At 39.5% G+C, this 1,153,433-nt stretch overlaps 12 protein-coding genes, 4 long non-coding RNA genes and 4 pseudogenes across 100 annotated transcripts; 9 read left to right on the top strand and 11 right to left on the bottom strand.

Moving 5' to 3' along the window:
• Positions 1 to 27,015: 27,015 nt before the first annotated feature.
• Positions 27,016 to 65,503, bottom strand: UGCG (UDP-glucose ceramide glucosyltransferase). The gene is made up of 9 exons (XM_081574555.1): positions 64,988 to 65,503; positions 46,140 to 46,281; positions 39,028 to 39,130; positions 38,236 to 38,337; positions 36,603 to 36,715; positions 33,367 to 33,545; positions 31,064 to 31,150; positions 30,383 to 30,572; positions 27,016 to 29,575 (listed from the first exon to the last, which is right to left on the bottom strand). Exons 1-9 carry the CDS (start codon positions 65,083 to 65,085, stop codon positions 29,405 to 29,407), a joined length of 1,185 nt encoding a protein of 394 aa, XP_081430681.1. The 5' UTR covers positions 65,086 to 65,503; the 3' UTR covers positions 27,016 to 29,404.
• Positions 65,504 to 159,069: 93,566 nt separating this feature from the next.
• SHOC1 (shortage in chiasmata 1) lies at positions 159,070 to 242,186 on the top strand. 5 transcript variants are annotated; one of them, XM_081574432.1, is made up of 30 exons: positions 159,070 to 159,119; positions 159,654 to 159,727; positions 162,206 to 162,285; positions 164,388 to 164,511; positions 170,426 to 170,513; positions 180,345 to 180,529; positions 184,255 to 184,417; positions 184,617 to 184,731; positions 185,661 to 185,811; positions 187,240 to 187,341; positions 188,418 to 188,526; positions 192,776 to 192,870; positions 193,504 to 193,740; positions 196,487 to 196,903; positions 198,924 to 198,932; positions 199,695 to 199,805; positions 200,792 to 200,968; positions 202,166 to 202,270; positions 207,524 to 207,702; positions 212,105 to 212,177; positions 217,469 to 217,538; positions 218,655 to 218,833; positions 221,568 to 221,685; positions 223,046 to 223,157; positions 225,281 to 225,402; positions 229,879 to 229,972; positions 236,687 to 236,818; positions 238,410 to 238,559; positions 239,202 to 240,162; positions 241,995 to 242,186. In XM_081574432.1, the coding sequence occupies exons 3-30, from the start codon at positions 162,241 to 162,243 to the stop codon at positions 242,093 to 242,095; spliced, it is 4,524 nt and encodes a 1,507-aa protein (XP_081430558.1). In that variant the 5' UTR covers positions 159,070 to 159,119; positions 159,654 to 159,727; positions 162,206 to 162,240; the 3' UTR covers positions 242,096 to 242,186. The 5 variants fall into 5 exon arrangements, with proteins under 5 accessions (XP_081430558.1, XP_081430556.1, XP_081430555.1 ...); XM_081574430.1 differs by lacking the exon at positions 198,924 to 198,932 and having other exon boundaries at positions 184,617 to 184,713; positions 188,421 to 188,526; positions 199,677 to 199,805; XM_081574429.1 differs by lacking the exon at positions 198,924 to 198,932 and having other exon boundaries at positions 184,617 to 184,713; positions 199,677 to 199,805.
• On the bottom strand, positions 189,030 to 227,160 carry LOC145540287 (uncharacterized). Its single transcript, XR_014078253.1, has 4 exons — positions 226,956 to 227,160; positions 198,999 to 199,086; positions 189,899 to 190,210; positions 189,030 to 189,203 (listed from the first exon to the last, which is right to left on the bottom strand). It is a non-coding gene; the product is annotated as an uncharacterized LOC145540287 (long non-coding RNA).
• A 1,359-nt stretch (positions 242,187 to 243,545) lies between the features above and the next one.
• On the bottom strand, positions 243,546 to 253,992 carry GNG10 (G protein subunit gamma 10). 3 transcript variants are annotated; one of them, XM_081574529.1, is made up of 3 exons: positions 253,889 to 253,992; positions 249,786 to 249,917; positions 243,546 to 244,095 (listed from the first exon to the last, which is right to left on the bottom strand). In XM_081574529.1, the coding sequence occupies exons 1-2, from the start codon at positions 253,967 to 253,969 to the stop codon at positions 249,792 to 249,794; spliced, it is 207 nt and encodes a 68-aa protein (XP_081430655.1). In that variant the 5' UTR covers positions 253,970 to 253,992; the 3' UTR covers positions 243,546 to 244,095; positions 249,786 to 249,791. The 3 variants fall into 3 exon arrangements, with proteins under 3 accessions (XP_081430655.1, XP_081430647.1, XP_081430666.1); XM_081574521.1 differs by lacking the exon at positions 243,546 to 244,095 and adding an exon at positions 247,590 to 248,532; XM_081574540.1 differs by lacking the exon at positions 243,546 to 244,095 and adding an exon at positions 247,590 to 248,529.
• Positions 253,513 to 263,535, top strand: LOC145540264 (uncharacterized). 3 transcript variants are annotated; one of them, XR_014078239.1, is made up of 5 exons: positions 254,107 to 254,136; positions 259,440 to 259,629; positions 260,167 to 260,214; positions 260,925 to 261,051; positions 262,230 to 263,535. XR_014078239.1 is itself a non-coding variant. In XM_081574489.1 (4 exons), the coding sequence occupies exons 1-3, from the start codon at positions 254,122 to 254,124 to the stop codon at positions 260,184 to 260,186; spliced, it is 225 nt and encodes a 74-aa protein (XP_081430615.1). In that variant the 5' UTR covers positions 254,072 to 254,121; the 3' UTR covers positions 260,187 to 260,214; positions 260,925 to 263,535. The 3 variants fall into 3 exon arrangements, 2 of the variants coding, with proteins under 2 accessions (XP_081430610.1, XP_081430615.1); XM_081574489.1 differs by having other exon boundaries at positions 254,072 to 254,136; positions 260,925 to 263,535; XM_081574484.1 differs by lacking the exons at positions 259,440 to 259,629; positions 260,167 to 260,214; positions 260,925 to 261,051; positions 262,230 to 263,535 and adding an exon at positions 254,520 to 254,992 and having other exon boundaries at positions 253,513 to 254,136.
• DNAJC25 (DnaJ heat shock protein family (Hsp40) member C25) lies at positions 261,160 to 279,498 on the bottom strand. Its single transcript, XM_081574471.1, has 4 exons — positions 279,089 to 279,498; positions 266,739 to 266,891; positions 264,500 to 264,970; positions 261,160 to 263,124 (listed from the first exon to the last, which is right to left on the bottom strand). Exons 1-4 carry the CDS (start codon positions 279,419 to 279,421, stop codon positions 263,002 to 263,004), a joined length of 1,080 nt encoding a protein of 359 aa, XP_081430597.1. The 5' UTR covers positions 279,422 to 279,498; the 3' UTR covers positions 261,160 to 263,001.
• A 14,977-nt stretch (positions 279,499 to 294,475) lies between these two features.
• Positions 294,476 to 311,821, top strand: LOC145540274 (uncharacterized). The gene is made up of 5 exons (XR_014078240.1): positions 294,476 to 294,603; positions 296,516 to 296,630; positions 304,658 to 304,742; positions 310,996 to 311,157; positions 311,579 to 311,821. It is a non-coding gene; the product is annotated as an uncharacterized LOC145540274 (long non-coding RNA).
• On the bottom strand, positions 304,643 to 307,816 carry LOC145540252 (polypyrimidine tract-binding protein 1-like). Its single transcript, XM_081574458.1, is given in 2 exon segments — positions 304,643 to 306,686; positions 306,759 to 307,816. Coding segments are annotated over 2 exon segments (1,512 nt in total). The 5' UTR covers positions 307,561 to 307,816; the 3' UTR covers positions 304,643 to 305,976.
• Positions 311,822 to 322,720: 10,899 nt separating the features above from the next.
• Positions 322,721 to 353,659, top strand: PTGR1 (prostaglandin reductase 1). The gene is made up of 10 exons (XM_081574428.1): positions 322,721 to 322,807; positions 324,011 to 324,126; positions 333,687 to 333,732; positions 334,660 to 334,716; positions 337,074 to 337,241; positions 341,369 to 341,486; positions 344,085 to 344,240; positions 347,383 to 347,491; positions 349,816 to 349,934; positions 353,299 to 353,659. Exons 2-10 carry the CDS (start codon positions 324,021 to 324,023, stop codon positions 353,407 to 353,409), a joined length of 990 nt encoding a protein of 329 aa, XP_081430554.1. The 5' UTR covers positions 322,721 to 322,807; positions 324,011 to 324,020; the 3' UTR covers positions 353,410 to 353,659.
• Positions 327,593 to 331,226, top strand: LOC145540182 (pleckstrin homology domain-containing family A member 1-like; annotated as a pseudogene). The gene is made up of 4 exons (XR_014078222.1): positions 327,593 to 327,638; positions 327,825 to 327,979; positions 328,470 to 328,980; positions 329,019 to 331,226. The product of XR_014078222.1 is annotated as a pleckstrin homology domain-containing family A member 1-like (transcript).
• Positions 346,169 to 407,742, bottom strand: ZNF483 (zinc finger protein 483). Of its 8 annotated transcripts, XM_081574422.1 has the most exons (9): positions 407,653 to 407,742; positions 398,936 to 399,030; positions 391,096 to 391,260; positions 386,147 to 386,255; positions 383,495 to 384,018; positions 382,948 to 383,036; positions 380,954 to 381,080; positions 380,482 to 380,577; positions 371,583 to 374,386 (listed from the first exon to the last, which is right to left on the bottom strand). In XM_081574422.1, the coding sequence occupies exons 5-9, from the start codon at positions 383,916 to 383,918 to the stop codon at positions 372,819 to 372,821; spliced, it is 2,304 nt and encodes a 767-aa protein (XP_081430548.1). In that variant the 5' UTR covers positions 383,919 to 384,018; positions 386,147 to 386,255; positions 391,096 to 391,260; positions 398,936 to 399,030; positions 407,653 to 407,742; the 3' UTR covers positions 371,583 to 372,818. The 8 variants fall into 8 exon arrangements, with proteins under 8 accessions (XP_081430553.1, XP_081430552.1, XP_081430549.1 ...); XM_081574427.1 differs by lacking the exons at positions 371,583 to 374,386; positions 386,147 to 386,255; positions 391,096 to 391,260; positions 398,936 to 399,030; positions 407,653 to 407,742 and adding exons at positions 346,169 to 346,611; positions 347,035 to 347,096; positions 354,175 to 354,232; positions 385,681 to 385,720; XM_081574426.1 differs by lacking the exons at positions 371,583 to 374,386; positions 386,147 to 386,255; positions 391,096 to 391,260; positions 398,936 to 399,030; positions 407,653 to 407,742 and adding exons at positions 346,169 to 347,096; positions 354,175 to 354,232; positions 385,681 to 385,720.
• LOC145539717 (large ribosomal subunit protein uL15 pseudogene) lies at positions 376,267 to 378,387 on the top strand (annotated as a pseudogene).
• On the top strand, positions 406,050 to 515,819 carry ECPAS (Ecm29 proteasome adaptor and scaffold). Of its 30 annotated transcripts, none has more exons than XM_081574371.1 (52): positions 407,313 to 407,523; positions 408,525 to 408,703; positions 411,378 to 411,415; positions 415,390 to 415,493; positions 433,445 to 433,575; positions 442,474 to 442,590; positions 444,099 to 444,217; positions 445,519 to 445,668; positions 448,458 to 448,626; positions 451,253 to 451,392; positions 456,795 to 456,876; positions 459,210 to 459,329; positions 465,199 to 465,284; positions 465,516 to 465,594; positions 467,426 to 467,475; positions 468,486 to 468,552; positions 468,663 to 468,785; positions 471,131 to 471,234; positions 471,627 to 471,750; positions 473,029 to 473,109; positions 474,125 to 474,350; positions 474,782 to 474,873; positions 477,599 to 477,733; positions 478,551 to 478,713; positions 479,156 to 479,328; positions 480,596 to 480,697; positions 483,596 to 483,719; positions 485,497 to 485,642; positions 486,071 to 486,125; positions 487,044 to 487,158; positions 487,714 to 487,782; positions 488,616 to 488,733; positions 489,020 to 489,187; positions 492,453 to 492,532; positions 493,217 to 493,322; positions 494,105 to 494,152; positions 495,230 to 495,351; positions 496,965 to 497,115; positions 498,856 to 498,921; positions 500,231 to 500,320; positions 501,084 to 501,150; positions 502,128 to 502,219; positions 502,299 to 502,365; positions 502,600 to 502,791; positions 503,683 to 503,891; positions 504,746 to 504,789; positions 504,888 to 505,080; positions 506,668 to 506,806; positions 509,430 to 509,535; positions 509,747 to 509,835; positions 512,156 to 512,227; positions 515,531 to 515,819. In XM_081574371.1, exons 4-52 carry the CDS (start codon positions 415,472 to 415,474, stop codon positions 515,668 to 515,670), a joined length of 5,523 nt encoding a protein of 1,840 aa, XP_081430497.1. In that variant the 5' UTR covers positions 407,313 to 407,523; positions 408,525 to 408,703; positions 411,378 to 411,415; positions 415,390 to 415,471; the 3' UTR covers positions 515,671 to 515,819. The 30 variants fall into 30 exon arrangements, 23 of the variants coding, with proteins under 23 accessions (XP_081430538.1, XP_081430468.1, XP_081430536.1 ...); XR_014078209.1 differs by having other exon boundaries at positions 407,314 to 407,523; positions 502,600 to 502,795; XR_014078210.1 differs by having other exon boundaries at positions 407,314 to 407,548; positions 502,600 to 502,795.
• A 7,064-nt stretch (positions 515,820 to 522,883) lies between these two features.
• Positions 522,884 to 929,379, top strand: LPAR1 (lysophosphatidic acid receptor 1). 35 transcript variants are annotated; one of them, XM_081574061.1, is made up of 10 exons: positions 522,884 to 523,269; positions 677,070 to 677,191; positions 755,464 to 755,521; positions 760,457 to 760,682; positions 762,727 to 762,803; positions 764,422 to 764,509; positions 764,995 to 765,195; positions 837,648 to 837,804; positions 870,360 to 871,107; positions 927,387 to 929,379. In XM_081574061.1, exons 8-10 carry the CDS (start codon positions 837,760 to 837,762, stop codon positions 927,686 to 927,688), a joined length of 1,095 nt encoding a protein of 364 aa, XP_081430187.1. In that variant the 5' UTR covers positions 522,884 to 523,269; positions 677,070 to 677,191; positions 755,464 to 755,521; positions 760,457 to 760,682; positions 762,727 to 762,803; positions 764,422 to 764,509; positions 764,995 to 765,195; positions 837,648 to 837,759; the 3' UTR covers positions 927,689 to 929,379. The 35 variants fall into 35 exon arrangements, 34 of the variants coding, with proteins under 34 accessions (XP_081430187.1, XP_081430148.1, XP_081430126.1 ...); XM_081574022.1 differs by lacking the exon at positions 762,727 to 762,803 and adding an exon at positions 737,132 to 737,301; XM_081574000.1 differs by lacking the exon at positions 762,727 to 762,803 and adding an exon at positions 706,903 to 707,031.
• On the top strand, positions 526,994 to 533,092 carry OR2K2 (olfactory receptor family 2 subfamily K member 2). Its single transcript, XM_081574268.1, has one exon. It carries the CDS (start codon positions 529,034 to 529,036, stop codon positions 529,982 to 529,984), a length of 951 nt encoding a protein of 316 aa, XP_081430394.1. The 5' UTR covers positions 526,994 to 529,033; the 3' UTR covers positions 529,985 to 533,092.
• LOC145539908 (large ribosomal subunit protein eL21 pseudogene) lies at positions 542,421 to 542,892 on the bottom strand (annotated as a pseudogene).
• On the bottom strand, positions 554,094 to 554,204 carry LOC145521488 (U2 spliceosomal RNA; annotated as a pseudogene).
• Positions 642,935 to 664,008, bottom strand: LOC145539911 (uncharacterized). The gene is made up of 3 exons (XR_014078043.1): positions 663,680 to 664,008; positions 663,166 to 663,264; positions 642,935 to 643,142 (listed from the first exon to the last, which is right to left on the bottom strand). It is a non-coding gene; the product is annotated as an uncharacterized LOC145539911 (long non-coding RNA).
• Positions 753,482 to 757,766, bottom strand: LOC145539912 (uncharacterized). Its single transcript, XR_014078044.1, has 2 exons — positions 755,200 to 757,766; positions 753,482 to 754,933 (listed from the first exon to the last, which is right to left on the bottom strand). It is a non-coding gene; the product is annotated as an uncharacterized LOC145539912 (long non-coding RNA).
• A 59,029-nt stretch (positions 929,380 to 988,408) lies between the features above and the next one.
• Positions 988,409 to 1,080,254, bottom strand: MUSK (muscle associated receptor tyrosine kinase). 6 transcript variants are annotated; one of them, XM_081573916.1, is made up of 15 exons: positions 1,080,025 to 1,080,254; positions 1,067,186 to 1,067,312; positions 1,062,607 to 1,062,758; positions 1,058,025 to 1,058,152; positions 1,056,499 to 1,056,640; positions 1,028,231 to 1,028,355; positions 1,020,929 to 1,021,088; positions 1,010,770 to 1,010,776; positions 1,004,015 to 1,004,278; positions 998,914 to 999,089; positions 998,224 to 998,247; positions 993,593 to 993,794; positions 992,902 to 993,093; positions 991,375 to 991,523; positions 988,409 to 990,165 (listed from the first exon to the last, which is right to left on the bottom strand). In XM_081573916.1, the coding sequence occupies exons 1-15, from the start codon at positions 1,080,101 to 1,080,103 to the stop codon at positions 989,483 to 989,485; spliced, it is 2,610 nt and encodes an 869-aa protein (XP_081430042.1). In that variant the 5' UTR covers positions 1,080,104 to 1,080,254; the 3' UTR covers positions 988,409 to 989,482. The 6 variants fall into 6 exon arrangements, with proteins under 6 accessions (XP_081430042.1, XP_081430060.1, XP_081430049.1 ...); XM_081573934.1 differs by lacking the exons at positions 998,224 to 998,247; positions 1,004,015 to 1,004,278 and adding an exon at positions 1,037,161 to 1,037,190; XM_081573923.1 differs by lacking the exon at positions 998,224 to 998,247.
• Between the last annotated feature and the right edge of the window lie 73,179 nt (positions 1,080,255 to 1,153,433).

Below are 1,153,433 nucleotides of genomic sequence, written 5' to 3'. Positions count from 1 at the left end.
GTTCCAAATCCATTCCAGTTGTTCCATGTTGTTCCATGTCCAGTTCTAACTGTTGCTTCCTGATCTGCATACAGGTTTCTCAAGAGACAGGTCAGATGGTCTGGTATTCCCATCTCATTCAGAATTTTGCACAGTTTATTGTCATCCACACAGTCAAAGGCTTTGGCATAGTCAATAAAGCAGAAATAGATGTTTTTCTGGAACTCTCTTGCTTTTTCAATGATCCAGCGGATGTTGGCAATTTGATTTCTTGTTCCTCTGCCTTTTCTAAAACCAGCTTGAGCATCTGGAAGTTCACGGTTCGCGTATTGCTGAAGTCTGGCTTGGACAATTTTGATAATTACTTTACTAGCGTGTGAGATGAATGCAATTGTGCAGTAGTTTGAGCATCCTTTGGCATTGCCTTTCTTTGGGATTGGAATGAAAACTGACCTTTTCCAGTCCTGTGGCCACTGCTGAGTTTTCCAGATTTGCTATATATGAGAAGGCCATGGCAACCCACTCCAGTACTCTTGCCTGGAAATCCCATGGACAGAGGAGTCTGGTAGGCTGCAGTCCATGGTGTCACTAAGAGTCAGACAAGACTGAGCTACTTCACTCTCACTTTTCATTTTCATGCATTGGAGAAGGAAATGGCAACCCACTCCAGTATTCTTGCCTGGAGAATCCCAGGGACGGTGGAGCCTCGTGGGCTGCCATCTATGGGGTCACACAGAGTCGGACACGACTGAAGAGACTTAGCAGCAGCAGCAGCATATATATTGGAATCCCTTTGCTGTACAGCAGAAATTAACACAACATTGTAAGTCAACTATGCTTCAATTATTAAAAAAAAGTTTATTTCTTATTTAAAAAAAAAAGAAGTCTTCATCATCTAGAATGATGAGCTGAACCTACTGAGATGAAATTTCAAAGGCAAATGTAAAGTCCCCTTGTTGAATTAAGTGAAAACTGAAATAACAAAGCAAATCACACAAGTACAGAATGGTGGTGGGAGATCATAGCTTAGCAGCATGTGTTGTGAAGAGTGAGTCTCAGTTTTCCAAACTGGTCATATGATGATAAAGCATTGTGTCCAAAACCAGGCACTGCATGGTTGCGCATTCAGAGAAGAGTGACTAGAGTGATGGGAGATATAAAACTTGTCATGTGAGGCATGATAGAAGGAATTTGGAGGTTTTCATTGGAGAAGAAAGGATTCAAAGGAATATAATGTTGACATCGAATATTTGGATTACTATTACAGAGCCAGGGGCACCTCACTGCTCAACTCCAGGGCACGCCATTTACATTGTAGTCTCTGTGAACAGTAGAGCTGCGCAGTGTGTGTCTGAATAACCAGGGTGCTACTTACTCCTGCATGTGGGCAAGAGGATGCTGTTCCACATTGCAGAAGCCCCTGAGATTGTATTTCAGCTCAATTTCAGCAAAAACCTCACACCTCCTTGGATAGATTCAAAGCAGAAGCTGGAAGGCCACATGTCTTGGGATGTACAGTAGGGGGTTCGGAAAGCAGGAGAGTTTTACTGGATGATCTTTAATATTTTTCCAGTTCTGAGACTCACTAACCTCAAAGATGGGAACTAACATTTATAGAGCTTCTCTTTGTGCTAAACATTGTGTTAGGTACTATATGTGTGTCTTAGTCACTCAGTTGTGTCCAACTCTTTGTGACTCCGTGGACTGTAGCCTGCCAGGCTCCTCTGTCCATGGAATTCTCCAGGCAAGAAAACTGGAGTGGGTTGCCATTTCCTTCTCCAAGGTACTATATATACCTGATTTAATCTTCAAAACCACCCTACCAAGTGGATGCTGTTATCCTTAATTGAGAGATGAAGAAATTGAGGCAGCTTAATTATTTGTCCATAGTCATCCAATGATTAAGTAGCTTAACCAGTATTTAAACATGGGATTATGTGACTTCTTGTTTCTTCCTGGACCCTTGGGGCTTGGGAGGGAAGCTAACCACTTGACCCACTCCAGGACTAGTTGGGCAGTAGGGTGATCCTGGGTAGCAGTGGTCCACATCAGTATTACAGTCAGGGGACTTGTGGAAGAAAGTTCACAGGAGAGACCACGGAGCCGTAGCTGTGGGTTCTATTGACTGGTCAGTAGTACCCATGTCTTATAGGAAAGATTTTATACGTTGTCAGAGTTGAACTTGCTGGATCAGACTCTTACTTTGCTCCTTCCCTTGTACTGTCTCTTACCTGAGAGAGAGAGAGAGAAAAGAAACAAGGTCCCTGATGGAATCTCCCATTTTGGACGGAAGGATGTGAGTCAGCAGTCTCTTTATCCTGCCTCTTCACCTAAGACACTGAGACCCAGGTCTTGATGGTGACTCTGTGGGCTCATAACCAGCCCCAGGATTGCCTGCATGGAACCATTGACAACCTGGAGCAAGTCACTGGGAGCTTCCACATACCTGATAAACTAGAAAGCATGATCTTTGAGTCATTCCTTCATTACACAACTATCCGCACTATCGAGCTTGGGTGTGCACCATGTGTCACACACGCCAGAGTCATGCCTCTCCTCCGTTGCTGGAGTAGCTGGGCTGGCTGGCTCTTGAGGCCTTGGGAAGATGATTGTTGACTTGGAAGAATCAATTACCTAATGAGCCATATCAAGACTGCCATTCCTACCTGCTAATGATTCTTCAGTGTGAGAATTTGGTTGTAGGCTGATGTTATGTTTTGTGCAATTCTCTGGAGCCACTCCTGTTGTTATGTACTCACACCTAGGATTAAAGTCTACTTATTATCAGAGGGAAAACGCCTGTCCTCATAATGAGCACAGCTAAAGTGACAGTCAGGGACCCATCTCTCACTTCCTTTTAGGCTCTCAAAGGCACAATTTCTCTCTGGACTTGCTGTTTTTTCATCTGAATTATTTCCCTGACACCCAGGCACTCTAGACCCCACCAATATTTCTGTTCCACCCCTTACTCTCACCCAAATTCTTTCCGTGTAGGTAGATTTGCCACAGGATTGTAAAAATTGGCACTGCAGATAAGGAAATAAAGCAGAGGGAGTCTCACGCTACATAAAAGAGCAAGTGAAATTCTCTTGACACCCAATTATTATGTACCCTTAAATGAAGAACTGTTGTAATGTGTGGCAGGAATGATGGGAAAGAAATTGATAGAAAGGCAGTGCCTAGCTTTACTTTTCTAGCATATTCTAATGTTGTCTTGGAATTCACCAAGCCCAGAACATTATGAATAAAGGCTAGATGAAAGGGCAAGAATGCCAGAAGTGGACCTATGGTATGTGCACTGGGTAACAACCCATGGTGGACTATGATCCCCAGCTCTGGCTGCTCTTCAGATGCTTCCAGGGGTGACCCTAAAGCAGAAGGACAGTTTGGGCCCAATTATTTTTTTTTTATTATTTTTTATTTGGTTTGTAAGATCTTAGTTTCCTTGCAGCACATAAACTTTTTAGTTGTAGCATACAGGCTTAGTTGCTCCCTAGCATGTGGGATCTCAGTTCCCCGACCAGGAATACAGTCCACATCCCCTGCCTTACAAGGTGGATTTTTAACCACAGGGCCACCAGGGAAGTCCCTGAGTCTAATCCTTTATAGGCATCTCAGACATCCCTGCTTCCCCATCTCACACAATGTGCCCTGTACTGGGAGGTCTGCCACTTTCTTCTATAGCATTTGTTTGCTATACATCATCTTTCTGCACACACTAAAGGTACTGTGTTTGTTTGTTTGGCTGTGTTGTGAGGCTTGTTGGATCTCAGTTCCCTGACTGAGGATAGAACCTGTGTTCCCTGTAGTGAAAGCTCAGAATCCAAACCACAGGACAGCCAGGGAAGTCCCATGAAGGGTGGGCTTGGATGCTGAGTCTGGCAAAAGCTGAGTGAGGCTGGCACACTTCTCTAACCCAAGGGCTCTTAGGATGCACTCTGCTAGAATCCTTCTCTTCTCCCATCCAAGTACTAACCAGGCCTGACCCTGCTTAGCTTTCAAGATCAGATGAGATCAAGTGTGTTCAGGGCGATACGGCTGTAGATCTCTTCTTTTCTCAGAAAGAAAGAGATTCAACGTAAAGTTTGCTACATGTAGGAGTATACCCATAGATGAAATTCCTAAAGGTGGAACTATTAGGTCAAAAGGCATGTGATTTGTAATTTTCATACCCCAAATTGTACCAACGTATACTTCCGCTAGCAGTCTCTGAGAGTTTGTTTTTCTGTGCCTTTGTAAATAAAATGGACTTTTAAACTTTGTCAATTTTATAGGTGAGAATATAAAATAAAGTTTCCATCTAATTATGAAAATGCATTCTTTTATCACCAGAGACTCTTTGGGAGAAGGAAACCTGGGTTCTGCAGATGCTTCCTAGGGGTTTACTCATACCATCAAGGGTTAAGGGGGTGGAAGGGAGGGTGGGGAAAGGCGAGAGGGAAGAGGAGAGGAGAGTGGCAGAGAGCAAAACAGAGGTGAGGAGGGGAGGAAGTAGTGTGGCAGTTGGTTGGGGCAGATCAGAGTGCAGTTAAGGTTTTGTTTTTGTTTTTTTTTAAATAAATTTATTTATTTTAGTTGGGGGCTAATTACTTTACAATATTGTAGTGGTTTTTGCCATACATTGATATGGATCAGCCATGGGTTTACATGTGTTCCCCATCCTGAACCCCCCTCCCACTTCCCTCCTCATCCCATCCCTCTGGGTCATCCCATTGCCCCAGCCCTGAGCATTTGTCTCATGCATCGAACCTGGAATGGTGTTCTGTTTCACATATGATAATATACGTGTTTCAATGCTATTCTCTTAGAACGTCCCACCCTCACCTTCTCCCTCAGAGTCCATAAGACTGTTCTATGCATCTGTGTCTCTTATTCTGTCTCGCATATAGGGTTATCGTTACCATCTTTCAAATTCCATATATATGCATTAGTATACTGTATTGGTGTTTTTCTTTCTGGTTTACTTCAGTTAAGGTTTTATTTCTGAACTCACATGGGGCTTTCCTGTTTTCTCCCCATTGGAATTATCTCCCTCCATGTGACACAAATATTTCCACCCAGCAGCTCCACTTCCTGTAAATAGGGAGTTATGCTCTGAACTTTAAAGCCTCTTTTTAAAAATTAGTATTTATTATTTATTTATTTAGTATTTATTTTTTTAAAAGTATTTATTTTTATTAAAAATATTTTAAAATTATTTATTTAAATTTTATGTATAATTGTTTATTGATTTATTTTTGGCTGCCCTGGTTCTTCACTGATGCATGCAGGCTTTCTCTAGTTGTAGTGAGCAGGGGCTACCCTTAGTTGGGATGCATGGGGTTCTCATTGCGGTGGCTTCACTTGTGGAGCACAGGCTCTAGGTGCACGGGCTTCAGTAGTCATGGCATGTGGGCTCTAGAGTGTGCAGCTGCAGTAGCTGTGGTACATGGACTTAGTTGCCCCATGGCATGTAGAATCTTCCTACACCAGGGATCAAACCCACGTCTCCTGCATTGGCAGGCAGACTCTTAACCACTGGACCACCGGGGAGGTACCATTTAAGTACCTTGATGGCTCAAGCCCATGCTAGGACCTCAGGATGGACACTAGACACGGATGCAATGACTGGCCAAGAAATCCCTGCTTAGAGTGTCAGGGGAAAATGAAACAAAGAACTGAAGAGCTATCTCTTCACAGAGGCTTCTAAATCTATATCACTGATTATTCAGGATGAAAGAAATGACCACAGGGATTTCTGGGTTAATCAGATCTCAGAAGGGATACCATTATTGGATCAAAAATTCTAATACTAATGTATATGGTTTGTACAGCTGCCATTGCCAGTAAAAAGGCTAATGGATTAGCCTTTTCAGGTTGTAAGGTACAAAGGGGCTTATTCAGATCCCGCTGCATGTTGATGGTTTATGAAGTTGTATATTTTAAGGAAGAGTGGTATCTTGACCATACAGCCAGATTTCTGGTGCTCCTATAAACAGCCAAACAGCTAGTCTCCCCAGGGCCCAGAATATTGTTTGGTAATTAGAAGGTAATATAGGGTCCTACGTGAGTCTGGCAATTGAATGCTCTCTACCCCTCCCTCTATTGAAAGAGGAGCAAGTTTTTACCCTAGAGCTTCACCATCCTTTGAATCCAGCTTCTTCATCTTTTTGTCTATTGTCCACTGCTGCTGCTGCTAAGTCGCTTCAGTCGTGTCCGACTCTGTGCAACCCCACAGACGGCAGCCCACCAGGCTCCTCTGTCCATGGGATTTTCCAGGCAAGAGTACTGGAGTGGGTTGCCATTGCCTTCTCCACTATTGTCCACATCTCTACCTAAAAAAAAAAAAATGCCCTTTACTCTCTACCTGACCTCACACTCTCTGCTCACTTATAGCTTCAGCTCAGGCCTCTTGCTGCCTATTTCTCTGTGTCTTTTGCCCCTCTTATCAACTGTTCAGTGTCCAATGTCTCATATTCAGAAATCCTCAAAAGATAATATCTGATTGATTGGCCTACTGCCCTGTTTAGAGACCAGCTGATAGCCTGGCTACCCTTGTGTCAGATACCCATTCTGTCAGCAGTGTCAGCCTGGGACCTAAAAATGAGAAAGCCTTAGAAGGGGCTCGTGAGTATGGGGCTGAAATCATTAGACTTCTTTAGAACTACCTGTCTAAATGTCTGAGTTCACATTCCAGATCCCATACGACAGTAATTGCTTCCCTTATGACCTTGACAGACAGGGCTGTCAGGTATGTGGGTATTTATTGCACCTTATCTCTGAGGTTCTTTACCGCCTTGATTGGTGATTCCATCAGTCCCCAAATAACAACACATCTACTCTTCCAGGCTACTGGTCCTCCCTCCTATAGGATTGCCACACTTACTGACTGTTCTAGATAAGACAAAGATCACTGTCTTTCTTTCCTCACTAGAAAGTGTTGCGTTATTGCCTCAGCTGATGCTCCATGACCAGGATGTTGCAATGTGGGAAGCACAGTGCCTAGAGGGAGGCACGTCTGCTCTCCTTTCCTTACACTGTCTTGGAGGAGAAGAGAAATTTGGGGTAAATATGTTCAGCTCCTCTGTGCTTCCTGAGGGTGGGAGAGTGACTAATGGGAAGAGTAAGGATACGGAAATCTGTCTTTGGAGCAGCCTTCTCTCAGCAAACTCAGGTTCTTTGCTCCTTCTTGGAGCGAATTTACCAGTGTTCTAGAGAGGAAGGATTGCAATTTGGGGGATAAAAAGTCTGGGGATGTGAAGCCAGAGTCTCCTTTATCAGCCATAAAGCTCTTATTTTGATCTTGGTCTGAGGAATGCCTACAACTACATCTCAGCGGCTTTGGGAGCTGGCTTACGAGGGAGAAGTCTGAGTAACGAGTACCATCTCTTTCCCAATACACTGCCGTCACTGGGCCCGGATGCTTGAGAACACATGTCACACCAGCTCTGAGTACAGGATACAGTGATTTGCCTTAAGAGTCCCAAAGTAAAACCTGAGGAAAGAAGGACACGCTCACTGCAGGAATACTGGCCTCCCACCAGGGAGTCCCAGGTCCATGACTCTATCCAGAAAGATACTCCATTCCCTCACCTTCCTCTGTGGTTTAATGCATTGAAACAGACACTAGTTTTGGTGTCAGAAGATTTGAACTCAAACTTCAGCTCTGCTGATTTTTAGCTGCATAACTTTGCAAAGGTGAGCATACTTCTGTCTCCGTTTCTCCATCTTTAAAATGGGCCTTGTGATGTCTACTTCAGAGAGTCCTTGCGAAGATTTCATTCAATGAGAAAACAAGTGGGAACCAGATTTGTCAGCTCTACAGTTGGCAGTGGTTGCCATCAATTCTGAGGATGGGGGACTTCCCTGATGGTCAGGTGGTTAAAAATCTGCCTTCCAATGCAGGGGACACAGCTTCAATCCCTGGTTGGGGAACTAAGATCCCATGTGTCAGGGCACAACTGATCCCCTGCACTGTGACTACTGAGCCTGCGTGCCACATCTAGAGAGCCTGAGCACCACGATGAAGATCCCATGTGCCTCAGTGAAGACCAGATGCAGCCAAATAAATAAACGTTAAAAAAAGAAAACAAAACCACGCAAAAAAGCTTGAGGACAAGCACACTCTCTTTACCCACCCACCTCTCTCTGCTTTCCTATTAGGTCCTTGTGGTCCCAGGAAGGAGGCAAAAAAGACACAGTAGTTCTCTCTATGACTGCAGCATTGTTAAGTTTCCCATGAATCCCTTGATATAGAGCAAGAGAAGAACTGGAGCCTCAGCCAGGCCAACTGGGGCTAAATTAGCCTTGTAAGTGGGAATTCTGAAAACAGTAGGGAATCCATTTGTGACTCTCATCATCTGTAAAATGAATATAGTCACGCCAAAATCGTACGGTTCTTGGAAGCAAGAAATAGGCTCATGGACCTGGCATGTGATTAGATCATCAAGTGTTACTTTTCTTCTTTCCATTAAACACTGAGTAAGATACTCTGTCCATGGAATTCTCCAGGCAAGAATACTGAAGTGGGTAGCCATTCCCTTCTCCAAGAGATCTTCCTGACTAGGGATTGAATCCAGGTCTCCTGCACTGCAGGCGGATTATTTACCGTTTGAACCACCAGGGAAGCCTGAGTAAGACACTACTCCTCAGAAATGTTTCCTATGGGATGAACTTGCTCTGCATAAATATAACTTTTGAGGCTCTCACAACAAAGGAAGTGAGGAAATGTCAAAGCCAACCTTGAATTCAGATCAAAAAGATACAGTCATGTGACATTTTAGACAGATTTGAGTTTGATCATTCTTTCAAAAGGAGACTTCCATGGTGTAGCTCTGTTTAAGACTTCACGCTCCCAAAGCAGGGGTCCCACGTTCAATGCCTGTTCAGGGAACTAGATGGCACATGCGACAACTAAAGATCCCACATGTCTGGACTAAGACTCAGCACAGTGAAATAAGGAAATATTGAGGGCTTCCCAGGTGGCACAAATAGTAAAGAACCTGCCTGCCAATGCAAGGGATGTAAGAGATGAGGGTTTGATCCCTGGGTTGGGAAGATCCCCTGGAAAAGGAAATGGCAACCCATTCCAGTATTCTTACCTGGAGGATTGCAGGGACAGAGGAGCCTGGCCAGCTCCAGTCCAGCGGGTCACACAGAGTTGGACATGACTGAGCAGCTAAGCACAAGCACATTCTTTCAAATACCAGAAAAAATGATTCAGTTCAGTTCAGTTGCTCAGTCATGTCTGACTCTTTGCAACCCCATGAACCACAGCACGCAAGGCCTCCCTTTCCATCACCAACTCCTGGAGTTTACTCAAACTCATGTCTATTGAGTCAGTGATGCCATCCAACCAACTTATCTTCTGCCCTCTCCTTCTTCTCCTGCCCTCAATCTTTCCCAGCATCAGGGTCTTTTCCAATGAGTCAGCTCGTTGCATCAGTTGACCAAAGTATTGGAGTTTCAGCTTCAACATCAGTCCTTCCCGTGAACACCCAGGACTGATCTCCTTTAGGACGGACTGGTTGGATCTCCTTGCAGTCCAAGGGACGCTCAAGAGTCTTCTCCAACACCACAGTTCAAAAGCATCAATTCTTTGGTAAAGAATCCGCCTGCAATGCAGGAGACTCTGGTTCGATTCCTGGGTCGGGAAGATCCACTAGAGAAGGGATAGGCTACCCACTCCAGTATTCTTGGACTTCCCTTGTGGCTCAGCTGTTAAAGAATCCACTTGCAATGCAGGAGACCTGGGTTCGATCCCTGGGTTGGGAAGATCCCCTGGAGAAGGGAAAGGCTACCCACTCCAGTATTCTGGCCTGGAGAATTCCATGGACTGTCTAGTCCATGGAGTCACAAAGAGTCAGACACGGCTGAGCGACTTGCACTTGGATAATTGAATCACTTTGCTGTGTACCTGAAACTCACACATTTTAAATCAGCTAGACTTCAATTTTTAAAAAGTCACAATAAAAAATAATCCTCTGTATTTCTTCAAGATCTATCTGATAGTTGCATAGACAAAATAGATATGTTAAAAGGGATATGATAAGAACCGTAATCCCCACAACTCCCAAGTCCTTTTTTGATTTCGTTGTACATACATTTCTGAGACTCTTCCAGGAATGAGGCACTGTTTTGGGCTTATTCTCGCAGTGGGGAGGGGAAGCTCTGAAGCTGTGCTAGCACCATAGCTACTAGCCACATGAGCACTTGAAATGTGGTTAGTCTGTAATGAAGTATTCTGTAAGTGTAAAATATGTATCACATTTTGAAGACTTGGTACCAAAACAGGTATATTAAGAAGTTTTGTATTAATTGTATATTGAAATGACAGTATTTTGGATATATCATGTGAAATAAAATGTCCTATTAAAGTTAATATCATGTCACTCGTTTCTTCTTGTCTTTTAAAAATCTGGCCACTAGAAAAGTTAAAATTAGATTTATGCCTCACTTTATATGTCCATGTAGCAACTACTTGAAGGCTTCAATTGTTTTTCTTACCATAATTGCTTTCATGACAGAGGAAACTGGAAATTAGGCCAGTGATTGAATTTATTCCAGCTACACGCATAACCTCAAGATGAGTTTGGGATCTCATAGTGTCCACGGTAAGGCTGATTAAAACTAATGCATTTATAATTCAACTACCATAGCCTGCCACTGACTTGTAAGCCATAGTGACATTCTAGTTTACCATTATTTCAAAGTCAAAGGTTGAAGTTTTTTTTCCCCTAAGTGTACATTTACCTTGATAAATAGCTGTCTCTTTGGAGAAGGGGAAGAGTAACAGGCACAGTACAAACCTGTCAGGGGTATGAAACCTTCCTTTCGTTTAAGGGGTTCAGAGCTTCTGAAATAAATCAGGCCTGGGGATTGAGGAAGGAAGTGGGATTCTGTATTGTAGCAGCCCAAGTAAGGTCTCTTTTTACCAGACTGTTGGTTTTTTTTTTTTTTTTTTCAGGGGCTTGTGATGGTGGTGGTTCATACATCAAGTAAAATCTTGTGGTTGGCTGTCTTTGTTTCACTTCTGGATCTTCTGTTTAGGTAATTGGATACCATCCAAAAGTCAGACCATTCAGATTACCACCATAGTATCTTTGTCAATTATGATAATTATCCATACCATGCCTCAGAGGGTTAAGTCTGATGCTTGGCCTTGCTTAAGTGTCCTGTCCTTATCTTATTACCATTGTTGGAATCAAGGAGATGATTTCAGCACAGCTAGTTCCTGCCATGTGCATTCTTGGCCTGCATGTGCTTTTCAAAGTTTCTAGCTCTTCTGAACCGATGTAGTTTTGAATGGTACTGTGATATGAGTACAGTGGGCTCCATATATGGGTTCAGAATCCATGGGTACAGAGGGCCAATTGTGTACTATGCCATTTTATATAAGAAATTTGAGCATCAGTGGATTTTGGTATCACTGGGGCCTGGGGAGTGGGGATGGGGTTGTCTTGGAACCAGTTCCCTGCAGATCCTGAGGAATGGCTGTATTCTTGATCTCTATTGGGAAGAAGACTGAATCACCTATGACAAATCCACTCCCAAATCCCTGTCTTCCTAAGTCTTTCTATTTGTTCCTCTCTATTAAACCCTGGAATTTCTAACTTCTTGGCTTATTTGATGTGATCCATCTTTGAGTCAGTTTGCAGTCTGCCAGCTGATAAAAACAATTAGATTCACTCCAGCTGCTGGAGCTATCTTTTCATCCAACATCTCTGGAAAGAATACCAGATCGAAAAATAGAGCCTAATCTTTATTTATGTCTTTCTTTCCTTAGCCAAGCCCTTAATCTCACATACATTCTCCAGGGTTTTGCTGATAAATTAGGAAAGACTTAAAGTCTTTTTATATCTTAACCTTATTCCTGGTTCTTGGGCCCTGGGGACATGCTAGGTTATAATTCTCATTATAAGTTTGAAGTCAATCAGAGATGATAAGGATCCGGAGAGAACTGGCTCCCTCTTGCAAAGTAAATATCTATAGCAAGATCACTGTGGCTTCCCAGACAGGAGAGGAGGAGAAAGAGGAGGGGGAGGAGGGAGGAGGGAGAAGGGAGGCGAAGGTATTAGGGGGAAAGAGGAGCTGAATCTGCTGCCAAGAGAGGCTGAGTGGGGATTTGGGATACTCTGAGTCACATGAATTCCCCCAAGTCAGTTCTTGGCACCCGCTTCTTTCTGGTCAACGCCATAACTTTTGCAATAGACTTGATGAAGCTCTGAATTTAATTAAGGTTTGAATTTAACATGCTGCAGAATCAGGCTTCGAATGTTAGGAAGCTTCGGGGAATGCAAGCTGGACATCACATGAGAGAGTGTGAAGGAGATTGGACGGGAAGATAAAGTCAGTAGCACTGACAGCAGCCAATCATACAATGGAACCAACTGGAGAGTGGTGCCCTGGATTGCTCTGGTAAATCTGGGGAGTCAGATGGAGTGGCTGTGATCCTGACCTGGACTTTTCTTGGGTGTCTGCCTTCTGGGATCTTAGGGGGTCAGACCCTCTAACGGCAGACTTGAGGGGACTTCCCTGGTGGTCCAATGGTTAAGAATCTGCTTTGCAATGCAGGGGACACAGGTTCAACCCCTGGTTGGGGGACTAAGGCCCCACATGCTGTGGGTCTATGGAGCCCAAGCACCACCATGAAAAATACCACATGACACAAGGAAGAGCTCACGCGACACAACTAGGACCCAATGCAGCCAAAGAAGTAAAACAAAGAGCAAAGAAAAAACAAACAAAAAAAGGCAGACGGGGTTTTTTATGAGACAAAAAAGCCTTCTCATTGTAGGAAGTTAGCAGCTTATAAGTGATACATTCCCATCTGACCCGTACAAAAGGAAAAAAAGAAAACCTTCTATTCACACTTGGGTCACAGGGCTGTATAGGGTTTCTTTAAATAAATAGAATTCTTCACTGGGATTAGAGAAGCAACTTCCCTGCTGGCTTCTCTGCCTTCAAGTTCATTCTGTCTACAAGCTCATTCATCTCCGGACAGCTGCCAGGGATACCTTTCAAACACACGAAACCTATTACAGCTCCCCATCGCCTTCAGAATAAAGCCCAAACTCTTTAACCAGGCCCTCAAACCTCTGCACGCTCCACTCTGCCGACATCTCCAGCCTCATCTCATTGTCCCCACCTCTATCCTATCCCTATTCTCAACCCTACAGCTTTTCACTGAAAGATGGCATAAGTTCTTTTTTTTTTCTTAATTAATTAATTAATTTTGGGGTCTTTGTTGCTGTGTGCAGGCTTTCTCTAGCTGCAAAGAGATGCGGCTACTCTCCATTGCGGTGCACAGGCCTCTCATTGCAGTGACTTCTCTTGTTGCAGATCACAGACTCTAGGTCCACGGGCTTCAGTAGTTGTGGTGCACTGGCTTAGTTGCCCATTGACGTGTGGAATCTTCCCCGACCAGGGATCAAACCCATGTCCCCTACATTGGCAGGTGGATACTTATCCACTGTACAACCAGGGAAGTCCCTGACACAACTTCTTACAGGACTCTGGAGCAGAAGAGGAGAAATGTTCTTTAAAAAGAACCTTCTAATAGGGGTTGATGCTGTCCAAAGGAAGATCATAATCACAAATTTTCTGCTAGGCTTTTTTATGACTAAAGGATAAATTGTTCCTTTTGTTCAGCTGAACATCCTGGTGGATTTTGGATGGGCAGAGGTGAATGTGGAGCTAAGTTTGAAACCTATAGTTAATTGGGCCTATGTAAAGACTGGGATGAAGATGGGAAGGGACGAAAAATGATGAGGCGCTCAGAAGGTAAAGAAAGGAGACAGCTAGGTTAAAGGGAGAAAACAGAGAGAGAGGTTGACACTACTGCCAGTAAGAAATCCTCGGTGAAAGAACAAAGGACTTTTCATGTCTAAGGAGAAAATTCAGGTTATTTTTTGTCACTGTAGGCCCTCCTTCAAGACTCTAAAACCTCATCAAAGCTTTGAACAACTTTTACTTCCCCAATTTCCTCGTTTACGCCCTACTGCTAGGTTTTGATATAACTTAGAATTTTAGCCAAGGCTATTGAAATTTCTCCTAAAGTAGGTCTTATCTGATTAAAAAATTCTTAGTATTCCACATCATGCTAGAAATGTCCATTCAGATTATAACCAATACAAGGTTCATTAATCACCATCTTTTTTTTGGTACTTTTTGTCATCTTCCATGCAGAGATTTTTGTTGAGGATTATTTTCTTTAGAACTTTGTTAACTACTTTCCTCAGAGTACATGGGTGCAGACTTTTTAAGCCACTATGTGTTTTTAAAATGCCTTTTGTCCTCATATATAATAATATTTTGACTGGATATAAGATTTTCAGATCATAATCCATTACACCACCACCTCCCCCCGCCAATAGCCTGTTGATATCATCCTTTTTGTCTCTCAAGAGCCTCCAGTATTGCTGATAGTCCAGTGACGTCCTCTCTCTCACTTTTTTTTTTTTGCTAATAACTTGTTCTTTCTGGTTTATGAGAGTTAAATTAATCCTTGAAGCTGAGAACATTCACCAGGATACCTATGACACACTGGAGTGTGTATTTTCATTAAACAATGTTTCATTTCATTGCTAAATCTAAACAATCAAGCCTTCTTGAAAAACAAATACCTATGTTAATGCATATATGCGCAATCTAGAAAAATGATATTGTTGTTGTTCAGTTGCTAAGTCACGTCTGACTCTTTGTGATCCCATGGACTGCAGCATACCAGGCTTCCCTGTCCTTCATTGTCTCCCAGAGTTTGCTCAAGTTCATGTCCATTGATTGAATCGGTGATGCCATCCAACTGTCTCATCCTCTGTCGCCCTCTTCTCCTTTTGCCTTCAGTCTTTCCCAGGCAGGGTCTTTTTCAGTGAGCTGGCTCTTGATATAGATGATCTTATGTGCAAAGCAGAAATTGAGACACAGACATAGAGAACAAATGTATGCATACCAAGGAGGGAGGGATGGTGGGATGAACTGGGAGATTCGGATTGACATACATACCCTATTGATACTATGTATAAAACAGATAAATAATGAGAACATGCTATATAGCACAGGGAACTGTACTCAATTTCCTGTAGTCACCTAAATGGGAAGGAAATCTACAAAAGAGGGAATATATGTAAACACATGGCTGATTCATTTTTCTGTACAGCAGAAAGCAACACAAAGTTGTAAAGCAACTATACTCCAATAAAAATAGATCAATAAATAAAATCAAGTTTTCCTTTAATTTTCTTCTATCTTTTCCTTCTGGAACTCCTATTATTAGACTACTAAGTCTCCACCTAATTGGTCCTTTATGTCTTGTATCTGTGCATTTTTTCTTGGTAGTTAGTATACTTTGTTTTCTTTTGTATTGGGTTATTGAGACAACCCCCCCAACACCAAACACTCATTTATTTTCATAAGTTATCATTCTCTTTATAACATCTACACTGAAGTTCTCAATTTGGCAATCATGCTGTTTAGTTGCATAATTTCATTTTTTCATGCTCTAATTCTATCTTCTTAAAAGTTCTCATTATGATTCTTCCCTCATTATGATTCCTCCCTCATTATGTTCTAATTGAATTTCACTTCTGTGTCACCCGTGAATTCTGCCTCTACTTGTCCACATCTTGTGGCCATTCAGTTTGGGCTCTTTCCTAAAAATGACACGTTCCCTTTGTCTGTAATCTCTCTCGCTTGATAATTTGGCAACTCAGCTATTGGAATCCCTCAAGCAGAGTGGATTGATTGCCACTGTAACATGGGCCAGCAGTACTGGGACAGGAAGGAAGTTGGAAGTCTTCAGTTGAGTAGGTTGGGGGTTGGGGTGAGATCATTGTTCTGATGCAAAAAGCTAGACCTGCTTTCTAGTGTCCTTGGTCTCAGTTTCCCCCAGAGATGATCACAGCAGGGAAGAGGGGGTAAGGCAGACAGATCTGGATCCTTACCCCTAGATGTTAAATAAAGAGCTCTTAGCTCTTTCTGATCGCTCTGGGCTTCCCTGATAGCTCAGTTGGTAAAGAATCCACCTGCAATGCCAGAGACCCTGGTTCAATTCCTGGGTCAGGAAGATCCACTGGAGAAGGGATAGGCTACCCACTCCAGTATTCTTGGGCTTCCCTTGTGGCTCAGCTGGTAAAGAATCCACCTGTAATGCAGGAGACCTGGGTTCCATCCCTGGGTTGGGAAAATCCTCTGGAGAAGGGAAAGGCTACCCACTCCAGTATTCTGGCCTGGAGAATTTCGTGGACTGTTTAAGTCCATGGAGTCGCAAAGAGTCGGACACGACTGAGCGACTTTCATTTTCTTTCTAGCTTTCTCTGAGAGATTCCCTGGTAGCTCAGCTGGTAAAGAATCTGCGTGGACTGCAGGAGACCCCAGTTTAATTCCTGGGTCAGAAAGATCCCCTGGAGAAGGGATGGGCTATCCACTTCAGAATTCTTGGGCTTCCCTGGTGGCTCAGAATGTAAAGAATCCGCCTGCAATGTGGGAGACCTAGGTTCAATCCCTGGGTTGGGAAGATCCCCCAGGAGGAGGGCATGGCAACCCACTCCAGTATTCTTGCCTGGAGAATCCCATGGACAGAGAAGCCTGGTGGGCTACAGTCCATGGGGTTGCAAAGAGTTGGACACCATTTAGCAACTAAACAACAACGATGGAGCTCCCATGCCCTCCCAGAGCCTGCTGTTCTCCCCAGATCTCCGTTCACCAACGAGGAAGGCCTTCGAACTCTGTCTTTTTGGCTTTTTATGGAGGCTTCAATACAAAGACACGATTGATTACATCATCATCTATTGGTAATTGATTCAACTTCCAGCCTCTCTTCCTTTCCCGGAGGTCATGCGGGTGGGCCTACAAGTGCCAATTCTCTCATCACAGGTTCTCCTGACAACCAGCCCCCAATTTAGAGGAGGTCCAAAAGTCACCTCATTCACATAACAAAAGACACTTTCATGACTCTCATCCCTTAAGGAATGCTTTAGGAGCTCTGTGCTAGGGATGGGGATGAAGACTGAATACATGGTTTTCATTATCATATTCATAGTATAAATCACAATATCATGGCCTCTTCACCTAGAGATCAACAAAATGATGTCCTAAGAGTGGAGTCTTAACCCTCTTGCACCCAAGGCCACCACCTCTGCTCCAATGTCCTTGACTTCCTTAAAGTACATCCCCTGGTGATAGACCTCCACTGAAATGTTCCTCAAAGTGTACTGAAAGGTGCCTGAATCAGAATCTCAGGAGAGCTTATCAAGGCTGAGCATTCTTAACTTGTGGTTGGCATTTAAAATAAGTCTTACTCATATGACAGTTTGGGAACCATGGAAGCTATAAAGCCTTGCAGATGAAAGCTCCTAGTTCTAGAAAGATCTCAGTTCCCCCTGACACACACACACACACACACACACACACACACACATACACACACTGCTCTCAGTGCCCCAAGCCCGAGAACACCTGGGAAACTGCCTTTGAATTATACAAAACCAGTTGTCTTTTTAAAGAATGATAGCTGGGAACATTCCAGTCAGATAAAATTCCTTGAGTGCTGCCCATCTTGGGGTGCATCTCATTTCACAGAGCATGTGCAATGCCTACGTAAACACCAGGTTCTCTCAGTCTTGTGGCTTCATGGATTATTCTTGCAAGAATACAGGCCTATGTCCTGAGCTCTTGTAACTGCCTGCCATGCCTTGCAGCTCAGCCCATTGGTGTTAACATTCTGGACAGTACTATATGGGCTACAGTAGCACTGTTTGTAATAATTCTAGTTAATCTGATAGATTTTTCTCCTTGAACACCAGAATATTGATTCTGAACCATCAAGTGCTAAGGGTATATTGTCTAGAGAAGATCATGCTATCCCCCTCCATTAGATTCTGAACTATTCTTTTCCTCAAGCCTTGAAGGAAAGAAGAGCTACTTTGTGGATGTGAGTAACCAAATTTTTATTTTCACTTAGTGACCACAGCCTGGCACTGGAGATCCTTATCATAGTAACACAACACTTTTATTGAGAATGTGGCTTTGCATATGCATTATCTATCTCCTTCAATTTTCAGATCCATCTGAGAAGGAAGTAACACTGGTTTCCGCTGGAGGTACAGAGATGTACACGGAGCAAGTGGTGATGCTGGCAAGTGAACCCTAGCAGCCTGGCTCCACAGTCTGCATTCCTAGCTATTGAGTGACTAGCTATAGGCATAAGATTTGTGATCAAGGCTTGCTTATCTGTATTTGTTCATTAATTCCTTTGATACCATGGACTTTGTGTCAGGTCCTAACCTAGGTTCTTAAGACAAAAGTTGGGTACTACTGACTCTCTCTGCCCATGACGTTCCCAATCTAAGGATGAACACAAACAGCTAAACAGGCAATTAAAATAATGAATGTTAAGTGAAGGGTGAAGTTATAAAGGTACCAACATGGGGGCACATAACCCATAGTTACATAAATCATGGAGGAGTTGGCTTCTGAGTAGAGTCCCAGGGCCAAGGTGGGGGTTAGAGGAATTGGGGGACCCAGTTAGAGGAAGGAAAGCAGAAAGAAGGCTCAGAGGAGGAAAGGGCACATGTCAGGGGAGCTGCAGGAAGTTTACTACCAGGAGAGGTTCTCTGAGCGGGTTAGGGCAAGTGCCAGGGGACAAGGTTGGAGGGGTTGTTGTTGTTTAGTCACTCAGTTGTATCCAACTCTTTTGTGACCCCATGAACTATGGCCCACCAGGCTCCTCTGTCCACGGGATTTCCCAGGCAACAATGCTGGAGTGGGTTGTCTTTTCCTCCTCCAAGGGATCTTCCCAACCCAGGGATCAAACCCAAGTCTCCTGCATTGCAGGAGAATTATTTATCAGTGAGCCACCGGGAAAGCCCCTGTAGGGGTTGGCAGGGGCTTAAATGGCCTCTCAATGAGAAAAGTTGGGCTTTAACCCAAAGATAATGTGAAGCCATTCAAGTGTTATAAGGGTAAGAGGGTCAACTTTTCTGTATATTAAGAGGATACTGGTGCCACAGGAAGGGCAGCCTCACATGCCACTCACCTCTCAGATCCCAAAGGCCCAAGTTCATTTGGCACAGGGGCTGCAAAGTTCCTGGACAACAGCATATTTGACCAGAGTTTGTAAAGAACTATGAAAAAGCTATGTGCATCTCTATGGTGTAAATGACTAAAACTGACTTTTTAAAATAATGTAGAAAATATGAACTGATTATTAGCAATGAAATAAACTCAAAATGTCACTGAAGTGCCACGTTCCTTAAGTTTTAAGGGTAAAGTGTTTTAAGCTCTCAAGGAACAGATGAATTTTTCCTAGAGCATAGATTTTGTTTCCCCATCACTTCATGGAAATAGATGGGGAAACAATGGAAACAGTGACAGACTATTTTCTTGGGGTCCAAAATCACTGCAGATGGTGACTGCAGCCATGAAATTAAGATGCTTGCTCCTTGGAAGAAAAGCTATGGCCAACCAAGACAGTGTAGTAAAAAGCAGAGACATTATTTTGCTGACAAACGCCCGTCTAGTCAAAGCTATTGGTTTTCCAGTAGTTATATATGCATGTGAGAGTTGGACCATAAAGAAAGCTAAGTGTGAAGAATTGATGCTTTTGAACTGTGGTGTTGGAGAAGACTCTTGAGAGCCCCTTGGACTGCAAGGAGATCAAACCAGTCAATCCTAAATGAAATTAATCCTGAATATTCATTGGAAGGACTGATGGAGAAGCTGAAGCACCAATACTTTGGCCACCTGATGTGAAAGCTGACTCATTAGAAAAGACCCTGATGCTGAGAAAGACTGAAGGCAGGAGGAGAAGGGGGTGACAGAGAATGAGATGGTTGGATGGCATCACTGACTCAATGGACACGAGTTTGAGTAAGCTCCGGGAGATGGTGAAGGACAGGGAAGCCTGGTGTGCTGCAGTTCAAGGGGCCACAAAGAGTCAGACATGACTGAGGGACTGAATGACTGAACAACAACAAATTGACTTTGTAGTCAGCATGACCTCACTCTACAGCCTTGATAATATTTCATAAAATGTGTGTGTGTGCTCAGTCACTCAGTCGTGTTGGACTCTTTGAGACCCCATGGACTGTAGCCCATCAGGCTCTTCTGTTCATGGGATTTTCCCAGCAAGAATACTGGGAATACAAGAATACAAGCAAGCGTACATTTCATCCTCCAGGGAATCTTCCTGATGCAGGGATCAAACCCACATCTCCTATGTCTCCTGCATTGGCAGGCAGATCCTTTGCCACTGTGTCACTTAGGAAGCCCATTTCATAAAATACTAGCAAATAAAGTTCAGAAATGTATTGGAAAAACAGTACCCCAAAGCTCTAAGTAAATTTTATTTCAGAAATGTGAATATATGCAGACTCTGAAAATAATGTTACTTCAGAGTCAAAAATGATTTTCTTTTAAAAGAGGAAGGGAAATAATATTTGGGAAAAAATCAAACTTTGATCTGGACACCTGTGTGGGTGACAAATGGATAAGCAAAATTTAGTATATCCATACCATGGAATAGTATTCAGCCCCAAAAAGCAATGAAGTATTGATACATGCCACAACACAACCTTGGAAACATTATGCTACATAAAAGAAGTTAGATACAAAAGGCTACATAGTGTATGATTCCTTCCTGAGAAATGTCCAGAGTCAGCAAATCTGTGGAGATAGGAAGTAGATCAGTAGCTGCCAGGGGCTGGAGGATGGTAGGAAAGAAGAGTGATTAGTTACACAAGTGCTAATCAATTATTTCCATGTCTACCCCATCTTGCCTTGGGGAAATATCCTAAAGGCAAAGATTTTAACAGTGTGTTCTGGTTGGCCTTGCAAATTATTTTATATGGTTTAAAGGGTTAAAAAAAGAAGACGTGTGTAATAAACAATAAGAAAGCCTTAAGACTTTCATGTAAATAAGACTAAGAAATAGAAGAGGGGCTTCCCTGGTGGCTCAGTGGTAAAGAATCCACATGCTAATGCAGGAGACATGGGTTCAATTCTGGTCCAGGAAGATCCTACATATTGTGAAGCAACTACGCTTGTGTGCCACAACTATTGATCCTGTGCTCTAGTGCCTGGGAGCTGCAATTACCGAAGCCCAAGTGTCCTAGAGCCTGTGCTCCACAACAAGAGAAACCACCGCAATGAGAAGCTCTTACACCACAACTACAGAAAAGCCTGTGCTGCAATGAAGACCCAGCACAGTCAAAAAAAAAAAAAAAAGAAATGGAAGAAACTTCAATGGCTAAAAAAATCATACATACAAAAATACTCGACCTCAACCCATCATTTAAAAATCTATAAGCAATAAGGTACAATATTTTCATCTGTCAAATTTAAAATGACTTAGACAAAGGCAATCCTGAGTTCTAGCAACCATGCCAAGTGATAAGCAGTTACACGCCTCCTCTCTAGAAACATTTCAGCAATATGTGTCAGAAAGAAACTGGAAAGAAATTATGTATTAACATTTTAATTTTTTCTTTATTAAAAAAATTGAGATATAATTCCCATACCATCAAGTTTGCCTTTTGAAGTGTGCCATTCAGAGATTTTTTTAAGTATATTCAGAATGTTGTGTGACTGATCACCACTATCTAATTGCAAAACATTTTCATCATTTCAAAAAGAAACCCTGTATCTGTTGGAGTCACTCCTCTTTCCTACCATCCTCCAGCCCCTGGCAGCTACTGATCTACTTCCTGTCCCCACAGATTTGCTGACTCTGGACATTTCACACAGATGGAGTCATAAACTATGTAGCCTTTTGTATCTAACTTCTTTTATGTAGCATAATGTTTCCAAGGTGGTGTTGTGGCATGTATCAATACTTCATTGCTTTTTGGGACTGAATACTAATACATGGTACTGCTGCTGCTGCTAAGTCGCTTCAGTCGTGTCCTACTCTGTGCAACCCCATAGACAGCAGCCCACCAGGTTCCCCCGTCCCTGGGACTCTCCAGGCAAGAACACTGGAGTGGGTTGCCATGTCCTTCTCCAATGCATGAAAGTGAAAAGTGAAAGTGAAGTCGCTCAGTCGTGTCCGACTCCCAGCGACCCCATGGGCTACAGCCTACCAGGCTCCCCCATCCCTGGGATTCTCCAGGCAAGAACACTGGAGTGGGGTACCATTGCCTTCTCCCATTCCATGGTATGGATATACTAAATTTTGTTTATCCATTTGTCAGGTGATGGACATTTGGGTTGTTTCCACTTTTTGGTTATTATGAACAATGTTGCTATGAACATTCATGTTCAAGTTTTTTGTAGGCACATAGATTCCCTGCTTTCAATTCCCTTGGGCATATATCTAGGAGAGCTTTTATTTACTTTTGCATTGGTTCTTCTATAGTAAACGTGAACTATTTTTATGATTTGAAAAGCAATACGTTACCTTAAAAAACAAAAACACAAGATCCAATAGGTTTATAGGGTGTTGGTGACGTGGTCACCTCTGATTCCTTCCAATAACCACTGGCTTCTCAAAGTTAAAACCAAATAAAAACAAAACAATAAAACAGAACTAGACAATTCCAGAAGCGTGAAACAAAATTTTAGTGTTTTACTCATATGCAGACAAATCCTTTTGTCAAGCAGAAGGGGGGAAGGAAACAACAAATGCACTGCTAACACAAGCGGGTGAAAAGAAGTTAGGTGATATTTGAGATAGTATTAAGGAGTTTCTCCTTGATTATCAATAAAAACACATTTGTGAAAGTACTGGAAGGAAGGGAAGGTGAGAAGAGAAATGGACACAAAAATAGTCATTTTTAGGAAGACATGCCAAGTTCAGGTCATTAAAAAGCTGGAAATAACTCAAGGACACAAAACTAAATGCCTGTCTAAACATAACAGACAATAATGTGAGTACACAGAACTCTGGAGAGGTCGTGGACTGAATGTGAGTTGTGGGTTAAAGGGTAGAGGATCCTAATAGAGAACATGAAGTTGGAGGGAGAGAGAGGAACTTTCAGACCATGGAAACAGCATGAGAAAAAGGAAGTACTGGCTCAATTTGGAGAACAGGGGGTGGAGGCGGGGTGGTGGGAGAGAAGGTGGAATGAAGTGAAAAAAGGAAGGACTCTTGAGTGATGCTGAGGAGCATGGGGTCAGAAAGTGAAGCCAAAGTCAATGAGAGATTAAGCTCTAGGTTAATATAGAAACAGAGCAGGGAGTAAAACAAGTAGAAAAATAAAAAGCGAAATAAGAGCAAAAATAAAAGGTGCAGACTATGGGCAGATGGGCAGGGCTGGAAAGTCAAAAATTTTTGTTGGATGCTGATCATGGTATAGACAGCATCTGTACTGTCTCAAATTAAGTGAACGGTCTCAAATAAAGTCACTGGACTGGAAGATTGGAAGGGACCCTTCATTGTCTTTGTAAGGAATTCAAGTCAGAATTCTTTTTAGCCTAGGATTACTGGGACCTTGGATGAAAAATGCATCACTATTGCAATTTCCAAGTATCTGTACTCAAAACTTTCATTAATGCCTGGCATGCTCCTTAAGTCCTAATAATCTGATTTCAGTTCCTTCCACTCTACTGAATGTGAGGAGCAGCCAGCCACTTGTTTTTGGGGTTTTTTTGGCCCTGCTGTGTAGCTTGTGGAACCTTAGTTCCCCAACCCAACCAGAGATTGAACCTGGTCCCATAACAGTGAAAGCATAGAGTTCTAACCACTGGACAACTAGAGAATTCCCAGAGCAGCCATTCCTAAAACTTTTTTTGGCACAAGATTCAGATGGTTACTCTCAGGGTCAGGAGCCATTTCTAGCTCTATCAGAACACCTTGCCCTTTCCTCTTTCCTTGAAGAAAATACAATGTAAAACAAGACAGACCATCCATAAAGAAGCTAAGTTCTCATGTTGTTGTTCAGACGCAAAGTCATGTCTGACTCTTTGCGACCCCATGGACTGCAGCGCGCCAGGCTCCTCTGTCCTTCACTCACTCCCAGAGCTTGCTCAAACTCACGTCCACTGAGTTGGTGATGCCGTACAACCACTTCATCCTCTGTCACCCCCTTCTCCTCCTGCCTTCAATCTTTCCCAGCATCAGGGGAAATGAGTTGACTCTTCGCATCAGGTGGCCAATGTACTGGAGCTTCAGCTTCAGCATCGGTCCTTGCAATGAATATTCAGGGTTGATTTCCTTTAGGATGGACTGATCTCCTTGCTGTTCTCACACGCTGACATGTAACACCAGTGACACTGCAGGAAGCATGTCTGTTCCTGAACTTACCAGCCTTCATTCCTTTTTGTCCATGACCCCACTGACCATTTTCTGCTTGAAATCTAAGGCACCTGTGATATTCCTTGCACTACTTTTCTTCTTTGAAAGGAGAGAGGAACTAGCCATCACTGTATGTATGTATGTGTGTGTGTGTGTGTGTGTGTGTGTGTATATATACACACACATAATTACCTCCCCATTTCCACATGGTTGACAAACATAGGGGCAGAAAAATTAAGTGAACTGCCTCAAACTCTATGGCTACTAAAAGGCTGTCTGGCACATTGGCAGCCTCTTTTCCTGGGTGCTTTTCTCCAGCTGAATATTTAAATAGGTGACCAGGATTCTGTCCTTAGCTCTTGCCCAATGACACTGTCTTTGGTTATTGCTTTCAATGGTTCTCAACTACCATCTCTATGGAAATGACTCCCAAGTCTCCACTTCCAAACTCACTCCTTGCCATGCTTTGCAACCCCCCTGGAATGTAGCCTGCCAGGTTCCTCTGTCCATGCAAATTTTCCCAGTAAGAATACTGGAGTGGGTTGCCATTTCCTACTCCAGGAGATCTTCCTGACCCAGGGATTGACCCCATGTCCCTTGCATTGGCAGGCGGATTGTTTACCACTGTGCCAGCTGGGAAGGCTCCACACTCCACAGCAGCCCATCAATGGTCTGTGGAATTCTCTAACCTCCTGCCTGTGTCCCTTCCACTGGCCTGGTGTTGGTCAAATGTTGGCAGATGACACAAGTTCTAGGGTTGATGTCAAGGGTAAGGAAACAGCGAAAACAAGGTGACAATGGGTGCTGTGGAGGCAGCAGGAGCGGGCACGACAGATACTTCAGTCCTGGTATAAAGAAATGATATCCTTATATTGTTTAATTACAAGTGCATGGTGTTAGCATGGATGTCTTCATGACTAATAGTCTAAACAACAAAGCACATGAAACCACCCAGAGTCTCTGCCAATCTCTCCCAGGACAGGGCAGGGGTTGTGTAGTGTTTAGCACATTCTGGTTCTTAGGCATCTAGCTGCTTAAGAAACAAAGTTATATACGGGCTTCCCAGGTGGCACCAGTGGTGAAGAACCCACCTGCCAATGCAGTAGACATAAGAGACCTGGGTTCCATCCCTGGGTCGGGAAGATCCCCTGGAGGAGAACATGGCAACCCATGGGATGTCTGGAGAATCCCATGGACAGAGGAGCCTGGCGGGGTACAGTTCATAGGGTCACAAAGAGTTGGACACTACTGAAGCAATTTAGCACACAGTTAGATATATAGTTTTTTAATGTGGAGCTAGTGATTCTAAGCTATCTCCCAGAGGTTCATATTTTTAAGACAAATTACTCAAATGCATTCCCTACAGTTCTGCACAGATAATTGCTCACCATTTTGTAATGTTTGTCTCCCTTCCAACCAAAAGAAGTTTACAATCATAAAGTATAACTTGCAAAGAATAAATAATCCAAACATTATACTCTAATAAACATGAGAAGGAAATGTCTGAACTATTTTCACGTACCTGAACATAGTTCTGTGGTACGTAGTAATCTCATCTATCAAGTGATACATGTAAAGCATTTAAACTAGCTTTATAATTATATTCTTGTTTGGCAGGTTTGAGTTTGGTTCTTGGAACAACTTAAGAGTTGGAATATAGATGGTTATTGAAGTTACAGATTTTTTTAAAAAAATTTAAGGTTTATACAATGAGTTATAAAGCTTTGTAGGCAGAACTTTATAAACAACAGGATCTAGTAAAGTGACCTGAAAGATGCAGGTGGGGGCCATTCCCAGTTCTGCCAACAACTGTATATCTAACCCTCTGTGATCATAGCTTTCACAGTGGACGTCTCAGCTTTTTACTCTAAAATAAGGGCAAGGGCTCTTCAAAGTTTGCCTAGCTATAAAAACTCTAAGACCTACACACAAATTTTGTTGATCATTTCTGAAACGTCAGGCTTAGAAGTCTACTTTACAGACCAAGAGGAATGAGCTTGCTTACTGGGTCAACGTGCTAGGTGTGGGGCCTCTGACAGGTCACAGTCAAATCCCTTCTACAGTCTTTCTCCCTCGGGATTGGCTCTCCAGTTAAAAGCATTCTTATCTGAGGGCTGCTGGTAAAACAGGCCTGGGGATGCCTCCAAGCTTGGGAGGAGCCTGGTCATGGATAATGTGCAGGGTAACACATAGTCTATTTCTCTCTGAGGTCTCCAGCAGCGAAGCCACTCCATTCGTTTGCTTGGATCTGCCTTTCCTAGCCATTGGGTGGTAAGATCTCAAAGGCTGAGATCAGGTTGTAAGTGCAGGTGAGAAGAGACTAAAGGACCACGGAGTATTTTCTAAATGTTGTAATGGGCCAGGAATTCTCAAATCTGCCTGCACAGAGCAAAGAGCAGTGCTCAGGCTCCACCCAGAATAATTCAACCAGACTTCAGAGGCAGGGCCCAGGCATCTGTAGTCTTTAAAAAAGGTTCTCCAGGTGATTTTAACATTAGGCCAATACAGAAAAGCCTGACTCCCTGATAGCTCAGTTGGTAAAGAATCCACCTGTGGTGCAGGAGACCCCAGTTCAATTCCAGGGTCAGGAAGATCCCCTGGAGAAGGGAAAGGCTACCCACTCCAGTATTCTGGCCTGGAGAATTCCATGGACTGTATAGTCCATGGGGTCGCAAAGAGTTGGACATGACTGAGCGACTTTCACTCACTCACTCTCATCTCATCTGTAGCACAGGTAAATTTTCTTTGAATAATTCTGCTGTGAATGGTAGAACATGTTATTTATAAAAATATAAAAGACACAAAACAAAAATACATTATTGCTAATGTTTTGATTGTATTCAAATTTTTTATTTTTTGAAAAACTTAAGACAGTGATTTTAAATAATAAACATGGTATATTATAGACACTTTTTTTTTAGACAGTTTATTAAATTTGGACTCCTACAGTTCTGCTGTGATGCTCTCTTCAACATGTACATAATTTCTTATCATTTTATCATCACTTCAAACTTGCTAATAAACAATCGTTCTGTCTGCTTAAGTGAAGCTTCATTGGAAGGAAATACTCCACTATCACATAAAAAACACATATACAGAACAGTCATTTTTTTATATTTACAAACACAAGAAGTCTGTCCAGCCATTTTGGTTTTGCTGTTACACTGCCCATACTGAGATCAGCAAAAAACTAAGGAATAAGCAAGATTTCATTTCAGCAGTGCAAAAGATGGCATCAACCAAACTTCATTAAACAAAACCAACAAATTACAAACATGGTCAGCAAAATTCAGCTTGTATGACAATGACTTAAATAAACAGAGTGGGTCACAACTAGACTGGTTTGCACTGTGCAACTTTCCTCAGGGAACAATACTACCCCCCATTTCACATAGAAAGGAATATGTATCAAAGCCTTTGTTCATGAAGAAAATGCCCTTCAAACAAATTCATCATAAGGCAAAAAAAAAAAGAAAAAGAATGAAGTAGTTTGGCCCAGAGAAAGCTTGCATATAATGTGTACACAAAGTATACACAGGTTTACCGATACACTGCAGTTTAAACCATGTATATACTCATTACACAATTAAATGAAACTGGCTCAGTGAAGTGAAAAAGTATTCATATAAATAAGTAGTTATTGCTAATAAGTGACACATTATGCTTTGACATGGAAACTGCAGAAACTTAAAAAAAAAAGAGTTTGAAGCTGCCATATTGCCAGTGTCAGCCCCGCAGCAGGCATTCATATGGACAACATGCCATCCGTTCCTGAAGAAAAAGCAAAAAAATTCCACTACAATAAAAAAAAAAGAGAGAAAGGCTTATGCACTGTCCCTTACATTTTCGCCTTTTTTTTTTTTTTAAACAAAAACAAGTCCAGTTCACCACAAGTTAAGCACAACCTGACAAGCAAGTTTAGCGGCATGATGGGGAGAGAATAGTGAAACAGAGCGTGCGTTTACAACCGGAACCGTTCTAGTCTATTTTGTCATACAAACTGGAATACAAAAATCCAATTTAAATAAGACTAGACTAACAGGAATTTAAAAAAAAAACACACACAGTAGACTTAGTTTGATACTGATTAATGTTAAGAGTAAAACTCATTCTGTCCCCTCTTAATCTCTACTGCAATTTATTTCTTGATGGCTAGAATATTTATTTACTTAAAAAAGATATTAAATACCTGTATCATGAAATTACATTCTTTTTAACAATAAGACAGACTGTGTAAGAAAATAGCTCATGTGTGAAATGTGTCTGAAATGCATTTTTTCCTCACAACTATCAAAACATCCACTCACACTAAAACAAACCCCCCTCCCCCCACCCCCTGACAAAACGTTAAGGAAAGATGGGGTGGGTCAGGTGAGGAGCAGGGAAGGAAAGATTCACCAGCACAGTGATTAACAATGGTTCAAGACAGAACCAACAAGAGTTGGTCAAAAAAGATGCCTTCGAGACATGGCTACAATTAAAAACCAAACTCAACCACTTTTGGTTCATTGCGGTGAGACCGAAAAAATATTTCTCACAGATTCATATAAATACTAGACTCAAGCTCTCTTGTTATTATTACTTTTAAAGTTTTTTCCGTTTGTTTTTGCAAGGCCTAGCTACCGTATTACAATTTATATTTGCTCTGCAACGACTACAAGAGGTAGGCATGAAGCATGAAAAAGTTTCTCAGTTAGTACCTTGTTGTGGGCGCTTCACTGCATAATACCTTTCACTTGAGACATGAAAAGGGATTACACCTTCTAGTCTCTTCTAACCACCCCAACAAAGCTGCTGCCATCTCATACATGGTCTAAAAGAGTGTACTCACCAGTAAGAAACTTTCTCTACTGAAGGATACTGTCATAGTGTTTGTTGCAGAACATTCATTTATATATAGATTTATTTATATACTTTTAAAAAATAAACGACAACAACAAAAACCGAACCCAGGTTCCTAGAACCAATTCTCTTGATTCTCTAATTCCACAAAATAAAATACAACCATTTGGCCAAGACTACAGATGTGTTTTTTTTTTTTCTTCCTTTTTTTTTTTCTTTTCACAGATGCAAGCGCCATGCAAAAATAAATTAAAGAACAGATACCAAAACATACATGTGATAAAACTACTGAAGGTAGATTTTTTAAAAGTATTTATATAAACATAATTTATAATACTTCTCTTTTTTCCTTTATGTACAGTCACAAAGCTGTAGTTATACATCTAGAATTTCCTCAGCTGTGCCTCCACAGCGCAGTCTGTAGCGACCAGTTCTCCAGCTTATCGTTGGGTCCCATAATGCCGACAAAAAAATGTATATTGTCATGGATTCACGGATGAACCAAGCTACTGCATAATCAAGTTTTGAAAAACACAGTGTACCACCCTAGGAATTAAAAACATAAATTATTTACTGCCTGATTACAGACCCAGTTAAAAAGTGAAATACTTCCATTTAACGCTATTAAATACATTACATAAAATCAAGTTTGGGGCTTCCCTGGTGGCTCAGTGGTAAAGAATCTGCCTGCCAATGCAGGAGACGTGGGTTCGATCCCTGATCCGGGAAGGTCCCACATGCCGTGGAGCAATTAAGCCCGTGTGCCACAGCTACTGAGCCTGAGCTCTAGAGCCCGGGAACCACAACTGCTGAAGCCTGTGTACCCTAAAACCCGTGCTCTACAACAAGAGAAGGTACTGCAATGAGAAACCCACGCCCCACAACTAGAAAGCAGCCCCTGCTTTTCGCAACTACAGAAAACCCCATGCAACAAGACCCAGCACAGCCAAATATAAAATAAATAAATAAAAACTATCTAAAAAATATCAAGTTTGCTTCTTTAGATAATTTAACAGTCATGTTATACTCGTTAAGAAAAGTGTTCATTAGGAATAGAAGCAGTATTAAAATAAACTGCTATCCTGACATATTTTAAGTTTGAAGACTTGTCAATTTGCTTTAATATCATTTTTTTTTTGGAGTCTGAATAAAAGTGACTGTATAACCAGCTGAAAGTTGAAAATCAAGTTCCCTTTTGTGTCCACATTCCACTAAGGGAACTAATGCTTAATTTGATTTTAATCTTCACTGGGGGGCTAAAAAATGACTCAGACAGATTTTCAACTTTTTCTGAATCAAAACTATTTTAGTTCCACCAAATGACCTCCAACCTTTGCATGCCTATCCACATACCTGGACACCCCTGAGTTGAATGTAGTCAAATATAAACCATGCCAGGCAATGACACATGAAAAATACCATAATATCCCATCTGAATACATGGTGGGCTGCCCATCCAATAATTAAACTGGCAACAAAGCATTCTGAAATTGGCTCACAAATTATTGTAGCAGGAAGCATGTTAATTCGCAATTTGGTCCACCTTGAAAAAAAGAAAGGATTTTCTTTAAACAACAGCCTGATTACAAGACTAATCAATTTTTCTCAAAATGATCAACATTATACCCTGTTATTTAAAGGCCTTTTACATAAGCTTTAAAGAGTATTTAATGAATCTCTTTTCTATTTTTATTTAGTGTCTCAAAGAAAAATGTCTATCAATTCATTTGCATGACCTATACTCTGATGAGTAATGATCATAAAATTCCAGGAGTAAAAAAGTTAGAAAATAGAGGTCAGCATAAAAAAACCCCAAAGTCTCAACATCTCTTTTTTGAAGGCTTACAATGGAAAGAAAATATACTGGGACATTAACTTTATTTTAATGAAGAAGTTAACTTCTCTTTTCTGGGACAAAACAAAATCTGACTTTTCGTTGTTTTTTTTTTAAACCAAGTTAAGACCATGTAAAAATACTCCCCATTCCCTTTTTCTTTTAATAAAGTATAAAAAGAAGAAAGCCAGCTGACTTACCTGATCATTCTGGACTGAAATTGAGAAATTGAATATGAGCCAGAGTTTTGCATTGCAACTTGAGTGGACATTGCAAACCTCCAACCTCTGAAAATTAAGACAGTTATAAAATGAGCTATGACCATGAACACATACATGCAAGGATGACATGTATTTATTCATTACTGTAAAGAGTAAGCAGCTTTATTTACAGTAGCCAAGATATGGAAGCAACCTGTCAATCAACAGATGAATGGAAAAAGAAGATGTATTCCATACATACAATGGAATATTGCTTAGCCATGAAAAAGAATGAAATCCTGCCATTTACAACAATGTGGATGGACATAGAGGGTATTATGCTTAGTGAAATAAGTGAGACATAGAAAGATAAATATTCTGTTATCACTTATATGTGGAATTTAAAAAATAAATGAGTGACTAAACAAAAAAGACTCACAGAGTTAGAGAACTACTGGTTACCAGTGGGGAGAGGGAAGGAGGGAGGGGCAAGACAGAGGAAAAGGATGAAGAGATACAGACTACTATGTATAAAATAAATAGGCAACAAGGGTATATTGTATAGCACAGGGAAATACAGTCATAATTTTGCTATAACTTTAAATGGAGTTTAATATATAAAAATACTGAATCACTATGTTGTACACCTAAAACTTTATAATACTATAAATCAGCTATTCTTTTTTTTTTTAAAGTGAGCAACTGCTAGTGTTCAGGGTGAGCCTCGTCCCAGGATAGCACCCTACATAGGGTGTATCATACTTAAACACATTTCAGTCATTACAGAAGCCCATGACAGTACCACCTAAGAACTGGAGGGAACTACAACCCCTCAGTTCATAGTTTAATAAACTTAAAATACAGACATTCTGAAAGTACTAAATGGAGTGGGGCTTGTATTTAAGTCTCTGAACACTATTAACCAATAAAAGAAGTAGTGGGGGCTATGTATGTGAATATTCAAGAAGAAATATAAACAAAAGTGGCATTCCATATCTCATGAGAAACAATATGAAACCATGGACCATACTAACACCACCAGAAGATAAGTTTGAAAACATACTTCAACTTTTAAGATGACACCTTCAGTAAATTATCAAGGAAACAATCTCCCTTAAAAAAGCAAATGAGTGTCATTTTGTGATAGAAAAGTGTGATTAAGCCAATCATGAATCATTAGGTAGCTTCTTAGCAAAGTATCAAATAATCTACTGAGAAATCTCAAAATTTGAAATCTCATTCTTTGAATTTTCACCTACTGGCTTTATGACTGCACTAATACTTTTAATTCTTTTAAAACACATAAAAATTTACATTCATAATAATGAAAATTTACAGTCCCAGAGAACGAACTTTTTGGCCAACCCAGTATATACTATATATATGTGTGCTATACAGTAGGTCCTTGTTTACTTGTTTTATAAATGATGGTGGTGGCTTAGTCGCCAAGTCTTGTTTGATTCTTGTGGCTCCATGGACTGTAGCCCACCAGTGTTCTCTGTCCATGGGATTTCCCAGGCAAGAATACTGGAGTGGGTTGCCATTTCCTTCTCCAGGGGATCTTTCCTACCAAGGATCATACCTGCATTGCAGGCAGATTCTTTACCACTGATCCACCAGGGAAGTCCCCTATTTTATATACAGTGGTGTATATATGTTAACCCCAAACTCCTAATTTTTCTCCTCCCCTTGTCCTCCACTATTCCCTTTGGTAAACATAAAGTTTGTTTTCTATGTCTGTGAGTTTATGATATTTGTCTTTCTCTGTCTGACTTACTTCACTCAATATGATAACCTTTAGGTCCATCCATGTTGCTGCAAAAGACAGTATTTCATTCTTTTTTATGACTGAGTAATATTCCATTATATACTCAGATCACATCTTCATCCATTCATCTGTTGATAGGCATGTGGGTTGCTTCCATGTCTTGACTATTGCAAATAGTGCTGCTATGAACACTGGGGTGAATGTATCTTCAAATTAAGACTTGTCTTCAGAAATATGCCCAGGAGTGAGACTGCAGGATCATATAATAACTCTATTTTTAGTTTTTTAAGTAAATTCCATACTGTTTTTGAAACCACATTAATTTGAAGAATGTAGAGAAATTAGAACATTTATTTGCTTCATTAGTGTGTACCTGAATAATTAGTAGGAATTACATTCTAAAAGTATTAAACTATTCTGTACTTACTAGCAAAAAATAAAATAGCTCTTAATCCATGGGTTTAACAAACAGAAAAAGCCAACATAAGTTCAGAAATAAAAAATACAACAGCCTAATTTAATTTAGTTTTCTTACCGGTCAGCTATTGCTTTGGCCATGAAGTAATCTTCAGCAATATATTGAGCAAAAGCTATAAGCCCTCCTGCTTGATCTAATACATCCTTTCTCATTAAACAAGACATTCCCGTTACACATTTGAAGCCAGTGACATTGGCAGAGATATAGGACCTTGGATGAGAGGTTCCAAAATACACCTGCCAAGACAAAACCGAAAACATATGTATACAATTAGAAGTTTATGTTAGAAGTATGATGTTTATAAATTCCTTTTCCTAATGAACTTAAGGATGATTGGGTGAACAGTCTATTATTCTTACATAAACTACCTGAATGAACAGTGGTACAAAATAATGTTTACATATAGCAAGCAGTCAGTAATTTCTAATTTGATTGACTACTCTTGTTATTATCACTTTTACAAAGTAGTAGTATGTACTTCTGGGAGGGAAAAGTATACTTTAGTCTCAAATAAATACTGTCTTTCCTAAAACTCCAAGATTTAAAGATTTATTGAAGTAAAACAATTTGGATTTAAATAAGAGAGGTGAAAATATCACTTACTGATATACGATATTAATATTTAATGTGTCCTCTTTTCATACTGTTCACATAAATATACACACATCTACATACATAGGTATATGTACATATGTGTATGTGTATATGTATGCAAGTGGCTATACACATACACACACAAAACACTCACAGGTACATCAATCAAGAGAACAATTCTATTTCTTAATTCCTTTTCCTGTATATTTTTGTAGTTAGCTGTTTCCTGCCCAAGTCACTAAGCTTCTCAAATTCCCCATTTTTCAGTGTATTTTTCATAAACAGGGTGGACGCTAATATTCTGTCTCCATTTTACTGCCCCTTTCCTAGTGTGCTTTGGAGTCATCAAAAATGCAAACCGCTGAATTAATGGTAGAATAAAATGGTCATCCAAACTTACCCAACTTATCAGATATAAAACCTATTATTTATATCTTAGGTATGTTGCCTTTTCTAATTAGTCATCTCTCTGTATCCTAGGGGGATTGGTTCTATAAGCCCTGGACCAAAAATCCACCAATACTATTTGTGAATTATCTACAACTGTCAGATTACTTACCATACCTAATACAATGCAAATACTATGTAAATTGCTGGCTCAAGGCAAATTCACATTTTGCTTTTGTAACTTTTTTTTCAAATACTTTGAATCTATGGTTGGTTGAAGCCACAGATGTAGCACTCACAGATATGGAGGGCAATAGCAGCTCAAAATGGAGAGAAGTGATCTTTCTTAATGGCAGAAATCACATATATGGCACAGAATAAGCTAATAATCACAGATGATTAACAATGCAATTCTTCCTACCTAACCTATGCCCAGACTGGAATGAAGCCCTAGTATTTGTGGGATAGAATTGAACCAAACTTCTAAAACTGAAAGCACCTATCTTAATTCTTTAAGCAGATATTAAGTGAGGTTTTAGGATTGAGGTGGGATTGGGCACTGTGATGAAGACTCCCATGATTTCTTTATACACCGGAATAATTCCTCGGACCTGTCTCCATTCACTCTAAGTAATGGTGACTTTTAGGGGCTAAACTTAAACTAAGGGAGTGAGTATAATCTGGGAGATATCTATTATTGACATACATATCAAGTTGGATATTTCCAAAACAAAAACATAACATGGAGCATAAGAATAAAAAGCATTTAATTTTAAAGTAACTACCTAGAGTTTCTTTATTAAACAAAAATTGTGGCATCTGGGCTTCCCCAGTGGCTCAGTGGTAAGCTCTGCTTGCAGTGCAGGAGATGCAGGAGACTCGGGTTGGATCCCTGGGTCAGGAAGATCCCTGGGAGGAGGGCATGGTAACCCATTCCAGTATTCTTGCTGGGAAAATCCCATGAACAGAGGAGCCTGGCAGGCTCTAGTCCATGGGGTCACAAAAGAATGGGACAGAACAGAAGCAACTGAGCATGCATACACAGCTGACTGACACTGCCAAAGGCTGAATGCAAGTTTCTACACTGAACCCTTTACCCTCAGATGATTGCAATTCAAAAGAATATAAATACAGATGTGCTTCAAGTTGGTATATCTGGAGATTGAAACTGTATACCCTTCTGTTATAACATTAAGACAACTCTTTTCTCCTAATGTTTAACAGTACAGGAATGGTTAAGTATAGGATACACTTATATAACAAACTATAATCGAGCCAATAAAAGTTACTTTTATAAAATAATATTAATGATATGGGGAACAGTTTATGAAGTAACAAAAATAAGATACAAATTACTTTTAGTATAATCTCAACTTTGCTTTGTAGAAAGTACACAGAGAAAAAAATTCTTAATGCTAAAATAAACTAATTTTTAAAAATAGCAACTTCCTCTAATTGGTAGGGTTCTGGGAGTGGTTTGTGTTTTGATTTATTCTGCTTATTATACTTCCTCCTAACTTACAGTATCCTACACGTAAGTCTGTATATTGTTAAAAGGTGTGGAGTAAAAATGGAAAACATGAGTTGTTCAGATAATTTTTAGAAATCTGTTGTAGAAGGAAATCAAGTGGATTTTACAATGATTCATATGAGCAATTTTCCTTTTTTTGTATATATTGAAATACTTCATGATACTTAAAATGCATTCTTTTCATACTGGATCTTTGAAAGAATTATATAACACATACTTTTATATAAGTCAGTAATCCAGAACTGAACTCAAGAATTGAAAATAAGGACCACAAGGAAAAAGAATGTACTGTGCTAAGCTGGTAGTAAGACCACAAGGTGTTTCCTGGGCACATCTGTTCCTTGCTAGAGCACAGGAAGTTCAGCTGGGATTCCGGGGCCCCAAGCATTTCTTCACTAATGAAAACAGCTACTCTCAACTTGAGGCTGCCAGTACTCAGCAGGTTGCGTGCGTGCTAAGTCGCTTCCGTGGTGTCCAACTCTTTGCGACCCTATAGACTGTAACCTGCCAGGCTCCTCTGTTCATGGGATTCTCCAAGCAAGAATACTGGAGTGGGGGGCCATGCCCTTCTACAGGGGATCTTCCCGACCCAGGGCTTGAACCTGCATCTCTTGTGCCTCCTGCACTGGCAGGTGGGTTCTTTACCACTAGTGTCAGCAGGTTAAAGCAGACTTAATACAGTTAACTTCCGGCACCTCAGCCCAACTCTCAGCATAGCCTCAAGCTTCTGGGAGATTAGGGATCTGATAACAAGCGTATTGTCTATAAGCATTGTACTTACCTGTTCTAACGTAGCAGCAAAGCCCTGTCTGTCTGCTACATATGGCAGCCCGTGAACCAGCCCTACTTTTTCTGTCATTTGGTTAACCATGTCCGTGAGTGTGTCTGGAATCACTATGATGCAAAAGAAAAGGTGCAGAGGGAGAGAGGAAAAAAATCCCTTTTAGTAAAATGCCCATGAATGTAATATATTCTGTGAGCTACTAAATTCTTAATAAATGTTTTCTTTGAATATAGGTCTAATAAAATGAATCTCAATCACTTCTCTGAGTAGAATAGAAAATTTCAAAAAGGCTAATATACGGTAGGGAATTTATTCTGGACCTTTGCAGGCTGTTAAATACCTAATATGTACCAGAGGTGGGATGTATCTTGAAAATGTTAACAGTCCCTGTTTCTGAACCTCCAGATTGGAATAATGGACAATGTGTCCTCGTGGAAAAGGTACAGGAGCAAAAGTCAAAGGACCTCAGTGTTCATTCTGGCTCCTGCATCGTAATCATAGGAAATGAGCCTCCTCTTTCTGAGAGTATGAGATGTTCTTTCTCTTAAAACTGCTAATTAGAACTGAATGAGAATATACCTGATGGAAGTTTGTACACTGAAAACATAACAAATATGTGACAGTAAACAATTTAAGACAGCAAATGAGAAAAATGAACCTAATCTCTGACCAAGAACTGACAGTCCTGTAATGATCTAATTAAGTTGAAGTGCCACAGTTATTACTAATTTTCAAATTTTAAGCTGATAAAATTTAAATCATTGTCCCATTTTTAAAGAGCAAAAATCTCATATGATTTTATATGACTTCATTTTTATTTCCTTCAAGTATTTAAGAACTCAATCTACTGTATAAAATTGCATTTGGGCCTTATTTATACATGTAGTCTGGGAAGTGCTTCTCAACTGCCGCCCTGCAGGGGACATGTGGTGTGTCCAGAGACAGTTCTGATCATCACAACCAACTGAGAGGTGCTACTGGTAGGGGCCAGGGACGCTGCTAAACATCTGCAGGACAGTCCTGACTACAAAGAATTACCCAGCCCCAAGGTGCTGAGGATGAAAAAAACTGAGGTATTAGAATATAACGGAATAATAAGGAACACTGAAATTATAAGTATAAATGTTTTAAAAATGCAAAAATACAAATTATAATTTCAATATATAAAAGGTGTCCTGCTAAAATCTGCTAAGTAAAAAGCCATGAATGTGTTCTAAAAATGTATTTAATTCCAGTAAAATATGTATCAATTAACTTCTGTCTCTTTGCATGAGATAGTATATTGCACATGCCACTAACAGATGAAAGTAAAAGATAAGTATCACTTGAATAAGGGAAAACTTCGACCTATGAAAAAGCTCAGACTGTATAATGTACCACTACTGCTTTTTTTAATGGTTGGAATTTTCTCTTCAAAATGAAAGCATTTTCATACATGTAACATTCTAGTTTAGCATAAAAAAACTTCAAAATTTGATTAAGTATAACTTGACATACTACCATGAAATAATGATAAAATAACTTACTTTATTAGGTAAACAAATATGACTGATAAATGTATTTTCAGGTTGCTCTTGGCATTTTATTATTGAATGAATAATTTTATAAAATAAGTAAGAAAAAACCTTACCTCTTATTCCACTATCACAGATCCATATAAGATCATACTTCGCAACTTCATATCCTGGCATTAAATTATTAATCTTAGGATTAATGCCAACCTTTTTGCCACCTAAAATTTCAAAAGTATAGCAGTGAACAATTCATGCCATATTGAAAATATTTTCTATTATACATATACTTAGAGAGAAGTGAAAATACTTGCATATTTAATACTTAAAACAAATAAACTTTAACATCATGCTTCTTATTACTCATAATAACATATTTAGAAAAAAGTTGTTCATTCTCAAAAAGAAAAGTACATCATTTATCTTTGAAAATTCATTAGTTTCAGTTTTCTAATTAAGAGCTTGTATTAACAGTAAACATTAATAAACATTTAATAGCAAATATACCTCTAACAAGTATTTAGAATAAGTCTGTAGGTTTTGGGGAAAATATCCTTTTTGCAATATTACAAAAATGAATTCTACCCCTCAATCTCAATTATAATCAATGAGATATAGAAAAGGCCATAGATTGAAATTATTAAAGAAACAAAAATAACGGACTCTTATGTGTGGCTGATGAGTAAAACAAATTTGGGATAATTTTGTTAATCCCTGATATGAAAAACAAAATTTGTTTTTATAACTTGTCTTCTCTAAAGGATAAAAACACCTTTCACTATATCTAACAAATATGCATAAAGCAAACATATTAGTAACTTCAATGGTGTCTAGGACCCTAACCTATAGTTTAATGCAAAGAAGATATAATATATTAAAGCAAAAAGGTTACTGTGAAATTTGTTACTTACCTATAAACAATCTAGCATCAACATTTGGATATTTCCCAAGAAGCTTCTTACACACATCAATGGCTGGATCATCATGGTCTTGGACACAAAGGAGTACTTCATACTAGTCAAAGAACATATTTTATGTAAATTAACCTCTTACAAAGATAACCACTTATTATTAGCATTTACTGGTGGATCAAAAAGCATTAAGAAAAACAAGCAATTGTACACACAAAGTTTAGAAGTTAAGAGAGTATTCATAATGGATGCAAACACTTAAGGGATTATCAAGTGTTGCTTTAACTGAGAGCAACTTCTCCAGAAGGGGCCTGTTTGCCAGCCAAAATGAGAATGAAGAGATTGGCAGGGCCCACAGCTGAAGTGTGGCTGCTGCCAGACAGGCCTGGCCTAATGACTCAACCGGATTCCCAGCTTTTCCATGCCTTCTTCACTGAAAATTTACCAAATGCTCAGAGGGTGGCCAGCAGTGTAAAAGCAACACAGAAAGCCAGAGAAATGAACACACCTTTTGTTGTCTAGAAGCCTTGTCTCTGAAATTACTATTATTTCATCAAAGTGCTAAAAATTACACATCAAAGACCATTATGATACATTTAAAGGACTTTCCCAAACTCTCCCAAGACAAAGTGAGATTAGATTTTCTGTTGAATAATAATTTTCTGAAGTAAAATAGAATCTGACTTGATTAAAAACGCAGGGATTCCCAGGTGGCTGAGTGGTAAAGAATCTACCTGCCAAAGCAGGAGACACAGAGAACACGGGTTCCATCCCTGAGTCGGGAAGATCCTCTGGAGGAGGAAATGGTGACCCACTCCAGCATTCTTGCCTGGGAAATCCCCAAAACAGAGGAGCCTGGGGCGTTGCAGAGTTGGAAGTGACTGAAAGCGCGAGAGTGTGCACACATACACACACACAAGAATGCACGCATCCTCCTGAAGAGCGTGCTTAGCCTTTTAACTATGAAAACACCCAGGATTTAATTTTGCTCAGAGCTATGTTTACTCTGACAGTAAATTATGGAAGTCATTCCTTAGCACTTGGCTGGCTGTGTCAAAATCATCCTGGGACAGTTTTTTCCAAAAAGAGAATACTGGGCCCCATCCTTAAACTTTTGAATCAGAATCTCTGAGGTGATTCTGACACATAACCAGGTTTATAAAATCCTGAGCTCTAAGTTACGATTTTGTAAACTACTAAATTTTTAAAAAACTGTTTGCTTTCACATATGAAGATGTTACTGTATTAGTGTGTGGGCTGTGTATTCTAAGCAGTAACTTTTTTCAAAAATGGTGATAAATTCTTGCTGACTCTAAAGCAAATTTCCTACCAAACTCTCTAAGATAGATTGAACATTCTTAAGCAGAGGAGAAAAGTTAATTATGTCCACGAAAAAAGATAACAAGTTATAGGATCTAAAAAATACAAAGGTGACTCAGTGGTAAAGAATCCGTTTGCAATGCAGGAGATGCAGGAGCAACCCCTGGGTGGGTAAGGTCCCCTGGAGAAGGAAATGGCAACCCTCTCCAGTACTCTTGCCTGGGAAATCCCATGGACAGGGGAGCCTGGTGGGCTACAGTCCATGGGGTCACAAAGAGTCGGACATGACTGAATGACTAAACAAACAACAACATACAAGGAAGAAGGTAACGGGAAGGCTTGTTTGCTTTAGCTCCATCGATAAGCATACACAAGTAAAAAGTGTGGGAAAAAGGCATACAGTGCCTTAGCGCAATAATTAATTACTGTTTCCCTAATATACATTATCTCAGCAAAAAGTGGCAGCATAGAATTTAATAGTTGAGCACTTAAGGACCAGGACTAAGGTAAATGAAAGTTTAGCTAACAAGGTAAGATTTTTTTTCAAGTGAAAAAAAAAAGGTTTCCTTAATAATTTAAGTAGAGGGGAAAGCAATGTACACTTTCGTCATACTTTCTACCTATAGTTATTACACATTCCATCCAATATCTACCTTCATGATGATTGACCAAAATTACCACCTGAGAGGTACTGAAATAACTAAGCAACTTTACAGCCACTGGTCTCCAGAAATCAGATAAAAATCTGAGAACAGGATGAGCACCATTCCTGCCACACCCTAAAATTTCTTCAAAGTTTGACTCTGAGTCCCATAAAACGTCAGCCATCTTCCCAACCAAAATTTTCGTTTGAACCAGCAGGAGGCAGTGACCTTAATGATGAAGATTAGAAATGTTAAGTGGCTTCCCTGATGGCTCAGCAGGTAAAGAGTTCACCTGCAATGCAGGAGACAAAGGAGATACGAGTTCGATCCCTGGGTCAGGAAGATCCCTCGGAGGAGAAAATGGCAACCCACTCCAGTATTCTTGCCTGGGAAAGCCCACGGACAGAGGAGCCTGGCAGGGTACAGTCCAAAAGGTCACAAAGAGTTGGACATGACTGAACACACACGCACACATGCAAGTGACTTTTCAAAGGGTGTAAATAATGATTCGCTTTCCTACTACAGTGAGCCTCTCAGTCACGCTTGTGCTAAAGAGTTCACTGTTTTTTCAAACACTGCATAGTTTTATGCTTTTAGAGTTTATGCTGTTTTACAGGTGTAAGTGAATATAGTGAAAGAAAATGTTTACAAGTAATACAAATCCAAAAAATATTATTAAAAATCTACTTTCAGCTATTTCCCCAGCAAAACAAAATCTTGTAATATAGTACTAGATATCTACTTGATGGGAAGATAAAGGCTATACTAGGTTGCAGCAAAAATTTTTCAGAAGTATATCAGTTCAGTTCAGTCGCTCAGTCGTGTCTGACTCTTTGCAATCCCATGAATTGCAGCACACCAGGCCTCCCTATCCATCACCAACTCCCCAAGTCCACCCAAACCCATGTCCATCGAGTCGATGATGCCATCCAGCCATCTCGTCCTCTGTCATCCCCTTCTCCTCCTGCCCCCAATCCTTCCCAGCATCAGGGTCTTTTCCTAGGAGTCAACTCTTCGCATGAGGTGGCCAAAGCATTGGAGTTTCAGCTTCAACATCAGTCCTTCCAAGGAACAACCAGGACTGATCTCCTTTAGGATGGACTGGTTGGATCTCCTTGCAGTCCAAGGGACTCTTCAAGAGTCTTCTCCAATACCACAGTTCAAAATCATCAATTCTGCAGCACTCAGCTTTCTTCACCATCCAGGTCTCACATCCATACATGACTAGTGGAAAACCATAGCCTTGACTAGACGGACTTTTGTTGGCAAAGTAATGTCTCTGCTTTTTAATATGCTATCTAGGTTGGTCATAACTTTCCTTCCAGGAGTAAGTGTCTTTTAATTTCATGGCTGCAAGCACCATCTGCAGTGATTTTGGAGCCCCCAAAAATAAAGTCTGACACTGTTTCCACTGTTTCCCCATCTATTTCCCATGAAGTGATGGGACCAGATGACATGATCTTAGTTTTCTGAATGTTGAGCTTTAAGCCAACTTTTTCACTCTCCTCTTTCACTTTCATAGTGTTAGTGTAAGTAAGGGAGGTGTGTGTGTGTGTGTGTTAGCCATTCAGTCAGGTCCAACTCTTTGCTACCCTATGGACTGCAGCCCCCTAGACTCCTCTGTCCTTGGAATTCTCCAGGCAAGAATGCTGGAGTGAGTAGCTATTCCCTTCTCCAAGGGATCTTCCCAAATTCAAATGCAAGATTTAGAATTTTTGTTTTTATTGATTATATATCTTAAACTTAATTTCAAATGAAAAACAAATAACTCCTTATTAGCCAAAAAACACAAATGAGATTCAATTTACATCATCTAAAAAAATGTTCAGACTCTTATTAAATAACTTTTGCTTTGTTGTTTCTGATATCGAAACTTAAACATTCCAAGTGTTCTCTGAAGTGTTAGAGTTTAACCAGGAACCTTCATTTTCAGCTCTGTGTTTGAGCTCTGGGTTTGACAGAGCCCAAACATGTAATTTGCTAGGAATCTCTGTATTTGAATAGTTAAATCATGCCAACTACACTGCAACTGGTAAACACAAGATAGTAAGTTGGTTAAAAGTTTTCTTAGCTGACACAAGAATAATTTTTCAGATATGTTTATACTATCAGAAGAACTAAACATAAGCTCATGGTCAAAAATAAAGCATTTATTAAAATATTATACTTTAAAAATATTTTAAGAAAACATTTATTTTATAAATCTGAAAGAAATACAAGGTATAGCAAATTCCACTATAAATGGGCACAGTAATAAATATATAAAATCTAGAAATAATCCCAGAATACTGTAGATGAGGTTAGCCTCATCTTAGGAAGCTTTCTATACAAATAGCTAAACTAAATTTCCCTTTTTCTTTTCAAACAGTGAAATGACTGAAAGGCTAAGTGCAAGAGAGGTATAGACAATCTGTAAACTGCGATTTGGTCCTTTGATATTTAAGAATGAAATATCTGAAACTGCAATAATCATAAATGTTACTCCCATGAATAAATTTAGATGTATAAGTGATACTCAATTTAGATACATAAATTAATATTAGAAAAGTCTCCTCATTGATTCAGTCCTGTAGATATTAGGACTAAAAACTCTGTACTTAAGTATACCACATAAAATATTCTCTTAAAGTACAAAAATATTTTAACACATATTAATCAATTATATTGCATATCAAGTAGGAATATCTTGAACCATTTATAAATAACTACACATGTTTAAAGAAAAATGTTATGATGATATTTAGATTACAGCAGAATATAATAAATTCTATAACAGGATGGACTTAGACCCCAAATATCTAGAACAGTCTCTATCACTGAGTAAATAATGAACCATTTGTTAATACATTTGTCCTAGGCTAACTTTTGAGTGAAAGATAGATGCTTCCTTTGAGAGAAGGGAAGATACTTTGTAGGAAAACTGCTCTGAATGCAAAGTTTTGACAAGTTTTTATTACAACTTACTTACTTTCAAGAACTATATAGTTTATACAATTTCTTCATATGGTCAGAATTTACCAAAGTAAAGCCATCAGGCCACTTGAGATGCAGATTACTGCATCTTCCTGATATGGCTGAACTTCTCTCTAAATGCTTTTATATTGATGCCAAATAAATAATTGATTTTGTGAAAAATGACTTTTATTTATTTTTAATTATTATATTTTTCTAAGAAAAATTTTCCCAAGGAATAAATATCAATATAAGGTAGATTTATAAGATATTTAAAGCACAGATATCTTTTAGGGCACTTAGTATAAGAACAGTCTCACCAAAGTTTAAACCTAGAAATTCAGAACAAGTACCAGTAATAAACCTTTTTGCACATGTCTAAAATTTAACAAAATTTTAGAATTTCATGTTTTATATATATGTATACATGTGTGTGTGTGTGTGTGTGTGTGTGTGTGTGTGTGTGTGTATGCATGTGTGCTCAGTGGCTTCAGTCATGTCCGACTCTTTGTGACCCCATGGACTGTAGCCCACCAGGCTCTTCTGTCCATGGGATTCTCCAGGCAAGAATACTAGAGTGTGTTGCCATGCCCTCCTCCAGGGGATCTTCCCCACCCAGGAATCGAAACTGCATTTCTTGCCTTTCCTGCATTGTCAGGTGGGGTTTTTTATCACTAGCGCCAGCTGGGAAGCCATATATATATTTCCAAATGGCCTATATGTTTCCACATCAAATTAACAGAGAAAAAGAATTATATCTAGAACAAAAACGTTTCTGTACTTTTGGAAAACAACATTTACATTTGACAAATAGAGAATATTAAAGTCTGCTGGGCTTGGCAGTTACACAGATGTTCATTTCATGACTACATGCCTCCTTGATGACACAAACAACTCATGCTTCACACTCATATTTGTGCATTTTCAGTGGTTTCATTTGTCTCTTGTAGAATATTTGCCACTGCCCTTGGTCTTTTAAAAGCAAATAAAATTCTGTGAGATCAACATTTCCCTTCAGAGTGCAGGTACTCTTCACTTTTGCTCTGTTTCTAAAGGTTCTATTCACACAACTAACAATTCTTTTATAACTAGAAAATAAAATTGTGAACTAAAAAAGAATAAAAACAATCTCTTGCATATAACGTTATACATTTTTGTAATGTGTCCAAACAACTTTCTCCTTAACCAAATAAATGCTTTAATGACATAACTAAGTGGAAAAGAACTAAGTGACAAAAATCTAAGTGAAAAACTAGAGCTCTGGAGATAACTCCATATTGTATTTAAAAAAAAAACTTCATTCAGAAGAAGAAATTGATTATTGATTCATCCCACATGTTCATAATTAATGGATACATATGTTCCTGGGGTTATTTTAAGAAACTCTTTAAACCCACAGCTAACTTCGGAAACTATTTAAATTTCATGACTATTATCTTACAAGAGTGGCAACATAAAAATTTCGTAACTAAGTTTCAAGAGTGGTTGAATACAGAAAGGGGAAAGGGTTGGATGATGGTTAAAAAAGTGAAACGTGAGATTAAGTTCCATAAGGATAAATGCATATTCTTTTTCATTTTCACTGCGACTCTCATGAAGTAAGATTTTTATACTCAAACTACGAGGCACTTAACAATGCCTGAGTTCCAGCGGCTTTACTCAAGGATTCCTAGTTCATTCAGATCAGGGGGATTCTCTGCGGCTCAGATGGTAAAGAATCTGCCTGCAATGCAGGAGACCCAGGTTTGATCCTTGGGTTGGGAAGATCTCCTGGAGAAGGGAATGGCAACCCACCCCAGCATTCTTGCCTGGAGAATTCCATGGATAGAGGAGCCTGGCAGGCTACAGCCCATGGGGTCGCAAAGAGTCAAACAAGACTGAGCAACTAACACTTTCACTTTCAATTCAGATCAACATACAGGTAGTTAGAAAAGGAATTAATACCCCTTCCTCAATCCCATTTCTGTCCTGTGACAACTACTACTATTATTACTATCACCACTACTATTAATACTGCTAAAGCAAAAAAAAAAAAAAATACTGCTAAAGCGTAAATTTGATGAAGCCAACACCATTATGAATTTTTAATAACTTCACCTGATACCATGTCAAAATTCCTCTGTGTTTAGTATAAGTCAAAAAAAAAAAAAAAAGGTATGGCTCAGTCCATTCCTATGAGTACAACACTGCACTTACCTTGGGATAATCCAATTCAAAGAATGTTTCCAAGTTGTTGATTAGGTTAGGATCTACTCCTTTCAGCGGTTTCAGAAGAGACACCCCTGGCAGCTTGCTATATGGCTGTTTGTCTGTTGCCTTCTTGTTGAGGTGTAATCGGCTAAAAATCAAATGATACTTATATTAACATACATTTCTGGAGAATATCTTAGTGCCAAATCTATATAAAGCATGTATCAAGCTACCAATAAATTACTAAATTCTAAATTAAAAAAAAATTAATTGGCATCTTTTTAAAGGGGTATCTGGAAATGAAAGAAAGTATCAATAGAACAAGGTAAGGTTCCAGTGAGGGAAGCCTGAAAGAAGCACAGTCAATGTCCCAATGAAGGCTGGAGCTTAAGACTGTTGCTTTTTGCTGTATTCTCAGAAGCCAGAACTATGCCAGCCCTGGAGCAAGCATTCAATAAATACTTGGTGAAGGAAGGAATGACAGTGTTATTAGCCCACACATTAACTGCCTCGCCTCCCAAATCACCACCAAGGTGGCCAAAGAACTATAAAAAGAGCAGAAGGAAAAATCCCTATCTTCACCAGAAAAATATGGAAGTGTAACCAGAAAATTTTGAGAAATCTCTATAATAGTCCACACAACAACTAATTGAAAGAACTACCAAGCCAGCCTGCATGGCAAACAAGGAAATGGGATACCTAGCAGAACTCCCAATGGGTCACAAGCTCAGAATGGCAGTGATGGACTGGAGGGAAGCTGAAGGTAAGGGGAAAAAAAAACTCAATGATGAGAGAAATGTCTATTAAGACACTGAAAGATAAGCCAGTGCCACCGATTCCCAGATAAGCTGGCCAAGGTTCTCAGAGGTGCTCCAGCCCAAAGGGTGGCGCAGCACAGCGCTCCTAAGAGGGAAGCTCTGCCAATTAGGGAAGAGAGAATGTGTCCCATTTCAGGTCAGGTGTGTCACAATAAAGAGTGCTTCAGCAGAGTGGTGAAGTTTCTAAAGGAAGTCACCAAAGGCGTCTTCCCTCCTTCTCCTACGCAAGTCTCCAAGCACTCAACAGTAATTAGACGCTGGAACAATCACAGGGCCATCTGCAGGGTATTTTAAGACACATTCTTCCACATTTTAACATCTCTGAAATCAACAGCATCTTACGATCGCTGGCAGCCAGATGGCAGCCCAGACTTAGCAGCATGGAAACCATCCCTTCTAGAAGATCAAGATGATGCCCATATCAATGCATCTTAGGTTAGATGAAATATACTATTCATCTATGGATGATTTCTGGAAGTTCACTAGTATCAACAGTCTACAGCAGTTAGTCACAGGCTAACTCCCCCAATTAAGGCAGAGGTGTGCTGCAGCAAATATCTCGTGTTTCAGATAAGATCATAATGTATCTTTGTGGAAAGAAAAGCAGGTTACTACCTACAATGGAGAAAAATGTAAAGCAACACAAAATATTTTAAAGAGCAGCGTGGTCTTGGTTTCTGATCCACAACACTGAATGCCAAAAAGTAACGAGCACCATCTACAGCAGCGCTGCTCTGGGTGGCAGCGGTCCACAAGTTGCTTTATACTGGCTGGTGATGAAAAGAAATGGAGAGAAAGTATTTAGAAACTTTTCTAGCAGTTTGACATTGCCATGCCATCCAAGCAGATGATCAGTCATTTACTTTTACTGTAGTTTACCAAAGTGTCAGTCCATGACAGATTGGAAAACTTGAAAAGAACTGATTCTTTGCCACAGACCAGTTTGGCAAATATTGATCTACAGAGTTCATCCAGAGGGCTGGATGATCTAAAATTTATATAACCACAAATATGATCACTATTCCGTTGCTAATAAAATAGTAGACTAGATGTCTGGAGAAACCCACCCTGTAGAGAATATCTAGATGGCCGGGGGGGAAGTTTATATTTAATTGGTTGAAACAGTAATGTATCCACATGGTTCAAATCACTAAAAATATTAAGACATTCATATAAACTCTCCCTGTCCTCTCTGTCCCCCATCAGTCTTGTTCCCATCACTACCTTCCCAGCATTATTAGTTTCTTACTTTTCAGAGATTTTTCAAAAATGCATACTAAGCCAAAACACACACACATGAAATGCTTATATAATATTTATAATTTTCTCCACTTTTTCTTAAAACAAGCACCCTAAAAGCATGTTTTAGGGGCTTCCTAGGTGGTGCTAGTGGTAAAGAACCTCCCTGCCAATGCAGGAGATGTAAGAGATGCCAGTTAGATCCCTGGGTCAGGAAGATCCCCTGGAGGAGGGCATGGCAACCCACTCCAGTATTCTTGCCTGGAAAACCCCATGTCAGGCTACGTATGGTCCATAGCGTCGCAAAGAGTCAGGCACGAATGAAGCAACTTAGCACGACTTAGCACACATGCAAAAGCATGTTTTTAGATACGTGACTAAACTGTTATGATAAAAAGGAAAACCTCCCAGGTCAGAAATGAAGAGAAACCTCTGAGTAAATGAGTGCTGGATACAATACTTACACTGGGACCATCTGCTGGTCTCTAGTGACCTAGAGATGATGACAAGCCTGAGACAGGAATGATTGAAAACCTGTTCTGAGAATCTTGTAGAAATATGGAATCTTTGAAAGGCAAAGTAGAAAACTCCTGGTCCATAGAGGAAAGATGGGGATGCTGCTTCAATTGGATTCAGTCCAAAATATAATGGAATAAAGCATAAGGTCTTCCTGGAAAAAACCTAACTATGTGGGTTTTGGAACTCAGAATCCAGAACACAAACTGCAGGTGTTGCTTGAACAACACGCAAGAGATGGAATGAGAGACCATCATATATGACCATGAATACATGAAAAGAACCACATAACATCTAGAAATGAAAATGGTGGTCACTGACATCAAAAACTCAACAGACAGGTCATAGAGAAGTTGCATACACACAGTTCAAAAAACAACTGGAGAACTGGAATCAGATTGGAAGAAATTATCCAGATTACAGCACAGAGAGACCAAGAGGCAAAGAAACTGAAATCATGAAAGGGTTTGAGACACGGATGACGGAGTAGGAAGTCTAAAACCCCAGTAGTTGTTATCTATTAGTTCTAGTGTGTGATCATTAAGTGCTATTAAACTAACAAAACATCCATATAAGGTGATGGCCAACTACAGAGAAACCTAGCCCACTAACACACTGCATTTGGGGAGGCTTTAGATTAAAAACAATAATTTAAACTGCTAAACAGTCTAGTATTGACTCTATTTTTCCCTTTTTCCCCTTTGTGTTCATTAAGACATTTTACTAATGCTAATAGATTTACATAATGCTAATATAGATATACCTCCTATCTTTTCATATCAAGAATGAAGCATTTTAACAAAGATAGGCTGACTTGCCAAACCACCATGAAGCCTTCTCTAGGTTTATGGTAAAGTGAACTGCTGATAAGCACTATGTCTGAAATTTCTACTCAAGATTATTATAAGTCCAACTATATTACAGGGCCTTTAAAAAATTCTAATTTGTGCCTCCTCCCAATACCTATGTATGTATCTAGCCCTCTCCCTCCCTTCTCCCCTCCTTACATTTTCTTTCCACACCCCCAAGGGATCATCTTGCTGTATGCCAGCTAGGATACCAGGATACTACTCTGGAGAGCATTGTTTTGACTTAGGTAATACAACACACTATGCCAAAGCCTTTGACTGTGTGGATCACAGTAAACTGTGAAAAATTCTGAAAGAGATGGGAATACCAGATCACCTGACCTGTCTCTTTAGAAACCTGTATGCAGGTTAAGAAGCAACAGTTAGAACTGGACATGGAACAACAGACTGGTTCCAAATAGGAAAAGGAGTACGTCAAGGCTGTATATTGTCACCCTGCTTATTTAACTTATATGCAGAGTACGTCATGAGAAATGCTGGGCTGGAGGAAGCACAAGCTGGAATCAAGATTGCCAGGAGAAATATCAATAACTCAGATATGCAGATGACACCACTCTTATGGCAGAAAGTGAAGAATAACTAAAGAGCCTCTTGATGAAAGTGAAAGAAGAGAGTAAAAAAGTTGGCTTAAAGCTCAACATTCAGAAAACTAAGATCATGGCATCCGGTCCAATCACTTCATGGCAGATAGATGGGCAAACAGTGGAAACAGTGGCTGACTTTATTGTTCTGGGCTCCAAAATCACTGCAGATGGTGCTTGCAGCCATGAAATTAAAAAATGCTTACTCCTTGGAAGGAAAGTTATGACCAACCTAGATGGCATATTAAAAAGCAGAGATATTACTTTGCCAACAAAGGTCCATCTAGTCAAGGCTATGGTTTTTCCAGTGGTCATGTACGGATGTGAGAGCTGGACTATAAAGAAAGCTGAGCGCCGAAGAATTGATGCTTTTGAACTGTGGTGTTGCAGAAGACTCTTGAGAGTCCCTTGGACTGCAAGGAGATCCAACCAGTCCATCCTAAAGGAGATCAGTCCCAGGTGTTCATGGGAAGGACTGATGTTGAAGCTGAAACTCCAATACTTTGGCCACCTCATGTGAAGAGCTGACTCATTTGAAAACACCCTGATGCCGGGAAAGATTGAGGGCAGGAGGAGAAGGGGACGACAGAGGATGAGATGGTTGGATGGCATCACCAAGTCAATGGACATGAGTTTGGGTGGACTCCGGGAGTTAGTGATGGACAGGGAGGCCTGGCGTGCTTTGGTTCACAGGATCGCAAAGAGTCGGACACAACTGAGTGACTGAACGGAATACAACACACACATACAATCACCTAGTACTCTGCTGTGCACACAGTGGTGCTCTGTGACTACTAAGCGTTCCCTTACTGAATAAATCTCTTTTGATTCCAAATGTGTATCAGACATTATCCTACGCACTGGTGAGAACATGATGAGCAAAAAAGTGTTAGTCGCTGAGTCGTGTCCAACTCTCTGCAACCCCCTGTACTGTAGCCCCCCAGGCTCCTCTGTCCATGGAGTTCTCCAGGCAAGAACACTGGAGTGGGTAGCCGCTCCCTTCTCCGGGGGATCTATCAAACCCAGGTATCCTGCATTGCAGGCAGATTCTTAACCCTCTGATCCACCAGGGAAGCCCAAGGCACACTCCATACTGTCAAGGCATTAGGGTTTAACAGGGGCAGTGCCCACATACAGAAGTCTTTTCTACTCACAGAAATGATGCTGATGAGCACTTTGGCCGTGGCCGTGGCCGGTGTGTTGGAAGCCAATCTGTGCTTTTCAAATTATGAACAACAGCCCATTTACCCGGAGTCTCAAAAGTGGCTTGAATGCTGGCATCCCCCAAGGGGGCCAGTTTTGTGAGTGGCTTTGACAGAGCCCTGTAAGGTTTCCTGGTTTCAAAGCAGTTTTTAAGGATCTCAGGTCAGGGTTTCTGCATTACCTAGATGGCATAAATGTGAGCTTACAGCCCCCACACCTTGCACAAGATTTCCTGTGGGTGCCTGTTTCCACCCTTAGCCTGATCAGGTGATTTGCTTCCTTCCAGGATCCTGGGATCCTTTTTCAGTTTCAGGTGCCACCCTGGGAATCTGCTTCTACCTTCCCCTCATGCATTTGGCTTGCAACCTTGATGTTTTTGTAGGGGAGTCAGGGAGTACTTTTTTTTTGCTACATAACACATAAAGTCACATGAAAGTACACAGCTCACTGAATTTTCTCAATGTGAAATACCCATGGAAACAGTAGCCAGATCAAGAAACAAAGTCTTACCAGGACCCCAGAAGTCCGTGTATGTCCCCTTCTACTAACTACCCTCTCCTCAAGGTAACCACTATCCTGACTTCAAGGACCAGAGACTAATTTTGCTGGCTTCGAAACCTATCTAAATGGAGTCCCGTAGGATGCACTCTTCTGCATCTGGCACCTGAAGACACACTACAGTAGGCTGTTGAGTCTCCAGGGTCCAACAAAACAATGATACATAGTGTGTTTTCAAAATTTTTTAATTTTATTTTTTAATTGAAGTAGAGTTGATTTACAGTGTTGTACCAATCTCTGCTTTATAGCAAAGTGACTCAGTTATAGGCAAATTGACATTCTATGCATTTTTTTTTTAAGTTAAATAAATGAAGAGTAAAAAGTGGTTGGCTAAATACAGTTGGAAGAAATGGTAGTCTAGAGAGAAAAACATGCGAGCCATCCACAGTTTAGTAAATACTTAGGCTCTCCTAGGTGGAGCATGCCATTAGCAGTTAGTTACAAATCAATATAACTAATATTTACATAACTGGTAATGCATGAAGAAGACCAAGAGTGGAAAGAGCCAGGAAGAAAGTGAAGCCACAGAAGGGTTTGTTAGGCTGGGCTGTTTTCTGTTTGAACGGGTTCAAGAAACAATAACACTGAATGCTGCCGAGAGGACAAGGTAAGAACTGAAATGTCCACTCGAATGTGTGAACACTGGTGACCTCTGGGCAAGGGGCAGATCAATACAAATGGTTGAGAAGCAAATGAATGAGAGGTGAGTGGTGATAACAGTGAATAAACACTAGTTTCTCCCAAAATCTGACAGTGAAAAAAGGCCAAAGTTAGGAACCAGATGGAGAAGAGTTTTTCGGTTTAATTTTTACTTATTTTTAATTTTTAAAACTTGAGTACAAATGGTTAGCAGAAAGAGCTAGTCAAAAGGTAAATAGAGAGGAAATAAAAACTAAGGAATGACCGGAGAAGATCCACAGTGTGAAGTAGGAGTTAAGGTAATGTAGCAAGGATGGGGGGGTAAGATGGTGAAGATTTAGAAGAGGTGCTGCCAGTCATGGGTGTCAGAGCTAAAAACGGAAACAAAGTATTGTCAGATGCCAGCACTGGCTCAGAGGTGCGATCTGAGCCCATGAATGTATAGTAGTTCAATCCACGTGACTGCATGATTATCTCCATTTTCAGAATCCTGAAAATGGAGAACCTATAAATCATGAGATAGATTCAGGATAACTGGGCAGACTGATCCAAGGGAAGGCAAGGGCAAGATGAGGAATTGAACTGTAGCAGAGAATTCAGTGAAGCCAAGAAGTAGCACAAGGATAAATAGCCCAGGGCAACCATTCTCAGCCTTGACTATTGAAGAAAATCACCTAGGTGTGTGTGTAAATTCCTTACTGAATCTCTTGAGCTGAGGCCCAGGCAGCAGCATGTTTTTTTTTTGTTTTGTTTTTTAAAATCTTCTCCAGTGACTCCAATGTGCAAAGTTGAGACCATGGGCCTAGGAAGTCTGAATACTGTAAGAACAGAAGAAGGCAGAGATGGAAACTCTCAGGAAGATCAGCTGTTACAGGACGGATGGAAAACAAGAAGCCTCCAAGGAGCCGTACAAGTTGGGGAAGGGTGGGAGAAGAGAGAAAGAATGGGGCTGTCTCCATAGTGATCTACATGTTGCCAGTTATCAAAAACTTAAGATTCAGAGCAACTGGAGAAATTTCCATACAAATATTCTATCCCTATGGATTACTTCCGGGGTTGCTTCTAGGTTACCACCATCAGTATATACAGCATGTTGGTTTAAGTAGTGAATGCATGTGTGCATTTGCGACCCCATGAACTGTAGCCCACCAGGCTCCTCTCTCCATGGAATTTTCCAGGCAAGAATACTGGAGTGGGTGGCCATTCCCTTCTCCAGGGGATCTTCCCCTGATTCACGGATCAAACCTGCGTCTCCTGCGTTGGCAGGCAGATTCTTTACCACTGAGTCCACTAGGAAGGTCACAGTGAAGTTTAAGAGCCATGGCTGGAGGGAGACTGTCTAGATTTCTGTACCAGCTTCACAGCTAACTAACTGTGTATCCCTTTATCTCTTTATCTCAAGTTGCTCTTGTTTTTTAAAGCATGGATAAGAGCACTTACTTCATAAAGCAGTTGTGAGAAATAGATGAGATTAAGCCACAAAGTAAACATTCAGGGATAGCTATTACTAGTAATTTTTCAAAAAGAACATTTTCCACTAAATGTAACTCCTCTGAAATATCATAGTTCTGATTAGAGATTTAGAGATAGCAAACACTGATGCAATGTATATAACCGAAAAAGAAGGACTGGAAATTCCTATACTTAAAAGTTATTTCATATATGTTTAAAGAGTAATCATTATGTTGGTTTTTCTTTTTAAAGATAAAGCCAATCCTTACATATTAAGAAAAATTAAAAGGTGGGGGGTGGGGGCTTCCCTGGTGGTTCATTGGTAAAAAATTCACTTGCCAATGTAGGAGACATGGGTTTGATCCCTGATATGGGAAGATCCCACATGCTGTGGAGCAACTAAGTCCATGCATGCACCACAACTACTGAGCCTGTGCTCTAGAGCCTGGGAGCTGCAACTTCTGAAGCCCGAGCACTCTAGAGCCCACGCTCCACAACAAGAGAAGCCACCACAATGAGAAGCCCAGACGCCACAACCAGAGGGCAGCCCCCACTAGTGACAACTAGAGAAAACCCTGTGTAGGAATGAAGACCTAGCACAGCTAAAAAGAAATTAATAAATAATTTTTTTAAAGTGAAAAAATATTTTTTAAAGTGCAAAAAAAAAAAACCCCAAAGGGGCAAAGGGAATCATTAAAAATCCCAAATCATGATTAAAACAGAATAAATCAGAACATGGGATAAAACATTTAGTGCAAAGTATTAATATATACCATATTTAAGTTAAAATTATATTCAAGGTTAAAATTACACTCAAAATTTAGGAACCAATTTAAAGTTCTATAGGTATAATCCAAAAGTGTAGAAACAATGCAAGTGTGAGAGTGAGAGACTTTAAATGACACAAATTATTATTGCCTAAAAATGACCTGTTACTGTTTTCTTAGGTGAGCTCCCCTTTAAGACTATTAAAAGGGTTCTCCGCAGGGCAGAGGTGTTGGCTTCTCGAAATTTCTCCACGCTCAGAGCCTGACTCAGAATGTTGGATTCTGCAGTCACAAGAATCCCCCTTGCTAGATGAAGAGACTGTCACCCTCAGAACTGAGAGGCAGAGGCATGATAATTTCCACAATGCAGCAGGTACAAGACAAAAAGTGACCACTGGTTACTATATAATTCAATCAATACCGCCTTCTATCATGGAGATATTTTGAGACATTCCAAAGGAGTCTATTCTGTTTGGCTGGTCATTCAATCACTACACCTAACACAGTCCCCAAAACAAAGACTACAATGCAGCCTACCTCCTGGGGAGAAAACACCCCTGCCCACAGCTTCTAATACCTGGAAAGTTCTCATCAGTGGCAGCATATCCGAGGCACTGTGACCACCAGATCCAGAGTCTGGGATTTTAATACTATTCTTAAGTTCTCTTGAAACAGAATCTCCCCTCCTAACACCTGTCCATTTAATTGTCAGACATTTGATTTTATTACATTTTCAGGAACACATTAAGAAAGAAAGAGAAAGGGATATACCATGTATATGTTAGTCAATGGTTTGATTGGCTTCGTTTTTGAAGAACAAAATGATCTTGAAACTAAGGGAACAACTGGGGAAGACCGGAAAGTATGGTAAATTTTCAGTACATGTCATTTTCCCAAGGCATTCTTTCTAAATGACATTTTAAATTGAGAGCTGGAGTCATTCCTCCGTCAAAAAGAAGAAAAAAATTGAATTCATGTAACTAAGGCCTGTCACTGTCAAGGACAGGGAGGGGGGTACTCACAGCAAGCTGCTGCAGGGCAGCACCTACCAGCTACAAGGCCAGGGAACAGAAGGGCAGGTACCATCTGGGGTGCCTCTCAGAGTCCCAGTTACTTCAGTCCAAAAGGTCAGGGGAGATGAATCACAGGCAGACAGAGGCCTACAGGGTCTTGCTTTCTATTGTGAGCTAAAAGGACATCTCTTCAGAGAACACTTCAAAGAACTCCAACGGATGGTAAGGAGTATTCGGGAACATTCTTCTGGACGCTCCGGCTTGATGAATCTTACTTGCCTCTCTGCACGAGAGTTTTTTGACTTGTGAACTGATGGGGTGGCCGTGCTTTTCCTCGTTGATTTTCATTTTCTAACATCTCAGTCTCTAAAACTGTTACTGTCCTTTCCATCATTTTGGCTTCCTGTTTTATCCTTTGAATCTTTTAGTCCCCTTTTGGCCCCTCCCCAACAGTTTGTTTAATGGCTGGCACTATTTCAAAATAATTTATTTTATGGTTTTGTATTCAAATTGAGTTTTGAGCAGGAGGGGGGCCTGGAATGAAGCGAGACTTCTGGGAGAGAGGACGGGCTGTGCTCATCCCCTTTCACCAGCCCCTGGCTGCTGCTGCCCATGGGATTTCCCAGGCAAGAATACTGGAGTGGGTTGCCATTTCCTCCTCCAGGGGATCTTCCCCGCCCAGGGATCGGACCCACATCTCCTGTGCAGCAACCTTAAGACAGCACTACACCTACCAGAAGTGAGGCACAAGAATTTCCCTCAAAGCTTCTAAGGAGAAGATAGATTCCTTGAGGGAAAAGTTCACCTTGCTTAACAGCCCCAGACTGTGTTGTTTTTACAGCTCTCCTGTGCAAATCAGTTGAAGAGATTTATCTGACACTGGGAATTTTCTCCTTTGCTCCATGACATCAAGCTTGTTAACATTTCATGTGAAATTAAGTTAAGTGCTTGATCAGCAGATCCCATACTTCATATAGTCCATCCCAGCAATTCCAAATGATAAAAGGCTTCTTTTGTTGTTGTTTTTAGCTATGAATGTGCTCTAGAAGGTTGTTACTGTGTCTATGATCAGTAAGTGTCATGATTAATGTTACCTCCATATAGCATTTATCTTCAAAAATGGTACTGCAGCAAAATGGGCTTCATTAGCAAAGCACACCACATCACAAAACACACCTTCTGGTGCAACATTAACTCTGTAGACATAAGATCCCCCAGAGAACATGGAACAACCCATCAGTGAGTTACCTTTATAGGAAAACAAAAACTATTTCCATTGGACAACAGACTTGTACACTATAGAACATAAAAGATTCCGTCACCAGAAAAAACGAGGAGACCTTTGTTAATTTTGTTCCCCCTCCTTCCCCCCCAAAACAACCCACTAACCCTTCGGTAACAAAAGAGCTAGCCAGAGTGTGTGGGAAATAGAGCAACGTATTTTGCTAATATCAACAAGTAGCTTTGTATTTCCCGAAGGGTAGAGCCAAGTGTACAGAATATTGAAGGCATGACAGGTATTCCCTTTGGAAAACCCTGGGGGGATATTCAGATCTAACAAGTAATTTGTAGGTGAACATGTGATTGGGCTTCCCTGGTGACTCAGATGGTAAAGAATCAGCCTGCAATGCAAGAGACCTGGGTTTGATCCCTGGGTTAAGAAGATTTCCTGGAGAAAGGAATGGCAACCCACTCCGGTCTTCTTGCCTGGGGAATTCCATGGACCAAGGAGGCTGGTGTGCTACAGTCCATGGGGTCCCAAAGAGTTGGACACAACTGAGCACAATCAGGATCATGTGAGTGATATGGCGCTGTTTCTATTTTAACCCACAATCAGAAACAGTGAGAAAAAGATTCCATTTGGTCCAATTCATTTCATGAAAAGCCACGGCCACTGAATTCGTCCCAAGTTCTGTCCATCTACCTGGAATTACAATGGCCAAATAACACTAAGTTAGTAAGAGAACAAAAATCCCGCCATTACTACTGGGAAAAAAATAAAAGATTATTCATTCGACATGCAATGATCAGCTGCCGAGTAGCACTGAAGATACAATAGTAAATAAGACACCTCCCCACTCCCCAAAGTTTATAATCTTAAGTGGGGAAAGAGACAACAGAACACATAGTTTTTTAGATGGGTAAATTCAAGATACTATGGAAGGACATAAGAGGGGGTGCCTAACCCAGTAAGGAGCTAAAGCTGAATGAGGAAGAGTTATTAAAACAAAAAGGAAGGGAGGGAAGAAAGAAAGGAGAAAAATGGAAAAAAGGAAAGAAAGAGAATTCTAAAAAAAATTACATTGCACATTCAGAGGAATGCCAGTAATTCAATGTGGCTGGAGAAACAGGCAAAGGAGATGGCTCACCTCCTCAAGAATTACGTCTTGTTAAGGAGTTTGAATTTGAACCTGAAGAAAGTGGGGAACCTTGGTAAGATTTTAAGCACATGATCCAAGATTGCTGCTCCAGAAAGATTAGGCTACAATAAGAAAAACAAAGTAGATAAAGAGCAGAGCTGTAGGTAAGGATACCAGAGAGTAGAGATAGTTCAATAATCTAGGGTAGAGATAATATATACTGAACTAATTGTCACCCTGCTTATTTAACTTATATGCAGAGTACATCATGAGAAACGCTGGGCTGGAGGAAGCACAAGCTGGAATCAAGATTGCCAGGAGAAATATCAATAACCTCAGATATGCAGATGACACCACCCTTATGGCAGAAATGAAGAAGAACTAAAGAGCCTCTTGATGAAAGTGAAAGAGGAGAGTGAAAAAGTTGGCTTAAAGCTTAAAGTTCAGAAAACTAAGATCATGGCATCTGGTCCCATCAGTTCATGGCAGATAGATGGGGAAACAGTGGAAACAGTGTCAGACTTTATTTTGGGGGGCTCCAAAATCACTGCAGATGGTGATTGCAGCCATGAAATTAAAAGACGTTTACTCCTTGGAAGGAAAGTTATGACCAACCTAGATAGCATATTTCGGAGAAGGCAATGGCACCCCACTCCAGTACTCTTGCCTGGAAAATCCCATGGACGGAGGAGCCTGGTAGGCTACAGTCCATGGGGTCGCTAAGAGTCGGACACGACTGAGTGACTTCACTTTCACGTTTCCCTTTCATGCACTGGAGAAAGAAATAGCAACCCACTCCAGTATTCTTGCCTGGAGAATCCTAGGGATGGCGGAGCCTGGTGGGCTGCCGTCTATGGAGTCACATAGAGTCGGACACGACTGAAGCGACTTAGCATAGCATAGCATAGATAGCATATTTAAAAGCAGAGACATTACTTTGCCAACAAAGGTCCGTCTAGTTAAGGCTATGGTTTATCCAGTAGTCATGTATGGATGTGAGAGTTGGACTATAAAGAAAGCTGAGCGCCGCAGAATTGCTGCTTTTGAACTGTGGTGTTGGAGAAGACTCTTGAGAGTCCCTTGGACTGCAAGAAGATCCAACCAGTCCATCCTAAAGGAGATCAGTCCTGGGTGTTCATCAGAAAGACTGATGTTGAGGCTGAAACTCCAATACTTTGGCCACCTCATGCGAAGAGTTGACTCATTGGAAAAGACCCTAATGCTGGGAAGGATTGGGGGCAGAAGGAGAACGGGACGACAGAGGATGAGATGGCTGGATGGCATCACTGACTCGATGGACATGGGTATGGGTAGACTCCGGGAGTTGGTGATGGACAGGGAGGCCTGGCGTGCTGCGATTCATGGGGTCGCAACGAGTCAGACACGACTGAGCGACTGAACTGGACTGAACTGGACTGAACTGAATGATATAGGTAGGAAAAGGAAGGAATGATGAATTAAGAGAACTACCACTAAATAGTAAATTTCCATTTTGCTTTTTTTTTTAATGTCCATTTTGCTTTTTAAGGCTATCACAATATCGTCCAATTCCATAACTCCCCAAGGCTCAGGTTCAAGGGGCTGAACTACCTGATTCATGCACCCAAAAGTGGTTTGGGCAGCAATGGCCCTGACTGAGCAACATCTGTTCAAAGTCCAAGTGCATCCTCAGGACTAAACCCAGAAAATAAGCTCTCCTCGATTTACACTCTACTAAGGCTCAGAACACCATACATTTAAAGCCAAAATAAAAAAATCGTATTATCTAAAAATAATATCTGAAATGCTAAAATTCACATTAAAAGTACAATTACTTTCTGACAGGCAGTTTATCACAGTTATCCTGATACAGTGAGTATTTAAACTCTACTCAAAAATTGTGCAGCAGGTTTAAAAGTTGTTATACTAGAAAAATTAGGAAAGGCAGAATTAACTTGAGAAAAAAAATCTTCAAGAAAAGAACGTTCAGTAGAGGGCAGTTAACATTGATGGATACAAGAAGTATTGCCACCGTACCGTGGCACCTCCAGTCAATTAATAGAAAACAAAAAGGCTATCACTAAACATTAGGATACCACACATAAAGGGGAAAAAATGATTAAGTCCAAGGAGTGAGAAAGATGGGGAGCTAAGAGGAGAAAAAAGCAAGGTATCTTGCTTAGAAACTCTTATCTAGCAGAACGGTTCCTAATAGCTAAAGAAGGAAGAAAAAAAATTGGTCCCAGACTTTTGTATGAATTCGCCACAGTCCCCCAGCTATCAAACCACACGAGGTCTCAACAAAAGAGAAAAAATTTCATAAAAAAATCACTTAACTAACTCTGCCTACAGAGGATATAATCATTAGTTTCTTTCTTTTTTTTTTTTTTAAGAAAACAATCTTCAAAATAAGAGTCTTGAATTTCAAATGCTCTAATCTAAAAGTTATCTTTAACCTTATAAGGGGAATTCCCTGGTGGTCCAGCGCCTTTACTGTCATGGGCCTGGGGGTTCAATCCCTAGTCAGGAAACTAAGATCCCACAAGTTGTGTGTGTGTGCATGGGGGGGAGGGGGGAGTGGGAGTGCATACAGAGACATTTTAGGCAAAATTCCACAAATGTCTGCCATCTAAACTATGTTATGAAATGATTAGGCATCAGTCAATATTAATTCTGGAAAAGAGCAAAGCAGTAGGTAAACATACCAGTGAGCAGAGAAAGTTTTAAAATATTGAAAATAATGGTTCTCTAGTTATAAATCACCTCAATTTTTAAAACTGTAAGCTTATACGATTTATAAGATATTTATGAAATCAGAGCAAAAAATGTCATTGAACAATTGTTCACTGTATTAATTACATTCTTCTCCATTTTAAAAACACAGGCCAATACTTGGTTTTTTAATCTCCTTTTAAGAAGCTACAATAGAACATTGGATCCAGATTAACTAGATACCATTACATATTGTATTTAATTGTAAAAAAATTACCATGGGTTTTTAAAAAATGTTCTATTGTTTTGTTTTTTTAGCAATTTCACTGCAATGTTTGTATTACTTAAATATTTTTAAACATTAGTAGCTCACAGATTATGCTCCTTAATCTGACACCCAGATATGGAACCACATTAAGGTTTGATAGTAGGCTCCATTTCCACCAGTTGCAGGCACAAGGTTTTAGGAGGGGCATTGACTAAATCTGGCTATTTTAACTTATTTATACTTTACCATATTCAAAAAGGATTTGAGAGGATACAGACGCATGTTCAGGAAATATATTTTTCAATAAAATACAGAATGCTTAGCATAAAATTTTAACCAAAATATCACTGCCAATATTCTTTAGCCTTGCTTGTCAAAATGTTAAGAATATCAAAATGTTGAGATTATCAAACCTCCAAATTTACTAAATACAGTAGAGAGAAGGAGAGGACAAACCCTTAGTGCTCTGCTTGAAAACAACTCAAACTGGAAAGTATCTTCACTTCAGTAAGAAAGGAATCAAATCAAAAGTAAATAATTTTGAAGGCGGGATGAGATCAAAGGAACTTAATTTTTAAAAAGGCAACATATAATTTATACATAAATTAAGCTGTTGATTATTTACTTCATGTTCTTTTACCTATTTCAGAAAAATATTCTGAAGATTCCTACTAATTTGTTATAAACTAATTGCATTTTCTTTGTTCTATTTTCATTGAACTTTTCTGGATCCTGTTACTGTCAATATAAAAGGTAACTTTGTGGAGCATTAAAAAAGAAATACAAAGACTCTACTGTATCTTAACTAAAGTTTGTGCTATTCTCAAAAACTGAAAGTATTTTAAATAAAAAGGTATTTAAAAATTTTTTTCAGTTTATTATTAAATACAAAATAACCTAAAATAATTCTGGAGTTGTCATAGTCTAAGAGTATAAACACTCTCAGATGGTTACTTGAAGTATTAAGCTATTTTACTAGTGTTAAATAAGTGTGACTTTTAGGTGGCACAGTGGTAAAGAATTCACCTGTCCATGCAGGAAATGCAGGAGACAAGGGTTTGATCCCTGGGTCAGGAAGGAACTGGCAACCCACTCTAGTATTCTTGTCTGGAAAACTCCATGGACAGAGGAGCCTGGTGGGCTACAGTCCACAATTGTCACAAACAGTCGGACAGGACTGAGCATGCACAAATACACCCACACATCATAGAGAGAAGGTGTCCCATCACAGTCCTATGTTGAAAGAAGGCAACTTTCTTCAAGTTGGGCTGTGAATTTAACAGTTACAATTTAAATACAAGATTACTTAGAGTCTGAAGGGGAAAAGGTTCTAAAGTTCAAGTAAAAATGTATAGAAAGTCATAAAAATTTACAAAAGAATAAGGAGGGGCCGGCCTTGCCAAGTAACACTGTAATAAAGGTAATAACACTTCACTAAAACAGTGGATACCAGTACACTTTATAAGGGATGAAGTGTTAAAAAAAAAACAAAAACAAGAAAACTCAAAGTACTAAAAGAGATATTATATAATAGTTAGGGGAAATGGAAAAGATAAAAAATTTTACCAGTCGGGGTCGGCTGGCGGGGGTGGGGGGGGTGGGAGACAAGACTACCTAAAACACAGAGACACACACACTTATCTACATGTGAAATATATGTACAAAGTTGAAAGACAAAAAACAAGTTGGGAAAAAACCACAGCATATCACAGAACAATCTTCCTATGAAAAATATTAGCACAGCAATAGATTGCACAAGCAAAAGATTTATGAATATGAAATTTACAGCTAGCTGTAACTGGCATTAAATATATGAAAAACATTCAATGAAATCAGTAATTAAAGGAATGAAAATAAAAAAACAGAGAACAGTAAAAACCCTAATACTTAGTAAGGGGAAATGGGGATCATCATACAATGTTACCAGGAACAGATACAACCTTTCTGTAGGGTAATATGTATCCAAGTTTAAAATGTGCACCACTTCTGGTCCAATAATTCCTCTTTCAAAATGTAAACTAAGGAGATCATCTCTCAAAGATGGAAGCCATTCATCACAGTGTTGTTTGTAATGGTGACAAACTGAAAGTAGCCTAAACGCCTACCAATAATAATAATGAACACATATCAGTGCCTCATAAACAAAAATGTCATGCATCTATTAAAAACGATTGAGAGATCATACATTTATTGACATGAAAAAATTACTCATGACATTTTACATGGAAGCTCCATAAGAGCAGAGGCCTTGGATATATTGTTTTTCAATCTTATTTCCAGCACCTAGAACAGTGCCTTGTACAAAAGAGCTTCCTATAAAGTATTTATTAAATAGATGAATTTTAAAGCTGGTTACAGAACAATCATGGTATGGTCTCTTCCTCATTCCTTCCTGACCTCCCTCCCTTCCTTCCCCTCCCCCTACAGAAATACAATCGGAAGGATAGTACAAAAGGTTGACAGGCAATGGAGTTTTGGTGCCTGTGTTTAACTTTCTTCTTTCTTCTTCTCTGTAGTGTAAATTCCCTATACAGTAAGCCTATTTTATTTCTATGATCAGATAAAGTAACAAAATTGCTTTTTAAGAACTCAAATATTTAAAATGAACTCCAGAATGTTCACTGCCTACAGCTCACCAACTCCAAAACTTAAACTCAACAGTATCCAAGAAGCATTTTTCTTTCATCTTCAAAGAAATACCAGCATGCCTTTACAATGTATCAGTAGTATCTTTTTCCACTACCAGGAAATGCCACACTATACCAATAAAATGCAGCATTTCTAAAAGGAAGAAGTACACTTTTTCTGCACTGAAAAGGGAAAGAAAAACTGTAAGTAATTAATTTCTTAAAGTCCTCCCCTCTCCTCTACTAACATATACCCTATTTTAAATGGTGGTAAAGATCACTATGCACAATCTTTTTTTTTTTTTCCATCTAAAAGTCTAGTGAATCCAAGAGTAATGGGCTGTGTCAATTCTTTCACTTCCTTACAAAGACTTTTTCCATTTTAAAGACATTCAAACAACGGAAATATCAAAAGTAGCTACACACCCTATGTCATATCCATCTCATTACCCGATTTTATTTCATAGTCTTTATCACTATCTGAAATAACCTTATTCGGATTTTAATTATGTCTCTCCCTTCTGGAATGTAAGCTCTATGAGGACAGGAATTCCGTCGTGCTTGCTACACTGTCTTCAGTGAATGGCATCTAATGAAAAGGTATGTGCGTGGGGGCGGGGGACCCAATCTAAACAAGACAAAACATAAGGAATTGGGGGGTGGGGAAGAACCACACTGAAATGTACAAGCTGACACGACTTAAGGTTACAACACCAGTTCAGAGGTTTGGTGGACGTTTTTCAACATGGACAGGTGCTTCACATCTATCTAAGGGCAGAGAGCTCATCCAGGAAGAAGAAAATCCACAGGGAGGTCTCCAGGTGGCTGCGTGCAGCTCCCAGAAGAGTGGAAACGATCATCATCATAATAGAAATGTGGCCCAGGTCGAGAGAGGAAAAAAAAAAAAACAATACACCATACATCCTGGCCCAGATGAAAAACCACATGAAACCGTAGCACAATCAAACCAAGCCAGCAACCTTCCGCCCTACACATAAAAAGAGTACAGTCTCTTTCCCCTGGCTGTGAAGTCGCCTGCCGCCCAGCCACCCCGTCACTGGCCACTTCTCTCTTCCAATGAAACCCCCGGCCCAGCTGATCCAAGGCTAGAGAGACTGAAAGGAAGAGTCTGAAAACTGACTGTCTCCACCCCCATCCGAGCCCAGTCTCGTCCAAAGCGAAATTCCTCCTACCCTCGCCTGTCCCCGAGGCCTGGACCCCGCCACGGGCTCCTGCAGCTGCCCCTCACTCACGTGTAGATGATGGCCATGAAATGCATCAGCCACAGCACCAAGAAGAGGACGAACCCGAAGACGGCCATTCCCTCCAGGGCCAGGTCCAGCAGCGCCATCCCCCGGCCCGGCCCGCTCCGGCCGCCGCAGCGGACAGCGCTCCCGCAGGAGGAGGACTGGGTGGGCGCCCAGCGCGGGGGCGCAGAAGAGGAGAGAAAGGTGGGGAGAGGAAGGGCCGGAGGGGGTGGGGGCGGAAGGGGCGGGCAGGGCCTGCGCGCCCTCGCCCGCGCGCCCTCGCTCGCGCGCTGGCCCCGGCGCGCTCGCGGATGCAGGCGGTGCGGTGGCCGCACTCAGTGGTCAGATTGGCCGTGGCCCCGCGCTCCCGCTCGCCTCTCCACCCGCTCGCAGCTGCCGGCCGGACCCCGCGCGCCTGCGCCGCCGCCTCCGTCGCCGCCCCGCCGCCTTCCCGCAGCCTCGGCGCCGGGCTCCGGGCAGCGCGGCTCCGCGCCCTGCTCTGCCGCCGCAGCTCCGCGCACTAATCGAAACCGGCGGCTGGCGCCCCGACTCCCCGGCGCACCCCGCCCCGCCCCGGCCCTCCGAAACCGCGGTCCCGCCCTCCGAGGGGCGGTGCGCGCCGCTCCTCTCCGCCCACCCTGCCGCCCTCGCGCTGGTGGCGTCACTGTCGTGAGCGCGCCCCTGGGAGGGTTCTTCTGGGTTTTCCTCTCGAGCCTCCGGCCGCCGCCCACCTCTCGGTGACCGGCGAATGCGACCTGGGCAGCCAGCCCTGCACCCCTGGGCCCGCCTCTGTCGGCCGAGCGCGACCCTGTGTCCAGCTCGGAGGACACTTTCCCTTTGTCCGGCTCTGGTGTTCCAGGGCGTCCTAGGAAAAGACCGGGGGTTCCAGGCAGCCCCGAGTTGTCTCGCAGTGCAACTTCCAAAGCTGTGTCCGCAGCCTCTGCGCCGGGCATTGCCCGGAGCGGCCCAGACCTTCCTCCAAGGCATGTTCCTGGGCTTCCGAGTGTTCCATTGCCTTCCTTCCTTGCTACTTTCAATGCTGTCGAGCCTTGGATCACAACGTACCGAGAGTGAAATCTTCTGCTTCACAGATCTCTAAGCAGCTTAGAAGCAGCATGTAACATACAAGAAATTCTCAAACTCAGGATGTAAAGGATCAGCTGATTCTGAAGTCCTCTAAGACTCCTGCCCAATATGATAGCCATAGGGGGCTATTGCGCGCTTGAAATATGGATAGTAGAAACTGAGTGAGTTGTGTTACGAATGTAAGTCATACACGTGCTATGAAGACGCCTCATTAATTTTATATTGGTTACAAATTTTAAGAACATTTTTGATACATTGAGTTAAATTATTAAAATCATTTCACTGTCTTTGCTGTTGTGTTTTAAATTCTGCTAGCTACTAGAAGATTTTAAGTTACACGGGAGGATAGCACTCTAAAATGGAAAGATGTGGCATTTTGGATAGTAAGGTAACCTAGTGTTTATCTTAATTTTAAATCAGTCCAGGGAGATGTCTTAATCTAGTACTAAACGTTTCTGTTTGTTTCTTTAGCCTAGATGAGTTTATATAGTTTTTTCATTGTTTTATGTTTAGACAGTGTTTATTATTTCAAATGATTTCCTTTTACATAATCCATGACTCCCTTGAGAGATTTCAGAATAGAATTCAATGTTGGAAAGAAGTTGTTTATCATTGTTATTTATATAGTTAATATTGATCGAATAAACTACCTTAATCTACAATTAAATGATAAACTACAATCAGAAAGGGGCTTCCCAGGTGGCTCAGTTATAAAGAATCCACCTGCATGCAGAACACAGGGTTACCCTGCATCGGAAAGATCCCCTGAAGAAGGAAATGGCAACCTACTCCAGTATTCTTACCTGGAAAACCTCATGGACGGAGGAGTTTGGCAGGCTACAGTCCATGGGATAGAAAAGATTTGTATATGACTTAGCGACTGAGTGTATGCACACATTCAGAAAAGAGTTTAAATTAATGTCTGCATTGAGAACCAATTCTGGATTTTCTGTATCCTTTGTTTTACCTGGGTAAAGTCAGTAAGAAAGAACAAGGCTTAGAAACCAGTCTTCATTGTTGAGGGTTACTGGTTGATAAAGTTATAGCCCAATAGTGTACTAGCATGGAAATAACACTGCAAGTGAAAATTTTAAAATGTCACTATTTTAGTTAATCGATTCTGACTTAAAAAGAAACATTTGAATACATTTTAATATTTCTGAAATGGAAATGGATCTCACAGTCAATGGCATCTTACAATTAATTGGTGTTATTTTTCTTAGTTGTATGTAAAATAATGCTGCATCTTACCATTAATGTACTCATATGATTAGATGAACTACATCAATTGGTCAGTTTAAGCATTTTGTGTTATTCTGCATTTATCCAAATTGTTTTTGGAACCTTACAACAAAGGATTTTATACAGTATAAATAATGACATGGAAAATGAAGCCAAAGAAAAGTGAAAGAATCAGATATTCTTAAGAGTTAACAGAATTCCTCTAAATGGGTGTAACCAGTAGGTAGGAGATTTGCTGTGTTGTACTTTAGCCTAGTTTAACTTAGTCTGTCCAAGCCTAGTTGATTTTAAAGGAGTAGCATTAGAATGTGTAATCCTAAGGTTATATAGGCTTCCCAGGTGGCGCTAGTGATAAAGAACCTACCTGCCAACGCAGGAGACATGAGACCAGGGTTCAATCCCTGAGTGGGGAAGACCCCCTGGAGAAGGGCATGGCAACCCACCCCAGTATTCTTGCCTTGAGAATTCCAGGGACAGAGGAGCCTGGCTGGCTACAGTCTGTGGGGTCACAAAGAGTTGGACACAACTGAGTGACTAACACTTTTATTTCACTTTCAACATTCTTTAGTTATGGTAAAAGTATAAATTTCTTCCATGTAGCATAGCAGCATAGAAGTTTAGTAAAAACCCTGTCCGCTGATCTTACTTTTGGCAGTTTACATTGTTTTGGTTGCTTGTCTAAAGGGCTCTCCTGTCTCTTCGAACACCAATTCTACCAAGTTAAGGGTCTCTGGTTTTTTTTCAGTGGCAATTTAGTGGCATTAGTGATTCAAATACATTTTTAAGGAGCAATGTTTTTAGAGATAAACAAAACCCAAATTTGACTGTCATTTAATGGCCATAGATAGTTTAGTTTTAAAACCTTAACAAGAAAAGGATTTAAAATGTCTAGTTCAACCATGTAGTTGGAACGCATTTTTGGTTTGAACCAAATCCAGACCAAAATAACTGTAGCTGATTCCAACTGAAATGAAATTATATTGGTTCTAGTTCTGTGTCCCAGAAAAGACAAGAACAGAGGCTGGGAGAACATAGGTACTTAAGTTAACTTAGAGCAATAAAACAAACTTTGGCAAGTTGATTGTTACACAGTGCCCCAAACTCCTATGTTTAAAAGTGCATTTACATTTTTAAAAGTAGTAATATTTTCAGTAATCAGGATTCTTAATTTCGATTGTGTCTAAGAAAAAAATCATATTTAGTGAGATTTCTAAAAAAAAAAAATCAAATTTAAAATGTGACACAAAAGCTATGCATAAAAGAGACACAGATGTCTAGAACAGTCTTTTGGACTCTGTGGGAGAGGGTGAGGGTGGGATGGTTTGGGAGAATGACATTGAAACATGTATACTATCATTTGTGAAATGAATCGCCAGTCCAGGTTTGATGCATGATACAGGGTGCTCGGGGCTGGTGCACTGGGATGACCCAGAGGGATGGGATGGGGAGGAAGGTGGAAAGGGGGTTCAGGATGGGGAAAACATGTCCACCCGTGGCAGATTCATGTCAATGTATGGCAAAACCAATACATTATTGTAAAGTAAAAAAAAAAAGCTATGCATACAGAAAAAAGACTAAAAGTGCATCAGACAATCAGTTATAACTACTTGTCTTTGAGAAATGAAATGTGTTGACTTTTTAAAATCTACCTTTTTATATTGTAGATTTTCTATATTGAGCATTATTATTTCCACAGAGAAAAGTGACCATTTTTTATTTTATAAATGAATTAATCAATGATGAAAAACATCACATAAAATTTGAAAATTTTTAAAATAAAAATTATGTGATACAATCACTTTGGAAGATAGTTTGACATTTACTTACAAAACTAAACATACTCTTAACCATACAATCTAGCAATCGCACTCCTTGTTGTTCAGTCAAATGAACTGAAAACATACTCGTACAAAAACCAGCACACAGATTTTCAGTTCAGTCCAGTCGCTCAGTCGTGTCCGACTCTTTGCGACCCCACGAATCGCAGCACGCCAGGCCTCTCTATCCATCACCAACTCCCTGAGTCCACCCAAACCCATGTCCATCAAGTCGGTGATGCCATCCAACCATCTCATCCTCTGTCGTCCACTTCTCCTCCCGCCCCCAATCCTACCCAGCATTAGGGTCTTTTCCAATGAGTCAACTCTTCGCATGAGGTGGCCAAAGTATTGGAGTTTCAGCTTCAACATCAGTCCTTCCAATGAACACCCAGGACTGATCTCTTTTAGGATGGATTGATTGGATCTCCTTGCAGTCCAAGGGACTCTCAAGAGTCTTCTCCAACACCACAGTTCAAAAGCATCAATTCTACGGCGCTCAGCTTTCTTCACCATCCAACTCTCACATCCATACATGACCACTGGAAAAACCATAGCCTTGACTAGACGGACTTTTGCTGGCAAAGTAATGTCTCTGCTTTTAAATATGCTATCTAGGTTGGCCATAACCTTCCTTCCAAGGAGTAAGCGTCTTTTAATTTCATGGCTGCAATTACCATCTGCAGTGATTTTGGAGCCCAAAAAGATAAAGTCTGACACTGTTTCCACTGTTTCCCCATCTATTTCCCATGAAGTGATGGGACCAGATGCCATGATCTTAGTTTTCTGAACGTTGAGCTTTAAGCCAACTTTTTCACTCTCCTCTTTCACCTTCATCAAGAGGCTCTTTAGTTCTTCTTCACTTTCTGCCATAAGGGTGGTGTCATCCGCATATCTGAGGTTATTGATATTTCTCCTGGCAATCTTGATTCCAGCTTGTGTTTCTTCCAGCCCAGCGTTTCTCATGATGTACTCTGCATATAAGTTAAATAAGCAGGGTGACAATATACAGCCTTGACGTACTCCTTTTCCTATTTGGAACCAGTCTGTTGTTCCATGTCCAGTTCTAACTGTTGCTTCCTGACCTGCATACAGGTTTCTCAAGAGACAGGTCAGATTTTCATAGCAGCTTTATTCCTAATTGCCAAAACTTCTCAGGTAAAGAACCCACCTGCCAATGCAGGAGACATAAGAGATGTGGGTTTGCTCCCTGGGTTGGGAAATCCCCTGGAGGAGAGCATGGCAACCCATTCCACTATTCTTGCCTGGAGAATCCCATTGACAGAGAAGCCTGGTGGGCTACAGTCCATAGGGTTGCAAAGAGCTGGACATGACTGAGGTGACTTAGCACAAATGCATGCACGCCAAAAGTTGGAAGCAACCAAGTTGTCCATCTATAGATGAATGGATAAATGTATTGTCTGGCCCATCCATACAGTGGAATATTTTTAAGTGCTAAGAAGAAATTAATTATCAAGTCATGAAAAGACATGGAGAACTTTAAATGCATTTTACTAAGTATAATAAAATAAGCCAGTCTGAAAAGGCTACACACTGTAGGATTACAACTATATAACATTCTGGAAAAAGCAAAATTATGGAGACAGTAAAAATGTCAGTGATTGACAGAAGGGAGTGAGTCAGGGGGTTCCCCCTTACTGAAACAGAGGCAGATTACAGAGGATTTTTATGGCAGTGAAACTATTCTGTATAATAATTCATGTATAACGGTAGATACATGTATTACACATTTGTCAAAAAATCACAGAATGTACAACACCAAGAGTGAACCCTAATGTAAACTATGGACTTAGGGTGACTGTGATGTGTCAATATAGGTTCATCAGCTACAACAAATATACTAGTCTGGGGCAAGGTGTTGACAGTGGGGAACCGTGCATGTGTTGGGTGGGAAGTATTAGGGAACTCTGTATTTTCTGCTCAGTTTTACTGTGTACCTAAAACTGCTTTAAAAAATAAAATCTATTAAAAAAAAATTAGTGAGTGCTACACATACACACACACAAAAGTATTGGAAACATTCCAAGTGTCTGAATTCATGAAATAAACTAGTTTGTCGTCACCTCCCAGGGCTTCCCATCTTCTAGGCAGTCAAATATTTGTTGAACAAATGAATTAGTTTATTTAAATGGATCTGCATTGAGAGAAATCACTAGAAACATTGCTCAACTTTCTCCTTTGTTTGCAAATGCTTTAAACATGTTTTTTTTTTTCTTTGTGGAAAAGAAATACACATTAACTACCCATGCCCTTCCTTCAGATTACAAAATTAGACCACAGAGTTAGGGTGAGAGTAACTACATATTAGTTCATCTAATCACAATCTGAAGACCTGCCCCAAAGCCCATGCTCTACTTGGCAGAGTCAACAGCATCATTTTTATGTCAATATTGGACATTCAATATTGAACAACAGGGGTCCACTTAGACACAGATTTCTTTTTTCAGTAAATACTACTACAGTGCTACATGATCTGATGTTTGAATGTGGTTAATGTGTTATGTTTAAAAGATAGGTTTACTGTAAATCTTCAGCCTTATTAAAAAAAAAAAAACTTCTTTAAAAAGTAAAAAGTGATCCTCTAGAAATTGGGTAAATTTGAAGTTTCAAAAACCAAAGTTAAAATCAATTGATTCTACAAATTTGTTGTGCTAATGCCCAAAGAAACAATGTAATTCTTGGCCTTCCCCCCATCCCCTAAGCCTGTTTGAAATTAGTAGAAAAAAATGCTTTATCTACTTATCAGCTCAGGTGCTTAACCTACAGTCATTTTGTTACCCATTAAATTGTAACTTCATAAAGGCCTTCAGATCCTAAGATACTGTATCACGATGAATAGATTTCAAATGTACAAAGGTTCTGGGCAGATTGTCAGTTCAGGGCCTCATCTTGATAAACCACTGGTATAGTGTGTTGTATGTTACAGGTGTGGTCCAGGGTAGAGCCAAGAGTTTACTAGAGTTCATTTCATTCTCAGCTGTTTTGCTAACTGGTAATCAAATGACTAATTAAAATGTTAATTATACTCATTTCTTTTCAAATGCCATACTTGATTTTGTTTTAATCCATAGTGTGCTAGGTTGGAGAAGGCAATGGCACCCCACTCCAGTACTCTTGCTTGGGAAACCCCATGGACGGAGGAGCCTGGTAGGCTGCAGCCCATGGGATCGCGAAGAGTCGGAAACGACTGAGAGACTTCACTTTCACTTTTCACTTGCATGCACTGGAGGAGAAAATGGCAACCCACTCCAGTATTCTTGCCTGGAGAATCCCAGGGATGGAGGAGCCTGGTGGGCTGCCGTCTATGGGGTCGCACAGAGTCGGACACGACTGATGTGTCTTAGCAGCAGCAGCAGCAGCAGTGCTAGGTTGAAGCACTAATGTTCATTCCTAAAGGAAGCTAAATTCTAAAGATTTCCAAATGTATCCCATGTAAGTATCAATTATTTTTTCAAAATGTTTTTGAATTTGCTTTTTTTAAGATAGAGATTCATGACTCAATTCAATTATTTATTTAAACGTACAATGTCAAAACCTTCACCTACGCTTCATGTGTGTACATCTGTGTGTATGTAAATAAACTTGGTAGATTTATTGGAGAATTAGAGACAGAGACTGAGACTGAAATCTACTTCTCCCTTGGTATCAGTGGGTGATTATTTCTAGGACCCCCTCAGACACAAAAATCCACAAATGCTCAAGTCCCTTATATAAAATGACATAATGTTTGCTTATAACCAAACCACTACAGGTATGTATTATATAAGCATATACTTGTGTGGGCTTCCCAGGTGGCTCAGTTGGTATAGAATCCACCTGCAATGCAAGAGATGTGGGCAGACTCAGGTTCAATCCTCTGGTCAGGAAGATCCCCTGGAGGAGGGCATGCAACCCACTCCTGTATTCTTGCCTGGAGAATCCCATGGACAGAGAAGCCTGGCAGGTTACACTCCATAGGGTTGCAAAGAGTTGGACACGACTGAAGTGATTGAGTAGCAGCAGCATACTCTTGTATACTTTAAATCATCTATTACTTATAGTACCTGATGCAATGTAAAATGCTATGTAAATAGTTGTCAGGACATACAGAAAATTCATTTACCTTTTTGAAACTTTCTGGAATTTGTTTCCAAATATCTTCTATTCTAGGTTTGAATTCCAGTTGGTCGAATCCATGAATTCAAAACCTATGGGTATGGAAGGCAACTGCATTTATTGAACACAAAAACATAAGTTATGTGCCAGGCAAATTTGAAAGTATTAACTTGATTTTCACAAATGTCATGAAACTGGAAGCCAAAAAGATAAAGGTAACTACTGAGTGACACATCTGATAAGTGAGGGAGCTGGAGTTTGGACCCAGGTCTGTCAGACTTCAAAGCCAATGCTCTTTATATTTAAACAAAAAAGTACAATATTAAGTTAATTTAAACAAAGTATAGTAGATAATCAATCCTCAAGTTTAGATAGCAAAGTATTGATAGATTTTTGTTTAGCATTATTTAGTTTGCTAACCAATATTCTGTAGACGTCAATTTCAACATCTGAGACCTAGGAAAGTATTAATAATAGATCATATATTTCATGCTAAATTGCACTGGCAATTTAAACATCTTACTCTTTTACCACATCTTTTTCTTCAGTTAAGAGGAATTACATGAAATACATTGTCATTTCAGAACAATTCATCTAAGAGAGTAAATAACAAGTAGATGAATTTAAAAGATCAGGGAAAGGCCAATAAAACTTGTTTCTTGTTATATTATTTCATAGTATTAATGGCAATATAACTAAGTGTGAGTTTGACTTTTACTAAGGAACAAAGGCTGTCAAGATAACCTAGATCTTTTGAGTTCAGGATCTCTACAAAATGCTTTGTTTGAGGATACACTGAAGACTATTGGTTAAGCACATACATATGTACATTGTGAATGTCAAATTGGCTGGGTTTAAATTCCAGTTCTACCATTTACCAGGTACACGACCTGAGTTGTGAGGACTGAAATTAACATATATAAAATATTCAGAATGGTTGCAGGTACATATATATTTCATGGAAGTTTTATTATTATTCCTTAATAGAAAGCATTCATTCATTCTAATTTCATCTAGATCATTAATTTTTTATTTTCTCAATTTCTTCCTTTACGGTTTTTACCCATGAAAAATAAAATTAACAACACTTAAAAGGATTTTCTTTTTAAAGCAAATTGGTCTCTCTGTAAGCAGAAGCATTCAACAACCCCCAATTTTTGCTTATTACACAAACCAGGATGCTCTAGAGATCTCATCTTTTTCCTGACATAACTGGCTTAGTCAATCAGAAACAAATGCAAATAGATAATTGTATAGAATAGGAATAATATTACATAGTAGAGAGCAAACAAAGATACTTTTATTCCATGAGAAAAATAAATTTCAGGCCTTGAAATACTCTTACAAGCAAAGAATAAGATTTAAAAGGTATTTAGATACACATGGGGTCTTCTGACATATTTGAAAGGATATTGAATAAGTGTTAATATTATTTTCGCTAATAAATACCTTTAAAATAGAATAAAATGCGTCAGGATATCAGGATTAACAGAAGGCAGTTTTCAGAGTCTAGTTTACGTGACAATTTTTTTTTAAAGTAACATTCTGTATGAAGGAGACCAAATTAACATGAATTTGTGAAAAAGATGAGCCCTCCACTCATTTTGGTAATTTAATTGTTCAGAAATCATATCAGATTATATTTAAGGTTTTATTTCATTGTGGGTATAATATATTTGAAGTATTATCTCACATATGAGAAGCGTGAAACAATTCATTGTGCAATTCAAAGCAACAGGAACAACTTCTGGGGGTCCTATATATAATTATATATTAATACATATATTAAGCTCATATATATATTATATAATATATATATATTAAGCTCATATATATATATATTAAGCTCATTCCTAAATTCAATTTCCCATTTTAATTATTTTGAGATCATTTGGGCTTGGGAGACATTGTTAATGGTTATTTGCTATACAATGGAAAATATCGAGCAAAATTATTTGAACAGACTGTTAAAAATGACAAATGAATGAATGGCTTTCCTTCTATTTATTCCTCAGCAAACATCAAAAGAAACTATGTTCCACTGGTACCTTGTTCTCATGCTTTGGATACAAAGTTAAAAATGATAAAATCTTTTTTTCAGGGGAATTTCACAGTTGGCTATGGAAGATAAACACAAGAACAGATCATGGTAATGCAATGTTACAAGTGTGGCTAAAGAGGGATGAGGAGAATTGTGTGGGAGTTGGGAATAATTACTTTTATTTAGAAAAGTCTAGCAAGACTGCATGGAGAGGTCCTGGGTCCCAAAGAAAGAGTAAGAAGAAAGCAGAATGTCTCATGTGGTTACTTTTTTAAATCTAGACAACTGATCAGCCTCTGGAAGGCAGTCAGAAAACAGTCCAAATGAACACAACTTGAAAAGCAGTTCACCTTGGTTAACTGCTAAGTTAATTGATATGTGATTGAAAATCCATATATATTGAGTGTGACCATATAAATGATTGTCCAAACTGGGACACTTGTCAGAAAGAAAACTATCAAGCTGGAAAAACCGGTGTAAACTGAGACTGTCATAGGCAAATTATCCATATGGTCACACAGAAGTATTTAAGAGTATTTAAAGGACACAGGAGTCCCGCAAGGCTCAGTCAGGGCTCCATTGGTGGTGGTGGCGGTCTTCTTTTCTGAGACAGTCTTGGCTCTCTGCCTCTATGTGTCACTTCGGTCTTCAGGCTGACTCCTCTCATGGTTGGAAGATGGCTGCTAACCTGTACCTCGTGGTTTTCCCTTCACAGGCAGGAAAAGAGAAAATATGTTAGTCATTCACAACCCACCTAATAAAAATCTGGCCTCCCCCCATCCCAACCTCCCCACAATTGGAATACCCTTGATGCCACTTGTGTACTGGCCTATATTATGGCAAGGAAGACTAGAATGTTTAAATTAGGACCCACTGAAGTTGGTGGTAATGATAATCACACTCAGACTGTGTGGCAGCTATGTAATGGATGGGGAAAAGTAGAACTGGGGAAGTAACCCTCATCCCCATTACACTCAGTTTTCACAAAATAATGAGAAATTTCTAGGACATTTTAAATATGAAAGATTCTAGTTAAACTCTTTCAGTTTTTTGTTTTTAATAACAGCTTTAAAAAATTAATTTATTTATTTGGCTGCATTGAGTCTTAGTCTTGGCATGCAAACTCTTACTCTTAGTTGCAGCATGTGGGATCTAGTTCCCAGATCAAACCCAGGCTCCCTGTATTGGGAGTGCAGAGTCTTAGCCACTGGACCACCAGAGAAGACCCTTAGTAACAGCTTTATTGAGGTATAGTCATATCATAAAATTCGCTCTTTTAAAGTATTCGATTCAGTGACTTGTATATTCACAAAGTTGTACAACCATCACCAGCTAACTTCAGAACATTTCATCACTGCAGAAAGAAACCTCATACCCATTAGCAGTCATTCTCCAGCTCCCCTTTCCCCTAGCTCATTGCAACCACTCATGTAATTTCTGTCTATAGAGTTGCCTACACTGACATTGAATTATACAATATGTAGTCTTTGGTTACTATTTTCCTTAACAGTGTAATGTTTTCAAAGTTCATTCCTGTCGTAGCATGTATCAGTACCTCATCACTTTTTTTTTTATTTTCATTTTTAATTTTTATTTATTTATTTTTCTTTCTCATCACTTTTTTATAGCTGAATAATGTTTCATTGTATGGATATACTACATTTTGTTTATCTGTTCATCAGTTGAGTTGGACTTAGGTTGTTTTCATTCTTTGATTATTTTGAATTATGCTGTTATGAGTAGTCATGTACAGATTTTTGTGTTTATTGTTGTTTAGTTGCTAAGTCATGTTCAACTCTTTGCAAGCCCATGGAGTATATAGCCCACCAGGCTCCTCTGTCCACGGGATTTCCCAGGCAAGAATACTGGAGTGGGTTGCTAGTTCCTTCTCCAAGGGATCTTCCCGACCTAGAGATCAAACCCCACATCTTCTTATATTTTTATTTCTCTGGGTTATAAGTCTACATGCACTGAGTTGTATGGAAACTTTAATCTTTTGAGGAACGAACAGAGTGTTTTCTGAAGTGGCTGCATCACTGTACAATCCCACCAGCATTCAATGTGGGTCCTCATTTCACCACGCCCTCACCATAACTAGGATATTCCAGCATCCTAGTATGTGTGAAGGGTATCTCATTATGGTTTTGATAGTATTTCCTTAACGGCTAATAATGTTGTTATGGTATGAACATAACTCCCCAAAATTCATATGTTGAAATCCTAACTCCTAAAAGTGGGTGATACTATTAAGAAGTGGGGCCTTTGAGAGGTGAGTAGGTTGTGAGGGTGGAGCTGTCATAAATGCAGTTAGTGCTCTTATAAAATAGATCCTATAGGGATTTCCCTGGCTGTCCAATGGGTAAGACTCTGTGCTTCCAATGCAGGGGGTATGGGTTCAATCTCAGGTTGAGGAACTAAGATCCCATATGCTGTGTGGCCTGTCCACAAAAAAACAGAAAAAGAAAGAAAGAGAGCCCCCAGCTCTCTCTAGCCTCCTCTAGCCCACGTGAACACAGTCAGAAGGCACTAGTTATGAACCTTGAAGAGGGTTCTCATCAGAACACAACCATGCTCGCACCTTGACTGTGGCCTCCTCAGGCACCAGAACTGTGAGAAATAAATTTCTGTTATTTATGAGCCCCTTAGTTTATGGTATTTTGTTTTCACAAACCGTACAGACTAAGACAGATGTTGAGCACATTTTCATGTGCTTATTGCTCATTTGTATATATTCTTTAGAAAAATATTTATTAAAATCTTCTGCTGATTTAAAAATTGGGTTTGTATCATTTTATTATTGACATTTAAGAGTTATTCAGGGCTCCCCAGGTGGCGCTAGTGGTAACCCATCTGCCAATGCATGAGACAAGAGACGTGGGTTCTATCCTTGGCTTGGGAAGCTCCTCTGGAGGAGGGCATGGCAAACCACTCCAGTATTCTTGCCTGGAGAATCCCATGGGCAGAGGAGCCTGAGGCTATAGTCCATAGTGTCACAAAGAATCAAAGAGAGCTGAAGTGACTTAGCACAAAGAGTTATTCATGTACTCTAGCTACAAGTCCCCCATCAGATATAGATTTGTAAATATTTCTCCCATTTTGTGGGTTGTCTTTTTCCTTTTCCTGACAGTGTCCTTTGGAATACAACATTTTCTATTTTAAATGCCCTATATATATACATATATATATATATATATATATATATATATATATATTTCTTTTGTCACTTGAGCTTTAGCATCATATCAATGAAACCACTGCCTAACTCAAGATCACAAAGTTCACGCCTATGCTTTCTTCTAAGAGTTTTATCATTTTAGCTACTATGTTTACGTCTTTGATCCAGTTTGAATTAATATCTGAATACAGTGCTTGGTAGGGATCCAAAGTCGTTCTTTTACACGTGGATATCCAGTTGTTTGGGCTTCCCTAGTGGCTAAGATGGTAAGGAATCTGCCCGAAATGCAGAAGACCTGTGTTTGATCCCTGGGTTGTGAAGATACCCTGGAAAAGGGAATGGCAATCCACTCCAGTATTCTTGCTTGGAGAATTCCATGGACAAAGGAGCCTGGAGGGCTACAGTCCATGGGGTCACAGAGTCAGACACAACTGAACAACTAACACACACACACATTCAGTGTGGACATCATTTGTTTAAGAGACTAGTCTTTCCCACATTGAACGGTCCTGGCACCCTTGTCAAAAATCAGTTGACCATAGATATATGGATTTATTTTTAAACTCTTAATTGTATCCCACTGATCTATATGTCTATCCTTTTGCCAGTACCATATGGTACTGTAGATTTGTAGTAAGTTTGAAATTGGGAAGTGTGAGCTCACCAACTTTGTTCTTTCTTAAAGATTGTTTTGTTTTTTGTGGCTCCCTTGAGTTTCAACATGAATGATAGGAATGCTCATCAACTTCTGCCAAAAAGATGGCTGAGATTTTGACAGGTGAGGTACTACATCAATTTGGATATAATTGCTATCTTAATCAATTGTCTTCTGATCATGAACATGAGATAACTTTCCATTTATTTAGATCTTCTTTAAGTTCATTCAACAGTGCTTTCTAGTTTTCAGTGTACAGGTCTTACATTTCTTTTGTCAGATTTATTCCAAGTGTTTTGTTCTCTTTGATGCTATTATAAATGAAATTATTTTCTTAATTTTATTTATGGATTGTTCATTGCTAGTATATACAAATAAAATTGTTTTTGTATGTTGATCATACTGAAGTCTTCTCAAACCAGTTTGTTAGTTCTAATAGCTTCTTTGAGGATTCATTAAGATTTTCTATAGGTAATATCATGATTTTCCAAAAGAAACAATTGTATTCTTTTCTTTTCAATCTGGGTATCTTTTATATCTTTTCCTTGCCTAATTTCCCCAGCTAGAACCTCCAGTATAATGTGCCTATGAATGAATAGCAGTGGCAAAATTATATATCATGTCTTATTCCTGATTATAAAGGAAAAGCTCTCAGTCATTCACTATTAATTACAATGTTAGTTGTGAGTTTTATCTGGGTGAGGAAAGTCCTTTCGTTTCACAGATGGTTAAATAGTTTTAGCATAAAAATGTGTTGACACTGGTATATTTAAAATGGATAACCAACAAGGACCTACTGTATAGCACATAGAACTCTGCTCAGTGTTATGTGGCAGCCTGGATGGGAGGGGGGCTTGGGGGAGAATGGATACACATATGTGTATGGCTGAATCCCTTTGCTGTTCACTTAAATCTATCACAACATTGTTAATTGGCTATACCCCAATACAAAAGTTTAAAAAAATGGTTATAAAGGGTATTGAATTTTACCACATACATTTTCTACTGAGATGATCATGTTGTTTCTGTCCTTTATTTCATTAATGTGATGTATAATATTTTTGATTTTTCAGATGTTAAAACAACCTTGTTTTCTTGGAGTAAATCCCACTTGTTCATAATGTATAATCCCCTTTATATAGTGCTGGATTCAACTTACCAGTATTTTGTTGAAGATTTGTGTACTCACTTTCATAAACGATACTGGTCTATAGTTTTATTTTCTTGCAATATCCTTGGTTTTGGAATCAGCAATATTGGCCTCATAGAATCATTGGGAAGTAGTCCCTCCTGTTCTAAAATTTGGAAAGCTTTTGAGGGATTTGTGTTTATTCTTTTTTAAGTGTTCAGTAGAATTCACTATCAAAACCATTTGGGCTGGGGCTTTCCTTTGGGGTGCTTTTAAAACCCTAAAGACACCACCAGAAATTATTAGAGCTAATCAATGAATATAGTAAAGTTACAGGATATGAAATTAATACAAAGAAATCCTTTGCATTCCTATACACTAATAGTGAGAAGACAAAAGAGAAATTAAGGAACAATCCCATTCACTATTGCAATGAAAAGAATAAAATACTTAGGAATATATCTACCTAAAGAAAAAAAAGACCTATGTATAGAAAACTATAAAACACTGATGAAAGAAATCAAAGATTACACAAACAGATGGAGAAATATACCATGTTCATGGATCAGAAGAAACAATATAGTGAAAATGAGTATACTACCCAAAGCAATCTATAGATTCAATGCAATCCCTATCAAGTTACCAATGGTATTTTTTCACAGAACTAGAACAAATAATTTCACAATTTGTATGGAAATATAAAAAACCTCGAATAGCCAAAGCAATCTTGAGAAAGAAGAATGGAACTGGAAGAATCAACCTGCCTGACTTCAGACTATACTACAAAGCTACAGTCATCAAGAGAGTATGACTGGCACAAGGACAGAAATATAGATCAATGGAACAAACTAGAAAGCCCAGAGATAAATCCACACACCTATGGACGCTTTATCTTTGACAAAGGAGGCAAGAATATGCAATGGAGAAAAGACAATCTCTTTGACAAGTGGTGCTGGGGAAACTGGTCAACCACTTGTAAAAGAATGAAACTAGAACACTTTTTAACACCACACACAAAAATAAATTCAAAATGGATTAAAGATCTAAATGTAAGACCAGAAACTATAAAACTCCTAGAGGAAAACATAGGCAAAACACTCTCCGACATAAATCACAGCAGGATCCTCCATGACCCACCTCCCAGAATATTGGAAATAAACAAATGGGACCTAATTAAACTTGAAAGCTTTTGCACAACGAAGGAAACTATAAGCAAGGTGAAAAGACAGCCTTTAGAATGGGAGAAAATAATAGGAAACAAGGCAACTGACAAAGAATTAATCTCAAAAGTATAGAAGCAGCTCATGCAGCTCAATACCAGAAAAATAAATGACCCAATCAAAAAACGAGCCAAAGAACTAAACAGACATTTCTCCAAAGAAGACATACAGATGACTAACAAACACATGAAAAGGTGTTCAACATCACTCATTATCCGAGAAATGCAAATCAAAACCACAATGAGGGATCATCTCATGCCAGTCAGAATGGCTGCTATCAAAAAGTCTACAAACAATAAATGCTGGAGAGGGTGTGGAGGGTGTGTATTCCCACTGTTGGTGGGAATACAAACTAGTACAGACACTATGGAGAACAGTGTGGAGATTCCTTAAAAAACTGGAAATAGAACTGCCATACGACCCAGCAATCCCACTGCTGGGCATACACACTGAGGAAAAGGAAAAGGAAAGGAAAGTCACTCAGTCATGTCCAACTCTTTGCAACCCTATGGACTGTAGCCTGCCAAACTCCTCTGTCCATAGGATTTTCCAGGCAAGAGCACTGGAGTGGGTTGCCATTTCCTTCTCCAAGGGATCTTCCTGACCCAGGGATCAAACCCGGGTCTCCCACATTGCAGGCAGACGCTTTACCGTCGGAGCCACCAGGGAAGCAATACACACCAAGGAAACCGGAATTGAAAGAGACATGTGTACTCCCAATGTTCATCGCAGCACTGTTTTCAATAGCTAGGACATGGAAGCAACCTACATATCCTTCGGCAGAAGAATGGACAAGAAAGTTATGGTATGTATACACAATGGAATATTACTCAGCCATTAAAAAGAATGCGCTTGAGTCAGTTCTAATGAGGTGGATGAAACTAGAGCCTATTATACAGAGTGAAGTAAGTCAGAAAGAAAAACACCAGTACAGTATATTAATGCATATATATGGAATCTAGAAATATGGTAATGATAACCCTACATGCAAGGCAGCAAAAGAGACACAGATATAAAGAACAGACTTTTGGACTCTGTGGGAGAAGGCAAGGGTGGGATGATTTGAGAGAACAGTACTGAAACATGTATATTACCATATGGGAAACAGATGACCAGTCCAAGTTCGATGCATGAAACAGTGCACTCAAAGCCAGTCCACTGGGACAACCCAGAGGGATGGATGGGGAGGGAGGTAGGAGGGGTTTCAGGATGGCAGAACACATGTACACCTGTGGCTGATTCATGTCAATGTACGGCAAAAAACACCACAATATTTTAAAGTAATTAGCCTCCAATAAAATAAATAAATAAATTTTAAAAACTACTATTTTAATGTCTTTACTTGTTATGGGTCTATTTAGATATTCTATCTCTTCTTGAATCAATTTCAGTTGTTTGTTTCTTTCTGGGAATTTCATCTAGGTTACCTAATTTTTGACAAAGTGTTGTTAGTATTATGCCCTTGTAGTCCTTTTTATTTCTGTAAGCTTGGTAGTAATGGCCCCATTTTCCTAACTGACTTTAGTAACATGAATCCTCTTCTTTTCTCTTGGTTAGTCTAGCTAAAGGTTGTCAATTTTATCTTTCAAAGTACCAGCTTCAGACTTTATTGATTTCTCTATTTTAAAATTCTCTATTCCCTTCATTTCTGCTTTAATTTTTATAATTTTTCTTATGCTTACATTGGGTTTAACTTCCCCTCCTTTTTTTTTACATTTAGAAATTTTTTTATTTTGGTCACGTGACACAGATCTCAATTTCCTGACCAGGGATTGAATCCGGGCCATGGCAGTTCAAAGTAGTTTTAAGTTCTAAGCACTGAGTCCCAACCATTGGCCCACCAGGGAATTTCCTAGTTTCCTCTGTGTTTTTTTTTTCAATTTCTTAAGGTGGAAGCTTAAATGATTGATATGTGATTTCTTCTTTTTTAATACAGGTATTTACAGCTATAAATTTCTCTCTGCACTGCTCTAGCTGTATCCCATAAGTTTTGGTGTGTTGTTTGTTTCCACTCACTCAAGGTAAGCAAATAAGGTACATATGAAAACGTCAAAAACCTAAGTGTTTTTACCTAGATTTTGCCATTTTTCTTAAATAAAGTCTCCTCAGATGGTTGCAGGTCTTTGGGTAATTTTTAGAGTTCTGGAAAAAAGTTAAATTTGACCATTTTTGCTAGTGTTCACATTGCTTTTAGTGTTTAAAAAATATAAAATTTAATATTTTTATGTTAGCTTGGAATACTTTACTAACCACTTAGAATATGTGGTACAATGGGGCTCAGGCTATGTCCTTACTTAACATTGACTAGGAAAGGGAAATTTTCACAAATACTAATAACCTCCTATTTTACAGCACCATTCTCATACCCTTCTTATGTCTATGACATCCCTCACCTTGACCAACTCATCTGGTCCATGGGCCTTGATTGACTCCATGATTTAGATCACTAATTAACCTTGACTAGGGTACATACATTTATCAGTGGAACTGGAATACTGTCAGAACATTATAAAATGTATACACCAGAAAGAGACAGGAAAGAACCTAATATTCTAAAGAAGAAACAAAATGAAAGTAATTGCATTAATGTTTGGCAATTCATAACTCTTCAAAGAGGTACTATTATTATTAGGTCCTTAGGAAAAATAAATGAGAAGCAGATTCAAAAATGTTACGCCTTTCTTTGATTTGCAATGGAATCTCCTCAATATTACCATTAGGGATGATGTTGGATAATTTGAGCCAAATTATCCCCAAGATTTTAGTGAACGTCTGGCTCCTGTTGGATCACCCAACTGGCAGACTAATCACATTTACTTATTAGTTCAACAAATGTTTATTGAGCACCTGTTAACATAATAGGCACTGTTTTGAGTGATGGGGAAATAGCAGTGAGCATCACTAAGTTCCCGTTCTCTGGATCTATATTCTTTTCTTATTATTATTATTTATTTATTTGGCTGCACTGGGTCTTAAGTCACAGCATGCCAGATCTTTGATCTTTGTTGTGTCATGTGCGATCTAATTCTCTGATGAAGGATTGAACCCAGCCGCCTGCATTGGGAGCGTGGAGTCTTACTACTGGACCACCAGGAAAGTCCCTTGGGAACCTATATTCTCGTAAAGCCAGCAGACACAAAAAATAAACACAGTGTAGTGCAAGAGAGTGAATATGTGTGCTGCAGTAGGAGAGGACTTCTCTGAAGCAATGACAGTTGAGCAAAACCCAAACACAGGGAAGGAACAAGCCATGCAAATTTGTAAAGAAGGAGGGTTCCATTTAATGGAAGTTCACGTGGGAAGGCCCTGCAGAGGAGCACGTTTGACTTCTTGGAGGAAGAGCAGTTAAACCAGTGGTGCTAAGTAGACTGACTGAAGGGAAGAAAGGGAGGAAATTGGTCAGAGTCGTGGCCAGAGTCCAGGCAATCTAAGGTTCCAAAGGTCATAGTGAGGACTTTGGATTTTACTTTGAGACGTGAAGTCACTGGAACATTATGAGCACGTGGATGACAGGATTGACTCATAGTTTAAAAAGATCTCTCTGGCTATTGTATAAGGAAGAAACCATGCGGATATGAGTTAATCATCTACGTGGGAGACTATTAACATAGTTCAGGGGAAAAATGGTATGGATGGTGGGGGTATATTTATTTTTATTGCTTATCTGTTTCATTAGAATATAGGATCCATGAAAACAAGAACAATAGAGTGAGCAGTCAGATTCAGGATATATTTTGAAGATGGTGCCAACAGGATTGGCTAATATAATAAAACCAGATATAGAGTATCAACATTCAGAAAACTAAGATCATGGCATCTGGTCCCATCACTTCATGGCAAAGAGATGGGGAAACAGTGGAAACAGTGGCTGACTTTATTTTGGGGGGCTCCAAAATCACTGAAGATGGTGATTGCAGCCATGAAATTAAAAGACGCTTACTCCTTGGAAGGAAAGTTATGACCAACCTAGATAGCATATTTAAAAGCAGAGACATTACTTTGCCAACAAAGGTCCATCTAGTCAAGGCTATGGTTTTCCCAGTGGTCATGTATGGATGTGAGAGTTGGATGGTGAAGAAAGCTGAGTGCCAAAGAATTGATGCTTTTGAACCGTGGTGTTGGAGAAGACTCTTGAGAGTCCCTTGGACTTCAAGGAGATCCAACCAGTCCATCCTAGGGGAGATCAGTCCTGGGTGTTCATTGGAAGGACTGATGTTGAAGCTGAAACTCTAATACTTTGGCCACCTCATGCAAAGAGTTGACTCACTGGAAAAGACCCTAATGCTGAAAAGGATTGGGGGCAGGAGGAGAAGGGGATGACAGAGGATGAGATGGTTGGATGGCATCACTGACTCGATGGACAGGGGTTTGGGTAAACTCCGGGAGCTGGTGATGGACAGGGAGGCCTGGCGTGCTGCAATTCATGGGGTCGCAAAGAGTCAGACACAACTGAGCGACTGAACTGAACTGAACTGAACTGATAGAATATGAAGAAAAGGAGAACAGTTGTGTCTGCTCTAAGATATGGAGCTTGAGTAACTGGGTGCATAGTGGTCCAGTTTTCTGGGATGGTGATTACCAGAAGGAGGAGATTTGGAGAGGAAATTAAGAGTGTTGCTTGGATGCATTACAAGTAAGATATTTATTAGACATCTGTGGTAGATTAAAGATGACCATGGATTCTTTGCTTCTCTTCCCTTTAAGAGGTACATCCTAGTTCCCCTCTTCTTGAATCTAGACTGCTTTAGAGACTTGTTTGACCCATAAAAGGTAGAGAAAGTGGCATCTTGGAAAACCTTGGGTTAGGCTATGAGAAGCCTTGCAATTTCTACCCATGCCTGTTATACACTATAGGGTGCTCCAGTTCTCAATGTAAGAAATCTTACTGCTTTCAGACTGGAGACATGCTGGAGAGGCCACAGTAGGTTTTTCAGTTAATGGGCCCAGATAGATAAGCTCAGCTTTCTCAGCCATCACTGCCAGGGTGAAGTTATCTTTGACTCTCTGGACCTGGCCGTCTGCCAGTCGAATACCGGTGAACAATCTCTGTCGATATCAAAGTCCTTCCATACAAAATGATGAGTTATAATAGAACAGTTGTTGTTTTATGCCACAGTGTTTTTTGACAGTTTGTTACAAAGCAGTAAATAACTGGAATAAAATTTAAATGTTGAAAATATAAATCTGAGGGTCATCTGAATGTAAATAGACATTAAAGTCATGAATGAAATAGTGCAGGGTGTTCTTAACCTTTTCTATGCCATAGAACTCCTTGGTAATCTAGATTTCTATGAATCCTTTCTTTTAAAAAATGTTTTTAGATGCAAAATATAAATTGTAACAAAGGAAGTCATTATTTTGAAATACCATTCTATCCACAGACCCAAAAGATGAAAAAGTCATCAACATTAAAAGGATTGATAAAACAGATTGATAAAGTCATGAGTATTGATTTTAAAAAGAGGCCTGAGGACTGAACTCTGAGATACTCATACTCAGACATTTAAAATTAGCAAAATAAATTAATCCAACATGGAAAATTGAGGCAGAATAACTAGTGAGGTAGGAGGAAAAGCAGAAGACTTTAGTGTTATAGAAGTCAGATAAAGAAAAGGGTAAGGGATTTCCCAGGCAGCTCAGTGTTAAAATCTGCCTTCCAAAAAAAAAAAAAAGAATCTGCCTTCCAATGGAGGGAATGTGGATTTGATCTCTGGCTGAGGAACTACGGTTTCACATGAGATAGGGTGCAGCCAAAAAAAAAAAAAAAAAGTTAAAAAAAGAAAGAGATAAAAAGGAAGAACATGATTAATTATGATATATGAATATGAGTAATTGTGATTGGGCTTCCTTGGTGGCTCAGAGGGTAAAGAATTCACCCACAATGCAGGAGACCCAGGTTCAATTCCTGGGTTGAGACAACCCCTGGAGAAGGGAATGGCAACCCACTCCAGTATTCTTGCCTGGGAAATCCCAAGAAGAGCCTGGTGGGCTACAGTCCATGGGGTCACAAAGAGCTGTATCGACTGAGCAACTAACACTTTCACTTTCAATTATGATTAATTATACCAACATTTGCAGAGGTTCAATAGGATAAATTCTGAGAAATGACCATTAGATTTGTGACTAATTAGACTATTAGTCTAATTAGATCATTAGTGACCTTGACTGAGTGGTGCCACCTTTTCTGGAGAAGACATAGATGATACTTTGAGTGCTATAAAACAGAGCAGAAAAACAGGGAACTACATGAAGGAGACATGCAGCCAAGGAAGATTTTGGGATTTATCCCCCCAAGAAATGTAATACTGCAGCAAGTTTTTAGACTAATGCAAGTGATCTGCTAGAGAGTAGTGGAGCAACAGGAAAATGCTAAAGTGGAGATGAGTGTTTGGGATCCAGGTGGCAAATGTCAGGATCGACCTTAATAATTGCTTTGCTGTTGTTTTTCAGTCTTAAAGTCGTGTCTGACTCTTTGCTACCCCGTGGACTGTAGCCTATGAGGCGCCTCTGTGCATGAGATTTCCCAGGCAAGAATACTGTAGTGGGTTGCCATTCCCTTCTCTAGGAGATCTTACTGAACCAAAGATCAAACCTGCATCTCCTACGTTGGCAGGCAGATTCTTTACCACTGAGCCACAAGGGAAGACCTAATAAGAGCTTAGCTGCTGCTGCTGCTGCTGCTGCTAAGTCGCTTCAGTCGTGTCCGACTCTGTGCGACCTCATAGACGGCAGCCCACCAGGCTCCCCCGTCCCTGGGATTCTCCAGGCTCTTGTCTCCTAGTTTGAAAAATGTTTTCAGCAAATATTAAGAAAAGGATAAGCTTGTAGAGGCCTAATGAATTTAGTTCAAAGATGGAAATTTTGAAAAATTTACTATAATTTTATGCTTGAAAATGTGGATAGTTAAAGAAGGCTCAAGATGTTTATTTATACTTTGAAATAATTGATTTGGATCTTTTCCTTTTGTGGATGCACATGTGAAATTTTACCAGGCAAAACTCTTCTCTCAAACAAATCTCAATTTCTTATAAGCAGAACCTAAAAAAGTCATCTTGAGAGTGTCTGAAGGTCATTCTGAAGCATACAAACTTTTTCACGGGCTACCAGATATAGTTATGCTAAGGTGGTCCAGTATTAATGTCATTAATATTAATCCTCCATAGATAGTGAAAACTAATAGTAATTTTTACAAGGAGCTCCAACTCGATTGTCCTAAAGAATCTTTAAGCTGGTTCAATGTCAACTATGTCACCATTTTAGAGCCCTGAAGTGGAAAAGTCTAAAGCAATGTGCTGCTCCAGCTGGAACTTATTACCAAGTCTCCAGAGTTCCTGATCTTTTTAATCATTCAAGCAGTTTTCACTGTCATAAAAAAAATCACAACCTTTGGATCCCAAACTGTATTTTCAAGGAGTGCTGTAAAGGTTAATCAGTATTTACCTCCAGGATATCACTGATTCTCTGTTTCTACTCCTATGTTTCTGAAGTCCCCAGCAAACCTTTGTTTCATTCTGACAGAGCCAAGTAACAAAGGCTATTCCACAGTTTTAAGTGATGATTGGAGAATAAGTTGGTTCTCACTGGAGCAAGTCTATCTAGTATCTAACAGGTGGCAGGCTATGCTCTGGAAAGGAGAAATGAAAGAGAGAACAGCCTGAAGGGTAAAAGAACGTGCACTTCTGAAAGGGGAACAGAGTGACACAGTGAGCACCAGGCTCTACATACTAAATCTGGTTATGTATATGCTTATGCCACCTGGTTTTCACTTACAATACAAAAGAAAGACATATAGGGTATATCGCTTTCGTAGACAGTCACTAAATTAACAAAACCCAAAACTTACTATACCTGAAACCAAAGAAGGAAACTTTGTATGCACGTGAGGGGTTTACTTTCAATATGAGGAGAGAACAGTATCGTGTGACCATACCAGTGAATGCATAACCCTAAACCAGCAAAATTATTTTTCTAATTACAGCAGTAGGTTGACTCACAGTTCCATGTTTCTCTTTTTGCTTCTTTTTCTTACTGTTTAGGTCTCAGCTTGCATATTACTTCTTCAGAGAGGCCTGCTTAGACCATTAAGTCTAAAGTCACTCGGTTTTCATTTTCTACCAAGTACTTATTACATCTGATTTTTTAAACTTGTCAATTTACCTCTTTACTTCTGGTTTACTCTACTTTAGAATGAAAGCGCTATTTCCTGAATGTAGAAACCTTGTCTGTCTACTGCTATAAGCTCAGAACCTAAAATTAAACTCAACATACCATAAATATTTATTGACTGAATATATTAAGAATGAGCATTGCAAAATGAGTAAACTTTCCAATTTATTATGTAAACCCAACATAATCCTCACATGAAAACTAGGGTTAGCACATACAAAAAGAATACTGGCCAGAATAGATTAATTAGTGAAAACAGATGTGAAAATTCTAAATAAAACACTAGAATAACAAATACAACTGCAAATTAATAGGACTACCACCATGATCAAATAGGGTTTCTCTCAAGGTTTTGGTACTTTACTTTAAAAAAAAAATTATCAAAGTAAACAAAGATGTGATCTAAGTTTTCATATTAGGATAGAAACATAGAAAATTACCAGTGAACGTCTTTTACAGATTCTTACTGCCAAATCTTGTCCCACTTTCTATATTTGCTCCATTATCCCTACCCTTCGACTTTCCTACTTTGGCCAGATACAATGACATTGCCAAAGCTAGTTAACACTTTATCCTCTTCATTTATCATAAATAAGACTTCTATGTTATGTTGCAAAAGGAAAGATGGGTTCAACACAAAGTCAGAGTGCTAGACAGTGGTCAGATCACTTAAGGAGTGCTGCTGCTGCTAAGTCGCTTCAGTCGTGTCCTACTCTGTGCGACCCCATAGATGGAAGCCCACCAGGCTCCGCGTCCCTGGGATTCTCCAGGCAAGAATACTGGAGTGGGTTGCCATTTCCTTCTCCAATGCATAAAGTGAAAAGTGAAAGTGAAGTCGCTAAGTCGTGTCTGACTCCTAGCTACCCCATGGACTGCAGCCTACCAGGCTCCTCCGTCCATGGGATTTTCCAGGCAAGAGTACTGGAGTGGGGTGCCATTGCCTTCTCCAACTTAAGGTGTAAATAGCTTTTAATTTAAATTTTAATTTAGATCTGAACATTCTAGTCAATGTTGCAACATGCAAAATAGGAATAAAGGTATGATTCTGGAAAAGGATCAGAAAAAGTTTAAATTATTTGTTTAAAATACACATGAAGATACAAATCACATACTTAGTAGTTCAAGCACGTTTATTTTTATCTAAATTTTCTAATCTTCTTTATTTTCTGTCTATTTAATGTTATCAACTGGTAGTGTTGAGTGAAAATTCCTATTATACTTTTTGCTTCTTTCCATTTTATTTTGTATTTTTAATAGTTTTTTATTTATGCATTTTGTACAGTTACATAGAACATGAGGTTCTAATGATCAAATTTGAATGTAAAAATAATATATGTCTTGCATTTATTATTTATCAATGGAGATATTTTTATCTCATTCACTTCAATTTTGAGACTGCTATATAGTTTTTAGTATATCAGTGACCCATAATTTATTTCAACCAGTCATCCATAATCAAAAGTATATCAGACCTTTGTTCTTGCTGTTCTCTTTGCCTGAAATGTTCTACACTCTGATAACTGTGTGGTTGACTCACTTCCTTCAGACTTCTGGTAAAATGTCATTTTGTTAGAGATACATTTTCTGACTTCTGCTCACTAAGATGGTGTACATATGTACACTTATGTGAACACATACATACTCACACACACACTGTTACTCTTTACTTCCTTCTTCAAACATACATATATGCACAGTAGAAACCCTTTTATCCAATGAAGTCAAGACTATCAGTGGATGTTTAATCAAAAAAAGTCATACAATAGGAAATCATGAAAAAATATATTTTTGAACATATTTTAACAATTGAATTTTAACTTAAAATATTTTCTTTGGGTATGAATTTATTAATTAGTGTTTCATGTTGTCTTTCTTGAATAAACTACATCCAAAGTACATTTTTTATGCTTTACATTTAAAGCAAGCCTGAAAATTTTCAAACATTATTTATATTTAAGTAAATGAAGTAAAGTTCAAACTTAACTTTGCAGCAATCTCATCACAAAATCCTTCTTGATTTTTCAGTTCCTCCCAATCATTTTTAGTTGTTTCTCCCATAGCTAATTTTTTTTAAAAAAAGAAGTAACCTTTAGCAAGTCTTTACAAAGAATTTACATAAAGTGATGGCTTCTTTTGCACTCAGTTTTTAACTAGCTTATGTAATATTTAATTGAATTAGTTAAGTATAATAATAGTCACAACTGGTATCAGTTCAGTTCAGTCGCTCAGTCGTGTCTGACTCTTTGTGACCCCATGGACTGCAGCACACCAGGATTTCCTGTCCTTCACCATCTCTGGGAGTTGCTTAAACTCATGTCCATTGAGTCGGTGATGCCATCCAACCATCTCATCCTCTGTCGCCCCCTTCTCCTACTGCCTTCAATCTTTCCCAGCAGCAGGATCTTTTCCAGTGAGTTGGCTCTTCAAATCAGGTGGCCAAAGTATTCAAGCTTCTATAAAAAGGCTTAAAATAAATACAACTGACTTTTGGTAAGCATGTAACTTACCTGGTAGAAGCTGTCATGTGGATGCTGTAGGTATTCATTGTGGGCCTCATAGGAAGAGTGAAGAGTGCTGGTTAATCTTATGAGTCAGTTAAGTGGAGGTTTGTCTAAGAAAGCATCTATTTTGAGTGGAGGTATGTGTTTATGTGTGTATAAGTTACTATACAGAGAGAAACTTTGTGATTGGAAACTCAAGAAATTGCTAACAATAGTTGTCTCTGTGAAAGATGACTGGAGTAAGATTTGGGAGAGAATGACATCTCACTGTAAAGTTTCAATTTTTCACCATGTGTGTATATTACTTTCTTCATTAACAGTTTTAGAAATTACCTGTGCTTATCACATTTCAGACTACTGTTTTTGTCTGTTAGGAATTCATTCTACCTCTTCTGGCCAGAGAGCCTGACTCCCTTGCCAGGTGAGGCAAACTAGAGAACCATGCCATGATCAGTGACTGGTAAAAGAAAGAGTGTGTGACCGAGACCAATGGAAGAAACATTAGGTTCTCCCTAATGTTTGTTTCCTTAATGGAAGCATCTTCCCAGTGAAGAAACTATAAGAGAGTTCTGCTTCTACCTAGGAGGTAGAAAGGCTCAAAAAATTAGTTTTTGCTTTGGTGTTTCAAAACACCATTAGTCCCTCTCTAATATACAAAAATGCCAGATAATTGACAAAAACTTAACTTTTTTGAGCCCATCACAAAGCTTAAGTCATGAGGCAGTGAAGTAGGAACTTCCCTGGTGGTCCAGTGGCTAAGATGCTACATTGTCAATGCGGGGGGGGCCTGGGTTCAATCCCTGGTCAGGGAACCAGATCCCACACACCACAACTAAAGATCTTGTATGCTATAGGAAGAAAAAAAAAGTCCCACGTGCTGCAACTAAGACCTGGCACAGCCAAATAAATAAATAAACAAATTTTTTTAAAAAAAGAAAATTAAATAAATTGAATTCCAAAGAGTGACAAGGTACTCCAAAGAGAGACAGAACACATAACACTCTCATCTGTGGCAGATTATTGGAGGAAAAGGTTACCAAAATAAAAACGGTTAAGAAGAAACTAGCTTTCACCAGTGTTTCATAGTTTCTATATATAAGTCTTTTGTTTCTTTAGATAGATATATTCCTAAGTATTTTATTCTTTTTGTTGCAATGGTAAATGGTATTGTTTCCTTAATTTCTCTTTCTGTTTTCTCATTATTGGTGTATAGGAATGCAAGGGATTTCTGTGTGTTAATTTTATATCCTGCAACTTTACTATATTCATTGATTAGCTCTAGTAATTTTCTGGTAGAATCTTTAGGGTTTCCTATGTAGAGGATCATGTCATCTGCAAACAGTGAGAGTTGTACTTCTTTTCCTATCTGTATTCCTTTTATTTCTTTTTCAGCTCTGATTACTGTGGCCAAAACTTCCAAAACTATGTTGAATAGTAGTGGTGAAAGTGGGCATCCTTGCCTTGTTCCTGACTTTAGGGGAAATGCTTTCAATTTTTCACCATTGAGGATAATGTTTGCTGTGGGTTTGTCATATATAGCTTTTATTATGTTGAGGTATGTTCCTTCTATTCCTGCTTTCTGGAGGGTTTTTATCATAAATGGATGTTGAATTTTGTCAAAGGCTTTTTCTGCATCTATTGAGATAATCATATGGTTTTTATCTTTCAGTTTGTTAATGTGGTGTATTACATTGATTGATTTGTGGATGTTAAAGAAACCTTGCATTCCTGGGATAAAGCCCACTTGGTCATGATGTATGATCTATTTAATATGATGTTGGATTCTGTTTGCTAGAATTTTATTCAGGATTTTTGCATCTATGTTCATCAGTGAAACACTTATGAAAGAAATCAAAGAGGACACAAACAGATGGAGAAATATACCGTGTTCATGGATTGGAAGAATTAATATAGTGAAAATGAGTATACTACCCAAAGCAATCTATAGATTCAATGCAATCCCTATCAAGCTACCAATGGTATTTTTCACAGAACTAGAACAAATCATTTCACAATTTGTATGGAAATATAAGAAACCTCGAATAGCCAAAGCAATCTTGAGAAAGAAGAATAGAACTGGAGGAATCAATCTGCCTGACTTCAGACTATACTACAAAGCCAGTCATCAAGACAGTATAGTACTGGCACAAAGATAGAAATATAGATCAATGGAACAAAATAGAAAGCCTAGAGATAAATCCACGCACCTATGGACACCTTATCTTCGACAAAGGAGGCAAGAATATACAATGGAGAAAAGACAATCTCTTTAACAAGTGGTGCTGGGAAAACTGGTCAACCACTCGTAAAAGAATGAAATTAGAACACTTCTAACACCATACACAAAAATAAACTCAAAATGGATTAAAGATCTAAACGTAAGACCAGAAACTATAAAACTCCTAGAGGAAAACATAGGCAAAACACTCTCCGACATAAATCACAGCAGGATCCTCCATGACCCACCTCCCAGAATATTGGAAATAAAAGCAAAAATAAACAAATGGGACCTAATTAAAATTAAAAGCTTTTGCACAACAAAGGAAACTATAAGCAAGGTGAAAAGACAGCCTTCAGAATGGGAGAAAATAATAGCAAATGAAGCAACAGACAAACAATTAATCTCAAAAATATACAAGCAACTCCTGCAGCTGAACTCCAGAAAAATAAATGACCCAATCAAAAAATGGGCCAAAGAACTAAACAGACATTTCTCCAAAGAAGACATACAGATGGCTAACAAACACATGAAAAGATGCTCAACATCACTCATTATTCAGTTCAGTTCAGTTCAGTCGATCAGTCGTGTCCGACTCTTTGCAACCCCATGAATTGCAGCACGCCAGGCCTCCCTGTCCATCACCAACTCCCGGAGTCTACCCAAACCCATGTCCATCGAGTCGGTGATGCCATCCAACCATCTCATCCTCTGTCATCCCCTTCTCCTCCCGCCCCCAATCCTACCCAGCATTAGGTCTTTTCCAATGAGTCAACCCTTAGCACGAGGTGGCCAAAGTATTGGAGTTTCACCTTTAACATCAGACCTTCCAATGAACACCCAGGATTGATCTCTTTTAGGATGGATTGATTGGATCTCCTTGCAGTCCAAGGGACTCTCATGAGTCTTCTCCAACACCACAGTTCAAAAGCATCAATTCTTCGGTGCTCAGCTTTCTTCACCGTCCAACTCTCACATCCATACATGACCACTGGAAAAACCATAGCCTTGACTAGACGGACTTTTGCTGGCAAAGTAATGTCTCTGCTTTTAAATATGCTATCTAGGTTGGCCATAACCTTCCTTCCAAGGAGTAAGCGTCTTTTAATTTCATGGCTGCAATTACCATCTGCAGTGATTTTGGAGCCCAAAAAGATAAAGTCTGACACTGTTTCCACTGTTTCCCCATCTATTTCCCATGAAGTGATGGGACCAGATGCCATGATCTTAGTTTTCTGAACGTTGAGCTTTAAGCCAACTTTTTCACTCTCCTCTTTCACCTTCATCAAGAGGCTCTTTAGTTCTTCTTCACTTTCTGCCATAAGGGTGGTGTCATCCGCATATCTGAGGTTATTGATATTTCTCCTGGCAATCTTGATTCCAGCTTGTGTTTCTTCCAGCCCAGCGTTTCTCATGATGTACTCTGCATATACGTTAAATAAGCAGGGTGACGATATACAGCCTTGACATACTCCTTTTCCTATTTGGAACCAGTCTGTTGTTCCATGTCCAGTTCTAACTGTTGCTTCCTGACCTGCATACAGGTTTCTCAAGAGACAAGTCAGATGGTCTGGTATTCCCATCTCTTTCAGAATTTTCCACTCATTATTAGAGAAATGCACATCAAAACTACAATGAGGTACCATTTCACACCAGTCAGAATGGCTGCTATCCGAAAGTCTACAAGCAATAAATGCTGGAGAGGGTGTGGAGAAAAGGGAACCCTCTTACACTGTTGGTGGGAATGCAAACTAGTATAGCCACTATGGAGAACAGTGTGGAGATTCCTTAAAAAACTGGGAATAGAATTGCCATATGACCCAGCAATCCCACTGCAGGGCATACACACTGAGGAAACCAGAATTGAAAGAGACGCGTGTACCCCAATGTTCATCGCAGCACTGTTTACAATAGCCAGGACATGGAAGCAACCTAGACGCCTATCAGCAGACGAATGGATAAGGAAGCTGTGGTACATATACACAGTGGAATATTACTCAGCCATTAAAAAAAAATACATTTGAATCGGTTCTATTGAGATGGATGAAACTGGAGCCCATTATACAGAGTGAAGTAAGCCAGAAAGAAAAACACCAATACAGTATACTAGTGCATATATATGGAATTTGAAAGATGGTAATGATAACCCTATATGCGAGACAGAATAAGAGACACAGATGCATAGAACAGTCTTACGGACTCTGAGGGAGAAGGTGAGGGTGAGACGTTCTGGGAGAATAGCATTGAAACATGTATATTATCATATGTGAAACAGAACACCATTCCAGGTTCGATGCATGAGACAAATGCTCAGGGCTGGGGCAATGGGATGACCCAGAGGGATGGGATGGGGAGGGAGGTGGGAGGGGGGTTCAGGATGGGGAACACATGTAAACCCATGGCTGATTCATGTCAATGTATGGCAAAAACCACTACAATATTGTAAAGTAATTAGCCCCCAACTAAAATAAATAAATTTATTAAAAAAAAAAAAGAAGAAGAAGAAACTGGCTAAAATGTTAAAGGCCAAGTATGATCTAATGTCATTTTGAAATCGCTGCAATCCGTTCCAGACAGAAGAAAATGTTGCACTCACTAGCAAACTCTATTCCTTGGCCTCCATTGGCCACTCAGAATAAAGACTAAGAGCAGAAAACTCGTGAGTGCCTCCCCCAGGGGTGCAGGTATGAAGAAGGTGATTAGCTGCTACTGGGGATCAGGCACAAAATCACACTCAATTTCCCAGACGCTTCTCTTAAAGGAAATAAGAGCCTTATGCCACTGGGCAGAAGCAACAAATCTTTTCACTCCTGCAGCCAGGTAAAACTATGGATGGTGGGATAGGAGTACAAGCAAAACAGTCTAGCACCAAACAACGCAAGTAATATCTGTCTACTAATTGGTGGCAAGAATGTGGACAGACCCCATCTGTGGTACACGTATACAGGAATTGCTGAAAGCTGAGAGTGAAGCAAGAAAACACATGTTCTAGGACCTCAGGCCCTACTCTAAGCATAAGGTAATAGAAACCAACTGCTTGGGGAATATGAAGATGGTGGAGCAGTGAATGTAATCAAACAACAAAACCCAAACAGCTCAATTTGTGACTAGGCTGACTAACCTTTCATAATATTAGTCTGACGGAAAATGAGGTATACTTATTTCTAGGCATAAATACTATTAACTCATTCTCTTTCTGCTTTGCTATACATACTATCTTTTGTTGTTGTTCAGTCGCTAAGTCGTGTCCAGTTCTTTGCTACCCCATGGACTATAGTCCACCAGGCTTCTCTGTCCATGGCATTTTCCAGGCAAGAATACTGGAGTGGGTTGCCATTTCCTTTTCCAGGGGATCTTCCCGACCCAGGGATCAAACTCAAGTCTACTGCATTGGCAGGCACTTTCTTTACCAATGAACCACCAGGGAAGCCCATACTCTAATAATTTTAAAAAATGATGAGTTACAAAAGAATCAAGAAATAACATATTACTTAGTGTGTGTATGTGTTCAGTCACTCATTCGTGTCTGACTCTTTGCAACCCCTTGGACTGTAGCCCACCAGACTCCTCTTTCCATGGAATTCCCAGGCAAGAATACTGGAGTGCGTTGCCATTTCCTGCTCCAGGGGATCTTCCCCACCCAGGGATCGAACCTGTATTTCTTGTGTCTCCCACATTGGCAGGCAGATTCTTTACCACTGGGCCACCTGGGATGCCCCTACTGCCCAGAGGTAAAGTTGATTAATAGAAATAGGCAGAGATGACTCAGATGTTGAAATATCAGATAGGGACTTTAAAAACAACTGTGATTAATATGTTAAAGGATCTAGTTTTTTTAAAAAAGTGAAAAAGTGAAAGTGAAGTCGCTCAGTCATGTCCGACTCTTTGCGACCCCATGGATTGTAGCCCATGAAATTTTCCAGGCAAGAGTACTGGAGTGGGTTGCCATTTCCTTCTCCAGGGGATCTTCCTGACCCAGGGATCAAACCCAGGTCTCCTGCATTGCAGGCAGAGGCTTTACCTCTGAGCCACCAGGGGAAATAGATGGTAAAATTCATTAAGAGATAGAAACTATAAAAAACAGATAACTGGATGTGCTAAGGAAAAAACATGAAAGAGATGAAAAATTCCTTCAATTGTCTTGGCAGCAGACTAGATACAGCTAAGGAAAGAATTAGGGTGAGTCAGGTCAATAGAAACTGTCCAAACTGAAACATTTTGAGAAAAAAGAAAAATACCAGAGTTGTGGTATCAGTCTGATAAATGTATAATCGGAGTGACAGAAGGAGAATAGAGAACAAAGCAGAAGATACAGATCTATAAAGCCCAGAAAAACCACAAGCAGGATCCAGACACCTCACAGTCAAACTTCTGAGAATAAAAAGTGAAAGAGGAAATCTTGAAGGAAGCCAGAGGGGAAAAAGTTACATATTGAGAGTTAAAGATAAGAGTTACAATAATTTTTAATGAAAAAAAGATTACTGCATACTTAGAATTTCAGCCCAGAATTTCATATTTCATGAAAATATCTTTCAAAAATCAAAAAAGTTTTTTTTTTCAGATGAACAAAAACTAAAACAAAACTGAAATATTTATTGTCAGAAGTCCTGCACATTAAGGAATGTTAAAGTAGTTCTTCAGGCATAGTATGATACCAGATGGAAATTTAGATCTATACAAAGAAATGAAGAGCATCAGACATTAGAATAATTTTGAATACACGTGAAAGACATTTTTCTTGTTTTTAATCACTTTAAAAGAAGCTATGAGGCTATAAGTTTACAACTTCTGTTCAGCTTCATTAGAGAAGTCTGCCAGAAAAAATTCAATAAAGAGTGTAGAAGCAGAGATGAGAGATGGGAGGACAGTGCATACTGCTGCTGCTGCTGCTGCTGCTAAGGCGCTTCAGTCGTGACTGACTCTGTGCGACCCCATAGACGGCAGCCCACCAGGCTCTCCCGTCCCTGGGATTCTCCAGGCAAGAACACTGGAGTGAGTTGCCATTTCCGTCTCCAATGCGTGAGAGTGAAAAGTGAAAGTGAAGTTGCTCAGTCATGTCCGACTCTTCGCGACCCCACGGACTGCAGCCTACCAGGCTCCTCTGTCCATGAGATCTTCCAGGCAAGAGTACTGGAGTGGGGTGCCATTGCCGTAACAGCATTCAAATCCTTTGTTCTGGTGCCTCCTAAGACAAATGCCATTCCTATCTATCTCAAGATTTTGCAGTCTGCTTGAGCTAGCATGAGTTGGGTTTCTCCCGCTGTTAACCACAGATGGTCTGACTCGCCATCTTCTGTGATTTCTACTTGTGCCAAGGTAACTCTCAGTGAGACTGAACCCCAAGAGTTTTGACTATTCAGTAAAAACAGAAAAGTGGAGAAAAGGACTAAATTTTACATAGACTAAGAGATGGCCCAAATGTTAAACATGTCAGATGACCAAACTTAACCCAAATTAAGTATCGATTTCCCCAAATGACTTCTTAAAAAAGATTTAGAAACTGTATTAAAGTCATTGTGTGTTTGTATCTTATTGAGTCCATAGAGTCAGATCACATGTCTATGACTTGGTTTCCTTGCAGGTAACACATATCCCACTGACAGTTACCTTAGGAAAAAGATATATTTTTGAGGAAAAAATTAGAAGAAATGGAGAACGTAAGTGGGTCTTGGAATAATGTAGGAAGAAAAACGACCCTTCTTTCTGATGCTAGAGAGTCAGATTGGCTTGAACTCTGGTATGGAGGTACCAGGAGTAATTCTAGAAGTAGAATTGTGAACTAACCTTCCAGTCATGGAGAAAGGTACACGAGCAAAGCAAGAAGTTGGCCCTGTCAGCAAGAAACCTTAGGACAGAATTGTATTTGTGTGATGGGACACACACAATTAGGCATGTCCCATTAAAAGTTATAGGCTAATCTCTGAACTGTGGTAAATTTCACAATTTCCAAAGTGTAAAACACACTTGGAAAAGTGGCCTTTACCCTGAGGGTCTGCTGGTGATAGCAGGGGTAATCTCAAAGAAAGAATTCTGTAGTCAATGGCTCAGGTATCTGAGCTGTAAGTAACAGAGTCTGCATCGAGACACATCAGGAGGGGACCATATGGAAAGCCATGCGGGGCCAGTTCCTGAGCACGCATGAGGCAACCCTGGTGAATGCTTAGAAATTAATGAGGAATACATTTCCCTTTACTGAGTGCCCCTGGAGGCTGAGTTTGAAATAAGATTTTGATGCAGATAGTTTATTTAGGATACGATCCCAGGAAGCAAGAGGGAGGGATGGGTAAAGTGAGACAGAGCAGGCTTATGTGTATGGTAGGTACAATTGATTTTAAACAATATGGATATTTTCTCTTTCTTTTGCACAGATCATTTGATTTTCCCTCACTATTCAAGGAGCGGGAAGAGACTTTTACACACACACACGCACACACACACACACACACACACACAGAGGTTACATTATTTGGATTTGAACTCCTGAGTAAACTTTTATAAAAGCTATAGTGGAGACAATAATCTTGAAAGTCATGGTTTTCAACTTTGCGAACTTGATGCTTCAGAGAGAAAGGAATGCAATTTTGACTTTAAAAAAGAAGGGAAAAACTAGAGGACTCGAGCATAGAATTCCTAAAAACTTTTTAGTCAATGTGGGGTCGATGAAGGTTAACCTAAGTGCTGTTTTTCCACCTAAAGGGATTAAAACTTTGACTGACTAGAAGAGAATAGAGAGGATGTGCCCACACCCTAGGTGCTGCCTAAGTCTTTGTGAAGGATTCTAAAGCAATGCCTACTCGAGGTGGGATAAGAGGAGGCCCAAGGAAAGAAACCTCTGACAGGGTGAAAAGACTCCAGAATCCAGAAGATGTGAGCCTCACACAAAAGCCAAGAGTATAATGTGTGGCCTTAGAGAAATGGGAAGATGGGCCTGAGGTTAGCCAGCCTCACCTTCATCCTACTCTCTCCAGTGTAAATAGGAAAATTAGGTCAGAAGTCCTGAGTACCCAAGGATGTGGTGCACGAAAATGCTGAGTTTGGGTCAATGTTCCAAACAGGGCTTGGACTTAGCACAAGAAGCTGTATAATGTGTAGATGGCCTCATCCAAGGTCAAGTCCACTTCCCAGGGTAAGCCGCATCCAATGTTGATCAATTTGGAGATATAAAGACCCAGCCATCTCACTCCACCTTAGGACAGTTCTGATGGGTCATCCCAGTTTCAGACGGGAACATACTGGCAGCTGAGGCTTCCATTGAGACTACTTCACAGTTTAACTTCTTTTTCTGTTCAGCCTTGCTTCCTTCCTTTCCCTTTCATAGAGGTGGCACCAAGAGGACTCCCTAATAAAACTTCTGCCTCCTTATCTCCATCTAAGTGATCTTCCTGGGGAACTCAACCTGTGACAGCCTTTCAGCCTGCCTTCGAAGTGAAAGATTTTGTAAATCAGGTTAGGAGTTTCGACATTATCCTGAGGAAAAGGAGGAGATATTGAAGGGTTTTAAGAAAGGATGATGTGATCAGCTATGGGTATCAAGTCCCCTAGAGAGTGGACCCAAGCAAGAGGGCTGGCAGAAACACTATATATGTGACTACTGAATTACACAAACAAAAGGTCATAATGCCATGGATTTGGAGGTGAGACAATAGAGATGGAGATAAGCTGACAAATTCTAGAAATATTTAGGAGGTTTGATCAGAAGGACTAATTGATTACATGTGGGAGTGAAGGAGTGGGAAGAGTCAGAAATGATGTCTAGTTGTCTGAATTGAACAATGAGTGATGTCATTACTGATGCCAATTCAAGACACAGCTCTTAAAAAAGAGGAGGATACTTCCTAGTTCCTATTGCATCACAGCAGCACTGTAATTCAGTAAGCAACCCAATAATCTCCCAGGTCCTGTATTTTTCCTATTCACTCCTGATTGACTGTATAGCCAGGCATCCAGCTACCAAGGCCTAACCACCACTAAGGGAAAAATGGAGAACTGGGACCAAATAGTTACACCCCCAAAACATATGTAAGAATATTTATGCCTAGAAGAGAACATGGGGCTCCTCTGGTGGCTCAGAGAGTAAAGAATCTGCCTGCTCAAATGACCCAGGTGACCCAGGTTCAATCCCTGGGTCAAGAAGATCCCCTGGAGAAGGGAATGGCCACCCACTCTAATATTTTCGCCTGGGAAATTCCATGGACAGAAGGGAACATAAATTTAACACATGAAAACACTGAGGAGAAGTAATACAGAATGGAGTTTCTAAGTATGCATTTGGAATTCAGACTGAGTTCATATCCTGGATCTACTTGTTATGATATTTCAATTTGGGTAAGTTATGGACTTCTCTGTGTCTCTATTTCTTTTCTCTACAAAATATGGATAATGATGGTACCTATTCCAAAGGATTGTTGCAAATATCAGATAAGTTAGTACAAGTAAGATGCTTACAATGCCTGGCATATAGTTGTTGTTGTTTAGTTGCTAAGTCATGTCCGACTCTCTGAGACTCCATGGACTAGCCCGCCAGGCTCCTCTGACCATGGGATTCTTCCAGCAAGAACACTGGAGTGGGTCGCCATTTCCTTCTCCAGAGTATCTTCCTAACCAGGGATAGAATTTGAGTCTAATGCATTGGCAGGCAGATTCTTTACCACTGAGCCACCTGGGAAGTCCCTGGCATATAGTAATCACTTAATAAATGCTATCAATTACCATTCCACTAGAATGCAAATTCTGTGCCTATTTCAACATAAACTCTTTCCTCCCTCCTTAGCGGAAGAATCCAGATTTTTGTGTGGGCATATTACCATCTGGAATTGTGTTTTGCAACCTCCCTTGCAGCTAATTTTGGTGAATGGAATGCAAACTGAAATGTTTTGTGGAACTTTGGTGGCTCAGTGGTAAAGTATCCACTGGCAATGCAGGAGACACAGGAGATGTGGACTTGATCCCTGGGTCTGGAAGATCCTCTGGAGGAGGAAATGGCAACCCACTCCAGTAATCTTGGGGAAAATCCCATGGACAGAGGAGCCTGGTGGGCTACAGCCCGTGGGGTCACGAAAGAGTCGGACATGACTGAGTGACTAAACAACAACAAAGGAAAACTACCCCACCTGGAAGTGGTCCTTTATTGTCCTTGTGCCTCATTTTCCTTTTCCTTATGATGCCATCCCGCATCCTAAGGCACCTCGAGGATGGAAGCCCTGTGCTGAGATATTGGACAGAAATATAGTAGCTTGAAGCGTTAATGTTATCAGAGAGCTGCCAAGCCAATCCAGGAATGCCTACCTCCAAGACTTCTTTTGTATGAGAAATACATTTCTGTATTGTTGAATCATCATTTTTAGAGCTTTTGGGTAAATGCTGTCAAACTAATCCTAACTAATATATTTGTCAAACTGATGATTTTAAGCTACAGCCAATTACTCAATCTCTGAATCCTGTCCAATAATCTTTAACTGCGTAAATAAGAGAAAGATGGAAGATTAGAGATGGAACGAACAAGAATGAAGACATTTCCTACAGTACTTAAGGGTTACTTTTTTAATATCATGCATTACAGGGAGAAGAGGATTACTTCACATAATCAGGAGAGGCTGTAGGATAGGATTTTGAAAGTCAAAATCCTTACAGAAGATACAGTGGTATTTAGTTAAGTGGTCTGAGTAAACCATTTTACCCTTTAGGACTTTTTATATGAATTTAAAAGGGCTTTCTTGGTGGCTCAGTGGTAAAGAATCTGCTTACCAATGCAGGAGACATGAATTCAATCCCCGAGTCAGGAGAAGGAAGTGGCAACCCACCCCATTATTCTTCCCTGAGAGATCCCATGGACAGAGGCGCCTGGTGGGCTACAGTCCATAGGGTTACAAAAGAGCTGGACATGCCTTAGTGACCAAACAACAAATAGGGGACATGCTGTGTCCATAATAAGAGGAAAGGGAAACCCATCTATTGGTAAACCCATAACGAATTGACTTCTTCCACATACATGGATTTATTTAAACATCATATCTGGGAGAGTGTGTACTATTTGCTACACTTTCAAATAAACTGAGGCTGTGTTTGTTCAGTTGGCTTGCTCTCAGTCACAGAGTTGGACACAACTGAGCAACTGAACAACAAGAACAGTCAAAATACAAGCAAGTAGTAGAGACAGGATTTGAACCTGCACCTGTTTGGCCCCAGAGCTCTTGCCGCTCCCCTCAATCTTCATTCCATCCAATCAATTATATAATCTCACTCTCAAGATCTCATGCTCTATGTTCCTCATCACATCTAAAGATTGTAGGTATACTTATTTCCTTCGGCATGATCTAACTTTACATTTTCCTGTTCTGGCATTTTGGAAACTTGAGGCTGATTGCTTTAAACCCATTTTTATTTTTCATGGGTGTTGTTTTTAAAACATAAATTCCTATTCACAAGGTGACAGCGGCTCCTTAACATCTCCCTCAGCCACTCTGACTAGCTAGAGCCTGTTCTTCCTGTTCTTTGACAAAATGAGGGTTACTCAAACTGAGATTATGACCCTCTCATTACACCAGCTGGAGAGAGTGGATGGCCTACCTAGTCCACACCTAGTTCTTCCCAGAATTTTCATCATTTACTAAATATGACCCCAAGTCTGCTCCACCTTCTGTGCTCTCAATCTCAGCAAATGTCACCACCATCCATCCTGTTGCCTAAGCCAGAATCCTCTGAATAATTCTTAACACATCCTTCTACCCTCATCTATCAACACATAGGAAGTACTCAGTCCTCTTTTCTTTACCTTTTATGTGTCAAATTAATCTATCTCCTATTTCAGGCCACCACTGTTTTAGTGATATTAATGATATATTTTCTTCTTGCCTTCACTCTATTCCACAATTAGAGTGGTCACTCCAGAATGCAAATCTTGTTGTATCCCTTCCTCTTTTCAATTTTTACTGAGGTATAACTTAATAAAAGTATTAACCTAGTAAAATGCCCAAACCTTAAATACATGACTTGGTATGTTTTTAAATACGTATACTAGATCAAGATATAGAACATTTTGGCACTCCAAAGGGTTCCCGCATGCCTCCATTTGAGTCATACTCCACCCCTAAGGTCACTATATACTGATTTCTGTCATCACATATTAGTTTTGCCTGCTTAAACGTTCATATAAACGGAAAAACACAACAGGTTCTTTTTTGCATGAATTTTTACTCAGTGTTTGTGATATTCATCCAGTATGTGGCATGGATAAGTAGGTCATTCTTCTTTACTGCTATGTAGTATGTCATCATGTGAATACATCTCAGTGTATTTATTACTGTTGATGGACATTCGGGTCATTTGTAGCTTTTAGATATTTTGAATAAAACTGTTGCAAACATTTTATAGATCTTTTGGCTGACACAAGTACTCATTCTGTTGGCACATAATCTACAGTGGAAAATGCTGAGTCATAGGGCATTAGTAGGTATCCTGTGTAAGAATCCCAGTTACTCCATAGCCTTATCAACTCTGGATGTTGTCAGTCTCTTTCATTTTAATTACTCTTGGAGCTTTAGGAATCCTCCTGTGACACCCCACCTAGACAAAGCCTGAGCTCCCTAATTAAAATAGACAGAGTCCTTCATAATCTGCCTTTTGTTTATCTGGGAAATAAAACACAATGAGTGTTAAATAATTACTTGAGCTATAGAACCAGATAATTTTAAATCTCATCTCATTAAACGTCTTAAGTGATAGGAGAGGATGAGGAATTTTCAAAATACACATGCCTCCAAAGATTCGGTTCCTGGAATTTATAACTAAAACAGAACATTAGAATAATCTGAGGAGCATTAAAAAAAATACTGGTGCTGGGAGACCCAACTCTAATTTGGGCCAGAGTGAGTTTTTTTGAGGCTTGCCTACCATAAAACAGAATTGGGCTGTAGTCAGAAAGTTCTGGGAAGAAAAGTGATTTATTGACAAGAAACTAGTACAGAAAAACCAGTAGAGGGTTATCTTCGTGCTTCTTGAGTGCTAGGAAAACAGACTCTGTCATGGTTCATATTAAACTATCATTTTCAGTAGGAAGCCTCCTTTAATGAGGGAAGGTTAGCAGAAAGAAAATAATATACATATATAAGGTAATGTTGTAAACATCTCTTCAACTGGAACAATTTATTATCAAAAGAAGAAATGTGGCTATCTGGCTGAGATCTTGAGGTTGCTATAGGTTCTAACACCTTATAACCCCTTGGAATGCGTCAAGTAACAAATTTAAGTATGAGTCTTAGAGAACTGGGTCCCAGGTATTTTCATTGAGTCTATTGAAGCCCTGCTTGGTGCCACTCCCATCTATTCTTCCTTCCCTTTAGTTATAAGTGGAAGGTACCAGCAAGATTCTCCCCACCCCTCCTGGGCTCACAATGAGCCCTCAAACAGGATTTAACCCTGCTCAACAAATAAAATCTTATCCTGAATCTCAGATGTGGCTTCCCTGACCCTTGAGAGCTAGATTAAGCTGACTCAACTCTTCAAGTCCATGACCTACAAGGGCTCAGAGCCCTTTGTAAGGTGTATGCATAGTCTAGGGAGTTTACATCTTATAGTCTCTTCTTCATGCTGTGCTTCTGCTTCCTTTGTTCCATTTTTCACTCTGAGCAGGTCAACCTAGGTCATGAAAACCAGTCCTTCCATTGGTTTGCATACAAACCCCTACTCATATATCTCATACATGTAGGTTTTATTTAAGGGCCAGGGTTATAGGGGAGAGACTATATCACATAGCACACATTAAACAACTTTTAAAAGTCAGTTTAGATAGTCTTGTTTGGAAAAGTCTTTCTGGCGGCCCTTTCCATTCCCCGATTCAGGGGTCTCCTCCTCTCTTGGCATTTTGCCCACACAGAATCCAATCTCATATCTTCCCTACATCCCTTCTTTTTAAAAAATCTTTTTAAATTAATTAATTAATTTGGCTGCTCCAGGTCTTACTTGCAGCATGCAGGATCTAACAGCTTTATTGAAGCATAAGTCACATACCATAAAACTCATCTTTTTAAAGCGTACAATACACATTGCCATGTGTAAAACAGAGAGTGGGAAGCTGCTGTCTAGCACAGGGAGCTCAGTCAGTGCTCTGTGATGAGGGGGATGAGGGGTGGGTAGGAGGAAGACACAGGTGGAGGGGATATGTATACATATAGCTGATTCACTTTGTTGTACAGCAGAAACTAACATAACACTGTAGAGCAATTATACTTTAATTTTTAAAAAGCAAATCTAAAAATAAATAAAATGTACAATTCAGTGGTTTTTCAGTATATTTACATTTGTGCAACCACCATCACTATCTAATTTTAGAATATGTTCACTACCCAAGGCATTCATTTTAATTTTAATAATATTACTTCAAACATTATTTATCTTGATTACTGAGTTTTTTGACACCTCCTTAAATTCTGTCCCCAAGGGACACACCTTATTCATCTGATCCAAGCCTTGGCCCTACTAGGCTCCACTGACAGATAAAATGTGAGGTGTCTCCTACCTTTAGAGACTCTACTGGACAAAGGTACTTCTCAGCATAGCAAGCAAAGGTCAAAGCATCTGTTGAGGAAGGAAATGGGAGTCATGTTCATTGACTGCTTGCTCTGGGACAGGTATTTAGTGCATGAATACTACTTAATTTTTATAACTATGCACAGTAGTCATCATTGTACTATTATACAGATGGGGAAGCTGAGACTCAGAGAGGTTAAGATATTTGCCCAGGGTCACACAGTGAAAGACAGAACCATGATTTGCAGAGAGATCTATTTGATTTTAAATTATGAGTTCTTTCCCATTGTTCTTCTTTTTGATCAGTAAACAAATAAACTTGAGATCAAAGAAAGCAGAAAGGAAATAATAGATAAATTTAAGGGGTTCAGAATATTATTTTCTGTAAGTTCTGTTTTCAAAGGCAAAAAGGTGGGGTATTTCCTATTTTGTCTAAGAAACAGATTTCCTAGGTACATAGGATCATAATTTGGAAAGACCAGAGTGGTTCCTTTGGACAAACATTGATGCAGAAATTTCTTTCTACACCATCTGATATTTTTTAGCCCATTATTTATTATGAATGTGTATTTCAAAAGTCTTATAATGGTCACAATTGCTCTTCTTTCAGTTTTCACTGAAACTCGGGTAGAATATTTATTATTTCCCCAAGTCCCACATTATGCTGTAGTAGATCTTCATCTTTTTCTAACTAACTTCATTAAGAATTCTTATTTAGTTGAGATGCTATGTTCAGGGTTGTACAGATGGAGCTAAATAAATATAGGCCCACCGGTGCGTGCCAGCTCAGCCACTTCAATCACGTCCAACTCTTTGTGACCCTATGGACTTTAGCCTACCAGACTCTTCTGTCCATGGAATTCTCCAGGCAAGGATACCGGAGTGGGTTGTCATGCCCTCCTCCAGGGGATCTTCCCACCCAAGGGATGAACCCACCTCTCCTGGATTGCAGGTGTATTCTTTACCAACTGAGCCACATGGGAAGCCCATAAACCTACTGCTGCTCTGCTCTGCTAAGTCGCTTCAGTCGTGTCCGACTTTGTGCGACCCCATAGACGGCAGCCCACCAGGCTCCGCCGTCCCTGGGATTCTCCAGGCAAGAATACTGGAGTGGGTTGCCATTGCCTTCTCCAGTGCAAGAAAGGGAAAAGTGAAAGTGAAGTCGCTCAGTCGTGTCCGACTCTTAGCGACACAGACGGCAGCTACAAAATGTTAAAGTCTGAAATGGGTAGCTCAGAGAAACTCAAGCTGGCGAAAATTACTGATTACACTGCATTCACCTTGAGCAGGATTCTGACCTTTTTAGATCTTAAATTCCTTTTGTCTAAGATAGAGAGAACTGGATCAGAGCAGTATTTCTCAGCTAGAGGAGGAAAGAGTACATCCATGCTCAGATTATTGAACCACTTGACCATTCCCATTCTTTATCAAGGTCTAAGATTTCATATCTCTATGAAAGGTAGAGTCTAAGTCCATGTATCTCTGATCTACGGGTCTACAAATTTCAGGACAAAGGTGAATAAAATATTAATATGACATATAAAGAATCTGCCTGCATTGCAGGAGACCTGGCTTCGATCCCTGGGTTGGAAAGATCCCCTGGAGAAGGGCATGTCAACTCACTCTAGTATTCTTGCCTGGAGAAATTCCATGGACAGCAGAGCCTGGTGGGCTACTGTCCATGGGGTCTCAAAGAGTCAGACACAACTGAGTGAATAACACACACATAAACAAAGAGGCTGACATGTCAGCCTCAGAGATGTGGCTCAGACTCAGGGATGCTAAGAGGGTACCACACAAAACCCTCAGTGTGAACACATCTTGGGTGTACCCTTTTCACCTGGGTTCCAGGAGAACGTTGAAGGCCGTGACCAGGGTATAACTTAGGGAGCACTGTGTTGGCGTCTCACCACCCGCTTGTGTCTTAGACATGACTAACCCAAAGGGTGGGGACTAAAGGTCTTCTTTTATTCACATTCAACCTGCTCTGAGCCAGCACATAGTGCATCTTCCTGGTAGCTGGTGACAATGGAAACAGGATAAGCAGGTCAGACAGAAAAGCTGCATAATGGTGACTTGGTGTTCCTTCTTGTAGGGTCTTACTGTTACCATAGGACCCGCAGCACATACCTGCTAACCATACATACGCATGTGTCATAAACATGCACATTGGGTTATACGCCAACATACCAGAGCTCCATCCAGTACAGAAATACTCTGCCCTGATACACACACACATGCCCTTCTCTTACCCTTGTCCAAACATAAACACACAACCTATCAACACACAAATAACTTAAAAAACATATCCTATGCAAAGATAGGCATACATATCCCAAAGGTAGCTGCTGCTTCTCCCTCTGTCTCTCACAGCCACACACACTATCTACATCTAATCCCACCCTCTAAATATGCTGTCACACACATCTACTTTATCCACACCACACCAACCATCTTCCCATATACACCTGAACATGCTCATGATCAGTGTATTCACAAGACTTTTTCCTCTTTTATATTACACAGTTAGGGCCCTACACCACACTTACCTCCACCCTCATATAAATCTTGACCGCATATATGCATACAATCTTTGCCCTGTGATCCAATCCACATCATATATGTGGCTTCCACCACTCATCCTTGTTTTTGCACACACGCAACCTCTACTCAGCCTTCACACCTGACACACATCCTGAGCCATCACAGACCCCCTATTCTGGCCCCAGGGGACAACACATAGCTTGCCCTTACTCTCCTTTATCTCCTGTCTCCTTACTCCCCTGCCCACCAGCACCACGGGCACTGCTCAAGATATGCACAATAACTCTACCCCAAATAGCTCATCCTTTCCCTCACACATTACCACATTAAAAGAACTGAGAGATATATAAGGATTCCAGGCTTATTGGGGGGTACGGTTATGTTTATTACACTTCCAAATAATTCTTTCTCTCAGGTTGAGGGACTAGCTTAGGATTCTATTAGTGACTGTACTTTTGGGTAACATATAACATTTCTTCCACGGACATGTTTCCTGGCGGAGGAAACGGCAACCCAGTCCAAGTATTCTTGCCTGGGAAATCCCATGGACAGAGGAGCCTGGTGGGCTACAGACCATGGATTTCCAAAGAGTCAGACACAGCGGAGCAACTGAGCACAAGGACATGTAGGCAGTTACCACACATTTTCAATGATTACATTGTGTTCTTTTTGAACAAGGCCAAGGAAAGCCTGGCCACATTTAGACACCGAAACGTATAAATCAAAGATAAACAGAAAAAGTAAGGGCTTCTTACTTTCCATTAATAGGAGCAACTTTCTCATCTTTATGCCCTACAAAATCTGAAACTAAAAGGAGTTGACACATCATAAATGCTTGCCTGTAACCAGTATACCTGCTAGGTCTCAGAAGAGGATTCAGTAACGAGGTAACTTTCAAGCCTGAAGAAAAAAAGTGGAGAGAGTGCATTAACATCCTTGAATCTTAGAGTTAAAAGTAGTCTAATAATTCTCACTGCAGTTTAGAAATTCTGTCTGTGGAACTAGTTCCTTGCCAGGTCAGAATTCAGCCTCCTCCTGAACACTGCCACATTTGGGCAGCTCTTGAATTCTCAATACTACCACTTTGACCTTTGATAGTAGGAAATTAGGGGTGGCTGTTGAAATAAAAGTGATTTTCCTAAACCTTAATGCTCTTGGCCATAGTCCTTCCCTCTGGATTAAAATAGAACACTCTGTTCCATCTAATCTAGCAAACAGTCTGTAGGCAATTTATTCTTTAATTAACTCATTCAACAAATATTTATTGAACTCCACTGGTTGCCATGCACTGTAGTAGCTACTGGGAAAATAATGGTGAGAAAATGAGTTACAACCTCTGTTGCAAAATCTAATATGTGTGATTTCTCTGGGATTACTTGGCAGTGAAATTGGGAAAGAGAACCTGAATAAATGTAAGGAATTACTAATATGAAATGGGAAAGACAGATGTTTGTTCGATTAAACTCAGGATCCGCTAGTGGTTCCTGCTCTCTGGTTGAAATAGGAACTAGAGAGGAGGGAGAAATTGCAGGAGCCAAAATTTGACATCAGACAAATCCAGGGGGAAGTTTTGGTTCTTGAAAATAAAACTGAAGAGATGCCAATGGACTCTGAGGAGGTTAGATGGTAGTCATATCTTGAATGACTGGGGCAACCCAGGATCTATGCAGACCCACAATGCTAGGCTTCCAAGATAAAATATAGGACTTTCACACAAATTTGAATTTCATCTAGATAATAAACTTTTTATGGTAAATATATATCATGCAGTATTTGGAACATATACAAAAGAATGATACATTGTTTATCTAAAATTCTAATTTAACTGGACATCCTGTATTTTTATTTGCCAAATCTGGCAGCCTTCCATGATACCACTGATAAGTTAGGAAGACAAGGTTCTGCAGTTTGTGTAACTAGCCTTTTTAATTGGCTAATAAGCAGAAAGGAAGTAAGTGGTGCCCAACTGAAGAAGCCAGGAGCCCCAGAGATTTCCAATGAGTGGAAAGAGACAGAAGAAGGAGGTCAGAAACAAAGGATTGGCAAGTGATGATGAAGCTACCACCAATGACTTAGGGTTCATTCCTTGTTGCCAAACCCAAATCCACCTCAGGTCCTATGTGTATTTTAATTTATCATTTGGGGCAGCTAAAAATGAGTCACAAGGGAGTCATAAACTATAGACTCTCTTAACTGTGTTCATAGCATTTTTGACAGAGTTCTAGTTCACTTTAAGATTAACCTGTAGTCTGAAAGTTCATTCTTTCCTAGGTATCAGTGGTGGTGTTGTTGTTCAGTCACTAAGTCATGTCTGACTCTTTTGCAACCCCATAGACTATAGCCCACTAGGGTCCACTGTCCATGGAATTTCCCAGGCAAGAATATAGGAGAGGGTTGCTGTTTCCTTCTCCAGGGGATCTTCCCAACACAGGGATTGAACCCGTGTCTCCTGCATTGGCAGGTGGATTCTTTACCACCGAGTCAGTGTAACTAACATTGTTTGTTGGTTCATTTTCATAACAAAATTCCCTCTTAGAAAATTCCAACTGGTCTAAGAAGAAAAGAATGTTTTCTATACCTAAGACTGGCTACATAATTTATGAGACTCAGTGAAAAATAGCAATGCCAGTCCCCTTTTTCAAAATTGTTATGAATTTCAAGTGGGAGACATTAAACTGAGCATGGGATCCCTCTAAGTGCAGACATCGGTGAAACCAACCCTTTCCATAGCTGAATCATGATAGTGAAAATCCGTATACTTAGAACTAGGTACTATCATGGAAGAAGTCTGGACTCATTTCAGAACTCACAGAAATAAAATAAACCAAGCAGAGGCAGATCTTGAATGGGTGAACTCTTCTAGCAGGTCTTCTTCTCCGTGTTTCCTTCCAAGTTTGTTTGTTTTTTTTTTAACATTTTCGTGTGACATGATTTACCTACAGATCCTCTTAGTTCTGTTACCTCTCACTGTCCTTTCCTTTCCATCTACTTCTGTTCTGCCTCATCACAGAATATCATGTTTCATATATGGCCTGACAACACACGGTAGATAGAGTAAGACAATTTCTCTCTCTGGGCCCTACCTGCTATCACAGTCTAACAATATGTTAGCCTTTTCAATAGCTGTGTCATGCTTTGGGCTTATATTAAGCTAAGATTCAATTAAAATCCTTCAATCTAGTCCACATGACCTAATCTAAGTCAGGACCTGAGTTTCTGAAAATTCCCTTTAAATTTAATATGTCAGACTTTTCATCTGCCTGACTTAAATTTCAGCTCATTGGTTTCACTCAGCATTCCAGCCAACTGAGATCACTTTGGAAATGGATTCTGTCGTCTATGGTCTTAGCCGTCTTTCCTGGCTTTGATCCACCTGCAGATTTGGTAATTCTGCCATCCATGTCTTCATACACATCCCTGTTTAAAATGCCAGGGCAGGGCCAAGGACAGACAGGATTCTCTACCAGAAACTTGGTCTGGAGTGACACAGACAAGTATAGCATTCTTCTAGGTAGGGTCTGTCAAGCATGGGAGGAAGTAGGGGAGGAATCATAAGAGAAGCTTATTTGACATTCCTTAAGAAGTGAGTAGTTTGAAGAGTTAGTTGAAATATTTTTTAAGGGAAAGTGTTAGAAACTCAAATATCTCCAGCAGAAAAATTTAGATGTGCAAAGAGATACCAGTAAGCACAAGATAAATTAAGAAGGGAAAAAAAAAGAAAAAGAGACTGGGCAAATAGGAAGGATTAGAATCAAAAGGAAGGATGCAGAGAGGTCAAGAGGGAGAGATGGAGAGAGACCTCAGTGATATCAGTTCTAAAAGTCATGTATCCTTGTTTTAAGATTTATCACTTCCTGCCTCTGAATGCAAAATGAAGCTAATAGCCAGTCCTCAAATAACCTCTCTGGTGATTATAATAATGGGCCACATCAGATAAAATTCAGGATTTCCTGAGGCTAATCCAAATGACGTGAAACTCTTTGAGGTTTGGATTCTATTTGACACAGTGGTCATATTCCTCTCTTATGAAAAATAGAATTAACATCCTTCTGATTTCAATGAAATACCACCAGGAAAATCAGCTGAGAATAACTGAGAAATTGTTCCCTTGACTGCTCTTATTAATAACTGTTGCCCTCAGCAAATAGTAAGAGTAACCTTAAAAGAAAGTTGAAGAGATGAAAAACTTCTTTTGTTTCCTCTTCTGTATTTTGTAGTAAGGCACTTCTGATTCAGTTCAGTTCAGTTCAGTCGCTCAGTCATGTCCGATTCTTTGCGACCCCATGAACCGCAGCATGCCAGGCCTCCCTGTCCATCACCAACTCCTTGATATGAAGTTACATTTTATTCCTGTCAGCTTTTCAAGAAGAGGATTCAAATTAAGGGCTAATTTTATTTTATTTTACATTTTATTTGTTTACTTATTTTTGGCTGTGCTGGGTCTTTGTTGCTATGCATGGAGAGCAGGGGCTACTGTCTTGTTGTGATACATGGGCTTCTCATGGAAGTGACTTCTCTTGTGGTGGAGCATGGGCTGTAAAGTGCGGGCTCAGTAGCTGCAGGCTCAGTTGTGGCACACAGGCTGAATTGCCTCAAGGCATGTGGTATCTTCCTGGACCAGGGATAGAACTGGTGTCCCCTGCAATGGAAGGTGGATTCTTAACCACTGGACCCTCAGGGAAGCCCTAATTTTACTTTGATTGCAATGCCATCATCTGAATAGGTGAGCAGGACTCCCCTTTATCCACATTCACACAATATGCTCAGCCATGCCACCCATTTACCACTTTATGTACCCTCACTCTTCCATGGTGTGGTCTGTGATGTCTCTTCTGCTTGGAATGCCTTTTCTCCCTTGCCTGCTTGGGCTAATTGCTTCCCGTCCTTTAAAGGAGGATTTCAAGCATCACTTCCCTAGAAATATTTCCTAATCACTCAGATAAGGAATGCAGATGTCCTACCTGGGCTCCTGAATGTAGTAATATAGTCTCTTTCCTCTCCTAAACAGAATATTAAGGCAGGAACTGATTATTGTTCATTACTAAGTGCTCAATGATTAATATAGGGCATAGAATATCGTGGGTGCTCAGTAAATGTTTACATAAAGAGGAGGACAAGGAAGAAGAGAGAAGAAAGGGAAGGAGATAGGAATGGACTGTAAAATCTCATCCTGTGGAATGACTTTTGTAGTACAGCACCTGAAAAGAGGAGGTGACATTTAAAAGACTCTTCTAGTCTTATCATTCTAGTCTATCTTTTTATTTACAGGTTTTCATATATCAGAATTCTGAAATCTGATTCTATAATTCAAAGAGAAGACAGATGACCATTTGGCAGAGCTGCACCACAGATATTCAAGTACGCTGATGAATGTCATCCTGTTAGTTCAAAGAAACGTTCAAGTTTATAATGAATGTTCAAGTGCACTTTGTGATAATATTTATAGCCAGTGCATTATAATGAAAAAAGAATATGTTGATTAGTTCAAAGCAATATAAGGTAAATTTTAAACATGTAAGGGAAAAGTAGTGGAGACTGATAGAAAAATTATCCATTAGAGAAATAAAGCACAATTTTATCAAAGGGAATTTGGAATATGATAAACTTCTGATGGGGCTTCCCATGTGGTGCTAGTGGTAAAGAACTCACCTGCCAATGCAGGAGACATAAGAGATGCAGGTTCGATCTCTGCATTGGGAAGATCGTCTGGAGGAGGGCATGGCAACCCACTCCAGTATTCTTGCCTGGAGAATCCCATGGACAGAGGAGCCTGGTGGTCTACAGTCCATGGGGTTGCAAAGAGTTGGACACAACAGAGGTGACTTAGCACGCAAGCATGCAAATTTCTGGGGAGTAGTTCAAACTACTCCAAAGGCCAAAGATATGCTACCCAAGAGCTCATCAGCATTTCTCAGCCTCTGCCTCTTGCTACTCTAAATGTAGCACATATTCTGTTAGGAAGTGGTACTCAGGGAAGATTGACATATCTGCAGATTAGTGCACTTTGACTCCCAGAGAAATAGTAAAGTCATTTTTTATCAAGAATTTTAGGAGCCTTTCTTATATGACTGCACACTGTCCCTAAGTGATCTCTTAACTATGCAAAAATATAAAGTTCCTAACAACGATTCTGAGGGACAATGTCATTTCCTGCTCCATCATAAGAATAGGATGGATTCCACATCTGGAGATTTAGATGAAATTCAGAGCTGTAACATGCAGGTTTTCAATACCACTGAAATACCATTAAAGTGAATATACTGGGCTTCCCTGGTGGCCCAGAGGTTAAGAATCCACCTTGCAGTCCAAGGGACACTGGTTCGATCCCTGGTTGGGGAGGATCCCACATGCTGTGGAGCAACTAAGCCTGTGTGCCACAACTACTGAGCCCACTTGCTGCTATCACTCATGCCCACACACCTAGAGCCCGTGCTCCACAACAAGAGAGAAGTCACCATAATGAGAAGCCCAGGAACCGCAATGAAGAGTAGCCCCTGCTGGGCAACTAGAGAAAGCCCAAGTGCAGCAACAAAGATCCACCACAGCCAAAAAATAAAATAAATGAGTAAATAAAAAGTATTTCAAATAAGTGTATTAATATGACAAAAACTTAAAGGCTCTTTGGAGGACAAAAACACTATGAAAAGCAATACTCAGGGACAAGCCCCTCTATCCAAGTTCTTATATACATAGTTACATGTGTTTAATGTATAGATGTGAGAGTTGTCATGTATGGATGTGAGAGTTGGACTATAAAGAAAGGTGAGTGCCAAAAAATTGATGCTTTTGAACTGTGGTGTTGGAGAAGACTCTTGAGAGTCCCTTGGACTGCAAGGAGATCCAACCAGTCCATCCTAAAGGAAATCAGTCCTGAATGTTCATTGGAAGGACTGTTGTTGAAGCTGAAACGCCAATACTTTGGCCACCTGATGTGAAGAGCTGACTCATTGGAAAAGACCCTGATGCTGGGAAAGACTGAAGGCGAGAGGAGAAGGCGACGACATAGGATGAGATGGTTGGATGGCATCACCGACTCAATGGACATGGGTTTGGGTAAGCTCCGGGAGTTGGTGATGGACAGGGAGGCTTGGCGTGCTGCAGTCCATGGGGTTGCAAAGAGTCAGACACGACTGAGTGACCGAACTGAACTGAACTGATGTGCCTTTAATGTATCAGAGTAAAGAAGAAAGTTGAATGTCCCAGACTGATCTCTCTCGTAAAGATGCATCTCCAAAATTCCTACTTTACATTTTTCCTGGAATATCCCATCAAACTGTGAATTTAAGAAACTGAAGTCTCAATTCCTTATTCCTATTCCTAAAAATATTTCCCCTTTTATGACTTACTTCCATCAATGGGGCCCCTGAGGAAATGCTCAAAGAAGATATTGCCCAGGTGAGGCAAAGGCCTAGTGAACAAGGATCTATGTGGTGTAGAAGCTTCTGAGATACAAGTAGAGAGGGAGACAATTGATGATACTGAGAGTTAACTGATGGAGTAAGACCCATGAAGAGGTGAAGAGGGATAAAATTAAGAGCACAGGTGGCTTTGGCTTCAGATTAGCTTTCCATCAGAGGATAAGCTTTAGACTAGGGGAAGGAGGAAAGTATATGAACAGATGAAGGTAATTTTGCACACTGGAGATGAGGAACAGAGGCTTAAGGTAATTACTCTTATATGTTTTCTTGTCTCTGTAAGGTATCAATTGAGGCAGTTTTGTAAGAGTGAAGAAATGAGATGAGACAAAGAAGCAGTAGAGAATTTGAAAAAAATAGAAAAGTCTGAAATAACTGCTATAGGGAAAGAAGAGAGTTGACCTGTGATGTGTCATGGAAGGCCCAGCTGTTTTTTCAGGTATGTTAGGTAAAAGGTTGTTAAGGGGACAACAAGAACAGACTCTTTTGTCAACACAGCAATTGTCTGAAGGACTAAGAATTTAGGTTGAACAGGAAAGAGACAAATAGACTGGAAGAAAATAGAAGAATCAAATACTGGGAGATCTTGTTAAGATCAAAGAGCAGGTCGAGAAGGAGCAAGGAGTAAGAGAAATGGAAGATTGAAGCCAGAGAGTAAGATACTAGAGTTTAAAATACTGGAAGTGGAGTAGCTTGGGGCAATTGACAAGATCTAAGACTTGTCTGTGAATGGGGGAAACTTAAGTTACATGGAGGTCATGGGGTTGAGAAAGTCAAGAAGCAGTTGGATAGGTCATATGGCTTCCCCCATGACTCAGCAGGTAAAGAATCTGCCAGCAATGCAAGAGACACAGGAGATGCGAGTTTGATCCTTGGGTCAGAAAGATCCTCTGGAGGAGAAAACGGCAACCCACTGCAATATTCTTGCCTGGAAAATCCCATGGAGAGAAGACCTGGCAGGCTACAGTCCAAGGGTTGCAAAGAGTCAACACGATCGAGCATCTGAGCAGGAGAGCATGTGGACACTGTGGTCATCCATGGTGATTGTGGGGCTAGAAGTGGATCAGGCATCAGAGGTAAACATGGGGAAGGGACCAGGAAGATGGCAGTGTGAGTCATGGAAGGGAGCTGTGATACAGTGAGCCTGAAATTCAACAGAGGACAATTATTTACTTGCAGGTGTAGAAGTTAATTACTTCCCAGGTAGCTCAATGATAAAGAATCTGCCTGCCAATGCAGGAGATGCATAAGATGTGGGTTCAATCCCTAGTCAGGAAGATGCCCTGGAGAAGGGAATGGCTACCCACTCAAGTATTCTTGCCTGAAAAATCCCATGGACAAGGAACCTGGTAGGCTATAGTCCACGGGGTCACAAAGAGTCAGACATGACTGAGCACACACACACATAGGAGTTAATGGCCTGTAAATGATACTGGGATGTAAGAATGCTGCTGTCTCTTCTGGGTATTGTGGTAGATGGAATATGGCAAGGGCAGTAGGAGAAATAGTGTCCTTATGGGAGAACCTATGTCATTTACAATAGGAGGAAAAGGTCAAAGATGTAGAGGACTTTGGTTTTTATGGTCCAGGGGTGGGAGTGAGGGGAAAGTGAGAAGCTAGTCTTGGAAGTGGAAACAGAGTATGAAAGACAACATCCTCCAGGGAAATTTTCTCCTCATTCCCCTTATCCCTCATTCTCTGCACCTCTAAAAATGAATGTCTTCAAGTACAGAAACTGAAGGGCATCCTTTGGCATTCAGATCTTCTGAGCCATTGTAGAATGCTGTCTTCTAAGCATCCTCCTAGATTCTGATGAAGTTACACACTGCCCTGAGTTCAGACTCTATGAATATCCCAGTTTTCCTTGGGTGGCAAAGCAAGTTGAGATGTATCAAGGGTAGGTATTTATTACATGCTCTGAATGCAAGAAGCCTTAGTAGTCCCATCACATTCTGATTCCTCCCATCCTTCTTGTTTTATAGCAAGGTAAATCAAAAGCCAGGGCTTCCCTGGTGGCTCAGATGGTAAAGAATCCACCTGCAATGTGGGAAACCAAGGTTTGATCCATGTGTCAGGAAGATCCCCTGGAGAAGGAAATGGCAACCCACTCCAGTATTCTTGCCTGGAGAATTCCATGGACAGAGGAGTAGCCTACCACCGATGGGGATGCAAAGAGTCATGCACAACTTCCTTTTTTTTGGCTTCCCAGGTAGTGCTCGTGATAAAGAATCCACCTACCAATGCAGAAGATGCCGGAGACGTGGGTTCCATTCCTGGGTTGGGAAGATACCATGGAATAGGAAATGGCAACCTGCTCCAGTTTTCTTGTCTGGAAAATCCCATGGACAGAAGAGCCTGGTGGGCTACTGCCCACGGGGTTGCAAAGAGTCGAACATGACTAGCACACATGCAAAAAAAAAAAAAAATCAAAAGCCAGAAGAACCCTTACCAACAATTTCTCTGCTGTGTCCTTTCTAAGGACTCAGGCTTCAGCTCCAAACGCAAGCATACTCTTAGGATTTAGGCATGAGATCCTAGCAAAGGATAGCTCTTGTGCCTTTTCTTCTGTGAAAATCTTTTCCATCAAGTACCCCAAGTCCTGGTGAAGCCATTCAGTCACTGACATGAGTTGCATATACTTTTCAAAGCAGCAGATTGAAGTAAAGGCCATGGTCTAGAAGCTCCAGAAGACTGTTGGGCCATGACAGTCAAACTAACAGTGCCAAGATGGCTGGTGGTCAGGAATTCACAGCCATTCTGATCTCACTGGGCTTAGATGCCCCACCTGGCAGAGAGGGGCACTTGAGCTCTCTTAAATGGTTAGACAGGAGATCTATGGGTAGAAAACTGCCCTTCACGTTGAATATCTTCTACCTGCTTTTATGGTCTTTCCTCTCAATTACAATGGTCTGTCCCAAGGTAAGGTTTCTAGGACCTGAGGCTGGGCATGTCTCCAAACCAGATGGCTCAAGTTCTAGGTACTGGCTTCTCCCCACCAACCCTATTCTAAAGATTATTATTAATAATAATAGAAATTATTAAGAGAATTAAGGGAAATTATTAAGATAAATAATTAAGAGAAAATATTATTATTAATAATAATAGATATTTATGAGAACTTATTATGTAACAGACACTTCATGTATATAAACAGATTCATTTAACCACCTTAATAACCTTATCAGGTCAGCCTCATTGACCCCACTTTTTAGATAAGGAAACTGAGAAGTTACTATATCCAAGATCACAAAGCTAGTAAGTAAGTGGTAGACTCATTCTTTAAAATAAAACAGTTTGAATATGGAAGCCTTGCTCTTAACCAGTATGTTATACTAATTCACTTATTTTATAAAGATAGAGACAACAAATAGATGACCAACAGGTTCATGAAAAGATGTTCAACCTCCCTAATCATTAGAGAACTGCAAATGGAAAAAAACAATGAGATATCACCTCACACCTGTCAGAATGGCTATCATCAAAAATACCACAAATAACAAACGTTGGAGAGGATGTGGAGAAAAGGGAACACTCGCACACTGTTAGTGGGAATGTAAATTGGTGCAGCCACTGTGGAAAACAGTCCAGAGGCTCCAGAAACAACTGAAAATAGAACTCTCATATGATCTAGTAATTCCACTCCTGGGTATATATCTGAAGAAAATAAAAACACTAGTTTGAAAAGATACATGCACCCCAGTATTTGTAGCAACATTATTTACAATAGCAAGGATATGGAGGCAACCTAAATGTCCATCAACAGATGAATGGATAAAGAAGCTGTGATTCACACACACACACACACACACACACACACACACACAATGGAGTACTACTCAGCCATAAAAAGAAGGAGATTTTGCCATTTGTGGCAACACGGACAGGCTTGGAGGGCATCATGCTTAGTGAAATGAGGCAAACAGGGAAAGATAAATACTGAATGTTATCACTTATATGTGGAATCTAGAAAGTTAAACAAACTAGTAAGTATAACAGAAAAGAAACAGACTTACAGATACTGAAAAAAAACTAGTGGTTACCAGTGGGGAGAGGGAAGGAGAGAGAGGCAAGATGGGGCAGGGGATTAAGAGACACAAACTACTATGTATAAAATAAAAGATATATTGTACAGCATAGAGAGTATGGCCAATGTTTTATAATAACTATAAATGGAATACAGTCTTAAAAAAATTGTGAATTACTATGTTGTACACCTGAAATTTATACAATATTGTAAATCAACTCTACCTCCAAAAAAAAGAGATAACGGGGCAGTGTGTGGTTGTTGTAGATTGTATATTTCACTAAAATAGAACTCTCCATAGGTAGAATGAGTGCCAAAGTGAGGGGGTAAAATTCCTCAAGCAGTGGCTCAGTATCAGGAACAATATAATGGGGCTTCACCTCAAGGATGGATGGTAGGAGACAGTCAGTTTAACAGAGAGCACTGAGTTGAAACTTAGGTGAACTTTGCAGAGCCATTTGAATGGACCCACTAGATGCTAACCTCTTCCATACCTACACATGTAGGATTATCCTATCCAATAAAACTGGGGACACCCATCACATCAAAGTGAAAAATATGTTATTATCATTCTAATGAGACATCTCTTCCAATGAAACTCATACTGAAAAAATGGCAAGGGTGAGATTTCAAGCCACAAATAGCCAAGAGTATACCAGTTTCATGCCTGAACTTGTATCATTTGCCAGTCAACCCACTGCTCCAGGGTGCAAAATTGTAGTTGTCTTTACTGACAAGTGCAGCCTGGTGAGGGGCGGGGAGGGTGGAGGGGAAGGAGAAGAAAGGAAGTGATCATGTATCAGCCAGGTCCAGGGCCACCTGTTTTTTAGACAAAATCGCATCTCATCCTCACAGCAACTCCATTAAATAAACATTATTTCCACTTTACAGATTAGGAAACTAGGAATCAGTCATATAACTAACAGAGGGGTTCTTCTCTGAGACTTCAAAGCTGCTGAGTTTTTACTATAGCATCCTACATACTCATGTACAGGTGGGAGGAATGGCAACTTCCACAAGGGCTTAACGAACAAAGGGAGAAGCTGAAGCTCAAGTCAGTATAAGTAATGTTTGGTATGCCCAGGGCAATTATATCCTTGATTCACTTGGCATGAACTGAATAGGGGAAAAAGCCAGGGCTCTGTGTCTTTCAACCATATCTTCCCTTCTGTCCTAGATGCAGGCTCGATGGGGCTTACTGCCAAATTACCTTTCTGCTTCCAACCTCTGGAAGCCAAATAGGGTAAAACCACAACCTGACACAACTAAATAAAGACCCAATCCTCTTATTGAACAGATCAAGAGACTGAAGCCTAGAGAGAGGTAAAGATTTATTCAAGAACAGGCAAGAGTTAGGATCAGAACCATGACTGGAAGCCACGGCTGACCTTTTTTCCAGACAGGTTTTTTAGGTAACAAGGCTGGTCCTGGAAAATTAGCAATTCTATGCCACATCTTCTTAAATCCTGTGTTCGGGTTTAATTGCATCTTTCTGGGGACTTCCCATACGAAAATATCAGTGAGGATGAAGAGGATGTATTTACATTCAGGAGACATATTTAGAGATAAGTATCAACAGGACTAATGTGAGAAGTGACTGGGTAGAAACCAAACGCTCCACTGTGAGGTCTAAATCCCAAGCTACATATGTATCAGGAGCATCAGAAAACCCTGGCCCTTGGCTGTTTCAGAGCAGGGTACCTGGTGTAGATAGTGATGTTCACTCTGGACCTTGCTCTGTAAAGCTTGTGCTGCACACAGTCTGTGTTCTCACTCTGGTTTATAACTCCCTGGCCTTTCTATCAGAGGATTACAATCAGAGAACACAAATCTGCTTCCTACAACATACAGTATCTTTAGGAGAATGAAAAATGGGCCCGTCCTCTGGGGCCTTAGCCTCATGGATTATTGAGCAGAACATGGGCTAGATTTCTGCCCCAATTCATCTCCTTTAGACACTCCTCTATTGATACATAGCCCAACTTGCACAACCATACTGGGCAGTGGCAGTGGCCCTCTGTTCCTCCTTCAAAGAGCCTAGGTAAGTTAGGGGGGTCTTTTCATGCACGTACTTATAACTGTTCACAGAACCTTACCAACCAAATGCGGGTGTAGGACAGGGTGTTACTCAAGCAGATGCAACACTGATGGGAATTACTCAATTTTAATTGAAATTTGTTCCACTCATTCCTGGGGTAGAGTCTAACAAAAACCCACTTCAGCTCCTGATGTTGGGGTCTTTCAGACTTCCCTAAATGGGAGGTTGGCATATGATTCTTAGCACCTTCTTCTGGCACACGTAGCTCAAATGATGTCTGGTGAGTCAAGGAAGGAAAATGGGAGAAAGGAAAAGAGGGAGGTAGGGAGGGAATAGTAGGGAAGTAGAATCCTCTGTGACAAAGATTATGTCTATGCGATGAAAAATATGGTTCCCAGATCAACCTTGGGCCATGCTATATTCAGATGGCTGATGCATGATTAACTGAGCTGAATGGTATATCTAGATGGTAATAATCACTATATGTCTCTCTCCCCTACCCTCAGTCTGCAGGTCTGGCCACTGCCAGACAAAACTCAAGTGGATGTATTTGACACCTGAGAGACAGTAACACGTCACTTAATAATAGGTTTTCTGTGTATGATGCTTTGCTTGACTAGTAAGCACATGGTTTCCTGAATGGTAGGTTCCCCCCAAGCACCGTGGGTTGCTCTCAACCACAGCATCAACTACTAAATGGAGAGAATTTCTAGGGTCAGGGCTATCAGAGTTGGTGATGAGATATTTGGAAAACATGTTGGGGGGTGCAGAATGACATGCTAAGAGAGTACAAAAAAGAGCAGGTAGAAGCCAAGGAGCTCATCCCCAAGGGAAATGCCAATGGGCAGTGGCATTGTTGACATACCTTTCTGAGGAAATCAGGGTGTTGACTCTTCACAAAGAAAGCTCCAGTGCTTTGTTTTGTGGGGTGATGAAATGAGTTCTTGCTCATCTCCTTATCAGCGCTACCATAAACATTATCCACAATAACAACACGAATGTCAGTAAGTTGTTATTGGGCGCCTTCTCTATAAAACTGTCGGCAGGATTTCTGGGTTTAGTTTCTGAAAGCCCTCATCTTCTTAAAAACCCTTACAGAGAGAGCCTTAAAAAGCAGCAATGCTGTCAATTTAAGATTTAGAGATTAAAGCAAGTGGTTTTCCATAAACTCCTTGAATTAAAAAAAGAAAATCCATGTCCCAGGTTTGAGAGATCCCAAAGTGTAGACTGAGAAAAGTAAGTCTTCTCTTACCTGTTGTGGGAAATTTCATCCAAGGAGAAGAGTTCTGGCTGGACAATGAAAACCTGGTCAAAATCTCTGCAATGCCGCTCATGTGTTTTCTGACCAGGAAAAAGTCCTAGTGATTGTTGACTGCTGTCCCCTGCCAGGGCAGCAGAAATTCAGATATGTCACTTAAGACAGGAAGGACTGTTGACCTCAATGTTAGTTGATGTGAGAATCTGTGGTTGTTACTGACAATAGTAAGATCAAAAAAAGTCTCAGAAATCCCGAGGAGATATGGTTCTTCTCAAGCCACATAACCAGTGGCTCTAGTTTACACTCCCAATAATTTGTTCAGGCTGCATAGTTCTTCATAATGGGAAATGCAGCATGGCACAGGCCCAAAGAGTAAGAAGAGTCTTTGTGTAGTAGTATTTAAATTTAAAATTCATTTTAATTTATACTTTTATAGAAGTAATTTATGAATATGTAACATATCAAACAGTTCTGCTTATGATGAAAAACAGTAGTCTGCTGTACTACTCCACTTCCATCCCTGGTTCTGTTCTCAGGAGTTTAGAAATTTGTGGGTCACCTCCATCAGGTTATGTTTCTTAAGGCCCACTGTGGTATTGGAGAAGACTTTTCAGAGTCTCTTGGACAGTAAGGAGATCAAACCAGTTAATCCTAAAGGAAATCAATCCTGAATATTCATTGGAAGGACTGATGCTGAAGCTGAAGATACAATACTTTGGCCATCTGATGCAAAGAGCCGACTCGTTGGAAAAGATCCTATTGCTGGGAAAGATTGAGGGCAGGAGGAGAAGGCAGTGACAGAGGATGAGATGATTGGATGGCATCACTGACTCAATGGACGAGTTTGAGCAAACTCTGGGAGATGGTGAAGGACAGGGAAGCCTGGCATGCTGCAGTCCATGGAGTCACAAAGTGTTGGACAAAACTTAGCCACTGAACAAATCAGGTTATGCGCACATTCTTATACCTCTACTTCTTGATCAATCAATTTTGAGCATTATCTGTTGACTCCCATCTCTGGAAGTTGAAGATTTGTTTCAGCATTCCCTTGAATAATTTTATATTAATATTTTTGGTTCTTCTAATGATTGTATGTTTTATGGATTATATGTCTAATTTCAAATAATATGCTTCAAATTTCATTGCTTATTACATCAACTTTTGACAGGGCCTCTTGACTCCCTGTTTTATGTGAAGATGTTAATTCCCATACACTTTTCCCCCTTCATGTGCCACTACTGTCAGCACAGTTTTATCTTTATTTCATTAAGTTGTTAACATACGTATTCTGCCTGCGATGACAACCAAGTCTTCCTTGGTTTCTCCAAGATGAATCTAAAAGCTGCAAACCAATCAACAACACTTACACTAGTATGACAATGCAAATATCGTCCAATGCTGGTTCAGGTATCACACTAAGATTACATTTTCTCCTCCAATGTCATGATCCCTCAGCTGTATAAAACAAACCAGTCCTAACATCAAGGTCAAATCAAGGCATCTATTTTCTTAGCTATCAATCAAGTAAAATTATGCTAATTTTCATTTGTTTCTTATTTGCCTTATATCATATTTATCTTATATTAATATTGCCAGCCCAGCTCCTACACACTTAGTAGTTAAATGATCTATTTCCATTCACCTATTTTCATCCTTTTTGGATATTTTGTTTTAGAAATGTTTTCTAGACACATAGAGTTAGATTTTTTAATACACAATTTTGGTCTTTATTTAGATGACTTTAATTCATTACTATGTTTTGTGATTGAAAATGTATTTTAGATTAACTTCACCATCTTAATTTGTGTTTTCTATTTACTATCATTTTTCTTGTGTTTTTTTTTTTCTTTTTGTCTACTTTCATGCCCTCATACAATTTCCGGGATTCACTTCTCTTTTTTCCTTCTATTAATTAATTAAGCATTATTATAGATAATATTTCTAGTCTTAAATTTAAATTTTATTTACACTATGAGTTATTCATTTTTTCTTGTAAGGTTTATAATAATTCAGTATTTCTATTGTACTCCTAACCCAAACACAGGTCTTAGGGTGCTTGACTTTGAATACCATATCCATCATCTTATTGTTACTTAGAGTTAAGGTTTCAACTGTATTTAAAATACACAGAAACTAGGGTTGTGTTTTTTACACAAAATAGTTAAACTTAGTGACATATTTTATTCCATACCCCATGTCTTCTCTCTGTATTTTTCCTTACTAAATTACATCTTTAACAGTTCTTAATTTAATAGGGCTCTATGGATGATAAATTCTTTTGGTTTTGTATAATTGAACATACCTTTTCCCCTCTCAGTAATGAATCACAGTTTGTCTGTATAAAAAATTTCTTGCAGATGCACATTTTTCATCAACCCCATTATTACTGTTTTCTGACTTCCACTATTGCTTATAGTAAATCTGCTGTTGATATGTCACTACTCTGTATATAATAATTCATTTTTTACTGAAAGATTTTAAGATTATGTCTTTATCCTTGATGTGCTCCAGCTTTATTGTGAGGTAGTTTGGCATTTTTATTTATCTTGCTTGCTACTGAAAATACACATATAATCTGAGTGAGGGCATAGATTTTATTTTGTTCGCTGTTACATTCCTAGTGCCTGGCACAAAACAGGTAACCGATGAGTATTTTGAAATAAATCAGTGTCTTTCTTCAGTTTTTAGAAATTCTTAGCCATTCTTGCTTCAAATATTTCTTCTCTAACTTACTTCCATCCAGTTTCTGGAACTTTTATTAGGCAATTGTTGGAACCTCAAAATCTATCCTCCATGTCTTTTAATGCTCTCTCAGTTTTAATTTGTCTCTGCATGACATACCAAGTTCCCCACTAATGTCTTCATTCCTAAGTTTTCAACTGTGTCCAGTTTTGAAAGTATGCTTGACTATAAACACTTTTTTTATTCCAATGATTATATCTTTAACAGCCTCATTGAGGTATAATTTATATATCATAAAATTCACCCATTTTAAGTGTACAATTTGAAGATTTTTGGTAAAATTATAGAGTTGTAAATCCCTCCCCATAATCCAGTTTTAGAACGTTTCCATCATTCCAAAAAAATCCCTTTTACTCATTTGTAGTCAATCCTTATTTCCTTTCTCAGTCTCTGGCTATCACTAATCTAATATGTGCCTCTATAGATCTGCTTTTTTAACAATTTTTTGACATTTCAAATAAATGTAATTGTACAATGTATGGTCTTTTGCATCTGGCTTTCATTTAATGTATTGTTTTTAAAATTCATTCCTGTTGTTATATATATCAGTTTATACCTTTTCCATATGATTATATGTTTTATTTTCAAGGTTTTGATTTGGTTCTTTTAGCTATCCAATGTTCTAGTTTCATTTCTACCTATTTTGTTTATAATCTTATGGCCTTTTAAAGAGAAATATGTCTCAACTTATATATTTTAGTATCCTCATCATATTTATGGTTAATACCTTATCAGACCATTCTATAAAGCATTTATCTGTATTGAATTCCTATTCTAATTGTAGATTTTATTGGCTTATCTTTGTTAGCAATAAATTTGTATCTTGAGATTTTGCTTCATTTTAAGTGGAATTTGTTTTTTATCTTATGGCTTTTTCTCTCTCTCAACCTCTCTACTCATCTTTCTTTGCCTATCAGTTTTTAAATTAACTTCACTCACGCTTTTGTGTCCCTATTCAGAACCTGGTCTCATAACAGTGGATCAGAGATGACACTAAGGATAGGGCAGATCTCATCATATACTGTTCATTGGGTATCTTGGCTTACCTCCTGGTTGCAAGGCTATGATCTTGACGCTGGCCTCCTTTGGCCTGCAGTTCACTACAAGTTATGGTCTCAGGCAACAGTTAGCAATAGTTCATTTTCATTCTCTTTTCACAGTGTTGAGGGTGCCCCACTATCACTCAGGGCTTTGAGCTATGTCTCTGGATTCACTCTCCTGTCTCATTTGAGCATTTTAAATCCTTTTCACTTTATAAAAGCCAAACTCCCCACTGCCCCAGCTTCAGTTCTTTTCACTGTTTTGAGATTCTAATCCTTTAGGGATTTTTAATATATTTACCTGGTATTTGAGCCCAGTTACACCTTTTGCCTTTTTTTCTTTACATTTTATTTTTATTTTTGCTGTGGATGGAGCAAAGTGAGTTTTCATGGTATAAAGCCACTGCACCACCTTGAAAGTCTATTTTCTTCATATATGGGTAATGACTCTCTTTTCTTTATTTCTTAATTCTTTTCCTGGAATTTCTAGTAGCTTTTTTCTTCTTGATTTATTTGTATTTATAGTTCCCTCAAATTTCTCAAGTTGTTAAAAATGTTGTTGTTCAGTTGCTAAGTTGTGATTTAGATAGAATTGGGAGATGAGCTGCCCATAAGACTACTAAAGCCAAAGAGAGGCTGAATACTTTCCATAATTTTAAGCAAACCCCATTTCAAAATCATTTTTAACTTATTAGGTATCATGTGGAAGCCTTGTTTGTTTATGTGGACATGTAATCAACCTGTGAGGCCTCAAACACAGTTAACGATTAAGTCAGTTCTTTAACTCTGCTGCCTCTGGGAATATCCATGTCAGTGATTCCTGTGAAGCTAGAATTTAGGCGTACATCAGAAGAGTGTCCCAATAACAGTAAGTGATGTGGTGTCATCATTAGCCCTTGAGCTGTGAAGTCAGGTTTCCAGGGTCTTCCTGGCTCTGTTGCTTACTGGCTGTGTAACCTGGAGCAAGTTACCTGTCTTCACTAACTTTGGTTTCTTCTTCTGCAAAATGTGATTAATAGTAGTCCTTACCTCATGGATTTGCTGTGAGGCCTCAATGAGATATCCTAGAAAGTACTCAGCACAGTGCCAGCATAGAATAAGTGTGTAATAGATTAGCCATTATTAATAGCTATTAGTTCCGGAGGCCTTCTGGATCCTTACCACTAGCTATTGGAAGATGATGGTGGGAGGGTTATTCAACAGTCCAAACAGCATAAAGATGCTTTCAAAGGCCAAGGTATAACATGGGACCTGCAGAGCCATGTTTGTTCCTTGCTTTAATTGTAGGTGCCCCAAGGATCCAGCTTCGTGAACATCCATGTACTGGGATTGGTCCAAAGTTTGGTCATCAGTGAAACTGTGTACCTGTCTCAGATGGTGAGCCCAAAGAAGCTGAAGTAATCCTGAGCCAATCAGATCTCCCCATCTCTCACAAAAGAGCTCTACAATTGCCATAGATTTGAGGATGTCCAAGTTTGCAAAAGGCATATAGCAGTGTAATGGGAATATATTTCACAGTTATACACATTCATGTGTGCAAAATGGAAATGGTTTCCTTATAATTCAACTTACTTTAGCTCCGGAGACTTTATTTCACTGATGATGGAAAACCTAACTCTGTAATCCAATGTAATCTCTTTTTGGATAAAGATCAAGTTAGTGTTTTCTCCATTCACCTCTTTCTGTCCCTTAGCAGTAATCCAAGTTCTGAGTGATCTATCATCCCGACTTTGAAGGTTCACGGTCACTGACAAACTGCCTAGGTGGTTCCTGCTAAGAGGAACTATCCCTATTTCCCTTGTATTGGTTGCCTTTGTCTACTATAACTATGCTGAAACATCTGTGTCCCCTTGGCTCACCAGCCACAAGGACATTGCAGGTCACTCTATGTCCACCTTCTCCTGACCTCTCCAGGCCCACTGGTCTCACTTTCATTTTTGTCTTTCTAATGTAGGCATGAGAACATTTTCACCTTGATTTTTTAAAATTATGGTAAAATATATACAGCTTCCCTGGTAACTCAGTGGTACAGATTTCTCCTGCCAATGCAGGAGATGTGGGTTTGATCCCTGGGTCAGGAAGATCCCCTGGAGATGGAAATGGCAATCTACTCCAGAATTCCTGCCTGGGAAATCCCATGGACAGAGGAGCCTGGTGGGCTATAATCCATGGGGTTGCAAAAGAGTCAAACACAACTGAGCAATGAAACAACAACAAAATAAACATAAAATTTTCAATTTCAACCATTTTTATGTGTACAATTCACTGGTATTATTGTTCATATTCACATTGGTTAGGTACAACTATCACCACTATCCATCACCATGACTTTTTCATCATCCCAAACTGAAACCCAGTACCTATTAAATAATTACTCGCCATTCTACCCTCCCTATTGCTGATAACCACTATTCTACTTTCTTTCTATGAATTTGACTATTCTAGGCACCCTGTATAAATGGAATCATATAGTTTTTGTCATTTGCCTCTGGCTTATTTCAGTTAGCATGTTTTATAGGTTCATCCTTATTGCAGCAAGTGTCAGATTTCATTCCTTTTTAAGGTTGAATAATATTTCATAGGATGCATAATAATATTCCATTGTATGTGTATAGCACGTTTTATTTATCTGTTCATTCATCAGTGGATATTTGGGTTGTTTCCACCTTTTGGCCATTGTGAATAATGCTGATAGAACTAGTGTTACTCGCTCAGTCCTGTCCGACTCTTTGCAACCCCATGGACTGTAGCCCACCAGGCTTCTCTGTCTATGGGATTCTCCAGGCAAGAATACTGGAGTGGGTTGCCATTTCCTTCTCCAGGGGATCTTCCCAACCCATTGATCGAGTCTTGGTCTCCCACCGCGCAGGCGGATTCTTTACCATCTGAGCCACCAGGGCAGCCCTGCTGATAGATCATTGTTATGGAAATAAATGTTTGAGTTCTTACTTTTAGTTCTTTTCAGTATTTAGCTAGAAGTGAGATTGGTGGATCATAAGGTAATTCTATGTTTAATTTTTGGAGGAACTGTAACAATGTAGCATAGGAACTTTTGAAGGTTTTTCACACCATGCAGGGGTGTGCAGGACTCTGAGAAGCTGCCTAACGCCCCTTTACCTAGTGATCTCTTAACCAATACTATTCCTCAGCTCAGATGTCTTCTTAAAAACTAAGTCTTCACCACAAGCTGAGACATCTCACCAGGCACCATCCTGGGGAGCTTGAAGGTGGTTCTCCTGCTCTGAGAGCCCCCTAAACCTTAGCAGAATAGCTGATGTGTTTCACCAATATTCTTCTTGAGATTCAGTCCTGAAGAGTGAAAAGGGCAGAAACTACACTCATGAAGCCAAGTTTCTTTCATGTCCCCTCTGATTCTCTTTCTCCTGCCAAGTCCTGGAAATTTTACTTCCTTTTGGCTAGGAAGACTGCTCTTACATCATCCTATATTGTTCCAAAGTCGATAATTATGGTATAAACCTTATATTTGGATTTTGGCTTTTGACTTTCAAAGCCAAGCTTCTAAACTTAAAAATACTTTCACTTTCAAACAGCCCAGCTCTTGCAATTTAAAAGTCTCTACTTGCACTCACTGTCTCTGCTATCAACTTCAAGAGCTAACTTTAGAATTCAAAGCCAAGAATTTAACTTTTTGTTCTTGGCTATATAGGCCCGCCCCTCTAGGGCAATACCTTTAGAAACTATTGCTGCTACCCAACTGATCCGAAGAGGGTAGCTTCTCAAAAAAGCACAAGGGTCAAAAGGAGAAAAACCTTCAGTATCTTAAAATATTTTATACCTGTTAGCTTATTAGCTATAGTACAAGTTCATGGACACAAAGTCTTTTACTTAAAGTGGACTTTCCTGGTGGTACAGTGGTTAAGAATCTGCCCGTCAGTGCAGGAGACATAAGTTTGATCCCGGGTCTGGGAAGGAGGGACAACCAAGCCTGTGGGCCTTAATTACTGAGAGTGCTGCCCTAGAGCCCCTGCTCCACAAGAGAAGCCACTGAAATAAGAAGCCCGCACACGGTAATCAGAGTCGCACCTGGTTGCCACAACTACAGGAAGCCTGCACAGAGCAACGAAGACTCAGCGCAGCCAAAAATAAGTAAAAATTGAACAACAAAAAAATTGTTTAAAAAAAGAGCTTCTGGGGATATGAAACCAGTCTCAGAGAAAAGCCTGAAATGGTTTCTCAAAACCACAGCATAAGAGAACATCAGAGAGTTCAGGAACTGGTAACACAAAATAACAGTATTCTCATGCATGCTGGGACTGGGATCCCAGGCAAATACCAGAGGGCTGGTACTGGTGACTTTGACATATGGGGCTGGCTAAATTTAAAGGACCAGGAGCAGGGTAACATACATGACATGGAAGTGATCCACTTACACCCTAAAGCCTTCCTGGTATCCCTGTGTTCAGCCTATAAAACCCTCCAAAGAGATTCACCAGGACCATGTACTTTTGATGCAGTTATCCTTTGATTATCTAGAAGCTCTTAGTAGGTCATTATTTGGGAAGGAATTTTCTCAGTAGATGTGTGTCTGTGTGTGTACATGTGAGAGATTTTTAAATGCAATTTGTTTTGCTTATTGTATATACCAAGGAACAATAATAACAAAGCCCACTTCTGAATCCCACAAGCACAACCACAGAAAAGAACCATAAAATTGCTGAAGGTTAACAAAGGTTGATTGAACCAGGCTTTGTGATTTGAGATTCAAGTTTCGTTGAATTCTAGCCTTTAGGTTTGCCCTTGAGTAGCTGTGGCTTTGGTTAGGTCACTTTGTCTCTTTCTGTGCTCTTGTTCCTTCCTTCACTTGCAAAATGAGGTTAATTATAGGTATCAGCCTCACTCCCAAAGTGGTTTGTGGTTGTTGACTATTTTAATTAGCAAGTCTTTTAGTACCAAGAATTATCAACACAAACCAGCTACACTCTTTACTGGTAACTGTATGGGTAGAGATGTAAATATCACATTTCAGAAGTTTTTAACAACACAACTTAGCGACTGAACAAAAACAAAAACCACATAAGCATCAGTCTCTTTCAACAAGTACCCATTTGCAAGAAATAAATGTTTCTGACATTGTGCAGACATTAAGATACTTCTCCGTGAATGCCCTTCTGGGAAAATAAAATCTTAAATCTCAGGATGCTGGAAGGAAATGCAAATTAACTTCATCATCTTCATAATAAATATTAGGTCTTTGTCATTCTTGTAATGTCTCCTTTGGCTTTGGTGAATCTTATCACGTTCTTTGTTGCCAAACTTCTCCATGTTTGTAGAACACAGGTCATAGAAAAGGGGATATTTTTCCCAAGCAGAAAGAGGCACACAAATATTCTTAAAGTTAATGGGACTATTCCATATTGTGTGATATCAGAATGGCTAATTGCTCACTGGCCTTCAGACAATGTTCTCCTAGCACACATTTGTTTCATCTGAAGGCTCACAGAGTATTCAACACAGTAGGAACATTATGTGCCAGCAACCTGCTAGTGCTTATGCACACCTGATCTCACCTATTTCCATAACCACCCTAACTGTGTTTTATACTTGAATAAACTTAATATTAGAGTTTAAGAATCTTCTTCCTATGACCACACAGCTATAAAGTAACAGAACCAGGACTCAGACTCAGATCTCTATGATGCCTAGCCCAGATTTTTCCTGAGATGATATATGAAAAGTATTCAGAACAGTCTCTGATTCATAGCAAGTTCCATTTAATATTGGCTATTCTTTAAGTCATTGTGAGACACTCCAAAGTTTCTCAAAAGAGCATTTCTTCTTTCTTCTGAGAATGATTCCCACATGGCCAAGACAAATGTGGAGACACTGCTTGAAGATGACTTTCTTCCCACATCTCATTCATAACACAAACTTGAGAACAAACATTTGTCCAATTTATAAGTTCAGTTCAGTTGCTCAGTCGTGTCCGACTCTTTGCGACCCCATAGACCACAGTACTCCAGGCCTCCCTGTCCATCACCAACTCCTGGAGTTTACTCAAACTCATGTCCATTGAGTTGGTGATGCCATCCAACCATCTCATCCTCTGTCGTCCCCTTCTCCTCCTGCCCTCAATCCTTCCTAGCATCAGGGTCTTTGCCAATGAGTCAACTCTTCACATCAGGTGGCCAAAGTATTGGGGTTTCAGCTTCAACATCAGTCCTTCCAATGAACACCCAGGATTGATCTCCTTTAGGATGGACTGGTTGGATCTCCTTGCAGTCCAAGGGACTCTCAAGAGTGTTTTCCAACACCACAGTTCAAAAGCATCAATTCTTTGGCGCTCAGCTTTCTTTACAGGCTAACTCTCACATCCATACATGACCACTGGAAAAACCATAGCCTTGACTAGATGGACTTTTGTTGGCAAAGTAATGTGTCTGTTCTTTAATATGCTGTCTAGGTTGGTCATAACTTTCCTTCCAAGGAGTAAGCATCTTTTAATTTCATGGCTGCAGTCACCATCTGCAGTGATTTTGGAGCCCCCCAAAATAAAATCAGCCACTGTTTCCACTGTTTCCCCACCTATTTGCCATGAGGTGATGGGACCAGATGCCATGATCTTAGTTTTCTGAATGTTGAGCTTTAAGCCAACTTTTTCACTCTCCTCTTTCACTTTCATCAAGAGGCTCTTAAGGACATCCTATTTTCCACTTTAAAAGCCAGTTGTTAAAAGTTGTTTGACATAATATCTTCCTTCCATATTTTGCCCTCCCTCTGACCTTTCCAGTAGATGTGAAGTTGCTGACATTTTCTTGAAGTCCCCAGAGGGCACTGAGCCAGCTACCATGGGTTCACCTCTTTCTTTAACCTTATGAAGACGTGATAACATCTTGTGACTTGTGTGGGATGTTCCTCTAAAGCACTGAGCACAGATACACTAATTTATGAATGAGGCAGACTTGTTTGATTGGGGGAGATATGAAAAGTCATGTGAGTGCCACATAGGAAAGACTCAAGAGTATTTTCACCACAAAAAAAAGACATGATAATTACAGGACATGATAGAGGTATTAGTTACTGCCCCAGTGATAATCACATTACAGTGTATAGGTATAATAAATCAGCATGCTTTACACTTTAAACATATGCAATGTTAGATGTCAATTACATCTCAATTAAAAGAAGAATCAAGAGGATTTTATTGATCTATAAGCTTCTCTGCACAAAACTTCAATTTATTAACATTCTAACACTGTTGATTTTTTAAAAGATTTTATTTTTTAAAAACTTTTAATTTTATATTTGAGTATAGCTGATTAACAATGTTGTGATAGTTTCAGGTGGACAGCAAAGGGTCTCAGCCATACATATACCTGTATCCATTCTATGCCAAACTCCCCTTCTATCTGAGCTGCCACATAGCATTGACAGAGTTCTCAGGGCTATACAGTAGGACTTTGTTGGTTATCCATAGCACTGTTGATTTTTCACACACTGGAAAGAGGCATAGAGTTCCTTCTCTAAAGAAAAAATATGAAATATGGACATATCTTTTACATAAATTGTGTGCCTCTACAGCAGCCACAGTGATAACCACTCTGGAGTTCCCCCTAAACCTACACTTGTTTTGCTGCTATGTGTAGCTAGCCACTGAAGTTCAGTTATGTGTGAAGCTAGTTTTACTTTTATGTTGAATTTAGCATACGTTCTAGTGGATAAGAATGAAAAAAAAGTAGCTAGGGTTATTAGAGGAGACATTAGGAAACTCGAAGAATGTGAGGAAGAAAAATGAGAAAGTAGATGCAGAGAAAGAAACTCTTCAGAAACTCTCTTTTCCTCCCCTTGTGAAATCCCGAATATATTGACACAAAAATGTAGTTTATTATAATATAATTAGGGTGACAATGCTCCTTGACTTGCCTGGGACAGCCTCTGGTTATTCTTGTTGCTCTGGCATGATTATTAACTTTCACTTAAATTCTTTGAAGTGTCAGGTTTAGAGAATAAACGGTATAGTCACTTTATTTATAATCTCATCTTCAAAATTCTGGTTTCATACCTATATAGTATTTTTCAACTATCAAGGATTAGAGTTCATCAAGTCAAAATTTTTATTTATGTCTAACCTTCCTCATATATGGGTGTTTATAGAAATGTTGGCACCATTCTAAGAAGATCTGACAAACATTCTAGAATTAGTTGAACTAACAGAAGGTCAATAGCTTTAGCAGAACTTTTGAGATCATGTACTGCCCTTTCATACAAAATATTCTGTTTTATTAGATTGTCAGATGAAATCCAAAGTCAGATTATGTACAGGGCTATGTAGAATTGTCTTTTTTTTCTTCTTTTTGGTCATGCCTTCACACCTCATTGGTTGAGGTAGGATGATATATGAGTTGAAAATAGTCCTGTTCTGTAAGATAGAGATGTCTACTGACGTAGAATGGTATTGGATTGAAGCACAGCTAGACACAATAGATAAGCAACAAAAAAAAGTAAATAGTAGACAGTTGGGTTCAACATCCTTATTAGACCAGACTTACCTGCCTGGCATCAGCCTGTTATTGTTAGGCAGTCCTCACAAGGCAGTTAAATCTTTCAGTATTCACATTTTAACCTAAGGGACATTGTACAGGAGACAGGGATCAAGACCATCCCCAAGAAAAAGAAATATAAAAAACCAAAATGGGTGTCTGAGGAGGCCTTACAAATAGCTGTGGAAAGAAGAGAAGCCAAAAGCAAAGGAGAAAAGGAAAGATATATCCATTTGAATGCAGAGTTCCAAAGAATAGCAAGGAGAGATAAGAAAGCCTTCCTCAGTGATCAATGCAAAGAAACAGAGGAAAATGATAGAATGGGAAAGACTAGAAATCTCTTCAAGAAAATTAGAGATACAAAGGGAACATTTCATGCAAAGATGGGCTCAATAAAGGACAGAAATGGTATGGACCTAACAGAAGCAGAAGATATTAAGAAAAGGTGGCAAGAATACACAGAAGAACTATACAAAAAAGATCTTCATGACCCAGATAATCACGATGGTGTGATCACTCACCTAGAGCCAGACATCCTGGAATGAGAAGTGAAGTAGGCCTTAGGAAGCATCACTATGAACAAAGCTCATGGAGGTGACGGAATTCCAGTTGAGCTATTTCAAATCCTGAAAGATGATGCTGTGAAAGTGCTGCACTCAATATGCCAGCAAATTTGGAAAACTCAGCAGTGGCCACAGGACTGGAAAAGGTCAGTTTTCATTCCAATCACAACGAAAAGCAATGCCAAAGAATGCTCAAACTACCACACAATTGCACTCATATCACACGCTAGTAAAGTAATGCTCAAATTTCTCCAAGCCAGGCTTCAGCAATACGTGAACCGTGAACTTCCAGGTGTTCAAGATGGTTTTAGAAAGGCAGAGGAACCAGAGATCAAATTGCCAATATCCGCTGGATCATCGAAAAAGCAAGAGAGTTCCAGAAAAACATCTATTTCTGTATATTGACTATGCCAAAGCCTTTGACTGTGTGGATCACAATAAACTGTGCAAAATTCTGAAAGAGATGGGCATACCAGACCATCTGACCTGCCTCCTGAGAAATCTGTATGCAGGTCAGGAAGCAACAGTTAGAACTGGACATGGAACAACAGACTGGTTCCAAATAGGAAAAGGAGTACGTCAAGGCTGTATATTGTCACCTTGCTTATTTAATTTATATGCAGAGTACATCATGAGAAACACTGGGCTGGATGAAACACAAGCTGAAATCAAGATTGCCAGGAGAAATATCAGTAACCTCAGATATGCAGATGACACCACCCTTATGGCAGAAAGTGAAGAAGAACTAAAGAGCCTCTTGATGAAAGTGAAAGAAGAGAGTGAAAAAGTTGGCTTAAAGCTCAACATTCAGAAAACTAAGATCATGGCATCTGGTCCCATCACTTCATGGCAGATAGTTGGGGAAACAGTGGAAACAGTGGCTGACTTTATTTTTCTGGGCTCCAAAATCACTGCAGATGGTGATTGCAGCCATGAAATTAAAAGATGCTTTCTCCTTGGAGGGAAAGTTATGACCAACCCAGATACCATATTGAAAAACAGAGACATTACTTTGCCAACAAAAGTCCATCTAGTCCAGGCTATTGTTTTTCCAGTTGTCATGTATGGATGTGAGAGTTGGACTATAAAGAATGCTGAGCGCTGAAGAATTGATGCTTTTGAACTGTGGTGTTGGAGAAGACTCTTGAGAATCCCTTGGACTGCAAGGAGATCCAACCAGTCCATCCTAAAGGAGATCAATCCTGGGTGTTCATTGGAAGGACTGGTGTTGAAGCTGAAACTCCAATACTTTGGCCACCTGATGCGAAGAGCTGACTCATTGGAAAAGACCCTGATGCTGGGAAAGATTGAAGGCAGGAGGAGAAGGGGACGACAGAGGATGAGATGGCTGGATGGCATCACTGACTCGATGGACATGAGTTTGAGTAAACTCCAGGAGTTGGTGATGGACAGGGAGGCCTGGCGTGCTGCGATTCATGGGGTTGCAAGACTTGGACACAACTGAGCGACTGAACTGAACTGAAGTTTATGGTGTACAATACGTTGATTTGATACTTTATATATTGCAACATCATTCACATAATAATTACCTTATTTTTTGGTGAGAACATTTAGGATCTAGTCTTTTAGTAACTTTAAAGTATACAGTATTGACTATAATCACTATGCTGTATATTAAATGTGCAGAATTTATCTACCCGTTGAATCAGTAGCAAAGAAAAAAGCTCCTGAAGTAAGTGAATGAATGTATATTCCAAGAGTGTCCTTACTCTCTGGCTTTTGCCAGCCTTCTCCCTCTCCGCCAGTGTTAACAGAACATGTCAGAATGACTATTATAAAAAAGACAAGATGTGTATTAGGTTGACTAGATCCAGGATACATGGAGATGACAGTTCCTTGTTACTCAATTTCATGAGGGCTACACAAGAAACTGTTCACTTTGTTAAGGGTGCCTCTTCAGTGCTTTAACTAGGAAATAAGTACAGAGAACATAATAGAATGCAAATAAATCTGTGAGGACATTTATATATTTTTATTTATTTATTTTACTCCACCTCCCTAGTGGCTCAATGGCAAAGAATCTGCTTGCAATATGGGAAACGCAGGAGATGTGGGTTTGATACCTGGGTCAGGAAGATACCCTGGAGGAGGGTTTGGCAATGCTCTCCAGTATTCCTGCCTGGAGAATCCCATGGACAGAGGAGCCTGGGGCCACAGTCCACAGGGTTGCAAAGAGTTGGACATGACTGAAGTGACTGAGCACGAGCACTCTACCAGAAATTTGAAGAAGAAAATCAAATCATAAATTAAAAACCAGAAGCCTGCTAATTAAGTTGCAGCACTTAAGCTAGACATAGTTGCTGCAATTGAAATTTCACTCTAAAACTGTAGATAGCTAAGTTCTAAAGGAAAATATTAAGTTAGGTAGCCATTACTAGGAGGTATCATCTATTTTCCTGGCTTGATGTTTCCATGCAGAATTTCAGAATAACATTCCTGGCTTTCTCTTCACCCCTCACTTATCCATGAGAAGAGTGCCTGAATTTAAAACATTTGGGAAATGGGACATGCATGGCTCAGCATCTCTGGGCTCTACAGAGAAGGTTAACACCACTTTGTCCTATACCATGTGGTAAGAAGCTTATGTCTTCCAGAGAGGCCTGAAGTTGCCCAGCTTTGCAGGTAATAAGAAAAGGAAGTTTAATTATCAGGTGAAGTATTTAGGAAGTCCAGTTTAGACATACATCAAAATCATGTCCTCCAATACAGCTTTAATTAGCTAACATTTTAATTTCCGGTGATTCTGTGTCTATTTCTCAATTGATTCTGCCAGATTTTTATGTGCCAGTCTTCCAGAAAACAAATAAATTGACTCTATTTCAAGAGCTCAGAGTTTGGTGAGAAAGACAAACAAGTTAACTAGTAATTACAGAACAGTTGTGATAAGTGTTGTAATAGAAGTGAATACAGGGTGTTGTGGAAATATATAAGAGAAGCAGTTTCTTAGTTTCAGGTAGGGAGCCGTCAGAAAAGGAGACCCAGAAGGGACATGATTTGAGTCTTTAAAGAAAAGCAGGAATTTCCTGGATGTAGAAGAAAATGTTCTAGGCAGAGATGATTGAGCAAAGTAGGAAATTTGGGGAGTTGGAAATGCATTAATATATTTAAAGATATACTTATTTATCTATAATTCATAAATGACTCATGTGTTAATGCACTTTGCATAAAGACATGTCTCAAAAGGTAACATAAGATTTAAATGAAAATGTAGCAAAGGGTTTAACATAGGGATTGAATCACTGTAGGTATTTTATAAATGGAGTTTTTCATCCTTTATTTATTTACCATTTATTCTATTGTTAACTACAGATTGTCATTCCTTGAATAAAATCTGTTTGGTCATGGTACATTCAACTTTTAAAATGCTGTTATATTAGGTTTGCTGAAAAGTGAAAGTTAATTTCCTCAGTCATGTCCGACTCTTTGTGACCCCATGGACTTTATCCTACCATGCTCCTCTGTCCATGGGATTTTCCAGGCAAGAGTACTGGAGTGGGTTGCCATTTCCTTCTCTAGGGGATCTTCCCAACCCAGGGATTGAACCCAGGTCTCCTGCATTGCAGGCAGACGCTTTACCGTCTGAGCCACCAGGGAAGCCCAAATTAAGTGTGCTAGTATTTTATTTAGGATTTTTACATTTATTTCATTAGTAAGATTGGACTCTAGTTTTTTTCTTTTCTTCTTCTATTCCTCACTAATTTGGTTTCATAGTTACATTAGCTTCACAGAATGAGTTATCAAGTTTTCCACCTTTTTCAATTTTCTGTAAATAACACTGTCTTAAAAGTTTTCATAGAATCCATGTTTAAAAGGATTGTGACCTTATGCCTTTTTCAGAGGTAGAACATTGGTAGTGTTTCTCATTTCTTCAGTTATTAGTGAGTTCAGTTTCTGCCTCTTCATGTATTTTCATGATATACTTTTCTCAGATAATACCTTATTTTGTCAAAAATTTCTCTTTATGAACAGAGTAAACCTTGAGTAGCCTCACAATTTTAAAGTTTTTGGATATTCACACTTTTCTGTTAATTCCAGAATTTTTTTGTTTATCTTTGCATTTTCTGCTATTTTCTCTTTCATCAGTTTTGCAAGATGACTGTTTGATTTGCTGGTCTTCAATGGACCACATGAGACTTCCCTGATGGCTCAGTGGTAAAGAATCTGCCTGCAATGCAGGAGATGCAAGTTCGATCCCTGAGTGGGGAAGATCCCCTGGAGGAGGAAATGGCAACTCACTCCAGTATTCTTGCCTGGAGAATCCCATGGACAGGGGACTAGTGGGCTATAGTCCAAAGGGTCACAAAGAGTTGGACATGAAAGAGCACAAGCATGCATGTAATGGACCAGCTATTGATTTTTAATCTATTTTACTTGATCTTTCAAAAGCATTACACATACATTTTCTGTTTCATCACTTAGCTCTAAGTGACATTAAAAATTCTTAAAAAAGAAACTCCTGGAGAGATGAGTGGCCAATATGGTGCACCCTGAGCTTACTTTCTCTCACTGGCATGTGAAAGTTACAACTACAGTTTCCCTGGTGGCTCAGTGGTAAAGAAACTGCCTGCAATCCAGGAGATGCAGGTTCAATCCCTGGGTGAGGAAGATCCCCTGGAGAAGAAAGTGGCAACCCACTCCAGTATTCTTGCCTGGAAAATTCCATGGACAGAGAAGCCTGGAGGGCTACAGGGGTCACAAGAGTCAGACATGACTTAGTGAGTAAACCACTACCACAGAGCAATTGATGAGAAAGATCAGAAAGCTAGCAGAAAAGATCTACAACTAAAGATATAAAGAAGAAATCATAATGAGATGGGTAGGAGGGGTGGAGACAGAGAGTCAAGATCTATATCCACAAACAGGAAGATAATAACAACGGCAGAGGTTCTCCCAAAGGGACAGGGGTCCAAGCCCCACGTTGAACTCCCCAGGCTGCGGGTTCTACACCAGGAAGGCAAGCCTCCAGAACATCTGGTTTTGCAGGCCAGTGGGGCTTTCTTTGGGGAGAGCCAGAGGGCTGTGGAAAATAGACTCAAAGGACACACACAAAATCTCATAAACTCTGGGATCCAGGGCAGAGGAGTAATCTGAAAGAAGCCTGGATTAGACCCATGTGCTGACCTTGGAGAGCTGCCTGAAGAAGCAGGAAGCAACTGGAGCTCCCTCTGGGGATATAGACTCTTGCAACAGCCATTTTGGGAAGCTTGTTCTACCACAAAGGCACTAGTGCTGGCAAGCACCATTTTAGAATCCTCTCTCTGGCTTATTAGGGCTGAGACCTGGCTCAGCCTACCAGCCTGTCAGTATGTATGGGACAACTTAGGCCACACAACTAACACAGCCCCACCTACCAGGAGGCTGGCTGGCTTAAGACTTCCTGAACTCACAGTCTCCCCAGTACCTAGTCCCATCCACCAAAGGACCCAGGACACAGCCCCACATACCAGCACACAGGAACTAGCCCCAGTGCCATAGGGCCCTGCAGCCAGAGATCCTTAACCTAGCATCACCCAAGAGAGTGACAGCACCAGCCCCAGAACTGGCCTCATGCAGGCCACAACAAATGGATAAATTCCTTGAAATGTACAATCTCCCAGGACTAAGCCAGGAAAAAACAGACATATGAACTGACCGATTACCAGTAATGAAATTGAATCAGTAATCAAAAACTCCCAAAAAACAAACGTCTAGGACCAGACAGATTAAGAGGAACTAACATAGTGTTGTAGGTCAGTTATACTTCAAAAATGAACAAACAAACAATCACATAGAAAAAGAGAACAAATTTGTGTTTACCAGTGAGCAGCAGAGGGTAGGTGGAAAGAGAAATGGGTGAAGGTGGTCAAAAGACACAATCTTTTGTGTATAAGATGAGTAAGTTCTAGGGATACAACATACAACATGATAAATATATTGACACTGTTGTGTGTTATATATGAACATTGTTAAGGAGTAAATCCTAAGAGTGCTCATCATAAGGAAAAATATCTTTTTTCTATTTCTTTAATTTTATGTTTATATGAGATAATGGATGTTCACTAAAGTTATTAGGATAACAATTTCTTGATGCATGTAAGTCAAATCATGATAGATAATTTAAACTTTAAAAAGAGAGAGAGAAAGAAAAAGGGAGAGAGGAAGAGGAAGGAAAGAAAATGACAGTAATTTACAGGAAAGCAGGGCCCTCTGGAGGCTAAATTTTCAGTTTAGTGTTTTATTGAGATTGTACTCTATAATCAAAACTAATAAAGTAGAAACCAAAGGAAGATAATAGGGAAAAAAGATCTCATTTGTAATAACAATGTTCAGTTCAGTTCAGTTCAGTCGCTCAGTTGTGTCCGACTCTTTGCAACCCCATGAATTGCAGCACGTCAGGCCTCTCTGTCCATCACCAACTCCCGGAGTTTACCCAAACCTATGTCCATCGAGTCAGTGATGCCATCCAACCATCTCATCCTCTGTCGTCCCCTTCTCCTCCTGCCCCCAATCCTAAGCACTAATTTAGTACATAACATTAAATGCATACAGTATATAAACACATAAAATATTAGGCAGTACTTATATGGTACTTACTGTGTACTATATACTGTTTAAGCACTTTTAATATATTAACCCATTTCATCTTCATAATAACTCTAGGAGGCACTATTATTATTGTCCCCATATTACAGGAGGGAAAAATGAGGGACACAAAGGTGAATGAATAGGTTAAGTGATTAGTTACCAGGATAGCTGAGTTTGGTACCTAGGCCGTCTGATTCCTGCATACGTACTCCAGAGCACTATGCTTTACTAAAGGGTGCATGCATACAAATGCACAGAAATTGTAGAGTTGTAAAACTACTGGGAGAAATAAGAGAAAACTTGAGTAAATGGGAAACCATATCAGGGGCTCTGATTTTAAAGATTCTGTTTTAAAATATGTGAATTCCCCAAACTAATCTATAACTTTTTATTCTATGTCAATCATAATCCCAGTTTTTTAAAAAATGTGGGATCTTGACAAAATATATCATATGCTCATTTTTAAGAATAAACCTTAGAGTATCCAGGAATATTTCTTTTAAAGAAGAGTACTAAATGAGATTGCCAGCTAGAAATTAAAACTTTAATAATTAAGACAATATAAATAAATACATAAAAACAGCTCAGGAGTAAACAATCAATAGAAAAAATGGCAAATGTAGAAAGTCTATATATTTATATATATATATAAGAACTTGGCATATGGGAGTATATAATTTAAAATCAGAAAGGAAGATGAATAAATAACTCACTAAATTATATTAGAAAAGCATTAAATTAGTGCTTAATTGCTCAGTCCTGTGAGACTCTTTGCGACCCCATGGACTGTAGCCCACCAGGCTCCTCTGTCCATGGGATTTCCCAGGCAAGAATACTGTAGTGGGTTGCCATTTTCTTCTCCAGGAGAAGTTAGCAGAGATTCTAAATGTAAAGGATGACATGATTAAAACAGTAGAAGAAACCACACTTGAATCTTTGGAATGGAGTTTACCTTTCTAACCATGACCCTAAAATCAGAAACAGTAAGAAAGAAAACGATAAATTTGGCTACATAAAAATGAAAAGCAAAAACTGAAAATTTATTCTCCCAGTTTCTTCCTACCTGCTGATTTTAAATAACATTTCAAAACTTGTTTGCTAAAGGTGTGTGGCACTTGTGTTTCTAAGAGGATGACACAGACTTCAACATAATGTTGCCTAAGATATTTTATCAGAATGGGAGGGTTTGTTTTCCTTCTGCCTAAATGAACAATAAATACCATGTATGGGGATGACTGACATCCTAAAGTGCTCTTATTCCTGGTGGCCAATAAATCTTTAATGATTCTCAAACTGAAAGAATGTGTTCTTAATAGACACTTACTCATTCATTCAGCTCATATTTAATAACTACTCAGACCAACATACAGTGCTAGACTATATGGGGGGAACTAGACTCAGAAGTCATTGGTAGTGTAGTAAAAAGAACACTTACTGGAGACATAACTCTTGGGCTACTGCTTAGGACAGCTTTGTCCTTCAACAGGTCTCTTGATCTCTCCGATCCTCTGTTCCCTTATCTTTTGTAAAGTAAAATCAAAACTTGGAGAACTGCTATGCAGATTAGAGTCAAACAAATATTTATTGAGCTCCTACTCTTTGCCAGGTTCTTAGCATATATAATAGAGTTTCTGTAAAATTCTACCCAAAACTATATCGCTATCATAACAAGTTCCCTGCTCTAGTGGATGTAAGAGTAAAAGGGTGGGGGGGGGGGCAAGATAGCATATATATAATTAGTAACAGCAAAATTTGAAAGTGAGGAAAGCTCTACCAGGGAGAAAAAAGAAAGGATCAGAGAAGATTAGGGAATTCATCCGGGAAGCTTGAGCTGGACTTGAAAGGTGGGTGGGTATTTGGGCCTTCATAGTTGTATGAGAAGGATTACATAGACAGAGGATAGGACATGAGTAAGAGCAAACAGAGGGAAAGAAAGCAATGAGAATATGAAGAAACAACAGTACTTTAACAAGAGTATGGGACAGATGAAGGTCAGCAGTGACTGGAAAAAGTTTGGAGCCAGATCACACAGAATCCTGAAGGCTGAACTAAGGAGTTTGGATTTGATTCCTTAGGGAAGGAAAAGTTCAGTAAAATGTATAACTTTGACATAATATGCCATGGATTTGAATCCTCGCCCTGTGCTATATAATTCTGACATCACCTAACTTCTCTAAGAGGCTTCCTGGGTGCCTCAGCAGTAAAGAATCTGCCTGCCGATGCAGGAGACGTGGGTTCGATCCCTGGGTCAGAATGATCCCCTGGAGAAGGATATGGCAATCCACTCCAGTATTCTTGCCTGGAGAATCCCATGGACAGAGGAGCCTGATGGGGTACAATCCAAAGGGTCACAAAGAGTTGGACATGACTTTGTGCCTAAACATCAAACAAATCTTTCTAAGCCTCAGTTTTTCATCTATAGGATGGAGATACTACTAACTTAAGTCAAGTTCCAGGCACAGCATCCTGTAAATAAAAGATGCTTGATATGGCATCAGTTCAGTTCAGTTCAGTCACTCAGTCGTGTCTGACTCTTTGCGACCCCATGAATCGCAGCATGCCAGGCCTCCCGGTCCATCACCAACTCCCAGAGTTTACCCAAACCCATGTCCATCGAGTCGGTGATGCCATCCAACCATCTCATCCTCTGTTGTCCCCTTCTCCTCCTGCCCCCAATCCTTCCCAGCATTAGGGTCTTTTCCAATGAGTCAACTCTTCACATGAGGTGGCCAAACTATTGGAGTTTCAGCCTCAACATCAGTCCTTCCAATGAACACCCAGGACTGATCTCCTTTAGAATGGACGGGTTGGATCTCCTTGCAGTCCAAGGGACTCTCAAGAGTCTTCTCCAACACCACAGTTCAAAACCATCAATTCTTCGGCACTCAGCTTTCTTCACCGTCCAACTCTCACATCCATACATGACCACTGGAAAAACCATAGCCTTGACTAGACGGATCTTTGTTGGCAAAGTAATGTCTCAGCTTTTAAACATGCTATCTAGGTTGGTCATAACTTTCCTTCCAAGGAGTAAGTGTCTTTTAATTTCATGGCTGCAGTCACCATCAGCAGTAACTTTGGAGCCCCCCAAAAATAAAGTGTGACACTGTTTCCACTGTTTCCCCATCTATTTTCCATGAAGTGATGGGACCAGATGCCATGATCTTAGGTTTCTGAACGTTGAGCTTTAACCCAACTTTTTCACTCTCTTCTTTCACTTTCATCAAGAGGCTCTTTAGTTCTTCTTTGTTTTCTGCCATAAGGGTGGTGTCATCTGCATATTGGAGGTTATTGATATTTCTCCCAGCAATCTTGATTCCAGCCTGTGTTTCTTCCAGCCCAGCGTTTCTCATGATGTACTCTGCATATAAGTTAAATAAGCAGGGTGACAATACACAGCCTTGACGTACTCCTTTTCCTATTTGGAACCAGTCTGTTGTTCCATGTCCAGTTCTAACTGTTGCTTCCTGACCTGCATACAAGTTTCTCAAGAGACAGGTCAGATGGTCTGGTATGCCCATCTCTTTCAGAATTTTCCACAGTTTATTGTGATCCACACAGTCAAAGGCTTTGGCATAGTCAATATACAGAAATAGATGTTTTTCTGGAACTCTCTTGCTTTTTCAATGATCCAGCGGATATTGGCAATTTGATCTCTGGTTCCTCTACCTTTTCTAAAACCAGCTTGAACATCTGGAAGTTCATGGTTCACGTATTGCTGAAGCCTGGCTTGGAGAATTTTGAGCATTACTTTACTAGCGTGTGAGATGAGTGCATAGTCATAATGTATAAGGACTGGTTGACTACTGAAGGGCTCTGATGGAAATAGTAAACATAATCTAAATTCTACAGCACTGTTCAGCTTAGATCAGAGGCTAGGAGAACAGTTAGGAGAAAACTACTGCAGTCTAGGAGTCCTAGGGGATACAGAAAAGTTAAAAAGAAGAAGGATCAAAATCAGTTTCAAAGAGTATCTTAGGATAGAATATAATTAGGCAGATTTTGGACACAGAATGAAAATACTGTATAGCTGAGAGAATGAAACTGTACATGACAGGAAATAAGCTACAAACTAAATTCTGGAGGATGTGAGTGGGGATGAGAAAAAGAATCCAAGGGGAAGAGTATTCTTTGCCTGATTTCTTACCTGTTTTTATTCTGTGATACAGAATGCATTTTTGTACTTAGCATAATTTGGGGAATAAGGTAGGACATAAATATCGAATGAAAATAGTCTTAAAAGAGAAATCTTTATCCATAGAAAGAAGAGAGTAAGAAAATGCCAAATGAGGCTACAAAGACATTTTGAGACAAAAAGACAGAAGTGAAGGAACACAGCTTCTCATTCAAGAAGAATGTGACATCATCTGCAAGGAATGCAGTAGGTTTTATATATATGACTATAAAAGTGTAGAAATAGTTTAGTTAGTTTAGATCAAGATTTCTCAATCTGGGCACTATTGATATTTTGGACTGGATAATTTATTCTCTTTTAGGGAAGTGTGGGACTTACCTTTCCTTTTTAGAATATTTAGCAGCATCTTGGCCTCTACCTATTAGATGGCGGTGGCACACTTTCTGCACATTGGGACAACCAAAAATGTCTCCAGACATGCTTAAATGCCCCCTGAGAGACAAAAATACCTCTGGTCTAGGTGTTGTTGGAATATGATTAGGGCCCTAAAGATATGGACACTGTCTTGTTTGAGGCTATTTCTCACATCTAGAACATTGCTGGCACATACTGACTCTCTAGATAGGTAGGTAGGTAGATAGACAGATAGAAAGAAAATGATGGGAAATAATAACTGATAATTGGCATTGAAAGACTAGATGAAATTGCGTAGCATATATTTATATTGGAACCAATGAGATTGTTTTATAGTTTTATTATTTTTTCCTCAAATTATGGAGAGACCAAGTACAGAACAGGTGAGACAGAAGCCAAAAGAGGAAATTATTTAAAGGAGAAGCTGGTCAAATAGTGTTAGTTGTTTTTGCCTCCAGCTATTTTTCTTTTTGTTTTTATTATTCCTGTAAAAGGTAATACAAGTTTATTAAATGCTCATTAACTTTGTACATGCTGAGCACAAAGTAAGTGTTAAAAAATTTATTTGTTAAGTTAATTTATATCCTAAAGTACAAGATTGGGTCTAAAGTTAAAATATGAAGTGGTGTGAAAGTGAAGTTGAGGAATAGGATAGATAGAGATAGGTTAAAAAAGTAGACCTTACCTACATCTTTTGTTACTAAAGAGCAAAAGAAAACCTCATTGAAATAAATGATACAAAAATTGATTATTTGTTAGTTCTGGATGATGGGGATATCTGTGAATATTAGATATTCAAATAAATACAAAAATAAGGAAAATAAAATATGAAGTGGTGAGAATTGCCATTTATAAAATCTTTTGACTTATGGGAAAAGCTTACCCTCAGTTTTCCATAAAATTATTTTTACTGCATATGGAAATGTAACTATTAATGTAATATCCTTTTTATCAAATTTAGTCAAATGCCCTATCTCCTCAATTTTTAAAATATACAGTATAAACACAATCAAGGATACCCCAAACAACATTCGGTTCAGTTCAGTTCACTCAGTCATGTCCGACTCTTTGTGACCTCATGGGCTGCAGCACGCCAGGCTTCCCTGTCCATCACCAACTCCCAGAGCTTACTCAAACTCATGTCCATCGAGTCGGTGATGCCATCCAATCATTTCATCCTCTGTCGTCCCCTTCTTATCCCGCCTTCAATCTTTCCCAGTATCAGGGTCTTTTCCAATGAGTCAGTTCTTTGCATTAGGTGGCCAAAGTATTGGAGTTTCAGCTTCAGCATCAATGAATGAATGACCAATGACCAATGAATATTCAGGACTGATTTCCTTTAGGATAGACTGCTTGGATCTCCTCGGAGTCCAAGGAACTCTCAAGAGTCTTCTCCAAGGGTGTGGAGAAAAGGGAACTTTCTTACACTGTTGGTGGGAATGCAAACTAGTACAGCCACTATGGAGAACAGTGTGGAGATTCCTCAAAAAACTGGGAATAGAACTGCCATATGACCCAGCGATCCCACTGCTGGGCATACACACCAAGGAAACCAGAATTGAAAGAGACACGTGTACCCCAGTGTTCATCGCAGCACTGTTTATAATAGCCAGGACATGGAAGCAACCTAGATGTCCATCAGCAGACGAATGGATAAGGAAGCTGTGGTACATATACACAGTGGAATATTACTCAGCCATTAAAAAAAATACATTTGAATCGGTTCTATTGAGATGGATGAAACTGGAGCCCATTATACAGAGTGAAGTAAGCCAGAAAGAAAAACACCAAGACAGTATACTAATGCATATATATGGAATTTGAAAGATGGTAACGATAACCCTATATGCGAGACAGAATAAGAGACACAGATGCATAGAACAGTCTTATGGACTCTGAGGGAGAAGGTGAGGGTGGGACGTTCTGAGACAATAGCATTGAAACATGTATATTATCATATGTGAAACAGAACACCATTCCAGGTTCGATGCATGAGACAAATGCTCAGGGCTGGGGCAATGGGATGACCCAGAGGGATGGGATGGGGAGGGAGGTGGGAGGGGGGTTCAGGATGGGGAACACATGTAAACCCATGGCTGATTCATGTCAATGTATGGCAAAAACCACTACAATATTGTAAAGTAATTAGTCCCCAACTAAAATAAATAAATTAAATTAAAAAAAAAAAAAAAAGAGTCTTCTCCAACACCACAGTTCAAAACCATCAATTCTTTGGCACTCAGCTTTCTTTATGGTCCAACTCTCACACCCATACATGACTACTTAAAGACTTCTTTCGGAGAGAATAAGAGAAGCAATGGATTTCCCACCTTTTATAAGGATGACACTGACTATCATAGATATCTGTGACATTTGTTGTAACTAATTATAGCTTGAATTTGCAAATTTAGACCTTAGGAAGTTATTTATTTTATAAGTTGGTTCATTTTTCATTAGGTACATAGTAATACTGTGATGGCTTTTGTGCTTTAAACAGCTAGATTTCCACAGTTGTGGTTAATCTGGTGAAATATCTAAATGAGTTATATAATCAATTTTTCTTTGTTAAACTAATACAGCATTATCTCATTTTTATATTCCTATACCTCTCAGGACATTAATTTTCTCAGGGAATAACTAGTTATCGATGTGAATGTCTTGTTTTCCCTGCCACGTTGATAGAGTAGCATCATTTGCTCTCTCCAACTAGCATGGTTTCTCCACATAATGTGTGATTCAAAATAGTTGATGGATAAATCAGTGACTGAACAATTACACCTCACTGGGTGGAAGTCAGAAGACTTGTGTTCTGGACCTACCTGTGTAATTTTGGGCAAATTTTAAACTCACTGGACCATAAGATACTGTAACTAAGTAGAACCTTATGAGGCTTTCCCAGGCAGATTTCTCCCCCATATCCTCTCTGAAGTACTTAGATAACAGTAGCTGATGCACATTTCCTGAGTTGTTTTATAGATGTTAAAACCACCCCCAAATGGAAGAAATTAATTACTGATGATCATAAGCATGTAACCCCCAACCTGCTGGTGCCTAAGGATCGATAATGTTAACCCACGTGACATTGCCCTGTTACCACCAACCAATCAGAGAACTGTGCACAAGCTCATCACGTACCTTGGGATGTCCCTCCCTCACCTTGCCTTTTTAAATGCCTTGCTGAAACCCATGGGGGTAGGGGGAGGCGGGAGGAGTTCTGGTTTTTTTAAGCACTAGCTGTCCTGAACAACTTGCTTGGCCACCCTGCAATAAATGCTGCACTTTTCTTCACCATAACCTGGTGTCAGTAGATAGGCTTTATTGCACTAAGGCAAGTAAGGATCCAAGTTTGGTTCGGTAACAATATGAAAGGTGTTAGCGTAAATGTCACCCAGGGAAATGTTAAAGTATAGAATTAGCTTTTTCATTTTCCCCAAGGAAATGGACACCAGCATAACTATTTACACCCGCCTGTGTCTCCTTTGGAGGGTATGGAGTCAAGTATAAGCATGGATAAAGTTTTCATCTTGTCCTGAAACATAGCTTATGTGAATTTTCAGTGTGTGAAAGAGGCAGGGAGCATGTGTGGTATGAGATGGCTCATACTTAGAAAAACGTTCAGGGGTTGGTTATGTGGAACAGAAAATTACTGAGAGTGTCTCCAGAGACAAATGTTGCAAACATAAGCTACAATAACATTTGGCTTCTTTATGTGAAAACAAAGTAAACTACATAAATATGAAAGGTTAGATTTCTCTTCTATACTTGTGAAAATTTCTTTACATGCTGATACTACCACAGCTCTCTTCTAGCACTATTACTAGTTTAATTAGATGACATATTTTGTGCTAAAATGTTTGGTCTCAATTATTTATGTGAAGTAGTTCCTTACTGATCAAAAGATAGTATGTGAGGCTACACCCATAAATTTGCAAATGCGAGACAATAAGCTACTTATGCAACACATTTGTGCAATATTATTTCAGTCCATATATCCAGATTTTGTCCATGATCAGTTTCAGACTAATCTGCAATTCTGTTTCAAGATGATTATCTGCCATATTCATACCATGCTCACTTTGGCTGGTGTGTGTGTAGCTGTAATATTTCATACACATTAGTGCTCTTGTAAAAACATAGAAAACCTAAAAATGAATCACAAACAAAATCTTGATAGCTATTATTTCAAAATAATCTAGTGCCAGATTTTAAATGAATTAAATATTCATTTCAGACCTTACTCCAGATGGAGCACTGTACTAGTTACAAAGTATATAATTAAGACAAGGTCCATAGTGTACCATCTCAAGAAGCCTGTGGACTGTTGGGGAAGCAGACACAAAATAAATTTAATGCAAAGCATGAAAATTTCCTAAAGCTGTATGTTGATGACAACTCTAAGTGCGGAAAAGGTAACAACCAGTTCCAAGATTGTGCTTCCCTGTTGGCTCAGTGGTAAAGAATCCTCCTGCCAGTTCAGGAGATGCAGGTTCGATCCCTGGGCTGGGAAGATACACTGGAGAAGAAAATGGCAACCCACTCTAGTATTCTTGCCTGGGAGATTCCATGGACAGAGGAACCTGACAGGCTACAGGTCATGGGGTCACAAAACAATCAGACTTGACTCAGTGACTAAAGAACAACAATTCTAATATTATCAATGGGAGGTGGAAACATCTGAACTGAACCTTATAGAATAAATAGGGCTTCAACGTGTGATTAGAAAACAAAATAAAACGGCAGACTTCCCTGTTGGCTCAGAAGGTAAAGCGTCTGCCTACAACGTGGAAGACCCAGGTTCGATCCCTGGGTCAGGAAGATCCTCTAGAGAAGGAAATGGCAACCCACTCCAATACTCTTGCCTGGAAAATCCCATGGGTGGAGGAGCGTGGTAGGCTACAGTCCATGGGGTCACCAAGAGTCGGACATAACTGAGCGACGTCACTTTGCTTTGCTTTGCTTCAACATGTGATTAGAAAACAAAATAAAACAGCAGGAACAAAGACTTGGAAGTGGGAGGGTGTGGGGGATGTTCAGAGAATGGCCAGTGGGTCAAGGTTCCAATGTAAATGGGGTTGAGTGAATAGTTGTTCCATGCCAAGGATTTCAGATTTTATCCTGTATGTAAAAGAAAGATGAAAGAGTGTATAGCAGAATGATATTCTCAGTAAGTTATTTTAGAAATATCATCCTGGCAACAGTGTACAGAATTATCTGAAGAGATGAAAAATAAATTCAGACAATGATTTGTGAGTTTATTAAAGATTTTTTCCTTATTTTTTGCCTTTTCAGTGCTTCCATACTGGGCCTGGCATATAAAGTATGTTCTCAGAAACATTAAACATTATTGCTATGGCCTCAACAGCACAGCATGTGAATCCAACAATGAAGTTTAACATCATCACAGGAGATTTCCACAAAAGTGTGGAATTAATCTAGATAGAAGGGGAGTTCCCCCCCTTCCTTTATGGCTTATCAACTTAGTTTATATTCCAGTGTGTCTAAGCATTTATTTCCATCCAGATTCAAAATAGTAATGGTGCAAATAATGGTTAATTAAAACTTACAGGGAAAACTAATTGTCCTAAGATTCTCTTATATGCATAATTTTAGAAATGATGCAGAAACATTAACGATTGAGATAAAATATAGATGATTCAGATAAGGTAAAATCCAATGTAAATATAAAAGAAAACTTACAGAAATTTCCAAAGAGAAGCATGGAGAAAATCTTTGCAAAACATATAGCAGACCAAGAACAAATATTCCTTTGAAAGAGTGTGTGGCCTAGCTAAAAGCCTGGATTCTGAACCAGACTACCTGGGTTTGCAATTCTGTCTCATACTTTTTAGCTTAACACTACTCATTAATAAATTAATTAGATACTTAAGTTCTCAGTGTCCCAGTTTTCTTATCTGTAAATTGGAGTTTGTAATATGGTATTTAGTTTACAAAGAGTGGCAAAGTGTTTATAATAGTATTTGTCACACAGCGAGTGCTCAATAAAAGTTAGCTATTTTTAAATTATTATTAATGTGGCAGAGACTACTATGTATGTCCCCAAATTTGTTCTCTCCTTCTTATTTTAATAAAAGAATCTCCAAATTGTGACTATGCAGATGACAGTCCAGAATAAAACCTGAATTTTCTAACCTTTATTACAGACAGGACTAACCATGTGACTAGGGCATGGCCAATGAGGTGTAAGCAGAGATGTCGCATGGCAGCTTATGGGAACCTTCCTGAAGAGACAGTTAGATACATACCAGATTCTCAAACAGAATGAAATTGATAAGGGTCAGTGAGAATATAGGGCAACAGGAACTCTCAAATGTTGCTGGTGGGGACATAAATTGGTACAATCATTTTAAAAACAGTTTGGCATTATTGAATAAAGATGAATATATACACATTTCTCAATAATCAAGAAACTCATTCCTAAATTTATATCCTAGAGAAAGGTATATATGTACTAAGATAAATAAATGTACAAGGATGTTGATAGCAGCATCACTTGTAATTTCCTAAAACTAACAATCCAAAGGTCCATCAATAGTAGAATGGATAAACAAATGAGGTATATTTATATGATGGTAGTAATTCAACAATGAAATTGAATTAATATATATACATACAACACCACCCACTGAATAGAAGAAGCAAGAACCAAGCTAACACAAACAGTAAGATTCGAAAAATAGGCAAAACTGTATCATTTAGAAGTATGTACTTGGGTGAAACTCTAAAGAAAAGCAAGGCAATGATTATCATAAAGTCAGGATTATAGTAATCTCTAGATCTAGCAGGAGATTTCCTGTAGGGAGAATTGTGATTAGAAAAGAAAACAGAGAGCTCCTGAAATTCTTGTAATCTCTGTTTCTGAGTGGAGTTTGCATGGATGTTCCTTTAAAATAACTTTTAAACTATACATTATCTTATGGACTTTTCTACATGAACATTATATTTCATGATTTGAATTACAGATTATATAAGGAAACATTGTATATTTCATGATTTGAATTACAGATTATATAAGGAAACATTGTGCCCTCCTCTTTTTCATTCCTTCCTCAATCTTGCTGCCTGAAAACACAGATATTGTCACCTGAGACCACGAAAACAAGGATCACAACCGAGGAAGTTCAGTGTAATGAGCTGGAAGGTAAGCCCCTGAAGACTTTGTGGGAACAGCTGCCATATCAGTTTTGAAACTTTTGCTTCTATATATCATTTAAATGCTGCTAAGTCACTTCAGTCATGTCCGACTCTGTGCGACCCCATAGACAGCAGCCCACCAGGCTCCCCCATCCCCGGGATTCTCCAGGCAAGAATACTGGAGTGGGTTGCCATTTCCTTCCCCAATTTAAATGAAAGAGAAGTAAATTTTATATTATTTTGAAATTTTCTGTTTTTTACATAGCTAGATTTGATATTAACTAATATGCCTATATTTTAGATCTTATAAAAGACAAGCCACTCAATAGAAAAATGGTCTGAACCTACTGCATGACACAAGGAACTCTACTCAACGCTCTGTGATGATCTAAATGGGAAGGAAATTCAAAAACAGGGGGATATATATATATATATACACCTATAGTTGATTCACGTTGCTGTACAGCAGAAACTAACACAACACTGTAAAACAATTATACTCCAATGAAAGTGAATTTTTTAAAGTTGCCAGATCACACACACACACATAATCCTTAGGCAATTAGTTCTTGGAAGAAGAAATCCAAAAGGGCTCATAAACTTCTAAAAAGAACTTAATCTCAGCAGCAGTTAGAAAAATGCAAATTAAAACAAGATAGTATTTTTCATGCATCAGATCAGCAAATATATTTGAAAGGAAAAGTCACTCAGTCATGTCCAACTCTTTGCAACCCCATAAATTCTCCACGCCAGTCCATGGAATTCCCCAGGCCAGAATACTGGAGTGGGTAGCCTTTCCCTTTTCCAGGGGATCTTCCCAACCCAGGGATCAAACCCAGGTCTCCTGCATGCTGGCGATTCTTTACCAGCTGAGCCACAAAGGAAGCCCAAGAATACTAGAGTGGGTAGCCTATCCCTTCTCCAGTGGATCTTCCCCACCCAGGAATTGAACAGGGGTCTCCTGCATTGCAGGTGAATTCTTTACCAACTGAGCTATGAGGGAAGCCCAGCAAATATATTTAAAGAGCAATATATTCATTTCTGTTGCATATTTAGGAAAACGGTTTCTCTCAGGCACTGTTAACATAAAATGACACAAATTTTTGGAAAGTAAATTGGCAACATCTATTAAGTCTGAAATGCTGTCATTATGTGAGTTAGCAAAACAATACAAATCTATACCATAGATATATCAGTAATAATATTCAAGATCATATGTCCAAGAATTCTTACTGCAGCATTATTTTCAAGGTAAAAAACTGGAAACAATCTGTTAAAATCCATTAGTAGTAGAATGTTTGGATAAATTACGGTACAGCCTTCCTATGAAATATGTGACTGTTTAAAAATGAGTTGAATCTGTTTATCTAGATCGGGAAGGTTATTCAAGATGTATTGTTTAGGAAGGAAAATAAGTTACCCATTTTTATATAATTGGCCAACCTATTTTGTGTATGCATGTCTGTATAAATTGGTATGAAGATGCAGGAAAGTGTGAAAAGATACACCCCAGATGTTAACATCATCTACCTGGGAGTTGGGGCTGGTAATAAAGACTACTTTTTCTGTATCCATCTTTGGATAGTTTTACTGGCTACACTGAGTATAACTATGTGTTACTTTTGTAATTTTTGCAAAATTACTCAAATTCAAATTGGTTCTAATAAAAGGTATATAGCCAAGAATTCAAATAATTATTGTATCTCAATGCTAATGAACATCTTCACACCTGATTCTTAACAAACATTAAAACATAATGCTGTAGCAAACTGCACCAACCTGTACCAAATAGAATGAAGGCAACTTAATGTGGCTTAATCACTCACCTTTCATTAGTATTTCAAGAACCCATGTGTTAGGAAAATAAATAAATGTAAGTGCTTGCAATCTTCTGGGAAGGAATCTAATGCCAAGCTATGTCACAGGAAAGAACTCAGAAGTTAAGAAACAGAGAGAAAGGGACAAGTCTTCTTCCTTCTTGGGTGGGTCTAGAAACTTCTGAAAGAGTCTGTTGGTGAAAAGGTGGCTGCTAATCAAGGTATAACTATGCATGCTCAGTCGCTTCAGTTGTGTCAGACTGTGCGACTGTAGCCCACCAGGCTTCTCTGTCCATGGGGTTCTCCAGGCAAGAATCCTGGAGTGGGTTGCCATGCCCTCCAGGGGATCTTGCAGACCCAGGGATCGAATCCATGGTGTCTCCTGCGTCAGAGGAGGATTCTTCACCGCTGAGCCACCCCGGAATCAAGGCATACACTTTGCATTTCCTAATTATAACTCGTCCGACGTCTTCCTGCCCTTCCCCGAATGTTCTTCGTCCATTGAGGCACGACCTATTCAGGCATGTTTAGAGTCATGTTTGCCTCCTCCCTTTCGCTTTCCTCTTTCCCTGAATATGGTTGCTAAATCCTCTCAATCTGCCCTCTGGGACGCTTCTGCCCTTGTCCTCATCAGGCCCTGCCACCTCAGGAGCAGCCACACTAAAGAATCCCAGACTCTGACCAGTCGTCGCAACTTTCGCAACTTTTCACACAGGCTCTATCAGGGTTCCCGCCACCATCTTCACTGTCACTGTTCAGCCTGTGGGGCAAAAGTCTGCTCACCAGTGAGGACCTCTGCATTAACCATGTCCCTGCTTCGGCCCTCACCGTCTGAGGCCAGGACGGCAGAAGGACTGCTGCCCGAGGGGCAGGGTGACAGGATGAGGTAGGGCGTGGCCTGGCCTGGCTAGCCAATGGAAGCACTGAGTCCAAGGTCAGAGGTCACGCGTCCAGTGGGCGGGAATTTTCTCCTGCGAAGACCGGTAGTAGGCAATTTCCTGAGAAGCTGGAGAGAGGCGTTGGGTAAGGTATTCTTGAGCTGAGGGGAAGACAAGATCTGGATGGGGCTAGAGTATGGCAGCTCTCTGGAAATCAGATCTGTGAGGTCCAGCTCATGTGGCCCTGTGGGGACAAGACCCCAGAACAAGAGTCCACCGAACCTGACTGGGCGAGAACAGAGGATGTGAAAGGAACAGAAAGGCCGATAGGATTTCTAGCCAGTAATTAGGCTGCGTAAATTAAACAACTTGAGAATATACGTGAATCTTACCTCCTCTGCCATTTGACATGGTGAAAGTGTGGTCTTTATGCAAGGAAGTAAGGGGAGAAGTCTCCCGATGCCTGATGCTGTGGGAGATTACTCACCAGTGTGTGATCTTAAGTAGTCTTGAGAATCATATTCCACTGTATATTTGTACACTATAAATATATACAGTTTTTATTTGTCAATTCTGCTCAGTAAAGCTGGGTGGAAAAAATCTTGAAAAACCTAACTTCTCTAACACTGTGCATAAGATCCTGGCCTAATGATTTGCATGCATTTTCATTTTGGCCCAGTGACAGGAGGAAGCATTTTCATTTTGGCCTCCTGACAGGAGGAAGCACAGGAGAGATAAAATTTTTAGAAACAGGTAAGGAAAACTACTTCAGGAATTACTGCAATTCAAAAGCTGAGTTTTTAAAATACTTTCTCTCTAACCATGATTTGCTTGTTTCCCCCCTTGTCTTGGATTTTAGAAGCCAGTTTCTCTCTCCTCCTATCCACCCACCACTATGAGATGGATTCAGATATCTGTAATGCAGTGAAATACAGTTGATAGATGAAAGAAATTTTATAAATGTAATTGGCATTGGTTTTTTTATTACTATGTGTTTAGCATGGACTTAAATGGTTAACTTCAATACAACAGTAATTATTAGTTAAGGTAGTTGATGGGAGTGATGAATCTGAAGCTGAGGGAATATAGGCTTCATAAGAAAGGAACATTTAAGAAAAATGCCGACAATAACCTGAATGGATGAAGTAGGTAGAGTTGTGATTTTTAACTTTTTCTGATGTCAAGCACAATCAAATAATTTTTTCTGAAAGTGCAGTGTCAGGAAGTAGAAATTCTAGAATCAATATTTGCTTCAGATATCAGTGATACACTGTATGGAAAAGGTACAGAAGTACAATGGTTGGAAATATTTCCAGAGAAGTAATCACCAGTTAGAAGATGCTATGTTGGCATTGTTTAGCTAAGTGTGAAAGAGGGCACTGACACTCTGCGTTCCTCACATTTGTTGATATCAGAATCTAACAATATTTAAAATATTCAGATAGCTTATGCCATTTTCATTGGAGCACTTACTGTAATATCCAAAATGTCTTCTGATTCATTAGTGAAATGAAATAATTTTACTCTATATTAAGAAGTCTGCTCTTAGGTTTTTAACCCAGTAGTTGAGTAGTTAAGGATACCCACTTGATAATAACTGAAAATAGGAATATTTCATAACCAATTAATGTAGATGAGTTCTGGTGAGCACTTTTACCATTTGGAAATAGGTAAACCTCAAACAAATTTAGAATGATAATGAAATGAAAGCAAGACCATTTGAATTAAAATATATGTTTCATTCACTGAAAGCTTATTGACAAACTACTAGTGTATGAAAACTAGTTTATATCTGAATTCCCCACAATATCTTAAATGATTGATCAAAATGCTAAGAACTGTCTGATAAACTGGACTATGTCCTAGAGTAACTTTTCTAAGCTGTAATTCCTCTGATTCTTGAAACTATCTTGGACTTATTCAGCTTTCAAAAGTTTACTTATTGGGACTATCTAGGATTAATGGATGTACTATTACTATTACTATTATGTATCAATTCAGTTCAGTCGCTCGGTTGTGTCTGACTCTTTATGGCCCCATGGACTGAGGCATGCCAGGCTTCCCTGTCCATCACCAACTCCCAGAGCTTACTCAAACTCATGCCCATTGAGTCGGTGATGCCACCCAACCATCTCATCCTCTGTCATCCCCTTCTCCTCCTGCCTTCACTCGTTCCCAGAATCAGGGTCTTTTCAAATGAGTCAGTTCTTTGCATTAGGTGGCCAAAGTATTGGAGCTTCAGCTTCAGCATCCGTCCTTCCAGTGAATATTCAGGACTGATTTCCTTTAGGATTGACTGGTTTATCCATCCCAAACTAAATAGTTTAATAGTTTAACTATTAACTGATTTATCCATCCTAAGCTATTAAATAGTTTATCCATCCTAAACTATTATGTATATGATGGATAAACAACAAGGTCTTACTGTATAGCACAGAGAACTATATTCAATATCCTGGGATAAACCATACTGGTAAAGAAAAGAAAAAAATTTTACTTCATTAGGTGAATTTTTTGATTTACTAATAATGACCCAATGACCTAAAAATAATATACTATAGTTGCTTTATTCCAGATGAACTAATAGGGAATTTAACTTAAGGCTTTTTATTTTCTTGGGACTTCTTGGTGGCTCAGATGGTAAAGCATCTGCCTACAGTGCGGGAGACCTAGGTTCGATCCCTGGGTCGGGAAGAAGGATCCCCTGGAGAAGGAAATGGCAACCCACTCCAGTGCTCTTGCCTGGAAAATCCCATGGATGGAGGAGCCTGGTAGGCTACAGTCCATGGGGTCACAAAGAGTCAGACACGACTGAGCGATTTCACTTATTTTCTTAGAGAGTTGAATTTTCCAAATTCTACTCCATTGCTTCAGCACAGTTTTGTCCTTGGTTCACTTAAGAAATATGGTTATCATGAGAAAACCACGCTATTAGTCTTGTGAACCTCAGCCTCTTTTGCAACAAAATGATGATATTAAATATATTGCAATCCACCAACTAGGATTGTATGGATAAAATAATATGAAAAATATATGAATAATTTTATACCAATGTATATATTATTTTCATATTAGATTTAAATCATAGTAATGTTATTTTCATAGTTCAATTTTTATCATTCAGAGCCTTTTTGAAAAATGAATGAACCAATGTTTTGTGACTAAGAATGGTTTTCTGCTCCTAGCTTTGGTATCCTACCAAATATTTATTTTTAATTTTTATATTTCCAGATGTGAAATTTGTACTGCTTTCAAAGAAAGAAGATATGTTTCCAGCATTCAAATATTGTGCGATAGATTATTTGAATGAGGTAGAGTGTTATTAGATCATGACCTGATTACTAAGAATTATGATATGACATGCACTATATATTATTATCACTTTTTAGTAGTCCTTAGAGTAATCCTTAGTCCTACTTTGAAATTCACTAAAAACTACGTTCCAGTTTTAATATACCTTAAAAACACTATTTGGGGAGGAAATTGTTGCCAATTTAATGTGAATTTGAAACTGTCAATGGGAAAAAAGTGGAAATTGTTAGCAAGTTTAGGCTGCTTTTATGGATGATCTTGAGTGATTTTTCTCAGCAGGAATAGGGAAAAAACAATTCCAGTTATCTCTATGATAAAATGACTATAACAGTTTTTATTAGTCCCTTACTATTTTGATTAATTATAGCATTTGATCACTTACTCTTTTGATGGATTATGTCATTTTGATGATCATAACTTCTCCATGAGGAAGATACTATTATTAAACAGGTTTTACAGTTTTACAGGTTAGAAAAATGATGTCTAGAGAAGTTAAATATCTTGTACAAAGCTGAAATTCAAACCAGGTACATTGTTAAGAAATTGATTAGAATAATTGTCACACACCAGTTCATAGTTCTTACCGTCTTATTATTCCATCATAACAGGGAGGCCGATGTATCATTGCAAGGGAGGCATATGTACCACATAAGTGGTAGGGAATCAGAGGTCATTGTTACACAGATATATTTATGAATGTATTATCCACTTGAAAAATTAGTCTATATGTAAACTTCCTCAGACTTTTTTCCTTGCCCATGGTATCTTACTTTCTACACCCCCATGATACAGTACAAATATACTAATCAATGGCAAATCTTGCAAAAGATACAGGGTTTTGTAAAGTTCATGAAAACAGTGTTGAAGAATCACTCAAATAACAGGTAAAGCTATTATCAGATGAAAATCTGACAAAATTAGATCAGATAACAGGTAAGACAAAGAGAAAGGTTTGAATATCAAAGGAGTCAGAGATGCCTTGGGAAATTTTGATTAAATCCTCAAATATTTTCTAGAAATATCTTGTTTATGATCACAGGTGAAGTAATGACTAGTATCATGCATATCATCATATAGTGCAGTTTTGAGGGAAATTATGACAAAGCAGTTATAAGCTAATTACAAACAAAATTTAATTAAAATAAATTTTAATTTTTATAACTTTATTTTGTTTTTTAGGTAATGTTCCATTTGACTATGAACCTTTGACTTTTAACTATGAAACTTTGGTCCTCATTTTTTATGAGTTACTTAACTCATCTTTTCTTTATACTATTTATTCTTAGATAATGAGGGCCTCTTATTTAATATGTTGTTAAACCTTCAGCAAACATAAAACTCTTGGGAGATAATGAAAGAAACTATCATTTGTCAAAGTACATAGAATAATGAATTCTGTGAGAAGTTGGGAGTCACTGAGGAAATTTGCTTAAGATGAGCCTTGAAAGGTGAATAGAATTTTGACAGCTAGAGAAGAGCAGCAGGGCATTTTTCAAAGGCATCCTGTTGATGAGGAAGTGACACTTAATGTTAAGAGGGTAGTGATTGCTCTATTTAAAGACTGCAGTTAGTATTAAAGAGTAATGGGAAATAAAGCTGGAAAGTAGAGGCAGAACCAAGCATAGAGAATTTTTATTTACATGCTTACTTAACTGATTTAACATCCTTTTAAAATTTAATTATTAGATTTTTTAAAATTTAGTAACATATTCGCTGGATGTCACAAGTGAAACAGTGCACAGATGTAGAAAACAAAAGTTAAAATAGCCATATTACACTAAAAGTGAAAAACAACACTTTGCTAAATGGTGTGTAAATGATATGATCCCATTTTTTTTTTATCAAACACACACAAACATTTTAGCCTGATCTAGAAAATAAAGTATATAGGAAAATAAACCAGACTTATTGATATCACTAGGGACCATGACTTTCTCAGTTATGTGGTTCTGTGTTAGATATTTTATAGTGAACATGTATTACCTTTAAATGAAAACAATATAAATTTGAAACAATAGAGAATTTTAATATTCTGGAATATGACAGATAAATACTTTAAATTCAATATATATTAAAAGATTTCATAATCTTTCTTGCACAGAGTGTAGTTAGAAAGAAGTTGTGCAAAGATGCTTTATTGCTTCGGATCCCTTCATGTTTATATCAAGATGACAATTATCCTGCAAGTATTACTGATAATAAGTTTAGGAGGCCATGGACAAGAGGTATGTTTTATTTTTATTTTTAAAAAATGTATTTTTAAAAGTATTTCAGAGTTTAGCATAATAAATTATTAAGAAAATGCATGGTTTTCTCATTATATAAAAATGTATTCATATCAGACTTCCAAGAAGTTTATAAATTAATATTTTTATGTGACAAAGTATTTAAGTGACAAAGTTAATATTTTTATGTGACAAAGAATTTAGGTTGCAAAGTAAGGAATTGGAAAGCTTATACTAGATATGAATAAAACCAATAAAAGATATGTAAATGATGAAGTCTTAAAATATTCTGACATTCTACTATTTGTATTACAGTAGGATCTTGCCCAACTCTATGAAGGCTACTCTAAGTTGTAATGATACACTGACTATAAAACTATTTTTTAAATGAATATGTATGAAGTATCATCTTTTGCTTTGGAAAGTGTCAAGTAAGATGAGAATAGAATTGGCCATTAGCTTAATTAAATGTAGATCGATAACCTTGATATCGATCAAGGTTTCCCTGGAATATTATGTATGGAAACCTGATCAGAGTATTTTGAGAAGAGAATGCACAGTGGGATGTGAGATGGTGGACATAGTGAGTTCTTTTGAAGAATTTTGCTAAATGGAGGTACACTAGCTGAAGGGAGAAATGAGTTAAAGAGAATTTTTTTAAGATGTGAGATTAAAAATAAATATATGCATGATAAGGAAAGAGACTATGAAATGTTTGTTTGCCAAAGGAAATAATCTTAGTAAAAAGAGAGAAAATGATGATGCAGGAAAGAAAAAAGATAACTTAGTAAAAAGAGAATAGAACCAAGAGCACAATTGGAGGAGTTGGTGTTAGAAGCCAGGATGGTTCTTCTACTGTGATAGAGAGGAAGGCAAAGTTTGTAGGTACTTATGTCAGTTAGATGTTAGAATTGGTGGTGGAAGATGAGGTTGTTCTTCTTATTTATATTAATTTTCTGACAGAGAGTGGCTAGGGGGATGAGTATCAAAAATTTGAAGGGAGGTGTCAAATGTCTTGAAGAATGAGAAAATCCTTTTTATTAAAAGGATATTAAGATGAATTACTATTATCATCTGTCAAAGTTGGATGCCCATTTAAAATTTATGGTCATAATTTGAAATGAGCTCATTCAGAATGGTTGGGTGAATTTTTTTCCAAATAATTTTTAATTGTTCTAGTGTACATATATGCATATGAGTTCCTGGTGGATCAGATGGTAAAGAATCCGCCTGCAATGAAGGAGATCCAGGTTGGATCCCTGTGTTGGGAAGATCCCCTGGAGAAGGGAATGGCCACCCACTCCAGTATTCTTACCTGGAGAATTTAATGGACAGAGGAGCCTGGCGGGCTACCCTCCATGGGGTCACAAAGAGTCAGACACGACAGAACGACTAACATTTTCACTTTTAGTGTACATATACCAAGTGAAGACTAGGGGTTTTCTAACTTGGTATAAGGGAAAGAGAGACAAGGGACTTGACTCATTGTAAGAGAGTTATTATGAGGCCGTGGGAACTAAACTGTATGAGAAAGGAAGTGAGGACATGAGGGAGGATGAATATTGTAAAAATGAATATTGAAGGCTTCTATCAGGCTGGAAACAAGATCAACGGTAGTGCGTGCTTGCATGCGTGGCAAGTCGCTCCAGCCGTGTCTGACTCTTTGCGACCCTATATACTGGAGCATGCCAGGCTCTTCTCTCCATGGGATTTTCCAGGCAAGAATACTGGAGTGAGTTGTCATGCCCACTCCAAGGGATCTTCCTGACCCAGGGATCGAACTCGCATCTCTTACATCTCCTGCAATGGCGGGCAGGTTTTTACCACTAGCACCACCTGGGAAGCCCCATCAAGAGTAGTAGTTTTCATCAAACTGCTTCTCTTAAAGTACAGAAGGGAAAATGAATTAATTATTTCTCTTTCTTTCCTTCTTTTTAAAAATCATAATAACAGTCAAGATTTATTAGGCAGTTATACCATATCAGGCACCATTCTAAGCAATTTACACGTCTTAGCACATTTAATCTTGACAACACTATGAAAAGATCATTATTATTCCTAATTTTCAGAGAAGGAAACTGAGTTAGAGGTTAAGAGATTTACACAAGATCATATAGTTAGTAAGTAGCAGTATATGTATTAAAATCTAGTTAGGGTGATTCCAGACCTGTATACTTTTTTTTTTTCCAGACCTGTATACTTAACCACTAAACTTTTATATTTTTCAGTGAAGCACAGACTCAAATGTTCAGTGATTTGTTCAAGGTGACAAAACTAGTAAGAACCAACACTTAGGTAGAACACAAGTCCTTTGCCTCTTCACTGAGTTGCTTTTGCTGACACAAGCATCTGACATGGTCCCTCTCCTTAAGGAACCGAGGGTCTACTTTCGGAGACAAGCTATAGATACACATAAAAATTTAAAATATGACTGTATATGATTAAGTACTGAAGTGCGTGCTACTGACAATATTATGGCCCTTCAAGGGGAGTGTATCAAAGTGAGCTGGTTTTATGAGGAGTCACATGAGCTGTGGAACAGGATTGTCTGGGATGTTAGTGCTGTATAAGCAAAAGAAAGACTGTAAAAATGAGGATACTATGTTCAGGTGATATTGTTCCTTGATTGAGAGGATTGTTTGTTTGTTTTTTCTGTGGAGGCTGTAAAAATCAGAATGATTATTTAAGTATTTGGAATCTGGTATAACTTTGAAGAGATTTCTAGTCTTTCCCATTCTATTGTTTTCCTCTATTTTTTTGCATTGATCACTGAGGAAGGCTTTCTTATCTCTCCTTGCTATTCTTTGGAACTCTGCATTCAGATGGGTATATCTTTCCTTTTCTTCTTTGCCTTTAGCTTCTGTTCTTTTCTCAGCTCTTTGTAAGGCTTCCTCAAGACAACAATTTTGCCTTTTTGCATTTCTTTTTCTTGGGAATGGTCTTGATCACTGCCTCCTGTACAATGTCACGAAACTCTGTCCATAGTTCTTCTGGCACTCTGACTGTGTCTATCGAATCTAATCCTTTAAATCTATTTGTCACTTCCACTGTGTAATGGTAAGGGGTTTGATTTAGGTCATACATGAATGGTCTAGTGGTTTTCCCTACTTTCTTCAATTTAAGTCTGAATTTTGCAAGAAGGAGTTCATTATCTGAGCCATAGTCAGTTCCCGTCTTGTTTTTGCTGACTGTATAGAGCTAATAAGAAGAGACAGCAGGAATACACAGAAGAACTATACAAAAAATATCTTACTGACCCAGATAATCATGATGGTGTGATCACTCACCTAGAGCCAGACATCCTGAGTGCAAAGTCAAGTGGGCCTTAGGAAGCATCACTATGAACAAAGCTAGTGGAGGTGATAGAATTCCAGTTGAGCTATTTCAAACCTAAGAGATGATGCTGTGAAAGTGCTGCACTCAATATGCCAGCAAATTTGGAAAACTCAGCAGTGGCCACAGGACTGGAAAAGGTCAGTTTTCATTCCAATTCCAAAGAAAGGGAATGCCAAAGAATGTTCCAACTACCACACAGTTGCACTCATCTCACACTCTAGCAAAGTAATTGTTCAAAATTCTCCAAGCCAGGCTTCAAAAGTATGTGAACTGAGCACTTTCAGATGTTTAAGCTGGATTTAGAAAGGGCAGAGGAACCTGGGATCAAATTGCAAACATTCGCTGGATCATCAAAAAGCAAGAGAGTTCCAGAAAAACATCTATTTCTGCTTTGTTGACTATGCCAAAGCCTTTGACTGTGTGGATCACAACAAACTGTGGAAAATTCTTAAAGAGAAGGGAATGCCAGACGACCTTACCTGCCTTCTGAAAAACCTGTATGCAGGTCAAGAAGCAACAGTTAGAACTGGACATGCAACAACAGGCTGGTTCCATATTGGGAAATGAGTACATCAAGGCTATATATTGTCATCCTGTTTATTTAACTTATATGCAAAGTACATTATGCGAAATGCTGGGCTGAATGAAACACAAGCTGGAGTCAAGATTGCCGGGAGAAATATCAATAACCCTAGATATGCAGATGACACCATCCTTATGGCAGAAAGCGAAGAAGAACTAAAGAGCCTCTTGATGAAAGTGAAAGAGGAGAGTGAAAAAGCTGGCTTAAAACTCAGCATTCAAAAAATGAAGATCATGGCATCTGGTCCCATCATTTCATGGCAAATAGATGGGGAAACAATGGAAACAGTGACAGACTTTATTTTCTTGGGCTCCAAAATCACTGCAGATGGTGACTGCAGCCATGAAATCAAAAGATGCTTGCTTCTTGGAAGAAAAGCTATGACAAACCTAGTTCAGTTCGGTTCAGTTCAGTTCAGTCGCTCAGTCATGTCTGACACTTTTCGACCCCATGAACCGCAGCACGCCAGGCCTCCCTGTCTATCGCCAACTCCCAGAGACCACCCAAACCCATGTCCATTGAGTCGGTGATGCCATCCAATCATCTCATCCTCTGTTGTCCCCTTCTCCTCCTGCCCTCAATCTTTCCCAGCATCAGGGTCTTTTCAAATGAGTCAGCTCTTCACATCAGGTGGCCAAAGTATTGGAGTTTCAACTTCAACATCAGTCCTTCCGATGAACACCCAGGACTGATCTCCTTTAGAATGGACTGGTTGGATCTCCTTGCAGTCCAAGGGACTCTCAAGAGTCTTCTCCAACACCACAGTTCAAAACCATCAATTCTTCTACACTCAGCTTTCTTTATAGTCCAACTCTCACATCCATACATGACCACTGGAAAAACCATAGCCTTGACTAGACAGACCTTTGTTGGCAAAGTAATGTCTCTGCTTTTTAATATGCTATCTAGGTTTGTCATAACTTTCCTTCCAAGGAGTAAGCATCTTTTAATTTCATGGCTGCAATCACCATCTGCAGTGATTTTGGAGCCCCCCAAAATAAAGTCAGCCACTGTTTCCACTGTTTCCCCATCTCTTTGCCATGTAGTGATGGGACCAGATGCCATGATCTTAGTTTTCTGAATGTTGAGCTTTAAGCCAACTTTTTCACTCTCCTCTTTCACTTTCATCAAGAGGCTCTTTAGTTCTTCTTCACTTTCTGCCATAAGGGTGGTGTCATCTGCATATCTGAGGTTACTGATATTTCTCCCGGCAATCTTGATTCCAGCTTGTGCTTCATCCAGCCCAGCATTTCTCATGATGTACTCTGCATATAAGTTAAATAAGCAGGATGACGATATACAGCCTTGACATACTCCTTTTCCTATTTGGAACCAGTCTGTTGTTCCATGTCCAGTTCTAACTGTTGCTTCCTGACCTGCATACAGACAGCATATTAAAAAGCATAGACATTGCTTTGCTGACAATGGTCAGTCTAGTCAAAGCTATCGTTTTTCCAGTAGTCATGTATGGATGTGAGAGTTGGATCAGAAAGAAAGCTGAGCACTGAAGAATTGGTGCTTTTGAACTGTGGTGTTTTAGAAGACTCTTGACAGTCTCTTGGACTGCAAGATCTCACCAATCAATCCTAAAGGAAATCAGTCCTGAATATTCATTGGAAGGACTGATGCTGAAGCTGAAGCTCTAATACTTTGGCCACCTGATGCAAAGAACTGACTCATAGGCAAGAGGAGAAGGGGGTGACAGAGGATGAGAAGGGGCTGACAGAGGATGAGATGAATGTCACCAACTCGATGGACTTGAGTTTGAGCAAACTCTGGGAGTTGGTGATGGACAGGCAAGCCTGGCATGCTGCAGTCCATGAGGCCACAAAGAGTCAGACATGACTGAGCGACTGAACTGAACTGCTAACTTTGAAAAAATTACATTTATGAACCAATAAAGTTAACACTATAATGTAAAAGGTGAATGTTTGGCTTCCCTGGATTGTGTAAAAGAAAATTCCAGAAGCTAACGTTTACCATTCTCTTTTCTAGTTTCAGCTGTTTCACTTTGGGGAAAGACCGATATCTCAGTCTTGGATCAATGGAAAGCAAGTCTCACTGTGGATGAGTTCCTTGAGAAGTATGTGTCCTTAACCCCAAATTTCCCCTTTACATCTAGAAGATGAATAGTAAGTTTTCAGATACCTAAGAGAAAAGATCCTTTCATTTATATCCTCACATGTTTTCTTCTTTTATCCAAAAAACAAGTCCTAGTCTGAACCACAAAGAAGAGTTTAATCAAAATTATTTATAACCTCTTTTTTTAATCTTTCCCTCATTTGTCACATAGTAACAGTATTCTGTGCATTTGTTTTGCAAGAGACAGAAATAAAACCAAGATGCTATTATGCTTTTAACAATAAGTGAAATTTTGGTAGAAAGTATCTATAGAAAATCCTTTATATTAAAGTCAATCTTTTTATCCTTGTAGTATAAATGCAGACTTAAGGCTATTTTATAACATACTTTGTCAAAATGTTATTTATTAGTAGTCTAGTCATTCATCAAATATTTATCATATACCATTTTGTGTGCTGTATACAGGATAAAAAAAAAATAAATACAGTCTCTACTCTCAAAGAACATAAGAAAATAGAGAATAAGAAATTTATAAATAAATAATACAATAGAATGTGGGAAGTACAATGACAGAGATAGGAACGCAGAGCATAATACGAAGAAGAACATCTAACCCATTCTATGTTGTTCAGGTAGACACAAAATAGAGATTTTAGTGTAAATGTAAATAATTTACTCTGTTGCATCACTTCATGCAAAGAGTTCTGATCAGACCCAAAGGATTTAGTTAATTTTCAGATTTTCAAGTTTTAGTAATTTGTTTTCCTTAGTTACATTTGAAAGAAATGAATGACCAACTTAAACATGTCCAAACACTAAGAGAAGCCCAATGTACTATTTCTGTCATCTAGGAATTTAAAATCAGATTAGGAAGATAATATATGAACAGAAAAAATTGACAATGTTAAGAATTAAATGATACTATAAAATGACCCTCGAAAGGTCTATCACAAGGTATAAGGTCAATGCAAAGTATCTGTCACAGGTGTAAACTCTAGAGCAGGGAGGATGCAAAAAGGTGTAGTGGAAAGAGCTTTGCACTATGAACTAAAAGATGTGGATTTTAACTCTTCATCTGAAAAGTTAAGTACTAACTAGTCAATGAGCCATTTTCTCTCTCTGACCCTCACTTTTTATTTATTTATTTTTGGCTGTACTGGGTCTTTGTTACCAGTAGGCTTTCTCTAGTTGCCAAGAGCAGGGGCTACTATTTGTTGAGATTCGTGGGCTTCTCCTTACTGTGACTTCTCTTTTTGCAAAGCACAGGTCCTAGAGCTCTGGCTCAGCAGTTGTGGCACACAGTCTTAGTTGCTCTCTGGCATGCGGAATCTTCATGGACCAGGGATGGAACCTAAGCCCCCTGCACTAGGTGGATTCTTAACTGCTGGACCATCAGGGAAGTCCCTGACCCTCACTTTCTGATTCAGTATAAAGATGATGGGTCAGTGCTTCTCAAACTTTAATTTACATATGAATCACCTAAGGATCCTGTTAAAAAATGATGATTCTGATTCAGTTGGTCTGTATTGGGGCCTGAGATTCTGCATCTCTAAATCACTCCTAAGTGTGCTGATGCTACTGGTCCAAGAACCTGGTTTGAGTAACAAGATACAAGATAATCTCTAAAATCTCTCTTCTCCCTATGAGTTAGATTGGTAGAGCTGTGCATTTATAATCAGGAGAGATCAACTTCATAAAGAAGTGGGAATTGAGCTTGTGTTGGACAAAGGAGAAATTAACTTGAAAGAAAGCATTTCAAAGAAAACAGTACATCTGAAGATACGGAGGCAAGGACGTGCAATAAGTAATGAACAGGCTACTTTGGCGCACACAAAAGATTCTTGTATGAGAGAAATTGGAGGCCCTGAAGGAATGGGCACCCTGTCATGTCTGACCCTCCGTTCATTTTATAGTACCTTCAAGATAGAGAAGGAAATGGCAACCCACTCCAGTACTCTTGCCTGGAAAATCCCATGGAAGGAGGAGCCTGGTAGGCTACAGTCCATGGGGTCGCAAAGAGTCAGACATGACTGAGTGACTTCACTTTCACTTTCAAGATAGAACCCATGGCAAAGAAGATGGAATCTGTGGCACCACCTAGGATAAAATTCACATTTCTCTGCCTCCCTACAGCCAAACGTAGCCCTGTGACTAAGCTCTTCCCAAAGTATATAAGCAAAAGGGACTTACACAATTTCTGGAGCGTATTTTACTCCTTCATGTTTTCTCCTTCCTGATGTTACAATGCAGATGTTGGCTGCAGCAACCACCTTGGAGTATACATGACAAGGACTAAGTCTAGGAATGGCAGAGTGGAACAAAAGGAGTCTCAGTTCAGTTCAGTCGCTCAGTCGTGTCCGACTCTTTGCGATCCCATGAACCGCAGCACGAAAGGCCTCCCTGTCCATCACCAACTCCCAGAGACCACCCAAACCCATGTCCACTGAGTCGATGATGCCATCCAACCATCTCGTCCTCTGTCGTCCCCTTCTCCTCCTGCCCTCAATCTTTCCCAGCATCAGGGTCTTTTCCAATGAGTTGGCTCTTCCCATCAGGTGGCCAAAGTATTGGAGTTTCAGCTTCAACATCAGTCCTTCCAATGAACACCCAGGACTGATCTCCTTTAGAATGGACTGGTTGGATCTCCTTGCAGTCCAAGGGACTCTCAAGAGTCTTCTCCAACACCACAGTTCAAAACCATCAATTCTTCTACACTCAGCTTTCTTTATAGTCCAACTCTCACATCCATACATGACCACTGGAAAAACCATAGCCTTGACTAGACAGACCTTTGTTGGCAAAGTAATGTCTCTGCTTTTTAATATGCTGTCTAGGTTTGTCATAACTTTCCTTCCAAGGAGTAAGCATCTTTTAATTTCATGGCTGCAATCACCATCTGCAGTGATTTTGGAGCCCCCCAAAATAAAGTCAGCCACTGTTTCCACATCTATTTGCCAAGAAGTGATGGGACCAGATGCCATGATCTTAGTTTTCTGAATGTTGGGCTTTAAGCCAACTTTTTCACTCTCCTCTTTCACTTTCATCAAGAGGCTCTTTAGTTCTTCTTCACTTTCTGCCATAAGGGTGGTGTCATCTGCATATCTGAGGTTACTGATATTTCTCCCGGCAATCTTGATTCCAGTTTGTGCTTCATCCAGCCCAGTGTTTCTCATGATGTACTCTGCATATAAGTTAAATAAGCAGAGTGACAATATACAGCCTTGACGTACTCCTTTTCCTATTTGGAACCAGTCTGTTGTTCCATGTCCAGTTCTAACTGTTGCTTCCTGGCCTGCATACAGGTTTTTCAAGAGGCAGGTCAGGTGATCTGGTATTCCCAACTCTTTCAGAATTTTCCACAGTTTATTGTTATCCACATAGTCAACGGCTTTGGCATAGTCAATAAAGCAGAAATAGATGTTTTTCTGGAACTCTCTTGCTTTTTCGATGATCCAGCAGATGTTGGCAATTTGATCTCTGGTCCCTCTGCCTTTTCTAAAACCAGCTGGAGCATCTGGAAGTTCACGGTTCATGTATTGCTGAAGCCTGTCCCTCATGAATTGTGAAACTACCTTACTAGCCGTGACCTTCCAGCCTCCTTGTGTTTGTGTTAGCCATCATTAGTTTCGAGTTCGTCTCATGAGGTAAAGTTTAATTTTTAATGAACTTTATTTTTTAGAGCAGTTTTTGGTTCAGAACAAAACTGAGCAGAAGGTTTAGCAGACTTTCCCAAATCGAAATTTAATTTTAAATTCAGGAGCTTTGTTACCTAATGGAAATTAAGATTCCACAGGTTAGGGGTTTAGCCCTATGAAACTGCCCCTGCACCCTACACTTAAGATGCCATTTGCAAGGTTATCACCTGTGCTTCTGACTGACCAGCTACAGATCAGAGATTCCAACAACCCCCTCTTTGGGTTCAATCAACTTGCTGAATAGACTCATAGAATTCACAGGAATATTTTACTTACTGAATTACTAGTTTACTATAAAAGGGGAGAAGGTGAGGGTGGGACGTTCTGGGAGAATAGCATTGAAACATGTATATTATCATATGTGAAACAGAACACCATTCCATGTTCGATGCATGAGACAAGGGCTCAGGGCCAGGGCAATGGGATGACCCAGAGGGATGGGATGGGGAGGGAGTGGGTGGGGAGTCCAGGAAGGGGAACACATGTAAACCCATGGCTGATTCATGTCAATGTATGGCAACAACTATTACAATATTGTAAAGTAATTAGCCCCCAACTAAAATAAATAAATTTATTAAAAAAAAAAATAAAAAAAAAAAATAAATAAAAAGCAAAAAAAAAAAAAAAAGGGTATAACTCAGAAACAGTCAGACAGAAGAGATAGATAGGGCAAGGGGAAAGGTCATGGAACTTCTGTGTTCTCTCCCATCACCCTACTTTCCCAGCACCTCCATGTGTTCACCAACCTGGACATTTTCTTAACCCAGTCCTTCTGTGTTTTTACGAAGGCTTCATTACATGGGCAGGATTGATTACATGGTTGGTCATTGGCAGTTGATTCAACTTCCAGCCCTCACCCCTTCCTGGAGGTCGGAGGAATGGAACTGAAAGTTTCAATCTTCTAATCACATGGCTGGTTCCCCTGGCAATCAGTCACCATCCCTAGGTGCTTCCCAAAAGTTACCCTATTAACATAACAAAAGACAACTTTAGCACTTAAGAAAGTCCAATGACCTTAGGAGTTTTATGCAAGAAATGGATATGAAGACCAAACATGTATCTCTTATTATAAATCACAATATCACACATATATATGTGATCTTTTGTGACCAGCCTCTTTTACTTAGCATAATGTTTTTTAAGATTCATCCCTGGGTCCGGAAGATCCCCTGGAGAAAGAAATGGCTATCCACTTCAGTATTCTTACTTGAAGAATTCCATGGACAAAGGAGCCTGGAGGGCTACAGTTCATGTGGTTGCAAAGAGACCCGACTGAGTGACTAACACTTTTTTATTTTGTAGCATGTATCAGCACTTAATTTTTAATCATCAAATAATATTCCATTGTATGAATATACCACATTTTATTTATCCATTCATCAGTGGGTGGACGGAGAAGGCAATGGCACCTCACTCCAGTACTCTTGCCTGGAAAATCTCATGGACACAGGAGCCTGGTAGGCTACAGTCCATGGGATCGCTGAGTCGGACACGACTGAGCGACTTCACTTTCACTTTTCCCTTTCATGCACTGGAGAAGGAAATGGCAACCCACTCCAGTGTTCTTGCCTGGAGAATCCCAGGGTTGGCAGAGCCTGGTGGGCTGCCGTCTATGGGGTCGCACAGAGTCGGACACAACTGAAGCAACTTAGCAGCTTAGCAGCAGTCGATGGACATTTGTTTCCACTTTTTGGCTCTTATGAGTAATGCTGCTATAAACAGTTGTTGTTTTTCGGTAATTATGTCTACAACTCTGCAACCCCATGAACTGCAACATGCCAGGCTTTCCTGTCCTTCACTATCTCCCAGAGTTTGCTTAAACTCATGTCTATTGAGTCGGTGATGCCATCCAATCATCTCATCCTCTGTTGCTCCCTTCTCCTGCTCTCACTCTTTCCCAGCATCAGGGTCTTTTCCCATGAGTCAGCTCTTTGCATTAGGTGGCCAAAGTATTGGAGCTTCAGCTTCAGCATCAGCCTTTCCAATGAATATTCAGGGTTGATTTCCTTTGGGATTGACAATCTCCTTCCTGTCCAATAAACTCTCAAGAGTCTTCTCCAGCACCACAGTTCAAAAGCATCAGTTCTTTGGTACTCAGCCTTCCTTATGGTCCAACTCTCACATCCGTCCATGACTACTGGAAAAACCATAGCTTTGCAGGCAGATTCTTTACTGTTTGAGCCACCAGGGAAACCCCATAAACAGTTGTGGACAAGTTTTTATACAGACACAGAATTTTATCTCTCCAGTAGTGGTAGGCTACAGTCCATGGGGTCGCTCAGAGTCGGACACAACTGAGCGACTTCACTTTCACTTTTCCCTTTCATGCACTGGAGAAGGAAATGGCAACCCACTCCAGTATTCTTGCCTGGAGAATCCCAGGGACGGCAGAGCCTGGTGGGCTGCCATCTATGGGGTCGCACAGAGTCGGACACGACTGAAGCGACTTAGCAGCAGCAGCAGCAGTAGTGAAATTGCTAGATCTTATGGTAACTTTGCAGAGAAGGCAATGGCACCCCACTCCAGTACTCTTGCCTGGAAAATCCCATGGGTGGAGGAGCCTGGTAGGCTGCAGACCCATGGGGTCGCTACGAGTCGGACATGACTGAGCGACTTCACTTTCACTTTTCCCTTTCATGCACTGGAGAAGGAAATGGCAACCCCCTCCAGTATTCTTGCCTGGAGAATCCCAGGGACGGCGGAGCCTGGTGGGCTGCCGTCTATGGGGTCGCACAGAGTTGGACACGACTGAAGCGACTTAGCAGCATGGTAACTTTGTAAATACTTGTTTTCCATGCAGATGTACCATTTTATATTCCCACTAGCAGTGTATGAAGGTTACAATTTATATCTTGCCAACACTTGTTACCTGTTTTTTTAATTATAACCATCCTAGTGAATGGCTCATTGCACATCATTGTAGTTCTGATTTTCATTTCCCTGATGGCTAATGATGTTGAACGTCTTTTCCTTTAATTATTGGCTGAGCGACTTCACTTTCACTTTTCCCTTTCATGCACTGGAGAAGGAAATGGCAATCCACTCCAGTGTTCTTGCCTGGAGAATCCCAGGGACGGAGGAGCCTGGTGGGCTGCTGTCTATGGGGTTGCACAGAGTCGGACACGACTGAAGTGACTTAGCAGCAGCAGCAGCAGCAGCAGCAGTATATCTTCCTTGGAGAAATGACTATTCAAGTTCTTTGCCATTTTTAAACTATGTTATGTGCCTTTTTATTATTGAGGTTTAAGAGTTCCTTATGTATTCCAGATCCAAGCCTCTTATTAGATATGTGATTTGCTAATATTTTCTCCTGTGGATTGTCTTTTCACTCCCTTGATGGTATCCTTTCAAGCAGAAAACTTTTGGATTTTGATGAAGTTCAATTTATCTAATTTTTCTTTTGTTATTTGTACTTTTGGTATCAAATCTAAGAAGGCTTTACCTAAACTAAAGTCACAAGAATTTACTCCTTTATTTTCTTATAAGAGTTTTCCTGTGATTTTATTTTAAGACACAAAGCAGCTCATGAAATGCTTGTTGTTGGTGGGTTATGCATTTCATCATTGGTATCCCATTTCACACAGAATAAAATCCAGTGTTCTTACCAAGTCCTCTAAGACCCAACATGATCTTGTCCTTGTCCACATATCTAACCTTACTCAGTTCTAGTCAACCTGACCTTTCTGCTTTTCTTTGACTATGTCAACCTTGGTCCTCTACTCTAAGCCTCTGTATGGCTTGCTTTTTACCATTATTCAGGTAACTGTAGCTCCTCAGAAGGCTGTTCACTAACTACTGTCTCTAAAACATACCTTTTGTTATCCCTCTGGCTATTACTTGATGTCCTAATATCTCATTTTATTTCACTCATAAGAGTTTTTCACCACCTGACATTACATTATTTACCTATTTATTTATCATCCCATTATCACATAAAGCTTTATGAGGGCAAGGACACTATTTTGTTCACCACTCCACACTCAGTGCCTAAAATGGTGCTAACACACTGTTCAGTTCAGTTCAGTCGCTCAGTCATGTCTGACTCTTTGCGACCCCATGAATCGCAGCACGCCAGGCCTCCCTGTCCATCACCAACTCCCAGAGTTTACCCAAACCCATGTCCATTGAGTCAGTGATGCCATCCAACCATCTCATCCTCTGTCATACCCTTCTCCTCCTGCCCCCAATCCTTCCCAGCTTTGTAACACATTGTAGACACTCAATAAATATTTCTTTTGAGTTAAAGAATTAGTGAATGAATTTACCCAAAAAAGAATGATATAGAAAGAAAGCAAAGACAATGCAGACTGAAAGCCCAGGAAACATCAGGATCTGCAACTTAGGCAGAGGAGGAGGTACCAGTGAACAAAAATAGACAATATTGGACAAGGAGGGAGAAAGAAAACCTGGAAATACTGGTCTTTACAGATCACTTACGATGAGGGAAAGAGAACTGACAGGGTTTTCTCAAAACTCTAGTACCAGGCTTCTGTGATGGCTCAGTGGTAAAGAATCTGCCTGCCAGTGCAGAAGACCCGGGTTCAATCCCCAATCCAGGAAGATCCTGCATGCTGTGGAGCATCTAAGCCCATGTGCCACAACTATTGAGCCCACGTGCCACAAATACTGAAGCCCACACACCCTAGAGCCTGTGCTCTGCAACGAGAGAAGCCCCCACAATGAGAAGCCCGTGCATCTCAACTACAGAGTAGCCCCTGCTCACAGCAACTAGAGAAAAGCCTGTGCAACAGCAAACACCCAGCACAGCCAAAAATAAATAAATAAAATTATATCATCTAAGCACTAAATTTAGAAGTCACTAAAGATCCACATAGGAATCATCATTCTCATGAGTAATATGAAACTGAATGAGCTAAAATTTTTTTTTCTGATACCTTGTATTTTTATAAAGAATAAAGCAGAAACTCTAGAGATTTTTCTACATATGATTTTAAGATATGGCATATTCATTATTTTCTCCAATTCACTGGGGAATTATATTGATTTTGGTTCTTTCAGTCTGTGTAGGGTTATTAAAGCTAAATATTTTAGGGTATCATAAAAATATATATTAGAATATGTAGCCAAATTGCCAATAGTATATTTATTTATTGGAAAATTCAGTAGAAAGTTCTCTTTTAAGTTCAAATCTCCTGATGATAGAAACAATGGTGGATATATCTGGATCAGTCAGGAAACAAGCAAGGTACAGGCAGGGTCAAGGGAACCAAAAAAAAAAGTTCCCAGGACTCTCAATGCCTGGAAGTTATTACCACCCTAAGCTTGAAGAAGAAAGGGGACTGAAGTAACCAACACAGTAAGAATTGCAGCTATGAGAGAGAGGCTGTCTGATTAAAGATGTAACTGTTGGTTGAAGAATGCAGCTATCTCTCCAAACTGTGGCCCCAAAGGGAGAGATTTGGGAAGAATAATATTTCAACTTATTTATTTTCCCACCTTTGATCTCCTGCCAATGCTTCCATTGGCTCAATCCAACCAGAAGACTGGGCAAGGGAGTTTAGTTGGTTCCTTGAGATCTGTCTCCCAGAATGTAGAATAGAATATAAGAGGTTGAATAATGACATGGAAAAGCAGACATTGACTATCCAGCACAAGGACATTTTGGCAACATGTGGCAAAGTTTAAAAATCTATATATCTTTAACCTCATCATTTCCATTTTTAGGAACTGCATTTTGAGAAAACAGATAAGTACACAAAGATATTCCTTGTATAGCTGCTCATAATAGCAAACAATCATAACAAATTTAAATTTCCAGTAATAGGGAACTAGTTGAAAAAGTTATTTACCTGTACAACAGGATCTTGTTCGTCCACTCAAAAAATGAAGTGAATGTACATTGATTGACATGTAGATGTGCTCATGCTTCATTGCTTAGTAGAAAAGAACAGGTTACAAAATATTACGTATATGAATCCACTTTTGTTTAAAAATATTTGAAAATAATTGAGAAAATACATACTTTTTGAATTCATCTCTTGAATGATGGATCTATGTGTAATGTGTTTCTGTATCTGTTGGAATTTGGTAACTTTCTGCAGTGAACATGTATTATTCGTTAATAAAGATGTTTAAAATAAGACATACACAAAATCAGTAATTTTCGTATATCATAGAAACACAATTACAGGAACGGTGACCCAGCTTAACTGTGAATTTGATGAAATTGTTCCAAGTTCAAACCCAAACTCCCAAACTGAAGTAGAGGAAGACAGCTTATATATCCATAAGGAATACAATGAATTCTTTACACTTGTCAGCTGCTCAGAAAAATGTCCATCACTTCAAGTACAGAAACAAGGTAAAACATTTGTTATTTCCATTGTTATAAAACATTTCTTACTAATATATAAATTTTCATTTCAGTGATTTTTTTTGTTTTACTGGATTTTTAAATTTTTTTATTTTGCTAAGGATATCCACCTGCAAAATTGAAATTCAAAGCTTTGCCACATTAGCGAAATATTTTCTTTCATATTAATCTCCTTTTTGTAATTTAGTTGTTCTTGGAGTTTAAGTGTGCTGGGCTTCCAAATAGCTTCAGAGGTTTGATCATAGGTTGCTCACAACATATTGCTATAGTGATATTAGCATCTCTGTAGAGATCTGATGACATGGCAATCTGGTATAACATTAAATTATTAGATTATTAAGTGATAGTTATATTTTATTTTCCCATTTATTCTGAAGATTTTCAATCTTATCTAATTTATGTGAAACCATAATTCAACATGGAGATAAAAGAGTTGCAGTGCTAGGTAAGGAAGTTCACTCAGTTTTTATGAATTTACAGTAAGTAATACTTAAAGATATATTTTATCCAAATTATATTCTAAATCTGATGTTGTAAAATGTTTATCCAATGTGATAGGCAAAAAGTTATAGTTTTACTTGCATTTTTAAAATTACTGGTATTCAGTGTTCATTTGCATATTTTTATTTTGTGAAATGATTATTTTTGTCTCTTTTTCTGTTCTTGTATTTTATCTTTATATATCAATGGTATCAATAACCCCAAATATATTTAACTTGAACCTAACCATTCCCTTTATGATTTCTACCAGTTTTTATACTTAGAAAATTCTTCCTTGGAATAAATAAATATTTATTCATATTTTTACTTAAAGTTTTCTTTAAGATTTTAGTATATGGTTAAAAGTAAAATTTTTTAAAAATCCTAAATGTTTTGGCAGTGGTCCCAATATTATTTGGGGAATCCGCTTTGCTTTCCCCATTGATTAGTAATGTCACTTACATTATATGCCAAATCCTTATCCACATTATAGTTTGTTTCTGGATATTCTAGTATGTTTTACTGACTTGCCTATTATTGTGTCAGTATCATACAGTTTTAACTATTTAATATATGAATATAACATGTATTAATAGTCTTTTCCCCCCTACTCTCACATCTGTATTCTTCCAGATTTACTTTGTAATCAGTTTTCCAAATTCCAAGACAGACTTCTTAAGAAATTGAAACCTTTTAGTTTTTACCGTAGTTAACCTTTTTTAGCCAGGAAAATGGTTTATTTTGCCTCTTCTTCAAGTTTTGTTGTTTTTGCTTTTGTTTATTGGTAATGATCCTTGGTAACATTTTACGGTATCTTCCATAGACATTCTGCACACTTTTGGTGTTTATTTCTCAATATATGTATGTTTGTGGCCATAATGAACACGTTTTCCCATTAATTTTTGACTAGGTTCATATATATATATGTATATAGACATATATATATATAAATACATATATTTGAAAACCATTGATTTTATAGTTTTTTTATCAGTTTAGTGAACTAAATTGTTTTCATTTCATTGTATTGGGTTTTCTGCTAAGAATAACTCTATCCTCTTTCCTGTCAGTAGATCTCTTTTTTGCTTTTTTTTCATAGCTAACTAGCCAAAATTTTGTTTCCTCATGACGACTTAACACTCCTCTACAGTAGAGGAAAACAGTCTCCTCATATCTGTATTGGTACAGATCTGTACACATATACTTGTGTAATAAGGTAAGAAATCCAGGGAATACATATAGCCATAAGAATATAAGGAAGTAGCACCTCTGTTAAAACCTTTGTACAGGTAAAAAGAACATTGGTTGTGATGTGATGCTGCCCTCAGGTGGCTCAACAAAACCGAGTGGTTAGAAAAAAAGACCTCAAAACGGATATGAGATGTCCCTGTGGTACTCCCAGAAGTACTAGGATGAGCCTTTGGAAAGGAAAGACAGCTAGAGGGTCAGTGTTTCAAAGTGGAAAGTGGAGATGGGGATATAAATGAATGATTTTTGTGTCTTTACTATTAATATGATTTCATTAATATTTACGGAATGGATGTACGAATGAACCTTCTTTAATTATCTCAGCTAACGCCTGCTTAGACATGATGCTGATTGGCCAGCTTTCTCTGGCATGTCATGGGAAGTTCTCAGCCACAGGATTGTCAGCAACTTAACAAGTTCTGATAAACAATCGCTTAGGAGGCTAGTTTACATAACAATTTCTCTCTTGGTATTTTAAGTTAGCACCAGGCAAAGGCATGGTCCTGGACTGCCTACTCTACACCATATATTTATTAAGTACATGCGTACCAATGATGTATCAAATAGTTGGTCATGGGAGACCTCACTTCATACTATCCTTTAAAATTACTTAAAATTTAAAATTTAAAATTAAAAAATTAAAATTAAAATTACTTAACTGAAAGGCCACTGCCCAGGACAAGAGACCATTGCTCCCCCTTCCATCCCTGGGCCTAGAAACTACTAAAGCACTGATACTGTTAGCTAAGATTCCAAAGTGATCCAAACATGACAGAGTGAGGATAGAAAGGAGAAACCTGTTTCAGCAGTTAGGTGTTAGCAGTCGTGTTTTCTAACATGTAAGCTATATCACACTTCTCTAGTAGATACTTCGCTATATAGCTTTCATTGTAATTAATTTTATAACAAATGTGTTTGAACGACTTTAGAGTGCTAGAATCAGAGTTGGTCTCATTTGTAGGCTTTTTAGACCATCTGCATTCCCTAGTGTGAGTCTCTGGAGATGAATTGGAGACCTTAAGAGATAAAATCATGTAGAGAAGAAAAGACTGGGATCAGCAAAAGTCAAATGCTTTTATTTCTTTACAGTCTTGCTAAGGCTAACTGGCTAGTTTGAGGCATAAGACCACAAGATAGGTTCCTCCATTGATTACATTAATTTTATTGGGGAAAAAATATGAACCTCTACAACTCTTTCAGGATATTTGGTTACTACTCAGTGTACTGTACTGTGCTTAATCGATTACTCAATTGTGTCTGACTCTTTGTGACCCCATGGACTGAAGCCCACCAGGCTCCTCTGTTCAGGGGATTCTCCAGACAAGAATACTGGAGTGTATAGCCATTTCCTTCTCCAAGGGATCTTTCCAACCCAGGGATGGAACCTGGGTCTCCTGCATTGCAGGCAGATTCTTTACCATTTGAGCTACCAGGGAAGCCTTACTCAGTGTACTGGGTGTGAAAGTGTGAAAGTGTTCGTCACTCAGTTGTGTCCGACTCTGTGACCCCATGGACTGTGGCTCACCAGGCTTCTCTGTCCATGAAACTCTCCAGGCAAGAATACTGGGGTGAGTTGCCATGCCTTGTACTAAACCATGTTAAATTTTATTGAGCTTCTACCTCTGTACCAGTACCATGTTACATGATATATTTGCACAGTACAATGAAGAACTAAAGAATTTAAAATGTGTTTGACTATTATGTATAAAATAAGCTACAATGATACATTGTACAACAGGGGGGAATATAGCCAATATTTTAGAATAACTATAGGTAGAGTATAACCTTTAAAAATTGTGAATTAGTGTATTATACACCTGTAACTTACATAATATTGTACATCAACCACTCTTTAAATAACTAAATAAATAAAATGTGTTTGTAAACCCCAACTGTATCAATGGCTGACTACAGTAATTATCTAGATCCTTTTGTATAACTTTTAGATTTGTTCTTATTCGGTTATATTTCTTATTTATTTTCAGATTTGTCTATTGATGAAGAAATAATTTTTGTAAATTACTTGATGGCCTATAAAAGTCAGCTACCAACTTTGCACACTCTGTTGAGTAGGCTAAAACTATTTTTAGTAAAGGATCCCTTGCCAGATTTCAAAGCACAGATCTCCACAGAAGCTAACGTTTTCAGGTACTTAATTGCCCAGTGTCGCAAATATTTTTAAGAGGAGAAAATAGTCTTCATATGTTCACAAGTCTAGATGCTATCAATCATAGTATTTTATTATTACCTCAAGTCTAATTTTAATCACTATGTATTTTGACTAACTACATTTGGTATGTACCCTGCTTTTAGTAAACACTAATTTAAAGTTTTATTTTTTGTTAAGGGAGTGTTACTCTTTTCAAGGAGATGTAAAATGTTTTGTGAAAGAAGATTTTTGCATGGATAAAGAGGACTTTTGTCAGGAGAAACTGAAAGATACAGTAGGTTTAAATGAAGCTGCAGTATTTGCTTTCAGTAATTTTTAAATTAAAGTTAGTAAATCATACTTTTGTAAGTTGTAGTAATATACATTGGCCATGTACTGTTGTCAAGTTAGAAAACTCGATAATGGGTTGAACATTTATTAATTAAATAGTCAAATATACTTCAGAGATAGCAGTCTAAACCTTGGCTATGCATTGAAATTACTTGATAAATTTTAATAAAATTCTGAAGCCTGGATCCTACTCAGACGTATTCTGATTTAATTGTTCTGGTGTGCATCCCAGGTATAGGGAATTTTAAAACCTCTCCCAATAATTTTAATCAATATACCAGGTATAGGACACTAAGTGGTTATACATACATTAGTCTTAAGGCATTTAAAGGTTTCTATTTTTTACAAACGAAAACTTTAACACACATGGTAAAAATATTAATTCACCTGTTAGCCCCTTTTCTCCAGTCCCCTCCTTCCCCTGTTAATTCTGAGAGCTATGCATATATAGTCTCATGTGTTGAAGAATCCAGTTCTGTTGGAATGAGAGAGAAATAAATTCTATGGAATACAGTAAAGATCCATCCCATTCCACCTACTCTTTTTACTCCATTCACCAACTCTCATTTGCTGCAGTGATTGCTTTAACTTAGAATTCTGAAATGTTATTAACACAAAAGAAAATATTTCTGTTTCTAGGGATATTGTTCATCACTAATGTAAACAGTGGCCATGAAGGATTTTATTCAGACAGAAAATTGCTTGTAATATATTTTTTTTTTGGCTGCTATACTTACTTTTAAAATAAAATGTCTGCAGAGCATTAAAATTTTTGAGTGTGGATTTAGTTTTTAAACTACACCAATTAAGCAAATGTATCTTTTTGTGAACTCAGAAATATTTATTTGGAAAGCCTCACTAAAAACTTGTCTTACCTATATATTATTTTAGTCATCAACTTTGCTTGAGTGTGAATTGTTAGTACCTATAAGCCACAAACAAGAAGTTGATATTCCATCACTCTCAGAACTGAAGGAGTCATTAAACTTAATGCCAGAAATAATAAATCATGCAGATGAAAATGAAAACCTTTCCAAAACAGGTGAGAATTAAATGGGTGTGTTTGGGTATAAAAGGACAACATTTAGAATCGTGGTGATAGAAATGTTCTGTGTCCGACTTCAGTGTTAGTATACTGATTGTGATGTTGTATAAAGTTTTGCATGATGTTACCCTTTTACATGAAATCTCTGTATATTATTTTTATAATTCCACATGAATCTATAATTATGTCAAAATTAAAATATAATTTCAAAAGACCTCCCAAAAATCTATTACTTGTTAGAACTTCTTAATAACATTCGTTACAAAAGTTCTTGTTCATTAAACCTTTTCTGAACCTTCAGATTTTTAAAAAGTTTCCTGTGCAGTTACACAGCAAAAATCTCAAAATTATTATTGATAAAACTCTTTTCTCATTGTCGTCTCTTTGTATACTTGCATGCTTAAAATGTCTCAAATTAATCTATTTCAAGGTAATTATACAAATAGAGCTAAAGCACATATGGCTATATTAATTTTTTGAGTTATTTACACAGTGACAAAACATTAACAACTTCTGTGCTAACTTTAGAGACTCACAGTAAGGTTATGATTCATGGATCAGATGACTGGGAGAGTCATAACCTGGAATTTAGATGGTTTCTTCCTAGTTAAACATAGTAAATATTGTTGAAGTCTTCTAATATACTTTGAGCCCACATACTTAATGCTCCTCTTATAAATTCCAACTGAAATAATCAAAGATACCTAATATTAGGAAAGAGTGAAGGGGGATTTGTGATATCCACTGAAAATAGGGATGCTTGCCATCAACATACTTGAAAGCATTCTTGCAGACAAGACTAAATCAGGGGGATTACTGCTCAGCGTGTAAGTCAAGCAAGGTTACGAAAAGCCAACCTGAGTAAATGGATCAAATTTATACTAGAACTTGAAAATCTAGCAGAGCTCAAAACCACAGGTAGCCCATGGGCTTTTTAGAAGGATACAAATCTACGAATGCTAATGGAAAGCACAAGTGACTTTATTGAATGACTGTGGTGTTACACTCCCAGCCTTTACTTAGCCCTGGTGGTGATAGTTTAGTCGTTCAGTTGTGTCTGGCTCTTTGCAACCCTACGGACTGTAGCCTGCCAGGCTCCACTGTCCATGGGGTTTTCGAGGCAAGAATACTGGAGTGTGGGTTGCCGCTTCCTTCTTCAGGGAAACGTCCCGATCCAGGGATCGAACCCGGGGGGTCTTGTATTGCAGGCAGTCTCCTGCATTGCAGGCAGATTATTTACCTACTGAGCCACTAGGGAAGCTTCTTACTTGGCTCTAATGGTGACTAAATGACTCCTCAGCGGAATCATTGACGAATGAACTGAGGAATGAACAGCTCACTGAGGAATGAACAAGATTACAGAAAACTAATATCATAGTAATATTATCATAGCTGATAATAGACTTCCTTGTTTTGTCTTTTCAGATCTTACTATCAAGCATGGCATTGACCTTGAGGATACAAAATGCAGCTCCATAGAAATTTTGGCCATTCAAAATCAATATGAACCAGAGTACAGGCAACCAGGTAGAAATTTTGAATAAACCACTGAGTTTATCAGGGGATATCTATATATGATGTAAAAGTACAATACAGTCACATATAAAGTCTACTAAGAGACAGTTTTCATGTTTAAAATTTAATTATTGCAAGCCAAGTTCTTTTATCTATCCCTTACATTTGTTCCTATCATTAACATCCTTCTAGCATCATAATTGAATAATATATAGTGGAGAGTTACAAAGATTGAAGAGGAATGAAGGAAATAGCATTAATATTAAAAACAGAAATCTTATAATTTTATAGTTCAGTAATAAAATTTAACTCAGTATTAGCAATCTTGCTGACCCTTATTACAGTTTTGTAAATTTAACTTTTTAATCCCCAAGGCAATCCTATCATTATTGTTAATATTACTATCCTACCAAATTTGGAAGGTCAGAATCATCTTTTGTTCCAGTGTAATGCCAGACTGTGTTGCTTTGGAACTGTGCTGACAATACTGTTATTTAGTTACATTTTTATCTGGATCAAATTAATCATCTATTTGGAAGTATGCTGTTTTATTTATGAGAGTGATAGAAACATATTGGCTCCGTATCATAAATGATGATTATTTTTTCAAACCCACCCTATAAAAATATAATTCTGTGCTAGCCCACCTAGTCTCCAGACTTTTTAAGGTGAAGAATTACTCTCTATTAATACTGTTTGCTTAACATCACCAGTATTTAGTACAGAGATAAAAATAGCACTGTGTCCTAAGTACTGACAGTGTTAGTTGTCAGAATTTAAAACATTATTACACATAAAGTCTTAGAATTTATCTTAAATGGTAAATTTAATAAAGTTCAGTTATCATTGTATTTTTAAAAAATCACCATTATCATAATTGAGACATCATGTGATATATGCGTAGTCCTTTATATAGATGGAAATTTAAAACTGTTATTTTGTATTTCAAATAACCCAAATTTATTTTGATTGAAAATTTTTGTTGTAACAGAATGATTGAACATAATAGTTGCTTACAAAAGTCATGAATTATACATATTTATTCAATGTTTATATACATGATTTTTATTAATTTTTATATATTCCAGTAGAGTTAGAAATGCCATTAACTCATCCAGACCTAACAAACCACCATTCTTCAGTGAATTCATTACATGCAGAACTTCAGACATTTCCATCTTCTCCTGTTTGTAAAATGTAAGTAAAGATTATATCTAGAACTCAAATTGCAATTCAGAAGAAGCAATCTTTAATTAAATCTCTCCATATAAAGTCAGTTTCCAAGATATTTCTGTGAAAAAAATGTAAGAGATTAAATAGTGTTTATAATAAGAAACTGATGGGAATATATGAATATATATGTACATAACTATTTTTATATGCACAGAATATCTTTAGAAGGACATGTGAAAATCAAGTAATGTTGGTTGAGCCCAGAAAGGAACTGGGTAAACTGGCAATATATAGGAGCTAGTAAGTGATGGAGCTAGGCTCTTTTATACTTTTAGTATTTTGAATGTGAATATATCACCATGAAATATAAACAACTCAAAAATTTTAATTTTAAACTTAAACCATCTGCTTAGAAAATTGCCAGTGGATGCCTACCACATTGCCTCTATTGGCACACATTACCATGAAATACAGTGTAGTAGTATATTGATTTGCTAGGACTGCCATAACAAATACCATAGACTGAGTGACTTCAACAGTAGAAATTTATTTCTTCATAGTCTAGAAGCTAGAAATCTGAGATCTGGATATCAGCAGGGTTGGATTCTTCCTGCGGCCTCTCTCCTTGGCTTGTAGAAAGCTGTCTTCTCCCTTGTCTTCATGTGGTCTTTCCTCCATGCATGTCTACGTCCTGATCTCTTCTTAAAAGGACACCGGTTACACTGGATTAGGACCCACCCTAATTGCCCCATTTTAACTTAATTACCTCTTTAAAGGCCTTACCTCCAAATATAGTCATTTTAAGGTACTGAGAGTTAGGGCTTCAACATATGAATTTGAGGGAGGACACAATTCAGCCCATAGTAAGTGGTTAATAGCCCTGAAGTACAGCCAGATTGTCTGGCTCCCTCATTTACTAGCTCTGTGATCTTAATTGCCCTGTGCTCAGCTTCCTTACCTATAATGTTAGGATAATAATAGTATATACTCTGAGTTCTTAGTTGTGATTGGCTAATCTGCCAGAGGAGACTGCTATTGGATTACTGGAAGCAACTGGAGCATCTCATCACTAGCTGCTCAGGCTTCTACTAATGGTCTCAGGAGAGTGTCACAGCATAAAATAAAGAAAGCTGACACTGAGGGCACCAATTATCTTCATCTTCTGGCAAACAGGGATTTCCTTTAGGAGGAGCAAATTTGTTTTAGAGCTATGCAGAACTCTACCATGAACTAGAACTGCCCATATCAGATATGAGCGCTAACAAAATAGCATGGGACAAGTACAGAAACTCCCTATAATTTGTTTAAATATTTTAGTCCCTTTGTTAAGGTGCAAGATGTTTATTTGCAGAGCCTGTATTTCTTTTTGTGTGTGTTCTTTTATTCTTTTACTTACTCCATATGCCTTTGTTGTAGTTGTTAACTCTCTAAGTCATGTCCAATTCTTTGCAACCCTATGAGCTTTAGCATGCCAGTCTTCCCTGTCCTTCACTATTTCCCAGAGTTTGCTCAAACTCATGTCCATTGAGTCATTAATACAATCCAACGATCTCATCCTCTGTCCCCCTGCCCTCAATCTTTCCTAGCATCAGGGTCTTTTTCAGTGAGTCAGCTCTTCCCATCAGGTGGCCAAAGTATTGGAGCTTAAGCATCAGTCCTTCCAAGGAATATTCAGGGTTGATGTCCTTTAGGATTGACTGGTTTGCATCTGTTAAGGCAGATTGTAATTAGAAACAAAAACTAGCTGGAATTAATATAATCTTGAATTTCTCATACTGAAAGCATTTATTTAAACTGCAGTAAACTCATTTTAATCACACACGTTTTATACCTACTTACTGTTATAATTCAAACATCGAATGAGAACTTGTGAAATTAAGTCTTATCTGTGTTTATGATTTGCCAGTTAGAACAAAAAGACTTAAATTAGCCAAAGGTTTTAGGGCCTTTTGAAACAACTTTAAGAAACTGTCTCATCACTGGCAAATCATTTCCATTGGTTCATGAACATAAAAACTTAAAAATCCCTATTTAAAAATAAATTTACACATCAACTGTGAAACTGAAAACAAAGATAACAAATATTTTTTAAAAACAGAAAGGAAAAATAATATGTAACGTTATTGTACTTTTAACTTGCTTTTATAGCCCTAATTACTTTTGTTTCAGAACACATTTTGGCTAGAGATATAACCAGTTAATAAATATTTTTAATTCCTGCTACATGTAAAACTCTATGCTAGATTTTATGGTGCTAAAAAATGTCTGCATGGTGTTAAGCCTTTTTTCTACACTAACTGATTGCTGAATTGTGAATATATTTTTATATATGACCAAAGAAAATATCAAATTCAGACATGTCTTCAGAAAGCTCGATTAAGAATGAGGTCATTTGTCTATATTATGATCTGCTGGACTTGGTTTGCCTTAATATTTATCCTTCCTTTTACTTTAAGATAATCACCTACAATCTGAGGTGTCAGGTTGTCAAAGAGACCTTGGCAAGGTTTAAGAACTGTCTAGCTTCTCAAATATTACCACCACATGCAAGATTTTTGGGTTATGTGAGTAAATTGGGTGACTTAAACATAAGATGTAGTTGTCTGCTACTATCCAGAATTGTCAATTGAACAAGCAGTATTTACAATTACCATGTTCATGTATATTCTATGGGGCTTCCCTGGTGGCTCAGATGGTAAAGAATCTGCTTGCAATGCAGGAGACCTGGGTTCAATCCCTGGGTCAGAAAGATCTGCTGGAGAAGGGAATGGCTACCCGCTCCAGTATTCTTGCCTGGGAAATCCCATGGACAAAGGAGTCTGGTTGGCTACATTCCATGGGGTCACAATATGAACAGAGAAACAGAATACAATCACTTCTCACTTAGGAGGGTGTAGGAGGTTTGGGTCATAGATTAAAGGGTTTGTGAATTAATGGTCTCTTCCCTGTTGTTGTTCTTGTTCAGTCGTTTAGTTGTGTCCAACTCTTTGCAACCCCTTTATTTCTACACTAACTGATTGCTGAATTGTGAATATATTTTTATATGTGACCAAAGACAATATCTCTGGACTACAGCATGCCAGGCTTCCCTGTCTTTCATCGTCTCCCAGAGTTTGCTCAAACTCATGGCCATTGAGTCGGTGACACCATCCAACCATCTTGTCCTCCGTCGTCCCCTTCTCCTCCTGCCCTTAATCTTTCCCAGCATCAGGGTCTTTTCCAGTGAGTCAGCTCTTTGCATCAGGTGGCTAGAGTATTGGAGCTTCAGCTTCAACATGAGTCCTTCCAATGAATATTCAGGACTGATCTTTAGGATTGACTAATTTGATCTCCTTGCAATCCAAGGGACTCTCAAGAGTCATCTCCAACATCGCAATTCAAAAGCATCAATTCTTCAGTGCTCAGCCTTCTTTATGGTCCAACTCTCACATTCGTACATGACTACTGGAAAAACCATAGCTTTGACTAGATGGACCTTTGTTGGCAGTGCCTCTGCTTTTTAATAAACTGTCTAGGTTTGTCATAGATCTTCTTCCAAGGAGCAGGCAAGTGTCTTTTAATTTCATGGCTGCAGTCACTGTTCGCAGTGATTTTGGAACCCAAGAAAATAAAGTCTGTCACTGTTTCCATCATTTCCCCATCTATTTGCCATGAAGTGATGGGACTGGAAGCCATGGTCTTCTTTTTTTGAATGTTGAATTTTAAGCCAGCTTTTTAACTCTCTGCTTTCACCTTCACAAGAAGCTCTTCAGTTCCTCTTCACTTTCTGCCATAAGGGTGGTGTCATCTGCATATCTGAGGTTATTGATAGTTCTCCTGGCAATCTTGATTCCAGCTTGTGCTTCATCCAGGTATTTTGCATGATGTACTCTTCATATAAGTTAGATAAGCAGGGTGACAATATACAGCCTTGACGTACTCCTTTCCGAATTTTGAACCAGTCCATTGTTCCTACTACCTACGAATTTTTGACCTCATACCTACTAATGAGCTGTATTTACTGATTTACACTGCTTGTCATACATACTTCCTTCTCTCCTCAATACCAAAAACACACAGACACATTACTCACTTACCCACAAAACTGAAGGACCTGGACTAAACTTTAGGATCTTTTACTTCCTGAGAAGGTAGAGGAGACAGAAATTTTTTATCGTTCTGATCCTCAGCCAGTAGAAGCTCCAGAAATTCTGTTTAGAATAGACTTGGGTCCATTGTTATATTGTATTATATATATATTATCTAATATTAAACTTTAACTCTTCTTTTTCAGTAATTTGCTTACTGCTGAAGAATCAACTAACAAATACCATACGCTATGGCAGTTAGAAAGCTGCCAAAGCTCTCTGAATTCATTTTTGATCAGAGGTAAAAATTGATTTTGAATGCTAAATAAAAAGTGTAGATGGAAAGGTACAATCAGTAGATGTATTGTTGTTGTTGGACGTGCTGCTCTGTCCATGGGACTCTCCAGGCAAGAATACTGGAGTGGGTTGCCATTTCCTTCTCCAACTCTGTTCCTACTTAAGCTAAAAAGTAATGGAAAGCTCTGTGCCACAATATCTAAAATGATAATTATCATAAAATTTGATAAAACATATCTTATTTAGGCTCATTATAATGAGAAAATTTCTGATTTAATAAATCTTACATTAATTCTTCAAAATATTATTGAATGTATTAATTTAGGAATTACTAAAATGGTCAAACAAAATAAAGTTTTATTTCCTGCTAAATAGTAGAATAATTTTAACTTCATGATATTTCCATAGATTGAAATAAACCTTTATGTGACTCCTGTTGCTATAATATTTTAGACTTTTACAAATATTAGCATCTTGAAAATGAAATACTAGATATGTTTGTTTTATTTTTGCTCTAATTTGCAAAAATCTACTTTATAAGAGATTTCTAGTGTGGCTCTGTTGTTTTTTTTTTCCATTTTTTTGCCCTGTGGATTGTTTCTCATGTTTGTTGTTTGGTTTGTTTTGATTTTTTAAGTGCCAAGAACTGAAGAGCCCAACAATCAATATTCACTTACAGATTTGAAAAAGGTATTTTCTGTTGAAGAAGAAAAACTTGTGGTTAATCCTGTAAATGCAGAGTGGTGGAAAGAAGCAAGACTAAATCTGACAGAAACTTTGCAACCTCTAAGTACATATTTGTATCATAATAATTTATATTCTGATGATACTAAACTGGAGACAGTTTTACCTACAAATGTGCCTCAATTAGAACGTAAGTATAATAGTAAATATCACTTCTGTAAATATTTTCAGAATGAGAAAATGTTAGATATTGGCTTTCCAGGAGGTAATTGGGAAAATACAACTAAATTCCAGCATTTAATATAGCTCTGGCTCTGCCAGAATTTATAACTTTGACCTTCACTAAGCCCCATTTTCTTCCTTGAAAAAATGAGGAAGTTTGACAAACTAATCCTTAAGTCTCTTTCTGTTCTAAAATTCTGGAGTCTCAGCTTTAAATCTCTAGACATTTTCAGTTAAAGAGACCTTATTTCCTTTTATAAATGATAATTTCTAGCCCATTTTCTGTTTACATCAGCCGAGATGTAAACCAGCACCATTATTTTTCGACCTGACAGCTGAGTTTTAATTGTTCAGTAATGTCTAGTAATCTCTTTTCAACAGTAGAAATCATCCTTTGATACCAAATGGTTTAGTCATTAGGCATTTTTAAACTTGATACAATTTAAGTATTTTATTTAGGAATTTTATATCTGTTGATTTTTTAAAAGATTTTATTCAGGAACTTTTTCTAGTATTTTATTTAGGAACTTTACGTCTATGTTCTCCCAAATTCCTTGAGCATATTTATGATCATTACCTTGAACTCTTTATTGAGTAGATTGCTTATCTTCACTTAGTTCTTTCTGGGGTTTTATCTTGTTCCTTCATTAGGAATATATCCTCTGTCTCTTCATTTTGCCTAATTCACAGTTTTTATTTCTATGTGTGGGGTAGGTTGGTTATGTCTCCTAGTTTTGGAAAAGTGGTCTTTTGGAGCAGATGTATATGTCCTAGCAATGCACTCTCTTCTGGCCACTAGAGCTATATGCACTAGCGGTACCTCCTATGTGGGCTGTGTAGCACTTCTGTTGTGGCAGATTGACTAATATGAGTCGTCTGATAGGTGTGACTGACCCCTTGTCCAGTTGGTTGCCAAACCCTGCTTTTGTGTGAAGCCCACTGGCCACTAGTGGGTGGGGCTGGGTCACAAAGTGGCTGGCTGTGGAGCTGGGGACCCCAGGATTACTGTTGACCTACTTATGGGTGGAGCCAGGTCCCAGAATGGCTGGTTGCAAAGCTGGGGGTCCTGAATCTAGTGTCAGCCTGCTGGTAGGTGGAACTGGTTTTTGACATGGCTAGCTGTAGGGTTTGAGGCTGGGATCAGCCAGATAGTGGGTGGGTTTTAAACCCTCAGGTGGCTCGCTGAGGAGCCCAAAGTGTCCCAGAGCTGATGTTAGCCTACTGATGGGCTGTGGTAGGGCTCAGATGATCCAGGGCTAGTGCCCACCCACTGGCAGATAGAGCCAGGTCCTGGGGTCTCATAGGTGATACTGGCCTGCTGGTGGGCAGGGTTGAGGCCTAAGAGATCCTGGGCTGTTGTACAGCCATTGGTGGGCAGGTATGGTTTCTTGGCCTTCTGGTGGGCAGAACCACATCCCAGGGTGGCTGGGGGTTTGGGGGGTTTGCTGGTAGGTGGTACTGTGTCCCCACACAGCTAGCTCCTGGGCCTGAGGAATCTCAGTACTAATGCCCAAAAGGCTGGTGGGTGGGACCTGATCCAGTGCTAATAAGCTAGAGGGAGGATTTCAAAATGGCACTTATCAGCACTAGATTCCTCATGGCAGAACATGTGTCTAAAAGTCAGCTACTGCCAACATCTGTGCCCCTAGGGTGAGCTCCAGTTGCCCCTGCCTTCTTGGAAATCTCTCCAAGATCAGCTGGTAGGTCTGACTCAGGCTCCTTTCAGAGTATTGCTTCTGCCCTGGGTCTCAGAGTGAGTGAGATTTTGTGTGCCTCCTTTGAGAGTGGAGACTGTTTCGTACAGCTCTCCGGAAAGAAAGCCCTAGAAGCCTTCAAAGTCAACTATTCTGGGGACTCATCTTCCTGGTGCATGATCCCAACTATGGAAGCCAGAAGTGGGGCTCTGTAAATGAAATTCTGGTTCATCCCCTAAAAGGAATCTCATACCCATTAGCAGTCACCCCCATTCTCTGTCTTATAGATTTGTCTATTCTGGATGTTCTGTAGAAATGGAATCAGAAATATGTGGTCTTTTGTGACTGACTTACTTCATTTACCATGTTTTCAAGATGTGTCCATATTATAGCATGTGCATACCTTAATATAAAGTATTGATTAAGTATCTTGTCAAATTTTTAACTGAGGTTCTTTTAAAATGTTAAGTTATAAGAGTTATTTATATATATTGGATATAGTCTTTTTTAAAGTGTATGTATTGCAAGTATTTTCTTCTGGTCTGTGGCTTGCTTGGTATGTAAGTTTTTGACCCTTACCTTAGAATAACTGTTACCTCTAGGGCTATGAGTAGCTGTAAGCCTATTGGCAATGGGCTGGAATTATTTCTTTGCCCAGTAACCTTAGCTCTAGTAGTGGGAAAAGAGGTGCTGAATTTTTATCCTTTAAAAAATTATTTTATTCAGAGAAAAACATTGATTTTAAAAGCAGTAAACAAAGTCCTCCTAAGGATCACATTATATTAATAAGAACCTAGAACTAAAGGTTATCTTAATACCCTAGTAGAACAGCCATTTGGAGAAGGCAATGGCACCCCACTCCAGTACTCTTGCCTGGAAAATCCCAGGGACGGCGGAGCCTGGTGGGCTGCCGTCTATGGGGTCGCACAGAGTCGGACACGACTGAAGTGACTTAGCAGCAGCAGCAGAACAGCCATTGAGGCATGAAAGTCACTGGATATTTTCATTTTCCATTCTCAGCATGGTTAGAACATGAAGATTGTTCTTCTCCTCTTATACTTATTAATGAGCAATCTACAAATGATCATTTATCACCTCCACAAAAGACTCTATCTCCAGCTAAAGAAATACCAGACTTGCATATTTCTGATGAATATGTCTCTGTTGAAAGACCAAGAAAAGAAGAAAAAACAAAGAATGACCTAGAACTAGGTTATGGAATAATCCAAAATAAAGAAAATAAAGATCACTTGGAACTTGACAGCACAGTAGCATCTACTGAATCATCTTCCTCTTCAAAAATTGAAAAAGCATCTTTTAAACATGGTCAAAAACGGGAGAATAATTTGGACCTTTTGAGTGACTTTATTATGCTGCGAAATAAGTATCCAACTTGTAGCTCAAAGACTGAAGTCACAGACAATGATGGAAAAGCTGGTGGGTAACTTAGTAATAATTTGGTGTAGGTATGATAGTTTCAAGGACTAAACAGATAATTTATTATAGAAAGTAAAGAAATAAAGTTCTTCAGGTAAAACATGTTATTCTTCAAAGAAAATATCATTTATTCATGGCACATTGTATAAAGAGATGGATATGGGATATACAGGTATAAATGTACATATGTATTTTCCAAAAAATTTAAAAGCACATTTGAACTTGTAAGAAAAGCCACTATTCGTAAAAACACTTTCTACAGCTTAGTCATACAGATTCATAGTATTTCTACCTTTTGCTGATCTTTCTGCCATTCTTTTTTCTCTTTTAGCTCACAGTTCTACGTCAATATTTTAACTTATATTTTAATGTGTACTTAAGAATCTTTTGTCCATTTGATTACTTATTACTCCTTTTAAATTTACCGAAGAGTTTCTGCTTGACTTGTAACCGTTTTACATTAATTGCTTATAAACATATCCAAGTAGTATGTGTCATATCATTTCACTCCTGGTAAAAAAATACATATTCTAGAATTCTAATATTCTAGAATGTGTTTGACATAGGTTACCCAAGTGAAACAAGTACAAAACTATTTATGAGAGGTAGGGTATACGTAGGTATAACTGTCCTATGTACTATTAATGTACACAAGGTCTTGCCCCTGAATAAACCAGAAGTAAAATATATACCAAAAATTAGTTTGAGGGTCCAATGAGCTTGCTAACTAAACACCAGAATTGTGGAGAATAGCTACCCAGCCCCAGACTATGCTGGACTGGGTGTGGGCCAAGATTCCCCATGATTGGGGAACTGCTTGGGATTCAAGACAGAAAAGCAGAAAAGAATTTTTGTTCCTTGTGTGCAGCATGATATGAAAGCCTTTTGTAGGTCTATTTAAAGTTACAATACTTTGTCAGTCAGTGCATTTTCACAATGAAAAATCCAGTGAAAATGCAGGAAAGTATTTAAAATCCCAGAATTTTATGACCCTTTATGTTGATATATATTCGCCCTAAAGTTTCTTTTTATGTAATAATTTGACCATCTTATAACCTTCCTTGCTAGGAGACAACTCTATATGTAACAGATCTTTCTAACCAATTTGCACCATAATTCAGAGCATAATTTCTACACATTGAAAGAATGAGCAAAATAGAAAGAATTATCTTATGAATGTAATACATAAATAGGAATTTTTATAAGATTTGTTGTTTTCAGGTTCATGAATGTTTTCAGTTTCTATTCATATCTGAGGCAAACAAAAAACTCAATCCAAAATTAGCACTGACATCCTTTTCTGGTTGTCATACTTGTGATGATATCTTGTAATAAGGGATGTTGGCAACAGAGAGAGGAAGCAATAAGAAAGAAGAAAAAGATAAGGAGAATGTTTTCTTATTAAGAAGTTAGCCATTAATTAAACACTTAAAAGAATATTCACGTTAGGTGGGAATGCTTCCACACTCTTGCTGTTTCCTCAGTTAGTTTTATGTTCCTGGCCTCTTTGTCCCTTAATGTGTTCTCCCCAGAGGACCTGGAATGAATTCTGTGTATTGTAAATTTGAAAAAGAGTAAGTTGGCATAAGCCTACAGGAATGAGCTGCCCCATAAGTAGCAGGCCTTCTCGTCTGCTTCTCTATGTCATGCATCTTTTCCAAGCAGGTCCCCAGCCATGCAGAACCCTGGCCCGTCCAGTATAATCTGGGACAGGGTAGGTACTCTGCCGAATTCAGGTGTTTATTTAACAAGCTCACCTGACTCTCAGACCAAGCTTCTTTCTCCAACTTAGTTTTAATAACAGAGGTAACATTTTGGTATGTATTTTTATTTCTTATCTTATTTTACAGTTGATACCAGAGCAGGGAAGAATGTTAGAATTGATTAGGCCCCCTCAAAAACTCTAATAATGATTATTTAATCATAGCTACTTACATTATTTATACTTGCAAATAATAACAATCTAGTTTAGGATATTTTACTCTATTTTTTTCTACTGTGTATTTAAAGCTCATAGAAGAAAAGTACAGTTATTGAACATTGTGTGCCAGGCACTAAATCACTTTTTAGAGAAAAATATGATACTGTCACTGACCTTGAGAAGCTTCCAGTATAATAGAGTGTACCAGACTTGCAGATAATTTCGGTACAACGTTGTCAGTGCCAGGAGAGTATGCCGAGTGCTAAGGAAACAAAAAGGAGAGGCATTTTGCTGGCCTGGAAGTAGAGTGCGCAGTTACATAAGGCTTGTTATAGAAAATGCCTGAGAGCTAAAAGGTAAGTAGTTAGAAATGAGTTGAACATTGACTTAGCAACTGACCAACAACAAAGTAAGAAGTGATCTTATTAAGAAAGGATGGAGACAGGTAGGGTTTGGGGCCTAGGAGAGGATTAGTAGCAGAGGAGGGGTATGTGGACAGTCACAGAGAAATGAACTAGAATGAAATGTGCCTCTTAGATGTCAGGAACCGTCCTTGGTGTTTATAACACCTTGTAACAATATTGAAGTAGATATATTAATCCATATTTTACACATGAGAAAACTGAGGCTTCATCAGAATTGGGATTAAAACACTGATTTGATGCCAAAATTCTTTCCTTTATTACCATTCAGCTTCTTACCCAGCACTATATTAAGTCCATTGACCAGGATAGTTCTTCAGTTTCACACTGATGCATTTCAAAGAACTTTAACAGTTATGATCATATTACAAGAAAGCATTTTAATGAACATTAAGTTGCCTTGAACAATGCTAATTAATGTTTTCATTAGAACTTCAAAACGAAGGAGAACTTTCTTTGACTCTTCAAGAAGAAAGCCCTATTGTTTGTAATAATAAAACCCTAGAGAAAACAAATCAGGAAAGGAGAGCAGATAATGTCATCGAAATTCCAGCATCAGGTATATATTATGCTTTTTTAAATGCCTTCAAATTAAGTAAATTTGAAAGCTCATATATTAAAATGTTTCAAGATGGTAATGTGTTTCTAAAATTTAGGTATCTAGAATATACCTTATTTTCCATGTAATTTTCTTCACTTGTTTCAGATATTTCTTCATTCGAGTCTTACTTTCAAATTATTTCCAAACACAGAATGCCTTGTTTACTGCCTCTGCCCTCCCTGACTTGCCCTACTCTGGTCCACTAAGTATTATTTCTTCCTTCATTTAACTTGCTGATTTCCTGCTTCCATCAGAGAAGAGCAAACTGCAGCTCCTCAACCTCTGACTCTTCTGCCCAGTCTGGAAAAATAAACTGTTAATGGTTGCTCTGTTCGCTTACCCACCATCAGGGTGGTTTTATTGATTCCTATACTGATTAAAATGATTTGTTCTGCTGTAAAGAAAACTGTTCTTTACATTGACTCTCAAAGAACAGCCTGCTTAAGAACATCATGCTCATTGTGAAAATCAATAAGGAAATAGATGCTAGTTCTTTAGTATCATTTCATCTTTTAGTTAAATTTCATTTATGACCTTTATATGATAATACAAATCTTTAAATACTGATCTAGTGAAAACTAAAAATAATTTATCACTGTTATAAATGTGTTTAGCTTAAGGTTATAAACTAATGGTGGAGGGAAAAGAAAAAATATTACCTGATTCTCTTTATATGGCTCCTCATACCTGCCCTGCCGAATTAATTCAAATAAACAAGACAGCCATAACATTATACTTATTCTACAGAGGTGTTTTTGTTTTGTTGTTGCTAGTTTATTTAGAATAAATATCCTAAAATAAGCTGTTATACAATCTCATGATTTTTAACTCATGGGAATTTGGATGGAGTTCAGGTTTCCATGAAGTACCATGCATAACTGGTTTGTCAAAAAGAACATACCATCCTTATAAAAACACTACGTTTAATGTTTTTATTTTTGCAGATAGCCAGTGCCAAGCATATTGTCTCCTGGAAGCAGCAGCTTCTCCTATCTTAGAAAAACTTGTATGCCTCTGTACTCTTCCTGCTGCTAACTGGAAATTTGCCACCATCATTTTTGACCAAACAAGGTTCCTCTTGAAAGAACAAGAAAAAATAATAAGTGATACTATTCATCAAGGTGAGTGACAATAAAAGTCACACTATTTAAAAGAATGTGAATTTATGGGTTATTAGAAAATGCAGAAATTAGTCACAGATGGAGGCATAACTATAGTTCAGCATATGGCACCCACAATCCAATGCTGGAAGATCAGCTAAGCAAGGATAAAAAGGTAAAAAATACAAGTATTCCCTGCTTTTCATGTTTGTACCATGCCACTTTGATTTTACGAAAGACCTGCATAAGTATACGTTTTCACTAACTGAAAGAAATCAAAGAGGATTTTAATTTTTATGAAAAAAGGTATTTGCTTCTTTACTCCATTTCAGTTTATGAAAATTTTCATAGGAACGCTCTGTTTTCAGACAGTGGGGGAAACCTGTATCTAGGATATACTACCCATAACTGTTCTCCTGTTGTTCCTGATTCTCAGTGATCACTGTTTATTTGCTTTGATCTGCATTGATTAGATCAGTGGTTTTCAAACTTTTTAGCAGAACTCTTTGTTCAATGAATATTTCATGGCACCCCATTATATGAAACAGAGAAAAGCAGAGTTTCTGTGACTAACTTGTGCCTAGAATCCTGTCTTCTTGGCCTCACTTTTGCATGCGGTCTATCCAAAATCCAATCTATCCAATCAATAAGGTCTGGAACTACATGGGACATATTCATTAGATAATTCGTTTGTCCCTATGAGTATCTGTCTTGTTGGAATCATATCCTTAGCACAGATATTCTCAGGCGTCCGTCTCCAGGTCAAGGCATTGCTTTGTGTTATGATCCCCCACCTTTATCTAAGCCAGTTGGCAAATTATGAGTAGTTTCATTTTCTTCTTGTTTCATAACTGGGAATCATCGACCATTTTCCCACCAGGAGTAGAAATAATTGAACATTCTTTGGGAGCAACAAGAGTATGAGCTCTAAGATTAGCTGTCTGCGTTGGAATACCAGCTCCATCATTTTTTCACAGATTGACCTTGGGCAGCTACTTAAATATGTTAAGACTGTTTTCTCATCCATAAAAGGAAAATCATAATGAACTTATCTAATAGGGTTATTGTTATAAGTTCAATGAAATAAACAGATTATATACAGCTTGGCACCTAATAAGCACACAATAATAAATGGCATTTATTATTGTTAAGCATTCTGATATATAGCATAAAATTCTAATGTATATCCTGTTTTTAAATATGTTTTTGCTTACGTAGGTAAAAATGATGAAAGAGAAATGACATTCAAGTATGCTGCTCTCTTACACCTTTTGGTAACAATTAGAGATGTCCTTTTAACCTGTAACTTGGACACAGCATTGGGTTGGTGTGAAAAGCTTTTATTTCCTCTTTTCTTCTTATTAAAATGTTTACTTTTCTGAAAAAGATGCTTTGTAAGAAATTATGTAGCTTCTTTATTCTGCGTTAAATTTATATACATCTTGACAAAATATAATGGATTATATATTTAATTCTCTTTATGTTCTTTAAAAGAAATTTTCTATAACAACTACCATCACCTAGAAAAATAGGTTTAGGATTCTCTATTCTAGGCCTGAATTATAGACTCTTAATAGATTTGATTGTGTATTATCATACACTTGCTTTTTAATGTAAGATACTGCTGCTGCTGCTAAGTCGCTTCAGTCGTGTCCGACTCTGTGCGACCCCATAGACGGCAGCCCACCAGGCTCCGCCGTCCCTGGGATTTTCCAGGCAAGAGTACTGGAGTGGGGTGCCATTGCCTTCTCCGAATGTAAGATGACACTTTGCCATATATATTTTAGGTCCTCATTGAATGTTTGTGACTTTGAATCTTTGCTAGATGAAATACAGCTAAATTATTAATACTAAGAACTTTTGCAATTATTTTCACTTGTGCATGTAAATTAGGATATGGATTACTTCAGTATTAAAAATCAACCTATTTTGAATGTATTGAAAATTTTAAAGATTTTGGAAATTTTTCCTAAACTATTAAAATCCTTAAAGTATCTGTCTTACTACATTACTACTCTAGATCCCTTATTGCAAGCTGTTTAAACTTGTTTAGTAATGATGTATTTATAGGATTATGTTTTATAACTTAAGTTTCTAGAATCCATTGGCAGTCCAGTGGTTGAGACTCTGTGCTTCAACTGCAGGGGACACAGGTTCAATACCTGGATGGGGGAGCTAGAGTCCCACATGCCCATGCCCTGCAGTACGGCCCTCCATACCCCCAAAAAACCATTATACATAAAGTGAAAATAATTTTTCTCTGATCTGTGACTCAGACATTTTCTCTTATATATGACCCAGACAAATAGTATTTCTCTAAACCAAGGTTTTGTTAAGTATTGGGCAGCAGCAAGTTATAGTTGTACTCCCTCTACAATACTTGGAGTTATAACACTTGGCCAAATATTATATTAGTACAACAAACTGTGGAAAATTCTTAAAGAGATGGAATACCAGACCCTCTTACCTGTCTCCTGAGAAACCTGTGTGCGGGTCAAGAAACAGGGTGCTAAGGGCCGATGCACTGGGATGACCCTGAGGGATGGGATGGGGAGGGAAGTAGAAGGGAGGTTCAGGATGGGGAACACATGTACACCCATGGCTGATTCATGTCAATGTATGGCAAAAACCACTACAATATTGTAAAGTAATTAGCCTCCAATTAAAATAAATTAATCAATTTAAAAAAAAACAGAGCATTACATGGAACAACTGACTGGTTCAAAACTGGGAAAGGACTACAGCAAGGCTGTGTATTGTCACCCTGATTATTTAACTTTTATGCAGAGTACATCATGCAAATTGTTAGGCTGGATGAATCACAAGCTGGAGACAAGATTGCTGGGAGAAATATCCACAACCTCAGATATGCAGATGATACCATTCTAATGGCAGAAAGTGAGCAGAAACTAAAGAACCTCTTGATGAGGGTAAAAGAGGAGATGAAAAAGCTGGCTTGAAATTCAACATTAAAATAACTAAGACCATGACATCTGGTCCCATTACTTCATAGCAAATAAAAGGGGAAAAAGTGGAAGCAGTGACAGATTTTACTTCCTTGGGCTCCAAAATCACTGCACATGGTGACTGCAGCCATGAAATTAAAAGGTGCTTGCTCCTTGGAAGGAAACCTATGACAAACTTAGACAGCATATTAAAAAACAGAGACATCACTTTGCCAATAAAAGTCTGCATAGTCAAAGCTATGGTTTTTCCAATAGTCATGTACAGATGTGAGAGTTGGTCCATAAAGAAGGTTGAGTGCTGAAGAATCGATGTTTTCGAATTGCAGTGCTAGAGAAGACTCTTGAGAGTTGCTTGGACTGCAAGGAGATCAAACCAGTCAATCCTAAAGAAAATCAACCTTGAATGTTCACTGGAAGAACTGATACTGAAGCCGAAGCTGCGATACTTTAGCCAACTGATGGCGAAGAGCTGACTCATTGGAAAAGACCCTAATGCCAGGAAAGATTGAAGGCAGGAGGAGAAGGGAGAGGATGAGATGATTAGATAGCATCACTAAATCAATGGATATGAATTTGAGCAAACTTTGGAAGATAGTGGAGGACAAAGGAGCCTGGCATACTGAGGTCCATGGAGTTGCAGAGTTGGATATAACTTAGTGACTGAACAACAAGAACCTTTAGAAAGCCCAACATGACACTCTCCCTTTCTTCTCCAGTTAAAGCATTTGAATGTTGAGGCTGGATCAAGCTGTCTTGTCTCTATTCTCAGACAACGATAGCCCTAGTTTACAGCACCTGAAACTAATATAATGGTATAGTGTCACATGCCATTCTGTTTAGTCTCCTGTCTTCGTTATACTTTTCAGCTTCCATAAAAGACTGTCAGTCCTACCAACAGCTAGGCTAACTATTAAAGCAAAATAGTAAGACAGAATATCAGAATCTAGAATATCTGGGCTCCCAGGGAGAGTACAGAGAAAGGCATGGCAACTCACTCCAGTATTCTTGCTTGGAGAATCCCCATGGACAGAGGAGCCTGGTGGGCTACAGTCCATAGGGTAACAAAGAGTCAGACACACTGAAGCGACTTAGCACGCGAGCACACAAGGAGAGTACAGTTGTGACTCACTCCTGCTCAGTTCAGTTCAGTTCAGTCGCTCAGTCATGTCCGATTCTTTGCGACCCCATGAACCGCAGCACACCAGGCCTCCCTGTCCATCACCAACTCCCGGAGTTCACTCAAACCCATGTCCATTGAGTTGGTGATCCAACCATCTCATTCTTTGTCGTCCCCTACTCTTCCTGCCCTCAATCTTTCCCAGCATCAGGGTCTTTTCAAATGAGTCAGCTCTTCCCATCAGGTGGCCAAAGTATTGGAGTTTCAGCTTCAACATCAGTCCTTCCAATGAACACCCAGGACTGATCTCCTTTAGGATGAACTGGTTGGATCTCCTTGCAGTCCAAGGGACTCTCAAGAGTCTTCTCCAACACCACAGTTCAAAACCATCAATTCTTCGGCGCTCAGCTTTCTTTATAGTCCAACTCTCACATCCATACACGACCACTGGAAAAACCATAGCCTTGACTAGATGGACCTTTGTTGACAAAGTAATGTCTCTGCTTTTTAATATGCTGTCTAGGTTGGTCATAACTTTCCTTCCAAGGAGTAAGCATCTTTTAATTTCACGGCTGTAATCACCATCTGCAGTGATTTTGGAGCCTGCTCAATACTTAGCAAAATCTTGAATTAGAGAAATAATATTTATGGAGGGTTGGTTAAGGTATATTCACCTTTAAGTACTCTACATTTTGCCCTAAGATTAAGTGAGACTGTTGAGAGCTATATATTCTTGAATTTTTTTTGTTACTCAAAGAAATGCATTTACTAAATCAAACTTTGGCATTACTATTTGGCTACCTTGAGGAATACTCATAAAATTAAAATCTTTGTTGGAAAAATGTAACTTCTTAAACCCTAGCTACCAAGCCATGATGAATAACCTTGCTGCCTTGGATATTTTTAGTGGAAGGCTTTCTCACTCTTCTAAACCTCTTAAAATCAAAGAGCAAGTTAGGTTGACCTCCTTTCTTCTGTGAATAGTGGCAGCAGAAGAAAGGTCCACATGGTCTGGCTGCCTACCCTGGGCCCAGTTTCTGTATTTTCCCTCAACTTCCAGTTTGTGTGTCTCTCCCAAGCTAGCAAGGTAATGAGTTCTAAGGTTAAAGGTTTAAAGTTTCACTTCTGGGCTTTAACCCAGAAATAAATTTGGTATTGTGTAATGGCTACTGTAATAGAGATACATAGCAACAGCACAAAGGATGGTGGTGGCTGTTATGCTTTCAAGAGGAATATTTTCTTTAAATGAGTAAGAGTTTGCCAAGTAAATAAAGTATGAAAAGGTATTGTTGGCAGAATTAAGAGCCCAGAAAAATGATTCAGTGAGTGTGTGACAACCAGTTCCATGTGGCTAAATTGAAGAGTACAAGGTGGAAAGCCATGAGAGCTAAGCCACAAGAAATAAGAAAGAGCCAAATCATGAAAAGCCTTTTCAGCTACAAAAAAGACTTCAGTCACTATTCTGTAAATGATAGGGAACCACTGGAACAGGGAAGCGACTGGACTAAGTTTGTCTTTCAGGTTACATCTACTAGCAGTACGGAGAATCAGTGGGAAGCTTTGAGATTAGGAAGCATAAAGAACATAAGTCAATCTCTAAATTGCCCATTATTCTAGCTGTATTAATATAAAATTAGAATTAATATGTAAATGATATAAAAATAAGAACATGAGCATTATATTTTTTATTTATTATTGTATTTATTGCCCAAATATTCACTGAATAGCTGATCTACATAAGTTACTCTGCCAGGTCTCTCCTCCAGTAATTCACAAAATTCATTGTGCAGCTGAATCACTAGGAGAAGTCTTTAGACAGAGGAACCCCTGGGACTCAGTCTAGATTTTTTGAATATGAACTTTCAAGGATAGGACTCAAGATTCTGTGTTTACAGTTGCTTTTAGAGAGTGAATTTAGGCACTGCTGTTTTAGCAGCTACATAAATTAATTATCATACATAAATATGGATTATGAGAGCTTATAAACTAATGAGGTTGTAGAGCCATATACACAAATAACCAGAAATCAAGTGCAAAAGCTGTATCGATGCCATACCAAGAAAATCTCAGTGAAATGTATTACCACAGGACTTCTTGGCAAGTAAGTGTAGATTCTAGGGTTTAAGAAGAAGGCCAAAAAAAAAAAAAGAAGGCAGTAGCATTTAATAAGTCAGAAAACAGAAAAGGATGGGGAATATTCAAAGAATCTGTAGAGCATATCCTGTGATATTGGTATTATACAGCTTAAAAACAGACATTTGGTATACATTTCTCAACTTTGCTTAATTTTAAGGGGATCACTCCGAACCAGAGACTGAACCTGGGTCTCCTGCGTTGTGTGCAGATTCTTTACCATCCGAGCCACTAGGCAAACCCAGTAAAGGGAAATTTAACTATCTCTGCTATGACCCTTATTTCCCTTTTAGATTTTTACCATGGAGTTTCTAAAAGAACAAAAAGGCATGCTTTTTTTCCTATTTTTGTTTTTAACAGGGTATTTGTCAAATGCAAAAGATACCTACAAAAGCGTTTTCGGTTCCTATTTGTATGACATTTGGCGACAACTGGAGATTGTACAGTTTATAAGGGGGAAAAGCCCTGAAACCAACTATAAGATACGAGAATTGCAATGTCAGATACTAAATTGGATGCAAAGTGAACGGCAAATTAAGGTAAGGATTGAAATAAAGCAGATTACAACAATCAGCTCATGTAAGAATTGGATGTAAGATAAATTTTTGCATTTAATTTGAAATTATGAAATAATGTGGTATATACAATTTGGTCCCATGACAGTTTTCTCCTTAAGAAAGTTAGTCAGACAGAATCAAACCCAGAGAAAGGGTCATTTGTATCATTATTCATATGCCTTGAATTTTAAAAATACTTTAATTTATATTACATGTAGCTTTCTATGGATTGACTAGTCCTTCAAATCTCAAACATTTTGTTTTCTGCTTGTAAGTTCATGAACATATACCTAACAACAGATCTCTGATAATTAATTTTTAGATATTGAGCCAGAATCTTCCGTAATTCATTTTAAAAGCACTTTTTAATTTCTTGGATTATATTGGAAATTTTTGCCCCCTCTACCTCAAGCATTGGACAAAAACTTTGCGTAAATAAAGATTTAAGAGAAAATACCTTAAAAAATGTTTTAAAGCAGTAAAACATCTACTTATGGCTGATTCATGTTGATGTTTGACGGAATATGCTGAAATTCTATAAAGCAATTATCCTTCAATTAAAAAACAAATATTTTTTTAAAACTTTACACTAAATCTGGAAACAAATTTGGCCTTTTTCTTCATTTTCCTGTCTATCCCTACTGTATCTTTATATCCCCAACCCTATGGTTATTGGATAGCATAACCAACTCAGTGGACATGAATTTGTGCAAACTGGGAGATAATGAAGGACAGGGAAGCCTGGCATGCGGCAGTCCATGGGGTCACAAAGAGTCAGACACAACTTAGCCACTGAACAACAACAAGAAATATAGAATTGGGAGTGATAGCATCATGGCAGGACCAGATGCTCTCTTTGTCTCTCCCCTTCAATCTACAACCAGGAAAACATCCACAACTCAACAAATGGGCCTCTGCCCAACACACCAGGACACTAAAGAGTTCCACACATCTGTACATCTACGATGGCCAGAATGGAACACATGGAAGAGGGAGAATTGGAGGATCAGCATAAGCAGTGCCTGCAATTTTGGTCCCTGAACCACGGCAGCTGAGCCCACAGGCCCCGAGAACCCAGTAGCAGCAAGGGAGGCATCACACCTGACTGCAGCCTCCCACTTGCAGTGACACCCACAGCCTCAGATAACTGGGCAACACTGGCAGTGAGGCCTGTGGCCCTGTCCTTCCAACTAGCTGCAGAGCCACCCACAACTCTGACGCCCCATCCTCTACCTGCAGTAGGTGAGCCCAGAAACCTGAGAATATTGGACAAGGCAGAGGCGCACATGACCCTGGTTCCTCCTCCTGGCCTTCCCCCTCCTCCTGCAATGGCAGAGCGTGTGACTCAGGGGATACCAGATGAGACCACCATACTAGTACCCCAGGCAGTGACAGCAGTAAAACCAGAATCAGCAAGACATCAACAACCCCAGAGGCACAAGCAGTGTAACAAACGTACTGGGTGACAGCTCTGACATAGACATTGCAGGATCAGTTCAGTTCAGTCGCTCAGGCATGTCCGACTCTGCGACCCCATGGACTGCAGCATGCCAGGCTTCCCTGTCCATCACCAACTCCCGGAGCTTACTCAAACTCATGTCCATTGAGTCGGTGATGCCATCCAACCATCTCATCCTCTGTCGTCCCCCTCTCCTCCCGCCTTCAATCTTTCCCAGCATCAGGGTCTTTTCAAATGAGTCAGTTCTTCGCACCAGGTGGTCAAAGTATTGGAGTTTCAGCTTGAGCATCAGTCCTTCCAGTGAATATTCGGGACTGATTTCCTTTAGGATGGACTGGTTGGATCTCCTTGCAGTCCAAGGGACTCTCAAGAGGCTTCTCCAACACCAGGGTAACTGGTGCCAATTCCCAACCACAACCAGAGGCAGTGCAGGGTAAGGGAAACCAAAAACTTGTGCTGTAGTGCCACCTGCTGGAAAATAAGAGAAAGACTTCTATATACAATGGAGAAATGACAGCCTCTTTACTAGAAACACTGGACAGCTACATGTAAAAGAATGAAATTAGAACTCTCCTAACACTGTATCGGACACGACTGAGCGACTTCACTTTCACTTTTCCCTTTCATGCACTGGAGAAGGAAATGGCAACCCACTCCAGTATTCTTGCCTGGAGAATCCCAGGGACGGCGGAGCCTGCTGGGCTGCCGTCTATGGGGTCGCACAGAGTCGGACACGATGAAGCGACTTAGCAGCAGCAGCAGCAACACTATATCGAGAATGAGATGGTTGGATTGCATTGCCAACTCAGTGGACATGAGTTTGAGTAAGCTCTGAGAGTTGGTGACGGACAGGGAAGCCTGGCGTGCTGCAGTCCATGGGGTTGCAAAGAGTCAGACACGAATGAGCGACTGAACTGAACTGAACACCATATACAAAAATAAACTCAAAATGGATTAAATACCTAAATGTAAGGCTGGAAACTATAAAAATCTTAGAGGAAAACATAGGCAGAACATTCTGACATAAATCACAGCAAGATCTTTTCTGATCCACCTCCTAGAGTGATGAAAATAAAAACAAAAATAAATGGGATCTAATTAAACTTAGACACTTTTACACACCTAAGGAAACTATAAATAAAAAGAAAACCCACAGAATGGGAGAAAATATTTGCAAATGAAGTGACCGACAAGGGATTAATCTCCAAAATATATCAACAACTCATATAGCTGAGTATTAAAAAAAAAAAAAATTATCTGAAAAGAAGAAATACTTCTTCTTCTGTCAAAAGTCAGTGAAATACTGAAATGAAATACTGTCAAGTCAATGAAAAGGAGTTTTAAATGCAGCCAGTGAGAAAAGAATGGCAACCCACACAGGAATCCCTATTAGCTATCAGCAGATTTCTTAGCAGAAACTCTGCAGACCAGGAGGGAGTAGAATGACAGCCTCAAAATACTGAAAGATAAAAACTGGCCTCCAAGAATACTTTATCCAACAAATTTGTCATTCAGATATAAAGGAGAAATAGGGTTTTCCCATACAAACAAAAGCTGAGGGATTTCATCAACACTAGGCCTGCCTTACAAGAAATATTGAAAGGACCTCTCCTATCAGAAACAAAAAGGCAGAAGTACACAAAACTCTGAGTAAGGTGATAAATAAACAATTAGAAAATTGCAACTCTATATCAGAATAGGTTTTTAAACACTTTGTATAACATAATGGTTAAAAGGGGAAATATCAGAAAAAAAACAATAGCTACTTCAGTTTGGTGACAAATACAATATAAAAAGGAATGAATCTGAGAAAGCAAAAACATAAAAGGGGAAGAAGAACAGAATCCATACAGGCAAATGAAGATAAGATGCTATCAGCAGAAAAAGTACTATTCTACCTATGACATATCTTACACAAACATCATGGTAACCACCAAGCATAAATCTAGAATGGAGACACAAAACATAAAAAAGAGGAAACTGAGCAAAACATTACAGAAAACCACCAAACCAAAATGAAACATGAAGAAACAATGGAAGCATAAAACAACCAGAAAACAAAAGATAGGATGGCAGCACTAGGTCCCCACGTATCAGTAATCACCTAACGTGTAAATGGAGTGAGTCCACCAGTCCAAAGACACAAAGTGGCTGGATGGATTTAAAAACAAGAGCAATTCAAACCTGTCTGGGTTAAATTTAACACTTACAATATGGGCAGAGACTACTTATATAGTCATCTATATTAGATTTCTTGAAGAATGCTAAGAATGCCCTGCCCCCAAATGTTTTCCTCATTGACACTTGACCTTCAGTTCAGTTCAGTTCAGTCGCTCAGTCATGTCCGACTCTTTGCGACCCCACGGACTGCAGCACACCAGGCCTCACTGTCCATCACCAACTCCCGGAGTTTACTCAAACTCATGTCCATCGAGTCGGTGATGCCATCCAACCATCTCATCCTCTGTCGTCGCCTTCTCCTCCTGCCTTCAATCTTTCCCAGCATCAGGGTCTTTTCCAATGAGTCAGCTCTTCGCATCAGGTGGCCAAAGTATTGGAGTTTCAGCTTCAGCATCAGTCCTTCCAATGAATATTCGGGACTGATTTCCTTTAGAATGGACTGGTTGGATCTCCTTGCAGTCCAAGGGACTCTCAAGAGTCTTCTCCAACACCACAGTTCAAAAGCATCAATTCTTTGGCGCTCAGCTTTCTTTATAGTCCAACTCTCCCATCCATTTGATCTTAGCAAAGTGTATTCCTTTGTGTTTAAGCACTGATATCTTTTACAGTACAAATATTTACTTTGCCAACTTATTGTCAATAGTTCCATGTAACCAGTTGTTTGTTATTTTTGTCACTGTAGCAAAAGAATATTACAAAGGATAATCATTCAGATATATATATGAAATTCTTATTTTTGATCAGGTGCTGATTATAATAAGAATGGATTCAGATGGCGAAAAACATTTACTCATTAAAATCCTTAACAAAATAGAAGGTAGGGAATTTTAAATTATGCTTAATTTAATAACAAATGCTTGAACATATAAAATGTATTGATGTAGCCAAGTTTTTAATTAAGATATGAGTAACATACTATAAAATTCATCCTTTAAAATATATAGTTTGATGGTATCTAATCTGTGTTTAAATCAATGTGGACTGTAAGTCTGAAATATAAATATACTATAATGTACTTATGTATATATTACCATGATTATTATTATTACCAATTGATACCTTTTATTGTTAAAGTTACTAATAATACAGACTACTTACAAACCTATGAGTAGGTTTCATTAACTCAGCTTTTACAAATGAAGAAACTAAAATTCATAAAGTTGATGTATCATGCCAAAATCACAAGTAGTAACTGAGGGAATCAGGATTTGAACCTAAGTCTCTCTTGTTCCAGGGTTATTTTTCAACTCTTCTACCAACTGCTGCCTGCTCTATCAACCCTTTCCATCTTGTGCTGTGGAACCCACTGCTAAAATATAAATTCTTCTTCACCTCCTTGTTTTAAGTGAAACTCAACTTCCCCTAGATGATAATGCTTCCCCTGTATGCTTTTCATATAGAAGCTGATAATTTTCTCTCTGTATGTATATAAGAATGAGAAGGCCATTTTGTGCTTTCCATTATCCTTTCCAAAACTTTATTCCTCCATCCTTTGAGGCTATGCCATATTGCCATGTCATTCTCTACTACCCCACAATCATCCATGGACAGTTTTGCACCTGGCTTATGGTACTCTGTTTATTCCTGGTCCTGCCATTGAACTAGATGTCTTTAATGTAAATGATTCATTCAACACCCTGACCTTATAGTTTCACTGGTCTTCATAACAAATAAACTCATTCCTTGGCTTTGCTATCAGCCTTTTGATAATGCAGAACTATCCTGCCTCTAAACTTGAAACTCTCTGTCTGTAGCTACCTCGGGCTCTTTCATGATCTTCAGCATTCTAAAGATAGTAAACTTTCAACTCCGTTTTTCATTTCTTTCTTTTTCCATATTTGGTGATGGCCATCACTTTAAGCAGTCTTGCCCTTCTATTGTACCTTCCATTTAAACTTCAGCTCTGAATCAATGAAGATTTCATCTCTCTATCCCTACACCCAAGATGTTGTGCATTATTGGAGAAAATCAAGTAGATTGGTACCACTGCAAAATCAGGCTCCCTGAACTTATATGGGCTTTTAATACTTCTCAATAATCTTTGTATATGTTCTTAGTTTCCATACCTATCATACTAATGGCTATACCATACACCCCTACCATGCTACTCACCCCTTCATTTTGGGAAGGGAATTATGCCTTCTAATGACCTTTAATTGAGTAATAATCCTCCTCAGTTCATCTTCCCCACCATCTACAAACTTACATTTATTTCTTCTATTCTTTTATCTTTCTTCCTTTCTCTATAGAGGAAGTGACTCTCCACCCTTAAAAAACCACCCTTTCACTTGTGCTGTGGATCCCATCACTTCCAGGAGTCTCGAACACTTTGTTGCATCAGTTATTTCCCAGCCAGCCTTCTTCTCTAATAACTCTCTTAATCTTTAAGTTTTCCAGTCTTAAAAATAAAATACCACCCTCAACCTGTGTCACCCTTGATTTATTCTCTTCCCTCAATAAACTGCACGTGTGCCACCTTCTAAAATATTTCTCTGCTCTACTCCTACCAAACTATTAATCATGCTGTTTCCAATCTCCATGCCTTTACACCTCCTGTTTCTGCTATCATTAATACTCTCTCTTCTTCAGGAAGCTGACTCTTACATATCCTTAAAAATGAGTTAAAACATTTGGTTAGGAAACCTTAATTTGAATGCGTTCCCTCTCCATTCTCAGGGTAATGTGTGCACCCTTCTAAGGCACTTCTTACCATCCTGGGCTGTAATAAAACTGATGCTCTTGTTGGTTTTCCTCACTACAATTTCAGCTTCTGAGGATTATGACCATGTCCTGATTTGTATTTCCAGCACCCACAAAAGTGCCTGGAACATGGAAGGCACTTCATAAAGATTTTTTGAATAAGTGAATGAGCTAATGAATACCTCCCCACGTGCCCTATTTAGACTAAGACTAGTGGAAAAGATTTAACTGAAATACATGCAAATATTGTGACTAATATCTGCTTCTCAGAGCAGTTAATAAACTATTAAATTATAGTGATGTGAGAATGGTAGGCTCTTTTAAGGACAGCCTTATATGGTGCTATTTCTTGATGATGTTATCTTGTGCTAGAAGCCAAATTTTCATGCTTGGATCTTATTGTTTCATTCAGTTTTCCAATCTTGGGAAAATGAGTTCATATTTGCCAAATTCACAAGATCCTTACTAGTACCAAAGTGTTCAGTTCAGTTCAGTTCAGTCGCTCAGTCGTGTCCAACTCTTTGCGACCCCATGGACTGCAGCACGCCAGGCCTCCCTGTCCATCACCAACTCCCAGAGTTTACCCAAACTCATGTCCATTGAGTCGGTGATGCCATCCAACCATCTCATCCTCTGTCGTCCCCTTCTCCTCCTGCCCTCAATCTTTCCCAGCATCAGAGTCTTTTCCAATGAGTCAGTTCTTCACATCAGGTGCCCAAAGTATTGGAGTTTCAGTTTCAACATCAGTCCTTCCAATGAACACCCAGGACTGATCTCCTCTAGGATGGACTGGTTGGATCTCCTTGCAGTCCAAGGGACCCTCAAGAGTCTTCTCCAACACCACAGTTCAAAAACATCGATTCTTTGGCGCTCAGCTTTCTTTATAGTCCAACTCTTACATTCATACACGACTACTAGAAAAACCATAACCTTGGCTAGACAGACCTTTGTTGGCAAAGTAACGTCTCTGCTTTTTAATATGCTGTCTAAGTTGGTCATAACTCTCCTTCCAAGGAGTAAGCATCTTTTAATTTCATGGCTACAGCCACCATCTGCAGTGATTTTGAACCCCCCAAAAATAAAGTCTGCCACTGTTTCCATTGTTTCCCCATCTATTTGCCATGAAGCGATGTGTTAGAGCAATATTTAACCATTGTGAAGGTGAAGCCACCACAGTTGTGTGGACAATCAGGGTAACTGGAAACTTTAAAACATATATATATATATTTATGGCTGCAGGATTTCAGTTGCAGAGCATGGGTTCAGTCGTTGAGGTGTGCAGGCTTAGGTGACCCACAGCATGTGGCATCTTAGTTCCCCAACACTGGAAGGTGGATTCTTAACCACTCTGTTACCAGGGAAGTCCAGAAACATTTTTTAACGTTAGGGAAGTGATGATCAGTGGTAGCATTATTAAAACAAAAGCATTTGAATAACCAAAGGAATATTTTTGTGAAGAGCTGAGGAAATATACCTGCCCCACAGAAAAGAAGCTTTAAACCTACTTACTGGGGCACCTTTTCCTTTGATGTCACGTAAAAAGTATTGACAAATTATTAAAAATGTATATATATCAACTCTAGGCTTCAGGCTGAACATATCTATTTCTTTTGACATTTGGGATTATATCATTATTACTCTTACTATTTTGTTTCAACAAGGTTTACTGACACAAAAATATTAACTCTACATATTGAAAACTGTTTTTACTCTCTTTGCAACTGGCAGTTATTCTCTGTATCTAGGAACTAGGCCTTTTTCTGTCTAGTATTAGAAATAAAAATGTGGGTGCATATTCCATGTGTTTGAAAGATCCTAGTAACAAGCTTAGCAAGTAATCTGCTTTGGGATCAAAGCTAGTACAAATCACTTAAAGAGATTAGGTTTTAAATAATATGACCTTACAAATTATAAAAGAGAAATAGTACTAACTCCCTTCTTATTATCACCAAAACTACTATCAAGTCAAGTAAACAAAAATATGAACCTATTAAACTATGTCATTATTATATCACACCTTTGAGAACTCTATAGTTGACAAAAGTTCACAAATAAAGTGTAGAAAGCGAAGAAGAACTAAAGAGCCTCTTGATGAAAGTGAGAGAGGAGAGTGAAAAAGTTGGCTTAGAGCTCAACATTCAGAAAACTAAGATCATGGCATCTGGTCCCATCACTTCATGGGAAATAGATGGGGAAACAGTGGAAACAGTGTCAGACTTTATTTTTTTGGGCTCCAAAATCACTGCAGATGGTGATTGCAGCCACGAAATTAAAAGATGCTTACTCCTTGGAAGGAAAGTTATGACCAACGTAGATAGCATATTTAAAAGCAGAGACATTACTTTGCCAACAAAGGTCCGTGTAGTCAAGGCTATGGTTTTTCCAGTGGTCATGTATGGATGTGAGAGTTGGACTGTGAAGAAAGCTGAGCACCAAAGAATTGATGTTTTTGAACTGTGGTGTTGGAGAAGCCTCTTGAGAGTCCCTTGGACTGCAAGAAGATCCAACCAGTCCATCCTAGAGGAGATCAGTGCTGGGTGTTCATTGGAAAGACTGATGTTGAAGCTGAAACTCCAAAACTCCAATACTTTGGCCACCTCATGCAAAGAGTTGACTCATTGGAAAAGACCCTAATGCTGGGAAGGATTGGGGGCAGGAGGAGAAGGGTACGACAGAGGATGAGATGGCTGGATGGCATCACCGACTTGATGGACATGGGTTTGGGTAGACTCCGTGAGCTGGTGATGGACAGGGAGGCCTGGCGTGCTGGGATTCATGGGACATGACTGAGCGACTGAACCGAACTGAGAATTAGCTATTCTTAAACCAACTGTGTCTACCAAAAATAAACTGTACATATGGGTATAATAAATTTTAACTTATTGTATATTTTAAAAAATATAACATAAATAATGTAAGTAATTTAAATATAATTGAGAAGCATGAGTGAATCTACGAAACAGGTAGTGTCCAATAAGACTTCTTTTTCTTACACAGCAAGTAGAAAGGAAAAAAATTCCTATCATAGTGAAATACTGTCTCTTGCTGTTTAGTTATATACTTAAAGTTTTGGCTAAAGGAAAGGTAAAATCTACCACAATTTTTAGCAAAATAAAATGAACTGCATGGAACTGGTGTGTTTTGTTATTTAACATTAAGTTTTTGATCCATTTTATTATTTTACATAATAAATTCAGAATTTCCTTGCTTATAATCACACAGCATACACACACACCAGAAATAGTGCCCATGGCTCAAACTTTCTGATTTCCTAGACTTAGAAAAATAATCCTTGTTCACTGGCCTTTAGTTCATTTTTACGGTAGTAAAATATATGACACACTTAAAAGTAGATATGAACAAAATACTGGAAAAAAAAACTTCGTATTTCTCTTTTTTTCCCAACAGGTTTGACACTGACTGTCTTACATTCAAACAAAAGAAAAAACTTTCTGGAATCCGAAGGTGTTTTAAACAGGTGAAAATGTACTTGTTCATCTATGGGTAACAGACATACCAGTTCCACAGGAAAAGCACAATATTTCCTAGAACTTAAAAACAAAAGCTTAATAACACCTGAAATTAATGTATGCCTTTACCCTCTTCCTGAAAAATTCTTTAACTAAGTTCATTGCCTTATGTATTATTGTTGTCCAGAATTTTTGTTTAATCTTGTTTTAATATCTCCAGATTACAATTTCTATTGTTAATGTTGGTACGAGGAGTACCTCTTTAGACTTACCCTTATTTTTAACCAGTGTTTTCATTCAGCATTACTTCTTACATTTTCTTCCTTCTTTTTGAGTTTCCTTCTTCCTGTAATACATCTTTTAGAAATTCTTTCAGTGAGAGCTGGCTAATAATAAATTTAGTGTTGATTTGTCTAAAAATGTTTTTACTTTGCCTTATTTTATGTAGAAATTATTTCTAGATAGAAAGCAGCAGTAGAGAATTTTAATTATAGTAAATGCTATGGAGAATCCCAGGGACGGGGGAGCCTGGTGGGCTGCCACCTATGGGGTCTCACAGAGTCAGACACGACTGAAGTGACTTAGCAGCAGTAGCAGCAGCAGCTATGTTGTATGAAATTTGAAGATGGGAAAGATAAACTTAAGATATTGAAGTATCCATCATTTTGTTGTTGTTAAACCATTTATGAAGCCAGCCCATTGAGAAAAAAAAACATTTCAAAGTTGTCAGGTAATATTCTACTATTAATATATAGATTATCAAAGATTAAAATCTCCCATCTGTAAGAAAATGAGATTGATTTCTCATGGTGATTTGTGTATTACTTACTGATAAGAATCAGGTAATAAAATAGGGTCCTTTGCATTTGAGGATGTGAAACAAGTCCACTATTTTTTTTATATTCTAGTTTTTTTTTTAAGTATTACCATCAAAAAGAAAGAGGAAAAGGCATTAGCACAATCGGGGAACAAATCAACAGGAAATACACCAGTGTCTTTCCAAGATAAGTGGGCATAGATTAGAGAAGAATTTCCATAAAATAGCCAAAGCAATCGTCTTTTAGCATTCCGAGGGTATAATGATACAAGTCTAATTCTCTTTTCTCGGCTTTCTTTTGTTTTAGTACAAGTTTCTGTGTAGTTGTACCCAATCAATATATTGGAGCAGATTTCCCCTGGAGTAATTTCTCATTTGTGGTGGAATACAATTTTGTAGAAAACTCTTGTTGGACTGAACATTGTGAAAAATTGAATATTCCTTACATGGCCTTTAAAGTGATTCTTCCAGACACAGTTTTAAAGAGTAAGAATATAATTTAAATTCTTTTTTTGCTCCATGAACATAAAAATTTTATGTTTTTTTATTTCTGATCTATGGAAAGAGAATAAGCTATAGCATTAGAAGACTCGAGTTCAAGCTCTAACCTCACCATCACCATCATCTGACCTTGAACAAAAACTCTAACTATCTCTTACCTCATATTCCTCTTTTGTAAACTAGCCTTTACTGATTCTATTTGTCTTCATTGCTTTAACTTCTAAATTTTACTTATAATGAAAGTGAAAGTGAAGTCGCTCAGTCATGTCCAACTCTTTGTGGCCCCAGGGACTGTAGCCTACCAGGCTCCTCTGTCCATAGGATTTTCCAGGCAAGAGTACTGGAGTGGGCTGCCATTTCCTTCTCCAGGGGATCTTCCCAACCCAGGGGTCGAATCCAGGTCTCCCGCATTGTAGGCAGACACTTCACCGTCTGAGCCATCAGGGAACAGAACAATTTAATTATATCTAATTTTAATCTGACTTTTATGCAGTTATTTTTATTGAATTTCAGGGAAAATATGTAATAGTATGTTGACTGACACAGAGAACTTTTCATATGCAACAAAAATTGTGCACAAATGCTTGGAAAAGAGCCTAAACCACTTTACATAGCATTAGGTTTCTTTGTATTTCTCAGTAATGCTTCACGTGACTAAGGTTGTGAATTCTCAGATCCACTAAATTAAAAACCCTATACGTGTTTAGTCACAGTGCACCTCTCTTTCAAAACTTGCCATAAGTTACTTTCCATCCACCTGGAGTAGGAAGTTTGAATTCTGAGACATTCCAACTCAATTCTAAAAATACAGTCACCATAATTATTACTTTGGAATCTTTGATATATAGAATTAAGTGTTGCTGTTCAGTCACTAAGTCATGTCCTATTCTTTTAGAATTGTGTTAACATCATTAAATGATTAAAACATGGGTCCAAGAAAGGATAATACATAAGCATTCACCTTTGAACTTAAATTATTCAAACAATTCCTTATTTGAGTCATTTACAGTGCTTTGGTTTTCTACTATTACACCACAAGATTTATAGGAATTTATGTATCTTATATATCTTTATGTATTTGTTCTAAGAAGTAAAAACTCCAAGGTAAAATGAGTTTCTGGGTCAAAGGTGTGCACACATTTATATATTGCTAGTATCTTTGCAGAAATTCTATCCCAATTTATATCTATGCAGAAAATGTGAGAGGATCTTTTCCCTCATGTTTTTACTTTGAGTAGGTATTATTAATCTTTTAAATTTCTGAGAGGATTAGAGACAGATAATATTTTACAGTTGTGTCAATTTGCATTTCTTTGATTATCTATATCATTTCATAAGTGAGTTGATCTTGCATAGCCATTCTCTTGTAAACTGCCTGTTTATGTCCTTTATCCACTTATCTATTGAGGCATATAATTTTTGTCCTATTGATCTAAAACACTCCCTATGGATTATTGTACATAACTTTAAATTTTGATAAAATCAGTATATATACTTATACAGGAAATGTCCAATAAATACTAATTGAATAAAGCAAATGTTAACATTCTGGTAGAGTACGCTCCTATTTTTTCCTTTATTTTTTCAAGTGCAAGTACATATGTAAGTATAGACAAGTAAACATATAGGAAAATAGTGTGGAAGTATAAATTGAACTCTGTTCTTAATATATAGTAGTTTTAATAAGTAATAAATGTTTTATTTCTGGGTAGTAGAATAACATGGAGATGGAAATGGCAACCCACTCCAGTACTCTTGCCTAGAGAATCCCATGGACAGAGGAGCCTGGTGGGCTGCTGTCCATGGGGTCGTACAGAGTCAGACATGACTGAGGCGACTTAGCACGCATGCATGCATTGGAGAAGGAAATGGCAACCCACTCCAGTGTTCTTGCCTGGAGAATCCCAGGGACAGAGGAGCCTGGTGGGCTGCCGTCTATGGGGTCGCACGGAGTCGGACACGACTGAAGCGACTTAGCACGCATGCATGCATTGGAGAAGGAAATGGCAACCCACTCCAGTATTCTTGCCTGGAGAATCCCAGGGACAGAGGAGCCTGGTGGGCTGCTGTCCATGGGGTCGTACAGAGTCAGACATGACTGAGGCGACTTAGCACGCATGCATGCATTGGAGAAGGAAATGGCAACCCACTCCAGTACTCTTGCCTGGAGAATCCCAGGGACAGAGGAGCCTGGTGGGCTGCTGTCCATGGGGTCGTACAGAGTCAGACATGACTGAGGCGACTTAGCACGCATGCATGCATTGGAGAAGGAAATGGCAACCCACTCCAGTGTTCTTGCCTGGAGACTCCCAGGGACAGAGGAGCCTGGTGGGCTGCCGTCTATGGGGTCGCACGGAGTCGGACACGACTGAAGCGACTTAGCACGCATGCATGCACTGGAGAAGGAAATGGCAACCCACTCCAGTATTCTTGCCTGGAGAATCCCAGGGACAGCGGAGCCTGGTGGGCTGCCGTCTATGGGGTCGCACAGAGTCGGACACGACTGGAGCGACTCAGCAGCAGCAGCAGCAGTAGAGTAACAGGTGGTTTTTACTTTATTCTTCAGGTCTTTGTTCTGAATTCATATTTTTTTCAATGACTATGTTTTATTTTCATACTACTCCTTGAATATATATCCATTATTCTCACATTTAGTAAAAAGAGGTAGAACTGAGGGATGAGAAAAAAGAGACATAGTGATAATTTTTTTCATATCTAGGAAGCACCTTGCTGGATAGTTTTGGCGGTTTTCTCTTGGAAATTCAGGTTCCATATATGTTTTTTGCATCTGAAGGACTTCTTAATACCCCAGAAATACTACAGTTGTTAGAATCCAAGTAAGTTATTGATTTCATAACTTTAGCAAAGATATATATATACCCCAATGGACTAAATATTATGTTATAATGTGGCACTATTTCTTTCTAATTCAAGCCTGGAATTTTATCACACAGGATGGTTCTCCATAGAGTTTATGTCAATTTATACTTCTATCCCTAAAGCATACCATCATACGTATTGAATATTGTCTTTTTTGGTATATATCAATTTTGTAAAGAAATAATATTTAATTATTTCAATTCATATTTTAGTTGCATTTCTACTGTTACCAACAAATATGAACATTTTATGTTGGGGGTGGTTTTTGTGAACTGCATGGTCATATCTTTGGGTCACTAATATTGAGAATGAGTATTCTTATTTAGAGGACTTTAAATACTGCCGAGGGACTTCCCTGGTTGTCTAGTGGTTAGGACTTTGCCTTCCAATGGAGGGGGTGCGGGTTCAATCCCTATTTGGGGAGCTAAGATCCTGCATGCCTCACAGCCAAAAAAAAACAAAGCATAAAACAGAAGTAAAATTGTAACCAATTCAATAAAGACTTAAAAAAAAGTACTGCCTTGGAAGACAAATTATGAAGTTCTGAATGAATTCTCAAGTTTTTAGGCCTTTAGTTCTAAGGTCATGCCAACACTGAGAATTTTCAACTGATACAAAAACTTTATCATAGCATACAAGTCATCACAGAAAGATTAGACTTTGGGCTCTCTATATCAAGGAAGGATAATTATGCTGTGACCTTAGTTAAAATGCAGAACTATTTTCCATGCTTTTGTTTTTGTATCTTAAGACTGTGGGGCATTCACAGAAAACTATGAGCTTATAAAAGATAGTTAAAATCTAGATCACTTTCAGGAGAAAGAAAAGAAAGTTCTGATAAACATAGAATGTTTTGATTTAATGAATTATTACTTACGGAGCCAGAATAAATTGATCAAGAGGTTTATAATAGGGGGATTCCCTGCTTGTCCAGTGGTTAGGACTCCCTGCTCTCACTGCCCAGGGCTGGGTTCAGTCCTTAGTGGGAGAACTAAAATCCCACAAGCTGTGCAGGCACTGACAAAGGCACAGCCCCCAAAACCCCAAAACCAAGCAAACACAAAAGACATTTATAATAGTATCATATACAGTAATATTTAGCAAAATACATAAGGCAGCACATATCTCAACTAATCTGTCATAGACTGAATAATTCATAGTCTATGAATTATTCAGACTCAAGTTTATAAAGTAGAATAAATTGATATATGAAATTTGCAAAGTCGTTCAAATAGTTTAATATGCCAGAAAACAATCTAGTTTTTCTTAAAGAATTTTTCTTAGCCATGTGTCACCCCAAAATACTGTATTTTACAGCTATAACATCACACTAGTGGAGAGATGCTGCAGCGAGTCACTGAAACTCTTTGGAGGTACAGAGCATTATGTGGTGATGACAATTGATGAGCACACTGCTGTAATTTTGCAGGTAAAACTATACAGTAAAAAAAAAAATGTAAATCAAATGTATTAAAATGTATGTGTAACCATGTAATCTATTATTAGAGATTATAGTTTAAAGAGCTTAACTACATTCTGTTCATGATTTCTTTAGCCATAAGTGCTAAAATCATCACTATGGAAAATGGCTATTACCTACCTTTTTCAATACATTATAATTTTTAACATACTTTAAGAAGACAGAGCAAATATAAAATCTTTAATATTATGTCAGTTCAGTTCAGTCGCTCAGTCGTGTCTGACTCTTTGTGACTCCATGGACTGCAGCACTCCAGGCTTCCCTATTCATCACCAACTCCCGGAGCTTGCTCAAACTCATGTCCATCGAGTCAGTGATGCCGTTCAACCATTTCATCCTCTGTCGTCCCCCTTCTCCTCCCGCCTTCAGTCTTTCCCAGCACCAGAGTCTTTTCCAATGAGTAAGTTCTTCGCCTCAGGTGGCCAAAGTATTGGAGTTTCAGCTTCAGCATTAGTCCTTCCAATGAATATTCAGGACTGATCTCCTTTAGGATGGACTGGTTGGATCTCCTTGGAGTCCAGGGGACTCTCAAGAGTCTTCTCCAATACCACAGTTCAAAAGCAACAATTCTTCGGCGCTCAGCTTTCTTTATGGTCCAACTCTCACATCATACATGACTATTGGAAAAACCATAGCTTTGACTAGACGGACCATTGTCAGCAAAGTAATGTCTCTGCTTTTTAATATGCTGTCTAGGTTTGTCATAGCTTTTCTTCCAAGGAGCAAGCATCTTTTAACTGCATGGTTGCAGACACCATCTGCAGTGATTTTGGAGCCCCTGAAAATAAAATCTGACACTGTTTCCACTGTTTCCCCATCTATTTGCCATGAAGTGATGGGACAAGATGCCATGATCTTCGTTTTATGAATGTTGAGTTTTAAGCCAGCTTTTTCACTCTCCTCTATCACTTTCACCAAGAGGTTCTTTAGTTCCTCTTCGCTTTCTGCCATAAGGATAGTGTCATCTGCATATCTGAGGTTATTGATATTTCTCCCTGCAATCTTGATTCCAGCTTTTTTAACATACTTTAAGAAGATAGAGCAAATATAAAATCTTTAATATTATATGTACTTACCTATTTTTAAATACATTTATAGAATAATTATAGTGTTAAAACTTTTAAAAATCAAGTTCTAGCCACTGTTTCTTAAAAGGGAGTAACATACTAATCTATAATTGATAATGTGATATTTCCTCTAAAGTAAGTGGGGATTGCCTATAAATAAGGCAGTTTTTTAAAAGATAGAAAAGATCTCTTCAAAAATTCATATATTTTAAAATTTAAGGTATATGAATCTCCCTGATATGTTTGCTTGATTGGAATACAAATTACAATTAGTTTAATAGTGTGGGAGTGGGCAGCAGAAACCAATTTGATGGTATGGGGTATACATTAAGGTAGAAGTCTGATTTGACAAGCAAATATAATAATATAAGAATTATATGATAGAAACAAAAAACTGTTAGAAAAATTCTTATGGGATATTGTGTCTTCCATATTTAAATTTCTTAAATAACAATTTTTTGTGGGAGGGATATCCTGTTTGGGAAAACTTTTAATCCTTGCTTACATTACATAATTTACTGTTAGAATAAAACACTTCCTGAATTATTCATTCTATCAAAAATTAATTTTGTTAAAGGAGATAAGGAATTCTAGATCATCAGAGAGAGATTCCAATAAATCTATTAACAGCTGCTTTTTCATCTTCCTTAAATAAGTATTGAGTGCAGATCATCCCACAGGTTTTTTTCCTTACGAGTAGTCAGATCCCAGTCTACAAAGGGTTTTGCCCAAATAGGAGCACTCTGTAGGCTGTTTTCTTCCTGTCTAGGACTTTGGGACGTTCATGAACCTTCCTGGCTGAGGCTCTCAGTAACGGTTTTACATCTATTATAGCTTTTCCCCTACTGCTTTCAGTGTGACTTTCATTTTTCCATAAAAAGCCCATACCCATGCTTCTTCTCAAGTTATAATTTATGTATTATAGATTCTTGAAATATAATAACAATAATTTCATAACAACTGGTCAACCTAGTGAATCTTTTTATTTTATTTATTTTCTGGTAGGACCTAGAAGAATTAAACTGTGAGAAGGCATCAGACAATATCATTATGAGACTGATGGCATTATCATTCCAGTACAGCTATTGTTGGATGATTTTATATGCCAAAAAGCCATTAAACTCAGAGTAAGTAAACCCTTCTCCATCCAAAGTCACATATATATCTGTTAAGTTATTCAATCTTCTTCTTTGAACAAAAGTAGCTATGTCAGTTTTCTCTTGTTCACCTAGTTTGCTCTAAGTAAGGGATTCTCAAGGTGGAAGCAAGTCCATAGGAAGACAAATCAGAATTTGGGAGATCATCTATTTCCCCTGGAAATAGAGCAAATCATCTTCCCCTCCTTTTCCTCACTACGAATTGTTGCCTTAAGTGTTTCACTTTTTGTTCATTTTTAATTCTGGACTCATCTGTTATTAGGTTGGTGCAAAAGTAAAATTGCAGTTGGTGCAACAGTAATTGAGGTTCAAAAATTATTGCCATTGACTTTTGCACCAACCTCAATTACTTTTGTTCCAGATGTAATTATTATCACTTTTGCACCAACTGCAATTACTTTTGAACCACAATTACTTTTGCACCAACTGCTTAACCTCAGTTTCTTTTGCACCAACAGCAATTACTTTTGCACCTACCTAATAAGTCATTCTTAAATCACTCCTCTCTAAAAATCATGTGAAATACACTAACTAACTAGCATCTTACTATACTTTCTTCCACTGATGCTCTTAACTGAAAAATTACCCCCCCAAACCCATGCCAAGACACTGGCTCAGGTTATCATGTGTCTCTCCTTCCCCTCATTCTGAGTTTCATGAATGTACTGCTTTCACTTTCTCCTTTTACTCTTTGCAATCCGGCTTTTGTCTCTACCTCTATACTGATCTCTCTTTTTCAGAGGTCACTCATCATTTGTGGCTTTTTGATGATCAGCTCCAAAAATATTTTCACTTCACTGCCCTGAGGTATTTAAGACTATTGTCAGTGCCTTCTGTCTTGAAACTCCTCAGTTCCATGGCACTTCCATGTTTTTGATCTTCTATCTCACCATTTCTTCTCTGACTTTACCTCTTCTTCTTCCTTGTCCCAGTCTCCAAATAGATCTGAAATTTCTTTTTTCCTTCTATTTTGTCCATTAGAGATCTTATCCTCTCCCATAGCTTCACTCAACATCTTTCTGCATAATTATTGTATTTATATCTGGAGCCGCAGTCTCTCTTTGAAATCTCTAACATACATGTCTAACTTTATATATAATATTTCCATTCTGATATTCCACAGGCTGTTAAACTTAACATAGTATAAATTCACTATATTCTCTATTCCTGCCCAAAATGTATCTACTCTTTTCTCTCCTTTAGCTATTTATGACCATTGCCTCCCTTTCAGTCACCAAGACTGGGAAACAAATGCTATAGATTGAACCAGTGTCCTTTCTCTTTCATCTGTCCCCTTACTCTAGCTATATTACCAACATTTTGATTCAGATTCTTATTATTTTATGTGGACTATTATAACAAACTACCAATGGTTTCCCTACCTCCAGATTGCTCTCAGTGTTACTCTCCAAAACCCATCATACACACAAGTAATATTCCCAAAACCAGGCTCATATTATTTCACTCTGATAAAATATCTTCACTGGCTTCCCCACTATTTACTGAATACATAGACTACTCACCCTAATATTCAAAATCTTCAGAATGTAATCCCAACCTATATTTTCAGGCCTACTTGTCACTGCTTTCTACTTCAACCAGAAGTTCTGCTCATTGGCTTGCAAACATGCTCCTTGCTTTCCTACTTCTAGTTTTGCTCATACAGTTCTATCTTTCTACAATATTCCCTGAATGTATGTGCACACTCCATCCTGTCCAACTCTTTGTGACCTCATGGACTGTAGACCGCCAGGCTCCTCTGTCCATGGAATTTTCCAGACAAGAATACTGGAGCAGGTTGCCATTTCCTTCTCCAGAGGATCTTCCCAACCCGGGGATCAAACCCGAGTGTCTTGCATCTCCTGCTTGGCAGGCAGGTTCTTTACCAGCTTAGTCACTGGGGAAACCCCCACCATCTTCCCTACTTCCTCCAACTACTTCATCTGGTGAAATTGTGCCTGTTTTCTTAGGACCAATCTACTTTTTCTGTTCAACATTTCTTCAGTATCCTCCACTCATGCATACAGATCAATATTTAGTTGTAAACTTTCCATCCTTCAAACTCCTTAGCTCCCTGTTTTTTCCTAATCTTTGATATTTATTATGTTTAGTTTTACATTATCATTTTGGAGCCCTTGCCCTATAGCACTAACCACATTGCTTTCATGTGATAGATTCTTGGTAAATACTCCTTGAATGAATGAATGAATCTTTCCAATTAAATTGCACACTAGTCTTTCACTTTTTTAATCTCTATAATACTACATAACCCATACCACATCAGTCATAGTAGAAGTTTCAAAAATATTCTTTAGTTATTAGATAAGGCACAGATATCTTATTTAGCATTCTTGTTTGGCTCCATTTTTGCTTATCTTACTGTACCAAGCTCTTCATATACAATTATTATCATGTGGGGAGAAGTGTAAGTCAGAATGTAAGAATATGAACAACTTGGTTCTTATTCCTTCTTCTATTAACAATAATCTCTAGCACTCATTTAACCTAGTTTTTCCTTTCTACCAGAACTAAAAAATTAAAATAATTATTCAGGTCTCAAATCTTCACTTTGAAGATTAATAAAGGCTACAAAGCATTTTAAGCTTTATCAAGAACTTGGAAGTATTCTGGATAAACAATTGATTTGAAATTTTTTAAAGTTGTTTTTAGATTGGTATCCACCTAGAGGTGCAAATGTAGTACAAGCAATAATAAAAGGAGATTTCCACTTATTTTTATCCAGATTTTCATGAAAAAAAATTAATTAAGTAATAGTCTGAGATAGATTTATGTTCAGGATGTGAAGAATTATCATTTATTCACAATAACATATTATTCTAAAATGTAATTCTTTCCAGACTTCTAGGTATCTCAGTTCCATATTTCTAGAAGATTGGAACATTTTATAAGTATCTTAATTAACTGACCAAATGAGGAAAATTGAAACTACAAAATAAATTGTTCCAGTTATCACTACCTTAGTCATTCATGCCTTAGTTCTTGTTTGAGAAAAAGTGCTAGGAATCCCCAAGACAACTCCCAAGTTTGGTGCTTTGTTAGGAGTATTCATAGCACTGAGCATATTCTTGTGCTCATGGCTATGATTTATTACAGTGAACAGTTACAAAGCAAACTCAGCAAAGGGGAAAAGCGCATGGAGCAAATTCCAGAGTAAACTAGGAGGAAGCTTCCAAGAGTCCTCTCCGAGTAGAGTCACACAGAACATGCTTAATTTTCCCAGCAACGAGTTGTGCCCACACTTGTGAAATGTTGTCTATCAGGAAACTCGGCACTCAGTGCCCAGGGCACTTATTAAGAGCTAGTCACAAATCAAAACTCTAGACTCCAAAAAGAAAGCAGGTGTTAATAGAAACCACGTTGTTCATACAAACAGTTTAGGCACAGTGAGCCTCTCTTAGCAGCCACTCTTATGAAAACAGCTTGCCTGAGAAAGAAGCCAGCAGATGAAAGAAGAGGCAGGAAATTAAGAAAGCCATTGTCTCAATGACGTGGTTTGAATTCCTGGGTCCAACAATGTCTTCTCCTGGACCCAGAGTGATATGAACCAATAAATTTCTTTTTTGTTGCTTGGAGTACTTAAAGTGGATAAAGGTAATAGAAATATTCACTCACAGCTCAAGAGTCACATCTGACCTGCTTAATAACTATAGAAGGAAAAAGGGGGTGTTTTTAAGAATTATTGAGATATAGCTGATTTATAAGATTGTGTAAGTTTAAGGAGTACAATCTGTTGATTTTATATATTTATATGTTGTTGTTTAGTTGCTGAGTCGTGTCCGACTTTTTGCGACCCCATGGACGGTAGCCTGACAGGCTCCTCTGTCAGTGGGATTCTCCAGGCAAGAATACTGCAGTGGGTAGCCATTCCCTACTCCAGGGTATCTTCCCAATCCAGAGATCAAACCCAGGTCTCCCGCACTGCAGGCAGATTCCTTGCCATCTGAGCCACTGGGGAAGCCCCTGTATTTATATACTGCGATATAATTATAATGATCACCTCAGTGTTAGTTAACACCTCTATCACTAATGATCATTTTAAAGAGTTTGTTTTTTTCCGAACAGTTCAGGGAAAAGCCTCAGGGAGAATTCTAGTTATTCTTACTTTGGTCATGTGTTCATACCGGAACCTGATACTTTGGCCAGGAAGATGAAGTATTCTAGTTGGCTAGGTTTCAATCACATAGCCATCCCTGGGGCCAGCAAGAGGATAAGTTAAACTTCTCCCCACCCCGCCCCCACCCCCCACACAGAGCATTCTCTAGATTTAACAGTACTGTTGAAGAAAGGAGGTGGAATTGTCTTTACAAAAGAGTGCTGAGTGGACAAAAAATATGACATTATGAAATGTGGAAAATAAAATAAATTTTTAATAAGTACAATCAGACATCAAATGAATAGAATATAATAACATATATATTTTTTTAGGTACCATCTTACAGAAAAGACTCTTCATCACCTAGCACTGATTTATTCAGCTTTGGTTTCATCTGGGCTAAAATCAGAAGAACTGGATGTAAAGGTATTCTTTTTCTATATGTTTGTTCATGAGTATTTTTCATAAACCAAAATTGTAATGAAACTCAACTGCCCTGAGAGAAGAAACATTAAATAGGTAAACTAAAAAAATACTAAAAGCCATATAAAGAAACATTTTCAAATTAACACATATTCTTTCCACTTAAATTTCTACTCTAAAAGCCTTTAATGAATTTAAATTCATAATTTGTCTCTACTACTGAGATTTTTTAAAAACATGTCAGAATATGAATAATAATAAATATCCCTTGATCAATAACATTCACTTATGGAAGATATACAGTTTTTATCTACTATAAAATAGAAATCTTATGAATAAAGCAGTACCTGGGTGATCTCTAATCAATCTCCTTTCTTGGGTTTTTTCAATGTCCCACTCTGAAATTTAGATAGTTTCTCCAAATGGAGGGCTCAGTTCTCTACTGCTGTCACTTTATATTCTTTCCTTGATAAACTCAGACATTTCCCACAAATTTAGCTTTCATGTCCAAGAAAATCCCTAAAATTTTCCTAACTTCTTAAAGTCTGCAGCAATATTCTAGAAAGCTACTGGAAATGCCTACATGAATATCCCACAGGTACCTCAAACTCTGCATATCCAAAACACAACTTGTATCCTCCCCCAAATTTGTGTTGACCTAAAGCAAATAGATGGCCAGTTATTTGTGCAGTAAAAATGGGTTTGTACGGGATCAACGAATAATTGCAATTCAGGGTCTGCAATGATGAGAAACCATGGGAAATATGGGAAACCATATGCAAGTCCAGGCACAGCAAGGAGAGGGGAACTCTTTTAAAGAGGGAAAAAGAAAGTTGGAGAGTTATAATAAAGAGTCCATTGGAGGAGCTGAGAGTTCAAAGTATAGTGACTTTTCATCAGTGGAGTTGTGACAGTTTCTCATTGGCTGAACTCTTGCCAGGAAAGAAGAGGAAGTTTTTCTTCTTATTGGACTCTGCTATCATGGTAGGACATGAGAGCTCCTCCTTCTAGTCTCCTGACTCTATTTTAATTAACATTTCTGTTAATTTTTACACCTAGTTTATGGCATTACTATTCTAAGTTAATCAGTAGCAAAATCTTCCCTTTAACTCTGCAGCATCTCTAGATTATGCCTCTCCTTGCTACTCCCATTGCTATTTCCCTAAATAAAGGCCTTCACCTCACACTTGGAGTTTTAAGGTGATTTCCTAATTAATCTCCTTATTTCTACTCTTTTCTCCACTCCCATTCATCATGTATATTGACACCAATTACATTTCTGAAATATAGATGTGATACTTCACTATCGAGACTGCAAGCTCCTAAAGGAAAGGGAATACGTTTTTTGTTTTTGTCTTCCTAGCACTCAGCACAGAGCCTACATAGCAAGCTCTTGAAAAATATGTTGTTGAGTTCAATTGTCTTGCTCAAAAGATCTTCTACAGCTTCCTACATCATCAAAATAGAGTTGACCCTAGCTGATTCAAACTCCTCCACAATTTAACCCATAGCTTAGTTGTGTCTGACTCTTTGGGACCCCTGGACTGTAGCCCATTGCCAGGCTCTTCTGTCCATGGAATTTTCTAGGCAGGAATATTGGAATGGGTTGCCCTTTCCTTTGCCAGGGGATCTTCCTGACGCAAGGATTGAATCCTGTCTCCTTCATTGCAGGCAGGTTCTTTACCATCTGAGTCACCAGGGAAGCCCTAGTAATCCTAGAATCCTTAAAGATATTATTCTACTCATCATTTCCTGAATATGCCTCCACACTATCACCTCTCAGCCATGTGATTCTGTCCTGTCTTTCCCCAGATATACTACTCTTTTAAACACTATCTCCTTTAAAAAAATTTGCCCCAATTATACTCTCTCAAGGTAAATTTCTCCTCCCATCCTCCCAGTAACATTTCATATCTTTATTATAATATGAGGTATTTATTCATATATCCTCCACCCTGGACCATGAGAACTAGGCCCTTTTCCTTGTAAAACCTATAGCATTCTAGCACAGTGTTGTACACAGTAAAAATATTCCACAAATATCCACTGAATAGAATTCAGTGAAAGCAGAACCTGTTAAGAAAATCATCAAATGATCTATTTGAAATAAAATCCAGATAATTTTGATCCTATGATGCATTTTAAACACAGAAATACAACTCTTGGAAAAGTTATCTAAATAAATGTAAATTTCTCATTTATTCACTCAAGGGAGGTTTCACCACTTAATCAGCCTCTTTTCACTTAACAGTGAGCAGTCATATGCAAAACATGCTTTAGAGAATCATTTTATTCCTCTCTACATGGGGGATTGGATACCAGTAAGTGACACTATTCAGGTACAGTGAAATGGCATACAGAGTAATATGTTCCAAGGAAGGCATTTGGGCATGAAATAGGAATTACTGCCCAGGCACAATCCATTCCAAATGAAAGTCTGTTCCTACCTGACTCCAACTATTTCAAAAGCTTAAGTTTTCCTAGTGCTCTTAAAAGTAGGTCCATTTTGCCATGAAAGTTGAGAAACAAGTATGATCAATTTGCTCTAATTCTGTTATCAATATATCACCAATACTCAAGCCTCCCATTCTCCTACTTGATGACATTGTTACATTAAAGGGGGTTACCTAGACATATTATTTTAGAATAATTTGGTAATATGGGTTTTGGCTTTTCAGTTCAGTTCAGTCACTCAGTCATGTCCAACTCTTTGCAACCCCATGGACTGCAGCACCCCAGGCCTCCCTGTCCATCACCAACTCCCAGAGTTTACTCAAACTCATGTCCATTGAGTCGGTGATGCCATCCAACCATCTCATCCTCTGTCGTCCCCTTCTCCTCCTGCCTTCAAACTTTCCCAGCATCAGAGTCTTTTCCAGTGAGTCAGTTCTTTGCATCAAGTGGCCAAAGTATTGGAGTTTTAGCTTCAACATCAGTCCTTCCAATGAATATTCAGGACTGATTTCATTTAGGATGGACTGGTTGGATCCCCTTGCCATCCAGGGGACTCTCAAGAGTCTTCTCCAACACCACAGTTCAAAAGCATCAATTCTTCGGCATTAAGCTTTCTTTATAGTCCAACTCTCACATCCTTACATGACTACTGGAAAAACCATAGCCTTGACTAGACAGACCTTTGTTGGCAAAGAAATGTCTCTGCTTTTTAATATGCTGTCTAGGTTGGTTATAACTTTTCTTCCAAGGAATAAGCATCTTTTAATTTCATGGCTGCAGTCACCATCAGCAGTGATTTTGTACCTCCAAAAAATAAAGTCTGCCACTGTTTCCACTGTTTCCCCATGTATTTGCCATGAAGTGATGGGACCAGATGCCATGATCTTAGTTTTCTGAACGTTGAGCTTTAAGCCAACTTTTTCATTCTCCTTTTTCACTTTCATCAAGAGGCTCTTTAGTTCTTCACTTTCTGCCATAAGGGTGCTGTCATCTGCGTATCTCTTGATTTCAGCTGGTGCTTCATCCAGCTCAGTGTTTCTCATGATGTACTCTGTATATAAGTTAAATAAGCACGGTGACAATATACAGCCTTGACGTACTCCTTTTCTATTTGGAACCAGTCTGTTGTTCCACGTCCAGTTCTAACTGTTGCTTCCTGACCTGCATACAGATTTCTCAAGAGCCAGGTCAGGTGGTCTGGTATTCCCATCTCTTTCAGAATTGTCCACAGTTTATTGTGATCCATACAAAGGCTTTGGCATAGTCAATAAAGCAGAAACAGATGTTTTTCTGGAACTCTCTTGCTTTTTCGATGATACAACAGGTGTTGGCAATTTGATTTCTGGTTCCTCTGCCTTTTCTAAATCCAGCTTGAACATCTGGAAGTTCATGGTTCACATACTCTTGAAGCCTGGCTTGGAGAATTTTGAGCATTACTTTACTAGCGTGTGAGATGAGTGCAATTGTGTGGTAGTTGGAGCATTCTTTGGCATTGCCTTTCTTTGGGATTGGAATGAAAACTGACTTTTTCCAGTCCTGTGGCCACTGCTGAGTTTTACAAATTTGCTGACATGTTGAGTGCAGCACTTTCACAGCATCATCTTTGAGGATTTGAAATAGCTCAACTGGAATTCCATCACCTCCACTAGCTTTGTTCGTAGTGATGCTTCCTAAGGCCCACTTGACTTCACATTCCAGGATATCTGGCTCTTGGTGAGTGATCACACCATCGTGATTATCTGGGTCGTGAAGGTCTTTTCTGTACAGTTCTTCTGTGTATTCTTGCCACCTCTTCTTAATATCTTCTGCTTCTGTTAGGTCCATACCATTTCTGTCCTTTATCGAGCCCATCTCTGCATGAAATGTTCCCTTGGTATCTCTAATTTTCTTGAAGAGATCTCTAGTCTTTCCCATTCTGTTTTCCTCTATTCCTTTGCATTGATCACTGAGGAAGGCTTTCTTATCTCTCCTTGCTATTCTTTGGAACTCTGCATTCAAATGGGAGTATCTTTGCTCTCCTCCTTTGCTTTTTGCTTTTCTTCTTTTCACAGTTATTTGTAAGGCCTCCTCAGACTGCCATTTTGCTTTTTTGCATTTCTTGGCCTTTTGCATTTTTGGCTTTTAGGGCCAAAAAAAATCCATCAGGTTGGATTACTTTTTTATTTCCAAGCATCTGGAAAGCCTAGCCATAAAAGGAGTATTGGGAAATTTAAATATATTTTCTTAAACTAAAAGAAAATACTGCTAATATTTTACTGTTAGGATTTCATGCCATATTTTACTCTGAAATTTTTAAAAAGTTCTGTAAATTTCTTAAGAACTTTCTTTGCTGAAAAATGTATAGATACACACATGCAAATTTTTGAAAACAATGTTAGGTGGGGGTTCTTGAATCTCCCAAAGTCTAGCTAGGAGCTCCAGAATCCTCACCCTAGAGTATAGGTAATATTTATTACCATTATAAAATTATGCCCTTTAAAATAAAATTTATATTTAAATGTCTCAGATCTTCTCAAAACATCCAAAACTTTTAATAAAATAAATCTGGTATCAAACTGCATTTCTGTGTACTCTGTATATTTAATATAAAGAAAGTCCTTCTTTAGCATGCATATGTTATTGTTCAGTCACTAAGTCATATCTAACTCTTTGTGACCTCACGGACTGCAGCATATCAGGCTTCCCTATCCTTCTTTATTTCCAGGAACTTGCTAGAACTCATGTCTATTGCTTTGTTATTCTTGTGAAAGAAAAGAAAATGTCATAATTATTTTTGTGAGGTTTGTACAGTCTTTGTTTCTCAAGTTTCCACCACTGGACAGAATATTTATATTATTAAGATATGATTGTTTAGGGCAGTATTCTCCATCCACTTTAAACTGCTAACCCATGAATTAGTTATCTTTCTGTAAACAAAATCCAAAAGATGAAGAAGATAAAAATAGAAATGAAAGCGGAAGGAAAAGGCTGGCATTTCAGAAGAGAGAAGGGCATGGAGGAAAACATAAGTGACAGACAGGAAGTAGGGGATATTAAAGACTCCTTTTAGAGTTAAGTTTAACACTTCCCAAGTGGCTCAGTGGTGAAGAATCCACCTGCCAAGGCAGGAGATGCAGGTTCAATCTCTGGGTCAGGAAGATCCCCTGGAGGAGGAAATGGCAACCCACTCTAGTATTCTTGCCTGGGAAATACCACAGACAGAGGAGCCTGGAGGGCTACAGTCCTTAGTGTCACAGAGTCGGACACGACTGAGTGACTGACCATGCAGTTTTAACACAAACACATTGGCAGGCGTATCTTACCATCAAGTGAGCCATGATTGGATGAACAATTCCAAAAAACATATTAAATCAAAACATATTTTTCATTTTGAATACAGCATCAAATTAATCTGTAAACATCCTTATTTTTCAACTTTGTTTTTAAAACATCTTGCACTACATCTTTCATTTTTATTTTTACTTGAGAACTATTAGGTTTAACCTACAAAAAAGCAAAATATTAAACATTACTTGTGACATCCAAATTGCTTTTTCTTCTAATACGGATGAAATAAAACACCAAATATGCTTAAAAGACTATACTAATAAATGCCAAAAGGAAGTGAAGAAAAACAATTTAGTTCCAAAAATTAGAAACTATAAGGCTATCATATTTAAAGAAGGAAAGTAAATTGTTTATCCTCACAAATGAAACATCCTGAACTTCACATAGATAAATTAGTAAATTATGTCTAAGTTCAGTTCAGTTCAGTCACTCAGTTGTGTCCAACTCTTTGTGACCCTATGGACTGCAGCACGCCAGGCCTCCCTGTCCATCCCCAACTCCCGGAGTCTACTCAGACTCGTGTCCATTGAGTTGGTGATGCCATCCAACCATCTCATCCTGTTGTCCCCTTCTCCTCCTGCCTTCAATCTTTCCCAGCATCAGGGTCTTTTCAAATGAGTCAGCTCTTCGCATCAGGTGGCCAAAGTGTTGGAGTTTCAGCTTCAACATCAGTCCTTCCAATGAATATTCAGGACTGATCTCCTTTAGGATGGACTGGTTGGATCCCCTTGCCATCCAAGGGACTCTCAAGAGTCTTCTCCAACACCACATTCAAAAGCATCAATTCTTCGGCACTCAGCTTTCTTTATAGTCCAAAATAGTGTTCAAATATTAGAATCTACTGGGGTTTTGTTTCTTCAAATTGTAAACAAGTTTTGAATGATATATTTTGCTTCCTAGTATTCCCTGTAATCTAACATAAAAAATATATTTTAGCTTATAATTGCCCCAGGAGTGGAAGAGACTGCACTGATGATTCGACAAATTGCTGACCACAATTTAATGACCTCAAAGAGAGATCCTCATGAATGGTTGGATAAGTCCTGGCTTAAAGTTGCACCATCTAAGGTTTATTTCCTAACATGTAAATTAGAGATTTGCAGAGCAAATATAAATATATGTACTTGAATTCTCTTTCTGGTAGCATTTTCTTGTTCTATCATGCTTGCATGAGCATATGTAACAGTATGCCATAATGCCATAATGCGCAACATTTACTTAGACAATTCCAAAATTATGAGTATTTTTCAACTTCATAGAGCTATTTTAATGGGATCTTATTTCATGAACTTTCAAAATGAACTTGTTATAGGGTGACCTAATGGCTTCAATGTCTAATATTTTAAGAAGATAATTTTTCTAATTCTTTCATTTAAACATTCAAGAATAGTAGATATGAGAATTGCACAATTCTATCATTCCATGATTTGTCACTAATTCAATTATGTAATTCAAAGTGAAAGTAGAGTTATGAAATAGTTATAAGATTAGGTAGTTAATTTTTAGAAATTCCTTTTGCTTAAGCATAAATATTTCTAGGTTCTCATACCAACCTAGTGTTTCTGTTACCTTATTTTTAAATATATTCAAATCCTAAAATCATGGAAAGAGGATGGAGATCATTATGTACTAACATGGAATGACTTTCAAAATATATTAAATGAAATGTAAAAGTTGCAGTGCAGAGCATCCAGTACACTACCATTTGTGTAAGAAAGGGGGAAATTAATATTTATATGTATTCATTTATAAATAAATAAAATATTTCTGGAAAGATACCACAAAATGATATCATTGATTATCTCTAGAGAAAACTGAGGTAGTGGAGTAGGAATGGGACTTTTTACTATATACCTCTTAGCCCTTTTGAATTTTGAACCGTGTGACTATTTTACCTACTCAAAAAATAAAATTATAAAACAAATAAAATATTCATATATATTAAATCATAGGACTTTTATTTGCATAAACAGAATATAGTACTATCCGCAAGTATGGGTATGATTAGAACATGTTTGTGTGTATGTATATGTAATTTCCTTCCTACCAAGCCATGTCCAATCTACTAATATGTCTGTCATTTGATAAAATCAAAGAAGGTGCAAAAAGTCAATGTAACCCAGAAAAAAAAAAGGAATTTAGTAATAAATGTGGCTGCTATATTTCTAGACATTTATAAGATCTTTCTGAAAACATATACTTTTAGACTTAGATAGAAGTTGTTCCTATACTCTTCACAATAAGCCTTTTCTGAAATTATAACATCTGTTAGACATCATACACGTGGTTTACCTTAACCAAACTATGATGGCATACGGTCTACAAAGAGAGAGCTGAAAAAATCTTAAGCTATATAATGAAGTCAGTCCCCTAAAATGCTTCTCATTAGAAGAGCTATCATTAGATAACAATTGTCATTTGAAGGATATGAACTGTAATGAATCACTTTGGATGAGTGGTTAGACTGAATGAACTTTAAGATCCTTCCCAATTCTGGGTGTTAGAATCTTTACTGACAGGCAAATTTCTTTACCTCCTGGCCATATTCTTTTCCCCAAGCATCTCAAATTGAGTGGTAGGTGCAATGAAATCAATTTTAATCTGCTGGAGTGAGCAGAGTAAAAAGACCACTTCTGAATATTCCTTAAACTTTTTCTAGGAAGAAATGTACTTACTTGATTTTCCAAGTATTACTCCATTGGTGGCTCAGCTCATGTTAAATAAAGGACCTTCACTGAACTGGATATTGTTAGCAACTTTTTGTCAACTTCAGGAACTCCTACCTGAAGTTCCAGAAAAAGTGTTAAAGGTTAGTTATTTGAAATCCATATTCTTCTATGAGTCTATTTCCTTTGCATTTGAGTATGTATTTTCACCATAATGGTTTTCAAAATGAAGGTGTCCAAGTTTCTTTTGCACTTCAAAGGGTGAAGAAATAATTTACTTAAGCTAAATTTCATATAGAATTCTCACTGGTTGTCAATTACATTATATATTTTAAAGCTATAATTCTGTATAAATCGTTTATCACATTTCAGATCATTTTGAAGTGTTATTATGCCCACAGATATTCAATTACATACTCTAACGTGTTTACATCATCTCTTCCAAACAGTTCTGATTCCTCTATTATAGTAACAGTTAAAGAGAATTTTAGACCTATCAGTAAGTCTCTTTAATTTTTATGAAGGAAATGATATTCATGGATAACCTGTGTAACTAAAAATTCTATCTTAAGTGATTAGGAAATAGATGCAAATTACAATAAGTTTTTCTTTTAATGGGAGCCAAATTATGTTCTGTTCTCATAGATCAATATAATATCTTTGAATGGACTACTTATTTATAGTTTTCCTTATTTCCATATAGTTAAGCATCATTATTTATATTTATTTGATGGATTTTTATGTTGCATATTTATTAATATTAATTAACTTTATAAATTTTTTAGCATTTTTGTGGCATCACTTCCTTATTCAAGATTAGTCCTTCCATAACAAAATCACCTCAAATTTCATCACCTCGGGAAAACTGGGATCAGACTGGAACCTTTACTTCTCAGAGTTCAGCTTCTGGCTCTTCAGATTCTGTCATTCAAGAACATAATAACTATCAATATTCAGACTTAGGAGAGAGAGTACATGAAGACACCAACAGCGCTTCAAATTATAACTCTTCCCTTATGGAATTAAAAGAAATGCCAGGCATTTTACCATCTGTGAGTTCTTACAATCAGACCAGCCATTGGAAAGAGTTTAGTTGTAACCCTAACATGGTACGGAATAATTCTTTTCTGACTAATATAGAAGCAAGTAATGTGTCTGGTAATTCTTTTCTGAACCAGAATGATTCAGAGTCAGATGTCTTTTCTTTGGGTCTAACAGAAATGAATTATTTAACTATAACATCACCAATTGACACTCAGAAGAGAGTTACCCCTCACTTTATAAATTATAAGAAAAAGGGAACACATGAAAAAAAAGGACCTACAAAAAAGGAATTGTCAACTCCTGTCTTTTCACTTGAGGGTTCTCAACCTCCTCTTCGTTGGAACTTTAAGAGAAATGTATGGGAACAACAGAATCATTCATTCAACTTACAGTGTGATGCAGAGCAGAGTACACGTGACAAACGGGACTCTCAGAAAGATAACTTATTCATTAATCAGCAAAAATATCAGTCGGATGAGTTAGAAGGCTTCATCTGTGAAAGTTCAAATGCTGGGACTGAAAAGACTTTCTGGGAAGAATTACCATCTGTCCCCAGTTTGGATTTATCCTGTGCTTCTGATTCTAATGTAAATCAAAAAGAATTCAACAGTCTTAATTTCTACCAAAGAGCTGGAAAATGTTTAAGACAGAAAAGGCACTTTGAGTCTTCATCTAACTCAGGAGACAACAACTCATTAACAGGTAACATGATTCAATAGTTGATAAAACTACTCTCTAAAGTAATTTTAAGATAGAATCATCTCCAAATTAAAAAAAAAATTGTTTTAATTACTACACTTAAGAATCTTCAGTAACTTTGGCATCAAAAAAATCAAAATTCTAATTATAGACTTTTAGGAAAATAAATGCAAAGAAATTATGTCAAAATCTTGTAGCTTTAGATGAACTAAGCATTTAACTGAAGAAGTTATGGCTGATTCATGTTGAGGTTTGACAGAAAACAGCAAAATTCTGTAAAGCAATTATCCTTCAATAAAAAATAAATAAATTAAAAAAAATAAAAACTAAAAACACAGAACAAATCTAAGTCAAGCAGAAGGCTAAAAGTAACAAAAATTAAGTAAAGAAATTAGCCAATTAGAAAAGTAGCCTCTTTGTCAAGCTGGGATATTTAATGAGCTAATATTTATTAAAAGCTTATTACATTCCCTTTATGTGGATTATTTAATTGTTAGTCCTATTAAATAGATACTACCATTGGCTCTGTTTTCCAATTGACATTTTTGAACATTTAATCATATCAGTTTTTAAAAGGACAATTTTATTTTCCCATTTTTGGTTATTATACTTTTTGTATATTTCTTATTGCATTGGTCTGAGCATTTAAAACAAAATATTAAGTTCTGATGGCTATACAAGATGGCCTTACTATGATGGGAAAAAAACAAAAAGAAAGGAGAAGCTGGAAATTTCAAAACTCTTCTTTTGCATAGACCATTTTGTGAGGCCAGAGTGCCAAAGAATCTTAAATTCCTTGTTTTATTAAAAAAGAATCCCCAAACCATGTAAGTTCTAGGATTCCCAAAATTTAGATTTGGTGCCATAAATAGTCATAATTTGTTCTTTCCTGATTTTAAGGGGAAATATTCTTTCCCTAGTTTTGTAAGAACTTCTGCAAGAAATAACTGCTGAATTTTATTCAAACTTTTTTTGAAAGTTTGAAAATCAAAATGTTTTCTTTCTTGATATTAATATCAATCAACATTTACAGGTATACTAATAATCATTTATGTCATTTGTCTGATAAACCTAATTGGCTTTTAAGGAATGATTTTTTAAAATATGGTATTGGATATGGTTACTATTTATTATTTGATTTTCATATCTACATTCAAATGAAATTAATTTATTGTATTCTTTATTTATACTCTGTCAAGTGCTGACATAAATTTGTCCAGAGCTATTGGTATAACATCAAGATAATTTTTCCATTTGTCTTGAATGCATATTTGTGGTCTCTGTGATAATACTTATCTACTGCATTGCCTTTAAAATTTGCTCAAAAAGTATCCAGCATTTGCAATTATGAGATTATATTGCTGGGAGTAATTACTACCATTCTAAATGTTTTAGCCTCTCTTTTTATTAATCAATCAACCTCTGTAAGTATCCAAATCTAGAATATTTCAAATTGTGTCATATCTAACACAGTCATGAAATGTGAGTCTATACATGATCAGAGCTCAGGATAAATTCCTCAACATTACAGATACGTACTAAGAAACAGACTTAATGAAGAAAAACTTAAAAGCAAGAGTCTTAAATCCAGGGAGATTTAATTGTTTGTGCAAGGCATGAACGTACACATACATGTATCTTACATGGCCTTTAAGAATAGGCACATTTATGCTAAAAATTTAATTTTTAATAGTCACTATTTTATCTCAGTTTGGAAATTTCAAAACTGTAAATAGATGAGAAAGAGACAAGATCCACCTGAGCATTTGAGAAAAAAATAGCTACACTTACTATTATCAGAAATAAAACGGCTTTCTTTTTTTTCCTTTTAACAGATTTCACGTGCTTACGACTACCACAATTCAAAAAGCAACGTCTTGTGTATGAAAAAGTCCCTGGTAGACTTGACGGACAAACTCGTCTGAGGTTTTTTTGAAAGAAAGAATAGTGTTGCATGCCACATTTCATTGTTTTTTATGATAAACCAGTAATAAAATTATTTAGATTTGATCACATATCAAAGAAAATGCAATTGTTCTTAGATGTTCTTGATGTTCCTATATTAAATTTTCATAATATATATTTTACTTTATAGTTTATCTTTGTAAGTATTCTAATTAGCAAAATATTGTTATAAGATCCAAATATCTCCCCAGTTCACCTAAATATCTTGAGCCCTTTTTTTAAAGAGGCAGAAAACCTTACTGGATATATAATCAAAGGGTTATTTTGCTGTCTCCTCAAAGGCCCGCTGCCTCCAGCAAGTCTTTGAAAGGAGCTTCCATCTCAGTCTGACCCTCTGAGCTCAGAAGTGAAGATCACCACAGTCCACCCTCTGCCACCAACTTAAAACCTAGGGCAAAATTGAAGTTAGAGAACTTCCAATCAAAATGTTGTCTTCACAAATGAAATATTCAAACAAATCACTAAGAGAAAACATTTGCTACTCTCAAGATAGCAAAAGGGCTTACATTCCTAATACACAACTAATTCCTACAAATTGATAGGCAAAAGACAACGTAATAGAAAATTGGGCAAAATTTGAATAGATATTTCATGGAAGAAACAAAAATAGCCGGGAACGTATTTGAAACCGTATGTAACTTCATTATTTATCAGGCAAATGCATATTAAAACAATAAGTTACTATTTTTTCACCTATCAGATCAGCAAAATTTTTGAGAATTCATAATATCAAGTGTCAGTATATGAGAGAAAGAATGCTTTCCTGTACAGCTGGAGAGGATAGTTGGTATATTTTTAAATGGATGATTGTAGGTTTCTAATTACTGTAGTAATTATATTCCACTGAGTACATTTAAAAGATGTTTTAATTTTATTTTAAAATGTCAATATTTCTAATAAAATTTTATTCTTTACAGCTACTCAGAGTTCTAATGAAACTTTTATATGTCTCTAAAACGGAGGTATGGGAATCTCTGGTGGCTCAGTGGTAAAGAATCCACCAGCTATACTAGCAAAGTGGGTTCAATCCCTGGGTTGAGTAGATACCTGGAGAAGGAAATGGCAACCCACTCGAGTTTTCTGGCCTGGGAAATCCTATGGATAGAGGAGCCTGGCAGGCTACAGTCCATGGGGTCACCAAGAGTTGGACATGACTTAGCGACTAAGCCACCACCACCAGCAAAATGGAGGTACATGGATTTTGAACATTATTTTAGCAAAAATGGTTGAAGACCATAGGCATGCTCTTCCTGTCTCTTTCCTGGCTTCTGAAATGGTCACCCTGTTACTACCAAAACTGACTTCTATCTTCTTAGATCCAATGGACATTCAGACATCACTTCACTTGATTTCTCTTCAGTGTTTGATACTGTTAATCATGTCCTCCTTTTTGAAACAGACTCGACTTTACATCAACTCTCTTACTCTTCTACTACACTTTTATTTATATATAGGATGTTTGGTTTTGCTTGAGTATGTGGAGGGTGGAGACTTCAAAGAGAAACTATTTCTGGAAATTTTATTAGAATTTCTATTGTACTGTCTTAAAGTTTCAGCAGGTTTGCTGCTAAACCAAGGTAAGGCTGTCTTCCCAGCTTGCAGATCTCCTTGATCCCATCTTTAATCAGCTTGCAGAGGAAAGGAGTTTCTTCAACGCCCTAGACTGAGGCAAGCTTAGGCCAAGCTATCAAACGCAGTGAAAGCGCCTGAGCCCTTCTGACTGCATTTCTCAGTGATGCTTGGTGTTTAAGGACACATTCGCTCTGCCTGGGCCTGGAGCAGCCTCTTGTGCTGTTGCCCATCAGAGGCAAGATTACTGGAACAGGTGGCCATTTCCTTCTTCAGGGAATCTTCCTGACCCAGGGATCTAACCCGAGTCTCCAGCAGTGGCAGGTGGATTCTTCACCACTGCGCCACCTGGGAAGCCCGTTATCAGAAGTATTATTGAGAAGCAGGTCTTGTATTGGTACCCTAGGAATAGAGAATAAAGTAAATGAGCTCTGGTTCAGCACCGACTGAAGCAGTTGGGTTGGTCCATAGAAGCCTGAAGGGTCTGGAAAGGCCCTTGTTAGGGGCTTACAAGTGTCAGTCCAGCCTCCAAAGTCCTCTCCCAAGCACCAGATCACATGAAATTATTTAGAATAGAATAGTCCCAACTTCCCAGTTTCTTACCATGGAAACTTGCATTCTTTCTCCAAGAGCATTTCCCCGAGGTTTTTTTGTTGTTGTTTGAAGGGGAGTTACTTGCCCAAACTTAGATCTAAGACTGGTAGTTGTGATGCTCACCTCTGAGGACCTTTGAGTGGCTTTACCTCCCAAGTTCCCAGGCCCAGCCCAAACTTTGTAGGACTCATCAGAACATCAGCTGCCCCTTGCAATTGTAGACGGAGGTAAGATACTCCTTCCCTTGTCACTGAGACTCAGCATGCAACTGGGCATAAATACCAGGGTGTCCCACTCTTTGCCTCTCACAGGAAGGGCCTGGTTTTTCTCCCCAAATAATAAGCCTGCCCTAAAGCAAACAATCCAACAATTATAGTAAGTCGGAGTAACCTGGGTTGGTGGGGATGGGGAGCGCAAACTGTAGCAGTCCAAAATGAAAGCTGAAAAAAACATGTCTTCTGCTTTTGCTTTTTTATTTGGTTTACTGTTTTTACCGTACAAGGATTTTAAATTTCATACTTACCTATTTAAATCGCTTGATTTAAAGTGTTTAAATTTAATTTGATCAAGTATACACCTCTTCTCTTTTTTGATTTCTGGGTTTCTTGTTTTTTTTAAGGAAGCCCTCTTTTACCCTGAAGTTACACAACTATTCAAACTTTTCTTCTGATGCCTTTGTATCACCTTTCTTTAACCTACATGGCATTTTTTTTACAGAGTATAATACAGGCCCAGTTTTATTTCCTTCTGAATGGACAGCCAGTAACACCAGCACCATTTGTTTAATTATGCTTTCCCTTGAATAGGAAAAAAAAAAAAGTCAGGCCTACTTCTGTATTATTATGATCAATTCAATCATCTATTTGTCTATTCCTAGGACCACAATAATATCGTTTATTTTGAATTTGTTTTTTTTTAAGTCATATCATTTTGATTCAGCAGTTTCAAAGTAAGTTAGTACCTGGTAAGGCAAGTTTTATCCTCCCATTTTTATACACACTCACACACACACAGAGTTTTAAAAGCTATTCTTGGACACTTGATTTTCCATATAAACTTTCAGTTATTTTAACCAGCTTCCCTTAAAAAATAAAAAAGGAATTCCAATAAATCTATATAAATTTTAGTAAGATTGCATTTTAATGACATTGTCCAATAATCCTGAAATTTTAGATTCCGTTCTATAAACATTTGTAATTTGATTCTTGCACTTTTGTTAAATGTATTCTCAAGTATTTTTTTATAGCTTTGTCATTAAAGTAGAAATGGGATATAGTTTCCATTTCTACTTTTAAAATTATAGTTGGTTTACAAAGATGTGCCCATTTCCATTTTTAACTATTGTCTGTGTAGAAAATACTTTTTATTTTTTTATATATACTTTGTATCTAGCCACTCTCCTAAACTGTATTACAAATTCAAGTATTCTTTTTACTAAACTCTTGAGTTTTCAAAGTGTAAAATTATATAACCCATAAATACAGATATTATTTCTTCTTAAATGTTTACACCATTTCATTTTTTTTCATCTTACTGCATTAGCTAAGACTTCCAAAGTAATGCTGAATAATAGTGGTGATAAAAAAAGTATCTTGATTGTTCCTAATATACTGAATGCTCCCACATTTCACTCTGTAATATGAAATTTACTGTTGGTTTTAATAAACTGTCTTTATCATCTTTAATTTCTTTCTCATTTCACGAATTCACTTTGTTTTTATTCAGAACAGCTACTGAATTTTATCAAATGACTTGCTGGCATAAATTCTTTAAACCCTTCAGGTAACGAATAACAGTGCTTCGCTTGTGTTGAACTAGCTTTGTCAGGTTGTATCTTCTCTCTTGATAAACTACTGAACTAGATTTGCTTATATTTAAGACACAACTATATTCATACGTGAGATGTCTATATTTTTCTTGTACAATCTTACCAAGTTTTTGCCAAAGGGAAAGTGAAATCAAGAGGTGTTTTGTTTCTTTTTTGACACATCAAAAGCTGTACATAATTAATGTAGACAACTTAATGAGTTTGGAGATAAGTATATACCTATGAAACCACTAACACAATCTATGCCATAAACTTACCCATCACTTCCAAAAGTTTCCTCATGCCTTATTATTTTTGTGATAAGAACAATTAACATAAAATTTACCCTCTTAACAACATTTAAGGTATATAGTACAGCACTCTTAACTATAGGCACTGTGCTGAACAGTAGATCTCTAAGGCTTACTCATCTTTTATAACTGAAAAAGTGTTTTTAATGGAGACTTTTTCTAAATGCTTATTGTTGTTAAGATGGAGAAGAGAAAATGTTTAAATGCTAATAAAAAGAATCCAACAGAGAAGTTGAAGATACAGGAAAGAAAGGACAACTGATAATATGACACTTCAGAGAAGATGAAACAGATCCACAGAATGAATAAGTGGGTGAGAAAAGGGACATCTGAATTTTGATTAAACAGAAGGGATTTAGATCACTTAGATTTGGAAGTTTAGTGGCTGGAAGTTAAAGGAGTTCCAACTAATGACTTCTACATCCTCTACTGTTAACATTACTTATGTTCAAAGACATCTCCATTTATCTATGGATAAGTCCATTTATGGATTTATACATAGCTAGATAGTGTATTAAAAAACAAAGACATCACTTTGCTGACAAAGGTCCACATAGTCAAAGCTATGGTTTTTCCAGAATCGATGTGAGAGCTGGACCATAATGAAGGCTGAGTGCTGAAAAACTGAAGCCTTCAAATTGTGGTGCTGGAGAAGACTCTTGAAAGTCCCTTGGACAGCAAGGAGATTAAACCAGTCAGTCCTAAAGGAAATCAATGCTGAGTATTCATTGGAAGGACTGATACTGAAGCTGAAACTCCAATACTTTAGCCACCCGATTCAAACAGCCGACTCATTAGAAAAGACCCTGATGCTGGGAAAGATTGAAGGCAGGAGGAGAAGGGGATGACAGAGGATAAGATGGTTGGATGGCATCACTGACTCAATAGACATGAATCTGAGCAAACTTAGGAGATAGTGAAGAACAAGGAAGCCAGGCCATGGTGCAGTCCATGGGGTTCCAGAGTTGGACACGACTTAGCAAGTGAACAACAAGAATATATAGCTATCTCAAAGAGCAAATGTTGCCAGTAATTGAGATATTTCTGCATATTATACCTATCTTTCACAAAATTCTACAAGGACTTGTAAACAAAAATTTCACTTCCCACTTTCAGCACTCAATCACCCAAGCAAACAAAATCTATGAAGCCTTAAAACAAAAAGACATAAAATGTTGCTGTCATTAGTAGAAATTAAGCAGAATTTATTTCCAAGTTCTTCAAAGATTAAAACAAATACAAATAAAGTATTCTTTTAAGTGTCCCAAATTAAATCAAAGGCACATCATCAAAATAATACACCTGTGATATTAAAAATTCATTTAGGTTGTCATATTTCACATTACTTTTTAAAAATAATTTGCAATGCTCTGTAGATCACATTTAAATATGAAATAATTTAGTATTTTTTTTAAAGTAAAACCACTCCTCTAAAGTAGAGGAACTTAAGAAGACGAAGATAAATCTGCTTCATATACAGGATGGGGCAGTCTCATACAGAAAACAACATTCACCTTTTCAAACAGGGTTGCTAAGAAACAGATCCCATGCTTAGTGTTGAAAATAAAACAATCTCCTCATTTAGAAAAATCAAGACATCATTTGATTAAAAAAGTCCATTCTTCCCCCAATTTTATATCTGCCTGTCTTCATTTAGAAATTATAAATTCATGAGAAAAGAACAAATTTTGTTATGGTAGAAAGATCTTAGTTGGGAACAGCAAGTTACAAATATTCAATTTTTTAACAAAGAATACTGTTTTCCTTCCCAAAATGTAAACATCTAGTAAATAAAACATACATAACATTCCAGGCATAGAAACACTAGTAATTCACTTAATAAAAGAAGTGTATTTTGGTATATTTGGTGGTAAGGTTTTTGTTTAAGTATAAAGCACTTCAACAAAGAATCAGGCTATTATTATTTAAACTCTACACCTTCACCCAGTTTCCTTATTTGAGTAGAAACATCAATTTCTGTAGAATGTTGGCTAAAGGACCAGGTCACAGGAAAAGTCCTGTGAAATATCTAGAAGTCATGTGGCTAGAGAAGTGTTTTCTTGAAATTTGGAGGCAGTCATTCATCAGTTTGTGCTTGAAAGCATTCTTCAGCAAACTTCTTCTCTACTGTAAAGAAAATTTGGTAGGTTTTCACTTACTAAGATTTATACATAAAATTAACTAGTCATTATTTCATAGGTCATTTTAGGGTTCTCAAAGTAGAAAGTAACAGGTTAATATCAGAAAATCCAAACCACACTATTGAATCAGTAACACCCATGAAACTGCTTTGTAAAAAGACAAATGCTATGCCAACATAAGACTATTATTTTAATATCATAAATGCAGACATTTTCCATTAAAAGATACAATAGTACCTAATGGTATTATTACTTCCTTCTTGTTAATGTGAATAATTTCCTTTTCAAGTATATGGAAAAAGATCTAAGATGAGTACTTCCTGTATAAACACCCCTTGTGTATGTGTGTGTGTTCAGTCACTCAGCTGTGTCTGACTCTTTGCGAGTCCATGGACTGTAGCCTGCCAGGCTCCTCTGTCTGTTCATGGAATTTTCCAGGCAAGAATACTGGAGCGGTTGCTATTTCCTACTCCAGGGGGTCTTCCCAGATCAGGGATCGAAACTGCATCTCCTGCATTGGCAGACGGATTCTTTACCACTGAGCCACCTGGAGAACCCATAAACACTCCTGAGAATATGTAACTTGAAATATACTGGCCCCAAAAGACTAATAATTTATGCCCTGACCTCTTAAAAAAAAAGTGAAAATATGAATTGAGACCCCATACAACACAATAGAACCAAGGAAATGTAGGCTACCCTTTAAAGAGATGTTTTCATTTCAAGAATACAATTTTAAGGCTCTTTTAACCCTACTCACACTTCCCCCAGTTACTACATTTGTTCCTCCATTAATACACAGAAATACATTCTGAAAGCCTCTAGGAAAGAAATCACAGCTGGTGGCAAGAATGAGTCTCCTCTGCACAGTCCTTAGTCCCAAGAGCAACAAGTCAGTTGACAGCACCAAGCAACATCACAACTCCAGGTTGGTGTAAGGACAGAGAAGATGGTATTAAGGACAAGAAATTACTATTGGCCAATTCAGTTCAAAAGCTCAAGTACATAAGGATATTATCATCTGGTGAGTTAGTACAAGGGGATTGAGGCTCTCCTAATTAGATGTATTCCACAAGCAGGCAGATTAGAGGCACCCTTCAGGTAAAGTTGTGCATTTTGCTGGGATTTATTTTAATTCCCTCAAGAACAGTAGAAATGTAAAACTCAGTTGCCCAAGTCCTTTGGGAAGCCCCAGGATAATCCCATGGCCCCAAGAGAGCCTGGGGTATCATTACTCACCAGTCTTCAGAGTAAAGCACAGGATCTGGGCTCCCGAAAGGGATTGCTTCCAGCTGGAACACCTACCAGCAGGGCATCCTTGCAGGCATTCTGCATGCAGTATTGCTGAAGCTCTGAAGCCGCCTGAGAGACCTGAAACAAAGGGACAAGAGCTCTTGACATGCTGCTCACAGCCAGATCCACCCAGCAGTCACTTGAAACTGAAAAATGATCGTACAACCTGATAAACATCACACTTTCTACAACTCCAAGAGTCTCTTTTTGCTGCAAGTTCTAATAATTGAACTCCAAAGAGGAAAAGTTACAACTTCTATGAACTTTGATTTAGGGCCTTTTTGTTTTAGTGGCTTATTCAACCAAGGAAAGATAAAACATATTTTTCACCCATATAGAATCTTGGTTTTGAGACCGAAAGTATAAAGAAGTAGTTTATCCTAGTGTGCCCTTTACACATTTTCACTTATAAACCATGCATTGATATATCCAGATTTGCCATGTGAACAAACTGTTTTAATATTTACAAGGCTTGGTGGAGCCTTATCCAGTCTGCTCAAAGCAAGTGATGAGGTTCCTCCATCATGCTTTTGAAGCAGAACAGCTTACTGGTCAAGAGTGAGCCTCTGGGCACATTTCTTCTCTTCTGTTTTCTCATCTGGGAAATGTATTTGCAATAGTGCCTACCTCAGTGAGTTGATGTAATAATTAAATGAGTTAACGTACATAAAGCACTTTTCCAATGAGTCAGCTCTTTGCATCAAGTGGCCAAAATAATGGAATTTCAGTATCAATCCTTCCAATGAATATTCAGGGTAGATTTCCTTTAGGACTGACTGGTTTGATTTCCTTGCTGTTTCCAATGAATATTCAGGGTAGATTTCCTTTAGGACTGACTGGTTTGATTTCCTTGCTGTCCAAGGGACTCTCATAAGTTATTAATTCAAAAGAAATCTGGAACCAATATGCTCATGCTAATTATGTCTCCTTCAGAGGGAACAGCAGAACTCCACACATGATAGGTGGAAAGAGACTATCTCCTAGGACCCCCAGAAAAATGGGACTAACTGGACGCTAGCCTAAAGAATATGGTCAAAAAGTTAAGGTGGAGGATATGCAAAGAAAATAAGAGAAGAATTAAGTGGTCGATATTTCTCTTGCACTTTCAAGGGGCAGAGACTCTGGACTGAGAGAATGTAAGCCCAACCCTTAGAAGTTGTATCCTCTCAGTGGAAGTGGGCTAATCCCCACTCAAATCATATTCCTTTTCTTGGTTTGAGTCCAGGCTGATCAATCAACTTCTGAGAGACTTCTCCAACGCAAGTAAGGGTCGTTGGAGGGATACTGAGCATTCCAATCAATGGAAAGGGGTGCCTTCCATCACATGCTGCTGCTGCTGCTGCTGCTAAGTCGCTTCAGTCGTGTCCAACTCTGTGCAACCCCACAGACAGCAGCCCACCAGGCTCCGCCATCCCTGGGATTCTCCAGGCAAGAACACTGGAGTGGGTTGCCATTTCCTTCTCCAATGCATGAAAGTGAAAAGTGAAAGTGAAGTCGCTCAGTCGTGTCCGACTCTTAGCGACCCCAGGGACTGCAGCCCACCAGGCTCCTTCATCCATGGGATTTTCCAGGCAAGAGTACTGGATGGGGTGCCATTGCCTTCTCCGCATCATACGCTACAAAACCAGTATTCTGCTTTATCTACCAGTTAGCAAGTGTGCGAAAGAGAAGACATCTCTGGATGTACTGAGAATATCCATCTGTCACTGAGCCCAGAAATGAGGCAGACCAGAGACCCTGGATGGTTGTGACTCCCTAAGGTGCTGCCTAAGAAAAATCCTGCCAAGCACCCTAAACCATACTCCCATGAGGACACCCCACAAAGAAGCTGCATGACTTTGAGCAAGTCACTTGACTTCTCCGGGCCTTAGTTTCATCACCTGTAACTATTTTTAAAATGTAGATAAGAATACCTCCCCCAGCTACTTCCCAGGATAGGCAGACATCTGGCTCACAGTTTTTCTTTCCATCTCAGGCCCCAACATCATCCTCAACATTTCCAGCAATCCTAGTTTCCGTTTCCTGAGCTCCTCTCCTCAAACAACCTTCTCCTCAACACCAACAGTTACAGCCAACACTGCTCCACATCTGAAATTTCACACTCCAACATCCTACCTTCTTATCACAAACTCTCCCGCTGCTTCCTGCCTTCTCACTACACCTGCTCTTTGACCTCAAGGGGAACATCTCTTCCTTTTTCATCTGGCCCATCACGGGGAGGCTGGCTCTGTTCCTTCTCGGTTCAGCCTCCTTCTAGCCAGACCCTCAGACTCCTTGCTCTCCACTTCGATTTCTATCTTTTTGGCAAAACTCCCCTGCTAACTCACTACTTGGATCAACCACCATTCACCACAGATGCCTGGGTGGCCAAAATGCTGCTGGAGACAAAAAAAAGAAAAAGAAGAAGGAGGAAAATAAGACACTCAATCTCACAGCAGCTAGGTCTTCGGAATCACAAGGTGTCTATGAATGTGTCTGCTGGGGACCCTTTGGCATTCCCCGCACGGCTCTCTCGCCCATCCTCAGCTCTTGTGACTCCATTAGTTCCCCTTTTTTCTGCCCTAAAAGAAAACTTGGCCTCCTATTCCACAAAGACATTTGTCATCATACAAGTTCTTAGGCCTCTATCTGGAAATATATATGTTTACACATATCCTTCCTCCTTTCTTATCTCAGAAGGTGCCCCTCCAATCCCAGGCACCCTTAGACTCCCTGTCTCTCCCTCCAGTGCTCCTTCTCCACTTGTTTCTCCCCCTTGACCTAAAAATACAGTGTGTTCCTTCCTCTCAACCTCAACATACAGCTTTTCATTTCCTAAATTAAAAAAAAAAAAAGTTTCCTCTTTAAAACCAGATTTTGTTTCTTCAAAAAGTGTCTGCCTATCACAATTTAAATTTGGCTTCTACAACTCTATGTCACTGAAGCCTCCTTTGTAGTCCACAACTCTCTCTTTATCTTGTATATAATCTTCACATCATTTTCTGAAATTATTTTATTTATTGGTTAATAAAATTATTTATCTTCTCCCAAGGAATCACCATATTGTCAGTATATAGAACAGGGCGTGGTACAGAGTAAAGGCAATATCAGGTCCACCGAGTATCACAGTAGTGTTCATTCATTAACACAAACATTCTACAAATAATGCTATATACTAGCTGGTAAACACAACTACACACCAGAGGCTTTTTATCAAGCGACTAAACACTGGACACGTTGTCTAAGCCCCCAGTTTTTGATAACCCCTCCTTCCTCGCTTCCGTACCCTGGCTTTCTCTCGCTTCTCTTCTCACAGCCATCTCTTTCAGCGGGTCCCTGGGTTCCATGCTCCAGTAACTTCAGTTTTCACTCCCCTACGGTCTTTCAGCTTTGTTCTCTGAGCTTCGGCCAAAGCAGTCAAACACCTCCCGGGCATCCCTTCAAAGTCCACGTATCCGAAACTGAACGCACCATCTCTCCCCGCTACCGTAGCGAATGGCACCCATCCCGTTACCAGGCCAGAAACCCGAGCAGTGCCCTCCTCCCCTCGCATCCTACCCGCCCATCACCGAGGCCCGTCCATTCAGTCGCCTCCGCAGCTCTAGACCCCATCCTCCCGCACCAGTCGAGTTCGGGGGGGAGGCCACCAGCGAGTCGCCCCATTCCTGGTGTCCTCGCGTCCGTCCTGCACCCCGAGTCATTGTCCACATCACTGAAACTTGACCGCCCCGGGCCGCTCGGTCCCGGGCAGCTCTCGCGGAGACAGCAGCTTCTCCCCGGCGCCCCCAGACCCGGCCTCCCTCTCGGGTCCCCACGCCGCCGCCTCTCCCGGGCGCTGGGGTCTGGGCCCGGCCCTGCGCGGACTCCCACCCACAGAGGCCGGGCCGCGCGAGCCAGGCCGGGCGCCGTCCTCAGGGCCGCCCTCCGCGTCGGGCTCCCCGGCTAGCGCGGGGGTCGGCTCCGCAGCCCTCCGCCCGGGAGCGGCCTGCTCCTCTCAGGCGCGCGGACGGCGGGACGGGACGGGGCGGGAGCGGGCGGTCTCCGCGCCCGAAGCCAGGCGCCGGCCTCACCTTGATCCTCTCCACGCCGGCCTCCAGCTTGAGCTGCTCCACCAGGCGCTGCAAGGCGCTCACGCTGGCCCCGGAAGACATGGCGGCTGCCTGTGCTCTGAGAGGGCGGGCGGGCGGCCGGCGGGGAGACTTGAGGCCGGGAGGCGCGGCACCGCCCCGGGGCGGGGAAGCCGCTGTGCCCGCCCTGCCGCCCGCCCCCCGCGCCCGGCCTCGCCACGCGGCGGCTCTCCGAGATGACGGAACCACGGGTAAGCGACACCTCGGGGTCCCGAGCTGACTGACACCTACCTGCGTTCTAAGCCGAGAGGGCACCTGCGTCCCCACCTGTCCCCCAAGCCGCGACGCGGGGCCCACACAGGGGCGCCCACTTCCACGTCGACGCCTAGGGCTTCCTTCTAGGAGGAGCAGGAGTGGGTGTGGGGCGTGGGGGATGAAGAAGGCGAGGACGCGTTCCTGGGGAATCGGAACTGGGACTGTGTGTGGCTGGAGCGAGGTGTGCAGTGAGGGGGAGAACCAAGGGACCCGGTGTGAAGGCTTCTAAGCCTCAAAAGGTGTCATCCTCGGGAGATGAGGGACGGTGGGTGCGGTTCGATGGAGCGGAAACAAGGTTCAGTTTTTATTTTTTGGCCAGGCCACTTCGTGTGTGGGATCCTAGTCTCCCCACCAGGAACTGAAACTGCATCCCCTGCATTGGAAGCGCGGAGTCTTAATCACTGGATCCCCAGGGAAGTCCTCAAAACAGGTTTCAGAAACAGGCTTCTACAATACCCTGTAGCTGTTTTTGACGAGAATCCAACCAGTTGACTTGGTAGGGTCAGTAGGGCAAGTATTATAAAATCCAAGACCCTGACTTCTTTGCCGAACACATAGAAAAAAATTCAGTTCAGCTCGCCTCGTTCCCATCGCGTCGTTTAACTGTAACCATTGTTTCTGTTGTGGTGCATTTTCTTTTTTTAGAGTAATTAGTTTTACAAAACCGGCATCATTACTTATATGTAAAATATTTTGTTGATTTTTTTCACTTAATGTATTATGAATATTTCCTTATTATTCTTGTGTGTCATTGTATTTGTCAGAACCCACTTAAACTGAGTAATCCAAAAAGGTAGCATGCTAATTTGAGTAACTGAAAAGCTCAGGGACTTTAATGGGTTTAATTGCCCAAATAATCGGAGAAGGCAATGGCACCCCACTCCAGTACTCTTGCCTGGAAAATCCCATGGACGGAGGAGCCTGGTAGGCTACAGTCCATGGGGTCGCTAAGAGTCGGACACGACTGAGCGACTTCACTTTCACTTTTCCCTTTCATGCACTGGAGAAGGAAATGGCAACCCACTCCAGTATTCTTGCCTGGAGAATCCTAGGGACGGCGGAGCCTGGTGGGCTGCCGTCTATAGGGTCGCACAGAGTCGGACACGACTGAAGCGACTTAGCAGCAGCAGCCCAAATAATAGCTGTAAGGCTCTCATTCTCCCATCTCTTCACTCTGCTTTTTCTGAGTGTTGGCCTTGTTTTCTTCAATGGTAAATAGACTCCCTGTAGTGAAGAAAGTTCCATGCTTTCATTGTCCCAGCCTAGGAAACCCAAGGGCAATAAAGCATCTTTTCTAATTGCTCCAGCAAAAATCCCCATAATGGATCTCGCTGACCTCATTGAGTCATGGGTCCACTCCTGAACCAGTCACTATTTGAAAGCAAGGGTTGTGTGGTATTGGAATGCTCAGATTAGCTGCATCTGGCCAAGAGCAGGATGTGGGGTGAGGTCAGCCCCACCTCTAGTGGGTGCTGTGGGGTACCACCCAACTTCCCATTTAGGACCAAGGCACTGGTTCCCCCATCTGCTTGGAGTAGTAGCAGCTGATGCCTCTCAGCTGAGTCACTCTGAAAACTGCCCTTAACCAGAGCCACCGCTCCCCTTGTCAGCTCTCATCCAATGACTGATGTGGGATGTAAAAGATCTGAACTCCAGCCCCCTCAGCTGGAGTTAGCAGTCAAGGCTGCAGCTTCCCTGGTGGCTCAGATGGTAAAGAGTCTGCCTGCAATGTGGGAGCCCCAGATTCGATCCCTGGGTCGGGAAGATCCCCTGGAGAAGGAAATGGCAACCCACTCCAGTATTTTTGCATGGGGAATTCCATGAACAGAGGATCCTGGCTGGCTACAGTCCATGGAGTCACAGAGAGTTGGACATGACTGAGCAACTGACACTTCCACTTTCTTTCACTTGAAGGATGAGTCTAGGCTCCTGGCTGGGATTGTCTGAGGCCTTAATGACAGCTGCTTCACAGTTCAGCTCTTCTCTCTGCCTAATTTCCAGTCCTTGGCTCCCCTCACCCCCACCCCATAGCTGTTGATTCTGACACTCCCCAACAAAGTTTCCCAGGTGGCTCAGTGGCAAAAAATCTGTCTGCCAATGTAGGAGATGCAGGTTTGATCCCTGGGTTGGGAAGATCCCCTGGAGAAGGAAATGGCAATGCACTCCTGTATTCTTGTGGGGAAAATCCCATGGACAGAGGAGCCTGGCCGGCTACAGTCCATGGGGTTGCAAGAGTCAGACACGACTTAGTGACTAAACAACAAACTTTCTGCATGAAAATCTCCATCTGAAGTCTGTTTCTCTGGGAAACCCAAACTGATGGTTTCTCAGTCCATTCAAACTGTATAGACTGAAAGGGGAAGATCAGTTTCCCAAAGGAAAACCAGGATGCTGCTACTAGAAGTGATCCAGGGGCAGTCAAAAAAGATATGCTCTTCATTTATTGTTTTTAATGACTGTGTGGTATTCCATTATGCAACTGGATCAGAATTTATTCAGCTACTGCTCTATTCTTTAACACTGTGGTGGCCACCTTAAACAAACAGCTTTGTGCATGTCTTTTATTTCCTCAGGATGCATTCCTAAAAGTGGAATTAGTGGATCAAAGAATATAAATAGTTTTTAAAACTTTTCGCCACTTTATCCTCCAGAAGGTGATAGCAAGTTTTATTCCCACCAGAAGGCTATTTCGTTGTACCCACAAATCTATATTGTGGTTCTTTATTTCTACTGACCTAATAGATGGAAAATGGTGCCTTAAGTCTTTTAGATGTCTTAAATGTTGAGGCTGAACATTTTTTTCTCTTCATCTTGTGATCTATGTGTTTGGTCTTTGGGGTGTTAAAAAGAATTTTTCTTGTCTCCTGACAAATTTTAAAGCCCTCTAGTGGCAAGTTCTCTCACCACAAGGAACTTAACATATATTTAGTCAAAAAATGACAGTACATGTTGGAAACATGACTAAATTGTTGACAGAAAAGTTGTGTTTAAAAAAGATGTGGCAAAGAATTCAAAGATACAGACTGGAAGGACTAGGAAAAGCTCATCTTAGATGGTGAGACCTAGACTTTGGGTGTGTGTGTGTGACAGATGGAAAGCAAAAGGGGGAAAGCATTCCAATGTGGAGAAGAGGAGGCCATTGGAATGAATCAGTTAATGAATGAAGGCTCTAGTGAGTAATGGAGAATACAAAGCTTGTTAAGACTACAAATCACAGGAGACCTCAAAAGAAACAGAAGTCTGTGGCAGTGGGGTAGCCACATGGTAAGATATTTTAGGAATATTAATCTGGGATGAAGACACAAAACAAACTAAAGCTGGGGAGACAAGACTTCAGTAAAAGGTCACCAGTATGTTAGAGACTGTTACACATTTTTTTTCCCTTGGTTAAGATAAAAATTTCCACTGTTTCTAAGAACCTCAGTACTTTTAGAAATGTCAGTGTCCTTCTAAAGACAAATATTTCATTTGTTTCCCTGTTAGGATCTATAATTCCTCACTCCTAATATGTATTTTGTCACCTTTTAACAGTGGGTTATTTTTTCCAGAAAAGAGGCTTTAAATCACTCTTCTCCAATAAATGATAAAATGAGGTGTTTTCTTTCTGCTACCTTCAGTTTTCTAAAAAGAAACAGGAAAACATTAACAACTATATTTCAGTTCAGTTCAGTCGCTCAGTCGTGTCCGACTCTTTGCAAACCCATGAACCACAGCACGCCAGGCCTCCCTGTCCATCACCAACTCCCGGAGTTTACCCAAACTCATGTCCATTGAGTTGGTGATGCCATCTAACCATCTCATCCTCTGTCGTCCCCTTCTCCTCCTGCCTTCAATCTTTCCCAACATCAGGGTCTTTTCAAATGAGTCAGCTCTTCGCATCAGGTGGCCAAAATATTGGAGTTTCAGCTTCAATATCAGTCCTTCCAGTGAACACCCAGGACTCATTTCCTTTAGGATGAACTGGTTGGATCTCCTTGCAGTCCAAGGGACTCTCAAGAGTCTTCTCCAACACCACAGTTCAAAAGCATCAATTCTTCGGCGCTCAGCTTTCTTTATAGTCCAACTCTCACATCCATACATGACTACTGGAAAAACCATAGTCTTGACTAGATGGACCTTTGTTGACAAGTAATGTCTCTGTTTTTTAATATGCTGTCTAGGTTGGTCATAACTTTCCTTCCAGGGAGTAAGCGTCTTTTAATTTCATGGCTGCAATCACCATCTGCAGTGATTTTGGAGCCCCCAAAAATAAAGTCAGCCACTGTTCCCACTGTTTCCCCATCTATATTTAATGTCACATTAAATATAGTTGTTGATGGGGAAACAACTATATTTAACGTGACACAATATAATGTACCATAAAAATCCATGTCACTTCCTTATACCCATTGCATAATTTTTAGAACTTAGAATAATGAATCAGGAGTGAACGATTCACCAACAGGTTTATAGATTCAGCTTCTCTGGAGAGATTTTTACAGGCTGCTTAAGACTTTGGGAGGCAGTGTAACTTAGGGCTACTTGATGTCCTTTTGAGCAACCATTCCAGGCATGCCTCTTTATTTTGGTGGAAGTATCCCTTCCATAAATGTAGGCCTTGAACTAGTGAGCAGATTATTTGCTCTGAAAGTACATTCTTTGCTGAGCTGTAATCTCAGCTGTTTCACCTTGTACCCCAGGGGCAAGAAGGAGCAGGCAGCTGATTTTAAGACACACAAATCCCAACCCTAAGGAGTGTCACTTTTTCACTCTAGCATAGTACTCTGCACAAAGTAAGGAATTCAGATACCTATTAAAACAGTAAAGAAACAACAGGTTTGTAATCACTCAACAGTGTTACCATGGATTTTTAACAATAAAGATTGTCTTGTTCTCTCTGAAAGGCAGAGGAACTCACTTACTGAACATTTAATATAGGCCAGGCATTTTACCCCATCTTGTTTAATTCTCATAATAATCCTATGAAGTTAGTATCACTATCAGAGATGAAAAAATGGGGTTCAGAGGTTAACCTGTCCAAAGTCAAGCTGTTAATCATTTGCAGGGCCAGGAACTAAACTTTGGTCTGTGCTCGGTCGCTTCCGACTCTTTGCAACTCCATGGACTGTAGCCCACCAGGATCCTCCATCCATGGAATTTTCCAGGCAAGAATACAGGAGCAGGCTGCCTCTTCCTACTCCAGGGGATCGTCCCAACCCAGGGATCAAACCTGCATCTCTTGCATCCTCTGCATTGGCAGGTGGACTATTCACCACTGTGCCACCTAGGAAGTCCCCATCCTAAACTTGACCTTAGCCAAAAGGACGAGAAGCAAAACTTTGATCTGGCTGCAGAGCCTGAACCGTGCGACTGCATCCTGCTCACTCGTCTTGAGGTCACAAAAGAAGACACAGTGAAATGGGAGGAAGTCTCTTCATCCCCTAATGAAGGTAGGGAGGAGTCGGTAAGAAATCCCTTATGTCCCTGACCTAAGATCATGTGACCCATTATATACACAACTGTCAAGGATACTCTGATCCTTTAATAAGCTGATTAAGTTTATGACAAATTATGTCGGCTTTTTACTTAAATAAACATTGTAACATTTCTCAATTGCAAGCCATCTAATCTACCTAAGACCCTAAACCTATGTAAATCTTCAGGCTTATAGATTAAGTCCTGATTCTCTAAAAAGATCCCCTCATTTCACAGATGAGGAAACTAGAAAGGTTAATTTCTTTAGCAAATTTTATTTAGTTATTAGGGTTCAGATTTGGCCTTAGTACATATTTAAATGTGAAGAGTACCACATTTTGTAAATAAAATTATAATTCATCCATACACAACTATTTTGTATTGGTACCAACATTTGTCTGCCTCAAGGGCACAATTATAACTCCAGAGACCATGTCCATATAAAGTCTTTAAGTAGCTAGACCTGTTCATACTAATGTCTAATAAAAGCCATTTCTCTTTAATTTCCACAGAACTTTCAGTTTGGGGCTAACACACTGGGTTTATAACATTAGCAGAAGGTAAGTTTAGCAGTTGGCTTCCACTCAAGGAAAATATTTCCAAGGCATGGGTGTTAAAAGTTTACTGCCCTTTCAGTCAAAAAATAAAGAATCTCAAAGGAAATAAACTACAATTTTCTAAACATACATTCAATAGTACTAAAATATTTGTCAATTCTGTAAACTGAACTATTTTTTCATGTAATATTTTAAATTTCTGTATACCACTTGTATTTTAAATTTCTGTATACCACTTGTAATGTTTAAAATTCTAGGCATGGTCCCTACTTGATAGATGTGTTATGAAACTGCAACCTACAATTTGTAGAACTTGGAGAATTCATAAAGAAATAAGACCAATGAAGGAAGGATCAGTTTTGGAATCTGCTATGAGGATATTTGATGTGAATGTAACTCTAAGGGTAGTTTTAGCACAGACCTCAATTACATGAAGTGATAATAAACAGAAACCAATAAGCAACTATGCTCTGTAAACTCCTGAATTCCAAGTAAAAAGGAAACGGTGATAGCTCTAAAATGAAGCTCAAGAAAGGTTTTCTAATTATAGTGGGGTTCTGGGATTCCCTACTCAAGATTCTTCTCCAGATGTTTCTAAAATGGAGAAGCTGTTGGCTTTTTGGTGAGGATGGGCAGAGTAAGGAGACAGTAAAGACACCCAGGATACTTGAATGACACTTGTGATACAACTGATTGCCCTTCTTTTCCTCCAGGATTTTGAAGCATAAAGCCATTTTGCTGAGGAATGGGGAGAAAAGAATCACAGTCCTGTTAAGGAGAGTCCATTATCTTACCCATGCAATGGCCATGATTCCAAAAGACAGACCACACGTTTACCAAGTAAGCAGGTTGCCAGGAACAATTCCAGAAATGAGATTCCTATATAAAGACCAAAAGAAATACAGCAATCTAGCATATATATGCAAAATAATATCCAAAGATACACTGTTTTCATCAGTCAACCTTTATAAATGCTAACACATTCAGTCCTTTTATTTTTCCTTATCACTAGGTTTTTTTAAAAAAAATACAGTTAATCATTAACTTATTTGAAATTTTAACAGAAGGGCATGTACCTACATTTCTTTCTGGTCTTTGTAACATATGGTACACACTTTCCTTCTTAGATAATACTGTTATGTGTCAAACGTATGATAACACGTTCACTGAGACAGGGATTACTGACTATAGACAACTGCAGCACCTTTAAAAGGAATTTATCTATGGTTAAGAGTTGGGCATTTGGGGTTTGAAACACAGCTTCCTATAATTTGGGGCTGTGACGTCTCCACCCTCCCCAAAAAGAATAGATGCATAAAATACTTTCATCTGAAGTCTACAAAAATATAAATATTATATAATTTTAGGGCTGCAAAAGGACCTTAGTGATTATCTAGCCAGACTGCTCCCCTAATTTTCTAATGAGGTAATTGAGGCCCTCACTCACAGAATAAATAATCTACCTCAGGTCTTTCGCTATACTAACAAGTATGGTGAACTTTTCCCTCCTGCATCTTTGCATGTGTCAGATATTTGGGCTGAGCTCTTGAAAGGACTAGTTTCTTTTGAGGAGAAACCGACTCTGCCTATCTACCATGCTATACTTTTATGCTACATCTTTTAAAATAATACAAAAGCAATATGTTAATCTTTGACTTAAAATGGCATATCAACAAACTTGGGATATATTGCAACCATTTTATTAATATGATGGGCTGGGATATATCTTTTAACAGGAGTACTGACTGACTACCATGAATGTGTTTCGATACTCTGTTCCAGTATCATACTCAATTTAGTCAAATTACGTGTGAATTACTTTCACTTCCACATGTATAAAACATTTACATTTCATTGTCTGATAGAACAGCACACACCCATGCACCTCTTCTTTCTGGTTTAAATTCATGTAAAGATGCTCACATAAAATGGATTTTTCACTAATCAAGGACTTCATAATATATGGACTTTTCACTACACTACTTCCTCTCTGTTTTCTTTTTTTTTTTTAATTGAAGGGAGAATTAAGAAAGCAATGCTGTGGTACAAAAAGACCTTCTTATGAGGTCCTCTTCTGGAGAAATGTTTGCGAGCACAGTTATAGTCTTATAATGACTGTAATCAAGACCATCCCACAAGGACAGGAAGGTACATTCACTCTCCTGGAGAGTTTCTGATCTTATTAACAATATTATGACTGGGGGGGAGATAGTATAAAGACAGCCCAGCAGAAGACTCTCCCAGAGAGATATTTTGAACTTATTTCAATCCTATAATGACTGTCATGAAGATGACATGATAGTTGAAGTCGTTTTGCTGAAGAAGTTTGTGTCTAGAAAGACACGCTCAATAATGTAATTAAATGGTGTTATAATTACATTCTGTGAACCTATCAGAGGTCACGAAAGCAGAAAAATGTAGCAGTATAACAAAGAATAAGGAAACACTTTTGAAGAATAAACACTTAACACGTAATATTTTTAAATGGTATCTAATAAATTTTCATGTCAAGTTTTTAACTAAAGATATAAAACTTTTAAATGGCAACTAATAAATCTTCATGTCAAGTCTTTTAACAAAATCCACAAGTCGATTATAAAAATTGAACAATCATAAATGTCTCATGTATAAAGTTTGAAGGGAAAGTTTAAACGTCCACATTATTCTGTTTAATCTAATTCTTGAGGAATTTTAGTTACTGCTGAGGTGCCGTCCATACACTGCTAAAATGATTCGGTTATGAAAACAGTATCACGGTTAAGGTTTGGCGTAGCAGCGCTCCAGCAGTCCTCAGTCATCCACAAACGTCAGCCGCCCGGGCCCTTCGTTCTTCATCCATCTCCTGTATCTTTTCCATCTTGGGTCACTTGCCAGTCTTTGCTTTAGTTCCTCTTCTTGCTCTTGTTTGTAGACCTATAAGGATAAATAACACGACCTGACTTGACAATCCACAGAGAAACGTTTTCATTAGCTTTATGGCACGTTTCCCTGATGCTGGGAACGACTGAGGGCAAAAGGAGAAGAGGGCGGCAGAGGATGAGAAGGCTGGAGAGCATCACCGACTCCATGGACGTGAACTTGGGCAAACTCCGGGAGATAGTGAGGGACAGGAAGGCCTCGTGTGCTGCAGTCCATGGGGTTGCAAAGAGTTGGACACAACAACTGAACAACACAGCATGTTTATATTTTTGAAATATAATTTTAGGTAGAAGTTTCCAAGAACGTAGTGGTTTGTCTTCTGAAGACTGTGCACCAAAAAATACTAAGCGATTAAGCACTTTAACATTCAGTGTTAAATTAAAAAATAAAAAAAGAACAACTCATGCAAGAACTACTGTTTTTTTCCCACTGATTTCTATAACCTGTAAACACATTCTTTTCTTCCTTGAAATTATATGTAAGGTGAGTTTAAAGGGTTTAAACATTTCCTCTCTACAACTAACATCCAATATTAAAGGATCAACACAAATTTTCTTAACACGGTACTCAGTAAATTTAACAGATGCCTTTAAGTACATGTTGACCCTAACCAAGGAACAAAGTGACCTTATAAATACTTCTGTCTCCAAACTGAACTTACAACTTCTTTTATCTTCAAAGATAATTATTGGTTTTTCAAAATATTTTTAAAGTTCCCAAAGAAGGTTAAATAAACCACAGAGGTTAAAAACAAAGAATATCTTTCATTTCTATAATCTTTAGTGGATGTCAGCTGAAGTTAAATGGACAAGTTTTCATGACCAATTTCAGAGCCATATCAAATTTTAGAAAGAAATTACATTACTTCCAAATTTCAGGAAGTAATGACTAAGATAATTTCACATAATACCATAATTCAGCCCAGGATAGCACTCCATGACAGACAGTTTATCGTATAGTGGGCTGCTTAAACTACTTAAAAGTGAAAGCTTTTCATATATTGGGTCTCCCATAAAATTAGTTCAGGTTTTCCATACGATGTTACGACCAAAGTTTAGTTAGTACAATTAACAGAAAATGGTGACATCCTTGCAAACATACATTCTACCCCAGTGCAATTTAACATAACAAATTAGGCCATTCTTTAAATTTTTAGCATTAGCATATTAAAGTATTTGAAGTTCATCTTTTAAAAGGACAAATTACAGGTTAAAAATTCACCGTTCGACTACTAGTCATACTGTCAACAAAAGATCTTTATCCATATTGAACTCTTCGATTTCAGAAATTAGACCACACTTCTGTGATCCTTTAGTTTTAAGTTGGTAAGGACGATAACAGTAAAAATCACAGCAGAGTCATTACTCACCTCATAATTCTCCTTTATCCAAAGCTCCCGTTTAAGAAAAGTTTCTTTCTGATGATCTTCTAGACTATCAAACTGAGACTTTGACATCTTCATAGATTTACGTATGATATATAGTCTTTCTTCTTCCCCGTATTCTTTGCCTTTGATGTTAAAATTATAGATCCATCGGCAATACCACACTATATACGAGCATAGGTGAAAAGGAGCTAAGAGAATCTGAAACAGGAGAAGGTCACGTATCTGGGGCTTCTGATAGCCTCCCTTTATATCTATTTTACTTTTTATAATGTTCTTTATGATGTTCTCCTCCTCGTCACGAACTTCCTCTTTGGACTTTTTGTTTCTGCCCTTCTCTTTGGCTTTTCTCAGTAATCCCTGCTGCTTGGCAATCTCCATGGCTTGGATACGGTACTTGGGCACCGTGGCCAGGTAGCTGATCGTCTTGTCATAGCTATTCCACCAGCTGAAAAACTAGAATATTTAACAAAGAAAAACGGGTCACAAAAAACCCATTCTGTTTAAAAACAGGGACCTCAAAAATCTTACTCTGTAGGTTAAAGATACAGTTGAATAATAGCTGTGTGGGCATGGGAATCTTCAGGACTGGTAAGTCAGATAAGTCGTCAGCTGAGCCAAAAAGCCACTGATTCTCCACAGGAGACACCCAGGATCAGATGGCTCAGGGGAATCACACCGTACCTGTTGATGCCACATCTTTACCATCTGACTCCTCCTTAGATCGCAATTAAGAAATCCGCTTCTTTTTTTAAGGTTGCAATCTACTTACTGGAGGAGGAGTCAAATGGCAAAACTAGGTCATAAGGAGTTTCTTTCAAACAATCACAGGGTATAGACTCAGACAATGATATTTATCTATTTCCTAAACCATCTGCACATATCACAGTAATGTTCATCATATTATGAACTGAAAGATTCAAGTATGTTTGAATCTTTACTTATTTGGGCAGGAAAACATTAAATTATTTCTTAAATATATTCAACCACAAAGGGTTTTATTATCAGAAAAATTCCTACTCCTCATATAGTACCTCCACACATTTCAGCTATTTTACTGAATAAATACAGCAATTATACCAGTATCCTAAAATATTATAGAAGCAATCTATTAATAGCAAAAAAAAAAAAAAAGTCACTAGAGTATTATGTTATCTAAAACAGAAAAGTAGCCCTTCCTCTCCCTGTTGAAAAGGCAATACTACAAAAGCTGAAACATTTAAAATATACAATCTTGGTTTTCAATAGGAATTCTTTTGTCATATAAATTGAATTTCATTTCTGGGAATGGAGAAGTAATTTTGAAACTAGAAAACTGCTTCATTCTAGTCTTTTTTTTTTTCCTCTAGAGGAGGAGGATATGATAGGTATGGTTAGTTTAGGAATTATAGTAGGGAAAACTCCTTTCAGGCTGAACTTATATTTCTGTGATATATGAAAACAACACAAATTTACTGTAGCACTTTTACTCTATTTCAGTGGTTTTTAAACTGGAGAAGGAGTGCCCTTAGCTGTCATGTGGAGATGTGTGAGATTTTTGTTTGTTACAATGGTGGCAAGCACTACACTCCTGGCATTTGGTAGGCAGATGCCAGGCCTTGTTAGGCCATATTAAGGAATTTGGATTTTTCCCCAAGTTTAATGGAAAATCATTGAAAAGTCCTATGAAAGTACAGTCTGGTCCTTGAACAACATGAGGGGGCCCCACTCTCTGCAAAATCTGAGTGTAACTCATAGTTGGCCCTCCATAGGTGCCAACTGTGCATATACACGGTTCCCCCCTATCCTCCAATTCAACCAACCTCAATTGTGTGGTACTGTAGTGCAGGGCTGCGTTTAGTGAGAAGAATCCGAGTATAAGTGGACCTGTGCAATTCAAACCCATGCTGTTCAAGGGTCACCAGTAAATCATGTGGAACTAGTTGACATTCACTCTGGCTGTTATATGGAAAATATAGAGCGGGCAATGAGGAAGAGATCTGGGTTTTTTGTTTGGTAATTAGTTGTAGTAGTTATATAATGACATGCACAATTTCTTAGACTTCCTGCCATCAAAGATTCCAATACTATCAATTGATTAAATATTTTGCTAACATAAAAAATTAATCTGAACTGGAAGTAAAACCGCAAAAAACATATTTCTAGTTCAGTTTCAATGACTAGCACTAGGCAATGTGCACTCCTTCACCTGCACACAGATATATATACATCCATCAATACACACCTGAAAGACTGAAATAGCGCACACACTGACCAAAATCACCACTCTCACATCCACTTTAGGGGCTAAGCGCCTGCTGTAATAGTGGTAGTAATGGCTGTAGTACTCCTCTGGGTGATCCAGCATGTAATCATAATCTTTTCGAGTTTCTTCATCCTATAAAATGAAAATAACAAGATACCCAGTTTCATATGACAGCTCATAAAATGGCCCTAGTTAATAATCTGTTGAAGTCAAACCTAGAATTTTATAATTATGTAGTCAATCTGAGTAAAAGAACAAATTGTCAAAAAAAATTCCCATAATTCCTCAAAGGCACACACAAATTTGTTTCCAGAACTTTAATATTTGGTATAAAGCAGAATTTAAATTTTTCCTCAAATTCTTGAGTACTATTAGGCCTCCTGGAAAAAATAAAAACACTTCAATAGCAATGAACTATGCTTATTTAGCCAGTGCTGTGGTGCTAATAAGGATTTAGATTTGTTTTTATACTTTAAGAGCATGTTGACACCTACTCTCAGTAACTATTGATAGAAAAAAGAATGTTTATTTCTGTTGTATATATTCACAATCATTTCCCAGCCTTGTATAGGAGGTTTTCTTCTGAAAGCAAGGATTAAGATAACAAAAAAATAGACAAAACCAGTCTGTGCCCTCAAAACTGCATTATGTTCATCTCAAGGAAACACTGAGACATTGATGGAGTAGAATGGTCAAAATCTACCTCTGTGACTTTAGGCAAAAATTTTAGCCTCTCTGAGCCTCACTCTTCTCCACTTGTAAAACAGAGATATTAATAGCTGCCCTACTAATTTTACAGGGCCGTTTTGAATATCAAATGACATATATCATACAAAAACATGTTAAAAATATGTACTCCTTTACTATTATAACACGTTTTCACAGCCCAGTTCATAAATAAGGTAATATATAGCTCTTTCTTAATCGTGTAAACATGTTGAAAAAATTACAGCCTTCTGAAATGCTGCTCAAATGTTTACAAATAAAACATTTTTTAAAACCTTCTGTAATTTTAATCAGTTTGTAACGGGTACAAATGCCAATCTTTTACTGAATTACATAGGTTAAAAAGCTATTAAATTATGATTTGCGTTTTTTTAATCCCACAAAAACCTGTTTTTCAGCTTGTCTCGTTTCCAGAAAAAATGTTAAACATTAAAACCACAGCAAATTCTTTTATCTATAAGTGAGTACAACAGAAACCATTCTGAAAACAAAAAACTTTTTTAAACCTAGAGGATTTCTTTCTATGATAAATTAACTATTCAACATTCATAAAGCTGCAGATTATTAGCAAAACCATTTCAAAACCTACATTTAGTGCTTTGTAACCACAGAGGCACTTGGATCTGTTCAGGGCCTCCTCCTGAGTCCTCCAATATGCAGTTTCTTAGATTTAAAATAAAAAGTTTGCTAATGACAAAATCTTTCCTGTACCCATTAAAATCATTATATATTTCCTATGAAGAATTCTGAATTTGAATGAGCACATTCTCAGTAACAGTTCTTACCTTCATTACATTCAAAATATTTTTTACCTCTGACTAGAATTTGAAGCTAGATGAAGTAGTATCTAGTATAATTAGATGGAAATATATTTAAAGTCTATTTCATGGCACTATATGGAGAGCCGATATGAGAGGAAAGCTGAGCCTATATATAAGGAAAGCTGAGTTCAGGCTGATATTTTCAAATTCACTTCTTGCACATTCTCTTTCATCAGAAAAGATTTTCTCAAGAGTTCCCTGGTGGCCTAGTGATCCTATTCCAGGCTTTCACTGCGACCGCCCAGGTTCAATCCCTTGTCAGGGAACTGAGACCCTGCAAGCCGCATGCCACATGCCTCAACTGTCAGTCCATTATTCCTTCTATAAGCCATCATATTCTAGAGCTTCTAACCTAAAGAGGGTAAAACGTTACAGGTCATACAGATAGCTCTGAAGACTAAAGCCTATCTGATGAGGTATCTGATGTACCTCATTTTGAGTACTTCAAGACACCTTTTGAGAATTTTTCCATCCCCCCTCCATTTTTTTTGCTTTTTGGACTAACTTTATAGATCTGCTCTGTTTCTGGCCTGAAATTATTGCCTTTTAAACTCAGCCTCCCAGTCCGGGCAGGCGCTTTGTGAAATGTATTTCTTCAAACATGATTCTTCTCCTTGCTCCAACTAGATGACAAGCAGTTTTGAAACTAACTGCCCCTGAGATGAAATTCCTACACTCCTCCAGCGTCATTATCTCTGCAGAGCCCTCAGCCCGGTCTGACTGTCTGCGCTCCTCCGGGCTGCAGTGTACAGCGCAATCTGAGTGTCGCTGAAACGCGCCCTGTGAACACCATGCGTCCGGTGGCTATGCTCTCTTCTTTGCTCTCTCATCTTAGTGAAGGTCGTAATCCACGGAATGCAGATATCCTTCTTCAAGCATTTCACCCGTGTCTCACCCCTGAGTCACCATCTTCTCACTGGTCCCTAGATCTGTGACTTCAACAAGCCCAGAGCTTCATTAATAGGATGGTCAGCTAATGCTCCAGCACCAGCACCTTCAAAATTTATACCTTATGTCTGGCCTCTCTACTGTCACCAGAGCCTGTGGGGTCTATTCAGGGCCCTCTATAATGAGTCCTCAAACTACCTTATCCCTGTAAATGGTTCAGGGTCAAGCCTGACTTCTCTTAGAATGGTTTTGTTTTCCTTGGGGCCCATCATTTCATGACCCTGTTTTGGTCATGATTAGAGACAAGAAGGCCTGCGTTGCCCTTGTTATAGCATTTATTCAGCCACAATCTTCTGTCTTTACTGGGTTTATAGCTTTCCCTCCAGAATGAAGAAAATGGATTTTAAGCTGAGCCATGCATAATACACTTTACAAGGTTGTTTCAAGGTTGGCACAAATTGAAGAGTTAGGGAGTTTCAACAACCTAAGTCAAAGTCCTACTCTTTAGTAACCTACTAAGTTTAGAGTCAACCTAATAAGAACACAGGACACCAGGAATATTAGGAAAAAAGAAAAGACAGACTGGGACCCAATGAAAGAGTTTTACGTACATTCTTATTTTAATATCATATATCTATTTTTTCTCCTACCCATCTTGGGACCTCAGTAGCCTCACAGTTTGTTTGTTTGTTATCTCCAGTGCTTCCCAGTGGCTAGTAAGGTAAGTTCAATTTTCCTTGGCATGCAACAAGGCCTCCATAACTGGCCTAAGTTTACCTACTTAGCAACATCTCATCATTCTCTCTTCTTTTGCCCACAGCAGACATTCAGATGGCAACTTCTGGAATTTGGTGTGTGCTTCTTAAGTATAGCATGCTCTTTTATATCTATGTCTGAACAGATAATTCACTCAAACTCAAAAGCTCTTTCCTTTTATCCAACCTTATGAGCTTCTATTAACCCTTAGGAAATAAACAATAGTAGACAGATTCAGACCACTCTTACTACACTGATTACCTATTTATTATAGCACTTATCACATTGTAATCATCAGGGTTTTTTTCTTTGCCTTGAACGAGAACTTCTAGAAGGCAGGTAGGGTGATCCATTAATCTCTGTATATCCAAGGCCTAGCACAGTGCCTGGCATTCAATAAATATCATTTCAAAACTGAATGAAATTTTGTAAAGGCTCTCCCTCACTGCAGACATCTCCCCAGCCACCCAGGTCTCCACCTCACCATGAAGGTGGGATGGGTTATCACAAAAACCTGGGCTTGGCAGAAATGACTGCTTGATTTCATAGCTTATGACGATATGCTAATGTGGCTATAAGAGCTTAAACCTTAAAACAGTGTAATATCTTACCTTTCAATAAGGTAGTACTTTTTCTTTCAGCAATTTTGTGGATCTTAAGGTCCCAGGGTCAGGAGATTCCAACTTCTTTCCAAAGCCAAAACCTTTATACTTGTTTCTTCCTCCTCTCTGTCCTGAGCCTTGACAAGCAGGGCAATAAGCTCCTTGTCTCTAATCTCTACAGGAAAAAATGGTGCTTCTGCTGGTGTTCACTCCACTCCCAATCCTCTTGGGCATATGCAGGAGGACTGGAACATAACCACCAATATCTAGATCAAAAGTGAACAAGAGGAAACCCACAAGCAAAGAAAGTACTGAATCCTTCCTTCTCTTGTGAAAATGATCATTCCCCCCCTCCCCAGAGGCAAAACTATATTATGTTCTTGTCCTTGAAAGAAATAATGAATTGTTTGATCTCAACAGATGTAAACTGCAATAATTTGATATTGCAACCGGGTTCATATTAAAAATTACACAAATAATAGAAACCATTTAGGATGGTAATGGCCAAGAATCAATAATATATGAAAATATAGTAATAGCTTGTTCATTCTTAAAAATATATATATTCATCCTATTTTTGAGAGAAATTCACACAAATGATCCTTAAAAAAAAAAAATCTGATTTTTTTTCCAGACTATTGCACCCTACTAAAGAGGAAGAAAGTTAACTGCTCTGAGTTTCCATTTCTCTTCCTTTTCCCTGCCCAGCAGCCACTCAGGCAACTATCCTCTTAAACATCTTCTCTTCTCAGCCAGCATGCACTCACAGCAACTTCCACCATCTGCAGTATCGCCTCTACACCACATAAGAGTGATACTCAGATCTGTTTTTCCTGCTCCTCCTATTTTGAGATATCTCCTGAACATTTCCTAAATGTGACATAAACATCTAAAGTTCAGCACGGTCAAAATCCAGATCTGTTCCTGTGTTTCAGTTTGTTAACCATCTGTTTGGTTACCTGAGCTTTAAAAAACCTTAGTTATTTTCAGCTCAGCAAACAGTTATGCAAGGCATTTAAGCCATGTGCTGAACACAAAGGGGGATAAAAAGACAAACAAAAGTGCTGGCCTCAAGAACTCCCCCATGTACAGGAAGAATCTAGAAGGCAAGAAAAGCCGTGGACTAAGCACTGACTTCTCTGCCTGAGACCACTGGTAAAAGGGATTCACAGAAGGCATGAAATGAGTGCTCGATCTTGAAAAGTAAGAAAGATGCAGTAAAATTTGTTCCAGGCAAGGGGAGCAGCAAGTGTTAAGGTACACAAGCATAGTGAATAGAACCGATTCGGTGAAGCTTAGGCACTGGGGAAGTTTAGGGAAGAAAGAAGTAGCAAATGTGGCCAGGAAGACAGGTAAGAACTGCAGGGGCTCTTAAATGCCACGCTCAAGTGTTAGAGTGTGAACTGTCTGCGCTATTCAAGCATGAAATGGTTTCAAGCATGAGACGAACAGCGCTGTGTAGAAGTGTGTATTTTCCAAAGATAACTCTGACAGAATTATAAAGAATGGAATGAGGCAGAAACAGATTTTAGAGACTAAGAAATAGAAAAAATAAGACTTTAGTGATTTAAGGGGTACAGGAATCAATCACATTGAGAACAGTGATGTTTCTAATTATAGTCACTCTGTGAACCAGGTTATTCTAAGAATAAAGGAAGACGGCATCAAGTGTGGAGAAGGTGCAGGGGGAGACTGGAAGATTTTGAAGTGGGGAGGAAAAAAATTACTGGACAGCTTTTCAATGCCTGGAGCCTCTAGGGATTACCTATTCCTGTAGGAGGGGCGTGCTTTTATTTATCTTTGAAAAGTCTACTTTAACTTTGTAGGAAAGTAACTTGTGGAAAACTGGGAGTAATGCAAATAACTCCTGTTCACACAAAGACAAACTGTGTCCAGTAGAATTAAGGGAACTGATGACTGCCTTGTCATACTGACCAGTATTATAGGCATTTCAGCACTCCTTGTCTTGACTGTAAAGGATGTGGCACTTTTTCTCTTGGGCTTCCCTGGTGGCTCAGCTGGTAAAGAAACCGCCTGCAATGCAGGAGACGTGGGTTCCGTCCCTGGGTTGGGAAGATCCCCTGGAGAAGGGAACAGCTACCCACTCCAGTATTCTGGCCTGGAGAATTCCATGGACTATTCCATGGGGTCAAAAAGAGTTGCACATGACTGAGAGACTTTCACTTTAATATCTTATTGGTTTCCGCATTAATTAATGACTTAAATAAAATCTTTGACACATGTTCATTTTGTATGAGAGTCATCCTCTTTTAAAATTTATGCTTTTAACAAAGATAACAGAATTGGTTTCATGTTTAATTTTGGGTACCTGTGCTACAAATAAAAGACAATTTAAAATATGAACCTAGAGAATGCACAAATTTCAGGACTGTCAAGGATGTGGTAGAGTTTCATCAGGAAGAGCTTAGAAAATAAAAAGGAAAGAGTACCCAAAGGCTAAGACTCTAAGGAAATGCAATGTTTAAGGTGAAGGCAGAGGAAAAAGAAGACCATACAGACTGAAAGAAATGGCTAGAAAACTCAGACGAAAGGGAGAGATTACATCAAGGCGGTCAAAGGAGAACAGCTTAAAGAACCACATGGTGAACATCAAATGCCACAAACAGTTCCAAAAGGAAGAGCAGCCCTCGGATCTGAGGCTTAGATGTCACTGTTCATCTTAGGAGAACAGCTCCAGGAGGTGTGCTGATGCACATGTCAGTCTGTGACAGTTTAAATGACGGGGCGTTAGGAAGTAAAGATAGCCTACGGTGAAGAAAGAAGAAAAATGTGACCATAGCTTCAAAATCAAGGAATGAGAGATGAACCAATTAAGAGATTCCCAAGTTATCAAAGAGAAATGGTGAGATTCCAGAAGACTAAGGTGGAAGTAAAATGAGTTCAGTCAAGAATACCTTCCTGCTTTCCCCAAACCATCCTCAACCTTGTTCCCAGAACTTTCTTTCTGAAACAAACTTCAGACTTGTGTTACTTATCCACTTTCAAGCCTCTGGTAACTTGTCAATACATAAAGTTCAACACACCTGAACATAGTTTAAAGGGGCCATCCCAAACTATTTCCAGTCTCCTGAAACAGTCTCCCTACCGTGTACCTGAGAGGCTTCTAACCTAGAAACAGCAGATCCCCTACAATCTCTAAAAATACACTAAGGGTCTTTGTGCTGTGAACATCTCAAAATGTTCTGTTTACCTATGATAAACCTACACAAGCAAAATTAACATGTCAGGTGCTTAGTTTCTGCCTAGAATTACATCAACTCGGTAGTTTTTATGTTATTCAAAAGCTCTGATGGGTTGTTGATAACATCATGTGTCAAGTAGTCACCACACTAGAATTAAACACATCTGGTGTGTAATCAACCTTGGCCGTAAGTAGGGAGTAACAGGTGACATTAAGGGATGAGTGAAAAATAAACAACACTTATGGGTTTACAGCAGAAATAGCAAATGTGGCACAGAAGGTACCACATCCTTCTGGGCCAGTGGCAGAACTGTTCAACATGTCATCTTTTCCACTAAACCCAGAAAAGGCCCCCCCAAATTTATAAGTGTTATATGGGGTTGTGACCAATCAGAGTTTGTATGAAATCTGCCATCAAGCTTACTTAACTTGGCTGTTTATCAGCATCACAACTGTAATACAAATTCACATCATTTCTATTATTTTTATGAATACATATTTATTATGAGTGACTGATTAAAATCTGGACTGATGGTGAAAAAGGAAAAATAATAATACCAATAGGATAGTAATACCAATAAGTGAGGCTAATTTTCTTCCTCCAAAAGAGTCCTTGGGAAAAGAATAAAAGTGATTGTACATCTCATTGCTGGAACAAGCCTTGCACACTTACAACTCCCTGTTTCCGCTGATCAAGAATTTTCTCTACCAGAAATGTCCCTTCACAGTCAACCATGGTGACTGTTATAGATCCAGATCAAAGAGTACATTCTTCTCCAGTCCTCCAAGAAGAAATAATTGTGCCCTCTCAGTGATGCAATATAGTCTACACAATTATATAACTTAAATAAATAATAACTGAACAATAAGTATCTGTCTCTTTATTATATTAAAAGCTTAAAGGCAGAACTGTGCCTTTTTCATTGCTATGGTCTCCTCCTTCAGAACTTACATCAGTACCAGTTAGGAGACAGGGCTGATTAAGGGAATATACAAAGGGAGAACAATAAACAGTAACGTAACAGGGCAGCAAGTTCAGAATCCCCTTTTTGCCAAATCATTCTTAACTGCGAAAGTCCTGCCACCTCAACCAGACTGATACAGAGAAACTGTGGTGTTCCTGTGACTTCCCTGCCAAGGCTGGAGCAGAAGGCACTCTCTACACATCCCTTCAACGTGTCAGATAACCTGCACGCCAGTAATACCTCCAAGACCTTTTCTGTGTTCTCTTGTGATCTTGAAAAATGCTATCAAACTCTACTACTGTCTACCAATTATAGGTTTTATAAGTGCATCCTTCCTTACCACCTATTTCCTCACCTGCTTGTTTCTATGCCAGCCTTATTTTATTTAGTTCATCCAATTCTTATGTATATTCAGAATTAATGTTCTCATTTTAAAACCCTGAGAAAATAATTCCTCCTTAAAAATAGAAATGTGATTTTTCTCTCATGTAGGAATTTTTCATTCATACCTATCCAATTTATTTTATCTGTACCACTCTTTCAAACTACAGTTAATCTGGGGTAAAATGTCAAAGTAGGCTTCATATACCCGTGTCAAAACACCAGAAGTCCCCTTTCAATTGCCATCCTATCTGAATCTATCTCCAGATAGGAGTATGTATTTAACAAACTTTCATTATCTATGTGCCAGACACTGTGCTAGTTGCCACAGGTATATATGCAAAAATAAAGTTTAGTGGAGAGGGGAGATGGGCTACTCAGTATTTACAGTGCAGTGTGATAAGTGCTATATCCACATAAAAAGATCCAGCATTGACACAGTGAGAGTCCGTTTACTTAACTTCCAAAGTCCATGAGTCCCCTGAATCCCCAGAAGTCAAATACACTAAATACTTATTTCATAATCCTAACCCATGTTATGAAACAAATATAAAGCAGCATGTGAAATCATAATGGTTTCAAGCCCTGCTGAGATCTGGAAGTTTAACTTATTTGAGAACATGAACTAAGCATGACTTGGTAAAAGCATCTGGCAAGTTCCCTTTGCCCTTCACTATTACCATCCTTCTTTTTCTGGTTTTTTTCCATTCTCTCTATTCACAGGAAGAATCTCTGTTGCTATAAAAACAATGACCAACTGTGATAATATCTCCTTGTCTGACCAACTACATTTAAATCACATTAGTATCATTTTTTTTAAACAATCTCCATCTAAAAAAACTCTCAAAGAGGTGTTTATTCAACCAAGACCAACTTCAGAGTCAAAAACCCACCGTATCTTACACAAATATAATTCTCATTTTGGTGAGTCAGAGATGCTTGGTTGTTACAAGTTTTGATGGAACACCACTGTAAGGTTACAATGAGGATATAATATAGCTTCTGATTTATGTTGAAAAAATTAAGAGGCTTGAACACACCAAGAATAAGAAATTAGGGAGGTTATCAAAAAATTATGGGGGAGAGAAAAAAAGGCTCCTGGCTCCAGTGAATTTACAACTGAGTTATTTCGGATTTCACAAAAGAAACAATTTCTGTCACATACACTGTTACAGAGATGGAATCTACCTGAGCATTCTACAAAGGAAATACAGAGTCAACTTTTCTCGCCATATGCCGGCAATAACTGAACATGGCTGTGAAGGAGGACCCAGTCTTCCCAAGGCCCTAGCAAGATCCTCCCTCCTTTTCCACTCTCACGGGGTTTACTGCTAGTCTTTATGGAGAAATTTATAGTGTGTATCAAAAAGAGCAAATAGAAAGGAAATGGCAATCCACTCCAGTATTCTTGCCTGGAAAATCCCATGGACAGAGGAGCCTGGTGTGCTACAGTCCATGGGGTCACAAAGAGTCAGGCACAACTGAACATGCACGTCGTGCCACACACTGTTGCCTCAGGGGGATGACCCCAGTTTATCAGATCACTGCATCCTCCAGAAATTATATCTTCTGACAACTTTCTCAATTCTGTTATGACAGCAATAAAATCAGACCACCCTATTTGTTTTTAACAACTTCTTGCACATACAGCAAGACAAAGTCCTCTTCCTTATTCCAGGAGAGGGCATCTGCAATGAACTTTAAAAAAAAAAAAAGTTTCTGGAGGTGTTCCAGTTGGAAGTGGAATCCATATCTATCTCTATAAAATTAACATGGAAGTTTTCACAGAGCTCAGCAAGGGTCCGAACTAAGTCCAGACTCCCCTTTTCTCTCACAGATAATTTCTGTTCTCCTGAGTAATAATGAGTGGGGTTGGGGAACCTATAGAACACTCTCTCACTCCCACCATCACTGCAACTCTAATTCTAGTTCCCCGTTTGGAGGCATCTGCGGCTGCCACAAACCTGTCCCAATCAAGAGGAACAGTGCGCCTTTCTCCAGACATTACTCCTTTTTAACTGCCTCAGAGTTGCTTGTTCTTGAGTGGACAGATTATTTCCTCGAGCTCTCTATTAGCTGACCGATCAGTGCTACACTTGTAGAAACAGGAGAGGCAACCATGCCAGAGCCACCAGATCAGCCTCTGCATTTGTCTCTTCAAGAAAACAGCAAGAACAGTTAAGAGTCCTGGGAGTCCTCCCCCCAGCCCGCCCCGCCCCGATTTTCTGTACTGTCTCTATCTCTTGGTGTTTGTTTTCAAAGTTCTTAATACTATGCTCACCCTTTTCACGCCAAATCTACCATCTCCAACCCCAGCAGAAGGCAAGAGTTGCCAGTGTTTCTGCTGCCTCTCTTCTGGACGCTCTTCACCTGCCCAGTGCTCCCTTCTGTGCTATGAGGGCTTCGGAGGAGCAGTGGCGGGCGCTCTGGCCGCTTGTTGGACCGCTGTCTTTCCTCACTGCAGAAAAACAGACTGGAGCTTCAGGTGCTGGGCTGCCTTGGATGAAAATTTTCCCCATCTTTCGGCAGTCTTTCCTTAGTCACTCTTCATCCTAAATAACAGACAATCAATCCCTCTTGGTTGCCTCTAGCCACCGCACTTTCTCAAACCCCCACCCATTCCTCAGGTAACTGCCAATGAGAACTGCAATCTCACCAATGCTGGTACGAAGTTGTTGAATTTTATGGCTCGATATTATCTGAACTGCTCTGGAAAGTAAGCCATGAACTCCTTGACTCGGTATTTTCAGCCCTAGAAATCTTATCTGGAAAAATAATCCACGGTTGAATTATACTATACCCACTCAAAGTAGTCGTTAAAAGCAGACCATACAACAACATGAAAACTGGTGCCTCAAAAAGATAGAAAAAATAGAAAAAAAATACAATATAACTGAAACTGCTGTTGTATTAGCATGAAGAGACCCCCGAAACAGTAACACACCAAATACGATTCGTACTTTGTGATTTCTTAAGGTTTGCTTTTTGCTGCAGTAGAAAACAGGATCAGACTAAATCTCCCCATCCCCATAAGTGTGTTAGTCACTCAGTTGTGCCCAACTCTTTGCAACCCCATGGACTGCAGTCCACCAGGCTCCTCTGTCCATGGGATTTTCTAGGCAAGGATACTGGAGTGGGTTGCCATTTCCTTCTCCAGGGGATCTTCCCAACCCAGGGATTGAACATGGGTCTCCTGCGTTGCAGGCAGATTCTTTACTGACTGAGCTAGGAGGGAAGCCCTCCCCATTTCCATAGGATTCAATAAATCCTTTGTTAAATAACTACACATATATTCACAAAATATTTCCTACTAGAAATTCCCAGAGTCTTGAAACTCAAGTCATTAAGCACCAATTTGCAGCTCCTATGTAGGAGGTTTCTCATTGATCATCTAATCCTCATAACAAACCACTGAGCAGGTTTCATAGCCATAATCCTGCATAGGAAGAAACAGGTAGTCTGACATATTCAGTCACTATCCAAGGTCACATGCGGGTGTCAGCGCCAAAAGTCAAACATCTGGTGTTCTTAGTGTTTTTCTAGAACCTTATGCCCAAGCTGAATGTCACAATTAATACCATCCCCCGAAACCAAGTTTCTGTCATGTCAAATTGGGGCGATCGCACTGTCACTGGAGATCTTTCCAGTGTTCTATCACAGACCTCGATAATAATAATCACCCTGCTTTCCGAGTGTGAGCTGCGTCTTATTAAAATGGCTTCACCAAACCATAAGAAGCCCAAACCTTTGCAAACCGAAGACAGCCACAAAATGTAGGGGGCTAGCTACTCCCCAAGACTGAAGGGGTTCCCATCTTCGTCGATGGGCCATGTGGGCTCGCTCACTTGGGAAAGCCCGAGCATCCTAGTGGTGGTAGAGGTGGTCGAGCCGGGCGCCGGAATCACAGGGAGCCTCGCTCCACCGGCCAGGTGACAACGGGGTCGCGCCGCGCGCTTCCCTGGCAGGTCCTCGCAGCCCCCAGGCTTACCTTGAGAGTCTCGTAGGCGGTGGCCACCAGCAGGAAGGCCTCCTCGGCGCTCTGCGGCGTCCGTCCCGGGCCCTCCTCGCCAGGCTCGGGCCGGTAGCGGTCGGGGTGGTAGCGCCGGGCCAGCTGGCGGTAGGCCCGCGCGATCTCCGCCTTGCTGGCCGTGCGGCTCACGCCCAGCACCTCGTAGCAGTCCCGCGTGCCGCAATAGAGTCCCTCCACCAGGGCAGCCGCGGGCCGCGCCAGCAGCAGCGCGAGCAGCAGGGGCGGCAGCAGCACTAACCAGCGCCGGTTGGCAGCCCCGGCTCCCCGGCGCGGAGCGAACGGGATCGCCATCCCGGCTGGGCCACGGCTCCGAGAGCCCAGCCGCACCCCGGCGCTCCGCGTTGCGCCCCACTCGGCGGCCCGGGCTCAGCTCCACGTCAGCACTCGGCGCCTCGGCGCAGGCGCACCGGGCGCGGCGGCAGCAACCACTTCCTTCACGACCGTTGCTAGGGGAACAGGACGCTTCAGCAGCCCGGCCGCTTCCGGTAGGTCTGGAAACTTGTTCCTAGTCCCAGAGGACAAGGTTTGTTCTCAGTCTGACAGACCTAAAGGATGTCTCTGTCTCTGAGGTGCACTTAACCAGTGTGTGAAGGGCGCTCTACTGTCCCCTTCCCACGCAATCTTTAAGGCATCACGACCTCACCTGCTGCGGTTGGTAATCTAGCTCTCTTCCGGTGGGTTTTCAGCGTCAAGATGTGTGCCCAGGGTTTTAAAGCTGGGTCTCGATAACCCCATTCTGCCTTTCCAAAAGTAACCTAAACTTAGTTAGAGATTCTAGACGTTATCTGACTTAAAGTGCATGGCCATCTTGTTCTGGGTTTCTTAGCCTCCACACTATTGACATTTGAACTGGATAATTCTTTGCCTTTTAGGGGCTGTCCTACGCATTGCAAGATGCTTAGCAGCGTCTCTGGTCTCTACACACTAGATTACAGTAGTACCACCACCCTAATCCTGACAATCAAAAATGTATCGGTGCGTTTGCACTAAATCGCTTCAGTCGTGTCCAACTTTTTGCGACCCAATGGATTGTAGCCCTCCAGGTTCCTCTGTCCATGGGATTCTCCATGCCCTCCTCCAGGGATCTTCCCAACACAGGGATCGAATCCGCCTCATTTAAGTCTCCTGAATTAGCAAGTGGGTTCTTTTACCACTAGCACCACCTGGGAAGCCCCAGAAATGTATCCATGTATTCTCGAATTGGAACTGATGTTGAAGCTGAAACTCCAATCCTTTGGTCACCTGATGCGAAGAGCTGACTCATTTGAAAAGACCCTGATGCTGGGAAAGATTGAGGGCAGGAGGAGAAGGGGAAGACAGAGGATGAGATGGATGGATGGCATCATCGACTCGATAGACATGGGTTTGGGTGGACTCCGGGAATTGGTGATGGACAGGGAGGCCTGGCACGCTGCGGTTCATGGGGTCGCAGAGTCGAACACGACTGAGCGACTGAATTGAACTGAACTGATTATCGAATGTGTTCTGGAGGTACAGCTGCAAGAAAAAATACAGATCGTTCAGTTAAATTTGAATTTCAGATAAACATTTTTAGTATAATTATGTCCCAAATATTACATGGGACTGTATAGCAACATGAAGAACTTTACCTCAACAAAGTTGTTTGTATCATTCATTCCCTTGAGTCTTTACTATGAACTAGGTACTGTTGTAAGCTCTGGGGACATAGTGAGAAAAGAAGACAAGGTTCTTGATCTTATGGAGCATATATTCTGGTGGAGGATGACAGACAATAAACAAGCAAATAAATAAACTTTAAGATACAATAGATTCTTTTAAGAAAATGAAACAAGGTAACGATAGATATATCCTATAACAGAACATATACTATATATGTGTATATGTGTATTATTATATATATATATACATATTAAAGAGAGAGAAGTAATGGAGACATATAGGAGAGCTGCCTACTTTAAAATTATTAGAATCAAGACAAGTGCTAGTTCAGGTCAATTATTCCAGGAAGAATTAAGATCTATTATATATATATATACATATATATATATACATATTAGAGAGAGAAGTAATGGAGACATATAGGAGAGCTGCCTACCTTAAAATTATTAGAATCAAGACAAGTGCTAGTTCAGGTCAATTATTCCAGGAAGAATTAAGATCTATTATATATATATATACATATATATATATACATATTAGAGAGAGAAGTAATGGAGACATATAGGAGAGCTGCCTACCTTAAAATTATTAGAATCAAGACAAGTGCTAGTTCAGGTCAATTATTCCCGGAAGAGTTAACATCTAAACTGACTCTATTTTTAAAAAATTAAATTTATTTCTTTTTAATTGAAGGATAATTGCTTTACAGTATTGTGTTGCTTTCTGCCAAACATCAACATGAATCAGCCATAGGTATACCTATGTCAGTTAGAGTCAATTATTCCAGGAGGAGTTAACATCAAAACTGACTCTGAAGGACAAATAGGAACTTTCCCTGGCTGTCCAGTGGTTAAGATTCCTCGCTTCCACTGCTGGGGGTGCAGGTTCAATCCCTGGTCAGGGAAGTAAGATGCCACATGCCACTTGGTCCAAAAAAAAAAAGAGAGAGAAAGAGAAAGATACTCACAACCTTCATGTGTTGTATATCACAAAGATACTACATGATATTTTCCCAAATAAAAATTGGCAACATATGAAAAGGCTAGTATATCGCAACTGAATGGAGTTATTTTCAGAAATACAAGTCTGGCTTAAAATTTGGAAACTCAATCAGTGGAATTTACCATACTCAAAGAGGGGGAAAGGAGACACATATAATCATTTTAATAGATACAGGAAATTTTTAATAAAATTCAGTACTCATTCAAGATAAAAATAAATGCATAAAGGACAAATAGAGGATAATTTGAGGGGTGGGGGTAAGGGAGAAGTTTTGGGATAAGGCAGTTGGGATGTTAAGTACCAAGAAGAAAAAAGAGACAGTCAAGAAAAAAACATGAAGCTTTTCAAGAAATGAAAGTCCATATGACTGGGTTAGGGGTGGAGTGGGGAGTGAGGAGTGGAGGGGGTGAAGCTGGAAAAAGTCAGTTTCATCAGTCAGAGGGGTCATTTTATTTCAGGGTGAAGAAGTTGTCCTTTATGCTAAGAGCAATGCAGAGCCAGTGTAGAAATTTTTATGTAATAAACTGGTATTCAAATTTACATTTCAGAACAATTATTCTGCCTGAGAAAATGATCTGGGAGATGTTAGGTAGACTGTTATGAGATAGTGATCAGTCCAAGCAAGCGATGCTACAGGGATATTTCAATGTGGTAGCACCAAGGACGGACAAAGAATGGAGAAAAGTGGAGACCCATTTAAAAGAAAAAAATGGGCATTTTTTTTTTTTTCCTGGAAGAGTGAAGGAGGGGAATGAGTCCTGATAACACTCGGGTTTAGGAAACCAGGTGCCATTCCTGAAATTAAGAACACAGAAAGAATGTAAACTTACAGTGTAAGATGATGCATTCATTTGAGACATGTTGTGTTTGAGATGCCAGCCACATGCACATCAGATCATGTTGTTTCCATACTTGAAACATGTGATGATTCTTATTGAACCTTGTCTCCCATCAGACTCTTCAGCTATGCAGGTTTCTCAGTCTACTTTATGCACATTCCTCCTATAGAAGCTCATTGCTATCTGCTCAGGGTCTCCTTCCAAATGAAAGGCGTTCCCCTGCTGCCTGGAGATAAAGGACATTTTCTAATTACAAATTTGGTCATATTGCTGTTTCCCAAATTCACCCTCAGATTAGCACTGAAATACCGTAGCATGGCCTTCAGGATTCCGTAACAATCTATTCCATCATACGCTCTGCTTCTGTTCATACTGGTCCTTCTGCCTAACATATCCCTCTCCCACTTCAAGACCTTCCCACCTCCTATATCCTACCAGATCTAGCCTAAGCATCTCCTCTATTTGGACTCTTCCCTTCCTATGTTATAGTCCCACAGCTGATTTTGAACTCCACGGTCAAGATAAAACTAACATAGGGAAGGCTCCCTTCAAAGCAGGCAGAACTTTAGCCTGTGGCTGTTACGAATGTGTTGCCTCTTCCCTAGAATACAGCACTTTGCAAACTGCATTGCCCTGTTCCCAGCTAGCTGGATGTTAAACTCTGCTAAGAGAGGGTGCTTGAAGCACACTGCAAGACTGGAAAAGGAAAAGAAGACTTTTTGTTTTTTCTTCTCTGAAAGTAAACAGATCTGTCTGCAGACTTGGCCCCAGTTTTCTTTGTCACCACCTTAGTGATGGCTCCTGCCGTGGGTTGAATTGGGTCCTCCCCAAAAAGATATGTTCACGTCCTAACCTCTGATACCAGGGAATGTGACTTTAATTGGAAATAGGGTCTTTGCAGATGTAATCAATGAAAATGAAGTCACGGAATAAGAAGTGACCTTATAAGAAAACAGAGACGCACACACAGGGAAGACGACCATGTGAAGGCAGAAGCAGAAATTGGAGTTATGCTGCCACAAGGCAGGGAACCCTGAGGATCACCAGCAACCAGCAAGAGCTAGGAGAGAGGCATGGAGAAGATCGTCCCTCAGAAGCCCCAGAAGGAACCAAGTCAGTCACTCAGTCGCTCAGTCAGGTCCGACTCTTTGTGACCCCATGGGCTGTCTTCCCTGTCCGTGGAATTTTCCAGGCAAGAATATTGGAGTTAGTTGCCGGGGGATCCTCCCCCCTCAGGGACTGAAGGCACGTCTCTTGCATCTACTGCATTGTCAGGCAGATCCTTTACCACTGAGCCACCTGGGAAGCCCAGAAGGAACCAACCCTGCCGACAACTTCGTTTCAGCTTATAACCTCTAGAAGTGTGCATACTCTTCAAAATGGATAAAGTGGTAGCTTTTATATTACGTTTATAAACAAGAAAAAAATTTAAAGAAATAGTAAAAGCAAAAGGAGGCTACTACCCTTGCACCCGAGGGGAAAGTAAATAAATAAGGACCTTGGAAACTCAGAGGAGGCTCTTGCCCCAAGTCTGAGATTAATTTTTTTTTTTTATTGTGGTAAAGAATCTGCCTGCAATGCGGGAGACCTGGGTTCGATTCCTGGGTCGGAAAGATCCCCTGGAGAAGGGACTGGCTACCCACTCCAGTATTCTTGCCTGGAGAATCCCATACACAGAGAGCCTGGTAGGCTAGTCTATCGGGTCACAAAGAGTAAGACACAACTTAGCGACTAATACACACACTACTTACATACATACACTGGTTCAGACAGTAAATTTTATTATGTTTATTTTGAAGTGAAGTGTTAGTCGCTCAGTCGTGTCCAACTTTTTGCGACCCCATGGACTATAGCCCACTAGGCTTCTCTGTCCATGGAATTCTCCAGGCAAGAATACTGGAGTAGGTAGCCAGTCCCTTCTCCAGAGGATCTTCCCAACCAAGGGATTGAACTCTGGTCTCCTACATTTCAGGTGGATTCTTTACCATCTGAACTACCAGGGAAGCCCAATGTATATATGTACTTAATATTGATGAATAATTGACATGCAATATTAGTTTCAGGAATGCCATTTTAAAGTGTACACTTCAGTGGCATGAAGTAGCTTCACCGTGTTGTACAACCATCACCGTAATCTAGTTCTTAGACCTTTCATCACCCCAGAAGGAAATCCTGTACCTATTAGGCATGCATCTACTACTTCTTTTGCTGTGTGCCCCTTTGAGTTCTTTTTTATCCCTTTTGGTTATTAACCATGGCTAGCGCCCTCAAGGAGGATGCCTAAGCTGGGGTTAGAACTCTGAAGAAAGGTAAGACAAACTAGATGGCAGCCAGGGAGGACCACAGAAGGGCCAGGTCAGGATCAGTCATAAGGATGCTGCATCCTGGACAGAATCACCCTACTCAGAGAAGTAGAAATGCTCTTGTCTCTCATTGTAGAAAACTCCATAAAATAGAATCTGGAATAAAATGTTGAAGGCCACCAAATAGATAGTACATTGAAAAAGTTAGGTGAGATGCAAAAGTTCCTAGAAATATATAAAATGCCAAAGGTGATGCTTGTATAAATATTAAGGAAACTGAAAGTCATCACATTGTCTCTCCTGAAAAGAACAAGTGATTACAAAAAAAAAAAAAGAAGAAGACTTTCAAAATTTGCCTACTCATTCTATGAGGTTAATGTGATATAGATTCCAAAACCAGTTAAGGGCAGTACAAGAAAACGATAACAGCTAATTGAATCCACTAGTGATTGTAAAAAGCCCTACGTCTTGATCCAATAGGAATGGATGTACCACCAACTGCAGCCACAGGGGCTATTCCATTGGTAACGTTTTCCCCACAACCCCTGTTCCCAGAGCAGAACTTCTTCCTTCCTGAATTTCTTTCCCAAGACTGTAATAGAAGAACCAGGGAGACTTATCACTCATTGGTTCACTTCATACTATAATAGAGCCCAGGCAAGGAATGAGGTTTAAGATCTATCACCTCCTGTGGCTAAACTGCTTAAGTGAAAACATGTTCAATAAATCAGAACAATCTTCTGGGTGGATTGTGTCAACAAATATTAAATTACTTAAGCAATTACCTAGGAGCCAAAACATCCTTTTTATCTAATCTCTGGCCTTGACTCTATTTATTTTAGTCCAAATTTCAAAATTAGATAACTGAACATGGAGATTTGAGATGTAGCCTATCAATTCAGTTCAGTTCAGTCACTCAGTCCTGTCTGACTCTTTGCGACCCCATGAACTGCAGCACGCCAGGCCTCCTTGTCCATCAACAACTCCTGGAGCCTGCTCAAACCCATGGCCATCAAGTTGGTGATGCAATCCAACCATCTCATCCTCTGTCATCCCCCTTTCCTTCCACCTTCAATCTTTCCCAGCATAAGGATCTCTTCAAAAGAGTCAATTATTTGCATCAGGTGGCCAAAGTATTGGAGTTTCAGCTTTAGCATCAGTCCTTCCAATGAATATTCAAGACTGATTTCCTTTAGGATGAACTGGTTGGATCTCCTTGCAGTCCAAGGGACTCTCAAGAGTCATCTCCAACACCACAGTTCGAAAGCATCAATTCTTCAGTGCTCAGCTTTCTTTATAGTCCAACTGTGACATCCATACATGACTACTGGAAAAACCATAACTTTGACTAGACAGACCTTTGTTTCAAAGTAATGTCTCTGCTTTTTAATATGCTGTCTAGGTTGGTAATAGCTTTTCTTCAAAGGAGCAAGCATCTGCAGTGATTTTGGAGCCAAAAAAATGAAGTCTGTCACTGTTTCCATTGTTTCCCCATCTATTTGCCATGAAGTGATGGGACCAGATGTCATGATCTTAGTTTTCAGAATATTGAGTTTTAAGCCAACTTTTTCCCTCTCCTCTTTTACTTTCATCAAGAGTTAGTTCTTCTTCTTCACTTTCTGCTGAAAGTTCTGTGTCATCTGCATATCCGAGGTTATTGATATTTCTGCCGGCAATCTTGATTTCAGCTTGTGTTTCATCCAGCCCAGCATTTTGCTTGATGTACTCTGCATATAAAACAAGCAGGGTGACAATATACAGCCCTGACATACTCCTTTCCTGATTTGGAACCAATCTGTTGTTCCACGTCCAGTTCTAACTGTTGCTTCTTGACCTGAATACAGATTTCTGAGGAGGCAGGTAAGGTGGTCTAGTATTCCAATCTCTTTAAGAATTTTACACAGTTTGTTGTGATCCACACAGTCAAAGGCTTTGGCATAGTCAATAAAGCAGAAATAGATGTTTTTCTGGAACTCTCTTGCTTTTTCGATGATCGAATGGATGTTGGCAATTTGATCTCTGGTCCTCTGTCTTTTGTAAATCCAGCTTGAACATCTGGAAGTTCTTGGGTCATGTACTGTTGAAGCCTAGATTGGAGGATTTTGAGCATTACTTTGCTGTGTGTACAAAAAAAGATCTTCACGACCCAGGTAATCATGATGGTGTGATCACTCACCTAGAGCCAGACATCCTGGAATGTGAAGTCAAGTGGGCCTTAGAAAGCATCACTACGAACAAAGCTAGTGGAGGTGATGGAATTCCAGTTGAGCTATTTCAAATACTCAAAGGTGATGCTGTGAAAGAGCTGCACTCGATATGCCAGCAAATTTGGAAAACTCAGCAGTGGCCACAGGACTGGAAGATGTCAGTTTTCGTTCCAATCCCAAAGAATGGCAATGCCAAAGAATGCTCAAACTACCGCACAATTGCACTCATCTCACATGCTAGTAAAGTAATGCTCCAAATTCTCCAAGCCAGGCTTCAGCAATACATGAACCATGCACTTCCAGATGTTCAAGCTGGTTTTAGAAATGGCAGAGGAACCAGAGATCAAATTACCAATATCCGCTGGATCATCGAAAAAGCAAGAGAGTTCCAGAAAAACATCTATTTCTGCTTTATTGACTATGCCAAAGCCTTTGACTGTGTGGATCACAATAAACTGTGGAAAATTCTGCAAGAGATGGGAATACCAGACCATCTCACCTGTCTCTTGAGAAACCTGTATGCAGGTCAGGAAGCAACAGTTAGAACTGGACATGGAACAACAGACTGGTTCCAAATAGGAAAAGGAGTACGTCAAGGCTGTATATTGTCACCCTGCTTATTTAACTTATAGGCAGAGTATATCATGAGAAACGCTGGGCTGGAAGAAACACAAGCTGAAATCAAGATTGCCGGGAGAAATATCAATAACCTCAGATATGCGGATGACACCACCCTTATGGCAGAAAGTGAAGAAGAACTAAAGAGCCTCTTGATGAAGGTGAAGCAGGAGAGTGAAAAAGTTGGCTTAAAGCTCAACGTTCAGAAAACTAAGATCATGGCATCTGGTCCCATCACTCCATGGGAAATAGATGGGGAAACAGTGGAAACAGTGTCAGACTTTATTTTTTTTGGCTCCAGAATCACTACTGATGGTGACTGCAGCCGTGAAATTAAAAGACGCTTACTCCTTGGAAGGAAGGTTATGGCCAACCTAGATAGCATATTTAAAAGCAGAGGCATTACTTTGCCAACAGAAGTCCATCTAATCAAGGCTATGGTTTTTCCAATGGTCATGTATGGATGTGAGAGTTGGACGGTGAAGAAAGCTGAGCGCCGCAGAATTGATGCTTGTGAACTGTGGTGTTGGAGAAGACTCTTGAGAGTCCCTTGGACTGCAAGGAGATCCAATCAATCCATCCTAAAAGAGATCAATCCTGGGTGTTCATTGGAAGGTCTGATGTTGAAGCTGAAACTCCAATACTTTGGCCACCTCATGCAAAGGGTTGACTCATTGGAAAAGACCCTAATGCTGGGTAGGATTGGGGGCGGGAGGAGAAGGGGATGACAGAGGATGAGACGGTTGAATGGCATCACCGACTCGATGAACATGGGTTTGGGTAGACTCCGGGAGTTGGTGATGGACAGAGAGGCCTGGCGTGCTGCAATTCATGGGGTCGCAGAGAGTCGGACACGACTGAGCGACTGAACTGAACTGAACTTGCTGCGTGTGAGATGAATGCAATTGTGCAGTAGTTTGAACATTCTTCGGCATTGCCTTTCTTTGGAACTGGAATGAAGACTGACCTTTTCCAGTCCTGTGGCCACTGCTGAGTTTTACAAATTTGCTGGCATATTGAGTGCAGCACTTTCACAGCATCATCTTTCAGGATTTGAAATAGCTCAGCTGCAATTCCATCACCTCCACTAGCTTTGTTCGTAGTGATGCTTCCTAAGGCCCACTTGACTTTGTATTTCAGGATGTCTGGCTCTAGGTGAGTGATCACACCATCGTGGTTATCTGGGTCATAAAGATCTTTTTTGTATAGTTCTGTGTATTCTTGCCACCTTCTCTTAATATCTTCTGCTTCTGTTAGGTCCATACCACTTCTGTCCTTTATTGTGCCCATCTTTGCAGGAAATGTTCCTTTGGTATCTCTAATTTTCTTGAAGAGATCTCTAGTCTTTCCCATTCTCTTGTTTTCCTCTATTTCTTTGCATTGATCACTGAAGAAGGCTTTCTTATCTCTCCTTGCTAGTCTTTGCAATTCTGCATTCAAATGGGTATATCTTCCCTTTTCTCCTTTGCCTTTCACTTCTCTTCTTTTCTCAGCTATTTGTAGGGCCTCCTCAGACAACCATTTTGCCTTTTGCATTTCTTTTTCTTGGGGCTGGTCTTGATCCCTGCCTCCTGTACAATGTCACAAACCTCCATCGATAGTTTTTCAAGTACTTATCAGATCTGATCCCTTGAATCTATTTGTCACTTCCACTATATAATCATAAGGGGTTTGATTTAGATCATACCTGAATGGACTAGTGGTTTTCCCTACTTTCTTCAATTTAAGCCTGAATTTGGCAATAAGGGGTTCATGATCTGAGCTGCAGTCAGCTTCCAGTGTTGTTTTTGCTGACTGTATAGAGCTTCTCCATCTTTGGCTACAAAGAATATAATCAATATGATTTCAGTACTGACCATCTGGTGATGTCCATGTGTAGAATCATTTCTTGTGTTGTTGGAAGAGGTTGTTTGCTATGACCAGTGCATTCTCTTGGTAAAAGTTTGCTTTGTTTTGTATTCCAAGGCCAAATTTGACTATTACTCCAGCTATCTCTTGACTTCCTACTTTTGCATTCCAGTCCCCTATAATGAAAAGGACATCTTTTTTCGGTGTTAGTTCTAGGAGGTCTTGTAGGTCTTCAAAGAACCATTCAACTTCAGCTTCTTCAGCATTACTGGTTAGGGCGTAGACTTTAATTACTGCGATATTGGATGGTTTGCCTTGGAAATGAACAGAGGTCATTCTGTCATTTTTGAGACTGCACCCAAGTAGTGCATTTCAGAATCTTTTGTTGACTATGAGGACTACTCCATTTCTTCTAAGGAGTTCTTGCCCACAGTAGTAGACATAATGGTCATCTGAGTTAAATGCACCCATTCCAGTCCATTATATTTTATTATTTATGTGTGCCCAGGGTTTTAAATCTTGTATCTCTTTATGAGCTCTATAAAAGAGGAAACAATAAGCATAGTAAACAGTGATTTCTTCACAGACAACCTCCAGTTAAACGACCTCCAGGAGTTAATAGACAAATAGCCTAAAACAGAGTTCATGAGTAGCAACTCGATCACAGATGAACTTTGGATTCTAGTAACTGAGACTGATCTCTACAGCATTTCTAAGTTTCAACAAACAGCATTGGGAAGTCATATGGAATATAATTTTCTAGTATCAATATGGGCTTGAGACTTCCATAAATTTAACTTGATTTCATTTGATGTTAACTTGCCACAGACCAAACACACATACTTATTCCAAAAGAGAAAGTGAAAGTCGCTCAGTCATGCCTGACTCTTTGTGACCCCATGGACTATACAGTCCATGGAATTCTCCAGGCCAGAATACTGGAGTGGGTAGCCGTTCCCTTCTCCAGGGGACCTTCCCAACCCAGGTCTCCTGCATTGCAGGAGGATTATTTACCAGCTGAGCCACCAAGGAAGTCCTCCAAAAGAAAAGTCTTTATTAATAGTAACATTTGCAAATTTGTAAGTACATGCACAATTAATTCATGCACATTGCAAGAAGTGTCAAAATCTTTCTTTTCCAAATGAAGAAAAAAAATGCTGCAATGCACGTATGTTTTAAAACTAAAATCACAGATCAAAAAGCTGATTCAACTTGAGTATGTTGGTGAATTTAACAACACAACACCAAAAGCACAATCCATGAAAGAAATAATTGAGAAGCTGGACTTCATTAAAATTTAAAAACTTCTGCTTTGTGAAAGACAGTGTCCAGAAGATGAGAATACAAGCCACAGATGGGAAGAAAATATTTGCAAAAGATGCATTTGATAAAGAACTGTTGGAATATACAGAGAACTCTTAAAACTCAGCAATGAGGAAAGGAAAGGCCTGATTAAAAGATGGGCCAGAAATCTTAAGAGACATGTTACCAAAGAACATATGCAGATGGCAAATAAGTATATGAAAAGATGTTCCACATCATATGTAATCAGGGAAATGCAAATTGAAATGATATTAGGAGACTTCCACCACTTCCCTGGTGGTCCAGTGGCTAAGATTCCGTGCTCCCAACGCAGGGGGCCCAGGTTCATCCTTGGTCAGGGAACTAGATCCCACACGCTGCAACTAAAACAACCAACCAAACAAAAAACAACAAAAATGAGATATCACTACACATCTATTGGGAAGGCTAAAATCTGGAACACTGACAACACCGAATACTGAGGAGGATGTGAAGCAATGGTAGTTCTTTTTTTCTTTTAGTGAGAATTATTTTTATTTATCTTTTAAACTTCAGATATAGCCAATTAACAATGTTGTGATAGTTTCAGGTGAATAGTAAAGGGACTCAGCCATATGTATATACATGTATCCATTCTTGCTCAAATTCAACAATGGGAGTTCTCATTCATTGCTGGTGGAAATGCAAAAAGGGTACAGTCACTTAGGAAGACAGTTTGGCATTTCTTAAAAAACTAAACATACTCTTATCAGACAGTCCAGCAATTGCGTTCCCTGGTATTTACCCAAAAGGTTCAAATGTGTCTACACAAAAAGCTGCATATGGTCGTTTCTAGCAGCTTGATTCATAATTGCCCAGACTTCAAAGTGCCAAGTTTGTCCTGCAGTAAGTGAATGGATAAATGAGGTACATCTAGGCAATGGAATATTATTCAGAGTTAAAAAGAAATGAGCTATCAAGACATGAAAAGACATGGAGGAAGCTAAAATGCATATTACTAAGTGAAAGAAACCAATTTGAAAAGGCTACATACTATATGATTCCAATTATATGACATTCTAGAAAAGGCAAAACTATGGAGACAATAAAAATAATCAGTGATTGAGAGGGGTTGGGAGAGAGAGGGATGATTAGGCAAAGCACAGAGGATTTTTAGGGCAATGAAAATACTGTGTATGATATAATAATGATGGATACATGTCATTTTATGTTCGTCCAAACAAATAGAATGCTTTAGAGGAATGAATGAGCCCTAATGTAAACTAAGCACTTTGGGTATTGTGATGTGTCAATGTAGATTCATCAGTTGTAACAAATGTCCCACTCTGATAGGGGGATGTTGATAATGGGGGAGACTATGCATACGTGGGAAAAAGGCACACGGAAAATCTCCGTACTTTCCCCTCAATTTTGTTGTGAACTAAGCTGCTCTAAAAATGTCTGTAAATAAGTATTAAGGCCATGACTTGTAATTCTTTATATTTCCATAATACCTTGTACATAATTAGCATTCAGTGGGTACTTCCTGAATGATGACTAAATTGATTAACCTACAAGGCAAATAACCTGGGTAAAATAATATGGAGTGAATTGGCTCTGTCTACATATCCAATGGCAAAACAATAAAGATAAAAACTGCTCTAATCATAAATTTTAGCCTAACGGATCTGCACTGTCCTTCTAGAGCAATAGGGTTGTCATATTTCATACACCTAGATAACCCGACACTTGTATACCTGTGCTGGGTGACTACTGATTGGCTGACCAAAACTCATAGACCTGTTCACATGTAGCTATAATCTCCACTTACCTGAAATGACAGAAGACCTCTTATTATAATTTCTGGGTATAAGACTTTTGAAAGGTCTTCCCATTCAAACTGAGTATACTTTTTTCATACTTCCATTGACCTGCTTGGTCTAAAAGTTGACTGTATTGACTGAACAAGAGTCACAGCCTACACACTCACAAATCAATAGGTGAAAAACAACCATTCTGTATATGCTTTGGGATATTGCAGTGTTTTAAAGTTCACTATAAGGCACGGAATTGATACTACAAGATTATTTTTTTAAATTTTAAATTAGGGTGAGGGTGGCTAACTAAAAGCAGGCATTGCTCTTCAACTTTCTTTTGGTTTTGTCTCTAGCAGAGAGGTCTGCTAGTGTGAGTGAGTTGGTTTATGTAGCTGGAATATCAGGAATTTCATTGCCAGTCCAGTTTATAAATTTTGTCAGACTGGTATGAGTATAACCTCTCTTCCGCTCCCTTGATATATGCTTCCTTTTTAAAAAGAAGAGTTACTATCTGTCTCTTTCTGACCTCCCTCTTCTATCAGTCATTCACTTGAAGAAAGGAGTGGGGAGGGGATTCTGAGAATATTTGTTTCTTTTTTTTTCACACTCACTTGCCCTTTGCTGTCCAGCCCACTCAGTCACGTCTGTGGAGAAACTCATTTACAATTCTTCCACTCCTCCAGCATTCTTATTTAGAGCAAATGGAAAACTCGCACAACTCACACAGTCCAATCCTAGCGGGTTTATATCCTTGACCCACTAGGTCATCAGGGAGACAGAAGCCAGCTGCTCACTTTCTTACCACTGAAGAGCCGCAGATAGGATCTAGTTGAGCGGAGAGTCTAGAGAACCCGTCCTGATTCCACATCATTCCAGCTGCTTCCAGTGCATCCAACAGAGGTTACGTAAGTTGCAAAATCATCATAAAGAATGCTACCCACCCCTGCACAGGCTGGTACAGGTGTCTCATGGCTAAACTCTGCAATTTATAATGGTTCCAATTCTTCTTAGCCTTCCTTCAGAGTTTATGAATGACAGTTTTTAAAAATATACATTTATTTTTATGTATTTATTTGTCTGTGCCAGGTCTCAGTTGTGGCACATGGGATCTTTAGTTGCAGCGTGTTAACACTTAGTTGAGGCAGTGGGATGTAGTTCCCTGATCAGGGATCGAACCCAGGCCCCCCTTCATTGGGAGTGCAAAGTCTTAGCCGCTGGGCCACTAGGGAAATCCCTGAATGAATCACATTTTAAAGCCAAATATCTACAAAGAGAAGATAAAACTCTCTGATTGGTAAGCTAGACAAAAGGAGAAACTAAATATGGTTCCAATGCCCATTCCCCTGGCATACACGTAATGAGATGGGGGTTAAGAGGATTTCAAGCCAAACATACAATCTGAACACTGGTGTTAGGCTTCATTTTTAAAGGGAGGAGAAAGATTTGCAAGGAAAAATCTCCAGTGTGCAGGCTAGCACATTTACTTTTAATTTAAATAATCTGTGAGTTAGGCAGACAGCCATTTCATAAGGATTCTCTATAATAAGGTTTTGCATGGGAAGCTTAAGGACATGTGATTAGCATAAACTCCACTTAGGTGTCTGGCTCCAGACCTCGGGCAGAGGAGCTTTTAGTCTACAAGTAGTTTCTGTCTCTTTATTTGCAGTGAAAAGCTTCAAGTTGATACAGAAGAGGTTGGCTATGCAGGAGAAAAGAAACAATCCAAATAAGCCTAAGAAGATTGGAAGATTTGACATCCAAGTATTACATTAACATTTTGTAGGAGGAGAGACACTTTCTCCATCATTGCAGGAAGAAAAGAAAAAATGGGTGTAGATGCAGAGAAGTTGGTAGCTTTGACCTTGAAAAGACAAGGTCTCCAGTCTAATGGCTTCTATTTTTCCAACGAAGCATAAGGTAGTAGTATCTCTTGAGGGCTGAGGTGTGAGAATAGAAATGAAAATATAAAGTTGTCACCACATTGTGTGAGAAAGCAAGCTTAATGGAGAATCCTGGAGTTTCTGGGCAGGGTTGAGTGTGCATACACATAGTCTGTGATAATGAAAGTTAAACCAGCTAGTCTGGTTATGTGGTTAGTCACAATGTTCAGCTGTTCATGGGAAGAAATGCCAAAGTCAGTAGTTGCTTTTATTCAGGAATTTATTCCAAGGTAATGATGAATAAAGAGAAAAGCAAAGAAGCTGAAGGAATTTGCCAGGGAATAATTATTATGGGGCATGTTGGAATCTTAACTGAGGTGGACTAAAAATTAATGTCCACTGTGATTATGGTAATAAAAAGCCCAAGTGTCAAAACCAGGGAAAGATGAGCACATAAAGGAATTACTTCTCAGTCCGGTGGTTAGGAGCCTGCACTTTCATTGCTGGGGGTCCGGTTCAGCCCCTGGCTGGGGAACTAAGATCCGTCAAGCCATGCGGCATGACCACCCCCCAAAAAAGAGCACATAAATTAAAAACCCATAAAAGATCCTTAATAAGGATATTAAAATTGAGCTTTGTGCTCTGCCAACTCCTTATTGCTTGCTCCTTTCTTGGTAAGAGACTTTTCAACAATCCTGACAAGTGCGGTGAGAGCATTAGTAAAAAACACCAGCATTGCATTTCAGCCTCAGCCAAAACAGGCACTCCCAAATGTGTCCAGGTAGAACCTTCAACCTCTGCTATGAGGATCCAATAAAGAGATGTTTCTTCTCCCAAGTCTTTCGGAAAGATCAAAGAATATAGACCACTTTCTTACTGAATCATTTTTTCCTCGCCAAAAGCTTCTAGCTGAGCATGCAGTAATTGAACAGAGAAACAGGTCAGTTCAGTTAAGTTCAGTTCAGTTGCTCAGTCATGTCCAACTTTTTGCAACCCCGTCGACTGCAGCACGCCAGGCTTCCCTGTCCATCACCAACTCCTGGAGCTTGCTCAAAGTCATGTCCACCGAGTTGGTGATGCCATCCAACCACCTCATCCTCTGTCGGATGGCATCTGACAAGAGAAACAGGAACTTGCTATTAAACCCCACATCCACATATGCAGAATTAGGGACGGCCAGCCTGGAGCTTGTGGGACACAGGCAGAATGAGGTTGTCCCATGGCCACGTGGAGGTAAGGAGATGCAAAGGTGGAATGGTGTGCAGTAGACAATTAAGCATCAGGTGCAAGATAAGGAGATGGCAAGCAGAGACCCCAGAACAGATTTCTTGACTGCAGAATGCTGGGCAAGGGGCTTCCCTGGTGGTCCAGTAGTTAAGAATCTGCTTGCTAATGCAGGGGACACAGGTTTGATCCTGATCCAGGAAGATTCCACATGCTTCAGAGCAACTAAGCCCATGCGCTACAACTACTGAGCCCACGCGCCCTAGAGCCATGCTCCTCGCAAGAGAAGCCATACAATGATAAGCCCACATACCACAACTACAGAGTAGCCCCCGCTCACCTCAACTAAAGAAAATTCCATGTGCAGCAGTGAAGACCCAGTGCACCCAAAAATAAATAAATAAATAAATGTTAGGGGAAAAAAAAAAAAAGCCAGGCAGGAGTTGGGAGACATTTCCTGGGATGCTGGAGTCTAGTCCACAGTGATGTGGAATGAGGAGAGTATCAGAGGCCATTTAGATGACACACTCCCATGCAGCCTCCCGCCCGGATCACCATTAACAGAGCAGAACTAGATTTCCCTGGGTTCCCCACATTGAAAGCTTTAACACTGTACTTCTCAAACTGTACAATGTTCATTTGAATCACCCATGGATCTTGTTTAAAATTTTGTTTCTGAATCAGTAAGTCTCAAGTGAGACTTGAGTTTCTGAATCTTTAACAAGCTTGCAGCTGATGCCGATGCTGCTGATCCAGGAACCACACTTGGAGGAGCAAGGCTCCAGTACTCTTCACAGGGCCCCATCCCCACAACCATTCCTCTGTGTCCTGGGATTTATGGTGAGTTCAACTTCTCCTGAATAACATTCTCTTCTTATCTAACATGCCTTCATTGAATTTGGCATGCCAAAGGATAGTCAGAGACAGAGTAGACACAATGGGTTCAAAGGGCATCAGCGTGAGGATTTGCAGCCTTTGAAAGAATCCAAGTGACTGTCCTCCAGCTTCGGATGTGGCCACCTTGTGTAAGCCATGGTGGAGAACTGGCAGTGTACACCACCTGGATTTCCCTCTGGAGCTATTAAGTGGGTGCTAAGTTGCTTCATTCAAGTCCAACTCTTTGCGACCCTATGGACTGTAGCCGGCCAGGTTCCTCTGTCCAAGGGATTTTCCAGGGAACAATACTGGAGTAGGTTGCCGTGCCCTTCTTCAGGGACTCTTCCCAACCCAGGGATCAAACCCACGTCTCTGTCTCCTGCATTGGCAAGCAGGTTCTTTACCACTAGCACCACCAGGGAAGCCCTCTGGAGCTGGTACCAGTCATCACTCTTCAAATAGTTTTTGCCTCTCTGGAGACTTTCCTAGATGTCCTCCTGGGTGACCTATATTCTCTTAGGAACGAGTCAGCCATCAAGATGTCAGTGGTATTGAGTGGGTTGAGGAAATAACAGGATAAAACTTTACTTGCTATGAAATGAGATGCTCTGGAGGAAGGTGCTGCAAACTGTGCATCACATGCTGGAATTGTGAGCAAGGGATAGACTGATATCCCAGAGGAAGTTCAGAAATGCAAATTCTCTTCAAACCTTCTGTGGCTGTACCACTGGCCACTGATAAGTGGTTCTGAATAATGGCCAGATGGATTTAGATTCCAAGAGTCATTAACAGCACCCTTCAAACCAGAAGATAAGATGGGGACTGTGGTTGCATGTGGGAGAGGCTGGATGGTGCTGTGGTTGTTCAATAAGAAAATTATGAATTGAATCCTTTCAAATATTCATCTAGAAATGGGAGTGAAAAATAAAATTACCTCTTTTCAGCAGTGAAAGCATGGAGTCCTAGCCATTGGACCACCAGGGAATTCCATGAAATTATTTTTAAGTTACTTTAATTAAATTACTTTCGCTTGCCATATTGCACTTGTTTAAACACAACTTGCTTAAATACTCTAGAATATCAAGAACTGTGAAGGGGCTGAGATTTTTACCTCCCTTTGCTAGCTAGTTAGCCTGCCACATGGATGGTGGTAGAAGACAAAAAACTCTTGGGCCAGAGATGAAGAACTTTATTACTCATGGCACAGCAAGCAGCATGCAGTTCATGTTCATGTTGATTTTCTCTTGCAACCCCAAGTTCACAAAGACAAAAAGAGGGCCCCATGTGAATGCCATGCTTGCAGAGGATTTGCATTTCAGCTGAGAAGCTCTGAACTTAGGGAGCCCAAATCTTTTATGAAAGACATTGGCACCAAAAGGAGACATCATTCCACTAGATAGAAAACCAATCTGCCCCCTGCTCTGGAGGGAGACCCTATATTTTCCAAGGCCATTTGCTACAAAAACATCCTGGAGAAAATGGGCCAGAACAAAAGTGGTCAGTGCTTCTGTTCGCAAGAGGAGCAGAAACATAGATAATTGTCTCTGGACAAAAATAAGAATAGCTATACTCCTATAGTACTTACTGTACATTAAGAACAGCTCTAAGTGCTTTATATACCTTATCCCAATTAATCCTCACAACAATTCTATGAGGTTATCCCCATTTCTCAGATGAGAACATTAGATCCTATAATGATACAGAATGGTGGAGAGTTTGTAATGATTTAGATCACTGCAGGCTCTGACCCTCCAGGTTTGGAAGAGACTTGATGTTTATTTTTAACAAGCCTCACAGGTGATTCTGATAGACATCAAACCCTAAGACTGACTAATTTAAAAGATAAGCATCATCTCTTTAATCTCCTTAATTATTTAGCCAAATTTTTATTCTTCTCTATATTTATGCTTAGTTAATAAAGTCAAGAATTTTATCTCCTTTTATTTAAAACATGGGATTTTGAGTTCTTACTGTGTAAGGATGACTTGGAATCAAAAAGGAGAAAAGCATAGATTGTTTGCAATAAAAATGTTTTTTAAAAGTACAAACTTTGAAAGGACTGGCTCATTAAAAAACACACTAGGCATTTAAATGAAAAGAAAATTACAAGATTGACAACATTCCCAAGTTTACAACTCAGTATGTTCTTAATGGAAATATATATTTTGTCACACGATTGTGATAGCCATGAATGTTGCAAATTTGCAAAAAATTCAGCATTGAAAAATGCTAAGGATGGAGTTATGTTAAAGAGTAAGTAACTTACAGGAAAAATTCAGCATTCATTTATTTTGGCACTAAGAGTATTCAGGCTAAATAAAAGAAGTATGTGGGGTGAGGACCTTGGGTTTTGTTTCCTTGTTCACAGTTCAGAGTGCAAAGTGGGTTGAGAAATGCGGTATACGTATTTCTCCACAATGGTGACATGGCAAGATGTCATTTGCATCCATATATCTTTGGGAATGGTTCCTTTTCCCGGTTTTGTTAATTTAAACCATTTGTCTAAAATGCCTTCTTTAAAATTTCTTTTTCTATCCATGTTGGCCTTCCCAGTTGGCTCAGTGGTAAAGAATCTGCCTGCGAATGTAGGAGATGTAGAAGACACGAGTTCAATCCCTGGGTTGGGAAGATCTCCTGGAGAAGGAAATGGCAACCCACCCCAGTATTCTTGCCTGGGAAACCCCATGGACAGAGGAGCCTGGCAGTTTACAGTCCACGGGCTCACAAAGAGTCGGATACAACTGAGGGACTGAGCACAGCTGAGTGACTATGCATGCTCACAGCCTCCTAAGCAGGAGTCAGACAGCTTCCCCACCCAAAGGGCAACATGCAAGGAAAAGGGGAACCAACTGGAGCCTGGGAAGACCCCTTGGGCCCAAAGAGGTCAGGAGAGGGGAGTGTTGCCCAGCAGCGGTCTGAAAGAGCTGTGGCTTTTTGTTAGAAGGACACAGCCAGCCCTAAGTAATACAGGGAGAATCAGCACCAGGCCCACCGAAACCAAGCCGAAGCTTGAGAAAGGAGCTGAATTTGTGAGGAACCGGCTGGAGAGTGGATCTGGAGGGGAAAATGGAGGAAATCTGAATAGGATCAACTGTTCCTGCCTCTCCCAGAAAGCGGGCATGTTTTGACTGTTTTATCACAATGCACTTTGGGCCTATGTTATAAACAATTACTTGTACAGCCCTTTGAGGTTGGAGGGCTTCCCTGTGGCTCAGACAATAAAGAATCTGCCTGCAGTGCAGGAGACCAGCGAAGATCCCCTGGAGAGAGAAACGGCTACCCACTCCAGTATTCTGCCTGGAGAATCCCACAGACAGAGGAGCCTGGTGAGCCACAGTTCTTGGGGTTGCAAAGAGTCAGACACGACTGAGAAACTAACACTTTCACACACATTTTCACTGTGAGGTTGGAGATTGTTTCTGTGTACATTGTGTCACAACTCTGTCAGGTACAGGAACAGATTTGTATGATCTGGAGAAAAGATGTGATTTACTCAAAAGTGAAAAGCAGGTAAGAGGCCAAACCAGCCTTCAGATCCATAGTCTTCAATGAGAAAAATAAACATTTTTTTCCATATACTTACAGTTTAAAATAAGCAAATGAAGAATACAGGGTGATTAAAAAAAAAGTCTTTGGTTAAGGTTAACCAAGTGACAATGAATTCTTGATTGATTCTTTAATTTCATGCCATGTCAGAGTCTGATTCAGCGAGCTTCTGCCTGAACTTGACTAGAACTACAGGGAGGCTCCCAATTTAAATTATGTTTCTTTCATTCAGCAAATGCCTAGTCACAAAAATACCGTAGCAATTTATGTTAACAAAGTGTTACTGTATAATTTATGAACTCGATATCACCGGTCACTTCAATCTCAACAGCATGAGCATTCGAAAGATGATTTGCCTTTGGGATTCCCCTGGTGGTCCAGTGGTTAAGAGTCTGCCTTCCAGTGGAAGGGGTGTGGGTTTGATCCATGGACCAAAGATCCCACATGCCATGCTCTGTGGTCAAAAAACAAATCAATAAAAATAATAATTTGCCTTCACCCAAGGTTTTTGCTTTAAAACAAACTAAAAGAGCTTTGAGACCGATTTCCTTCTATGACACGAGAAGTTAGGGCAGTTTTGAAATGCCTCTGAATCCTGCCTCCTTGCCTTCCAAAATTTGGGGTAATTTCTCTTTTATTTCCTCTTTTTGACTCCTTTCCTCTGTTTCTCCTTCTTTCCATCCCTCCCTTCCCCCTTTCTCCCTTCATTCCTTTCTTCCTTCCTTATACTTACTCTGGGACACAAGTTTTCCTATGAATCAGGTGTATATATATCAAAGGTTCTCACTGAAAGGTGATCTATGCTGCTGCTGCTGCTGCTGCTAAGTCGCTTCAGTCGTGTCCGACTCTGTGCGACCCCATAGACGGCAGCCCACCAGGCTCTCCCATTGCTGGGATTCTCTAGGCAAGAACACTGGAGTGGGTTGCCATTTCCTTCTCCAATGTGTGAAAGTGAAGTCGCTCAGTCGTGTCCGACTCTTAGCGACCCCATGGACTGAAGCCTGCCAGGCTCCTCCACCCATGGGATTTTCCAGGCAAAAGAGTACTGGAGTGGGATGGAGGTTCCTTAAAAAACTGAAAATAGAGCTACTGCATGATCCAGCAATCCCACTCCTGGGCATGTATCCATAGAATACCATAATTTGAAAAGATACAGGCACCCCAGTGTTCTTTGCTGCACTATTTGTGAAAGCCAAGAGGTTTAGAAAGCAACCTAAATGTCCATTGACAGACGATTGGATAAAGATGTGGTACATATATACAATGAAATACTACTCAACTGTAAGAAAGAATGAAATAATGCCATTTGCAGCAGCATGGATGGACCTAGAGATTGTCATACTATGTGAATGCCAGACAGAGAAACACAAATATCATGATATCACTTACATGTGGTATCTAATAAAATGATACAAATGAACTCATTTACAAAACAGAGACTTAGAAAGCAAATTTATGTTACCAAAGGGGAAAACTGTTGTGGGGGATGAATTAGGAGGTTGGGATTAACATGTATACACTCAGTGTGTGCTCAGTCACCCAGTCAGTCACGCAGTCATGTCCAGCTTTTTGCGACCCCATGGACTCACAGACCAGCTACTCTGTCCACGGAGTTTTTCAGGCAAGAATTCTGGAAGGGGTTGCCATTTCCTCCTCCAGGGGATCTTCCTGACCCAGGGGTCGAATCCAAGTTTCCTGCATCTCTTGCACTGGCAGGTGGATTCTTTACCACTGAGCCACCCGGGAAGCTCCCATACATACACTATTATATATAAAATAGATAATCAACAAGGACCTACGGTATAGAACAGGGACCTCTACTCAGCACTCTCTAATAACCTATATGGGAAAAGAATCTGAAAAAGAATAGATATATAAATATGTATAACTTAATCACTTTGCTGTACACCTGAAACTAATCCAACACTGTAAATCAACTATACTCCAATGTAAATTTCTTAAAAAATAAAATTAATTACAATCTAAGAAAAACTGATAAATATATACAATAAAATATTATACAACCTAAAAAAAGAAATCCTATTACATGCTACAACATGGATAAACCTTGAGAACATTAAGTGAAATAAGCTACTCAGAAAAAAACCAGTGTTGTATGATGTCACTTATATAAGCCATCTAAAACTGTCAAACTCATAGAAATAGAAAACAGAATTGTGGTTGCCAGTGTTTGGGGGGAGAGGGGAATAGGGAGTTGTTCAGTGGCCACAGAGGTTCAGTTTTCCAAGATGAAAAAGTTCTAGAGATCTATTACATAATAATATGAACCATATACTTAAAATGGCTTCCCAGATGGCACAGTGGTAAAGAATGCAGGAGGTGCAAGAGACGCATGTTCAATCCCTGGGTTGGGAAGATCTTCTGGAGTAGGAAATGGAGACTCACTCTAGTATTCTTGCCTGGAAAATTTCATGGACAGAGGAGCCTGAAGGGCCACAGACCATGGGGTCTCAAACTGAGCAACTGAGAAAAAAAAATACACTTAAAAAGTTCAGAATGGTAAATTTTATGTTACATTCTTCATCACAAATTTTTCTTTTTATTGTGAAAACCATTCTTAGCTTGCAAGCCATACAAAACTAGTGGGCTGGATTTGACCAGAGGAGCATGTGTAGTTTGCCGATGCCTGATCTAATCTATGGGCATTTTAATTTCACAGTGGTTTCAATCATGCCCTTTATGACTATCCTTTTGCCCCAAGTCCAGTCCAGGTTCCTGCACTGCTTTTAGTTTCATGTCTCTACAGTCTCCTCCAATCTAAAAATCAGTTCTTCAACCTGCCCTTGACTTCTACGAACTTAGACACTTTTGAAGATTACCAGTTAGTTATTTTGTAGAGGGTCCCACAATTGGTATTGGTCTGGTATTTCCTCATAATGAAATCCATGTTCTGCATTTCTATCAGGAGACCACAGAATTGGAAGGACTGATACAGAAGCTGAAGTTCCAATACTTTGGCCACCTGATGCAAAGAGCCTTCTCATTGGAAAAGACCCTGATGCTGGGAAAGATTGGAGGCAAAAGGGGAAGGGGGCAACAGAGCATGAGATGGTTAGAGAGCATCACCAACTGCATGCACATAATTCTGAGCAAATTCCATGAGACAGTGAAGGACAGACAAGCCTGGCGTGTTGCAGTCCAGGAGATCACAAAGAGTCAGACACGACTTAGCAACTGAACAGCAACAATCACAGAACTGATGTTCTGTTCTCAGTGTACAGTATCAGAAAGCATAAGATAATATCTGTTTATCTCAAAACTCATGTTGATGTTGACCAGTTGTCTGAGTGGTTATTCCACTGTAAACCTACCTTTTCTCCTTTAACAAATAATTTGTGATGTTATTTTAGACTTATTCTATTCCACCTCAAGTTTCACCTGCTTTTCTAGCTTCCATGATTTTTGCCTGAAAGAATTATTAATACAATGATTACAAAGTGGTGACATTCTAATTTCATCATTTCACCCACATTTGTTAGTTAGTATTCTACTCTAAGAAAGATCTTCTCTTTTAATAGTGTTTATTATTTGGTTGTGTTGGGTCTTTCTTGTGGCACATGGGATTTTCAATCTTTGTGGAAGCATGCTGAATCTTTTTTAGCCATAGCTTGCAAACTCTTAGTTGCGGCATATGGGATCTAGTTCCCTGAGCAGGGTTTGAACCTTGTGCCCCCTGCACTGGGAGCACAGAGTCTTAGCCAGTGGACCACCAGGGAAGTCCCTGTAAGGAAGATCTTTTCCTTAGCTCTTCATTTATGAACTCTTGGGAACTTACTCAATGGGTGATAGTATATTTGGAATGCAACAGATCCCTGTGGGGACCGCCCCCCCCCCCAGGTAAAAAGTCTCTCCATGTTCCCTGCCTCTTGTTTGTAGAAGAGCTGACAACTCTCAGCCTTCCCTGAGTCCCAAATAAGCACGCTCCAACAGTTAATGATTAGGACAAAAGAATTGCATAATTCGTCAGGGTTAGATGCACATGCCTGAGTCGTTTTACAGATGCTATAACTGCCACCGCAGGGAAAAAGCTAATTGCATGATGACCAAACTACAAGCCATGATATAAGCTGTTCCATCTTGAGCAGTACTGAATCTATGGCTATCCCAATTCCAAGAACTGACCTTGAGAGAATGGAACTAACACTATTGCTCACAATAATCTATATCTCCGTGGCATCAAAATAATTTTGATGGTTGAGTTGCTAAGACTCTGCACTCTCAGTGCAGGGGCCAGGGTTCAATCCCTGGTTGCAAAAGTAGATCCCACATGCCAAAACTGACAGTTTGCATGGTGCAGCTAAATATTCCCCATGCCACATGAAGATCAAAGATCCAGTGTGTTGCAACTAAGACCTGTCATGACCTAATAAATGAATAAATAAAAATCAATGTTAGAAAAATTATTATTATTTTTTTTTTTGCAGGATACAGAGAGTTTATTCAGAGTCCAGTACAGACTGGCCAGACTGCCTTCTACATGTGGACAGGAAAAAAGAGCCTACAGAAAAGGTAGGAGTTATTATAAAATCGCTTTAATTCAGTTCTCTCTGCATTACAAGCCGGCAGCGGGCGGGGCCTGCCATGCTCCTTACAATACTGAGCCTGTAATTGCTGTTATCAAAATATACATCTGTGTCACCATAAAAAACTGCATTTGCTGCCCCTCACGTCTTACAACAGGTATAAAAAATCATAAATATTTACACCCTTGTTCCACCCCGACATGGAAACTTGAGGCCCAGGCCCCGAGTGAGGGCCGGCCAGCAGAGGCCTGCGTGCAGGGCACCCCTTGGACCCGTGAGTGCAGGACGAGGCATGAAGACCGGAGAGGAGGGCTGTTGCCCCACCTCCTGGGGTCCCAGCATTAGAGGCAGGAAAAAAACAGAAACAAAACTTTGGTCCAAAATTTGCAGGAAAAAAAGAAACCCTGAAAGTTGAAGAGCACTTGTCCTCCAAGAAGAGGACAGTCAGGTGTGAATAAGGCATCGGGCGGCAGATGCCGGCCCCGCTGTGTCTGCCCTGGAAACTAGATCCTGCCCCGCGACTCAATGACAAGGAATAAAACAAAAGTACAGTATACAAGGTCATACCACAAGGAGAAAGTTTAGGTTACACTCATACCATTTTTATCATCTTGCTATATAAAAAGTTACTTAAAACTATTTCTTTTGCATATAAATGAAAAAGATTAGAATATTTGGTCAACTGGAAATATTGCTAGGCACAGGTGTCTGCAGCTGCATTGAAGCATAATACAGAGATTACAGTGAAAACAAAGCTGAAGAAGCAACAGGGAAGGGTCCGGGGAGGCCCCAAGGCTGGGGGAGAATCACACACTTGATTAAAGGATTGGGTGGCAGCCACAGCCCCCCACCACACCAGGCACATGATCCCAGGGGAGGCTGACCCCGCAAGCCCTGCCAGAGCAGTGGGTTTAAGGCACAAGAAAGCCGAGTGGGGGTTTAGGAGCGCCCGCCCTGCAGGCGGCAGAAGGCACGGGCAGGGGCCGGGCGGGTGGTGCCGCCCACCGTCACCAAGAGCCTGAGGCTGGCACCCCACCTCCCCAAGGTGAGCAAGTGAATTAGATTTAATTTCTTTTAAAAACAGGTAAACTGATTTCTCTTTTAAAAAAATAAAATCTCTGGTCTTTTAAGGTCACTTCAGCTGCTTTTTAAAGTGGCTTTTTATCTGGAATGATGGAAGTTGTCGCCGGGTGCCCGGCAGGCTGGTCCTGGGTGGCGGCCTAGATGGTGGACTTGGAGAAGGACACCCGCAGGTGGTGGTTCTCACCCAGGTCGTGGTTGTGCAGGTCGATGAGCGCCTGGATGGCCTCCTCCACTGAGCCCATCTGGATCAGCGCCATCTTGCGGTCCTTCTGGAAGAACTTGAACCCTTTGACGATCCCGCCGTTACTGGAGAAAAGAATCTTGAGGTCGTCCTCAGAGATGGAGGGCGGGATGTTGGAGAGGTGCAGAGTGGCCGACGGTGGGAAGATGTTCTGGAAGTTCTTGGAGCCAGGCTTCTTGAAGCGGTGCAGGGGTGAGTTTCCATAGTCCTTGGTCAGGCCCTGGTCCTCCTGGCCCTCACGGGGCAGCTGCACGCTCTGGTGCTTAGAGAGCGTGATGCGCACTGGCTTTCCGTGCAGCTTGTGCCCATTGAGGTGGCTCATGGCCAGCTGGGCCTGGCTCCCGTCAGCCATCTGCACCAGAGCGTTCTCCTTCTTGTTGAACAGGACCTTCACGCGCTGCACATCTCCGTACACGCCGAAAAGAATAAAGAGGCTTTAGGGTGTGACTCTCTCGGGGTTGAGGTTGCTGACCAGCAGGACAGAGTTGCCTGCCCCCGCCAGGCCCGGGATGGCGATCCGGCCTGCTGCCGCTGCTGCCGCTGCTGCCGACAGGATGGCCAGAGGCGCCGAAGCCCCATGCACGTTAGGGACAGAGAGACCTGCGGCTTGAGGAATTGCAAAGGTGGGAGGGAAACCAGCTCCTGCATACGGAGAGGCTGACATTATACCAGGCGCACCAAAGGCAGCAGCCATAGTCTGGTCCAGCGAGGGCTGGCTGTCACCGGACGGCAGGTCAGGGCGTGTGTAGTCGCGGCTCTTGTCGTTGTTGTACTTGACGTTGAGGCTGGTGAGCTTGGAGAAGTCGATGCGCAGTGTGCAGCATGCGTTGTAGATGTTCTGGCCATCCAATGACAGCTTGGCGTGCTGGGCGCTCATGGGGTCAGCGTACTGCAGCAATGCCTGGAACTGGTTGTTCTTGGTGAAGGTGATGATCTTAAGAATGGTGCCGAACTTGGAGAAGATCTGGTGCAGCACGTCCAGGGTCACTGGGTAGAAGAGGTTCTCCACGATGATCCTAAGCACCGGGCTCTGGCCGGCCATGGCCATGCCTGCATCCACCGCTGCGGCTGAGGCTGCTAGGGCCAGGTTTCCTGACTGAACGGAGTTCACAGCCTGCAGGGCTGCCTGGGCCCGCGCCTGGTTAGGGGAGCTGTCGGTCTTAAGCTCCTTGTGGTTGGAGAATTGGATGTAGATGGGCTGGCCGCGCAGCACAGGCGTCACCGACGTGTAGTAGTTCACCATGGTGTTGGCGGCCTCTTCTGTGTGCATCTCGATGAAGGCCTGGTTCTTCCCTTTCAGCATCAGGAGATTGGTGACCTTTCCAAAGGGCAGCCCCAGGGAAATGACCTCCCCCTCGGTGACATCGCCAGGCAGCTTGCGGATGTGGATCACCCTGGAGGGCACGCCCGCACTCCTGCTGTCCCCCTTGAACTTCTTGCTGTCGTTTCCATTTGCTGTGGACGCTGAGGTGCCGCTCATGATAAAGGGTCCGTTAGTGACGCAGGCAGAGAAGAGCTCGTCAGATCCCCGCTTTGTACCAACTGCTATGTCTGGGACGATGCTTAATTCAGCCTGCAACCTATCATTTCAAACCCGAGGCACCGAAGGCACGTGACCCTCCGGGCACTCGTAACCGCCCGCCCCGCCCGGTCGGCCGACAGAGGAAGGAGGGCTGGTTCGAAGCTCCCCATCACAAGACACCCGCAACTGCCCCCAGACGCTTCTCGCGGGGCCCAGACCCGAGAGCGCAGCTCCACTGGGTTCTACTAGCTTCCAAAGGCGGAACCCCGCCGCCGCGCTGCTCGCGCCGACACCTCCGCACGCGGGGACTAGAAAAATTATTGTAGGGCTTCCCTGGTGGCTCAGTGGTAAAGAATCCGCCTGCTAATGCAGGAGACACCGTGTACGATCCCTGATCCAGGAAGATCTCACATGCAGCAGAGCAACTAAACCTGTGTGCCATAGCTGTTGAGCCTGTGCTCTAGAGCCCAGGACTGGCAACTACTGAAGCCCATGAGTGTAGAGCCGTTGCTCCTCAACAAGAGAAGCCACCACAATGAAAAGCCCATGCACTGCATCTACACAGTAGCCCCCGCTCGCCACAACTATGAATACCTAGCACAGCCAAAAATAAATAAATAGAATCTTTTTGAAACTGTTGCTTGTTCCGAGCATTTATGTAAGAGAGCAACTAAAATTGTCAGCAAAGAGGTGCTGTACACCCATACCAACATTTTCCACTCTAAGAATATGGTGCTGTCATGTCATCCCGAAGTTACAGAAGACAGACCTTTGCCCATAATTCCACAGAAATGGAATGATGTTCTGACAAGTGGGGATTTGTAAGTAGCTTTTAGCAGGAAAGAACTCTCTGCAGGAAACCCCTCTTGTCTTGTCACTTTGCCAAAGCTGTGTTGTAGCTAACCATTAACCTGTCACTCCACGCTCTACTCATCTCCAGCCCAAGGACACCTTTCAAATCTTTGGAGCCCATAATACCTTGTGTAACTTGTTAGTTCTTTCCATAGATGAAAGAAGTAGAAATGAATAATAAGTAATTAACAGATGGTCAGATCTCTTCTCTAGTTTTACCTTCAGTAATTTCGTGTATAAACTGTGTGAACAATATCCATCTAAAGAAAGATCACAACGAATCAACAAGTCTGGATGCAGAGGGAGATGGCTAAGTGCCTAATTCCCTATCTCAGTGATAACTGGGATTACTTCCCCTTTCCCTTTAAAAACTTTCATGAGTAAGCAGAATCTTCAGAGCTGCTTTTGAGACGTGAGCCCACCTTTCCCCCAGACTGCCTACTCTTCTGATGAAAGCAACTTTCCTTTCCTTTCTACTAACACTTGCCTCTTGCCTATCGGTTTCTAAGGGTCATGCAACTCAACCTGAGTTCATAACATCTTTTCCTGTCTAAAATAACATCACTAATAGTAGTTTACACATATCTCATAAGTATGAACTTTCTTAAATTTGCTTTTACCTATAAGAGGAATCCATCTCACCTGTATTGGAAGGTAAATTAGAATACTGAAAAGTACAGGGCCTTGTAGGTTGTTTAACTCAGGTTCAAATCTCCGCCCTGTGACTGACTGGCTACATGATCGAGTCTAAGTTATCTCATCTCTTAGAACTGCAGTCTCCTTAGGCTCTGGGGAAGGTAAGAAGAACACAGGCTTCCATGGACTATTATGAGGACTAGAAATAATAGGTGTCGAAAGTTTGTCTAGGGTGAGGCTCGTAGTTGGTGCTCCACCAGCACATCTCCTAGTACTGTGGGGAGAGGCACAAACGTTCTGTCCCCAAATACGGTGTCCTTTGTGTTTTCAGGGGTTCTTTCAATTATGAGAATAATAATCCTACCCAGTTTCATAATTATTTCCCAAGCATTGTCTTACCAGGCCAATGCAACAGAGGTGGTAGAGAAGGAAGGAAATGAGTGTCTACTTTGACAGTGCATGGCCAAAGAAAGACAACGGAAGGACTCCTCCCCAAACAGATAACAAGGGCTTTTTCCTCTTACACTGTGCACATTTGTATTGTCTGAATTTTTTGACATGAGGCATTCTCTCAGTACTTGTGCGATTTATTGTTTTAAGTGAATTGTACCCTCAGCTAGATAGATCAGAGCTCTCTGATATCTAAGGCTGGGCTAAGATTTTATCTCAGTTCAAATTAAGGGAAAATCTTTTCCCTTGACCTATTACCTCACACTCTAACTCTGCCTTTGTGATAGCAACCTTGACTTAGTTTAATCACCGTGACTTGATAAAGCCTAACAGAATCATGATGACCAGGATCCTTTCTGACTCCGTGTGGCCAGAATTTATTCATACCTTCTATTTGATATCTATTTACTTACTAAATATTTACTTGCTTTCTATTTACTTACTAAAAGTAAGTAAATACTTTTATAATTTAAAAAAAGTGAGTAAATGTTTGAAGGATACTTTGTTCCAGGTGCTTAATTGCTGTAATTCTTATTGCTTTCAAAAGACTCTTAATACCTGTATTTTTGCTAATGCTTCCAATATCCAGTAACAAAGAGTGTCTTTCTCATCTTTGATTCTCTGAAACATGTTTTGTTTACAACTCAATATTCATTAAAAAGCCAAGATAGAGAAGAGGGGAGGGAAAATGTTTGAGGGACTTGCTACTTGCCAGTACTTTATGCCCCATGTCACACTTAATCTCTACAACAAGCCTGCTTAAGAGTGTGGTGGAGATGACAGATGTGTCCCTAAAATCCACTCCACATATGCCAGATAAGCTTAGGAACATAAACCAAGACAGAAGGGACTTGCTGCCCAATTGCCATGATAATCCTCTCTTCATCTGGAAGAAGGATTGACTTTGCAAGTTCTCACTGGGGAAACAGAGTGGCACAGCTTCAGCCTGCTCCATTGGCAGGAGGTCAGGGCTGGATTGGGTGATTCCAGAAACCCAAACCACTATGGCTTAAAAAGCACTTTATGTTTCCATGTAACAGAGAGTCAAAAGCTGGGAGTCCAGAGCTCATGCAGCTGCTCAAGGAAGCAGACTCTTCATCTTCTGCTATCTGTCATTAGTGCCTGCATGGGCACAGAATGTCTGTTGCACCACTGGGCGGCATTCCACATTTCAGGCAGCAAGAAATAACAAGAAAAAAAGATGCATGTATATTGAGTCTATCCCTTTTAATGGGAAACCATCACTTTCTCATTAATTTCTGTGCCTTTAAAAGCATCCCCATTCCCCGCTCTTCTCCTCCTGGTACCATAGAAAACTATTGCAGTGTATTTAATGGGTAAGTTATATTTGTTGTAAATATCCTTGCAAATTGTGCACTAAGAGGTCATATTTTTAATTTATAGAAATTATATTGCACCATACGTGACTTTCTATTCCTTACTTTTCTCACGCAGCATTGTGTTTTTAGGATCCATCCAGGCTGCTTTATGTTCATCTAACCCAGTGCTTCTGAAGGCTGCATAGAGCTAAATTGTGTTCTCCCAAAATTCATGTGTTGAAGCCCCAACCTCAGAACCTGAGCATGTAATAATTTTTGGAGATAGGACTTTAACGAGGTAATTGATTTTAAGCAAGATTCTATAAGTAAGGTCTAGTTCACATATTTGGAGACAGGGCCTTCAAAGAGATGATGAAATCCAACTGAAAGTGTTAGGTGGGCTCCTGATCTATTAGGATTTGTGTCCTTGAAGAAGAGAGGGTAATACTTGGGATTATATGCACTGAGAAAAAGTGTATATATACACACATATGCCCAAAAGGCTCTGATGCCAGTTATTACACTCTTATGCATCGTGTGTTACATACACTATGTATGTGGACCATGCTCCCCAAATAATTGTAAGTTCAAAGAGACCAGGGTCTCCTCTTCCTAGTTCTAAGTTTCCCATGATGTATTAATAAATTCGTTGCTACAATAAGAATATGTCACTTAGAATATGAAATTAATCTATTGTATCTGTCATTGTTTTGATGCAGGGTAATATTCAGTACCATGAAGACATCACTGAAGGATCTGAAAACATGCCAGCTGCATTTATGGGAATACTGAAAGGAGAGACTTTGGGGAAGGCAATAGTGAAAGCATGAACAAAATGACACATCTGGATGATTACTTAGTCTCTTTTTAATCATTTGGCAAAATCTGTCTTGTATTCATGACATAAAAACAGTCATGGTAATGCATTTGATCTACTTAATAAAATACATTGATGTATATAATTAGCAATAGAGTGAAAATTTCATACTGAACGATGCCCAAGTGAAATACTGCCTGCTATAACTCTTTCTGGGTTTTGGTAGAAAATAATGACCTTGTAGTCCAAAAGTTTTCTGCCTCTGTGACCCTACTTAAAATTTTTCATCTGTAAAGTGAGAATAGTAACGTCTGCATGACATACGTATCATACATCAGTTTAGATCAAAAGCATAATATGTGGCATATACTAGGTACTCAGTAAGTGTTTCGCTACCTCCCAGCAAAAATCAGTGAATTCAAAGTCAAAATTACAACCACTATGGCTGATGGTTCAGTTCAGTCACGCAGTCGTATCCGACTCTGCGACCCAGTGGACTGCAGCACCCCAGGCCTCCCTGTCCATCACCAACTCCCAGAGTGTACTCAAACTCAAGTCCATTGAGTTGGTGATGCCATCCAACCATCTCATCCGCTGTCGTCCCCTTCTCCTGCCTTCAATCTTTCCCACCATCACGGTTTTTTCAAATAAGTCAGTTTGTCGCATGAGGTGGCCAAAGTATTGGAGTTTCAGCTTCAGCATCAGTCCTTCCAATGAATATTCAGGACTGATTTCCTTTAGGATGGACTGGTTGGATCTCCTTGCAGCCCAGAGGACTCTCAAGAGTCCTTCTCCAACATCCTGAAGGTAAACTTAGGACTGTTCTCTATCTTGTGACTTTCTTTTCATTTAAATACATGTTGTATTTTTAATTTAATGAGTCAGTCCTTTCAAAGCTTGTACTTTCTTTAAACATTTTTATTACAAACAATCTGTGTGTATATATATATTTATAATTTTATATATATATAATTTTTTGATTCTGAGTCTTCCTTACATAGTAAGAACTCAAAGTTCTGTGTTTTAAATAAGAGGAAATAAAGTTCTTTACTAAGTAAGCATAAATATAGAGAAGAGTAAAAACTTTGTCTGAATAGTTAAGAGAATTTAAAAGATGCTTATCTTTTAAATTAGTGACATTCTTAAGGTTTGGTGGCTATCAAAAAATCACCTGTGAGGCTGGTTAAAAGAACCATCATGCCCTTTCCAAACCTGGGGAGTCAGAATCCCCAGTATCTGAATCATTGTAGACTCTATACTATTCTGTATCATTACAAAATGAATGTTCTGATCTGTGAAACAGGGATAACCTCAGAGAAACGTTGTGAGGATTGAGTGATATAATGTGTATAAAGCATTAAAGCTCTTAGAGCAGTTCTTGGCGCGCAGAAAGTAATACGGGAGGGTAGCTAATATTTTGTCTGAAGACAATTCTCTGTGTTTCTGCACGTCTTGCGAGCAGAAGCACTGACCACTTTTGTTCTGGGTCGTTTTCTCCAGGATGTTTGTATGGCAAATGGCCTTGGAATATATAGGGTCTCCCTCCAGAGCAGGGGGCAGGTTTGTTTTCTATCTAGTGGAATGATGTCTCCTTTTGGTGCAAATGTCTTTTATAAAAGATTTGGGCTCCCTATGTTCAGAGCTTCTCAACTGAAATGCAAATCCTCTGCAAGCGTGGCATTCACATGGGCCCCTCTGCCTTGTCTCTGTGAACTTGGGGTTGCAAGAGAAAATCAACATGAACATGAACTGCATGCTGCTTGCTGTGCCATGAGTAATAAAGTTCTTCATCTCTGGCCCAAGAGTTTTGTGTCTTCTACCACCATCCATGTGGCTGGGTAGCCAGCTGGCAAAGGGCAGTAAAAATCTCAGCCCCTTCACAGTTCTTGACAATTCTGAGTACAGAACATGCAGTCATGTTTAAAGAAGCTTAATATGGCAACCAAAAGTGACTTAATTGAAGTAATTAAAAGCTACTTTCATTTTTCACTCCTATCTCTAAATGAATAGCTGAAAGCATTCAATGCATAATTTTCCTACTGCACAACCACAGCACCATCCAGCGTCTCCCACATGCAGCCATGGTCTCCATCTTATCTTCTGGTTTGAAGGGTACTGTTAATGACTTTGGGAATCTATAAACCACCTGGCCATTATACAAAACTGCTTGTTTTTGTTGTTATTGTTTAGTCGCTAAGTCGCGTCTTGACTCTTTGTTACCCCATGGACTGTAGCTTGCTAGGCTGCTCTGTCCATGGATTTCCCAGGCAAGAATACTGGAGTGGGTTGCCATTTCCTTCTCCAGGGGATCTTCCCAACCCAGGGATAGAACTCCCCCATCTCCTGCGTTGTCGGTGGATCCTTTACCACTGAGCCACCAGGGAAGCCCTCAAAATCACATACCAGTGGCCAAATGGCAGAGCCACAGAAGGTTTGAAGCATATTTGCATTTCTGAACTTCCTGCAGGATCTCAGTCGACCCCTTCTTCACCATTACAGCATGCAATGCCTATCTTCCTCCAGAGCATCTCTTTTGTCCCTACTTCCTCAACCCACTCACTACCACTGACATCCTGATGACTGACTCATTCCTAGGAGAATATAGATCACCAAGTAGGACATCTAAGAAATGCTCCAGAGGCACAAATGCTGTTGGAAGAACGGTGATTGGTACCAGCTCCAGAGAGAAAATCCAAGTGGTGAACATGGTTTTCCCACCATGATTTACACATGGTGGCCAAGTCTGAAGCTGGAGGACAGTCACTTGGATTCTTTCAAAGGATGCAAACTGTCAGGCTAAGGCTAAAACTCTTTGGACCTGTTGTATCTCTTCCATTTCTGGCTATTCTTTGACATGCCAAATTCAATGAAGGCATGTTAAATAAGAAGAGACTGTTATTCAGGAGAAGTAGAACTCACCATAAATCCTGGGACACAGAGGAATGTTGTGGGGATGGGACCCTGTGAAGAGTACTGGAGCCTTGCTCCTCCAAGTATGGTCCCTGGACCAGCAGCATCAGCATCAGCTACGAGCTTGTTAAAGATTCAGAATCTCAAGTCTCACTTGAGACCTTCTGATTCAGAAACTAGATTTTAAATAAGATCTGTGGATGATTCAGATGAACATTGTACAGTTTGAGAAGTGCGGTGCTAAAGCTTTCAGTGTGGGGAACCCAGGGAAATCTAGTTCTGCTTTATTAATGCTGATCTGGGTGGGAGGCTGTATGTGAGTGTGCACAAGGTCATCTAAATGGCCTTGTGGCCTCTGATACTCTAATTCCACATCACTGTGGACCAGACTCCAGCATCCCAGAACTAACTGTCTCCCAGCTCCTGCCTGGCATTCTTTTTTTAATATTTATTTATTTATGTATTTGTGGCTGCCCTGGGTCTTCATTGCTGCATGCAGATTTTTCTTGCAGCGAGTAGGGGCTACTCTTGAGTTGAGGTTCACAGACTTCTCATTACAATGGCTTCTCGTGTTGTGGAGCATGGGTTCTAGGGTGTGTGGGCTCAGTAGTTGTGAAGCACAGGCTTAGTTGCCACACAGCACATGTGGAATCTTCCTAGACCAGGGGTCAAACCCGTGTCCCCTGCAATAGCAGGCAGATTCTTAACCACTGGACCACCAGGGAATCCCCCTGCATGGCATTCTGAAGCCATGAAATCTGTTCTGGGATCTCTGCTTAACGTGCTTAGTCACTCAGTTGTGTCCAACTCTTTGCAGTCTCATGGACTGTAGCCCACCAGGCTCCTCTGTTCTTGGGATTCTCCAGGCAAGAATACTAGAGTGAGTAGTCCTTCCCTCCTCCAGGGGATCTTCCCCGTCCAGGGATGGAACCTGGGTTGCCTGCATTGCAGGCATTCTTTACCATCTGAGCCACCAGGGAAGCCCGAGGTTTCTGCTTGCTATCTCCTTATCTTGTACCTGATGCTTAATTGTCTACTGCACACATTTCCACCTTTGTATCACCTCCTTATCTCCACATGTCCATGGGACAACCTCGTTCTGCCTGTGTCCCACAAGCTCTGGGCTGGCCCTCCCAAATTCCGCATGTATGGAAATTGAGTTTCATAACAAGCCCCCATCTGTCTGCCTGATTACTGCATGAAGTGAAAGTTGCTCAGTCATGTCCAGCTCTTTGCGACCCCATGGAATAGTCTATGGAATTCTCCAGGCCAGAATACTGGAGTGCTAGCTGTTCCCTTCTCCAGGGGATCTTACCAACCCAGGGATCGAACCCAGCTCTCCGATTATTGCACACTCAGCTATTAATAGAAGCTTTTGGCCAGGAAAAATGAGTCAGTAAGAAAGAGCTTTGGGCTTCCCTGGTGGCTCAATGGTAAGGAATCCACATGCCGATGCAGGAGATGCGGGTTCACTTCCTGGGTTGAGAAGATCCCCTGGAGAAGGAAATGACAACCCATTCCAATATCCAATGACAGAGGAGCCTGGCAGGATATGGGTTATGGGGTTGCAAAACATTTGGACACGATTTGCAACTAAATAATAGCAACAGAAAGTGGTTTATATTTTTTGATCTCTCTGAATGACTTGGGAGAAGAAAAGTCTCATGGTTGGATCCTCATAGCAGAGGCTGAGGGTTCTACCTCGACACTTTTAGGCATGCCTGTTTTGGGTAAGGCTGAAGTGGAACCTGGGTGTTTTTTACTAAACGCTCTCACTGCACTTGTCAGGCTTGTTGGAATGCCTTTTACCCAAAAAGGAACAAGTAATCAGGAGCTGTCAGAGCACAAAACTCAATTTTAATATCCTTATACAGGATCCTGTGTGGTTCTTTTATTTATATGCTCTTCTTTTGGGGGGAGTGCCCCACCCCCCTAAATGGCTTGCAGGATTTTAGTTTCCTGGCCAGGGGTTCAATCTGGCCCTCAGCAGTGAGAGCATGGAGTCCTAACCCCTGAACCACCAAGGAATTCCTTTATGTGCTCTTCTTTCCCTGGTTTTGACTTTTGGGACTTAATGACCATAATGATAGTAGACATTAATTTTTGTCCAGCTCAGATAAGATTCCAACATGCTCCATGAAAACTATTCCCTGGAAAATGCTTTCAGCTTCTTTGCTTTTTCCTTTGTCCATCAATCATCTTGGCATAAACCCCAAAATAAAACCAATTATTGACTTTCCAACTCCTCCCCATGAACAGCTGAACATTGTGAAAAACCACACAACCAGACTATCTGGTTTTACTTTCATTATCACAGACAATGTGTATGCACACTCAACTCTGCCCAGCAACTCTAGGATTCTCCAGTAAGTTTGCTTTTTCACACACTGTGGTAACAACTTTATACTTTGACTTCTATTCTCATACCTCAGCCCTCAAGAGATACACTTACCTTATGCTTCTTTGAGAAAATAGACGCCATTAGACTGGGGACCTTGTAGTCTTGTGGTCAAAGCTACCAACTTCTATGCATCTGGGCTTCTTCCCTGGTAGCTTGGATGATAGACAATCTGCCCGCAATGTAGGAGACCTGGGTTCAATCCCTTGATAAGGAGGATTCACGGAGAAGGGAACGGCTACCCACTGCAGTATTCTTGCCTGGAGAATAATATGGACAGAGGAAACTGTCGGGCTACAGTCTATAGGGACGCAAAAAGTCAGACACGACGGAGCGACTGACACATTCTGCATCCATATCCATATTTTCTTTTCTTCCTTCAATGATGGAGGAAGTGTCTCTCTTCCTATGAAAGGTTAATGTAGTACTTGGATCTGAACTCTTCTAACCTTCTCAGGCTTAAGGTGTCTGCCTAAAGAGCCCAAGTGGGGACCTGAGCCCCCATGTAGAGCTTGTAATTCACTGGTCACAGGCTAATGTACAGAGAGTAATTCGGCCCAGTTGATACTGGGCCGAATACAGGCTTCTTTACAACAAGTCAGAGCAGTTTCCTGGTCCTAGTGCACACACTGATGTCTACGGTGGCCGAAGAGTGAAGCTGAAGACTGTGTCCTTACCTTTGAAATTCGGATAACTCCCTGTTATCCCGGAGGGTCCTTAATGAGAAACCCTACAGGGGTGGAGTTGCCCCGGTGGAGGCTCTCTTGCACTGTGATGCCACACCTACACAATTGCAAGTAACAACAGACGTTCTGTTAAGGCCTGGATCCGGAACCTGAGGCAATATCTTGCTGCCAGCTCTGACCGGCATTTCACAGGGACAGACAGTGGCCTGGACTTGGCCATGAAGATAAAGGCACCCACATGCGGTGGGCGGCTCTTCTGGCCCCAGGGGTTCTGCAGCATGAGTTCCATGTATGTCATGACCGATATGATCGTAGATTGAGCACACACCTATGCAATGGTAGAGAATGTGTTGGCATGTTGGGTCTATACCGAACTCCCTGTGGGGGCTGCCCTGGGGCTTCCCTGGCACATTCAGCCTCAGACTGGGACTAACCGGGCCCAGAAACAAAGCGCCTTCCGGTCATATCAGAAGACGGCTGAATGCAATGAGACTAAGCGCCTGGTTAAACAAGATGTGAAGAAACGGCAGCACATACCTCGCCCCCAGGGAGAACATGAACTGTGGGAAAGGCTTTCCTGCTTGCATGGGCTGAATTACGGGAAATTGCACTCATTTGTGTAGAGAAAAAGGATGGTACTGAGCCAGGAGGGTGGACACCCTCGTCCCTCTGTGCTAAAGTTAGTCTTGAATAGGGTTATCAGGAGGCCTATAGTATAATCCTTGTCTCTCATAGTGTCCTGTGGGTATGCGGGCTGTATGGGTGACCGCACCTGCCCGGACGGAAATTGGATGGACGGTGCACTTGGGGCTGGCTGCATCTGCCCGCCTCGGTATATGTAACCCTCTTACGACCTGCCAATTGCCCTATGGTCCATGCACGGTACCGAGTGAAATGGGTCCTCTGATGGTACTAACGCTTGGCTCTGTTTTTGCCCCAAGGGGTAGCTATAGTGTACCACAATGAAGGGTAGCTCCTACTCACTGCAACTGGAGAATCCTGTGGGCAGTAATGAAGACCCAGCACAACCATTAATAAATAAATCTTAAAAAAAATAAATTAGGCACAATAAAATAATAAAACAGAGTTACTATAATATACTGTAGCAAAAATCTTGTGAATGTGGTTTCTCTCACAAGATATCTTTTTATAATGTGCTCAGTCTTCTTAGCATGATGATGATGTGAAGTGATAAATACCTGTGTAATGAAATGAGGTGAAAGCTGTAGGCAATGTGATCAAGCATTTAGGCTACTATTAACCTTTGGATACTGTGTCAGAGGAAGGATCATCTGCTTTGGTGATCCTGGATCATTGAACCATGATGATGCTGATGGGTGAATGTTGGCAGTAGAAGGTGTTAATTAATGGTTGGGGATTCCCAGCAGGATACAACAGAAATCTCACACTATTCAGAATGGTGTGCAATCGGAAAACTTATGAAGTGCTCATTTCTGAAATTTTCCATTTAATATTTTTGGGCTGCAGTTGAGAGCAATTAACAAACTGCACAAAGCAAAACCATGGATAAATGGGGGACTAGTGTAGTGTGGTAGCTCTAGACATCATGTCCTCCCACTTCTCAGAATTTGTAAAATGGTTTAGGGCATCTCTGCACCGGGGATCAGCCTGTGATGAAAGCCTAAACTTTTCTCAGGTCTTTTCTGAGCCTGTCTTTCCCTGAGCAGAGGTGGTGGCTTTCTAAATTCTTCCAGTATAGCTTTTCTCTAGGAATAAACCATATTTTCAGTAGTTTATTTCATCTTTCCAAAGGTTTTATATGCACACAGACACACACAATCACACACTTTTTCCTCTATCTTTTCCCTTGTACTACAATTTAATCCCTCCTCTATTTGGTAGTAGAATTGATCTACAGAAATAACGTTTCACTGATAGTGAATCTTCCAGTGCAAGAGCATGGTAACCTTTCCATATGTTCAATCTTCTTTTATATTTTTCAGTGATGTTTTAAAGCTTTCTTCATAATGATCTATCACATTTTTGTAGGTTTCTAAATACTCCCATGTGTTATCATTTTTGTGACTGTTGTGAATTATAAATTCCTTCCTTGGTCTGTCATGTTAGACCCATCGGCAGAGGACCAGTGGAGACTTCCTTGAGGCCTTTGTTCATCAGCAATGGTTATTTCTCCTTGTGTAACCATCAGCCAAGTCTATGCCCCGACCAGTAATGCTGAAGAAGCTGAAGTTGAATGGTCCTATGAAGACCTACAAGACCTTCTAGAACAAACACCCAAATAGATGTTCTTTTCCTTATAGGGGACTGGAATGCAAAAGTAGGAAGTCAAGAAATACCTGTAGTACCAGGATAATTTGGTCTTGGAGTACAAAATGAAGCAGGGCAAAGGCTAACAGAGTTTTGCAAAGAAAATGCACTGGTCATAGCAAACACCCTCCTCCAACAACACAAGAGAAGACTCTACACATGGACATCACCAGATGGTCAACACCGAAATCAGATTGATTATATTCTTTATAGCCAAAGATGGAGAAGCTCTATACAGTCAGCAAAGACAAGACCGGGAGCAGACTGTGGCTCAGATCATGAACTCCTTATTGCCAAATTCAGACTTACATTGAAGAAAGTAGGTAAAACCACTAGACCATTCAGGTATGACCTAAATCAAATCCCTTATGATTATACAGTGGAAGTGACAAATAGATTTAAGGGACTAGATCTGATAGACAGAGTGCCTGATGAACTATGGACAGAGGTTCGTGACATTGTACAGGAGACAGGGATCAAGACCATCTCCAAGAAAAAGAAATGCAAAAAAGCAAAATGGCTTTCTGAGGAGGCCTTATGAATAGCTGAGAAAAGAAGAGAAGCTAAAGGCAAAGGAAAAAAGGAAAGATATACCCATTTGAGTGCAGAGTTCCAAAGAATAGCAAGGAGAGATAAGAAAGCCTTTCTCAGTGATCAGTGCAAAGCAGTAGAGGAAAACAATAAAATGGGAAAGATAAAGATCTGTTCAAGAAAATTAGGGATACCAAGGAAACATTTCATGCAAAGATGGGCTCAATAAAGGACAGATATGGTATGGACCTAACAGAAGCAGAAGATATTAAGGAGAGGTGGCAAGAATACACAGAACTATACAAAAAATCTTCATGACTCAGATAATCACAATGGTGTGATCACTCACCTAGAGTCAGACATCCTGGAATGTGAAGTCAAGTGGGCCTTAGGAAGCATCACTACGAACAAAGCTAGTGGAGGTGATGGAATTCCAGTTGAGCTATTTTAAATCCTAAAAGAAGATGCTGTGAAAGTGCTGCACTCTATATGTCAGCAAATTTGGAAAACTCAGCAGTGGCCACAGGACTGGAAAAGGTCAGTTTTCACTCTAATCACAAAGAAAGGAAATGCCAAAGAATGTTCAAACTACTGCACAATTGCACTCATCTCACACGCTAGCAAAGTAATGCTTAAAATTCTCCAAGCCAGGCTTCAACAGTATGTGAACCATGAACTTCCAGATGTTCAAGCTGGTTTTAGAAAAGGCAGAGGAACCAGAGATCAAATTGCCAATATCCGCTGGATCATCGAAAAAGCAAGAGAGTTCCAGAAAAACATCTATTTCTGCTTTACTGACTATGCCAAAGCCTTTGACTGTGTGGATCACAACAAACTGCGGACAATTCTGAAAGAGATGGGAATACCAGACTACCTTACCTGCCTCTTGAGAAATCTGTATGCAGGTCAGGAAGCAACAGTTAGAACTGGACATGGAACAACAGACTGGTTCCAAATAGGGAAATGAGTATGTCAAGGCTGTATATTGTCACCCTGCTTATTTAACTTACATGCAGAGTACATCATGAGAAACGCTGGGCTGGATGAAGCACAAGCTGGAATCAAGATTGCCAGGAGAAATATCAATAACCTCAGATATGCCGATGTCCCCACCCTTATGGCAGAAATCAAAGAAGAACTAGAAAGCCTCTTGATGAAAGTGAAAGAGGAGAGTGAAAAAGTTGGCTTAAAACTCAACATTCAGAAAACGACGATCACGGCATCTGGTCCCATCACTTCATGACAAATAGATGGGGAAACAGTGGAAAGAGTGGCAGACTTTATTTTTGGGGGCTCCCAAATCACTGCAGATGGTCATTGCAGCCATGACATTAAAAGATGCTTACCTCTTGGAAGGAAAGTTATGACAAACCTAGACAGCATATTAAAAAGCAGAGACATTACTTTGGCAACAATGGTCTGTTTAGTTTAGGCTATGATTTTTTCCAGTAGTCATGTATGGATGTGAGAGTTGGACTATAAAGAAAGCTGAGCGCCGAAGAATTGATGCTTTTGAACTGTGGTGTTGGAGAAGACTCTTGAGAGTCCCCTGGACTGCAAGGAGATCCAACCAGTCCATCCTAAAGGAGATCAGTCCTGAGTGTTCATTGGAAGGACTGATGTTGAAGCTGAAACTCCAATATTTTGGCCACCTGATGCAAAGAACTGACTCACTTGAAACGACCCTGATGCTGGGAAAGATAGAAGGCAGGAGGAGAACGGGAAGACCGTGAATAAGATGGTTGGATGGCATCACCGACTCAAGGGACATGAGTTTGAGTAAACTCCGGGAGTTGATGATGGACAAGGAGGCCTGGTGTGCTGCACTCCATGGGGTCGCAAACAGTAGGAGACGACTGGGCAGCTGAACAACTGAACTGAAAGCTGCAAGGCTGAGGAGGAACCCTCTGGCTCAGGTCGCTGGGGGACCCGCCTTTGTGCCCCTCCTCCCTGCCTGAGAGGCGGGGGAGCGGCTGATTCCCAGGCAGCCTCTTGAAGTGGGTTTCTAGTTAAGACACTGACGCAGACACAGTACTACCCGGGCAGGGCTCCAATGGAGGCTTTTACTATTGCAAAACCCCCCTACAAACACACGCACATGCGCGCGCGCGCGCACACACACACACACTCTGTGTCCGTCGCTTGCTCTCTCGCTCGCTCTCTCTCTCCTGGAACCGTGGCTGGAGTCAACTCTCCCAGCAGTCCTGCCCTGGAGGAAGCCCCACCCTCTGTTGAGACCAGCCCTAAATTCCCGCTCCCGCAACTCTGCTCCGCAGTCCCAACCTCCGGCTTCAGGAAGTGGGTCCTGCAGACTCTTGTGAGTAAACGTCTCCCCACCGCACCTCTAGGGTACCGCGACCCGCCATGGCGCAGCGTTTTTCCGGTGCTCGCCCTTTCCTAATACTGGGTAACCTCTGAGTCTTGGACTCAGAGGAAACTTGAAAGCAGATGTCCCGGCCATGGTCCTGCTCCCTACAGGTTCTTAGAGATCGCAGACGGCTGCCTAAGAGAAGGGCATGGCCTGGCAGCATTTGGGGTGCAGGCGTTGCCCCCTGCACCGGGGAGGGGGCTAGCAAGGAACTTGCGGGACAGCAAAAGTGGCACAAGTGTGGAAGAAGAAAGGCAGGAGTTTAATGCCCGCGTATGGCAAGGCGAGGAGGTGGGATCCGGGGGTGAGTGATCCTGGACCGAGCATGCCACCTGGACCCCATTCTCTGGCGGGTGGGACTTCTTATGATCCTTGCCTGCGTCTGTGGTTGTCCCCTTTCCAGGGGTGCTTCCGGCCTTACGACGAGTCCAAAATTCTCAGCGGCTGTCTTTTTGGAGGGGGAAGACAATTAGGAACAGTAAGGTTGCGGCTGGAACCACCTCCATCGCACCAAGCAAAATATTCTGATCCAAAAGCTCGGGGTCACTTGAACTCTCTTGGCCTTGTGTGCAGGCAAATTTACCCTTGATTTCTGCTTTGCTGCCAAAGAAAACGCGTGTTTGTAAATGAGGCTGAGCAGCATCGCCACCCAGTGGTTGTCAGGTGTTTCGCAGGCTGCTTGTCTTAGAAGGCGGCGCTCTATCTGAAAGATGTGCATGGACTTCCAGTAGGTTCTTTGTGTTTGATGCTTTTTCTTAGAATTCGCCTCATATGAGGAGAGAAATGGAGTATTTGCACTCCAGGTATCTGTTCACTTCCTAAGGAAGCCTTAGCAGTGGCTAGGAAAAATCTGTGTGGGTTAATATTGTTACTTGCCTTGGAGATTTCTAAGGTAGACTCATTTCCTCATCTGTACACTGTGCCCTGGCAATGATAATAATACCCATCTTACAGGGAAGTTATGAGGGTAAAATGAGATAGGTATGTCGTGCTTAGCACAGCAGCAGGAACAGTGAGTACTAAATAAACATGATTGAGGTTAAATGATAAAGTTGATGCTGGTAAACCCTCTGTTTGCCTTCAGGCGGCACTCAGGGAGCCATAAGAAATCAGTCACATCATGACATTGACTACATGTTTACTGTATTCTAGGAGCTTCAGGATGGTTCATGCTAGGAGCTGGACCCTGAAGAAACACTTTGTAGGTCACCCTACTAATAGTGACTTTGAACTGAAGACAGTTGAACTCCCACCCTTAAAAGATGGAGGTAAGTCATACTCATGAGATTTAAGTTGGAAGAGACTGTATCAGTTCACTTTTGCTGAATAACAAACCACCCCAACATTTAGAGACTTAACACAATCATTTACTAGGTCACGGTTCTGTGGGTTGGCAGTTCAGGCAGGGTTAAGTTGGCAAGCATTCTGTAGGTCTTATCTGGGCTAAATGGTTCCTTCAGTTCAGTTCAGTCGCTCAGTCGTGTCCGACTCTCTGCGACCCCATGAATTGCAGCACGCCAGGCCTCTCTGTCCATCACCAACTCCCGGAGTCTACCCAAACCCATGTTCATCGAGTCGGTGATGCCATCCAACCATCTCATCCTCTGTCGTCCCCTTCTCCTCCCGCCCCCAATCCTACCCAGCATTAGGGTCTTTTCCAATGAGTCAACCCTTCGCATGAGGTGGCCAAAGTATTGGAGCTTCAGCTTCAACATCAGACCTTCCAATGAACACCCAGGATTGATCTCTTTTAGGATGGATTGATTGGATCTCCTTGCAGTCCAAGAAACTCTCAAGAGTCTTCTCCAACACCACAGTTCAAAAGCATCAATTCTGCGGTGCTCAGCTTTCTTCACCGTCCAACTCTCACATCCATACATGACCACTGGAAAAACCATAGTCTTGACTAGACGGACTTTTGTTGGCAAAGTAATGTCTCTGCTTTTAAACATGGTTGGCCATAACCTTCCTTCCAAGTAGTAAGTGTCTTTTAATTTCATGGCTGCAGTCACCATCAGCAGTGATTCTGGAGCCCAAAAAAGTAAAGTCTGACACTGTTTCCACTGTTTCCCCATCTATTTCCCATGGAGTGATGGGACCAGATGCCATGATCTTAGTTTTCTGAACGTTGAGCTTTAAGCCAACTTTTTCACTCTCCTCCTTCACCTTTGAACCACCTTCACACTAAAACTAAAACTACAGAAAACTAGCTAATCTGATCACACGGACCTCAGCCTTGTCTATCTCAATGAAACTAAGCCATGCGGTGTGGGGCCACCCAAGACGGATGGGTCATGGTGGAGAGGTCTGACAGATTGTGGTCCACTGGAGAAGGGCATGGCAAACCACTTCAGTATTCTTGCCTTGAGAACCCCATGAACAGTATGAAAAGGCAAAAGGATAGGACACTGAAAGATGAACTCCCCAGGTCAGTAGGTGCCCAATATGCTAATGGAGATCAGTGGAGAAATAACTCCAGAAAGAATGATGGGATGGAGCCAAAGCAAAAACAATACCCAACTGTGGATGTGACTGGTGATAGACGCAAAGTCCGATGCTGTAAAGAGCAATATTGCATAGGAACCTGGAATGTTAGGTCCATGAATCAAGGCAAACTGGAAGTGGTCAAACAGGAGATGGCAAGAGTGAACGTTGACATTCTAGGAATCAGCGAACTAAGATGGACTGGAATGGGTGAATTTAACTCAGATGACCATTATATCTACTACTGTGGGCAAGAATCCCTTAGAAGAAATGGAGTAGCCATCATGGTCAACAAAAGAGTCTGAAATGCAGTACTTGGATGCAATCTCAAAAACGACAGAATGATCTCTGTTCGCTTCCAAGGCAAACCATTCAATATCACGGTAATCCAAGTCTATGCCCCGACCAGTAACGCCGAAGAAGCTGAAGTTGAACGATTCTATGAAGACCTACAAGACCTTCTAGAACTAACACCCAAAAAAGATGTCCTTTTCATTATAGGGGACTGGAATGCAAAAGTAGGAAGTCAAGAAACACCTGGCGTAACAGGCAGGTTTGGCCTTGGAGTACAGAATGAAGCAGGGCAAAGGCTAATAGAGTTTTGCCAAGAGAACGCACTGGCAATAGCAAACACCCTATTCCAACAACACAAGAGAAGACTCTACACGTGGACATCACCAGATGGTTCCTTCAGGATGGGCGTTATACTCACACGTCATGTTAACTGGCTTTCTGTTGAGGGTGCATTCCTCAGTTCTCCTCTTTGTGGCCTTTCTAACATGCTGGTTTGAGCCCTTTGGTTTTTTTTCCTGTGATTTCATAAATCTAGAGCAGCAGAAACTGGCAAGCTCCAACATGCAAGGACTGTTTGCTAATATACTGTTCATCAAACCAAGTCACATAGCTAAGCCCAAACTCAAAGTATGGCCATAGACTTCTTTTTCCTTTTTAAGATTTTTTTTTTAATGTGCACCATTTTCTTCAGCCTTTATTGAATTTGTTACAATATTGCTTCTATTTTATGCTTTGGTTGTTTTGGCCAAGAGGCATGTGGGATCTTAGCTACCTGATCAGGGACTGAACTTGCGCCCTCTGCACTGGAAGGTGAAGTCTTAACCTCTGGACCGCCAGGGAGGTCCCACCATAGACTTTTTGGTGGGAGAATGGCAAAAATGCTCTCACACAGGGATGGGTAGTATCTGTGGCCCTTTCACATCAACCGCAGAGACCTTTCCAAGGTTGTCTCTGTGAAGCCTCGATGTCAGGTTGGAGGATCCCTCTTCTTTCCTTGGTGATTGCAACACATGCCTGGGGGCATTGTTCTTCCTGACTTTGGCCAGTCATGGGGGAGGATTTCCTCTCTGTCCCAGTGAGTCCCAAGATAACAGTGGGGCTGCACTGCCTAGCAGCTGTGTGCAGAGCTCAGACTATCCCTAGAGCAAACAAGGAGGGGAAAGCTTCTTCACTGAGGGGCCTCCCATACCCTTGGGGGAACTGGAGGGATGAGGCAAGCCTGAGGAAGTTGAAGGGAGAGAAATGGCAAGGCACCCCATCACCTGTTTAGAGATGAGCTTTGCAGAGCATCTGCTAAGGGCTGTTTTCAGTTAGGTAAGCTTTGGGTAACAGGCATGCAATTAACTAACACGGTTACTGTTATCCATCCATCTAGGTTGCCATAGCCAAAACCCAGAATCAAAATTCCAGAGGATGGGTGCATGAGAGTCACTCCAGGAAAATGCATACATTGTAAAATACTAATGGGCTGATAGTAAAACCCTACATGAGCCCTGTGGCATAGCGGTTACAAATGTGGCCCTGGGCAAGATACTTAACCTAAGCTTTAATAAAATGGAAACAATAATTGTTCAGAACATCTTAGGAAATAATCTATGTAAAGCATGAAGTGAATGCTGAGTAAATAGACATAAGAGAAAGCACAGGGAGTGCCTGCTCTCTGGAATCTTGGCTGTTGTCTGGCGGGGCTGAGGCTGCGTGGCCACCAGTGCGCAGTGCGTGGGTGAGCCTTCATGGGGGCCGTCTCTTTCTCCTGCCCCCCAACCCTGTGGGACACTGAGCGGGTCTGCGCCGGTGCTCCAGGCCAAGGGCTGACATGAAGACTGGTGCAATAATCGATAATCAGCAGCGGCGCCGGGGCGGGGAGAGGCGAGGGCCCTAGGGCTCAGAGCTGGCTGAAGCCAGCTGGGCAGCTTGAGGGATAGGCGGGGCGCCGTGTAGTGTTCAAGCTGGGGAATGCTTTACGTGGCTTGTCGGAATCGCATTTGTGCTTTTCTAGACAGTGAAGGATTGGGGGCAGGAGGAGAAGGGGACGACAGAGGATGAGATGGTGGGATGGCATCACCGACTCGATGGACATGGGTTTGGGTAGACTCCGGGAGTTGGTGATGGACAGAGAGGCCTGGCGTGCTGCAATTCATGGGGTCGAAAAGAGTCGGACACGACTGAGCGACTGAACTGAACTGAGACAGTGAAGAAAGTGAAAACGGTGGGAAATTTTTTCCGAGGTACTTCATACTGGATCTCAGAGAAGTTTTTTTTGGTACGTGGATTATCCACAGAACCTGCTTTTTGGATCCATCATCACTGTTGGAGTCATTGAACTTACCCACATTTCAAAAGTCAATGATGCAACTAAGCAAAGGCCAAAGGCTGAGTTCTGTTTTGTTGTGAATGCAGGGAAGAGAAAATATTTCCTACAAGTCAATGAGCAGCAGGATCTAGTAGAATGAGTAAATGTGGTGAACAAAGCTATAAAAATTACAGTACCAAAACGAGGTATTAATCTTTTTCTTTTTTTAAATTTATTTTTAATTGGAGGGTAAGTACTTTACAATGTTGTGTTGGTTTCTGCTGTACAATAATGTGAATCAGCTATTTGTTGTTTAGTTGCTAAGTCCTGTCTGACTGTTTTCGACCCCATGGACTGTAGCCTGACAGGCTCCTCTGTCCATGGGATTTCCCGGGCAGTAGTACTGGAGTGGGTTGCTGTTTTCTTCTCCAGGGGGTCTTTCCAACCCAGCGATTGAACAGCACATCTCCTGCAGTAGCACACGGATCCTTTACCACTGAGCCACAAGTATACATATATCCCCTCCTTCTTGAGCCTCTCTCCCATCCAGCTGCCCATCAGAGCCTCATTCTGATAACCCAAGTTGCCAAGGTGAATGTGAAAGAAGCAAATGTCTTACAGAACTGACATTGTTGTTGGTGTGCCCATTGTTACCTCAACTCAGCAAAAAGAAGTAAACGAATGTGGTAAAACTATTGCAGAAATAAGGTGAAGCGTTCACAAAGTCATCTTCCTTACTTTACTCCTAAACCGCCTTCAGACAGTGCAGTTATCAAAGCTGGTTATTGTGTCGAACAAAGAACAATGATGAAAAACTGAAAGAGAAGATATTTTCAGTTGGATGGAGACAAAATAGCCTACTTCAAATCTGAACTGGAAGAGGAACCTCTCTGCGTACAGCCACTTAAAAAGCTTCATCAAGTCCAGGAATGTCAGCAAAGTGACATGATGATGAGAGACACCCTCTTTGAGACTGTAACATTGTCTCGAACTTTCTATGTGCAGGCTGATGGCACAGTTGGAATCAAGCAGTTTTGGGTGCCGTGGTAGTGCTGCAGGACCCGCAGATCTGGATCTTCTATGCCGCAGGAAGAAGGCTGTGAAATCTGTGTATACAGCACAGCATTCCAACAGTCCATCCAAATCCAAACGTGCACTCCGCTCTGCCGGTGCTGCAGCAGCCAACCCACATTCCACAGGCTCTCACAGCAACCCTTTGGAGTGAGGATTTTATGAATCTCTTGCCAAGGTCAAGCCAGGGAACTTCAAAGGCTTGACTGTCTTTTCCAAGAGAAGCAGCTTCCACAGTAACTGAACAAGCTCTGCTAAAACTTCAAAGTAAAAATGGCCCTCGGGATCAAGTCTGTGACCCTGTGGACTTGGAGGACATGAGCCTTCCGGTCAGTGATGTGTATGTAAGATGGCAACACATGGAGCCTGACCTGCCTCATAGGCCCTCGGTATTCTTTCACAAGGCTTCTCGCCAGTGATAAAGGGGAAATGGGTTTTAATGCATATAGTATCCTGTGACATTGCTGTCCTCCTTATAAGCTGGTAAGCCAAGAACAAAATGGGTTTAGAAAAGGCAGAGGAACCAGAGATCAAATTGCCCACAATCGTTGGATCATAGAGAAAGCAAGGGAATTTCAGAAAAAACATCTACTTCTGCTTCATTGACTACACTAAAGCCTTTAACTGTGTGGATCACAACAATCTGTGGAAAATTCTTAAAGAGATGGGACTACCAGGACCACCTTACCTGTCTCCTGAGAAACCTGTATGTGGGTCAAGAAGCAACAGGTAGAAGTTTACATGGAACAACTGACTGGTTCAAGATTGGGAAAGGAGTATGACAAGGCTGTATTGTCAGCCTGTTTACTTAACTTCTATGCAGAGTACATCATGTGAAATGCTGGGCTGGATGAGTTACAAGCTGGAATCAACATTGCCAGGGGGAAATATCAACAACCTCAGATATGCAGATGATACCACTCTAATGGCAGAAAACAAAGAGGAACTAAAGAGCCTCTTGATGAGGGAAAAAGTTGGCTTGAAACTCAACATTCAAATAACTAAGATCATGGCATCCATTCCCATCACTTTAAGGCAAATAGAAGGGGAAAAAGTAGAAGCAGTGACAGATTTTATTTTCTTGGGCTCCAAAATCACTGCAGACAGTGATTGCAGCCATGCAATTAAAAGATGCTTGCTCCTTGGAAGGAAAGCTATGACAAACCTAGACAGCATATTAAAAAGCAAAGACATTACTTTGCCGACAAAGGTCCATCTAGTCAAAGCTATGGTTTTCCAGTAGTCACGTATGGATGTGAGAGTTGGACCATAAAGAAGGCTGAGCGCCGAAGAATTGATGCTTTTGAACTGTGGTGCTGGAGAAGTCGCTTGAGAGTCCCTTGAACTGCAAGGAGATCAAAGCAGTCAATCCTAAAGGAAATCAATCCTGAATATTCATTGGAAGGACTGATGCTGAAGCTGAAGCTCCAATACTTTGGCCACCTGATGCAAAGAACTGACTCTCTTGAAAAGACCCTGATGCTGAGAAAGATTGAGGGCAAAAGGAGAAGGGGATGGCAGAGGGTGAGATAGTTGGATGGCATCACTGACTCTATGGGCATGAGTTTGAACAAACGCAGGGAGATATTGAAGGGCAGGGAAGCCTGGCATGCTGCAGTCCATGGGGTCGCAAAAGAGTCAGACAACAGCAAGCCAAGAAGCTAGGGAGTAACCTAACTAAATGTAGTTTTGTAATAGTGGCCTACCCAACCCAAAGTGTGATGGGCCCTTCCTTCCTCTCTCCCTGGAGCCAGCTGACATGGGGCTCTAAGGCAGAGGCCACTCTGCTGCAGCTGTAGCCCACCAGACCAGCCTGTGCACACTACCCACCCACTGTGCAAGCGGCCAGGTGGGAGCTCCGCTCCTGGGACGCCAACTCCCTGGCCACTTCATTGGTCAAAACTGACCGGGGAAGCCAGTGGCAGGCTGAGCCCACGGTGCCTGCCACCTCAGACAGCGATCCCAGTAACGGGTGTGTCAACTCCTTTTGCGTGGCCACCGCAGTCTCCGCTGCCCACATGTCTCGCTCCTTGAGAGCTTGAGGATGACCTTGCTAGAGCAGCCCGTTACTTCCTGAGACCCGGCCGCTTTCTTGTGTTGCATCTTTCTACTCAGGGGGCAATAGTGGCTTTGCTGCACCCTTGGTCAGTGCCAGAGTGAGCCCCTCCACACTCTGGCGAGCAGAACGAGCTTGGGCTCGGTAACAGTTTGTTTTAAAAAGAAAAGAAAAAAGCCCTAGTGTGTCTCAGTAGCAACTGTCTGATGCTTTGTTCTCATGGGGTGATAAAAGTGTGTGTGTGACATTTTTTTCCATGAAGTTGACAATTTAAATGTTTCACAATTTAAAACATGAAAATGTTTCTTAAGTATTTCGGTTATTTTTAAAATGCTCTTGTGACTTCCTATTAGACGTTCAAACTCTACGCATTCTTACTGGTTAATATTATTGAACGAAATAGTGCCAAAGATATCTAAACTCTTGACATCTGTGGTACTGTAAAATGTATACTATAACCTGGAAAATTTTGAAATTATAACCATTTTTGATGCTCTGGATCTCAAGGTGAGCAGTGAGTTTTGCATAGAGGATATTATTGGACTATCAGTAAGGGTTGTGGGTTGTACTGGAGTGGAGAAAGGGGGAGAATTAGAATTCAAATAGCTATAACTTGGACATTTGTAAAACTTTAGTCAAGGTGTACAGCATTTATTGCTTTATTAAGTGAAAATTATTTGCTGTGAAATTTCTTGGAGATTTGATTTTCTTGTCAAAGTTTTGTAAATAGTCCTTACTTCCACATTTGGGTCAGTGAAAGACCTCAAGTTTATATGTAAAGTCTCCTAGAGTTTGCTCAAATTCGTGTCCATTGAGTCAGTGATGCCATCCAACCATCTCATCCTCTGTCATCCCCTTCTTTTGCCCTCAGTCTTTCCCAGCATCAGGGTCTTTTCCAGTGTGTCGGCTCTTCGGCTCTTACTTCTATATTTGGATCAGTGAAAGACCTCAAATTTATATGTAAGGACCTCAAATTTATATGTAAGGACCTCAAGTTTATATGTAAAGACCCTTAGTCATGTGACTGCAGTCTCTGCCTTTTGTCACTAATAATCTATATTCAAGTGTCTGTGTTTTTTTATCTTGTTTAGGAATGTTTTGAGATTAATGTGCTCAAAAGTCCTACATGATGGGTTTTATACAATTGGGATAAAATTAATTTTCAGTAGCATAGGTTAATGTGCTAAAACAACATACCATTTTGTGTTAGAGGTACCGGAATACTGTTATTCTACTATCTGTGTAGTATTTATACTTTAAATGTGTCTTTTTTGAAGATTTTTTTTTTTAATGTGGACCAGTTTTAAAATCTTTTATTGAATTTGTTACATTATTGCCTCTGTTTTATGTTTTGGGTTTTTGGACCCGAAACATACAGGATCTTAGCTCCCTGCATTGGAAGGTTAAGTCTTAACTAGACTGCCACAGAAACCCCTCAATATATGTTTTAAAACACAAATTTGAGTATACATTTAATCATGGGGATATCATAAATATAAGCGCCTCTCTAAAAAGTTATTATTTTCAGGAGTTGAATAATAGACCAGTATGACCAAGTAGTGTTTTTATGGTTCAGTCTTAAACATTTGCTTTAAGAAAATAGTCTTGAATTTCACATGCTGCTATTTTTATGATTTTTTGCCACATTACAGTACTGTGTTGTTTTGAATTCACACATGTCACTGTTTCTCCTTTCCATTTTCTAAGATGACTTCTTGTTTGAGAAAGAGAAAGAGGGAGTGGATATCTTACTACAGTGTTGGGGTCTAGAGGTTACTATCTATTATACTACAATGATCATAGCATCAGTTTAAAAATCCAAATGCATAAAGAATGCACCAGTCCACATTTTTATTCATAAGCTAATACTTTAAAAACTTGTATTAGATTTTTTTTCTTTTTCGCAGTTTCATTGAAAATGATAGAATGAAAAGGCTTTATTCTCTTTCTCTGCAGATATATCCGTTACACAGGCTCTTTTAGAAAGCTCATCTTTCATGAACACACCTCAGAAATATTGTGCAGATGGTTGGCAATATTCAGGAGCTTAATGCTGTTTTCTTTGGTACAGCTTCCACATTGCATGTTCATTTTAATATTTTGGTATGGTAATTTAATATACTTCAGAGTGGAAAAATATTAGATCTATTTTGGGACTTTTTATAGAACTATCCTTGTATTCAATAGCATAGGAAAATGTTCTTGTGAGTTTCAGGGTCTCTTTATCTCAGTACTTTTATAATTCTATGAAAATTATTTAATTATTTTAAAACTTATACTTTTGTTGTAAGTATGCCACATCTAAATTGTCAAAAAATTACTTTGAATACCTTAATATTTGCTGCACTTTTTTCTGTAAATATAACATGACTTCTTTCAGAATGGAAATATATGTGTCCTTCCCAATGTTTACTTTTATGTCTGATGTCTTTATATGTCAAACTGTAATGACGAGAATAAATTTTCAAAATTAATTCTAAAACAAAAAACAAACAAACAAACAAAGCCCCAGAAAGCACAGATGAGAGCATAACCTTGAAGCAGAAAGACTGTCTTTGTTCGTAGAGAAGGCCAGAGACGAGGCACAAGGCCAAGATTTCTAATTGCCTGTGGAATGCTTTATTTTGCAGAGGTCCTGCTGGAAGCTTTGTACTTCACTGTGGATCCTTACATGAGGTATTATTTTCCTCTGGAAAATTCTTATGTTGTGCGTTGGATACTACCTTGCCACGGGCAATCTTTTAGAATATCCCAGCTGATTCAAAACACTGTCACTTCCCATTTCTCCCAGTATGATGTCAGTGATGGGATTCACGGATGCTCATCTTTTTCAGGCAAAAGTCTGAACAGAATGGTGGTAGACAACACTGGCCCCTTTATTTTACAAGCATCCCCTATCTTATTGTGTTCAATTTGCCCTCATCATTCACCAGAATTGCTTCCCAACACACTAAAAGAAGAAAGAAGCCAAACTCCAGTTTCCCCACGTCACTGTTGGCAAATAATTTGGGTAGAGGGAGATGGCTGAGACTAAAATTAGATTTTCTTGCCTTTCCTTTACATATATTCTTGTAATTTAGGTAATCCGCAGCTGACTAAACTGTGTGTACTTAGTAAGCAATTCGAGGTGGGGAGGGAATAAAAGCTTTCATTGGCTACTGAGTCAATAACTTTTTGCCTAGGTGAACAATGCAGTCATCATGCTTTTAAATAATTTTTTTCACAGTTGATTGATAGAGATTCAAATCTAAAGTGAAAAAATGTATTTCCAGATGTTAACTAGCATTTCTTTTTGCATGTCTGGTGTTTTGGGTAACAAGTGCCCAGTGGTACCTGGGTTATGTTTTCAAAGTCATTGGTAGAAATTCATACACAATTGAGCATGATGGTAAGATTCTCATGTTCATTTCATAGAAAAATACTACCAGATCAGAACTGCCTGTAACAGCTTTCCTCCCCTATTCCACCCAGTTGTACTGCCCTTATGTGGCTGGCTTTCAATTTTATACACACTTCCCTAGTGGTTTTCCATTTGGCTTGAAACTTAAGACCATTTTCTCCCAGATGCTCCTATACATTAAGAATGGTTTTGTTTTGTTTCAGAATTATGGCAAAAAGCTTGAAGGAGGGTGACGTGATGATGGGAGAGCAAGTGGCCAGGTAGTGATATCCTTTTGTCCTAGTGCTTGGAAAATATGTCTCCCCTTTACCTCCTGCTGGGTCCTGTTTCTGTCCATCACTCCTAACATTTTTTCAGCTTGCACGGGTCACTCACTGTTCAACCTTGGAAATAACTTGGGAAATCTGTCCTTTTCTTGACTAGCTGATGGGGAGGGAAGAAGGTGAAATTCTTATCATTGCAACTTAGCTTTGCTCTCCTTACTTTTAAGGGCTTCCCTGGTGGCTCAGATGGTAAAGCGTCTGCCCACAATGAGGGAAACCCGGATTCGATCCCTGGGTTGGGAAGATCCCCTGGAGAAGGAAATGGCAACCCACTCCAGTATTCTTGCCTGGAAAATCCCATGGACAGAGGACTCTGGTAGGCTACAGTCCATGGGGTTGCATAGAGTTGGACACGACTGAGCAACTTCACTTTCTTGGGGAAAGAAAGTGAAATGGGGATGGGGAGGGAAGAAGGTGAAATTCTTATCATTGCAACTTAGCTTTGCTATCCTTACTTTTAAGTACTAAAAAAAATAGTGTATTCATGCAGTTCCTGATTATTATAGAAATTCAAATAAGATAAAAATTTATATATTGGAAACTGAAAGTTCCCCATCATCTGAACCTTAGAGATGACTGTCGTTAATGTATTATTATTTCAAAAATTGTTCAGGACACATACTAATATTTATAATCTTAAAGGGGATTAAAAGCCCTTCAGCAAATTGCTTTTCTTCAATATGTCATGGCTATCTTCTCTTGACAGTGTATAAATATACCACTTACCTCTTAATGGCTTGCAGATTATTCCATTGTTTTTATTGTTGTTCAGTCACTAAGTCCTACTCTTTGCAGCCCCCATGGATTGTAGTCCTCCCGGTTCTTCTGTCCATGGGTTCTCAGGCAAGAACACTGGAGTCGGTTGCCATTTCCTACTGCAGGGGATCTTCCCAGATCAGGGGTCAAAACTGCATCTCCTGCATTGGCAGGCAGACTCTACCTCTGAGCCACCTGAGAAGCCCATTCCATTGATACCTGACATTTAACTTACCTACTCCTGATAACAGCTGTTTCCAGTTTTTTTTCTACTGGAAATAGTTCTGCAAGGAATATGCATACATCGATCTGATTATGTCTCTGTATTCTTTGCCCACCTGGATGACTATTGCTTTATGTTGAATCCCCAAAAGTGTAAATTCTAGGTCAAAGAAGATGTACATTTTAATTTGAAGAGATAACAACAGATTTCACTTCAAAAAGATTATATTCATTTCTACCAATAGTGTCTTAAAGAACCTATTTCCTTGGTAGCTGTATGATCATTGCTAACTATCACTCTTGGCAATCTGAGGTGAATAAATGATACTTAACTGATCTTGCTTATTCAATGCTTAGTTTAATTTGCATTTCTTTCATTATTAGTGATGTTGACGTTCTCTTTGTAAATTAATGGTTTTCTTCCGTGAATTATCTGTTCATGTCATTTGCCTTTTTCTTTTAAGTCTTTCCATCTTTTAAATTGATCTGTAAAACTTCTTGTGTGTTACGAATATTAGTACTGAAAACATTTGGGCCTTTGTTTATCTTTCGTGTCGAATCATAGCTGAAAAATTTTATGTGATAAAATTTCATGATTAGAATGGCATTCTCCCCTCCAAAATTGCTAGAATATTTATTTACTTTTTCTTCCAGTATGTTATATTTTATCTTCTAGACATTTAATTTTTATTTTGGAGCAAGGACTAAAGTGTTTATGCTTCAAATGACTAGCAAGTTATAATACCATTTATTGAAATCCTATTTGGATTTTTACTGGGATTTCAATGACTTTATAGATTCATTTAGGGGAAACTGATTTATTTACAATATTTCTCTCCAAGCACAAGGTATATATCTCTTCATTTATCCATTTTTGTCTCATGGCCTATTAACAGTTTTCTTCATGTAGGATGAGATTGAACAATAGTGAAGTAGATCATACTTCCATGCTGAGGGAGAGGGACAGTGAGAGAAAATGTTGAGGAAGGGCTAAGAGATGAAGGGTAGCCTCTGCAGAAGAGAAGAGGCTGATGTCCAGGTCACCTTGAGCCAGAGGATGAACTTCTCTTGCTTAGAGAGGAGTGAGAGATGACAGGGACAGATGCTGGACCAGTTGAGAATTCCTCTCTGATGGCCCATATTTTTTTCTCAAGGAGGAGAGACCAGTGGCTAAGAATTCTGATGGAGAGATGTGGTAGGGTATTTGATGAGGGACTATCCAACTCAGTGCCGCTTTGTGGACACTAACCATGCAGCATCCAGACTCCCTTGAAAGGAAAGGGATCTCATGTGTCTGAATTTGCTTTCTCTTTCAGAGTTGTGGAAAGTAAAAATTCAGCCTTCCCAACAGGAACTATTGTGGTGGCTCCTTCCGGCTGGACAACGCACTCCATCTCTAATGGGGAAAAACTGGAAAAGGTGCTTGCAGAGTGGCCAGACACGTTACCACTGTCTCTGGCTCTGGGAACGGTTGGCATGCCCGGGTGAGTTTCATGGGTATATTTCACTCGTTTGAATCCCTGACATTCTGGTTTTCCAAAATGGTTGGTCCAGAGCTTGATTAGCAAGATGAGACTTGAGGCATTCTAGGCTCAGGAGTGGATTACAGAGGATGATGGGACTAAGAAGGGAAGAAGAGAGGCTGGAGTTCTCTTTGGGGCTGAAAGGGAGAGAGGCGGGGTCAGGTGCAAGGAGGAAGTGACAGTGAGGAACAGCATGGGACACGGTCCCTCTCAAGCCTCTGGCAAGTGGTGACACAAAGGAACCAGCTCCTTCTGTCCCTGGAAAGGTCTTCCCTCACCCCTCACTCATCTGCCTCCATTTCAGAGCTTAAAAGGGAGAGAGAGTTCAACGTACCTTGGCCTTTCTGTGTCGCCTCTGATCCCTCACTTCCTTTCGACGTCTGAATTTCCAGAGGTGTCAGGGGATCTGAAATTTAATAACTGAGATGAATCACAATAGTTGCACAGTGACTCAGTGTAGACAGCTTTAAAATAGCCCAGTGTCTCTTGGCCTGGCCCTCAGGAAGACTCCTGGTCAGTTCATCCTGGGTCTGCTCTCCAGGCCCCAGCTGCTCTCTGCACTTCAAGGCTCTTCTCATGCCCTGGAGAAGCCAGGTTGACAGAATTCCTTTTGGAGTCCCCAAAACTTTTCTAGGCTGGAGAGTTTCTCTAAGTTATGTGATCCTTTTCTTCCTCCTTTCCGTCTTCCCACTCTTCTGCTCTCCTTCTTTTTAACCTTTTGGAGGACTTCTAGAGAATGAAATATTACTCATTTCATTGAATGAAATGAATGATCCTGCATAACCAGTCCCTTACATCTCAAGTTCGTGTAACACTCAGAATTTGAACTCCTCAGAATTACCACAGTCAGGAGACAACATTGTGAAATTATAGACGATGCTTAATCCCTTCTTCGGAGGAGGCAATGGCACCCCACTCCAGTACTCTTGCCTGGAAAATCCCATGGATGGAGGAGCCTGGTAGGCCACAGTCCATGGGGTCGCTAAGAGTCGGACACGACTGAGCGACTTCACTTTCACTTTTCCCTTTCATGCACTGGAGAAGGAAATGGCAACCCACTCCAGTGTTCTTGCCCGGAGAATCCCAGGGACGGGGGATCCTGGTGGGCTGCCGTCTATGGGGTTGCACAGAGTTGGACACGACTGAAGCGACTTAGCAGCAGCAGCAGCAGCAGCAATCCCTTCTTGGGCTGCCCAGGTGGTGCTAGTGGTAAAGAACCTGCCTGCCAATGCAGGAGATTTAAGAGATGCAGGTTTGATCCCTGGTTCAGGAAGATTCCCCAGAGGAGGACAGGGCAATCCACTCCAGTATTCTTGCGTGGAGAATCCCATGGACAGAGGAGTCTGGTGGGCTACAGTCCATGGGGCTGCAAAGAGTCAGACCCAACCAAAGTGACTTAGCAATGCCTTCTTACGTGCAAATAGTGGGCACTAAACAGAATGACAGCCCTTCCTGATCTTTCCTGTCTGGCCTGTACCCTCTATGGTGACAGCACTTCCACTCACCTTGTTATTCCACCCATCCTTCTCTCTAAATTGTGACCCAGGGGTAGGAGCACAGGGGTGAAGACAGACACGAGGAAACCACAGGGTCAGTCTCCCATGACTTAGTTGGAGAGAAAGTAATTTGTAAAATATTAGGAGATTTGAATTCTAAAACAGAGGACAATGTATTCATCTGTGGGTATATTTCTCATTCACCTGTTCTAAGTCCCTAAGGAGTATGTTTTTACTCCAAACAATCAACTTCATACCAGTGGTTCTCAAAGACTGAGTGGGAGGGATTATACAAGCCATGTTTCTAGCCTCCCCTAGCAACACATCACCCATTCTTTGAGAATTTTTGCCTAGATGAGCCACTTACCAACAGGGTGGGTCAACACTTCCAGAATCCAGGAGCTTCTGCTAATCTATGAAAGAAGTTGAACTTTGAAACCTAGGGACTTTCAGCTGTCCAGGCTCCAAAGATTTCACATCCTCCCAAAGTGTCACATTATTTCTGTCAATGGGACCTCTGTCTTCCTCTTCGGCTGAAAGAGTTCAAGTGTTTTTCTCTCCAACATGTTGATTCTATCCAGTCACCCTTCATCCAAAGCATACCTTTAATTTTCCCTATAGGATTTCTTCATTGTTGGCTTCTCCATCTTATCTCCAGTTTACTTTTATTTTTTTTATTACTTTTTCATTAATTCTTTTCGGGGGGTTGTGCTGAGTCTCTGTTGCTGCACTCAGGCTTTCTCAAGTTGCAGCAATGGAGGCTGCTGTCCCTTGTGGTGTGTGGGCTTCTCGCTGCAGTGGCTTTTCCTGTTGTGAAGCACAGGCTCTAGGCACTAGGCGCTTCGGTTGTTGAGGCTCATAGGCCCCAGAATGCATGGGCTTCAGTAATTGTGGCACACGGGCTTACTTGCTCTGCGGCATGTGGATTCTTTCCAGACCAGGCATTGAACTCATGTTCCTTGTGTTGGCAGGCAGGTACTTATTCATTGTAACACCAGGGAAGTTCTCCTGTTCACTTTTAAAAGATGATGTTTGGGAAAGACCTTGATGTCTTAAGTCAGTATATCTAATTGAAAGCTGATTTTTCACATATCTAGAAGGGAGTTTGTGGGAGGGGGCCTAAGGATTGTGGTGGGTGGCATGACCCTATCTGAGATATACCTTCTGCTTCTTTCTGGAGTTAGGCTAACTTATCCACACACTCTGGTATCAGCATCCATTAAGGTAGTGGTTCTCAGTTGTTTGCATTCATAAGAATTACCTAGAGTCCTATTAAATTCAGATTTCCACATCCCAGTATTTTTAAATCAGTGGGACTGGGAATCTAAATTTTTAATAAAACTTCAGTTGATTCTGAGGCGGATGGTTGTTTCATCCATCTTTTGAAAAACACTGGGTCAAGGGAACTTTAGGTATCTGGGTCCTTAGAAAAAGTGCTGTCTGCCTTTCTTTGCTTTCCCTTCAATGCCCAACTCTATCTGGCCCTTAAATGTAATCAGAGGCTGAGTAAGCTTCAGTTATGCCAGCGTGTAGCTTTGTTTTACACAGAAATAACTTTCTGGGAATCTGTCTGAAATTTTGCCAGTGGCTCAACAATCACCTTAATGGAACAGGTTTCATGGGCTCAGACTCAGGGATACAAAAATAGAACTTAAAATTTTTCTACTCCTGTGTTTCATTTCTATCTCCAGCTGGTATAGTAAAATAAACCTTAGTTAAACCAGTGATTTCTCACATTATTTCAGGATCATCCTCATAATTTCCTTTGTCTTCTCCCTAGATAGGGTAGATGCAAAGCTCCCAGGGCTAACACAAACCCAGTGCCAGTAGAGGTGAGGACAACTTCTTGCTCTTGATCTGTCTTCATCTTATGCTGGTCATAAGTCTTATGCTTTGAGACTTCAAAGCATAACTTTTCTGACTGAGTCCTCAGCCACATCCCTCCTGAGCTGGAACTCCACTGAGGTGTGGTGGTTTCCTCACCTAGTCCCCACTGGGTGCTGTCTGAGCTGCATCTTTGCAGCCCACTAGTTCTTTCCCTGCCAGCTGACTTTGGCATTTCACTCCAAACAAGATGGGGGAACTGTAGGCGTTCTTCCACACACTTCAGAGCGTGGGAAACTCAAGGTGTTTCTCCCTGACCCCCTCAGGCCTAGATACCATCCACACACAGTCATATCTGCTGTGGGACTAGGGTGCCATGATGACATGGAGGCTTTCCCCATGAAGCTCATCATCTCCCTAGGACTTACATGGGAATGAGGCATAAGCTGTCTGTTCTGGGATCCCTACGGTTTAAGGGGAACCAATTTTCCATCACCCTTGAAACCTGGCCTGGGGATGGACAGGATACTGCTCTCTTTGAGCCACCTCACTGTTCCATCCATAGTTCCTATCATCTTTATTCCTCTCCTGGAGATAAAGAAGGAGGAAGTGGACCACTGGTGGCTGGTAATATCCATTTCCTGTATTTTCTGTCTTTTACCTGGACCCATGGCATTGCGCTGCTGAGAAGGTCTTCAGGGTATAAATAAATGAGATACAGAGGAAAGAAACAGATTTATCCACATAGTCTTACTTTTCTGCCCTCAGCCTAACAGCCTACTTTGGCCTGTTTGACATCTGTGGAGTGAAGGGTGGAGAAACATTGCTGGTTAACGCGGCAGCGGGAGCAGTGGGCTCTGTTGTGGGGCAGATCGCTAAGCTCAAGGTAAGTGCTTTCCTCCATAACAACCACTCACACCCACCGTGCACACTGGGAGTGTGGCAGTCGACACAGGAGACCTTGCCTCATCTCCAGGAGTTTGGTCTGAGTTGACCTCCTGTAGGAGTTGGATACTGGGAATGACTGAGAAATAGGGGGAACAAGGAAAATGGTGCCGCAATGATGACCTGGACATTGTTATCTGATAACATTGCAGGTATCACGTCAGGAATGGACTCTGCTACAGGAGTGAGTTTGTCAACTATTCTCGTAGTTTTTACTGAGTGTCTCTTGTTACTCTCCTTTCTTTGTGATTGCCCCAAACAACTGAAGAAGGGACTTGATCAGCCGACCAAAAGTCATTGCCCCTATAGCCCCATTTCAAAGGTTACTGCAGTCAGCCCAGAGCAGTGGGGCCCTAGCTTGGGAACTAACTCATGGGAGGCACCCAGGCCTTGGAAACACTGGCTCTGATAAGGACAGGTGTTTGTGCTCAAGAGATCTGATCTGATGGTGGGAGTACAAGACATCAGGTAGCTCAGATGTGGTCAGGATGTACCACGTTAGAGCCATGTTCCAAGGTGATCTGGTTTGGCTGATCCTTTGCCAGAGGGTGGGTGTAGGATTCAGGGCCTAGTTTCTAGTGAAAGAGTTAGGGAGAATACAGATGAGTACAGGGCTATGACCAACAGCCAAGTGTTCAGGCTCGTATCCAGGGCTGATGGGTGCTTGGAATACAAATAGGTGAGACCATCATAGTGGTTGCAGGAAGAATTTATTTAAATAAGTAAATAAATAAGAATAAATGTTGAATTTTACCATACTTTGCAGTTAAAGAATTATGTTAGTTTCCTAATCTTAAACCATAATAGGATTCTGGAATAATCTTTATTTACCTATGGTATATATTAAATTTATACTTTTGGAATTGATCTAATAACATCATACATAGAATTTTTGCATCTATATTCATAGGTGAGTTTGGTTTAAAGTTTGGAACATATCAGTGTTTAGCTTTGGGTTATACTAGACTTATAAAATGAATTAGTAATATTTCCAAAATTCAAATTTTAAATGTTTCATTAAAATTTTAAGAGATTTTTTTGGGGGAATTCCCTGACGGCCTTATGGTTAGGGCTCTATGCTTTCTCTGCTGAGGATGCAGGTTCAGTCCCTGGTCAGGGAAGTATGAGCCCTCACACCACATGGTATAGTTAAAAAAATAATTTTTTTTAAGGAATTTTTATTTCAAAAGTTTGATAGGACTTATCCTTAAACCTGTTCTTTTAGAAACTTCACTAGCGACTGCCATGCTAAGAAGTCAGTGCTTAATTCTTAGAGGAGTGACATGCTTAATCCTTCATTTTAGAGAATTCATCTTGGCCTTTGGAGGAGAACAGTTCATGGGGACATGATACTAGGAACAAGAAGTCAAATTAGGAGGCTCTTACAATAATTCAGATGAAAATTATGATAGACTGACAGTGAAGATAGAAAGTCAGAAGTAGCTTTTAAGGATATTTGGTGAAAAAGAATAAAACCTGGTGATTGAATGTAGATAGCAAGAGGGCAGAAAGCAAGCATCTCCTACGACCCATGTGTTTCAGGCCTGGTGAGCCGGGTAACTGAGCATCACTAACTACAACAGAGAACAGAGGAGGAACAAACACCAGGGAAGAAGCAAGGAAAAAAATAGACTCCACTTTAGACACGTTGATTACGAGGTTCCACGGGCTACCCAAGTGTAGATTAGTAGAGGTCTTTAGAAATACTGATTTGGAACTCAGGGTAGAGGCCTGGCTGGAGTTAAGAGACAAGGGAATCATTTGCAGGAAGGTGGCAGTGAGGTGGTAAGAGTAAATGAGATCATCCCATGAGAGTGTATGCTTAGAAGGAACCAGGACCAAGGATAGAGACTGTGCAAAATTGTTTCTTCGTGAATCAGGAATGAGTGGAAACACTATATGGCAGTTGTTTGTGCAGATACATACATGTATGTACCCAATCCAGGTGAAAATGAACAGAGGCTGATATTCTGGTCTTCACGATACATTCAGAATAGAACTTTCTAAAGAGCTACTCTCTATGTGCCAATATAATCTCTATTCTCAAGCTGAATGCACTCCACTTCCTCTATGATTAGGCAGCATTTAGTCCAATGCTTTGGGCCAAATCGCAGAATATGGGGCAGTTACCTGGAGGTCTCTCTATGATAGGAGAGTTACAGGGCTGAGCCAAAATTACAGTCTAAAGTGCCACTGCACCAAGAGATAGCATGCAAGTCACTGCAAGGGAGAAGCCCCAACATGAAGAAACAGGAGAGTCAAATGAGTAGGCTGTCAAGCCAGCAGATTGAAAAGAGCTGCCAGCCACCTAAATATAGGAGGGATCTGTTGGGTGGGCAGAGGCAAGCTGAAGTTACATCTGGGTTGTATCATAGGCTAGTTTAGGGACTAAGGTAACCTCCAGGGTCTATTGACTCATTATATATGTGACTCAGCACCTAAGAGGGTGTTCTGGGGGAACCTGGCCATTCCAGTCTAGGAGGATATAGTTGGCCCTGGTTGTGGTTTATAAATGGTTTCCATTTTTCTCCCCATTTAGGGCTGCAAAGTTGTTGGAACAGCAGGGTCTGATGAAAAAGTTGCTTGGCTTAAAAACCTCGGATTTGATGTTGCCTTTAACTACAAAACAGTGAAGTCTTTGGAAGAAGCTCTGAAAGTAGCTGCTCCTGAGGGTTATGATTGTTATTTTGATAATGTAAGTACAAATTGGACTTACTATCTGACTTACTAACAAAGTAATGAAGTACTATATCAGGAAATCTACTTCTAGAGTTTCCATATAAAATATATGAGGAAAGCCCATATGCCCTTTTTAAAAAAAACAGCTTTATTGGGACTTCCCTGGTGGGTCAACAGCAAACACTCCCTGCACCCAATGCAAGGGCCCTGGGTTTGATCCCTGGTCAGGGAATTAGAGCCCACAAATAAGAGTTTCACATGCCACCACTAAAGATCCCACATGCTGTAACTAAGACCCAGTGCAGCCAAATAAATAAATAATTTTTTAAAAAATTTTGAAGGCATTTAACAAAAATAAAAGACAGCTGTATTGGGATATAATTTACCCATTTAAAGTATAGGACTTGATAATTTTCAGTGTGTTCACAGAATTGTACAACTCTTTGCACAATATTAGAACATTTTCATCACTCCAAAAAGAAATGCTGTGCTCAGCAGCAGTCAGTCTCCTCTGTCCCCTAAAGTGATCTTTGGTGACTGGCTTCTTATACTTAACATGTTTTCAAAGCCCACCCATATTGTAGCATGTTTATCAGTATTTTGTTCCTTTTTGTCCATTTTTTCATTGAAATACGGTTGATTTTCAGTGTTGCTTTGTTGCTTTTTATGGCCAAAAATATTCCATTCTATGGACACACCACATTTTATCAATCATCTGTCAGTTGATCGGCAAATGAGTCATTCACACTTGGCTATTAAGTATAATGCTATTTTGATCATTCATATGCAGTTTTTGTGTAGATATAAATGTTCATTTCTTTTGACTAGAAGTAGAATTGTCAGGTCATATGGTATCACCACGTTTAACATTTTGAGGAACTGCCATCAGTTCAGTTCAGTTCAGTTGCTCAGTCATGTCCAACCCTTTGCTACCTGATGTACTGCAGCACGCCAGGCCTCCCTATCTATCACCAACTTCCAGAATTTACTCAAACTCATGTCCTTTGAGTCGGTGATGCCATCCAACTCCATCTCATCCTCTGTTGTCCCCTTCTCCCACCTTCAATCTTTCCCAGCATCAGGGTCTTTTCCAACAAGTCAGTTCTTCGCATCAGATGGCCAAAGTATTGGAGTTTCAGCTTCAACATCAGACCTTCCAATGAATATTCAGGACTGATTTCCTTTAGGATGGACTGGTTGGGTCTCATTGCAGTCCAAGGGACTCTCAAGAGTCTTCTCCAACACCACAGTTCAAAAGCATCAATTCTTCAGCACTCAGCTTTCTTTATAGTCCAACTCTCACATCCATACATGACTACTGGAAAAACCAGAGCTTTGACTAGATGGACCCTTGTTGGCAAAGTAATGTCTCTGCTTTTTAATATGCTGTCTAGGTTGGTCATAACTTTTCTTCCAAAGAGCAAGCATGTTTTAATTTCATGGCTGCAGTCACCATCTGCAGTGACTGATGAACTGCCATGCTATTTTGCAAAATGGCTGCACTATTTTACATTCTCACCAGCAATCATGAGGGTTTCAATTTTCCCAAATCTTTACCGTATTTATTATCTGTCATTTTTGATTGTGGCTACTCTATTGAGTTTGGAGTGATAATTCGTTGAGGTTTTAATTTGCATTTCTTCAGTCGCTAATGATATTGAACATCTCTTCATGTGGTTAGCGGCCATTTGTATGTCTTCTTTGGAGAAATGTTTGCTTAAATCCTTCGCCAACCTTCAGTTGGGTTATCTGTTGAGTTGTCAAAGTTTTTTTATATATTCTGGATACAAGTCCCTTATCAGATACAGTCAGTTCTCAGTATTCCTGGTTGTTATATTCTATAAAGTTGCCACAAACACTGAACCATTGATCCAACTGGAAGCATGCACACACATGCACGTATCTTACATGGATTATGACCTTAAGTCCTTCTCATAGCTTCTATTTTCTTTATTTTATTTTTTTTAAAGTGAGGTTAAAAAGTGTTAAGTAACTTGCCTGAGCCTCTGCCACAGCTTATCCTCCCACAGCTGAGATTCACACCCCATCCAACCAGCTCCAGAACTGGAGCTTCTTGAACCGCTCCACACTGCCCCCTACTGTCTTCATTTTCTGGTAATCTCTGCATGAGAGTTGAAAAAAGAAAGCAGACCCTTGGCCTTTTTTGACCTTAGCTGGGAACTATGTCTGTGAATGACCAGAGAAAGCTCTGAGTATTGATTCTGAAGTTATAAATAAATTTTAGCAAGTAATCCAGTTCTCAAATATGGAATATACTAGTATATTTTTAATTAAAATACCTCCTGTATATGGTTTGCAAATATTTTCTCTTATTCTGTAAGTTGCTTTCACCTTCTTTTTTTTTCTTTTACTTTCTTGATGGCATCCTGAAAGCATAAAAGTATTAAATTTTGATGAAGTCCAAATTCTGTTGCTTGGGCTTTTGGTGTCATGTTTAAGAAGACTTCACCTTATCCAAGGTCACAAAGGGTTTACTCCTATGTTTTTTTCCCTAAGAGCTTAATTATTTTAGCTGTTACATTTAGGTCTATAACACATTTTAAGTTAATTTTTGTGTATCCTGTAAGGAAGAAGTCTGATTTCATTCTTTTCTTTGTAGATGCCTGCAGTTGTTTTGCACCGTTTGTTAAAAAGATGTTTTTTCCCCTGTTAAATTATTTTGGCACTCTTCTCAGAAATCAACTGACAAATGTTAAGGGCTCACTTTTGCACTCTCAGTTTAGTACTATTGATCTGTTTCTGTTCTCACCCTGTCTTGATTAATATAGCTTTGTAGTACGTTTTGATACCGGAAATTATGAATCCTCCAACTTTGTTCTTCATATGGCTTCTGAGTTATTTTCCAATAATTCTGGATAAGGAAAATAAGATTATGGAACTGATCAGAAAACCCCAAAATATAATAAAGCAAAATTTATAAGTTAGTTATGTAAATTATGTCCCCACAGTCAAATAAAAATGCCCAGTTTCTAAAAATGTCTTTTTGTAAATTCAGTTTTCAGCCCTACCGTACTAACTTAATCAGTGTTATTGCTGCTAAAACAAGTATTGTGAAATGATGATTGTGAGTTAATGATTCACCTGAATCTGATAGGGTTTATTTGAAGGTTTTGGTTTTTTGTTTCCCTGTCTGCTAGGTGGGTGGAGAGTTTTCCAACGTTGCTATCACCCAGATGAAGAAATTTGGAAGAATTGCTATATGTGGGGCCATCTCTGTATACAACCGAACCGGCCCACTTCCCCCAGGTAACGAGCTCATGCACATGATCAGAGGTGTAGAAAGATGGGAGGAAGAGATGATTCACAGATACAGTACAGGCCAGTGACTAACAAAGTGTTTTAAAAGATTTCCTAATATTCTTGATTAAACGGTATTAACTAAAAATATGTAATTTGTATATTTGGGCTAAGTCAGCTTATATTGGATTTTGACATAGAGAAAGAACAGGATCTGAAAATATGGATGAAACAGTTATTAAAAGTTTTAGTTTTTTTATCTACTGTTTTCTACAAAGTTGTAAAAAGTCATGATTTCATTTAGAAATAGAACACATTGGTCTGACTGGTAAAATATTAGAAGTCTTCAGGATACTAGGGATGTGCTGGAGGTTTGGGGATGGGTGGATTTGATGTGGGTGCAGGAAAAGCAGGCTGCCATTTCCTTCAGACAGTAGTGGGCAGAGCTTCCTGGAGCAGCAGAACAGCCAGGCCCCACCACTCTGACAATTTCCACTAAAAGGGAAAGGAGCATCCTTTCTCTGCATTCCTAGAATGCCCTTGTTTTGCTTCTCCTCTGCCCTGCCATGCCCTCTACTCCTGCATCTCCACTCTTATGCTGAGACCTCCCCCTCCCACCTCCAGGCCCAGGTTTCTTATTGGTGGGGAGATGAATGGGCAAAAGGACCAGAGACTCTTTCAGTCCTATTAGTGACAGAAAGTGAAAGTCACTTAGTTGTGTCCAATTCTTTGTGACCCCCTGGACTACACAGTCCATGGAATTTTCCAGGCCAGAATACTGGAGTGGGTAGCTGTTCCCTTCTCCAGGGGATCTTCCCAATCCAGGGATCGAACCCAGGTCTCCCGCATTGCAGGTAGATTCTTTACCAGCTGAGCCACGAGGGAAGCATTAGTAACAGACACAAAAAAAAGGCTGGTCTCCTGAACTCCTCATACAGAACCCCTTTCTGCTGCAAGGATTCTGTGCTGTTGAAGAGATTACAGATTAAACTGTGGTCAAAAAAAGGAGGAAAAAAGCCAAAAAGGAATCATCCAGATCACCATCAGGATCCCGACAACCATAAATAAATGGGTTATTCGTTCTATGATGGGCTTCACTCGTGGGGAAGAAACCTTATAGCTGTGCCAGTTAGCACCTCGGCTGCACTGAGACAGGTGGGTAGGCATCGAAAGGGCTAAGGAAGGATCACTTGTAGATTCCCTGTTGGGTTGTGAAAGGTCAAAGAGGACACTCCAAGTGCACTGGAGAATCTTATTAGGGACTTTTTTCCTCCATATTTTTCCAATTGATGCTAAGCTAGAATCCTGGGGAATCCGTCTCCTGCCAATTGAGCAGAGCACCAGGGTGCATTTTCCTGACCACAGCCAAATATTTTGGATACAGTAACTTGATCTAGCCTTTTGAAATTCAGCTGCTCAGACAGGTCATGAGATGTCAGCTGGTGTTGTCCATTCCATTTTAAGCAGGTGACATTCTGCCTGCCAGCGATCTCTAGGAACTCAAACATGTTTCACTATTAGGGGAGCTCAGAGACAAGTAATTGTTTCCCCCGCCTTTCATGCCATATTTGTTTTCTGCTCACAATAAAGAAACGACATCCCCAGTAGCGTGGACAATCCCAGGAATAGTATTTCGTCTTCTTCCAAGATGAGGAAATGAGGATTCCACTCCTTAACCCAAGAGAAATAGAGCTGGGGTGAGCCTCCCAGCTGTGAGCTGTGCTCCGTCCTATTACCACAAACTTAAAGACTTAAAACAACACAAATTTATTCTTAACAGTTTTAGAGCTCAAAATGGGTTCACAGGGATACTTTCCTTCTGAAGGCTCAGATTCCTTGCCTTTTAAGTTCTCGAGGCCACCTGCATCTCTTAGCTCGTAGTCCCTTCTTCCATCTTCAAAGCCAGCAGCACTGCATCTTCAAATCTCCCTCCATCTCTATGATCTCTGCTTCCATCATCACTTAGTTTTTTCTCGATTCTAATTTTCCTGTATCCCTTTCTTCCTTACAAGGACTCTCATGTGAGCCCACCTATGTAATACAGAATAATCTCCCCATCTAAAGGTTCTTAACTTGGTCCTATCTGCAGAGTCCCTTTTGCCACATAAGGTCACATAGTAAAAGCTCTGGGAACTAGGACATGGTCGTTTGGGGGCAGTTACTCTGCCTGCACAGAATGCATGTTGATTTGGGGGCAGTCCTGTGGGTTGGGAAGAGTGGAGGACACAGCGGGGAGAGCACTAGGAGAACTCTGACATGCCTTGTACCACGCGCGTTTTCATCACGGCCACCTCCCTGCATCCTGCTGCTCAAACGTGCCCTCCTCTTCACAGGCCTGTCCCCGGAAATCATCATCTTTAAGGAACTCCGCTTGCAAGGCTTCCTCGTCTACAGCTGGCAAGGAGAAGTCCGCCAGAAGGCTCTGAGAGACTTGCTGAAGTGGGTCTCAGAGGTGAGGGGCCCCGGAGCCACTGTGATACCAGATGCCCTTCCCTGTGGGGGTTGCAGATTTCACTCCACTGTGAATATGGGTTCATTGCACTCTCCCTCTTTTATAACAAAACACCTGGAAGTTTTGTCTGCATTCACTGTCTGCAGTTCCTTTCCATTTAAAAAAAAAAAAATTTTTTTTGATGTGGGCTGTTTTTAAAGTCTTTATTGAATTTGTTACAATATTGCTTTTTCTTTTTTAACATACTGTTTTGTTTTTTTCTGGCTGCAAGGCATGTGGAATCTTAACTCCCCAACCAGGGATCAAATCAGCATCGCTTGCACTGGCAGGCAACGTCTTAACCACTGGTCCTCCAGGGAAGTCCCTCTTCATTCTTTCTTAAACATGCCTGTCTGGTTTTGCACTGTTGCCATTCCACCAACACTGCTTTTGTCAAGGTTGCCAATGCCCCTCACATGTAAACTCCTATGGTCAGCTCTTAGCATCACTTGGCTGTAGGGAGTGATGACAGAGGGCATCACTCTCTCTCCCTGCTTCCCTTGGCTCTTGGTTTTCCTCCCTGTATTGGTCCTTTTCAGACTCCTCTACTAGCTTCTTTTCTTCACTCCAAATTAATAACAGAGCTTTCCAATACATGGTTCCTGGGCCTCTTTTCACCGCTGTCCACACTCTCTTCAGCCCTTAGTTATCTCATCCAGGCTCTTGGCTTTAAATATCACCAATATGCTGATCACTCCCAACTATCTGTCTCCAGTCGAGATCTCTCCTCTGATTTCTGGACCGTTCCAATAGCTGCACTTGGATGTGTAACACACTTCTTCATCTCTGTCTTAATGTATTAAAAACCAAATATGCCTTGATTTTTTCCCTGCTAAACCTGCTTTCTATGTACAGACTTCACCGTCTCAGTTATGACGATCCTTTCAGTTGCTCAATCCAAAAACCTTGAAATCATTTGTGACACCTTTCTTTCTCTCAAAATCATATCTAATCTGTCGGGTAATCCTGGTGTCCCAGCTTTGGAAATACATTCAGAATCTGCCCAGTTCCCCCTCCTCCACTCCCACCATCCTTCTTGGGCACCATCGTGTCTAGCCCAGATGTTGCAGTGGCCTCTATTCAGCGCTTCCACTTTTTCACCCTGCAGACAATTCCCAACAGAGAAGCCAGAGTGAACTTCACACCAAATCATTCTTATGTTCAAAACCCTACAAAGCTCTGCATTTCTCTTAGAATAAACCCTGCAAGGCTGAATACTGTCTGGTCTCTGTTACCTAATTTCATTTCTTTTGGTTCACCCCCACCCTTCACCTCTCTGTAATTGCTTACTCAATTCTCTCTCACACACACCTTCAAGTTTTTGCTGAAAACTGCCTTCTGAATGAAACAGCTTTGAAAATGACCCTATTCTTAAATTGCAATCCACCTTCACTCATTGATCTTCCTTATCTTACTTTGATCCATAGCAATTATCATCTTTTGACATAATATATACTATAACTCATTTATTTATTGCCCATCTCTCTTCCACGAGAATGTAACCTCCATGAGGGCATCGATGTTAACACATTCTGTTTTCTGATGTATCCCCAGCACCTAGAATATTTTGAATCAATATAGGCACTAGAGGAATACTGTTGAGTGAATGAGCATTACAGGAGCATGTATTTGGGCCATGGCTCTTCCAGGTCCTAGTATGCAGTCTTCTCACAGATCCAGAGGAGGAAGCCAACCCTGTTGTCCTATGCTTTGATCATTTTCCCACCTTACACCACGTGGAGCTCTAGTCAACAGAAATCTGAATACCAAGGTGCATTATCTTCATTTCCAAGGAGAAAAGTGGTCCCAGACTTTCTAACTTCTGGCTTTATGATTGTCTCCAAATTAAAGAAATAGACTGCTCCTCTGGCAGCCCCTGGAGCTTGGCATCTCTCCCAGCCTAACACTCTTGGAGTGCTGGGCTGGGCTCTTTCCAGGGAGCTGGGAAGAGCAGGATGCTTTTAGAGTTCCCAGTGTGTAGCCTCTTTGTCTCTGTTGGTGAAATCAAATATGATCACAGCTGACAACAGACACCACTGTTCCAGTGTCCCTAATGCTTTCTTCTAATGGAGTGAACCTACTTCTAATTTTGTTCTAAGTAACTAGCGAATTGTCCTTCTCTCTCATCTACTTATTTTTTCTCATCCCTCCCCCCTTTTGTATTACAGTAATAATACAGAATAGAAAACTATTTTTTACTTTAGAATAGTAAACTATTCTTTACCTTAGAGTAGTTATAAAGAAAAATTCCAAAGAGAGTACAGAGACTTTCCACATACCCTGTATTCTATATCTTAATTTCCCATATCATTAACATTTTATATTAGCATTCATCCTCCACTTTTTTTTCTTATGGCTGCACCTCATGGCATGTGGGATCTTAGTTTCTTGACCAGGGATTTTACCCATGCCCCCTACATTGGATGTGTGGAGTCTTAACCACTGGACCACTAAGGAAGTCCCTCATCCTCTACTTGTAACCTCTAAACTTTTGATTATAGCTTTTGACCCTTTCCAGGTTCTTTGGTCCTCAAGTACAGGAATGAGCTGGGGCTTTCTAGTTAGGGATTCAAATCCCAGCTTGCCTACATACTAGTTGAGGGACCTCGAGCAAATAAGTAAGTTCCTCCATAAATCCATAAAGGATGCTAAACCATCACTGGGATACATTAGGGGAAAATGTTATCAGGTAACTTAGGTCTCCATATAAGACCCCCTTAAAATGTGAAAATGTGAGTTAGGTCCATTTGGGAGACTGTGCCTTATAGAAGAAGGAGAAATGAAAATCCTTCTTCACTAAATGAACTCTTCACTCCCACACTGCTAAATGAATGTTGAACACATACTGAACAAATCTTGGCTTGAAGGGAAGACAGCTTATTAGACTGTCATAGTATTTACATTTCCTGAACAGGTTCTGTGTCTTCAGGGGTCAAACAGAGGTAAAGATGCTACAGCATTGGGTACTCGAATGATGAACTTAGATGATACCCTGGAAGGGTGTCCTCTACTCCTGCTTCCACCTCTTCTGAGATCATTATTAAACTTTTCTGTTCAATTTACTTAGAAATTGGTTAACTGCTTCCTTGTGACTTTTTTTGTATTTACTGTGACCTGATGCCTCTTATAAGCTATTATGCATAATCTGTTACATACACTATGTATGTGGATCAGGCCCCCCAAATGACTGTAAGTTCAAAGAGGACAGGCTCTCCACTTCCTAGTTCCAAGTTTCCTGTGATATACTGAGTAATTTGGTGCTATGATGAGAAGAGTGTATCATTTAGAATATGAAACTATTCTATTTGTTATTGTTTTGATACAGGGTAAAATCCAGTACCATGAACACATCACTGAAGGATTTGAAAACATGCCAGCTGCATTTATGGGATTGCTAAAAGGAGAGAATCTGGGGAAGGCAATAGTGAAACCATGAACGAAAATGACACACGGAATCCAGAAATCACCTAGATGATTATAGTTCCTGTTTAATTATTTAGTAAAATATATACTAACTTCATAATGCATGAACAAAAGTTACTAGTGGAATCTAGAAATCATTTGGGTGATTAGCTTCTTTTTAATCATTTAGTAAAATCTGTGCTGTTTTCATGATCTAAAGAACAGTAATTGTAATGTGATTGATCTACCTAATAAAATACACTGAAGTGGTATATAATTAGCAACAGAGAATGAAATTTTCATACTGAACAATGGCCAGTTGAAGTTAACTGTGTGCTGTAGTTCCTTCTGGAGTATGATAGAAAATAATGGCTTTGGAGTCCAAAAGTTCCCTGCCTTTGTACCATGAACTTCTGACTTTTCATCTGTGAAGTGCAGACGATAATGTCTGCTTCACATACATATCATACATTTATTTTGACCACCTGCATAATGCGTGGCATGTATTAGGTACTCAATAAGTACCTCCCTGCAGAAATTTGTGAATTTGAAGTCAAGATTACCACTGCTGTGGCTGATGGTTACACAAGGAGAAATAATCATTGCTGATCTACACGGGTCTCAGGGCAGCCTCCACTGGTCTAACGTGACAGACCAAGAAAGGAATCTATCACTTATAGCAGCTACAAAAACAGTAACACATAGGAATCTTTATAAGCCTAAGAAAATGTGAGATTATTCTGAGCAAAGTTTTAAAACATCACTGAGGAACACAAAAGACTGAACATGGAAAGGTTACCTTGTTCTTGGACTCGACGGTTTAGTTATCAGGAAAATGTCAATTCTGTCAACTGATTCTGCCACCAAATAGAGGAGGGATTAAATTGTAGTACAATGAAAAAACGAGAGAAAAAAGTATGTGTGTGTGTGTGTGTGTGTGCATGTATAAAACCTCCGGTGAGAGGTAATGAATACGATTATATGGTTCATCCCCAGGGAAGACAAGGTGTGCCTAAAGGATGGAGATAAGAGAAAGACTGTTAATATATGCCCTTTGGACCTCTTTGAATTCTGAATCTAATGAAATTATTTATTCAATATTTACAAATATAATTAAAAAATTAAAGTTCTGCCTTTTTGTGTCCTCTTCCCACATGGGGGAATAAAACACGTAAGAGGTGTCACCCCTGAGACGGGGTGCCCCGTTTTTACCTCCCAAACGTGTCTACACAGAGCTTCCGGCAAACGTGCCCCCTCCTGGCGAAGGTCGCTGAGCCCACACTGGGTCCCGCGGAGGGTTTTACTTTAGGGCTTCGACCCCCGTAGTCTGTGACTCGGTATCTGACTCTCCCAGCTTGGGGCAGCAGTTTACCCCGTGACCTCAGGTCTCTGCTGGATCTCAAAGCGTTTTTTTATTTGTTTGTTTGTTTATGCTCAATGTTTTTATTGTTAGGACAGACTGATGATACTACATCAGAAACCTGATGTCAAATATATGTGTGTATGTGTATACATACACATTTCCCTAAAATTTAAAATATCCTGGGCCTCCCTGGTGGCTCAGATGGTAAGAATCTGCCTGCAGTACAGGAGACCTAGGTTCAATCCCTGGGTTGGGAAGATCCCCTGGAGAAGGGAATGGCAACCTACTCCAGTATTCTTGCCTGGGAAATCCCGCAGACAGAGGAGCTTGGCGGGTGACAGTCCATGGGGACTCAAAGAGTTGGACACAACTGAGTGACTAACACTTTTACTTTCAGGCAGCCCTTATGAATTCTCTACAGTGTCCTGGGGACACCTTGGCATCAAACTGGGACCCATGTTCAGGCCAGTGTTGGAAAACTTTGTATGTTTCAGGTCTTGCTTTCCTTACCTCTGCGACCTTGGAGGCTATATGTTCCAGATGGCATAACTAGCAAATGTTGGAAAGAAACTGTTGAGGCCCGACTGGGAAACAAACTTTTACTGAGTTACATCACTCTGATTTGTTGGGCTCTGCGTGGCGAGCACTGCGTTCTCCAACTCTGTACTATTCAGTATGGTAGCCACTGAAGGCCACTGTGTACTAGAAATACGCATGCCATATTTCAAGGTTTAAAAAACTGAGGCAGAGTGAATATTTGTCCATTAAACACAACTTTATTGTTTTGGTAGAACTACAATTCACTTTGACTGTTGCACAGCATAGGACATTGCTGTTGCACTGTAACGTTTGTACAGGAACGTGCATAATTTCTAGTATCACAGATAAACACTCCACCCATCTAGTATCAACAGACTTGACTCAGTTCAGATGATTTTTTTCTATGCACTGAAGTAACATCACAATAGTGTTTACTTGGATATTTTATGTAGATAGTACAAGTGAAAGAACACCTATGCATAGAGCACATGTTACAGCGACACCTATATGTAAACCATAGTCATACATTGAGATACTTTATTATTTTCATTGCAATATAATAAAATTATTTCCTAGATTAAAAAATATGGAAAAATATTTAGATTTTAATGAAGGCATATTACTGAGGCAGAATTCAGTGCAATACAGAAGCTAGTACTACAACTAGTGCAGCAAAGAAAACCAGAGTGCAAGAAGGTACAGTGCACATTCAATGACGAGTAGCAACTGCAACTCACTGCAGGCACAGCAAAGTGAGAAGGCTGTTTGTTGTACACACGTGGTCAACACAGTAGACGCTACATAAGACAGCAGCTAATACTTAGGCCACTTTTTAGCAACGATCTAGTAATAAGTATTTTCCTAATAGTAAAAGAAAAATCCATGAAGTCTTATGCAACAAGAATTACATTTCCATCAAAACATTAAAACAATTTTTAACAGGATTTTGAGCTTATACTTGGCCAACTATTAAATGGTTTGAATACTTGTGCACATGCGTGTGCACACACACACAAATCTCAGATGGAGAGAAGATAGAAGAAATTACCATTTTAGTATGGTAATCTAACTAGAAAATTATGAGAAGACTTAAAAGGACACATAAAAATTAAAATTTTTAAATTAACCCTTTAATTAATTTTGCTCCTAGAATACAAGTTTCTCATAATATCAAAGATCAATTGGTTCAAAATTAGAAAAATTTCAAGTACTTAGCTTTAGGTGTGTAATATAAGACACTGCCAATTGAAAACTTTGAGTACATTCTGTTGCAACACCCAAATTTACAAAGAAATGTCAATTCACTGCCTAAAAACTCAAACTCATGACATGTTTTTTGACATTTTAAACCTGACAAAGAAGAATTTCAGCAAGAGACAGAAAAATTAGTTTCTTTCATAAAGATAAGACTGAAATTATGTTAGGTACAAAGATAAATATATTGCAATTCTAAAGCAAGAGAATGATATTTCCCCTCATTGCTTTGTTTCACTATGTGATAGCTACTGAAAATATCTGTTCAGTTTTCCGAAGCAGACTTCAGGAGTCATGAATAGATGTTAAAATTCTTCAGTACATATGTGAAATGAAGTAATCACTGCTAGTTTATGAAAATGTTGAAAATAATGTTTTAATGATCTTGTGTTCTTTACCAATGTTCCTTGGTTGAGTTATAAATGAATTTTACAAAAATTTCCTGTACTGGGAATTTCAATGTAAGATTTTTTTTTGAATGAAAAGGAATGCTTGCAAAATATTCAATAATCAAAGACAAGAGGTGACAGGATCACACTGAGTATGAATGAGCTAAATTTCAAGCTCCTCAGAATGGGAAGAACTTGTGACCTATTTGGATGGAAAAATTAGTTAAAATTGAAACATTTCATAATATAAACAAAAAATAATGACTTTACACATTTTTCTAATATGAGTCAACCTGCAGATTCTCAAAGTAATTAACAGCACTGCAATCAATCTGACTGCAAAACATAAGAAAAATGTGAAGAATGCTTGATACTGATAAATTTAATTTTGTTTCCAGTTATGTAGTACTTAATTGAATGTGATGTGAATAACAGAATTGACAGAAGAGTTGAATTTATTTAAACAGATACTGCTTTGAAATTGATACCCTTTTATTCAAAACCACATCAATTCTTCTAATAAAAGATGATGAATCTTGTCAATGTGGAGGCAAATATCGAAGGAAAATAATTTTCTAACACTTGAAAACTTTAGGTATATCTAGACTAACAGCAAAGAACATTTGGAAGAACTATGTGCATCTACTTTTCAACTCTAAGTTTTATTAATATGGATAGAGTATGAATTAAGATGTGCTGCGACTGTAACATGGGTTTCGGAGACAGCGCAAAAAATAATACAGAATATCTCACATTATATGTTAATGTAAGATTATGGATATACTGGGTGAAACAAAATATATTATTCACCTGTCTTCTCTTACCTTTTTAAAGTGGCTACTACAAAATCTAAAATGTGCAGTTAGGACAAATTTTGGACAAAAGATACAAAGAGATCAAAAAAGCCATCTGCCACTTCTGAAGAGCCCAGAGCAAAAGCAGCATGCTATGCATGCCCTCTGCACGTAACACTACCTAAGGGGTTGGGAAACCACATAACCTACCCCTCTGGCCTGACGCCTGGACACCCGTACCCTCACCCCATATGAGGAAGAAGCTCACCTCCCAAGGGCAGCAAGCAAGCAAGGGAACCTACTGTTTGTTCTCAACCCCCCCGCAGCAACAGGGGCCCCAATAAAGCCTTGCCTGAAAAAAATATGATATTATTATGTGGCTCACATTCTATGATTAGTGTACAGTGTGCTGCAGTAACTGAAACACTTTCCAAGTGGCTTTTTAGGGCCCTGTTCTTAAATGTAAATAGTCAAAAGATAACCAGAGTTTTCAGGAAAGCCTCCAAGGTGAAAGAGAAAAACAGATAAAAATAACTCAGAGGAAAGATAATGCAGGGAGCTGAGTAACACTAAAAGATACTGTATTAGCATCCTCAGAGAAACGAGTATTTCACCTATGAAACAGTATGATTTAAAAAAAATAAGGAGAGAGTTAAAAATGTACTTGGAAACATAAAATGACAACAGAAATAGAACACTCAAAATATTCAGTAGTAGAGTTGGAAAATAAAAGTTGACAAACAACTTTCAGAGAGCAGGATAAAAATCGAAGACATGGAGGGAGTGATTTCAGGGAAGATGGAGCAGTAAGAAGTGCCAGGAATCCATCTCTATCTAGACAACAACTGTACTGACAGAAAGTACATAAAGTGAGCTACTTTGGAATGCAGAACTCGGTTCTAAGGATTTCAATGTTCAGTTCAGTCGCTCAGTCGTCTCCGACCCTGCGACCCCATGAATAGCAGCATGCCAGGCCTCCCTGTCCAACACCAACTCCTGGAGCCCACCCAAACTCATGTCCATTGAGTCGGTGATGCCATCCAACCATCTCATCCTCTGTCGTCCCCTTCTCCTCCTGCCTTCAATCTTACCCAGCATCAGGGTCTTTTCCAGGGAGTCAGTTCTTCGCATCAGGTGGGCAAAGTATTGGAGTTTCAGCTTCAGCATCAGTCCTTCCAATGAACACCCATGACCAATCTCCTTTAGGACGGACTGGTTGGATCTCCTTGCAGTCCAAGGGACTCTCAAGAGTCTTCTCCAACACCACAGTTCAAAAGCATCAAGCTTTCGGCGCTCAGCTTTCTTTATAGTCCAAATCTCACATCCATCCACGACCACTGGAAAAACCATAGCCTTGACTAGATGGACCTTTGTTGGCAAAGTAATGTCTCTGTTTTTTATTATGCTGTCTAGGTTGGTCATAACTTTTCTTCCAAGGAGTAAGCGTCTTTTAATTTCATGGCTGCAATCACCATCTGCAGTGATTTGGGAGCCCCAAAAAATAGTCTCTCACTGTTTCCACTGTTTTGCCATCTATTTGCCATGAAGTGATGGGACCGGATGCCATGATCTTAGTTTTCTCAATGTTGAGCTTTAAGCCAACTTTTTCACTCTCCTATTTCACTTTCATCAAGAGGCTCTTTAGTTCTTCCACTTTCTGCCATAAGGGTGGTGTCATCCGCATATCTGAGGTTACTGATATTTCTCCTGGCAATCTTGATTCCAGCTAGTGCTTCCTCCAGCCCAGCATTTCTCATGATGTACTCTGCATATAAGTTAAATAAGCAGGGTGACAATATACAGCCTTGACGTACTCCTTTTCCTATTTGGAACCAGTCTGTTGTTTCACGTCCAGTTCTAACAGTTGCTTCTTGATCTGCATACAGATTTCTCAAGAGGCAGGTCAGGTGGTCTGGTATTCCCATCTGTTTCAGAATTTTCCACAGTTTATTGTGATCCACAAAGTCAAAGGCTTTGGCATAGTCAATAAAGCAGAAATAGATGTTTTTCCGGAATTCTCTTGCTTTTTCGATGATCCAGCGGATGTTGGCAATTTGATCTCTGGTTCCTCTGCCTTTTCTAAAACCAGCTTGAACATCTGAAAGTTCACAGTTCACGTATTGCTGAAGCCTGGCTTGGAGAATTTTGAGCATTACTTTACTAGCATGTGAGATGAGCGCAATTGTGCAGTAGTTTGAGCATTCTTTGGCATTTCCTTTTGTTGTGATTGGAATGAAAACTGACCTTTTCCAGTCCTGTGGCCACTGCTGAGTTTTCCAGATTTGCTGGCATGTTGAGTGCAGCACTTTCACAGCATCATCTTTCAGGATTTGAAATAGCTCAACTGGAATTCCATCACCTCCACTAGCTTTGTTTGTAGTGATGCTTCCTAAGGCCCACTTGATTTCACATTCCAGGATGTCTGGCTCTAGGTGAGTGATCACACCATTGTGATTAACTTGGTCATGAAGATCTTTTTTGTACAGTTCTTTTGTGTATTCTTGCCACCTCTTCTTAATATCTTCTGCTTCTGTCAGGTCCATACCATTTCTTTCCTTTATTGAGCCTATCTTTGCATGAAATGTTCCCTTGGTATCTCTAATTTTCTTGAAGAGATCTCTAGTCTTTCCCATTCTATTGTTTTCCTCTATTTCTTTGCATTGATCGCTGAGGAAGGATTTCTTATTTCTCCTTGCTATTCTTTGGAACTCTGCATTCAAATGGGTATATCTTTCCTTTTCTCCTTTGCTTTCCACTTCTCTTCTTTTCACAGCTATTTGTAAGGCCTCCTCAGACAGCCATTTTGCTTTTTCGCGTTTCTTTTTCCTGGGGATGGTCTTGATCCGTCTCCTGTACAATGTCACGAACCTCTGTCCATAGTTCTACAGGCACTCTGTCTATCAGATTTAGTCCCTTAAATCTATTTCTCACTTCCACTGTATAGTCATAAGGGATTTGATTTAGGTGATACCTGAATGGTTTAGTGGGTTTCCCATTTTCTTCAATTTAAGTCTGAATTTGGCAATAAGGAGCTCATGATCTGAGCCACAGTCAGCTTCCAGTCTTGTTTTTGCTGACTGTATAGAGCTTCTCCATCTTTGGCTGCGAAGAATATAATCAATCTGATTCCGGTGTTGGCCATCTGGTGATGTCCATGGGTGGAGTGGCGAGCGGCGGCTGCACGGTGCAGGAGCGGCAAGTGGCAGAGAGGAGATACCCCACGTCCAAAATAAGAGAAACCCAAGTAAGATGGTAGGTGCTGAAAGAGGGCACAGTGACCAAGCGGTGAGCGGCGGCGGCGCAGGAGTGGCAAGTGGCAGAGAGGAGATATCCCATGTCCAAGGTCAGGAGCGGCAGCCGTGAGGAGATACCCCACATCCAAGGTAAGAGAAACCCAAGTAAGACGGTAGGCATTGAGAGAGGGCATCAGAGGGCAGACAGACTGAAAGCACAATCACAGAAAACTAGCCAATCTGATCACATGGACCACAGCCTTGTCTAACTCAGTGAAACTAGGCCATGCCGTGTGGGGCCACCCAAGACAGACGGGTCATGGTGGAGAGGTCTGACAGAATGTGGTCCACTGGAGAAGGGAATGGCAAAGCACTTCAGTATTCTTGCCTTGAGAACCCCATGAACAGTATGAAAAGGCAAAAAGATAGGGCACTGAAAGATGAACTCCCCAGGTCAGTAGGTGCTACTGGAGATCAGTGGAGAAATAACTCCAGAAAGAATGAAGAAAAGGAGCCAAAGCAAAAACAATACCCAGCTGTGGATGCGACTGGTGACAGAAGCAAGGTCCGATGCTGTAAAGAGCAATATTGCATAGGAACCTAGAATGTTAGGTCCATGAATCAAGGCAAATTGGAAGTGGTCAAACAGGAGATGGCAAGAGTGAACATCGACATTCTAGGAATCAGCGAACTAAAATGGACTGGAATGGGTGAATTTAACTCAGATGACCATTATATCTACTACTGTGGGCAGGAATCCCTTAGAAGAAATGGAGTAGCCATCATAGTCAACAAAGGAGTCCGAAATGCAGTACTTGGATGCAATCTCAAAAACGACAGAATGATCTCTGTTCGTTTCCAAGGCAAACCATTCAGTATCACGGTAATCCAAGTCTATGCCCCAACCAGTAATGCTGAAGAAGCTGAAGTTGAATGGTCCTATGAAGACCTACAAGACCTTTTAGAACACACACCCAAAAAAAGATGTCCTTTTCATTATAGGGGACTGGAAAGCAAAAGTAGGAAGTCAGGAAACATCTGGAGTAACAGGCAAATTTGGCCTTGGAGTACAGAATGAAGCAGGGCAAAGGCTAAGAGTTTTGCCAAGAGAACACACTGGTCATAGCAAACACCCTCTTCTGCAACACAAGAGAAGACTCAATGTCCAGAGGAAACCTTAAATGGTAAACCGCAACTAACAGCGGAGGATTTCAGCCTTCAGTAACAGCTACCAGCCCACAATCAGCCAGCCCAAACATTCCTACTTTGACTTGCTGGAACCAAGATGGTCAATAAAGACCTTTTCCTCCAAATACGAGTCTGAGGTCCTGATTGTGGATGATTACTTCTGATCATGAAGAAAGAGCAGATACATAGGTGAATGGCCATTCTTTCACCCCCACCCCACAGCCACTGGCTTAAAGTGACTCCCAGGGGATTTAAATGGACAACAAAACAACTGGTTTTTGGACTGATGCTGAAGTTCCAATACTATGGCCACCTAACGCAAAGAGCTGACTCACTGGAGAAGACTCTGATGCTGGGCAAAAAGAGAACAGGGCAGCAGAGGATGACGGTTGGATGGCATCACTGACATAATGGACATGAATTTGAGCAAACTCAGGGAGGAGAGAGGAGCCTGGTGTGCTGCAGTTCATGGGGTCGTAAAGAATCAGACATGACTTAGCAACTGAGTAACAACAAAAAGGAAAAAAAAAGCCTCTCTGTGAGAATTTAGAAAGCCACAGCCTCTGCCCAGGAAAAAAATGGGCTCAGAAAAGACCTGAGAAAAGTTGAGGCTTTCACCACAGACTGACCCCTAGCACAGAGATACCCTAAAACAATTTTAAAAATTCTGAGCAAGGGGAGAACTTGATTTCCAAAGCTACCTACACTTTAGTACTCCCCCCACTTATCCATCGGAGAAGGCAATGGCATCCCACACCAGTACTCTTGCCTGGAAAATCCCATGGACGGAGGAGCCTGGTAGGCTGCAGCCTATGGGGTCGCTGAGAGTCAGACACGACTGAGTGACTTCACTTTCACTTTTCACTTTCATGCATTGGAGAAGGAAATGGCAACCCACTCCAGTATTCTTGCCTGGAGAATCCCAGGGACAGGGGAGCCTTGTGGGCTGCCACCTATGGGATCACACAGAGTCGGACACGACTGAAGCAACTTAGCAGCAGCAGCAGCAGCCATTTATCCATGGTTTTGCTTTGTGCTGTTTAATAGCTGTCAACTACAGCCCAAAAATTAAATGGAAAATTTCAGAAAATCTTGCCTGGAGAATCCCAGGGATGGGGGAGCCTGATGGGCTGCCGCCTATGGGGTCGCACAGAGTCGGACACGACTAAAGCGACTTAGCAGCAGCAGCAGCAGCAACAGCCCAAAAATTAAATGGAAAATTTCAGAAATAAGCAATTCATAAGTTTTAAAATTGCATGCCATTCTCAATAGCATGATGAAATCTCACATCATCCTGCTATGTCCTGCGGGAGATCCCCAACCATCAATACCTTCTGCTCCTGACATCCACCACACAACACTGTCATGGTTCAATGATCCAAGAACACCCAAAGCAGATGATCCTTCTTCTGACAGTGTCCAAAGGTTAAGAGCAGCCTAAATGCTTTGTCACATTGCCTATGTCTTTCATTACATTACATTACATTACACAGGAGGCATTTTATCATTTTTGTTAGAGGAACCACTGATCAAAACTACCCACCCTGGCCAGGTACCACAGCAACCATTTGGATGACTTATTTTACAACAGGAGGTCCTGGTGAAGACCAAGATACTAACAAACTACCACCAAGCAGAATAATTCAGTAAAGGTCAAAAGGAGACAGGAGACGCCAGTCCAAATGTCTTCCCAACCTCCCAGAATCCTTTGTGCTGGAATTTATTTGGCTGAGTGATACACACACTCCCAGGAAAAACCCTGAGTCAGAATGATTGGCCAGAGACAACCCAGAAACTAACCTCATCACCATAAAACCTGAGCCTGCAAGCCACGTGGTCAGAACATCATCATCATGATAAAAAGCATGAGTACAGTATTACAAGACATTTTGTTGAGAGGAACCACATTCACAAAATTTTTATTACAGTATAATAACCCCTTTTATTATTTTGTTGTACCTAAACTTTATCACAGATGTGTATGTATAGGAAAAACAAACAGTCCAATGCCCAAGATCCTTTGGTCTTACCTGTAACCAATTTCTTTTGAATTCCAAGTATCATTGCCAATTCTACCTAGAAGCCTAAGGATGTTATCTATTGGGTTAGGCTATAACATAGCCTATAATGAGTGTTCCTGGATCTGTTTTAATCTTTCTCAAGCCACAGCCATGCTAGCTCAATCTTGTTCTTTTTGCAAAATACGTACATTTTAGAAACTAACAGTGTAAAGCAACTATACTCCAACAAAAAATAATTTTAAAAAAGGGACTTCCTTGGTTCTCCAGTGGTGAAGACTTCGTGCTCCCAATACAGGGGGCCTGGATTTGATCCTTGGTCAGGGAACTAAGACTCTACATATCATAACAAAGAGCCCATGTGCTACAACTAAGACCAAGCACAACCTAAATAAAGTTTAAAAAATTAATTAAAACTATATATCATTTTATCCTTTAAATGCAGCTTTTATGTGGGTGCAAAGTTGCTCTAAGTAAGACATAGCTATAGACACTAATATGATTCAAGAAAAGGCAAAGTCATTATGTGACAACTTAGAGGAAAGCAAGGTAAAGGATCTACAGGTGGAGAGTTTAAAGCCAGCAAAGCATGGTTTGAGAATTTTAGAAAGCTGTTTGCCTAAAAAAAAGTCAAGATAACAGGAGAAACAGCTTCTGCCAACCAAAAGGCAGCAGACCTTCCCATATGCCACTAAGAAAAATCACTGAGAAAGTGTATCTGCCTAAACAGGCTTTTTAATGCAGGGATAAGTGTCCTATTCTGGAAAAAAAATGCCACAAAGAACAGTTTAGTAAGGAAAAGAAGCAAGCACCAGGATTTAAGGCAGGAATAGAAAGCTAACTCTCTTGTCTATACAAATGCAGGAGAGCTTATGATCAGTCTGCCCTTAACTATGAAGCTGCTAACACCAAGCCTTGAAGGAGAAAGATAAAACACCAGCCATGACAAGAATGCTTTTTCTGGACTGGTTACGTTGGTGCTTTGTCCCTTAAGTCAGGAAGAACTCTGCCAATAAAGGACTGTAATTTATAATTCTTTTTAATACTGGACAATGTCTCTGGCCACCCGTGACTTCAACAACAAAGGCATCAAAGTGGTCTACCTGCCCTCAACACAACATCTCTAATTCGGCCTTTGGAGCAGGGTGTCATATGGACCTTCAAGGCTCATTCCACATGGTAGTCTATGGAAAGGATTGTCGGCAATGTGGAAGAGAACCTAGACGGAGAGGACATCACGACAGTCTGGAAGGATTACACCGCTGAAGATGCCATCGTTGTTAAAGATAAAGCTATGAAAGCTATCAAGCCGGAAACAATAAATTCTTGCTGGAGAAAACTGCTGTCCAGATGTACATGACCTCACAGAACTTACGACAGAGCCAACCAAGGAAATGATGAAAGAGACTGGGCATATGGCAAAAAGGTGGGGAGTTCAAGGTTTCAAGATACAATCGAGGGGAAATTCAAGAGCTAACAGACACCACACCAGAGGAATTAACAGAAGATGACTTGATGGGAGATGGGTGTTTCTGATGGATCCAGGTACAGTCAACTGAAATCTTCTGGAAAGGAGTCACTATTGTAGATGCCACTGAGAATATTTGTTATGCATAAAAATGAAAGTGTTAGTCACTCAGTTGTGTTCAACTCTTTGTGATCCCCGTGGACTGTGGCCCACCTTCCAGGATCCTCTGTCCATGGAATTTTCCAGGTAAGAATACTGCAGTGGGTTGCCATTCCCTTCTTCCGGAGATCTTCCCGTCCCAGGGATCAAACCTAGGTCTCCTGCACTGGAGGCAGATTCTTTACCATCTGAGCCACCAGGGAACCCTCATGAGATGCGTGGGATGAGGCCAAAATACCAACACGAACAACAGTTGGAAGAAGTTGGTTTCAACCCTCATGGGCGACTATGAGGGGCTCAGGACTTCAGGGGAGGAAATGCAGATGTGGTGGAAACAGAGGAGAACTAGAAGTAGAGATGGATCCTCAAAATGTGGCTGAACTGCTGCAGTTTAAAACTTTAATGGATGACGAGTTGCTTCTTCTGGATGAGTAAAGAAAATGGTTTCTTGAGATGGAATCTACTGGTGAAGACCATTGAAAGGACAACAAAGAACTTAGAATGTTATCTATATATAAAGTTACTTGATAAAGCAGCAGCAAGGTTTGAAAGGATTGACTCCAATTTTGAAAGCTCTAGCATGGTGTAAAATGTTATCAAACAGTGCTGAGACTGACTGCCACCATGAAACTGTTCATGAAAAGGAGAGTCAACTGATGCAGCAAACTTCAATGCTGTCTTATTTTAAGAAATCGCCACAGCCATCCCAACTCAGCAACCACTACCCTGATCAGTCAGCAGCTAAAAACAAGGCAAGACCCTCCACCAGCAAAAAGATCATGATTTGCTAAAGGCTCAGATATATATTTTTTAGCAACAAACTGTTTTTTAAACTGAGCACACACAACTGCTTTTTTAGACATAATGTTATCACATAATTATTAATAACAGGCTACAGTAGAGTGTAAACATAACTTTTATATGCACAGGGAAACTAAAAATTCCTGTGAACCAATTTAGGTGATATTTACTTTATTACAGCAGTCTGAAAGTGAACCCACAATATCTCCAAGGTACGCTTGTAAACACAAAAATACAAAAATCTAGACAAATTATAATCAAATTGTCAAAACCCAAAGACAAAGAATCCTGAAAGAAACAAGAAGAAAAACTTATCATATAAAAAGGAACCTCAATGAAACTATCTGATTTATTCTCAGAGACCTTGGAGACCAGAAGTGGGTGGGTTGATATAGTTAAAGTGCATTAAGGAAAAAAAAAAAAAAAACCCACAGTTCGTTGATTTTGTATCTAGCAAATCTATCAAAAATGAGGGAAAATTCACTCAACTAGGGAATAGAAGGAAATTATCTCAACATAATAAAGTTCATTAATGAAAAGATCACAGCTAGCATCATACTCAATGGTAAAAAATATAAACCTGCTCCTCTAACATCAGTAATAAGGCAAGGATACCCACTTTAGCCACTTCTACCCAAAACAGTATTTGGGTCCTAGCCACAGCAATCAAGCAAAATAAAGAAGTAAAAACCATCCAACTTAGGAAGAAAGAAATAATATCTCTTTTCACAGATGACATGATCCTATATGTGGAAAACTCTAAACATCACACAGACACACAAACACACACACAAAATTGTTAGAACTAATAAGCAAATACAGCAAAAGTTATAGAATATAAAACCAAAATTAAAAAATAAGTTGCATTTCTATACAGTAACTGAACAATCCAGGAAGGAAATTAAGAAAACAATTCCATTTGCACTATCATTAAAAAGAATAAAATACTTAGGAATGAACTCAACCAAGGAAGTAAAAGATTTGTATACTGGAAACTACAAAGCATTGCTGAAAGAACAGCTGACACAAATAAATGGAAATACATCTTGTACTTATGGGCCTGAAGACTTAATATGTTAAAATATTTATCCTATCCCAAGTGATTTTTTTACAGAAACAAGGGAAACCACCCACAAATTCATATGGAATCTTAACCCCCAAATAGTCAAAATAATTTTAAGAAAGAAGAAAAATGATAGAGGTTTTTTCACATGTCCTGATTGCAAAGTGTACAACAAAGCTCCAGTAACTAAAACAGTATGGTACTGGCATAAAGAGATATAGACCAATGGAACAGAGAGCCCAGAAATGCACTAGTACTTACAGCCAAATGATTTTCAACAGGGGTACAAAGACTACACAACATGGAAACAAATGGTGCTTGGAAAACCGAACACCTAAAGACAAAAGGATGAAGATGGACCCTTATCTTATACCACACACAAAAATTAACTCAAAATGGACTAACGATCTAAACATAAGACCTGAAGCTATAAAAATCCTAAAAGAAAATACAGGGAGAAAATTTCACGACACTGGGTCTAGCAATGATTTCTCAGATATGACACCAAAAACACAAGCAAAATTAAAGCAAAAACAGGCAAATGGACTATATCAAGCCTAAAAAACTTCTTCATAGTAAAGAAAACAATAAAAACAATGAAAGAGAGTGGAACAGGAAATGAAAATTTTCATTTAAAAAACGGGCAAAGGACTTGAACAGACATTTCTCTAAAGAAGACATACAAATGTCTAACAGCCATATAAAAAGATGTTCAGCATCACCAATCATCAGAGAAATGCAAATCTAAACTCCAAGATACCATCTCACAATCATTAGGATGGCCACTATCAAAAATACAGAAAATAGTAAGTGTTGCAAGGATGTGGAGAAACAGGAACCCTCTAAGCACTGTTGGTAGGTGTGTGAAAAAGGTGCAGCTGCAATAGAAAACAGCAGGGAAGTTTCTTAAATAATTAAAAATAGAACTATCATGATTTAGCAATCTTGCTTCTGAGTATATAAAGAGAAGGCTGGAAATAGATATATCTGCACACCCATGTTCACTGCAGCATTATTCACAATAGTCAAAGAGGTAGAAGCAACTTAAATGTGTATTGATGGATGAATGGATAAATAAAATGTGGCATATACATACAACAGACAATTACTCATCCTTAAAAAAAGAAGGAAATCCTGTCATACACTAAGACATGGATGAACCATCCAGCAATTCTACTTCTAGGCATATATCTCAAAGAATTAAATGCAGGGACTCAAACAGTATTTGCAAACCACTGTTCATAGCAGTGTCATTAATTAACAGCCAAAAGATGGCAATAACCTAAATGACCACTGAAAGATGAATGCATAAGCAAATAATGTGGTATATTTACAAAAGAATACTATTTAGCATTAAAATAATGAAAAGAAAATGAAATTCTGACACATGCTATAACATGAACCTTAAAAAGATGCTAAGTGAAACAAGTCAGACACAAAAGGACAAGTATTGAATGATTTCTTTTATATGAAGGGCTTAGAATAGTCAAATTCATAGACAGAAAGTAGAATGGAAGTTACCAACGGCTTGGGGGAGGGGAAAATGAGGAGTTATTGGCTAACAAGTGAATTTCAGTTAGGGACGATGGAAAAGTTCTAGAGATGTATGGTGAGGATGTGTGAGAAAGAACATGAACATACTTAATGCCACTAAATTATACATCTCAGAAGAGTTAAAATGGTCAGTTTTATGTTATATATATTTTACCACATTACAAAGAAATTCTAAAATCAGTAAATAAATGAATTCATTGACAAGAGAAGCTCTGTCTTGTCCTGAGACTACAAAGAAATTTCATCAATAGAAACTCATAAAGAGGAAACATTTTAAAATGCAAGTTCTTCACTTTAAAGTAAAATGGGCAACAGATAAGGAGCACAACACAGGTTAATAAACAAAATTCTATAAGGAATCAAAAGACATTTAAAACCTTTTGACTGTTTCATATAACTCCAAAACGAATTTAAGTATGTAGATAATAGGCCAGATTAAATCTCCTTAGGCAATTTTATATAAGCAATTACTGAAACCAAGCTTTTGATGAAAGCTGTATAGGAGAATCTGAGGTTGCCCTCTGCAGCTAGTACATGGTATTTAGAAACCTCATACTAGATAAAGGACTTATTGCAGAATAAAAAGATCTGTAAGTTAATAATAACTTAATTTTTTAAGTGGGCAACATATTTCACCAAAGAAGGTACCTGAACAGCTAAAGAACACATGAAACGATCGTCAATACCATTAGCCCCAAAGGGATACCACTTCAATCACCGTATCAACTATAATAAAAAAAGTTTTTAAAGATGAAAAATAACAAGGGTTGGTGAGGATATAACCTCATCAGGAGCCTTCACACACTGAAGTCCAAAATATAAAATAATGCAGTCACTTTGGAAAACAACTTGGCAACTTCTTAAAAGAGTTAAAACAAAAACTTACCATATAACCCAGCAACTCAGGCATCTAAGAAAAGTGAAGACATTATGTCCACACAAAGACTTGCATGCTAATGTTCACAGCAGCATTATTTTTCACAGCCCAAAATAGGAAACAAGCCACATGTCCTTCAACTGGTAAATGTACAAAATATGGCACATCCATCCAATCAGCTATTATTTGACAATAACAAGGATTAAAATACTGATATGCTACAACACACATGAATTTAGAAAATAACGTGGATGAACTTAGACACAAGTTAATGAACAACTAAAAAAGACCACATATGATTACATGTATATAGAATGTTCAGAAAAGGCAACTCTACAGAGACAGAGAGTAGACTGATTAGTGGTTACCTGGGATCAGGGCGGGAATGGGATTACTGCAAATTGGTGTCAGGGATCTTATTAAGGTGCTAAAATGTTCTAGAAACAGACTGTGCTGCCAACTGTACAATTTACTGAATTTGTTAAAACTCACTGAATTATACACTTGAATGACTTCCACAATACACAATTTATATCTCAATAAAACTGTAAAAAAAAACCCAAAAACAGGTTTATGCTCCAGATTCCCAACCGGTGCAGATATAAAGCATCCTTTTATGGATGTTGGAGAATGTAACAAGTAAACATCCTGGAACAAGCCTCTTCTCAAGATTTTTACATATTTAATAATTATTGCATCTTTCCAGAAAACAAATCAAGGTTTCCATCTTTTCACAAAAAAATTTCAACTGGGGTGAATAATTCTGATAAGCCATATTCCTTCCATGTCTAGAATGTCTCTGGCTGGTCCATTTAGAAGTAACTATACAGACCAATTTATCACTCAGCAATACTTGAGCCACCTTGGGGAAGAAGACAAGGAAGAAACCAAAACCATTATCCAGAGGTAGCCCTGCAAACTAAACCATTAAATCCCAGCAAATATTGCTGAATCTCAGATGACCATTAAGCATGTCTTCACTTCCATAAACTGAAAGTTTACCCGTTTCGTTCTCAAGAGCTGCCTCAAATTTCAACTTTAGGAACTCTGCACCACGTGGAGTCACTGGGGCTCCTTCAGAATCCTACAACTTGAGACCCAAATCTAACTGACCCAGGGTTTTCAGTTCCTTTTTCACAGTTAAAGATTATTATTCAGACTCCACCACTACTGACGTTTGTAAGGAATAACCCACTAACACCTACTCCTTTGAGGTCTAATTTCATAATGGAAAAATTAATTGAAAATTTATTCTGTATCATTTCTACATTCTCTTCCTGAATTTTACCACAAAATCTCTTTAGATTTTAGGATAGGTACTCTCCAGGTGGTAGGGGATCATAATATCAGCTTCTTACAGTGGGCAAGTCATGTCACATGAATGACAGAACTTTGCAAGGAGAAGAGATTCCCCCTCCAAAGGTGGCAGCCAATACCCAAAACCAGTTGACTGCCCCACAGAAATATGGGCCCATTGTTGTCAGCCCAATAACTTTTCAAGACAAATTTCTTTTTGGTATGAAATTTCCTAATTTTTAAATGGTGATAACTACTTACACACACGCACACACACACACACCATGCAGACCAATTAAGACATATCAAAGGGCCCAATCTTAGCTTGAGACCTTTGCCACGCAGAATGTTTACACTCTGATTACAGGAAACTGTACTTACTACAGACAAACTTTTAAAAAATAGAACTCTATCTTGCAAAAGACAATCCATCCAAAATAGCTGTTTTCAGTACCCGTTTCCCAACCCCACCCCCGCCAGTCCTTCGTCTGTTTTCCTAGGACAGTTACACTCTCATGGCTGAGACAGCCTGGAATATGCCATTGAGATTCCCAGTCCTCACGGCCAATGTCCAGAGCAAACACGGAGGTTGGGGTGCTTTGTCCAATCAAGACATTCCCTGATGGCAAACTTGTTTGACCTGTACTGACTTGATCCTGTGCATAGCTTTTGAGCAGTCCCAGTATTAAATATTTAAAAAGCATACTGCATTCTCCCTATGCCAGAAATTCAGTAGTTTAAATGAGTTATTTTCTAGTACACTAGAGAAACTTGAAATGCCAATGAATCAAAAATGTTTTAACTTATTACCACAGCTTCAAAGGTTATCAGAGGTAGAAAAAGAAAGAAGAGAGGGAGGGAGGGAAAGAAACCTCAGAAATCATTAGTCCCACTCCTTCATTTTACCAGTAAAGAAACAAAAATTCAGAAAGGTCAAATGATTTGTCCAAGGTTATACAGTGAGTTAGCTGGTAAACTGGGACAGAACTCAAGTTACCTGACTGCAGTCAGGTCCTCTTTCTGTAACACTACACAGCAGTAGAAGGGGAAGCTAGGAGAGAAAGAAGTCTGAAGAAAACAGGTTAGTAAGGTGGGTCCCATGCACCCCTCCCCTGATTTTTATATTCACATTTGGCCTTTTAGGATTATTTCACATGCTACTTTCTTCTCTTTCCACAGACTTTACCAACCCTTCATCACTCTCTACCAAAAGTTGACATCCTTGCAAAGAAGGGTAAATGACAAAAAGCTACTTTTCCTAGCTGCCAACCCACCAACGCTGCAGCTACTAATCAATGCTGTGGCAGTATACACCCCAGGTGTTTAGTAAGGGACCACTGTGACTAAATTTCCTGCTAATCAATGCTGTGATAGTTTACACCCTAGGTTTTTAACGAGGGAGAACTGTGTAAACCCACACCCCGCACCTTACTATATTTCCAAGAATTATTCTGCAGAGTGAAATCCCCGATGCCTGATGAGGCCAGAATTACTTTTGAATGTCTTCTCGCACTCATTGCATTCATACTCCCTCCTTCCAGTATGAATTTTCAGGTGTTCTACAAGGATTGAGCTCCGGCTGAAGGTTGCCCCACAGTAGTTACATTCATAGGGTTTCTCTCCAGTGTGAATCCGATGATGTTCGTTGAGAGATGAACTCTGACTAAAGGATTTTCCACAGTCCTTACATTTATAAGGCTTGACACCCGTGTGAATTCTCTGATGACGGCTGAGGAGTGAATGGGTAGGGAAGGCTTTCTCACACTGGGTACACTTGTAGGGTTTTTCTCCTGAATGAAGTCTCTGATGATAAATTACAGATGTAAAATGGCTAAAAGTCATCCCACAATCATTACACAAATATGGTTTTTCTCCAGTGTGAATTCTCTGATGTCGGGTAAGGCAAGAATTCTGTCTGAAGGCTTTTCCACACTCACCACATTTATAGGGTTTCTCTCCGGTATGAATTCTCTGATGTTTGGAAAGGGATGAGCTGTGACTGAAGGATTTTCCACAGTTGTTACATGTGTAGGGTTTTTCTCCAGTGTGAATTCGCTGATGCTGAATAAGAGATGAACTGTCACTGAAGGGCCTCCCACAGTCTTTACATTTATAGGGTTTCTCACCAGTGTGAACTCTCTGATGTTTAATGAGGTGGGCGCTTAGGGTGAAAGATTTCCCACAGTCGTCACACTTGAAGGGCTTCTCTCCACTGTGAGTTCGGTGGTGTGGCGTGAGAGATGAGCTGTCACTGAAGGCTTTTCCACACTCATTGCACATGTAGGGTTTCTCCCCAGTGTGAATTCTCCTATGCTTGGTCAGTGAGGTGCTATAGCCAAAGGCTTTCCCACATTTGCTGCATTTATGGGTTCCTTCTCCAGTCTCAGTCCCCTCGTCTTTATCTATGGCTGCATCTTGACCTAAACTTTTCCAACATTTTTCACACGTAGAGGAGTTTTTCTTACTGAGGGATGAGCTTTGAGTAAAGGCTACTCCGCAGTTACTACACTTCTGAGACTTCTCCCCTACACGGCTTTTCTGATGTTTCTGATGTTCAGTCCGAGAAGAAGAGTGACTTAAGGCTTTCCTGCCTTCGTTACATTTCCTTGGCTTTTCACCACTATGTTCTTTGCGGTTCGGAACAAGGTCTGAATGAAAACTAAAGGGTTTCTTGCCTTCATTGTACCTCCGAGATTTCTTCCTTAAGTAGACTCTCAGATGTTTAATTAGATCCGAGGGTGGTTTGAAGCTACTTCCAAAGGGACTCCTTTCTGGATCCAATTCCTCACCCTTACTGCCTCTCCCATGAGCTTTCTTCTGTGTGGTTTGTCCTTGTGAATGTTCCCTATTGCTACCACCATCCTCGAATCTGCCATAACGTTTCCAGGATTCTCCCATCGAGTCACAATCGCCACTCATTAGATACCTTTCTATTATTTTATCTAAAGTCGATTCTTCCATAAGAACATCTTGACTTCTGCCAGATTCCTTCAATCCACCACCAAGTTCACACTCTAAAAGAAATAACAAACAGAGTATTTCCTGTTTGCAACAAAGAAAGCTGCTGCATTTGCGACTAGGAACAGAGACAATAGAAACTGTAAGAAACAGGGCCTGGAACATTTTCAGAGTCTCATAAAGCAGGGAAGGGAAAAGTGACATGGGGAAACTGGGGGAACTGAGAGTTTAGGAAAAATATTGAGGAATGTGATAGGTTTGTGCTTTATAGTTAGAGATGCAAGTGCTCACTCTTGTTTCAAATTTCTGTAATAGGTTCAAACTTACTCTCCTTACATCAATTTATTCTCTTTCCAAATAATAATATGACAGTGCAAGTGTTTATTGGATAATTAACAAATGCCAGGTCCCATACCAAGCAATTTACTTGAATTTCAATTAATTTTCACAATAACCCTATGAAGTAGGACCTATCATTATCCCTGGTTTATAGATATGACAACTAATCACAGAGTGAATGTAATTAGCTTACCCAAGGTCACATGTAAGTGCTAGAGCCACCCAGTCTGACATCAAAGCTCACTCTTTTGATCCCTATACCACACTGCCTCTCCTCAAAGCAGCCTAATGCCACTAAGTTTACAGACAATGTTAATCACGTCACAGACATGCAACACCACCTATGTTAGACTTTCACAGGTTAACACCCATCTGGCCCTACCAACCTTTTTGTTTAGTTGCTAAGTTGTGTCTAACTCTTTTGCGACCCCATGGACTGTGCTCCTCTGTCCATGGGATTTTCCAGGCAAGAATAATGAAGTGGGTTTCCATTTCCTTCTCCAGGGGATCTTCTCAACCCAGGAACCAAACCTGCGTCTCCTGAACTGGCAGGCGGATTCTTTACCACTGAGCCACCAGCCCCCTACCAACCTTGCAGATACTCTAACCAGGCACCTATTTACTGTCCATGACAGGACTGCATTTTCAGTCCTGTTTTTTCAGTCTTCATGCTTCAAACTGCCTAGAATTCAACCCCGGAGCACCTTTACTATCACAAATATAAAAGTCTGGTAAGGCCTAGGGTTCAAGTCCCAGAGTCTCTAACACCACACTCTCCAGGTGTGTGCTCCTCTCTGAACCTTCAGTTCAGTTCAGTCGCTCAGTTGTGTCCGACTCTTTGTGACCCCTGGACTGCAGCCCAAAAGACTTCCCTGTCCATCACCAACTCCCAAAGCTTGCTCAAACTCATGTCCACAGAGTTGGTGATGCTGTCTAACCACCTCATCCTCTGTTGTCCCCTTCTCCTCCTGCCTTCAATCTTTTCCAGCATCAGGGTCTTTTCCAATGAGTCAGCTCTTCACATCAGGTGGCCAAAGTATTGGAGTTTCAGCTTCAGCATCAGCCCTTCCAATGAGTATTCAGGACTGATTTCCTTCAGGACGAACTGGATGGATCTCCTTGCTGTCCAATGGACTCTCAAGAGTCTCCTCCAACACCACAGTTCAAAAGCATCAATTCTTCAGTGCTCAGCTTTATGGCCCAACTCTCACATCTATATATGACTACTGGACAAACCAAAGTTTTGACTATACAGACCTTTGTCAGTAATGTCTCTGCTTTTTAATATGCTGTCTAGGTTGGTCATAGCTTTTCTTTCAAGGAGCAAGAATCTTTTAATTTCATGGCCGCAGTCACCATCTGCAGGGATTTTGGAGCCCAAGAAAATAAGGTCTGAACCTTGAATTCCTTTATTAATTCCTTTATTTATCATTCATCTTGGCTCTTTTTTATTTTTTCTTTCATTTTGGCTCTTAATCATGAGCTTACAGTATCACTTTTGTAAGATTGATTTTTAACCAGAGAACTATAAAATACAAAACGCTGGACAGCTCTAAAGACTTCAGGAGGGCTTCCCTCTATGGTCTCAGTTGCCGACATGTCATCCAGGCTAAGGAAGATCTGGAAACTTAAGGGTCACATGAGCCACAGGCACAGCAAACACTGCAAACGTCCTGGAGGCCAGGGTAACACTGGTGGGATATGTCACCACAGGATCAACTTTGACAAATATCACCCAGGTTAACTTTGGGCTTCGCTGGTGGCTCAGACAGTAAAGAATCTGCCTGCAATGTGGGAGACCTGGGTTTGATCCCTGGGTCGGGAAGACATCCTGGAGAAGGAGATGGCTACCCACTTCAGTATTCTTGCCTGGAGAATTCCATGGACAGAGGAGCCTGGTGGGTTACAGTCCACAGGGTAGCAAAGAGTCAGACACAACTAAAGGACAAATGTTACACTACACTAATTTTGGGAAAGTTGGTATGAGGCATTACCACTTAGCAAGGAACCAGGGCTTTTCCCCAAATGTCAACCTGGATAAACTATGGACCTCCGTGAGTGAGCTGATATGGTAAATGCTGCCAAAAACAAAATTGGAGTTGCTCCTATCATGATGTGGTACACTGGGGCTACTCTATAGAGTTCTGGGGAAGAGAAAGCTCCCAAAGCAGCCTATCACACTGAAGGCCAAATTCTTTAGCAGAAGAACTGAGGAGAAGATTAAGAGGGGTAGGGGCTGTCTTGGTAGCTTGACGCTACATGGATGGAGGTTCCTTAAGTGCTAACAAGTGCTTTCCAAAAAAAATAAAGAAAATAAAATACAAAATCCTATTACCTGGAAGTTAGTCATTACTAAAAATTATGTTTTTTTCCTAGAAATTTTCTACATATTTTAGAATGGAAAATCTATGTATATAATATGTAGTTACTTTTTTCATAATTCTTTCCCATCTCATTGGTTAATTCTTCATAAAGATACTTTTTATGAGTTATATAATAATCCATCATATCAGTGTTACTACTAATTATTTCTGTATGGAATGTTTATCAAATGATTAATATTTCCTCAGAAGTAAGTCATAAAAGTGACTAAACCAAAGGGTAGAAAAGTTCTATCACCACACAATACATGATCAGAAGTACCTGATTACTCATTTCTGGTCAAATGTTTTTTCTCTAAACCTCTGCAAATTTGATTCATAATAAATAGTGTTATTCTTTAAATGTAACTTACATTGCTGACCAGTGACTTGGAACATTTTTGTCATGTTCAGAGCTATTTAAAGTTTCTTTCTGTCAGTTATTTTGGGCAGCTATCTGTTGAAGTTCTTTTCTCATTTTTCTAACAGAATCAGGGTTCCTTACTGATCTGTATGAGCTTTTCATAAATCATGGCTATTGATTACAGCTTTGTCTGTCGAAAACTTTTTCTCTAGTATGTTATAAATGACTTCTCATCCGGTCCCATCACTTCATGGCAAATAGATGGGGAAACAGTGGAAACAGTGTCAGACTTTATTTTGGGGGGCTCCAAAATCACTGCAGATGGTGACTGCAGCCATGAAATTAAAAGACGCTTACTCCTTGGAAGGAAAGTTATGACCAACCTAGATAGCATATTAAAAAGCAGAGACATTACTTTGCCAACAAAGGTCCGTCTAGTTGAAGCTGTAGTTTTGCAAGTAGTCATCCAATCAATCCATCCTAAAGGAGATCAGTCCTGGGTGTTCATTGGAAGGACTGATGTTGAAGCTGAAACTCCAATACTTTGGCCACCTCATGCAAAGAGTTGACTCATTGGAAAAGACCCTAATGCTGGGAAGGATTGGGGGCAGGAGGAGAAGGGGACGACAGAGGATGAGATGGTTGGATGGCATCACCGACTCGATGGACATGGGTTTGGGTAAACTCCGGGAGTTGGTGATGGACAGGGAGGCCTGGCGTGCTGCAGTTCATGGGATTGCAAAGAGTCGGACATGAATGAGCGACTAAACTGAACTGAACTGAGCTGTAAACAGCCATGAGTTTGACTTAAATGAAGGGCTAATAAGATGAACTAATTGTGGAGAGGGTACTGTCAGTATATGAGCCGAATGACCCCAGCAGGTACACAGCTCTGGCCCAAGGTCTGGTTCTGGAGGCCCAGGGCACCCCCTTCACGCGGGACTGTGGTTGGCATCTCCCCAACAACAAGATGGTTTCTAGGGATGACATCTAAGTCTTCATCATCCTCCTGTGAGGGCCAGGCAGTTACTCCTGAGGGGTTCAGTCCTGAACCTCCCTCCACTATCCCAGTTTCTCCACGCATACGTCTCTCCCAACCCAAATTCTAAAGCTGTTTTCCTGACCTTCTTTACTGGCAATTTAACTGAAAAAGGGGGGCTTCTCTGATAGCTCAGTTGGTAAAGAATCTGCCTGCAATGCAGGAGATCCCAGTTCTATTCCTGGGTCAGGAAGGATAGGCTACCCACTCCAGTATTCTTGGGCCTCCCTTGTGGCTCAGCTGGTAAAAGAATCCACCTGCAATGTGGGAGACTTGGGTTCGATCCCTGGGTTGGAAAGATCCCCTAGAGAAGAGAAAGGCTACCCATTTCAGTATTCTGGCCTGGAGAATTCCATGGATATACAGTTGATGGGCTCGCAGTGAGTCAGACACGACTGAGAAACTTTCACTTTCATTGTAACTGAAGAAGGGGTGCCAGTTAGATCCAAAATTACAGCTCATGGCAAATAAAAAAAAAAGGAAGATGGACTAGAGAAAAGTGTTGAAGAAAACTCTTCAGAGTCCCTTGGACTGCAAGGAGATAAAACCAATCAATCCAAAAGGAAATAAACTCTAAATATTCATTGGAAGGACTAATGTTGAAGCTCCAATACTTTGGCCACTAGATGCCAAGAGCCAACTCATTGGAAAAGACCCTGATGCTGGGGAAGATTAAAGGCAGGAGGAAAAGGGGAAGACAGAGGATGAGACGGTTGGATGGCATTATTGACATAAAAGATATGAGTCTGAGCAAGCTCCAGGAGATGGTGAAGGACAGGGAAGTTTGGCATGCTGCAGTCCATGGGGTAGCAGAGTTGGACATGAATAAGCAACTGAACAACAACAAAGAGAAAAGTAAATTATTGTTTTTTCTTAAAATAAACCAAAGTATTGATATATAGTGAAAGTGTAAGCGTTAGTCACTCAGTTGTGTCCCACTCTTTGAGACTCCATGGACTGTAGCCCACCAAGCTTCTTTGTCCATGGACTTCTCGAGGCAAAAATATTGGAGTGGGTAGATTCCCTCCTCGAGGGGATCTTCCTGACGCTGGGATCAAACCTGGGTCCCCTGCATTGTAGGTAGATTCTTTACTGTCTGAGCCACTAGGGAAGCCCAACTGATGTATAAATAATCATTTATTATAATTTTTAAAAATTTAGTAAGATTTATTATTAAAGTTTAAGAAAGAGAAGAATAAAGAAAAAATGTAATTCCTCAAAGATAACCAGTATTAACATGAATACTCTCCAAATATTAATAGTAAAAACCTGTATGTATACATTTAGACATACATATATATGTACGTTTTTTTCTTCTAACAAAACTGGATTATACTAAACATGCTGTCCACTGGATGAATTCCTACTTATTCTTCAAGATTCAATTGTTAATTATGTCCTTGCTCCTATATTTTCCCATTGCTCCTTACACATGCCATCATTATAGTGTACATCCCATTATCAACACATTTTGCCCTGATATCTGTATCTATGGCATTCATGGAAATCTGCCCTTCAAATCTCCTCTGGGGCACTTACTTGATAGCCCCTGTTGATGCTCATTGACTCTACTAGAGCATCACACCAAGGCCACTTCACCAGGGGTGCTCCCAGTCAACAAGAATGGCAATTACACTCAGGCCCATTTCAGCGAGGCATATGACTCTGCTAGATGACTTTGGCAGGGAGGTTCATTTTTGGCTTTGCTAAAATCTTCTCAACCTGCACTTCAATCTAAGACTTCCTACTCAGCCTTCCTTCCTTCCCTCTCCCGTCACAGGTATCAGACCTGCATCACATTCGTAGCAGTCCCAGCCTCTTCCAGTCCCTGCAATTATTCCCCCCAGTAAGTCTCTGATGGGGCCAATCTTGGCATCCTTCTCAGAGGACCCAAACTGAGTTTCTCTCCTATTAAAATGAACATTCCAGGAAGGCAAGGCAGAAATTTTCATCATCATAGCACCTAGCCCACCCAACATTTCACAATCTCTTTCAAATGACTTGGTAGGCAACTGTTTCAATGTCCTTCTCTACTTTTCACCAACTCACCTGGTCTACAGCCTTTGGAGACTTCTTTTTGCAGCAGCTGTGGTAGGCCAGCCCACTTCAGCTGGGAAACCAAATCTAACTTGGAAACTGGAAAGCCTGTTCAGAGAAAATAGAAAATGTCTTTTTTTTGTCTAGAACAAAGACATTCTAACATTCATAGCCTTTAGTTCTTCAAGGAAGAGAAGAAGTTGTCAAAAACAGACTTCAGTACTGGAATTTGAGGAGAAAATTGGGGAAGGTATGGCCTTGATGACAGCAAAATGATGCTCAACATTTTCAGTTCAATGGAGCAGAGACACTTTTTTTTTGAGAAAACACTATACAAAAGTACATTTTTAGGACCCATTTTAAGGTTTAGGCATATGACGCCTGTAAACTCAGCCAAAACTTTTAATAGCACTTATCTTCCAATGTTAGTGGACAAAAAGATACTCAGTTTAGACACTAAATCATGAAGAGAATATGTCTTTACCCAGAAACTCTAGGTTCCTATAGTTCTCCAGCAGCACTTCCTTATATATCTCCTTCTGGGAAGGCTCCAGTTTCCTCCACTCTCCTCTGGAAAAGGTGACAGCCACATCTTTGAGTGTCATGGATTCCTAGAACACCAAAGACAGCCTGTGTGCACTGTGTTACTCCCAAACAGATCCTAAGAATTCAGAGAACTAATAGATGTGATGGTTTTCAAGTCTTTAATAATTAGCAAGCAAACTGCAAGGTAGCTATTATATGACCACATCAAGTGATATAAAACAAGATTATGATATAATCCCCTCCTTTTCCATTTAGTCCTTGGTGTGAAATGCTATACAAGGATTCTCTGGAATGACTAACATTGATCAAATTCACCCTAACATACTGATTTCTAGGATTAAGAGAAAATATTAAGTGAAGAACACAAATTACACTTTCCAGTCCCCAAATCTACAGAATCAATGTAAGTTCTATAGGCTTTAAATTAAACATGGAAGAGTAACATCACTGACTACATTCCAAATTATAATTTCCAGTTGGTTCTAAGTAGCAATTATTTTCTATCACAATCAAACAAGGATCTGTGTTCAATAACATACACTTACAATTACTCTAAATTATAAACAAGCACAATTAATCATTAAAATACACTTTTTGTAGCATCCTCTATAGCAAAACATTTTGACAGGCAGTACAGCCGAGTCGTTATTAGCACCTGTAGTAGCTTTCCTGTGGCTGCTGTAACAAATTACCATAACTCTGGTGGCTTAAGAAAACAGAAATTTATTCTCCCAAATTCTGGAGACTAGAAGTCTGAAATCCAGATGTTGGTGGAACTGGGCCCTCTGAAGGAGAATCCATTCCCTGCCTCTTCCAGATTCCTTAGTTGCCAGCATTCCATGGTGTTCCTTGGTTTGCAGCCTTATCACTCCAAGCTTCACATTGCTTTCTCCTGTTCCTGTGTTCAAACTCTAAGTACATTTTAATGTCACTGAGGGCCCACCATACAATCCAGAATAATTTCCTCATTTCAAATCCTTATTTTATCACATCTGCAAAGACCTTTCCTCCAGGTAAATAACATTCTCAGGTTCCAGAGACAAGGAAGTGGATATACATCAGGGAGATATGTCCCCTGATACATGTCCTCTCAGAGCCATTACCTAGTAATCAGAGCCATTACTAGGCTACTAGAGAACTATTATTTACCACTGAGAATAAGAATTTTTTTCCTGAAAATTATTGGTATATAGAAACTACTGATTTGTAATCAGCTACTTTTCTCAGCCACTAAATGAATTTTAGTACATGTTCAGTTGATTCTCTGAGGTTTTCCAAAAACATTACACTATCTGTAAATAATATACATCTTCTTTTATATCCATACTTACCTCATTTGTTTCTCATCACACTGGATTGACTAAAATATTCAGAAAATACTCATTAATACAATAAGATGAGACATCCTTATCTTTTTAATGGTATTTTGAGGACTGCTTTTTATTTTGCAACACTATCCAGACGCTTTTTTTTATCATGTTCAAGAAATATAATTCTATTTCCACCTGACCAGTCTTATGAAGAATAATTGCTGGATTATAGTAAATAATTTTGAGCTTATTAAGAGTCAGACTTATGACCAATTCTGATAACTGAAGTAAAATAGCATTTGAAGAATGAGCCCTAAGAATGTGAAGACTGAGAGGAAAAGGAGATGGTCTTAATTAGTCTAGTGTCTTTATACCACTCATGAGGAGCTCAGTGAGTATGTACTTAAAAATGAAAGGTCTGTTACTATATATGGTGAATATGTTAACTAGACTTACTGTGGTGGTCATTTCACAATATACACAAACATTGAACCATTACATTATATACCCAAAACTAACACAATGCTGGGTGTCAACTAGACTTCAATTTAAAAATTAACTTCAGAATGAAAATTTATGGTTAAAAAAAAAAAAGAATGAAAACCAGTGAAAGGAAGCTTACCTGGGACTCAGTATTTGGAAGAACAGAAACTATTTTATCTTCTTCAGGGTTCTCCTCTTGGGAAATAACAGAATCTTGAGCGATTGGTTCTAGGAAGGGGAAAAAAACAATTCAGCCTTTCAAATGGGCTCCTCAGACTAAAAATTATTATATATGTCACTCTGGAGAAAAAGATCAGATTAAACAAAGAAAAAGTTTTTCCTACACTCTTAAAACACAGAGGACAGCCACACATACAGTTTCCTACTGAAACCCAAGCTTTCCCCCACTACCCTGTAAAATCTTCTTCCAATTCCTAGGCTCACAAAATCTGATTTCCTTCATTTCATATACCTACTACTTTAATATATTTACTTTTCATAATAATCTTTAAAATATTTATGAGATGTATTAAGGTGGAACAGCGTATGTGTAATATCATGTAGTAATATGCTTCTTTCATTTTCCACAAAAGTCACTTATTGAATGAAAACACTCTTTTGTGGAGTTTACTGTCGTATCTTGAGATGATCTCTTCCCACTTCCCCCCTCCACTTATTAATCTCACCTTCCTTTTCTTCAAGCACTTGGGTCAAATCCTCTACTAGGGTCACCACTTCCTCACTACTCTCAGGATGTTGGGATTTGACCCAAGTCCTGATCTCCCCAGGCAAGATGGTCAGGAACTGCTCAAACACCAAAAGCTCTAGAATCTGTTCTTTCGTGTGGATGTCTGGTCTCAGCCACTGAACGCAGAGCTCCCATAGCTGATTCAGGGTTTTTCTGGGTCCAGCCTCTTCCGAGTAACAAAACCACCTGAACCTCTGTCTGAAAGACTCTGGGTCAGCAGTGTCTCCTCTCATGAGAGCTTCTGGATTCCCGGGAGTCTCCATCCTAAGGACTTTGTTCTGTTCACTTGAGACCAGTGTGTGAGGATCTGGGGAGACAGCTGTCATCTCGCTTAGGCTACTCCTGCTTGCAGTGTGTATCATCAACAGAAATCCAGTCTCCTTTAGACTGAGTGTCAGCACAGTCCACCAACAGGGACTCTCCAGCAAAATACCAAGTGTTCCAGGGATCCACTTTATGGTCCTGCAGAAACCATCAAGAAATATAAGATACAAAATAAGTGAAATAAATTGTGAATCCTAAAAAAAACATTGTTTTTGATTTGGTTCTGTTAGAGATACATACACACACACACATATTCTCAGAGGCGTAGAACTGCCCCGCCCAACTACTATATTAAAAGAATGATTTTCTCTGTAGGTGAAAAGCTGAGAAGTAACTTGAGGGTAATTAAAGGTACGTACCCTCCAAGAAAACAGTTTCTTTTGATACTCCTCATCAGCAAAAGGTATCAGAAAAAGCTCACTGCTACAAGAGGCTCCAAACTGACTTCACTCTTGCCCTCTTTTGGTGAATGGCCGGCCACACAGTTTCCCACCAGTTGCTCAACTCAGAAACCTGATTTCATATTTGACTCTCAAATTTCTCACACAGTCAATAACCATGTTCTGGTGGCAGTATTTCCTAAGAACCTCTCTATTCTCTATTACTGAAATTACCTAAGGACAGCCTTATTCAATTTCAGTCTTACACTGAAGCCTACGGATTTCTTCTAACATCCAAAATATGGTCTTATAACTCCCCAACTGTCTCAAGACAAAATTCAAATGCAAACGTCACGCATGATGATCTTGAAACCCTGTCCCAATGACCTCACCTTCAGCTGCAGCTGCCCCTGATGGACCCTGCAGCCATAAAGAAGTATCTCTCCATTTCCAGCAACTCTTAACCCCTTCCGCCTTTGCACTAGTCATTCATTCCCTCCCCTAGGAATGCTGCCGTATTTTGCTCTATCAAACTTGCTCATTCTTTAAAACCTGACTCCACTGCCACCTCTTGTATGAGGCTTTCTCTGATCCCCAAGTACTCTTCCGCGCAGTCGGCCCTGTGTTGCATGCGTTCTCATTCCATAAATAACTGACGATCTACAACGAACTGGAACCTGGCACTATGGATTCAGACGTGAACGGGTCAGACGGGGCCCCCACCCTCACAAAGCACTCAGGAAATGACAATACAGTCTCAGATGCGCTACACTGCGACAAGTGAGGACACTCTCCTCCAGCTACAACTGCAATTAATTACCCACCTCCGAGGGGCACAGAGCGCCGCACACACTATGCATGACGTCATTTATTCCTCTTCCAAATATTAAGCGCCCACCACGTACCTAGAGCCGCGCTGGACACCTGGGACTCTGCAGTAGCTAAGACACTCGTCCCGATCTCCAGGGAGCTTACAATAAAGGCTCCCTGAAAATGTGACGCAGGCAGAAAGAAGTTCTCAAAAGAGGAGGAGGGGGGATTTGCCCCACGGGGTACGCTCGGCAACGTCTGAAGACATTTTGGTTATCACGACTGGGGAGGAGGGATGCTTCTGGTACCTAGGGAGTGGAGCCGGTGATGCTGCTAAACATTTCGCGATGCACGGGACAGCCCCCCTACCCACACGCACACACAATGACTTTTCCCGCCCAAAATACCAAAGTAGCGAAGTTGCAAGACCGTAGGCTCAGGGAAGGGATGGAGGAAAGCTCCATCCAAGAGCGCGCTTATCTCCCGCAGAAGCTGCAACATTGGAAGTGCACAGCCAGATTGCCCTCGGCCCCCACCCCGCCCCAGGTACGCCCTCGGAACTGGCCACCTGGCCTCGGCCCCCAAACTAGGAGCCAGGGGCAACCGCTACCTGCGTCAACACCCGCAGCCAGGACCAACGCCACCGCAATGAGCTTCTAGAAACTGGTCCTGCAAGAGCTGCGCGCGCAAGGCGGCGCGGGGCTGAATGCGCCTGCGCAGGGGCGCTGAACTACGATTCCCGGGATGCGCTTGTCCCGCTTTGAGAAAGGTCTGTGGTTTCCATAGGCTCCCAGGCCGGCCTGTTGCGCATGGTCTTTGGGAAGTGCTGGTGGTCTCAGCTGCGGAATTATTGCTGCGCCAGAGGCCTAAAGGCCTACAGTCATGTCAGGTTTTCAGATCTATGATGTTCTGTTTCCTTGGTAACCTCAAAGCATCCTTCCCCTCTTCCTTCCTTACCCTTCCCTGAAATCCAGGCTGCAAACCCCCCACCGCAGAAGCAAATTAGCAATGCATTCAATACAAGTCATAATGCCGCAACTTGAATTAAACAAATATCAAATGTATTACTTTTACACCTGCCACCATGATTGTCCAAACCGCCGTCATGCCTCGCCTGGATTAATGCAATGGCGTCTTGACTTCACGTTTCTTCTTTTGTCTCTTCACATTGCAGCCAGAGAGATGCTTAAAAAACGAAAAACAGCTTATGAACTTCCTCTGCTGAAAACCCTGAAAAGGTTTCCCATTTCACCCAGGGTAGAAATTCTAAATTTTACAGGGCTGATGGAATCTGGCCACTCATAAACTCCCTGACCTCTTCTTCTACTTGTGTGTTGTCACGGTGACCTCCTCGCTATCCCTCTCCCTCCACCCTGCCTGGCACTTACGGCTGACTTGCCACCTGCCTAGGTAACTTGTATGGCTCACGTTCCCACCCTTTCATATGTTCTCAATGAAGCCTTGGGTCGGGAAGATCCCCTGGAGGAGGAAATGGCGACCCACTCCAGTAATCTTGTGGGGAGAATTCTATGAACAGGGAAGCCTGGCATGCTGCGGTCCATGGGGTAGCAAAGAGCAGGACACGACTGAGCGACTGAACAACAGCAAGAACCACAGAGTCGAGCAATTTTATGTGTTTCCACACCTGGAACCTAGAGCCTAGATAACAAGAATCATATCCCATGTCCTCTGTATATAGCTCCTTTCATCTGCATTATGTCTCTGAGATTTATCACCATTGTCGCTTGTGGTTACAAATCAATGAAAATCATTTATTTTCATTGCTGCCTAGTATTCCCCTATGACCTTTTATGTACACTACGGTTTCCTGTTTTCACAGTCCCTTGCCCAGCTTCCAGGCCATATCTTACATGGAAGTGAGGAGGAAGTTTATGTGTGTGAAGGGGTGAGTCTGTCTGATTTTTCTGCTTCCTCTAAAATCACCCCACATTAAAGAAACTGAAAAGCCGTGGTCCTGCCTGCTCGTCTCCACCCCTAGTTTTACAGAAAATGACGCCCAGTGAAAGGCAGGGGCTTGCCCAAGGTCCCTCAGCTGGTAAATGGCAGAAGCCTCGGCTCTGACCAGAAGCCTCTCAGGAGGAGGAAGCACATTTTCCTCTATAGCTAGATGGAGGAGGGCAGCTGAGGGCTCTGATCAGGAGTCCAGGACAAGAGTTTTGAAAGTTATTTAAGTGGCAAACTATATCCAGAAGGAATATTAAAGGTGAAAGAGGAACACTCTTGGTTGAAACCCTGGGTTCTCTACCCCAGGCAGCCTTTGAGGTGTCTCCTTAGGATTCTGGGGACCTCTGAGCTCCTGCAGCTCCGAAAAGCCTCAAGGATATCAAGACCTTGTTCCCAGGTGCCTATGGCTCTGGCTCAGCTGGGACTCCAAGGATTCAAGAGCCAGAAGAGGCCATGATTTCCTGTCTGGGAGTGATGACTATTGCCTGAGAAGGAAAAAAAAGAAAGCTCTCCTGCTTAACCACATGTACTTAAAAAATTACATATAGACTTACTATCAGTTCATTCAGTTCAGTTGCTCAGTCGTGTCCGACTCTTTTGACCCAGCATATCCCACTCCTAGGTATTTACTCACCAGAAATGAAAACATATGCCCCAAAAAAAGAGCTGTGTGGGAATGCTTATAGCCGCGGTATTAATGCATATGCCCCAAACTGGAAACTATTCAAATGTGTGGCAACTAGTGAACAAATTGTCTTACATTCACATAATGAAATATTACTCAGTAACAAAAAGGAGTGAACTGCTGAAATATGCAGCAGTATAGCAGAATCTCAAAAGCTATAAGAGAGAGATGCCAGACAAAAAACAGTATATACACTGCATGAGTACATTTACGTGCCATTCTAGAGAGACAGAGCTACAGGGACAGAAATGAAATCAGTGGTTGCCAGTTACCAGGAGTGGAAGGAAGGGACTCAGGGAACTTGTTGGCGTGATAGAAATACTCTATAGCTTGATTAATGGTGATCATCACATAATTGTGTATGCCTGTCAAATTATATGGCCTTCCCTGGTGGCTCAGATGGCAAAGAATTTGCCTATAGTGCAGGGGACCTGGATTCAATCCCTGGATGGGGAAGATCTCCTGGAGAAGCGAATGACCACCCACTCCAGTATTCTTGCCTGGGAAATCCCATGAACAGAGGAGCCTGGACATTATATAAATAGACTTGTACCGCTTAAATATGTAAATTTTATTATGAGTGAATTATACCTTAATATAAATGAAAGCATAATTTTATGTAACTCTTAACAGCAGCTTTTTTTGGTAAGCTAAAAACTGGAAACATCTTAATGATCAGCAAGTGATGAATGGCTACAAAATAAACAATACTGGGACAGCCATACAATGGAACACTTCAGAACAATGAAGAGGAGGGTTTATTGATACATGCTACATCCAGGTAAATTTGCTGGCATGTTGGGTGCAGCACTTTCACAGCATCATCTTTTAGGATCTGAAATAGCTCAACTGGAGTTCCATCACCTCCACTAGCTTTGTTCATAGTGATGCCTCCTGAGGCCCACTTGACTTCACATTCCAGAATGTCTGGCTCTAGGTTGGTGATCACACCATTGTGATTATCTGGGTCGTGAAGATCTTTTTTGTACAGTTCTTCTGTGTCTTCTTGCCACCTCTTCTTAATATCTTCTGCTTCTGTTAGGTCCATACCATTTCTGTCCTTTATTGAACCTGTCTTTGCATGAAATGTTCCCTTGGTATCTCTAATTTTCTTGAAGAGATCTCTAGACTTTCCCATTCTCTTATTTTCCTCTATTCCTTTGCACTGATCACTGAGGTAGGCTTTCTTATCTCTCCTTACTATTCTTTGGAACTCTGCATTCAAATGTGTATATCTTTCCTTTTCTCCTTTACCTTTTGCTTCTCTTCTATTCACAGCTATTTGTAAGGCCTCCTCAGACAACCATTTTGCCTTTTTGCATTTCTTTTTCTTTGGGATGGTCTTGATCCCTGACTCCTGTACAATGTCATGGACCTCAGTCCATAGTTCTTTAGGCACTCTATCAGATCTAATCCCTTGAATCTATTTGTCACCTCCACTGTATAATCATAAGGGATTTGATTTAGGTCATACCTGAATGATTTAGTGGTCAGTTTTCATTCCAATCCCAAAGAAAGGCAAAGCCAAAAAATACTCAAACTACTGCACAATTGCACTCATCTCACATGCTGGTAAAGTAATGCTCAAAACTCTCCAAGCCAGGTTTCAACATTATGAAAACCATGAACTTGCAGATATTCAAGCTGGATTTAGAAAAGGCAGAGGAACCAGAGATCAAATTGCCAACATCTGTTGGATAATCAAACAAGCAAGAGACTTCCAGAAAAATATCTCAGTTCAGTTCAGTCGCTCAGTTGTGTCTGACTCTTTGCGACCCCATGAATCGCAGCACGCCAGGCCTCCCTGTCCATCACCAACTCCTTGAGTCTACCCAAACCCATGTCCATCGAGTTGGTGATGCCATCCAACCATCTGATCTTCTGTCATCCCCTTCTCCTCCTGCCCCCAATCATTCCCAGCATCAGGGTCTTTTCCAATGAGTCAACTCTTCGCATGAGGTGGCCAAAGTACTGGAGTTTCAGCTTCAACATCAGTCCTTCCAATGAACACTGAGGACTGATCTCCTTTAGGATGGACTGGTTGGATCTCCGTGCAGTCCAAGGGACTCTCAAGAGTCTTCTCCAACACCACAGTTCAAAAGCATCAATTCTTCAGTGCTTAGCTTTCTTCACCGTTCAACTCTCACATCCATACATGACCACTGGAAAAACCATAGCCTTGACTAGACGGACCTTTTTCTGCTTTATTGACTATGCCAAAGCCTTTGATTGTGTGGATCGCAACAAACTGGAAAATTCGTCAAGAGCTGGGAATACCAGACCACCTGCCTTGCCTCTTGAGAAATTTGTATGCAGGTCAGGAAGCAACAGTTAGAACTGGACATGGAACAACAGTTTGGTTCCAAATAGAGAAAGGAGTACATCAAGGCTGTATATTATCACCCTGCTTATTTAACTTATATACAGAGTATATCATGAGAAACGCTGGGCTGGAGGAAGCACAAGCTGAAATCAAGACTGCCAGGAGAAATATTAATAACCTCAGATACGCAGATGACACCACCCTTATGGCAAAAAGTGAAGAAGAACTAAAGAGCCTCTTGATGAAAGTGAGAGAGGAGAGTGAAAAAGTTGGCTTAAAACTCAACATTCAGAAAACTAAGATCATGGCATCCAGTCCCATCACTTCATGGCAAATAGATGGGGAAACAGTGGAAACAGTGGCAGACTTTTATTTTCTTGGGCTCCATAATCACTGCAGATGGTGACTGCAGTCATGAAATTAAAAGACGCTTGCTCCTTGGAAGGAAGGTTATGGCCAACCTAGATAGCATATTAAGAAGCAGAGACATTACTTTGCCAACAAAGATCCGTCTAGTCGAAGCTGTGGTTTTACAAGTAGTCATGTATGGATGTGAGAGTTGGACTATAAAGAAAGCTGAGTGCCGAAGAATTGATGCTTTCAAACTGTGGTGTTGGAGAAGACTCTTGAGAGTCCCTTGGACGGCAAGGAGATCCAACCAGTCCATCCTAAAGGAAATCAGTCCTGAATATCCATTGGAAGGACTGATGTTGAAGCTGAAACTCCAATACTTTGGCCACCTGATGCGAAGAACTGACTCATCTGAAAAGACCCTGATGCTGGGAAAGATTGAAGGTGGGAGGAAAAGGGGATGACAGAGGATGAGATGGTTGGATGGCATCACCGACTCAATGAGTAAACTCTGGGAGTTGGCGATGGACAAGGAGGCCTAGTGTGCTGCAATCCATGGGGTCGCAAAGAGTCAGACACGATTGAGTGACTGAACTGAACTGAACATCTAGATAAAATCTCAAAGTGAAAGAAGTCAAACAAAAAGAAAATACATAGTATATTATTCCATTTATACGAAATTATAGAAAATACAAATTTACCTATAGAGCAGGCATGCTAAGTCACTTGGTCATGTCCAACTCTTTGTGATCCTCTGTCCATGGGATTATCCAGTCAAGAATACCAGAGTGGGTTGTCATTTCCTCCTCCAGCAGTTATCTATAGTGACCAAAGCAAGTCAGTGCTTGCCTGGAAGGAGAGAGGGCCTAGAGGGAGAGAGGTAGAAATTACCATGAGGGATCTTTTGGAGGTGACAGACATATTCATTATATTGATTGTGGTGATATTTTCATTGTGTACACATATGTCAAAACTCATCAAATGGTACTCTTTAAATATGTATAGTTTAGGGACTTCCCTGACGGTCCGTGCTTCCAACACAGGGTGCCTGGGTCAGGGAACTAGATCCCACATGCTGTAACTAAAACCTGGTGCTGCCAAAATACATAAATAAATATTTAAAAAAATTTAGTGTATAGTTTATTCTTTATCTGTATAGTTTATTTAAGGGACTAGACCTGATAGACAGAATGCCTGATGAACTATGGACAGAGGTTCGTGACATTGTACAGGAGACAGGGATCAAGAAAATCCCCATGGAAAAGAAATGCAAAAAAGCAAAATGGCTGTCTGAGGAGGCCTTACAGATAGCTGGGAAGAGAAGAGAAGCGAAAAGCAAAGGAGAAAAGGAAAGGTATTCTCATCTGAATGCAGAGTTCCAAAGAATAGCAAGGAGAGATAAGAAAGCCTTCCTCAGCGATCAGTGCAAACAAATAGAGGAAAACAACAGATTGGGAAAGACTAGAGACCTCTTCAAGAAAATTAGAGATACCAAGGGAACATTTCACGCAAAGATAGGCTCGATAAAGGACAGAAATGGTATGGACCTAACAGAAGCAGAAGATATTAAGAAGAGGTGGCAAGAATACACAGAAGAACTGTACAAAAAAGATCTTCATGACACAGATGATCACGATGGTGTGATCACTCACCTAGAGCCAGACATCTTGGAATGTGAAGTCAAGTGGGCCTTAGAAAGCATCACTACGAACAAAGCTAGTGGAGGTGATGGAATTCCAGTTGAGCTATTTCAAATCCTCAAAGGTGATGCTGTGAAAGTGCTGCACTCGATATGCCAGCAAATTTGGAAAACTCAGCAGTGGCCACAGGACTGGAAGACGTCAGTCTTCGTTCCAATCCCAAAGAAAGGCAATGCCAAAGAATGCTCAAACTACCGCACAATTGCACTCATCTCACACGCTAGTAAAGTAATGCTCAAAATTCTCCAAGCCAGGCTTCAGCAATACGTGAACTGTGAACTTCCAGATGTTCAAGCTGGTTTTAGAAAAGGCAGAGGAACCAGAGATCAAATTGCCAATATCCGCTGGATCATCGAAAAAGCAAGAGAGTTCCAGAAAAACATCTATTTCTGCTTTATTGACTATGCCAAAGCCTTTGACTTTGTGGATCACAATAAACTGTGGAAAATTCTGAAAGAGATGGGAATACCAGACCATCTGACCTGTCTCTTGAGAAACCTGTATGCAGGTCAGGAAGCAACAGTTAGAACTGGACATGGAACAACAGACTGGTTCCAAATAGGAAAAGGAGTACGTCAAGGCTGTATATTGTCACCCTGCTTATTTAACTTATATGCAGAGTACATCATGAGAAACGCTGGGCTGGAAGAAACACAAGCTGGAATCAAGATTGCCGGGAGAAATATCAATAACCTCAGATATGCGGATGACACCACCCTTATGGCAGAAAGTGAAGAAGAACTAAAGAGCCTCTTGATGAAGGTGAAGGAGGAGAGTGAAAAAGTTGGCTTAAAGTTCAACGTTCAGAAAACTAAAATCATGGCATCTGGTCCCATCACTCCATGGGAAATAGATGGGGAAACAGTGGAAACAGTGTCAGACTTTACTTTTTTGGGCTCCAGAATCACTGCTGATGGTGACTGCAGCCATGAAATTAAAAGACGCTTACTCCTTGGAAGGAAGGTTATGGCCAACCTAGATAGCATATTTAAAAGCAGAGACATTACTTTGCCAACAAAAGTCCGTCTAGTCAAGACTATGGTTTTTCCAGTGGTCATGTATGGATGTGAGAGTTGGATGGTGAAGAAAGCTGAGCGCCGCAGAATTGATGCTTTTGAACTGTGGTGTTGGAGAAGACTCTTGAGAGTTTCTTGGACTGCAAGGAGATCCAATCAATCCATCCTAAAAGAGATCAATCCTGGGTGTTCATTGGAAGGTCTGATGTTGAAGCTGAAGCTCCAATACTTTGGCCACCTCATGGGAAGGGTTGACTCATTGGAAAAGACCCTAATGCTGGGTAGGATTGGGGGCGGGAGGAGAAGGGGACAACAGAGGATGAGATGGTTGGATTGCATCACCGACTCGATGAACATGGGTTTGGGTAGACTCCGGGAGTTGGTGATGGACAGAGAGGCCTGGCGTGCTGCAATTCATGGGGTCGCAGAGAGTCGGACACGACTGAGCCACTGAACTGAACTGAACTGAACTTATTCTTTATCACTTAAACCTGGATAAAGCTTAAAATTTTGTAACTCAATAAACCTGACTTTCAGAAAAGAATGAATATTGGAATAACTGAGTGAAAGGCAGAAAGACAGGCTAATGGGTGGGCTAAAAGATGGGAGGGCTTAAGCAGTAGAAGAGTTGTAAGTGGTCATCAGGTCTACAGTGTGTCCCTGGGAGTGGGTCACTGCAATGGAACGAAGGGGAAGGTGAACAAGAAGACACATTCAAGGAAAGCAAAGGCCAAGTATGGACGGCTCCATCAATGGATATTGACATCCAAGATGCTCCAGGACTTAGAATGGAGAGGAACACCTCACCTAGGTAGAACACTGGCCCACAGGCAGCAGTGAGGAACCAGGAGGATGCTGATTGTACCACCTGACCAGTGGAATGTGAGATGTAAGAGATTTAGCACTGTATAAGGAAGAGGGTTGCATGAAGAAAGCCATCATCAGACACGGCAGGAAGTAGAAATGGGTTCTGTGACACTGAAGTTGGAGGGGGTTCACAGCTACTAAACTGGTTCCAGAGGGCTCAGTGGAGGGTTTGGAGGTAAGAGAGGTTGGGTCAGCCTGAGAGAATGCGCAGAAGTATGGCGTTTGTAGTACAAGCACAGAAAAATTCTCTGCATTTCCTAGCCTGGGGTAAGTTTAAGGGTGTCAATAGCTGCTTTTCTTCTGTCTGATAGTGTGTACAGCATTGTTCGCCTATGAATATTCCTTGCCTCATAGATCCAGTTCCAAAGGTGATCTGGGCAGAGTCACAGTATATTTCTCTGGGTGGGGCTTAGAATTAAATGATCTTTGAGCCCCTAAATACAAAACTGGACTCCCATGAAACATGCTAGGCATTCATGACCCAGGAGTCAGTTCTCATCCTTGGAGCTGGCTGCTTGCTAGACACTGGATGCCAGTTTTCCTCCAAAGTCCCCACTGGCTGGCCTCTGATGCTCTTGGGGACAAAACACAGGGACAGGCTGCAATGTAGCCAGATGATTTTCTGAATGTGTTGACCTTATCTAGTTACAGTGGATGTCCTTACTGGCTTAGGAACGTTCACCTTTGCATTGACCGCAGCTGGCTGTGTTCCTGTTTGCTTTACAACTCAGATTTCTCATTAATGACAGTCTTTGTTCTTCCGTATAACCTGTCCTATATTTAAGGCATCTATAGTACTTTTTGAAAGTAAGTAGGTAGAAAGGGAGAGATAATCAATAATGTTTACTTAAGACAGTGCACATATTCAAAATCTAGCTTCTTAGCTTTTTTCTCATCTCCATACCAACTCCTCTACCTTGATTTGTTGTTGTTCACTTGCTCAGTTGTGTTCAACTCTTTGTGATCCTGTGGACTGCAGCATACTAGGCTTCCCTGTCCTTCACCATCTCCAGGAGCTTGCTCAAACTCATGTCCATTGAGTTGGTGATGCCATCCAACCATCTCATCCTCTGTTGTCCCCCTCTCTCCTGCCCTCTATCTCTCCCAGCATCAGGGTCTTTTCCAACGAGTCAGCTCTTCACATCAGGTGGCCAAAGTATTAGGCAAGAATACTGGAGTGGGTAGCCGTTCCCTTCTCCAGGGAATCTTCCCAACCTAGGGATCAAACCCAGGTCTCCCGCATTGCAGGCAGATTCTTTACCATCTGAGCCACCAGGAAAGCCCCTACCTTGGTTAGTGATATTAGCTACTCTGTCGCTTCTCTGAACTGGAAAATTCAGGATTAGTCTTGCTGTTCTTGAATCTATCTTGAATTGTCTCTTGAATCTGAAGCTCAACTTTCCATCTCTACTACTTTTCATCTGGAATACTGTAATAGCTGCCAAAATAGTTGCCTCCCTTTCTCCTTTCCTTCAATTTATTTCCATTTATTAAACATCTGAGTATACAAATGAATTGATATGAGTTTAATGCAACAGGACATTAACAATCAAGTAAATCACAATTTAATCTGTAAATCACAATTTAATCAAGTAAATCACAATTTAATTCTGATTTCTCATAAAGACAGAATAGAAGTTTCTCTCAGATTCAAACTTTTTCTTGGTACCAAATTACAGGAAAAGCTATTCCTTGGGTAAATCACAATTTAATCAGTAAATCACAATTTAATTCTGATTGTCTCATAAAGACAGAATAGAAGTTTCTCTCAGATTCAAACTTTTTCTTGGTACCAAATTACAGGAAAAGCTATTCCTTGGGTGAAGGACACTGGAAAACGTAACAGTCAATTTCTTCAAATGGATTTTCTTTTTAGAAATGAAAAAAAAAAGTTAATAATGAAGCAAAGTAGCTCTGGAAGCCTAAATAAAAGCCTAAAGCAAAGTCCTACTTTTGAAGGCTAGTGGGTTTAGCTGAGCTGAAGGAAATGAGGCATTTTGGAAGGTAGAAAAACATTGAGCAGTACCTCCAAAATTATGAGGGGAAGATATTTCCAACTTAGAATTCGATTGCAGTCATTCTGGTTGTTAAAGTGTAGATATTGATGTTTTCAGACATGCAAGTCTACACTGTTCACTTGCCAGACTCTTTTTTCTCAGGAATCTCCTAGATGAGAGGCAAATTATGAGCCAGGCTGCTGTCTTTGTAAATAAAGTTTTATTGGAACACAGCCAGGTTCCATTGTTTATGGCTACTATCAGTGTTATAATGGCAGAGTAACTCGAAGCTGTATGAGCCACAAAACCTATTTACTAGCTAGTTCTTTACAGAAAAAGTTTGCCAATAAGGTGCATTGTATCTCAATTATAAATGAGAAATCTCTGGTAATGAGAGTAACAGTTGTGATCTTTTTCAGGCTAAAACGAAGAAGTCAGAGCGCAAAAGATGAAAGAGAGGACTTCTTTTTACCAAAAGATGTGTTTAAAATAAGTAGACTAAAGCAAGGTACAGAGAGGAAGTGACAGATTAAAGCTTTTTGGGGGGTGGGGCACACCATACAGCTTGCAGGATCTTAGTTTAACCCATCACCCCCTCCCCTCCCTGAAGTGGAAGTCCCAGTCCTAACCACTGGGCTGCCAGGGAATTCTCAAATAGAGCAATTTTAAGGAGAATGAATATTTGCTCTTTAGACTAGTGGGATGTGGTTATTACTGTTTGTTTGATTGCTCAATTTTCCCATTCCCTATCACAGGGTGGATCAGTGATCTAAACTAAATCAATCAACTCTCTCATCCCAAGATTTTAAACTTGACACTGTTAAGGAAATGAAACTTTGTTTTGTGTTTGAATCAACTGAGGTGATTTTAATTTCTACAGCTACCAGAAAGAGGAATTCGGAATACTCTTGGGCTGATAAAAAGTAGCCACAGAGTATTTATAGTGCCTCCAAGGCTTGTGAATTCATTTGTGATGTGAATGAGCAAATTCAATTGCTTAAGACAGCAGCCTCTTATTAGGTATTAAAAAAACTATATCATAATAATAAGAAACAGAGCTGACATATGTTGGAAATTTAAACATGATCTTTGTCCATTTAAGAGTTAATCTCTTCTTCACTGTGCTCCTCTAGTCATCAGAATGTCAATTTTTCTAATCATCTCTTCTGTTGTTGAGAAATGTTAGACCCACAGAGTAACTTGGGCTTTTTGTTGTTATTGTTGCTTTTGTTTTTTTGACGGCACCCTGTGACATGCGAGATCTTAATTCCCCAACTAGGGATTGAACCTGCACCCCTGCTGTGGATGCACGGAGTCTTAACCACTGAACTACCAGAGACGAACTCAACAGAGTACTTTGGATTCCAAGAGAATTTATGTCAACACTACATAATTCTCACCTATTATCCTTTCAACCTATGGTCTGTTTTAATTTCAGCCAAGGTTGAATCAAAGTTTGGGATTTATGATTCTTATTCTGCAACATCTGGAAGTGAAAGGCCGTGTTGTTGCTGGATCATCTGGGGGCAGCTCCTTGGGGGATGATCTTCAAGTTTCTGTTATAGAGATCCGGAGAACGGCCCAGTTTCTATCCTTCATGAGATCCGGAGAATGGCCCAGTTCCTATCCTTCATGAGATCCGGAGAACGGCCCAGTTCCTATCCTTCATGATGTTTAGTTTTTCTCTGTTTCTGTAAACAACTTCACTGCTGTGTGTGCTATGCTTAGTCCAGTCATGTCTGACTCTTTGCTGCCCCATGGACTGTACCCCGCCAGACTCCTCTGTCCATGGGATTTTCCAGGCAAGAATACTGGAGCAGGTTGATATTTACTCCTCCAGAGGACCTTCGTGACCCAGGGATCAAACCCATGTCTTTTCATCTGCACTGGCAGGTGGGTTTTTTACCACTAGCGCCATCTAGGAAGCCCAGACTACTCCGGTACTCTTCTTCACATATGATTGTACATGGGTGAGCTTTTTTTCTGTACCAGGAACCAGAGAAACCCCAAATGATACTCAGTCAGTCAGTCAGTTCAGTCGCTCAGTGGTGTCCGACTCTTTGCAACTCCATGAATTGCAGCACGCCAGGCTTCTCTGTCCATCACCAACTCCCGGAGTCTACCCAAACCCACGTCCATCGAGTTGGTGATGCCATCCAACCATCTCATTCTCTGTCGTCCCCTTCTCCTCCTGCCCCCAATCCTTCCCAGCATTAGGGTCTTTTCCAATGAGTCAACTCTTTGCATGAGGTGGCCAAAGTATTGGAGTTTCAGCTTCAACATCAGTCCTTCCAATGAACACCCAGGATTGATCTCTTTTAGGATGGATTGATTGGATCTCCTTGCAGTCCAAGGGACTCTCAAAAGTCTTCTCCAACACCACAGTTCAAAAGCATCAATTCTGCAGCGCTCAGCTTTCTTCACCGTCCAACTCTCACATCCATACATGACCACTGGAAAAACCATAGCCTTGACTAGACAGACTTTTGTTGGCAAAGTAATGTCTCTGCTTTTAAATATACTCAGTGACAATTTGTAGATAGTGAATAAAAGTGAGAGAGAAGATAGGATTATAGGCTACTCCCAGGTCTCTGGTTTGATCAACTAGATGCTGGATCCACACAATCTAAGGGATACCAGAAGAAGGTTTGAGAAAGGAGATGAAAATTCACCTTTTAATATTGACAAACATGTAGGACATCTAGGTAGAGACCACTTAACTGGAGAAAGAAATCAAGGATATTTAGTAATTGAAGATGAGGGAGTAGGGATTGCAAAGAAGAGCAGGTGGCATGAGAAGAGTTCTACGGTTAAAATCCAAAGAAATGATGATTTTGAGAGGGTGGCAGAGAAAGAAGACAATGAAGGTAACTGATAAGTAGAAAAGAATCAGGAGAAAGTGGTGAAAGAGAATCAACAGAGGAGAGTTTTGAAAGGGATGATGGAGTCAATAGTACTTACTGAGGCTGGAATGAAAAGTGTCCACTGGAGTTTGCCGTCTTCAAGAGATCAGTTTCAGGGAAGTCCGGGTGGTTGAGGAAAGAATAAGGTGCAGCCTGGATATGAGAATGGAAAGAAAAGTATTGAGGTAGGTTATTTTTTTAAGGAGAGACTTGGAGACAGACTAGGATAAGAAGGAAGAACACTGAAGGTGCATTGTTCTGAAACAAGGGTCCTCTGGGAGAACATGATTTTCTTAGGATATAGAAGCATGGATAGTTTTAAGAGAATCAATCTCTAGATGATATATATTCTTCCTTCAAATTGCTTTGCCTAAGAATGCCTCTAAAATCAAGGTTTCGATTTCACAAGGGCCCTTCTCTCACTTTACAAAAGCAAGCCATGCCTCTTGGCCATCTCCCAGCTAAGTAGGGTTGTTTGCATTTAGAGGGAAGAACTCCATTACTATCATCAAAGGGATAATTGGATATGTCAAATTAGGTAACAAGGAAGTGAATGAAGGCAACTGGGTATCTTTGTTTTCTGTCAAAAGCGCCTGTTTTTTTCATCAAGATACATTTTCAATAATATTTTATTTTAAGTTTAATAACTCGAAAGTTGTAACATTAAAAAATATGTTAATCAGTAATAGTTGAAGCCTTAAAAATGTTTGTAACGTATTCATGTTGTTTTCATAAATTGTGTATTATTAATTATGATTATTTTGTCATAATAATTTTTTTAAAACATAGAAAAATCTTTAAATATTTAAGTTTATATACATATTTTTGTTGAAGAAAAGGACGACAAAATAAAACAATAAGATTTTCAAGATTAAAACTATATTGCATTAGTATAACTTAGTATAAATTATAAATTTCTTCCAATGCAGGGGATGTGGGTTTGATCTTGGTCAGGGATCTAAGATCCCATATGCCATGAGGCCAAAAAAAATTGCTAAGAATAACAAAGCTATTCAAGAGTACAGTGAACTTTTAAAGTAAATAAAGTACAAGTTCCCTGAGGAAATGCAATTATGTAAAATTTTTCTTATTACTAGGAATATATTCATGTATGCTTTAAACAGATGATGGTGAACATCAAATCAATATCTTATTTAGAAAAAGATCTTGTTTAGAATCCATATTTTTTTAAGTGATAGAAGAGCTTTTATTTTAAAATGCAATTATTTACAATAGAATCCATTGTTAAGATTCTTTCTTTTCAATTCTTCAGTTATGAGAGAAAGTTTTAGACGCCAATCGAAAAATATGTAAATGGGTTACACTGTTTTCCAAAATTTTAGGGGGAGTGTGGGAATGTGAACAAAAAACTATGAAGTCACTCTTTTAAGGAAATAAGAGGAGATAGAATCATCTGGCATAGGGATAAATCCTATCCCTAGAAAATAGGTTGCCTCATTCTCTAGAATGCAAGGTATAGTATTCTACTGGACCAGGTCAACCTTTTGCCTTTTTCTAGTGATATCTGGGAGGGAAAAATAAAGTGAATGGTGGGGCTTGCCCATGGTTGGGATTGATTGTCACCTTCTGTAAGATAGAAATCAAGGAAAGAAAGACTTGAAGGTGCTAATAAGAATTTACTGCCATAAACAGAAAGTGGTGAAAATGTTTGAGGTGAAAATGAGGATCTAAAACATACTCTGTGTCCCTAAAAATAAAGGCTTAAACTAATTAGGATTTTCTCTTTCTCATTCAATAACAAAACTGGAATCAGGCTGACCATAGGTTGTATGGTAGCTCCCACAGTATTCAGGGACCTGGCCCCCGGCTACCGTCCTGCTTCAACCGCCTGTAGGTACGTCATGTTCACAACATGGTGGCTGGAGCTCCATCCGTGTCTAAATAAACTGAAAAGGCAGAAATTAACAGAAAGGACAGGAAGCAAAAATGACATATCTGTTGATTCAGACCTTTCTAAACAAATTATGGCTACTGCATTAGTTTCTAGATGCAGTCAGCCATTCCACAATTGGAATTGCTTCAAAAATTCCTTTTCCACAATTTTCTATGTTCTTTCCACTTAGCCTTCTAATAAAGAAGTTTGAGGCTTCTATATTTTCAAATTCATTTTTTTTTGTGTTTTTTTCTCCTCTTAATCCTTCTGAAAGACATACTTTTAGCATTCCTCTATCTCTTACTTTGCTACTTCTCTAGTTCGCTGTGTCAAGCCTACTGTTTTCTTGGTTATTGAAATTAAAAATAAAATTTTCAATGACTAAAAAAATGTACTCCAAATCTATAGGAATTAGTAAAACAGAGGAAAGATTCTATATGGTGGTTAGAGATTGATGTTTCTGAGCTTGAGTTTTAGAAAGTGGAATGTTTTGAATCATGACATGGTTTTATGTGCAGTGAATATGTCTTCAATCAATAACTGGCTGAAAAGAGCAAAGATGAAGATCATTAATGTTGTGCTTCTGTTGGCAGATTGGATCCAGTCCCTGACTTTTTCAGCAACCGCAACGAATACCAGATGAGTCTTATTTATTTACATAGAATCTTGGTTTGTCTGGGACTTTGGGAATGGATAACTGAAACTTTTAGGGTAGTTGGATTTTCTAGATCGTTTAGAATTAAATCTTTAAGGCACTAAAATTGCTTACTCATTATAATCATTTTAGATGAAAAGCTTTGTAAACTATTCTAATTCCTTGATTTTTGATGCATGAAATTAGACATCATTTCATCTTTTTTTTTTTGGGCTGTGCCATGAGGCTTGTGAGATCTTAGTTTCCTGACCAGAGATCGAATCTAAGCCCTCAGCAGTGAAAGCATGGAGTCCTAACCACTGCTGTGTGCGTGCAAAGTCATTTCAATTGTGTCGACTCTTTGCGACCCTATGGACCATAATAGCCCGTTGGGTTCCTCTGTCCATGGGATTCTCCAAGCACGAATACTGAAGTAGGTTGCCATGTGGTCCGTCCTCTAGGGGATCTTCACAACCCAGGGAATGAACCTGTGTCTTTTATGTCTGCTGCATTGGTGGGAAGGTTCTTTACCACTAGTGCCACCTGGGAAGCTCCCTTAACCACTGGAGTGAGTGAGTGAAGTCGCTCAGTCGTGTCCAACTCTTTGTGACCCCACGGACTGTAGCCTACCATGCTCCTCTGTCCATGGAATTCTCCAGGCAAGAGTACTGGAGTAGGTTGCCATTTCCTTCTCCACTGGACCATCAGGGAATTCCCTATTTCACTATTTCTTGATGTCAGGATTAGCACCGTGAACATCACTTATTCAAGTGAAATGATTTCAGGCTTACGGGGTGGGTAGTGCTTTTGGTACTTCATAAATAATCCCAGTATGCTTTGCTTTTCAACTTCTTACAGCTTCTTTTCATAGTTTTCCTGTATCTTTCCTTGTTTTTAGAGTGTACATTAGAACTTTTGTCATCCATGTACCCGCCCAGAAGAGTGCCCTCTAATATTCTGCTTCTAATCCACTTTGACTGACTATGGAAGCAAGATTGTTTATGTTTACTGTGTCATAACTGTGCATACATTTAATGTGAGTAGGACCTAGCAGAGGGGAGAATGACTTCTAAGTTATAAAAGACATACATTTTTAGTTCTTGGATTTAGTGATGTATTATTATTTTTTTAGTGGCCTTTTCCTGGCCCCCTTCTTAATCTCCCTGAATTACTTATCTGGTTTTTAAAGTATAGCTGATGTGTAATATTATGTTAGTTTCAAGTGTACTACATAGTGATTTGACATGTGCACACATTACGAAGTAAATGATCACCAAAATAGGTCTAGTAACTATCTGTCCTAATGCAAAATTATTATATTATTGACCATATTCCTTGTGCTGTATATTATATTCCTGTGCTTATTTACTTTATACCTGGAGCTTTGTACCTCTTAATTCCCTTCACCCATTTTACTGTCTGTTCTCCTCCCCTCTGGCATTACCTGCTTGTTCTATCTATGAGTCAGCTTTCATTTTTTCTTTGTTTTGCCTTTTAGATGACACATGTAAGTGAGGTCATACAATATTTGTCTTTCTCTGTCTTATTTCACTTAGCATAATTCAGTTCAGTCGCTCAGTCGTGTCTGACTCTTTGTGACCCCTGGACTGCAGCTCGCCAGGCTTCCCTGTCCGTCACCAACTGCCAGAGCCTGCTCAACTCATGTCCATCGAGTCGGTGATGCCATTCAACCATCTCACCCTCTTTCGTCCCCTTCTCCTCCTGCCTTCAATCTGTCCTAGCATCAGGGTCTTTGCCAGTGAATCAGTTCTTCGAATCAGGTGGCCAAAGTATTAGAGCTTCAGCTTCAGCATCAGTCCTTCCAATGAATATTCAGGACCGATTTCCTTCAGGATGGACTGATTGGATCTCCTTGCAGTTCAAGGGACTCTCAAGAGTCTTCTCCAACACCACAGTTCAAAAACATCAATTCTTCAGTGCTCAGCTTTCTTTATAGTCCAACTTTCACATCCATACATGACTACTGGAAAAACCATAGCTTTGACTAGATGGACCTTTAGCATAAAGCCACCTATATTCATCCATGTTGTCGCCAATGGCAAGATTTTTTTAATGGCTGAATACTATTCCTATATACATATATCCATTTCTTTGCACATTCATCTATTGATGGACACTTAGGTTGCTTCCATATCTTGGCTATTGTAAATAATGCTTCTATGAACACTGGGGTGCATGTATCTTTTTGAATTAGTGTTTTTGTTTTTTTCAGGTAAATACCCAGAAGTGAAGTTTCTGGATTGTATGGTAGTTCTCTTTTCAAAAAAAATTTTTTTTTTGTGCACTGTGCCACTTGTGGGATTTTAATTCTTCGACCAGGGATTGAATCCCAGCAGTGACAACATGGAGTGCTAACCACTGGACCTCGAGAGAATTCCCTTATTTCCAATTTTTTGAGGAACCTCCACACTATTTTCTATAGTGGATGCACCAATTTCCATTCCCACCAACAGTCCATGAGGGTCTTTCTTGTCTGTTTTTTTAAAATTGAAGTAAATTCTAGACAGGAAGTATCTCAAGGCTTCTATTCAAAACCAAAGTGCCTAGTAAGATGATGATATACTATTAATAGTTTGAAGGGAGAAGCAACTATTAAAAAAAAGCTTAGAAGCAGCATTATAAACTGCTATAAAGTACCGTATATAATAAAATGTTAGAACTATTTTTTTCCCCTAACAATTCCAAGTCTACATACAGAAATATGTGACTTCATAAGGATATAGGAATGTTTTACAGTAGCAATTCTGCAGAAAGCTAAATGCTCATCAATAGGGGAATCATTAAATTTTGTCATGTACTTATCATGAAGGTTTTCTTTTTTTTTTTTTGCACGTCTTTGTAAAGAAGACTATCATGCAGTCATTTAAAAGAATAAGGTAGTTCTCCACATACAGGTCAGAGTGGTTAAGAATGCAAATTCTAGAGCCATGCAATTTGCGTTCAAATTCCTCCTTAGCCACTTACTAGTTTCTGGCACTTTGGAGTTGTTCTTCAATCACCCTATCTCATAAAAATTCCTATTTCATAAGATCATTGTAAGGATTAAATGAATTCATCCAAGTAAAGCAGTTTAAGTAGTGTCTGACACAATTAGTATTAGCTATTATTACTGATAAAGAAGGATACCTGTGATATATTGTTTGAAAGATAAAGTTACGTAACACACATGGTAGGATTCCATTTTTGTGAGAATGAACATACCTATATGTGATTTGCACACACGTGGGAATCCGGAATTTCTACATAGGAGGAATTTATAAGTTGCTAACTGGCCTTGTTTGGAAGTCAAAATTACAAATGACTGTTGTTTTTTTTTTTAAACTTGGATTCTATACTTTGGAGGTCGCAGAGTCAGAGACACTGAAGTGATTGAGCACACACATATACTTTGGAGGAGGGGTAGCTTTAAAAGGATCTGTTGGAGGTTTTGGGAAATCAAAATTTCCCCATACTAGTCCTTGGTAGTCATGCTGTACATTCATAGAGATGATCAGGAAAGGTTGTATACACCAAACTGTTAACAGGAATTTTATCTCCAGTAGGTAAGATAAGGGAATGGTGAGCAGGGAGGTGGAGGACAAACTACTTTATACGTTGGGTATTGTGTTGTTTGCAAACAGTTCATCGATTTTTGTGTTACCATCATACAAAAGAAGCAAAAGGTCCTCAAAAAAAGGGATTGGTTAAGTTAACATACTATGAAGTCACCAACAAAAAGAGTGGTGGTGGTGTCGAGCTTTTTGAGTTAACGTGGCACAGTGTTTACGGGGAAAAACAGTAATACAGAACTTTTTTCATGAATCTGAACCCCCTCTCCACTTATTTATTTTGGGGGCTTTATACATGTGTACACAGAGACAAGGCCTTGGAGGATGCACACTCAAGTGTACCCGTTAACCGGTAGTTTTCTCTGGGGAGTGGGATGGTGGGAAGCGGCAAGGGCTTTCTTTCACTTTCAATTTTAAATTCTGAATATTTTAAATTTTTGCAAAAATCGTGTATAATTTCTATAATAAAAGCAATAAAGGACATAAACGTCTTTGCTGTTGTCTAAGTCCCTTGTACTTGCACAAGTTACATCTGGAACAGTACGTATTCATTTTTCAAGACATTAACTAGGTTTTTATAGATTTCTTTTAGGGATAAACACAATTTCAACTCACTTAGGATCTTAATTTCTTCTTCTTACACACACACAAAATGTATCTGATCTTGTACCTAATTTGTTATGCCAGTACTATTACTTGAAGTAAAGCAATTATGCAAACGCCTTAACTAAGTGACGTCACGGACAAACAAGGCGTAAAGTTTAAATCACTGTATTCAAACTCAATCACTCAGGTTACTAAAAAGAACGTAGGGATGACAACAAAAATGTAAGAAAACAGCTCCCGTAAGCACACAAACTTGCATTTGAACTTTAAAAATCCTAGTTTATTGAACTTTTAGTTGGAGTAGTGATCTTCCCTCACTGGGGTAGTCCTAGTTCCTAACAGCATCGGAAACCTACACTTTACACTGCCTTTAAGTATATAAAAGAAGCTCAGCGAGCCGGGTCGGGGGCCGATCGCCGCCCCGGGGCTCGCCCGGGACTGAGTCAGCGGCAGGGCTGAGAAGTTCGGCGGGAGGCGCAGGGCGGGGCTTCCTCCCGCCGACTCCGAACCCAGCTCTACTTTTCCGAGTCCACGTCTCTTCCTTCGGACGGGCGTGTTTCTCCTGGTCGGGACCAGCCAACGTGACAGCCACAGACCTTTACAAAAAGAGCTCCGGCCCGGCCTCGAGGATTTCCCCCGGCCGGGGCAGCCCGGGCCAGCTCGGCCGAGCCCCTCACGGACGGCGGCGCGCGGCTCCCCGGGGGCCGAGCCCGCCGCTCGCCTCACTTCTGGGCGCCCGCGTCGCGGCGCCGAGCCCAGCATCCCCGGCATGGAGACCGGCTCGGACTCAGGTCAGAGGCCCGCGCGTTTGCTCCGCTCCGGGGCCGACGCAGGCTACGCGGGCGCGGAGGGGCGGGCGAGGAAGCGGCTAGGCCGGGAAGCCCGCGCAGGCCGCCGCGTGCCGGGTCCGCGCGGAGAGCGCACGCGGGGCCGGCTCCCGCGCGCGGGGCGGGCGGCGGCAGGTGGGCAGGACGAGCCGCGAGCGAGCGAGCGAGCGAGGGCGGGCAGGCGGGCGCGCGAGGGGCCCGGCGGGGGGGCCGCTGGGAGGATGGCTCAGCTCTTTCTAAATATAAAACCGGCGTGAGTCGGGCGAGCGCGGCGCGGAGCCGCAGAGCCGCCGCGCGGGCCGGGCGCACGGGGGACTCGGCCGACGGACGGCGGCGGCTCCGCAGAGGCGCCGGGCTGCGGGAGCGCCCGAGTCGCGAGCTCGCGGGGCACGGCGAGAGCGACGCGTGCAGCGAGGAGGACGCAGGCGGCGGCGGCGGGCGGGCCTCGCGAGCGCAGCGCGGCCTACGCCGAGCGGCCGGAGGCGGCTCCCGGCCCCCGCCGCACCGCGAGCGGCGAGCCCCCCGCGCCGCCCGTCCGCGCCCTCCCCCTCCGGCCCCTCCCTCCCTGCCCGGCGCAACATGGCTGCGGCCGCCGCCTCCGCCTCCCAGGACGAGCTGAGTAAGTGCCACGGCGAGCCTGCGGCCGCGAGCCGGGGCCGGCGCCGCGCCGGGCCGCGGGGGGTGCGGCGGCCGGGGCCGGACGGGAGGGTCGGGTCGCCGGGCGGGACGGAGGGGCGGGCGGGCGGCGGCTGCGGCGTGTGGGGGGCTGGGGCGCTCGGGCCTGGTGGGCGGGCGGGCCGCCGCCGCCACTGCTGGCGTTTGTAGGCCTCAGCTTTGCACCGTCACGTTGCGAAATTGAAACCGGAGCCCCGGGAGGAGCCCTCTGTGTGCGATCCGCCCCGGCTCGGGGTGTCTGGGGGGGAGCCTCGCCCCGCGACCCGCGGGGGCTGGGCTGGCGGAGCGGCCGGAGCCCCCGGGTGGCGGGCTGTGCCCACCGTCCAGTCTGGCCTCTCCGTGGACTGCTGCGGTCCTAACTGTGGGGCGAGTCCTGGAGACAGCGCTTTCGGGGAAGGGGGGAAGGTGCCGTGTTGAGACACTCTGGAAATCCGCGGAAAGGTCAAGAATAGGCGGTGACCCCCAGGTGGAGCAGGGAGGACGGGAGGGCGGAGAGGGTCGCGGCGCTAGCTGCAGGGGAAGCCTCGGGGTGACAGCGCTCTGGGAAAGGAGGGCCAGTGCACACTTGACCTTAAACGTTGCAGTTTTCCGGGGGACGGCGATCCACGTTCGGGGAGAGCGGTGGTCACCCTGAATCGCAGGCCGCTCCGCCCGGCGCCCGGGTTCGCCTCGGTGCTTTGTGGGAAGTGTAGTTCCCGGGCGCCGCAGGCCCACTCTGGGGGTCAAAAAAAAAATCGAAATTTCCTAGGACCCGTTAAGATAATTTCTGATTGCGTTTGGGGGTGTTTGGATGTAAAGCTTTAACTTGAAGTGTTGGGTTTCTCAGTGCTGCCCTTCAGTTTATGATCAAAAACAAGAAAGGTAGTATTTAGGGATGCTGTGAGTTTTAAATGGAATGAAACCTGGGACAGGTGTCGCAGGCCTTGGGAAGTTTCTGTTGTTACAGCCCCCTCTCTCAATTTCCATATGAAAGTAGCTGTACACATAATAATAATTTCTGTTTCTTTGGTCTTTGGCTGTTTAAAGCTCCTTTAATATGCATGATCTCACTTTTTCCCTCGTAACAACCTACTAAAGCAGGTAGGTAGAAATTATCCTTGTTGTAAAGAGGAGGCGAGTTTAGAGAGTTAAATTTCCTTGCTGCTTTGACACGAAACTGGTGTAGCAGCAGTGGTGTTTGGTCATTTTGAAGCTGAAATAAAGAATTGGTGTGACCCTGGGTAGGATGCAGAGTCTGGGTAGATAAGGTCTCTTGCGGTGGTTAGAGATAGACAGGGGCTGATAGTCATAGAGTTGATTGCTTGCCTGTTATTGCCAAGCTGGAGCACCACCAGGCCTTCTGGGGAGGTCAGCTCCCTGATTTTTTTTCTTCCATTTTTTGTTATTGTGGTAAAATAAACGTACCATGAAATTTACCATCATAACCATTTTTAACTGTACAGGCCAGTGGTCTTAAGGACATTCATATTGTTATGCAACCATCACCACCATTTACCTTGAGAATACTTTTCGTCTTGCAAAACTGAAGTTCACTGCTCACTAAATCCCTCCTCCTCCCAGCACCTGACAGCCACCATTCTACTTTCTCTCTCTCTGATTTTGACGTCTCTAGATATCTCATGTAAGTGGACTCATACAAGATTTGTCTTTTTCTGACTGCCTTATTTCATCTGGCATAATATCCTTAGGGTTCATCCATGCTGTACCATGTGACAGGATTTTCTTCCTTTTTAAGGCTAATATTCCATTGTATGCATATGTCATATTTTCTCATCCACTCATCTGTCTGTCGATGGACACGCTGGTATGTTTTATCTGTTGTGAATGTTGCTGCTATGAATATGAATGGGCATGTATCTCTTTCAGATTTTGCTTCCAGTTCTTTTGTATGTATACCCAGAAGTGGGATTGTTGTGTGATATGATAATTCTTTTTTAAATTTTTTTAGGAACTGCCATCCTGTTTTCCCCAGTGGCTGTATCATTTTATGTTCCCACCAGCAGTAAACAAAGGGCTCCAGTTTTTTCTAGAACTTTGCCAACACTTGTTATTTTCTGTACTTTTGATAGCAGCCATCTCACTCAAGGAGTGTGAGGTGGTCTAACTTTTTAAATTGTTCCGCTGCAAGATGCCTGAATTCATGTTATACCACTAAACACATTAAACTATTAATTACTAGTTGGAATGGGGAACAAACTTGGGGAAGAATTGGATCTCATTCTTAAGTGGCTGATGTATTTGTATACACGCAGTGTACTCCTGTACATCAGGTACCTGTTAAGATGTTTGTAGTTCTTCTGGTTAAGGAATTTATTGGCTTTAGCAGCTACTGGAAAAGTTAGGAGGAGTTATTCCAGTCCTTGGCCTTTTCATTGTTCTGTTTGGTCAAATCCCTAGTCATTGACCACAGATGTCTGTTGACTTGGTTTCTGTATTTCTTAAGGAGCGATTAAATACTTGGTAGTTGATACCTTAGAATAATTTAACTTGACATCACAGTCATATATACTGAACATATATATAAGGAACTTAAATCACTTTCAGTTTCAGAAAGGCTGTAATAAAAGGAGAGATGGCTGTAAAAAAAAAAGGAGTTAAGTATTGGAATATTTGCTGGCTGTTATTTATGACTAGTAGATGATGTGTGTGCTGTATGCTTAGTTGCTCGGTCCTGTCTGACTCTGTGTGACCCTATGGACTGTAGCCCACCAGGGTCTTCTGTCCATGGGATTTCCCAGGCAGGAATACTGGAGTGGGTTGCTGCTTGCTTCTTCAGGGGATCTTTCCGACCCAGGGATTGAATGTCACATCTCCTGCATTGGCACACAATTCTTTACCGTCTGAGCCACCAGGGAAGCCCCAGTAGATGATGATAAAAGCAAACTACTAGATGCCAGCATTGTTCCCTCCCCCCGATATTTTATTATAAAAATCTTCACAAACATACAGAAAAGTTGAAAATGAACCTTCATATCCCACTACCTAGATTCTACATATGATATTTCACTACTGGCTTTATCACATATATGTCCATTTTCAAGCCCCATTTTAAAATGTTACTTTAATTATTTTATTATTTTTGTTTAAAAAAGGATGTGGTAAGATACACATAGGTAACAAAATTTACCATCTTAGCTATTTTTAAGTGTACAGTTAGTTCAGTGGCATTAAGTACTCAATCCATCTTATTTTGATGCATTTCAAAGTGAATTGGAGACAACAGTACACTTCGGTATTTCAGCACTAGCATTGTTTTAAGTGCTTTGTGTATATTGTTTTATTCATCAGTATAATCCTAAGAGGTAGGTAAAGTTATTACTGCTGTTTTATGGCATGGAAAACAGGCATTTTAGATTCCCACAATCCCACAGCTAGGAAGTGGTAGAGTTAGAGTTGGATTGCAGAGGGCTCACGGGCATTGGTAACCAGCCTTTAGGCTGTGTGCCTGGGTGTACCATAGAGCAGCAGCAAGCCTCCACCTTTTTGGCACCAGGGACCGACTTTGTGGAAGACAGTTTTTCCAGGGACTGGAGGTGGGGAGTGGTTTGGGGATGATTCTCATAAGGAGGGAGCAAACTAGATTCCTTGCATGCAACAGTTCACAGTGAGATTTGCATTTCTTTGAGAATCGAATGCTGATCTGGCAGAAGGAGGAGCTCAGGTGGTAATGGGAGTGATGGGGAGTGGATGTCAATACAGATGAAGCCTCGCTTGCCTGCAGCTCACCTCCTGCTGTGTGGCTGGCTTCCTACTAGGACACTGGAGGTTGGGGACCCCTGTCGTAGAGTGTTCATGCTGATGAAGAGATGAAGTCAGATGCATTCCTAAATTCTCAGCTACATGTTACTTTAATCCAGTTATCTGACTGCTTTTTAACACTGCTATGGGCGACAAAAGAAACACGGAAGTCTGCTGATGGAATTAAAATACTATTGAGAAGAAAGAGGAAGAATACATGTAAAGAGATATGTCAGGACCAAACTGTGTGAGTTGTTATAGATTATACTAGAGTAATATGAACAGTTTTGGTCCTCAGGTCTGTTATTTTGAGATGTGTAGCTGGTAACACTGCCTTTCTATTGATTTTAAATCATTGCGTTTTACCATTGCACTTGAAGTGATATGCATGTTAAAAATTTAAATGGAATCTGTAGCTGCTCTCAGTCATCTCTGCTGCCACACTCTAGGAGCTCCTGAGGAGGAGAACTGATGGTTAGGCTTGTCTTTTACTCTTCTCTTTCTCTTCTCTTCTCTTTTCTCCCTCTCCCTCTCTCTCTCTCTTTTTTTCCAAGTAGTGTCATGGAGTGGTATCATGTATGAAGGTTGCCAAAAGGTAAGCAGGATAATTTTGGGTTGGAATTTGTTAAAATTTTTTATCTTTTCGCAAATATCTTGTCATTGTCACTTTGAATCAGGTGATTGTAATAGAACAATGGTAAAGCTAATGTTTATTGAGAGCTTACTGTTGTGTTCTGATCACTTTGTACGTATTAATTGACTGAATCCTTACAACCCTGTGACATTGGCACTAGTATTGTCTTGTGGAGCTGTCCTCATATAACAGAGCTGGGACTTGAACTCAGATTCTTTGATTCCAGAGTTTGTGTTAATCCCATGCTACTGCTGTGCTGCTGTCTCTGAGAGGGAAAATACAGTTTATAAGAAGATCAGCGTGGCTTTTTTCCCCAATGTCTTGCTAGCCTCCAGAAGAAACCTCTTATAGTGTATAAAATGTTATAAGATTCTGATGTTCATTGAATAGGACATAATAGATTTTTGAGGAAGATGCTGAAATAGAGGACGATTATTTCTGACTGTTAAAGGCAGTTCTGAAATCTAGTTTGTAAATTACTTAAGATCACAGTCTGTAGTTTTCTTTCTTTATATTTAGGGTAATGTAACTGTTCGGAATGGGATGAAATTCAGTGCAAGGCATGTGGACTAGTTTTTCTTCTAATATTATCCTCTTCCAGTGCATGGAAATGTTGACTTTGTAGTTATATTTTAGCAGTGGGTAGCGAGATTTCTGACTAAGGGGAAGAAGCATTTGAGACTTTTCACCTGGTCAGCTGTTCAATGGTTTCATATTTTGGGCTGTATAATTCGTATTTTGGGTTCTAAGGCATCCTTAGAACCTGATCTTCATTGGGGTAAAAGCTACTTAGGAAGCAGCAGCAGCCTGGACTCTCAGACACATTGATGCTACTCACCTTGAGCACTTGACACAGCCGCTTTAGTTTTCAGATGTTGGCTAGACGGTCATCATGTCATGTCTCCTGAGAAAGTCTCTGCCAGGGCCAGGCATCTTAGCGGCTCTTTAGGGAACGAGACGGGGAAGCTGTATGTGTAGCTGTGTAGGTGAACATGAGTCTGTGAGCACACTGGAGCAGCCCCCGGGAGATGGCTGTTTTAATGGCAGCCATGCATGCAGCTGAGCTGAGCTGTGTAAACAGGCTAAATCAAGCCTGTATCATCTCCGTTTTGGTTACTTAGCCAAAAAGGAAGGTTAGAATGGAAAATAGCGATGGTATTTCTGCTTTTTATAACTTGTCATTTTTCACTTCTACCTCATCTTGTTTTAAATTCTGCTTGCAGTAACTTGTAATATTTCATAAGGGCCCATGCAGGCGAGAATAATCGGCACTGGGGCATTCGACCTTGTTCAGAAGATAGATGTTAAAACTGTAGGCACTGCCAGTATGCTCAGATGGTTTGATCCAAGTTGCTGGTCTCTGGTTTCAGTCCTGGCCAGTCTCTTCTGTGATGCTTGCTGTCTTACATGCCTTGTTTTCCACACACATTTTCCAGTTCAATAAGCAGACTTTAAAAATGGAGTGACTGGCTTATGGTCCTGGCCTCACAGAGCTTATCATTCAGTGTAGTTTTTTTTGTTAGTTGCTCAGTCACGTCTGACTCTTTGCGACACCATGGATTGTAGCCTGTCAGGTTCCTCTCTCCATGGAATTCTCCAGTCAAATATACTGGAGTGGGTAGCCATTCCCTTCAGGGGATCTTCCCGACCCAGGGATCAAACCCTGGACTCCTGCGTTGCAGGCAGAGTCTATACTGTCTGAGCCACAAGGGAAACCCCAGTGTAGAGGCAGGTTTATATATAAATGTAAATAACTGATTGGAAGTATGATATGAAAAATGTCCAGCACAATTCTTTAGAAATGTCAAGGAGTGAGAAATAGTAGTCCAGGTTAAAGGAACATTACTTGAGCTAAGACATAGAGATTGAAAAATATGTATTTTTAGGGAAAGTTCAAGTGAGTCTGATATACGATGGCTGCATGAAGTTCTGGGAATGGAGTTTAAGTTTGGAGTTAAGAGACTTGGCCCTTTCTGCCTTTTACAGTTTGAGATCTTAAGCAAATTATATTACCTTACTAAGTCTCCGTTTCTTTCCCATAAGAAATTCAGTGTCGTTAGGCTTAATATACATGTTAATGCACTGTACAGACAGTTAAATTCTATTTAAATTATTATTCTTGGTGAGGGATGGTGGTAGGAAGTAAAGCTGGGAAGATAGGTTGGGACTGGCTTGCATAGGAATGCCAACACAACTAGTCTGAACTTTGTTCTGTAGACAGTAGAGGACCATCAAAGGCTTTTCAGCAGGGGTGTAACATGAGGAGATCCTTTTATAAGTTTAAGAGGTGGCAGCGATGTTAACATTGATTGAAAGGGTCCAGAGACCAAAGCAGCAAGACTAAAAGGAAGGTAAATATTACAGTAGCCAGGTTAGCAGAAGCCTAAGGTCTGAACTGGGGTAGTGGAAGTGGATTCGACAGGTAATATGATCTAAAATCCTGAAAATAGGCAGAAACTATTGGCTGAATAGTAGGGAGTTATTCATTGGAGGAGTTAGAGATGATTCCAAGAATCTACCTGAGAGATTACAAGGAGAGAGAGTGTAGCCTCTAGACAGATTTAGGAAGGTAAGAGTAGAGATAAGCGAGAACAGGTTTGTGTTCAAGAAATAGTAAATCATTTGTAGAATGAGTGGGTTAAATTATTGAGGCAACCATGTTGAGTTGTCTAGGGAGACTGTTTCGAATAGTGACTAAAACCTCTGGCCTTGAAGTCAGAACTAGTTTTGAATCCTGACCTTGCCACATTTTATTTTTTTTAATATTTATTTGGTTTCGTCAGGTCTTAGTTGCGACTTGCCATCTTCTCTCTAGTAGTGCGCAGGCTTAGTTGGCCTGCAGCAGGTGGGATCTCAGTTCCCAGACCAGGGATCCAACCCGCATACCCTTCATTGAAAGGTAGATTCTTAACCACTGGACCACCGGGGAAATCCTTGCCACTTTTAAGTTTTAATGTCAAAGGACCTAGCTTTTGTGCCTGGATTTCTCATTTGTAAAATGTGATAACAGAGCTGTTTTACAGGGTTGTTCTAAGAGCGGAAAGAGATGATCTATGCTAAGGACTCGGCCTAGGGCTGGGCACGTGGATTGCAGGTGTGTGGGAACTTTGATTCTGAGGCTTGGGAGAGTGTGGGTTGATGTGGACAGATTGTCCAGAAGACGACTGTCTGGGTGCTAGCATAGATAAGGATGAGAGGAAGTCAGAAAGAACCAGGGAAGGGGATCACAAGTGTCAGAAGAGGGCAAAGGTTTCCCAGGGTAATGACTATCAACCATTTACGTTCTCAGTTGTTGTAATGTGTTAATAACATGTGTGCCCATCCGCTAATGCTCTTATAAAAGTATGGTATAAATCAGACACTTTGTTCTAATTTTAATGTAAAGTTTTGTATGTTTATGATATATATGTATACGCACAGTATGTATGTTTATTGGAGTGTTTTAGCCTTTAGTGAATAACTACCAGTATGTGTGTGTATATATATATGTGTGTGTATATATATATATATATTTTTATAAAATATATAAAGTATTAGCGTATTACTTCTACACACTCAATTTTTCTTTAACTTAGTATACTTGATTTACAGTGTTGTCTCTGGTGTACAGCAAAGTGCTTGTTATACATATTTATCCCTTTTCATGTTATTTTACATTACGGTTTATTACAGGATATTGAATATAGTTCCCTGTCCCATACAGTAGGATCTTATTTCTACACACCAAATTTTATTTATAGACATGTTCCTTACAATTTCTCCAATTTGGTAATGACTATAATTTCCCCCCTTATTCTGAATTTGCAAAAGCAGGGCATGCATCAAATTAGGAGATGTTAGCATAAAAATGAAAATTGCTTATTTTGTTCTTTTAAATGGTAGCTATAACTATAAATCTTTTAATTGTTTTTTTTTCCTGGTGTTCTAAATAATAGATTCTTTATACAATTGCATATGTACGAGTGGATGAACATACCATTGGTGATCCAGAGGATTTTTGTCAAGACTGGATAAACCATGTATCACATTGATTGTAGAGGTTAGTAGATTTAGTTCCTTAGGATGTGTGCATTTTTTGTAGTAGCATTTAAAAATCCATAAATTATCAAGTAGCTTTCCCCCACAAGATCTTCATGGGTTTTTCTCCTCTGACTGTCCTGGGAGAACCAGTGAAGTTCATGTTAGTTTTTATTTATATGAAGCTTCTATTCTCTGTCATCACATAAATATTAACATTTAAAATATTAGCAAGAAAAAGATAAAACTTAAAGATGTTACTTAGCAGCGTGTGCAAGGAAAAGGGTATGGGTGTTAGTTCACAAGTAGTATTGTATACCACAACCAAAAAAGTATGATTTTATGTGCTTCAGGAGTGTCATCACGGGTTTAATTGTTTTATTTATGAAAAGAGGTATTGAGAAAGGCATCATCATGGTAATTGGGTATTCCTAATTCTGCCAATTTGACATGTACTGCGATGGAAAAGCCATTAATTCTACTTCATTCTGAGGCTGAACAAGAATATGGTGTCAGGTTCACTCTTGGGTGACATTGGATAGTCCTGTGATTGAAACTCTAAATTCAGATTGTAATTCTCTGATATTATGAGTTCAATATCCATGAGTACCTGAGATTTTGTAGCTTCAGTCCAAAGGTGCATTTTGTTGCTATCTTTCAATTTAACCTCTGGATTCCTCTTTGCCCAGTTCATTCTACTGTTTCTTGGTGTGTACGTTGCTGCTGGTAATGGTGTATGATGCCTTCATTCATTTAGGTGGAATTTTGAGTGATGGAATGAATGGAATATTTTATAAACCAAAGTTCAACTTTAGAATAAACTTGAGTTTATTTTTGCTATTTCACATATTTTTGTTCCATAACAGAGAAGTGGAAAATTGAAAGGTTGGGGAAAGGGTTTAGGAGAGAAATGAGGACATTATTTGCGCCTAGATTCTTTCTTGGAGCTTTTGGGCCTACATGGATAGATGTGTTAATGACAATAGACTGAAGGCAAGCAGGTCAAACCACAAATGCTGGGATTTAAATAATGACTTAAATAAAAGATATCCCAAAGTTTACACATCCAGGTGAGCGTTGTCCTAAGTAATTAACTGCTTTGGGTGGATCTTAACCAACACCATTTGACTTTTATGCAGTCTGACCTCTTGGATAGTATGTATCATCTCCTTTAAGCCGACTTTCATAAGCTGAACTAATCTTTCTGCTCATCAGTTTACTAACACTGATTTCTGACTGGGCCTCTGCCAGCGACTGTCTCTGGGGGAAAGGGCCTCTTTGGGGGTTGGGAGTGTTTGTGGGCCTCAGTGCATCTGGAGTTTGGCGCACGTTCATTAAATCTAGGGTACAGGTGAGCACTGCTGTTTCTTCACGTGACCCAGCCCTGCCAGGCCAACTGTGATTTCTTCCACCCCACCTTCTTTGTGTGTGGTGTTGCAGGGGTTGATCAGCGGGGGAGTGAGGGGCTGTGTGTGTGTGTGTGTGTGAGCAGGGAGGGTATAGCATTGCTCTGGGCTATCATGGGTTGGTAGTGGGCTTAAAGTAGCCTGCAGATGGCTAGGACTTCTGAAGTAGCTGAAGAAGAAAGGCCCCTTTCCGCTTCCCTGGAAAGAGTCTAGTCACTAGTGCATCCGGATGCAGGGGTTTCCACATGGGAGTATCTGCTTGGGCCCTGGGGCAGCTAAGACTGGTGGTTTGGGGAACAGGAGGATGGCTTGTCTGACTGCCTTGGTTCTGGGGCGAAGGAGTCTCAGCAGGGACTTTGTCAGCTGGAAGCTCCTGCTCAGGACATCATTGCCTGAGAAGGTTCTTATCTACTGCCCGCTGGGTTCTCCGGCTGCCCTGGCTGGAGGGAGGCAACTGCCTCAGGCACCATAGTGGATGATCACCTTCTGGGAATGTATTCTGCACCCCCCGCCCGGCTTGCTATATTTGTATTTACTGCTGGACTCCTCGACATTTTCCTTTTAATACATTTGTGTTTAATGAGTTCCTTAAAAAAAGAAAAGTGGGAAATGGGGGCAAGCCTGTCTTTAAAAACACAGAATGACATCATAGTTCAAAGCATTAATTCCCAGAGAAGTATCCTACTGGCCTCATTTAGATTTTGCCAAGTATTAGAGTGACATTTGGTGAACCAGAATGGTATATCAAAATCAATAGATGTGAAGTTGCTCAGTCGTGTCCGACTCTTTGCGATCCCATGGACTGCAGCCCACTGCAGGCTCCTCCGTACTTTTTCAGGCAAGAGTGCTGGAGTGGGTTGCCATTTCTTTCCGCAGAGGATCTTCCTGACCCAAGGATCAAACCCAGGCCTCCCACATTGCAGGCAGACACTTTACCATCTGAGCCACCAGGGAATTTCAGTAGAAGATATGGACTGTAACCACCAGTTAGTATTTGGTTAGATTTTTAATTCTGGTAGATTGATCTACCAGAAGAGATTGAGAATTACATATAAAATCTAGATTCCGGCTAGGGCGTCCGTATTCTTCGTAGTTTTAGCCTTCATCTCCTAATTGCAGAGATTGTCAAAGTTCACAGGGACTCACTGCACTACCCCTGTACTCTTATCATATCCAATTTTTGTGAATTTCTTAGTTTAATTTAACTTAATGCTTTTCTTAGCTTCCAGGCCCCATTTCTGAAAAAAGGTGTTTTAGTTCCACCCTTGTCAGTTTGGACATGAAACCCATGTGTTTCACTGGTGATACACACACACACACAGACACACAGATACATACACACCCTTGTCAGTTAGGACATGAAACCTACTTGTTTCACTGGTGACACCCACACACACACAGATACACACAGACACATAAACACACCCCTCTTTCCCCAAGCATTTCAGGAATTCACTTAGCTCTACAGCAGCTCTTAACTCTTAGATGTAGTGAGTCATGGGGAAAGGCCTTGACTTTCTGCCCTTTCCTGGTCTGTCTGTCCTCCCCTTCCATCTTTCTTTTTTTCTCCTATCCTTCTCTTTGCGATAACTACTGTACCCTTCCTTATTTGGAGCAGAACAGATCTGTCACCTTCAAACCTTCTGGATTTCTCTCCACCTCTTCTTTTTTTAAAAAAGCCTTAAGCGCTTGTCATGATATTAAAAACATACAGTCCCTTTCCCAAGAGATTCTGATATCATGTGTTATGAATTGCTACCAATCCCCTTCTTTCCTTTGCTGCAGATGAATCAATCTGAATAGCTTTTCCAATGCATGAGGAATTAATATTGCATACACCCAACAGGTATTTGAGCAGTTTCTGTGAGGCACTGAGTTACATGCTGGGATGCCAAGAGACTAGGTCACAGTGTCTTAACCTGCAGAGTTCTAGAGATGGATGAACAAATGAGTACTGTCATGTGGAAGCACATCTCACAGAGCTGTACGGTCTTGGGAAGGAAGATTGGCCAGTGGCAAAACGTACAGCGAAAGATAACAAGTGCCAGGGGAGATGTGGAAAAGGGCTTTGAGAGTTTGTTGAGCTAGAATGGGATGTGTAAGTGTGAAGCATGTAGTATTTGAGCTGGACCTCAAATGGAGAAGAGTTGGGTATGTGGAGATGGAGAGATGGTCGGGAGAGGATTCCTGGATGAGGGACTCGGTCGATAACAAGAGCTGGGCAGAAAGAACACGTGGTGCACTTAGGAAGCTCTTGTAGTGTGGACGGCTGTGGGGCGTAATGTGATGCGTGGTCGAGAAGGTCCTTTGTGGCTGGACTGGTCCACTCTTAGGAAGGACTTCCTGTCTCCTTTGATATTCACCCCAGGCATATGCTACATGTCCTAGCTGCTACTTACTTTTTAAATGTCCTTTTTTCCATAAGATTTTTTTTTTTTTTTTGATGTGGACCATTTTTAAAGTCTTTTAATCTGTTACAATATTGCTTCTATTTTATGTTTTGGTTTTCTGGCTGCAAGGCCTGTGGGATCTTGGTTCCTTGACCAGGGATTGAACCTGCATCCCCTGAAGTGGAAGGCAAGGTCTCAACCACTGGATCACTAGGGAAGTCCCTTTTAATGTACTTTAATGGAAGTATATCTGTTTTTTTTCCTCTTGGCAAAGACTGTCCATTTGCGTTTGGAACCAGTGGTACGCTGAATTTCCCTGATGGCTTCCCTGGTGACTCAATCAGTAAAGAATCTGCCTGCAATGCGGGAGGCCTGGGTTTGATTCCTGGGTTGGGAAGATCCCCTGGAGAAGGGAACGGCTACCCACTCCAGTATCCTGGCCTGGAGAAGAATTCCATGGACTATACAGTCCATGGGGTCGCAAAGAGTTGGACACAACTGAGCAACTTTTACTTATCTGGTGGTAAGGTGGTGTAAGCAAAAATGGAATACTTACTGTAAGCAATCAGGGAGTCTTATGGATATAAGAGGGGCTCTCAGGAGGGGTTTGGAACTATGAATTAGAGGTCCTCTAGTTCTTCCAGCTTGTCTGTGCACCTGAGGAAGAGATGAATGAATCAGGGGCTATTCCTGTCACATTGGCTGTGGTCAGGGTACAAAGTCCTGTTGTACATGGTTGTCTGGCAAGGCTTAGCGTCATCCCCGCCCATTTTCTCTGCCCCAGCCTTGTTGTAATTTAGGATGTCAGAAGGAGCATTGCGTTTGCAGTTAGACCAGAAGTTTGAATCCTAGCCTTGCCACTTCCTACCTTTGTAGTTTTGGTCAGCATTCTCAGTGAATTCTAGGCTCTGTTTCCTCATCTGTAAGTTGAAACAAATGTTACCTATTTCAGTAAACACTATTAATACTTTAGAGGGAGGTAACTATGTTCTGTTGTGCACTTGGAGGAAGACCTCTCTTGGTTCACCTTGTGACTCTGTGTCATTAGCTTTGACCTTTGGCAAGTCAGTCAGGATCCTGAGCCTGTTTTTCATCTACAAATGCAGATAATAGCCGCTCACCTCACAGGGTTTTTCTGAGGCTCAAACGGCCATGTAAAACTGCTTTTTGACTGTAATATAGTCACATATATGTGAAGCAGAAGAAATTGAATAGTTTTAGGGAGTCTGTCTGTTTCCTTGTGAAATTATTCTGTTATAGTCTAGTGTATTTCAGTGGTAACTTGACAGATATTTCTCAAAATATCCTGTAGTGTTGGATTATTAATTAATGATGCTGTGAGCAGTGGTCCAAGTATTTTCAGCTTTTCCTTTCAATCTCAGCTTCCACTTCAGGCTTCTCAACCTTATTTATAATTTAAAATTTGCTTTCACATTCGGGAAAAAAAAAATAATGTTGTTTGTGGAGAATTTAAACAAATGTAAAGAAATCTGAAACCTGTCCCCCTGGAATAACCATTTTTCTGTTTTTAATTCACATAAGTAATTCATGCTCATGAAATACTGATAAATTAGTAATGACATAGAATTAAACCAGCAAGCCAGAAAAGAATCCTCTGAAATTCCACCACATAGGGATAATTACTACCTTAAATATAGTCCTTGCCCCGATCCTTTTGACAGTAATGCTTTTCTTGCATACTTTCTAAGGAATGTTTTGATGTATAAGTTGTCATGAAGAGGTGATTCATCTAAGGAAAGTGAGTTATTGCTTTTTCTTTTCTTCTTTCTTTTTTCTTTTTAAATATTTTTTCCTTAAGTGATGATATGAGTGAAAGCCACCTTTTATAATTCTGTGAGAAAATAGAGTTTCTTCTCTGACTCGGAGGCCAAAGTTATATGTTTTGGAGAGATACGAAGTGATTTATCTGAACAGTTTTATTTCTCAAGGATAATGATATGTTTTCAGAATTATCCGTGACTAGTGGTTGATAATACTGAAATGAAGCCCTTAAACTTTTCCTAGATTATTTCTCCCTTGAGGGTTAGGAGGAAGGAAGATCCTTTCTTCCCCTGTAGCTGGAGAAATTAAAGACAGGTGGATAATAAGAATCAGAGAATTATTTTAATGAAAAGTGAATGAATATATTTATTCTTAGTAGATTTTTTCCCTGCATGAATATAATAGCTGATACAGGCTAAACTGAAAATTGCTTCTTTGGGGATTTAAGGATCTCAGTGTTTCTGATACGTTTCCTTTGATACTAAGTGTTTTTTAAAGACTTTTTTTTAGGGCAGTTTTAGGTTTACAGCAAGACTGACAGGAAGGCACAGAGGTTTCCCATATGCCCTGCCTGGCTTGCCAGATGGTACATATTTCACCAAGGGCCCTGCCCGGCCTGCCAGATGGTACATATTTCACTAAGGATGAAGCTACACTGACATGTCATAATTACCCCTCTTCTGAAGTTTACACCGTGGTTGACTCTCGGTGCTGTGTATTCAGTGGGTTTGGACAGATGTATAATGATACATATCCATCATTGTAATATCACAGAGTATTTTCACTGCTCTACAATCCTCTGTACTTGCCATATTCATCCCTCCTCCCCTCTTCTCCCTGGCAACTGCTGATCTTTTTACTGTCTCCTTTTTCAGAATGTCGTATAGTTAGAATCACAGTGTATGGTGTTTTCAGATCGGCTTCTTTCACTTAGTAATATGCCTTTAAGGTTCTTCCATGTCTTTTCATGGTTTGACAGCTCATTTTTGTTTAGTGTTGAGTAATATTTCATTGTCTGTGTGTACCAGTTTACTCATTCCTTGCTGAAGGACCTCTTGGTTGCTTCCAAGCGTTGGCAGTAAGGCTGAATGAATAAAGCTGCTGTAAACATCCGTGCACAAGTTTCTATGTGGACATATGTTTTCAACTCCTTTGGTAGACACCAAGGAAGGCAATTGGCCAATTGTATGGTAAGAGTGTGTTTAGTTTCCCAAAGTGGCTGTGTCAGTTTGCATTTCTAACAGTAAATGTTCTCATTTTTGTTCTCCCATATTCTTTTAAGACTCCTTTCAAGTTTTAAAATTCTGTAGTTTAAATTTCTTTATCCTTGAAACATGGATTCTTTTAAAGAAATTTGCTCTGTATGTTATTTTTCCTGAAAGAAATATATTTTTAACTGAAGAATATTTGAAAAGTACATGAAAATATAAAGAAAAATTACTGATATATTTTCTTTTTATATAGTATCATAAAACAATTATTATGGTATGTATGTATATTCTTTTTTAACATAATGAAATATTTCAAGTATGAAGAAAAATGCATAGAATAATCTTAGAAACGGTTATGTCCCCACTCATCTTTGTCAGATCTGTACATTTTATGCTATTAGCTTCAGGTCTTTTATTTTTTAAAGACTAAACATTACTGATAAGATTCAAACTCCCTGTGTTACCCTATACAAATTTTCCTTTTTTTTCCTTCTTTTTCTCTCCTCTACCCTTCCCCTCTCTTTCACCTAGGGCTTGTCATATCTGTGCAATGTATATCATAAGCAGCACACACACACACTTAAAAGCTTGACATAAGTGGAATCATAATGTACATATCCTGCAACTTGCTTTCTTGGTTTGATCTTAGTTTTTAAGATATTGTTATGTTGGTCCATGTGACGTGTGACTCTTGCTTATTTTCATTGTTGTATGAGCCTGCCACATTTTCGTTATCCATTTTCCTGTTAACTGGCATTTAGATTGTTTCTGTTCTTTCTTTCATTTAGTGACCCCTTGGCAATGAACAGTTCTTTCTTTTTTTAAAGTTTTTATTTATTGATTTATTTTTGGCTGTGCTGGGTCTTTGTTGCTTTGCACAGGCTTTCTCGAGTTGTGGCAGGCGTGGGATTGTCTTTTGTTGTTGTGCAGCGGCTTCTCATTGCAGTGGCTTCTCTCGTTGCAGAGCATGGGCTCTAGGCATGGCTTCGGTCGTTGTGGTGCATGGTCCTAATTGCCCCGCGGCATGTGAAGTCTTCCTGCACCAGGGATCCAACCCATGACATGTGGCCTTCATTGGCAGGTGGATTCTTACCCACTGTGACACCAGTGAAGTCCCGGAGCAGGTTCTTACAGGTGTCCTTGTGCTAGTCTCTCCCTGGGAGCTTTTCTCCAGAACAGTGATACACAGGGTGTGGTCTGAGGACTGGGGAATTATGTCTCGCAAATAGGGCACTCGTGGCAGAATGTAAATCAACTCTGTTATTTTATTTAACATTTCTTATGCTGGTAAGACTTTCCCAGTGAAGGAAGAAGTGTTCCTTCTCTCTTAAAGGGCTGGTGGACTAGTTTGACTAGCACTGCTCTAGAGTATATTCCCCTGTAGTAGGGTCGCCAGGTTGAAGGGATGTGCCTGTTGAGCAGCAGTGGAGACTGCTTAACTAGAAACTTGTTGCCCGGAGATTGTATCAGTGTACACTGCATGAGCAGTGAGCCTCAGTTCCCCTTGGTTGGTTTCCAGTCCTTGCCAACACTTGAAGATTTTTTCTAATGTGAAGTGAAAGTCGCTCAGTTGTGTCCAACTCTTTGCAACCCCATGGACTATACAGTCCATGGAATTCTCCAGGCTAGAATCCTGGAGTGGGTAGCCTTTCCCTTCTCCAGGGGATCTTCCCAACCCATGGATCAAATCCAGGTATTCCGCATTGATGGCGGATTCTTTACCAGCTGAGCCACAAAGGAAGCCTATTTTTCTAATGTAAAAGGTGCGAAATTGTATCTCATTATTGTGTTAATTTTGCGTATTCCTGATCAGTGTGATTGAGCATCTTTTTATGTGTTGTTAAATATATGGAGAAGCTCTATACAGTCAGCAAAAACAAGACTGGGAGCTGACTGTGGCTCAGATCATGAACTCCTTATTGCCAAATTCAGACTTAAATCGAAGAAAGTAGGGAAAACCACTAGACCATTCAGGTATGACCTAAATCAAATCCCTTATGATTATACAGTGGAAGTGAGAAATAAGGGACTATATCTGATAGACAGAGTGCCTGATGAAGTATGGACGGAGGTTCATGACATTGTACAGGAGACAGGGATCAAGACTATCCCCATGGAAAAGAAATGCAGAAGAGCAAAATGGCTGTCTGAGGAGGCCTTACAAATAGCTGTGAAAAGAAGAGAAGCAAAAAGCAAAGGAGAAAAGGAAAGATATTCCCATCTGAATGCAGAGTTCCAAAAATAGCAAGGAGAGATAAGAAAGCCTTCCTCAGCAATCAGTGCAAAGAAATAGAGGAAAACAACAGAATGGGAAAGACTAGAGATCTCTTCAGGGAAATTAGAGATACCAGGGAACATTTCATGCAAAGATGGGCTCGATAAAGGACAGAAATGGTATGGACCTAACAGAAGCAGAAGATATTAAGAAGAGGTGGCAAGAATACACAGAAGAACTGTACAAAAAAGATTTTCACGACCCATATAATCACGATGGTGTGATCACTCACCTAGAGCCAGACATCCTGGAATCTGAAGTCAAGTGGGCCTTAGAAAGCATCACTACAAACAAAGCTAGTGGAGGTGATGGAATTCCAGTTGAGCTATTTCAAATCCCAAAAGATGATGCTGTGAGAGTGCTGCACTCAATATGTCAGCAAATTTGGAAAACTCAGTAGTGGCCAGAGGACTGGAAAAGGCCAGGTTTCATTCCAATCCCAAAGAAAAGCAATGCCAAAGAATGCTCAAACTACCGCGCAATTGCACTCATCTCACACGCTAGTAAAGTAATGCTCCAAATTCTCCAAGCCAGGCTTCAGCAATACGTGAACCGTGAACTTCCAGATGTTCAAGCTGGTTTTAGAAAAGGCAGAGGAACCAGAGATCAAATTGCCAACATCCGCTGGATCATCGAAAAAGCAAGAGAGTTCCAGAAAAACATCTATTTCTGCTTTATTGATTATGCCAAAGCCTTTGACTGTGTGGATCACAATAAATTGTGGAAAATTCTGAAATAGATGGGAATACCAGACCACCTGACCTGCCTTTTGAGAAACCTGTATGCAGGTCAGGAAGCAACAGTTAGAACTGGACATGGAACAACAGACTGGTTCCAAATAGGAAAAGCAGTACGTCAAGGCTTTATACTGTCGCCCTGCTTATTTAACTTCTATGCAGGGTACATCATGAGAAATGCTGGGCTGGAGGAAGCACAAGCTGGAATCAAGATTGCCGGGAGAAATATCAATAACCTCAGATATGCAGATGACACCACCCTTATGGCAGAAAGTGAAGAACTAAAAAGCCTCTTGATGAAAGTGAGAGAGGAGAGTGAAAAAGTTGGCTTAAAGCTCAACGTTCAGAAAACTAAGATCATGGCATCTGGTCCCATCACTTCATGGCAAATAGATGGGGAAATAGTGTCAGACTTTATTTTTTTGGGCTCCAAAATCACTGCAGATGATCATTGCAGCCATGAAATTAAAAGGCACTTACTCCTTGGAAGGAAAGTTATGACCAACGTAGATAGCATATTATAAAGCAGAGACATTACTTTGCCAACAAAGGTCCATCTAGTCAAGGCTGTGGTTTTTCCGGTGGTCATGTATGGATGTGAGAGTTGGACTATAAAGAAAGCTGAGCGCCGCAGAATTGATGCTTTTGAACTGTGGTGTTGAAGAAGACTCGAGCGTCCCTTGGGCTGCACGGAGATCCAACCAGTCCATCCTAAAGGAGATCAGTCCTGGGTGTTCGTTGGAAGGACTGATGTTGAAGCTTTTAGCGCCAGTACTTTGGCCACCTGATTCGAAGAGTTGATTCATTGGAAAAGACCCTGATGCTGGGAAGGATTGGGGGCAGGAGGAGAAGGGGACGACAGAGGATGAGATGGTTAGATGGCATCACCGACTCGATGGACATGCATTTAGGTAAACTCCGGGAGTTGGTGATGGACAGGGAGGCCTGGCGTGCTGCGATTCATGGGGTCGCAACGAGTCGGACACGACTGAGCGACTGAATTGACCTGAACTGAAATATATGACTCTCATCTCTGAATTGCCTGCTTATGTTCTTTGTCCATTTAAAAGTTTGAATTAATTTGCTTTTCCTTGATTTGTAGGAGTTTTAAAGTATGTTCTGTGCTCAAGTTCTTTTAATTTAAAAACATTGTAGCTATTTATAGCTTATTCTTTTACTTTATGATGTGTTTTATGATATTTTAAAATGTTAACCTATTAGCCTTTTGTGCTTTGTGCTTGAACTTTAGTGTTCCCTTTTCAGTTTTCTCTTAAAAGCTTTAAAATCTTGCTTCTTACACTTGTGTCATTTATTAACCTGCATGGAATTTTTAAATTTTTTGTTTTTATTATGGGCAAGCAAATTTTTTCCAGTTCTTCCTGACTAGTCCATTTTTTCCTTCCTGAGTTCTTATGACCTCATACTCAGTTTTCTTCCTGTTTTTGTGTGGTGCCTGTCCTTCCCTTTCTCAGAGTCTCCTCCTTCCATCCTTAAATGCTCTTGTCTTGAGCAGTCCGTCTCAGGCCTTTTGTTGTTGTTTTTTCTCCTGCAGATACGATGCATGTGTGCTAAGCAAGAACACCAGCCTCACCTCTTTCTTCTCTACTCTGTACCCATGCCCACCAGGCTGTGGCACACAGTAGGGTTTCGATTCATGCTGGAATAAGTGTGTGAGTGAATGAGTGACCTAGACAGGGAGTCTCCTTGAGGTGAAAGCAGGGTGAAGGTAGCAGGGTGCTGGGCCTGGGAGGAGGAGAGAATCATGGAGGAGCAGGCAGACGGAGGTCGGTTATAGGTTGACACATGTGGTCTTAGCTTCTTATTCATAGTAATGAGTTTTCTCTGGTGTTGTTTTCTGACCTTTGAATTTGTACATTTTCCCATTGTCACAGATACCACCTGAATCTGGCATATTCTTACGACCTTCAGGTGATTCTCTCAAACAGGGCTCCTTGTAGAAGGTGCAGTGTATAGGGATCCTGCCCTATAAAATACAGGTCATTGTGGTAGACAGTTGAATGAGCGGTTGTTGTTCAGTTGCTCAGTTGTGTCTGACTCTGTGACCCCCATGGACTGCAGCATGCCAGGCTTCCCTGTCCTTCACTATCTCCTGGAGTTTGATCAAACTCATGTCCATCGAGTCGGTGATGCCATCCAACCAGGTCATCTTCTGTTGCCCACTTCTCCTCATAGGTAGGCAAAGGTTTTTAGACTGAAGGTCAGAAGACCCCATTCTAGTTCATACATGGCTGTAATTACCTCTGTGATCTTCAGTTCAGTTCAGTCGCTCAGTCGTGTCCGACTCTCTGCGACCCCATGAATTGCAGCACGCCAGGCCTCTCTGTCCATCACCAACTCCCGGAGTCTACCCAAACCCATGTTCATCGAGTCGGTGATGCCATCCAACCATCTCATCCTCTGTCGTCCCCTTCTCCTCCCACCCCCAATCCTACCCAGCATCAGGGTCTTTTCCAATGAGTCAACCCTTCTCATGAGGTGGCCAAAGTATTGGAGTTTCAGCTTCAACATCAGACCTTCCAATGAACACCCAGGATTGATCTTTTTTAGGATGGATTGATTGGATCTCCTTGCAGTCCAAGGGACTCTCAAGAGTCTTCTCCAACACCACAGTTCAAAAGCATCAATTCTGCGGCGCTCAGCTTTCTTCACCGTCCAACTCTCACATCCATACATGACCACTGGAAAAACCATAGCCTTGACTAGACGGACTTTTGTTGGCAAAGTAATGTCTCTGCTTTTAAACATGCTATCTAGGTTGGCCTTAGTTGACCTTAAAATTCACGGTGCTTTTGAGTGTTCAACAATCTTTCAGTCCTCTCCAGGTCAAGTAGAAACCTTTTTTTGTACAAGTTTCAAAACAAATTTTTCTTCTTGACTTGGGCAGTAGTTACATAGGTGTTGATAATAACTCATTAAATTACACTTACATCTTGCACACATTTCTAAATGTTTTATTTCACAATGAAGGAGATTTTAAAAACCCACAAAAGACAAGGCTTCTTTACATCCCTCATGAGCCAAAAAAATTCAAGTTGGATTAAAGACTTGGATATAGAAAGGAAAATAATAAGAGCTAGAAGAAAACCCAGATAAGTGTGTGTGTTGGGGTTGCCAGGACCACCCCCAGGCTCCATGACTTGTTGGGATTTACAGGACTACACACTTACTTGTACTCATGGCTGATATTTATTACCATGAAAGGATGAAAAGAAACAATCTGGAGGAAGCCAGGTGCATGCTTCAGAGAGTCCTCTCCCAGCTGAGGCACGTGGTACATGAGTGACTCTTCAGCAGTGTGTTACGACAACTCACACAAGTTATGACAACACGTGTGAAGTGTTGTCTGTAGGGAAGGTTCATTAGAGACTCATTACTGAAGGCTTTTATTTGGTGCTCTTCACATTGGCACCTTCTGTCTGACACATTCCAAAATTCCAGATTCTCAGGAGCAAAGCATGTGTTGAGCATACAGCATACTGTTTGCACAAACAGTTCAGACACAGCGAGTCAGCCTTCATCAGCCCTGGCAATGGTGGGAACCCTCCTGAAATCCAAGCTTTCCCATGGCAGCCAAGGACTGGCCTTGACTGACAAAACCTTGTAAGGACAGCAGCCTCAGGCCCACTGTGTTAACTCTTTCCTGTAGAATATAATATTTTTATAATCTTAGAGTTAAAAAGGCATTTCTAAGCCTGGCTAGAAACTCAGAAGCCATAAAATGAAGGAATGGTACATTGATATTTGAAAAACTTAGATACGATGAGAAAGAAGTCACTAGGCCTACTGGGAAAAAAGCATTTTATGTATGGGGGAACAGGTGGAAATTTTTTCAATATTATATAAAAGCTTTTAGAATTTAGCAGGTCAAAAGAATAAGGTAATTCACTGAAGATATTTCATGTGACCAATAAATATTTGAAAAGATACTTTACCTCAGTAATAAAATATATATGAAACAATAGTGTGGTTCTTTCTCATCTATCATATTCAGCTAAGATGAATTACTTACAATCTTGGTAAGATTGATTAGATCACTCAGTGTAGGCGGGAATATAGGGAAATTGGTATTTACATATACTGCTAGTGGTATAAAGGATCATAACCTTTTGAAGGGCATTTTTCCAAAATCTCTTAAACTTGACACTCCTACACTTTGCCTCAGTAGTTCCATTTCTAAGGTTTTAGCTTACAGAAACCCAAGTGCATCCAAGTGCACAGATACACAGGGATAAAGATGTTCTTTGGAGCATTGTTTGTGGTACTGTAAATCTGGTAATAGCACACATAGTTGAATAAATCATACTACTTCTAAAGTTGCTATTATCAATTTGATCTTTATTTAGTGCCGAGTGACTGAACTGGACTGATGGAAAGATACTTAAAATTTTATACATATCTCAAGTTGTTTTTTTTTTAGTGTAATTCTTTTGATATTAAAACCTGACCTGAATGGATGTGAGGTTCGTTATAACTGACTGTCCCACATAGTAAGACATATCCATGTGTCTTAGTGCAGAAGTCTGAATGTATGTAATTATAGGAACTGCCCCAGAACACACAATGTAGTTAGGGTTATTTGAAATACAAAGCATATACACTTTAATTAAAAAATCTGAAAAGTCCTGTGACATGCATTACTCCATGTGTTTGTGTTCATTAAAAGGAAAAAAAGGCAAATTGTAAAATAGTATATGTTATATTCCAGTTTTTAGGTTAAAATAATGTTAGTATATGAACAGGAAAAAAATAATAGTTCAGAATATATTCCCCACATTGAACAGTGATGATCTGAGGGTATGGTGATGTCTTTAATTTACTCGTAAGTGAAATTAACTCAGCATGGGTTTGACTAAGAGGAATAACATCACCGTTGATGGAACTTGCTCTTGACTCTAGAATAATGTCTGTCATACCTCAGATGCTTTGGTGATGGCCTGGAGGATCTCAGTTCCTACAGCTTGAATGTTAGATTCCTCTTGAATTTTCAGAATGTGTGGTTACGCTTCTTGTTTCTGAATCGACACGTCTGGGGTTAGAGGCCTGATGCGGACTGCCACTTTCACGGGGCCTGGGGTCCAGGGTTGAGGGAAAGGGCACAGGTTCTCCTCCTCCTGTGCCTCTGACAACAGGGTTCAGCCACCATCCTGTTGCCAAATGTTTTCCCCTATTTTGTTGACTTTGTAGTCTGAAAAGGTTAGTGGTCGATTATATCTGCATTTTTGTTTACATTTCTTTTCATACAGTTGAACACGATTGACGATGGTTTATTGAAAGTACAGCTGTTACTCAGGATGATGCAGCGCTGTGACACTGACCTCCTCTGCCTTCAGAGCGCGCGACTTCTTTGACAAGGGCCCCCATGTGATGTCTGCTGCCCTTTCTTTCCATTCCCACATTCCCATCGTCGGCAATCTTGCCGTGGTGGGATGTTATCTTTTCCTTCCTAGTGAGGGAGAAAGTGTTCAGTGCTCTGCTGTGCATACCGAAGCAGCACCCAAAAGACTGTATGAAAAATGAAGGGGACCAGATGTCACTTGATTTTTTTTTTAAGCCTTTGGCAGAGATTCTGCAGATCAGTTTGTTATGAAGAATCTAGCTCTGCCTTCTTCCGCAGAACAATTGTAAGTTTCTGTAGCTAAAATCTGTAGTTTCCGCTGCCTGAGTTCTCTGAGGTGCTGAGGCGGGGCAGAGACGCCTTCCCTCTAACCTCCACAGATACTGTGGATTGAATCCATTGTTCTTAAGAGCTCCTTTTTCAGCAGTGTATCAACCACTAGCAGATAGAAGCGTTTGGTCTGCTAATCTCGGAGCCAACATGCGCACCTCTTCTCCATTCCTTCCTTGACTATTAATTTTAAAAGCTGAACTCGAGACTTTATTTGGATATCGCCAGTTTTTCCACTAATGCCCTCCTTCTGTTCTGGGATCCAGTCCAGGCTGCCACACTTCATTTAGCTGTCATGTCTCCCCAGACTCCTGGTCTGACAGTTTCTTAGTCTGTCTGCTTCACGATCTTGAAAATCTTGGGCAGTACTGGCCATGTATCCTGTTGGATGTGTTTTGATTCGGTAGTGGTGTTGGTTTGTTTGTGTTACCCATCTCTAGAGGGAGGTCATGAGTTTTCGGAAGGAATACCACAGAGGTGAAATGCCCTTCTTGTCACATTTGTTTATCCAGTTGTACCTCTGTGAAGTTAACGCCTTCCTCATTCTCTCTTCTATTCTTTGGAAGCAAGTCACTCAATCTAGTCTACCCTGCAGGGGTGATGGGTAGAGGCAGGAATTAAGGTCTATCTCCTGTAGGGGGAAGTATCTACACATATATTAATTGAAATTCTGTAAGAAAGGCTTGTCTGTTTTCCTGCATGCATTTAACCATTCAGTCATTTATTTATATCTGGATCATGTAGATTTCTTGTATACTTTGGGTTAGAATCCAATACTGTGTTATTAGTTCCTCAGATTTGTTCCAGCCTTGACTGTGATGGAGCTCTTTCAGGGTGGATCCTGCATTGTTTTGACTCATACCAGGCTCCCTTTCCTATCTGGCCCCCTTTCTTTTCTGCAGGATGCTTCAGGTCCACCTTGTTTTTCCTCACCTTGGCCCTAGAGTCAGGCTCCTTTGCCTGGAGAACGGTTTTAAAAACTGAGATCTGGATACTGTGTGTGCTTGTTGCTCCTAGATTGTACCAGGTTGTCATTGCCTCTAGGCTCCCCTTGGAGATGCATATTTACATATCTATATTTATGTATCTCTATCTTTGTGTGTGTGCATGTATATAAACCTTTCTCTGAAAATTATTATGGAAATTGCAAGTACACACTAAAGCACAAATTCTCAGTATCTATCCCATAGTTTATACAATTATCAACTAATGACCAATCTTGGTGTCATTTATATGGCTTCTTGCTATAGCTCACCCCAGCACCCCAATTATTTATTTATTTTAAAATGAGGACCTGAATGAAGCCATGACTATTTTTATTTATTTTTACTTTTTGAAATAATTATATATATTTAATGTGTACAATGTGATAATTTGATATACATATACATAATGAAATGAATAGTTCAGTCAAGCCAATTAAAATATCTCACAGTTGCCTTCTTTTTTTGGTGAGGTGAACATCTGAAATTTACTTTTTCAGCAGATTTCCAGTACATCCTAAATTATTTGATGTAAATCTAAGTTGCTATGTTATTTCACTTGTAGATATTTCAGTCTTTATCTCTGGAAGGAAAGAACTCTTTTAAATTTTTAAAATTTTTAAATAACTTTTTAAGTTGAGATGTGGTAGATACAGTAGAAAGTATGAAAGTGTAGAGCTTGTGACTTTTTATAATATATATCTTTGTAATCACCACTCAGAATGTGAGATGTAGGACATTTTCAGCCCCTTAGAAGGCTCCCTAATCACTACTGATCATTTTTATAAGAACCTCTAAAAAAGTAAACATAACCACAATAGAATTATAACATCTAAAAAATGAACACTAATTAACGGAAGTCAAATATCCAGTCATTTGCCATTGGTAGATGCCCCTCTCCCCTCTTCCCTCCCCTACAGTGTATTGACTGAGCAGATGGAAACTTTGAGTGTGTTAGTTATTTATCCTGTAGTTTATCACAGACTGGGTTTTGCTGAAAGCCTCCCTATGGTGTTATGTTTCTCTCTCAGTGGCTTTCTTGGTAGAAATTTATCTTTCACAGTCTGGTTGGCTAATTCCAGTAGGAGTGCAGAAATTTCATTAGTAAGATGGTTTCACCAAAGATCTATTATCCCTGGTATCTGATTAAAGTTCTCCTTCCTGGCTGTCTTATCTAGAAGATTTCTTAAAAACTTTTGTATCTTTTCTGGTATCCACATCCTTTAGAAACACTGAATAGTTTTGTAAGTAGGAGAGAAATTTAGCCTTGTTTTCTTCCCTTTTAGAGGTTAAATGACCAGGACAGTTCTAAGACAGTATAATGAGCTAGTAAACCTTTTTAATGTTGTTTCAGAGGGGTCAAAATCATCACTATACAAGGCTAGCTATGGTTAAAGTTCTGACTGAAGGATCTGCATATAGAAAAAAGGATTAGGCAAGAAAAGTGATTAGTCTTGGTCCTGTTTGATTTGCTAAGTTCTCCTTTTTTCTTTTATGTTATAGATCAGCTTGAACGAGTCTTTTTACGACTTGGACATGCTGAAACAGATGAGCAGTTACAGAATATCATATCTAAATTCCTTCCTCCTGTTTTGCTCAAGCTGTCCAGCACCCAAGAAGGCGTGCGCAAAAAGGTAAGCATGCTGGGACTCTTGTGGGGGAAGTAAATGGGGAATACATTTTATGAAGTGAGTTTTCTGTTCCCATTATTGAAATATAGCTTCATGAACCCAGTTAGGGCCTTTCACAAATGGACAGTAAGTCTAGAACCTCCTTCCGTGACTTCAGGGTACCTTTTGAATGCTTAGCACAGCTACTTTTAGCTCCAGCTGTACACTTGGCATCAGTGCTAGATGATAATAGTTGAGATGATAATTCTGGAATGTATGGAGGCCTGATCTAAAATCCATGCTCTTGAGTCCAGTATGAAAAGTGGTGGTTGTTCAGTTGCTAAGTTGTGTCCACCTCTGCCACCACATGAACTGCAACACGCCAGGCTCCTCTGTCCTTCACTGTCTCCTGGAGTTTGTTCAGATTCATGTCCATTGAGTTGGTGATGCTCTCTAACCATCATATCCTCTGCTGCCCCCCCTTCTCCTTTTGCCTTCAGTCTTTCTCAGCATCAGGGTCTTTTCCAGTGAGTCAGCTCTTTGCATCTGGGGTGCAAAAATCTTCTTTAATCATTGGCTATGAATATGAGCTTAATTTAAAGGGATTACGGAGCCACCAGGGATCCCCTGGAGGAGGGAATGGCGACCCCCTCCAGTGTTCTTGCCCGGAGAATCCCAGGGACAGAGGATTCTGGTGGGCTACAGTCATGGGGCCACAAAGAGCCAGACAGGACTGAGCAGCTAAGCATGACAATGAATATGAACTTAATTTAAGGTAAGCAAAAGAAATGTTTTTAAAAGCAAGTCACTCTTGTATAGCTCCTGTTTTAGGATTTTTGTAAAGAACTATACTAAAAGTTGCATAACTGTGACATCAAGACGTTCTTTTTTAACCTAATGTTCTACAGGGAACATTTGGACTCTTCAGTTTAAAATAGTTCATTAGTCTTCCCATGTGTTTATACTAGACTTTCGGGTTTTTGAGCTATCATCAGATTTCATCCCTTGGGCCACTCTAATTGATTGGCAGTGACCTTCCTGGAGGTCTGCCCTGAGAGGGATTTTGAGGCCCGATTTGAGTTCAGTGGAGAAAGAGTATCTTTAAGAATGTCTGTTGTGTTTACAGGAAGGAATAGGACATTCTTGTCATATTTTAATATTTGACATGCCTGTTGTTAATAACTGCTTTGCTGAGATAGATATGTGTTTATGTCATTCTCCTATTAAAACTCTCCTATGGCCTTTTCTTACCCTCAGAATAGCAAAGTATAAAAGGCCTTCATGCGTTGGCTTCTGTTTCCTTATTTAGTCTCATCATTCATTTGGCAAATATTTGCCGAGTACCTTTATATGCCAGGTGTTAGGAGTACCTTGGTGAAGGAAAGAAACGTCTAGTTAGGGAGACCAGTATTAAACCATCAGGCAAATAGTATAGAGTTAAAATTGCAGTCAGTGATAAGATGGAAAAGGATCCTATGAAAGAATATATTTGGGGACTTGATTTAAGTTCAATGTAGAGTGTAAGGGAGGCGTCTGTGATGTGTAGGAAGTAGCCAGGTGAAGAAATGGGAGACCAGTAAGGGCAGAGAAGGCCCTGTGCAGAGATTTTGAGCTGGAGCTGAGTGCAAGGCCGGCAGGGAGCTGAAGAGGGCCACACTGCTGCACCCAGCGCATCAGGGGAAGGGGGATGCAAGGTCAGGCATGGGGAGTCCAGTGGCAGTTTGCCAAGGCTGTTGGTGATTGTGACACCATCACTCTGACTGTGGGGTGGAGAAGGACTTGCAATGGAGACCAGGAGAGGAAATAGGAGGAAGTTTTTGTATTAGTCTAGGTTTCTAGGCTGAGTATTTTCAGTAAGGTTTTTTTTTTTTTTTTTTTAACTTATCTACTTAGGATTTTTACGTTTCCTTGTGTTTTTATGTTTTATAGAAAATCATCTATCTCGAATCATCTGTATGTTCGGTTGTATATGATTCTCCTCTATCATACTATTTCTCTTAATATTCTGTTACCATTCAAGTGGAGAAATTCCATTCTTGTTTCTACTTTTTTTGTTACTACCAAACGTTTGCTTTTTTTTTTTTTAAAGGAGCGGGAACACCTTTTGAAAAAGAATTTGCAGTTTTTTTTTTAAAAAATGTAGCTGTTTATTTATTTGACTGCATCGGATCCTCGTTGGCATCACGCGGGATCTTCGTTGTGGCGCTCAGGCTCAGTAGCGCTGCAGGCAGGCTCTCTCTAGTTGTGGTACCTGAGCTTAGTTGCTCTGTGGGATGCGGGATCTTAGTTCCCCGACCAGGAATGGAACCCTCGTCCTTTGCATTGTAAGGCAGATTTTTAACCAAGGACTACCAGGGGAGTCTCAAAAAACAGCTTTTAGATTTTTTTAAAAGTGTATTTTTCTTCTGTTTGTCTTCAAATTATTCCTTTTTTTGTTTTCCTTTGGTATATTTTTCTCACATAAGATTTCAGTTTATATAGTAATGATAAAGGTTATTATGTACCAGGAAAAGTGCTAATAACTTAAATCCTCACAAGATTACCTGAGGTATAAATATGATTTTCATTTTATAGACGAAAATGAGACTTGGAATGATTGTCACTTGTTTTAAGGTCAGATTAAAAAAAAAAGAACCAAAAATGGGTTCAGCTTGAGGATTTCTTTTTGGTGACTATTTTGGTTATACTCCTTGGGCTTCCCTGGTAGCTAAGCTGGTAAAGAATTTGCCTGCAATGCAGGAGACCCTGGTTCGATTCCTGGGTCGGGAAGATCCCCTGGAGATGGTACTAGGCTCCACTCCAGTTTTCTTGGACTTCCCTGGTGGCTCAGCTGGTAAAGAATCTGCCTACAATGTGGGAGACCTGGGTTCGATCCCTGGGTTGGGAAGATCCTCTGGAGAAGGGAAAGACTGCCCACTCCAGTATTCTGGCCTGGAGAATTGCACGGCCAGAATAGCCTGGCAGGCTACAGTCCATGGGGTCGCAAAGAGTCAGACACAACTGAGCAACTTTCACTTTCACTTATAGTCCATTGTTATACTGATGAGCAGTATTAGGTTATTTTATTTTTGACTTAATAATTAGTTTATAAGAATATTGTTTTTAGTTTCAAAATTGTGTAAAATTTGCACGGTTTTATTGCATTCTGATTGGAAACCACAGTAAGCAAATGCTCTAATCTTTTAAAGTATGTAATTTCTGATGTTCATAACAACTATTCATAAGATTAAAAAAAATAGTTCCTTTGTGTAGAATATGGGAGCTCAGTGTGTGGAGAGGCCACTCAACACCGTGCTCTCATCTCTCGAGAAGCCTGTCTTCTAGTCCTGTTGTAAACAGAGAGTGAATTAGTCTCCTACTGCTGTTGTAAATATTCTGATTTTCTTTTTAATAATTTCACCTGGATGCCTTTTGGTGCACAAATTGAAGATCTTGTCTTTCTTAGTAATTTATAATACATGTTACATACTGTTCTTACCTTTTAAATCCCATTTAAGATTTTTCTTTTTACCCCAGTACCTCTCATCTGAGATTAGTATTTGTAACCAGTGTTTTCCTTCCATGTAGGTTTGATTGGTGAATCTTTGGCTCAGCTGACCAGTTTAACTTTATTTACTTTGGCTGCATCTCTTCATCAATATAATTGACATGTCACTCTTTTTTTTTTTTTTGAGGTTTGGGTTGAGCATTTTACGTCGGTTGTTCTGGTTATTAACCTCACTCATCACTTGATCTGTCCTCAGTCTCTCCATCTCTCCCTCTTCTCCTTCCTTACCTTCTCATCTTGCCATACATTTTCTGTGTAGGCCTTTGATCACCTCTCTTCTGTTTTAATATAATGATTAATCAAGCCAGTCTATCCATATTCTTAACATTTCAATCATTAATTTGTATCTGAGTAAACAAAATGTTTTACTCGGTTACCAGCAAATAAATGATTTTATCTTGATCAGATTTCTTCCCTCTCCATCGCCCCTTCTATTTCTTACTTCTTCAGAAAGCACTGAGGATCTGGTGAGCTGTTTTGTGGTTGGATCCTGTCTGAAACTTTGAATCACTTACTATTGTTAGAATTCTAAGCAATATCTGTCTTTTTTCTTCAGTTTACTTTTTACACTTGTTATCTCACTGCCTCCCCACTCCTCACTGTGTATTCTCCAAGATATTTGTCAATAAAAATATAAATGTTAAAGATCTTTTCCAAAGAAGGCATAGCCGCTTCTTTGTTTTTCAAGCTGTAGAATTCAGGAAAAAATATTTCATTTTTATATTTCATTGTGTAGCATGTCAGGTTTTTAGAAACTTGCTAATTTGAAAAAGGCCCTTTGGAGCTTGTTTCCTAGAAGTTTGCCTTTGATTTTCTTCTCATATTCCAAATAATGTTGACTTTGATCTATAGGTGAATTTTTCTAACCTTTTTACAAAAAGCTTGAAGGAAATATGTGAACATGTATTTACTTTGAGTGATGAGTAGTACAGGTGATTTTTTGAAAACAACTTTGAATCTTGTGGAATATTATGCAGCTATTAACAAAGAATGAGTTCAGTCTAAATTAAGAAGCTTATATATTTTTAACTGGAAACAAAGCGGACTCTATGCTGATGTTAATGATACATAGCTCATTTTTGTAAAAAGTAAAGAAGTAAAATCTAGAGATGTAAATATGTTTGTAGAAGTTTGTGACTGCAGAGAAAGATGTGAGGAAGAACACTAGACTGTTAACACTGGTGTCTTTGAGTGGCTGTGAGTGGACTAGGGAAAAGGGATGATTACAACTTTTTTTGATTTATTGTAATAAATGGGTTTTTCTATTATAATTTTAAAAAGCAGCAAAATAGAATAAAGTATTAAAGATATAATTATTGTGAACTTTGTTTTATATTATAAAATATCGATTTTATTTGCTTTTTTTGCATATTATTTCTGTTGATAAAGAGGTTTTGCTGTTAAGTAGGTGTGAAAACTTCTGGCCTAAGAGGAAAGAGATTTAACAGCTGAAATACCTGTTTGCATTCTAAGCAATGTGCTAGACTCTGACATATCTTTTTATTTAATCCTCACAATGGCCTGTGAAGTGTTATCATTTGATTTCTGCAAATGAGGAAACGTGGTTCTGAAAATGATAATAATGCAAAGCATTAAATGCCTACGTGGTCATTGTCTCTCAGTTCATTACAACTTACTTAACAGCTCTGCGGGTTATAGATGCTCAATGTTATTCCCATTTTATAGAGGAAAAAGCTGAGGCTCAGAGAAGCTAAATAATTTGTGGCACATGGGATTTTATACCTGAGAGATAATCCCAATCTAAGTAGTTTCTGCCAGGCTTTGCCTCCATTTGATGGCAAACATGTTCATTCTTTCACTTACGTATGAAAGTAAATTCAGTACATGAAGGGTCAGTGAATGAAAGTTGGGGATGAAGGAATGACTGAGAGCAGTAACATAAGTTGCCTGCATGTTTTGACTCCGGGCTTCCCTAGTGGCTCAGCTGGTAAAGAATCCGCCTTCAGTGCAAGAGACCTGGGTTCGATCCCTGGGTTGGGAAGATCCCCTGGAGAAGGAAAAGGCATCCACTCCAGTATCCTGACCTGGAGAATTCCATGCACTGTATACAGTCCAGGGGTTGCAAACAGTTGGACACGACTTAGCGACTTTCACTTTGTTTTGACTGGAGGTGGTGGAGGCTTGATGTATGTTTCCCTTTTATTTGTTTTGAAGTATTAGATACGTGGTCAGATTTTTAATTATTTTGAAATATGGCTATCTGGTCAGACTTTCATGATTTGTACAGTCCTGTAATACCTTTTGCAAATAGAACCAATATAATAATTGGACTTTTGGTTATTATGTAATTGCTGATAAAGGATATAGATATTTGTCACAAATCTAGAATGCAGTTACAAACATTAGACCTTTTTTTAATCATAAAAATAAGACTGATATAAAAGCAAAGTATTTTTTAGTGAAAGCTTATGTATAAATAGTTTCAGCATGTAAAGTTTTATAGTCAGTGAAACTAGGAGTTAGTTCCCAACCAGGAATTGGGTTTGGGCCATTGCAGTGAAAGCTCCTAGTCTTAATCACTAGACCATCAGGGAATTCACAAGAGAAATAGGTTTTAGATTTCTACTGACATATCATTAGAGTACATATCTGGTTTTAAGGAAAATGAGATACGTTATATAGAATTCTATTTTACATAAAATTAAAACTGACCACTGCTGGTGGGAGTGTAAATTAGTATAACCACTTTGGAAAACTGCTTGGAAATATTCTAAGGTTTGTCATATGTACACTTCATGACCAAGCATTTCCAGTCCTGGGTTCATATACAATAAAAATGTATATACTTGTGCACCAAAAGACATAACTAAGAATGTTCGTAGTAATTATTCCTAATGGTCCAAACTGGAAATAATCTAATATCTATCATGATGGAGGAGAATGGATAAATTCTGGTTTTCTTCCTAGTAGAGCAGTGAACCATTACTGTGAGCAACAACATGGATGAATTATCAGATATAATACAGAATGAAAAACACATGAGTTCATCCTATTCTGTTTATATAAATTTAAATCTGGTATTAGAATTCAGGAAGAGGCATTAGTGAGTTGGGTGCAGGAACTTTGTACTTCTGGTGTTACAAAAATGTATTTCCTTTGTGAGAATTTATTAAGCCATACACATTCTTAACTTTGCTCTTCAGCTATATATTATATTTCCATTAAAAAGTTTACTAATGAACAAATGAATTTAAATGAATGAGTAATAAGAATTGATAGAGACGAAATATTACACACCCATGGCTAATAATTCTGGAGGCTTACTGACAGAGGTTAACTGTTGTTGATTTTAGCTGGGGGAAGGACTGGTTCAGTGGATGTCTTGATTTTTATGAGTTTATAAAGGGTTCCAGGCAGTAGATAATCAAATTTGGAAAGTGAATCAATATTTAAGGTGATAATATTGCTAGAAGAAAATTAAATAATTAATTGACTTAAAATTTTAAAACCGTGATAAACAAAGAGAGTATGTAATTCTGGGCACGGTTGTTTATCTTCATCAGTGATGATTTTCCGTTGGGTCCTTATAGGAATCAGCCTAGCTTAGATTGTCGGAGGAGGGCTGTTTCCTTTGGCTTGTCTCCTCCTGATTTTTCTCCCTGTCATCCAGCTGAATCACAGATCTGGATGGGCAGGAGGCTGGGTGAGGTAAGCATGGTAATGTAGAATTCTTGGTCTTTGCAAAGTACTAGGGTCCTGAGAGTGTCTCACAGTGACAGACACTTAAGATGAATTGAGGTCGACTGTCAGTGTGTCTGATAAGGTTAAAAATACGGATCCTGGAGTGAGATCTTGACTATGCCACTTGCTGTCTCAGTAAACTTGGACAAGTTACTTCGCTTCCTGAGCCTCTGCTTCTTCCTGGGTCAAATGGGCGTGATAATAGCACCTCTCTCAGTTGTTTTGAGAATCAGATGAGACAAGGAATGCAGAGTGCTGTTTGCATGGAAACTGCTTGATAAATGTCAGCTATTTTATGATTATTATTATGACTTGTTTAATGAATATTATTAGATTTGTTATTCTTAAAATGCACTTATTTCATGATTGCTGTAAATAACTGAACTTTTGCTGTGAACATCCCTACAAGCTCTCCTTAATACTTGATTTGAAGCTAGAGCTCAAATTTCAGAAATGACGGAAAATATTGTAAGCCTGGCCCTCTGTAATAGTCACTTTAAATTCTTGAGTCTTTAGGTAAGGCTTTCTAAAAACCTTGTATCTCAATGCTCCTTTCTTGTTAGATAAAGTGGTGTTATCCCACTTTGATAGTAAGACTGAGGTTGTTTGACATGAGCCTCTGTAGCTTCATTTCTTCCCATGAGAATCGCTGCTTGTTGACCTCTGTTTCTGCCGTCTTTTCCCACTTAAAGGAGAGGAAGCTTGGTATTATTTACTTAAAACTCTTTAAGAGAATCAGATGATCTTCAGAATAAAGTAAAAACTTGTCAGCATTTTACCCAAATCCTTTTATAATCTAAGCCCCACTTTTATCTCTTACCGCTCCGTGTTTCAGTCAGATCCCGTGCACCATGTTCGTTTAGACCTCTTATACCTGCTTAGAACTGATCTTCTGCTTGGAATTTCATCTGCTCTTTAGGACTTGGTTTCCTGTCACTTTCTCCTTGAAGTCCTCCTTGATCTTAGCAGACACGTTTTCTTCTTGAAACTCACAGTACCTTGAATGTTTCTCTTTCTGTAATGCTCTTAGAGTGTATAGGGCCTGCTATAACGGTATACCACAGACTATAGGACATAAACAGCATCTATTTCTAATAGTTTTGGAGGCTGGAAGTCCGTGATCAGAGTGGCAGCGTGGTCGGGTTCTTCATCAGGAACTTTTCATGGTTTACACAGGCTGTCTTCTTGCTTTATCCTCAGATGACAGAGAAAGGAAGAACTCTGATATTTTCATCCCCTTATAAGGGCATCCATCCCATCATGGGAACTCTACCCTCATGACCTCATCCAAACCTAATTACCTCCAAATCACAGTGGGGATCAGGGCTTTGCTATACGAACTTGGGGAGACACAGATGTTCAGTCTGTAGCATGGTGTGTGGCAGTCATTTGCTCACCATCTTCTGGGGGACTGTGCCTCAGTATAGGCCTCTGTGGAATCTTAACTTTAATTAACTTAAAGGACATTGTGAAATACATTGCCTAGTAAAATTCTGGTGTATGGATTCTTGGGGATAGCATTTTGGAACAAGATTCCAATATTCTATACTCCCTTTCTGGGATGCCAAATTTACATCCTTTACAAGAAAAAAGTAAAACAGGTAATACTTGAGAAATGAATTTGTTTTTAAAATATGATCAAGAATTTCAGTTCATGCCTTCCTCTATTTTAGGTGATGGAACTGTTGGTCCATCTGAATAAGCGCATAAAAAGCCGCCCCAAGATACAGCTCCCAGTAGAGACACTATTGGTTCAGTACCAGGACCCTGCTGCAGTCTCCTTTGTCACAGTGAGTATTGTCTTGGAATATTTTCTGACTTACAGTAAGTTTTCTTTCATAATGTTTAGCAGATGTTATCAGTATATTGGCCAGTCTAGAATTTCATCTTAGACTATTTCTAAATAAAACATGAGATGTTTTACTTCAAATGGACACACTGTTTTTCCATTGAGTATTGACCTGGAGGAAGCGGTAGGAACAGGTTAATGCATGGCCGTTTTACACAGGGCGAAGGAATGTTGGTGTAGTGATGTCTCAGGTATGTTGATATATAAAAGAATGGTTGATTCTTAGTAAAAGATTATGAGATGTTGGTATGAATAGAAAGAGAAGGGTTATGTAGCATAGAATAAGTAAAAGATGATAGAAGAAGAAAAAAAAGGTAAAATGACAGGAAGAGATAGGAAGGCTGAACTAAAAATAATATATTTGATATATATTTAGAAAGATATTCTTTTTAAAGTGGAGTAAACTGGGGCTGGTAAGAAATATTCCTATTAAATGTTTTCTTCATGAGAATGAAATGTAAAAAATATTGATGTTATGTAATGGCAGATGATGTTCTTTTCCTGGTCCTTGTGGTAACATTGAGGCAGGAGCTATTGGGTCTTATCTAACATCTGGATTCCAAACCTTTGGAGCCACCTACTGGCCCAGATATCTTGGCTGTTCCTGCTGTGGGCATACAGCTCCATTATATATGTGTCTTCCTCTAAGCAAATAGGAACAGCGTGTGCCAGTACAACTGCCAAATAGGATGTCTTTAAAGGAACAATTTTACGAAGTTTGTTCTAACATCCTTCAGAAAAGCAAATTTTTATCTTATGTGCAAATCTGGATGTGCATTTATGGGTTTGCTTAAAATGAGGCATTCACATGGTTTATAGTGATGCTCGCACACTGACCGCACTCAGCTTCCCCTTGCTTCATCATCCATCGGTCAGATGTTGGAGTGAGGAACCACAGTGCCACAATGTACTGAGGTTATTTTAGTAATTGACCAGTGGGGCAATGACAGCCTGGAACTTAACATGGACCTCCTCTTAGCTTGAAAGGATTAATGTAACAAACTGGGAGATCTGATACTGGTGTGTAGTATGTAGGTTTAGGTAGGTCAAAGGATCACTTTTTCTTTTCAGTGAAAAGTAACTGCACGTGTGAGTACCTAATTTCCGCCGCCGCCGCCCCCCCCGCCCCGTTTATTGAAACATAACCGACAGATAGAATTGTATATGTTTAAGGGGTACAGCATGATGATTTGATGTATGTTTAAATGCTCTAGACTAGGTCGTACTCCCTCCTAGGAAGCCCATCTTAAAGTAAGCATTTTGAGTAAGTGTGGCTGGAGTTCTTCCTGAGACAGACTGGTTGGCCAGGCTGTAATAGGTGATAAGCATGAGGAAGGAGGATGCAGTCTCTTCTTTGTAAGATAACTACCTAGGTTATCAACCATATGTTTCTGTTGAAATCCTTGAATATTTCTTTCATACTAACTTACCTTTCTCTCATTGTGTCAGAATTTTACTATAATTTATGTTAAGATGGGCTATCCTCGGCTACCGGTGGAGAAACAGTGTGAGCTGGCTCCTACGCTTCTTACTGCCATGGAAGGAAAGCCTCAGCCCCAGCAAGACAGGTAGGCTGTCCCTAGTTACCTGGTTTCCCACCTCTGAGAGTCAGTGTTGCCATTCAAGAATAGATCCACACAGCTGGTTTCACCTGGCCAAATACAAATGCTTGAGTTGAACTCTTTTCAGCTGACATTGCTGTGTTACCTCAACATGACTGTTTTGTTAATTTTGTAAATTATAAAATAACTTGTGAGCATATGGCAAATTGTGCAGAACCATTAACATTTTTTTCAATCTAAATGTGTTTTCAGTTTGGTCAGTTATTTTGAAGCAACTGATTTTCTTGATTGCAAAAATTAGAGCTCGTGATTGCACGAATTAGAGTTCTAATATGCTTTTCATCAAACCTTTCTGTCTTGGAGGATATAAAGTTTCGGAGCAGTTTTCTTAAGGAACTGATTACTCGTTTGTATTCATGTGGAAATTGAAGAGATGAAAAGGTTTAGACTGTCATCCTGAGTTTCTCTGTTTAGCCCAAAAGTTCTGTATCCTAGCCTTTTTGTGGTGAGAAACATGAAGAGAAGCTATGGAGGAAAGAGTTAAATCATGTTTTCAATTCACTTTTTGTAGCATAAATGTTTTTAAAAGATCTTAATGCTCACATTTACAAGTAAAAAAAATTTTTCTTTGGGGAACGTGTAGTAGGATCCCTTTAATGTCTGTGTGCATGCGTGTAACAGGACAACAAGGTGCAGAGAGCTGTGTTCTTTTGGCAGCTGGTGCAAAAAGCCTTCCTACAAGTAAAATTAATAGACATTGTAAGCACTGTTTGAAATTGTTTTCATAGCAACAGGTATAGTGAAAGAAGGAATTACTGAAGCTGTGTTACTTAAATTCACACAGTGGAAATTTAATATTATATTCCAAATATTGACATGATTCATGTTTAATTTCTTTAGCTTTAGAATGACTTTATTTTTAATCAAACGTGAAAAGGGAAAAACATGATTGACACGACATGTTGTCAGTTGAACTTTACCTAAGGTTTCATATTAAATCTCTTGTGGTAATAGATACTAATATTGAGCTCATATTATATACATTTTTCTCAGGTGTTTTTGTAATGAGTCAAGTTGGCTAAAATGTCACTTATCACTCAATATACTGAGCTTTAAATAAGAAACAAGAATGAAATCTGGGCCAGTCCCGAGACTTTGTAAATGAGTAATTTTGAAGATGAATGGTTCTTGCTACGATTGCCATTTTCTGTCATGTGATTGTTTGCTGTTATTGTTTTGTCTGTTATTTGCATGTATAAAAAACCCTTATTTTTAAATAGTTGCAATAAATATAATTGTTTTTTCAGCTTAATGCATCTTTTAATACCAACCCTTTTTCACATGAAATACCCTGTTGAATCATCAAAATCAGCTTCTCCGTTTAATCTTGCTGAGAAACCAAAGACTGTGCAGCTGCTTTTGGACTTCATGCTAGATGTCCTTCTGATGCCTTATGGGTAAGTAAAACAAAGCAAACCAAAACAAGTGGCCTTGTTCTTGACTGCTTATACTGTGTGGGGTCCAGTACTCTTTTCAGTGATTCAACTTTCACGTGAAAATGAGTGTGTCTCAGATTCGCTTTGGTGGAGCCCTGACCTCTCCTAAACTCCAGCCCCACTGCTTACTGATCTTAACCGCTTGGAGCTGCTTTGGTGCTTTCAGACTTGACCCATCCAAGCTGAAATCACTCTTTCCCAGTAAACGTAGTTTCTCTCCTTTAATTACATCAGTGCTGTGATGATTCTCTTAGCCATGTGGGCATACAATTATAAGTTGCCTCCAGCTTTCTCTTCCTGATTGCTTCAATGTCAGTTCCATAAAACCCCCTACCACTGCTTCCATGGGCCCTGGAATTATTCCCATTGGCACCTTCTAGTTCTGGCTCTTTTAACCTCTCTTCACGTCTTTCTCACCAGCTGCTCTTCTTCAGTACTGTCTACACTGCCACAGAGTTTCCTGATTTTTCAAACGCATATCTTACCAGGTTACACCTTAAAATCCTTGGGCTGTTATTTTCCAGTCATTACATGTGCTTGTGCATTTCATGCACTTCTGTATGTCCTGGCCTGTCTTTGTTTTAAGAGCATACAGTTTCCTCTGCTTAGAATGCTTCCCCATCAAAAAAGAAAGGAAGAAGGAAAGAAAAAAAATAGCAGGAGACGACAGCCAAAAAAATGACTTTGGAAAAGCCTCACAAAGAGCTTAGACGTCAACTCTGTTGTTTCTGACGTGAACCCCTTGCCCTAGGCACGGGGCACTCTTTCTTGTCCTCATAACACTAAGCACCCATCTGTAGTGCCACTTGGTGATTTTATTGTGGTGTTGACATGTCCCTCTCTCCTACTAGATTGGGAGTTCTTGAAGTCAGGAGCTGTTTGCTCTGGCTCAGGTTCCTGGTGCCCACATGGTGCCCACATTGTGATTTGCTTCCAGCCTGCTCATTTTTTAGGTTGTCCTGCTGCCAGAGATATTTTTCTAAAATACTGCTTCCATCGTGCTTCTTCCATAATCTACACCATGAGCGTGGCGTGTGGGGCTCCCCATCGTCTGTCCCTCCCTCAGCCACAAGAGAGTTGACGCTGTTGACTTTCTCTCCTCTCCCATTTGTTCTCCTCCAACTCTTCTGATTTGGTGGTTTTATTTTCTGGACCTTCCACTACCTCTGTAATGCGTGTGCTCAGTTGTGTATGACTCTTTGTGACCCCGTGGACCATAGCCCGCCAGGCTCTTCAGTCTGTGGAATTTCACAGGCAAGAATACTGGAGCGGGTTGCCATTTCCTCTCCAGGTAATCTTCCCGGCCCAGGGATCAAACCCACACCTCTTGTGTCTCCTGCATTGGCAGGCGTGTTCTTTACCAGCTGAGCCACCAGGGAAGCTACCATGGAACGTCTGTCGCATCACTTCTTACTTCTCTGCAATGTCTTTGTCGCCTGATAACACCCGGTGCTGCTGCATATGTCGTGGTGGTATTTTCTCAGCCTGCTCCAGTCGGCAGACACTCAGTCTTACACCTCCTGTTCCTCTGTCTGGTGTTTGGGATGGTAGTCTGTACAATATTAGCTGTTCAGTAATTGATTGGTCTACTTCCTCTGTACTGCCAGTCTTGCAGTAACTTAGAAAAAAATGAAAATCTCCTTTTGTAGTTGTTAAATCAGGAGGCAGCCAGAATTGGCAGGTGATGATGGCTTTGGTAATTGATCTTCGAAGTTCAAATTTAACTTAAGCACACCATGTACCCAAGCCAGTGGTCCCTCACATTTTTCTTCCCAGTGAGAATTTGCATTGTTTATATACAAATATTAAAGTGGTTCTTCAACAAGTTTTAAAAAAATTAGATGAATTTAGGAATGAAATGAATATGATATAATATAGTAATGTGAAATAGTTTACTGTGCTGTTAGGCTCCTAGTGTTTAATTTTTACTATAATGAATATTTTAATATCAAGTCTGGGAATTTGTCAGCTTAGAATTTTAGATTTCAGATGGACTTGAATCATTATTTATATCAAAATTCTCATTTTGTAGATGAGAAATGTTTAGTTGGCTTAAATGTTTAACCAGTTTAATTGGTTCAAAATGAATTTACCAGAAATCTTATTTTTAATCTATAGAAGCTAAAAATGAAATAGGATGATAAATAAATAAGTATCTGTGAAGCTGTATGCTTTGAACATATAGTGGAAAAAGCTGGTCCTTATTATGATTTTTCTTCTTTGGGTCCTTTTGAATTTTTTCATTTTGGGGGCATTATATTCTTGGGTGGTAAGTGGTTTGGAGGTTTCAGTGGGTTTTCTGATGGAGAGATACAAGAAGTTTAAGTAGAATTGAACAGAAATGGGAATGAATATAAAATTATTTTCTGCTTTGGGTATAAAACAATAGCTTTTTTTTTTTTTTTTAACTTCCATTGCCGTCACCAAAATCTAGTGGGTTCATAGTGACTTTTGAAACAATAATTTATGGATTGAGAGTGAACAGAATGCTTATATTCATTATTGGTAACTGTCACAGTTCATTTGTAGTCAAATTGAGCAGATATACTCTAATAGTTAATTTGCTGAGGATGTAGATACCTTTTAAAGATACCTATCTTTAAAATTCTCCTTTATGATGAAACTTTAATTTCAATTGTTTATTCTTCAACAAAAATTCTGTGGGAGGAAAGTATGTAATTGAATGTATTACATATGCATGTGTTTGTATGTGTTTTTATAGAGGGGTTAAATTCCCATTTCCTTTCCAGATATGTGTTAAATGAATCCCAGAGTCGCCAAAATTCATCTTCAGCACAGGGTTCTTCTTCAAATAGTGGGGGAGGTTCTGGAATACCACAGCCTCCCCCAGGAATGAGCTTTTATGCAGCTAAACGAGTTATTGGAGATAACCCATGGACACCTGAACAGTTGGAACAGGTATCACACACTGTGTGTTCATATGGAGCTTAACCCTGCACACTTGCCCCTGTGAAGTCAGTCCATGGAAGCATGTGTCAGAGAATTCCAATTATTCAGGCTGTCGAATGAAATACATTTGAGAGGAGCGATTGATGTAATGTGCTCACAACATCATGTCATTTATTGGTTAAAGCCCCTGGGAGAGGGAGGAGTGGGAAAAACTCTTCAGTTTTTCAAATGCTGCTTCCATATTTCACGTGTAAAATACAGCCCACTTACAGATCGAATGTCTTTAACTTCTTTCATTTTAGTTTTTAATTATAGGTTTAATGTTTAGCTGCTTTGGTGCAGTTAAAATACAATTTATCTTATGTTAGTCAGCTTTTTAGGGCTGTACGTTTTGTGTAAAGTGAGGAACAAGTGACCATGTGGGGGAAAAAGCATGACGCCCTTTTATATTTCTTCCTGGGAATTGAAAAATTGGCATTAAGAATTTTATTCTGGATTTAAACAGGACACAGATGTTCTCTGAGCAGCTTTTAAAAAAGACTGGTGCTCTACAGAGAAGGTGCCTCACTGTGTCTGTGTCATCAGGCACCTCAGGGAAGAACAGATGAGATCAGTATGTAATTATTTTGGAATTCAAGCAACATGGGTTAGTCTTCCAATCCTTCCTTTATCTCTCCATGGCAGTCTAAATGATTTGGTCCTTTTCTTTCTGGCAATGTAAGTGATCACTGATCAAAACAGTGTTCCCAGGAAAGGGAAGATTTCAAGTGGGCATTCTTGCCGCTCACAAATTTATAGAATGACTTGTTCAGCAAGGATTCTATGTGATTAGATTAAATCTTCATGTTTTATAGATCTTTTTTCTTCTTAAACTGTGATGTAAGAAAGAAAGAAAGGTAAATACTAGCAGAAGTACTCTTTTGCGTGTGATCTGTGTGACAGGCACTATACTGAGCACTTGGAATACATTATCTCATTTAATCCTCACAGCAGAACTGACAAGGCATAGAAACGATTGGTTCCATTTTGTAAAAAGAACTAGTTTGGAGAGTCACCACAGCCTCACTCCTAGAGGCTTTGCATCTAGGTCTCTCTGAGCGCTAAAGCTCTCAGTGCTGGAGAATCACTGTTAACATTAAATGGTAATCTTACATTGGTCATTATTTGCTAATTCCTAAGGGCTTCTGTATGCCTTTTATCAATTTCATGGTCGAGCCTTGAAGAGTTTGGTTTCAAGGATGAAAGCTGTTTTCCTCTAATTTTTAAATATCCCTTTTGTTTTTTACATTTTTCCTTTCAGATAAAACAGCTTTTTTTTTTTTTTTCAAATGATAGTGATAGTGTAAATATTCAAATAATACAGAACATTATAACAAGAAATTAAAAATTACTCGGAATCCCACCACCCTAGTTTGTCATTCACCTTTCACCTACCTGTATACTTGTGTGTGTACACAAAGGCAGTTTTACACATTACATTTTTATATATTTAATACACTATTTGAATTTCATTTTTTAAACAATATGTCAGGTTTTAAAATAATATCTTTTTAAATGTCTGTATTAAATAATGCTTAAATCACAAAATATGTTTTAAACTAGCCTCCTATTCCTAGACATGAGTCTTGTTCTCAGTTTCCTTTGAACCCTTTTTCTGTAAATCTTTATGTAGTGACTCTCATAGCTGCAGTAAATGCTTGCATCTTCTCTGTTGTAGCTCTTGTTGCAAGTCAGTTGTACTGAACACAGAGGGAAGGCAGGCATTTTTATGGTCCGTTTGTCTGCTTTTTAAAATTGCATCCTTTGTCATTTAGTATTAATAATTGTAAACTTTATCGGTCCTATTTCATATACATGAAAACTATTATGTAACTGGTTTTAAAGGTAAAATTTCATTTTTCAGGTATATTTATCCTAAATGCAGTTATTTGTAGTAAAATTCATAGCTTCTTCATGTTGCATGAAGTTCTTAGCAGAATCTGAGAATCTCTTCTTCAGTCTGTGTTTCATTTTAACCAGTTAGATTGAATACTGTTTGATTAGAATTTTACTTACATTTAAAATTCTTGCATATGTTTGAAATCATGTTGTTTTTAGTATGTAAGAATATAGAGGGCAGAGTTAGTATGTTAGCAGTAGAATAGAACTCCATGGACTGTGAGTTTTATTTCTTTTTGAACTGTCACAAGAATCCATGGAGTACTTCACTCCTGATGTACCACACTGTACCTAGAGGCTCCAGATTTGGACTTCAGTTCAAGGCTTCACCATTCTAGAGAGGCTTTTCACCCAAATAGGAGAGCTTTGTATCATAGTGGCCTTGGAGTCTGAGAGACTTGGGTTTGGATTGTGCCTTCATCATTTATTAAATGTCTTAATCTCTTCAACCTTGCCTCAGTTTTCTTATCAGAAAAATGGGTATAATGATACTCATTTCATAGATTGTGAGGGTTAAATGAAATCACAAACATAGATGGTTTAGTATGGTCCCTGGCACACTGTAAGGCTAAATAGGAGTGGCTACTGTTCTATTAATCTTTGGTTTATGACCATAGTAGTATGTTAAACAGATATTTCAGGTTGGTGGTCGTTGTTTCTCTGATTGGTATTTTTCCTTCCCTTCATTTATCTACAGTGCAAATTGGGTATAGTGAAATTCATAGAAGCTGAGCAGGTGCCTGAGCTTGAAGCTGTTCTCCACCTGGTGATTGCTTCTAGTGACACACGCCACAGTGTAGCCACCGCAGCAGACCTAGAGTTGAAAAGCAAGCAAAGGTAAGCTCCTTCCCCCTTTAAACTTTAAAAATTGAAAAGATGCTAGATTTCTAAAAGCTTGCTCAGCGCATATTCTTTTCAGCTTTTGCGTAATGAGGCATTCAGTTTATGAGATTGTGAAATATACCTAATTTGTATGAAAGATAGTTTGCTGAGGAGCAGAATTCTATATAAGGCAAAGAGGAAAAGCTGTTTGGAGAAGCAGTTTAAAATTGGAATGGATAAGGCTAATTACCATCAGAACTGATACCTTTGTTTAGGTAAATGAACTTAAAGAACTAATGTTAAGAAAAATGTCAAAACCCAAAAGTTACTCATTTTTGATTCTTCCTCTAAAATTCTTTGAGATGGCTTTTGATAAAGGATATGTAGGTATTATGGTTAATATGAAAATCAGGTCCTGTGAAAAGAGATACTGAATAGGTCTTAATATACTCAGGAGAAAATACGTATAATAAATAGACTTATGGAAAAAATTGTATGTAAGAAATCAAATCATGCACAATAAAACAATAGTATGCCAACCACTAAATAAAATTGTGTAACAGTTGATTTACTCCGTGTGAGTTTCTGTTGGAACTGCTATGCTTACACCCTGTCGATTGACACTGTAAATTGAAATAATTTTTGGAAAGCAGTTTGTAGTAGGTAATGAATCATAAAAATATTTACAGTCTTTTTTATCTTAATCTTCTGGGACTTTATACTAAGAGAATCATTCAAAAGAAGAGAAATATTATATTTAGAAAAATGTTACAGATCCATTAATTGTATTATTTTCTATAATTGTTAAAAAGAAACAAAATCAGATTTCTACAGTGGGTAGATGGTGAAATTAAGTATGTGACCTATATAGAGTATTATATCTATATAGGTGGTATTATCTTCCCAAATAATTATAAAAATAATACAGCAACATGTAAATTACCCCAACATAATGGCAAATGAATAACACGTAATACAAAATGATATATGTACTGATTTTTAATAAATGACATGTGCAAAGACTGGAAAATACATGAAAAATTGAAGATACTTTGTTTAAAAAAATCAGATTATGGAATACTTCATTTTTGAATTTATTTTAATGCTTAATGTAATAAAAAGACCATGGAATGTGGGTAAGATGATAAAACTTTATAAAGGTATAGATCATAGTTTTCCCTCTCCAAAGAAATGTAAGTAGGTGTCACAGGATAATGAAATTAACTTTATTGTGTCTTAGTTTGCTTGTTAAAATATAAGTGAGCTGTGTCTGTGTGGTGGTGGTTGGGAATGCATGTCTGTCAGGGAATTAATTCTGGTCCTGCCTCTTGCTGATTGTCTTAATTTGGAAGACTCACTTAACCTCACTAGGCCTTGGACTCTGTAAAATGAGAAATTTGGACCAGATTGTACTTAACATTCCCCACCAAGTCTAAAATTCTTTCATGCTGCTATGACTGTGTCTTCCTGGTATCTCCTTCAAGAAATTTATTTGGTTTTGAAGTGTCAAAAAACCTTTTTTAAAAATTTTATTCAATTATAGTTGATTTACAGTGTTGTGTTAATTTCTGCTGTACAGCAAAGTGATTCAATCATATATGTATTTTATAGTCTTTATAAAAATATAAAATATATATTTTATATATACATACACTTTTCTATATTCTTTTCCATTATGGTTGACCACAGGATATTTAAGATAGTTCATTGTACCATACAGTAGGACCTTGTTATTTATCCTTTCTATATGCAATAGTTTTATGTATTTGTATTTTAAAATTTTAAGTATAGTTGATTATAGCGTTGTGTTTATTTTCTGCTGTACAGCTGCGTGACTCAGTTATACATATATTCTTTGTCATATTCCTTACCATTATGGTTTTTCATAGGATATTGAACATAATTCCCCATGCTATACAGTAGGACCTTGTTGTTTATCCGTCCTGTGTATAATAGTTTGCATCTGCTTATCCCAAACTCCCAGTTCTTCCTCCCTCCTCCCTCTTGGCAACTGCAAGTCTGTTCTCTGTGACTGTTTCATAGATAAGTTCATTTGTGTCATATTTTAGATTCCACATACAAGTGGTATATCATGTGGTATTTGTCTTTCTCTTTCTTTCTTATTTCACGTAGTATGATAATCTCTCTAGGTCCATCAATGTTGCTCAAATGGCATTATTTCATTCTTTTTCGTGGCTGAGTAATATTCCATTGTATATAATGTTGCTCAAATGGCATTATTTCATTCTTTTTCGTGGCTGAGTAATATTCCATTGTATATATGTACCACATCTTCTTTATCCATTCATCTGTTGATGGACATTTAGATTGTTTCCGTGTCTTCATGTCTTGGCTATTATGAATAATGCTGCTGTGAACATAGGCATGCGTGTATGTTTTTGTATTATTGCTTCATCAGGATGTAATACCCAGGAGTGGGGTTGCCAGGTCCCACTGGCAATTCTTTTTTTTTTTTTTTTTTTTTGAGGACCCTCCAAACTGTTTTCCAAAAAAACTTCCTTTAAAACTTCATTGTGTTTGGACTGGCTCCATTCTTTACACCATGCAATAGATTGGATTGTTGGAGATATAAATGTGGTGCTGAAGTATTCTAATTAGTTTTGGTTCTGTTCATTAAAACAAGTGTATTTTCCAAAAAAAATAGCGTAGCATTGTTAAGAGGTAAAAAGTGAGTTGAGAACAATATGTAGATATCCCATTTCGTTAAATAGAAATCCCAAAGTATCTCTTCAAGCGATCCTTCTCTATATTGATCTGTTTCTATCTACCTGCCATACCCATCTAGCTATTTTATGTGCATAGGAAAGAAGTCTAGAAAAAGATACACCAAAGTTACTGGTTATTGAAAAGGAATGGAGAGGGTTAGGGTGCAGAGTATAAGGAATTGTATCCTCTATATTAATAATTTTTGAATTTTCATAAGCATGTAATCAGAAAACTTAAGCTAGAAAGGTGACAAGAGGAAAGGTAGAAGAAACAGTGAAGATTACCCTTATGAGTTAACCACTGGGAGATTTTTTGTTTGTTTTACTAAACTGTGTGTGTTTTGTCAAAAATCTCTAAACTTGAAGTATTTATAGAAGAAAAACAAAGATGGAACTCAAGGATTAGTTAGTAGAAATCAGCTGAGGAAAGATACAGGTAAATATAAGAAAGGTTGTAGATTTTCTTTGAGATAGTGGAATTGTGGATGTTCAAATGAGGTAGTTTGATAAGAGATGAAAGAAGAGATGGATTAGGAAAACAGTCTAGGCACCATGGTAGCTTATTTGCACAGATACAACATAGTTTGAAAGCAGAATCAAGGTCAAAAGAGAGAAGATAGTGTGGTTAAATCTTACTATTTCAAGTGAAATTACTCGGTTTATAGAATGACTGGCTGGCGGCTGCTGCAGAGGGCGGGTGTGCATCACCAGTCACATTATGTTTCTAAGTCAGGGGTCCCTGACCTCCGCACCATGGACCAGTTCAATTCAGTTCAGTTCAGTCGCTCAGTTGTGTCTGACTCGTTGCGACCCCATGAATCGCAGCACACCAGGCCTCCCTGTCCATCACCAACTCCCAGAGTTTACCAAACTCATGTCTATCAAGTTGGTGATGCCATCCAACCATCTCATCCTCTGACGTCCCCTTCTCCTCCTGCCCCCAATCCTTCCCAGCATTAGGGTCTTTTCCAATGAGTCAGCTCTTCGCATGAGATGGCCAAAGTATTGGAGTTTCAGCTTCAACATCAGTCCTTCCATTGAACACCCAGGGCTGATCTCCTTGAGGATGGACTGGTTGGATCTCCTTGCTGTCCAAGGGACTCTCAAGAGTCTTCTCCAACACCACAGTTCAAAAGCATCAATTCTTCGGCGCTCAGCTTTCTTTATAGTCCAACTCTCACATCCATACATGACCACTGGAAAAACCATAGCCTTGACTAGACGGACCTTTGTTGGCAAAGTAATGTCTCTGCTTTTAAATATGCTATCTAGGTTGGCCATAACCTTCCTTCCAAGGAGTAAGTGTCTTTTAATTTCATGGCTGCAGTCACCATCTGCAGTGATTTTGGAGCCCCCAAAAATGAAGTCTGACACTGTTTTCCACTGTTTCCCCATCTATTTCCCATGAAGTGATGGGACCAGATGCCATGATCTTGGTTTTCTGAACACTGAGCTTTAAGCCAACTTTTTCACTCTCCTCTTTCACTCTCATCAAGAGGCTATTTAGTTCTTCTTCGCTTTCTGCCATAAGGGTGGCGTCATCTGCATATCTGAGGTTATTGATATTTCTCCCGGCAATCTTGATTCCAGCTTGTGTTTCTTCCAGCCCAGCGTTTCTCATGATGTACTCTGCATATAAGTTAAATAAGCGGGGTGACAATATACAGCCTTGACATACTCCTTTTTCTATTTGGAAGCAGTCTGTTGTTCCATGTCCAGTTCTAACTGTTGCTTCCTGACCTGCATACAGGTTTCTCAAGAGACAGGTGGTCAGATGGTCTGGTGTTCCCATCTCTTTCAGAATTGTCCACAGTTTATTGTGATCCACACAGTCAAAGGCTTTGGCATAGTCAATAAAGCAGAAATAGATGTTTTTCTGAAACTCTCTTTTTTGATGATCCGGATCAGCAATGGCGTTAGATTAGAAATAAACCGCACTGTAAATGTATTGCACTTGAATCATCCCCAAATCATCCCCATCCTTCCCTCTGCCAACGCGTGGTCCGTAGAAAAACTGCCTTCCACAAAATCAGTCCCTGGTGCCCAGAAGGTTGGGCAGTAATGTTCTCAGTCACCTTATTGTGGGGCCCAGTTAGGAATAAGTCTTAACGACTAAATGACAGCAAGACTGGTCTGTAGAATTAGGTGTTAAGACTGCCAAGTGTGTGTTGGGAGATAAGAGGGGGATGCTGGAGGCACAGTGACACAGAATTTGAGAAATGCCATGGGCAGCAAGCTTCCTAGGGTTGTGGCTTTAATGGGTAAAATGGTTTTTTTGGTCACTTTCCATATCACTTTTGAATCTCCAAGTGGCTAAACAGAAGAAGCTTGCCTCAGAACCTTGCCTGAACAAGTGTAGATGGCTCTGCTCTGCTGGACCTGCTCCGCGTCGCTGACCCTGAGAGTGGAGTACAGTCCACCATTTCCCGAGTGGTACCAAATTGGGCCACTGGCTACAGTGATCTATGTTACATTGAATCATGGTGGGATGAGGGACTTTTTTTGTTTGAAAACTAACTTTGATAGAAATTAATCCCTTTCCTTCTCTTCTGCAGTGTCAATTGCCTTCTCTTCATTTGTGTATTTATAACAGTTTTCTTTAGTAATGTATTGAGGTTACTATATTTTGAAATTATTGAAGTGGGAGAGAAAAATAATAATTTTAACAAGCTTTGTTGAAACTTTCTGTAGCTTGATTGACTGGAATAATCCTGCCATCATTAATAAGATGTACAAGGTATACCTTGGAGATATACCACTGAAAACAAAAGAGGTAGGTTGTTTTGGTTTATTCTTACATTATCATAAAAGCATTTTATTGACATGGTGATGCTTGAACATTTTCTCCAGGTTATTTTGATTTAGGCTGAACATATGCTATAGGAAGTACTAGTTTTAGACCATACTAGTGCAGGTAGATTAAAATCTCCTGAAGTAGCTTAGTTTACCTGATGTAGTGTTTTCCATTCAGCTGCCTAGATTAGGCCTCAGTAAACATTTTCTGTAGATATTTTAGACTTTAATGGCTTTATAGTTCTGAGGCTGTAGCTACTCAATTCTGCCATAATGTGAAAGCAGCCACAGAACATAACTGAATGAGCTTGGGCATGTTCCAGTAAGACTTTATTGATACTGAAATTTGAATTTCTTATTATTTTTATGAAATACAGTTTTACAGACTATTGCTTTGGTGTTTAAAAAATCGTTTGAAAATCTAAACACTTCTTTTGACTCACAGACCTTACCAAGACAGATAGGAGGCTGGGTTTGGCCCACGGGCTGTAGTTTGTTGACTCCCGGTCTAGAATCTGGGACAGAAGGTGGGTTCTTCTGAATTTTCAAAGTAAGATGTTGCTGAATAACTTAAGTTCTTTTTAGTTCACTGTGTTTAGAAGTATTCCAGGTCTAAACCTAGACATACAAAATTATTTGTTTGCTTTCTAAACCATAAATAGGTGTTTTAAAAATCATATTAACTCCTGTTAGATTAAATTGAGTGTGATAGGGACTTCCCTGGCTCTCCCTGCTTCCACTGCAGGGGGCGGGGGTGTGACCCCTGATTGGTGGACTGAGATTCCTCATGCTGTGACACAGGCCTCCCCCCCCAGAAAAAAAAGTTGTGTGCAATGTAGCAGAAAGATCAATGAGTTGAGAATTCTCACCCCACCCTGATTCTCCTCCTGAATGGAGGCACATAAATATCTTGGAGAGGAGAGATCTGGCTAATTGCACAACTTTTCTGAGCATCATGTTCTTCATGTAGAAAATTAAGAGGTTGAACTAGGTCAGTGGTTCTCAGAGTGTGGTCCATGGGTCACAGAGGGTCTTTTAGAGGTTCACAAAGCCAAGACAGTTTTTGCCTTTTTTTCTTCTTTTTTTCTGTGTTGAATTTTTCACTGATGGTGCAAAAGCAGTGATGAGTGTCACTGCTGGGACCTTAGCATGAGTCAGAGCTGTGTCACTAAATAATTATTAGGAATCATTCTGTTCCTCACTGTCAGCACTGTTGGTTAAAAAGAAGAGAGGGACTAAAACTCAGCTTATGAATATCCTTGATGAAGCAGAAAAAATTAGTTTATGTTAAGAGTAGAGAGACAAACTCTGGTTATTAAGATGGGTATTTGGCATGAATTTTCTCTTTTAAAATGAAGAAAATGAGGTTTCAAGAAAAACAGTTAACATGCTCTGTTGGCAGTGGTGAAAGTTGAGCTTTTAAGCAAAAGTTAGAATTTTGGGAAATTTGTATTCATTGTGTTGAGCACGACAGCTTGTCAGTATTTACAGTTTTTTGATAAGATTGGTCATGATTTGTGTGTGTGTGAATGTTTTATAATGAAATATTTGCGTAACTCAGTGAGCCAATATTTTCCAAATGACCAATGTTGTTACAGAAGCATACAAGGGTAAGGGAGCCATTTAATATAATTTAATAGAGTGGTGGAATTTAGTATACTGTAACAGAGTATGCAGATGTTCCATTGATACATTTTCAAATCCACATGGCAACCTTTAAGAAGCTATTGTATATCAAGTTTGTGGAAGTTTGTGGGTGGTATCTATATTTAGAATATCTGTAATTAAGAATATCTGTAATTACCTGAAAAACCTAATAAAATCATCACCATTTTTCCAGTCACATAATCTGTGTGAAGCTGGTTTTATTTTTTTTAATATATTTAAACCAAAATAACATATCACAACAGATTACATGCTGAAAAAGATACAGGAATCCAGCTTTCTTCTATGAAAGTGGATAGTGAAGAGATTTACAGAAAACACAGTACCACTCTCTCAGTGCCATTTTTTGTTTTGAAAAATGTAGTTTTTAATTTTTCTTAAAAGTATGTTATTTATGAAAATATATCTTGGGTTTAATACTATTTTTAAGTGAATAAGTACTTAAAATTTTTTTAGTTTTAATTTCTAATATAGTAAATATTCATAGATATTCCAGTATAAAAGAAAGATCTTTGGAAGCTTCAGTAGTTTTTAAGAGTATAAAGGGACCTTGAAAAAAGTTTTAGAGACCATTGATTTAGATGATCTTTCATGATTTTTTTCAACTGATAATAATTTTGAAGTGCTGAATTACAATGTTTTCCACAGGGAGCGGTTCTGAAGCCGGAGCTGAAAAGGGACCCAGTCAGCACAAGGGTCAAGTTAAAGATTGTCCCCCACCTTCTTCGTTCTAGACAAGCTGCTGAAACGTTCCCAGCTAACATTCAGGTAACTGATTTTTTTCGACAGAAATACGACCTGTTTACAACTTTTATGTCTATGTAACTAGAGAAAGAACTGCATTAATGAATATTCAGGAGGTAGATTGATATGTATAACAAGATTAATGAGATTCTTTTTTCTCTCTCAAGTTTAGCTGTAGAAAATACTTAAACATTTTTATTACAGAGACTCCCCTGGTGGTCCAGTGGTTAAGACTTTGTTTTCCAGTACTGGGGATGCAGGTTCCATCCCTGGTCGGGGAGCTGAGATCCCACATGCCTTGGAGCCAAAAAACCAAAACATAAAACAGAAGCAATATTGCAACCAAATCAGTAAAGACTTTTAAAAAATGGTCCGCATAAAAAAATATTGAAATTTTTTGATTATAGTATATATACTCTCTATGGTTAGCATTCACTCTGAATGTATGGTGATAATCCCTTTCAAACTAGTGCTTTTCTGAGTGGTGTTTTTCCAAAAATGGTGGCAGCAGAACCTCGTTCACTGAAGTGGAATAATGAGTCTTCCTTGATTGGGGCCCCACACGCAGGCAGTGGCCACAGCCTCTGAGCCCTGCCGCCTCAGCGTCTTCATCTCCCAAGGGCGGATGCTGATGTTAATGGGGACTGTCACTTGCTTTGCTTCTCACAGTCGTCTTCCTTGTTGCCCCGTCTTGCCCACAGCCAGTCTGTTTTCTGTGTGGCCACCAGAGTTATTTTTGCACTTGGAAATCTTTGTACTCGGTTGGTATGGGGTATGAGCCCCCTCTGCAGAAGCCCTTGCCTTTTATCCAAGTGATGACCAGTCCAGCTCTAGAGACTATTTATTTGAGCATGGTTTTGTCATTAGTTACTTGCTTTTGATCATAAATAGGGCTTCCCTGGTGGCTCAGTGGTAGAGAACCCACCTACCAGTGTAGGAGAGGTGGGTTCAATGCCTGGGCTGGGAAGATCCCTTGGAGAAGGAAATGGCAACCCACTCCAGTGTTCTTGCCTGGGAAATGCCATGGACAGAGGAGCCTGGCAGGCTACAGTCCATGGGGTTGCAAAGAGTCAGACATGACTTAGTGACTAGAAACAACAACAAATACAACTTTTCATCTTAAATAAACCTTAGGGTTTTTTCCCTGTTTTTCTTTGAACTTTTAAAAAAAAAATCTAGAATGAGTGTAATGATAGTGTTGTAAAGACTTGAGTGGGATAGCTGCTAGAAGATTTAGAGTGTGCTGCTAGTACTCATTCAGTGAGGAAGTTCTCAGTAAATGGTGGAAAGGCAGCAGTTACTTCCCACCCGGTCTCGCATCTCAGCACCCCTTGCCCTGTACTTTACCTGCCAGCAGGGATCGTTGCTCTTAAGTGTGCTGTCTTCGTGGCTCTGTTTCATGACTCCTGGTGTACTGCTCCTCCCCCTGTAGCCTGGTAAACATCTGCTCCGGTTTCAGGATTTTCTCTAGTGTGCCCCCTCCTATCTAGAATGTTCTTACTTCCTGCCTCTCCTCCCTTTCAGTCCCAAAGTAAGAACACACTCGTCTTGCTCACTGTATGTGTATGGTGGACATTGACTTCTGTCTTCACGTCTCTCCCTCTTAATGACTTACTTAAGTGGCTGCTTCCTCTTCCTAACTTCTGTCTTCATATCTCTCCCTCTTAAGGCTTATTTGTTCTACTTCCTCCTTCTAGGTGATACAACTTTTATTCCCAGTATCTGCTCTCCAATCTTTAGTGGTAGTAGTGTTAGTCACTCAGTCGTGTCTGACTCTCTGTGACCCCATGGACTGTAGCTCACCAGGCTCCTCTGTCCATGATATTCTCCAGGCAAGAATACTGGAGTGGGTTGCCGTTTCCTTCTCCAGGGGATCTTCCTGACCCAGGGATCGAACCTGGGTCTCCTGCATTGCAAGCAGATTCTTTACCATCTGAGCTATAGGGAAGTCCTTGACTAATTTCGAATACTGTATTCTGTTTTTCTGTAAACATAAAATAATCACAGAGCTTCTTCCATTTTGCTTACTAGGCACTGTTTTCCCTGACAGTGGCTTAATAATTTTGGTTCAGAAGTGGTGGTGGTAGTAATGCTACATTATATAATAAGCAGCTAGAATTATGTGGCAGAATATTCATAGACCTCTTGTAGGTGTACACTTTGTCAGTCAGTTCAGTTCAGTAGCTCAGTCGTGTCCGACTCTTTGCGAGCCCATGGACTGCAGCACGCCAGGCTCCCTGTTCATCACCAACTCCTGGAGCTTGCTCAAACTCGAGTCAGTGATGCCATCCAACCATCTCATCCTCTGTCGCCCCATTCTCCTGCCTTCAATCTTTCCCAGCATCAGTCTCTTCAAAAGAGTCAGTTCTTCGCACCGGGTGGCCCAAGTATTGGAGTTTCAGCTTCAGCATCAGTCCTTCCAATGAATACTCAGGACTGATTTCCTTTAGGATGGACTCGTTGGATCTCTTTGCAGTCCAAGGGACTCTCAGGAGTCTTCTCCAACACCAGAGTTCAAAAGCATCAAGTCTTTGGTGCTCAGCTTTCTTTCTAGTCCAACTTTCACATCCATACATGACTACTGGAAAGACCATAGCTTTGACTAGACGGGCCTTTGTTGCAAAGTAATGTCTCTGCTTTTTAATATGCTGTCTAGGTTGGTCATAACTTTACTTCCAAGGAGCATGGCTGCAGTCACCATCTGCAGTGATTTTTGGAGACCCCAAAAATAAAATAAAGTCTCTCACTGTTTCCATTGTTTCTCCATCTATTTGCCATGAAGTGAAGGGACCGGATGCCATGATCTTAGTTTTCTGAATGTTGAGCTTTAAGCCAAATTTTTCACTCTCCTCTTTCACTTTCATTAAGAGGCTCTTTAGTTCTTCACTTTGTACTGTAAGGGTGGTGTCATCTGCATATCTGAGGTTATTGATATTTCTTCCAAAAATCTTGAACCAGCTGTGCTTCATCTAGTCCGGCATTTCGCATGATGCGCTCTGCATAGAAGGTAAATAAGCAGAGTGACAATATATAGCCTCAACGTACTCCTTTCCCGATTTGGAACCAGTCTGTTGTTCCTTGGCCAGTTCTAACTGTTGCTTCCTAATCTGCATACAGATTTCTCAAGAGGTGGGTCAGGTGGTCTGGTATTCCCATCTCTTTCAGAATTTTCCACAGTTTGTGGTGATCCACACAGTCAAAGGCTTTGGCATAGTCAATAAAGCAGAAATAGATGTTTTTCTGGAACTCTCTTGCTTTTTCGATGATCCAGCGGATGTTGGCAATTTGATCTTTGGTTCCTCTGCCTTTTCTAAATCCAGCTTGAACATCTGGAAGTTCACAGTTCATGTACTGTTGGAAGCCTGGCTTGGAGAATTTTGAGCATTACTTTGCTAGCATGTGAGATGAGTGCAGTTGTGCGGTAGTTTGAACATTGTTTGGCGTTGCCATTCTTTGGGATTGGAATGAAACCTGGCCTTTTCCAGTCCTGTGGCCACTGCTGAGTTTTCCAAATTTGCTGGCATATTGAGTGCAGCACTTTCACAGCGTCATCTTTCAGGATTTGAAATACCTCGATTGGAATTCCATCACCTCCACTAGCTTTGTTCATGGTGATGCTTCCTAAGGCCCACTTGACTTTGCATTCTAGGATGTCTGACTCTAGGTGAGTGATCTTACTATCGTGATTATATGGGTCATGATGATCTTTTTTGTATAGTTCTTCTGTGTGTTCTTGCCACATCTTCTTAATATCTTCTGCTTCTGTTAGGTCCATACCATTTCTGTCCTTTATTGTGTCCATCTTTGCATGGAATGTTCCCTTGGTGTCTCTAATTTTCTTGAAGAGGTCTCTAGTCTTTCCCATTCTATTATTTTCCTCTATTTCTTTGCGGTGATCACTGAGGAAGGCTTTCTTATCTCTCCTTGCTATTCTTTGGAACTCTGCATTCAAATGGGTATATCTTTCTTTTTCTTCTTTGCCTTTTGCGTCTTTTCTTTTCCCAGCTATTTGTAAGGCCTCCTCAGACAACCATTTAGCCTTTTTGCATTTCTTTCTTGGGGATGGTCTTGATCACTGCATCCTGCACAGTGTCACTAATCTCTGTCCATATCTATCAGATCTAATCCCTTGAATCTATTTGTTACTTCCACTGTATAATCGAAAGGAATTTGATTTAGGTCATACCTGAATGGCCTAGTGGTTTTCCCTACTTTCTTCAATTTAAGTCTGAATTTGGCTATAAGGAATTCATGATGTGAGCCACAGTCAGCTCCCAGTCTCTTTTTTGCTGACTGTGTAGAGCTTCTCCATGTTTGGCTGCAAAGAATATAATCAATCTGATTTCAGTATTGACCATCTGGTGTATCCATGTGTAGAGTCTTCTCTTGTGTTGTTGGAAGAGGGTGTTTGCTATGAGCAGTGCGTTTTCTTGGCAAAACTCTGTTAGCCTTTGACTTGCTTCGTTTTGTACTCCAAAGCCAAATTTGCCTGTGTTCAGGTATCTCTTGACTTCCTACTTTTGCATGCCAGTCCCCTATAATGAAAAGGACATCTTTTTTGGCTGTTATTTCCAGAAGGTCTGGTAGGTCTTCATAGAACCATTCAACTTCAGCTTCTTCAGCATTACTGGTTGGGGCATAGACTTGGATTACTGTGATATTGAATGGTTTGCCTTGGAAAGGAATGGAGATCATTCTGTCGTTTTTGAGATTGCACCCAAGTACTGCATCTTGGACTCTCTTGTTCACTATGATCACTACTCCATTTCTTCTAAGGGATTCTTGCCCACAGTAGTAGAAGTAAGAGTTGTCTGAGTTAAATTCACCTGTTCCAGTCCATTTTAGCTCCCTGATTCCTAAAACGTCAATGCTCACTCTTGCCATCTTCTGTTTGACCGCTTCCAATTTGCCTTGATTTATAGATCTAACATTTCAGATTCCTATGCGATATTGTTCTTTATAGCATTGAACTTTACTTCCATCACCAGTCACATCCACAACTGGGTGTTGTTTTTGCTTTGGCTCCTTCTCTTCATTCTTTCTGGAGTTATTTCGCCACTGATCTCCAGTAGCATACTGGGCACTTACCAAGCTGAGAGTTCATCTTCCAATGTCCTGTCTTTTTGCCTTTTCATACTGTTTGGGGTTCTCAAGGCAAGAATACTGAAGTGGTTTGCCATTCCCTTCTCCAGTGGACCACATTTTGTCAGAACTCGCCACCATGACCCATCTGTCTTGGGTGGCCCTACACAGAATGGCTCATAATTTCATTGAGTTAGGCAAGGCTGTGGTCCATGCGATCAGTTTGTGATCTTTTGTACTATACTTTGTTCTTCAAAATTAATGCAGTTCTGTTTCACACAAGTATTTTATCTGACGGCTGTAAGAAGCCAACAAGTAGCTTCAGTAAAGTCTGGATAATGAACACAATGGTTGATGGTTCAAGTCTGTGCTATTTTGGGGCTACCACTAGGAAGGAACACAGAGTTCATGCTGCAGTGGGCCACCACTCTCACGCAGAGGACATCAGCAGATTAAATCATTTGGGAGGTATTAACCTTTCTTAATTACATGTGAACTTACTTTGGAAACATTTCTCTGCGTTTGAGTGGTGGCCCACTGCAGCATGAACTCTGTGTTGCTTCCTAGTGGTAGCCCGACAAACAGCGCAGACTTGAATCATCAACCATTGTGTTTGTTACCCAGACTGTTAATTGAAGCTACTTGTTAACTTCCTACGGCCGTCAGCTAAAATACTTGGTGAAATAGAACTGCATTAATTTTGAAGAACAAAGTGTAGTACAAAAGACCTACTGTTGAATCCTCAGTTGTATTTGAAAATAATAAATTGCTGTCCTCCTTAATTGGTATTCTTGATGTTCTGTTTTCATAGGTGGTGTATGATGGACTCTTTGGTACAAATACAAATTCAAAATTAAGAACATTATCCCTGCAATTTGTGCATCACATTTGTGTAACGTAAGTTTTTTGAACTGTTTGTTAAGTTTTCAAGCTGTTCGGAGTGATGAAGGGATGGAAGAGTATCTTACCTAGAAAGAAAATGTGTTTGCTTACCTTAAAATATGTCACATTTTGATAGATTATTTAAACTTACGTCAGCTATGTCTCTGTTTTAAGTAATAATCTGAAACAATGCGTAATTACAAGATTCTTACATCTTGCTTTGTGTATGTGTTGTTTTTTAACAAGCTGTCCAGAAATCAAGATTAAGCCTTTAGGTCCAATGCTTTTGAATGGTCTCACCAAGCTAATCAATGAATATAAAGAGGTAAGTGACTCGGTTTTTTTTTTTTTTTTACTTTTTGTTAATATTTTAGATTTTAAATTCTGTTATAACCTTTCCTGGTCTGTATGTTGATACAGTTAAAGTTTGCTGTTGTTCCATCATTTCTTAACATTTTTAATTGAGGTGGTGCAAATTTCAGAAATTACCAACATCTTTGTCCCCTTTTTTGGGAAGTAAGCATTAAAAATTGATATGGATCTTGAAGTGGTCTTATTTCTTTATGTAACATTTTAAAAAGCTGGTACATTTTATTTTAGAAACTGCGCAAAAATGGAATGAAAAGGATTATATTTTATTTTATGATTTATTTCCATATAGATCTATTTCGATTTGCTTGTACTGAGAAACAGTGTTAATTCCCAGAAACTGAGATTTTATTGATTCAAAACTGTCAAAACATGCATTCAGTAAATTTTTGATTCCTTAAGCTAAGTGGGATGAGGATTCCTTGGATTGTAGTTTTTCAAATCCTGTTTTTTCTTACTGTATCACTCTTAACCATTTCTAGTATTTCAAGGGAATTGGCTAAAAAAAAAAGGTAAAATTTTAAGAACGCTAGTTAATATTCTTTTCCTAAGTCTTAGCTAAATATGAATGCATGTTTGCAGTAGTATAGTGACCATTATTTTGCCATTTGGAGCTAGAATTGAGTTTGAATCCTAGCTTTGTTCCTTCATGAGTAACTTAAATTCTTTGGACCTCTGTTCTTTTTTAGAAGAATGAGGCTAATAGTATCATTTCATCGGATTACGGTGAAGATTAAATGATCATAGATGATTGTGAAGATTAAATGAGATAATTTAGCACAGTGAAGGCATGTTAGTAGATATTATTATTGCAAACTGTTCACTTGTTGTGCAGCTGTGCTTTGGGGCAGTGCTAGGCCTGGCTCTCCTGTCCTCTTCTGTTGAGTGAGCAGAGCTTGCCTGGTGCTTAAGGCCTTGGGAACCTTTCAGATTATTTTTATGGCATAGATAAGTGCTTTGGATTGCTGGTAGATACAAAAATGCTTTGGGGCTTTTTGGGGAGAAACTAGATATTTGAGGTAGATTAGAGTGGCCAGATAATCTACAGGGCTGTAATTATCTTAACCTCCAGATGACCTCTGCATGTCTTCTCAACAGATGAGCCCATAAGAGTGGCTAGGTAGGTGTGTGAATCCTTTGTGAAGTGTATAAACTTCAGCTCACAGAAGTGCTGCTGTGTTCGGAGTAATGTCAGACTCCTGATTTTCATAAGCAATGTAAAATTCTATCTGTATCTTGAGTGGCACCCTCACTAACTCACCCAAATACTATGATCCCTTTAACTTTTTAAGGTGAAAGGTATGAGAAGAAGCAATTTACTATAGTGCAGATTTTTAGATAATTGCTTTCTTGCTTCCTGAAATTTGGGGTAAGAGAGGGTGGATCCAAGTGTGTTGGGCAGTGATGAATTTTCTAATAAGTTAGGCTGTCTTCCCAGTTGGTGGTGAATTTTGGTATTTGCAGGTTACATAGTATTGAAAGGATCCTGAAGTTAGCATCAGTGGAGAGAAACTATTCTATTATATGACCTCTGCATTTTCCTTTTGGAGTGAGTGGGGGATGGACAGTTTTGTTTTGTTTTTTCTTTTAGTAGTCTGATGCATCCTGGGTTTGGACATTTTTATTTGTTTTGTTCAGATTCTGGTATCATGTAGTTAGGCACAGTGAGATCTAGGTTTAACAAGGAGTAAAATAATGCATTTCATTGCAGCAAAAAGGTTTTGCCATTTACTGTGTTTTTGTTCTGTCTGCTTTTTTGTTCTTTTTTTTTTTTTCTTAATTTCAAGGACCCTAAGCTACTGTCTATGGCATATTCAGCTGTTGGAAAACTCTCCAGGTGAGTAAACTCCTTTTCAGTGAGAGATACTCCTTGTTGGTAAACTAAGAAAAATTGTGGCATTTAATAATGGATGGATAATAAATTTGTTATGAGTCTGAAAGGAAATTATTTAATGGCCATAGGTTGTTTAGAAATGTCTTCCTTGTAGAAGGATAATGATGTGAGACATCTTAATTTACATTTGAAGATATGTTACTGTATTAAATGGCAGCCTTGAAATGAGATTTTGTGCTGGATTGTGTCCTAACATGTTAGTTTTCTTGTACCCTACATAGAGACATTTGATTGATCTTAAGTCTTTTTGTTACGACTTACTACTAGTGTTTATAATATCAATAATCAAGGGTTTTTCTAGTGATTCTCTTTTCTGATAGTGTTAACGATTCTTGAGTTTCCAAAGGTGGATTTTTTTTTTTCTCCTCTGTTTAGTCTGGTTTCCTGCACCCACTTCTTCCTGGTTTCCTCTTTGTTCACATATTTCAGAGCAGGGGGTGAGAGGAGCAGCATCTTCAGTGGCCCTAACCGCTGCCTGCACCCCTGCACAGGAGGTCAGGCTCTTCTGCACTGTGTAGGGAAGGAGTTTGGGGGCTCAGAAGACAAGTCATTTCAGATCAACTGATACAGCACAGCATTGTCGACAGACCTTGCCCCTTGTGTGCTGGCATGCAGTTGACGGAGCTTCTTGTCACCGTAGTCTTTAGTTTAAATAGCATTTAGTCTCATCTCTTTTCTTTATTTCAAAATAAGAAATGTTAACTGAATGTATGGAATAGATTCTAGTGAGACTATCTAGATAACACATGAATTAATCTAGAGTTACTTGGATTAGACAGTAGAATTAAATATTGACTTTAAAAAATGTTTGGTTCTCTGGGGAGGTGACCCAGTGATGCCCACATGGTGCCCAGAGGGGAAAGTGCAAGTTCAGGAAAATGTGTGTTTAGTTTCGTTTTTTTCTGCCTTATGGAAATTTTCAGTAGTAATGATGGTCTCACGTTCTCTTGCAGTCGAATGCCACATTTGTTCACTAAGGATATAGCCCTCGTGCAGCAGCTCTTTGAAGCCCTGTGTAAGGTAGGGAAACCTGGCAAGTGTGTGCTTTCTGTTTGGATGCTCAGCCGGAAACTCAACGGTGACGGAAACTCAACGGTGACGGAAACACTGTTTTTATCATCTTTCAACAGGAAGAGCCCGAGACGCGACTCGCTATTCAAGAAGCATTATCCATGATGGTTGGAGCTTACAGCACTTTGGAAGGCGCACAGCGGACTCTCATGGAGGCACTTGTGGCCTCGTATTTAATAAAGGTAGGTCCAACTATGTGAACCACAGTGGCGGGTAATGTACGCATTTTATATTTTTATAATCAAAATTTGAATTGCTTTTCTTCTTAATAATGAAGAAGAGTATTTGCTTTCCCTTGGACTGTGATTTATGATTTTTTTTTTTGCCCCCATAAAGTCTTTTATTGTCAATCTTGCCTTTCAAACCAAGATTTCTAGGTACAAACTAGGCATAGAAAATAGCTGTTTGAATGGAAAATTCTAATGTGATGTGTTTTTAATTCTTCATTATGGAAATATGATTTTAGAGAAGAAGGAGTAGTGATATTCACAGAGACCTTATGTTTAAAGGCTTCCTTGTTGGAGAACTGTTCTTAATGTCACGTTCTCCTAGTTGGTTGTGTTTTGTTTTAACTGGTAGCTGAGCCCTACAGTCCCTTGGAGTAGAGTTCTGTAGGTAACATTGGGAGAGAAGAGCAGAAGGAAAGACACATTTTATGTATCAAAATGAGTCTGTAGGAAATAAGCCAGTACCATCATACATACTCTTCTTTCTTTGAGTCCTCTTCATCTGCCTATCGTGGGAGTTTGTAAGAGAATTTTTAATATCTATGGTTATATACACATAGTGTCAGTAGCTTAGTCGTGTTCAACTCTTTGTGACCCCATGGACTGTAGCCCACCAGGCTCCTCAGTCCATAGGATTCAAAGCAAGAATACTGGAGTGGCTTGCCGTGTCCTTCTTCAGAGGATCTTCCCAACCCAGGGACCAAACCCAGATCTTCTGCATTGCAGGCAGACTTTTTACTGTCTGAGCCACCAGGGAAGCCCAATATACATGTACATGTGTATATATGATATATAGTATACAGTATAAAATAATATATTATGTATTGCTTTAGTCAGTTTTTTGACCTCTATTTCTAGGAATAGAAAGAGAGGGAGATTAAAGAGGGAAAAATGTCAAATATTGGTGAGATTAATATGATTTGCATCTCACTGAATTTGGCTTCCGTATTTATATTGAGGGAATTATTAAAGGTTCAGAAACATGTCTGGCTTCTGTTGAAATGGAACAGGATAATTATGAACGTTCAGAAATCTTATTATATGTAGAGTCCCATTGTCAAATGGTCTTGGTGTCCAGTGTATCTGGTTCATGGTCATATAACATGAGCAAAGTAGTATAGGCTTGTTTGGAAGCTCATTAGAATCAAATACTTAAAACTCTTCATTGGTAATCTCATATGAAAATGGAATGCTTGTATAGTGCACATGGGTACTGGTTATACTTATGCAGATCAAGTCACATAACAATATTACCAAGTTATAGGTGATTTGGTTTGTTTTCCCAGACTACATGTAAGGCAGCCAGACTGAGGGCTAAATCATATAGACTAGTCCTTAGTATATTGCCCTATACAGGGAATGCTGAAGAGTAAGAACACCTGAATGAATGAGGTAGCACATGTTTCTAAGCACCTCTCATCTCACTTATGTTGTGACTGGAGGATTGACCCAGGGGGAAGGTACGTGAGAATAAAGCTTCAGCATCATTAGACTCTACAGCTGCTTTTTCTGGTCGAACTTGATATTTATAGATTGCAGTCTCAATCTATTTAAGTTAATTGAATATATGTGAAAGTGAAAGTTGCTCATTCATGTCCAGCTGTTTGCAACCCCATGGACTATACAGTTCATGAAATTCTTCAGGCAAGAATACTGGAGCGGGTAGCCTTTCCCTTCTGCCAGGGATCTTCCCAAGCCAGGGATTGAACCCAGGTCTCCCGCATTGCAGGCGGATTCTTTACCAACAGAGCTATCAGGGAAGCCCCAGTTGGATATATGTATGCAGCTGAAATTTTGCTTTGAAGTCATTTTTAACTTTAGAGCTAACCTGAAAGTGTTGGTGGTATTTTACTTTAAATTTGTAGGGACTCCAAGTAGGCTCTGTTTGTGTTCCCTGCAAACTATGTGAATTTCACTCATGTGGCTGAGAGCGTGAGAGTTGAGGAAGCAGAGGTGGTGGCTGAAAACTGCCCCTGTGACCTTGGTCCCATGGTCCGGCTGAGTATGGGCATCTACAGAGAGATTCTCTGACAGCAGTCTCGGTGGGGTTTCCTGCTTTACTTGGAAGATCCCCTTAGGTCATAAAAGCACTTTTTAAATAATGCCTTTGTCCAGAGACTTTTAAACAACATGGTTAAAGATCTCGACTAAAAAGATTTTTATTTATTTAGATATATTTACTGAAGTATCAACTTAAATTTTGATTGTTTACAGTTAAAATGACTTACCTTGACTAAAATGAGTTGTTACTTGAATTTTTTTTTTTTATGTCTGTGTTTGTGTGTTTATGTGTCAAATAGCCTGAAGTTCAAGTTCGACAAGTGGCTGTGAAATTTGCCAGTACGGTGTTTCCCTCAGACCATATTCCTTCCAGATATTTGCTCTTGTTAGCTGCAGGAGACCCGTAAGTTTCAAAGGTGTTGATACGAACTTGGGTTTATTTCAAATTCAGTTGAAAATTGAATAAAATTTATGTTGTTTGTAGCGTAGTCTGTTTAATTTAGAAGCAACGTATTCGAGTTAAAAATATGAACCCCTTGACACAGCATGAAGACCTGTAGTCATACCCTGTCTTGTTATTTCCTGTGGGTAAAATTTGAAGATGCAAGCCACGTGACTCTCCGTGACTAATGAAATTTCGAAAAAGAAGTGATTGCTTCTCATGTATTTTATGATTCTTTGCATGTAGCCAAGAATATACTTAAGACAAATGCCAGATAAAATTGCTGTTCTTATTTTTCATATGATCATTCTCTGGTTAGTGAAATTTATTTATCTTTCTTATCTCTACGGAAGGCGGGAGGAAGTTCATGGAGAGGCACAACGTGTTTTAAGGTGTCTTCCTGGTAGAAACAGGAAAGACAGTGCTTCTAAGCAGATGCCGTCTTTCCCAGAAATGGTATACTATATCCAAGAAAAGGTATGGTATTTACTTTCATATTATTAGTTTGAGTCACATAGTGAATGATGAAAATAAACATACCTTTTTTTTGGTGACACTGTGTAAAATGCTAATCACTAAATGCTGAATAGTAGTAAAGTTTCTAACAATGTTAATATTTACAATAAGAGAGAGGCACAAAATGAGAAAAATATAAATCTCAAGTGTAATTAATCTGCCCAAATCTAAATTACTTACAGTTTCTTTTATGCTGTTCAACATTTTGGCTGTGTTTAAAATTTTTCCCCTTGGCAAGACATGCTTAAAAATATTAACTCTTATTATTTTTGTGTTTATTTTTTTAACTGTGCCATGCAGCCTGTGGGATGTGGGATATTATTTCCCGTACCAGGGATTGAACCTGGGCCCTCAGCAGTGAGAGCATGGAATCCTAACCACTGGATTGCCAGGGAATTCCCCCAAATATATCTTTTTATTCTTAAGGGCATTATTTAGGACAATGTAAATTTAAGAACCCTTTAGGGAGCAGTTCAGATTTTTTCCCCTGTGTTCATGAGAGAACATCATACCTGCTTTTTGCAAGTCTCCTATTTTACTGGTAGATCAGAGGATTGGCAGTCACAACCCAGATCTGTCCGACTTTTTACATGAATGTTTCTGTAAGTGTGCTGGGGGACAGCTTGCTGCCTTCATCTCTACTGGTGGTGGTAGCTTTTTGCGTAGACAGACATCTTATAGGCGTTGGAGGGCAGTTTGTGGCAGCCATGATTCTCTTCTCTGGTGGTGGTAGCTTTTTGTGTAGACAGACATCTTATAGGTGTTGGAGGGCAGTTTGTGGCAGCCATGATTCTCTTCTCTGTAGCAGTGCCGTAACTGGGGGGCAGAAGGTGCTTTTGTGCTAATATTTTTCTTCTACCTTTATTATTAATGAAAATAACTGGCATTCAGTGCCCTGGTGCGACTGTGTCAGTAGATGCCCGGAATAGGTTTATTCTTTTAATTTTTACTTCCTACTGTGTCATCTTTGGAGCTTTTTCTTTTTTTCCTTTCTTTTTATTAAAGTGTAGTTAATTTGTAGGTTTCTTCTTTTTTAAGAAGCCAGTCAAAAGGCAGCACATCTGTCACTTAGGGTTTGAGGTCTGTGCACGATCAAGCATGAATAATGTAAAAATATTTGACTAGAAAAAACCAGTAGCAGATAGTAACGTAGCTAGAAATACAGTTATTTTTGAGTCAAGAAAAGGTACATGTGCTTTTTTTTTCAGTAATTGATTTTGGGGGGTTTCTTTTTATTAGGCTTCCCATCGAATGAAAACGCCAGCCAAATACATGACTGGGACCACTGTCCTTCCGTTCAACCCAGCAGCCTTTGGAGAGGTAGGACTGGCGTATATTTCTGTTTCATTTTGGCAGGGCATTCTTAAGGATAGTGTCACAGTCAAAAAGATGTCCGTGAATTTTTTGTGTTCTAGGTAAAAACCCATACAGTGATGTCATTGTTTTATATCAGATTGTTTATTAGGAAAAACAGTGCTTGATAATTGGTATTGTTTTAATTCACAGCAGAGTCAAGAAATATATTTATCTCAGTGAGATTCTTTTCATGAGAGATCTAGGTACTTTCTTTACATTGATTGCTGTTGGGAATTCACAGCAAATTAGATTTGAATTTTAAAGCCAATGATATATTGAGGTTATTTGGACTATCCAGCTTTGAAGGTTGGAGGGTTAGATTAATTTACCTCATTTACTAAGGAAAATTCTATTGTTTCAGTCATTGGCTTGCACTAATTAAATGGCAAGAGATAATCTTGTTCACAGTGAGTGAGAATACTCACGATGGAATTGCTGCCAGTCCTGTTCTAGCTGTCAAGGAAAAGCACTTCCAGAAGACTCCTGACTAACTTAATTTGTGTCAGAGGTTTTTAATGACATCGTAGCTACTCTTCTGTAGATGAGTTGAACCCATTTTCTCAAGTTCTTATGCCAGTGGAGATTAAATTCAACTGGAGTTCTACAGGAATAGATCATTGGCCCTGGGTTTCTGCCTAGTGTCTGTCTGTCTGTCTCTCTCTGATATATACACACACATCTCTAAAAAAAAATGATTTTCGTTGTACCTGTTTTAGACTTTAAAAGTTGAGTTTGCATTTTAACTCCATTAAACTCTATTAAAAAGCACTCTCTTTGGATTATAAAAGCTGGTTATATAAAATTATAGTTTTTTTCAGTTCACATATTGAGTCATGTTTTCCAGCTACTGTGAGGATTATTGAACAGCTTTGTGAAGGAGGGTGGGGGCATCAAAGCTGGGAACTGTCACTTTGAAGAACATCTCCCACCTTGATTTTATGAGAAGCTTATCTGGTGTCCTTCTTCCTTCCATCCGTAGATCGTCTTGTACTTGCGCATGTGCCTGGCTCACAGCGCGGGGGTGGTGCCCACCTCTCAGAGTTTAGCTGATATGCAAGATCATGCCCCAGCCATTGGACGCTACATACGGACTTTAATGTCAGGCAGCCAGGCGACACCCTCCTCCTCATCTTCCAAGAGTGGGGAAACCAACCCTGTTCAGATCTACATCGGCCTGCTTCAGCAGCTCTTAGCAGGTGTTGGAGGTAGGAGGTCGTGATACCGAGGACGGGTACTAAAGCACTAAAGCAAAAATCTTAATTTTAAACTCAGCTGACAATTTTCACCAAAATTATTTTCTCTCCTCTCTCCTATAACTGAACGTGAATCTTTCTTTTCTAAACTTGTCTAATTTCAGCTTTGATATACTATTTCTCTTTGCAGAAAGAAATGCTAACAATAGATAATGTATTTTTACTTTGCAAGTGGGTGTGAAGAACAGGGCATCTTTTTATAGACAGTAAGGCTGTAAATTTGCTGTATTGAGTCACATACTGTATTCAGGTTAACGTTTGTTTCGTAAAACTGGGAAATGCCTCCTAAAGATGTAACCTTATGCTTTGAAGGAATTTAGTGATCCTTGTATATGTATCACTTTTCTTGAAATTAAAATGCTTCTGAATTCCTTCTTATTTAGGTTTGCCAGTCATGTACTGTCTGTTGGAAGCTGTCTCAGTGTATCCAGAAAAGTTGGCCACCAAATTTGTAGACAAAACTGAATGGATAAAGGTATATCCTTTGCCTGTGTGTTTCGTTTTGATTCTCTGTGTTTTAAACTTCGGTGTCATGATTTCGCCTTCCTACCAGGGTTCCTGTGACCTTTTCTGCCTTTAGGTCACTTTGAAAACTCTGATCGTCAGGCATTTACTAGGAAGCTTGTAGGTCAGTGTGCGGCCGTGATCCATTTAGGTGAGAGGGGGAGATGAGTGGAGAGTCATATAAGTAAAAAAGAATTATTTTTCTGCTTTAAAAGTAAAAAAGTAATCATTTCGTATAGTTTAAATAAAACATTATGTAAAACATCTTTCTCTGTCTCTTACCTGCCCAGATTCCTTCAACTTCCTGCCTCTTCCTCTCTCACCTGACAGACATATAGGTTATCACTTATTTGTATACAGTGTCCCTTCTAGAGTTTAGTTACACATATACACGCAGATGAAATCAACATTTTAAACTTTTCTTCGTTTTTTCACACACAAGGTGTTACACAATACTTTTTCACACTGTTTTGTACCTTACTTCTTTCACTTAGCTTTAGAACATGGAGTTATTCCTGCATGACTGTAGAGAGAACATCCTCTTTGTTTTAACAACTTCTTTATTTTTCACAGCATGGCTGTGGAATTATTCTTGTTGTTCAGTCGCTCAGTCGTGTCCAACTCTTTGAGACCCCATGGACTGCAGCACGCCAGGCTTCCCTGTCCTTCATCATCTCCCGGAGCTTGCTCAAACTCATGTCCATTGAGTTGGAATTATTCTGGATCCTTATTGATGGTCATTTAGGGTACTTCCAGACTGCTGCAATGAACAGTCTGTCATTTTGAATACGAGTGGGTGTATTTTTAGTTGGATTCTGCAGAAACGGCGTTGAGGACACATGGATGCAATTTTAATAGACAGTGCACATCCTCCATATGAAAGAGTGAAATCGAAAGTGAAGTCTTGATCAGTCATGTCCAACTCTTTGCGACACCATGGACTGTAGACTACTGTCCATGGGCTACAGGCTCCTCTTTCCATGGGATTTTCCAGGCAAGGGTACTGGAGTGAGTTGCTATTTCCTTCTCTAGGAGATCTTCCCAACCCAGGGATTGAACCCGGGTCTTCCACACTGCAGGCAGATGCTTTACTATCGGAGCCATGCGTAGTTCCAGTTCACACTCCCACCAACCATGTTGGAGAGTGTTTTGTTCCCATGGTCACACCAAAAGAGTTGCCAGGTTTAGCAAATAAAAATGCAGGATACTCAGTTAAACTTGAATTTCAGATGAGTAGAGTGAATAATCTTTCTTAGTACAGGTCTGGCTTGTGCAGTTTTGTATACCTCTTGTGCTACATAATGCAGTTCTTTTTGGAAGATGCAGTTTGAATTATGGTAAAATGTACAGATTCTTTTAAGTGTGAACACGTGAATGTAATTTACCAAGAGTGAGTTTTGCCCTTTTCTAAAAAATCTAGTCTCATGAAATTGCATCTAGTTCAAAAAGATTTTTTACTCTATGGAGATTTGCTGATTTTAAAATGATTTTAGACCTTTGGTCTTGTAGATCAGGGGTCATTAACCTGCAGTCTGTGTGCTAAATCTGTCCTGCCTCCTGTTAGCGTGGCCTGCCAGCTAAGACTAGTGTTTACATTTCTTAAGGGTTGAAGGAAAAGTCAAAAGATGAGTAAAATTTCCTGACATGTGGAAATTGTAGCGTCCATAAAATTGTACTGGAATCCAGCCACACCCATGTGACTGCTTTTATTAATACAGTGGCAGAGTAGAACTGCTGCAGAAAACATGTAAATCTCTGTTTTAGATCAGTTATATATTAATTCTACCTGTTTTATATTTTGTATCTTTGATGAAAATGCACATGAGATTTTGGTCTATCCTGTGTATGGTCAGTCATGTCCAACTCTTTGTGACCCTATGGACTGAAGCCTGCCAGAGTCCTCTGTCCATGGGGCTCTCCAGGCAAGAACTCTGGAGTGGGTTGTCATACCCTTCTCCAGGAGGTCTTCATGACTTGAGATCGAACCCACATCCCTTATGTCTCCTGCATAGCACTTAAGCACTAGCGCCTTCCAATCAAAAAAAGAAAAAAAGCATTTAATACTGGGAAGGAAATCTTGGCTCTTCCTGCCCCTTCCTGGCCCATGCACAGGCTCTCCAAAGATGAAGGTGCATTTTGAGGCAAGGCACTCCTCTCAGAATAGGACATGCCTGGCTCAGGCCTGCAGTGACTCACTGTTATTCAGAAATGGTAACATCAGAAGTCTGCTGGCCCCTTACCCTGCAGTGACATTTGGGCACGTGCAGGTGCCCTTTCTTTCCCCGAAGAGGAAGAAGTTCCCAGAGAACAGATTGGGGTGGGGGTCGTGGTCCTCTGTGCTAAGGACCCAGGGAAGTGCGGGAACCTGCCAGGAGGGAGAATGAATGCCCTTGTGGTCCAGAGGGCAGGGATGGTGCAAGGGCGCCCCCACGTGACCAGAGGCACCGCCTGCAACCACGTGTTCATTCCCGCGGGCGGCGTCCATCAGATGCCTCAAAGCTAGAATGCTCATTTTCAGAAAGGGAGGGTAGCTCGGCTTTATTTTGTTTTGAAATAATAGATTGTGTTCTTTTCTCAAAAATACCAATAGGTTGAACATTGTAATGTATCATGTATTCTTTTAACTTTAACTGTTAGAAGTTGTCAGCAGGGAGATGATCCTATATCATGTACATATTTCTTTCTACACCGCTCAGAGTCTGATGAATAGCAGTAAAGAAGAGATGCGTGAACTGGCAGCCTTGTTTTATTCCGTGGTGGTATCTACAGTGTCGGGAAATGAGCTGAAGTCAATGATAGAACAGCTGATAAAGACTACAAAAGACAATCATGTATGTTATTAGTTTTGCCTTTGTCTTTTGTGTATGTGTGTGTGTGTGTGTGAAATAGAAGTTTTACAAAAGCATCTAATATATTTTTTCTATGTTCTCATTTGTAAAATGAACGCATAAATTGCTTGCTTTTGTGATGGTAAAGATGAAATGAGATGGATAACACATGGATTCAGTCAGTGCAGTCGACGAGTTTGAGTGCCTTGTGTCTCACAGGCACTGTTCTAGGTGCTAGGAGGACAGTGGGGAGTAGATACGTGAGAAGCTCTGGTAGTGCTTGGCGCTCAGAAATGTTGGTCCCTTTTTTCTTCCCCATCTCCTGCCACCTCTCTTTGTACCTGCCATCAGGAAACACTGTTGAAGTCATGTGCTTTCAAATATTCTGTTGCCTGCCCGTGTTTGGAGGTTTTTGCAATTAGAAATAGGATCTAGTTCATTGTATTTTGTTGGCAGTAGGGGAAAATCATGCTTGGAAATTATGATGGTATAGTTATATAAGTGTTATAAGTGAGAAGAAAGCGTATGTGCTTATCAGAGCATTGAGGGAGTCACCTCACCAGAACCGGAGTGGGTATGGGATTAGGGAATGCAAACAGAAGGCACGACTCAACTCAGCTTCTCAGAATTCTCTGTGTTTGAAACTCAAGGTTCTCTTGTTCGCTAGCTGGTTTACTGACATCCTGTGGAGCCTCCCATGATCACTTTATCCTTCGGCCTTGTGTTTTATGGGGAGATGACTGTGATAAACACAGTTATTGCAGTGCGTTCACACGTGTGAGAGGGAGACAGACATACGCTGTTGTGTTGTTGAATCCAGAGCCCGGAGATACAGCACGGATCCTTGCTGGCACTGGGATTCACAGTAGGAAGATATTTGGCTAAGAAGAAAATGAAAATGGCAGAGCAGCCAAACGTGGAGACACGTGCCGATTTCCTGCCCGAACAAGAGGAGCTCACTCAGAGCGCCGCAGAAACTATTGGTAATTAATGTGTTTATGCTGATGTGGATGTCAGCATAAATAGTTACAAGATTTTGAATGAGGTTAAAATTTATTGTAACATTTTAGTTTCTTTTTATAGCATTGTACTCTAAACATAGAAGCTTTTTCACAAAATCTTGATGCTAAATAAATTCTGTTTTTAATAACACTGAAGGTATTCTCGTTTTTCTGTATATTTTTTCTGTATGTTTCTGTTTAACAGATATGATTCCATTGTGGGAAAAAATTTAAATGTCAAGAAAGCACCCCACTCCATGGTATTTTATTACTAAAGAAATGATAACAAATTATCAACTAGAAAATATATCGTAGACTTTGATTTTCATTTGCTGTCTTTAAGAAAAGTTCGATTATGTTTCTGGTTGCTTTGGATTCCAAGGGTAATAACGTATAATTCTGTTTTGTGTAAATGTGTTCACAGGCTCATTTTTGGACAGTACCTCCCCTCTCTTGGCGATTGCTGCCTGTACAGCCCTGGGGGAAATCGGCAGAAATGGTCCCCTCCCAATCCCCAGTGAGGGATCGGGCTTTACCAAGCTGCAGCTTGTGGAAAGCCTGCTAAACAGAATACCCTCCAGTAAAGAAACAAATAAGGCATGTCTCTTCCTTTTACCCTTCTCTTCTGAAAACTGTTTAATTTTGAGTTGTGGGTGATTTGTGTATAGCCTTCAAGTGTGTGCCTTTTGACCCAGTTACTCCAATTAAGGCGCATAACTTGTTAAGATTTGGGTAAAGATTAAATGCATCAAGTTTATTCTTCTGTCATGCAAAAGGTAGGTAATAAAGTGTTAAATAGTTATATGATTTTTATAATTTCAGACCAGATCTAAATCTTAACCTCCTATAACCAGGTGGTTTTAAGAGGTTTGGGCATTGGGTAAGCAGTGTGAGTCATCTCTGAGGAAAACGACCTTTGAATGTGAATGTGAAAGTCGCTCAGTCATGTCTGACTCTGCGACCCCATGGACTATAGCCCGCCAGGCTCCTCTGTCCATGGGATTCTTCAGGCCAGAATACGAGAGTGGGTTGCCATTTCCCTCTCCAGGGGATCTTCCCAACCAAGGGATCGAACCCAGGTCTCCTGCCTTGTGGGCAGTTTCTTCACTGTCTGAGCTACCAGGGAAGCCCAGAGGAACTTTATAGTATTTTAATTTTAGATAAAAACCTTCATAGACTTTAAAATTTTTCTTTGGGATAAGAGTACCTCAGTGTTGAAATGTAAGGTGATTTAATGAACAGAAAAAATCAGTTTACTACAAGTTTAATAAATATGTAATCTTATTCTCAATCTAGCTATTTTTTAAAACTTACCAAGAAGATCGCAGTGTAATTTTTATTGGCTGTTATTAGCTAGTCATTACCATCCAAGCATATGCTGATTGCTTCACATGCTTTAATTAACTGAATCCTCAGAAGGTCTAGTGAAGTAGGTATGTTTGTCATCTCTGTTTTCCCAGAGGAGGAAAAAACAGAAAAGTGAAGTAACTTGCCTGAGGTCACACAGCCACAAAGGCTACTAAAAACGATCTAGCTGTGACCCGATCTTGGGTTCTTCTGGGCCCAGAATCTACATTTATAGCTGTTATGGTTTGTAGGGTACTGACCTAGTTAAAGACTTTGTGCTTCCTTCTTTTGTAGTGGTGGACCCTTAATAAACTTAGTTTCATGTCTTTCAACCTCCAGTGTCTTATAGATGTAATTCTGTTAAATCAGATGCTTAAAACAAAAAACTTGCACTGATGCATTTAGTTAGACAGACTCCTCCTCCCTGCCTTCTCATTTTTCTCCCAGAAAACATTTTTCTAGGACCAAGCTGTTATATACTTCATCAAAAAAAAAAAAAAATTCTCTGTTCTTCCAGATGAAAGAAAGAGCTATCCAAACACTGGGGTATTTTCCAGTTGGGGATGGAGATTTTCCTCACCAGAAGCTCCTCTTGCAAGGTCTGATGGATTCTGTGGAGGTATTTATATTGCTATCTGGTTGTTAGTCATTTAGACAAAAGGCATTTTTTTGTTGTTGGAATTTTGCATGTTGTGAGGTTTTAAAATGAGACTTTTATTCATTCATTCACCAAGTGTTTACTGAATACCAGCTGTGGGCTGTGCTAGTCAAAGCATTGATTGAGTCACCTATGTGGGGAAGTCCTTATCTCATGATTTGTTCTGTGAAGTGTGGTGCAGGGTGAGTAGAAGGGGAAATATACCCAGTCAGCTGGCTGTGGGGAGTAGGTGCTGGTGTTCTGGTTGCTCTTGAGTCTGATGTCTTCTAGATAAACGTCCAGTGTGGTGGAGAAGACCTCCAAGTAGACAACTCCTAGCCAGTGTGGTCAGTGACTCAACACAGCCTGATCTGGCCCCAACTGGGCTTCGGTTCTTTTCACTTAACATTTTTCTTCACCAGCCTCTTTGTCCGTCTTTGTTCTGAGCTTTTGAAAAACCCTTATTTACTTCCTTCTTTCTCAGGTTGTTGCTGCACCTCTTTGAAAAACCTCCCCTGACCCTTCACACGAGGGTAGATTCGTTAGTTCTTTGTGCTTTTGTGCCTCTTCATATTTTTCTTCACAGCATTTATCACAGTTTCTAATTGCCCCCTAGACTGAAGGCAGAGTTTGTTTTGTAACCCTGCAGCCCATAAAACTGGGGCCTGGCGGTGCGATTGTTAGAGTCTTGATGAAGTATTTTTGAGGTGAAATTTTTTGACAAGAAATTAAACTCATGTCAGATTCTCCCTGGATGTCGCTAACGTTGTAACCTCTTGGGGAAAAGTTTGTGATGTCTGATTTCTCATCCTTTTTTTTTTTTTAATCTGTATTATAGATGGGTTTCTTCCAATTTTGTATAAATAAATGATGTTTTTGTTTGTCTCGATTCTTAACTTACTACTGAAGACACTGTAAGAGTTTAGAAATTTAGAAATATGAAGAGCTCGAAACATGCTGGAGAGATTAAAGGATTAAAAAAAAAGAGCAAGAATCAGAAGCAAAGTATCTTCACGGTCAGCTAGGACAGTTCTAAAGGTTTTTTTTTGTTTGTTTTTTCTTTTGACTTTTTATTATGGAAAATTTCAGACATGCATAGAAGTAGAGAGAATAATAATGTAATGATCTTTATTCAGCCACTCTTTATTTCTAGAATAGTTAAAGTCTAGATATCATCTTCACAGATAGAGTTAGGGAGTTTTGTTTTTGTTTGTAATGCCAACTACATTGTTATTAACATGTGAACGTGTAAAACCAGGCACGTAAAATGAATCCCTGTTATGAGATCCTCTGTGTTGAGATAGCTTTTCTCAGTTTAGAGTTGCCAAGAGAAGCTTTTGACCAGGAAAGCTGTACGACCAAAGCCCTTGAATCATTTTTCCTCAGAGAAGGAGGTGTGAGGTGTCAGCACTTGATGCCTCAGCAAGCCTAAAGCCCTTGGCTGGTAGAGCGTGTATGTGTGTGTCTGTGTCTGTGTCTGTGTGTGTGTTAGTCTCTCAATTGTTTCTGACTCTTCGCGGCCCCGAGGACTGTAGCCCACCAGGCTCCTCTGTTCGTGGCAGGCAAAAATATTGAAATGGGCTGCCATTCCCTTTTCCAGGGGATCTTCCTGACCCAGGGATCAAACCCAGGTCTCCTGCATTGCAGGCAGATTCTTTACCATCTGAGCTACCAGAGATTGAGCTTGGATTAGCTAACCTATCCTGTCTCCACAGTATTCCCATAGCCCTCCTGCTCTCTGTTCTTCCTTCTCTTCTTCTTCTCCTATCCTTAAGTCTCTTCCAATTCCTAGCAAACATGAGAGAGAAATGCCGAAGACTGGCCCAATTCCATATTAGTTGTGATTCACAATTGTGAGATTTTAAAATCTGAGATTTTAAAATCAGATTTTAATCCAAATCTGATTTTAAAAATTTGGGTATATGTATAAAATATGCATAGTTTTGATTTTTGAAATAATTTCAAATTTAAAGTGAAATTGTATGAATAATTTAAAGGACTCCTCTATATCCTTCATCCAAATTCACCAAATTACATTTTACCACATTTGCTTTTTGGTTCTTTGGGTTTTTTCCTGAACCATTTGAGGTGGTGATTTAGTCACTAAGCTGTTGTGTCTGACTCTTGCGATCGCATGGACTATAGCCCGCTAGGCTATTCTGACCATGGGATTTTCCAGGCAAGAATACTGGAGTGTTTTGCCATTTCCTTCTCCAGTGGATCTTCCCAATCCAGGGATCTAACCTGGGTCCCCTGCACTGCAGGCAGATTCTTTACTGACTGAGCTACCAGGGAAGCCCTACAACCATTTGAGAGGAGCTTGCAGATATCATGTAATTTAAGTGTACAGAGAGGAGATATCTGTCAGTGATAAAGGCCAATGTCATTGTGCAATTACTACCAATCAGGTGTCTCCTAGTTGCCGTTTGTACGTTAACCTTGTTTAATCCCTGTGGCCTGAACAAGGTGGGTGATGGTATTATTTATGCTCATGTTACAAATGACGTTGAGGCTCAGAGTTAAATGATGTGCAACTGGTGAGAGACAGAATTTCCATCGAGATGTGTGTGGCTTCACAGCCCGTGCCCTTCTCCCCAAGTAAATGATTCCAGTCTTCCAAAGATTAAAAATCGCTGCTTCGTGGTTCCCTGCTTTGGTAAAAAGTGCAGCGTGGACTTGGGGAGAGATCTTCAAGTCATTCTTGGGTGCTCTGTTCCCTCACCCTGCCTCTCTTTCCAGCCGTCCTGTTGGAGCATTCCAGGCGAAAGAGTGGAAACAAAGCACGCTGAGAAACAAGCCCAGGAAGCAGCTTTTTTATGGAAATGGATGTTTTTGGAAAACGTTCCCTCTGACCCCTGGCTTTTGTCCCCTTCATTGCAGGCCAAGCAGATAGAACTTCAGTTCACCATCGGTGAAGCCATCACCAGTGCTGCGATAGGAACTAGTTCTGTGGCCGCCCGGGACGCCTGGCTGGTGACCGAGGAGGAGTATACGCCCCCCGCCGGTACCTTAGAGCCACCTGATGGCTTTATTCTCGCCGTGTAACCCTCTTCTGTTCTCGTTACCACCTCTGAAGCCAAAGAAAAAATCTGTACATTCCGTTTTGACTCTTTTTCCAATAATTATATATGTCTTCTGAGTTCGGCTCAGTCAAGAAAAATAGCTGGTTAAAGGAGACGGAGCACAAAATGAGAAGAACCGTTTCGTTAGTCCTCTGTCAGGGAGGCCGAGGAGTTAGCTGTCGATTCCCTTCAGACCTGTGCTCTGTCCATGAGGATTCCTTGGGGTGTTTAGCCAGTGTCAGAGGTCAAGGCCTAGCAATCTCCCAAGTTTTGTGTGCCCTGATTCTTTTTTTTTGTAATTTTCCTTTTTTTTTTAAATTTATTTTTTAATTAGATGAAAACTGTTTTATAATGTTGTGTTGGTTTCTGCCGTACAGCAACGCAAATCAGCCATAATTAGACATAGATCCCTCCCTCTGGAGCCTTACCCGCCTCCCGCGTCCCATCCCCTGCATCAGTAATTTTATTTACTTTTTCTTGGCCGTGCTGGGTCTTCGTTGCTGCGTGTGGGCTCTTCTCTAGTTGGTGGCAAGCAGGGGCTCCTCTCTAGTTGCAGTGCGTGGGCTTCTCATCGCGGTGGCTTCTCTTGTTGTGGAGCACAGGCTCTAGGGTCCTTGGGCTTCAGGAGTCGGGGCACGTGGGCTCTAGAGCACAGGCCCAGTGAGGCGCCTGGGCTTAGCTGCTCCTCGACGAGTGGAATCTTCTCAGACCAGGGGGTCGAACCTGTGTCTGCTGCATTGGCAGGCAGGTTGTTTACCACCAGGGAAGCCCACCCCTGATTCTCTATCACAAAGTGCCAATCGTGCTGCAGGTACGTCTCTGCACTGAGTTGCTCTGGCTTTTAGTGGCCGTGTAGGTGAAGGAACGTGCACTTTCTGACTACATGTTACAGATACAGTGACCTCACACCTCTTGTGTGCTGTGAACATCCTCCAGGGCCCAGGATGGCTCTGCACAGCAGGGTGTCCTGCTGAGGCTAATCCTGCCGATCTTGGTAGTGCTGAGGCTGGGAAACTCTGAAGGGACAAAGGAAGGAGAACAATGCTGTAGTAGCTGGAGGAGGAAAGTGAGGTTAACAGAGGTTGGTTTACGTGCTAGTTTTTAGATGGGAGATGGGAAAGATACAGCAGAGAAAGAAAAATTACTGACACCAGAGAAAATGGAGATAATGAAAAGTAAGACAAAATTAACACAACATTGTAAATTGACTATACCCCAATAAAAATTTAAAAACAAATAAAAGAAAACCATTTATTTTAAAAACTTCATGTGCAGTTAAGGTCCAAAAGGGAATATGAAGGAGGGGAAATAACTTTTTTCCCCTTACAGTCACGATTTAAATGAGTAAAATTAACATTAATCATGGATATTAAAAAAATTAAGATAGTGTCTTAAAAAGAGAAGTTTTAGGTTCAGAGCAAAATGAAGAGGAAGGTGCAGTGGTTTTCCACCACTCCCCCATGTTGGTGATAATTTTTCATTTTAGGAAACTAAAGAGATCTGAGTACCTTTGAAAGGTTATTTAGTTTATGCTAGGTTCTGAAGTGAATGATTATCAGTTCCTTCAGCAATTTATTTAAACACCTTATTTGTTTAGATATTAATATGTTGTAGGATTGTTCTGTTGAGTAAATGTTGATTAAAATTTAATTTTTTTTTTTCAGGAAGCTCCATTCAGTTATTTTAATTTGCTTGTTATCATTCTTTGCTTTTCCCTAGGAGCCAAAGTTAATGATGTGGTCCCTTGGGTGCTGGATGTGATTTTAAATAAACACATCGTCAGTCCCAACCCACATGTGAGGCAAGCAGCGTGCATCTGGCTCCTTTCTCTTGTGAGGAAGCTAAGTACCCATAATGAAGTGAAGGTAGGCCATCTATAAATGTGATCCAGCTCTATTGCAATCTGTTAATGAAATATTTATAATAGGTGGTCGGAGGGGAAATGTATGGGGGTAAGGGCCATTAACCAGTAACGCATACTTTAAAAAAAAGCTACACATGAAGGAATAAAGGCTGATACCTGATATATATGAACTGGAGGATGATTCTTAACTTGAAGGTGTAAAGTCAGAGGAAGTGGTGAGGACGGGGAGGTTCAGACTGGGTGAACGGACTGCCTGTCAGTGGTACAGCCTTCAGGTAACTTGGCCACCTTCAAAGATGAGAGGACAGCGGGGTTTGTGACTGCCTCAGATTGTGAGACTTCACAGGTGTTGTGTACCCCGAGAGCAGGATTCTCAGTCTCCCAAGGGATAGAGTTTCAGTGTTCTGAATGTCTTGTCTCTTATTTCAGTCTCATCTTAAAGAAATCCAGAGTGCATTTGTTTCTGTTCTGTCAGAAAATGATGGTAAGTTATTGGTAAATATTTGATTTCCACACTTCTTTAAACTTGTATCTTAAGTTTTGAAAAATCTGGATTATGAACATAAGGCTACAGGAAACTTGATTCTTATGTACTTATTCATTGTGTGTGTTAATTGCTCAGTTGTGTCCAACTCTTTGCAACCTCATGTACTATAGCCTGCCAAGCTCCCCTGTTCATGGTATTCTCCAGGCAAGAATACTGGAGTGGGTTGCCATGCCCTCCTCCAGGATATCTTCCTGACCCAGGGATCAAACCCACATCCCTTGCATCTCTTATGTCTCCTGCATTGGCAGCAGTTTCTTTACCACTAGCGCCACCTGAGAAGCCTGTTAATTTTATTCATCAATGAATCATTTATTCATTAGATCAGTTTTGCATTTAAAAGTGGAGCCAAGGCTATGTTTAACATTCATAGCTTCTACTAAATAATAGCTTTCTTCTACTTAGGATTCATTTTTCCCTTTGTGATTTAAGCTAGGAGAGGGTGCCAGTATATGTGTTAGATATTTAAATAGTAGCTTTGTTTTATAAGTTGTTTTAAACATGTGCTATAATGTTGACTTTTCATTTAAAGTCTCCTGAAATCGGTCACCTCTCACGCGTGCACGCGCATCCACTGACCGTTTGTCACTGTGCACTGCACGCTAAGGCCCAGCAGGGGTGCCTTGATTTGTGAGTTGGATATTTTGTGAATGCAGTTCTCATTTACAGGGACTTGGCTGGTGTCATGTCCACTTGAATGATTTAATACGTTTTTTAACAAAATAGGTTGATGATGTTTTCATATCTTTGCTTTGATATCATTTTTGGTTCATGTTACAGGTTTAAAATTTTTTTCACTTGATGGCTAGAGAACAAATCTTTCTTAAAAGGATATTATTTTGTCTGACTTTTGTGTAGAACTGAGCCAGGATGTTGCCTCAAAAGGCCTTGGGTTGGTGTATGAACTCGGCAATGAACAAGATCAACAGGAATTGGTTTCTACTCTTGTAGAAACACTGATGACTGGCAAAAGGTACTGTGAACTTGAAAACTTGAACATGCAGGGCAAGTTTTGCACATACCAAGAATACGCAGTGAAAGAAGGAAAGTTCAGCTTTTGATTTTCCTGTTTATTAAGCCTTTTCTAAATTGCAAGTTATCAACTGCTATGCTGTGGATAGCAGTTTAATTATCCAGATATGCTGTTTAGAAAGTAAACTAAATTACTGTTTACAAACATGCCAATAAGTCAGGCTTTGAAAACTGAGTGATCTTGGGACAGGTAAAGCATTGGATTACAGAAGTGCCATAATTATGATTGACTAAATGGAAATGAAGACATGGAGAGAGGACTCGCGTGTCCTGCACAGTCTGATCTGTGAAGAGAATCTATTTGTTCTTCCTAGACTTCATTTTACAAAATTCTCAGGCTAATGGGAAGCGCGAGTTGGCTTTTACATCTTGCTCACTGTAGACACTTAATAGGGAATTTGATTTGATCAGTTTACAGCTGAAATGTATACATTAGTTGAACGGCAGTATGAAAATTTTGAGACTCATGTAAATTCTTGCTGTTGTTTTTGTTTAGAGCTAAACATGAAGTTTCCGGAGAGACAGTGGTGTTTCAGGGAGGAAGCCTTGGCAAAACTCCCGACGGGTAAGTGCGCCAAATCCACCCATCATTGGAGCTGCCTTCTGTCCAGCGGAGAGAACACTCACCAAGTTGATTTCCAGCCTCATGGGAAGTGTTGTGTTTTAGCAGAAGAAGAACCTTCAAAGAAGAAGCATAGCTTTTTAGATTCAGTTTCTTGGAAACCAGACTGAGATGGAACTTTATGTGCTGGAATTTGATTGAAGGGGACCCTGGGGTCCTCACCTGGGTTGTGAGGGGGCAGGACACAGCCGGGAGCCAAGAAGGAGCTGAACTGCTGCCCACATTTACGAGGTCCTGACCCATCAAGGAGCCCGGGACTGGACTGGGAGGGTGATTCGAAAAAGTTCTTATCACTGTAGCTTAGAAAAGACATAGGGAAGACAGAAATTGTCTTCAGACGGCTCTGTCGGGATCCACAGACTTTGGTGCATAGTGTACTGAAGAATTATCACTGCCTTGGAGGTGATGAGGGCTCCACCGCACAGGCATCATAAGTGCCTTAGGTCATTCACCAGCTGTTGCTGAGAACTGAATTCAGTTCAGTTCAGTCTCTCAGTCGTGTCCGACTCTTTGCGACCCCATGAATCACAGCACGCCAGGCCTCCCTGTCCATTACCAACTCCCGGAGTTTACCCAAACCCACGAGAACTGAATTAGGCGACTTCTTATATTCTCTTCACCCTGGTTCTCTGCCTCTGGTAATGAGATAACTCAGTATTGGAAATTTAGTGAAAACGTAATTTTAAAATGTCCTAGTGGTATCGGTAGTGTACTTTTTATTAGTCTTGAGGTAGAGAAATACATTACTGCGTACTTTTTTGGTTCTTGTTTTCAAGCCAGGGCCTCTCTACGTACAAGGAGCTCTGTTCTCTGGCAAGTGATCTTAGTCAGCCGGATCTGGTGTATAAATTTATGAATCTAGCCAACCATCATGCAATGTGGAACTCTAGGAAGGTAAGTGGCTGTTGTGGACAGTTTAATTTTTTTTTTCTTCCCTTCAAATCAAACCTGCCTCACTGGCAGACGGTGACGATTGATAACGTGGTGTGTTTTCTACAAGTCTGTGGTGAGAGAGCTCTGTCCCACCCCAGAGCTGGTGTAGTATTGATACTGGACACTCAGTACATCAGGCTGTCTTCAGGGACAAGGCTAGGAGGGAAAATTTTGTGGTATTTAATGTGTTAATATTTTATTGCAGTAGGTGTGTCTGAGCCACTTCATCTTGTTACTGTATTTTTAGGGTGCTGCTTTTGGTTTTAATGTAATTGCTACCAGAGCTGGAGAACAGCTGGCTCCTTTCCTGCCTCAGCTGGTTCCGCGTCTTTATCGTTACCAGTTTGATCCCAACCTTGGCATTCGACAGGCGATGACCAGTATTTGGAATGCACTGGTCACTGACAAGTCAATGGCAAGTATCTGCACCCTTGTCCCAGATTACAGGCAGATGTAAACCCAGGCTTACCTCCCTTTCTCCTTTGTATACCTATTTGTTTAAACAAATAGACTTTCTTTCATCTTCTTGCTTTTTCTTCCCCTTTCAAGGTACCAAAGATGCTCATGGCAACATTTTACTGAAACCTCAAAAATGGAAGTAATGAAATGTCTAGTGGGTGGATGGTTAAGGAAATGGCAGTATATCCACACCAATGGAAACCTGTGTGTCGATAGCACTGATGCAGTGGAGAACAGGCGGCAGATGAGGAGGCAGGCAGTGACCGTGTTCGGCCGCTTCTCATATTCTGTCACATTGTTAGTTACTAGGATTTCTCAGGACTGGCCTCTGAGTGCCTGTTTCTCTCTCCACTTTCTCCTTTGAGATGAGCTCTCAGTTCCAGGGCTTGTAAATGTCACCTTGATTGTGATGGATCCCAGTCTTATTCTTCTGACCCAGGCACGACTTGTGTTCCTGACTTGTACTGATATATCTCACTGCCTGCTTGACATTGTCACTTGGATGTCATTTCAAGATACGTTAGACATAACACGTTGACAACAGGACTTAAAAAAAACAGCCTTCCCTTGGGACTTACCCAGAGGTCCAGTGGTTAAGACGCTATGCTTCCACTGCAGGGGATGCGGGTTTGATCCCTGTTCTGGGAACCAAGATCCCGCATGCCACATGGCCAAAAACGAAAACCGTCACAGCCTTCCCGCTCTCTTTTTATGTGTTCCTCCGTTTACCCAAGCCGCAGAACTGGCGTCCTCTTGGTTGTCTGTCTCATCCCACCCTCAGTTAAATCTAGTAGCAAATTCTCTTGATTCTTCTTCCAAGGTATTTCTCTCTTTCCTTTTTTTTTTTTTTGACTGCACAGTGTGGTTTGCAAGCTCTTAGCTCCCTGAACCTGAGCCCGTGGCAGTGAACGTACTGAGTCTTAACCACTGGACTGCCATGGAATTCCCTGCAAAATAGTTCTTGAATCTACTCTCTTTTTTTTCCTAATTCTTCCCTAATGAATACATTGTCATCTCTCTTTTCTATTTGCCCTCCTTCGTTTACTTACCAGCAGTAAAAGTGATTTTAAAAATGCAAATTGGATTGTGTTTTGGGTTGAAATCCTTTGGTGGCTTCCTAGATCACTTTATTTTTTATTGATTTGTCTTTTCAAGCAGATATTTTATTTTGGCTGCTGTTTTTCCAAGGATGGGAGTAGGTCAGGGAGCGTTCCATGGTGAAAAACATGAAAATATCATGGATTAAATAATATAGTTTCCTTCTGTTATTGATTATTAATGCATTATTATTTATTATTATTCTATTATGATCAAACACATTTTGTATGATTTCAATCCTTTTAAATGTTTTGAAACATTTTATGACCTTGAAAATAGTGACCCTGAAGAATGTTCCATGTGTACTTTAGAAGAATTTGCGTTCTGCTATTATTGAAAAAAGTGTTCTATAAATGTTGGATCTGGGTAGTTTATCACGGTGTTGACCTACTGTCTAGTTGTTCTGTTTTTTTTTTTTTTTTTCTGTTTTGTATTTTAAAAAAATTTATTTTCAGTTGGAGGGTAATTACTTTACAAGATTGTATTGGTTTCTCCTGTCAGCAACATAAATCAGCCATAGGTATATGTATGTTCCCTCCCTCTTGAAACTTCCTCCTACCCCCTATCCCATCCCACCTCTCTAGGTTGTCACGGAGCACCAAGTTGAGCTCCCTGTGTCATACAGCAAATCCTAGTTCAATTAAATGAACCCCATGACCCTTACCGTGTCTTTCCATCCCTAAGCCTGATGCAGGCTGTTCCTCTGTCTCCAGTCTGATGCTGGAAGGCACTGGAGGGTTTCACTTTGAAGGTTCGATGAGTTCTGTTTGCTCTAGGAGAGTACTTGGTACTTGGTACAAATGAGTCAGCCTAGATCTCATAGGCTGAGTTCAGGGCCCAGGCCTAGGCTCTTGAGATGTGAGTGTCATCTCTCTGTGCGTGGAAGGTAAAGCCACAGGTGTGGATGAGATCACTGTGGAGACTGTCTAGAGACATGGGCTTAGAAAGACGTCAGTTTCTTTAATCTTAGATGAGTTATTCCCTTCCTCTCTTGGTTTTCTTGCGTATCAGTGAGGAAAACAAAACCTCTCTTACCTATGAGAGTAAAAGTGGGAAAGCTGTAAGTTTTGAAGTTCTGTTATTGTTATTTAGTTGCTAAGTCCTGTCTGACTCTTTGCGACCCCATGGACTGCAGCATGCCAGGCTCCTCTCTCCTCTACTATCTTCCAGAGTTTGCTCAGATTTGTGTCCATTGAGTCGGTGATGCTATCTAACCATCGCATCCTGTGCTGCCTCCTTCTCTTTCTGCCTTCCCAGCATCAGGGTCTTTTTCAGTGAATCGGCTCTTCACATCAGGTGACCAAAGTATTGGAGCTTCAGCTTCAGTACCAGTTGTTCCAATGAATATTCAGGGTTGATATCCTTTAGGATTGACTGGTTTGGTCTCCTTGCTGTCCAAGGGACTCCCAAGAATCTTCTCCAGCAGCACAATTTGAAAGCATCAATTCTTGGGTGGTTTGCCTTCTATATCATCCCACTCTCACATCTGTACATGACTACTGGAAAAACCATAGCTTTGACTATACCGACTGATGTTTGCAAAGTGATATCTCCGCTTTTTAGTATGCTGTCTAGATTTGTCATAGCTTTCCTTCCAAGGAGCAAGTGTTTTTAATTTCATGGCTGCAGTCACCATTCACAGTGACTTTGGAGCTCAAGAAAATAAAATCTGTCATTGCTTCTGCTTTTTCCTTCTTTTTTTTTTGCCATGAAATGAGGGGACTGGTTGCCATGATCTTAGTTTTTTGAATGTTGAGTTTCAAGCCAGTTTTTTCGCTCACCTCTTTCACCTTCATCAAGAGGCTCTTTAGTTCCTCTTCACTTTCTTCCATTAGGGTGGTATCATCTGCATATCTGAGGTTATTGATATTTCTCCCGGCAATCTTGATTCCAGCTTGTGTTTCTTCCAGCCCAGCGTTTCTCATGATGTACTCTGCATATAAGTTAAATAAGCAGGGTGACAATATACAGCCTTGACGTGCTCCTTTTCCTATTTGGAACCAGTCTGTTGTTCCAAGAGAGACACTTAGGCTGTTACATATAGAAACACAGTGTGGTAGAGATGCATCATTTGATTATTGATGGATTTTGCATTTTTAATTTTATCCTTTTACTCTCATTAGGTGGATAAGTATTTGAAGGAAATTCTTCAAGATTTGGTTAAGAATCTAACCAGCAGTATGTGGCGAGTTCGAGAATCCAGGTATCATTTTTGGAAATAAGACTAGTCAAAACTGCATTTTTTTTCCCCTTCAAATTTCCAAGTTTTATACCTTGTGCAAAAAGAATGAGTTAAAACCACTAAAAAGCATATTTCTGGTTGGGTTAGACCATTAATAACATTGAAGCTCTAGCCAGTGGTTTTCTAAGTTGTTTAGTTTCTCTAAGGATGATTTATTGGGTTGGCCAAAGTTTGTTCAGATTTTTCCATGCCACCGTACTGAAAAACCTAAACAAACTTTTTGGCCAGCCTGATTAAAATAGAAGATCACTTGTTAAATTAGACATCAGGGTGCATTTGTATAGTCTCATAAGTTTGTAGGGTGGCATTTATTTGTACATAAATAATTTAGGTCTGCTCAGTGTCTGCTATGTGCTTGGTCGTGTGCTAGGCCCTGGAAGTATATTGCTGAGTGAACAATGATGATGTGTCATCTGGAAGAGATTATATTATAGTTGTGGGACACAGACATTTGATGGTTGTAAATGCCATACACCTGTAGTATATCTCGGGCATCAAGGAGAGAGTACTCATACCTATCTTGGAGTAAAGGGGTTAAGACTACAGATATAGGCAGAATCCGTATTCTTATCTGATATGAATATTTTGTAGTAAAAGACTGAGCTTTTTTGATCATATATTTGAAACTAAATTGTTTATTTTCAGCTGCTTAGCTCTGAATGATTTATTAAGAGGAAGACCCCTAGATGACATCATTGATAAACTTCCAGAAATTTGGGAAACCCTCTTTAGAGTACAAGATGATATAAAGGTACTGTATAAATAAATCTGTATTTATTTGTAGACTAGCATAAAGTGGAATTGTTAAAATATGTATGTTACATATTTCAAAATTCAGTATCCAGACAATTTTTTAAAAGACCAGAATTTTCCGAATCTTCCTCCAAAGTTTCAGTCAATCTGTCTGTGAAGTGGTAAGGTTAGGTATCTTTAGGTCTAAATTTAATTACCTTTTTTTTTTTTTTTAATAAAGGGTAGCTTGATATTCTTTCAGTAGAGATCTTGTGATGCTATTGAAGAAGGACAAATAATAGTTTAGAAATAATCCAGTATAACTCTACTTTGATCAGTTTCATAAGTTGGATCAGTCATTCCCAAATAATGTGTCCAGTTTTTCTCTGAATTTTGCCTTGGCAATCTAAATTGTAGATTTTTCAATCTTACAATTAAAATGAGATGCTTTTTTTTTTTTTTTTTGCTTTATTCATCAGAGATTTTTTAGGTCTTTGAGAATCTTCACATACATCTTTACATAGTTGCTTTTATAATAAATTTAGTTTCTAAGCTGTTATACTTAATATCCATATTTTTTATGGTCAAAATAGGTTGTATCTAATTTAAAAAATAATAGTCTGGCATGTTAATATGCTCCTTGATGGGCACAGAGCGTAGTGAAAGACTGTTTTTACTTGTTAATGAAAATAGGGTTTTTCATCAGTTTGTGTAGATTTGGAGGCAGTTTAAATGCACATTTGGGGGTAGATGAGATGGAAACTCTGACTTGTATGATATCATACTTCTCTTTTTTTTTAGGAATCTGTACGGAAAGCAGCAGAACTAGCTCTGAAAACTCTGAGCAAGGTGAAAACTCTTAATCTGTTACTGGGGGTGAAGTGGGGCAGGATTCTATGTGACAATGAAAATAATAATTTTTTGTCATATAAAGTGACATTTAGTTGCATTGTAATTGACTTCATGTTACAACCTACTGTTCTTAACAATGAATGGGAAAGTGAAAGTCACTCAGTCGTGTCCCGACTCTTTGCGAACCCATGGACTGTAGTCCATGGAATTCTCCAGGCCAGAATACTGGAGTGGGTAGCCTTTCCCTTCTCCAGGGGATCTTCCCAACTCAGGATCGAACCCAGGTCTCCTGCATTGCAGGCGGATTCTTTACCAGCTGAGCCACAGGGGAAGCCCAGTGAATGGGAAACTGGGTGCTATTACATTAGAATACAAGTATCTTTAACAAAGTGTATCTCTGGGCCCTTTAAATGGTCTGCTCCTCTGGGCCTTTATATAAGGTATGACTTTCTCTTGACTCTGAAGCACACATTGCATTTAGATCAAGCAACATCTGTTCTCATTATTGCTCTGTTTATGTGTTAGCCTACCTTTCATAGTTACGAGATTGGCAGCATTTTTGAAACTAGTTTCCCATTTGCGTTTTGTTTTGTGGTGTATCAGCCTTCTGATGTGTTCTAGCTGTATATGCCTTGCTGTAAGTCACATTATTATTATGTAGGAAAACTGGGTTTTAAACCCGGGAGTTTCTTCTTCCACATTTATGCTCTTGACCTCTGTGCTACGCTGCCACCCAAAGTTATTGACGATCGTCATGGTAACAATACCTTAAGCCTCTTCAGAGTGCTTTCTTAAATGGTTGCTCATTTCATCCTCAGCTGTTGCCTGTTTCACAAATTAGAAGACCAAAGCTTAGAAAGTAAAATGTGTTACCCGATTTTCTGTTTAGTTATTGGCAGCCCTAGGACTCAACCCCAGATTATGAGGTTGTCTTTTTCTCTCTGTGGAATGGTAGAAAGTGTATCATCACTTACACTTTTCTGTGGCTGTAGGAAGTAGGAAGTGTTTTGTCAGATGAACGCTTTATCGGATGAGACGTCAGGTTCACTAATTTCTATGCTCTTTGTCTGTGAGGTCTGTGTGAAAATGTGTGACCCTGCCAAAGGAGCAGCTGGCCAGAGAACCATTGCTGTCCTCCTGCCCTGCCTTCTGGACAAAGGAATGATGAGTCCTGTGACAGAAGTTCGAGCCCTCAGGTTTGAATCAGCCGATGAGATGAATATACTGGATTTACTGAGTTCTTAGCCATCCAGTAGAAATTGGATTTCTTCAAATGTTAAGATTCTGGAACATATGGAGAAGGGAGTTGACGAGAATCCACTGGGGTGACCCAAGGGCATGTGTGAGAAGTGGCGAGTCAGAACATTTTTGCAGAGACATTCTCTTGGGAACCTTGCTTCTGTCCAGCATTCTGCCACTTTGCCTCAGCCTTGAGTGAAGTGTGTTCTTTTCTTGTCACTGGCCTCTGCGCCCAGCAGGCACATCTTCCTGTTATGTTATGCCTCTGTTAAGCAAGGTCTTGGGAAGCTTGTTTGTTGATTATACTACTTAGTAACATTTCACCGATTATTAGATTTAAAATAAGCTGTTTACTACCTGTGAAATATTCAAGAAACACATATTTAGATATATATGGCTCTTCTAAGTTAAAGTCAGTAATGAAAGATTCTAGTTTCTTTTTTTTTTTAAACTAGAATACCATCTAGAAACTTCATGAATTCCATTTTTATTTCACTCTTTATATTAGTTCAAATTAATAGTATCAACACTTTTGTGGTAATCAAGTAGTTGGTTTGGGAAAATTCTTTTTAGAAGGATTCAGCTAACAAATGCAGAGGAATGATAAAATTAGGATACCACCATTTTGCTGTCCTCAGTAAGATGACCCAGGTAATGATTGTAAGTGGCTCTAAGTCTGCTGGTGAAAGGCTGATGGGGAGAGTTACAATGGATGGTTTGTTTGTGCTGACCAAACTTGAACCCTCTGATCACTCTTTAAGAGCACAGGAAAAGATAAGCATCCTAAAAAAAAAAAAACAAAGATAAGCATCCTAATGTGATGGGATGGGACATGACAGACCATCTATAGAAGATTCTTATAAAAAAAAATTGAACTAAACATGATTTAGCCTGGAGATCTGTATAAGCTACAGAGGGACATGTTAAGTGATACCATCAGAATACGATCAGTGAAGACAAATAAGTTATAAGAAAAAAAGAGGAAGTAGGGCACTGTGAAAAAAGATTCAAGAAATGCAGTAAATTCCAATGTGTGGATGGACTCTGGATTCAAGTCTGTCAAACCAGCTCTTAAGGACATTTGTGAAACAGTCAGGGAAATTTGGATATTAGATGATATGAAAAGAATTCTTAATATTTTTTAGGTGTGAAATGCTATTTTGATGATGATAAAGAGTCCTGCTCTCTTTGTGACACATACTGAAGTTAAGTTAGGGATTATACTTCGAAATACTCTGACAGCAGGGGTAAAAAATATATGTATGGTCTGTATGTATGGTGGATATGTAAGTGAGACAGTATTGGACAAAGGTTGCTGATTGTTGAACTGGGTGGAGAACATAATCGAATTTCATTTATGATCCTCTCTGCTTTCATACATGCGTGAAATTTTCTTTAATCAAAAGTAGAAACAAAACCCAGAAAAACAACACAGAGTTAAGACCAGGCTCTGAACCCAAGGGAGTATGTTCCTTAGTGCAGGAAACTGCAGAATATCCTCGTGATTAGACTTGTAGAGCTTCTTCCTTTTATTAAAAGGACTCAAGAGTTGTGTTTTGTGTGTCTGTAGTATCAACACCCTGGTGAAGATCAGCAAAAGTGCAGGAGCCATGTTGAAGCCACATGCGCCAAAACTCATCCCAGCTCTGCTGGAGTCCCTAAGTGTATTGGAGCCCCAAGTTCTCAATTATTTGAGCCTCCGGGCTACAGACCAAGAAAAGGTGAGTTGACAGCACAAGCGTATTGATAATTATTATGAAGGGAGAGCCCTGTTAAGATACTGAATAGGTCCTCCAGGGTCCTTGGTCAAACTCCACAACTCAAATGATACTTTCAACACTCTCGAAACAACTTTACTCCTATAACCACATGTGGTGTTTTTTTTTAGTAGTGGGGTGGGCAGGGAGAGGACTCATACACTATTATGTGAAGTGAGTGAAAAATGACACTTCTATCCAAAAAAATATATCAGTGCATTTATTTAACAGAGTTTTGGGTACATGTTTGTTTATTTTTTAGGGGTTAAGTCTACACCCTCAGAGTCTTTTTCTATGAATCATTCTTGCCCTACAAGTCAAGAGGATTTCTAGCTAGACTTTGGCATGGTTCAAAAGTATTTTGCTTTTTAGGTATATTATAATTCCCTAGTCTCTTAATCAGAGTTGTGGGTTTGTTTGTTTTTTTCCTTTAAATTACGGATGAAATATATTTATTGTGAAAAATTAAAACAACACAGAAGTGTAGAAAGTATTCCCTTAGGAGTCCCCTCCTCTCTGGCAGCACAGTGTCATTCCTGAGGAGTACACGCTGTCAGCGGTTTCCTGTGTCTACTTTCAAGTTCTTTTGTAGTCATAGGCTACAAAATCAACAAACACATTAGTTTAGAAATAGAATCAAACTATAAATGTTGTTCTGCAACTTGATTGGTGTTTTTAACGAAATACCATGTGTGTATCTCGATCTGTTTTGTTCTTTTCAGGGCATGTGTAGTGTTCTGTAGTGAGGTTATTTTGAACTTGTGTACGAGAGATTTTATAATATCCAAAGTTATGAATGTTCGGTTGTCTCCACATCTGTGCCAGCACTGAATAGTATCAGTCTGATAAGAATCTCATTCTAATTTAGCTTCCTGTTATTAGTGTTGTCCACTGTCTTTTCATATTGTGTTAGCCATCTGTATTTATTTTGCGAGTTGTATTGTTTCTTTTCTGTGTTTCTTTTTCACTTGTTTATATTTCTGCGTTTGTCTTTATTAGAACTGTTAAGCTCCTGTCATATGATTGTAAAAGCTTTCTCTCAGTTCAGTATTTGGTTTTTAACTCACCTAAACTGTTCTCTTCTCACTCCCTTTGCCTCCGATACTGCTCTTTCTTCTTCAGTCATTCTTCCCTCTTTCAGCAGTAATCTTGCCCTCTCCTGTGTTCCCACCTAATAGGTGTTGAGAATGCAGAAATGTAAATTATAGCTCAAACTTTGCAGCCGTAGGCAAGTCACTTCTGTATGCCTAATTTTTCTCATTTATTATGTCTGGATAGTGTCAGCCTCTCCTGCTCCCTAGTTCTTGGACTAAAATACCATGTGAGGGCCCTTTGCATAGTTAAAGGAAAACATGTATAAAAATTAAAAATCATGTCTTAAATGGAAGCTTATTTAATCTGTTTGTTTATTGGATGGAGAGCCTGAGGCTCTGGAATGCTGGATAACTTGCTCAGAGCCATACTGGGGTGTTTTCTAGCTGTGGTTAATACTGAACTGTCGTCTGCATTTCTAACCTATGATGAGATGCTGCCTCTACATAGCTATGGTTGAATGCAGGACTGAAGGGATTATTTAGACTTGTGTTTTAATTTGTTGTATCTGTATATTCTTTTTAAAAATATTGCTTAATTTGGCGGTCTCGCCCAGCGGGCATCTGCGGAGGTCCTTCTTAATTGATCGAATGTCCTTGTGTTTGTTCTCAGGCTGCAATGGATAGCGCCCGACTCAGTGCTGCCAAATCCTCTCCCATGATGGAAACAATCAACATGGTCAGTGCCTCATGTAATGAGAACATTTGTTGGCTTACTTTAGAGTGTAATGTTCAAAGTCTTCAGGTTACAGTGCATTGAATGAACTAGAGATTTAAGGGATGAATCAAGCAGCTGTTGCGACTAGCTTTTGCTTAGGAATGCTTTTTTCTTCTCCTGTATTGCTAAAGGAACACATACTTTCCCCAATACTAGATTCCATTAGTCAAGATTTGTGTTATGCAAGGGAACAGTGTATTGAAAGATCTCCCTGTAAATCTGTATCTGTGTGTCTTTTGGCCTGCCTGTCTAAAGAACGGTTCAGGTATTTGTCTCTGCCTGAGCACTGTCCTGGGGACCTAGGAAGGTGTCAGCTGGAGGTGTTCAGAGAAATAGACAACAGAAAAGGTAGGGAGAGAGAACTGAGCACTGTTGATAGGTTGTTCAGTTAAAGGAAGGGGATTTGCAGAAAAGAGGTGCTTGGCACCAAGTTTCAAAGTTCCAGTGTTTGTGGAGTCATAGATCTAAGAGTCTCTAAGGTCACAAAAGCCGACTCTTCCTGTGCCTGCCCTGGAGTGGTTAACTGAGAACTCATGAGCTACTGGAAATTGTTGTGCTAGGCAGATCACAAGATTAGACAAGAGAAGAAGAAATTTTTTAGTGCTTACTGGAGAATTATTACCAAAATTTGGTCTAAAGATGTTATATTTTAGTTGGATGATGGGAGAAGAAAGCTTAAAGAAATAGAAATAGTTAGCAGACTTCTTACAGATATGTTCATCAGTAATAGAATGTAGTGGTTACACTTTCAGAAAAACAGTATCACAAATTCAGCCTAAGAAGTCAACTTTAATAAGATGGCTTGGTAGGGCAGGCCTCTTGAAGATGGTCAGTTTTAATCTGGATTGATAAAGAGGAAGTAGACCCAGAGAGATCCTTTCTTCTTGGGTGCTCATTATTTATTTTCTCCTTTATAAATCAGTGTTTTTTATTATTTTTTGTTTCTAATGTTGAACCACTGATAAATGGCTTTCTTGCGTGTAGTATAATGGTGGTTTTAACACTGAAATTAGAGCAAAATCAAACCAGTAGTTTTTCAACTTCATGTCAAAAGCAGTTGGGTGCATAGTCGACATGGGCAGTTTTTTTGGGGGGAGGGACATGGCTAGTTCCCCAACCAGGGATCAGATCTGCTCCCTCTGCAGTGGAAGCTCAGAGTCTTCACCACTGGACCACCAGGGAAATCCCGGGCAGTTTTTAATTGAAGATGTGGTACTGAATTACTTAATTATTTCCTTAAGTTAACTTTATATTTATTCTCTTCCCGAAGTGCCTGCAATATCTTGATGTGTCAGTGCTGGGTGAGCTAGTTCCTAGATTATGTGAACTGATCAGAAGTGGTGTAGGTCTTGGAACCAAGGTAAGTGAGTGTATTTTTTACCAGAGAAATTTGCATCTTCATTAGTTTGGGCCACAAACGTTGAATAGACGTCATGTGTGAAATACATTTTTTTTGTTAAAACTTAATGCGATTTTACTTTAGCTATTTTGTTTCTGCGACTGCATTAGTAACTTAAAACATGTAACTGATTCAGAATATAAAACGTGTGACTTACTCAGTAAATACTGTCTCCTCTGTCCGTGGGAGTCTCCAGGCAAGAATACTGGAGTGGGTGCCTTCTGGTCCTTTGTGTGCACGTGTCTTACACGGTGCCCTCTTTAATGGCCACATGATACTTATTCCCTTGTGCGGCTGGAACATCATTTATTTTAGCCCGTCAGGGAACATCTGATTGATTTTCAGTTCTTTTGATTCTCCATAAAGCACTGTGATGAATGTCCTTGGACACATCTGAAGCTACTTCCTTTGGTTAAATTCCTAGAACTGGAAATGTGAAAACACGAATGGACAGGATGGCAGGTTCCCCTCCCAAAGGACTGTATGAGTCTCCTTCTCACTTGCAGTGTAGGAGAGCAGTGTACATTTGTGCAACAAAAGGTTCCTGCTGGAAGTCTTGAAGAAAATCTTCATGATAGTAATTTAAAATAAGAGTTTTTCTAGATGGTCTCTTGGAGGGGCTGTTAGGCTTTGGGTATTTCTTTAAATCTTTGACTTCTGAAACACAGTTTGATAGAACACTTGTGACCGTCACATTTAGACCTTTGCCTTTGTAACCCTGTAGGGAGGCTGTGCCAGCGTCATTGTATCACTAACTACTCAGTGTCCCCAGGACCTAACGCCTTACTCAGGTGAGTTTGTCTAAACCATGTGGGGCAATGGTTTTGTACGGCCATGTCTTGTGTGCTGCTGCTGCTAAGTCGCTTTAGTCGTGTCCGACTCTGTGCGACCCCATAGACGGCAGCCCACCAGGCTCCCCCGTCCCTGGGATTCTCCAGGCAAGAACACTGGAGTGGGTTGCCATTTCCTTCTCCAATGCGTGAAAGGGAAAAGTGAAAGTGAAGTCGCTCAGTCATGTCCAACTCTCAGTGACCCCATGGACTGCAGCCTACCAGGCTTCTCCGTCCACGGGATTTTCCAGGCGAGAGTACTGGAGTGGGGTGCCATTGCCTTCTCCGATGTCTTGCGTGACAAGGTTTTAAAAGGAAAAATAACGGTCACTGAGCCATGCTTGAGATGGTGTACTTCTTCCCTCAACCCCCCCGCCTCTACCTTTATCTCTCTTTGCAAGAGGTACAGGATGATCAAGTTGAGCAAGTTTCCACTGGTTTACAGATTTTATTTCTTGCTGGTACAAGGAGGGGAAAGTATCTCCTCTTCTGTAGGATTTGTAATTTTGCATCAACATTTTTATCTTCTTGGATTGGTTTCCAGGTGGATCTGATGGACTTTTATAAAAGTACCTTGCTCTCATTTTTGCAGCTTTCCCCCCAGTATTCTAGACACAGATTATTATTTTTTTACTTAGGTATTTCTTGGAGACACTGTGCCATATGCAGGATCTTAGTTCCCCCCTGGTGCCCCCTGCATTGGAAGCACAGATTCTTAACCACTGGACTGCCAGGGAAGTCCTGATGCAGTTTAATTTTTAATTTTACACCAAGCGAAGAGAAGCAAATGGATAGTACAAATGTAACGTGCAAGGGCTCTAGGCTACCATGGAATAAATCAGATACTAACTACAGAGCTAAGTTTGTTCGGGTCCTGGGAACAGAGCAGAGCATTCGGTCAACCAGGTGTCAAGATTTTCCTCCTTTGTTTGCACTAGGTAAACTCATGAGTGCTTTGCTTAGTGGCCTGACTGATCGGAACAGTGTAATTCAGAAATCCTGTGCATTTGCCATGGGCCATTTAGTTCGGGTAAGTTGAATTTCTTACTTAGTTAAGTAAGCATAGTGGCATAATTACAGAGAAATGACTGGGGTCGTTTCTCTTCCAGACCTCACGGGACAGCAGCACTGAGAAACTCCTGCAGAAGCTCAATGGCTGGTATATGGAGAAAGAAGGTACCTTTCTTTTCCTTCTTCAGTTCCTGTTAATTTAGATGTAAACAGCCTAATGAAACAGGGCAAATCAGGTCTTACCCTTTCTGATTTTATGTGCTTGGAGAGGAGCATTGCTGATTGATTTTACTGGTTTGTTTTGTTGTGGTACAAGTCCTGCAACGGTCTGTTTCAGCCAGTTACTCTTAAAAGGTAGTACGTGTCATGAAGATTGTGGGCTTTTCTGCTTCTCTTTAGAGCCCATCTACAAGACCTCTTGTGCTCTGACTATTCATGCGGTTGGACGATACAGCCCCGATGTACTGAAGAACCATGCCAAAGAAGTTCTGCCTTTGGCATTCCTAGGCATGCATGAAATTGCTGATGAGGAGAAAGCAGAAAAAGAAGAATGTAACTTATGGACTGAAGTGTGGCAGGAGAATGTCCCTGGTTAGTGAACAGTGCCTGTGAATTAACCCTGTTCCTTAAGAACCACAGTTGAAATTTATTTTTCTCATTTTTAAAAAAACTTTTACTGGAGTATAGTTGAAATAAAATATTGTGTTAATTTCTGCTGTACAGTGAAGTGAATCAGTTATACATATACCCCCTCTATTTTATATTCTTTTCCCATATAGGTCATTACGGAGTATTGAGTGAGTTCTCTGAGCTATACAGCAGGTTCTCATTAGTTATCTGTTTATGTATAGTAGTATATATATGTCAGTTCCAATCTCCCAATTACCCCTCCTGCCATACCCCCCAGTAACCATAAGTTTGTTTCCTACATCCCACTGTTGAAATTTCTGGCTCAGTTTTTATTCACAAACTTCTGTAGTTACTTTTCCTGGGACCTTCACAGCGTGTGTCCCGGTGGGTTCTCAGCCTGTCCAAATGGCTGAGTTCTCAGGTTGGCGCTCAGCGCTCTTTTCTTTCCTCTCTCATTGCTGCCCATGTGAGAGAACAGAAACCGCCCTAACACAGCAGAACTTTGCTTATTTCAGTCGAGAGTGAACCGTGATTTTTCTGTTGCTCTGAGTAATATTTTAGAGTAGTGCCTCTCCACTCTGCTTTTCACCTGGACACACATTCATGGGTGACAGCCCCCCTGTGGGTGCGTCCAAGTTCATAAAGTCCTGCTGCTGTGAAGACGTCTCACACCACTGCTCCCTTCCTGTCCCTCTCAGAGAGTGATGTGATGCAGTGTAACTGTTGAGAGTCACTGCTTCAAACTAGTGTTCACTGACTTTTATTCCAGACTTAGGGGGAAAAAAACCTATTAGTTTTGGGGATTGTTTTGGTCACTTAAAAGTTGCTTTAATTTCGCTTTTCATAACCTAGGTTCCTTTGGCGGCATTCGGTTATACCTGCAGGAGTTGATTACCATTACCCAGAAGGCTTTACAGTCTCAGTCCTGGAAAATGAAAGCACAGGGTGCAATTGCCATGGCGTCAATTGCAAAGCAAACCAGCTCCCTGGTACCTCCGTATCTGGGAATGATACTGACCGCATTACTACAAGGCCTAGCTGGAAGAACGTGGGCAGGAAAGGTAAAGGAACCATTCATGCCCAGTTAAACTTAAGGTATCCTTAAAGAATTATGACTTCATCCTTCACTTTTCATTTTCTATAAAAATTAAAATGTTGTTTTGTGGGACAAAAGATGGATTGTTTTTGTGAGCCAGACAGATTTCCTAGGCAGTGGGAAGCCTTGGGTAAACTTTGATTTAATGTGATATTTCATCAGAGTATAACCCACATGTCCTTGAATAGTGCACAGTAATGCTGGGGGTTGATTTTTATTTATCCTATTCAACGTTCCAAGACAAGTCTTAAACCAAGTGGTCATCCTTTTGTCCCTGTTGGCCTCATGAGCTGACCATCAGGATTGGGCATATGTGAAACTGAGTGGCCAGGCCAGTGTGTCTGAACCCCCGAGTTCAGGATGCACATCTCTGGGGCCTGTGAATTGGTCATTTTTTATAGATGGTTGATGGTAGGTTACGCACAATGACTGTGTAATGGGGAGCATGAGACTGTGGCATCATATATAGTCTGCTTGACGTGGTAGAAGCCCTGGTGGCCTGTGCTGAGCTGTAGATGAAGTGGGGGCCTCGGAGTCAGAGCCAGTTCTGATTCCATTGTTGATGCTTTTACCTCTATACCCTTGGGCAAGTCGGTTCTCTGGGCTTCATGCAGTGGAGATGAGAACAGTTATCCTGCTTCCATGGTCTGGAGCAAAACTCTGTGGATGTGCTCGTTAAACAGTAAAGTCTGTTAAAGATGTGATGACTGGTTCATTTTTGTTGCCATAATTTTTAGATACTTCTGAGGTAGTTGTACTCATGTGCAGAGAATGTAAATGACACATGGGTGCTTATCTTTTCCTCTTTCAACCCTTTAGGAAGAACTTTTGAAAGCCATTGCCTGTGTGGTGACCGCTTGCAGGTAAATGTTCCTTCAGTGAATCAGATGCCATTTCTTAAACTGAGCTGGAAAGCCGCAGCCTTTATTAATTGTTTGATCCTTTCGTATGGGTCTTACAGTGCAGAGCTGGAGAAGCCTGTGCCCGGTCAGCCCAGCACAAATGAAATCCTCCAGGCTGTTCTGAAGGAGTGTGGCAAAGAGAACCCCAAGTACAAGATTGTAGCAATCAGTTGTGCAGGGGATGTCTTAAAGGCCACCAAAGAAGACAGGTTCCAGGAGTTTGCCGACATTGTCATACCTCTCATCAAGAAGGTAATGACTGCCATCTCCTTTCAGCTCTTGTTTATACTTTTAAGAAAATTTTAAAAAGAAGGAAAAGATTTTCCTGTGTCCTCTTTGCACATTTTTTTATGATTCATGTAGCTGCAAATTGCAGAAGATCCCAAAACATCATGGCTTTAAGCAAGATAGACGTTTGTCTCTCACATACTACTTTTGGGAGTCTGGCTCTTTATAACTCCCAGCTCTGCTATCCCTGGGGGGTGGCCACTGTCCTCACAGTCCACCATGTGTCTGTGTTCAAGCAGGTGATGGCAGAGGAGATGGAGAAAAAATGAAAGGTCAAACTAGGCACATCGGATCTCTCTTAAGGGGAGGTCCTAGAAACTGTGGCAGGGCCTTTTCACTTCTCCCATTGGTCAGTGCTTAGCCAAATGGCCGTACCTGGCTGCAAATGAGGTTGTGAACAGTAATCTTCATCTTAGGTATCCATTTCCCCTCCATGGGAGAATGGTGGATTTTTTTTTTTTTTATTTAAACAAAGCAGAGAGCTTCTCTGGAAGTCCAGTGGTTAAGACTCTGCACTTCCAATGCAGGGAGTGTGGGTTTGATACCTGATCAGGGAACTAAGATCCCACATGCCACGTGGCATGGCCAAAAAAAAGAAAAAGATAACAAAGCAGAAAGATGAGTTTATTGCAGAGATTTCATCCTGAGAGCCAGGAAACTTAGGGGTGCAGGACCAGTGAGTTCCTGAGTCTGGTGTTGGAGTGGACGAATCGTCTCTCTCATGGTGGGGGTGCAGGACCAGTGAGTTCCTGAGTCTGGTGTTGGAGTGGACGAATCGTCTCTCTCATGGTGGTACTGAGCGTTGCGTTGCACGTCTGTGCAGCAGCCAGCCCAGCATCCCAGAGTGAAGACGGGGAGCTCAGTGTGCCACTGCTGACTGCCTTTGCTGCAGATCAGGGGACTTTGATCAAAAATGGACTTTGATTTCTTTTGGATAATGAAGTTTTTGTTTTTAAAGGTTGGACACTGATTCAGAGAAAGAAGGATATGGTTTACCAATTTTTTTTTTTTTTTTTGTGAAACACAAAATATTTTAAATAACATTTTTATCTGGTTTCTTGTGTTGCTGCTGTTTTGCAGTTGTAAAAAAGTTTAAATAATTTCTGTTCCATACATAATGGTAGTGTATGGATTTGGAAGACCTGTATTTTAAACGGATTATTTTACCAGCCAGCTGGACAAGTCACTTCCCAGCTTGTTTCCTTATCTTATAAAGATGGAGTTTGGATTTAGATCATTACGAGTTCTTTCTCCTTTAATTCCATGATTGTAATGCCACCCTTTCTGTGTTGTGCTCAAAATACTATATATATGATAGGTTTTTTCACCTTTGCCCACAGATTCCTTTACAGGATCGCCCAAATTTATTGGAGAGATGTAGTCTTCCTGTTCGAAATTCATTTAATGAATAGGATGACCCATGGTAGAGAATTTAGCATTTAATTCCTGGTTAACATCTCATACTCTGGTACCCTGAATGTTTTATTATACTTGTAACTTCAAAGAAAAAACTTTTTTTAATTTGCTTTCTTTTTCTTTGCCATGTCCTAGAACTCACCTGAAAGCATTGGAGTCCGGACAACCAAAAATGAAGATGAGAATGAGAAGGAAAAGGAGCTCCAGCTGGAATCTCTGCTGGGAGCCTTTGAGAGCCTGGGCAAAGCCTGGCCCCGAAGTGCAGAGACCCAGCGTAAGCAACAGAACCTGCATTTCAAGAAGTGCTGTAGTCAGGAATTACTTCATGAGAGCAGAGGCGTTCCCTGTGATGATTTATAGCTGCAGTTTTCCTGTAGAGCCTGACTGATGAATAGAGAGGATTATCCAATATAAATCATATTCCTATGTTGGCAGATAATCTCATTGACTGTTAGATTGGTACTGCTGCTGTAGCATAGTACTACAGACTGGGTGGCTTCTTTTCTCATGAGCCTGCAGATGAGAAGTCTGAGATCAAGGCGTCAACAGTGTTGAGGTTTCTTTTGGGTTCTTTCTCCTTGGCTTGTAAATGGCCATCCATGTCTCTGTGTCCTGATGTTCTTATACCTTATATACCAGTCATCTTGGATTAGGGCCCTAGTGGTCTCTTTGAAAACCATCTCCCAGTACAATCACATTCTGAGATACTTGGGGTTATTAGGACTTCAACATGTAAATTTGTGGCAAATGGCAACCCACTCCAGTATTCTTGCCTGGAGAATCCCATGGACAGAGGAGCCTGTCGGACATGACTTAGCGACTAAACCACCATAGCAACTGTGATACATTTTATCATAATTTGGCTATAAAAAGAATTCTGTTGGTCTTGTTGATGGCACTGTATTCTGAGAGGTCCATGGGACTTATTAGTGGGGGTCTCTCTGTCTCAAAATTAATGGCCTTGTTGCTCAACCTTCAATAAGCAAATGAAATCTGTCTGCCTGAGAAACTCGTAACTTTCTGAGAGATTTGCAGAATTGAGCATAATCTTTCCAAGGGAAAAGTGAAAGTTGCTCAGTCATGTCTGACTCTTTGTGACCCCATGGACTATACAGTCCATGGAATTCTCCAGGCCAGAATACTGAAATGGGTAGCCTTTCCCTCCTCCAGGGGATCTTCCCAACCCAGGGATCGAACCCAGGTCTCCTACATTGCAGGCAGATTCTTTACTAGCTCAGCCACAAGGGAAACCCAAGAATACTGGAGTGGGTAGCCTATCCCTTCTCCAGCGGATCTTCCTGACCCAGGAATCGAACTGGGGTCTCCTGCATTGCAGGTGGATTCTTTACCAACTGAGCTATCAGGGAAGCCCAAGGCTGGCTTAAATAAATAGTAAACCTTTACTCGCGGGTTAGGTTGTAGTTAGTAGGAGTTTGCCTTGTGTTGGTTCTTGCAGTGCATCCTACATCTGAATATTCCTGAATCTTATGAAAAGCATCATTGACTCTCTGTGATTCAGTTCAGTCTCTCAGTTGTGACTCTTTGCGACCCCATGGACTGCAGCACACCACGCTTCCCTGTCTATCACCAACTCCAAGGGACTCTAAAGAGTCTTCTCCAACACCACAGTTCAAAAGCATCAATTCTTTGGTGCTCAACCTTCTTTATGGTCCAGCCCTCACATCCATACATGACTACTGGAAAATCCATAGCTTTGATTAGACGGACCTTTGTTGGCAAAGTAATGTCTCTCTGTTTTGTTAATATTTTGGATGTATCTCAAATCACACTTAAGAGTGTCATTGAGCCTTGCCATCCTTTGTGTCAACTTCAAAAAGTATATTTGCTATGTATAGGATGGGTTTTCCCAGAGATACAGATTTGTAAGAGGTTTTATTTCTTGACATTATGTTTGGACTGCAGTGGAAGCCCACTTACTTGATTTCATTAGGGCTGTTAACTTTTGCTTGATAGGTAGAAAAAATTCAAACAGGGAGTTATAATAAAAAGATGATACATATACAAGGCAATCTTAGTGTAAGGAATTGAGATGTACATTCATATAGCAGTCACAGGGGAAGGGCAAAGGCCTTTGAGAATTTGTTCCACGCTGGCTTCTCATATACATCTTACTCATAATATATCATCTTCAATTTCTGGTTTTATTTCCTCTTTTTCTTTTTGGTTTTATTTCTTTATAGTGGAGAAAGAAAGCAGTTTTTTAGGAAGCTGTTCAAATACAGAATCTAGATTCTTAACCCCTATCCATCGTTACATTTGTGAACCTTACTAAATTCTGCAGCATTTAAAAAGTAACTACTTTGTTGAGTTTTATGCTCCTGTTTCATCACTTAGCAAAATATTAATTACATAATTACAATAAGAGTGCAGTTGGCATAACAGATTTGTGATAAAACGCCATTGACTCTAGTTAAATCTGCAATATGCAGAAGCTTGTGAGTGTCCAGCAAGGAGCCCCCAGCCTCCAGAGTCCTGCTTTCTTTGGCTGTCATTCAGGGTATTTTACAGGGAAAACGCAGTGTGGTTGACTCTGTCAGTTCTTTAGAGAAGGATATCGCCTTGACAGTGAATAGTTATAACTTTTGAACAGTTGTATAGGATTTGAGGGTGGGGGAGGGATATTTCTGATCAGGGAAGTTTGTAGGAATTGAACAGAGTCACGCTGAAATGTTTTTGAAATTTCATGGCTTTAATTAAAGGCATTTGTTTTTTTTTTTTTCACTTTTTCCTCTCTCCCCGTCTCTTCCACATACTCCCCAACCCCACCCTCTCTGTTTGTCCCTCTCTCCCTCTGTTCTTTGTTTCTCTCACTTGCTCTGTCTCTTGCTTCTTCATACTCTCTGTCCTGCTCTGTCCCAATCTGTCTTTTTTCCCAGGTTGTTATCGTCAGGAGTTGTGCAAGCTGATGTGTGAACGGCTGAAACTCAGCACGTGGAAAGTGCAGCTGGGAGTCCTACAGGCAATGAATGCCTTTTTTCAGGGGTAATTCGCTTCATAGTTCAGTCATTTATTTTACTTTCCCCTTCCCCTTAGCACTTTATGTATAATCAGTGGAATTCTTTTGAATTTCAAAATTGAAAGCTAAAGTGACATCATAATGTAATACATACAGATAGGAATTGTTTGTGCCAGAAAGGCTTCAGAATGTTTCTGAAATAACTAGTATTTGGATCTTGCTTTCTGATTTGTACAGATTAATGCTTTTAGAAGAAGAACATGCAGATCCTGAGGCTCTGGCTGAAATTCTCCTTGAAACTTGTAAATCAATCACATATTCTTTAGGTGAGTGGTAAACTGATATGGTAAAGAGTCTGCCTGCAGTGCAGGTGACCCTGGTTTGATCCCTGGGTCAGGAAGATCCGCTGGAGAAGGGATAGGCTACCCACTCCAGTATTCCTGGGCTTCCCTTGTGGCTCAGCTGGTAAAGAAACCGCCTGCAATGCGGGAGAGCTTGGTTCGATCCCTGGGTTGGGAAGATCCCCTGGAGAAGGGAAAGGCTACCCACTCCAGTATTCTTGGCCTGGAGAATTCCATGGACTGTATAGTCCATGGGGTCCCAAGAGTCAGACATGACTGAGCGGGTTTTGCTTTCACTTGCAAACTGACATGGATAAGGGGGTTTTCATTTTAAAGCTCAAGGAGTTAAAGTTCAAATATTTCCTACCTTGTGCTGGGAACTAAATTCATGGAATCAACTACTGAACTCTCCTGTTTAATAGACTCAATATGTGCCCCCAAACTGGAATGTATTAACCTGAAACTAATTAGGATTTCAATACCTAGGTTAGAAAAACCTTTGTGATCAGTATTTTTTAAAACCTTGTATTTGGAAATAATTTCAAACTTAGAGAAAAGTATAGTAATAGTGCATATGATACTTGTATATGCTTTACCCAAAGTTACCTGTTAACATTTTGTGCCAGTTACTTTGATTTGCCTTCTGTACACATATAATACTTTTCCCTGAACATTTGAAAGTATATTGCTTACATCCTGCCCCTTTTCTCCTAAGTTCTTCAGTGTGCCTGCTTTTACATAATCACAGTATAGTTACCAACTTTGGATAGTGTAACGATGCAGTATTTTTTATCATTCATATTCTAGGTTTTCAGTTGACTCAGTAATATTTTTTATATAATTTTTTCCTCCTCTCCTTAAGGAATCTGGTTCAGAGTCATTTAGTCAGTTTATTGATAGTTGTCATATGTTTTTAGTCTCCTTTAATCTGGAATGCTTCCTTGGCCTTTCTCCGTCTTATATGACATTGACAATTTTGAAGAAAAGCCTCGGCTTCCACTGCTTTAAAACTAGAATGTCTCTCATTTGCCACTTGTCTCGTGTTTCCTGCGATCCGATCCGGGTTATGAATTCCCAGTTGTGCGTCTGTAAGTGATGTTGCGTCCTCTCCCATCAAGAGGCACACGGTGTCCCTCTGCCCTCATTGGCGAGGTTAACTGATGACCTGGCCAAGGTGCTGCTCAGTTTTCTCTGCTGATGGTCACTGTTTTTTCCCCTTCTGTCTGGTAGGCTGCCTGCGGGAGAACCTGCTCCTCTTCAGAACTGTGTCTTCTGAGCAGTCTGGGAGAAGACACTCTAAGACCATGTACATGCACTGCTGGTTTTCAAAATGTCTCCTCTAGACTCAGCGCGCACTGATAGGTTTTCCTGAACCAGCTTTTACTAAGAGGATTTTCCAACTCTAGCACCTCCTCCACATTTACCCTTTAACAGCTGGTGTCCTCTCATAAGCCAGGTCCCTCTCCTGAACTCTTTATTAATCTATTATCCACATTGTTTCATGCATTCCTTTATTTCCCTATTGGCTTATAATTAACTTTCCTGAATTAATTTGTTGCTCAAATTTTCCCAAGATTTGGCCAGTGGAAGCCCCTTTGAGCTGATTCCTGTGTCTGGTTGTCAGCTTACCACCATTTTTTAAGCACTCGTGTACTTCTTAGCATAACAACCTGTTACAACCTCATTTTGTTCTTTCTTTGTCTCAGTTCTGGTTATGTGTTAGTTTTTTCTCTAGACAGTTTCACTGTGAGCTAGATGCTTCGTATAGAGTAGACACCAAGGAAGCATATTTCAGTGGTGATCCTTGGAGGTAGCCACGTGGTTTTGGATAAAGAACTGGCAGCTAAGAAACTAGTCCTCATGGGGTCAGGTCCTGGCCAGGTGTCCCTGAGTTGGCTCTTTACCTAACCTGGGTTGTGTCGTGTTCTTTGCTAAAATGAAGAGTCGTGAAAACCTTAAGACCTTTTCTTAGGTATCCTGTGAAATCAATATGTGTTTGAGATAGTGTCTTTTGATTTCCAACTTCTAAAATGGGTCCTTTAAATATTGCCATTTATTGTGGAGATTGGTATATTTGACTGATGGCTTTTTTTTTTTTTTTTGAAGTAAGGAATATGGACTTGTAGCACATTTCTAGTATTTGATGATAATTGTCAAAGGGACACTTACTTAAGAACAGATATATCTTTCCCTGAATTTATAATTTCTGAATGTCTTTTTTTTTGGTAACATTAACTTAATCTTAAAAGTACTATTTGTAAGGCATATAAAACAAATAATGTGAACTATATGATTTCCTTCTTAGAAAATAAGACCTACTCATCTGTGAGAACAGAAGCTTTATCTGTGATAGAATTGCTGCTTAAAAAACTTGAAGGTGAGTTCTTGATACTTCTGATTGGAGGACCAGAAAGCCAAGGAGACTTTATGGCAGATGTTTTAGGAATTTTTTTTATTTTCTGTTTTTGTTTTGAATGAAGCATATACCCCGAAATGTAAATTAATATATTTGTACATGAAAGTTGAATATACATAGCTAAAACCTTCAAACTTTATGAAGTGTTACATTCGGTACACTTCTATTTTATATACTTTTAATGCATTATGAACTATGATTATCTCAATAAAGTTTTAGTTTCCAACACAAAAAAACCTCAAATAGCCAAAGCAATGTTGAGAAAGAAGAATGGAAGTGGAGGAATCAACCTGCCTGACTTCAGACTGTACTACAAAGATACAGTCATCAAGACAGTATGTTACTGGCACAAAGACAGAAATATAGATTAATGGAACAAACTAGAAAGCCCAGAGGTAAATCCACATACCTGTGGATACCTTATTTTTGACAAAGGAGGCAAAAATACACATTAGAGAAAAGACAATCTCTTTGACAGGTGGTGCTGGGAAAATGGGTCAACCACCTGTAAAAGAATGAAACTAGAACACTTTCTAACACCATACACAAAAATAAACTCAAAATGGATTAAAGATCTAAATGTAAGACTAGAAACTATAAAACTAGAGGAAAACATAGGCAGAACACTCTCTGACATAAATCACAGCAATATCCTCTATGACTCACCTCCCAGAGTAATGGAAATAAAAGCAAAAATAAACAAATGGGACCTAATTAAACCTAAAAGTTTTTGCACAACGAAGGAAACCGTAAGCAAGGTGAAAAGGCAGCCTTCGGAATGGGAGAAAATAATAGCAAACGAAATAACTGACAAAGAATTAATCTCCAAAATATGCAAGCAGCTCATGCAGCTTAATACCAGAAGGATAAACAACTCAATCAAAAAATAAGCCAAAGAACTAAACAGACATCTCTCCTAAGAAGACATAGAAATGGCTAACAAACACATGAAAAGATGCTCAACATCACTCATTACAGAGAAATGCAAATCAAAACCACAATGAGGAACCATCTTACACCAGTCAGAATGACTGCCATCAAAAAGTCTACAAACAATAAATGCTGGGGAGGGTGTGAAGAAAAGAGAACACTCTTACACTGTTGGTGGGAATGCAAACCAGTACAGCCACTATGGAGAACAGTGTAGAGATTCCTTAAAAAACTGGAAATAGAACTGCCATATGACCCAGTGATCCCACTGCTGGGCATACACCCTGAGGAAACCAGAATTGAAAGAGACACACGTACCCCAGTGTTCATTGCAGCACTGTTTACAATAGCCAGACATGGAAGCAACCTAGACGTCCATTGACAGACGAATGGATAAGAAAGTCATGGTACATATACACAATGGAATATTACTCAGCTATAAAAGAAAAAGAACACATTTGAGTCAGTTCTAATGAGGTGGATGAAACTGGAGCCTATTATACAGAGTTAAGTAAGTCAGAAAGAAAAACACCAATACAGTATATTAATGCATATATATGGAATTTTAGAAAGATGGTAATGACGACCCTATATGCAAGACAGCAAAAGAGACACAGATGTAAAGAACAGACTTTTGGACTCTGTGGGAGAAGGCAAGGGTAGGATGATTTGAGAGAATAGCATTGAAACATGTATATTACCATATGTGAAATAGATGACCAGTCCAAGTTCAATGCATGAAGCAGGGCACTCAAAGCCGGTGCCCTAGGACTACCCAGAGGGATGGGGTGGAGAGGGAGGTGAAGGGGTTTCAGGATCCGGGGACACATGTACACTACACCTGCGGCTGACTCATGTCAATGTATGGCAAAAACCACCACAGTATTGTAATTAGCCTCCTCCTGAATATTCATTGGAAGGACTGACGCTGAAGCTGAAACTCCAACACTTTGGCCATCTGATGCGAAGAACTGACTCGTTTGAAAAGACCCTGATGCTGGGAAAGATTGAAGGTGGGAGGAAAAGGGGACGACAGAGGATGAGATGGTTGGATGGCATCACCGACTCAATGGACATGGGTTTGAGTAAACTCCGGGAGTTGGTGATAGACAGGGAGGCCTGATGTGCTGCAGTCCTTGGGGTCACAAAGAGTCAGACACGACTGAGCTGCTGAACTGAACTGAACTAAATTAATTTTAAAAAAAAGGTTTAGTTTCCATAGTGAATCTTGAGTTAATCTTGGTTAATTACAGCACATGGCTCACTGCACACATGTCAGTAAACAGCATGACACACCGAAGAGTGAAGTTAGGAAAACATTGAACAGTTAACTTCCTGAGTCATCAGATTTGATCGCAGTGTTCTTGGTTGATTTTTTTCTGTTTTCCTTTTTAAAAGCTGTCTTACACAGGAGCGATTTTATCTAGTTGTCTGTTCCATCACTGGTAACAGAAGGCTGGTAGCATTTCTCCAGTAGTGTATCTGCTGCTGACTTCAAAAGGAGGCCTCTTTTCTTTTTTTCTCTGTTATTATTTTAGCCATACGTATAAAGAATGAGGAAGATGGAATGGTTTTCTGTACAGCCTTATGTATTTGCTGTTTCTCATTCTGTCTCTGTCCTTGCCTAGCAATTAAAGCACCTCTCAAGGCTCCATAAAATAGGCTGTTTAGATTCAGTAGCATTGCACACCTTATAATCCATTTTCCTTGTTGAAATGAAAGCTAGGCACTTAGATATATCCCTGGATTCTCATGTTTGCCATATATGTATGAGTACATTCTAGATGAGGAAAAAGGCTAAACAGTGAAATATCTTGCCTGAAACTCCATCACCAGAACGTATCAGAACCTCATAAACAAGATTTAGGATCTGACATACTTTCTGAATTTCTAAAATTTTGAGCATGCGTGTAGTTCTATGCTTCTCTTAAAGGTGTAATAAAGTGTCGTCTGTTCAAACTGTCTACAATTTTCAGATGTATTGAGGATTTTTTTTTTTTTACTGAGTTTATCTTAACAAAGATATATTCAGCTCAGTTGCTGCAATGGCTTTTTGTCACCATGTGCCCTGTCTCCTGTGTGGCTTCAGCGTCCCTTCATTCTCTTTGTCCCAGCAGCTCTGGAGGCAGAGGATGAAACCTCCTGATAGGCCCTCAGGTTATTGTCAATAATCAGATTCTGAGACAACTATTAAACCTGGGATCATTATATGCAGAACAGTTCTTGCATTTATTTCAGGGATAGGATGTGTGGCATAAAAGCAGAAAAAATAGTTTTGGGTTTTCTGCTTGCTTCTTCTCTAAGGATTCTTTTGTGTTTCTTCTTTCCATTCAGAATCGAAACAGTGGGAAAGTTTGACACCTGAGTGCAGAGTGGTCCTGATTGAGTCTTTAGGAACCATGGAGACAGACAGCAGACCTGAGCTGCAGGAGAAAGCATCGTTACTGAAGAAAACACTTGAAAATCTGGAATAAATTAGAAGGGGAAGAAACAAAACAAGTGCCATGTTCATTGGGGTTTGAAACAGTGGTATTCTTTGAAAAACCAAGTGGGGAAAAGTAAAGATTAATCTGTAGCATGCATCATTCCTTGGCTGAAATAAAAAAAAAAAAAATGCCTTAAATTTTGTTCCTTATTAGCTTTATTTTACTCGATGTTTTGAAAATATTTGGACTGGATAAGCTAAATGGAACCTTGGATGATATTTGAGAGGTGGTTGTAGGTGAAACTGACAGAAATAGCTGTTGAAAGAATTAGAGCTATTATTAAAGGAACAGACAAAGTTACAGAGGAACCTGCATACAACTCTTAGAACTGCATCCAAATTTTATAAAGTCCTTTCAGGAAGAGGGGCTGTGTAAATCGCTTAGTTTAACCCCCTTCTGTAACCTGAAGAAATAGGCTATGAGATGATGTAGTTTCCTTTCGGAGGCCTGTGCCGAGGCTGGAACCTGCATGTTTGATGCCCCACCCAGGACACTTTTCTTTTACACCCTGCTGCCAATCAGTGCTAACCTGACCTACCTGAGAAAGTCCCAAGATGAGAAGGTACAGCAGACCTGGCACCAGAACTGAACTGACCCATTATGTAAGCACTCTTGGATTCTTGACGTTCAGAAGCTGAACATTTGTCTTATCATTTGTTTAGATGGTTGGCTTTTAGAATGGTTATCTACCAACCTTATAGGTCGAGAGGGAGGGGAAATTCAGTTTCTATGCGATAATTCTAATCGTCCTCCTTTTACAAGCAGATGAAGGTAGATTAGGACAAAATTGTTCATTCTGTGGTGTGTATTTAGCAAATCTCTAACCAACAAGGATATCGTAAGTGCTTTGGTTTAGGTCATTTATAATTTCAAAACTGTAAAGGCAAATTTTTCTACTCACTTTTATGCTAACAGTATGACTGGGACAGAAGGAGAAGCATTTTAATTAGCCATCTGAGAATAACATGATATCATTCAAAGTACGTAATTGTGGCTAGGGATTCTTTCTTTCCTTATACTGCTCATACTCCTGCCCAGGGATGTCAGGTAAGGGGGAAAGAAGTTTAAATAAGTGTTTATCAAGGTGAATGGAGAACCCTCTAGCTCACCTTGGATTCCAAGCACAAAATTGACTTTCACTCAATTCTGACCCCCAGCTGATGTTAACAGCAGGGTGGAAACTCCATGTTGTTATTTTTGGGGGCCTCTGTTAACTGAAGTGGAGCTTCCCAGGTGGCGCTTTGTGGTAAAGAATCCATCTGCCAGTGCAGGAGACGCTAAAGACATGAGTTCGATCCCTGGGCTGGGAAGATCCCCTGGAGTAGGAAATGAATTTTCTTGACTGTGACCCATAGTCAAAGTAACTTTTTACATCATGACCCAGAACTCTGTGTGTTTGCGTGTGTGTGTGTGAGAGAGAGACAGAGAGGATGAATAGAAAATCTTTTAACTTAAATAAAATGTTTTGTGAAATCATACATTCTAAGTGTGATCTGCTTTGATCCCTTCCCACCAGCTCCCCACCATCATTCTGAATGCCCTTCAGACCCCCTAAATTCATTTTCTGACTCATAAGTGGGTTGTTATTTATAGTTTGAAAAACACTGCCCTAAATAGTACCTAAGCCTAGCTGTATATGCTATGTTCTGGGGTTGCTTCTGATTGGAAAAGGAGTTACAAATGAAAATTTTAAGTGTTTATTACAAAAATATCCTCTTAGCTGATACTACATATAATTGTGAGTTTTAGCAGCATCTTGAATTTTAAGTAAACTATCATGGATTTCCACTTGAGAGTGGTATTTGTTTGGGGAAGAAAAAATCAACCCCATTTTTTAGAAAGCTTATGTCCTCATGGGACTTGGTGTTTTTCAGATCAGTATTTCCCCTTCCACTAAGTGCCCTCTGACTTTAATTTTCAGTTCCTGGGACACTTCCTAGGCAAGAATGCGATGTAGATCAGGTATTATCAGAAAGTAAGAGTGTAAGGGCAAGAATCGTGCTCTTGGCCCCTATCAAGTTTAAAACCTCATCAGATTTTATGCTTTTTAAACTTTTTGTTACTCAATAATGGGAATTTCCCATGGTGCTGAGAGAGGTGCTAAGATACTTGAACCTTAGTGCTTAGTGCTATTGAATTAATTTGTTTTAGTTTTCTAAGCACATTTCTAAGTTTTACACTTACTGCCTTCATCTTGACCAGCCAAGTCATTTGCACAGCTAGTAACGTTATTCGTGGTCTCCCGATGCAGCTTGTGTTGGTGTGCATATGCACACATAAATTTATTTAAAAGAGTTAATAACTGAAAGTCTGTAATTGTGGAATGGTGATACTGGTGAACAAACGGCAAAAGGACCTATGAACATCTGTATCTTTGGCCTTCATTTTTCCAAAGCTATCTGAAACAGATCTTTATTATTTTTTCCCTAGGAATATTCAGTGCTACTCATCACATAAGCAGCTGATTTAGAGGGTCTACTGAATTCCTTATTCCTGGAATACATATCGTCACAAATTTAATTGATAATGTGAAAAGAAGGTACCTGAAATTTGGCAATTGGAAATCAAAACAAAGTATAAAACTCTTTTTTTGGTGATAAACAGCAGCCATTTCTTTAATGTTTGTGTCCAATTTACAATTGCCAGTGTGTCTGCCTGTAATACAGTGTACCTGCACAATAAAACCGATTGCCACCAAATCCCCATTGCTTTACCCTCCCATCTTTTACTTGTATATTCACTGATGAGAAAAGCGAAGAAAAAAAGATGTGACTCTGTTGGTCTGTGCTCTAATAGCAATTGCACTGTGTGAACACTGTCTGCCCACTGGGGAAAGTTCCTATCTGCTGCTGCCACAATATATTCATGCTGCTTGTGAAGTACAGGGAGTTGTTTTGACACTGGCACCCATTGTAATGTACAAACTGTTGTTAATGGATGTATATGTAACAGATTTTTGTATTTTATATGCAAAGTCTTCATAGAATCCTCGGCAATATGTACTGAGCTAGCGAAGCATGTGATAGTCTTGAAAGAAAAATCTTTCTGATGCCCAAGGAGATACTAACTGGTAAATAAAAGCTGCATGATCAGTTCTTTGAAGTGGTCCATTAATTTTTACCGGTTCTCTTGGAAAAGAGTTCAACTTCCAAGACATTGCTTTGTTATTCTTTAAAGACCAAAAAAGGTCCTACTGCCTGCCATATTCTGAGTGACTTCTAACCAAGCAGAAATTGTTGGCTTAGGTGTCTGGGAATTTCAAGGCAAAATAGAAACAGGCAAGACATCTGAATAATTGCTGTCAAATACCTGGAGAAATGCAATCATTGAAAGATTAGATTTTTTGATAAAAGTAATCCCTGATGCAGTTCTGCTTTTGATCAAGATTAACATACCTGGCTATATACATAAAATATCAGAGATTTGGTTTCATGCTATATTATAAACGGACACCAAAGTTTTAGGCTGTGGAAGATAGGCTTGAAGGTGAGAGATAACTTGCTGTTTCTCTCATAGCAGATAACAAGCCTTAGATGCTCCCTTTTCTGTTGTGCTTTTCTTTCTTTCCTGTCAAGCTAGTTCCAGATGAATTGATTAGAATAACAATTGGGTATTTTTTTGAGAGGAATGTTCACAACAGGAGATATGAAAATCACTAAAGGAAAAATCTCATTGTTAAAGCAAATATACAGCGAAAGTAGTAAAGCAACCCTTTGTAAAGCTAATAGGAAGGTTAAAAGAAGTAGTAAAATCATCTAAATCCACAATAAATAGTTAAGGGATACACAAAGCAAAAATGTAAAATATGTAAATAGTAAATGTGGAACGGGTAAAAATGCAGAGTTGTTAAAATGCATTCAAACTTAAGGGATCTGCAGTTTAATCATGTATTTGTATAGAGTGCTAGATATAAACATAATGACCACAAACCAAAAAGTATATAATAGACACCCATACAGAAAAAAGAAATCCAACCAGTACTAAAGATAGTCATCAAATCGCAAGGAAACAGAGCTAAAGAAAAAGGAGACCAGGAAGAGCTACAAAACAGCAAAATATCAGCAGGTACAAACCCATCAATAATTAAATGGACTGAATGCTCCAGTCAGAAGACAATAAAAGTGGCTGGAGACAAAAACAAGACTTGTAAGTGAATAGCTGAAATATTCATAAGAGCTCAAAACTGAAGACAATCCAAATGTCTCTCAACTAGTGAATAAACCATTGTGATTTATGCAGTGGAATACTCAGTACTGATGACTATAAACATAAAGTACTATGCTAAGTGATGAGGCTGTTTATTATATAATTCTATTTATATGAAATTCCAGAAAAGGCAAAACTAGTGACAGAAATCAGATCAGTAGTTTGGAGGCATAGGATCAGAGGAGATTGCAAATGGGCACAAAATAAGGTCTTAGGTGTTGGGAGTGTTCTATATCTTGGTTATGGTCATGAACCAAATTGTGTTTCTAATGTATTTAAAACAGCTCTCCTTGTCCACAAAATTAGATTTAACCCACTTAATTTGGCGTAAGAACCATTTATGATGTCATTACTGCTTAATTTTAACAACTTAAAAATTTATGCTTCTACCTGATTCTTGTCAATCAAAACAACTTTCAGAGGCAAGAGTGTGCTAAATGAGAAGTTCTATGTTTAGAAAATAAGGCTTCTTGAGACCCATGTTCACCATTAATTCCATTGTGTGCTTGGAATCTGGGGAGAAGCTTCCATGGACCATTTGTGCTCACAGAATTCCATCTTGAAAAGTATGCAATCTAGGTGCTTTTAGGTGTTCTTTTTTATATTTAACTCCCAGTATAATACTTTAAATCCTTTGACAAAATAACGATCTGTTTAAATCCCTGGAGAATATTGATTCACAAAATGTGTCCTATCTTTTAATTAGTTTTACCAAAGGTTTTAATTTTGAGATCAGCCCACCAGTTCTGCCCCCAGCTTGCATAAACTCCTGTGCAAAGGAAAACAGTCTCTAATCCAAAATTCTTATCAAGTTCCTACTACACGTTCTCACAAATATTACCCTTAAATAGTCTGAGTTCCTGACCTAGACTCCATGGGATATAAGAAAATGACTATTGTTTTAAGGCACTAAGTTATGGTTACTTTGTTATGAAACGATAGGAAACTGATACTTCTGATAGTAAATTTTCCTACTATGTTGGAAAGTCACTTAAAATCTACTAAAGGTGATGTAAGCATGTTATTTCACATATCAGTTTTCACTCCTAATTATATACTCAGACTTGTACCAAAAGATACACATGCAGGTTTGTAACAACATTGGTTGAAGTAGCCAAAAAGTGAAGCCAATTAAAATGTCTAGTGTCTAAAAACAGAATAGTGGATAAAGTATGTTGTGATCATAAAATAGACTATGCTATAGCAATAAAAAATGAGCAAACAGCAGCCACATTCATCAACATGGCTCTTGCAAGCCTACTATGGAGGGAAGGAAGAAAAATGTGTACTGCTTAATGGCATAAAATCAGTAGGTGATGTTCCATGTGTACTTGAGAAGAATGTGTATGTGGATTTGTATATTTTGTTGGATGGCATGTTCTATAGATGGTGTTAAATATAGTTGATTTATAGTGTTGTCAGTCTCCTATATCTTTATTGATATGCTACCTAGTTTCTTTTTTTTATTTTTAATTTTATATTGGAGTATAGCTGATTAACAATGTGGACAGTTTCAAGATGGACAGCAAAGGGACTCAGCCATACATACACATGTATCCACTATTATCTAGTTTGCTTTTTGAGATTTCACTGTTAAATTCTTCAACTATTACTGTTGAATTGTCTAGTTTTCCCTCTGTCGGTTTCTGTTTTAAGTGTTTTGGGGCTCTGCTTTTCATATGTATATATATAATTGTTATGTTATGGCAACAAAAGATGAGATAGAATGCGTCACCATTACAGTGGACATGAATTTCAACAAACTCTGGAAGATAGTAAAGGACAGGTAAGTCTGGCGTGCTGCAGTCCATGGAGTCCAAAGAGTGGGACATGACTTAGCGAGTGAATAACACCACCAAACTGTTATGTCTTCTTGATGGATTGACCTTTCTATCATTATTAAAAATGTGCCATACTTATCATTATTAAAAATGGGCCATATTTTCCTGTTTATTTAAATGTCTCATTTTTTTGTTGAAAACCGGACATTAAAACATTATATGCCAAATCTGGAAATCAGATTCTCCTCCCATTGCACAGTTTGTTGCCAGTTGCTCTGTTCTTTTTTAGTTAGTTCCTGAACTAATTCTGTAAAGTCTCAGTTCTTTATTGGACTTGATCACCTAAGTCTCTGTTCAGTTAGCCTGGTGGTCAGCTAATGATTGGACAGAGATTTCCTTAAATGCCTTGCAAACCACAAGTTCCCCATTCTGGCAACTACTCCTGTTCCTCCATTAGCCACAGCTCCATTACCAAAGACTGTTGTGTTTATATGACTTTTGGGGAATAACAGAGGGAGTAGAGAATAGCTAAGACCTGCCAACAGCCAATTTCTTATATTAAAATTCAATATAAGATATCACTGTTTTAATAGATCCTTAGCCTTCCCTCTCAGGAGAAGGCAATGGCAGCCCACTCCAGTACTCTTGCCTGGAAAATCCCATGGACGGAGGAGCCTGGTAAGCTGCAGCCCATGGGGTCGCTAAGAGTCTGATACAACTGAGCGACTTCACTTTCACTTTTCCCTTTCACGCATTGGAGAAGGAAATGGCAACCCACTCCAGTGTTCTTGCCTGGAGAAGCCCAGGGACGGCAGAGCCTAGTGGGCTGCCGTCTATGGGGTCGCACAGAGTCGGACACGACTGAAGCGACTTAGCAGCAGCAGCAGCAGCCTTCCCTCTCAGACCCTCATGGCTCGGTCCATCTTCCCCGCTTTGTTGAGCAGCTTCACCACCTCATCGTGGATGATGAACACGAGGGCAACCTCCAGGTAGGCTGCCGCGGGGGGTGGTGCCATTGTAGATTGCCTTGAGCCCCTCACCCCTCACTACCAGCGAGCAGCCGTCCCGTGTTTGGCCACGTGTTCATTCACGTGTTCCTCCACGTGTTTAGTGTTGTTGCGCCTCCAGGCCCTGTAACTGGGTCTTGATCTCTTGCAGAGGTGTGTTCCCGAAGCCCCTGGCTGCGCTCGCGAGAGCTCGAAAACCCGGTGGTCGAACTCCAGCAAGCCCCTGAAACCGCCGACCACGGGGTTTTCGAGCTCTCGCGAGCGCAGCCATGGGTTTAGGGGAGGTCTGGTCGCGGATAAACTTCATCTGGATGGTCGCTATGGGCGCACAACCACCATGGCGTCGGCCTTGTGGGCGTCGCCGCCTCACAGCGGCCGGCCTGCTGTTCTGCGGTTCCTGGGCATCTCATGTGTGGGTGCTGAGGGACGCAACCGTCTTGGATCTGACGGCCGGCTGGAGCTGTAGAGCGGGGAGGAGGCCTCGGTGCAGCGTGGGGCACCTGGGCTGCGGGCGGACCTCCTGCCACACTCAGGACCGGGCCATGCAGCGGGCATAGGTCTGCTCCTGCATCATCACGCACCCTGTGGACAAGGTAATGCGAACTGCCATCTGAGCACTAGGCCAGCTGCGGAGACCTGGCCTTGATATTTTTGAAAAGTATCAGGCTGGTTATTTGGTGGAGTATCCCTCAGTTTAATTGACTACTTTTCCCTTATGATTATTATTATTTATTTTTTATTTTAAATTAGTTTATGTATCTATTTTTTAACTTTACAATATTGTACTGGTTTTGCCATACATTGACATGAATCCACCATGGGTGTACATGTGTTCCCCTTCCAGAACCCCCCTCCCACCTCCCTCCCCATGCCATCCCTCCAGGTCATCCCTGTGCACCAGCCCTGAGCACCCTGTATCATGCATCGAACCTGGACTGGCGATTCGTTTCACATACGATAATTTACATGCTTCAGTGCCATTCTCCCATATCATCCCGCCCTCGCCCTCTCCCATAGAGTCCATAATACTGTTCTGTTTATCTGTGTCTCTTTTGACGTCTCCCATACAGGGTTATTTTTACCGATTAACTAAATACCATATATATGTGCTAGTATACTGTATTGGTGTTTTTCTTTCTGGCTTACTTCACTCTGTATAATAGGCTCCAGTTTCATCCACCTCATTAGAACTGATTCGAATATATTCTTCTTAATGGCTGAGTAATATTCCATTGTGTTCCCTTATGATTAGATTCAGGTTATGTACTTTTGAGAGGAATACCTCAGAAGTGCTATTGTGTTCTCAGTGGAGGCACGTGGATATCAGTTCAGTTCAGTTCAGTCACTCAGTCGTGTCCGACTCTTTGCGACCCCATGGACCACAGCAAGCCTGGCCTCCCTGCACATCACCAACTTCCAGAGTTTACTCAAACTCATGTCTATTGAGTCTGTGATGCCATCCAACCATCTCATCCTCTGTTGTCCCCTCCTCCTCCCGCCTTCGATCTTTCCCAGCATCAGGGTCTTTTCAGATGTGTCAGTTCTTCACATCAGGTGTCCAAAGTATTGGAGTTTCAGCTTCAACATCTGTCCTTCCAATGAATATTCAGGACTGATTGCCTTTAGGATGGACTGGTTGGATCTCCTTGCAGTCCAAGGGACTCTCAAGAGTCTTCTCCAACACCACAGTTCAAAAGCATTAATTCATTGGTACTCAGCTTTCTTTCTAGTCCAACTCTCACATCCATACATGACTACTGGAAAAACCATAGCCTTGACTAGATGGACCTTTGTTGGCAAAGTAATGTCTCTGCTTTTTAATATACTGTCTGCTGCTGCTGCTGCTAAGTCGCTTCAGTCGTGTCAGACTCTGTGTGACCCCATAGACAGCAACCCACCAGGCTCTGCTGTTCCTGAGGTTCTCCAGGCAAGAATACTGGAGTGGGTTGCCATTTCCTTCTCCAATGCAAGAAAGTGAAAAGGGAAAGTGAAGTCACTCAGTCGTGTCTGACTCTTTGTAACCCCGTGGATTGCAGCCCACCAGGCTCCTGCGTCCATGGGATTTTCCAGGCAAGAGTATTGGAGTGGGTTTCCATTGCTTTCTCCGTAATATGCTGTCTAGGTTGGTCATAACTTTTCTTCCAAGGAGCAAGCATTTTTTAATTTCATGGCTGCAGTCACCATCTGCAGTGATTTTGGAGCCCAAGAAGATAAAGTCTCGGAGAAGGCAATGGCACCCCACTCCAGTACTCTTGCCTGGGAAACCCCATGGATGGAGGAACCTGGTAGGCTGCAGCCCATGGGGTCGCGAAGAGTCAGACACGACTGAGCGACTTCACTTTCACTTTTCACTTTCATGCACTGGAGGAGGAAATGGCAACCCACTCCAGTATTCTTGCCTGGAGAATCCCAGGAACAGAGGAGCCTGGTGGGCTGCCGTCTGTGGGGTCGCACAGAGTCGGACACGACTGACGCGACTTAGCAACAGCAGCAGCAAGATAAAGTCTGTCACTGTTTCCACCGTTTCCTCATCTATTTGCCATGAAGTGATGCCATGATCTTAGTTTTCTGAATGTTGAGTTTTAAGCCAACTTTTTCACTTTCCTCTTTCACTTTCATCAAGAGACTCTTTAGTTCTTCACTTTCTGCCATAAGGGTGGTGTCATCTGCATATTTGAGGTTATTGATATTTCTCCCAGCAATCTTGATTCCAGCTTGTGCTTCATCCAGCCCAGTGTTTCTCATGATGTACTCTGCATATAAGTTAAATAAGCAGGGTGACAATATACAGCCTTGACATACTCCTTTTCCTATTTGGAACCAGTCTGTTGTTCCATGTTCAGTTCTAACTGTTGCTTCCTGACCTGCATACAGATTTCTCAAGGTCACATGGATATATGTCCCATTATTGGTGATGTTAAGGTATCTGCTATAAAGCTATTACTATCTTGTTTTTGAAATTAATAAGTAGTTTGCCACAAGATACTTTGACATCATGTAAATATCCTGTCTCTTATCCAACTTTTGCTTGTGCAACTATGATATTTACATTTACCTGCAATAACGCTTTACCTATGATAATCTATTGCTGTAACAGCCCAATCCTTGATTGATGACTTTCTAACTACATCGTTCTTCCATGTTTATAGTTTAACATTCTGCTGTAAGGAAGACCCTGCCTTCTTCCCTTCCTTCCAAAAGAATTCATGCACTTATTCCCTTCTATGGATTACAATCCACTTTTACCATTATTTACTTTGATGCTCAAAATAATCTATCCCAGACCTGGCCAATGGGAGTCTCATCAAGTGGGCTCCTAAAGCCCTTTGAAATATCCCAGTTGTTCTTTGCATACTTTCTTACTGTTCTAGTGCAATAAGTCACTGCAAGCTAATCTTGTCCTTTACCTGCTCTAGCCTTGACATCAGCCATTTCTCTAAGGAGCTATGTTTTCTTTTAATTGAGAATTGCCTTTGGAAACAAAGGTGTGGGTGGGGGTGTGTCTTTTGTTTTAAGGCCCTCTCAATATGTGTAACTGAATGATTTTTTTTTTTTTAAGTCGCTGAGCTGAGTCATGTTCGACTCCTTGTGATCGCATGGGCTATGCAGTCTATGGAATTCTCTAGGTCAGAATACCGGGGTGGGTAGCCTTTCCCTTCTCCAGGGGATCTTCCCAATCCAGGGATCGAACCCAGGTCAGTTCTCTGGCATTGCAGACAGATTCTTTACCAACTGAGCTATCAGGGAAGCCCAGTTGAATAAAAGTTCTGATCATTTGTTGGGACAAGTGGCTTAATGAGTACACTTTCTTCCTTTAATCTCTGAAAACTAGGGAGCAGTTTCACAAATGAAAAAAGATACATGTAGTTTCACAAGTAAAAAAAATACAGGTTTTAGAATTTTAGGGCTCTCTTTTCTCTATACACTGTGAAGTTCTCTGTAATCTTTCAAGAAAAAGCTCTTCATTGGCTAGGTTGGACAGAGAGGAGAAAGAAAATTCTGTTTTTATGAGTTCTTTGAAATTATTTTGAGAGAACTGTGGTTCACTCTCTGTCTCAATGTTTAAAAGTTTCATATAATTGGATCTTTGGGACTTTATCCCTGAAGGATCTAAAGTTTCAAACCTCTGCATGAACTTTATAGCTGCTGAACTTTAAATTGTTCAGGGACAACAGGTATTCCCCCAAAACAACAGATCATTTAAATTTGCATAGTATTTCAATTGTTATACCTTGGCATTTTTAGTTACTGAGGTAACAGTCTATACTTCTGAAAGAAATGATTTGCACTGTTGACTTTTGTGGAATATGTTTAACATTTTAAACATGGATGCGTTCATTCTTTCTTGCACATAGCTAAGTTTATGATGTATGTCATAAACAATATTGTAACTGGCTCTGGTGATAGGGAATTCAATTTTTCTTGGCTACTATTTTTAAACAATAGAAGATATCAAGTCCCAGGCAACTGAGCTGATTTTTCATTCTTGAAAAAACTGTTTTCATTGCTAGTCTTAAGAACAGTACAAAAACCTGTTTTGTTGAAATCATCTCCTGCAGTAATATAATAAAATTTTTGTAGGAAATTTGTTAAATATAAAATCTGGTAGGGAAGTTCCTAAGAAGTCATCTCTTAACTAACAAATAAACAAGAACTAACTACTAAGATGTAGAAAAAATGAAGCTCTTAGGAAGAAAAGCAGAAACTCTGCATGCTCAGTTACCACAGAAGGCAGTAGTACTGACAAATATTCCCTAAAATACTCAGAGTATTCAGGATTACTGATAATGTTTGGACCTCAGTGTAAACTGTTGGAGGTCTGATAACTTAAACAGAAAAAAAACCCCGACAGGTTTGGTAGTAGACTGGATATGCGATACGGTGAGGAAGAGGTCAGAAATAATAATGTAATATAATGAAAGGTATTTGACAAATATCATGCCCCTGTTATACAGCCATGATATAAGGCATTGCCCATGACATTATTATTTTCACCATCACATTTAGGCCAGGTTTTTAAATACGAAGAACTGGAAGACAAATGATAATATTGACTAACAAATTAGTGATGAGAAGGTGAAGAGTGAATTGCTGCAAGATAAACCATATAACTGAGGAATTTACCTGTGAAAGGATGAGCAAAAATAGGATGCAGTTTGCATATGTAGCATGACAATGAAGGGAATTTTTAAGAACAGTATATTTGAAAATAGAAAGGAAGGAACGAGTGGGGAAAGGAAAAAGATTGATGGTGATAAAGAGCAATATCAGTGCATAAGCAAGGTAAGTTAAAAAAAATTTTTTTGGTTAATATGAAATGTAGAAACAAAAGAAATAAAACTTAAGTCTCTTGTAGATAATTAAATGATCTATAATCTTTTTCTGTTATATTCACTCATCTGTTTTATCTTTTAGATTCCACTGTTAGTGATGTCATGCAGTGTTTGTCTCTGACTGATTTTACCAAGCATAATATCCTCCAAGTTTATCCGTCTTGTTGCAAAGAAATTTTAAGAGAAGTTTTTTAAAGGGAGTTTCATTTCTGTATTTCCTGAATCTTCATGTGTTTTAGTGTATAACAGGAGTATTGCCTGGGTATAATTTTTAGAACAATTTACATACTCACAAAGATATGGGTCCCTATACTGAATAAAACTTTATAGTGGATGTAACAGTTTTTAAATGAGGTGGGTTATTTTGCATGACTTGTAAACTGGCTCTTACACAGAATCAGAATGGGTATCTACAACGCTACAAACAATGTCACCATTTTTGAACCAGATGTATGGACCTCCAAGCTGTTAGCTGGAAGATCATTTAGACCCAGAACTTCATAGATATTAGTTTAAAATTCATTTACTTGTTTCTTCCAAGAATTCTCATTTTCTTCCAGTGAAGATCGTTACTGATTTTTATTTTTACAAATGTGCTTTCTTTTCCTCATTTATTGGACTTACTTTTCTAGTTAGTGCTCAATAATATATTCATTGTTCTTTCATATTTTTCATTACTGAGTACTTTAAACTGTTTACTGAAAGCCTGCTGTGTGCCAAGGAAAAGATTATGAGCTGAGACTCACATATTAAATTTGTTTATTCTTGTTTTCAAATTCACTCTTCTCTAAATTTTGTTTTGAAAGAATCAACTTTTTATGTAGATCTAACTTGTTTCCCCTCCTCTTCAATCAATAGATGCATTGCCCTGTGACTTCTTGTGGTAAAGTTGTGTTTTTAATAGTGGAAATAAGTGCAAAAGTGTTTTCCTAAGTCAGTGAACATTATACTTTATCCATCTGTTTTTGTCCTCAGATAAAGTGAATAGAATCATATTAGAATAACTACAGGTAAAAGGAAGCAAATGCAAGGGGAAAATCTCACCAGTTGGAGTTTCTTTTTCCTGGAAGGTTTTTCTAGATACCCAAAGTTAGAGATTGTTGTCTTCATCTTCAGCCTTTTAATGTATCTGATAACCGTCTTGGGCAACGGCACTCTTATTTTAATCACCATCGTAGACTCACGCCTTCAGACTCCCATGTACTTGTTTCTTGGAAATCTCTCTTTCATGGATATTTGTTACACATCTGCTTCGATTCCTACTTTGCTGGTGAACTTGCTCTCATCCCAGAAAACCATCATCTTTTCTGGGTGTGCTGTACAGATGTATCTGTCCCTTGCCATGGGCTCCACGGAGTGCGTGCTCCTGGCTGTGATGGCGTACGACCGTTATGTGGCCATTTGCAGCCCGCTGAGATACCCCATCATCATGAACAGACGGGTCTGTGTGCAGATGGCCACCATCTCCTGGGTGACGGGCTCTCTGACAGCCCTGCTGGAAACCAGCTTCGCCCTACAGATACCCCTCTGTGGAAATCTCATCGACCACTTCACGTGTGAAATTCTGGCAGTGCTGAAGCTGGCTTGCACACGGTCCCGGCTCATGGACACAATCATGCTGATGGTCAGTGTGCTCCTCCTGCCCATTCCAATGCTCTTAATTTGCATCTCTTATGTCTTCATCCTTTCCACTATTCTGAGAATCCGTTCAGCAGAGGGCAGAAACAAAGCTTTTTCTACCTGTGGTGCCCACTTGACTGTGGTGATCTTGTATTACGGGGCTGCCCTCTCCATGTACCTAAAGCCTTCTTCATCAGGCTCACAAGAAATAGACAAAATCATCTCGTTGCTTTATGGAGTGCTTACCCCTATGCTGAATCCCATAATTTACAGTTTAAGAAACAAAGAAGTCAAAGATGCGGTGAAAAAAGTGCTGGGCAAAATGTACTCGCAGCAAACACAGGAACATCTCTGACTGTGTGTCCGTGATTTTTTCCAGGGGGCTGTTCTTGGCAGAACTCACCAGAAAAATTCAAGACAGTATACTCACGCTCAGTAAACTAACTTGTGCTTGATCTTTGTCATTTAACAGTTGTGAAATAGGTGTATATAAAGTGATTGCCTATGGACGATAGTGGGTTCCAATTTGCATTTAGTAGTGATTTCTGACTTTTCTGTCTTATGGTTGTGAGAAGTTTGGGGATATAGAGTCATCACACGTTTGTTCCAGAAGGGCGCTTGGATGAATTTAGAGTCTGTAAACTCTGATGCCAGAAGAAACTTGTCTATCATCTCTGCCCTAAATCCTTTCCAGAATAAAGTGGGAGCATAAAGAAACAAAGACACGATGGCCTTGGTTTTTAAGCAATGAAACAATCTTTGAAAAATTAAAATACTTGCTCATCATTGCACAGTTGTAAAATCGGAACTGTAACCCTCATCCTTTGGGTTTCTTCGCCAGAGCTTGTTCTACATGCTGAGTGGCTCTCTAACTACCCTTCCTCATTGAAAACCCCTCATTAAAACTCTTGACTTCTTGAGTAAGCTTGTAAGGCCTGCTTGATTTGCTCACTTGCTAACTTTGCTTTTCCAGGCACCTAGCTACACGCACAGCCTCCGTGTGTCTGTCGGTGCCCCACCCACACTACTGATCAGGTCTTTGTGTGTGTGTGTGTGTGTCTTTTTTTCTTCATTGGATGATTGACTTCACAAAGTCATGGATTCCTGTTATTTTGTATCTTTTATGTTTACATAAGTCAGTAAACTAATGAATTTATCATCTTTCAGTTAGTCACTGTATTTGAGAAGTAAGTACCACTGGTGAAAATCATGAAGAGGAAACAGCATGGGCAATGAGGTCTGTTGCTTTATATATCATCTTAAAGTGCTATTTGATAGTAGAATTCTATTAAAGTAGCAGAGCTGGATTTTAGAATGAATTTTATGTCTCCTGGAGTTAGCTGTCATATTTGTGATACCAAATATAAACAGGAAGAACCGAAGTTACAGAAGTAGCTGAAATCTTTGCTGCAGAGAGTGAACTATGAGAATTTGAAGACAGAGACACTGAATACCCTTAGTAATTAGTATATCAGCTTTGACAAAGGGAACTGAGCAAATTGACATGAGTCACTGAAGCAGGTTATAAATGACCCTTATGTCAGAAGAGGACCCAGGATGGAACCTAGGCAGATATCTCCCTAGTAGCTCTTGGCTAAGAGACTAGGAGTTACAGTATTACAGCCATATGTTACCTAAAGTTGCTGTGAAAAACAACAAGTCAATATAAATGTGTTTCATATATTACAGGCAGTACTAAAGGAAATTATTGGCAATTGGTACAGTCTGTCATTTGGATTAGACTCCATATCAATCAGTTTGGGTTAAACTCCATCTCAGTTACAATCCTCAATTTTATGGAGTCTCAGGGGAGGGATTCTTGTCAGGTATTAAAAAGAGGAATATATTTGACAAGAAGGTAAAACCACCTCTGACAGTCAGTTCCTGAATGATTGGTGACATGATCAGGTTTATGCTTTTAAAAAAAAAAATGAATCATGTCACTTCCCATTTAAATCCCTTAGTGGCTTTTTATTACCCTAAAGCTTGAAGTCCTTAAGATGACATGCATGGACCTTCATAATCTGATTACCCACCATTTATATTCTTTGCTTTGGGAAACTCAGATTCCTTTCCATCTACAAAAGTGTTGTGCTGTGTCTTTTTATTGAAAGCATTCATCAAAATTTATAATCTGATGATAATTTGTGAGTTTGCTTGTTTAATATTTCCCTCACTAGTCTGTAGGTTCTTTGAGACAGGGCCCATATCAATTTCATTTACCACTGGAGACCCAGAGCTTAGCGCAAAGTCTGGCACAGGAAAGGCATCCAGTGCATACTTTTGTGAAGGATCAAGTGCTCAGTGAACGTCTGTTGAATACAAATATGCATATAATGAACTTTTGATGGCTGTTCAATTAAGTACTTGACCATTTCTGTAGTGAGAGAGATGAGAATGTCAAAGGTGGCTTCTGGGTGTCAAAGAAACCTGATATGTCATTAACTGACATGGGGAATACTTGACCAAGTTTAGGGGTTGAAGGGAAACCATGAGTTGTAATTTAGACATGTGGAATCTGTCACGATTTTGAGATGTGTAAGAGATGTCAAGGAGTCAGTTGGATATGCTGGTTTGGAATTAATGAGAAAGATCAGCCTGGAGAAATAAACTTGTGACATATTTGCATACATATAGAATAATTTAAGTATTGAAAATGGTTAACATTAACTAGGGAGAGAGTATACAGTGTGCAAAACACTGAATATTCATTGGGAGGACTGATGCTGAAGCGCCAGGACTTGAGCCACCTGATGTGAAGTGCCAACTGATTGGAAGAGACCCTGATGCTGGGAAAGGTTGAGGGCAAGAGGGTAAGTGGGCAACAGAGGATGCGATGATTGACACATCATTGACAAAATGGACATGAGTCTGAGCAAACTCTGGGAGATAGTGAAGGACAGGGAAGCCTGGTGTGCTGCAGTCCATCGGGTCACAAAGAGTCAGACACAACTGAACGACTGAACAACAACAGCAGTGTGAAAACTGCCTAAGTGAAACTAGGGAACACTAATATTTAAAGCCCATCAAATAGGAAAAGCCAACAAAGCGGCATTGAAAAAGAGCAACTTCTAAAGTAGGGAGAGGGCAAAAACCAGAAGACAGATTCCAGTTTTGACCAAGATTAAGTAAGCCCTCTCCACCCTGCTTTCCCACCAAATGTAATAAAAAACTTTAGATAGAAATGCATGGAGCAGTCATCTGAGGGCTCTGAAAAATGAATGGTACCATGTATACCTGGGAAGGAAACTGGAATGCAAGGCATCAACAAACTCACAGTGAATTTTTTTTTCTCTTTTTCTTCTCCACCGTCCAGCATCTCTTGGTCTAGACTCAAGGGCAACCTGAAGCCCAAACCTACACACTGGGTTCAGAGAGAAAGATAGAATGAGCTCCAAGGGAAGCTCCCTTTTGGTGGTCTGAAATGAGAAATGGGGGAGCAAAGGAAATTTACTAATTAAAAAAAAAATTATCTCTTGCCCAAACTCCCAGGCAATTTTGTGGTGACAGTGGCAGCACCAGCAGTGGTGGCTGGGCAGGCACCTAAAATTCTTAGGGAAGAGACCCTTCTTCTTGGTTTAGAGGAACCGTGGTCCCACGAGCTTGGGAAGAGTCCCCATTGCCTTTTTCTCTTTCTATCATCTCCTGTTTGATACTTGAGGCAGAGACTTCCAGCCTACAGCACTGTGGGAAAACACCATCCCGTCTGTGGTATTCTGTTATGGAAGCCTGGGCACACTAATGCGTGGTCCCTGCCTCCATCTCCAAAGCCAGAAAAGATGAGTCAAGTCTCTCTCATTGCATCATTCTGACCCTGCTTGTGTCATCACATCTCTTTCTCTAACTCTCTCTTTTCATTTACTTCTTCCACTTTTAAGGACCTGTGTGATTTCAGTTGGGCAGATAATCTCTTTAGGGTAAGCTGATTACTACCTAATTCCATCTGCAACCTTAATCTCCTTTGCCATCTAATCTAACATATGCTCTGTTTCTGCATCCTAATCGGATTGTAGACCTCTTTGGGACCATTATTTTTCCTACTACATCTTAATTTCAAAATGACTGTGCTGAGAAATGGAAACACTTTCAGATTCTTGGACATTCACACAGAACTTCCTCCAGTCGCTAAAGACCCAGAACAACACTGCAATATATATGTCAGTGAGTCTGTCTATGAGTCTCAGGTGATTGAGATTCACTTCAAAGTTCACACATGAAGACTCTGAAAGCACCCCATGGTTTTTTCCTCGGTTTGCATGTAGTTGGAATATACTGTCACCATGTGGCACACCCCCACACTGGCCCTGTGAATTATGGGATAAGGAACATTGTAACAGGAAAATATAAACTGAGGTCCCTGGAACTTCCCTTTTTCCCACCAAAAATATGCACTAAAGACCATATTGCATTCTTGGTGAATTCATAGAAATTAAAGGCATAGCATTAAAGAGAAGAAAATAGTAAAGTCGTGGAAGATTCAAAGAACAGTGATTTGATTGTTGTTAAAAAATGCATACATAGAATCTATCATCTTAACCATTTTTGAGCGTACAATGCCATAGTGTTAAGTATATTCACGCTGTTGTACAGCACATCTCCAGGGTTTTTCATTTGCAAAACTGAAACTCCGCACACATTGAAAAACAACTCTCCATTTCTCCTCTTCCTACCTCATGGCAACCATGATTCTACTTTCTATTTCTGTGAATTTGACTAGATGCTTCATAAAAGTGGAATCAGACAGAATTTGTATTTTTGTGACTGGCTTGTTTCACATAGTATAATGTCCTGCAGTTTCATTCATGTTGTAGCATGTAACAGAATTTCTTTTTTTAATGAGGTTGAATATTCCAGGGTATGCCTATACCACATTTTCTTTATCCATCCTTCCATTGGTAGACATTTGTGTTGCTTCCACCTCTTGTATTGTGAATAATGGAGCAGTGAACATGGGTGTGCAGATATCTCTGAGATCCTGCTTTCAATTATTTTGTATATATTTGCACAAGTGAGATTGCTGGGTCGTATAGTTGTTCTGTGCTGTGCTTAGTTGCTCAGTCATGTCTGACTCTTTGTGACCCCATGGACTGTAGCCTGCCAGGTTCCTCCATCCATGGGGATTCTCCAGGCAAGAATGCTGGACTGGGTTGCCATGCCCTCCTCCAGGGGACCTTCCCAACCCAGGGACCAAACCCAGGTCTCGTGCATTGCAAGCAGATTCTTTACCATCTGAGCCAGCAGGAAAGCCCACGAATACTGGAGTGGGTTCAGTTCAGTTCAGTCGCTCAGTCGTGTCCGACTCTCTGCGACCCCATGAATTGCAACACGCCAGGCCTCCCTGTCCATCACCAACTCCCGGAGTCTATCCAAACCCCTGTTCATCGAGTCGGTGATGCCATCCAACCATCTCATCCTCTGTCGTCCCCTTCTCCGCCCGCCCCCAATCCTCCCCAGCATCAGGGTCTTTTCCAATGAGTCAACCCTTTGCGTGAGGTGGCCAAAGTATTGGAGTTTCAGCTTCAACATCAGACCTTCCAATGAACACCCAGGATTGATCTCTTTTAGGATGGATTGATTGGATCTCCTTGCAGTCCAAGGGACTCTCAAGAGTCTTCTCCAACACCACAGTTCAAAAGCATCAATTCTGCGGCGCTCAGCTTTCTTCACCGTCCAACTCTCACATCCATACATGACCACTGGAAAAACCATAGGCTTGACTAGACGGACTTTTGTTGGCAAAGTAATGTCTCTGCTTTTAAATATGCTATCTAGGTTGGCCATAACCTTCCTTCCAAGGAGTAAGTGTCTTTTAAGTTCATGGCTGCAGTCACCATCAGCAGTGATTCTGGAGCCCAAAAAAGTAAAGTCTGACACTGTTTCCACTGTTTCCCCATCTATTTCCCATGAAGTGATGGGACCAGATGCCATGATCTTAGTTTTCTGAACGTTGAGCTTTAAGCCAACTTTTTCACTCTCCTCCTTCACCTTCATCAAGAGGCTCTTCAGTTCTTCTTCACTCTTTGCTATAAGGATGGTGTCATCCGCATAGCTGAGGTTACTGATATTTCTCCCGGCAATCTTGATTCCAGCTTGTGTTTCTTCCAGCCCAGCATTTCTCATGATGTACTCTGCATATAAGTTAAATAAGCAGGGTGACAATATACAGCCTTGACGGACTCCTTTTCCTATTTGAAATCAGTCTGTTGTTCCATGTCCAATTCTAACTGTTCCTTCCTGACCTGCATACAGGTTTCTCACGAGACAGGTCAGATGGTCTGGTATTCCCATCTCGTTCAGAATTTTCCACAGTTTATTGTGATCCACACAGTCAAAGGCTTTGGCATAGTCAATAAAGCAGAAATAGATGTTTTTCTGGAACTCTCTTGCTTTTTCGATGATCTAGCGGATATTGGCAATTTGATCTCTGGTTCCTCTGCCTTTTCTAAAACCAGCTTGAACATCTGGAAGTTCACGGTTCACATATTGCTGAAGCCTGGCTTGGAGAATTTTGAGCATTACTTTACTAGCGTGTGAGATGAGTGCAATTGTGCAGTAGTTTGAGCATTCTTTGGCATTGCCTTTCTTTGGGATTGGAACAAAAACTGACCTCTTCCAGTTCTGTGGCCACTGCTGAGTTTCCCAGATTTGCTGGCATATCGAGTGCAGCACTTTCACAGCATCACCTTTGAGGATTTGAAATAGCTCAACTGGAATTCCATCACCTCCACTAGCTTTGTTCGTAGTGATGCTTTCTAAGGCCCACTTGACTTCAGATTCCAGGATGTCTGGCTCTAGGTGAGTGATCACACCATCGTGATTACCTGGAGTGGGTAGCCTATCCCTTTTCCAGGGGATCTTCCTGACCCAGGAATTGAACCTAGGTCTCCTCCATTGCAAGCAAATTTTTTACCAGTTGAGCCACCAGGGAAGCCCCTTACAGTAGTTCTACTTTTATTTTTTTGAGAAACTTCCATAATAGTTGTTATGTTTTCTGTAATAGCTATACCATTTGACATTCCCACCAGCAGAGCACAAGGGTTCAATTTCCCACATCCTCGCCAACACTATGTATTTTTTGTTCTGGTTTTTCTTGTACTAACCATCCTGATAAGGGTGAAGTGATATCTCATTGTGGCTTTGACTTGCACCGATCTAATGATTAGTAATGTTGATCATTTTCCACATACTTTTTGGACATTTGTGTATGTTTTTTACAGAAACATCTAGTCAAGCCTTTGCCCATTTAATTATTTTGTCTCTATTATGTCCTCAATTAACTGATAAATTCTTCGGTATGGGTTATTTTGTTCTTTTTTTTTTTTTCCATTAAGTGTTTTTGTAGAGTAGTTTTAGGTTCATAGCAAAATTTAAAAGATACAGAGATTACCCATATAATCCCTGCTCTTGCCCCCTTAGCCTCCACCATTATCAACATTCCCATCAGAGTGGTGCATTTATTGATGAACCTACACTGACACGTCATAATCACCTCAAATCCATAGTTTAAATTAAGGTTTACTCTTGGTGTTGTGTGTTCTGTGGGTTTCTACAAATGTCTAGTGATCTGTATCCATCATTATGGCATCAGAGTGTGAAACTTTCTGGTATTTGTAATTTATAAAATGGAGTAAATTTCTTAAACTTGAGAGTAGTACTTTCCTTGGACGTTTTATGAGTACTTTGAATCAGCCCCTCCTCTCAGTATGTCACTGTTACTCATGAATAGGATCATTTCACTTTGAAGGCACTTCAAATCCCCCTTGGGAAACTTTCTGAGAAAAGTAAAGTTCTCTTACTAATAAGTCTCAGTTGAATTTTCCCAAGTTCACTGCAAACCTATTGCCTACTCGTGGGACTAAGTCCCACAGTGTCTTATTTAACCTGTGTGCACCTCCAGGGAAGCAGGGCCACAAGGGTTCTAAACTGTAATGAAGCCTAGTGAAACACAGGGCAGTGAGAACTGGTCTGTGACTTGTACTTGTCTAGTGGGGATAGTGTCATAATGAAGTGTTGCAGAAAAAGAGAAGCAGTATAACTATCTTGATTGGTAAATGCTCTAGTGCTATTTGGAGAGCTAAGGAGCTCTTCCTCCCAAGGGGCCATGAGAAGATCTTCTCAGAGGAGTAGTGGAGCGTCTAGAATGCAAGAAGGACTAGGTAGAGCGGTGTGCATGCATTTTACTGTTTCCTGAGCAAAGAAGTGCCTCCCCAGCACGATTCCTTCCTCCTCATGTTTGCTTTCTGCAAATGGGCCTTCAGATTAACCTATGCAACATTTCCCCCCACAGACATATGTTGCTTTATTGTGCTTCACTTTATTGCATGTTGCAGGTAGGGGATTTTGTTTTAAAACTGAAGGTTTGTGGAAACCCTGTGATGAGCAAGTCTACTGATGTCATTTTTTTCCAACAGTGTTTGCTCACTTCATGTCTCTGTGTCACAATTTGGTAATGCATGTAATGAACTTTGTCATTACCATTAGATTACTATGGTGATGTCTGATCTTTGATATTACTATTGTACATTGTTTTGGGGAACCATGAACTGTGCCCATATGAGATGATGAACTTAATGCATAAATGTTGTCTGTGGTTTGACTGCTCCATCAACCACTGTTACCCTATCTTTCCCCCTCTTCTTGGATCTTCCTAGTCCCTGAGATGTAACAATATTGAAATTAGGCCAATTAAAACTCTACAGTGACTTCTAAGTGTTCAAACAAAAGGAATATTCAAGCATTTCTCACTTTAAATCAAAAGCTATAAATGATCAAACTTACTGAGGAAGGCATGCCAAAAGCTAAGACAGGCTGAAAGCTACGTCTCATGCTAGTTAGCCACGTTGTGAATGCAAAGGATAAGTCCTTGGAGGACGTGAAAAGTGCTACCATAGTGAGCACATGAATCATAAGAAAGGGAAACAGTCTTGTTGCTGAAATGGAGAAAGTTTTAGCATTCTAGATAGAAGATCAAACCAGCCACAATACTCCCTTACCTAAGCGAGAGAAAGGCCCTAACTTTCTTCAATCTGTGAAGGCTGAGAGAGGTGAGGAAGCTGCAGAAGAAAAGTTAGGAAAGCTAGCAGAAAGGAAGCTAGCAGAGGTTGGTTCCTGAGGTTTAAGGAAAGAACCTGTCCTTGTAGCATGAAAGTACAAGGTGAAGCAGCAAGTGCTGATGTAGAATTTGAAGTAAGTTATCCAGAAGATCTAGCTAAGATAATTAATGAAGATGGATAAACGACAGATTTTCAGTGTAGGTGAAATAGCCTCCTATTGGAAGAAGATACCATCTAGGATTTACATAGCTAGAGAGGAGAAGTCAATGCCTGTTTTCAAAGCTTCAGTACACAGACTGGCTGTCTTGTTAGGGGCTAATGTAGCTGGTGACTTAAGGCTGAAGCCAGTGCTCATTGACCATTCTGAAAATCCTAAGGACCTGAAGAATTGTGCTGCTTCTAGTCTGCCTGTGCTCTGGAAGTGGAACAACAGAGCCTGGTACATCTGTTTACTACATGGGGTACTGAATATTTGAAGCCCACTGTTGAGACCTACTGCTTAGGAAGAAAGATGACTTTCAAAATACTAATGCTCATTTGACAATGCACCCAGTCACCTAAGAGTTCTGAGGAGATGTACAATACGATTCATGTTGTTTTCATGCCTGCTAACACAACATCCATTCTGCAGCCCATGGATCAAAGAGTAATTTTGACTTTCAAGTCTTATTATGTGAGAAATACAACTCACAAGGCTATAACTGCCGAACGCAGAGATTCCTCTAGTGGATCTGGGCAAAGTCAATTGAAAACCTTCTGCAAAGGATTCACTATTTTAGATGCCATTAAGAAAACTAGCTATTCACAGAGAGAGGTCAAAATGTCAACAGGGGTTTAGAAAAAGTTGGTTCAGCCCTCAAGGATGACTTTGAGGGGTTCAAGACTTTAGTAGGTGATGTAACTGCAGATGGGTGGAGATAGCAAAAGAACTAGAAGTAGAGGTGGACCCTGAAGATGTGACTGAATTGCTGTAGCCTCATGATGAAACTTTAGTGGATGAGTTGCTTCTTCTGGATGAGCAAGAGGTTTCTTGAGATGGAATCTACTCCTGCTGAAGATGCTGTGAAGGTTATTGGAATGACCACAAAGGATTTAGACCGTTACATAAAGAGTTGATAAAGCAGGGTTGAGAGGGAATTGACTCCGATTTTGAAAGAAGTTCTACTTTGTGTAAAATGTTGTCTAACAGCAGAGAAATCGTTTGTCAAAAAGTCAGTTGATACGGCAAACTTTTTTGTTTTATTTTAAGAAATTGCCAAAGCCACCCCAACATTCAGGAACCACCACCCTGATTAGTCAGCAACCATTAACACTTGAGGCAAGATCCTCTGCCAGCAAAAAGATTATAACTTGCTAGAGGCTCAGATGATGGTTAGTTTTTTTTTAGCAATTAAATATTTTCAAATTAAGGTATGTCAACTGAAGAAAAATGAGCAACCTTAAAGTTGCGAGTTAAGATTTATTAGGAAGCCTTACTTAGGACTTACTGAGCCTTAGTGAGGACTGGGCTTCCCTGATAGCTCAGTTGGTAAAGAATCCACCTGCAATGCAGGAGACCCCAGTTAGATTCCTGGGTTGGGAAGATCCACTGGAGAAGGAATACGCTACCCACTCCAGTTTTCTTGGGCTTCCCTTGTGGCTCAGCTGGTAAAGAATCCACCTGCAATGCGGGAGACCTGGGTTCAACCCCTGGGTTGGGAAGATCCCCTGGAGAAGGGAAAGGCTACCCACTCCAGTATTCTGGCATAGAGAATTCCATGGACTGTATAATCCAGGGGTCGCAAAGAGTCAGACATGACTGAGCGACTTTCACTTCACTTCGCTGAGGACTAATAGCCCTGAAGAAAGCCTGTCAGCTCTGAGGAACTACTCTGAAGAGGTAACGAAGGAGCCAGGACATATAGGCATTTTTGCTGAAAAACAAACAAAACCCGAACAAACCCATGTAGTTGAACATCAAAAGATTACTGCTAATAAAAAACAGACCTCTTAAGTTAATGATTTTAAGGCTTTTCTATGTGTGGAAGATGGAAGAGTCTGGATTACTGAGATGGTTCCTAAGATAGGCATCTTTTCTATGGTGGGCCAGGATCCAGAGCATGGAAAATGTTTCCTGTTTTTCTCCATCTTGAATTCCCCTCAGAGTTCAGTGTGGTGGGGAGTGTGTATGTGAAGGGATGTCTTCAGTGGCTGATGGCTTGATGGTGGGCAACATTCCTTGTTTATTGGAATGTCAGGGACCATTTGGTTTCCACTGGTATGTACATTTTTTTAGGCATTGCACACTTAATAGACTGTACAGTAGAGTGTAAACATAACTTTTATATTCACTGTGAAACAAAAAAATCATGTGAGTATCTTCATGTCAAGGTTGGCTTTATTGTGTTGGCCTGGAACCTAACCCACAGTGTCTTGGAGGTATGCCTGTATATTTATCCTCTTAACCCATTGTAGGAAGAAAGTGCTTTAATATTGTATTAACAGTAGCATGCAGCCCAGAACAAATCAAGGGCTAGTCCCCTCTTACTGCATATGGATCAGAGCTATGTCCACGATGCCTGTTAATTTTAGATGGAATGTACCACCTACTTTAGCAATTATTCTCAGCAACCATGGTCCAGGGACGGCTACTTCCAGTATCAAGTTGCCTACTAACTGTGCTTGAAGGAGAAGAACTTTAGTAGCTCATCAAAATACTTTAAAAATTTTCTTCTAGCATTTGTTGTTTTTCAACCACAGGCAAAAGTTAGCACTGGATGGATGGAATTTACATCTGGAAAATGGCATTCCAACTTTAGAGAGACATTGATAAACAAGGGCTGGCTCATATTTATGCAAATATTTCTTAAGCATATCCTCAAAAATTACTTTCTATTGTATTTTTAAATTGCACAGTGAATAAATATATTCTTGTAAAAATCATTAAAGTGAAATACTTTAGCAGAATTCTCCTTTAAGTACATTCACACTGGTCCTAGTCGCCCACCCCAGACTTAATTCCTCTAATCAGACCTTTATCCAATACTATCTTAGTTCTTGAACTTTCTGGTGCTTGAGAATCACCTGGAGGGGAAGACGCTTGATTCTACAGCCCCTACCCAGAAATTCTGGTTCAGTAGGTTTAGGGTGGGAAGTGGGAATGTGCTTTTCTAAGAGATCTCAGATAATCAGATCAGTTCAGTTCAGTTCAGTTACTCAGTTGTGTCCGACTCTTTGCAACCCCATGGACTGCAGCATGCCATGCTTCCCTGTCCATCACCAACTCCCGGAGCTTGCTTAAACTCACGTCCATCAAGTTGGTGATGCCATCCAACCATGTCATCCTGTTGTCCCCTTCTCCTCCTGCCTTCAACCTTTCCCAGCATCAGGGTCTTTTCCAATGAATCAGCGATGCTGACTCATAAACCAAATTTTGGATAATGTTACTATTGGCATATGGTATATGGCTCAGATGGTAAAGAATCCGCCTGCAATGTAGAAGACCTGGATTCCATCCCCGGGTTGGGAAGATCCCCTGGAGGAGGGCATGGCAATCCACTCCAGTGTTCTTGCTTGGAAAATCCCCATGGACAGAGGAGCCTGGGGGGCTACAGTCCATGGGATTGCAAAGCACACATACAAAATATTTAGCACAACTTTGTATGTACAGTTTTGTGCAAATGTTCTACTGTTTGCATTGTTGTGTAATTTGCTTTTATTTTTATTTTTTTACAGTCCAGGTCTTTATTTTTACACCCATCAGGCCATGAATTCATAGGGAGTGGGCTCCAACAGTTCGGGTTCCTTTCCATTGGTTCTCACGAAGTGTGCTTCTCTGGGTGGAGCAGGTTGGTGCTTCAGCTGAACCCAAGTCCCTTTCTCTTTGGCTTCCTTCTTTTTCTGATCATTTTCCTTCACGCGTTTCAGGAAGCTATCTCGGCTCTTAGAGTGCTTAATATGCTCAATACGCACGTTAATTCTCTTGGCAAGAATCTTGCCCTTAACTTGTTTGTTTATAATGATGCCAGCAGCATGCTGGGTAACATTGTAGACTCTCCCAGTTTTGCCATGGTAACATCTGTGGGGCATTCCTTTTTGAACAGTACCCATTCCCTTGATATCTACAATATCACCCTTGTAGATTCGCAGGTATGTGGCCAAAGGAACAACTCCATGTTTTCTAAAAGGCCTAGAGAACATGTGCCCTCCTCTTTCCCTTTGTTCTGGTCATTTTGGTGAATTAGCCTGAGGGGCCAGAGGAGAGACGAGAGGCTGCGGGAGCCATACGCGGGCCCTATATAATTTGCTTTTAAAATTAATAATGTGTCTTGGAAATAGCATCGTGGAAATACATAAAGATTTGCTGTATTTTTTCAAGTTCTTGCAGAATATTGAATATTTTCGTCTAATTTAATGACTACTTATAGTTTATTTGCATTACTTTTCTTGCACAATAATTTGTGTTCCCTGAAGTTAATACTTGCCTTTTTTATGCTTATTTTTAATGTAATTTTTAATTAACTCAAACCCAAACACCAGAGAGTGTATATTTTCTCTCAATATATTCACATACATAGTTGTATTAATTTTGAATAAATCTTTCCTCAGATATACTTGTAACTTGCTAAGTCTTTATTGACCACTCTTTAGACTTGGTGTAGAACTGTGATTTGGGGGTCTCTTCTGTTAGCCCAAGGGTTGCTTTTGCCTGTGACTTGGGCTGTGTTCCCTGGTTCCTGATTTGACATCTTCCTCCTCCTCGATTTACTGCCTTTCTTTTTTTTTAAATTTACTTATTTATTTTAATTGGAGGACAGTCACTTCACAACATTGTGGTGGCCCCTGCCACACATCGACACGTATCAGCCACAGGCGCCCATGTGGCCCACCCCCGACCCTGAACTGCCCTCCCACCGCCCTCCCCACCCCACCCCTCTGGCTTTGAGTGCCCGGCTTCATGCATTGAACTTGCACTGGTCATCTGTTTTACATATGGTAATGTACATGTTTCAGTGCTATTCTCTCATATCATCCCACCCTTGCCTTCTCCCACAGAGTCCAGTAGTCTGTTCGTTACATCTGCGTCTCTTTTGCTGCCTCACATTATAGGATTGTTTTTACCATCTTTATAAATTATATATATATGTGTGTTAATATACTGTATTGGTGTTTCTCTTTCTGACTTACTTCACTCTGTATAATAGGCTCCCGTGCTTCACTAGCTTTTCAGGAAAAGGTGCATGAGTGCTATTTTTTTTTTTTTTTTTTGAGACTTTGAATGTCTGAACATATCTGTTCCTTTGAAGATTTGTCTGGCTGTAGAATTCTAGATGTTTTGAAATTTCTTGATGATGTGCCTCGGAATGGACTTTCTTTACCGATTGTGCTAGGTACTATCTGGAAAATTTTAATATTAGAACTCACATTCTGGAACATTAAACAAAATACTTTGATGATTTTCTTCCCTTTACTTTCTCTGTCTTTTTTTGGGAAACTTTTATCATTATGTTGGAACTTCTGAATTGGTGCTCTTAATTTTCTAATCTTTTATCTCTTTTCGTGTTTTTGGTTTATCCTATGGAAGAACTCAGCAGTGGCCACAGGACTGGAAAAGGTCAGTTTTCATTCCAATCCCAAAGAAAGGCAATGCCAAAGAATGCTCAAACTACCACACAATTGCACTCATCTCACACGCTAGTAAAGTAATGCTGAAAATTCTCCAAGCCAGGCTTCAGCAATACGTGAACCGTGAACTTCCAGATGTTCAAGCTGGTTTTAGAAAAGGCAGAGGAACCAGAGATCAAATTGCCAATATCCACTGGATCATTGAAAAAGCAAGAGAGTTCCAGAAAAACATCTATTTCTGCTTTATTGACTATGCCAAAGCCTTTGACTGTGTGGATCACAATAAACTGTGGAAAATTCTGAACGAGATGGGAATACCAGACCATCTGACATGTCTCTTGAGAAACCTGTATGCAGGTCAGGAAGCAACAGTTAGAACTGGACATGGAACAACAGACTGTATATTGTCACCCTGCTTATTTAACTTCTATACAGAGTACATCATGAGAAACGCTGGGCTGGAAGAAACACAAGCTGGAATCAAGATTGCCGGGAGAAATATCAATAACCTCAGATATGCAGATGACACCATCCTTATGGCAGAAAGTGAAGAAGAACTAAAGAGCCTCTTGATGAAAGTGAAAGAGGAGAGTGAAAAAGTTGGCTTAAAGCTCAACGTTCAGAAAACTAAGATCATGGCATCTGGTCCCATCACTTCATGGGAAATAGATGGGGAAACAGTGGAAACAGTGTCAGACTTTATTTTTTGGGGCTCCAAAATCACTGCCGATGGTGATTGCAGCCATGAAATTAAAAGACGCTTACTCCTTGGAAGGAAGGTTATGGCCAACCTAGATAGCATATTTAAAAGCAGAGACATTACTTTGCCAACAAAAGTCTGTCTAGTCAAGGCTGTGGTTTTTCCAGTGGTCATGTATGGATGTGAGAGTTGGACGGTGAAGAAAGCTGAGCGCTGAAGAATTGATGCTTTTGAACTGTGGTGTTGGAGAAGACTCTTGAGAGTCCCTTGGACTGCAAGGAGATCCAGTCAATCCGTCCTAAAGGAGATCAATCCTGGGTGTTCATTGGAAGGACTGATGTTGAAGCTGAAACTCCAATACTTTGGCCACCTCATGTGAAGAGTTGACTCATTGGAAAAGACCCTGATGCTGGGAAGGATTGGGGGCAGGAGGAGAAGGGGACGACAGAGGATGAGATGGTTGGATGGCATCACTGACTCAATGGACATGGGTTTGGGTAGACTCTGGGAGTTGGTGATGGACAGGAAGGCCTGGCGTGCTGCAATTCATGGGGTCGCAAAGAGTTGGACACGACTGAGTGACTGAACTGAACTGGAAGATCTTTTTAATTCTATCTTCCAACTTTTCTGTGTAATTTTTCCTGATTTTGGTCATATTTTAAATTTTCAAGAACTGTTTTTATTCTTTGCATGTTCTTTATGTGCCGCATCTTCTTTTTTCATTCATCGGTCAATGGACACTCAGGTTGCTTCCATCTCTTGGTTATTATAAATACTGCTGTGAACAAGGGGCTGCAGATGTCTCTTTGACATAGTGTTTTTGTTTCTTTTGGAATATTCCCAGAATTGGAATTGCTGGACCATATGGTAGTTATGTTTTTATTGAGGAACCTCTATACTGTTTTACATAATGACCGCACCAATTTACAGTCCTACCAACAGTATGCAAGGGTTCCCTTTTCTATAAAACCTCACCAGCACTTATCTCTTGTCAGTTTGATGATAGCCACTGTTAACAAATGTGAGGTGATATCTCAGTGTGGCTTTGATTTGTATTTCCCTGATGATTAGTGATGTTGAGCACCTTTTCATGTACCTGTTGGCCATTTGTATGCCTTCTTTAGAAAAATGTCTATTCAGATACTCTGGCCCATTTTTTAAATTGATTTTCTTGCTTCTTATTTTTTTTTTTTGCTATCAAGTTGTGTGAATACCTTATGTATTTTGGAAGTAAATCTCTTATCAGATGCATGATTTTCAGACATTTTCTCCCATTCTGTACGTTGCTTTTTCATTTTGTTAATGACTTCCTTTGTTGTGCAAAAGTTCTTTATATTAGATTTTAACTTATATGTTTCAGACCTATTCAGTTAAATCCACAAAAAATATGACTATTGTGTCTTCCTGATGTATTGAAATGTGTTTGCATAGTTATTAACATAATAATCCTCTTGGTTCTCTTGGTAAGTTTCATCTTGTATTCAATTTGATATTAATATTGTTACAGCTTATTTTCCTTTAGGTATTTTTGATACATTTTTTTAAAAAATTGAAGTATAGTTGATTTATAATACAATTAGTTTCAGTTCTACAGCAAAGTGAGATGTATCTTTTCTCATATCTTTATTTCAACATTGTCTTGTTATTTTAAGCCTGTCTTTTAAAAATGGCAAGAGTTTATTATTTATGATGTTTTTAGGCTTGTTTCTACTCTTATTTATTTGCTCAGTCTTTCTTCTCCCCTTTTTTCATTTGTCCCTCCACACCCCTGGATTCATTATTAAATTTTCTCTTTTTCCTGCTAATATATTAATATTAGAAGAAATAATGCCATACACATAATTAAACTTACATTTTCTAGCTATCTATCAACTTTGAAGAAATCTTCCAAGGCTGGAATATCATTTGGCTGTTGCTATCATGATGTTTTATAATGAACTGTCTCACAAATAAACCCAAATAATAGCAATTATTTTTAACCGTATATGCAGCTGTGCAACTGAACTGAGGCTCAGTTGATGTAGACTGGGTTTGGTGATACAGCTTTGCTACACATTGTAGCTCTGTGTTATTATACAACCTATGTAACTCTGAGTGCTTTCCTTATTCTATCAGGCCTAGATTTCTCAAATAATTTAGGTTCCATTAGTGTTTTTCCAGATAGTGGACATGATGAAGCTTTATTTGCATAACGTTTTTGAGGACATTGAGATAGAGTACTAGCCTTGGAAGATTTCTTCAAAATTGTAAAGGGAGTGTTGATGGCTGTAGAATTTGAACCAAGAGGAGATAAGAACTCTACAGAAGTTCTTGGTGAGACAAAGAGAGAATGAAGTTCTGAGAGTAGAAATGCCTGATGTATGCTCCATCTTGGGATGCCATTTGGGTTCAGCAAGAGAAATTCTTTTGGACGTGACTTTCTAGGGTTCTTAGGTGCTTTTGGCTCAGCTGAATATCTTTTTTCTCAGTTACCATAGCATTACTTCTTTTCATAACCCCAAAATGTTGTAAATCGCCAGATATCAGAAACTTTTGGAAAGAGCTATGTGATCATTTAAGCAGAGAAAACTACTTTTCAACTTCAGGGACATTGGTGGAAAGTACCAATAATTTCACAGACGTATGAAGAGCACTGGTGGTCAGAGATTACCGATGATAGCAGGTGGGCAAGAACATTGATAAGACGAACGCGTGTGAGAAACTAACAAAGCTGAGCAAAATAAATAAGTTGAAAAAATAAAAACCGACAAAGCTGGGAAAAAAAGTTATGCCCAAGACAAATCCCTTTATTGTTTAAAAGAATACATTTATTAGTGTCTTTTGGGGATGCCCAGGTGGCTCATTGGTAAAGAATCTGCTTTCAGTGCAGGAGACAAGTGTTTGATCTCTGGGCTGGGAAGATTTCCTGGAGAAGGAAATGGCAACCCACTCCTGTATTCTTGCCTGGGAAATCTGATGAATAGAGGAGACTGGCGGGCCACAGTCCATGGGGTCAATAAGGACCCCAGGACTTACCGTCTTTTAATTGACCTTTTTCCAACCAGATTCATTCTGAATCTTGGACTCATGCAATTCTTTAGAGGCACACTAGAGGACACTGTTGAGTTATAAATATCCCAGTGCTGTTTGCCTGGTTCCTATTAATGCTGAACTTGCAACTACTTTCATTGATGTCAGTATTTCACCTTCTGGGCTAGCAGTAGGATTTGAAAAAGACATGGAGATTTGCTTCCAGTGCAGAAAAAAAAAATGACTTAGAACAGTGCTTGTTGAAAAATAGGGAAGAAAAATGCATATTTGTGAAGGAGTACTGATTTTTTTTCTTTTGACATTTTTTGGTTATAAATTCACGTTACTGATACAGCCAATATACAAACCACAGTTGTAGCAACCAGAGAAAGAAACAGGATATGACCCCCTTTGTGAGATGCTCATAATATTCCCAAGGAGGCAGGGGAAAAGTCCATTCATCTGCATTTTATTCAGAATGCTCTTTTCTTTTTGCTTGTCATTTTGGAATGGGCTTAACTGTTGCTAAAAAGTTACAGGAACAGCAGAGCTAGAAATCATCTGTTTCTTCACAAAACAAGTTCACCCCAGATCAGCCACGTGATCTGCCCCTGCAGTGCCCAGCCCTCTGACCTGAGTCTTGCTGGAACAGCATCTCTTTGGGGACTGAAAAAGAATTCCTGTTCTAAGTTCTTCATGTTATTTCTTTCAAGTTTGGTGCCTGTTGTAATATTGAGTCCTCTTATACCAGATACTGAAAAGTAAAACTAAAAGCCCAAATCCATTCAACAGAGAACTCACTGTGCAGATTTGAGATAAAATAAGCCACAAATATATGAGCAGTATCAGGATATACATGGCACAATTAAAAAAAAATTGGTTGGGATGATTTGAGTTTTCTCACTGGCAGAACTGGGATAGTTATGTGACCATTTAAATTGCTTCCAACATTTTATTCACGCCAAACTCAGAAGATCTTAATTTCAAAAAATATTTTGTATTAATAGAGTTGGGTCTAAGCTGTTTTTTTCCCGTCATCACTTACTACAGTTATATCAGTTTAGAAATATTTTAGGAATGATGTGCTCTTATTAATTTCCACTAAAAAGCATTTATTAACAACATGCATTTGTTAATGCAGTTACTATACGCAACTAGTTCTGTGTGACTCCTAGTCACCTGATGTCTGCCCTCCTCTGAGGCACCAGATGCACCTGTGTTTGCATCCCAGCCCAGCAGGTTTTTCATCCCAGGGCTCTCCTGGGCAACTTGGTTGATTCTATGAGTCTCTAATTGATGAAGATAATAATTTTTTATCATAATGTCTTTATAAGGATGAAATGATACTTTGATATAAAGTGGACAAGTTGGCAAAGTATTCAGTGGAATCGAGTGGGTTCCCTTTTGCGCCCACTTGAAGCGGCAGTGATGCAGTAGGAACAGAGTCCAAACTGCCACATGATTGACCACATCACCCTGCAGAAATCTCACAAAGGAAAAGAAACTACTACAAGGGGAGACGCATGTCATGCACTATGATGCCAAAGGAAAAGCATATTTCCTGTCCAAAACCTGGAATAAAGTTGAGCTATTAATAATATATTCTGCACTCCCGAGTATTTTAATCAAGTATTGTGAGTGACTTTGGATCAAAGAAACGAATCAATCAACAGAAGTAGAGCCTCTAGGGGACTTACCTGGCAGTTCAGTGTCTAAGACTGCCTTCTGAGCTTCCCTGGTGGCTCAGTGGTAAAGAACTGACCTGCCAACACAGGAGACTTGAGTTCGATCCCTGGTCCGGGAAGATCCCACATAACTTGGGGCAACCAAGCCAGTACACCACAACTACTGAAGATCATGGTGCCCATACCCTGTGCTCTGCAACAACAGAAGCCACCCAATGAGAAGGCTGCACAACTCAACTAGAGAGTAACCCCCACTCGCTGCAACTAGAGAAAAGCCCACACAGCAACAAAGACCCAGCACAGCCAAAAAAAAAAGGCTTCCAGTGCAGGGGATGCGGGTTCAATCCTTGCTCAGAGAGCTAAGATCCCATGTGCCTTGTGGCCAAAAACCCAAAATATAAACAGAAGCAGTATTGTAACAAATTCAATGTGCGTGTGTATTAGATGCTCAGTCATGTCTGACTCTTTGTGACCCCATTCAATAAAAGACTTTACAAATGGTCCATATTAAAAAAAAAAAAAAAAAAACTTAAAGAAGTAGGGCTTCTGTTTCCTGAGTGCCTTATATTCATGCTGAGAATATGGTCCTTTAAAAAATTTTTATTTGAAACAAATTTTGAAAAGACGATAGGGCTCAAAGTCCAAGAAGTGCAAATGATGAAGATACATGGATATAAAGGAAACAGTCTCCCTTGTACGCTGCTGATCATTGCCCTTCCTGAAGGCAGCCTCTGCTGCATTTGTGAGTGTCTTTCTATCAAAAGCTATATAGTAGATAGCTTTTATATATACCACATATATTAGAAGCTGTATATATTAAAGACATATAATAGAGAGATGGATGGCGATGAATATGGCCGTAGTTATAGACAGTCTTTTCAAACATGTGCGTGTATCTTTAGGCTAAAGTGCTGGAAAAAATATATTATCAGCAGTGTCTGTATTCTTCAGTAGCACCATTTGTTACTTTTTTCATCATAATTTGATGGTGAAAATATTTCAGTGCAAGGTCAAAGAATACTTTTATTATGAGTGATATTAGTCACCTTTTAGGAGCCATTTTCCTTTTCCTGTGAACTGTCTTTTGGTATCCTTTACTCATTTTAAATTGAATTAAGATATTTAAAAATGTATTAGGGAAATAGGAACTTAGTAATCTGGGTTACGAATGTTTTCCTCAGTTTTCTATTTATCTTTTGGCTTTTCTTATGTGAGTCTTAATATGCAGACATTTTACATTTTTCTGTGAACAAGTCACTCTAAGATTATAAAAACATAGAATTTGCCACATGCTGAATTTCTAAGTGTGTTTTGCTGTTTTTAGTGTTTAGAACATTGCATTTTAAGAGAATTTTTTCTTCTTTGTTCCCTGGAATTATCATCTCTCACTTGAAAGAAAGATAATAAACATATTTCTAAAAGAACTGGCGGAGACCAATATGGATTATAGAAATGGATTGCAATAAAGACCGCATAGTCTCTAAGACTAGATTAAGGCATCATAACTCATTTGACATCCTTAGAGGCCTTTCTTGGCAAACATAGGCAAATGATTTTAATTAGCACATTGTGTGCCTGTAATGGATCCTTCTAAAGAGCCTGAAATGAGTCCTTTTCTTAACTGATTCTTTTAAGATGCCTTTAGTTTAGAGAGAAGCTGTGTGAGGTACTCTGACACCAGGCATATCTTGTTGGTATGGCCAACTACTTTTACCATTTGGGGCATGTCTGTCACAGATGGCAGGCATATCTTGCCCTGTTCAGCAGCAGAAAAGTTGTACTCTTAATATAAGTTGAGAAAAATGTTTTATTAATGGCCTTGTTTATATTATTGATATGTGTAGGTATGTGTTTGTGTATATATAGTTCCCTAAAAGACAATGAGGAACCTCAGCAGACAGTTTCCAAAATATTTCTCACAAGCCAGTAGAGCCCAATCTGATGAAGTTTCTCTATATTACTTGCAGAGAATCAGATCATCGTGTATTATATTGGTAAATATTTAAACAGTGTCATTGGGAGAAATTTTGTTTTATAAAATTGTTTTAGAATTAAAGTTATCTTAGAATTTAGGTAGAAGACACCTACTTGAAAGCCATTTATATAGTTATTAAAAAGATCCTCAATGATTAAAGATAATTAAAGAAAGGTGAGGGGTGGGCTCTCTTTACTCTCAACCCCTCAGAAGTCTCTGGCTTGTGTTACTACATGTCTACCTATGGCTTTATTCAACTGTTGTAACTTAAGACTCACAGGGCTGGTTTCTTTGCGTGAAGGCTGCTGGATTGCTCTTTTCCCAATAAATACAGAGTCTGATTTTTTTTCACGGTAAGCAGACAAAGATTCCCTTTGAAACATGGAGTCCGAGCGCCAAACACTGGATCCATTGTCTCTGACACAAAAAGTGCCACATTCAGTCTTTAGAAATGGTGAGCAGTTTGCTTGTATTCGAGAACCAAAGACGTTTTCCACATCCAGAAAAGTGATGCACAGCTGAGTTTTCAATAATGCTAACACTGTGTGTGAGTGTGATTTCACACTGTGATATGTACAGTGTTGTCCCCTGACTGGTATATGCCTTTCATGGATCAGCTTTGGGCTGCTCACGCTGTGTTATACGGATAGAACTCAATCACTTCAAATGAAAACACAAAGGATTTCTGCTCATGTTTCATTTTGTGTGTGAGTGTATAGTGTTAGATTATATTTGTCCTACCTATTTTGGATGTAATGTGGCATTCCAAATTAGGGATTGCCTTGTGTCAGGTTCTCCAGAAGCTGACTCTGAATTGAGGATTTATGTGCAAATGATTTACTAGGAAATTGCTCCCAGGAGAAACAGGTATGGGAGTAGGAGAAACAGATCAGTGAAAGAAAGGAATCCAAGCAGGGTACAATTTCTGACAAAGTTCTAGCCTCAGCTGGATCATACAGGAGAGCTTTACAGATCAAGTTATAGCTCAAATTTTGTCCCAAATTGAGGCAAGGAATCTGGGCTTTCATAAGCCACTCGCAGACTAAGAGCCACCCAATTCTAAGGGGGACCCAAACTCTCAGATACTCTCATGTACTTCCAGTTCTTGGCACAGGCAGGTAAAGTGGCATCTGTGGTTGAGGGCAGTCTTCTGAAGATAGTCAGAAATGTGGGTCCACAGAAGCAAAAGCACAAAGAAGCTGGAGATGGTGTGGGTGCAAAGAAATGGTCAGAGTGCTTCAAGGGGGTCCAATACCAAAAGTTGTTTGCTAGAGGGATTACTACTAAATTCTGATTAAAAGATTCTCAGTCACTGAAAAGAGATGCTTTAGTGATTCTGATACATTTTAAAAGAATTGTTACTAAATTGATAAATGATTCTGGTCGGACATTGGCTTAGTCAAAGACTATACTATAGGAAATTTTACTGTTTAGTATTTCTCAAATATACCAGGCACACTTCTGCCTCAGGGGCTTTGGACTTATTTCTTCTGGCAAGGTCTCACTCCACAGATTTATATTTTGATAAAAAGTGAGAAAAAGTATGATAGAAGAATTTGGCTGTTTCACCCTGATCTAACCTTGCCATCATTGAGTAGATGTTCTATGCTGCTTAATGTGATGCAATTTGAAATACACATCTTCATGAATATTCTTGCCTCAAACTATTTAAACAGAATCTGATCAGACCTCCTTTTAACTTCGAGTTTACAACATAATTATGATAGTTTTATACATTCAATGTCCTTTGGATATGGGATTTGCCCATATGCTTACTGCTGGAGGAGAAAATGGCAACCCACTCCAGTATTCTTGCCAGAAAAAATCCCATGGACAGAGGAACCTGGTGGGCTATAGTCCATGTTGCATACAGCTGGGCTATAGTCCAGGCTGCAAAGAATTGGACACAAATGGACGTGCACACATGAATGGATGACTGAGCACAGAGAAATACGTTTACTGCTTATCTTGTCATCCTCCTTTCTTGCATCTCAGTTCCTTTTACCTGGAATCGTTTCCCTTGTATCTGAAGCATGTCTTTCAGTGTTCCGCTGACCATTGTGGTAACCACTAGTCATGTGAATATTGAGCACCTGACTTATAACTACTCTGAATTGAGATTTGCTGTTAGTGTAAAGCTCATCCTGGATTTCAGAGACCTAGTACAAAAATGTAAGAGATCTCATTAATGATTTTTGTATTAATTACATGTTGAAATGATATGATTTTGATATATTGGCTTAAATAGATCACTATTCAGATGGATTATCCTTTTTTTTTTTGAAATTGTGTCTATTAGGGGATTTAAATTTGTGTCCCTCACGTTGCCTTTCTGTTGGACAACTCTGTTTTAGAAGTTTCTTTAACGATGGTCTATTGGTGGCAAATTCTTTTTTTCACATTTATTTATTTAAAAAGCTAACCATGAAAATTTTATTATTGGGTGATTAGTTTTTAAACTATTACATGCCATGAGTGTGGGCAATTAGATATTAAGCTGATGAGAACAGATACTATACTTGATCTTAGCCAAAAGACTGAGAAGCACTGTGGCAAATTCTTAATTTTGTTTTTTTTTTTGTCTAAAAATGTCTTTATTTTACATTTGCTCTTGAAGTATTTTTTTTTTCACATGTACTAGGCTAGATTGAGTTATCTTTTCTTCTCTTGAGGATATATTTTCACTGTTTCTGGTTTCCATTTTTGGTGATAGGACCATGTCAGTCAACATGCTCACTCCTTTGGCTCTAATTTGTGTTTTCTCTGACTGCTGTTTGAAAAATCTGTTTTTTAATATTCTGTTATATCATTATGATGAATCTAGGTATGGGTTTCTTGTTATTTATCCTGCTTGGGATTCACGGGGTTTTCTGAAACTATGTATTGGCTGCTTCTGTCAGTCTGGGAAATTACTAGCTGTTGCCTCTCAGATATCACCTGGTCCCCATTCTGGTTTTCCCCTTCTCCTGAAATGCCAGTTAGACCTATGTTAGACTTTTACTTTATTTATATTTTCACCTACATTTTATGTTTTCCTTATTTTTGTCTCTGTAAGGTGTGTATTGAATTAACAATGACTTAAATGGTTAAGAATCTACCTGCAGTGCAGGAGACCTGAGTTCAAGCCCCAGGGTAGAGAGATCCCCTGAAGAAGGGAGTGGCAGCCACTCCAGTATTCTTGCCTGGAGAATTCTATGGACAAAGGAGCCTGGCAGGCTACAGTCCAAGGGGTCGCAAAGAGTCAGACATGACTGAGAGACTAAAACACTTCACAAGGTGTGTATTGAATTAATTCTTCATAATTATCTAACATTTGGTAATACCTTTATCTGTGTCCAATATTCTGGTTCACCTCCTCCATGGAATTTGTTTAATTTCAATGATATTATTCTTATTATTGTTATTTGAGTACAATTTGCTTCTTTTCAAATCTGCTTATTTTTGACTTAGTCTATTCAGGCTGCTTTAACAAAAATGCAAGAGACTGGATTTCTTAAACAACAAACATTTGTTTCTCACAGTTCTGAAGGCTGTGAAGTCCATGGTGAGGTTTCCAGCAGATTGGTGTCTGGTGAGAGCTAGCTTCCTGGTTCATAGATAGCTGTATTCACACTGTGTACTCACGTGGAGGAAGAGGTGAGGGAGCTCTCTGGAGTGTCTTTAATAAGGACACACATTCTATTCATGAGGATGATTACCTCATGAGCTAATTACCTCCCAAGGGCCCCACTTCCCAATAAGATCACACCGGGGACTAGGTTTTAACATATGAATCTTGGGAGTGACACATTCAGTCTCTATTTCTTGTTCTTTAATCATATTTTAAACACTTCTTTTCTTTTAAAGATTCTAATACAATATATTTTTCTATATTCTGTGTCTAATAACCCCCAATATCTGTACTCTTTGCAAATCTAATTTTGCTCTCTGCTATTAATGAAGACTTTCTCTGATAGTATCTTCTTTCCTTATATACTTTGTGTACTTTGTGATTTTTGACTGTTCACGGTCTATATTCTTTGGAATTTTTTTCTTTTGAAAATTCTTTGAGACCTGTATTGAGGATTGAGTCATTTCAAAAGGATTTTTTTTTAAAAATTAGTTTATTTATCTATTTTTTAACTTTACAATATTGTATTGGTTTTGCCATACATTGACATGAATCCACCATGGGTGTACATCTGTTCCCCTTCCAGAACCCCCCTCCCGCCTCCCTCCCCATGCCATCCCTCCGGGTCATCCCGGTGCACCAGCCCCGAGCACCCTGTATCATGCATCGAACCTGGACTGGCGATTCGTTTCACATATGATAATTTACATGCTTCAATGGCATTTTCCCATATCATCCCGCCCTCGCCCTCTCCCATAGAGTCCGTAATACTGTTCTATTTATCTGTGTCTCTTTTGATGTCTCGCATTCAGGGTTATCTTTACCGATTTACTGAGTTCCATATATATGTGTTAGTATACTGTATTGGTGTTTTTCCTTCTGGCTTACTTCACTCTGTATAATAGGCTCCAGTTTCATCCACCTCATTAGAACTGATTCGAATGTATTCTTTTTAATGGCTAAGTAATATTCCATTGTGTATATGTACCACAGCTTCCTTATCCATTTGTCTGCTGATGGGCATCTAGGCTGCTTCCATGTCCTGGCTATTATAAACAGTGCTGCGATGAACACTGGGGTGCACATGTCTCTTTCAATTCTGGTTTCCTCAGTGTGTATGCCCAGCAGTGGGATTGCTGGGTCATATGGCAGTTCTATTTCCAGTTTTTTGAGGAATCTCCACACTGTTCTCCATAGTGGCTGTACTAGTTTGCATTCCCACCAACAGTGTAAGAGGGTTCCCTTTTCTCCACACCCTCTCCAGCATTTATTGCTTGTAGACTTTTGGATAGCAGCCATTCTGATGGGCGTGAAATAGTAGCTCATCGTGGTTTTGATTTGCATTTCTCTGATAATGAGTGATGTTGAGCATCTTTTCATGTGTTTGTTAGCCATCTGTATGTCTTCTTTGGAGAAATGTCTGTTTAGTTCTTTGGCCCACTTGTTGATTGGGTCATTTATTATTCTGGAATTGGGCTGCAGGAGTTGCTTGTATATTTTTGAGATTAACTGTTTGTCCGTTGCGTCGTTTGCTATTACTTTCTCCCATTCTGAAGGCTGTCTTTTCACTTTGCTTATAGTTTCCTTTGTTGTGCAAAAGCTTTTAATTTTAATTAGGTCCCATTTGTTTATTTTTCCTTTTATTTCCAATATTCTGGGAGGTGGGTCATAGAGGATCCTGCTGTGGTTTATGTCAGAGAGTGTTTTGCCTATGTTTTCCTCTAGGAGTTTTATAGTTTCTGGTCTTACGTTTAGATCTTTAATCCATTTTGAGTTTATTTTTGTGTATGGTGCTAGAAAGTGTTCTAGTTTCATTCTTGTAGAAGTGGTTGACCAGTTTTCCCAGCACCACTTGTTAAAGAGATTGTCTTTTCTCCATTGTATATTCTTGCCTCCTTTGTCGAAGATAAGGTGTCCATAGGTGTGTGGATTTATCTCTGGGCTTTCTATTTTGTTCCATTGATCTATATTTTTTGTCCTTGTGCCAGTACCATACTGTCTTGATGACTGTGGCTTTGTAGTAGAGCCTGAAGTCAGGCAGGTTGATTCCTCCAGTTCCATTCTTCTTTCTCAAGATTGCTTTGGCTATTCAAGTTTTTTTGTATTTCCATACAAATTGTGAAATTATTTGTTCTAGTTCTCTGAAAAATACTGTTGGTAGCTTGATAGGGATTGCATTGAATCTATAGATTGCTTTGGGTAGTATACTCATTTTCACTATATTGATTCTTCCGATCCATGAACACAGTATATTTCTCCATCTATTTGTGTCCTCTTTGATTTCTTTCACCGGTGTTTTATAGTTTTCTATATATAGGTCTTTTGTTTCTTTAGGTAGATATATTCCTAAGTATTTTATTCTTTTCGTTGCGATGGTGAATGGAATTGTTTCCTTAATTTCTCTTTCTGTTTTCTCGTTGTTAGTGTAAAGGAATGCAAGGGATTTCTGTGTGTTAATTTTATATCCTGCAACTTTACTATATTCACTGATTAGCTCTAGTAATTTTCTGGTGAAGTCTTTAGGGTTTGCTATGTAGAGGATCATGTCATCTGCAAAGAATGAGAGTTTTACTTCTTCTTTTCCAATCTGGATTCCTTTTATTTCTTTTTCTGCTCTGATTGCTGTGGCCAAAACTTCCAAAACTATGTTGAATAGTAGTGGTGAGAGTGGGCACCCTTGTCTTGTTTCTAACTTTAGGGGAAATGCTTTCAATATTTCACCATTTAGGATAATGCTTGCTGTGGGCTTGTCAAAAGGATTTATATTTGCTTCTTGTAGGAGTCCAGAGGCACTGATAATCCAGTACGACAACTTTAAGTTCTCTGTGTCAGGTTGTTGGAGCATCCAGTTAGTCAAAATTTCAAACTCCTGTGGGGTCTGCTTATGGAATGAATTTTGACATCTTTTTTCTTATCTCCAAGTAGGCAGTTTTCTCTGCTGTCCCCTTGGTGCATGAAGTGAGTTTAATTCTGCTCACTTTACATTGATGTACATGTAGCCCTTCACGAGCCCGCTTTTAATTTCCACAGTTGTCCATGAGATCACCCATTTTAGATGAATTCTGTCTTCTGTCCTCTGCAGTCTGTGAGCCTGTGAAAACAGAAGGTCAGGGTCATCAGGATTCAGAACATACCTCAAAACAAAGCCAGATTTAGTTCTCTACTTTTCCCTCTAGATTTTTTGTTTGTCATTTAATTTTTGTTTTCTGAAGGGCGTTTATTTTATTATCAGTTTATTGAATATTTAAAAATAAATTGTAAAAAGCTATATTTTATCCAGTATTTTTAGTCATTTTTACCAGGAAGTTCAGTCATGAACTTTAGCTCATCAAAAATACTACAAATAACAGTCTTATGATTTCATAAAAATAAAAAATAAGGCTGAAGAAGTAATTTTTAACTCTTACTAATTTGTGGTGTGGAATTTAACCTTTGCATCCTCTGTCCTTTCTGTGATTTATTCTCATAGAGTTATTTCTAAATAGTTAGCATTGTATTTTAACCAATTAATGTTTCCTTATAAGCTTTTTTCCTTTGAGTTAAATTATATTTGCAAAGTTTTGTGCTCATTTTCCATGTTGAGTTGGTTTTTACACTGACACCAGTGCCTTTATATTTTGATTTTTTACTCCTTTTTAAAAAACTGGTATATAGCTGCTTTATAATGCTGTTAGTTTTTGCTGTACAGCAAAGTGAATCAGCTCTATGTATCACCTCTTTTTTTGGGTTTCCTTCCTATTTAGGTCACAACAGAGCATGGGGTAGAGATCCCTGTGCTATAGAGTTGGTTCTCATTAGTTATCTATTTTATACATAGTAGGGTATGTATGTCAATCCCAACCTTCCCCACCCATCCCACCTTTCTTACCTCCTTGTTTTCCACACATTTGTTCTCTGTGTCTGTGTCTTTGTTTCTGCTTTGCACATCAGTTCATCTATACCATTTTTCTAGAGTCCACATAAATGCATTAATATATGATATTTGTTTCTCTCTTTCTGACTTACTTCACTCTGTGTGACAGTCTCTAGGTCCATTCACATTTCTGCAAATGGCACTGTTTCATTCCTTTTTATGGCTGAGTAATAGTCCATTCTATATATTTACCACATCTTCTTTATCCATTCCTCTGTTAATGGACATTTAGGTTGCTTCCATGTCCTGACTAATGTAACTAGTGCTGCAGTGAACATTGGGTTCATGTATATTTTTGAATTATGGTTTTTTTTGGATATATGCCTGGGAGTAGGATTGCTGGGTCATGTGGTAGTTCTATGTTTATTTTTTTAAGAACCTCCATACTGTTCTCATAGTGGCTGTATCAGTTTATATTTCCACCAACAGGGAATGTAAGAGGGTTCCCTTTTCTCCACACCCTCTCCAGCATTTATTTGTAGATTTTCTTTTTTTGTGATGATGACCATTCTGACCAGTGTGAGATGATACCTCATTGTAGGTTTGATTTGCATTTCTCTAATAATTAGTGATGTTGAGCATCTTTTCATGTGTTTGTTAGCCATCTGTATGTCTTCTTTGGAGAAATGTCTGTTTAGGTGTTCTGCCTATTTTTTAATGTGGTTGTTTGGTTTTTTAGTATTGAGCTGCACAAGCTGTTTGTATATTTTGGAGATTAATCTCTTGTCTGTTGCTTTGTTGCAAATATTTTCTCCCATTCTGAGTACTGTCTTTTTGTCTTGTTTATGGTTTCCTTTGCTGTGCAAAAGTTTTTAAGTTTAAATAGGCCCCATATGTTTATTTTTGTTTTTATTTTCATTACTCTAGGAAGTGGGTCAAAAAATAGATTGCTTTAGTCCTCTTTCAACTTCTTCAGTTGTAAAATGTACTGCAGTTTATTTCTATGAAGGGTATATTTGTGACAATCTTGCTGAAGCCTTGCATGAGAAATTCTTTCTGTTGCTTTTGTTTGTGAAAGAAAAGTCAGCTAAGTCTAGGATTTTGGTACAGTATGTTTTTTATCCCTCAAAATATTGCAGATACACCTCCATTTTCTTCTGGTTTTATACATGTAATGAAGACTGAGGCAAGCTTGAATTGTTTCCTTTTCAGGTTAACTTTTATATCTTATAGTAATTTTCTTCATCTATATAATTAAAATATTTTGTCCTTTTGTGTCTAGAAATGGATTCTATGTCAATAATTTTCCATAGAGCAGGATACTGTGGTTATTTATAGACTCAGAACTCTTTTTTTTTTTAATCCCCCCAAATTTTCTTCATCTTCTTCTTTCTTCTTTATTATTTATTTTGGGGTTCTAATATTTCTGCCTTCTTTCTTCAAAACATTATCACTTGCAGGTTGAATATTTATTCCTTATTTTTAATTATGTAAAGTCAGCACTCCATATCTGAAGGGCATTGGTTCCAGGACCTCTGTGGATACCAAAATCCCCCCCATGCTCAAGCCTCTTACATAAAATGGCATAGTACAGTTAGCCTTCCATGTCCAGGCATTGGGCATCCAAAGATGCAACTTCTGCATACATGAAGGAAAATTAACTGGTTGAATCCACCTATGCAGCACTGCAGATGTGGAGGACTGACTGTGTATCTGTTAAGTCTATCTGATCTAACGTGTCTTTTAAGGCCATGTTTCCTTATTAGTTTCAGTCCGAATGAACTCTCTTGTTCCCTATTTTTAAAAATTATTTTTTTCATTGTCATAATTATAATTTTTATTCTCATCACCTTTCTGTGCAGGGAATCATGCCATGTTTGTCTTCAATATTATTGTTGTAGTTTTATTCAATGTCATATCTGCTGTTTACTTCCTTCAATGGAGATTTTAATTTTGTTATGCTATAATGCACTTGTGCTTTTTTCTAGTTTCTTTGGAATCTCTTTCATCATTTAACTGTATTCTTCATTAAGGCTTGCTATTTTACAAAAGTCATGTCTTCTTGTATCTTTGGGAACATCATGCAACTAGTTGCCAGAATTTTCCTCTCATTTTTGTAGAAATCGTTTTGTTATTTTTAAGAGTCTACTTTTTCTCTTGAGTTTTCACACCTTGTAGTTGGCTTCCTTATTTGCTCCAGTATTTTTTTCATTGATTCTATATTGATTTGTTTGTTGTTCATTTGATTTTAATATTTGTTCCATGCATGCATGGCATGGTCTCCAAATCAGAGTAGAAATTGTCAACGTATATAAGATACGTAAAGAATTATGATTCCTTTAGCACAAGTATTTTCGAAATGTGGTCTATAGATTTCTATATTTCTGGAAAGGTTCTTCTGGGCAGCCCAAGGGTCAAGAGTAAACACAAGCCCATCTATCCGGATTCTCTCATCTCTGAAAACAGAGCCACTCCACTTTTACCCATTTTGTATATCAAGTTCTATGGTAGAAATCATTTGAAGGAAAGAAGAGCTGTTTAAGACATTTCTGAAAACTGCTCTTTTCATGTGTAACATCTTAAGTTAGTCACTTTTGGAAGCTTTACTAACTATTTCAGTATACCAGAAAGTATGAAAGCTGAAGGAAATATGTCCCAAGAGAAAACAATGGATTAAAATTGCCTAAAAGGACTTATGGGAGGGGCAAATGATTTTATAAGAGGAAATGGATATAAATCACTTTAACAAAAAATTAACCAGTTAAAAAAAAGTCATGCTCAAAATTCTCCAAGCTAGGCTTCAGCAATACGTGAACCATGAACTTCCAGATGTTCAAGCTGGTTTTAGAAAAGGCAGAGGAACCAGAGATCAAATTGCCAACATCCGCTAGATCATCGAAAAAGCAAGAGAGTTCCAGAAAAACATCTATTTCTGCTTTATTAACTATGCCAAAGCCTTTGACTGTGTGGATCACAATAAACTGTGGACAATTCTGAAAGAGATGGGAATACCAGACCACCTGACCTGCCTCTTGAGAAACCTGTGTGCATGTCAGGAAGCAAGAGTTAGAGCTGGACATGGAACAACAGACTAGTTCCAAATAGGAAAAGGAGTACGTCAAGGCTGTATATTGTCACCCTGCTTATTTAACTTATATGCAGAGTACCTCATGAGAAATGCTGGGCTGGAGGAAGCACAAGCTGGAATCAAGATTGCTGGGAGAAATATCAATAACCTTAGATATGCAGATGACACCACCCTTATGGTAGAAAGTGAAGAAGAACTAAAAAGCCTCTTGATGAAAGTGAAAGAGGAGAGTGAAAAAGTTGACTTAAAGCTCAACGTTCAGGAAACTAAGATCATGGCATCTGGTCCCATCACTTCATGGGAAATAAATGGGGAAACAGTGGAAACAGTGTCAGACTTTATTTTTTGGGGCTCCAAAATCACTGCTGATGGTGATTGCAGCCATGAGATTAAAAGACATTTAACTCCTTGGAAGGAAAGTTATGACCAACCTAGATAGCATATTTAAAAGCAGAGACATTACTTAGCCAACAAAAGTCCGTCTAGTCAAGGCTATGGTTTTTCCAGTGGTCATGTATGGATGTGAGAGTTGGACAATGAAGAAAGCTGAGCGCTGCAGAATTGATGCTTTTGAACTGTGGTGTTGGAGAAGACTCTTGAGAGTCCCTTGGACTGCAAGGAGATCCAGCCATTCCATCCTAAAGGAGATCAGTCCTGGGTGTTCATTGGAAGGACTGATGTTGAAGCTGAAACTCCAATAATTTGGCCACCTCATGCGAAGAGTTGACTCATTGGAAAAGACACTGATGCTGGGGAGGATTGGGGGCAGGAGGAGAAGGGGACGACAGAGGATGAGATGGTTGGATGGCATCACTGACTCGATGGACATGGGTTTGGGTAAACTCCGGGAGTTGGTGATGGACAGGGAGGCCTGGCGTGCTGCGATTCATGGGGTTGCAAAGAGTCAGACACGACTGAGCGACTGAACGACTAAACTGAACTGAACTGAACCATGAAGATGGGCTTAATAAAATGAACTATGACTTACATATGAACTCTGATCACAAGTCGGTTGGTTTAGGGGTTGATAAAATGTTAGCTTTTTTTGTTTCCACTCATTCCTTTGTGACAGTGTCTAAAATACAGCTCTTCCTACCCTGAATATACCAGGATAGGATGCTGATAATTTCTGTTAAGGGCATACACCGGCACTGATTGACTGAGATGGGCAAATGACTTGAGAATGTCCATGGTAGGGACCTCAGTGGGCATCAGTGGGATTGAAATCTCAGGGTGGAAGGCTAAACTTAACATCTAGACCACCAAGAAAAGAAGTTTTATAGCAGTGTGCTTATTATAGGATGACGATTGAGTGGTTAAAATACAAGGCTAAAATTTGAGGAAGGACCTAGAATGAACTGTAGGGTTTAGAAATACAGTTGAAAATGTAGATGGGAGTGTAGTTTTGGTAGCTTGATCATTTCCTGTTTGGCACTTGACACTGACTTTTGCAGGGATCAGTTTTATTGTGGGAGTAAAAATCACATATTGATTCTCTTCCCCCTTCTTTGTTTTATTCTTCCTAATCATATCATATTTTATCTGATAGGTGTAAAAACATGTTTTCATGTAAAAGCCTTCTTTTTCTATGCAAAGGACTGATTTTTTAAAAAGGTATGAATAATATAATATAAGATATATATATATGTGTGTATGTGTATATATATATCAGTTCAGTTCAGTCGCTAAGTCGTGTCCGACTCTTTGCGACCCCATGAATTGCAGCACACCAGGCCTCCCTGTCCATCACCAACTCCCGGAGTTTACCCAAACCCATGTCCATCGAGTCAGTGATGCCATCCAACCATCTCATCCTCTGTTGTCCCCATCTCCTCCTGCCCCCAATCCTCCCCAGCATCAGGGTCTTTTCCAATGAGTCAACTCTTCGCATGAGGTGGCCAAAGTATTGGAGTTTCGGCTTCAACGTCAGTCTTTCCAGTGAACACCCAGGACTGATCTCCTTTAGGATGGACTGGTTGGATCTCCTTGCAGTCCAAGGGACTCTCGAGTCTTCTCTAACACCACAGTTCAAAAGCATCAATTCTGCAGCGCTCAGCTTTCTTCATTGTCCAACTCTCACATCCATACATGACTATTGGAAAAACCATAGGGTTGACTAGACATACTTTTGTTGGCAAAGTAATGTCTCTGCTTTTAAATAAGCTATCTAGGTTGGTCATAACCTTCCTTCCAAGGAGTAAGCGTCTTTTAATTTCATGGCTGCAATCACCATCAGCAGTGATTTTGGAGCCCAAAAATATAAAGTCTGACACTGTTTCCACCGTTTCCCCATCTATTTCCCATGAAGTGATGGGACCAGATGCCATGATCTTAGTTTTCTGAACGTTGAGCTTTAAGCCAACTTTTTCACTCTCCTCTTTCACTGTCAAGAGGCTCTTTAGTTCTTCTTCCCTTTCTGCTATGAGGGTGGTGTCATCTGCATATCTGAGGTTATTGATATTTCTCCCAGCAATCTTGATTCCAGCTTGTGCTTCATCCAGTCCAGCGTTTCTCATGAGGTGCTCTGCATATAAGTTAAATAAGCAGGGTGACAATATACAGCCTTGACGTACTCCTTTTCCTATTTGGAACCAGTCTGTTGTTCCATGTCCAGTTCTAACTGTTGCTTCCTGACTTGCATACAGGTTTCTCAAGAGACAGGTCAGATGATCTGGTATTCCCATCTCGTTCAGAATTGTCCACAGTTTATTGTGATCCACACAGTCAAAGGCTTTGGCCTAGTCAATAAAGCAGAAATAGATGTTTTTCTGGAACTCTCTTGCTTTTTCGATGATCTAGCGGATGTTGGCAATTTGATCTCTGGTTCCTCTGCCTTTTCTAAAACCAGCTTGAACATCTGGAAGTTCATGATTCACGTATTTCTGAAGCCTGGCTTGGAGAATTTTCAGCATTACTTTACTAGCGTGTAAGATGAGTGCAATTGTGTGGTAGTTTGAGCATTCTTTGGTATTGCCTTTCTTTGGGATTGGAATGAAAACTGACCTTTTCCAGTCCTGTGGCCACTGCTGAGTTTTCCAGATTTGCTGGCATATAGAGTGCAGCACTTTCACAGCATCACCTTTGAGGATTTGAAATAGCTCAACTGGAATTCCATCACCTCCACTAGCTTTGTTCGTAGTGATGCTTCCTAAGGCCCACTTGACTTCACATTCCAGGATGTCTGGCTCTAGGTGAGTGATCACCCCATTGTGATTATCTGGGTTGTGAAGATCTTTTTTGTACAGTTCTTCTGTGTATTCTTGCCACCTCTTCTTAATATTGTCTGCGTCTGTTAGGTCCATACCATTTGTGTCCTTTATTGAGCCCATCTTTGCATGAAACATTCCCTTGGTATCTCTAATTTTCTTGAAGAGATCTCTAGTCTTTCCCAATCTTTTGTTTTCCTCTATTTCTTTGCATTGATCGCTGAGGAAGGCTTTCTTATCTCTCCTTGCTATTCTTTGGAACTCTGCATTCAGATGAGAATATCTTTCCTTTTCTCCTTTGCTTTCTGCTTCTCTTCTTTTCCCAGCTATTTGTAAGGCCTCCTCAGACAGCCATTTTGCTCTTCTGCATTTCTTTTCCATGCGGATAGTCTTGATCCCTGTCTCCTGTACAATGTCACGAACCTCTGTCCATAGTTCATCAGGGACTCTGTCTATCAGATCTAGTCCCTTAAATCTATTTGTCACTTCCACTGTATAATCATAAGGGATTTGATTTAGGTCATACCTGAATGGTCTAGTGGTTTTCCCTACTTTCTTCAATTTAAGTCTGAGTTTGGCAATAAGGAGTTCATGATCTGAGCCACAGTCTGCTCCCGGTCTTGTTTTTGCTGACTGTATAGAGCTTCTCCATCTTTGGCTGCAAAGAATATAATCAGTCTGATTTCGATGTTGACCATCTGGTGATGTCCATGTGTAGAGTCTTCTCTTGTGTTGTTGAAAGAGGGTGTTTGCTATGACCAGTGCGTTCTCTTGGAAAAACTCTTATTAGCCTTTGCCCTCCTTCATTCTGTACTCCAAGGCCAAATTTGCCTGTTACGCCAGGTGTTTTTTGACTTCCTAGTTTTGCATTCCAGTCCCCTATAATGAAAAGGACATCTTTTTTGGGTGTTAGCTCTACAAGGTCTTGTAGGTCTTCATAGAACCGTTCAAGTTCAGCTTTTTCAGTGTTACTGGTTGGGGCATAGACTTGGATTACCGTGATACTGAATGGTTTGCCTTGGAAACGAACAGAGATCATTCTGTCATTTTGAGATTGCATCCAAGTACTGCATTTTGGACTCTTTTGTTGACCATGATGGCTACTCCATTTCTTCTAAGGGATTCCTGCCCACAGTAGTAGATGTAATGGTTTCCATATATGTATGTGAACACTGTTTATCTGTAGAGAGTTATGAACTCTAAGATAAATTGAGACCAAGTGTCAGGAAATGATTGAACTACTGAAGGAGTGGGATTTACCATGACTCAGGTTGCCTTTGACAAAGGTAGAAGTTTGAGAAAGATCCTCTTAGAAGAGAACCCTGGCTGATATGTTGATGCATTCCAGTGCTTCCATCCTAAAACAGTTGACTTGGGGGGGTATCAGCTAAATGCCTGGAGGTGTGGGCTTCTCTCTTTGAGATATCCGACTTCTTTACTAAGTGAGTACTGGGAAAGCTCTGAGGCCAGCTGGCGTGTTGGCTCTCAGGCTGCAACATTAGGAGGAAAGTGAGGATTTCCCATCTCAAGAAGCCTCCTTTCTTGCAGATGAGAATGCTGCCACTGTCTCTAAAGCTGGCCCAGGGGTCCAGAGGGACCTGTTCAGCTGGAGTGATTTTCACCTTCAGCAAACCCACACCACAGGTTGTGATGATTTTTAGTGGCTTTTCCTGATATGGTATCACCTAGAACACACTACTGGATAAGGCAATGGCACCCCACTCCAGTACTCTTGCCTGGAAAATCCCATGGACGGAGGAGCCTGGTAGGCTGCAGTCCATCGGGTCGCTAAGAGTCGGACACAACTGAGTGGCTTCACTTTCACTTTTCACTTTCATGCATTTGAGAAGGAAATGGCAACCCACTCCAGTGTTCTTGCCTGGAGAATCCCAGGGATGGCAGAGCCTGGTGGGCTGCCATCTATGGGGTCACACAGAGTCGGACACGACTGAAGCGACTTAGCAGCAGCAGAACACACAACTGAAACTGTAGCTATGTGGCAAGATCTAGGAGTTTGTACTGTTAGTAAGTATTCTGGTGATTCTGATACAGAGAGACCAGTATTCTTTCAAAAGATATAGTTTGGAACCACTGATTTAATGCATAGACAACTGTGATATTACATCTTCAGAAAGGATAGGCCTGGAGGTTTATGAAGTAGTCCTACCCACTCCTGAAACATACACCTTTACCCCTGTTCACATTTTCTGATTTTCCTATTCCAGCTCCAGGTATTGGCTTCTGGCCATCTCTTATTTTGCAGATCCATTCAGACTCCCTTGCTCTGGTCTCCTGATCCCATTCCCCTGCTCATCCCTGCATCTGGATGCTTGATTATGATTCTGGGTAAGGGATGTGCTGGTCCAGATTTTGCCCCTAAGCATCTGTGCTGCTCGGCCTCCCTATCATCAGATGGTGCTTGGACATTGAAACTGCTTGGGGAGGTGATGCATCCTCCGAATTACCAGTTTTCATAAGGAAGATTTTTTCCCCTAAATACTCCTCCTAGATTCTTCCGTTAAACCTGACTCACATAGCCATGGGAGGAGTGAGTTACCTGATTTAGATTTTGAGAAAGAAACTGGGCATGCTCAGCTCAGCCCCACGCCCCCCTTTTTCGTAGGAGCGGACTGCCTGAAGCAAGTCCACATAGCATTTGGCTCCTCTGTTTTGTATACTCCACAGGTACGAGCCCCCACATAGAAAAGTCTGAGTCTGTCCAGTTGGCCTGTGGTGGGTAGACAAGTCCAGCCTAATCCTGGGCATACACATTATATTTGTGGACCCATCCATCTGGCTAATAGATGAAGAGCCTTGTCCTTCCATCTAGCTTGTATAGAAATAAAGGAAATGTTTTGGCCCTCATCTGTTGCTGTTTTGGCTCTCTCAGTGGGTTCAGAATTCAAGTAGGAAAAGAGGAGAGCCATTCATTTGGGTTTCCTTGTGCGTGCATGCATGCTGAGTCACTTCAGTCATGTCAGCTCTTTGTGACCCTATGGACTGTACCTGCCAGGCTCTTCTGTCCATGGGATTCTCCAGGCAACAAGACTGGAGTGTGTTGCTATGCCCTCCTCTAGGTAATCATAAGAATGAAGCTTTCTTAATAGCTTAAGGTAATTTGAAATCCTAATGTTATTATGCAGATGAAGTGCAAATCCATATCTTCCTCCCTACACCTACTGAGTTTTTTCTTATGCAGAAAAATCGGAGCCAAACATAAGACATAGACTATGTACATATCTGTACCTTGTGGAACATACAACTCATCTTGCTAATGACTTGTAATGGGAGAGTGGCAAGGTGACATGGTATAGTAAGCATTACGGTCCAGTGAAAAAGCACAGGAGATGAATAATTAGAGAAGTCTAAGTATAAACCACACTCAATCACTTAATACTGGATTGGTGAAAAGGTTCGTTTGGGTTTTTTCATCACATCTTACAGGAAAACCCAAACGAACTTTTTGGTCAACCCAATAGTTGAGTGATCTTGTATATTTTACTTAAGCTTTAGAACTTCACTTATTTTTTCTTAAAATGAGACTAGTGACACCTAGCTCTTAAGACTGTAGTGATAAAATTAAATAGTATACTTGAAGGACTCGCTGTATATTGTAGAGGGAACTCAGAAAGGGTAAGTTTTCACTTCCCACCAAGAAACTAATCTCTTGGTTTTCACTATAACAACATTGTGCTGAATCTTAATTCTTTCTAAATAATGTTCTACCATGTCTAGTAAGAAGCTTGGGATATTCTGTTTTATTCTTATTATCTTATGGAACTTACTCCTTTGAATATGCTTTTTTTAAACGAAAAAAAAAGGTTTTCCCAGGTGAAGGAGTAAAATATATTCATCTGCCAAACAAATTAGCTAAATACTATTGTTTTCACTTGTGCATGGCATATTTTATGAATGGATTTTGGAGATAGATTAAAATTAAGAAATACAAAAATGTCCCTTTAAACTGATCTGAAATTAAACTGGATTTTGCTGTGTTTCATCTCATATCAGTAGTTTACAAAGTTTTCAAGTCACAAGTGTCATTTTTTCCCACCTTAGTTGATGTTAGGTTATCTATCTGCTGAAAAAAATGCGTGTGCCCAATCGGATTGTAGACTCCTTGATCCAGTTTGCCGCCCTCCACAGTTTCAGATCTCCCAGATTGGTTAATACTGCTTCTGAGGAGACATTTTGGGGTTGAAATTTTTTTTTAGATTAGGGAACTCAAGTCCTTCCCTTGACTTTATGCCAATTTATTTTTCAGGATGCTGTGCTTTCTCATGCTCAGATGAATTGTCAGCATTCAGATAATGGCTCTAGTTTTGGCACCCTGCAGGGTCAGCATTCAGGTGGGATCAGATGGAAGGGCGTTTCACATCCTCCTGTTTTATCTGTCATCGTCTGTGGCAAACAACTTCTCCAGGCGAGCTGGATGTTAACAGGCTCACAATTTATTATTTCCTTCAGTTAAAAGGTAAATAGAGGATTACATATTGTCAGGTCAAAGTAATGAGATTACATTCAGTGTGTGTGTGAGAGAGAGAGGGAAGGGGGGAACTTACTGTTTTCTCTAATTTTGGCTTCACAGGACTGATGATTTGTAAAAGTGTACTTCCTTCTATTATAGCCCAAATGTTGGGACCCATTTGAGAAATTCATACATTTAAAAATCGAAAGAAAAATACAAGTGTTAACTAAAAACATTAAAAAAATAATGTTGATTTTTACTGTTGTTTTCTTGTAGCTATGGGAGAAAGGGTTTCAGTGTGTGCCTTAGAACAAAACTTCTTAAAAGTCCTCTTTAAACATCTTTTGTCCCTAAAATTTCACCCCTTTTACTAACTCCTGTATGTCTTTTCTTTTTCTCATTCTCACCCTTTGCCTGAAGCTCTTCATCCCCTTTTTCATCCCTTCTCAAAAATCTACCAGCATATCTCTTTCAGGTATTACTCAAGAAAACAGGCAGCTGAGGGCAGTGAATCAGGTGAAGACCCAGGTCTGATCATCCTTGTCCCCTAAGCATGCCTAATGGGAGTCCCCCTTCATCTTACCAGTCTCTCATGGACTAGCACCATGGGATGGTAAAAGCACTGAATTAGGACTCAGAAGCTTCTGCCACCAATTGGTGTGGCTTCAATGAACTTATTTAATGCTGAGCGCCATCATCTCCATTCTAAAATGGGAGTAATAATACTTACCTTCCTTACCGCATAGGCCTGCATCTTCATGAATCTGATCTTCATCAGATTCAGTGGTGAAAGTACTCTAAGAATTGGAAACCACTTTGATGCTGCTATCATAACTCACTCAAGGCCATAAAGACAGTTAAAAGCAAAATCAAGTTAGAGCCAGTACTCAAAATATTAGATACTAGAGCTTGAAAGGATTTTCAACTGTTCATCAATGAATCAACCACAAATTGATCAACTGGCTGTCACTTCCAGAAGTGACTTCCCTGGTGGCTCAGACAGTAAAGCGTCTGCCTACAATGCGGGAGACCCAGGTTCAATCCCTGGGTTGGGAAGATCTTCTGGAGGAGGAAATGGCAACCCACTCCAGTATTCTTGCCTGGAAAATCCCATGGATGGTGGAACCTGATAGGCTACAGTCCATGGGGTCGCAAAGAGTCTGACACGACTGAGCAACTTCACTTCTGGAAGTGATACTATCAGATCAAGGCTGTAATGGAGGAACAGAGACATAGACATTGCTGATAGTGGACAAGGAAAACAACATGAAATGGTATAGGAAAGAGGGATGAGTTGTCACGAGAGGGTGGCTGGGGACTTTGATGAGGTGGTAGCATTTATTATTCCACCTGTTCTAAAATGCTACACAAAGATTTCTTTTGTTTTGAATATTTATTTATTTTGAATGATTAATGATAGATTAGTCACTCAGTGCAGGAGATCTGGGTTTGATCCCTGCATTGGGAAGATCCCGTGGAGAAGGGAATGACAACCCACTTCAGTATTCTTGCCTGAAGAATACCATGAACAGAGGAGCCCAGCAGGCTACAGTCCATGGGGTCACAGAGTTGGACATGACTGAGTGACTAGCACTTTCACTTCATAGCCACTCAAACTGAACTAATTCCCAGTCTTAATTATGGCTATGCAACATCTGTGGATATGTGTCAGAAATTTATTTACTGGAATGAGAAAATTCCCCTTACTCATGAGTCAGGAGAATCTTCTTGCCACTGGAGTTTTATTTTAATGAAGCAACTGGTAAGTTACTTGATTCATGATGAGCAGATTCTCACAATCTGCGTACATGTGTTGCTTATCTTTTAGTCTTTGGTTTTCTACTCCTTGGGTGGATACTCCTCAGATAAGGCTGATGGCCAGAACATTCTCTCCTTGTAACAGGCGGTGTCAACCGGGTGACCAAATGGTTGCTAGGTAAGGAGCTGGGGCTCTCTAGACATCAGATTGACATGTGTTAGGAATGGAGTTTGCTGGTTTTACTCTTCTTTTCTTTCGTTCTTTTTCCATTTAAATGTCACATGTATGTATTCTTAAAGCTTATTCTATTATCAAGTGTACTATTTTCCTTCAGCAGTTTCTTCAGGGGAATTTTCATTATGTCTTTCTTTGAAATGATACTCTCCATCTGTTTTTCTTGGCAACATAAGGAATAATTTCCAGTACCCAATTAAAGTCATACGAGCTAACTTTCATTAACGTGCCACTAAACATTTCTGACTGTTGTGCATTGTTTACTTAGAGAATTAAAAATCAAGGTCCCTTGGTAGTCGTTTTCTGAAATTTCTAGAATTTACATGTGTTCTGAGGCCCTTCTTTGAGGTACTAATGCTTTTCTTGTTGTTGTTGTACAGATAGCAGTGCTTAATATGAGAAAGTTCCTTGGAGAGCTCTGTGTTTAATAAGTGAAAATAATAAGGTTATTCAGGTTCTTTTTTTTTTAATTAATTTATTTTTTAATTAGTTTATTTTCTATTTTTTAACTTTACAATACTGTATTTGTTTTGCTGTACATTGACATGAATCCACCGTAGTTATTCCGGTTCCTAATGTGAGTATAAATAGATGCTCTGGTTCAAGTGTGGAACTTTATACACATCGATGGTTTAGATACTTCTTGTACAATTTGGAAATTCTTATGTCTGAAAGCGTGTTTTATCTCATCACTTTCCAAACTATTGAACCTATTCTCAAGATGGACTTAGGTACAAATGAATTCATCTGCTTCTTGCTAGATTCCCAGCTCAACACAATTAATTTTGTTTGAAACATAACAGACTCTGAAAATAACCTTTCCAATGATAATATGGTTGGATTTTCCTTAAAAAATTGCCACTGACAAAAGAGAAACAGGGGACAGATCTTGTGAGAAACATCTCATCCTAATAATCTCTAGTTAGTGTTCTTTATCTGAAAAAGGAATTTCTACTTATTTTGAATGTAGCAAATATATATAGGATGTATGTTGGTAGGTAGAAACAAAGTTTACAATTCTAGGGCTTTAGTATTTACACAATATTTGCCTAATTAGAATCTCACATGACTGCATGTATTCTCAAACTAACATACATTTTTAAAAATTTTATTTATTTTGATTGGAGTATAGCAGATTTATAATGCTTAAGGTGTACAGCAAAGTGATTCAGTTATACATATGTATTCATTGCAGATTCTTTTCCATTATAGGTTATTACAAGATACTGACTATAGTTCCCTGTGCTACACAGTAGGTCCTTGTTGTCTATCTATTTCAAAAATAGTAGTGTGTATCTATTAATCCCAAATTTCAGATTTATTCCTCCCCCTCCCTTTTCTCTTAAAGTGAAAGTCACTCAGTTGTGTCTGATTCTTTGTGACCTGATGGACTGTAAAGTCCATGGAATTCTCTAGGCCAGAATAGTGGAGTGGGTAGCCTTTCCCTTCTCCAGGGGATCTTCCCAACCCAGGGATCGAACCGGGGTCTCCTGCATTGCAGGCGGATTCTTTACCAACTGAGCTAGTAGTAACTGTAGATTTGTTTTCCAAGTCTGTGAATCTATTCCTATTTTGTAACATATGCTTTTTAAAAAGCCATAAACCTATTGGCTGATGAACCTTTTTGAGGGCAGGAATAGAGAGGCAGATGTATAGAACAGACTTGTGGACATAACAGGGGAAGGAGAGGGTGGGGCAAATTGAGAGAGTAGCATGGACAAATATATACACTACCAGTGTAAAATAGGTAGCTAGTGGTAATCCGCCGTATAACAGGGAGCCCAGCCTGGCACTTTGTGATGACCTAGAGAGGGGTAGGGGATGGGCTGGGGAGGGTGTGGGAGGGAAGCTCAAGAGGGAGTGGAGATATATATATATATATATATATACACACACACACACACACACACACACACACACACACACACACGCATATACACTTACGACTGATTCATGTTTTTGTATAGCAGAAACCAACACAATATTGTAAAGCAGTTATCTTCCAATTAAAAACATAAAACATCTATATGACATCTTGAAAAAAAGCCATAAAGTTATACATTAGAGAATGTAAATTATGAATTTCCTTGAGGAGGAAATAAGAATTTTATGACTTTTTAACTCATCTGACTTACCCTACAACCCAATGGTAAAGGAGAGCATCTTGGAAAGACTATGACTTTGAAATCATACTCACCAAGATTTGAATTGTTTTTCAGTGTGACCTTGGGATAATCTTTTAAATAAAATTACTGGCAGTTAGTCGTCACTCATTTAAGGGTAACTTTTGTTAACATCTGTTTGTGTTCATGAATTGTACTTTATGTGTATACATTAAGGTTATTACATTTTTTAAAAAAGAATCTTACATATTTTGCCATCTTTTTCAGAAACAGCATGCATCATATTAGTATACCTTTGTAGTTTATGTCAGTAACAGAAACCTCCTTGTCCCATTACATTATGTAAGATTATAAAACTGTAATATATATATTGTTTATATGGATATCATTTACAGTCATTTATAATCTGTACCCATGATTCCTTTCCTACTTGAGCACAAGGTCTAAATATTGGATTCATAGTTATCTAAAACCTATGAAAAATTACTAGAGAGGGAAGTTAAATGGAATTTTAATGGGCAAAGAAAATGAAAAAAAAACTTAGAAAGATAATAAAATAAATGTGAAAAAATCTTCCTTGAAAATGAAAGAAAACAGTGAGATGTCACTTCCCATTTAATGAAATAATAAGGAAAAGAAGGAAAATGGTCAACTAAAACTTGAAATTTTTAAAATGATATTAAAGAAAATTTGAAGAGATAATAATGGAAATGATACTTTTTTTGTTTTTACTTTTGCTGAGAGTATGTTTCTGCAGGAAAAAGGTCAAATTGAAAAGCTAATTTGGCTATATTTATCAAAATTGTTCATTCATTTTGGTTCAATATCCTATCTCCTGAGAAGTTAGTGTGCTTTGAGTCAGGAGAAAGGTATTTACTAGACATGTTCCTTACAATATTAGAAACAGTTGAAGTGTTTAAATCTTGGGGATAGTGCTATACATTTTAGGTTCAACAAATATAAATTAGGAATTTAGGGTTAACATATACATACTACTGTATATGAAATAGGTAAACAATGACCTACTGTATAGCACAGGGAAATATACTTTATATTTTATAATAACCTATAAGGGAAAAGCTCCTCTCGGCCGCTGCCCCCGGCCCCCGGCCCGGCCTAGCTCCTCTCAGCCACGCTTCTGCGCGGACCCGTGGCAGGTGCCTCGCTTCTGCAAGGACCCGTTGAATGGTTCTATGAAGACCTACAAGACCTTGTAGAACTAACACCCAAAAAAGATGTCCTTTTCATTATAGGGGACTGGAATGCAAAACTAGGAAGTCAGGAAACACCTGGCGTAACAGGCAAAATTGGCCTTGGAGTACAGAATGAAGGAGGGCAAAGGCTAATAGAGTTTTGCCAAGAGAACACACTGGTCATAGCAAACACCCTCTTCCAACAACACAAGAGAAGACTCTACATGTGGACATCACCATATGGTCAACACAGAAATCAGATTGATTATATTCTCTGCAGCCAAAGATAGAGAAGCTCTATACAGTCAGCAAAAACAAGACTGGGAGCAGACTGTGGTTCAGATCATGAACTCCTTATTGCCAAATTCAGACTTAAATTGAAGAAAGTAGGGAAAACCACTAGTCCATTCAGGTATGACCTAGATCAAATCCCTTATGAGTATACAGTAGAAGTGACAAATAGATTTAAGGGACTAGATCTGATAGACAGAGTGCCTGTAGAACTATGGATGGAGGTTCGTGACATTGTACAGGAGACAGGGATCAAGACCATCCCCATGGAAAAGAAATGCAAAAAAGCAAAATGGCTCTCTGAGGAGGCCTTACAGATAGCTGGGAAGAGAAGAGAAGTGAAGAGCAAAGGAGAAAAGGAAAGATATTCCCATCTGAATGCAGAGTTCCAAAGAATAGCAAGGAGAGATAAGAAAGCCTTCCTCAGCGATCAATGCAAAGAAATAGAGGAAAACAAAAGATTGGGAAAGACTAGAGATCTCTTCAAGAAAATTAGAGATACCAAGGGAACATTTCACGCAAAGATGGGCTCGATAAAGGACACAAATGGTATGGACCTAACAGAAGCAGAAGATATTAAGAAGAGGTGGCAAGAATACACAGAAGAACTGTACAAAAAAGATCTTCACGGCCCAGATAATCACGATGGTGTGATCACTCACCTAGAGCTAGACATCCTGCAATGTGAAGTAAAGTGGGCCTTAGAAAGCATTACTACGAACAAAGCTAGTGGAGGTGATGGAATTCCAGTTGAGCTATTTTGAATCCTGAAAGATGATGCTGTGAAAGTGCTGCACTCGATATGCCAGCAAATCTGGGAAACTCAGCAGTGGCCACAGGACTGGAAAAGGTCAGTTTTCATTCCAATCCCAAAGAAAGGCAATACCAAAGAATGCTCAAACTACCGCACAATTGCACTCATCTCACACGCTAGTAAAGTAATGCTGAAAATTCTCCAAGCCAGGCTTCAGCAATACGTGAACCGTGAACTTCCAGATGTTCAAGCTGGTTTTAGAAAAGGCAGAGGAACCAGAGATCAAATTGCCAACATCCACTGGGTCATCGAAAAAGCAAGAGAGTTCCAGAAAAACATCTATTTCTGCTTTATTGACTATGCCAAAGCCTTTGACTGTGTGGATCACAATAAACTGCGGACAATTCTGAACGAGATGGGGATACCAGACCATCTGACCTGTCTCGTGATAAACCTGTATGCATGTCAGGAAGCAACAGTTAGAACTGGACATGGAACAACAGACTGGTTCCAAATAGGGAAAGGAGTACGTCAAGGCTGTATATTGTCACCCTGCTTATTTAACTTATATGCAGAGTACATCATGAGAAACGCTGGACTGGAAGAAACACAAGCTGGAATCAAGATTGCTGGGAGAAATATCAATAACCTCAGATATGCAGATGACACCACCGTTATGGTAGAAAGTGAAGAAGAACTAAAGAGCCTCTTGATGAAAGTGAAAGGGGAGAGTGAAAAAGTTGGCTTAAAGCTCAGCATTCAGAAAACTAAGATCATGGCATCTGGTCCCATCACTTCATGGGAAATAGATGGGCAAACAGTGGAAACAGTGTCAGACTTTATTTTTTTGGGCTCCAGAGTCACTGCTGATGGTGACTGCAGCCATGAATTTAAAAGACGCTTACTCCTTGGAAGGAGGGTTATGGCCAACCTAGATAGCATATTTAAAAGCAGAAACATTACTTTGCCAACAAAAGTCCGTCTAGTCAAGGCTATGGTTTTTCCAGTGGTCATGTATGGATGTGAGAGTTGGATGGTGAAGAAAGCTGAGTGCCGCAGAATTGATGCTTTTGAACTGTGGTGTTGGAGAAGACTCTTGAGAGTCCCTTGAACTGCAAGGAGATCCAATCAATCCATCCTAAAGGAGATCAATCCTGGGTGTTCATTGGAAGGACTGATGTTGAAGCTGAAACTCCAATAGTTTGGCCACCTCATGTGAAGAGTTGACTCATTGGAAAAGACCCTAATGCTGGGGAGGATTGGGGGCAGGAGGAGAAGGAGACGACAGAGGATGAGATGGTTGGATGGCATCACTGACTCGATGGACATGGGTTTGGGTAAACTCTGAGTGTTGGTGATGGACAGGGAGGCCTGGTGTGCTGCAATTCATGGGGTCGCAAAGAGTTGGACATGACTGAGCAATGAACTGATAAGGGAAAAGAATCTGAAAAAGAATAGATATAAATATATGTGTGATTGATTCTCTTTGCTGTACACCTGAAACTAGAACTTTGTAGATCAACTATGCTCTAATAAAAAAAATGATGACCAATTTTCAGAGTAAGCTATTTAGAAGGGAGCCTGAGATACCACTATTTCCAAGTCTGGTGAAATTTTCAATCTGTTTTCTAATCTTTTTTCGTTAAAATTTTTTTTATTATTATTATCTATCCATCCATTGATCTGTTGGATCTATCCATTTATTTGTTTATTTATTTACTTATTTAACTTTTTGGCTACAGTTTTCTAGCTTTATTGAGATATAATTTGACAAATCAAATTGAAATATATTTAACATGTATGATGTGAAGATTTGATGTATGAATCCATTGTGAAAGGACTCATCACTGAGTTAATTAACACATGCATTAGCTCACATATTTACCTTTTTGTGTGTGTGACATTTAAATTCTACTCTGTTAGCAAATTGCAATTATGCAATACAGTATTTTTAATTATGTTAACTATACTGCAGTATAGTTACCATGTTATACCTTAAATCCTCTGAGCTGATTCATTTTGTGCCTAAATGTTGGTACTCTTTTCCCAGCCTTTCCCTATTTCCTCCACCATTCTATTCTGCTGTCTGTTCTGAATTTGGCTTTTTTTCTTTTCAGATTCCATGTAAGTAATATCATACAGTATCTATCTGGCTTATTTCACCTGACATAAAACCCTCCAGGTTCAGTTATGTGTGGCATATGGTAGAATTTCCTTCTTTTTTAAAGGCTGATTAATACACAACCTTAAATACATGTGTTGTGTGTGTGTATCACATTTTCACACTATCCATTCATCTGTTGACACCTACTTAGGTTGTTTCCATGCCTAGGTTATTATGACTAATACAACAATGAACATGGAAGTGTGGATGTCTTTTTGACATACTGATTTCATTTTTTTTTGGATGTGTACCCAGAAGTGGGATTACAGGATTATATAGAAGTTTTATTATAAATTTCTTGAGGAATTGCCATAGTATTCTCCATGGTGCCTGTACCAGGTTATATTCCCACCAAATATACAAGGGATCCCTTTTCTCCACATCCTCCTCAGAACTTTTATCTTTTTGACGATAGACATCTTAACAGGTATGAAGTGATACCTCAGTGTGGTTTTGATTTGCTTTTCCTCAGTGATTAGTGATGTTGACATCTTTTCATTTACCTGTTGGCCATTTGAACATTGTCTTTGAAAAAATGGTTGTCTGAGGAGGCCTTACAAATAGCCATGAAAAGAAGAGAAGCTAAAGGCAATGGAGAAAAGGAAAGGTATACCCATTTGAATACAGAGTTCCAAAGAATAGTGAGGAGAGATAAGAAAGCCTTCCTCCATGATCAGTGCAAAGAAATAGAGGAAAACAATAGAATGGGAAAGACTAGAGATCTCTTCAAGAAAATTAGAGATAAAAGAACATTCCATGCAAAGATGGGCACAATAAAGGACAGAAATGTTATGGACCTAACAGAAGGAGAAGATATTAAGAAGAGGTGGCAAAAATATACAGAAGAACTATACAAAAAAGATCTTCATGACCCAGGTAATCATGATGGTGTGATCACTCACCTAGAGTCAGACACCCTGGAATGTGAAGTCAAGTGGGCCTTTAAGAAGCATCACTATGAACAAAGTTAGTGGAGGTGATGGAATTCCAGTTGAACTATTCCAAATCCTAAAAGATGATGCTGTGAAAGTGCTGCACTCAATATGCCAGCTAATTTGGAAAACTCAGCAGTGGTCCCAGGACTGGAAAAGGTCAGGTTTCTTTCCAGTCCCAAAGAAAGGCAATGCCAAAGAATGCTCAAACTAGTGCACAATTGCACTCATCTCACACGCTAGCAACGTAATGCTCAAAATTCTCCAAGCCAGGCTTCAACAGTACGTGAACTATGAAATTCCAGATGTTTAAGCTGGATTTAGAAAAGGCAGAGGAACCAGAGATCAAATTGCCAATATCCACTGGATTATTGAAAAAGCACGAGAGTTCCAGAAAAACATCTATTTCTGCTTTATTGACTATGCCAAAGTCTTTGACTGTGTGGATCACAACAAACTGTGGAAAATTCTGAAAGGGGTGGGAATAACAGATCACCTTACCTGCCTCTTGAGAAATCTGTTCTGCAGGTCAAGGAAGCAACAGTTAGAACTGGACATGGAACAACAGACTGGTTCCAAATAAGGAAAGGAGTACATCAAGGCTGTATATTGTCACCCTGCTTATTTAACTTATATGCAGAGCACCTCATGAGAAATGCTGGGCTGGATGAAACACAAGCTGGAATTAAGATTGCCGGGAGAAATATCAATACCCTCAGATATGCAGATGACACCACCCTTATGGCAGAAAGGGAAGAAGAACTAAAGAGCCTCTTGATGAAAGTGAAAGAGGAGAGTGAAGATGTTCGGTTAAAACTCAGCATTCAGAAAACTAAGATCATGGCATCTGGTCCCATCACTTCATGGGAAATAAATGGGGAAACAGTGGAAACAGTGTCACACGTTATTTTTTTGGGCTCCAAAATCACTGGAGATGGTGATTGCAGCCATGAAATTAAAAGATGCTTGCTCCTTGGAAGAAAAGCTATGACCAACCTAGATAGCATATTAAAAAGCAGAGACATTACTTTGCCAACAAACGTCCTTCTAGTCAAAGCTATGGTTTGTCCAGTAGTCATGTATGGATGTGAGAGTTGGACTTTAAAGAAAGCTGAGTGCTGAAGAATTGATGCTTTTGAACTGTGGTGTTGGAGAAGATTCTTTGCGTCCCTTGGACGGCAAGGAGATCCAACCAGTCCATCCTAAAGGAAATCAGTCCTGAATATTCATCGGAAGGACTAATGCTGAAGCTGAAACTCCAATACTTGGGCCACCTGATGCGAAGAACTGACTCATTGGAAAAGACTCTGATGCTGGGCAAAATTGAAGTGGGAGGAGAAGGGGACGACAGAGGATGAGATGGTTGGATGGCATCACCAACTCAAGGTACATGAGTTTGAGTAACTCTGGGAGTTCGTGATGGACAGGGAAGCCTGGCGTGCTGCAGTCCACGGGGTCGCAAAGAATCGGACATGACTGAGCGACTGAACTGAACTGAGGTCCTTTGCCCATTTAAAAAATGGGTTGTTTGGGTTTTTTTTTTTTTGCTATTGAATTATGTTTCTTGATATTTTGGATAGTAAGTATTTGTTGCATATGTGATTTGCAGTATTCTCTTCTGTTCCATAAATTGCCTTTTTATTTTGCTGATGGTTTCCTTTGCTGTACAGAACTTTTTAGTTTGATATAATCCCACTGTTTATTTTTGCTTTTGGGGTCAAATCCAAAAATTCATTGCCAATAACAATGTCAGAGAGCTCTTCCTTATGTTTTCTTCTAGAAGATTTATAGTTTCACGTGTTTGCTCAAATCTTCAATCCATGTTGAGTTGATTTTTGTGTATGGTGTATAAGAGGCATCTAGTTTTATTCTTCTGCATGGGGATATCTGGTTTTCCAACTATTCTTTTCCTATTGTACATTCTTGACTTCTTTGGTATAAATTAATTGACCTTATATGCGTGGATTTATCTCTGGAATCTCTTTTCCATTCTGTTGATTTATACATCTGTTTTTATGCCAGTTATGCCAGTACCATTGTTGTTGTTGTTCAGTAGCTCAGTCGTGTCTGACTCTTTGATACCTTATGGACTGCAGCACGCCAGGATTTCCTGTCCTTCACCATCTGCCGGAATTGCTGAAACTCATATCTACTGAGTCTGTGATGCCATCCAACTATCTCATCGTTTGTCACCCCCTTCTCCTCCTGCCTTCAATCTTTCCCAGCATCAGAATCTTTTCCAGTGTGTCGGCTCTTCGCATGAGGTGGCCAAAGTATTGGAGTTTCAGCCACAGCATCAGTCCCTTCGATGAATATTCAGGGTTGATTTCCTTTAGAATTGACTGGCTTGATCTCCTTGCAGTCCAAGGGACTCTCAGAGTCTTCCCCAACATTACAGTTCAAAAGTATCAATTCTTTGGCGCTCAGCCTTCTTTATGGTCCAACTCGCACATCCATACATGACTACTGGAAAAACCATGGCTTTGACTACATGGACCTTTGTCAGCAAAGTAGTGTCTCTGCTTTTAATGTTGTAATTACTATAGCTTTGTAGTACACCTTGCAATCAGAAAGTGTGATACCTCTAGCTTTCTTTTTCTCTCTCAAGATTACTTTGGCTATGTGGGTTTTTTCTGTATTTCCATATGGATTTTAGGATTCTTCTATTTCTATGAAAAATTCCATTGGAGTTTTGATAGGGATTGCGTTGAACGTATAGATAACAGTTTTAAGAACATTTTAGCAATATTAATTCCTGTAATCTGAACATGGGGCATCTTTCCATTTCTTTGTGTAGTCTTCAGTTTCATTCATTAAGGTTTTATAGCTTTCAGTGTGTAGATCTTTTACTTAGTTAAATTTATTCCTAAGTATTTCATTCTTTTGATGTTATTGCAAAAGGCATTATTTTATTTCTTTTTCCAATGTTGTTAGTGTATAGAGATGCTTCTGATTCCCCCCACGCCCTGTGGGTTTTGTGGATTGATTTTATATTCTGTAATTTTACTGAATTTGGGCTTCCCTTGTGGCTCAGATGGTAAAGAATATGCCTGCAATGCCAGAGACGTAGGTTTGGGTTGGGAAGATCCCCTGGAGAAGGAAATGGCAATCCACTCCAATATTATTGCCTGTGAAATATCATGAACAGAAGAGCCTGGCAGGCTACTGTCCATGGGGTTGCAATCATTACTTAGTACTTAGTCCTGACAATTGTTTGGTGGAGTCTTTAGGTTTGTGTACAGTATGTCATCTGCAAATACAGGCAGTTTTACTTACTTCTTTCTGATTTGGATGCATTTTATTTATTTTTGTTCTTTCCTCATTGCTCAGGCTAGGACTTCCAGTATTACATTGAATAAAAGCGGCAAGAACAGGCATCCTTGCCTTGTTCCTAGAGCTGTAAAAGTGGAGGCACTAAGTGTATAGTCCAAACCCCTCACTCCTCAGGGAGAAGCTAGGAGTTGGGAGTTCCCTCCTGATAATATGGTATAGTGCTGGAGTGAGGTTTATGGTGAGAGTGTGACTCAGTCTTTCCCATCCATTTCTATATGGATATTTTCTCATTTGCCCAATGTATAGTTGTCATTTAGTTTCTTTCTGGATTTCTTTTAGAGAGAGCTGCTCCAAGTACAGCCATATATTCATGTGTCTGTGGGAAGAGGGAAATTTAGGAGCCTCCTGTGTTACTATCTTGGTTGAGAGTTTCTCTTACACTAATTTATTGTTTAATGTGATAAACAATATAGTCGTGTACAGAATGAAGGGCAGCACATTGGAGAGATTGACTAATTCCAGGAAAGACTAGGGAGAAGATGATATCTGAGCTTACGTTTAAAGAAATAAAACATTTTTCCCCAGGAAGACCAGGGAGCACAGAGAAATTCTAGACAGAGGAAATAGTCTATACAAATGCACAGAGCTATGAAAGAGTGGTATGGTGGGAGGCAGGAGTTATATCATAAATAGCCTTAAATGTCTTGGTAAGAGCTTGGGTTTGATATGTTTGATAATGGGGAGCAACTGAAGGCTTCAAGAAAAGGAAGGTGTGAGTCTCTTTGTTTCTTTAGAAGGATGGATTGACAGTAGACAAGGCTAGAGGCACAGGAGGAGCTGCGCAGATGTCTAAGCAAGAGACAGTGGATACAGGCATTCATCAGTTGGGTGGAGGGCAAATACAAATTTTAAAATATATAAGAGATAAACTTGATAGAAATTGGTATTGTTGGTATTGGAGGTGAGGAAGGCAAAGGAGTCAAGGATTGCTTTCTGCTTCTGGCTTGGGTAACTTGGTAACTTTCGTGGTCATGTACATGGAGGCACTGGAGAGGTGAAGATCTTACATCAGGATCCCAGGGGAGGCTGCCATGATAAAAACCTCGAAACACAGTTACTGAAAAAGAGGGAAAGTTTTCTTTTCTCTCCTCTAAATGTCAGGACAGGTGGTCCAGTAAACTCAAAACTTTCCTTCTTTTTTTTCTGTCATTCTCAACATGACATGGTTTCCACGTCAAGATCTAAGATGGCTGGGCCATCCCTGGCCATTGTAGACATATACTGCGCACATATCTTCCCTTTGAGGGAAACACAGCAGTGTTTGCCATTTGCACGTCGAGTTTCAAATGGAAATGTCCAGTATGTATTTGGAATATATAGACCTAGTTCAGAAATTGATCTAGGTCTGAATTGGGTCCAAGTTGATGGGAAGGAATTTGCATTTAAGGAGCGTGAACTCTTTTCATTTTTCCATGTGGCAGATACTGTCCATTCTTCCAAATATCCATCCTCTTCATCTTCCTGTCAGCAACAGGAGTTTCAGAAGGGCAAGTGGCCGCTCAGCTAGAGTCTCTACTTACCAGCCTGTCTTTCAGATAGATTTTTACCATGTGATGAAAGAAAGGACTTTTAAATGAAAACTTTTTTTTTTTTTAAGTTAGACATGCTGGAGCAGTAGAGGAAAAAGAGAGAACTTTGGCAACTTGAGGCCTTACACAGTTTGGCCGAATGCCTCCAACTTTCACATTTAAATTACTTTTCATCAACTTTCTTAGTTTTTTTTCCCCAAATAGCAGATTGTGAAGGCCTTAAATTCACAGGGTTACATCATCTCCATTTGACCAAGAGCAGTGCCCTTTTATATGAAAACAATTTTTAAAAATATAACTGTCACTTACATTTCATTGTTTAGGAAAAATGATTCTAGCATTCATTGCCTCCTGCCTTGTTCTATATGTATGTATGTTGTATGTGAAAATTCCCACCGCTGAACTATGAATCCTTAGACCCGTGTATAGTTCAGTCATCTTTGTCCCTTTCTGTCTGTCATACTGTTGGCTCGGTATAAATAAACTTGAAGTTGATAAAACCAATTAGAGCAACTCTCCTAGCCCGTCTTCTCCCTCTTTCCACCTCTGCTGCTATCACATGTCTATTTTTGGAAAAAAGGTAAAGTGGAGATATTTAAAAGACTGAGAGAGCAGAAAGTTGCTTAAGAAATTGCTTTGAGTCCTCAGGAGGGAAGCATAACAGGAGGTGAGATAATGGGTTTTATTCATTGCATAGTAAGTGTAATAAACTCCAAGCTGGGAGGACAGCAAGGGTGCTCTGTGCGGGTTAATTGGTGCCCTGCCTATACTCGAGAGGAAAATAAATTTTCAACCACATCAAAGTCTCCTGCAGAAGGAAAAAATGCTCATTAAAAATGCCATTTCCAGGAACCCTGGCAGCCAGACAATAAGAAGGCTGAAAAATCACCTCTGTTGAGCTTGTTACTCCTTCAAACTTTGAACTATTTGCCTAGAGAAGAACAAAGGAAGTATGTAGAGAACACATTTAAATTCAACTTCTTAGAAAGTGGAATGATTTAGCTAGAGTTGGTGTTCATCAATTTGAGACCTCCTAAAGCCTCAAAATTTATTACTAGAAATGTGTAAAAATTCACTGTTAGATACCCCTCCATTCCCTTCTCATAAACTACTTCCAGCACAGTACACGGGATGCATCCAGAATCATACTGTACTCACGGGGAAAAATGCTGAGGAAACGTGGGTTGGCTTCTTTATTTAATCCTGATGGAAGATTTTACAGTTCATAGATTTTTCTACCATTTACCTTACTTATCCTAAGACTAAATCACTGTTAAATTGCCAAGGACAGAGAATGTATTTTATTCTCTTTTAAAAACTTTTCATTTCAGAATAGTTTTAGATTTATGGAAAACTTGCAAAGCGGTTATAGAGAATTCCCATATATCTTTAACCCAGATTTCCCAATGTTCTAATTCTGCCTAACTTTGGTACATTTTTCAAAACTAAGAAAATAACATTAGCACAATACTTGAAGCTACTTTAAATACTACTTTATTCAGATTTTGTCAGTTTTTCCACTAATGTCCACAATTACTCCATAATTCCATTCCAGGATACTGTGCTGCATTTAGATCTTATTTACTTTTATTTTCTCATACCCAGGACAGTGCTGGATAGATGCTCAATGTATGTTTGCTGAGAAAACAAACTAGAGAGAACAACCAGAACTTGACAAATTTTTAGGAGGGGATTCAGGTGTCTGATTTAGGAGGTGTCCCCTGCAGAGAATTCAAGTGGGAGGATGATTACACAGCAGACCCTGGATCTGGCAGCTGGCAGCTCATTGCAGACTTGTCTCTGTAGTGTCTGTAGAAGGTGGGGGCAGTGGATGGCTTCAGTGGGTGAAGAATGAGTGGGAAGGGAGTACAGTGAGTGCAGTGCAGAGAACTTTCAGTTTGTCAATGAAAGCAAAGGAAAGTTCAGAGATCGAAAGAGATAAAGGTTCTGAGAACAGTTTTAGGATAAGGAATGGTGAACTTGATTTGTAATCAGAGAAAAGGAAAATTTAAAGGTGGGGAGGAAATAAGATCCAATAAAGATGAGATGATTGCTGAAATCACAGCTGGGAGAAATCGGGGAATAGAATTTAGAGTGTGGGGGGAAAAGCTAGCCTTTAAAAAGGAGGAGAAAAATCATCTTTCCACTGAAATAGGAAGAAAGGGGGGAACATGTGAATGAATGTCTTGGATATATTTATCCAGTTTCCCTCTTTTCTTTCTCATCTAGTTTTAAAGGCTTCTAATTTTTAAAGAGAAGTAGAAAGACCAACCTTTGAGAGTGAGGGAAGTAGGAATGAATTGTAATCAAGGCTCTCAGAATCTGATAGATAGTGTTGGAGTCAGAGGATGAGATGGCTGGATGGCATCACCAATGCAATGGACGTGAACTTGGGCAAACTCCAGGAGATGGTGAGGGACAGGGAGGCCTCGAGTGCTGCAGTCCATGGGGTCACAAAGAGTTGGACACGAGTGGGTGATGGGCAACAACAGAAACAAAGGAAAAACAAAATCAACTGAGAAGGAAAGAAAAGTGATAGAGCATCACCGAGGGCCCAGAGAGCTGTTCCATTCCGGATCCAGAGCCAGTGCTGGAGCATCACCGAGGGCCCGGAGAGCTGTTCCATTCCAGGTCCAGAGCCAGTGCTGGAGCATCACCGAGGGCCCGGAGAGCTGTTCCATTCCGGGTCCAGAGCCAGTGCTGGAGCATCACCGAGGGCCCGGAGAGCTGTTCCATTCCGGGTCCAGAGCCAGTGCTGGAGCATCACCGAGGGCCCGGAGAGCTGTTCCATTCCGGGTCCAGAGCCAGTGCTGGAGCATCACCGAGGGCCCGGAGAGCTGTTCCATTCCGGGTCCAGAGCCAGTGCTGGAGCATCACCGAGGGCCCAGAGAGCTGTTACATTCTGGGTCCAGAGCCAGTGCTGGAGCATTACCGAGAGCCCGGAGAGCTGTTCCATTCTGGGTCCAGAGCCAGTGCTGGAGCATCACCGAGGGCCCAGAGAGCTGTTACATTCTGGGTCCAGAGCCAGTGCACTGCTGGTACCACTCTTAGGTTGCCAGACTCCCCCGAGGACAGACTGGCTTTAAAAATTCATTTTTCCATATCCTTTCCTATTATTACATCACTCGTCAAATTATTTACTTTGTTCTGGAATTCAAGTAAGTGCCTTCACTGAACTCATAATGGATAGTTTTTATTATGGAGTAGCTGCCATATTGACAATGGAATTTTCCTACTTTATTTGTAGTAGATAATTCTAGCAGTATTTATCTCAATAAAAATAATAACTAAATCAGAATTTCTTGAGTACCTATTATGTTGTAGCGCTGTGGTGGACATTTTACATATAATATACATATGTGTACAAGGTGTCTGAGTTTCAAACTTGGAAACTGAGTCTTGGAGAGAATAATTCTTTCAAAAAAATATTTTTTTAAATTTTTAATTAGAATATAATTGTTTTACAATATTGTGTTAGTTTCTGCCATACCAAAAAATATTTATTAAGTGTCCTCCATGTGTCAGGGTTTCATCTGGGGTAATTGATATACATCAGTGAGAAACTCAATAATGATCCTTGACCTGTGAAGTCACATTTTAACAGAAGGTCTAAGTGGGTAACTATCTTAGTTAGGGTTGCCATACCCTAGTGACTCAGTGGTAAAGAATCTGCCTGCAATGCTGGAGATGCAGGTTCGATCTCTGGGTTGGAAGATCCCCTGGAGAAGGAAGTGGCAACCCACTCCAGTATTTTTGCCAGGGAAATCCCCTGGACAGAAGAGCCTGGTGGGCTACAGTCCATGGGGTCGCAAAAGAGTTGGACACGACTCAGCAGCTAAAACAAATAACAAATAGCATACCATAGGCTGTGTGGCTTGTAAACAACACAAATTTATGTCTCATAGTTCTGGAGGCTGGAAGTCCAAGGTCAAGGCAGTGGCTGATTTAACGTCTGATGAGGGCCTGCTTCCTGGTTCACAGACAGCTCCCTTCTTTCTGAAATGAGATCCCCCGATGTACCAGTGGTTTTTGTCTCTTCCGAGACTGATTGCCAGCCTTTCCTTGAATTCTGAGAGCTCCCCCATAATGTTGCATCATGATCATCATTTTTGCTTAAGATAGCCTTAGTTTCTGTTGCTTACCATCAAGGAATTAGATTTGTCAAATTCTAGAATCAGTCCCTAAACTGTATGAAGCTTCACTGGTGCATACTCCACAACACACAAGAGTTCCTGAAAGATTGTTTCAGGGACTTTATGTCGGGCTTCCCTAGTGGCTCAGAGGGTAAAGAATCTGCCTGCAATGCAGGAAACCTGACAACACACGAGTTCCTGAAAGATTGTTTCAGGGACTTTGTTACTGTACATATTCTGATTTGAAAAATTCCTGGATCTAGACAGAGTAGTTATCAAATAGTTTGTATCTGTTGACACATGACTTAGAAAGATGAACACTGCTTCATTTCTCTTGGGATATGGAACAGGCTAGACTGAGTGAGTACCAAATTAGCTTTTACTCGGTCGGCTCTTGTATCACAGTGAAGTATTTTGAAGATTGGGAACTTTTATTTGCTTCAGTTCAGTTCAGTCACTTAGTTGTGTCCAACTCTTTGCGACCCCATGGACTGCAGCACTCCAGGCTTCCCTGTCCATCACCAACTCCCAGAGCTTACTCAAACTCATGTCTGTCGAGTTGGTGATGCCATCCAACCATCTCATCCTCTGTCATCCCCTTGTTCTGCCTTCAGTCTTTCCCAGCATCAGGGTCTTTTCAAATGAGTCAGTTCTTTGCATCAGGTGGCCAAAGTATACAAGATAATCTGCAATAAATGAGAAGGAATTAAACTAGTCTAAGGAATACATAATATAATAGGGGATGAATGTTGGAAGTAAATTTAGTGGTTCTTGGTTCAAAGGGTTAGAAAAGTCATGTGACAGAGATACTTGAAGGTTTCTGGTTGTTGCAGTAGCTGAGGTCAGGGGCAATGAACAGATATTTCAGTGAGGTTATAGAGTGAGAGAGGAAAGGCCTAAACATTCAATAGAAAGGATATGTAAAGGAAGGAGCAACAAAGGAAAAATTGAGAGATAAATGAGAATGTGAAGAGTTTATGCCAGGAGAGAGTTAAAGGAGCTATTGGAAAAAGGTGGGGATAAGGTTGGAGTGCCAAAGATCAGATGCTAGAATGAGAAAAAGATTGAAAAGTGACCGTTGGATTTGCCATTTGGGAGGTCATTGGTTATCTTTGTGAGGTTGAGAATCGATTAAGTGACAAGAGGAAACAACTTGTTAGATCTTGTGGTTGTGAATTTGGGGGGCACCTTTTCTTTTGTTGTGTTTAAGTATATATGATACTTTATAAAAACAAAAGTAAAACTATATTTATATTTGTGCATGAATGTATTTGTATATTTGTTTCTCAGAGATATGGAAAAATAATACTTTGTGATTAATAGAGTCTACTTCAAGATAATGGGAATTAAAGAGTGGTGGAAAGATATTAGTAATATTTTCATTGTAAACTTTGTATGGTTTCAGTGTTTATGAGTATTTCTTTTATAATAAAAATATTCAAAATATGACATTTACTAACAGTTGGTAACTTAAAAAATTAGATTGGTGGCTACCAAAAATTAGATGAATCTTAGTGCTAGTAATTACAATAAAATTGAATATAAATAAGCCACAGAAGAAAATAGGATAATAATATGTATCAAAGCTGTGAAGTGTAGATGACTTCCTAAGCTCAGAAAAAATAAAAATACCTCAAAAGAAGATATTTATTTTCCAGTAAATATTATAAAAAATTTAAAGTTAATTATAAAAACCTCATAACTAAACACAGATGGACCAAACAGTAGATTGGGAAAAGCTGCAGCAAATGTTGCAAAAAGTCTAGTATTTTCAGCATAGAGAGTCAGGAACATATAAACTATTATCAGATAGGTAAGGGCTTCCAGCAAATTCTGATTCATAATTTCTGCAAGCTCTCCATTTTCTCTTATTTTGAAAACTGAGCGGGAGAAGTGACCTCTGAGTGTGCTCCCTATGGGGCAGGTTTTAGCACAAGAGAGCAATTGTTTTTTCTTATTGGACTCACCATCCTTCAAGAGTTTTTATTTTTTGACTTGCAGAATGCCAGGTTGGTCTTGCTTCCTCTCTGAATCTTGACACATTTAAAAATAAGATGACTGTACTCAGAATCTTCTCAACTTTCCAAACTCTCTTGACTGGAAAATACTAAAACAAAAGCCTTGTTGCCCTGAACCACCTTAAGCCACTTTTGAGGAATTCTTATTTATTTATTTAAGAGGTTATGCTGTCCTCTGGCTTAGGATGAGCTTTTCTAGCCATTTAAGATAAAACTAGTATTTTATCCTGGTCTCTGAAATCATAAGAAAGAACTTCTAAAACATTTTAAAAAGCAGAAAAAATCAAAGACTTGATGATTTCAAGGCTCAAAGTCTTCAGGATTCAGGGGCAGAACAAGACTCAAGGGGACCTTCCAAGACACCTTCTCTGTAATTTAACAGAATGACATAGAATAAAGCTTTACTAATACATTATATAGAAACATTATCAAGTGGGATTCACATTATCAGTTCAAGCTCTCACTTTCTCGATATGTGGTGATATCTTTTAGAAGCTGAATGATTTTGGTTCTGATTCCCTTGTGTTTTTGCGTATCTACATTAGAATGTCACTTGCCTGTTACACATGTTTACCACGATTTGTACATTGCTTAGTTTTTTGCATCTACAAATGCCTTAAGTTCACTTTCTGTACAGAATTTTGATTCTCTACAATTTGTCTAGTACAATGCTCACCAGATTGTTGACGATAACTTTGGGGGTAGGTGTTAGTCTGTTTGCTGGGTCTGAAAGTCTAACGTTCTGGTGCTCTGTCCTGTTTTCAGATCTCTCTGCCGGCTTTTTGCTCTCCAACACTCTTTAACAGTATTTTTTTTTTTTTTTTTTTAACAGTATTTTGTAATCCTTGGCTACCCATTAGAATCCTTGGTGAGGGGGATAGATTTTAAATTGTATAAATGCTCAGGTCCCACCCCAGACTCATCAGAATCTTTTGGGCTGAGACTTGAATATCAATATTTTTTATGTTCCCCCCCAGTGATTCTAATGTGGTGGTTAGTTTGAGAAACGTTACTCTAGGGTTAAAAGGGGGAAATCTTTATGCTATTTCTTTTGGTGGGAATTCATTTCCTTGTTGGGTGTCAAAAGTATATTAATCATCTGATTCTATAGTGCAGTAATATTTATACGACCTGTGTAACTCTATTAAACATCTCCTTAGCAGAAGTAGCTTTTAAAGATAAAACCAGTTATTCCATGCTGGTCTATGAATCATGCATAAGAAGAACTTCAAAAACATTTGAAAAAGCAGGGAAACCAAAAACTTGATGATTTCAGGGCTCAAAGTCTAAAGCATTCGTGGCCAGAATGAGACTCAGAGATCTTCCATGATGGTTTCTCTGCATGTAATTTAACAGAGACATAGGATGGACAAAGCTTTACTAAAATAAAGTTCTTAGCTCATGAATATGTATATTTAAGAATTTCACATTCAGTTTTATGTAGGCTGGTAGCTAGCATTAAAATTGGGCTTCTAATTACAGTTACTGGTAAGCTGATTTTCATGGGGTGGATAGCTATCTGTCATCGATATTAAGTTGATGGAGAAGGAGTGATAGACTTTTTATTCTAGGGCTGGGATTTTTATGATGGGTTTTGACCTATAGAATTTCTGAGAGATTGCAGTTTCTCTGTTTTATATTTCTCCAGTCCCTACATGTAGGGATTTGAAGGTGACACACCACTTCCTATCTTCATGCAGAGTGACAGGTTAAAGCTTTCTAAGTAATGCTTGATTCATACCCCTTATAGGGGAGGCTAGTGTGCCTGTAGCATCTCTTTTTCCAAGCTGTTGTGTATAGAGCCAGAGGCTGGATTCTGAGGGGCAATGTCTCATTGGAAACTGAGAATCAGGTCTAAGATTGGCCATAAAAGCAAGAAACGGGGATGAGGATAGATTTAGAAGCCTCAAGTGCAGTTCTGGGTCCAACTCTAAGACCAGCAGAGTTCATTGAACTGGGAAAAATGAGAGGGGCACGATGAGTGACTGTGAAGTAGTTTTGAAATTTCTGGTGATGAAGATCAGTGATTCTAATTTTTGACATCATGCCAGGTATCTCTATAGTGAATATTATTTACTGCTGGCTCAGATGAGATGGATACTGAAATAAAAAACCCTAGAACTATTCTGTTTGAATGGTTTGGTACATTCTGGAAGTATTGGTATTGTTTATGCAATAAACAGTTTGGCTCGTTTCTACTTTTTGGCTATTGTGAATAATGCTTCTATGTACAAGGTTCTTTTCGGTATATACCTAGGAATGGAATTGCTGGGTTATATGGTAACTAAGTTGAACCCTATGTTGAGAAACTACCAAACTATTTTCCAAAGTGACTTTTACATTTCCAACAGTACTGTATGAGGAGTCTAATTTTTCTACATCCTTGCTAGCTCTTGTTATTGTCTATCTTTTTGATTGTAGACATCCTTGATTTTGCTACTTTTAATGACAAGTATATGGTGTTTACAACCCCAACTCTTTTGTGACCCAATGGACCGTAGCCTGCCAAGCTCTTCTGTCCATGGGATTTCCAAGGCAAGGATACTGGAATAGTTTATTAGTTAATTAAAAAAAAAAATACTTTGATCAACAACAAAAAAAGAATACTGGAATAGGTTGCAATTTCCTTCTCCAAGGGATCTTCCTGACACAGAGATTGAACCCATATCTCCTGCATTTGCAGGATTCTTTACTACTAAGTCATCAGGGAAGCCCCTTATGACCCTTGTGTGGGTGAGTTGCTCAGGCATGTCCGATTCTTTGTGACCCCATGGAGTATAGCCCGCCAGACTCCTCTGTCCATAGAATTCTCCAGGCAAGAGTACTGGAGTGGGTTGTCATTCCCTTTTCCAGGGGATCTTCCTGACTCAGGGATTGAACTTGGATCTCCTGCATTGTGGGCAGATTCTTTACCATCTGAGCCACCAAGGAAGCATGACCCTTTAGGTTTTCACAATTGGGTTTTACAAATAACAGGCCAGAAAATTGTCTACTTTGAAATTTGCTGTTGCAGTGGAAAGTTTTAGCTTACGCTGTTTTAGTCTTTATAAAATAAGATGAGAATCTTCTTATTCTTTGCAATATGAGAATCTTTATAGCAAAACAAGGTAGACTGTATGAGCTATATCAACTCTGAATGAACTCCATGAATGAAAATTAATTCATCCAAGAATGAGAAACCGCTGGCACAGTGAGCTCTCAGCATCCTGAGAACCCGGGCTGTTTGGTAAAGCATGGGCCAAATCCTCGCGGTTGTTTGCCTGAGGATACAAGAGGTCAACTCAGCTCTCAAAGGGCTTCCTCTTGAAAGATGAAAAATATGATTGGCAGGAGTATGGAAAAGTGCCGAGATTGAGAGCAGGACTGGCTCCTGATTCTAAGACCAAATCCTGACCTCTGGATCAGGACACGAGAACAAGAGGGCTCTGTATTGCTAGTGTTGGATATAAGGGCCTGCTCTGTCCCAGGCTGACGATTCTTGTTCTGCAGGTAACATCTGGCAGCAGGAACGGGAGACAAGCCTGCAGCTGCTGAGTGTCAGCTTTCCCAGAATCACATGGACAGTGGAGTCCTAACCCTACCAGTGCTCACATCCTTACCCACTGCGGCCACCCCTCAAATGTTAACCCTGCTTGTCTTATTTGTTCCTGTATGTGCTTGCTTGCTGTCAGTATAGTGTAGTTCTCTTGCATGACCCAAGTTCATTCTACTTCCCTCTCCTTCCCAAACCTTTCCAGGATGCCCTCTGAAACATTCATTACTTACTCGACAAACTGTATTCTTTTTAATCTCTCTCTGTCTCTTTTTGGCTGCGTCCCATGGCAGGAGCAACCAAGGAATGAATCTTTAGTTTCCTGACCAAGGATTGAACCCACTCCCTTGGCAGTGAAAACGCAGAGTCCTAACCACTAGACCACCAGGGAATTCCCTCCCTGACATTTTAAACTCTAATGACTCGGATACCCACTCCAGGACCACACTTTAGCCTCATCATCACACGTAATGTACCCGTCTCTTTAGCTTATATTCTAAACCACAGTTTGCTATAATCTTTCATTCAGCCTTTGCTCTCTCTTATTTAGGATTTGTGCCTGTTCTTTGGCCTCATTTTGGACCTACTTTCTCTAAACCAAAAATATTTAATAGTGGGGGAAAAGCAAGGCTTTCTTTAAATCTTATGGGGTTTAAACCTGTTTATTATTCATTGGCTATCTTTATTTCCCATCTGTTAGTTGTTCTCCCATCTTTATTTCCCATCTGTTAGAGTTCTCCTTAGAGTAATTTATTTCAGGTAGGATCAATCTGGGGCCTTTGCATACCTGAGAATGCATTTCTGTTACTTTCACACATGCCATGTTGTCTATATGTGGATTTCTTTTTATTGTGTTTTCCCCAAAAAACTGAAAAAAAAAATGCATAGTGATTATTGCTGTATCAGTCTGGGGCTAGAGTGAGTATTCTTTCTTGCTATCTAGTGAATGGTAGTAGTTAGTGTTTTTCTCATTTAGTTTTTCTGGGTTCATTGGGAAAATCCATATGGTTCTGTTGAGCCTCATTCTATGCCAGCCTTGACTTCTCCCCACCCCCACCAGTCCCTGAAGATAGTGATTGCTTTTCACATGGGATCCTGACTCAACCAGGGCCAGTTGGAACTCCCCTGAGATTGATATAACGAGTTGGAAGACAGAATTTTTTCTGCTAGGTTTGGTTAGTAAGCATTGTGAGTCTGGGGTTACTGAGGGTACTGGTAGCTATCTCTCTCTAGATCATCTGTTTATCTGTTTGTCTATTTGTATGTCTTTCAGTCAGTCAATCAGGTCTACATTATCTGTCCACCTGTCTATCTAGCTTTTAGTCACCGGTGTATCTACACATCTATCTGCCTACCTACCTGTAGATATATTTAGATAGATAGGTAGATAGATGGAGATAGAGAGATTGAAAAAGAATGAGTATGAATATGAAGGCAAGCAGAGGCACACAGAATTGAGAAATGGAAAGAGGAAGATAGCTCTGAAGATACCACGTGGAACCTAATTCAGCTGACTGTAAAACCAAATTCATCTTGGACTTCCCAGAACTTCCCAGATTACATGAATCAAAACTTTTATTTTTTGCTTAAGTTAAATTTTTTCTTAAGATAATCTGACTTTCTTTTGCTTGTAGTTGAGGGACTTCGGACCAGTAGTAATGAATCCATTTTTCCCCTTTGAATATTTGTGGGGTTCTTTTACCTATTCATGAAGTTAAAAAATGTCTGCAGAATATGATTGAGATATCTCTTTAGTAGATTTGCTTGAATCTGTAAAATCAATCACAAAACTTTTTTCTCTTATATTGCTTAATACTGCTTTTGTTCTGTTTGTTCTTTTCTCCATATGTTGAATATGTCAGACTGGTGATTTAGATTTGTCATTTCTTGATATTTCAACTTGTTAATCTTTTTCTCTGAAGTCTGAGAAAATGTCCATTGTTTTCTTCCATGTCACGAATTTGATTTTCTATATATATATAAATACATATTTTCTAAGTATATACATATATTTTAAAATTGTAGTATCATTAATTTGCAGTGTTGTATTAGTTCCTGGTGTACAACAAAGTGATTCATATATATATTTATATACTCTTTTTCATATTTTCCATTATGGTTTATTACAGAATACCGAATATAACTCCCTGTGCTATGTAGTAAGATCTAGTTTATCTACTTTATATATAGAAGTTTGTGTCTGCAAATCCAAAACTCCTAATTTATCCCTCCCACACCTCTTTCCCCTTTGGTAACCATAAATTTGTTTTCTTTGTTTATGAGTCTTTCTGTTTTGTAAATAACTTCATTTGCATCATATTTAGGTTCTACATAAAAGTAATATCATATGGTGTTTGTCTTTATATTTCTGACTTACTTCACTTAGTATGATAATCTCTGGGTCCATCCATGTTGCTGCAGATGGCATTATTTCATTCTTTTTTATGGCTGAGTAGTATTCCAGTGTGTGTGTGTGTGTGTGTGTGTGTGTGTGTGTGTGTGTGTGTGTGTGTGTGTGTGTGTGTGTGTGTGTACACCACATCTTCTGTATCAGTGTGTGTGTGTGTGTGTGTGTGTATACCACATCTTCTGTATCAGTTCATCTGTTGATGGATATTTAGGTTGCATCCATGTCTTGGCTATTGTAAATAATGTTGCTATGAACACTGGGATGCATCTACTTTGTATTTGTTGGTCTTAATCACTTCCAAAGAAAGTTTATCTTATATTATTTTCCCCCTACATTATGCCTGTATTAAATTCAGATTTTTAAAACATTTTCTGCCAATATCTCAGCCTCTGCTTTTGAGGCTGTAAGCATTAATTAGTCTATATTTTCTTAAATTTGTAGAAAGCACCAGGAAATTCATCTGAAGTTTTTCTCCTGTTATAAATCTTTTTCAAATGCATATGCTTCATCTGCAGATATTTTCATATTCATAGACTCATATATTTCATAGGTTCCTTTTTTTCTTCTATTTATCTTCTCAAATAAAGACAGGTCTGTTTACTTTTGGTGTTTACCTGTTTAACCAAAAACAGGGTGAGTGAATTATGCTTTGATCTCTTCTCTATGTATCTGTTGATGATGATAATAATTTTAAGCTGGAGGACTGATGGCATATATTTACATTGCGTGCTGACTCACTTCAGTCATGCCTGACTCTGTGCAACCCCATGGACTGTAGCCCTCCAGACTCTTCTGTTTGTGGGATTCTCCAGGCAAGAATACTGGAGTGGGTTGCCATTTCCTACTCCAGGGGATCTTCCCGACCCAGGGATCAAACCCACGTCTCTTGTGTCTCCTGCATTGGCAGGTGGCTTCTTTACCACTCTCACCACCTGGGAAGCCCTATATTTACATTACCAGCAAATTAAGATGAGAAGAAAAGGATCAGGGTCCTGAACTATCACATGGGAAAGAATTCAGTGTTTATTCATCACCTTCTTTCTCTGAAGCTGACTCTGTGCACAGCTCTCCGCATGGCATGGCTCTCTGTCTGTCCTCCATTCTTGCTCTGCTGCCCAGGGCCTCAAAAAGAAGGCATGCCTCCCTGGGGAGAAGTCTTGCCACACTGCCTGCTCCTGCTTGGTGGAACATGAGCATGGTGCCTGGAATCTCCTTGAGTAGCTACTTTTGAGTGGTGCTGGCCCGCAGCTGCAGCTGTGAGTCTAACGAGTGCTCCCTTCTCTTCCCTGCTGTCCTCCTCCCAGCCCTTTCCCCTCCACACTTGTGAGTGTTAGTAGGGCTCTACCAGAATGTTGTATACTTCCTTTTATTTCTCATTAGAGGATTGTAAGTGTTGTGTCTAGATTTTTGTTGTCTTTCTGTCTGGTTTTATCAGCATCATTGGGAAGCCATACAAAAGCATCCTTCTTAATTTTTAGCACGAATGCAGGGTGTCTTTCACACTTATGTTCCTTTTCTCATTTTGCTCGGGTTTGGGAGTAAAAGAGGAAACTTGGGTGTGGTTTTTCTGAGTATCTCTTACATCTGTGCCCTCTTTATTCCCTTTCCACTTCTCCTGCCTCATCTCATATTTGATCATGTATCTTTCTTGCTAGAATCCCCCTGCTGTGTCTTCCTGCCTCCTTTCTGGCACCGCTCTCCTGGTGTTGGCACTCGGTAAGAAAGGGGCTTGGCTCTAGGAGATATTTACTTGTATTAAAATTGTGTTCAATTTCAAGTACTCATAAGCAACTCTACTGTAGCTTAAGCAGAAAACAAAAGCTCCAGGGGTGATCAGTCCAGGTCTGGTAGGGTGACTTAGTGATATGGTCAGGTGCAGCTCTCGCTGTCTTTCCACTGTACTGCTTTCGGTGAGGTCTGCTGCCCCTCCAGGCTGTGCGTGTCTCCCAGGAGGGACAAGGGGGAGAGCAAGAGGCAGCACAAGAGACTTCTGCCTTCTTTCCTTTGGTTGGAGTGTGTCTCCTGCCACACTCCTGATTGCTGGGAGGCAGAGGAAGGGAGTCATTACCTTTTTCAGACTCGGTGGCAGAGGCAGGCCAAGAGAAAAGGGCTGGGAAAGGAGGTGGGTGAGCTACATTCTGGTGTTGGCCGCCTTCCTTGTTCCCAGCACCTGTTGGTCAGAAGAAACTCTCCTGCCCATTCATACCAAGGGCTTCAGAATGTTGTTTTTATAGAAAGGAAAAATATCGATTGGAGGGGGAGTGGCTGTAAGTGGGCATTTGTTCTTATCCCCAGCTCCCACCCCCAGATATCTGTTTCTCCAGACTAGAGAATATTGGAGTTTTCCCTCAATTTTCTTCCATTTTTTTTCCATTCCACTGCACAATTCTTTCAACAGTGACATGTGGATGCAATAGTTGTGGAAGTGCACGGTGAGGTTGGAAATTTTCCATGGACTAGTTTTGTTCAATAATTGCATTTCCTTTTTTAAAAAAAATATAGTCTGTTTTATGGAGGGGAGATTTGTAAATACATATGATGTCACCAGCTCTCCAAGAAGTGTCCTTGGTGTTTTGTTTTGTCTGGTAGTGGTGGGGGGGTAGAGTTTGCAGGATGAAGATGATGGTATGGGTTCAGATATGAACCTGAACCAGGTCTTCAGGTTCCTTGAGTCTCATTTCTGGTCATCCAGCAGGCCCTACTTATTTTTTTTTCCATCCTTTACCCCGCCTACTTTGGCTGCTCCTTGGCATTTTGGACCACTACAGACGTTAAGTGGCTTTTTCCATTTCTTTTGTGTGTCTCAGTGGCCACAGCAGGTTCACAGTTGCAGGCCAACTGTGGAGAAGGTCAGGAAATGCTAATGGGACATTTAGCAGCAAGTGTTCCTGCTTAACTTTCCATGGAAAACAAAATCAAACTGACAGAAGGAAAAATTCAGTCCTATCTTAACGTTGAAATGGTCCCAAGTTAGGACTGTGTGATATATTAGTCATTTATAGATATAATTTCATAAGTGACAGGGAGTAATAGATCATCTTGGTCTGTGTCACCAGACACATTCCCTACTGAGTACTTCTTTTGTAACACTTCTTTTGTAATAAGATGGAATTTGAATGTGCTTAAATGTAATAAAATGTGTACATTAGAATTATGGTGAAAATTTGAATTTGAATTTTGAGAATTAATGTATAATTTCATGATGTGTGCTACTACAACTATAATTCAAAAGATTTAATCCACATACCTATGAAGAAATATCACTGCCTATAAATACTGCTAGGTATTCTTGTTATTCTTCTGCATCTGTATGATAAGGTGAAAAGATCAGGTGTCTTAGGGTTAGAAAAATTCAAAGTGTGAGTCCTGGATCTCACATTTACTGACTGTGAATTCAGAGAAGTTCCTTGGCTCCTGATTCTGTTTTACCATCTACAGAATGGTGAAAGTGACATATTTCAGAGTTGGAAGTCTCACATGGCAGGATGTAGTCTGTAAATTGCAAAGCATTATATATATATAAGTACATATTGGTTTGTAAACTGCTTTTACTTGTAACAAACTACAATACACTTTCTAAGTGGATGCGTGATATTTCATTATATAGGTGGACAAAACATTTAGGTTGTTATATATCTGTATCTGTTTTACATATATATGTGTATGTAACTCTATATGTCTATCTGTCTATACACACACACACACACAAAGAAGCTTTCCAGTATACAATATAGTATTGTTAACCGTGGCTTCCCTGCTTCGCTGGTGGTTCATATGGTAAAGAATCTGCTTAAAATGTTGGAGATGTGGGTTCAATTCATGGGTTGGGAAGATTCCCTGGGGCAGGGAATGGCTACCTACTCCAGTATTCTTGCCTGGAGAATTCCATGGACAGAGGATCCTGGCGAGCCACAGTCCATGGGGTTGCAAAGAATCAGATATGACTGAGCAGTTAACACACACACACACACAAATACACATTGTTAACTGTAGTCACCATGCTATATACACTTTATCCTCAGAATTTATCTTGTAACTGAAAGTTTTTACCTTTGGACCAACTTCACCCAATTCCCTCACCCACTACTGCCTCCCTCTGGCAACTATTAATCTCTTCTCTGTATTCGTGAATTCAGTTTTTGTTTGCACTTAGATTTCATATGTAAGTGTATATGGTATTTTTATGTGTTGTTCCAATTCATTGTAATGATCACTTATTGTTTGAATGATCATAAGAAACTTTTTGTGGTAAAATCTCACTCCTAACTTCAACAATGAAAATAAATACTACAAATAAGATAAAAAGGCCAAAGACTGACTGGCAGTATCTTTCTATGGCATACATGGCAAATAGGTTAATTTCTTTAATACACAAAGAGCTTTAAAATAAATCAACCAGAAAAGCTGAAAACCATAATATAATTTAGGTAAAGAACATGAGTCAGCAATGTATGGAAAAACCCCCAAAGAGATGGCAGACATGTGAAAAGATACTCATTTCTTTTACTTTTAAAGGAATGAAATTAAAATCAGAGTTCTTTTTTCCCTTATTATATTAGTAAAGATTAAAAAGTTGGAAAATATATTTGAGAATATATGAAAATAGACACTCTATAGATATTTAAATTGGTGTGACTTTTTAGGAGTCAATTTTGTAATACCTTAAAACATTTCAATGCAAACCTGGACCTATTATTCTCCTTTCCAGGATTTTATCCTACAAAAGTACCTGACGAATATAAAAAGATAGCAGTAGGTATGTTACTGTGACATGTGTGCATATGTGTGTGTCAATGAAACAAATAACTCTGTAAACAAAATATAATCTGTAAACTACCTGTATAGTCTGTATATGTCTCAGTGTGGTACTGCTCAAATTTATGTCTATTCAAGAAAAGTAATTTTATATAGCAACTAAAAAATGGACTGATCTCTGATATGCTGATGACTAAAAAAAGCAAGTTCAGACTTGTTTTTATGCTTTTATGCATTTATGTCACATGATATATACCATCAAGGAGAAAAACGTTCTTGTATATTCATAGACAACTTCTGATATAATGAATAAGAAATTATTAACAGTGATTACCTTCTGGGAGTTAGATTGAAGTAAGTGAAGGAAGAGAGAAAGAATTTACTTTTTACTGTTAGCTTCTGTACCTTTGGAATTCATTCCCCTCCCAATAATATTTTTTTATGAAAAACTTCAAACATACAGGATGTTTAAAAAAGACTGGACAGTGAAAATGAATAAATTCACCACCTAGATGCTGTAATGAATATTTGCTGTAATTGTTTTATCACTAAATTAAAAACAAAGATGATGAATTATTTTTATAAATTTAGTAATTAGAGCTTAGCAGGAAGAGTATATTAATTAGATAGCAAAATAAAAAATGCATAAATCTGCTAGAAGAGAAAACTAAATGGGATAATGGGATAAATATAAGGAATTTTTAGGAGCACAAAGTTCAAGGTAACAATTCTGTGCAAGAGAAGAGGCAGAGGCTCTGGACCTCAGGAGGGGTTTCCTGCAGTTCTTCAGACCTGAGATCAACAGAGGATGGTCTCAGAGAAGAGAAACCTCCAAGCAGGGAGCTTTTTGGCTCACCTCTAAGCCTCTTCTCAGACTTGAGCCAGGTGGTAGTCACCACGGAAACTTGCTAAAAAGCATTTGACCCTCACATGCCGTATCTTTGTGTGTGGAAATGAAAGATCTTAACAAAAGCGTTAATCAGTGGATCTGACGATCTGAATGAGACCTGGAGAGGAGAGTTGTGGTTTGTTTTGCCTTGTGTTTTAAACATCCCAGTTATTCAGCACTGAGCTACTGCTCTGTGGGTAAACCTTGATTCAGTAAAAAAGAGTTGAAGTCCAGAAATCTGAATTTTTAACAAGCACCCGGTGACTTCATTGCAGGTAAGTATTGCAAAATATTGTCCTTTTCTAAGGAGGGGGTTTCCTTAGCTCCCGCGAAGATCTAGCTACTCCAAGAGTCTGCACATTGCTTTGCCAGGAAGGTCTACCCTCTCCAAAGCCTCTCACTCATTTTCTAAATGAACTTAATCACTAAACTCCTAAGGAGCAAACACAGAGGGCTTTATCTCTTGGTGCATGATCTCATCCAAGGTGTTGGAAATCAACCTAGGTGGGGGTCTAGAAAGAGGAGATTATTATATTTTAACTTCCTAATTGTTCAACGTTTACGCTCTGCATAAACATCACAGGGGCATCTGATGCATCTTCTCTAACTTCTGTTTACTGGGTCATCCTGATACATGTGGTTTAATTCTTCAGTCTTCCAAGAGAAAAGTCTCCAACTCCCTTCTCCTGGTGGTTTTCGTTGGCAGCTTCTTCCTACTGTTATCGGAGTATTTGAATTCTCATCAATTTTCTTGTGACTTTTGTGGAATGCGCTTGGTAGAGCAGCAGCTGTTCCATCTTCTACTTAGAACAGGTTTTCTTCCCCTGAAGGATTAATAGGGAAGCAAACTATTTGCAGTTGCTTCACTCCACCTCTGACAGTTCTTTAACCCCATGAGAAAGAAGAATCTAGGAGTTTCTCATTCTTTCTCAGCATGACAATTGTCATGAGTTCTTCCTTGTCAGTCTTCATATCTTCTCTTTTCTGTCTTGGCCAGTCCGTGTAAACTGAGGAATTTGTTTCTATGGTGACCATCAGCCTAAAGAACACATGCGTACCAAGGAATGAGTAATTTATTTTTATTATTATTATTTTTAATACAACAAACATTTCTTGAGCTCTTTGTGTGCATTGTGCTAAATGCTGGAGACACGGGTGTAAAAGCAGATAGCAGCAGCCAAGTCTCCAAAAAACCCTGACAACTCCAGGTTGAGAGCATCCCATATAAGGAGGAAAGAACATAATTAAAGGTCTGGGAGTGAATCTGTACAATGGAGACTATTCAGATATGACTGGGATACATGGTTCCTGGTGAGAAATGAGAGATTCTTTGAAGACTTGGTGCGGCTGTCAAAAATCTGAATATCACTCAATAGGAAATTATTTCATAATTTAAAAATTAAGATAGGGAGAACACAGCATTCTAGTGTAAAAACACAATGAATAAAATAATACTGCTGTTTTCTTTTTAAATCATTTAGGTGAGGACATAGTTAGAATTGTAAACGTGGCCACAGATTGGATATGGGAGTCAAATGGGAAGAGGAGGTCATGTTCACTCCAAGGTTGGTGTCTAGATGATTCAGGGGGTGATCTAAGGTTGGTGCCTAATGAAATGAGGTTTGGAAGGAAAGCTAATAATTTCATTTGTTAATAATTTGGGGGGAATGCTCAAGAAATTGTTTGTAGACCAAAGGGAATTAGTTCCTTATAGAAACGGGAGTTTCTCAAGGCACAGTGGAGAGGCTCTCAGATGGGAGGCGTGGGGGAGGGAAGAAGTGTATGTAGGGACTAACTGGGGAAGGATGAGAAGAGAGACTGGGTTATTTCAATATAATTTCCAGTAGTGAAGAAGGAGGGGCTTGGGTGCAAGCCTAGATGGAGGGTGTGGACGGATCACAGCTGAATTTGTTGAACTCTAGCCACAGTGTTCCTGGTGGAATGTTGACTTGCTGGCCTCTGCAGAGTTCTTTGCCTCCCAGGTGCTGGGCACAGTTGCTCAAAGTAGCTCCTGCAGGGAGGGTCAAGGGGTCAGGAAGGAGGGTGGTCAGAGGAGAGAGCTGCAGATACCGGCCTCTGCAGAATGCTCTTATTTTTCTTGGCATTTGACAGGTGGTCTAGATGGAATCTAGCTGGGAGCCAAGCCAGTCAACAGATTCCCTTAATGGTTCTCACCACCCCCACAAGGTCCTCCTTTGTTTAAGGCATCTCTTCTTCACATTATTTTAGTGGTCATTCTACTTCAGTGTTTATTTGCCAAGTGACATTTTAAGGAAATAAATATAGTACCTAGTTCAACAAAAGTAGTTTCTGAAAATGCCAGATCAGTTTACCTAAAGAAAATTTAATGTTATTATGAATTATAGATATTTCACACTATTTTTTTTAGGACTCGGGGGTACCTAACTCATTACATGATTTAGAGAAAAATTTTTTTTGATGTCTGAGTTTAAGAAGTAAATTTTCAAAAATCTTGTTTACCTGAAGGTAAATTTCTAATGCAAGATTATTGATTGGCTTAGAAAATCATATAACATGAATATAATAATATGCTCACGATAATAAACAAATACTTTATCACCATGGATTCCAAGCAAAATCATTATCATATCCCAAATAAGTACCAGCTGTTCAGAACATCATAGAGGGGGATGGGAAAATTCATGCTTAATTAATCATTTCCTTGGTTAGAAAACAAAATCTTCAAACAAAGAGAACATTATATCTACAAGACACCAGCATTGCTAAGATTCCACCCACAGTAAGGCGAGTCAACATAAAGCCAAGCCTTTCACTGGATTTTGAATTGCTTGTATAAACTTGGAAAATTACAGCGGAGAGTAAATGAGATTGTGTCCAGATAACTGAAGTCAAAAGACTGGTCTGCCTCCTTTCCTGTGTCCTGTCCTCTCTCTGCCCTGCTGCCCCCTCCCGGTGCCTCCTCCCCTGCCCCTACCCCCGCCTGCCTACCCTGAGCATGCCAACTAGGGTTCTCGTCTTTAATTCCTTTGCATACAGAGGGTCATCAAATCCTATTTCTTAAAAATATCATCTATATGACTCTTCAGTATATGTTTCAATCAAACTTCAGAACCTAATAGAGTGAGCAGTTTAATAGGAGTTTAAAGTTATTGAATCCCAGGCACTGTCATATTTTTATCTTTATAACAACCTTCCAATAAGCTATTATTATTAGCGTTATCATCACAGTTTCACAGATAAGGAAACTAGGCCTTACAGCAGTAGCTCTCAGCCCATCACCTGGGAGCTTTTACAACTGTCAGTACGCAGGCTAATATCCATCTGGACCAGTTAAATCAGAAACCCTGAAAGTGGGACCTGGGCATCTGTATTTTTTTTTAAGTTCTCCAAGTGAATACAAAGTGCAGTGAAGTTTAGAACTACTGACTTTTGGAACAGTTAACTAACCAGCACAGGGTCACAAGGCTGATTGATGGAGTTGGATTTAGAACTAGGTTTGTTAGATTTCAGAGTCTCATCTTCTTTTTTAAAAAATAATTTTATTTATTTATGGCTGTGCCAGGTCTTTGTTGCTGTGTGGGCTTTTCTCTAGTTGCATTGAGCAGCGGCTACTATCCAGTTGTGCTGCACAGACTTCTCACTGCGATGGCTTCTTTTGTTGCAGAGCATGGGCTTGCAGAGTAGGGGCGTGGGAGCTTCCATAGCTGTGACACGTGGGCCCAGTAGTTGCAGCTCCCAGGCTCTAGAGCTCAGGCTCAGTAGCTGTGGTGTAGGAGCTCAGTTGCTCTGAGGCATGTGGGATCTTCCCGCATCAGTGATTGAACCTGTGTCTCCTGCATTGGCAGGAAGATTCTTTACCACGAGTGCCACCTAGGAAGCTCATCTTGATTACTGTAGATTTATAATAAGTCTTGATACCTGGTCAAGCAAGTGCTTCCAACTTTTTCAAGAATATTTTGGGTATTCTTAGATCTTTATTTCCATAAAATCAGCTTATCAACTCTCAAAATGAAACCTGCTGGATTTTGATTGAGTTTGCAATAAGTCTATCAATCAACTTGGAGGAATTTATATCTTTACAATTTTAAGTTTTTAAATCCATAACGTGGTACATCTCTCTATTTAAAAATAGTTTTCATTAATTAAATGAAATTCACTATTTAAAATAGTTTTAATTTCATTGCTCTTAAGAAATTTGTATAATTTTCTCTATACATTTTTATGTCTTTTGAGTTAATCCTATGTCCTTCATGTACATGAAATACTGTCTGTCTGTTTAAAGTGTTAACTGTATAAACTTAATTTCAGTCTTCCCTGATGGCTCAAGTGGTAAAGAATCTGCCTGCAATGCAGGAGACTCAGGAGACATGGGTTTGATCTCTGGTCAGGAAAATCCACTGGAGGAGGAAATGGCAACCAACTCCAGTATTCTTGCCTGGAAAATTCCAAGGAGAGAGGAGCCTGACAGGCTGCAGTCTGTACAGTTGAACATGATTGAACACATAAGTGTAAATAGGAGATAACGCTTTAATTTCTAATGGTACATGGGCTTCCTTAGTGGCCCAGTGGTAAAGAATCCACCTGCAGTGTAGGAGACATGGGTTCAATCCCTGGGTCGAAAAGATCCCTTGGAGAAGGAAATGGCAACCCACTCCAGTATTCTTCTCTGGGGAAACCCCATGGATAGGGGAGCCTGGCGGCTATAGTCCATGGCGTTGCACAAGAGTCAGACATGACTTAGCAATTAAAAAACAACAACAATGGAATATGATTGATATGAGGCTAACATAGTAATAATACCACCATCTGACAAGGATACTAAATTATAGATCATCATACTCATGACCATGATGCAAAAATCCTAAAAAAACCAACTACCTTATCAAGCACCAGTTTTATTAATTAAAGGAACGCCAGGTTAGTCTAATGTTTCAAATACTAGAAACTTTATTGTAATTGTAATTTACCATGCTTACAAATAAAATGAGGTAAAATATGATAATTTTGATAGTGTAGAAGTTTTTAAAATAAAATTGAACATTTGTTTATGATTTGCAAACTAATTATAGAAGACTACTGTAATCTAAAAAAGGTTAGCTTCAAAAAGCATAGGGAAAACTTTATTTTTTATCTATTTATTTATTTATTTTTCAAATAAATTTATTTATTTTAGTTGGGGGCTAATTACTTTACAATATTGTAGTAGTTTTTGCCATACATTGACATGAATCAGCCATGGGTTTACATGTGTTCCCCTTCCTGGACCCCCCTCCCACCTCCCTCCCCATCCCATCCCTCTGGGCCATCCCACAGATGCATAGAACAGTCTTATGGACTCTGAGGGAAAAGGTGAGGGTGGGACGTTCTGGGAGAAGAGCATTGAAACATGTATATTATCATATGTGAAACAGAACACCATTCCAGGTTCGATGCATGAGACAAATGCTCAGGGCTGGGGCAATGGGATGGCCCAGAGGAAAACTTTATTTTTAATGGCTAAGCATAAAAAATGGTATCTCTTTTTAGACAGAGGCGATTCCAAGGATGGCTTATGTAAAATATTAAAATGGAAATCCTTGCCAGATTAATTAGGTAAGAAAAATAAAGAAAAAAAAAGGCATAATGATTTGAAAAGAAGAAACAAAACTATCATTATTCACAAATACTACCTTCATTGAGAATTCAAAAATTATAGAAAAATTAGAATTAATAAAAGAATTTAGGATGTTTACTTAGTACAAATATCAGTATACATAAATCAATTGTATTGCCTTATGTAATACCATCAACCAACAGTTAATGTAATTGTAGAAAATGTATTATTTAAAATAGTGAAAAGATATAAACTATCTAGGAATAAATATGCCAAATGTTTGCAAACTTTTAAGGACAAGATTGGAATATTTTATTAAATTAATGTTAAAATCCATACCATATTCATGGGTTGGAAGTTTCAAAATCATAAAAATGACAAACTTCATTAATTGATCTGTAGATTTGATGTAATTTAAGTCAGAGTACTCTCAAGTTTTTCTGCCCTATATAAAATCAGAGGTAAGGTAAGTGCTATAAGCTGATATCATTATAGTGCTGTGCTGTGCGTGCCTGCTAAGTTGCTTCAGTCCTGTCCACTCTTCGACCCCATGGACTGTAGCCCGCCAGCCTCCTCTGTCCATGGGATTCTCCAGGCAAGAACACTGGAGTGGGTTGCCATGCCCTCCTCCAGGGGATCTTCCCAACACTGGGATTGAACCCATTTCTCCTAACGTCTCCTGCATTGGTGGGCGGGTTCTTTACCTCTAGCGTCACCTAGTGCTAGGAGGCTAAAATTATAGTAAAGCCAGATATTAGTTTGTGGGGATCATTGAGTCTTCACGAAGAGGAGATCACATCTGAGCTGGTTCATGAACATTGACTACGTTTTCATTTGAGAAGGTGCCAGCAAGCTTGTGGAAGGACAGAACAACATGATGTGTCCTGTTACCATCAGCTCAGATGATGGGTACCTATTGCCTTGTTTCCAGATGAAGCAAGCTGGCGTGGGCGTTAATGGTACTTCAGTGATTTCCATTTTCTACCTGAATTCCTTGTTTGAATGACCTGTTTACATTATTACTCTGGGTGACACCTATGCCTACAGATGTCTGCAAGTTGAAAATGAACAAACAGCAGCTAGGTATTCCTTATCTCTAATGGATGGTCTGCAAATCCCTTAGCTTTAGCATTTTGTGTGCAATGAATTTTTTAAAAATGAATGAAAGGAAAATGATAGACACACACATCCAGCTGCTTTGTGCAAACAGCGAGTTGTTCTTCTGTCAAGGTGACTCTGAGCATAGGATATGCAGTTTGGATGTGACTGGCGCAAAACTGTGTGTTCCTTTTCACTTACTTGGTCTCCTCTTTGTGAAAAATTGACCTGTGTTTGAGATTAAACTTGTTAACCTTTTCTCTACTGATATTCTTAAAGTACCATTTTCATCAGGATACTCTATACAAAAGGCTAAAATGAGTCTGAACCGCCTACTTTAGCCATTTCTTCTGTTTTTGTGCTCTGGGTTCCTAGAATAATATCTGTACTGTCTCAAACATCACTCTCTTTTCCCCCATCTCTCTAAAATGTTCTTTCATTTATTTATACATTCAACAGATAAACATTTATATACTAGCCACTGTTCTATGGACTTGGGACACAGTTTTCAAGAAAAGAGACAAAAATCCATACTCCGTTGGAGGTTATATTCTAGCATTTTGTTTGTTACAAAATAAATTATAAACTTAAACAAGGAGATAATATAGTATGTTAAAGGTGATAAGTGCTATGAAAAAAAGAGAGGGCAAGGGGGTTGGAGATGAGTACACAAACTACAACTATAAATAGATTTGTCTGGATGGGCCTCATTTAAAACTGGGTTAGCCTCTGGTTATCTGGGTGTGAGAGCCTTTTGGGCAGAGGTGGCCACCAAGGCTCAGGCCCTATGGTGGGAATTTGCTCAGGATTCTCTGCTGCTCCTGCTGCTAAGTCGCTTCAGTCGTGTCCGACTCTGTGCGACCCCATGGACGGCAGCTCACCAGGCTCCACCGTCCCTAGGATTCTCCAGGCAAGAATACTGGAGTGGGTTGCCATTTCCTTCTCCAGTGCATGAAAGGGAAAAGTGAAAGTGAAGTTGCTCAATCGTGTCCGACTCGTAGCGACCCCATGGACTGTAGCCTACCAGGCTCCTCCATCCATGGGATTTTCTAGGCAAGAGTACTGGAGTGGGGTGCCATTGCCTTCTCTCTCTCTAGAAGTAGCCTAATTGGTTAGTGTGATTGGAGCACAGTGAGCAGGGGGTAAGAATAGTAGGAGAGGAAGTGGCAAAGGAAATGGGGACCATTGATATACAGACTTGTAGAACTTTGACTTTTAGTGAAATGGGAGGTTCTTGGGGGGAGGATGTGATCTTTTCCCTTTCTTTGTGCTATTGTTGGCATATATTTTACTTCTATAAATATTATTATTGAGATTTTACCAAATAAAAAGTCAAGATTTTTAATTAAACCAAATTTAAAGTAGTATTTGTAACTAAGGTAACAATAAGCATATTTTGGTGAAATTTTAATCTGTTGCCTTTGTAGTAATGTTATAGATGTTCAATATTTGCAACTATATTGCTTTCTTTGTAGTCAAAAGAGACTGATTTCAATTTATTACATGTTAGTTATTTAATGTTCCTTTTAAAGAGTGACAGTCATTGAGTCATTGTAATAAAATCAGGCGATCATAAATTTCTTCCAGGAATTGTATTCCTGGTATGTTGTGGTTTACTTGGAAGTCATTTTATAATACAACCAATCAATATCCCACTGTATAAAGAATTAACTAAAGAAACCCTCTACCCAGGATGTAATTATTCAGCCCATATGTTATTATTTTTGCTTTAAACATCAGTTGATTATTTTGGGGGCTTAACTTTTGGATTAATGTTTGCATAATATGTCTTTTTCCATTTTTTTACTTTCAATATATCTATGTTCTTATATACATGAAGTGAGTTTTTTGTAGATAGCAGATTAATGGATCTTTTTTTTTAAACTACTGTGCCAATTTTGGTCTTTTAATTGGTGTATTTAGATATTTACTTTGAGGGTAATTATTGATATGCTAGAACTTAAGTCGGCATTTTTGCATTTGTTTTCTGTTTGATTCCTCTATTTCTCTTTTTTTTCACCTTCTTGTGGGTTCCATGTACATTTTTTTAGGATTCCATCTTGATTTTATCTTTTGCCAAATTTTTGTGCATATCACTTGTATAGTTTTCCTAGTGGTTGTCAGAGGTAACTTTTAATTTTGATATAATTTCAAACTTAAAGTTACAGGAGTAGTATAAAAAGAACTTCCTTGTTTTTTCTTTCTCTTTTAAGTATAGTTGATCTACGATGTTATATTAATTTCAGTTGTACAACTTCATGATTCAGTATTTTTACCGATTTTATTCCATCTAAAGTTATTGCAAAACAATGGCTATATTTCCTTATACTGTACAGTATATCCCTGATGTTTATTTATTTTATACATAGTAGGTTGTATCTCTTAATCCCATACCCCTCTCTTGTCCCTCCTCTCTACCTTCTCCCCACTGGTAACTACAAGTTTGCTGTCTATATCTATGAGTTGGTTTCTGTTTTGTTAGTCATTCATTTGTTTTATTTTTTAGTTTCCATCTGTTTGTGATAATAGAAAGTATTTCGTTTTTCTCTGTCTGACTTATTTCATTAAGGATGTATCTGTAGGTACATCCACATTGTTGCAAAAGGCAGAATTTCATTCTCTTTCATAATTGAGTAATATTCCACTGTGTAGGTATATATCACATCAACTTTATCCATTCATTTGTTGATGAATGCTTAGATTGTTTCTGTATCTTGCCTATTTGAAATAATAGTATTATGAACATTGGGGTACATTTATCTTTTTGAATAAGTATTTTTATTTTCTTCAAATATATATCCAGGAGTGGAATTTTTAGATCATATGAAAGTTCTATTTTTAGTTTCTTTAGGAACTTTTATCTGTTTTCCCCAGTGGCTGCACCAATTTACAACTCCCACCAACTGTGTACAAGGGTTCCCTTTTCTCCACATTCTTGTCAACACTTGTTATTTCTTGTCTTTTTGATAATAGCCATTCTAATAGGTGTGAGGTGGTGTTTCATTGTGGTTTTTGATTTGCATTTCTCTGATGAGTAATAATGTTGAACACCTTTTCATGTGCCTGTTGACCATCTGCAGGTCTTCTTTGAAAAAATGTCTATTCATGTCTTATGCTCATTATTTAATCAGGTTGTTTGTGTTTTTATTTTTTCTTATTGAGCTATATGAGCTGTTTGTATATTTTGGATATTAACTCCTTATTGGTCATATCTTTGCAAATATTTTCTGTCATTCAGTAGACTGTCTTTTCTTTTTGTCAGTGGTTTCCTTTGCTGTGCAAAAGCTTCTAAGTTTAATTAGCTTCTCTTTATTTTTGTTTTTGTTTCCTTTGTCTTAGGAGACAAATCCTAAATAACATATTGCTGTTATTTATGTCAAAAGCATTCTACTTACATTCTCTTCTAGGATTTTTGTGGTTTTAAATCTAACATTTAGGTCTTTCATCCATTTTGAGTTTACTTTTGCACATGGTGTGAGACAGTGTTCTAATTTAATTCTATTACATGGAGCTCTCCAGTTTTCTTAGTATCACTTATTGAAGAGACTGTCTTTTCTCCATTGTATACTTTTGCATTCTTAATTGTAGATTAATTGACCATAAGTGTGGGGATTTATTTCTGGGCTCTCTATTCTGTTCTATTGATTTATGTATCTTGTTTTTATGCCAGTACCATACTGTTTTGATTGTGGTAGCTTTGAAGGATAGTCTGCAGTCAGGGGATGTGATACTTCCAGCTTTGTTCTTCATTCCTCAGGATTGCTTTGGCATTTCAGGGTCTTTTGTGGTTCCAAATAGTTTTTGAATTAGTTCCAGTTCTGTGAAAAATGTCCTGGGTATTTTGATAGAGATTGCATTCAATCTATAGGTTGCTTTGAGTAGTATGGGCATTTTAACAAAAGTAATTCTTCCAATCCATGAACATGGGATGTCTCCATTTCTTTGTATCATCTTCAATTTCCTTCACCAGTTGTTGTAATAGTTTTCAGAACATAGGTCTTTCACCATCTTGGTTAAATTTATTCCTAGGTATTCTTTCTGATGTGATTTTAAATTGTTTTCTCTTTCTGTTAGTTCAATATTAGTGTATAGAATTGTAACAGATTTCTGTATATTAATCTTATATCCTGCAACTCTACTGAATTTATATGTTAGTTCTAATAGCTTTTATTTTTAAAAATTTATTTATTTTAGTTGGGGGCTAATTACTTTACAATATTGTAATAGTTTTTGCCATACATTGACATGAATCAGCCATGGGTTTACATGTGTTCCCCTTCCTGGACCCCACCCACCCACCTCCCTCCCCATCCCATCTAACAGCTTTTTGGTAGAGACTTTAAGGTTTTCTATAGAGTAAGTCCCCTATATATGAACAAGTTCTGTTCCAAGAGCATGTTCATAAGTCCAACAAAGTTAGCCTGGGTATCCAACTAACACAATTGGCTATATAGTACTATGCTGTAATAGATTAATAATACTTTTCACATAAGTAATACCTAAACACAAATATAAAAAAATATTTTAAATCTTACAGTACCTCTAAAACTCAGTCTCTTTAGTCTTCTTTAATTTGGGAGAAATTTTTCATTTTTTCCTTACACTCCTTGACCTTAATTATTTTTTTGAGGAGTAAAGGTGATTATTTTGCTGAATGTTTTTTAATTCTGGTTTGTCTGAAGTTTATTAAGGAAATATTCACATTTGTTGTTATTGTTATTTGGTCACACAGCCATGTCCGGCTCTTTACAACCCCATGGACTGCAGCATGCCAGGCCTCCCTGTCCCTCACTATCTCCCAGAGTTTGCCCAAGTTCATGTTCATTGCATTAGTGATGCCATCCAGCCATCTCATCCTCTGACACCCTCTTCTTCTGCCCTCAATTTTTCCCAGCATCAGGGACTTTTCCAATGAGTTGTTTGTTTGCATCAGATGAAATTTGTTTGCATCAGATGACCAAAATACTGGAGCTTCAGCTTCAGCATCAGTCCTTCCAGTGAATATTCAGGGTTGATCTCCCTTAAGATTGACTGGTTGATCTCCTTGCTGTCCAAAGGACTTTCAGGAGTCTTCTCCAGCACTACAGTTTGAAGGCATCGATTCTTTGGTGTTCTGCCTTCTTTACAGTCCAGCTCTCACAACCATACATGACCACTGGAAAGACCATAGGCTTAACTATAAAGACCTTTATTGGCAATCATGTCTCTGCTTTTCAACACACTGTCTAGGTTTGTCATTGCTTTCCTGCCAAGAAAGAATCATCTGATTTCATGACTGCAGTCACTGTCCATGGTGATTTTGGAGCCCAAGAAGAGGAAATTTGTCACTCCTTCCACCTTTCTCCCTTCTATTTGCCATGCAGTAATGGGGCCAGATCTCCTGATCTTAGTTTTTTTAATATTTAGTCTTAAGCCAGCTCTTTCACTCTTCTCCTTTACCCTTGTCAAGAGGCTCTTTAGCTCTTCTTTGCTTTCTGCCATTAGAGTAATATCATCCACATATCTGAGGTTGTTGATATTTCTCCCACCTATCTTGATTCTAGCTTGTAACTCATCCAGCCCGGCATTTCTCATGATGTGCTCAGTGTATAGGTTAAACAAACAGGGTGATAGCAGACAGCCCTGTCATACTCCTTTCTCAATTTTGAACCAATCAGTTGTTCCATATGGGGTTCTAACTGTGGCTTCTTGACCCACATACAGGTTTCTCAGGAGACAGGTAAGATGGTCTGGTGTTCCCATCTCTCTAAGAGCTTTCCACAGTTTGTCATGATCCAAACAGTCAAAGGCTTTAGCATAGTCAATGAAACAGAGATAGATGTTTTTCTGAAATTCCCTTCTCTAAAATCCAGCAAATGTTGACAATTTTATCTCTAGTTCTTCTTCCTTTTCTAAAGCCAGCTTAGACATCTGGAAGTTCTTGGTTCACATTATGCTGAAGCCTAGCATGTAAGATTTTAAGCGTGACCTTACTAGCATGGGAGATGAGTATGACTGTATGATGGTTAGCACATTCTCTGGTACTACCCTTCTTGGAAACTGGGAACTGACCTTTTCCAGTCCTGTGGCCACTGCTGGACCTTCCAGATTTGCTGACATAATGAATGCAAAACCTTGATGGCATTGTCCTTTAGAGATTTGAATAGTTCTGCTGGAATGTCATTGCATTCACTAGCTTTATTAACCGAAGTGCTTCTTAAGGCCCACTTAACTTCACACTCCAGAATGTCTGCCTCTGGATGACTAACCACACCATCATAGTAATTGGTTCATTAAGATCTTTTTTATACAGTTCTTCCCTGTATTCTTTCCATCTCATCTCGATCTCTCCAGCATCTACTAGGTCTCTACCATTTTTATCCTTTATTGTGCCCATCTTTGGGCAGAATGCTCCCTTGATGTTTCCAGTTTTCCTGAAGAGATCTCTAGTCCTTCCCCTTTTGTTGTTTTCTTCTATTATTACGCGCTGTTCATTGAAGAAGGTCTTCTTTTCTGTTCTGTCTGTTCTTTGGAACTCGGCATTTAATTGGATGTATCTTTCCCTCTCTCCCTTGCTTTTCACTTCCCTTTGTTCTTCCATTATCTGTAAGGCCTCCTCAGATAACCACTTTGCCTTCCTGCTTTTCTTTTTTGGGGATGGTTTTGTTTGCCACCTCCTATACAATATTATGGACCCCTGTCCATGGTTCTTTAGGCACACTGTTGACTAGGTCTGGTCCCTCGAATCTATTTGTTACCTCTACTGCAAATTCATATGGGATTTGATTTAAATCATACCTGGCTGGTCTAGTGTTTTTCCAGATTTTCTTTAGTTTAAGCCTGAACTTTGCTGTAAGAAGTTGATGATCTGAGCCAACAGTCAGCTCCAGGTCTTATTTTTACTGACTCTATAGAAGCTTCTCCATCTTTGGTTACAAAGAATGTAATCAATTTGATTTTCGTATTCACATCACTTATTTGTAATAGAAGAAATTTGGAAACATTTTAAATATGGCATTTTAGGGGCTTGTTTAAATAAAGATATGCTATGATATATTATGCAGTCATCAAAATGTTATTTTTAACCATTATTTTCTTTAGTTTTAACCAACTAACCATAGAAAGTTCAAATACATTAAGAACAAAAGGCAAGCCACAAAGCAGTCTATAAAAATGATACAATTTTTGTAAGCAAATATACAGTTATTTATATGGGAAAATTTGCATAGGAAATAGTCTGAAGGAAAATACACTAAGTTATTAATTCAAGGTATTGTTATCTCTAGGTTGTAACCCAGAGATTTTTTTTCCCTTTTCAAGTTTTTCTCTTGTTTTTCTCCAATGAAAATCTATTATTCATGCAATTTTAAAAAGGGATTTTTTTCCTATAAGTCCAACAACCTTTTAAAATTTTAAAACCTAAGTGCTTTCATTTTTCTAGGGGAAAAAAGAGAGAGTTATATATAGGGCATTATGGTATAATGGAAAATACATTGAGCTGAGATCAAAACCAAATATCACTGTTTACTGTTTATAATGTCTTGGTCAGGGGCTTCATGATTTTTGAGTCTCAATTTCCTCATATTTAAAATGAGGATCACAGTATCATTTTCCTGTCTACTTCATGGCATTGTTTTGAGAATCAAATGAAATAATGTATTTTGTTACTCTTTGTAAATTTTAAAAACCAATACTAATATTAATAAAAGGCATTCTTATTTTATTTTTCATGAAAAATATCTCCAGCTCATTGCATACCAGAGGTGGACTTTTCCTAAAATTATTTACAGTGAAAAATATCCAAACTCCTAGGCATTTGAACTTCACTCTAGTTTCTAGTATTACTAATCTTTTCATCTAGAATAGACAGAGCAATAAGGAATTAGCAGATCAACCACTGTAACAATTATAGCTTATCCATGTCCTCCGCTTAAAGAAAGAAACTTTGTTTTTTCTATTTCTTCTTCAATTTTTTCCCACTTATTATGTGATCAGTTATTTCTTAGCTTTGAAAAACAGTGGAAAGTTCTTTCCTCTTTAGAGACTTCTGATAAGTCTCATCCTAGGAAATAGAAATATAAGAGACACAGGCAGTATAAGCCTCATCCTAGGAAATAGAAATATAAGAGACACAGGCAGTATAAGTCTCATCCTAGGAAATAGAAATATAAGAGACACAGGCAGTTGCACCTAGGTGCTCCTGGAGTCTCCATCTTTCTGCTAATAGTACATCCCATTTTGGGGATGGGGATGCCTCAGTGACTTTTGCCGCTCCTCCTGCCCAGGACTCAGAGCAGTGGGAGTAGCAGGGTCTGGGGGAGACAGCAGCTGTGGTATAAGGAGGTGCCCTGGCCACTGCAGAGAGATTTCTGGAGCCATCTAGGAGTTTTGCTGAGAACCAAAAGCGCTGGGGATGAATAGGTGAGAAGAAGCAGAAATGAAGCTCCAGCAAGTAGTCGTATGAGGCTACAGACATGGAGCATTGGTTTTGCTTATTTATCTTGATCCAGTAGATGGTCCTGTCTTAGGCTGGTGGTCTTTCATGCCACACAGTCATGCATATTTTCATTGCGAATGTTAAATAAATATTTAAGAAATAATAATTGATCACATAATGAAGTTTGGAGGTTGACCTGGCCCCTTACATCCCATATACAGACATTCATTATGTTTCACAAGATTTGTTGGAAAAAATTCCGCAGTGGCAGTGTGAAAGAAACCATTTGTAAGCCCACAGCACACAGAATCAGGGGGTCACAAAATTACTGTAATACATGGTTCAGCTGTTGTTATTGTTTTTTAAAAGACATAAAATGTGTCCCAAAGCAATCTAAACAGTTTAGATGTTATCAAAAACCATTTTGTGAAGCAATATATTGTAAAAACAAATATTTTTTCCCCTAAAGAAAATATGGAAAATGAAAATTAAATCTTCAAGGCTTCTTTTAAAGATCTTTATTTTTCTTATAAATTTAATATTGAAGAAGGAAATAGATTATTAAAGCAATTGGGCCACTTATTAAAATCATGTCAGACTGACCTCCATCAAAATCCAAGAGTCTTTCTTATGCTGATTACCTTTTAATTACTTAAGCCATTGGTGTCTGTGCTAATCCTAGGACACTGTAATGATTTTTATGATTTCAATGTGTATAGACAAGGTCCATAATCAGCATACTCAGCATACATATTTGGGAGATAAGCCAGGCTTAGTTCAAGAATTTGTTTAGTCTTTTTTTCACAACTGTTTTTTTTTTTCTTGGTGAGTAATTCTATATATTATTCTGATACCATGAGATAAATTTTGGTGGAATTAAGTACAGATAGCTCAAACTGACTTAGTAATTACCCCTTACCTAGCGATTAAATGGCGATATGAGTGGCATATTCACTCGAGGAAAATGATGAATGGCTTCAAAAGAAGCACCATGGCATCTTAAAGGCATATAATGAGGAGTCCAAAGGAGCATATTTCTTCATTATTCCCTTGCCACAAAAGATGATCACTGGGTTGGAAGAGACAGAGTTGCCTATGAAAAAATGCTACTGACAGAGTCAGTTCAGGATGGAGACAGGGAGCTAGAGCATCACATAGCCTCAACCCTCACTGTGCAGTGAATTTTGGAGGGAAGAGTCTTCCATAAACACCAAATAAATTTCAGAGATAACCACTAAGAATTAGCAATATATCCCATGAAGTAAGGAGTAAATATCTCAACATAGAACAAGTGAAACAATATCCAAAGTGGGACATACCAAGGAAGAAAGGAACGATTTGTCAAACTGGTTAAAAATTATTTAGAGAATCAGTTGCTTGGCATACCTCATTAAGGGGTGGGACCATATTTCCTCCCCCTTGAATCTGGGCTTACCTTAGTGACTCACTTGGTATTTCAGAGAATGCATCACAAGTGACGTTGTGTCATTTCTAAGGCAAGGTCAGAAAAGGCCACGTGGCTTCCACATTTCCCTCCTAGGATAAAGAAGCCATGTTTTATCATGGGATAGAAGAAACCCTAAATGAAATTCAACTACCTAAGAGCGCCACACTGGACAGGATGTGAGTAGCCGGGGGAGCTCCCAACAGAAGCTTAGCCACACTTGCCAGCTAAGTGATTACGCCATTTTGGATGTTCAGCCAGGCAAACCTTCAGATGACTGCAGCCTCAGTGGATATCTGAATGCATCTGCATGAGAGATCCCAAGTGAGAATCTTTTCTAAATTTCCGACTCTTGAAATTGTGAGCAAAAGCAAACCATTGTAGTTTATATACCACTAAATTGTGGAACAATTTTTATACAGCAAGAATGATTGGAACAATCATGAGGCCTCATGCATTTTAAGGAAAAGTAAAAGCAAAGTTTCAAGTGTAATTATTCTTCTATGAAAATTTCAGAGCAGGTACTCCCCTTGCCAGAACCCAATCTTCCATTTCACACATCATTCCCCCTCCCACGCTCTCTCTTGTCACACCCTGCAGCCCTGCACCAGCCCCAAATCTTAGGAAGCCAGGGTGATTCAGGTTTTTCCTAGACTTTTTCATTATTCTAGTAGTTTCCAGCTCTGTAAAAATCTACTGTGTGAGGAATTACTTTTCAAAGCTAGCACAAGAAAAGAATATGTGTTTTGCTCAAAGCTGCTGATTGGATTTTGAATTGTTTTGATTCTCTCTGACATTCCAAGAACAAGATGCTTGTTTTTCCAAGATTCTTTCCTGCTGAATAAGGGGCTACAAATCATGGCGTAACAGACTTTGGTTGTAAACCAGCCACAGGGGCTCAACAATCCTCTTCCCCTCTTCCTCTTTTGATTGTGCTTGGACTACCTTCCTCAGGTTACCACAGAGGCAGGAGGAGCATGAAAGAAGTAGAAGTAGTCTGTACGCTTGCCCAGTGTACAGACTTTCCACATCTCACCTCCATTACAGTGACTTATATTGCTCTGGCCAAAATTTAAGGAAAATCTAATGTGTGACTTAGTGAAAATTTCAGGGACCAGTAAGAGAAAACTTTCACAATTCATTAGCAATTTAAGGAGAGGTAGTAATCCTCCCTCCCTCTTTACCTTTGCCTCCTTTCTTCTTTCCTTTTAGCTGCTTCTGTCTTAATGTAAAAGAGAATTTATCACCTCTGGTATTTCTCCCTTTAAAAATTTTTTCCCTAGAAATAAGTCACTTTTATTTTTTCTTATTTATTTGTTCAGCAAACATTTATTGAGCACCTAGCCTGTGCTTTCCACTGTTCTAGCTATGAGCATCCATGAGTAAACAGTACAAAGTCCTTGGCCTAATGGAGATTGCATAGATTAGCAGGTGTAAAATATTATACAAAACAGTCAAGTACAGTGAGAAGGCCAGGTGTCCAGCTGGAGCAGAAGCTCTTCCTATTTTATTTAGGTGTGTCAGAGTCTTTCTGGTAAAGTAACATTTGAGCAGATATCTGAAGGAAATTCTGTAGGCAAAATAATGCTTCCCTCCAAAGATTTCCATGTTCAAATCTCTAAAACCCAAACACATGTTAGCTACCTTACATGTAAAAGGTATTTTGCATATTTGATTAAGTTAATGATTTTGAGATGGGAAGGTTTTCCTGGATTATCCAGATAGGTCCAATGTAATTACAAGGGTCCTTGTAAGAGGGTCACTGGAGAGTCCATTAAGAGATGTGGTACCAGAAGCAGAGTCGGAGAGATTTGAAGATGGCTATGTTGCTGGCTTGAAGTTGGAGGAAGGGATTATGAACTGAAGAATGCAAACAGCCTGTAGGAGCTGAAAAAGGCATGGAAACAGATATTCCCCTAGAGCCTCTAGAAAGGATACAGGCCTGCTGACACCTTGATTCTAGGACTTCTGGTTTTCAGAACTGTAAGATAACAAATGTGTGTGGTGTTTTCATGTTTGTGGTCATTTGTTACAATGGCAGTTGGGAACTAGTAACAGCAATGCAGAAGCAAGATTTGCAGGTAACCAGGGAAAAAGAAAACCTAGAGGAGAGCACAGTAAAAGCTAAGGTCTTGAGGTGGCAGCATGTAGCAGGGATTGAAGAACAGAAAGGGATCCATATGGTCATGAGTTAAGTGAGGTGGAGGAAGGGTATAAGAGGTGGGAGACGAGGCTGGAGAACTAAGGGAGTACGGACTTGGACATTTCCTCTGAGTGAGCCGGGAACCCTCTGACGCATAGAGCATTTATTGCAGCTGAAAATATTCAGCCCAGTTTGTTATTTTCTCTTTGTTTTCCCTAATTGCCAATGTTTCTAATTTTCATGTTATCAGATCTGTTACATTTTTCCTTTAAAGATTTCTCCATTGCCTATATGCTTAGAAATTTCTTTCATACCTTAAGACCTGTTAAGTAACCAGCTGTAATTACTTCTGGTTTTTAATGATTTCATGTCTCCATTTAACTTTTTAGTCTGGTTTGTTAATTTTTATACATATTATTAGGTGAGGCTTTCACTTTATTATTCATGACTTTTTTTTTCCAGTAGAAGCCAATGTTCCCAATAATATTTGTTAGATAGTTTATTATGTTCTCACTGGTGTGTGACACCATTTTATGATATATTAAATTCTTATACATACTAAAGTCTGTCTTCTGGCTGCACATTCTGTTCCACTGATCTATTTGTTTGTTCTGGACCAGGCCCTTTAGGTCTATAGCAAAGTGTCAAAAATGTAGATGAGTAAATATTTTTTGAGCAACTTGCTAAAGGCTTGGAGGTAAGAGAGAATTAGACTCATTTGGGAAACTGAAATTGTTCATATTGTTGGTGCATAGGGGGAAGGAGAGGAGAAGATAGTGGAGGGAGTAGAGTCTGGAAATGAGGCTGGAGGCCCAAGGAGATGTGTAAATTAAGCTGAATAATATATACTTTATTACAAGGGCAATGGAAAATTATTTATTAAAAGGTTCTAAGCAGAGAGATGACAGGATCAGACATAGCATGTCAAGGCAATCATATTCCAAAGGAACTCAGTGGAGAGCTAGAGCTCATAGCCAGAGGTAAGGAATTTAAATCCCCTAGGAATTTGCAGGATCTTGGGAAGGGAGACAGCATTGGACTCACCAGTGCCTTTCCAAAGGTGAGCCCAGCTGAAACTTGGGTCACAGGGAATTGGTAAATAAAAAAATTGTGGCACATTTATATTTTAAAAATTATTTTCCATATTGGATAAACTCTAACCCCTAACCCCAGCATTACAAATGATGCTGTAGGAGAATTTTTAATGACAAGGACCATAGTTTATGACAGATGGCCAAGGGAAACTGGATGGTCATCTCTGGGTGGTAGAAGTATGAGTGATTCTAACCTTTTCGATTGCTTATTTGAAAATTTGTTGATGATAAACTTGTTATGTATTTTATAAATAAAAAGGGAAAATTTACTCTGAGAAAAAAAGACACTTGGATTCTGTATTTTCTGAATTTTTTCATTCCTGGAATTACTGTTTTTTCTTTTACACAGGAATGACCATGTAGAAATAGCATTTTTGTGCCCTGAATTTACCCCCAGGAAATTCTATAGCCTTTCTGTACTTTCTTTTGACTTTTTTTATTAGAGAGAATTTTGAGGCCAGCAAATTTTTTGTTGTTGGTGGTGGTGGTGGTGATTTTAAATTTTTAATCTTAAACGTTTCCTTTGTGGATATAACATCTGTTTGCCCCTGAAAAGTTATAGGATATTTATCCTTGTAATGGAGGAAACTTGACATTGGTCTCTTTTCATTAATTTTTCTTAGAACTTGTTAATTGCTTTTGGTCTGAATATTCAAATTCTTACGCTTTTAAGCTCAGCCAAGTTATGACTTCTAAAATTGTTCTGATTTTGTTGGGGTGACCATAACTAATTCTTTGATTAGATTTTCATCTAAGTGCTCTATATTTATAATTTTTTGCATAGTTTTTAGCACTTGTCCTTTACAGCTACGTATTAGGAAAGCTCAAGTTATTTTCCACATTTGCTTTATTTTCCATGTCATTTCTTCTCTTTAATGTCTCCATTGCAGATTTTAATTCTGCTAGTTTCTATTTTGTACTTTGTTACCTTACTCAACCCCTGTTTATCTCTAATTATTGCGTTTGCTCTCATTTTGTTGCATTCTTACTTGTCTCTTCTCTCTCTTTTATACTTGCTGTGTCCTCTTGGGATTGCCAAGTTTTCTAAAATTTTCCTTTGATTCCTTTTAAATATCATTTTCAAAGATAAGTAATTCTCTATTAGATTATCAGAGTGATAGTCTTTTTTCTTTGTGACACATTTCTTTCTTTCATAGGGCCTATTTACATTTTTCTTCTGTTTTAAAAAAATTGAAAATAAAAAATTTTATAAAAATATTAAAATGTTTAAAATACTTTATTTAAAATTTTTACTTAAAATTGAAATTAAAATTTTTTTCTTCCTTTTAAAAAATGATAAGACCTATTTAGACTTGGTTTTCGTTTCATCAGTCAAGATGTATGTTTTTTATAATAGTGTATCACTGCATGCCTTTTGGCCAAAATTTCATTATGTTCTATATATTTGTAGAGTGCATTCTGCTGGTGTGAATCATGCTTTTCTCTTAGTTCCCCTTTCTGAACCCAAGAACAATCGAAGTATCACAGCCTGTGTTGTGCATTTTTACCAAGGCCCTCCCCACTTCTGCCTTTGCTATAGGCCTCTTCTTGTATGCAGCCAGAGAAGTAGACTAGAAGAAGGATGAAGTATCTCCGTTGTCATCTTTCGACTCAGCAGAGCCCGTTTTTTCACATAATGAAGCTAGAGAATCCCTGAATTATTTTTTCTCAATCAAACTCCATTGACGTTTTAGTTGGTAGAAATACCTTTCCTTCCACCATTTCTATTGTATTGTCTATTAATCTTGCTAGTTTCATAATTTTCTGAATCTTCATCACAGTCTTAGTGTGTGTTCAGGAAAAGTTGCTGCAGAAGTTACTAAGCAGTACTGTTTTATACCAAAGCCTTTTATTTCCCTCTATTTGGTGAAAATATCTAAGTCTTGTATTCAGTTGAAATATTTTTTTCTCAACATTGTTTTCTCTTATATTTACTTACTTTCCTACATCCTCTCAATGTCTCAATCTTTCTTTTCATTTCTTTTTATGTCTTTGAAAATCCTTTTTGAAATTTGGAGGGACATAAATAATAAATGAATATGTGAAGTGAATTTTTATTTTAACAAAAGTAGCCAAATCACTAAGATCAAAATAATACATAACTTCAAAAATTACTAATGCTCAGAATTTCCAAACCAGATTATAAACACTGAATGCATCCTGTATTTTATTAAGTTGATTGTCCACTCAGCAAACTTGGTAAAAGCTATCATATTTATCTCTGTGCCAAGAATAAAGAACTGCAGCCCATAGAAGAATTAATAATTTGATGTTTGTGCTGCCTTCTTGTTTTGAAGCAGCTCCTGGTCATTTATAGGCTTTTCATTCATTTTGAAATAATCTCTCCCTGAGGAATGAAGGAAGTGTTTCTATCTCTTTAGACAGTGGATTGTCTGGGGCTTATGGATGGACAGACAGGCATTCTTGATGATATGTTTTCCAGTCCAGATCTTTCTCCAAATTCTTTTTTTTCTCTGTGTCATGCTACCTCAGTATACCAAATAGTTCTGTCCCAGTAACAAGGATGGTCTCTCTACTATAATCTGCAGAGATGACAGTATACTGTAATAGTTGTGCTCAATTGCAAACATTTTGGGTACTGTCATAGTTTCCATGAAGTTTTATTCTGTCCAAATTCTCAGAAGTATATCAGATGACCAGAGAACTTTTAAAGACTGAGGGAGACTTCTACTCAGTTTTCTAACTGTGTAAAATAATCTCATTTCCCCAGAACTGTTCAAGAATGTGGAAAGATATAGATTGTTTCTTACGACATATGTGTTCTACATACCATGAGGTGCACGCCATCCTCAAAAATAAACAAAAGAAGTGAATGATTTCTTCTTCTTTTATAAATATTTAATCTGGCATCCCTAAATAACAGATTAGACTGGTGAAAGTTGATGTGATTTTTATAACTGTCAATGGAAATTGTTGAAGAAGTTGATGTTTGAGGTTCATATGTTGCTGGAGCATATGTAACAAATGGAGTTAATCTTTGCTGTCAGATGTATTTTGGGTTCTGTCGTGCTTAACAAGTGTGTGCACACTGTTTAGCTTGGGTCTTCTTCATATTCCTGGTCGATTTTGTAAAGAATGTTGTTCTTGCTCAGCCAGAATCCTTTGTCACTGAAAAAGATGGTAGACCACTGGAATTTCCCTCTCACAAGACAAAATAGAAGTTGTACTCTTTGGTAGCTCCTTCCAAAGAGCTGAGTTATTGAGGGACTGAAAATGCCCTGTGGAATCTAAAGAACCTATATTTTACTTTGAATTAATGCTACTCATGAAATCTCTTTCTCTCTTTCAATCTATCTATCTATATAGAAAGAGTTTGCACAAAATACTTCACAGAAAAGGATAATTTTAGAGTGTGTTTGATTTAAAACAGTAATTTATCTATTTGCCTAATTAAAATGATTATCAAGTCATTTAAAATTTTTGTCTCCTTATTTTGGTGACAAATACATCCTTTTCTCCATCCAGACTTCTCATCAATTTTTATTGCCATTAAATGTTGCGTGTGCATTTTCCCTCCCATTAGTGGATCATTACAGACAATGTACAAGATGTGATGGAAGAATATTGTTCTGGTGCATATCTTTACTGTGTCCTGTAGGTGACAAGAGACATCAAAGAACTAATAAGACTTCCCTGGTGGTCCAGTGGTTAAGACTCAGAGCTTACAGTACAAGGGGCACAGCTTCCATCCCTGGTCAGTAAATTAGGATTCCACATGCCCTGCAGTATAGCCAAAAAATATATAAACAAATAATTTTTAAAAAGAACTGATAGATTAGAGAAAGCATTCAGAGTAAACACGAAAGGTCATAAAAAACATCAGCAAGAGAACATGAAGCAATCATTCCCATTACCGTAAACATTCCTTCCATACCTCTCAACACAGTAGATTTTGTGGACTTCTTTTGGCTGAATTGGTTAGTATACAGTACGGGTGAAGACCCTGGAATCAGACTGTCCAGGTTTCATTCCCAACGCTACAACTTCGTAGCTGTATGATCTTGGGCAGCAAAGGCTGCTAGACTGGTCCTCTGGTGTCACCTGCTCTGGGCTAGTCTGCTCAGCCTCCTTACTTCCTGCCATTTCTTGAGCTTGCTTCTCCAAACTTCTAATCAATTTTAATAAGGTTCTTATCACTCAATTCAGCCATAATTTTATTCTGTTGCCTGCAACTAGTGACTCTAAATGTATACAGACATCGAGAAGTCATGTATGTCTTCATACATTTTAGTTCCCTTCCACTACCTAACTTCCATTATATATATTGTTCAAATACCTAACATTCCAGGCCACTGCACAGCAGTTCAGTGTTTGCAGTGTTATCTGCTTTATCTATAAAATAACAGCCTGGAATTACTTGAATTTTTTCCCCCATTCTTCCAGCAATTATTATTGAATAAGTAATACTATTGAATAAATAATACCTAGACCTAGTGCTAGGTCTGTGTTAGGTGTTAAAATTGCATTAGTTTTAAATGAACTTTTATTGTACCCGCATTATAGTAACACATTCTTTTTATTAAATTTTTTTTAAAAGTCAGAACATTACTGATTAAAGTTTAAGTCTCCTTTGGCCACTCCCATTCTTATTCCTCTCCTGACCTTCTTACATGTAACATTATTTCACTTTTAGAGGAGCTTTCTAGATATCTTTTTTCTTACATATAAAAAGCAATAAAGCTGTATGGAAAATAGAAAGCCACTCTATGTGTTCTGGGTATAAGGTTTAATATAGGTTTTAGGAACCATCACAATCATTGGATCATAAAAAGAATGGGAGGAATGAAGGGCTTTATCAGTTAAAGGGATTAGTTGTATGCTACAAAAATAGACTTTGGATGATTGAAGCAGAAAAAGACTTTATTAAAATTGTTCAGAATGTGAAAGTAATGGGGGATCTTCCTAGTACTATTCCTCCAGGGATGGAAGCTGTGTCCCCTGTACTGTAAGCTCTGAGACTTAACCACTGGACCACCAGGGAAATCTTATTCTTTAATGTCTCTTGTCACCTACAGGACACAGTAAAGATATGCACCAGAACAATATTCTCCCATCACATCTTGTTTATTGTCTGTAATGATCCACTAATGGAGGGAGGATGCACAGCATTCCTATTATTATAGGGTGTCCTTTTCTGAGCAAAGGACAGTTCAGAAATGTATACTAACCAGTTTGGGCTCTGGGAAGTCCATCTACAGCAGAGAAATCGTAAATCTTTCTGCCTCAGAGACAGTACCAGGTGGAGAGGTGCTACCTGTGTCCTTGTGGAGTCACGGGGGGTGGGGGGTGGACAGTCTTGCCACTTTGGATTCCAGGTGTCTTTCTCTGTGCCAATCTACCCCATTTTCAGTACTCCTCATTCATTCATCCCACCAAAATCTCGTTCTCCATTTAGCATTCCTCTGACCAAGAATGGAACAAGGACTGGAGGGAAATCCTGGGATCATGACAATGCACCAGGGTGAATGCAGGGATTGACAGAGCAGTCCAGAGACCTTAGGAAGGCTGTACGGTTAGTACTGCTTATGTATGTGCCGTCTCCACTGAATGCATTGTGAGCTCAGTAGACGCTGTGCACCAGAGCCCTAGGGAAATTTCTAGTCTCTGCCTCATGAATCCCACTGCGTCATTTTTTTTTAATGATATTGAAACATTGCTTCTGACTGTAAGTACCATAATAAATATTTAACAATGAAAGTGAAACAGGATCAGAACAAGAACTCTTGATACCACCATTAGCATACAGTACTGTAGAGGAATTATTGGCAGTAAGACCCAAGCAGTCTTGGAGCTCTTTAAGAACTCTTCCCCTTCATACCTTCTTGATTGGCTGTAAAGATCTGTAAATAAGGCAACTGTTTGTTTCAGTTTCTGCACGAATGCCCTGGTTTAAAGTTGTTGTCCCAGTGCAATTATCAATAGAGTCTCAGTTTGAATGATAAATTATATAATCATTCTGTTTATAAGAATCTCCCTCCCTCTGTATACCATTATTCCAGTAAATCTCTATAGATTTTTAAATCCCTAACTAGTTTAACCTATATTCCCTGTGTATGGGGTAGATGTTTTCTGATGTTTTGGTTTGTTTTCCACTCATACCTATTGAAATAATACTTTGGGTTTCCTGTTTCCTCTTAAGCACACCCTTGTCTGAGATGCTGACTCTGGTTACCTTTTCCTCTATCAACATATAAGCAGGCAGGCTGGAAACTGGAATCCCCCATGGTCCATACCCTAAGTCACAAGCTTGGCACACTGTGAGAATTTCTAATGGCTAAGGGAAAATTCATGATGTAATGTTAAGTAAAAGAAGAAGGACATAAAATTATTTCCATGTGTGGTACTCATTATGATTTTTTAATAGTGATGACTGGAAACATAGTAATCTGAACTGGTAATAGTTTGTATCACTTTATGGGAAGACTACGAATCAAATATTATTTTGCCCTTTAATCTTATAAATAAATTTTTAATTCCGTAATTCATGCATATTTTATAATCAGAAAAACAATGTAAAAATAATGAAGTGGTGTTAGTCGTCCCTTCTGCCTTAAGGAGTTCAATGTCCAGAAAGTTCTAGAGGTGTCTCCCTGATCCTTTAGTAGATGGATTTTAGATTAGTGACAAACTCCTCCCCCTTTTCTTATTTACAAATGAAAAGAGGCTCTGGAAGACAGCTTTTTGGGGTTCTCTATAGTGTTTCATCTGCATATTTGAGGTTATTGATATTTCTCCCAGCAATCTTGATTCAGGCTTGTGCTTCATCCAGTCCAGCATTTCTCATGATGTACTCTGCATATAAGTTAAATAAGCAGGGTGACAGTATACAGCCTTGATGTACTCCTTTCCTGATTTGGAACCAGTCTGTTGTTCCATGTCCAGTTCTAACTGTTGCTTCTTGACCTGATACAGATTTCTCAAGAGGCAGGTCAGGTGGTCTGGTATTCCCATTTCTTAAGAATTTTCCACAGTTTGTTGTGATCCACATAGTCAAAGGCTTTGGCATAGTCAATAAAGCAGAAGTAGATGTTTTTCTGGAACTCTTTTGCTTTTTCGATGATCCAGCAGATGTTGGCAATTTGATCTCTGGTTCCTCTGCCTTTTCTAAATCCAGCTTGAACATCTGGAAGTTCACGGTTCACGTACCGTTGAAGCCTGGCTTGGAGAGTTTTGAGCATTACTTTGCTAGTGTGTGCTGCTGCTGCTGTGTGGTAGTTTGAAAGTAGAGAAGAACTAAAGAGCCTCTTGATGAAAGTGAAAGAAGAGAGTGAAAAAGTTGGCTTAAAACTCAACATTCAGAAAACTAAGATCGTGGCATCTGGTTCCATCACTTCATGGCAAATAGATGGGGAAACAGTGGAAAGAGTGACAGACTTTATTTTGGGGGGGCTCTAAAATAACTGCAGATGGTGACTGCAGCCATGAAATTTAAAGACGCTTGCTCCTTGAAAGAAAAGCTATGGCAAACCTAGACAGCATATTAAAAAGCAGAGACATTACTTTGCCAACAAAGGTCCATCTAGTCAAATCTGTGGTTTTTCCAGTAGTCATGTATGGATATGAGAGTTGGACTATAAAGAAAACTGAGTGCCAAAGAATTGATGCTTTTTGAACTGTGGTGTTGAAGAAGACTCTTGAGAGTCCCTTGGACTGCAAGGAGATCCAACCAGTCCATCCTAAAGGAGGTTCAGTCCTGGGTGTTCATTGGAAGGACTGATGTTGAAGCTGAAACTCCAATACTTTGGCCACCTGATTCGAAGAACTGACTCGCTTGAAAAGACCCTGATGCTGAGAAAGATTAAGGGGATAACAGAGGATGAGATGGTTGGATGGCATCACAGACTCAATGGACATGGGTGTGAGTAAGCTCTGGGAATCGGTGATGGACAGGGAAGCCTGATGTCCATGGGGTCACAAAGAGTTGGACATGACTGAGAGACTCAACTGAACTGAACTGAACTGAACTATAGTGTTTCCTCCAAAGGAAGCAGAGTCAAGGTCTCCTTTGTTTGGAAAACCTCTCATTAGAGACTGTCAGGAACTCCTAAATTTGCCAAGCTTTGCATTAACCAGTTCACAGTGAACCCAAGGAATTTTGACTGGACTAGATGGCCAGTTCTAGGCACATCTATTATGTCCTTTTCATATCACAAACATGGGTCATGTTGTCTAATCTAGACGTAAAGCAGTAAGTTAAGCATTGTGGATGATTGCTGAGAACTTGATGTGCCAGTTCATCCTTGTGGGAATTCTCATCTCTTCAGAGGTGGCCATTATGATGCCATGAAAAGAGCATGACTTTCAAGCCAGGTTGACCTGGGTTTGAATCTTTAATCCACCACTAGCTTTGTGTCTTTTTTTTTTAACCACTGTGTTTCCTTGGAATAATCACAATTTCTCAGTGATTTGGGGGAGCTTTTTTTAAAAATTGAAGAATAATTGTTTACAACATCGTGTTAGTTTCAAGTTACAGCGTGGCAATTCAGTTATACATACATACCTAGATGTATACCCTGTATATCTCTCTATACATCTATCTGTTCTTTTTGACAGTCTTTTCCCTATAGGTTATTACAAAATGTTGAGCATAGCTCCCTGTGCTATACAGTATGTCCTTGTTGATTACTTGAAATATAGTAGTGTGTGTATGTTAATCCTAACCTCTAATTTATCCCTCCTCTCAACCTCCTTACCCCTTTGATACCCGTAAGTTTATTTCCTATGTCTGTGAGTCTCTGTTGGGAACTGTTTAAAGTTCTGTGGTGCCAGGTTTACAAATGGTTTGCTCTAGCGGCTGGGATGCAAAGATTGGCAAGTGTCTTAATTTTCAATTAATTTTCCGTGAATGCAGGAGCATACCCTGTTCAGAGGGTGTCAGTCTTACTTCCAAACACCAGGTAGAGAGAGGGGATTGGCAAGTAGAGTCCGTCCACTGGTGCTGTTGCTTTGGCTTCTGTTGGGTTTGTTGCTGCTGAGATTTGCTCTGCTCAGCCAGTTGGGTGCCTGTCTGCAGTTGAGGAAATGTTCTTGAAGGTCTGGATTTCTGCCTGTGCTGCAGTGGTTCCTGGCTGGACTGCTACATTCTGAGCTCAATCACTGTTCCCCAAAAAGCTCAATACTAGGCCAGAGTTGCTGAGTCTGTAGGGTGTCCTCTTTCAGCCATCTGCTGCCTTGCATAAACCTAGGCTTGTCTTGAGGCTGTGCCATGTACTCAGTAAAGGCCAATCTCCCCCTCACCCCCCACCAATGATTTCTTCTTTGGTGTACTCACTGTCGTTTTGCAGTATCTCTTGCTGAATGGCACCCTGGTTCACCCCAGATTTCCCTGGTCTCTGATGTTGGGATAACAGAAGTTTCAGTCTCATCCTTTTCTCTTAGAAGTTTCTGGGCTTCTTATGCAAGTTGAGACATTTTTTACCTAGAGCTTTCGGGGGGAGGGGGCGGTGAATTTTCCCCAGGTGAAAAGCAGTTGCTGACTTTATATTTGCTTAATCAAGAGCAGCCACAGAAGTGAACTTTCACAGAATACAGACCAGTTCCCAGGGGACTTCTATATGGGTCTTCTCTTAAACTGAGATGTCACTCCAGAATAAAAACAAAACAAAGCAAAATCCAGGTGCTTCATCAGTTACCCCCATTAGTTATCATATTTTGTAAATTCTAAGACAACACTAACAGTGAATGCAGCGTTATTTTATGTTCCACTAAAAACAAAGCACATACACAAAGCAAACAAGCAAGCAAACAAAAAACTTTGCCAATTAAACTATGAAGCATCATTGATTGTAAGTCTCATCCCAATCTCAGAGATATAAAAATAAGAAAACCAAAGCAAAACCAAACCAAAAAAACAAACCTGGGCCTTAGAGTTGATGGAAAAACAATAGATGATTTCCCTATCAGCAGGAATTAAAGAATAATCCCCACACCACCCCCACTACCTTAGCTGTTGGGAGACTAACCAGGCCAGGTGGCATCCTGTAGATTCAGAGAGAGGTTCAGGTTTGAGATAAGCAGGTGAGGAGGAACGAATAATGAGCTGGATTTACTTGGTCTGCATTAAATGCAAGCATGTTAAATTCATGAGTAAGAAACCTTCTGCTTTAAGTCTTTGTTTCAGACTTGGAATATATATACATTTCTCCCTTTTTTCCATCTGGACTTAGTTGAAACCTCAGGTCAAGCCAGCTTGAAAACAAATACAGTGGAGCTACCTTTTACATTATGACATCATGTCTCCACTGTTTCTCATTATAAAGTTGAGTTTCAGATGTTAAAATCATATCCTCCTCACCCCTCTTTGTTTTCTTCTTCCCTTCCCCCTCAACAATCCCGTTCTGATGGAGTTCCATTGTTTTTATAGTTGAACTATAACTATTTTGTGCCACATGCACAAAATTATTGACCTGACAATGAGAAAACACATCTTATGACTAGAAATTCAGCTTCTATAAATTTTAACTCTACAAAGTTTTTAGTGTGTTTTTTCACCAGCTGCAGGTCTACATATTATTTTCAAGTTCTAGTTTTAACTTACATACAAGAGGTTGTATTTAATAAAAAGAAAAACTTTGGATTTGCTATAAAGCATCACATAATTTTTTAGAGACCCATGTGAAATTGTAACATAGTTTATACAATTTTACTAAAAATAGAAAATGAATAGTGACATAGCTTAAAAAATTTTAAAATAGTGGGAGCATGCTGCAATAATAGAATGATGCTTGTTCTTGCCACTGAAAATGTAGATAGGTTGCATAAAAATGTTGGCTACTATGTGCAGTAGTTTCTAAAACTGTAATCTAAAACCAATCATATTATGATATAAATGATGCACAGCACTGAATCACTTTTAGAAGTAGTATTTTGGCAGTTTGAGCTAAGAACAAGGCAATATGATCAATCTTTCTCAGTGATATTCTCCATGAAAACAAACAAAAACAACAACAAAATCCTAGAGAGAAAAAGTAATGGAAGTATAGAAGTCCAGTTAAAATAACGATTCTGGAGCCTCCCTGGTCTAGTGGTTGAGATTTCTCACTTCCACTGCAGAGGGTGCAGGTTTGATTCCTGGTTGGGGATCTAAGATCCCAGATGCTGCAACTAAAAAAAAAAAGTTTTAAAAAAAACTATGCTATTATTTTTCTATACATGATAAATGATCCATTAGTAAATTGATGGAAAATATATAATTAAAATGTCTACAAAAAAATTGAACTTAATTAAGGGAAAACAATACAATGAGGGAATATTCAAATAAATGTATAGAAGGAGATATAACATGTTTTCAATACGATGACCCAACATATTATCAGTTCTCAGGTTAATTTGTGTAGTTAATCTGACTCACCTAGAGCCAGACATCCTGGAATGTGAAGTCAAGTGGGCCTTAGAAAGCATCACTATGAACAAAGCTAGTGGAGGTGATGGAATTCCAGTTGAGCTATTTCAAATCCTAAAAGATGATGCTGTGAAAATGCTGCACTCAATATGCCAGCAAATTTGGAAAACTCAGCAGTGGCCACAGGACTGGAAAAGGTCAGTTTTCCTTCCAATCCCAAAGAAAGCCAATGCCAAAGAATGCTCGAACTACCACACAATTGCAGTCATCTTACACACTAGCAAAGTAATGCTCAAAATTCTCCAAGCCAGGCTTCAACAGTACATGAACTGTCAACTTGCAGATATTCAGGCTGGGTTTAGAAAAGGCAGAGGAACCAGAGATCAAATTGCCAACATCCACTGGATCATCAAAAAAGCAAGAGAGTTCCAGAAAAACATCTATTTCTGCTTTATTGACTATGCCAAAGCCTTTGACTGTGTGGATCACAATAAACTGTGGAAAATTCTGAAAGAGATGGGAATACCAGACCACCTGACCTGCCTCTTGAGAAATCTGTGTGCAGGTCAAGAAGCAACAGTTAGAGCTGGACATGGAACAACAGACTAGTTCCAAATCGGGAAAAGAGTCTGTCAAGGCTGTATATTGTCACCCTGCTTATTTAACTTATATGCAGAGTACATCATGAGAAACGCTGGGCTGAATGAAGCACAAGCTGGAATCAAGATTTCTGGGAGAAATATCAATAACCTCAGATATGCAGATGACACCACCCTTATGGCAGAAATGAAAGAAGAACTAAAGAGCCTCTGATGAAAGTGAAAGAGGAGAGTGAAAAAGTTGGCTTAAAGCTCAACATTCAGAAAACTAAGATCATGGCATCCAGTCCCATCACTTCATGGCAGCTAGATGGGGAAACAGTGGAAACAGTGTCAGACTTTAGTTTTTTGGGCTCCAAAATCACTGCAGATGGTAATTGCAGCCATGAAATTAAAAGACACTTACTCCTTGGAAGGAAAGTTATGACCAACCTAGACAGCATATTAAAAAGCAGAGACATTACTTTGCCAACAAAGGTCCGTCTAGTTAAGGCTATGGTTTTTCCAGTGGTCATGTATGGATGTGAGAGTTGGACTACAAAGAAAACTGAGTGCCAAAGAATTGATGCTTTTGAACTGTGGTGTTGGAGAAGACTCTTGAGAGTTCCTTGGACTTCAAGGAGATCCAACCAGTCCATCCTAAAGGAAATCAGTCCTGAATATTCATTGGAAGGACTGATACTGAAACTGAAACTCCAGTACTTTGGCCACCTCATGTGAAGAGCTGATTCATTGGAAAAGACCCTGATGCTTGGAAAGATTGAGGGCAGGAGGAGAAGGGGATGACGGAGGATGAGATGGTTGGATGGCATCACTGACTCAATGGACATGAGTTTGAGTAGACTCCGAGAGTTGGTGATGGACAGGGAGGCCTGGCGTGGTGCAGTTCATGGGGTCTGAAAGAGTCCAAAATGACTGGGTAACTGACCTGAACACAACTGAACTGAATGTGACTCCAAGCAAGACCCCAACATGGGTATTTTGGGCTTATCAAACTTTTTTTTGATGGAAGTATATAAAGCCAAGAATATTCAATATATATGCATTAAACCTTCTTAAACATTATTTTTATTAAGTTGTAATTAATATAGTAAAATATCCAGATCTTGATTTTACAGCTCAATGAATGTTTACTATGTATTCACATGTTGTGACCACCACACAAGATACAGAATATTTTCATATCCCTAGAAAGCTTCCTTATGCTACCTCCCAGTCAGCAGCCCCAGTACAAAGGTACTTACACTATTTCTATAATTATAAACAAGGGCTTCACTCCTAGCTCAGTCAGTAAAGAATCCGCCTGCAATGCAGGAGGTCTGGGTATGATTCCTGGGTCCAGAAGATCTCTTGGAGAGGGAGATGACAACTGACTCCAGTATTCTTGCCTGAAAAATCCCATGGACAGAGGAGCCTGGCAGGCTACAGTCCATGGGGCAGCAAGAGTCGGACATGACTGAGTGACTAAACCACCACCACCATCATCATTATAAATTAGTTTTGGCTAGTGTTGGGAAAGGCCCTGATGCTGGGAAAGATTGAAGGCGGGAGGATAAGGGGACAACAAAGGATGAGATGGTTAGACAGCGTCACTGACTCAATGGACTTGAATTTGAGCAAACTCTGGGGAATAGTAAAGGACAGGGAAGGCTGGCATGCTGCGATCCATGGGGGTTGCAAAGAGTTGGACACGACTTAGTGGATGAATACATACAGTACTGAATTGCATAAAAATGGAATCTTACAGTAGATGCTCCCTTGTGTCTCTTTTTGACATTTATGCTTGTAATTAAGTGTATCAGTTGTTTATTCTTTTTTATTGCTCTGTAGCAATCCATGTATGACTATAGTACAACTTGTTTCTCCATCCTATTGATGGACATTTGAGTTATTTCCAGTTTGGGGCTTAGGAATAAAGCTGCTATAAACATTCTTGATCAAATCTTTTTGTGGCTATATTTATTCATTTCTCTTGGGTAAATACATAAGAAGAGAATGACTGCATCATACAGCTGATGAATGTTTAACTTGATTAGAAACTGATAAATATCTTTCCAATATGATTTTCACCATTGTTTCACTTCCACTGGCATTGTGTGTGAAGGTCAATTGCCCCACTTTCTCATCGGTCCTTTACAATGTCTGTCTTCTAATAGCCATTTTCATAGTGGTATCTCACTGATGTTTTAAATTCAGTTTTCCTAACGGTTTTTGACTACTGAGGCTAGTATAACAATAATACCATAGACTGCATGGCTTAAATAAAAGCATTTCTTTATTTCTTCTTATTCCTTAAAAATTTTATTGTATAATTCCATTTCCAGAAGAGGCAAATCCATGCAGACAGAAAGCAGACTGGTGATTGCCAGGGGCTGGGGAAAAGGGGAATATGCAGTGACTACTGATAGGCATAGGGTTTTTTTGGAGGTGATAAGAATGTTTTGGAATTATTCAGTGGTGATAGTTGTACATCCTTGTGAATATACTGAACTCCACAGAATTGTACACTCTTTAAAATGGTACATGTTAAGGTGAATATTTTCTCAATGAAGAAAATGAAAAAGAAATCCCAGACCCAAAAAGACCAGAATAAAAAGCCAAGCCTCTTGTTTTCTCTACTTTTCCCTTTTCTTTCCCTGTTCTTCAGAATTATTCTGAATACACTGAATTTTGACTCTTGTAACTCAACTCTCTACTGACCAGGCATGGATGGGGGTGTCACAGTTTCATTGTGCTGAGGGCAAGTTCAGAGACCCCTAGTCCCCAACAGGAGTCTCATCCCCACGTTTCCATTGAGTTGAGACATCAGGAGTCACATTTGAATACACTGATGTGGATAATACTTCATGGAGAAATTCTTGTACCAGACAGCTTTCAAACATGGGTAGGGGCTCTGAAGTATGGAGGATGTGAGGATCAGAAGTGGACAAAAAAGAGATTTAGTGAATATGTACCCACCTGAGAGAAAGGAGGCCTGGCTTCCAGTTCTGGCTCTGATGTTCCCTTCTTGAGTGACTTTTCTCAAATTCCTTTCACTCCTTTAGATTAATTTCTCCATCCTCACTCCCACCATGTCTCATAGGACCCAGTCTTTCCAAGTCCCAGCTCTTCCAGTGGTTTGCTGTCTGATCTTGGACAAGTAGATATCATTCTTAGGTTCTTCACTGCATCATTTATACATGGAGAAGGTTAGACCTTGTCACCTAACCTTCTCCAGGTCAGAAGGTTTTCTGTTCATGTCCTGACTCCTCTGTCTGCAGGCCTGGGTTTTGAACTGTTATGGAGTGGTTTTCTTCATGTTATCTCAGCTTCTTTAGATTCCTCAAGCTAGGTCTAGAGCAGTGGCTCTTAAGCTAGCCTGTATATGTGTGGAATTATTAATTACAGATATTATCTCATATTTCCTGCATTCTCCTTTTTAAAAAGTTGTTTTTTCTTCGTGTCTTAATTTGTTTCTGTTGGTCTGTTCTCAAATTCATCAATTTTTTCTTCTGCTGTATCTAATCTGATATTAAGCCCATCCAGTGCCTTCCTCGTTTTAAATATCTTTGTTGTTGTTCATTTACTCAGTCATGTCTGATTCTTTGCAACCCCATGGACTGCAGCATGACAGGCTTCCCTGTCCTTCACCATCTCCTGGAGCTTGCTCAAATTCATGTGCATTGAATTGATGATGCCATCCAACCATCTCGTCCTCTGTGGCCTCTTCTCCTCCTGCCCTCAGTCTTTCCCAGCATCAGGGTCTGCTTCTGGTGCTTCCATACCTCTGTTGAAATGATATACCTTTTCATAAATTAGGTCTATTTTTGCTCTAATTTTAAAAATACTTCTAATAGTGATTTTGTAGTCATTTTCAGTCAATCCCACACTTGGGTCATCTCTAATTCTCTTTCTATAGATTTTATTTTTCCTTTGAATAAAAGCCACATTTTCTTTCTTTCCATGACTCATAACTTTTTGTTGTGTTTAAAAATTCTAGAGATTGAAGTAAATATTGCTTTCCTCCAGAGTGGGGACATCTTTTCTTCTTATCAGGCAGCTGAAGAGGAGTAGAGAGAATTTTTACTTTGATCCTATCAGGAACATCAGAATTTAAGCTGGTTTGCAGTTCAGTTAGTTTTTGGTTGCATTTGTGTTCACATTTCTTGAGAATGCAATCTTATCTGTATATACAACAGGCTCTTCTTTTTAGTGGACTTTCTGTGTTTGCTTTCCAGCTCTATCCCAGATTCCCTGTTGCTTCTTTCAGACACCAAGCAGAAGTCCAGTGGGGAGAATTGCTGGGAGAAAGGACTAGCTATGCATTTGGGGTTCCTAAGATTCTATTCCATTATACCAGCTCACATGGCATGTTCACCATGCCATGTAAAAGTTTAACTGGTTTCTTCTTTCCCTAGCAGATTCCTTCTGTGTAAACTCAGCAAGTGTTCCCAGGAGAAAAGCATTCCAGGGTCCAGCCACCCAGGAAGGGTCTGCTACTCTCTGAAAGTCTGTAGATTCTTTTCATTCATAGCTCTCCAACATGTTAAAACATAGGAATTTTTCGCTAATCCATGTTTTTGTAATTTTTGTGCCAAGAACAATGATCTGTCACAACCTTCTGCATCTTTGTTGCTGTTGTTTAGTCACTAACTTGTGTCCGACTCCTTTCGACTCCATGAACTGCAGCAGGCCAGGCTTCCCTGTCCTTCACTATCTCCTTTAGTTTGCCCAAATGCATGTGCATTGAGTCAGTGATGTTATCTAACCATCTCTCCTCCCTTGCTCCCTTCTCCTCTTGCCCTAAATCTTTCCCAGCATCATGGTTTTTTCCAGTGAGTCAGCTCTTTACATCAGGTGGCCAAAGTATTGGAGCTTCAGCTTCAGCATCAGTCCTTCCAGTAAATATTCAGGGTTGATTTCCTTTAGGACTGACTGGTTTGACCTTCTTGCAGTCCAAGGGACTCTCAAGAGTCTTCTCCAGCACCACATCTTAACCTGAAGTAAAACTCTGCAGTAGAATTGTGGGGAAAAACCCACTATGAATTGACATTTGCATCACAGAAATTTAGAACATATTATAATTTTACATTGTGGTGTTGGCACAAGAGTAGGCCAATGTAGATGAGTCAAACAGAATAGAAAGTAAAGAAACATAAAAGATTTTACCTTGTGATAAATATGATTGTCCCCAAAGTTTTGCAAGGTAATGTATTATTCAACATGAGGGAAAAAAGTATCTGTTTGTAAAAAAATAAATTTACAGCCTCTGTTCATCCAGTTCTCAAATAGAGATTACATAGAAGTCAATCTAAAAGATAAAACTACAAGATAAAAATTCCTAAAAATATGGAGGAACAGATCCTGCTTACAGGGTTAGTAAAATATTTTGAAGAATGAAATTAAAGAAAAGAACAAGAAATACAACTTTTCTACCTCAAAAATTACCATGAACAAATTTAAAAGTTCATCTCTAAAACAGATAAAATATATTTGTAAAATAAATGACACAGAATGTTATCACCCTCAATATAATGAGCTCTTACAAATCAACAAGAAAAAGGCAAATAGGAGTATGTCTTAGTGGGTAATTCACAAAGAGATGTGAATGTCTTAAGATATAAAAGAAAATTACATCATTAGTAGTCAAAGATCCCTCTTATACCATTTTTTTGTTTCTTTCTTAACTCTTGGTGGGGTTGATAACTTGATATTCTAATAGGCTTTTAAGTGATACTTTTAAAGTGAATAAAAATTTTGTCAAAAAGTGAATTACCTAAAACCTAATTAATTTGTAATATTTCAGAAGACTGTTTTGCTTCTATTCAGTATACTTCAGTAGCTATGTTTTTCTGTGCTCACGATTGTGGTACTACTTTTAATATGTTTCTTTGTGAAAATTGATTTTCTAAGAATTCACTAGAACTTAGATGTGGATAGAGTCAATGTAATAATTCCACTGGCATATGCCCAAGGCTGACAAAGAAAGTCCAGCTCTTTCAAATCTTAGTTGGTTACTTCTCTGGTGTTTTACTTGAGCTCATGTTCTCCTGCTCTTTGTACCCATTTGAATGTCTGATATTCATGAAACTTCCTGAGAATTGAGACTCAGCATAATCACCATTGCTGCTGTCTGCCATGACAGCATTGATGACATTGCCTAAAGATAATTTCCTAAATTCTCAGGCCCTTAAGGGGTCTGAATGTCCCTGCAATTCCTTTAGTCTTCACCAAAGCAAAGTTATGTGTCTGGGGGCAGAATGGGGAAGCCTGCCTCCTTCCTGATTCTGCGTCATGCTTTGTCACCTGGATAACACTATGCTCCTTTTTCTTCCTTGAGGTAATAGCTAATTTACATCTTACAATCCTTTTATTTATTCCAAGATACTAGACCTGGAACCAAAGAAAGGAAATGCCAAAGAATGCTCAAAACTACGGCACAATTGCACTCATCTCACATGCTAGTTAAGTAATGCTTAAAATTCTCCAAGCCAGGTTTCAGCAATACCGTGAACCATGAACTTCCAGATGTTCAAGCTGGTTTTAGAAAAGGCAGAGGAACCAGAGATCAAATTGCCAACATCCTCTGGATCATCGAAAAAGCAAGAGAGTTCCAGAAAAACATCTATTTCTGCTTTATCAACTATGCCAAAGCCTTTGACTGTGTGGATCACCACAAACTGTGGAAAATTCTGAAAGAGATGGGCATACCAGACCACCTGACCTGCCTCTTGAGAAACCTGTATGCAGGTCAGGAAGCAACAGTTAGAACTGGACATGGAACAACAGACTGGTTCCAAATAGGAAAAGGAGTACGTCAAGGCTGTATATTGTCACCCTACTTATTTAACTTATATGCAGAGTACATCATGAGAAACGCTGGGCTAGAAAAAGCACAAGCTGGAATCAAGATTGCCGGGAGAAATATCAATAACCTCAGATATGCAGATGACACCACCCTTATGGCAGAAATGAAAGAAGACTAAAGAACCTCTTGATGAAAGTGCAAGAGGAGAGTGAAAAAGTTGGCTTAAAGCTCAACGTTCAGAAAACTAAGATCATGGCATCCGGTCCCATCACTTCATGGCAAATAGATAGGGAAACAGTGGAAACAGTGGCTGACTTTATTTTTTGAGGCTTCAGAATCACTGCAGATGGTGATTGCAGCCATGAAATTGAAAGACACTTTCTCCTTGGAAGGAAAGTTATGACCAACCTAGACAGCATATTAAAAAGCAGAGACATTATTTTGCCAACAAAGGTCCGTCTAGTCAAGGCTGTGGTTTTCCAGTAGTTGTGTATGGATGTGAGAGTTGGACTATAAAGAAAGATGAGCACTGAAGAATTAATGCTTTTGAACTGTGGTGTTGGAGAAGACTCTTGAGAGTCCCTTGGACTGCAAGGAGATCCAACCAGTCCATCCTAAAGGAGATCAATCCTGGGTGTTCATTGGAAGGACTGATGTTGAAGCTGAAACTCCAATACTTTGGCCACCTGATGTGAAGAGCTGACTCATTTGAAAAGACCCTGATGCTGGGAAAAATTGATGGTGGGAGAGAAGGGAATGACAAGATGAGGTGGTTGGATGGCATCACTGACTCAATGGACATGAGTTTGGAGTTTACCCAAACTCCAGGAGTTGGTGATGGACAGGGAGGCCTGGCGTGTTGCAATCCTTGGGGTTGCAAAGAGTCAGATGTGACTGAGCGACTGAACTGAGACCTGGAACTAAAACTAAGATATAACCTTTTATTCCATCTTAATTAGAGAGTTGTCTACCAAGCAAAGTTCATCTGAACTTTCTTGACACTCAAATGAGTGCAGACATAAGCTACGATGCCTGGTCCACTCCCTGTCTGTCCTGTCCAGAGATGCATAAATCTCCTTTATGATCATCTACAACACACAAAACACATTCACAGGCTGAGTTAGAGATGAATGATGCAGGGCTTTCCTAGTAGTCCAGTGGTTAAGAATCTTCAGTGCAGGGATGTGGGTTTGATTCCTGGTGGTTGAACTAAGATCCCGCATGCACTAAGATCCCGCATGCACTAAGATCCCGCATGCACTAAGATCCCGCATGCACTAAGATCCCGCATGCCGCAGAGCAACGAAGCCCACACGCTGCAACTTCTAAGCCCTTGAGCTCTGAAGCCTGTGTGCCACAGTTAGAGTCTGTGTGCTGCAATGAAAGATCCCACACGACGCAACAAAGCTCCTGCATGCCCCAACTGTGACTTAACACAGCCAAATAAACAAATATAAAAAAAGAGGAATTAATAATGCTCCCTTCCCCTGTCTCTTTCTGAATTTTTCCTTCACAAATGTCAAGAAGGAGTGAGTGATGCTGCGTTCCTGATATTTTTTTAATTTTCCTTCGCGCGTGGTGGAAACTCGGCTTCAACATTGACTGTGCTGTTAATATTTGTTTGACTTCAACTAAACCATTTTGCTCCATTTCATTTTCTTTCTCCATACGATACATCGGTATCTTTATCTGTAGTCCAGGTGACACCACACTTGACTAGAGGGAAGCAAGTGGTAGAAAAGCCTGAGGCAGACATAGTAAAAATCTTTAAGACTCTAAACCAATGAATCAACTAAAGAGGCAAAAACCTCTATAAGAAAGAGGACTGACCTTCTGAGCTTTTGTCCCTCAGGGGATATTAGTTTTACCTTCCCTGCTCAAGTGATAGCAGCCAGACTGGGAACTTTGGATAGATTATTTATTCAGTGTGACAGCCCCTCCTCCTCTTTCCCTCCCTCCAACCCCTTTACCCATGACCTTTCCAGACTCAAGATTTTTTTTAAACAAATCTCATCAAAGAATCAAAATTAGATGACTAGGTATTGATCACCTGAGTTAGTTTTGTTTCTTTGACTCAAAACAAGAAAAAAAAAGGTTAAACATTTCCCAGATGATCTTTACCTGTGGAAATTAATGGCAGCAATAACAACCTTTTAAAAATGTTATCTTATCTCACCAATGATCAGAAAAAAAGAATTCTGTATTTCCAACTGCAGTGTATGATAGGAGGGAAAATGAATTCTTGAAAGAGGCCTGTTCATTACAGCTTTCTCTTGTTAAAAGAGAGATTGCTCAATGGGAAATGAAAGATCACAAATCTCCTTTTGGAACCAAAAGATAGAGTTATAATACCTTAACAAAAATAAAACCTTCTCCCTCAATGAGCTACTCAAACACTGCTCTGCTTGAATAATGTGCTAAGGCTTGCGATGTGGTAATTACTCCAAGGAGGCTGCAGGGAAAGGAAAGTACATTCCAGACACCTAATCATTTACAATTGAGTTTAATGAGGTAGTAATTTACAGCTTTGGGGGTGGAAGTACGGAAAGGTCCCTGCCAGGGACTGGGCAGACTCTTTAAAATCCTGGAGTTTAATGAAAGCATTGGAGGTTGGACTCATGCAGCTGAACTTGTGTAATTCCATCTGCTCAGGACTTGGACAGGAAGTAAATGACAGGGCACTCGGGACCTACATCTGGAAACAACATGTTTCAAAGGATTTCATAAATCGTGCAGTAAAATAAGAAGAAGAAAGAAGGAAAAAAACAGAGGTGAAAGGGTAGAATTATAGGGGGATGGGGAAGCACAACAGAGAAAGGCCACGGCAGGTTGTTTTTAGTTTGAAGAAATAACATCTTCTAATGTCAAGGTCAGTCATGATAATAGTTGACAAAACACAATAGTCAAGCTCAATGTGAAGACAGAAGGGACTGAAGTTTCTTTTCTGGATAGTATTTGGATGAAGACTGCAGAGGAGTTCAGCATCCATTGAATTGGCCTGAATACTCCTTTTCAATCTTCCAGTAATGTTTCTGGTACCTTCTTTATTGTCATTATTTCTTGGTTCACAGTATAGCAGCTTAATTTTACTTTTTGTTCACTGATACTTTTAAAATCAAGCTAGCACAAGAAGAGTTTATCTTGAAATGGAAAAGGCTCAAGACATAATTATGTAGTGTTGGGGTAGAAAGTAGCTGCTAGACTGGCCTTTCATTAAGTCATACCAATGACTGACATATGCAGAAATCAGTGTTTGTTTTCTTCTCACTTAGGCTGAATGTCCTTCACATTTCATTTTATGTTACCCCATTTCAACTCTCTCAAGGGTAAACCTTGTTCTACCCAATTTCCAAATCCTCAAAAGCAAGATTTCCTCATTTTTCCCTTTTCTAATTGTTTCTGGAAGTTGGGGAAAAAATTGAAGGAATGGTGAGAGTAGATCAAATGGAACAGAGAGAAACTTTTGCATTTCTTGAGTTTGAAGCGCGTGTATCCAGGTGAAAGGAAGTACTGTGTGTGTGCCATGCAGGCAAGTGGTATCAGGAAGGGAAACCATGATCACAATCACATTCACAATTGTAATCCCTGATAGCAGGACTTGAGCATTTACTCTGTGCTGGGTGGTTTATATGTTATTTTGTTAATTCTATCAGCTACTGTGAAAGTAAGAAACAGCCATACTTTTACATCACTTGGCAGATGAGAAAACTGAGACTCATAGAAGTGAATTTCACCAGGATAGTAGGTTGACTGGAGAATTCAAATGCAAGTCTGTCTGATTGGAGAGCCTGTAATCATTTAATTTCCCTTCATGGATCACAAGCTTGTGGCAAAGAGGCTTGTGGAGCTCAAGGAAGCTATGAGCCATGCTGTGCGGTGCCACCCAAGACGAACAGGTCATCGCAAACAATCAAGGTTGCTGGCAAAAATATCAATGACCTCAGATATGCAGATAATACCACTCTAATGGCAGAAAGTGAAGAGGAACTAAAGAGTCTCTTGATGAGGGTGAAAGAGGAGAGTGAAAAATCTAGCTTCAAACTCAACATTCAGAAAACTAAGATCATGGCCTCCAGTCCTATCACTTCATGGAAAACGGAAGAGGAAAAAGTGAAAGCAGTGACATTTTATTTTCTTGGGCTTCAAAATCACTGTGGACAGTGAATGCAGCCATGAAATTAAAACACGCTTGCTCCTTGGAAGGAAAACTATGACAAATCTAGACAGTATATTAAAAAACAAAGACATCACTTTGCTGAAAAAGGTACATATAGTCAAAGCTACGGTTTTCCCAGTAGTCATGTACAGATGTGAGAGTTGGACCATAAAGAAGGCTGAGCACTGAAGAATTGATGCTTTTGAATTGTGGTGCTGGGGAAGATTCTTAAGAGTCCCTTGGACTGCATGGGGATCAAACCAGTCAGTCCTAAAGGAAATCAACCCTGAATATTTACTGGAAGGACTGATGCTGAAGCTGAAGCTCCAATACTTTGGCCACCTGATGTGAAGAGCCAACTCATTAGAAAAGACCCTGATGCTGGGAAAGATTGAAGGCAGGAGGAGAGGGGATGGCAGAGGATGAGATCATTAGATAGCATCAGCAACTCAATGGACATGAATTTGAGCAAACTCCGGGAGATAGTGGAGAACAGAGGAGCCTGTCGTGCTGCAGTCCATGGGGTCTCAGAGTCAGACATGACTGAAAAACAACAACAATCTTGTAACTCCTATGTTATATTACCTTGAATTTTATATGTTTGGATGTCAGACTGTAGGGACTTTAAAAAGATTTGGCCAGAATGCAGAGACATGGTCCTAATGACATCCAGGAAACCATTCTATCCCCCTACTATCCACCAAAGCAATAATTTTAAAGTATCTCATATGAAGTTTGGATTACTGAATACCAAAAAAAAAAAAGGAGTGTTATTTTTTCTCAAGTAATTTTTAACCATAGTATCTTAGAATGTTGCTCAAAGAAAAGGGAAAATTGATTTTTAAAGCTTTATTTTCCTGTTTTCCAGAGAACTGAGTTGTTTTCCATGTCTAAGTTTTGAACGTGTTAGTTGTTCAGTCGTGTTCAACTCTTTGTGACCCCATGAACTGTAGCTCACCAGGCTTCTCTGTCCATGGAAATCTTCAGACAAGAATATTGGAATGGGTAGCCATTCTTTTCTTCATGGAATCCAAGAATTGAACCCAGGTCTCCTGCTTTGCAGGTGGATTCCTTATCGTCTGAGTCACCAGGGAAGTCTGGTGGGCTTCCCAGGTCGCACTAGTGGTAAAGAATCTGCCTACCAATGCAACAGATGCAAGGTTCGATCACTGGGTCGGGAAGATGCCCTGGAATAGGAAATGGCAACCTGCTCAAGTATTCTTGCCTGGAAAATTCCATGGACAGAGGAGCCTGGCGAGTTACAGTTCCTGGAGCTGCAGAAAGTGAGACATAATTGGGCGACTGAACAACAACAAGTTTTGAACACAGTCTTTTCTGATTAAAAATCAGAAACAAGATTCTAAGTTTCTCAAGATCTATAGTGTACATTTTGAAAGTCTGGCAAAATCTGTTCACTGGAATAATAATTATTCTTTGGAAAGCTATGTATGCCTTTCCACAATAAGAAACATGTGACAAAGTATTTAGTTATGGTTTCAATCCACGTGAACTGGAAAGGACTTTCAAGTTAAATAAATCTTCACACGTGTGACAAAAACAAGCTTCGATATGCTATGGGTAATGCCAGCAGTGAAATCTGAGACCAGAAGCACTAATAAGAGTGGAAAAAAATTTGAAAATTTTAGTATTAAGCTCTTGTTTTCTCTCTCTTTCTGGTCTGCAGAGTTAATAACCTGATTATTGGAATTTCCCCTTTTACTGTTACTTTATTTCCAGTTTTGAGAGTGTTATACTGCTAATCTCAGAGAAAGAAATCTCTTACTTGAAAAGTATTTACTTAGTTACCTGCAAATAAAACTTTTTTTTTTTCTCTTTAGAAGATCACAGAACTATTAAAGTAAGTAATCTCCCACCCCCTGGACTAATGAATACCAACTTGTATTAGGTTGTTGACATTGGATGTTACTTCCATGATGCCAAAGTTGTGACATAGAAATTACCTCTAAATATCTTTCAGTTCAGTTCAGTTCAGTCGCTCAGTCGTGTCTGACTCTTTGCAACCCCATGGACTGCAGCATGTCAGGCTTCCCTGTCCATCACCAACTCCCAGAGTTTACTCAAACTCATGTCCATTGAGTCGGTGATGCCATCCAACCATCTCATCCTCTGTCGTCCCCTTCTCTTTCCTCCTTCAATCTTTTCCAGCATCAGGGTCTTTTTAAATGAGTCAGTTCTTCGAATCAGGTGGCCAAATTATTGCAGTTTCAGCTTCAGCATCAGTCCTTCCAATGAATATTCAGGACTGATCTCCTTTAGGATGGACTGGTTGGATCTCCTTGCAGTCCAAGGGACTCTCAAGAGTCTTCTCCAACACCACAGTTCAAAAGCATCAATTCTTTTGTGCTCAGCTTTCTTTATAGTCCAACTCTCACATGCATATATAACTACTGGAAAAACCATAGCTTTGACTAGATGGACCTTTGTTGGCAAAGTAATGTCTCTGCTTTTTAATATGCTGTCTAGGTTGGTCATAACTTTTCTTCCAGGGAGCAAGTGACTTTTAATTTCATGGCTACAGTCACCATCTGCAGTGATTTTGGAGCCCCACAAATAAAGTCTGTCACTGTTTCCCTTGCTTCCCCATCTATTTGCCATGAAGTGATGGGACTGGATGCCATGATCTTAGTTTTCTGAATGTTGAGCTTTAAGCCAACTTTTTCACTCTCCTCTTTCACTTTCACCTTTAGTTCTTCTTCACTTTCTGCCATAAGGGTGGTGTCATCTGCATATCTAAGGTTATTGATATTTCTCCCAGCAATCTTGATTCTAGCTTGTGCTTCATCGAGCCCAGTGTTTCTCATGGCATGAGTAAAAAATCAAGCCCACTTGATTTGCTTTTTTAGTCTTCTGAGAAGTACACTGTTGTCGCATTTATCCAGCATACTTAGGGGCTGAGCTCTTCCATTAAACAGATTTTTTTTTTCCAGGAAATTTTACCTCTTCAAATGCAGCCTTTAAAAACTTACTGCCAGAGTCTGTGAATATCTTTCTAAAATATATGAGTTATCTGCCTGTCTTCTTAAGAAGAAGATACTGAATACAACTTAGTTTTATCCTCATGACTTCAGACCATTGTTCTAAACAATTACTGTCTTACCCTGCCTTGTACTTGAGGGTAGTGGGACAATCAGTACTGAGGTGTGAAGGGCTATTGAGGTGTAAAGGGCTGTGCTAGGGCTGAGGGAAAGCACACCAGGTCATTTTGGTTCTTGGAAAGGCTTTTGGAAATTGTGTTTATGTATGTGTGGGGGTGTGCTCTCTCTAGTACTGTCCTTATAATTGGTTACTTTTAAACTTCTGTGGTTGGAATACCTACACCTAAACTTGTGGCTCTGAGAGCCTGCTAAGCTCCTCGTGTAAACTTGGGCTTTGTGACATCTGCTTAGGTCATTTAGAGGCTGTGGTTGTTCCATTTCTCATTCTGGATTGTGTAGTAGGTGTCTGAGACTGCCAGATTACTCACCTCTGAGTAAGCAGGCCGTTTCTGTAACGTTATGCTCATTTTGCAAGCTAGTAAATGATTTCACAACTCTCCATCTCAAATCTTCATTCTCTTATAGACTGTACTTTACTAATGATTCTGCCAGCTATTCCAATCATCCCATCAGAGGCCCAGGTTGTATGAAGCTTTGGGGTACATGATTTTAAAGTCATATGTTTCTGAGTTTGAATCTCTGCTCCCCAACTTAATAATTGCATAATCTTAGGCATGATAATTTGTCTCACCCATCCATTTAACAAATATTGAGTTGACCAAAAAGTTAGTTTGGGTTTTTCCATAAGCTGTAAAAGTCCAAACGAACTTTTTGGCCAAGCCAATATTTACTGAATACCTATTGTGTGCCATACAACGTTCTGGGCTTTTGGGGTACAGTTCTTGAAGACTACAGCTTCTGCAAGCAAGTAAATACAAGGTGGGTCAAATGGTGGTGCTGCAGGGACATGGAGGTTAGAGAGTGTGAGTGATAGAGGTAGGTTTGGCAATGTTTATGAAAGCTGTTTCAGAAGAGTGGTAAGGATGAAAGCCTGATAGAAATGCATTTGAGTGAGATTTGAAACACCATATATGTCAACCTTTTATAGAAGTTTTGAAGTAGAGGAAAGCAGAAATGTGTTACAGTAGCTGGTGGGGGGAGTGTGGGGTCATGTGATGGTTTTATTTTAAGATCCGGCATTTCTGTATCCTGATGTGAATGACTCAGCAGAGAGGGGGAAATGGAGGATGCAGAGGAGAGAGGAAATGATCGTTGGAGGAGTGTCCTTGAGCTGGTCAGAGGAATGAGATCTACCACACAGGTGGAGGGCTTGGCCTCACCACGGAGGCCAGGAGTTTATCCAGGGCCACAGGAGGGATGGAGGAGAATAAAGGCACATAGAACAAGCTGTCAGTAGAAATGGTGGTGGGAGTATGTCACAATTTGTTCCAGTTGCTTCTGTTTTCTCGTGAAAAGGAAAGCAGGCTCATCGTGTGAAAGAGAAGATGGGGAGGGCGTGTTGAAGGCTCAAGAGCCACTGGAGAAGGAATAGGCTACCCACTCCAGTATTCTTGGGCTTCCCTTGTGGCTCAGCTGGGAAAGAATCTGCCTTCAATGCGGGAGACCTGGGTTCAATGCTTGGGATGGGAAGATCCCCTGGATGAAGGGAAAGGCTACCCACTCCAGTACTCTGGCCTGGAGAATTCCATGGACTATACAGTCCATGGGGTCACAAAGAGTCGGACACGACTGAGTGACTTTCACTTTCACTTTCCTGTATTTTTTTCTATCTTAAGAAACAAGTTGTAATACTGTCATTGCCTCCGAGAAGTAGTGGATATTTTTGCTTCCATCTTCCCCTTCACAATTTCTTTCCCTGTTCCTTCCCTCATTGGAAAGCCTTTTAGTGGTTTTCTCTTTTGAATTTCCAAAACGGCTTGCACACACCATTATTATAGCACTCTTCAATAAACTGCAATCATTTCCTTAACGTTTCTGCCTCCAACCTCATCCCTACTATGCACGTATTTCTCTTCCCAGCCCCTAGTACAAGATCTTAATGTTGCAGATTTTTAGGTAAATGTTTACGAAATAGAGGAAGGAAGGGAGAATAAAAGTTTTGCCTCTTTTCCCATATTTTCAGTTCAAGTTCTGATATTCAAAGATTAAAAAGCCTATCACCCTTCATTTTGTGTCTCTAGAGATGGATTAACAGTGACTTTTTTTTTTCCTTTGGATTTATTTTGGAAATTTCATTTATTTACCTAATATTTGTTATTTTTCTTCTGGTATGTCTGAACAATGAAGAAATATTTCTTGGCACCCATTTAACAAGACACATTCAAAAAAGATTTATTTTCTAACAACTGTTTCCCTTTCAGATAACGGCAAATTACATAAAACATTTTTAGGTCAAACAAGGCAACTGAGAAATTTTGACTTTGACCACGGCTGAGGCAATTTGCTGTGGAGATGGCTGGAGGCACACAGAGGTTCCTGAAGCCAGTTGGGGGCTATAATTGATTTCAGATGTTCTCTGAATAACACTGAAGATAAATGTCCCAGAGGTAGATTATTGGAGGGCTTTTTAGCTGTTTCTAATAAAATTTTCTTTAAAATTCCAAGATTTTTTTTCTACAGATGCATATAATAATTCTAGCATTAACTAGTGGGCCTGAATGAAAACTGCACGTTTGTTAATAATTTTCCATTTCCCCCTAATTATGAAAGGAATTCATGGTCATGGTAGAGAAATTGAAAGTTACAGATATCTATAAAGAACAAAATAGAGAGAATCACTGGATACTTACATACTTATGTCTATCTAGTTGAGATCATACAGAATGTAGTTTTGTATATTAATTTTTATGTGATATTATATCCTGAGCTTTTGCTGTCATCATTACAGATATTTCAAAGTATGAATTGAGTAGGCTTATAATATTGTATATCAGTTTTTTCCTTCACAGTTTTCCATAAAATCTTAAGGATTCATAGCGTTGTCTTGGGGCCACCACGGAGCTTGCGGGAAGCCAGAACCGGGACAGAAGCCACTGAGTCTAGGCTCCCCTTGTGCTTTTCAAGCAGAGCAGCTCCACATTTAACTAATTTACATACTGAGCTTCTGCACAGAATTCTCCTTGAAGAAGGATTCCCAAGCATATCAAATCTGAAGTCAGTCACCAATGAGCCATAATTTATTTAATCATTTCACATTTGTTGCATATCCAGTGTTTCTATAGTCCAAGTAATATCATGGACAACTTTTAAATTATTAATATATAATATAAATGTAATATATCCAATATAAATATGTAAATAAATAAATAATGTATAGTATATTTCAATATACTAAATATTAATAACATTAATATTAAATTATTGTCAATAATTTATTTTATTAATTATAACAACAATTTGATATAATAATAAATCAATATTGATTTATTTAATATTAATAAAATATTGTTAATATTAATAATAAATAATATATAGTATATTTTAAATTTATAAACTATACCAATATATAGGGCTTCTCTGTGGCTCAGACAGTAAAGAATCTGCCTGCAATGCAGGAGACCTGGGTTTGATCCCTGGGTTAGGACGATCCCCTGGAGAAGAGAATGGCAACCTACTCCATTATTCTTGCCTGAAGAATTCCATGGACAGAGGAGCCTCACAGGCTGTAGTCCGTGGGGTCATAAAGAGCAGAACACGACTGAATGACTTCCACTCACTCACTCATATAAATATAAAATTATTCCTTTAAGATATATATTTATAAATAGATCCAGAGTCAGATCCTGGGTCAAGAATAGATGCTATTCTGTTGTTCTAGAGAAATATAGCCTGAAGGATGGTTGTATGACTTCAACTCCTAATACAATGTATTAATACAAAAGGACCCATCTCATAGCACACAACTGACCCTTTCTTGGTGTTATTTTCTGTTTGCTGGTTGAAAAGTAACACATCAGTGTTATTTTAATAAGCAATTACTTTATTATGCAAAGGCTAAACTTTTAATCTGCATAGTTGTAAGTGATATTTTCTTGCATGAATTTTCCTTGCTAAAATTTCTGTTGGAGGATTAGTGTTATTCCCGTGGATTTTAAGATTTAAAAGTAGGCTTTGTCTATTGAAAGTAACAGTCATTTTTCTAATTTGTAGCTACTTTTCTAGCTCATCGCTTAAGTATTATGATGATCTTCTTATATATTTTATGGAGTTTCATTTATGTTATTTGCTTTATGATTCTTTCCATGGTTTTTACATTTGGAAAATCTCTTTCCATTTACTTAGACTTTCACCCATAATTTCTAATAGTCCAATAATATCATTTTTAAAAATTAACATTAATTTACAAAAGTTTATTTAGGACTAAGATATGTTTTGTTTTGGGCTTCCCTGGTGGCTCAGACAGCAAATCATCTGCCTGGAGTGCAGGAGACCTGGGTTCGATCTCTGGGTCAGGAAGATTCCCTGGAGAAGGGAATGGCTACCCACTCTAGTATTCCTGCCTGGAGAAAAGAGTCGGACACGACTGAGTGACTAACACTTTCACTTTCATGTTTTGTTTTAAATTTACAATAGCCAATTTTTATGTTTCTTTAAAAATAATTCATACCAGTCATATTGGATTATTAATGTGTGAGAATGCAATAGATTTTATTATTGACCTTTCATATAGCAGTTTAGTTAAACTGTATTATTTGCTTTGGTAGTTTGTTTGAAGAGTTTCTTAATGTCAAGTAATATCACCAGGAAATACTGTTTTGTTTCTTCCTCTCCATCCTATATGTCACTTATCTTTTCTTCTTTGCTTACCCATCTGGCTAGGGTGTCTGGTGCAGTGTTGAATAGAAGTATTGATTGTGGGTATCCTTATCCTATTCCTATCTTCAAAAGGAATGCTCCAACTTCATTCAGGGTGATTGTTGTAGGCTTTCAGTAGATTACTTTTATCAGGCTAAGGAAGTTCACTTTTATTTTTATTTGCTAAGAGTTCTTTAAAATTATGAATTATTTTTGCATAATAGAAAATCATTTCCTTCATCCATTAGACTTCATTTTGTTGCTCTTATTTTGTTAAAGTAACTGAATTACATCAATTAGGTTTTCTAATGTGAACCCATATTAAAATAGACATGAATATATTATTTATTTTATACATTGTTGGATTCATTTTGATAATATTTTATTTAGGTACCTTTTGATCTATACTTTTAAACGAGACTGGATTAATCTCCTTTCTTACAGTGTGCTTTTGAAATCAAGGTTATTTAAGCATTATAAAATGACGTTCCTTATTTTTTACTCTCTGGAAGAGAATATTTGGTACAATAAGTCTGCAGAACCAGCTGGGCCTGGTTGTGTGTGCGTGTGTGTGTGCTAAGTTGCTTCAGTTGTGTCTGACTCCTTGTGACCCTCCAGGGTTCTCTGTCCATGGAATTTTCCAGGCAAAAATACTGTAGTGGGTTGCCATGCCCTCCTCCAGGGGATCTTTCCAAACCAGGGAATAAAACTCACATCTCTTATGTCTCCTGCATTGGCAGGTGGATTCTTTACCACTGGCACCACCTGGGAAGCTTCTGGTTGTGCATACATATATCATAATAATAACAAAATGTATTCTGGTAGGTTGTCTGCAGAGGTAGACATGAACAGTGGGAGAAAAGGATCCCATCCTAGTCTGCACATGAAACTCGATTTGCCTTTTCTGGAACCTGGGCCTATGTGACTTGCTTTTGCCAAGAGGATGCAGCTGTGGTTGTACTGTGCTGGCTGTGGGCCTTGGGAGGCTGGGCAGCTTCTGTTTTGATTCTCTTGTGATCAGTCACCATGTAAAGAAATTCAGGCTAGGTTACTGAGTGATGAGAGGAGAGAGAATTGATTGACCAAGAAGGAGAGAATTCAGTTAGTATCTTGGAACCTCCAGCCCTGGCTGAGTTGCTCTAGTCAACACAATATGAGGAGCAAATATTCTAAGCCTCACCAAAATGTCAGAATCGTGAGAAGCAATAAATGATTTTCATACTAAATTCTAATGCATACTTGGGTCTGTTTCAGTCTCTTATTGTTTAGTGTGATTGGTATCATCCGTTTTTTTTTTTCCTACCCATCTCTCACATTGTTCTTAATATTGTTTGATTACGTATATTAGTCTGGTAATACAATTTCCCCTTCTTGTCCTTGTTTTTCAAGATATTGCGGCTATTTCCACCTTTTTTCTTTCAAGTGAACTTCAGAATGTTTTTGTCAATTTCCTAAACCCCTGGAACTTTCATTAGAATTGCATTAAATCTATGAATTATTTGGGGAAGAATATTTGCATGGTTATCAGTTTAGACTACGATTTTTCTTTTCGTATCTTCAGACATTATTACATTTCTTAGTAATTTTTAGTCTTTACATATTTTATATAATCCTTGATTCACTCATTCAGTTAAATACTAATTGAGAGGGCACACTTCTTACTAAGCTCAAATTTGAAGCCCACTACTAGCAAATATATAGGACTTTACAGAAGGTGCTTTGTATAATAACCCTATTGTTATACAGATAGTATATTTGTATTACTACAAATGTTATTTTACTGTTTTATTTTATTTTCTACTTCACACTCTTTTCCTATTTATATTTATTTTACTGTGGTTCTGATGTATTAGGGACACCTGCAGTCACATTGGGTATGCTAATGGCGAAGTTTTATACATCAAGCTTGCTTGGTTGGACGCATGTTCCCGTGATAAGGGTATGTGTGTGTGTGTTAGTCACTCAGTCGTGTCTGACTCTTTGTGACCCCATGGACTGTAGCCCGCTGGGTTCCTCTGTCCATGGACCTCTCCAGGCAAGAATACTGGAGTGGGTTGCCATTCCCTTCTCCAGGGGATCTTCTGCATTGTGGATGGATTCTTTACCACCTGAGCCACCAGAGAAAGGTATAACCTTGGGGAACCACCTTGTTGCACCAGCAGCATTGTTTCCAGTTTTAAGTTCGAGGCAGATGAGACTGATCCTTAAGTTGCTATCGGCTGGAGGCTCACGCCTAACTACATTCTTCACAGCGGAGCATCACGTCTATTCTTGAAGGGGTACCTGGGTGGTGCATGGCTGTGTTCACCACAGCCAAGGTCTGAGAAACTTGGGAAAGACACATCGTTGACTCTGTCAATATGGGTGAACAAGATGGTTCTCCATAATATCTGCTGCTCCTTGCAGTTCCGAATTCTCTGGGTTTTTCTCCACCACAGCTTTTCCTCTCTTCCCTGATGGGTGTTTATTTAACTTGCTTTAGAGTCACTGGAGAAGCTTGACTTCCAGCTTTGATGTAAAGAGTGACAGCAAGACCCTCAGCATGTAGCTGTTCACACATAAGCCCCAGCAACACACAGCCAGACAGGAAAGGGGCCTCATTTCTGGCTCTGGAAGGAGATCCCAACTAAGTTGCACTGATGGCTTTCCCTTTAATTGAAGCCTCTTGGCGCACCACCAGCATTGTTTGTGATTTAATCAAATTCAGCTGATGCCTTCATTTTAAAAAGTCTGTCTATAAGCAAAGCAAAATTATTTTTTTCTTTCTATGTTACCTGTTTTTCTAATCATCTCAGTTAAGTTCTCCTTAAGACCATTATCTGGTGAAAGGAAGACCAATTTAGAAATGGATATGAGAGCAGCAAAACCTCAAATAGGTTTTTATTAAAATAAAATTATATTTAATAAAATTATATACATTGAGTTTCCAAAGAAATGTAAAAATCTATTTATGACTGGATATTCTCAGCAAGTAATTTAAAACAGTGATCTGTGATCAAGATGTTTTAAACACTTCTAGGTGATGGCAGCTGTTTATTTGAACTGTGCCTACTTAGATTTTGCACTACCAAACTTGCTTCTATTTTTTAATTAAAAAATTTTTTAAAGGGGCTTTATTTATTTATTTAGATTGTGCCTTGTGGCACGTGGGATCTTAGTTCCCCAACCAGGGAATGAATTCGTGCCCTCTGTAGTGGAAGCAGGCAGCCTTAACCACTGGACTGCCAGGGAAGTCCCCTAAAGTTCCTTTTAAAACTCAGTGTATGATATGCCCTTTCCCAGTATTCCATTAGGGTGTTACCAGTATATGCTGCTGCTGCTGCTAAGTCGCTTCAATCGTGTCCGACTCTGTGCTACCCCATAGACGGCAGCCCACCAGGCTTCCCCGTCCTTGGGATTCTCCAGGCAAGAACACGGGAGTGGGTTGCCATTTCCTTCTCCAATGCATGAAACTGAACAGTGAAAGTGAAGTCGCTCAGTTGTATCTGATTCTTCATGACCTTATGGACTGCAGCCCACCAGGCTCCTCTGTCCACAGGATTCTCCAGGCAAGAATACTGGAGTGGGTTGCCATTTCCTTCTCCATACCAGTATATAAAACTAAGTAAAAATACCTAAAAACAAATAAAATGCAAAAGCCCCTAGAAACTATGGATAATAGGAGACCAAGTTCCAGAGAACAGAAGGAAATTCTGCCTGCTGTAATGACACAGAAGTTGGGTTGAAACTAAAAGACCAAGACCTATACACTCCCTTAGTAACACCACTATGACATGGCAAGTAGGAAAATAAGGCAGAGATTTTGACTCACTTCCACTCTCTGGCCTTAGCTCTGAGAGACAGAAGTTTCCCTGACCAGAAAAAGGCCAGCTGCCCCTCCTCACCTCAAATATATGGAATTTTGTAAAGGTGCCACATATACTTTCTGCTCTGTCAAGTTCTTAGTCCCCATCAAGTATAATCTTTTGTTACTCATGGCAATAACCTGACGTTTGCACAAACTCATGGAAAGGGTACAGGGATGTGTTATTTTCTGAGATACGTATTTGCTTTGACTGAGAAGTGATGTGAGGGAAGAAATGAAAAGGGTGTGGAGGATACAAGGAGAGCTCTCAGGGTGGCATCCCTGAATAAAGTAAAATCTCTGGCTCATCTAGTTTCCTGTTATGGTCAGAGACTTGGACTAGAAGGCTGTGTACATCAGTAGATCTGAGGTGGAGATCCGGTCAGGATGCAAATGAATGAATGAAGACTAAATAAAATTGTCCTTGTTGTAGGCAAAAGAAAGTTCCTAGTTTAGGTCTCCTCCTCAAAGCAAAACAAAGTAACACACAGCCTATGAAATATTCTTAAATCTGCATTTTTCATACCATTATAATGTAAGCATTTAAAAATTTTGTTAGAAACTTACTTTAAACCTATTTGATGGCTTTATGTTACAGATGGTGTTAGTGGTAAAGAACCCACCTACCAATGCAGGAGAAGAGATGTGAGTTCTATCCCTGGGTTGGGAGCATCCCTTGGAGAAGGGCGTGGCAACCCACTCCAGTATTCTTGCCTGAAGAATCCCATAGACAGAGGAGCCTGGCAGGCTACAGTCCATGGGTTCGCAAAGAATTGGACATGACTGAAGTGACTTAGCATACACGTATTACCCTGAATAGAGGTATTAATATTTTCATAGTTATTCTCCTATCCTCAGATAATTTTATTTTTCGCTACCACAGATGAAGATATAACAACCAAATCTGTGATATTCTACTGTAATCAAATATTTTTTGTTAGAAGAGAGTCCTAGAACTGGGCTTACTGGTCAGTTCAGTTCAGTTCAGTTCAGTCGTGTCCGACTCTTTGCGATCCCATGAATTGCAGCACGCCAGGCCTCTCTGTCCATCACCAACTCCTGGAGTCTATTCAAACCCATGTCTATCAAGTCAGTGATGCCATCCAACCATCTCATCCTCTGTCGTCCCCTTCTCCTCCTGCCCCCATTCCTACCCAGCATTAGGGTCTTTTCCAATGAGTCAACTCTTCGCATGAGGTGGCCAAAGTATTGGAGTTTTGGCTTCAACATCAGTCCTTCCAATGAACACTCAGGATTGATCTCCTTTAGGATGGATTGATTGGATCTCCTTGCAGTCCAAGGGACTCTCAAGAGTCTTCTCCAACACCACAGTTCAGAAGAATCAATTCTGCGGTGCTCAGCTTTCTTCACCTTCCAACTCTCACATCCATACATGACCACTGGAAAAACCATAGCCTTGACTAGATGGACTTTTGTTGGCAAAGTAATGTCTCTGCTTTTAAATATTCTGTCTAGGTTGGCCATAACTTTCCTTCCAAGGAGTAAGCGTCTTTTAATTGCATGGCTGCAATCACCATCAGCAGTGATTTTGGAGCCCCCAAAAATAAAGTCCACTGTTTCTCCATCTGTTTCCCAGTGGCTTACTGGTCAGTGGCCATTAATTTTTAAATTATCTGACTACATACTATCTAGTTACTTTCTATTGTGTTGGCCAAAAAGTTCATTCAGGTATGGAAAACTGAACAAACTTTTGGGCCAACCCTATAAAATACTGTAGCACTTTCTACCCCTACCACCAATGTATGGAGAATGGTGGAGAGCTGCTAGGAATGCACTCGTGTGCTTTTCTTTAATAACATAATTGGTGAAAATTTATATATTATTTTTATAAACATTTCCTTAATTAATAAGAAGGAGACGATTATTGGAAGCAGTAATTACAATACTTTCTCCTTTTGTGAAATCTGTGATCACTTATTTCCATTTATTCTGCTATTAACATGATATTGGGAAAGACTTTAATGGTCTAAATTTCTATCCAGGTAAACAGAGAAGACAGGTTTGTGACAGTTGAGTGAAAGGTCATATCCCTAAATTAAATCATGAAAGCCATAATAGCTTTAATATTTTTGAAGGCCTATTTTTATAACTTGAGTATCTTATCATTGAATATTAATAATTATAGTAATATTATTAATGATATGTACTATTTATTGTTTTTTCTAAGCGCTTTAAGTATTAAATTTAAAAATTGTTTTAAGAAAAGAACTATATTATATTTTGTTAATGGATAGGAAAAGCAACACTTAAAGGGCCAGAGCTATAATTCAAATCCAATACTATATATGATTCCAAAACCGAGGTGTCCATTCTTCCAGTGCAATACTTTCCCATGTGCACATCTGCAAGTCCTTTTCAGAGATGTTACTCTCTTTGTTTAACCCAGTTTTCTTTTAAAAACAATACTTTTTAAGAGTGGGCATGTAATCTTAAAAGTAGTCTTTTCATAATCATTGTATTTGGTCTTTTTTTATAATTTTAAAGGCACTTAAAGAGAATTAAAGTCAAACACCAGACTTAAGCATTTTTAAAATGATAATATATTTAATATATAAAGAACCTATGTAATTTTATCATAAAAACATTAGGAACCTGTAGTAGGATGGCTAAATATTATGATTTTGATTCACATAATAGTCTAAACTAGACAGGACAGATTTTTTTTTTTACAGAGAAAGAAGCTACAATTTAGAGAAACTTGAGTGATTTTTCCAAGCTCAAACAATTAATGATTTATGAGGCAGCACTAGAATTAAAATTTTCTGACTGTGAATAGGCAGCTGTGGACTCTTAAACCAATTAACATTTCATTTTTAAGGACAAACATAGCCAAATAAAGCAGCTGCAGTCCCTCATAACCAGAAAAATGAGGAGAAAAATGCCTTGGAGAAAATGAAGTCAGAACTTGGATGATAAAGTGGTGATAGGCACCCCTCAGGTTGTTATCTGCCGATGGGTGTGCACTCGCACAATGGAGCCAGGGGTATAGGGACACCCTGAAAATCCAGGGGTGTGGCACCCATGGAGAGAACAGCGCCAGCTGGCCTCCAGCCTCCCGCACTGGAGGGCCAGTCCTTGCTGGATGAGCTCCAGATTACCCTGGAGGCACCAGCCACAATCGTGCTCCTCTGTCAGCCTCTGAGCCAGACTCTCTCCTGACTCATACACACATGGTCCAGTGCAGCTTCACGGCCAAGTCTCCACTCCTCATTCAGAACATTTCTGTTGAAATTGTTAGTTATTTCACATCCGGCCGCTTAAAATGGCTTCCTCTGGTTTATAGACTTTGATTCCTCTCCTGTGTTTAGGTAGCAGCTCTCCTAAGAAACAGTCACCCCAGGGCACTCCCATTCTAGAGAGAGGGGCACTCGAGTGCATCAGGTCAGCTCCTGGGACTCATTTTCTGCTCTGTTGTGTTGGACAAGCAGTTCCATCTAGGTCCTATCTTCGCAACATGCAGAGAGGAACTGTCCAATCACAAAATAGATCCAAATATACATGGGGATCGGGGCTTCCCTGGTAGCTCAGCTGGTAAAGAATCCACTTACAATGTGGGAGACCTGGGTTCAATCCCTGGTTTAGGAAGATCCCCTGGAGGAAGGCATGGCAACCCACTCCAGTATTCTTGCCTGGAGACTCCCCACGGACAGAGGAATCTGGCAGGCTGTAGTACATGGGGTCAAAAAGAGTTGAACACAACTGAGCCACTTACACACACACACACACACACACACACACACACACATCTAGGTTTAAGTATACCAATGTGGGATTCAGGAGGTAAACCAGGGGATTCTTAAGTCTTCAGCCAGCATTAGTTGTGGGTATAGGGAGATAATGTCTGCTAAGGTGACAGAAAAATGTAAGTACGCTGTAGAGCTTGTTTTGTTTTGCTGGTTTGTATTTTGGCTGTTCAACCTTTCCATTTGCTTTTGGTAATAGCACTTGAATTTCCATTTGGAGATGATCTTTTTTCCTATTAAATATAGTCTAGCACTCAAGGAAGGCCTGTTGGAAATCCTCTACCTGAAATTTTAATTATGAGCAGAATGATGAAAGGCTGTTAATTATTGGGATTAGATCATTATGGTGTCAGTTCCTGGGGAAACACTATAGTTCCTGCTACCTAAACTTTCTGGGGCAGTCTATTTTCTGTATGTTGCATGCTTGGTTTTCAAAGTTTCCTTCAGTTCTGTGGCTTCCCAATAGCCTTTCAATAAATTACCCATTTGTTTAAGTTCATATGTGGTGGTCTCAACCAAAGAACTAACGCTCAGATAGTCCAGATTAGGTGAAGTAATTAAAGCTGAGCCTTGTGATGTTCACAGTATGAGCAGTATACTGATGCAATTTAGGCAGTTCTGTTTTAGAGAGGAGGATGGAGCTATAATTCCCCCAAGGTAAAGTAATAATGAGTGGAGGAGGTCATTGGAGGAGGACAGAGCAAAGTGATATATTTATTTCATAATTTATTTAGAGTTGGGCTGGAGCATGTGAGTTGATTTTTTTCCCTCCAGCCTTTTATTGTGAAAAACTTCAAACATACAACAAAGTTGAACATTTTTACAGTGAACATTCCCATGCCCACCATCTACGTTCTGTTTTAAACATTTTGTAGCACTTGCTTTGTCATGCATCTGGCCATGACTCTGTTGTTGTTTGGTCATTCAGTCGCGTCCGACTTTTTGTGACCCTGTGGATAGTCACAAACCAGGCTTCTTTGTCCATCGCCATCTCCTGGAGTTTGCTCTAACTCATGTCCATTGAGTCAGTGATGCCACCCAACTATCTTATCCTCCGTGTCACCCCCTTCTCCTCCTGCCCTCAGTCTTTCCCAGCCAGCATCAGGCTCTTTTCCAGTGAGTTGGCTCTTTGCCTCAGGTGGCCAAAGTGTTGGAGCTTCCGCTTCAGCACCAGTCCTTCCAATGAATATTCAAAGTTGATTTCCTTTAGGATTGACTGTTTTGATCTCCTCGCTGCTGTCCAAGGGATTCTCAAGAGTCTTCTCCAACACCACAGTTCAAAAGCATCAATTCTTTGGTGCTCAGCCTTCGTTATGGTCCAGCTCTCACATCTATACATGACAACTGGAAAAACCATAGCTTTGGCTACATGGATCTTTGTCAGCAAAGTGATGTTTCTGCTTTTAAAATATATCTAGGTTCGTCATGGCTTTTCTTCCATGGAGCAAGTGCCTTTTAATTTCATGGCTGCAGTCACCATCCACAGTGATTTTGGAACCCAAGAAGATAAAATCTGCCACTAGTTCCATCTTTTCTCCATCTGTTTGTCATGATCATCTGTTAATCCATCTTAATTTTGATGATGCAATTCAAAGTAAATTGCTGTCTATATCTGTGAGTCTGTTTTTGTTTCATAGATACGTTCATTTGTGTCATATTTCATGTCATTTAGTTTTTAAATATATTTTTTATTACATAGTAGCATTTATATGAGGAATCTAAAATAGACAAACTTACGGAAACAGAGCGTGGGGGTGGGACTTGGTCAAAGGGTTGTGTCATATTTTAGATGCCACATATGAGTGGTGTCATATGTATTTGTTTTTCTCTTTCAGACTTACTTTGCTTAGTATGATAATCTCTAGGTCCATCCATGTTGTTCTCACACCGTAGAGAATAGACTTGTGGTTGCAAAGGGGGATGGGTGGTGAGGGAGGGAAGGATTGGGGTTTAGAATTAGCAGAGGCAAACTAGTATGTATAGGATGGATAAACAACAAGATACTACTGTGTAGCACAGGAACTATATTAATGTCCTATGATAAATGATAATGAAAAGAATATGAAAAAGAATATGTACGTGTATGGCTGAGTCACTTTGCTATATAGCAGAAGTTAAACACATTATTAGTAAATCAACTATACTTTAATAAAATTAAAAAAAAGAAAAAAAGCTAAATTGCTGACCTCAATATACTGACATCAATAGATTGTATTATTTATATATCATTAACAAGACACTGGAAACAGTGTCAGACTTTACTTTCTTGGGCTCCAGAATCACTGCTGATGGTGACTGCAGCCATGAAATTAAAAGACGCTTACTCCTTGGAAGGAAGGTTATGGCCAACCTAGATAGCATGTTTAAAAGCAGAGACATTACTTTGCCAACAAAAGTCCGTCTAGTCAAGGCTATGGTTTTTCCAGTGGTCATGTATGGATGTGAGAGTTGGACGGTGAAGAAAGCTAAGCGCCGCAGAGTTGATGCTTTTGAACTGTGGTGTTGGAGAAGACTCTTGAGAGTCCCTTGGACTGCAAGGAGATCCAATCAATCCATCCTAAAAGAGATCAATCCTGGGTGTTCATTGGAAGGTCTGATGTTGAAGCCGAAGCTCCAATACTTTGGCCACCTCATGGGAAGGGTTGACTCATTGGAAAAGACCCTAATGCTGGGTAGGATTGGGGGCGGGAGGAGAAGGGGACGACAGAGGATGAGATGGTTGGAGGGCATCACCGACTCGATGAACATGGGTTTGGGTAGACTCCAGGAGTTGGTGATGGACAGAGAGGCCTGGTGTGCTGCAATTCATGGGGTCGCAGAGAGTCGGACACGACTGAGCGACTGAACTGAACTGAACTGAACTGAACAAGAGTTTAATATTAATTTAGTTTTTATTTTGATATGAAATTTAATATTAATTTAATTTAAAAATTTATTTAAATATAATATTTATAATAAACATTAATTTAATATTAATATTTGATTTAATAATATTTTAATATTAATTTACAGGTTTTGTTTTGATGTAAAATTTACTACAATGAAATTCACAAGTCTTAGATATTAATTTCCTGAGTTTTAACAAATGTATACACTTGTTACAAGTATATGTTAACAAACCCTATTAAGATATGGAACATTACCTTTTTTCCAGAAAGTACCCTTGTGCTTTGTCCTAGACAGTTCTTGTCCCGGTCCTTCCAAAGTCAGCCACTCATTTTTTTTATCATGGAACTCATTTCCTGTAAATTGGGAAACAGATTTGAGTCAAGAAGACAGCTGCCTGGATCTCTGGTCATAGGGGTACTAAAACATTACTGGAAATGTAACTATGTAGAGGAAATAATGTTTCACACAGCTATTCTTAGGGAGAGCTCTGTAGGTGACTGAAGAGTGTTTGCTTAGATAAGCACTTGGGGTGTGAAGAATTAGCTTCTAGGAAGCAAGCTCCAGTCACAGTCTCTGGGTCTCTAGTTCCAGGACAGTACAGGAGAGGCTGAGGTCCTCCTCAACCAGCATTCAGTTGGTTTCTCCTACCCAGGTCTCCTGCCTTGAAGGCAGATTCTTTATAGTCTGGACTATGAGAATGAGAGAAGCCCAAGAGAATTCACATATACCTAAATAACATCCTTTGAGGGCACACAAATGGCTAGCTACCTGTAGTGTCAATTTTCTGTACGAGTCCTCAGATGTCTCTGGACCTGAAGGGGAAGGAAAGCGTGTTAAATAATATGGGGCAATTCTGTTTATGCTCCTTTAATTACTAACAGGGAAACACATGGTAAGTTTAACTCTTGTCCATTTGTTATGAAACACTAGACTGAAAAGACTGGAAAGAAGAAGGTAGAAAGAGTAGAGTTTTAAATTCACAGATGTTAGGCTCTGGACAGTGGAAGGGATGGACGAAGGAGTGGTAAAGACAGAATATCTTCCCTTTTCTCTCCTCTTTTTTTCCACAGAAGACTTCGTGACATTCTACGGTTGTCATGACCACTTCTCTACTCTACTTCTTGACACTGATAGAGGGGTGGTCTGACCTCTCTATCATCTGACCTCTCTACACTTGAATTCAGCATAATTCAATTTTAAGTTTGTGCCCACAGGTTTCTTAGTTCTTGCAAAGGGTTGTCTTTCCCTTGAAATTAAAATGTATATGGTTCAATGAGATACCACCTCTCATGTCAGAATGATTATTATCAAAAAGACAAGAGATAAGAAATGCTGGCAAGGATATGGAGAAAAGGAAACCCTTATACACAGTTGGTGGAATGTAGATTGGTACAGCCATTATGGAAAACACTATGAAGATGCCTCAAAAAATTAAAAATAGAACTACCATTCCACCATTTAATCTACCTTATGAGCTGGGCATCCACCTCCTAGGCACATTATCTGAAGGAGGTGAAATCATCTTGAAGAGATGTTTGCACTCTCATATTCATTATAGCATTATTTGCAACAGCTGAGATATGGAAACAAGCCAAATGTCCTTTGGTAGATGAATGGATAAAGAAAATGTTGCATATACACATGATGGAATAATACTCAACCTTAAAATAGAAAGAAAATTCTGCCATTTGTGACCGCATTGGTGAACCTGGGGGGCATTATGCTAAGTGAAATTAGAGAGAAAGACAAATACTGTATTATTTCATTTATATGTGGAATCTAAAAAAAAGCCTAATTCATAGAAACAGAGAATAGAATGGTGGTTGCCAGGAGGTGAGGTTAGGGGGACCTAGGTAGATATAGGTCAAAGGGTACAAACTTTCAGCTATAAACTGAATACATTCTGAGGATCCAGTGTACACTATGGTGATTGTATTTAATAATATGATATATTGCACACTTATGGCAGAAAACGAAGAAGAACTAAAGAGCCTCTTGATGAAAGTGAAAGAGAAGAGTGAAAAAGTTGGCTTGAAACTCAACATTCAGAAAACTAAGATCATGGCATCTGGTCCCATCACTTCCTGGCAAATAGATGGGGAAACAGTGAAAACAGTGACAGACTTTATTTCTTTGTGCTATAAAATCACTGCAGATGGTGACTGCAGCCATGAAATTAAAAGACGCTTGGTCCTTGGAAGAAAAGTTATGACCAGCCTAGACAGCATATTAAAAAGCAGAGACATTACTTTGTCAACAAAGGTCCATCTAGTCAAGGCTATAGTTTTTCCAGTAGTCATGTATGGATGTGAGAGTTGGACTATAAAGAAAGCTGAGCGCCGAAGAATTGATGCTTTTGAACTGTGGTGTTGGAGAAGACTCTTGAGAGTCCCTTGGACTGCAATGAGACCCAACCAGTCCATCTTAAAGGAGATCAGTCCTGGGTGTTCATTGGAAGGGCTGATGTTGAAGCTGAAACTCTAATACTTTGGCCACCTCATGCGAAGAGTTGACTCATTGGAAAAGACCCTAATGCTGGGAAGGATTGGGAGCAGGAGGAGAAGGGAACAACAGAGAATGAGATGGTTGGATGGCATCACCAACTCAATGGACATGAGTTTGAGTAAACTCCGGGAGTTGGTGATGGACAGGGAAGCCTGACATGCTGCAGTCCATGGGGTTGCAAAGAGTCAGACACGACTGAGCGACTGAACTGAACTGATTGTATACTTGAAATTTTCTGAGAGTAGATCTTAAGCATTCTCACCACATACACACACACATTAGCTATGTGAGGTAAAAGATGTATTCATTATCTTTATCTTGGTAATCATTTCACAGTGTTAAATCACAATATCAAATCATTGTGTTGTATACTTTAAATAGATACAATTATATTTGTCAATTATTCCTTCAATAGATTGGAAGAAAAAAGAAATAAAATGGAGATAATTGGCTTAAAAATATGTGGTTGCTCAATATTAGAGTATCATTCTTTTCCTTTTTGAGGTTTATCATTTACCTGTTCTACAAGACATCTTATTTTTGGTGATGCACCCTAAAAACTTTCAATAAGGCTGAATCAAGATGACAGAGGGAACCTGTGGGTCACTGGCTGTCACATAGCCCTTAATCACTTATGGTTTTTTAGTTATGGTTCAAGAAACCAGGGAAGACATGTCATGTATTCACATTTAATTTTTCTTACAAAAGTAAGTTCTTAGAAAACTAGAGAAAATAATCCATAACTTGTCACTTTAACAATTGGTTTTAGCATTTTGTTGCATTAATTCTCAGTGTGTTCTATAAATATGACATAGATTCATCACATTTGTATATTTTATATATTTTTTTACCTTTATTATTCAATCATAAGAAGGTTCCCAACTTGTATCTTCTAAAATTAAATTAGAAAATTATTTTCTAAGGTCCCCACCATATGTCACTGAGCTAATTTATGATGGGTTGTTTAATTATTTTCCTCCTCCTAGTTATTTTAGGTTGTCTCCATATTTTACTGATTTCAGTAACACGGTGATGGACACTTTTTTGCCTATATTATTTCTGTGCTTTGGTGCTTATATACAAATATGAATGTAAACTACTACTAAGGGCCATTATTATGCTGTTCACTGAGGAGGATGTGCGCCTTGCCCTCAACATATGTAAGAATAGACAGTGAAGAGTAAAGAGAGGAAAAAATAGGCAGTGAGGAAGAGTGCCCACTGCCAGTGCCACGTTTGGCTACTGTTATCCTACCAGGAACTCTAAGCCATCCGGGGCCTCTTTTGTAGCAAATCAGTTGTTGTTCTTTTGAAACTTAATATTTACAATATTTTAATCTTTTTTTATTGCTTAAAATATTGTTTGCCATTTTGCACTCATGCTGGTATTTCTTGTATCTCTCTAATTTCCTATGTGATTCCAAAACTTTTATGCTGATTGGGTAGATAATATATATTTTCCTTATCGTTATTATTCAGTGTTATCTCTATTCATGGATGAAGATTTTTGCTTTTCATCTAGAGTCTTAAGGTATTTTTGTTGACCTAAATTTATTTTTCTTTTCATACTTTTTTGGCCCTTCCCTTATATTTGTGAATTATTATATTTAGCATATTTTCATTAAGTAGAATTTCTAGGTTTAATTACACAAATGTTTTGTGGCTCTTTATTCATATTCCCATATATGAAAATGCCACATTTATTGTACCTTCATTTATATTCAGTGTATTTTAAAAACAAAGTTATTAATATCATGTATTTTGAAATAGAGCTTTAGAGCAGTAATCATAGCTGTGCAGCAGGAAGACGCAAAAGCATCTGGAAAAGTAGTTTCTGTCCCATTGACTGCCTATTAAAAGAATTTATTGGTTTGTAACCCAGAGGTTGCTGACCTCTGCAGTTGTCAGAAGTAGCACTTCCCTTTAATTCTCAGTGAAAGGATCTGAGCCCTCATTATGTTTGACCACAGGAAAGTTAGGCTTTTCCCATTTTCCCCTCCCCGAGGTCTCTGGGACTCCCTGTAGAATACTCAAGTGTTTCCTAGATTGATCCTGGATTTCACTGAACACTTGGGCCAGCAATCTACCCCTGGCCTGTGTCTCTGATCTTTGGATAACAATTTTTAATTATTTCTTAACTGGTTCCTAAGGACACTGCAGCTCACACCATATGGCTGAATATGGACATAGGCCCATCACTGAATACTCAGAGTTCAGCCAAGTTCACGCTGTAACAATTAACCAAACTCTACTGACAATACCAGATAACAAAAAGAGATTCAATATAAAAAAGAAAATACTGGGTGTTAGATATGAATTTTTCTAGGATTTATAAACCTATTCTCCATTCCCATGACCCTTCAGGGCATCTGTCTTGTTTCCCCCACCTTATTACCAAGTTGTAGGAACCAGTTCACATTCTGCAAATGGAGTGTCTTTGACCTTGTGCCCTACAAGAGTCCATGGCTTTCAGTTCCTTCATAATCCAGCAAAGGGAAGAATCTTCCCCTTTTCCACTCAAATTTAGCCCAACATCCCAATTAACGAAGAAACAAAATTCTGTAGGTAAACACCTTTATCTATTAATGTAATTTAATCCTCTGTAGATTCCAAACAGCTGATATCAAAAGACATAGAGGCCAATTTTTAAAAATCATTAGCAAAACACCACCCTCAAGGAAATTTTAAAAAACTGTTTTAATATTGCTTCAACGTTGAAATGAATATGAGGATAGTATATGATAAAATATCGAGGGATTTTCAAAAGGGAGGAGATATATATATACCTATGGCTGATTCATGTTGAGGTTTGACAGAAAACAGCAAAATTCTGTAAAGCAATTATCCTTCAATAAAATATAAATAAATTAAAAAATATATATTGCAGTGTTACTCAGAGTACCATAAGTCATAGTTGTGATTTGGAGAAAAGCCCAAAGAATAAATCTAAAAATATCTAGAATTAATAAACTAGTTAAGCAAAAAAGTCTGAAAGAAAAATGTATACAGAAATGGTTTTCGCTATTTAACATAACAGATGAAGAGTTATAATGAGGAAAGTTTTACAAAAAGAAAATATTTAATAACAGCTTCAGAAATCTAAAAAGTCAGTGAATAAAATTATCAAATATATTAAGTGATTAAAAATTCACATAAAGGTAGAATTCCATTACTTATACATATATTATTTAATTTCACAATTATCTTGGCACATCTACATTCCAGGGACAACTTTTAATACTGGGAATGCATCAGTGAATAATACAGAAATATGCTCTGCCTTCATGAATTAACGCCTATCAGGAGAGATGGACATTTTAAAGATTTGCATACTTAAATAATTCCATGGCTAATTAAATAAAACTGTGATAGCTGCAGTGTATAAGGTAGAGGCTACCTGCACATGTATAAACCATGAAGTGGGAAACAGTGGCACAATTGAGGAATTCAAAGAAGGCCTTGATAACTAAGTGTAGAGGATAAATGGGAAGGAAAGAGTGAACTGCAGAGGAAGGGAGGGAAGCCCTAGAACATATGGGGCTTTGTGACCATGTTAAAGATTTTGACCTTTATTCTAAGAGCAATAGGTAGCCATTGAAAGGTTTTATGGTGGGTTAGAAAAAGTATTAACAATTGGAAATGACCTGTCTGTCTAACAGAAGAGACAAGCTTTAGAAATTATTTTATAACCAAAGATAAAATACTTTTCATTATGAAAAATGTTTATTGGGAATTTAGTGACGTGAAAAATGAAGATGCCTAAAGAAAGATTTAACATAAAGTGTGGCGTCACCTATGGGAACACCTGAAAAAGTTAGCAATGATAATCAAGGATTGAGGGTTTCAGTGAATCTTCTTCAATATTTTTTTATGTTTTCCACATTGTCTAAAACAAATCTGCATTCAGATTTACAATGATAGGGAAATATGATAATATTTAAATTTCTGATGCCTTCTGAACTGTTCTTGTTCTTCAGTATCTAAGGCATACCCAACCCTTGTGACCCCATGGACTGCAGCACACCTTCACTATCTCTTGGAGTTTGCTGAAGTTCATGTCCATTGAGTCAGGGATACTATCTAACCATCTCATCCTCTGCTTCCCTCTTCTCTTTTTGCTTTCAATCTTTCTCAGCATCAGGGTCTTTTCTAGTGAGTCAGCTCTTCCCATCAGGTGACCAAAGTATTGGAGCTTCAGCTTCAGCATCAGTCCTTCCACTGAATATTCAGGGTTGATTTCCTTTAGGATTGACTTGTTTGATCTCCCTGCAGTCCAAGGGACTTTGAAGAGTCTTCTCCAACACCACAGTTGAAAAGCATCAATTCTTTAGTGGTCAGCCTTCTTTATGGTCCAACTTGCTCATCCGTACGTGACTACTGGATAAACGATAGCTTTGACTATATGGACCTTTGTCAGCAAAGTGATGTCTTTGCTTTAATATGCTGTCTAGATTTGTCATAGCTTTCCATCCAAGGAGCAAGCGTCTTTTAATTTCATGGCAGCAATCACTATCCATAGTGATGTTGGAGCCCAAGAAAATAAAGTCTGTCACTGCTTCCACTTTTTCCCCTTCTATTTGCCATGAAGTAATGGGACTGCATGTCATGATCTTAGTTTTTTGAATGTTGAGTTTTGATGGTGAAGTTGTAAAGGTGGAGTTTCACCTTCATCAAGAGGCTCTTTAGTTCTTCACTTTCTGCCAGTAGAATGGTATCATAGGCATATCTGAGGTTATTGATATTTCTCCCAGCAATCTTGATTCCATCTTGTGATTCATCCAGGCCAGCATTTTGCATGATGTACTCTGTATATAAGTTAAATAAACAGGGTGACAGTATAGAGAGCCTTGACATATTCCTTTCCCAATTATGAAATGGTCAGTTGTTCCATGTCTGGTTCTAACTGTTGATTCTTGGCCCGCCTACAGGTTTCTCAGGAGACTGGTAAGGTGGTCTGGTATTCCCATCACTTTAAGAATTTTTCACAATTTGTTGTGATCCACACAGTCAAAGGCTTTGACGTAGCAATGAAGCAGAAGTAGATGTTTTTCTGGAACTCTCTTGCTTTTTCTATGATCCAATGAATGTTCGCAATTTGATCTCTGATTCCTCTGTATTTTCTAAACCTAGCTTGTACATCTGGAAGTTCTTGGTTCATGTACTGCTGAAGCCTAGCTTGAAGGATTTTGAGTATAACCTTACTAGCATGTGGAATGAGTGCAGTTGTATAGTAGTTTTAGCATTCTTTGGCACTGCCCTTCTTTGGGATTGGAATAAAAACTGACCTTATCCAGTCCTGTGTCCACTGCTGAGTTTTCCAAATTTGCTGGCATATTGAACGCAGCACTTTAACAACATCATATTTTAGAATTTTAAATAGCTCAGCTAGAATTCCATCACCTCCACTAGTTTTGTTGGTAGTGATGCTTCCTAAGGCCCACTTGAGTTCACGTTCCAGGATGTCTGGCTCTAAGTGAGTCATCACATCATCATGGTTATCCAGGTCTTTAAGACCTTTTTAGTATAGTTCTTCTGTATATTCTTTCCACGTCTTCCTAATCTCTTCTGCCTTTCTTAGGTCCTTACTGTTTCTGTCCTTTATTGTGCCCATCTTTGCCTGAAATGTCCCCTTGTTATCTCCAATTTTATTGAAGAGATCTCTAGTCTTTCCCATTCCATTGTTTTCCTCTACTTCTTTGCACTGTTCATTTAAGAAGGCCTGGTTATCTCTCCTTGGTATTCTCTGGAACTCTGCATTCAGTTGGGTATATCCCTTTCGCCCTTGCCTTTCACTTCTCTTCTTTCCTCAGCTATTTGTAAAACCTCCTCAGACAACCATGTTGCTTACTTGCATTTCTTTTTCTTTGGGATGATTTTAATCACTGCTTCCTGTTCAGTGTTACAAACTTTTCTCCACAGTTCTTCAGGCACTCTTTGTCTATCAGATCTAATCCCTTGAATCTATTCATCACCTCCACTGTATGATCATAGGGATTTGATTTAAGTTGTACCTGAATGGCCTAGTGATTTTTCCTACTTCTCCAATTTAAGCCTGAATTTTGCAATAAGGAGCTGATGATCTGAGCCACAGTCAGTTCCAGGTCTTCTTTTTGCTAACTGTATAGAGCTTTTCCATCTACAGCTGCAAAGAATATAATCAGTCTTGTTTTTGTAGTGACCTTTAGTGATGTCCATGTGTAGAATCATCTCTTGTATTATTGGAAAAGGGTGTTTGCTATGACCAGTGTGTTCTCTTGACAAAGCTGTTAGCCTTTGCCCTTCTTCATTTTGTACTTCAAGGCCAAATATGCCTATTACTCCAGGTATTTCTTCATGTCCTACTTTTGCATTCCAATTCCCTGTGATGAAAAGGACATTTTTTTGGTGTTAGAAGGTCTTGTAAGTCTTCATAGAACTGGTCAACTTCACCGTCTTTATCATCAGAAGTTGGGGCATAGACTTGGATTACTGTGATGTTGAATGGTTTGCCTTGGAAATGAACCAAGATCATTCTGTCAATTTTGAGATTGCACCCATGTAGTGCATTTTGGATACTTTTGTTGACTATGAGGGCTGCTGTATTTCTCACATGGAATTCTTGCCCACAGTAGTAGATATAATGGTCATCTGAATTAAATTCACCCATTCCCATCCATTTCAGTTCACTGATTCCTAAGATGTTGATCTTCACCCTTGTCATCTTCTTGACCACAACCAACTTACCTTGACTCATGGACCTAACATTCCAGGTTCGTATGCAGTATTGTTCTTTACAGCCTTGGGCTTTCCTTTCACCACCAGACACACCCACAACTGAGCGTCATTTCCACTTCGGCCCAGCTGCTTCTTTCTTTCTGAATCTGTTAGTAATTGCCCTCTGCTCTTCCCCAGTAACATATTGGATACCTTCTGACCTGGGGGGGGGGCTCATCTTCCGGTGTCACATCTTTCTGACTTTTCATACTGTTCACGGGATTCTTGTGGCAAGAATACTATAAAGGATTGCCATTCCCTTCTCCAGTGGGTCATGTTTTGTCAGAACTCTCCACTATGACCTCTCCATCTTGGGTGTCCATGCATGGCATGGCTCATAGTTTCGTCGAGTTACATATGCCCCTTCATCATGACAAGGCTGTGATCTATGGAGGAGCCCTTCTGAATTGGTCTCTCATCAAATTATTTATTGGTGGACCCAATAACAGTGAATTTTAGGGTAAACTTTATTCACTTAATTTTCTTTGTTTCACTTTATCTAGGTGTGGCTGAGTCTAACATATGTGTGTGTGATTCTCACATCTGATATCTTGTACGTTAGAGTGAACATGTGTGTTCAGAAAAGGAGTTAATACAGTAGGCTCCACACTGCTATCCTTGGAGATGACTTTTTCTAAGGTAGCCCTTGACTGGTGTCTGGAAATGTGGATTTCTGGAAGGTTTCTACCATTCCCAGACTAGTAAGAGTGGCTCACTCTGCCTAGACAGTTTGTGCAAACAGTGTGAGTTTTTTTTTTTTTTCTTTCTCAATACCTGCTTTTCCTTCTGGGAATCTAGAATTTTGGAACATGCTAGGAAGAGGGTGCTTATGGGACCTGCAGCCCCCTCCCCCAAATCCTGGATGTTGGGTTTCTAATGAGTTTCCTCAGTAGAAAGCATTTTACCCATGTTGTCATAAGTTCTATTTGCTGGGAATTTAACTGCTTCTCATGTGACTCCACTGAGAGAGCACTCTTGGAAGTTTTGCATAATTTCCTGTGGCCTTCGCTTTGATATTTTTGCTGTAATAAATCAAGGCCATAAGTATGGCTTTATCCTGAGTCCTATGAGTCCTCCCAGCATATCAACAAACCTGAGGGTGGTCTTTGGGATCCCTGAAGCAATCTTCATGTCGTTAAACTCTTATCCCAGAATTGTGTTTCTAATTGACTATTAAAAATTATTTAAATGTAAGAGTTTAAGTGAAGAAACATGCTGGCTCTGTCATTGCAGTAAAATGTGGTGGTATATTTATATTTGCATATGACAACATAGAAATTAGTTAAACTTGTGCTCATTTGCAGGGTTTTCCTGACTTGGTCCAGATCAAGTCATGCATTGATGATTCATAGGGGCAGCACAGTTGTATTTGAAATGGAAATTCCTAAATAACTTCCAAATAGTATGCAGGTAACCTAAAATCAAATAGTTTCTACTTTATCATATTTTTTTATTTTTCCCAAAGTTATTAGAATTCAGCACAGTATATAGTTACCTTAAGACTTCATGAATATGTATGTGTGTGTCTGTGTGTCTGTGTGTCTAGGTCTAGTCTTGCTTTGTTTTAGTTCACATTAAATTCTGAATATTTTCAAGTCAGAATATATGCTCCTGAAGCAAAATCTCATTTGCCACAGCATTTTATCTTGTGGATGTTCTACATAATTAACTAGTCTCATCTTATGATGTATATAGGCATTTCCTCAATTTTCAGTATTTAAACAAAATGTTATTCATATCCTTGATCTGGATTTCTGAATGATTATGTTTTTAAAGACTTATGGAAATATATAACAGGTTAAAAGTTACAAAGGTATCAAAAATTTAAATTTATAAGAAGTAGAAGAGTCTAAAGATAATATAATTGAGAATTTACATAATCTTGGAAGAAGACTTTTAAAACATCGTTTCAAAATATAGGAGAAACTACAGTAAGTCCCCTATATAAAAACCTTCAAGTTGCTAACTTTCAAAGATACGAATGTGTGTTTGCATGTCCAGTCAGTTAAATTAGTTCACATGTCTGGTGTACATTTTCACATTGTGCAACTTCTAGAAATGGTTGTGTTTTGTGTGGTTTACTGATTTTATAGAGTACAGTATTTCAGTATCTTAATTTCAAGCCCAAATGTCCAGAAGCAAGCATAAAAGCAGTGGTGATGCAGCTGGCACTGCTCAGAAGTGCCAAGCAATAACGATGGAAGCAGAAGTCAAACTAATTGAGAAAGTGGATCAAGGTGAAAAGATGGTGGACATTGCTTGTTCTTATAACATGAGTCATTCAACCATTGGCATGGTTCTAAAGAACAAGGATGAGATCATGGAACATGTGAAGTCAGCTGTGCCAATAATGTCGACAGTAGTATCAAAGATACTACACAACTGAGCAACTGAACAGCAAAAACAATGTCAAAGAAGCATGGAAAAGTGATGGAGGAGATGGAGAAAACATCAGTGTGGGGATGCAAGATTAACATCAGTATTGAGTCACGATCAGCTTAATGCTAATTCAAGAGAAAGCTAAAAGCCTTTATGAATACTTGAAAAAGAAACACAGCAAAGAATCAGTTCAGTTTAGTCTCTCAGTCGTTTCCAACTCTCTGCGACCCCACGGACTGCAGCTAGACAGGTTTCCCTGTCCATCACCAACTCCAGAGTTTACTCAAACTCATGTCCATACAGTCAGTGATGCCATTCACAATCTCATCCTCTGTTGTCCCCTTCCCTTGCCTTCAATCTTTCCCAGCATCAGGGTCTTTTCCAGTGAGTCAGTTCATCGCATCAGGTGGCTGAAGTATTGGAGCTTCAGCTGCAGCATCAGTCTTTCCAATGGATATTCAGGACTGATTTCCTTTAGGATGGACTGGTTGGATCTCCTTGCAGTCCAAGGGACTCTTGAGAGTTCAAAAGCATCAATTCTTTGGCGCTCAGCTTTATTTATAGTCCAACTCTCACATCCATACATGACTACTAGAAAAACCATAGCTTTGACTAGACAGACCTTTGTTGGCAAAGTAATGTCAATGATTTTTAATTTGCTGTCTAGGTTGGTTATAGCTTTTCTTCCAAGGAGTAAGCATCTTTTAATTTCATGGCTGCAGTCACCATCTGCAGTGATTTTGGAGCCCCCCAAAATAAAGCCTGTCACTGTTTCCATTGTCACTGTTTCCCCATCTATTTGCCATGAAGTGATGGGACCAGATGCCATGATTTTAATTTTCTGAATGTTGACTTTTAAGCCAGGTTTTTCACTCTCCTCTTTCACTTTCATCAAGAGGCTCTTTAGTTCTTCTTCGCTTTCTGCCATAAGGGTGGTGTCATCTGCATATCTGAGGTTATTGATATTTCTCCCAGCAATCTTGATTCCTGCCTGTGCTTCATCCAGCCCAGCATTTCTCATGATGTACTCTGCATATAAGTTAAATAAGCAGGGTGACAATATACAACCTTGATATACTTCTTTTCCTATTTGGAACAAGTCTGTTGTTCCATGTCCAGTTCTAACTGTTGCTTCCTGACCTGCATACAGATTTCTCAGGAGGCAGGCCAGGTGGTCTGGTCTCTTTAAGAATTCCAATCTCTTCAAGAATTTTTCCAGTCTGTTGTGATCCACATGGTGAATAGCTTTGGCATAGTCAGTAAAGCAGAAGTAGATGTTTTTCTGAAACACTCTTGCTTTTTCGATGATCCAGCGGATGTTGGCAATTTGATCTCTGGTTCCTCTGCCTTTTTCTAAATCCAGCTTGAACATCTGGAAGTTCACAGTTCATATACTATTGAAGCCTGGCTTGGAGAATTTTGAACATTACTTTGCTAGCATATAAGATGAGTGCAATTGTGCAATAGTTTGAACATTCTTTGTCACTGCCTTTCTTTGGGATTGAAATGAAAACACCTTTTCCAGTTCTGTGGCCACTGCTGAGTTTTCCAAATTTGCTGGGATATTGAGTGCAGCACTTTCACAGCATCATCTTTTGGGATTTGAAATAGCTCAACTGGAATTCCATCACCTCCATTAGCTTTGTAGTGATGCTTCCTAAGGCCCAGTTGACTTCACATTCCAGGATGTCTGGCTCTAGGTGAGTGATCACACCATCATGATTATCTGGGTCGTGAAGATCTTTTTTGTACAGTTCTTCTGTGTGTTCTTGCCACCTCTTCTTAATATCTTCTGCTTCTGTTAGGTCTATACCACTTCTGTCCTTTATTGAGCCCATCTTTGCAGGAAATATTCCCTTGTTATCTCTAATTTTCTTGAAGAGATCTCTAGTCTTTCCCATTCTGTTGTTTTCCTCTATTTTTTTGCACTGATCACTGAGGAAGGCTTTCTTATCTCTCCTTGCTATTCTTTGGAACTCTGCATTCAAATGGGAATATCTTTCCTTTTCTCCTTTGCTTTTTGCTTCCCTTCTTTTCAAAGCTGTTTGTAAGGAAAACTATTAGTAGCCCACATACAGATTAAAAATAACAAGTGATAATTTACATGTTTATTAGGAAAAAAATAAATGCAGTAGTTGATAGAGGAGAATCTAGGGAATTTACAATGGTCAAGAAAACTACGAAAAGTTTTCCACTTCTTTATGGAAGATAAGGGAAATTGAAAATTAAAATAGCACAAATATTTCTAATCTATCTTGTCAGGTTAAGTGCAATGAAGAATTATAAGACCATTGTGAACAATAGGTACAATGAAAAACTCATACCACTGGTAGGAATTTTAACTAGCATGATATTTAGCATTTGCTTGGCTCCCCAAATATTTGTTGATTGAATAAAAATGCATGAAAGTAAGCTTCTTGGACCGAATGTTAAAAAATGGTTTGTGAGTACATAGGCAGCATTGTTCATAGGAAAATAACTTGAGTTTTATTTCATTTTAACTCCATTCTGTTCTTTCACAGGCAGCCAGGCTGGTGGATGAAGTGAACACAACAGCCGCTGTATCTTCTTGCCTTCAGCAAGGTGTATGACATGACCTCTTCAAAGTGCTTATCATCATCAAGTAAGAGAAACACAGTCTTAGGTAAATCTGAAAATGAGTTCTGTGGATGTTGTTTAATTTCCAGTTGTTGGACCTCATTCTAGACCTATTGATCAGAATCTCTAGAAATGAGTCCAGGAAGTTTGCAAGCTACCCAAGTGACTCTTAACTATACTAAGATCTGAGCACCTTTGGGCTAGATGCCAGAAACATGGTGGGAACTAATTAATGTGTATGGAGATTTTCATATCTTCTGCAATTTGTGTTCCCCAAGATATCCTGATAAGCATTTTCATCAGTGACTAGGATTGTTCCTTACAGATTTTCAGATATTACAGAGTTGGCCAAGTTTATGAACACATTGAATGATTACATCAAATGCAAAGAAAGGATTGGGACAACTAGAGCAAAGAGAAATATCATGGAAATAAAAGTAAGGTAACATACTTTATTCCAAATAATACTGCACAAGGGACAAAATGATGATAGTTTTGTCTTAGCAGCACTGATTATGAACAACTCATATGGTTTCAGCCACTAGTTGTTGATGCAGTATCAGTCAACATTGTGAATTAGCTGCCCCATAGGGCTAATATGATTCTAGGATGCATTAATGTAAATGAAATAGCCAGATTAACCAATTAAATAAACCTTTATTTTGTGCCAATCACTCCACATATATACTCAAATATATTCATGTTAGGTGCCAAACTCTAAGGAGGCTTTTCATAAATTAATCTACATTCAGAGAAAATCAACAAGGCTAAAAAACTGACTTGAAGTTATGCATATAAGGATATATTGATAGAAGACGGATGTTAGCTTGAAACAGAATAAACTAGCATTGGAGGAGATGCATAGTTTTTATTTATTTTGCTTTTTTGTTTGATTTGTTATTTAAAAGTAACATATTCACATTGTTTTAAAAATTAAAAATTGAACAATACCTCACTGAATATGCTTCTAAACACTGTAGCATTTTAACACATTCAACCTAATATCCAGGGGAACTAATTCAACCACCCCAATCAACTTAAGTTTTATATTTTCCAGATTTTCTTCCTTTGGAGTCAATCATTTCCCAAATGAAATTTACAATCATTTTGTCAAGTGAAAAAAAAGTCCTATTAAGATTTTGACTGGACCTGCACAAAATTTATGGATTCATTTAGGGAGTTTTCCTGTCCCAAATAAGACAGCCGTTGTTTTATGTCTTTGTACAGAGTTCTTCAAGTTTTAAAATTGAGCTATAATTCAAATACCATTAAATTCACCCCTTTTAACGTGTATAATTTAGTGGATTTTAATATATTCAGAGAGTGTATAAACATCACCACAGTCTACTTCCAGAACATTTTTTATCTTCCTGAAAGAAACTCTGTATCATTAACAGTGAAACTCCCAGCCCCAAAGCCTGCCTCTCATCTGGGTCCTCTGTCGGCTTCTTGCCTCAGATTCCTACCAAGCACTGTGGCTTCCTTCTGTTTTTCTTTCCTTAAGACTTCTCTCTCCCTCCCTCCCTCTTCCTCTCTCTCTCCTTCTCTGTAGCATTTATCTTCATTCAGAATGGGAGAAAATGAGCTGGAGTTTGTTCATTTTCCCATCTTGACCTAGAAATCTCAACCTCTCTTTTGTAGCATATGTCCTTTTATTTGTAACAGATGTAATTTTATATATGGTTGCATGATTCTTTGATTAACGTCTGTGTCCCCCATTAGACTCAAAGCTTTGTTGGGGCAGACACGGTGTCTACTTTTGCTTACTACGTGTTCCCACCATAAGGCACAATTCTGGTATTTTTAGTTGATTAAGTGAACATATTATTTTTTATTATTACATATGTAACAATGTCTTTAAGCATCCCACACCATTGCCATTCCTAGTCCATTCCGCTTACTTCATGACTCCAGAATTCTCCCTTCCCTAGCACTCATGCTATTTGGATACGACCATTCTCATCTTTTGCTTGTCAGTTTCAGATTTTACTCCATGTTCAGTTCAGTTCAGTCGCTCAGTCATGTCCGACTACTTGTGACCCCAAGGACTGCAGCACGCCAGGCTTCCCTGTCTATCACAAACTCCCAGACCTTGCTCAAACTCATGTCCAACAGGTTGGTAATGCCATCCAACCATCTCATCCTCTGTCGTCCCCTTCTCCTCCCACCTTCAATATTTCCCAGGATCAGGGTCTTTTCCACTGAGTCAGTTCTTCACATCAGGTGGCGAAAGTTTTGGAGCTTCAGCTTCAGTATCAGTCCTTCCAATGAATATTCAGGATTGATTTCCTTTAGGATGGACTGGTTGGGTATCCTTGCAGTCCAAGGGACTCTCAAGAATCTTCTTCAACACAGTTCAAAAGCATCAATTCTTTTGCGCTCAGTTTTCTTTATGGTTCAACTCTCACATTCATGCATGACTACTGGAAAAACCATAGCTTGGATTATACGGACCTTTGTTGGCAAAGTAATCTCTCTGCTTTTTAATATGCTGTCTAGGTTGGTCATAGCTTTTCTTCCAAGGAGCAAGCGTCTTTGAATTTCATGGTTGCAGTTACCATCTTCATTGATTTTTTAGCTCCCCCAAAATAAAGTCTCCCACTATTTCCATGGTTTCCCCATCTATTTGCCATGAAGTGATGGGACCGGATGCCATGATCTTAGTTTTCTGAATGTTGAGTTTTAAGCCAACTTTTTGACTCTCCTCTTTCACTTTCATCTTTAGTTCTTCTTCGCTTTCTGCCATGAGGGTGGTGTCATCTGCATATCTGAGGTTATTGATAATTCTCCCAGCAATCTTGATTCCAGCTTGTGGTTCATTCAGCCCTGCATTTTGCATGATATACACTGCATATAAGTTTAATAAGCAGGGTGACAATACACAGCCTTGATGTACTCCTTTCTCAGTTTGGAACCAGTTTGTTGTTCCAGTTCAGTTCTAACTGTTGCTTCCTGACCTGCGTACAGATTTCCTAGGAGCCAGATAAGGTGGTCTGATACTCCCATCTCTTTAAGAATTTTCCAGTTTGTTGTGATCCACACAGTCAAAGGCTTTGGTGGAGTCAATAAAGCAGAAGTAGATGTTTTTCTGGAACTCTCTTGCTTTTTTGATGATCCAATGGATGTTGGCAATTTGATCTCTGGTTCCTCTGCCTTTTCTAAATCCAGCTTGGACATCTGGAATTTCTCAGCTCATTACTTTTGAAGCCTAGCTTGCGGAATTTTGAGCATTACTTTGCTGGCGTGTGAGACAAATGCAATTGTGTGGTAGACTGAGCATTCTTTGGCATTGCCTTTCTTTGAGATTGAAATGAAAACTGACTTTTTCCAGTCCTGTTGCCACTGATGAGTTTTCCAGATTTGCTGGCATATTGAGTGCAGCACTTTCACAGCATCGTCTTTTAGGATTTGAAATAGCTCAGCTGGAGTTCCATCACCTCCACTAGCTTTGTTCATAGTAATGCTTCCTGAGGCCCATTTGACTTCACATTCCAGGATGTCTGGCTCTAGGTGAGTGATCACACCATTATGGTTATCTGGGTCATTAAGATCAGGATTTTTGTATAGTTCTTCTTTGTATTCTTGCCACCTCTTTTTAATATCTTCTGCTTCTGTTAGGTCCATACCGTTTCTGTCCTTTATTGAGCCCATCTTTGCATGAAGATTTCCCTTGGTATCTCTAATTTTCTTGAAGAGATCTTTAATCTTTCAGTTCTATTTTTTCGCTCTATTTGTTTACATTGATCAATTAGGAAGACTTTCTTATCTCTCCTTGCTCTTCTCTGGAACTCTACATTCAGATGGTTATATCTTTCCATTTCTCCTTTGCCTGTCACTTCTCTTCTTTTCCCAGCTATTTGTAAGGCCTCCTCAGACAACCATTTTGCCTTTTCCATTTCTTTTTCTTGGGAATGGTTTTGATCACTACCTCCTGTACAGTGTCACGAACCTCCGTCCATAGTTCTTCAGGCACTGTATCAGATCTAATCCCTTGAATCTATTTGTCACTTCCACTGTATAATTGTAAGGGATTTGATTTAGGTCATACCTGAATGATCCAGTGGTTTTCCCTACTTTCTTCAGTTTAAGTCTGAATTAAGGATCAAATTGCCAACATCCGATGGATCATTGAAAAAGCAAGGAAGTTCCAGAAAAACATCTATTTCTGCTTTACTGACTATACCAAAGCCTTTGACTGCATGGATCACAATAACCTGTGGAAAATTCTGAAAGAGATGGGAATACCAGACCACCTGACCTGCCTCTTGAGAAACCTGTATGCAGGTCAGGAAGCAACAGTTAGAACTGGACATGGAACAACAGACTGGTTCCAAATAGGGAAAGGAGTATGTCAAGGCTGTATATTGTCACCCTGCTTATTTAACTTATATGCAGACTACATCATGAGAAATGGTGGGCTGGAAGAAGCACAGGCTGGAATCAAGATTGCCGGGAGAAATATCAATAACCTCAGATATGCAGATGACACCACCCTTATGGCAGAAACTGAAGAACTAAAGAGCCTCTGATGAAAGTGAAAGAGGAGAGTGAAAAAGTTGGCTTAAAGCTCAACATTCAGAAAACTAAGATCATGGCATCCGGTCCCATCACTTCATGGCAGATAGTTGGGGAAACAGTGGAAACAGTGGCTGACTTTATTTTTCTGGGCTCCAAGAGCACTGCAGATGGTGACTGCAGCCATGAAATTAAAAGACGCTTACTCCTTGGAAGGAAAGTTATGACCAACCTGGACAGCTTATTAAAAAGCAGAGACATGACTTTGCCAACAAAGGTCAGTCTAGTCAAGGCTATGGTTTTTCCAGTGGTCATGTATGGATGTGAGAGTTGGACTATAAAGAAAGCTGAGCGCTGAAGAATTGACGCTTTTGAACTGTGGTGTTGGAGGAGACTCTTGAGAGTCCCTTGGACAGCCAGAAGATCAAACTAGTCAATCCTAAAGGAAATCAACCCCAAATATTCATTGGAAGGACTGAGGTTGAAGCTGAAATTCCAATACTTTGGCCACCTGAAGCAAAGAGCTGACTCATTTGAAAAGACCCTGATACTGGGAAAGATTGAGGGCAGAAGACGAAGAGGGTTGCAGAGGATGAAATGGTTAGATAGTATCACCGACTCAATGGACATGCATCTGAGCAAACTGCAGGAGATAGTGGAGGACAGAGAGGAGCCTGGAGTGCTGCAGTTCATGATGTTGCAAAGAGTCAGACACGACTTACTGATACAACGACAACTTGCTTTAGTGGCAAATCCTAAAGTTTGCTCCTCTCCTTTTATCTTCTACCTTAAACCGACTTTTCTTCCCCATGGGCCTCTGCTCTTTTTTTTTTCTTTTTTTTGCCAAATGGCATGTGGGATCTTAGTTCCCCAGCTATGAATTGAACCTATGCCTACTGCAGTGGAAGCATGGAGTCTTAACCACTGAACCACCAGGGAAGTCCCTGGCCTCTGCTCTTAATGACTGTCTTGACTTTATGAAGAACAGAGGCCAACATTTGTGGAACCTCTGGTTTCCTTTCATCTTCAAATATATGAACAACTGTATTCATTTTTTTGCTCCCTAAATGACTAGCACAGGCCTGGCAGATGAAAATATTTGGCGTTTGCTCCACTGAATTTAAAATGTCCTCATTTTTTATGTTCATTCCATGAAATTAGGGCAAGATAAGGGGGCAGGAATCACAATTGCAATTGTTTGAAAATTAGGCTCAATATTTGCTTGTGATGGTTGGTGAAAAATAAATCCTCTGGTATTTAAAATCTGCCTGAAGGAGACTTGAGAATCAGGAGATGTCTACACGAAAGGACTCATTTAGCTCTGATAATTAGCAACATAAGCAAAAAACAGATGAATAAGCTGGCTTTATTTGTAAATAATCATTTATGGTCCAAATAATTTCCCCTCTGTGACAGAGACTTCCTTGCTCAGTATTGCAACATCTCTCAAATATAAACAGTAAAACCAAATGGCTACAGACAGTGATCAATGTGTTTTATGATAGCAATACAAAGGGAGAACAAACATTCCCCAACTAACTAAACACAGCCAACCAAGCAAAGTCATTTGAACCTCTTGTGTCAGGATAGAAATATGATAAATATGTTTTTTCAATGTATACCCAAATTGAACTTCTGTGACCAATCCTGACACTAAATTAAATTTCTTTTCCTGAAGTAAGAATGAATTTAGGAGAGAACTTCAGAATGATGTTATTGGCTTGAGGATATTTATTCTAGTATATATGTTATAAGCTAAGATCTTAGTCTAAAAATCCGAGATACGGAATTTTAGCCAAGAAAGCTTGTAGATTCAAACTCCTTTGTAAAGTGATTTTCTCAACAACTTTTTCCCCTGAATACTCTCCATTTAATTTGTGTTCAATGCTGAGTATATAGGCTTTCATTAGCCACTGGTCTTCATGGGATTTTGAGAAGGAAGATGCCATAGATAATTTCTGAAATGTGAGGACATTGGCAGAATGAAATAAAACTAGTTTTGAGTCAAACATTCTACCACTTAGGAGTTTGGATAATTGAGAGATTTTCTACCTTTCACACATATTTCACGTCCAATTGCAATGATCCATTCCTAGAACTGCTTATACAGATTTAATTGGGCTTTTTGTTTTTGTAGTAGAAAGCTGTAACTCACTTGGCCCTGTTTCTTCTCTTGGGTTCTTCTTTATTCAAAAAAACATATGTAATATTTCTTTTCCTTTTCATTAAATTCTTATGTTTCCCAAAAAGAATCATTTGAAATTGAAAAGGGAACATTGATACAAATTCTAACTGACATCACATATCATTGTATTGAGTTGTGTTAACTCTGCGTGTTCATAATGATGCTCTATTAAACTTATTAAACTTAAGGAAAATAGATAGATGTGTTTGAATGATTCTAGGGACTCGTACGGGATTCAAGAGCAGTATGATGCCATGTTTCAGGAGAGACTGAGAAAAAACTGTGCTGTACGTCCTCTTTCTCCATTTCCCCCCATAATCTCACTGCACATTTGCTTTATTTTTATTTAAAAAATTTTTTATTTTGTATTCAAGCATAGTTAGTTAACAGTGTTGTGTTTCAACAAAATGTGCAGCAGAGTGATTCAGTTATATATACATGTATCTATTCTTTTTCAAATTCTTTTTTAGGTTATTACAGAATATTGAGCAGCATTCCTTATGCTATACAGTGGATCCTTGTTGGTCATCTGTTTATTTTATTTTATGTTGTAAACTTTTTATTTTGTATTAGAGTATAGCCAGTTAACAATATTGTGATAGTTTCAGGTAAACAGTGAAGGGACTCAACCATACATATACATGTATCCATATACATGTATCCATTCCCCTCCAAAATCCAGGCTACCACATAACTCGAGCAGAGTTTCATGTGCTGTTCAGTATGCCCGTGTTGGTTATTCATTTCAAATATAGCAGTGAGTCCATGTCAGTCCTAAACTCCCAGTATCTCCCTCCCCCAACCTAAGTTCTCTAAGTCTGTGAGTCTGTTTCTGTTTTTGTAAATAAGTTTTCTTGTATCATTTTTTACAGTTCCTATATAAACAATATCATATGGTATTTGTCTTTCTCTGCCTGACTTATTTCAGTCAGTATGATAATCTCTAGGCCCATCCATGTTACTTCAAATGGTAAAAGAAGTATGTCACGGAGTATGTGCCCAAGAAATTCACTAGTATTGAATTGCTAGAAGCAGTGAGTGACCTGTTGAAAAGAGGCATTTATTTGACTTAATTTTGGTTCCTGATCGTTTTCATCTTTTTCCAGTGTCTTCATTGTCTTAAGAATTTTTTTATTGAAGTATAGTTGATTTACAATGTTGTGTTTAATTTCTACTGTACAGCAAAGTGGCTATATTCTTTTTCTTATTTTTTCCATTATTTCATAGTCTTTTATGTAAGAAGCAGATAAGCTCAATGGGGAACTGCTAGCCAGATGTCATTGTAATCCAGAAGTATTTTACAGAATTTTTTAAAAACCTAGGGCAAGTTTTAGTTTATTTTTTAATTGTCCAAGATACAGCCATTACTCCTGTAACTGTGTGGTACTGACCAACAAATGACATTGGTGCCCCATGGCTTGTAGTTGTTGCATTAAGAGATTCCAGGTTCAGATTAGAAGCTCAAGGCATTGAACTCCAACTGGATGAGACTCATACCCTATTTGCAATGTTGAACGATCAGCCATAAACAAAGAGAATTGGGGGGGAAAATCTTCTTTTTGTTTAATTTCCCTAATTCTTGTGCTACCTTAGGTATAGTGGCCTGATTGGGTGTCAGGTTTCTTGATCCTCTCAAATCAACTTGTTGCCGTGGGATTTTGTATTTAAAGTCCCTAGATTGTACAAGTCACTCAAGTCAGTTCAGTTCAGTTGCTCAGTCGTGTCCGACTCTTTGCGACCCCATGAATTGCAGCACGCCAGGCCTCTCTGTCCATCACCAACTCCCGGAGTCTACCCAAACCCATGTCCATCGAATCAGTGATGCCATCCAACCATCTCATCCTCTGTTGTCCCCTTCTCCTCCCGCCCCCAATCCTACCCAGCATTAGGGTCTTTTCCAGTGAGTCAACCCTTCGCATGAGGTGGCCAAAGTATTGGAGTTTCAGCTTCAACATCAGACCTTCCAATGAACACCCAGGACTGATCTCTTTTTAGGATGGATTGATTGGATCTCCTTGCAGTCCAAGGGCCTCTTAAGAGTCTTCTCCAACACCACAGTTCAAAAGCATCAATTCTTCAGTGCTCAGCTTTCTTCACCGTCCAACTCTCACATCCATACATGACCACTGGAAAAACCGTAGCCTTGACTAGACAGACTTTTGTTGGCAAAGTAATGTCTCTGCTTTTAAATATGCTATCTAGGTTGGCCATAACCTTCCTTCCAAGGAGTAAGCGTCTTTTAATTTCATGGCTGCAGTCACCATCAGCAGTGATTCTGGAGCCCAAAAATATCAAGTCTGACACTGTTTCCACTGTTTCCCCATCTATTTCCCATGGAGTGATGAGACCAGATGCCATGATCTTAGTTTTCTGAACGTTGAGCTTTAAGCCAACCTTCTCACTCTCCTCCTTCACCTTCATCAAGAGGCTCTTTAGTTCTTCTTCACTTTCTGCCATAAGGGTGGTGTCATCCGCGTATCTGAGGTTATTGATATTTCTCCTGGCAATCTTGATTACAGCTTGTGTTTCTTCCAGCCCAGCGTTTCTCATGATGTACTCTGCATATCAGTTAAATAAGCAGGGTGACAATATACAGCCTTGACGTACTCCTTTTCCTATTTGGAACCAGTCTGTTGTTCCATGTCCAGTTCTAACTGTTGCTTCCTGACCTGCATACAGGTCTCTCAAGAGACAGGTCAGATGGTCTGGTATTCCCATCTCTTTCAGAATTTTCCACAGTTTATTGTGATCCACACAGTCAAAGGCTTTGGCATAGTCAATAAAGCAGAAATAGATGTTTTTATGGAACTCTCTTGCTTTTTTGATGATCCAACGGATATTGGCAATTTGATCTCTGGTTCCTCTGCCTTTTCTAAAACCAGCTTGAACATCTGGAAGTTCATGGTTCACGTATTGCTGAAGCCTGGCTTGGAGAATTTTGAGCATTACTTTACTAGCATGTGAGATGAGTGCAGTTGTGCAGTAGTTTGAGCATTCTTTGGTATTGCCTTTCTTTGGAATTGGAATGAAGACTGACCTTTTCCAGTCCTGTGGCCACTGCTGAGTTTTCCAAATTTGCTGGCATATCAAGTGCAGCACTTTCACAGCATCACCTTTGAGGATTTGAAATAGCTCAACTGGAATTCCATCACCTCCACTAGCTTTGTTCGTAGTGATGCTTTCTAAGGCCCACTTGACTTCACATTCCAGGATGTCTGGCTCTAGGTGAGTGATCACACCATCGTGATTATCTGGGTCATGAAGATATTTTTTGTACAGTTCTTCTGTGTGTTCTTGCCACCTCTTCTTAATATCTTCTGCTTCTGTTAGGTCCATACCATTTCTGTCCTTTATGGAGCCTATCTTTGCATGAAATGTTCCTTTGGTATCTCTAATTTTCTTGAAGAGATCTCTAGTCTTTCCCAATCTGTTGTTTTCCTCTATTTCTTTGCACTGATCGCTGAGGAAGGCTTTTTTATCTCTCCTTGCTATTCTTTGGAACTCTGCATTGAGATGGGAATATCTTTCCTTTTCTCCTTTGCTTTTCGCTTCTCTTCTCTTCCCAGCTATCTTTAAGCCCTCCTCAGACAGCCATTTTGCTTTTTTGCATTTCTTTTCCATGGGGATTTTCTTGATCCCTGTCTCCTGTACAATGTCACGAACCTCTGTCCATAGTTCATCAGGCACTCTGTCTGTTGGGTCTAGTCCCTTAAATCTATTTGTCACTTCCACTGTATACTCATAAGGGATTTGATCTAGGTCATACCTGAATGGACTAGTGGTTTCCCCTACTTTCTTCAATTTAAGTCTGAATTTGGCAATAAGCAGTTCATGATCTGAGCCACAGTCTGCTCCTGGTCTTGTTTTTGCTGACTGTATAGAGCTTCTCCATCTTTGGCTGCAAAGAATATAATCAATCTGATTTCGGTGTTGACCATCTGGTGATGTCCACATGTAGAGTCTTCTCTTGTGTTGTTGGAATAGGGTGTTTGCTATTACCAGTGCGTTCTCGTGGCAAAACTCTATTAGCCTTTGCCCTGCTTCATTCTGTACTCCAAGGCCAAACTTGCCTGTTACGCCAGGTCTTTCTTGACTTCCTACTTTTGCATTCCAGTCCCCTATAATGAAAAGGACATCTTTTTTGGGTGTTAGTTCTAGAAGGTCTTGTAGGTCTTCATAGAACCGTTCAACTTGAGCTTCTTCGGCGTTACTGGTCGGGGTATAGACTTGGATTACCGTGATGTTGAATGGTTTGCCTTGGAAACGAACAGAGATCATTCTGTTGTTTTTGAGATTGCATCCAAGTACTGCATTTTGGACTCTTTTGTTGACCATGATGGCTACTCCATTTCTTCTAAGGGATTCTTGCCCACAGTAGTAGATATAATGGTCATCTGAGTTAAATTCACCCATTCCAGTCCATCTTAGTTCACTGATTCCTGGAATGTCGACATTCACTCTTGCCATCTCCTGTTTGACCACTTCCAATTTGCCTTGATTCATGGACCTAACATTCCAGGTTCCTATGCAGTATTGCTCTTTACAGCATCAGACTTTGCTTCCATCACCAGTCTCATCCATAACTGGCCATTGTTTTTGCTTTGGCTCTTTCTCTTTATTCCTTCTGGAGTTATTTCTCCCTTCTTCTCCAGTAGCATATTGGGCACCTACTGACCTGGGGAGTTCATCTTTCAGTGTCCTATCTTTTTGCCTTTTCATACTATTCATGGGGTTCTCAAGGCAAGAATACTGAAGTGGTTTGCCATGCCCTTCTCCAGTGGACCACTTCCTGTCAGACCTCTCCACCATGACCCATCCGTCTTGGGTGGCCGCACACGGCATGGCTTAGTTTCATTGAGACAGACAAGGCTGTGGTCCATGTGATCAGATTAGCTAGTTTTCTGTAATTTTAGTTTCAGTGTGTCTGCCCTCTGATGCCCTCTCGCAACACTTAACCGTCTTACTTGGGTTTCTCTTACCTTGGGCCTTGGGTACAAGTCACTAGGTTAATGGTTTTAAAGACTTAGTCTTTCCAGGGCCTGAATGCTGAGTATCTCATGGAATAGTCCTGTTCGGAGCTTTGAAATGTTCTTCGTCAGATGGATGCTGTGTCCACTGACCAGGAGGCCTGTTCTGCAGGGATTCAGCTGCAACATTTGCTACCGATCATCAGGGGCTTAGAGAAGACAAAACCCTTTTACTAGTGAAATCAAGGTAACAACTAAAAATTAACCCTCTCTGGCCTATCTCATCTCTGTGTGCACTTTAGCAAACAAGTTGTGCTGAGGGGCATGAAGAGCATAATCTGGGGTGGTAGAGATCCACGTCTTATCACCCCTTCCTACAAAGCTTTAAATACTTGAAAATACTGTGAAGTTTCAAAGAGTCTGATACAACCAGAAAGTGATAGGAATCCCTTGCAAACCCTGCTGGGGTGCTCCCTTTGGAAATGGATTGTGGCTCAAAGACACTAGGCTGTGGAATGTACTCTGTCCTTCCCAGAGCCCCTGGATCCAAATCCTTCCCCTAAATAGCTGCATGTGTTGACTCCTTTCTTTTACCTCTGTTTCCTCATCTCTAAAACCAAATGCATACTCAGTTGCTCAGTCGTGTCCAACTCTTTGTGACCCTATGGACTGTAGCCCACCAGGCTCCTCTGTCCATGGAATTTTCCAGACAAGAATACTAGAGTGGATTACCATTTCCTGCTCTTCTCAACCCAGGGATGGAACCCGGGGCTCCTGCGTCTTCTGCTTTGGCAGGTGGTTTCTTTACCATTGTGGCACCTGACTACAGGTCTGAAACCAAATGACTGATCTTAATGTAAGGAAGCATGTGAAGGGACAAAGCATATCTAAGGCTTAGCCTAACAGGTGCTTAATAAATGTAATTGGAACTTCCTCTTCAGTTCAACCTCATAACAAACACCTGGGATGAGAATACTCTTAGTTAATTAGTGGAGCAATTAGGAAATTGCTTCCTATGTATTAGACTTTCCTGTGTTTGTTTTATGGTAGTGGATGTGGCTGCTTTTTATATATGTCTCTAATGATTCAGCAGTTAATCACTGGGCAATCTGAAGAAGTTTATAAGTATGTGGGTATGGTGACCTCTAAGGGAAGCTGGGGAGGAGCACCCATAAGTGAGCAGCTGTCAGATAGTCATGTCAAGACAAACACAAAAGAAACTCTCTCAAATAAATGTGGAAGGCGACCACTGCCAGGTGTGGTACCACTTGCAACTCTGCTTAATAGACTTGCATTCAGGCAATATCTATAGGACCCTTACTTTCTGACAGGGGCAGAGCTAAAACAGAGTTTTTGCAAATAGGATGGTTAAAATGGGGAATGATACAAGCAAATAAGCAAGCGCAAATCAGTGGGAGAGATATGTGGATAAATACGTGCACAAGAAGATTTGGTTGCACACAGGAGGGACTGCTTCAGGGGAAGGAGCATCAGGGAAGGCTTCCTGAAAGCAGTGACTGCTGATGAGCAAAGAAGTCAAAGTGGATTGAGGAAACTCATTGAGGGGCACTGTTGGAACTATGTGAGCAGCCTCTGGTGACTGTGCTATATGAAGCATGGATGGAATGGGCTATTTACATATCAAGGCGGGCTTTGCAGAGTACAGTATTCAATAATTGTTTATTGAGTGAGTGAATTAGAGACTTTGTTCCATGCCCTGCTGAAGTGCAGATAAGTGTTTTCTATTGCCTTTCTCTGATCATCCTATCATGAATCTATTAAAAGAGAAATGTAGATAGTTTACCACAACCATTTTTCTATAACCGTTATAGTTCCAATGAGCTCTGATTTTTCTTTTAAAAATTTTTTTAATATTTTTGTATGATTTTAAAGGTTACTTTTCGTTTGCAGTTATTATAAAATATTGGCTATATTCCCCATGTTGTATAATTATCCTTGAGCCTATCTTACATCTAATAGTTTGTACCTCCCACTCTCTCACCCCTATATTGCCCCCCACCACTGGTAACCACTAACAGATGTTCTCTATATTTGTGAATATGATTCTTTTATATTATATTCACTGGTTTGTTATATTTTCTATCTTATGATATTTATCATACTTATCATTTTCATGTTTTATGCCTTTACAGTTCATATGAATTTAGCACTGGCTTTATTCCTAAGGTTTCTGTGATTGTTCTTGACACAGTTAATGGCCTCTACAGTCCAACCAGACTTAGTAATATGTCATAGTTGCTTCAGATATTTTTTTCTGTTAAACGGAAATAAAGCATTACTGGTAGAACAGAAGCCCACCTTTTCTCTTCCCTCCCTCCTGGGAGTTAGCTTGTGTCCTGACATTCTCATGCATGTCTTAAATCTTTTACTATAAATGTATATATCTATAAACATAGTACTCTAAATATGAATAATATGGTCATTTCCTCATATATGTTTTCATATTTCAAAAAATCAGACATCATTTCAAGATGAACCAATTCAAGATGAACCTTCAAGAAAATGTATCACTTAACAAAAATGTGGGAGGGAACTCAACCAAAAGCACTATATTTAAAACAGATGCTCTAGTATCTGAAACAGGAAAGAAAATTTAAAATCACAGAATGAAAAAGCAAAACGATCACTTCAAAAATCATTTGTGTTACTTTATATTTCAGGAGGGAAATAGTTAAAAAATTTACTTTGGTTACCATTAATCAAGTATGGAAAAATTGATACTAAAGGAGGAAATGGAATAAAAAGAAACCCAATGAGGCTTTTATACACTTTGCATCCTGATAGGATTTACTGGCAGTTTAGTTAAGGACTCTATAATTGGATAGATCAGTGATGAAACAAACTAGTACAGGGCATTTCTCCTTCATCTAATTAGACTCCCTGAATCATGGAATTTAAATTATACGTGGAGAGGCTCTGTCAAAGCATACTTGCCTGCTTCTCCAATAATTGAAAGCAACTGGATTTTTGCCCCTGGCCCCCAACATCTGGGAAACTTCCATCTTTTTTTTTTTTTCCCAAGTGTGTATATGTATAAAAGCAAAAATCTCCAGTTTCCCAAATAGATTTCAAATTTGTCCTCATTCAGCATTTTGTTGAGTTTTGATTTGTCATTAAAATTACATCATAGACATAGTAAAAAAAAACCAAGGTGAAGGAAGACCTAGTTTAAGCTTACCTACAATTCTCATATGTTCACCTGGGCCATATGTTTATCCTGCCCTCAAGTCTGTCCTAAAGGGCAAGATATTTCAGGGTTATTTCACATGGGTTTAGGATTCTTTTGTGGAATGCAGTCTCTGAATTATAGCCCCTGGGAGCTAAGACAGATAAAGACAGAACTCAGGTAAGTTCTACCTCAGAAGTTAAGACACACCCCGGGGCCATTAGCCTTCTGAAGCTGTGTGTTAATTGCTCAGTCATATCTGACTCTTTGCAGTCTCATGGTCTATAGTCTGTCAGGGTCCTCCATCCACAGAATTCTCCAGGCAAGAATACTGAAGTGGGTTGCCATTTCCTTCTCTAGGGAACCTTCCCAACCCAGGGATCAAACCCGGGTCTCTTTCATTACAGGCAGATTCTTTACCATCTGAGTCCCCAGAAGACCAAAGAATTATTGTGCTTGTGTGTTAAATCGCTTCAGTCATGTCGGACTCTTTGCGACACTGTGGACTGTAGCCTTCCTCCCACTGCAGGAGACATAAAAGATGCAGGTTCAATCCCTGGATTGGGAAAAATCCCCTGGAGAAGGGCATGGCAACCCACTCCAGTATTCTTGCCTGGAGAATCCCATGAACAGAGGAGCCTGGAGGGCTACAGTCATGGGGTCGCAAAAAGTCAGACACGACTGAAGTGACTTAACATGGACTGTAGCCCACCAGGCTCCTCTGTCCATGGGATTCTCCAGGCAAGAATACTGGAGTGGGTTGCCACTTCCCTCTCCAGTAGATCTTCCTGACCCAGGGATCGAACCTGCATTCCCTATGTCTCCGGCATGGACAAGCGGGTTCTTTATCATTAGCACCACCTGGAAAGCTGAGTGCTTCTCCAGTCCCTGGGGCTATTTCTCCAAGACAGACCCTAGCTCTGACTTCTTTCCTTTTTTTTTTTTTTTTAACTTCTTTCTTTATATTGGAGGATAACTGATTAAAAACACTGTGATAGTTTAAAATGTATCTGTGGGATAGTTCAAACATATCTGTTGAATAGATCCCAATTTAACTATTAATGAATGAAGAATTTAACTATTGATTGACTTTTCCTTTTTTGCCTGTGTACTCTAAAAATGTTTATAGGATTGCTCTAAATTATTCCAAACACAATGGGATATTTGAAAAGCAGAGCATTGTGGCTTAAGTATAGTTATTTCTAGTAAAAATCCTATAGATGTTTTGAATGAAGAATCAAAATATTTACAGATCTGTATATTTTAAGATCCCTTGTATCTTGCAGTTGTAGTAATAGCTTCCACCTCACTTCAAAAGAAGGGATCACCCAGGTAAAGAGATGAGTAGAGTCCCATTGCTTCCACTTGAGACTTCACTTCTCTTTACCTGGATGATCCGTTCCTTTTTTTAAAAAAAATTACTTTATTTTTAATTGGAGGATAATTACAATGTAGTGATGGTTTCTGCCATACACCAACATGAATCAGCCAAAGGCATACATGTGTCCCCTCTATCTTAAACATCACTCCCACCTCCTTCCCCATCCCACCCCTCTGTTGTCACAGAGCACCAACTTTGGGTTCCCTGCATGATCCAGTAAATTCCCACTGGCTATCTGTTTTACGTATGTTAATGTATGTATTTCAGTACTACTCTCTCAAGTCCTCCCACCCTCTCCCTACCCCACTGTGACCAAAAGTCTGTTCTTAAGGTCTGCGTCTCCTTTGCTGCTTTGCAAATAGGATCATCAGTATCATCTTTCTAGATTCCACGTATATGCATTAATATGTGATATTTGTCTTTCTCTTTCTGATTTGCTTCACTCTGTATAACAGGCTCTAGGTTCACCCACCTCATTAGAATTGACTCATATGTGTTCCTTTTTATAGCTGAGTAATATTCCATTGTGTATATGTACCACAACTTTATCCATTCATCTATTGACGGACATCTAGGCTGCTTCCATGGCCTAGCTATTGTATGATCCCTTCTTTTGAAGTGAGATGGAAGTTATTACCACAGTTGCCAGATACAAGGATCTTAAAATATACAAGTCTGTGAATACTTTGATTCTTCATTCAAAGTATCTGTAGGATTTGTACTAGAAATAACTAAAGCCATAATGCTCTGCTTTTCAAATATCTCATTGTGTTTGGAATAATTTAGAGCAATCCTGTAAACATTTTAGAGTACTTAGGCAAAAAGGAAAAGTCAGTCAGTAGTTAAATTCTTCATTCATCAAGAGTTAAATTGGGGTATACCCAACAGATATGTTTGAAATGGCTGTTGGTAAAATATAACATAAGGAATTGTTTCTAAAAAGATTTATTTTTTAAAATGGCACTGAACAACAAAAGAACAGTTTTTTAAAAGCAAAAAACAAGCAAACAAACAAAAAAATGCTTCCAGCACAATTGGTAGACTTTTTAGCAATATAAACAGAGCTGAGAAAATCAAACATGAAAACTAAAAATATGTCAGAAAAAGAATTACTGATTTTCAAACTTTAGATCAAGAGACAGACATAAAAGATATCATAAGAGGAGGAAATTTTTAACCTAAATTTTATAAATAATTTTTGTATTTATTCTGAATATTGGTCCCTAGAAGAATGTGTGCATATCCCATAGAGAGAGGGGTCAGATACAGAGATGGAATTTCCACGTCTTTCTGCAAAAATCATTTCCTTCACTGGTCTGTCATTGTCATAACCACCCTCCCCAAGTCTATTAAACTTCCTGCCTGTGAAAATATCATTTCAAATCTCCTTGGTGAATTAGACAATTGATGAGAAAATGTTAGACAAAAATTAATTTGTATTAAACTGAACTGTTTGTATCTCAAAAGTTCTTCACTGTTTTCTCTGATGAATTTCTGCCTCTTCAGTCTTAAAATCCCAAACTTGAGAAACTTCTCCTCTGTGAAATCTTTAGTAACATTCCTCACCATTTTCCTGTTCATTCCTCTCCCTGATGCTGATGGCTTCTTCTTTGGCGCTCTCTCTACACTTTGTGTAGACTTTAATTGTATCATTTATAACCATTGAGTCACACTTGATTACTGACACACTAGTAAAATATACTGTGAGATCTTTGAGAAGAATAACATTTTTTTTTTGTTTAGATTCAAAGCATTGCTAAGAACCTGTCTAATGGTCAGCTCAACATAACATATTCATGAGTAAATTATGGGAAGGTGAAGGAGAGTCCTGGGGCTCCCCTGCATGGCACACCAGATTTAGCTGATCCTGGCTCTGGAAGCATGAGAGAAAGGATTTCTTCAAAACAAATTCTGAGAGGAATGGAGAGTTTTAGTTTAATGGGTAGTATTTCATTTTGGCAAGATAAAAACATTCTGGAGATTGGTTGCACAACAATGTGAATCTGCTTAATTTAACACCGCCAAATTGTTCACCTGAAAATGGTTAAGATGGCAAATTTTATATTTTGTGTATTTTACCATAATTAAACATAAAAAAAAAAGTTTGGATGATGAGGAGGAGGACATATGAGCACAAACATTGTAAGTGACCTAGTGACCTCTCACCTGTGACAAGCAGAGATAATATCCATGACAACCGGCTACTCACACTGGGTGTTTCTCCTTTTAGGTGTGCTGTGTTTCAGATTGTATCTTGTTTGATTTTTTGAGTAACCCTATGAATGGAACACATTTTTTCTCCTGCATTTTAAAGACCTAGAAACTAAGATGAAAAGAAGTGACCTGAACACTGAGGATCTGCTGGGTCACTGCCAAGATTGGTGGTCAGCTGTCTGGTGTTAACCACGTAGGCTGGGCTCATGATCTCACGATATCTTGTCCTACCTGTAGTGCTTTAGGCCCAGAGAAGGCCACCCTGCACCCACTTGGGGCTCTGGGGGCTGGTCCAATATGCTGCTGTTAGGAGGTCATCTTGGATGAGCAGGAGAGGAAAAGTTTTCTCTCAAGGACGGCACCTGTTGTCTGTCTGGATAATCCTCTCAAGCAGCTAGCCTCTTATTTGGTGGGAGACACATTGAAATCTGTGGTGAGGGTCCCTTCTCCACTCACATTTCCTTGATGCCATTATCATCATCATATTATTATTACTATTATATCATTTTTACATGAGGCCCAGTGGCTCATGGAGCCTGAGTCATTTTGACTGTACAGTGGCAGTGTTAATATCTACTTGTCCTTGTCAGTGTGGCCAGCGCTCAGGTCCAGGTGTTACACAAGACAATCTCTGAGTGGACATATAACCTCGTGCACATTATAAATGCCACATTCCAACCCAGCTTCAGCTGAGTCAGTTGAATCACAGGATTGCAAACTGACAGCTCCTGTATTGCCCAAACATTGCCCATGTGAGCTCAGCCGATGCAGTGCTGGCCACTGTAACACAACTGCCTTTAAACCAACTGAGAGGATTCTATTTTGAATGCCAACAAAGTCTAGATTTGGGAGTAAGGCAGAGAATTCTAATTCTTCTCTTTCCGCTGCCCAGGAGACCAAGTTTCCCAGCCTCCTGGGCAGCTGGGTATGGCCATGAAACTGAGTGTTGACCAATAGGATGTGAGCAGGAACAGCAACTTCTAAATTGACTTTGTTTAAGAAAGTCACCTTTATTTCTTCTCTGCTCTTTTTCACAAACTTGTCCAGTGAGTTAGCCTCAATCATGCTGCCTTGGGTCATTCCCTAGGGCAGGATTTTCTCAAATATTTTGGTCTTAGGACTTCTTCAGACTCTGAAAAATTATTGAGGAATCCCAACTAGCTTTTGTTTCTGTGAGCAGATTTACTGTATTAAAAAGTAGAACTAAGAAAAATTTTATTAATTATTTATCAAGTCATTTAAAAGTAACTGTAATAAACCTATTATATATTAACATAATATTACACATTAACATATAAGTACATTTTAATGAAAACTAGCCATATTAAAAATTTAAGCTACGTATTAATTCATTTAAAATAATTATAATAAAACTGGTATGTGTTAATATAAGAACATATTTTATTAAAATAACTATTTTCCTAGACAAAAAAAGTCAGTGAGAAGAGGGGAATTGTTTTACATTTTTCAAATCACCTAATGTTTGGCTTAAAAAAAACAGCTGGGTTCTTACATATGCTTCTGCATGAACTCTGCTGGGATAAACTCTTTTGCTTGCAGTCTGTGAGGAAGAACCAGCCTCACACAGATAGTAGCTGGGAAAGGAAGGAGTATTCTAGTGGTCATTTAAAAAATCTTTATTCTTCTTTGATACTACAACAAATATAAGTGTTAGTTTCTTAAAGGTTAGTTGCAATGTGAAGTCTGAAACTTTATCAAGTGACTTTCATGCTCAGATACATGAAGAATCTACTGGTCTATTTTGCACTTTAAATGGATCTTTTACCCATTCATGACTTACGATATTTGCTCACTGAGTTACATAGACCTTTCAAATATTGACACATTTTATGAAACAACATCAAAACATGCCAACTGTTCACATCAACACCAATCTTAGAAAAAAAAAATGGTAGTAACTTAAAGATAGTCAAAAGTCTTTAAGTACTGGGAAGCTGTCAAGTTCAAGGTACAGGTACAAATTTTCCAAAATTGTAATTTTTGCTTCAAAGCTCAAATTTTGTAATTGGCAACAAACACTGTCAGTTGTATTTCTTGATTTGCTTTTCTAATTTTCGCAAAGATGTCTGTCAAACACCCAAATCTGAATAAGAATATTTGTCTTTCAGCTAAATTAGTGAAAATCATGATCCATGGAGAAAATAAAAGTAGTTAGCTCTCCTTGAAATGCAAAATTTCACAAGTGCTTTTCTTGGAGACAAATACATTACCTTGGAATTCACTAGACTTGACACATACTGCCAAATTCATTACCCAAAGTATTATAAAGAATCAAGAATTAATAACATTAATATTTCTTTCTGCTTCATCAAAGGCATTTTAGAGTGAATCTGGCTTTTCTACCTTGTGGATGTGTGGCAGTTAAGAATACATTGAATACTAGTCCACTTGGACTTTCTGGTGTCCCTGCCTTGACTGAGGCCAGCAGTTTTATCTACCATTGCGTGTGTAACATTAGTTTAAATGTCAGTGCAGTGAAAAAGGCAAGATATCTTAGTATCATTGTGAAAATAGTTCTGACCTATGATCTTCCCGAATGGGTCTCTAGGATTCCAGTGTTGCAATACAAGGGAAGGTCAAGGCCTTCACGTTCTTGAAAACTTCCCCAGTGTCTATGTGGAGCTGCAACAAGAAGTTAGATGCAATGTCACGGGGGGGCCACCCACAGAACTAGAATTATGACCTACCATTTCTCAGTGTTCTTTATTCATAGCTGAGCTAAACTGCCTGGAATGGGAAAGTACTGCTGCTGCTGCTAAGTGGCTTCAGTCGTGTCCGACTCTGTGCGACCCCATAGATGGCAGCCCACCAGGCTCCCCCATCCCTGGGATTCTCCAGGCAAGAACACTGGAGTGGGGTGCCATTTCCTTCTCCAGTGTATGAAAGGGAAAAGTGAAAGTGAAGTCGCTCAGTCGTGTCCGACTCTTAGCAACCCCATGGATGAAGCCCGCCAGGCTCCTCCGTCCATGGGATTTTCCAGGCAAGAGTACTGGAGTGGGGTGCCATTGCCTTCTCCATGGGAAAGTGAGCGTCTTATAAAACCATTTTTTCAGAGCCTGGGAAGATGGGGCAGGGCAGCACGAGGCAGGGACTGGTGGTTGGCCAGAGTCCCTGCAGCCAAAAGCTTCCTGGGCAGTGTAATGGAGCACGTTCCAGTGTTTCTGAAAACCTGGACACAAGGGATTCCAGGTATTACTTTGCCTTGAAGCTCTTCCACCTAAGGATTTTTAGCTTCTGCAGCCCCATTTGGGGGATACAGATCCATCCCTCTCTTTGTTCTGCCAAAAAGTCCTCCTCCATCCCACTTTTGCTCAAGATATCCAAAGGAGCAAAAGGCTTGGTGGGCTTCCTGTATCCTTATGGTCAGCTCTGCAGCCATTGCTCAGGGCTAACCAGGGTCCTTTCCAGGCTTCTGGTGGCCTCACTCGGAGAACAATACTCTTGGGATTGTAAGTGAAGCTTGTTTCAAAGTAAATAACATTTTAGGGAATGGGGAGACAGTGTCTGAACCTCTTTGGGGTCAAATTCTGGTGGTATCCTGGCAGTTCTGTTTGTGGTATAATTCTGATGACATCTTGGCTTTTCCTGTTGCTGGTGTATGATTCACCTTTCTTGGGTCTGACAAGCTGGTTATCATTTATCTTTGCATTTTTAGCTTCCAAAAATGTATTATTTCACTCTGAGTCAGCTCTGGGATGGTGGCAATAGGCCTGTCTTTTCCTGGCATCACCATGCCCTATTGTTATGGTCCATACCCTGATAAATTTGCCATATTTAATCTCTAAAAGAGGACCCAGAGCCGCTTAACGTAATTGTAGAGTTTATCTATTTGACAAAGTTGCCTGACTCAGAGGGAGAATGAGGGCTGGTACCCAGCCCTGTTCTGCTCACCAAGCTATATTCCCGCAGGGCTAGATGTGCCCAGAGTGAGCATCTTTTTCTCTTGTCTCCACAGAAGAGGTGCCTTTCTTTAGCTCATATCAAAATCTTCTGATAGGGGCTTAAGGTGGCTCTATCAGGACTTACCTTGTCCCCTCCTGGGTGCTTTGAAGGATGTTTTCCTTTGTGGCTTGACCATTTGTGTCTTACTTAGAAGGGGCTTTATGGCCTTCCAGATATAAGTCCTGTTGTCTATTTCTTTCCCACCCAAACTGGCCTTCGCCTGGGGTCCTGGGGGAGTGGGCCAAGAGCAGTACTTTGTCCCCGAGGGACAGCTGGACTATTCAGCTAAATTGTAAGGACTAAGTTCTACCAACTCATCTCCTTCCTGTGTCCAATCTAATGCATACCCTATTCCTCAGCAATAAGAAGGCTTTTGTGATGTGTAAGTATAGGAAGGAATATCTGATAAGCCAGAGACCAACAAACAGCCAGCAAGCACCAAGTACCCACGGGGGAGACCACTTAAGTAAGGACAAAAATGTGGTTTTTCTCTCATGACCATCAGATGACTCCAGCTATGACATCATCAGACATAGTCCTGGAAGTGGCTACGCTTGCTGCTGCTGCAGTTTCTGTTGGGCAGTCCTTTGTCTAGAACTGCTGCGTGCAACAGAATCTGGTATAGATATTTGTTTCTTCTTCCCTAGCCCCTCACATCAAAGGGTGCCATGAGCTTTCTGTCCTTGCTGGCCCTAAAGTTTCTCTGGAACCCTGGTTCTTTTCATCATGGCCCTTGTAGTTAGTTTCTTTATTAAAAAGTCTTTAAAAGTTCCATCTTGGAGTATGGTTGGTTTCTGTCTCTGGTTGCTTCTTAGATCATCAGAAAGTACAGAACCATGGGGACAAAGAGAACCTCATACAGAGTTGGAGGTAGAGGTGAGCGATTGGGGGAAGATGTTGGCAGAGAGTGATTTTGGATTTTTCAAAAGCAACTAAGGAAGTTAGAAATGAACGGAGAAACTTCTTACCAATTCTGAAAGGAAATTCTCTTTCACCTAGAATTTTATTCCTAGTCAGAACATCAGTTTAGGGATTTCCCTGTTGGTCCAGGGGCTAAAAGACTCCACGCTCACAATGCAGGAGGCCAGTTCAATCCCTGGTCAGGGAACTAGACCCCCACGTGCCACAACTAAAGATCCTGCTTGCTGCAACTCAAAAATTAAAGATCCTGCGTGCCGCCACGGAGACCTGGCACTGCCAAATAAATAAGTAAACAAACATATGTTTAAAAAGGACATCAGTTAAATATTAAATAGACTGAAGATATTTTCAGACCTTTAGGGTCTCTAGGAATTGATGTCCTTTCTCAGGAACCTCCTGGGGGAGGTACCCCTTCACAATGAGAGAGTAAGCAAATAAAAAGGAAGACACAGGACCTGGGGAACAGGAGATCCTGGGGGAGACAGAGGTGAAGGGACTCCTGGCAGTAAGGACTGGGGGAGATCCCAGGTCAGCACCAGAAGCAACTGAACCAGTTAAAACAGGTCAGGGCTCCAAGCAAAGCTTTAATAAAATAGTTTTGAGAAGAGATTTAGACAGTGGAGAAGAATTTGAAAGTGCATTAGTGATAAATATATCGAAAGCAAAGCAAAAAGTGGCATGCTTCCTGGCTTAGCAGTAGATAATATAAACACTATTGACCTAACAAAAATTAATACAAGATCATGTCAAGAGTACAAGCGATAGGAAGTGTGTGATTGTTTGTGTGCGTGTGTGCATGCATATGTGCATGTGTGCATGCATATGTGTGTGTGTTGTAGTGGTGGTTGTGAAGGTGAAAGTGGGGGAGCGATGAAGAGCCATCAAGGCCAAGGCACCAGCCAGCTAATAAATAACTTCTCAAAGTGACAAGGCAAGAAAAATTACTATAAGCATGGTACTGAGATATATGGAGGTATATATATATATAGAATCACACTAAGTCGCTTCAGTCATTTCTGACTCTTTGCAGCCCCATAGACGTACCCTGCCAGGCTCCTCTGATCATGGGATTCTCCAGGCAAGAATACTGGAGTGGGTTGCCAGTCCCTTCTCCAAGGGATCTTCCCAACCCAGGGATTGAACCTGGGTCTCCTGCATTGCAGGCAGATTCTTTACCATCTGAGCCACCAGGGAAACCTATAAACTCTATATGCAGGTTTAATTTTAAATTGTCCATTAAAACACCCAAACTAAAACCTAAAAATGGGAGAAAAGATATGAGAATGAAGAAGTCTATATGATTTTTTTCTTTTCTCTAATTTGTCATGTTAATAAATCATTCACAGTTTCAAAATAGAAACCCAAACCATTAACAAGTGGATCTGAAATAAAATAACTGGGCAGAAAATATTGCTTCCCTGCTCCCTTAGACTGGTTCAGGGGCTCTTGCCAAATGGTGTGCTCAGTACTCACATAGCTTTGATCTCTGAACTGCAAACGAACATCCCATTTCCTTCCTGAGCATGGGTAGGGCTGTCTGTGTTTCAGTCACACCTCACCCCTGGACCTCTCTAGCCCTTGACAGTTGTAGTGGATTAAATTGTGTTCCTCAGAAAGATATGTCCAACTCTTAATCCCAGGTTCTTGCAAATGTGACTTTCTTTGGAAATAAGGGCTTTGCAGGTATTATTATGTTGACGATCTCAAGATGAAGTCATCCTGGTTTTAGACTGTGTCTTGAGTCCAATGACTAGTGACCTTATAAGAGAAAATAGAGGGAAATTTGAGACACAAACACAGAAGAGACACAGGGAAGAAGGCCATGTAAAGATGGAGGCAGAGATTGGAGTGATGTAGCCACAAGCCAAGGCACCAGGAGCCACTAGAAGCTGAAAGAGGCAAGTGGGGATCCTCCCATCCTTTAGAGGGAGCTTGGCTCTGCCAACACCTTGATCTCAGACTTCTGGGCCTCAGATCTGTGATAGAACCCATTTGTGGTCATCCCTAGGAAACAATAGAGCACACAGATGCAGGTGAAGGCGAAGCAAGCCTTCACTCTGTGGTGTGAGATTTTCAGGTCCTCTTCTCATCAGACAAACGTTTGCTGAGCTCCTGACATTTAACAGGCGCTGCACTGGTCCTCGAGGTTGGAGATGAGAACTTAGAGACAGAGGCAGCTTGACCATGTGCTGTGGTCCATGTCAAAGCATTTGGGCTTCATCTCCTGAAACAGAACAAGCCTCTGAAAGATTGTAAGATGAGTTTGGTGCTTTGGAAAAAGAACTCGGAGCAGAGGGCAGTAGGGAGAAGGGATTTTGGTGGGAACTTGGGAAATGTAGTTAGGACCGGTGTTTTCAAATGTGGAGTGTTGGGCCCTTCATTGAGGAGGCTTGGGTAGGAGAGGCCTGTCCTGTCTGAAACATTCATCAGGCCTATTGTTTTCATAATATAAATGGTAAGTGATCCCAGCATGAGAAAACCTTGGGTAGTAGAACCCTACAAAAGAGAGCATGACAAAATGTTATAGGGTGATGGATTCTGAAAGATTAATCACAGCATTCCTCATATTTTCTGAGTATTTATGTACCATACCAAGTGCTTTTTACTGTTATTTCACTTAATTCTATAGCAGTTCTGTGAGGAGAGTACTATTATTACTTCTACTTTAATCATGAATAATTGAGGCTGAGATTTGGATCAAGTCACACAATTAGGCAGAGGTGGGACTCAACTCAAGTGACTGTACTCCCTAGTCATTCCCCAATATTTCACTCCCTTAAAAAAATTCATTTATTTCTTAAAATTTTATTGTAGTTAATTTACAATGTGTTAATTTCTGCTGTGTAGCAAAGTGATTCAGTCATACATTATATATATATTTTTTGATATTCTTTTTCATGATGGTTTATCATAAGATATTGAACATAGTTTCTTGTGCTATTCAGTAGCACAAGCTTGTTGTTTATCCAGCCTATATATACTAGTTTGCCTCTGCTAACCCCAAACTCCCAATCCTTCCCTCCCTCACCCCTCTCCCCCTTAGCAATTACAAGTCTATTCTCTATGTTTGTGAGTCTGTTTTGTAGTTATGTTCATTTGTTTTATATTTTAGATTCCACATATAAGTGGTATCAGATGGTATTTGTCTTTCTCGTTCTGACTTACTTCATTTAGTATGATAATTTCTAGATCCTTTCATGTTGCTGCAAATAGCATTATTTCTTCTTTTGTGGCTGAGTAATATTCCATTATATATATATTATATTTCAAATCTATAATTTCAAACATGTATATATATCTTCTTTATCAATTCATCTATTGATGAACATTTAGGTAGTTTCAATGACTTTTCTGTTGTGAATAGTGCTGCTGTTAACATAGGGGTACGTGTATCTTTTTGAATTATAGTTTTATCTGGGTATATACCCAGGAGTGGGATTGTTGGATCATATACAAACTGTAATTTTAGTTTTTTGAGGAACCTTCGTACTGTTCTCCACAGTGGCTGCACCAATTTACATTCCCACCATCAGCATTTCACTCCCTTTGAAAAGTTTAGTTTTATGGCTAATAGGATGGGCCAGAAATTATACGGATGTGAATGAAGGCAGTGGCTTCACCCAGTTAGTCTGGGTGGAGCGAGATCAATGTGAGGGCTGTTTCAAAAGACTTGGTGATAAATCAAACCGGGAAAGGAGAAGGGAAAAATAACTTGAGATACAAGAAAAGATATTATCCAAACTTTTTTCTTTCTGTTTGAAAATATTATACTTAGAATATTTTGTTTCAAATAGTAAGAGTTTTGCATAATCAACTCAATACAGTCTATATAAAGCAGTTCACTATAGCTTGTGGTAGAACATCTGAGCTATAGAATGGATGTAATTTCATGCAACCGTATTCATCAGTGAATTTTGTAGCGAAGATGACATAAAACGCAGGTAATCACACATGAGTTTCTCTCCTGTATGGTTAGACTTCTATAGAATGTATAAATAGATTAATACATTTTACACAGTACAGTTATGTATCATCAGTTCACTTCAGTCGCTCAGTCGTGTCCGACTCTTTGTGACCCCATGAACTGCAGCACGCCAGGCCTCTCTGTCCATCACCAACTCCCAGAGTTTACCCAAACCCATGTCCATCAAGTCAGTGATGCCATTCAACCATCTCATCCTCTGTCATCCCCTTCTCCTCCCGCCCTCAATCTTTCCCAGCATCAGGCTCTTTTCAAATGAGTCAGCTCTTCGCATGAGGTAGCCAAAGTATTGGAGTTTCAGCTTCAACATCAGTCCCTCCAGTGAACACCCAGGACTGATCTCCTTTAGGATGGACTGGTTGGATCTCCTTGCAGTCCAAGGGACTCTCAAGAGTCTTCTCCAACACCACAGTTCAAAAGCATCAATTCTTCAGCGCTCAGCTTTCTTCATAGTCCAGCTCTCATATCCATACATGACCACTGGAAAAACCATAGCCTTGACTAGACGGACCTTTGTTGACAAAGTAATGTCTGTGCTTTTTAATATGCTGTCTAGGTTGGTCATAACTTTCCTTCCAAGGAGTAAGTGTCTTTTAATTTCATGGCTGCAATCACCATCAGCAGTGATTTTGGAGCCCCCCAAAATAAAGTCAGCCACTGTTTCCACTGTTTCCCCATCTATCTGCCATGAAGTGATGGGACCAGATGCCATGATCTTAGTTTTTGAAATGTTGAGCTTTAAGCCAACTTTTTCACTCTCCTCTTGCACTTTCATCAAGAGGCTCTTTAGTTTTTCTTTACTTTCTGCCATGAGGGTGGTGTCATCTGCATATCTGAGGTTATTGATATTTCTCCCAGCAATCTTGATTCCTGCCTGTGCTTCCTCCAGCCCAGCGTTTCTCATGATGTACTCTGCATATAGGTTGAATAAACAGGGTGACAATATACAGCCTTGACGTACTCCTTTTCCTGTTTGGAACCAGTCTGTTGTTCCATGTCGAGTTCGAACTGTTGCTTCCTGACCTGCATACAGATTTCTCAAGAGGCAGGTCAGGTGGTCTGGTATTCCCATCTCTTGAAGAATTTTCCACAGTTTATTGTGATCCACACAGTCAAAGACTTTGGCACAGTCAATAAAGCAGAAATAGATGTTTTTCTGGAACTCTCTTGCTTTTTTGATGATCCAGCGGATGTTGACAATTTGATCTCTGGTTTCTCTGCCTTTTCTAAATCCAGCTTGAACATCTGGAAGTTCACAGTTCATGTACTGTTGAAGCCTGGCTTGGAGAATTTTGAGCATTACTTTGCTAGTGTGTGAGATGAGTGCAATTGTGCAATAGTTTGAGCATTCTTTGGCATTGCCTTTCTTTGGGATTGGAATGAAAACTGACCTTTTCCAGTCCTGTGGCCACTGCTGAGTTTTCCAAATTTGCTGGCATATCGAGTGCAGCACTTTCACAGCATCATCTTTTAAGATTTGAAATAGCTCAACTGGAATTCCATCACCTCCACTAGCTTTGTTCATGGTGATGCTTTCTAAGGCCCGCTCGACTTCACATTCCAGGATGTCTGGCTCTAGGTGAGTGATCACACCATCATGATTATCTGGGTTGTGAAGATCTTTTTTGTACAGTTCTTCTGTGTGTTCTTACCACCTCTTCTTAATATCTTCTGCTTCTGTTAGGTCCATACCACTTCTGTCCTTTATTGAGCCCATCTTTGTATGGCGTGTTCCCTTGGTATCTCTAATTTTCTTGAAGAGATCTCTAGTCTTTCCCATTCTATTGTTTTCCTCTATTTCTTTGCATTGATCGCTGAGGAAGGCTTTCTTACCTCTCCTTGCTATTCTTTGGAACTCTGCATTCAAATGATATCATCAAATACCCTCAATTTCAAAAGAAGTTTGATTTGTTTTTCCATTTAACTTCATTTGAAAAAATCTCTGGCACATATTTTAAGCCATGTTTAATAAGTGCCTGTATTGCTTTTCTAGGGCTGCATAATAAAGTACCACAGACTAGGTGGCTTAAACAGCAAGAGAAATATATTTTCTCCCAGTTCTGAAACCTGGAAGTCCAAGATCACGGTGTCAGCAGGTTGGTTTTCTTCTGAGGCTTCTCTCCCCGGCTTGAAGATGGCTGCCTTCCTGCTGTGTCTTTGCCTTCTTCTCTGTGCTTTTGTGTCCACATCTCCTTCTCTTATAAGGACACAAGTCATGTTGGATTATGATCCACCCAGAAGATCTTGTTTTAACTTAATCATTCCTTTAAAGACCTTATCTCCGAATTCAGTTATTAGGTTGGTGCAAAAGTAATTGCAGTTTCAAACCGTGAGTTTTTAAATCATTTTAACTAGACTCAAACACATCTTTATTAATCAAAATAGGAACCATTACAATCAACACATTTTTGCTAATGAGAAATAATTTGTTTATTCCTATAGTGTAAAAATCTGTGCTTCAGGATTCAATGAACTCTTGGAAAGCATTTTCTGCATCCTGCTGGTTGTGGAAACATTTTACCTGTGAAAATTGTTGAGATGCTTGAAGAAGGGGTAGCCTGTTGGCAAGAGGTCAGGTAAATATAGTGGATAAAGCAAAACTTTTAGCCTAATTTGTTCAACTTTTGAAACGTTGGCTGTGCAGTGTATGGTAGACTTTGTTTTGGGAAAAAAATTAGACCCATCTGTTGACCAATGCCAGCTGCAGTCATTGTAGTTTTCAGTGCATCTCATTGATTTGCTGAGCATATTTCTCACATGTGATTGTTTTGCCGGGATTCAGAAAGCTGTAGTGGATCCGATGGGCAGCAGACCACCAGACAGTGACCATGAACTTTTTCTGGTGCAAGTTTGGCTTTGGGAGGTGCTTTGGAGCTTCTTCTCAGTCCAACTACTGAGCTGTTCATCACTGGTTGTTGAATGAAATCCACTTTTCATTAGAAGTTACAACCTGATTGAGAAATGGTTCATTGTTACTGCGTAGAATAAGAGAAGACACTTAAAAACAACGGTTTTTAAAAATATCCAGTCAGCTCATAAGGCATGCACTCACTGAGCTTTTTCACCTTTCCAGTTTGCTTCAAATGCTAAGTGACGGTAGAATGGTCGATGTTGAGTTCTTTGGCAACTTGTTAAGCTGTAAGAGGATCAGCTTTGGTAATGACTCTCAATTGGTTGTTGTCAACTTCCGATAGTTGGCCACTATGCTCCTCATCTTCAAGGCTCTCATCTCCTTTGCAAAACTTCTTGAACTATCACTGCACTGTATTTTTTTTTAGCAGTTCCTGGGCCAAATGCATTGTTGATGTTGCAAGTTGTCTCTGTTGCTTTATGACCCATTTTGAACTCGAATTAGAAAATCGCTCAGATTTGCTTTTTTGTCTAATATCATTTCCATAGTCTAAAATAAATATAAAATAAACAGCAAGTAGTAAGTCATTAGCAAAAAAAAAAAAAAAGTAAAGCGAGAAATGCACATTAAAATGATGTATAACATAACCACATTTACTTAAGGTATTCCAAAATCAAATGGCAAATTTCTACAATGCAAAAACCACAATTACTTTTGCACTAACTTTCTGAGGTTCTGGGGGTTAAGATTTCAACATGAATTTAGGTAGGGGACAGTTTAGGTAGCCCATAGTATGGTCCAGGATCACAAAGTTCAGAGCCATATTCACACTGTAGGAAGCGGTTTCTTGAGATGATGGGATCCAGTTGCTCAGGCCATTCAGACAATCAGAACAGGGCCAAAAGTGACTTCACTGTGGGACACTTAGTGAAGTTACCTCCCTCTTCCTCATTATGTGGCCTGTTTCCCAGGGCTAGAGAGAGATTTCAGTCATTCTTTGGAATTATTGCTGGCCATGGGGACCTCTACATCTGATATTTTAAAGGGATGAGAACATGGGTGGGTGGAGGTTGAAAGTATTTGTTTAGATACAAGTACATAGACAGGCTGAATGAAATGGTGTGATCTCAGAGGGTGTGTTGAAACTGGCAAAAACTTTGGAGGTCAGTGCTCTGAGACTTCTAGAACTATGTCTCCTTCTCCCTAGTGCAACACTCTCTATGAAAGGTCACTGCACATTCATCAATTTGACATCATGGAAGAAAAGCTCCCTTCAATCTTGTTTTTCCTTATGTGTGACTCAGAGTTCATTTATTAAGGGAAAAGGCTGTGAAGGTACATGTATATTTCCTAATAGACAAAGTGAGAGGGAATTTTTTTGCTGCGTATTGTTTAATTAAAACACATTTCCAACTGGTTAGCTCTGTAATAAAACAAAACAGAGTAACAACTTTCCATTATTTAAAAATAGAACTGCCATATGACAAGGCAATCCCACTGCTGGGCATATACACCGAGGAAACCAGAATTGAAAGAGACGCGTGTACCCCAATGTTCATCGCAGCACTGTTTACAATAGCCAGGACATGGAAGCAACCTAGATGTCCATCAGCAGACGAATGGATAAGGAAGCTGTGGTACATATACACAATGGAATATTACTCAGCCATTAAAAAAAATACATTTGAATCGGTTCTACTGAGATGGAAGAAACTGGAGCCCATTATACAGAGTGAAGTAAGCCAGAAAGAAAAACAACAATACAGTATACTAATGCATATATATGGAATTTGAAAGATGGTAACGATAACCCTATATGCGAGACAGAATAAGAGACACAGATGCATGGAACAATTTTATGGACTCTGAGGGAGAAGGTGAGGGTGGGACGTTCTGGGAGAATGGCATTGAGACATGTGTATTGTCATATGTGAAACAGAGCACCATTCCATGTTCGATGCATGTGACAAGGGCTCAGGGCCGGGGCAATGGGATGATCCAGAAGGATGGGATGGGGAGGGAGGTGGGTGGGGGGTCCAGGAAGGGGAACACATGTAAACCCATGGCTGATTCATGTCAATGTATGGCAAAAACTATTGCAATATTGTAAAGTAATTAGCCCCCAACTAAAATAAATAAATTTATAAAAAAAAATAAAAATAAAAATCCTTCCCTGTCTCCCCAGTTAAGTATTCTTCTGCTCCCCTGTACAATGAATGGCCTTTTATTTAGTCTCACTTTTGGCCTCACACTGAAGAGTCTCAAATCTGTATCTGCCACCTAGAATTTTCCCCTAAGCTTCAGAAGTTGATTGCCAGTTCTCTCTAGGTCTTGCCGTTTGACTGCTCTGTAGGAAGCTTACACTCCTGTATATAGTGTACCAATATGTACCAAAGTGAACTTCTTTTTTAAAATTTATTTTATTGAAGTATAGTTGATATACATAGTTGTATTACATTTCTCGGAGAAGGCAATGGCACCCCACTCCAGTGCTCTTGCCTGGGAAACCCCATGGACGGAGGAGCCTGGCAGGCTGCAGCCCATGGGGTCTCGAAGAGTCAGACACGACTGAATGACTTCACTTTCACTTTTCACTTTCATGCACTGGAGGAGGAAATGGCAACCCACTCCAGTATTCTTGCCTGGAGAATCCCAGGGACGGGAGAGCCTGGTGGGCTGCTGTCTATGGGGTCGCACAGAGTCAGACACGACTGACACGACTTAGCAGCAGTTGCAGCAGCAGCATTAAATTTCTGCTATACAACAAGATGACACAGTTTTATACACACACACACACATTCTTTTTTGTATTCTTTTCCATTATGGTTTTTCACAGGATATTGAATATAGTTCCTAGTGCTATACAGGAGGACCTTATTGTTTATCCGTTTTCTATATAATAGTTTACATCTGCTAATCCCAAACTCCCAGAAAAGTGAACTTTTTGTGTCCCTCAGAAATGCTGCTCATCCTCTCCATGCACCATTCTGTTCATGAAACTTACTCAAAGATCTTAGAGATGCCCTTGCTTTCCTCTCAGGCCTCATCTCCCATAATTAGACCCCCATCCTACTAACTCTGCGTCTTAAATACATATCCTGGCTATGCTTTCCTCTTCCTTCTCTTACATTTAGGTTCCAGCCATCTTTTCCCCAAGCCTATTGCATTTGCTTCCTCAGGTGTCTCCTTGTCTCCTGTCTCACTTTTTTCTCCTTTCCCTGGATCCTAAACCTATAGACACATTTCAGCTTCCTTAGCCAACATTCCAGGCTCCCATCCTGGGCCTGGCCTCTTATCCAGCATTCTATCCTGAAACACACCCTTTCGTAAAGTTGCCATTTGTTGCTTTAATGTAGCCTGATGTTCCCCAACTTGCAGTCATGAGCTCATGTGCATATGCAATCTTCCTGCTTCTCTAGCAAGCATTACACCCTTGGGATGCTTTCCGTGGTTCCCATAGCTTGGAGTTGGTGCTCTTTTCTGTGGTTTATGGCATATTGTGCACATCCTTCATTTCACTGGTCTACTGAGGTGAACCAGGTTCCTTATCTGTCTCATGCATCAGATTTCCAGCTCCTTACACCCAAGGACAGTTTTCTTCACCTCTGTGCCTCTAGTGTCTAGTCAGTCTGTGCCTTTCAGTAATATCGAATAAATGAAAGTGAAAGTGCTTTCAAAAGTTTCAAATCTGATGGAAGTACAGGGAATGTTTTTTATAAACATATCCCTTAAACATCTATAATGAACTATTGTTTTATTGTAAGAAGACCAGTGAAATCAGAGTTAAAAGCTTCAGGTGCCAATCTGTGTCTAAAATGGGGCTAGTGATACTATCTAAGTCAGTTGTGAGCATCAACTATGATAATGTGGGAAAAATTTATTTCTAAACCCTAAATACTGTTCTATGAAAACACGAGTTTAACACCAACTATGGTCAAGTCTTTCTAAAACTATATCCACCTATCTATCTATTGATATCTATGCATATTTGTATATACACAGATATATGTATTTTTTGTACTTTGCCTTGCTTGGATGTTTAAAAATTGATCATCACCATCTGTGTAATATTCCCTCAAGTGGTGATTCAGTGATTTCCTTATTTTCAAAAGAGAGCAGTGTTTTTGGTAAGATTAGATTAGGTTAACAAGTCCTTTAACATGTATTTGATCAGGTACCTGCTCATCATATATTAATGCAAATAAACATAGAATTATCTAGCAAAATTCAACCTGTTCTCAAAAAATAAAGGGAAGAAATTGAATCCTATTTAGGTAAAGAGAGTTGTTCGAAGCCAGAAAAATCAGTGATTGAATGACTTGAGCTCATATTTTAATTTTACCGTGAAAGAACCAAGAAGTTTTGCCCAAATATTTAGGTATTTTGAGAGAAGGTGGGAATTAGCACTGATTTTGAATATAGAAATGAAAAACAGCTCCTCTACCCACCTCCATAAGACATTTTCTATTTTTCCACATGGTATGTAGAAAGTGCTCAATAATTAGGGTGACCATACCTCCTATTTTGTTCAGAACAGTCCTGGGATGTCCTTTTGTCTAGGTAGAATTAATAAAGCACCTCTTTCCTTCTCTAAACTGTCCCTGTTTGGATGATAAATCCCATCCTCAGTACCTATTGAATGAGTGAATGAACTACTAGCTTCATTCAATGAGAGGAAACAAAGGAAGGTAAACATTTCAACTGTAACATTCTGCATTACATTATCCAGCAGTGTTTTACCTGGGAGCTTTATCCCCCACAAAGAAATATTCAGGTTTTCTAATATAGAAGAAGTAGAAAGATGCCTCTTCTTGCCTCAGTTCTCTTCTATTCTCTCTTAACTTTTTCCATTAAAAAATTAACATAGTGATCTGGCTGGACAGACCAATGGAGCCATCAAGGTTCTGGAGATGCGGTGACTGTTGTGGCAGAATCAGAGAGACCCTACGGTCACCAGATGTCAGAGTTATTTTCATATCATGTGTGAGTGAAACTAACCTGATGATGAGATTTATAGCACTTAAAAAATTTATTTTATTGAAGCATAGTTGATTTTCAATGTTGTGTTAATTTCTACTGCTCAGCAAAATGATTCAGTTATACACATATATGTTTTTTCATATTCTTTTCCATTATGGTTTATCATAGGATATTAAATATAGTTTTCTGTGCTATACAGTAGGAGCTTGTTGTTTACCCATGCTATATTATATATATACTACTTTGCATATGCTAATTCTAAACTCCCAATCCATTTCTTCCTCCCTGCTCCCCGCTTTAGCAATCACGAGTCTGTTCTCTATGTCTGTGAGTCTGTTTCTGTTTCAAGATTTATAACATTTTTCCGTAGAAATAACATTGGCTCTGTTGGATCATAATTTGTGTTGCCTTAATTTGAGTTTCAAATGCAGTCAATATTATTATCAGTTCAGTTCAGTCACTCAGTCCTGTCCGACTCTTTGCGACTCCATGGACTGCAGCGCGCCAGGCTTCCCTGTCCATCACCAAATCCCAGAGCTTACTCAAACTCATGTGATTGAGTCAGTGATATCATCCAACCATCTCATCCTCTGTCATCCCCTCCTCCTCCCGCCTTCAATCTTTCCCGGCATCAGGGTCTTTTCCAATGAGTCAGTTCACATCAGGTGGCCAAAATATTGAAGTTTCAGCTTCAACATCAGTCCTTCCAATGAATATTCAGGACTGATTTCCTTTAGGATTGGCTGGTTGGATCTCTTTGCAGTCCAAGGGACTCTTGAGAGTTCAAAAGCATCGATTCTTCGGCCCTCAGTTTTCTTTATAGTCCAACTCTCACATCCATACATGACAACTGGAAAAACCATAGCTTTGACTAGATGGACCTTTGTTGGCAAAGTAATGTCTCTGCTGTCTTGGTTGGTCATAGCTTTTCTTCCAAGGAGCAAGTGTCTTTGAATTTCATGGCTGCAGTCACTATCTGCCGTGATTTTGGAGCCTAAGAAAATAAAGTCTGCTACTGTTTCCACTGTTTCCCCATCTATTTTCCATGAAGTGATGGGACTGGATGCCATGATCTTAGTTTTCTGAATGTTGAGTTTTTTTTTTTAATTTATTTTAATTGGAGGCTAATTACTTTACAATATTGTGGTGGTTTTTGCCATACATTCACATGAATCAGCCATGGGTGTACATGTGTTCCCCATCCTGAACCTCCCTCCCACCTCCCTCCCCATCCCATCCCTCAGGGTCATCCCAGTACACCAGCCCCGAGCACCCTGTCTCATGCATTGAACCTGGACTGGCGATCTATTTCACATATGATAATATACATGTTTCAATGCTATTCTCTCAAATCATCCCACCCTCGCCTTCTCCCACAGAGTCCAAAGGTCTGTTCTTTACATCTGTGTCTCTTTCGCTGTCTCGCATATAGATTCATCATTACCATCTTTCTAAATTCCATATATATGCGTTAATAAAGTGTATTGGTGTTTTTCTTTCTGACTTACTTCACTCTGTATAATAGATTCCAGTTTCATCCACCTCATTAGAAGTGATTCAAATGTGTTCTTTTTAATAACTGAGTAATATTCCATTGTGTATATGTACCACAGCTTTCTTATCCATTTGTCTGCTGATGGACATCTAGGTTGCTTCCATGTCCTGGCTATTGCTGCGATGAACATTGGGGTACATGTGTCTCTTTCAATTCTGGCTTCCTCGGTGTGTATGCCCAGCAGTGGGATCGCTGGATCATATGGCACTTCTATTTCCAGTTTTTTAAGGAATCTCCACACTGTTCTCCACAGTGGCTGTACTAGTTTGCATTCCCACCAACAGTGTAAGAGGGTTCCTTTTTCTCCGAACCCTCTCCAGTATTTATTGTTTGTAGACTTTTTGATAGCAGCCATTCTGACTGGCTTAAGATAGTACTTCATTGTGGTTTTGATTTGCATTTCTCTGATAATGCATGTTGACTTTTAAGCCAACTTTTTCACTCTCCTCTTTCACTTTCATCAAGAGGCTCTTTAATTCTTCTTCACTTTCTGCCGTAAGGGTGGTGTCATCTGCATATCTGAGGTTATTGATATTTCTCCTGGCAATCTTGATTCCAGCTTGTGCTTCATCCAGTCCAGCATTTCATGTGATGTACTTTGCATATATGTTAAATAAGCAGGGTGACAATATACAGCCTTGACATACTCCTTTCCCTATTTGGAACCAGTCTGTTGTTCCATTCTAGTTCTAACTATTGTTTCTTGACCTGCATACAGATTTCTCAGGAGGCAGATCAGGTGGTCTGGTCTTCCCATCTCTTGAAGAATTTTCCAGTTTGTTGTGATCCGCAGTCAAAGGCTTTGGTGTAGTCAATAAAGCAGAAGTAGATGTTTTTCTGGAACTCTCTTGCTTTTTCGATGATCCAGCAGATGTTGGCAATTTGATCTCTGGTTCCTCTGCCTTTTCTAAATCCAGCTTGAACATCTGGAAAACTGACCTTTTCCAGTCCTGTGGCTGGGTTTATTCTGTTTGTCCTTTGATCATTCCATTTCCGAACACCAGATATATGGGAAAACAAGTCCTTTAAAATGTGCCCCTTTGGAAGAACTGCCAGGAATAAATGCACATGATAGAAACTCTTTACAGGAGACTCTCAGACTCCTTTGGCAGGAGATCTAGGCAGACTGCGCAGTGCTGTTGAAGCCCTCTCCTCCAGACAGAGTGTGATCCAAGCCCTGCAGTTAGCATTAGCAGAAGCTGTCAGGCCAGGGGCCCTGCTGTGGGCTGCAAAAACCCCTCTAAAGCTGTGGGCAGTGGCTTACTTAACACCCTTCAGCCAGACAAAAGCAAGTTTATGGGATAAGATCCTACTAAGGGAACAAATGCCTAAGGGAACAGAGGAAGCTAATTAAGGGGAAAATCTGAAACCTGCTGGGATTTCATTTCCTTAAGTGCTTCACACACTCGAACTGGCTTACCTGGTCCTGCTGCTGTCATCTTGTGGTCCTACTGTGGGTGTAAATCCCACACAAATGTCAGTCCTCGGCATTTGAGAAAACCCACTGGGACAGATAGTGTAATGGGATCTCCAACCTGAAACCTGGGACTGCCAGACAATATGATGGAGCCCTCAACTAAGAAGGAGGCAGGATACCAGGTGATCTTCCTTTTATGTGGATTCTAAACAATGTTCATTACCAGAAGCCGAAACAGAGACTTAGAATGGCAGTTGCCAGAGCTAGGGATGGGGGAAATGAGGAGATGCTGGTCCAAGGGAATGAACTTCTGGTTATAATGTGAGTAAGTTCTGGGAATCTAATGTATAGCATGACGACTATAGTTAAAAATACTGTGTTGTATAGTCATACTTTGCTAAGAGAGTAGATCTTAAAGTGTTCTCACCACACAAACACAAAATCGTAAGTTTGTGAGGTGATGGGTGTGTTACTGAACTTTACTGAGGTGACCGTTTTATAATGCATGCACATATCAAATCACCACATTGGAGCTGTCTGCCCTTCATAGGGGATGCACAGGGGCAAAGTCTCTGGAACTGGGTCTGCAGACAGCACGCTGGGCTAAGGGTGGAGGAAGGCCAGGCTCAGGCGTAAGCTCACCTGGTAGGACAGGGGCCCAGATTCTCCATGGAGGCCGCCAGTGGGTGACTGTCTTCTGGCTCTGCCTGACATCTCAGATTGTCATTAAGAATGTCACTTCACCTAAAGAGGAAAATCAGGCTCCCGTGAGTCGAGAGGTCTTCTGAGCTCCTGCACAATACCAGTATCTTTCCAACTTCTTTTCTGGAATCTGGTTTTTAAAGAGAGAGAGCCTTTCATTCTGTCATTTGAGATCATTTCGGTCTCATGTAGCATGGCTGAGTGTCATGTGTACAAACAACTTCCCTTTGCTTGACTTGATAGTGTGACAAAGTGAACATTTGTTAGGACGATAGGTCCTGAGGAAGGGAAAGGTAGAGTGGTTACAGCCTGGGCTAGGCATACAGAGAGACCCAGCTCTTAGTGATCGCTTTGTCACCGTTTAGAGCTTTTCTCATCAGTAAAGAGGAAGTAATATCCGTGAGAGATTAAATGAGACTTAAACCTATATCTTTACATAGTAAACCCTCACTGAATGAGACCAAATGGTTTATGAAAGGATTTGTTAGGAAAAAAAGAATCATGACGGCTCCTTAGCAATGGAGACCGGGCTCTGGATTTCCCTCTTCTGCTCACTCCCATCTTCTCTAGGGGGTTAGCATTTGGTCAGTTACTGACAGATTGTGACTTTGCCTGAGAATGTGTCCATCTGCAAATTCTCGTGTAATAGACTTAAATCTCCCAGGATTGATTGTAACCCTGAGGTGGGAAGGTACAGAGGGATCTTCTAAGGTATAGGTTTTGCAGATTCTGTCATCATAGGAAAAATAATACCTAACAGTTTTTGAATATTACTGCGTGCCAGGGACTTTCTAATGTTTTAAATACATGTTCTCATTTAATCCAATAATGACCATACGAACTGTCATATGTCCTCCTTTCATTTAAATTGCAAACCCTTTCCCCTGCTGTAGTGTTTTTTTGTCTTGTAAGGTATAATTGACAAATAAAAGCTGTATATATTTAAGGTGTATAAGATGAGACATTGTGAAATGATTGCAACAATCAAGCTAATTAACACATCAACATTGACTTATGTAGTAATGTGTGTGTGTGTGGTGAGAACACTTACGATTTACTCTCAGCAACTTTTCCCATTTCCACCTACCTCCAGTCCCTGGGAATCTCCATTCCAGCCTCTGCTTCTGTGAGTTGACTTTTTTAGATTGCATGTAAAATTGAGACCATAGATAACACAGTATTTGTCTTTCTGGGTCAGGCTTATTTCACTTAGCCTATCTTAACGTCCTCTAGGTTTATCCATGTTGTCACAAGTGGATGCATTTCCCTTTTTTACAGCTAAATAATATTTCGGTGTGTGTGTGTGCCACATTTACTTTATTTATTCATCAGTGACAGTTAGAAGAAAGGAGTAGTGACCCTACAAGAGACTGACCCAGACTTGCCCGTGAGTGTCCAGGAGTCTCTGGCAGCAGTGTGGATCGGTGGTGGCCTGCTGCAGGGTTGGGGGCACTGAGTGCAACAGTGCCTGCACGGGACCTTTTGAAGGAGGTCACCATTGTCTTCATTACCTCCACCATAGTTTGGCCTCAGGTCAAACAACAGGGAGGGAGCACAGCCCTTCCCTTCAATAGAAAATTGGATTAAAGATTTACTGAGCATGGCCCCATATCAGAACAAGACCCAGTTTCCCCCTCAATCAGTCTTTCCCATCAGGAAGCTTCCATAAGCCTCTTATCCTTCTCCATCACAGGGCAGACAGAATGAAAACCACAATCACAGAAAACTAACCAATCTGATCACATGCACCCCAGGCTTGTCTAACTCAGTGAAACTATGAGCCATGCTGTGTAGGGCCACCCAAGATGGATGGGTCATGGTGGAGAGTTCTGACAAAATGTGGTCCACTGGAGAAGGGAATGGCAAACCACTTCAGTATTCTTGCCTTGAGAACCCCATGAACAGTACAAAAAGGCAAAAAGATAGGACACTGAAAGATGATCTCACAGGTTGGTAGGTGCCCAATATGCTACTGGAGATCAGTGGAGAAATAACTCCAGAAAGAATGAAGAGATGGAGCCAAAGCAAAAACAACACCCAGTTGTGGATGTGACTGGTGACAGAAGTGAAGTCTGATGCTGTAAAGAGCAATACTGCATAGGAACCTGGAATGTTAGGTCCATGAATCAAGGCAAATTAGAAGTGGTCAAACAGGAGATGGCAAGAGTGGGCATCAACATTTTAGGAATCAGCAAACAAAATGGACTGGAATGGGTGAATTTAACTCAGATGACTATTATAAATACTATTGTGGGTAAGAATCCCTTAGAAGAAATGAAGTAGCCATCATAGTCAACAAAAGAGTCCGAAATGCGGTACTTGGATGCAATCTCAAAAACAACAGAATGATCTCTGTTTGTTTTCAAGGCAAACCTCTCAATATCACCGTAATCCAAGTCTATGCTCCGACCAGTGATGCTGAAGAAGCTGAAGTTGAATGCTTCTATGAAGACCTACAAGACCTTCTAGAACTAACACCCAAAAAGATGTCCTTTTCATTATAGGGGACTGGAATGCGAAAGTAGGAAGTCAAGAAACACCTGGAGTAACAGGCAAATTTGGCCTTGGAGTACAGAATGAAGCAGGGCAAAGGCTAATAGAGTTTTGCCAAGAGAATGCACTGGTCATAGCAAACACCTTCTTCCAACAACACAAGAGAAGACTCCACACATGGAGATCACCAGATGGTCAATACCAAAATCAGATTGATTATATTCTTTGCAGCCAAAGGTGGAGAAGCTCTATACAGTCAGCAAAAACAAGACCGGGAGCTGACTGTGGCTCAGATCAAGAACTCTTTATTGCCAAATTCAAACTTAAATTGAAGAAAGTAGGGAAAACCACTAGACCATTCAGGTATGACCTAAATTAAATCCCTTACAATTATACAGTGGAAGTGAGAAATAGATTCAAGGGATTAGATCTGATAGAGATAGATCCTAAAGAACTATGGATGGAGGTTTGTGACATTGTACAGGAGGCAGGGATCAAGACCATCTCCAAGAAAAAGAAATGCAAAAAGGCAAAATGGTTGTCTGAGGAGGCCTTACAAATAGCTATGAAAAGAAGACAAGTGAAAGGCAAAGGAGAAAAGGAAAGATACACCCATTTGAATGCAGAGTTCCAAAGAATAGCAAGGAGAGATAAGAAAGCCTTCCTCAGTGATCAGTATAAAGAAACAGAGGAAAACAATAGAATGGAAAAGACTAGAGATCTCTTCAAGAAAATTAGAGATACTAAGGGAAAATTTCATGCAAATATGGACACAATAAAGGACAGAAATGGTACAGACCTAACAGAAGCAGAAGATATTAAGAAGAGGTGGCAAGAATACACAGAAGAACTGTACAAAAAAGATCTTCATGACCCAGATAATCACTATTGGGTGATTACTCACTAGCCAGACATCCTGGAATACGACGTCAAGTGGGCTTTAGGAAGCATCACTGCTAACAAAGCTAGTGGAGGTGATGGAATTCCAGTTGAGCTATTTCAAATCCTAAGAGATGATGCTGTGAAAGTGCTGCACTCAATATGCCAGCAAATTTGGAAAACTCAGCAGTGGCCACAGGACTGGAAAAGGTCAGTGTTCATTCCAATCCCAAAGAAAGGCAATGCCAAAGAATGCTCAAACTATTGCACAATTGCACTCATCTCACACACTAGCAAAGTAATGCTCAAAATTCTCCAAGCCAGGCTTCAACAGTACGTGAACTGTGAACTTCCAGACGTTCAAGCTGGATTTAGAAAAGGCAGAGGAACCAGAGATCAAATTGTCAACATCTGCTGGATCATCGAAAAAGCAAGAGAGTACCAGAAAAACATCTATTTGTGCTTTATTGACTATGCCAAAGCCTTTGACTGTGTGGATTACAACAAACTGTGGAAAATTCTGAAAGAGATAGAAATACCATACCACCTGATCTGCCTCTTGAGAAATCTGGAAGCAGGTCAAGAAGCAACAGTTAGAACTGTACATGGAACAACAGACTGGTTCCAAATAGGGAAAGGAGTATGTCAAGGCTGTATATTGTCACCCTGTTTATTTAACTTATATGGAGAGTACATCATGAGAAATGCTGGTCTGGAGGAAGCACAAGCTGGAATCAAGATTGCCAGGAGAAATATCAATAACCTCAGATATGCAGATGACACCACCCTTATGGCAGAAAGCAAAGAAGAACTAAAGAGCCTCTTGATGAAAGTGAAAGAGGAGAGTGAAAAAGTTGGCTTAAAACTCAAAATTCAAAAGACTAAGATCATGGCATCTGGTCCCATCACTTCCTGGCAAATAGATGGGGAAACAATGGGAACAGTGACATACTTTATTTTCTTGGGTTCCAAAATCACTGCAGATGGTGATTGCAGCCATGAAATTAAAACACGCTTGCTCCTTGGAAGAAAAGCTTTGACAAACCTAGATGGTATATTAAAAAGCAGAGACATTACTTTGCCAACAAAGGTCCATATAGTCAAAGCTACGGTTTTTCCAGTTGTTTTGTATGGATGTGAGAGTTGGACCATAAAGAAGGCTGAGCACAAAAGAAGCGATGCTTTCTAACTGTGGTGTTGAAGAAGACTCTTGAGAGTTCCTTGAAGTGCAAAGAGATTAAACCAGTCAATCACAAAGGAAATCGATCTTTAATATTCATTGGAAGGACTGATACTGAAGCCAAAGGTCCAATACTTTGGCCACCTGATTTGAAGAACTGACTCATTTGAAAAGACCCTGATGCTGAGAAAGATTGAAGGCAGGAGGGGAATGGAACAACAGAGGACAAGATGGTTGGTTGGCATCACCAACTCAATGGACATATGTTTGAGCAAGCTCTGGGAGATGGTGAAGGATAGGCAAGCCTAGTGTGCTGCAGTCCATGGGTTTGCAAAGAGTCAGACACAACTGGGTGACTGGACAACAACAACAACAAAGATTTCATTTATAGTTATTGCAAAATATTTGCCATATTTCCCATGGTGTACAATATATCCTTGTAGCTTATTTTATACCTAATAGTTTATACCTCTTATTCCCCTACCCCTATTTCTCCCCCCGCCCCCCACTGGTAACCACTGGTTTGTTCTCTATATCTGTGAATCTGCTTCTTTTTTGTTACAGGGAATCTGCATTTTAATCAGCGCTTAGTTGTTGCCTTTCCACTTTAACATTTGACAACCAGTGTCCAAAAATAGACCGAAGTGTTACTGTTCCTAGATACCCTTAATTTTTCACAGAAATAAACAACCTTTATACCAAAGACTGTTAAATTAATAGAAGAAAGCTATCTTTCTACAGCAGTGGCTCTCAGTCTTGAGTTTTTATTAAAACTCATTGGGGATATTTAAAAAATAAAAATAAAACCATGCCTGGGCCACACTCTAACAAAGACTCTGGAGGGAACCAGGCATCAGTACTTTTTAAAGGCTCGCCAAAGGATTCTAACGTATAGCCAGGATGAAAACTTTTGCTGTGCAGAATAGAAGGAGGATACAGAGGCTTCCCTGCACCTGCAATGCAGGGTTCAATTCCTGGGTTGGGAAGATCTATCTGCTGGAGAAGAAATGGGCTACCCACTCCAGTATTCTTGGGCTTCCCTTGTGGCTCAGCTGGTAAAGAATATGCCCGCAATGCGGGAGACCTGAGTTCGATCCCTGGGTTGGGAAGATCCCCTGGAGAAGGGAAAGGCTACCCACTCCAGTATTCTGGCCTGGAGAATTCCATGGACTGTATAGTCATGGGGTCGCAAAGAGTTGGACACAACTGAGCGACTTTCACTTTCACAGAGAACTAGGTGCTTGCCAGGTGGCGCTAGTGGTAAAGAACCCGCTTGCCAGCGCAGAAGACATAAGAAACATGGGCTCAATTCCTGGGTCGGGAAGGTCTCCTGGAGGAGGGCATGGCAACTCACCCCAGTATTCTTGCCTGAGAAATCCTATAGACAGAGGAGCCTGGCAGGCTACAGTCCACAGGGTCACAAAGAGTCGGACACACCTGAAGCGACTTAGCATGTACACAGAGAACTAGAGCAGCATTTTTCAAACTCTGATGTGCATACGGGTTACCTGGGATTTTATTAAAGCAGAGATTTTGATTCTGTGTATCTGGTGATGCCTGAGATTTGCATTTCTAATGAGCTTCCAGGCCCTCAGCCCACACTTTCACTAACAAAGCAGTAAAGACCCTGTTCTCAAGCTTTGCTGCTTGTTAGAATTAGCAGAGAACTTTATAATAAGCTGATGCCCAGGCAGCACTCTAGACAATTAAATTGAAATATCTGAGAATGGGACCCAGCCATGAGTAGTGTTTTAAGTCCCCAGTTAACTCCAATGTATGTCAAGGACTGGGAACCAATGCAGGAGAGCGTTGTTTAATTTATTTAAATCCCAAAGAAGACTGGAGATTTTAACCATGTTGAAACCCCAAAAAGCAAAAGCGATTGATCCCATTCATTGATGATGTCAAAACCTAGCATCACTGAGTTTTTACATCTTAATTTGTTTCACTTGGTTGAAGGGGACGTCGTTCTCCCTTGGTATTCCCACAATCCCCTCCATACTCCTTCTTTCTTCCACGCCCACAGTGAGGACTCATGTGCTTCTGCAGTTTTCTGTTCCAAGCCTGACTGGGCTGAACTACATGCCCAGTTAACTGGTCATGTCACATTATGTTGCTCAGACATGAGCTGTGCTGACTTTCTAAGTAAGACATGAAGTCCCCAAATTTAAAAACATGTGAGGTCATAGGAAATGTTTTTAAAACAAATGATTTGGTGCTCATGGAAACGAGAAGCTCAATGACATTGTCTAAGAAGTTGTCTGTAAGGACTTCCCACAGCTCTCAAATAGCTCTTGGTTATCAGGGGCTGGGAGCATCCCAACTGGCAAGAAGCTCATCAGTTTGATGCCACGGAAGAGCTGATAGAGGCAGAATTTTAGACTTTTACTCCATGTTTAACTCCATTGGGACAGATATTTCACTTTTTCCTTGGTGATCTAATACAGAATTTTGGTTTATGAACAAGTCCTAAAAATAAATTCATATACCAGCACTGTTTGGTTTTAACTTCATTTTTCCCCAAGTGTATGCTAAGTTGGGTCTAGTCTAAGTTTTTTACATGATTTCTATTGCTTTTCTCCTGAGGTTATTCCAGATTATGACATAACCAAATGAGCTTTTCCTAGTGATTTTTGTGTCTCTTGTAGGAGGTGACGCATGAGCTTTCTGTCTTTCTTGCCTGTTTGAGTCCTCTGGGTTCTGCCTTAGGATAAAGGTCTGAACACTCTACTCATATTTAAGTTTTTCAAATATTTATTTATGTATTTGGCTGGGTTGGGTCTTAGTTGCAGCATGGGGATCTCCGTTGCATCATGTGGGATCTTTTCTTGTGGTGCATGGGCTCTCTAGTTGTGGTACATGGGCTTAGTTGCCCTCCATAAAGTAGGATTTTAGTTTACTCACCAGGTAAACCCATGTACCCTGAGTTGCAAGGCAGATTCCTAACCACTGGACCACCAGGGAACTCCACCTAAAATATATATATATATTTTTTTTCTTCTGGTTTTAATAGAAGTAAACTCATTGACAACTTTTTCTTTTTGTTGAGAAAGTCACAGTTTAGTAGGCAGAATATTTGCAATACTATACAAAGTATATCTGTTTTGTAAACATGGAAATCCTACACTAAATGAAATATGTAAGCATATCAAACTTTATTGTTAAAAATCAGAATTTCTTAAAGGTCATTTAACGCTCAGCAATTAACTGTGAACCGAAGTGGTCCAGGATCTTTTCCAGTGGGAGGTTTCTAAGCACCATTCCAAGCTTCATTGTTCTTATTTTGGGGTCCATTTTGTTCATGTGTATTTTTACTAGGAAAACACTACTTCCTTCTAGGTTTCCAACTTGAAATAATAAATTTCTCTTATTTGACTTTAATTTTTCTTCTCTTTCTAGTTTTCTACAGAATTGTCATAATTAATGAGCACACAATGATACATTAATTATTGCAATGACATATTTTATTCAGTTTTCCTCCCTTCTACCTTTTTCTTTTCCAGTATTGCATCATATTTAAGTTTTATATTGTTTCTGCAGAGGGAAGGAGACTTAGTCTGTCACGAGAGAATCCCTCCAGTTATCTTTGAAAGAAATTAAAAATCAGAAAAGGTCTTTTATATTTACTGCCATGCTTACCAGTTTATTACTATATTCATCATGTTTACTTTTACTGCCCTTTCTATTTTATTGTCTTTTACATTACTGCAAAATGTATCATATTAAATGCTTAAGGAATCATTAGGTTCTCAGCTAGAACTACTAGCTAATGTATAACTGAATTTCAGATTCTTTAAAAATATGAGCTAATATATTTTTGCTATTTATTTTGCTAAATTTTGGGTTGTTGAGCAACAGATAAATAATACAATAAAGCAATTATAATCAGTGTTTTAAAGGTCTTGTTTACTTATCCTATCATCTTTTATTCCTAGGTTTTTTTTTAGTAATTATTTATTTATTGGCTGTGATGGGTCTTCGTTGCTGGGGGTGGGCTTTCTCTAGTGGTGGTGAGCGGGGGGCTTCTCTCATTGCAGAATAGGGCCCTAGGGTGTGTGGGCTTCAGTAGTTGTAGCACATTTCTATACGGTTTCTATAGTGAGAAGCAAGGCAATATATATCCTAGATTGCTAAGATGTGAACTTTTCAAGGCATTTGAAGAGGAGTAGACTACTTCAGGGCCTTCCCTGGTGGCTCAGATAGTAAAGAATCTGCCTGCAATGGGAAAGACCTGATTGGGAAGATTCCCCGGAGGAGGGCATAGCAACCCACTCCAGTATTCTTGCCTGGAGAATCCCCATGAACAGAGGAGCCTGGTGGGCTGCAGTCCACGGAATCGCAGAGTCATGACTGAGCAACTAAGCACAGCACAGCGTGTGCTTAGAAAGTCACCAAACTGTTTTTCACAAGGGCTGTGCCATTTTACACTTTCATTAGCAGTGTGGGAATTTCTCCGCATCCTTACCAATCCTTGTCTGTTTCCCCCCATTTTTTTTTATTATGGCCACTCTAGTGAGTGTGGAGTGGTATTTCACTGCAGTTTTCATTTTCATTTATCTAATGATTGATGGTATTGATTATAATCATTTTTATTGGATTCTAGACATTGTGATGATACCATTATTGAGTGTCTGGGCTTTGTTTTAATCAGGATTGGATTTTATTCTGGAAAGCAGTTACTGTAGTTCTAGATCTTGATCCGTTCAAGGCATTTTTTAAAGCTCAGGTAGCCTTCACTCTGTCTTTCCTAAAGTGTAGATTCTAGTGGATTCCCTTAGTATGCAGTGAGGTTTCTCCACTTTGTTGGTCTGACTTTTTTAACTCTGAAAAGTTCTGTAGTTGTTCAACTTACAGCTCCATATAAGTTTTCTTTCTGTAGTAGCTGGCTCTTGTGTTTTCTCACCCTTTAAATACACTGCTTATTATTTCATCAAACATTCAAGATTCCCATGAAGATTTACAGAGCAATTTATTAAGCATCTCTTTCCTTTGTGGTGCTCCATACAAAGTCTAGCCACTTTGTCCCTCCTAAACTCCGATCTTCGTAACCTCAGCTTACTGAGACTGCTGTTTTCTGCTTGCCTTCTGCCTCCTTGTCAGTGTCTGGTAAATGTTTCCATGTAGAAAGCTGGGGTCATCATTGGATTCAACTCCCTTGTTTTCCTTCTTTCAGCGGTCACAATCCTGTGCTGCCCAGTTATATGGTATCTAGAAATAGTTGTTTTATAAATTTTGTCCAGTTTACTAATTGTTTACTGTAGAAGGCTAGTCTGGTATCAGTTATTCTATCATGGTTGGAAATGGAAATGCAAAGTTATTTTTTTTAAGATATTAATTATCTCTAAAGAACTAAAAAGCTTCTTTCCCAAAGCTCCAGTTCATCTGCAAACTTTCAATGCCCTTCATTGTTTGGAGGGGGATATTAAATTTGCTTATTTCTGAATCAATCTTTTTGGTTATCAGATTATGCTAACTATAAATCAATCCTTATGACAAAATGGATTGTAGTCCCTAATTTGCTTGATCCATTTAAGACTCACCTTTGAAACTGAAGGTGCAGTCAGGTGACCTAAAGTATTTTAAACTCTCTGAGGGAGAGGTGGATTCCTGAGTGAAAAGTATGGATAATGCTAAGATGATGGAAGGAGGATTAAATTCTGGGGTAGGTAACTAACATATATTCAGTACTTCCATTTTATAAATGATAAGTGGAAGGACAAAGAGGTTAGGTGACCTGACCAACATCTCAGATATAGTGAGTGACTGAGTTAGGACTGATCTATCTAAGGCAATGGTGATGGCAAAAAGCAATGTATTATAATAGACCTTATAAATTATAAAAAATAGACTTTATAAATTATAAAAAAAAACTTTCATATACCTTCATTTGTTTTAATTCTTCAATCTAATGGGTTAAGCAAGGTAGATATTTGCTCTGTTTTACAGATAAGGATAATAAAGCGATTGATACAGGTTGATTCAAGAATGTATGATTTGTGCAGAACTAGGATTAGAACCTAAATCCTCCTGCTATTTTCATGGACTATGATCTTCCCAATATTTCTTTAGTTATTTAGCCCAGTTCACCCCCTCCCCATTCTCTTACCTGTTAAAGAGAATAGATTCCAGAACTTTATTGTGAACCATTTGGTTTTTGTTTCTTAATTTTACAGCTGAGTTGCTTTCACTGGGAGTCAAAAACCACATAATGAAAGATAAAATAATGTGTTTGTTTTATTCCTTTTCTTGGTGAAAGGTCTTGGCTCATGGGACAAATTCACTTAGTTTGGCAACTTGAGATAATCAGAAATTGATTACTTGACTCATTTAAATCTCTTTATCATTTAAATCTTTTCATGCAGAACTAAAGATGGTCATAGGTCAGAGACTAGAGGGAGAAGACTGCAATACATGCTTTTTCTAAAAGTAAAGAAAACAATTAGAAGACAGTATCTTGGAGAGAACAAGGGCTTTGGAGACTGGGAGACCTGAATTCAATCTCATTCAGCTACTTAGTTACTTAAGGATTTTAAGGCTCAGTTTTCTCAGTTATATAATGAGGATAATAAGTACTCAGAAGGGTCATTTTAAGAATTATGTAAAGGAGGCTACTGTAGCACCATCACATAGTTAATACTCCATGGCAGCTATAATTTTTATTATGTTAATACTATGGAAAATTCTAGAGCTCTGAGAGCAGTGTACTAAGATTTTTATCTTTGTCAGATATTTTCTCCAGTAAGATAGTAAGGATCCAAAGTCTTAGAAAAACTCGTTAGGCTGAGATAGTTACTCTTTCTTAGCCTGGAAACCAGAGTGCCTTGAACCCTCGAGTTTAGAGCACTGGTTAAGGGAACAGGCCCGGAGTCAGAATATCTGAGTTGCTCTCTGGCTGAGTATGGTCTAATATCTCTGAATATCGTCTAAGCTTCAATTTCAACATGGATAAAATGAGTTGATGATCATAAATGTGTGTCTACTGACAGACTTAGCTTAAAATGAAGTAAGGCAATCTCTGTAAAATACTCAGGAACTTATACCAGTAAGAACTTCAACTGTTGCGTTAGTCAGTCAGTCGTGTCCGACTCTTTGCGACCCCACGAACTGTAGCCTGCCAGGCTTCTCTGTCTGTGGAATTCTCCAGGCAAGAATACTGGAGTGGATTGCCATTCCCTTCTCCAGAGGAACTTCCCAACCCAGGGATCAAACCCTGGTCTCCTGCCTCGCAGGCACGTTCTTTACCATTTGAGCTACAGGGAAGTCCAACAGGTCTGCTCAAATCGGAGAAGAACATGGGGTCAAGTGGAAGTGAAGCCATTTCCTGCTTCTCCATGAACTCTGCATTTAACTCCCAGCACTGAATTATGTATTAGCTTCCTCTGAATGTCTATACTATCTTTATTTTTTTTTTCCCATTGCTTTTAAAACCTCTTGAGAGCTGGACTATCTCACTGTGGAAGCTGCTCACTCAGAGAAGGTTGCTGAAGTCATCATAGGTAAATGCACTGCAGGCAGACTGATTGTGGGCAGAGGCTGTGGACCTCCGAAAAGAGGATGAGAAATGTTACAGAGTTAGAAAATGCTGCCAACACGGGGGGGTGAGGGGCATGAAATGGGGGCCAGAAGGAACTTGGAGGAAATCATATTCAGTGCAGTGCTGAGGAGCAAAGGTTTGAAGAAGCTGAGAAGGTAATCCGAGGCTTTAGGGGAGGAATCATAGAAGATTTCTAGGTTTGAGAATGGAAAAGTACATAAAAAAACTTGAGAAGGTCCAATAATATATTCAGCCTGTGGCTGCCCAACAGGATGCCAGGTGGGAAACAGAAGAGTCCAGAGGGTCCACCACCCAGACATCTCAGAGGGGAGCTTCATCCACTGAAGAGCTCTTACAGACCAGCGACATATACGTCACGTTAGTTAATCCTCACAGCAACTCTGTAGGGCAGGCACTATTATCAAGTCCATTTTGAATAGAGATCAGTAACTTTCCCAAGGTCATGAGACTAGTCAACATTAGAACTACCCATCTTCTGTCATTCAGTTTAACATGGTTACTTTGCCTTCTGAAAAACCTGGGGAATAAATCCACTGGAGATGACAACAAATTTATGTAAACAAAAGTTAGGTAGATTCAGTTCAGTTCAGTCACTCAGTTGTGTCTGACTCTTTGCAACCCCATGGACTGCAGCACACCAGGCTTCCCTGTCCATCACCGACTCCTGGAACTCGCTCAGACTCATGTCCATCGAGTCGGTGATGCCATCCAACCATCTCATCCTGTGTCTCCCGCTTCTCCTCCTGCCTTCAGTCTTTCTCAGCATCAGGGTCTTTCCCAGTGAGTCAGTTCTTTGCATCAGGTGGCCACAGTATTGGAGTTTCAGCTTCAGCATTAGTCCTTCCAATATTCAGGACTGATTCCCTTCAGGATGGACTGTTTTGATCTCCTTGCAGTCCAAGGGACTCTCAAGAGTCTTCTCCAGCACCATAGTTTAAAAGCATCAATTCTTTGGTGCTCAGCTTATTTATGGTCCAACTCTCACATCCATACATGACTATTGAAAAAACCATGGCTTTGACTAGACGGGCCTTTGTTGGCAAAGTAATGTCCCTGCTTTTTAATATGCTGTCTAGGTTGGTCATAGCTTTTCTTCCAAGGAGGAAGCGTCTTTTAATTTCATGGCTGCAGTCACCATCTGCAGTGATTTTGGAGCCCAAGAAAATAAAGTCTGTCACTATTTCCATTGTTTCCCCATCTATTTTCCATGAAATGATGGGACCGGATGCCATGATCTTAGTTTTTGAGTGTTGAGTTTTAAGCCAGCTTTTTCACTCTCCTCTTTTACCTTCATCAAGAGGCTCTTTAGTTCCTCTTCGCTTTCTGCCATAAGGGTGGTGTCATCTGCATATCTGAGGTTATTGATATTTCTCTACTTCGTACTATATCAGTATTCTTAGAAATCTAGGCTTAAGGAGTTTTCCTAGAACTCTTAAGGAAACCATATGGTTTGAGGAGCCCTTGGAATTTTCCACCAAATCCCAAGGAGTTCCTGCTTATCACATATGGTGGGTTCTATGAGCTCAGTCTCTTCCCTCCATTTTAATTAAAAGCACATCAATGCTATTTTAAAATTCAACCAGATATTTAGATTGCCTGGGAGTCAAGTTCTCTCTCAACAAATCCAGCCCAAAGAGAGAGATCTGGGTCAAGGCCTTCAGGTCCCTTGCCTCCATGTGCTCTAGGAAGTTGGAGGGAATCCCCCATCTCTAAGATTTTCCTTTTAATTGACTCATTCTCTAAATGACTGCTGGCCTGACAAAGTGACCTGAGAATTGGCATGAGGCCAGCAGAATATCCTCCCAAGAGCAGGATTCAATCCTCAAAGTCATTACACTCTAAAAAGAGGCTGTATTGGTCTTTCTGAGGATTTCTAGAGGCCCTTTTCATCTGATCTCACAAGATTCTAATCCATGAGGTCAGCTTTGCCTCTTTACTTTCCTGGAAGCCATGGGCCATGTACTATCTTTTTTTTTTTTTTTTTGAAAGTTATCCTACCCTTCAACCAAGTTCATTTTTCCATTTATTTAACATCTTCCCTTTGTTTGGATCAGTTTCCAGAACCATCCTCTAATGAAATTAGATGTTTTTTTAGTTTTTCCATGTCTCTCCATAAATGTTTAAACTGACAAGTAACTTACCTGTTCTCTTAGAGTAGAAAGTTCCCTCTGAGTTGGGTTCCAGAACCAAACCATTATTTTCAGGATGGACAGTATTCCTTTCTCAGTCACCCCTTTCTGCTAGCCATCACCAAATAGGGTGTTCTGTTATTGATAGCTCTGGGCATTCTCTGCAGTTCTTCTTCCTTGGGCAAGGGTATTAATTACCACAATATCCCACTCTCTGCCAGAGTTAGTACAAGGGGAAGAGTGGAGGAGAAAGAGTGCTATAGTTACTGACTAGTGGGATATTATTGGTTACATTCTTGAAAAACTATTTCCTTGATACCTAACACATCTTAAGTGAAGTGAAGTGAATGTCGCTCAGTCGTGTCCAACTCTTTGCGACTCCATGACTATACAGTCCATTGAATTCTCCACGCCAGACTACTGGAGTGGGTAGCCATTCCCTTCTCCAGGGGATCTTCCCAACCCAAGGATCGAACCCAGGTCTCCCACATTGCAGGCATATTCTTTACTATCTGAACTACCAGGGAAGCCCATATCTGAAGCTGGAAAATATCCAGAGACTAGCACCCCCTCCCCTGCCCCAGTCTTCTATGAGTAGGATTTTGATTGTCCTGATTTGCCTTTGTGGAGCACCATTTCCCCAATTTTTCTATTCTAATAGAATAGAATTGGGGATGAGAAAGTTGGGATCTTATTTACTGCAGCCCAAGAGTTTTGTGGAAGCACGCTGAAAGATATATTTAGGACAGGGCTCATTCTCATATGTGATTTAGCATGTTTTTTTCCAGGAAATAGGATGCATTTAAACTGAGAAGAGTGTTTGGCTTGTATAACTCACTCTAAAAGTTTAATGAGACTCTAGTGTTGAGAGTATGAGTGTGCAGAGTGCTGAGATGGTTTCTTTTGCTCACTGACCAGTCCCTGTGAGCTGGGTTTGGACTGTGATCCCTGGTCAGCAAGAAGAGGAAGTGAGTAAGAGAAAAAGCCAACAAGGAGAGAAATAGTGACAGGTTCCAGATTTCCTTTGTTTTTCTTTCTTTTCTTCAGCTCAGGATGGGAGGGAAATAATTTCAAAAGTCTACAAGTGCTATTCCCTGAGGAAAATAGATGGAACCTTTAAAATTATTTAAAATAACCTAAAATAGACATCTTTGGGGGAATTTCATTCGTGGAAAGTACAGAGATAGTTGTAGGATTTCTCTTCCATGCTACCTGGCGTATTCCTCTCCTGCCTCTCCCAACCTACCTTCTCATAAGTGGTAAAACATCAAAGTAAAATTGTTCAAATACAAAACCAAAAGTAGCCCAGCAGCACCACTAAGGTCAGATTTGGAAAAGATACCGTTTTTCACACATTCTGTGGGTTTGGGGAAAAAGAGGAATATAAGATTGTGGAGAAATAGATGTCTTGGTATGAGAATAACTTTAACAGGGAAAAAAGGTCACAACCTCTGGGGTTTGCTTCCCAAGGGAAGGAAGTCTTAGGGCCTGGCTCTGCTTTCCAGGCCAGGCACTTGGCTACAGTTACTACTCTCTGAAAGGCTGCTGAGGAAAGAGCATCCCACAGTCTGGAAGCTTGATTCCTAGCTCAAACGTCAATTCAGAGCTCCATGTTTTGGTTTGTGTGTGCATGTGGGAGACATTCCTTTATTAGGGTAAGACCACCACAAGCACCTCATTTTGGATTGGAGAACTGGGAGACCATGTGGTTTCCAGGACAAAAATCCTCTGCTATTCCTATAAAAGGTTCACTTCATTGTGGGCAGAGTTGAATCTTTGCAGATTTTATTTCCTTTTGGAAAGTGCTGCTTTTCTAAGTATGACTTAGACTGTACTGATATTAAAAATTATTTCTTTTTCTTAATATTATATATTTATATATATGTATGTATATGGAATCTAGAAAATGGCACTGATGAAACTATTTTCAGGGCAGGAATAGAACTGCAGACATAGAGAACAGACTTGTGGACAGCTGGGGAAGGAGAGGGTGGGGCAAATTGAGAGAGTAGCATTGACTCATACATAACTAATGTCAAACAGCTAGTGGGAAGCTGCTGTATAACACGGGGAGCTCAACCCAATGCTCTATAACAACTCAGAGGGGTGGGATGAGGTGAGGGCTGGGAGCGAAGTCCAAGAAGAAGGGGACATATGTATACTTTTGGCTGATTGCCTTGTCGTACAGCAGGAACCAACACAACATTGTAAAGCAATTATCCTCCAATGAAAAAAAAAATTTTAAGTGAAATAAAATAGTTGTTTTTCTTATGAAGTGTATTTGTGTGTGTGTATATTTTCACAGTTATCCACAGTCTGTATATACATAGTATCAAATGATAAATATATATGTTTTATATATTGATTGATTTGTATATAGTATATGCTATATATTGCTATATATTTCATATTATATATTGTATGTATAAAATATACCATATCCTATATGTTACATACCATATATAATACTATAATACATAACTGTGTATAACATTATAATTATATATAACATTATGCTATTAATATGTTGTTCAGTCACTAAGTTGTGTCTGACTCAATATAATTAATAGATGTAACACATAGTGTATAGTATATTTTCACTTGAATATAATTTTGTAATGAAAATCAATTGTCAGGTAGGTCAGTGAGGGGTCAGGGAATTACTATGCTTGCTTTAAGTTATTCTGAAAAGACCTCTAATGAAGGTTGACATTTCAAGAGCTCTTCGCATACAGAACTTGGCAAATGGGTCAGCATTTGGCAAATGGGATTGGAGGGGAGCACATAACCCGACAGAGAATCAAAAATGAGAACGTGGAAACATTGGAATAAAAGGGTAGCAAGAAATTTAGCTTGAAAGAAATGAAAATGTCTTAAGGAAGGGTAATCTGGTGAGAATTAAAAGTGGGGAATTCAGTAGATACTGCCTTGATAAATGTGCACTGAGCTGTGTGATTTGCATAAATGAATAGGTCTGAAACTTGGCATTTACAATAGAATTTGTATTTTAAAGCTAGAAGGAAATATGGAAGGAAAAAGAACCTTTCTCAAACATAGTGAGCATAATGCTTTTACATGTATTTTTAGGGGAGTCAGTAGCTCTAAAGCCAGACAAAGATTCAAATCTCTGCTCTGCTACTTTTTTCCCTTTGTGACCCTGGGCAAATTAGCGTTTCTGAGCTCTGGTTTCCTCATGTATAACATGGGGAGAGAAAACCTTCCTATGCAAGGGCTTTTTGAGAAATATAAAGGAAATTCTCTGAAGTCCATGGAATACTGCATCTACTATGTGAATGTTAATTTCTGTATCCCTTTAATAATTTACAACATTGAGGCTAGAGATTAGGTGCTGCCTTTGAAAATGAGATTTGGCCAAATTTAGGTGTCCTTTTCCCTGGTCTGATTCCCACCTGCCTCCACCCCAGTCACCCTTTGTCGTCACTGGAGTTTGAATGGCCTCTGCTAGGCGACCTGGACACATCTGGTCAAGCTAGATCACTAGGCAGTTTCTGGGACGGCAACTACTCCTTTCTGTTTCCTAGAAAAGCCCCCAAACTAGCACTTGTATGGAGATAGCAAGGCAAAAAGACAATAAACTATTCCTGACGGTACAGAGTTTAGTCCAGTGATTGAGTCAGAAAAGTACGAGATACTGTATAATCATAAATGGCCAGCACACAGCAGATCTGAATGCAAGGGTGAAGGCATTTATTGAGGAAAAAGTATTTCTTGGTGAGCCCCTGGGATGGGGAAGCTAAGCCTTCGGGTTATTATGGATAGAAGATGAAAGCTGTGTTTCAACTTAGAGATAATATTTCCTCCATCATTCTCTGGCATAATTACCTTGACATTAACAAGACACGTGACTGAACTTTGAATTCACCGACTGGGATTCATAGGCGGCAGAGGCTCCCCAAAAGTCTGTGAGGTCGTTGTACTCTCTTACCTGAGCACACTGATGCTCCAGTGTTCTCTTAGTCACTCTGGGTAGATTTAAAAAGGCACTGGCTCAAGCTCCTCTTTCCCCACTTGTTTTTTATGGCAAAATGTACAAGGATGAGCCTGTCTGCGTATCATACAAGAGCCATGTGACTTGTGGTTTTCTGAGCTGCGCCGGTAGCTCTTTCCAATGTGTAATATCCACCCTGCTCCTCGGAATAAACCCTAAGAGCATATATGTAGATGTGTTGATGTGTAGACATGAGACATAGTCCCCTCCACCGGGGCTGCGGTCCTGGTGGACAGACGGGAAACAGACACGCTGAGTGGTTTGTTCTCAGACAGTAACTGGAAAGATTGATGTCATTTTATAGTCCATATTTCACAATAAGGCTCTAAGCCTGGCTTTCTGTCCTCTCAGAACTGAACCATGTGCCCAAGCCTTAAAAAGGAAAACTAAAAGCAGAACATGAAGAATATGTTCCATTATAAGCTCAGGACGGAGGTGAAAAGTTTAAACAAATGAAAAACAGAATCATTGTCAGTGGTTGGCTATCGTGATTCAACATACTGATGTGTTCAGCCAACTGTATTTTGGGGGCAAAAGAAAATATTACATGCTAGAAGATAGATATTTAACTATTTTTCTGTAGCATGATAAAAATGCAGGCTTTCAGTCTTCTACTGCCTCCTGTGTGCTACAGAGAAAGAGCTTTAATAAAGAGGGAAAGAACAGACCCCCGCCACAGGGGTAAGAGCTGGTATAATCAGAGGAGGGAAAAGACCGTGTTATTTAGGATAAACAAGAAGGGGAGAGCAATTTAATTGGTTCCTGATGTCCCACATAACACAGGCCAGAGCTCTTAAAACCTAGTGGCTTATTTTTATTTGTGAATAGATTTGATTTTTTTTTTTTTAATGGGTTTTCCATCTGTGTTGGTGGAATTCCAGTTAAGAAACTTCAGTCCTGGCTGCTTTGATCTTGTGCTCACCTTTCAAAGACATAAAAAGGTCTTCTTTTCCCTTTATGTAAAAGTACTTCCAGCCAATATTTAATATGAAAGAGATGTTTATCAGACTTGGGATGGGCATATTGAAGCTATTCAGGGATTGGGGCTTTCTTTCCTCATTTCTTCTTTTTCTCACACACACTCACTTTGTTTTTTTCCTATCAGCCTAGGTCCCTTGCCTATACTTCCTGTTGTGAGTTTGCACACAGAGGGAGGTAGAGGTGGCAATCAATAAAGTTGTTAGTGTATGGATACCAAGGGGGAAAGGAGAGGGTGGGAGGAGTTGAGAGATTGGGATGGACACGTGTACACTATTGATACTACATATAAAACAGAGAACTAATGAGGACATACTGTATAGTCCAGGGAACTCCACTTAATGCATTGTGATGACCCGAATGGGAAAGAAGTCCAAAAGGAAAGGGATATATGTATTTGTATGGCTGATTCATTTGGCTGTGCAGTAGACACTAATACAACATTGTAAAGCAACTATGCTCCAATAAAAATTAATTTTAAGAAAGTGAGAAGAATAGGAATTCAAGGGGGGTTGCTATATAAGGGACAAAGTGTGTTGGTCGCTCAGTCATGTCCGACTCTTTGTGACCCCATGGACTATAGCCCGCTAGATTCCTCTGTCCCTGGGGATTCTCCAGGCAAGAATATTGGAGTGGGTTGCCTTGCCCTCCTCCAGGGGATCTTCCTGACCCAGGAATCAAACCCGAATTTCTTACTTCTTCTGCATTGGCAGTTGAGTTCTTTACCACTAGCACCACCTGGGAAGCCCTCGTGTAAGGGAGAAGTGTGCATGTGTGTGCATGTTAATTTGCTTCAGTCGTGTCCAACTCTTTGTGACCCTCTGGACTGTAACCCTTGAGGCTCTTCTGTCCATGGATTTCTCCAGGCAAGAATACTGGAGTGGGTTGCCTTTTCCTTCTCCAGGGGACCTTCCCGACCCAGGGATCCAACCAGTGTCTCTTATGTCTCCTGCAGTGGCGCTAGTGGTAAAGAATCCGCCTGACAATGCAGGAGACGTAAGAGACCCTGGTTCAATCCCCGGGTGGGGAAGGTCCCCTGGAGAAGGAAAAGGCAACCCACTCCAGTATTCTTGCCTGGAGAATCCCGTGGACAGAGGAGCCTGGAGGGCTACAGTCCAGAGGGTCGCAAAGAGTCGCACACGACTGAAGCGAATTAGCACACACAGGCATGCACACTTTGCAATTATTCAATTGCAAAACTTCTGACTGACAGTAGACATGACTGTTTCAGAGAGCTGACGATTCCAGTCCTGTCTGCTTGCCAGATTTTGATGTGAACTCCAGACACAGAGGTGGTGTTTGGGAGATAATTCTCCTTGGGTACTGCTGTTCCTCTTCTCCCCTTCCTATCTCTAGGATAAATTACTTAAATCAGCAAATCAAATAGGTCTCTTTGGGAAGTTTTGCAAGTAAAACAGAATGTGTTCTTTTAAAAACCAACTGATGATGATAAAATAGATCTGTTTTCAGGTGAAAGAAGTTGTCTAGTTCCTGGATACAAAGCCTGGTCATCTGAGACGATTCTGGAGCCAACTAACATTTTTTAGTCCACTTTCTATATAATGTTTTTTATAAACTGTGATACTCACTGGTTAACTTACATATAATTACTATTGTTTCTTATGCAAAGTAAACACAGTTATAGCATTTGTGTTTCCCCTAACATTTAAAGCAAAACACTCAGTGAGACAGAAAGGCCTCCACTTTAAGGAAAATGGAATTTTGCAAAATAAAACACAATAGAATAAATATTTGCACATTGAGAAGAATTAATTATTTGAACCTCAAATCACTATATAATTCCTTTAAGTTACAAAATGTAGTTTAAGTATACTTTTATTAACTATAATTTAATTAGCACGCAACTTTTTAGTAACATTGATTGCAAAAAAAAAGTAAATTTCTAAACAGTTTTCTTTTACTTTTTGTTTTTAATAAAACAGCCACCACAGACTTTGCCAGTGTTATCCACGTCTGCAGCCAACAGATTTTGAAGAGACTGCTTCATTTTCTACCCAGACCTCTAAAACCATGAGGAAGAATTAAGCCTTTTACACAGGGGCCATAGGATAGAAGCGTTCTCAAAAAATAATTAGTGAAATTGTCATGAAGGGTAAGGAGAGAGGCAGGACCATGTTAGTTTCTAAAGAGCCCTTTATCACACATTCCAGATGATGGAACAGAAATGCTGGAGCAGCAGGTCAGCTGTTTGCCTGTTTCTCCCTGAATCAGAGGGAGGGGACTTTATGGATCCCAGCTGTGCTTATTTTGGGGTTTCCTGGCTCTTTACCATTCTCTAGGTTGTAGTCTATGTGTCCAAAACTCAAGGGAGATTTTGTTCCAGCAGCTCTTGCCCAAGTTAGTTTTCTTTTCTTTCCTTTTTAAAAATTTTATCAAGAGTATTAGATACTTACAAGGTTCTGCATATTGCTATGATGTTCTTAAATGCCAGGTCAAGGTAGGACGGATCTGGGGAGACAGAAGGAGGGAGGGGGGATGGGACAGAGAGAGGATGAATGAATGAAAAAAAGGGAGGAAGGAAGACTACAGATCAGAAAATGAGCCCACAGATTCCATTAATTTCCCGACAAGGAAAAAAGGAAGAGAGAAAGAAAGGAACTAAAGAATCAGGAATTCAGAGGACTGAAGGCCTTATCTACTTTTACTTCTTAAGTTTTAGTGGATATCATAATCATCTGGGAAGCTTGTGAAATGGAGAATCCTAAGACTCCTCAACAGTTTCTGATTTAACTGGAGCTCAGGAATCTGAATTTTTTTTTTTTTTAATATTCAGATAGAAAATTTTTATTATGTGTCATTGCTTATTTTAACTTAATACAATCTATTAGTTCCTATACGCAGAACTGTTTCTTGTTTTCTTTTTTTTTTAATAAATTTATTTATTTTAGTTGGGGGCTAATTACTTTACAGTATTGTAGTGGTTTTTGCCATACATTGACATGAGTCAGCCATGGGTTTACATGTGTTCCCCATCCTGAACCCCCCTCCCACCTCCCTCCTTATCCCATCCCTCTGGGTCATCCCATTGCCCCAGCCCTGAACATTTGTCTCATGCATCGAACCTGGAATGGTGTTCTGTTTCACATATGATAATATACATGTTTCAATGCTATTCTCTCAGAACGTCCCACCCTCACCTTCTCCCTCAGAGTCCATAAGACTGTTCTATGCATCTGTGTCTCTTATTCTGTCTCGCATATAGGGTTATCGTTACCATCTTTCAAATTCCATATATATGCTTTAGTATACTGTATTGGTGTTTTTCTTTCTGGCTTACTTCACTCTGTATAACGGGCTCCAGTTTCATCCATCTCAATAGAACTGATTCAAATGTATTCTTTTTAATGGCTGAGTAATATTCCATTGTGTATATGTACCACAGCTTCCTTATCCATTCGTCTGCTGATGGGCATCTAGGTTGCTTCCATGTCCTGGCTATTGTAAACAGTGCTGCGATGAACATTGGGGTACACGTGTCTCTTTCAATTCTGGTTTCCTTGGTGTGTATGCCCAGCAGTGGGATTGCTGGGTCATATGGCAGTTCTATTCCCAGTTTTTTTAAGGAATCTCCACACTGTTCTCCATAGTGGCTGTACTAGTTTGCATTCCCACCAACAGTGTAAGAGGGTTCCCTTTTCTCCACACTCTCTCCAGCATTTATTGCTTGTAGACTTTTGGATAGCAGCCATTCTGACTGGTGTGATATGGTACCTCATTGTGGTTTTGATTTGCATTTCTCTAATAATGAGTGATAGGAATCTGAATTTTTAACAAGAAACAAGCTAATAGTCTTAATAATGTTGCAGGGCAGTTCCTCCCAGGTATTGGTGCCTGTGAAAGTTGCCTGAAGCAGGCCTGTAGGCACATAATTAAGTCACAAAAGCAGAAACAAGAATGAACATTTGAGAGGAAACTAGGGGAATGCAGTCAGAAGAATGTGTTTGGAGCAAAACAAGAGACCTCTTGGGATACGGGAGAAGGAGGGTTAAAAGAGAAAGTGAATTCCTACAGAGATTCTTTTTACTTTCTAACATCCAGATTTGCCTGATGAAATGAAATAGAAGACGGGAAAATGAGAAGACATACAAGATGACCAAGTTGCTGTTAAGGCATTAATAAAATTAACCAAAACTTAGGGCTGAACTCCTTGCTCATTTGATAAGTCCTCTGTCTGAATATTTCCCTTTGTGATACTTACTGTACCATAGGAAAATCATGAGAAAGTATTATTAGAAATAAATGACTCATTGAATTCTTTGCCCTTATTCCAAGAAGTTCTACTGAGGCTCCTGCCTTTTATTAGAGAGGAAGATGGAATTTTAAAATAACTGAAGAAAATTGGATCCGGAAGAGATAGGGTCTAAAGTTGCCAATGGAAAGATGTAAGCCTGTTATTGCCCACCTCAGAAAACTTCAAAATGTCAAAGTTCAAGTGTCCATTTTAAGAGTTTAGAGTTCAAAATGGTATCTGGTTAGCCACTGATGACTACAAAATTTCTTTGTATGGAGGACTTGGAGGCAGCAGTAGGTTTGGGAAGGAGCTGGAGTTGGGTTTGTATAGCACTTTACATAAGTTTGAGAAAGTCAACCGTTCACCTCAAAGAGTGAGGGGTGATGGAGATTACTGATGGTAGGTGGGGTGGCTAAAGCCATTCCAGTCCAGTCTCTTTTTTTGAAGTTCCAGTAATGAGACTGCTATTCCCTGAAGCAGACTCACATAGAGTCTCACTGAAATAGCTGTGAAACCACAGAGAAAATGAAAACATGGGTCTTAAAGAGACAGATAATCAATCGCCTGCATTCTGGAGGGGACATAGCTGACTACAGAGACACTGAAATAACACATGCACATTTTAGCACCTGAAAGCAAGCAAGGTGGGCATCTCCCCCACTTCAGTAGACACTTGCTCATCTGCCAGTCCACCCAGTGCCCTTGGGTCACCCACGTGAAGGCCCATAGGAATGTCTTGGTCCCCTGAATGGCACACACAGGTGTGGGAAGCCATCTCTCCAGCCACCTTCTCTGCCAATGCTATATTATAGCCCTCACACATCACACACTGATGAACTTTGCATTGGACAAAGCCCTAGATAGGGCTTCCCTAGATCCAGAGAAGCAGTCCACTAGCTCCAGAGTCCTCAGTTTCCTGATGCCTTTTCTGGATGTTTTTTTATTGATGCCTGTGCTAACAGAAGGAAAAGTGAGATCCCCAGGCTCTGGCTTCATCCTTCTTTTTTCCCCAGATTCCACTAGGAAAAGAAAAGATGGACTTTTCACTACTTCCCATGGTCTTTGCTTTCTGAATTCTCCCTGCTTAATACTTGTAGTGGAACTCTACAGTCAAATTAGTGATTAGGAAACTGAGATCAAGGAATTTAGAAAATCCTTTTCTCTCTGGGCAAAGCCATTTGACAGAAACTGAACACTGACCTTTCTTTCTACTGTGTTCCTGCTGTTAGAGGTCCTAAATACCCCTAACCATCATCCAAATCAGATGGCTGCCCAAAAAGGAGAACCCACATTAAAATATTTCAAAAACAGTTCATCTAACACATATTTCTCTAGTTTATTGTTTTAAAAGTATCACTTTTTCTATTTAGAGGCAATTATTGAATAAACTGAGTAAACTGCCCTCTCAAGACTTGCATTTACCTTCCTATCTATCTGGGATGTGGCCCTCCACCCCTCTATCACCCCCTTATCTGCTTTCCTCAGATCTCTGTTCATGTGCCATCTTTACAAAAGGTCTTTGCTGAATAAGGCCTAATCACTCTGCATTCTCTCTTCTCTAATCCCCTTCAGAGCTCTTATTGCTACCTGACGCATCATCTGCTTATTGGTTGACATTCTGTCTCCTCGCATTGGACTGTAAGCTCCTTGAGGGACAGCTATACTTTGTTCACCTGTTGTGTCTCCAAGGCCAAAAATGGGACTTTTCAGGATTTATTCAGATGTAGCTTGTTTTCTCTTTTGACCTCATTTTGAAATGACTTATGAATGAAATTACAAGTCGCTTTAAACTCCCAGAAATAATTTTATGAAGTTATTTTGAAATTTTATAATACTGCCATCTATTTTAAAATGTTGCTAGTTTTTACCTGTAGCTGTCAGTTCACATTGATTTGTACTTTATTTTACTATCTTAAAATCTTCCTGTGCTTGCAATAATTTTTACTTTAGATGAGATCACGTGGTACTGTTTGACACGGAGTTGCATTACTGCATCTTTTTGGTAAATTATACCATTGGTTCGTCTGAACTGTCCATCTTTATCTTATTTCATTTTTTCCTTCACTGTTACTTATTCTGATCTTAATAATGCCATTCTCGAGTTTTTAAACTAGCATTTGCCTAGTATTTTCCTGTTCTGCTTATTTTCAAACTTTAATTTTTGTTTTAGGTCTGCTTCTTTTAAGCAGCAGATAGTTGTTATTTTACTCAAACACTCAGCCTTTAAAAAAAAAGTTCTGTATAGAGCTTCTCCATCTTTGGTTGCAAAGAATATAATCAGTCTGATTTCGGTGTTGACCATCTGGTGATGTCCATTTGTAGAGTCGTCTCTTGTGTTGTTGGAAGAGGGAGTTTGCTATGACCAGTGCGTTCTCTTGGCAAAACTCAGCCTTTGCCCTGCTTCATTTTTTACTCCAACGCCAAACTTGCCTGTTTTTCCAGGTATCTCTTGACTTTCTACTTTTGCTTTCCAGTCCCTAACCTGTAATAGAGTATCAGTTCAGTTCAGTTCAGTCACTCAGTCATGTCCAACTCTTTGCAACCCCATGAACCGCAGCACGCCAGGCCACCCTGTCCATCCCCAACTCCCAGAGTCCACCCATGCCCATGTCCATTGATTCGGTGATGCCATCCAACCATCTCATACTTTGTCGTCCCCTTCTTCTCCTGCCCTCAATCTTTCCCAGCATCAGGGTCTTTTCCAGTGAGTCAGCTCTTCACATCAGGTGGCCAAAGTATTGGAATTTCAGCTTCAACGTCAGTCCTTCCAATGAACACCCAGGACTGATCTCCTTTAGGATGGACTGGTTGGATCTCCTTGCAGTCCAAGGGACTCTCAAGAGTCTTCCCCAACACCACAGTTCAAAAGCATCAATTCTGCGGCGCTAAGCTTTCTTCACCGTCCAACTCTCACATCCATACATGACTACTAGGAAAATCCATAGCCTTGACTAGACGAACCTTTGTTGGCAAAGTAATGTCTCTGCTTTTTAATATGCTATCTAGGTTGGTCATAACTTTCCTTCCAAGGAGTAAGCATCTTTTAATTTCATGGCTGCAATCACCATCTGCAGTGATTTTGGAGCCCAAAAATATCAAGTCTGACACTGTTTCCCCATCTATTTGCCATGAAGTGATGGGACCGGATGCCATGATCTTAGTTTTCTGAATGTTTAGCTTTAAGCCAACTTTTTCACTCTCCTCTTTCACTTTCATCAAGAGGCTCTTTAGTTCTTCTTCACTTTCTGCATATCTGAGGTTATTGATATTTCTCCCGGGAATCTTGATTCCAGCTTGTGCTTCTTCCAGCCCAGTGTTTCTCATGATGTACTCTGCATATAAGTTAAATAAGCAGGGTGACAATATACAGCCTTGACGTACTCCTTTCCCTATTTGGAACCAGTCTGTTGTTCCATGTCCAGTTCTAACTGTTGCTTCCTGACCTGCATACATATTTCTCAAGAGGCAGGTCAGGTGGTCTGGTATTCCCATCTCTTTCAGAATTTTCCACAGTTTATTGTGATCCACACAGTCAAAGGCTTTGGCCTAGTCAATAAAGCAGAAATAGATGTTTTTATGGAACTCTCTTGCTTTTTCAATGATCCAGCTGATGTTGGCAATTTGATCTCTGGTTCCTCTGCCTTTTCTAAAACCAGCTTGAATATCTGGAAGTTCATGGTTCACATATTGCTGAAGCCTGGCTTGGAGAATTTTAAGCATTACTTTACTAGCATGTGAGATGAGTGCAATTGTGTGATAGTTTGAGCATTCTTAGGCATTGGCTTTCTTTGGGATTGGAATGAAAACTGACCTTTTCCAGTCCTGTGGCCACTGCTGAGTTTTCCAAATTTGCTGACATATTGAGTGCAGCACTTTCACAGCATCATCTTTCAGGATTTGAAATAGCTCAACTGGAATTCCATCACCTCCACTAGCTTTGTTTACAGTGATGCTTTCTAAGACCCACTTGATTTCACATTCCAGGATGTCTGGCTCTAGGTGAGTGATCATACCATCGTGATTATCTGGGTCATGAAGATCTTTTTTGTACAATTCTTCTGTGTATTCTTGCCACCTCTTCTTAATATCTTCTGCTTCTGTTAGGTCCATACCATTTCTGTCCTTTTTGAGCCCATCTTTGCAAAAAATAGAGTATAATCTGCAAAAAATACTGAATCACTATGCTGTACACCTGAAACCAATATTGTAACTCAACTACACTTCAATTTAAAAAAAGAGAGTCCTTGGACTTGACAGTGAATGGTATTCTTCACTGGTACCCTCCCACTTATTTTACATTCCTCAGGCTTCATCAATATGCTGGACCAAGTCCAGTGTAGGTACCTTTCCATGCTGCTCCTGTTGTGTCTTTAGCCTCAAAGTGGTTACACTGGGCAATATGTACAGTCAGTGGGAATCATGTATAGTCATTCAGGTGAACTCCCTGAAAACCTCACCTTCCTGCCTTCTCCTGGCATAGACTGAGGCTGGGGAACAGGATGCCATTAGCAGTTAGGGACTGTTGTGCCATCTCTCATACCATGTACGTCTGTCCCTACTTGTTAGTGTTCCTCTTTAGAAACCACATACTCAGAATCTCCTTATTTTTAGCTGCCAGCCTTAGTAACCCATTTTTGTAAAACTGGGAAAGTTTTTTTCAACATCCTATTATCTCCCTTTCACTATCTCCTTTATTAAAAATTGTATTTCTTTGCTTTTCACTGGGTATTGATAAAGATCACTAACGTTAAATATTTTATATATCAAATGTTTAGATTTTACATAAATTAATCATTAATCCTCATGACAATCCAGTGAAGGAAGCACTATTTGCTTAATGTCATAGATAAGGACGTGGCACCTTAGAATCAACACCTAAAAAAGATAACTCGCAGCACAAAAACAAGTAGCTAAAAAGGAGTGGAGCTAAACTTGAGCCCAGATCATCTAACTACAACCTCTGCAACCCCATCACAACACATACTGTCCTTACACTCTGTTCTAGGAGAAGTCCAGTGGTGCATCTAACCCACTAATTTTATTTCCAGAAATTAATTTGTTGGTTTTGCTCTTGTTTGTTTATTTGCAATCATATTTTTTAATCTATAAAAATTCATTCTTTTAGTGATTACCTTCTAATACTGTCTAATTGAAACCTATTTTTTCTGTACATTATCCGTGAAACATTATCATGAGAAACGCTGGGCTGGAAGAAACACAAGCTGGAATCAAGATTGCCGGGAGAAATATCAGTAACCTCAGATATGCAGATGACACCACCCTTATGGCAGAAAGTGAAGAAGAACTAAAGAGCCTCCTGATGAAAGTGAAAGAGGAGAGTGAAAAAGTTGGCTTAAAGCTCAACATTCAGAAAACTAAGATCATGGCATCTGGTCCCATCACTTCATGGGAAATAGATGGGGAAACAGTGGAAACAGTGTCAGACTTTATTTTTTGGGGCTCCAAAATCACTGCTGATGGTGATTGCAGCTATGAAATTAAAAGACACTTACTCCTTGGAAGGAAGGTTATGGCCAACCTAGATAGCATATTGAAAAGCAGAGACATTACTTTGCCAACAAAAGTACGTCTAGTCAAGGCTATGGTTTTTCCAGTGGTCATGTATGGATGTGAGAGTTGGACGGTGAAGAAAGCTGAGCACCGAAGAATTGATGCTTTTGAACTGTGGTGTTGGAGAAGACTCTTGAGAGTCCCTTGGACTGCAAGGAGATCCAACCAGTCCATCCTAAAGGAGATCAATCCTGGGTGTTCATTGGAAGGACTGATGTTGAAGCTGAAACTCCAATACTTTGGCCACCTCATGCAAAGAGTTGACTCACTGGAAAAGACCCTAATGCTGGGTAGGATTGGGGGCAGGAGGAGAAGGGGACAACAGAGGATGAGATGGTTGGATGGCATCACCGACTCGATGGACATGGGTTTGGGTAAATTCCGAGAGTTGGTGGTGGACAGGGAGGCCTGGCGTGCTGCAATTCATGGGATCACAAAGAGTCGGACACGACTGAGCAACTGAACTGATCCTTGAAATCTCATTGGGAGTTATCAGTTAGAATTAAAGTTGTCTTTAGTTTCCCCCCATGACTAGTGTTAATAGAGGTCATTTTCTCTGACTCTTCAGAAGAGAACCACTCTTCTGTCTGGTGGCAGAGTCTCTTCTTTCATCTAGTTATTTTCACTGTCCACTCACTTATGAGTGAAAGGTTAGAATAATCAGCACCAGAGGCCAACATGAGTTTCCTTAAAAATCTTGTGGGATTGTGTTGAACATCCCTTGGTAGTCCTCTTCTCTTCCTGCCTCGTTGAGGGCAGGTAGGTGTAAAGATCCTGGACAAGCTGAGTTGGCTGGGCTGGATCAAAAATTTTTCTTTTTTTCCAGATGTGCAAGCTTAGAAGCAGACCCAAGGAACAGTCTCAGAGCTGCCCCTTCAGTGCGTTCTTAGGGGCCAAATTCCTGCTCAACTTCACTTGTCCCAGATGAAGTTCAGGTTGAATGATATGCCAGCCAGTCTGTATGTGGGTCACTCAGAGTGGCTTTCAACATCCTGTGGTTTGCTCTCTGGTGATTGACTGATCCTCAACCTGCCACTCACACAGCCTTTGCTCTTGGGATTCCAGGGACGTTGATGGCTGGTTTGAAATGTAGTTTCCAGTGGGAAACAGGAGGGGTTACATGACTAAGCATGAGTGGGGTTTTATTGAAATATTGAGCTGTCCCCGTCACACACCCCCACCTCCCATGTGGTTTTGTGGTGGAAAGTTCTACTGAGTAGAATTTTTGACTTCACTCTACTTCAGAAGCCTGCTACAGAGAATTGTCCATTTTATTTATTTGAGCTGTTCTCACCAAGCCAAGTATGGAAATAAACACCAGAACTGGCCACTCTGTACAACATTATATTCATTTCTATTCATTATTGTGGTATAATGGTGCATGACAATATCAATTAACATTACATCACAGTACTATACCAATTTACTCAGGGAGGAGAGAGGGCATCGAACCGAAAGGTAGCCTGTCCTAAAAGGAAACCTGGAACAAAAGGTTTTGTCCAAACAGGGATAAGCTGGTCCAATTAGAGTCTCACTCTGAATAGTTCAAATGAGGAAATATGGTGAGAATCAGACAGTGGCAGCAAAAACAGAAGATAAAAGGGTGTATAGAGGGATCTTGAGGTAGTTTAGAAACTACCATCAAGTTAAAGTTATGAAGAAGCAGAAAGCATTACAGTTAAATCAAAGATGTACAGTCAAGGGTGATTAATTCAGTTGATAGTATAAGAAGCAAGAAGACACAGAGAAAACAGAGATTGAGATAACAATGAATCACATAAAAGGCTTGTATTACAGCAAGTATTACCAACCTATTGCTGTCCGAGATCCAGTTCTAGTCTCTATGAGATCACTCAGAGCAGTGGAGTGCACGTGGACTGATGTTCAGTAATTACATCCTCTGACTTTTGAGGGAAGATGAATGGGTTCTTAATCATCAGACCATGTGCATTTCAGAAGCTGAGAAAATAGAAGTGTCAGCTATTCTATGGGAAAAAAAATTTCTCAACTTTCATTTTTTCCTTCTACTTAATACACTTAAAATTACAGTGAGAGAGACGGCATTTTGTTCTGAAATACTCAGTGAGCATCACTGGCAGTGAAGTTGAAGTCTTCCTGGTAATTAAGAATGACACAAAGATATCCCTTACAAAATCCAAGCAGGCAAATCTTTTGGATATGAATCAAATGAAATTCAAATAGTTGAGGGACTTCTCTCTTAACATTTGAGCAGGACAGTTTTCAATATTATTTGATAAAAATTTCAGCTTGATTATTAGAGGAGAGGGCTTCCCAAGTGGCGCAGTGGTAAAGAATCCACCTGCCAATGCAGGAAATGCAAGAGACACAGGTTTGATCCCTGGGTTGGGAGGATCTCCTGGAGAAGGAAATGGCAACTCACTCCAGTATTCTTGCCTGGAAGATTCCATGGACAGAGAAGCCTGGTGTGCTATAGTCCATGCGGTCACGAAGAGTCAGACACGACTGAGCAAGGTCTGAGGAAAAAGCAATAAGGTGATGGCTGCAATAGCCTATAGAACCTAAAAAGACTAAAAGACCCTGACTAGATGGAGTGTAATTAAGGAGACATTGTAGAATTGAAACTATCTGCTTTGAAAAAATGGAGAAGGTTATGGTGAAAGACTCATAAAACAGCAATATTATAATAGATGCTAAGGAGCTATAGGAAAAAAGAGTCCTAAAATACAGGGGCTCAAATAACAGACATTTATTTCCCTGTCAAGAAACAGACTAGGGGTGAGTAGTCCAGGTTGGTGGGAGAGGAACATTGTTTCTTCCATCCTATTGCTTCTCCAGTCCCTAGGGTGTTGTCTTCATTAATCCTTTGAAATTGGATCCATATAGGAGAAAGTAAAGAGATGGAGGGCAGGCAGTTTCCTTTTTAGCAAATAATATAGAAAGCTGCCTACATTTCGTCCACTCATACTCTTCCACATCCATTGGTGAGAACTAATCATTTGATCATAATGGCTGCAAAGTAGGCTGGAAAGTAGGGCTCTAAGCTGAATGTCCACATTTCAGGTAAAATTCCATGGTTAAGGAGTCAAGTGGGCCTTAGGAAGCATCACTACGAATAAAGCTAGTGGAGGTGATGGAATTCCAGTTGAGCTATTTCAAATCCTATTTCAATAGCTATTTCAAAAGATGACGCTGTGAAAGTGCTGCACTAATATGTCAGCAAATTTGGAAAACTCAGCAGTGGCCACAGGACTGGAAAAGGTCAGTTTTCATTCCAATCCCTAAAAAAGGCAATGCCAAAGGATGCTCGAACTACCGCACAGTTACACTCATCTCACACGCTAGTAAAGTAATGCTCAAAATTCTCCAAGCCAGGCTTCAGCAATACATGAACCATGAACTTCCAGTTGTTCAAGCTGGTTTTAGAAAAGGCAGAGGAACCAGAGATCAAATTGCCAACATCAGCTGGATCATTGAAAAAGCAAGAGAGTTCCAGAAAAACATCTATTTCTGCTTTATTGACTAGGCCAAAGCCTTTGACTGTGTGGATCACAATAAACTGTGGAAAATTCTGAAAGAGATGGGAATACCAGATCACCTGACCTGCCTCTTGAGATATCTGTATGCAGGTCAGGAAGCAACAGTTAGATCTGGACATGGAACACAGACTGGTTCCAAACAGGAAAAGGAGTACGTCAAGGCTGTATATGTCACCCTGCTTATTTAATTATATGCAGAGTACGTCATGAGAAACGCTGGGCTGGATGAAGCACAAGCTGAAATCAAGATTGCCAGGAGAAATATCAATAACCTCAGATATGCAGATGATGCCACCGTTATGGCAGAACGCAAAGAAGAACTAAAGAGCTTCTTGATGAAAGTGAAAGATGAGAGTGAAAAAGTTGGCTCAAAGCTCAACATTCACATAACAAAGATCATGGCATCCAGTCCCATCACTTCATGGCAAATACATGGAGAAACAGTGGAAACAGTGGCAGACTTTATTTTTGGGTGGCTCCAAAATCACTGCAGATGGTGACTGCAGCCATGAAATTAAAAGACGCTTACTCCTTGGAAGCAAAGTTATGACCAACCTAGATAGCATATTAAAAAGCAGAGACATTACTTTGCCAACAAAGGTTCATCTTGTCAAGGCTATGGTTTTTCTAGTAGTCATGTATGGATGTGAGAGTTGGACTATAAAGAAAGCTGAGCACCGAAGAATTGATGCTTTTGAACTGTGGTGTTGGAGAAGACTCTTGAGAGTCCCTTGGACTGCAAGGAGATCCAACCAGTCCATCCTAAAGGAGATCAGTCCTGGGTGTTCATTGGAAGGACTGACGTTGAAGCTGAAACTCCAATACTTTGGCCACCTGATGTGAAGAGCTGACTCACTGGAAAAGACCCTGATGCTGGGAAAGATTGAGGGCAGGAGGAGAAGGGGATGACAGAGGATGAGATGGTTGGACGGCATCACCAACTCAATGGACACGAGTTTGAGTAAGCTCCGGGAGTTAGTGATGGGCAGGGAGGCCTGGCGTGCTGCGGTTCATGGGGTCGCAACGAGTTGGACATGACTGAGCGACTGAACTAAACTGAACTGAAGGAAGAAGCAAAGAAGGGTTTCTGGTAACCACTAGCAGCAAGCCACACCAAGATAATCCATACTATGGATTAAAACTCTTGAAAAGTTTGAAAACCCAGGTCAATAATGTCTTTCTCTAAGAGCCCAAAGCCATCTTTGTGGGTTACGAGCCAAAAGGCAAGTCTGTGAAGTCTGGTACAACAATGCAAATGTAGCCTTTTAGTTACCACCTTCAAACTTCAACTATTGTTGAAATCATGTTTTCTTCCCTTCATCCCCAAGGATTATGTGTGAAAGTCCAGAATATTTTCTTTGCTTTTCTAAGAGGCACAATCTAGATCCTCTCTTTTAAGGCCCTGGAAGATTAGGTCTGCTCAGGGATATCCTCAAATCTGAACCTTCTGCTTTTTTCTAGACCCTTCATCAAATGCTCCGTTGTTTCTCCTCACAGAGGAACACAGGCAAACGCCCTCCAAAGGGGCCGAGGTCTCTCAGTTCTCTCCTTCTGCCATAATTTCTTGGGTAGCTCAAAAAGCTTAAATAAATATTGAAACTTATTGGCTTATGGAACTTTAAAGTTCAAGGGACAGACTACAGGTAGACTTTGATCCAGTTCAAATTATGTCATCAGGATATTATCTCATTCTCTCTCTGTCTCTCAGTGCTACTTTTTTGAGTGTTGGCTTACTCCTCTGGCAAGTTCTCATTCTCGTCGGCCTCTAACATTTCAGGCTTTCAGTTTCATAGCTCTTATTGTAGCAGGAAAAGAGGATATACCCCTTTCTGCTCAGCTGAAGTAAAAGTATCCAAGACTGTACATAAGTAGCTCTGATAGGGTCACTGGCTCATGTTTGAATTAATCAATGTGACTGTGGAATTAGATGCTTTGAATGCTCAGCACTACATTATAGGAAAAGGTTCATCATATCATCTTTGCGTGCTCAGTTGCATCCAATTCTGCAACCCAATGGTCTGTAGCCCACCAGGCTCCTCTGTCCATGGAATTTTCGAGGCAAGAATACTGGAGAGGGTTACTATCTCCTATTCCAGGAGATCTTACCAACCCAGGGATCAACCTCACATCTCTTGCATCTCCTGCATTGGCAGGCAGGTTCTTTACCACTGTGCTGGAAAAGGTTACTGGTACTGCTACTGCTAAGTTGCTTCAGTCATGACCGACTCTGTGCGACCCCATAGACGGCAGCCCATCAGGCTCCGCCGTCCCTGGGATTCTCCAGGCAAGAACACTGGAGTGGGTTGCCATTTCCTTCTCCAATGCATGAAAGTGAAAAGTGAAGTTGCTCAGTCGTGTCCGACTCTTCGCGACCCCATGGACTGCAGCCTACCAGGCTCCTCCATTCATGGGATTTTCCAGGCAACAGTACTGGAGTGGGGTGCCATTGCCTTCTCCGGGAAAAGGTTAAGTCAACATAAAATGTAGAAAGGAATCTCAGAGTGCTATTAGCGGAAGGGAGCGTGGATGCTGGGCAAGAAAACAGCAGATGTCCTCTGCCTATCCCTTTGCCTATGAAGTTGACAAATCCAAACTGGTCTTATAATAGGATAACACTTAAATACTTGCCTTTGAGTAAGGATATTCTCTAAAGGCCTTTAAACTACTTAGTTCCCTGAGTCTTCCTCCTGCAGTCATACTGCAAGTTTGTCATTAACATGTCCTCATGTCCTTTCACCTTGAGGGCAGACATATGTCTTCTTACAAGGACCTACTGATTATGAGTTACATCACAATAATTGCCATTTTGCAGCTGTAATTTCTTACAGTTTTCATTTTATAGCCTACTTCCATTTTCTGTAACTTCATGTTTATTTGTAATGAAATGAATTACTTAAAAAAACTTCATGTCCCACTTGAATATGAGGGACACCAAAACTAAAGCATCTGTAGCAAGAGTAATTTGTAGAGGATTTCAAGAAAGAAAACCTATTTTATTTCTTAAGTAGAATAATAGATCTCTCTAAGATGCAGGGGAGTCTGATGCTATTGATAGTTGGTTCTATACCCTGCCGTAGTCTCAAGGGCTTGGAATCAATAAGACATTTGCTACAATAATATTGAAATCTTGTTCACATTAATGAGGACTGAACAGGGACTCCAGTTTTACCATTGTTCTCTTGGAGCAAGCTAGATTAGTTGGGACTGTAAATGTAGTGTAGGGTGAAGTAGTTAAGACTCTAAGACTTTTTTTCCCAGGATTGAAATTCTACATCTACCACTCACTGCCTGTTTGACCTTAGATAAGTTACTTGACTTAACTATTCTTAATTCTTCATCTACAAAGTAGAAACAATAATAGTATTGACCTCACAGAGTTGATGTGATGCTTTTATGAGTTAATATGTATAAAATATTTAGAATAGTGTGAGAACTATGAAAGTAAAGATCCATGTAAGTGCCTAGTTAAGAACTTTGTTAGCTCCTAGTATTTACTTTTAATGAATGTTCATATATAAATATTCAAGTAAACAAAGTGAGGGAAGTATTATTCAGTAGCAAGTTCCTTGAAGAAACAACTAAAGCACAAAACTCACATTTTCTTTTTATGAATCCTGCCTAAATTACCCACATCTGAGCAAGAAAGTGGGAATGACATATTAATGGAAAAACAGGCTAATAAGCCTAACCTAGTTTCACATTCGAGAGGTGGAATAATTTATGGGAAAGCTCTCTAGGCTTCTAAATGCTGCAGTCAAATCACTGTATGGAGAAAGCTACAAAATCAAATTCCAAACAATGAAAACATCAGTTTCTTAATGGAACAGTTCCAACCATCTGGCATTCATATGTTTGCAGGGAGGTTATTGTGCAGCCATAATGACCCAATCCCACCTCTAGGCAAGAAGCTTTCATGAAGGAAGTTTACCCTGGCCATTTGTGGCTGGTTAATATTACCAGAAGAGGGTTTTTTTTTTTTTTTTCAATTGTTTCACTGTTAATGTTTCAAATTTGAACTTTTTTTCCAAGAGAACAGAGAGAGAAGGAACTTGAGATATATTTGTAGAGTGCAAAAGAGAGGGTAGGAGATTTCAGCATCTCAGAAATAAGTTTTTTCTTGAAGGCAGTTTTTCAAAAAGAGGTGCCTTGTTGCATAGGCTGGATTCAGTCTTGCTGATAATCTATTATCTCTTCTAAACAGATTTAAATTAAATATTAGATCATCTTAGATCATCATACTTTAACAACTGATTTTGACTAAAACTCGGAACATAGAAATAATGACATTTCACTTTTCTTTGAATGAACTGCCAATTTTGTTAGCATATTATCTTTCCCCTCTATGATGGAACTTGACCTACTGTTGAATGTTCATTCATTCACTTAAGGTTAATAATCCAGTAAGTATTTATTAAGCCTCTACTAAGTGCTAGATATTGCATGAGGCATACCTGTTTAACAGAGTGTAAAAAGATGAGTTTTAAGAGGTGAAAATAGGTATAATAAAAAGGGCAGTTTGATATAAAGTGTTAACAGCATGAGAGATTTTTATAAGGATAAAAGGGAGACATGCACAAAAATTGAAAATTCAATGTAAATAAAATCTACATTGGAATGATTAGAAAGGAAAATAAACTATGGATAATAGAATCAATTATGTGGATTTCACAGTTTATAAGCTCTCCTAAGATGGAGGGCAAAAGATTTTTTAAAAAGGCAAAGAGATAAAAATGACGGGAGAGTAACTGAATAGAGACCAGTGAACAAAGAGCCAGTATGTTGATAAGGCTATTCCTGAAGGAGACATAACAAATAAAGAAAAGGCCACAATTAACTATATAGTAGAAGAAAGTTTTCTGAACTTATTGTATAAAGTTATAAAACAACTTATACATTTATTATATAAAGACCTATTTCTGTAGATTTGTGGTTTCTAGGTTACAACAGTTTACTTTTTCTTTTTTTGAAGAGAACAGAAAATATTCAAAGATACACAGAGGCTAAATATATGCTACCATAAAGCCTTTTTGAGAAATGTAAAAATTAGTCCAAGTGACTGAGTTGTGTACCAAATTGAGAGCATATAAAAATTATTGGGGCTTCCCTAGTGGCTTAGTGGTAAAGAATCCACCTGCCAATGCAGGAGACATGGGTTCAATCCCTAGTCCAGGAAGATCCCACATGCCTTGGAGCAAGTAATCCCCTGTTCCACAATTATTGAGCCTGTCCTCCAGAACCTGGGACAGAGCTCACAATTACTGAGCCCATGCACTGAAACTACTGAAGCCCATGCTCCACAAGAGAAGCCACCACAATGAGAAGCCTGCCCGCTGCAACCAGAGAGCAGTCCTCACTCGCCACAACTAGAGAAAAGCCTGTGCGGCAGCAAAGACTCAGCACAACCAAAATAGATAAATCGATAAAGTTAAAAGAAAATTATAGTGAAAAATTTTTTATTGAAGAGAATTAAAAAAAATCATTAAACATTCAGCACCAGAAACTAAAGAGATTTACAAAATAAACCAAAGGAAGTCAGTAGGAAGGATTTAACTATGAACAAAACAACTAATGAGATACACAACAGAAAATGAATAGAAATGATAAACCCATCCTAGATCTGTTTCTTCTTTTGTAAACAGTCAAAAAAGACCCTAAGCAAAGCTCAGTAACACACACACACACACACACACACACACACACACACACACGCAGCATCTATAGCACTAGGATAAACAGTGAAGACTCTAACAATTCTGTTTCAAGCAATTTGAAAATCTCAACAAGAAGACCATTATATGGAGATCATTTAAAGATAAATAGGACAGTAACTATGGAAGATACTTGTGCAGGTTGGGGTCTATGTAGATGCTGAGGCTGAGGTAGGAGAACAAAGAAAGGGTTTACAGCGGAGTGCCATCTATGAAAGGAGAAGGAGGAAAAGCAGGCGAGGGCAGAGGGAGCTACCCGACTCTGATGGAGGCCCAGTGAAGTCCTCAGGAGCCCAATATGGATTTGGGGAACAAAGACGGTCCATTAGAAAAGTCCCTCATTAGACAAAAATGGCTACACCCTTGTACCACACCATTGCTCAGTCATTGGCCAGGGTTGACCATGAGATGAGTGTAATCTTGGCTATCATTTTGCTCACTCATTGGCTAAAAGGATGCCCTAAGAAGAATGTGGCCTCACCTTAAAAGCTACAGAGGACCCTTAAAGTGCTGAAAGCCATAGACCATCCACTAACCACACCCTCTGCAGCTGGTTCATGAGGTTTTTTTTCTTGGAGTGGATTTGAATGGCACATCTCCATGTCTGCCATAGTCCACTGCGTGCTCCACGTGGATCTACTTCTCCAAACTTGTTGAAGGGAGCAGCACCTCTACACACATGGTGGGCTTCTCTTCCTGAGGAAAAACTTAGAAACAGAGCTTAGTAGGATTAACCATGGCCTTCATCGCTGCAGTTCATCTCAGGGCCATCACTGGTATTTACCTTCCTTCCCCCCATTAAACACTTTAAATTTCTCTCACTCTCAGCTAACATCTCCAATAGTCCTAGTAACTTACTTCATGCTGTGACCCTGTGTCCTTCGTAACCACACGCTTCTTTAATTGCTATATTTGTCCATTCACACTCACAACTGGGCGAGGGAATACCAAGAGGTACCTACCTGAGCCGTGTGAATTCCACACATTTTCCTCCCTGTCCCTGTTAAGTAACAGTAGTTATTAGGTGTAACTGACAGAAAATAGTCTTCTTCTGTGAATTATCAGTGTGAAGTATCCCTTAAAAATGGCGATTATACTTCATGTCTGCTGGACTTTAGACAAAACAATCCCAAACTGCCCAGGCAGGAGTTATAGCTTGTAGTTCAATGGGACTTTTGCTATAAGGCTTTTGACACTGGTAAGAGTTCAGAACTTCTATCTTGCAGATCCCAGAGTTGTGTGAAGAGAAGCACAAGGTCCAAGAGCGGGTCATTGAGATTGATGGTAAGTGGGGTCCCTGGGAGTCCTTCTGCTTCCACCCTCTAACTTCACAAACCCATTTTTTTTTTCTAATTGGTGATAAGACACCACATAAAGGTCTCTGCACCAATGCATACAGTGCATCCTGAAAGATAATTTCCATCCTTTCAGGCTGTTGTCTCCAAGTTGGTGATTCAGCTGTGTCTTCAACAAGACATTCCATCCCCTCCACAGGAAGTTTTTGGGTGGGGTGGTATGTGGTAACACTACATGGTCCATTCTTGTGCCTTCTTCACTGCAAACTGAATGCCTTGGTTGAATGTCGTATGGGATTCCAACCTTGTGGATCAGACATGCCATAAGCCCTGGATAGTGATGCTGGCTGATAACCTTGAGGGCAGGAATAGATGACTATTCCTGTGAAAATGAACCATAAACTCTTCAAGGATGAAAGAGGCTCAACCTAGTCAACCTTCACCAAATTACCAGTTGGTCTCCTTAAGAAATAGTTTATACTAGAGGTTCAGAGATGGGAATGTCAGACCACCTTAGCTGTCTCCTGAGAAACCAGTATGTAGGTCAAAGAAGCAATAGTCAGAACCAGACATGGAACAATGGACTGGTTCAGAATTGGGAAAGGAGTACATCAAGGCTGTATGTTGTCACCCTGGTTATTTAAGTTATATGCAGAGTACATCATGCGAAATGCCATGCTAGATGAAGCACAAGCTGGAATCAAGATTGCTGGGAGAAGTATCAATAACCTCAGATAGGCAGATGACACTACTCTTATGGCAGAAAGCAAATAAGAATTAAAGAGCCTCTTGACGAAGGTCAAAGAGGAGAGTGAAAAAGCTGGCTTAAAACTCAAAAACTAAGATCATGGCATCCAGTCCCATCACTTCATGGAAAATAGATGGAGAAACAATGGAAAGAGTAACAGACTTTATTTTCTTGGACTCCAAAATCACTGCAGATGGTGACTGCAGCCATGAAATTAAAAGACACTCGCTCCTTGGAAGAAAAGCTTTGACAAACCTAGAAAGCATATTAAAAAGCAGAGACATTACTTTGCTTCAAAGGTCCATATAGTCAAAGCTATGGTTTTCCCAGTAGTCACGTACGCATGTGAGAGTTGGACCATAAAGAAGGCTAAGCACCGAAGAATTGATGCTTTCGAACTGTGGTGTTGGAGACGACTCTTGAGAGTCCTTTGGACTGCAAGGAGATTAAAACAGTCAATCCTAAAGGAAATCAGTGAATATTCGGTGGAAGGACTGATGCTGAAACTGAAGCTCCAATACTTTGATCACCTGATGTGAAGAGATGACTCATTAGAAAACTGATGTGAAGAGATGACTCATTAGAAAAGACCCTGATGCTGGGAAAGATTGAAGGCAGGAGGATAAGGGGATGATAGAGGATGAGATGGTTGGACGGCATCACTGACTCAATGAACATGAGTCAGGCTCCAGGAGATGGTGAAGGACAGGGAAGCCTGGCACGCTGCAGTCCATGGGGTTGCAAAGAGTCAGTCATGACTGAGCAATTGAACAACTATTACCAGAGGTTCAGAGTTGGTCCATGCTATGTCTATACTTCAGGCTTTGATTTGGTCTCTTTTGCTGGCAGTGTGGACGTTCAGAAGCAGCATTAGAGAGATCAGCTTTGGTAACTGGGAGTCAATTCTGTCGTACTCATGCTTAGCCTCCCGCTCTGCCAGGGTGGCCACTTAATTCACGTGTCCTTTGTGCTGCTGACAAAGGTTGGCTCAGCATTCCTGCTTGTGGAGATGAGCAGGAATTCCACCTCTTCCCTCTCCTTTACCATTTGGAAGAATTATGGAAGGGAGAGGATCATGTTCATTCAAGTTCATCTTGGAATAGATTATGATACTCAATGTAATTTACTCTTGTCAAAACCTATCCCTAATGGGTCAGATCTATGACCTCTTAGTGTAAATTCCTACAAGTCAGTTCAGATCTCTCTCTGGAAAGAAGTCCAGTTATTGTTATTGCTGTTCATCTTTTAGAAAGTTAAGCTCTCAGAAACAGATTTTTAGATAACTTTTCAGAGATATTTTTTCTAGATATTTTCTCAGAAATTGGAGATAAATTAACCTCATCAGCAAATTATATCAAAGCTTAATTGCTATCACTTCCTTCCTCCTGATCATACTGGGAAACAGCATGGAAACAATAGTGTCCCAGGGGTTTTTAAAGTATCCTGTGTTACTGTTCCAGCTGTGCCCACCACCCCGCCCCCCTGCCCAATCACGTTGTGCCTCTGTATTCTGCATATTAGCAGTGACTTCTGTGAGGTCATGTCTTACCTGTAGAGCAGTCCTCCCAAGGTTGTGGCCATATTTTATATCAAATTAATTCCTATTCTAGATTTGTAATCTTCCTATGGTGCAGATACAGGGTGGCTAAAGGTTCTTAGCAATCATGAATGAAATCCTAACCCTCAGCACCTCAGAATGTGACTGTATTTGGAGGCTGGGTCATTAAAGAGGTACTTAAGGTAAAATGAGGTCATAAGGGTGGATGCTAGTCCAATAGGACTGTCTTTATAAGAAGAGATTAGGGCACAGATATACACAGACTGAGGGGAGACCAAGTAAAGACATCTGGAGAAAAATCCCCATCTGCAGGCCTAGGACAGAGGCCTCAGAGGAAAGAACCCTTGATCTTGGACTTCTATCCTTTAGATCAGTGGGAAATGAACTTCTGTGGTTTAAACTACCCAGTCTGTAGTACTTTGTAATGGCAGCCCTCTGTTCTCAGGATACACAGACCTCTCTCTGTCGCTCTCACACTCCAAGCGTATTGTTTTTCCTTCAGGTCTGTACATACCGTTTATGCCTGGAAATCCCCTTCTCCTAGGAGCTTAGGTTTTCTATAAAGATTTTTGGGTTTTCCGTTTTCTCTTTTGTGACATACTTTCTTGAGCAAGGAGCACAGAACATATGGCTATTCAACAACGAGAGAAGGAAAGTGGGAATACAGGAAGAAGAAAACGTAGAATAAAAATCTCAAAATTTTGGTCATATTCGGTCAATTGTTTGGTCATATAATTATTTTATTCACTAAAGCCAGAAGATACATACTATTGATTATACATTTTATGGTTATATAAAATTAGAATAGTAGCCATGGACACGGAGAAGGCAATGGCAACCCACTCCAGTACTCTTGCCTGGAAAATCCCATGGACGGAGGAGCCTGGTAGGCTGCAGTCCATGGCATCGAGAAGAGTTGGACACGACTGAGCGACTTCACTTTCACTTTTCACTCTCACGCATTGGAGAAGGAAATGGCAACCCACTCCGGTGTTCTTCCCTGGAAAATCCCATGGACGTGGGGAGCCTGGTGGGCTGCCGTCTATGGGGTTGCACAGAGTTGGACACGACTGAAGCGACTTAGCAGCAGCAGCAGCAGCAACCATGGAAAATCACAGGCTTCATACATAGCAATAATGTACTGACTTGCTTATTATTTAAAAACTTTTTTTAATTGAAGTATAGTTGATCTACACTGTTGTGTAAGATACTGGTGTATACTAGTGATTCAATTATACATGAATATATCTTTTTTTATTATAGGTTATCATCAGATATTGCAGATAGTTCCCTGTGCTATATAGTAGGATCTTGTTGTTTATCCTGACTTGCTTATTATAAAGTTAATTTTGCTTATGACATGTGTATAGTGTGTCTCGGTTTTATGTAGGAGTACAATCATTCTCTAGGATGTCATAGTGTTTATATATAGTCATTCACAACAGTAGCCCTCAGAGGATGTATGTGGTGGCTGAGTATTATTCCATAATAGTTTGCCTTAGAAATACCACTGTATGGATATATCCAGATAATTATACTTGTGTTTTGAAGTATATTATTTGGGTATAATTTATAAATAATCAGTTGCATCAACATTAAATGTTCAGTTCAATGAGTTTGTACACTTACATACACCCATGTTACCACCACACAAAGCAAGATATAGGATAGTTCTCCTACCCCAGGAAATTTCCTTGTGTGCCTTTTCTGTCAATCCCCAGTCCCTTGGCAACCATTGTTCTGTTTCAGACATCACAGATGAGTTTTACCTGTTCCGGAACTTCATAGAAATGAAATCATATAGCATGCATTGTTATGGATCTGTCTAATTTTGTTCAGCATGTTTTTGAGATTCATCCATATTGTTGTGTATATCAGGAGTCTGATCCTGATATTGCTGACTGCTGCTGCTGCTGCTAAATCGCTTCAGTCGTGTCCGACTCTGTGCGACCCCATAGACAGCAGCCCACCAGGCTCCCCCGTCCCTGGGATTCTCCAGGCAAGAACACTGGAGTGGGTTGCCATTTCCTTCTCCAATGTATGAAAGTGAAAAGGGAAAGTGAAGTCGCTCAGTCGTTTCCGACTCTTAGCGACCCCATGGTCTTCAGCCCACCAGGCTCCTCCGTCCGTGGGATTTTCCAGGCAAGAGTACTGGAGTGGGGTGCCATTGCCTTCTCCTTGCTGACTAGTCTTCCATTAATGTCCATAATTATTGTTTAATCTGTGGAATTTACTCTTATTCTAGAAGAATAAATGTTGTCAGAGAAGTCAGGGGGATTGGCAGAGGCATTCAGTTAAATGTAACCAGTGCTTTGAGGTAGAGTTTGTACATTAGAGTTTCTAACATCTCTAATGTGCCTGCTTCTGACAAGTGCCCACTCCAGAGGGCAGGTCATCAGAAATCTCTCCTTTTCTCAGGTCAAGCCACAATTTCAGCTACAGGGTATCATTGAACCCCTGAGATTTTTTTATAGTCAAAATGTCTATGAATATATATATATATATATATATATATATGTATAATATACATATATGTGTATCAGTTAAGCCAAGGTAACAGAGTCCCCAAATATAGTAGCTCAAAGAACAAAAACTTTCTTTTTCATATGAAAATCCAGAGAGATGTTCACATTGGTGGAGAGGCTCTCCTCCGCATGGACACACAAGCGTCAGGAGTTCGGCTGCTGGCCATCTTTGATCCGTGGCTTCCAAGGTTGGCGTGGGCATTGCCATCCTCGTCAACAGAAAGGACAGAGAACCCGAGGGAGCACACATAAAAAGTCTTCAGTAGTCCTAGAAACGACAGAAGTCACTTATGCTCAAGTTCTATGGGAGATAACTCAGGTATGCGGGCTTAATTAACTGCAAAAGAGGCTGGAAATCTAATCTCGCCGGTGTCCTAAAAGGCAAGAATGAGTATCGTAGTTACCTCTGTTACAGTGTGTACTGTTGTTGTTGGTGTTCAGTTGCTAAGTCGTGTCCATCTCTTTGTGACCCCACGGACTGCAGCATGCCAGGCTTCCCTGTCCTCCACTATCTCCCAGAATTTGCTTAAGGTCATGTCCACTGAGTTGGTGATGCCATCCAACCACCTCATCCTCTGTCACCCCCTCTCCTCCCCCCTTCAATCTTTCCCAGCAACAGTCTTTTTCAGTGAGTCAGCTCTTCACATCAGGTAACCCAAGTATTGGAGCTTCAGCTTCAGCATCAGTCCTTCCAATGAATATTCAGTATTGATTTCCTTTAGGATTGACTGATTTGATCTCCTTGCGGTTCAAGGGACTCTAAAGAGTCTTCTCCAGCACCACAATTAGAAAGCATCAGTTCTTTGGTGCTCAGCCTTTTATACGGTCCAGCTCTCACATCCATACATGACTACTGGAAAAACCATAGTTTTGATTATATGTACCTTTGTTGGCAAGTGATATCTTTGCTTTTTAGTACGCTGTCTAGGTTTGTCATAGTTTTCCTTCCAAGAAGCAATTGTCTTTTTAATTTCATGGCTGCTGTCACCGTCCGTGGTAATTTTTGGAGCCCAAGAAAATAAAGTCTTACACTGTTTCCATTTTTTCCCCATATATTTACCATGAAGTGATGGCAAAAGTACAATTATAATCTTATTCATAGTCATGTTTCTTTTCTCTCTTTTCCCACTATCAGTCTACTGCGTGTTTGTGCCAAGTCGCATCAGTCGTGTCTGACTCTTTGCAACCCTATGGACTGTAGACTGCCAGGCTCCTCTGTCCATGGGATTCTCCAGGCAAGAATGCTGGACTTGCCATGCCAGGGTTGCCATGCCCTCCACCAGGGGACCTTTCTGACCCAGGGATCGAACCCATGTCTCTTACATCTCCTGCAATGGCAGGCAGGTTCTTTACCAGTGGTGCCACCTATAAATCCACTAATTTTATTATTGCTTTATAGAACTAATTTTTTGTTTTGTGACCCTTTGTATGATTTTTTTTTAATATTTAGGTCTATTTTTAGCTCTAAAATAATATATATCACACATACATATATTTTCTTCTTCATTCCCCAACGACCACATCATTTTAGATCAAAAGCTTTTAATTTGGGTGAAGGAGACTACAAGAAAAAGATTGATTGACCTTGATCTACTTCAGACATTACCCGGATTATTCATGCAGAAATAGGTGATAAGAAAATGGTGAGCAGAGAGTCACTCTGTTTGGGGCTCTCATTTCATTGCAGTCTGGTCCTCACGCAGGGCTGCTGCACACACCATCCCACCTTCGTTCCCCGTTTCTAGAGTCTCCTGATGTTTCTACTACCCTGAAGAGTTTTATTTATTGTTACTACATTGGGCTGCCTCACCCTCCTCTGCCATTGGCCTTTTAAAATAGAAAGGTTTCCGAAGGAGAATGATTTCTTTCTGGTCAAGGGGAAAAAACACCAGAGAGGCATAAATATACCATTTTAAAAAGGAAGAAACCTCTGTCTGAGAGGCACCTGAAAACCTTTCCCAAGCAGGCTGAATCCTCTCAGGGTATTGTTTCACCAGAGTATCCTTTCTACATTCATAGACTGGAGGGAAAGTTTCCAACAGATCTCTTTTGCTGATAGTTTTGATTACTCTCTAGTAAAAAATTTCAAAGGCTTTTTGCCAGACGGAAGAAATGTGGGGAGGCAGAGGGAACTGGCATGATCAGTAGCCCCTTCTGAACAAATAATAGAGCCCAAAGTAGGGACAGACAGTGTTTCAGTCCTAAATGCTTTGCAAATTATAGTCCTTGAACCACTAGATAACAGCAATAACCTGACAAAGTCTACTGTTATCCTTTAAGATATTAATGTAAACTGTACTGGAAGTATTCCCCACTCAGATTCTCTTCATTTTGCTAAAAATATTTTTTCTCATGTTTGACAGCACCATTGTCTTTGGGTCTCTGACTCTGCTGAAGTCATTTGAAGAAACAGATCTAGAGAAACATTGCTTGGCAGAGGGTAAGAGAGAAAGGTTAGGACAAAAAGCATTAACTTGCCTATCCAAGAAAGGGAATCAGTTTGAGTGGCAAGAGGGCCACAGATAGATAAAAACATTAAAGAGAGTATATCAAGATATCCTTCTGCATCTCTGTTGAAATCACATCACCTACTTTTGTGTCTGAAGTCTGTTCAAATATTTTATCTTACTTTGATAAAGGCAGCTTGGAACGCAATAAGGTAGACTGAATTACTATTATCATCCCATTTTACAGATGAGAAAACCGACTTGTTTGGAATGTAATACTTGTTTTGATGGATTAATCTCTGTAATGAACTGGATTCTACATTGGATTTCATTTTCTCTCTCCGTTTACACATGGGCATACAACCTAGGGTCGATTTTAAAGTGACTGAACGAAACCTGGGTGCAGCACAGTCTCATTCAGGCAGGTCTACACATGTCAGGGAGACAAGTCTGTCCAGGCTGACCTTGTCCTTTGCTAACTCATTCTAGGCCACAGTAGGCCAATAAAGAGGAAACAAAATTTTTTAAAGCAAATAAATTGGAACTCTTGTATACTCATCTTGTGTGGACAGAATTCCTCATTTGATGTTAGAAAGGACCAGAGAGTAGTTTGGTCAGTCAATATGTAGTCAAAGCAGAAGCAGCCATATTCCTGAAATAAATATATTGGAAGTGAAATAAATATTTATTTTGGAAAAAAAATATATTGGAAAACATTCAAGCTGAGGGCTCAGCAAGAAACTCATTCACACTTTACCTTTGATTTATGAGGAAGGGCTAAACGTTGAAATAATTAACTTATAAATTAAACGATTATTTGATACTATTTACTGCTATAATTAATATAAGTATTTTTATTAAAATTCAATAAAATTATAAAGTATTCTTTTTACTAGATATAGAAGTTTTAGTATTGAGAAACCCAACAGTAAATACTGAGTGTGTAGTAGAAAGACAGGAAAATTAGCTAAGTTTTCTCAGTTGGGTAGAGCTATAGTTGAAAACAAAAGTCCCTTTCAAGTATATTCTTTCTTTTCTTACCAATATGTACTTTGTATTATACTTAGATTATATAGTGGATATTTTCCTATTCGTCCTGGTGTATTAGAGCATAAGATCAGCTCTCATTGTTCGTGTGATAAGAGTTTTTATATGCTTTCTGCATGCTGTAAGTGAACATATTAGCACCGTGCATGTATTAAAATGTCTAATTTTTCACATTATCTATAATAAAAGAAATTATAAATTGGTAGGAAAGGGGAGAAGGCAGTCATTTAAAGCTGATCTTTTTAACAAAGGGGATTTGATACATTGTTTGCAGAAGGAAACAGCCTCAGATAGTAATTGACGAGCAGTCAGGTTTTCAGCCTTGAGCATCCTGTGAAAACCACAAGACCAACTCACCCAAGGTTCTCAGCAGTCACTTGCGGGAGACGGTCACGTTTTCTTCGAAGCTATACCTCATTGGAAGCTTGAGAAGTTCTCACCCCTTCCAAGAAGTCTTCCCCTCCCCACTGCGGTTTCCAGTGACCTCTCTTGTCTGCAAAGCCCTAGGTTACCGAGTGACCGGCACCAACGCAGCCTTCCCTCGCGGTCCTGCCTTTCTTTCAGGTACTTGTATCAGTCCTGCCGAAGTTCCCTACCCGACCGCTGGAGTGGCCCCCACGTGCCGTTTCAGGCCAGACTGCAGTGTTTACTTGTAAGCAGCTACTTTTGTTGTGCTGCGGCTTTAGAGGGAAGCCAGAGGCAGAGAACTGCCAACACTCCTGTAAGCCAAGGGTGGTAGGTGGTAGGGGGTGGCGCGGCTGGAGAGCCCTCCCGTCCTCCCCGTGGCCCCCACCCCCCACCGCGGACTGGGTGGTGGTCAGAGCCCGGGCGAGTCTCCCCGGCCGCCTCTTTCCTGAGAAGGATCCCCAGGCCCTAGTCCCGCACCAGCCCCGCGCACACCTCCAGGTGTGGATTCCCCGCCCTGGATTACTCTTCTAAAATTGATAGTTTGCACTTGGCTTGGCGAAGTGCAAGTGCAAACTGGGAAGGCGGAAGAGAAATTTATAATCATGGATATGGAGAACTAGGGGAGCACAGTCACACTGGCTTTGCTCTGCAGACCCAGTCAGTCGCAGACTCAGAAATGGAAACGTGTGCACCTTTCTGGCAGCAAAATTGACTCCGCGTTCTTCGCAGCTTCGCGTTAAAAGCTGCGCTGGGAGAACCGTGCCTGCTGAAAAGTTTGGAGACTGAACTACGAGAGAGGCCAGACGTTAGGGGTTCCGCGGGCCCGGCGATGTCTTCCAGAGCTTTTCAAGTGGGAAGAAAAGAGCGACAAAATGAAACTGCAACGTGTGGGGGTGGCCATCCGAGTCCCGCAAGCTGCCGGTCGCAGAGGTGAGCGCGGGAGCGGGTGGGGGGTGGGGAGCTGCAGTTGGAGGCCCGAGGGTCTCGGGCCGCGGGTGGGTCCTCTCCGGGTGGGGGGCGCTGGGAAGATGATGAATGGGAGGCTTGAGCTCCCCTCCGCCCCCGCCCTGCAGACGGGGCTGGGAGTCCGCAACTGAATGGGGGAGGCGGAGCGCCGAGGGTCGGGGCTCCGGGGGGCGTCGCGCCAGGTAAGGGAACGAGCCAGGGGGAGGGAGTCGGGAGGTGCAGGACTTGCTGACTTGTGCTACGTGGAGCCAGCAGCAAAGAAGGAGGCGGAGGAAGAAGGCGGCCGGCGTCGGCGCGGCTCCCGTGGCCCTCCCTCGGCGCCCCCTCCCCCGCCGCCCCTGCCAGCGCGCCAAAGCCGGGGCACTCCGGGCCGAGCGGCGGCAGACGCTCCCCGAGCCGCGACGCCCCTGTCCCCCAGCGGAGCCCGCCCGGCTCTCGGGCGGCTAGGGTCCCCGCGCTGCCGAGCCCTTCCCGGCCTCCTGGCCGCGCGCGGGACCCCGGCGGGGTGGGCGCAGGGGGCGGCCCCGCTCCGGGCGACGGCCGAGGGGCGGGCGGAGGGCCGGGCTCGGCGGGCCGCGGGGCGGGGGCTGCGGGGATTGACCGCGCAGCCTGAGGCCAGCCCCGGGGCGGCGGGAGCCGGACACGCGGCGGCGGCGGCGGCGGGCGCAGGTAAAGGCGCGGGCACGGCGCGGGGAGACGGTACCCTCTGAGCGCCGAGCCAGCGGCCGCCGGGTCCTTTCTGCGGCCAAAGGGCGCCCCGGGATCGCGCTGCCCGGCGGCAGACGCGCTTTGTGGCTGTGGGTGCGTGTGTTTGTGTGTGTGTATATGCGCGCGCCTGTGCCGGGTGTGGGTGGGTGTCCATGCCCGCGGGCCAGCCTGAGGAGCGAGGCGCTGCCGGCCTCCCCAACCAGTTGACCGAGCCCCAGGAGGGTAGTTGCCGCAGCCGCCCGGGGCCCCCGCCCTCCGGTCCCCAGCGCGCCCCGGAGCCCGCGCTGTGCCTGCGATCGGGACCCGCCCAAGTGACACGTAGGTGGTCCCCGCTTACCTGGGACTGGGTGGGGGCACAGGAAGGCAGGCAGGGGGGCGCTCGACGTCCTCCCCAAGCCGCGTCCGGGTGGACGTGGGCCGCCGGGGGTCCCCGCGCCCCGCAGCGCCGGGCTCCCGCACCACTTGCTTCTCACCCCTACTCAGCCGTGTCTCCCGGCTGAGGACTTGAAGCTTTTCAAGTTTCTGCTCACCCGCCTAATACACACATTTATCAAGTAACTGGGAAGTCTAAGGCAAGGGAGGGACCTGGCTTTGAGTGTGTGTGTGTGTGTGTGTGTGTGTGTGTGTGTGTGTGTGTGTGTGTGTGTGTGTGTGTGTAGGACGAGTTGGTTGTGAATGGAGTTACCATTTATTCTGGTTTCTCTTTGCTGCCATTTGGGCTTCGATGTGTAAGAATGACGGTATCCAGGACTTGTTGCTGCCTTCAGTCTGGGGCCTGAGGTTTCTGCTCTCTGCTGCTGCTTCTCTTTCCTTTCCTTTTTGTTGAAATCTCTGGAGTTTTTGTAAATGTGGGTTTCCAGTGAGCGGTGGCTTGTTAAAGTTTCACTGTGAACGCATTGTTTTCTGTTGGAATAAACACATATTTACAAACATAAATCTTGAAAAAGGTAAACTGCAGTTAGGAGAGCAAAATCCTCTATTCCTTCAGGCTTTAACAGTCCGAGGTTTTCACCTATTTGCTTAAGTGTCATTTGTCCAGCCTAAGTATAACCGTAAGGCTGGGGGTCTGTGATTCAAAGCTTTCAATTCCGGTTAAAGGGAGACTGCACTGGAAAACCTGCAAAGTTCGTTCTCCTAAGAAATTATTCCCTTGACGAATAAGAGTAGTAAAGCCCGAAGGAAAAAGGGTGTGTACTGGAGTTATGCTTATTTGGACGGAACTAAATTGTGTTAACACACACATGTCATCCGGTTGTTTCTGCCCTTTATTCTCCAATTCAGGGAGACTGGAGCATATTTGTCCCAAATGCAAAATTGTGAATAACGATCACCGCTATTAAGACCGCGTTTTTCTTGAAACGGTCTAATTTGAGGATAAAGAAGCCGGGTAGCCAGAGACAGGTAGTGTGTGGCAGGAAGGTCAGGCTGAGGGGCTAGCAGGAGGACAGGGTTATCACACTGAGCCATGGGCACACCTCGCCCCCTGGCGGTGCGACCTTAGCCAGTTGGGTCAACTGGTCCTCCTCCCTGTCCGCGGCCTCATCTGGAAAATGGAAGGGTTTGATCTTCTTTGCTGTTCCTTCCAGCTCCTTCCGATAACTAGAAACTGGAGGGTGGTTATCCCATGTTAAAACAGTAGAAAGTGAGTAAAGGGGAGTATAAACGGGTTAGTCTGGGAGGTAGGGGGGAGGGCAAGCAGGCTGAGAAGGTGTAAGAAAGCCAGCAGTGGGAGATGTCAGGAGGGGGAAAAAACTGAGCTAGGAGTTGATTTTTCCTCTTGTTTTTTGTTTTCCTCATCCACAAGGACATCAGTAATACCTGCTCCCCTTCCCACTCCAGTCAGTCTTCCATTACCCATTTTATTTAAAGTGGATGAGCCTACTTAACCATAAAATTGACCTGGAGTCTGTAGTCTGACCTGACTGATTTCCCGTTTGCATCATTGTCTGGAGTTGAGCAGTAGCTCCGGGCTGTGGGCACTCAGTGGATCTCAGAATCCCTGCCTGCAAGTGATGGGGAAAGATACAGACATGGGAATGTAAGTGGCCACCCTTTTCAACACGTGCAGTTTAAAACATCTGTTTTTATTTGAAGCTAACCTTTTCTGAAAAGTAGTTTGATTAAGAAAAAAAAGTCTTTACCATAAACTTCACAAATTTTTACTGGATCTATTCTGTTAAGATCTACTGAAAAACTCAAAGAAAGTAAAACTCTCACTTGGTAAGCCTCTTTGATACGTAATGGCGGTCAGTCTGAAGTTCATGATTTTTAGGCCCAAGAATCTTATTTCAGATGCTTAGTCAGGGATGTTGCAACCTATGTGAAGTATATGGTATCATTTTCACTGGGAAGCTTGAAGTGTCCAGCAAATAAAGACCTGAATTTTGTTTGAGGTCATGATTTTATTATCTGTGCTTGATGTGTGGCCTGTTTTCCTTCTCTTTCTTTGTCTTTGATACCCGTATGTATATACATTTGAGGGACATGATCTATTTTAAGTGAAGTGTGATACCATAAAACTTGGTTTAAAGTCTGAAAGCTTGCTCTGGCCTTGCTAACTCAGCATCTTGTTTGGTTTCTACTTTTTACATATCACGTTACCTTCCCAATCCGTAAAGTGTTATTTAACTATGTCATGGAGAGTTATCATGGATGCCTTGGAGAGTTAGGAGAAAAGGAGGATATTTTAATTGAATAAGTAGTTACTGAATTCCTTTAACAGTGGCAGAGACAAGGATGAGAAAAAAGCTCTGGAAAGAGCTGTAGTACAGAGGGAAAAGATACAGCCAACTTCCAGTGTATAGCAGCTGGGTTGCATAACTAGGTGGCAGCTGTAGAGTCCAGGAACCTTGGCATGCCAGGGAATGGAAAACTGAATTCTGGCTCTGGGAAAGGCTTCACAGAGGAGCTTGAAGATGAAAATGATGTGTCTCTTAAAAGATGAATGGTGGGGTGTGAACTTGTTGTTGGAACCCTGAGTGATGAGGCTGGAGAGGAACAAGGTGATGAATTGTGGGGGACCTTGGATATTATTTTAAGGAATTGTGCTACCTAGGGATGTGGAGGGGCATGTGTGATTTAACCGTATGATGCAGGAAGACACTGAGTCACAAATCCTGGGTGTAGAGAGGGCTGAAATGATTGAGAGGTGCCTGGGCCCTGATTCCATTACATTCCTTTGTAAAACTCAATGGCGAGTGAGTTTTAGGGCACTGCTGCCAGCTTATGCAGATTATATAAAGGTTACAGAATAAAGGGTATGCAGTTTCTCCTCCCATATTGCCCCCAAATTGACAGTGCTCTTTCGAGATATTTAATATAGTGAAAATTAATGATGTTATTGTGTTACACCTGGACCTTGTGAGTCCCTTGAAGCACGTGGGTTAAAATTGCAGAGCTGACCAAGAAAGCCTTTTGTTTCGTTTTGTTTTTGTTTAGGGAAGGGCCTGCTAGTTAATACTAATTTAAACATGACTAATGGCAACTGACATTCTCAACCCTGTTTATGTTATACCTAGTGTTTAACTACAGTAGTTGAATATTTGTAGCACAGAAGAGAATTATTATCAGTTTACCAATGGTGTTGACACCCTTGTAAAAGGTCAGGGTTGAGGGCAGAGGAGAAACACTGTTGCTGTTACCTTGAGGATTGACACAGGCCCCACAGAGCCTTTATTAAGTTTAACTTCCAATGGAAGGAGCTTGACCGGTTTGTGAAAGTGAAAGTCGTTCAGTCATGTCCGACCCTTTGCGATCCCATGGACTATACAGTCCATGGATTCTCCAGGCCAGAATACTGGAGTGGGTAGTCTTTCCCTTCTCCAGGGATCTTCCCAACTGAGGGATCAAACCCAGGTCTTCCACATTGCCGGCAGGTTCTTTACCAGCTGAGCGACAAGGGAAGCTGTGACCAGTTCTGTAGATGAATACTTAAGAACCTTCTTCCTGGTCATCTGCCTTTTTTGTTGTCTATTTTTTTCCCACTAAATCTCTAGAGCTGAGGTGTGTAGCTCATTATCTCTCAGACAGGAAGAATCTCTGTGGGCTTCTTTTGGGAGAGACTTCCAGCAACTCTGGAGGTTTCCTGTCACGTCCCAGTACCTCCTGTCAAAGGTGGGAGTGGGTAGCCTTTCAGCTGCATGTCCAAGAGTTACTCTTCTAATTGCCTTCGAATGTGGGCGTGCTGGGGCAATAAGGAGAAAGATGATGAAAGGTTTGGTCAGTTGCTTTGTACTGTCTTCTGAATACAGTTTGAATGAATGATCCCCCCAACAGTGTGTTTTATCTTCCACAAGGGAACTTGGGTTTGCAAGTTTAATCAATTAAATTAATTAAGGTGATTAGTTAAGTTGAAGGAATCCAAAGTTTTTTGTGTTTTGGGGGGAGGGAGAAGGGAAGTGCTGGTGGTGGTGATTTTATTTAAATTTCTTGCCCCCCCTCCCCCCCCGCAGGTTAATGTGATTTCAAAGTACTGTTGTTATTGACCTGGGGGTGGGGTGGGGCAAAGAAAACTATCTCAGTACTTGGATGTTGGCTCCTGTCATCTAATCAGCACTAGAGAAACTTTAACTTTGAAGTTCATGTAACATTCAAATTTCTTCCAGAAATAAGAGGACTGTTTTACTACTACATGGATTTAGGTTATAATTTTATTTCTGTGGTACTATTTTTAAAAAGTGATGTAATGACAGGGCAGCCTCGCAAATTTAGTCCAGTGCTAAAACAAACATGTGTAAGCCTGAATGAGGTAAATCAGGTTGTTTGCTTTATTTAATATGGAGACAAAGGAAAATGATTTCAAAACCGCCTGTTTCTCTAAAAGAGAGAAAGTTGGACTAATAAAAACTCTGGTTATGGATCTCTCTGCGGTGGGATTTCCAGGGTTGAAACTGTTGTTAAGGGAAATCTTGTTCATCATGGCCGTCATGTGTGCCTTTGCTTCTTAAGGTTTAGGATTCATTATACAGAGAGGGCTACTGTGAACCATTCCTTCTTAGCAAGGTTTCCTTTTTCCATTTTCTTAAATTTCAGACAATAGACTGGATTTGACTTCATGTAAGTCTGCTATACTCGACCATGTTTTCAGTGGTTCTTGACCAATACCCAAGCTGCCTTCATTCCGAAACTTGCCCTAACAGATACTCTTGGCTCTTTGGAAGGAGAAATGATCTGGGGTCAGAGGAAACAAGTTCTGTTGTACTGCTTGCAGCACTGAACTATAACCCTGCTATAACGCAAGCATTGTGCTAGGTACTAGATAGAGGCAGGGAGTGGGGGTGAATAAGCAGGGTTCCTACCCTTGGGAAGAAGCTGAGCTTATAGACATAGTAACATGATGACTGCAATTCAGTGTAACAAGTGTGACGAGGGAGATAAGCTCAGGGTACTATGGGAGCACCAAGCAGGGACCCTTGCTCCTCGGGTGTGGGGGTGGGGATGAGGGGAGGCTCCTAGGAGATGAGGATCTGGGAGGAACCTCAGAGATGAACCAAGAGACCCAGAAGAGAAAAAAGAGAACAGGATAGAGGGACTCAAGAGGCTTTTTATTTCTAGTGTTGTTATTGCTGAATGAGTCAAAGTTGTATTCTTTTTATATCTGTAAAATAAGAATGTTGCTGTTGTTTAGTCGCTAAGTCATGTCCGACTCTTTTGTGACTCCATGGACTGCGGCCCACCAGGCTCCTCTGTCCATGGGATTCTCCGGGCAGGAATACTGGAGTGGGTTGCCATTTGTTCTTCCAGGGGCTCTTCTAGACCCCGGGATCGAACCCACGTCTCCTGCATTGCAGGCAGATTCTTTACCACTGAGCCACCAGGGAAGCCCCCATAAACTAAGAATGGGCACTGATACTATCTGGTTACTAATTCTAGATTAATTTACTTCTTCCTTAATCTTGAATTTGTTCACTTACTCCCGATACAGTAGGTATCTGTTGCACACCTACCATGTACTGGGGACCGAAGGGTGGGAGACTAGACATATAAAGTCCCTTTCCTCAGGGAGCTTGCATTCTATCGTATTATGTTAACGACCGAGGTTCTTCTGAAACATCTTCAGATATGGAGCATGTTTGTTGAGTTATTTTTCAACTTTAGGAATGTTTTCTTCAAACTAGGCCCAGTGTTTTCAGATCAGTTAGCTTTTCTTGAGAACATGAGAACGAGATGGATCCCAGAATTCTCATTTTCACTTTTTAAACTTGAAATGTTTTTTCCTAGATTTACCAATTGCTAAGTCTAGAGACAGACATAACTTTGTGCCTTATCTGTAGCCCTGGCTTGCTTCCTTCTCATTTTGGATATTCTTAATATTGACCCAGTTTGTGTTTGAGGTTTTTTATTCAGTTGATGACTTGCTTCCTAGAATAACCCATATCCAGCCTTGGTGGGAAGTCAGACCTATTTTGAGGTCATGCCATCACTGTGACTCTGCTTCATTACTGCATTTTACTTGTCCTGTTTCAGTCTCTCAGGGCTCTGAACACAGCAGAAAGTGTTCTCCCCAGAATAAGATGCTGCATTCATTTATAGAAAGATGCGGACTTTGTAATAATTCAAAAACTATGGATGTGTCTAACGTAAATGGAGTAATATCCCTTTGCTCTTTCCAGCTTTCTCTTCTGATGTAACCAACCCCTCTGTCATCAGCTTGTTACACAGCCTCCCATACCTGTTCTTTTGCTTATACCAACCTCCAAAAATGTTTGTGTTTATTTGTTGGATTTGGCCCAAAAAGTTCATTTGAGTTTTTCGTAAGAGCATATGGAAAAACCCGCGTGAACTTTCGGGCCAATCCAGTATATTGATACGTGTCGGGTGTGTGTCTGTGCATGCACATGCTGCCTCCTGCTTCTGTTGGCTTCAGAGAGGCTGTGAACAAGGCTGCCGTCACAGGCCAGACATTTGAGGTCCCAGGAACCTGCATGGCTCTTCTTGAATCAGAACAGTGTGCTATGACTAGGTTAAGAATTCTTGTCCCCAGTAGAAAACCTCAATAGAACATTTTTCCAAAGAAGACATGCAAATGGCCAACAAAGACATGAAAAGACATTGAACATCACTGATTACTGGAGAAATGCAAATCAAAACTACAATGAGGTATCATCTCACACCTGTCAGAATGGCCATCATCAAAAAATCTACAAACAGTAAATGCTGGAGAGATTGTGGAGAAAAGGGAACCATCCTACACTGTTGGTGGGAATATAAATTGATATAGCCACTGTGGAGAATAGTATGGGGGTTCCTTAAAAAACTAAAGATAGAGATATTGTATGACCAAGCAATCCCACTTCTGGGCATATACCCAGAGAAAACTGTAATTCAAAAAGATACATGCACCCCAGTGTTCACTGCCACACTATTTACAGTAGCCAGGACATGGAAGCAGCGTAAATGCCTATCAACAGAGGAATGGGTAAAGGAGAGGTGGTACATATACACAATGGTATATTACTCAGCCATGAAAAGAAATGAAACTGTGTCATTTGCAGAGACATGGATGGACCCAGAGACTGGTCATACAGAATGAAGTAAGTCAGAAAGAGAAAAACAAATATCATATATAATGCATATATGTGAAATCTACAAAAATGGTATAGGTGGTCTTATTTGCAAAGCAGAAATCGAGACACAGATGTAGAGAACAAACATGGATACCAAGGGGGAAAGCGGGGGTGGGGGGTACGAACTGGGATATTGGGATGAACGTATATACAGTATAGATGCTGTGTATAAATAGATAACTATTTATCTGAGAATCTACTGTATAGCACAGGGAACTTTACTCAGTGCTCTGTAATGACATAAATGGGAAGGAAATTCAAAAAGGGAATATGTGTATGCATGTCTGATTCACTTTGCTGTACTGCAGACACTGACACAGCAGTGTAAAGCAACTGTACTCCAATTAGAAAAGAAATAATTCTTGTCTCAGAAATAGGAAGGTTATGAACGTAACCAACAAAATTATTTTCAACTGCATGACAACCAGGGCAGCAAATATTGCCTGAAATGTTATTTCCACCAGGACTGTGTTTCATCGGGTCTCAGGCAGGGGAGGAGGGGCATTTAGGAGCACGTGTTTGGCATCCTTGAACCTTTTGTTAGGCCTTGCCCAGCTGCCATGCTTTGCACTATCAACTGCTTCCGGAGCAGAGCAGATAGGGGGAGTTACTTACTATAGGCAGGTTTCATTATGGGAGCATTAAACAAGGGCCCCCTGGAAGTCGGCAATCTGCAGATGATAAGGGTGGAGGGTTCCTATGGAGGGAGCAGCACAGTTGAAACAGGATTGCCTTTTGTTAAGGGACTGCTTTGCCATGTTGGACTGTGATTTGTTGGGAGAGGGATTATTGTCATGTGGAGAAAAGGAGAAATTCATTCTGTACTCGGTGTTTACTGTAATTCCACAGAGAGCTGCTTGCTTTACTTTCTGAGTAGACATAGGGACCAGAAGGTTCAAAGGCTCAGGCAGAATGACTTGGGTTTCCAGACTCAGTGGGATCTGTGCTCTCCTCCCTTTATCTGGGACCTTGTCGGTTCAGTTACATGAGCTAAAAGACTTGGTGCGCTAATGTGAACAGTCGCTATGCTTGGCTTAGGACATTACGGTGTTAAAAAAAAATTTAAAAAGGAAAAGCAAGCACTAAGAAAGTGGTTCCCTGCTCTCAAGTAGCTCCTCAACATGGAGAGCCATGGATGAAGATGCCTGAGATCAGGCGTACAGTGATAAATATTGTAAACCGAGGTTTAAACGAAATGCCATCTGAATATTTGAGGACAGAGAGAGTAACTGCCTTGGAGGAGAGGAAGGATTTGCAGCAGGATTCTGGCTTCAATGGCAAGAGGGTTGAGAATGTTATTCCACAAAGTAGAGTCATAAGGAAGGCCTGGGAGCTACATGTGAATGACAGGTTGAGATTTTTGGCTCAGTGGTGGTCTGCTTTGGGTCCATGTTGAAGGACTAACGGAAGGGTTCAGGGAGCTGTTGGGGATCAAAAAAAAGGCACATCAAAGCCTTTAGCAGCGAGTAGGGACCTGAGAGTATGAAGATTGTTCCAGTGAGGCAGTGAGATTTTCAGCTGGAAAGTTGAGTTTGAAGTTTAGCGGAGAAGCCAAAGCGTGGCAGTATTCAGGAGTAATTGTTGTACATCAGAGTAAATACCAGTGAAATTTATGTGGTAAGCTGGAGAGAAGTTTTGGAGCGAGAAGAGTGATATATACTCCGTCTTTAAAAGGTGAGGATAAAAGAGGAGGGAGACATTGATGAAAGAAAACGATGGACTGGTCTAATGGGGGTAAAAATCAAGAAAGTAGATGGAACTTTTTTCTTAATTTTTAAAAACATTTAAAAATTAAAATTATTTTTTCTCCTAGCTTTTTTGAGGTATAGTTGATAAAACTGATACATTTAAAGTGTACAATGAGATGATTTGATATATGTGCAAATTGTGAAGGGATTCTCCCCCTTTGATATACATACTAGGTGTCTTAACGAGGGCAATAAGGCATATTTTGATTCTTCAGGTAATTCTTCTTTCCGGAAGGTGCTTAAGATAGCTTTGTCAGTTGTCAGACATTTACTGAACATCCACTAGAGCTTACCTTGATGAGATGGTTCTGGGATGATACAAAGGAGACAGAGTTTCAGTTTAATGTTCCTTTGAGAGGAATAAAAGCCTCTGAAACAATCATTCTGGCAAGGGAAAATAAATCCTGAAAAGAATCAGAAGGTAGGTGGTGATTTGGGGCCTGAGAGGAGCTGCAAATATAGTTGGAGTTTCTTGCTGAAATAACAAAAGTGTTGTGCATATTACTGTCATCACTGTAATAAAAGACAAGCCAAAAACCTCTCGGCCTAAAGACCAGACTTTGAGAAACCCCAACAGGTTTGTCATGGCGATTTATAAACTTTGGTCAAGTAAATTTAAGCTTTAATTGCTTGATGAAGATTAAAAATAGGATACAGTACAACTTTGCTCTTTACTTGGTTAAAAAAAAGCCCATCTTAAATTAAGAATTTGTTGACTATTTCCATTTCAGGGAATTATATTGGCATGCTTTCCCTGGTGGCTCAGTAGTAAAGAATCAGCCTGCCAATGCAGGAGACATGGGTTTGATCCCCTGGGTGAGCAAAGTGACCTGGAGAAGGAAATGGCAATCTACTCCAGTGTTCTTGCCTGGAACATCCCATAGACAGAGGAGCCTGGCGGGCTGCAGTCCATGGGATCGCAAAGAGTCAGACGCGACTTACGACTGAACAACAGCAAAATGTCAGGGAATTATATTGGCCTGCCTTTTTGTAGTAAGATAGAGCAAGGGAATCTGTTATCAGCCTCTTGTTGTCTAGACCATTATGATTCTTTAAAATTATACTCATTTCCGTTTGAAAGTTGTAGAAGCTGTACATGCTTATTTTGGTATTTGAAAAGTCCAGGAGACTCATCCATAGTTTCACTGCTCAGTGATAACTTCCTTATTCCATTTCAGAAGAACTCTTGCAGTTTTTAAAATATTTGATCATGCTGAATATTAAGTACACATATATTAAAATCTTTCATTTTAAATTTCCATCGACCACATGATAGTCACAATATTGAATATGTATCATATTTAATTATTTCCTGTCTCTGTTGGCTTCTTTACTTGTTTAAGGCCTTGTGGTGATGTTCCCAGAGTTCTGTCCTTACTTTAAACAGGCTCCAAGTATGAACTTACCTATAGAGCAGACTGTGTTTTCTAGCCCTTTGCCACTGACTGTCCCCTCTTCTTGGTATTCTCTGTTTCCAGTTATCCCTATGGTTGCTTTATCATCATTTTCATGTCTTAATTCACGTCACCTTTTTAGTGCAGCCTTTTCTAATTATCACTACATTTAAAATTGTATGACTCTTCCCATTTATACAGCTTGCCTGATATTTTCTTCTCCATTGCATTCATTTTCTTTTGACTTCTTAGATAAGGGAAAGTATTAACTGAAAAAAAATCCTATTTTATTTACTGCTGTCTTCCCAGTGCTTAGTATAATACCTTGCATGTAGAACTCAAATTTTTTGAATTAAAATTTTGTTTGAAATGAAATTTTTTTAATACAAAAATCAGTATGTTTGCCACCTCCTGAGCATATTACAGTAAATAAGACACAGTCTTGACTGCATGAGATTTACAATCTAGCGAGAACAACTAACACCAACTGTGACTGAAATTAGGGAGGAAAGCAGGGTGTCCTGGAAGAATGTCACATGGAGATTGACCTTGCCTGCAAGGGTAAGGATGATTTCTCTGAGAAACTGGCATTTATAAGGAGGCTTGAAAGATAAGTTGAGTTAGGTTAGTGAAACTGGGAGGTGAGGATAAAAGAGGAGGGAGACATTGATTAAAGAAAACAATGGACTGATCTGATGGGGGAAAGTCGAGAAAATAGACAGAATTCTGGTTCTCACTTTCTTTTTTCATTTTTAAAAACAATTAAAATTTTTTTTTCGGCCGTGCTGCATGGTTTGTGGAGTCTTAGTTCCCCCACCAGGGATGGAACCTGAGCCCCCTGCATTGGGAGTGTCGAGTTTTGACCACTGGGCTGCCAGGGGAGTCCCTGTTTCTCACTTCTTGAGTTGAAATTAGGTCATTTGTTTTAAATGAAAAGTTAGACATTGATCGACTTTGTTGTCATTTTTGATGTATACAACTTTATTTTCAATAATTTTGAAATAATCAGTATTTTAAAATTTTGAATCTGTAATTACTGAGGGAGGAGGAATAGGAATATTCACATAAAAATCTGAAAGTGACGATTAAAATAATAAAACTAGCTTTATTTCTATTTTTGTGATGATGTACTCACTGAAAATTTAAACCAGTGTAGGGAGAGGAAGCATTCTCACTTCATTGGGAATGCTACTAGTGGCTCATTCAGCCAAGTCTGACGTGGCGGAATATTGCTTTATTGTTTTGTTTACAAGTAAACTTTTGCATCAACTATTGGTTTTATTTTTCATGGTAATTGAGGTCTGTACAGTTTTTACTTATTGTCTATTAAGGGTTTCTTTGTTCTGAGAATGGAAAAGAGCATGGTTTCTATAGGTGACAAGTGCAGATATGTTTATTAATTCAGTAATATCATTCACATCTTCTATGTCCTGATTTTATACTTGAGCTGTCATAGGCTAATAATGGTTCTTTAGTCTCTCTCTATGAATGGGCTTTTGTCAGTTTCTTTATAGGAATTTCTGTGTGTTAACATAGTATTAAATACATAAAGATTACTGTTAGGCCTTTATTATGTTTATCAATATAAAATAACCCTCTGTGCATTTGGAACTACATTCTACTATTTTGCTGATATTAATATTGCCAGTGTTTTCTTTTTTTCTTTATCTAAAATGACTTTACTCATCCTGATTTTAAACTTTTGGTGTCTGTCGTTTTTTTTTAATATAATTTTATTTGTAAGCATCATTTTTTTTTTTTTAATATTTATTTTAATTTATTTATTTGGCTGTGCTGGATCTTAGTTGCAGCATATGGGATCTTCATTGCAGCGTGCAGGAACTTTTAGTTTCAGCATGTGGGATCTAGTTCCCTGACCAGGAATCGAACCCGGGTCCCCTGCCTTGGGAGCTCGAAGTCTTAACCACTGGACCACCAGGGAAGTCCCGTAAGCATCATTTAATTGAACTTTAACATACCTCTTAAAGGGAAACTTAACTTCTTTAATATTTATTGTTAAGACCAAAAAGTTTGATCTTAATTCTTTAAGTTTTTTGTTCTGAGAGGTACTTTAAAATGCACTGGTTTGCTTTTTCCCACCAGTATTTAGCTGCATTGTCTCAGCTAAATTACATAATGTCTCTAGGACTACAGTTTTTTATTTGTAAAGAAGCAACATGCACACACAAATCTTCAGTTAATGCTTTGAAAGGGCCTGGCACACTGAACAGATTAGCTGACATTACCATTGTTGATGTATTGAGCCATATGAAATTATTTTACTGCTTTGACCTGTAAAAATGGCAGCTTCCTACGGTTCAGTCTAACATGCTTTCTGGATTTATTTTCTGTCTTTTTCTATATATCATTTGTTTCATATATCCAGAGTATTTTTAAATGGCCAAATCTGTTTTTAGCTTACTAGTGATTATCTTTGTTTTTCAAATACATTCATAAAAATCTGTGTTTCTCTGATTCCTGGAGAACTAAATAACTTCTGACCCCGCTCCTCGCACACTTTACTGTGCTTTTATTTGTTTTGCCTCTTGTCACATCTCAATTTCCATTTTATATAAATATATATGTGTATACATATACATATATACACACACACACATATATATAGTATATATATTTCAGTGTATAACTTAAATTTCAAGTATAGACTTTAGATTTTTGTATTCTATTTTGTAATTAAGTCTACAGTAATACTTTGTTATGTGTCTCTAGTTAGTTTTGACCCTCATTTGCACTTGGGGTCCCCTTGCTTATGCTAGCTTGAAAGGTGCCTCCCATGTAGTTGAGATAATGTCCTCATCTTTATCTGGCCAGTTGTATCTTCTGCATTCCTGAGTTATACTCAGGATTTTTCTGCATTCATCAGCGTGTCTGACTTGTTGAATTTCCAGAGGTGCCGTGTGAGTCTTTCAGATTCATGTTCTTTTTACCCATCCTTCACAGAGTGTAGTTAGCGGAAATAACGCCTTGATTTTGGCTTTTCCTTACCTCTTTCTAGTACTGTTGCCAATTTTGCCATTTTGTGCATTTTACCATTTTGGTGGGAAGTTGGGAGGAGTCATGTTGGGACATCCAGTTCAACGGCTTTCAAACTTTTTGGACCATGCCCCCATAGTTAGCAAAGGTCATACATATATGAAGAAAATGACAGTTTCATGCAGATTACTACATATGCTACTGATTTTTCCCTCTATTTGTATTGTAGTCTGTTCATTTTCATTTAAAAGAAGTGTTGGTCATAACTAAGGTTTGAACACACTAATGTGTTTGTGAACAGTGGTTTGACATACACTGATTGAGTTTGTTGCTATTCTGTGTGTAATTAGGGTTATTCATTATTCTTTAAGTATTATATACATGGTACCAATTCTTATGCTAATAGTTGGACTAGAGTGGGGCATAAAGTGGCTGTTATCACAGGAGGCATGAAACAGTCCAGTGGGAAGGAAGATATTGACCAAATGAGCACCCATCATGGACAAAATGCAATGAATGTTACAAGGGAAAAGGCACAGGGAGTTTGAAAAGAAATTATTAAATGGGGAGCCTCGTCTGATGTTAGGATGATTCAGAATTTTCCTAAGATGGTGACATTTGATTAAATCTGTAGAATGAGAAGGGATTAACTCAGTGGAGGGTCGAAGTGGGGTGTGTGAGGGATCATAGAGTCATGGAGGAACTGAGTGATGTAAGCAAAAGAGAGCACTGGAAGTGAATGACCGATGAAAGGCAGACCTTTCAGTTTGATGGGTTGGCATTTTTGTGACACTTGGTGGGCTCTCCTGTTTATGGCTTTCCACCTCACAACGAAAGTCAAAGAAGAATAGAAAGGATATTTTAGGGGAGGTGGATGCAAGTGTGTTGAAGCAGTTTGTGTTACAGCTATTTTGTGTATTGCTAAACAGTAATAGCATTTGTTGAAGCTATGCTCTGCACTAGAAACTGTACAAAGCTCTATGTTGCTATGGAGAAGTAGTTTTGGTTGGATTAAAAAAAAGAAAACTCCTATATAGTGTAGTTACCAATCTAGTAACTATGCATGATTTGTAGGAAAGGTTAAGTTTCAGTAAGTGTCAATCTGATGATTGAATGAGCATTTCATAGCTTGGTGATTTTTAAATAATGGTTTGAGATTATTGCTGCGTTAGGATTTTTATTTTTCATTATTTTGCCCTGATTAGGTTTTAGGGTTCTTTCCCCTGCCCTCCCCTTTTAAAGTTGGGTGATGAGTTTTAAAATATTTTAAATTGCATGCAGATGTACTCAGTCATTCAGTGGTGTCCAGCTCTTTGCGACCCCATGGACTGTAGCCCACCAGGCTCCTCCGTCCATGGGCTTCTCCAGGCAAGAATACTGGAGTGGGTTGCCATTTCTTTCTCCGGGGGGATCTTCCCAGCCCAGGGATTGAACCTGTGTCTTTTGCATCTCTTGCATTGGCAGGCAGATTCTTTACCACTGCACTACCTGGGAAACTATTTTAAATTGCAAATCCATAAATTAAGCGGACTGATTGAGAACTGAGTATGGCAGGTGACCATGATTCAAGTATCAGTTTTCCCACCACTCTCCATGGGGCTTTTGACTGGACCCACCCTTTCCAGATATCCAGGTCCTTATCTTGAAATAAGGATGCTCAGTCTTGCCCAACTCATGCTTGGTCGTGTCCGACTCCTTGTGACCCCATGGACTGTATAGTCCATGGAATTCTCCCATCTAGAGTACTGGAGTGGGTAGCCTTTCCCTTCTCCAGGGGATCTTCGCAACTCAAGGATCAAACCCACGTCTCCTGCATCGCAGGTGGATTCTTTACCAACTGAGCTGTCAGGGAAGCCCTATCTTAAAATAGAAGACTTGAAATCAGTGTACACAAATCATTCTCCTTATTGTATTATGCAGTGACTTCATGCTTTTTATTTTCAACTTTGCTCTGTTTCATCTTCAGAGAATTGATGTCTTTTGTGCCATTGAGCTAATATAGTCTGACAAGCTCAAGCTAAACATGGGACAACTCCAGGTATTTACATCCTTATGAGTATTGTAAAGGGAGGCTCAGGTGATACACTTTGACATTGGCCACCAGCACTGATACTTCTGGAAACATGGAAGGCAAAGAAGAGGACTTTCCTGAACAAAGGCTTCAGACTTGAACATCATAGTGAAATTAGTTGAAATTACATTGTTTATTAACCTTTCAGATTCAGTGAAGGTGAAAAAAATCATTATCTTAGGCTTCATGATGGATGCTTGCTCTGGGGGAAATGAGCAATATCTAAGTTGTTATATATAATCTATGTTTTATAAAAACTTGGGACAGTAATGATCTTATTTCAGAAAGATTTAGAGGCCTAAGGAATCCCATGGAATATTAATTCAGTTTTAATGACTACTCCACTTTTAAGGACTGTTGGGTAAAGAACGGGTATTCTGGGGAAGGGAATGAAAGGTCCTTGGCAACTCGGCCTTTCTTACCAGTATACTAAATCAGTTGATTAAACTACGTTAGTAAAATATATTAGTTTTGGTAATTTCAAAATAATTTTCAGTCTTCCAGTCTTACTTACAAGTACTTTATTTCACTTGTCCTTATTTCTGAGGAAAATACATTTGAGGAAACAAAGGATGCGTGCTTTTGCTTTTTGAATTCCTTTTCGAATACTACCTAATTCCTTATTGGACTTCCCCGGTGGCTCAGATGGTAAAGCGTCCGCCTACAATGCGGGAGACCTGGGTTTGATCCCTGGGTCGGGAAGATCCTCTGGTGAAGGAGATGACAACCCACTCCAGAATCCTTGCCTGGAAAGTCCCATGGACGGAGGAGCCTGGTAGGCTACAGTCCGTGGGGTCGCAAAGAGTCGGACACAACTGAGCAACTTCACTTTCACTTTAATTCCTTATTCATAATAAATATTTATTCAGGAAGTCCAGGTAACTGGATATTTTACTTAGTGTGTTTTGGTGTTGATTCATCAGCTTATCTACCATTATTTGCTGTTGAATATCTTCTCCTTAAGCTCACACTGTGTGTAAACCTGGCTCGGACCTCAGGCTCCTGACTGGGGACAGTTCAGTTTAGTTCAGTCGCTCAGTCGTGTCCGACTCTTTGCGACCCCATGAACCGCAGCACGCCAGGCCTCCCTGTCCATCACTAACTCCCTAAGTCCACCCAAACCCATGTCAATTGAGTTGGTGATACCATCCAGCCATCTCATCCTCTGTCATCCCCTTCTCCTCCTGCCCTCAATCTTTCCCAAAATCAGGGCCTTTTCCAATGAGTCAACTCTTCGCATCAGGTGGCCAAAGTATTGGAATTTCAGCTTCAACATCAGTCCTTCCAATGAACACCCAGGACTGATCTCCTTTAGGATGGACTGGTTGGATCTCCTTGAAGTCCAAGGGACTCTCAAGAGTCTTCTCCAACACCACAGTTCAAAAGCATCAATTCTGTGGCGCTCAGTTTACTTTATACTCCAACTCTCACATCCATACATGACCACTGGAAAAACCATAGCTTTGACTAGATGGAGCTTTGTTGGCAAAGTAATGTCTCTGCTTTTTAATATGCTGTCTAGGTTGGTCATAGCTTTCCTTCCAAGGAGTAAGCGTCTTTTAATTTCATGGCTGCAGTCACCATCTGCAGTGATTTTGGAGCCCAGAAAAATAAAGTCTGACACTGTTTCCACTATTTCCCCATCTATCTGCCGTGAAGTGATGGGACCGGATGCCATGATCTTAGTTTTCTGAATGTTGAGCTTTAAGCCAACTTTTTCACTCTCCTCTCTCACTTTCATCAAGAGGCTCTTTAGTTCTTCAGTTTCTGCCATAAGGGTGGTGTCATCTGCATATCTGAGGTTATTGATATTTCTCCCGGCAATCTTGATTCCAGCTTGTGCTTCTTCCAGCCCAGCGTTTCTCATGAGGTACTCTGCATATAAGTTAAATAAGCAGGGTGACAATAAACAGCCTTGCCGTACTCCTTTTCCTATTTGGAACCAGTCTGTTGTTCATGTCCAGTTCTAACTGTTGCTTCCTGACCTGCATACAGGTTTCTCAAGAGGCAAGTCAGGTGGTCTGATATTCCCATCTCTTTCAGAATTTTCCACAGTTTACTGTGATCCGCACAGTCAAAGGCTTTGGCATAGTCAATGAAGCAGAAATAGATGTTTTTCTGGTACTCTTTTGCTTTTTCGATGATCCAGGGGATGTTGGCAATTTGATCTCTGGTTCCTCTGCCTTTTCGAAAAACAGCTTGAACATCTGGAAGTTCACGGACAAGGCAGGGGCAGGTCTCACAGGCCGTGTTTAGGATCAGGTTGGGCATAGGTCCAGGCAGGTAATAGGTGTGAGTGTTGCTCAAGGCTGGTACTAAGAAATAGATTGAATCAGAAGGGGTTGGAGTCATGAGGTTAAGTTAGGTTCAAGGCCCACAGAGCCGGGAAGAGGCACAGAGTGTTCTCCTCTACCCCTTAGTGTTAACATTTGAAGGCAGGGCATTCTGGATAGCCCTATGAGAGAAGCTGTGTAGGCAGAAGTTTAAACCTCTCTGGAGGAGTTTTATTTTCGAAGATCGGAGCATCTGTTGACCATCTCTGCTGGTTCAGGAGAACCTGGATGCTCTAACAGGGCTTTATCACGATGACCTTGGGAAGCACAATCCCCAGTCCTCCAAGCATTTGGCCGCCTCACAGTGGAGAGACACAGATGACAAATTGTTGTTTGATTCAGGGATTAGGGACCTTATTGAAAACCTTCTCCAGGAGCAGAAAGCAGCCTAGGTTTCGTGTCTTTCTACAGGAGATTTCCTGTAAAGCAAATTTAACATTCCATTAATTTGAGGGAAAATAAGTATTAACCCTGGCCAGTAGCTGTTACAACGGAGGTTTGGGACTGTTGGGTTTAGTTAATACAGGGAGAATGCACAGAATTTTTTAACCCAAACCCCTTCCTTTTTTCATTTTCATCCCATTTTGATGGTGGGATAACTCAGGTGGTAGAAAACATTTCAGTAAACACATATTAAAGAAAGTATTTAAAACTGTCCAACTCATTTAAAAATATTTATTTTTATGTAAAAAAGCGGCTTAGAATATTCTTAAAAATATTTTAAAATTTATTTTTGAAACCACATCATGACAATATTTAAACAGACCTACTCATATTTGCAGTTCCCTAATGTAATATATTTTTCCTTTAATCATGCTAGTTTTATGGTCTATTCCCATCATGGTCTATTTTATGATATAATTCTACCTAGAGGTAACTAATATGTTTTTGTTTCTACTGGCCATTTTCTAACTACCGTTATATGTGGCAATGTGGTCTGAATCATTATGGTCTTAGCAGCTTAATATTAATCCATTCTGTTGTTGAACTATCCATTCAACCATTGTCCTTTTTTTTTGGATATTTAATCTTATTTCTCATTTCTTTACTATTCAAAAAAACATTACACTTAACAACTTTCTGTGTAATTTTCTGAGACTAAGAATGAGATCACTAATTTGAGAATAAATATCATTTGGTTTCCAAGTATGTTTAGAAAGGTTATTACGAAAAACTTTTTAAATTACCCAACTAGTATGTGTTCATTGTACAAGACAAATAAAAATACAAAAGAAGGAAAAAAAGTAGTTATAATCCCCCCAGAGGTAGCCATTGTCAACTTTATGGGACATCTTTCTAATATTTTCTCTGCACATTTTGCTAACTGGTTGAAATCCTACCGAGTAACATTGAGTATCCTGTTTTTTGTCTTAACAGTATATCATAATTAGAGGTGACCTTACTTCCGTTTAGTAGCTTTACTTCACTGCAGTGAACACCTTTGTGTGTGTGAGGCTTTGTCTGAGTTTCAGAGGATTTGTTTGGGATAGATTTCCATTTCCAGAATTTACTGCTTCAAAAGATAGGGATGATTTTTTGACTAGTGGTGAGAAATGATTAATTTCCAGAAACTAATGGTAATACTTAATACTTTTTTCAGCAGAATTTGAGAAAATTTGAAAAATAGAAATCTTCCTGAATGAAATGTAGGTTTGTGAAACTTGGAAAGTGATTAGAGCAACAGGAAGCTTTGGTACCAATCAGTCCTGGATGACATGAGTGAAACTGATCAGACTTATTGGTGGGTGTGCTTCCCTCCACTGCAGTGATACCCTTCACTCTACAGTTTTGTATTAACCAGCTTTCCTTAGTCCTGTACCCTTCCAGTGCACAGATTTTAACGTGGAATAAAACATTTTGGTTTTAACTGCATTTACTCTCTCGACTGATTGTGGAATATTCCTGGTTAATATGCTTCTGCAAAAGAAATGGTTAATTACTAGGAAATGAAACAAAGTGGATAGCAAAGAATTAAAAATTGAACAGTATTTATATCTGTGCTTGTTTGGTATGTACTTTTTGTATTAGTCTCCATAAACTTTATTTTTCTCCAGATGTCATTGATCTTGAGGCCAGGGACGACTTTTGCTCTTTTGGGGAAATTAAGTGAACTTTCTTAAGAGATAGTTAATTTACCATTTCATCCGTAACTAGAAGTAGTGACATGAAGTGCAGTTCAATTTGCCATTCAATTGATGATCATTTATTAAACTCCAGAGGCACAAAGGTGAGTAAGATGGAGGCTTTGTCTTTTAAAAACTCACAAGTAGTAGAGCTGCAAACTGAATGAAAATACTGTGTGATGATGAATGCATTGCTGGAAAGTAGTTACTTGTATATTTCCCTACTGAAAATAAATTTAGTAAGCACAGGAAAGAAATGCAGGAAGAGAAAGTGAGAGTGTGAGTTTCAGCAGAGACCAAGACAGAGTGGCCCCCTCAGGGTCCTATTCACACATTTGGAAAAGACCACACAGTTCACTGTCCTTGCTAGAAGGGGACAGGAAGAGGAAACACAATCAGCTGTATGATCCAGAGAGCCTGTGAGGATAAGGGCTAAACAAGGGCACAGCTCTTCATGGTGCTGGGAGGAGAGAGCATTTTAATGGTTCTTTAAACATTTAGTATGTTAATATAATGAGCAATGTCTCCAAACACAATCTTTACAATGAATATAACTGTTGGAGTAAGGAAAAAAAACACAACAGCGATGCTCAGCAGAGGTCAATGGCATCATGCCAAAGCTTGTCTCAGAAAAGCGGTTCTATGGGAGCCAAAGCTAGACAGTTCAGACAAGTAGGTCTTGGCTGATGTGGCTCTGTCCAGGGATTATTCACATTCCTTGTGAAATGATGGGCTAGGTACCTTTCAGGATAAGCCTGTGAATGTTATTCCTTGAAAGGAATATTTTTGCTAATATTGAGTAGCACTGAGTTCAAGATTATACAGCTCAACTCTGCATCCTTTCCTTGTAGTCAGATAAGTGGGGACTGTGTGTTTTACGAGTCAGCCCCACTGGATAGCACAAACAAGGATCAGTCTATGACCTCAGGCTATGGGAATAACTACAGGCATGTTCGGTAATCTCACTTCAAGGAGTAGAAGGAAGAGAGATGAAGGCCCTGACATTTTGTGCCTTTGGCTGGAGTTTGCAAAACTGGCAGTCTGTGCGCTACACGGATTTGGCTCCATATGTGTTTTCTTTGTTCACTATAAGGTTTTGAAAGGTGACATAGCCAAGAAGGCATTATGATTGGTTCTTATTATGCAAAGTTAAGATATGTTTTTACTAGATACTTCTTTTATTTATGATGCCTGGGTGGTCCCTAGAGATATTTGTGTTTGTGACACCTGCCAAATTGCAGTTACGGTATAAAGGAAAGTTTGTATAATTTTCAGAGACAGCATAAAACAGGTAGTGATTGCTCTGGGTGGGGAGGAGGATCATAAAAGGTTTTCTGAAAAGGTGGTTCTGAGGCTGGGACTGGAAGGATGAAGGAGGTGTTTGCTGGGCATGGAATTCAGACAAGGGAAGGTGTTCCAGGAAGAGCCAAGTACATATGTAAAGACACTTGTGTGGTCAGCATTGTGTGTTAGGTGAGCTTTAAGTAGAAACTGATGCTTCATGAACAGAGTCTGGCATTGCTGAAGTGGGAAGTAGCTGGAGGACTCAGTATTCTGTGCTCAAGGAGTTGAACTTCAAACAATGGAAAACTATGGAAGTGTTTAAAACCGAGCATTGGCATGCTAGATTTCTGTTCTGGGAAGATTATTCCTACACAACCAGGGGAAGTGGTGGTAAGTGGAAGGGACTTAGAATATGTTAGGGGAGATAATTAGGGCCTGAATTAAGGCAGTGATCGTGGGTTTAGACGGAGGGAAGCAGATGTGAAAGATGTTTAGAAGGAAGAATTGACACCATTGAGTGAATGAGTAAATATGTAGGTAGAGTGGGGGAGGTGGGTAGTAATGGTGAATGCATGGTGATTCCCTTGACTAAGATAGAGAAGGAGAGTAGGGAGGGTATGGGAAGTGCATGAGTTTGCTAGGGCTGCCAGGACAAAGTACCACAGACTAGGGTGACTTGAATAATGGAACATTTTCTTACATTTGTGGAGGCTAGAAGCCCAAGATCAAGGTGTTGGCAGGATTGGTTTCTCTTGAGGCCTCTCTTGGCTTGTAGATGGGCCCCTGCCCTATATCTTCATGTGATCTTTCCCCTGTGTGTGCTTGTCTGTGTCCAGATTTGTGAGTGCTCATAGCTGTATGGGTGTATACTTCCAGTTAGAAAGGGGATTTTGAAGTGTCAGGGGCCAGTTCTGGGTAATGAGGGGCCAAGCAGAGAGGTCAGTTTTGGGGGAATGTTGAAACTACCCTTTTCTTGTAAGGACACCAGCTGTGTTGGATTAGACCTCATTTTAACTTGATTACCTCATTAAACACCCTGTATCCAAACTTGAGGTACTCATTGTTAGGACTCAGGATTTCACCATATGAATCTTGGGGGACACAGTTCAGCCCATGACAGGAAGGGCTATGACCCTTCCTGTCATAGTTAGCACGTGTTGGATTTGAGATCCCTGTGGATATGCCGTGGTGGTTCTGGAATGTGTTTAGATATGTGAGAGCCCAGCTCAGAAAGTGCTGGTAGATTTGGTAGTTAAAACCTGGTAGTGGATAAAGTTATCTTGGATCGAGGTACTCAACTTTGTCTTATTTTAAGAATCACCCAAGAGGGGGCTTAATAAACGCCATGTAGGGTCCCACTTGAGATGCATTGACCCCGTCTTTGGGACAGAAGCTGAAGCAGCCACCTGGTGATTCTAATGTGCATCCCAAGTTTGAGAGGAGTGTCTAGGGAGTGTGATGTGTGAGCCAGAGAAGATGTGTCAGAGATGGCCTAGATCACTCTAGTAATGGGTCGGAAGGGAGAGGAGCAGAATTTAAAGGCCTTCTTGCCTGATGTCCACTAATTTGTCCAAGAAGGATATGAAAGTTACGGAGTTTATTTGAGAGGATAAGGGCTTAGAGGAGATACTGGGGGAAATGGAAGAGAGCAAAGGACAGTGACACTGTAACGGTTGTTATTGTGAGCTCTGCTGAGATGAAAGTATCCGATGAGCAGGGCCCTCTTCATCTTGTCTGTACATTTCCTCCGTGGGGGCCTCTGGAAGCTGTGAATGGGGGCAGAACAGGCAGTTTGGAGTTTAATCCGGATTGAACTGTTAAAAGGCAGAAGGGAATGTGGTAGGTAGCAGGCTGGTGGTGGGGTGGCCTGTGACATTTAGGCTGAACGTTGTGGGAGCTGAGGCTGGATGGGCTGATGAACAGGGGAAAATGGAGGGGCAGGAAGCTGGATATTTTGACATCCAGGGGCAGACAGAGTGTATGTGAGTGCTCACAGCTGTACGGATATATAGTTCCAGTTAGGGGATTTTGGAGTGTCAGGGGCCAGTTCTGGGTAATGAGGGACTAAGCAGAGAAGTCAGATTTGGGCATATGTTGAAACTACCCTTGATATTGGCTTGCATGCTAAGTTGTTTGAAGAAGGGATTGGAGGAGGGTAGGAGGGATTTACTGGATAGCTTTTAAGGTCTCTTTCAACTATATGATTTAACAAAATGTCTGTTTTTTTCTTTGAGCCACTGCTATCATTTTTTTCCCCCTCCCTTTAGTTGTTTTGGAATCAGCCTGCAGCAATCTGGAAAGTAACCGCTTAACACATATTTTTATTGATCCCCTTGTAATTGTAAATATTTGACGGACACGGCCTCTTTGCATGCCTTTGGAATCTGTTCACGCGTGTGTCGTAGGGTTCACATAGGGTGAAAGTAGTGTATTGGTCAGAAACGTCTCCACCGAACAGCTGGCTTCTGGGGCCTGTAATGAGGAATTATGACAGGAAGGAGAGGAGTTACTGAAGTTATTTTAAGGTAACATTAGTTGGATTCACTGTTTACTGCATGGTAAAGGTCATTGTTATTACATTTACCATTTCGGGTTTGGAGTTTAACCTCTTTATTGTGGATTTTGTTGGTCCTGGGCATTTTAGTTTTGTGGTAGGATGTTGTGTCTGCAGTTTGCATCTGTATTTGGAATGAGAATGAAGTATCATTTTTCAAACCAGGGCCCAAAACAATGGAAACAATTGTGAGGGCACATCTTGTGTTCAGTGGTAGAATTTCTCGTGGATATTGGAGGAGATGAATTTGATTCTCATCCTGGCATATAAAAATGACTCATAATTTTTGTTGTTGCCGCAAAGGCAGACGTCAACAGCTTTGATTTTGAGTTTGCTTATTTGGGGAAAAACATTTTCTAAATAGCACCAAGCTTAGTATCAATACAGAAACCCCAGAGTGAAACTCCAGAGCTTTCACAAGGCTATGGGCTGAATCCAACTGGTGTGTTCTGTAGAGTCACAGAAATCCCCCTCATCTGTTGCTTGGGGTTTTATTCTTTCTCTCCTCTCATTCCTTACCTTCCTTTTCTTTCTTCAGGCAAAGTCCTCCACATTGAACAGTTTCTCAGCTTTTTACCACCCACCTTTAATGATCAAGTGCTAGGGAGCAATTGCTTTAGGATATTTATTTCCCTAAAGTCAGCTCTGTCTCACACTCTGCCCTTCCCGCATTCCCCTGCTACGTCTCAGATACTGTTCTCCCTTCAGGGACAAGTTTGGACTGGAACTAAAAGAAGGGATTATCAGGATTTGGGTCTAATCCCACTTTAACCATCAATTGAAACCAGCCCACATCGTACTAGTCATTTTGATTCTGCCTTTGTGGACCTACAGGAGAATGAGAGGGTGAGAGAGAATGAACGGATTTGTGTACAGTGAGTGGTAACCGTTTTGGCAACCACGAAGGTAGGGTGTTGGTTCTCACCTTTTACTTTGCATCAGAATCACCAGGGAGCATGTTTAAAATGCTAAGTCCTGGTCCCTCTCACAGAGATTCTGATTCAGGCAGTGTGGAAAGAACTCTGGATTATGTATTTTTAATGAAATCAACTGAGAGACTTTTAGGGACTTTAAATTTTAGAATTCTCAGTTTCACAGTAATAGCATTTTTCAAGGCTGGACCCATTTGAGATGGCTGTTAACTCAAACTGTAAACTTTATTTCATGGTAGTGTGTTCTCTAAACATGTCATATCTGAAAATTAAAATGAAAGCAAGTGAGATGTTGGTTTCACCATGTCTGGGTTGGCCAGAAGCACACAGCAAGGGTACTGTATTGTGTTTTAGACGTTGTCCTTTAAAGACTATGTGTATCTCAGTGGAGAGTGGAAGAAGCTGGTCAAGGATCTGAGAGACGAGAATTATGAGAAAGGAAAGGAATAAATGGATGGCTCGATCTCTGCCTTCATCGGCCTGATCCACCTCTGGGTGTCGGCAAGATGAGATTCAGTTTGATTACAGAAGAGCGGCTGGGTCCCCTTGACGGGCTTTTCAGCCAGGTGACTTGAACAACACTCAGAATTTCTAGTGCGCAGTCTGCCCAGGGACTTCATGGCTGGCCTTGGAAGGGAGTGAGCTTCCTGTTGTCGGAAGTGTTCCAGCTGATACTAGAGAATGTAGATGAGCTGAGAGCACGGGGGAAGAGGTGAAGCTAGATGAAGCTCAGCGGTTTCCTCCAATTGTGAGATGCTACTTATTTTATCAACAACACACTTAAAGGTTTGAGGACACTGTTCAGGAGTCCAAAGCTAAAGGTTTGAGGACACTGTTCAGGAGTCCAAAGCTAAAATAAATCTAAGTGAACTCTAGTTGGTCGATGGATTGTACACACACCACACACACACCACGCCATCTTAGACTCACAAATGATAAATGCCAGGCTAGTCTTGGGTTGTCTTTGAAGTTTATTATTTGCAGGTGTAGAAGCTCTTAGTTTTAGCTTGTAACGTTTCGAGACATGAAGTGCTGTCTTGAACTGTCTTTGATGATTTGATGTTTATACACAAGGTCTGCTGTGAATTTGGAAGGCACTGCAGAATCACTCTTTTAAAGATCAGAGGAAGGCTGGATGAAATAAATTAGGAGTTTTTTCTTGATATTTTGTAGAGTCTTACTCTTTGCCTAGAGATCTGCCTTCAGAGAGCTGCTTATGGAAAGAGGGAGAGTCATGGCATTTCGTGTGAACTCATGAGCCAATGTGAGGTTTTCCTATCATTAGCTAATAACATATATTTAAAATCACATAAAAGTATGTTGCCTATGGTTTGAATTTTTATTTCTGAATAAATTAGAGATTAAAATCTGTGGTTTCTAGTTCAAGGATATTGTACATAAACACACAAATCATGTATCTGATGTGGATTTTGATGTCATTAAAGAGAAGTGGCAGCAGCCAGGCATTATTAGCTTTCCTCCCTTTTTCTTAGTTGCATCGGTGTTTTGCCTTTATGTTGAAAGGCCATAGTAGATGTTGACTTTCCTCCTCTAACTGCCAATAATTGTAAATTTTGGAATGTTTTTAGTTAGGTAGTTTTAGCCCCTGTCTTTTTTCCTGGTTCTTGTGCTTTCACTGCTCTTGCTCCCAGGACTCAAAATTGAGGCCAGATGTGGGTCAACATTGAGAAACCCTGACTGGCTCTCTTGTTCTCTCCCTCCTTGATATTAATGCACTGAGGGAACTGCGACACCAGGCCACTGTTAGGGTTCTGTAATTTCTGCCTATTATTCTCTTGCAGGTTCTAAATGAGATTGACATGTATTCTTGTTGTGTGCTTTAAAATTTGAATATCTAAAGCAGCACTTTCTGATAACATCATAAGTCTGAAAACATTATATATAAATATACGGATATGCTGCAGATTTTAAATTTTGATTATTTTGGGAGGAGGGTTGAATGTTTTTATTTCTTTGTTGGCGTATGAAAGTGTTAGTCACTCAGTCGTGCCCGACTCTTTGCAACCCCATGGACTGCAACCCACCAGGCTCATCTGTCTGTGGGATTTTTCAGGCAAGGATACTGGAGTGGGTTGCTGTTTCCTTCTCCAGAGGATCTTCCTGACCCAGGGATTGAACCCGGGTCTCCTGCACTGCAGGCAGTTTCTTTACCGACTGAGCTATGAGGGAAACCCTATTGGAGTACAGTTGATTTATAAAATTTTGACTATTTTAAAATGAGGTTTTCTCATATAACATTTTAACCAGAATCTAAGGCTAAATGACTCACCTATGTATCTACATGCATATGTTAAAAATTGTTTTAACAGTGAAACAATAAATGAAAATGTATAAAATGTAAGCAACAGAAACAACAGAAATCAAATTTTGTGAAATATAAAAATTGTAAAGCATGCAAAGCATCCACAATAAAACCACTTTTAATGCTTTTAAATATTAATTCTTTCCTCCTCTGTATTTGTACATATGATTTGGTCGTTGATTAGAAACTGTAGGGGAAAATCCAAATTCTTACAAACTAGAAATATTAACTCTTTAATATTTTTGGTATATGTCTCTTCATATATTTAAATACAATGATATATTTCATATTGTTAAAATTTTAATTTTTAGTAATTTTCTTATTTTAAAAGTGATACATATACAATTCAGAACCTTTGAAAAGATAAAAAAGCATAAATAAAAAATTGCCAGAAGTCTTTCCACTTAAAAATAAGCATTAACCATTTTTAAACTTTTTTTTCAAGTATGAAAGTGAAAGTCACTCCGTTGTGTAAGAGTCTTTGCAACCCCTTGGACTATACATGTATATACATGTATATGTAATTCCATGAAATTCTCCAGGCCAGAATACAGGAGTGGGTAGCCTATCCCTTCTCCAGGGGATCTTCCTGACCCAGGAATCAAACCAGGGTCTCCTGCACTGCAGGCAGATTCTTTACTAACTGAGCTATCAGGGAAGCCCTTTTCATATGTGCATCTATAAATGCATACTTTTTTAAAAATTATAAATACTAGAGTATATAGTTGCTTTGTAGGTTTTTTTGGTTAAAAAAAACTTAGAAATGTATAAAACTTTTTTTTTGGTAATAATTGCACTATTAAGTTTGTTTTGGTGTGAATTTCTTTTTGTTGATCTTGCTGTTTCTTGTATCTGAGGATTCGTATCTACCACCAGTTCTGGGACATTTTTGTTCATTCAGTTCAGTTCAGTCACTCAGTCATGTCCGACTCTTTGCAACCCATGAACCGCAGCACACCAGGCCTCCCTGTCCATCACCAACTCCCGGAGTCCACCCAAACCCATGTCCATTGAGTCAGTGATGCCATCCAACCATCTCATCTTCTGTCATCCCCTTCTTCTCCTGCCCTCAATCTTTCCCAGCATCAGGGCCTTTTCCAATGAGTTAGTTAACTCTTTGCATCAGGTGGCCAAAGTATTGGAGTTTCAGCTTCAACATCAGTCCTTCCAGTGAACACCCAGGACTAATCTCCTTTAGGATGGACTGGTTGGATCTCCTTGTAGTCCAGGGGACTCTCAAGAGTCTTCTCCAACACCACAGTTCAAAAGCATCAATTCTGCGGCGCTCAGCTTTCTTTATAGTCCAACTCTCACATCCATACATGACTACTGGAAAAACCATAGCCTTGACTAGATGGACTTTTGTTGGCAAAGTAATGTCTCTGCTTTTTAATATGCTGTCTAGGTTGATCATAGCTTTCCTTCCAAGGAGCAAGTGTCTTTTAATTTCATGGCTGCAATCACCATCTGCAGTGATTTTGGAGCCCAGAAGAATAAAGTCAGCCACTGTTTCCACTGTTTCCCCATCTATTTGCCATGAAGTGATGGGACCGGATGCCATGATCTTAGTTTTCTGAACGTTGAGCTTTAAGCCAAATTTTTCACTCTCCACTTTCACTTTCATCAAGAGGCTCTTTTAATTCTTCTTCACTTTCTGCCATAAGAGTGGTGTCATCTGCGTATCTGAGATTATTGATATTTCTCGCGGCAATGTTGATCCCAGCCCAGCGTTTCTCACGATGTACTCTGCATGTAAGTTTTGTTCTTTAGTTCTTAGAGTAATACTTCTGACAGTTTTGTGGTTCTGACTTTCCATTTAGATGATTCTGAGACCTTTTCAGTATCATTCCTGCCTCTGAACCTCAAACTCTCATCTCTGAGGCTCTGTCCTCTGTTCTGTATGATTTTTTTTTTTTGGTAGTAAGAGTCTCATTTACTAATTTTCTCACCAGTTGCTCTTAATCAGATGTTTATCTCATGCGCTAATTTGAAATACTATGGTTTTCATTCCTACAAACTCTATTTGAATCTTTTTCAAATTTGCCTGGTCTTAAAAAATTTGCTATTCTTTAACTACATCCTCTTGTTAAACATATTAAACATTTTTATTTTATAGTCTGTATCTGGTAATTCCATTTTCTGTAGACTTTATAGGTCTGACTCTGCTATGTGTTGTTTTTTGTGTCTCTGGTATGTTCTGGCTTGCTTGTTCATGTGTTCTGTGAATTTTTTTTTTTTCCTTTTTGTACATGAGCTCATGTTTCTAGGAACTTTTCCTCTAGTAATTCTTTGAGAACTTAAGGTGAAATATAAAAAACTTGTATTTGCTTCTACTGATGCCTTAAGGGCACTATCAATTCATGTCCACATCAGTTTAAATATCAGTTGAGTTTTTTGGGTGGCCATAGCAATTGTATGAATTCAGGCCTCCAGTGTATTACTAGGGGCAAGTGTCTGGGTATAAATCTTCAGAGGAGGCGCCTTCTTGCCTAGATCCAAATCTGAGACAGTCATGTTTCTTTATCCTCTCCCTGGGTGACATGGGTACACTTATTGAGGGTGAAATGTCCCAGCTTTTTGACCAGACTTTCACTTCCCACTTGATTTCTGCTTGTAAAAGTCAAAACTAGGGGTCAAGTAGGATTGGGATACACCTGGTTGCTAGGTTATGTGTTCTTCTACCTTGAATGATGTCTTGACATATTTTAGCTTCTCTGGAGGTTTGTTACTTTTTGGCCAACTTGGCTAAGCATTTGAAAAGGTAGGTAGGGATGTATGTGTTGTATGGGTGTGTGTGTGTGTCGGTGTGTGTGTACACATTTTCGTATGTTCACACACCCAGCAGTTTTAGATGTTTTTGTACTGGGAGAGTTTTCAGGGTATTTTGTCTTCAGTATTCCTGGAAAGGAAGTCTGCAGTATGACTTTTTAATAGTAGGGCATAATTCATCCCTCAATTATATTTTTATTTACTTAAATAATCTTCTTCCTTGGAACCTTAGGTTGCTTTCAATTTCTGTTACAAAGGATGCCCTCATTTAGATATCTTAGTATAGGTTGCTGATGTTTCCTCAGGATAAATACCTTGAAGCAAAATTGCTGGGTCAAAGGGTATACTTGTCTGGTTTTTGGTAGATATTACCAGAGTCACCCTGAAGGATGAGGGTAATTGTTCACACTGAAACTTCCTAACACAGCACTTGCAAATGCCACACTTCTTTAACCACTGAGTATTACGCACTTAAATCATCGACATTCCAGGGGAGATGGCATTTTGTTTTTAAAATTCAAATTTCTTTCATCATTGGAGAGGTTAAGCCTAACTTTTTCTTAGCATTGAACATTTGTATTTCTTATAAAGTTTGAGTTCATGTTTATAATCATTTTTCTTCCAGGATGCTTATGTGCAGATTTTTTATTTGTTTAAATTAAGTACTTAATATATAGAATTATTCTTTAAAAGTTTTAAGATATTAACAGCTTTTCACAAGACTTTTTTTTAGTGTGCATTTATTTTTCTTAAATATAAAGAAGCTTTAAATGTTAGTCCACTTTATCAATCTTTTAGGCTTCTTATTTTGGCATTATGCTAAAATAGCCTCCCCCTACTCTAGGATTATATAAATGTTCTATTATGATTTCCCTTAGGTATGTTAAGGCTTTGTTTTTCATTGAAAATTTATTTATTTGTTTATGTAATGGGAAGGTCTGTCTCTCATTTTATACCATTGTGGATTTCTCATTCAGGTTGATTTGCCTGTTCCTGTTTGGTGGTATGATTTAGATAAAGCCAGATCATTCGGAAATTTCTTCATGTTGAGGCTGTAACTTCTGAAAATGGCAATAACATAGTATAGAATTGGCATGATATGAATTGGGAATGTAGATGTTTATGTAGGCAGTGGTGACTTCCAAATCCATGATGAGAAAAGCAGGGGAGTGTGTGCATAAAGAGGGAATGAGTTAAGGGATGTGGCAAAGAAGAAGATTGCTTCCCAGTGGTTCAGTGGTAAAGAATCTACCTGCCAATGCAGGAAATGTGGGTTTGATCTCTGGGCTGGGTAGATCCCTTGGAGGAGGAAATGGCAACCCACTCCAGTGTTCCTGCCTGGAAAATCCCACTGACAGAGAGAGGAGCCTGGCAGACTACAGTTCATGAGGTCGCCAAGAGTTGGACACAATGACTGAGAGCACACAACACAAAGAAGAAGGTTAACTCTAAGGCTTAACCATCACGGGGTCATCTTCCTACCCGCTTCTATGTGTTTTCTGTTGTCCTAATTGCCATTGGAAATAGAATGTGTGGGATGGACCAGAAAAGCTCTTGAATTGTCAGGGTTTGCAATGATTTGAAAAAGCTGGGAAGACTTTATATTACCCACATTTTGTTTTTTGTGTGATATGGCTTTTTTGTATGCAGTGGGTGCTCAATCAGTATTTGTTGCATTAATGAATGAATGAATAAATGAATGGAGATTCCCTGGTTAGGAAATAGAGCCACGTTTAAATACTGTGTATTTTGGAGTAAACCAATCATTTGGTTCATTTTTTATTTCTAGTGGCTCTCTGCATTCATTTCTTCTTTTGTCCACCATGCCTTTTATGAGGACTGTCTGCCACACCCACTGAACATTAGGATAAAAAAAAAATAATTATGGTGCTGACTTTGTCCTCAGGGAGCTCAGAGTCCAGTAATTGCTTCACAAATGGATAGAGTTTAGTGCCATGAAGCTGTCTCTTATGTGCATGGTGCAGAGATGATGTTATATAAGAGGGCATGACTGACGTGATTTAAGAGGGCTGCTAATGTGTATGGCAAGGGATGACGAGAAAGGAGATTTCTGAGACTTGATAATGAAAGATTGAAAAATAAAGGAGAATTTACCTTGTGGATAGGCAGTGGAAGAGGGCATTCCAATCCGTGAAAAGAGACCATGAAAAGATATGAACTGCAGGTGGTTTGGTTGGTGAATAATGGACAGTGAGGCAGAGGCCAGCTCGTGGGAGGCCTTGTGCTGCCTCCGAAGGAATCTGAAGTTTGCTTCTTCCCTCCCTCCCAGTCGTTAACGATTGAAAGGATTTCCACAGTTTCTTTTTTTCTCCCAGTTAGATCATTATGGGAGATTAAATTGGAGAGAGACAGAGAAGTGAACTAAGATTAGAGATAGAGACCCTTACAATTGTCCTAAGGAGATGACCTGAGCTAAGTAAAGTGACAGTGCAGGCTGGAGGAGAAAGAATGGATTTGAACTCATTGAAAAGTATAGTCAACAGGATTTAGCGACATGCTCAATGTAGGACAATAAGTTGTGTTTGGGATATTTTTGAATTGGAGGTTTTAAAATTACAGATGGGTCATTTGGAGTGTGGGAGATCATATTCTGGACTAGCGATGCATATTTAAGAACCATCAGCCTGCAAGTGTTGGTGGGATCCATTGCTATGAATAGGATGGCCTAGGGAGAGTTAGCGCCAGTAGAAAAGGGCCAAGCAAAGGACTTGGGGGTGCACCAACATTTCCGGACTCTCAGAGGAAGAGCATCCTGCAAAGAGGCCTGAGAAAAACTAGCAAAAAGTTGGATAGGAATCAAAGGAGCATGCAGTCCTTAAGTAGGGCAAGTTTTAAGACAGTGATTAACAATGTAAAAATGTCGTCAAAGACACAAGTAAGATAAGGACACAGAAATGTCCTTATTTAGAGGAAAAGGATCTTCGCTCAAAATTTTGAGCAGTGAGGGCAGAAGCCGTGGTCCATCATAAGAGGATGCAGAAGAAGTGAGCACAGACTGTTCCTTCAGTATTCTTGGCCTTGAAAAGGGAGAGGGAGGGGGAGGGGGCAAGGAGCTGGGGAAGAGGAAGTAGTGGCAGTTGGGGTCAAGGAGTATTTTTTTCTGTATTCTTTTTAAGTGGGAATTATAGCATATTTTTATTCTGAGGGCTAGGAACTGAAGAGAGAACAAAGCTGAAGGTCCAGAAGACCGAATAATTGAATGAAGTCACCTTTGGTTCTAAACTCGACGTGGCCAACTGGGGACAGGGATGGGTGAGAGAAATGTCTTACAAAGTCAGTGTTGGCCAAAACTGGTGACAGTTCCTATCATTGGAAGATACAGGTTTTCAAGGCAAGCATTTCACCAGTGCGTATGGGCATAAACATAAGTAACTGTATGGTAGCTATCTATTGGTGTGTGCTACAGGCAGCCTTGATTATGTCCTCATGGAAAAATTAGTTGGATGTTTTCCCCTAAGTCTGAATAGTTGGAATAACCTTTATTGGATCACTGATATGTCTTTAACACTACAAACAGTATAAGAATGTTAAATTTTCTTTGGACTAATATTCAAAGGTATTTGTAAGTAAATGTGGTTACATTTGGATTATTGCTAAACAGCCCAATTCTGATTTCCATTACATTCTTGTTTCTTTGAACTACAGGAACCTGAAGTACAGTCAAAGGTTTTGGGGAATGATTACTAAGATATGTGGCTCCAGTATCTTGTCTTCACCTCCACAAAGACTGTTTAGTTTTCATGCAGCAGCTCTGTGGGATGGTGCTTCTGGGAAGGAAGGAAAATCCTGACACCATCAAGTTGCATGGGTACCTGGATGAAGCTGTCCATTCTGTGATTGCTGCCACCACTTTTTAGTTACTGCACCTTGAATAATAGTTCACCTTACTCTATTGAAACACCTCAAAACAGAGAGAAGTTTTCTTTTAAAGTAGGAAAACTCTTTAAGCTATTATCAGAGATGTCTGCATGTTTATATCTTATTTAGTGCCAAAGATAGCCTTTCTCTTTCAATTAGTGGTACCTTCCATTAAGCAAATTACATTAGGTTACCCTAGAGGGTGGGCTCTAGGGTAACTTGTGTGCCACCATGCGGGTTTCACTCTTGCCAGCCTTTAGCTGAACAAGCACCGTGTGCCCCTATGAACTGTCTCCTACCGTGGAGTGTTCTGGATTGCCTACTAAAATCCAGGGATTGGGGCAGCCATAGTCTCTCCTTCTCTGTTTGAGAATGGATATCTGTGGTTTACTTTCCTGTAGAACCACAGGACTTAGGGATTTCCATTCTAAATGACCTGAATTCTCAGAGTTCCTGATTTAGGTATGCAGGTTAGGCTTCTTATAACCAGCACTTGTTTATTTGCACAACCCTAGAACTTTGAAGTTTGGAAAAACCATGTATTTCTAGAGCCTGTCTTTTGTATTCCTCTTGTACTGATAGCTCTTTGTTCTTTTGGCCTTGGCGGGAAACATCCCATCTCTATTTGTGGCTTTAGATCCTCTGGTTTATCTGACTTTGATTAGGGATAAAAGAATGCCTTCCTATCTAGCTCTCACAAGACAATGGATATTGCTTTACGCTCACCCTCACTATTCCCCACCCTTTTTTTTTTTAATAGTTTAATTTTTAAAATTGAGATTTAATTGATGTATAACATTATGTTAGTTTCAGGTTACAACATAACAGTTCAGTATGTGATATAGTTTACATTTTTTACTTTAGTTTTTTGCTTTTCAGCCAACTTAATTTAAAAAAAATTTTAATAGCAATATCTGCTTATTTATTTATCTTTATATTATGCTGCAGTAAAGTTGATTTATGATGTTGTGTTAGTTTCAGGTATACAGGAAAGTGGTTCAGTTGTGCATATACATATATCCATTCTTTTTCAGATTCTTTCCCCCATATAGGTTATTACACAATATTGAGTAGAGTTTCTTATGTCCTTGTTGATTATCTGTTTTATATATAGTAGTGTGTATGTGTTAATCCCAAACTCCTGATTTATCCCTCCCCTCAACCTTTCCCTTTTGGTAACCATAAATTTGTTTTTGAATCCTGTGAGTCTGTTTGTCTTTTGCAAAGAAGTTCATTTGTATCATTTTTTTTTTTAGATTCCATCCCCACCCATTGTTAGTTTATATCATGTGACACTTTCCCCTATTTTAAAAGATAAATTCTTTCTGAAATATGTTCTTACTTGCTTTTGGTTTTGTGTGATTAACTTTGACACACAGTGAGTTGACTGGTAAAATTAATTGCTTATTTTGCCTTATAATAACTACAGTACATACTGATTTACCAATTAGGGTACAGGTTGCGATGGATTAGAAATAAGGTTGAAAATTGATTTCTCAAGGGAATTTTCTGAGGAAAGGATAATAGATGAATATGTAATTAGAGCTCTCTTCCTCTTTAAGGAACATAGGACATCTCAGTGCTTCCTTGTGTTTGGTTTTAATGTATTAAAAGTTAGAAAACATGGTGAACAAGAAGGGTTAGCTATGAGCTTATTATAATTACTTTTGTCTTAATGCTTACATTTTTCTTAATGCATCTGGTTAGGTTTCATGCTGACTCCAAAATGACAGAACTCTCTGGAGAGCCCATTTGGTAGAATAAAGCTTCTTCTGTTTTAATTGAAAAGTGACAAAATTTCTTTCTACATCATGTTTTTTGTGCACAGTATGCCTGCACAGCCCAGTAGAAGTTTTTGCAGAGATGGAAATGTTCTGTTTCTGTACAGTCCGCATCTGGCAAGTGACTACCATATTGAATAGTGTAGGCCTTGACTTTGGAGTTAAAACCACTCCTCATTTGCTAGCTGTGTATCTACTGACTAGTCTCAGAAAGGTTCTTTGGGGCAGACAGAGCTGCACACCAAGGCACACAGCTGGGCAAGTGGTCCATCCGCTGGCTGCATTCCAGACCTAACTCTCCCACTTAGCCATGTGCCCTTGTGAAGTGACAAGGACCAGCCTCCTGATACCCCAGAGGTTCTGCACCTTGACTGCTAAAACAGGAGAAAACCCTGGCCCCATATCCCCAAGAAGTCTTTTCGAGGAAGGGGGTTCCCGTTCTTTCCTGAGTTATAAATCAGTGCTGAGGGCCCTGGCTAAGGACAAGGAACATTTTCGTGTTACAATTTTCCCTCTACCCACATCATTTAGAACTAGACTCTGTTCTCCTATATTCAGGAGGCCACGGACCAGGCAGTGGATTATTTATTGTACTTACTGATTTATGAGGGCTTCTCTGGTGACTTAGCAGTAAAGAATCTGCCTGCCATTAGAGGAATCGTGGGTTTGATCCCTGGTTCAGGAAGATCCCCTGGAGTAGAAATGGCAACCCATTCCAATATTCTTGCCTGGAAAATCCCAGAAACAGAAGAGCCTGGGGGGCTACAGTCCATGGGTTGCAGAGTTGGACAATAACTTAGTGACTAAACACCACCACCACTACCAACTGATTTATGAACAAATGTCTTAGCGTAGAACTTATTAAAGTGATGGGAGAAAAGGAGAAGAGCGGATTACTGTCTGGTCATTGCTGCAGAAAGCAGAGCTGCATGGTAAGGGGTTGGTCCCTGCTGCTCTCTTTGGTCCCCAACCCGTTTTTCTGGAAAATGAGGTAGAGTGGGGAAGGTCTGATCCTTCTGACTTACTTCTTCCTGTTTGTTTTCAACATGCAAAGCATTGGTTGACACTGATTGCTTTCAGTTCTGCTCCATCTTCACTGCACTTCATAGATAGTACACTGTACTTAATGTATATTATTCCCAGGTTCTTGTAAATGGCTGGCTACTCTTTCTTGATTTCGGAGCCATTTTGAGTTTTTGCCTTTTTGTCTTTATTTACATGCGTTTCAACTGGAAATTGGGTGGGAACACATCAGGAAATTTGGGCTGATAGCATTTTTATTCAGAAGTTGGTTTATGACCATTTACACTCGGAGTCATTTAATCATAGCTTTTGATCATAAGGAAATGCCTCTGGGTTGAATTGGGAGATCTCAAAGATTTTGGACGTTAATGTTTCTTAAGAGGATTGACACAAAGGCACTGAGAGTCACATGGTTTACAGGAACTACCTTTTAACAGATCAGATTCCATTTCCAAATGATACAAAACATATGTCCACACCCTCTGCCTCTTTTCAAATTTATAATTTAATAGCTTAAAAAAACCCTCTATATGAGTTAGATATTGCCTTTCCAGTAGAGCTATAATATAATCTTATGCTCAGGAACAGGAAATGAATTCAAGAAACCTCAGATGTGTTGTCCAGTCCTTTGCTAAAGGAGAGCTTGGTGTGGACTTGGTTGAAACTTAAAGCAGTTGCTTTTGGCAGACACACTTCACCATTCAGATGGACAGCATTAAACAGCGTCACTCCACAGGTCACTTTGTGTGAAGATGTGATGAGTACATTGCAGCTCTTTTATTCTTATGGATACCAACTCCTGCTCAAGCACAACATGTTCTTAGTAGCTTCACTAAATGTGTTTTAAATGAAAAGTGTCCAAGGATTATATACCTGCCCTGCATTTTTGTGTGGTGTTTCAGTTAAAAGTCTTTATTGAATAATCCAAAAACTCCTTCCTGAGAAAATTCTAGCTATCCTCATCCTTGAATAGATGAAATGATGCTCAATTTGGATTGTAATCCAATTGCTTTTATTAAAGAAATTTCCGAATGCCTGGTGTCAAAAGTACATGAAAGTGGTTTTTGATTAACAAACCAACCTCTTAAACTTCAGACACTTATCAGAGACTTCAGTCTTGAGTCATCAACTTTTATAGTTCTATCTAAGGCCATCTGAAGCAACTGATAATATTATCGCGTAGTATTAAATGGACAGTCCAGTGAGTGGTTCTCAAAGTGTGGTCCCAGGACTAGCAGTACCTGTTAGTAAGTGCAAATTCTCCAGCCCATCTCAGACCTACTGCCTCAGAAACTTAGAGGGTGGAGCCCAAATACTCATTGTTGGAACAAGATCTCCAGCAAATTCTGGAGGCTGCAGTCTACAGTTTGAGGCAATGGCACCCCACTCCAGTATTCTTGCCTGGAAAATCCCATGGATGGAGGAGCCTGGTAGGCTACAGTCCATGGGGTTGCTAACAGTCGGACACGACTGAGTGGCTTACCTTTCACTTTTCACTTTCATGTGCTGGAGAAGGAAATGGCAACCCACTCCAGTGTTCTTGCCTGGAGAATCCCAGGGACGGCGGAGCCTGGTGGGCTGCCGTCTATGGGGTCGCACAGAGTCGGACACGACTGAAGCGACTTAGCAGCAGCAGCAGTCTTAATATGGTAGTTAACACATCTGGCTTTCAGCCTAGGCTCACTTTGGGTAATTGTTAGAATGAAAATTCTTGGTTCCCACCTGTACAGAGTCTGATTCAAGAGGCCTCAGTTAGGGCCCAGGAATCGGTGCTTTTATGTTTAGTGGCAAAGCCTGCTTGGGGAGCCTCTGCTTTCCCTTTGTGTCCGATTAGTCAATCACTCTACATAGAGAATACAATACTCCGGTTCCTTTGTAAAAGTCTTTATAGAACTCTTGATTTAAGACAGTGGCATAGAATCAGAGGTTGCTTCTGAAATACTTAAGGAGACTTAACAAATACAGGAAACTGGGTTCTACTATATCAAGAGGTCTGGTTAGGAGCGAGAAGTGCTTGTTTTTGTATTTTTGTTTTAAGTTCATGAATGAAATGCCCCCTGAGAACCATGGATTTTTGTTTTCAGATTTCATTGAAATTGATAGAAGTTATCATATTTATATTTCTGTGAATTTTTTGCTATGAAACTATTACTAGTATTTAGTAGAAGAAACTAGTGTCTCTCTCCTGATAGTTAATGTGCAATTCTTCTTTTTTCTTTTGCTTTAATTAACAGAGAGCTCAGAGTAAAGTTTTGTACAACATTTTGAAATAATCTATTTCTTTTGCCCACTTCAGTCCATGACTCTTATTTTTTCCCATTTCTTTGCAATATTATTGATTGTGTAAGCTTAAGGTGTATAGCATGATGAGCAGATACATGAATAGGTTGCAAAATCATTACTACAATAAGGTTAGTTAACACATCCATTATCTCAAAAATCAACTTTTTTGGGGGGGGGGCTGTGATAACATTGATGATCTACTCTCATCAGCTTTCAAGTATATAATTTAGTATGTTAATTACTGTCTGTACATTAGATCCCCAGAACTTAACTCATTTTATAGCTGGTAAATTATACCCTTTGACCAATGTCTCCCCATATCTCTCACCCACTTGCCACTGATAACCACTAATTGTACTATTTCTATGAGTTCGCTCTATTAGATTTCACACATTAAGTAAGATCGCATAGTATTTTATCTTTCTGTTTCTGACTTACTTCACTTTGCATAGTACATCCTGGGTTCATCTGTGGTGTGGCAAATGGCAGGATTGCTCTCTTTTATGACTGAATAATATTCCATTGTATATATATTATATACACCATATTCTCTTCATCCAGTCATCCAGTGATACACACTTAGGTTGTTTCCATGTCTTGGCTACTATAAATAATGCTGCAGGAAACATGGGAGTATGGTTATCTCTTTGAGATAGTGATTTTATTTCCTTTGGCTGTATACCCAGAAGTAGGATTGGTGGATCATATGGTAGGTCTACTTTTAATTTTATATGGAAACTTCATATTGTTTCCTGTAGTGGCTGAACCAACTTACATTCCTGTCAACAGGGTACAAGGGTTGTTTTTTCTACACTATGTTGCCAAAACTTGTCTCTTTTTGATAATAGCTATTCTAAGAGGTGTGAGTTGATACATTGTTGTTCAGATTTGCATTTCTCTGAGGACTAGCGATGGACATGTTCTCATATATCTGTTGTCCAGTTTGCATGTCTTCTGTGGAGGAACGTCTATTCAAGGCTTTTGCCCATTATTAGTTGTTTGTTGTTTTGACATGGTTGTATGAGTTCCTATTAACCCTTGATCAGATAGATGGTTTGCAATTTTTTTCTCCCATTCCATAGACTGACTTTTCATTTTGTTGATAGTTTCATTCAGTGTGCAAATGTTTTTAGTCTGATGTAGTTCCACTTGTTTTTGCTGTCATTGTTTGTGCTTTTGGTGCTATATCTGAAATATCATTGCCAAGACCAGTGTGTCTAGGAACTTCTTCCCTATGTTTTTTTCTAGCAGTGTTATAGTTTGGGGTCTTTTATAGTTTGTATGTACATACGGTGTCATATCATTTGCAAATCTTTTTCTTTCTCCATTCATTCATCTGTTGATGGCTACTTGGGTTGCTTCCATGTCTTGGCTGTTATAAATAGTGCTGCTATGAACAGTGGGGTGCCTGTATCTTTTCAAATTAGTGTTTTAATTTTATCTACACATATGTTCAGAAGTGGAATTGCTAGATCACATGGTAGTTGTGTTGTTAGTTTTATGGGAAACCTCTATACTGTTTTTCACAGTGGCTGCACCTGTTTACATTCCCACTAACAGTTGTAGAATAGTTCTCTTTTCTCCACATCCTCCCAACTTTTGTTGTTTGCATTTTAATGATAGCCATTCTGACAGGTGTGGGGTGATACCTCATTGTGTTTTATTTGTATTTCTCTAATAATTAATGATGTTGAGCATCTTTTTATGTGCCTTTCACCATCTGTGTGTCTTCTTTGGAAAAGTATCTATTTAGGTCTTCTGTCTATATTTTGGTTGGGTTGTTTGTTCATTTTTTTTATATGGAGTTGTAGGAGCTGTTTATGTATTTTGAACATCAACCCCTTATTGGTAGTATCATTTGGAAATATTTTCTCTTATAGGTTGTCTTTTTTGTTTTGCTAATGGTTTCCTTTGCTGTACAAAAGTATTTAAGTTTAATTAGGTTCCATAGAGAATAGACTGGTGGTTGCTGAGGGATTGGAGGGTGGGAAAGAGTTGAATGGGGAATTTGGGATTATCAGATACACACTGGTATATAGAATGGATGAACATCAAGGTCTAACTGTATAACACAAGGAACTATATTCAATATCCTGTGATAAACCATAATGGAAAAGAATATGAAAATGAATGTATAACTGAGTCACTTTGCTGTACAGCAGAAATTAATACAACATTGTAATTCACTTATACTTGAATAAATAAAAAAAGAAAAGTTTAATTAGGTCTCATTTGTTTATTTTTGCTTTTATTTCTTTTGCCTTAGGATCCAAAAAATATTGCTATGATATATGTCAGTGTTTCTATGTTCTCTTATAGTCATTTTCAGGTCTTAATATAGGTCTTTAACCCATATTGAGTTTATTTTTGTATATGGTGTGAGGAAATATTGTAATTTCATTGTTTTATTATATATATTATATAATATAAATATACAATACATATTGATACATACAGTTGTCCAGTTTTCCCAGCACCACTTATTGAAGAGACTGTCTTTTCTCCATTGTATATTCTTGCCTCTTTTGTTTTAGGTTAATTAACATAAGTGAAAGTGTTAATCACTCAGTTGTGTCCGACTCTTTGCAACCCCATGGACTGTAGCCTGCCAGGCTTCCCTGTCCATGGGGTTTCCCAGGCAAAAATAGTGGGAAATTCCTTCTCTAGGGGATCTTCCCGACCCAAGAATTGAACCCTGGTGGGTTTATTTGTGGACTCTTGCTTTCTCTTCAGTTCCATTGATCTATGTGTCTGTTTTAATTATTGTAGGTCTGAAGTCTGGGAGCCTGATACCTTCAGCTTTGTTCTTTTATGGCAAGATTACTTTGGCAATTTGGGGTCTTTCGTGATTCTGTATGAATTTTCAGATTATTCTAGTTCTATGAAAAATGGCCTGGGCATTTTGATAGGGATTGCATTAAATCTGTAGATTGCTTTGGGTAGCATAGCCATTTTAACAATATTAACAGTCTTCCAATCCAAGAGCATGAGATCCCTTTCTGTTTCTTTGTGTCATCTTCAGCTTCCTTTATAGTTTTCAGAGTACAGGTCTTTAACTTTCTTGGTTAAGTTTATTCTTAGGCATTTTATTCTTTTTGATGTGATTTTAAACAGGATTATTATTTTTTTTTAACTTTCTCTTTGTGAGGGTTAATTACTAGTGTATAGAAAGTCAACAGATTTGTGCACGTTAATCTTGTATCCTGCAACTTTGCTGTATTCATTTATCCTAATCGTTTTCCAGTGGAGACTTGAAGATTCTCTGTATAAGGTATCATGTCATCTGCAAATATGACAGTTATATTTCTTCTCAACCAGTTTGGATGCCGTTTGTTTCTTTTTCTTATCTGATTGCTCTGGCTAGAACTTACAATACTATGTTAAATAGGAGTGGTAAGAGTGGGCATCCTGTCTTGTTCCTGAATTTAGAGGAAAGACTTTGAACTATGAATATGATGTTAGCTGTGGGTTTATCATAAATGGCCTTCATTAAGATTAGAGACGTTTCTTCTATACTCACTTTGATGAAAGTTCATATCATGAATGGATGTTGTGTTTTGTCATATGCTTTCTTGGCATCTGTTGAAATGATCATATGATTTTTATCATTACTTTTGTTAATGTGATGTACCACACTGATTAATTTGCAAATGTTGAACCATCCTTGTGTCCTTTTAATAATTTAGCTTGATCATTATGTATAATCCTTTTTAAATATTGTTGGATTGGTTTGCTAATATTTTGTTGAAGATTTTTGTATCTATATTCATCAAAGATATTGGCTTCTAATATTCTTTTTTTGTAGTGCCTTTGTCTGATTTTGATATAAGAATAATGATGGCCTGGTAGAATGAATGAGAGTGTTCTATTCTCTTCATTTTTTTGGAATAATTGGAGAAGGAGAGGTACTAGTTTTTCTTTATATGTTTCCTTGTGAAGGCTTCTGGTCCTGGACTTTCATTGGGAGATTTTTAGTTGTTTTTTTTTTTTGAATTTTGAATTCAATTTCACTTTTAGTGATAGGTCTGTTCAGGTTGTCTGTTCCTTCTTGATTCACTCCTGGTAGGTTGTATGTTTCTAGAAATTAGTCCATTTCTTCTAGGTTGTCCAGTTTGTTGGTGTATCATTGTTGTAATATTCTCTTATGCTTTTTGTATCTCTGTGGTATTGGTTGTTAGTTCTTCTCTTTCATTTCTTAATTTGCTTATTCAAGTCCTCCCTTTTTTCTTCTTGGTGAGCCTGGCTAGAGATTCGTTGATTTTGTTTATCCTTTCAAAAAAACAACACTTGGTTTTATTGACCTTTTATATTGCATTTTGATATGTGTTTTACTTATTTCTTCTCTGATCTTTATTATTTTCTTCTGCTGAATTTGTACTTTATTTGTTCTGCTTTTCTTAATGCTGTATGTGGTTATGTTAGGTTGTGTATTTGAGATTTTTCTTGTTTCTTGAGGCAAGTCTGTATTACTGTAAACTTCCCTCAGAGCTGCTTTTGCCCCATCCCATAGATTTTGCAGTGTTGCGTTTTCATATTTTCTGATTTCCTCATTGACCCATTGGTTTTTTAGTAGCATGTTGTTTAGTCTCCCGGGGCTTCCCTGATAGCTCAGTTAGTAAAGAATCTGCCCACAATGCAGGAGACCCCGGTTTGATTCCTGGGTCGGGAAGATCCCTTGGCGAAAGGGTAGGCTACCACTCCAGTATTCTTGGTCTTCCCTTGTGACTCAGCTGGTAAAGAATCTGCCTGCAATGTGGAAGACCTGAGTTCAATCCCTGGGTTGGGAAGTTCCCCTTGAGAACGAAAAAGCTACCCACTCCAGTATTCTGGCCTGGAGAATTCCATGGACAACATGTTTGTACTTCCTCTGAGGGTATACTGGTAGCTTTCACCTTGATAGGGGGTGGGGCTGGACATGGAGGGTCTAGAGCCAAGCTAGATATGACATAGGATTTCCTGTCTGCTCGGTGGCTGTCACTGCCCTGTTGGGGATGAGGTCTTATCCCAAGTTGCTGGGGCAGAAACCCTGAGGGGTGAGCTCATATAAGCTCTGACCTGCTTACTCCCCAGGCCAGGTGTCCACCTATATAATCTCCCTTTTTCTCTGGATCCACTCCCAGGGGCACAGGTCCCAACCTGATTTTTCTTCCCTTCTTGATTACTTTTGTGTCTTTCTTATAACTTTGGAGTCCTTCTGCCAGTTTTCAGGTTTCAGTGAGGATTGTTCTACATGTAAGAGTATTTTTTAAGTGTTTGTGGGGGACAGTGAACTCCATATCCTCTTAGTCGGCCATCTTGATCTTGCTCACCATACTATTTTGATTACCATAGCTTTGTAATGCAGCTTGAAGTCAGGAATTGTGATGCTTCTGGCTTCATTCCTCTTTCTCAGGATTGCTTTGGTTGTGTGAGGTCTTTTGTGATTTCCATATCAATTTAGGATTGTTTGTTCTATTTCTGTGGAAAAATGCCATTGGAATTTTGATTTGGACTGCATTGAATCTGTAGGTGGCTTTGAGTAGTATGGATAGTGTGTGTTAGTTGCTCAGTTGTGTCCCTCTTTGAGATCCCATGGACTATGGCATGTCAGGCTCTTCTGTCCATGGAATTTTCCAGGCAAGAATACTTCAGTGGGTTGTCATTTCTTCCTCTAGGGGATCTTCCCAACCCAAGGATTGAACCTGAGTCTCCTGAATTGTAGGCAGATTCTTCACCACTGCACCACCTGGGAAGCCCACATCATAACCACGTGAATTCTTCTGATCCATGAGCACAGGATATCCTTCCATTTGTCTGTGTCTTCAGTTTTTCTCATTAATGTCTTATAATTTTCAGTGTACAGATCTTTCACTTCCTTTGTTAAATTTACTCCTAAGAATTTTACTATTTCAGATGCTATTTAAATGGAGTTTTCTTTATTTTTCATATATTCATTTTTAGAGTATAGAAACACAACTCATTTTTGTATGTTGATTTTTATATACTGAAATTTTACTGATTAGTTTATTACACCTAGCAGTTTTTTGATGGAGTCTTTAGGATTTTCTTTATATAAGATCATATCATCTGCAGACATCTTTACTGCTTTCTTTTGATTTGAATGTCTTTTATTTTTATTGTGTAACTGCTCTGGTTAGGACTTACAGGTCTATGTTGAATAGAGGTGGTAAGAGTGGGCATTCTTGTCTTGTTCTGGATCTTGGTGGGAAAATTTTTATCTTTTTTTTTTTTTTTTTTTACACCAGTGAGTATGATGTTAGCTGTCAGTTTATCATGTATACCTTTTATTATGTTGAGATATGTTCCTGCTCTACCCAGTTCAAGTTTTTTTTTAAAATCATGAATGTATGTTAAATTTTGTCAGATGCTTTTTTGCATGTGTTGAGAGGGTCATATGATTTTTAGCCATTATTTTGTTAATAATGATATATTGTGCTAATAGATTTTGCATTATGTTGACCCACTCTTGTATCTTAGAAATAAATCCCACTTGATCATGGCATCTGATTCTTCTAACGTGTTGTTGAATTTGGTTTGCTAGAATTTTGTTGAGAATTTTTGTTTCTACATCGTCCAGTAGTTTGCTTTTCTTGTAATATCTTTATTTAACTTTGGTATCAGGGTATGCTGGTCTTGTAAAGTGAGTTGGGATTGTTCCCTCCTCTTCAGTTTTTTGGAAGCATTTGAGAAAGATTGGTATTAATTCTTCTTTACATGTTTGATAAAATTCACCAGTGAAACCATCTGGTCCTAGTCTTTCCTTGTTAGGGATGGTGAGTTGCTTACTTTTTCAGTCTCCTTACTGATCTGTTCAATTTTTCTGTTTCTTCATAATTCTTTCCTGGTGGATTGTATGTTTCTAATGTACATTTCTAATGTATGTTTTCATTTCTTCTAGGTTATCCAATTTGTTGGCACCTATTTGTTCATAGTAATGACTGTTGTTCTTCCATAACCTCTTATATATACCCTAGATGAAACATGTTTGGGGATAGATGGGGTTCAGAAACTAACTGATGGTGGTTTAGTTGCTCAGTCCTGTCTGACTCTTTGTGACTCCATGGACTGTAGCCCACCTGGCTCCTCTGTCCATGGGGTTTTCCAGGCAAGAATACTGGAGTGGGTTGCCATTTCCTTCTGCAGGGCATCTTCCCGACCCAGGGATTGAACTCCCATCTCCTGTGTCTCCTGCATTGCAGGCTGATTCTTTACCCACTGAGCTATCAGGGAAGCCAGAAACTAAGTAAACAATGGAATATTTGCCTTTGCTTTGAAATGAGCTTCCTGTTTGGAGAACCTTTCCCATATCTTTGTCAGTATTTCTTTATGTTTCCTCCAGTTGATGGATTCACTACAGTCATCAGTTGCCTGGCTGTGAAGGAGTTAATGTTTCCTAGTACCAGGCACTGACATAGGCAGTAGGGGAAGTCTGGCTCATTTTGTTTCAAAATACACCGTACCTCAAGTAAGTACAAACAGCTGCAATTATGGGATTGAGGCCAAAAGAAATCCGTGTGGTGTTCTGAACTCCAACTGAGAGGAGTTCATGTAACATGGATCTGAGATTAGGCTCCAAAACAAAACCATCAGGCCCCAGCAGGAGAAGAGTCCTTACTTGTCGTCCTGGTCACCTCCATCGCCATCACCCAGAGAAACTGGCGTGGTTTGAGGTGACCTTTTCTGTTTCCCTCTGGACCCACTTCTCTGCAGCAGGGTGAATTCTACATTCAGTTTCTTGGGACCCACGACTACAGTAATGTAAAATGGCGACATCTTGGAACACAAAGGATTTATAGATGTGTTGTCTGCTTTTTTTGTTTCCATGACTAGGCTTAAAACAGCAATCACACTAAGTCTGGTCGTATAGCACACTCCTTTTCAAGCCTCAGGAAATTCTTAGTCAGGTAGAGACTGCTGCCACTGAGTCTGTTTGGTTGTTTCTTTATCTCCCAAGATTTTTTAGGTAATAACAGTTTAACGAAGCCTTTTTTTTTTTTCTGATCCCTTTCATAATCAGAATTTCACGTTCTAATGCCTTGTCTTTCCTTTGGAGTGGCCATATAATCCCTTTCACACTAGTTAGAAGCTTTCTGTGTGACACTCTTCATTCTCCACATGTTTGGATTTCCCCATGATTTTTTCTGGACATTCAGGACCACATTGTTCAGGCTGATGGTTAGATGGTTAGAAGTCTAATTTAGAGTGTGCCTCACAGCTGTTTTTAGGTCTCCAGTTGGTTTTTAGGTCATATCTCAAGCAGAGGGACTTGTGGCTACTCTGTGGTTTTATTATCTTCTCACAGCTTATAAAAAGGCTTCTTTTCCTTTTCATATTCTGCTGCATTTGAGATAAACAGCTTCAGTGATAATTTAAAAAGATACCCTGTGTTACATTTGAAAACTCGTTCATAAAAGGAAAACAAGAGCTCGAATACCATTCATGTGAAAGTTAGGGAGGAGCCCCCTATTTTTGTTGTTCATTTGTTATCATGGTTACTGAATTATTGTGAACAGAGAAGAGTCATTTGATTCCCCTTGCTTCACATTCCTGATTTCATCCACAGGGTGATAGTGTTTGACACGTTACTCACAGTATTGTTATATTAATAAACGAGGCCAGCGTTTCCTTATCTCTCAAAAGTGTATATGTGAATTCTCAGGAAAACCTGCAGTCTTCCCATCTCCTTAGCCCAGTTGGGAATAGCTCATTGCACAGCACAATACTAGTTTCCTTTAGATTTCCCTCTATTACCTACTGTTTTAAAAAGTTATTGCCAAGAGGGACTTCACTGAAGGAAAGTGGTGTTCTATTATAGCAAGAAAGGAAATGAGATGAAGTACCTCATTTTCCCCCCATCGTGAAGTAGATACTAGGGTTGTATTCAACAGGTTTGATTTTTTTCACCCTTAAAACTTTGAGTAGGATGTATAAGTCTAGACTTAGGATGTATACTGATTAAAAAAAAAAAACCAAAAAACAAACCTGTTAATCTCTAATTTAATTAGAAGTTAGTGAAGGAAAGGAGATTTCTTATTTGGCTCTTGAACTCTGAAAATAAACAAAACTTTCATATTTTGAATAACACGTTGTGGGCCAAACAACATCTGGAAGAAATTATTCTCACTAGCTGGCTGAAGGAATTTCATAATCCATCGTCTTCAAAGAGCATGGTACCTTGTCACATTTTCCCTGTATCCTGGAAACAGCAGACATTCTTAGGACCACTTTTGTGGGGTATCTGCCCTTTCTTTGTTTTGCATTGAGTGTAAATGTGTCTTTCTAATTCTGTATAATATTTCTTTAGCTTTTGGAAATACAGCAAAACTTGGTGGGATGACTCTGCCTGCACTGTTTACTGTGGTCCAGACTTCTCCTTTTTCAAAAGACCTATTTGACTTTTGGCAGCATGCCTCTTCTTATACTCTGCCATTTGTCTGAGACGTCTCTTCCTGTCTTCTCTAAAATCAGGCACATGTGTGTCTGGAATAGTCATGTAATTTGTAACAGTAGCTTCTAACCAGATTTTTTTAAATGTTTTTTAATTCAGTTTCTTCTTGAGTATGCCTGGTCTTATGGTTAGTAGTGACACATGAATACTCTCTTTCAATTAAACACATTTTATTTTAGATCATGGGGCTTTTCCTCTTCCTCCCTCTGCTCCTCCCTTCCTCCTTCCTTCTCTCTCAAACTTACAGAAAAGTGGCAAGTGCAGTACAAAAATGCAAAGAACCTTTTATCTTGCCAAGTCCATTAGGAATGAATTACTGACATGATGTCCTAACATCCTCCAGTACTTTATAAGGTATTTCCTAAAAACAAGGACATTCTTTCACATAGTCACAACACAATCATTTGATTTTGGAAATTAACATCATTACTGTACTGTCAGCTAATTTTCAAATCCATTGAAGTTTTCCCCAGTTGTGTAAGTTGTCTCCCCTTACCAGTGAAGGATCCAATGAATGAAGGATCCAAGAATCTTGCATTGTATTACCTGGTCATGTCTTTTGTTAGTCTCCTTTTAGCATGGGACAGTTTCTTAGTTTCTTTGCTTTTATGGCCTTGATCTTTTAAAGATTATAGAATGGTTATTTTGTAGAATGTTCCTCAATTTGGGTTTGACCATCTCCCCCCCCCCCCTTTTTTAAATTAAACTCAGAGCTTGAAACTTTGGCAGGAATATCACAAAAGTGATGCTGTGTTCTTCTCATTGCATCCTATCAGCTGGCACACAATATGTTGTTGTTCAGTCGCTAAGCTGTGTTGGATTCTTTGTGACCCCATGGACGAGCACACCAAGCTTCCCTGTCCTTTACTGTCTCCCACAGTTTCTTCAGACTCATATCCTTTGAGTTGGTGATGCCATCCAACCATCTCTTCCTCTGCTGCCCCCTTCTCCTTTTGTCTTCAATCTTTCCTAGCATCAGTGTCTTTTCTAATGAGTTGGCTCTTTGCATCAGGTGACCAAAGTATTGGAGCTCCAGCATCAGTCCTTCCAATGAATATTCAGGGTTGATTTCCTTTAGGATTGACTGGTTTGATCTCCTTGCAGTCCAACGGACTCTTAAGAGTCTTTTTCAGCACCACAATTTGAAAGATCAATTCTTTGGCACTCAGCCTTCTTTCAGTCCAGCTCTCACATCCATACATGGCTACTGGAAAAACCATAGCTTTGACTATATGGACCTTCATCAGCAAAGTGATGTCTGTGCTTTTTAATATGCTGTCTAGGTTTGTCATAGCTTTTCTTCCAAGGAGCAAGCATCTTTTAATTTCATGGCTGCAGTCACTGTCTGCAGTGATTTTGGTATTTGTCCCAGTTTCTGGTGATGTTTACTTGGATCATTTGATGAAGATAGTGTTTTCTAGACTTCTTCACTGTAAAGTTACTGTTTTTCCTTTGTAAGTAATAAGAATTTTGTGGGAAAGTATTTCGGTCTATGTAAATATCCTATTTCTTGTCAAGCTTTTATTAGTTAATTTGTATTATAATGAACTCATAAATTCCTATTTTATTCAAAGGGTTATAAATCTGTTCTGACATTCATTCTGAACCTCAAAAATGTCCATTTTAGGCCAGAAAAGAACCCTTCAATCTAATTTTCTTTTTTTTTTTTTTTTTAAACATATCTTCATAATTCTTTGAGTGCTATCTGTCTTTCTGGCGCAAGAACATGTTCCAAGTCATCATGTATTTCCCTGGCCCCCAGCCCTGGGCTCAAGCATTTCTCCCAAGAGCCTGGCTCTTTTCAGTAAAGAATGGTATTTAGAGACCAAGATCTAAGTCCTGGCATACTCATTGTTTTTGGGGTGTCACTGCTCTGAGTCCTCTGACTTCTATGCACTCACATGATACACCTCACTACACATACTCTTAAACTTCTGTTTTTATTTCTATCGCTCTTGAAAACCATGAGTCTGTGCCTCTCTCCCCTCCTCTCCTGGAAGGTCTCTTACCCTGTAGGCTCTGACAGCTGCTCTCAGCTGCCTTCCTAGGACATCCTCCTCACCTCATTTAGTCTCTGACACTGCATTGGGTTGCTCTTGCGTTGTTACTAATGTATGTATACATTATAATTGGTGTGCAGATTTTCTTATAATCCAGTGTTTTCCCTCCAAGGAAAATATTCTTTAAAAATTGTATTTTGGAAATCTATAACGTGGCATTTTCCTTATCATTGTAAGACATAGACTTTCTATTAATATTTTTATTGAGGACAGGCACGAATTGCACATATTTAAAGTGTATAATTTGATTTGTTTCGATGTGTGTAATACCCTTGAAATAATCATCACAATCAAAAGAATGAACAAGCCTATCACCCCTCAAATTTTCTCCTTCCCTTTGAAGTCCTTCCTTCTGCTGTCTTATCCTCCCCTCCTATTCTCCCAACTATTACTGGTCTGCTTTTTGTCACTATAGACTAGTTTTCTTTTTCTATAGTTTTATGTAACAGGAATCATATAGTAAATGCTGAATTTTGTTTGGCTTCTTTCACTCAGTAAAGTTATTTTGAGTTGATAAATGCTATTATGTCTATGAGTAGTTCATTTGTTTTAATTGCTGAGTAGTAATTCCATTGTATGGACATTATAGCAATTTGTTTATCTATTTGTGAATTGATATTTGAGCTGTTTCCAGTTTTTGTCTATTAAAGATAAAGCTACTATAAACATTTGTGCTCAAGTCTTTGGGTTGATAATGCTTTCTTTACTCTTGAGTAAATACCTAGGAGTGAAATGTCTAGATTGGATAGTAAGTGCATATTTAATTTTAAAAAATGGCCTAATCGTTTTCCAGATTGATCCTATCTTCTGTTCCCACAGCAGTGTGTGAGAGTTACAGTTGATTCATATTCTCAGCAACACTTGGTATGGTCAGTTTTTTAATTTTGGTTACTCTGTTAATATCTGGTGGTATTTTATTGTGGTTTTAAGTTGGGTTTTCATAATTGCTCTTCTGTGCTTATTTGCTGTCTGTACATTATTTTCCATGAAGTGTCTAGATCTTTTGCCTAGTTTAAAAAGTGAGTGGTTTCTTCCTGAACTTTGAAATTTTAAAAATATATTTTGGATACAAGTCTTCTATTAGATATGACTTTAAAGTTTTTTTTTTACCAAGTTTGTGGGTTTTAAAATTTACTTAGTGTCCTTTGAAGAGAAGAAGAGCTTTTGATGAAGACTAGTGTTTCAGTTTGTTCTTTTATAGGTCATACTTTTGATATCTTACCTAAGAAAACTTTGCCTGACCCAACTGCACAGATTTTCTCTTTTGTTTTCTTCTAGCAGTTTTATTGTTCTAAGTTTTACATTTAGGTCTATGAGCCATTTATTTTCATATGTGGTTTGAAATGTGAATCAAAGTTGTTTTTTGTGTTGTTTTGCATTCAGATATCCAGTAGTTTAGCGCAATTGATTGGAAAGGCTCTTCTTTCTCCACTATGTCGCCTATTTACCTGTGTGAAAACTCTTATATAAGTATAGATCTACTTTCTCTTATATTTCATTAATCTATTTATCTTTCTTTAGGCCCATACCACACTGTCTTTATTCTTTTACAAAATTATTTGTTAATTGGCTGCATTGAGTCTTCCTTGCAGAATGCAGGATCTTCATTTTTTCACGTGGGATCTTTTCTTGCAGCGCATGGACTCTCTAGTTGTGACAGGCAGGCTCCAGTGTCCAGGCTTCAATAGTTGTGTCTTGTGGGCTGTCTAGCTGTGTCACGTGGGCTCCAGAGCTCACAGGCTCAGTGGTTGTAGCACGTAGGCTCAGTTTCACAGCACATGGGATCTTAGTTCCTTTACCAGGGATGGAACCCCCATCCCCTGCATTGCGAGGTGAATTCTTAACCACTGGATTACCTAGGAAGTCCCCATTCTATCTCTTTTTTTAATATCCTTTAATGTCTATGGGGTCAGTAGTGACCACCCCTCTTTTTGTTTCTGCCATTAGTAATTTGTGTTCTCTTTTTTCCCCTAACAACTGTATTGATTTTCTCAAAGACATAGCTTTTGGGTTTATTGCTTTTACTAATGGGCTTCTCAGGTGGCCCAGTGTTAAAGAATCTGCCTGCTGATGCAGGAGGAGACGTGAGTTCGATCCCTGGGTTGGAAAAATCCTCTGGATTAGGAAATGGCAACCCACTCCAGTATTCTTGCCTGGAAAATTCCATGGACAGAGGACACTGGCAGGCTACAGTCCATGGGGTCGCAAAGAATCAGACACAATTGAGCACACACACGCATTATTATATTATTATCTGATTTATTCATTGTTTTCCTCTTTTTCTGCTTACTTTGGGTTTAATTAGATCATCTTTTTCTGGCTTCTGATGGTCATTTATGTCAGACTGTTTTTCTAGCATGAGTGTTTAACGCTATAATTTTCCTCTTAGGTGCTGCTTTAGTGCACCCCGCAAGTACTGATGCTTTGTTTTTGTCTTCATTCAATTCAAAACATTCAAAATATTAATTCAGTTCAAAGCACTTTCAAATTCCCCCCTTCAGTTTCTTTACTGCATAAGGTATTTAAAGAGGTGATGGTTGTTCAGCATTTGGTAATCTTCCAAAGATCTTTCTGTTACTGATTTTTAGTTTAATTCAGTTATGGTCAGAGACCATACTTTGTATGACTTGAATCCTTTTAAAGGATTTTATTGAGACTTGTTTTATGGCCCAGGATAGGGTCTGTCTTGGTACCAGTTCATTTTACACTTGAGGAAAACGTGTATTCTACTGGTAATCAATTAAGTGTTCTAAAAATGTCAATCAGAATCAAGTTGATAATTACGTTGTTTAAGTTCTTGTTATCCTTATTGATTTTCTGTTTTATCAATTAATTATAGAGGGGTATTGAAATTTTGGCTATGATTTCAGATTTGTTTGTTGCTCTTATCATCAGTTTTTACTTCATATCATTGGAAGTTCCCTTATTATATGTATGTGTGTGTATGTTAGTTGCTCAGTTGTGTCTGACTCTTTGCGACCACATGGAGTGTAGCCTGCCAAGTTCCTCCATCCATGGGATTCTCCAGGCAAGAATACTGGAGTGGGTTGCCAGTTCCTTCTCCACCTTATTAGATGTATAAACTTTAATTATTATTGTATCATCTTGATGAATTGACCCCTTATCAGTAGTAAATGGCTTTCTTTGTTCTTGGTAATATATTTTGCTCTAAAATCTACTCTGCCAGATATTAGTATAGGCATTCCAGCTTCATTTTTAGTGTCATCTTGACAGATCTTTTTCCCTTTCCTGTTAAACTACCTGTGTCTTCATATTTAAAGTATAGTTCATGTAGGAAATGTATCTTGTATGGAGTTGACTCTTGCTTTTTTATCCAGCCTGCCAACCTCTGCCATTTCATTAGTGGTGTTTAGACCACTTCCTCTGTGTGTGTGTGTATTTTGTTATGGTTATATTTAAGTACATCATCTTGCTCATCTGATGATGTTTGCTTATTTGTCCCGTCTATTCTTTGTTTCTCTCTCTCTTTCTTCTTCTTTTTCTTTTTTGCATTTGGTGATTTTTATAACTTTATTTCTTCCTTGGTATATTAGCTATAATTCTTTGTTTTATTTTTAGTGGTTGATTTCAGCATTTGTATGAAGCTTTAAGTTATATTTATTTAATTAAATTAATTATATTAAATGATACTTTTAAGTGTTGTTACCTTCTTTATAGTATAAAAATCTTACAATATATTTTCTTTTCTAAAATTTTATTTCTATAATAAATCCCATCATTATTACTTTTGTCAGGTATCTTTTTAGCAGCTTTGTGGATATAATTCACATATAATTCAGCTATTTAAGAAATACAGTTCAATGGGTTTTTTTTTTTAATGTATTCAGTGTTGTGGAACTGTTCCCACAATGTTAGAAAATTTTCTCCATCCGCAAAGGAAACCCCACATCTATTACCAGTCATTCCCTACCTGTTGTTCAGCTGCTAAGTCATGTCCGACTCTTTGCAACCTCATGGGCTGTATCATGCCAAACTCCCAGAGTTTGCTCAAATTCATGTCCATTGAGTCAGTGATGCTATCCAATCATCTCATCCTCTGCCACCCTCTTCTCCTTTTGCCTTTAATCTTCCCCAGCATCAGAGTCGGTTCTTCGCACCAGGTGAGTCGGCTCTTTGCACCAGGTGGCCAAAGTATTGGAACTTCAGCTTTAACATCAGTCCTTCCAGTGAATATTCAGGGCTGATTTCCCTTAGGTTGACTGGTTTGATCTCCCTTGCATTTCAGGGCGCTTTCAAGAGTCTTCTCCAGCACCACAATTCAAAAGCATCATTCTGTATTTATCCTTTTCCAAACCCCTGCAAACACCAATCTACTCTTCTGTCTCAGAGATTTGCCTATCCTGAACATTTCATATAAATGGAGTCATAGTATTAGGCCTTGTATGACTGGCTTCTTTCACATAGCATAATGTTTTTTAAGGTTCATGCATGCTATGATAGCATTTATTATCATTTTTTCCCTTGCACATTAATACTCTATTGTTTGGACATACAGTAAGTCCCCTACATATGAACAATTTCCATTTTGAGAGCATGTTCATAAGTCCAGTTTGTAAGTCCAACAAAATTAGTCTAGTAACCCAACTAACACAGTTGACTATATAATACTGTACTGTAATAAGTTTATAACATTTTTTACACAAATAAAGCATAACAAAAAATAAAACATGTTAAATCTTACAGCACAGTAGTACCTTGGAAAGTACAGAAGTACAGTAGTTCATGACAGACATATGAACTAACTTACATGATTGTACATGTGAATGAATGCATGCTCTCATCTTTGAATCTTCACAGCTTGAAAATTCATATGTAGGGTACCTACTGTAGGATATTTATTTTTTAGTCTGTTTATCAGTTGATACACATTGGGGTTGTTTTCATTTTTTTACTATTATGAATAATGTTTCTAGGGACATTCTTGTATAAGCTTTTGTATTAATATATATTTTCACTTCCCTTGGGTATATACCTAGGACTGTACTTGCATGGTAACACTGTTTAATGTTTTGAAGGACTACCAGGCTGTTTTCCTGGTAGTGGAAAACAGTGGCTCTACCATTTTACACTCCCACCAGCAATGTTTGAGGGTTCTAATTTCTCCATATCCTCACCAACTCTTATTATTACCTGTTATTTTGATTATAGCTTTCCTAGTGAGTTTGAAGTGGTATCTCATTGTGAATTTGCTTTTTTTCCCCCCAGTGGCTAATGCTGTTGAGTATCTTTTTATATACTTACCAGCCATTTATGTATTTCCTTTGGGAAATGTCTATTCAGATTTTTTCTCCTTTTAAAATTGGCTTGTGTCTTAATTATTGAGTTGTAAAAGTTCTTTATATAATCTGTATACAAGTTCCTTTATCAGATATGTTTTGTAGATATTTCTCTCATTTGTTGAGTTATTTTCAATTATAATTTAAAGATACTTATATATGAAAACTGTCTTTTACATTCATTTAATTACTAGATTTAGTGTTCTCTATTTCTTTGTGAAAATTCATCTATCCTTGTGATAAAAGTTTCCTCTGTCTGATAGAATTCCTTTCTAACATTTCTTATAGTCCATGGTCTGCTGACAGTGAATCCTTTTATCTGTTTTGTTTTAAAATGTTTTTGCTTAATTCTCCTTTTTGAAAAACATTTTCCATGGACATAGACTTTTATATTGATAGGGTTATTTTTTTCAGTACTTTAAAGATGTTGATCACTGTCTCCTCGCTTGCCATATTTCTGATGAAAAATCTGCTGTCCTCCTTATCCTAAATTCCTCTCTGTGCCACACGTCTTTTTTTATCTGGTGACTTTAAAGATTTTCTTGTTATCATTATGTTTGATAAATTTGATTAAGTGTACCTTTATGCATTTTCTTTGTTTTTTATGTTCATAGTTTATTAAACTTGTTGAATATGTAAGTTTGTAGTTTTCATTCAAGTTTGGAAGTTTTGGGCCTTTGTTTTTCAGATATCCTTCTCTTTCCTTTAAAAGTGTTAGTCACTCAGTCATGTTCAGCTCTTTGTGACCCCATGGACTATCGCCCAGCAGGCCCCTCTATCCATGGGATTTCCCAGGCAAGAATACTGGAGGGGATTGCCATTCCCTTGTTTAGGGGATCTTCCCCACCCAGGGATCGAACCCAGGTCTGCCTCATTGCAGGCAGACTCTTTATCATCTGAGCCCCCAGGGAAGCCCTCTCTCTTTCCTTTGGGAACTCCAATTACATGTATAGTGGTCTGCTTGAAATTTTCCCACAACTCACTGATGTTCTTTTAATTTTTCTTACTCTCTTGTTTTTCTCTTAGTGTTTCATTTTGGATAGTGTCTATTTCTCTCACTTTGCTAATCTTTTCTTCTGCAATGCCAGATTTTTGTTAATCCCATCCAGTTTATTTCTCATTTTATGCATTGTATTTTTCATCTCTAAAAATTTGATTTTGGTCTCTTTAAAAATCTTATATGTCTCTACTTTTTTAACATTTGGAATATAGTTGTAATAGCTGTTTTAATCTACTTATCTGTTAGTTCTCACATCTATTTCAGTTTTGTTTCTATTTCAGTTGTGAAACTATTTTCTCCTTATGTGGGTCATATTTTCCTACTCGTTGCATGATTAGTAATCACTGATTGGATGCCAGACTATGTGAATTTTACCTTGTTGGGTGCTAGATATTTGTGTTCCTATAAATATTCTCAGGCTTTGTTCTGGGCCATAGTTAATTACTTGGAAAGAATTTGATCTTTTTAGGTCTTGCTTTTAAAATTTGTTAGGTGGGATAAACTCAGTGTTTAGTTCTAGGACTGATTATTTCTCACTGCTGGGACAAGATGCTTCTGAGTGCTCTAGCCAAGGTCCTGTAGATTATGAGGTTGTCCAGTCTTGTTAGTGGAAACAGAGACTGTTCTAGTAGATATCATTCCAGTCTCCTCACAGATTTCCTGTGTGCTTCTCTGATCTGTTCTCTGTTGAGTACTCAAGGCAGGGGATGGAGGGGCTGCAGATCTCGGGGGTTTTCTTTCTGGTTCTCTTCTCCGTGGTATTCTGTTCTGGTAACTCTAGCTGCTTTGAGCTTCTTGGGTTCCCAGATATGCTTCTTTAACTCAGTAAGTTCTCTTGGTCCCGCCTGGATTTCCCCTGTATGGTGGCTGGACACTCTTGAGGCAGGAAGCCAGGTCAATCATGAAGTGAAAGTGAAAGTCGCTCAGTCGTGTCCAACTCTTTGCAACCCCATGGACTATACAGTCCATAGAATTCTCTAGGCCAGAATACTGAGTGGGTAGCCTTTCCCTTCTCCAGGGGATCTTCCCAACCCAGGGATTGAACCCAGGTCTCCCTCATTGCAGGCAGATTCTTTACCAGCTGAGCCACAGGGGAAGCCCAAGAATACTGGAGTGGGTAGCCTCTTGCTTCTCCAGAGGATCTTCCCGATCCAGGAATTGAACTGGGGTCCCCTGCATTGCAGGTGGATTCTTTACCAACTGAGCTATCAGGGAAGCCTGGGTCAATCATAGTGCTTACCTTGTTCTTTTCCCACTTCTGACATGTTCAGTATTTTGTATATTTTATTGTTTTTCTTTTTTAAGACAGACAATCATCTGGTCTGTTACTCTATCTTAGCCCTGTATATTATTTTTCTGTAGAAAATTGAAGTATCCACAGCACCTCAGGATACATACATTTATATATATATGTATATATATATATATATATATATATACATATATATATATAATCTTACTGTGTAGATATGTTTCCCAGATGGAATAAATATATAGATACCTAATTTCAGTACAATTTAATTTTTATTGGCTGTGTAAAATTGAATTGCATGGGAACATAGTTTTAATAACTCAGTTGGCAAGCACTGTATTATTAGTTTCTAAAGTTTTCTAGTCTTACATGCTGTTGTATTAAGCCCTCTTGTAGTAAAATCTTCATCCTTAATGAACTCTTTCCACAGTGTAAATTTGTAGTTGTAGAGTTACATAGTCTCTGATCCAGTGTACTTTTTAGAATCTTGATGCAAACCATACAAATACATGCACTCATCCATATTGTATTCCAGAAAGATTATATAGTTCGTCTACACCAAAAATAAATGTGTCTACTCTCTTACACTGTGAGAAACACATCAGGAAACTATCTTCCAGGTATAACTTTTTTATGTTGAGGTACAGTTGTAGTTTTAAAAATTTAAATTTATTTTATTGAAGTAAAGTTGATTTATGTTAGTTTCTGCTATACAGCAAAGTGATTCAGATATCTAGATATAGGTGTATTCTTTTTCATATTCTTTTCTATTATGATTTATTACCAGATAGTGAATATAGTTCCCTGGGCTATACACTAGGACCATGTTGTTTATCCGTAATAGTTTGCATCTGCTAACCCCAACCTCCCAATCTTATCTCTGCCCCCTGCCCCTGTTCCCCTCTGAGCAACCACAAATATGAGATACAGTTTTAAATCACTCTTCTTCAATTCAGGCACTCAGAATTTATTTTGACTTATTTTCTGAAAAGTACTTGAAGTTCAAGCTACTGGAAACCTTAAGTAATGGAAGATGCCTCTGTCCACAGAATCCTTTGCTGTTATTCTGGGCTGAATGCTTTTCTTATCACAGCTGCAGACTTCTATATTTTGGCCAGCTATTTTGACAGTATGCCTCCACCCCCATTTGCTTACCCTTTTTCCTTCTTTCCCTTTCCCTCACACCCTTCTATTCTAAGTAATTTGGGAATTACTTCTGATTTTAGAAACACACATTTGCTCTTAGAAGAAAATATCCCTCAAGACTCCTCCATTGGCTCTGGTTGGAAGAATCTAGCTCATCCTGAGGGTTAATTATAAAGTTGTAATCTCTTTGTCCTGAAACCTGTGGACTGCAGACATTCCAACATAGCTCAGAGGCTCTCTCCATAAACATCCCTCAATAGAAATGTACCCACCCTATCTATGCTTCGGGATATTTACTTTCTTGGGTGGAACTCTTGATTGCCTAAAGTCTTTGCAGGCTCTGGGTCCCTATTCGAATGGCTGGGTCAAGGCATGCAGATAAGGGAGAGTTTGGGAGTTTGGACATTGTGGCCCTGGGTAATGGGAAGAAACAGGACGGTTGTGAGTCTGTTTCTTATTCAAAGAGTCATTCTTTTCATTGTCCTTTCAAGAGGATTTTTTAGTCCTTTTAGTTGACTTCTGTTCCTTTGCTCTCATCCCTTTCTTCTTGCTCTCTCCCTTCATGATTTAGCCTGCTCATGAGTTTCTTTCTTTTTTTTTAAACTTATAGTATATGTTTCTCTTTTGGCCAGTTTCTGACCCATTATTCCTAAACTTCAGGTTACCCCCATTTTCTAAATAATATCACACAAACTAGCTTTGCCATGTAAACGGAGTTTGACTAATTCATCCCTGGCCCTAGTAGTGGCAACCATTGTGAGATTTTTTTCAAAAATTGTGTTTTTACAATTCCTGGTTATTTTGACAAGTTGCAGGATAGCATCTCTCCCCACCAGGAGAACTTTCCAAAAGGGAAAACTGTATACCTGTCAATACAGTCTTTGAAATCAGAACTGTGAGTTTATTTAAATACTTTTTGGCCAGTTCTTTAATCTGTAGAATCTTGAGCTCTGTCAGAGTACACATAAAACAGTGCAGTTGTGGTGCTTGGGGTTCTTTTGTGCAGGTAGTGTGAGCAGGATGGGCTAGCTGTATTCCTGCGTTTGAACACATTAGCCAATTGCCATGTGAAAAGAATGGTAGACTTTGAGGCCAAATGTAAGTCTGATTGAAAAGTTGGAAAAGCAAATGGAAAAACTGATCCTATCTATATGTGAGAGAGGAAAGATTTAAGAGCATGAAATACATCGTCTTCAGTGTGTAAGCTGAGGGCTTCCCTGGTGACTCAGTGGTAAAGAACCTGCCTGCCAGTCCAGGAGATGCAGGTTCGAGCCTTGGGTTGGGAAGATCCCCTGGAGAAGGAAATGGCATTCCACTCCAGTATTCTTGCCTGGGAAAATCCCATGGATGGGGAGCCTGGCAGGCTATAGTCTATGGGGTCACAAAGAGAGTCAGACACGACTTAATGACTAAACAACAAACTGTAGTATTGTATGACTCTCAAAATGTGAAGAATGTTTTCCTTTTTCTTGTGATTTCCTGGAGTTTTTAATCTTAGTTCATCACAGTTATATGCATTTCAGTTGGGCAGTTTCTTTTAATCGTCATAATAGCTGCATTTTTCGGTCAGCATTATTATCACAGATATTCCTTGTTTACATGGATTGATAAGAAGCTCATGCTGAAGCTCTCCTGAGCACATTATTTTGATTTATCACCTGTATTATGTCATCTGTGGAAATTTCAGGGTGTAATATATCCTGATTACATTTAATACAAGTGCCTTGTTCTTGCTAGTGCAGATAAATGATGCCATGGCTGAATGTATAGTGTGAGTCATTCTACATTTTTGACGAAATGAAATGTTGCTTCTATGTCTTCTCAACTGTTGTGGCCGAGTTGGTGACTGTGTCCAGACTAAGTTTTTCCCTTTGTGATTTTGATTTTTTCCCCATTTTGTTTTTTCATGGGAATTCTTTTAACTCTTGAAGTTTAGTTATTGAACAAACCTGCATTTCAGTTGTAGATCATGCACTTCATATTTTTCCTGGAATGAGCTCTTTCTTTTCATTGTCATAACATATAAATGACATATAAATTACATTTTCAAGTTCAGTAGAGCTCAGTATATTTACATTGTTGTGAAACAGATCTTCAGAACTCTCTTTGTCTTACAAAACTGAAACTCTGCCTATTAAAAAACAACTCATTCTCTCCCTCCCTAGCCCCTGGCAACCACCATTCTACATGCTCTCTATGAATTTGACTGCTCTAGGTACCTCATATAAGTGGAATCACAAAATATTTGTCTTTTTGTTACAAGCTTATTTCACTGAGCATAATGTCCTCAGGGTTCACCCATGTTGTAATATGTGCCAGAATTTCCTTCTTTAAGGCTGAATGATATTCCATTGTATGCCTTTAAAGTACTACATTTTGTTTATCCATGTATTTGTTCACGGACACTTGAGTTGCTTTCACCTTTTTCTCTATTATTGTGAATAACACTGCCATAAACATGGGTGTTCAGGTATCTCTTTGAGACCCTGCTTTCAATTCTTTTGGGTGTATGTACCCACCAGTGGAATTGTGGGCTTAAAAAAATTCTATGTTTAATGTTTTAAGAAACTGCCATTCTGATTTCTACAGCAGCTGAACTATTTTGCATTCCCATGAGCAGTACATAAAGGTTCCAATTTCACCAGAACCTTGCTTATTTTGTTAGCAACAATTCTAATTGATGTGAGGTGTTCTTATCGCATTGTGATTTTGATTTGCATTTCCCTAACAATCAGTGCTGTTGACTATCTTGTCAGGTGTTTTTTGACCATATGAATGTCTCTGGAGAAATGTTTATTCAAGTGTTATTTTTTAGTTGTTTGATTTTCTTCTTGTTGAGTTTCTTCATATATTCTGCATATCAATTCCCTTCCAGATATATGATTTACAAATATTTTATCCCGTTCCATGGATTGTCTTTTCATTCTCAATTGTGTTTTTTGCACAGGAGTTTTAAATTTTGATTTAGTGCGTTTTATCTTTTTGTTCTGTAAGCTTAAGAACTTAACGTCTTTTAAGAAAAGCTTACTTTTATTGTTAAATAACTTATGTTCTATTTGTTCTTTCTGGGTGTACCAGTTCTTCTTCTATTGAATCTGTATTTTCTATGCTCCACAGCCATAATTTCTAATCATTCTAGTAACTATTATATTAAAGCATGTGTGATTTTTCTCAAACTTGTCTTCCATGGCGTCAACTTGGTCTTCTATAGTGGCACTTCTGCCTGTTGTAGTTTTAAATACATTTTTAGTTTCAACAGTTTTATTTTCTTTTTCCTTTTTTGTTTTTATTTTTTTAATCAATGTTATGAAGAGTCAAATAGCTATATGAGGATTTCTAAGAAAAAGGAGTTCTTTTCTCCCTTCCTGCCTTTTCTCTTCCCCATAACTACCATTTTCAGTTGGTTTAGTTGCTTCATTGGGTATTGCATTGCATCACTAAGATTTATCCTTGTGCTGTTGGATGTGTCAGTTTCAAGTATTGATAGACATCCCTGTGGAAGATGTGTTACATGCCTTGTCCCCTCCTGAACCTCTCCATCCTAATACATTAGGTTGTGTTTCTGATCATGTCAGTTTTCAGTGTTAATGTTATTATGACCTTGTTAATATCATTCACAGCTGAGCCATCTAGAACTCTATGAATCCTTTCCTTCTTCTGTAAATTCTTCATTCTCTTTTAAATTTTCATTTTTCTTCTTATGTGTGCTTACTTTTCTGTGTGCTGGTTATTCTGTTCTATATGCTTAGGATTCTCTGTGCTCTTTCAATCCCAAACTATCAGTTCTAGAAATCTCTCAACATACTCAGACAGACAGACAGTCTGTCCAGTCAGTCTACTTTGTCCTCTTGCAATGTCCTTTCACAAGCAGGCCAGGAATTCCCTTTATTTTTCTCCTAAATTGAACTTTTGTTCCTGTATCTCACGCCTTCATTTTGACTAGTTTCCTCCCTACTTTGCGAAGGACATCCTGCAATGAGACTGTAGATTGTAAATCACTTTCTTCATTGTCCATTGTCTTCCAGCTTCTAGGTTGCTGTTGAGAAATGCAGACTTTCTGATTCCTAATCCTTTGTCCATGAGCTCCCCCTATCACTTTCTGATCAGTTATAAGAATTTTTAAAAAATCTTTCGTGTTTTAAAAAAAAACCACGATGATGTGCTTAAAGTGAGCATATTAAAATTGATAGAAGTGGGCATGTAGGTTATCAGTGGACCTTACAAGTCAACAAACTTAGGACTTGTCACTTGAGGAAATGTTTTGATTTTGTTACTTGATCTCCCCCACCCAACCTTACACGCCCACTCCACTCCATTTCCTTTTTTTTTTTCTTCAATTCTGGAATTGCTTTTGTTTGGCAGTTAGATCTCCTGGACTAGTCCTCCAGCTTTCTCATTCTTAACTGTTCTGTTTTCCTTCAGTTTGTCTTTTGGCTCTACATTTTGGGGAAGTTTCTTAACTTTATATTCCAGTCCTTCTCTTGCATTTCCAGTTACGGGTTTTTAAGTCTCCTTTTTTGTTTGAATGGGTGCAGCATCTTCTTCCTGATGTTACTGTTGTTAAGATCTTTTCATTTACTCAGATTCCAGAGAAGACTCTTCCAGTCTTAGCCTTTAGATATAAGGCTGGTTTCAGATGCTTAAGATAAATAAATAGGTAAATAGAAATAGATAAATACTGAGCAAGACAAGCTATAGCCCTGACCTTCTTCTTGTTCATCTTGTTCATCCAGGTTTGAGGTGAAGATTTTCTTGTCTGGTTTCTGCTGGACTAGAGAGTATAGAGCTCTCTAAAGAAGGATACATGAAATGTGAAATTTTTTCCTCCCTGATCTACCTGGCTCTATTTATGTGTAATACTTTTCTAAAATTTGGAGGATAAATGTTTCCATTCCTGGTTTCAGCATTGATGACTTCTTTCCTCCTTTGGTACTTTATGTTCATCTACTTATTTGGGGAATGGAAGCTTTGCAATATTTAGTCATGTAGGCCCCACCCAAAGCTGTGGTTTATCGTCCGCTTCACTAATACCATTTTCTGCTTTTTTATTCTGTTTTCTGCTTTATTGACTGCCTTCATTCAGGTCCATAATTCATAATTTTTTGGTTAATATTGACTCATGTCTGATCTCATATTTTCCTAAAGTTACTTTTTATGTTGTATACCTGTTTCTTAAGTAAATATTTGCTCTGACTCTAGAGTCTTCCTTCTCTTGAGCTGCATAATATTTTTCATTTGCCTGGTGGATATGAATTTTCCTGTGTCTTATCCTTAGAGAGGGGAGTCTGTGTATATTCAGTATCAGGTATTGCCCTGTATTCTTTAAAGGGGCTGAGATGAGTCATTATTTGACTTAAGTCCAGATGAAGGAAAAAGGTTAGATTTATAGTAGATAAATTTGCCAAGTTAGAAATTCATCTTCCTATGAGGCCTAGGAAAAGAGCCAGCATCAGCTCCAGAAGTAATCAAAGGAAACATTTGCCTCAGAACCAGAGACTCTTTTTAAGGTATTTGATGTTGCACTCAGTAATTAGAAAGATCGTTGTCACTTGGCATGGCTGCCCGTATCAGAAGCCAGCTAGTAGTGCTTTTTTCCCACATATTTTCTGGGCCAGTCATTATGGCCACATGTAAATTAGAAGTAAATACAGCCAGAGATTACTTGCTCAGTCAGAGCCAGAAACCCCTTTTAAGGAGCTGAATGTATTTTAAATGTACTCCAGCGCTCATCCCTCTTTACAGGGAGCATCATTGTGAGTCTGCTGGGGTCTCCTTTACTTATTTTCTGTCCGTGTAATTATAGTTTCACATGAAGGTAATGTTGAGCTTTAAATGTTCTCCAGCCTTCCATGTTGATTCTTGCCAGTATATATTTCTGAAAGTTTGAGCAATAGGTAGGATCCATCTGTGGCTTCTAGGATTGAGTCAGGATATTTCCTCTTCTTATATTCAGTTGGTTATTTTCTGTTAATCTAGCACAGAACCATGAGCCTATGTGGCTTTCTTACTTGTAAATTGTATTTTAGCTAAACATTTTTTAGAAAAATTTTTTTTAATTGAAATATAGTTGATTTACCAGAGAAGGCAATGGCAACCCACTCCAGTATTCTTGCCTGGAAAATCCCATGGACGGAGGAGCCTGGTGGGCTGCAGTCCCTGGGGTCGCAAAGAGTCGGACACGACTGAGCAGCTTCGCTTTCACTTTTCCCTTTCACGCATTGGAGAAGGAAATGGCAACCCACTCCAGTACTCTTGCCTGGAGAATCCCAGGGATGGCGGAGCCTGGTGGGCTGCCGTCTGTGGGGTCGCACAGAGTCGGACACGACTGAAGCGACTTAGCAGCAGCAGCAGCAGAGTTGATTTACAATGTTTCAGTTTCAGGTGTACAACAAAGTGATTCAGTTATACATACGGACATATATTTTTTTTTTTTTTCAGATTCTTTTCCCTTGTGAGTTATTACAAAATATTGAGTATAGTTCTCTGTGCCATATAGTAGGTCCTTGTTGACTATATAATGTGTGTGTGTGTGTGTGTGTATGTCAATTTCGAGCTATGGGGAGGGATTTTGAGGTAATTCATAGCCAGTGACTGTAAAATGGATGAATAGGCATGTCAATCGGTGAGAAAGCTCATGTTCTGCTAGTAGAATTAGGTGTGGTTTTGTGGTTTTGAGAAGGGTGATAGAGATTAGAAGTCATGCCTAGAATGGAAAATGGGGACAAACTAGGGAGGAAGAGAAGGGAAAATAGTGATGGCCAAGGGTACCTGGGGTTAATGGAGCCAACTCACACTGCTTTGTGGTTTCCTGTTATCAAGAGCTCAGAGAAAACAGAGAGGGTGAGGGTTGGTTATAAGAACTTCAGGACAGAAATCTAAATAGTTGGAAGAGTTCAAGGAGGAATGAGTTTTTTAAAAACACTTTTATGCAGCTCTGTTTGGCAATCTGGGGCTCTAAGAAAGCAGGAGACAGTATGTCAAAGTAATCTAGCTTACCTGGCCAGGGACTGAATGGCGTCATTACCTAGGAGATTGTCTTTGGTGTCATCACATCTCTTCCCCCATGGTTTGTACAGTTTTGTAAGTAAGTTGAGAAGTACATAGGTTTCATGAATGTAATTTTAAGACGCTGCTTCCCAAGAGAGCTGTTTTATACTCTTTGAGGTAGTATTGCTTAGCTCTTACATTTTCAGAGTTAAGTAACCATACCCCATCTTATAAAGGGCTTCTCATAGTGTAAGAACAGGTTCAACATACACTTTCATGAATCTTCTAGTGTTACACACTATTATCTCAGAAATGAAAATCTCTTCATCTGAAAAAAGAAAAGGTTCAACGAAAGCATCTAAACTCAATATGTCTTCAATGCTTTAGGGGAAGACAGTTAATGTTTTCTCTTGATGTTCTTCTTCGAAAAGGAAACTAACAATCTGTATTGTCTACTGTGTAGCTCAGGGATATGTCACATAAATCAAAATTAGGGGTACATCATTAACATTTTATGTGGATGAGAGCAGGGTTTGGGGAAATAGGTACTCTGCAGGACATCTGACTTGCATCTTGCTTCCTTCAGAACTTGCTGAAATTTTTGGTTAGAAAATCTCCAAGTTCTTTCTCTTGGTTAATTTTTGTTCACTTGGAAGGTTTATCAATGGAAAGGCCCTGTGGTAGGTCCCAGTTCAAGTCTCAGCTCCGTTGTTTCCTGGCCTCATGACTGGGAATGACACATAAACCCTTCAAAGCCTCAAGCTTCTTATCTATGAAATGAGTTGACAATACCTACCTCAAACTGTACCTGAAATGACTGCACCCATGCTCAGCATCTAGTAGGTGTTCATTAAATCCCAGTCTCCTACCCTTTCCCCTTTTGGTATCAGCAGTGATGCCATGTGACATTTGTTACATCCATTTCTTTCTTTTTTTTTTTTTAATTAGTTTATCTATTTTTTTAACTTTACAATGTTGTATTAGTTTTGCCATACATTGACATGAATCCACCATGGGTGTACATGTGTTCCCCTTCTAGAACCCCCCTCCCACCTCCCTCCCCATCCCATCCCTCCGGGTCATCCTGGTGCACCAGCCCCGAGCACCCTGTATCATGCATCGAACCTGGGCTGGTGATTTGTTTCACATATGATAATTTACATGCTTCAATGCCATTCTCCCATATCATCCTGCCCTTGCCCTCTCCCATAGAGTACATAATACTGTTCTATATATCTGTGTCTCTTTTGCTGTCTCGCATACAGGGTTATCTTTACCAATTTACTAAATTCCATATATATATGTTAGTATACTGTATTGGTGTTTTTCTTTCTGGCTCACTTCACTCTGTATAGTAGGCTTCAGTTTCATCCACCTCATTAGAACTGATTCGAATGGTTTCTTTTTAATGGCTGAGTAATATTCCATTGTGTATATGTACCACAGCTTCTTTATCCGTTCGTCTGCTGATGGGCATCTAGGCTGCTTCCATGTCCTGGCTATTATAAACAGTGCTGCGATAAACATTGGGGTACACGCGTCTCTTTCAATTCTGGTTTCCTCAGTGTGTATGCCCAGCGGTGGGATTGCTGGGTCATATGGCAGTTCTAGTCCCAGTTTTTTGAGGAATCCCACACTGTTCTCCATAGTGGCTGTACTAGTTTGCATTCCCACCAACAGTGTAAGAGGGTTCCCTTTTCTGCACACCCTCTCCAGCATTCATTGCTTGTAGACTTTTGGAGAGCAGCCATTCTAACTGGCATGAAATGGTATCTTATTGTGGTTTTGATTTGCATTTCTCTGATAATAAGTGATGTTGAGCATCTTTTCATGTGTTTGTTAGCCATCTGTATGTCTTCTTTGGAGAAGTGTCTGTTTAGTTCTTTGGCCCACTTTTTGATTGGGTCATTTATTTTTCTGGAATTCAGCTGCAGGAGTTGCTTGTATATTTTTGAGATTAATTCTTCGTCTGTTGCTTCGTTTGCTATTATTTTCTCCCATTCTGAAGGCTGTCTTTTCACCTTGCTTATAGTTTCCTTTGTTGTGCAAAAGCTTTTAATTTTAATTAAGTCCCATTTGTTTATTTTTGCTTTTATTTCCAATATTCTAGGAGGTGGGTCATAGAGGAACCTGTTGTGGTTTATGTTGGAGAGTGTTTTGCCTATGTTTTCCTCTAGGAGTTTTATAGTTTCTGGTCTTACATTTAGATCTTTAATCCATTTTGAGTTTATTTTTGTGTATGATGTTAGAAAGTGTTCTAGTTTCATTCTTTTACAAGTGGTTGACCAGTTTTCCCTGCACCACTTGTTAAAGAGATTGTCTTTTCTCCATTGTGTATTCTTGCCTCCTTTGTCGAAGATAAGGTGTCCATAAGTGTGTGGATTTATCTCTGGGCTTTCTATTTTGTTCCATTGATCTATATTTCTGTCCTTGTGCCAGTACCATACTGTCTTGATGACTGTGGCTTTGTAGTAGAGCCTGAAGTCAGGCAGGTTGATTCCTCCAGTTCCATTCTTCTTTCTCAAGATTGCTTTGGCTATTTGAGTTTTTTTGTATTTCCATACAAATTGTGAAATTATTTGTTCTAGTTCTCTGAAAAATACCGTTGGTAGCTTGATAGGGATTGCATTGAATCTATAGATTGCTTTGGGTAGTATACTCATTTTCACTATATTGATTCTTCCGATCCATGAACACGGTATATTTCTCCATCTATTTGTGTCCTCTTTGATTTCTTTCACCGGTGTTTTATAGTTTTCTATATATAGGTCTTTTGTTTCTTTAGGTGGATATATTCCTAAGTATTTTATTCTTTTCGTTGCGATGGTGAATGGAATTGTTTCCTTAATTTCTCTTTTTGTTTTCTTGTTGTTAGTGTATAGGAATGCAAGGGATTTCTGTGTGTTAATTTTATATCCGGCAACTTTACTATATTCATTGATTAGCTCTAGTAATTTTCTGGTGGAGTCTTTAGGGTTTTCTATGTAGAGAATCATGTCATCTGCAAACAGTGAGAGTTTTACTTCTTCTTTTCCAATCTGACTTCCTTTTATTTCTTTTTCTGCTCTGATTGCTGTGGCCAAAGCTCCCAAAACTATGTTGAATAGTAGTGGTGAGAGTGGGCACCCTTGTCTTGTTCCTGACTTTAGGGGAAATGCTTTCAGTTTTTCACCATTTAGGATAATGTTTGCTGTGGGTTTGTCATATATAGCTTTTATTATGTTGAGGTATGTTCCTTCTATTCCTGCTTTTTGGAGGGTTTTTATCATAAATGAATGTTGAATTTTGTCAAAGGCTTTCTCTGCATCTATTGAGATAATCATATGGTTTTTATTTTTCAAGTTGTTACTGTTACACCCATTTCTTTATCCTTTTTCTGACTGTAGGCTGGGTACCCAACATTCACGTTTTGGGCAACTCTTTGTACTCTGAATATGGAAAATATTTTAAGGTTATATTGCTTAATGATGTAACTCAGCAGAAATGATATTGGACCCACGTGAATATTTAAGAATAGAATCTCACTCGGTCTTCCATATTTCTTTTTGGTTATCATGCTTTTCATATATTCATAGAACAAAATGGGGTGAACTGTAAATATGTGAGAAGGAAAAAAGGGGAAAAAAGTGGGGGTGGCACGAAATGATGCCAGAAATAAGTTCAGTACAAAACAATGCCTCATAGGGCGCTAAAACTTTCCCAGCGTAGGGTTGGCTTTCCGACAGCCCTCACAGAAGAGGAGAGGCCCTCTGGGGATGCGTGCCTTCCTCCTGGGCTATTTACTTCACTTCACAGTGTGATGAACAGCAGATCTTTCCCCCCTAAAACTGGAGCTGAAGAGACCATCACTGTTGTCTCAGGGCAGTTATGGAATTTTGTGTGGACCATTAGACCAAAACGTCTTGACAGCTTGACTTTTATTTGTTAATAAAAAATAGTCACTGACAGAACGTTAGAGGAAGAAAATAGGTGCCACAATTCTGAACAATGAAAACCTAGAATGATTAAAACTGTAGTATGAAGGATAATACCCGAAGACAGGATAAAAATCAGAATAGCAGGTTCAAAGAAGTTGCTGCCAAACCTAGATTGTTTCTCAGGAAACAGTTCTTCTGAGGTTATGTGACTTGCCCAGCATCATCCAGCTAATAGAGAATAGTGCCAGAGGATTTGCCGAGACTTGGCTTAGATATCCAACTCCACCGTTACTAACTGCTTAAGATTACTGACTTGGATTTTGTGATCCTGGTTCGTGACTTTTACCGTTATGAAGAGTATCATTTCCCGATAGTATGAAAGTGTTCTGGTGTCATTTTGCATGCTGGGGAAACCAGAAAATGTATTTACAGACAAATGCTGCCTTTTTGAGGCAGGGGTTGGCTCAGTTTTATTCATTATGCCCTTAGTTCACTATGGATGCTCCATAAATACATTTTGAGTAAAAGAAAGGATATCGTTAGGTAGTATGAAAGCAACCTAAAAGTGAAAAATTGTCACAAAAGTATTTTCTTAAAGTCTTTTTTTTTTTAATTTTTTTTAATTGAAGGATAATTCTTTCACAGAATTTTGTTTTCTGCCACACCTCACCATGAATCAGCCATAGGTGCACATACATTCCCTCCCTTTTGAACCTCCCTTCCATCTTAAGGTCTTAAAATGAAAAATTGTCCCCCTTTGTACTAGATTGAGATGTGGAAATAAGTCACATCCATCTAGCATCCTCCAAGAATGTTGAGCGGAATTGAGGAAGGTGCTCTTCCTCACACCTGTGGAAGTTTGACTTACAAAGGCCCTCCCCCACTGCCCATCCAAGTACTTATTCTTGTGACCGACTCCTATAACTTTGGAGTATCTTGCCTTTCTTTAATTCTGAAAATGCTAACAAGTTCCCTAAGGAAATGTAAACATGGCACACATTCACTTAAATCTCATCTGGGACTGGGACTTGGTGCTCTAGGACTGATTCTCTGTGAACAAAAAGTATGATTCCACTCAACTCTCTTCATCAGCCCTCAGGTTTTCAACTGCTGATGGGCAGGGTTGAACTGGTTGGGTCTCTAAGACACTTGATACTGTTATTCTATTTGCTCTTTGCCTATATACTAAAGGCTCTTAATTGTGAGTTACTCAGTTTGTTATTTAAGGACAAGATGGCCCTTCCACCTTCCTACTCTCCCCATCTTCACAACAGGAAATCACCTGCTGCAAACATCTGGCTCGCATGCCAAGTTGGCTTTAGATTTATGAAAATATATCAGCTTAACAGGGTACAGAAATCCTGGCATTGAGATGTTAGCTGCTCTGTAAGATGCTCCTTCCTGGGTTCCTCTTTGCATTAAGCTTTGGCTTTTTGAGATAGGGGTTTTGTTTGTTTGTTTGTTTTCGCTGCCCATGGCCAGCGGTGCTTCACTCCCATGTGCTAGTCCTCTGAGGCTAAAGTGGATTTCCCTATCCTTTTCCAGGTCCACAGTTGCTTCTAGCATGACCACAGTCTGATCAGCAACCAGGAGAATCTGACTGCCTTGTGCACCTTAGTGCTGGGGCCTGGTCACCGCCCACGACTCCAGAGCTGCCATGGCTGCTGCCTCTACGTCCATCCCTGTCGTTTCACAGCCCCAGGTACGTGATTCAGACACACATAGGTCTGGGCTAATCCTAGTTTTGTTGAATGTTTCAGTTGAGTTTCAGAACCTGTGTTTGACTCTGGAGATCACGTGTCTCCTCTGAATTCTCGTTTGGTGGGGATTTGGATGAGTGTTTTGTGAGAGAGGTGCTTGTTCTCAGCACCTAGGGTGCCTGGCTGCTACTGCAGGCATCCAACTCCAAATCAAGACAGTCAGCAGCAAATCCCCCTGTTGGCTTTTTCAGGGTTTATCTCAGAACTGATCTAACCTTATAACAAGTTTTCTGAATGTTGTCTTGATGTCCTCCTCCTATGATGATTATTATTGCACCTTGACCTGTTTTAGTAACTTTGAAGAGAAAATGCGATTCCAGAAACTTTTGAACCACGATAATATGAGTTACTTTTACTGCCCAGAGAAGAACAGTCACACAGCAGGAACATTGTTTTCCCTGTTTTACAATCTGATCTACTGAAATACTGACTGAAGCCTTTCAGTTTCAGGAGGCAGCATGGTACAGTGGGGAAGCAGACTTTGGAGTCATTAGACGGGCGTTCGCACCTCGGTTGTTGGATAAGGGGCCTTAGTCATGCTGACCTCACTCGACTTCCATGCCCTCTCACGTAGTTGTCCCTCACAGCGTGGCCATAGGGGTTGAAGGAGAGGGTCTGTGCAGAGCACACACCAGCAAGTGTGATTTCCCATATCCTCGTCTTTCACTGTCCTCTCCTCCTTCTGTTGTTTGGCTGCACCGCGCACATGTGGGATCTTAGTTCCCTGACCAAGAATTGAATCTGTTTCCCCTGCATTAGAAGCATGAAATTTTAATCACTGGACCACCAGGCAAGTCTCTACTCCTCCTTTTAGACTGTGACCTCCAGTCACATTCGTGAGAATCACTTTCAGGGCCAAGGTTGAAGAAAAAAGCATGCTTTTGAGAAGAAGTCATATTGATGGAAATTTGAATCTTTATGATACAAAATACTTTTCTACACTTTTTTTTCCTTTGTATCATTTTGCAGGCTACTAAATTTTGTATATATTTCTTTATTTAATTGAACATAAATTTTATATGATATGGGAGCCTTCTTAAGGAAATGAAGATCTGAAGAAACAAAACCATGTATTTTTATGCTGGGGTATTTTTTTTTTTTTGGTCTGATTTCTAGAAAAAGGTTTTTTTAATTGAAATATAGTAGATTTACATGTTGTATTAGTTTCAATTGTACAGCCAAATGATATATATATATGTATGTATGTAATCTTTTTTTCATATTCCTTTCTCTTATACGTTATTACAAAATATTGAGTGTAGTTCCTTGTGCTATAGAGTAGGTCCCTGTTGTGTATATTTTAGGTAGGGGTGTGTGTGTCTGTGTGTGTGTGCAAAGAAAGGGAGGGAGAGAGAAAGAAGAAAAAGGGGCTCTTCTACTTTATTTACTGTAAATATTTTTCTTCTTCTCTAAAAGACTTGGGATTTTATCACATGGATGTGGTCATTGCTGTTCCTGAGCATTATAAAGTTTGTAGTCATTTTCCAGAATGCTTAGTGTTATCACTATCATGTGTATTTCTCTTTCTGGTAAATGGATCATTGCCTTTTCAACACTTCATTTACTTTGGGTGTTTGATTTCCATTCCCCTCAATAGTGTTCTTGGTACCTAAGAGACGAGGTAAATGGGTGAAAAGATTTAGTGCCTGTTACCTAAGGTCACCATTTCAAAGTCCACTGGAGTTGTTCCCTTGCAATGACTATCCTTAGCCTTTTGTGGCGTAAGTTAGGCCCTGATACAGGTTTCCTGGATAGGACATTTCAGCACCCTAGTGTCGCTGCTCTCATTTGTCAGCATCTGCAACAGCATCATCTTATCTACACATCTTTGCTCTTACACAAGCTACTATCAGCTGGTGAGTGATATAAATATTTTTAAATGACTCATTTAATGAAAATGTTTAGCACCACCCTGTGTAGAAAGAGGTCATATTTAATACAAACACTTGAGGAAATGTATATTCTTGTAAAGTCTCTGTGGGGAAATAAATTGGTCCAGTCACTCTGGAAGGTAATTTGACAGTATCTGTTAAAATTATAGACCTTCGCACATCCCCTGTTCCATCTAGATACTTATGTTAGAAAAACATGACTCCAAGGATATGTAGGGGAGATATTCATTGAAGCATTAGTTGAAGACCAAGCAGTAGAAAACTTTCTAATATTCAATAGTAGAAGGACTTAATAAAGTCAGTCATGTTGATATGATTTAAATACAGCGATTAAATGAGGATATCTGTCTATCTCAAAATAGCTCTGTCTCCTCAAGATATCTAATGGAGGGAAAAGAAAGCAAGATGCAGAATAATACTTAAAGGAAAATATAATTAAAACTGTAAAACAAGACCATATGTTCTTAGTGATAAACATATGGTAAATTAATATAAAATGCGTATAGTGAAAAGTCTGTAATGCACATTGTCCACAGGAACGAAATTGCCCCCAAGAGGGCAAAAAATGGATCTTGGGAGATGAAAAATCCCTCCAGAGCTTAACCCTGGCTGACGAAAACCTATTCCTAAGTACTTAATTTCTCCTTAGGGAGAACTTGAATTTAATTAAAATTTCTTCCTTGAGAGTCACCAGTAGGAAAAAAAAAGGAAACGCTGGTCTAGAAGGATGCACAAGGCTCTGCAGTCACACTGCCTCAGTTCACATCCTGGTTCCAGCATTTACTAACTGAGCCCATGGTGGGAGGGGAGAAAAAGTAGTCACTCTGTCAGTGCCTCCATTTTGTCATCTGGAAAATGAGCATCATCATGAAAAAGCCAAATTTGTAGGGTGGTTTTAAGGTGGAAATGAGGTCATGTGTGTAGAATTTAGAAGAGTATTTAATATATTTCTCGGTGCATGTCAGTATTGTTCAGCAAGCACTGTGGCAGGCCTGGGGATGCAAGATAAAGACAGCCTTTGCCCTGTCAGAGTTTAGAAATGTCATGGGAAATACCCAGATAAGGAGACCAAAAATTAGAGTGCTGTGTCACAAATGCTATAATATGGGAAGTATGGGTGCTCTTTGAGATAAAGTGGAATGATGTGTAGAATTAGGGAAGATGTCTCAAAGGAAGACTACCAGGCTAGGAGCTTATGAATGAGTGTAAGTTATTCTGGTAAGGGAGACGACATAGCCTGTGTGAATGTCAAGTGTCCAAAGGTGGGAGAGCTCACAGCTTTTGGTCATAGTAAAGTGGGGTGTGAGGTTGTGAGCAGTGCTGTCTGGAGCCAGCTATACCAGCTCACAAGATCTGACTGTTCAGCTTTCAAAGGAAGTTCGTAAGTGGATTGACTTCATGTTTGTGGCTTGAAATCAGCCAAGGTAGAGTATTTACACCATGGAAATTGGGAAACACAGGCCCTGGTACCTAACAGCCCATTGTTAAGTACTGATCAGCATACTTCAGGTTGTAGAAAAGGTAGGTGGGTTAGGTTACAGAGTTGGAGAAGATTTTGCAGGGCCTTGGAAGCCACATGAAGATTTTTAACGTTAATCTCAAGGAAACTTATGTAGCTCATGAGTCTTAGACCTGGGTTCAAACCTTACTTTTGACAATTGTGCGGAACCAGTTTGTTAATGAATCACAACCAGGGAAGTGAATCTCATGCTTCTCACCATATGTTGGGAACAGTCGTAGCCTCTGTTGGGGGGCACTCAAGCCCCTTGAGAGGAGTCAGCTAGAAGCTGAGGTGTTAAGTCACAGAGAGAGGCAGCTCACCCTTCTGGAGAGGTGCCGATCAGTGGGTCACTTGGTTCCCAGGATCCTCTCATCCATGATGAACCTCATAATTGTATGTCAGTCCTTCCCATGTAATTTGTGCAGTCAGCTTTTAATCCAAGGCTGATTTGCCCTTGCCCCCAAGCTTGTATTCATGTATTCTCTATTATCAGGTTTTCCCCAGGTTCAGAGAAGGTAAAAGCAATTTAAATACAGATCTCCTTAGGCAAGGCGTAATAAGCCATTCACTCAATCAGCTTTGCCTGGTATTGTCTGGCACATCAACTCGAATTCTTTCAGGGTGAATTCAGGGACCTGGGCAGAGATAAACCCACATTCAAGTGTGAAAGGCCTGACAGTCCTTTCTTAAGATAAAAACAATTGAAAAAAAAAAAGCTTTCAGTTTTGTTACTCTCTATTCACTTGGTAACAAAGAGCATTTTTCTAATCAAGGCTGCCTAATACTAGATATAAACTAATTAATATGAACAAAATAGCTGGTGATTGTTTCCAACAATAATAGGGAAGAAAGCTTTCATTGTCACTCATTCTGGAATTGCTGTTCAGTCAGTGAAAGATACGCCTGGTGCTTTGAAGTGGGACAAGTTTGTATTCCTGCTTGACTCCTGCCCAGACTGTAAAATAGAATTTTTGTTTGCTCAGGCTGAGAAAGACAGCACCTTGTTCTGAGCTGGATGGATACTGAGGTGAAGCCAGACTAACAGCAGCAGGCAGACTGTGTGCGTAGCTGCTTCATGTTGAATAGTTCAGCTAGTTCAGAATAAAGAGCTCCTGAAGGAAGCTCTGGAGATGTCTGCAGACAGGAACATGCTCATGCTTTGGTTAAATTAATGAATGTGCGCCTACCCTGCAGGGGTGAGAGGGTGGAGGGGACGGAGGTAGAATGGGTAAGCAAAAAGCTTGCCGCTCTTAATGATCATTTTCTGTTTCTAGAACTCTGTTAGCAGAACTTTAATGGTGGTTCATCTCTTTACTGTGGGTGGAGTATGGATTAAAAGCTTTATTTTACTTTTGAATGGAAGGGTCAATAGTTCAACCCCTGTACAGGTGATTCAGTTTTTCTCAAACCCAGGTATTAGAGACCAGAAGAGGTGTTTGAGAACTTTGAAGGCTTTCAAATCTCATACACGTGATTCCAGCAAAGAAGGAATATTTGCCATCAGTATTTTACAGGGTATTCTGTCTCATTTGCTAAGTGGCCGTCTTGGTTTTCAGACAAGGAAACAAAGATATTTTGATCCCTTCAAGTGATTTCCACTAGCTTTCATTAAAGACATGAATTTGGGTAGATGCTCAATGTTTTCAAAATATTTGTTCCCCTAGTTCTTACCCAATGCTCTAGGTTAACTAACAAGTAGGTATCTGCTTGATGTCTGTTGGAAGACAGGTATTCTTGAACATCATTACTAACAGGTTTTTAGAGGTTTTATTTCTGATATTAAAGAGTGGATAATTTTAGATTAAAGCAGTTAAATTCTGTGTTCAATGGGTTCTATTTTTGAGATTGAAAGAATTCCATTTTTTGGGAATTTTGTATTATGCAGTTTTCAAATATCACACACAAACACACAAAGTCAGAATAATAGAGTGAATCCCAGAATAGCCATCACTTCAGTTCAGTTCAGTCTCTCAATCGTGTCTGACTCTTTGCAACCCCAAACCGCAGCACGCCAGGCCTCCCCATCACCAACTCCCGGAGTCCATTGAGTCGGTGATGCCATCCAACCGTCTCATCCTGTGTCGTCCCCTTGTCCTCCTGCCCTCAATCTTTCCCAGGGTCTTTCAGATGAGTCAGCTCTTCGTATCAGTGGCCAAAGTATTGGAGTTTCAGCTTCAACATCAGTCCTTCCAAAGAACACCCAGGACCGATCTCCTTTAGGATGGACTGGTTGGATCTCCTTGCAGTCCAAGGGACTCTCAAGAGTCTTTTCCAACACCACAGTTCAAAAGCATCACTTCTTCTGTGCTCAGCTTTCTTTATAGTCCAACTCTCACATCCATACATGACCACTGGAAAAATCATAGCCTTGACTAGACAGACCTTTGTTGGCAAAGTAATGCCTCTGCTTTTTAATATGCTGTCTAGGTTGGTCATAAACTTTCCTTCCAAGGAGTAAGCGTCTTTTAATTTCATGGCTGCAGTCATCATCTGCAATGATTTTGGAGCCCAGAAAAATAAAGTCAGCCACTGTTTCCCCATCTATTTCCCATGAAGTGTTGGGACCGGATGCCATGATCTTAGTTTTCTGAATGTTGAGGTTTAAGCCAACTTTTTCACTCTCCTCTTTCACTTTCATCAAGAGGCTCTTCAGTTCTTCTTCACCTTCTGCGATAAGGGTGGTGTCATCTGCATATCTGAAGTTGTTGATATTTCTCCCGGCAATCTTGATTCCAGCTTGTGCTTCCTCCAGCCCAGCATTTCTCATGATGTGCTCTGCATATAAGTTAAATAAGCAGGGTGACAATATATAGCCTTGACGTACTCCTTTTCCTATTTGGAACCAGTCTGTTGTTCCATGTCCAGTTCTAACTGTTGCTTCCTGACTTACATACAGATTTCTCAAGAGGCAGGTCAGGTGGTCTGGTATTCCCATCTCTTTCAGAATTTTCCACAGTTTATTTTGATCCACACAGTCAAAGGCTTTGGCATAGTCAATACAGCAGAAGTAGATGTCCTTCTGGAACTCTCTTGCTTTTTCAGTGATCCAGAGGATGTTGGCAATTTGATCTCTGGCTCCTCTGCCTTTTCTAAAACCGGCTTGAACATCTGGAAGTTCACGGTTCACGTCTTGCTGAAGCCTGGCTTAGAGAATTTTGAGCATTACTTTGCTAGCATGTGAGATGAGTGCAATTGTGCGGTAGTTTGAGCATTCTTTGGTATTGCCTTTCTTTGGGATTAAAATGAACAATGACCTTTTCCAGTCCTGTGGCCACTGCTCAGTTTTCCATATTTGCTGGCATATTGAGTGCATCACTTAGACCGTGTAATCTTTCAGGATTTGAAATAGCTCAACTGGAATTCCATCACCTCCACTAGCTTTGTTCGTAGAGATGCTTCCTAAGGCCCATTGGACTTCACATCCCAGGATGTCTGGCTCTAGGTGAGTGATCACACCATTGTGATTATCTGGGTCATGAAGATGTGTTTTGTACAGTTCTTCTGTGTATTCTTGCCACCTCTTCTTAATATCTTCTGCTTCTGTTAGGTCCCTACCATTTCTGTCCTTTATTGAGCCCATTTTTGCATGAAATGTTCCCTTGGTATCTCTAGTTTTCTTGAAGAGATCTCTAGTCTTTCCCATTCTCTTGCTTTCCTCTATTTCTTTGCATTGATTCCTGAGGAAGGCTTTCTTATCTCTCCTTGCTATTCTTTGGAACTCTGTATTCAAATGTGTATGTCTTTCCCTCACCCCTTTGCTTTTTGCTTCCCTTCTTTTCACAGCTATTTGTAAGGTCTCCTCAGACAGCCATTTTGCTTTTTTGCATTTCTTTTTCTTGGGGATGGTCTTGATTCCTGTCTCCTGTACAATGTCCCGAACCCCCGTCCATAGTACATCAGGCACTCTATCTATCAGATCTAGTCCCTTGAATCTATTTCTCACTTCCACTGTATAGTCAAAAGGGATTTGATTTAGGTCATACCTGAGTGGTCTAATGGTTTTCTCCCCTTTCTTCAATTTCAATCTGAATTTGGCAATAAGGAGATTCAACAATTATTAGCATTTGGCCAAACTTGATTCACTTTCTCTCATTTTGGCGGGATGAAATATTTAAAAGCAAATCATTGGCATCCTGGTATTTATCTCATATTCATACGTCAATATGCATCTCTAAGAAAGAACTTACTTATATTGCCACAGTCCCATTCCTCCACAGAGTAAAATTAAAAACAACTTTTAAAATCATTTTCTGCTCAGCTATGTTCAGAATTTCCCAATTGCTTTTCTCAGAAGTGTTCTTGCAGTTGGTGTGTAAAGTGTTATCTTTTAAAAACATTGATTAGATTAGTTTACTCTTCTGCCTGAAACTATTCCATGACTTTTTAAGGTTTACAAAGGGAATTGTTTCAATTACTAAATTATCAATCCCTAAAGTAAAGGATCATGGTTATCTTGATAAAACTTTCTTGTGGACTACAGTGTGAACAATTGCTTGCAGTATAAGGTATGTTTCCAGTGCCACACAATGAAGACGTAATGTGATCTGACTTTACCAAACATGGAATTGAGAAACCAGAATGCATAGGATTAGACCCAGATGAATTTTGGTTCAAATCTAGGTTTAAATCTCTCTCAATATAGATCTATCTTTAGCTAACTTTTTTTATCTCTAGAATTCTGATAATAGACACTGTGTTCACAGATTTAAATGGTAAAGTATGTTAGATGCTTTGTACAGTATCAGCATCTTTTAACAGATCGCTGACATACATACGTTAGTTCTTTCCTTTTCTTCCATAAGTATTCTGGGCGGTTTTTTTTTTTTCTTTAACAGGGAGAGAGTGGTTACCTCTACATATGGTCTGTGTGTATGACGCACTTATGTAATATGCCAGAAGATCCATCACAGGAAAGCCAAGTTAGATAAACACTCTATGGAAAACTCCAATGTATTGCCAGGAATAAATGCATGTGGAGATAAACATTGAGATTTCTGACTTACTCCATCTTGAACCATGTTTCTGTTAGAAGTTAAATTTGTTCTCATATTGCAATTTGAATTCATCTCTGCCCCCTTTTGTGTTTATAAACACAGATAAAGTTTGAGAGGATAGCTTATTTTGCAATCTGAGGGCATGTTTGGAGTTTTCAGTTCATAAGACAAAATTGTACTGGGATACCTAGGGTAAACCACAAATGAGACATTAATATTTGTTTCTTTTTCTAATACATCCTTTCTAATTGGTTTAGTCTTTAATGATTAATGGGTCAATTCTTTATCCTTCAAAGGGATGAGGCTTCCTCCCTCTTACTACCCATGATGGTGCTCTTAGCCAATTTTCCTTTTTACTCTCCTAGCCTTCTCCAGTTATTTTTCTTTGAACTTTAGTTACAGCTATTCCATGAATATATGCTAAGGTGGGATAGCACCCTGCTGTTTTCATCAGCTGCTGCTGCTAAGTCGCTTCAGTCGTGTCCGACTCAGTGTGACCCCATAGACGGCAGCCCACCAGGCTCCGCCGTCCCTGGGATTCTCCAGGCAAGAACACTGGAGTGGGTTGCCATTTCCTTCTCCAGCGCATGAAAGGGAAAAGCGAAAGTGAAGTCGCTCAGTCGTGTCCGATTCTTAGCGACCCCATGGACCATAGCCTACCAGGCTCCTCTGTCCATGGGATTTTCCAGGCAAGAGTACTGGAGTCGGGTGGCACTGCCTTCTCCTTGCTGAGGAGATGGTAATCATAGGGTCTGGGGATTTATGTCTTTGGAGAACTGTACCTCACCGTCATAAGACTGTCATTTAAAAATTCTACCTTCATTTGCTGCATGATGGTACTGCTATTTGGTAATCACACAGCATCCTGTGAAGAACTGCCAGTAAGTTAGACTTAAGTCCATTTTGTAAATGATTATCCTAGACAGGCTCAGGCTGGGAGAGAAGTGAGAAGCAGTTGTTACTTGTTCCTTAGCATGAGATAAAATATTTTTGAAAGGGCCATGAAGGAGATGAATTCCTGAAAGGTGAGAATAGCTATCAAGCAGCTTTCAAAGATTCAGACAACCTTTGGGAGCCAGAGCTCCTGTCCTGTAGGAAGAGGAGTAGGGTGTGGTGGTGGTGTTCAGTCGCTCAGTCCTGTCCGACTCTTGGCGATCCCATGGACTGCAGCACGCCAGGCTTCCCTGTCCTTCACCTTCTCCCAGGGTTTGCTCAGACTAATGTTGATTGAGTTGATGATGCCATCCAACCATCTCATCCTCTCTTGTACCCTTCTTCTCATGCCCTCAATCTTCCAAGCGTCAGGGTCTTTTCCAGTGAGTTGGCCCTTCGCATCAGATGGCCAAAGTATTGGAGCTTAGCTTAAGCATCAGTCCTTCCAATGAATATTCAGGATTGGTTTCCTTTAGGATTGACTAGTTTGATCTTGCTGTCCAGGGGACTCTCAAGAGTATTCTCCAATACCATAGTTCGGAAACATCATTTCTTTGGCACTCACTCTTCTTTATGGTCCAACTCTCAAACATCTGTACATGACTACTGGAAAAACCATAGCTTGGACTATATAGACCTTTGTCAGCAAAGTGATGTTTCTGCTCCTTAATATACTGTCTAGGTTTATCAGCTTTTCTTCCAAGGAGCAAGTGTCTTTTAATTTCATGGCTGCACTCACTGTCCACTGTGATAATCGGAGCCCAAGAAAATAAAGTCTGTCACTGTTCTCACTTTTTTCCCCATCTATTTGCCATGAAGTGATGTGACCAGATGCCATGATCTTAGTTTTTTGAATGTTGATTTTCAAGCCAACTTTATCATTCTCCTCTTTCACTTTCACCAAGAGGCTCTTTAGTTCCTCTTTGCTTTCTGCCATTAGGTAGTGTCATCTGCATAGCTGAGGTTATTGATATTTATTCCAGCAATCTTGATTACAGCTTGTGGTTCATCCAGCCCTGTATTTTGCATGGTGTACTCTGCATAGAAATTAAATAAGCAGGGTGACAATATACAACCTTGATTTACTCCTTTCCCAGTTTTGAACCAGTCTTGTTCCATTGCTGGTTCTAACTGTTGCTTCTTGACCTGCATACAGGTTTTGCAGGAGGCAGGTAAGGTAGTCTGATATTCCCTTCTCTTTAAGAATTTCCCACAGTTTGTTGTCATCACAAAAAGTCTTTAGTCAGTAAAGTAGAAGTAGATGTTTTTCTGGAATTCTCTTGCTTTTTCGATGATCCAGCGGATGTTGGCAATTTGATGTCTGGTTCCTCTGCCTTTTCTAAATCTAGCTTGTACCTCTGGAAGTTCATGGTTCACATACTGTTGAAGCCTAGCTTGAAGGATTTTGAGCATTACCTTGCTAATGTGTGAAATGAGTGCAATTATATGGCAGTTTGAACATTCTTTGGCATTGCCTTTCTTTGGGATTGGAAGGAAAACTGACCTTTTCCAGTCCTGTGACCACTGCTGAGCTTTCCAACTTTACTGGCACATTGAGTGCAGCACTTTTACAGCATCATCTTTTAGGATTTGAAATAGCTCATTTGGAATTCCATCACTTCCACTAGCTTTGTTCATAGTAATGCTTTCTAAGGCCCTCTTGACTTTTCACTCCTGGATGTCTGGCTCTAGGTGATTGATCACACCATCATGGTTATCTGGGTTGTAATGTCTTTTTTGTGTAGTTCTTCTGTATATTATTGCTACCTTCTCTTAATATCTTCTACTTCTGTTAGGTCCTTACCATTTCTGTCCTTTAGTGTGCCCATCTTTGCATGAAATGTTCCCTTGGTATCTCTAATTTTCTTAAAGAGACCGCTAGTCACTCTATTGTTTTCCTCTATTTCTTTGCATTGATCACTTAGGAAGGCTTTCTTATCTCTCCTTACTATTCTTTGGAACTCAGAATTCAGATGGATATCTTTCCTTTTCTCCTTTGCCTTTAGCTTCTCTTCTTTTCTCAGCTATTTGTAAGACTTCCTCAGACAACCATTTTGCCTTTTTCATTTCTTTTTCTTGGGGATGGTCTTGATCACTGCCTCCTGTACCATGTCAGGAACCTCTGTCCATAGTTCTTCAGGCACTCTGTCTCTAAGCTCTAATCCCTTGAATCTATTTGTCACTTCCACTGTATAATCATAAGGGATTTAATTTAGGTCATACCTGAATGATCTAGCGGTTTTCCCTACTTTCTTCAATGTAAGTCTGAATTTTGCAAGAAGGAGGTCATGGTATCATGATATCTTGCTTGTTATCTCTAATTTTCTTGAAGATATCTCTAGTCTTTCCCATTCTTTTGTTTTTCTCTATTTCTGTGCATTGTTCACTTAAGTCTTTATCTCTCCTTGCTATTCTTTGGAACTCAGCATTCTGTTGGGTATAGGGTGTGGTTGTTGGTAGACAAGATAGCTGCCTGATTTAAAAGTATCTGCACTGAGATGAGCTTCCACCAGCCAGCAGAAGGAGATCTGAAGCTTTAGTTGAAGCCTGGAAAGAAGAGTCATTCATCTGGATTCCGGTTTGAGTGCCAACTCCAAAGGCTTTGCATACTCTAAAGCTCTGTTTAGCATTACCTTAATTATGGTTGATCAGGTTACTTAAGTCACCTGGGAAAACAGGAGGGGAGGGCTGTGTTAGAGCCACACAGCCTGTGTTATAGCTGGAAATCCAACTCTGTATTGGTGGAGAAAGACAAGACAGGAAGAGTAAGGTGGTGAATGATAGGGAATCCGTGAGATTGTAGTCCTAGTTACCACAAGATGTAACTCAAATGATGTATCAGGAATGTACATTTATTCTTATGAGAATGCTTTTTGCATGGTTTTTATTCCTGAAAATATTTTTTAAATTGCATTAAATATTTAAATATTAGAAGCTGCCTCTTTTGAGCCTCACATCTTATTGCTTTTCTCTAAGCTAGTCAGTCTATGGAAAGCTAGTCAGTCTATGGATGGAGGTTTGTGACATTGTACAGAAGACAGGGAGCAAGACCATCCCCAAGAAAAAGAAATGCAAAAATGCAAAATGGCTGTCTGAGGAGCTCTTACAAATAGCTGTGAAAAGAAGAGAGGCCAAAAGCAAAGGAGAAAAGGAAAGATATACCCATTTGAATGCAGAGTTCCAAAGAATAGCAAGGAGAGATAAGAAAGCCTTCCTCAGTGATCAGTGCAAAGAAATAGAGGAAAACAAGAGAATGGGAAAGACTAGAGATTTCTTCAAGAAAATTAGAGATACCAAGGGAACATTTCATGCAAAGATGGGCTCAATAAAGGACAGAAATGGTAGGAACCTAACAGAAGCAGAAGATATTAAGAGAAGGTAGCAGGAATACACAGAAGAACTACACAAAGAAGATCTTCACGACCCAGATAATCACGATGGTGTGATCACTCACCTAGAGCCAGACATCCTGGAATCTGAAGTCAAGTGGGCCTTAGGAAGCATCACTATGAACAAAACTAGTGGAGGTGATGAAATTCCAGTTGAGCTATTTCAAATCCTGAAAGACGATGCTGTAAAAGTGCTGCACAATGTGCCAGTAAATTTGGAAAGCTCAGCGGTGGCCACAGGACTGGAAAAGGTCAGTGTTCATTCCAATCCCAAAGAAAGGCAATGCCAAAGAATGCTCAAACTACCACACAATTGCATTCATCTCACACACGAGTAAAGTAATGCTCAAAATTCTCCAAGCCAGGCTTCAACAATACATGAACTGTGAACTTCAGATGTTCAAGCTGGATTTAGAAAAGGGAGAGGAACCAGAGATCAAATTGCCAACATCTGCTGGATCATTGAAAAAGCAAGAGAGTTCCAGAAGGACATCTATTTCTGCTTTATTGACTATGCCAAAGCCTTTGTGTGGATCAAAAAAAATGTGGAAAATTCTGAAAGAGATGGGAATACCAGACCACCTTACCTGCCGCTTGAGAAATCTGTATGCAGGACAGGAAGCAACAGTTAGAACTGGACATGGAACACAGACTGGTTCAAAACTGGGAAAGGAGTACATCAAGCCTGAATATTGTCACCCTGCTTATTTAACTTATATGCAGAGTACATCATGAGAAATGTTGGGCTGGAAGAAACACAAGCTGGAATCAAGATTGCCAGGAGAAATATCAATAACCTCAGATATGCAGATGATACCACCCTTCTGGCAGAAAGAGAAGAAGAACTAAAGAGCCTCTTGATGAAAGTGAAAGAGGAGAGTGAAAAAGTTGGCTTAAAGCTCAACATTCAGAAAAATAAGATCATGGCATCTGGTCTCATCACTTCTTGGGAAATAGATGGGGAAACAGTGTCAGACTTTATTTTTTTGGGCTCCAAAATCACTGCTGATGGTGATTGCAGCCATGAAATTAAAAGACCCTTACTCCTTGGATGAAAAGTTATGACCAACCTAGATAGTATATTTAAAAGCAGAGACATTACTTTGCCAACAAAGGCCCGTCTTAGTCAATGCTATGGTTTTTCCAGTGATCATGTATGGATGTGAGAGTTGGACGATGAAGAAAGCTGAGCGCAGAAGAATTGATGCTTTTGAACTGTGGTGTTGGAGAAGCCTCTTGAGAGTCCCTTGGACTGCAAGGAGATCCAATCAATCCATCCTAAAGGCGATCAATCCTTGGTGTTCATCGGAAGGACTGATGTTGAAGCTGAAACTCCAATACTTTGGCCACCTCATGCGAAGAGTTGACTCATTGGGAAAGACCCTAATTCTGGGAAGCATTGAGGGCAGGAGGAGAAGGGGATGACAGAGGATGAGATGGCTGGATGGCATCACCGACTCGATGGACGTGGGTTTGCGTAGACTCTGGGAGTTGGTGATGGACAGGGAGGTCTGGAGTGCTGTGATTCATGGGGTTGCAAAGAGTCGACACGACTGAGCGACTGAAGTGAACTGAGACAGCATATTAAAATGCAGAGATATTACTTTGCCAACAAAGGTCCATCTAGTTAAGGCTATGGTTTTCCTGTAGTCATGTATGGATGTGAGAGCGGACCATAAAGAAAGCTGAGCACAGAAGAATTGACGCTTTTGAACTGTGGTGTTGGAGAAGACTCTTAAGAGTCCCTTGGACTGCAAAGAGATCCAACCAGTCCATCCTAAAGGAAATCAATCCTGAATATTCATTGGAAGGACTGATGTCAAAGCTGAAACTCCAGTACTTTGACCACCTGATGCAAAGAGCTGACTCATTTGAAAAGACCTTGATGCTGGGAAAGATTGAAGGCAGGTGGAGAAGGGGATAACAGAGGATGAGATGGTTGGATGGCATCAGCGACTCAATGGACATGAGTTTGAGCAAGCTCCGAGAGTTGGTAATGGACAGGGAGGCCTGGCATGCTGCAGTCCATGGGGTTGCAAAGAGTCCAACACGACTGAGCGACTGAACTGAGCTGAAGAAAATATTTTGTACTTTAATAAATAAACAAATGAGCCATTATAAATAAATTTGAGCCTCTTATCGTGATGGTGGTTTAGTCAATAAATTGTGTCCAACTCTTTGCGACCCCACGGATTGTAGCCCACCAGGCTCCTCTGTCCATGGGATTCTCCAGGTAAGAATACTGGAGTGGGTTGCCATTTCCTTCTTCAGGGGATCTTCCAGACGCGGGAAATGAACCTGGGTCTCTTGCATTGCATGAGGATTCTTTACCGACTGAGTTATACTCCTTCCCAATTCTGTTAACCTCCCACATGGCTCACACCATAAATTCATACTTATCATCTCCTCCCATATATTTTTGATATGTACGTATGTGAGGAAAATGTTTAAACAATGTATAGTATATTTCTGTAAGTTATTTTTTGTGTGTGACATTTCTAAGAATGGTGTAGTACATGTATACTTTGCAAGTTGCTTTAGTCATCAGCATATGTAAAGGTGTACTTTGTTCATTTTGGCTGCTTATAGCATATCTTTCTGGTTATTTCACAATTTGTCCATTCTCTATTTGATGAATATTTATGTTACTTTTAATATTTTGATATTAGAAAAGAGTAGCAATAAAAATTCATGTGTATGTCTCCTCAGGCACATGTGTGAGGTTTTCTAGGGTTGGAATTGCACAATCATGTGTATGAATATATCTAATTTAAGAGGTTTTTGCCAAACTGTTTTGCAAAGCAGTTGTACTAAAATTTTATTCCCACAATAAAAGTATGGCAGTCTTCTTCAACCTTTGATATCTTCAGAGACTTGTTAAATTTTAACTACCCAATGGAATGGTTGGTTAATTGGATCTGACTGCAGTTTTTATTTAATTTTCTCTGATTCCCTGAAAAGTAATTTTCTTTTCATGTGATGATTGGCCATTTAGTTTTCCTCTTTTATGAATTGTCTGTTCCCATCTTTGCCTATTTTGCTATTGGATTGTTTGGCTTTTCTATTTTGATTTGTGAACTAAAACTTTATTATGTTCATTGCCAAAATTTTACTATTCTTTAACTTTTCTTTTCATTGATCAGAAAGTCTTTTGCTGCATGGAAGTTTTGAATTTTGTCAATGTTTTGGTCTTGTTTAGAAAAATCCCTCTAGTTGCAATTTATAAATATATTTTTTATTTCCTTTTTTACACATGTCTTTACATCACCTGAATTTGATTTCTGTGTATGATATAGAAAAGACAGTTTGTTTTACTTTTATTTTTTCACACAGATGAACAGTCAGTGCTGTTTTCCCCATTGGTAGGTAAAGCCATGTATCAAGTTACCATGAAAGTGTGTGTTTCTGGTTCTTTATTCTATGTCATTGGTTGTTCATTTTTCTGTGCCAGTATCATGTCTTACTACTATCACTTTGAAACAAAATATGGTTTTCCATAAGGCATCTAGTTCTTTGACTTCCAAGTTACCTTGCGTACTCTGGCTCTTTTGTACTTCTGCAGCAGTATTCAGAGAGTCTCTCAAGCTTCATGAAAAACCCTTTGGGATTTTCATTTTATTGCACTGAATTTATATATTACTGTTTTGAAAAACTGACATCTTAACATCTTTCTCTGCCCATGAGATGCTATCTCTTAAATTATTTAGGTTTCCTTGTAAGCTTTTGAATATTTAGACTTATTGCTAGAATCAATAAACTTTTTTTATTATGTGTTGTCCTTGAAATAATAATTAAAAATTTGTTTCTGATATTTCTATATGAACACAGTTCATGTGGCTTGATATTTAATTCAGCAAATTTGCTAAACTCTGTTAATACAATTTGTTTATAGATCATCTTGTATTTTATAGGTAAATAATTAATCATTTGTGATAAAAAGTTTTTCTTTTCCAGTTCTTTTTTTTTTCTTATTGTTTTGTCTATAATCACTAATACATGCTAAAGGCAACTGGTGATTGAATCAGCTTTGTTTTATTTCTTAAAAGGGAATATTAATATCTCCATCAATATGACAATTGTCATACATATACCTTTTACCAAGTTAAGAAAGTTTCCTGCTAACCCTAGATTGGCAAATTATCATAAAGTTATTTAAATTTACCAAATACATATTTGCATGTCTAATGAGATGATCATTGGCCTTTTTTCTTTCCTTGAGTTTGTTCATGTCATGATTTCTATTACCAGATTTTTTAAATGTTAAATCATCTTTGCATTCTGGAATAAACTCTGTTTAGTCACATCTCTATCTTTCCCTATATAGATCTAGATATATAAATATAGATAATTGTTTTATTTAGGAACTTTTTATTTTTGTTCTCAAATAATACTGGCTGACAATTTGGTTCACTCTTAATCTTCCTTTTGTGCTTGTAACATGGATGTGCTAGCATCATACAAAGATAACCAAATAAACTGAGAATGTAATATCAAGTAATTTTAGGTAGGTTTCAAAACAAATGGAGGGACTTCCCTGGTGGTCCAGCGGTTAAGAATCCACCTGCCAATGCAGGGGACACAGGTTTGATCCCTAGTCCAGGAAGATCCCGCATGCCGTGGGGCAACTAAGCCTGTGTGCCACAACAAGAGAAGCCACTGCAATGAGAAGCCCACGCACCACATCTGGAGACTAGCCCCCATTCACTGCAACTAGAAAAAGTCTACTATGCCCAGCAACAAAGACCCAGTGCAGTTAAAAATAAAAATAAATAAATAAATTTAAAAAAAAACAAATGGAAGTAATGCTGAACCACAGGGAGCTGGAGGCATTGGAGTGAGCGCTTACCAAGGGAGGAGGATTGCCTGTAGACGTCAAGTATGCATGTTCATATATTAAAAATAAGCATTAAAGAATAGAAATGGAAATGTCACTGGAACCAACTGAAGTGGAGAAGGGAGAATGCAAAAGTTTAATCGGTTCAGTTTTGTCTTTAATCTGATATTCTTGGATCCAATCCTACTGTGTACCCTTCTGCTGATTCTCACACATGGTATCCTTCTTGTGTGTTTTTATTCTTTGGGATGATGAATTAATCAGTGGGGCTGACCAGAGAGAATCCTGTGTAGCTGTATTGATGTCTGGCCCTCTGGAGAGGGCTGATGCTTGCTAGTGCCAGGCACATGGACGTGGGGGTGGGAGGGTGGGCGGAGATATCACAAGCTTAAGGGCTGTGGCTTTTGTTAATTTCTCCTTCTGTGGGTTCTCAGACTTGGCAACAGGTCTAACTTCAGATCCCATCTGTGTGTGATTTATAGGCTTGGGGTCTTACTTTCCAAAGGGAGTCCTTTAGTTTGTTTATTTCCCAGCCAGGAGCCTGGGCAAGACAGACAGACTTACTCGTTCTCCCCAGTGCACCTGTGTGGAGTGTTTTCTGCTTCACTCTTTTACTGACAGGGAGAGCTTCAAGACTCCTCGCTTAGCTCTTGGTCTCAGTTCTAAGTCACTGCCTCAGTTAAGGCCAAGGCTCATCTTTTTCCCTGGGGAAGGCAATGGCACCCCACTCCAGTACTCTTGCCTGGAAAATCCCATGGACGGAGGAGCCTGGTAGGCTACAGTCCATGGGGTCGCTAAGAGTCGGACACGACTGAGCGACTTCACTTTCACTTTTCCCTTTCATGCACTGGAGAAGGAAATGGCAACTCACTCCAGTATTCTTGCCTGGAGAATCCCAGGGATGGCGGAGCCTGGTAGGCTGCCGTCTATGGGGTCGCGCAGAGTCGGAAAAGACTGAAGCGACATAGCAGCAGCAGCAGCAGCATCTTTTTCCCGGTAATATTTAATGCCTTGTCTCTATAATGTTGACAGTCTGCTACCAAGGCGTCCTATCACCTCAGTTTGCTGTTCCCGCGGAGCTCAGCAGCGCATCTAAAACACTACTTATATTTTTCTCTAGCATGTCGTAGTGTTTGTTTTGGTTTTTTGTCTGTTTGTTTTTTTCCATTTCTTTCTCTTGGGCCTAACTCAGAATTTTCTCTGAAAATTCAGCTAATATGATGTCATTCACGCAGCCTGTTACAGGGCATAACAGATACACAGTGTTTTCATTGAGTTATTGTTTGTTTTACATAGTTTTCTTTTTTACATGTCCGTACATCATATTCGCATGCATTGTTACTGTATAAGAAGTAGCATTTTATGTACTTTTTCAGATAAACTTTAAAAAAAATCTAGTAATTGCATGTTCTTCAACTACTTGAAGGAGAAGGCAATGGCACCCCACTCCAGTACTCTTGCCTGGAGAATCCCATGGATGGAGGAGCCTGATAGGCTACAGTCCATGGGGTCGCTGAGAGTCGGACATGCCTGAGCGACTTCACTTTCACTTTTCCCTTTCATGCACTGGAGAAGGAAATGGCAACCCACTCCAGTATTCTTGCCTGGAGAATCCCAGGGATGGCGGAGCCTGGTGGGCTGCCGTCTGTGGGGTCGCACAGAGTCGGACACGACTGAAGCGACTTAGCAGCAGCAGCAGCAGCAATTACTTGAAATATGACTTTCTAACTTTAAAACGTTTTTGGTTTGCGTCAGCATTATTTTGTGACCTGTTTTCTGATTCTAGTGGTTGATCATTCCTTTTTTTCTTTTTATTGTTTCTCATTTGAGGCTGTAAAAACTATGAGAAATATTTTTCTTGTAAATAGAGACTTAATGACATTTATTAAATTCTGTGCTTCTCTTTTCAATCTTTTTTGTGGATGGAAGGGAATGAGGGAGGAAATGTGTGAAAAGTCTGAGTATTTCTGCTTTAAGAACTAGAGTTGGAACTCCCTGGTAGCTCAGCTGGTAAAGAATCTGCCTGCAATGCAGGAGACCCTGGTTTGATTGCGAGGTCAGGAAGATCCCTGGAGTAGGGATAGGCTGCCCGCTCCAGTATCCATGGCTTCCCTGGTGGCTCAGACAGTGAGGAATCCACCTGCAGTGTGGGAAACCTGGGTTTGATCCCTGGGTTGGGAAGATCCCCTGGAGAAGGAAATGGCTACCCACTCCAGTATTCTGGCCTGGAGAATCCCATGAACAGAGGAGCCTGGTGGGCTACAGTCCATGCAGTCGCAAAGAGTGGGACACTACCGAGCAACTAACACTTTCACTAGAGATGTCTTATTTTACAAATGAGAAATCGACACTTAGAGATGTTGTGAGACTTACTGGAGACCAGATTAGCTGGTGAGCATCAGAATCAGGAAGAAGCCCTCACCCACTCCATTGTTTTACTTTAACAGAAGTGGGAAACCAAACTGACTTGATTTAGGGTCATATTACTGGTCCTTTATTCTGTATAGATTAAAATCTCTTTTTAGTCTGTCAGAGTGCATATTTGCATTCTTATCTAAATACTTACTAAATCATATAGACTTAATTACCAGTCTGCTAGCTGTGCTAAGCATTCCCTTCACTTGGGTAATGAAGATGTAGCTGTCTTTCAAGAGATTAAAGACCACACTGGATGGAAAGGGAGTGGCCCCACAGCAGACACCCAGGTGTATCATTTTGGTACCCCTGGAAGGCGTAGCCCACTGCAGTGCCTTGCCTGTACCTGGCTTTCCAGTAATGTCTGTGAATGTGCCAATGAACAAATGAAGTGCCTAATGAAGATGAACACCCTCTGTGCCTCTTCAGAGTTCAGACTTGGCAGATTTGTTATGAGTTCTTTTGTGATCGCATGATAGGGTGAGGTAGATTTCTGAGATTTGGAACGTCTGTTCTGTAGAGCAGCCAGTGAGGCCTTCTCCCTCCACCCGATCATCCTGTGATGGAATTGGTAGATGTGAAAAGGGCATGAATGTGGACTTCTCTTTTTAGCTTTGAGGACAGTTTATTTTTGGAATCATTCTATTTTATTTATGTCTTTGTTTCTTGGGCAGAGTGGAATTCTGTAACTCACTACAGAGAAATTTCTAATTATAGTGATTGAGATTTTGGAATAATGAACTTTAAAAAGTATTTGAGTTTTGTTTGATTATATTCTTGTTTTCTCCTAAATTCTTGCAACACATACTACTTTTCTAAAGAAGATAGGCAAATCATTTATAGTTTTATCTATATAAATTTCACAAAATTGTCATTCTTTACATAGTTGTTTCCCCCATTTTTCTTTGTTTTGTCCAGTAATATGAAAAGTAGTCATCTTATTTTTAATATGTTAACTACTCAGTTTGGTGCTTTTTGAATCATATTTAAACTTACTTTTGAAAATTATTGTTACAACTTAAATAGTATGCTTTGATTTGTGCCTAAGTAATAAAACAGATGTTTACATACTTCTCTTCCTTCATTTTTAAGTCTTGCCAATGCAGTGATTTTGGGGGCAGTGCTGTAATTTTTATTATGAGAACATTCATTATGAACACAATGGTTCTTATGTGCCCACTATATATACATGTATATTTATTGATATTTTAGTGTTAAATGTTTTTTCTCTTTTATTATCAATACAATGATTTTAATTCCAGAGTATTATTGTTTTTACAATAAGTATACATTCGAGTTATTTTTGATATTTGCTTTGTTTTATAACCATGTGAGGAGCAGTTACTTAGACTCAGTTATGTTTTGTGTATTTTTAATGCTTGCTGCTAGTCTTTTTATTCTATTGTGGTTTTCATTTTTACTTTTTTCATGGCTTACTTGTGTTTATGTTTTCTTTAGGAAGGAAATGTATATGATGATCATTCTGAGCTCCCACATCTCAGGACTGTTCTTTATTATCCCCTTATGAGAATTTAAGTATAGCTGGTTGTAGAATTTATGGATCTCAAACACTGTCTCCATATAATGGAGATTTTTTCCGAATTGAAGTACAGTTTAAATAATGGAGATTTTGATTGGTTGTATTCTGTCCTTTGGAATTCTACACAGAAGTTTTGAAATACTGTATTTTCTCTCTTTCTCTCAATATTTGTTTGCTTTTTGTTTACTTTTTATATTTTTAGAATTTAGAATTTTAACCCTGAGATTTTAAAATCTAACTTAGCTATATCTGAATTTTAATTGATTTTAATTAGTTCCTTTGTAGTTTATGTAAACTTACATCAGTAACTTGAGGTCTTTCTTTATGAGCAGTAACTTTTCATATACTTCAAGTTGTGTTACTTAAGCTGTGTCCTCCTGGTCTTAGTTGGAAGAGCAGTTATGTGAGGAATTTTTTCCTGTATGTGCCTTCTTTTCTTTTACTCTTATCTCAGACCTTCTTGTATGAACACTGAGTAACTTTCCTAAGTGTTTTCTACTTGTCATTTCAGTTTTCTGAAATGTTTGTATTTCATTTCACTGCCTGAATTACTGCTTTTAATTCAGAAATGGCTTTTTATCTCTTCGGTGGCCACACTGATAGAGTTCTGATGATGTCCATTGTGTACTTAATCCCGGAACCAGTGAATATGCTACTTTACAGGGCAAAGGGGACTTTTCATATGTGATGAAGTTCCATATTTTGTGTTGGGGAGATTATCCTAGGTTATCTGGGTGGACAAGGATCTTGAAATGTGGAAGATGGAGAAAGAAGAGTCGGTGTTAGAATAATGTCAGTGTGAGAAGGGCTTGACTTGACTGGTCATTGTTGGCTTTGAAGCTGGAATGGGGCCAGGAGACAAGAAATCTGGGCCATCTCTGCAAATTGGAAAAGACATGAAAAATTCTCTAGAGCCTCTGGAAAGGAACACAGTCTTGCCAACACCTTGATTTAGCCCAGTGAGACCCACTTTGGACTTCTGACTTCCAGGACTATAAGATAATAAATTTGTCTTTTGAAGCTACTAAATTTGTGACAATTTGTTATGTTAGCAATAGGAAGCTAATATAATCTCGATAGAGTTTTTTCTGGAATATTTTTTTCTGTCTTTACAATGACTTTCTCTATTTTCAGTGCTTGTATCCTAACAAAGCACTTTGAGAATACAAATTAGAAATACAAATCCTGGCATTTAATCCCTTCTCCCTCTGCTCACTGCCCCCCCCCCCCATATTTTCATATATCTGCTTCAAGGGGAGGCATTCTGTGTTATTCTTCAGGATGGTCATCTCCTCTGAGTTGCTTTCTCTCCATTGGGTTTGCTAATTTTTTTCCTCTTTCCTTTATCCTTATAACCATGACTTCCTTACTGGCTTATAGTCCACCCAATCATAGTTGAATTGGATACTCCCAGAGCTTGATGTGGGTTTCTGGCTAAATCCATCAGTTCAGTTCAGTTCAGTTCAGTCGCTCAGTCATGTCCGGCTCTTTGCGACCCCATGAACTGCAGCACGCCAGGCCTCCGTGTCCATCACCAACTCCTGGAGTCCCCCAAACCCATGTCCATCGAGTCGATGATGACATCCAACCATCTCATTCTCTGTCGTCCCCTTCTCCTCCTTCCCTCAATCTTTCCCAGCATCAGGCTCTTTTCCAATGAGTCAGCTCTTTGCATCAGGTGGCCAAAGTATTGGAGTTTCAGCTTCAACATCAGTCCTTCCAATGAACACCCAGGACTGATCTCCTTTAGGATGGACTGGTTGGATCTCCTTGCAGTCCAAGGGACTCTCAAGAGTCTTCTGCAACACCACAGTTCAAAAGCATCACTTCTTCGGTGCTCAACTTTCTTTATAGTCCAACTCTCATATCCATACGTGACCACTGGAAAAACCATAGCCTTGACTAGATGGAACTTTGTTGGCAAAGTAATGTCTCTGCTTTTTAATATGCTGTCTAGGTTGGTCATAACTTTCCTTCCAAGGAGTAAGCATCTTTTAATTTCATGGCTGCAGTCACCATCTGCAGTGATTTTGGAGCCCAGAAAAATAAAGTCAGCCACTATTTCCACTGTTTCCCCATCTATATGCCATGAAGTGTTGGGACCGGATGCCATGATCTTAGTTTTCTGAATGTTGAGGTTTAAGCCAACTTTTTCACTCTCCTCTTTCACTTTCATCAAGAGGCTGTTTAGTTCTTCTCACTTTCTGCCATAAGGGTGGTGTCACATGCATATCTGAGGTTATTGATATTTCTCGGTAATTGATATTCTCGGTTATTGATATTCTCCCAGCAATCTTGATTCCAGCTTGTGCTTCCTCCAGCCCAGTGTTTCTCATAATGTACTCTGCATATAAGTTAAATAAGCAGGGTGACAATATACAGCCTTGATGTACTCCTTTTCCTATCTGGAACCGGTCTGTTGTTCCATATCCAGTTCGAACTGTTGCTTCCTGACCTGTGTACAGGTTTCTCAAGAGACAAATCAGGTGGTCTGGTATTCCCATCTCTTTCAGGATTTTCCACAGTTTATTGTTATCCACACAGCCAAAGGCTTTGGTATAGTCAATAAAGCAGAAACAGATGTTTTTCTGGAACTCTCTTGTTTTTTCACTGATCCAGCAGATGTTGGCAATTTGATCTCTGGCTCCTCTGCCTTTTCTAAAACCAGCTTGAACATCTGGAAGTTCACGGTTCACGTATTGCTGAAGCCTGGCTTGGAGAATTTTGAGCATTACTTTACTAGCATGTGAGATGAGTGCAATTGTGCGGTAGTTTGAGCATTCTTTGGCATTGCCTTTCTTTGGGATTGGAATGAACACTGACCTTTTCCAGTCCTGTGGCCACTGCTCAGTTTTCCATATTTGCTGGTATATTGAGTGCAGCACTTTCATCGCGTCATCTTTCAGGATTTGAAATAGCTCAACTGGAATTCCATCACCTCCACTAGCTTTGTTCGTAGAGATGCTTCCTAAGGCCCACTTGACTTCACATCCCAGGATGTCTGGCTCTAGGTGAGTGATCACACCATTGTGATTATCTGGGTTGTGAAGATGTTTTTTGTACAGTTCTTCTGTGTATTCCTGCCACCTCTTCTTAATATCGTCTGCTTCTGTTATGTCCATACCATTTCTCTCCTTTATTGAGCCCTTCTTTGCATGAAATGTTCCCTTGGTATCTCTAATTTTCTTGAAGAGATCTCTAGTCTTTCCCATTCTATTGTTTTCCTCTATTTCTTTGCATTGATTTCTGAGGAAGGCTTTCTGATCTCTCCAGAGTTCTTTGGAACTCTGCATTCAGATGGGAATATCTTTCCTTTTCTCCTTTGCTTTTCACTTCCCATCTTTTCACAGCTATTTTTAAGGCCTCCTCAGACAGCCATTTTGCTTTTTTGCATTTCCTTTTCTTGGGGATGGTCTTGATTCCTGTCTCCTGTATAATGTCCCTAACCTCCATCCATAGTTCATCAGGCACTCCGTCTATCAGATCTAGTCCCTTAAATCTATTTCTCACTTCCACTGTGTAGTCATAAGGGATTTGATTTAGGTCATACCTGAATCGTCTACTGGTTTTCTTCACTTTCTTCAAGTTCAGTCTGAATTTGGCAATAAAGAGTTCATGATCCAAGCCAGTCAGCTCCCGGTCTTGTTTTTGCTGACTGTATAGAGCTTCTCCATCTTTGGCTGCAAAGAATATAACCAGTCTGATTATAGGGACTGGCAAAGGGAATGGCAGACCACTTCAGTATTCTTGCCTTGAGAACCCCATGAACAGTATGAAAAGGCAAAAAAGATAGGACAGTGAAAGACGAACTTCCCAGGCCAGTAGGTGCCCAATATGCTATTAGAGATCAGTGGAGAAATAACTCCAGAAAGAATGAAAGGATGGAGCCAAAGCAAAAACAACACCCAGTTGTGAATGGGACAGGTGATAGAAGCAATATTTGATGCTATAAAGAGCATTATTACATAGGAACCTGGAATGTTAGGTCCATGAATCAAGGCAAATTGGACGTTGTCAAACAGGAGATGACAAGAGTGAACATTGACATTCTAGGAATCAGTGAGCTAAGATGGGCTGGAATGGGTGAATTTAACTCAGATGGCCGTTATATCTACTACTGTGGGCAGGAACCTCTTAGAAGAAATGGAGTAGCCATCATAGTCAACAGAAGAGTCCAAACTGCAGTACTTGGATGCAATCTCTAAAACGACAGAATGATCTCTGTTCGTTTTCAAGGCAAACCACTGAATATCACAGTAATCCAAGTCTATGCCCTGACCAGTAACGCCGAAGAAGCTGAAGTTGAACAGTTCTATGAAGACCTAAAAGACCTTCTAGAACTAACAACCCAAAAAAGATGTCCTTTTCATTATAGGGGACTGGAATGCAAAAGTAGGAAGTCAAGAAACACCTGGAGTAACAGGCAAATTTGGCCTTGGAGTACAGAATGAAGCAGGGCAAAGGCTAATAGAGTTCTGCCAAGAGAACGCACTGGGCATAGCAAACACGCTGTTCCAACAGCACAAGAGAAGACTCTACACATGGACATCACCAGATGGTCGACACCGAAATCCATCAGGTCCTGAAAAAGTAAAGAAGTACTTTCAGACTACCGTTCTGAATCCCATTGAAGATGCTACCAAAGTCTCTTTCACTTATTCTCTAGATCTGCTGATATTTGTAAATGATAGGAGAAAAGATTTAATGCTTTTTTCAATTCAGTTCTGTTGTACTAAATTTAGCTAAATTTCCAATTTTTTTTTTCTGGCATTATCTGTGCTAAGTTGCTTCAATCATATCCAATTCTTTGCAACCCTATGGATTGTAGCCCTCCAGGCTCTTTTGTTCATGGGATTCTCCAGGCAAGAGTACTGGAGTGGGTTGTCATTTCCTTCTCCACAGGAGTTATCTACCTTTACTATTTTTAATTCCTGGTATATTTTCTACTGCTTTAATATTTAACTGGTGATTTTATTAAATATAGAATTCTTACCCAGAATATTCTTACTGTAGAATTTTAAATCTGAAATAGACCTTATGTATAATTTAGTCCAATCTTCTGATTTAACAGATAATAAAACCAAGATTCAAAAAAGTCATGTAAATTATGTCATTAAATATAGTATGCTTTTCATGGTATCACTACTCAATTTTTAAGAGATAAGAGATGGCATAAAACCAGGTCACATGCCATTTGCTGAGTAAACACTGAATTCCTTTAGAAGAAATTTGTCAGTTTTATTCATCTTAGTGTAGTGTGGCTTAAAAAGACAATTTATACTTTGTATTGTAATTATTAATGATACAGGTTTTCTATGTGGGAAAAGCAATGAAGCTGTACATATCACTGCTTGACTTTGTTGGCAGTTGTCATTCAGAAGTTGGAATGCTGTGAAATACAACATATATATTTACATTTTAAAAAATATCCTTTGCAGAAAGGAAACTCATGAAGTGTAAACATTTTTGGAATTAGCTTTAGAAGCAACCAATATATATTTAGCATCTAGTCTAATAGTTGGATGCTATACAACAATTAACAAGAAAGCTAGACCCTCTGCCCTCATAATATTTAGTCTAGTGTGGGGACATGTCAGTAGATAATTAAGCAGTTATTGTACATTGTGTGTTGTTATAGGTGTAATGCAGGGAACTGTGGAGGGAGCACCTTGCCGAGACGTGGGAAGATCTTGGGAGAACAACCAAAAAGAATAGTATTCAACTGGTACATGAAGAATGAGTATAAGGTGAAGATGGAGGAAAGATTGTTCTGGGCCAGTGGTGCTCAAAGTGTGGTCCTTAGACAGCAGCATCAGTATCACCTGGGCCCCCCCCCCCCCAGTTCTACTAAATTGGAAATTCTTGGAATGTGGCTATCAATCTGTGTTTTACAAATGCTCTAGCTGCTGATGCAGAAAATTTCCGTTCTCAGTGATGCTGAGAACCAGAGGTGAAAGAGATTACAGTACATTAAACAGGTGAAGCAGAGAGCTTGAAGTCATTAATAGCTTAAGTTGAGGCAGGAGAGGCAAGAGAGGTCTGATAAAGTGGCTGAAGAGTTTAGGTCTTTAGCTTATGTGCACTTGTAAGCCACTGAAACATTTTCAGTAGAGGAACAGTTTGAGCTGTTTTGTCTTTTAGAAAGATCACTAGAGAAGAGATTAGTGCCAGGTAGAAAGAACACCTAGGAAACCAGTATAGTAGTATTGCTGGTGGCCAGGAGGATGGAATAGTTAACAGGTTGAACAGATACTGAGGAAGGAGAATTTATAGGATATGGTTACTGATTGAATGATGAGGATGAGAGAAAAAGGAATTTCCCAGGTTTAGCACTCAGGCCACTAGAAAGCTTGTGGTTCTCTAGCCTTGGCCATAGAGACCACAGGAGGAACAAGCTGGGGAAGATTTTAAGTTTGAGCTTGGTTTTGAACACAGAGACTATGCGATAGTAAGAGATAACAGTGGGCAATTTGATATTTACTTAAAGCACAGAAAAGGAATAGGGGTTAAATGTATGCTGCTGCTGCTGCTAAGTTGCTTCAGTCGTGTCCGACTCTGTGTGACCCCATAGACAGCGCCAACCAGGCTCTTCCGTCCCTGGGATTCTCCAGGCAAGAACACTGGAGTGGGTTGCCATTTCCTTCTCCAGTGCATGCATGCATGCTAAGTCGCTTCAGTCACATCCAACTCTGTGCGACCCCACGGACAGCAGCCCACCAGGCTCCCCTGTCCACGGAACTCTTCAGGCAAGAATACTGGAGTGGGTTACCACCTCCTTCTCCGTTAGATGTATAGGTATGGGAATATTTGGGCTTCCCAGGTGGGTGAGGGGTAAAGAATCAGCCTGCCAATCCAGGAGATGCAGGAAATGTGGATTTGCTCCCTGGGTCGGGAGATCCCCTAGAGAAGGAAATGGCAGCCCATTCCAGTATTTTTGCCTGAAAATCTCATGGATAGAGGAGCCTTACAGGCTACAGTCCTTGGGGTCACAAAGAGTTGGACACGACTGAATGACTGGGCATGGGAATATTTGAGGTATATAAGATAACTGAAATCTTGGAGGACAGTTTTGAAAAATCAGTACAAGTGTGTTAAATGAGAAGATAGGGTAGAAATAGTAATATTGCACAGAGAACGGGGAACCTTGGAAATGACTGTGGAGGACCAGCCCAAGAGAGAGATCAGCACCCAGTAGAATATGATGTCACGAGAGTCAAAGAAAGAGGATTTTCTTAAAAAGAGGCTTCCAGTCATGTATCTAATGCTCTGAGGGGTTAGTATGGTGAGGACTGAAAACTTTCCACTGGACCAGCCACCAGATTGGTGTGACTTTGGAAAGTTGTCTGAAACTCAGGGATTGGCTAGAGTGGTTTTCATGGAGGGGTAGGAGGAGAAGCCATATGACAGGTAATTGAGAAACCAGTGTGTGTCCAGTGAGACATAAGAGAGAGCACTTGGCCATAAAGGGGCAAGAATCATCAAACCTGAAAGTGAACATGAAGTTATTGTAAGGCTTTCTTTCTGTCTTTGGTAGAGATTAGATCAGCTTGATTATAGATAGGAAGGATTCATGGGAGAGAAGAATGAGTGAGTGGGAGAATTGAAGATCTGAAGAAGAGAAAGGGAAGCAATTTATAGAACAAGGTTCTGGAAATAGTAGGGATGGATGGGATTCAGAACACTTGGAGACAAAGGGTATGCCTTTTCCATTGTAACAGAAGGATAAAGAAGGATAGGATCTTGAGTAGTAATTTTAAAGATAAGAGTTCCAAGCTGATGATTTCTAAGTTTCCCCTTTTGGCAACTACTGATGCAAAGATGGAAGGTGGGACTCAAGAGAGAATAACAGATAAGTTTAAAATAGTTACTGTGAAGAAGACACAGAATAATAATTAGGGAGAAAATCAGATTTCTTATGGCATTAAAGTCTCAATTGAGGCTGATTCTTTACCACCTGAGCCACAAGGGAAGCCCAAGAATACTGGAGTGGATAGCCTATCCATTCTGCAGTGGATCTTCCCAACCCAGGAATTGAACCGGGGTCTCTTGCATTGCAGAAGGATTCTTTACCAACTGAGCTATTTGGGAAGCCCGCCAGGTATTTTAGATTTCCTCTAACATTTCTCAGAAGCCTTGGCATAAGTATGGAGTAGTGTTAGTTGCTCAGTCATGTCTGACTCTTTGCAACCCCATGGACTGTAGTCCACCAGGCTCCTCTGTCCATGGGATTCTCCAGGCAAGAATACTGGAGTGGGTTGCCATATCCTTCTCCAGGGATCTTCCCGACCCAGGAATCAAACCCGCATTTCTTGTCTCCTGCAATGTCAGGTGGATTCTTTACCATTACAGGAACCAGTTGGATTCATCCAAGACTGGTGTTATTCTAAGAAATGGTTACAGAAGTACAGTGGAGCAAGTCGATTAAAAGATAAAGGTCTCTGCTTCCTAACTTGAAATTATAAAATTCAAGAAGGTCTGAAAATGGAAGATTTTTTTTTATTAATTCCTTGGCAAAATTTGCTCTGAATGAATCAATATGAGGCTACTTATAACCTTTATTTATCAACTTTAGTGTATATACTCATATTTAAGGGCTTCCTAGGTGGCTCAAGTGGTAAAGAATTCACCTGCCAGTGCAGGAGACACAAGAGATGTGTTTCAATCCCTGGGTTGGGAAGATCCCCTGGAGTAAGAAATGGCAACCCACTCCAATATTCTTGCCTGGAAAAGTCCACGGAGAGAGGAGCTTTGCAGGCTATATTCCAGGGGGTCTTAAAGGGTCGGACACAACTGAGTGACTAAGCATGCAGCACAACATTCATGTTTTATTTTAGAAATTAATGTGTGTCATTATGGAGTGCTGCCCCAAATTTTGATGGGGCTGTTACATCAGATAAGGATTATGTCCTCTATAACTGTGCTTAAAACCAGCAAAATCGGGGAACTTCCCTGGCAATCCAGTGATTGAGACTCTGTGCTTCCACTGCAGGGGATGCGGGTTCCATTGGTTGGGGGACTGAGATCCGACATCCTGGTGGCCAAAAGCAAAAACAAAACCAGAAAATGTTTAAATTCTGAAGGAAACCTGATCTCAAGAGTCTTCAAGAAGAGAATATGTTCCTGTGTTAGCAAAAAAAGTGGTTGAAATGATACACTATGGAACCCGAGATGGATAAGGAAAAAGGGGTTAGATAGAGAGGTAATCTAATGGGAAAAAGTAGGATGCTTAAGGAAATAGATGGCTTCAAAAAACTGCTGTGTTGGGGATCAAATGAGAAATTGGGAAGAGTGGGAAGTGAGTAACTCGAATGTATAAATTGGAAAGAATGGGAAGAGTAATTAAAATGTAAAGAGTATTGAATGTATCAATTGATTATTTCCAAAGGGAGACAGTTTTGAACGATTACAAAGTTCAGGGTGTAACCATGGGAGTGGGCAGCTGAGTTATAGGAATAGAACGACATGAGTGATGAGATCAAGAAACTGAGAAGCTAGAAAATTAGATAAGTTACCCAGAGTAATGGCAAGATTTGAAGTGGAATGAAGCATAAATTCTCAGATCTCCAATGAGGGGTTCTCTCTGGAAGGTACATGAAATACCAAGATGTATAAGGCAAGGTCCCCACTCTTCCCCTGGAGTGTCATCTTTTTAAGAAACAAGGTGATAAATAATTATACAGCATAGTAAGAGTGATGATTATAGAAGCATGATCTAAAGTCTATTTAGTATAAATGAGGAAAGAGACATTAGATGTCTGGACAAGTCAGGAGACTAACCATTCAAGAAAAATCTCACACCCTGTTTTGGAGGTTTCTGTGACTGGTAAACATTTATGCACAATCCACGGATATTCAGTAGAATATTTGAAAAAAACTAGTGGTTAAAACTATATTTGCTTAAAAAAAACCTGTATTTGCTAGATTATTTATCAAATGCAATGCAAGATAAAGAGGTTGGTTGTGAGCTATCTTCAAAAAATATTCTCCAATTTTATGAGTCACAGGTAAACTTAAGTCTTAAGGAAAGTTGATTTGGTATGTAATTTTCTAGTTTCTCCTTCATGTTACTTACTCACTCTCTAATTTTGTTGTAATAGTTTTATTGACTGTCTATATCATTCTGTTATAAACCTCCTCAGTCCTTTTTGGATTCAAGTTAAGAGTTGAAGTAGTTAATAAGCAAATATATTCCAATTGAGGATGTTAAAAATATGAAAACACATAATGAAACATTATCACTCATTATCATTTTAGAGAAGTGTCCAAATATCAACTGTTCTTTGAAGGTTACACTAGATAAGATATTTCTTATGTCCTCCAAAAAGAAAAAAATTCTCAAACGTCATAGATGTGTTGATGAATGCTATTCTGGGGTAAGTAGTCATGGGGATAGACAGTGCTGACCACAGGAATGTTGAACAGCAAACGCTGGCTTTGGGCAAAGAAGCTTTGATGCATAGTGACCTCTTTGAAATGTTGGCACTGATAGTTCCTTTGGGGACTTAACGTTACAAGATGCCTGACACAGATTGAACATGCTATGTGAGAACAGAAATGCAGAATAATAGGGCAATAATACCCTATCTATAAACCAACTGTGTTTACAGATTCCCTAAATAACAGGTCAAAATAGATTGCACTATGGTAAATATTTCAGTTACAACACTCTTGCAAAATTCTCATCTGTCTCATGTATTTTAAGCATGATTTCTGGGTCGTGTGGCTTTTCTAGTAGACTTCAATGATGTGCAACCACCAAGCACAGACCTTGTCATTTATTTAACTCCAACTCTCTTTAATCTTGAGGACAGTAAAACTGTAAGAAATCTTGGAGTTTCAACATATTCATAGAACATTACAGAGAGTCAGATTTTCAAATCCTTTGCTTATGGCTTTTTGGGGGCCACATTTACCATAGAATCCTTGCTTCATCTATATATCTTCAAATTTGGATCTGTGGTTTTTCGCTTTTTCTCATCTTTCTTCTTTTCTCTTTTAGTTCACAGCCATGAATGAACCGCAGTGCTTCTACAATGAGTCCATCGCCTTCTTTTATAACCGGAGTGGAAAGTATCTTGCCACAGAATGGAACACAGTCAGCAAGCTGGTGATGGGGCTTGGAATCACCGTCTGTATCTTCATCATGTTGGCCAACCTCCTGGTCATGGTGGCTATCTATGTCAACCGCCGCTTCCATTTTCCTATTTATTACTTAATGGCGAATCTGGCCGCTGCGGACTTCTTTGCTGGGTTGGCCTACTTCTACCTAATGTTCAACACAGGACCCAATACTCGGAGACTGACAGTCAGCACATGGCTTCTGCGTCAGGGCCTCATTGACACCAGCCTGACGGCTTCCGTGGCCAACCTGCTGGCCATCGCAATTGAGAGGCACATTACGGTTTTCCGTATGCAGCTCCACACGCGCATGAGCAATCGGCGAGTGGTGGTGGTGATTGTGGTCATCTGGACCATGGCCATTGTTATGGGGGCCATACCCAGTGTGGGTTGGAACTGCATCTGTGATATTGAAAATTGTTCCAACATGGCACCCCTCTACAGCGACTCTTACTTGGTCTTCTGGGCCATTTTCAACTTGGTGACCTTTGTTGTCATGGTGGTTCTGTATGCTCATATCTTTGGCTATGTTCGCCAGAGGACTATGAGGATGTCTCGGCATAGTTCTGGACCCCGACGGAATCGGGATACCATGATGAGTCTTCTGAAGACCGTGGTCATTGTGCTTGGTGAGTTACCATAAACAAACCAGATTAGTTTATGGTAGTGATAACAACAGTGTAAACATTCACAAGGTATACATGCAGGAGTTACAAGGGGACAAGGCATCTTTATAGCAAATGTTTACGATAAAGTCAGCATCCCAGTCTTCCTATAATTACAGAATTGATCTCAGGGAAGTAATGTCTTAGTGAAGTATTAGTTGCCCAGTTGTGTCCGACTCTTTGCGACCCCATGGACTGCAGCCCGCCAGGCTCCTCTGTCTATGGGATTTTCCAAGCGAGGATACTAGAGTGGGTTGCCATTTCCTTCTCGAGGGGATCTTCCTGACCCAGGGATCGAACCCGGGTCTCTTGCATTGCAGGCAGATTCTTTACTGACTGAGCTACAGGGGAAGCCCAAAAAATTATTCATTTATTTATTTAGCCCACACCACATGGCTTATGGAATTTCCAACCCTGGAATCAAACCAGGGTCTCCTGCATTGCAGACAGATTCTTTACCAACTGAGCTGTGAGGCAAGCCTGATTGGTTGGTAATGTCTTAGTGATGTGATACAAATGATGATGGTGGGGAAGATGTTATTAACAAGTTTGGCTATCAAGTATTGACAAATACCTGCTTTTGAAAGGTTTTATTACAGCCCAAATTATGGAACTTTTGTCTCTAGTCTGTTTATTACAAATTTCCAGAAAGTATTTGTAGTCTCTTACGAATATTCTTTCATGTATAGTCGTTTTTGAGTGTTTTTCCTAATAAGACATCTTTCACATTCAGTCATTGCTACTGCATGCATATAGGTAAGTATATCAAGATTTTGTATATATTTATTGCACAAAATGGTTTGGAATTAATGCCATCTGTGACAGTCATCTTTATGAAAACTTATTTTTTTTCCATTGTCTGTTTTTAATTGTTGTTGTTTAGTTGCTAAGTCATGTCCGACTCTTTGTGACCCCACGAACGGCAGCACGCCAGGCTTCCCTGTCCTTCACTATCTCCCAGAGTTTACTCAAACTCATGTCCATTGAGCCTGTTTTTAGTGGTGAAAGTTAATTCATCTTTCAAGGTGAAAAACTTAAGGTTTTATTCTTTTATGTGATGTATACTAGAATAATTTTTGTCTTTAAATAATTATTATTTTTCCTGGATGAAAAATTCACAGTGATCCAGAGGAATATATTTATTCATTTATATATTCAGAAAAGAGTTAAAGAACACCTCATAACTTCTAGGCCTTGTGCTGACTCCTGGAAATGTGTCTATGAAGAAGAAACACACAGAACATTTCTTTTGGAACTTAGAGGGCCTATTTTAAAAGTTCATCCACTGAGCATTTTAAATAATTACCCCCTGGAATTACATTTTCTCCATAGACTGTATTCAAGTTGCTGTTTCATCACATTAAAAGAAATTTTTTTAAAACATTAAGCTTTCCATCTTTCTCCATGAAAATTCAGTGGAAAGTCCCTTTATTGCTCTTTGTTCCAGTTTGTAAAGCAGGGCTGAGTGGATGGAACCTGGGATTGTGTGGGTCCTCTGAAATGCTGGGAGCTGTGTTAATTTTAGCCATGGGAAAGAGAGCCCTAATTATGGCTCTCAGGATAAAGACCAGGTCTCGGGATTGTCGACACAACTAAAGGCCTGACACTATGACTAACTGGCACATGTAAGTAGTATACATGACCTACCGAGGCCCCCATCACCTCAGATGTGAAATTATCTTTTTCTGTCAAACAAAGTTCAATTGAAGTACAAAAATGGTTTCCATCAATGTTTAATTATCAACAAAAGCCCTGTGATTTCCTGTGCTACAGGTATACATTCTACATGGTAGGGATGAAACATGTCTTCATTTACCATGGATGCTGGGGGTTTTTTTGTTTTTTTTAATTAAATAACATGAGACATTTCACTTCTGTGTTGACTCAAGTATTCGTTTACTGCTGATCTGAGTATTGGTTGAAACTTTTCATAGGCATGCACTTTTTCTACTGTTATCTCAAGTACTGCTCATAGTTCATAGAACGACCAACAGAAAGTGACTGCTGAACTTGGACTATGAACCTGCCAAGTTCTTGCTTTAATTTTGACCTTTGTATAATGCCTAGCATTTTCCAGTGTGTAATATGCTTAATGATTCATATAAAGTTAACTTTTGTGCCTGATTGGGTGGTTTTGCAGATTAAATGAGAATTATTTTGAGGGTTTATGGAGCAACAGTTTCAGGGCACAATGGCCCTACGTGGCCCTTCTGCCCCACCACACCAACCCCTAACGTGAAAGAAAGAGATATCACGCCACCCTCTGAGGTTAAACTGGTGAACTCTACAAAGATTGAATATATGTAGCTGCCTCTGAAATAAGTGGTAGGGATGTGATGGAGGAAGTTTTAGAACATGGAAAACATCAATCAGGGTGATAGGTGAAGAAATTTGGTGAGACAAGATAATGTATGGCATTATAGTAGAGGAAGCAGAAATTTGAAAAGTGGACTTTAGACTTTTGGAGAAAAGGGGCGAGAATGGGAGAATAGGCAGGGCTCAGAATAGGTAATTCACAACCCTAAACAGTCCAGGGTTTTTTATCAATGTGGTGCCTGATCCCATTCATACAACATACTCCCCTGCTTGAATTTTACGTAGTCATGATTTCCAAGAGATGGGTTGGTCTGTAGGAACAAAAATTCTAGTCTACTTGAAGCTCTTCTCATTGTAAATTAGGTTATTGACAATCAGGTATTTTTGTAGGGCACGGTTGGTTTTTTAATATGTCTTCTCTGCCAAATTGTCAACTTTGCAACTTTGGGCAGGGATTGTAATGATGTGTTGCCCACTTTCTCCACATTTCCTGTTGTAGGATCTGGTGCAAAGTAGGTGCTTGTCAAGAAACTGTTGAATAAATGAATGTGGTGACAAAACCAAATTTCCGAGCCTTCAAAACTGAGGACCAGAAAAAGCCAGAGTGAATTCACTAAGTTGATGCCCATTTTGTTCAGTCATGTGGCAGAAGCCAACCCTGGTTACATCCTTGTCACATTTTATGCCTTCGCATCAAATATTTGCTACAGCTTGGAAAGTGACCACAGTGGCAGCTCAATAAATAATGCTTACCTTATTCATTTATTCTGGTGATGACTATGGTTTGATTTAACTGTGTCAAACCTTCAGTTTGTATTTCACCATGTCAGAGTGACCTCTGAGTTTTAGACTTATTCAGTTCAATAAACCAATGTTTATCGGTTATTTGTCCTTCAGTTAAAAGGATTTGTTGGTCAACAAGTCAAATTTCTAGGAGTCAACATAAAATAAAAGGATCTTTGAGATTTATGATGGCAATACCAGTAGCAGTTTTGAAGCACAAGGTTGTGTATAAGCTGCTTTTGAGTGAGTACTGGATCTTAATAGTTTTATTTGTAAAACACATATAGCATTTAATCATGTGCCAAGCTATACTCTACCTTAGAAATGACTTTTTGTAAAGAGCATCCCTGAGAGTTTTCCAGGTACCATTATCTTATTAGCTTCATTTTCCAGAGGTGAAAACTGAGGCACAGGGAGGTTAGGTAATTTGCCTAAGGTCACACAGCTGGTTAAGTACAGGACCTAGGATATGTTTCAGGCAGTCTGTTTCCAGAGCCCATGTGTTTTTCACCTCCATTCTATTCCTGCCTCTGTAATACAAACAACTACTGGAACATGCTAAACTGAGGTATAAAGCTTGAGCAACACTGTGCTGGTGAATTGAAACATTGTAATTCCATCTGTTTATGTTGATACTGCCTAGTTGCCTGTGCTTTATTTCCTGGGTGGAAGAAAGCTTTCAGGGAGCATGCCTTTCCTCCTTTTTCTTCTGATGATGATGCTTATGACTCTCATCTCATAGGCTCTTTTTCATTGTTTGGTGTTGGAGCACCAGTCACTGACTGCTTCTGATTGAGGGAGTGTTTAGTTCAAGGTGTAGTTAACTTGAAGTTTCATTGTCCTAGCATGAGGTCATGTTATCCTTTCTCCAGGCTTGAATTCTCCCCACTTGACATTTTACCAAGAATTCCTTTTGAGTCTGTTCCACAGTTGATTCAGAATGGCAGTCAAGTTCTTCCTAATTTGACCACAGTCTATCTTGAGTTATAAGTCCTTGCCTTTCTTGCTCTGTTCTTTGTGATGGGGACACTTCTGTTGGGGATAATTAGAGAAGAGGGAAACCAGGATTTGGAAAGAGAAAATAATGGTTATGGTGTGGAGGTTTGTAATCGTGGAAGAGCGTGAGGAACATAAAGTAAAATAAATCCAGGTGGGGCCTGTCTCTTTGGGGAAGAAGAGAGAGACACTGTTTTTCTAGTTGGATCCCTTCTGGCTGGAAATGATCACCACTGAAGCTAAACGACTGCTTATTACTGATGTACCCTGTGCCTTACACCAAGGAGAGCCCGTTGTTTTCTTGTTACTCTGATGAAAGATAATTCAGCTCATCAAATATCCTATAAGCAAATCATTATGTACTTCTGTGTTCAATTTAATTCAACAAACATATTGTTGAGTTGTTAAATATGTACTAACGGATAAAAAGATGAATAAACACCATTTTTTTTTTAAATGGAGACAGCACTGGTTTATAATATTATGTAAGTTTCATGTGTACAACAGTATATTTTTACAGCATGTTCACTACCAAAAATTTAGTTTCCATCTGTCACCGTACTGTTGATCTCTCTTATCCATTTCACCCTCCACCCCACTCCTTCCCCTGGTAACCATTACTTTAATTCCACAATAAGTGAAATCATATATTTGTCTCTCTCTGGCTTGCTCCACTTAGAATAATACCCTCCAGGGCCATCCATGTTGTAAATGACAAAATTTCATCTTTTTTATAGCTGAGTAGTATTCCATTATGTCTGACGCTACATCTTCTTTATCCATTCATCTTTATCCATTCATCTGTTGATGGGCACTTGTTTTCATATCTTGGCTATGTAAATAACGCTGTATTGAACATAGAGGTACACATATCTTTTAAAATTAGTGTTTTTTATTCTTTGGATAACCATCCCGGAGTCAGATAACTGCATTATATGGTGGTTCTACTTTTAATTTTTTGAGGAATCTCCACACTGTTTTTCATAGTGACTGTATCAATTTCCATTCCCACCAACAGTGTAGGAGAGTTCCCTTTTCTCCACATCTTCTCCAATACTTGTTATTTCTTTCCTTTTTGATAATAGTTACTCTAACAGGCAAGAGGTAATATCTTATTGTGGTTTTGATTTGCATTTCTCTAATAATTAGTGATCTGAACATCTTTTCATGTGTCTGTTGACTATCTATGTCTTCTGGAAAAATGTCTGTTCAGCCCCTCTTCCCATTTTTAAATCAGACTTTGTTGTTGTTGAGTTGTGTGAGTATTTTTTATATATTTTGGATATTCACTCCTTATCAGATTTATCATTTGCAAGTATCTTCTCCCATTCAGTAAAATGTTTTCATCCCTGGTGGCTCAGAGGGTTAAGTGTCTACCTGCAATGCAGGAGACCCAGGTTTGATCCCTGGAGAAGGAAATGGCAACCCACTCCAGTATTCTTGCCTGGAGAATCCCATGGATGGAGGAGCCTGGCGGGCTACAGTCCACGGGGTCTCAAAGAGTTGGACACGACTGAGCGACTTCGCTTTCTTTTTTTTTCTTTCTACCATTCAGTAGGTTGTCTTTGTTTTGTTGAAGCTTTTTAGTTTGATGTAATCCTCCTTTTTAGTTTGATGTAATCCTATTTGTTTATTTTTGCTTTTACAATCCATTCTTTACTGAGCTTACAGTGTATTAGAGGAGACTAAGAAAGAGTTGCAGAAGCAGTGGGATCCACATGCTAGTTGATGTTTGGGCAGAGTGGAGAGAAAGTAGGGCTTCCAGAGGAGGCAGTATTGAGTTGAATCTTGATATACGTGGAGGAGTTTGTCTTCCTATAAGGTGGGGGTTGAGGAGAAGCTCAGCAAAAACTCACCTCTGGGGAACTGGAAGTAGTGGGGTGTGACTACCATGTGGTGGGTATGCTGGATAGATTTTTGACTCAGAGTCAGCATAACGTACGAAGGAGTTTGAGTTTCTGCCTTTAGGTGATCAGAGGCGCTGAAGGAGTCCCTGAGATAACACCAGTTCCTTGTAGGGATAACCATATAATTTATCGTCCAAACTGTGACCCTTTTGGTAGTGAGAAGAGGCACTGACTGGGACACTGAGACAACAGGCAGAAACCGAGACTAGTCTGGTCAACCCAGACGATGGTGGCCCTCTTTCCAGACCAGCTTTCTGTTTGTTTATATTCCTTTTAGATTTTCTTTTGGCTTTTTAAATGTAGAGCTTGACATTGGACTTGTTCCACCGTGTAAGGATAGTAAAGAACAACTTCTCCTTTTTTTTTTTTTTTAATATAGCAAGGACTGTCCAGATTTAGAATTAATAGAGCTGAAAACAAAAATCACACTATGTCTTTTAAAAATCACACTATCCAATTTCCTAATCTTACACCTAAAGAGACTGAAGCTCCCAAGTTAATTGAGAAATTTAAGTCTGTGTTAGCTGGTGGCTCAAACCAAGAACTGGGTTCGCTCCTAGTTAGGTGCTCTTCTCCCTGCCTAGGCCTCCAGCCTGTTCAGTTCCACCCACACTTTCCATCATTTTCTTGCTTGTGAACATCAGCATGTACTTATGTGGCTACCCAGGGTTAGGTGTAAACAGTGTGGCTATAAAGGTACCTGGAACCCACAGAAAGAGTCCTCTTGATAAACAACTGGTAATCTCTGAAATGAAGTGCTAACAAGAGTCATTGGAAACTGAATTACTTTCACATTATGTAGTTTTTACACATATTATCCTCCTGCTTGCTTTGTTAAGGAGAGCGTTGTATTAGTTTCTCATTTATCTTGGCTTTTATTGTGTATATTTTACTGTGTGTGTGTGTGTTTCCCCACTTACATTCACTGAGGCAGGATGCCTCTGGAATCTAATCCTGACTCTTGTCATTAACTGTCTGGGTGATTCTGGGCAGGTCACTTTTTGCAGTGATTTCTCTGTACCTTCATCTGTAGGATGGAGTTGGCTGATTTGATTTCCAAAGTTATTTAGAGTTCTACTTAGAAATAAACATGCAAACAATAAGGACATAACTACTGTGGATCGGCCATGTAGAATTTTCTATTGGAAAACACAGAAATAGAATTGATGTAAAAGCAGGGAATTATGACTTTTCTTCATATCAGCTTTAGAGTAATTAGCTTTAGGTGTACTCTCCCCTATTAAAGGGGACGGTACATCTATAGGGGAGACTCTCAAAGAAATGCTTTTTTAAAACATGACTGTGCAGTAGAGAACTGTGCAGCAAGAAGGGAAGGTTTCCCAGTTGGTCCTGTCAGGGAAGGGACTGGACACAGGAGCCTCTTATTCCCTGGCCACAGGTGACGAACTGCACATCCTGTTGCTCTGAAGAGGAACCGGAGCTACCCTGAGTCTCCCCAGGTCCCTGCGGCGTCCCTGTTAAGGCCCCTTTGAGGAAGGGCCTGGGAGGCCATTCATGAGAGCCTCCGTTGTTGGGTCAGCCACGGGCTGGTTGGCAGCATGGGTGTGGTCAGGAGAGAGTCCCGCGGAAGCCCCACAGCGCTGCCCAGACCCCAAATCCTGGGCCCAGTCAAACAAGAAAACAACTTTCAAATACCAGCTCTTTGTACCCTTTTGTTGCCCAAATCCATTCAAATATTTTTACTCATAAGAGACTTTTAAAACAGAAACAGAAAACAAAAATACCACATGACCCTAACCGAGTTCCTTCTGAGGTGTGGACACAGCAGGCAGAACACGAAGCTCTTTCTTATTTTAGGTTTGATGAGAGTGATTCAGGCCTCATCTGGCTGAGACGCCTGTCAGTCCAGAAGGAAGGTTACCCAGTCATTTGTCCTTATCCTTAAAGGTCATAGAAGATGCAAAGGTGTCCTGAAGGAATTGTGGTGGCCCCTGGGAATCACTGTTGCTTAGGGCTTGAGAGGTTTGTTTTGGAATAAAATAGGCCAGAGTTTAGAATTTGAATCCCCACTCCTCACTTTTTAGTTTCATGGCCTTGAGAAAATGACTGAACTTCTCTGAGCCTCAGTTTCAGAATTAATTAACATAGGGGTAGTAGGAACTTTCTATAATCAAGCGACCATGAGCACTAGAATGAGATAGTTTCTGTAAGGCACACTCGGCACAGAATCTGGCTAATGTACAACACTGTTGTCATTACCATGAGGTCTTGTCTGCATGTGTATTTTCTCCCCCCACCCCCTACCCCCGCCCTGCCATTTCCCTCTCCTCTCTGATGTACCCCTCTCATCTACACACCAGCATACACACAATAGTGGGTTTGGTGGCTGTGATGGTGCTTCATTTCTATGACATGGTACAAGAATATTGTTGTGGTTTAGCAGCTGTTAGCTCTAATAACAGACTGTAAATTTTATTCTAAGTGGTCTTTGCTTTTCCAAAGATATATCTGTACTTCAGAGTTGACTGCAGCTTATTTGTTGAGCCTCAGGCCCTATGTATGTAAAGTCCTGCTAGCCCCAGAAGAAATGATGGTTTTGCCCTGGTAACCCTCTGGATATCTCCAGGTTAAATAGTGTTGACTATTAAAAAGAGTTTTTAAATAGAACAGGCCATTTTGTCAACGTCTCTTAAGAAGGGTCATCATCTCCTTCCGGTGGACCTGTCATGATTAGGGCACAGCTGGCCACCATCCATCATTTAGGGCCCTGTTCTGTTTTCTTCTGATCCACAATGAAAGACCGTGTCTGACATAAATGAAAGAAATGGCAAGTGGATAGGATCATGAGTCCTTATTGCTGTTCCTCAACTTAACGTGTGACCACTTCCAATTCCTGTAGTCTGGGTCCCGTGACTGTCCACCTAGTGAGGAAAAGATTTATTTCCCCTTTTAATCTCTCACTGCTACTTCATCCGTTTCTGGAATATTGTTACGGGAATTCAGTGATCACAAGGCTTTATCTTATTTCCCATCTCTGAAACAGGGCCTAGCACTTGGAAAAGTCTAAATATTTATTGAATGAATAAATGAACTATATCTTTTATTCTGGGTGGAGTTTTATAGGTTCCCTAGTAGCAATAGAAATATACCTGTGTTGCTTGAAAGTGAAAGTATTAGTCACTCAGTCGTGTCCTACTCTTTGTGACCCCATGGGCATCTGCCAGGATCCTCTGTCCATGGGATTCTCCAGGCAAGAATACGGTCTGGGTTGCCATTCACTTCTCCAGAGGATCTTCCCCACCCAGGGATCGAGCCTGGGTCTCCTGCACTGAAGGCAGATTCTTTACCATCTGAACCACCAGGGAAGCCCGTTGCTTGAAATTTAATGGCATTTAATACTGAGTCTCATTGAAAAGAATATTTGTTAAAAGATAGTGATAATTAGGCAGTTCCACATCCTGCCTGTCCATGACATTTCTTTAGGTTAAGTTCTAGTATGAGCTTGTAAATAATAGTTTATTTTGTCAATAAACATACATGGAATGTCTACTTGGGCCTTTGTTAAGTAATAGGGATGCAGAGGTCAATGAAAATATGGATTCTGTTCTCAGGGGACTCTCATTTTAGGAGCTCATAATAGATAATTTAAATAAATAAAGGCAATATAATTTGGTAGATAAAATATGACAAGTGCTGTGGGAGTGCTGTTGTCTCATTAGGCAAGATCAGGAAACTTTATAATGAAGGGGTTAGAGGAGTAACATCTTTGGTGATGTTATTCATGTTCTCCATGTGAACCCAGCAAAGGAATTACTTCTATTAGGTAGTGTGTGCACTCTGATTTGAATTAAGTGTTGTTACTTCCCTATATTGCAATTAATACATTGCTTAGATATGGAAATAACCCCTGTTCAGTTTTTGTGGAAGGAGAAGCTTGTTTGATTTTAAGACAACATTGTGCTTATATTTTTATTCCCTGCATTTTGCACTATATAATTCATTTTTTGAGTTGACTGTAGTTAATCAGATTCACATTAAACTGATTATGAAGTAAATGAGTTTGAATGATTTCTAACCTATAAGGAAAGGGCTATCTCTGTGTGTGCAAATTAACAATTTGTATAAAGTAAGAAGGGCTCAGAGAAGGCAATGGCAACCCACTCCAGTACTCTTTCCTGGAAAATCCCATGGACGCAGGAGCCTGGTAGGCTACAATCCATGGGGTCGCTAAGAGTCGGACACGACTGAGCGACTTCACTTCCACTTTTCCCTTTCATGCACTGGAGAAGGAAAGGGCAACCCACTCCAGTATTCTTGCCTGGAGAATCCTAGGGACGGCGGAGCCTGGTGGGCTGCCATCTGTAGGGTCGCACAGAGTCGGACACGACTGAAGCGACTTCGCAGCAGCAGCAGCAGCAGCAAGAAGGGCTCTGTAGTGACATATATGTTTTAGGACTTGAAAGGTCATTGCCCGGAGATGTGGACACCTACACTTATGATAAGTGTAGGGATGAAAACTGCCAAATTTAGCAAATAAAAATAATTGCACGGGCATACTTATACTAACAAAAGTATTCACTGTTTGTCTGAAATTCAGTTGGCATTTTGTATTTTATCTGGCAATCCCAATACACACAGCATTCAATGGGAAATAAAGTGTTTTAGATGGCAATCAACCCTCTATACATAGGGATTTTTTTTTTTTTTTGCTTTGTACTACAGGTTTACCTGTACCCTGGAGGTCAGTTTAAGTACACAGGGATTTCACATATTTAATATTTCTGATTTTTATTTTGAGTTGTCTGGAGATAAAGGGACGTATCTGGTTTATAGAATCTTATACTTGTTTCTCTGAAATTATGTATACGAAAAGGTAATGTATACTTCCAGTTCAAAACGAAACTCGTCTCTCCTTTTACATATGCTTTGTCGTGTTCTTTGAAAAAAATATTTTAACAATGTGTTTTTCCATAGAAGTAATCTTGTTTTTCTTGTGTCTGTACCTTTGATATTTTTTTTCTTTAAGCCCTAAGCTAGAGCCTTACACTCCAAGAAGCTACTTTTTATTCGTGTATTTTAGTGAAGATGATACTGTCTAGACTAAGTGTGGTCATGGCTTTACTTAAACCCTGGCTGGTCTTCTCCGCCCATAGAGGAGTTATTATAATGATCCAAAGCAAATACAAAGTTCTAAGAGGGTGACAGAGCAATAACAGGGTCTTTTTGGAGAAGTGGGATTTAGTCTGGCATCGGGAGGCTGGAAATTCATGGCTTTACCTATTCATCCTGCCCAAGTAGACTTTTTGTTGACTCAAAGAACACTGCATTTTAAGTAGGGTTTTCCATGAGTTCATTCTAAATGGGTATTTCTCCACTTCAGAAAGCGTCTCTTCATGTGGCAGGCAGGGATTCGTTTGCTTGAGTTATTTTCCTTTCTCGGGGGAGGCGGGGAGAGAGAAGATAGTCGCTCAGGAGTCCAGCCTTATAGGACCTTACAGGAAGCTGATGAGGTGGAAAGCTGACAAGCGTTTGCGTTTGCTGCGGCCGGCGAGTGATTCACCCGTGTTTTGCTGAAGCGATTTGCTTTGCCAGCCTTGCTGAGCACGTGATGCCTGGGAATGCTCCAGACCCAGAGGAGAAGCCTAGCCATAAATCAAAGCACTGGAATCTGAGTTTCTGAACGAAAACAGGGGAAGCCTGTGTTTCGACAACCTGCAAAGGCCATATATAACGATCAAATAAACAAGAGTTGTCGATATTAGAGCACTAGCTTTATTTAATTTGGCAAACTCTTATGTCTTGGGAAAAATGAAGATGTTTTCATTAAAAAACACTATTTCTAAGCACCTTGCTAACTCTAAGGTACTCTAATGTATCTACAAGTACTGAATGCCATATGCATCAAATTAGAATACTAAGTCTGACTGTAGTATAGATACTTACATTGCTGTGCTAAGATAGTAAGGTTGATATAATTTCATAATGAAATTTCTCAATATTTTAGTTTAATATGAATTGATTCTACAGCTTTTAAGGCCAGAAATCTATCACTAAAGCGTTACATACATTTGAAAGACATGAGAAGCAGGAACAGAATAAAATTGAAATAGAATTTGAAAATGCATTCATTTATACATCTTGATTTGTCTGTAATGTATCGAATAGTAAATGATTTATTGCTGTTACATTACAATGTGATGTATGGTCAACGTACTGTCCTTTTGCAACTGTTTACTTACAAGATTAATAATGCTGTGTGTAGCTTTATTTCCAGGTAGCTTTACCCATTGTTTTGACCCAGTCTTGACATTTTCATCCTATCTTTGTGACTATAGATATTTAAATTAGAATTAGAGTGACATTCAATTTTGATTGAAAAAGTATTTTCTGGAGCATATATTAGTCTGCTTTAATCCCTTCAACAATTTAACATATAGCACAGTAAAACATTTCTAGTTTGTTACTTTTTTCCAGATTTAGTTTAACTGAAGTTTTCATGAGAAATGTTTTTGTATAGATTGTAGATGGAAACTTATCCATTGGTTTTGGGGGAACAAACCAGATTATAACAAACTTCCTACCATTGTGAGTTTTCATTCTTCCTCTCACATTTACTTTTCTTTGGCATTATTTTACAGCTAAGTTTTATTTTTAAAAAATTGCTATTTTTTGGTTTTGAAATGTAATAGATTTTGTGTAGTTTGGCTGTTCATTTTATTTTTAATTAATTTTTATACCAATTAAAATTTTTCAAAGGTCAATATTTATAGTTTTGACAGTTTCTAAAAAAATGGGGATAATAATAATGGTTAACATTTGAGTGCTTACTAGTCATTGACTCATTAAGTCCAACTCAGGTTCAGTTCAGTTCAGTCGCTCAGTCATATCTGACTCTTTGCGACCCCATGGACTACAGCATGCCAGGCCTCCTTGTCCATTACCAACTCCTGGAGTTTACTCAAACTCGTGTCCATTGAGTCGGTGATGCCGTCCAACCATCTCATCATCCTCTGTCGTCCCCTTCTCATCCACCTTCAGTCTTTCCCATCATTAGGGTCTTTTCCAATGAGTCAGCTCTTCGCATCAGGTGGCCCAAGTATTGGAGTTTCAGCTTCAGCATCAGTCCTTCCAATGAATATTCAGGACTGATTTCCTTTAGGATGGACTGGTTGGATTTCCTTGCAGGCCAACGGACTCTCAAGAGTCTTCTCCAACACCACAGTTCAAAAGCATCAATTCTTCAGCGCTCAGCTTTCTTTATAGTCCAACTGTCACATCCATACATGACTACTGGAAAAGCCATAGCTTAGACTAGATGGGCCTTTGTTGGCAAAGCAATGTCTCTGCTTTTTGATATGCTGTCTAGGTTGGTCATAAATTTTCTTCCAAGGAGCAAGTATCTTTTAATTTCATGGCTGCAGTCACCATCTGCAGTGATTTTGGAGCCCCCCAAAATAAAGCCTGTCACTGTTTCCATGGTTTCCCCATCTATTTGCCAAGAAGTGATGGGACCAGATGCCATGATCTTAGTTTTCTGAATGTTGAGTTTTAAGTCAACTTTTTCACTCTTTCACTATCATCAAGAGGCTCTTTAGTTCTTCTTTGCTTTCTCCCATAAGTGTGGTGTCATCTGCATATCTGAAGCTATTGATATTTCTCCCAGCAATCTTGATTCCAGCTTGTGCTTCATCCAGTCCAGAATTTCTCATGATGTCCTCTGCATACAAGTTAAATAAGCAGGGTGACAATATACAGCCTTGACATACTGCTTTCCCGATTTGGAACCAGTCTGTTGTTCCATGTCCAGTTCTAACTGTTGCTTCTTGACCTACTACTTTGCTTCAAATCTACATTATATAAAAATTTAAGCAAGCATCTTAAACTTTGAATTTCTGTTCCCTCTTACCCCAGATATGGATAGTATTGTTCTGATAATCATATATGATAGTGCCTATGGAAGTGTCACATAAATGTAAGCTATGAATGTTTTTGCAGCTGCTGCTTTTAGAGCACTGATGAAGGAAAAGAAAAGTTTGGGCTGCTAAGCATGAAATGTGATGGAGTGTGGTTGGAAAGGCATTAAATATATTCTTATTCTAGATTTGCCACTCACTGATTGGTGTGACTTTGGGCAACCCACTTAACCTGTATGAGTTTCTTCATCTGTACCACGAAGGGCTCTGCTACATCTGTGTTTCTCCAGGTGTGGTCCAAGGACCACCTGCATCTGAATCACCTGGGTTGCTTATGTAATAAGCTGGTTCTTGGACCTGAAGCATAATCTTTGTGTTGGTTTCCAGGTATCCATAGTTCAGTTATGAGTGAGTGAAGTGAAAGTCCCTCAGTCATGTCTGACTCTTTGTGACCCCATATACTGTAGCCTGCAAGGCTGCTCTGTCCATGGAATTCTCCAGGCAAGAAGACTGGTGTGGGTTGCCATTGCCTTCTCCAGGGGATCTTCCCAACCCAGGGATCAAACCTGGAGCTCCCACATTGCAGGCAGATTCTTTACCATCTGAGCTACCAGGGAAGCCCCTGCCATTGAATCTGTCCTATGCTCATTTCTGAAGTCTATTTTTCACATTTCCTACCAAAATGAACACATGATTGGTATCATTTAAATAGTGAGGACCTGTGATCACCCTCACACACAAGTGTCTGTACACCTGCTTTATAAGAGGATGAAGAGAAAAGATAAAGGAAGGTGGAGGTAGGAAGAAAACACAGTACTAGTAAGATAAAATTCTTGGCTCTTGAAGAGCTTACTATTAAAGACAATTGATATTTTTACACTTAATAGACTTTCCTCTTGACGTTTCTGAGCTCTGTTTCCCATTGATGATTGGGGAGAGCATTACTTATCACTCTCTCCCCTGAATTGGGGACATTGCTGTGAGTTAAGTAGATGTCAAAGTGCTTAGAAAATGCTTGCTGGCACATGTTACAGTGAACATACAGTTCTCATGCCTTACCTGTTGTTCTGCTTTCATCAAAGTGCCACCTTTGACCAGTAGCAGTTGGTCTTTTGAAATTGTTTTCCTGGAGTGGTCATTCCTTGGAGCCATTTGCCCTCTTTTATTGACATAAATAATCACTAGTGGCATTTTCCCACTGTCTGCCCATAGAAATGAAACTGAGTATCCTGTATGGGAACTCAGCCCATTACTGTGGCTTGTTTATTCATCCGTCCATTCATCTCTTAATTGCTCATTTAACCAATGAATGTAGAGTCCTGGTGTGGGGTGAGACTATAAATTATGGCATCACAGCCTCTTCCAAAGCCAGGGATGGCTTGTCTGTACAGTAGTAATGATATGTGGTCTTTGAGCAGGGAACATTCTTATCTCCCAAGAGGACATATAGATGGACTGTTATATAAATTGAGGCAAAATCTGGTAAAGAGTTATATTTTAGGGTGCCACCCACTATATCTAGTTCTTTTCCCTTTGGTTCCATAAAGAACACTATATCTATGTGCAAACCAATTCAGTTCAAGTGACATCCATTGCCTCTTATGTGTCGGGATAACAAATACCAAAATGTATAATCCTTACTCATTTACAAGTATGACTAAATTACAAGGCAAAAGGGGAATAAGGCTTAAGACAGATACAGTTACAAAGCAAATATGGCCCAGCCATCCTAAAGCATGCAATCTGATAGGAAGGATGCCACATGTACGTAGATGATTATTATAAAAGGCAAGAGATGACAAAAATACCCAAAAAAGTCTGAATAAAGCTTTTTGGCAATGTAGAGGAGAGAGAGAATCCCATCAATAATATAATCAGGAAAACAATGTAAATGATTTTTTTGAGTTGAGTGTTGAATCGTGGGTGATGTTCGAGGAGTGAGGTAATCTGTTAGACTGCATTTACCCTCTTAAGTCGGTTCAAGGCAATGGCACCCCACTCCAGTACTCTTGCCTGGAAACTCCCATGGACAGAGGAGCCTGGTAGGCTACAAGTCCATGGAGTCGCTGAGAGTCAGACATGACTGAGCGACTTCACTTCCACTTTTCCCTTTCACGCACTGGAGAAGGAAATACCCACTCCAGTATTCTTACCTGGAGAATCCCAGGGACAGCAGAGCCTGGTGGGCTGCCGTCTATGGGGTCACACAGAGTTGGACACGACTGAAGCGACTTAGCAGCAGCAACCCTCTTAAATGGGCTTCCCTGGTGGCACAGACGGTAAAGAACCAGCCTGCAGTGCAGGAGATCTGGGTTTCAATCCTTGGGTCAAGGAGATCTGCTGAGAAAGGGAATGGCTACGCACTCCAGTATTCATGCCTGGAGAATTCCGTTGACAGAGGAGCCTGGCAGGCTACAGTGCATGGGGTTGCGAAGAGTCGGAGGCGACTAACACTTTCACTTTTCACCCTCTTAAGTACTGAATCCTGTTTTAATAATAATCTTGTTTACCATAGTAATACACTTATTAAGGGGGAAAAAAGGCAAAATTAAGAACTTAAAGTTAAGTAATAAAAATTAAGAACATTTAGAATTCTAAACTATTGAGAGAACCAAAATATTAAAATGAATGTGCTGTTTCCAGTCCTTTGTTCTGATGAATACTGTACACTTGAAATCATCTGGTACATGCAATTTTGTTGTATGATTTTTAAAAGTAGAGTGCATGTTACCATGCCAACAAGTAATCTTTGAAAGAATGAGTTTCTTCACAAATTTCAGTACATCCAAATGATATAATCATTGGGTATTTAGGTTTTCTTCTCTTTTTTTGCTATTTTAAATAACATTGAGATAAATATTATCTAATATGAATCTCTGCTTTCTTCACTGAGACTTTGCTGTTGAATGTTCTCTAGAAAGTTTGTACCAATTTATACTCTTTAACACAAGGGGATAAGACTATTTTGTTACATTCATGCCATTATTGAGTGACTTTTTCTCTCAATGGTGTCATGTTTTTACCATTGACAGTGTTTCTATTTGTGAGGTTGGATATTAACAAATCTCTAAAAGAGATAGAAGCTTTTCTGGGATTTAGAAACTAAGAATAAACAAAAATAGAAATGCCTTTAGCTCCATTTAAATATGTGTACTACTTTGAAGTACTTCATTCTGTGTAAAAGTCTAACATGTATTGATTTCTTTAGAAACCTAAAGGCCTGACAGCTGAACAGTATATAGCACAGGGGATAACAAGTGTTCTCTCTGAAGTGCACTGCCTGGGCTCTAATCCTGACCCTCCTATGGACCAGCAGAGTTCACTGAAGCAACCTACTCAGCTGCTCCAAGTTTCCATTTCCTTGTCTGTATGACGAGAGGCAGGGCAGAAACAGTAAAACCTCAAAAAAATTAGGTAAGATTATTATATAAGACGCCAGGCGTGTAAGGACTTGGTAGATACTATTATGAAATACATAACATGGTGTTTTCATTGAATATTGCTGTGCTGAAACCTAAAGTCCCTGAATTAATGCTCACGTTGTAAATCTTCATTCTGATAGGAGAAGAAGGGGCAGCCCAGAAGGATCAAGACCCGTCATGCTTTTGGGATTCAGGGGGACAGGTTTTCCTTGTCAAGGGATCCTGAGTGACTCTGCAGACAGACACACAACTTTCTTCTGAGCTCCCCCACGCTTCTGTCTTCCCTGCACAACTCTAATCCCTATTGCAGATGCTCCCACAATCCCTCAGTGCCCTTCTTGTCCCAGTTATTTTTTCGTAGTGCTTTTAGGCCAAAAGAAGTACATTTATTAAGCGGTTTAATCAACTTAATAAGTAGGTAGGTCCTGATAAATTAGTAACCATTTCATAAACCAAAGCAAAAACACATACTCTGAAAGGAAGAAAATAATTTTTCGTTAATTCTTAACAGCAGTGACCGAGAGATGTGATTGCTTTGCTGGGCACCGTGCAGCTTATCTGAAGTTGACTGGTTGGCCGCTGCCATCCTCATTTCTTGTTCCACACTGAGTTTGGGCCAATACTTGATTTTTAACACAACACACAAACTGCAGAGACATGATGTCACATAAAGGAATGCAATGCCATCTAATGCTGAAACTGTGAACTACTACAAGCTAGTAGTTCACATGGTTTCTGACTCTATCTATCTATCTATCTATAAAGGGGAGGGAAACAGTGACATTTGACATATTTCTATATCTATCTATCTGCCTGTCTGTCTACCTGGCTGTGTTCTTCTACATCAACTGGAACCCTAAGGTGCCTCTGGGCACAGTTTGGGAACCAGTGTGTTAGTTGCTCAGTCGTGTCTAACTCTTTGTGACCCCATGGACTATAGCCTGCCAGGCTCCTTGCTCCATGGAATTCTCCAGGCCAGAATACCAAAGTGGGTTGCCATTTCCTTCTCCAGGGGATCTTCCCAACCCAGGGACTGAACCCAGGTCTCCTGCATTGCAGAGAGATAGTTTCCTGTCTGAGCTACTAGGGAAGCCCAGAGCCCTGCTGTATTCTTACTTTCTGGATTTACGTCAGTTTTGGTTTGTTTTGGCTTCTCACTCACTCTTGTTCCCTGGTTCCTGTTTCTGTTTGGGTCTTGGTTCTAGCTGTCCAGTTTCCTTCCTGTTTGCCCAGAGCCTCTCTCCACCTAGTCTCCATCAAGCAGCAGCAGTCTCTGGAGCTACTGGCGAACCTTTGCAGTCCTAGAGGTAGCCTGGGCGGTCCTCGCGTGGTTTTGTTCTGGCTGTGGCCCAGTCACTGTGCTTGAGATCTTACGGGACTTCTTCATTTCACAGTTTCAGGGAGCTTCATTTCCTCCACAGGCCGTACAAGTGGAGTGCCCGTGCTGGGTCGAGTCTTTGGGTGTCCCTCTGCGGCCATCTCCCTGTGGTGTGGATGGGCACGCTCTCCTGTCCAGACCTCCCAGTTCTTATAGCAACAAAGACCTGGCCAGGCCACATCTCGTTGTCCCTGTTCTAGGCATGTCAATCCAGAAAATGCATCTGAATCTGATGCGAATGAGTGGTTAACTGTGGTCTCTGGATTAGACCTCTTGCTTTTGTATTCTAGGTTACCACTTACTGCTCAGTTTCCTGAAACTTTAGATTCCTCGTCTGTAAAATGGAGATTAATAATAGGACTTACTTTGTATGAAAAATGAGAAAATGAAATAAACTAAGATCCGGTGCCTTTTAGCACAATGCCTGACCATAATAAGTATTATTAAAGCACTTAATAAATGTTAACTATTACAATTTTTTTTTCTGACAGTAACTATAAAATTTACTTTCAAGTATCCTGACTTTTGTTAGGAATAAATCATTCATTTTTAAAATTTGATATCTTTTTACCAGTGAATGAGAGGGAAGTCAATATTAAAATGAAAAAATAATCTTATACTCACAACATTTGATTTATATAATTAAAGTACTCTAAATAGTAATCTAAAGATTTTCATGACATAATAGGTTTATACTTTATGCATTTGACATTTTGCCTGTTTTAGGAATAATAAAACTGAAGCTCAAGAGATTATGTGACTTGCTGAAGATAATCCAACATTTGCTGGAACCCACACCCAAACTGCAGATTTGTAATTTCAGTGCCAGTGCTCTGTACTTTATTGTTTCCTTTAATATTTAAAATGTTAAAAACCAGAGAGGAAAGAAGGAAGGAAAGGAAAACAAAGAAAAAGAAAGACTGTTATTCTCTCTGATTTTTCTAAGCAATGAAAATTTGCTGTTTTTGCTGTTCCTAGTACATTTGTGACAGTAGTTTTAGTGTAGAAGAATCACAAGTTTGGGGGAAAAAAATATGGCTAGTGCTTCATTAGAAACAATTCTGAGAAATTTAGAAAGATGGTAATGATGCCCCTATACGCGAGACAGCAAAAGAGACACAGATGTATAGAACAGTCTTTCGGACTCTGTGGGAGAAGGTGAGGGTGGGATGATCTGAGAGAATAGCAGTGAAACATGTATATTATCATATGTGAAATAGATCGCCAGTCCAGGTTCGATGCGTGAGACAGGGTGCTCAGGGCTGGTGCAGTGGGATGACCCAGAGGGATGGGATGGGTAGGTGGGTTCAGAATGGGAACACATGTACACCCATGGCTGATTCATGTCAGTGTATGGCAGAAACCACTACAATATTGTAAAGTAATTAACCTCCAATTAAAAAAAAAAAAAATCCCTAGAGAGCTAGTGCCTTGTTGTGGTCTTAGACTGCATGTCGAAAACATTGCATTCATCTCTCAAACCATATAATGCAAGCATTTTTTAAGTTTAATATCCAATTGACAGAAAAGTGCTTCAGAAAGACAAACTGTCCCTTCCCCCATTCTCCCTTTACCCAAGTGTTCACATGCCTAACCCTTTCACCCACGCTACAGCCATTGCTGCCTACCCACTTTCTGGGCACAGTGGCATGGAAATACATCATCACTGTATAATTTTACACACAACAGAGAGAACATGCTATTATGGAACCAAGTCTTAGCTGAATAGCCTGGCCTTAGACTGTGTTTTCATCTCAGTGTAAAAATGGAAATGAAACCTTGGCTCCCCTTTCAGGTCTGTAGGGAGTTTGCTGGCCCCGTACTTACGTAGTTTTCAAACCCAAATAGAAGGTGAAGGGAGAACCAGTGGTCTTGTAGCTTTGAGGTGGAAGGCATTGAATCCTGTGTTGCTGAGTCACTGTAACAATGTAAAGATGTAGCTTGATTCCCTCTTGGCTTATTAGAAGATTATGGAAATCACAGGCTAGCAAGCTAAACATTTCCTGGCCTACCGGAGGCAAGTCTCTTTGGGCAGGCAAACAATGAACCCCCATAGTAACAGCATCGGTGGTCCTCCAGCCTAGCATCATGGACTTTGTAGCAGAAGCTTGAAGTATCTGGAACATTTAATGTGGGAGAGCTTGGCTAAGTAGGATATGAACGCTTAAGAGTCTGATGTCAGTTGTACTTCAAAAAGAGGTTTAAAAATATAAACATTAAGGCTACAAAGAAAGAATATAAATGCTAAAAACCTAGAAACTCACAAAAAGTCCGAAGTTTCCATTCCATTTTTTTCCTGTTAGTATCATGGGCAATTCTCATGCAAATTGACTATGTATAGATGTTGTATTAGTTTTCTGTGCTGTATAACAGATTAGCGTGCTTAGTGGTAAAACATCTATTTACTATCACCCAGGTTCGGTCAGACTTCTAAGCACACCATAGTGGCTTTTCTGCTGAGGGTCCCACCAAGCTGAAGTCATCAGGTTGCCTGGGCTCCCTTCTCATGTGGAAGCCAGACCAGGAAAAGATCTGCTTCCAAGGTCCCTCAGGTGGTTGGCAGAGTTCATTTCCTTGCAGCTGTGGAAATCATGGCAGCTTGCTTCTTCAGAGTAAACTAGGACCTACTGTATACTGTATAGCACAGGGAACCAGGGAACCATACTCAATATTTTGTAATAACCTATAAGCAGTTATAACCTATAACTTGCTTCCCAGGTGGTGCTAGCGGTAAAGAATCCACGTGCCAATGCAGGAAATGTAAGAGACGCAGGTTCCATCCCAAGGTTGGGAAGATCCCCTGGAGAAGGAAAAGGAAGTCCACACCAGTATTCTTGCCTGGGAAATCCTATGGGCAGAGGAGCCTAGCTGTCTACGGTCCATGGGGTCGCAAAGAGTCAGACATGATTGAGTGCGCACACACACATATATATGTATGTGTGTGACTGAATCACTTTGCTGTACACCTGAAACTAATACAGCATTGTAAATCAACTATACTTCAATAAAAAAATAATAAATTGGGAAAGAAAAAAGCAACAGAGTCTTCACAGTTTTCCAGTGTCTGACTTCTAGATTGTTTTTAAAAGAGCTTTGCTTGATTAGGTCCAGCAGACCCAGGATAATTTATGTTTTGCTCCACTTAAAGTCAGTTTAATTACAAATACAAAATCCTTTCACCTTTGCCATATAACCAAACCATCAGGGAAGTTGATGCATAACTGTTGCTGTATTCTGTTTCTTAGAAGCAAGTTACCGGTTCTTCCCACACACAAGGCGGGGGACTGTACAAGCCTGTGACTCAGGGAAGGGAGATTGTAGAGTGTGCCCAGCATACATGTGCCATGTGTTTTAAAATGAGCACAGTTGGAAGAAGAATTGACTTTTGAAAAGCACCATTTTAAAAGAAATTAATATTATTTGATGGAAGATTAAGGATGCAATATTGTGTATGTAAATCTACATTTAAAAATACCTCCTTCACGTATTTGTTCTTCCCTAAAGAATGTATCATTGAACCCACCCGTCTTGAATTTTTCTCTTGTTTTGGCTGCTGAGACGTTACTCTTTCCTGATTCTCCTATCTTTTGCCTCATCCCTTCACTTGCACTTCCTCCATGCACCGTTTGTTTTTAAAATGTCACATCTCCAGCCTGACAGTTTCCTTTGTCTACTCACCTCAAGGATAGCAGAAGTGTTACGTCCCTGACCACTTACTTCCCGAGCATAGTGGCTTGGAAACACGTAATCAGGATATTGTTGTGACTCTGCAGACAAGCCAGCAACTGTGTTGGGGTCAGCTGTCATCTGAGTGTCTGCTGAATGGCCCAGGACAGAATTTAGACTGGACCTCACTGTCAGAAGAGAAGTGAACATTTTTGCTCCTTTTTGGTTTGTAGGAGACATGCTAATACCGTTCATGTTGCATGATTTTTATGTCTAAATGGTAGTATGGCATAACTAGTCTTACACATGTGTGCAGAGTATCTGCCTGTGTTTGTTTATATTTAACTTGTATTAAAAAAAGGATTTAAGTCAGCTTAAAAAGATGGGTACAGTTCAGAGGACAAAGTTAAATTAAAAATAAGCGAGAAAAAGAAGAAAAAGGGAAAAATAAATGTGAGAAAGTGCCATATAAGGATATACTTTCTAGCAATTAATGCAGATGCAAATACAATTAGATTGATGATTTTGTGACTATAAGATATGTGAAATAGCACTTGTGAATACTGAGCCCAGAGAGGAATTTCTATTATGGGTCTTCTTTGTCTGTGATGGGTGCATAGGTCATGGTGTGAGGTACTAGACGCTTCACCATAGTCAGCACATGCAGTACCACATCCCATGAGAACGTTTTTATAATATTTCTTAAAGAAGGCTGGGAGTCTGCTTCCAGAGTGCAGTGCAATGAAGGGATTTCTGGGCTTGATTTACTAATGTATTGGTTGATTCAGTCTAGAGTGAGGTTTATTAGAGTGTTCCTTAGTCTTAAAAACTTACTGTCCTGTTCCTCAAAGTTTGAAGAAAATTTTATTTTCCATACCTTGGATTATGTTTTGAAAAGAAGCTGTTTGATTCTCCCAACTATAGAGTTGCTACAGCATAAAAAATGAATATGCCCAGCACTCAGAATTCTGCTTTATCTTCTCTCAATAGCCTTCAAGAATCTTTATTTTACCTAATTTAGAAGAATGAGTTCATCATGCATATTATATTATAGTTCTTTTTTTCAAGGATCTAGTTTCCAAATAATATTTCCTGATAACATCCAGACTACTGTTATTTTTACATTTTGAGTTAAGTATAGAATATTTGTGAAGTTAGTAGAGGATTTTTTGGCAGGGCGGGGAAGTGGGGGGTGGTAATTAACATTCTTTAGAGAAAACCTGTGGAGCTTGAAGAGCTACCTGCCTCCTTAGAAGACTGTACCACCTCAATTGCAAGGAAAGGAGGAGGAGAACCATGTAAAGCAAAGGATCTCCTCATGATAATGATGTCCTGGGATCATCAGTAATGATGGCCCTGACTCAACAGGGGCTGTATGTGATCTTTATTTCCTCTTCACTGATTTATGCCTGCCTAGCAAAGTAAATCATATTCAGTGGCAATGTTTCATAAAGGACAAACATTTAAATAAGAATAAAAAGCCACGCTGCATTTGACTACCACCATTGGGATGTATTTCCATCCAGTGTGTTTTCCTATTGCAGTGTGTTTTCCTAGTCTTGTGGCTCAGAACAAAGGCTTCTGGAGGGATTCAGACCTGGACTTGTATCCCAACTCCATCGATGAGTTCTCAGTTATGTGGCCCACAAAAGCCTCTTGAGCTCTCTGAACCTCAGTTTCTCATTTGTAAGACAGAGACAGTAGGAGTGTCTGTCTCCTGAGGTTATTGAAAGAACTACATGAGAAGGTGCAGATGCAGAGCTTAGGACAGCACAGGGCACATGGCAGACGCTTTCAACAGCTGTCGTGTGTGTGCAGACATGCACGTGAGTAGATACAGTTGTGTTATATAATTGATATCACACTTCATACGGCTGCCTTTAATATTTAAAGTCAGCCTAATATTTTATCATGGGGTTATTTCATTCTCAACTTATCTGTTTGCTTTTGCTTTATTTTGGTCATTCACGTTGTTACCATGTTTGATAATTTTTTAAATGATTATATAGACTGATACTCGGAAGGTAAATAGGAAGACCTAAAAAGAAGGCAAACTTGTTCCATTTCTCTTCTTAGGAAAGTCAGTGACTGTTTCATTGTCCCTGATAGGAAGTAGAGAAAATAAGCTAAAAGCTACATCTAAAGATTTGAGATGATTTGTATCCTTTTATGTCTTTGTACTTCTAGGAATTTATTCTAAGGAGAAAAATGTGTACAAAGGTATGTGTGGTGGTTGTATGTATATGTATGCATGTACATAGATGTACATATGCTGTTCACAGGTTTGATTTCAAAGATGGAATTATACATTTTGTTTTATATTTCATTTTCAAGGATTCTACATTGTATAGGATTCTTGTGATCACAAAATAGCAATAATTTTTTTTAATGAAACGTGAAGAAAAGCTATAAAATGCTGAACATAGTAGTTTAAGAGTACAGTTACACAGAGTTTAAGAACAGACTAAAGTATCTTTGAGGACAATGTCTGTGTTAAACATATGACACACATCCTCATTACCATCTCTGAATTCAGACTTTTATTTTTAACTTGTGAAATCTGTTTCAGCCAAGTTCCTATGCAAGCCAGGTGGTTGTTAGAACTAAGGAAAGAGGTAAAATGACCTATTTGAAGGAAAAGTGAAAGCCAGAAGCATCTCAGCAAGCAAAATAAAGCAAGCTTCTGTTTGAGTATTTAATGAGGAAAGAAATGGAAAGAAGTGCAAAGAGAGAAGACTTTTGTATCCATACTGTGTCAGACATATTCCATGTAATTATCTGGGAATATCCATCTTAGCCTCAAATCTGAAAAGGAAGATGATCATGAGTTATTCTCTGAACCAGGATTCTTCTAGATGTTTGGTAGAAACGTATTTATTAAAGATATTTACATACTCAAAGATAAAGCAGTTTAAAAGTTAGGCAGCTACATAAGAAGAGAAAGAGAAGTATGTTTAGAATCGAGTGGGAGTTTGTAAATTCTTGGGTGTGAAGCTTGCTTTCCCCTGGGAAGAGGTACCTTTTGAGATGATGGCATCCTTTGTGGGCAGGAACCTAGGGGGGAAAAAAGCAGTGGAAAACTTCTTTTTGTTTCTCATCTCCTGCCAGAGATAAAGGACAGTGATACTTGTCAAGCTTGGACATGTCCCATTAATGCAACCCAATAATAGCCTTTCTGTGGAAGAATGTAACAAGTACCCAACTGAACTTCTTACCCATTCTCTCCACTTTCAGCATCTCACTCTTCCTGTATGTCCTGCAGAATAGGTGCTTAGATCTTCCTAATCAGTAATGCAAATGGGTCATCCCCACGGCCTAAGAGGGAAAGTTGAATCTCTTACCCTAATAATCTCATCCTTCCAAAAATCATTTTGCAACCTGTTCCTCAGACTTATTTCCCTTCACTTGCTTTGTTTCATCCAAAATGGGCATTGTTTTTTGGGTGTATCATACTCTTATCTGCTGATCTAGTCTGGTTATTACATGGGTTTGTAATATCTAAAGCTAAAAATGAATATACTTAAAATATATATAAAACACCTTTCATAATGCTTTTGTAAAACTTTGACTAAGAGATTCTTAGAATCAAATGTGTTTGTGTATATATGTGTGTGTGTAAAATGACAAGTTGGTGCTAATTTTCATTTCTCTCAGCAAGATGAACCTTTCTGATTAAGCTCTAAGACTGACTTGTATTAGTGGTAAATACTACTTTTGCAAATCTGTACCTAATGTAATGACTGCTCTAAAAATCTATAGTTCCATGTGGCATGGTCTGGTGGAAAATTGCCTTGGAATCAGTTCAACACTTTATTTCCATAAAGGTAGGTAGGTAGGCAAATAGATTGATAGTACCTGTTGCATGCCAGGTGCATTACTGTGTCTGGGAATAAAATAGTATATCTGGATTTGAACACAGATTTCAATTGGAATGGTAGCTTGACAAGTCAGTTGAATTCAACTTTTTAGTTCCTCATTGGAAATAAGACAACTGATCCAATTAAATACACTGTGTTGACGAGTAAATGTAAAGCATTCTTGCCATGGAGTTCTTGTTCCTGTGTTGGTCCTTCTTGTGGAAGGACCTGACCTTCATAAGGTTAACCAGTTGCCTAATCCAGTTGAGATCAACCTTTTCACTAGTTGGGGCATCCTAAGAGAGGCAAGATTAGCAAGAGCCTTGTGAACTAAAAGGGGCCAGTTTCATCTGCAGGTTGAAGAAAAAAGGGCAGTGTCCTGGTGACATTTGGAATGGAATCTCTAGTCCTTTCTTCTGGGCACATTTCCCGAGTAATGAAAAAGCTGATGTTTGAGACTTTGTCTTCAGGAGGAGACATAGGGTTATATTGTAAGAGTTCAGATTTAGACATTGCCAGTTTCTGTGGTTGATGAAAACGTGAACATCCAAACACTAACTCCATTAACAGCATTTCAGTGCTGTCTGAAGGACGAATGTCTTAGAACAGGTTTTGTTGGAGCAGCTCGTTTGATCTTGCCTCTTCTCTCTTTGCTTTTAGGAGTAAAAATAAATGAGAACTCTTTAGTCAGCAAAAAGTTTAACCTCTATTAATTCTCTTTCTTTATAAACAGTCATTAAAAGACAAGGGTTTTCCTTTTTCACAGTTTTATATGCTGTCTCTGGGTCTTGAATCAGACATTTGCATCTGTGAAGAGGTGGGAATTGGTTTTGAGGGAGGGAGATTCTTGGCAGTGTCCGCCCTCCCAAGTTCCAGGCACTGTGATACAGAAGTTCTGCAGAGGCAGAGGGTCAGAGCAGAGATCTGGCCTTGTGGGTGGTCGAAACTGGGTGTGCGTGGAAAGACAGTGTGTTTTCTTTCCATTTTCTGCTGTTAAGGATTGAAAACCGGTGATTTAGCTGTTTTGTTTCTGCATTGTGTTTGTGCTTGCTTCTCTCCCTTCCCCAGTCCTCAGTGACCCAGATGGCTTTGTATCTGTCCATCCACTTCCTGTCTTGCTTGGGGTTTTCTGCCTCTGAGGTTTACTTTAGACTGAGATAGTATCTGCCCTGGCCTCTCTGCTTTTTGCTGACCCTTATTGTTGTTGTTGTTAGGTCCCTAAGTCGTGTCTGACTCTTTGCCTCCCCGTGGACTGTGGTACATCAGGCTCTTCTGTCTTCCGCTGTCTCCCAGAGTTTGCTCAAACTCCTGTCCATTGAGTCAGTGATGCTATCTAACCATCTCATCCTCTGCCACCCCCTTCTCCTTTTGCCCTCAATCTTTCCCAGCATCAGTGACTTTTCCAGTCAGTCAGCTCTTTGCATCAGGTGGCCAAAGTATTGGAGCTTCAGCATCGGTTCTTCCAGTGAATATTCAGAGTTGATTTCCTTTAGAATTGACTGGTTTGATCTCCTTGCAGTCCACGGGACTCTGAAGAGTCTTGTGACCCTTATACAAACATCTGGAACTTTTGTAATTCAATTTAGTGTTGAATTCCAGTCTCAACTGAGAAGCAGAAGGTAATAGGAATATGGGGAAGATACACCAGAGGTCAGATCATACAGATCTTTACCACTCCGGTGTCTAGTCTCTAGTTCCCTTGTCCCTTCTGAAATGGAAACTAAAAATTCCATTGAGCTTTTCCTGTGCGTGGAGCATACCAACTGTGCTGAAGGGTTGCTGGATGTGCCTGTCCTTGCCTTCAGCGAGGGTCTTGCCTGCACCATGGGCTTCCCAGCACCCCGCAGAGCTGGGTCTCAATTTCATAAGGCTTCCTGGGCAGTGGTGCACTTGTGAGGGAGTTTCTAGTCCACAGAGGAAAAGGCATTTCTTTATGGTATATAGTTAACACCACTGCTGCTGCTGCTACTGCTGCTAAGTCGCTTCAGTCGTGTCCGACTCTGTGCGACCCCATAGACAGCAGCCCACCAGGCTCCCCTGTCCCTGGGATTCTCCAGGCAAGAGTACTGGAGTGGGTTGCCATTTCCTTCTCCAATGCATGAAAGTGAAAAGTGTAAGTGAAGTAGCTCAGTCGTGTCCGACTTCTAGCGACCCCATGGACTACAGCCTACCAGGCTTCTCCATCCATGGGATTTTCCAGGCAAGAGTACTGGAGTGGGGTACCATTGCCTTCTCCATTAACACCACTACCTATTGAATTTCTCTCTTAGAGTCTAGAATGTTTTATTTAGTGCAGTTACTAAAATGTGTGTATCCTCTTAGATTATTATTTTATTTTACATTTTTTCTGAGTTTCTTTTAAAGATATATGATCAGGCATTCATTTACATAGAAGTCCAATTTTAAGATTTTAATCATTACAATTAAACTGTTATATAAAAGGTATTTTAATAGTTAATAGTAAAAATACTCATCTAAATAATAATTTATGAATATTTTATTAAGTGCTAATAGATCATTGTAAAATTATTTAAAATGTCTAAATAATTTTAAAATAGAAAAAATAAAAATATTTTAAAACAGCTAAGTATTTCTAAATATTTAGATAAAATCATTTATAATAAATAGTATTTTAATTACTAATTTAGGTGGAAAATGTTCTTAAAATAAGCTTAAGGGGAAAAAAGAAAATGAGAAAAACAGTGATTAGTTGTTTCCTAAGAACAGATAAAGAGGAGTAGATGAGAGGCTGACCTATTTGGATTGGGAAAGAGCTTAAACTTTTTCTACTATAATTTTTAAATGATTCATTCTGAAATCAGAAAAGGGGTATGTGAATGTGGGGTGTGTGTGTCTGTGTGTGTGTTTTAAGGATATCTTTCTTTTTTGGTAGAAAACTTTGGGTTAATTAAACTGATATAAATCAGACAATTCAAATATTCTTTGCATAGCAAGCCATCTTTCTATCCTCTGTGATTCTTGCTTCTTATTCTGCTTTAATGGCTAAGTTTTTTTTATTAATGATGTTTATTTTTCTTCTATCGTAGTGTATGATCAACACAGATAAATTGGGAAATATTGAAAAAGAAAGAAAATATTAATAGTCACCCACATAGTCCCATCACACAGATAGTAACATATCTTTTATCTGAGAGCATCTTTCTGTTGTCCTGACACATAAATGATGGGGAAAAATATAGAATTAATGGGTCAAGATAGATTTAGAAGACTCTTCTGATTTAGAAGAGTCTGAGGTCAGTCTGAGTATTCTCCCTTTATGGGTAACCTGTTTATTTTCATCTATGGTTCTTCCTTTGTCTTCATACGTCTATCTCTGCCTTCTCTTCCACCAAAGAGCTGTTCCACTGGAGGCCTGGAACCTTTGTGCCAAGTTGCTTCAGTCATGTGCGATTCTTTGTGACCCTATGAACTGTGGCCCACCAGACTCCTCTGTCCATGGGGATTCTCCAGGCAAGAATACTGGAATGGGTTGCCATTCCCTCCTCCAGGGGATCCTCCTGACCCAGGGATCGAACCCCCATCTCCTATGTCTCGACATTGGCAGGAGGGTTCTTTACCACCAGCGCCCCTTGGGAAGCCCCCCCCCCTCCACCTTTTTACAATGCCAAGGGGACTGGAGCTGTATGTGCCTCGGAGGCCTGCCAGATCTCTAAGGAATCTAGATTATCTTCCACCCATGTCTGTTAGTCTTAGTTGTTTTCTACCCCTCACTTGATGGTTCTGTGATGCTATTCCCTGGTCAGTACATTATCAAGAATGTTGATTGTCCGTGACATTATTGCTATCAAATTCTTAAATAAGACTTGACCTCTTCTCATACAGTGTTATCCTTTTCTCCTCTTTGTTAAGCTGATATGATGAATACATTTTTAATATTTTCAGGCATGCGTTAGCTTTTGTGATTAGGTATCTACACTGTAATAACAGAAACTGTATAGACATTGATAAAAGTTGTTTTATTCTTAATTTTAGGTTTTTAAAAAAATTACAAAATTTAATTATTATTTCAAGTCTATTTTGTGTCAGTGAAGGATTTTTCCACATAGTAAATTTTCAGAAACTTCCTTTATCCATATGTTGGCCCCTTAAAGTGTATCCAATATCACTATAGAAGCTTGGGTCTTACTTATATTTTGTATGATATGTCTATTATATTTGCTAAGTGCATTTATATTTTTTACATAGAAATCATGTTAATTTAAAAAGTCTTTTCCTAGAAGAGGCCTTGAAGAAAACTAGCTGTTTTTAAAATACTTTGATAACTGACTATCACTTCTAATGGTTATGAGAGTCAAATCCAAGGAAAATATTTAAATATGAAAAAAATTCTACCACAGAGTGATTGGAATGTATGATTTTATTAGATCATTTTTTGAGGTGACCATTTGGCGTCTATTGGGTTAGTGTTAAAAAAAAGAGAAGATAAGCTTACGTTTCTAGTACAGGCTAAAATTATGAAGCTGCTGTTTTTGATGAATACATGTCTTGATACTTTGTTTTTTCTCAAAGAAAAGAACACATGGATTAAAATAAGCTTTTTTTTAAGAAACCACTAGTAGTTATATTATACAAATGAAGTAGAATTTTACCCTATTTTATGGAGTATGTTACACCAGGTATGAAAGGAGTTACCCCTATCCTAATGTAGGAAGTAGTCCAGCATTGAAGTCAGGTGGTAAACGATCTTGGGGTCTCAAATGTTAACACAGGAACAGTTTGGCTTCAGAGGTAACATCTCTAAGGACTTGTATTTTTGTGCCATAACCCTTACTGATCTGACCTTTTAAAATGCTTCACTTTGTTCCCAAAATTATTCGTGCCTCTGACAACAAAGTTTATATAGTATAATGCTTAGTATATACCAAGCACTTGTGTGTAGCCTACAGCAGTCCTGTACAGTAGATACTATCATATCTTTTTTTACGAATGAATAAACTGAGACCCAGGATATTAAACTAGGACACTGAGCCAGCAAGAACACAGACCAGGGTGTTTTCTAGTCCAGGTACATCTGACATCAAAGCCCAAGCTCTTAACCACAAAGCTGGATTGCCATGTTGAGTGATTCCATCTAATTCTGTTTATCTGGTCACAAAACATAAGAGATTGACAGAAGTTTATAGTCTTTTTTCTTTTTTGCTTCACTGTGTGACTTGCAGGAGCTTAGTTCCCTGACCGGGGATTGAACTCAAGCCGTGGGCCATGAAAGCACAGAGTCCTAACCACTGGACCACCAGGGGATTTCTTACATACAAGGCTTTTTAATCTTTACACATTACTGATAAAAAAACAGAAGTCTTTTAAGCTTTATGATAAAGTTAAGATGTTTATACTTGTTTATAAAACATTGTATTAAATCTATTTGTCTAATGTACCAAACCATCCATATATGACTAGCACTTCCAAAAGGTAAGTTATTTTGGGGACCACTGATGCAGACTTGGATTTCGGTAGCACGGCCAGCTGAGAAAGAAGTGAAAGCATGTAGAGTTGGGGTGCTGTGATGGGAACTAGCCAATTTCCCTATAATCCCTTTAGTTTCAGAGATTAGATACAGGCTGACCTAAGAGGAATGCGAAGTGAACAGGAATAAATACTTTACTTACTTTGATTTCCTACCAGTGGTGGAAAAAGAATGAATAATTCCTCTAAGTGAAAATGGTGCATGCTCCAATGGGTATATGTTACATTTGAGTCTTTTCCTTCTCTTACTTCTCTCTCCTGGAATCTGAGAGGCTTGAGTGTGCTTACCCATAAATGCCTTTTTGATTGTAGATTTTCTCATAGTTTTCAGGGCACTTTTAGAGACATCTGAATTATAAGGAATATGATTCATAGGGTGGGTGAGAAGAATGGGGACCCATAATTTATAGAATAATCACATAGTTAACCCTGAAAAAGGCCCAAGTTGTCTTACAGACCTATTTCTCCAACCCTTTCTATTCCAAAGATATGAAAAGTGAGACCCAGTAAGTTCTGGTGATGTACATGTCCAGGTAGATTCAGATCTTACTCTGTTCTAGATCCATCCCACAGTGAGGTAGGCCCCAGTCCAGAACTCTTCCCTGAATGACTTTATGCTTTTGTATACATTTAGCCATCTAATATGCAAAATCCCAAGTAGACATTCAGGACTTTTAGGATTGCATCTTGATTTACAGTGTTTTTGAGTATCTCTTTGTATTGTTTTCTTAATGGTTGCTCTGAGTATTTCATGATATATATATATGAGTTACCATCATCTACTAATATCAGTATTTTACCACATTGAAGTGTGGAAGCCTTATTTTATTTCCATGTAAATCCCTTTACTTTTCCCACTTGAGAATCATGATTATTTAGTGTTTGTTTCAGTGACCTGTTTTATAAAACCCTTGAGGAGAATTGTCTATTTTACATAGCCGTATTTCTGTTCCTTTTGTTGTTTTTCCTTTTTTCCCCTGATGTTCCAAGATTCCTTCTTTTAGCATTTCTTTCTTTTGAAAAACTTCTTTCAGCTGTTTTTTAAAGGTAGTTCTACCAGCAACAAATTCTTTTATTTTTCCTTCATTTGAGTATGTCTTTGTTTTCCTTTCATTCCTAAAGAATACTTTTGCTGGATATAGAATTTGAAGATGACCATTTCTTTTTTCCCTCTCCCCAACACTGGAAAAGTGTACCACTTACTTCTGGCTGTCATGGTTTTAGATGGGAAATTTGCTCTTACTTGAACTGGTGTGAATGCTGTCAAGACTTTTTTTTGGCTTCATTTCTCAAAATTTTATTATGAAATGTCTTGCTGTGGATTTCTTTGTATTTATCCTCTTTGAGTTTCATACTGTTTTCTTGAATCTGTAGGCTTATATATATAGGGTGTGTATGTATACATATATATATGCCAGATTTGGACATTTTAAACCACTGTTTCTTCTAATAGTCTTTCAAGTTTGCTTCCATTTTCATGTCCTCTGGGACTTTGATGATGTATATAAGTGTTGACTCTTTTGTTATCATCCTGGTCCCTGCCACTGTGGATTTCTTCTTTTGTTTGAGTCTATTTTATTTCTCTTATTCAGATTGAGTAGATTCTATTGATCTGTCTTCAGATGAATTGATATCTGTCATCTGCTTTCTACTATTGAACCCACTCTTTATTCTTATTTCATATTTTAATTTCAAACTTCCATTTGGTTATTTTTTAAAACTTCAAGCTCTTTGCTGAGACACTTCTTTGTTCTAAAGAATTTACAGTTGTGTGTTGAAGCATTTTCATGATGGCTGCTTTAAAATTCTTATCAATAATTTAATATCTGATCCAGCTCAGTGTTAGCATCAGCTGATTCTTTTCTCAGTCAAGTAGTGATTTTCCTAATTTTTGATGTGATGAGTGCTTTTCCACTGTAAACTAGGCATTTTAGCTATTATATTTAGAGACTCAAGGTCCTATTTTAATTTTTTTCTTTTATCGGTCAGTCATCCCATTTAGGCTTAGCATTTTCAGGGACTTTGTGGTGCTGTTTTGGTTGATTTGGACTATTTGGGGCGGCTCAGATTCCCACAGTCCCTGCTGGTTCCACCTGAGGGTGGAGGAATCTCCCCGGGTATGATCTCCCAGTGTCTGGTTGGGGTGGAGAGAAGCATTCTTTGGCCTGAGAACAAACATACTTCCTGGCTCTTGCTGTGCCAGGATGATCCTCCTTTTCCTCTCTCCTTGCCTCCATGTTGCAGGGAAGAACAATACTTCCCAGGTGGACTTTTTCCCGTCAGAATCTCCTCTTCTGGTGCTGCCTGGTGCCCACTATCCCTCACTGGGCCAAGGGAGTCTTAGGCCTGGTGAGTAAGGAGAGTGCTTCCCCTGGCCACTTACCATCAGGGGTGATCCTGATCTAGCCCTTTTTGCCAGTGCTGCAGGCTAGCCTGCAGATTTCGGTGATACCCCATTTGATCTGGGGGAGGAATGAGCCCACCTGGCCTGCCTTTGGTTGGCAATCTGGAAAGTCTTGAGCTTGGCTGATCTTGTTAGGTCTGAGATTGCGAGACCACTTAGCCCTGGAGTCTCTAATTGGTTCACCTTCCTTTTCTGCATTTCAGAGTTCTCTTTGGTTGTCTCTTGTGTTTTTTCCCAGGATTTGTGTTTATACTTAGCTGGGAGGTACAGGGAGAAAGCTGTTTGTACCATCTTGCCTGGATCAGAAGTCTTATTCATGGACTTTTGTGGGAGGGAAACCCTTCAGACTGCCCATAATACAAAAATACGAATTTGGTCAGTAGCTTTATTGCAGCAGAAGATACTCTATTCTGGTACATTTCGATCTTTCATAGCTCCCTGTAAACAAAACCAGAACATAATCTACCTTCTCTTTCTCCACCCCCCCCCCTTCTACTTCTCTAATCATGTTAACCACCATTCAATGAATAGAAGTGCTTGTATCTTTGAAAGTGCAAAAAAAGAGTTAAATTAAAGGCTGGTTTCAGTTTGCCACCCTTTGTGGTGGGAAAGTGAATCAGCAAATACTCTATCCTTGGGCCACCACTTCTCCCTACACCTTCCTCCTTGTCAACCTCACCAAGCTTAACTTCCCAAGCCTGGGAAAATGGGCTTCTAAATACAGTTTGTCACGTCTTGTACATCAAACTCAAAAAGAGAAAGAAAGCTTAAGTGTAAATGCCATCTGGCTTTATTTACTCTTCATCACCCACCTCTTAGAAAAAGCTAAGCAGATATAGGCTTTTACTCTTTAAGAGCAATTTATAGGAACAGATTCAAGGATTTGTTTTTAAATTTTTGAACAATAATTTGATTTAATTAACACAATCACTAATTATTTCATATCTGAAAATGACCCATTCCTCGTTCAAAAATCTAAAAAAGCTTGTGATAATTGGTTAGTTCAGTTCAGTCGCTCAGTCGTGTCCGACTCTTTGCGACCCCATGAATTGCAGCATGCCAGGTTAAGGCAGCAGTAGAAAACTAATGCAAATACCTAGGTTGTGCTTAAGGAGGCCACTGTTTATCTCACATGCTTTTCTATCTAAAAGCTTTAGTCAGCCACTGACTTCACCCTCCCTCAGGTTGGACAAAGTCTGGAGACATTTTTTATTTCATGATTAGAATGGGTACCACTGTCATCTAGTAGATAGAGGCCAAGGATGCTGCTAAACATCATGCAATGGGAAGACCAGCATCTTGATAAGAAAGCATTGTCTAGTCCAAAATGTCATTAGTGCCCGGGTTGAGAGATAATCCTGAACTAAGTTGATTTTCATAAGTATGCAGAAAGTTGAGGCCTACCATGCATTTTGCTCTAAATTAACTGCAAAATCTATACCTGCTGTCCTCACAAGGATGGCTATTAGACATATGACTATTTAAATTTAAATTCATTAAAATTAAATAATTTTAAAAAGAAGTTTCTCTGTCACGCTTGTCATATTTCAAGAGCTCACTGGTCACAGTGCCTTGTGGCTACCATACTGGGTAATTCTGATTAGAACATTCTATCATTGCAGAAAGTTCTGTTGGGTTGCACTATAGTCTTTCATACCCTTGCTGCATGAAGTGTTATGAATGGACAAGTAAAATTAGCATTCTCTAGAAGCTTGTCAGCAATGCAGACTCTCAGATCCCAACCAGATCTGTAAAATCAGAATCTATATTTTAATAAGATCTCTAGATGATTCATGTTCACATTCAGGTTTGGAAAGTCTCGGTGAGTTTCTCTTGCCTTGTTTTCTTTCTCCTCCGCTCTGGTGCTCCTTCCTCTTCTGTTTCCCTTCTAGCTGCACAAATGCCTTTCTTCCCAACATTAGTTCTAGGCTCTTCAAGCCAGAATTATGTCTTATTTTATCTCTGCATCCACCCCCCCACACCAGCCCCCCAAAAGACATTTAACACATGGTCTTGCACAAAATGGTTTGTTGGTATTACTGTTTCTGGGCTGAATTGTATTGAAATAACTCAGATACGCAGATGACACCACCCTTATGGGAGAAAGTGAAGAGGAACTAAAGAGCCTCTTAATGAAAGGGAAAGAGGAGAGTGAAAAAGTTGGCTTAAAACAACATTCAGAAAACTAAGGTCATGGCATCTGGTCCCATCACTTCATGGCAAATAGATGGGGAAACAATGCAAAGAGTGACAGACTTTATTTTTGGGGGCTCCAAAGTCACTGCAGATGGTGACTGCAGCCATGGCATTAAAAGATGCTTGCTCCTTGGAAGAAAAGCTATGACCAACCTAGACAGCATATTAAAAAGCAGAGGTATTACTTTGCTGACAAAGGTCTGTCTAGCCAAAGCTATGGTTTTTCCAGTAGTCATTACAGATGTGAGAGTTGGACTATAAAGAAAGCTGAGTGCTAAAGAATTGATGCTTTTGAACTGTGGTGTTGGAGAAGACTCTTGAGAGTCCCATGGACTGCAAGGAGATCAAATCAGTCAATCCTAAAGGAAATCTGCCCAAATATTCGTTGGAACTATGCTGAAGCTGAAACTCCAATACTTTGGCCACCTGATGCAAAGAACTGACTCATTGAAAAAGACCCTGATGTTGGGAAAGATTGAAGGCAGGAGGAGAAGGGGACAACGGAAGAGAAGGAGACAACAGAGGATGAGATGGTTGGGTGGCATCACCGACTTGATGGACATGAGTTTGAGCAAGCTTCGGCAGTTGGTAATCAATGGGGAAGCCTGGCGTGCTGCAGTCCATGGGGTCACAAAGAGCCGGACATGACTGAGCAACTGAACTGAACTTCTGGAAAAATCTTAGTATAGATCCTTTTTCTTTTAACCAAAAGGATGACTTGTCACTTTAACTCCAAAACATCTGATGAATGTTTTCATTGCGCTGATGCAAAGAAAGAGCAGTTAATTCCTCGCAATAGTGTTTGTTGTTCAGATGCTTAGTTGTGTCCAACTAGCAAAGGTACAAAAGGATTTGTACCTTTTACTTTATAATTTAATTTGAGTATTTCCTAGAGTTTTGATCAGGAAAAAAAAGTTTTCAAATGTTGTGAATTAATGGTTCCTTGGGCTTTCTAGGTGGCGCAGTGGGCTGCCAATGCCGGAGATGCAAGAGACATGGGTTCGATCCCTAGGTAGGGAAGATTTCATGGAGCAGGAAATGGCAACCCACTCCAGTATTCATGCCTGAAAAATTCCATGGACAGAGGAGCCTAGTGGGTTACAATCCATGGGGTTGCAAAGAGTCAGACATGACTGAGCACCACCACCAAAGGTTCCTAGTGATTCCACAATGTGAAGAAGAGAATGCATAATAGTATGCTGTATTCAGATTCTTCTCTGTGTAACAATATGTGGCAACATCTTTATTCTTAATATTACCAACATCCATATATCTAATAGAACGATTTGTGTTGCATTACAAAATAAATGCCTAATGTTTGAGTCACCTACAAGGATTATCAGTGTTTTGTTTTGTGTTTTTTTTTTTTAGTATCAGTCAAAATTTGTTACTTTATGTGATAGTTAACCACTGTGGCACAGTGGTAAAGAATCTGCCTGTCAATACAGGAGACACGGGTTCCATCCCTGGGTTGGAAAGATGCCCTGGAGAAGGAAATGGCAACCCACTCCAGTATTCTTACCTGAGAAATTTCATGGACAGAGGAGCCTAACAGCTACAGTCCATGGGGTCACAGAGTTGGACACAACTAAGCATCTGAACAACAAACACTACTGGGAGGAATTAACTGCTCTTTCTTTGCACCAGCACAATGAAAACATTCATCAGATGTTTTGGAGTTAAAGTGACAAAGACTCCATGAATGGCTTGATTTATGAGTGCTTCAGCTTTTAGCATGCATAAGAATTAGCTGTTGTAGCAAAGGAGCACATTAAATAGTTTAATTACACCTAAGAGGATTAGGTGTGGAGCCTATAGACTGTTTGGATGGTAAGGGATATCTTTCATTTTGCAAGTAAGGAAAATGAGCCCAGAGAAGTCAATGTGGGGATAAAGATGGTCCCGTTCTTAGGTTTTGTGGAGAGAGCAACATGGGAGACCTTTCTTTTAGACCTCGTGTCTTCATCTCGTAAATGTATGAAACCTGGAATGAACCCCAAGATCCTTGAGTGCCCCTAGGAACTTTGAAAATATTTTTCATCCAGTTCTCCTTATTTTAAAAGTAATGTTCTTTTTATAGTTTCACGCTGCCTCTCTATAGACTATTTCTATTTGGGGTTCAAACCCTCATCACAACACTAGTATTGAAGTTAGATTTAAATTCTTGTTTCTTTGCACATATTAATCTATGTTTGAGAAGTTTTAATTTCATATATAGATGAATAAAAGTGCCAAATTGTATAAATTCTTGGTTATAGTTCTACAATTCCAAACAACTAGACAAAGTAAAACAGACTTTTAAAAAAATTCCTGAAAGCACACTAGCACTGGAAAAGAATAATTTGGTCCAGAAATTTTGGTGTAGATTGCCTAGAATTGTAAGCAAAAAGTTGTTTTAGGATACTTTTTTCCCCTCAGGGTAGAGCATTGGCCTTCGGTGGACTCTGAGAGGGGCTGATGTCATAGAAATGACTAAGAGTCACCAGTCTTTTCAACTCCTGAAATTTTTTTATGTATATGAATACATATATAATCTGAGGGCCTCTGAGAACATGACCTGTGCAAGATAGCAAGTTTTATTAGTAGGATTTCTTGAATCCCCTATTTTTCTATTAAATGTTTTCTTTCTTCCTCTGAAATTTCTACAGTTGAGGACTTCATGTACCTTTTATGAAATAATCCCCAAATGATGAAAATTTGACAACAGTAGTGTAGAGATGACAGTAATTAACACAAGTAGTGTGGGTATTTGCTTAGTTGAAAATTTTTTAAAGAGCTCATTTTAGTTAATACCTAGTTCTTTTTCTTTCTACTTATCCTGTCTTTCTAGTTGTCTGTTTTCATCTTCTCTAGGTCTGTGATTATCAAAGAAGCTGACGGGGATGCTCTCATTTGGAAAACATAGGTGCCTATAAATTAAGCAAGAGTTGGCACGAACACAAAGGTTTCTCCCTCATGCTCTGTCTGCAGGTCTGATCTGTTGAAGCTTTGCCAACATGCTAATAGAGTTGGTTGATGGGAGGACAGGATGCAGGAAAAAAGTTCTTCTCCCTGATTAAAAAGTTGTACGTCCATATACAAGTTACTCACTCTCAGCCCCAACTTTTAAGCCATGCTTAAATGTATTATTTATTTGATAAATTTTCATGTGGTAGTAGAGTCTTCAAAAGCCTTTAATCAAGCAGCCTCACTCTTATTATAACATTATAATAATGATAGTTCCATCTTACTGGAACTTTCTGATCTTACTATACTGTTCAATCTAAAAAGATGGAATGGTACCATTTTTGCTGATCCTTTGCTTCGTTTTTCCTACCAACTTAAGTGTAGGGCTACTTTCCATATTGTACCATGGAGCACAATGGGGAATTCTGAAAAGTCAAATATGTGAGTGCAGACTGCAAAATAAGCTGTCAGTAATCAGACCAAGCAGCTACATTTCACACTTTGAGACGCCTTGTGTATGTTCCACGTGTGGGTTGCCCCTGATAGGTTAGGCTGAGCATTATAAAAGATATCTTGTAAAAGAAATGCATTCGAAAGGGGTAACTGCACTTTAAAACTTGACACAGTTAAAGTCAAAAAGCCACAGAAGATTGAAAGCAATAGCAGGAAGTCTGAAAAATAAAGGTTTATTAAAAGGAAACCATCAGTAGTAATTTTTGAAATATTAGAGCCCTGGAAATTATCAGCAGAGTTTAAAATCTTAAGAGGTAACAAAATTAATTACAAATCAGACTTGAAGTTGTTCATCGGTAGCATAGCCCTAGATGAAATCGACAAAAGTATATTCTCTCTCCAGTCTGAACTGGAAACGGATATTTCACTGACAGCTTGGAGCAAAAGGTTGGCAAATGAATCGCCACAGCTTATCTCTTCCTTAACAGAATTTTTCTCTCTGTAAGCCCGATCTGATTAAGATCTTTGATTAAGAAATGTATTAATATACGAAGTGGGTGGGTGAATATAGTGAGAAAAGCCAGAGAAATAAATGTCCAAGGGTGGTCCAAAGTGTTCCTTCCCTTTCCTTACAAAAGCAAACGTGCAACCCTGTAGACTTCATTTGTTCTTTGGGAAATTATTTTTTGTTTTATCTGTTTTCTTTTCCCCTTTTGCCAAAACTAGGCTGTGATGGAATTCTCTCAACCCTGGCCCTTTCCCAGCTGCCCCACTGTTTCAAGAGGGTGGGGTCCAGTCCTACTGAGTTGGTGGGAGGGCATTGGATGCTGACCACCCACCCTTGGTGCTTTCGAGGCCTGACCCGCCCCCACAACCCCCTCCTCAGCTGTGACCTGTGAGCAACAGGAACGTGGGCCTGAGTCCATCCCCTGAAGAAGTTCCTTCCCTGCCTCATCTGTTTTCCCCAGATGTCTCAGCCAGGCCTGGCCCCATCGTTAAAAACTCATCAGTCCCAATTAGGAGGAAGATCTGGCCTCCACCTTGGGCCTTGACCTGGGGACTCAGTCTTGCCTTTTCTTAATAGAGAGGCCCACACTGCTGCGTGTCCAGGCCCCAGTGTCCGCCCCAGAGAAACTTGGAGCAAGCTGCCCAGAAACCCCACTGGCTGCCAGCTCTGCACAGGCTCAGAGAAGAGCCTTTCCAGTCAACTGTGTTCCCAGGCTGTATCCAAAGCCAGAAGGATGTCCTCCTTTTCCAGAACATGAGAGCAGCAGCACAAGCTGGGGTGGCCCCTTGCTCTCCCCTCTGCCTGAAGCATATGAGAGTTCAGAGTCTTTAAAACCCTCCAGTCACACAGCCCAGGAAATTAGAAGACATTTTATCTCCAAGGAGCCCCAGTCCATCTTCTTTCCCACCAGCTAGCTTCTTGAGTGCCTGTAGGAATAATGGCTGAATTTTGTCAACTGTTTCCTTGATTATTAAAAACAAACATGCTCTTTGTAAAAACAACAACAAACAAGCAAAAATTACAAAAATATTTACATTAAAATTTGAAGTCCGTACTACCACCCCTGCTTCCTCGAGGTAACTCCTGTCAACAATTTGATGTATATTCTTCTAGACTTTTTGTAATACGTGTGGGGTATATATGTATATAAGTACTTATGATATTTTATAATGTAATATTGTGCATGGTATAACTTCACAGACTTAATATATAATTTGTGTATCTTCTGATGTAGGTCAGTGCAGTAGAGCCATGTTAGTCTATGTGATGGCTGCTTGCTACTCCACTTAATATAACATCAATGAATATTTAGATTTACAGTTTACACTGGTACAGATATTGCTTCATCAGACATCCTGTATTTATAACTTTATATGTTGCTTCTGGTATTTCTGAATGTGATGCATTTCTTTTTTTTTCTTTTCTAAAGATTTATTTTATTTTTCAGCTGTGGCGTTTCTTTGTTGTTGCTCGCAGACTTTCTCTGGAGTGGGGACTACCCTCTAGTTGGGGTGTGCAGGCATCTCATTGCAGTGGCTTCTCTTGTTGCAGAGCTTGGGCTTTAGACATGCAGGCTTCAGTAGTTGCAGCGTGTAGGCTCTAGAGAACAGGCTCAGTAGCTGCGGCGTATGGGTTTAGTGGCTCCACAGTATGTGCAATCTTATGGGACCAGAGATCGAACTGGTGTCGCTTGCATTGCAAGGTGGATTCTTAACTGATAGATGGAACACTGTAAGTTTGTGTGTTAGTCACTCGGTCATGTCCAACTCTTTGCAGCCTCATGGACTTTAGCCCACCAGGCTCCTCTGTCCATGGAATTCTCCAGGCAAGAATACTGGAGTGGGTTGCCATTCCCTTTTCCAGGGGATCTTCCCAACCAGGGATCGAACCCGGGTCTCCTGCATTGAAGGCAGATTCTTCACAGTCTGAGCCATGAAGGAAGCCCATTTTAAGTTTAAACATTGCCAAATTGCCTCCAAAAAGATTGTTAGATGACTCTTCTGTCAACAGTATATGGGTGAGTCTATGGATTTATTACTTCTTTCATCATTAACTGGATTATAAATCTTCCCTAGTCTGTTAGCTGTTCTTTTTAAGATAAGGATGTAATATTTAATACAGATGAGATTTAGTTCTAAAGTCTAAAGAGCTTGGTAACATTTCATTCTAGATCGAAAAGCTCAACCACCCAGCCACGGACATTGCTCGGCAACCATAGGCCACTCCCCCCACCCCACCCCAAACACGCAACCTGAGTCACTAAGTTTCCTGTGTGGTTCTGAGCAGGCCAGACAGATGCTTCCTACCAGCAGATAGGGAAAAGAAGCTAAAGATGATCTGGTGCTAGTTCACTCTGGCATCTCAATCTCAGCCTCTCCCTCTCCTCCCCCTTCCTTCCCGCCTCTCTTCCTCCCCTCCCCCACTTTATTGAAGGATAATTGACATATAACAAATTACATATATTTAAAGTGTACAGTTTACATATAATTATTAATGATCAACTTCTGGTTTAGCAATCTAAAAATCTGAGCAAAAATGAACATACATGTGGAGGATGTAGGGTATATACACACACAGAGTGTGGACCTATCCTTGGCTTTCTCTTAACTGACTGTTAACAAAAACTTTGTAAAGCATAGCAGTTGATACCCATAGCCACTTCTCTCTTTATCGCGTCACAGAAAAATTTCCCGAAAGCTTCGTCTGTCCTTGGAGTGTCCAGTTTCTGTCCTGTTCACTCTTGAATCTACTCCAGTCAGCCTTCGTCCCCAAGACTCACTGAACTGTCCTCAGTGATCTCCGTGTCACTAAACCTTTTCTTTCCGTAGCTCACAGGTTTCCTCCACTCCTTTCCCTCTTCCCAGCACCGTCTGCTAGCAAGTCCTATCAGTTTTACCATCAGCCTGTGTCTGTGGCCGCCATCTTCTCACTTCCCACTTCTCACAAGCTGCCCTCGGCTCTTCTGTGGATCACTGCGTGATTCTCTAGCTGCCCTCCTCCTTCCTTACTTGCTTTCCCGTCCTCTCCAAATACTGTTCCCCTCGAAAAGAGACCTGACTGATTTATCTTGTTAGTTGTCTCTCACGGCATTCCTAGAGCCTAAACGCAAATGAGGGACGATAGTTTTCTGTTTCATTCACTGTGGCAGCTTTAGTGCCTGGAGGCGTGGTACCTGACATGCAGTATACACGTGAGAATTTTTTTAAAAGTCAGTCAACTGTGGCCTTCAGGCCAAGTCATTCTCTCAGCTTCTGACAGTTACGAAGAATCAAGTTTTTTTTTTTAAACTCCTGAAGCTATTTGTGCCAGATTATTATAACAAAAATTTAACTAGGTAAATACCACATTATCATTTAATAAAAATGAGGGCAATCAGAAAATGTTTCTGGGAAAGCTGAAGGGAAGGCTTTGTTAATATTCAGTGGAGGCAAGTTGCAAAAAGAAATTGCTTGAAATTTGCTGAGGAGAACAACTGTAAATGTGGGGGGAAACCATAAAAAATCAGCAAGGGTTTTTTGTACTCAGATTGCTTTGCAAGAATTTAAAGTTCTGACTTTACTCTGAAGAAGCCAATTTGGAGGGGGTTTTTAGTATGTGACGCTTTATTGGTGTGGCTTTACTTGGAAGATGATGCAGAGCTCCAGTTATCAGTTCAGTTCAGTTCAGTTCAGTCGCTCAGTTGTGTCCGACTCTTTGCGACCCCATGAACCGCAGCACGCCAGGCCTCCCTGTCCATCACCAACTCCTGGAGTCTACGCAAACCCATGTCCATCAAGTCGGTGATGCCATCCAGCCATCTCATCCTCTTTTGTCCCCTTCTCCTCCTGCCCCCAATCCTTCCCAGCATCAGGGTCTTTTCCAATGAGTCAGCTCTTCACATCAGGTGGCCAAAGTATTGGAGTTTCAGTTTCAACATCAGTCCTTCCAATGAACACCCAGGAATGATTTCCTTTCGGATGGACTGGTTGGATCTCCTTGCAGTCCAAGGGACTCTCAAGAGTCTTCTCCAACACCACAGTTCAAAAGCATCAATTCTTCAGCGCTCAGCTTTCTTCACCGTCCAACTCTCACATCCATACATGACCACTGGAAAAACCATAGCCTTGACTAGACAGACCTTTGTTGGCAGAGTAATGTCTCTGCTTTTCAATATGCTGTCTAGGTTGGTCATAACCTTCCTTCCAAGGAGTAAGCGTCTTTTAATTTCATGACTGCAATCACCCATGTTCAAATATAAAGCCTTGGCTCTAGGTTAAAGGATTAGCAAATGAACACAAGTTGGCATTTTAAATTCAAGTAAAATATTGACGGTATCATTTTTATAATTTTATGTGATAAACATTTTTAAAATTAATTGATTGTTAGCCTCCCCTAAAGCTTATTATAGAGTATCTGTGTGTATATACACACTTTTCTCTTTTGCGGTCATTAAATCATGATTGGGACCATTTTATACATACGTTTTAATATCTGTTCTTCTTGCTTAACAGTGTATCTTGAAGATCATTTGGTAAGGGTAGAATTTCTTAAGAACATTAGAAAGTTGAACAGCATCTCACTTTATGAATTCAACTTATTTTACTTCTCTGCTAGTGATTACTTAGATTATTTCCAGTTTTAAAAAAAATGCTGCAAAGAATTCCTGCCACATACGTATTTGTATTGTATGTAAATACATCTGTAGGATAAATTCTGAGAAATGACCTTATTGCAGTCTATTTTGATGGCTTTAGAGCTGATTGATTTTTGTTCAGGATTTATGTGTTAGAATTTGCTTTGTGATATTTTGTCTTAGTTTTGAACAACCAGTATTTTACTCTGAACATGTACTTGAACTGATTGAAATTTATGTAGAAAAATATGTTTATGATTTGAATTTGGAAATCTTTAGTCTAAATTCCCACTTCCCAATCATTTTTACAACTTAAAGTTTTTAATAAAAGTTTTTAATAACAGGAGATATCTTAGGCACAGAGCTATTTACTAGAGTAGAACAGACTGTACCTCCTTCCTACTCTGTCAAGAATCTGTACTTCATAAACATCAATCTAGAACATTTAGCAACTGTAAGAGACATAGCCAATCTCAAAATGAATTATCATATTTACAATTTCTGCCTTTCTGGGTCTTTCAGCTATTAAATACATAAATAAGTAAAATAAATATAATTTTTAAATAAACATTTTTAGGTTGCAAGAATATTTCTGAATTTTCTTTTGGATTAAATTTTTATTTTTTCCCCTCATTTAGTTAATAGAATTATGAATTATAAATTAAATTTCCATTATATTTTTTGTCCTTGAATTTTGTCTTCTGAGTGACACATATCTTACTTATCCATACCAATAGTTTATGAACTGCAAAGAATAAAATCCATAGGATTCTGTCATCAGTTATATTCTGTGAGTACTTTCAGCCAGATATTGGTACTTGTTTAGATTTGTACCATTTGGGGGGAATCTAAATTCATAGCTGAAAAGTTAAGTATGTTGTAAAACCAATTACAAATTCCCTGTTTATGTTGAACTTTTCCTAGGGAAATATTCTGGATGGGGGGAATTTCATTTACTCTTTAAGGGATAAATATTATTTACATCACCTTGGTAACAGCTAGACCACAGTCATGCCATATGTTTGGTATCACTTTCTGAGTTAGTGCTGAACAGTGGTTGGCAACACTGATTTTCTGTGAGATTTAAGACTGACCATTTTTAAAATAAGGAAGAGAAATGTGTTTTGAAAATTTTTGTAATCACTATGTTTAGGTGGCAAAACTAATTTAATTTTTCTGAGAATGGTGAATTATCTCCTATGTGAAGAATATGTAAGTGACATTACCCTTTTTTGTTGGTTCTTTTGTGAAAGAAAAGAAATATTGTTGTCTTTTTTAAAAAAAAAATATTTGTTTATATTGGCTGTGTCAGATGTCAGTCACAGCACGAGGGATCTTCAGTCTTCACTGCAGCATGATCTTTAGTTGGAATCTTTCAGTTGTGGCATGTGGGATCTGGTTCCCTGACCAAAGATTGAACCCAGGCCCCCTGCATAGGAGCTCAGTGTTAGCCACTGAATCACCAGGGAAGTCCCAAATCTCATTGTCCTTTTTAAGCTACTAAGATGCAGTGACTGTTGTGAATCTGTGTGGGTATATAAATCCATACACACATTTATATAGTATATATAATATAGGGCTTCCCTGATAGCTCAGTTGGTAAAGAATCTGTCTGCAATACAGGAGACCCCAGTTTGATCCCTGGGTTAGGAAGATCTGCTGGAGAAGGGATAGGCTACCCACTCCAGTATTCTTGGGTTTACCCTTGTGGCTCAGCTGATAAAGAATCCACCTGCAATGCAGGAGACCTGGGTTCAATTCCTGGGTTGGGAAGATCCCCTGGAGAAGGGAAAGGCTACCCACTCCAGTATTCTGGCCTAGAGAATTCCATGGACTGTATAGTCATGGTGTCGCAAAGAGTTGGACACAACTGAGCAACTTTCACTGTGTAGTATATGTGTATGTATTTTTTAAGTTTAAAATATATCTGATTAAAAATGATAAGGGCTCACAAGAAAAGCCTTTGTTAGGCATTTGGAATAGCACTGTTTTTTAGTTATTAGTGGGTGATAACGCTCTGGCGAGGCAGTCTTACTCTAGTTAGTTCACTCTAAGACAGAGCCGTGCAGAAGTCAGAAAAACATGTTTAGAGAGGAAAAGAAGAGGTGGTGACCCATGGTGGTGACCCATGGCTTAACACGCATTGGTTTTGTTGAACGTAAATTAATGTATTTCCTGTTTGTCTCCTTGAACAGAGACTTCAGGGGTCATATCTCCAGGAGGACATAGGCCACTGTTGAAAGTGGTATGGGTGTTTGTTTGTAAGGACGTATAACTTAGTGCATCTTTGGTTTGCCAGCTATCTCTTGATTTCTTAGAATTTGGAGCTAATGAGAATGGTCATACTAATTCTGTACTGAATGTTGCTGCAACTTCATTTCACTATTCATAGAAAGTTTCAGAGGAATACATCTTTCCTCATGTGACTGTCTAATATAGCCATTTGGCCTGTTCATTAGATGGCATCACGGGATGTTTTAGGTATGGAAAAAACTGACTTCAGTGGCAGTTCACTGTACTGCCTTCCCAGGAGGTACCGCACTCAGGAAAATCTGCACAGTGGACAGACAGTCTCTGACACATGGTGCCCCCTGTCCCCCACCAGTGCATTTGTGTGTCTGAAGTATCTTACGTGGAAACAAAAGTGTGAAGGTGTTAGTCCCTCAGTTGTGTCCAACTCTTTGCGACCCCGTGGACTGTAGCCCCACCAGGCTTCTCTGTCCATGGAATTCTCCAGGCAGGAATACTAGAGTGGGTAGCCATTCCCTTCTCCAGGGGATCTTTCTGAAAATACAACATCTGATTGCCTGCCATCCCTTACCCGCCACTAATAAACCAACCATCTTTCTACGTTAATTTCATTTGCAATTAAAAAAAAAAATCCCACATTTAGATTTAAAATAAACATTTAAAAAGTGTGCAGGGTCATGTACTAAAGTGGCTTGAGACTGCAGAAATATTTTTACATTTCCTATTTATATTTTTTGTATTTTCAAACTTTTCTATAGGAAAAAATGTAATTCAAGGAATTAGCTTCATACCATTATTTCGACATCTATCAGGAAATGAACAACAGCTGATATACCATTCCAGGAAGAAAAGTTAGATTAATGAGACTTATCCTTATCGTCCTTGCATAAATTATAAGTGTTCCTTGAGTTCAGGAAACAGTACTACAAATTATCAGGCCATAAATATGTGAAAACAATTTGCCAATTTGAGTCTCTGCAAAAAAATCCAGGTATGACACTTGAAAAAATCATGTGAATATTTAAGCTTAATATTATAGATGGACATTGATTATGCTGATCAATGGTCAGAACTGTAATTTATATTTTTAAAAATGGTAAATGTGTATTTGTTGGGGTAGGATGTATTCTTTTTCCCTACTTCCTAATAGCTAGAGCATGGATATGAGACTAAGTAAACTGTGGCAAGGTGAAAGTTCCCTAAGGGGAATTTTGAAGCTTGAGGGATTAACAGAAAGAGGTATGTTGGGTCAATTAGTGATTGTTCCCAGGAAGCCACCTCAAAATCCAGGGTCTAATGGGGCAGCCTCATCCTATTGAAACATTTCTTTAGCAGTAACTTGGCTAATGCTGGTTTCCCTTCTTGCCTGACCCAACCTGCTTCCCTAAAGCTCAGTAGATTTCGTAGGTAATCTGACACCGGTCAGAATTAGAAGCAACAGGCTAGTTTTTGCTCGAGTAACAAATGCATATATAAAGAGACTTTTACATTGTAGGATCCACCTCATGTCCCTTTGAATGTTTCATAGTGCCCATTTAAAGACCGTGTACACTGTATGTGTTACTGTTTATTCTCCAAACAGAGCTAAGTGACTTTCTAATTAATTTTCCTTGTTTTGGATATGTCTATTAGGTAGTTGGAGAAGGAAATGGCAACCCACTCCAGTATTCTTGCCTGGAGAATCCCAGGGACGGCGGAGCCTGGTGGGCTGCGGTCTATGGGGTCGCACAGAGTCGGACACGACTGAAGCGACTTAGCAGCATTAGGTAGTTAGCTGTGATTTGCCACTCTGTTCAGCAGAAGATATATTGAGTAGCCACTGTTTGCCAGCCACTGTTCCAGATGCCAGAGATACTGACATGCAAGAGATACCTTTCCTTCCTTTATGAAGCTTACCTTCTCATTGAAGGAAGATAGAAAATAAACATATAAACCAATATATAAGATATTTTGGGGTATGGGAAAGGGAAATGAAGATGATACCATGAGATAATTAGTGGGGAGAAGGTGCTGCTTTACCTAGGGTAGTCAGGTTTGGCTTTTGAGGAAGTGATATTTAATAGTAAGAAGACATGAAGATCTACAGAAAGAATATTCCAAGATGAAAACATATGCATGCAAAGATCCTGACACAGAAATAAGTTTGGTATGTGTGTGGCTAGAACCCAGCGAATGAGGGGTGAGTGGAAAGAGATGAGGCTGAAGAGTCTGACAGGCGCTAGTAATGTCGGACATTACGGACCACAGGAAGGATTTCAAGTAGGAAGCTTTGCAGAGTCTTAAGTAGGAAAGTGATGTCATGTGAATTGATTTATGCTTTTGAAAGATCACTCTGGCTGTTCTGTGCAAGCTGGACTTGAGGGAAGAAGCATGGAGGAAGAGGAATTGGTTAGGGGCCTATAGCAACAGGCAGATAAAAGGTATTGCTTACTTGGCTAGATTTGTAACCATGGAGAAGTGGTTTCTACTAGCTGTTCTCAAGCACAGATGGTCTTCTTTAAGATCTAGTCCTAGTATGCATGCCACTTTAGCCTGTGCTTTTCAAAGTATGGTTGTAGGACAAGATTTAGAGTCTGTTGTAGATTATGGAGCATATATGTGTATGCTACTCACTGGTTAATGTGTAGGAGAGTATGTATAAAATGCAAGAAGGAAGGCACTGTTGGCCTTCTTCTGTGTATATGGAAGCCAGCATCATGTTGAGCAGGACAGTATTATAGGGCGAAACTTATGCACAGGAATGTTAAAAAAAAAAAGAACATAATGAGTATTCTACCTGTGACTTGAAGATCTGTGTGTTGTTAACATCCTTCTCTAAAAGATAAATGTTGCTCTCAGGAACAAGTGAAAGAAGCACTAGAGTATATCACACAATGAATGAAATCATGAAACTTTAAATGCATGAAACATTTATTAAAACCATTAAGAAATAGAAGTGGCATGCATTATACTAAATGAAGTAAAATTGGTATTAAGATAGAAATGACTTATTTTTGGAGGTATCTCATTTGCATTAATATCATTTTCTGTGTTATAGAAAAGATTTTATAATGAATATAGTTTACTCTTTTAGAAAAACTTTAATCTCAAACAGCCATTCATATACTTCTGCAATGACCCCTTTACTGTTAGACCTAGCAACAAGCTTTGTATCTGTGGTCTCTTACCTAACAGTCTCTTTCAAGATGTATAATTTGGAATGATTTCCTAGCTAGCCATATGTGCACCTTAAGAGCAGAAATCAGGCTATAACTACAGAAATGAACAAAAATTGACTGGATTCTAGGATATCCACATGTCTGCTCTGAAAGAATATATGCTTTAGTGGCAACTAGAAAGAGTAGTTTATGTGTTTGAATGCTTTTTTTCCCATTTGATCTTTACCACACGTCTCTAAGGTGGGGGGACTGTTTCAGAGATCCTCATTTGAGGAACATGAAAAGCGTGACCAAGAAAAGGTTAACTTGGACACAGCAGTGGTATAGAATGGACTTGCCTTGACTGATTTTAGATCTGCGGATGTCTGATATTTTTGTAAAAACACAAATTTGCCCGCCAGACTGGAAGTGTTTTCTGTTTTTTTCATCAAAAACCTTGGACTCCCTCCCACAAGGTCTTCTCTCTCAGACATTTTTTTCTCTTTAACTTTAGTTCTTAAGTTCCATATGTAAACAAAGTTCAACTAGTTAGGAAAAAGTCCCTCTAGAAAAAAAAAAAAGCCTCTAATTGTGAGACCAGATGGTAAGCATTATTCAGCTGATGGGGGTGTGTAGATTTCAGGGAAGGTGTGGTAACCTGATCTGGTTCTGCAGCTGTGACCTCTTGTTCTAAAACAGCCTCTTTCCTCCCTGTTTTTTGCTTCTACATTCCAGCACCTCTCCTTCCATCTTTGTGGGCACCAGGGCCCTCACAGATGGATTTGACAGATGCAGAAGAAAGGAATGAAGCTTGCTCTGCTCTTTATTCCAGCCCACAATATATTTTGAGTAGTCTTCTCGCCATGTTACTTGTAATATTGGCAAATTGTACAGAATGTAAGCGCTCTTATTCAACCCACCTAGGGAGTCTTTCAGGACTCAAATTGCCATGAGCCAATCAGGATGTCTTTAGGGCATCTCCCATCTGCACTTACGCAGTTCAGTTCAGTTCAGTCGCTCAGTCGTGTCCGACTCTTTGCGACCCCATGAATCGCAGCACGCCAGGCCTCCCTGTCCATCACCAACTCCCGGAGTTTACCCAAACCCATGTCCATCGAGTCGGTGATGCCATTCAACCATCTCATCCTCTGTTGTCCCCTTCTCCTCCTGCCCCCAATCCTTCCCAGCATCAGGGTCTTTTCCAATGAGTCAACTCTTCGCATGAGGTGGCCAAAATATTGGAGTTTCAGCTTCAACATCAGTCCTTCCAATGAACACCCAGGACTGATCTTCTTTAGGATGGACTGGTTGGATCTTGCAGTCCAGGAGACTCTCAAGAGTCTTCTCCAACACCACAGTTCAAAAGCATCAATTTTGCGGCACTCAGCTTTCTTCACCGTCCAACTCTCACATCCATACATGACCACTGGAAAAACCATAGCCTTGACTAGATGGACTTTCGTTGGCAAAGTAATGTCTCTGCTTTTAAATATGCTATCTAGGTTGGCCATAACCTTCCTTCCAAGGAGTAAGCGTCTTTTAATTTCATGGCTGCAATCACCATCAGCAGTGATTTTGGAGCCCAAAAAAATAAAGTCTGACACTGTTTCCACTGTTTCCCCATCTCAAGCTAAAGATAAATAGAACCAAGGGCATCATCTATCTTCTCTTCACCTCCCCTCAGAAAACACCAGCCAGCACTTTCTCCTGTGTTTCCTCCTTCAGTGGAAGGTAGCACCATCCTTCCTTCTCCCAAATGGAAAATCTAGAAATCATTCTCAACTCATCTCTAAAATACTTTGCCAGTCTTTTCATATTTCTCTTCTCTCATTGCCACTGCCTCTGTTCAGGCTTTTCTTACTTCTCTAGAATTTAGAAATATCTGGTTTTGCTTTTATCTTTATCTCGATCATTTTTTTCTTCCTTTCTCTTTCAGTGTGGTATATTAAACCAGATTCTGGCCAATGAGGCTGATGAAATTAAAACCTCATAGGGTAGATGAAGATCAGTATTGCTTATATATTCTGCAGCCATATATTATAGTGTGTGGCTATTCTGAGAGTCAGTGCTGGAAAGGCTTCAGATGTCTTTGCCAGCCTATGTATGATCTTGAACATATTCTCTTCTGGTACTTCTGCTTCTGACTTTACAATAATCAACCACAAACTACTTGTGTTTCCTCTTTCTTTCATGCTGTTGCATAACATTCCTTGGTATTATGCCTTAATCTGTGGGGATTCATCCATCAGAAATGTTCTGGAACTATACAAACTACATAAAGGACTGTCTCTATTGAGTACCACAGTATTTTATCCATTATCTTCAGTAGGAACTGAGTTGACCTGTGAGAAACTCCAGAATGATTTGGGGCTTCCTGTGCTTCTCTATGGTCCTCTCTTTTCCATCTTGTTATTCTTGTCACATCCATCTTCAAGTGTTAGGAATCTCATGTAATGGGATGGTGTCTGAGAACTTTTTGAAATGCCAGGTCTTCATGGTGTAAAACGTGCTTCCACATTTTGCCCTGGAGGAACTCTGCCCTGGTACTCTGCTACACCAGCCTGCACGCATTATGCCTCCCATGGCGGCAAAAGGTAGTGTGGTCAGGTAGAGGGGCGGTGCTTTTACATCTTGTGTCTCAGTTTGATGCTCATCACACCCAATGGAGGGGGCCAGGAGCGATTGTTTCCCTATTTGACGCATGTGGAGATTGGGTGTTCTTTTCATTCTTATCAGCCTGCCTTATGGGTGTGCACTTGAATCTCCTCAGATTATGTATAGGTAGACTGTCCACAGATTATAGATCCAGGGTCCCCGATGCACTTCTCAAGTTCTCTGACCCAAGTGGATTATGGTTGGCTCCTTTTCACTAAAGGGGGTTGGATGTAGTTTTTGTTTTAAGAAGCCTGGTGGTAAATCTATAACTTGAGCAAAGTTGCTCTCATACTATTCAGTCACTATTGTTGAGAAGCCTTATCACTTAGGAATTTTCCAAGGCCTCTTTTCCACTGCAGTAGTCCACCTTCAGCTTTCCGGCCGTTTGGTCCTCACACCTCTGTGAAAGATGGGGAAGGCAGAAGAAAGAAAAGCTCTGTGTGATTGATTTTAGATGTTAGTTTTTGAGGTCTGTACTGAGTCTCTTAAATTAGTCGGGTCTTGAAGATCCAAACACTGAGTGTTGAAACGGTGTGGTTGTGAAGATGGGAGAGGACTTGGAGTTCTTCAATGACACACCCGTGGTCAGGCCACAGAGTTCCCACTTCCCATCTCTAATCTGGCAAGGCTTCTTGCGTGGTTGGTAAAACCCACTAGACTAGTTCTGGAGACCACGGCTTTTATCACAAAGATCTTGCTCTTTTTGAATTTAAAAATTAGAAGAAGTTATAAATAACAAATGACTGTATTTGAATTCTATTACTTTTGAAGAAAGGCAGTTTGAGCAAATCCATGAGAATAAGGATGTTCCCTTCTGCTGCCTGGAAGAGAAAAAAGATCATGTTATTTAAAATAAATCTGTTGAGATGCATGTTGCTGGTATCTAATCCAGCTCTGAATTTGAGCTCAATTAGAGCTTTGATGAAAGAAAGGGAAAAAGAGTCTTGAAAGAATACTCTGCCATTCATGAAAGGCCTGCATGTTTTTAGTTTCCAAGTAAATGGAATAATGGGACCATGTATTTTCCATCCAAGCATTTTCCATCCTGAGAATAATTCCCTTCCCAGCTTCTCAATGAATAATGCATTATATCTGAAATTCAAGAGGCATTCCTTTGATTTTCCTTTATGTTTAGCTTTCTGAGTGATTTTCAAGCAAGGAAATTCAAGGACTTAGAATGAATGCTTTATTAACATTTTTACTTGAAGTTCAAATAGCTCCATGGCTATTATCTCCTGATATTTGAAATATTTTTTCTTTTCTCTCTAAGGAGAGTCTAAAGTATTGTATTTATTAGAAAACGAAGCACCTTGGCCGGTCTTCAAAGTGAACAGCAGTTTAAAACCAATAGACATTTGTGTTTAGAACAAAGAGCTTTATGGGGGTACTTTGCTCCTTTCTTTATTTTCATTTCCCCGCTGAAAAGTTTCAAAAAAGAAAGCTCACATTCAAAATTGGGCTGTTTGGGAGACTAAATCTCATTTGTTTACATTTTGTGAAACTCATTCCTTCAGGCTAGTCCGATTCTCCACCCCAATCCAAGCCTCCCTCCCCCAGGCCAGTACCATTTAAATCAAAATATTCCAGTGCACTTCTGGGATTATCCCCACTCCCTGTCTGCTCGTTGTGTAGCCTGATTATATTAACACATAAGGGACCCATCAAGTGAGATGTAATGGGACAAGGCCTCGTCCACCCCATCATGTTCTCTTAACCAAGGATCCCCAGCTCATCCTGGGGGTAACACGGTGGTAGATTTTAACACTATTTCAAAACCTCGTTTTTCTCTGGAAGCCAAATGAATGACTTCAGCAGCTACATAAATTGAAATTAAGAATATAATTTGTTTTCCATCCTTTTATAGTTACAGTAAAATCTTCATGATTTAGAAGAGTTGGGAAAGCAAGAGAATTTAAATAGGAAAACATCTAAAGCATACAATTTTATTAATTTAAGAAGTGGGAATATAACATTTTCTGGAGTGTAGGCTTTGGAGTCAGGCTTTAAGAGCAGAAACCCTGGGCTTTGCCTCCGGTCTGCCACTCTCCAGGACCATGGCCTTGAGCAGGGTATGTTACTTTTCTGGTTCTCAGTTTCTTCCTCTGTGTGGTGGTATAATAGTTTCTATCTCCTATGGTTATGGTGCAGATAAAATGAGTTAATATTTGTAAAGTATATAGACAAGCCCCATTTAAGTGATAGCTGATTAAAAATCAAAGTAAATATACATTTTATCACTGGAAATTGCTACTTCCAAACAGGCTTGTATTATGAAGCAGATAATAGCGATATTATTATTACTGTTTCTGATAAGATATATGGGGTGATTATTTTCTTAGCCCTGGAAGCTCAACTGGTAAAGAATCCACCTGCAATGCAGGAGACCCCAATTCGATTCCTGGGTCAGGAATATCCTCTGGAGAAGGGAATGGCTACCTGCTCCAGTATTCTTGGGCTTCCCTGGTGGCTCGGACAGTAAAGGATCCGTGTGCAGTGCAGGAGACCTGGGTTCAATCCCTGGGTTGGGAAGATCGCCTGGAGAAGGGAATGGTTACCCACTCTAGTAGAATTGCCTGGAGAATTCCATGGACTGAGGAGCCTGGCAGAATTCCATGGACAGGGTTGCAAAGAGTCGGACGTGACTGAGCAACTTTCACTGACTCACTCATTTACTCCTAAAACAAACCAAATGAGGTAAATGTAATTATTTCTACTTTTCAGATGAGAAAACAGGTAAGAAAACTAATTTGCCAACAATAAGGACCTACTGTATAGCATAGGCTACTGTATTCAAAACCTTATAGTAATCGATAATGGAAAAAGGATCTGAAAAAGTATATATATCTGAATCACTTTGTTATACACATGAAACTAACCTAACATTGTAAATCAATTATAGCTCAATAAAAAAGAAAGTATTTTGCCTAAATTCATCCAGTTTAATAAATAGCAAAGCAAGGATCTGAGGTCAAACTGAATCCAGAAACTGTGCTTTAACTAAAATGAGAAGGCATTTGTCACAGTGATTTTGCCTGAGAACAATCTTATGCTATAAAACATGGTATTTTTATAAGCATCAAATGCTGAATATCTCTATTTCGTATCTCAATTGCTTAGCAAACTCTGTTTTGTTCAAAATAATCATCAATGTCTCGTAAATAGTCAATTTAGTAAGGTCCTGAATTAATGAGATTTTATTCAATTGCTCATTTTATTGTCAAAACCTTTTCTGATTATTTCAGAAAATGAACATTTTATTTCAAATGATGATCTGATCCCTTTGAAGCTCAGTGTTTTGACCTTAAGCTGAAATCATTTCACCATATGGGTGCTTCCTTCATCATTCTATTTTTCTGTTCTCTTCTTTAAACTTCCCGCTCCCGCCCCCCGACCCTACAGGTGCGTTTATCATCTGCTGGACTCCTGGACTGGTCTTGTTACTTCTCGACGTGTGCTGCCCCCAGTGTGACGTTCTGGCCTATGAGAAGTTTTTCCTTCTGCTTGCCGAGTTCAACTCTGCCATGAACCCCATCATCTACTCCTACCGCGACAAGGAGATGAGCGCCACCTTCAGGCAGATCCTCTGCTGCCAGCGCAGTGAGAACACCAGCGGCCCCACGGAAGGCTCGGACCGCTCGGCTTCCTCCCTCAACCACACCATCCTGGCTGGAGTTCACAGCAATGACCACTCCGTGGTTTAGGAAAGAAACTTAAGATGAGATAAGGCCATCAGCTATTGAGGGATGAACAGCCTCCCCCTCCCCAAAGGCCAGGGCAGGGTGGGGTGTGAGAAAAAGGAAAAATACACTCATGTACTTAAACACTAACCCATGGCAGTATTTGTTCCTTGACCCACCAAGACTTGACATATATTGAAAAATTAGCTTATGTGATACCCCTCATCCTGCTCCCATTCCTTTTGAAAGTAGAAAGTGGAGATCTTGCAATGGAATTCATACACAGACTCTGGAGTGTCCATGCACACTACACTAACTAGTCTTCAAAAGATTTTGTATGGTTTGGTGCAAGTCAGAGTAAATTCTGACTAATTGAATCCACAACTTCATTTACATACAGGCTTCCCTTTTTTTCTTCTTAAAGGATACATTTCATTTAATAAACATGTTTATGCCTCTCAGCATGCTTGTGATGGATAAGACTGTAGACTTTTTAAATGATTTATAACTCCATTTTTTTCCTTATGTTAGGAAAACTGTAAATTAGAATTGCATTTTTAGAAAGCATGCATGAAAATGTATGTATGCAGTATGCCATACTTAAAAAGACAAAAGAGTATTAATTTTAAATTTTCTAGGAAATAGAAAAACCTAGATGTCAAAGCCAGTATTTGTTTAGGTTATGAAACAAACAATGATCTAATCACACTATCACCTTTTTTTATTAAAGTGTTGTAACATGTATAAAACAGGAAATGTAAGTTTATTATCAGAAGAATATGTACTCTGTAAAAGTTATAGATGAGTACAGTGGCATGGTCCCACATATTTATAGTACCCGAGTACATTCTAATTATCAGTTCGTCAGAGGAATTTTTTAATAACCTGTGTTTTTCTGTATTATAATACACAGTCATTGTAGAAAACTTGAAAAATACAGAAATGTATAAAACAGGAAAAATACTGATAATATTGCAACCCAGAAGTAACCACAGTTACAGCTTTTTCCCCTGTGTATGCTATATGTATATTGTATACCTTTTTATATAATTGCAGTCATACTGTAAACAATTTTATAACCAGTTTGTTTTTTTCCACTGCACAATTGCCACATTTTCCTATGGCATTAAAAATTTTACAAAAACATGACTTTAATGGCTATATAATATTCCATTTAATGGATGCAACTCAATTTAACCATTCCTGTATTGTTGATTATGTCTAATTTTCACTATTTTGTATCTAATTTTCACTATTATAAATAATGTTGGAAAAATTTATGTACATAAAACTTTGTCCATATAATTGATTATTTACTTAGGATACATTCCCGTGAAGGATGTTTTTTTTTTTTTAAATGTGAAATGTCTTTTTATGCTCTTACCTTTTATAAAAGGAGATTTCCTACTTTTGCCCTGTGTGGGTGGCAACAGTGAGGAAAGCCAGTTAAATTACCTTTTTACAAAGGAAATGCAGTGGTTACTTTAGTTGGGAGTGACTTTTTTATATAACAAAATGGACTAGAAACAGTCTGTTGTCACAAACAGCCAGGATACCCTACTTAATATGTTTAGCAATTCCAGATTTCATTTGAGCAACAAGGACCTAGCTCTTGGTAACCACACCTTTAATGTAGAATTGAAGAAAACACAAAGAAATCAAACATGCCGAATGAATAAAGGATCACCTTCTTATTAAACAGCTTCTGTAGCAAATGAGTTGAGTGTGTCAGTATGTGACTGGATACTTACTGTGTGTTCTTTAGGGCCACCCCCACGGATGCCACCATGTTAGGTGATACCTATTGAACTGTCCAGGTAAACTAATTATTGCTCCGGTTTGTAGTAGTATGTAACCAGTAAAGTCACAGTCATGAAGCAGGTGTGGGAAAGTTAGGAGTACGTATGTTTAAGAGAGAGATGTCCAGGAGAAGAATGGCTGTGTAGGAAGGTGGAAGTCAGCTCACAGTCACCATTTGAGCAGCTACTGCTGCTGCTAAGTCGCCTCAGTCGTGTCTGACTCTGTGCGACCCCATAGACGGCAGCCCACCAGGCTCCTCTGTCCCTGGGATTCTCGGGCACACTTAACAAGTGCCCAAACCAAAAGGAGTATGGGGAACCAGTTAGCAGAAAGGTGTCTGCTCAGATTTTATGCAAAATATAGAGGATTTTATAGAGGAAGGAAAGAAATGAACTTGGACTTTTATTCATGCACACTTACTCTGAAGATGTGGACTATTTGAAATTTAAAAACATGCCACTTGGACGTTTGGTAATGTATGGTTCTGGTCAGTGCTGCTTCTCTTGTTCAAGAGTCACCTTTGCACTGCATGGTGTCTGCCTTCTGTGATCTCTTTTCTGTTCCTGCCACAGGGGCTTCTGAACTCAGAGGGAAACCCACCAGATGCTTCCCCAGCTCAGAATTGCATTTTTTTTTTCAGAGTCATAAGTCTCTTCAGTGTCCGAGAGGTGGTGGTTTATGTTGTCTGAAAGGAGAGATAACATCTTAGGATGGTACTTCATCTCAGCAGTGTAACTATGTGAGTGAGTTTGTTTTGGAAAAACTAATTTTATAAAAACTTTACGACAACTTTATGGTAAACTCTCACCAGGAGTTTATAAACTTACAGTTATCTTTATGTTTTTAGATTTAATAACTAAGAAGATAAAAGTGATAGGTACCTCCCAGTTATATGCTAATCATATTCTTTTCCATATATTGCTAAGATGTTGGCGGAAAATAACAAGGTGTTTATTCAAATGAGTGTCTCAGTGCGAATTTGAAATAGGATTCTGAACATTTAAATTTAGGTAATTGTAAGACTGTTAGAAATCAAATGCCTCAAAACTCTTATTCACAAATTAACCATGTTTTGTTGCTGTTTTTTTTTTCCCGGTGAAAACATAATTGACTGGATTCAAAACCTCAACTAACATTATACAATTAGTGAGTCTTCTTGGTTTTCTCATGTTCTTTGCCAGTTACCTATTGCTTTATGTTCCATTGCTCATCATCTTTCTCATTTATTCCATGAGTCTCTCAACTTCTAAAACGGAATTTTGTGATATTGTTTCCAGCCTTTCTTCTTAAACCCAGAGTGTGACTTGTGCTAGATAAAAAACATAGAAATGCTTCATCAGGTCCCTTCATTATTACAAGACCTTCTGAAACAAATTGCTTATTTTTTAACACAAAGTGAGCTGTACCTGATCCCAAATGCTCAGAAGGCTTGGAGTTGTTGCTTTGTGTAGGGATGAGCTTGAACTTAGGCACCATCTGACAGAAGAAATGTGTGTACCGAAGAGCCAGAGCAGGTCATCAGTCTCCCACAGCAGGGGTCAGTTAGTCTGCAACATTCATCTGTACTTTGTATAGTCTAAAAATTCTCTGCTTCTTTGATTGATAATGCTCATATTCACAGATCACTTACTGTTAATCTGTTTAATGATATAGCAGGTAAAGATCATTTACAAATCTAGAGATTGGTAAACTACAGCCTATTGGCCAAATCTTCCTGTTTTTGTATGACCTGTGAGCTAAGGATGGGTTTTACATTTAAAAATCACTTGAAAGTGATTGGGAAGGGCGGGGGAAGGGAATATTTTTTGAAACATGAAAATTGTATGAAATTCAAATTTCAGTGTCCGTAAGATGCTGCTGTGGTTCTTCTCGCTGCATGCTGTCAAGGAGCACATGATGTTGATTTGTTCTGTTACTGCTGACGTTAACTTGATTTCTTAAGATGATGTCTGCCATATTTCTCCACTGTGGAAACAAAAACAACCTGTTTTTTCTTTTATAATAAGCATGTTGTAGGAAATATTCTGTTCTTCATCAATTTTTAACATCTGATTTTACCATCTATTGATATTTCTTGGATGAATGAATCATTCACTGATGGTTGCCAAATGAATTTCTAATTCTCTTTTTTAAATGTATTAGTTAGCTCTCTACTTTGAAAAAAAGCTCTGTCCTCTCCCATTTATTTATTCATTTATTTATACTAATATGGGCTCATGAATTCTGATTTTATCCAGTTGGTTATAATGTTGCTGTTATTTTAAAATTAAAGTTTTGAGATAATTTTAAGTTCATGTGCAGTTGTAAGAAATAGTATGACAAGATCCTTGTACCCTTAATTCAGTTTCCCCCAGCGGTGGTATCTTGTGAAACCAGAGTATGACATCACCGCTAGGATACTGACTTGGATACAGACAAGGTATAGAACAGTTTGGCCACCACAAGGGTCCCTCCTGTTACACTTTTATAAACACACTATCTCCCTTACCCCCATTCTGACTCCTAGCAACCACTAATCTCTTCTCATTGCAGTTACATTTTAACTTTTTTGGTATTGAAACTCCTAAAAACTTCTCTATATATGACAATAGTTTCAGAATGGGGGGCTTGATACTTCCTAGAAGTTGTTGTTTCTATGTATTCTCCATACAGAGAGAGAGGGAATTTTGTGATTCTAAAAGCTACACAAACCTTAACAATATTTCAAGGAATACAGAAATAAGTAAAAAGTAAGAATCTTTCCTGTGGGATGGAAGCTAGACCACTGACACTGGTTGAGCACATGACCTGTCAAACAGACTGTCACAAAGTGATTTTATGTTTTCTTTCATGACACTCTCAGTGTCTTCCCTTTGGCATCAGGGGGCGAGGCTTCAGTCTTGCTGCTTGTTTTACTTCTTTTCTCTTAACTTTCATCTTTCTTTCAGAAAAGGAATCTTACTTCACTTTATATTCTCCACCTCACCTCACACAGTGCTAAATAGTACTTACCAATACTCGCTTGTTTAAATGAAAGAAAATGGGTGAGCCACAAGAAAAGGTATTCTTAACCAAGAAATGCTCCTTAGTTCCATAAGCCTGATAAAGGTTTCCCTTCATGTGTAAGAATGTTGTAGTTAAAATTAAGTAGGAGCAATGAAAAAACAAGGACAAGGGCTTCAAATGATATAACATTTGTGCTTTCTGTGGCTTATTTAACTTATTTTGATTTTTAATATTATTGTGTTTTGAATCTGTAGTGTTATCTATATTTATATAATTTGTATTTTGATCTTTGCAATGACATTGTTACACGTGAGGAAATTGTGTCTCAGAGGAAACATTGGGGGTCTGATATTTGTTGTCCAGGAAACTTTTTGTCTAGAAAATTATTTATTCTTTATGTTGTAATTCCTAATTCCTCATATGTACTTATCTTGGCTCTCCAAACAAATGAAGAGTTTCTTGATCAGTACACTGCATGGCATTTTAAAAACTCCTTTAAAGAACCTAGTACTGTAAAAGTAATAGATAATATAAGGTCATGGGCAGGCACCTGAATTGTTCTCCGTAGGGTTTACATTGTTGCAAGTATACCTATATCCTGAGCTAGATTATACATTCTTTGAGAATGAGATAGCGTGGTACTTTCCACCTCCTTTAAATGAATTCAAGTGACTAGAACAAAGCTGAAAATATGGTGCCTTTACTAAATGGTTCTTGACTGAACAAAATTAGGTGTTGTCATTGTCATTACTATCACTTGTTCTTTAATTTATGCATCCAAAAGGACATTTTTGAGGCCCTCTGTATACTAGGCCCTTGGGATACTGCTGTAAAGGAGATACGCAAGATCTTTAATCAACCTTAAAATTCAGTAAGCATGAGGGAGATAATGGGGAGAAGTAAGTTAAAAGTAAAATTACAAGTTGTATTAAATGCTATGAAGGAAAGTATTGCATGACAGAGAAATCAAAAGAAGATAAAGGGATAAAGAAGGCAGAGAGAGGAACTACCTTTGAGAGTCTAAAAAGCCTTCCTCTTGGGACGGGAATTGTCCTCTCAAAGCCCACTCCTTGAGCCTGAGTTGCATGAAGGTGTGGCTCTGTCAGGCTCTTCACCTTGTACCCACATAACCAGGGCGCATGAAAACACCGCATTAGAGAAATGGACATGAATCCAGCATTGATAGGTAGGAATTCCAGGCAAGATGTGTAGGTGTTTGGCGAGAGAATGCATGCATTCTGGAAAGAAGGACGATGAGAAAGAAGCTTGAAAGGCAGCAGGTATGATGTCTTGAGTGATTCTGAAAGTCATTTTGTCCTGTGAAATAAGTGAACTACGTTAAAGGAGTGACAGAGTCTGGTTTATGCATCAAAATAAATTGAAGAGGAGGAAGCCTGGAGGCAAATGATAGGATCAGAGGTTGTCACATTAATGAAAGATGAAGGTGGTCATGGAGGTGTGGAGGAGGAGATGTTTGGGACCTGGCGATTGTGTAATGAAGTCATTCCTCAGGTTATGACCTTGGCCTCTGGACAGATGGGGGTGCGATATGGTGACACTAAGGAACATAGGATGATGAGCAAGTTTGCAGGAAGAAGATGGTACATTTTCAAATATCTGAGCCACCCACGGAGAACTGTGCAGTTGGGAAGTGGCTGTGTGATACATGAAGCTCAGCATGCATTCTCAGGACTGAAGATCCATCCAGATTTTGGAGTCCATAGTCCTCTGCTGTCATCTTTCCCATTCCTCTTCAAGATAGCAAACACCACAGCTGTAGACCTGTTTGAATAGAAAGAAAGAAAAGCAAGGAACTGGGGAGAAATAAAAGAGCAGAATTTAATAACTGAAAATATTATCCAGAAACGTGGAGATATTTCTTTTTCACAAAATAAAGTTAGCTAAATACAGCATATTTGGTGGGGTTTTTTTTGTTTTGACAGTACATTACAGAGATAGAGCCAAAGTTGATAAATATGTATCTACCTAATTGTATAGTTGAGGTAGAGATGTTTAGAACCCATTAATGTCTTACATTCTCCTTCCTGGGCTGTGGGAAAACTACAGTTCTGTTCAGCAGGTCCATGTGACGAATCATGGCCAGTAGCCTGTAAGCAGATGTTGACCAGTGTCGTTTCTAGGTGGAGGAAGTAAAAAGCTCCTGTGCTGCTCTCCAGATCTTTTGCCCCCTGAAAGCCAAGCACAGAGATGTGAACATGAAGAGAATGATGTCCTCATGAGCCTAGGACCTGGAATGACTCTGTAGTGCAAAATCCCTGCCAACTTATAGTGAATGTATAGCATGACCAAGAAATAAACATTTCTGTGTGTATGGTAAGATTTTTGTGGTTCATTTGTCACAGCAACATAGCTTGTAATAGCTAATAAATAGTATTAAATTTTTATGAATGTTAGATTTCTAATTATTTAGCTTTTCTGGGTCATAGGGAATGTACATTAATTTTTTTTTTTTTTTTGTAGAGAATACCAGAAAACATACCCAAAAAATCATATCAGTTTATGGTCCCACATGTATGAGAATATTTCAACAATACTAGATGCTACCAGTTTCTTTAAAAGTTTGGATGGAAAATCCCCAAATACTTAGCTTATATAAAGAATTTCTATATAACATATGCATAAAAGAAGAAATCTCAAGGAAAATTTAAAAGTATCTTGAACTAAATAAAAAGGAATATACAACCTATCAAAATTTGTGGGATGTAGTGAAAGCAGTGCTTAGAGGGAAATTTATAGCAGTGAAAGTGTATATTAGGAAAGAAGAAAAATCTGAAATCAGTCATCTGAGCATCCACCTTAGGGAAATAAAAAAGAAGGGCAAATTAAAATCAAAGTAAGTAGAAGAAAAGAAAAAATTATTACTATTTTAGTATGCTAAGCCAAGAAAAAAGATAGACAGGTAAAGGAGGAAGAAATACTACTGACTGTTTGCAGATAGTATGTGTACATAGAAAATCTGAACAAACCGACAAAAAACTGAAACTAATCAGTTATAGAAAGGTAAGTGGTATGATTAATATGCAAAAGTCAATCACTTAGAGCAATGAACAAGTGGAATTTGAAGTTAAAAATAACACCATTTACATTAGTGCTAAAGAAAATGAAATACTGGAGTGGCCAAAAAGTTTATTCCATAATCTTATGGAAAAACTCACAGGAACTTTTTGACCAACTCAATACTTAGATATAAATAAAACATGGGCAAGATCTATATGAGAAAAACTAAAAATTCTAATTAAAAAATTAGGAAACTAAATAAATGGAAAGATATTCCAAGTTTGTGTATATTGTCAGGTGTCAGTTTTTCACAAATCGATTTATAGATTCAATGCAGTCTCAACCCAAATCCCAGAAAGTTATTTTAGAGATATTAACAGATTCTAAAGTTTTTATGGAGAGGAAAAAGACCCAGAATAACCAATGCAATAATTAATAAGGACAAAATTGGAGAACTGACACTATCCAACTTTAAGATCAAGACAGTCTGATACTGGTGAATTACTGGACAAGTAGATCAATGGAACAGAATAGAGAGCCTGAAGTCAACCTGCCCAAACATAGTTAACTGATGTTTAAGAAGGGAACAAAGATTTGTTCCAATACAGTGAAACAAATGTAGTCTTTTTAATAAATGGTACTGGAACAACTGAATATCCACATGTAAAAACATGAATCTAGACACAGACCTTATATTCTTCACAAGAATTAAAATGGATTAAAGACATAAATGTAAAATGCAAAACCACAAATCTAGACGTTATCAAAGGTAAAAAAAAAAAAAAAGCTTTAGATGACCTCAAGTTTGGTAAGGACTTTTTAGATACAACACTAAAGGCATGATCCATGAAAGAAATAATTGATAAACTAGACTTAGTTAAAATTAGAAATATCTGTTCTGTGAAAGATGCTGTCAAGAGAATGAGAAGCTGCAGACTGAGAGAAAATACTGGGAAAAGATGACGGTGAGGCCCTCTTTCCCAAAATAGACAAAGAACTCTTAACATTGAACAATAATAATAGGAAAAAAAGTACAAGTTTTTTTAAATAGGTAAAAAAAACCTGAACTGGTGGTTCAGTAAAGAAAATATATAGATGGCAAACAAACAAACAAAAAGATGCTGGACAGCATATATTGTTAAGGAAAATCAAAGTAAAAAAAACGAGATACCACTATAAACCTATTCAGTCAGTCGGTCAGTTCAGTTGCTCAGTCACGCCCGACTCTTTGTAGCACGCCAGGCCTCCCTGTCCATCGCCAACTCCGGAGTTTACTCACATTCATGTCCATTGAGTTGGTGATGCCATCTGTAAACCGATTAGAATAGCAACAATTTACAAGACTGATAACATCAAATGCTGGCAAGGATATGGAGCAATAGGAACTCTCATTCATTGCTGGTGGGGATGCAAAATGGTTCAGCTACTTTATAAGACAGTTTGGTGTTTCTTACAAAACTAAACACATTCTTAGCATCCAGCAATTGAGATTCTTGGTACTGACCCAAAGGCTGAAAATTTATGTCCACAGACAAACCTACACGTTTACAGCAAGGACAACACTTTTATTTTTTAGAAGTTCTGTTTGGATGGTTCTTGGAGGCACCTAGTTAAGGGTTTCTGAAATATGAAGAAAATACTATATGGTCATAAACTTAGCTTCATCTTTAGACCATGTTTTCCTGACAGTGTCCTCAATTTGTTCTTTGCCCAAAGTCATTTTTACTTAGCAGATTCCTTAACAATCCTTTCTTTAGCTCCTCTCTCTCCTGTTGCATTTTACTATAAATGTCTATAAAAACACAGGCAAAACCTGCAATACTATACCTGGAGATCTCCTTACTTAAATTACCCAGCCTGTAGGCACATTTTAAAAATTCTTCCATGTTCCTGTAGGTGTTAGTGTTACTAAACGTTCTGCCACTATTTAAAAAGATTGAAGGCAGGAGGAGAAGGGGACAACGGGATGAAATGGTTGGATGGCATCACCGACTTGATGATCCCCTCCTAATTTACAATACTGTTTTTCTCACTTTCTTATGTCTTCACCACGAGCAGCCTTGAAGATCATATTTATGATGTTAACTGGAAATTTCACATTGTCATTTTTTTTTTTGGTGTTACTAGAGTATATCATTTGAATCATTTCTTCTGTTGGGGTCCCCAAAGTTCAATCCTGTGCCTACTCTCACAGAGCTTACAGTAAGCTTACTGGTAAGAGTAATTATTATGAAGGAGATGAATTTTATAGGGGACTTAACCTTGTCTGAAAAGGGGAAGGGGCAGCAATAACTTTCAAGTTGACAGCTGAAGACGGTGTAGAAGTTATCTAGATGAAAAAGGGGCATGGAAAGGTTGATGGTAGGTTATGTGTGAAAATTTTAAAGCATGCTCTTAAGTACATGAAAGATTGTACACATGGAGCATGAAATAAAGTGGGGCTAGAATCAGGATGACGATTAGGAACTATATTAGGTAGAACCCTATCATTCATCCTAGGGAATTTTTCCTTTATTCTAAGAGCAATGAGCCACTCAGTAGTTTCTAGGCAAGGAGGGAAATCATGAGCTGATTGGATGATAGTTTAGATGGGGGCATGAGTGAATGAAAGGAGACCAGTAGGATGCTACCAACGAATCTGAAGTGAAAAATGATGTTTGCTTAGCCGAGGGTGTTGGCGTAGATGAAAAGAAGTGGGCTATTTTAGATACATGTAAAAAAAGCAACCAAGATTTAGTAATTTGATGGGATGTGTATTATAAGGGAAAGTGAAATAAAATTCTCTTGCCTCTGGATTAAGCATGATGAAAGTGAAGTCGCTCAGTCGTGTCCAACTCTTTGTGACCCTATGAACTGTAGCCCACCAGGCTCCTCTGTCCATGGGAATTCTCCAGGCAAGAATACTGGAATAGGTTGCCATTTCCTTTTCCAGGGGATCTTCCCCACCCAGGGATGGAACCCAGGTCTCCCACATTGCAGGCAGACTCTTTACCCTCTAAGCCAACAAGGAAGCATGATAGTGGTACCATTTACTAACAGGAAAATTTCGATAAGGAACATATTTGCAGTGAAGACAGGGAGAAAAATACGAGTTCACTTATAGATGTGTTTGGTAGTTGCTACCTCTGATATACCTACAGGGAGATCTATTTACCCCTGAACATAGGGCTGAGTGTGTGTTAATATGTTTTCCTTATTAAAACATATTGCTTAAAAAAAAAATACTACTTTTGTATTGTTATAGTCTCTTCTTGGCTATAGCCACCTTGGGCTTCCCAGGTGGCTCAGTGGTAATGAATCCTCCTGCCAAGCAGGAGACCCAGTTTTGATCCCTGGGTCAGGTAGATCCCCTGGAGAAGAAAATGGCAACCCACTCCAGTATTGCCTGGGAAATCCCATGGACAGAGGAGCCTGTCCATGGGGTGGCAAAGAGTGAGACACACCTTAGTGACTAAAACCACCACTGCATAGTCCCTTCTCACTATGAATGTATTGATATTTCTTCTATTTCCTCTATTTCTTTATTAGCTTCAGTGGAGGATGTCAAATGTATTAGTATTTTCCAAGCAACAGCTCTTGGGTTTTATTGTTCTTCCTACTGTCTTCTTATATAAGACTTTAGTAATTCTTGATCCTATCTTTGTTAATTCTTCTCATATCCTTGCCTTATTTGGGGACACATGAGTTGAATGCTTCATTCATGTAAAAATTTGTGCATTTTGAAGATGCAAATTTACCATGAACCCTGAATTCAGATTTGGAGCAATCTATTAGATTTTGTTTACTTTAAAATTAATATACTATGTAAAATTTAAATGACCATTTCAAAGAGAATAATAGAGAAAAGAATGATGTATTCAGAATAATGATATCCATATATGCAGATAAATTAGCATATTTTAGTTTTGGAACTGCTATCAAAAATAATAATCGTTAAGTATACTAATTGTTCATAACATTCATTTATACAAGTATATTGGAGCAGAAATGGCATGATAGACTTAAAGTATCACCTATACTAATAAGACATTGGCCTCACCCAGGCCATTAAACAGCAAGAGTTCCAGGACTTCCCACTATGCTGAAGACAAACCTAACTAAAGCCCAATGTCACTGTCACTATTGGAGATATTTTCTCTCCTTAATGTCTAGAGCACAGGTCCATAGAAGCAGCAGAATGGTGCAGTGTAGCAGCTCTCAGTTTTATCAGAGCCAGAGCCCACCTTTAGTAACACCAATACAGTGTACTAGTGCATATATATGGAATTTGAAAGGTGGTAACGATAACCCTATATGCGAGACAGAATAAGAGACACAGATGCATAGAACAATTTTATGGACTCTGAGGGAGAAGGTGAGGGTGGGACGTTCTGGGAGAATAGCATTGAAACATGTATATTATCATATGTGAAACAGAACACCATTCCATGTTCGATGCATGAGACAAGGGCTCAGGGCCGGGGCAATGGGAAGACCCAGAGGGATGGGATGGGGAGGGAGGTGGATGGGGGGTCCAGGAAGGGGAACACATGTAAACCCATGGCTGATTCATGTCAATGTATGGCAAAAACTATTACAATATTGTAAAGTAATTAGCCCCCAACTAAAATAAATAAATTTATATAAAAAAATTATTACTATCCTGAAATGAGATTTTTAGTAATGCAATCTACCTAGTTCATATTTCTTTTTTAAAAATGAATATTCTTAATTCTCTAGCTGTAATATAATGGAAAACATATGAAAGGAAGCTAATTTACAATAAAATAATTCTTCAGTGTGTGAATGCTGAGAAAAGTGCTATAGTAGAGGAAATAAAAAAGGTAGTCAGATGTTTGCATATTTGGATGTTGAATAAGTTCAGGTTTAAGAGAAATAAGACAGTACTCAATCAAATATTGTAAATGCCAACACTGAAGTCCAACAAATGTAGTTCCTTTCAATGCAGTATCAGGTTATTGAAAGGTCAATGAAATGATTAAGACAAGCTGCAGGGAACCTTCTGAGATTCCCTGGGGTTTGCTGCATGGGTCAGAGCTGTTGCATCCCTACTGTCGTTTGGAGCCTCCTGGTGGCAGTTGTCCTGCTCCAGCTTAATACTGATGGGAAGAATTCCAGATCCTATTCTTTCAATTTTCCTTTTTTACTGGATTGTAACATCTTACTGGTTCCCTCATTAATTAATGAGCTAAATGAAATATTTGCCATGTGTTCATTTTATTTTTGGATGAGAGTCATGCTTTTTTATCTCCTAAAAAAATAATCACTTGGCACTATCATCCCCCCAAAAGTCATGTCATATGCCGCAAATTGCTGAGTGACCTGATGGATGGGACAAGACTGAGAGTCTGGGATGGAGGAGATAGAATGCACAGCAATTCATGGCCTGAATACCTGTCAGAACCACAGACAGCAGCAGGGCACACTGCAGACGCACAAAAGCAAGGCATGGCTGGCTTGTTATCCGTTCAGTTCAGTTCAGTCGCTCAGTCGTGGCCAACTCTTTGCGACCCCATGAATCACAGCATCTGCTGTCAATCCTTAGGCACCAGGTGGGATAAGCCTGGAATCATTGCAAGTCTCAGAGATAGACACACCTCCTATTTCCAATGCCAGGGATTCCATGAGTTTCCTCTTAGGTGAGAAGTTTCCAAGAAAAAAATAGAGAAAATGGAGTGAGAAGTTTTCCAAAGCAAACGGAATTAAGCTTCAATAAACTAAAATTTAAAATAATTTTCTAAGTTACTCCACATGAGTGAGTGATTTTTTTTCTACCACTGAATGGAAATAGAACCTTAGAAGATCAAATTCACTTATCAAGAAAGTTACATTTTTGCACCTCCAGTATGTAAAAGGCATTTTTGTAAGGCAGAAATTGGATTATGGCATACATATTATAACCTGTTTTTCTCCCTTATTTTTGACAGCGTTCATGCATATGGGTATACATGTATCTCAACTTTTAAACTGCTACATAATATCCACTGAGTGCATGAACTTTAATTAAAATAATGCTTGGTGAACATTTAACTTTTTATAATTTTCCCTCGTAAAAAATGCTGGAATCCTTATGTATCTTTGCACACTTTTCTACTTCCTTAAGATAAATTTCTGGAAGTGAAATTGCTGATACAATAATTGAATGTGGGCATTCAATTTTTGATTCTACTTAACTGGATGTCCATGAAGATGTCCAGTTATTAGAGAGCCTATTTCCCCCATGCTTTCATAAATATTGGTCCTAAGGCATCTTTTGATTCTTAGCAAGATTGTAGATGTTTAACTATTTGTAACTTTTATTTTAATTTTTATTTCTTCATTTACTGATGAGATTGATGGTTTTTTCATAAATTTCTTATTTTTCTTTGTATACCCTTTTTCAGTTGCTGTTTACTTTAATTTGGAAGTTATTATACTAACCTTTTGTCTTTTTTGTCTTTTCCATAGCAAAGCTACATTTTCCTAACTTTGAATGTAATGTCTTTGGCTATATTCATTTTCCCTTAATCCATTCTGTATTATTTTCATTTGTAGTTTCTGAATTTTGTGACCAGATTAGAAATATTTTGTCCTCCATCATTTTATAAATATATCTGAACACCTTTTGTTCCATTTATTTTTGTGCTTCTATCTAATATTTTTAGTGGTAAAATTCTCTATCTTACTGCAATTTTTAAGTGTATGGTAGGAAGTGAAGATATACCTTTATTTTTTTCAAAAAGAAAGTCAACTTTTGTAACATCAATTGTGGAATTGTTCATATATGTACATGTATATGCTTTATAAATATACATGCAAATGGAGAAAGATAAAGGAGAAAGAAAAAAGTCTGTTGCTCTCAACTCTTTTAGTTAAATAATATATATAATAGTTTAATATTTGTTTTAATTATTACATTGTTAAATGCTTTAATATAAGATGAATGAAAGTGACTCATATTGTTCCTATGTCAATATTTTTGCAAGTGTTCTTGAACATTTTTTTTCTATTTACAACTTAGAATTAATGTGTCTAATCCCAAAGTAACTTGAAAAGCATGTGAGTTCTTTGCTAGATAGAGATCCATATTTTCTTTCTAATTAAATTTGTGACTGGTATATTTAATTTAATATAAACTATTCTCTTTCACTTTAGGTATCACATTAAGATGGTTTGCTATCATGTCCTATTATTATTGTGATTTTGGCCAAATTAAATGTGTATAGCTTAGACATTGTTGGACCATTTTTTTTTATATCAACTTGATAGCGCAGAATTTTTTATTTGTTTGTTTGAATTTAGACTTCTCCAAATGTTAGTATTTCTGGGCCTGCTGTTTCTTTATTTGTTTTCTAGCTCTACATTATTTTGTTTCGGGGATGCAGTTTGTAGGAGCTTTCCAGGTGGCTCAGCAGTAAAAGAATCCACCTGTCAATGCAGGAGATGCAGATTTGATTCCTGGGTCAGAAAGATCATGTAAACCCATGGCTGATTCATGTCAATGTATGGCAAAAACTACTACAATATTGTAAAGTAATTAGCCCCCAACTAAAATAAATAAATTTATTTAATTAAAAAAAAAAAAAAGAAAGAAAGATCCTCTAGAGGAGGAAATGACAACCCACTCCAGTATTCTTGCTTGGAAAACCCCATGGACACAGGAGCCTGGCAGGCTACCTACAGTCCGTGGGGCTGCAAAGAGTCGGATGCGACTGAGCATGCATGCACATGCAGTTTATTAACAGTAAAAAACTTAGTTTTGCTTTACTATTCATTTCATGAGGGTTTGTATAATAGAGTTATTCAGTTGATACTTTTTATTTTTCTTTACTATGCTTTTGTATATCCTTATTTTCCTTTGTTCTAATTTTCCGTCTTGAAATTATAATGCTTTTCTAATCTCTTTGAAGTTACTTGTTTAAAAATATTTTTAAGGCATATTAACTTATATTAAAAAAAATACATGTTTCTCTTTTCCAAGTTCAGAAGTTTATTAGTTTTACTTCCTTCCTACTCTTTGCTCTGAAATTCTCCATCTATTAAAAATCTCCATATTTATTTTCAGATCTTTTTCATAATGCAGTTTTTCTTTGAAGGATCTTTGTTAACATATGCCAACAAGTCCTTGGAAAGTGATATTTGCTAATTAGATAGCTCATTGGGCTTTTTAATACTATGTCTTCCTCTTTCTTTACTTATTTATGCTGAATCATTTTTCTCTGGACTTCCATCAATAATATTTTTCTTCCTGGAGGCGTACTTTGTACGTGTGAAACCATGTTTCATTTTTCCTCTCACATCAACATTTTTTTGGCCAAGTTTACAGTTCTTGAGTAATAATCGTTTTTTCTTAATAAGTTTTTAAACATTGCTCAGTTATCTCTAACATAGAGTGTTGTAGGAGTGATAAATGATGCCAATCTGTAACGTTATTAAGTGTAGGATATAATCTTTATTTTAGAATTCAGAAGTCAGGAGTCTTTATCTTAGTGTTTTTTTTCTAAATGTCTTTTGTAGGCTTGAGAAGAAATCATATTTTCTAATAGTTGAATGCAAACTTTCATGTTTTCTTTAGGTCTACCCATATTAATTATATTTTAATATATTTGATATTTTGCTGTTTTCTGCTTTTTCTGTCAGTAATTGAGAAAGATGTATGGAGGTCTACTTGGATAGTGTGTTTTTCCTCCGGCCGGGGGTGGGGGTCTATCCATTTCTATTTTATGTATTTTGAGGCTATTTTATTAGAGTATTCATATTTAAAAAGATCTTCCTAGTGAGTTAAATCTATCATTATGTAGCAGTTTTCCCCCAATAGCTCAGCAATAAAGAATCCACCTGCAATACAGGAGACCCAGGAGACATGGGTTCAATTTCTGGGTTGGAAAGATGCCCTGGAGGGGGAAATGGTAACCCACTCCGATATTCTTGCCAGAAAAATCCCATGGACAGAGGAACCTGGTGGGCTACAGTCCATAGGGTTGCAAAGAGTCAGACATGACTGAGCATGCATGCAATAATGCTTTTTAACGTGCGTTTTTAAATTTGATATTGAATGCTTCTTTACCATTTCTTCTCCGGATTCAGTGAGTCTTTCTGATGTAAACCTCAGTTAGCTCAGATAAAATTTCTTCTATTGTTTTCTTCATGCACTCTGTAGTTTCCTGACAGACCTAATTATACAGATGTTGGGCCATCGTCATCTATTATTCATATTATTGAGCATTTCTCTTATGATTCACATAATGTCTTTTAGTTGCTCTAAATTCTGTAATAATTCTAGAATGGAGGCTCTGTGGGAGCAGGTGTTTGTTTGCTTCTTTTGTCCCTAAGCCAGAACAGAGAGCAGAGAAAATGCTTAAATAATATCTACTGAATGAATTCTTGGTGTGCTTGTTCTAATTTGTTTTCAGCAGTCTGATGTTAACTCTGCTATTTCTGGCCTCTATTACTTATTTTTTAATTTGATCAATCATCTTTTTTTCCCAACAAGAACTCATTCTTGTTCTCTGATTACTCCTTTTCCCAAGCACCCTACATTAATTCTATGCATCCATATAATCTATTAATTTGCACTGAAAATACACTTTATGGTTTTTTTTTTAAGTTTTTTTCCTTTTCTTTTTTTGTTAACTATTTCTCCAGGAGAAACTCCTCCTGGAGTTAAACTCCTCCTGGAGCTAAACTCCTCCTGGAGCTTAAACACTAAGCTAGTGATCCACTTTATTTCAAGGTACTTTGATGAATATCTTTATCAGTGAAGGGTAAGCTTGATCTGATCTGAGCTCTTTCAAGGATTGTACATGTCATTTTTTTGTGTGTCCCGCTGTGGCTCAGTCTGATTGGCTACTGACTGGAAGAGTCTGAGAACACGCTTTTCTCCAGGTATGGTTAACGGATGGAGATTCTAGAATTCATGCAGTGTTAACATTTCCAATCAGGAACTATTGAACTTCACCATTCCTCTAAGTCTTGCTATTACAAACGATAAAGTTGAGGAAAAGGAGACAACATTTAAAGCTTTGAGGGCATAGGATTTTTTAATGAAGAGAACTTCGTGCTGGGATAGAATGTTGGACATGCCTCCACGCTCTAAAGACAGAGGACTTGAAAGAGAGGTGCACGGGCCTTTCACTGCAGTGGCCTCTCGTGCTGCGGAGCACGGGCACCAGAGCGTGGGCTCAGTAGTTGCTGTGCATGGGCTTAGTTGCCCTGCTGTATGTGGGATCTTCCTGGACCAGGGATCAAACCCTTGTCCCCTGCACTGGCAGGTGGATTCCTACCCCAGTAGCCAAGCTCTGACTCCAAATTGTATTTCTGATTATTCACTATCCATACAGACATCCTTTCTCCTTTGTGATCACAAAGGAGACTCATTGCTTTGTGTAGACTGGGGAGAAGAGAGACATCTAGTGGTAGTCTGCAACTAGGAGGACTGTGCTGCAAGCGTTACTTGCTCAGTCCTGTCGACTCTTTGCGACCCCATGGACTGTACCCACCAGGCTCCTCTGTCCATGGGATTTCCCAGGCAAGAATACTGGAGTGGGTAGCCATTCTCTTTGCCAGGGAATCTTCCTGACCCGGGTATCGAACCCGGGTCTCCTACATTGGTAGGTGGATTCTTCCCCATCTGAACCACCAGGGAAGCTCCTAGGACGATTGTTACGTTGGTGCCAAATATCAGAGAGCTCCTGGAATGTAATTCCAGTAAATAGTGAGCTGACTGTGTTTACTTCTCAGAAATTTGCCCATTCACCAGCATCAAGTTGAGCTGAGTGGAGGGAGCTGTGGTTGTCCACCTGGAAACCTGCAGAAGCACGTGACAAGGCTGAATCCCAATCCCCAATAGAAGAGAGGGAAAGCTAGGTTGTAAATAAAAAGAACTTCTCGGATGCCCACTTAATCTAAGAATTTTCTTGTGTATATATATATGTGAGTGTTGAGGGGGGTGTAATTTTGACAAGGAGGAAGAGAGACATAGTAAAAAATTGTTGGTCTATGTAAATCATTTCCACATCCCATCTTACTCAAGAGAAAACTCTTGTCTCACTTGCTTATTCCTCATCTTCTCTCTGAGAAGCATTTTTCTCTGCATCACCAGCTTCTGGAAAGAGTCAAAGGGCAAAGAAAACTCTGAGGGTGGGAGATGAAGAGGGGAGAAGATCTCAGGGGAGAAGATATGAAGTTAATCTCCATAGGAAAAGAAAAGATACACATTTTGAATTGGGTACAGCTGTTTGCTTTTTGTCTGTTTTGAGTTGCGTGTTTAAGATTGAAATTTTTTAATTATTGTTTTTGGCTGTTTTAAGTGTGTTTCCTTGAAGGTGGCATCATCCAGGAGCGAGATCCGTTTGGGTCCAAGATTCACATTAGTTTCAGCTTCTGTCCTTGCTGCCATATTCCCACTGCTGCTTATTCCTAACCTGAGTTCAGAATTCTGTCTCTTTCCAGAAATGGTTCTCTAAATCTCAGCACACGGACTTCTGACTCTGACCTCTCTGTCTCTATCTTAAGAAAAGCCTGACCCTTAACTCCCCAGCTCTCACTTTGGCCCGTCTCCAAACTCTTCCTGCCAAATCCAGTCCTGATCCTCTCTTTTCTGTATTCTACTCCCAGTGTTTTTCTTCAAACTGTTTTGTAGGCTCTGGAGGGTGAGAGGCATGTTCCTATTCCATTGTTTTATGATTTTACTCTATTTCCTTTCATTAGTCCCCAAAGAGAATCTTTTCTTAAAAAGCACTCTTTTTAGCAAAGTTCTTTTCTAAATAGCTATTTTGTTATTCCTACAGCAATCTCATACTAATTCCTTTGTTATTATAAGCTGGTTTTTCTGTAAATAGATTACTTCTAATCTGTTATTTGGAACAGATTTCTATTAGCCAAAGATTGTATTGATTGCATAGCATTATGCCAATTTTGTGATATCCCATAAAAGGAATCGACTTTGGAAGAGAAAGATATCTTTGCTTTCTTCCTCTCCCTGTGCCATCTACACTCTGTTTTACAGACAAGTGATGCTGGGGATATTTGCATCAATATTGAGTATTCTTTTTCGATAGCTCAGTTTAATACCAGTGGGGTGATAGTCACAGGTATTCGGAAAAAAATTCACTTCTCTCCTGGCAAACAAAACCTCAGAGGCAAAGCCAAACAGAGCAGGTGAGTTCAATTTAAATAAAAAGCTGGAGGACCATTTTAACGTCAAGCCTGTGAAGGGTTACATAGGGCTGGGACCAGCTGCTTTCACTCATGCTTGTTAAAAGCAGGAACGGGAGCAGATAGTACAGGGTCTACCAAACAGGAAGGCTTGGCTTTGGAGAAGCAATCTGAAAATTCATCCTCTGCAAATAAAATGAAAAGGAAGCTTCTAGTCTCTGTGTATAAGCACTCAATAAAAAAGCAGAGTACTTTTGCTGATGAGGTATTTCAAGACCTTCGGCTGAACACCCAGGTATGTCCCGTGTTTAATAAAAAAAAAAAAAGTCCTCAATCTGTAACTGGCATGTAATCGAAGTAAACAGTCATCTTCTCAATTGCAATGTGTTGGAAGAATGGTAGTCTGTGTGGAGTCCAGAAATTGAAAGCCAAAGAGTGAGTCATGTATCTCCAACCCAGTTTGGAGATGGGACCACGTCGACTGAAATGAGAGGAGTGGAGCCCTTGATAGGAGTATCTCTATGGGGACACTTCACGCTTCTTTGTTCTGCTTCAGTGTTCACTGAGAAACTTTTTAAACTTTCAGTGTTTCCTTGTAGATGCTGCTTTATGTGAGTTACATTTTTACATTGACTGTTTTGAAAAATAGAAATTTTGAAACTGACTCTTCGCTTCACTTGTCTAACAGCTATTTTGGGCATGTATTTTTTTCCAGTTTGTTTTCTAGGAATATGTGTGAGCCATTTTGTTTTCTGTTTTTTTTTCATTGGATGTTCTATCAGAAGCGTGTCCCATGCAGCCAAAACGTTTTCATAACTACCGCTTTAAACATAACTGCAGAAATATCACAAAAGAACTACGGTAAATACAATATTTTTGCACCAGCACATGAAAAGTTTCACGTTAGAGGTTGTCCATCTCAGCGTGACTCTCCCTGTGCCTGGGGCTAGCTCCCTGAGGCAATGCAGCAATGACGCTTTATAATTCTAACAATTGAGTACCCAAGGTGCCTGATTCCAAACTCTTTGTAGGGGTCCTCTGCCTGTGTATTCATCCAGGTTTGGTGATGAGTTTGGACCATCACTGATCCTTTTGATTTAGCATCTCCACAAAACAGTGCCTTGGAGATTTCTGCTCTCACTGACAAATCTCCAAGCTACCATCACTCTTGCAAGATACAGACTTTTTGGAATACTGAGAGCTCATTGGAGTCTAATGCCCAGCCCCTGACCTTGTGGCAAGGACAAGCTCAGATAAGAGCACTGGGAAAATAAAAGTGTTTTTACTTGAGAAGTTTTTTTGAGTTACTCCACATTTCAAAAGAGCTGGGCTCCCTAAATAACCAAGGTTAAATTAGCTTTTTCATGGCAAGAAAACATGTTTATTCACTTGATTGTCATCTATAAATAAAGGTTTGCATATACATGTAGGCATCAGTCTTATAAAAGTCAAGGGTAAAATTGTTTTGAATAGAGATTTAGTAAACTAAAGAGTTCATGTCTTCCTGTATTTGGAGGAGCAATGCTAGGCAAGGTGTTCTTGTCTTATTTTTAAAAGATGATTTTATTCGTTTTTGGTTGTGCTGGGTCTTCGTTGCTGTGCGGGCTTTCTCTAGTTGTGGGGAGTGGGGACTACTCTCTAGTTGTGGCTCAGTGGTTGTGGTTTTTCCCCTCTGGATGGAGTCTGTGATATGCTTAGTGGTAATACTGGCAGCTGGGCCAGTTTTGCTTTCTTATTTGTCTTGGAGAGAAACAGGACAGGAGTGTGCAAGGATTCTATGAGAGGACAGAGAAGAGACAAACCACAGTGGCTTATTACTTAATCCATTGCTATAACTCTTCCCTAACAAGTGCCCACAAAAATCTCACTTCCATTTAACAGTGAGTACTTATCTCACAGGTCTGTGGATCCTCTGAGGGTTAGCTGATCAAAGCTGGGCTCGGATCAGCTCACTGGAGAAGTTTGACTCCATGAGTTTCTCCTGCTGCTATAGAAACAGGGTCAGACATGTTCTTCTCGTACTGATGTCCAAGTTTGTTTAAAGGGACGTGGAACTGTCAGGTTACCATCTCTCAGTTCAGTTCAGTTACTCAGTCGTGTCTGACTCTTTGAGACCCCATAAACCGCAGCACACCAGGCCTCCCTGTCCATCACCAACTCCCGGAGTCCACCCAAACCCATGTCCATCGAGTCAGTGATGCCATCCAGCCATCTCATCCTCTGTCGTCCCCTTCTCCTCCTGCCCCCAATCCTTCCCAGCATTAGGGTCATTTCCGATGAGTCAACTCTTACCATCTCTGCTTCTATGTTATTGGCCAAAGGAAGGCACAAAGCTGTCCTCAGAGTTAAAGTACTTTGTTCATGCTGAAGCCATGGCAGAAATGTAAATGGACAAAACGGTGAAGAACTTTGAGCAGGAATGTAACCTGTCACACTGAAGATAAGGGAAGACTTTTTCCTAAAGGGATGAATGAACTGTTCTAGGAAGATGAGAGAAGAGTAAGCTTAGGGTTTTGGAATGAGATTGCAACAGAAGGAAGGGAGAGTTGGTGGGCAAGTGTACATGGAGCAGCATGATGTGTTTGGGAAAATAGAGGTAATTCATGGAGGGGCAGGGGATGTGGGTAGGTGAGTGCAGATGAAGTTCTAGAGATAGGATGAGGGCAGACCATGCGGGACCTGGTGTACAAAATAAGGGAGCTGAAATAATTATAGAGCCATGGAGAGACAATGAAGAGCCTTAGATTTGCCTTTGGTAAAGTTTAGGAGTATGTAGGAAAAATTAGCGTGGTCCAGAAAGATGTTAGGGAGATCAGTAGAGAGAAGGAGACGTCATAAAATCTTGAACTAAGGCAGTGGGGGTGGGGATGAGGAGGAGGAAAAGGATATTAACAAGGTGGAATTCACAAGACTTGACAGTCTGGTTGTTGGGATTGTAAAAAAGAGGCCTCAATTCTCAAACCTGGCTACTCAAAGGAGCCAGCAGCTCCACAGGCCAGCAGCATCATCCTCACCTGAGGAACTTGTTTTCAGGTTTGGACAGTGTGGGAGGCATGAGGGTAGATGTTTATTTAGCTCACCTGGAATCTGTTGTGTTGAAGTCTCTATGGCTGGTTCCAGTGGAGCTATCCTGTCTACCGTTCTGGGTCTCAGGATAAAGATCTGGGACTTGAATTTGTAAAGTTGGATGAGGCTACCCGGAGAAAGGGTTTTAACCCAAATAACTGAGTGCTGAAGTCAGATCCTCGATGTGAGAAGTGAGCTAATGAATAAGAAGAATCATCTGACAGATGGGAGGAGAATCAGAAAGGTGGTGGTCTGTAAACCCAAGGGGGAAAGGGGATCGGCAGGGTCCAGAGCCACGGAAAGTTTAAGTGAGATTTTTAATAAAAGGATCTATTATACTTGAAAACTGGCAGGTTATTGTTGACATTTATGAGGATAATTTTAGGTGAATGGTGGAGGGGTTAAGTGGCTCAGCTAAGATTATACATCATGTTTAAATGGATAATGTGAGATTCAGACTAGCGTTCTCACCCCAAGTCAATTTTCATCCAGTGCACCTCAGCTATTGATCTGTTTCTGAAGGTAAATTAATATATTGACAACTCAGCACAGAAGCCTTTATGGGAGGGAGGAGATAAAGATGCATACATGACAATTTATCAAAAAAATATCTGATAAGTTCATTAGGTCGAAGCTCTTGAAAGTCCTAATTGCCTCTAGTTGAACAGATACGTTTGGGCTCCAGGACAGGCAAAGCCATGAATTCCCATCAGTATGGATCCCTAGTGACACCAGCAGTCTGTAAGATGTTCCAAGATATTGTCACTCTGTAACTTTCTCAGTCACATGGACATTAAAGGAAGGCCCCTTTCTCTACACTCCTGGAGGTTTTGACTAGTAAGTCAGGGAAGAAAGGAGTATGGATTGTTACCCCTTAGCTTTTCCACTCTTCCTTTGCAAAAGTTCTTCCTTTTTCCACTTGGATGATAAATCCTATAACTAATAAAATGTCTAAATCACTGTAACTTAAAGATTCATGAAAAATCCTCTTCTTTTCCTTCTAGCTAAAATACTGAAACACAAAAATAAATGATCCATCTAACGTTGTGGTTTCAAGTATTTTTCTGGGCAAAATAAACAAGGAAAAAGAATGTAAAGAATCTTAACTGGGATGCATTCTTGTGAGGTGAAGCAGGACTTAATGATTACGGGGACTGTACAGGCTGAAAGACAGATTTGAGCCCTAAGCTGACTCTCTCGGGCCAATCCCACACACATTTATCCTGTATTATTTTTCATAATCTTCTGTGAAGTTTCTTAGATTACTGGAATGTTGTATTACTGAAAATGATTTAGAAGTTGATTTTCTAGTATTTTTCTACTTATGTAGTCTATTCTCTAGAAATAATTTTTTGCATTTTCTTTTTCAAAAGAAACTTCAATTTTTTCTTTTTACTGACTTATTCCACTGGACGAAACTTCTAGAATAAATTTAGTAGGGTAATGATAATGGATATGTTTTATTCTTTATTACTTATGTATTGCTTCATTGTGTCATTATGAGGTATTGTATCTACTTGAGATGCTGTGTAAGCATTCTTCTATGCTTGCTCAGGAATTTTTTCAATCTTTTTTCCCCCTAGAAATAGATATTGAATGTTATCAAATGCTTTTTGGCATACGATTTTAAAAATTGCAATTATCAACATGATATACTTTATTACGAGATTTATTCAAATTGAACCATTCTTATATTTTTGGAATAATTGCTACTTGTTCATAAATTTTAATATTTGCAATGTAATATAGTGATGGTGGCATAACATTATAGTTAAGAGAAGTGTTCTGAAGGCAGTTTGCCTAAATTTAAGACCCAATTCTACTGCTGGCTGGTTATATAAACTTGGACAAGCTTCTTAACCATCTGTGGCTCAGTTTCCTTTATCTGTGTGGTGGAATGTTAGTTCAAGTCAGATAGGGTTGTTGCAGAGGTACAATAGATTTGGCGTCAAATATTTTGTCTAGGGTGATTGGTGGAGGTGGGTGGTGACAACTAAAGGGTGTGGACTTTCTTGCTGGGGTAATGAAAATGTTCCAAAATTAATTGTGATGAAGGATGCACATGTATGAGAATTTATTAAAAGCCATTGAGTAGTACACCTTAAGTAGCTGAATTGAATTGTTATTGATATGTTGGTGCCCAGTAATTGTTAGCTAGCAAGAACTTAGCATTAAATCCTGATATCAACATTAACAGTGTTAGCTGTATTTTTGTTTTTGTTGTTTACATGAGGCGTCCTGCACAGGGTGCTACTGGTGGTTGGGTGATGCCGGATCTTGTATTCATGTGGTTTCCTTTGTGTGAGTTCTCACTGTTTGATACTCCCTAGGGTTAGTTCTCTGGTAGTCTAGGGTCTTGGAGTCAGTTCTCCCACTCCAAAGACTCAGGGCTTGATCTAGTCTCCCTTCTTCTCTCTTTGGCCTTTGCCCTGAGATTCTCCTCCTTCTGTTACCTGGTCGCTGTGAATTCATTGGTCTGTTTCTAGAAGACACCTTAGGAGTCCCATCTCCAAATAGAGCCACAATGGGCTTCAGAGTTTCAGCATATGAATAGTTTTACACCTTCCCACGAAAGGAAGAAAAATGAAACCCTCGCCTGTCAAACCGAACTAGCACTTAACTTTTTTTTGTGTTAGGTTCCTTCATGTAAAATGAAAATAATAGTATCTACCTCTTTGGTTGTTATAAAGAATAAATATATTAATACATTTAAAGCACTAAGAATAATGTCTTGTCAAATAGTAAATTCTCATTATATGTTAACTTTAATTAAAAATATTTCTTAGCTAATATTTTACTTAGGATTTTAAAAATCTTTATTCTAAATTATATTGATTTATCTTCCTTTAGAAAAAGGAACCTTCTTTTGTAATAATAGATACTGTATTATTATATATCCATTTTAAAGTTATAAACAAGAAAAAAGAAAGAAAAGGAACCCTCAATCCCATTGTTCTGAGATAGTCAATGTTATCGTTTCGGTATATAACCATTTTCCTCCTCACTCTCATTCTATTTCCCCAAATAAATATGCATGTGTGGTGTGCATTTTGTTCTAGAGCATCAATTGAATATATATTACATATATCTATTAATGAATATAACACAAGTTATAGGAATAATTCACAAAATAGAATTATACTCGTCTTACTCTTCTATCTGATTTTAAAATTCAATGACCCCACTGTGAATATCTTTTCATATCATTAATTATCCTCTAATTCTTTAAATGGATGCATGACAGTCCACATATGTACCATAATTAGGCTATTTCATACTGAGGAATTAGGGCTTTTTCCAGTTTCAATTATTATGTATCACATTGCAAGGCGCAGTATATTTAAATATATCTGTATTTTCTTCTACTCTCACTTGGTTCTCTATATGTAAATTCTCTGAGGGTTGTTTTGGTCTGTGTGAACTGGTCTACTCTCCATCTATTTCTCTTCCAGTGCACCTCTTGCACTGCACATGCAGGAAAGCTATAAGTCCCCTAGTATTTATTCACTTCTGTGTAGCTAGTATTTCTGATGTGATTTAGGTTTTGTGAAAGAGATGTACTTGTATGAGATTTGACTTTGCAAGTGAATTGAATGGGGAGAAAGGTAAGGTATATGGCATAGATTTTACCAATAAAGAAAATAGCAAATGTTGTACAGTTTTAGATCTGGCAATTGTAGAAGAAACTTAGCAATTTGGCACCAACTCTCTTAGCCTAGACCTGCCATGTGGCTTTAGGAGTCATTCCTGGAAAGACAGCCCATGTTCTATTTTTTTTTTCCAGTCCTCTTAATGATTCTTTAAGCCATTTAGTACTATGCAATAAATATGCTTCTGCTTAAACTGGCTAGAGAAGATACTGGGTTTTTGTAACCAAATGTAACAAATACATATTGGTTCTAACTGTATTTATCTCAAATATAATTTGTTAGTAGTTCATTCTCTTCCCATTGATTTATAATCTAACCTTTGTCATGCATGGCATATGCACGTGTGTGTGTGTGTGTGTGTGTGTACTCTTTTTCAGTCTTTTTTTTTTTAATTGAATTTTTTTCTGTTTATTCTACTGCCAGTACCACCCTTTTGTGATTACTATAGTCTTGTGGAAGTGTTAGTCACTCAGTCATGTCTGACTCTTTGCAACTCCATGGACTGTAGCACTCCAGGCTCCTCTGTCCGTGGAATTCTCCAGGCAAGAATACTGGAATGGGTTGCTGTTCCTCCTCCAGGGAATCTTCCCAACCCAGGAATCAAACCCAGGTCTTCCACGTTGCAGGCAGATTCTTTACCATTTGAGCCACCAGGGTAGCCTTTTGGTAATCTTTATTATGTGTTTGGAGAAGTGTACCCTATTAATCCAATATTTTATGAACCTCATGGTCTTTTCTTCCAGATGAATATTTTTTCAAGTTCGAAATATATCTTAGTTGAATTTTAATTGACATCAGGAGATAACTTATAAAACTAAATAGTCCCATCTTGAAAGATACATTTCTCTATTTAAGCAGTCTTTATTTATACAAATGGAATTTTTTTCTGCTTGTTGCTATTTATATAGATCTAACAGATTTATTTTCATGCCAGTTCCCAGATATTTAAATTTTTTGTGTGATTGAGAGTGACATAATCTATATTGTTTAACCAGTTTTGTCTAGAATGTATTGATTTATGCATGTTTATTTTCAGCTATTTTCTTCTCTGAACTCTTTCATAAGTTCGCATAATTTTCAGTTACTCATAGGCTATCAGAGTAATCAGTCTTATAAGTGGTAAAATGGTAGTGTTTCTTCCTTTCTAACGCTTATAGTCATCTTGTCTTCTTGTGTAAAGTTGTAATTAATATAATATACTATGGTGGAGTAGGCATCCTTTTGATGGATCAGCTGTGGACATCAGTGGGATCATAAGAAGAAGAAAGCCTTATGGGTTGGGTGATTTCCTTGAGACCCAAGAGGTAGCTACTGTGTTCTGTATCTCTTAGCCTGTGATGCAACACACACTCATCCACCCTCCTGCCCATCCATTCCAAAATCCCCTTGTTTAGCATGATCTTACTATCCCGTATTTAGCCACAGATGATCTCATAATTTTCCCATCGGAAGATAACACACATTTGTGTCAACAGGAGTGCTTGTTCTCTAAGTCCAAAATCTCTCCCTGATATCCATTCCTCCTGTATTTCTGTGGCAAAACCAGCATGTGCAAATGCTATTTCTGCAGATGCCAGCCGTTAGAATCTAAAAGAGAGTTTGTAAAGATTTGAAAGAATGGAAATATCCAGAGTTAGGAAGAGTGGAGGAAAACAGACCTTGTTGTTGGGTAAATGAATCCTGATGAACTTTCTGGAGAAGGACTTGGCAATTTGCTTCAGGGTCTTTATAAGGAGCATGTGCTATGTCAGTTAAAATTCTTTGGTTGCAAGTAACAGGAAGCAACTGGAGTTGACTTAAAGAAAAGGGGTCATGGAGTTTATTATAAGAATACAGAAGTCTCACAAGCTATTCAAGGGCAGAGTTGCAGATGGGCCTTAAAACAATATGAGAACCAGGATTAAGGAGGTGTTAAGATCTCAGCTCTTGAGTCTCACGTCTCCCCACTCTGTGCATCTGTTTCTTTTATCTGTACTTGTCTGTTGTTGATGTTTGTTCTTGTTACGGAGTTTGCTTCTCAGTTTACTCGGCATGGCTTCTGACACCTAGCATGTGCTCCTTCAAATTCTACAACCATGGCCTTAATTTTTTTTTTAAATTGAAGTACAGCAAATTTGCAATGTTGTGTTAGTTTCTGGTGTTCAGAAATCTGATTCAGTTATATCTATATCTATATCTGTCTATCTATCTATGTATATAGGGATTCAGTTATATAAATATGTGAGGATGTATATTCTAGGGTTTCCCTGGTGGCTCAGATGGTAAAGAATTGCCTGTAATACAAGAGACCTGGGTTTGACCCCTGGGTTGGGAAGATCCCCTGGAGGAGGGCATTGCAACCCACTCCAGTATTCTTGCCTGGAGGATTCCATGGACAGAGGAGCCTGGATTGCTACAAGTCCATGGGGTTGCAAAGAGTTAAACATGACTGAGTGACGCAGCACAAGGATATATATATATAAAAACTGAATATATATGAATATATATATGTAAGGGCACATATATATAGATTCAGTTATTCACAACATTGTAAACTAACCATACTTCAATTAAAAAAAAAAGGCACAAAGAGTAAGACCTGACTGAATGACTAACTATTACAGTCCATGGAATTCTCTAGGCCAGAATCCTGGAGTGGGTAGCCTTTCCCTTCTCCAGGGGATCTTCCCAACCCAGGGATCGAACCCAGGTCTCCCACATTGCAGATGGATTCTTTACAAGCTGAGCCACTAGGGAAGCCCAAACGACTAACACACACACACACAAATATATCCTTCCATATATTAATATATATTATTTTTCAGATTCTTTTCCATTATGGGTTATTACAAGATACTGAATAAAGTTCCCTATGCTATAAAATAGCTTAGCTCTCTATATTTAACTATTTCATATACAGTAGTTTGTATCTACTAATCCCAAACTCCTAATTAATCCTTCTCTCACTCCCTTTCACCTCTGGTAACCATAAATTTGTTTTCTATGTCTGTGAGCCTGCTTCTGGTTTGTAAATAAGTTCATTTGTCCTTTTTTTTTTTTTTTACGATTCCACATGTAAGCGATATCATATGGTATTTGTCTTTTCCTTTCTGACTTACTTCACTTAGTATGATAATTCCTAGGTCCATCCATGTTGCTGCAAATGGCAATATTTCATTCTGTTTTATGGGGAGCTTCCCTGGTGGCTCAGATGGTGAAGAATTTGCCTGCAATGTGGGAGACTCGGGTTTGATCTCTATATTGGGAAGAACCCCTGGGGAAGGAAATGGCAACCCACTCCAATATTCTTGCCTGGAGGATCCCATGACAGAGGAGCCTGGCAGGCTACAGTCCATGACGTCACAAAGAGTCAGACACGACTGAAGTGGCTTGGCACGGCACATGGCTAAGTAGTAGTCTCTACAGCCTTAATCTTGAATGTCCTGCTTTGACCGTGGTGTCTAGACTTCCCTCTACGACACTTGGTGTTCTGAGAGCTTCATTTTTTACTTCAGTCTGTCTTCAGCTTTTCCTCAATATTTACATATTGCCATTCTATTATCTCCCAGGTGTCTGACCTTGGTTGCAAGCTTTGTTCCAACTGGTTTATCAATTAGCTATATCTGACATTTTATCACTAAAGTGCCTAAAACTACTACTTCAACATGGAGATAAGTGATATTTTATAACTTCTCTTTCTACTATACATTGATCCTCAAAATAAATTACTGGCCCCTTCTGTAATTAGTGAAAAAGTGTTAGAGATTTTGTACCAGTTTTGATGTGGAGTCTACTTGAAAGGGAAATGGAACCAGTTCAGGCATCATTCAGGTTTGGGGTTGCCAGGTTCTGCCCCAGGCTAGTAAGGATGCAAGCCAGCTGAGTCTCTCATTTCATCTTTCTTGGCTTATAATAATGAAGTGACTCAGCCTGGCATTTTGTAAAACAATGAGTCATCCCAACTATGAAATAAAGTATAACACCTTTGTTTAACAAGCATAATCATCACAGCGTACTCCCGACTCACTTTCTCTCCAAAGGAATATCTTTACGTCTCTGTTGTTACCAATTCTTGTCGTTAGGTTATTGATTAAACCCTGAACCTAGTGTCATTATTCTAGGCTGGTCTTCCCTACACACCACGTCGCATGGGACTTACCATGTTAGTTACCTCTTGATTTCAGATGAGACAAAACAATTTCACAGACCAAAGTTGGTAACAGACCAAAGTTCAGTCTTTAAGAAAATTTCTGCTGTGACTACATGATTTTCATCAACTTTTCCCATTACTTTGGCTCTTTGTGAGTTCTTTTTGTTATCTATGAAATGTAGGGATGCTGGAATTCTGTCTGTTCCATAATGTTAATGGTTCTGGGAAGAGAAAACAAGCTATTAAAAAAATTCCCGAAGCTGTGATGGGGAGGGTTTAGTGACTTCTCTGACTTGAGGCAGGGAAAAGAATATCTTTCCAGTTGGGTATTTCCTGAAAGACGTGCTGCCATTAATCAGAAGCTTTTCTTCTAGGGTTGCTTTCTGTTTACAAATACGTAACAGCCCCTACGCAGCAGGAGGTAGGGTTAAAAACTGTACTTGCAACTCTTTTATCCATTTCTCAAATAATGCTGCTGGTTTCCTAAAAAAGGAAACATTCATTAGTTAGCGTCCAACCTACTTATGGTTTTAATCATTGTATTATTGTGTGGGCTGATGTTTTAAATGTTCACATGTATGGGGAAAGATATTTCTAAGAAACAAGATAGGATACTTCATATAGGGATGATAATCTATCTTTATGCATGCTTGAAGCAACGGGATGTAACAATTTGAAGTCATTAGAAATGACTCTTGTTCATTTTTGATAGATTTTCCAAGAGACTGTTAGCAGTTACCCTTGTCTGTTCAGTAAAAGGGCATTTGGAGAAATAAACCATCTCTCTCTGTAAAAATTGGCTCGAACAGGTTTTCTTCTTTTTTCAACCAAAAATGTGACATTTTATAATGTTGATTATTTTAGTTAGTAGTTAGCTTGCCCTTTGCAGTTAACAGACATTTGGTATGGAAAGTTAACTGGTGCATTCTTTCAACTAGACTTCTTCTCCATGACCTGAAAATTAAAATTTTGTTTTTTGGTTTTGGTGAACTATTTGGTACACATTCTCTCCTAAGCTTCTCATATGTGCGTCAGCTGCTGATTCCTATCCAAATGTGGAATTCATTTAACTAAGCCCTGCCAGGGCCTTTTCTGTGGGATTCCCCCCCTCCCTCCCATTTCTGGAGACTTCTATTCCTCCTGAATGCCCCTGTCTGGGAAAGATTATCTTGGCAGAGAAGGGGGACGTTGGGAAATAAGAGAGGGCAGCTCTGTGTTGCCAAGAAGAAGTAGTGGCTCACTGACTTCAGAGAAATGTGAGTGGGTGAAGTGGGAAAGAGTTTTCAAGAAGTGTAAGTGATCTCATTCTTTTCCTTAAATGACTTCAGTCCCTTAAAGCAAGAGCAATGCCCGAGAGCGTGATGTTGAAGTTCAGCATCCTCGTTTTACATTGCCACCGATACGAGATCCAGCAACAGCATCGTAAGATTTGGGGGTACCAAGGTGATACTACTGACCACTCAGAAATGAGTCATACGATGTATTTGTCCAGTTTATGGAACTTTGTTACTATTGTACACTTCCATTGCTGTCCTAATCACCGGAGTCATCTTCAAAAGGTGTGCACCAGAGGCCAACTCAGTTGTTAAAATATTGAAATATAGTAACACCCCCCCACCCTTATCCAAAAAGGATATATTCCAGGACCCCCAGTGGATGCCTGAAACTGTGATAGTACAAAACCCTACATATGCTATGTTTTTTCTATACACACACACACACACCCCTATGATAAAATTTAAATTTAAAAATTAGGCACAGTAAGAGATTAACAATAATAAAATAGAACAATTGTAACAATATACTGTGATAAAAGTTATGTGAGTACTATCTCTCTTAAAATATTTTATTGTACAAATTTAATGCTTTTCCATCCTAACTAAACACTTACGCACTGTGGCCATAGCTTCTGCTGTTTAAGGTGGGACCGCAAAAGTAGCACAAACTTTTCTCCTTTGCAGTTTCACAGCCGGGAGATTTGTCCTCACTGTGGATCTTAGCAACTTCAGCATATGATTTTTTTCTTTACTTATCAAGTTGATAACTTTTATATATATACTTGATTTAAGCACTTTACAGCTTCTCTTTGGCATATTTGACTTGCCAGCATCATTACTCTTGCACTATAGGGGCACAGTTAAATAAAGTCAGAGTTACTTGAACACAAACTCTGCCAAGACATTCTACCTGATAACCAAGATAGTGGATAGGCGGGATTCACTGGACAGAAGGATGAAGCATGTCCTGGGTGGGACGGAGCAGAGTGCTGTGAGATTTCATCACTCTACTGAGAACATCTTGAAATTTGAAAGTCAGGAATTGTTTATTTCTGGAATTTTCCATTTAATTATTGAAGACTGCAATGATGGGGTAACTAAAATCAAGGAAAGTGAAACCACAGGTATGGGGTGGCTACTGTACCTGAGGAATTCTCTGAATCTTCCCTAGATCAACTAAGTAAAGTGCTAGTCATCTAGTAAGAGGGTGGCCTCCAGGTGTCCTGTGGATGGTGATCTCCCTAATTTGTCTAATATGGCCCATATCAGCTGGTAAATATTTTGACTATCACCACTAATAACCAGTCTTTTTTCCAGTTTTTCTTTCTGCCAACTCATTCACTCATTTTAAAATTCATTTATTTAAGAAATCCTTGCTGATGACCTGCTAAATGCAAGACACTGTTATGAATACCAGAGAACCACTAGTGAGGAAGATGGACAAGGTCCTTGATCTGATGGTGTTTTCATTCAAGTAGAACAAACAATCAACATGAACACAAAGATATAGATAAGGTCATTTAGTATGATGGGTCCTCTTTGAATAGTATGATAGTGATGAGTAAAATTTCCCAGGAGGGATTCATCAGGTGGAGATATCAGGAAAAGCCTTCCTAAGGAGGATTTGTTAGCTGAGACTTGAATGGGCAGTTCTTCAAATGTCGACTGAGCTTGATAGTGTGACCAAGAGTTGGCAGGCTACCAGCATGAAGCCCTGCCCATGCATCTCTCTCATACACCCAGAAGCCTAACTTAGGCATTTCTATGGCAATGGTATAAACGGAAGAAAGGGAATACATGTCTCTCAAGATTCTTCTTATGTCACTTGCTAGCATCCTTGGCTAAAGGAATGCACCTGGGCAAACCCAGAGACAAATAGGAAGAGTCATCATGATATTAAATAGCGAAGGGCATGCATAAAATGAGAGATGAAGAAATGAGATCATTAATTCAGAAATTGGTTCATTAATTCAATTATTCAACCATATATTTTTCTGTTAACTTTTCTCTTTTAGCTAAAATATTTTTAAAACCCCATTGTTTTTCTCTCCTTTTCTATAGCAACTGTTCTTATAGCTGTTAGTTTTCATTCCAATTCCAAAGAAGGGTAATGCCAAAGAATGGTCAAACTACTGCACAATTACCCTCATTTCACATGCTAGTAAGGTAATGCTCAAAATCCTTCAAGCTAGGCTTCAACAGTACACGAACCAAGAACTTCCTGATGTACAGGCTGCATTTAGAAAAGGCAGAAGAACCAGAGATCAAATTGCCAACATCCATTGGATCATAGAAAAAGCAAGAGAGTTCCAGAAAATCATCTACTTCTTTTTCATTGACTACACTAAAGCCTTTGACTGTGTGGATCAGAATAAACTGTGGAGAATTCTTAAAGAGATGGGAATACCAGACCACCTTACCTGCCTCCTGCAAAACCTGTGTGCAGGTCAAGAAGCAACAGTTAGAACCAGACATGGAACAATGGACTGGTTCCAAACTGGGAAAGGAGTACATCAAGACTGTATACTGTCACCCTACTTATTTAACTTATATGTACAGGGTACATTACATGAAATGCAGAGCTGGATGAAGCACAAGCTGGAATCAAGATTGCTAAGAGAAACATCAGTAACTTCAGATATGCAGATAATAGCACCCTAATGGCAGAAAGCAAACAGGAACTAAAGAGTCTCTTGATGAAGGTGAGAGTAAGTGAATGAGTGAAAGTCACTCAGTTGTGTCCGACTCTTTGCGACCCCATGGACTATACAAATCCATGGCATTCTCTAGGCCAGAATACTGGAGTGGGTAGCCTTTTCCTTCTCCAGGGGATCTTCCCAACTCAGGGATCAAACCCAGGTGTCCCTCGTTGCAGGCGGATTCTTTACCAACTGAGCCACAAGGGAAGCCCAAAGGTAAGAAAGGAGAGTGAAAAAGGTGGCTTAAAACTCAACATTAAAAAAACTAAGATCATGACATCCAATCCCATCACATCATGGCAAATAGAGGGGTAACAATGGAAACAGTGACAGACTTTATTTTCTCGGGCTCCAAAATCACTGCAGATGGTAACTGAAGCCATGAAATTAAGAGACACTTGCTCCTTGGAAAAAAGGCTATGACAAACCTAGACAGCATATTAAAAAGCAGAGACATTATTTGCCGATAAAACTCCATGTAGTCAAAGCTATGGTTTTTCCAGTAGTTATGTACAAGTGTGAGAGTTAGACTATAAAGAAGGCTGAGTCCTGAAGAACTGGTGCTTTTAAACTGTGGTGTTAGAGAAGACTCTTGAGAGTCCCTTGGACTGCAAGGAGAACAAACCAGTCAACCCTAAAGGAAATCAACCGTAAATATTCACTGGAAGGACTGATGCTGAAGCTGAAGCTCCAATACTTTGGCCACCTGATTTGAAGAGCCAACTCATTGGAAAAGACCCTGATTCTGGGAAAGACTGAGGATAGGAGGAGAAGGGGACAACAGAGGATGAGATGATTGGATGGCATCATCGACTCAATAGACATGAGTCTGAGCAAACTCCAGGAGATAGTGAAGGACAGGGAAGCCTGGTGTGCTGCAGTCCATGGGATTGAAAAGAGTTGGACATGACTGAAGGACCGAAAAACAACACCTCAGTATCATCTCAAACTTTTAGGAGAAAAAAATTACAGTATCTTTTTCTTAGATTTTTCTTAGTTATGTGAAAAATGACTTTTTCCTCAAGGGTCATTATTATATTTTGGTAATTTGCTCATCTTCAATTCAGTTCAGTTGTTCAGTTGTGTCCAACTCTTTGCAACCCCATGGACTGCAGCACACCGGGCTTCCCTGACCATAACCAACCCCTGGAGCTTACTCAAACTCATGTCCATCAAGTCAGTGATGCCATCCAACCATCTCATCCTCTCTCGTCCCCTTCTCCTCCAGGCTTCAGTCTTTCCCAGCATCGGGGTCTTTTCCAATGATTTGGCTCTTCATATCAGGTGGCCAAGCTATTGGAATTTCAAATTCAGCATCGGTCTTTCCAGTGAATATTCAGGACTGATTTCCTTTAGAATGGACTGGTTGGATCTCCTTGCAGTCCAAGGGACTCTCAAGAGTCTTCTCCAACACCACAGTTCAAAAGCATAAATTCTTTGGTGCTCAGCTTTCTTGTATTATAGTACAACTCTCACATCCATACATGACTACTGGAAAAGCCATAGCTTTGACTAGATGGACCTTTGTTGGCAAAGTAATGTCTCTGCCTTTAATATGCTGTCTGTTGGTTATTGCTTTTTTTCCAAGGAGTAAGCGTCTTTTAATTTCATGGCTGCAGTCACCATCCGCAGTGATTTTGGAGCCCAGAAAAATAAAGTCTGTCACTGTTTTCATGTTTCCCCACCTATTTGCCATTAAGTGATGGGATCAGATGCCATGATCTTAGTTTTTTGAGTGTTGAGATGGTGAGAAAAATCCATGTGTTTCCTCTTCCATTTTGAACTGGAAGGTCATGGAAACCTTGAAAAGCCCACAATAAACCCCTTCCAAATGAAGATTACCAAGTGTTAAAATTTCAATTTGAGGAATATAAGTAAATCAATTTATACATTCATCCTTCAGTATCCATGGGGGGTTGGTTCCAGGACCCCCACAGACACCAAAATCTGAGGATACTCAAGTCTGTTATGTAAAATGGCTGGTCCAGTCAGCCCTGTGTATCCATGGATGCAAAACCCACAGATATGGAGGGCTGACTGTATTAACATTGTCCATTTTCTATCACGTATAGCACCTTATTGGTCAATTTCTCCTTTACAACACCAACAAAATGATATTAATTTTAAAGACTTCTTTTCAAAAGGCATGTATTCATAAAATTCACTCTCTGTTGCCTTTTGGTGCTAGCTATTTCAAGATCAAATGGCCCCTAGCAATTGCAGGTTTAATTTAACTTTAACAGAATACTCTTTCCCTTACTCTTACACAGTCCTTAGCAGCATCTTTAATCTAGCTGGGAAAGATTCATTTAGACATGAATGAGGATTGCTTTGAAATCTCTCTGCTGAAGAAGAAAAAAAAAAAAAAAAACTCAAGTAGACCCTTCAGTCTTCCCACCCCTCCTCCACCTGCCCCCAGCAAAGATATTTCCTGGAGATAAACTTTTCTCCAGCCAAGGGTTCTGCCCAAGAGATTCCAGGCTCACAAGTGCTTCAGGCAAACTGCCCATCCTGCAAGGCTGGTCCGCAGCCAGGGGTTGTCCAGCAACACAAAACTCTGGTTTATTTGTACCCATCTTGGAGGTTTAAGATTTAGGGAGGGTGGCAATTCTTTCATCCCTTTGCCTTGAAGTTTTGATAGGAGGCTTCTCACTGTTCCCTGGCTTGAAATAAAGTGAAAAGAAACTCTTGATTATATATACACAATGTCATTGTCAATGGTTCTAAACACATGCAAAATAGCATGCCTGTTTTTTCCAGAACTTTGGAAAACTTATCGCTGGAATTTTGTTTGACCATTGAATCATGAAAGACATATAATCATAATTCTTAGAATATAAACAGAACATGTTTGGGCTTGTTTTGGAATCTTAATTTCAATGAACCAGTCTATGCTGATGGAAGAAAAGAACATATATTAAACCAGTTAGACCTTCCATTAACGTTGTCATTGTAATACCCTGTGGACGGTCGTGTACTATAAATTTCTCCCAACATTGTTTGTTCATTTGTAGTATTTCCAATTAAACTATTTTATTCAATTGAACTTTTTTCCCTTCCATTTACAATTGGTATGAGGTAGAGTGTTTGGGATGGGGCCAAATGGCATGGACCATGTTCTCTGGTTTTATAAGATAATACATAACCAGGTGTGCATAACTCAGTGGTCACTAGTCCAGGGGACACCCAGACAAGCTTTCTTTGGGGACCAGCAAGGATCCAGGGGCACAGCATTCAACCTTGGACCCCTTTTTCTTGCTTTCTTGAGATAAGCAAACCTCTGCCATTTGCTCAAATACCATCCTGAAGAGGGCTGGACGATGGGTAAAGTCACCTGACAGTGATGCCAGAAGTCAGCCTCTGTGCACTGGTGCTAAATTGAATTCTGGATACAGAATTTTGGGAGAAGTAGAAAAGAATAGCTTTATTTTTTTACCAGGCAAAGGGGGACACAGGGGTCTGATGCCCTCAAAACTGTGTGTCCCAACCTGGGGGTGGGGGGGGTATTTGGTGAAGAGTTTTAGAGTGATGGTTCAAGGGCAGGGTTGCTGATAAGGATCAGGATGTGTGCAGGGCCTGCATTCCTTTAATCTGGTCTCAGGGGTCTCCTGATGAGTTTCTGTGGTTCTTGAGGTTATCAAACTGTGAACTTCTCTCTGGAATGAGAAATGCTTGATCAAGTAGTTAATATCTTCCATTTGTTGGGAGTTTAAGTTCTTCAGAGGAGCTCACAGATACTGTTATGTGTATCCTAGAGGTAGAACCAGGACCCTGCACTATTGTTTCTTTTTTTATGTTTATTTAGTTTTTTGTTTTATTTTTGGCAGGGCTGGGTCTTCATTGCTGTGTGGGCTTTTCTCTAGTGTGGCAAGTGGGGACTATTCTTTTGTTGCAGTGCACGAACTTCTCATTGCAGTGGTTTCTCTTGTTGTGGGGCCCAGGCTCCAGAGTTGTGGTACTTGGGCTTAGTTGCCCTGTGGCATGTGGGATCTTCCCCGATCAGGGATCAAACCTGTGTCTCCTGCATTGGCAGGCAGTTTCTTTACCACTGAGCCACCAGGGAAGCCCTGCACTATTGTTTGGTCTTTTTAACCTAATAAAAATATTTTATTTATTATTTTAATTTTATTGGAGAATAATTGGCACAGGGAACACAATATTCTGGGATAACCTTGTTTTCTATATGTATATGTATAACTGAATCACTTTGCTGTATACCTGAAGCTACCACAACATTATAAATCAGCTGTGCACTACTGTTTCTTTTTTTTTAATTAATTAATTTATTTTAATTGGGGGCTAAATTACTTTCAATATTGTGGTAGTTTTGCTGTCCATCGACATGAATCAGCCATGGGTGCACATGTCCAGCCCCATCCTGAACTCCCCTCCCACGCCTTCCCCACCCCAGCCCTCTGGGTTGTCTCAGAGCACAGGCTTTGAGCACCCTGCTTCATGCCTCCGACTTGCCCTGGTCTCCTCCTCCCTCGTCTCTGCATCCCCTCCATTCCTGATTAGCAACTGATTAGAATCGGCTCTTTAGATCTCAGGGAGGGTCCTGGAAGCTGAAGCCTATTCCCTACAAATAAGAAATGGGGGACACAGAAAGGCTTCCATGCCCAGGAGCCACATAGGGTCCTGCTTGGTTTCACAAACTAAAGAATTTCATATGAAGTGCCTACCTTCCTAAAGGGCTATCTAAATAATGTTATTGGACCAGGTTTACTATGGTAAACTAAACCATAGGTTTCCCCTCTATGCAGCTGGTGGGAATACTCGAGAAAGCAGCAAATAATCTACATTTTATCTATTTTCTCTGCACCATGGTGTGAACAAATCTGTGATTCTGATAGTGTGTGTATTTAATAACCTGTTTCTCCAGCTTGGGATACAAATATATTCCCATTTCTTATTTTTCCAATTATTAATTCAAACCCCCATAGATTCTTCCTCTTGAGTTCCCTCCTCTTAGATCCTTAGTGGTCAAGGACCCCAGGCAGAAGGGGCCAGCTCTGTGTTAACATTCCAGAGGAGGCAGGGAACTGGAAGGATGGATTGGTCCATCAGTTCTGCTGCAGCTGCTGCTGTTGGATATCTGTCCTGCTTGTCCACCGGTGCAGTGATGTCTCTTCTGGTCCAGACACATCTCTGTGCTTGGGCAAGAGTTTGGATTAGCAAACCTTTATGTGTGTCACTGATACAGAACTGCTTCCTGCTTCAACCTCATGCTCTACAGAACCAGCCTCCCTACCAAATTTTATAGCTCTATGAGGAGGTCTGATACCATCCCAAACTTCCCTTCCCTCTTGGTGGGGGTGACTTTATTATTCTTTACTGATGGCACAACTTAATCAGACCATCACAATCCATCCTGACAAGTTCTCCTAACTTTGAACATCAGGCATAAGGAGTTGAGTATCTTCCAGGACACCCCTGGCTTCCACACAATTAATCCATCTTGCCTGTGGGGTGTGTTAAGGTTGTTGTTGTTCAGTTGCTAAGCCACATCCAACTCTTTCCCATCCCATGGACTGCAGCATGCCAGGCCTCCCCGTCCTTCAGTATCTCCCAGAGTTTGCTTAGATTCATGTCCATTCATATCTTCTTGGAAAAGCAAACTCAATCAAATGACAAAAAATTCTCTTTGCCCTTCAAATGTGAAATCAATGACCTCATTCTCTATCTGTTTAACTAAGAAGGACCCCTCAAATAATATCTCATATTTCTGCTGTTTGAAATCTATCCCAAGAATATAGGCACATATATTCAATACAATGAATTTTTATAGTGTTATCTAAAATAATGTAAATATGTAATAATTCAAATATCCTACATGATGGTTGAGGTACTACTTTGCATTTTCTTTTTGCTGCTGGAAAACTTAGAGATATTTGAGATGGCTTTTCCCTCTGAAATTTGTTCCTAGCCTAAAAGCCATCGTTTCCTTTGGCACAGATGTTTTCTCAGTGCCTAAAGCCTGAGCTGCTTGTACAGTATTTCTTCTTGGCCCTTGAGAAAGCCTAAAATAATTGGAGAGATTAGGTGTAAGAAATCAACTACAGAAAGGACGAGACTCTTCAAGGCTGAGAAGGGGACCAAAGTCTTTGGTTACTAATTGTGATGGAGACCCACTCTCTAGATGTCCTGGTGAGATGGCAAGACCCCTAGGGTGAATGGTTGCTTAGAGCAACTAAGAACATTGAGCTGGAGGCACAGAGTTCCTGGAATGATTCTATGATGATTGGAATAGATAGAATTAATATATACTAATAATGCTAATTATAGTATTATGTATTAATGCCATTATACACATGCACGCAATTAGAATTCTGGGACTCTTTGGAGCTCCCTTCTAGAATGTGATAGTATGGGAAGAACTGAACTCTGAACCATCATCTTTTTTTCTTTTCCCCATCCTGGAGTCTGCCCAGCACATGAAGGATCTCGTACACACATCAGTGTTAATATTTTCAGAGCAGCTGCCCCTTGGTGCATATACCACAACTGTCCAGTCTGGATTAGAGGAACTGAGAAAAAGGGTTGTGCCAGCTCTGAAACTCTAGGGTGTCTGATACCTGGAACATGGTTTAAAAGGAGGGAAATTTGACTCTAGGGAGGCATGTCTCCTTGGCAACTCATACCCCTTACCCCATGAGAAAGGTCATGTCCAGAGAAGGACCAAAGTGGGGCCCAAGTCAGGGCCCCGTCTAGTCCAAGAAAAAATTGGTACTGATCATGTTGAGTGAGACTAGCTGGTGCCGTTTGATAGATTACATTGTTTAGTGCCAAGCTTGGAATTTTCCTTGCTGAGCAAGTTCTTTTGTGGTATTTGCGAAACATTGTCAAATCTGTTCTCAGAGCTTTCCCAAGTGTGAGAGAAGCTGTGAAATCCTTGACAACAGGAAGAGTTGTGGTTTACTGAACTTGAACTGGGATACTTCCCCTTTTGTATTTCTAGCACGTAGCAGCATAGACTCCAGAAATTAAATATATATATATATATATACACACACACACATATTTATCAAAGCTACAGAAAAATTTCTCAATTTCTTCTTAAAATGCTGACAACACAGTTTGTCAGGACAGAAATCGGGGACACCTGCTGCTGCTGCTGGTTTGTAAATAGTGAGGAAGGTAGAAAATTCTCTCGCTACTTCTTCTCATTTCTCTTTCCTTGTCTCTTATTGGCAATTGTGATACTTTGAGGACTCCAAAAGCCTGGAAGAATGCACCTTTCCATGACTAGGAATCAGTGGAAGCTTTCTTGTAGGAAAGAAGTCCAACGAATGGGCTAAATACATGCTATTAGTATTGCATAGAGAAAATGTGGGGTAGGCAGTTTCTATCTCATTCATTTGGTAGCCAGCTAAGGTTGAATTCGGAGCTTGCTTTCTTTCTCCTCAAGTTCAGCTGGTGCTTCAGCAAGAAGGGAGGGCTGGATCCTGAACCATCTTAAAAGATAGATTGTGTTACCAGAATTTATGTCACACTCACTAGCAGTATGAGGGGAAGTGTTCAACATAAAAGGCTAATGTGTCATGACTTCAACAAGATTGCATCTGCCACTTCTCGGTGTGCCCAGGGGCAGCTTCTAGCCCAATGCTGATCAAAGCACAGGTTTAAGAGTACATTGCCTTTACCACTGGGTAGGCCAACCTCTTGGGCTTCCCTGATAGCTCAGTTGGTAAAAAATCTGCCTACAATGCAAGAGACCCCGGTTCAATCCCTGGGTCGGGAAGATCCGCTGGAGAAGGGATAGGCTACCCACTCCAGCATTCCTGGGCTTCCCTTGTGGCTCAGCTGGTAAAGAATCTGCCTGCAATACGGGAGACCTGGGTTCAATCCCTGGCTTGGGAAGATCCCCTGGAGAAGGGAAAGGCTACCCACTCCAGTACTCTGGCCTAGAGAATTCCATGGACGTCATAGAAGTCCATGGGGTCATAAAGAGTTGGACACAACTGAGCAACTTTCACTCACTTCACAGGACAACCTCTGGGATATACTTCTTGCTCCAAAGCTCCCAGTGAGGTCAAGCTGAGTCACAAGTTAGCTGAAACCACCTCATTTGCCCAGTTCCTTCGCTGCCCCATTCTGCTTCCTTCCCTCCCTAAGGATTCCCTCCCTGCACTGAACATTTCCTTAAAAAATCAGTAGCACAGGAATCCTCATCTTCGGTGTGACTATTAGGGAACCTGACCTAAAACAGTGGCCCAGAAGTGGCACCAGGAAGCATCTCTAGGGATGGGAATCTAGAGTTCCACCACTTGCTGATGGTGATGAGACCTCCATCACTTGGGGTAGGTGTTGTATATACCAGGGGGGCTCTAATCTCTGGGATCTACTGTCTGATGACCTGAGGTGGAGCTGATGTAATAATAATAAAATGCATAATAAATCTAACGCACTTGAGTCATCCTGAAACCATCCTCTGCCACCCAGTCCCTGCAAAAATTGTCTTCCATGAAACCAGTCCCTGGTGCCAAAAAGGTTGGGAACCACTGATATAAACAGCCCTTGGAACGCTATAATACATACATATGTGTATGTATGTATATATACATATATATAGTTAATACATTTATTTGTGATATATGTACAAATTATCTGCCTTCTTGGTGCTTACTGCTATTTAAAATGATCACCTTTATGTCTTTCTTTTCACATTTATTGTTTTCCATTACGATGGAAACTACCAAATCCAAGACCTTGCACATTGATTTGTTCACTCCTGTTTCCCCAGCATCTGCAAAAGTGCCTAGCATTTAGTAGCCAATTAGTGACTCTTGGTCATATGAATGAAATAACAAATTAATGGGTGGGTTGGAGGAGGAAGGAATGACTGGAGATTTGTTATTAGGTGTGGTGGTCAAAATATTTACTTATAGGGCCCAGGTACTGACAATAGAAAGATCACCATTCATACAGCCTGAATTACCCCCTTTGCAAGGTGATAACACTCTAGTTAGTAGATCTAGGGAAATAGTCACAAGGGGTTAGCCAAGAAGAATGGTTTCCAAATCCACCCCCATCCTGCTTTTATTTCCTATGTTCTATTTTCTGTCAGCATGACTCTATCTGCTTTCTGTCTTCCAGAAATGTATCAAAATCTATAGCCCACTGAGACCCCAGGTGGTGAGGCAAAGGCATGTGTTCCATCTCCCATCTTGAGCAGGAAGCCCATCCAAACATTGAAAATCCCACAATAACTGCACTTCATATAATTATTAACATGCTAGGGCTTAAGTCTGCCATTTTGTTTGTTACTTTCTGTTCTATTTTTTCTTTCTGTTTTCTTTTCTCACTTCCTGTGGGTTATGTGAACAATTTTTAGAATTCCATTTTGACTTACCAGCACTGTTTTTAAGTGTATCACTTCATATAGTTTGGTTAGTGGTTGCTCTAGATATTGCATTATATGTTTGTATGTAACCTGTCACAGTCTATTGGTGTTGACATTCTACCAGTTCAAATGAAGCATAGAAAACTTTGCTTCCCTTCACATCCTTCTAACCTCCCTGGTTTATAGTGTACTTGCCTCAAATGCTTCCTCTGCACACATATAGGATCCAGTGGGAATGAAAGTCTTAGTTCCTGACTTCAGTCAAATTTTTCCAATGATACTTCTGCAGGGTTTGAGCCCCTCATTATGGACGGGTAAGGGTGGAAGTATAGGCCCCCATTTAGCCTTTGCTGGCCTGGATGGGAAAGGACTATATTTTTTTCTGTGGTATAGAGGAAGAATAGAGCAATTATTGTTTCAAAGTTTTCTGTCTTAGTTTGTCTACCCTTTTTCCTGGCTATAGAGAGCAGGCTTTAGTTAGGGGCTTTAGGGGTACTTGTACATTGATGTTTCTAAGTTTCCAGCTTCTTCACCTCCAAATTTGAGATATTTGAAGCCAGATGAAAATCTAGGAGACTCACCACAGTGTCATTCTTCCTTCTGAACCGATCTGCCTACTTTTCTCCACCTTTCATAGTCTTACCTTTGTTTCCCATGTGACGTTCAAGGTTTTTAGTTGTATGTAGTGGGTGGAATAGGGAAAAGCATATCTCCTCCATCTTTCCAGAAAAGAAAGTCTGCTGTATAGATTTTTATAACCTCTAGAGGCCGATTCATTTGAATATATTATTATTAAAAATAATTCAGTAAAAATAACGATGCAATGCTGCTGCTGCTAAGTCGCTTCAGTCGTGTCCGACTCTGTGCGACCCCATGGACGGCAGCTCACCAGGCTCCGCCGTCCCTAGGATTCTCCAGGCAAGAATACTGGAGTGGGTTGCCATTTCCTTCTCCAGTGCATGAAAGGGAAAAGTGAAAGTGAAGTTGCTCAGTCGTGTCCGACTCGTAGCGACCCCATGGACTGTAGCCTACCAGGCTCCTCCATCCATGGGATTTTCTAGGCAAGAGTACTGGAGTGGGGTGCCATTGCCTTCTCCGAACGATGCAATAGAAACAGTTAAAAGCAGCTTGGCTCCTTAGATAAGAGATGTAATGAATGAAAATCATTTATCCTACCCCACAGGAAAATGATATGAAATTAATACAATGAGAGTAAAGATACTGAATATAAAGTTATGCATTCTAAGAGATTCCAAAAAACCTAGAACAGATGAAAGACAATCAGTTGGAAAGAAAAAGTAGTGTGTACTTGACAATTTACAAAATGACCAAAAAACAGTTGATAAGAATACGTGAAAAAAAACTGCAGTGTCTCTAGGAATTAAAAAAAATAAATAATATTAAAGGAAGGAGATAAAGGGTTTTCCTTATCAAAATGGATAAAAGGTACCCTGTATAAGAAAGTGTTACTTACATGTGTTGCTGTTGGTTGTGTAAATTGTTGCAAGATTTCTAGACTCAGGGATGGAACCCACATCTCCTGCATTGGCAGGCGGATTCTTTACCACTGAGCCACCAGGGAAACCATTGTATTTTTAGGAAACAGTAAAAAGATATGTAAAGAGGTATGTGCAGTGATTTATCTATATTTCATGGAAGCTATAAATTTAGCTATGATTCATGGCAGCTTCCTATGTAATAGTAAATACTAGGCACATATTAGCAAAACTCTTGTTAGTATTTCCTCTGTATTGGGCACTTTTCTAAGTATTGTCCATTTTTAACCCATTTAATTCTTCAGCAAGCTATGAAGTAGATCTTATTACTGTTCTTACTTTATAAATGAGGAAAGTTGAGGCACAGAAGGATTAATTGCTGGGATTTGAGTCAGTGCCTGAGTCTGTGTCTTTTGCTGCTCTGTCTCCTGTCTGTCTAGATAACACTTGTGGGTGTGTTCAGTTGCTCAGTCATGTCAGACTCTCTGGGACCCCACAAACTGTAGCCAGCCAGGCTCCTCTGTCCAACGAATTTTCCAGGCAAGAATACTGGAGTGAGTTGCCATTTCTTACTCTAGGGCATCTTCCCGACCCAAGAATCGAGCCTGAGTCTCTTATGTCTCCTGCATTGGCAGGCAGATTCTTTGCCACTGTGCCACCTGGGAAGCCCAGATAACACAACGTGTATATAATAGTTTATTATACAACCATTAAAATAATGTTCATATTTAAAATATAAAAATATTTTCCCAATTTGTTGTTAATGGAAAACTGGCGGGCTACTAAATAATACAGGGCAATCTTAAGGGAAAAAAAAGTCTACGTGGATTTTTAAAGTGGAGAATCTAAGTGTAAAAGATTCATGTCAAAGGGTTAATCATTTTAACTTTTGAGCTATGATATCTTAGAGTCATCTTATTGATTGTGCTGTAGATATAATAATTTACCTAGTCATGATAAGTTCTGGGGAAGTGCTAGCTAAATTCACATGTACTGCAACAAGAAAGGAGGCTTTTCAGAAGAAAAACTGAATTCTCTCCAAGGTTTTGAGAAAATTGGCTGAGTAGAGGCATGCTTCCTTCCAAAACTGTCTTGTGTTTGAAAATCGAAAACGATGATTTCACCAAGCTTTGGAAAACTGATCTCATAATTGGACACTGGATTTGTCAGCCATAGAGACTGAGGTAAAGAAGTTTTTCCTAAAAAAAAATTAGAGGCTTATTAAAAGTTAAAAATTATAGTTTCTCAGGCATTTCCTGGTCTTTTTTTTTTTAACATCTTAGACATTGAACTTACCTGTGGATCTTTGCTTACTCAATGTCACCCCTCTGCAGACCTTTCTTCTTCAGTTATTTTATCCCTCATTGCCTGTCAGTGCTGAGAGTTTGGGGGGATAGACTGAAAGCAGAGTGATTCCTATTTCAGGTTGCCATAAGCAAAGTGACCTGAGCACAGTGGTGTGGACAGAGTGATCCTGAGCTCTTTCTTCTCTCCTGAGAAAGGTGACTTAAATGAGTGAAGATAAAATGAATTACTACATGGCACTCCATAGACTTCCTTCAGTCAGTCAGTCAGTTCAGTTGCTTAGTTATGCCCAGCTCTTTGCGACTCCATGGACAGAAGCACGCCAGGCTTCCCTGACCATCACCAACTCCCGGAACTTGCTCAAACTCATGTCCATTGAGTCATTGATACTATCCAACCATCTCATCCTCTATTGTCCCCTTCTCCTCATGCTGTCAATCTTTTCCAGGATCAGGGCCTTTCCAATGAGTCAGTTTTTCTCATCAGGTGGCCAAAGTATTGGAGTTTCAGCATCAGTCCTTCCAATGAATATTCAGTACTGACTTCCTTCAGGATGGACTGGTTGGATCTCCTTGCAGTCCAAGGGACTCTCAAGAGTCTTCTCCAACACCACAGTTCAAAAGCATCAATTCTTCAACACTCAGCTTTCATTATGGTCCAACTCTCGCATCCATACGTGGCTACTGGAAAAACCATAGCTTTGACTAGATGGCCCTTTGTCAGCAAAGTAATGTCTCTGCTTTTTAATATGCTGTCTAAGTTTGTCATAGCTTTTCTACCTTAAAGCTAGACATCCTTTTTAGTCTTTAAGCTAGACTTCCTTAAGATCCTTAAATATTGGATCGGCCCAAAAGTTCATTCATTTTTTCCATAAGATGTTATGGAAAAACCTGAATGAACTTTTGGGCCAACCCAATGTAATACATACCAATAATTTAAAAAACCAAAATAGCAAAAGCAGAGTTGACTCTAAATCATATGTTTGGTTCATTCTTGAGTAAAACATCAAATGAAATAATAACGAGCATCATACAAACCACTTTGGCACTAACATGGCTAAAAAAGAAATACAGAAAGCAGTGTCATGCCTACACTTCTAATTTTAATCACAGCTCTAAATAGTTAAGAGCACACCCAGAAAATAACAGTGTGTTCTCAGTCTGGTGTGTTTTGTGGTTAGCATCTCTCTGACATAACTTTAGGTAATGCAGGTGGCTTCTCTCATGGGCACAACCCTAAATGTGGAATATACTTTCCAGAGCCTGTGGTTTGAAAGGGGAGGAGTGACAGCTACTTGCATAATTACAGGTATGATGATGATGTTTATAAGAAAAAGTATCTCTTTTGGATCTCTTAGAAGTTCTAATTAAGAAGCATCCAATAAGGAAGACATGTAAATGTTGAGAAGTCATAATTATTTCTCTCTACTTTAATTTTGTTTTATATTCAGATAACATAATCTTTTAGAAGGCAAGGTAAACATCTAGACACACATACATCTTTGTAAGAAATGCACTGGCAAAGACTTTAAAAATGTAAAAAAATTTTAACTTTATTATTTTTTTAAATTATTTTTTATTGAAGCATAGTTGACTTACAATGTTGTGTTAGTTTCAGGTATACAGCAAAGTGATTCATTTACACACGCACATATATTCTTTTTCAGATAATTTTCCCTTATATGTTATTACAAAATATTAGGTACAGATCCTTGTGCTCTACAGTAGGTCCTTTTGGTATCTGTTTTACATGTAGTAGTATGTATATGTTAATCTCAAACTACTAGTTTATCCCTCCCCACCTTTCCCCTTTGGTAACTGTAAGTTTGTTCTCTGTCTGTGGGTCTATTTCTGTTTTGTAAATAAGTTCATATGTATCATTCTTTTTAGATTCCACATATAAGCGATATCATATATTTGTCTTTCTCTGAAGTACTTCACTTGATATCATAAGCTCTAGGTCCATCCGTGTTGGTGCAAATGGTATTCACTCTCTTTTTATGGCTGAATGGCAAAGACTTCATTAAGAAGCAGACCCTCTTAGCCTGAGTCTTTCCTGCTGATGTAGATTCCAACTACATCTCAATGCTGTGATGACTCATGTGACTGAAAGTCACTAAGTGAGTGGCACCAGTGTTTCTATGCTGATCAGGACCCAAGTAAAAGTTTATATGTGCATATATCTTGATATCTGTGACACTTAAACTTGGTGTCTGTGCTACTTAAATAGATCTAAAACACGTAAAAGAGTGATAACCTGAAATACATTTGCTGTGAAGATTTGAATCCACAAGGAAGGGCAAATTGTCCCCACAATAAGGAAGATTTTGCTTAAAGTGGTGAAATGAGCACAGCATCAAGTTCTCCCCTCCCTGGTTCTCCTTGCGTGACAAATAGACCATGTTAAAAAAAAATGCAAACGTGGACATCAGCACTGCAAATCAGGAATGAGAAACAGCTCCCCGCAAAAAAAAAGAAAAAAGAAAAACTGGTAAATTTCTGAAGCTGCAGTAGAAATGGGAGAGGGTATTGGAAGATATTGAAATGCTTTCTTGAGAAAAAGTACCAAGTCTGCTGCAGTGCCTGGACATGAAGTGTGCTCTCATTTAGGAGAGGCTCTGAGACTCCTTGATATGAGAAGCCATACCAAACTGTGAAGCACTTTGCAGCTTTGATTGTAGATCACGCATAGAAGCAGGCCAGAGAGGCAGGCTCTGGGGAGGTGAATGTGAAGCTCTCATCTATAATAGTTTGTTAGAAGTATGAGTATGAAACTGGGGAGAGGGGTTTGAGCTAACGCTAAAAAACTTGGCACATAGGTGGCATTTATAGCCATGAATGAGATGACTGGATGTGATCATTAAGGGAGACAATACATAAAAGAGAGATCCACCCCAGGGTTGGGCATGGCCCAATCTTAAGAGGCTGAGAGAAGGAGGAAACACAGAATCAATGAAGAATAGCATTGAAACATGTATATTATCATATGTGAAACAGAACACCATTCCATGTTCGATGCATGAGACAAGGGCTCAGGGCTGGGGCAATGGGATGACCCAGAGGGATGGGATGGGGAGGGAGGTGGGTGGGGGGTCCAGGAAGGGGAACACATGTAAACCCATGGCTGATTCATGTCAATGTATGGCAAAAACTATTACAATATTGTAATTAGCCCCCAACTAAAATAAATAAATTTATTAAAAAAAAAAAAAAAAAAGATTGAGAAGGAGTCAGCAGGTAATTCCTAAACTGCAACTATTCCAGAGAGGCTTCTTGATCAAAATGGTAGGCTGACTGAACTCCCTATTTACCTTTCCTTTCACTGATGTGACAGGAAATGTATGTGAATGAGAATAAATCTATAAACATGCACAAACCAATCTAAGTCCCATCATGTTGACAAATATTTGGACAGCAGAGGCTATCTAATTCTTATTCATGAATAACACAGGAAACCGTCAACTATAGCCTGCAGCACACAGGAGCCAGCTGTCAGGGGAGATGGGGAGTGGCCTCACTTGAATAAAGACCCCAGGCTCCAAGTCAGTGATGCAGCGGGCAGGGATGGGCTCTGGGTTGTCAATCAGAGTGCTCAACTCGAGGCTTGGATATAGAACAGGTGGACAGAGGGGCTTCTCTACCAGCTGGAGCCACAAGAAATTGCTCTCTGAATAGACTGGAAAATTTGCCTGGGAAGGGCACTTGTGTGTTGAATCTAGGTACAGAGGTAGAGCAGAATAGGAGGAAATCTTAGACTCTCATAGGAGATGAAAGAGTGAAGGAATAATAGCCCTCTCCAGCGGTGAAATCGGAGAAGGCAATGGAACCCCACTCCAGTACTCTTGCCTGGAAAATCCCATGGACGGAGGAGCCTGGTGGGCTGCAGTCCATGGGGTCGCGAAGAGTCGGACACGACTGAGTGACTTCACTTTCACTTTTCACTTTCATGCACTGGAGAAGGAAATGGCACCCCACTGCAGTATTCTTGCCTGGAGAATCCCAGGGACAGCGGAGCCTGGTGGGCTGCCGTCTATGGGGTCGCACAGAGTCAGACATGACTGAAGCGACTTAGCAGCAGCAGCAGCAGCAGCAGTGAAATACACTTAAGTACTGTATCCTCTGAGAGGAGTCTTTTTTTTTTTATCGCTTGCGGATGGTGGGAGTTCTAATTCAGCTTGACTGCCCTCCTCATGAGCCACATACGCAGAGCCCACAGGGCTCTGTTAAAGAGAGGCTGTGCAGTGTAAACATCCCAATGAAACTGCAGAGGGACTACACTCCTGCCACCAATATGAGTCCAGTCTTCATCTGCAGTGGTGTATGTTAAATTAACCATCACCACACTTTTGTGGAAAATAAAAATGTGAGAAGGAGGGAGAAGAAAGAGGAAGAAAAAAATCATATAAAGAACAGAGGAGAACATAAAATATTGTGATATTTTAAATTATATTTTTATATTATATTTTTTACCCATGAAATAGAAGAGATAAAGTGTTAATGGATATTAAAATATTTTATTAAATTAAAATAATTACCACTATTTGTGTGCAGTGTTTAAGTATTAGATAATCACACTGTTACAGGCGTTTTGTTTGGTTTTTTTCCCATGCTTAGAATCAACCTACAGTCAATACTCAAATCTTTATTCATTGCAGAAAAATGTGCAAACATTAAAGATCCTGACAGCATAGAAACAGCTGGACAGCCTACAAATACATGATAGAACATGGAGGAGAGGGAAAAAATGGTAGAACGAAGTGTGGAAGCTTTAGTTGTATCTTCCATAGTCCAGAGTCAATGGGTAAGCTTTGTTTAAGTGTATTTTTTTAAATATTTATTTCATTGATGTATAGTTGATTTACAACGTATTGATTTCTGCTGTCCAGCAAAGTGATTCAGTTATACATATACACAATATTTTTCATATTTTTACGGTTTATCACAGGATATTGAATATAGGTTCCCTGTGCTATACAGTGGGACCTTGTTGTTTACCCAGTCTCTGTAGAGCAGTTTGCATCTGCTAATTTCAAACTCCCAATCCAGCCTCCTTACCCCCTTTCTGGCAACCATAAGTCTATTCTCTATGTCAATGAATCTGTTTCTGTTTTGTAGATATGTGCATTTGTGTCACATTTTAGATTTCACATATAAGTGATATATGGTATTTTTCTCTGACTTACTTCACTTAGTATGATAATCTCTAGGTGTATCCCTGTTGCTACCAATGGCATTATTTTATTTCCGTTTTATATAAATATATATAAACATACACACACATATATATAAAGAAGATATGGTATGCATGTGTATACACACACACACAGATACCATATCTTCTTTATCCATGTGTCTGTTGATGGACACTCAGATTGTTTCCATGTGTTGCTTTTGCAAATAGTGCAGCAGTGAACATAGGGATGCATGTATTTTCAAATTATAGTTTTCTGCAGATACATGTTCAGGAGTAGGACTGCAGAATCATAGAACAACTCTATTTTTAGTTTTTAAAGGAACGGCCATATGGTTTCCATAGTGGCTGCACCAGTTTAGATTCCCATCAGCAATGTGAGAGGGTTCCTTTCCTCCACATTCTCTCAAACATTTGTTAATTGTAGACTTTTTAATGATTGCCATTCTGACTGATGTAAGGTGGTACTTCACTGTGCTTTTGATTTGCATTTCTCTGATCATTAGCAATGTTGGACATCTTTGCATGTGCCTGTTGGCCATTGGTATGTTTTCTCTGGAAAAATATCTATTTAGGTGTTTGGCCCATTTTTTAAATTTTCTTTTTTATTGAGTTGTGTGAGCTGTGTGTATAGTTTAGAAATTACGCCATTGTCAGTTATATAGTTTGCAAATATTTTCTCCCAGTGAGTAAGTTGTCACTTTGTTTTGTTTGTGGTTTCCTTTGCTGTATGAAGCTTGTAAGTTCAGTTAGGTCCTGTTTGTTTGTTTTTGATTTCATGTCTACTGTCTTGGGAAACTGATGTGTAAGTGTATTTTTAAAAGTTATAATGATAAATAATTTAATTAAAATAAAAGCTAACTAACAACTCAGAAAATTGAGAGGTGTCTCAGTAAAAGTGCTCTAACCTGCTCATTTTTTGTGAAGGGAGGTATTACATATCTCTTTTAAGTGATTAATTAAGAAGGAGATTTAAGCATATTTGTTAGAATTGCTGCGGTCATTGACAGCAGAACTGGAACTAGAAAGGGGTAAAGTAGTTTTTACTTAAGCTGTAACTAGAAATGTGGAAGAGGTGACTTTTTTATTTGTATACTTCTTAGGGGTGTTTAAAACGCCCTGTGTATGTATTGCTTTTATTAATAAGTAATACTTATTTTTAATAAACTTACAAAGATCTATCCAGAAACTCCTAAGTTTTAGAAACTATCATAATCAATGAAACTAAGCCATGCCACCCATATGGACGGGTCATGGTGGAGAGTTCTGACAGAATGTGGTCCACTGGAGAAGAGAATGGCAAACCACTTCAGTGTTCTTGCCTTGAGAACCCCACGAACAGTATGAAAAGGCAAAAAGATAGGACACTGAAAGATGAACTCCCTAGGTCGGAAGGTGCCCAATATGCTACTGGAGATCAGTGGAGAAATAACTCCAGAAAGAATGAAGGGATGGAGCCAAAGCAAAAGCAATACCCAGTTGTGGATGTGACTGGTGATAGAAGCAAAGTCCGATGCTGTAAAGAGGAATATTGCATAGGAACCTGGAATGTTAGGTCCATGAATCAAGGCAAATTGGAAGTGGTCAAACAGGAGATGGCAAGAGTGAACATCGACATTCTAGGAATCAGCGAACTGAGATGGACTGGAATGGGTGAATTTAATTCAGAGGACCATTATATCTACTACTGTGGACAGGAATCCCTTAGAAGAAATGGAGTAGCCATCATAGTCAACAAAAGAGTCCAAAATGCCGTACTTGGATGCAATCTCAAAAATGACAGAATGATCTCTGTTCGTTTCTAAGGAAAACTATTCAATATCACGGTAATCCAGTCTATGCCCCAAACAGTAATGTTGAAGAAGCTGAAGTTGAATGGTTCTGTGAAGATCTACAAAACCTTTTAGAACAAACACCCCAAAAAGATGTCCTTTTCATTATAGGGGACTAGAATGCAAAAGTAGGAAGTCAAGAAACACCTGGAGTAACAGGCAAATTTGGCCTTGGAGTACAGAATGAAGCAGAGTAAAGGCTAATAGTGTTTTGCCAATAGAACCCACTGGTCATAGCAAACACCCTCTTCCAACAATGCAAGAGAAAACTCTACACATGGACATCACCAGATGGCCAACAACAAAATCAGATTGAATATGTTATTTGCAGCCAAAGATGGAGAAGCTCTATACAGTCAGCAAAAACAAGACCGGGAGCTGACTGTGGCTCAGATCATGAACTCCTTATTGCCAAATTCAGACTTAAATTGAAGAAAGTGGGGAAAACCACTAGACCATTCAGGTATGACCTAAATCAAATCCCTTATGATTATACAGTGGAAGTGAGAAATAGATTTAAGGGACTAGATCTCATAGAGTGCCTGATGAACTATGGACGGAGGTTCGTGACATTGTACAGGAGATAGGGATCAAGACCATCCCCAAGGAAAAGAAATTCAAAAAAGCAAAATGGTTGTCTGAGGATGCCTTACAAATAGCTGAGAAAAGAAGAGAAGCTAAAGGCAAAGGAGAAAAGAAAAGATATACCCATTTGATTGCAGAGTTCCAAAGAATAGCAAGGAGAGATAAGAAAGCCTTCCTCAGTGATCATTGCAAAGCAATAGAGGAAAACAATAAAATGGGAAAGACAGAGATCTGTTCAAGAAAATTAGAGATATCAAGGGAACATTTCATGCAAAGATGGGCTCGATAAAGGACAGATATGGTATGGACCTAACAGAAGCAGAAGATATTAAGAAGAGGTGGCAAGAATACACAGAAGAACTATACAAAAAAGATCTTCACGACCCAGATAATCATGATGGTGTGATCACTCACCTAGAGCCAGACATCCTGGAATGTGAAGTCAAGTGGGCCTTAGGAAGCATCACTACGAACAAAGCTAGTGAAAGTGATGGAATTCCAGTTGAGCTATTTCAAATCCTGAAAGATGATGCTGTGAAAGTGCTGCACTCAATATGTCAGCAAATTTGGAAAACTCAGCAGTGGCCACAGGACTGGAAAAGGTTGGTTTTCATTACAATCCCAAAGAAAGGCAATGGCAAAGAATGCGCAAACTACCGCACAATTGCACTTATCTCACACGCTAGCAAAGTAATGCTCAAAATTCTCCAAGATAGGCTTCAACAATATGTGAACCATGAGCTTCCAGATGTTCAAGCTGGTTTTAGAAAAGACAGGGGAACCAGAGATCAAATTGCCAACATCTGATGGATCATTGAAAAAGCAAGAGGTTTCCAGAAAAACATCTATTTCTGCTTTATTGACTATGCCAAAGCCTTTGACTGTGTGGATCACGATAAACTCTGGAAAATTTTGAAAGAGTTGGAAATACCAGACCACCTGACCTGCCTCTTGAGAAACCTGTATGCAGATCAGGAAGCAACAGTTAGAACTGGACATGGAACAGCAGACTGGTTCCAAATAGGAAAAGGAGTATGTCAAGGCTGTATATTGTCACCCTGCTTATTTAACTTCCATGCAGAGTACCTCATGAGAAATGCTGGGCTGGAGGAATCACAAACTGGAATCAAGATTACTGGGAGAAATATCAATAACCTCAGATAAGCAGGTGACACCACCCTTATGGCAGAAAGCGAAGAAGAACTAAAGAGCCTCTTGATGAAAGTGAAAGAGGAGAGTGAAAAGTTGGCTTAAAGCTCAACATTCAGAAAACTAAGATCATGGCATCCGGTCCCATCACTTCATGGCAGATAGATGGGGAAACAATGGAAACAGTGGCTGACTTTATTTTTCTGGGCTCCAAAATCACTGCAGATGGTGATTGCAGCCATGAAATTAAAAGACACTTACTCCTTGGAAGAAAAGTTGTGACCAACCTAGATAGCATATTTAAAAGCAGAGACATTACTTTGCCAACAAAGGTCTGTCTAGTCAAGGCTATGGTTTTTCCAGTGGTCATGTATGGATGTGAGAGTTGGACTACAAAGAAAGCTGAGCATCAAAGAATTGATGGTTTTGAACTGAGGTGTTGAAGACTCTTGAGAGTCCCTTGGACTGTAAGAAGATCCAACCAGTCTATTCTAAAGGAGATCAGTCCTGGGTGTTCATTGGAAGGACTGATGTTGAAGCTGAAACTCCAATACTTTGGCCACCTGATGTGAAGAGCTGACTCATTTGAAAATACGCTGATGTTGGAAAGATTGAGGGCAGGAGGTGAAGGGGATGACAGAGGATGAGATGGCTGGATGGCATATCCGACTCAATGGACATGAGTTTGAGTAAACTCTGGGAGTTGGTGATGGACAGGGAGGCCTGGCGTGCTTCAGTTCATGGGGTTGCAAAGAGTCAGACACGACTGAGCGACTGAACTGATAATACTGATACCAAGCTCTAACAGAGAAAAAAATGATAAACTTTTAATTCCATGAATTTATAAATATTGATGCAAATAAATGTTAATAAAACAGGTTTGGTAGTAAATCCAAAGACTGATATGACACCCAAAGAGAGTTTATTCCTAGAATATAACAATATTTCAACATTAGAAAATCAGTTCTTACATTTCTACATAGTAACAGATTAAGGAAAAAGCCACAGTCATCTCAATAGACTGTAAATTCAACATTCCTTCATGATTAATAAAATCTTTTACTATCTTAAAAAACAAATTGAAGAGTCCATTTTTAACATGATAAAAGTGGTTGAAACATGTATGGCAAAATTTTATTCCTTAATATATACAATGTTTTTATAAAGTAGCAAGAAAGAAATCTACCCAACAGAAAAATAACTGTAGGAGGCAAATCACAGAGTAAATCAACTATCCTCAAAACACTGAAAAAATGTTCAACCTTATCTTATTCAAAGAAATGTAAGCATAAGCTACAAAATAAAAAACACCTTAAACTATTATACTGGAAATTATTAAAATGCTCATGCTCAGTATTGTTGAAATTGAAAGAAAAAGACTTTGTCATCTAGCTGGAAGATTGTATATTGATAATTCAGAAAGGTAGTTGGTCAGTGTACTAAAAGCATTGAAAGTATATCCTATGATCTAGAAATTCTATTTGTAGGAGGTATATATAAAGAAATCACTCGAGATGGATGCTCACAAAATTTAACTACAGGATTATAAAAATACTGTATTTTATAATGAAAAACAGAAATAAACCAAATGTCCAACCTTGGAATAATAGTTAAGTAAGTTGTAACTTCATATAACAGAATATTATTTCATCATCAGAAGTGATGTTACACATGAATATTTGTTGATATTGAAGATGTTTGATACACTATGATAAAGACAAAGCTTTAACCAGTACAACAGTATGATCTTGTTTTCATTTAAAATGGTTATCTGTCTTTCTATATCTCTCTCATATATTTATCTACCTTGTTACCTACATGAAAAAGACTGGAACAATATTTATCATGAGTTAATGTTAGCTACCACTAGTTGTGTTTTTTCATTTTCTTTTTTTGTATATTATTGCTTTTTTTTTTCAAAAAAATAAATATGCTTTTGCAATAATAAAGCAAATGCTATTTTAAAACAAAAGTTATATACATATTTTTCTCTTTTGTACAAACTATAACAAAGGTTTACTATTTATTAAATAAAATGACTTACAAACCAATCAGAAAATGAACTATGCCATAGAAAAATGACTTATAGATGATTCCCAAAATAAGAACTATAAATGACCTAGAAACAAGGAAAATGCAATCTCATTAGTAATTTAAAAATTAAAATGAGATCATCTTTATTTATAATCAAGTAGACAAAAGCTTTCTAAAAAACAGAGAATTAATTCTCTATGTATGACAGCATATGTTTAGGGCTATGAGATCGCCTGTACAATGCAGAGATGGGAACAGTGTTTCTAGAGAATATGACAACACATAACAAAAGCCTTGATTTCGTGCATGCCATTTGGCTTGGATATTTTCTTTCTCAGAATTTCTATAAGGAAGTAATTATGGCATGTGCAAATGAGGATGACCAATGCAGTATTGTTTGTAATAGTGAAAATTGAAAAAAAAATCAAATGTTTTCAGCTCAGAAACCCAAATGTTTTAAAAATAGGAAAATAACTAAATTATGGTACATCCAAAAAAAGGAATATTATTCAGAAATTAAATTGTACTCTTAGAAATACAGTGAATGACATAGAACAGGTTTATAATATTCTGCAGACTGGAAGGAGGGCCCCTTTCCTGCTCAATCATGATACCAGCAAATGCATTCTTTTGGCACTACGTGCAGTCCCTGGAACTCGTCACGTTTAATATTCTGCCACTAAATATCACTTGTGGGTGCTTTACTGATGCCGGTCCTGTCCGTTGGTGACAACAGCCCTGTAAATGTCTCTCCGGATCTCTCTTTTTTCATTTATACACTGATTTTACAATGGAAAAAGAAATCTGTATTTATAAAAGAAAACAATACTGGTAAATACTGGGCCCTTGTCCCTGAGATACAGAATCTTGGCATGAGCACCAAGGAAATAAGACAGTGATCTTGACATAGCCTAAAAATGCATTTAGAGCTCACAAAATATACACATTCCATCAGTTGGATTTTTTTATAAAATCAACAATGCTAAAATATACTTTTTGTTAGTCAATGAAAAGACTTGTGTAGGAAATCAGTAGTAGAAGGGATATACTGTATGCTTTGAAACCAGATGCAAATTATAGATCACCTCCACAGAGTCATCGAGTTTCAGTTGTTTCCTCTGGAATCACTAGAAGCCCCTGGTTTGATGACTTGTCACAACCTAGGCTCTGCTGCTCTGTGTGCTTAGACCAGTTACACAACCTCTCTGTGCCCGTGTTTTAAGGGCATAATGATACTACAACATCACAGGGATGTTGTGTTTTAAGTTAATACATTTACTTTAATTGAAATAAATATATATGTTTAGAGGCCTTAGAATATATGTGGTTAAGTGTTCAAGAAATGCTAGCTGATAGTATTACTACAGTTATTATCATGAGGTTTCTAGTTACTATTTTAGTTTTCAGTTCCTTTAAATAGTTAATAAAACTATTAACTATTCTATAGTTCTATAGAACTTTTCTATAATAGTTCTATAATAGTTACTTGCTTGTCCACTTATTCATTCACTATATTTACCGATATATCTGTGATTATTTTTGCTTTGAAATCTTGAACACTAGCGCCTAAAGGGCACACAGACAGAGAATCTGTGAGGCTGGAGAAGCCATGAGGAAGAGACAGGAAAGTGAGGCCAGTTATCCTGAAGTGGGGAGAGAAGCAAAGCAAGCTCAAAGTGGCAGACAACAGAACAGGCCAGTGGAAACCTGGCTCTGAGGGGCAACACGATCTCGCACCAGCCCCATGGCAGGTCCTCCAAGTAACTCGCACTACCCTGACTCTGCTTTTCTTTTCTTTAAATTTGTTTTTATTTATTTCATTTGGCTGTGCCATGTCTCAGCTGCAGCAAGTGGGATTTTTAGTTGTGGCATGTGGGATCTAGTTCCCTGACCAGGTATTGAACCTGGGGCCTCTGCATTGGGAGCTCGGAGTCTTAGCCACTGGACCAGCAGGGAAGTCCCCCTGCTTTTCAATAGAGTAGCTTTTCTGATTGGCCTGACTTCATGTCTTTCTTTTATAATAAAACTCTGTCAGCTGAGGGAAAAAATGTCTTTGAAGTTTTCAGAGCCTAGATGATACACATGCGTCATGCCATGGATGTCTACAGGAAAGTTCCAGACTCAATGGTGGTCCACTCCAAGTTTTCTGCTTTGCTGGCCTCTTGGCCTTCTGTCTTAGACTCATATTGCAACCTCATTCCTCATCTAGCTCTTTGGATGACTCTCTCAAATCACGACTTGAATCTAGGGCACCTCTCAAGGTCTCAGTCCTAACTCCTGGCTTCCTTATTTGTAAATCAGAATTGTGAGTCAGCTTGTATTGTCATAGCCCATGGAATCTTATCTGGCCTGAAATGGGAGAAAGATGAGAGAAGAAATAGCAATAGAGTTTGAACAGTGGGCGGTCGCTTTGAAGGGGAGGTGGTGTGCGCAGGAGGGTTTTAGAAAGTAAAACTGATAAGAGGTTTCACGGGTGAAAGAGAGGGAAAACTGTGTTTTTGTCTTGGTTGCCTGGAGTGACTATGAACAAGGCATGGCAGATTTTCTAACAAAGATGACAAAGTTGTTGTGTGTAGGTGCAATTGGAGATATCAGGTAGAGCCCTCTGGAGGACAGCCGGAAAATCTACTTTCAAGAATTCAGACCATTTCTCCATTGTCCTTACTACCAATTACGTTGAATGAAAGTAAACTGGCCATAGAGCAGACTGCTATTTTCTCTTTCCTGTTTATTTGCTGTTCAGGAGAATCTGTGTTATATAATATCAGGGAGAGACGCATATCATCCACGTTGGCCTCAGATAAAGATATATTGTGTGGACTCCACTGGGAAATCTTGTGCACCAAGAATCTGAGTTTCAGAGGGTTTTGTTTTGTCTTGTTATTTTCTTTTTAAGAATCATAAGATGTAACAAGAGAGGTGACTAGTTATGCAGAAAGTTGGTGAATAGCCCTATATTAATCCTACTACCTATCAAATTGGTTTCTAGAAGGGAAAAAAAATGTCAGAATGAACAAAAATAGTTTGAAATAACTCAGTCACAAGAGCATCTTGTAAATTCCCATGTTATAAACTGTGGAATAGTCTGTGGCAATAAAATTAATGAATTACAACTTTGAAATGGGTACTTTCAAAAGCAGGTACAGAATAAAATAGTAATAGTAACATACTTTGCAAAAGGTATATATGTAACAGTCCACAATGTTACTTAGAAAGTTATTATTTCTGCCAAGGTGTTTGTTGTCTAGGTGAAATAAAAGGAAAAAACAGCCAAATAACCAAAAAGGAACCAAGTCCTAAATAAAGAAAGATGAGACAAAGAAAAGGTACCAATAAAATTTTCAAAAAAAAGGTAAATAGACACAAAAGACATTATCAGGAAAAAAAAAACCTGTAAGAATAAAGTAAGCAGATTAAATTCATGACACGTGTACACAAAGGAAAACTTCTAAAGAAGAAACAAAGAAAAAGAGAACTAAAAATCACAATAAGAATATAACCTTGCTGATTATCACTTTATTCCTTGGAAACCCTCTATGAATAAAGTAAATCACAACTTTGTTAAATACAAACAAATATAAAAGTGTGCGTTAAACTCGAGAAAGAAATTGAATAAAAAACCAACACCCATCTTTGGGTGAGGAGACAATGAATGGTTTTTCCTTCTTTGGAGTTTTCTGTGCTTGAGCTAAATTTCTTACAGGAAGATATGCTACTTTCCTAATGGATAGGAATGAACTCTATTAAAAATGAAGCTCTCAATCACAGTTCATATTAAAATTTAATACAGCAGAGGCTTATTCTGCTGCCAGCTAATTCAGGAACTGAACAGGATGGCATTCTTTCCGGTACAATATGTAATACAAACTTTCCCCGTGAGGAAGAGTAGTTACCTCCGGTTATCTGACACGGTTCCTTGCCTGCCTTTCCCTTCGTCCAATTTCCACCCACTCCAGGAGTTCTGCCCAGTCTTTTTTTTTTTTTTTTCTGAGAAACAAGCAGCATGGTATCCATGCCTGCTACTGTTCTTTGCTATCTGGGTCTCCTGGGGGCTCGGGCGTTGCACTCCTCTGGCTCCCAGAGTCTGAGAAAAGACTGAAGATTTCTCTTCGCCCATCTTGGACCTCAGACCCCCCCACTGCCCTCGGCCCGCTCACACATGCGTTCCAGGATTCGGTGGATGCTGCTGAAACTGGGTCTGTCTGCAGGCACCTTGCTCCAACACAGACGCATGAGATTGTACAGTTCCAGGGGGCAGTTCTCGGGGCAGGAGAGGATGTTGCCATCCCGCACGTAGTAGATGACCTCCTCGTGCGCCATCCCGTAGTAGGGCTGCAGGCCGTAGGAGAAGATCTCCCAAAGGACCACCCCGTAGGCCCACACGTCAGACTCCGTGGTGTAGCGGTTGTAGAAGATGGACTCGGGGGGCATCCAACGGATAGGGATGGCGTCGTTTTCATTGGCTTTGTAGTAGTCCGCCGAGTAGATGTTTCTAGAGAGGCCGAAGTCGGCGATTTTCACCACCATGTTCTCACCCACCAGGCAGTTCCTGGTGGCCAAATCCCGGTGGACGAACTTGCGCTCGGAGAGGTAGGCCATGCCCGCGGCCACCTGCCTGGCGATGCACAGCTGCTCCGCGCAGGAGAGGGGCGGGGGGCCGGGGCTGGAGGCCTGTGACCCGGGGGACAGGTCGCTGGGACTGAGGCCACGTCCGGGATGCGGGGCCATGCTGCGGAGGAACTCATTGAGGTCCCCGTAGGCCATGTATTCAAAGAGTAAGCACATGGGCTTCCCCACCGCGCACACTCCTGCAACCAAAATAGGCCCCTTGTTAGAGGTTGCGTTTCTAAAGTGCACATTGGAAAACATTGTCGAAAAGAAAAGGAGCAGATCAGAAGAAGTGGGGCCTTGGTTTTCTATTGACAGTATCATAGTCGAACCCTGACCCCCTTTCTTTGTGTAAACATCTACTTCTCTTTTAAGATTCAGTTGATTTATCCCTCCTCTGAGGGGGCCTCTCTTCCTGACCTTTCCTGGATCAGATTTTCCTTCCATGATTCTTTATCCTTAATCCCGCATTCTACCTACCAGCTTGTTATAATTATCCGTTCAGCTGAGGTTTATCCCCCCAACATTTTAGCCCTTTAAAAATAGAGATTATGTCTTAAGTCTTCTTTCAATTCCACACGCCTACCACGTTTCTGGTGGGCAAGTACTCCATAAATATTAAGCAAATAAATTTATGAATAGATGTTTGCTTTGAGGATGTAATACAATTGCTCTGTTTTTCTGCTTCCTTTCTGAAGAAGGATGATAAGGAAACTATTTTGTGAAATTTGAAAAAGAGGAAAAAAACAATCAAAGATCTTATATGAAATATTCAGGTTACTGCAGTTAAACATTTAGGTAAATTTACAAACGTTTATTTTCCAGAAAGAAAAAAAAATTAATATAACTAGAACCTTAGATTTAGTACTAGAAAGGCATTTGTTAATTTTAAAATCTTTCTGTATTTGAGAGGGAAACTGGACAACTGGAAATATTAGGTCAGATGGTTACAATTTCACACCAGCATAAAAATAGATTATTAACTCCATTATTTTTTCAGGCAAAAATTAGAAGTCTCTGTTCAAAAAGGAAAGGAAATGAGAATACTATTATCTTGGCTTGCTTCTTTTGGGGTTAGCTTTTAATTCTAGAGACTTTAGCAATTGGTATATTTATATGAACTATATGAAATAAATGAAAAATTAAAATATAAAATTGGTAAAAGAAAATTAATGAAGTGACAAAACATTTCCCTGAGAAATGTTTTAAAGCTCCAATTTTTGAACTTAGGTGATTTAAGGAAATATTCTACTCCGTGGTACAGAAAATATTCTATGGGGAGGAACAGAGACATCTCTCTGATCAAGGAATGAAAGTAAAAACATAAGTGAAATTTAAAGGAGAAAAAACTTGCAGGTCTCTGTTTTCTGATGCACACATTTCTCCTCTTGTACCTAAGAGTTTCATACCTAAGAGTTTCACAATATTAGGATTATCAAATTCTGCCATGAGCGCTGCCTCCCTCTGAAAGTCTGCTTGCATATCTGCTGAGGCTTCTTCTTTGAGCATCTTCACTGCCACCATTGTGAAAGGTTCATAGGGAAGTAAGCCTGGAGCCCTGAGAGATACATTTATTGAGCAAGAAATCAAAGATCAGGAGTATTACACATAGTCACATGATAACTACCCATGTTTGTACACATACCCCCACTCATACAGCCTTTCCCAGAGCCACAGAACCAAAGAAAGATGCCAACGGCAGGTCACACTTAAAACTTCTTGACTCCAATTAAAAATCACTAGTGTTATTTTCAACACAGATTAAGGTTGAAGATGCATTATTTAAAAATAACAGGCAATCAGAAGTGCCCAGATGATCATTACCATCATAATCCCTTAATCTCTGGCTAGAATCTTTAATTCCTGGAAGGCAGGAACCATGATTTTTTCATCTTTATATTTAAAGGCCTAAAGGTGTGCCTTTCAATTTTTTGCATTCATGCTAAGTAGTTTCAGTCGTGTCCAATTTTTTGCAACCCAATGGACTGTAGCCCTCCAGGCTCCTCTGCCCATGGGATTCTTCTGGCAAGAATACTGGAGTGGACTGCCATGCCCTCCTTCAGGGGATCTTCCTGACCCAAGGATTGAACCTGCGTCTCTTACGTCTCCTGCATTGGCAGGCAGGTTCCTTATCACTAGCGCCACCTGGGGAGCCCTTCTTCTTTTTTTTTTATTTTGGTTCCCAATAAATATTTGTGTGAGATTTTCATTAATCGTGTAGCCTCCATACTAGGGCCACTATATGTAGAAGTAATGTTGCGTCCTGCCCAAGGGCAGCAGGCCAACGTGACAATCAGTGATTAAAACCAAGTCTACATGCTGTGGCCAAGCTGTGTGTCTGTGGAGCTACATGAAGAGAAGTTATTTTATTCCAACTCACACAAAGACATTAATTGGGCTAGCATTGGCCCTAATACATACTCCTTTCTTGAGCACATTGTTATATCCCATTTTATATTATTTTTTCCCTTTTCTGTCTTGCCATTCTGTGAACATCTATTTAATATCTATGCATGTCAGGCTCTGAGTTCTTACACTGAAACATTAGTTCAAAGAAAATTTTAAATGAAGTGAAGACTATAGCAATTGAAAATGGAAGAGATTTTAGAACTATTACTAAAAGCAATGCAAGAAATTGATTTAAAACATCTGACAAAATTCTCTTCTGAAAAATATTCAATTTTGCAAATTGCTTATCATCAGAACACTTCATAAAGATTCTCTCCATATATACAATCCTTTTTTCCAGCAAAGAGGGAAAATTATCAAGACTCAAACTACAGTACCGAAAACAATAAGGTGAATGATGTGAAGATTTAGCTAATTTGATAATAAATATTATACATAATTACATAGACATCAAGTTTATGACCTGGTAACTGTTCAGACACAATGTGTTTTGGCGGATAGATTTTTTTTGACGTGGGCAACTTTACCTTGCTTGAAAGACCCTTCCAAATGCTCCCTCTCCGATATCTCTCACATATTCAATGTTATTCCTGGGATACTCCAGACTGAGCAATTTGGGATTCAAAAGGAGTGGCATCCTCTGGTACATGGGGTTGGGATGAAGTCTGTCTAGCAAGAGCTCAGAAGGAAGAGTAGTGAGGGTTACTGCTGCCGATTCTCTGCAGGTAAGACAAGTAAAATCAATAATGAGCTAAGGACCAGTTGAGAGCTTTGTACTCAGGTTCGATAGAGACGTAGGTATTTAGGAGGAAACAAAACAAATTATGCTAAGTTTATGAAAGATTCTTCTGTTTTAGAGCAATGAAGAATTTTGGATTGGAGTCTAAAGACACTTTTTTTTTTTTCTTCAGGAATTTTGTCACCATCCAATCTGGTAGTGGCAGTGGGGCTGAGAGGGCTAATGGGGAGCAGGAACAACCGTATTCTTCAAAATTGTGGTTTAGATTCTATCTGCTGCAAAAAACTCACCTTAGGACAAGGGATCCTATGCAAAAAGTCATTGACATTTTCAAAGATCATGATGGGGGTGCTTAACTTTAAAGTCAGGCAATGGATGTCATAAAGAGACTGTATATATCCTTCCTCCCATCTTCGATGTGAAATAAATAAAAATTTTTAAGTGTTACCACATGTGATTAACTTAAACTAGAATCTCACCTTTTCTTATTTTTCCATTGTTTTCGTCTTCGGCAGCAATAAAGAGTAGTTATGGTAAGAAGCACAAATATGGCAAAGCTGGACATGATGGAGATTATTACAGTCATAGAGTACGTAGGTGAGACAGAGAGGGAGGGCGAGGAGGAGGAAGGCGCATTTGGAATGTCCACACTCGGCTTTGAGGACATCGCTGGCGGGAATGCTGTAAGTCAACAACAGTGTTTTCATTCATTCTTAAAGTTTTAAGAAGCGACTTTTGTATTCAAGCAATCAGTAAACTAAATTTAAGACCATGTGTTTATGTATCAGGTTCTCCCTGGTTTTATATCTATTAAGTGCAATTGTAAGAATCCAGTGAGGTCCAGTTGTAAGTAAATCCAGCTTATGTGTGTTTGCCACTCAGTCATGGCCAAGTCTTTGTGACCCTACAGATTGTAGCCCACCTGACTCCTCTGTCCTTGGGATTCTCCAGGCAAGAATACTGGAGTGGATTGCCGTTACCTTCTCCAAGGGATCTCCCCAACCTAGGGATTGAACCCGGGTCTCCTGCATTGCAGGCAGATTTTTTACTGTCTGAGTTATCCAGCTTATAGACTCATAGAATTTTAAAGATGAGACACAGAGAAAGAACATGCTTTTTCCAAGACAAATGCAGATCCTGAGCTAGTGTTCTTTACATGCATCATATTGTTTATGACCTGACAACAATCATGGAAATTGTTATTAAATAAAATATTTTTATGAAATTAAAGTCAGGATTGTCTGAAGCTAAGCTGAGTTGATTTACAAAAATAAATGGAAGAATGTGGAAAACGGAAATAGTAGGACACAATGAGAAAGCTGGTTCATCTAACAATCAAACTCATTTCAAACTCCTTTTAAAAAGGTCAGTGCAATATACAAATAAGGTAAAATCTGTATTACTGCTGGAAACCAAAAATATGTGTGTTAGTCACTCAGTCGTGTCCACCTCTTTGCGACCCCATGTACTGTACTCTCCCCTCCGCCCCAGGCTCCTCTGTCCATGGAATTCTCCAGGCAAGAATACTGGAGTGGGTTGCCATTCCCCTTCTCCAGTGGATCTTCCCCACCCAGAGACCGAACCTGGGTCTCCAAAGCATTGCAGGCAAATTCTTTACCATCTGAGCCACTGGGGAAACCCCTGATGTCATACTAAATCTCACTAAATCTCTTTTCCATCTGAGCCACCAGGGAAACCAAAAGATGTTATACTAAATCTCTCTGTTCATAGGGTGCAAAGTACATTATATATCTATTAAAACCACACTGTGAATTATATTTTAAATCCTTTTATTTGATTGAGTAAAGGCAACATGGATAGAAAATATTTTAATAATCAACAAGAATGTCTTAATAGTAAAGAATGAACTTTGTACCCCAAAAAGAGAGATAAACTTTATTTTCAAATATTTGTGGAATACTGATAGACATGATCTTTTTTGTCAGATCATAATTACTAAGATTATGAATCCGAGTAAATTTTGAAAGAAGAAATTATGCAGATCTATTCTTTGATCAAAATGCAATTAATAGTAGATTAAATAAAATCCAATAGGACATTAAACAAAAGAAAAAATTGATAACTTTTCAATCAAAGAGTAGAAATTAGCCATAGTTACAGGTTACAAAATAACTTCCTAACAGTGTTTATGAGATTTGGCCAAAGATGTGCTCAGTGATAAACTCATAGCATTATCTCCTTCCATTAGATTAAAAGAATGAAAGTGAATGAGCTGAACATTTAATTCAAGGCATTGGAAAAGAAACAAAATCGACAGAAAACGAAAAACAGGTGATAAAGTAACAGCCATGTACAAGCAGAAATTAATAAGTTAGAATACACATAACGCAAATGATAGACTTAAAAATAGGTCAATAGTCTTATAAATATTTATAAAGTAGTCTAATCAGTGACATTTTACTTTTAAAAGGAAAAGGCACAAACATACAAAATTAGGAATGATAAGTCATTTTAACAATAGATTCAAAGGTCAATAAAAATTAAGTAATATATAACTATGGAGTTACATTTTAAAAATCTTGAGGGAAATGATAGAAACATATTAATTACCAAATTGAAGAATTAAAAAATCTGAAAATAGTCATAACCAGGAAATTTAAGTCATTATAGTATTATGATTACATTCTTTCAGTCTTAGAAGAGATACAATTTTTACAGTTTTATAATATGTTTCAGTAAGAGAAAAATCTTTCAGGTTGTTTCAGGAAGTTATAACGCTAATATTACAACCTGACAATGTTAGCACAGAAGAATAGTGCAGACATAGATTATAGAACATAGATTTAAAAGATCCTAAATGAAATATTAACAATTAACTGCAATATAGTAAAAAAAACACACACACAATGGATTTCATAGAAGGAGCTATATTAACATAACACATCACAAAGTCAAAGGAAAACTTTCATTGCTGTCAATGCTTGAAGCCATTTGAAATAGAATACTTGTAAAAACAGAGATTATAAGGGATGCCCATGTATGACTTTTTAGTCTAGTTTTGGACACAGTGATTTTGCCCTGAGCACCAACAGCTAAGTAAGTGGGTTTTAAAGCTTATGGAGACCGAGTTTGGTCACCCCTGTGACTCCAGCAGGGCACCTAGAAGAAGCTCAGCACAGCAGTAAAATATCCGTGCAGGACCAATGATAGCATTTCTCATCAAGCATCACAGTAGTGATGGACATTACAGACTTCCCAGGTTCCTCGGTGATGGTTTGAAAGCTGCTCTGACTTTCTTTGGACTGAGACATTCAAAGATTTAAAAAATCAATCCAAGAGAAGTGGGAGTGAAAGTTGCTCAGTCGTGTCTGAGTCTTTGCGACCCCAATTCTCCAGGCCAGAATACTGGAGTGGGTAGCCTTTCCTTCTCCAGGGGATCTTCTCAACCCAGGGATTGAACCCAGGTCTCCGAGATTGCAGGCATATTCTTTACCAGCTGAGCCACCAGATGAGTGGGAAGGGGGATTTAAATTGGAGAGCTAACCTTCCTGCTAATAAGAAAGCAGGAACAATCATTAAAAGAGAGAGGGGACAATTATTATATCTGCATTTCACCAAAGCCATTCATACCCTATTTAACATGTGAAGGAATGTAATGAAATTTATGAAATTGGCAGTGTACCCTTATTAGTATATATAAGGGTAATTTTTTATCAATACTATTAGAAAATGGAATTAATTGCATAGTAAGAGAATAAGCCATGATGATTTAGTAAGATTTTTTTTAAGATGAAAAATTGGCACAGGTTCAACAAAAATTTTATGCATTTAATTGTTTATGGGTTTAATTGTTTCTTCTTTCAAGAGAGTTTTACTTTCTCAGTTCTTGTTTATTGTTTCTGATTGATTTGCCCTCATCTTCCCTAGAACAATATCAATTATCTCTTTGGGTCCACATTATCAATTTGAGTCTCCAGTTTCTTTCCTTTTCATCTTTTTCTTCTCTCATCAATTTTATCTCTTTATCCTTTGCCTTTGAACATCAGAGGAGTCTTATTCACTCATTCATCCACATATTAATGGACTTATTAAATGAATATTGACTGTTAAGTGTCAAGGACACTGTGGTGGACATGACAACCCTCTATGTTAAAGTACTTAGAAGCAATTAGAAAACAAATAATTACGATAAAATATAAGGACTGTTACAAGAGTGGTGAGAACAAGGATGCTTGTGAGAATCCAAGGGTAGCCCAAGTCCAGGTCTCGGTATTCTGGCTAGATTTTCTAGAGTAACTTTTAAGTTAAATATTAAGGGTGACTAGGTGTAACTGGTCAAAGGCATATGTGTGGGTGTGGCCATGGGGGGAGGTTGTGGGGGGAGTCAGGAGAGATAGTATTTCACAAAGAAGGAATAACATGTGCCAGAGCCTGAATCAAGCAGTCCCCCTGCTTTTCTAAAAGGGTACCTACAAGTTTCATTGTTGAGCTGGGGAAGGTCTGTAGATAAGACTGCAGAATTCTTTCCTAGAGATTTTGAGATGACCCCTTTAAAACCATTTGATTTGACCCTGTAAACTATATACTGAAAACTAGCTGTTTTAAAAAACACCTATCTTCCAAAAGAAGGATCAGTTGTCACAAAGAAAGAGCATGAATTGGCTCAATGAAGAGAGACTGTACTTTAAGAGAGACTATACTTCTGTCCTAGACATTATGAAATATGGGTGTAAATATATGTGCATGAATCCAGTTACATACACATAAGGTTTCAAGGGCACAAAACACTTTTTCCTCTATAAAGAATTAGGTGATATGAAAATCATGAATGTGAAATCAAAAGGTGATAATTTAAATTGGCTTATTTTATAGCCATAGAAGGGACAATGCTGCTCAATAACCTTGGGAAGGAAATAGGATTTACATCATTCACTAAATATGGTGCTCTCCGTGGCCTAATTAGGAGCTATAAACTGGGATCTCCAATGATCTGCCTTCATATTCTACCCTGGATGAGTATTGTGAAAAGCCTCTAAGAGAAAGAGACTGTACTTCTGTCCTAGACATCATGAAATATGGGTGTAAATACGCATGCATGAATCCAGTTACATACAAAGAAGGTTTCAAGGGCACAAACAAAAATACTTACTTGTTAGGTTTTCTTTTTTATAATCTGAAGGGAAAGGATAAAAATTTGTTTTAGGAACATCCAGGTAGCTCCTATGTTCTGTGAGAGTGCTAAGAAATGCAAGTTTTCTTTCAGCTTTTTAATATACAACGGGAAAACATTTTTTGCATTCGAATGTGAAAGGATTGCGTCTTTGGAATGAATCCAGCCGTTAGGGCTAACCACATAGTTCCTTACAAATGAAGTTCATTAAAGCAACATGCAGCCTTCAGCTTTGTTTCGTGAGATCAGCATTTTCAAACATGTGGCTTATTTTTGCATGCTGAAAAGTCTGCTTCCTTGGCTAAGAAAGAGGACTTTATTTCTTTATTCCAGTTCTCTGACAAAATATGAGATGTTTCTTTGCCATTGCTCTGCACATTCCAAAAAATGTTATAAGCTGTCATCAGATCTGCTTATGAAGTAAGGCAAGACCTTCAACAGCTCTGAAAAGTACTCTTTAATTTCTTTTAGAACAAATGGAATAAATCCTTATGCTAACTGGTGCAATTAGGATAGTAGTAGGATTCTGTTATTAGGTATGGAAGGAAGGCAGAACTCAAAAAAAAATTGGAAATGCCTAGAAATGTTAGGAGATTTAAATTCACACCTTAGTTTCCTCAAAATAGTAAATTTCTCTGAACCTCCAACATCTCAAGAGAACTCTGTTACCTAAGTATGGCAGTCTGGTACAGGCCATGGGGTCCCAGTGCATGCTGGGGAGTTTGTTGCAGTCTGGCATGGAGAACAGAAGCATCCCGGATCTGTAGAGTCCCCTGTGGGTCTTTTCTTCCACCACCAGCCATTCTTTTGCACAGAAGAGCTCCTTTACTGCCAAGCAGTATTCTCTAAAATGATTTAGGGAGAACACAATTTAATGAATCATAGCACGCTGAAGCCAAATTGGAGCCTAAATCCTGTATTTTCAAAGATTCATTGTAGTACACTGTCTGTTCTTGCAAAAGTGTTTTTGTATAAATCCTTTTGTAAATAACATGAGACTTAATGAAATATATAGTATATTATCCTGTGAGATGAAGTACTATCTTGTTTTTAAAACAACACTAATGCTACTGGAGGAAAGAACTTTCAAGTTCAAAAGGTAAAAAGATTAGAAATCCCCGGTATGTTTTCTCTCAACTTCATATTAAAATCACCACAAAGGTACAGAAACAAGTCATACAGAACTTTAAAAGCACACACACTAAAGTCATGGATCATTGTCAGGCAGTCTCCAGCCTGAGAGGTTTTTCTATAATCTCAGGGCTTATGGGCAGGGCTTGAGGAACACAGTCAGTGTCTCTGTGCTTTGTTCTTTGAAACAGAATAACATCAGCTTCCTGGATGGTTATAGAAGAGCTTGGGGGTCCATACCCTGCCCTCCCCTTGGAGAAGCTGAGTCCTGTCCCATTGCTGTGTGTGCTTTCATCTGAGAGAGCTAGAGTAATGGCTATGTGAAAATGAAGCTGTAACTGTCATCTCTATGTTGTACTATGAGTGGAGACTCTGGAGAAGGAAATGGCTACCCACTCCAGTATTCTTGCTTGGAGAATTACATGGACAGAGGAGCCTGGTGGGCTACAGTCCATGGGATCTCAAAGAGTCAGATACGACCGAGAGACTAACACACACACACGAGTGAAGAGGCTGAAGAAGGACTAGGTAGACTAGTTGGATTATATAGAATTTTGTGGATTAGTATTTGTTCAAGTTTATCTTATAGAAAATAAGATAGACTACATAGGAGAAACCAGGTTAGTTCCAAATTAAGATATTTGGGATGCATAATAAGAGGATATTAAAGATTAGAGATATTAAGGATAATAGCAATGTTTTTCATTCAATATTTGAAGTATAGAGTAGGAAAGTGTGTGTCCATACGTGTGTATGTGTACCTCATATGCATATGTGTTTTTTAATACTCATGCCTACACTCCCACTTTTCCAGGCAACCACTTACCAATATGGACCAAATGAGCATGTGTAAAATGACTGGGCTGTGCATACAGACGTGATGGGGTACAATGAAGGTCATGAGTATAACAATGAGATGTAGATTCTTAAATATGTCTGCAAGGGAAGGAGAAGCAATGGGGCTTTCAGCCTTCTGAGAAGCTTAACTGTAGAAACATTGCTTGGCTTGCTTCTAACTATGCTTGGTTCTATCCTTGAGTCACATAAGAGCATCTTTTTGCATTCAGATGTTATAATTAAACTGTGCAAAAGCAACATGGGACATATGAGAAAACTAGCCCCACATTATGTGAAGAAAGCAAATACCTGGGGAAGTTGTTTTTTGTTATAAATTAAAAACACACTAGAAAATTAAAAACGTTTTTTGTTTTCATTGACATGAAGCCTTTCACTGAAGCATGGCCCTTACAGAAGAGTTTTTCACAAGGAAAAAAATCAAAATGAAAAGGAAAGTAGACTGAAAACTAGGTTAAGTTAAACATGACAGTGACTGACGAAACTAAAGACTACAAAAAGGTGAAAACAACTTTGTTTTACTGAAACATGTGAAATCTCCATTGAAAAAGAAATGACTTGGCAAGATATTGAACAAATGATAGAGGAAAACTTTAGAAGTTCTAACAACGCAAAAAGAGAGAATGAAAGACAGAAATGGTGGGTAAGGCCATAAGGAGAGGGAGAATCAAGCAAGAAATTCAAAGTACAAATTAACAATGTTTCCCAACAAGAAACTAGAGCACATAAAAAAGAGAAAAATATTCAGAGATACGCTGTAAGAAAACCTTCTTAAAACAAAAAGGATATAAATCTGATGAGGAAAATATATTAGCCATTATTTTTATATTACTTATAGGAAATATATCTACTCCCGGGTGAATTTTACAAGTATTTTGAATCTCAAGAATTAAAGAAATAATCTTACTACTGTCTGGCAAGAGGAAAATATTCCCCGCAAAGGAACAAAATTCTGGATTGCCTTATGTGGTCTTCATTACAACACAGCCCCCACCACTGGTCAGTATGCAAGAATTTTAAGGGAAACTTAAGGTGGCACACAACTTAAGTACCAGTCAAACACACATATATGTAAGATTATAAAAAATAATTTTTTACATGTAGTGTGTAAAACCTCTATTCTAGCCGAACAAGAGATGAATCAAAGTTGAGAACTTAACAACAGGATTTTTCTATGGAACAAATGACTGGGATCAGGGATAAATAACACAGAGAACTCGTTCAGGTACTTGCTGTATACATGAGTGTGCAATTATGTAAAAGCTAAGAATCTTCCCCACATGCAAACACAACATAAGTGACTAACACTAAGCTGGTTTATAATTCCACAAAAAGTTTCAAAAAGCAAGTATAGAGGAATCAGTACAGTTACCCTAACTGATTAGGCCTACCCGTAGCACTCTGTTTGTAAATTTACCTTTGGCGCTTCTTAAATCTGACTTTTGGCACTTCTGGTGCACTTTTCCCCTTTCCTGTGACACTTAATACCTTCTAAGGTAATATATAAATTGTCTATTTATCATGTATCTTGCTCACTGACTTCTGCTGCTGCAATATACACCCCATGGACAAATGCCCTAGAATAGTGCTGAGAGCCCAGTAGGAGCTCAATAAATGTTTACTGAATAAATGAAGTTCCTTATCATCTGTTGAAAGAGGCACAGATGATCAAGTTGTTGTTTATGATTAGAAAACCATGACAAATAATATGTGTTTAAAAGTCTAACCAATAAGTAGCAGTAAAATATAACATGGTTGGAGACTTTTGAACCACCTTGAAATATCAAGGCAAACAGAAACTATTATAAAAGATACAATACAAATGCAAGGAGACAAAATGAGAATATCTGAAGAGCAAACTTACTAGTTATTTACAATGAGCCCAATTTTAATCCTAATGCTATTGATACAAAAAGCAGAAGTCACCAGGACTGCAGGAAAATTTTCTTAGAAACAAACAGTTATTGTGGAAGGGTTTACTGTGTTGAATCAAACAGGCAAAACTCATTTAACAGCAGAAAGGATCAGACAACTTAATTACTCATGACACTAATACCTATATAATCTATATGAATTTTGTTCCTTAAAAGCAGAGACCAAGTCTTTTTAAATGTCTAATTTTTAAATAATTATTAATTATATTTGAGAGAAAAAAACAATAAAATGTGAAAATTTCTAGACTTATTTTTTGACCCCAATATTAATAAATTGTTTATAAGGATTAAAAAATTGAAACAATTTTCAGATTAAAAATACTTGTTTAAATAGCAACTGGAATTAGGAAAAAACATTTAATGGCTTATAGATTTAAGAGATAATTACGCTATTCTAATAAATCTGACATCTCAATGAAAGAGATTATTTTTTCTAAAAAAGAACAAATTTTTTTTTTTCTAAAAAAATTTAAATTATATTCAATCTTGAGAAAGGACATCTGTGGCCTATGCATGTAAACTGGTCTAGGGCGTAAATGTTGAAAAGTTACTCAATAGATTTATTTTGTGCTAGCGTGCAAACGACACTTCAATTTAATTCTGGTTATTCCCCAAGAGATATCTAGGTGTCATATCTGATGAAAACATACACTTAACTGAAGAAATAACAAATTATATTAGTCTTAAAATGTACCCAAACCTTCAAAATCTGCAGTAAGTTGAAGAATAGAGCACTGTGTTTTAATAACCTCTCCATAGTCCTTGTAAGTTAAATAGAGCCCTTAAAAACTAGTTCAATATTTAAATAGTTCCTGGTTTTATTGAAACAGATGGAAATGTTCTATGTTGATAGTCTTCCTGTTTCCTTGGAAAGTAAACAGCATCTATCCAGTTTCTAACATATGCCATGGATGCAGTTTATCTTTTAATCTTGTCAACTCTATCTTGTGAATGAGGAAACTGAATTTAGCCCCGATCGTATACATCTAGAAAGTAGTACAAACAGTATTTGAACTTTGTTCTAATTAGCTCAAAATTCATATTGATTCCTATCTTTGCTATATAAAAATAAATAGAGGCAAAGATAGTTGTATTGAACTTGGATTTATAAATTTCAATGCTTAAAGGGTATGGGGGATTTAAAGAAATGTTTATAACTACTTCCACCCCTCCCATGAAACAAGAGTGTCAGTACTTAAATTAGAATATTGGGTGGAATGTATCTTAATATTCTGAAATGCTCACCAAGATCTCATGTTTATTGGCAAATAATGTTGAAACACTTTGTATAGTCTTTATTTTCTCTATCTTGGTTTACCAATGAAATCCATGTTAGTTTGGGATTTTGTTTTTTACTTCCTAGAAAGCAGGGATATCTATGAATATGAAAATAATGTAAACAATAACAAATATAATAGAATGTTATACCTTTTATGACATTTTCTAGCTCAGTGTTAAAGCATTAGTTGCTCAGTCGTGTACGACTCTTTGTGACCCCATGGACTGTAGCCCGCCAGGCTTCTGTATCCATGGAATTCTCCAGGCAAGAATACTGGAGTAGGTTGCCATTCCCTTCTCCAGGGGATCTTCCTGACCTAGGGATTGAACCCAGGTCTCCTGCACTGCAGGTGGGTTCTTTACCATCTGAGCCACCAGGGAAGTCCCATGTATAATAATGTATCATCCATCAGGGATTTACAGGGTATGAATTTTGTCCACTTAATTACCTTGTAGTCTGGACAAAAGCCAGCTTTTGCCTTTACCCCTGTACATGACAACTTCCTCTTTTGAAAACTTTCCCTGTTTGCAGACAAACAGAATTTCCCCATTTATTTATTTTTTAATTTTACCTGCAAATGGGTATAGGAGTAGGTACCACCCCAGGGTTGCATTCTTGGAAGATGTGGTTACACAGCAAAGCTTCAGCAGCTGGCCGGCAGAATGGGCTCACTGCTTTCAGCTCATTCCAGGCAGTATGAACCAGTAGTTCTTGGGCCTCCTCAGGGTCTGCGTAGGAGTTGTTGAAGAAAACAAGAGCGTCTTTTGCCAGGACAGCATTACACACCTCCCCTCTGTACTGGGCGCAGTAGCCTTTGTTATCTTTCTGTGGCTTACTGAAAGAAGCAGTGAACAACATTCCGGATCACATGCTGTTTCTGAGCATTCAATCTGCCTTTTTGTTTATTTTCCGTTTCCACATCTGCATCACAGAAATAGAAGTTTGTACTGGCAAATTGGTTGAAATGTTCCATCTGAATATTTTCATTTCCAGCAGCAATTATATTACCTCTAGCTACTCCAGAGGTTATGATGAAGATCCAAATTGATAACCATGTGGAAAGCTTTGGAAACTCTCAAGGCCAGAATGTGTGGGAGTATTTTTTATTATTTCCATCATAAATAAAATTTGACTCCACATTTCTTACAAATAAGCTGATGTAGCAATAAATACATCTACAAAACATGTTCATCATGATGATTAATAAGTGACTGAGTGTAGTAATTGGTCTGATCCAAACACTTGCAGCTTTATGAACATGAAAAGTGAAAAGGGAAAGTCACTCAGTTGTGTCTGACTCTTTGCGACCCCATGGACTGTACCCTGCCACGCTCCTCTGTCCATGGGATTCTCCAGGCAAGAATACTGGAGTGGGTTGCCATTCCCTTTTCCAGGGGATCTTCCCAACCCAGAGTTCGAACCCAGATCTCCTGCACTGCAGGCAAACTCTTTACCAACTGAGCCTCTAGGGAAGCAAAGTGTTAGTTGCTCAGTCATGTCCAACTCTTTGTGACCCCATGGAGTGTAGTCCTCCAGGCTCTTCTGTCCATTGAATTCTCCCATAGTTTATTTAAATGTTATGATAGGTAAGCATTTGAATTTTGTAGCACACGTCTTCAGTACTCAGATCCTACCACCCACACATCTTCCCAACATTCTATTAAAGAATAAGAAGAAAGTCACACAGGGAGGAGAAAGCACTGGACTCCGAGGTGAGAGTCTCTGTGACTCTCAGAGGAGCTAAGTAACATCTTCAGTTTTGCTATTTTCTCACCACATGTCTTAGGGAAAGTCATCTGGTCACTTAAGATGCAATATTCTGTAAAGTGATGTAAATAATTATCCTGAACCCAGGTTATTGTGTGTTCATGAGTAATAAAAGTACTGGCATAAAAATAAGATTAAAAACTTATGATGATCGAAGAGGACAGTAAGGAAAATGAAACTACTGCTCGTATTCTCTCCACATATCCCCTGTTCCCTTAATGCGTGCTGAGGATTATAGGCCCTATACTCACTTGACAAATATTTATTGAGCACTTATTATGTGCAGGCACTGTAATGGTCTCAATGTATCTTTATGTCTTCCACCAGGTATATTGTTAACAGGGATGGCAAATTCAAGTTGCTTTCTCATTTAGATTTGTACATCTGTTGGAATTTAGCATTTCATTATCTTTATATAAAGGATTTCAAGAAAAGAAAATTAAACAACTGGAATTTGTTTAATTGAAGTGTTTTAACTGCTAACAGATCTCATCTGAATTTGAAAAATTGATTAGAAATTATCATTGACTTGTCTTTGAAGCAAATCTATTAAATGAGATACAACTCATTCAGGTAAAGCAATGAACTTCCATGAAATATTATATTTTAAAATAATGTTTTCTAATATAGAATCATTTTCTAATTCATATTAGCATCTTACTAATTAGTTAACATGAATTTTATTGTATTACTTGTAGTTTATTGGGGGTTTTAAAAATGAAGGTTTTGAAAAGGGAACATAAAACTCCCAAGAAAACCTGGGCCCTATAAGGTTGAGAAAACACCAGAAATGGCTCATGATTCAACTTCCAAGGAAACCCAAGGTAGGATGACACTAAGAAAGTTCGAGAGAAGCAACGATACTGTGCTTTAAGAAACTGAATAATAATACCTAATAACTGGAAATAACTCAAACTGTTTTACAAAATGGTCATACATATTGATAATCCTTCCTTAAAAAGAGGAAGGGTGACTATTTTCACTTAGAAAAAAAATGTATCATGGAAAAGTTAAATATTTATTTCTCCTGGTCTATCTGAGTTGAGAATTAATCATCTAAGTTTCACTGTCATATGATAACTATTGAATAACACTTCTTTATTTGTCCATTAATATTTTAAAATAAAAAGTTCATGATTTTGTTCTTTAATTACATAAGCAAAAACTATTTAAAAAAAACATTGGAAACTAAGAAAAATTACACAAAGGAAAAGTTAATGAAAGTAGCCTTAGAGATAAGGGTTATTAATAATGAATTAACCAATTCTTTTCTCTGAATTTCTGCTGCTTTTCTTTTAAAAAGCCCTAGAAAAATCTTGAGAACAACCTCAGTGTGAATTAATGGTACTGAGTCCACATTGATTTTTGAGCATTAGCTACATAATGCAAAAGAAAAAAAAAGAAAAAGCAGAGTAGGCTTTTAACAGAAGGGAGAAGATCTTGGTTTTAATTTTGGTTTGTCTTCATACCAGCTTGACGATAACTAGCCTGTGAAAACCGTTTACATCCTGGGAAAAACCATACAAAGTGTATGGTTCTTGCTAACTTTCTGTGTCTTGCTGATGTTTTGGGAGCATTAAAAGCAGCTTTTATAGATTATTGTTGCTTGATTAGCCCACAAGGCAAGGGATATTTAGCATCAAATATATATGTGTGTGTGTGTGTGTGTGTGTATGTATGTATGTATACTATGTAATATATCTCCCTTATTTTGGCAACTTATAAACCTCAAATTTTATGTGATGATCAAATTTCAGAGGCCAGATATGAAAGCCAATAGGGCCGTTTTTTTCCCTCAACCTCCTAATCTTATCACTTAAAAATTTCTTTTAAGGAACTCACAGCAAAACCTAGGGAAAAAGATGAATGCAAAAAATTTCCATTGGTGCGTTCTGACTTTTGCAAGTGATGAGTCCCCTTTCTGTCCAACTGAAGTCATGTTTCTCCACATGTAGCTCTTGAGGCTGCAGATGGAGTGACAGCAGAGGCAGCTGGTCCTGTTGCTCATTCAGCAATGGGACAGAGGTGGCAGGGATCTGTTGAGAGTGCTGGTTATTTCGGAATAATCTGCCAAACTACCTCTAAAAATTCTCGTTAATATGGCACTTGGAGTCAGTCCCTCTCTTGTCTCCTGACAAACTAAACCTGACTGACCTCTCTGTCTGTATAGTTTCTTTTTTGGAGGCAACAACTGATGTTTGATCCCAGCCTTTCTAGTTTCTCTTGTAACAGACAACTCTCCTTGGTCAAATGAAATATTTGAAGGATTCTTACTGCATCTTCGCTTTTATTTTCTCTCTGCTTTAACATGTATGAATCCCTTTCAGTAGACTACAGTTGACTCTTGAGCAATACAGGTCTGAATTACTTGGATCCACTTATACACAGTTCTTTTCAATAAATACTACACTCGTATACCATCCCATGCGTGGTTAGATGAATCCAAGGATGCAAAATATGGGTATGGAGGAACCACTTAGACATAGCACTGACTATAAGATACTGATTGGTGCCCCTAACCACTGAATCGTTCAAGGGTCCACTGTTTTAAAATGTGATGCTCCAGTTTCTATGAGAGAGACATCTACTCCCTTTGAACAGATAATACGTTGTCCAAGGGCACATTCAGATGACCAGCCATGCCTTGGTTGGTTGGGACAACCCCACTGCCTCAGTGGAAGTGCCGCACCTTCTTTTCCTGCCCTCCCGTGTGAGAACTGTCGCTCTCCTTCCATGGTGACACGCCTTTGTTATACAGTAACTGCCCAGCCTCTCACTGTACTTATGCGATGGTCTAGGCTCTACATCACTCTCAGTCTCCAAAGCAAACTGGAATTGTTTTTATCCTTTCACGTCTAATGTCTTTGTGTATGATTGTGTGGCTCAGAGGTAAAGGATCTGCCTGCAATGCAGGAGCTGCAGGAGACGCGAGTTGGGTCCCTGGGTCAGGAAGATCCCTTGGAAGAGGGCGTGGCAACCCACTCCAGTATTCTTGCCTGGAGAACACCATGGATAGAGGAGCCTGGCGCGCTACAGTCCATAGAGTCGTGAAGATGTGGATGCTTAGCACACACACATGCACATTCTCTAAGATGGGGGTCAGCAAATAGAACCAACAGGTCATATTTGGCACTCTGCCTCTTTTTATATTTCCTGTGAGTTAAAAATGGTATTTATGTTTTTGAATGGTCAAAATCAAAAGGAGTGAAAATTATATGAAATTCAGATTTCAGTGTCCAGAAGTAAAGTTTTATTGGAACACAGCCCAGTTCATCCATTTCCAAATTGTCTATGGTTGCTTTTGTGCTGCCATAGCAGAGCTAAGTAGTTGCAACAGGGACTATATGGCCCACAAATCCCTATACTTACTGTCCTGTCCTTTGCAGAAAACCAAAGGTCCCTGTGTTATCACAAGTGAAAAATGGTGTGGGAGTTTCTTTAGTTAGCATTTATTTGACTATAATCAGTTAAAAATTTTCATTTGCATTTAGTTCTATGCGAATTATTTCTGTCCTTGAGCCCTTAGGGTTTGTGCATGCTTCCATTATTATGTGGGTCTGTAATTTGTGTAGGGGTGTGTGTGTGTGCGTGTGCTTGCTTAATCGCTGAGTCATGTCTGACTCTTTGCAACCCTTTGACTGTAGCCCACCTGGGTCTTCTGTCCATGTGACTTTCTGGGCAAGAGTACTGGAGTGCGTTGCCATTTCCTTCCCCAGAGGATCTTCCAGACCCAGTGTGTGTACGTATATGTCCCCTAGTAAAATGTCAATTCCTTGGGTGCCGGGAATACATAAAATTTCTTTTGTTTCTCCACTTCCCAATGTAGCACCAGAATTAGTTAGTGTGTTGTTTTTTTTTTTTTTAAACAGCATAATAGTATTTATTTATATTTGGCTGCGTTGGGTCTTAGTTGCAGCGTGCGGGATCTTCGTTGCATCATGTGCAATCTTTCATTGCGGTGCACGAAACTCTCTAGTTGTGTCACATGGGTTCCAGAGCACACGGGCTCAGTAGTTGCAGCATGTGGGTTTAATTGCTCTGTAGCATGTGGGATCTTAGTTCTCCAACCAGAAATCAAACCTGCATCCCCTGCATTGCAAGGTGGATTTTTAACCACTGGACCACCAGGGAAGTTTCCTAGAGTGAGTGGCTTAAAGATGCATAGAGAAGACAGGTGTACTGAAGAGATGAATGAATGAAAGATGACATCTCTTCTATGGGTGACCTGCATTTCAATTTACCTTTTTCCATGTATATGCCATACATCTCTTCAGTAAACATTCAGCTTCTCTGTTGTATCCTTCAGGTCAGTATGCTGTCTCTTAGAACTGTGATAGCCACCTAATTCTCAAATAGGTGAAGCCGCCTAATCCTCAAATACTTGATAAATTTATTTATCAGGTAAACAAATGCATCAAAGCTATGTGAATTGGGAAAAAGATTGAGAACACACTAAATTTTCTTAGGCTATGAATTATTATTTATGCTATGAATTATTTCATTCCATGGAATTACAATCAATGGCTTGAGTTGTAGGTCCTATTTAGTTGCTGCGTTAACTGGGTTAGCATTATAGTTATGAATCTGTGTTTTTGACTCTGACTATCTGAGCTCACATTGAGGTTTTGTGGTTAGCTATGTGGTCTGGACAGCTCTTTGTGCCTCAGGTTCCTCATATAAAGAAAGAGGGATGATAGTTCTTGTCCCGTAAAGTTGCTGAAATGTTAATATGAGAAAAGTGGTGCTTAAAGTGTCTCCAGAACTTAACTATTATTATTATTTTAATTAACCATTTTGTTGGGGGCTTCCCAGGTGGCACAATGGTCAAGAATCCACCTGCCAATGCAGGAGACTCAAGAGACACAGGTTCTATCCCTGGACTGGGAAGATCCACTGAAGTAGGAGATGGCAACTTGCTCCAGTATTCTTTCCTGAAAAATTGCATGGACAGAGGAGCCTTGTGGGCTACAATCCATGGAGTAGAGTACAATCCAAAGTGTAGGACATCACTGTGCAACTGAGTATACACATCCATTCTGAATCTTGATTTCATCATTTGTAAAATTAGGTTAAAATAGTTACCGCACATCATAGAATTTTTATGAAAGTCAATTTATGCAAACAAAACATTGTAAATTTCAGAATGTTATAAGGTGTTACTTTCTTATCTGCAGGATAAAGCTATGAGGGAGAGTTTGGGAGTCAGTGCTGTGTCTCTTTTCCAAGCCTATTGTTTACTTGATGTATGAGTCACTGATAATCTCCAATTCCAAGTAACTCCCTTAACTTCTTTTCCATACAATAGGGATAATAATAGTACCTATTTCATAGGGATGTCCCAAGGATAAATTTTTTAAATGTATGTAAAATTCTTAGCATAGTGCCTGACACGTAGTAAGTATTCAATAGATACTACCTATCTTCATCATCTTTTTGTGAAAGTATTTATAGGATTAGAAATTAGAGTTTCTGAAAGATTACAGTGCTCAACAAATAATGATAATAAATGGCATGTCAAACAAAGCAAGACAAAAAATTGGTGTAATAACAATATCTTACCTCCATTCTAGTACCAGGAAAGGAAGTTTCCACAGGAATCAAAGTAAAGGAGAAAACAAACAAAGGTTAGTACATTTTCATCTCAAGTCTTATAAGAGATAATTTTTATACCTCTAACTCTAAGTTTCTGAAAAGTTCTCTGCATCTGCTAGGAGGCCAGATGCTACATTAACAGGCATATTTGGAGAAAGAAAGTAAGAAAATATTAAATGTCTCTAGGAACTGAATTCTTTTTAAGATGAGTCAACCATGGCATCATTAGCCTAGGCAGGATCATAGTCAGATTTTCCCTCTGTTGAATACCCAGAGACTTTTCAACAAGAAAGCAAGGAGTGGAGGGCTGAACAGGAAAAGGAAAGAGGGGATGGGTGGTGGAGCTGTTATTTTCACAGACCTACTGGCCTCACATGGCCATACAGGGTCTAACACTCAGAAGGGCTCCATGCTTAGTTCAGTGTTCTGCTGTGATCATCTTGAAACACTTAATAGTTTTCTAACAAGGGGCCCCACATTTTCTGGATAGAACAGATGGAAGAAACATGAGGAAATTCTTAAAGAGAAAATGGTATATAATTTAGAAGGGGTAAAGATAGAATCTAATAGCAGCCGGACAAGGAAACCTGTTGAAACATGAGAAGACCAAGGTTCTGTATATGAAAAAGCCCTCAATTTAAGAAGTAAAAGAGAGGATTCTATACCATGGAGAGGAACCAACACCAAAGAGAATCCAGCCATAGAACTTGGGAAGAGGTATTAAACTTGGATAGACTTCTATTTCAATGGCAAGTGAGAGGACAAAAAAATCAAGGTCGTTTAAAGGTACTCAGTCTTTTCAAGAATATTAAGAGAATCAAAGGATGATTCACCAGGCTTCCGTGTGTTTTATGCAGAAATTTCTCCAGTCATATTTTCTTTTGGGGGGAAAATGGGGAGCAGGGAAGGGCTTCAAAACCTTGCAATTATAAATAAGTGCTTTTATCTCAAAACTAGTTTCTTTTTAAATTCTAAAAATTTCCAACAGTCATCAATATTTGTAGTATCTTTTCAATTATCTGGAAAAGCCAATAAAACTTTGGGTCTCTTCTAAAACATACAGCCAATCTAATATAAAAAAGCTGTGTGATTATAAAAAGAATGCTTACCTCTTGGTACTAGCTGTGGGACAGCTGGTAGCAATTTAGTGCAGCTACTGGCTGTTCCTCATTTATTCATTTCTCTTTTATTAAAAACCAAAGCAAACACCTTTAATCAGTTGGAAAGCAGATGAAGCCACAATGAAATGCTGAGGGGTGGGGTCTGTTTTGTTGATAAGAACACTCTCTGCCTGTGGTGGGTGAAGCACTGGGGGTAGAGGGAGTTGTGTGCTCCTGCTACATTACCCCAGGCCTCACAGTCATGGAGAAGACTGCCAGGGACCCAACAGTGTGACCGTGAGACACGACAGAGAATGTGAAACATGATGGTGTATTCAATTAGCTCTGGTCATTATGATACAGAGTCCAAAGATAAATTTTCTCTGTAATAATGTGAAACATCAGCTCAAAATATAGAAAATAAAAATGTGAAATGAATGGATAAAGATGTTATACACACACACACACACACACACACACACACACACACACACACATATGCATAATGGGATAATACTCAGCCATAAAAAAGACTGAAATAATGCCATTTTGCAGCAACATGGATGAACCTAGAGATTATCATACTAACTTAATTAACTCAGATAAAGACAAATATCATATGGTACTTATATGTGGAATCTAAACCCTGATACAAATGAATTTATTTACAAAACAGAAATAGACTCTTTTGCACATGGTTATCTGGTTTTCCCAACACCATTCATGGAAAAGACTTATCTTTTCCCCATTGTATATTCTTGGCTCTTTTGTCATAAATTAATTGACCATATATGTGTGAGTTTATTTCTGGTATCTTGATTCATTTCCATTTGTCTAGGTGTCTGTTTTTATGCCAGTTCCATACTGTTTTGGTTTCTATAGCTTTGTAATATAGTTTGAAACCAGGAAGTGTGTTGCCTTCAGTTTGTTCTTCTTTCTTAGAATTACTTGACTACTGGGGGTCTTTTTTGATTCCATACAATTTTAGAATTGTTTGTTCTATTTTTGTGAAAAATGTCATAGGAATTTTAATAGGGGTATATGAAATCCACAGATAGCTTTGGGTGATATAGACGTTTTAACAATGTTAATTCTCCTGATCTATGAACACGGGATGTTATGTTAAGTCACTTCAGTTGTGTCCAACTCTTTGCGACCCCATGGACTATAACTTGCCAGGCTCCTTTGTCCTTGGGATTCTCCAGGCAAGAATACTGGAGTGGGTTGCCATTTCCTCCTCAAGGGGAATACAGGATATCTTCTATTTATTTGTATATTTAATTTCTGTCATCAGTGCCTTGTAATTTTCAGTGTACAGATCTTTCTCTTCCTAAGTTAAACTTACTAAGTACTTTTTTGTTTTTGGTGCTATTGTAAATGGGATAGTTTTCTTTATTTCTTCTCAGATGTTAGTGTATTAAAAAACAACTGATTTCCATATGTTGATTTTATATGTAGAACTTACTTAATTCATTGATTAGTTCTAACAGATTTTGGTGGAGTTTTTAGGATTTTCTATGTATAAGATGGTGTCATCTGCAAACAGAGACAATTTTACTTCTTCCCTTCCACTTTGGATGCCTTTTATTTCTTTTAATTGCCTGATTGCTTGGGCTAGGACTTCCAGTACTATGTTGAATACAAATGGTGAGAATGGGCACTCTTGTCATGTTCCTGATCTTAGAGGAAAAGTGTGTAATGTTTTGCTATTGAGTATGATATTGGCTGTGGGTTTGTTATATGTGGCCCTTACTGGGTTGGAGCACATTCCTTATATCCAATTTGCTGAGAGTTTTTATTTTTAATGTATATTGAATTTTGTTAAATGCTTTTTTTGCATCTACTGAGAGGATCATATTTTTATCCTTCATGTAATGATGTGTTACATTAACTGATTTGTGTATGTTGAACCATTCTTGCATCCCAGAGATAAATCATGAAGTATGATCATGAAGTATACTTGATCATGAAGTATACTTGATCATGAAGTATACTTGAAGTATACATGAAGTAACCTTGAAGTATACTTGATCATGAAGTATGATTCTGTTAATGTGCTGTTGAATTTGGTTTGCTAGGATTTTATTGAGAATTTTTGCAACTATATCCATCAGGGATATTGGTCTTTAATTTTCTTGTATTGCCCTTATCTGGCATTGGTATCAGGGTAATAAAGACTGCTGTTAATTCTTCTTTAAATGTTGGATAGAATTAATACATGTGTCTATTTTGATGGCCTTTGGCTCTTCCAGGACTATGCTCATTACAGGGATCATGGGCTGTCTTGCTGGTTTCTGTCACAGGGCTGAGGGTTCTGAGGACAAAGAGAAGGCATCTTGCCAATAACACCGCATCCTGGTGAGTTTAAATGGCAACTTGAGCCTTTTGAGGTTGTGACTGAAGGGGAAATGGAACTTCCTGGTTCATAGGGAGAGGATCCAAAAGTTTTTCTGGCTCCTTTTGATGACTAGCAGCAAATGTAAATGAGTCAGAAAAAGTATATCATGTTTCTCAAATAATACATATGAACCTGGGCATATGCATGGAAGAGATTTGGGAAAATGAAGGATGATCTTTATTTTTGTTGTTGTCTTTCAAACACTAGAAATATCATTAGACATAATCCTGAGCCCTAGACCAGATTTTTCCATTTCCAATTTTCCTGCTGGGATGAGTAAATAAACAGATGGAGTAAAAGCTTCAAAGTGAAACATAGAGAATGTGACAAAAAGTACCTTTGACTGCAAAATACCAGGGGAGGATGGGGGTGGCTGAAATGGGAGAAAGGAGAGTTTGAGGTAAGGAAGCATTGCCAGAGTGTCAGAGGGAAGCATCAGGCTCTGAACCTCTGAGGCTAATGGAGAAAAGAAAGAAAGAAAGTGAAGTCACTCAGTTGTGTCCGACTCTTTGCGACCCCATGGACTGTAGCCTACCAGGGTCCTCTGTCCATGGGATTTCCAGGCAAGAATACTGGAGTGGGTTGCCATTTCCTTCTCCAGAGGATCTTCCCAAACCAAGAATCGAACCTGGGTCTCCCTCATTGTGGGCAGATGCTTTACCATCTGAGCTACCAGGGAAGCCCTAATGAGGCTAATGGAGAGAGATGCCAAAAACAGAAACGGAGAAAGCAGATGTCATGACTAAACTCTGAGAGATCTGGGAAGTGTAAGACCATGCTTTGACGTGATTCTGTATTAATGTGATTCCGTGCATCCCTTTTGCACTAGAGTGGCCTCACTTTCCTAGAATATCGGTTCCCTATTTCCTGAAATAGGGAGCACCCCAGAGTTGAGATGTAGTTTCCTCAATGATGACAAGGGGACACTTATGAGGCCTCTAGCAACTTTGACTGGAAAGAATAGGTTCAGTTCAGTTCAGTTGCTCAGTCGTGTCTGACTCTTTGTGACCCCATGGATGGACTGCAGCACGCCAGGCCTCCTGGTCCATCACCAACTCCCAGAGTTTACCAAAACCAAGGTCCATCGAGTCGGTGATGCCATCCAACCATCTCATCCTCTGTTGTTCCCTTCTCCTCCTGCCCTCAATCTTTCCCGGCATCAGGGTCTTTCAAATGAGTCAGCTCTTTGCATCAGGTGGCCTAAGTATTGGAATTTCAGCTTCAACATCAGTCCTTCCAATGAACACTCAGGACTGATCTCCTTTAGGATGGACTGGTTGGATCTCCTTGCAGTCCAAGGGACTCTCAAGAGTCTTCTCCAACACCACAGTTCAAAAGCATCAATTCTTCAGCACTCAGCTTTCTTTACAGTCCAACTCTCTCATCCATACATGACCACTGGAAAAACAATAGTCTCGACTAGATGGACCTTTGTTGTCAAAGTAATGTCTCTGCTTTTTATATGCTATCTAGGTTGGTCATAACTTTTCTTCCAAGGAGTAAGCGTCTTTTAATTTCATGGCTAGAGTCACCATCTGCAGTAGTTTTGGAGCCCCCCAAAATAAATTCTGCCACTGTTTCCATTGTTTCCCCATCTATTTGCAATGAAGTGATGGGACTGCATGACGTGATCTTAGTTTTCTGAATGTTGAGCTTTAAGCCAACTTTTCACTCTTCTCTTTCATGTTCATCAAGAGGCTCTTTAGTTCTTCTTTACTTTCTGCCATAAGGATGGTATCATCTGCATATCTGAGGGTATTGATATTTCTCCCGGCAATCTTGATTCCAGTTTGTGCTTCCTCCAGCCCAGCATTTCTCATGAGGTACTCTGCATAGAAGTTAAATAAGCAGGGTGACAATATACAGCTTTGACATACTCCTTTTCCTATTTGGAACCAGTCTGCTGTTCCATGTCCAGTTCTAACTGTTGCTTCCTGACCTGCATACAGGTTTCTCAAGAGGCAGGTCAGGTGGTCTGGTATTTCCAACTCTTTCAGAATTTTCCAGAGTTTATCGTGATCCACACAGTCAAAGGCTTCAGCATAGTGAATAAAGCAGAAATAGATGTTTTTCTGGAACTCTCTTGCTTTTTCAATGATCCAGAGGATGTTGGCAATTTGATCTCTGGTTCCCCTGTCTTTTCTAAAACCAGCTTGAACATCTGGAAGTTCATGGTTCACGTATTGTTGAAGCCTATCTTGGAGAATTTTGAGCACTACTTTACTAGCATGTGAGATAAGTGAAATTGTGTGGTAGTTTGAACATTCTTTGGCATTGCTTTTCTGTGAGATTAAAATGAAAACTGACCTTTTCCAGTCCTGTGGCCACTGCTGAGTTTTCCAAATTTGCTGACATATTGAGTGCAGCACTTTCACAGCATCATCTTTCAGGATTTAAAATAGCTCAACTGGAATTCCATCACCTCCGCTAGCTTTGTTCATAGTGATGCTTTCTAAGGCCCACTTGACTTCACATTCCAGGATGTCTGGCTCTAGGTGGGTGATCACACCATCATGATTATCTGGGTCGTGAAGATCTTTTTTGTACAGTTCTTCTGTGTATTCTTGCCACTTCTTCTTAATATCTTCTGCTTCTGTTAGGTCCCTACCCTTTCTGTCCTTTATTGAGCCCATCTTTGCATGAAATGTTCCCTTGGTATCTCTAATTTTCTTGAAGAGATCTCTAGTCTTTCCCGTTCTATTGTTTTCCTGTATTTTGTTTGCACTGATCACTGAGGATGGCTTTCTTATCTCTCCTTGCTAGTCTTTGGAACTCTGCATTCAAATGAGTGTATCTCTCCTTTTCTCCTTTGCTTTTTGCTTCTCTTCTTTTCCACAGCTATTTGTAAGGCCTCCTCAGACAGCCATTTTGCTTTTTTGCATTTCTTTTTCTTGGGGGTGGTCTTGATCCCTGCCTCCTGTACAATGTCAAGAACTTCTGTCTGTAGTTCATCAGGCACTCTGTCTATCAGATCTAGTCCCTTAAATCCATTTCTCACTTCCACATATAACTGTAAGGGATTTCATTTAGGTCATTCCTGAATGGTCTAGTGGCTTTCCCTACTTTCTTCAATGTAAGTCTGAATTTGGCAATAAGGAATTCATGATCTGAGCCATAGTCAACTCCTGGTCTTGTTTTTGCTGACTGTATAGAGCTTCTCCATCTTTGGCTACAAAGAATATAATCAGTCTGATTTCGGTTTTGACCACATGGTGATGTCCATGTGAACAGGTTAAGGAGAGAAATAAAAATGGCAGGTGTCTCATGGGGTTCAGATGTCTTATTCCATTTCACTCATGAGATACCCTTTTTAAATGTGCATGAGGAAATTTTAGGAAAAGTAGAGGAGCGTCAAGTCTCATAGTAAGTGTGATGCAACAGGAAAAACAGATCAGGGGATGAACGAAAGGGTCTTGTGGCTTTTTATGAATTAGCTGCGTAAGGAAGTGTTATTCAAAAACGGTACCTCATACTTTCCAAACCCATTGACTAAAGTCAAGTCATTGCTGGTTTCAGTCTACATGAAATTACAGAAAGGTGAAGATAGGGGAATTAAGGTACACATTTTATAGGTTCCTTTCTCTGGACCAAAATCCTAGAAGAGAGGTATATTGATAAATTACACAAAGATAAAGCAGGAGTTTTTCCTACTTCTTATTTGGGACTCCAGAAGCAGAGAATCTTATAAGGGCCCTTTAACCTGACCTTGCCACATTAGTGCAAAAATGGTAGTATGACATGGTTCGGTAGACAGCAGGACTGAGTTAGTGGTCTAAATCTTCTTTGGATTTTTTATAACATGAAAGTGATTCAGAAGTTGCTACAGGCCCCAAGAGGGAGCAGGAAGGAGCTGACTTGGAGTTTAGCATGTCTGGTATTGCAGAGAGAGCCAAGGTGACTAAGGGGCAAAGGTTGCATAATAGACTCTAGAGAGGGAATTGATGAAGGATTTGACTGAGATGTAGAGGATTGTGCTGCTACAGGAAGAGCCTCAATGGGGCTGAGCCAGACAGGGAGGTCCTCTGGGTTCCAACCAAGCCAGGAGATGAGATCACTAGTTCTCCAGCTGTAGACTTTACCAAAGACCAGGGTGGTCCAGAGGACACCACTGCATAAATCCAAGACTCCTTCTCTCTTTCCATGTAAGGAAGAGATAGAAGGAGGCAGGAGAGGAAGAGACGTGGCAGGGAATTGATCTTGGAATGCCTGAATAATGACCAGAAATGAAACTTTCTTCATATTAGCAACATTTATTTTCTCCTCTAACTTGTGAATGTGTAGTTTAAGCTAGATTAGATCAGTTTATTTTCTTGGATTTGAGTATTCATATGTAATTATTTCTCCCTCTCTCTGCACATACACATGTTATCAACATATAGATATAGTTATATAAATATATATTTACTGAATACTGGCTCCTGATCAACTATCAAATAAAACAAGATAGTGAGACTAGAATCATTCCAAGTAATTTAAAGGCATCAAAAATGTAATCATTTTATTATCTCCTGAACATTCTCATGTTATTTTGTTTTATCTGTTATTGTTTGTCCTAGACATTTTCCTTAAAATCTCAGACACATCCAAACTCCTTGTACCACATTCAGACACTTTCAAACTATCTTTTCTCTCCTGACCTGCCATCTACCTGATAGGTTTCACGCTTCTCTCTATACCAATGGTTGCTGTTGTTGTCCAGAACTTCATAACTTTTCCAGACTCCTGGAATAACCTAACTGCATGCCATGCCCCCTCATCTTTTGACACCTGACATCTGTTGATTTGATAAAGAATATATCTGACCATATTCACTTGTCGCCTCTAAAAAAATGAAATGACTTCCCATTGATTAAAGAATACAATCAGTCTACTCAGACTCTTCATAATCCAGCTAGATCTCACGTTTCAAACCTTTCTTCCTCTCCTCCACCTCATCTCAGTCTCCATCATGGCTTGCTATTTTCTGGACTCACTTCGACCTTGTCATCTCTTAATCAAATTGTACCTCTTTTCCAAGGATTCCCTTAAACTCTCTTTTTTCCTGCTGTTGTACTTTGTGCTTCTGCATAGAACATAGTCTGTGCCATAATGTCTGTGACTGATAGGCTTCCTTTTTATATTGAGAGTCCCTGGAAAACTGGGACTCCATTGTTGATGATCCCATTCATGAATTAAGTTTGCATCCTTTACCTAATGCAATGGACTGAACCTAGTGTATTTAATAAATGCACGTAAGAGTGCTTCATAGACAACAAATGGTATGTGAAAGTAATCAGTTTATTATTATTTGTTAAATTGAGTTGAATTTACTTTCAAGTGTCTCACCCTTCTCTGGGAATATGACTTCCCATCAGTGGAAATTCTTGAATAATTGATGTGATATCTCAAGATACAGATATATTCTTGGAGGAGAAGGCAGAAGGAATCTGCTTTTGAAATCTCTTTCCTTCATGGGCATGCCTCAGAGGACCAGCCTTGTCCAATGCTCCCTATGTATTTCTCTGTGTCCTTATTCACCTCATGCTAAAAATCACAAGCATTACTAGAAATTTCCTCATCAGGGAAGATCAAAGAAATGGCACTGTAATAAGAAATATCAGGCTCTGGGGAACTGGCTCTGGATACAAGTTCTACCAGTGCTTACCTTACATGTGAGGCCAAGCATCTCTCTGCTGACCCTTGGATGGTAGGCATGCTGTGAATATTATCATGCCTGCCATTTCCTGATACAGGGATTATTTCCATCTCTAGGAATTCCACAGATGTTCTCAGAAGCCTTTGGGACATTTAAGTTTTAAAAATAAGCCTTTATAGCTCAACACAAATATCCTAGAAATCCATGTGTCAGCCCTTTTCCTTGAAAATATCTGTGGATCCTGCTATCACTTGCATGAAACAAGAAGGTGAAAGGCCATAAGGCAGATAATATATTCATAAGTAAAAATGCCCTAAAAATATAGCCAATTAGAAACTGGCACGAGCATGTTAAATGTCTGCCAACTTACTCTTTGAGAGCTTTGGAAAGCCCGATTAACCCCCAGAAAGAAAGAGGAGGAAGAGAAAAAAGAAGAGGGGAGGAAAGAAAAAGAAAGGGAGGGGAGGAAGAAAGAAGGAGGGAAGGAAAGAAGTAGGGAGGGAGGGAGAAAGGGAAGAATAAAACAAGAAAGGGAAGAAAAGAACATGAAAGAGAAAGATATTAAAAGACATGAATTCCTGGAAGATGTTTCATATCACTTAGGCAGGTATTTAAGAATTTAATTTTTGAAGCAATGAATTTCCCCAAATCAATTATTTTGGTCAACCTTTGGAGTATCCCTATGGAGGAAGAAATATCCCAAATGGGCCTGGAGTAAGATATTAAAAAAAAAAAAAAAAGATGTTCCCTAGTGAAGGATTTTGTGGAATAGTACCGACTCTCTCTTCTCCTCAGTCAGTCAGTTCAGTCACTCAGTCGTGTCCAGCTCTTTGCAACCCCATGGACTGCAGCACTCCAGGCTTCCCTGTCCATCACCAACTCCCAGAGCTTGCTCAAACTCATGTCCATCGAGTCGGTGATGCCATAAAACCATCTCATCCTCTGTCATCCCCTTCTCTCCTGAAACAGTGCAATTGTGAACAGCCATCCTACCTGCTATACTGATGGTGGCTGCAGCCTTTGCAGTACTGAATTTCTCTCCATGCTTATTAGTAGCTATGCATGTGTAGAGTCCTGGCTTGGTGATAAGCAGCTGCAGTCTTGAGTCAATTACTCGGTCTTTCACACTTTCTTGAATAGACCCAGAAGACACCTGGTGGAGTCCAGGGGAAAAAGAAGATAGAATTAGGTCAAGAATTTCTAATATGCTGTATAAACTAGACTGGAAAGAAAAAGGATTAGGATTAGGATCAAAAGGCATGTGGTAGATTGCAAAAATTGCCAACAACTTTTGTCTCCCTATGCCCATGACCTTACAATGTGACTTTGTTGCTCTTCCTTTCCGAGGTGGCTTCTTTCTTTATGCTTTGAGTCTTGATTGGCTTGTGACATGTTTTCAAAAGACACAGAGACTTGCAACATTTTTACACACTGTGGCTTGCTTTCTTGTTTCACTTAGAACCTGTGACCTCCTGTGAACAAGCCAGAGTGGGCCTGATAGAGGGTGTGGCATTTATGGCCCAGTTATCCTCACTGATCCAGCTGGCAGCCAATAATAACCCCCAGATCTATGAGTAAGGCCATTCTAGACCCACTAGCTCCCAGTCAATCTGCCAATCACAGGAGCTAGATCAGCAAGATCAGGCAATCCTAGCCCAAATCAGCAAAACCACCCAGTTGAGCCACAGACCTGTGAGCATTAATAAATGGCTATTGCTTTAAGTGATCAGGCTTTGGGACGTCTATGGTGTGGACAGTAGATAACTAACACAAGCTAGAAAAGATACCCTGTGTGTATCTTTTCCAAGATACGTCTCTATGTCTGAAAGTTCAGCTCAGTTCAGTCTCTCAGTCGTGTCCAACTCTTTGCGACCCTATGAACCGTAGCACGCCAGGCCTCCCTGTCCATCACCAACTCCCTGAGTCCACCCAAACCCATGTCCATCGAGTCGGTGATGCCATCCAACCATCTCATCCTCTGTCGTCCCCTTCTCCTCTTGCCCTCAATCTTTCCCAGCATCAGGGTCTTTTCGAATGAGTCAGCTTTTCGCATCAGGTGGCCAAAGTATTGGAGTTTCAGCTTCAACATCAGTCCTTCCAATGAACACCCAGGACTGATCTCCTTTAGGATGGACTGGTGGGATCTCCTTGCAGTCCAAGGGACCCTCAAGAGTCTTCTCCAACACCACAGTTCAAAAGCATCAATTCCTCGGCACTCAGCTTTCTTTATAGTCCAACTCTCACATCCATACATGACCACTGGAAAAACCATGGCCTTGACTACACGGACCTTTGTTGGCAAAGTAATGTCTCTGCTTTTTAATATGCTGTCTAGGTTGGTCATAACTTTCCTTCCAAGGAGTAAGCATCTTTTAATTTCATTGCTGCAATCGCCATCTGCAGTGATTTTGGAGCCCAGAAAAATAAAGTCAGCCACTGTTTCCACTCTTTCCCCATCTATCTGCCATGAAGTGATGGGACCGGATGCCATGATCTTAGTTTTCTGAATGTTGAGCTTTAAGCCAACTTTTCACTCTTCTCTTTCACTTTCATCAAGAGGCTCTTTAGTTCTTCTTCACTTTCTGCCATAAGGGTGGTATCATCTGCATATCTGAGGGTATTGATATTTCTCCCGGCAATCTTGATTCTAGCTTGTGCTTCCTCCAGCCCAGCGTTTCTCATGATGTACTCTGCATATAAGTTGAGTAAGCAGGGTGACAATATACAGCCTTGATGTACTCCTTTTCCTATTTGGAACCAGTCTGTTGTTCCATCTCCGGTTCTAACTATTGCTTCCTGACCTGCATACAGGTTCCTCAAAGTTAGAGACAGTGAATTATGAGAGGTAATAGAGTTTGGGATTTATTTTCATAATTCTTTTTCAGTTTCCCCCCTAAATGCATAACAAATAGTGGATGGTTAACAAGAAAAAAACGGTTGTGAAGTCAGTCCTGTTTCTGCATCATGACCCCTGTCAGAAAATCAAATATCCTGGAAGAGCCAGGCTACCAATGCTATATTAGCGCATGATTGATGGGTTAATGTACCTAAGTGCTGTTTAGTCATCAGCATGCCAACTTTGAGAAAGACAGCTCCCAGTACATTCTTTTGGGTTGCAGAGTTCCAATTTACACGCTAGTTTATCTGACCCCCAAAGTCTGTGCTTTTAATCTTTGTGTTTTACTGCCTTGCCTAGTCCTAAAACTGAATAGTCATTAGAAAAGAAGAACAGTAACAACAAAACCTCAAATCAACCATGCACAAAATAAACGTCTGACTTAAATGTCATTGTTAAGGTGTTGACATTTCTTAAACTGGTGATTCTTTCTTCACTGCTTTCTTAAGTACTCTACCATTTTTTCAATCATTTTTTTTTTTCATTATCATTGCTTTTCTGAGGGGGAAACTGCTAGTTTGAGAGAAGTGTGAATGGACTGACAATGAAGGAATCAGCTAATGGTTTACCTTGAGCAGGAGTAGGAGTGGGTACCTTAGTGGCCTTGAAAAAGATCTTTCTGTCTAGCAGTAGAGAATGAAACTAGGAGTAAGAAACTTGGAGCCAAGATATTTTACTATCTCACATGAGGGAGGATTTCCCATTTAGATCAGCAAGGGGGAGGGAAGCCCTGAGGTGAGACCCACTTTCCATGCTTCTGCTGCCAGGTAGCTGGGTGTTCCCAGAACCAAGCATGTTCTGTTGCAATTAGGCAGTGAAAGTTTGTCCAATTAGCTCCTGTCTTTTTATTATTTATCTGCACTATTAGTCTCCATTCTTTTAGAAACACTGGTTTATGTGAGCATCAATTTACCTTAACTGGGGAAACTTCCCAGGTCAGATCAAGTATTGTGGCATTTTCCCCAGATAAGCAGCCTGGACTCTATGAGAAATTGACAAGGCAGAGAGAAAAGTATGTTTGAGAGACACACATGCAGTTGGGAATTCAAACCGAATGCATCATTACTATATTTATTAGAGGTGCAAGTTCCTATGGATTTGAGTGTCAAAGTTAGATGGAAAGGACTGAACAATTTGAAATACAATTTGAAAAAATTATTGGGGTATAGTTGACTTACAACATTGTATTAGTTTCAGGTGTACAGGAAAGTGATTCCGTTATACATATTCATAGATCCACTTTTTCCAGATTCTTTCCCATAAAGGTTATTACAGAGATTGAGTAGAGTTCCCTGTGCTCTATAGTAGATCTTTGTTGGTGAAATACAATTTTGGACTCTCCCCAGATTTTAATACAAAGCAACAATGAGAAAAAAGCTAAAGACCTCAAATCTCTGTCAGTTAGTATGTTTTATGCTCTGAGGATATTTTGTTTAGAAATATAATCCCTTGCCAGTTTGTGTATGTGAAATCTGTAGAACAGTTACCTTCCTCCTTTGCAAGTTTGTTTCTTCTTTCAAGAAGTGGGTCTGTACTGTCGATGCCTAGGAGACAGCTCAGAAATGAGTAATCCCCTAAAGGCTGACTACTCAAGTCTATGGGGTCTCGAAGAGTCGGACGCGACTGAGCGACTTCACTTTCACTTTTCACTTTCATGCACTGGAGAAGGAAATGGCAACCCACTCCAGTATTCTTGCCTGGAGAATCCCAGGGACGGCGGAGCCTGGTGGGCTGCCGTCTATGGGGTCGCACAGAGTCGGACACGACTGAAGCGACTTAGCAGCAGCAGCTTGCGCTATTTTCATGTTCACACCTAAGAAAGTCACTCCTCAAGGTCACTGAAAACATTCTTGGGAGGAAAGCGAAATGAGTTTTAAGCCGCCTGACCTCCGTCCTCCTGGACATCATCCAGGTGCTGACATAGTCCAGCGGGTAGACCATCAAGTTCCAAGGCTCATTGCCTGATGATGATGTGGTTCCTAAGGGCTTTTCCTCCTGTTTCCAGAGGCCTGGCTTGATTCATTTTGTGACTCATGCACAGCAGGCCTTGTTAGTCATCATTTGAATTAGTTTTTCTTTCTTCATGGAGCAATCTGACCAACAGTTTAGTATTTTTGATGACCTAAAATTCAGAACACCCTTTTGCCCTGCATTTTGATCATTTTGCCTTTCATATTTAAAAGCTCAAAAGGATGAGTTCAGATTATGCCTGGGAGCTTTAAGCAAGGTATGCTGAGGCAAAGTTGAGGACTTCATTGAGGTGACTTTATCTGGTATTACAGTAAATATGTTTTTTCTCCAAGTCACCCAGGCATACTGACCTGAAAGCACTGGATAAACAGTTCTCTGTTCTGTGTGTAGGGGTGAGACTGTGACCTCAGATGAGGCCATCGTACAGCAACTCTATTAAATAGGCATATTAGTTCACACCTGATAAAATGTATGTAAAAGCCTTCTGAAGGAGACAACACAGGTGGAATACTTTTTACATATCTTTAATAATGCTGTTTGGAGAGAATTTACCCCCAGTTATGGATAATCCTACAACTTCATCATAATTTGACCTCTAAATGGTGTTCTGGCTTATATGACCTTGTCATGCAGCAAATAGTCCCAGTTGGCTAGGACTATCTCAGGGAACTTTAGGATGTGGCCTAATATGGTCCATGTCTAGGGAGTTGTAATAATGTCTGTTTATGCATCATAGAAAAAGGAACAGGTTGACTGAGAAAGTTTCCCATTCTGTTTCTGATCAACATAGCCATGAATATTGACCTCTTTCAATCTGGCTGCTGAGATATTCCACATAATATATTCCACTTGATATATGTAATTATCTTGGGTTTACACAGTCAGTAAACAGTCAGATTCCATAGCTCATGTCCTTTAAACCAAAAAACTGCCTCTTAAAAATATGTATAAAATATAAGTGAGCTTCCCTTTAAGGAAATTCAAAAACCATAATCTTCAACACAGATTTGACTGTTCATTTTGAAAACTCTTCTAATAAATTAAAATGATTGAACTTTTAACATGTTTTAGGAGCTATAAATATATCTTTTGGACAAAGCAAGAGAGATATGCAAATTTTGTATTTGAATGCCAAAATAATAGAGTTGCGTTTAACTTTAAGTAAATCTGGTTATTAAAATATGAGGTTATTTTCTTTTAGAAAAGTAATCTCTACTGTAGCCATACCAAACTATTATTTCCAATGTTGTAAAACAAAAGGGATATTACTGCTCACTCTGAGTTCATCTAAGACTACAAATTTTCATGAAAAATGAATGATATCTCCATAGGAAGAGAGCAAAAGAATTTTTTATCGCTTTGGGGCAATTTCCTTGCCTTTCTCTTGTTCTTTGGCTGTAAGCATTCAGGGTTTTAGTTTACTGGCATGTTCATGTATGGGGATGAAGGAGCATTCACATCTTTTAAAGTACTTATTGTACTTTAGTACTTTAGTGTGTTAGTGAAGTTAGTTCACTGCCTTATAGTTAGTTAAAGGACACCGTTCAAATCCTGTCTTATTCCGTGCCAAATTGCTCCCAGCTCTGCATTTGTCTTCATCCTGCCCACCCAATATGATCCCAGGTCTGTGGACTCTTCCCTGTGCTCAATAGATTTCTCTAGTTGGCTACTTGTCCGACATTAAATGCCTAAAATTGCCTCCATTTCCTGTGATTTGCATCAGCACAGGGCAGTCATCTCAATTTCTAGTTGGACTTGGATAGTAGCACCAAGAACAAAACTTGGCTATAAGAGCAAACCCTCTCTGACCATGAAAACTGCAGATGTCCTTTTGCTTTCTTTCTGGAAGAAAGTCACTGTTCATTTATTTTATTCCTATTTTAGAATCTCCGGCAAAGAACCTATTTTGCTTTCTGTTTTTTTGTGAATCACATCTTGAAAGATGAAGTTGAAGTCTCAGTAAGACCAAAACTAACTCAAACCATCTGGCTTTTAAAAGTTACTCCTCAACTCCAACAGAGAATAATCATATATCTTCTAGTTCTAAACTCATACAAGCCTTTTAAAGAGTGAGACAAATTAATAAAGTCATATTTTCGGTTCCCCAGTTTTCTTAGGGCATCTCTTTATACTATTTTGAAAGGCTTAAGACAGCTCCTACAGTTTCATGGAAAAGCCACAAAATGTACTGTCAAATAAGATTTAAGTTGTAAGTGATACCTGAGGTTTAATTAGAGAGCTAAAGAAGAACAAGATTACAAGTTACTTTAACAAGTTTAAGCCAATCAAAGTTAGTAGTAGCCCTTGGTCCCTAGCAGAAACAAAAATTCTCTGGTGAAAAGAACCTTTATCCAGACCTCAAATTAACCTCTGACATTGACTAGGCATACAAGCAAACAAAACACAATGAAAGAAAGTCAGCAGTAAAACAGACAACAGAAACAGACCTACAGAGGCATTCCATTTCACTAAAATAAAGTCAAATGTATCCATGACCTATGTAAGCCTGTAGGATCTACAATCACTATACACACCCCTTACCTCTTTCCTCTAGCCGTACTGACCTACTTGCTATTCTTCTGACATACCAGGTGTACCCTTATCTCAGAGTCTTTGCCTGGTTGTAATCCCCCCGTTATCTACATAGCCTCCTCCTTCAGCTCTTTGCTTAAATATCTTCATCTTAATAAGGCTTCTCTGAATACTTTATTGAAAACAGAATCTTCCTTCTGAGGTTGTACTTTCTCACTTTCCTGCTAAATTTTTCTCCGTGACATTGGACACTATTCACACAGAGTATAGTTTCTACTGCTTGCTTATTTTATTGTTTGTTTTTTTCCCATGTTAGTGTAAGAAACTTAAGGATAGGAAACTTTTCTTGTTCTGGTTGCACCTGTATGTACAATGTCTAGAATAATGCCTGTGCCCAGGAGATGCTCAATATTTGTAGAATTAATAAATGAATTCTTTTATGTAAAGTGCTTAGAACAGGGCCTAGTCATAGCAATCACATACTATATATTAGCTGCTATTACCAGTATTAGAAATGAAAATAAAATGTTGCACTAACAGACATGTATTCTAATTCTGGATTGCTTTTCATCAGAGTAGGCTCCAGCAGTGAACTAATCCTTCAGGTGATGATTTTTGTGTGGGAAGGAATTATTACCACTTCCCTTTTACACAAAAGTATAAAGAATAAATTTGGTTTTCTACTATTCTCTATGATATAAGGAGAGAAGTAAACCTATGGAGTTCAGTTTCTAGATAGTGACTTCTAGAATGAAAATATTGGAAGATTTTGAAAAATGGAGATGCAGGTGAGACCAATGACAGAGATCATGGTAACTCTACAAATATGTGCTCTGCCCTCAAATTCACCACCAGTGGGTCTTCCCCAGACAAGTCCCCATACAGATGGCACTCACAGCATTTCCGTTTTCAATCCAGGTGATGGTGGGGACAGGGATGCCTGTGGCTGTACAGCGCAGGGTCACAAAGGAGCCAAAAGTGACATTGTGGGATTCAGGAGCCCGCAGGATTCTGGCAAAAACTGTTAGGAAAAGAGAAGTGGTGAGCGACTCTCCCACTGGAAATGGTCAAACTGGAGTAGTCTTGAAGAGATGCAAATCAGATCATGGTCTCCTGTGAAGGATCCTCCATATTCCTTCTATCTTAAGGATAATACCAAATGCTGTGCCCTGGCTTCTCAGCCACTTATGCTGTGACCCTATTCTTCTCACCACTCCAGGATACACCAAGCTTGTTCCCAGCTTAGATGATGCCCATGCCATCCCTCAGCCTAGAGCACTCATCCCATACGTCTTGTGGTAGTTTTCTTGGATCATCTAAGTCTCCATTAAGTGATACTTTCAGAGAAAGGCCCTCCTTGACTGCCCAACGTAAAGTCTAACCTTTCTCCCGTTCACTTTTTCATCATCCTATTTCATTGTCTTTATAGACCTTATCACAATCCGAAGTTATTTATTTTTATCTATTGTTTGTCTCCCTGCAGTAGTTTGTGAGTCATCAGCAACCAAACACCTTGCCTATTTTGTTCAGTACCTAGGAGACTGCCTACCACAGTAATAATATTTAGTTGAATTGATGAAGTAATTAATTAATGTTTTACATCTTCAACTATATCATGGTAAAATGACAGACAAAATCTGTTAAACTTTTACGAGAATGAGATGAGCATGCAGGGTCAAAAAGCAAAGGAATATTTTAGACAAAGATGGACAGGATAATGAATAATTTTATTCTTTTCTAAGGCTGAATGCCCACTAACTAGATAAGAGAAAGTTCTTTTGGTGTGAAAAGAAATTTTACCTTTGATTAAAGAGTGGAGATGAGGTTCAGAATGTACAATAAATTGAAGGATACTTAGAATCACAGAATCACTAATCTTGAGAGAGACTTCAGAAATCAGCTAATTTCTGCTCTTATTAAATAGATGTAGAAATAAAATCCCAGTTAATTTGTTTCCCCAAAGTAATAAAACTGATGGGTGAGAAACCTGAACTCAAGTCTTCTGACTTCAAATCCAGTATTCTCTAGATCATTATGTAATCCTTTTAATTACCCATTGATTGCAAATATAAGGGTTTTTTTTTTTTTGCTCTGGCCTTTTGTTTTCTAGGACTTAAGTATAAAACATAATATTAGACTATGAAATTCCCATTGATACAATGCTTTGATGCTTAGTTCTTCTACAATTGTAAAATTTGTGGATTTTGGATTCTAAAGGAAGGTACAGAAGAGACAGTGTATACTAAACAGAAGATGTACAGGACAAAGAAAGATCAAATTCAACTGTATTAAAAGTTGGTCTGTATTAAAAGTCAGTTTAAAAGGATTGCAAAATTTGAAAAGATACGGGAGGACATAATTTGTTTGACAATTGGATGCTTTTTGTAGATTCTAATTTCAGATTTGCCTGCTCAGATTAACTCACTTTCCTATCTTTTGATATGGAGGACTCTAAGAGATGAAATCTGAAAGAGGATGCTAGAAATACAAACATTGAACCCAAAAAGCCAGGAGAAAGAGAAAGCAAGGAAGGTGCCAACTTCAATGCAAAAGTGCCAACTTTGGCACCTTCAATGCAAAGGTGCCAACTTCAATTAAAAAATAAAAAAAGTGGATTTAATGTTTAAAATGAAGCTGAATCTTTACCTTGTGCCCCACGTGAAAATGAAATTGAACCTGATTTTAAGTACAGGAGTCTAATTACCAATATACAAAAGAATAGAGGGTTGAGGAACATGTTATACAACATTATGAGAGGACTTCCCTGGTGGTCCAGTGGTTAGGACTCGGAATTCCCAATACAGGGGGCACATATTCCGTCCCTGGTCGAGGAATATCCTGCAAATCACATGCCATGTGACACAACCATAAATAAATAAAGTAAATAGAAAGAGTATTTAGTTCTGTTAAAAAAGCCATTATGAAGATACAATTCAATCATATCCCAAATACAGGCAGTTGAACAGGGCAAGATATTTTGTTTCCTGAAAAATCAAATAACACTGGAGGGGAAAAAAAAGAAAACGAGGAGACTATTATCGATTGAGAAAGATTTAAGAGGCATAGCCCCGAGGGTAATGTGCAGATCCTTGTTTGGATTCTTATTCAACAGATTAGATATAAAAAGACATTTTAGAGACAACCAGATAAAAATTGCACAATCCTGGTAGTAAATGGTATTAAGAAATGAGTGCTAATTGGGGATTGATGGTAATGTGACTGTGTTAAAAATCCTTAAAGTACATGTGCACTGATTGAATTTATGTCTGAGATTTGCTTTAAAATAAACTAGCAGCCATAAAACAGTACTTGGTTAGATAAAATGGTAAATTATTGATCACTGTTGCTGTTGGATAATGGTACTGTTAGAGTTTACTATATTACTGTGTCTACTTTTTTACAAGATTAAAAAAATTTTAACATTAAAAATTTTTAAAGCTGCAGTGGAACCTACCCCACAGCTCCAGAGAAACACGTAAGGGGACACATACTACCTCTGCCATTGAAATAGTGTAAGTTACTAGAAAACCTAAAACCTGAAGAAGGGTCAGGTTCTGAGGAGGAACACTGGACACAGATCTCAGTCCTGAGAGTTCAGAAATAACCACAACAGTTTTTCTTTTTTAATTGGAGGATACTTGCTTTACAGTGTTGCAGTGCTCTCTGCTACACATCAACATGAATCAGTTATAATTATATATATATATATATCTCCCCTCCCACCTGGGGCTTCCCAAGTGGCTCAGTGGTACAGAATCCACTTGCCAATGCAGAAGGCACAGTAAATTCAATCCCTGGGTCAGGAAGATCCCCTGGAGGAGGAAATGGCAACCCACTCCAGTATTCTCGCCTGGAAAATTCCATGGACAGAAGAGCTTGGCAGACTATAATCCAGGGAATCACAAAGAGTCAGACAAGACTGAGAGACTGAGCACACACATGATCCCCTCCCTCCTGAGTCTTCCTTCCTCACGATACCACCCCTCTCAGCTGTCACAGAGCACAGGGCTGGGCTCCCTGTGTTACACAGCAGCTTCCTGCTAGCTATCTGTTTTACATGGGATAGTGTATACATGTCAGTGCTACTTAGCCTCCCTTCCCCTGCTGTATCCACTAGTCCATTCTCTATATCTGAGTCTCCTTTTCTATAAATAGGTTCAACAGTACTATTTTTCTAGATTCCATATTTATGTGTTACTATATGATATTTATTTTTCTCTTTCTGACTTACTTCACTCAGTATGTGAAAGCGAAAGCGAAAGTCACTGAGTTGTGTCTGACTCTTTGTGACCCCATGGACTGGAATTCTCCAGGCCAGAGTACTGGAGTGGGTAGCCTTTCCCTTCTCCAGGGGATCTTCCCAACCCAGGGATTGAACCCAGGTCTCCCACATTGCAGGCAGATTTTTTACCTGCTCAGCCACAAGGGAAGCCCAAGAATACTGGAGTGGGTCACTCAGTATAACAGGGTCTAGTTTCATCCACCTCACTACAGCTAACTCAAATGTGTTTCTTTTTATGGCTGAATAATATTCTATTGTGTGTGTGTGTGTGTGTATACAACTTCTTTATTCATCTGTTGATGGACATCTAGGTTGCTTCCATGCCCTAGCTATTGTAAATAGTGCTGCAATGAACACTGGGGTACTTGTATCTTTTTGAATTGGTGTTTTCTCTGGGTATATGCCCAGTAACCACAACAGTTTTAGATCAGAGCTCTGTGGCAGATGATTATGAGTTAAAACAAAATGTAAGCTTGAAATTTTTTTTTTTTTTACTAGCAGGCAGTATTTACAGCCTGAAAAATTCCATGGCAAGAGGAATAGCAGTCATCATGGTGGTCAGTAGGGTCAGTTTCAAGAGCGAGTCACCTGTAGACTCTCCCAGGGCCCCATGCTTAGAGGGCCCCATGCTTGGTTTATTTTTCTTCTGCCTGTGTCTTAAAAAATTATAAGTGCTTTTTGAATGAGGGGCCCTTTATTGTCGTTTGCAACCAGTCCACAAATTATGGAGCCAGTTCTGAGAGCCTGGTAGTCAGGGCTAAAAATGCTTGCTTAAAATAGAGAGTGAAGGCTGCACTTCTGCTGGAGTTCCAGATAAACAAGTCTCTAAGGTGAAATGGAAAATTTAAAAATTATGAATATGCTGGATAGGTTTATAGGAAGTGTCGATCAAGACTAGATGACAGAGGCTATACCCACTGGAAAGTCTAAATATCTCAAGAGGACAAGCCAGCTGGGAGGCAGTGTACATTGCCTTCAGAGTGACAAAAGTACTCCATCTGACCACCTGGTTGAGATTTCTCCCAACTCTGTCCTAATTCACAGGTTGTGAACCCCTGACAACTAATACAGAGTGATGGGCATCTGAGTGCGAGTCCACCCAGGGATTCTCTTCCTTTCTGATGTTTTCACAAAGATAATGGAGACTTAGAATACACAACATAATTGAGTCCACATTCATCATTTGGCTGAAATAGCTCTTGTAGAGGTTAGGGCTATACTTGTGTGTCCAGAATTTTGTGAGTGTGAGACTACTGTGATGATCATCTTATAGGTTCCATTGCCTCTGAGAATCTGGAAAGAAAAAAGGCAGGATCCTTGAGAGATTGAGAGTAGGATTATTTCAATTCCATGAATGCTGGAAAAGTGTGGACAGCAGCTGCTAAAGATGACACTAGTCATTGTACCCTTGAAACTGAGTGAGAAGCTTCTGGCTGAAGACGAGAAGCATAAGAAACTGGAAAAGTATGAAATTTAGATTTTTTTTTCTGCTTTAATTTTCAAAGGCAAGAATTTTCATCTGGGACTTTAAGTTCTTCCTGGAAATTTAGTAATAAGGGAAGGTTTATTTATTTATTTATTTTGTAATTTATGGCTTTTGCTTTTATTTTTGGCTGGCATTACATTATTTGGAGTATCATTCAGGCTCTTTGTAAAACCTCTGATGACCTATATTGCACAACGCAGCTAAGAATTATGTGAGATGGTAAATAAAACAGTTCATTATCATTCTAGAGGTCAACATAGGCTTGGAGTTCATTTAATTAATGTGCTGCCGTGCCCCATATCAGAAACTTCTGGTTCAGTGAGGCACAGGAGGGTACAGAAAAGACCGCTGCTGGCACTGCAAGTGACTTCATGAATGTAGGGTTGTGTTGACAAGATGTTGGTCTCCTTCTTCACGGGGACAGATATACCCTTGGTTGACCATGGGTTTCATTGTTAAGCCTTATGGGATAAGAGGAGGGGAAAAGGCCAGGAAGTAAAGGGAAGCTGGCCTTTCCTGTACTCCCACCTTCTTGCCAAAAGATAAAATAGAGTGAAAGTGAAAGTAAAGTCACTCAGCTGTGTCCGACTCTTTGCGACCCCATGGACTGTAGCCTGCAAGGCTCCTCCGTCCATGGGATTTTCCAGGCAAGGGTACTGGAGTGGGTTGCCATTTCCTTCTCCAAGGGATCTTCCCAACCCTGGGATCCAACCTGGGTCTCCTGCATTACAGGGAAACGCTTTACCATCTGAGCTACCAAGGAAGCCCATGAAAGTCATTCAGTCATGTCCGACTCTTTGAGACACCATGGACTATACAGTCCATGGAATTCTCCAGGCCAGAATGCTGGAGTGGGTAGCCTTTCTCTTCTCCAGGGGATCTTCCCAACCCAGGGATCGAAGCCAGGTCTCCCGCATTGCAGGTGGATTCTTTACCAGCTGAGCCACAAGGGAAGCCCAAAAATACTGGAGTGGGTAGCCTATCCCTTCTCCAGCGAATCTTCCTGACCCAGGGGTCGAACCAGGGTCTCCTGCATTGCAGGCGGATTCTTTACCAACTGAGCTATCACGGAAGCCCATATAAAATAGAAACCTGCCTCTTTTTTTAGTATTGAAGGATAGCTTTCACCTTTCTTCCGAGTTTATCTCTCTCAAAGAAGACAACAAACAGCTTTTGGGTTTTGACCCAACTGTCTTCTTCTCATAATGTTTTCTTGACCCATCCCCCTCACACCACATCATAATTTGTGTTTTTTTTTCTTTTTTACAGTTTTAAAAAAATTTTTTTTTTTAGTTTTTAAAAAATATTTATTTATTTTTAATTGATTGATGATTGGTTTACAATATTGGTTTGATTTCTGTCATACATCAATATGAATTAACCATAGCTATACATATATCCCCTTCTTCTTGAATCTCCCTCCCATCTCCTGTCCACTCCATCCCTCTAGGTTATTACAGAGCCCCAGTTTGAGTTCCCTGAGTCATATAACAAATTCCCCTTTTCTGTCTCTTTACATATGTTAATATATATGCATCCATGCTACTCTCTCCATTTATCTCACCCTCTCCCTCTTCTCCCCGACCCTTGTCCATAAGTCTGTTCTCTATGTCTGCATCTCAATTGCATAGTTTGTGTTTTGGCTGTCTCTTCTCATGGAATGTAAGCATCAGAAGGGTGGAGCTTGCTTTATTCATTAACACAAGCTGATTGATAGGTAGATGATTGATTCATTGATCAATCAGTCCCGAACCCTGTATGGTACATGGTGAGCACTCAATAGATATTTGTTGAATGAATGAGTGACTCCTCTGATTAGTGAAATTGGGCAAAGGAACTTGTCTATGTGATGAATATCTCAGTCCACTTTGAGCCGTCTTTCTTCCAGCTATCCAGTGAACAAGAAGGGTATGGGGTTAATGTCCCATAGGTAAGTCCCCCAGGTCGGGGTTTCTCCATCCTACAACTCCAGGTGAAAGGTGGAGGTGTGGGGAGGAATCGGAAGTTACATGAATCTAATTTTTGGATGAAGGGAGAGAAAGCTTTCTTTTTAAACCTACCTTTATCAGCAATAAAGCTGATATTTTTATACCCATCAGTATTTGTTACCAGTTCCAAGCATAAAAGGTAATGGGACGGGGAAAGAAATTTCAGCACACTTATCAAACATAAAAAACAAAAATCCAGTTGCCATTAAAAATAAACGTCAAACTGCTCCATGGATAACAATACCCCTGTAATAATAAACTTAAACATAGTTCAATAATAAACTCCCATTTCTTCAGCAGTAGCCACAAACTGAAAATTCATTTTAAGTCATCCATTTTAAAAGTAATGTGATAGGCTTCATATCAAATAAATGCCCCCTGAATATCCCTATGTCACCTTTTCTTTGCATGAAAGACAATATAAAAGTGCTTTGTTACATAAACAAGCTGTTTAGTAGAAAGGGCATGGAATTACTTGGTCATCTGGAAAATGTTGATAATTGTTTTGATATGGATTTTTAAAGAAAAAATTATTCAACTCTTCTTTCTGTAGATAGTCTTATCGTCATTCTCCAATTCACTGTGAACTCTTTCCCACTTGGTTTCCTGTGGGCAAGCACGTTACTGTTCATCTGCAACATGTAAAATAGACATGGGCAATCTATTCATCCGTGGGTTTTCTTTCATGGCGTCTAGTCCTGAGTTTTGGGCTTTACTTTCTCTGGGATAAGTTTACTTTAATAACTGCAGGTTGAGAATCCTGTATTCAAAATTGGACTTAAGCAGCCAGTGATTCCAAGTCCTTTATAACATAACCATATTGTATTCTCATTTCCTTTATCTCCGTTTCTTTTTTTCCTCCCTCCCTCTGTCTTTCCCTCCCTCCCTCTACCCTGCTCCCTCTTTCTTGTTCCATTTTTCAAAATACTTTCAGATATATAATAAATTTTGTCATTGGTTGTCATTTTAAGGGGTGATCTGAATTTGTAATAAGGAGATGGAACATTATTCACTCTGAAATTTCACTGGTAGTGTAATGGAAAGCCTAACAGGCAGGGGACCCAAATTAAATCTTGAAATTAATAAGTAGTTTGGCTTGAAATGAATTGCCTCTCTTTTCTTGGAAAGGGAGTAGGAAGAATATTTAAGTCCCTTGTAAATTGTATTTCTGAGCAATTACTTCAAACGATGTAATGAGCTTGCATGGATTTGCATGAGTTTTTTTTTTTTTTCATTCTTTCCTTCCTTTCTTATTTTCTAGCCTCTCTTAAAGAGATCTTTTGTTACTTGATTCAAACCAGCATTGAGAAGAGTAAATTGAAAACAAACAAAAACTGAAACTAAAAATAAACAAAAAAACCCCCATCAGGATCATACAGATGCAGGTGGAATGATTTTATCTAGATTTAGTTATAAGCAGCGTGATGTTTAAATAGGAAAACATCTCAGATACCTTATTTGAAATACTTAGATAAGGAGGGGCTGTTTCAAAGAATACCAGCCTAGGGTTTATTCCTCAAGCCAAACTGTATTATATGAGAACTTGTGAATTTCATCCAAAATATACAAAAGTTAGAACAGTTTGATTGATTTGGTTTGGTTTGGAGCAGCTATGTAATACTTGTCCACTTGAAGTAATAACAATAAAAATCTAAGCTGTCACCTTGACATTTTTAGAAGTCTCCAAAGATTGTAACACCCTCACCTCCTGTCCCCCCACCCCCAAGGCTTTTGGTCAGAGGAACTTTCCGTTCTAGTCTGTGTGACATTTATATTCTCATGCTGATTTATGTCATTTCATTTTGTTTGCATTTTCAGAGTCTAGGATACAAAGTTTATTTCTGTTCATTCAAGCTTTTCTTAATACACATAAATCCTCAATAACTATATCATATATAAAGCAGCCCATCTAATAACACTGTTAAATGCTGAATTAATATTCCCCATATGTCGTTTGTTATTTCCTTATAAAATCATGGTACTCAGAGTTGTTTGTAAGGTCAGAGAAATAAACAGTTGAATAGAACCATACGTTTATAAAAGAAGCAGTGCAGAAAGAAAAAAAAGTACCTTTAGTATCTTGCTCAGGTTCACTCTCTTCTATTAATAGGAACAAGACAAACAAACACACAAACAAAAACAACACATCATGAAAAGGAAAATCTTTGAGCACAGAAATGTTACTGTACACGATGAATTAGGACCTGCTTGTTTCTTATTTCGATAAGAAACAAATGCAATCAAGGGAAACCACTGACCTTTTAAAAGCAAACTATTAGATGACATAAACTTTCAAACTATTGCTTTTAGTCAGGCAGTACCACACAGAAAATGAACTACAGCATACCCAACAACATAGCTCATTCATGCATTTTAATTTCATCATTGACAATTACCCTTTCTTTCAAGGCAACAAACTGCCTACTATTCTGATAATAGTAGTAGTGATTGTGTTTCTGCTTGTTAGTATGGCTTCTCCTCTTATGAGGCCCTGCTGTGAAGGCAGTGATGTTGAATCTGGGATCTCAGCTATCATTTCTATGGCAATAGACTCCTGTTGTGGTAAACAGAGGATTAGGGGGTTTCTGTAGAACAGAGCCTACAACCAAGAGAGATTCTCTCCTCTGTATTGATTCCCAGAGGCTGCCCAGAGAGCAGAGAGGAGCTCATCTTTATCCTTCAGGGAAAAAAAACGGTAAAGCAAGCTACAAAGAAAAATATAAAAATGTCTAAATTGGGTATATGGAATTGAGAAATTTTCAATTTTTAAAAATCCTAGAAAACAGACAACCACCGAATTAATTGTTCCAAAATGTTTAATACAACCAAATCAGAGATAGATCCTACACGAAGTTCTATCTTTCTATCATGAAGATGTATTTTGTGTCAATTTAGACCTTTCTTTTTTTTTGTTGATGTGTAGTTAGAATAGACCTTTCTTTGATTTAGTGATAAACCAAGTGCAATATTTGTTTATAGTATAAAATAGCAATGCTCTTGTTAATCTACTTTTAGTAATAGGAATACATTGGTATCGTTCCTTACAGATTATGGGTATTTTCACACATGTTGTACATTATCTCACTTAACGCTAGCCGTTTCCCTGTGATGATACATACCTGATATTATTCAGCCCATTTTTCAGACAAAGAATCTGAAACTCACAGATTCGCTGCAGATGCAGAGCCAGAAATGCCTCTCCAACCTTCAGACACAAAGTTTTCTGCTCTACCTAGCATCACAGCGAGAAAGCTTCATTTTCATACTTAATGCCCAATACTCTCAAATTTAGGTGAACTTATAATTTCCCAGTTAGATTTTACTCTGTCAAGTCCATGACACATTCTTATTTTATTTTTTTTAAAAATATCAAGGTCATATTGGATAAAAATGAGATTTTTCCATACTAAAAATTGGTCCATCTGGACCCTAGGAAACTGCAGATTCCCTGCTTGGAACAAAGACCTTAATCAGAAGAAATAAATGAAGGTCCATAGTTGGACCAGATTGGGCCTGAAAAATTATACCTGAATATCTTTGGGTTGAGCATGTCTTTCTAGTTCCTTAGCACAACTGTGCTTATTTCTAAGCTTGTGGGGGTTTTGGGGGGGAACAACTGTTTTCTTGGAACCAGCAAAATAACTATGGGTGCCTGAGATGGGCAGGGGGCTTAGATGGGAACATTATGTATCTGTGTTATTTGACTGCTATATCTCCAAAATTTTGCTCCACTAAAGTTGCAGGGCCTCAGTAAGTTTTGAGAACCTTAGTTACTCATCTGTTACACTAGTCTTTTTAGGGTTCTAGAGCAAGTGCAGGTAAACCCTCAGCCTCCTTGTAATTTTACACCAATGGCCTTTTACTGGACTGGACTATATTTTGAAGTAGACTCTGAGGGCAATGCTGATTTTTCCTTTGCTGCCTTTCACTTTTTTGTTGTTATTGTTGCTCATTTTGCTTGATTTGTTTGGAATTGGAAGCAGTCTTGAATGAACGCACCCATTTCCTCCACTGCAGATGTGTAGAACCAACTCAGGGGATCAAAAAAGCTCTAAGATTTGCCATTTTCCTGAAAGAAAGTTCGGAAGTCCCACCAGAAATTAAACTTTCATATATCGACTCTCAAAATTTCTTTTTACACACAAATTCAAATATGCATCTTATGTGTTGTTGTCCTGGTCGTGTCCGACTGTTTTGTGACCCCATGGACTGTAGCCTGCCAGGCTCCTCTGTCCATGGGATTTCCGAGGCAAGAATATTGGAGTGAGCTGCCATTTCCTTCTCCAGGGGTTCTTCCCAACCCGGTGATTGAATCTGCGTCCCCTGCACTGTGGGCAGATTCTTTATGTATATAAATATATACATATTTTTATATGCTATGTATTAATATATACACATATGTACACACATTCACACACATGCACACATAGTTGAGGTTACTTTAAATTAGAGAAAAATATGCAAGGATATTGCACACTATTTAAGTTTGCATACACTCACCCAGCGTATGAAATTATTTGTTATTTTAAGGTCAAACCGTAGTCCTGGTTTTACTGTGTATCCTGCTTGCCTATCCTACCACCATCCCTCTTGACTTCTGAACTGACTGTTTTACCTCTTATCAATTTTACATACATTCTGTTTCATGGTCTTTATTTCTACTTAATTGATAAATTCTCTTTCAATTACTATATGTGTAATGCATCAGTCTTGTCTTCCAGCGTCATTTGTAATCTTTGTGGGGTGGAGGAGGGAGCAGAATAGCATACTTTACTTTTGTTGTGTCATTTTTTCCCCTAAAATCCAGCACAGCCTCTTGTAGAAAAAGGAAATACTTTGAAGAAAGAGTTGGATAGTGATTCATTTTCCTTCTCTGCTTTCTTGGGATTGTTCAGTAGAACATTTACAATGGAGAGTCTGAGATTTCTCATATTGGAATAATCTGAGATATAATCAACATCCAAGTTAAACAGTATATCCATCATTTTCTTGAATAGTTTGATTTATGGAGAACTTAGTTTCATCATATCAACCCATTTTAAACAGCTGTGTTTAAAAAAAAATGTACATATATATCCTGAATCAAACCAAAATCAGTCTCCTTATAATTACTACCCACAAGACCTAGTCCCTACTTCTATCTACTGGACAGAAATGAAAATAAAATCCATCAAATATTTTCATTTTTCCAACATGCTAACCCCAGTTTGCCATCCTGACTTCCCAATTTTGAACTGCTTAGCTTTCCTTCTTTTCTTAAGTTATCCTCTTATCTGTGGTGCCTGAAACTAAAACTAACACACCTAGAGTCTCACAAGTTCAGTGAATAGCAAGACTCTTTCTAAATACTCTACCTCTATGAATATAAATTTGCACAAGTTTTTATTTGCATTTCATATAATGACGCACTTAGGTCATTGATTCCACTGAAAGTCAAGAATATCCAAAACTCATTTTTATATTTGCTCTTATTAAAGTCTATCTCCTCAGTTTTGAATGTGTATCTGTGTGAATATGACTTGATTCTAAGGTAAATTAAGTTTTTCCTACTCAGTTCACTGTATTAGTTGATGGGAGAAGAAAGCTGGGGGTGGGGGAAATGTATTGTTATATGGGAGGAGGGAAAGCCGTCAAAGTTCTCTAGTGGAGATAAAAGGAATACATTTAGTAAATTAATACAGGTCACGTAGATCTTACAGAAAGAAAGAAATGAAACCAGAAGAGAAAACAGGCACACGTGTGAGATGATTTCCATCCTTCTGACTGCAAGAAAGAGGAAAGTCAAGAAATAACAGGGATTTGGCCACCTAGACTTGAAGGCTCAATGGAGGCTGAAATAGTACATTATTTGCTTTTTGTAGCATGACATTTATAATTTTCTTCTTGGCCAATATCCTAAGAAAATCTCTGACCATCTGGTACTGTAAGAATACCGTTCTAGGACTTTTTCTAAGAACATAGCCAGAAACTGGGAAATCAAAATAATATTTCCTTTCAGTGTGTACAGTACCCCTATAGGAAACCAGGCAGGCGGATCTGAGTTTGGGTCCTCACTCGACTGCTTACTAGCTGTTCAATCTGTGCTATAGCTCAACTCTGAACTTCAGTTTCTTCTTGCAGAAAATGCAGAAAATGTCAACCCCCAACTTGTAGGATTATGGAGAAGATTAAGTAAAATGATCTGTACGAAAAAGTTAATATAGCAACTGACACATAGCTAGAAAGTATTGAAGGCTGACTTTGAAGCCATCTCCTCTTGCTCTTCCTCCCTCCCTTCTTCCCTCCCTCCTTCCCTGCCTTCCTTCCTGTTTCTATCTCTATGGTGTCTTCCTGACTGACGACAGCTGTTCTTCCAACTGACTTCAAAGGTAGAAGGCTATTTTATGTTATTTTAAATTTCAGTCTTCCTTAGCAGCCAGCATCCCCTATATTGTAGGTGTTAAAAGCATGAGCTTAAATCCTTTCCTCAATTGTCTGAGAAGAATCACGCTAGAAAGAAAAATTCATTCTTCAGATCCTGTTATTAAAACATAGATGCTAATCAACATTAGACTATTTGAGTCTATTCTTAAGTAGGTTAGATGTCTCATCTAGCATTGTATTTTCAGAATTATGGAGTCAGAGATGCCTCTTAGTAGACAACCACCACAAAGAACTAGAAAGGTCATTTTAATTTTTAATTTTTTTACTTAGAGAAAAGTGGCTCAAGGGTGGTTGAAAAGTAACCATAGTGAGACTCTGTGGTACTTTGTTTCTGAACAGATTCTTTTGTCTTCCAATCATTAAAAGAAAGCTTGACAATAGTAATGATAAACCTAAGTAAATACCTGATTTTCCTTTCCTGACTTCTTGATGGCTAAAGCAAAGAAACTCGATCCTGGTGTGCTGCCACTGTTTATATTTCTGTCCCCTTTGAAGCTGAGCAATGCATAAAGAGGTTTATCCACTGTGGCTCCATCCCTGAAGGAATTGGAGCACAAGTTCCTTTAAAAAAACATACGCAGTACCCTCACAAACAGTGACTCCCTCCTCGTCATCAGGCTGGCCTGCCTGTGACATTCCTGTTCTCTAAAGTGGCTTGGGTCGGGAACATTTCTGTGGCCTTTGAGATGATAACATTTTCTTAGCTTGTAAATATGGATGATGAATGATGACTGTGAGTAAGACGTGTTTACTAAGGAAATCAGGCAAGAACCACACAAAGTTAACTGGTTTTGATTTCAGTCCTAGATGTAACGAGAGCAGTTATTAAGAATATTTTTGTTAAAATGGTCCTGAAAATATATTACAAGTTTAACTGTAAGCCAAGAAAAAAGTTGAATTTCGGCTCTGATTCACTTTTTTCATTCTTAAAATAATTATTTTCTGGTTTTAATGGGAGGAGATGCTAAACTGCTCAATGATGAAGACAGAAGCCATTTTTGGTTTACCCTTTCCAAATGTTTTTATTTGGGAATAAATTTAGATTTACAGAAGAGTTGTAAAGAAAGTGGAAGAAAGCTCCCAGGTACTCTTCACTCAGTTTCCTTGAGTGTTAACATCTTACATAGTGTGTGTCAGTTGTGTATGACTCTTTGCAACCCCATGGACTGTAGCCTGCCAAGCTCTTCTGTCCATGGAATTTTCCAGGCAAGAATAATGGAGTGGGGTGCCATTTCCTACTCCAGGGGATCTTCCCAACCCAGGGAGTGAACCCAAATCTCTTGCATCTCCTGCATTGACAGGCAGGTTCTTTACCACTGGTGCCACCTGGGAAGCCCCATTAACATCTTGCGTAACCACAGTGTACGTATCAAAATCTTAGTTTACTTTGAAATAACATTTTGACCTAATCTTATGAAAACAAAGATACCTGAGCTCTGACAGCAGGCAAAGAAGCTGAAGTTTAATAAGAGCCAGAATTTTCAAAATATTTATTTATTTATTAGCTAGCTAGAAATTTTAAATGGGAAAAGAAGCAGTAGTTATAACCTTAATCTTAAGTGACACCATAATATCCTGGGTGTTTCAAGTGGCTTGGTTTGGGAACATTTTGGTAGGCTTTGAAATGGAATTCTGGATACCCCAATAGGGCCATAGAATCTCCAAACTGTAGGTTCCCACGCCAATGAGATGGTAGATATAGATTCATTTTAAAATTATGTCCAACAAAAGATGACAGAGAGTATAAACTCAAATAGCTTGTGAGTCAAACTGTAGCTCATTCTGGTTTTCATAGCACCTCTGGTAGGTACTAACCAAACTCTCTAGACCATCTTCGACTTCCTGGTTAGGAGTTGGTGTCAGCCTGTGCTTGCATGGTAAATCTGCATTTTTTTTCCTCTCTCACTGATATATGGTCTGTAGCATGAGCTGCTGTTCATCAATCAAAGCCCTATTGGACCTCATCTCTCAAAGCTTTCCCTGAGCTCTCACTGTCTCCTCTGTCCTGTGTGTGTATCTTGCCCAAACTTCTATTGTTGCTAATACATTGAACTCTAATTATTGTAATTCCTATTGTAATTCCTTGGTTGCATGTCCATCTTTCTCACTAAATTTGGACACTTTTCAAGAAACGAAGCATGTCTTATTTATCTCTGTATCCTTGTGCTGTGTGTTTAGTCGCTCAGTTGTGTCTGACTCTTTGTGACCCTATGGACTATAGCCTGCTAGGCCTCTCTGTCCATGAGGATTCTCCAGGCAAGATTACTGGAGTGGGTTGCCATGCCCTCCTCCAGAGGATCTTCCCAACCCAGGGATCGAACCCAGGTCTCCTGCTTTGTAGGCAGATTCTTTACAAGCCGAGCCACCAGGCAACCCCAAGAATACTGGAGTGGATAGTCTATCCTTTCTCCAGGGGATCTTGCCGACCCAGAAATTGAACCAGGGTCTACTGCATTGCAGGCAGATTCTTTAACAGCTGAGCTACCAGGGAAGCCCCTGTATCCTTGGATTTACCTCTTTTCATGGATTATAGTAGGTACTCAACAAATGAATAAATTTGAAGCTATCCTAATATTTAACATGCAAATTCTGAATAAGCTAACTCTCTCCTTGAATTGTTAAGCTTTCATCTGGAATAAAGACATTCCAGGTAGAAATTCTTAAACCAATGTTTCCTGAAGTGTGGTTCATAGACTACTTATGTAAGGATCACCTAGGAGGTTGTAAAAAGGCCTTAACAAAGACCCATCAGGTCTGAATCTCTGGGGAATGCAACCTAGAGCTGTGCCTTTTAATAAAATCTGTGGTTGCTTCTCATGTGCACTGATGCTTGAAAACCACTACCTTCAAGAGTTCCATTAGTCCATCAACTTAGTTATTTCCATCTCTTTCCATAGAGGTTTTTGAGCATAATCAATGATGTGATGGTAAATTAAATAATAACACGTTCATCTCAAGAAAAGGAGACCTCTTGTTGGTTTAGTGGAACAAATATTATGACCAAGCTTCAGATTGGACTCTGAAAAACATACAAGGTAGGGCAGAAAATAAAGTATACAGTTCTCACTACAGGAAGGAGAGCAAAATGCCAATTTCTCAAGAGAGACCATTTTTTTTTCTCCCCAGCCACTAAATTTTTAAAGCAGCTTCTCACTTAAGATGTTTTTCAGAGCAGTGAGTGATGGAATGATCAATATTTTCAAGAAGGTTTTTGGCAAACAGCTATTTCTGTAGTGAGCAAAATATGATGCAAGCTTGGCATATTGCACTAACCCTGCTTTGACTTTCATGTTGTTACATTATTTGGGTAGGGGACATGTTGATTCTGTATAGCCTCTTTCCAGTTTGCTGGTAAAGGCATATCTTCATACAGCACCTTAGACAAGCATCCTTACGTCATTTGGCACAATGGGGCTAAACCAAAGTTATTAATCTCTAACAAGTATCAAGAATCCCTGGACAAAGCATTGCTGATTGAGAGTAGATTTATATTCGTTGGAAGCAAGAGAAGCAGTTGGTAATATTGACATTCTATTTCTGAAATTTGAGAAGACTAACCAGCAATATTCTCTGGATAGAAGTCATCCAGCTTCATAACAATGTAAACAACAGACAACAATACCAACAGTCAGTATTTATCAAAGAGCTGGTAGACACATACACTGTCTACATGGTATCACGGCTCCTTTTAAGAACTCTACGCTCCAAGTTATATTGCACCCATTTCACAAAGAGGAAATAGACTCAAAGCTGCTGCTGCTGCTGCGTCGCTTCAGTCGTGTCCGACTCTGTGCGACCCCATAGACGGAAGCCCCCCAGGCTCCGCTGTCCCATAGACTCAAAGAGGTGACATAAATTACCCAACCTCACATAACTAGTAAGTGGCAGAGTCAGGATTAACACTCTGGTCAATCTGATGCTAAAGCATGCCAATGCTCCAGAATTCTCACCGACGTAGCATAAACATAGAGAAAGAAAAGACTGAAGAATGGGGTTATGAAAGATGTCCTGGTTTAGGGGTTAAGCCATCTTTGTTCTTGGCTAACTTGGGCAAAGTAATCATTTTTCTGGTCTCAAGTTTCGTTAACTGAAAATTAAGGGATTGAACTATAACTTCGAGGGCCCCTTTCAGGTTTTAAAGTGTATGGTTACTCTTCTGAAAAAACCAAAGTTAATAAAACATCAACTCTTTGAAATAAAAATTTAGTTTTTGCAATTGAACTTGATTGCTTCTACATCAGAGATAAAGATGGCATGTGAAATAAAGAGCTGTAAATGTCTTCCCAAGTGCTTAAGTCATTGCTTTTGTTGTACCAAAGTTTCATTAGTCCTAGAACTACATTGATGACTATTATTTGAGTGATTCCTCTGTGCCAAGCACTCTTGTAAGAGCTTTAAATGTAGTATCTGGGTTTATCCTTTTGCAACTTATGAGATAGGACATAGTATTCACCTTATTTTACGGGTAGGGAAACTGAGGCACTATGAAAGGAAGTAACCTACCTGAAGTTACACAAGTGGTAAATTCTGGAGCCAGAATATGAACTTAAGCAACTGGCTCTAGACTCTGGAGCCCAGACAGTTTTCTACAATCTAGAGCCCGTGTTATTAGCCAGTATACTAAGTTCCTTAACTTTTCAATTTCATTTCAAACAATATACTGTCAACATTATATCAATTCCATTATCTTAAACAACTGAACAAAAATCTTTGAAGCACATTTTTTCTTCAGAGCAATTGAAGAGAATCTAACTGTTCTTTACCTTGAAGTATTATATGTTCTGTGCATAATCATACAACTTTTTTATCCTTAGAGAACATTACTGACAACTCTTCAAATAAAGGACCACATCACCATTGTTTCTTGAATACATTACAGAACTTTTCAGATTAGAATGCAGCATAATCTCCCCTATAGTGGAAATCAATGGGTCAAACCCTTCTCTGAGAGCATGCACCCTATTAATCATGCAGATTTAATTTTCCCTATGATAGCCCCCAGGAATGTCAAAGGTTTATGCCTCTTTCTTTTCTTTGGTTTTTAAATACACAGTGTAATCATGACAGCAAATCAAACCTGTTAGTGGCATCAAACAGGTAGAACTGATGCCGGGAACAGGGCCACTGCAAATTTTATTAAAACTGCAATTTTTAAGAGCACAACACACATTGGGGGTTTAAATACCTCTCTCTGTGGCATTTGTCATATTAAGAGCTGCAGCATAAACAAAGGAAAAAGTCAATCAAATGTGTGTAAACATTACATGTTCACTTCTACTTTTCTAGAGGCAGTAAGGAAATCGAACCTCTGGGAAAGAAGATGGGCAGAAGTGTAACATTTCTGAAAACAGTCCTGATCTCTTAGATCTCTTGACATTTGCCTTGGGGTCATCCTATGTACATATGTATTTGTTTGGTCTTTTAGAATTCTACTTATTTTTATACTGTGTATGTCTGCAAAAAATCAACAACAGAAGCCTCCCACAGAGCAAGTCATTCCTAAGGATATATGGTGAAGCTTTTCAGATTGCAGAGAAAGGGACTGACAGCAGCAATAAGGCACCCTGACCAGTGTTGGGAACTCTTGCATGGGAGCCAATTAAATTTGCCAGGTGGCTCACCTTTCCTCCTTACTCCCCAAAATGCCTCTCCCAGGTGTGGAGACATGGGTCTATTTTTGAGGCCTCCTGCAAACAAGGAGTTGTTTAAACATTAGAGGAGCCTGCAATAACCCTCTGCCTAGAAGGGTTCTGTTCTCTTCTAGATCTGCTTCTAGGGCTCTCTCTTCCCACTGGTGGTCACTGACGGAGAACTCTTGGTTTTAGCCTCTCTTCTGCCCAGTCTTTTCCTTAACGGCTTAAAGCTCCAAGGGAAAATGAGGTAGTAATAGAAAATGCCATCACCAGGGAGCCCAATCCATTCCAGTATCCATCTATTTTAACTGGGCTCTCAAGTATTCTATACTCAACCAGTTTCTACACATAAAGCTTGATCTGTCTGAATGTTATAGTCACAGAATGCGTAAGATCAGTGCTCATCTCCAAATAAGTAAATCATTTCATAATAATTAAATTGAAGGATATAAGGGGACTCTAAGGGAAATATGTAAGAATGTAAGGGAAATATAAGAAAATCAGCTATTTGTAATTTTTAAAATAGATCTTTCCTATTGACTAAAAAAATCTCAAAACAATAATCTTTCTGTCTATAAAAAGACTAATTACATTATCATCTTAAACGTATTTAATTTCTGTGATGTTTATGAAACACATTTTTTAAAGGAAGAATATCCCTCAGGTCAAAATCAGGAAAGTAAAATAAGACTCTGGTACTTCAGAGGTCATTCATAGCCTCCCTTGATGGCAGCCTCTCCTTGATAACTCCAGCTCTGTCACTCAAATCATCATACTTCAAGGTGGTATCGCTGTGCCACTGAGTACTCAGGAGTACTGAGTACTCTGGAGTGCTTGGGAGTACTGAGTACTTGGGAGTACTCAGGGGAAAACTGTTTCAGTTAAAGACACGTAGGAGAAACAGCATGAATCCTTCTTTGGATGCTCACATGCCTAAGGTAGAACATGAAGTAGGTTGGAAAGAGAGACAAGGCTGTCTCTTGACTTAGAAGGTAATTTTTTCAGTAGGGCCCTGAGAAATTACTTTGTCCATTTTCAATCAAACAAAACTAATGCAGTAAGAATCCTTGTTCAGGGGTGGGGGGTGAGGGGTGAGGCTACATGGAATTATGCTGCTGGAAAAGATATTTTTACCTCTGTGAGGAACTAATTAAAAGAAGTGATCTCAACAGAAGCAACATTTGAAGTTAAATATAAGGAAATCTTTCTGGGAAATATGATTGATTCATCTTTGTTCTATAATTGTATATTCATTCTCATATTTGGAGACAGCTAAGCAACCTTCTTAGCTAAAGGGCAGAAGCCACAAATAAAGTAGGATTGCCTTTAAACTGGGCAAGACAAATCTCAATTCCTAATATATTGAAATGCATGATAAAGGAACAAGAAATTAGCCAATGCTTGTTGTAAGAAACCAAAGACTGGGAATTCAGTCTAAATATGGTAAAATATTTTAAAATGAGCACTTAGAAAATGAAACTTTCTATGAAACATGATATGTTTCATATTTCTCTGGCCCTCCTCTATCCTGCCATGAGGGCTGTCCTAAAGCCCGTTGTCACAGAGGTGCCTGAGAGAGGGGTTAGCGTTTCCAGGGGAAGAGCCTCCACAGTTGTGAGGTTGACATCTCTTTTCTGCCTTCCAGGCGAATATGGGGTCTGGGAAACCAAAGACTTCCCCACCAAGGGCAAGTCAACATACCTATATAGTTCTCACCCAGGAGTGCTTCACTTTTCTATGGAAACTTACCTTTATTTTGCCTATGAATCAATAACACCTAACCAAGTGTAGAAGATGTTCATTGAGAAATCAGAACCCAAATGGAATTTTAGGTGGGATCCTCCAAGCCACTGCAGAATCATAAATTTTAGGTTTCTGCTCATAAGTAAGAAAGAAGAGTCAAACGAGAAGAGAATTCACCACAGCTGCCACCCTCTGAACCTTTTCACTTCCTACTCCCTCTAATTGGCTCCCTTACTTTTTCAACTTACTGTCTTTATGGATTAATTCTTCCCCTAAGGAAATGGCAGTTTCCATGTTCTGTTTATTATGACCCCACCCTGAACATTCTTTGGTTCAGTACCCCAGTGTAGTGAATATCTAATCAATATAGGAATCAATTGCCTTTGACCAAACCTTTTCCCTCCCTGAATTTGTTCTAAAGCAGAATGGAGCAACAGAACTACAAAAATAGTACATTAAACCAATGAACAGAAAGGTTGATGTCACTTGATTAAAATAGTATATTTGGAAGAAGTAATTTTTTCCAAAGCATAAATACGAGCTTTCATTCTTTCTAATTATAAAAGTCTCTGTATAAAAGTTCAGCAAGTCTAAAGCTATGTAAAGTGTATGATGGAAGGTAACCACCCCTCATGTAATTCTGTATGCAGAGATGATGACAGTTAATAATCTGCTACTTCTACTCCAGTGTATGAAAGGGAAAGTTGCTCAGTCGTGTCTGACTCTTTGCAACCCCAGGGACTATACAGTCCATGGAATTCTCCAAGCCAGAATACTGGAGTGGGTAGCCATTCCCTTCTCCAGGAAATCTTCCCAACCCAGGGATCGAACCCAGGTTTCCCACATTGCAGGCAGATTCTTTACCAGCTGAGCTACCAGGGAAGCCCAATGTATAATATATAACATACTGTTCTTTGACTTACTTTTTTACTTATGAACACATTAATATTTCTAATGGATTAATATTTCTAAAAACTAGGATAGTGCCTTGTATATAGTTGCAAAGAGTCGGACACGACTGAGCAACTTTCATTTTCTTTTTCACTTGTACATGGTAACCACTATACAAGTATTAATTGTTAACAATAAAGACAGCTGATAATTATATTATGCTTTCTGTGTGCCAGTAATAATTCATGTAGTCACTACAACAACCTAAGAGGTAGGTGCTATTTTTACCGCTGCTTTAGAGATGAGGAAACTTAAATTCAGAGATAGGAAACATACCCAAGTTACATATATGGTGGATAGTTATAGAAGTTACTACTTATAGATTGATCTCATCCTTTTTAATGGTCCACATGAGTTTCATCACATAATGTCAGCCTCTTATTGATGCAAATTTAAATTATACTTAAAAATTTGCTGTTATAAACAACTTTGTGATAATCTTACTTTGGGTAATATACCATTATCCATCCACTGAATTTTAACTTTAGTCTTTATATTTTTCACTTGTTAAAATTATATTTTAATTCTTTATCAGACTTGCCTTTCTTCTTCCTAATGTATTTTTCTTTTTTGTTGTTTCTCCTTTTGTGTGTTTCATTTTAACATATTCATTTGAGAGTATTTATTATATTGTATTGTTAATTGGATTTCCTGCGGCTTAAATCTCTTTATGTATTGTGTTAGCTACCTCTCACTCAAGGCAGTTTGTTTCCTGTGGATGTGATAATTTTGCATTGTGAATGCATCCTCAGTGTGGCTTTATCTAAACCCTAACCTGTGTAAAGTGTTTTGTTTTTCAAAAGTATAAAGTGTTTTCTGTTGTTAAATTTTTGACCTGAGACTGATTTTTTCCTTTAAATTATAGTTTATTTACAATATTGTATTAGTTTAAGATGTACAGCAAAGTGATTCAGTGATTTTTTTCAGATTATATTCCATTATAGGTTAAAGATATTGAATGTAGTTCCCCTGTGCAACACAGTGAATCCTTGTTGCTTATCTATTTTATGTAGTTTGTTAATCCCTTACTCCTAATTTGTCCCTCCCTCCCTGCCTCCTTCTCCCCCCCCCCTTTTTTTTTTTTTAATAAATTTATTTATTTTAGTTGGGGGCTAATTACTTTACAATATTGTAGTAGTTTTTGCCATACATTGACATGAATCAGCCATGGGTTTACATGTGTTCCCCTTCCTGGACCCCCCTCCCACCTCCCTCCCCATCCCATCCCTCTGGGTCATCCCATTGCCTCAGCCCTGAGCATTTGTCTCATGCATCGAACCTGGAATGGTGTTCTGTTTCACATATGATAATATACGTGTTTCAATGCTATTCTCTCGGAACGTCCCACCCTCACCTTATTTTAACAGTAAGTTTGTTCTCTGTGTCAGTGAATCTGTTTCTGTTTGTATGTAGATTCATTTGTATTATATTTTAGATTTCACATATGACTCTTATAGTGTTTGTCTTTCTCTGTCTGACTTAACCTCACTAATTATAATATTCTCTACATCCATGTTACTGCAAATGACACTTATTTCATTCTTTTTTTATAGTCAGGTAATATTCCAGTGTATATATACCACATTTTCTTAAGCCAATTATTTGTTGATGGGCACTTGGGTTGCTTCCACGTCTCGGCTATTGTAAACAGTGCTGCTATGAATGTTGGGCTGCATGTATCTTTTCAAATTGGAGTTTTCATTTGTTCGGGATACATTCCCTGGAGTGGGATTGCTGGATCATATAGTAGTTCTATTTTTAGTCTTTTTAAGGAACCTCCATACTCTTTCTCCATAGTAGCTGCACCAATTTACATTTCTCTCAACAGCATAGTAGGGTTTCCTTTTCTCCACACCCACTCTAGAATTAATTATTTGTAGACGTTCTGGTAATAGACATTCTGACCAATGTGAGGTGATACCTCATTGTGGTTTTGATTTGTATTTCTGTATTAATTAGCAGTGTTGAGCATCTTTTCATGTGCCTGAGGGCCATCTCTATGTCTTCTTTGGAAGACCTAGGACTAGTTTGTATGTTAATTTCTCTAGCTGGGGATTCCTAAACTGGCTGTGCTGGCAGCGTGAATTCAAAATCAAGTATAATTGAGATATAGTCCTGAGTGTTGGATATTCATTCATAAGAAAACTTCATTTTTCTTCTTATGGAGAGATAGACAAGCCTCTGTATTGCCTTCCTTTGCTGATGGGTAGAATTTTGCTGGCCCACTTTTTCACTTCTATGGTTCTCAGCTTTATACAAGGTATCGATGCTAGCTTCCACTTCACAGGGGCACAAGAATTTGACTTCTGTCCCTTTAAGAGTCTTAAAATCTGACCTTACACATTACAGAAATGGGCACCTGTCTTCTTACGTGGAGGACAATGTCCAACCACCCCATGATCTTACTGCTCTGCTTTTCAAATTTCTATTCATTCCAGACTTCAGAAAATTTATGTTGTTTCCTTATGAGTTATAAAACTAACCTGGCATTTCTGAACATTTGTAGTAGGAAGATTTTCATGTTATCTTGTCTATCATGTTGCTGGACCTCTATGTTTGATCCCAGGTTTGTGTATTTAGTACATAAAGATCCCGTAAGTCATCATTTTAAGCATTCTCTCACAATATCCTCAACTTTCTTGCCCTCTTTTCCTTCCTGGCAAAGCTCCAATGTTTACATCTTGCCTTTGGATTTGGCTTTCTTCTTTTTCCGACTTATACCTATATTGCTGGGCAGCCCTGGAGGAAAAACCTAGAATGAAGCAAATTGCTGCCAGTCTGTGTTCCTAGTCCTGTTCTCTGCTGAAACCTGCATGTTGCCCAGCAAGCCTAGTTTTCCTGTGAGTCATTTCCCCCATTCCCCACAGCTATTTAAAAACCTCCTCATCCCTCTGCCCCCCTTTATAGGAGTATTTTCAGAAGATAATCTTACTTCCTACTTCCTACAGGAAACAGAGCCCATCAGAACAGAGCTTTCTCAAATTCCTTCCACCTAATTTATGAACTCATTTATACTGGAATACACCCCCTTTTTCCTTTCTTCCTATTACAACGAAGGAAGTTTCTTCTTCCTGTCTAAGTGCAATAATCATGTAATTTACCATTGAAGCCAGGATAGTTTTGAAAGTAAAAGAGGGACTCTATTAATAATTATTCTAGGACGACAGGTGTAAACCTTGAACAGGGTAAACTGGGTCATGTGGTCACCCCCATAAAATGTTTGTCGCTGGATTCATCTCTTTTACCTTCTCCAGTACCACAGTCCCTTGAATTTTCAGCCTCTCTCCTGTATATTCAAATTTTCCTTCTCTCTGGGTTCCTTCTCATAAATATTTTAACATTGCCAAATTTTTTTTAAACATTTCAATCTTTTTAAAAAGAGAAATTATGCAAAACCACACTACCTGTGTGCAAACGAGGCCTCCAATTATGCTCACTTTTAGACTCATCTCTTTTCTCTGCCAAATTTATTGGGAAAAAATAAATCTACATCTACTATCTCTCTTCTTCAGCTCCCATTCTCCTTCATTCACAGAATTCTGGCTTCTTCCCCCATCCCCATTCTGATCCCAGTCTTGACAGTGTCACACATGATTCTCCTGTTATTTAACAGAACAGACTGTACTCGTTATTACTCCATTACTTAGATGCCTCTATCTCTGCAACCTTGAGTGAGTTAGTTACCCTAAGTGTTCCTTGGTTTCCTAAAATGGTACAATGATAGGCCCTTCCTCACTGACTGTTAGTGAAAATTAAATAAAATAACCAGTGTAGCAACAAAGACCCAGTGCAGCCAAAAATAAAGAAAGAAATAAAAATTAATTTTTAAAACATGAAAAAAATAATCCCTATAAAGTGTTTAGTGTTTTAAAATGTTAGACATCACAGTGTTCATCCTCTTAGAAAGATATCCATGTTTGGTCATGGTTAAATTGGATTGTTCCATCAGTAATTTTGCATGTCACTCTTTGAACCTTTTAAGGCAAGGCAGAAAGGTAGAATCTTCTTTAATAAGATAGGATAACAAAGAGCCTATTTTTTTTTTTTTTAATTTATTTGACTGCTCTTGGTCTTAGTTGCTGCATATGCAATCTAGTTCCCTGACCAGGGATCAAACCCAGGCCCTTGCATGGGGAGCACAGAGTCTTAACTTCTGAATCACCAGGGAAATCCCCTAAAATATCTTTACATTGCCATTCCAGTGACCCAGCAGCCTGAGGATGGCAGTCTAGAGGGGGAACTTCACTTCCGTGTCCAAGGGTATTTCTTTCTTTCACCTTTGTTACGGCTGCTAAGGTTTAGTGAACACAGTAGTGTACCAAATCCAAATAAACTGGCAAGGTTAACCTCATTAGATGCTCACGACAGCAGACAAACCCTGTCTTTCCCTGGCATACCTATTTGCCATAAATATAGCCCAGCATCAAATAGCACTTACAGGGCTCTCGTTCTGATTTGCTCAAACTAATTTGCAGCGTTACTGACACAATACGTAACAAATGTTCATCTGTCCTGACTGACCCTGCTTCATCTTCAGCCCTCACAGTTGCCAAGACAGCAGGCATTTGGAGGCATATTGGGATTCTTCCAGTGACTTCTTAACTGCCTTTTTACCTGCTCTGAGTTATTGGTTTAATTGACCCTTCTTTTAAATAGGTCGTGTCTGTGTTATATCTTGTGGAAATGCCTCAACTATTTCTTTAACTGGAAGCCAACCTCACAGAGCTTCAAGAGCCCAAACAGATTTGCTGCAATATTTATGTTCTAATAGTAATAATTTTAGTTGATGGTATTTACTAAATGCATAGTATATACCAGCAGTTGTGCTAAGCATGTCATGTTTTTGTGTATATTGTCTACTTTAATAGGGACTAGAATGAAATAGAAATAGACATGTGTGCTAAAATAAGCTTATTACATCCTGGTAAAGTACCTTTAAATGATATTATGAGCTTTCAGTACTAGCAACTCGAATAAAATGTCTTGCATATATTAATTGTTAACACAATGAACATGAGTGTTTAAATGTTAGGAAGGAGAGCATTCAGTTTTACTGATAGGCATGATACAAAACTAAATGGCAAGGCAAGACTAAGCTGTGTAATCGAACTCCAACTAATGAGATTTGTGATAATTTTCTCTAGGCCGAAACTAAAGCAAACTGTTCCATTATCTTTGAAGACAGTAACCTAAACAATCAATGTTTTATGTTATGAATCAGAGGGCTCATATTCCATGCCTTGAAGAGAAAAATCTTCATGATATTGTTTATAAATGGCTAACATTTGTTCTGTATCCCTCCACACATAGTTCAAGGAAACACTGAATCCAGGCAGACATTCGTTGTGTCTGAAAGTGTGACCAAATGTGTTTGTATGTTTATTTAATTTTCACTCAGTGGGTTACATCAGGTGGTGGTTGCATTCTGAGCTTTAAATAGCATTGATCATTTAAAAGATATTAAATTCTAGCAGCTGTGCTAAAAATATATCCTTTTTATGTCTGACAACCATAATTTCCTCCAATTTCATTCCTTTCTATGAACAGTTAATGGAAATAAGATCATTAAAGCTATGAGAATATCTAGCTAGGCAATAAAGCTAATCTTACAGGAGCTAATAGAAAACTGTGATTGAGAAGGAAGAAATGTAGGAAGGAGTCAATTTTGGCTTAAGAGAAAGGTGACATCAAAGTAAGCTAGGGGAAACTGTGAAGCCTTTCCCAATTGAAATATAATTTGTGTCAATGTGTGATAATCACTTTATTGATCAGGTAGCAGTAAAGCAGAAAAGGAAGTGATAATTCTTATAGTTAACATTTGTTGAGTGTTTATAAAGGGCCAGACACTGTGCTAAATACTATTACTAGTAACTTATCTCGCTGAATACTCACAATAAACCCCACTTTGCAGATAAGGAAATTGAGAACCGGAGAGGTTAATTCCAAGGCTTAAAACAGGAAAAGGTGGAAAAAGTTTTGCACTCAGTTTCCTCACCTAGTTCAGACATGCTGAAAGTTTCTCTTTTTAAGCAAAATTGATATAATTTCATGTCAAGAGGGAGCTGATGACCAAATGGATAATATCCCTAGCTCAATCTGGATTCTGATTTCTCAGTGAAGATCTTTCACAACCAGCTGTTGAATTAATTGACTTCAGGGAACATTTTCAAAAATGTAAAATATCTTGACAGTGTAACTCATAGAAGTAGGACCATTTGGAGTTACACATTTTGAGTCAGTATTTTATTTTTCTTAACTTTTGTGACAGAATACAATCTGGAAAGAAGTTACATTTTTCTTTTGATACATTTTTAAGACCCCATCTTTCATGCTGAGAAAGATGAGTATCTTCAAATTGGTAAACAAGGGAGTGTTGTCCAAGCCAGGAAGATATTCTAAAATGGTATCCTATTGTTTTAGTACTATAGTCTGTTTCAGTCAATTAATGGAATATAGATAGAATATGACCTATTAAACAAAGAAACTTTTTTCCCCTCCTTTCAATTTTTGAGTGTTGACTTGATGGCCTAATATCTGGAATAATTGAGGGCACTAAACTCCCTACCACCTCTCTGTTTTGCAAGATGAAGTACAGCCTTCACAGTAGAGCGTGAGGCCTTCTGCTAACACTGTCGTAAGAAGAAACACAGCTCCTTACCCTCCACTTCCAGCTTCACCAGTTTGGAATATGCCGTCCCAAGGCTGTTTTTTGCCACACATCGATAATGTCCTGCATCTTCCTTTTGTACATTATGAATCCTTAAGCTCCCAGATTCAAGAACCGCAGTTCGGGAATTTTCCTGCCAGAGACAGGTACATGAATTTTACATGAAGCTGAGTCTGTCAAGGATATATTTGCTATATTTCATCAAATAATCATTATCACTCATCAGAAATATTATTTTAACATTTATTTGACATTTATTATGGATAACATACAATAATAAATGAGATAGTATAAGACTCCCTTATAAAAATAAATTTTAATAACAATACCATAAGATATAGTTATTTTTATTTTCTTTCAATACATGAGGACCCCAAGGCTTATTGGATATCCTAAATCAACAAGCCTTATTTTAGAATTTGATATCTAAAAAAATCACACCCAAGTTTGTTTGATTAAAAGCATTGCTCTTAACAAGTGTACTTACTGCCTATATGGGATCCTTTTAAAAGTTGGAAAACTCTACAGAAAATACAAAACTGGTCTTTATAATTAAAATATTACATCTATGTTCTCTTTGGGGATCTAAATTCAGTAGTATATAGAGAGCCACTCCTTCTTTTACTGTAGAAAATATAACAAAAGGAAAGCCAGAAATTATATAGATTATCATAAAAATGAAAATTATTTGTTTTATTTTAAATAAAACAAAGCTAATTGATATTATGCTGTATTTCAATTAATTGATAGAGATCAACACATATGTATCCCCCCCTTGGAATACTCTGAGTATTATGATATGAAAAATATATCGTCTGTGACCTCACTGAGTTCATAGTAGGTTATGCAAGGATGGAAAGAGACAATGATGATGCAGAATAGTAATAAATCAATAAATGTGGGTATAAGATACAAAAACAGTACAAAATAAGGATGTGAATAATGTATTTCAAGTTTGACTACTGTATATGATTGAGGTCATTGTCAAGGTCACCTGTCTTGAGTCTTGATGCTCTAACTTCACTCCAGAATGTTCTCATTCCTTTTCTTCCAAATCTCATTTCTTTCTCTCTCCTTCTAAAAGCTATTTGTCAGGTCTAAAACTTGAAGCTTAGTTCCTTTTCTTAAAAAAACCTCTTGAGTCTCAAAGATTCAATGTTAAAAAAAATAAATGATCCAAATGCCAACCAACTGACCAACCAACAAAGAAGTCTCTAGCTTAGCTTTGCTCTGCCTCTTTTATCATCCTTAACACTACTGGCCCCTATCTCTTTTCTCTCCGACTCAGCCCCAACTGGAATGCCTTACAATTTGCATATATATATATGTATAGGTTTGGTTACATTATTGTACATGGAAAATATTTAGATTTGGTTAAAATATTTAGGTTTGGTTAAAATGTTGTACATGGAAAATATTTTATACTAGAAGTTTGTAAGTGTGTGACTGAATTTGCAAAGGATTGTTGTATTTGAAAATATGTTGTGTATACATGTTTTAACATAAGCATCACTTACCCTGAGAGCACTGTCCCCCTTGATCCATGACACTGATGGTTTGGGATTGCCCATTGTAGTACATGGTAGAACTGCCTTTAATCCTTCTATTATTTTTACATTTATAGGAGGACGAGTTATTTTAGGTTCTAAAGGAAAATAAAGGAAAAAATTAAAATGGCAATTTGGATTTACTAAACTTAGAATTTCTAACTCTATGCTTAATTCTTACTATCCATTAAAAATATTCTTAGGTGTATTATAGTACAGAATTCACCAAGTGCTGAGACATGTTTTTAGCAGATATCAAACAGAAATAATTTTTTAAAATTTAGATTACCTCTGTTTTATCTTATTTGAAAAAAAATCAATTCATAAACATATTAGGAGTGTGAAATTATCATAGTGTTCTTCACTTTTTAAAATAGTTAATAAAAAGTTGATTAAAATAAGCTGTTGCTGTAACAACTCACATTAATTCATAGCAACAGACATGAAAACATATGAAAATAAAGGTTTGATATGTTTACATTTGTATAAAATTCTCAGTTATGACCTACTGTCCCTTTAGTTTCCATCTTAATTTGACCATTAAATTTGATGATTAAAAATTAGATACATTTGTCCTCTAGAAAATAAATGATATTACTATATTTATAATCAAAGAAATTCTGTAATACAATTCAGAGTAACTCTACTTTGCAAAGCAAACTATACTGTGAAACACTCCTAAATTAATTTTTTCAGAAGAAATAGTTTATGTCAGTTAATTTTTAGTCTCCAATACTGAGCTTTCAGAGGAAGAAGTTATTAAATCTAATGTATAGAAGAATTGACAAGTTCAGGATGCCAGTTATTTTACTATGTGAAACATTCATAAAATAATGAAGACTAAATTTATTTCCTTAGGAATTTTATGTTACAGATATCAGATAGAGAACTATCAAATAGAGTCTGTCTAGCAGGACAGACTACTGAGAAATGGATGCATTTTACTTCTTTTAGGTCATGTGCCATAATCAATGTGTTGCTTTGACATAGAAGAGTAGGAAATAAGGATTTTTTCCCCTTCTACTTCAACTGTGTGTGTGTTTGTGTGTGTGTTCAATGTTGAGGGGACATGGTTTGGTTGGATTTTTAATCTAGTTATTTATTGCCATTTACAGGTGGTATGATCCTGCACTCTGGCAAAAGTACAAGACAAGCTTTAAACATGTTATAGGAAAATATCAACTTTGTAACTGTGCCTGCTATGTAAAGCATACAATCCTTCTTCTTATCAATGACAATGAATATGTACATTTAGATAATGACTAGGCACCTTGATTGTGGGTAGAGTTGTCATACAGCTACTGATCAAAGCTTAGCTTAGGAGTTGATATGCCTGTGATATAATCAAAGACAGTATTATTCATTCCTTTCATTGGGCTCCCTGAACTGATCCCTATGGCAAACCTGAGTCACAGATAATGTCTTAGGCAGAAAACCTTTGTTTAAAGCAAATAACTCATATCTTCTCAGTGAAAAAGATATCTTTGGCATCTATTGATGAGAGGTCAGGAGAACCTTTGTGAGTAATTGATGATGAAGTAAACTAGGGATGAACTGAGTACTGATGTGGAGTGATGGATTCCCCACTCTAAGGGAGCATGATTCAGGTGGAGCCATGAGCACTGACTAATCAGAACTGGTTATTCTGTTGATGTTGGATGCTGGAGGTGTCCTGCTTTGCCAAAATTCAGCCTTTAGCTGTTGGACCCTAAAGAATCTGGGGGAAGGAGCTTCCTAAGGAGGTCCTAGGTAGTAGGAGTAGCAATGGGGGTAGGGACCCTGAGGGTCTCAGGAAACAGCTCTTTAGCAAGCAGTGCAGAAGCATTCCAAATTGTTAACAACTGGGATGGCCACACTAGTGTATATCCACACTAGGTGAGCTTTCCTAAAGAGAGAGTAGAGTAAAGAAGAGGAGAGAAGAAGAAAAGGGGCTTTAGGGTAGAACCAAAATAAAGAACGTTTAGTGCCAGAATGAATACGAACAATATTAGAAGGAAAAGTAGTACCACAAAGCACTGAAATAATTAAACATGCTCTGTGTTTGGAATCACACTTTCATTCATCAGCAAAATAGATCCTTCTTCCTTACTTGGTGTTCTTACTGCCCCACATGCTGAAAGAAAGCCTATTTGTGGGTACATCCTGACCTACTTACTCTCAGAACTTCCAGATCAGCTTTTCCCATGATGTCCTCACTACTTACCTATTACAGTTAATCTCAGACATCATTTATAGGTGTGATAAACATAAAAGATTAACAGACATCTGAGAAAGACCACAAACATGAAGGAAAAGAACCAAAATAAAATCAAAACTTAGCACGAAGAAAAAATTAGTAAAGCAGGGAAAAAGAAGAAAATGGTTTTTAACAATGTATAAATAGTATCCTTAGATAAGTGAATATTGCACCATACAACACATAGAGTTGGCTATGAAAAACAGAGCAATCAGGGAAGAAAGAACATCTGGAAATTAAAACTATGGATTTTTAGGTCAAAGTACTAAGGATAACATCAGAATAGCTGAATGGTTATATTGAAGACCAAATACATGAAAAAGAAGGAAAAGTCAAGCAAATCTCCTAGAACGTAGAATATCAAGATAGATACATAGAAAATATGAGGATAAAATTGGAGTTATAAAAAATCAAAAAAAAAGAAATCTGATATTGGTTGATTGAAAGTTTAAGAATGAGATCAAATGAAGAGGAAGAAAATAGACAAAAAGTGTAGCTAACTTGGAAAAAAACAAAAAAAACCTTTGGTTTTTAGAGCAAAATGGGTCACCTAAGACTAGAAATAAAAAAAGAACACACAAGCTTGTATTCTTGTCAATTTGAAACATTAAGAATTCTAGAAGTAGAAAAATCTGAAAAAATTTGGGATAAACATCAGATTTATGTGAAAACAAATAAGAGATTTCTTATCTGCAACCTAAAATGTCATATGACAATGAATAATTAATTGTCTATTAAAACCTAAAGGAAAAGCCTTTTAAAACTCCCACTTGTACTGAGACAAATTATTTACTTAAGATTGGGGGCAAAATAAAGACTTTCAGCCATGCAAACATTCATAAAATACATCTCATGTGTTCACACTGAAAAGAAGCAGCGAGTGACTTCCTCCAGCAAAACAATAATAACAAAACTAAAAGATAAAAGATGAAAGAAATAGTGATGAAAATCAACAACAAAAATTCACAATAAAGGTCACAGGCAGAACTGAATTCCACCATGCTTTGTATGGTGCTAATATGCATATTTCTGTGATTTTTCCCATCAGCAGTGTGACATCAGAGAGGAGAAAATAAAGGTTATGTCCTTACAAGGTTGAGAGTTTACAAGCATCATGTGCTGAGGCACAAGGGTTCATGAGATTTAAGGATGCTAGTAAGGTCTGCATGATGCTGCCACACCAGGTAGGAGAGAGAATGAAGTGAAGAGAGAACTGAATGAAGTGTCTGTTGGGGGGTCAGTGAGACAGAGAACAGACAGGAGTTAAAAGCAGGAGTGTGCCCATGATGGTGGTAGTTTGGAGTGGGAAGGAGGGCATGAGGGAGCTGGACTCTGTTCTTAGCTGAGAAAGAGACCGATAAAGTTTCTCCCTTCTGTTTGGAGGCAAGTCCTGAGTGTGAGAAAGCACTTCCCTCATCAGACAGAGCTGGAAATAGAAATGTCCATGTTCAGGATGTGACCTAATGCGGTTTAATATTAGAAATACAGTCTATTTCCTGGGGTACCAAGATCATAGATTGGATAGACTGATAAGGAGTTAAGGTTAACATCATTGGACTTGTGAAGGTCAAGGGGCTATAGGATGAAGTGCATAGTGGTTCTGTTTCATGGCTGTTAAAATCCCTTAGGATAATGGCAGGAGTAGGAGTGGATAGAAAGATAATAAATCTGAAACCAAAATCTTTGAGAAATATGGGAGAGGACCTCGAAGTGAGTAGATGATGAATAGAGTTAGAGAGATTGGTCAAAATGGTATAAGCCTTCATGAGAGGAAAGGTTTTGCACAGGAATGCAAAATATAATAGCTTAAAAGCAGCAATGAACCATCAGTACGGGCTAGTCTTGTTGGCTTGAAGTGGGTAAGAAATAAACAGCCTCCCTTTAAACAGAAAAGTCACTCAAGTTTGAAAAGTCACTCAAGAAAATCAGGTTTGAAATAAGGCAAAAGGGTAGAGTAAGTGTCTGCAAAGAGGTTAGAGATTAAAAGGGCATCTGGTTGTAATGAAACTGTTTTAAATTAAAGGTACAGGTAAAGATTTTAAAGGGGAGTTCCTGGTGAAAGATTTCATGGTGGTGCAAATAAAGAGCCATAATAAAGGCTAGAAAATGGGAGAAGGCAGAAAACGATGAGGCTTGCCTGTAGGGTGGTGGGTGATGGCAGGAATAAAAGGTGTGGAACTGTCTCAAGGTTGTGATTTGAACTTGAACTTGTCTGGCTGCCCAACCTCCAGATATGCAAGAGGCTCTGTTTACTGCCTGCTTCAAAGTGTACCAAGTCAGCTTAGAAATCAACGGATGATTCTCTTTCCCACTCACTCATCTTCACTTGCAGAGCTCCACAGCTCTCGGCAGCTCCTCCCACACCATTGTTGGCAATGCAGCAGTAAATGCCATCGTCACTGTCTTCCACGCTCAGGATGGTGAGGAGCTGACCATTCTCCCGAATGCTGTACCGGGTATCAAAGAGCCTGTGGGTCACAGACGATTATGGCAGGTTAGGGCCCCATCTGTGATTTTTCTGACTATGATTATATGATCCAGCAGATGATTTACCAATGGATGAAGTAGACGAAAGGGAAGAGGAAACTTGAGTAAGTTCTGAATAATAGAATAAGCTTATTTGGGAGTAGAAAGCTAACATTTTCTAATCTTTCCTAGGCTCCAATAATCAAAGCAGTGCTGAGTTCTTCAAAAATAATTTCGAAAGGTGGTGTCTATTGATAGAACCCACCCAACATAAAATTTACTTTATTTAGGAAAGTATATCATTACCCAAGATATGAGTCCTCTCCCATATTTACTGGGAACAGCAGCCAGATAATGAACACACACACACACACAAACACACATACATGTGACTAGCAGAAAGGGATTAACAGATACACACTACTATATATAAAATTGATAAACAGCAAGGACCTGTTGTATAGCACAAGGAAATATATTCAATATATTATAATAACCCATAATGGAAAAGAATCTGAAAAAGAGGATACACACACACACGCACACACACTGAATCACTTTGCTATACACCTGAAACTAACACAACATTGTAAATCAACTATGTGTGTGCCCCACTCAGTCGCTCAGTCATGTCCAGCTCTTTGTGACCCCCTGGTCAGTAGCCCACCAGGCTCCTCTGTCCATGGAATTTTCCAGGCAAGAATTCTGGAGCAGGTTGCCATTTCCTGCTCCAGGGGATCTTCCTGACCCAGGCATTGAACCTGCATCTCTTGTGTCTCCTGCATTGGCAGGAAGATTCTTTACCAGGAAGATTGGCAGGAAGATTCTTTGCCATCTGGTAAGTCCCAAATCAACTATACTTCAATTTAAAAAATGGGAAAAAGGGGAAGGGTTAAATATATATATTGAATTAACTAACAGTTGACTAGGTATTTGTTCATTTATTAATCAAATGTTTGTTGAGTGCCTAACAAGTGCCAGGCACAATTCTAGTTCCATGGGATACATAGGGAGCAAAAGAGGCTCACACCGTAAGAATTATGTTTTACATATATTATCTCACTAAATGGCACACAATCTGAATGTTAAGAAGGGGATTAGGACAATGGAAAGAAATATGAGGGGAAATATCAACCTAAAAGTGAGTTTTATGACCAAATAAAAATGCTTTATGCAACAAGTATATATTAGGCAGAGTAAAACCCCCCTCAAAGATACATGTCTTAATCCCCAAAACCTGTGAATATGTTACCTTACATGGCAAAGGGGATTTTGCAGATGTCAAGAATCTTAAAATGGAGTATCATGAATTATCCAGATGGGCCCTATGTAATCATGCATGCTTGCATGCTATGTCACTTCAGTTGTGTCTGACTCTTTGCAACCTATCGACCAGGACTGTAGCCTGCCAGGCTTCTCTGTCCGTGGGATTCTCGAGGCAAGGATACTAGAGTGGCTGGCCATGCCCTCTTCCAGGGGAATCTTCCTGACCCAGAGATCAAACCCACATCTCTTACGTCTCCTGCATTCGCAGGCAGATTCTTTACCACTAGCACCACCTAATAGTGAGGGTCCTTAAAAGATGGGAGAGGGAAGCAGGAGGATCAGAGAATGAGATGTGATGAGGCTGGAGTGATGTAGTTGCTGGCTTTCAAAATTGAGCAAAGGGCCAAGAAACGCAGGCAAGAAATCAGATTTTCCTCTAGTGCCTTCAGAAAGAATGCAGCCCTGTCAACACCTTGATTTTAGCCCAAAGAGACCGATTTCAGACTTCTGAACTCCAAAACTGTAAGATAATAAATTTGTGTTGTGTCAAACCACTAATTTTATGGTAATTTGTTACAGTAGAAATGGAAAAAAATAATACAACCTGAAAACAAAAGATGTAAAGGAAATGGATTCTTGATTTCGAATTTGATGGATGGCCCCCATCACACACTGATCTTAAAGAGGAAATAAAAATATAGTCATTTTTGGTCTATGTGACTAAGGATGATATAATCATTGGGTAGTTCATTAAATCACATTAAATAACTGGGCATAGCCATGATACTGACTCTCATGTAATTTTTGCTTTGCTTTTGTTTTTTTTCTATGTGTAAGTTTGCTTGGAAAATGTGAATATTGGAATATTTTACAGATGTGCTTGTGGACTAGGAGTCCAGCCACTCTGTGAAATAGAAACTTTCAAGATTCATAATCTGTTGTATCATTGCTGCTTAAAGTATATAAATCGCTTGTAGATTGTGAGGGACACAGTATTTGTAATTTTCAAAATATAAATTGTTTTCCTCTTTCTTACTGAAGTATAGATGATTTACAATATTATATTAGTTTCAGGTGTACATAGCCTAGTGATTCAGTATGTTTACAGATTATACTCCATTAAAAGTTATTGCAAGATAAGGGCTATAGTTCCATGTGCTATATGGTATATCCTGTTGCTCATTTATTTTCTGCATAGTAATCCCAGGTGGCACTAGTGTGAAGAACCTGCCTGCCAGTGCAGGAGCTGAAAGAGGTGTAGGTTGGATCCCTGAGTCAGGAAGATCCCCTGGAGAAGAAAATGGCAAACCACTCCAGTAATCTTGCTTGGAGAATCTTATGGGCAGAGGAGCCTGGAAGGCTGCAGTCCATGGAGTTGCAAAGATCTGGACATGACTGAAGCGACAGTACACACACACACACACACACATACACACACACGTATCTCTTAATCCCATACCCCTAATTTGCATTCCTCTTCCCTCTCCCCTTTGGTAACCATTAGTTCGTTTTCTATGTGAGTCTGTTTCTGTTTTGCACATACATTCATTTGTATTACTTTTTAGATTCCATCTGTGGGTGGTAGCATACAGTCTTTTTTGTTCTCTGACTTATTTCATTAAGCATAATATTCTCTTAAGTCCATATACCCTGGTGCAAATGACAGAATTTCATTCTTTTTTATGGCTGAGTAAGATTCCATTGTAAATATATACCACATCTTCTTTACTTATTCATCTGTTATGGACACTTGGGTTTCTTCCATATCTTGGCTATTGGAAATAGTACTGCTATGAATTTGGGGTGCATGTACTTTTTCAAATTAGTGTTTTCATTTTTTTCTGGATATATACCCTGGAGTAGAATTACTAGATCATACAGTACACGTATTATTGGCTTTTGAGATGCCTCCATACTGTTTTCCATAGAGGTGACACCGACTTGCATTCTCATCAATAGTGTGTAAGGATTTTGTTTTCTCCACATCCTCTCCAACATTTGTTATTTGTAGACTTTTTGATGATAGTCAACCCAACTGATGTGGGGTGATATATCATTGTTGTTTCTCTAATAACTAGTGATGTTGAGCATCTTTTTATGTGCCTGTTGGCCATCTGTATGTCTTTGTGAAAGATGTCTATTCAGCTCTTTTGCCCATTTTTTGAATGGGTTTTTTGTTTTTATTTTTGGATATTGAGTTGTAGGAGCAGTTTATGTATTTTGGATATTAACTCCTTATTGGTTATATAATTTGCAAATATTTTCTCCCATTCTGTAGGTTGTCTTTTTGTTTCATTGGGTATTTTAAATTGATTTATTAAACTGTATTTCAAGCATCTTAATTTGGTTTATAAGCCTTCCTATTCCAGGATTTCTGAGATAGCTTGCCTGATAGAGTACTTTAAGGCTTCCATAGCCCAGGGTAATTTCCCACATTACAGCGCATATAATAGAAGGAAATACAAAATTTCAATTAGAGTTTAGTGAAAACAAAGACACAATTTTTCCCCATCCAAGTTCATGGACGCAAGCCTATGGAGCAGTTAAACACTCTAGCCCTAACTCAAGGTATGTAGCCTTCTAGAAAGCTAGTGGTTCCCTTTGTTACAGATATTTTGGAGTATTTTTGGTCAGATAGCTATTGTAATGAGGAAAGGATAGCATAACCTTTATATGCCAAGTAGAAATTTTACTGTTTGAGAGGTTACCTTACTATATACATCAGGAGTCCTTTCTGACTTTCAAAAGAAAAAGTAATGATTACCTAGAGGTCAGATTCCTAGACAACATGCATGACTTGATTGGGATATTGAAAGTACAGGAAATGAGGCTGGTCCCTATTAACTCCCCAGAATGTCCTGGAACATGTACCCCCAGAATTAGGATACCATGGTGTTTCCTAATTACTGTGAAATTTCCTCTAGGACCTAACCTGGATCTAGGAAACAGCCCTGACTGCCATATCAGTTAAATCACTTGGCGTTGGACAATTCCCTTAACCTCACTGAAGTTCAAATCTCACATTTATAAAATGTGGGAGTTACATTTTAAATATTCTAGAAGGTGAACTTTAGTACTGCCAAGAGCTGTGATTGCATTTATGACAAAGATAAATCCCAAGTCAGCCTTGGTCATTCTTGGTGGGAAAAGGCAGAATACTTACTTAATTAGAATTTTATTTCTGGTCCAGGAAATTTCAGGCTGGGGGTAGGATTCCACAGCACACATGAAAGTAGCGACTTCTTCAACTAAGGCGTCCACTGTTTCAAGAGGAGTGGTGATGACAGGGGCTGAAAGGAGAGGAGAGGTGAAAGCCGGGCATTCTACAATACTGGTTCCTAACCCTCCTGTAAGCAGTCGGGCTTCCCTTATGGCTCAGCTGGCTAAGAATCTGCCTGCAATGTGGGAGACCTGGGTTTGATCCCTGGGCTGGGAAGACCCCCTGGAGAAGAGAACGGCTACCCATTCCAGTATTCTAACCTGGAGAATTCCATGGTCTGTATAGTCCACGGGATCACAAAGAGTCAGACACGACTGAATGACTTTCACTTTCACTGTAAGCATTCAGAGGTCGCAATGGACCTGAATGAGAATGATGTTGCCCCATAGCAGAAATTTGCCAAAAGGGAAGAAGAATTTTATACAGAGGATTTTGTTGCTACTTTCAAACTAGGCATTTGAGAATCAAAAGAGGAGGCTCTCAGGAGAATTGGGCTTAGAATTTATTATATATGAGTGGAGGCAGAGCCTGGTTTTGGTGAAGCCCAAAGTTAATATAATTTAGATATCCTTTTTAGGAGAAAATATATAAAATTATGGATACAAAATATCTATTGCCTCCCTCACATCAATCAACTGGAAGGAAAGTGTCACTGATGGGAAGTGAGTGTGAAAAGAGGAAGCCATCTTAACAATTCCTGTTTAAAAATAATTTTTCCCAAATTTCAATAAAACACGTTGATGTATATTATTCATATTGTATTTTATTCAATGAAATACAATATGAACACTTGGCTAGAGACCATTGGATGTCTTCAAAGGGTGCTCCTGCAAATGAGAGGCTTTGAAGCTGAAGCTTCATTGGATTTTTAGAGGATCCACACAGCTACAAACAAATAGATTAGGAAAAGACTCAATAATTTAAAGGCAAATAATCCAAAATAACCCAAACAATAAAAAATGAGCAAAGAAGCTGAATCAACCTGTCTCCAAAGAATATATACAGATGGACAACAAGCACATAAAAAGATACTCAACATTATTAGCCTTTAAGGGAAATGCAAATCAGAACCACTCTAAGATACTACTTTACATACTGTAGAATGGTTATAAATCAAAAAAATACGTAACAATAAATGTTGGTGTGGATGTGGAAAAATTAGAACCTGTGTGCGTTGTTGGTGGGAAAGTAAATTGGCGCAGCCACTGTGTAAAGCAGGATGGTGGGTCCTCAAATAATTAAGCGGAGAATTAATGTGTTAGTCACTCAGTTGTGTTTGCCTCTTTGCGACCCCATGGACTGTAGCTCACCAGGCTCCTCTGTTCATGGAACGAATATATGATCCAGGAATTTCACTTCTGGGTATATATGTGTCCAAAAGAATTGAAAGCAGTAACTCAAATAGATGGGGCTCCCCAGGTGGCACTAGTGGTAAAGAATGTAGGAGATGTAAAAGATGAAGGTTTGATCCCTGGGTCGGGAAGATCCCCTGGAGGAGGAAATAGCAACCCACTCTCATATTCTTGCCTGGAGAAAACCATAGACAGAGGAACCTGGCAGGCTGCAGTCCTTTTAGGGTTGCACAGAGTTGGACATGACTGAAGTGACTTAGCACGCATGCACTCAAATAGATATTTGTACACTCATGTTCAGGTGGCGCTAGTGGTAAAGAACCTGTCTGCCAATGCAGGAGACATAAGAGACACAGGTTGATCCCTGAGGTGGGAAGATCCCCTGAAGGAGGACATGGCAACCCACTCCAGTATTCTTGCCTGGAGAATCCCATGGACAGAGGAGCCTGGAGGGCTATAGTCCATAGGGTTGCAAAGAGTCAGACATGACTGAAGTGACTTAGCATACATGCAGAGGGTGAAAACTCCATGAAATAAGAGCAAACTGGCACACTGGCCATTGAAAATGCATCCATAGTGGCTGTATCAATTTACATTCTCACCAACAGTGCAAGAGGGTTCCCTTTTCTCCACATCCTCTCCAGCATTTATTGTTTGATTTTTTTTGACAAGGACCATTCTGACTAGTGTGAGGTGGTACATCATTGAAGGGGAAAAACGCATTCAGTTTCTAAATGAAACTTATCTTTTCAGTAAACTCAGAGGCTGAGGGTCCCATTTAACCCACATCTCTTTTGTGAGTGTTAATTTTTTTCACGAGGTCCAGTTCAAGTATCATCTCCTCCCAATCTCCCTGACTTGCTAGACTGAACCAAATACCCTTTTCTTTAACCTTGGCTCATCCTGTTTATGTCGCTCTTATAGCACTTGCCACACACATGCTCTTAGAATGATTTGTTTATGTTTTTGTCCTATGCTAAGTTATAAAAACCCTGACCTTTGGGTCAGGAGCCATGTCTCAGACCTCTCTCTATCCAGAGGGCTAGCACATTGACTAATGTATTGTTTAAATGAACCAAACTCTATTTCTGAGACCTTTATAAAAGGCATAAATTTTCTTTAAAGATTGAGAAGAGAATAGCTGAAAGAAGAGGGCAGAATTTTTAAGTGAGTTGACATATTTTATATTTTATATCTAGGCATTGAGGCCCACCCTTTCCTCCAACTTTGCACTAAAATAACCGTTAAAATATACAGAATGCAGTACAAAGAAATAAAGGATGGAAAGTATTAATAGTTAAGAGACATAAAGATGGGCAAAAATTAATAAACTTCTAATAGAAGTCCAGAAAAATAAAATAGAAGAAATAGCATAGAAGTAATATGTAAAGGGGTAAATTTCTGATTATTTTTCAAACTTGAAAAATAAAGCAGAATATTCAGGTTGAAAGTTTCCACCAAGCATCAAGCCAGATAAAGAAAAATTAATTCATTCTTAGATACACTAAATTAAAACTGTGGACAATTAAAGATAAAGAAAATCTTAAACCTTACTAGAAAGAAAAGATCAATTACTTTAAGAAGAATGGCAATTAGGCTCACTTGGTATTATTTGGCAACAACTGATACCAAAAGGCATTGGAGTAATAGTTTTAAAAGGCTGAGGAAAAAAATTACTGCTAGGCTGGAATTCTATAGCCAGCTTAGATAATCATTTTTTAAAATGAACATGCAGACAAATGTTTACCACTGAGACCTTCTCTGAAACAGTTACCAAAAGTATATAATCTCTGTAAGAAATAACTTGTATCCAAAAGAAAGGGGCCAGGGACAAGAAACCATAGTAAGCATTTGTTGTTGTTCAGTCATTAAGTCATGTCTGACTCTTTTGTGACCCCATGGACTGTAATCTGCCAGGCTCCTCTGTCCATGGGATTTTCCAGGCGAGAATACTGGAGCAGGTTGCCATTTCCTTCTTCAGGGGTCTTCCCGATCCAGGGATCGAAACTGCATCTCCTGGATTGGCAGGAGGATTATTTACCACTGAGCCACTATAGTAAGCATGCTGCTGCTGCTGCTAAGTCGCTTCAGTCGTGTCGGACTCTGTGCGACCCCATAGACGGCAGCCCCCCAGGCTCCACCGTCCCTGGGATTCTCCAGGCAAGAACACTGGAATGGGTTGCCATTTCCTTCTCCAGTGCATGAGAGTGAAAAGTGAGAGTGAAGTCGCTCAGTCGTGTCCGACTCTTAGTGACCCCGTGGACTGCAGCCTACCAGGCTCCTCTGTCCATAGGTGGTGATAAACTATAACTGCAATTTTAGATGTTGTGGAATATATTTTTTTAAAAGCTCATTAATTTTTATGTTTAAAAAAAGTGGAACTAGAATTCTAGATAAATAATTATAAGATGAAAATATAGGGAAGAAGTTTAGCAGATTGTTAAAACACTCTAAGCTCTTTATTGTAAGCAGGAAGATGACAAATACTGAATAACTACAAACATGGGAAGATAATATAAAGTTAGAAGCACACTGTTGAAATTTCATTAATTCTTGCCACCAAAATAATAGATTAAAAATCAAACTTTCCAAAGCATCAGGAGAACAAAAGGAACTGAAACTGCATCAATTAAAAAAAAATGAAGAAGGCAAAAAGGAGGATAAATGAGCCAAGAACAGGTGTGGTTAACAGAAGATACAAATTAATTTGGAATAAACATGCCCAAATACATCAGAAATCACAGTAAACACCCATGGTATGAACTGATCTGTGGAAAGACAGATACACGATTAAAAAACACGAAAGACATATCTAATTATTTTAAAACAAATGTTGCAAGTAAAGAGAATGGAAAATATATACAAAGTAAACACTACTCAAAGTGATAAAGCAATAGAGTAATAGTACTAATATAAGATGAACTTCAATATAAAGTGATAAGTAAGCATTTGAAGAGTGAAAAAAGACTTCTTAATGATAAAAGAAACAATCCATCAACAAGATAACAATCAAGACATTTAATTATTTAAAAATATAGACTCAGGACTTCTGGTAGTCCAGTGGTTAAAGAATCCGCCTTGCAATGCAGTGGATGCAGGTTCAACCCCTGGTCCAGGAACTAAGATCCCACATGCTGCTGGGCAACTGAAGCCCACGCGCACCACAGTTGCACTGAGCCTGCACACCCCAGCTAGAGAGTCCATGGGCTGCAATGAAAGGTCCCAAGTGCCACAGGTAAGACCCGACACAGCCAAATTAAGTAAGTAAATAAGTAATTTAATAAATATAGACTCAAAATAAACAAATCCCAAACTTAAACTGGTATTACCAGGAGATATTATAATGAAGTAATAGGCTCCAAAAATTTTAAAGAAAATTATACACACCTAAGAGAGAATGGAAAAATGGATGAATTCCAAAATGTTATTATCATTTATCTCCTAGTTGTGAGCATTATGTATACTTTTTTATCTTTGTCTTGCTGTATCTTACAGCAAAATATTACAAGACATACTATATAATATTAAAATATATAAAATTAATATATATTATCAGGCTTCCCTGGTGGCTCAATAATAAAAACCCAACTGCCAGTGCAGGAGATGCGGGCTCAAATCCTTGGGTCGGGAAGATACCCTGGAGAAGGAAATAGCAACCCACTCCAGTACTGGATATTCCCTTGCCTGGGAAATTCCATGAACAGAAGAGCCTGGCAGGCTAAAGTCCTTGGGGTCGCAAAGAGTTGAACATGACTGAGCATGGACATGAATATGTATTATCTTCATAATAAAAATTATAGGACATAATCAGAATGCCACAGAAATGTTAATTTTCCAATGCAATGGAAGCAAATTTGTAATTGATAAAAGGTTTAGAAAGTCAACCTCTTAAAAAAAGGTAGAGTTTTCTAAACAACTGATGAACAAAATAAGTGATCAATTGCATAATCACATACATAGTGATTAAAAACATCATATGATAATAAGGTTGCAGGTAATGATGGGCCCAAAGGATAATGGATGATATTGAATGCTTTTATTGTTTAAAAAGAAAGACAGACTACTGAGGAATTGCTTTCCTGGTGGCTCAGTGGTAAATAATCCGCCTGCCAGCACAGGAGATGCGAGTTTGATCCCTGGGTGAGGAAGATCCCCTGGAGAAGGAAATGGCAACCCACTCCAGTATTCTTGCCTGGGAAATCCCACAGACAGAAGAACCTGGCAGATTACAGTCCATGGAGTTGCAAAAGAGTCAGACTCGACTTAGTGACTAAATAACAACAAAACTGAGGAATGAGACAGTGAAAAACTCTAGCCTAGGAATTGAATCCAAATCCCTGCTCCATCACTTCCCATCTCTACTGACTCACCTAACTAGTTGCCTTGGCATCTTTAGCTGTAGACAGAGATAACAATAAAACCATTGCATAAGCTTGACATCAAGAGCCTCTTGATGAAAGTGAAAGAGGAGAGTGAAAAAGTTGGCTTAAAACTCAGTATTCAGGAAACTAAGATCATGGCATCTGGTCCCATCACTTCATGGGAAATAGATGAGGGAACAATGGAAACAGTGACAGACTTTATTTTTGGGGGCTCCAAAATCACTGCAGATGGTGACTGCAGCCATGAAATTAAAAGATGCTTGCTCCTTGGAAGAGAAACTATGACAAACCTAGACAGCATATTAAAAAGCAGAGACATTACTTTGCCAACAAATGTTCGTCTGGTCAAGGCTATGGTTTTTTCAGTAGTCATGTATGAATGTGAGAGTTGAACTATAAAGAAAGCTGAGCACTGAAGAACTGATGCTTTTGAACGCTGGTGTTGGAGAAGACTCTTGAGAGTCCCTTGGACTGCAAGGAGATCAAGCCAGTCAATCCTTAAGGAAATCAACCCTGAATATTCATTGGAAGGACTGATGCTGAAGCTGAAAGTCCAAAACTTTGGCCACCTGATGCAAAGAACTGACTCATGGGAAAAGACCCTAATGCTGGGAAAGACTAAAGGTTAGAGGAGAAGGGATCGACAGAGGATGAGATGGTTGGATGGCCTCACTGACTCATTAGACATGAATTGGAGCAAGCTCTGGGAGTTGGTGATAGACGGGGAAGCCTGGTGTGCTGCAGTCCATGGGGTTGCAAAGTGTCAGAAATGACTGAGCGACTGAACTGACTGAAGCTTGACATGATGATTACGTACAGTAAATAAATGTACATAATGCATTTAACACTGTTTTTGGCCCATAGGGAGTAATCTATGTTATTTGATTGCATAATTTAGAGACAGAAACCTGAACTATTGAGTTATACTCCTGGTTTCGGTGGCTCAGCAGGTAGAGAATCCACCTACAATGCAGGAGACACAAGAGATGGAGGTTTGATGCCTGCATTAGGAAGATCCCCTGGAGGAGGAAATGCTAACCCACTCCAGTACTCTTGCCTGAAAAATCCCATGGACAGAGAAGCCCGATGGACTACAGTCCAAAGGGTGGCAAAGAGTCAGACATGACTGAGCAACTAAGCATCCCCCCAAAAATTCTCAAAATGGAAAGGCATATAGATGAATTTCACTGCACAAAACAGAATAATTGTACTACTAACTGTACAAAAGTGGAAAAAGAGGCTCACAGCTTTATCTTCTCTGGTCTGCTGGAACTGGCTTATACTGGCTTGCAAGAGTCAAGTGTTAATTTTTCATAAATTTAACAAAGCAATTGAATAGAGCCATTATTTAAAACTAAATTATATGAATTTATGTTTAAAATAACTGTGTTAAAAACAAAGAAGTAATACTCAACATTTATCACTTCCTGATTATTTTACTACATTTTTCTATTATCCATGTTATTGGGGTTATTGATATCTAATGTCTGTAGAAATTACATACACAGCTGTGCTACTATACTTCTCCTCCCAACTCAGTCTTTGTTGGTACCTTGAAGTTGGCTATGATTGAAGCATTTGCACTACAGCAATCAACAAATTCAACATATCAGGGCCTTTTTTTTCCTCAGAGAGGCACTAACCCATGAGCATATTCTGTATTATCAATATCTTCAAACCTTACCATTTACAATGACTGTATAAATAGTATCCTGTTTATATAATAGTTCCTGGTAGGCAGCAGAATTGCATAAACAATCATTATATCTATTTTTTAGGGTATTATTATGTTAATAGTCCTGAAAATATGAGTGACTTTCTCTTTTAGAGTTTTGCATATCTTGTGTTTTCAGTTATCATTCTTAATGCCATGTATTATTTTTACTAAAACCCCCAAACTTGATTCATTAGTTTCTTCTCATTCAATATGCAGATCCAGAAGTGACAGAGGAAGCAGATATACTATTGATATTATCTTTCCAGGGAGGTGGCACAAACTCTGTTGAGATCAGTTTGAATCAAAGAAAGAAATCTTGGAATGTCTTGACAAGCTTAAATATGAAGAAATACATGAGGTGTCACTGAGAACAGCTTCCCTTAGTGTTCAGTGGCATGATGGTTTTATGTGAGGTTTGATTCTGTTTTTAATAATGTTAACATCTAAAATTGATTAAGAACCTGCCATCAGCCACGAGTTATACTTTTCATTCATGATCTCATTTATTTATCACAATAAACATAAAGGCAGATACTATTATTATTCTCACTTGCAGTTGAATGAAGGCTATGCAAGGGTCAGTAACTTATCTAAACAAAATAAGAGCAGGAAGTGACAGAACTGAATTTCATGGGTAAGGTTGATTTAAAATTCTTAACTTTTAACTCTAAGCCATACCATGTCTTCTGTGTAGTACTAGTTACTCACAGACAAGGGAAAAAATAAGACTGACATTAATATCAATTTCTATAGGCAAAATATTGTTGGTTAAGCCCAGCTTGCCCACAGTCCAAAATTATCCAAACAAATCACTTTTAAATTTTTACTGACACAATCACATAGTTGTATTTAATAATATTTATAGAATCAGCAGACTGTCTCTGTTTGCTTTCTTTCTACTGTCCAGCTTTCATCTCAGCCAGGGCCTATTTAAACTGGGACACTATTTCTCCCCTCTTTCCAAGGACCGCATGAACAACAAAAACATAAAAGTGAACACAGTGCTTTTCTGTACCCAAAGAGTAACTGAACTGGAATATTGGCTGCTGGATGAGACAGTTGTAATGTTGTCCTTTTATGGACTGTAACACACAGTCATTGCCATAGCAACTTCGGATCGATCATTTACTGATTGACATAACCAAATAACTGAGTAAACAAAGAAGTCAGGTGTGTTTGCTCCTTTCTGTTTTAGTAAATTAGGGCTCAGACATGCGACATATTCATGCTTTTCTAACATCATGAATGGAGTATTGCTTTTTCAGGATGAGAAAACACATGGGTATTAGAAATCTTTCAAATCCCCCAAAGAGGTATTCAGTATTGCTCATCATTTGTCATATCTTAGAAACTGACACATACTTCTAGTGATGTAATCAAATGTTATTTTTTATTATGAAGTCTCTGGAACTTATATAAGGTTCATTGATAATCTCAATAGTTACTGTGCTGTTTAGTCACTTATTAATGCCATATCATTAACTCTTTGTCACAGAACATACTCTTGGTCTTTGCCTTCAGAAATGACAGTGAGGACAGGAAGGTAGGAATTCTGGGTCAGTCTGTTAGGATTTCTGAAATGACCTCTCCTAAGGGCAGCCCTTCGGTATTAAGGCATGATTTCACAGGGACTCATCTAAAATGTGCCTGTTCCCCAGGTGGGGTCATTTCACCACTCATTGAGAGTCCTCAGCATAGTGTATAACATTGTAAGCTGAACACTGATAGGTACTTCATCTTAGGAGAAAACTGAGGCTCACAGTGAAGACCCGCTTTCCTGAAAGACACACAAAAAGGCATTGGGGGCTAGAAAAAGGAAGTTGATCTTAACATTCTTTTCCAGGCCTAAAGTATCCTCCTTTCACTTTCTTCATTTTTTGGCCTAAACTGCATGCTTTGTTGCCATATAATCTCAGTTCCCTTACCCTCTAGTCCTTTAGCTGCACTGACCCTGGAAAGTACCAGTCTTGAACTAATCCAACCAGCTGTCCTCACTGCTCCTGGGTTCATAAAGTTATCCTTGAATAAAGTGATACAAGGGTACAGATCAGGACCACTATGGGGGTGCAGTCCCCAACCCCAGCAGGTCCCCAGCATGGACATGTGGTCTTTCTACATTCTCTGGTCCACTTCTCTCACCTCTCTGAATGGGATCACTTCCGTTAGGTCCTCTACGCATCCTCACTTATCACTTTCCCCCAATAACCTCATGTCCTATTTCACCGAGAAGTTGCCTACTTCACCACTGGATTTGTGGTAGAAATCTTGCCATTTCTGCACTTTGTTCTTTAAAGTCAATAATATTTAAAGCAACTGTTGTTTCCCCAACTATGGAATGAGTTACTCTTTCAGTGTATGTCAATATAAACCATTCATCCAATCCTCGGTGTCCCAGATTTCAGTGACAGCTGTGCCTGTTCTGACTTAGTCGTATGTTGAATCTGTGAATCCTATCCCTGTATACATATGATTTAGAAGAAGTCATTAACATATATCTAAAGATAAATCACTTAAGACTCAAGAACTTCTAGGTATGATAGTAATGGGATAATTTTAAGAGTGGAGTTTGGACAGGAGTTCTTTGTGCATAGAACAGATTCAAGGCTGTTTCATGAACTCCCATACTCCTACAGAAAATCCCACTGTACACTTGGTACTCCCTGATAAAGTGTTAAATATTTTTGAAGAATGTGGTTAAGGCAAATGTTCAATAAAATGTTGGCTGTTTTTATACATGACTGTTTATAAAATTCTCCTCCTTGTGGTTTGATACTGAGCTCATGATTGAAAGTATCACCAGGTGAAATGATTCAGAAAGACAGTGACCTTTCTCTTTGTCTTTGAGCATTAGGAATCTCAATTAAACTAAAACTATAATAATAAGCTATTCTACAAAGTTGGTTATTAATTTTATTGAAGAAATCACATGCTGATGATTGGAAAAGAATCCACAGAATACTCTTGCACTATTTTAACTGTGTCAGTTTACTTTATGATATATTATGGTACAGATGCCTTGATTCATTCGCAATAAAGGACTTAGGAAAAAGGTGTACCATCTGAAAAACCTCTTCCTATTATTGCCTTCTGCCAAGAATAGAGAAAACAACTAGAGATATTTTGTGTAGCATAATTTCATTACTGTTAATAGTACTAAAATAATCACATATTAATGTGTTTTTGTACCAACATATTCCATGCACTTCAACATGTAAAATGTTAAGGATTGTATTTTCATAATAGTGTTTATTCTCAGAACTGGTAAGTGTAGTTAATGAATGTTTGCTCTTCCAGGCCTGGTGTTTTGGCTAAGGCTGATGTTAAACCCATATTAATTTAGATTTTTCAATAATACTCAAATACTCTCTTTGAGTATAATAGGCAAAAATATTGCTTTAATTTTTTGAGTTTAAAATCTAATTAAAGCAGTAAATAAACTATAAACAAATAAACAAAGTTGGGGTAACAATCTGGCTATTTTATTTAGAGGTCAGGATTTTGGCTTTGTTACATTTATGATTTTGTAAAGTTTTCAAAATAGAAACAGTGTGCTTTACCTATAAATTTGGAAACTACAAATCATCTCTTTCTAGATAGAAATTAGGAGGTTGGGTTTGGTTTTTCTCATGCATGGGATTCTAATTTGAATCAGAAAAATCAATTGTTGTGTTCCTTGTAAGACTGGATTTCAGTACATTTTAGCATCTAACCATGTCATTTTTATGTAACTTCATGGTTTAGAATCGCACAAATAAACTTACAACAATCCATAAGTCCAAACATCCAAGTGCTGCCCTTCCGGACAGCCGTTGTATGATCAGGAAGTATTAAAATAATCTGAAGCCAATGTTAAGTCTTCCTGGCTATTATTAGCTATTTGAAAAGATATAGATTCTCTTTTATCTGGAGGTACCTTAAAGTATTCGTTGACAAAAGTTTAAATGCATTGAAACATACCCTTCTGTGCACATAAAATAGAAAAAGAAAGAAATGAAACAGCATAAATCTATGAAATCAGACTGTTAGTGAAGAAAACTTTATCTTCTTAGTATGTGAATTTTGACCTTGTGGTTCCAAAATTTCTAGTGAACCACAAAATCTACTCTATGTTTTCCATCTAATATACACTATAACTACCTTCGCTTATCTACACAATACAAACCCTTCAGTTCTTTGGTAAAGTAATATGAAGGGAAAATAATTCATTTGAATGTGTCATAAATTCACAGAACTCTTTTTACTCTACTGTAATATGTTTAATTCCCTGGTGGCTCAATGGTAAGGAATCTGCCTACCAATGCAAGAGACGGGGATTCAGTCCCGGGTTGGAAAGATGCCCTGGAGAAGCAACCCGCTCCAGTATTCTTGTCTGCAGAATCCCATGGACAGAGGAGCCTGACAGGCTACAGTTCATGGGGTTGCAAAAGAGTTGGACATGACTGAGCTACTAAACAACAGTCCATTAATCAGAAAACTTTTAAATATTATTCCATTTGCTTTCTCATGTCTTTGTAAAAAGACTTCAATGAAGCCCTCAGTCACTTTGCAAATCACCTATTTTCCTGCCTTTCTTCCTGATTTGAAATACACTAGTCGCAGTTTCATAATACACTGGCCAGAAGCTGTGGACATTCTTGCTACCACAACAGGTGTTTGTCAGTTTCTTAAGTTGCTTTCCTTTCCCCTGAGGTGGTGTTATTTCCGGTACATTCCAAAGCCTCTGAAAAAAAACCTTACACAGTCTCTTTCCAAGCCAAATCATGACTCCAGCCTCCTTCCATGGAGAACCCGTTGCTCTTCAGACTTTTATCTTATAGGCAACTTGTGTGCATCTTTCTCTAATTTTTATTTGGGAGGAACTCAAATATTGATTAAGAGTTTTGCAGAGCTGAAACTGAAAATGGAAGTGCTTTTGCTCAGAAGCAAACACTCTGGATATCTGGGAGTGCGATTGATACATTCCTGGCAAACCTGATGTAAAAAGGTTTTCATCATCCATTTAGACCACCCTGAAGTTTGACATACACATAAACACACTGACCTCAATAACTTGCAGTCTACCTGTTAATGTTTCTCTTACAAGTGAGGACTCTGTACGCACTGAATGGCTAAACTTTTTATTGTAGAGCTTAAGCTGGGGACGGATAGCAGTAGAATGGAGACCATCCATCAATTGCTTATTTACATAGCTTTCTCCCTCTCCATATACTGCACCCCCACTTCACCAAGTAAAAACCCAAGCCTGCCATCATGAATCAGTCATGATCGGAACACACACATGCACTTTAGAACTGTCACAAGGCAACAGGAGACAAGAGTGCTGAAACCAACCTTTTGGAAGTTTCTCAGTCCCGCTGAAGGCAACCAAAGTAAGAATATGTACCAGTGGAATGTTGACGAACTCTCTCATGATTAATCCAGGCTCAGGCAGCAGAAAGTTCTTTCTGGACAACGCAAGGAAAATGCCTCCACCGTTTACATTTTAAAGCGTAGTTTGTTCCAAAAGGGTCGTCTGCTAATGACTGTCTGTGTCAGCAGCTCCACTGGCTCTAAGTATAATCAGGAATTCTCAGACTTGGCTGTAATGATAGACATGGCCAGCTGGTGAGTATCCCCTTAGGCCAGTAATGCAAGTGTAGGGCTGGAGGAACAAGGGAAAGAAAATCCCTCTAGAATCCCTTTTAAGACAGTAGCAGAAGGACAATACCAGATGCCTTTTGTAACCATCATTGTATTCTCTGAGGTATAGCTTTCCTGATCTTCTGAGTCAGCTCATCATCTCTCCTGCACTTATCTCAGAACTCTGGATGTATCTGAACATGATTTCTCCCCATCTCTCATTCCCCCACCCGCATCTATCCCATAATTAATTCCTACAGATTGTACCAACTTGATATGCCTTGATTTTCTCCCCTCCCTTGATTCTCACTAGTCTCAGCCTATCCCAGCCTCCCTTTCAGACATTCATCTTCTTGGAATGATGGTGGTAACCTCCTATCTGTTCTCTCTGCCTTGCATCTTGCTGTCCTCTAGGGCTACCCTGGTGACTCAGATGGTAAAGAATCTGCCTGCAATGCAGGAGACCTGGGTTTGATCTCTGGGTCGGGAAGATCCCCTGGAGAAGGGAATGGCTACCCACTCCAGTACTCTTGCCTGGAGAATTCCATAGATAGAGGAGCCTGGTGGGCTGTAGTTCATGGGGTCACAAAGAGTCGGACAAGACTGAGCGAGTAACACTTTCACTAATCTCTTTTTAGATCACCTGTCCTACTCAAAAGTCTTCAGTGGCTCTTCATCACATAAAAAAATTCAAATCTAATATAACAAAAGAAGGCCTGATGGACTCTGCCTATCTGTTTAGCCCCATCTGTTACAATCCCTGTCTCTATTTTAATATGTAGCAACCTACTGATGGTTCACTGAATACAGCTTTCAAGCCTCCATGAATTGTTTCTACTGTTTCCTCCTCTTGGAGTGCTTTCTCCTCCTCTCCACCTGGTTCCCACCTATCTCAACTTGATCACCATCTCCTGGGAGCTATTCCAGACTAAAACTCCCACATCTTCCCAAAGTTGCCTTTAGGTTTGCCTCCTCTGGGCTTCTCGGTTCTATTGTGCATTTCTCTATCATTGCACTTGTCACATGGTTTTCAGAGTTTTTTCTGCTTGTGTTGGTATCACCCTTTTCTTTGGTCTCACAAGTCCACTGTGTCAGCAGTCATGAGCTGTCAGTTGCAGCAGATTCTTCCAAAACATTCTCCTGGGCAAATGGCCTTTTCCCACTGAACAGTATGTCTTGGAGACTTTTACATGTTAATATACAGCAATATCTCATTGCTTCTATTGGCTATGTAGATTTCTAAATCATGGATGTATCATGGTATATTTAATCACACCCCAGGATCAGACGGTAAAGAATCTGCCTGCAGTGGGGGAGACCTGGGTTCAATCCGTGGATTGGGAAGATCCCCTGGAGAAGGGAACGGCTACCTACTCCAGTATTCTTGCCTGGAAAATTCCATGGAAAGAGGAGCCTAGCAGACTACAGCCCATGGCGTCGCAGAGTCGGACACAACTGAGCGACTTTCACTTTCAGCAATGTGTAAGAGAATCCATTTCCCCACAATCTCATCAGCACTTACTGTTGAATTTTTACATCTAAGTAGAATAAAAAGGGAGAAGGCAATGGCACCCCACTCCAGTACTCTTGCCTGGAAAATCCCATGGACGGAGGAGCCTGGTAGGCTACAGTCCATGGGGTTGCTAAGAGTCGGACACGACTGCAGCGACTTAGCAGCAGCAGCAGCAGCAGCAGAATAAAAAGGATATGTTGTTGTTTTAGTTTACTTGTGTTCCACTCTTACTGTTGGTAATGAGAATTTTTCATATATTTGTTATTCATTTTCCTCTTCTGTGACTTTTGTCTATTTTCCTCTTAGGTCATTTTTTTTTTTATTAATTTATAGGAGCTTTAAAAAATACTCTGAATGAAATAATTTATATCATTGATCCACTGTATATTTTGCAAATATTTTCTATGTAGAATCGCTCTACTACCTAGACATAGTGATTGCTTCAGAAATGGGGTTAGGGTTCAATCTGGCTTACAAGGTCTCCCTGTTATTGTACTGGACGTAATACAAAATAAGCTCCTTCTTTTTAGATCACCACCTGTGAGGACTAGGTAAATCAAGGCTGTTGGAGGCTTCCTGCTTCATTAATAGGAAATAGTATGTAAGTCAGGTCTATCCATTGATTTTCCTTGTTTTTAGAGTTAATAAATTCCTTTATTCTTTTTTTTTCTTAGCTAATATGAATTTGATTCCTTAAATTGTGATTGAAATGATCCTGATGTAATTTTTAATAGAAGTGATATAAATTTGATGTGATTTCTGTTCTGAGAATATCCTGTGAATGTCATGTATCTCATGGGAAACTTTGACATTAGCTGAATGAGCACTTTTTTACTTTAATGTGAAATTTAGGAATCAGAAGGATAAAAAGGCTTCAGCCATTCCCACAAGTAGCACTAGGGAGAGCACAGATTTCTGGAAATTTGGAGACTATAGATTTGTGAGCTTAAAGTTAGACTCAGGATCACCACCAGCCATTAAGAAAGGGAAGTCCAAGGTGAGCAACTTAAGGGGCCTCTTTCTTCAAATGTCCAGGAGGAGGATTTGGGAATGAGCACTCTTCATTCTCTTTCCCTTTTCCCTAAAATATAGAACAAGCATTGATGGTGCTCATTTTGAATCCAGTAGGAATTTCATTCTCTAGACTAGTGACCCTATTTCAAATTCCACCATGACCTGAGCCTGAAGGTGACAATAATACTGTGTGAAACTAAGCGGAGACCAAACTCTGTTGAGGGAAAGCCGGAATGTGTGGATGAGGGCTGGTTTAAGATGAATCAGTCTATTTCTGTTTTGTACAGAAGTGCACTAGTTTCATTTTTTCAGATTCCACCTATAAATAATATCATATGATATTTTTCTTTGGCTTACTTCATTTAGTATGATAATCTCTAGGTCTATCCATGATGCTGCAAATGGCATTATTTCATTCTTTTGATGGCTGAGTAATATTCCATGGTGTAAATATACCACATCTAAAAAGTGATACAAACGAACTTACATACATGACAGAAACAGACCCACAGACGTAGAAAGCAAATTTATGGTTACCAAAGGGGAAGTAGGGGAAGGATAAATTAGGAGTTTGGGATTGACATATGGAAACTATTATATGTAGAATGGATAAACAACAAGGACTTACTGTGTAGCACAGAGAGTTATACTCAATATTTTGTAATAACCTATAAGGTAAAAGAATCTTAAAAAAATATGTGTGTGTGTATCGAACTGAATCACTTTTCTGTATATCTAACCTAACACAACATTGTGAATCAACTATACTTCAATTAAAAAATTAGATAAAACAAAAAAATAAATAAAATTAATCTGTTAGTTAATCTGTTTGCTAAGCGAATCCCATGAAGAGTATTGGCTTAGGCGTGAACACTGCATCAGACCCCAAAATGTTGTAGCTGGAGGCTGTCAGCTAATTATGGTCCTTGTAGCAGTTTCTTGGACCCTGGATACAAAATGGCCTTCCATCCTAAAATACCCACAAACCTATTCCTTATAAAGCAGGCTCATTCAGCCACAGAGAGTGGAGATAGGGTGGCAGTCAATTATTTGACTTCTTTTTGGAGCATGTGAAGGGACTATGGGGCTGATGTCCTGTCTTCCCTTTCATAAAATGCACTCGGCCACCAAGTAAATTTGCCTTGCCACCTCTGGTATTTCTGCTTCTTCATCTCAAGAGCTGACTGAGATACCAAGTAGCACCATGCTGAGCCATATCTTGAACTTGACACTGGAATTCAACCATACAGCAGCTGATGAGACTGGCCTCATTCCTGCTGGAATCAACACATCACCAAGTTAGTGCTCCTGGTCTGCACCCTGCTCTCATACATCTGGTGACGTTGGCAAGGAGCCTCTACTAATAATGATCACAGAGGGCAATGACCTAGTCTTCTGCCTCACTGGTCAACAGTGGGTCAGAAATGCCATGTGGATTGCCCTTTCTAGAAAACTCCTGGGAAGTCAAAGAGTTCTATGTTCACAAATGAATGTAATGTCTGATTAAATATCAGGATGGCAATTAGAGGTACATCAATATGTTGGAAACCCATACCTTATAAAATTGGGAGGGACTCTTAAAATGATTGTTCAGTGAATGAAGGAATTATATTGACTGCCTACTATAGGCTGAACATTTGGCAGAAATCAATGGAGCAAGAAAAAAATGTCTGGTGATGCAGTTAATATTATATGATTGCATCAGTAATTAGTTCAGTTCAGTCACTCAGTCACGTCCAACTCTCTGCAACCCCATGGACTGCAGCACGCCAGGCCTCCTTGTCTATCACTAACTCCCGGAATTTACTCAAATTCATGTCCATTGAGTTGGTGATGCCATCCACCCATCTCATCCTCTGTCATCCCCTTCTCCTCCCACCTTCAATCTTTCCCAGCATCAGGATCTTTTCAAATGAGTCAGCTCCTCACATCAGGTGGCCAAAGTATTAGAGTTTCAGCTTCAACATCAGTCCTTCCAATGAACATTCAGGACTGATTTCCTTTAGGGTGGACTAAAGGAAATCATTAACTAAATTATAATCTAGAGAGATACATTATGCTGTGAAATTATAGAAGAATTGAGCCTGACAGTCTGAGGGCTTGAGAAATGCTTCCCTGAGAAGGTACTAGGGAGGCTAAATCCTGCATAATAAATAAAAGCCAGATGGCTAAACTAGGGAGGTCTGGGAGTGGACCATAACATTTGGTGGGTGAAGAATATGGAAATGACTCAGAACATGGAGAAACATGGTGATGTGATGGAAATGAAAGAGGGTCGGCGTGTTTGGAGTATCGAGTGAGGGTAGAACCTACAGAGGCAGGTAGACAAGGTCATTCAGGATCTTTTATGTTTTGGTAAGGCCTTCATTCTAGGAGCAGGAAATTGTCATGGGAAAGTAGACCACAGTTAAAGCTATAAAATGAATCAGCTGATGCTAAGGGGAGAGTGTAGATGAAGAAGAAGCCCCAGAATTGAGCCATGAAACATCGAACCCTTTAGAAGTCAGTAGAAGATAAAGAGAGAGAAAGATTGACGAGGAGAAGCTAGTGAGACAGAAGAAAAAAAAAAGATGAGTGTAACCAAAGGGAAGGGAAGGGAAGGGAAGAGAGCATTTTCAGGAGAGTCTCCTTTCCAGGAGTGTTCAGAATGCTACTGAGGTCGAGTAAGAAAGGTTTCCATTGAATTTAGCAGCATAGATGTATTTTATGATATTGATGAAGGGTAATCTCTGTGTTATGGGGAATGAGGTAAGAAATCAGAGGTATACAGTGATTGAGGAATGAATAAGAGGTGTGAAAATGGAGACAGTATGTGAATATGATTCTCTCAAAACAAGTGGTGTTGAAGGGATAGAGAAAGTAAGGCAACTGGAGGGAGAGGTTGGATGAAGACAGAATTTTTACTTTTCATTTATTTTGAAGGTGTGCTGTGAAGTATCCTGTAGAGAGAAAGAGGTTAAAGACACAGGAGAGAAAAGAGATAATAGACAAGTCAAGGCCTCAAGAAAGGCAGGTGTGATAGGATCTTGTAATAGAAGATGATGAGGAAGGGGTGTGTGTGAGAAAAGAGATAATAGACAAGTCAAGGCCTCAAGAAAGGCAGGTGTGATAGGATCTTGTAATAGAAGATGATGAGGAAGGGGTGTGTGTGTTAGTTGCTCAGTTGTGTCTGACTCTTTGCAACCTCATGGACTGTAGCCCACCAGACTCTTCTGTCCATGGGATTCTCCAGGCAAGAATACTGGAGTGGGTTGCCGTGCCCTTCTCCAGGAAGGGGTAAATATGGAAATTTATAGGCAGAAATGACAAAGAAGTTACTGAGCACTCATCTGATTACTTCTATCAAATCTATCAAATAGATGAGGTTGAAGGAGATTTAAAACAGTTATTCTGGAGAAGGGAGCACACGGTGAGGTTGTTCATATAGAGTTGTACTGATTCTCATATACGCTGGTGTAATTATTTTCTCTAGCACATCTCAGCTTTCTGTGTAACAGATGTTGAATGGTTTAGGTTTATTTTGGGGATGGGGGGAGGAAAGGGTATTTGTCAGTGAAACATTAACCCAGGGAGGCAGCATTCCAGAAGACAGAATGAAGTATTATGACAGGCAGCAAAGTGGATGTACTGAGTATGCATCCATGCGTGCCATATTGTTCCAGTCATGGCTGACTCTTTGCAATGATATGGACTGTAACCTGCCAGGCTCCTCTGACCTTGGGATTCTCCAGGCAAGAATACTAGAGTGGGTTGCCATGCCCTTCCTCAGGGGTTCTTCCCGACCCAGAGATTGAACCTGCGTCCCTTATGTCTTTTGCACTGGCAGGCAGGTTCTTTAGCACTAGCGCCACCTGGGAAGCCCCATAATGAGTATAGATATGATCAGTAAACAACTGGTGATACTGGCAGAACAAAGAAAGTAGGAAATAGACAATGGGAGCAAGCAATGAAAAGGGAGGGATTCAAGAATGTAGGTAGGTTGAAATGAGTTTAGGAGTTCATCTTGGGAACTTGGCCCATGACCGTACGCCATTTTTCTTATGTGTAGTTAAGCTCATATTTTAGAGCAGAGACCAGCTCTGAAGCTGTTACCATTCACATGATTGACAAAGGTTTTAATAGGTTTTAATAGTGCGGATGGAGAGGAAAGGATAGATTTAGGACAAATACGGAAAGGAGAATCAGATGGATTTGTTCATTAAGACAGATTTCCAACTTGAAATAATTGAGTGAATATAGAGAATGGAGTATTCAATTATATGCTGGTAGGCATCCCAAGAAAAAGAAATACAAAAAGGCAAAATGGTTGTCTGAGGAGGCCATACAATTAGCTGAGAAAAGAAGTGAAAGGCAAAGGAGAAAAGGAAAGAAATACCCATCTGAATGCAGAGGTCCCAAGAATAGCAGGGAGAGATAAGAAAGCCTACCTAAGTGATCGTTGCAAAGAAATAGAGGAAAAAAATAGAGTGGGAAAGACTAGAGATCTCTTCAAGAAAATTAGAGATACCAAGGGAACATTTCATGCAAAGATGGGCACAATAAAAGAGAGAAATGGTAGAGACCTAACAGAAGCAGAAGATATTAAGAAGAGGTGGCAGGAATACACAGAAGAACTGTACAAAAAAGATCTTCATGACCCAGGTAATCACGATGGTGTGGTCACTCACCTAAAGTCAGACATCCTGGAGTGCGAAGTCAAGTGGGCCTTAGGAAGCATCACTACGAACAAAGCTAGTGGAGGTGATGTAATTCCAGCTGAGCTATTTCAAATCCTAAAAGATGATGCTGTGAAAGTGCCGTACTCAATATGCCAACAAATTTGGAAAACTCAGCAGTGGCCACAGGACTGGAAAATGTCAGTTTTCATTCCAATCCCAAAGAAAGGCAATGCCAAAGAATGTTCAAGCTACCTCACAATTGCACTCATCTCACATGCTAGCAAAATAATGCTCAAAATTCTCCAAGTTAGCCTTCAACAGTATGTAAACTGAGAGGTTCCAGATGTTCAAGCTGGATTTAAAAAAACAGAGGAACCAGAGGTCAAATTGCCAACATCTGGATCATAAAAAAGGCAAGAGAATTCCAGAAAAATATCTGCTTCATTGATTAGCTAAAGCCTCTGCCTGTGTGGATCACAACAAACTGTGGAAAATTCTGAAAGAGATGGGAATACCAGACCACCTTACCTGCCTCCTGAGAAACCTGCAGGCAGGTCAAGAAGAAACAGTTAGAACCAGATATGGAACAATGGATTGGTTCAAATTGGGAAAGGTGTACGTAAAGGCTGTATATTGTCACCCACCCTGCTTATTTAACTTCTATGCAGAGTACATCATGCGAAATGCTGGACTGGATGAAGCAGAAGCTGGAATCAAGATTTCCAGGAGAAGTATCAATAACCTCAGCTATGCAGATGACACCACCTTTATGGCAGAAAGTGAAGAGGAACTAAAGAGCCTCTTGATGGAAGTGAAAGAGGAGACTGAAAAAGCTAGCTTAAAACTCAACATTAAAAAACTAAAAGATCATGGCACTGGTCCTATCATTTCATGGCAAATAGATGGGGAAACAATGGAAACAGTGACAGACTTTATCTTCTTGGGCTCCAAAATCACTGTGGGTGAAGACTGCAGCCATGAAATTAAAAGACGCTTGCTCCTTGGAAGCAAAGCTATGACAAGGCTAAACAGCATATTAAAAAGCTGAGACATTACCTTGCCAACAAAGGTCTGTGTAGTCAAAGCTATGGTTTTTCTGGTTGTCATGTATGGATGTGAGAGTTGGACCATAAAGAAGCCTAAGTGCCAAAGTTTTGGTGCTTTTGAACTAGAGAAGTTGAACTTTTTTGAACTTTTGAAGTTGGAGAAGACTCTTGAGAGTTCCTTGGACACCAAGGAGATCAAACCACCCAATCCTCAAGGAAATCAACCCTGAATATTCATTGGAAGGACTGATGCTGAAGCTGAATCTCCAATTCTTTGACCACCTGATGCAAATAGCTGATTCATTGGAAAAGATGCTGATGCTGGGAGCAATTGAGGGCGGGAAGAGAAGGGGATGACAGAGGATGAGATGGCTGGATGGCATCACTGACTCGATGGACGTGAGTTTGAGCAAGCTCAGGAGATGGTGATGGACAGGGAAGCCTGGCATGCTACAGTCCGTGGATTCACAAAGAGTTGGACACAGCTAGCGACTGAACAACAAGGCAATGTATATCTTGTATATCTTGGGATGCTTGTCTGGGTCCCAAAACAAAACAGGTGGCCCACTCAAACAGAATAAAGGAATATGTGCAAAGGTGTAAGATGTTAGGAAACCACAAGTATTAGTGTGGAAACTGTAAACCACCAACAGGTGGTTGCCCTTTGCCATCACTAGGCCTATGGGCTTAAGGGGCATGAAAAACAGATACTGGAACCCAAGAGGCAGAGATGCCTGTGTTGAGAGAAACCTTCTAGTAGGAGTGAAGATCTTTGGTTGAGGGATTCAGCCAGCTCATGAGGGTGCCTTTGATTTTTGGTAGGTTCTTGCCATTGGCCAAAACCAACAGGAGATAGGAGGGCAAGAAAGCCCATTGGTAGAGTCCAAAGAAGTCAGTTTCCACGGGCAGAGAGCAGGGGAGAAATGGATCTAGAGAATAAATGGAAGGACAAGCAGGAGGCCTCTTGAGGAATCTCAGGAAGACAAATGGGATAAGCGGTAAGTGAAGTATGATGCTATTCCTATTTGTTGCAACAGTTTCTTTTTGAATCAATCATCATGTCACACTTTTACTCACCTCTCTACTTGTTCTGGAAGATTGATTATGCTGCTTCTATATCAAATACCCTAGGTCCATTTGAAATACATCTTCTGTACTCCAATGTGTTACAGGGATTTTTCCAGATTATGAATCTATTTTTCTGGCTTTTCTAGACTATGGAACAAAAGTATTCTCTGGAGCTTCTAGCCTGTTCATATTTCTGAATTCAGCGATCTTCTTGGTTCATCTAAATCCTCTGGCAGCATCAAGAGATCAGTCTGAAAATCTATGGAAAATTCTAATATGGCTACAATTCAAGGACCCTAAAGTTTCTATATATGACTTAAATGGCACTGGGAGAAGTCCTCCACCCTGCCTACTGGGAATGCCAATTTCATCAGCTACCTGCTAGAGAAATGTATGGAGCTGCTGTTACTCTTGAGGTTTTGTCTACCTTGCTTGCTTCAGTCTTCTGCCATAGGCTGTTCAATCCCTTAATCCTGCTGCCAGTGGGATTCTCAAGGAATTTAAATAATTATCTACTGCACACCTATTAAAATGGCCAAAATCTGGTGAGGATGTAGAGCAACAGGAACTTACATCCATTGCTGATGGGAATGCAAAATGGTACGTCCATTTTAGAAGACTCTGTGTGGTTTCTTGAAAAACTAAACATACTCTGACCATATGATCCAGCAGTTGCACTCCTTGGTATTTGCCCAAAGGAGCTGAAAACTTATGTCCACACAAAAATTTCCACACAGGTGTTTGTGGTTCATTGTGCAGTCACTAAGTTGTGCCCAACTCTTTGTGACCCCATGAATTGCAGCACACCAGGCTTCCCTGTCCTTCACTATCTCCTGGAGTTTTCTCAAACTCATGTCCATTGAGTTGATGATGCCATCCAACCATCTCATCCTCTGTTGCCCCCCCCTCCTGCCCTCCATCTTTCCCAGCATCAGGGTCTTTTCCACACAGGTGTTTATAGCAGTTCTATTCATAATTGTCAAGTCTCAGAAGCAATCAGGCTGTTCTTCAGTAGGTGAATGGATAAATAAACAGTGGTATATCTAGATGATGGAATGTTATTCGGTGCTAAAAAGAAATGAGCTATCAAGTCATGAAAAGACATGGAGGAAACTTAAATGCATATTGCTAAGAGAAAGAAGTCAATCTGAAAGGCTACATAATGTATGATTCTAACTATATGACATTCTAGAAAAGAAATACTTATGGTGATAGTAAAATGATCAGTGCTTTTGAGGGGCAGGGAAAGGAGGGAAGGAATGAATAAGCAGAGCAACAAGAAATTTGGGGGTGGTGAAAATTACCCATATAATATCATCATGATGGATATATACAACATCATACATCTGTTCATTTAATGTACAGCGTGAAGATTGAACCCTAAGGTAAACTATGAACTTTGGATGATTATGATGTGTCTATATCGGTTCATCCTTTTTCCAGAAAAAAAAAAATTATTTATTTAGTTTTGACTACTCAGGGTCTTTGTTACTGCATGCAGGCTTTCTCTAGTTGTGGTGAGCGGAGGCTACTCTTCATTGCGGTGCATGGGCTTCTCATTGCAGTGGCTTCTCTAGTTGTGGAGCATGGGCCCTAGAGTGTGCAAGCTTCAGTAACTGCAGCACATGGGCTCTGGAGCTCAGGCTCAGTAGTTGCAGTACATCTTCCTGGACCAGGGATTGAACCTGTATCCCCTGCATTGGGAGGCAGATTCTTATCTACTGCACCACCAGGGAAGTCCTAGAAACTACTCTGAAAATACAAAGTCTTAAAAAAAAAAGAAAAGAATTTATGTAAAGAGTCCAGTACAAGACTATTGTGTTTTGATTAAAGTGATAAATATTAAAACATGATAACTGTAAATGTCCTTTTATGACCAGGTACTAATTATAAAAAACATCTTTTGCATGAAAGATATTATCTTCTAAAGTGAAATTTTGTTTTTGTTTTCAAACTCAGTATTTGAACCTCTTCCTGTGTTTGTGTGAATTCTGGTAGGAGGCAAATCTCTGCTCTCCTTGTAAAAGCTAAGAAAAGTAAATACCTACTCCTGTGAACCCTGCTAGCTGGATATGGATAAGTGACCCAAGCTTAGACAGTCAGACGCCTTTGCTGGGACTGTGAATCTGGTGCATGTCTCACAAAGAAGGCGGTAGTTAGAATTCATTCCAGTGGTGGTGGCATCAAGTGTTCGGTGACAGGAGTGCCAAGAGCAGCATGCAGCCATGGCAGTGCCTCAGCAGTATCCAGTGTCCGGCGATGGCGGTGCCAGCAGCTATGCCCATGTTCAAGTGCAGAGCTGTGTCACCCTGACCAGGCTGTTCCTCTGCCGAGATCTTGGCCTGAGTGCTTGCCACCTGACTGCCTTAGCTTCCTGCCTGACTCTTCAGTGTTCCCAGGGATTCCATAAGCTACTCAATATCCTTCCCCTAAATTCCTTTGCTCCTGAATTAACCAGAGTCATTTTTTGGTTGACTGCAACAATAAGTGTCTACTTTGCAGATGAGAACATTAAAGCTTTGAAAGGTTCAAAATGTGTCCAAAGTTTTGTAACTAGTGAATGATGGAGGCAGAATGCAGGTTTGTCTGGCTTCTAGGTATGATTCCCCCTCCAACCCTCAAACCTCTGCCTCTACATTGTAGATATAGTACATCATATGATAGGTGGTGTTTTAATGTCCAGACAAGCCTAGAGGTTAAACTAGTCAAGGTTAAGTGATCAAGTTAAGGTGATCGTTATCTTCTCTGATGAATACAAACTGAGAAATCACGGAAACAGCAAACATGGTTATCCAGTGGCTCTGGAAGAAGGATGGAGGTGGCAAATGCTGTCCCGAGATCACTTTAGACATAACCGGCTGTATGGAGGTGAGTCATCCGGGCTTCTTTACAAATTGCTGTCAATAGTCATGGCTAGCAGCCTGGCTCAGATGGTGACCCAGTACGTACTCATAACTACTGATGAGATCAGTCAGGTTTCTGGTGGGATTCAGCCTGATAAAACTTGAAGGCGGGTAAGTATAGGGCTTCTCCTCTCTGGGACCAAAAGTAACTTCCTTAGCATGCAAAGCTTAAATATTCCCGAACTTGTAGGAGACCAGATGATTCATGCAGGGTTTTCATCCAAGTCACTGCTTCCCTTCCACTTCCTGCTGCTAAGTCACTTCAGTTGTGTCCTAACTCTCTGCGACCCCGTAGAGAGCAGCCCACCAGGCTCCGCCATCCCTGGGATTCTCCAGGCAACAATACTGGAGTGGGTTCCCGTTTCCTTCTCCAGTGCATGAAAGGGAAAAGTGAAAGTGAAGTCGCTCAGTTGTCTGACTCTTAGCGACCCAGAGACTGTAGCCTACCAGGCTCCTTTGTCCATGGAATTTTCCAGGCAAGAGTACTGGAGTGGGGGGCCATTGCCTTCCACTTCCTGCTGCCTAGTTAAAAAACAACAAAAACTGAGCACTAATTGCCTTCAAACCTAATCTCACCCCGCAAAGTATTCCAGCTTTCTGGGGAGGTGCAGGAGGTAATGACTTCCCTGTAAGAATAGGAGATGATAGCATCAGAGATTATTGGCCCTAGAAACCTGGGAGTTTCTCCACTGAATTACTGTCATTTGTGTTTACCCATTGCTTTTGTCACTCACAGGATTATGAATGGGAGACTTGGTTATTGGATTTTAACTACTTAGCTCATCAGCAATATTGAATATGAACTTCTTGTGCATTTACCTATCTTGGTGTTTTAGTAAAACCAAGGGCATTAACAATAAACTAACCTGCCTTCACTGGATCAAACTTAATTTTTTTTTTTTTTTACAAAACTCACATTTCCTTCAAGCACCTTGTAGTCTAAACAGTGAGATCTTTGCCCAAGTTGTTTTTTCAAAAACCTGGAGTCAGCTGTGTCCAGTTTGAGCTCAAGCCAGTTAAGACTGGTTAGGACCACTGACCCTTCACCTGGGCATACGTGAGTGTCCGCTCAGTGACATTTGACATCAAAGAACCCGGAGCTCCACCCTCAGAACACGCTGCTGCCCCCCTTCTGAAGCTGGTAGCTTAGTTGGCGCCTGCGCAGAACAAGGAGTGCCTCACCTTTTTCTTATCTCCAACCACCTTTCCCCATGTTCCTCATGCGCCAGCTTTATCCCAGAAGTATCCTGAGCCCTTCAGCTTTGCCAAGACAGATTGGAGATTTGTTCACCCGTTTCCTCATTTGACTGCCTCCTGAATAAACCCTCTCTTGGCAGCAACTTTTGGCATCTCAGGGTCTGGCTTATTGCACCCAGGGCAAGCGAACCTGGTTTGGTAACATTAACACCTATGATGTCAGGCAAGCACACAAATGATGGAGAGGTTTAGAGGTTTGTTTTGTTCTTATATAGAAGCGTGTATTTCCCCCTCCACTGGAACCTCAGTTTTACATCAATCCTATGCATGTACCCTTAGTTCTAGTAATCCTGCTTAAAGCTGGAGGTCTAGACCTTAAAAGAGAATTACTTATAATGGCATTTCACTTATTCCTACTGCAGTTTGTCAAGAAGAAAAAGAGCAAGTCACAGTTTTAGCAGAACTATTGCTCCCCAAGATAGTGTGTGGCCTCAACATTTAAAATAACCCAATAAAACTCCAATAGTATTTTTGGAAGTAGAGAACTGACTTAGAATCCATATATAGAAAAATGGTCAAGGAAAATTGTTGAAAAAATAGACTAACAAGGGGTAATTTGTCTAGAAATGAAACATATTGGAAAGCTATAATAATTAAAATTGTATGGTACTAGACTATAAATAGATAAATGGAAAATTAAAGTGACAAAGATGACATTTTAAATCAGTGAGAAAAGATAACATTATGTCAACTGGGTAGCCATCTAAAAATATTAATTGTATGTGTATACTTCATGTATTATACCAAAGTAAAATTCTAGAACAAGCGAAAGTACTAGAAGAATACATGGAAAAAATAAATGTGTATGTTTATGTGGAAAAGTCATATGATACATAACCTACAAATCATATAAGGACGAATACATTTGATTACGTAAAGTTTTCAAATCTACCTTAGAAAATAAATTGCAAAAAGGCAAAAGAAAAAAAAGAAAAAACAAAACTTGCTAAGCTAATAGATATCTCAGTATGTTGCTTGAATTTTCCTCAGCATATGACAATACTGGCCAGTTCTTTTTACCTGAAGGTTTTTTTTTTTCCACTTGGGTTTTCTGCAGAGTGCTCTTTCTTGTTTTTCTTCCCATTCATTGTTGTCTCCTTCATAAAACCCTTTCTCTCTCTTATAGGAATTAAATATTGATTTTTCCAGTGTCAAGTCCTTGGCACTCCTTTTTTTGCATACATATTCTAAGAGTAGTTTTAACCATTTTACAGCATTAGATAATATCTATGCACATATGATTCTTTCACCTCTACCTTTGAATTAAATCTCTTGTTGGAGACACTTGTATATCTGGTCACTTACATGACTGTCCCTCAGCAACTGAAACTCAACAGTTGAGATACAGTATTTTTTTTTTTTGAGATACAATATTTTTCATCTTAAAAACATTTAATATACAACTAGAATTAACAGTGAGATCAGAGAGGACAGAAACCTTCAGACTTTGCTTTCTCTCCTCATCACTGCAAGGGGCTGTTTAAGACAAAACTGTCATTTATAGGCCATATCTCCATAACAGCTTTCTACTGTTTTCATTGAGCTAAAATATTCCTGGAAACCCACACATCTCCAGAAACAAGACTTAGTTCCAAAGTCTTATAAATGAAGACGTCAGTGGAAATTTGAAGAATATGTGTTTCCTCTTATTAGTGAGTTGCATGAAGGCAAGTACTTTAGAAGAGTGACTGGCATATGGAATATGTCTAATAAATAAGGGTTGAACATAAATTAGGAACTTTTTCAGGCATAAATAGAGATGCAGATGTAGAAAATGGACTTGTTGGACATGGAGAAAGGAGAGGGTGGGGCAAATTGAGAGAGCAGCATTGCCATAAGTACACTACCAAGTGTAAAGTAGATAGCTAGTGGGAAGCTGCTGTATAGCACACAGAGCTCAGTTCAGTGCTCTGTGAGGACCTAGATGGATGGGTTTTGGGGGATGGGAAGGAGGTACAAGAGGGAGAGGATATATGTATAAATATAGCAGATTTACTTTGTAGTACAGCAGAAACGAATACAGTATTGTAAAGCAATTATACTCCAATAAAAATTCTTTCAATTTAATGTGGCTCTAAATGACCTGTAAAACATGACTTTCAATGTTAAAGTTTCTTTAGAGTAAGTTAGTAACAAAGAGCTAGTCCTATACAGCTGTCTGTATCTTTGAATAAGATAGTCTCCATTGTTTGCTCCAATCCCTGTTGGAGTAGTGGGAAATTATTTTGGGGATTGTTGAAAGATAGCTTGGGACGGTATTATGATTTCAAAGATGATCAAATCTAATTGAAAACATTTTTACAAAGCTCTCAAAACATGGATCTAAATTCCTACCAACCAAAAGACCTGTCTTTAATTTAAATGAATCCAAGATCCTAGTGACAGAGGAAATTGGTCCTAAGTCCCCATAACATCAATATGTCCAATACTAAACTCATCATCTTTCCTGAAATGTGGGAATTCACTTATCTCTTGTTTCGGTCAGTATCACCATCTTCTACTTAACTTTCCGAGTCATTAAGCTGTGAATCATCCCTGACATCCTGTTTTGTTTTTTTTTTTTCCTTTAACCTTAAATTGAATGTGAGACTTACCAGATTTACATTCTGAAGCCCTTTCTAACTTGTCCCTTTCTCAATGCCCTCACTGCCTTTTTAATTTATTATCTGTTCACCACAGCAGCCCCCTAATGGGTCTCCCTGCCAATCATTTCTCTCCACTGATGTCAGAGTTCCTTCTAGTATACAAAGTTGGCCACGTTATTCTCCTGCCTAGAATGTTTTATAGCCTCCCACTGATTTGGGGAATAAACTTCACACTCCCTAGCAATGAAAACCTCTGTTCACCTCTCCTCCCCTCCTCTCCTCCTCCCTTCTTCACACTCTTTGGGGAGTAACTGTAGTACCTTGAAATCACCACATTCTTTCTGGCCTCTCTGCTTTTGACACGGCTTCCTCTCCTGTGAAATATTACTCTTTTGCTTTTTTTTTCACCAATCACGGCTTGTCTTTCAAGAATCCACCTGGTTCTTATCTCCCTAAGAAGTCTCATTTGATGACTCAACCCAGGTAGGATCTCCTCTTCCCTGTTCTCATTAGCGCTCCAACCCTGTGTTCCCCTCTCTGTCATAACACACTGTAAAATAGTATTTTTACCTGCTCATGAATGTGAGCTTTTGAAGCCTGATTTTTGTATCTTTTATTTGTGTGATTCCTATGCCTAGCAGAGTTCCAGATGTATTGTACCCACTGGTACCTATTTTATGATGAGAAATGAATAAATGAAACAGTATCCTCATTTCTTCCTAGGAATATTGGCCTTGGCAGTAGATTCTTTTGATTAGGGAGTGAAGCATTAAGAGGAATTTCCTTGGCTTACTTTTATAGATCTTAGTTTTCTCTTTCCTCTAGAGTAGCATTTGGAGTGTTAGGCCATGCAGGATTGTGTTTTGCAGCTTGAGAAATGATGGTTTGAAGGCATACTCAACACCAGAGAAAAAAGCAGGACTGGAGTCCTTGGGCTGGATGCTTGAGTCTGTACCTTTTGTAGAAAAGAAAGATTATGTTATTTACCCAGATCATTGGGGAAATGACAGGCAGGAATTCTAGGCATACTCTGTGTACAGGAAAAGAGTGAATTTGATTTGGGCATCCCCTGGCCTTTATCATTTGGGAGCCTGAGGATAGTGGTAAGCAAATGTCCTCCTTCAGTTCCCTTATAACAAAGCTGGTACTTGAGTGCTCTGTAAGCTGCCCTTCTGTATCCTCATCTCTTCTGCTTTCCCCAATCTTAAACTTCCTCTGGAGTTTCCTGAGACAGAGGGATACAAAGAAGACCAAAACCCATCATCTAAACCCCTTGCAAGGATGAGAAAGTAATCCTGATTTCTCACCACTTGTATCCTTCCTTCTTCTTCATCATCGTAACTGGTGTGTTCCAGATTCCTACCATATATTCCTCGAAAACATTAGATCTGTCTTCAGGGCCCTGTGGAAAAGATTGGAGAATGCTGAATTAGATCACCTCTGAAGGAAATTCAGAACACTGAATTAGATCGCCTCCATTTTATAAGCTTTATTTCTCAGTTTAGTTCCGACCGTCAGCACTGTTTACATATTCTGACCATGGCTTAGAGACATACAATTCAATTCAGCTCAACAGGTCATTACGGGGCCTCGTGCCAGGCACTGGAATCCAAAAGAAACATCGACAACTGCTTCCACTGAGCCATGTGGCAATGTAAGCAGAGAAGCTCTTGGCAGGGCTTGGAACCCTGAAGAAGAATCAGAGCAATCCTCACCAAGCCTGGCCGAACAGTGGTGGGGTGTTTAGACAGCCTCTTAGATAGCCCACAAACGTGGAATGCCCCTTGGTAATCCCTTTTCCTTGAGTGTGGCCTGGATTTAATGACTCACTTCTAATGGATAAAACACAGCAGAAGCAATGGTATGTCTCTTCCGATATTAGGTTATAAAAAAACTGTTCCTTCATCTGTGGTGTGAGAACGACAGGATTTGGTGAATAGAAGGAGGAAAAAAAGTGATGTTCATGGTTTTAGATTGAATAACTGGGTGGATGTGGTGTCATTTACTAAGATGCTGAAGATTGGATTTGTTTTTAAAGGAGAAAAACAGCTTAAGAAGGAAAATATTTTTAATTGTGATTTTGAATTTGGATGTGAAGTTTGAGACGTCTATGTGACATTCAAATAAAAATGTCTGCTAAGCAGGTTGGATTTAGGCCTGAGGCTCAGAAGAGAAGGTTGGGCTTCCATATGAACTTGGGTGTTTTCAGCATGTTGATGTTTATTCATTAGACAGCAGAGATTGTCGTGGGAAAGCGTAGGTGGAACATACTTGAGGCCCCAGGACTGAACTATTAGGAATGCCAACTTTTAGAGGCTATATTGAGAAGAGTGAGTTAATAAGGCAGAAAAGAGTGAGAAACAATTGCCAGACAAGCTAGAAATCCAGACATGTGTATTCTCGTGGGAAGAAGGAAGTTCCTCAAGCAGGTGCTCAGTCATGTCTGACTCTTTGCAACCCCATGGACTGTAGCCTGCCAGGCTCCTCTGTCCATGGGATTTCCCCGGCAAGAATACTGGAGTGGAGTGCCATTTCCTACTCCATGGGATCTTCCTGACCCAGGGATCGAACCCACATCTCTTGTGTCTTAGCATCGGCAGGTGGATTCTTTACCATTAGTGCCACCTGCGAAGCCCTCCTCAAGCAGGAAAGAGTGGTTAAGTTGGTCAAATGACGCTGGGGGTGAGGCAGTTTAGGGATGGGAGGCGTCCATCAGATTTGGCCTTGTGGTGCTTGCTGGTGACCTTGTTAGGAATATTTCAAACATGTAGATTTAAGTGCTGACATGAGGGTAGGAGAAAATTTCAGGCAACAATTCATGTGCTAAATTCTTAGGAGATCTCTATGTTTATTAAATTCCAGCTTGATTTAATCTGATTTATGAAATCCTTGTTTCTGAAAACAAAAGCATGATATATTTGAACTGTTGACACCGTACTTAAAGTAGCTTTGGCATTTGCTTCCCAAAATTGCTAGCCCTTATTTTTGCCAGGTGACTAAACAATCAAAAAAGGAATACAGTCAGCTCTCCCTTCGCCTTGCCTAGCAGTAATTGCTAGTTGTACACACAACTATGAAAATGCTTCTCTATGTGATTGAATTCAATCATTTTAAACGAAGTGGACAAGATGCTAGATACATCTTCTAGCATTAGCATTTCTATAAACAACACAGTAACCTTATAGTGATGTACTGGATAAATAAGGGCTCAGGAAGTGTGTGCTGATGTCTAAGTGGCCTGGAAAGAATTTTCCAGTTCTGAAAAACATACCGCCTCAAGGAAAGAGAAGCCTTCATTTAGCCCCTCAGCAGCTCAGCAGCACAAAATAACACTTGGAAAATTACATTGCAGACTGAATCATTATGATGTGGTCAATTTATTCATAGTCTATTTTTGTAGTGATCTCTTTGAGCTGATGCAAGGATTAATAAATATGGCTTATGCATAACCCTGACACTCTCAGGAGATTTCATTTAATAAAAATATAAACCCACAGATAAGTCTTATTTTGTAATGTCCTGGTAATCACCAGCATTAGGGCAGACAAACCAATCGTACCTCTGGCCCTCTTGCAAAGCCTGCATGTGTGTGGCCTATGGACCAGAGGAGAGGTTGCTTTTGTTTAGCTCTGTGCAAGGGCCAGACTGAACTGTGCAGACTAGGGCAAGTTCTGGAGATTCTGAGCAGCAGTTTACACAGGGCTTTAGGAGTTGCTACAATACATACTCAAGGAGACATTTTCAGAGGTTTTTTAGCTTTGGTGTGAAGTAAGATCTGGGAAATGTTTCTTTGTCAATGGTTGTACTTCTCTGGATTATGAAATATTTGAAGTCTGCAGTAGTCTGATGTGATTTTTAGACACTTTGCTGCCATTTAAAAATCATTTTCTTTTTTTAGCCATTTGTAGCACACAAAAAAAAATAAGAAAAGGAAAACAATTATAAAACTTTGAGAACAATAAAAACAATAGCTGATCACTTAATAGTACAGCCCAGACTTAGCAAGCAAATATTATTGCCATGTTTATACACTCACTTCTCAACTTCTTTCATATTACACATTATAGAAAATATGTTAACGTTTGAAGGATACTGCATATTGTTTTGTGTACATATCTACAGACATTGATTATTATGGGTTTTATTTTAATATACAGATATACTGTCATCTCTGCAATCATTCCCCCACTTTTGTTATTTCCAATTTCTAGTCTTAGAAGTAAAATATCAGCTTTTCATCCATTCTTGTTCACGTGATCCTCTGGCCTTTAGATAAAGAAACAGCATAACTGAGTTTAAATATTTATGAAGCCTTTGATAAAAATTTTCATATTTCCTTCCAGATATTTTTACCAGTGTTACCAATTTTCACTCTATCATGATATCATTCTTGAACTATGATAATTTTTCTTCCAGTTTTCTTGAGACATAGTTGACATACAACACTGTATAAGTTTAAGGCATACACCATAATGATTTAACTTACATACACTGTGATGTGATTTTCACAATAAATTTAGTGAACATTCATCATCTCATACAGATACAAAATAAAAGGAAAGGAGAAAGGTTTTTTTTCCTTATGATGAGAATTCTTGGGATTTTCTCCCAGCAACTTGCATATATAACATACAATGATATTAATTATATTAATCATGCTGTACATCACATCCCTAGCACTCACTTATGTTGTAATTGGAAGTATGTACCTTGATCCAGCGCCCCCTCCTCTCCCCCTCCCCTGCCTCTGGTAAGCACAAATTTTCTCTTCTTTTCGGTAAGTTTGTTTGTTTTTGAAGAATAATTGACCTGTAATGCTATGTTAGTTCCTGGTGCACAACAAAGGGATTCAGTATTTCTATACATTACAAGATGATCACCAAGCTAATTCCAGTTACCATCTGTCACCATCCAAGGACATTACGTTATTATTGACTGTATTCCACGCATTGTACATGTCATTCCCATGACTCACGTATTCTGTAACCGGACGTCTGCACCTCCTAATCTCCCTCACCTATTTCTCTCCCCCCACCACTCCCCTCCCCTCTGGCCACCACCTGTTCTCTGTACCTATGACTCTGTTTCTGTTTTGCTATGTTTGTTCATTTGTTTTTAGAATTCCATATATGAATGAAATAATAGGCACTTTGGCTTTCTGTCTATGATCATTTGACGGGTAAAATAGGTATTTTATGGTGTTTTTTTTTTTTTTATATGTGGAATGTAACCTTTTGCAATATGTATATTGGTTGTTAATACTTCTTTTGTAAATTACGTGAGTTTGTTCTTAGTCTATTTTTCCTCTAGGATGTTTGTCTTTTTCTAATTGATAAAGACCTGTAATATAGTAAGAACTTAAGTATTATATGGGCTTCCCCTGTGGCTCAGCTGGTAAAGAATCTGCCTGCAATGCAGGAGACCTGGGTTCGATCCCTGGGTTGGGAAGATCCCTTGGAGAAGAGAAAGGCTACCCACTCCAGTGTTCTGGCCTGGAGAATTCCAGGGACTGTATAGTCCATGGGATCACAAGGAGTCAGACACAACTGAGCGACTTTCACTAAGTGTTATATACATTACCAAACTGTCTCTCATTTATTTAGCTTGCCTTTTATGACTAAAAAAGATTTTAATTTTCATAAAACCTAATCTATCAAACTTTTTCCTTAGGCCTTCTACCAAGGCCCTGCTTTTATGTTTGTATCTCTGGATCCCAAGAAAAGATAATAACCACCTGTATTCTCTTCTAGACCAACTAGGAGTTTGTTATCTTTATATTAAATTTTGTGATCAATTCAGAATTATTCTTAGTATGATGGAAAGTGGAAATATATTATTTTTTAAAGTATCAATTATTAAATGATTTCTTTATTAAATAATCCACTTATTAAATAATAATCTCCATTTAATAAATTAAATTGAATAGTAGATAATAATCTCCATTTATTAAAAGGTAATCTCTTACTCCTCCCATTGACCTGAGATTTCATCTTTTTATTGTATTCAATTCTTGAGGACAGTAAGATGTTGGGGAAGGAAAAGGCAAAAAGGAAGTACTCTGCGGGGTGACTATGATGATTTCACAGAGTACTATGTTAAACATATTCTGTAACAACTTCAGGATCAGGATAGAGGGCCATGATTGATTGCCAAGGTCTCCCATGAGCACATATTTGAGAGAGTCACAATAAAGATGCTTTATATTACATTGTGTTTCATTAATGTCTACCCATTCTTCACCCACTATCATATATTGTAGTGTCATGCACCTGATATATACATATATTTTATATAAATAACATATAGCATAGGCATAAATTATATAAATATAAAGCAAAAATTAATAGAATTACTATGAAAAATTGACAAATCTACATCCATTGTAGAACCATTCCAACCATTGTGAAGATTTTAACACATCTCTTTGTAACTGATAATTCAAATGGAAAAGTTGTAGGTTTTTTCCAGCTTTATTGAGATATCATTGACAAAATTATAATTATTTAAAGTGTACAATGTTATAATTTGATGTATGTGTGCAATGTGAAGTGATTTTCGTTACCAAGTTAATTACATATCTCTCAGCTCACATAGTTACCTTTTTTTTTGATGAGAAAATTTAAAGCTTACTCTTTTAGCATATTTCAAGTGAACAGTATAGTATAGTCATCATGCTGTAAATTAGATCCTTATAACTGATTCATCTTACAACTGAAAGTTTGTTCTATTTTACCAACTTCTTCCCATTTTTCCACGCCTACAAGTACAGTATTTTTCTTTGTCTGACTTACTTTACTTACCATAATATCCTACAGGTTCATCCAAGTTGTCAAAAATGGCTATATTTCTTTGTTTTTTTAAGGCTGAGTAATGTTCTATTGTATGTATATACCATATTTTCTTTAATCATCCATTGATGGACACTTAAGTTGTTTCCATTTGTTGACTATTTTAAATGATGCTGCAGTGAACATGAGAGTACAGATATCTCTCTGATTTCATTTGTTTTGGATAAATATCCAGAAGTGGGATTGCTGGATCATATGGTAGTTCTATTATGAATGTTTTGAGTAGCCTTTGTACTGTTTTCCATAGGGGTTGCACCAATTTATATTCTTACCAACAATGTAAAATTGTTCTCTTTTCTCCACATCCTTGTTGGAACTCGCTATTGCTTGTTTTTGGCTTATAGTCATTTTAATAGGTGTGAAGTGATATTTGACTGTAGCTTTGATTTGCATTTCACTGATAATTAGTGATGTTGAAAACATTTTCATGTACCTGTTAGCCATGTGTATGGCTTCTTTGGAAAAATGTCTACTCAGATCCTCTGCCAATTTTTAAATTTGTTCATTTATTTTTACTGAGTTGCATGAGTTCTTTATATATTTTGGATATTAACCTCTTATCAGATATATGATTTGCAAATATTTTCTCCCATTTGGTAGGTTGCCTTCTCATTTTGTTAGTGGTTTACTTTGCTGTGAAACTTTTTAGTTTGATGCAGTCCCATGTATTTATTTTTGCCTTTATTACCACAAAATAAATACATGGGACTGTTGTTCAGTTGCTCAGTCATGTCCAACTCTTTGTGACCCCATGAATGGCAGCACACCAGGCTTCCCTTGTCCTTTCCAAAGTTTTCTCAAACTCATATCCATTGAGTCGATGATGCCATCCTACCATCTTATCCTCTACCATCCCTTTCTCCTGCCGTCAAAGCATCAGGGTCTTTTCTAATGAGTCCGCTCTTCACATCAGGTAGCCAAAGTATTGGAGCTTCAGCTTCAGCATCAGTCCTCCCAATGAATATTCAGGGTTGATATCCTTTAATATTGACTAGTTTGATCTCCTTGTTGTCCAAGGAACTCTCAAGAGTCTTCTAGAACACCACAGTTCAGAAGCATCAATTCTTTGGTGCTCAGCCTTCCTTCTGGTCCAACTCTCACATCCATACATGACTACTATAAAAACCATAGCCTTGAATATATGGACCTTTGTTGGCAAAGTGATGTCTCAGCTTTTTAATATGTCTAGGTTTGTTATAGCTTTTCTTCTAAGGAGCAAGTGTCTTTTAATTTCATGGCTGCAGTCACCTTCTGCAGTGATTTTGGAGTCCAAGAAAATAAAGTCTGTCACTATTTCCATTTTTCCCCATCTGTTTGGGGAAATAGATGAAATTAGGGCTTCATTTTTGAATGTTGAGTTTCAAGCCAGCTTTTTCACTTTCTTCTTTCACCTTCATCAAGAGGCTCTTTAGTTGCTCTTCACTTTCTGCCATAAGGGTGGTGTCATCTGCATATCTGAAGTTATTGATACTTCTCCTGGTAATCTTAATTCCAGCTTCTGCTTCATCCAGCCCAGCATTTCACATGATGTACTCTGAATATAAGGTAAATAAGTGGGGTGACAATATGCAGCCTTGATGTACTCCTTTCCCAATTAGAAACCAATCCATTGTTCCACATCAAACTAAAAAGTTTCTGCACAGCAAAGGAAACCATCAACAAAATGAGAAGGCAACCTACCAAATGGGAGAAAATATTTGCAAATCATATACCTGATAAGGGGTTAATATCCAAAATATATAAAGAACTCATCCAACTCAGTAAAAATAAACAAATTAAAAAATTGGCTGAGGAATTGAGTAGACATTTTTCCAAAGAAGACATACAAATGGCCAATAGATACATTAAAATGTGCTAAACCTCACTTTGTTTTTGGTGTCAAATCTAAAAAATCATTGTCGAGACTGGTGTCAAGGAGATTTTCTCCTGTGTTCTGTGTTTCCTTCTAAAAGTTTTACCATTTCAGGACATACATTTAAGTTTTACTCTACTTTGGGTTAATTTTTGTGTATGTTTTAAGACAGATGACTAATTTCATTCTTTTTCTAAAAAATTATTTATTGGCTGTGCTGAGTCTTCATTGCTGCATCTTGGCTTTCTCTAGTTGTGGAGAGAAGGGGCTACTCGCTTATTATGGTGCACAGGCTTCTCATTGCAGTTGCTTCTCTCGGTGCTTAGCACAGGCTCTAGGGTGCTTGGGCTTCAGTACTTGTGGCACATGGGCTAGTAGTTGCAGCTTCCAGGCTCTGGAACACAGGCTCAGCAGTTGTGGCACAAGGGCTTAGGTGCCCATTGTATGTGGGATCTTCCTGGATCAGGGGTCAAACCCATGTCTCCTCCATTGACAGGCAGATTCTTTACCACGGAGCCACCAGAGAAGCCCTAATTTCATTCTTTTGCATGGAAATATCATTTTCCCATGCCATTTATTGAAGAGACTATCCTTCCCTCATTGTGTATTCTTATCTCTTTTGTCAAAAATTATAGCTGACTATCTGTGTATGGATTTATTTCTTGTCTGTTCATCACTGGTAGATCGATGATTTCCTTGGTTCTTGCCCTCTCAAGGGAAAGAACTGAGTTGAGAGGCATAGTGCAGTTTTAAGGAGCAATATTTTCATTAAGCAGAGTGAAAGTACGTTCCCAGGAAAGGATGACAGAGACTCTTTGGAAACCAGAAGCAGCTCCCTAGTGGGGTAGAGTTGAGTTTTTTAGAGTGGTGGTCCCTCTCTGTGTTCCTGTGTCACTGGACTGATAAATTTGTTGACAGCTTTAGCTTATATAACATTTCTCCCAGCTTACCTAGAAGCACTCAAGCACAACCCACAGAGGGTGGAGGTGGGAGCAAAAACACAATGCTAATTTTTTACAAATACAGCATTATGAATCCTGGGTTGCTTTGAGTCACCTTTTAGGTCTTGAGTGTGCCTGTGCCAAGCTGTACCAGCAGTTTTTTCTTGCTTGGTCCTGATATGGCTACAAATTTAGCAGTGGTCCTCGACTAGAAGAGGGAGGATCTCTGTGCATGCTCTCATCACCAGCATCCGGGTTGGGGAGAAAAAGATGACCCTGTCCAGGATGAGGCAGGACCCACTCATGTTCAACTGGCTCCCTAACATGTTATTCTGTTCCACTGATCCCTGTTTCTGTTTTTCTGCCAATACAATACTGTTTTGATTCCTATAGTTTTCTAGTATAATTTGTGTGATGTCTCCAGCTTTGCTCTTTTTGCTTGAAATTGCTTCAGTTATTCAGTTCTTTGGTTGTTGCACATGAATTTTGAAATTGTTTTTTTCTATTTCTGTGAAAATGCCATCTGAATTTTGATGGAGTTGCACTGAATCTATAGCTTGCTTTGAGTAATATGAACATCAATATTAACTCTTCCAATTCATGAACATGAGCTATCCTCTCATTTATTTCTAATTTCTTTTATTAATATTTTATTGTAGTTTTGTTTTGCTTTGCTTCTTGTAAGAAGAAATTCAGCAAAGAAGATCTTTGAGTTTGGTCCAAACCTGAGATTCAGTGCACTGATTTAGTCTGTGGAATATTCATGGTTAAAATCTTAAGGACTGAAAACAGCAGAGTTCCTATATGAGAGAATAAGAAAATGAAGATTCCCAACAGGGAGAAAAGGGACAAATTAAAGCTTAAATATAGAAAGGCATATCAGAAAGGCCTGATTTAGCAGGCCTGATGGTCTGCTAAACCCAAATCATGAACTTTAACTTCTTTAAAGTTAAGGAAGAATCAGGTTTTAATAAATAAATTTATTTATTTTCAAGTAAAAGTACTCAGTTGTACATGAAAATAGCATGAAATAGCTCTTTGAATAGCACCTACAGCTAGTGATCAAAGCATACACTTGATGTGTGTATAGAGTGAGGGGAAAAAGGTAGCTGTGTTAGCAGTGCATCCTCATACATCATTGTGTGAGACTCTGACAACCAGGTAAGTTTTGCCTTTTAACATTATAATATATAGTTGTCCAATATGGCACATACCCCATGGTGTTTATCAGTAAAACCTTTAAAACAAATGAATACAGTAATGATTACCTCAGTTGGAACAGAATTTAGTGTATTTATTTTGTTTTTCCTCTTTCCTTCCTAAATTTTATACAATGTTCACCTTGAGTATTGTTGTCCATAATTCATTGTTAGCGAGGTGGCTTTTCCAAGAACTTAGAAATGAGAATAATTCAGCTGCCGTTAGAGTTAAGCCCATGCATAGTGGATCAGTTCAGTTCAGTTCAGTCGCTCAGTTGTGTCTGACTCTTTGCGACCCCATGAGCTGCAGCACGCCAGGCCTCCCTGTCCATCACCAACTCCCGGAGCCCAGCCAGACTCATGTCCATTGAGTCGGTGATGCCATCTGACCATCTCGTCCTCTGTTGTCCCCTTCTCCTTCCACCTTCAATCTTTCCCAGCATCAGGGTCTTTTCAAATGAGTCAGCTCTTCACATCAGGCGGCCAAAGTATCAGAATTTCAGCTTCAACATCAGACCTTCCAATGAACACCCAGGACTGATCTCCTTTAGGATGGACTGGTTGGATCTCCTTGCAGTCCAAGGGACCCTCAAGAGTCTTCTCCAACACCACAGTTCAAAAGCATCAATTCTTCGGCACTCAGCTTTCTTCATTGTCCAACTCTCACATCCATACATGACCAATGGAAAAACCATAGCCATGACTAGACAGACCTTTGTTGGCAAAGTAATGTCTCTGCTTTTAAATATGCTATCTAGGTTGGTCATAACCTTCCTTCCAAGGAGTAAGCGTCTTTTAATTTCATGGCTGCAATCACCATCAACAGTGATTTTGGAGCCGAAAAAAATAGTCTGACACTGTTTCTACTGTTTCCCCATCTATTCCCATGAAGTGATGGGACCAGATGCCATGATCTTAGTTTTCTGAACGTTGAGCTTTAAGCCAACTTTTTCACTCTCCTCTTTCACTTTCATCAAGAGGCTCTTTAGTTCCTCTTCACTTTCTGCCATAAGGGTGATGTCATCTGCATATCTGAGGTTACTGATATTTCTCCCGGCAATCTTGATTCCAGCTTGTGCTTCTTCCAGCCCAGCATTTCTTATGATGTACTCTGCATATAAGTTAAATAAGCAGGGTGACAATATACAGCCTTGACATACTCCTTTTCCTGTTTGGAACCAGTGTGTTTTTCCATGTCCAGTTCTAACTGTTGCTTCCTGACCTGCATACAGGTTTTTTAAGAGGCAGGTCAGGTACATATACACAAAACAGCATGAGAAGATAAAGTGAATTCCAGGCCGGAGGGGCTTGGGTATGACTTGTTTTAATATATCCACATATTTAATAATAAAGGATTTTTAAATTAAACAGGTGGTCTGCTAAACCATGGAAACATAAATAAATATCTTCAGAGATTAGTATTGATTATATATGCCTCCCAATAATGTCCTAGGGACATTGAGTTTTAGCAACCAATCTTTCAGTTTTTCCTAGAATTGTCTTTTGAAAGAAACTATTAAGAGGTAGCTCTGCTTGAGGGCTTACTGTGCCAGTCAGTGTTCCAAGTAATTTACATATGTTAACGTATTTAATCTTCATTAGGATACTGTGAGGCAGGCCTGGTCAGTGTCCTCATTTCACAGATAGGGGATCTTCATCTGTAATTTGCTCAAGCTCCCATAGTTATTAAGAGGCAGAGCCAGCATTTCAATCTAGGGAGCCCGAATCCAGCACCTGTGCTCTTAGCTATGACGCCACGCGGTTTGGGGATGAACATTCATTAATTCATTTAACAAATATGTACTGAATGCTTATAGAGGTGCCAGGCACTGTGGCTGGTGCTGAGAACCTGGTAGAACTCAAAAGAAACATGGTGCATGCTCTCCTGGAGTTTACAGTCTACAGGTGGACAGGACTTAGAGCAGTAAATAAGTATATAAGCACAAATTGAGGGAAGGGCTATAAAAAGAAATTACAAAGTGCCCTGGAGTGTACAGTGAGGGCCCTTTCTTAGCTAAGAAGACCAGAAAAGGTCTCTCTAAGAAAGTGATAATTAAGCTAAGATTAGATGGATTAGTAAAAGTCAGTGAAGAATGGGGGAAGAATGTGCCTTTCCTTGGACAGTTCAGATGTATATATCTTATCTCTCTCACTGTGAAGTTTTATTAGTATTTAATATTTAGTGAAATGAAAGAAAGATGAATGCTTTAAGAAAAAAACGAGTCCATGATTATTCTGATTAGTTTTCCTAAGAAGAAAATTCATCTGCGAAATGGCCTGAATGAAATCACATTTTGAATATTTAGGGGATAAAACAAACACCATTTTGTCTTAGCCGTCATGTGCTGAGTGAGTAATCCTGGTATTCTTTTACGAGATTGTTTGAGTATAAAGCTGTAGTAAACCATGCTAGTAAGTGTTTCCCCACTACAAGCCTGGAAACGAGACTTACTCATAATATTTATTTCTTCTCCAGAGTGCTTTTACAGACCTGAAACATCTGAACTAACAAAAGGCCTCCAACTTATAATATAACACAGCTGCTCCAAGGACTGCGTGCGTGCATAATGTGTGTGCACGATGTATTTATTCATTTATGTGCCCTCTGGAGCAGGGGCAAGTTCAGCCCAACTGGAATTCGAAGTGTCTTTTACTGGGCATTTGTTCGACGTAAAAAGTTGGCTCATGTCTAAAGCATCTTCCAGGCGGGGTGCAGCTGAGAGCCATAAAAGACAAGATTGTATATTGTTTAGGAGCTGTGAGGCTGATGGGTAGCTCTTACACAGTGGACAATTCGTTTTTCTAATAATAAATGCAGAATAGTGCCTTTATTATAAAGAAATGGGAATTATATAGAAACTGTTATCAAAGACTATGTTTATATACTTTATTTGCTCTTGGTAACTATTTACAATGTAAACCTCTTGCACAGGCATTCTACTTTTAACAGAATAAACAGAAATAGTTATCAGCCCCATAATCTAGCTCTTTCTTCTTTTTTCTTCCCATTTGTCCTCCCAGATTGGTTGAACAAAGTGTGAGAGATCTTGCATGTTACCAATTTAGGAATAGTCTAGAGGTTCAAAGAAAAGTTTTCTTCTTGTCTTTTCTCTCTCTTTCCCAAACCAGTTCATTCATTTCACTAACTCAGCTTGACCTTGGGGATCCAGCAGCAAGTACCTCTAGCAGAGAGTTCACAGTCTGACTAGGGGGATGGGTGAGTGAGTGCATGGCAATGATGATAGGCATGAGAGAGGTGTGTTTAGAGCACTGTGGGAGGGCACTCTGCATGCTGATGGGGGTCACGCAGATGGTGAGGCCGTTCTGAGATCATCCCTCATGGAGGAGAGCAGTTGAGCTGAGCAGTTGTTAACTAGGTAGACGGGAGAGCAGGGAGAGAAGTAAAGCTCACGGGCAACCACCTCTCCTAGACGTGCGGGCATGAGAGAAATGCACTACTTCTTTTCTCGCCTCATTCATTTTGGCCTCATACCTTTTTAAGAATGCCAAGAGAAAGCAATGAGACAACAGCTCAAAGGAAGAGGTGAAATGAAATATAGAAAGAACAAACGCAGATCTTGTTGCCATCTGTGGGAAGGTAGCTACTTGACAACAGATGTCTAATTTCTCTTCCCAATAGCTAGCGAAATGAGCAAAGAAATGGAGAAACAGTTACATTCACATCAAAAACCAGGGCAGGTACCACCCAAATGCTAGAATTTTTGTTAATTATGATGCATATGGGATCTGCTTAAAAAAAGATAATCAGGACAGACTTGCAAATCTCTTTTGTTAGAAATTAGAGGCTTTCAAAAATGAAGAAATCCTGAGTGCCATAAATACACACTAGTTTATATGGTCTAGGGCTTGAATTGGAAATGGACCATCAGGTCATAGTAAACCCTTCTCCTCGTATGTCTTGGGCAGCTGCATTGCCCAAAAATCTCAGAAATGAGGTTTATCTATCAGGACTGCCCACTGCCTGGGTCTCTCTGCACTCAATCTGGGCTGCTGGAGGAAGGAGCTGGAAACCAGCCTTCCTTATGAAGACCTGGGAGAGTTTGGGGAAGTCCGGGTGTGTGTAAACACCCTATTAATGGGGAGATATACCAGGCCCCTATCAAAAAAAATGAGTAAACAAAAAATATTTCTCTCACAAAAAGTGGAAAAGATTAGACGTTAAGAAATAGACTTTTAAAAACAAATTATTGCAGAAAACATAAATAGATGTTTATAAAAAATATTCTAAATGTTGAAATTTCAGGTATAGAAATTCATTGTTGGTATATTTGTGTGTGTGTATGTGTGTGCGTGTGTATGTGTTTTGCTACCTAAGACCCAGACTCCTTTCCCTGCTATTCTCAACATCTTGCTAAGGCATCAAGACCGAGCTTTACATTAAAGAAACCCAAGTTTCCAGATTCTCCCCCACTTGCCTCCAAACTTAGGTGGGCACATGACTAGGATCAGTCAATCAGATGTTCCTGACCATGACTTCCAGTCTTAAGTAAATCAGCAAAAACCAAAGGCACTTGAGAATTCATTCACTGACATGTCACGTGGCAGCCACGGTAGAGGGTAGAGGTACTGGTGCAAAGACATCACCAGAGCCCAGTGCTCCTGGGGTATGGCTTTGACGTAGTGCCTCCTGCCTGACCTTCCTGGGTTTTTACCAATTTTCCAAGTTTGATTCATTAGTCTTCCCGCTGATTCAGTGAACTTCACAATATTCTTCCAGTAATTACTTTTCTGCCAAGATTAGGCATTGTTGCTATTAACCAGTGGCGTCTAATACAACAGCTAAAAATTATATTTTTAAAATGCCCTGACTAAAAAGAGGTCCATTTGTACTTTCATGTGGCCTTTAGGGTTTTCACAAAGATAAAAATGTGAAAACTTTCTTTTTTGTTGAAGGACAGTTGATTTATAATGTTGCATTAGTTTCTGGTATACAGTGGGGTGATTCAGTTTTATATGTATATATATTATAGGTATATATATATTCCTTTTCATATTCTTTTCCATTATGGTTTATCATAGGTTATTGAATATAGTTCCCTGTGCTATAGAGTAGGGCCTTGTTGTTTATCCATCCTATATATGCTAGTTTGCATTTGCTTGTCCTGAACTCCCAATCCTTCCCTGCCCCACACCCCTTCCCCCTTGGCAACCACAGTCTGTTCTCTGTGTATGTGAGTCTGTTTTTGTTTCAAAGGTATATTCATTTGTGTTGTATTTTATATTCCATGTATTTGTTGTTGTTCAGTCACTCAAGTGGCGTCCACCTCTTTGTGACCCAATGGACTGCAGCATGCCAGGCTTCCTTCCCTGTCCTTCACCATCTCCTGGAGTTTGTTCAAACTCATGTCCATTAAGTCAGTGATGCCATCCAACCATCTCATCCTCTGTCATCCCCTTCTCCTCCTGTCTTCAGTCTTTCGCCGCATCAGGGTCTTTTCCAATGAGTCAACTCTTTGCTTTCTGCCATAAGGATAGTGTCATCTGCATAACTGAGGTTATCATAACCTCATATTCCATATATAAGTGATATCATATGGTGTTGTCTTTTTCTTTCTGGCTTACGTAACTTAGTATGATAATCTTTAGGTCTATCCAGTTCTTTTTAATGGCTGAGTACTATTCCATTGTAGTATTCCATCTTCTTTACCTATTTATCTGTAAATGGACATTTAAGTTGTTTCCATGTCTTGGGTCAATTTCCCAAATGGCTCAGTGGTAAAGAATATGCCTGCCAGTGCAGGAGATGCAAGGGATGAGGGTTCAGTCCCTGGGCCTGGAAGATCCCTTGGAGTACAAATGGCAACACACTCCAGTATTCTTGCCTGGAAAATTCCATGTACAGTGGAGCCTGGTGGGCTACAGTCAATGGGGTTGCAGAGAGTTGGACACAATTGACCGACTGAGCACACACATGCACAGATGTCTTGGCTATTATAAATAGTGCTGCTATGAACATAGGGGTACATATATCTTTTTGATTTATAGTTTTGTCTGGATGTCTGCCTAGGAGTGGGATTGCTGGGCCATAGGGAAGCTCTATTTTTAGTTTTTTGAAGAACTTGCATACTGTTTTCCATAGTGGCTATACCAATTTACATTCCCATCTACAGTGTAGACAGATTCCTTTGAAAACTTTTTGTCATCACTCATGAAGGTTCAGTACTGGGGTCTCCCCCAGGTTGATGTCCTACTGACTTTTGCTCAGCTACCCTGTATTGTTCACGCCCATCTCACTGCCCATGAACACATCTCCTGGATCACAGCTGCTCTCCCAACATAGTCTTTGGCATCAACCACCTTCTGCGTTCTTAGTTGGTACTGTATTCCTCTTACCTGGTGGACAACCCTAGTTCCGACAGTTTTCATCACCATGACTTTAATGCTAGGCCCTGCACTATACCTCACAGCTCAAATGGGTTAGAAATATAACCTAATTAATTGTGTAGAAGAAGCAGGTCTAAAGTCTCTTTTTGAATGCAAGCCAGTCTCTCACAAATGGGTGTCATAAAAGCTTTAGCAAGACCTTCTCCTGGCTCAAAGAGAGACATGCCTGATTTATGATTTCTTGATAGCACTTAACATTTTATTTGGATTTAGAGATAACTCGAGACACATCAATCAAGCAAGCTGTTTTCAATCTTTCTTCTCAGCTGTTCCTGGTGCCAGATTGTCTAACAAACAGAGGCACAAACAGATGTAGTTTGTGACTGGTGGAGACCATTCTCAGTCATGTTGCAGGCCAGCTGGTAGTGCAAACCACAGTCCAGTCCACGCCTGATTCACAGGCATGAGCAATGTGTAGATATCATACTTACAAAATAATAAAAGTTTGTTGTAGGAGATTAACATTTGATAGCAAATTTGATAGCCAAAAATGGCATTTTATTATAACATGTATTCATACAATGAGACTGTGCAAAGTTGAACTTTCCTTGTTGTTGTTCAGTCTCTCAGTCGTGTCCAACTCTTTGTGACCCCAAGCATTGCAGTACACCAGGCTTCCCTGTTCTTCACCATCTGCCAGATTTCCTGTGCTTCACCATCTTCCTTACCTAATAAAAAAAATATGAAGCTGTCATAATTGGAAAATATAACTTTGGCAAAAGAATCAACAGGGTATATAATTGACAATCCAGAGACATGCTGCTACTGCTGCTACTGCTGCTAAGTCGCTTCAGTCGTGTCCGACTCTGTGCCACCCCATGGACGTCAGCCCACCAGGCTCCCCTGTCCCTGGGATTCTCCAGGCAAGAATATTGGAGTGAGTTGCCATTTCCTTCACCAATGCACCAAAGAGAAAAGTGAAAGTTAAGTCACTCAGTCGTGTCTGACTCTTCGTGACCGCATGGACTGCAGCCTACCAGGCTCCTCCGTCCATGGGATTTTCCAGGCAAGAGTACTGGAGTAGAGTGCCATTGCCTTCTCTGAGACATGACATATACTAATATGTATGTAAACACACAGATAGATGAAGATATGTATGTATACATAGCATATGTATGTGTAGAGGGGTATTGTTTTCCTCGATTGCTTTATTGCATGTAACAAAGATCACCAGTCCAATCTTGGCAACGTCAAAGAAAGTCAGGCTCCCACCACACAGCTCCACCACTACCACCTCCCCTGACCCTTGGGGGAAAAAAAACACAAAAGGACCCTGAGTTAGGATGACTGTGGTGAATCCCTCACTACATGCTCTGGTACATTAGTAGTAGTCGCTGAACCCTGATGACCATCAGGCAGTTATGGGGGGACACATCACAGCACATGATGGAAGAGATCTCAGGTGCCAGGAACACCTTGGCTACCTTGGGTAGATGCTGACCAGATGGGCTGTCTCGGTGCTCATCCATCACTGGTGGAGGGAAGAAAAGTTTAGACAAAGGATGCTGCTGTTCTTACATCTCACCATGTACTTCTGGCCCCTTCAGATGTGCTGCAGCCGCTGTTGGCCATTGGCTGTGCCCAGTCCTCTCAAAGGTGGGGGTATAGGCTCATTATCTGAGACATGAGTTGGTATTCCTGGGGCTCCCTGGCCCTCCTTGGGTCTCAGCACTGCTGGCAAGAGTCCAGACTGCCAGGTCTAGATGGTCTGATCTTTGACAGCAATGCTCTTGGTTCCACTAGAGTTACCCGCCGGCCCCTTACCACACCCTGGTTCTGCAGGTCCCAGATCCTGATGGTGCTGTTGGTGAGGCCAGGTATACATATCTTGTAGTTTAGTATATGATAAGGTCATTGCAATTTTGTGAATAAAAAGGATTATTCAAAAAGGTTCTGCCAGGGTGTTTTTTAATTATTTGGAAAACAAATCTGCACTTTACATCATGTTCATAAGCTAATTTCAAATTCCCTGATGGCTCATATGGTAAAGATTTAAACAAAAACCAAACTATGTAAGTGCTGGATGAAAATATAGATAAACCTGCATGATCTTAGCATGGGAACAGATTTTCTAAGGATAAAAGCAATGCAAGGAATACAGGAAAGCAACAATAAATTTGACTTTTATAAAAATTTAACTACTTTATATTATTAAGACACCATATCATTAAAAAACAAATTATTGGAATTCACAGTTTGAGTAAATAGTATCCTTCTCCCCTGTCCAAGAAATGAACCAGTTGAAATATAAAGGAAATGAGTCAATAGATGGAGGCCAAAATACCACATTATTATTAAGCTAATTTTGGAGAGTGTTGCCAGACAGTGAAATAGACAAGTGAGTTTGCTATCACAGAGCCCCTGAACTGGTTTATGTACCTGTCCACCCTGGAGAAGGAAATGGCAACCCACTCTAGTAGTCTTTCCTGGGAAATCCCGTGGACAGAGGAGCCTGGCAGATTACAGTCCATGGGGTTGCAAACGAGTCAGACACGACTTAGCAACTAAACCACCACCACCTGTCTACTCATAGGCAGCCTTGGAGCAACCCAAGTCTTCACATTTGGGGTCTGCACCTGTTGAACCTACAGTGTGAGAAAGCAGAAAAGAAGCTGTTCCTTTTGTCTCAGTGGGAGGGATGTTTGCTCTCAAATTAGAAAAGACTTGAAAGGGGTTGTTGTTTAGTCACTAAATCATGTCCAACTCTTTTGGGACTCTGTGAACTATAGCCTGCCAGGTTTCTCTGTCCATGGGATTTCCCAGGCAAGAATACTGGAGTGGGTTACATTTCTTTCTCCTGGAGATCTTCCTGTCCCAGGGATCAAACCTGCATTTCCTGCATTGGCAGGCAGATTCTTTACTGCTGAGCCACCAGGGAAACCCCTTGAAAACAGTACTGAGCTATGTATGCACAGATTTAGTTCCCAAACTCATCAAGTGGATCATGATCCTGCTTCTCTCTTAGAAAGAAGTGATAACAAGGTCAGAATATGTGCAGGAATCTAATGCACATAGAATTCATATATAGATATCAGGAGTGAGGTAGGACCATTCTCTAAGGGTAAATATCTGTTACAGAAATTGCAATTGATTACTCATTCCCAAAGAGCTCATATAAACTAATAAGAAAAAGTTTCTAACATAGAGTTCAACAAAGGACATAAGTTGTAGAATTACAAAGACCTAATAACATGAAAATTCTCAAACTAATTAGTATTCAAAGAAATGTAAGTAATAATGTTAATGTGTGTATAAAGTTTCTTAAAGTTATCATTCCACCTTGGAGAGAAAAACAGGATCCATCAGCTTCTGTGCGGTTGGTATGGTGATAATAAAGTATAAGCCATGACTTGGTACCAATAGCTGCTGGTGACTGCAAGAATGACTTAATTCCTGATATTATTAAGGTTTATCTCATCAAAGCATTAAATCAAATGTACCAGTAAGAATTGGTTCCCCATTTCTAAATAGCAAATTGAAGGAGAATGTTAGTCAATGGGCAGCATGTAATACACGATTATTGTTGTTGTTCAGTCACTCAGTCATGCCCGACTCTTTGTGACCCCATGGAATGCAGCATGCAAGGCTTCCCTGTCGATCACTGTCTCCCGGAATTTGCTCAGACTCATGTCCATTGAGTCCATGATGTCATCCAACCATCTCATCCTCTGTCACCCCCTTATCCTCCTGCCCTCCATCTTTCCCAGCATCAGGGTCTTTTCCAACGAGTTGGCTCTTCCCATCAGGTGGCTAAGGTATTGGAGCTTCAGCTTCAGCATCAGTCCTTCCAGTGAATATTCAGGGTTGATTTCCTTTAGTATTGACTGGCTTGATCTCCTTTGCTGTACTCCCACCCAAACCCTAACTTGCTTTACTTCAGTCTATATGGTGGATGGTGCAATGACAGGACATTAGCTCAGGGCTGGAAAGACAGACCGTGTAGTGAGAGAGCAGTGGCTGGGCTGGTAAAAGTGGGTCTGGTTGGTTGAGGGGTGTGTGCGGTCAGGATAGAGACAAGTGTGCTGGGATAACATAGCAAGACAGAACGTGTACTGCCTGACTTCTTGGCTGATCACATTTACCCAAGGAAAATGTCCCATTCTGCATTTCCGTGAAAGCCATAAGGTGTACGTGGATGCTAAATCACTTTAGTTGCGTCTGACTCTTTCTCGATGCTATGTGACTGTTGCCCCCCAGGCTCCTCTGACCATGGGATTCTCCGGGCAACAATGCATGGCAGTCCATTCCAGTATTCTTCCCTGGAGAATCCCATGGACATAGGAGCCGGGTAGGCTACAGTCCATGGGGTCCCAAAGAGTCGGACATGATTGAAGTGACTTTGCACACACACATGCCTTCCTAATTGGGAAAGCTATACTTTCTAAAGATAATCATTGTTATTGATGACATAGTGAGACCAATACTTTCCTACACACAGATGGTGGTTGTATAAATTAATTAGGATTTTAAAATTTTTTCCCTTTGTTTATTTTTGGCTGTGCTGGGTGTTTGTTGCTGTGCAGGCTTTTCTCTAGCTTGGGCCTGTGGGGGCTATCTCTAGGTATGCTGTGCGGTCTTATTGCGATGGCTTCTCTTGTTGCAGAGCACAGGCTCTAGGGCTTCAATAATTGCAGCTTCTGGGCTCTAGAGCACAAGCTCAGTAGTTGTGCATGGGCCCACGGCATGTGGGATCTTCCCAGATCAGGGTTTGAACCCTTGTCCCCTGCATTGGCAGGCAGATTCTTTCCCATGAGCCACCAGGGAATCCCTTAATTGGAAATTTTTATCAAGAACTTTATAAAGTTCTTTCTATCTTTATATATATGTATCTTCATCTTTATAAAGATAATATCTTTTGACTCACTAAAGTTCGTTTTCAGGACTCTATCCAATGCAAAGATGAAAAGACATTTACATCACTACATGATCTAATGGCTCCCAAAGGGAAATCTTTTGAAATTATGGGATTTCTGTAGAATGTAATATTATGCAGAAGTATTAAAAATTGTGTTTTTAGAAATTCAGACTATTATATTTTATCCATTAAATTTTAAAATGTAAGAATAAAATTTACTTATAGTATGGTTTGCAACATGCATATCCCTAGCTGGAGGAAATACTCTGTTAAGACTTTTTTTTTCATAAATAGTATTACAAATAAATTTTTTTATCTCTACTTTTTTGACTACCTAAATTCCTCACCTTTTTAAAAAACTTATTTTATTGAAGTATAATTGATTTAGAATGTTGTGTTAATTTCTGCTGTATTGCTTTTAAATATACATCTGCATGTATAAATTAATAAACAAATAATTTTCATATTTATACCCATATTTGTAGATATGTTTAAAACACTCTTTAGGCAATTCTATATATTATTCATGGGTCTGTCAGTTCTGTGTCTCAAAATCATCTTGTGAATTTTGATTCATTTTTATGTTAAGTGAAATATTTTTCTTTTCAAGAAGTATACATAGTAGATGTGTTTGCTGAAGCTTTGTAGAATCAGAGAGTATCTACTGAAGGCTCCACAGGTGAAGGCAGTGGGTTTGAGAGTAGACTTTTCTTCAGTGTTGTCTGGCATCTAACATTCCATAGAAGTTTGAGGCAAATCTAATTTTTGTGCCATTGAAAGTCACCTGTTTTGTTTTATTTTGTTTTTGGCTAGTGACTCTAACAGAATTTCATTTCGTGATCATCAAAATTCAAAAAACTTTCGGTCCATTGGTCGCTAATTTCACCCCTAAGAGAGACGCTTGTTTTTAGTTGAGGGTCAGTGTTGCTTGAAATATGGGGAGTCTGTGGTCACCAGAGGTGTCTGTACCAAGTCTCTCAGGTGTATGCTTTCCCTAAGATCACACAGGGCTTCAACTCTGCAGGTGAAATGATAGATATCCACTCTGACTCATTTAGTAATCATTCATGAAAAACACTGGTGTGTAACCCATGGATGCTTCTTTTTTCAATTGTTTAAAAATGTTGTTTTATTTTCGGCTGTGCTGGGTCTTCATTGCTGTGTTTGAGCTGCTCTCGAGTTGTGGTATGTGGGCTTCTCATTGTGGTGGCTTCTCGTTTCAGAGCATGGGCTCGAGGGCTCACAGTTATGGCACATGGGCTTTGTTGCTCGGTGGCATGTGGAATCTTCCCGGATCAGGATTTGAAACTGTGTCCCCTGCACTGGGGCTTTCCTGGTGCCTCAGATGGTAAAGAATCCGCCTGCAATGCAGGAGACCTGGGTTCAATCCCTGGGTAGGGAAGAACCTCTGGAGAAGAAAACGGCAACCCATTCCAGTATCCTTGCCTGGAGAATTCCATGGACAGAGGAGCCTGGCAGGCTATAGTCCGTGGGGTCACAAAGAGTCAGACATGACTGAGTAACTAACACTACCCCTGCATTGGCAGGCAGACTCCTAACCACTGGACCACCAGGCAAGTCCCATGGGTGATTCTTTTAAATCCTGTGTTAGCTATGTTCCAAGCCCTATTTTTATCATTTGCAGATGCTTTGGTGAAAAGACTTGTAGGATCAGGATAACTGGATCTAAGCCATCACAAAGCATTGCAGGTCAGGTATGAACTGTGGCTGTGTAAACCAGTCTTTTGATTTTTGCAAATGTAACTCCTGCCAACTGGGTTACGTTGCCTTTGCTTTGTCGGTAAAGCTTCTCTCTATCCCCATAGTAGAGTCCTGTATTTTCTAGGCCATACTAGCAGACAGGTTGTTGTTCAGGCACCAAGTTGTGTCCGATTCTTCATGACCCCATGGACTGCAGCATGCCAGGCTTCCCTATCCTTCACCATCTCCTGGAGTTGGCTCAGACTCCTGTCCATTGAGTCAGTGATGTCAACCAACCATCTCATCCTCTGTCACCCCCTTCTCTTCTGGCCCTCAATCTTTCCCAGAGTCAGGGTCTTTTCACAACGAGTCAGCTGTTCACATCAGTTTGCCAAAGCATTGGAGTTTTAGCATCAGTCCTTCCAAAGAGTATTCAGGGTTGATTTCCTCTAAAATTGACTGGTTTGATCTCCTTTTGAACTGTGGTGCTGGCAAAGACTCTTGAGAGTCCCTTGGAAAGCAAGGAGATCAAACCAGCAGACAGCTAGAAGTAGGACAATTTGTCAAGAAATAAGCAAAATCTTCTGCTTTCAACTTCACCCCCTCCTGTGGCATCAGGTCCTTTCTGGAGTCTATCATGTTCATTGGAAGTCCCCAGGGGACAGTGTGTGTGCTTGAATTCCCAGCTGAGGCTAGACCTGCCCCTTTGCGATTATCTTCCTGTCTTGCCCCGGCTTCCTTGGTCAGCACCTTGCTCAGCCTGTTGTAAGTGTCCCCCATCACTGTCGCTGTTCCTATTCCTCATTGTAATAATGTCGCTAGGCCTGCCTAAGGGACTGTCTCCTAATACTCCCTAACCTGGGGAAACAGCCTTCACTGTGGTAGCCAAGGTGCTGCCACTGGGCACCCCAGCCTCCAGGCACCAGCAATACTGTGCCACACACTGTCATCTTACAGAGTCTTAAATAAAATCAGCACAGTAAGTTTTTATTCACAGGCCTATCTCTCTGGCTTGGTTGTGGAATAAAACCATAAATTCAGATGTTTTTGTTGTGTGGCTTTGGATCCTGGCTGTGTCTTGTGGGCAATAACTTAATCTTTCTGGTCCTCATTCCTAAAATGTTTTAGTAGAAGTAATAATAATATCTGCTTCATGGAGATGTTTTGATGAGTAAATGCACCTATCCTGAAAACTCTGTCATTAAGTGAATACAATTATTTTTAAAAATGCATTGAATTACATGAGAAATATTCTACTCCAACTAGGCAGCTGCCTAAACATGAAGTGCTTAAGAGACACATCCTCTTTTATAGCATTTATATTATGGAATTCAAATTCTATTAATTTATAATGCATGTGTGTGGTAAGTCACTTCAGTCATGTCCGACTCTTTGTGACGCTATGGACTGTAGCCCCCCGGGCTCCTTTGTCCGTGGGGATTCTCCAGGCAAGGATCCTGGAATGGGCTGCCATGCCCTCCTCTGGATTCTTTACCACTAGCACCACCTGGGAAGCCCAAGACCTGTGGGACAGTTTGAAGAAGCCACTGAAAAAACTTAGGAGACAATATGAGTAAAATGTTTAAAGCTACTGAAAAGATCAAACATTTCTACCACTTTAGAGGCATCACTTAATAAATTAATAATGTACCAATTGATGTATTAATTAGGTTTACTAAGTATAATTCGAGAGTTTTTTTAAAGAAACAATTGAAATAGGTAAAAGACATTAAGCTGAAATGCAAAATCCACACTAAAAGTATGAGTTATTAACTTTAATGTATCAAATAATAATATAATGATATATAAAGAAAAAACAAATATAACTAAAGAGAAACATAACTGTTGGAAATTTTGGCCTCTCTTCTCCATGAGAAATCAAGTAGTCAAAAATAAATAGCATTATATAGAGAATAAGAGAAATATAACAGAACTGTAAAATATAAAATTATAGACCAGCCCTTTTCGTAACCCCTGGGGACATTTATTAAATTAATTATAAAACAATACTCAAAAAATTTAATAAACTTTACAGATAAATATATTTTCTAAAGCAAAATGATGCTCTCTTAAATATCTCTTGAGCTAATGGTACTGAGATATTTAGTGGCAATGATAACCTTAATATATACAGAAAAGTGAAAGTGAAAGTCACGCAGTCATGTCCGACTCTTTGCAACCCCATGAACTGTACATTCTGGCCTGAATTCTCCAGGCCAGAATATTGAGGGAGTAGCCTTTCCCTTCTCCAGGGGATCTTCCCAACCCAAGAATCAAACTGGGGTCTCCTGCATTGCAGGTGGGTTCTTTACCAACTGAACCATCAGGGAAGCTCTAATATATACAGACTGCTTACAAATTAAGCAGAGAAATCATGATTATTCTATTTTCAAAAAGGTAAAAGACTTGAATATGAATTTTCTAAAAATCAAGCAGATAATAAGCCTATTGAAAGTTAGAAAATAGTTAATAAAAGACACTTTTTAAAGTTGATTTTTTCACCTATTTTGAAGCGAATGCATTTTTAAAAACTAGAGTTGGCTTTACTTATTTAATTTATTTTGTTGTTTTTGGCTGTGCTGGGTCTTCATTGCTACACGTGAGCTTTTTCTAGCTGTGGCAAGCGAGGGATCCTTTCTAGTTGCAGTGCATAGGCTTCTCATTGCAGTGGCTTCTTTTCTTGTGGACCGTGAGCTCTAGGGCATGTGGGCTTAGTTGCCCTGTGGCATGTGGAATCTTCCTGGACTGGGGGTTGAACCCATGTCCCTTGCTTTGGCAGGCAGCTTCTTAATCACTGGACTACCAAGAAATTCCACCAAGACTTTTTAATATAATATTCAGTGTATATAAATAAAGCAAAAAGGAGAGTGTAAATTAGTATAGCCTTTCTTGTGACCAATTTGAAAACAAGACCTTAAAAATGTAGATATATTTTGAAACAGAAGTTCTACTTCTAAAAATTTCTCCTGTGGAGAGACAATTAAGTTCGTAATGTTTGTGACCAAGGTATTAGGCACAAGGATGTTCACAACAGTGTTATTTATGAGAATAAGAAATTGGAAATAACCCAAATATCAGACAACATGTTATTAGTTAACTAAATTATGATATAGTTTTACAGGCATAAAACATCATGCTGCTGAGAAAGATGACATAACAACTTGTTTATAATACCTTATTCATTAAAAAAAACCTGGTCACCAAGTTTTTGCTGGATATATTCCATTTTTGTTTAACATGTAACTATAAAACCTGCTGTGGGGAGATCCAGCCAGTCCATCCTAAAGGAAATCAGTCCTGACTGTTTATTGGAAGGAATGATGTTGAAGCTGAAACTCCAATACTTTGGCCACCTGATGTGAAGAACTGACTCATTTGAAAAGACCCTGATGCTGGGAAAGATTGAGGGCAGGAGAAGAAGGGGACAACAGAGGATGAGATGGTTGGATGGTATCACCAACCCAATGGACATGAGTTTGGGTAGGCTCCGGGAGTTGGTGATGGACAGGGAGGCCTGGCGTGCTGCAGTTCATAGGGTCGCAAAGAGTCGGACATGACTGAGCGACTGAACTGAACTAATATTCACAGTGATTTTATATGTTATTTATCTAATTTTAAAATTTATTCCATCTGCTTAACTTTATTTTCTCATTATTCTTCAATACACTTGTGCAATGAAAAAAAGTGACTGTTAATAGTTTGTTTTTTTTAAGTCACATCTCCAATTTTTAATTCATCTAGGAATTAGTTCCTCAAGTTAGCAGTGCCATCTGCTGATCATCTTTGGGCTGTTTCCTCAGAACAACAACAGCAAAATGTTTAGAACTCAGAGAAGATGGTAGTTATCAAAATTAAGCATTATAAAATATTTAAGAAAAACTATATATATGGGGAATCTTATGGAATTTACTTAGTACAGCATATTTATGGTGCTGTTAAAAACAGTTTTCAAAATCTTTATTACGGAGTCTGTCATTCTTTCATTCCTTTATTTTATTTATACTTTTATCATCTTTAATTTACAGTCATCCCTTTTCATAGCAGTAATCAAAGAGAGACTATGAATTCCAGACAAGTGTATCTGCTAAGCCAGCAAACTGTAATGAGCCACAGTTCCAAGCCTCATGGTAAAGTCATAAATGGGAAAATGAATCAGGTCAGAAGATGGGGTAAAATAACATGAAACAAAGAAGGGAAAATTGTTTAGAATGGGGTAAAAAGTGTGTTGTTGGACCTCTTTTATCTAGTGAAGTGAGCACCTGACACAAATAGGTCTGCTGCTGCTGCTGCTGCTGCTGCTAAGTCGCTTCAGTCGTGTCCGACTCTGTGCGACCCCATAGATGGCAGCCCAGCAGGCTCCCCCGTCCCTGGGATTCTCCGGGCAAGAATACTGGAGTGGGTTGCCATTTCCTCCTCCAGTGCATGAAAGTGAAAAGTGAAAGTGAAGTCGCTCAGTCGTGTCCGACTCTTAGCGACCCCATGGACTGTAGCCTACCAGGCTCCTCGATCCATGGGATTTTCCAGGCAAGAGTACTGGAGTGGGGTGCCATTGCCTTCTCCGAAATAGTTCTGCTAGCTTAGAGCAAATAAGAAAAAAATGATATTATATTACAGCTTATATTTTTCCATCTTGCCCAAAAGAATGTAATAAAGGATTTGGCAAATGTCTTCTCAATTCCAGATTCATTATAATTCACATTATTCCCAAACTGACCCATCCTGTCAAAAAGAGTAGTCTAGCTAACCTGAGTGGAGAAGGCAATGGCAACCCACTCCAGTACTCTTGCCTGGAAAATCCCATGGATGAAGGAGCCTGGTAGGCTGCAGTCCATGGGGTCGCGAAGAGTCGGACACAACTGAAGCGACTGACTTAGCAGCAGCAGCAGCTAACCTGAGAGTACTTCTTCACAATGAACCCATGTTCAACTAGTGCTTCATCTGAGTAACTCCAAATGCCTTCTGAATCATCCTAGAACACTACTTAGGCTCAAAGTCAAAATGGCTATAGTTATCTTGCATAATCCATCCTGTGAAAATCTCAACAGGATTTACCCACTTGCAGTATCCTTGCAATTTCCACATGTCCCTTTGGTATCTCAAAGGTAATTAGTAGTGATTCCAGAATCGTAATAGCAATTCTTTTTGGAACACAGGCTTGAAGATTTAGATGTCTTCTGCTGTGAAGTATCTCATGCCCTTTGCAGGATTTTTTTTTCGTTGCTTTAAAAATACATATTTTTTTTACAAAGTTACTTTTAATGATGATAATATATTAGAATGTTCCACTTAAACTTGGGAGAATTTAGGGAAGCTAATGTGAGAGTTGGACTATACATAAAGAAAACTGAGCGCCAAAGAATTGATGCTTTTGAACTGTGGTGTTGGAGAAGACTCTTGAGAGTCCCTTGGACTGCAAGGAGATCCAGCCAGTCCATCCTAAAGGAGATCAGTCCTGAGTGTTCATTGGAAGGACTGATGCTGAAGCTGAAACTCCAATACTTTGGCCACCTGATGCGAAGAACTGACTCATTTGAAAAGTTCCTGATGCTGGGAAAGATTGAGGGCAGGAGAAAGGGACACAGAGGATGAGATGGTTGGATGGCATCACCGACTCAATGGATATGAGTTTGGGTAAACTCCGGGAGTTGGTAATGGACAGGGAGGCGTGATGTGCTGTGGTCCATGGGGTCGCAAAAGAGTCAGACACAACTGAGTGACTGAACTGAACTGAACTGAAGGCAATGGAAATGGTGTAAATTCATATCTCTCAACATATCCGCTTAAAGTCAGAACAACAAGAAGTGAAACTATACAAACTCTAGTAGTAGAAAATGTCCAAACTTCCAATCACTTGTAAAACTAGAAAAATAAAAAACACATGTACACCCATAGCTGATTCATGTGACTGTATGGCAAAAACCAACACAATATTGTAATTAGCCTCCAATTAAAATAAAAAAAATTGTGATCTATGTTAATAAAGCATATTATAACTGAATCAGTAAAAAATAAAATATGAAATATTTTAACATAAAAAAAATACCAGTAAGTGACTGCTCACATTCCTTATAGAAGTGTCAATGGAGAGCCAAAGCAGTCTATTAAAAACTGCTTGAAAGTGAGAAAATAGAAACTGGCAGTGGGCTTAAGGTTAATCTGGAAATTACTTCTAGAAAAAGAAAACCACACGTAAGTATAAAAATACTGAAAAGGAGTACTGACCTCATGGAAGGGACTGAGAAATGTACAGAGGACTCAAGGAGGCAATTAGAAAAGAGTAAGTTTGGGGAGATATAGGGGTTAAACAGATGGGAAAAACATCCTGGAAAATTCAGAATAAATGAGAAAAAGATGCAAGAGAGGGAAATTTAAGATCTTAGAAGACAAAAGGAAATTAAAATATCAAAGAGCACATAATCATTCTCTTTACCCCCTACAGAAAAATGAAAGCCATCTAGAAAGTTCTGTTTTGCTAGACAGACTGAAGAAGATACTTTTGAATTAAGAATCTTATAATTTATCCCTTTGAATGCAGAGTTCCAAAGTACAGTAAGGAGAGATAAGAAAGCCTTCCTCAGCAATCAGTGCAAAGAAATAGAGGAAAACAATAGAATGGGAAAGACTAGATATCTCTTCAAGAAAATCAGAGATACCAAGGGAACATTTCATGCAAAGATGGGCTCAATAAAGGACCGAAATGGTATGGACCTGACAGAAGCAGAAGATATTAAGAAGAGGTGGCAAGAATACACAGAAGAACTGCAAAAAAAGATCTTCACGACCCAGATAATCACGATGGTGTGATCACTCACCTAGAGCCAGACATCCTGGAATGTGAAGTCAAGTGGGCCTTAGGAAGCATCATTATGAACAAAGCTAGTGGAGGTGATGGAATTCCAGTTGAGCTATTTCAAATCCTGAAAGATGATGCTGTGAAAGTGCTGCACTCAATATGTCAGCAAATTTGGAAATCTCATCAGTGGCCACAGGACTGGAAAAGGTCAGTTTTCAATCCCAAAGAAAGGTAATGCCAAAGAATGCTCAAACTACCGCACAATTGCACTCATCTCACATGCTAGTAAATTAACGCTCAAAATTCTCCAAGCCAGGCTTCAGCAATACATGAACTGTGAACTTCCAGATGTTCAAGCTGGTTTTAGAAAAGGCAGAAGAGCCAGAGATCAAATTGCCAACATCCGCTGAAAAATTATTAATAATAAATAAATAGGTGTGTGTCCAACTGGCAATTGAAAAGCCTACTATTAAACGAGTTCTGCTTAATGGGTGAAAAGGGAAATACAAACTGAAATTACAGAGTTCACTATATAGCAGAATCTGTTGAAGATATTTAAAGTACTGGTGAGAGGAAAACTCAAAGCCTTAAACATGTTTATGAATAAAAATAAAAGAATGAGGATAAATGAATTAAATAGCCAGCTCAAAATGCAAGAAAAAGTAAACCAAAAGCAAGAAAAAATAAAGGTAAACAACAAAATAAACCAAGGAAATAATCAAAGACATTGTAAAGATAAAACAGGATTTTTTGAGGTTCAGAATAGACAATAATATCTCTAATTCATAAATAAAATCCTTATTTTGAGGTGAAATAAAATAGACAAAATACCTCTAACTTAGAAAGAAAGAAAAAGGTAAAGAATGGAGTGAAAACAAAATTGAAGCAGAAGGAATTACAAATCATAAGAGACTGCTTTATATATAGACTTCTATACAAGTAAAATTTTCAAACCTTGATAAAATGGATAATTTCCTAAAGAATACTAGTTTCCTAGGGCTGCCATAACAAAAGTACCACAAACTTGGCTTAAAATAATTTCTCACTGTGTTCTTGGTTCACTTTTGTTGCAATAAGAATGAAAACCATCCCAGTTTTGTTTTGTTTTTTTTTTGCTTTTGTGTGTGTAATCTTCATAACATTTTTGTGTTCAGGAAATTGCATTCAAGTATAATATATGTTGAATTTTAAGGCATAATTGAATTCGGTTAAAGGCCTCATGAAGAATAATGAAAGTTGGGATATTTTTGGCTCTAGATTAAGATAATAACAACCACACCACAGATAAAAATCACATCAGTCAATCCTGCTACTGGGCTTAACTGATAGAAGGTTTACTCTGAAGAAACCATAATTGAAAGGGACACATGGACCTCAGAGTTCACTGCAGCACTGTTTGCAGTGGCTCGGACATGGAAGCAACCTGAATGTCGATCGACGGATGAATGCATTGAGAAGTTGTGGCACATACATACAATGCAATATTACTCAGCCATAAAAAGGAATGCATTTGAGTCAGTTCTAATGAGGTGGATGAACCTAGAACCTATCATACAGAGTGAAGTAAATCAGAAAGAGAAAAATAAATATCATATGTTAATGCATATATATGGAATCTAGAAAGATGGTACCGATGAACCTATTTGCAGGGCAGCATTGGAGACGTCAGAGAACAGACTTGTGGACACAGTGGGGGAAGGAGGAGGGATGAAGTGAAAGAGTAACACTGAGACATATACATTGCTGTAGGTAAAAGAGATGGCCAAGGGAAATTTGCTGTAGGGTACAGGGGGCTCAAACCCAGTGCTCTGTGACAACCTAGAGGGGTTGGGATGGGATGTAAGGTGGGAGGGAGGTTCAAGAAGAAGGGGACATACGTATACCCATGGCTGATTCATGTTGATATATGGCAGAAACTAGCACAATATTGTAAAGCAATTATCCTCCAATTAAAAATAAATAAAATCACTGTTAGCTTAGATTATATTCTTTCAGACATGTATGTGTGTGTATATGTAACACATAAGACATACACACAATACCCCATGCACATCCATTTGTAAAGTGGAAAAAAATACCTTAAAATACTTTAAAATTTTAACTCACAAAATGTAATTTTCACTTTATATTTTATGGACTTGTAACAGACAAATGAATACTTAGATAAAACATAATTAGTGAATATTATTGCATTTTATGATGTTGAATTTATATAATATATCTCCTTTGATGGACATACATTTCAGTTTGCTTATTCTTTTAAATGCTTCACTGTTATAAAGATGCTTTGGTGAGAAAATTATTCTCTTAGGATTTAGTTTTAAAAATAATTTTCTTTTATAATATTCCCAATATATTATTAACTGAAAACAAGTTGCAAAATTACTGTGAAGTAAAAAGTAGAAAAATTATACAAATGTTAAATAACTCTGAGAGTTTATTAAAACATTAATAAAATACACAAAATTCTAATAATGTAATTGATATTAAGAAAAATTAATAATGTAATTGAAACTAAGGAAAACATGAATTTGAGCAGACTCTGGGAATTGGTGATGTACAGAGAAGCCTGGTGTGCTGCAGTCCATGGGGCCGCAAAGAATCGGACACGACTGAGCGACTGAACTGAAGTAAGAAAAACACAAATATTATTATGAAGGATAAATGGGACATACATACCAAGGGGGTAAGGTAGGGTGGGATGAAATGGGAGATTGGGATTGACATATATACACTATTGATACTATGTATAAAATAAATAACTAATGAGAACATATCATATAGCACTACTCAATGCTCTGTGGTGACCTAGTTCAGTTCAGTTCATTTCAGTCACTCAGTCGTGTCTGACTCTTTGTGACCCCATGAATGGCAGCACGCCAGGCCTCCCTGTCCATCACCAACTCCCGGAGTTTACCCAAACTCAAATCCATCGTGGTGACCTAAATGGTAAGGAAATCCAAAAAAGAGGAGAGATATATATACATATTCACTGATTCACTTTGCTGTCAGTAGAAACTAACACATTATAAAGCAACTATGTTCCAATAAAAATTAATTTTAAAAAAGAATTTAATAAATGATCAGTGAATGATAGCCAAAAAAAAAAAAAGAATGTTTAAATCAGTTCAGTTCAGTCGCTCAGTCGTGTCCGACTCTCTGCGACCCCATGAATTTCAGCACGCCAGGCCTCTCTGTCCATCACCAACTCCCGCCAACTCCCGGAGTCTACCCAAACCCATGTTCATCGAGTCGGTGATGCCATCCAACCATCTCATCCTCTGTCATCCCCTTCTCCTCCCGCCCCCAATCCTACCCAGCATTAGGGTCTTTTCTAATGAGTCAACCCTTCGCGTGACGTGGCCAAAGTATTGGAGTTTAAGCTTCAACATCAGACCTTCCAATGAACACCCAGGATTGATCTCTTTTAGGATGGATTGATTGGATCTCCTTGCAGTCCAAGGGACTCTCAAGAGTCTTCTCCAACACCACAGTTCAAAAGCATCAATTCTGCGGCGCTCAGCTATCTTCACCGTCCAACTCTCACATCCATACATGACCACTGGAAAAACCATAGTCTTGACTAGACGGACTTTTGTTGGCAAAGTAATGTCTCTGTTTTTAAACATGCTATCTAGGTTGGCCATAACCTTCTTTCCAAGGAGTAAGCGTCTTTTAATTTCATGGCTGCAGTCACCATCAGCAGTGATTCTGGAGCCCAAAAAAGTAAAGTCTGACACTGTTTCCACTGTTTCCCCATCTATTTCCCATGGAGTGATGGGACCAGATGCCATGATCTTAGTTTTCTGAACGTTGAGCTTGAAGCCAACTTTTTCACTCTCCTCCTTTACCTTCATCAAGAGGTTCTTTAGTTCTTCTTCACTTTCTGCCATAAGGGTGGTGTCATCTGCATATCTGAGGTTATTGATATTTCTCCTGGCAATCTTGATTCCAGCTTGTGTTTCCTCCAGCCCAGCGTTTCTCATGATGTACTCTGCATATAAGTTAAATAAGCAGGGTGACAATATACAGCCTTGACGTACTCCTTTGCCTATTTGGAACCAGTCTGTTGTTCCATGTTCAGTTCTAACTGTTGCTTCCTGACCTGCATACAGGTTTCTCAAGAGACAGGTCAGATGGTCTGGTATTCCCATCTCTTTCAGAATTTTCCACAGTTTATTGTGATCCACACAGTCAAAGGCTTTGGCATAGTCAATAAAGCAGAAATAGATGTTTTTCTGGAACTCTCTTGCTTTTTCGATGATCCAGCGGATATTGGCAATTTGATCTCTGGTTCCTCTGCCTTTTCTAAAACCAGCTTGAACATCTGGAAGTTCACGGTTCACGTATTGCTGAAGCCTGGCTTGGAGAATTTTGAGCATTACTTTACTTGTGTGTGAGATGAGTGCAATTGTGTGGTAGTTTGAGCATTCTTTGGCATTGCCTTTCTTTGGGATTGGAACGAAGACTGACCTCTTCCAGTCCTGTGGCCACTGCTGAGTTTTCCAAATTAGCTGGCATATCAAGTGCAGCACTTTCACAGCATCACCTTTGAGGATTTGAAATAGCTCAACTGGAATTCCATCACCTCCACTAGCTTTGTTCGTAGTGATGCTTTCTAAGGCCCACTTGACTTCACATTCCAGGATGTCTGGCTCTAGGTGAGTGATCACACCATCGTGATTATCTGGGTCGTGAAGATCTTTTTTGTACACTTCTTCTGTGTATTCTTGCCACCTCTTCTTAATATCTTCTGCTTCTGTTAGGTCCATACCATTTCTGTCCTTTATCGAGCCTATCTTTGCATGAAATGTTCCTTTGGTATCTCTAATTTTCTTGAAGAGGTCTCTAGTCTTTCCCAATCTGTTGTTTTCCTCTATTTGTTTGCACTGATCGCTGAGGAAGGCTTTCTTATCTCTCCTTGCTATTCTTTGGAACTCTGCATTCAGATGAAAATATCTTTCCTTTTCTCCTTTGCTTTTCGCTTCTCTTCTCTTCCCAGCTATCTGTAAGGCCTCCTCAGACAGCCATTTTGCTTTTTTGCATTTCTTTTCCATGGGGATTTTCTTGATCCCTGTCTCCTGTACAATGTCACGAACCTCTGTCCATAGTTCATCAGGCACTCTGTCTATCAGGTCTAGTCCCTTAAATCTATTTGTCACTTCCACTGTATAATCATAAGGGATTTGATCTAGGTCATAACTGAATGGTCTAGTGGTTTTCCCTACTTTCTTCAATTTAAGTCTGAATTTGGCAATAAGCAGTTCATGATCTGAGCCACAGTCTGCTCCCGGTCTTGTTTTTGCTGACTGTATAGAGCTTCTCCATCTTTGGCTGCAAAGAATATAATCAATCTGATTTTGGTGTTGACCATCTGGTGATGTCCATGTGTAGAGTCTTCTCTTGTGTTGTTGGAATAGGGTGTTTGCTATTACCATTGTGTTCTCGTGGCAAAACTCTATTAGCCTTTGCCCTGCTTCATTCTGTACTCCAAGGCCAAACTTGCCTGTTACGCCAGGTGTTTCTTGACTTCCTACTTTTGCATTCCAGTCCCCTATAATGAAAAGGACATCTTTTTTGGGTGTTAGTTCTAGAAGGTCTTGTAGGTCTTCATAGAACTGTTCAACTTCAGCTTCTTCGGCGTTACCGGTCAGGGCATAGACTTGGATTACCGTGATATTGAATAGTTTGCCTTGGAAATGAACAGAGATCATTCTGTCGTTTTTGAGATTGCATCCAAGTACTGCAGTTCGGACTCTTTTGTTGACCATGATGGCTACTCCATTTCTTCTAAGGGATTCTTGCCCACAGTAGTAGAGACAATGGTCATCTAAGTTAAATTCACCCATTCCAGTCCATCTTAGTTCGCTGATTCCTAGAATGTCAACGTTCACTCTTGCCATCTCCTGTTTGACCACTTCCAGTTTGCCTTGATTCATGGACCTAACATTCCAGGTTCCTATGCAATATTGCTCTTTACAGCATCGGACTTTGCGTCTATCACCAGTCACATCCACAGTTGGGTATCGTTTTTGCTTTGGCTCCATCCCATCATTCTTTCTGGAGTTATTTCTCCACTGATCTCCATTAGCATATTGGGCACCTACTGACCTGGGGAGTTCATCTTTCAGTGTCCTATCCTTTTGCCTTTTCATACTGTTTAAATAAGAGACTATTACTCAAGATGATAGATTGTAGGTGAGCCAAAAAAAAAGAAAGAATCACATCACCTAGAGATATGGTGGCAGAGTAGGAAGGAATTTAGACACTTCCTTGGCTAAAACTGAAAGGAAATTCCAGAAGAACTATAATAACAAGAGAAGGTAAACATTTAAAGATCCAGTTGGAGATCATTATCTAAAACCCCAGGACAAGGCCTGAAGCACAGGCGATCTGGCAGTTAGCTCGCAGCCAATGTCAAAAAATCCTTTTTTTTGGAAACAAAAAGGTTTTCTGTTGCACCTACTCTAGGATGTAATTCTCATAGGCCAAGACAATACAAAAATTCACTTCTATAGCTCACCTGATTGCAGAACTGATGTTTGTGATAGTATTTGTGAAGTTAACATTTTTATATACGGCACTACTTTTAGATTGCATGTAAGTTTAGCATCCCAGGCTGTGTTTAGCATGTATCATTTCTTTAAACCCGCATGCCTAAAAATATATAACAACACTATCACCCACTTTTCGTACTAATGAAAGGCCAGAGCTATTTCTAATATTAATATAACAGTTGCAATTACTGTTGTCATTTTCACTTTTTTATTTTAATTTATTTATTTGACTGTGCTGGGTCTTAGTTGCGGCACACAGAATCTTTCATTTTTATTGTGGCATGCAGGATCTTTAGTTGCAGCATGTGGGATCTACTTCCCTGACCAGGGACAGAACCCAGGCCCCCTGCATTGGGGACACAGAGCCTTAGCCACTGAACCACCAGGGAAGTCCACCACTATTTCTTATGGGGAGTTTTATGTGATTACAAATGAAAAATCTATATAATTTATGAGTGTACAAACGTTACTACATATTGATAACATCTGTTACTACTGGTAAAGTTAAACCTTCTGTAAATAGGAGGAGATGGATCATGTATTTGGTCTTGGGGTTTTAGTCTTGATGCACCAAGGTGGTATCTCAGAGAACAGATGCAAAACTGCCCAAGAAAACTACCAAGCTTCCAAACCTGAACATTCATACTCCCCTCAAATAATGATCTGGAAATAGAAGTCTTTCAGAGTTAAGTCACTGAGCCACTGGAGGGCGGCAGAGACAGGATTTTAATACGCAAACTTCATTTATTAATAGCATTTGTTGACCAATTGATAGATTTATTCATTTAATATTTCATGAGTACTTACTGTGTGCAAGGCATTTACCTTTTATTATGACTGAAGTCATACGTAAACTTTTTCATTAATTATTTCTGTCATGATAGAGCATTTCACAGACATTTCTAGGTGAAACCCTACTATATATAGGATGGATTGAAATCTACAAATTTTTACATAGTACAATTGAGAAGTCATAAAATTATAGAATTTAAAGGTAGCAAGAAAGTCACAGATCACCCATATTACTAATCTCTCATTTGAACAATGTCATTATCTTTCTGCTGTTTCCTGTGCGTAAAAGTGTTAATTGGTTTTCTTTTTGACCTTTTCATTGTCAATGTTTAGGAAAATATGGGAGAGTTAAAAAATGAAAGTAAAATTCAACCAGGAAATAATTTTTGTTAGTGCAATTCCTTCTTACTCTGCTTTCAAAAGAGAGGAAAACAAAATAAATTTAAGTTGATTTTGCAGTTGCCTTGTATTTTGACTCATCATAATACATCAAAGCAAGAATAAGCTCTTAATCTTCTCAGTAGGAAAGACTGATTTCAGTACAAAACATTTTACTAATAAATTAAAATTAAAGTGTGTTAAAAGGGAGAATATGCTGAAGTATGTGCATTGTTGTTGTTGTTTAGTCGATAAGTTGTGTCCAACTCTTTTGCGACCCTGTGGGCTGCAGCCCGCCAGGTTCCTCTGTCCACGGGATTCTCCAGGCAAGAATACTGGAGTGGGTTGCCATTTCCTCCTCCAGGGGATCTTCCTGACTCAGGGATTGAACCCACATCTCCTGCTTGGCAGGCAGATTCTTTACCACGGAGCCACTTAGTGTTAGGAAACACGTAAGTATGTGCATTTACCATCAAATATTTTAGTCCATGTAGTCAAGTAGTGAGGCCAAGGCTAATTTTCCTTACTTCACTCACAAGCCACTATAAAATGACCTCATGAAAATAAATTGGAAAAATATATTTCATTTTTCCATTTACTCATTCAGCCAATTATCACCAAGGCCCTATTTCACACAGCAAGATTTCCAGAACAAACCATTGTCCTTGAAGGGTAGCCAGTCCAGTAGGAGAGGCAGAAAAGTTAATAAGTTTCTGTGTTAGGTGCTCAAGGGTGGAAAGCATAAGAGACTCACCTGATGGGTAGAACTCAGGGGTAGAGCATTTGACAGCATAAGAGGCTCACCTTATCAGGTTTTATTTCTTAGAGAAGTTTTAGCTAAGGAGGTATTTAAGCCAGAAACTAAAAGGCAAGGAAAAAAAGAGACAGACAAAGAGAGATGGAAAAGCATTTGGGCTGTGGAAATGCCTAACTGCTGTGACTGCTTAGTCATTCAGTGTGGCCAGAGGTCAAGGTTGAGTGCAAGGCAGAGAGGTAAGTAATTGTGAAAGCATCAAGTCTCTGTAAACCACGTTCGGGAGCTTGAACTTTATCTTATGATGTAATTTTGACTTTACAAAGTTAATTCTAGTTAGTATGTGAAAAAATTGGACCTGAGAAGAAAATAGTGAAGGGAGGGAGGGAGTCCAGGTGCATCTCTAAGATGATGAATCAATTTCATTTAAAATTATTAAGAAAATTATTGATTCATCACAGAAGCTAGTATAGAATCTAGACACAGCTAGTGTTTGATGTATATTGAATAATGACTAACAGGATAAATATGCTTGCATGCATGCTAGGTCGCTTCAGTTGTGTCCGACTCTGTGCGACCCCATGGAAAACAGCTCACCAGGCTCCTCTGTCCACAGGATTCCCCAGGCAAGAATACTGGAATGGGTTGCCATTTCCTTCTCCAAGGGTAAATATACTGGTAAACAATTTCACACCCACATTTGTACTTCCCTAAGAAAACGGTTGACCTCTTGCTATTTCTTCTACCACAATTTCGCCATCACTATCTTAATGCCACTTCTTTCTATTTCTAAATCAACATCAGACTTGAGTTGTACACAGTGAAGAAGTGAACCACTTAATCTTCCATTACTGCTGTCCCAAACTGGAGGAATCTGATTCATAGAGGAAGAGTCTATTTACTTTATCAGATTTATTTTGCTGGAATTATTGCTTCAGTCCATCTATGTCCCTTGGAGAATTTATTTTGGTAATCTAGTCATTTGTTAAATGTTTATCTATAAAATGAATGAGACTACATGGAAATTCATCACATTTTGTGGTTCAGATTATAGAGCTAGATCCACATATTTTAAGGTAAAATTATTGCACAAGTTGTGTATACAGCACATAAAATACTGTTCCTTCAGGCACCGTATAGCCATAAGGTCACAGGGAAAATCAGAAGGGAAATGTCTGATTATAACAAAAAATATGTGGCTCCATGCTTCTTGAGTAATTCGTCTGATGTTTGTTAAGAAACAAACTAAGAGGAATGGAAACTCTTGTTCCAACTGACTTCCTTTAAGAAACTTCCATGGAGATATTTTAAAACTGCCGAGTCTGGGAATGAAAATTTTAAAACATGGCAAAGTACTATAGAAGCAGATGGTGCTAAAGGATTTTTTTTTAATGTCGAGGAAAAATAACATTAAGACAAGACAGTAAGTCTAGGAGACATGTGAATCATCTACAGTTATTAATGTTTTAATTTGGTCATTTGGTATTTGTGATGTTCATTTGAAATTGTTTAAATATAAGCCTTTTCAAATTTTTCTTTAAATTGCAAGTTAGTTGTAATACACTCAGGAAAACAAAAAGGAAAAGCAATTTAGCAAATAACATTCCTGAAGTAGTTTTTAAAGATAAGTATATAATATAATTTCAAATATAGTTATCAAAACATGCTATCTCTAAGACCCAGATGACCTGAGTAAAACTATTACTGTTTTCTTAGCCAAAAGTTACAAACTTAAAAGATGGAATATTTTGCATTGTAAATTCACAAAAATATATTTGAAAAAGCCTTGAAATAATTACAAGACTACTGCTGAGATAAGTAGATGTTCTTCTTCTTACTTAAATATGCAGAAAATGGTGATGAAGGAGTGAAAAGACCACAAGGATCAATGAATGTAGGTGATTCTGAATTTCACATGGATAAATTAATACCACTGGTTACTATGGGGGTAATGACAGACACTGGAAGTTAATTTGGGGGGGAGGGTGGATAATAGGAGAGAAATGGTTGGGACAGGAGATCGAAGCGTTGTCGAAGATGATAACTTCATTTGGATATGCTGAGTTTGAAAATGCCCATGGTGATTAACAAGTTGTTTGGAGGGAGGTCTGGACTGTCAATGGAGATTTGCATGACATGAATACTTGAGAGTGGATGAGGTCACCATGGAGATTGTGTGGCGTATGAAAATATGGGGCCAAAACCAGGAATATGCATAAAGGAAGTGTGTAAATTGGTGGAAGGAGAAGGCAGAAGCCTAGAAAACTAAAAAAGAGAAAGAAAGATGATCACAGTATGAGTAGTGTCCACTACCTATTGACATGTTTCAATACCCATTGACTTTTGTAACAAACATTTACCAAATAAGCTGATAATATTTTTTATCATGTATCTGTGTAATGATGTTGAAATTGCTGTTGAAAACTCCCTTCAAATTGGTGCTTTGGTACTGATTTTTTTTTCCTCACTCTTTTCACAAAATCGTTTTTATTTAATGAGTACTCTTAGTAGTTGACCTCCTATACTCTAATCTTTTGCTATAATACTGTGGTCCAGAAGACACAGCCCTCCCTAAAAACCAATGACAGAGGGGCAGAAGGAAGTATAAAGGGAGGGCTATATGTGGATGTGTTCATATTTATGTTGTTCAGTCACTCAGTCGTGTCCAATTCTTTGTAACCCCATGGGCTGCAGCACACCAGGCTTCCCTGTTCTTCACCATCTCCCAGAGTTTGCTCAAACTCAAGTCCTTTGAGTCAGTGAAGCCATCCAACCGTCTCATCCTCTGTCATCCCCTTCTCCGGTCTTCTGTCTTTCCCAGCATCAAGGTCTTTTCTAATGAGTCAGCTCTTCATATCAGGTGCTCAAAGTATTGGAGCTTCAGCTTCAGCATCAGTCCCTCCAATGAATACTTATATTTTGATGGTAACCACGGATGTACGTGCATCTCTTGGCTGTTCTATAGGAATGCATTGTTAAGTAATTAATTCAATGGAAACATACATACTTTCTAATACTTTAATAGTTTCGATTAGATAATGAATACTCTTAGAAGCATTATACTTTGTGTACTCTGTTGCTTTACATCTTGTCTTTAATTGAACATTAAGGGAATGTAGTATTTTAATCGAGACTCTGCCAATATCTTTATCTAGAGGCCTGTTGCCATTTTTGTCTTCTCTGAAATTTCTGTTGCCAAGTAAGGCAGGATTATAATTTTTTCCTTCCCAATTGAGTTGCTGTAATGTATTCTTGGTTATCAAAATACTCCTAGTTTGGGGACTTTGAAATGGTAAATATTCATGATGTGTTAAACAGCATGGTACATAATTGTATGATCTTAATTACAGAAAAATGGGTGTTGTGAAAATACACAAATGAGATCTAGAAGGGCACATCAAACGGTAAACTGCTTGTGATTATGAATGACTTTTTTTACTTCTTGTGTTTTTGGGTTTCCAATTATGCACATGTTAACTTTTAAGAAATAAATGTTATTTTTAAAAACTTAAAAAAAAAAGTGTGGTCCAGGAATCAGCATTGATATCATCTGAGAGTGCATTAGAAATGCAGAATCTCAGATCCAATCCCAGTTGTGCTGAAGCAGGCCTATCTTTTAACAGACTCCTAGGCACAGAAAAGTGATTCAGATGCACATGAAATTTCTCTGAAGCAGCAGTTCTCAAGTGAGGTCTCTGGGACAATATCATAAGCTTCAGTTGGGAGCTCATTGGACATGGCATCTCTCAGGCCCCCATCCATACCAACTGAATCAGAAACTCTAGCTATCTATGTTTTATCAAATGTTGCTGGTGCTTCTGATCCTGCTGAAATTTCCTACATGATAGAGTTCCTTTGGTGCACAATACAGTCACCTGGGGAAATTTTTAAAATCTTGATGCACAGGTTGCAACCCATACAAGTTAAATCAGAATCTTTGTGGATGGGATCTAGGTATCCAGTATTTTAAAACATTTCTCGGGTGATACCAATGGGCACTCAAATTTGAAAATCAGTATTCTAAAGGAGAAAGACTAGGCACATTTATTTTAGTGATTACTCAAACTGGCTGCAGTTCTCAGAATTTAAGTTATGGGGTGACATTATGTTTTATCTGTAAAGAATCATTGACTGGCATTTTGATTGATCTATCATAGGCAAGTTTTTTTCATTCTTCATTCCTCTCACACTTCATTTGTTTTCTTCACTTAATCTAATATAAATCCTCTAGTGACAGTCACGCCACAGGTGTGGGAGACATTTCAAAGTGCAGACCAAGTCCTAGCTTTTATACTTCTAGGGATTTAGAAAGGGTAACAAGAGAACAAAAAGAAAAAAATACCTATTTAGTGAAGGAGCCGAGCATAAAGAAAGAGGTAATTATGTGAAAGAGAGGATAGTAAGCAGAGCCTGCTGCTGCCAAAAGGTAGGAAAGAAGTGAGTAGGAGTTGTATTTGCTTAGAAAGCAAGATGAGCACTTGCTGATTCTGGTTCTGAAAAACAAACAAAAAAGATGTGGCAAGCTAGTGGGAACCTGCTGTATAGCACAGGGAGCTCAGCTCAGTACTTTGTGATGACTTAGATGGGTGGGATGAGGGGTGGGAAGCAGATCTAAGAGGGAGGGGATACATGTATACTTATGATTGATTCATGCTGCTGTGCAGTAGAAACCAGCACGACATTGTGATGCAACTATACACCAATTAAGGAAAAAAAAAAACAGATTGGGCTAGGGCTCAGCTCAGAGAAGCATTGGTGGCAGAATTCACGTGTTTCTGCCAAGGTAAGGATCACTTCAATGAGGGATTAGTCAACATGTAACCAACAGGAGAAGTCCAGTTTTGTCCAGACTTGTCAAGACCATAAACACCATGACCTGCTGGTCTTAAGGGAAGGTCTTGGATGAGAGTTAAAATTCCCAGGGAGTGTGGGAGAGGAAGGAAGCCCAGCTCTGGTGGTTTAAAGAAATCCATGTTAATTATGGGTGTGGCTCTTGGGAAGTTTAAACAGTATAACTTTATGGCTTAACTAGTGAGTCTATTGCACACTCCATTGCTTTTGTATTTTCTCAAAATATTGCCAGGAATGCACCTTGTCATGCCTGTCCAGATGCTGGCAATTGCTGCCTGGGAACATGTTTGTCCCTCACAGACATTGTTAGTTTGGGAATACCGCTCCAAAATTAGAAGAAATCGGTAAAAACGACTTTTTTTTCACTTTCAGACAGAACTGAGAACTATACTTTTAGGTTATTTATTTTTCAGTTTATAAATTAACACAATACTAGCTGGAAAGGAAGGACCCTAGATGTTAATGAGTAAACCATAAATCTACAGACGTAAGCTATATAAAACACATCAAGTTCTCCCTTAAATTAGAATGAAGAGTTAGAGCAGATATCCTTTGAGCATCCTAACCTTGTATCAATTTTTCAGGCAAGGAACTTAGTCTCTCTAAGGATTCTATTGGTCTTTGTTCCTTTTTTTTAAATTAATTAATTTATTAATTGAAAGATACTTGCTTTACAGAATTTTGCTGTTCTCTGTCTCTATTGGTCTTTTAAATTAGGAAATAAAACTCATGAGAAAAGCCACATGCTACTGAAAGCTGGTTGATTTGGGGAGAAGGGTTGCTGGATGAAGAGAGCCCCTGGATTGAGGTCATGGCCATGAAGAGAGAGGCAGGCAAGTGCTTTGAACCTCCCTGAATGTGTATTAATACAAAGTACATACATGCTGTTGAGAAAGTTTAGGCAGAGGGCAATGGGGACAGGGGCTCCTAAGAGAGGCTAATTGGATTCTTCAAATTTTTCTGCAAAACCTAACCTATCCAAAGTTCCTAAAAATTGTATTAATTTACCCCTCAGTAAAGTATAGTCTAGGAAGGGAAGAGGGTGGAATTATAGGTTTATAGCAAAAAGTGTGGACTAGTGAACAAAGGACTAAGATTCAGTACTAAGCTTTGATGGTAGCTGGAGCTATGGAGATGAGAACTTATCCTGAGGCTGCAGATACTGCACGCTGGGAGCAGGCAGTGGTCCTGAATAAAACCCTGGAGTGTCTCCTGAGATACATACTCTCCAGTTCCCCCAAATTTGGTTTGGGTGAATTTTGGTAGTTTATAATTTTCAAGAAATTGGTCCATCTCACATCAGTTGTTGAATTTGTGTGATAGAATTGTTTGTAGCATTCTTTTGTTGTCTTTGTAATGTGTTTGGGATCTGTAGTGATATCTCCTCTTTTGGTCCTGACACTGGTAATTCGCAACTTTTTTCCTCTGCATGATCTACCTGGGCTTGAGTTTTAATCAGAGAACCACTCTTTGGTTTCATTGATTCTTCCCTACTGTTTTTCTGTTTTCCACTTCATTTATTTCTATTCCTTTATTTAGAGACTATATGACCCTAATAATGCAATCATTATTTCCTTCCTCTACTCATTTTGTGTTTAATTTTTTCTTCACAAGTTTCTTAATATGAGGTTAAAAAATCAACTTGAGACTGTCCTTCTTTTAAAATATAAGCATTTAGTGCTATACATTTCTCTCTAAGTACTGCTTTAACTGCATTCCATATATTATGATATGGTGTATTTTCATTTTCACTCAGATAAAGTTATTTTCTAACTTCTCTTGAGATTTTTTTCTTTGCTCCATGAGTTGTTTCCATTTCCAAATATTTGGTGTTTTTTCCAGATGTTCTGTTTAATTTCTGATTTCTGGTTTAATTCCACTGTAGTGAGCACATACTGCATATGGTTTCAATTCATGTAAATTGATTAAGGTTCATTTTATGGCTCAAGATATCATCTATGTTGATGAGTGTTCTATGAACACTTGAAAAGAGTATATATTCTGCTCTTATTGTAGGGAATGTTGTATAAATGGCAGTTAGTGTTGTTTAAGTCTTCTTTATCCTTGCTGATTTTCTGTCAAGTTCTTCTATTAATAACTAACTATAGATATCTCCAGGCTTCCCTGGTGGCTCAGATGATAAGGAATCTGCCTGTAATGCAGACGACCTGTATTTGACCCCCGGGTCAGGAAGATCCCCTGGAGAAGAGCATGGAAACCCACTCCAGAACTCTTGCCTGGAGAATTCCATGGACAGAAGAGTCTGGCTGGCTATAGTCCAAGGGGTTGCAAAGAGTTGGACAAAACTGAGCAACTAACATACATGTATGCATGCATAGATATATCCAACTATATTTGTTAATTTGTCTATTTCTTCATTCAGTTCTATCAGTTTTTGCTTCATGTAGTTTGAGGTCTGTTGTTAGAAGCATACACATTTAGTATTATTTTATCTTCTTCTAGAATTCACCCCTTTATCAATATTTAACATCTTTTGTCATCCCTAATACCGTTTCCTTGTTCTAAAGTCTTCTCTGACTATGATAATATAGTGTGTTCATCGCTCAGTCATGTTTGACTCTTTGTGACCCCATGGATTGTGGCCTGCAAGGCTCCTCTCTCCATGGGATTTTTTATGCAAGAATACTGGAGTGGTTCGTCACGCTCTCCTCCAGTGGATCTTCCTGACCCAGGGGTCAAACCCAGGTCTCCTGCATTGCAGGCAGATTCTTTACTGTCTGAGCCACCAGGGAAGTCATTGGTGATTTCACCGTATATCTCTTACCTTCTTTTTACTTTTATCAATCCACTATATTTACTTTTAAAATGAGTTTCCTATAGTCAGCATAAAATTGAGTCCTTTTGAAAATCTAACCTAAAAGTCTCTACTTTTTATTGAAACATGGAAATGTAGAAGCCTTACATCCACTTAAGTTCCTTATATTAATCTCTTTATATTATAGTTGTAACACACATTAAAAGCCCTGTCAGAGAATGCTGTAATTTTTGCATGCGATAGCTATACTTATTTGAAGAGAATGTGTAAAAGGAGAAAAACAGTCTACTTACCTTTATATTTACCATTTCTTTTGTTCTTCCTTTATTTGCAGCATTACATTTTACCCCTTGTATAATTACTGGGTTGGTAAGATCCCCTGGAGGAGGAAATGACAATCCATTCCAGTATTGTTGTCTGGAAAATTCCATGGACAGAGGAGCCTGGTGGGCTATAGTCCATGAGGTCACAAAGAATTATACACAACTGAGCATATATATATATTTAATCTTTGGGTTTTGATAGCTTGATTATGATGTGTCTGGGTTTTTTTCTTTTCAGTTTATCTTGTGATGGGTCTCAGAACTTCTTGAATCTGTATATTTATGTCTTCACTAAATTTAAGTGTTCATCTATTATTTCGTATTGTGTGTGTGTGTGTGTGTGTGTGTGTGTAGCACCAATCTATTTTTTCTCTCTCCTGGAACTTTAATGACAGAAAATTAGAACTTGGATATTGTCTCACAGGTGCCAGAGACTTTGTTCTTCAGCACCCCCAATCTTTTTATGACTCTTTCTTCTTCAGATTGGATAATTTCTATGTGTCTATTTTCAAGTTCACTGAATATTTCCTTTGTTATCATCATTGCCTTCTGCCATTGAGCCCATTGAGGAATTTTTAATTTCTGATATTACATTTTTCGGTTTTTAAATTTCTATTTGATTCACTTTTATAGTTTCTCTACTCAAAACTTCTACTTTTAAAATACATTTTTTAGAGTGTTCACCTTTATCTTATGGGACATATTTATAATAACTGCTTTACTATCTTTGATAATTCAAATATCTAGACCATCTTGGGGTCTGCATTTGTTGATTGTCTCTTCCTAGGGAAAAGTGATCCAAGTTTTCTTTTTTCCTGTTTTCTTAAAAATTAATTTTGAGATGTATCCTGGACATTTTGAATATTATATTGCAAGGTTCTAGGTCTTGTTAAAATCTTTTGGAGATACCCATTTTTGTCTTTTGTTTTGTTTTTACAGTGACTAAACCCAGTTAGGTTTAGACCGCACATTCTATCTTTCCTTCTATGGATGGCAAGTCTAATGTAAGGTCAATTTTCAAAACCCTTACTGTGCTGGTTAGTCTGTTCCATGCACATACCTCATAGGAGTTAGTCTGGAATAATGGATACTGGTTATTATTGTAGTTTCATTCTCAAAGCTATGGTTCTCTGTGTCTGTTCTTGCATTTCAGCTCATGACTAAGGACTTGGGTCAGTTCATACACAAAATTAAGAGATCTCTAGGGAGATCTCTTCTCCCTAGAATTTCCCCTATATGCTCTGTCCCTTATGGTTCCTCTTTCTAGTTTTTGGACTGGAAAGCCAGAGTTCCTTTCAAGCTGTGCAGCACATGCTACTGAGATGGCCATCAGGATGAAGTAGCAAGAGAAAAGAGAGAGAGAAAGAAAAGTAACAGTGATTCCCTTGAACTCTTTGACCCGTAGGGGCCCTTTTATTTATTCTTATGTCAAAGACATAAGCTTTCTTTATGGGCTTTAGGTGCCCACATTGCTACTGTCATGGTAAATTACCTTAAAATGTAGTAGATTAACACAATGAACCTTTTGTATCTAATGTTCTCTGTGGCTCAGGATTCCAGGTGTTACTGGGTTATCTGGCTCAAAGTGTCTGGCAAACCTGCAGCCATGATGTTGCCCAGGGCTACGGTCATCCTAGGGCTTGACAGTAGGAGGGTCTGCTTCCAAGTTCACTCTTATAACTGTTGATAGGCTTCAGAAGTCCTACTCTGAAGCTCACTACCGGGCTGTTGACAGATGGCAGGCCCCTGTTGGCTGTTGGCCAGAGACATCAGTTCTTTGCCCCGTGGGCCTCTCCATCAAGCATCCTTAGTTACGACATCGCAACTGGCTTTCCTCAGAGCAGGAAAGGGAGAGAGTGAGCAAAATGGAAAACAGAGTCTCTGTGACTTAATCTTGAAAGTGACATCCCAACACTTTAGCCATATTTTATTGTTGGAAGTGAATCATTAAGAACAACCCCACATTCACGAGGAAAGAATTACAAAGACACAAAATGAATCTCAAGAAGTAGGGATCATTAGGGTTCATTTCAATGGTTGTCTACCACATTTTGTTTACTCAAATGCCTGATGTCCATGATTTTTTAAATTGAAGTATAATTGACTTGCACTATTAGTTTCAGGTGTATAGCATGATGACAATTTTTATAGACTAGACTCCATGTTAAGCTATTATAAAATATTGGCTATATTCCCACGTGTACATTATATCCTTGTAACTTATTTATTTTATATCTATTTGTCTACGTCTCTTAATCCCTGTCATATATCTTGGTTCTCCTACATCCCTATCCCCTCTAGTTTGCTCTCTGTATCTTTGTCTTTCTGTTCTGTTGTATTTTTTGTTTTACTTTTTTGATTCTACGTGTAAATGAAAACATACAGTATTTGTCTTTTTCTGTCTAGTTATTTCACTAAGCACTTATTTCACTCACCCTCCAGGTCCATCCATGCTGTTGCAAATGGCAGAATTTCATTCTTTTGTATCAGTCAGTTCAGTTCAGTCGCTCAGTTGTGTCTGACTCTTTGCGACCCCATGAACTGCAGCTCGCCAGGCCTCCCTGTCCATCACAAACTCCTGGAGTTTACCCAAACTCATGTCCATTGAGTTGGTGATGCCATCCAACCATCTCATCCTCTGTCGTCCCCTTCTCCTCCTGCCCTCAATCTTTCCCAATATCAGGGTCTTTTCAAATGAGTCAGCTCTTCGCATCAGGTGGCCAAAGTATTGGAGTTTTTGAGTAGTATTCCATTATATGTCTGTGTATATTGAATATATATTACGTCTTTTTTTATCTATTCATCTGTTGATAGATACTTAGGTTGCTTCTGTATCTTATCTATTATAATGTTGCTATGAACGTTGGGGTGCATTTATCTTTCTATATTAGTGTTTTCATTTTCTTCATTTACCTAGGTGTGGGATTTCTGAGTCATATGGTAGTTCTATTTTTAACATTTTGAGGAGCCTCCATACTGTTTTCCATAGTGGTTGTACCAATTTATGTTTCTACCAACAGCATATGAGGGTTCTCTTTTTTTCCACATCCTTACCACCACTTATTATTTCTGGTCTTTTTGATAATAACCATTCTGAGCGCCGCAGAATTGATGCTTTTGAACTGTGGTGTTGGAGAAGACTCTTGAGAGTCCCTTGGACTGCAAGAAGATCCAATCAATCCATCCTAAAGGAGATCAGTCCTGGGTGTTCATTGGAAGGACTGATGTTGAAGCTGAAACTCCAATACTTTGGCCACCCCATGCGAAGAGTTGACTCATTGGAAAAGACCCTAATGCTGGGTAGGATTGGGGGCAGGAGGAAAAGGGGACGACAGAGGATGGGATGGTTGGATGGCATCACTGACTCAATGGACATGGGTTTGGGTAGACTCCAGGAGTTGGTGATGGACAGAGAGGCCTGGCGTGCTGCAATTCATGGGGTCACAAAGAGTTGGACACGACTGAGCGACTGAACTGAACTGAACTGATTCTGACAGGTATGAGGTGATATCTCATTGCTGTTTTGATTTGCATTTCCCTGATGATTAGTGATGTTGAGCATCTTTTCATATACCTATTGACCATCTGTATATTTTTGGGAAAATGGCTCTTCAGCTTTTCTCTCCATTTTTTAATTGGGATGTTAGTTTTTTTGATATGGCATTGTATGAGTTCTTTATATATAATTTGGATATTGACCCCTTATCATTTGCAAATATCTTCTCCTATTCAGTAGGTTGCCTTTTTGTTTTGTTGATGGTTTCCTTCACTGTGCAAAACTTTTTAATTTTGCTTATGTCCCATTTGCTTATTTTTCTCTTCTCTAAGCAGACAGATCCTAAAATATGTTTCTAAGATCTGCGTTACTAAGTGTACTACCTATGTTTTCTTCTAGGAGTATTACAGCTTTGAGTCTGGAGATATAGTATAGTCTTAAAAACCATGCAAACTAGCATAATTTTAAGAATATATATCTTTAAGCCTTTTCCACATAACACAGAAAAATATAAAGTGCTATCACATGTTTTGTTTTCTTTCTTTCCTGACAAACATAGATTCCATCTGGGTTCAGTAGAAATTAAGGATGTTGAAAAATGCAAGACAGACCTAGAAAGAGCCAAGGATATGGAAAATAAATCTGGGTATGTTGATTCATCATTTGAATGCTAGAATGGTTTTCTAGTCTGAATGTTGTTAGGCAAATTAAGCATAAGAAACATCTGGCTGGAGGAAAACAATGCAAGAATTAACAGGATAAACAGAAATTAGCAGTGTACGTTGCTTCATTTTAAACTGTACATGTTTGCAAACATTGTAAGTCTGAGATCAAATCACATTCCATAAGGGATAAATTGTGCTACTGCAAATTGGTTCTTTATCAAGTAGTGAAATAAGAGAGAAGTTCCTATTTTTTAGACTTTATATTAGCTTAAGACCCACTGAATATGTTAAAGCTCTTTGAAGAATTAGAATTCTCAAGTATGAGGCTGCCAGTTGAAAGAGCAGATGGGAGATTCCTAAAAGTTACAGATTTGCTTCTAATATTGAGTGACAATATATTTTTCAAAGAGGTCCATAGTAATCTTTTCCTTCCATATGATTTTCTGCCATGTGGTCTTGCTACTCCCCTATGATGAGTTAGAGTCTGTCTTTCCACCCCCTTAAAATATAATGAATAAAGGAAGAGTTGATAGCTACTGCTCTAAGATAAACATTATTACATATTTGTATGTTTACTTTTGTCATGTTTTTCTATGTGCATATTTTTTAAAAAAATTCACATAACAGGGTTTTTAGCCTCCCCAGCCGAATTTAACAGGATGTATTGAGTATTTTTATAACATTAAATTTCTTGAAAATATAAGCATAATGTTTAGATTTTCCTTTTATGTATTTAATATGCTTTAACCATTCTATTGTTGTATGTTAGGATTATTTCCAATATTCCCAACATTTTATTTTTATAATTAATACTGTAAATTCCAGCCTTGTACATAAATGTGTGTGTGCTCATTTCTGATTATCTCCTTAGAAAGGAATCCTAGGTAAAGGATATATGATCATTGTGCTGTGCTGTGCTAGGTCGCTTCTGTCGTGTCTGACTCTTGGTGACCCCATGGGTGGTAGCCCGCCAGGCTCCTCTGTCCGTGGAATTCTCTAGGCAAGAATACTGGAATGGGTTGCCATTTCCTTCTGCAGGGGATCTTCCCAACCCAGGGATTGAACTCACCTCTCTCAAATCTCCTGCACTGGCAGGCAGGTTCTTTACCACTAGAGCCACCTTGGAAGCCCTATATGATCATTATTATACCTTAAAAAAAATCATATTATTGAAACAGGATGCTAAGGGCTAACCATGTAGAATAGCTCCACTTTTATCAAACTTTAGGAATGGCAAATACATTCCATCTAGAGTTAATAGTGGTGACCTGGTACTCCTTGATGGGAAGGACTTCAAGACCACATCTGGATCCAGCAGCAAAGAATGCTAAAATAAATCAGTGGCATTTAACCTCAGTAAAGGATGGAAGAATGGAAGCACATGTGCTTGGTGTCTGCCAACCCAGCCTTCGCCAGTTCCAAGGTTGAATATATATTCATCAATTTTTGCCAACATGAAATGCAAAAAAAGTTTATTGTTTTTGCTGTAATGCATATTTCCATAATTATAAATGTGGTTCCGTAGCTTTTCATATGCCTGGTGTCCATCTGCATTTGTTCTTCTCCGAATTTCTTTTTCATTATCCTTTGTCTATATTCTCAATTGCCTTGCTAATGTAGACTTACAAGAATGTATTATATATAAGGATGATAAGTTTTTTTTCTGCCGTTTTCTAATTTGCCATTGTCCTTTTAAATTTTTATGATATTTTATGATGATAAAAGTGTTAATGGCTATGTGGTCAAATAAATTAATGGTTCCTTTTGTGATTTCTTCCTTTGTTTACATGCTTAAAACCTTCTTCTACATGCTACAATCTTAGAAATGTTTATTTATATCTTCTGGTTTCTTTATGATTAAATTCATATTTGTCTCTTTAATGCATCAGATGCATGGGGCTTCCCTGATAGCTCAGTTGATAAAGAATCCACCTGCAATGCAAGAGACCTGGGTTCCACTTCTGGGTCAGGAAGAGCCACTGGGGAAGGGATAGGCTACCCACTCTAGTATTCTTGGGCTTCCCTTGTGACTCAGCTGGTAAAGAATATGCCTGCAATGTAAGAAACCTGGGTTCAATCCCTGGCTTGGAAAGATCCCCTGGAACAGGGAAAGGCTACCCACTCCAGTGTTCTGGCCTGGAGAATTCCATGAACTATACAGTCACGAGGTCGCAAAAAGTCAGACACAACTGAGTGACTTTCACTCACTCACTCAATGCATCAGAAATCTAATCTCCTCCTCCAAAGGCATTTCAAAGAGAGACAGACTAAAAAAGACTGAGTAAGGAAATGATTTCCCTGGTGGCTCAGACGGTAAAGCATCTGCCTACCATGTGGGAGACCTGGGTTCAATCCCTGGGTCGGGAAGATCTCCTGGAGAAGGAAATGGCAACCCACTCCAGTATTCTTGCCTGGAAAATCCCATGGATGGTGGAACCTGGTAGGCTACAGTCCAGGTGGAACCTGGTAGGCTACAGTCCATGGGGTCGCAAAGAGTCAGACCCGACTGAGCAACTTCACTCACTCACTCAAGGAAATAGCAAGCAATCTGAAAACAGTGATGCTGGTAATTATAGTGAAGCTGAGGCATCATCCAGACATAGTGAAAGTCAAGGTAAATATATATATTTAGTGAATAGAGGCTGATTTTATGTTATTGAAGTTGTAGTTAGCTTGTTTATGAGCAGACATTTATTCACAGAAAGTATAACTTTTAAAATATTTATGGTAAAATTTAACCACAAAAATATAAAGCAAACCCTAAAAACATTAAAAAAATGTCAAAAATGACTGTACCAGATTTTAACATACTTTCACTCTTAAACAGATGGACTAAATCAAAGTGGATGGGGATATGTTTGAATAATGTATACAGTAATGTTGATTTATAAGACAGAAGAATTTATATCTTACAACCAAAACTGCTTATCTTTTTTTTCAAAATCTAATGGTATGTTTTACTGTTTGTCATATATTAGGTCATAAGAAATTTTAATAAGAACAAAAAATGTACGTTCCTATTCTCTGACCCCAATGAAGTAAACATGAAAATTAATTTTAAAATAGTTTAACAAAATATACAAACAAATACTCAGAGTTAAAATAATAACATGAAAAGAAAAGAAAAGAACTTTCCCACTTAATAATTTCTGGACCAAAGAAGAAATAAAAATCCAATTATATGTTGCATAGAAAACAGTGGGACTACCCTGGTGGCTCAGATGGTAAAGAATCCATCTGCAATGCAGGAGACCTGGGTTCGATCCCTGAATTGGGAAGATCCCCTGGAGAAGGGCATGGCAACCCACTCCCGTATTCTTGCCTGGAGAATCTCATGGACAGTGGAGCCTGTGGGCTACAGTCCAAGGGGTCACAAAGAGTTGGATACAATTGAGTGACTAAGCCCACACACACACACAGAAAACAATAATGACACTGCACATGAGGTTTAGCTAAAGTTATACCCAGTAGGAATGATATCTTTAAGAGCTCTATTTAAAAGACAATAAGCGATGATAAATAAAGGACTCAAGGAACTATAAAAGACTATTCAGGATAAAAGCATAAATTAATGTATCAGAAAACAAGGAGTCCAAGCACTGGGTCCCTAAGAAGCACCAGGTTGAAACTAAATAAAATGTTTATGAAAGTATCAAGAGAGGAAAAAATAACATGACCAATGTACAACATTGGAAAGAAGCTAAATAATACCATTTATATGGAGGAGAATATAATAATTGAAAATGTATGCTACTTAAATTTTTCAGTTAATAATTTTTAAATCTACATTTAAATTAAGGACAATTTCCTAACTTAGAATGTAAATTACTAAGGCTTTCTTAAGAAGTGTGAAAGTTTAAATGAACAGATAACCGTGGGAAGAGTCGTAAAGAAAAATAAAATTGTTATTTAACTGTAAAGAGAACAACTGAGCATGTACACACACAATGATACTAGTTCTAAGCAGTAAGATGGTATAAGTATATTCCACCCTGTCTTATGACAACTATAAAATCTAGAGGGTGCGTGTAACCACTATTTGAGGACTCAGAAAAGTTAATAAAGCAGGTGACTTGGGGGAGAAGACCACAATTTAAAATACCACTGAATCAGCAGTGAGTTTACCATTTTCCCCCGTCTGAAATCCCCTGTGGCTCAGTGCTCTAGTCTGAGCCTCAAGTAGGCATGGGTGCACAAAGAGGAAGATTCACAAGAGGTATTCAAGTTCAGGCTTAGAGTGGAAAAGAGTGTGTGTGTGTGTGTGTGTGTGTGTGTGTGTGTGTTTCCTCACCCTGTTTTTGTATGTCCCAAACCTCAGGCAAGATATAAAGAAGAATCAAGTGAAAATTGTAGAACTGAAAAATATAATAACTGAAATTTAAAGTTTACTGAACGGCTCAATAATGGACTCAAGATAATGGAAAAAGAGAAGTACTATCAATCTAGAATTATATATATAATATATATGTACCCAAGCAAATATGTGTATGTATACACACACATACACAGTACCGAGTGCTGAATGGGATGCTGAGCCATTAGAACTCATACATTTCTGCTGTGAGTGAGCAATGCTGCATGCAGCACCCTGAAAAATATCTTGACTCTTTGTTATAACACTGAACATACTTGACCATATGACCTAGTAATCCTACCTCTGGGTATTTATCCTAAGTCAATAAAAATTTAAGTTCACACAAAAACCTGTACACAAACTTAGATGAATTTCAAGATGGTTATTTTGCTGAATGAAAAGAAACTAATCTCAGAAAATTGCATACTCTATTAATCCATTTATATGATTCTTGAAAAGATAAAAGCATAGTAATGGAGAGCAGATCAGTTGGGTTGCCAGGCATTAGGAGTCAGGAGACAGTGTAACTACAAAAGTAAGCTTTTTGGAGTGATGGAACTATTCTATATCCTGATTGTGGGTGTGGTTACATGAATCTGTGTATGTGTTTGAATTCATGGAACTGTACGCCCACTAAAAGTCAATTTTACTGCACGATGATTTAAAACTAAATTTTCTAAAGTAACTGTAATTATGGCTGCCCCCACATGGGAGTCGTGGTGTCACAGTCTGTCAATAGGAAATTAATTATCTTTTCTGATCTTTCTGTATTCCACACACTGGTGGGAGAAAGAAAAGAGATAAAGATAAAAAGAATGTGCCTTTTAAAAACTCTTATCATTATGACTGTTTGTTTTTAGCAGAGCAACCTCCAGAATTATAGTGAAGATCACAAACTAAGTTCAAGCCTTGACCTTGGTATAATATCTATAAACATAAATGATACTGTTCCATTTTTTACAGGTGGAAAATGATGAAAGATGAACACAGTAAGCTCTTACTTCTAAGTGGGCGTGAGGGCTGGTCCTGTCAGTGAATCTAGAGCCCTTCAATGCATGTCCTTCTGGAAGAGAGTACCTTTGGAAAGTTGGTTTTCACAAATTCAAGGACATAGGCAATGTTTTGGGCATGCTGTTTTGCAGATGACTATCTCTGAAGAAGTAAAGGCAATGGTCACTGTAAATATAATAGTCCAAGAGCATTCTAGAAACTGGGAGTACCTTTTGTTACCACATGAAAAGTTCTCAATCCATGTGCCTTTTACCAGGTCAAGATGTAAGTCCTTACAAAGTTTAGCTGAGGATAGGTTCGAGGATAAAGGGTCAAGTTTGAGATCAGGTTATCTGAGGCAATTCATTATAGATACAGATGCAGTGATGGACACAAATGATGTGTTAATTACCACCTTCACTGCAAGCTTGCATTGCTAGCAAGAGCCAACATGTTAAACATGCCAGGTATTAAAATGTAATGCAGTAAACCATTTCTATTTCCAGACATTATGGCCACCTTATACAGCTCTATTTCTTCACCTATC

The sequence above is a fragment of the Giraffa tippelskirchi genome, chromosome 1 (genome assembly GCF_054371585.1).
Source record: "Giraffa tippelskirchi isolate mGirTip1 chromosome 1, T2T-mGirTip1v1.2.pri, whole genome shotgun sequence".
Taxonomy (NCBI): Eukaryota; Metazoa; Chordata; class Mammalia; order Artiodactyla; family Giraffidae; genus Giraffa; species Giraffa tippelskirchi.
This window is presented reverse-complemented; position numbering and strand designations above follow the sequence as displayed.

What these genes read in the sequence shown, in the direction of transcription:
- LPAR1 (XM_081573971.1), top strand. Translation starts at nt 863,916, where the DNA reads ATGGTCGACACCGAAATCCATCAGGTCCTGAAAAA. An exon ending in ATCCATCAGGTCCTGAAAAA is followed by an intron (nt 863,951 to 864,998) that starts GTAAAGAAGTAC and finishes GTGTTGTTATAG; the next exon opens with GTGTAATGCAGGGAACTGTG. An exon ending in ACATGAAGAATGAGTATAAG is followed by an intron (nt 865,108 to 870,359) that starts GTGAAGATGGAG and finishes TTTCTCTTTTAG; the next exon opens with TTCACAGCCATGAATGAACC.
- GNG10 (XM_081574529.1), bottom strand. Translation starts at nt 253,969, where the DNA reads ATGTCTTCCGGGGCCAGCGTGAGCGCCTTGCAGCGCCTGGTGGAGCAG. An exon ending in CCGGCGTGGAGAGGATCAAG is followed by an intron (nt 249,918 to 253,888) that starts GTGAGGCCGGCG and finishes CCTTTGTTTCAG; the next exon opens with GTCTCTCAGGCGGCTTCAGA.
- DNAJC25 (XM_081574471.1), bottom strand. Translation starts at nt 279,421, where the DNA reads ATGGCGATCCCGTTCGCTCCGCGCCGGGGAGCCGGGGCTGCCAACCGG. An exon ending in CCGCCTACGAGACTCTCAAG is followed by an intron (nt 266,892 to 279,088) that starts GTAAGCCTGGGG and finishes TTCATTTTATAG; the next exon opens with GATGAAGAAACTCGAAAAGA. An exon ending in GCGCTATTTCAGTCTTTCAG is followed by an intron (nt 264,971 to 266,738) that starts GTGTGTATTGAT and finishes TAAATATTCTAG; the next exon opens with TTTTTCAGCTGGTGGAATAG.
- OR2K2 (XM_081574268.1), top strand. Translation starts at nt 529,034, where the DNA reads ATGCAAGGGGAAAATCTCACCAGTTGGAGTTTCTTTTTCCTGGAAGGT.
- SHOC1 (XM_081574432.1), top strand. Translation starts at nt 162,241, where the DNA reads ATGTTTCCAGCATTCAAATATTGTGCGATAGATTATTTGAATGAG. An exon ending in TCCGAAGGTGTTTTAAACAG is followed by an intron (nt 217,539 to 218,654) that starts GTGAAAATGTAC and finishes CTTTTGTTTTAG; the next exon opens with TACAAGTTTCTGTGTAGTTG. An exon ending in TTCCAGAAAAAGTGTTAAAG is followed by an intron (nt 238,560 to 239,201) that starts GTTAGTTATTTG and finishes TAAATTTTTTAG; the next exon opens with CATTTTTGTGGCATCACTTC.
- LOC145540264 (XM_081574484.1), top strand. Translation starts at nt 253,968, where the DNA reads ATGGCGGCTGCCTGTGCTCTGAGAGGGCGGGCGGGCGGCCGGCGGGGA. An exon ending in CCGAGATGACGGAACCACGG is followed by an intron (nt 254,137 to 254,519) that starts GTAAGCGACACC and finishes TTTTTTGGCCAG; the next exon opens with GCCACTTCGTGTGTGGGATC.
- ECPAS (XM_081574318.1), top strand. Translation starts at nt 406,987, where the DNA reads ATGGCTGCGGCCGCCGCCTCCGCCTCCCAGGACGAGCTGA. An exon ending in TGTTCTGTCAGAAAATGATG is followed by an intron (nt 486,126 to 487,043) that starts GTAAGTTATTGG and finishes ACTTTTGTGTAG; the next exon opens with AACTGAGCCAGGATGTTGCC. An exon ending in GCTGCTTAAAAAACTTGAAG is followed by an intron (nt 512,228 to 515,530) that starts GTGAGTTCTTGA and finishes CTTTCCATTCAG; the next exon opens with AATCGAAACAGTGGGAAAGT.
- MUSK (XM_081573916.1), bottom strand. Translation starts at nt 1,080,103, where the DNA reads ATGAGAGAGTTCGTCAACATTCCACTGGTACATATTCTTACTTTGGTT. An exon ending in AGAAATAAAATTCTAATTAA is followed by an intron (nt 1,062,759 to 1,067,185) that starts GTAAGTATTCTG and finishes TGTGACCCACAG; the next exon opens with GCTCTTTGATACCCGGTACA. An exon ending in TAATATTGTGAAACTCTTAG is followed by an intron (nt 990,166 to 991,374) that starts GTATGAAACTCT and finishes TTTTGGTTGCAG; the next exon opens with GAGTGTGCGCGGTGGGGAAG.
- UGCG (XM_081574555.1), bottom strand. Translation starts at nt 65,085, where the DNA reads ATGGCGCTGCTGGACCTGGCCCTGGAGGGAATGGCCGTCTTCGGGTTC. An exon ending in TGATGCTAGATTGTTTATAG is followed by an intron (nt 38,338 to 39,027) that starts GTAAGTAACAAA and finishes TTGAAATTTTAG; the next exon opens with GTGGCAAAAAGGTTGGCATT. An exon ending in TTCAACTCAGGGGTGTCCAG is followed by an intron (nt 29,576 to 30,382) that starts GTATGTGGATAG and finishes TTTAATTCCTAG; the next exon opens with GGTGGTACACTGTGTTTTTC.
- PTGR1 (XM_081574428.1), top strand. Translation starts at nt 324,021, where the DNA reads ATGGTTCATGCTAGGAGCTGGACCCTGAAGAAACACTTTGTAGGTCAC. An exon ending in CCCACCCTTAAAAGATGGAG is followed by an intron (nt 324,127 to 333,686) that starts GTAAGTCATACT and finishes TTTATTTTGCAG; the next exon opens with AGGTCCTGCTGGAAGCTTTG. An exon ending in ATGATTGTTATTTTGATAAT is followed by an intron (nt 344,241 to 347,382) that starts GTAAGTACAAAT and finishes CCTGTCTGCTAG; the next exon opens with GTGGGTGGAGAGTTTTCCAA.
- ZNF483 (XM_081574422.1), bottom strand. Translation starts at nt 383,918, where the DNA reads ATGATACACACTGCAAGCAGGAGTAGCCTAAGCGAGATGACAGCTGTC. An exon ending in TTCCAAATACTGAGTCCCAG is followed by an intron (nt 381,081 to 382,947) that starts GTAAGCTTCCTT and finishes TTGGTGTTCTAG; the next exon opens with GAATCCATGACACTCAAAGA. An exon ending in CTCCAAAGGCTGTAGACCAG is followed by an intron (nt 374,387 to 380,481) that starts GTGAGTTGGTGA and finishes TATTTCTTTTAG; the next exon opens with AGTGTGAACTTGGTGGTGGA.